We start from the raw sequence: 1,123,242 nt of genomic DNA on the forward strand, positions 1-1,123,242 counted from the left end.
TCCATCTCCGCACTCACCGCTCCATCTCCACACTCACCGCTCCGTCTCCACACTCACCGCTCCATCTCCTCACTCACCGCTCCATCTCCTCACTCACCACTCCATCTCCTCACTCACCGCTCCATCTCCACACTCACCGCTCCATCTCTTCACTCACCGCTCCATCTCCACACTCACCGCTCCATCTCCACACTCACCGCTCCATCTCCACACTCACCGCTCCATCTCCACACTCACCGCTCCATCTCCTCACTCACCGCTCCATCTCCGCACTCACCGCTCCATCTCCACACTCACCGCTCCATCCCCACACTCACCGCTCCATCTCCGCACTCACCGCTCCATCCCCACACTCACCGCTCCATCCCCACACTCACCGCTCCATCTCCGCACTCACCGCTCCATCTCCACACTCACCGCTCCATCTCCACACTCACCGCTCCATCTCCTCACTCACCACTCCATCTCCACACTCACCACTCCATCTCCGCACTCACCGCTCCATCTCCTCACTCACCGCTCCATCTCCTCACTCACCGCTCCATCTCCACACTCACCGCTCCATCTCTTCAATAATAGCTCCATCTCCGTGGGTCCCGTGGTTCTCTGCGGTGTGTGCCACAATGCTTGGTTTATCATTTATAGGGCATTTCACATTACTGTACTAGGAATTGTAAATAAGGGGCCGTCCATAAATGACGTCAAGCACCTGGGGGGGTGTATCAGACATTTGTGGCGATGTGTGAATAGGGGGGGGGGGGGGGGTTGAGAAATGTGACGTCACATCAAAATGCGCAACTTTAAATAAATATAGACAACACGTTCTAATTAATGAAATAGACTTTTTAATAAATGTTTTCTCGTACAACATCAGAGTGCAGCGCCACATTAAATACGCACTACAATGACAATAGTTTAAAGCGATTTGAAGCATGTTTTATACTGGTAGGAACCTCCTGGTTACACCAGCCCACAGGGGATTATTGTGTCCGTCCGTCCGTTGTGCATCCAAAAATGGAGGGGTGGGGCTGGGTGGAGAGGGGAGGGTGGGGAGGGAGGGACTGGGTGGGGAGGGGAGGGTGGGGAGGGGCTGGGTGGGGAGGTTGGGGAGGGGCTTGGTGGGGAGGGGCTTGGTGGGGAGGGTGGGGCTGGGTGGGGGGTGGGAGGGGTGGGTGGGGAGGGGCTGGTCACCCCGTGGTGCCCTTATAAAACTCAACGTTTAACCTACTCACGCCGGCTTGTGCCCGCCCTCACAGTCGGGCATATTGTGCTGAATACACCACGTGGTGGTGCCGCCGTTGACCCTGGCCATTGACCGAGCAACCCAACGTTCCTACCAGCTCCCTCCGCAGGAATGTGTTTTTTTTTTAGGGGGGGGGGGTGGCAGAGCTTTGTGACGTCATATTTGAGGGGGGGTCTGACTTTTTGTAACGCAGTGTGACGAGGAGGGGGGGGCAAAAATCGTCCAAAATCGCGTGAAGTCATTTATGGACGGCCCCTTAACGTGAATAAAAAAATCTTGAAGATTATTAAACCGACATCCCAACACCTGGTTGATTTTCTCAAGTATTCGAAATAAAACGTTGCGACAAGTGTAATTGAAACAACCGTAATTTTCCTTAAGTCATGCCTCTCAACCCATACAGTTAACCGGTATTCTTGCACAAGGAAATGTAGTTTTCAGGTCCATATGGCATACAGCCGTTTCAATACAGGTCTAGTGACATCGCGAGATGTCACTGTGGTATTCCTGCCCTAGAGGGGCTCGGTGAGCGTTGATCGATAGCCCTGGATGGCACCACGCTCTGCGTGCAGTGCCGGCCCCTACAGGATACGGTGTGAGAGTGCCGGCCATGGAGATGGGGTTACTAAGGGCCGTGGCACTCCGGTTGACCCCATAGGACACGTGACCGGTTAAGTCTACACAGGGGGCCCCAAGTGGTGGCTAGGGGTGGTCACGTGTCAGGGTCGAGATCCTGCTCGAGGATTCTGGAAGGTAGGCGTGGCCAAGGGCGGGGCCGGCCACGCAGCAGAGGATATAAGCCGGGTCCCCCAGAGGGAGCGGCGCTGTTGTTCATCCTGAAGAATCTACGTTCCACGTCCTCCAAGAGTCTCCAACACGTGGACCTGGACCCAAGCTGTGGTCTGGTCCGTTGTAGCTAGTTACGTTGCAATTAGTGGAGTTAGCCCCCCCCCCCCAAAAGTTAGCCTGGTGGTCACCACCATAGGTTGTTATTCTGTTAAGGGGCATTTAGGGGTCATCCATAAATTACGTCACGCGATTTTGGACGATTTTTGACCCCCCCCCTCCTTCGTCACACAGCATCACAAAAAGTCAGACCCCCCTCAAATATGACGTCCCAAAGCTCTGCCCCCCCCCCTCTAAAATATAAATAAACTATTGTCATTGTAGTGCGTATTTAATGTGGCGCTGCACTCTGATGTTGAAGGGAGAAAACATTTATTAAAAAGTCTATTTAATTAAGTAGAACGTGTTGTCTATATTTAAAGTTGCGCATTTTGATGTGACGTCACATTTCTAACCCCCCTCCCCCCCATCGTCACACATCGTCCTAAATGTCTGACCCCCCCCCCTCCTAGGTGCGTGACGTCATTTATGGACGGCCCCCTACCCCGTGTTTTGGTGTTAATAAATGTGTTGCCTCCAAAGAATACGTCTGCGACTCAGTTGAACTCACTACACGGCCAAACTTTGTTTTGTCTTTGGTGTTTCTCCCTTGTGGTGGGATTTTTTCGGGTGAACCTTGCGATTTATAAGGGCACGGAGTGACCAATAAGGTCTGAATTGGTCTGTAATGAGGTAGGCACTTATAAAGAGCCGACAGGTATGGAAAGTGTTGTTGTGCGAACCTGACTAATAATACTTTTATTATATTCTGGGAACATAGATTCTATCACTACTTCAAGCGAATCGATTATTATTGATGTGGGGGTTGTAGTGCATTGTCTCGGCCAGGTTACAATGACTACACAGTAAACAGATCATATTTGAGAGTGCACATTTGTTTCCACGCTTTGGCGAAAATCCAGCTCCGGTCATTGAGTATCTGCTTAACCGCCTCGCAAACTGACAATGACTCTCATATGCAGAGTGGGTGAGGAAGTGCTGCCCTCTGCTGTGTCGACCGAGAGGGCAATTCAATATACGGTATCTCATCAGAGGGGATATCTGTGATATCTGTGATATCCCCACTAATGGGATATCCGTAATATCCCCTTCCATAGGCTGTTGTCTAACACGAGGTGATTGTACTGCTCTGTATGAGATCCGAAATTATGTTTTGCCCCAGGGGGAAATTTAATGTAAGGTATCTCATCAGGGAGCTCTGTGATATCAACTTCAGTGGGCTGTTGTCTAACACGAGGTGATTGTCCTGCTCTGTGAGAGATCCGAAAGGATATTTCGTCCCGTTTTCATGATGCCCAATTGGGGTAGTTTCGTGGAAAAGACTAAAAACGTGGCCCATAAAATGTAGCTAATTGTAGGAGGACATAGCAGCTTGTGCAGTTTGTGTAACAAGATACATTATTAATAAATATGCCTAATAGTACTGTACTTTATCAATAGAATACTTCACATACAGCCAGCTGTGCTAGTTTAAAACGTGTCATTGTAGCAGTGGTTTTGTGTGGTTCAGTCATTGTTTACACTATAAACAGATGCATTGTGTGTACATCGATTAACACAAGTTGTCATGCGTTGTATTGTCAATTTAAGTAGCTCAAAGTGATAACGCTCTGTATGGTCTCGTAACGGATATGCAAGTAGGCAGTGATGCACAAGGAGAAATTAAAAAAAACAACACAGTTGTCAATCATACTTTCCCCTAAAAGGCAAAGTATATAACAGGCGACTTTTTTGGTAATGGCCTTTCTTCATAGCAGAGATATTCCCTTAATTGTGGTAGAGATCTGCTGTGACGAAGGTCCGTTGTCCAAAACGTCTCCGATTAAGTTGTTTGTCATTTAGCGCGGCAGTAATGGACGAATTTACGAGAGTTATTATATTGTTCAGACAGCGTTTAGAAAGCGCAAAATATATGATCGACGGGACACTGGCACTTTGGCCAAATGCAATTTTCATCCTGAAGATGCATTACTCATCGCAAAAAAAATTGCCTTTCTCCCCTGTCCACCCGTTCCCCCATTAAGCAATGATGACGCAGCACAGACGAAAACTTGAAACGCTATTAGGCCCTTGTCTCCCGAGGTGGGATATTGAAATTAGTGGGAGGTGATTGTGGGCAACGAGAGTGGACGTTTGACGGGAGCACAATAATCACTCAATCTTCGTAGCTGACGGCTGTTATTTTAAGCAGGGTGCATAATGATAATTCAGCGTGGCCGTGGAGAACGTCGCCAAATAGACATTCAAACGCTTCATTCCCATCTATATGTTTGCCTCTCCGCATAAAAAATATATTTATAAAGTTTTTTGTTGTTCACATATCTCATGGATCATACGACTTTCTGGAACTTCATCTTATCAGCAGCATTGGTTCAATACAAACTTACTGGAGACTTTTAGTGTGTCATCAGCAGTCTGAGCCAATGTGTAGGAAATTGCACGGTTATAGAGATGCAAAGAAAGGGCCGTTATTTTATGAATTGGTTCTAACTTGCTCGAGCAAAACTATACATTACACAACGAGCGTTATTAAGTGGAGAAAATAAGATAAAAAAAATAAGCAGGCGTACAACTTGTCTTCTTCGAGGCTTCGTTTGTAATTCGCCACCAATAGGTGGCGTAAGCGTGCTTTGCTGGAGATGCCCTGCAGATCCGTGTTGCGAAGCAATAGCTGAGCAATAACATCAGTGATGTGCCGCTGCAATATTGCGACGTGTCTGCCCCGTGATAAGTTCAAGGTCACTTAACACACGCCGTAATTCTCTCTCTTTTTTTCCCTCCAAAATCGAAAGGCCCTAAACCTGCAAACTGGGTTTCCAATTAAGAGGAATTAATCCACTTGCAGAAGAGAACAAAAATTTCTGCTCATCAACATCCATCATCATTAACCACATCATCAACCACTGTCTCGTTCATCACCATCAGCCAATGTCTTACCCACTGTTGAGTGTCAGGTCATTGGAGGTTGTTTGACAAACAGTACAACCTTTCTACATCACTGCATGCTAAATTGATGTACAGTGAGGGAAAAAAGTATTTGATCCCCTGCTGATTTGTACGTTTGCCCACTGACAAAGAAATGATCCGTCTATAATTTTAATGGTAGGTTTGTTTGAACAGTGAAAGACAGAATAACAACAAAAAAATGCAGAAAACGCATGTCAAAAAGTGTTATAAATTGATGTGCATTTTAATGAGGGAAATAAGTATTTGACCCCTCTGCAAAACATGACTTAGTACTTGCTGGCAAAACCCTTGTTGGCAATCACAGAGGTCAGACGTTTCTTGTAGTTGGCCACCAGGTTTGCACACATCTCAGGAGGGATTTTGTCCCACTCCTCTTTGCAGATCTTCTCCAAGTCATTAAGGTTTCGAGGCTGACGTTTGGCAACTCGAACCTTCAGCTCCCTCCACAGATTTTCTATGGGATTAAGGTCTGGAGACTGGCTAGGCCACTCCAGGACCTTAATGTGCTTCTTCTTGAGCCACTCCTTTGTTGCCTTGGCCGTGTGTTTTGGGTCATTGTCATGCTGGAATACCCATCCACGACCCATTTTCAATGCCCTAGCTGAGGGAAGGAGGTTCTCACCCAAGATTTGACGTAGCATGGTCCTGTCCATCGTCCCTTTGATGCAGTGAAGTTGTTCTGTCCCTTTAGCAGAAAAACACCCCCAAAGCATAATGTTTCCACCTCCATGTTTGACGGTGGGGATGGTGTTCTTGGGGTCATAGGCAGCATTCCTCCTCCTCCAAACACGGCGAGTTGAGTTGATGCCAAAGAGCTCCATTTTGGTCTCATCTGACCACAACACTTTCACCCAGTTGTCCTCTGAATCAATCAGATGTTCATTGGCAAACTTCAGACGGGCATGTATATGTGCTTTCTTGAGCAGGGGGACCTTTCGGGTGCTGCAGGATATCAGTCCTTCACGGCGTAGTGTGGTACCAATTGTTTTCTTGGTGACTATGGTCCCAGCTGCCTTGAGATCATTGACAACATCCTCCCGTGTAGTTCTGGGCTGATTCCTCACCGTTCTCATGATCATTGCAACTCCACGAGGTGAGATCTTGCATGGAGCCCCAGGCCGAGGGAGATTGACAATTCTTTTGTGTTTCTTCCATTTGCGAATAATCGCACCAACTGTTGTCACCTTCTCACCAAGCTGCTTGGCAATGGTCTTGTAGCCCATTCCAGCCTTGTGTAGGTCTACAATGTTGTCCCTGACATCCTTGGATAGCTCTTTGGTCTTGGCTATGGTGGAGAGTTTGGAATCTGATTGATTGATTGCTTCTGTGGATAGGTGCCTTTTATACAGGTAACAAGCTGAGATTAGGAGCACTCCCTTTAAGAGTGTGCTCCTAATCTCAGCTCGTTACCTGTATAAAATACACCTGGGAGCTAGAAATCTGATTGAGAGGGGGTCAAATACTTATTTCCCTCATTAAAATGCAAATCAATTTATAACATTTTTGACATGCGTTTTTCTGGATTTTTTTGTTGTTATTCTGTCTCTCACTGTTCAAATTAACCTACCATTAAAATTATAGACTGATCATTGCTTTTGTCTGTGGGCAAACGTACAAAATCAGCAGGGGATCAAATACTTTTTCCCCTCACTGTATATAATAAAATAATGGGTTTGCAATTCATTATACGGTATATGTATCTTTATCATAAACCCGATTCACCATGAAGCTTATACAGAATATATACCACTGGGTAGTATAAACACAATATAGTACTGTGCTGTTTCTAGCACTGCACTAGTACTCGACATGACTATCACCTGTGCCTCCTATTATCCGCCGGAGCTCAGTAGTATCCGAGAAAACTCCTCATATCCGCAACCCCTGATATTCTTAATATTACATTGTCCGGGTAAAAACATTCTCAGAGCACAATGCTGACAATGGGATCAACGATGTTCGTTCCCCACATCACAGCGAATAAGAAGAGTTAAAACGGAAGCAGTGCTTAAGCCATGACCAGTGGTCCTGAGTCAGTCAAGTCGGGGAAACTCCACATTCCTATGGCGGAAACTTTTGTTTTTCTCTCCATAGAACGAACATTACTGACTTACCCGTTCAACGCGTGGCAGGAATGATCTCAGCGTGAACGCTTCTGACATCGAAGCAGTTAAAACGGAAGCAGTGCTTTAGCAATGACCAGTGGTCCTGAGTCAGTCAAGTAGGGGATGGGACGTGTCCCATTCCCTGCTGGGTGGGATGTGTAAAGCTCCGCGCATCTTTGCACGGGACGTGAAGGAGAAACAATCGCCAGCCGAGAGGCGCGCGCGCACTCAACTCTCATCCGGGAGTCGAACTCCCCTCTCCATCGTGATGTGCCCGGCGGCGTTTGTCAGCTCGGAGGGGTGTCATCCTCAAGTCTCTGTCACGCCGCAATAGCCCCCGCTCCCTGCACCCCCATCCACGTGCCGCGATCATTTCGTCGAGGATTTTTTTGTTCGGTTTTTTTTTAGCTTGACACGCGAACTTGATCTTGTTGAGAGTTCGCTATTCGCGCTGGGTAGGCTTTAGGCGTGCGGGCTATCGGCGAGGGGGATAACCCAACGCGCGGGGTTGGTGGAACACGAATGCTGTATTTAATAAGCTCGTCTTATGAACTCAAATCGTAGGGTAATTATTAGACGCACCCCCAACGTGTTTCGTTAATGCGGGGGGAGTTGGGATTTGGGGTGAGATTATATTTGTATAACCGCTGCGCTACGAACCCAGCGACCAGAGTTCGATTGCCACTCACGGCCAATACCCTGTGTGACGATTATCTGAACCGGTCCTGGGCCTCCCCTAGGTTGGCTCAGCCTCAAATGAGTACCCGGTGCAGTGTGTGAACATCGCCACTGGGGAGACAAAAGCGGCCGGGCGTGGTGCTGGCCACCCACCGCCTCGTGTGCCGTTCTGGCTTTCAGAGGTGTTCGCGAACAGCACTTGCCCCTACATGCTACTAAAGGCAATACGGGGGATCTTTGTCTTTGTATAACATTAGACAAAGACATAAGTGTGGGATGAATCTCACTTTCCGGGGCGTCTTATACTCGGGTAAAGACGGGACAATTTAAGAACACTCGTTTGTGGCGATCAGAAGAGGAATCTTTATTCCGGAGAAATCCGATGAGCTTATGAAGCTCGTTTTCACAGATGTCCAGTAAGGTGTGGTCAGACCGATGTCATGGGGCAGCTCGGGTTCAGCAAGTCGCGTGCTCGTTGCATTGCTGGGGCCGTCCATAAATGACGTCACGCACCTAGGAGGGGGGGATCAGACATTTGTGACGATGTATGACGGGGGGGGGGGGGGTGAGAAATGTGACGTCACATCATAATGTGCAACTTTAAATAAATATAGACAACACGTTCTACTTAATTAAATAGACTTGTTAATAAATGTTTTCTCCTACAACATCAGAGTGCAGCGCCACATTAAATACGCACTGCAATGACAATAGTTTAAAGGGATTTGAAGCATGTTTTATATATATATTTTTTGGGGGGGCAGAGCTTTGTGACGTCATATTTGAAGGGGGGGGGTCTGACTTTTTGTGACGCCGTGTGAAGAGGGGGGGGGGTCAAAAATCGTCCAAAATCGCGTGACGTCATTTATGGACGACCCCGAAGATCTGAATTGGTCTGTAATATGGTAGGCACTGATAACGGGTTGACAGGTATGTCGTTGACAGAGCTATCCTATGCGTGGATTTTCCCAACGCACCCCAGTTCCATCCCACACATACACACATAAATATGCAACAAACAATATATTAAACATCTCAAAGATCGTATTGAGACCAAGGATCACCATCTAAACACGGACGTTCCTTGAGGTCCGACAGAAGCAGTGCTGTCACTTCGAGTACTACAATAACGCAAATTAAATTAACCGTATTACTTTCTATAACACAGGCGTTAAGCTCGTTATTTGGCAGCCTAGGTGTATACGTAATGTGCGAGGCAAAGAGACACTGCATGTGTGTTTTTGTGTGTATTGGGTTATACCACCATTCCTTTACAATCATGAGATCCTCAATCGGATGTCTCGCAATGAATTGCTCATTTAATTCCACCGAGGAAGCGAGATGAACACGTGGATTAGAAAAGACACGCGGATTCATGAAGCGGCAACTCAAATTACCATTGCAATGGCACGGCTGGTTACGTACGGTGCGAAAGAAGTTCAACACACACGTAAATATTGTTACGACAAAGTAAATTGACCTTGGGCAGGCCACGTCACTGGAAGGGACGCTGATGATGATGATGGTCAAGAATAATAACCCGAGCGGGAAGACGAGACAGGGCAGGATCGCGTCCGAGCGAGGGTTTTTTTTTCATCCGCCGGGGAGACGGAGCGACGCGAAACCTCTGAATTCGTGTGCAAGGTGCTGGGCGCAGGAGTTTACTGCATCGCAGGATCGCCTTGGAGAGAGGCCTTCATCCAGCCGTCGACTGACCCGTGAATGCATCAATTGTTCTCGTCGAACTGGAGGATTTTAACCCACGGTGCTGGCAACACTCGCGATGATTATGGGCTGGGTGCGGACCGCATACCAACAACCAATAGCAGGCAATGGAGGGACGAGGGCGTGTGCTTTCTTTGTGATGACGTTCGCTGGAATCCCACCTCCTCCTCATCAACATCATCACCACCACCACCATCATCATCAACCCCCCTCCTGATGACTCCCGTGCTGCTCCTGGCGCTAACAAAGTTGCCGCTGCTGCTGCTGCCGCTGTGACCACCACCACCAACTTTACTTCCACTTGCACCTCCACTCTCAAACTTTTGACTCTATCCGTCCGTCAGGTCCGTCTTCCGCGGCCGAAAAAAGAAAACAAAAAGCGCACAAGTAAGAAGAGTGTTTGTGTCTGCATCTCATCCTCCATCCCGGCGTCTCATCATCTCCTTCCCGCCTCTCCTGTCGCCCCTCCATCCTCGTATGCCATCGTCTCGCCCACCAATCCTTACACCCCGCGTTCACTTTCGCGCACTTCGCTTTCTCTCGTTTGCCGTCGCTTGCGGTTGTTCAAGAAGTCTCACGGCGGCTTGGCGTTTATCTGCGGAGGAACAACTTTGTAGGGGTGGTGGGTGGCGTGGAAGTTGAGCACGGGTCGCTGTCGACCGCCAGTGGCAAGTTGTTGTCGTCGTCGTGCGCGCGACGACGTCGATCTGAGAATGTGAATATTTATTCCGGTAAAGTCACGGGGATAGAAAATGAAATAATGAAATAAAATTGTAAATAAAAATAATAATAAATTGAAAGTAATAAAAGCAAAAAAAAACCCCCGCGACGTTTCGATCGCGACGCAAGCGGTCTTCATCAGGCGGAGAGAAAAACAAAAATTGTTGAATATTTATTTGCACAGGAGGAATCGGGCGAGCTACAAAGCCTCTTTTTTAACGGGTGTCTAGCCGGGTCTAAGTGGTTGTTGCTGCCACCTAGCCCTCTGTGTCGTGGACGTTAGTGACACTAGGTCGTTTAGAAGACGTCTCCCCCCACCGAGAGGGAGATGGAGCGAACGATGTCACTGGGCTTGTGTACATCCAGCAGTGGATTTCACCGTGGCTAATGATGCCTTTTTGCCCTCCGAGTACAACAAAGTCTCACCTGGTTAAATAAAGCGGAGCTGTTGTTTGCACGTTACAGTGCGACCAAGAGGCGTATGGTGACCAGGATTAGGAGAACGCACGCAGAGTAAAGACATCTTAAAACTGTGTAAAGAAAAGTAAGTGGTCTTGGGGAGGGAGCACGTAACGGCTAGAAGGGGTTGTTGTTCTTCTCCGATAGTCAAGAATATTGACAGCTGTCAGCCAAGGAACCCAGAATCCACCGAGGAGATGGAGCGATACAATCAGTTGGGTGGTTTATTATATCGCAGGATCTGTTTCTCGAGATGGTGCGGCGGCTTGGGGGGGAGGCCTTCACCCAGCAGTGGATTGAGCACGGCTGACGATGACGAGGGCCGTTGTGATATTTTAACAATGTCTAATTGTGCGCTTGAATGTCAAATGCTGAATGCAATGCGGACCAGGTTTCGGGGGACGAGTCGGCTGGATTGCCTTTGCAATGTTACAGTGGCGGTTTCTAAAGTTACGTTCGAAGTTTGTGAATTTACCATATGATGGCCAACAACTTCCAACGGATGGTGCAAGAGTTAAATGCGCAGCCCTGCAATGACTTGCTCACGGCATTTCTGGCCACACTCGAGACGAGCTCCAGAGATTCGCGCTGTGTCTTGCAATCGGCTCTTTAACGTAAACTTTACATCGCAGGCGAAGGAGTTCGGTAAATGTCACACGGTGAAGTCTCGCCAACACATTACGGGGCGACTCAAAAGTTTAATCAAACCTGAGAGTTTTGGGCTCGGGGTGGTGGGGGCAGTGATTCTGAGGCTACAGAGCCAACGTTTTATTTATTTATTACACTTGGTTGCATTTGCAAAGTGCGTGGGCACTTGTGCAAAGTTAGTGTTTACGTCTTTTGTGTCTGTGTATTTGGATATTAAAACAACAAACAAGGTTTGGGTTCAAACTACTTTTGGAGTTGCCGACAGGGACTTTAACCCATCCGTTTGCTTACTCGTTTCCCAACTTCCGGAACGAGATAGTATTCGCTTGTTGTTACGCTTTCTCCAAAAAATCTCACTTTCCCCAGCCTGCCTTCAAGTGTTTTTAAAAGTTGTTCCAAGCGGTGCATCGGCAGTGATGTTGGAAGGCACTCCCGACGAATTGCTGCATACATGAAGGCTGCAATTGCCGCTTGCCTGCTCACAATGCATTGTAAAAAAAACAGTCACTGCTTGTCATTGCAAATTCCACATTTTTTTGCAAAATGTAAATTTTTGCTTATTTTGGAACCCCAATTGACAGTGAAGACGTAACTTTTCAGGCACGTATTATCATTAATCAGCATCAGCAGCAGCAATGCTCAGTCCACTGCTGGATGAAAGTCAGCCTCTCCAAGCCATCGCTGTCTCTCACGATCCTGCGATTTGATGACCCAGCACCTCGCGCCTACGGAAGAACTGACGACGTCTTCGCTCCATATCATCGATGGACGTTTTTCTCGCAAGACGCACCTCCGATTAGCACGGTTGGCTACGTACGGTGCGAAAGAAGTTCAACATACATACAAAACGCAAACAATTATTTGGCTGCCACTCCATTATTAATCTTTACCATTGGTTATGATGTGTCCTGCCCAGCTTATAATTCATACTGCTAAGAAAAGTGTCTATATGGCGGTGTGCATACGTCATTTAAGGTTAGAGCGGTAATTTTTTTGTCATTTCCAGCAAAGCTTAGGTATGGCGAGTGCAATCGAGACTTGTAAACAGGAAGTGTGTGAGTTTCAGTGAAAGACTTTCCAACAGAGACTGCTCTGTCCGACAAACCGAAACTCATGAATCAAATGGGACAAACCCTTAGCCGCTTTCATCACGTATGCCCAGACACACACAAACACGGGCATGCGCGCGTGCGCGCGCACACACACACGTGCTATTTCGGGGCGAGAAGACCACTGCTGTTACTTGGCATCAAGGCCGTAATTATAATATATTTTGGGGGGGACACATCCCCCCCCAATGTTCAAATATGCTCAAAATGTCCCTCCCAATATATTGTGATACAATTTTTTTTAAAATAATAATTTCTATGCTATGTAAATAAAAACAACAATTTGCTAAACCTTGGCCACAATATCTGGACTTGTCTTCATATAACAATGCATAGATTTCTGTTCATATGATTGTGGTTATGGTTGTACTTTATGAATCCCTAATCTCTGCCATTACATACAATGAAACAAGAAATGGTAAAAAAAAAGAAAAAACAGAGCAATGTAATACAATAACACTATTAGACATTATTGTAAAAAATAAATAAAAAGTCCATCCCATGTGTTAGTGAATTTGTAAGGCAGGAAATTAGTTTTCAAATTTAGATTTTTTTTCTGGGGGGACCCCCAGACCCCCTGGAAGATTTGGTCCCCCCCCCAATGTTGACTCCATGGCTACGGCCTTGCTTGGCATCAAAAATTTTCTGGGCCCCTTTGGAAATTGGCACGTTTCACAAATTGTCACAGAGCCGCAAAATATGGCAAAGGAAGTAAAAGTAATGGTTCTTAATATGTTGTCTTTTCTTGACGTTCTATTGCTGAGTCATTTGTTTCAGAATGTACTTTAGAAGTACAGCTGCTGCGTATTGAAATTACTATCATAAATAGCCTGCGGGGGGAAAAAGAGTTACGCTTGGAGTTATGGTGGAATGTTATCGGATGTTTGGTTTAGGGATACAGCGAGCCCATTCTCTAGGCAACTCAGAGGCTGCTCCTTAATTTGTCATACCCATTTCTTTGTAGCTCATCCCTCAGCTGAAATATATTGTTTTGAAATGAAAAAAAAAGTATTTTTGCTTAGCATGGCACATTCGTCCATTGCATGTTGACGATACAGGACATCTTTATAGGTGGTTGTAACAAAACATGTTGAATTGACATTCTGTGAAATAGCTGTGCTACAAATAAACAGATATAACCTGCTGTGTCCATATTCGACGTAAACTTTGCAGTTATTCTTAAATTATGGAGAGGAGCTGTGGGGCAGTGGTTAGCTATGATCCCTGTGAGTACTGTTTCTCATCACGGCTAACATCAGATCAGTCCCAAGTGATATCTCCCTTGGATACTCCATCTGAATGCGCTCACCAGTTGGTGATTCATGGTGATGCATGGTGACACATGGTCAGTCCCCACTGAGTTAGGGACTGAAATTTATTTGAATGATATGCAAATGAGAGCATTTTTCAGCGCTCGTGGATGTAGTGTGGAAGAGAAGGCCAAATAACATCTGGAGGGAATCTCTCTAGCTCCCCCTAGTGGAGGCCTTTCTGCCTCCAGTGGGGTGAGCAGATTGTTGCAGAGCTGTAACTTTACTTTTTAATGCATGTGGTATTATTCAGCAAGAGGCTCTGTAAGATAGCTCTGTTAAGTCTCTTTCAAAGTTGCCAAGAGTTTTCTGAATATTGTTCAACGCTGTGTGCGCATGCTAAAGTCGCTCGGATAGATGGGAGCAGTCCACCTAAATTGAATAATGATAACTAGATTGCCATGTGATGATACAAACTTGCCAAGCTTATCTCATGGGACCTCCTTTGCCAGTGTCAAAATATGAGAATAATGTTTTTGACATGACTTTACCGAAAGAACTAAGAGTAGTATATGCATTGTCTTTGAAACCGATTGGTCCACACCAGAGACAGCTTTCTTTTGAGCCTCGTCTCAAACAGTGTTAGGCCAGATGACGCCAAAAGGCGAACAGCACAAAGACAACGCCACTATCAGGACAATGAGAGATCGGGTGAGCAGCTACATCATGGGACCTCCTTTGCCAGTGTCACCATATAAGAATAGGTTTTCCTATTTTTTCTGGCAACAAAACAGGTGTTAATATGTTAAAACACCAAACTGAAACCTGTTTTGTTGCCAGAAAAAAAATGGGAAACCTCTTCTTATATTGCCATGCTTATGTTTAATCTGTAATCAATAATTATAATTACAAAAAAACATGGCTTTCAAAAGATCCAATTATGTAATAATTTCATGTATCACATTGTGTGTTGTTCGCGATGACATCAATAATTCATTAATATATGAAGCCACAAATTAATTGCATTTTTGACATTCTTTAACAAACACATTACATAACATGCTGATTTTCCAACAGCCAAATCGCGTGCAATGTGCCCAGTCTGGTCAGATTTTGGAAGCGAAGCAGGCTTGAGCCTGGATAGCGCTTGGATGGGTGACTACCATGAACGTAGGACAGTTGCAGTAGGCATCGTGGGCGGTACGGGCCAGTGCAGCACAATCCATCGTTCTGCACTTCCTCTACGCAAACCCGCACTGACTAGCGTGGTGAAATCTGGTCAAAGATCCTCATGGCTTGCGAGGCATTTGGAGATGATGATTATGAGTTGGACGGCTTCCATAGCACCACGCTGTGAAAAGTGCACCTTAAAATGCACTGTAAAAAATTATGGGGAGGCCCTCATCCAGCAGTGGACTTACAAAACGGAACGTCCATGTGCATGCATCACCGAGTGGTCACTAAAATCTGCATCACGACGCACGTGATTTTTCTCGAATAATCCTCTCCGGTATCGACAGGTTCCTGAATTGGTCCTCCATGAACACTTTCGAGAATCTATATTTCTCTACGTTGAAGCCCGAGCTGAGCTAGCAGCTGTCCCCCCTGGGTGCAGTTGCCTCGCCACACCTCCCCTGACCAGTACTCGGCACGTGAATGATGTTGATGGCGGCGGTGGAGACGAGCCAAGGTGCCAGCCCGTAATGTCCAAGAAAATAATAAAACAAGCTTGCACGCTCCGCCTGTCCACACACACACACACCACATTGACCTCTGCGTGCGTGTTGTCTCCCCTGTCAGGGAACAATCGTGGATTTTGGGGGAGGGTGGGGGGAAGTGCCTCTGTCGTGAGCCGGACTGAACGGACAGGGCCGAGGGGAGCGAGAAGCGTCGTCTCTCGCCAGGGAGACATCGGAGCTCGTTGTAAACGCCGCTGCAAGAAGTTGCCATGGCGACTGCCGACCAGATGGATGAGGAGACCGTCGGAGATGAGTTCGGTGACCTCATCCGCTCGCGCTGTGGTAAGGCAAACGTCACGTGCAGCAGCGGCTTCGACATCGGCAGCAGCAGTAGTATCAGCAGCATCAGGAGCAGCAGGAGTGGCAGATGTAACCATCACAAGGCGTAGAATGTGACACTCGTTATCCTTCCTTATCCACGTTGAGTTTGTAAAATGTTTACAGGCGCAAAACATACGGCGACAGGTTAATATATTGGTGAGTTTCTTTGGCCACCAATTTTTATGAGAATGGACACCACTTAAAAACCATTTAACACAACTCCGCTATGTCTCATCACACGATTGAGTCCCATCAGCTTTCAGGCCAACATCCAGCAGAATTAGTTTATATTATTGGTTCTTTAAAGCTTTCGTGACTGCAGGGATTCATATTCTTGGTTCTTTCGGTAATGTCAGGTGATGATGATTGCTTGTGTTGCAGTCGAAACGTCGTGATAATTTTATTGTTTTATATTTTTATTATTGTATTGTTTCCCTTCCACGTGGTGACTTTACCGAAAGAACCAAGAATATGAATACCTGCAGTCACTAAAGCTTTAATTAAAAAAATAGAATAAGTTTAATCGAGAAAACTCTGGAAAGGTTTCAACTTTGTGGGTGTCATCGGCAGAGTTCAGGCTTATTCCGCAATCTTTTTCAATTCCCACTGTTCACTGCCAAAAAAAAACTCATCGCCAGGAGACGATCAGTCGACGTAGAATTGTATCTTTTCTGTAAAGTTATATTTTAAAAGGAAAAGTGATGCTTTTTAGCCTGACGCCCGGGCAACCAAAGAAACCCGTCAAGCTGAGCAACGGGGTCGGCCTGTAGTAGTGCCTTTGTAGACTTAAGAGTGGAGGGGGCAGGCACGAGGCCCTGCTGAGTGCTCTGTGTTTTCTAACCCAGTGGCTGTGATTACATTCCACCCTCAAAGAAGCGAAACGTGCAGCGCTGCAGGTTGGCCCCTACGCCCATGAGGGCGCAGCCGTGGCCAAACAGAGCAGCCAGGCATGATACCGGCTGTGTGTGCGTGGTTCAGCGGATAGCGCACTGCGATACGAACCTGGCGACCCGGGTATTGTTCTCGCTCACGGTGAACAGTGGCGATTATCTGAATCTGTCCTGGGCCTCCCCTAGGTCGACTCGGCCTCAAATGAGTACCCGGTGTGGTGTGCAAACATCGCCACTGGGGAGACAAAGGCGGCCGGGCATGGTGATGACCACTCACCCCCTCGTGTGCCTTGCCAGCCTAAATTGTTAGAGGCTATATGGTGGGGGGGATCTTTGTCTTTGATATGGGGAGCGGCTGTTTGATGGTGAGTGCAACCCACTGTGAACATGCCCTTCAAAGTACAATTCCCCAGCACGGCCTGCCATCGGTGGCGATCATTTGACCTGGGCCTCGGCGTCCCGTACGTTGGCTCGGCTTTATAAATGCGTACCTGGTGTGATGTGTAACATCAGCACCTGGGGGGCTAACCGCACCTCGCCCCCCCCCCCCGCACCTTGCGCTCCTCGCTGGCTTTCGCAAGAGAAGGGTTTTTAATATCTCCTTTGGAGTTTGAAGAGTGATAGCGGTGCTAAGGGGTCGTGGAGGGAGTTACTTTCAGAGCATCTCACAAACGCTGCTTGTGATGTAAATCTATAGCGCATGGAGAAGAACACTGCTGTGCGAATGTCCATTGACACCATGTCGGTCTTTCCTGCTTGAAAGTCTTTGTTGCTGCCCATTGGACAGGATGGGCTTAGAGTTAGCACGTGCCTCCCTATGTGTCCCTGGCTAAACGGCTGGAATTTCAATTCCAGTCACCCATTGCCTTGCAGCATTGTAGAGCTATTTAAAAAAATACACTATGCCCTCACTAGAGATAGTGTGTGATGGTTCATTCATTTGTGAATGTAGGACAGCCTTTGTAAGGTACTGGCCCTTGTCAATTTCACGGCCAAATTCCAAAGTATACAAGGTGATGCATTGTCCGAGCAAATGAAAGTGCTTTATAAATGAATGTCAAGAAATGTACCAGTAAATAATAATGGAGTAATGCGTAATACGCAATAATCGCAGGGTTACTGGATCCACAAATAAATTGATAAATATAAGTAGGACATATAATAACAGCACAAGTTGACCCTATTTTAAAATGGGCCCGTCACTCGCTATTCCTTGAACAAAAAAAACTCTTTTCGTGGTGCAACAGGTGGAAAGAGACATTAATCAGATCAAAGTGTAAAACTGGCTGGAATTCTTGCCAGAATAAAGTCTCCCAAAATGTTTATAAACCATTTGGTAATAATAATACAAATTGAATAGAGGCACACGGATGACAAAATCCCAACGTAGATTCGGATACTTTTGCAGCAATGGGTAAATAATGCAATTATGTAAAAGCTCAGAGAGCCCCACTGCTGAAAGGCAGGGGTCCGCATGACTAATGCTGCTATATTAGTCCGCATGGGCGTGTCTCGCACGATGAGCCTTGTCGGAGCAGCAGAGCACACTTCCACGAGCCGTCTGCTTCACTCAAACCCTTCTATGCGCTCGTGTGTGCGTGTGCGCGTGTGTGTGTGTGTGTGCGTGTGCGCGTGTGTGTGTGCGTGTGTGCGCGTGTGGGGAGCGATAGTGTAGCGGTTAGCGCGCTGTGCTATGAACCTGGCGACCCGGGTTCGATTCCCGCTCACGGCCAACACCAGTGACGATTATCTGAACCGGTCCCGGGCCTCCCCTAGGTCGACTCAGCCTCAAATGAGTACCTGGTGCGGTGTGTAAACATCGCCACTAGGGAGACAAAGGCGGTCGGGCGTGGTGCTGGCCACCCACCCCCTCGTGTACCGTTCCGGCCTTCATAGGTGCTCGCTAACAGCACTTGCCCCTATAGTCTGTTAAGGCTATATGGGGGATCTTTTTTTTGTGCGCATGTGTGCACGTGCGTGCGTGCGTGTGTACGCTGGCATGGTGCACTGCGCCGCGGACCGGGCATCGACTGTTTCTGAGTGCCGGCCACGGCTAACGTCAGTGGCGTAATTAATAAATCCGTCGTGGATCTCCTCCACGGTGAACTCTGCCTTTAAACGAGTAGCAAGTGCAGCACTTTAGTACCTTGCACCAATCAGATGAGTTGGCCATACTTGTGGCTTGACAGATGATACAAATGAACCACAATACTACGCTGATCCCGTCAAGGAGCGTAAACCATCATCACATGAACTCTGGTCATCCTCGTAGCAGCAGCGGCTTTTGGCTGGCCATCGAACAAAGACTGTCACCGCATCGCGCTGCACTTTCAGATGTGCTTCTGCGACCGTCTGGAACACACTTCCTTACGTTATTCGTAAGCCACTGGGAGCTATGCACTTTTCAATCTACATTGAAAGCGAATTTCTTGAACTGCTTTGTGTTTAGTTTGTTGTTCTTCCCCTACACCTCCAATTAGCACGATTGGCTACATACGGTGCGAAAGAAATTCAACATACATGCAGGCATAATGATGCTCTTTTATCCCAGAAAGCCTCATTGAATCGCACTACTTTTTTTTCATCCGAAGGGCCCTGCACTGAGACATTTGACAAATATAAACATCTCCACTGGAGACACGAAGGCAATCGGGCGTTGTGCCGTGGCAAGACCAGTCCTCGTGTGCCGTGCTGGCCTTTTTAATAGGTGCTCACTGACAGCTCTTGCACACCCCCCGCCCACCCCCCAACGGCCTGCCTTAGGCTACGTGGGGCAGTCTTTATCTTAGTCTCTGCCGCACAATTGCGCATGTGCGCATGCGGTGGCAGTAATTTACGGGGAGTCGGCTGCCTTGTCGGAATGGGCTGGGGTTGGCACCTCCACATATAGAACGGAATGAGAGATTCAGCACTCCTGCTGAAGCCTCCAAGGGGTTGAGGGTGGGAGTGTGAGGGTTTAGGGGGAAACGCGGGGGGTGTCTCCTGGAATATCTCCTCCCGCCTGCCACCCCCACTGTCTCCCAGTAGGGATTCGTTACGGATCTGCTATGAGGCCGCTTCCCCGGCCTGTCTATATTACACGCATTAATTTTCTATACTCGACACTCAATTATCCGTTTGTACCTGCACATTTCCCCGTACCACTGCGGCGTACACATCAAGTGGCGTAAGCTTAATTATGTTTTGCGCTTTATATCAGAAATGCTACGTGTTTTTTTAGCAGTGTTTGACACGAAGGGTATACATTGTCATGTTGTGCTAATTAATCAGCCTGTGGTGTTCTTTTGGAGTGGAATTTGTTACCACCAGTGTCTGGACTGGCAGAGTGTTTGTATGTGTCCTGGTTTAGCAAACCAAGATTACATTTTACTTGTCCGTTATTCATACTGGCAGTTGCTTGCTCTCTTTAAATACCACACACACCACTACAGTTGTAAATAAACATTCAGTCAATGCCGCACGCTGGCAGAGAGCTTGCATGGTAACAGGATATCTAATATAATCTTCAAGATCAGATTTGGCATAGAATGGTTATGAACTGGCTAGTGAATATATCACGCTTCTAATTTAACATCACACATGACTTCACCGCACGTCAAACTCCAGTGATGTTACAATTCATGACCACGGATGTGTGTGGGCTGATTCATAATTTCACTGATGTGCATTTGACCAGTGTGTTGCTCGGGCAGGATGCCAGTGACAACAGTATTTTATGTGTGGCCACAATTTCTGACCCCATGAGCTGCATACCAATATATTCATACCACAAAACTCTGAAGCGGGTCACATGGGGAGGCCACGTGAGGTGGCGATGCGGCTGGTTCACTCATGCTGATTGACTGTGGAGTTTTGAAATTATAAATCTGTGGGAGTGCCCCAGGGGTAGTACTCTTGTCTGGTTATCATTGCCAGGGTAGAGTGCCCCAGGCCGCTTCTCGCTTCCGCGGATTTTTCCCTGTTTCAAATCAAGTTTTTAAAAAAATAAAAAAAATCAGCTGGTCTCTATTAAGCGGCACTTGAACTGTCTGGGAGCAGAGTGCAGCTGGCAAGCTGCGGTTTTATCCGTCCCTGCTCCACAGTATTTAACAGTCGGTGCACTCGCCGCCAGACCAGTTGACACGGGTTCAGCAGGCTGAATGGCGCGGTGTGCCCCCGTAATGTCACGTGTGCTGTGCAGTGGATGTGTTTCACGCGTCTCGCCGTGCCGTTCGCGCGAGCGGGGTGTTGGTGAAAGTCCAACAAAAGGTTCTTAAAAAATTACCCGTAAAAAAAAAACGGGATTGCGTGGAAAATCATTAGCGCTGACGTGTTCATTCTCATGCGGTAACTTAGCAGGTGCCCGGTGCTAACGAGCAATCACTGCCAATGGTGCTTCAAACTGTGCTCGTAAATAAATACATGCGCAGTGGTTTTTCCTTCGCGAATAGCATGCGCGAATGAATTTCAAATGTTCCTTATCATTTTTCTAAGCCGAGCGATGGAATGCATGCGAGAGGACATCCACCACGGAGGAGTTGGGAGTGATGAAAGCCGTTTTGTCATGCAGGTGCGAGGAGGTGGTGGTGGACTGTTAATTCACGGGATCGTGAGAGCTGCAGGCGGTTTTGAGGGGGGGGGAGGCTTTCATCCAGCAGTGGATTGACCACAGCTGGTGATGTACGTACTATGTTGAACTTCTTTCGCACCGTACGTAGCCAAACCGTGCTAATCGGAGGTGCGGGGATGGACAACAAACCAAACAGAAGAGCCAGTTCTCGAGAAATGATAATACTGTTGATGGTGATGATTGAGTAAGCACAGAAATGTATCTGCAGGCCTCTTCTGCACTGTCGGATGAAACGGAAGCATTTTGGGGGGTGGGAGGTCAGGGGAGGTGTACCATGAAAGTCTTTTTGGCAAAGGGTTTCTATTGATCTACACGCGAGGGGAATTAAGACAGAATCCCTCCTCAGCTCGGCAACGCTACTCTGCCGACAGTTTTGATTTCCCAGCCTGCACGCTGTGCTTCATGAGGATCAATGCTGCAATAAACCAATTATTAGACCGACATGGGCCTGTGCCAAGATGGCACACTTTGTTTTGGCGGTGCTCGGCACCATGTAGATGTAAAGCGATCGTAATCTGCGGGGCTGGAATCCAGCACGGGCTCAAAATATGTTTTCTCAGGCAAACACGTGGTGCCCTCTTTGCCAGACACACACACACAAATGACCGTTACCCCGTTGATAAAAAGAAATGATAACATGAGTGATCTATTCACCCATATCACACAAAAAAAAGATAATATTGTGTACCGTAGGACCTTTGTGCTTTAAAAGTAATCTATAGTTTTTTGTTTTTTAACAAGGACAATAAAGCACAAATATTAAATTCTCCGGATTCCAAGATGCAGTCCCCCCCCTAGTATAACTTTCTTAACTTTTCATCATGGAAAGTTGACCTTACTTTCTATAGCTTCTTACAATCCGGAGACTACGCTGTACATCATGCTGCATATGTCCATGTAGCATACATATAAAAATACAATATCTGTATGTTTGGTTCATTGGCCGAAGACAAAATACTGAGGTGCTGTTGTTGGTGCTCGTAACAATGCCACACAGTGGGTTACAGCATCTACAAATGTGGAAGTTACACCCAGGAAATATTTAAATAAACCTGCCTCTTGCCTTGGCTCTAAAAAAAAACCCACCACCAGCGCACTCTTGAAAAATTTGGTTGCAGGGTGACTGCCCTTATGTTTTTGTCTATTTTTTTTGCGAGCTATGAGCCATTAAAAATCTAAAAAAAAGTGAACAGAAGCATGTAGGCATTTGCTAACATTAGCGGAGAGCTCACACACACACACACACAAACATGCGGTGTGCTCTGGTGCTGTGGTTGGGACAGAGCCCCGGGCCTAGTTTGGTAAGGCCGAGGGATGGCCAGGGATGGCTCGGGTGTGGAATCTGATCTGCCAGAACGACAGCTGTCTGTGGGCCCCTCCCAGCCTTTCCTCACTCCTTCCTCTGAGTACGTGTGGCACGAATGCCGCTTGAATGGGGTCTGGCAGCACGTTGCATTTTTTGGGTTGTGCTCCCCGTGCGCCGTGAGACGTCGCACGATGTCTGACGTTTTCGCTCCGCGGGCTTGGGAGATTATTGCGTGAAAATTACTGCCTTTCAAAAAAAGCAACCTGCCAAAATTAGTACACACTTTTTGTACAATAAAAAATATTGTTTTCATAGGCTCTCTTGCATTTATACTATTTGGTTCTTTTGGTAAAGTCACGTAGATATAAAATAAATTAAATCACGACATTTCGATTGCAACACAAGCAATCATCAGGCGGGAAAACCACAGCAATAATTTTTTTTGGCTGAATTTGATTATGATTTTTGCTGCATTTGATTATTAGAATGGCTATGTATGTATGTGTTGAACTTATTTCGCGCCGTACGCAGCCAACCGTGCTAATTGGAGGTGCGGGGGAAGGATAACAAACTAAACAAAAAGATTGCTGCCCCCTCCTCCCAAGTTGAAAGCACAGTTGGAGGAGCGGCGGAGCAGTTGGGAGCACACTGTTCTGTGAACTCGGTGACCTGAGTTTGACTCCAGGCTATACCACCAGCGACGAGTGGTATCTGAACCAGTGCTGGCCCCTACCTTCACCAGCCCTCACTGACCAGTTTAGTGAAATAAGGTCAGACAGTCTCCCTGACTTGCACGGCATGGGGGTGGCATTCATCCAGCATTCGATTCGCAGAGGGCTGTACATTAATTAATCATAACACATGATTGCATATGATATGTATGGGAGAGTGTATTATACCTCTGTAATTCGTGTTCACCGTACCAAACACTTATATTATCCTTGTATTGCAGGGCAGTGTTATAGGTGAAGGTATTGGGTTTTTGTTTGTGCGTGTGTAGTGACTGACTTGGAGACGTAAGTACTTGGAGGCATTTCTTTAATTAACACCGAGCACACTTTGTACAATACACACCCTACACTGTTACACACTCCTCTGTCTCTCGCTTATACGCAACTCTGGTTGCTCGCCCACTAGCCATCTGGCACTGACGGCGCTGAACTAAGACAGCCAACTACCATCTAGCAGCGCAATGTCTCAAGTGACAACGACAGCGATGAAGGCGGTGAGACGACAGCGATGATGGTGACGATCTTCAGCAGCAACGTCGAGGATCCCACTCCAAACGACAGCCCTGAGGTCCCCTCCCGGGGCCTCTCTTATATTGGGGGGCGTGGCCTGGCTTCACCCCCGGTCACGCCCCCTTCTGGAACGCCCCTTCCGTAACCTTTCCCCTAGATCCCTATCTTGTCTATGCCGTGACCTGCTGTCAGTCAGGGCTGCTGCAAGCTGCAGATCTCCTTCCCTGCCAGCAGCCAGCGCTATGCTGCTACGTGACCGATTCTATGTCACTACACGTGGACGTCACTGCAAGTGCTGTCCCTAGGGTATGCCGAATTGGGGCGACCACCCCGGGCCCCGTGATTTGGCGGGCCCCATGCTTTGGGGGGCCCCATGCTTCGACTTCACCGTGTTGGGTGTAATACTTCCCGTTTAGTTTGAAGTTTTCAGGGGCGGGGAAGGGCGGCCCACACGGTGTGATTTGCCCCGGGCCCCACACCCCGCCCTGTGGGCGGCCCTGCTCACTGCTAATGCAATCCCACGCATCGTTTTGTTTGAATCACAAGTACGTCGTTTCGGTTCTTCATTTGCTGCATTTACGAATCTGAATTCCTTTAAAAAAATAGTTTTATCATCATCGACATCCCGATAATTGTTAGAGCTCTTGGCTCGCGATGAAGAGGAAGTTGTGAATTCAATTCTCGGTTGGGGTAGGGTTGACTCAGCCACTGACACCATCAGGGGGTTGACACAATGAGCACCTCTGTTGGAAAGCAGGTGGTTGTTCTCTGGAGAGTCAACACCTGCCATATGAATGTGGAATTTCCACCTCTGACTGAGAGCTCTGAATTTCAGTTGAACACTGCAGCATGCTGTTGAGAGCAGAAATACACAGAAATTTTGTTCCGACGCTTCTACATTGGTTACTTTTGTTTATTTTATATTAAACATTACGAGTGATAATCATCTTCACTGGCAAACAAGCTGTTATTAGTCTTTCAGGTTTGTGAGACGTGTAAACATATGAGCACGCTTTGCTTAATTTACCACACAGTTTATTTTCTCGATTAATACGGGGCAATGTTTGGTGTTCATTGATCCAATGTTAACCTGAAGCCTTTATCATCCCAGTTCCTTTTTTATTACCACAGTGCTGTTTCTATTAAAGTTTCCAATATAGAATATATGCGTTACATCAGTGGGCACTTACCTGGTTATAAATAGAGCACTTAATTCAAAATTAGGTATCGATTTCATTATAAGTATTGCTTTTAAACGTGGTATGTTGATATCTCTTATACTGTATGTGTACGCTCCCGTTTTTTTAGTCTCGTTTCATATTGACTTGACTTTGCAACGCAGAATGTAGGGGGCACACATAGTAGAGCCATAAAGTACCATTATATAGCCGAAGCTCACGAGGGAATGAGGGACACAGGCCAGTAAATAATAAAGAAAATTGATCACGGTAAAACCCAAGATCTTTCCTGCTGAGCTGGGTGATGCCTGTGTGTGCACTGCCATTTATCCTCCACTGTCATTCGCTTTATTAACCCGTGATCTCCTCTGATAACTACTGGAGTGGTTAACTCGAAGAGACGACGTCTTGATAATTTATTTCACTCGGATACGGTGACGCAAGCCCGTGTCTCAGTCCGTCATCGCGACTCTCCCTCGGCTCCTTGCATCAAAAGCCGCGATTGTAATCAACCGCCCGTGATAATTCTTCTGTTGATCGCGATGTTGTACCAAGGTTATTCAAAGCAAATGTCCTCTGGAAAAAAAATCAAAGCCAATTCACAAGACCTGAAATCTACACCGTGACCTACACTGTTCCTCTGTTTTCCATCTTGTTTACTGGCCTTCAAACTTAATCTCTGAATACACGTTTATGTTAAGTGCCAAGTTCTGCTTGATATGAAGTGACAGGTCCCATGAATTGATGATGCAAAGTTGTTCTGCTTTGCCTTTTACGATTCCACGCGTGCCATAGCGAGCGGTAAAGGTGCAGGCCGGTAATTGCTCGTCAATGCCACTGCTGGTGTAAGCGCTTCTGTTAGATGAAGAGGTCGGAGTACCCACGTCTCACCCCACCACACACAACCTGCCGATTGACTAATTCTCAGTGCGCCCTTTCAATTGTACTGGTGGCTACTACTACCGCTTGCATTGCATGCCTGTTGTACACTCAAATAAACGTATGTCCTCAAGGTAGCTCCATTTCTGCCGGTGTTTTATAATGCTCACCCATTTGACGAAAATTATTTTGCATACTTTAGGAAGCGATGAAAACCGTGCCAATGAACCGCTGTTTGGCTCCATTGAATAACCCGATGGCTTCTAAAGAATGCCCTTGTTCTGGCTTGAGTGCTAGTGGTCATCGGCCACCGATAAGACAGAAATGCAGGAGCCACCACCCTCTGTGCATCGAAGCAAAGTGGAGGGTGAACGTCTTCGCCCCTGCAGTAAAATCACCTCCATTATATTGACGGAGGAACACTCACCGCGCGGATACTGAATTAAAATGACATCGTTAAGATCATTGAACTGAGTGGATTTTTTGTTCCCCCCCCCCCACCGAGGTTAAACGATGTGCTCTTTCCTGCTTCTGCTCTGACGCCTCTGTGTTGGAGACGAGTCAACTTCTCCTGAATACTTTGCCGTTTAAAATGTTTTCGGCCCTCGTGCAATCCTCGCCACCGGCGTTTACGATGCAGGATTTTTTTTTTGGGTTGCGCGCTCGTAAATTTCCAGACGGATGCTTCTTTACAGAGTGTGTGCAGAGCCTGCAGGCGATGCCAGAATTTATGTCGAGGACCTACCGCGGCAAACGCACCCGTCGATCAGGTGCTCTGGCGGCTGCACTCCTGTCGCTTGGGTGCGCCGCAAAGGGATTTCCGTGGACGCTGCACAGACTATAAGGGACATTTTTGCGCCATGGTCAAGTGTGACCTCCCTTTTCCAATATGAACGTAGCACGGTGCACGGGAATTTTGTTTCCGGTTGTAATTTTTCCCTAATTTTATTTCGACTGCATTATTGGCGTCGTACCAGAGGGCAAAGTATCCGTTCGATTGTCGCAGCGTCAGCAACGGGCCGCAGAAGCGGGTATCGCCGAGGTACCTCTAATATCGCTTCGCGTGACCTCTCGTCAAAGGGTAGCACTATTTCAGACACTCTGGATATGGAGCGATTTTCATCGCATGGCGGTCAAAGCAGTACTTAAAGTCTCAGAGCTGGAATTTAGCCACAATTTAAGTGCAGAACCATAGTTGTTTTATGGGTTTATTTATATGCAGTGATTGGTGACAGGGCTCAGACAATCAACCCATTGCACTTAACAAACGAGTTTAATCACAGGCGACTGAAATCTGGATTGGAACCCAGGAATTAATCAGTGCCAGATCAGCACTCTTGACCTCTGACCCACCCGGCCAACCTCTGTCCCCAAGCACTTTTAAACGGCCTCAACAAAAAAAAAAGGATGCGGAAGCGCTCCACCGTTGAGTTATTTTCTTTGTTGATTTGGTGGTGTGACAGTTCTGCTGTCATGTACTTCGCTTCCGAGGCCAAAATGTCATCGTCCCAGCTTGCCGTCCACGCGGCCACTGCGTGACTCAGTGGCAGAGCTAGCGGCTCGCAATCGGAAGGTGGCCCAGTTAACATCCTCGTTTGCCGTTGACTCGGCCCAATCGACCCATCGATAAAACAAATATCGCTTTCTGGGGAATCCAACAGTGGCGGTTTTTTTGCATTGGAATGAGGAATTTCCAGCACTGGCTGCAAAGCATAAGATGAGCATACTTGCACCTCCAGTTAGCACGGTTGGCTAGATACGGTGCGAAAAGAAGTTCAGCATACACGCACGAGCAGGAAATCCCGTTGGGGCCTGCCATCCTGGGACACCGGATAAACAAGTGTGCCAGGTGCACTATCACAAGTGTGCTTGATGGCAAGGTACTGTTCTTGTAAAAGGATCCCATGGCACTCTTCATGAAGGATATAAGCCGTCACGTGCCAGGGTTCTGCACATATTAGCCACGGATGTTTGCCCCGGGGGGGGGGGTCCCCCAAGTCCTCCACTATTGTGACACGAGGGTGCTCTATTCAGGACAATAAAGGCAATTTACAGATGAGCTTCAGACAAAAAAAGGAAGCTGCAGAGTTGGGCTCGAAAATAAACACGAGCGAAGCAACAGTAAATGTACCGCAAAGTATATTTTTGAAAACGTCGTAAAATGTACGTGCGATGGGCGCATCTGGAAACACAGGAGAATAATTTATACCGAGGGCAATTATTGAAGGCTGATTGGGGATTAAAAGAATAAAATAAAGAGGCGGGGAAACAGAAGGTGATGAAAAGCATCACCCCAGTATGCCGCCAGAGGGAATATTTTTAAACTGGTGCACATAACCCACCGACGAAATAAGGAGAAATGTACCCGCTCACAACATTGAAGAAGTGCCAACAAGACGCACGAGAGAGAGAGAGAGACGTACGCTTGGATCTACACCGAGAGACGGAAAGCAGAACCGAGTTCATTGGGGAACAAATGCAATCTCGAGACACAGTATTGACGTTTCAAGGAAAGTAAATATACTTGTGCAGGACACCGCCAGCAGGGAGGATTACCGATCGACAAAACAGGTGGCAGCATCAGGGGCAGCGAAAAGACGACCCCACTGCCGCGGAGATGGAGTTCAATTAATGTGCAGGAGCGAGACGGATTGTGGCATCGCAGGGCCGTGTTAGGGGATGGTGACGGCGTGGGGAGACCGTAATCCAGCAGTTGATAGACAATGGCCCTTGATGATGCTGATATAAATAGAACACGTGTGGTATCCACAGTACTTCAGAGCAATGAGGCAACGTTTCGCAAGGTCTCAAATTGCAAAAAGTATATATGCACAGTATGTTGAAAATGCATTAGAATGAATAGTGTGGTCGTGAAGCTGTCTTGTATCATGAATAACTGGTCTTGTTTAAGGGTGGACTGGAGATGGAGGCGATTGAGGCAGATGGTGGATGTGCACAGTTGGGCGGGCAGCACAGCTGATAAAACAAAAGTTGAGAACGGAGGCTTCTCACCGAATAGCCACCAGCCGTAACCAAATTTAACCGTGCCCGAGTCTAACAAGAAAACAGGTAAAACTCGAAAATTAACGGTTTGCATGCCATTCTCTCAAAACGGATAACATTACACTTAATGTTCCAAAATGTTACGTGAAGCAAAATAGCATGCGGTTCTTTTAATCATGCGAGCTTATATTTTTTTGGCATGACGCGTACAGTCGGAGATGCTGTGCCCAGACCGGATGTCGCACTTGTTGGCAATAACCTGGGATGACGGCACCACTAGAGTTGTATTGACAGGGCGACACGTGTGCGGACCGACACAATGTGTGTCGCGTGTTGGGTTTTAGCCGGGTATTGCTGTATTCTGGTTTTCACCCAACGCACGGCAAAATGCACATCCCCGACACAACTGTTGAAACATCCCAATGCAAGAACTTTCTGGTAAAAAAAAAAGTCAGAATCGTGCAATAACCTTGTTTCGTACGTATCGTATCATCCACTTGTATCAGGCACACACACAAACTGGTAACCCTTGAATTATTCAACACCTCTGCCAGTAGGACCAAACGTGTACCGTATTATGTCCAAACACCGTTTTGATGTGGAGCATAATTCAGACATCCCTAGCAAGTGTTCAAAATAGCCGCATCCTGCTATTTGGGTCACATAATGAGTCTATTAATAAACCACGGCATTTTATGTGAATGCATAACGATGCGGTGGAGTTTGCCAGCACGCTGAGACCCACGGCGGGCGGGCGGGCGGGCGGGCGGGCGGGCGAGTGAGTGAGGTCCTTGGTGGGAGACCGCAGGGGATGGGCACTTGTAAGGAAATTCTTTCACGGCGAGGAGAAATAATAAGCCACAGGAAAACGACGGCAAGAAATACGAAAGGGGCATTCATAAGTTAAAATCTGAAATGTTGAGGCCAACACTCTACAACAAAGGCCGGGCATTGAACAGCTTCCAAAACTAAGTCCTCACATCTTTAAAAGGTTAACATGAATTGCTATTAGGTCCTAGCGAGAGACTTATGGCTCTTCTTTTGTTTAGTTGTTTAGCGAGTCCGGAGCAAGCCTTGCCCCACGGACTCGCTGAGCGTGCGCGAAAGCCAATTCATGAATTCCGCTCGTGAGCTCGCGTGACGTGACCCCCCCCCCCCCCTAATTAAATTTAGCCATTGCGTTCGGACAATGGTGTCCGTCTGAGAGGAAGCAGCCTCATTTTATTTGTAATTGCTCGAGCGTGGCGCTGAGCACCTGCCTGCAGTGTGCGTCTAATTAACGACGCAAGATGGTGCTGTGAAACGTCGCGGTTCAGAGACGCACCGCTACGAGGCCTTTGAAACGTCGCCAAACGAATCGCGCGGCAAGGTAGCCTTCCCCCCCGCCACCCCCGCTCGTGCGCAAAAACATAACGTTTATTTGCTTATTAAATGATGGCATTGAAAGGGCAAGTAATGCATTAATGTGCATTCTTGTTTTTGTTGTAGGAGCACTGTACCGTCGCACGCGCGACTTCGAGCGTACCGTAGTGGTCGCAAAAAAACAAAATTGAACGAAGATTGAAAAGTGCACAGAGGCTGGTGGAGGGATCCCCGCATGGAATGACATTGAGAGGCAGAAAGAGCGACACGCAGGATAATTTGCAGCGTTGTGAACTGTAAAGGAAATGTAAGTGGACGAGGGCAGGACATGTCATGGCTAGAAAGGATGATGATGACGATGTGATGATGATGGCGGCTGGTCAAGGATAACATAACGTGAGGACGGAACGCGTCGGAGAGGACGTCCACCATGGAGCAATGGAATCTGTGCAGGTGTCAGGTGGATTGTAGCACTGCAGGATGATTCTCGGGGAAGACGGTGGCTTGGAGATGCCTTTATAATCCAGCAGTGGATTGACAGACACTCATGGTGACTGACTGTCTCATGGAAACAGTTTGATTATTGCACCGATGTGCTGAAAACAAGTTCAGGCTCAATCTGAACCATTTTATTTACGCACGTGTTAGTTTTACACATGTACTTGTAGAGCACCGAATTTTTCGTTAATCTAAAATAACATTAAAATAGCTTTGCAGTGGTATAAAACGTGTGCACTTTCATTAGCCTTTACCGGCAAGTCACGAAATTTTTTCATTCGCTGCGAGTTTTAATCGACCTCCAACATTATTTTGTTGGAGCAACAAAAGGTGACGTACTCGCCCGGTCCTTGGGTAGAATCGCAGGCTGGCATTGTGTGACCTTCCAGAAACTCGGAGGAAAGGTCGCATACATTTTCTCCGGGATACTTTATTGACCTGGTGCCGAGGTCGCACACCCAACTCTCGGCTGGCTTAAACTGGCACAAAACAAGCACAAAACAAGCCTGCCATTATTTTGGCTGCCAAAGTGAGGAGAGAGAGAGAGAGAGAAAAGGAAAAATGCGGGAAAGGTCAAAGGGATGAAGTCAATGGAATAAAAGTACGACAACAATGAGATCCACAGACAGATCATTTGTGGCCGTCGACCTGCCAATGTCACTCTGGAGCCGTGGGTCCCTGTGCTGTTTGCCATCTGTTGCTGGGGGCTGCCAGCCTGCGGATCTGGAAGGCATTTCTCAATCGTATGCCAAGTGTATGAGACAGCGGGTCTGCGTGTATCACTGTGAAGAGACGGTGGGTATCCGATTAAGCAACCGAGTAATACGCCGATTCTCTCAGATTTCTCAACGAATCGAATCGCACCAAAATAGTTGGAAGGAAAGGAAGGGGTCTCCTGTTCCCACGTGCGCCGCTGGATGGGAGGAGATGGACGGGGCTGGGCGACGTCATCGGCAGTGTCGCGATAGAACCTGAATCACAATGTTCATTTATCCTGGATAAATCCGATGAGCTATGAAGCGCTTGGCTTGGAAGGGGTTTTCCCACCTTCGAGAGGGAGGATGTCGTGCCAACCATCTTTAAAAAGGCCCCCGAATGGTCGACGACAAAATAAGTTATCGATTAAAAATCCGTTATGGGAACCCGCCAAGAGTCCGCACCGGTTGAGGTGGCGTTCATCGGCGCGTCGCTTGGAGGTGGTGTAACCAACCGCTTAGCACGCACCCCCTCGCGTACATGAAAAGGGAATAGTTCTTAAAATTATCGAGCCGTCTGGTTGCCACGCACCCGACCCCCAACTTAGCCGGTTCCCACACCGAGGGAGCCGTGACACGTTAGCCGCTTGCGACCGTCCCCAGTCGAGTTTCCCGCCAGTCGGGGTGGCGGGTCCGCATCGGCTGAGGCGGCGTTTTTGGCACGACGCGTGGAGTAACCAAACCCCTCGGCGATCACCCCCTAACGCGCCGCGCACTGTAAAGCGCGCGCCTTTTCTTGAGTCACGCGGTTGGCCCCCGACCCCGGTAGCTATCGGTTTGCCGCTTTTAATTTACATTACTGTGCTGCAAACCGCTTCGTCGATGTACAACAGCAATGGGGTAAATATATTTTCCAGGCGGGCGAACCTTTTACCAAATTGCGCCGTTGTTACCCAGGCTGTCGTTCGGTTTAACTTATTGGTGCCAGGATTGCACAATGTTTGACTGGGTTTCTATCAGCGTCAAGTCATGGTCAAGCCACTGCTGGATGAAGGGCTCCGCCACAAGCCACCGCCTTCTCACGAGCCTGCGATGTTCACATTCCCCCAAGCACCTGCACGCAAAACTGATCTCGTCGCGAGATGTCTACAGACGCGCTCCATTCCCCGCGTTGCTGTTACAGCCGTTTGTTAGCTTATCTGTGCGAGTCTCGGGAGCTGTGCATCTGTACCCACTTTGTGCTTGCCGTAACAGCAACGTCACTTAATGCAGAGCGAAGCTTGTTTTTGACGAGTCTGCTCTAGAATAGTGCAGCAAAACCCGTTAATGATCTGTCATCCTCAAAAAATCCACGATTTTTTTTTCCATGAAATCTTTCATTGTCCAAATTTATTTTAGGCATTACGTATATATTATGTGAAAATAATTTGACCATATTCCGATTACTTATTTCACTTACATGCATGACCCCTGCTTCACCCCCTTTGAGTCATGACCCTTGGTAAAAAATTGTGGAATTTTTCATGAGCAGTGGCATAAACATTCGCGTGGGGTCATGACCTCTCTGCGCTTTTACTGATGAGCCCTCTTAATGCAGGCTCTACCGGCTGGGCTTAGTGTTGCACATTCTTGTAAATATAATTTTCTTCATGAGAACGAAACACAATGGCCTGTCCTTGATAAGCATCATCATTATCATCATCGCTGTATCTATAAAAAAAAACCTCTGAACGAGAGAAATGTTACAGTAGATTATTTTTTTTATTGTGAGAACTCGTATTTTGTAAACATAATATGGGGTGATGGTCTCAATTTATAAACCACTGTACTGCTGTTGGCCATGGAGAAAACTCAGCTCTCACGAACGTGGTAAGTAATAAATGCGTGCACGTACAGGGGATGTTGCAAGAACAACTTTCTGCTCGTAAACTTTTTACAACAAGTTTCACTGGATGTAAAAAGTGAAAAACAAAATAATACATTGGTAAAAACGAGTGAGATGAAATCACATCGTCACACTTTCACTTTTCGGGGTAAGAGAGAAAATTGCAGTCGCCACACATCTTAAGTTAATATCTCAGTGGGCTTTGCCTGGTAGGATGGTTTAGTGTTGTATTTGTATGGTTTAGTGTTGTATTTGTATGGTTTAGTGTTGTATTTGTATGGTTTAGTGTTGTATTTGTATGGTTTAGTGTTGTATTTGTATGGTTTAGTGTTGTATTTGTATGGTTTAGTGTTGTATTTGTATGGTTTAGTGTTGTATTTGTATGGTTTAGTGTTGTATTTGTATGGTTTAGTGTTGTATTTGTATGGTTTAGTGTTGTATTTGTATGGTTTAGTGTTGTATTTGTATGGTTTAGTGTTGTATTTGTATGGTTTAGTGTTGTATTTGTATGGTTTAGTGTTGTATTTGTATGGTTTAGTGTTGTATTTGTATGGTTTAGTGTTGTATTTGTATGGTTTAGTGTTGTATTTGTATGGTTTAGTGTTGTATTTGTATGGTTTAGTGTTGTATTTGTATGGTTTAGTGTTGTATTTGTATGTGTTTGGATGCTTTGTTGACCTTTCTCGTACTTTGTATGACTATCCTGCTTTTGCACTATTTGTTGTTGTAACGTTCTTCCCCCCCCCCCCCCCGAATGGACATCTTTAAAAAAGAGCTTTATAGCTTATTGAATTCCTACAGTATATTCAGATTTGATATCTACGATGATTCGGGAGATGTATATCGTAGATACTCGTTATCACTGCACTTAAAAAAACGCCAATTTACTCCACGTATAAGAAGAATAGGACCACAGAAAATACAAGTTGCTTCGCATCCTACAGCTGCCTTGAATATTGGAGTTGTGGGTAATCGGGGTCATTGATAAGAGGAGTGACACTGCAACAGTACATTCATGGGAGTACTTGGGGAAGTTGGTAAATATGAAAAATGCCCATTTTCAACTATGTAATAAAGAATTGTTACCTTGAAGGCTTGGGGCTTATACAGTATTCCAATTGGTACCATTAAAAAAATACACATTGCACTGACCTATTTTTGGATCCTATGATGGCTGTTAATTGAAATCGCCGGCATGCACTTTGGACAGGCGTTGCATTAAAGGGCTGGTTTATTACGCGCGGCCATTCTTAATTCAAAACCCTTAAGAGCAGTGAATAACATCCACGATATAACGCTAATCCAGCGGAGCAAATTAAATGACATTTTTATTTAAACATTTAAAACCGATATATTTTCGACGTAGAATGAACGCCTGGAGCCAAAGATGTAAGACTTGTAAAGGTCAACACGTGCACTCCTCTGTAATCGTTCGTACTTTTTTGTTAGCGCAGCGATGGAAAGTAAGTGCGAGAGAAAAAAAGAGAGACGGCCCTGTCGAGCCACTGAAATAGTGGGTCCTCCTCTCCTCTTCGTTTCATGAAATTGTTGCCAATTTAAATGTCTATGAGCACACCCTTTTTTTTTTTGTTCAACTGCTGCACGCAGAGAAGTGCAGTGCGTAGAGATTGCAAATTACTTAGGGTGCCGATATGCTGACGACGGTAGGTGAGCGTGGTGGCGGCAGCGATTAACTGCTGCTATTTATTTTATTGATGTATCTTGAACTTCTGTCGCACCGTACCGTAGCCAATCGTGCAAATCGGATGTGCGGTAAGGCCCACTGAGCTATATAGCTTTATTTCAGAAGCGACCTGGCCACAGATGATAGCTCAACGAAGTGGCTCATCGTGCGGAAATTTAAGGCAGCCCAATACTCTAAACTCGTCTTTTTAAATGTGGAGAGAAAATCGGAGGACCCGAAGAAAAATCCACGTGACCACGGGGGAGAACACGCATACTCCAAATATACAGGCGTTAGGGGCGGGATCAAACCCACGATTTCCTGCATACCAGGCGAGGGAGTTAACATTTCGTCACCGCAGCGTCTGCTCTGTGAACCCAGCGAGCCGGGTTTCGATCCCCGGCCACGGGAAACATCGGTGGCAAGGTGAGGTCTGAGCCTGTCCTCGGGTGACACCCACTTCAGCAAATCTTCGCCAGGCCATTGTGGTGAAGTATGGTCAAACAACCCGGCGTCAGACATGGTTGCCATACTTCTTTATCCAGAAATACATTGGCAAAGTTATGCTTAGATTATTATTGCGTGGGGAGCAGTGGTGTCGTGGTTAGACCTTGGAAAACCCAGGTGCTGGCTAGAATGTACACAGCACTGGGTATTGGTGTCTGACCATGGTCTGGGCCTCCTCGAAGTCTGTTCAGCTTAAAATTAGTACTTGGTAGAGGTGTAAATGTGCATCGGTTTATACGATTCTTCAGCTCATGATACGTAGGTCTAATCAGCTGAGGTGTAAGAGCTTGTATTTTTTTTTTAACTCGCACGCTGTATGTTTACATAATGTGCTCACCTAATTCATGCAGACACGAGAGGCCAGTGTGCGTTCACAACATTAGTTTAAAAAAATCAAACGATTGGTGAAATTAACCACGGTCCTGAATAGCGACAGTTCATCGCTTTGCGGGTTTTTGGGGCGGTGAATTGTTTCGCCGAGTGGTCGACATGAGTACTTGGGGAGACAAAGGCGGCCAGGCATGTTGTGGTCCTGCCCACGCATCTTCCCCATGCGCTGTACTAACGTGGAAATCGGCGCTCGCTAAGAGTGCTCGTCTGATTAGTTTGCATTTTTTTTTAAACAACTTCACAGATTGTGGTTACGTAGCCAAGAGAGAACCTTGAAGGCCTCAGGTTGTGGAGCAAAAAGGTCGGACATCGTGCCAAACAACGCGCTCGCCGACAAGCCGAAAACCACACCACGATCGCTAAACTGTGCGATCGCGTCAAAGACTTTCCTCTACTTTGAGAAAAAAAAAGTGACTCAAAAGTATAGGCATTTACTAAAACTAACACATCAGCAAAGGTACAGCTGCACGCTGGCCAAACAAATGTCTTGTCAGCAGGGGGCTTTGCTAATTTCCTGTCCGCAAGCATCGCAGCTTGGCTGCAGTAATTAAACGTGTGCGCGGTGCTCACCATTATTGGTTTCATTTTTTGCGGATTGGCTCTCTCAAATCCTCCATGTGTGCGGAACTCGCGATCAACAATGTAAGCAAGATAGCATTTGTGAAGCCTGTAACTTGCCCCACAGCGCGCTGTAAATAATGCCCCTCTCTGGTTCATGCTGTCCGGCACAGCACTATGTATTATCCCGTTCTCGCCATCGCGGGGAAACACGGGAATATCACGTTTCTTGTGGATGTGGCAGCCCTGTCTCTCTCTGTTTGTACAAGTTTACATGCTGGGTTTAATTTTTAATTGGTTTGGAAAAGCCGGAGGGGAAAGTTATTATAATGGGTTTTATATTTTTTTCTTAATGGCAGTACTATTAAATTTTGATTTAAAGCTTTCGTGACTGCAGGGATTCATATTCTTGGTTCTTTCGGTAAAGTCACGTAGAAGTGAAACAAATAATAAAAATATAAAACAAAATTCTCACGACGTTTCGACTGCAACACAAGCAATCATCATCAGGTGTGAAAAGCACAGCAAGAAAATTTGAAAAAAGTGGCGATTTTTTTACGTTAGCACCACGGAGAGCGATTTGACAGTTTGCTCAGATGGACGAGTCCATCTATGTTCGGAAAAGAGGAGGGGGAGACGAAAATAATGGATGCGGTCTGAATCGGTGGCTTTCAGACCGCATCCATTATTTTCGTCTCCCCCCTCTTTTTTCCGAACATAGATGGACTCGTCCATCTGAACAAATTGTCAAATCGTTATCCGTGGTGCTAACGTTAAAAATAACCGCCACTTTTTTCAAATTTTCTTGCTGTGGTTTTCACCCCCTGATGATTGCTTGTATTGCAGTCGAAACGTCGTGAGAATTTTATTGTTTAATATTTTTATTATTTTATTGTTTCCCTTCTACGTGACTTTACCGAAAGAACCAAGAATATGACAGTACTATTGTCATTTTCATCATCGTCATTGTAGTGTTTTGGCGGGAGGCAAATGGCGAGCGCTGAAATGTGCCCGCCGCTGAAAGGACATTTGACTTTTGGTGAACGGGCACGAAAAGATGATGATCACGAGTATGTATTTCAAAGTCTTAGTGTGTTTCTGCTGCACGGTTGTACTTTGGAATAAAGAGAGCTGTGGTGAATTGAAAGAGGTTGTGGGTTGTCTGGACAACTGTAATATTGTGGGTCAGATTTTTCACGCGAGCGGAGCAGACCCCCCCAAAAAATGTCGTACATTTGTGGTTTGACTAAGATGTAATTCTACTCCCCGTGTGGCACAGCTGCAAATATGCTTCTTTAAATGTGTGGGTTTATGGATCGTTGGTGTCAGGCCCAGTTATGAGATCATTGTCTTGGCCCTTGGCGTGTATATCCCTTCCCTTGGCGAAATGCTTGCGGTGTTTACGATGAGCGGTTTTGCGCCCTACGGCTCCCATGCGTCGTCTTTGTCGGATCGCGCCGCGCGTCGTTCGGCATGGTGGTCCGACCTCTCGCTCTGCATGCTCGGGGGCTTCTTCAGGAATTCAAAGTGGACCTATTCAGTTGCCGAAGAAGCTCCCCAGCGCGTGGAACGAAACGTCGGACACCGTGCTGAACATCACGCCGAAAACAATACGCGGGGACGACACGGAAAAAAAAGAGTACTTGCCAGCGGATTCCTTCTTGTGAGATTCCTCTCTCCACAATCAAATTCAATTCGCACCTCCGGAAATGGCTTCCCATCTTGCTGGTGGATGTCCTCTGTACATCTTTCAATTGCACGTCCCTTGCGAATTGGTCTTCTCCAGCTTTCTCGTACAGGCCCTTTGCCTGGTGCTCCAGAAATACTGTGGATTTTTCTTTATTGCAATTGCATCAATAGAAGGGGTTGATTGAAGCACATCGATTCATAAATTAATCGCGATTCTTAAGTTTAGGGTTCACGCATCGTGTTTTCAGAAGGGCAGAAAAAAGCCCCACGCTGACCTCTGTGTGACGAAGACAGCGATTACTATTCACCATCAATGTAGTCACTTATGAATTACACATTGCTGGGAGGCTCAACCTGGTCACATGATGAGCTGGCACCTCCCCCTCTCTCTGCCCCATCCACGTATACATAACCACGCCCATCCTTTATCTAGCCCCGCCCACACAGTGAGTGTTTGGTGTCGTGTAATAAAAAATGTTTTTTTAAGGTTAGGCCCACTGCGCTATATAATTCTTTTTTAGAAGTGACCTGGCCACAAATGATAGCTCAACGAAGTGGCTTAAAATAAGAGCAGCCAAATGCTCTAAACTCATGTTTCTAAATCATCTTCAATAAATGCGCTTGAGAAATACCAATCTCTATGACTATGAAGAGCACAGTGTATATGAATTACAATGCAGTGGCTATACACCACAGCATCGTAGCATGCAGTGTCCAATTATGAGAAGGTACTGCTCTCATCAATTATTACACGTTCAGACACACAAACAAACATCTTGTCAATACCCATCAATCTCCACCCACAGTGTCTGCGCCTCCTTCTACAGACTTGGTGCCTTTTGGACCCTGGAGATTGACGTCAGCAGGAGCTTGTCTGATGATACAGGGGCAACGGTGTGGAGTCGATTCTTACTCTCAACGATTTGGCGCATTGTATCGTATGCGTGAGAGTCATTGGTGAATAATAATCATGTATGAATCGCACCTCCGATTAGCACGGTTGGCTACGTATGGTGGAAAATAAGTTCTACATACATGCGTAACAATAGATTATTTTTCGAACCGTATATCTTGTATGGCATGGGGTCATACCTTGTTGTCTTTCCCCCCGCACCTCCGATTAGCATGGGTTGGCTACGTTTGGTGCAAAAGAAGTTCTACATACATATATACATGCTACCCCTTACAGCCACTAGGGGCGCTACTATTTGCGATTTGCGATTGTTACAAAATAATTAATTTTTTAATATCGAGTTATAACCTCAATTGCCGGAAAGGTGAATGATTCCATCACGAATAAAGAGCATCTTTCCAACTCCGAACGTTGTTTTGGAATTGACTAATTTGTGACTACCGGAATAAGTTCGCCCACATTAACAAAAAAGAACCCATCATTGAATTGTTTTTATAGATTGTCCGATACACAACTTGCTCTTAGATCATTTAATTTGCGGCGCACAACTACAAAACCTATAGATTTTACAGCCCGTGTTTATAATATCGAGTCAGTGATTTATGTTTTCCAATTCAGGAACGAATTCAAGTATTCTATGATAAGCCAATTGTATTACTTAATGCATTTGGAGGTGATCCATCTTTTAGCCGTAGTTATCGTGACCTATGTGGCCCCAACAATGGCCGTTTGATTGAACATTCTTGAGCTTTTATCACACCGTTCATCCAGGCTGAAGGGGACCATTATATTTGATGTGGGGTAAAGTTTGGGTCTTCCCAACTGTTCCAGATGCCTTGGCCCATGAAGAAGATTAGGCCAAACTAACCGCTAGAGCTCCCTCTATCGGAGGTCCTTTCTTCTATCAGGAGGCATGGGCGAGCAATTGAAGGAGCTGAATCTCTGCCGACAAAATGCCAAGGGGATGGGATTGTAGGACGGCTCGATCGTATCTATTTTTATCACTCGCATTACTGACTTGTTAACGCCTGTCATTTACGAAGTTTTTATTTAATCATTCGGCCGCCAAAAGCGTCGCTTGTAATTGTGTCTCTGGAGCGAGCGTTAATTGAGCACGCTGTCATCATCATCCGCAGCGGAAATGGACCTAGAGCCGAGAGACAATCGCGCCACTGACGAGGGAATCCCTGTCGCGATTGGGGCCCCCGTTTTAATTACCGCGCGCTCCCAATCAACGCTGCGAAGCGTTGATTCAAGTCGTCGTCGCCGCGCGCGCGTGCGCATTTCAAATTCGGTAACATGCGTTCGCGATCGATCACGCGGGGCCCGTCAGCGAGTCGCGAAGAAAGAAAATCATTCTCCCATTTAAAACATTAATGCGCGTAGCTGAGCGGGGTAGCGAGCACGCTCAGCACTGCGCATTTCACTTAATGTGAAGCGGGGAAAAAAAACACCAGGTAAAGGTGCAGCCCTGCAATTTCCTGGCGGAAATTTTAGATGATCAATTTGAAAGGCGCTTTATAAAACTGAGTTTATTATTATTGCTAAATGCCTCCACGAGTGTGGGGCTCTTGAAAGGAAGCTCTCAAAGAGTCCGGAGGGTTACGGCCGCCTCCTCTCCCACGCTGGCTAGACGTCTTGGAAGAGGTGGGAGTACTCACATTTTAAATACAGCTTCCGCTGACACGAGAAATATACTTTTGTAGGGTCCTCCTCTCAAGGGCACATGATTAGCTATCACTGTTGAGACTCAAACAGTGATAAAGGTGTCCTATATAAACTGAGCACATACCAACGCCGTGAGTGCGTGTGCCCACCCGACCCATTTACGGAGATGCTTGAGGTTTTTCGACGGGGGTAAGTGCGCCTAATAAAAAACATTGTGTCGCGGCCGCACGTCTCATTGCGATCTCAAGCGAAGGTGACGGATGCACTGACAAAAAGGTCTGTCGCCGGAAGAGACGATTTAGCTCCACCGCAAGCGATTAATATTTAATTGTAAGCGGCGCAATAACGTTGAGGAAAGCGCCCTGGGAACCTGTCGCTGTGCAAGTGGCACAAACGCAAATAAACGTCTGGCCCCGTGTGAGCGGGGTGCAATGCATTTTCAGGGGTGCGTGCACCGTTTAGAGGATGTTCTGTGGATTCTGCGGTGGGGTCAGGTGGTGTTTTATTCATCCAAACTGCTATCTTCTCGGTCCAAGGTGTACTGCGGCGGACTACCGTAGATGGAACCCTCCGTCCGTGTTTTCTGTCTGCACGCGAGCGTCTTGTAGGCTCGCTCTCATATAAGACACCGTCCGCCGCCGGCTGGACCGGAGAGTTCTCGAATTTCTCCCCACGAGCCTTAGGCAACAAAAAAAGTCCATGATGTTTCAAGGCGCAATCGACCACCTTTCCTGCGTTACGCATCTATACTTTAACCCCCCCCCCCCACCCCTTCTTCAGTCACCAATTGTGCCATTGAGTGCTTTTTTTAAAGATAAAAAGATGTATCAGCAAGCGGGGAAAAAGGGCATCCCTAAGTCGGCTCCGCTAGCCACGCTGTTGGCGGAACGGCTCCACGAGGAGAGAGCTCAAGAGGTCTCTCGCGAAGGGGGTGGGGGGGGGGGAGGTATTTTGGCCCACTTGCTGACTCCTGTCACCTCCAGGACCGCTGCGGGAAAAGAGCTTCGTGGCTGATCAGAGTCCTCCAGAATAAATAAAGATTCTGATAGTCTGGGTAGACGCCACCCTCGTGTGACGTGCCGATCGACTCGATGTGGTGGGTGGTGGTGGTGGTGGTAGCGCACGCACTTCGACTGCTGCTGCTTGGCTGGCAGTCGGGATGATTGGAGAAGCTCGCTCCGAAACGTCGTGATTTGTTGTGGCCGAAACGTCGTGATTTTTGTTGTTTTATTTTTTGCCTACGTGACTTTACCGAATAGAACCAGAGTATGGATCCTTGCAGTCACGAAAGCTTTAAATCTAGAATTAAACAAATGACTGGTAGACTTTTATAGAGGCGTCGCAATTACATAACGTCATAATTGTGTGATATATTTTCAGACTGTACAAGTATATTGATTGGAATCTTTGCTTGGAGTTTTTTGTTTTGTTTTTGGTCTGCCCCTTTTTTCAGTGTCATTAAAACGAGTTTATTCGTCTGCGTGTGGTTCTGAAAGTCTGCCTCCTCTTGCTTTGTCAGCTGTCCTCGGTTTTCCTGCTCTCATCAGTACAGTTTTTCCGCAAACACATTCCTGCGGAGGGGGCTGGTAGGAACGTTGGTTTGCTCGGTCAGTGGCCAGGGTCAACGGTGGCGTGGTGTTTTCCGCAAATATGCCCGACTGAGGGTGGGCACAAGCCGGCGTGAGTAGGTTAAATGTTGAGTTTTATAAGGGCACCACGGGGTGACCAGCCCCTCTCCACCCAGCCCCACCCCTCCCACTCCCCACCCAGCCCCACCCAGCCCCACCCAGCCCCACCCCTCCCATTTTTTATATCCCAATGTCCGGATACACGTGGACAGACATCCACAGACATACACAATCCCCTGCCTCCTGTGAATTAATCCCGGTTGGGCTTCCAGTCCACTACGTTTCCTACCAGTGTAACATCCCACGTTGCAGTGCTGCTGCAACTTGGAATGCAGTGCCACCGCAACGTGATTTCACAGAAGAAATTCTGTGTAAAAAAATCAAGTAAACCGCTCTGTAGTTGTAGAAAAAAAAGCAATCGATGATGGGCAGTCTAAAAGTTTAGAAAATAATATATTGAAAATCCCCACAAACTCCAAACGTGTTATTTTCTATTTTAATGCCGCTATAGTTGGCCTTTATGGAAGCCGTTAGTCACGCCAAGTCCATAAAGCTTGGTTGGTTTCAGCATGCGCCTAATGCGGGCTTCGCGTGTGAAGTTCCCTTCGTTTTCTCATTCCCGAAACCTGTTTTTGACGACCGCTCTCTCATTCAGCGTTTGCAGTTTCAACAATTTTCTCAGTAGCCTTAAGTGGGTGAGCGTAACTCGCTTTCTGCATTCAAATTCCGGTTGCGTGCGCGTCGAAAGAGGCGGTAGCAAGCGTCCTGTTGTTGATGTCATTGTGTTCGTATTGAATCACGAATGCAGGGCAACGGTCGGACTTGTTCGTATGTCAGCTTGCCCGCACTCGGCGCAGTTACGGTTTGATATCATCAAAGTGCACTTTGGCTAGGCTTACAGATAAGTAGTGGGCTTACAGGAAAATCCACCAGGGTTCCAGTACAGCGCCGACTGTGGGAACCGCGCTGTGAAAAGTGCGACGCATCGAACGAAATGCACAGAAGGTATACGCCGAAATATCCACGGTTGAATGCATGCTACTGTGGTGCAAACGGTCAGCACACAATCCCAGAGGTTACCGGTGGGTTGTCATGGCAGTCAAGTTTCTTAAATCCCCCACCCACATCTGTCATCCCAGGTCACTTGGGTACACCACAGGCGGATTGTGGTGGGGTGAAGTGTGGGCTACGCTCGCTTCTTCAAACACATCTGGCTCCAGGGGCTCTCGAGAGCTCCGTCTATCGGCATGTGAAAGTATCCGTGGGTCTGTACCTTTGCCCGTTACCGTAGATCTCGGCGAGCTTTCTCGGGCGGGTCGAAGCCAGCGCAGGTGCACATGCTCCCCGTTTATACATTCCAACGACCGTGTTTTCATTCGGGAGGCCTTGGGAGGTTATGCGTGTTTGCACGCTCTAGCCCGCTCAATTTGCTTGTGTCTCCAGCAGAGGTTGAACACCGCAACAATTCTTGGACGTTACTCCTTAAGCTCCTGTGTCAGAATGGACAATTTTTTTTGCATGAGTATTTGTTGCGTTGCACGGGTTCACGTCGTGCCCCTACGAAAGCCATCCGAGACACTACCATTGACCGCATTTTTTTTTAGGTAATCAAATCTGAAATTCAACTCCTTTATTTTACCAGGTAAGACCCACTAAGCTATATATCTCTTTTTTTCAGAAGCGACCTACCCACATATGATAGCCCAAGTAGCTTGTGGAAATTTATAGCAGCCAATTACTATAAACGCTTGTTTCTAAATGTGAAAGAAAAAAACGGAGGACCCATAAAAAAATTACACGTGACCACAGGGAGAGAGACATCCAAACTCCAAATTTAAAGGTGTCAGGGTCAAGATCGAACCCACGACCTCATGTATACCAGGCAAGGTAGTTAACATCTTGTCATCGCGGCACCCCTGAATTGAAATGTGATGCTGATTTGTGACAAATCATCGCATTGTGGGCGGTGTTCACCGTTACCACCCCCCTTGTCCACCGAGGGCTCTCCCACGCCTTGTTCGGCACGACGTCCGACGTTTCGCTCCTTATGCTGGGAGCTTCTTCAGCAACTGAATTAACAATGCTCTCAGCAGCACGTGGAGCGAAACGTCGGACATCGTTCCAAACGACGCGCGGTCAGACCAGAAAAGCGCAACAAAGAAAACGTCCGTCGAAAGCGGTTTTAATCAGCGGGGGATTTTCGCCGTTTGACCGATGTCAAGAAGGCCCCACAGTGATGCGCGTGCAGCAGCGGTGCTGCTTGGCCGCCTGAACTTCGCGACACCGGCACCGCCGGCGGAACTCCTCCGTTCAAAGTGAATTTCTCGGCGATCCTTCTTGTCGCACGGATCCATTAGGCACACACTTTGGCGAGACTCATTACTCGCCGGCAGAGTAACTCCCCCCACCCCGCCCCCCTTAGTCTCTTGACGCTTGACGTGAGCTGCTGGCGTCGACAAACAAAAAGAGTAACGCGGCTCTCTCGTGATTAGAGAGTAGAAGGGCGAAAGTGAAAGGAGTGAACCCGCCGACCCGAGTTCGATTCCCGCCCACGGCCACCAACGCCGGTGACCATTTTCTGAACCGGGCTTCGGCGTCCGAGGTAGACTCGGCGTGTGAACGTCGTGTGAACGTCGCGTGAACGTCGCCGCTGAGCAGACGAGAGGCGGTGCGGGCGTGGTGCTGGCCACGCGCGTACCACGGCGGCCTTCCTAGGCGCCCGCTAACACCACTTGCAGGCTGTTAAAGGCTCTCTGGAGGGGGGGGGGAACCTTAGTATTTGAGGATGAAAGTACCCTGTGAAATGGAGGGAAAAGAACCCACATCACCCACAGTGTGCGTTTGTCTGTGTCCACGTGGGCGTTTGTAAGCTGGAAGGCCAAACTGTACTGACATTAAAGGCTGTGGAATTTTGGACGATACCCAATGGAAAAATGAAATAATTGGGCGGTGGGAGGAATTGGACTTCAACAGAGGCACATGCTGTGCATGTACGTGTGTGTGTACATGTCTGTGTACGTGTGTGGGGAACGGTAGTGTGGCGGTTAGCGCATTGCGCTATGAACCTGGCCACCCAGGTTTGATTCCCGCTCACGGCCAACACCGGTGACGATTATCTGAACCGGTCCTGGGCCCTCAGCCTCAAATTAGTACGCGGTGCGATGTGTAATCATCGCCACTGGGGAGACAAAGGCGGCCGGGCGTGGTGTTGGCCACCCACCCCCTCGTGTGCCGTGCCGGCCTTCATAGGTGCTCGCTAACAGCACTCGCCCCAGCAGTCTGTTACAGGCTACACGGGGGATCTTTGTAGGTGGTTCGGGTTGCGCTGCGTGCTCCCCTGCGTGACGCTTTGACATTTCGTGCTCCATGTGCTGCCGCTCGGAGCTCGTTCGTAGAAGATGTTTTGCGGTGTTCGGTTCATTTTACTCAAGGCTTCTGGTGTGTGCAGTGAAACGTTGGGACGTCGCGTCATACGATGAGTGGTACGACTCTAAAACGTCAACAAGATTTGTTGCTTGCAGCCCGGAACAAGTTATGGAAATTCCACATTCCCATGGCGCAGCCGAGTCTCGCCACAGGACAATTATTGTTGACTTCCCCATAAAATGGTTCAAATTTTAGCGACCCCAGAGGGATGATGTGCCGAATTAACCCCCTAACCAGGATTTGAACTCGGAACCATCGGATTGCGGACCGCTCGCTCTACCGCTGAGCCACTTGGCCACAGGAAAACAGCGGAGAGCCACATTATTATTATTATTATTTTTTAAAGCCATGAAACCACCATTACTTACCGTGCCATTTCAGTCAGGGGCACGCCGAGGTAAACTCCGCCGTGCCGCCGCTGTGCGGGATGATCGACGTCATTCATTAGCGATGACAAATGAGTATCAAAAGGCGCATTATGCAAAAACTTACGGCAGATTATAATTTGCCTCCCATAGCGACATGGTCTGTTGTTGCGATGAATTAAATTTACGAGGTGCTCCTGAAACCATCCCCAAATTGGGTTTTTTTTCTCTACTTCTTCTACGAGCCCCAAACAAATTTCAGTGGTTGGAAAAAAAAATCGTAATTTGTTGCTGTTGACGTCGTGTAAACACCCCGTTTTAACTCGCTCGCGTTTAACAACACCCTTCCCCCCACCCCTCATTCCCTGAAGACCACGTCCCTGGATGCCATTGACTGTGTCTCTCGGAGTGCATTCGGTCTCATCGGTGCCACAAGCCAGGCAGGGCTGAGCTTGGATCGCTCTTCAAGGAGACAGACGCGCCATCTACGCTCGTGTTGTAGGCTGCTGCCATTCTCGAGGCGCGTCCACTCCTGGGCGTTCATTTTCACGCAACTTTGGTTGCTTGAGCGTTGCTGAAGATGCTCTTTTGTGTTCCGTATATGGGATTTGTGTGTACGTGTGCGTTGTATGTTGAACGTCTTTCGCACTGTACGTAGCCAACCACGCTCATTTTAATTCCTTTATTAATGAGCAGAGGTGCGACCCCCATGAGATTGTTGTTGCCCTTCCCCTCGTCATACCTGGGGGCAAGATACAACACCACATGCAAGGCGTGCGTGCGGCGGTGGAAGTACAGCGAGGGGAAAAAAGTATTTGATCCCCTGCTGATTTTGTACGTTTGCCCAATGACAAAGAAATGACAAGTCTATAGTTTTAATGGTAGGTTTATTTGAACAGTGAGAGACAGAATAACAACAAAAAAATCCAGAAAAACGCATGTCAAAAATGTTATAAATTGATTTGCATTTTAATGAGGGAAATAAGTATTTGACCCCCTCTCAATCAGAAAGATTTCTGGCTCCCAGGTGTCTTTTATACAGGTAACGAGCTGAGATTACGAGCACTCTTAAAGGAAGTGCTCCTAATCTCAGCTTGTTGCCTGTATAAAAGACACCTGTCCACAGAAGCAATCAATCAGATTCCAAACTCTCCACCATGGCCAAGACCAAAGAGCTCTCCAAGGATGTCAGGGACAAGATTGTAGACCTACACAAGGCTCGAATGAGCTACAAGACCATTGCCAAGTAGCATGGTGAGAAGGTGACAACAGTTGGTGCGATTATTCGCAAATGGTAGAAACACAAAAGAACTGTCAATCTCCCTCGGCCTGGGGCTCCATGCAAGATCTCACCTCGTGGAGTTGCAATGATCATGAGAACGGTGAGGAATCAGCCCAGAAGTACACGGGAGGATCTTGTCAATGATCTTAAGGCAGCTGGGACCATAGTCACCAAGAAAACAATTGGTAACACACTACGCCGTGAAGTACTGGAATCCTGCAGCGCCCGCAAGGTCCCCCTGCTCAAGATAGCACATATACATGCCCGTCTGAAGTTTGCCAATGAACATCTGAATGATTCAGAGGACAACTGGGTGAAAATGTTGTGGTCAGATGAGACCAAAATGGAGCTCTTTGGCATCAACTCAACTCGCCGTGTTTGGAGGAGGAGGAATACTGCCTATGACCCCAAGAACACCACCCCCACCGTCAAACATGGAGATGGAAACATGCTTTGGGGGTGTTTTTCTGCTAAGGGGACAGGACAACTTCACCGCATCAAAGGGACGATGGACGGGGCCATGTACCGTCAAATCTTGGGTGAGATCCTCCTTCCCTCAGCCAGGGCATTGAAAATGGGTCGTGGATGGGTATTCCAGCATGACAATAACCCAAAATACACGGCCAAGGCAACAAAGGAGTGGTTCAAGAAGAAGCACATTAAGGTCCTGGAGTGGCCTAGCCAGTCTCCAGACCTTAATCCCATAGAAAATCTGTGGAGGGAGCTGAAGGTTCGAGTTGCCAAACGTCAGCCTCGAAACCTTAATGACTTGGAGAAGATCTGCAAAGAGGAGTGGGACAAAATCCCTCCTGAGATGTGTGCAAACCTGGTGGCCAACTACAAGAAACGTCTGACCTCTGTGATTGCCAACAAGGGTTTTGCCACCAAGTACTAAGTCATGTTTTGCAGAGGGGTCAAATACTTATTTCCCTCATTAGAATGCAAATCAATTCATAACATTTTTGACATAAGTTTTTCTGGATTTTTTTGTTGTTATTCTGTCTCTCACTCTTCAAATAAACCTACCATTAAAATTATAGACTGACCATTGCTTTGTCAGTGGGCAAACATACAAAATCAGCAGGGGATCAAATACTTGTTTCCCTCACTGTAGTGTAGCAGTTAGCGCGCTGCGCTACTGAACCCAAGTTCGATTCCCGCTCTTGGTGAAAACCAGTGACGATTATCTAAACCGGTGCTAGGCCCCTCCCCAAGGTCGACTCGGCCTCAAATGAGTTCCCGGTGCCGAGTGTGTAAACATGGCCACCCACCCCCTCGTGTGCCGTCTCAGCCTTCACAGGTGCTCGCTTCAACAGCGCTTGGTGCCACAGCCTGTTAAAGCTTTACTGGGGGGTTCTTTGTTAAAGGACCTTGGAAATGGTGTGGAAACAAAATGCAGCAAGAGCATTAAAGCAAACTAATCTCGGAATTTCCACGATAAAAAGAAACACGTGACGATTTAACATAAACGATGAAAACAAACCTGGGTGCCACGGTAGCTTGGACACAATAACCAGGAATACATAACAATTACAAAAGCGCCACAGTACGACTCGCGAGACACACTGGGTTACGTAAATATTCTGTTGTGCAAGAGCAGTTTCATTCGGTCGAGCGAGTTTTCCCCGAGGAATCTCGTCGTTTGGCCACGGACCATCTGGTAAAAAATGGTTTGCAGTGACTGCAAATGGCACGGAACGGTCGCGCGCCAACACTGGTGGCACAACGACACTTGCCTTGCAAGTAAAAAGAAAGCTAAAGGCGCTGCCCCCTTGCAATGGCTCGCTCACGGACACTGCTGGCGGTCGAGGGCGTTTTGGCCTACGACCGCTTTGACGCCGCCCAGACCTCTCGGCGGCAGTACCCACACTTTCACCCACCGCATGCGAACCCGCCGATCGACTAACTGCGCTAAAAGTAGTGCTCGTAATCATGATGTGTTGGTCCACTGCTGGATGAAGGCCTCCACGGTCCTTGTGCGTCGTTCAAGTCGCTTGACCATACTGGTCAATGTTGGTTATTGCAAAGTGTGGCCTAGGTTTGCCAACTAAAGGCTATAGCCGTGGATGGGAATAGAACGTAGGTCGCCAGATTTGTAGTGCAGTGCATTCATCAGCACACCACTGCCTTGCCCATTCCTTCAGTACAAAACGCAAGATAAATTCAGCAGTTAATTCCTTCGAGTCTCTTGCTATTGAGAAGGTGCAAACTCAGTAATGTGGTTCGGTAGGGGGTGTGTGCTGGTGAATGTAAACACTTAATGAAGATAGCACCCAGACAGCAAGCTTGCAGGTGACACAACACGTCTAAATGACGAAGCAATAGCGTTAGTTGCACACTTTTACCACAACTCGTCTCGATACAAAAGACACGGTGAGGGCTGAACTGTGTTGCCAATGAGCAGACGCAGCACTCTTCCATTGCTATTCACTAAAATCTGTTTTATTTTATTTTTATCAGGCAAGGCTCACGGAGCTGTGAAGCTCTTTTTCAGAAGCAACCTGGCCACAAATGACAGCTCAACGAAGTGGCTCATCACGTGGACATTTATAGCAGCCAAATACTCTGAACAGATATTGATTCTCAATGTGGTGAGAAAAACCGAAGGACCTGGAGAAAAATCCAGGCGACCACGGGGAGAACATGCAAACTCTAAATATACAGACATCGTCAGGGTCGGGATTGAACCCACGACCTCCTGTATACCAGGCGAGATAGTTGAAATCGCAATTTCTTTAGAACACATTTTGTTTGCATTTTGACTGCTTGTGTTGTGGGTTATTGCAAACATGATGCCTTGAATAAAGGTGTCAGTTTTTGTGCCAGTTAAAAGGGTAAAACCTATTCCTATAACACACTCTGTGTTTAGTTTGTTGTCCTTCCCCAGCACCTCCCGGTAAGCACGGTTGGCCACGTGCTACAAGTGGCTTATCGCATGTTCCCATCAACTTCCAATCGTCGCTTCACCAGGCTGACCATCTCGTCTCATCCGCACCGTGTTCAGCCACCGCAGGTTTCCACACGTCTCTCTTTCTCCCGCTTACTCTCCTCTGCGCCGCTTTGCAGTTCCCTCCCCGTAGTCTCTCGCGTCCCCAAACTCTTATTGCCTCGCTCAATTCAAGAGACGTTCATCCAGTCCAACCATAGCGGCGCCGTTTGTTGCAGGCCGCGTGGGGTTCTGTGTTTGTCCTTTGGGGTCCTCTGTGCTCAACAACCGTGATTATATAAATATATAAATGGGGGGGGGGGGGGAGTCGATTCCTTATATGATCAAAATGGCAAATGAAATCTCCAAGTCGGTAATAGCCGTTATTTGATTGTAATGGGTTTCCCCCCCCCCAACCATTAGGGGGCGGGCTGGCTGGTGTGGGGGGGGGGGTAAGATTACCTTTAATCGTCTGCAGTGGGGGGCGGGGATTAAAACGAGAATCCAGTGGCAATAAGGTTGGCAGCTACGGTACATTAGCCTCGCAGAATGTTGACCTGCCTGGGCCCATGTGTCAACAGGGGGAACAATGGTGAGATCGGTGTGGGGGTGAACACGGATACATTTAGCAATGGGCGAAGGCTTGCATTGTGTGCGCGGGTATTCGTGTTATGCAAAGTCCAAAGTACGCGTTACACGGTGATTACGCACACGTTGGCATTTAGTTTGTGGGAAGTGGAACGGAGTACAACATTGATTTGGATAAACATGACAGGTATTGTACGCATGGCTGAGGCACGAGCGATTCGCGAACAGCGTTTGCACACACGTGTGTGTGTGTATGTGTGCACATACACACACACAGGTGTGTGTGTATGTGCACACTCCCAAACCCACATCTCCACCATCGCCGTAACGTGTAGCTGAAGATGGAAAGTGGCGGTGCAGTGGTTAGCGCACTGCGCTTCGAAACCAGTTTGCCGGGTTCGACTCGGGGCCACGGCTAACATCAGTGGCGATCGACAACTGAACCAGGCCTGTCACCTCTTTCCTTCACACTGCTCATTGTGGTGAAGTATGGTCAAGACAAAGATCCCCTGTATAACATTAACAGAGTTTTGGGGAAAGTGCTGTTCGTGAGCAACTTTATAAGGCCGACACTGCACACGAGGGGGTGGGTGGCCAGCACCACGCCTAGCCGCCTTTGTTTCCCTTGTGGTGACGTTTACACACCACGTCAGGTGCAATACTCGTTTGAGGCTGAGTCGACCTAGGGGAGTCCCAGGACCAGGTTGGATAATGGTCACTGGTGTTGGCAATTGGCGGGCATCGAGTCGCCAACAACTGCATCACAGACACACATGCAGGATTATTCACCGAGACGCTCTTGATTTCCTTACAGGACCGGTGCAATCATTGAGCCGACATCACGTCGATCATGTCTCACGGTCCAAAGTTCCGTCTTTATCTAAACATGCGGTCGACATTGGAATGTCTGCAAATAGAACCTGCAGGATGTTACACGTTGCGGTCTGTAGTCATGTCCGTTGGCGGAAGTGACTTTGTAATCATTGGCGAAGCGTTGCGTGGTTTTTGTGGCGTCTAGAATTTGGTCCCTTTATGTAACGGGCGATTGCATTGCGAGTTTCCCGTCTGCATTCCTTGATATTCAAGGGATGTCATAACTCCTGATTGGCGCCTTGACAGCAAATAATATCTTGTCTTGATGGTAACTTGTCATTCAACAATTATATTACATCTAAATCAAACCGATCATTGCATGCCATCTGTTTTTAATCTAAGTCTAAATTGCATAATTTACATTTAAAAGCAAACCCGGTTGCCCTGCCTTCTAGGAAAGAACCATGTGACAGTGTGGGCAATTCCGAGTGGTGCAAATAGAAAAATGTACCAACATACACCTCTTCTTCTATCGCAAATTAGGTCTCATTACCATATCTGATTAGGGCAACACATTTGCCTAATGCGGCTTTGGGAGCTCCCCCCCCCCATCATCATCGCTTTCCCTCCGCCTGCACCGGTGCCTCCCCAAACCCCCCCCCCCCCCGCGTGTCCGACCTTGGCGAATTGTCGTCTGGCACGTCACCGCAAACGGAACGGTCGCGCCGATAAGCCCGGAGGAGCTGGGGGGGGGGGGGGGGGCGGCGGTCTGGTTTCAGGAGCTCTCATGTGGGGGGGGGGGGGGGGCCCTGCGGTCGGACACACTCGCCGCCAAGCAGAGTCGGAGTGACACAGGTGTCACGGTTTTGACGGTGGGCGAGGGGTGGTAGATGGTGGTGGTGGGTGGGGTATTGACGGTGGCGCACAAGCCGCCCCACGAGTGACAGAGCCGCCGGAAAGTGGCACGTCGGACCGGCGGCACTTGCTGAGGGGTCACCGCCCCGTGGGTGGCCTTGGATGGAATTGCGAAAAGATCGGCGCGAAACCGCGCGGCGTTTACGGCCAAATGGTGGCGAGGCTTTCGGATGCGTGAACTTGTAGTCCCACAATTTGGTGACGTTACGCAGCGCGAGCCGTATGTGGTAATATCGATCGTCGTATGCTCAATATTGTACTCAAGTCATGAATAAACATGTTCATTAAACTACTTCAGCAATTTTTTTTTTATTTTACCAGGTTAAACCCACCGAGCTATATAGCTCTTTTGCATAAGCGACCTGGTCGCAAATCATAGCTCAACGAAGTGGCTTATCGCGTGGAAATTTATAGCAGCCAAATAATATAATAACACGTTTCTAAATGTGGAGGGAAAAACCGGAGGACCCGGAGAAAAAACAACGCGACCACGCGGAGAACATGCAAACTCCAAGTATACAGCAGGTGTCAGAGTCGGGATCGAGCCCACGATCTCCTGTATACCAGGCGAGGTAGTGAACATCTTGCCACCGCGGCACCCATAAAACATGGTCCCTTTTTTACTTTAACTGCCTATTGTTGACCCTCACCAAGCAGATGTCAAGAGTAATATTGTTTGTAAAGATTACAGGGTGCCGTCACCAAAACCACAGCTCGTTGGCCTTGCAGAATAAATATGAAAGTTAAGTTGCTCGGACACGTCGCTAGAAGGGAAGATTAACCGATGGTCAAAGAATACAAATGACAGAGTGGCTGCCAAGGACTGGAACGTGTCCGAGAGTACGTTCGCCAGGGAGATGGAGCAACAGAGATGGAGCGACGACATCGGCTCGTGACAGGTGGTCATTGCCTCGCAGTGGTCGTGAGAGATGACAGCTTGGGGAGGTGATTATCCAGCAGTGGATTGATCACGACTGATGAAGGTGCTATTCGAAATGTCTTTTTTTTGGCTGAGAGGCCAAGTCAAGCCAAAGCTAAAAGTGGGGAAGGAGGACTTACTGTACATGCCATTACGGGGGGGGGGGGGGGGGGGCAGTGGGATTCCATAATGGAGCATTGCTCTGGCATGTGTGATAGTGACTGATGGCTGATGTTATCTTTCAGTGCAGGTCAGCCTCAGCCAGCGGGTCAGTTAACAGGACACATTGGCATGTTATATTCAATTACACTCGGCGTACTCTTTGGTTCTATTGGGTAAAGTCATGTAGGTGAAAATAAAATAACAAAAAATCACGACGTTTCGGCCACAACACAAGCGCCCTTCATCAGGTGAAGGGACGAGACTGTCTGGAGGACAGCGCTGGAGTGAGAGAAGCCACGCTTGGATCACGACCTTTAAGCTGTGTGAGAAGAAAACAAAGCGCCTTGACAAAGGAATTAGCATATAATTTAGCATTGAAATGGCTAATTGAAATAGCTAAGTTAAAGTATACACATCCGCAGAGGCACCCCTTGACAAAGGAATTAGCATAGAATTGAAATAGCTGAGTGATTAGCTTGTAACTGGTCACAGAAATAGCTATGTTAAAGTCAGAGCATATACATTCACCGAGGCACCTAGCACTAATCAAACAGGAGAATTTAGCGAAACACAACCACGCTCAGACAGCGGACCTTTAAACTGTGTGCGAGCAAACAAGGTGTTCTGACAAAGAAATTCGCATAAAAATTAGCATTTGATTGGCCGATTTTAGGAAAGAGGTGGTGTACGTGCCGGTGGACTTGCCGTTTGGCGCGGGGGAGGGGGGGAGGGGGAGTTTACCTATTGATGGTGTGAAAAGGGAATTTATAAGAGCTGCGAAAGTTTGGGGTACCACTACTTGAAAAAATATACTGTACCATTGAAATTAGTTTAATGTTTAGTTCGATTTAGAACATCTTTCCAATGGTTGCTTAATTTGAAACCATCTTCTCGGTTGAAATTGTGTCTGTGTTTGTAGATCTGAATTGCTTCATGAACAAATCTCTGATAAAAGCCCGTGGGTTTGCAAAGAACCTTGGTATCGGAGAAAATTATATCGTGATCCCCCACAGCGTTGTAACAGTGATCAGCAACGGCAGAAGAATTCGTTTTGCCGTGTTTCAAATCTGATTTGTGCTCGCGAATTCGGTCAGAGACATGTCGCTTTGCCTCCCCGATATAGCAATCACCGCAGGTATAACTCAATTTGTAAACCCCGGGGTACTGTAAGTCAGGAATGACATCCTTCACGGATGGGATCAGATCACAAATTTTGTGTACTGTATTGAACCGGACCTGGATCTTGTGTTTGTTTAGAATTTTGGAAATCTTTTTAGTAACGCCTGCAATATATGGAAGTGTGATGGTTTTGACCGGAGTATCAAGTGGTTGTTTCTGTATGGAGGGAGAAACAGCTTGGCGGATGGTACGGTCAGAGTAACCATTCCTTTTGAGGGCCAGGTGTACATGTTTTAAATCACTGGTCAGGTGGTGTTGGTCCGAAATGCAATGAGCCCTATGGTATAAAGTTTTGATGAGAGAATTTTTTTTGGGCTGGGTGGTGGTGGGAATCAGGTTTCAAGTAGGAACCTGTGTGGGTGGGTTTCCTGTAGACAGAATGCCCCAATGAGCCATCAGGTCTCCTCTCAAACAGAACATCTAAGAATGGTAGCTTGCCATCTTTCTCCACTTCCATGGTGAATTTGATGGCTGTGTGCCTGCTCAGGTGCATGAATGAAGGGTGATGGGGGAGTGCTGGATTTAACTTTGCAATTTATTTTTAGTTTCAAGTCGTCACAGAAAATAAGTTGGGATTGTAACTAGTTAGAGAGGAGATGGAGCGTCAAAATCGGTTCGTGTTCCGGTGCTGGGTGGATTAATGCGTCGCACGGTCACGGCTTAGGAAGGCCCACATCCAGCAATAGATTGGCCGTGCTTGATGATGAGAATATAAGTTTATCACTGCTCTCATTTTGAAATCTGACTGAACAAAAACTACTTTTTCTTTGGTTGCGTTTCAAATGCAACATTGCACAAGGAATTCAAATTGGTATTCTCATGGGTTTTGGTTTAGCGTATATAATAACAATGATAATCCAAAATCAGTAATCCGTGAAGCAATGCATCTATTCAGCCGTTCACATTCACATTTTGCAGAAGGTATTTCCTTCTCTCTCCAGAATGTCGTGGCATTGTTAATTGAGCACACACCTCAAACCCTGCCCCCTTTTAAGCCTTCCGTTAGACATTGCCTTTTTTTATTTAGGAGCTTTTCACTCGCGTAAGTAGTGGCCTTTGCCTACATGTCCTTTTTAGCATCAAACCTTCGCTTAAGTGGTCGTGTTCGAAGCGTCTGTGGAATCGTTTGAGATTCTAGCAAAATCGCTTCTCCTTTTCACTTGTGGGGTGCCGTCATGGTGAGACGTGAACCAAGAGGTTGTGGGTCGATGCCTCTTTTTTGGAGTTTGCGTGTTCTCCCCGTGGTCACATGCGTTTAGAATATTTGGCTGCTATCAATTGTCACGTGATAAGCAACTTAATTGGGATATCATTCGTGGCGAGGTCGTTTCTGAAAAGACGGTTCACACAATCGGATTTGCAATTCAGAGGTCACCGGTTCCACGCCATTTCCTGGCAGTTGAAACAACAGTGCAAGTTTCTTGAATCTCGCCTCCCCCCTGGCCCACCCACAATTCTATCCACCCACCGGTATCAATGGGCACACCATGTTTAGTCGATTGGCAGGATGGGTATTGTGGCGAGGTAGAATCGTGGCTTACTCCCACCTCTTCCGAGACGACTGGCAGGTGTGGAAGTGTGTAGGCCAAGGAACTCTCAAGGAGTGGCGCTCTAGAAAATACCTCCAGTGGGAGGCCCTTCCACCAGCAGTGGCGCAGGCAGGATATTTGCAGGGCCCGCCACCTTTGCCCATCACGCAACTGCTGCGATTGCACGTTTATTGGTACATTTTTCAGCAGTGTAAAGCATTTCCCGTGGATTGGTGGCACTGTTTACCCACTGCCTTTGTATTGTGGCTCCATAGTCCGCATTGGGACAATGTGTCAGTTTCACGTTAAAGACATGAATAAACAATCACGCTTCAAACGCACTTGACAGTACAAAACCACATATTGGCTACATACATTTTTCATGAATCATTGTTGAGAAAATTGTGCTTTAGCTTGGCCCCTGGGGACCCGACTGCTTAATAAATGACAATCTCCACGTGAAAAGAATTATGGGGGGAAATGGAGAGCCCTTTCATAATTTAAGAACGGTATGAAGTGCTTTTGAGCAAGAAGGGATTTGAAAAAATGCATAATCCTTCAAGACAGCGCACCTGCGATGTTTGATTCTGTCCAGACGACCCATGCGAGGGTTCTGTTGAGATCTGATGCCTTTGCAGAGAGCTTCGTCTGGTGAAGGAAACGTGTGAATACCAGAACCACGTGCGTGGCAGGGAATGCTTTGTCTATATATTGATTAATTAAATCGATCTGAAATTCCCAGATCGCCCGTGCAAAGTAGACGTTGCTACCTTGTGATATAAACTTCAGTGTTTTGATGGAAAGGTCTTCATCTAAATATGTTTTTACTTTATGTGTATTCATCACAAAGTAATACAATTAATTATTATTTTTACCGCGAGTCTCGAGAGCTGAGAATCAGAACGTTTATTCATACTGGAGGAATCTGATGAGCTACAAAGCCTTTTTTCACAGATGTCCAGTAGGGGCGGGTCAGAACGTTAAACAAAGAGTACAAAAACACGATAGGAGTGATACAAAAAAGTGGCTGGGCTGTGTGGCCATGAGCAGACTTATCATTGTTTTCACAACTACTGTACTTCTTGTTCACGGACACATATGTACATTGAACTTCTTTCCCACTGTACGTATCCAGCCGTGAACCTCAGTCTCAGAGCTATCATTGTCAGCGGGTGTTGCCCTATTTGAGCCGAGCAGCTCTTTTAGAAATACGACCACAGCCCAATACCGTAGGCATTGGCGGTAGTTACGGGGCATTGCAGTTACGTGGAGTCACACAGAGATCTATAGGGTTATAGGAGACTCATAGGCCACAGCCCAAGACAATCGGGAGTGGTGGCAGTTACGGGACACTTCAGGGAAGAATTGTGCAAACTATCAGAGCAAACACTAAGATTAATCACACAAAACCGATGACAAAAACACTGAAAAAGGGGATAGAAAAACAAAGCGGTACTTACATGCAAATAAAAAAAACCTGTAAAATCATTCCCGTCAGACGTGTATGTAAAGAAACTGCATATAATCTTGATTTGAAGCTTTCGTGACTGCAGGAATCCACACTCTTTGGTTCTTTCGGTAAAGTCACGTAGGTATAAAATAAATCACTAACTATATACAGGCTCAGACATAACAGAGCTTGGTTATGGCATTCGCAGTTGTGGCAGAGGTATGGGCACGGCAGCATGGCCTCGGTACACTTGGCTGGAGAGAGTGTAAATCTGGAAAATTAAGATTAGTTACGAGAACGCTCATGTCGAGGACTCGTTCTGCCACAGTGACTGTTTTTGCCCCCTCTCACATTGGGTGCAATTGTCACACTGCCGGTCACACCGCTTCTCCTTTTGACGTTGATTCTTTCCTTCCACTCCTCCACCTTGGAATTCCCTCCCCCCCCCCTCTTATCGTCTCTTTTCCACGTTAGCACAACACCCTTGCGCAGTCTATAAACGTGTTCACTATTATCTGTTGCACCTTTCAGCGGTGCTGTTTATCACCTGGCTGGCTGCTTTGCATTTTGGGGCCTTGGGCCTGAGCTCAGCACTGCAATTGTTATTATTACCATCATTATATTTAATTTTTTCCCCCCTCCCAATTTTAAATATGAAGTTGTTTTTGAATGCACTTATTGGCGACCGAGCTGACCGAGCCGATGCTCTTCTTGAGAACCTTGCTACGAGGTGACGGCTAAAAAGAGGATTCGAACCCAGAATCGGAATGCTGCCCTGTGAGCCATCTGGCCACTGGCTTTCGTCTGAACTTGATTCCACGTGGAAATTTAAGATCTCGCGTTGTGCCATCACGTCGGGATGATCCTGCCTTGGGAAACGTTTTATGAACGTTGCTCTATCTAGTAGGGCAGCCATTGAGCATCGTTTCACAGTGCTTCATGAACCCAGCGATCAGAGTTCGATTCCTGCCCGTGGCTAAAATCAGGAGCGGGTGATATTTGAAGCAGTACTAGCCACTTGCCCGCTTTCATTAGCTTGGCAAAAGCATGATCACACAAGCCAGTGACCACCTTGGGATAGAGAGGCCTTCATCCTGCATAGACTTGATGAAGAGCTGTAATTGATGGCGGATGAATGGGATAGCTATCGCAAGCAAAAGTACAGCATTGCATTTAAAGGCACGGCTCTCAGAACGGGCTGATAAAGGGGAAAGCCTCATTTGCTTGCTTCGTAATCTTACAGGGACTTGCGCACTTGCTGTGTGACGGCCACATTCATCAACTGCAATTAAAGTGTGCACTTTTACAAACAACGTAATAGAGTTCGCGTTAATTACGGGGGCTACTCTGATAAAACATCAAATAAGTAGGGCGAGTCTCCACACGAGTCTGTTTCCAGAAAGCGTTTTAAGTGTCCCCGTGGATCATCAATCATTTGTGTTATTTATTTCACACCAGGCCAGAGCCCGTTGAGACCAGCAGTACTTTTCTTTTCAAACGATACGTGCCTGTCAAACAAGAAAAGACATGGCAATTATAAAAATAGAGCGAGCATAAATCGCAGCAAAGAGTCAAAAAGCACGAAACAAAGCATAACATCACATCTAAATGACGTAAATATAAAAGCAAATACCGACGATGAATGGCAAATTTCAAAGTGCAGTTTCAATTAACAAATCTCTCAGCCAAAGCATTCATTCAACCATTCGCATGCCTGGCATTACTGCATGCGCGTGCATATTTACCGATGAATTATGATCCAATATTTGTTGCAAGAGTGAGCCATACATAACCAAAACGCGAGTGATGTACGTGTCGCAACCCTCCGCCACCCGACACGGCCAATCAGTAAAAAAATTGTCACGTTGACAAAAGACAAATAGGTCACTACTTTACCCCACCGGTGTGTTGAAGAGTGGATCCACAACATTTACAATTTGAGTACGCCGTTCCTCTGAACACTACATCCCGCATCTTCGGGCGATTTGCTAGAATAGTGAAGCCATCCACCTGCTTCCGGTCTTAAATAGTGCAGGATGACGTCATCGTCGTTGAACCCCATCAGGATTCGAGATCAGAGGCAGAGGCGTGGGTGGGGCATTGCAATTATGTAATAGATAAGTAATAAGCCACTTAGCATGTGACTCACCTGTAAAGAATTGCAATGTGTTGTGCATTACTTAATAATACGCTTCCAGGCTGCGCTGAGTCAAGAGCTATCACAGCGATTAAAATTATTTGAATTCTTCTCAATTTCAATTGATTCTCTCACTAATCTTGGCCAGTAAAAATTAGTTCTGCATAACACTTCAACGTTATCAAAATCAATTGAATGTCCTTGTTGGCAAGCATGGTCTGCCACTGCTGACAGCTGTGTTTGGGAGAATTTAATTTTCCTTTGGTGTTCTTTTAGTCTTACGCTAATGTTACGTCCCGTCTGTCCAATATAACACTTACCGTATAAGCAATTAATCCGATATACACCTTCTGTTGATAACTTCGGTAATTCATCTTTAGTACAAGACACTAGTTTTTGAATTTTGTGTACCGTACCAAATCTCACTTTAATGTCAGTAACTCCCGAGATGTATGGTATTTTAATTGTTTTCATAATCTGATCACTTTCAGCAGCATTGTTGTTCGATCTTGATTTGGCATTCAATGCTCTGTTAATTTGAGCATTATTGTAGCCATTCAGTCTTAGTGCTTCTTTAACATGTTTAATCTCTTTCCCTAAACTTTCACCATCTGACACTGTCTTTGCCCGATGTATGAGTGTCTTGATGAGAGAGGATTTCCGTACTGCTGGGTGATGATGCACTGTGTGCGTTCCCTTTCGGAAGCAGGTGGATGGCTTGACTATTCTGGCAAATCGCCCGAAGATGCTGGATGTAAATTTCAGCGAAACGTCGTACTCAAACTGCAAATGTTGTGGATTCACTCTTCAACACACCGGTGTGCTAAAGTAGTGAACTATTTGTCTTTTGTCAACGTGACACATTTTTTACTGATTGGCCGTGTCGGGTGGTGGAGGGTTGCGACACATTTATAAATAACGCGATCTAACCCAAAAACCTTTATTATGAATGATACTGGTCGCGAAAGCCTACGTGTTAAAGCGAGTGCTATACTCCTTTTGAAAAAGGGACGGAATCTTCTCTCTCAAACAAGCATTACGCTGGGCCCATTTCCACTTGATGCCATGAGCCAGTCGTGGAAGCTACACATTTCTATGGCAGACACCAGTGAGAGAAAATTGCTGTTGACTACCCACAGAGGTGGCACTCGTGCCGTCAACTTTTTATTTCGAATGGCACTTTGACGAGCAAACCTGGTTGAGTTTGGTAATTAGTTCTGCGGCATCGGGAGTATGCTTCGCGCGTCGCCAGGTCACGCCGACCCCCGTAAGCTTGCAGCAATTCGGCTGTGTGACGGTGAACAAATGACGCTCTACCGCATTCACAAACGTCTCTCCGGCGTCTCCAAAACCCCCTTCTTCGCCAGAGCTCATTAGCTTGGCGGTGCCCGCCACTCACCAGCTCTTCGAACATTCTGAAGGAGCTGCGCTGGTTCATAGGCTCAGGGTCTGAGCACTACCTGAGCAATGCCACCCACCAATACGTACGTACCGCCACCAAAACCTCCACTCACCTGCTACGGACCTGCTGTGTGCGTGTGTGAGATCCACTCGGCTTAGGACAGCAGAACGGAAATGTTCAACGGAAGCCCCGTTGGCCTAGAGCAGTCTCTGCCTGACGGAGGTCCGCTCAGCCGTGGCAGTCGGAGTGTGTAAGACCGGACTGAAAACATTTATTTTCTGTTCGGTTTGGTTGAACTTAGTTTAACATTTTCTCCGTGCCATCCGCGATTCTGTCTCAGCTTTGTGCCGAACATTGCACACTACAAATCTTGGATTGATTGACAGGGGCGACATTTTAATTTTCCCATTTGTGGTCAACCGCATAGGCACGATGGTACTAAATCCAAACCCCCGTGGCCAGAATTTGAACTCGGAAACCTCAAGATTGCCAAGTCAAACTCTGCCCGCAGCCGGTGGGGGATATACTCCTCTCCTTTAAAATATTTCAAGCACGCGAAATAAATAAAAGTTGAAAGCGGCTTTTGATGTGAGCGGCCGGGGGGGGGGGGGCGGAGAGCACGTGCCGTGTCATCGCGGTTGCCAAACAAATATTCGCGGCGGCGTTCCCCCAAAAGCAAGGCCCCTCATAATCTGTCGCAGTCCCCCTGTGGGAAGCCGTTTTTCATCCGATCGGGCGGACTTCAGTGCAAGGTGTTGTTATTTTATTCATCGGTTGTCGACGTCCGCGTAAATGCTGACAATACGCACACGGGCACAATGCTCGAATCTCTGTGGTAATGCCAGAAGGCGGGAGGGTGGGTGGAGGGGATGGCCCCGGTTAAAAAAATAAACATAAGCAAATGAGGGTAAAGGTGTAGCCATGCAATCGCTTGCTCGAGCAACTGTTGACCATAAGGGTCTCCGCTCAACAGCGCTCTAGAGAGCCTCTCCAGAAGGTGTTGGTCTACTCTTCCGTGCTGGAGGGACCTTCTGGAAGAGGTCGGAGGTTCCAAACATTACCCCTCCCCATGCAATCTGCCAATCAGCTACCTGTGTGCTGTCACCTTAAGAATAAAACACATTCGGTGTTTCCTCCTATAGATGAGGAGCGGCTAAGAATAGAACCAGCATGCACGTTAGAGGCGAGAATGAGCACCATCTTTTCTATTTCGCTCTGTTACCTTTTTTTTCGCAAGCCCCGTTAATCCGTGACTAGGATAATCCGCACAATGATAATTGCGGTTTAGCTGTGGTTAATTCCTCCAGTGCAGTAGAAGTAAGGATGTTGGTGGATTACCATCACCTACGCTGACTTCATTTATTCATTTCTTTTTAAGTGCTCTAATCCTGATTGTGCTCTCAGAATCACGTCACAAGACGAAGCGATTTATGAGGATCTCTCCCAAAGCAGCGTAATCTTTCGTGTTAGAGAGTGGCCCACTGAAGCGGACATAGCAGAGCTGCCTCTGAGAACCCTTGAAGTGACAATCTGGTCCTCACAGTATGAGATCGTAATGTCTTTTGCGTGCGGTCAAACCGATATTTCTCATTCTCATTGCAGGAACTTAAGCCAAACTAAGTGCCAGGAGAAAATTTACCGTGATGGATTTTTTTCTGCAGTCCATTGGTCACTGGGCTAAGACCATCATCAACGCACTACCAATACCGACTCTTAAAAGCAGATTTACAAGGTACACGATCTTCTGCTTGGCTCACGGAGTGCACGGAGCTGTTTTTTTTTCTTTCCCGGACACACTTTGCTCCATTTCCACCGTCTGACTTTGATTGACAGCAGGGAAAACAGCGATTGAAGGAGTGGCGGAACGGTGTTTAACATGTGGCTTCGCGCAAGCTCAGTTCTTTAGCTTCCACTACGTTGAGTGATGCCGAATATAGTCTTCAGGACGAACGTTTCCAGCAATTCTCGGCACTCTTGACCGTCCGTTGCGCAAATGTTTTTCAATGTGTTGAGAAGTTCCCGACGACTCACTCGGAGGCTGATGTAAGTTAAGGGCTTCCGCCAAAGGTTTATTACAAATCTTAACAGCACACAGGGGTGAACAACTTCCCAGGGGTTAGGGGTCCCGGGCTAGGTCCCGACACAGCCGGCTGCCCTGTGCTGTCTCCTCTGCGCCGGCCGTGGGATCAACCAACACGGCCGACCGAGGAGCACAGCCACGTCCAGCCTGGCACTGTGCTGTCCCCTATCCCTGCCCTCCTGCCCCTGGCTCCCCGTTCCACCCTTCTCCGACCCTACTCTCTAACTACGACCCCGTTGACGTCACGGGGTTCCCCCCTCTATCCTTGAGGAGCCGTGACGTCATTCTGCTGCCCCGAGCGCATGACGTCACGTCATCGCACTGGACAGCACACGTGACGCCACTTCCCCAAGTTGAGCCGGGATACCGCGAGGACCGTAGGCCCCAGTCGTCACCCGGGCAACCAGAAAGCACAGACTGTAGATAGTTCTTGACTTATCGCAATAACAGCAAACAAACAGTTACACATTTGTAATTATTCACAGTTTACGAAGTAAATAACAAATGTGCAATCAAGACCGAAGAATTGAAATTAAACCAATTTTGGACGTTACATTTTAACGGCGATTCTCGTACGGTGTGGGACACGGTTCCAAAATTTAACCCAGGCTATTTTAAAACACCGAGCTGTGTTTGGACGTCACAGCCTCGACCTGGCCTTGTTAAAGCCTTGACCAGCGGAATTTCTCGGCCCATGTTTTCCACAGTCCGCAGTCCCAAGTGTGTGGCCAATACCGTTTAATTGAGTGATCGATGGTGTTTTATTTCATTCGTGGGTCAATCTATTAGACACGCCTGATACGAACTTTCGTAAAACTCCGGCCGATTCATTGTACTAATTGAAGTGGATCTCAATCGCTTGCTCACTGGAGGAAATCATTTGAGCGATCAATACCGGATGACCTCGGTGAGCGAAATCGTAAGGCTCTCTATAGTTTGGCGTTTTAAAAAAGGTGACAAAATCACCTGCAGATGCGTACACCAGAAGTAATAAGCGTTCCATACTTTTACTACGTTACGAGTTCAGTCGTTTGGACTTGTCACTCCACATTAGTATAACCGCAGACTTCTGCTTGTCTGCACGGCACAAGTCTGCCAATTACAGACAACTGAACCCTTAATAGGGGTAAAGTTTGACAATGTCGTTTAGAGAAATGACATAATGTATATTTCTCGACATTTTAGTCCAGCAGACTAACCGCTTCACTCTCCGTTTTCCGTTCTTCCCTTGAAGCTGACTTAAGAGGAGTCTGGCTGAGGCCAAACTCCTCTTACCCCTCCCTTCCCCATCATTAACACCGTCACGCCCTTTCCCGACTTCCCTACCCATTCATCACACTCGCTCGTCATTAGCCACTCATTACCACTTTCCTCGTCGTTTATTTCACGCGTCGTCACACTCCGTGTACTGCCATCCTTCCCGTCAACCCATCTCGCGTCATCGCACTTGCGCTGCACCAAAGAGCCAATCCTTCGTCCGGCGCCTTGTGGACCAAGGCAGCGGCTAAATAAAAAAAATCCCAAATTTTCCCGTCGACAGTCCAGAAGCGCAGGGGTTACACGCCACCTATTTTTATCGCCCTCGCTCGGGGTTTCGTTGACGCGTCTTCCTGGCAAGCGATCTTCCTCTGACGGGCTGGGCAGGGGGTCTCGGTCCACACAATTGGCAAGCGCCTCGAATCAATATCGGAGCTGGCTCACCAGTGGGCCTTTGTGGCTCTTGATTGGTAACGGTGGGTGTGTTTGAGAAGGTGTGAGGAGTTTGCCGGCGCTAAGCAGGGGCACATAGGTGGCATTGAAAAGAAGCGTCGGAGTGACTTATGAATTCGTTGCTTGATGTTTCAATGGGTATAGTGTTAATGCCCGTGACAGCGATATGCATTAAGTGTACAAGTCTGTCCTGCGGCGGGCAGCGTTCCGTATGTTGCGCCAGCGTAGCCTTGCTTGCGCATGTTCACCCGTCCGTCGGGCTTCATCTCAAGTGAACCTCAGCGGAAGAGCGAGCGGCTCGCAATCGGAAACATCGGCGAGTTTAAAAGCTTGGTTCGGGGGTAGGAGGTGGACTCAGCCCATCATCCCTCCGATATCGGTAAAATAGGTACCACGGTTGCGAGTGAAGTAAACGGTGGTTGCCATAAAAATGTGGAATTTCCACCGCTGGCTGACGAACACTGTCTCGTATGAGCAAGACACCACTGGGCGATTCCAGTGTTTACACTGTCTCTGAGATAATTCCTCATTTAGAAGCCACAGAATTTCAAATAGCATTTTAGCATGGGTACATTAGGTGAGCCCGCTAGAATTGCCATGTCGTCAAGGTCCCAAGGTCAAGATCACGGTTTTTAAATGCGTAGACACTCAAGAGCGCATGAAGTGGATCTAACACGTAGTCGCAGTAATAACAACAATGTGCATTTCTTTGTCAATCCGCTGCTGGATGAAGGCCCGACCCCACACACACATTCATCTCGACCATCGGGGTTGTTTGACCATACTTCACCCCGCGTTGCTCGGTGCATGATGGCGAAGGGGGAGAGGGGAGGGGGGAGGCCCTGGACCGGTCCCGGATATCGCTCCAAGCCGCCGATGTTAACCGTGGCCGGGAAATTCAGCACGGTGCGCTAACCGCTGCGCCACCACTCCCCCACTAATCAAGTGGCTGTTACCTGGAAACTGATGAGGCTGCGCACTCTTCGGGCAAAGTAACACCGCGTGTTTTTCGCATAGCCTCTGCGTGGCCCTTCAAACGCGCAACATGCATTCTTACCCGTGCGTAGCTCACAAAACTTTAACCCGGGCGTACAGTCTTCACGTACTTGGCATACGCTAGAAGAACGGTTTTTAATGATGAGTGGTGGCGCAGTGGTAAGCGCACCGCTCTTCCAACCTGGCAACCTGGGTTCGATTCCCAGCCACGGTCAACGTCCGTAGCGATGATCTGAACTGGTTTCTGGGAATTCCCCTAGGTTGGCTCAGCCTTAAATGAGTACCTGGTGCAGTGTGTGAAACATACTGGACATCTGTGAAAAGAGCTTTATAGTTCATCGGATTCTCATAAGCAATTGGGGGAGGCAAATGTGGCCAGATGTGGCGCTCGCCAAGTGCTCACAAACAGCCCAATGGCGTGTTAACGGCTACACGGGGGATCTTTGTGTATGTTTACATCATTTGAATGCTTTGCACGTATAGAGATTCTCTTTTCATGCAATGCTTTTCAGGGCGCAGAACAATGGCACTGTGAATTTACTGGCAATCGAGGTTGCGAGTGTGTGTGTGTGTGGGCGCGCGCACGCGATGCGAAAGCCATTTCTCTGGCTTTGAATTTGCCTCACACTTATTTCCCAAGCGTGTTTTTCGAAGGAGTTTTATCGAAATTGACGACGGTAATTACAACCCACTAGGTCAATTACCGTACTTATGTGCATCGCCAGATTTGACGAGCGCATCATCCGCAAATTTGTGCTCCGAGAATCGCCGTGAATGTTCACGGCCACATCGCTTCCCACGGATGAGGTCGGGCTGCTGACTCGGCTTGGAACACGATACGAGCGACGTTCGGCGATTTTGCCTTTTTTTTCTCTCTCTTCCCCCCGCTAAAACCAATGTCAGACGAGATATGCACTGCATGTATGTTGCACTTCTTTCACACCTTACGTAGCCATCCGTGCGAATTGGAGGTGTGTGGGGGGGGGGGAAGGACAACAAGCTCAACGCAAAAGGCAGTTCTCAAGAAATTAATTTTCAATCTAGATTTAAAAGTGCGTATGTTCTAGGGTATACATATATGCAACGCATATTTACAATGATGGTGATGATGATGATGTCGTGTGGAAACGATAACAATGTTCGCAAGGCTACGGTGCTATGTTTTGATATCCAGTCAAGAGCTTCGGGCGATGCGGAGGAGTGAATGTTCAGAGACGTTTCTGGGCAGCGTTTCCACCACATTCAAATTGCTGTGGAGCGTCTCCTTTGTTCTTTGACGTTAATGTTTAGCCTTTGGCCAACCACTTCCGGCGAATTCCACTACCTGTCGGAAACAATCGCCGAAGTATTGATCAATTAGCCTTGGTTAATCGTGCAATACCTCGGCGCCTCCCCCAAAAGACCCAAAACGGCCAGGCAGCCAGTAACGAGCAGCGCCGGATTGGAGGGTTGCCGATAGATGAAGAGTTCACGAAGTTTGGGGTGAATCGAGCGAAGGACTCGACAAAAAGAAAAGAGAGAGAGAGAGAGACGATGGCGTGGTAAGGGATGGCGCGGAGTGCGGCAGTGCGGGGGAAGGAAGCGACGAGAGAGGAGGAGCTTTCTGAGCTGCATTGCGGAGGAGACGAAACAGTCGGGGCCCCCCCCCAACACCCGGTGGAGGACTTCACAAGTGGATTGCAGCGGCCGTGGTAGGTAGCGATAGAAGACGTGAGCGATTGAAACAAAAAAAAACAATTCTGTATTGCAGCCAAAGCTGTTCCAGCATTACCGTCTGCGCGGGTTATGGATTACTTACTTGGGTTGAAGACAACAAGGCTGGCTTTTGACACAACAAGCAAATAAAGGATATCCCCAGCTTCCCGCCGGCGTGACTTATGACTCAAAGAATTAAATTACGGTGGTGCCATTTAACTCTCGATTATGCACGCGGGGCGGATTCACGGTGTTGGGGATGTCTCGCACGCTGCGAATGTTGTCGTCGATATTGTTGTTGTGAGCAGTGCCCGCAGGAAAAAATGTCGACGAGCAAGCTGCTTAACCTTTAGGGACGATACACGTTAAACAACACTTCTTAGTATGTTTAAAAAAAAAATGTTTTTATTGCAACAAAAACGCGGACCCGGTACAACGCGTCGTTGTTCAATAGGCGAGGGGTAAAAATCCACGGTGTGCACACATGTACGTTGCACTTCTTCCGCACCATACGTAGCCAACGGTGCGATTCGGAAGTGCGGGGAAGGACAACATTTGCTCTGCTCTCGAACCCATTGCGCGTGGGAAAGCGATGAATATGCTTCATATCCCAATTTAGATATGTTTAGCATCGTCTCAGTTTTTATCTGTACCGCTGCTGTCCATCCCCCACCCCCCCCCCCCTTTACTCCGGATAATTAATCGACAATTGGCTAACAGACTTTGAATTACACGTAACGTATAACCAATGCCGTTCACTCTGCGTGTATTTCGCACACAGCTTTTGTTGTAACTTTGTGAACCACCCCCCCCCCCCCACTGGACATCTGTGAAAAAGAGCTTCATAACTCATCGGATTTCTCCAGGATAAATAAGAGTGTGATTCTGAGAATATGTTTCAGTCATCGGGCCCCATTTGTTTTCCAGACGAATACGATCCAGCAAGCTAACTCTGGACCCGTTTCAGCCACCTGGGTCTCATGAGCAGAGTCAGGCCTGGTAAAAAACAAATGCCGCTCTTTTGCCAGATGTTATCGGTAAGGGCACTCCATCTACAAAAAATAATGGTCCCCTGGTTCAACGTGTAAAAAAAAAAAATACGTTGTTTAAAGGTTTCAGACCAAAAAAAAAAAGTTGAAAGTTTCCTCCTCGTCCGTTCCCCCCTTAGTGGAATGCTCGCACGGTAAGTCTTTCAGGTGGCTGGCATGTGTCAAATCCAAAACGTGTGGGAGCCAGCCTCGGGTTTTTGCCGGCACGGAGCGTCGCGCAGGAATTTTGACTGCACCATGCAGCTTTTGCATTCTCGTGGACGCTTCAGGAATCTTGAGCTTGGGGTGGGAGGACTGCGTACGCCTAGAAATTACCTTTCTAGAATGCAGGGGATGTAGCAGCCTGTGGTTTGTTTGGATATTCGAACACCCAAGATGTTGGCCTTCTCAATTGTTGTTGTTGTTGTTACTTTACACGCGTGACCTGCAATATTTTGACTGTGGAGGCAGCGAGGGTTGGTGGATGACACAAACGTTGCGAAACTCCCTTCGCCGCGGGTGTCAAGGTGCGATACCCTGGCTCGCCAGGAGAAGGCCGTATAGCAATCGCCATCTGTTTCCATCTGTACAGAGATATAGTGTTGCCCCTCCCCCCCCCCCCACCAACCTCACGCGCCACTGCAATCACGAATCAAAACACAAACAACTTACCACGCACGCATGCACACGCGCACGCGATTAACAAACACGCCGTCGCGCGAGCACAACAATCCACTTTAATAGATGCTTGTCGATGCGTCGTGACGCGACTCTCACCATGTGTTCCTGCGAGCAAGGACACGCACGCTGGTGCATTCCGAGCAGCGCTTGCTTCGACAACGCACGCGTAATTGCAGCCAGATGGCCAGAGCGCGTGCACACGCGCACACACGCACACACGCACACACACGCGCACACACACACACACGCGCACACACACACACGCGCACACACGCACATACGCGCACACACACGCGCGCGCCCCGCGTCTGTCATACAGCCTGCGGCCTGGCGACTGCGCAGCCTTCGCACGTGCGGGCGGCCGCAAAAAACCTGGCCGTGCACTTCGGTTTGAATTTGCGCTCGGCGTATCGAACCGCACACGTGTGGGGCTGGGTTGCGTCAAAATTGGCATTTCCCACCGAGCCTCTCATTCCCACTTCTGGCGCCTCGTGAAGCACGCCAGCTCGGTTTTTGTATTTTCCTTCCAGGTGGAATGGCTGTGTGTTGCGTGTGCAAAGACAAATTACAGAGGCCCTGTTTTCGAGCGGCGCCTACGAAAGGCCGGCACGGCACACGAGGGGTGAAGGGTGGCCTGCACCACGCCCGGCCGCCTTTGTCTCCCCCGTGATGAAGTTTTTACACATCAGACCGGGTACTCACTTTGTGGCCGAGTCAACCTTCGAGAGGCCCAGAACCGGTTCGGGTATTCGTCACTGCTGTTGGCCGTGAGCGGGAATCGAACTCGGGTCGCCGGGGTCGTAATGTGCACACAGACATACATGCAGTGCCCCCCCCCTCCCCCCCGCAAATGTCAAAAATAATACCGCTTTGCCATTTATTCACTGTGACTAGCTCACCCTCGGGATAAAAAAAGGGGAGTTATGTAGCTTTTAGGGCATATTCCAGCAGCGATAAGCGTTGAGAAATGTAAAACAGAAGTTTCCACACATTCATTTTATTTTGCTGTGTAGATCAGCCGCTTGGTTACTCTCAGTGCGGTTGTTTTCCGTAAGGGGAGCTGACAAAACATACAGTGGCTGTATCGCTCGACTACGGTGCCACGCAGCCCGGCAACACCGAGAACTGTAAGTCCTGAGAAACAAATAAGTTGAGACCGGAGGTGGCTGGGTAGCTCAGAGGTCACGGCGTTGAGCCGGCACCGCTTAGTACCTGGGTCAGAATCAAGGCGCCTCCTGCCTATGACTAAACCGGCTTCTAAAGTTTAGTGAGCACATTGTCCCAGCTCCGTCACCAATGACTGCACGGAAAATACATCAAATAAATGTTTTGGGGAGATGATTCCTGCACCTGACAATTAAATTGTTGATTTCACTGCTATGCAATGAACATCACTCCCATATGCAGAGCGGGTGTGGAAGTATTTCCCTCTAGTGTGTGGAGCAGAGGTCACTTGAAGGGGTCTCAGAGGTAGCTCTGTGATATCCGCTTCGGTTACTCTTAACGCAAAGGGTTACACTGCTCTGCAAAAGATACACGTGGATTTTGGTCTTGTGACATTATGCTTTTTCGGGATAAAATTTGGGAAAATTACACTGCAAAACTAAAAATTACAAAACAAATCCAATAGAATAACTTGACACCTGAATGTTTTCCCCTCCGAACACTCTCAAGCTTACACGTATGTATGTGTGTTGAACTTAATTTGCGCTGTACGTAGCCAACCGTGCTAATCAGAGATGGGGGGGGCGGGGGGGGGGGGAAGGACAACAAATTAAATTCAAAAAGCAGTTCTCAAGAAATTCGTTTTCAATCTGGATGATTTAAAAGTGTTTAGTTCCAGTGGTTTCCCAATATCGGAAGTAAGAACGTTCCATACGGCCAAAGAGTCGCATCTGAAAGTGCCGCACGATGCGGTGGCCTGTGTTCGATGGCTCGTAGTGCCCCGCCGGGTGACGTTGACAGGCGTGGCTTCACAAGTAGGGGACACGGCGGCGTGTGGTGTGATGGGGGGCGTGGCGCATGGGGGGGGGGGGGAGCTGTGAAATAGAGAAGGGGATGGGGAGTTCAGGAACGTCACATTTCATAATAAACTTAGGCATTCATTTTATTCTCCGTCCGTATCAGATTAGACAAACGGCATTAACGCTTGTGCGTACGTTAACAACCCGGGATGATGTGAAATCGAATTGGGTGCGGGGGGGGTGGCGGTGGTAAGCGTTGAGGTCGTCCGTAATTTTGTGGCGTTCTTCTACAACGTAACGCATCGAGGTGCGATAGAATCCAGACTTTTGTGCGTCTCACTCCGAACGAACACGCGATATTCGGCTTCATATTCGCAAAAACGAGTCCAGAGAATGTGTGATCCGTCGTTTTTTTTGCTTGAAGGAAGGTAGGGAGAGATGGCATGGCTGTGGTTGAGGGGGTTAAGGGAGGCACACTGCTGGGAAGCTGCCTGTCGATCCTCGCATCACAATGCTGAATAATTTATCCCGATTGCTCACGTCTGCCGTGACATTTCACAGTACATATGCCACGGTTTTGGGGAGAATTATAAGGTCGTAGCCTGAAGAGTAAAGGTTACAACCAACTTCTTCGCTGTGAATATATCTGCATTATCAGAAATGTTGCCAAGAACACTCACAACGTACACACGGCGTGATCAAGGCATGGATACGTGCCTGTACGGTATATACTCGGAGAAGCTAATTATTGTTATCTTTTTTCTTTCTTCCCGATGACAATTATGTGTCGTACTTGAGCCTTGATTGTTCATTTCGGAAGTTACACTCTGCGCAGTGACAAAATCCCATTTGCAGTTTTAATTTGCTGGCTTCACTGATTAAAGTACTAATGACAATGTGTGTTCCGCGGTTAAATTTGCAATCTCACTTTGGTGATTTTTCGCCGCGCTACGTGCCAGGCAATTTGTGTCGTCAGATTGCCCAGCACTTTCCCAAAAGCCCACTCTCAAATTGGCTTGTTAGGTAAATATATTTTTCAAGTTAAAGTTGCAGCCCTGAAATTTCTTATCGATGCCACCACTGGCTGAAGGGCCTCCACTGAAGAGCAGGCAAGAGAGAGACCCCTTGAGAGCCACACTCAGAGGGTATTTGGCCGACCGTTTGCAGACTGGCCAGGCGGGAGTAACCACACTTACCCCACCACACGTGACGAAGCTTCCGATTGGCTCACTGTGACGTACTCGTTTATACCGCTGGGTGGACAGAGGTTGCGCGGTGGTGGGGCAGGGTAAATTGAGGAACTCTGCACCGTTCTTTCAACAGCCGCACCGAGAGATCGAATAGAACCGGTGATCTCCGGGTGGAGGTCCGGCGTGCCGCTGACTGTCGCACCGCCTTTGCGGCAGTTATCATCACGGCAGCGTGTCGTCGATTCCTTAAATTTGCCTTCTCGGTCGGTGATTCGTCTCATAGGCTGGCTCAACGCGCTTGCAGATGAGGCCTTCCATTGACTGATGACATACCGGCCGCCTTAAATGCCTCGTCATGTTACTCTTGAGCGCACAAGCAGGGCAGAGATACCCAAACAACAGGAGCGTAAATCGTTCGATGCCTCGCTGTGACTTCTTCTGAGGTTTTAACGGAAAGGGGGATCACATTTGCCTGAAGAATTACAAGAACGAGACGGCCACTGTAAATGTTGAGTTGGGTAGCTTGAGTATCAGGCTTAATGTTTAATAATGGATCTTTTGAAGTTTGGTGGGCTGTGTTTAATGGGTTGAGAACTTAGTCCCCATGCCATGTTCCACTGGGCAGTCGGAATTGATTTTCGTTTGGCCAGCAACGCAGCCTGGCAGGCATTACCTCTGCCATGGAATGGAATGTGCTTAACAGCCTAAATAGTTAAGATATTGTTTTAAATTCTTTACCAAATGTGTTGCCTTTACTTTAGTTAGCTTTTTTTACTTTCTGCCCATACACAATCTTGCAAAGTCCTCGTTCAGAACGTGTGTGTGTGTGTGTCTACCGTACATGTGTGGGAACGGCAGTGCAGCGGTTAGCGCGCTTGTGCTGTCAACCCCAGTGACCCTGGTTCGATACCCGCTCATGGTCAACCACCAGTGACGATTGTCTGAACTGGTCCTGGGCCTCCCCCTAGGTTGACTCGGCTTCAATACTGCGTTATGCTTCACCCCCCGTGTTGCCCCCAGCCAAACTCCGTCTTTTTATTTTCAATAAAATACTTCCGTGTAAAAAAAAAGTGCTGAACCAAAGTTAAACGGACAAGATATTTGTTTTGTCAATCGCTTTTTTTATTTGAGAATGTGGTTTCATCACAGGTGGCTGCCTAGGCTGGATTCAAATCCAGGATGTCAGACGTGCCAGCTGAAAAGTTGTGACCTCTGAGCCATCCAGAAACCTCCTGGGGTCCAACTAAAAGAGAGCAGAGTGTAAGGCACGGAGAAAATGGAATTGGCCTGGCTTATAGTGGGAACGTACCGAACATGTTAATAATTCCTGTGAAGGTAGCCTGAATATAAAATGATGGAAGATAAATGGCATGCGTTCGAAATAACAATTGACAACCTTCATTTTAGTGATCGCTTTACAGGAACGTGACATGACGTTCAGACGGATGCATTTCATTGTTATTCAAGGAGCCATCGCACATCTATAATTTTCATGATGAATTTTGCTGTCTTTTTTCAAGCTTTGGGCAACGTTTTTGCTTGCGCACGTATTTGCACCCACACAAGTTCCACTTTGTTGTTGCTGCCTCGGTGCTTAGTTGGTGGCCTCCTCGGCCATTAAACCCTCGCCCCCCCCCGCACCCCCCCCCCCCCTTAAAATGGGTATGGCGCGCACCGTTTGTGAGAGCTCGCGAGAGGCGTGAGACAGTCGAGGTTGGTGCAGGGCAATTGCCGCGCATTTTTTTTTATTGGGTGCAACTGTCGTGAACAACAGACATTAGCACATCATATCGGCACAATCATTGCTTCACTGCAGCTCAGAGTTAGGCAATGTCCATGTGCTCGGCATTTGGAGGCCAGAATCGTTGATTTTCGCCGACAATGGACATGGTGATTGGGCAGTGAGTCAGCGGTGGTGCCAGCCGTTTGGAGGCCCTAATTGGCACCCCTCTCCTCTCCCCACCACACTTTCAATGTACACTCTCATCGTGAGAAGACGGCGACACGAGAGCGAGACATTTCTTTGAGGAGTGTAGACAAAAGATAGCGATGTATTGAGATGAGGGAAGAGAGAAACGGATGGGACGGAGATGTAGTGAAATGAGAGAGGCGTAAACAATTTTACAGAGAGGGATCACGATTAGAGAAGACAACTGGAAGAAAAGAGAGGAATTCCTCAGCTTGTTTATGTTCATGTTCGTGCTGTTAACTACCTCGCCTTGTATACAGGAGGTCGTGGGTTCGATCCCGACCCTAACGTCTGTATATTTCTACTTTGAATGGTTTCCGCGTGGTCGCGTGGGTTTTTCTCCGGGCCCTCCGGTTTTTCCACTCCACATTTAGAAACACGCGTTTTGATTATTTGGCTTGCTGTAAATTTCCACACGACAAGCCACTTTGTTGAGTGTTCATTTGTGGCCATGTCGCTTCCGAAAAAGACCTATAGAGCTCAGTGGGCCTTTCCTGGTAAAAAAAAAAATATATTTCATAGTCTATTTTTTATAGAATACGAGCTTGATCGTTGATTGACACACCACCTTTTTCTTTGTATGTATTTCACGAGCTGGCTCCTGCCCAGCACGCCACTCACTGCAGCGAAGCAAATGGACACCGGTGGCATCGGAGCAAGCGGTCCTCAGGGGGACCTCTGTGCCCAGGCACTCAACATTTGTTCCTGTGCACAGACACGCAGCACTGCACAGCCCGTATATTTCCCGTAGGCACCTTTGACCGTGTGTTCAGGGGGCACAGCTGTTTAGACTCCGGGCTCAAAAAGCACTTAATGGAGCTTCGAGGAGGTTAATTGACTCCTACAGCCAGAGTCGCAAACGTCTTTATGAAATATATATTTTTGGTTCTTTCGGTAAAGTCACGTTAAAAGGGAAACAATAAAATAATAAAAATATAAAGCAATTAAAAACAATATATATATTTATTATTTTATTGTTTCCCTTCTACGTGACTTTACCGAAAGAACCAAGAATATGAATCCCTGCAGTCACGAGACTCTTTATGAAAGTTACATTTAAAAATGTTATATTATTATTTGGGCATTTAACTTTGCATTAGAGTACAATTTTAAGTTTCCCTTTGCAACCTCTTTATTATTGCTACCCGCATTTGGAAGACCTCGATATATAAATCGATTTGATTTGTAGGCATTACTTTTGAGATTAGGTGATTATGGAACCAGCTAGGCATGGTCATGTGGTGTAGTGGTTAGCACGCTTTGCCGCAAACCCGGCAAAACCGAGTTTGATTCCTGCTCACAACCAACACCAGTGGCAGTTATGTGAATCCGACCTGTGTCTCCACTAAGTCGACTCAGCCACAAATGAGTACCTGGTGCAGTGGGTGCTGGCCACCCACCCACCCACTGTGTGCTGTGCTGGCCTTCCAAGGTGCTCACCAACAGCACTTGCTCCAAAAAGTCTGTGAAGACAGTACGGGGAATCTTTGTGTGTCTACCCCTTGACAAAGCGTTAAAAAAAAAGATATGAACACACAGCATATTGAGTGAGTGCAAATGTTTAAACTTGGGAGGACACTTGACACGGCTGACGATGATACTTAGTTTGAATCTCTGCGTATGGTAATTGAGCCTTGACTTCAATACCATAATTGCACGGGCGAGCCGGCTATTTATATAATAACCATTCATTCTTTGATTGCGCACTTGTGGCGCATTGAACTGTGGCCGAGGCTTAAGCAGCAGCAGCAGCAGCGATGAACAAGCGGAGAGGTGACTTAGGTCACAAGTATTGTCCGGCCCTCGTTACGTAATTAAAATGGCTGCAGAGTGTAGCCTTATTGATCGTGCGCGTGGTCTTGCCAAGAAGTATGGGAAGCACTACGGTCGCTGCTTTTTCGGCACAATCCGATAAACAAATTACGCGCCGTCAATACAAAACGCGTTAAGACGACCACAGGTATCAATAGATTTTAACCTATTGAGCTAATGTTCATTTTTACAACTGGCAAACTGGACTGACACGAATGAATTTGACCGAGCGAATTTAGGAGCTGGGTGGGAAGTGGGGTTGGGGGAGAGGAAGGACACCGGCCATTTGAGGGTAACATCGGCATGAGTGGTCGTCAGTTCGGTGACATTTCTGGTGTTTTAGACGTGCGCGGCGAGACGTGTGACACTCGCACGGGTGGGCTTGTGTGCCGAAGCTCAACCGCAGCATCTGCTCCCGGATTGCAACAGCTATTGTCACAAGAGGCAATTATAAATGTATACTTCAATGGTCGGGGTTCCGGGGAGCGGTTAGCCACCGAGGAGATGGAGCGGTTGTAATCGGTGTGCCGTGCAGGGCGCCGGGTGCGTTAGTACGTGAGAGACGGCGGCTTTTTCATCCAGCAGTGGATTGACCACAGCTGACGATTATGTACAGCCCGTTTGTCAATCGACTGTTGCACGAAGGCCCTCCCCCACGCTGTGACCATACTTCACCACGCTGGGCCGTGCGGGTTGGTGGAGGTGGTGGGAGTGCAGAACAATGGATTTAGCTGTACTGCCCTCTGCTGCCCACATTACCTACTGCCCCTGCCTTTTAAGCATGGGTTACCCATCCAAACAACAACCCGGCTCAACCCTGCTTAGTTTCCCAGGATCCGATGGGATTGAGCACTTGACAGGTGATTCCGTCATTGGCTAAGTAAAGTGTTTTTTAAATCTACTTATTGTATTGGTTTGTTACATTGATACTGATTGCGGAGTAGTGGCACTAGTGGTTAGTCCAACACACTCATGGCTCCGACGACCCGGGTTTAATTCCCAGCTGTGACAAACATCAGCGGCGAGTGATATGGGGACTGGCGGGAGGCCCGTCCATCGGCAGTGGAATCGGCAGTTGCGGGGCTGCCCCTCTCTCTTTATCGCGGACCTGTGCATCGTCGTATAAGCCATTCACCCCGAACATTGCTGAGCCCCTGATAAGGAACAGATGGAATACCTATACACTGGAGGCCAAGAGCTATGTTATAAATTACACGTTTGTAATGACTTGCCTGTTGCATAAACATTCTTCTTTTAAATGCCAAGAAAATGCGTCGCCTTTTCCCCTTATTCCATTACACCCTTGCACGAGAGCCAAATATCAACCCATTTTCTATTTTATTTTTAATTGCTCTGCCTTGCATTTTCACAATGGGCGATAAATAAATCGTGCCTGCTGTGCGTCCTTCGTGCCTAGGAGGACAGGCTCCCCCGTCGCTCGCTTTGAACTCTGGTGGTCTTGGCTGGACGCGTTTGCCGTGGACCTCGCCAATGTACGGTCTCTCTGACTGTGGATGGCCTAAAGCATTTCTAAGACGCATTTTTACAGGGTCGGTTGGGATGCGGCCCCGGGGAGGGGGGGCACGCCCCGTCGGTTTGCCGCTCGCGCGCTGCGATCGTTGGCGCGTGTTCAAAGCCATCGAGGTGCCCGGCTTGGGTGCATGAGTTGAGCGCCTTTCTTTAGGGCACAAAAGTGGCCCTCCTGGTTTAACAAAAAAAAAATGCCGATTAAAATCGCAAATCGGGATGTGCTGCCGTTGGGTAATGGTTAGCAGGCTGGACTTCCAAACTAGATGAAGATGGTTTGTTTCGCAGTTGAAACGATGGCCACGTTCATTAATTCCCCTCCCCCCTCCACCGCCCGCCTGTGTCCAGCGAACAGTATACATGGGTGGGGTAAAGTGCGAGTACTCCCATCCCTTCCAACACATCTGGTCAGCGTGGGAAAAGTAGACCAAAAGTACCTTTCTAGAGGGGCTCTCCAGAGCCGTCTTCTGCCAGGAGTGAGAAAGCGATCGCGAGACCGCACCTTTGTACTTGCCTCTTTTAATTAGGCCATGTATATTTATGTATACTTCTGAATTTCCGCTGCTTTGCCAAGACAGTTAACGATCTGGTATTTTGTTTCTTTGATCTTTGCCGATGAAATTTCGACTTGCTCGGGTGTCTCGCCGGGCCCTCTGGCTACCGCTGGCTGTTGCCGTGTACCCAGCACGGTAGTGATGTTGCCGTCTGTGATTTGTTTATTTCATCCTTTTATCACGATTTGCTGACAATGGGCTCATAAGATCCAAGATTCCCAAGCAGCACAAAGGGCCAAGCCCCAAGCAGCGTCGTAGTCAATGAAGAGTCGATACGTTTCATGGCTTGAGCAAGGTTGAGAGAACACGGGAACAAGAGACGACGATTGGATGATAATTCCAAAGTGGAGCAATGCGAGGAAAGAAGCAGTTGGGGGGAGGGGGGGTGACCTGCAGTGTGGTGGTCACACGCAGTGTCGGGTGACGCTGAATACGTCAGTGTCGTAGACCAAGCTGGTCGGCAAGGATTGACGAATCAACGAGTTTTAAGGAGGCCACCGACCAGCGGTGAGCGGGCGGCTGGAGTGAATCGGTACGCGAAGTTCACGGGAACGGTAACCAGAGCTTATGCTGCGACGTCCGCGAAGGAGGAACGGGGACCCAAGGCCCGTTGCGCCTAGCTGGGCCGTCCCCGCGGTCAGAGTCGGGCTGAGCAGATTTACCGCCTCTGCTCTCGCAATCTGTCTCCATGAGAGCGCAGCGGCCGCGCGCGAGCTTTTCATCTCGCGCGATCTTATCCGAACCTGTTGTTCCTCCGAGCAGATCTAGCGGGAGGGGGAGGCGGAGGTCGCCGCGTTCAGTGAACCCCAACAAGACGCGGACGCCCGCTTTTTGCAGCGCTCGCCGCCGCGGCTGCCGCCACCGCCGCTTCCGTCGGCGGTGCCGGCGACCGGCGTCGTTGGTGGCACGGCCCCCCGACGCATCGCGTCGCTGCCTTGAAATCTCCTCCGCGTCGTCGCCCCATCGCTCGGGCGCGTGCCCGCCCGCCCGCCCGCTCAACACAGATCCGTTTCCGTGTGCTGCGACAAGCACCCCCGTGTATTAATTTCAAAGTTGCCCGTTGGAAAGATAAGCTCTTGCCGCTTGTCGCCTTTCAATCGGGCCAAGGCATGCATGGCTAATGTTGTCTGTTGGTTAAAAAAAAAAAATTATTGCTTTCGCGGAGAATATTACAGTTTTGCCCGAAGGTTTCTTTAGTTTATTTTTTACGCAGCCTCACACGACATCTGTTTATTGTGGTTACACGAGCTTTGGGTTGTCCTGACATAAACAAAATCTTGGGCAAAACACAACCCGCATCAGTTCAAAGTAAAAATGTATTTATTGATGCACAACATTGATGTTCTGCAAATGCTTGCGAAATGAATGAAAGCTCAATATACCGTGCACAATTTAAGTTTAGATATCAATTATATTACGTGGGGGAAATCTTTTCATTCACTCGTCACAGCCTTTAATTTCTTAACATATTTTAATAAAAAAAACACGCTAAATACACCGCTTCAAAGTATCAACAAATAAAAAAACATCAACGCCCGCTAGCGAAAGGGGCCGAAAAGCAAAACAAATTTTTTTTGTCTTCTGAAGCAATCTTCCCGTACAGTGTAGAAACTTCCTGTGGAGGGTGGGGAGGTGGTGTGGTGGCTTTGGGGGGGGGGGGGGGCTCCTAGGTTAGAAGTCAATTTTTGTGTGCGTCGAAGTTGCGAGCGCGCGAGGCTGCGTTTACTCGGCGCCGAGAGTGGTGGCGGTCACCGCGGTCGCGGTGCCTCGCCCCTAACGCAGATTTCCGATTCTCCACTGCGCAGTCGAAGCGTGCCGAGGGGACGTGCCGAGCCATGTTTTTGAAAAGCGGGAAGCACTCGCAAACCGCCGCGCAAACTCCGGTCATCCTCGCAGCGGCGGATTTTGGTTGAGCCACCAACAAAGACGGTGGTCGCCGCATCATCGCACGGCGCTTTCAGATGCGCTTCCGCGGCCGTCTGGAACGCTCTTCCTTTCGATATTAGGAAAGCCACTGGAGCTATGGTCTTTTAAATCATCGAGTTTGAAAACTAATTTCTTGAAAACTGCTTTTACTGTGTAATCTGTTGTCCTTCCCCCGCACTTCAGATTAGCAATTGGCTACATACGGTGCGAAAGAAGTTCAACATACACACGTACGTACATCGGTTATGACCGAAGGGCTACGGATGGAGAGCGGGGCCAGTCCGATGTAAAACCCGGTCTTGTTACATCGCGGCTGGATTGTTACATCCCAGAACCGTGGGGAAGATGGTGGACGACTTGGGGACGGCTTTTGCCCGGCAGTGCATTATCTCACGGCCGCTGCCACCGCCGCCGCTGCTCACGACGACGACGATAACGGCGGCGAGCACTCGCTTAGGTGATCGCGAGCGCTTATCTCCCACGATACGAATCGCTGCCCTTCCGGCCCACGCTCGCGGCGAGGATGACCTTTTTTTTTAGTTTCGTCGTCGCACGAGCGTGCGCCAGCCGTTTGCGGCACATCGCCGCTCGCGCTTTGCTCTGGCTCGGTCCGAGCCACACCCGGCGGTGACGTCGCCGACGGCGTCCTTTCAGGCTCGGCAGCGTGCAGCGCCCGACGGGGGGGGGGGGGAACAATGGCTCGGGAAGATTTTTGTTGGCAGTGTGGAAGTGGGGAGCAGCGTGACCGCCGCCCACCCCACCCCGAGGTGACAATGGGGGAAAAAGCAGTGCACGGAGAACGGTGCATGCCAGGAATGGAGCTGGGAGGAGAACGAAGGCAAATTTGACGTTGGCTTTGAAGGCGGCAGAGTATGCCGCCAGGTGGGAGGCCTTCATCTAGCAGTGGGTAGATCATGGCTGTTGATGAATGATGACGAGTGTGAACCTGTGTGCCATGGTCATTGACTGGACATTCTTCTTCAGCCCAAACTGTCCCTGGCCATTCTCTCTGCCTGCCTGCCACTCCGTTTTTCTCCTCCACCTCAATCGTGATTTTGTTTTCGCCCACCGTCCCTTGACCCTGGCCCCCATGCTGCCTCCTGACCCTTGCCTGACCTTTGCGCCACGACTCCACTCCACTCCACCGTGTGTCGCTGTTCCCGGGGCCTTGTTTTTGCCACCGATTCGACCCTGGAACTCATCGGTGCTGACTCAGCTGCCACTGGGATTCAGTTGGTGAACGAACCCGGCTCCGCGGTGGACGATGCCCTGGGTCTCGTCGACGGCACCACTCTGTGCCAGTGCTGTTGCGCTCTCTTTTCTCTCCCCGTGTTTAAGCCCCGAAGCTGATTACCCCCCACCCCTCCCCAGCCACCCCCCTAATCCCTCCCCCCCATCCCCACCACGTCCCCCTGCACAAAACTTCCGAATATTTTTTTTTTCAATTCTGCGAAGCGCCTTGAGATGTGATTGCATATAAGATGCTGTGTAAATTGAAATTGTTACGGTTTTTGTATTTCTTCGATGATTTCTAAGAGTTGCGTTACGTTATTGGTTGCGATTATTATCATTGATATTCCGATATTCTTTCACACCGAGCAATTTTCGCAAAGTTCACTGGGCTATTGGCCCTCGGCAGGAAGAGAAAGGTCTTTTCCTGGCAGTGATCGCTGGGAGGGCAGCTCAGGATGGAAATTCCTCTGATTGTTGCATGGGCATAGCTTCATCCGGTACCCCTAGGCACATTACAATTCGCTATGTGCTGTTGTTGTTTTATTCCACTTCCACAAACAACGATTTGTTGTGTTCGGCGAAGGTCGCCTCATGTGCGTGAGTCCGTCCGTTTGTCACTTTCACGTGGCCTCCCCAAGTGTACCTAGCCTGGCACGAGCGCTGTGTGGTGAAGTCACCGCCACTCCGTTGTCATTGTGGGTCGTCGTTGTTGCGTGTGTCAACGGCGACCGTGCGAACCGGCCCTGGGCTTGCCCCCAGTTGGGTGCGTTACACTCTAGCACCGGGGAGACAAAGGTCAGTGGAGCGTGGTTCAGGCCACGCAACTCTCCTCGCGTGCCGTCCCCGGCCCTTATTTGGCCGCTCGCAAAAACAGCAGTTGCCCCAACGGTCTGCGAAGGCTACACGGGCGGCCTTTGCCTTTGTCTCTGTGCGTGCGCGAACGAGCGAGCGAGGCGGAGGCTGGTGGCTGCTGCCCGACGATGGCCCGCACGTGCGCACGCTCGCGGCGCCGTGGCCCTGATTGATCGCTGGCTGCGTGCGCTCGCACGCCACGCGCGCGTGTCCCGCGGAGCGTTGCGTGGATTGCTCACGAGTGGCTGCGGAGGGAAAAAACAAGGGCTTTTATCCAGCCTAATGATTTCACATTCGCGAGCCTCATTTGCAGCGTCGGTCCCCCCAACCTGCTCTCAGAGGAGCTGCCAATGATGCGTATTGCCAAGGGTAGCAGGTGCATTAGATACACGTGTTTTTTTCATCCACAGAGTTCTCTTGACCACCATGGTCATGAGTAATGACGATGGCCAGCATTGGGCAAAGCCCCATTGGTGTCTCTCTAATGAGTTGCTGTTGAAGAGGATATTGCAATGTGACCCCACTTGATGGGGAGCGCATATTGTCGACCTGTCCTCTCGATTCGAGCGGGTCGCACTGCCCACTCCTCGCGCGTGTAGCAACGCGGTAAATATTTTACCGTTGACACCGAGGGTTGAAATGTTGCGTTGCGAGAGCTCTCGGCTCGCACGCAGTAATGCGCATGAAAAATTAAACCTGGTGCCATTCACTCGCACGTGTTCCTGCATAGCTGAAATTTGTGCTGCGGTGCTATTTCTTTAAAGGGCCATTCTTCACCCTTTGACAGAGCCCAGCTTTACCGGCGGTGTGCATTCCTCCACCGTTTTTTCTCGGCGCAGCAAAATGAATTATGTCTTTCTAGCCCTAGACTTGATGAACGGTAATTATTATTATTATTCGTACTTTACAGCTGCTTGTCAGGCCATGGATGATGGCCTCTTCCCCCCCACGCCTTTTGGTCACGGGGCCACCCTGGTCAGTAACGAGTGGGACGAACGGCCGGGGTGTGGTTAGCCGTAGCCGGGAATCGAACTCGGCTCGGCGCGTTCAACCACCGTGCCACGATCCCCCCCCCCCCCCCCCCCCCCCGCTGAGGTTTCACACTTGAATCCCGCGCGTTACAATTCTATGCGTACTAGTCGCTCGCCTGGTTCGTGCCGGCGAAGCGAGCAGAAGGAGACCCCTCGCAGTGGGTTTGGTTTCCTGCGTTTTCAAGTGCATTGTGATTCATTTAAAACCACACCGGATTTCCTTCCCCTACGACTCGGAAAATCGCGACGTCGCTCGCGCGCTCGCTTAAATAGCCAGACAAATAAACGCGAATGAGAAAGAGTGTTTTTCGGGTTGAACCGCGTGTTGTTTTGCCATGATGTCTGACATCTCGCCCAACTTTCTGGGAGATTATTCAGGGGATGACGCATTGGAGAGCCACACAGGGAAACCATGGAAACATACACGGTTGTGGCGTGAACTAGAAAGTACCGTCACGCTGAGCGCAGGCGCACGCGCGCTGTTTGCCGGAACGACCCAACAAAAGCTTGTTGGGGTAGGCTCCGGGGACGCGAAATTTAAACTCCTGCGACCTTTTCGACGGATCGTCACGATTCAGCGTTCCTATCCAGTGAAGAGCGATCGATTCACACGTGCAGCTGGGACCCGTGTGTTCACGAACGCGACAGCAACGACGGTCACGTTAATGAATCGGCTGCAGCGGATGCGCCCCCGGCCCGCCGCATTCGCGGGTGGTCGTTAAAGCTGCGAGCGACGACGAGAGCCTGCCCGGGGGGGACGTTGCTCGTGGCGGTGGCGAGCTCATGGTTGTGGAGACGGAGAGATGCGTGTGCCGGCGCCGTGACGGCCCGACGCCTAACCTCCGCCGGTGCCCTCGGCCCTCCGCGGTGTTTAGGAGGATGAACGGCGGCCGCGGGTGAATGTTAATCGCGACGACGCGACGTTAAGGGCCGCTCTATTTCGACGTCATCCCGCGATTGTAAATAGCGCACCGGCCGCAGTAGAACGTAGATAAAGCCGACGCGTCGGTACATTTGTCATGACGGTATCTTGCTAAGCATCTCATTAATGCGGCATTAAGCGGTGCAACAATAGAGTCGTGCTGCGGAATAGGCTACGTAAATATGTATTAATAATAGATACGTATAATTACCTCGGAGGCCCCGTTTTAGATCTCTCAAGGTTGTCCCTGCATGCAAATGCCTCTGGGCAATGAATCGGCCGAGTAGAGAAAAAAACGAAATGCTTTATTTTCCTCCACAATAACAAGAGGGAGGCACAAACGCGTCGCTAAAACAACACGGCCTCAACCCAGGGAGGGCAGGCAGTGGCTGCCGGACCGCGCAATGTAACCCGGCAAACCTGGGTTCCATTCCCAGCCAGGGCTAACGTCCGTGGTGTGCGGTGATTAATCAGCCAGCACTGAGGTGTAGTATGGTCAAACATCCCCCCATAGCCATCAAGGTTTGTGAGCGGCAGGGGTGCGGGGGGGGTAGGCAGGCATTCATCCAGCAGTGGATTGGCGAACGGCTGTTAACTCCCTCTGCATACATTGACTACGCTCTGCGGCGTCATCTCACGGTTGAACGAGCAGCAGCGGTGGCAGAGCTCAAAACGCGCAGCGTCCGTGATCGGCGCGACGTCCGCAGACACCGGTCGCCCGACCCAACAGCGCCAGGGTGACCAGGGGTCACGCTTTATCGTCTCGCTTGGCTTGCTAAATTGTTGGTCGCGCGCGTCCGCGCTGCATTTCCAGCGCTTTGTCTGCCACTTTTACGTCAACGGCGGTCGGTCACGTGCCCCGTGTTAACGGGCGATTGTGAATTGTCTTCAAGCAGTTGTTCTAGGTGTGTGGAGGGGGGGGGGAAGACCTCGCATCCTGCAGGGCAAGTGCCAGGGCCTGTTACGAGCCTTGTGAGAAGGGGCTGCGTAATAAACGCGCACGTAATACTCTAAAGGCAAAACGATGCAAATGCACAGGGTGAGGGTAGGCTGCTGTTTTTTTTGCTTAGAGCGCTCAATCGATCCACTGCAGGATGGAGGCCTCCGACTGCCATGGAAATGATTGGGGGCTGTTTGACCAAACTTCACCACGATGGTCGACACGAGGTTTCGCGAAAGCAGTGTGGAATCGGGGGAACGTTTCATATTTCGCTCGCCACGGATGTTTTCAGCGGTGACCGGGAACCAAATTTGAAGGTCGCTGGATTCAGATTGCAGGTTGCCAACTGCTGCGCTTCCGCCGCTGCATCCCAGAGTTCTGTTTGCGAGCCGCCTGTTCATCCACACGCGGCAAGGACAAAGATCCCCCGTGCACCCGACCTGATGTCGGCTCCGGGGGCAAAGCGCTGCTCGCGAGCAACTTTGAAGGCCGGCACGGCGCACGAGAAGGTGGCGTGGCCAGCACCATGCCCCCCTCCTCCCCCCCCCCAGTGACGGTATTCGCACGCTGCACCAGGTACTCGTTTGTGGCCGGGAGTCAACCTCGGGGAGGTTCCGGGACCGGTACGGATACGCCGCCGCGACGTTGACCTTTGAGCGGGACTCCAACTCGGACCACCGGGTTCGAAGCGCGGCACCGCTCACCCGCGGCGTTGCCAGCCCCACACGCACGCAAGCGATAATCATCATCCGCACTCGGAGGGGTGAAACCGAGAGCAAGCATCTCCCGTCGCCCACTGTCAAAGCAAAAACATTTTTTGTTTAGGGTTCCCATAGTTTCTCGGATCCCGTGTACATGCGAGGATTATTTGAAGGTTTTGCAGCGCAGACTGGCTCTGCAACCCCCCCCACCTCCCCATCCTACCTTCTTAGCGTCAAACACAAGCACGCCCTTGTGCAGTTTAAGGAGAGTTGTTTAAGTGTGAGCCGAGGATGGATTGGACAAGTCTGTTTGTTTGATCTCCTGTCTCTGTCGCATTAAGAACGCAGCTGAAACGCGGCTGAAAGGCCAGACTTGTCTTGACATTTTTGGAATTCTTGACAAGCTTTCGTAAGGGCTTCGAACTCAATCCAACCGGCAATGGATACCCATTTTAATTTGTGCGCATTCATTAATCCCCCCCCCCTTCGCACGTGAAGGGCTCACAAGTGACGTCAGTCACATCTATCCCTCTTTAAAGAACAAAACTGGAGGATTTCTCCACAAAGCTGGCTGTCCGCCTGATGATGCTAGTTGTAATTACAGGCGAAACGTCGCACTCAGATTGTAAATGTTGTGGATTTGTTCTCCAACACACCGGTGTGCCGTACAAGTGACGTATTTGCACGTTCTGTTTACGTGGCAGGCCTTACTAATTGGCTGTGTCGGGTGGTGGCAGGTTTAACGACACTTTTATGATTGCTTCCTCTTTAAGGGTTTACCTCAGCCGCTCGTGTAATTAATTGCCCAAGCCAGCCATCGGAAGGCTTCGTGGCTCGTCGTGTTTACCGCAGAGAGACCCTGAAACTTAGCTCTTTCATTCGCTCTTTCTTGAAGGCCTACAAAGTGCAATGGGACTATCTTGCAAGACACACATTTTCCTCCACGCCCCATTAGAAGTAATAATAATTGTCACTCTATCGGTGGAAAGTAATGGTTGAAATAGAAATATATTAAGGGCATGCCTTTTTACGTGTTTTTGGGGAGGAAAAAAAACTTGCATGCTGTAATTCAGAATACAAATTTTATTTTTTCGTACATTTTGAACTCTGCAGCTTTGCCTGCTGGGCGTATAAATAATGTATTAAATCTACACGATACAAATATGCGCACGTAACTCCGGCTTAATGGAATTCGGCCAATGGTAATGTCAATTGCCGAAGAATGGCAATCTGGTGCGTTGGAGATTAAGTTGACTGGAGTTGGCTGTGTAGTGTTATCAGTACCCAACGCAGCCATCGAGTGGGATAAAAGATTATTATAATTTTTTATGAAGCAGTCTGCCGTGTCTGTTCTGGTCAGCCGTTCAGCCCAGTGTCTGCGCGCAGATTATCCCGACTGTGTGGGCTATCGAGATGTAGCGTGGCTGGTGCCACTTTGCCCGCCCTGTGGGTGGAATGCTCCTCTGTTTCCGGTGAGTCTCCTCTCAGAATCTCTTGGGGCTCCGAAGGCATCCGCATCACATCTCATCCTTTGTCACGGTACCCTTTGAAAGGCACAGCGCGGCGCGAGCCGAACTGAAGATAAATAGGTTTTCATATACTGCGTGGGCTTCCGAGAGATAAAAGTTCGACAAGGAGAAAGAAACCAGGAGTGTACAGCGTTGCCTTCTTCCTTCGGTGTCTAGCTCGCAATCCTTTTTTTGGCGACCGCCAAGGGTTGGAAATTTCGTTACGTTCATGCGTGCTGAGGAGGGTGACGCCACCAGAGAAAAGTTTGAACGTTGTTGGCACGCGGGGAGTTTCTCAGCTTCTAAGCAGTCGCGGGGTTTCAGACGGTATCCCCGTGTAAAGCGTAACGAACATTACACGACCAGGTTATTGGGACAATTTTGAGGTTGTACGTGATCTTTACAGTTGCCATCTTTATCAATGTTAAATCTAGATTGGAAACTCATTTCTTCAGAACTGCCTTTTGCGTTTAGTTTGCCCCCCCCCGCCGCACCTCCGCTGAGCACGATTGGCTACGTAGGGTGCGAAAGAAGTTCAACACACGTACATACAGCATCGGGATCATCATCCGCGGCCCATTCCATAACTGTAGGTCGTTATGTTTGCGATTATTTCACATTAAAGCTGTTGCCAATAATTAACGATCTTATATCGAACAAGCGGCTCGCACTGATGAACATCCGTGACCTCTGCAGCAGTTATTCGGCTCAGCCACCGCGATGTAAAATTATATTTGTTGTTCAACATCAACATCAGTCGTGGGAAAAAGAGTAAGACCGACGGGGCGTTCGGTTTCAAGTAATACTCCTCTCTTGATGTATGGATGTTGAACTTCTTTCGCACGGTGCGTAACCACCCGTGCTAATCGGAGTGTAACAATAACGAGCCCATGCAAAACTCTTCCATCCGTCTTGTCTGCAGATGTGTTAAAACAAAGCAAAATAGAACCCCTTTAAAAGCATTGCTTTTCTGTTTTAAACCGAGTTCATTATTATCACGTGGGAGGAACCTGCGCGTGCGTGTTTGTCATCGCGTTCGCGGGGTTTGTTGACGATATTAAACGGTGTCATCGTTTGCCAAGTCTTTTTGTTGTTGTTACCATCGCTGATTTGGACGGACGACGCCGACCTTCAAGGTTCATTGCTTGCACGCAAAACCAGTGCTTGCAATTCCCACCTGCACCCCAGCTTATCAGCACACTCACCAAACCCACCCACAAATCTGGGTTGTTTGCCGCAGCAGAAGCCACCGACAGTGACTTTTTAAGGGTACGTCTCTCTCCAAGCCCCTCTCTAGCCGCCGCATGCTGGGCTCGCCGTTCGAAGTTTCCGTTGGGGTGCATTGTTCCACACGTTGGGTGCATTGTCCCCGCGGAGGAAGGGGACCGCCAGTTGGCGTCCGCTGCGCCGCCGGTGGCTGCGCGCGAGGGTGAGACGCGGTGAGGGCGGGAGTGGAAAAAACACTGCGCCCATGTGTGCGTGCGCGTGCGTGTGTGTGCGTGCGTGTGTGCGCGTGCGCGCTGGTGTTGCGCGCGTGCGCGCAGGCTGTGTACTTTTAGGGGAGCCCTCGCGCGCGCACGAGCATGGGAGGCGGTGCGGTGCGTCCGCGTGCGTGACCGCGTGCGCGCCGGCTTTGTGTGCTTTGGCCCGGGCATGAGCGGCCCGCCGGTTTTGGTGCGTGGAGTCGCGGTGGGGGTAGTCGGTGTGGGTAGGGCCGTGGGTGGGTGCGTGCGTGCTGGGGGGGGGAGGGGGGGAGCAGAGTGGGGTGGGGAGGGGAGGGCAAACGAGGGGGAAAGATTTGGAGTGGAGGCTCCGGAGCGGAATGCCAAACATTTTGCGTTCCTAGCCCTGTTGACGACGTTCCGTTGTCGAGAGAGGCACGCGAGGTTTACCGCTTTGTCGGGGTGGCTGCAAGGGAAGCAACAGCGGGCTCTTTTTATCCCCCCCCCGTCGCTTTTCTCTCCGCTTCTTTCTCTCTTGTGTTGGGTTAAGTTTTTTTTAAAGCAGTTAAAAAAATTGTTCTCCGCCTGATCCCTTCCACCCCAGCATGAATCCCGTTCCGCTTACGATCTGATGCTTTTTTAAACAGTCAGCGGGTTAACCGTCGTCGCCATTCGCAAGGGGAATCGTTTAGTGCCGCCGTAAGCAGTGAGTACAGGGAGCTCGCTTTAACAACAACAACAACAGCAGCAAACATCTTTTTTTCCTAAGCCAATTTGAAGTCTTGGATAGGGGGTGGGGTGCGAGCAAAAGTCGCTCGAAAGGGAGCAAAGGCAAGCCCGGCTGCAAGCAATCCAGAAGGCGTGCTGCAGTCGAAGGATACACACAGGAGTGGAGGAACGAACATACGCTCCAAAGCGCCACTTTCACTGGAGCCGAGGCGTTGGAGTATCTCCCTGGATTATTGTCGTCGTCCGTCGAGGCTGCTCCCCCGGGCTGCGTTTTTCACGCCGCAAATTGTCCATCCTCCCCCCCCCCCGAAGACGCCGGCGCTTCAGTCGCCCCCCCCCCCCGGCCCCGCGCGCAATGTTTTGGTTCGACGAAGACGAGGACGAATGTGAGTTGACAAGCACGAAGTAGACACACCGCACGCAGCTCGTCGCCGTCCGAGCATCCCGCCCCGTGTCACTTGTTAGCGCGTGCGAGTCAACCGCGAAGGTGCGCGACGGAGGGAGCACCGATTGCCTGTTTCACCCAACAACCGTTTGTATTATCTAACACGTCGGCTCTCGCGGCCACTGGTATTCACGACAAAGGCTTTTGGGTTCGATCGCGTAAGTGTGCCGTTAACACCGCCACCAATTGTGGCGAATCGCCTGATGAAGCCGGTTGTAATCGCCAGCGAAACGTCGTGCTCGCTTGCAAATGTTGTGGGTTTACTCGCCATCGCACCAATGTGCTGAAGTAATAGCTAATTGGCACGTTTTGTTCACATGACGAACCTTACTAATTGGCTGTGTCGGGTGGTCGTGGGTTAACGACGCATTTAGATTTACGCCAACTAACCCAAAAACCTTTGATTGTGTTTTTTGTTATGTTTTTACCGCTGTAGTGCATACAAAGGTGCTACCCTGAAACTGTTGCGAATGCGACTGCTGACGAAAGGTCCATGACTCGAGGGAGTTCTTAGAGAGACCCTCTGCAGGATTTATACCTTACTAATCCATATTGGCCAGTTGTTCTTAGTGTGGAAAAGGTGGAAGTACCCACACAACACCTTACCGCAAGCAGTCGGGGAGGGGAGCAAGTATTTACGAATCGCACCGATGTCTAAACCGCCCCGCGCCGGGACATGTAGTTGTAGCGTCGTCCTCTGAATGTGATTGTGAGTTTGGTGCGCCAACCATCGCACCACGGTGACATAGCATGTACATCGCATTGTTTTTATGTCATTTCGTTTATTATTCCACCCGGAGGCTGCCACGTGCTGTGCCATGAGAGATTTGCTCTGCTTACACGCCGCTCGGCACTCATTATTTGCGGCTAAACCTGCACGAGTCGCATCTTAACTCTTCCATTGCCCAGCGGACTTCATACGTTGCAAGCCCTAAGTCCAAAACTCCAAGCGGCTGACAACAAGAAAAGCACGACTAAAAGTTTAAATTGATGACCCTCTGGAACCCGAGCAACGTTGTTGAGAACTTGGGAATGAAGACGCTGGGAGGGGAATTTCAAAGTGGATCAGAAAGATAAGTTTTTTGCGGAGCCGAAAGTTAAGTTTTGCGATCTTCCAGTGCAGTGAAGTGAGTGTGTGAATGGCCTTATAGGCGAGTGGGGTGAGTGTAAAAGTGAGTGGGTAATTCAGCGTGTGAGCAAGCGGGCGGGTGGGTGGGTGAGCATGTTGTTGTGACTTGCCAGTGTGGTGGTTGAACGCGTTGTGGATGATTGACGTTCATGACCGGACTGCTCAAAGTGGGTGGGAGGAATCGATGGGGCGTCGTTCAATGGGAACATTCACCACAGTAGTAGCTAGAGAAGGGCGATACAGAGGCGACTGGCCGTCTGGTGAGAGAGCGAACCGAGTGGGTTAGTGAGTGTTGGTTCAGGGTGACCTGAAAGTCAGTTCCAACGTCTCATTTTACAGTGGTGTGCTCATTAATTAAATAAAATCCCTGAAAGCCCGGGCACTTTGTGTTTGTTAATCATGTGCTGTTTATCTAAAGAGGTAAATATTTACCCACAGTTTGCCAGTGCCTGAAAATAAACACCGAATTTGCTAATTGAATCCATGGCAGATGTACCAGCCTGTATCATTTATGCAATGATTTGCGAGTCATTTTCGGCTAATGTAATATTAATGTCTCCTGTTTTCTCTTTCAGTGTCTCCCACGCTTACACATGCCCTTTCGGTTTATTGTTTTTTCCCCGCATCAGGGAATTTAGATTTCGGAGTCTCGGTCCGTGGTCTAAAATTATCCAAAAAAAGCGGAATATCGTGCGACCCTGGAATTAGAACGTTTCCAGGCGATAGTTTCTTGCGTTTGAGCTGTGTTCTATTTATAACGATGGTTAACATTTCTCGAGCGCAGCAACGTATGCTGGGTTTGTGTGCGTGCGGCCGGCAGGGTGGCACCAGTGATAATTAATCGCACTTTTGCCTCGTAGCACGGAGCACCTGGGTTCGATTCCTGAACTAGGCTACCTTTCCATGAGGAGTTGGCACGACCTCCGCTACTTCTGCATGGACTCGCTGAGGGTTCTTCAGTTGTTTTCCTCGCGTCGCTTAAAACGAAACCTGAAATGTTATTGGTGTTGGCCGAACATCTCAATGCCAAGGCGTCTCCTTCCAAAAAGGGCCTTCAAAGTCAGCGAGGCCTTCGTGGGTAAAAAAGTGACGACAATATGTATAGTCGTAATTCCCAGCGGTTGCTACTTGTGTCAATTCTATAACAGCGCGCGTACGAACCCGGGCAATGTGTGCGTCGTAAGAATGCCTTAATGAACAAATTGAAACTCAAGGACACGCCGCAGTAGTTTGAATGTGGTGCGAACAACTTCAAGCACTGGGAACTTGTAGAGAGCGACTTTCCCCCTGATACTCGTTTCCCAGAAACATTTCTGAACCTTCACTCCTCCGCATCGCCCGAAGCTCTTGCTATAGTTTCCGCACGACATCATCATCGCCATCATTTATAAATGTGTGTTCATATTTGTATACCTTAGAGCAGCGGTCCCCAACCTTTTTGGCACCAGGGACCGGTTTTGTGGCAGACAATTTTTTCACGGACGGGGGGGGGGTCATTATTGGGTCTTTCCCCCTTTTCAAAGAAGCTCTCCAGCTGCTTTTGTTTTTTACTCATTTTGGCTACTAGGGGTTAGAGCTTGTGGGCTTACCAACACTGTGACTGGGACAAGTGCGCAGTGCGGGAAAGAGGCGCGGACGGAAGTGGTAAATAATAAAATAATGGGTGGGCCACGTGCGGACTCACCGCTCTCACCTCCTGCTGTGCGGCCCGGTTCCGAACAGGCCATGGACCGTTAGCGGTCCGTGGCCCGGGGGTTGAGGAGCATATGCACTTTTAAATCTCAGTTGAAAACTCATTTCTTTTGAATTGATTTTCGTGTTTAATTTGTTGTCCTTCCCCCGCACCTCCGATTAGCACGGTTGGCTATGTACGGTGCGAAAGAAGCTCAACATGCAGTACATACATGAACGTGAAACAGAATGAGAAACGATTGTGTCTGTTGTGCGTCCGGCTCTAGCTCTCACCACGCTGTGTGTACGAGGAAAAGCTGCCCGATGCCTGTCACCGGCGTTAGATAATGTACCGACATATTGTGACTTGACTGTAACAAGTTAGAGGTGGGGGGCTGCACCTTCATCCCCCCCCCCCCCCCAATGCTACCGATCCGTAACGAGTGGCGTAACATCGTATTGCAACGTGTCGCTATACCGTCGCATGGCGTCGTCGCCATCGCTGTGAGTGTAACGGCACCGTGCGTGTCCTTGATGTACAAAGCCACCGACGGCGATGTCACCGATATGCAACGAGCGCGCAACAGGTGTGTGCCCCCCGCTCTCATTGACCTTGGTGCCACGGCGGTTACTCCAGAGTGGCGCTGCGCATTCCCGTGGCCGTCGAGGGCCTGCCTAGCCCCCGACTGTCCAAGCGTGCCCCTGACTGACGGGTAGACCCACGTGAAGTCAACGACGGGCGGGCTCAGTCGCGCCGCGTGCCGCGCGCTTGATGCTTCACGTATTTTTTGCTTTTCGTCGCCGGCAATTTGTTGTCCTCTATGCCAGAAGCGGCATCACCGTACGGGGAGGGGGAGGGGCGGTCGGCCTCTCGGATTTTCTTTTAGCAGTGCACTTCCATTCCGCGCCTCCTCTCCGGCCGCAGCCGCGGTCCCCGTATCTCGTTCCACCGCATCCTCCCATCTCACCCTCGGTCTCCCTCCACTCCTTCTTCTGCCCTGCAGCAGTGGCATCGCCATAGCCCTTCGAACATATATAGGTCCCTGTGTGTGTCTATAGGTGCCCGTCTGGGTCTCTGTGCGAGTCACTGGGTGTCTAATATCCGTAACTTTTCTCATGTTTGGTTCCCCGTGTGAGTCTATGGGTCTATTTGTGAGTCTTTGGGCGTGTGTGTGCGTCTGTGTGTCTCGGAGTGAGCCCGTGGGTCTTTAAATCTGCATAGCCCTTCGAATTGCATCTTCCTCTTCTCTTCTCAACACGTGCCCAGCACCATCTCTGTCGTCTCTCCTCTCTTAACCTTCGCGAGAATAGCTCCCCCCCCCCGCCCCCAGCTATGGCTCTAACTACCTTATTCGGCCTCCTGTTCCCATAGGGACATTCCCGACATTTCCCAGCATGAACCGTACAATTCAGGTCTTTCCCAGAACGATGTCTTCTCTCGTAGTCAGCGACCAGCACCCACCGCCCCCCCCCCCCCCGTCTCTGCAAGGAATTAACAGCGCCGGTCGTATCTCCTTACGGCAGAAGTGCGGCCGCGAAATTCACGTCGCTTTAGTCCTGACCCCCATCTCCACTTTGATGTTGAGGGGCGGTCGCATCCCGGATTTTTTGTTCCCCCCTCTCCCCCCCCCCCGAAGTGAGCGCGGCGGCGGTAGCGGCATCATCATCATCGTCGTCGTCGTGATCGCCGTCGCGGCTCCGAGGTGGCGGATCGACCTATGAATAATGAATGAAAGCAGGGACGTAAAATAGTTTTTTGTTGTTGTTCTGTTGTTTCTTGCATCCCTTTCGCTGGTCACATGGGCGAGCTGAGAGGGTGAAGGATGAAAACAAACATTTTCACCCCCCCCCCCCCCACCAAAACATTTTTTTCTCTCACTTTTTACCTTCTATTTATAAACGTGAGATTCCGTGCCAAAAAAATACAAATCTCATGAGCTTTTAAAAAAAAAATGCAATCAAGGTCTTATAATCACGATCATAACCGCTCCCAATTTTATCTCTCTCTCACCTTCCCACGATAAGTCTTACCTCAATTATCGGCACTCTTTTTCTTGGTTTTACTATTATAATTATTATCGAGGCTACGTTTTTTTTTGTTTCACGTGTCGTTAATCCGGTACGAAGATCGCGTCGCTAAAATAAAATAAAAAATAACGGCGGCACCACCCGGGTGAGAGAGAGGGAGAGAGGGAGGTGTTGCGCGTCGTTCCGCGGGGCCAAACGGCGTCTTCGCTCTCGCTCGGCACGGAATGCCTCCTTAACAAACCGGAATGTAAATAGCGTCCAACCTCCCCGCTCGCGAATTCCATACATGGGGGGGGGGAGTTGGGAGAAGAAGCGGCCCATAAGTGAACTGCATCTGGGTGTCTAACGAGTGTGGGTCGCAGGGGCGGTGGGAGGTTGGGTGGAGGTGCTTTGCAAACCGATCAGTCACTCGCGTTCATGCCCCCCCCCACCACCCTGGCCTCCTCAGGCTTTGAACATCTTGGCACTTTTGTTATTTCGTTTTGTGGCGCTGCTGCTCCCTCCAGAGGTTTTTGGAAAGTAACTGTTTATATATCTTATTTATTTATTTTCCTCAGTTGAGAAGCTGCCTCTGAAACACCACCCGAGGTGATCGAGTCTCGCGAAAAAGAAGTTGTCAAGGCACAGGTCTTCGTGAATGCCGAGTTATATCGTCACCATCGCGAGCGTCGCCGGTCTGTGTGTCTGTCGCGCTGCGGAACGACGCGTCTCGTTCGACCGCCGTCACATCCACCGCATGCGCAGTATCTGCGCGCGTGTTGGTGTGTGTCTGTTATTTTCGGTGCGTGTTCGCAAATCTGATCTTTTGACACGCGGTCACGTATCCTTAACCGCAAGCGCATTCACTTGCCGCTCGGGTAGAATAAAGCGTCCCCCCCCCTCAACGCTTAACGCAATTCGTGCTTTACTTTTGTCCAGTGACCCGCGTGTATGCGAACGATTCATACCAAGTTGCCTTCGCAGCAGTCGTCATGCTGTGAATATGCACGCATTTGTCATTTAAACCAGACCAGTTTAGGACAAGGTGCAGCCCTGCAATCACTTGCTCACGCCACTGCTGGCAGAAGTGGAACTCCCACTCGAGGGAGCTGACGAGAGCCCCGTTAGAGGTCACATGACCTCCCGGGAGTACCCACGCTTTTGGTAGTACAGTACTCACCACACTTTGTATATTTGTATGTATGTTGAACTTCTTTCGCACAGCACGTAGCCGCCCGTGCTTGTCGGAGGTGCGAGGGAAGGACCACAAACTAAACACAAAAACCAGTTCTTAAACAATTAGTTTAAATCTAAATTAAAAAGTGCAATGCTCCAATGGCTTCCCTAATATTGGAAGGAAGAACGTTCCAGACGACCGTCTTTGTTCGATGGCAAGCCAAAAGCCACTTCGAGGATGAACGGAGTTAGTGTGATGGTTCATGCTCCTTGACGGCTTTACTCCTCCACTACACACAACCTACTGATCGACTAACTGTGCTGGAGCCGTTTGTGCTTCTTGTTGGAAGAGGTGGAGGAAGATTTAAGACATTTGCCCTCTTTGTTTGAGACTGCCACGCTGGGAGCTTGAACCGGCCACCGCTGGATTGCAAGTCCTGTGTGCTGACAATCACATCACGGCAGCATCTTATGTAGAAAAAATATGGAAACAAATGTTGCTTTGGTTGAACGGCAAAGATTTGCTTGCTGCTTGTCAAGTCCACGGGCACTCACAAATAGATGATCCTAGCCGATTCTAAAATAAGCCGTGCATTTGAGTGTTTTCCCTTGGGGAATGGGAGGCAAACTATAGTTTCAGATTACAAAAGCAATGTGCAAAGCACACCTGTGGCTGTTGATCACAACTGTTGATCACAACTGTGCTCTCGAAATTTCACCAGAGCCCCTGCTGCCCGCCTCTCTCGGCTCATAGATCCGGCTTAATTCTTTATTCGTTTTCAAGTCTGCAGTTGTTTTTCTCTCTCTCTCTTGTCCATATTTGGGAATATTGTTTTTCACTCGCATTTGGCAAACGATAAAAAATAAATAAAGAATCGTTTGCCCCCTTTTTTTGTGCTGCCTTTATTGAGAGGTTGGCTGGACTATCATTCATTTGCCCTTTTAATTTATATGTAAATAATCTTTTTGTAGGTGGTATTGATTATTCAATTTCCCCGAGAAGATTGCTGAAATCATTCAGGCATACCGAGGGGATAGTTGCTTTTGCCCTTTGGAAAAAAAAATGGATAGGTTTTATTTATTCAACATCATATTGTGGTGATTTAAAGCTGTCGTGACTGCAGGGATTCATATTCTTGGTTCTTTCGGTAAAGTCACGTAGAAGGGAAACAATAACATAATGAAAATATATTATTTTATTGTTTCCCTTGTATGTGACTTTACCGAAAGAACCAAGAATATCATATTGTGGTGTTTACTTAGAATGCCCTGTGTAAGATGTGGAAATTTGTCCCATGAGGCGAGTGGATTAGTTCAAAAGGACAATTTAGGGGAATGGACGGCACAGATAAGAGTGTTTAGGGCCAATCCTTTGGTGATCCTTAAAACAAATCCATCTTTATTCAGTGAACACGAGTAGCCTTGTTGTGCTGTTGTGGCTGCTGAGTTGGAACATTTTTGTGGTCTGTGAAACTTTCTCACAGATTTTTAAGTTTCCTTGGGAATTTCCTCGGCCCACGCATCCACGTTAAATCTGTTTTACTCGCTGTGGCTTTGACTAAAACATATTAAGTGCCTACACAAATGTGCTTTTTTTCTGTGGGGAATTAAAGTTTAATAAAATACATGTTCCAATAAAGGTCTCTTTACAGACACAGTTGCGTTGGCTGCTTTCGAGGAGTTTTAGGTTTGTAACTTTTACCATTACATCACGTATTTTTTTCCAAATGTTGTACTGTCCTGACCTTACAATTTCTACCGTTATGGGGTAAATAAAGAAAACGATATCTTTTAGTAACGCAATTTTCTGAAACGACGCTACGGCAGTGTCCTCGGTTAACTCTTTTTATTCCGTTCCACGAAAACTACTGTTAACCGCAATAACTGTACATCGAAGACAGAGAGAGCTGTTTCCACTGCCAAAACAGAATAGAAACAAAGCCAGTTAAGGTCTAAACGCTCATAAATGGGCGTCACTGATTGGCTGAGGCATGCTGAGCCCACTTACGAACGCTCGGATTGGCCAAAATTGGCTCCCCGGCATGCACAACGTAAATGTGCCGTTAATCAAAATGTTCAAGTTAGTCGGAAACCATGGGGTCCTACGGGAGGCGAAACGTTCACCGAAAAACCGTGAACCGATGTCACTTAACTGAGGGACTACTGTATTCTGTTTCATACTCGAGCTCATTTCTGTATGATGGTTGGCGATTCTGTCCGATCTGTGGAGGCCGCTGCCCTCGGTGGAACACATGGGCGCCTTTGACAGCCAAATGGGAAAAAAGGGCCGATTCAAAGAGTTAAAGAGGCATGTTTCCGTGGTGTAATTTCCAAGTTGGTACAATGGACATGTAATTCAGAGGTAACCGGTTCGATCCCTTGGCGCCTACGATTGGCACGGTTGACTACGTACGGTGCGAAAGAAGTTCAGCGCACACATATGTACATATGCCCACCGAACGGCATGAATGGCACACCAGTTCGCCACGGCGGCGGTGCGGATTGTGTGGGCGTTCCCACCTCTTCCAAGGCAGCGTGGAAGAGTAGACCAAACGATCCCGTCTGGACGGAAAACTCTCCTTGAGAGCTCCCTTCCGATCGAGGGGGAGCCTTCCGCCAGCAGCGGCGTGAGCAGCAAATCACAGGGCTGCACCTTTACCTTCTGAAAATGGGTAAACAAAAGAGCGCGTGTGGGGCTTACGCCCCTGGGAGAGGCCCGAGCGAGCGTTTCCTCAGGAACGTGAAAGGAAGTAGCGGGGGGGGGGGGGTCCCAAGCAGTGGCCGGTCGGACAGCGACGGCTGCCAAGAGATTCCGAGGTGCCTGACCGGCCGGCATTTCGCACTGCTCCGTGTACCCTTCCCCCGCCCGACTTTCCCTCGCGACCCTTGCGAGGGAAGAGAAGTGGTTCTGTGAGATAATGAACGACGGTGGAATGCGTCCGACCGGGGCGGTCGTGGTGGTCGTGGTGGTGGTGTGGGGAGGGGGGGGAGGGAGCGATGAAATTCGCCGCACGTGCCAAGGCGGCTTACGTGGCTTGTTCCATCGCAGAAGGGATGGCGGTGGCGTGTGTTGATTTCTTTTCTCTCAATGTACAGGGTGCTTAAAAAAAAAGTGAACACTTCTGAGAATTTGCAACAACGCCACAAGAAATGTGCCCCCCCGGGGAATGATAACCACCTTGAGAAGATGATTTAACTTTTTTTAAAGCTATCAACACACATTTGTTATCATGTTACAGTGTATTATTTTTATCCGTTCTTTTCCCATTAAAAACCATAGTCCCATATGTAAGTGTTAACATTTTTTTGAAGCACTCTGTATATGTACGCGGGTGGTTGCAGAGCACAGGCCGCCCAGAGGCACAAGACACTAAGTGGCCAGCGACGGCACAGTTGAAGTCGTGGTTGCGGAAAGGTTGAAGGAATCTTTGAAAGAGAGACCCCCCGTGAATGGAATTCCGTCGTCGTTATCATCGTCGGTTGCGGCGAAAACACGCACCTGCGGATCTAATGTGTTTATTTTTTTCAAAATTTCTTAAAGTCACGAGCTTGCGTCCATTCGAATTGTGGAGGCAAGTGCGCGGGAACTTTTTCTGCGCCGTTATTTGCATTCAAGGCATCGGCGGCTCTTCCCGTCGTTCCAGCTGTGCCTTTCAACAAAAGATGTGTAAATCGAGCACTCAGACTGGGGGGTATCTCATTGTGACATTCCTAACATCCTATCTTTAAGGCATGACTGTTTAGTGAATCCTAAACTAGTGCCTCGTCTGTTCGAGCGGGTGCAATAATTCGGAGTGGTTCACAAGTCGCGCCACAAACCCTGCCGACCTAAGTTCGACTCCCGGCCGCGGGAGACGTCAATAGCGGGCGGCATGCGAACCTTTCTGGGCCCTGCCAACCCTTCTCGGCAACCTGCACTGACCAGCGTGGTGAAGTATGGCCAAACAAGCCTCTCAATCGACACCCTTGAGAACGAGTGCCATGCAACCAGCAGTGGATTTCCAATGGGTTGCAAATGGTTGAGTGTCAGTCCAATTTCAATTACAACATTGCATTAAATTGAATTACATGGATCTAAATGGAAACAACGGTATAAAATGGCCCGTTGAAATGTTGAACTACGTTTAACCACAAATCTCCACTCATAGGCACCTTCACTTTGACCTCCTTACCTCTTGACTGTGATAAGGTTTTCCGTGTTCTCAACAAAGCTGGAGAGAAGATAAAGTTTATCCTGCAATCTTTGTTGTTTGTGGTGTTAAACGCCGTGCCTCGCAGTGGCGTCTCTGCAGATCTGTGTCGGTGACCACAGATTGAAAAGCCTTTATCTCTCCCCATGCTGTCTATCCCATTCAAGATCTTAGAATCGTCTTATCCGTGTCCCCCACAGCCAAGCTTTTGGTGGCCATGCCACTTGATTTCAATCGGAAGCACATGAGAAAGTCCCACTTCTCAGTCATTGTTTAAAATGTATAAAAAAAATTCTAAGTTGGTTTTCTTAATTTTATGCTGTGTGTCCTATCCCGGGGTCATGTCATGAGGAGCAAAGTGTTAATTCGGAAACTCTAGCAGTAGTGGCACCAAGCCATTGTGTTGGAGAGCAGCTCACGGAAGTGGATATCGCCAGAAGTACTTTCATAATCCCTTCAAAGTGACCTTTGTGTATCCACGAACACATGAGTTAGTTGGCTGACTTTCACCACACACCTTGCTACACGATACGTTCTCGTCACATGCCAGGCAAACCGATATTTGTAAATAAAAAAAATGCCAAAAAGTAGAATTTATCGATATTGGGCATAAACTCGCACCATTTGAGAATCCAGTTTTTTCATCGGTGGTGGCTATGCGGATGCGAGCTCAGGATATTAGTGGCGCTGGCTCGGCACTCTAAGCTTTGAGCCACCAGGCTACTTTGCCTTCACCTGACCTTGGATACCTGCGTGCTAATGTAAGATCTCGCTCTCTCTCTCTGACTCCTGAACTTCTTCACCTCCAGTAGCCATCGTTCCTGTGAACAAGACTCGAGGGTTTTTGTGCAATGTACAAGGTGCAATTTACATTCATTTAAAAAAAAATAATTTGGCCTAGCCCCTCCGCTGAAGGTTTCAATGTTATGAATGTATCATATGCAGTAAAGCGGTCTCTTTTTAAAGTGCGTAAAAGAGTTCCCGTCTAGAGTTTGATGACAAAGGCCTGTTTTCAGGGACTTTGTTTCAGGCACAAGGGAGGGGGGAAAGCCCTTCTAAATTCTAAAATTAATGTCAGAAAATTTTGGTTTAAACAAATCAGTGTGTTGAACTTCTTTCGCACCGTACCTAGCCAACCAGTACCATTACACCTGTGATCTCGATCACACAGGCTTCCCTTTACTCTTTGGTTCTATTCGGTAAAGTCACGTAGGTAAAAAATAAAACAACAAAAATCACGACGTTTCGGCCACAACACAAGTGGTCTTCATCAGGTGAAGGGACCGGACTGTCGTGTGGGGTTAGGCGCCAGAGCAGAATGCAAGATAGACAAATTCAGATCGTATCGTCACTCATTCTTTTTTGCGCGTACTATTTGTGTTTAAAATTTGTTCAACATTACTCTTTGGGTCACTTGTTCAACATTGACTGTATCATGTCCCCCCCCCCCCACATTAAACAATGTCACGGCTATGGGTTGCAAGACACTGAACTCGCGTCAAATCTGGATACACGTGACGACACAGCCGAATATCAGGCGCATAGTCTAAATTACTTAATGAAATGGCGTGCGGGAATCTTTAAAATAATATCATTATTTCCTGAATGCATCCCAGAGGGAAGGGAAGCAATTATTCTCCGAACAAACACAAGTAATTTTGAGCCGAACACCTGTCCCAGAAGAATGCAGTTAAAAGGCCCGATCGCTTTAATCAACCCTTAGTAAGTTTGGTAATGAACTCATTTCTTGAGGCATGTAAAATGCACGCGCCTTGTTTGCTTTCCTTAAGGCCTGCCGCTCAATTATTCATGAAGCCTCTTTTTGGAAATGTGCAATTCCGTTGTGAAGCCCTCCCGGCCGTCGACTGCAGCGTTGGACGTTTCCGCAGAATTCACCACATGGAACGACCGACAATCGCCAGAAACGCACACACACGAACCCGATGTAGCCGCAACCTTTCCCTCCCTCATCCTCGCTCTCTCGCTCTCTTTTCAACCGTCCTCGTCGTTGACTCTTTGGACACATTGCATATTTATGGGCCTCGCAGCTTGTTTGGCGCGTGTGTGAGAAAGAGAGTGAGCAATGTGGTGGGACCGGAGGCTTGCCGGCTGTGGGGGGGGAAAAAAAAGAGTGATATTTAAGGAGGAAGTTTTTGAGTGAAAGCATTTCCCAAGTCTGCGGCGCTCAAGGTCATTGCCTTGGTGACCGGGTGGAGCTACTCAGCTGTCCGTCACTCGCCTGTGCTGGTCTCTATCTCACACCCTGGTCTCTATCTCACTACCCTGGTCTCTATCTCTCCCCTTGGTCTCTATCTCACTACCCTGGTCTCTATCTCACTACCCTGGTCTCTAGCTCACACCCAGGTCTCTATCTCACACCCAAGTCTCTATCTCACTACCCTGGTCTCTATCTCTCCCCTTGGTCTCTATCTCACTACCCTGGTCTCTATCTCACTACCCTGGTCTCTATCTCTCCCCTTGGTCTCTATCTCACTACCCTGGTCTCTAGCTCACTACCCTGGTCTCTAGCTCACACCCAGGTCTCTATCTCACACCCAGGTCTCTATCTCACTACCCTGGTCTCTATCTCACACCCTGGTCTCTATCTCACTACCCTGATCTCTATCTCTCCCCTTGGTCTCTATCTCACTACCCTGGTCTCTATCTCACACCCAGGTCTCTATCTCACACCCAGGTCTCTATCTCACACCCAGGTCTCTATCTCACACCCAGGTCTCTATCTCACACCCAGGTCTCTATCTCACCCCCTGGTCTCTATCTCACACCCAGGTCTCTATCTCACACCTTGGTCTCTATCTCACGCCCAGGTCTCTATCTCACACCCAGGTCTCTATCTCACACCCAGGTCTCTATCTCACTACCCGGGTTTCTATCTCACCCCCTGGTCTCTATCTCACACCCAGGTCTCTATCTCACACCCAGGTCTCTATCTCACCCCCTGGTCTCTATCTCACACCCTGGTCTCTATCTCACTACCCTGGTCTCTATCTCATACCCAGGTCTCTATCTCACTACCCTGGTGTCTATCTCACACCCAGGTCTCTATCTCACCCCCTGGTCTCTATCTCACACCCGGGTCTCTATCTCACTACCCTGGTCTCTATCTCACACCTTGGTCTCTATCTCACACCCAGGTCTCTATCTCACACCCAGGTCTCTATCTCACACCCAGGTCTCTACCTCACACCCTGGTCTCTATCTCACACCCAGGTCTCTATCTCACACCCAGGTCTCTATCTCACACCCAGGTCTCTATCTCACACCCAGGTCTCTATCTCACACCCTGGTCTCTATCTCACACCCTGGTCTCTATCTCACCCCCTGGTCTCTATCTCACACCCAGGTCTCTATCTCACGCCCAGGTCTCTATCTCACACCCAGGTCTCTATCTCACACCTTGGTCTCTATCTCACACCCAGGTCTCTATCTCACCCCCTGGTCTCTATCTCACACCCAGGTCTCTATCTCACACCCTGGTCTCTATCTCACCCCCTGGTCTCTATCCCACACCCAGGTCTCTATCTCACACCCAGGTCTCTATCTCACACCCAGGTCTCTATCTCACACCCAGGTCTCTATCTCACACCCAGGTCTCTATCTCACACCCAGGTCTCTATCTCACACCCAGGTCTCTATCTCACACCCAGGTCTCTATCTCACACCTTGGTCTCTATCTCACACCCAGGTCTCTATCTCACACCTTGGTCTCTATCTCACACCCAGGTCTCTATCTCACACCCTGGTCTCTATCTCACCCCCTGGTCTCTATCTCACACCCAGGTCTCTATCTCACACCCAGGTCTCTATCTCACACCCAGGTCTCTATCTCACACCTGCCGCCCGATTGTGTTTATTTAACGTTTTTATTGTCGTGTATTTTTTGTGCGCGTGTCTCTCTCTCTGTCCGCTCTGTCCACTCTCCTCTCTTAAGCTCTACATGCTTTCCGGTTACAAATTACGACCTCACTCTAATAGTGACACGGAGAGAAACAGAGCAAACAACGGCAAACGGAGCTTTTTGCAAGCCTCGCACACACAGTCATTAGCGTTTGGCAAAAATGCCTTGGGCTTAGTGAGCCAACCCTGGGCAATTCTAACATGAGACTAGACCGCTGTGTGTTTCAGTCAGTCATGTGTTCTGGACATTGCTCAGTGTGTGTGTATACATGCGTGTGTGGGGAGCGATAGTGTAGCGGTTAGCGCGCTGCGCTATGAACCTGGCTCACGGCCAACACCAGTGACGATTATCTGAACTGGTCCTGGGCCTCCCCTAGGTCGACTCAGCCTCAAATGAGTACCTGGTGCGGTGTATAAACATTGCCACTAGGGAGACAAAGGCGGTCGGGCGTGGTGCTGGCCTCATGTACCGTTCCGGCTTTCATAGGTGCTCGTTAACAGCACTTGCCCCTACATTCTGTTAAGGCTATATGGGGGATCTTTGTGTGGGGAGCGGTGGTGCGGTCGTTAGCGCCCCTGTGCCACAAAACCGGGGACTTAGGGCGACTCAGCCTATAAATAAGTACTCGGTGCGATGTGCAAACTTCGCCACCGGGGAGACAAAGGCGGTCGGGCGTGGCGCTGACCACACCCCCCCTCGTGCGCCGTTCAGAACTTTGTAGGTGCTCGCTAACAGCACCTGCCCCAACAGTCTGTTGAGGCTACAAACGAGGGGTCTTTGTGTATGTGTGTGTTTATATATTTGCCGATTAACCAAATAACCGGGAATGTGCTGAGCCTCATCGGATCAATGAAGATGTGTAAAATTAATTGATAGTGTAAATGATCCTAAAATGTGGAAGAAAAAAAATACCATTCAAGGTTGTCCTTACAATTCTGAAATTGAAAATGTTTAAATCCTAAAGTTATACTCTGTATTTGGAGTTTGCGTGTTCTCCCCATGATCGCGTGGATTTTTCTCCAGGTCCTCCGGTTTTTTCCTCCACATTTAGAATCAACATCATGCATTTAGATAGTTTGGCCGCTATAAATGTCCACGTGATAAGCCACTTCGTTGGGCTATCATTTGTGGCCTGGTCGCTTCTGAAAAAAAAAAGCTACATAGCTCAGTGGGGGTCTTATCTGGTAAAATAAAGTGTTTTAAATACAAACCCTCACAGCTAACATTTCAGGAACACTTTTCATTTTGGTTACATTTTTTGTTGTTGTTGTGTCTCTCTTGTGTGGTGGCAATTCACTCTGCAGCCAAAACAACGCTGATAACAAGAAAGGGAAAACAAAATAATAATTTTGTTTAAAGTTTGAAACCAGTACTCGTGAAAGTGACTCTTTGTAAAGAGTACCATAGCGATTGCATTTCCATCAAATTAAATCCCAAGAAATACACACTCGGCCAGTGGAGGTAATTAGAGAGAACTGCATACACCGACTCAGTGAACCCCCCCCCCCCGTACCCCCCCTGCCCTTCATGCCGTACCCCCCCTGCCTAGTTGTTTTTTTTATTCACACCGATTGTTTGCTTTGTGTGGGGGAGGTTGGCACGACGCTTTTTGATGGCCTAATTTATTGTGGGAAAGACGGCTTGCTGCCTTTCTTTCAATGTGGGCTTCGGTGGATGGGTGCGCGAGGCGGCTGCGGGCCTCATTCTTGTCCCCAGCTCTTGTTATCTGCCTCGCGCGCTCCGCTCCTCTGTGCTCGCTCGTCGTGTTTCGGTCCACTGCCAGTCCTTTGCCGTTTTAACGGAGAGTTTTAAAACAAATATATATCTAAAAACGGGAGAAATGCGACCCACAATTGAAACGCGAACGCGGGCCTGGAAACGAGAGAGTCACAGAGGCTTACACTCGCAAGTGCCGTCTTCTTCTTCCTAGAAAGTAATACACCTATTTCGCGTACGACCACTGCTGGATGAGGGCCTCCCGATGTCGTGTGGGGTGGGTCGTGTGGTGGGTTGGGTGGGCGGGGGGGGGGGTGATTTGACCGTACTTCCCCAATGTTGGTTGGTGAAGGTGGGAAGCGCAGACGTGGGATAATTCTTCTTTCGTGTGGTACGGGCGGGGGAGGATTGAGCGGCAATGTTTATAAGTTCCCGCTGCGTTTGGCGAGTGAGCCAGTGGACGGCTTCGGTAGTGGCCTCGTGGCCCGCGAATGATTGAACGAGGCAGTGGTGTTACCGTGTTGCTCCCAGGTTTGGGGACAAGACCTTGGTCACACTCTGGGCAATCTTTCCTACGTTGTCCAATGGTGTGATAGATAAGCCGCTGCCGCCGTGCGATGTATAGATGCGATTCGGTGCGGACGGAGAGGTTATTGCAGCATAGAAGTACGGTACAACCAATGTTTTGCACTGTTGTCCTCTGCTGAGAAACCTGACGTGCATGGTAGTCACCCATCCAATTCCCATCCAGGCTCAAAGCCTGCTTAGCTTCTGAGATCTTTAACGAGATCACGGACGCATTGCGGCTGATTTGGTCGTACGCTTTGGCAAATTACCGTGCTATTAATGGTGTCAAAAACGCTAGTCTGTGCTGTAACAGGGTGCATTCATATTGAAATCAGGGTTCCTAACTTAGCTTGTGTTTAATGCACACTGTATACTGCATGCACTATTCAGCCGGACTCACAACTACTTGCAGCTGCTAAATGTGCCTTTGAGACGATGTGTACAAAAAGCCTTTTATGTTGGGAGCTGCATTTTTTTTCTGTCGGCATTCACCAAACTGAGAGCGGATGTTTTGAGCGGGGATGGCTGGTGAGGGGGGCCCTCCCCGGTGAAGAGGTGGCAAGCGCCGTAGTCGGAATTCACCGAGCTAATAGCGGTTGCTGTCGGAGGAGGGTGGTGAGCAATGCTTCATTCTTCCTCGCCTTTCTCGGGCCCCATTTCCGAGCTGTGGGGTGCCCTCGAAGTACGGGTGCTACCGCTGAGCGTATCCTTTGAGTGGGGCAGTGTCCCGCGTTACTGCGCAAAGGGACATTTTAACCCTTCAGCGGCCAGTGGCTCCTCGCGCCGCCGCCCCAAGCTACTTGCGTGGGAATCCGGCTCCCGTTTTTCACTCGCCGTTGCCTGGTGCCGTGTCCCGGAAGTGCCCCATGCTGATGCAGCAGGTACACGGCGCAGCAAAGTGCCGCCCTGTGTGTGCGTTTTTCGAGCTGCCTGCGGTGGCGTAGTGCTTGGCAGCGCACTGTGGACTCGCAATCCAGAGGTCGCCGGTTCGATTCCATCTCCCGGCGCCGCAGTTGAAGCAATCGCGTACTTTTTTTTATTTAAAGTCCTTCCACCGCTCTCTGCCAAGGAGCGTGAGTGGGTACCGCTGCAGTTAGTCCACCGCTAGGTCGTGTGTGGTGCGGGTAAAGTGCGGGTGCTTCCACCTCCTTCCAAGACGTCTGGCCAGTTGCAGAAGAGGAGGCCAAAATACCCCTCCAGAGGGGCTCGTGCCGAGTGGAGGCCTTTCCACCAGCAGATTGAAAACTCATTTGTCGAGATTTGAAACATTTCTCTTGAACTGCTTTTGGTATTTAGTGTGTTGTCCTTCCCCCGCACCTCCCATGAGCACAGTTGGCTACGTGCGGTGCGAAAGAAGTTCAACGTACATACGTACTACATACTGTATATACAGGGGCGAGCAGGTAATTGCAGGGCTGCACATTTACCGTTCACCTTAGCTTTTTTTTCCTCCTTTCGATTGATGACGGTAAAGGGACTAGAAAGGCGAGCGCGTTCTAATCTATGGGCTTGTGTCCCCGGAGGCCGGAGTTTCTTCAGCACTAAGCCCGTCGTTGTCCGCATCGTCGGGCGCGATATTCCGGCACGTTTTAAATCCAGCATCTCATCCCCCCCCCCCCCCCCGCTGTTTATCGCCGCACCAACCCAGGATTACATAACGCGCCCGACGAAACCGTAACGCAGCTGGGGTTGCCGCTATCCGTGGTAGGAAAAAAACCAGAACGCGTCGAGAGGAGGCGAATAATAATACCTCGCAACACTCAGCGGAGGGGGGGAGAACGGCCGCTCAATGTAAATGCATCGTTTTGAGTGACAAATTATGTTCAGGGAAGACTCGTGGATTCAGCGGGATGTCTGCCTGAAAAGGATGATGAACCTGGCAAAACCAGGACAGGTGGCAACCCTAAATGTTGACCGCGTACGGAAGAGCACCGGCACGGTGGTTAAAGCCCAGCGGTGGGAACGGTACGTCGAGGTGTTTGTGGTGCATCGCGATGGATAGCCTTGAAGGCATCTTAAGGAAGATGGGAAGGAAGGTCAGTGGAATGATCTCCTTGAGCACACATTCATCTCCCTGCCGGATCCATTGAGAGCCAAGAGGTCCATTGTTGATGTTGTTAACAGAAGCGTGAGTCAATCTGCAACAAATTAAATAAATACGAGCAAATCACTTTCTCTGATCTTATCAGATCTTGGAAGCCAAGCAGCGACGAGCCTGGTTTGGTGACCGGCGGTGCAGAGCGGGTATCGTAGGCTCACTTTTGTCCTAAATTTACAAAGCGTCACCATTGGGCGAGAAAGTGGAAGAAGCCCCCAGCACGCGAAGTGAAACATCGGAACGACGCGGCCGAAACAACAATCCGAGAACCCGTCGCGACGGCTAAATTACCTCTCCCGCTTCCAGACGTTTTACCCTTGGCGTCCTCTCTGTCCCTCCCTGGGCTCCAGTGCTCGTGCTGAGTGCATTGTGCCCACGGCGTTCCCAGTCGCCAACCTTGCCACTGCATCAACCCAACCCCACCGCGCGCTTATCCGATTGCCGGGCGGCGTTCGTACGCGGCGCAGGTTTATTCAGGCTCGTTGCGAGCGCTCCGAATAGGAACCGTCCCCGACCCCAACACCAACCCCGCGCAACCCGTGTCATGGAGCGACGCGATCGTGTGTTTATCTATTCGCGCTCTTTGTTTTGGTGCCATGGCTTTGTATGTTTATTCATTTTTTATTCAGCCTTTTGTAGTCGTCGGGGTTTTCATTTGCTCGCTGTAGCTTCTTTCGCGCCGTGCGTAGCCAACCGCGTATATGGGATTTGGTCCTCGGAATTAATGTACAGCGTTGTGGGATGAATGACGCTACAGTATATAAAATGACAAAAAAAATTAAAGAATGATTTCAATATATATCTCTCTGCCGTGTCCGGATCATGTTTTAAGTTGGCACGAGCTCTCTTACCCATGCTGTGCGATTGTTATTTAAACGTTAATGTCTCTTGAACTACGGTCGTTTTGGTGATGGCGCGTGCGATCGCGCCATCACCAGAAGCAAACCGTTAATGAGACGTCGTGTCTTAGCTGCTCATCTTGGCAAAAAAGAATTAGGAGGAATCTTGTGAGCTTTCAAAGGAAATCGGTGTTCCTGCCTCTCCCCGTTGGTGTGAATGTGTGCAGAACGGTGTCTTCTTGGTTTGCTTGGGGAGCGGTGGCGTAGCGATGATTGTATGCATCGGTTCTGCCCCTCCCCCCCCCCCCTAGGTCGACTCAGCCTCAAATTAGTACCTATTGCGGTGTAAACGTCGCCACTAGAGAGACAGAGGCAGTCAGGCGTGGTGCTGGCCACCCACCCCCTCGTGTTTCGTGTCGGCCTTCATAGGTGCTCGCTAACAGCACTTGCCCCAGCAGTCTGTTACAGGCTACACGGGGGATCTGTGTCTTGTTTTGCACACCAAATCTTGCTTTTCGCTGATCACTCGCACACAGAAATGCATGCTCCTCACACACAGCATAACAAAATGCATGCGTCTCTGATATTGTATTAAACTAAATCCATTTAGGACACAATGAATGACTTGCATATGACACATTCCATTCAATGACTTACAGTTATAATCTGGAGGTTGCTGTAAAAGCTTTGCATTAATCATCACTGACAATGCTGGAAGATGCCGTTTTAGAAAATGGTGAGTGGCAACAATTATTTTTTTATTAAATGGGAGCAATTTTTATTCAAAGAAAGCTATTCCTCCTGCTTCTTGGGTAAAAACTCATCGTGAATGCCAAATAATTCATTTAATTTTATCGCATTGCTAAGTAAGAGTTCATAGGGTGCGTAATTACACAGAGTGTTCAGCAATAAATGCCTCGACCTAAGGTGTCATTGCATTGCATCTCCACATTTTTTTTCAGGGAAAACAGTCTGAACGTCAAATCGTGTTATTTTATCGCATTGTCCGAGTAGAGTTCATTAGGCCGGTAATAATGCAGAACTAAGTTGCATATCCAACCGTCACATATCAGCCTCGACCAATTTACCACCCGCGCCCAGTGCGGTACGTTGGTGTACCTCTGTCGCTTGCCATCGATGTTCGCATAATTCGGCCTTTTCACACTCGGCATTGTGGTTCCTAAACTCGTGTAGCAGCGATGCGTTTGCCCCGCGGTTTGAAGGGACATGCGTTTTGTCGTGCAAGTAATGCCGCCGCGTGATAATATCAGATGTAGCGTAAAGTAGTGATTTCTGCAAATCGGATGCAACAAAAAAAGTCGAACGTGAATCGCTGCTCAAAGGAGAATTTGAGGTTGTCAATTCCCAATTGATTTGCTGCAGCGCGGAGTCACTGGAGCATATTTCACATTCTTATGGCGGAGGCGAGTCTATCCGTAGAACAGCCACTGCTTGATTTTCAGACAGTGGTTTTCACTTTATTTGCTCCAGAGGGGGATGATGGGCTGCTGAGTCAACCACCTTTCAACCAGGAATTTAACATAACATGGATTTTTAAATATTTCTAGCGAAGTGATGAATTAAATCCTTTTTTCTCAACGAGAAATGCTATATTTTGATTTAAAGCTTTCGTGACTGCAGGGATTCATATTCTTGGTTCTTTCGGTAAAGTCACATAGAAGGGAAACAATAAAATAATAAAAATATAAAACAATTAAATTCTCACGATGTTTCGACTGCAACACAAGCAATCATCATTAGGTGTGGAAACACAACAAGAAAATTTGAAAAAAGTGGCGTTTTTTTAACGTTAGCACCACGGAGAGCGATTTGACAGTTTGTTCAGATGGACGAGTCCATCTTTGTTCGGAAAAGAGGAGGGGGGAGACGAAAAATTAATGGATGTGGTCTGAAAGCCACCGTAACCGTGATCAATCAATTAAGACCTGAAATGGTTTATCAAATCCTTCCAATGATTGCTAAGCCAGAATCCATCTTCTCGGTTGAAATTGTCTCTGTGTTTGTATATGTGGATAGCCTCATGAACGAATCTCTTATGGTAGCCAGATGGCTTGCAAAGAATCTCTGTCTTGGAGAAGTCAATGTCATGTGAACCTACTGAATTATAACAGTGATCTGCAACGGCCGAGGTGTTGATTGTAAATCCGTGATCTGGTTCCGTCTGTAAAAGATGTGATTCCGGACATACATTACCCTGGCGTCTACAAACTAAGTTGCCTCTGTGGTAGTAGTTACATTGGAGAAACCAAACGACATGTCTCAGACTGCATTCGTGAACACAAAGCAGACCTGAAACACGGTAGGACCAACACCTCGGCTGTGAATTCATAACGATTTTATTTATTTTCTGACCAAAACGTCCGCCGTCGTCGGTAACCAGGCAGAGGCTGTTAAACTATCCAACGCGTGAGAACCCTTCTTGGATACAAGAGGTCATAACTTCGTTCGTCTGCTGTCTGGCTCCCCAACTCGGCGCGACAGAAGGACTGGTTCAGCTTCTGGGCACGACACTCGACTAGAAGCGTGAGCCAACCCTCCAATTTCCCCCGCGCCACCTTTCTCTATCTCTAGCCCTCTGTCTCTCTCTCTCTCTCTCTCCCTCCGTCTCTCTACAAAAATACGGACGGTAAAATAGTCAAACGAGCCCATTTTTCGTGGCGTGACGGCAACGGGCGAAGCAGCCGTGCTGACGGCACGATGCGGGGGGAAACGTTTGAGGGGTGGCGACAGCTTGTTTCTGAGAAGAATGCCCCTGGAAATTAATATCTCCTTTTGTAAACGATATTGGGCACAGTAATTAACCGTTTTATTTACAATTCCCCGAATGCCTACCGCATTCATGCGATAGTTTGTAGGATTCGTGCGCGCGTTGGCACTCGGGCAGCATTCCGCAAAGTTAATCCGGCCGTGCGGCGGGTTGCACGCGGCGATAATTGACGGAGGGAGTTACGCGCCCGTTGATTAACGACAAAACACAATCATAATTTCACAATACAGAAGTGGCAGCTGTTGTGATACAACGCTGGAGTGGGATTTCTTTCAGGGTTAACGGACGCGCTCCTCTCACCGTTGGAGGCATTGACGTGGCGTGGCTGGCAAAAGCAGAGAAAGCTGTTGCGAGCGCGACGAGATTATTTTTGGAGGGTTTTTTTTTATTTGACGTTCGCGGATGAGGCGTTCGGGCGTGCAGCGTGGGAGAGCCCTAGGCCACGCGAGTGCTTACGAATTAGCGCACTCCTCGCCGCCTGATTTATCTCGCAAGTGGGCGCAAACCAATGCACGGGCGCTATTTTATCTCCCCTATTTGTTAACCGTCACCGGGAGCTCGTGCCCATTAGCAAACAATTACCAATTAGTAGCTTAATTAGATAGATAAGCAGGCTGTGGCCTTGATTGAGGTAAATTAAGGCAACGCGCAATATGTTATCGTGTGAGTTTGTTCATGCGGTGGCCTGATCTACTGAATCGTTTTTTTTTTATTTTACGTGGAGTGCTCTTGCCAATAACGTCTGGCAATCCAGCAGCGTCTGCTTCACAATTCTGACTCGGCTGACAAGACCCAAGAAGTTCAAAACAGACCCAGAGTTCGCTTACATTAAACAAATTCTGCTTTGAACGTATTGGTCCGGAAGGTCATATGTGAGATGGATGAAACGATACATTGCTTATATCCACAACAGTGCCACGTGCTGGGAGCCTCTTGCATGAAGAATTGCCCGGCACGTGGAGGGAAACGTCAGACATCGTGCCGAGTGACGCGCGGTGACGCCCGGTTACACTTCGCAGAGCCAGACTGGACAGCACGACCGTGAAAAACCTCCTCTGCGATGGAAGGGGCCCTGCTGTTGACAATATGGACACGCAGGATTTCGCGATACGTTTATGCTCGGCAAGCACGCGGACTGCAATTGTAACCGGTTCCCGAGGCCAATTGGAATGACTGAAATTCAGTTTCATCCTTTAGGTATAGCCCTGTGAGCCATGAGGCTCTTGATTAGGGTGCAACCGCAACAAACAAAAACATGAACAAAGAACATCTTAAAGTGACGACGCGCAACAGAAGCATCCAGGAAAAAAACAGTAAAATGTTCCGTAAAAAAGCACCGCATATCAACGCTGTGTGCAAAAAATCCCAATGGGATGCAAGTCTAACAATAACAACCATAATAACGCAGAAGCCACTGCGGGGAAGGTTAGTCCGGTATTTTTGTTGTATTTTCCTCCACGTTTTGTTTGTCCTTCCCTGTGAACAACCTGCACTATGGAAATATTCGCTCTGACAGCTTCAGCTGGGAGAAAAAAAAAGGCTGAGGACAGTTTTTTTGTAGACTAATTTGGTGACAGAAATAGGCCGTGTGTCAGTGCACATGCTCGTACGTGTGTGTGTGCGTGTGTGTATGTGCGTGTGTGTATGTGCGTGTGTGTATGTGCGTGTGTGTATGTGCGTGTGTGTATGTGGTGCTCGCGGGGAGCGGTGGTGTGGCGGTTAGCGCTACGCTGCGCTACGAACCCGGCGACCCGAGTTCGATTTCCGCTCACGCCCAACACCGGCGACGATTATCTTAACCGGTCCTGGCCTCCCCCCCCCCCCAGGTCGACTCGGCCTCAAATGAGTACCTGGTGCGGTGTGTAAACATCGCCACTGGCAGCCGGGCGTGGTGCTGGCCGCCCACCCCCTTGGTGTGCTGTGCCGGCCTTCAAAGGCACTCGCTCACAGCACTTGCCCCGAAAAGTATGTCAAGGCTATATAGGGGGTCCTGCCAGTGTGTGTAATGTGTGTAAGTATATGTTTGGGATTTTGTACACGGGCGTCCTGGCAGAATTTGGATCCAATTAGATGGCGGCAGATAGTAATGTCCTTTTAAGCGTACGTACTCGTGTGTGAGTCCGTCTGTGTCCACGTGCGTTTGTGTGTGCGCGTACGCAGCGTTCCCAAGCAATTCCGAGCAGCCTCAATAACCATCGCTTTCAGCATCGTCGTTGCGATTTGGTCGGGCACAATTTTCCCAGCGAAAGCATCCTGCCGTAATTACGTGGTGCCTTCACGGATAATCACAAGTGCGATAAAATTATAGCGTGAACTTAAATGTGATTATGCATCGTAATTATCCGAAGCGTAACATTCACTTTCTGCAGCTATTTATGCGACGTCGGGTCACGGTGATGTGTCGCTTGCATGTTTTATGACCCTATTTTCCCTTTGTGAGAAAATTGTTTGTGAGAGTGGGAAGGATATAATTTAATCGTTGGAAATGCCGTGCAAAGGCAGATAGACGTTGACGGGAATGGATACAGAAATACCTTTGCTGATGAGCCTCAGAAGGGGCGAAACCGGTTCAAAACATTTAACATTTAAACAAATGCATTTTGGTATAACATTAGTTCGGTGGCTTGGTAGGCAGTGAGGCTGAAAGACTGACTTGTTTTGTGCTTACGTGATGATGCACAGCAAGAGATACGCCGCCGTGGTGTGGTGGTTAACACACACTGGACTTGCAATCCAGAGGTCTCCGGTTCGTATCGATGTCCCGGTGTCGCAGGTGAAACAACAAGGTTGGAGGATTCCTTCAGTTCCCTGCGCTGCCTCTACCCACCCGCGGCGGTCGATTGGCAGGTGGCGTGTGGTTGGGTAAAGGTGTGGGCACGCTCACCTCTTCCAGGATGTCTCGCCGCCAGCGTGGAAGATTGGGAAAGAAATACCCCTATGGGAAGGGCTGTTCAAAGCGCACTTTCGTGGAGGCCATTTCTGGCAGCAGTTGTGGGAGGCAAGCAATTGCATGGCTGCACCTACACAGTTTATCTTTAAATTTCGATTTAAAGCTTTCGTGACTGCAAGGATTCATCTTCTTGGTTATTTCGGTAAAGTCACGTAGAATGAGAATAAAACAATAAAACTAAATAAGACAATAAAATTCTCACAACGTTTCGGCCACAACACAAGTAGTCATCTTCAGGTGAAGGAACAGAACTGTCGGGACGACATTTCACCTGCGACACCGGGACATCGATAAGCGCTGTCGTCCCGACAGTTCTGTTCCTTCACCTGAAGAAGGCTACTTGTGTTGTGGCCGAAACGTTGTGAGAATTTTATTGTCTTATTTTGTTTTATTGTTTTATTCTCATTCTACGTGACTTTACCGAAAGAACCAAGAAGAAGTTTATCTTTACTTAGAGAGCAACGTTCGTTGGTTTTGGGACCTATAATGCTCCACTGCAACCCGTGGTTGAGGTTTTACAAAGTAACCTTCAATATTTGAAGAGAGGAAAGCTCATTGTGCCCAAAGGTCGTGATTTGTTTTACTTAGAAAATGTGGCTTTTACGTCCATTCACAGAAGGCACAAGAGCCCAAACGGAGTGTTTCCTGATTCAATTCAGGAAGATTGCAGAGGAAAGAGGTGAAATACTTCACATCCCCAAGGGTTAAGCAGTAAAACAAACCTCCATGTCATTGCTAGAAAAGTGTGAAGAAGAGAGATTTTAATTGTAATATATATGAGCAAAAACAGCTACGTTTTTATTTCGATTTAAAGCTTTCGTGACTGCAATGATTCATCTTCTTTGGTTCTTTCGGTAAAGTCACGTAGAATGAGAATAAAATAATAAATTGATAAAATAAAATAACACAATAATATTCTCATGACGTTTTGGCCACAACACAAGCGGCCTTCATCAGGTGAAGGGACGAGACTGTCTGGTAGGACAGCGCTGTCCTACCAGACAGTCTCGTCCCTTCACCTGGTAGCGCTGTCCTACCAGACAGTCTCGTCCCTTCACCTGATGAAGGCCGCTTGTGTTGTGGCCGAAACGTCGTGAGAATATTATTGTGTTATTTTATTATATCAATTTATTATTTTATTCTCATTCTACGTGACTTTACCGAAAGAACCAAAGAAGAAAAACAGCTACGTTTTTCCCTGACATTCCATTGTCTTTGCCTTTGAGATGCACATTGTCTTGTATTTTTAATACCACGCGTGAACACGTTTAATCGTCATTTCAATGCCCTTTTGTTTATTCAAGCAGTTTAAAATAGAACACAACGGCTAGTTTTTAAACCGAGCTTACGGTAAACAAAGCCACGGTAGTTTGGCGACCCCAGCATTCAGGCTGACAGTGAAATTTGGGGCAATGCGAAAGCAATTAATTTTCTTGGCAGTCAGATTCACAAATGCCACACGGTGGACCCATGTGCTCGTACGCTGCCGATGGTAACGAGTGACTGTGAATGGACACACGTGTAGAGCGTCTCAAAACCCACGCGTTGGGAATGAAACAAGCCAAGATGAAAGTGATTTCCCACACAAATGAGCATTGAGAGGTGGTGTTCGTGTCCTGCTTTACAGCCCTGAGCCAGTGGTGGGAATTCCACATTCCTATGGCAGGTGTGAGTTTACCAATAGAACGTACTACTCTTGAATTCCTCGCAAAGTGGTAATAATTGTATTGACCCGGGGCGGATGATGGGACCGAGCCAACCCACAACCACGATTTTAACTCGCAACATTTCAATCGGGGGCCGGCCTCTCTGCCACTGAGCCACCTTTGGCCGGCTGCTTCTTGTGGAAATTAACCCTTTCCCGTTCTGAGATGTCTACAAGTTGCAGAGTGGGTTTGTGTCCCATTCACCGCTGAATCTCCCCTTCACCGCTGAATTTCGGAACGCGCAAGCGGCACAGCGTTAAATGTATTTACAGAGGCGTAGCGCCGCTATTTTTAAAGACATTGTGCTCACCCCAGAGAACCGTAGCAACACGACCGCACTCTACGATAGCTGGGCGCCAGACTGTGCCACACGCCCCTCCGCCGCATTGCCTTTTGGGAACCTCGATACCGATAAAGTTAATTTATTCTATTTTTTTCTTCCGGTTCCGTTCCGTTCAGAAGAAAAAACTGATGACGTGCGTCATCGGAATGAGAAAGACTTAAATAGCGGACGCATCTTTCCGCTACGTCACCGGGCCCTCCTCGCCGCGGAGATTCGCTGTCGCCTATTTTAGAGCAGGCCTGAGCCAATTGACACGTCGTTGTTTTTTGTTGGTTGCTGTGCATGCGTGCCGTGCGGCATCCGGACTTGTGTGCGCACACGCAGCTTGGCTTGTACGCCACCTCGTCGTCAAGCGATGTGGCCGAGTGTGCACCTGTTTGTACGCGGAAGAAGTTGCTCGCCGTATTTGTGGGTATTGGACGGTGACATTTGCAGGTGTGGGAGGTGTCGTGTGTAAGCACCGCAGGTTCCGTGTGCTCTTGTCCATGTTTATTTAATGATGCCGTAACTGCGTGACGAGTCGTTTATATTTAAAGTCTTTGGGTCTGATTGCGCTGTGGGTGTCTTGATGACCTCGCAGAGTGGCGTTGCGATCTTGTTCATGCAAATTTAATCGTGGCACTTTAAGTGCCACTGTGCAGGATAGAAATCCCTGTTGGCTCGAAGATGACACATTTCTTTTCCTGGCAACACTTGTCAGAGTACTAGGAACATGCACATATTTTTTCCACGTTCAGTTGTGCGCATTTAGTTTTGTTAAGAAAAAAACCTTTGGATATTCTTCTCTTCATCGTCCTTCAATTGCTTAAGTTTGAAGGGACTTTTCAGGTCTTGAAATTACAAACACGGCTGCAATAGGGGACACTTTTTTCGCGTGTAGGCATTGGCGAAAGGCATCAGACCCAGCTGGCTGCCTGCCTTGAACCAACGTGGCCCAAAGCCGTAACTGGCCCCGCAGGGCATCTGTCTGCTAGAACTCTTGGCCAGTCCGCATGGGTTGAATAACAATAACATAACAAAAAAACATCGGCAAAGAAATCGTGCCCAGATGGAGCTTTTCACACTTCACAGCGAATATTGATCCCTCCTGCCAATTTTGATCAGCGCAAATTTGAAGATGCACATCCATCGCGAACCCGAATTGAACGCCACGTTTTGTTCTAGATCTGGGTGTCTTAATGACCTCGCAGAGTGGCGTTGCGATCTTGTTCATGCAAATTTAATCGTGGGACTTTAAGTGCCACTGTGCAGGGTAGAAATCCCTGTTGGCTCGAAGATAACACATTTCTTTTCTTTGCAACTCCAGCGCTGTCCTCGAGATTGTCTGGTCCCTTCACCTGATGAAGGCTGCTTGTGTTGTGGCCGAAACGTCGTGATTTTTGTTGTTTTATTTTTTACCTACTTGACTTTACCGAATAGAACCAAAGAGTATGGCCACGTTTTGCGTCCGACGTTGGAAACTTTCGGGAGATTGGTGAAGGCCGGCGTAAATGTTTTACAGTCAGCCGACGAAAAATGAGGCTGTGCCACCGGGTGGTGTGGACGGTTTGCACGCCGGCTGGAGTTTCGATCCAGAGGTGGCCGCCGCTTCCATTCGATCTACCGGCGCGGGGGTTGAAACTCTGGTGCGAGTTTCTTTAAATTCATCACCTTGCCTGTGACCCACCCTGTAGTCTAAATGGATGCACTGCAAAATGGTCCATCGGTAGGCCGTGTTTGGCGGGGGTTAACTGTGGGTATTCCCACACCTCTTCCGAGACGTTTATGCCAGTGCGGAAGAGTAGGCCAAATACCCTGTGGTCGAGGCCCTTCTGCCAGAAGTGACATGGACAAGCGATTTCAGGGTTGCGCACAATTACCGTTTATCTTTGTTTATTCTATCTTGATTTGAAGCTTTTCTTTGGTTCTTTCGGTAAAGTCACATAGGTAGAAAAATAATCGATCACGATGTTTCGATTGCAACACAAGCAACCGTCATCAGGTGAGACCAACACAGCAGGAGAACTGCTGACGAAGGATGATTTATGAAATTTGAAGTTGTATGCTTTATTTTATTATCATTTATTTAAGGGGCTGCCATGGTGGCATGATGTTGTCTACCTCGCCTGGCATGCAGGAGGTCGTGGGTTCGATCCTGACCCCAATGCCTGTTATATATTTGGAGATTGCATTTTCTCTCCATGGTCACGTGGCTTTTTTCTCCGGTTCCTCTGGTTTTCCCCTCCACATTTAGAAACGTGCGTTTAGGTTATTTAGAAGATTTGGCTGCTATAAATTTCAACATGATAAGCCACTTTGTTGAGCTATCATTTTTGGCCAGGTCGCGTCCCAAAAAGAAGCTAATAGCTCAGTGGGATTTACTCGGTAAGATAAAAAAAAGAGTTTATTAAAAAAAACTGTGATTTGCTTATCTTTCCTATACTTTGCACTCCTATCATGTTTTTTGTTTTCTTGTAATTTTTGACTCCTGGACAATTTTTGACTCCTGAAAAAGAGTGTTAATGCTCATCGGATTCCTCCGGTATGAATAAAGATTCTGATATATTTTTTATTTGCTTAGTAATATGAATTATTGAGCGTGACCATTTTATTGTCGTTACTTGATGCTTTTAGTTTTTACATTTTGGAACTTTTTTTGCGTGTGTGTGTTGTCACCAACCCAGACACCAATGATGAATATCTGAACTTGTCCTGGGCCTCCGCTAGGTCAACTCAGCCTCGAATGGGTATTTGGTGCGATGAGTAAACATCCCCACCCACCCCCTCGTGCGCCGTGCCAGCCTTCATTGGTGCTCGCTAACATCGCTTGCCCCAACAGTCTGTGTAGGCTATCCGGGGTATCTTTGGCTTTGTGCCATTACAAAAACATCATACGTTGGCGATAGCCTTGGTGGCCGGAAAGGTTACTCGCACGCTCCTGGATTCCCTCTTTTGGTTACACTCTCGTGCGTACGACAGTTCATTCATCTCAATTAAAGTGGGGCTCGGGAGCAGGCATCTCTGCGAAAAAGGCGGTTGGGGCTTCTGAGGATCCTCATCGAAGTCCCGATTGCCCCCCCCCCCCTTCCCGCCGGCAGCGCCCGGGGCGATTGATCCCCGTACGGTTGCGTGTGAGCGGTTTCGCTCGTCTCACGCGAGGGGCCCCCGGGTGTGACCCGAGCGAAGGCGACCGCCCCGTTGGTTCTCCCCCCCCCCACCCCCCTCTAGAGGTTTTATCAATCTCCCAACCATCTCACTTGGCCGTTGTCATCGCCCCTGTTGGTGTGCAGCCCTGCAAGCAAGCAAGCAAGCCTTCATCGTTGCTCCAGGGAGAGTGCATCGATCGTTGTTGTTGTTTATCCTCGAGGCATGTCACGTTAGACTTAAACAACTTGTTATTATGCCCTTTCTTCAGCTTCTCTTTCCTGCCTTGGCTCGTCACAACTGGGTTCTTCTCTGGATCCATTCACCTGCACCAGACATGGAAACCCATTGTCCCCTGGTTCTGTTTTCCCAAGCTTCTTTTGTTGGAAATATAATTTAACATTGTTGTGCAATGGCACGAGTTTATAGACAACATTGTTGTTTTGTGTTGAATAGGGCCCTGTAATTTGGATGGAGTGCCGTTGCCAGGAACATCTGGTTACGAAGCAGTGCTGTATTTGTTTAACAATCCTGACTTTGCTGATGAGAGCCAGAAGGTTGACATAATTCTACAGTTAGGTAGCTTCAACAAATGTTTAAATAATATTCCTCTTGAAAGCCACTCCGCTGGTGGACTAAGATATATATCCGAAATATATGGAGACACGGAACGGAGTTAATCTTGAAAGCACAAGTCGTTATCGTACAGAAATAAAGTAGACGAGTTGTCAAATTAACACTGACCTTGCCTCTGCAAAGTAACATTTCCTTTTAAAGTGTTTATTTTATTCAACAACATTGTAACATTCGTGATAACGATCGTTACACGCGGTTTAATAATGTTTACATAATTTGGACACATCTTGGTTTCGTTTGAAATAAATAGTGCCCATCGCAGCGAAATTGCGCGGAGAGCAAATGCGTTTTACCTTCGCGAATTACACTAATTGTGCTGGGAAATCCATTGGCGCGATTGGATGTTTGCTGTCTCATCGCTCGCGCTGTGCTTCGCCGAGAGGGAGATGACGGGAAACTCATTTGCACCCTGGCTAGTTGGGCTCCCCGACATCCCCGGAGTTCGCATATTTGAAGATGCGGCGTAACAGCTGCTTTTGCAAGGAGTATCGCTCGACACGCAGCGTGCCATCGCGTTCCCTCCGATGTCACGGAGCGCCGTGATTACTTAAAGAAGCGTTAGTTTACGTCTGTCTGCCGTGCCGCGGCTGGCGTGCGCACCACGATGGTCCGTCCGAGTGCGCATCAGTGAAACGTCATTATTCATTGTGTTCGACGGTATGCACAGGTACGCTGTTCGATCCAGTCGCCCGGCGCGGCAGTTGAAACAACGGTGAAAGTTTCCTCCGGCTACGTCCGGTGCGAAAGAAGTTCAACATTAAACACAATTTTCTTTTGCAGCACTTTGTCAAATCACGGCTGAATAAGGATTTACTAAGGCCATGCCTATCATGGAGGTTGTTCGTCCGTACTTCACCGCACTGGTCCGTGTGTGGGTTTGTGAATGGCATGGGACCCACGGGCTGGCCATTGAAGATATCGCTCGCCACTGATGTTCACTGTGGCCAGAAATCGAACTCGAGAAAACGGGGTTCGTAGTGCGTGGGGAGGGGAGTGCGAGGGGGGGGGGGCAGGATTGGGGAGGGGCACTGGGAAGGGTGCAAGTTTGTGGGGGGGGGGGGTCATGTGGGAGGGCCCAGGGGACCGTCATTCAGTGACGGGTACTCCCACTAGTTCTGCTCTGCATATTCGTGTCGATGGCTTCCAAGTGGAATGTTTTTTTTTTAATTAGTAGATTCACCGGCTCATTCTATTGACTCATTTGTAGACGGCTTTGAGAGACACATCAAGGCTATGCCGCAGCACATCTTGCGTTCTCGGTTCGGTCGTGGCGTCCTTTGTTCGAGCTGCCTTGTATCTCGATTACACCCCTTGCAACATTACGCTTTATAATTGGAGTGTCAATTTTGCAGCAGGTTAACAATGAAAGGGGAGTCTTTGTGTTTTCACCCTGTATTTTAACAAACGCTCCCGAGACGACATAATCAAGGCTGCTGTCGGCAGGCTACACCGGCTGAAGTAAATGTTTATTTGCCTTTGCACGCGTGTTAAGGGGTAGGCCCTTGCTACGGATATCCTGCGCGTGCATCCATCGCACCAGCGACGGTACCTGCCAGCCGGCCCGGACGGAATCGGGGAAGCGGCGTGTTGGAGAGTAAACCCCCGCAACGTGCTAATTGGGTGGTGGCGGGTTTAACGACACATTTATATTTACGCGATTTAACCCAAAAGCCTCTTGTGGATGGGCCACAGTAATCTTGAGAACGGCTTTAACGGTGGAGGCATTTCTGCCGCGGCAGTTGCGTGATATTGCAGAGCTGCACATTTTGCCTCACGCGTGCATTCGCCGAACGAGACGGGCGATGTCTAATGCTATCGCCAATATATACGGGTAGCGTTGCTCACTGCTGCGTACGGAGAGCGAGACCCGCTTTCCAAGTTACACACGCACGCTCTATTGATGTATGAGCGGGCGCATTAATCGGTGAATGATTTTAATTAAAATGTGCAAGTGCGCTTCTTGATGAGAGGTAAATACACGTGTTAATGGGTTCCCAAAAATCCTAATAGCCTGTTACTTATGAGAGTGCCTCGATCATTAATCCAAAAGAATGTTAATGCTGCAGCAGCCTCATAAATCACTAAAGGTTTTTTGTTTTTGGGATTCCGCTCACGTTCCAAAGCCGGTTGGGAAGGTGGCCCCCCTCGCGTTTGCAGGGGGGGGGCACCTCTGTACCCAACCAGATTTATTCATGGCAATCACAAACACCTCGGTAGACTCCCCCACCACCGTCACCACGAGAGGCGTCCAGTTAGCATCACCCCCTCCGCCCGCCCCCAAAATGGGCATATTAGATCGTCCCCTGTGCTCTCCCAAAGCCACTTTGCCAGTTGCCTCTGGTAGTCACTGTGTCCTTCATGCTGCCTGCGTCAGATACAGGCTCCATCAATCAGTCATAGCAGCGTTCGTACGGGAATTAGATTTGTGCTCGCACGCGCGCGCGCGCCAGCGAGCGTGTGGGAGGAGTGGTGGTGCAGTGGATTGCGCGAACGCGACAAAGGAAAAATAATCACCGTCAACCTGGGTTCGATTCCCAGCCACGGCTAACTTACATCAGTGGCAAGTGTACGTGCATACGTGTGAACTTCTTCCGCACCGTACGTAGCCAACCGTGCCAGTCGGAGGTGTGGAGTGATATCTGAACCGGTTCTCGACCTCCCGATCTTGGTAGACTCATCCTTACTTGGGTACCTGGTGCGGTGTATAAACATCGTCGGCACTGGTGGGACAAATGCGGCCCGGTCGTTGTGTTGGCCGCACCCTGCCACGCCATGCGCCGTGCCAGCCTTGTTATTAATAAGCACATGCTGACAGCACTTGCGCCAACGTTCTGTGAGAGGCTATCCGAGAGGTATTTGTCTTCGTGTACCTTCGCCTGTTGTTGTCGCCGGGAGTTGATTAGCTTGCTCGCTGCACTGTGAGAAATTTATGGTCGTGGAAAACATAAGTGGCAGTTGGCATCTGGATTTGGCATGGACCAACCCCAAAGGTGGCATCGCCTGATGCGAGCACTCCGGCCTTCGTCGTCGGCAACCGATCCCACATTGTACCGGTCACGCTGCCCTCTTTGTGTTGCATGTCAGCCTTAATAGGTGCTCACGAACAACACCAAGCCCCAACAGTCAACAACAGCTTCCACCAATAAAGGGAAGCATCCAGCTGATATTGATCCACATAGCACTGATAGCCTAAAAAAAATATAGAATGTAAGCCGGTGTGTGTGTATGCGTGCGCATAGTTGCATGGCCAACACCAGTGATGATTATCTGAACTGGTCCTGAGCCTCCCCTTGCTCAACTCAGCCTCGAGTGAGTACTTGCTGCGATGTGCAAACATCGCCACTCAGGAGAAAAAAGGTCGACGGGCAAGGTGCCGGCCACTCACACCCTCGTGTGCTGTGCCAGCAGTCAAAGGTGCTCGCTAACGGCCCTTGCCCCAAACAGTCTGTAAAAGGCTATACGGAGGATCTTTGTTGCATATCATATGACGTCACTGTTGGTCACTGGAGCAATGCTGTTAATGGGGTGTGTTCTGCAGCACAGTGTATTGGTGTTAAATATTGCATTTATCATGGACATTATTAAAAAGCTGTAAAACTGTACTGCGTTTCTTCCCGCGACAACCAAAATTATGACCCTATTAAAGGGCTCCAAGCAAAAAGCCACAATGCAGGGGACCGTTTGTCACAATTTTATGAACAGTGGTTGAAAATGTTTGCTGTGAAGTAAGAAAAGCCAATCATTTTTTTCGTGGAGAAAATGAGAAAGAAAATGCCATCGCTAAGGGAGACGTGCGGAAAAAAAACGGGGTGTGTGTGTAAGTTTAAACAAATAATTCAAATGAAAGATGCTGTAAACCTGGGGCTTGTAACAATTAACGGTTACATATATGTGCGCACGGTTTGTGTTGAGGACTCGTGGAATAATTTTAGTTTCAATATAGGCCGTTGGTACAAACTAAGGACAAATAAAATACAAGCAAGCAGAACGATATAACAATCTTTGTTGAGACTTTTTTTTATTTAGATTGGGGGAATCCGATGAGCTACAAAGCTCTTTTTTCATAGATGTCCAGTCAGTATGTGAGCTTGATCAGTCGAGAGATATTAATCGGTCTACATTACTCCCCGCTGTGATGGGTCGGGAATTTAACAACATGAAATGGATCAGAAAATGTAAAAGTGCTGAACGAAATTGGAAGAGCTGCACTCTTGGAATGACACCACCGCAAGATTGGAGAACACACATGATTGAAAGATATCGTTCAAACTGTTGAGAAAAGCAAGTGGGCTTGAGCGAGGACGCGTCATCGCCATGATGGATGATGGTCAAGAGTGGTGACGCAGTGGTGACCGAAAAATGAGACGTGTCCGCGAGTGGGTCCACGGAGTGGGCCGGAGCGATTTTAATCCCTTCCCGTTGGAGGTGCTCGGTGGATCGTTAACATCGCAGGATCTTGAGAGGCGGTGCCAGCTTGGGGGAGGGGGGGGGAGGCCTCAAACCAGCGGTGGATTCGAACCGTGGCCGATGGCGATGACCGCGTCGGCGTGTGTAAACGTGTAAACGTGTAAACGTGTGCGCCGATGATGGTCGGCGTGGTGTGCACACGTCACGCGGGTACAGCTGTGGTGTCGTTGACCTTGCCAGGCGGGGGCGGGGGCGGCGGCGGGGGGGTGATCTGGAGACAATGCATCGGCGAGAAAGGATATTTTGGGCACAAATTGACTTTTGAGAAAAGCAATCGATTTCGTGGCGAAACGTTCGCAGGGAACGCGGCACTTATGTGCGTGTACGCGGCCGAGTGGTGTGCACCCATTTTTTCTGGGGTGGGGGGAGGGGGGTGAGAGCACGTTTCTGGAAAGTAATTGTGCATATATGTGTGTGTGTGTGTGCAAAAAATGTAGCTTTCTATCACTTTCGTTGAGTGAAAGGAAAGGAGATGGGATGGCAAGCTTCCAATTGATATGTGAGTTGTCGGTGGGATATATTTATCGTGGCGAGTGATGCTTCACAGCAAAGCAATAGCGGCACCTGCTATTTGATGTTGACAAGATAGGACGGACAGCTTCAAAGAGGTCTCTGTGGGAAGAAAACAAAGGGAGACAAGACCACTTTCTTCCCTTATTAGTCGCGCGAAGAAACGGAATCCAAGAAATGCATAGCGAAGGGAAAACACAAGTTATTGAATGTGTTTTGTCATCCATGCATTACTCAACTCGCATTTAGACTTCAAAGCGCTGTCAACTAAGCCAAGTGCGTGACGCAATTTTATCTGCGTGCATGCCGCTGCCCACCGGTCATTCAGTAAATCTTAACAACGATCAGTTCCCCCTTTGGGTCACGTAACGCGATGCAAAGGGGTTTCTTTGGGCCTTGCGTGGCACGTTTTTTGTTTTGGGATTGTTTAAAATTTATGGTGCTGCATTACATCGGTCAGTCAGCCGCCTGACCCGAGCTGTCTTATCTGTCACATCTGTGTTCCTTTTGTTGTGGTCTTCTTTACGCTTAACGGGCGGTGTAGAAATATGAGTTATTCCTCAAAGGTCAGCGGAAGGGGTCACATTCCGTGTGCATCGCGCTGGTCTGTCAAATATATTTTCTCTCGAGGCACAACTGACACGCGACGTATTGTTTCCCAGCAAACTTGCACAATGCTTGAAGCCGGTGTTACCGCAGCGTAGGACCGTCAATATTTTCCGCTTTGATTCGCCCGCTAAATTTCCACGTTAATTTTTAGTTTGCCGGTGCGGTTGGTTGGCCAAGCAGGTGGCCTGTAATCCAGCACTGCGGAGGCAGCCGCGAGGGTTCGTGGATCACCGAGCAAATGTTGAGAAACTCCCGTCCCGTGGACGTCAAGGTGGCATATATACCCTGGCTTGCTAGGAGAAGGCGGTAGAGCAAAATGTGGACTTATCTTCGTCCGGTCCATCTTTGTGGGATATCGTGTTGCCCCCTCGGACGTGTGGGTTTCCTACGGCTGCTCAGGTTTTCTCCCACGCATATAAACACTCATCATTAGTTGGCTTAAAACGTCTAATATATTTGTCGGAGGATCGTGCAGCAAATGTGAGATGCGGCTGCCATGTATGACACTCATAAAAACGCTGATACTGATTTTTTTTTGCATTAAGCTAAAATGCTCCACTTGCGGTAAGTTAATCTTTTTACGGCCTTTTTTCAGAATGTATATTTTTTAACTTTATTGCCGATTAATGCGCACTTGCACAATAACAATAATGAACACAACACGTGCTAACATCGGATTACGGTTGGGTCAGGTCAGAGCCTGGCCTTGCATTGAGCCCGCAATCCATCAGCGGGCCAATGAGGAGTCTGCGAGATTGTTTATCGTTTCCCTTATTCCGTGTCTTCAGCTTCTTCTCCCCGCAATTGATTTGTGGCGCTATTACAGTGGAGCGGGGGGGGGGGTAGGGCCCGGCTCTGTTGATAAGGAAACCGAGAGCAGTTTTTCTTCCACAGATACCCTTTTCACTATCGAGCCTGTATCTGTTGTTTTGCATTTGCGGTGCGATCTCTTTCGTCCGTCGCGGCGTAAATCTTCGTTTCCGCTTTTATTTATTTATTTGCAAGCGCCAAATCGCCCCTCCGTGTTTCATTCCGGGACGCGCGCGCGCGCCAAGACGCAGGAGCGCGCGTGGAATAAATGTGAGGTGCTGGGACGGACGTGACTCGAGCGTTTGGAGATGTTTAGAGTCGCGCCGCGTTTCGTGAGATTTAAGTCCGGAGCGTCAACTTCTTCGAGGGTTTGATAACGCGACAAATGAGAGTGAGCTCTTGCCGTTATGACCGCCGGTGCTAATTTGATCTCTATCTCGCTACCTAATAACACCCAAACCGAGCCCTTGTATAAGACCTCCGCGATCCAACCGAGAGAATTACATCCTGAGCGAGATTAAGGCTTAGAGGAGATCAGAAGACGGAAAAAAAAAGGGGAACGGATCACGCTGGAAGGTTTTTTTTAATCTTGTTCCGCTAGATTGTAGGGTTGGGTGACTTCAGTAATTGAAAACATAAGCTGTTTAAATCATCCCCGCTGCCAGCGGTGACGAGAAATTAAGTAGGAAACATGGGGGGGGGGGACTGGCATGAAGGCCGTGGGCCGCTTGGCAGGAGTTGGTCTCGCTCGCTTGGCCATTAACGGACTCTCGCCGTGAATGGCGACGACTCTGCCTGTTAACGGACGAATGCAAATTATCAGGATGAAGACGTGAAGGACGCAGTTTTAATGGCTCCGTGCATTTTTGAAGTATTACATTCAAAAGAATTGGTTGGTGGGCTGCACTTGGGCAAAGTGTGATCCTCAAGCGTGATTATAACGTTGGTTAAAATCCCTCTGTCAGTGCATTTGTTGGATGAGATGAAGACCTCTCCCGTGTCGGTCATGGGGTGTTTGACCATACTTCACCACACTGGTCAGTGCGGGTTGGGTTAAGGGTTCAGGGTAAGATTGGTTCAGATATTACTGGACTCGCCAATGGTGTTGGCCTTAAACTCGCGGGTTTACTGGGTTCATAGTGCAGTGCGCTGACCACTGTGCCACCAACCCACCGCACATTGTCTAATTTCTACCATATCTCAATTGTATTGGAAATCCTAGTATGGGAGTGTATATGCATATTGTGTGTGTGTGTGCAAGCCTTGCTAGCCAAGTGCTCAGTCATTAAAAATGGCACATTTTATAGCGTCGCAAAATGGAAAACCATAATAAGGCTGCTGAACAAATGATGAAAAGAAACATTAAATATTAGTCATGACTCCAGATGTCCATATCCCTTGTGGCTATTGACACGGTAAGTTTGGAAGTGAGTCTTTTGGCCGACGTCGGTGACTCGGCATCTCGAGCACGCAGTGGGCAACGCCTGACCCCTGAGTCACGCGTTCGGCACAGTGTCACGTTTCGACCATATCGAGTGTTTGTGCTTCATTTGAACTTCCGAAATTTTTTTTTTTTAAAGAGGACTCAATCGGGGGCGGGGGGGGGGTGGGACTTGCTGGGCTTACCAGGCGCGTGCGTTGCCTTCGCTTCAAACTGTGGGCAGCTGTCCAGAGAACACACGGACCATGAGAGCTTGCACCGCGCGGTGCTAGGCAGGCGTGTCATCTGTGTGGGCACGCTCCCAGACCTCCCACGCGAGGGCAAATAGCGTTCCGTTTAGCTACGAAGACAACTTCAAGAATGTGCCCAATTTGCATTCGCGTTGGATGCTTCGTCGCGTTGCAATGCACGGCTGGCTACACCGCGCGTGCCCTAACCTTGCCTCTCCTCCTCATTGTTCACCTCTTGACGCTCCGCATTATTTAGCGCGTGGCCACCGTCGATTTTATTCTCTGTTTATTGTAGTTCAACAAGAGGCCCCCCCCCCATACAGAGCATACAAACCACGACGGTTCCGAGGAGGCGGGAGCACAGAAAGTCATCGGGTAAAAAGTTTGTTTTCTGGTTGTACCACGTGGTTGTTCGGCACGACGTCTAACGTTTTGCTCCACATCCTGGGTAGGTTCTGTAGGAACTGAATTTCCTTTCCCGAGCGAAAAGTGGGACGTCATGCCAGGCAATACCTGGCACAAACAACCAGAAACACACACGAGATAGCTATACAGCACAACCAAGAAAACCCATGTAAGTATTGTTGCTAGTTTTCAATATTTCCCAAAATCTATAGAATTCTGGAAACAAGCATTGGGTAAGCTCTATGATAAATTATATGGCAATAGGTGTCAGGAATTTTGTAGTGCAGTGGCCTCGGACAAACGCAACGACCGCAACATTTGCCGGGGTATGACGATGAGTATCCTATCGGCTGTAATAACAAGCCAGCACAATTGATCTGTTCCCAACTGCGTACGGACGTGAGGGCGTTATATATATACGCATCCATACCGTTTTATTTATAACCCCCCCCCACCCCCAGAAAAAAAGACCCACTGTGGCAAGTGCTGTTGAGGTGTCCCTTGTTTCTCGGCCTGACACGCGAAGGGCAATGCTCACGGGACAAAGAACTCATTTCGGGCAGAGCTGACCTGTGGGAGACTCTACGATGGATACAGTGGTTGAAATTGAACCCGGGTCACTGGGATTGAAGAGTCTGCGCTGGATATTAAACAACTCCTCATCACGGGGAGCTTGATTGAGGGTGGGAGGGCGGGAGTGGTTGGCGGAGCGGTGGCATAGTGGTTAGCACCCCGACCTCTGAACTGGGTGACCTGAATTCACTGAATTTAATTACCAGGCCATAGCTAACATCATTGGCGAGTGATGTCCGACCCGATAACAAAAAACGAATTTCTTTAGAACTGCTTTTTGTGTTAAGTTTCTTGTCCTTCCTCCACACCTCCGAATAGCACGGTTGGCAACGTACGGTGCGAAAGAAGTTCTACATACGTACGTACATTTCAGATATCTCTGCCGCTTCTCTTTGCAATATAATTGGTCTATCAACAAAACCTTTTTTTAAATCAATTACTGGATGAAGGCCTCGCTATGCTGTGTCGGTCATGGTGCTAGTTTAACAAGACTTCACCACGCCGGTCAATGCAGCCAGCTGAAAGGGGGCCCTAACACTGGTTCCGATGATGTTAGCCCAGGACAAGGAATTTTATTCAGGTCCCGTGGTTCATTATACGGCGTGCTAACCGCTGCGTCAGCACTCCGCCCGAAATGTAAATATACCAATACCTTATTCCAATATATATTTATTCCTATATTATAATTTAGCAGTGAACCAAGTATCCACAAATAAAAATCCCATCGGTATATTCACAAATTTTAAATGAAGCCAGAACACCAGTACTTTCAATTCCACTTAAATGTCGGTTGTTTTGACTCGTTTAATATTTCACACCAAAAGAGCATTTTGATCGCACCTACATAATGCGTGTTGTGCACACAGGTTGTGTTTTTATATTTTTATAGCTGAATAATAAGGCTGGTATGCTGGCATCACCAAAACAGATGGCTCGCTTGATTTATTGTGACGAACATACGTGTTGCAATTTCATTAAACAGTTAAGGTGTGATTTGAGATTAATGCAGTAATTTGAGATACTATAACAACCGCTTTGTGAGGTGCAGTTATGGTTGTGTTGAAGTATATTGGCTTATCGAAGAGCGATTTGTGTTTGTTTGGGTCCCTAGTGGCTACCGCTGATTTGTCGCCATCCATAACACCGGTAAATATTTGGCATCTTCGCACTTCGGTGTCCCCGAGAGGTTGAACGTAGCCACGTTCAATTTTCCGGTTTATGTGGAGTGGTGGTGCGGTGGTTAAAGCACCGCGATATGAACCTCGTGACCCGAGTTCGACGCCCAGCCACGTCCAACAGCAGTGTCGTGGTGGCATCTCAGCTGGTCCTAACCCCCCACCACCCCATCCCCTTTCCTTCATCAACACGCGCTCACTAGTGTGGTGAAGTATGGTCAAGCAACCCCCTGGCTACGTACGGTGCGAAAGAAGTTAAGCGTCGGTTACGATTGAATGATTCTCGTGAATAATTTCCATTTTTTTCGGGTTTTGCCTCCACAAATTCTGATAAATTACTTTGTTTATGGGATGTACCACAGACAGGTCGAACATTAGAGTGTGGGGGCGGAGGGGGGGGGTGTCTTATGGTGCCCTAGTGCCAGTTTATAACATAGCCTTGCATCGGGGCTTGTGAATTTCCCACGCCGCATGCATTGCTCAACACACTGCGAATTCGGAAAGAGGAATCGGAGAGCACATTTTTTTCTTCGTCCGCGCAGCACAATACCCGAAGCTGCACGGAAAGGTGGGTGACCGCTGCATAAATAAGCTCCTGTCTGTGCAAAAAAAAAAATAACAACCAAAATCGCTTCATCCAAGACTTCGTGGACCATTGCTCTTTCAGCCCCCTCCCACCCACTTTACTTAAGTCAATGGCGCAGCATTTCCTGAGCCTCGTCTGTTTCAATTTAAGTGCAGAGCTTCGTGTTTTATGCGCCTTTCGCTGCCTCTCGGTGCAGGATGGGTGAACCTTGTTCGAAGCTAAGGCCTGGCTGGCCCTGACAATTCGGACCTATCTCGGTGGGACCTTGACTATCGTTGTTTGGTAGGGGGCGCGCGCTTGCGTGTTGGCGGTGGCGGAGGGTCGTGTGTGGTGGTAGGAGGTCAAGAAGGGAGGGGGAGGGAGTGCTCACGTGAGTGAATAAACGCGGAGCTCGATGAGTTTGAGTTCACAGTATCCACCCCGTTATTCACGAACTTTGGATAGCTGCGAATCGCATTTGGAACTCGACACGACTGCATCTAGAGAGAAAGACAGTGACGAGAGAGCGAATGTGATGAGATACTTTTCATGTATTTAATAGCTCTATGTATCTGTTTAAGGGTAATTCATTAAAAGGATATGTTTTCGTAGGGCAATATCATTATCCGCGAGATTTGCTGATCACGAGCGTCTCCAGAACGTATCCCTCATCGCAAATAATGAGGGAATAGCGCATTCGATTTGTTACACGGCATGATGATGACGACGACCTCGTTAGCCAGTTGCACGGCTCTCTTGCGCGGGAGAGATCCGCGGTGCGTGAACACAGCAGCAGTAACAAGACCGTGAAGCGTGAATGGGTATGCTAAGGCTGCAACATCCACAACACTTTAAATGCCATGCATTTTTGTCCAACGTCTTCTGGCTTGACTGTCAGAATTTTAGAAAGGGGTGGGGGGAGAAGTGGATGCTGAGCATTAATGAGTGAAACATGCGTTTAGATTATTTAGAATATTTGTCTCAAAGTCGCACCGCTGCTCCTCCTCGGGATCGAGAGGAGCCAGGTTGAGATTGGTTCAGGCACCCGGTAAAGGAAGTCCGCCCCAGGGTAGACTCCCCCTGGAACTCTGCCGGGCAGCAGCAAGGCCCACTGGGCAAAGACCCCGGGGCCAGCCCAAGACACGCTGCTGCTGCTGGCGGTGGGACGATGTCGCTGTGTATAGTGTAGTGTATAGTGTAGTGTATAGTGTAGTAGTGTATAGTCTAGTGTATAGTGTAGTGTATAGTGAAGTAGTTTATAGTGTAGTGTATAGTGTAGTGGTGGGACGATGTCGCTCGGCTCGCCTGGGAACGCCTGGGAATTCCCCAGGAAGAGCTAGAGTGTGTGTATAGTAGTGTATAGTGTAGTAGTGCATAGTGTAGTAGTGTATAGTGTAGTGTATAGTGTAGTAGTGTATAGTGTAGTAGTGTATAGTGTAGTAGTGTATAGTGTAGTAGTGTATAGTGTAGTGGTGGGATGATGTCGCTCGGCTGGCCTGGGAATTCCCCAGGAAGAGCTCGAGTCTGTGTATGGTCGTGTATAGTGTAGTGTATAGTGTAGTAGTGTATAGTGTAGTAGTGTATAATAGTGTAGTGTCGTGCTTGAGTCCATCGCCAGGGAAAGGGAGGTGTGGACCGCCACTGCCGCCGCCGCGACCCTCACCAGGACAAGCGGACTGAGAAACGAACGAACGACTCAACATTTGGCTGCAATAAATTTCCACATTGAGCCACTTCGTTGAGCCATGGCTTGCGGCCAGATCGCTTCTGCAAAAGATGCTCAGAGCTCTGAGGGCTATACCTGGTCAAATAAAAATTAGTTTAGTTTTATTTTACTTGAGTCATTTGCTTGCCTTTCCTATACTTAGCACGCCCGTCGTGTTTTGTCTTGTTTGTTGAAACTTTCTGACCCGCCCCTACTGGACATTTTGTGAAAAAGTGCTTTATAGCTCATCGGATTGCTCCAGTCGAAATGAAGATTCGTATTCTGATAGTGGGGGGGGGAGGGGCTGGACTCTCAGCTGGTCCTGACCCCCCCCCCCCCCTGCTGCCCCCCTTTCATGGGAAAGGGGCTCAAGTGTGGACCGAAAATCAGGACAGGGGGCAGAGGGCAACCGCATTCACATTCGTGAGAGTCTGTACTGTCGCGAGCGTTACGGAGACGCTGACCCCTGCTGTACATTTGGAGTCTGCGTGTCTCTCTCTCTCTCCTCGTGGTCGTGTGGATTTTTCTCCGGATCCTCCGTTTCCCCCCCAACCCCACATTTAGAATCAACGCCAAGCGTTCAGAGTATTTGGCTGCGATAGCTTTCCGCTTGATGAGCCACTCCGTCGTGAGCTGTCATTTTGTGGCCAGGTCGCGACGGAAGAAGAGCTGCACTGTATAGCTCAGTGAGGCCTGCCTGGTAAGATAAAAACAAACATTGCGTTGTAGTCGTTTAATCGAGAGGGCTGGCGTTCGGGGGTGCCTGAGTGCGAGCACGTCGAGGGAGTGACTTCACGATGCTCGCTCGGCCGACTTGTGTAACATCGCTCCGGCGCGACGTAACCCGACGTTTAACACAGCAGCGGGCGGCAGGGCGACAATGCTTCCGTGGCTCCGCCAAGTTTTAAGTGAGGCTTTGTGATGGTCGTGAACACGGGGACGGCAGGGGGGGAGGCTGCTTAGCGGTGGTGGCGGAACCTGTCAACGTTATTTTCTCGCTCGAACGCGGCGCTTACGCGACCACCCAAAACTCGCCGCGCCCCCGATTAGCACAGTTGGCGAGGTGCGACAGAAGGTGGGGGGGATAGGTGGGGGGGATATTTGGGGGGGGGGGGTATGTGGGGGGGGGATAGGTGGGGGGGGGGGTACGTGGTGGCGGGGTTTAGAAATCTGTCCCGTTGTTTCAACTCCCGGGGCCGGCAGATTCAATCAAAGCGACGCGCGCCCTCCGGTTTGCAAGTCCAGTGGGCGCTGCTGCTGATCATCTCACCGCTGTGGCAGCATGGAAAATGAATACCCAGCTCCGTTCTGTGGCGGTCTGTGCTGAAAAAGAAAAATTCCAGCGCAGCACTCGCCTTGCGAGAGAATATCTTCCGCAAGGCTCGCCCGGTAAAAGAAATTAAAATAAAACGTGCACGCCATTCACAGGAATCCACGACGTGGGCAACGCGATTACCAGATTTTGGCGCCCTCATTGCCAGCGCCGCTTAATGCCCTGCGGTTCAGCTCTCGCGCGAGGCCGCTATTAAATTCGCCGCGTTTGGTATTATTTTTTTTAGCGGAGCGGCGTAATTTACGGGCCGCAGTCCCCGGGACAAGCCGTCGTCCTCCTCCGTCACGTGCGCTTACCCTGCCTCGGGAAAAAAAATCGGAGGCACCGGTGCCTCTGGTCTCATCCGGCAAAGCTGAGCCCATTTTTGACCCTGCCACATTCCAACGTCAAGCGTGATTTTTGCTGGTGTTGGGAGATTGCCGTTGGTTTTGCGATTATTTATTTGTCGCCCGGTTCTGTTGTGCGTGGTTTCTCCCACCCCCGCCGCCGCCACGTCCACCCATCGCACGCTCCTCCGCTGAACGCACCACCACCGTTTATTTTTGCACGTTCCGAGTGTTTTTGTGCGGGCGTTGGGCAAAGATGACTGAATTTGCAGTGTGCACAATCGGTGCAAAAGTCAATTGAAAGGTTTTGCTGAAATTGCAGTAAATTCGCCAACAAGTTTTGGAATGATTTAAAAGCTATGTAATTTGTGCCTGCCCACTTGCACACTGGCTGTCTCGAGCCATCTCTCCGATAAAAATTAAACAAGGACTAATTTAGAAAATCACGACGTTCCTCTTTTTCTTCAGACTTCTCAGTCTCGTACTAAAAATCGTCTGTCCCCGTGGTTAAATTGTGATATTCTGAGCTCAGAAACTTAGTTGGTGTGTGTGTTCCATTCGAATGCGTGCAATAATTTTGATACGATTTTCTTTAAAAATATATATTACCATTCACCGCTCAATGGCGCCTTCGATTCGTACGGTTGGCTACGTACGGTGTGAAGGACGTTCAACATGCATACATATGTGATTTCAAATAAATACAGGTGCACTTTGTAGGTTTGTTTGGGGTAACCTCTTCGATGTGCTTCCGCATTGTACCGCACGCTGTTCGCCATGATGTTCGACTGTTCACTCTCCGCGCGGGGAGCTTCTGGAATTCACTTCATGAAGAAGCTCCCAGCACATGGAGTGAAACGTCGGGCATCATGGCCACGCAGCACTTGGTACAACCCGGAAAACGTCGGAGAGCAATTGTATCAGTTTTTTGCAGTTGATCGTAATGTCTACTCCGATGGTCCACGATCGTGTGCTAATCGTTTCTTTCCCCTTTCTGCCAACAGCACGTTGCTTGTAACAGCTCCTTTGTTTCGTCACAGTGCTAACAATGTTTTTTTTTACTGCCATTCTCTGATAACAGATGAGAGGGAAGACGTGCAGAAGAAGACGTTTACCAAGTGGGTGAATGCGCAGTTCGATAAGGTATGTAAATACTCTCCTACCGCCGCCGTCACGATGTTGTCTGCACCTTCTGGACTGGGCGTCCGCAGTTTGAAATATGTTCATGCTTGCTGGTCGTTTAATAATGTAATTAATCCACTCCTTCGTCAACCGAACACACGTCTTTTTTTTGTTTTATCAGTGCCGAACTGAGGTGGAACATCTAATTTGCAGTCTGGCTCCGATCGTGACCCAGGTTTACAATAACGTTACGTAGTCGACAGCCCGGAAAGTTGTTGTGACTGCAACTTCGTGTGTCTGTGTGTGTGTGTTTGTGTGGCATTGTTGGGGGAGGTGGTAGGTTAATGGTTCGTGCACCAGACATCCTGGGTTTGATTCCCTGGCACGGCTTAAACATCGGGGGCGAGTGATCTATGAACCTGTCCTGGGCTTGCCCCCTAGGTTAACTCAGCTTTAAATGAGTACATGTGTGTAAACTTCAGCGCTGGGGAAACAAAGGTGGCTGGGCATGGTGTCTAGGGCACACTGCCTCCTCATGCGCCGTGGCGGTCTTAATAGGTGCTCGCTAACGGCACTCGTCCCCAATCTGTATGGTCAGACGGCATCTTTGTCTTGGTAATATTTCTGTTGTCGCATCAGCATGTCGGAGGTCACAGCATTATCTACAAGGCAGTGAGTTCTAACCTTGATATTTTGAAACATGCATTTCGTCATGCTTTAATATTCCGCTGATTCGGCATCAGCCCCGGTTGTTGTATTGTGTTGTTGCACCGCGCACGGGATGCAGGACGGTTTTTGTTCATATTGAGGTGACTTTATACGACGTTGTGGTGGGCCTTGTCAAGTGCCTACTGGTGCCTACATGGCATCTGTTTCCATTATATGCAAGGCATGTGGCCTAATTTCACACGTTTATATTAAATCAGGCTTCATGCTGCTTAATTAAGCCAAATTATTTAATCTAAGCAAGCACCGAAGTTTAATCAAACACCGCAGAACCCAAATTACATTTTAGGATACAAGTCATTATTACTACATTAACCAGAATTTTGCGATACCAGATAATTAATTTACATTCATTTACAGCGGTGGTGACGTGTCTTTCTTAATGCAGTGTCGTAACTGTGGAAAAGCCACATAGACAACATCAAGCAACATGTACAGTGAGGGAAAATAAGTATTTGATCCCCTGCTGATTTTGTACGTTTGCCCACTGACAAAGAAATTATCAGTCTATAATTTTAATGGTAGGTTTATTTGAACAGTGAGAGACAAAATAACAACAACAAAAATCCAGAAAAATGCATGTCAAAAATGTTATAAATTGATTGGCATTTTAATGAGGGAAATAAGTATTTGACCCCCTCTCAATCAGAAAGATTTCTGGCTCCCAGGTGTCTTTTATACAGGTGACGAGCTGAGATTAGGAGCACACTCTTAAAGGGAGTGCTCCTAATCTCAGCTTGTTACCTGTATAAAAGACACCTGTCCACAGAAGCAATCAATCAATCAGATTCCAAACTCTCCACCATGGCCAAGACCAAAGAGCTCTCCAAGGATGTCAGGGACAAGATTGTACACCTACACAAGGCTGGAATGGGTTACAAGACCATTGCCAAGCAGCTTGGTGAGAAGGTGACAACAGTTGGTGCGATTATTCGCAAGTGGAAGAAACACAAAAGAACTGTCAATCTCCCTCGGCCTGGGGCTCCATGTAAGATCTCACCTCGTGGAGTTGCAATGATCATGAGAACGGTAAGGAATCAGCCCAGAACTACACGGGAGGATCTTGTCAATGATCTCAAGGCAGCTGGGACCATAGTCACCAAGAAAACAATTGGTAACACACTACGCCGTGAAGGACTGAAATCCTGCAGCGCCCGCAAGGTCCCCCTGCTCAAGAAAGCACATATACATGCCCGTCTGAAGTTTGCCAATCAACATCTAAATGATTCAGAGGACAACTGGGTGAAAGTGTTGTGGTCAGATGAGACCAAAATGGAGCTCTTTGGCATCAACTCAACTCGCCGTGTTTGGAGGAGGAGGATTGCTGCCTATGACCCCAAGAACACCATCCCCACCGTCAAACATGGAGGTGGAAACATTATGCTTTGGGGGTGTTTTTCTGCTAAAGGGACAGAACAACTTCACCGCATCAAAGGGACGATGGACGGGGCCATGTACCGTCAAATCTTGGGTGAGAACCTCTTTCCCTCAGCCAGGGCATTGAAAATGGGTCGTGGATGGATATTCTAGCATGACAATGACCCAAAACACACGGCCAAAGCAACAAAGAAGTGGTTCAAGAAGTAGCACATTAAGGTCCTGGAGTGGCCTAGCCAGTCTCCAGACCTTAATTCCATAGAAAAATCTGTGGAGGGAGCTGAAGGTTCGAGTTGCCAAACGTCAGCCTCGAAACCTTAATGACTTGGAAAAGATCTGCAAAGAGGAGTGGGACAAAATCCCTCCTGAGATGTGTGCAAACCTGGTGGCCAACTACAAGAAACGTCAGCCCTCTGTGATTGCCAACAAGGGATTTGCCACCAAGTACTAAGTCATGTTTTGCAGAGGGGTCAAATACTTATTTCCCTCATTTAAATGCAAATCAATTGATAACATTTTTGACATGCGTTTTTCTGGATTTTTTGTTGTTATTCTGTCTCTCACTGTTCAAATAAACCTAACATTAAAATTATAGACTGATCATTTCTTCGTCAGTGGGCAAACGTACAAAATCAGCAGGGGATCAAATACTTTTTTCCCTAACTGTACGTACGTTGAGCTCCTTTCGCGCCGTACGTAGCCAACCGTCATAATCGGAGGTGCGCGGTGTGTGGGGGAAGGACAACAAACTAAACACAACACAGGAATCACCGACGCCCATCACGCACTGTGAACGTAGTTGGGGAACACGTGTGCCACATACCCGGCACGCTCACGCAAATGTTCGACCATTGTCGCACGCACTCGGAAGTTTGTCGAAACATACTCCACAGCGCTCGCGGGAAACGCAATTGTTCCCACGCGTCGAGCCGCCCGCTCGTCACACGTCATGTACAGGCAACGCCAAACGCGACTTGGACTTTTCTCATCGTTTTTGGCCCTAATCAATCCACTGCTGGATGAAAGCTTCACCAAACTGCCATCGTCTCTCGCGATCCTTCTCTGACGCGTTCCATCCCATGGCCGCCTCTCCATCGTTGTCCTTGACGTTCTGCCGTACATCGCTGCCCACGCGTCCTGCCCAAGGCCACTGATATTTACTTCAACTACGTCGTAACCCACGCATGGCTCTCTCAATCCGTATTTCTCTTTCCATCTCTCGATTTGATTTCAAGCGTGCATCTCACCGCACTTTTTTACCCCACTATTAATTCACCCCCCCACCCCGTCCCCAACCATTTTCTGCAAGAATGACCATTAAAATGTTTTTAAATCATAGCATGTAGTAACGCATCAATGAACAGCCTTCTTATTTTGGCACACTGAAATGTTGCTTTTCGTTACCAAGGACACTCTTCCAAAACCATTCCAACCCGCTTGCCGTGATGTAATGGACAGCACGCACTGAACTTAGAATCCAAAAAGTCACCAGATCTATCCGGCCTCCTGGCGCGGCAGTTGAAACAATGTCCACCCGGTGGAACATTGTTCACGGGTAACGCCGCAGTTGGTCGACCGGCAGGTTGCGTGCCGCGGGGTGAAGTGTGGGTACTCGCAACTCTTACAAGATGTTTAGCCAGGATGGGAGAGTAGGCCAAGTAGCCTCGAGGGGGAGGCTCGTGTCGTGGAGGCTTGTTCGCCAGCGGTGGCGTCGCCAAACAACGGCTCACCTCTGTCAACATATAAACTACATCTCGAGACTTTTGGACAGGCATTTTATGCTGCTGGAAAACGCCGGCGTTGCGATACCTCTGCTGGGCGCTGTCCCGAACGAGCAGATTGTGTGCGTGACACGGCCACAGGAGGTGCTTCCCGGCAGAGGGGCCGCGGTACCTGTTGTGTGCTAGCTCAGGTGTTTTCATTGGCCCAGACCGAGCCGAGTTCACAACTCACCCCAGGTGAGTCTTGAACTGTTGCACGGCACGTCGCACGTCAGGGGACCACTCCGGTCAGCGCCCCCCCCAACCCCCTCCTGTCCCTCCGTTCAATCTATTCCCCATCCTTTTTTTAACTCTCCACCAATCCTATTCATTTCTCCCAGCCGACCCCCTAGTTTCCACTTAGTTTCCCCTTAACGACCAATCCGACGTGAATGTTCTTCACCTTCAACTCGGGGCCCCCTACGTCGGCTCTCCCTGTCATTGCCCCTCGCCGACGAGGATCCAGCGGCGCTATTCCAACTCATGAGCAGCCACTAGACCCGGCGAGTGGATGTTATTTATTTCCTAATAGGGTTTTGCCTCTTGGCATACCTTATAGTTGCATTCACGGATTCCCATTAAGGAATTGCAGAGGCTGTTGAATTTTTTTTTGTTAGAAAATGAAAGCCCGCACTGGCCTTACGCGGTCCCATTTGCATTCAGTAATTGGTAGTAGATTACATTTGCCGGAATTCATAAAATCACTTTTTTTCCCTCCCTCCCTCCGTATGCTTCTCCCAAGACGTTTTAATTGGTCCGTAAGTGGGCACGTATTTTTTTAACTGCCAGTTCACATTTCAAAGCAGATAGGCATTTGATATATACAAATTCATTCTGAAGTAATTTCTTAAAATTAGCCAAGGCCAGTGGATATTTACGATTACACCCTGGGTTCAATGTTGCAACTCAGTTGCCTTCCCAATTCAAGAGTTGTTTTAAATACATTTGACTGGCGTAACTCAAACGTGAAGTAATATTGAGGTACCGCAATATACCAATGGGCATTCAGTTGAGTGAGCAAGATCTACGTTAGAAATAGCGTTGTTCAATCAAAGTAAATTGAAACAGAGGTCACAAGGCTCGTAACATATAAAAGATGAGTAATGTATTAATTTGAATATTTTAAGTATAATAAATACATCCTATTTACACCCTTATGTTGATCTGCTACAAGATGAAGGCTTTCCACGTTGATCTTGGGGGTTGTTTCACCATACTTCACCATGCAGCTCAGTGCAGATTTGCAGGGTGGCACTGATGTCAGCTGCGGCCAGGATTCGAATTCGGGTCGCCGCTGCAACCCCAGTTTAATAAATAAGCAGCGATGCAGTGGTCGGCGCACTGCGCTTTGAATCCAGTGACCTGAATTCACTTCCCCCTCGCAGCTGACAGGAGTGGCGAGGAGCGATATCTAAACAGGTCCTGGGGAACCCAGCCCCCCTACCCCCCCCCCCGTCTCTTGACCAACCCGCACTGACCGGCGTGGTGAAGTATGGTCAACCGAACCCACACGACCTGCCCCGACACAGTGCCTCCTTCATACAGCAGTGTATAAGTTACCATTCGTAATACTTTAATGGCAGTTGATTTCTGCTCATTTCACAGTGCACACGGCACAGCGTGCCAATGCAACCCTCTTATTCAATTCAATAAATCAATATCCCTTGTTAAAACACAGCACTGCGCATTTAAGCCGCTGTGTAAGAACGATTTAGGTCACGTCTCATTTCTAGATATCCCTTTGTGGCCGGCTTGCTATTATTACATCAGCCGAATTGTGCTGAGCCTAAAGGTTATTTGGGGGTCTTAAAGCTGTTGGGCTGTCTCACAATGCTGCCTGAAAAAACGGAGTACGACTTTTCTTCGACCAGTGCTCGCGCACTATCGGTGATCGTGATGCCTTCCACCTTTCGGGTGACTTACGGGCAGTCGTGAAAAAATGCTCTCCGCTCCTGGGATATTGCCCCACTTACAGAAGCAACTGAGCTATTATGGTGCGTCTAATAAAAGGGCAGCGTTGTACTCGTTTATAAAACACTCCCGTGGTCTCGTGATTTCGGGGTTTTTAATTATTTAACGAGAATGCCTTCTTCATCCTTACAATCAATCTCGGCTGTACGAACAAATGCAGCTTGCATTGTTTTTTTTTATGAATCTGCACGTGTCAATTGTATGTGGGGGGAAAAGCAACGTCTCAAAAAAACAACTATCATGCTTTTTGTTCCTGCCCCTCCCATCAAGTTCAAGAACAGTACTGTGCTCTCGCAGTTGCAATTTCATACATGCCCACAAAGACAAAGATCCCCATATAGCTTTAAGCAGACTGTTGGGGCAAGCGCTTTTAGCGAGCACCTCCTGAAGGTCAGCACAGCACGCGAGGAGTGGGTGGCCAACGCCACGCCCGGCAGCCTTTGTCACCCGAGTGACTATGTTTACACACCACACCAGCTGTTCGTTTAGGGCTGAGTCCACCTAGGGGAAGTCCCTGGACCGGTTCAGATATTCGTCCCTGACTTTGGCTGTGAATGGGAATCGAACTCGGTTCATAGCCTAGCGCGCTAACCACTGCACAGACCCGGCAGATGGAGATGCAAGCACACACACACGCAACAGACGAGGCCATTCTACCATATATATTTTAATAATTGCGCTGAGTTCTAGTTGTGCTGAACGGTTGTTCACAGTTCATCAGGTGACCTTCCTGGTGGCAACGTAGGTCTGTATTTCTGCGAACAACACACACGTTGTGAATTTGGCACCGCAACAACAACAGTAGCAGCAGCCTGTTACAAAAGCCCGGCGCTCCGTGTGTCCGTTTGTCCATCAACTAACTAACAAGAGCCTTTCAGAAGGCCTGAATCAAAAAGTTGTAAAAAGTGGACCCCCCCCCCCAGATGTGGAGTAAAAAGTTGACCAAACAGGTTTCCAAAAATTATCGACCCCCCCCAATTATTTTGTAGACATGCTGCCACACCCTGCATACAATTAGTCAGTAGCATCATACAATAGAGTCAGTAGTATCCGCACACATGGTGGGGGGGGGGGGGGGAGGACGTCAGTGGGGGCAGGCGACGGGCGAGGCACGAAGCGCCGAGAAGCCCTCCAGAGGAGATGGAACAAGGCGAGAGCCGCCTTGTTCTAGGTCGCCTTATTCGCGCACTTTTAAAATCCGCACTCTCGTGGGGTTTTTTCAGCTTTGTCCAGATATTATTGCGAGCCTCACAACTTGCAAGCGTGCTTGTGTAGCGGACGAGTCTTGAGCGATGAGTCGCCGATACTCTGTGGTTTCTTTTCTTTGAAACGCAAAATATCTTCCAGCACGGAATATTCACGCTCTTACTAAACGCCTCTGCCAGTGCAATTAAAAAACGTGGCAGATACGATCGTGACGAGTGTTCATTTTCAATGAGCATTAAAGAAAATGTGTAGTCGTAATCAGCCGATGACAACCTATGGAATATTCGTTGAGTCTTAGTCTGTGGATTTAGTTAGGTCATTCTCCTCGTCTTGTCGACCAAGCCTGTTTAACGTTTAGTCGAGGTGTTGTTGTTGGTGTGAGGGGTTTACAGCTCCCCCGCCTGACCCCCAGCTACCCCCTCCCCGATATTATCAGGTCAGCCAATCGGTGAACTCCGTCAACTTTTACATCAAACGGCTGTTTCATGGAGCTCAGTGCCGTGCCCGACTGCCCAGACAGTCTGGGTGGCTGGAACGCTGACGATACCACAACGCCGGCCCCCAAAATCTTTGCCTTGACGCTTCTTTTAAGAGATTGGGTTTTTTCTTGGCCCAGTGGTGGCGGAGGTGCAATTATCAGAAATCCGTGGCTGCATTCAAGCCAATAAGTTTTATGTTTTAATTAAGGTCCTCGCGGATCCCGCTAAGTGAAGTGTTTTGGAGGAACAGCTTGCGGTGTTTAGTGCACTCATTTGAAATTCTTTCAAAGTTTTCGCCAGCTTGACAGGATTGACAACTTGGGGAAAAGTCTCCCGCTGATGAAACTAACAGAAACAATCCCCATATATACCCTTGTTCAACATCTGCAGAGGTTGCCTTAAAAAAAAACATAACTGCCTGGTTTCATGATGCCAAACTTTTTAAAGCCACCAATTCTTATGTAAGTGGCATTATGCTGGCATGGCTTTGGACCCACGGTGGCATCGGGACTATATTTTGTCGGTTCTCCCCTGCGCGACCTGTGTGCGCTGTGAGGTTAAACACGCCGTTGTGCTATAATTACGATCGTTCCTGTCGCACTGCAAACATTTTCGCTGGACGCTTATCCCGTGCCAAGCTGAAACATGCGACAGCCTGGATTTAGCGCCGACCCTGCCCACCACTGTGCCCTTTTATTAGATGGATATTTTAAATGAATGGGATTTTGTGTTGGTGCGATGGCTTTTTGGACCTTATAAGGCCGGCTTCTGTGCCACGAGCGGTGCCGTTCGCATCCGCTGTGGCAGAACCCGTTGTGGTTTGTTGTGCGAGCCTCCAAGTAATTACGCTACACCCTCACTTTTAAGTGACTGAGAATACAGTTGGCATTTGTATGTTCACATGAGTATGGGGAATAGTCGACTTCATTACTGTTGAGTGCATTGTGAATGTATCGCCCATTGCAATGTTATTACGGGGCTTGGCTAATGCGCCTTTGGTGCAGCAGCGCTGTACCAAAACGCCAATGTTAGGTGATGCCAGTTGTGAAGTGTACGTACCCATCTACCTATGTATAGGCTGTGGTAAATAGTAACAAATCGTACGGCTAACTTGCATTCCTGCTTCAGCTATGGGCCAATGGAGCAGACAAGAGGGCATCGGAAAGACATCCTCTCTTCGATGAAATTCCCTCCACATGCCGTCGCCATCTCTCTCGCGAATGTGAGACGTAACAATCCACCCAGCACCTGCTCACGAGCTGATTTCATCGCTCCGTCTCCTCTGCGGACGTCCTCCGGAACGCGTTCCATTCCTCGCCTGCCACTCCCGTCGTTATTCCCGAGCGTCGGCCATCGTCTCTTCCAGCGACGTGTCCTGTCCCAACACTCGCCCTTCTTCACGGTTCGGACGAGATCTTCGACCGGCGTGTTAACCCGCATCCCGTGTGCTCCTCTTACCTCTTCCCAATGTAACTCATTGGCTTTCATTGCGCTCCCTCTCCGCGGTGGATGTCCTCCGAGGCACTTCGTCTTCCTTGTACGTACGTGCGTGATTACGTTGAATTTCTTTTGCGCACCGTACGTAGCCAACCGTGCTCATCGGAGGTGCGGGGGAAGGACAACCAACTAATCACAAAACGCAGCTCTTGCTGTGCTACTCAGACGAGGATTGTCAGGGTTAAAAAACACACACACACACACACACTTGTTTCTTGTCCGTTCGTTATCGGTGCGGTAGTACATGTCTCCTCTCGTGTGAAATGTTAGTTGCCGCGTTGTAATCTCCTCCATTGTGATCCTGCGCATTCTAAGCAACGGTGCGGGTTTAGCAAAATCCCTCCCACGTTTTGAAAGGTCTCGCTGCCCATTTTAGACAGCCAGATCGGGGCACCGATACTTATGGCATGGTCATGACCACCACCCCCCCTCCTCACTGACAAAATCATTGTCAGTGAAAGGCAGTTCACGGACCTGCAACACATATTTAATTGGTTTATTGTTCGTCTCTGCACTGTCGCGCATGCGATTCGGTGGGACACCGATGTAGCGACAGGTCACCCGTAGCCAGTGCTGTTTGCGTTAATTTGCACCTCGCTAGCCATACATGCACTCTGCAGGAGAGCTCCAAGCTGTGAAGTGTCGCTGCAGGCTGCCAGGCTTATGAAATCCACGATGACCTTCAACACTTTTTAAGATTTCGTTTCTCCGTTTGGCACGCAGTGTGAAGTGGTGACAGAAAGAGTGAATATCGATTTCCTCGCCCGACAGTTCTGCTATCATCATCATCGTCGTCGCCGTCGTCAACAGTGATGACCAATCCACTGCTGGACAGAGGCCTCCCAAAGCCTTCGCCATCTCTCAGGATCCTGCGATGTATTAATCGACCCGGCACCCTCGCAGGAGTCGATCACATCGCTCCATCTCCATCTTAGATGCGTTCCATTCCTTGGTTTCCGCTGCATAATTCTTCTTGACCATCAGCCACCATCCCTTGCTTGCGATGTGTCTTGCGGCAGCCCATTGCTTTTCTTTTTTTCTTTAATTTAATTAAAAAAAAATATTACGGTCGGAGCCCGGCACAGAAACTTCACGGACAGAAGTCCCGAACGCCGTTTTCCTGAGTTTAGAGGATGGGGGGAGATGGGGCTCGCTGCTGCCCCACCGAGTGGGGACCGCGAGTTGGGTGCGTGAACTTTCATATGGGGAGAGGAAGGTGAGGGGGCGGTGCGGGTGGGGTGGGGTGGGGGGGACCCATTGGCTTTTATGAACGGTTTGAATTATGTCAACCTGCGTACGTTCTCTGACTCACGCGCTCCTCATTGTCTCTCGCGGTGTAATTCCCAGCGTGCGGTTTAGTTGACGTTAACGTTTTCCCCACGCTCTTTCTGTCACAAAGCAGTGCTCAAAATCAAATTCAACCAACATTAAGCGATCGTTAAATGTTATCAGAAAATTGGGTTCTTGCGCGACGATTTATAGCGGCGGCATTTGCACCCGACAGGCATCATGCAATTTACTCACAATTGTTGCAATCGCTCAACCCGTGTTGCTAACATTTCAAAAGTCTTCACAATAAATAGGGTCTGAACAAAAACCTAAGAATGCTCACTCGGATAGTTGAATGTGGAATCCATATTTCAGCAATTCTGCCTTTTCACCCACAGCACTTTCCCCACTGTGTTTCTCTTTTTTGTTTGAAAACCCAGAAGCTCGCTCTTTATGGGAGATTTGTCCCCTTAACCTTCGATATCACGTGACTTCCTTCAAGCGGTTCGGCAAACAGAATCTGCGGCGTTGCAAGTTGGGCTAGGGGGAATATGCAAGTAGAAAAGATAATTTGTTTAATGTCGATTAACTTAATTTTTTTCACCTGCCTCAGGAACAAAAACATTGAGATTTTTGGTCAGAACCCTCATTGAAATTAATTAATACATATTTTGTACCTTGTGGGGTTTTACTTCAGAAAAATTACTTTGTCGGTAGGAAAAAGTCGTTCCCAACAGCTAACATTTGTTTAAAATGGAGGGGGGGGGAATGCAGACACAAGTGATATAGAATTCTCTCATAATCGTCATTGATGGTATAATGATTTAAATGAATACATGTATTTTTTTATCAAGACAGTGCCCTCATTTCTTTAAACAAATTGCATTACTTTAATGTAATTCCATTACAGATTTTTATTGCATTATTACAGAATCAGAAGGCCTTCCGAGGGATAACACGCTAATGCAACGGAGCTGTCATTTCCACAATCGTGCTGCGTCATCCGGTGTATTTAAAACCTGCAAGGACATGCAGTGTCCTTGCTGTGCGAATCAGCCTCACAATGCAAGTAGTTCAGTTGGGAGACAAATAATTTCCGAGCATATTTAAGTAATGTGGGTTCCCTTATAGGCACCGGCACAGCTAACGGACGCTACATTACGGTTTTATTAGTTGTTATATGAGCTACTTTTGATAACATAAATGAATAAAAAAAACACGCATTCCTCCACAATGCGACGTTGTCGAAAGTGCTACGTTTCCGTGAAAAGTTCAGTGACAAATTAGGTTATATAACTGCCTGCAGCCAATTACCATCTTCACCGGTTGTTCATACAAGGGTCATCGACACGCCCCGCCTAACATACCAAAGGACACAGTAACTCGATTTAGGTACCCGAGATTAATGCATGCATTTGGGCAGGCGCAGAGACTCTGATCTTACATAGAGTTATGTAGCACCTTATTCCAATGCGCTTTACAACAATTATCAAATTGTACATAAGATGACAGTGGTTGGAGTAGGCCTGGTTGTAGCAGGGGGGATCGCAGCAGGGAGTAGTAGCAGGAGGGGTAGTAATAGGGCTAGTGATAGGATTAGGGGTAGTGATAGGAATACTAATAGGGTTACGGGTAGCAATAGGAGTTGGGGTAGTGATAGGGGTAGCGATAGGAGTTGGGGTAGTGATAGGGGAAGTGATAGGAGTTGGGGTAGTGATAGGAGAAGTGATAGGAGTTGGGGTAGTGATAGGAGAAGTGATAAGAGTTGGGGTAGTGATAGGGGTAGCGATAGGAGTTGGGGTAGTGATAGGGGAAGTGATAAGAGTTGGGGTAGTGATAGGAAAAGTGATAGGAGTTGGGGTAGTGATAGGAGTTGGGGTGGTGATCGGGGTAGCGGTAGAGGTTGGGGTAGGCCTGGTCGTAGCTGGGGGACAGGAAGCTGGGAGTAGCAGCAGTTGAATGGGCTGGACAGAAGAGATTGACGTTCATTGGTTTCTGGATTGGAGTGTGTCGGTGGCCACCTAGAAAAATGAGGTTTCACGTCACTGCCAAAACCCAGTGGTATGATGCACTTACTTTCCCTTTCTTTTCAAGCAAACGTTGGGGGATACGTCTTTTAATCCGGAGAACGCGTTGTCTTGCGGAAGATGTCTTTTAAATCTCGCTGTTCAAAATCTTGTTCTGGAGGACGGTTCTCTATTGAAAAAAATCCCACTGGGTGGACAGTCGATACCACGTGCTTTTCAAAAGTCATCTTCCGAAAGATATCTCTTCATATTTTAAAGCAGCGCTTAAATAAACATACCCCACCGATTAGAAAACGTTTTCTTATCGAAATGACCCCAACGTTTGGGAGCGTATACTCATTCCGAAAATATGGCACTTTCACAACTTGGCTCCGTGTGCACGGAGTGGAAACGTCTTTTATTTGCTTATTTATTCAACGATTCACTTATTCGTACGGTTAAAGCAATCGAAAGAGTTGGGTGGAAAGTGCAGCAACAGTGGGGGGGAAAAAAAAACCATGGAAATTGCCTGGGTAGGTAAGTTTAGGGTTTTTATTTTCAATGAGGTCACGGTTGTCAGAACTCAATTTAAGGCACATGGGAGACTTCGCGGCGCCACCCCCAGGCCCCGTTTCTCGCCGCCGTGATAACTGCTGCACCGCGGGCTCGCCAAGCGCACTGTGCAATCAGCATGGGTGAGCAGAAAGTTGCTGACGGCTTAAGTTCACCTTGCCCCCCTCCCACCCACCTCTTCCCCCCCCCCCCCCACTCGTCCACGCATTACATAAGTGGCTGAAAAAAAGTACTCAATAATGTCACTCGCAACAAAAAAAACACGCAAACTAACACTTTTTTCCCTCCGCCGTGCACAGTAGCATTTAAACGAGGCAGCGGGTGGGGATAATCATAATAAATTAATAAATTAATAATAATTTATCAAAGCGCTGTAAAAACAATCGTTCTCAGGGACATGTTAGCATCGGTAGAGGATCCAGAAGAGGAGAAGGGGTTGCTCGTGGCCCGCTCAATTGTGTGGGGGAAACAAAGCCCTCAACTGGTGTTCCGTCTCACCCCTTACTATTTGCTCGAGAATAGACATCGAGCGTTGATTTGGTGCCAGCGGTTAAATATTTTGAGCACGTTTTACGCACACCGGCATCCAAATCAATTGTGAATGCGACACGTGCGTTTATTGTTTGTTCGGGTCGCAGAGATGAGGAGTCACAAGGGATGACTGCGACCTTCTGCCAACTCAATTTTGAGCTCATTAACCCATTCTATAATAGACTTTTAAAATTCTCTACACCTCCTGCGTCGTTTTCAGAATGCCTTTGAGGGCAGTGGAGAGAGTCTGTGTGTTCAAGGTGCACATTTAAAAAGTATATATATATTCAGCTGCAGCGTTTGATAACGGTTTGTTCCTTCTATCAAAGCAATTGTAAATTACAAGGCTGCCATTTATAGAAAGTGTTAAATGTTTGCGTGTCACGGTGGTGAGAAGTTAACTACCTCGCCTGGTATACAGGAGGTCGTGGGTTTTATCCCGACCCTAATGCCTGTATATATGCAGTTTGCATGTTCACCCCATGGTCGCGTGGATTTTTCTCCGGTTTTCCGCTCCACATTTAGAAACACACGTTTATTTGGCTGCTGCAAATTTGCACATGATAAGCCACTTCGTCGAGCTTATCATTTGTGGCCAGGTGACTTCTGAACCTGGTAAAATAAAAATAGTTTAGTTTGACTTTTTATATGCACACTCATAAGGAGTGGTTAAAAGTTTTGACATTGATATTCTCAAAAGGTCAATGCTGAGTTAACATGTCAGTTCCTGTAAATGTGATGTATTTTTATAATAAAGTAGCACATCCCAGTCTTTCTCAATTCTACAATGGATGAAGTCATCCTCACACCATACATTTTGTCTTGTTATCCCATACTTAACCATGCAGGCCCAGTGCAGGTTGTTGAAAGAGTAGGATTGGTTCCGATATTGCCTGCCATTGATCATCTGGTATGTGTGCCACTAGCCAGAATAACCACTCAAGTCTCCAACACATTCAAGCTGCTCCGTCTTATCAAGGCGCAGTGCTCAAGAAGTTGTCACTTTACGATGCTTAAGTCTTTTATTTTTTGTTCTAATGGTAAAAAAATGACTGAAATATAGAATGCATTACATGTCAATTGGTGGCTCCTTGCAGCTTTGAAGCACACGTTATAAAGCACGCTCTACATTTAATTAATTGGTTGAACTAATTAGGTAGAATTGCAGTACTTGGAGAGCCATTGCCTTGGTGCCATCAAAAGCGAATGGCAATGCTGCTATTATGATCAGCCAATTGAACACAATTCATTTTTTAAATGATTGGGACATTCCGTGCGGCGTGTAATTCAGACCATAAATATGTTTCGATGCTCATAACAAGAGGAATGACGCTAACTCAAAGGCATCATATAAAAAAAGTGTCCACAGTGTGGCAGATGGCGGGTGCTCAGTGTACGTTATGGTCAGCAGATGCGCTGCGACCGGCGGGGGCAAAACGGAACCCCATCGGGGGCGCGTGCCACGCGTCACAACAATGCGTCACAGTGGTCTGGTTATAACAAAACAACAATGCAACAGCGGTTAACCTTCTACGGTGTGTCCCGCCGAGGGGCCATTTTGCTGCGTTCGGCGAGGCCGCACCGTTGAGAGGACTGGGCGAGGGTAATTGACGGTGCCGGCGGGGCTTCGTTCGGGCCGATGGTCCGACGAAGCGGGTTTTCGAAGGTTTGCGATTGTTTGGTGTCGACTCTGGCGTCACTCGGTCAAGTTCGTTCGCACGTTCAGTGGCAGTGAACGGTGTCGGCAAACCGGAGTCTCAATCGGCGCCACCAAAGTTTGGCATAAGCCGAACCGCGCTTCGGCTTGATACATTTTCAGTGCCGCCGTCCGACGTGATCTCAGGTTGTAGCCTGGTGTGGTTCGGCGCTAGCAGTATGGGTTTTTTTCCTACTGGATTTTTGCCGTGGCATGCCGAGCCGAGTTGGAACCAAACTGTGGACCTCTGACCTCACAAGACGTGAATCTGGCTCCTGGCTCGGCGCCAAGCAAGGCCATCGGCGGGGTTAATTATTATTTCCGTCCTATTTTGCGACACTTAGTTCACGTGAATGTCGGACGCCGACGTCACGCATTCATTCTTTGCGTGTGTGTATGTTGAACTTCTTTCGCACCGTACGTAGCCTGCCACACGAATCGGAGGTGCGGGGGAAGGACAACAAATGGAGCACAAACAGCAGTTTTAAATGAATGAGTTTTCAGTCTAGATTTTAAAGTGCACAGCCCCAGTGTCTTCCTAATATCCGAAGGATGAGCGTTCCAGATGGTCGCAGATGCAGCTCGTCTGAAAGCGCTCCACGATGCCAAAAGCTGCTGCGAGCATCACCGGAGTTCGCTCGATGATGGTTCGTGCACGAGACGCCAGCGGTACGGCACGCGTTGTACTCGTGAGCTGTGCCGGGCGGACTCGGCACAGTCCTGGCACTGTCCCGGCACGGTTCGGCTCCGCAGTGGAAAAGGGTTGTTGCTTGTATAATTATTCATAACTGCTTATTGGGTGGATCATCATGTTTTTGTTTGGTTGTACAGAGAGATCTGTGTGCAAAGGTCAGACTGGAAATGTATTGATGCCTTGGAAAAGATATGCTTGTTTTGCAGAGACTATTGTACCAAACAAGTAGCAATTCATGTTGCACAAGTCTAGGTGCCAACTTGGCACTCTTTTTTGATTCACGTCTTGAGTGTCGTTTTTCTGCGTTGGTGTGTTTGAGAACATTTTTTGTACATTTATGTGCCACCTGTTTCTACTTTAAACAACAGAGTTTAACTATTCGTGGCTCTCAAGGCTGGCCACTTCATTAAACGATGGAGTAGAAGGGAGACTTCTAAGGTGGTTGAATGTTTTCAATGAAATGATATCCACTTGGGTTATGCACAAGTCCATATTGTTCAGACAAATCCACATTACCCACCTCAAATCTTTTACATCGATATTTTTGAGAAAACGTATATATGTATTACTTCAATGGCATGTTCACGCGATAATATCCTTGCAGTTTAACATTCACCCTTTAAGTTAAGTGATCTTTGAGTGAGGCTAAACGGTAAAGGTGCAGCCCTGCAACTCCTTGCGTACACCGCTGCAGTGCCGAAGGCCCTCCTTCTCGAGGCAGCTTCAGAGAGCCCTCTCTTCGCGCGCGTATTTTTGGCCTATTCTTCCACGCTGGCCGGACATCCTGAAAGGGATGGGAGAGCGTCAACGCTTTACTCCACCGATGCACACTGCTGGGTGGACAGAGGTGACCCTCGCCGTGCGGGGAGATCGAACCGGCGACCTCCTGATTGCCGCTCCGGTGTGCTAGCCCCACGATTGTTTAAAGGGCGCTTTATAAATTAAAATTATTATTCACTGCACCCATGGGCATATTCTCACTCCCCTGTGCACATTTAAAATAGTCGTGTACGGTAGATTAATTCTTCAACAACTGTGCCATACTTTATCTGCTGCTGTATAGTGCCTTGTTGAACATAATGGGCAGGATATAACCGTGACCTACCTTCCTTTCATTGGTTTAATGTTGAATCACGTAAGGGGAACAAAAATAACCTGAATTAGCTTGAGGGGGAAGCACGAAATTGTGTTGAATGGTACCTGGGTTCCTTTTAATGTCTATTTTTTGAGAATCAACACGAGCCCAGTACAAAGCACCAATCACAGTACAAGGAGGGCCCAGAGACCTGGCGACAGGTACCCAGGGACCAGGGACCTGGCGACAGGTACCCAGGGATAAGAGACCTGGTGACAGGTACCCAGGGATAAGAGACCTGGCGACAGGTACCCAGGGATAAGAGACCTGGCGACAGGTACCCAGGGACCTGGCGACAGGTACCCAGGGACCTGGCGACAGGTACCCAGGGACCTGGTGACAGGTACCTGGGAACCAGAGACCTGGTGACAGGTACCCAAGGACCAGAGACCTGGCAACAGGTACCTGGGAACCAGAGACCTGGTGACAGGTAATCAGGGACCAGAGACCTGGTGACAGGTACCCAGGGCCCAGCGCACGGGTGAGCAACACGGGAAGCTTAATATAGACACACACACACATATATAGACACACACACACATATATAGACACACACACATATGTGTGTGTGTGTCTATATATGTGTGTATATATATGGGGAGGGAAGGATGAGGGAAAAGATAACGAACCTAATAGGGAAAAGCGGGGGGGGGGGGGTGGTGGCTGGGGAAAGGCGGCGGGGGGAGGGGGGGGATGCGGGGGGTTCCTTTTTTAAGAGGACCAAAAGTCGAGGGGGCTGGTCGACTCTCTGAGCTGTTATTTATTCCATAATTTCCGAGCTCATAAATAAACCAAATGAGGGGGGGGGGTTAATTTTATTTTGCAATAAAAATTTAAAAAGAGGCGACCGCTGTGTTTTTTCACATGCTCAGACATTTCGGTTAATGTCATCATATCCCCCGGCCTACCTCTTAGAGCCCATTTGTCTCAAACGCTTTCTCTTGTGAATCTAATCTTGTTGTCGCAGCTGCTTAAAGGGGAGACGGATTCTTTCGTGATTGCTCTGAGCCAGGGGTTCGGCGTTGGAAGAAAATTGACAGAGGCAGAGAGGACGGCAGGGCAAATCGCTCTGTGACTGAGTTTGCAAATCTTCCCGGCTTAGGATGGCCAGTGGAGGAAATGTAATGGGCATTCGCTGGAATTTATATTGCAGTTGGGCAGTAATTATGGGTACTGTATAGCGATTTACCAACACCCTCTGCCAGTGATTCAAATAATCGTCGCAGTTTTATGTTTTTAGCGATTTGATTAACAAAGAAATACACGTCGGTGATTGTTAGTGGCCTTAAGTGGAGTGGTTCTCAGCATTTTTGGTATGACAGCCCTCCAATCAAAACCAATGGTGCCCGACCCCTTCTCCGTAGAGCCCGCCTCGTGAGAGGCGCGGTTGCCTCGCCCCGCGCCTCGGCTGGTGAATGCCGCCGTGCACGCAGAGAGGGGGTCCTCTTCACACGAACGTGCTGCAGAGGAAGGGTTGAAGTGCCGGTGGCCCCCCTCCCGCTCGGGCCTGCGCCCTGGCACCTGACTCCCTCCTATCTCGGCGAGGAATGTCATGCAACAGTTAGCCAGACGCCAGCGTGTACAGTGTGCGCGGCATATTGTGACGGCGCTCGGCAGCGATAAAGGTGCTTTTAAAAAAAAAATGTATTCTTCGATTTAAATTGATGTTATTTTAAAGATGAGAGGAAAACAACAACGAACGTCCGCCGAAGTGGGGAGAGCGGTTCAGGAAAACTCGGCCGCGACATCCGGGCTTGGAACGAGCGTTCGGCGCACTCGCGAGGTTTTCTACTTGCAAAACTCGCGTCGATTTTTTCACGCTGCTCTTTTGCCCCATTAGTACGCATGCGGCATCATGGTATACTAAGCTATAAACGTTTTTAACTTTACCAGGTAATGCCCACTGAGCTATGTAGCTCTTTTTCAGAAGCGACCGGGCCACAAACAATAGCCGCCTCTACTTCTAGCTCAATGAAGTGGCGTATCGCGCGCCGATTTATCGCAGCCAAATACTCTGACACGCGTGATGTTGATTCTAAATGTGGGGGGAAAAACCCGAGGACCCGGAGAAAAATCCATGCAACCACGCGGAGAACATGCAAATTGAAAATGTACAGGCGTCGGGATCGAACCCACGACCTCCTGTATACCGGGCGAGGGAGTTAATATCTCACCACCGTGGCACCCCTATTCACCTGCTATGACAGATGGATCAGAATCTCGTGGCCATTGGCGAAGAAAATGTAAGACCAGCTGAACGAGTGCGCAAAGAAGCATGGGAAGGTGCTCACTTGGAATTACACCAAGAGACAGAGAGGTTAAAGACATTTATTTTGATTTCTAGGAAAAAACTGGGGCTTGCGCAGGGAATATCGCTGGTGACGGACAGTGGTCAAGACTAGTGATGGAGTGGGCAGCTAAAGTAGAGCACACAACGAAGAGAATGTCCACCACGGAGATGACGCAGTGGGGTTGACATGGGCAGTTGCCAGATGACCTGTTGCATCGCAAGACCACGATGGATGTTGGCGGATAGGAGAGGCCTCATCCAGCAGCGGATAGATCAAGGCTGATGATGATGATAATAATCACGACCATTTGTCTATGATCTGCTTCAATTGTAAATAATTCTTAATTTCTCGGTTCACTCCATCTATTTAGAGTGTAAAAATCGATTTGAATTTAATCAATGACTCATTACATGGCAACTCATTACCCATCTTTGTCTTTGCAGCTGATTACAATTTGGACTCTTTAACCCTCTCCAAGCTAAGGTTAAAAGCGTTTATGGTTTTGGCTCTGTCGGTCCATTCATCCATAATGTTGGGTACTATAACTCGCGTAAAGATTATTCAACGTTAACGGCACTTTAATGTAACGTTACGTTGCTGTTTGTGACTTGCTTGAGCCAAGACCAGCCCAGTTGGTGATAGCGATGTTCCTGAACTTAGAGACGCATCATACCAGAGCAAAAAGGATTATTTGCAAATTGGCAAACTTGTTTTGCCTCCCACAGCATCCAAACTTCTAATTATATACTTCTGAACGCTTGTCGGAAAGCATGACGCAGTCCATGCATATGCTTGCTTTTTCTTAACTTGCAAATATATTTCAACTTTTTACATCTCTCATACCTACGTCTTGCCTGCTGAGAATAGTTTTACAAGTATAAACCTTTCATCAGCAACTTGCAATTGATTACAAGTAGTTATTTTAATTCTGCTTGAAATACATATTTTGTGAGAATAGGTTTTCCCCTTTTTTCTGGCAACAAAACAGGTGTTAAGATATTGAAACACCAAACTGAAACCTTTTACAAGGAATCATGTCTACATTAACCACAATACTTGTGGTCAGAAAAAAATATATACTCTGATAATATGTGCATTGTCTTGGAAACTGATTGGTTCTTTGAAACTGATTGGAAAGAAAGCTATCTCTGGTGTGGACCAATCAGTTTCAAAGACAATGCATATACTGTATTATCAGAGTATGTTTTTTGTTTGCATTCTGACCACAAGTATTGTGGTTAATGCAGACATGATTCCTTGGAAAAGGTTTCAGTTTGGTCTTTTAACATCTTAACACAGCTGTTTTGTTGCCATGTAAAAGGGGAAAACCTATTCTCATGTTTTGGTGCTAGGAAAGGAGGTCACATGATATTTAGTGACTCAATATATTTCTTAAACAATATGATCATCATTGTGCGGCCATATATTCACCACTGGATGATATCCTACCTATTCTGTTGCCCTCTTATATTTAACCTGTACAGGGGTACTGATTGCGACAATAAAAGGCTACATCTTAAAAAAATGACAACGGTCAGTGAGCATTAAGCCCGTATTTTTAAAATTGTATATTCCATGTGAGAAATGTGGAACTTCTGTCATGGCCCAGTGGTTAGTGGACCTGGCCTTGCAATCCCAGAGGTCGCCGGCTCGATGTTCTGACTCAGCCGATGAGGTGGCATCCGTGTTCCCTCTGTCCACCAGCGGTAGAAAATGGGTACAATCACAGTAATTCTAAGATCGGCACATCACGCATACCCTCTGGAGAGGGCCTTTAGAGCTCCCTCTACTGGAGGCTCTTCCGCTAGCGGTGGAGTGAGCAAGTAATTGCAGAGCGGTGCCTTTGGCTTCTCTGAGATATTGTCTTCATGCAAACGTATATCTTTTCCGCGGACTGTATAGATCCACGGCTCAAGTGTGATTTCTGTTAGTGTAAAGCTCGGTTCCCAAGGACGGCTCACAATGGCATTGAGCTCGATGTTACTCGTGGCCCTGAGGCGTGCCTTCTTTATAATTCTGAGGTGAACTGCAGCCATCAGAGAAGAATGCATTATCCGTTCCATTAGCCCTCATGGCAAGCTTCATTTGTTCTGTCTCTCCGGGTATCAGCCTTAACAATTTGGCACATTTCTTAAAACATTTTCAGAATTAGCCATTTTTTTATTATTATTCCATTGCTGTTAACGCATGAATACGGTATTTTAAAGTGAATATATTGTAATGCCATACTAATGTTGTATTGGGTGGGTGGGGGAATAGTATGTTGGAGTGGTTAGTTATCGTATTGACCTGGTGACATGAGTTAGAGCTGTATTTTAGGCCATGGCTAACATCGGTGGCTAATGATATCTGAATCGGTCGTGGGTGCCCCCAATCATCAACTAACCCCTATTAGCCAAAGAGACCCAGATGGCGAAGTATGGTCAAGCCCCCCCCCCTGCCTCCCCCACGTGACTGGCATGGCATGTGGAGGCCTTAATTCGGCATTGAATTGAAAGAAGATTTCAGATAGAATCTAAATATAATCTTCTTTTCGATTATTATTATTTACATTTCATTCCCTGTTCAAAAAATTATAGAAATATAATGGCGCATTTATTCGATATGACGGTGGTAATATTATGTTTTCTGTCAAATACAATATAGTACGTACCTCCGATTAGTACGGTTGGCTACGTACGGTGCGAAAGAAATTCAACATACATACGTGTACTGTACATTGTATCAGTCTTTACTGCAGTTAAAGTGTTGTGTTTGGTTAGGAAATAACTAAAACATCATCCATTCTCATCACTGTTACACAGCCTCTCTTGTGTAAAGCCTACCTATCTATATTTTTAGCCCAGAGCGTATAATCCGGTTGTAAATGAAAGTTCAGCTTGAGGGTAAGTTACAGTGAATAATGCAGGAATAAAGTGCCGTGCGAGATAACACGCTTATCAAGGCCCAGCAGCTGAAACATTGACTGTGTCGTTCATTTTTCCTAAGTGCGTATCGATCCTGTGTTTTTTTTTTTAATCGTGCGCCAAATAATTTCTCTCGGCGTAAACCGGGGGGGTCGGGGTGGGAGGGGTGGGAGGTGGGAGGAATCTAAAGTCGCATCCTTTCTTAAGGAAATTTACGTACATCTACCCCGCCCATCAGAGAGAGCGCAAGCCCCAGGGAAGGGTGAATAGCAGCTCCAATTACCTGGCTAATCGCTCCAAAGATTTCTCTCCGAAAATCCTTACGCGGAAGGCACGAGGTCAGACGACACGTAAATAAAATAGCTCTTTGCACCGTGTGTGGCGTTCCTGCCCACGAGTGGCCTGAGAGGAGTTTCAACGAAGACCTCGCGAGCGCTCCTCTTCTGGTCCCGTCGAATGGATTGCGCCGATTGATTCGAGGTGGGATTTAAATCGTCGTGAAAGAGAGAGGCCGCAGCCTCGGCGCCTCCGAGGTTTCATTTGCGTATTTTCACAACCGGCACGAGTTCTCATTTTCGGCGGTTCTGCACGGCGTGGCCGTCAGCGTCAAGTGACATTTGGGTTTCCGGGCGATATTTAGGAATTTGCTTCGCTTGCCCATTGCATACTGGATGCTGTGTTCAACAGCAGAGGGTCTCTTGTGAGATCCGGGCACAAATATCTCTGCCGCATGTATAAACTTGATAGCATCGTTGCAGTGGAGTGCTCAACATGTTTTTGAGCATAAAAAAATATGCACGGGAATTGTTTTTATCAAGTCGTGTCATGTGTTTCGTAATATCAATTTTTGTTCCATCATTCCCCCCCCAAATTCAATCCAGATTGTGCTGTCAAAATCACGTCGTGAGACGAAGCACCCATCCAGATCTCTCTTCGTCTCAGGGAACGGCCCGCGGAAGTGGATATCACAGAGCTACCTCTGAGATACCTGAACACTCTGTTCCACCCAGGACTCTCACATTCAGTGTGCGCATGAGAGTAATATTTGTCGCATCCAAGCCATATTAATCGCAGAACCAAATTAAAAATTGTTTTGCGGTCTTTGGTGACCGACACCATCACCTCACTGTACTCGAGAACCCAGTTTAATCATGGATAGCTGCCTCATTTCAAACCCAGAATCTCAGCGGAGTCGGCTCAGTGCTCCGGCCTCTGAACCAGCCTTTTCGTTTTAAAGACCCCGTGATTTTATTTGCGTACATCATTTATCTCCAGACTATGACAATTCTGGCTGGGTTTTTTTTCTTCATTTTATTCAGAAACCTGCTCGTATTTGCATCACTCCCAAATCCTGACGGAATTGGGAGAACAGCGACATGTTTTTGAGACTCACGTCGGAGCCCCCCACAATATTGAGTTCCAATTGCAATATCGAAAAGTGTGCCATCCTCAGAAGGGATGTTCAGACTCTCCTACCCATCTGCTTCTTTATAGAATGAAATATCCCAAGGTAATCTTCATGAGCGAATCGGCCATCTGCTGCCTGTGTCATGACAAACTTTAGCGAGGGAAATTTGCCTGCAGTGTCCAAATTTCACACTAGAGGGTGGCGTGGGTTATAGGCTAAACCACAGCGTGTACATACATCTCCATTGCGTAAATGCAGTGTCTGTCATCATCACCAGCCTTGGTGAATTCGTTCCACTGCTGGAGGAAGGCCTCGCCAAGTTGCTGGCACCTCCAGATTGAAAACTCACTTCTTTAGAACTGCTTTTTGTGCTTAGTTTATTGTCCTTCCCCCGCACCTCCGATTAGCACGCTTGGCTACGTACGGTGCAAAAGAAGTTCAACGTATACACGTACATCTCATGCTCCTGCGATGTCACAGTCAATCCAGCACCTGCACCACCACCACTGATTTAATCTCTCCGTCCTTCTAGTGGATGTCCTCTCGGATGGTTTATATTCTTTGGCTTCCGCTCCCACGCGAGTCGAGACAGCACCGTGCCTCCTAGTGACACGTCTTGCTCAAGCTGTCTTTTCTCAACTGTTTTAATTACGTCGTTAACTCGTGCATCTCTTTTTTTAAAATCCACATGCTCTTGTGTCTACAATCTAATTCCGATTATAAAGGTTTCCTTGGCTCTTTTTGGTTCAAGTTTAACGTTTATTGTGTTTAACCAGGTCTTCTTTCCCGTCGCCATGTCTCCTGTCCAACCTACACGGTCCTCTGCTGTTGGCATTGCCAAATGTTGACGGAGTAGCAGCCTCGCGGTGCTGCAGGGCATCTCGGGAGTTGATCCACGTGGTTTGCTTCTCCTGACAAGCACATTGGTCGGTTGTTGTGTAGAAGCCCCACCTCCCCTCCCCATGGGAGAGTCGCATCTGCCGAGACCCACTCTCAGTCTCTTTCGCCTCCGGTTCAACGGGGTGATAACTTCAAGAGAGACCCGGGGCATTAGTCTGCCAGCAGGCGGTGATGATTGCTACCGTGTAATCCCAATTGAGCAACTTGTGCGCTTGTTTTTGCTCACGGACATGCCTCTGAACTATGCAATAGCAAGTAGTATCTACCGATTGAACACGTTAAATTTTAGGTACATTGGTTCATCGTCTAGTTCATCTATTATATTTCACAGTAAAAAAATATAATAGTAATGTCATTAATCTAGAGCACATGGCACATGCATAAAACATTGCGGGTGATAATGAACCACCGAACTTTGAACCCCACCACGGCTAATTTCAGTGGCGAGTGATACCAGAACCAATCTTGGGCTCCCCTTCCCTAACCCGCACTGACCAGCATGGAGAGGTACATGGTCAAACAACCCCCATAACTGACAAGGCAGTGGATTGACAAAGTGCTGAATGTATTTTATTTGGCTTTACTTGGCCTGCTTATTGCCACGTATTTATATTCTCTTTTCAATCGGATGGAACAGCCAAATAAATTGCCCGATTGGTACAGGTCAGAGGTGGGATTTTAGCCTTCAAACGCTATCAACTATTTTTGTCAATCGCTGTGCATAAGATATCTGTTAGGCTATTGGGGACAGAACGAAATTAATCATATTAAAGCGGGATTTATTAGGGCATGCTTAACCCGAAGTATACATGAATGGTGAAACAAACTGGCTCCACTGAAGAGTTACTCATCATCCCCAATGTTTGAATTGGTCCTTAGGCCAAACGTTTCTTGGTGCATGCAGATCATTGAGCTCAGCTGTCAATGACGGTAACGTGCTTTTTTCGCGTCGCTTACAACGGCCGGGAGCTTAAGGTACCGTGTAATTTTAGGTTTTACTGGGCAAATTTTACGGCGTGAAAGGTGACAAAAAGTATTGACAGTTCATTATTACATTTTTTAAACAATCTTGTCTCCATTGCACGGTAATTTCCAAGGTCTTCATTTCTCTCCGTCCACTCTTTAGCCGGCAGCGAGCTGCCAGGGCATGATGGTAGTAGCAGTAAGGGAGACAGATTGTAGCCCTGTCTGGCATGTGTACTTAGATTAAATGGCTTGGATAATAGGCCATTATTTAGTGTGTTTGCCAACGGGCTTCGACAAAGTGGTAGAGGACCCGTGCCTTGTAATGTCAAAGCGTCCAAACCGAAGTGCACCTCCACACTTTCCCGCTGTCCTCGGTTAATTGCAAACACACAGCACTTGGCTTCGTCGGGATCGCTGCAGGAAGGACAACGTGTGAGTGGCGATTATGGACCACTGCACCTTTTGTATCGGATTTAAACCCCCACCGGCAGTTATTCTTCTTCTTGCGGCACCGCGGCAACCTGCCTGTCTGTTGTGTCGTGGGAAGTTGGCGTCAAATTTGGTTTGCGGCGCGGAGTTTCGATTGTTTTGGCTTTACTCTTCACGACGCGAGTTCGCGATCGGAATGTCAGCTCGGGGTTTGGTTTTCTCCGAAAGGTCGGCCGCGTCTCGTTTGAGGAGCCGATGAACACAAATGTGAAATGTGTGCAGTTGTGCCACCACCCATGTCCGAATCACCCAAAGTGCACCCCCGATTCCATCAGACCTCGGAAGCTAAAGCAGACTTTGAACCTGGCATCGTGCTTGGATGCGTAACTATAAGCAACACACAGCGGCGTATTGGACACCGTGGGCTGGTCGGCTCGGCGAAGTGTGGTTAAAATATAACCTCGATGGTCCACGAGGCGTGAGCAGGCCCGCATCCAGGAGCGGATTGTCACAAGTAGGGCCGTGCACGTATGTGCACTGGCCCCCACCACCCATTGTAAGGTCCTCACTGAAAGCAACTGCCCCAACAGTGTGTGGGCGCAATTGGTATTTGCCGAATAATATTTATATTGGAGCGATGCTTAATTATTAACTTCCCCCCCCCCCCCCCCCATGTAGCCTTTAACGGATTGATGGTTGCAAGTGCTGCTTGCAAGCACCTATTTTAGACCAGCATGGCGCACGGAGGGGGTTGGTGTGGCCGGCACCACAGCGGACATCTACATACAGGGAGGGATAAAAGTATTTGATCCCCTGATGATTTTGTACGTTTGCCCACTGACAAAGAAATGATCAGTCTTTAATTTTAATGGTAGGTTTATTTGAACAGTGAGAGACAGAATAACAACAACAAAAATCCAGAAAAACGCATGTCAATTTTTTTATAAATTGATTTGCATTTTAATGAGGGAAATAAGTATTTGACCCCTCTGCAAAACATGACTTAGTACTTGGTGGCAAAACCCTTGTTGGCAATCACAGAGGGCTGACGTTTCTTGTAGTTGGCCACCAGGTTTGCACACATCTCAGGAGGGATTTTGTCCCACTCCTCTTTGCAGATCTTTTCCAAGTCATTAAGGTTTCGAGGCTGACGTTTGGCAACTTGAACCTTCAGCTCCCTCCACAGATTTTCTATGGGATTAAGGTCTGGAGACTGGCTAGGCCACACCAGGACCTTCATGTGCTTCTTCTTGAGTCACTCCTTTGTTGCCTTGGCCGTGTGTTTTGGGTCATTGTCATGCTGGAATACCCATCCACGACCCATTTTCAATGCCTTGGCGGTGTGTTTTGGGTCATTGTCATGCTGGAATACCCATCCACGACCCATTTTCAATGCCCTGGCTGAGGGAAGGAGGTTCTCACCCAAGATTTGATGGTACATGGCCCCGTCCATCGTCCCTTTGATGTGGTGAAGTTGTCCTGTCCCCTTAGCAGAAAAACACTCCCAAAGCATAATGTTTCCACCTCCATGTTTGATGTTGGGGATGGTTTTCTTGGGGTCATATGCAGCATTCCTCCTCCTCCAAACACGGCGAGTTGAGTTGATGCCAAAGAGCTCAATTTTGGTCTCATCTGACCACAACACTTTCACCCAGTTGTCCTCTGAATCATTCAGACGTTCATTGGCAAACTTCAGACGGGCATGTATATGTGGTTTCTTGAGCAGGGGGACCTTGCGGGCGCTGCAGGATTTCAGTCCTTCACGGTGTAGTGTGTTACCAATTGTTTTCTTGGTGACTATGATCATTGGCAAGATCCTCCCGTGTAGTTCTGGGCTGATTCCTCACCGTTCTCATGATCATTGCAACTCCACGAGGTGAGATCTTGCATGGAGCCCCAGGCCGAGGGAGATTGACAGTTCTTTTGTGTTTCTTCCATTTGCGAATAATCGCACCAACTGTTGTCACCTTCTCACCAAGCTGCTTGGCAATGGTCTTGTAGCCCATTCCAGTCTTGTGTAGGTCTACAATCTTGTCCCTGACATCCTTGGAGAGCTCTTTGGTCTTGATCATGGTGGAGAGTTTGGAATCTGATTGATTTATTGCTTCTGTGGACAGGTGCCTTTTATACAGGTAGCAAGCTGAGATTAGGAGCACTCCCTTTAAGAGTGTGCTCCTAATCTCAGCTCGTTACCTGTATAAAAGACACCTGTGAGCCAGAAATCTTTCTGATTGAGAGGGGGTCAAATACTTTTTTCCCTCATTAAATTGCAAATCAATTTATAACATTTTTGACATACGTTTATCTGGATTTTTTTGTAGTTATTCTGTCTCTCACTGTTCAAATAAACCTACCATTAAAATTATAGACTGATAATTTCTTTGTCAGTGGGCAAACGTACAAAATCAGCAGGGGATCAAATACTTTTTTCCCTCACTGTACCAAGACAAAAAGAACTTTCCTTTGTATAGCCTTTAACGGACCGTTTGGGCAAGTGATGTTCATGAGAACCTATGAAGGCCGGCACGGCACACGACGGAGTTTGTGGTCAAAGCCATGTATCCCTAGCTCTCTAGTGACGATGTTTATACATTGCAATGGATACTCATTTGAGGCTGACTTGACCTAGGGGAGGCCGAGGACTAGTTCACATAATTGTCACTGGATGTTGGCTGTGAGCGGGAATCGAACTCGGGGTATCCCGGTTCGCAGTGCATCGCACCCCACATACCTCCCCCACACACTCTTATGAAGTGCTTCATATCAACCTAATTGATCGGGACGTTTTTTTTGGCGAACATGACCTTCGCGCTCGTGAATGTTGATGCGGTGCTTTGAATGCCAAACATATAAAATGTCAAACGTCTCCGGGTGGATCGTCCGCTATTAAAGGGTACCCCTGCTTATATCAATTCACGTGAGACTTGCTTGAATGTCTTCAATCAGAGATTCTTAAGGGACCGTTGCCAGCCATTGCCTATGACCAAATCGCCCCGAATCCACGTAATATCATCACATCTTGAACGCTAGCCAGGATTTTTGCTGGTGGACCGTGCTTACGCGAGTGAGACCGCCGTGTGTAAAACGGGTTGTCGTCGGGCTTTAGCGCTAGGTTCTGGGCAGAAGAGAGTACAACAAACAACATTGTTGGACTGCACTTCTATGTTCCCATGTCAATGCACCCCAACAATCTGCACAGAGCAGGGAAGGGAAGTGCTGTTACGTAAACCTCCCTGTCACGTGAAGGCCGACATCCAGCAGTGGATTGAGAAACGGGCTATGCGTGTACGAATCATTGCCGCAGATCACTTAACACATTTCACAAAACCCGAAGTTTTTTTTTATTTAAAATGTCAGCGGTTATGTTGATCGCGTGTTTCGTGTGCACTGGGGTGTTTTTGTTCTCTGTAAAGTATGCGATTAATGTTTCCTTTGATGCATTGGGTATTGACTAAGTGGAGGATTTTTTTGCCGAGTTAAATAATATATAACAGTCCTTGTCAATCACTGCCGCATGAAGGCCTCCACGTGCCTTTTGGTTATAGGGGGGCGGGGGGAGGGGGTTATTCGACCATACTTCACCACGCTCGTCAATACGGGCGGCAGAGGAAGTGGGAATCAAACTCGGCTCGCCGCATTTAATTAGCACAATTACGTTTGAAATAAATGAGGTTCATGAGTGCAAGTCCGCTAACTAGCGCACCACGGTGCCACCCACACACCATACAGAGATTGACATTTGACACGAGCGGCAATTTCAGCTCCTTTCCGCTTGGATGTTGTTTTCCTCCGGGCTCTTCTCGTGCCCCTTACACGTGGCAGTGTGCAGAGATGCATCGACGATTGTCATTGTCCAGCCGTTCGTCGGCAAACAAAAGCCGCTAATTGCTGCGAAAATAATGAGCATCGGGAATGCAGCAGGGCTGCTCACCAGGAGGAATTGGGTGACTACAACGCTTGGACTGTGCACACGTGCCATGGGGGTTGACGCCACACTGGACCGTATATACTTTCAGTATTATCGTCATCATCATTGATGATGATTCATACCACACCTCCCGTTGAATTAAACATGGTAAAAAGTGCAGCCCTGCAATTTGCCTGCTCACACTTCTGCTTGCATGAAAGGCCTCCACTAGAGAGAGAGCCGTAGGTAGACAGGACCTCCAAAATGTAATTTGGCCTACTCTTCAATCTCCAACGCTGGGCAGATACCTTGGAAGAGGTGGGGCGTACCCACAATCCACCCCGCCATATGCGATCTACTATGTCATCTATTTGTGGTATACTCAGTTATACTGCCGGATGGACATGTGTGATTGTTTGAAGGGGTGGGAAATTAAGAAACTTATGCCGTTGCTTCAATTCCCATGCAGTACTTGGACTATAAAGCAGATTAAGATTGATCGGTTAAGCAATACTTGATTAACGGAAAACGCCTGCAGAGTGACGGGAAGGAAAGATGTGGGAACATTTAGAACAGCCTTGGTAGATTCTGTATCTAGTGCAATGGGGCCTGGCAGTTGTTTATATATATTTTGTTATAAGCAAGAGATATCATGCAGCCTGTTTTGAACATGCCAGAGTAACTTGCAGTTGCTCCCACCAGTGTGGCCTTGAAAAAGCATTCAGTTGCTGTCTTTCAAATCCTCGCAGCTGTTTGGCCTTCAGGGAGACAACGGCATTCTATGTTTTATTTACTGTTGGCACATGCCCAGCTCATGCACGGGAGCATGGACATTTGTGACAACACGGTGACTCGGGGCCAGCCGATTGTCAACACGAAACGCCACGTGTGCTCAAATAAGGTCGGGTGAGCCTCATCGTATTCCTTTTTTACACATAAACCGAGAGAGCGAGAGACATGCACGCAATTCAATTAAGGCCATATTTTGATGTAAATTAAATTTGGGATTGGAAGGTGTACAAGTTTAGCTTTTGCCGCACTTGCACGCTCAGCGTAATATTACGCACACTAATTAAAAGGCCTCTTTGAAAAGGGGTGGGGAGAAAAAGTGACCAGCATCATCCGCGTTGCATTTGTGGTATTGGCGGTATTGGATGTGGTGCAGGGCGCCGTGTCGGTGATACAAATATTCACCCGTCATTCCTGTTGCGTGCCTTTTCGGAGGTGAATTATTGTCGGCCCCTTTTGCCACGTGCCATCAGCGGTTGCGATAAAATTCCCGTGTCGAAGATTGCACGGGAAGAGGTGCGCGCGTAACGAACGGCGGCAGCGGCCGTGTTTACAATGCCTTATTTCCCCCGTACCGATGTTTTCCGCTGCGTAATGTCCCCTTCATATCCAGTAATCATTTTAACGTCTTGTCGGCTGCGCCGTTGGCGTGATAGCGCTGTAAAATGAAGGACGGTTCTGTATTTCATCCGCTCTGTGGCATGGTCTTGGAAAATTCTTTTTTTCCCAAAAAAACAGGCAAAACCGCCCCCAGCCCCCCCACTCACCACCCCCAATAATAATTTCGCATACTGAAATGCGCAAATCGTAAATAAAATAAGGATTTCATAATATACCGACCGATATAACTACACAATGCGTGAAATTCGGCGATAAAATTATACGATTTGATCTTATTAAATATATTTAATTTGGAGCCACTCCCAACTAGTCTTTGTCAACCACAGTTCTCCCTAAAAAAAAGAATGAAACACAAATTTAAACATCCTCAGGGATTTCAATATTCAGTTGCAAAATAATATTTACACCCGGAAAGATCCTCGCGTTAGAAGCACTCGTCCGGTTCGTGGGTCTCTTCTCGATGGCTTTTAAATTCCATTACGGACCTGGTCTACGTCACGTGGAAATTTTTTTTTTTTAAACTGAGGGCCTTGAGATTTATGGGAAAATCAACACTGGGTAATACAAACACTCGGTATACTGCAGGGGTGTGAGCTAGCATGTGCGTGCGTGTGCGTGAATAATTTGGGCACTCGCACTCTATCTGCGCGATTCGGGGGGTGATTTAGCGCGAGTATATTTGAAGCTTGGGCGAGTTTGTGCTAATGTACACACAAGAATTGCAGGGCATGAGCACAAAGGCGGCATTGCGATCGGCACATCTTAAAAGCGCGCGCAATATATGTGCCGTACATGCAGATCGGAATTCGACTATTTATTTGCACTGGAGGAGGAATCCAATGAGCTGCTATAAAGCTTTTTTCCACAGATGTCCAGTAGGGGCAGGTCAGAACGTTACAACAAACAATACAAAAACACGATACGAGTGCCAGGTATAGGAAAGGTAAACAAATCACTTTGAAAAAATTGTACAAATAAAATTAAACTATATTTTTTTATTTCGATTTGAAGCTTTCGTGACTGCAGGGATTCATATTCTTGGTTCTTTCGGTAAAGTCACGTAGAAGGGAAATAATAAAATAATGCAAATAAAACAATGAAATGTATTTGTATCATTTATTTGTATTCTTTTATTATTTCCCTTCTATGTGACTCTACCGAAATAAAACTGTGAAATGTATTTGTATTATTTTATTATTTCCCTTCTACATGACTTTACCGAAAGAACCAAGAATATATATATTTTTTTATCTTACGAGGTAAAGCCCACTGACCATGTTGACTTATTTGTCAGAAGCGACCTGGCCGCAAATTATAGCTCAACAAAGTGGAAATCTCTAGCAGAAAAATAATCTAAATGCTCTAAATGCGTCGTCATACATGACGACATATGTGGCAGTACGCGTGTTAAGTCCGCGAGTTAAGAGTATGCAACTTGACAGTGCTCACTGGACACAGGTTACAGATGCCCGCAGATGCACAGATGCATTTGCAAATATTCATAAGCCAAGGCGTCCAGTCAAACATTCCCAAGTCGCCGTGAGGGAAGGAAGCAAAAATAAATAAACGTGGAGCATCGCTGACTTGAGAAGAAGGAAAAAAAAACGCACGTGCACACGCGTGTACAAGCCAGCCGTGGTGCACACAACACACGCGCGCACGCACACACGCACACACGCACGCACGCATGCACGCACAACCATTATTTTTCTTTCCGTCCGGTCGCCCTTGTTTTGTCAGTCTACCTAATGATAATGAAGCGTGGTATTCGTGAACGGCAGACGCCCCGGTCCCATCGGACGAGCACACACTCAGCCAGCCAGCCAGTCGGCCGGTCACGCAGCCAGCCAGCCAGCCAGTGAGCTCGCTGGTGCTCTCCATGTGACACGTTCGCCGGCGTCGGAGGGGTAAAATGTGGAGCGGCGCTTCGGCGCAAAGCAAGGGATGGGAGTGCGTGGCAGCGGCGTTGAATATTACCTTGTTGCCGCTCTGAGTTATTGCCGCTTCGCCCGAACGCTCTGCGGGAATCCGTTGCTCTGCTTCCCGTGAGCGGCGCTGCCTCGTTTGCCCTGGGATCTGTCGATGCAAACCGAGCGGATTTTTTAATCGGCGGCTCGTCAAAGTAAGTCTTTTAACCTCTTTACGACTAAACAACGGCCGCTCGGTTTTGGCTGTGTGCGAGGCAGGACGGCCGTTCTTCGTACGTTGGCGCGATCTTTGTTATTTGTGGGTGTGTGTGTGCCTATTTAGAGACATCGGCTTCATTGTGTTAAAAATCTCCGTTTCCCAGTCTGATGTCCTTCCGAAATCAAACAGTTTAACACTCGTGTTTTTTTCACGCGCAGCTGCGGTCATAAGCGTGAGTAAAAGGAATTGCTTATATTGCTAATCAAACTTTTCATCCGTTCTGAATGTTAATTCCATTTAAGTAAAAACTATTTTGAAGATTGACTGTGATGGACAGCAGTGATCCTCGTCTGCATAAAAAAAAAATCGCCTCTTAAAAAAACGTACGTTATCAAATTTTCTTCCTTTGCATGTTTTACTACAAATATGCTCGGTCAATGCAAAATTAACTCCTTCTAATAGCTGTCTATTTTGGTGTTTGAACATCTTAACGCCCGTATTTTGCCAGGAAGGGTGAACCTTTTTAACCCTAATAGTTAAAAAAATATATATAATCTTATAATCTTCAACTTGATCGTATCCACTTTGGACAGTTTTTTTGCCCATTTATGCTCTTAGTTTTATATGTAACGAGGCTTGGTGCAGTGACAGAATTTAGCAATCAACTGATCGCCTTGCCAAGTTGAAATGCGTCTTTAATGCGTAATCTCCGACGGTTATGGATGCGCACATCCTCAGTGCTCGCCACGAGCAGTCGACATTCATTAAATCTCACACTAATGCTCACACACTGCACCGCTACCTGGGCTATAGCCGTGCAGCCGCTGTGTCTGGCTTCGTGTGCCATTGACGCGTCTGTTACAACTCATTTACCTCTGGCAGTGTTTTTGTTTATGTATTCATTCACGCTGCTTGCAATCAAACTACATTGTATGTACATTTGTTTGACAGTAGCCAGGAAAAAAAGGGATAAATGGTTATGTTGTTGTTATTTTTTTGTATCTATCGCTGCCGACTTGCGCGACTTACCCGATGCTGCGCGCTCAAAGCGATGCGGTGGTCGACGTTTAATCCCGTCTTGGCATTACGTGGGATTTTCGAGCCAGGGTTTACTTGAGGTGCACGTGGAATGTTAAAATGATAATCCACGTTATTCCTCACGGTGATGATGGGTCACTGCGAGGCGGTGGTCCTCAGGATATCGACGGGAATGCAGATTTTGTTGCCAGGCTCGAGTTGGCCCTGGCTGTCGAACTGAAAACAACGCGGCTCGTGGTGGTGGACTTACACGCGTACAGAGAGACGCCGTTTTAACCCTCATCGCCATCATCAGCCAGGATCAATCCGATGCTGCATGAAGGCTTCCCCAAAGCCTCCGCCGCCACCTCGCACCATCCTGCGATGTAATAATCAACCTAGCACCCGCGTACAGACCGAGTTCGTCGCTGTGGGCTCGTTCCGTGAACACCAGGGTCTGCCACTGCCTTCTTGGTCTTGACCGTCGATCGTCATCCCCTGTCACCACGACACGCGTAGTGTCCTGTGTCCAAGCACACAGGGTACTGTACTTTTGTTCACAGTTCGGGTGATGTCATTAGCCTGCGCATGTTCTCGAATCCACGTGTTTCCCCCCCTTTTCTGTCTTCCGTTGTGATCTCACGATCTTGTAATCACAGACGTTGAATGCAACTTTGTGAGCGAGAGAGAGAGAAAAAAGTCGCATGTCTTTGCTGAACAAGTTGCAAGAGGAATGAGGTTACTACGAAATAAAATGTAATCAATAACACGAAGTACGGCGTATTCTTGCACTCTAGTTTTCAATGTATTCTATTGTAACACGCGGAATTAAATGCATTGCAAATTGGCGCTCGACAGCTCGCACACCATGATTAAGGAATGTGTTTCGCGATGTTGCTTTGAGCTGTAGTGGTTTACACGCTACACTACAAACGAACTACACACCCGGCGACTCCGAGTTCGATTCCTGCTCACGGCCAACGCCGGTGACGATTATCTGAACCGGTCCTGAGCCTCCCCTAAGTCGCATCACCCTCAAATGAGTACGTATTGTTGGGAAACAAAGGTGGCCGGGCGTGGTTCTGGCCACCCACTCCCTCATGTGCCGTGTCAGCCTTCGGTAACAGCACTGGCGCATTGATGGGTGACCGCCGCGCGCAACAGACAGGTGTTATAGGCTTCGTGGTGGACAGTTGACGGCAGTGCGACAATACGCGGCGTTCTGCAGAGAGATGGAGATGAATAAAGAAGGAGGGTTTAAAGAGGAATATTCCGACGGAATCCACTTGGCTCGTGGGTGTTAACTGCATTGGATGAGCGCTCCTGGCTCCCTGTGGCCACTCGGCGGTTTGTCTAACTTAACAAGGGGGCGTGAATCGATAGGAGATGACCGGAGGTCAGGTTTGGGGGTGGCCCTCCGAGGCATTCAATCCTGGAGCAATTGCTCGTATCGAGGCGATGGTTATGGAAGATCGGCAAATTAGGGCGGCAGAGGAGCGGGAGTGCTGCGCCGACATCGAGGTGCGTGCAAGGTGTCGGTCGGTCGGCTCGTCGCCACGTCACGAGTCACCAGGGCCCCCGATGTCCATCCACTTTCGTGCTCGTGCAGTGACTCGGAAAGTAGTCGTGAGGCAGCATTAAAGAAGTGATATTTGTTGAAAACCCCACTCAATGATATTTTGTTGAACGCATCCATGCTCACTTTGTTTATGATCCTCAGCACCGTTTTAATGTACGTATACAACCTTTTGCCAACCCACCGCTGGATGAGGGCCTCCCCACCACGCCTTGCTCGTTGTGAGGATTACGGAACTATGCTTCACGACGCTGGTTAGTGCTGCTTTGTGTAGGCATGAAAAAAGGCAGTACAGTACAGCAGCGGCTTTTCCTACTGCCCATCAAGTTGCCCCGTGGCCTATAGCATCCTGTTATGCATTGTGTTCACCCACCTGAGCACGATACAGGCTCAAACCTGCTTAACTTCGGAGATAATACGATGGCGGGTGTGTTCCCAGTAACTTGGTCGTATGCACTGTTCAAAAACATTGCTCATTATACAGTTTCAGAAATTTATAGTCGTGCGTTTTGTCCAAGAGAAGCAAATTCAATTGAAATGTAAGCTCCAAATGTACAGGCATCTGGGTCTGCATCGAACCCACGACCTCCTGTATACCTGGCGAGGTAGTTAACATCTCGTCGCTTATATTCGCTGTGGCTCGAATTTAAAGGTAGGTACTCAGGTTCATGGTACTGTGTGTTAGTGACTGCCACCACCATATAGAAGTGTATATATATGCACATACTAACCTCATGCACCACAGTTAAGTGCACATAAATAACACATTTAATTGAACTTTTAACTAATGAAGAGAGGTAAGAATGAGTTTTTTTTAGATAAATTAAGACCGTCTTCCAGGATTATGAGGCTATTAATATTTTATCGGCGTGATAAAATTGCGATTGTTGTATTGTAAAATCACTTTATATGAAAAAGAACACCAATCTGTAACAACCACGAAAGTAGCGTACATGTATATCCTGTATGGAAGTGCATTCAGGGCATCTTATGTGCACATTTCCATTATATAATGTGTTATTTGTGCTGTATGGGTTTAAATTAATTCAAGTAATTAAATTCAGGGTAAAAGGTGTTGGTAAATCACCTATAATTGGATGTACAATTTAACGCACAAAATTCTTTAAAATTTATTGCAAAAGAAAACGTTTTTTGACTTTTAAGACGTGTAAATTATAGCTCAAAACATAAAAAGGGACCATGTGTTGAGGCCAGCTTGGGAAAAAGTGATTATATTTACAAACAAAATTAGGTTGCATTTAAAGATGATTAAAAAAACACACGCATGGTTTTTCATGTATTTGTTTACTGGAATGTATGTCTTGTAATTGACTTCCTTTGGCTTGGCATTCTCTTCGGATGAGTTTCGCATTCTCTAAAGCGGCTGTTTCGATTCTCCCGAATCGTGGCCACGGATGGGTTCACTTATTTTTCTGGTGCATGCCCCTTTTTGCATGCATGTGTCGATTCGTGCCCACTCAGCTCTTCCAGTGGTAGTGTCCCCTGGCAAGTGGAGAAGCTTTAAAACGAAAGTAATACATCAGTGAGAGCCACCTGTGATGTTGTGGAACTTTAAATGCGAGTTTCGTTGCTTGTGCGAGCGCGGAGTATAAGTGCTACCTGTGCCGTTTTCACCAAACATTTTTCACTCTTTTGAGGCAGCTGCCCTGAGAAATCTCCAAATCTCCCCGGGACATTAAAAGTCCTGGCCTTTTTCAGTTGCGTATTAACAGACCGTCAAGACAACGCACTAACATGAGGTTCTCCCTGCCGGTTTATTCTTCTTCCTCCCTCCCTCCTTGATATGTGCTGGGTTTTTGTATCTGAGATGTGGCATTTTGGGCAACAACTGCTCGACCTGAGCTAGAAGTGTTCTGATACCTGCATTGTCTTTGTGCTGTTCGCCTTTTGGCGTTCTCCGGTCTGACACTGGTGAGACAAGGCCATGAAGAAGGCTGTCTCTGGTGTAGGCCAATCAGTTTCAAAGCCGATGTATATATTATCAGACAATGTATGTTTGCATATTTTGCCACGAGTTTGTGTGATTTAATGCAAAAGGTATCCAAATGGTGTTTGAACATCTTAACACCTGTTTTTTTTCTTCCAGAAAACGGTAAAACCCATTTTAACTTTTCAGAATTTTGGATACTGGCAAAAAAAAAGGTCCCTTGGATAAGGCATAGGTTGTTGACAGATTTCACCATGAGCCTCAGCCAATCAATGACGGGGCCGGAGCCTCGAGAACCCGGAGTCAAATCATGGGTTCGCTTCCTCGGTAGACCTCACGTAGGGGGCCGTTCAGCAACGCCGGACCGTTTAGCGATGCTGATCTGGGCCTCGAGGGACTGCCCCCCCCCCCCCCCCACTGAGCTGTCTATCGCCGAGCTCCCTGCGAAACCGTGGCGGCGGAAGCCTTCAGCCACCGCCTCCATCGAGGTGGCCCTCGCGCGTCGCGGCAATTCAAAAACCGTGGGCGGTGAGCGCTACAGAGGCAGGAAAATACGATGGATGAATCCAATTAGGCACACCGGCGCGGAGGATCGCCTAAAATGCAGTTAATCAGTGTCTTAGTGCAAGATGTTAATTACCGGGGCTTTGTAAGCTTATAGGTGCTTTGCGGGTATATTGAAGCAAATGTCTGATCCAAACATAATCCATCTCATTATGCAGCACGCCTGGGCGTTATTACATGACAAGGCAGCGACTGACCTGCCATACGTGACGTGCCTCTGCAATGGCTTGCAGCGTTTCGATATGTGTACGTGTACGCGCCGCGGTCCCCGATTTAACCGTTCAACGGACGCCGGTCGATTCTGCATCATAAAATATAAATAAAACCTCACGAACGGATGGCGCCAACGTTTCATTGCGGCAGTGAGCCGCGGGTAGCATCCTGGTATCTTTTTGGACGACAACGTTGCCCTAAGGTTTAATTTACGAGGAACGTAAATTTCATTGCAGGACGAATTGAACGGAGACATCTCTTAAATTCACTCCACTGCATTTCCCCAAATATCTCGACCACACGTAAACACTTTGCGTCGTACTGTTAAACGTTACCGTTCATCCATAGGACACCGTAATCGTTATCATCGTCGTCGTCTTTGTTGCAGTCATTTGGCTTCGACTAACAGTGAATGCACTTAACTTATTTTTCTAGTAACAGATGGCATTGCCCTTGAGCACAACGCAAGTTCGGGAGCCACCTTATCCACAACTTGGCGTAGTGAGTGTTGCGTCTGATGTGCAGTTTGATGTCCAAAGAGTTAATCCGAGCCGCAGGTAGGGTATTTTTGGACAAAGCGATGCGGTGATCGCAGTGATGCTGAAATCTTCTCGAGTGTTCTATTGGCTGTAACAAGGTCTCTAGCCTACAAAAAGCACGTCTTAAAACATATCACTTGTCTGTTACCACTGGCAACCATTGCTATAGCTAGACAGTCCTGTGTTTGTGGATGCGGTGACACCGATGGCTGTGGTGGTTGAAGAGTTACTTGTGATCGTGATATTGAACCGTGCTTGAGTGGTTCTTGAGACAGTGATGAATGACAGTATAAAGGTATTGTGATAGAATTGATTGTGTTGAAGAATGCAGAAATGTTTTTTGGGAACTTGATGATAATGATTATGTTGGTGGTGGTGATGAGTTTGCTGCTGATATGAGCAATTACAGCACAAACTATTGCCATGGCTTTAAATTAATTAATGTGACATATTCCAGCAGACGTCAACGGGATTAAGTATTAACGTTTAACCTTGCTGGGTCTAATCGTCATAATAAAATTGATACATTACACTATGTAACACGATTTTTGTCCGTGGGTAGTAAGTGTTATTTTTAAATTGCTTATGCCTAAAAAGTATAGAAAGTAGCTATTTTCTCCACACACTTTGCTTTTGTGACCAGGACTTTATGTGAAGGAATGACACAAATGAACACCACGTTTTCTCATTGAAAATAGATAAATTAAAAAATGTCACTGTCCTGGTCATAAAAGCAAAGTTGGTGGGGAATAATAGCCATTTTCTGTACTTTTGAGGCATAAGCAATTAGGAAATAACACTTGGTACCCAGGAACAAAAAAATTATATATTTGTTACACAGTGTTATTAATGGAGTGGATTATTAATTTAGCTTTTGTGTCCTGGTCACAAAAGCATAGTTAGTGGGGAATAATAGCCATGTTCTGTACTTTTTTTTTCCTAGTGGGTTGATGAATTGGACAGCTTATTGGAGTTGTCGCAGGGAAACTCCACGCGTGCCTTGCGGAAGTCATTCCTCCACCTTCCATTCATGTATTTTCTTTCAGACCAAGTTATCCTATTGAACATAATCCCTTCGAAAGCCATCATATTAGTAAAGCAAAATTAATTATTGTAAATGCATATGCATGTTTTGTTTTGGCACATTTATTACGTAAAAAAATTGCTCTAAATGGAACGTTGATAAATGCAAAGCATGTTGATAAAATATTTTGGAGTATTTTCTCCAGGCAATGATTCTCAAAGGAACGAAAAGATGAACACGTGGATTAGAGAACTGTTGAAAAAAGTGAGTGGCCTTGGGCAGGACACGTTTCTTGAAGGGATGACGACCGAAGATGGTAAAGAATAATTAAGGAGTTGGCAGGCAAGGAATGGTATTGCATCCGAGAGAATAGCACTCACCCCAACAGTCTAATGAAGACTATACGGGAGATCTTCATGCTGTTTGTTCATGCGTGCTTGCTTCCTAGGAGATCCTTCATTGTTTCGCCCCTTTGAATAAAGCGATCGCGCACTCTTACAAAACTCAACGTCGAAGAGGCCGCAATGGATAGCGACCCTTCATGTTAACTCTTCGTCACCCCGTGGCATCCCCTCGGTCAAAAAAACCAAAACCCACCGGACGATTGTGCGCGGTGGCCCAGATCCCCGTGCTCCTCTTATTTTATTATCGGAGCACGCACCACGTGCTTTTGTAATACACGCACCACGTGCTTCTGTAATACACGCACCACGCCTGACTTGAGTTTTTGCCACCGCTCGAGTCTGTGCTGCGTCATTTTCACTCTCAGTCAGCACAGCGGCACAGGTCCACTCGGCGGCATTCCGTCTCGTGCGCTGTGGACTCGGCATGCTTTATTTCTAGCCGGGGTGAGCCAGGCGGGGAAGGGGGGGGGGGGATTGTGGATGCGTACCAGAAAGCCGAGCTCTACGGGCACTGGCGCGCACTTAACAAAAATTGCCGTTTTTTTTTGTGCGGCGTTTTGAGCCTCCCCCGGTGCGTCTGTGTGCGTGTGTTTTGTTGTTGTTGTTTGCAGGCTGGCAAGACGCCCATAGAGGACCTGTTCACCTCCCTGCGCGATGGCCGGAGGCTGCTCGAGTTGCTGGAAATCATTTTGGGCCAGAAGTTGGTGAGTGTCCGTGGTGAAATAATGCTTTCTTTCCTCAGCAACTCTTGCCGTTTTGTAGCGCCGTCGTGGTTAAATTGCCAATTGTGCGGATTCTATTATCTGGCGCACCGCTGCTCCGGGGGAAGCTCTCGTCATTGAAGCTTGCAAGAGAACTCTACTCATCATCCGGGCTGAAAGGCAGACGATTGCAGCTCGATACGAAACACCGACGCCCGTTGTGTGGCCATTCGGTACACTGTGAACATGTGAGAGAACGTCTCCTCGGGAATAACAAAGCACTCTTTAGTCTCAAAGCACAAACCCAATGGGCTAGTTCGACGCACCGATTCCCGTGTGATAATCACCCCTCCGTTTGGAACTTTGCGATCCGCATGCAATGCGAGCAGTCGACCAAGCCCTCGTTGATTTGTGACGATCGTTAAAACGGATAAATGTATTCTGAGAACATCTGTGGGGGGAGAAGGGAGTGGAGCCACATTGTGGTGTTGACCCTAACGACCTATGTTGAAATCCTGGCCATCCGGTGAAAAATCGCCGGGTACTCCAATGATATCTTAACCAGTCCTGGGGCTGCCTTCACCCGTCAGCACTCACCAGCGTTGGGGAAGTATTGTCAACAACTACTACCACTTGCCACTAAGTGGCAGAGATGTCACCACGGCGCTTGCGCCAGGCTATGTGTACTTTAAGGCCACGTGAAGTATCGAACGCTCGCTGGCAGGAGGTCACGGAAGAGACCCAGGTGCCATGGGTTTGACTGATTGAGATGACCAGCAGATGCACTAAACAACTCCCGTGACTGACATGGTGGTGTGGTGAGGTCATCATCAAGCAGGATCAATAAGAGGCCGTACAGTATTATTGTATATAAAATATATCAAAATCATCGCAATGCTGCCACAGTGGTTCACACACTGGACTTGCCATCCAGAGGTCGCCGATTAGATTCAACCTCCCGGCGCGGCAGTTTAAGCAACGGTGCAGGTTTCTTAAATCTTTACCTAACCCCCCCCGCGTCTGTAAACCCAGCAGTATAAATGGTCACATCACAGTAAAGTTGGCCAGCAGGTCGCGTGTGGTGGGGTAAAGTGTTGGTAACGTCTTCTTCCAGTGTGGAAGAGTAGGCCAAATACCCTCTAGAAGGGCTCTCTAGAGCGCCCTCTGGTGGAGGCAATTGCAGGGCTGCGCCTTCACCTTCATATTTTATCTGCCATATAGTATTAATAAAACTAAAAACTTTAACATAAAGAGACAGAAAACTTGCAAAAAAATGTTCGGGCCTAGATTTCAACAACACAGGTGTGAAATGTGAATTGCGAAAAATAATTACCATTGTAAACTCAATGTATTCGTCATTCGAGTTGATTTTGCTTGCAGAATCCCATTTCCTCATTATCGTAAAGTACTAACACAAGTGTTTTTGCCTTTAAATTGTGCAAAATGAATTAGTGCCTGACTAAATTACACGTTTCTTGATTATTGTTGAATTTGTTCGGCATGGATGATTCCAATGACCATCACTGGCAGGCTGACATCCGTTATGGCTTGCATTGTAACTAATTTGCAATTAAAATCTAATTGACAGATTGAAATGCAAATACCTTCGCCAACTTTGACCTGTTAGAACAAGCCAACATCATAACCAAAACCTTCGCGCCGATATCAAACTCCTTCATCGTTATTACATGCCAATGAATGACATCGTGAAGATAAGAAATCATTTACCAAATCATCGTCATCGGTCATGATCAATCCGCCGCTGCATTAAGGCCTCACTTAAGGGCCGTTGTCGTCTCTCACGGTTCTGCGACGTAACAAATTTCGCCAAGCGCCTGCGCGAGAGCCGATCTCATCGCTCCCGTCTCTGCGCCGGGCCGCCACTTGGCCGCGTTTGATTCGACGACAGCGGCGGGCTCGGTCGTTCATCTCCAATGTCGACCGTCAACCCTTTCAGCAACGTGTCCAGCCAAAGCCCCTTTTAACTTTTCGTTGACCTTTGTCTTTGACCTTTGTCGTTGACCTGCTTGCGTTCTCTAATCCGCGCGTTCCTCTTTCTGCCTCCTTAAGTGTAATTCCGAGCACATGCGTCTTGGTGAATGCTTCATTTTCTGATCTAGATTTTGCGTTAGTGATCCACGTCTCCGAACCGCATGTCGCAGCGGGTAGTGCGCACCGATTGACAAACATTATTTTTCATGCACACCACGTTGTCAGGTTAAGCTTTCCAACAGCAATCCATACAACCTATTCTCTCGTCAGCCTCTTAAGTTCGTCATTTTGATTCCGGTACGGTTCCACGGAGCTGTCCTAGGTACGAATATTTTACTGTGTTTTTCAGCTTACGTCCGTCTGACCGATGTCTCCGATTGTTTTACAAAACATGTATATCAATGTGAAACGACTGCGAAATAATCCTAGAATGCACATATTGCGTTCGTAGATACACATGGTGTTGCACGTAGGGACTCGCACGGCAACTGGCATATGTTTGGTTTGTGGGATAGATGGAGGCGGTTTCATCATTGTATGCATTATGCTGGCCTCGTTGTTGACAGGGCTCCTCTTGGTTCTATCAATCATTCAATTAACCTCTTCTCTTTGCACCTGACTCTTAAAAAGCAAGCATGGGCTGTCCCTATTGACGATAATTAGAGTTCAGGCTGTGTGGTGGAGTCTCGGTTAAGATTCTGCATCCCATGTTCGTGTGATTTCCTCGCTGAATAGCTCTCCTTAGAATTTTTCAGAAGAAAAGCAATCAATTTTACATTACAATTGGTGATCTTATCGTGAGCCCCATTGCTGCAGCGTCCCAGAAGCGTACAGCGGCAGATATTGTAGTAACATTCTAAGATACTCGCAAGGGCAAGCTTAAACACAGTCTCAGCGACGTAAATATGAAGACAAACATCCCCTGTGTAGCCTTTAGCAGACTGCTGGGGCAAGTGCTCCTTGTGAAACATCTATTAGCCGGGAGTTAAATCAGGTCGCCGGGTTCGTAGAGCATCACGCCTGCCACTACGCTACTGCTACACGTGACGATGACGATAATAGCAGCAGCTGCCACAAAGCGGTACGGTGGTGGTGGTGGCAGTTCGGGATTGTTCACAATTCCCCACTGGAAGATCTAACTGACGATCTCTGGATCGCAAGTCCAGTCGCGCCAACCGTTACGCCGCAGCAGCACCCCCCCACATCCACCACGACAGTTTAGTGCGCCTCTAAATGTACGGACAGGTGTCGGTGTACTTCAACTCTGTTTGGTTATGCGTGACTGCAGGCTCGCGGTGTGGGTATACCGGCGTGCACGCATTTGCCGCCTTTAATGTACGCGCGCGCACCCGCTCGCCTGTCCGTATGAGGCGTTTGCGGCACGCTCCAGAACGAGATTTGCGAGCCGTGACGGCGTTATGTGCCTCTCAGCCTCTCTGCGTGTAACGCAATCGCACCACAAAAGGCGCCGAGGCACCGTCGTTACCCTGCGGGCGCAGTTTTAGCGTCCTTCCGATTTTAATTTTCGACAACTGCAAGGCGGTGACGGATGACTGAATGCAACTATATGTTTATGCTGGGGCATGATCACACGAGGCTCCGCTCATGGCACATCTATAAAGCCATTTAATGTGGGGGTTCCTTTGGTGTCATGTTCATATCGGCGAGTGAAAGATCTGGTTTTGGAAGATTTTTTTTCAAAGCAGATTTTTTAAATGACATTTTCTAATTAAAAATTGAGATTTTGTTTTTTTTAAACATTACATTTTCTAATTACTTTTTTTTAACTGCTTATAATCATAATCAGCAAGTGGCATGTGCTGAGATGAATGGTTTCATCCACTGTTTTGATTACGAATGTAAACTCTCAGCAGGCTAGGATGCAACGTCTGAAACTCTTTTCAACTTGGCCGTGCCACTCTGCAAACCTTCAAGGCATTATCAATGGTGTCTTGCTGTGCTTTTAAAAACAAAATGTTGCCTTATACTCTTGACCATAGGCAGTCTCTGCAAAACTTAAGAGCACTTTATTCTTTAAAGCATATTAATGAGCTTAAAATTTTGCCTCCCTGGGACGTTACATTTACTTCGTAGAATCACATTTTTTTGCTGAAGGTGCGCAGCATTGGCAACGTGGTAACTCACCGGGAGCTGACCGTCATCGTGCTCGCGGGTTACTGTGCTGCCCTTTGGAATTGATTATGCATGCAATGAAATTCAAATTGATATGTGTAAGTCAGCAACGCAATGGCAATTAACCAAAGTCTGCAATAAAAATTAGTTACTGACCCCACGAGTTCTGTATGATGTAAATTAATTAACGGGTTCAAGTGTCATGAATCCTTTCTTATGAAAAGCGATCATAACTTGCTCTTTGTTCTGGGGGTCCTCCATCCCCTTCCTAATCTATGTTTTCTTTTTCTTTTTTTGCAGTCCAAGGAACGTGGGACATCGCGGGTACATGCCCTGAATAATGTCAACCGCGCTCTGCAGGTGCTGCAGAAAAACAACGTAAGTCCAGTATCATCATCATCATCACCATCGTTGTCGTGGCCATTACTCAGGCGTCATCCACCTTTTTGGAGAACTGTTCTCGATGTGTTAGAATTGTGATGTCTTCTGTGGCGATCCCTTGCAGTTGTGGACGATTGTCTTCTATCCATGGCTTATATGTGAGTCCGAAGATGGCCGATGGATTGTGATGTATGCAACGTGTCATTAGATAAATCATCAATCGGTTCCATTGCACAGCAGCGAAGCTCTGTTCTAGAGAACGGCTTGTGGAAGTGGATATCGCAGAACTATCTCGGAGACCTCTGTTCGACGGAGTACTGGGGCACCACTTTGCCAGCTACTCTGCCACTGGGAGTCGTGTTCATTGCATGGCAGTCAAGCCCAATATCTTTTTTAATTCTCAGTGCTGGAATTTAGGCACAATAAATGCAGAACAGAATTTTAAATGTTGGGTTTTTTTGTGCAGTCATTGGTCACCGGGCTGAGTCCATTAATGTCTTCTCACATGTAAAAACAAGGTGCGGATTATTATAAATTGCCCTAATCGATCCACACAACAGGAAAATATTCCCGATTGTCCTGAGTGTGAGGAGCTGTCATTGATGAAACGTTCCTTTTATATGGAGCTGCTTTTAACAACCGATCTCACAGCATGCATCCCATTCGTAGTCATCCAGAAAAAAAGAACATCAATATGCTATATGACAAGTCTAATTGTGCAAGAAAGCAATCAATGCATCAAGTTTCTACGGAACTGGAATCGAGTCGAATTAAATGCGAAACCAAATTTGCAATAATTTTATTTTTCAGTCTTTGGCTTTCAGAATGAGACCATTAACTCTGCTACACTCGTAAACCTGGTTTTAATCATGGCCAGTTACCCTCATTGGAAATCGGAATCTGAGATTCTGATTCTGAGCAGTGGCAACTCAGCACTTTGACCCCCGAACAACTAAGTCACCCTTATACACATCTGTGTTCTTGTAAGAGGCTGTTGGAATTTAAATATCCTGCTTGTTCATTTAGGTATAGTCCATTATTAAATATTTATAATTGGACCGCAGTTTTAGATCGATTGATAAAGCTACACGTGCACACACACACATACTTATACACCCCGGGTGATGTGAAGCTTTTATCATGAGCCCCATCCCCTCGAAACCTCGATGTGTCTGCCTGGGTCTTGGCAACAGACATTACTCCGAGGTGTGGGTCCCAGGTGTTCACCAACATAGCCGGTTGTGATTGCGACGAATGTTTCTGTTACGTGCTATTGAAGATCACTCGAGCCATTTGGTAACGAAAAGAAACCAATCCCAAGTACAGTGTATAAGGAATATGTTTCTAGAATTTCAATTGTGCGGTGGAAACTGCTGTCTATAAATCTTTAATAATGGATGATACATTAATGGACACCCAGCATTTTTTTTTTTTTTACAGAAAAACTAAATTTTTTAAGTGGTTTTTCCCATACAATCGCGTGCAGGGTAGTAGTAGTCATCTCTTTTTGAGTGCACACAGTCAGAGGTGGAAATTCCACGGTTCTATGGTGGGTCCCAGTTGAACCTTTAATATGGCCACACAATATAAACGAATGTGTAATTTTGAGTGCAGTTAAATTAGACCTACTCATTACCAGTATAGCGGACTTTTGACAGTGGTATAAAAATCCTGTTTGGAGCCAGTGTGATGATCGGCGTTCTTTTAGAGCTTAGTTATTTCAGTTGTTTGCTTTTTGTCCTCAAACAAATATTAACATTTAGCATGGGTCTACATGCTCTATGGTAAAAAAAACAGAACTAAACTACCTTAATCCAGCTTCAGTGATCTGGCACTATGTCATAATCCGGTGAAGAGGGAGAAATACAAACCCAGCAGTTCTCAATTAAATGCTTAATCCCTCTCACCTGCTGGTGGGCTTTGTCAAACTTGGTGAGAAAAAGGTTAGTTGTGCTCTCCTGTTGTGCATCCCGTAGGCATAGCTCGTTAGTGTGGCATGGCTCAACTGGCTCTTTACAACCAGCGCCGCCACCTCTTTGGCATACAGCATGCATTCCCAGTAGGTTTGCTCTCCTCCTGAGTCTTGTTCAGATCTGATTTTAAGTGCCCCGTCCTTACACTGCTGCTATGTTTTTGGAGGGAAGCGAAGCATATTAATGCTTTCACGTTTTACCTCGGGTGACCACCTGTCATGGGATTGTCCTCTCGTCAAAGTGGCTGCTGTGCTGGGAAATTTGTTAGTTTTCTCCGGAACGTTAAATGTCCTGGTATTTTTTGTCAGTTGCGTAGTAATACGCCGCTCAAGACTACGAATATACACGGGTTCTTCCCGCTTGTAATTTTGTGCGATCCTTTTTTTTTCCACGACGCGTCCCAGTTTATTGTACCTCATAGAGGTGGCAACCCGAGTTTTTACGGGGTCTGGCTGGCGGAAGTGAGGTGGAGGCTCGGGCCAGCAGTAAAGTGGTGGGCAGCAATTAATTAATTAAAATAAATAAGCCCCCGTGGAATGAATCCGTCTGTGGCCTGTTGCTTCAGCCGCCCCCACCACACGCTGTCCACCCTTGCGTGGTGGAGTAGCCCGATAGGAGTGTGATTGATTCACGCTCTGCTCCGCGTCTACAGACATTGATCTCTCAGTCGTCACGGGGAGCGGAGACGGAGGGACGGCAACGGCATGGAAAATGAATACGCTCTAAATTGTGCAAGAGCCGTAGTCGTGTGAAACGGAAAGAGATGGGGGGGAGGGGAATAACAGGTTGTAATTTATTTTTGTATTGTTTCAGCCTTCTAAAGCTCATTTTTTTATTTCTCAGGAATTAATGATTCATTTTTGCGACGTTATTTGTCGGCACAGGTGTCGTCTGGAAATGTTATCGACGTCAGATTGTCTGAAATGCTTTCGGAAACCTAACGGGCACACGGTCGCTGCTGGCTCCAGACGGAGTCCAGAGAGCCAGTTCACCCTCAAGGCAGTCCTCCTGACGCCTCGTTTCAGTTGCTCGCCGCAAGCGTTGATTCATGGCTTTCCCCGCCGGTGCTGTGTGACATCTACAGCAAGCAAAACAAGACGATGGTCGATCCGAACGCTCGCCGGCACGACTCGTGAAACGAGCGCAAACTTCAGCACGTGATGCGCAGGGCCTCCAGCCTCACGGGCAATTGTGGAATTTCAAACCCAATTATACATGCGTCCTCCGTTTTGAGAAATGTTGCGATGCCCACGCATGCATGTCATTTCGGCATGTTATGGAATTTCATTTCAAGTCAATACAACTTCTGGGGCAATGTTACGCAGAGGGGAGCATTCGAGCAGACTTACAACTTTAATCTATTATTGATAAATTAATTACACCTCCTAATAAGCACCTTTTCAGAAGTGCATCAATGTGCATTTATTGACTTAATCATTATTCGGTGGTCCCTCGCTGTGATTGAAATAATGACGTCACCTTCCCAATGAACACCTGCACCGATCGTTCGAAGTGGAACGCACGCCAGACACACCTTTGCAAACAGATTTATACGTTCCAGTTTTAAACAAAGCTGCCTTGCTTTTGGTTCTGGCCCATTCATTAGCACTTGGAATTTTCTGCAGAAATTAATTGTTTTTCTTACAAGGGCCTGACTAGCGAGTCCATTCCCACCCATGCCCCCACCCATGCACGTGCTTCCCTTGCAAACCCCCCCCCCCACGCCACCCCCAACCCGCTCGTTGCCCTCATCCCCCTTGTTTGCAAGTGTCGTACGTGATGGAATGGCCGCTGTTCCGAGGCCCATTGCGCTCATAATAATTTACGGCTTCTCGATGAGTGTGAACCCCCTCGTTATTCACCGCGCTATCGGCGCGCCTCCCGTGAGCCGCGAGCTCCGCGGCGTTTCCCTCTGCGCTCCGCCGACGGTAATGCTTTACTTCGCGCGAAACGGGAATTCCACGTGGGGTCCCTGTGCTTTTTTTGTAAAAGCTCGCGCATTTAGGCCCCCCCCCCCCCCGCTCCTCTCCGCGCCCTCTGTCCTCCCCCCCCCCCCTTTTTTTTGTTTGTACGTTTCCGCCGCGCGCCGTACGGCCGTCGGTATATTGCGTGCCACGTCTTTATTTTAGTGTGTGTGGTGTGTCCGCACGAACGCACGGAGCCGAAAACGGAAGTGCGGACGTAACGGAATTCGCGGCGCGCCGTTGCCGTCCTACTCGTTGCAGTGCAGTTTCTTCTTCTTCTTCTTCTTACGTTAACTTTAAAGGGGGGGGGGGTCCTGCAATTAGTCTAGAAAGCCTGTCTGAAGGCTATTTAGCCTCCTCATATACGCTGCTGGTCAGACATCTCGGAATAGGTGGGACTACCTACACTTTGCCCCACCGGACACGACCTGTCGTGCATCCCGCTGGGTGGACACCGGCGCGGAAGATTGAAGAAACTCGCACCATCGTTTCGGCTGCCGTGCCGGGAGATCGCATCGAGCCGGAAAGCTGCTGCCGCCACGGCACCATCCCCGGCACCGCCCGCACGTTCCCCGCGTCATCACCTTGCGCAGGTTGATGAGTCACGAAGGAACACGGGCGTGGTGGAGCCGGGGTTTATTTTACGCCGTGCTGCTCCACGCAGTGTCCGCTTTGGGCCTCCGTCGCCATCGATTTTCATGTTTATGGATCACAATCAAGCGCTGAGCATTCACCCCACCCCGCCGACCCTGCGCACCCACACCGCTCGACCCCTCCGCCTGTCCGTCGCGCTCTCTAGGTGGAGCTCGTGAACATTGGAGGCGCCGACATTGTGGACGGCAACCACAAGCTGACGCTCGGCCTCATCTGGAGCATCATCATCCACTGGCAGGTACCAACTTTGGCTGCATCCTCGGGCACCCACAAACATCTCACCGGAGGGGAACGAACGTACAGGCATGCATGCACCTATGCACGCACGCATAGGTGCATGCACCTACGCACGCACGCACCTACGCACGCACACTCCTACGCACACATGCACGCACCTATGCACGCACGCATACCTGTGTATGCTGTATTTCATGTTAAATTGTTATCCGTACTGCGTTCAACCGCCACGCTGTAGGCCAAAGCACTTATCAGTCATTCTCCGTACCGCTCGACTTTGGAATTCCCTTCCATCGTCTCTCGTCTCAAGCTCCTCGTACAACTTTGCCTCGTGCGTGCGACGTGTTATTAGCTCTCAGCCAGTACACCTTCGGCCCTGTGGTTTGTTGCCAGCTTGCTTGCTTGCTTGGTGTCTGGGCCTTTGGACCTTTGCTCAGCAACATAAAAGTTTTTATTTTTATATATTTACGTGTGTGGTGTAAATTGATTGCACCCCAAGAGGATGTCCGCTGCAGAGATGTTGCAAAGGTGAAATCGGCTCGCCTGCAGGCGCTGCGTGGACTGTTCCACCGTAGTATCGTGAGAGATGACACCATGAGCTTTGGTAACACGAGGGATGGTAACGGCTTGGGAGAGTGTGATCAATTATTTGGTTCAGTAGTTGCCTTGTGTATAGCCAAAAGAGGCAAGAGCCCAATTGGATTTGAATTATTTTGCAAAGGACATCTCCGTATCAGCCATGGCCATCCGCTGCTGGATGATGGTTAAGTAGGGCATCATTAATGTTGTCATTTATTTGCGTGTACGTTTGGGATTGTACTGTTGTGGATTTCTCGGATACGGAAATAGAAGTTTGGATGTTGTTAATACTGTACCTGTCATATTTTTATCTCAAGGCGTCCATCCATTCTAGGATTAATACACACATTTCCTGGGTGGTGATCATTTTCAATTCTTTCTTATCTTATTGTGAGTAAATTGCACAATTAACAGTGGCACACTAATGTGGTCAACAACGACAAAAATAACATTTTAAAAATAAATATATTTATTTGGTGCTTTTGTTTATTGAAGCCTTGTTTGTTTATAATCATCACCAGCCATGGTCAGTCCACTGCTGGATGAAGACCTTCCCCAGGCCTCAGCCACCTTTCACTATCACGTGATGTCATAGTCCGCCTCAGCATAGGAAACAAATATTAATTTCTATAAAATATTGTGAAATGCTAAATAAATGTTTACAATCTAACACGGTGACGCCACCTGCATACATTATGGGAATGCACCTAATATGTGCAGGGAATGTGACACTTTAATACATTTTAAATGTAACCATTTAATGGTGCTTATGAGTCTCACAGTTTAATTATTTTTAAATTGTCTATGTTACGAATGTGATGTGGTGGGTAAATTTGGTGGTTACGAGCAAACATCTATTTGAACACTATTTCGTGACAACCGCTCCTTATGCATGTTTAAACATTAAGTGGAATAAGACACTGACTCCAATTAGAACCCTCAAGTTCATTTACAATTCATTGCACCTATGGGAGGCTTCCCGAAGACGAGGGATTAACATAACAGGTGTCCCAGGACTTGACATTTTAAGGGGCTCATTGGGCCTGCTTTTGGGACCACAGTGCCTGCACGAGCAGCCTGACGTGCGGGGAATGATTTATCTCAAATATTTTATCTCCCCAGCGCCCAGTATTTACTCCTGTGCCTGCACCGATTAACATGTTTGACCACCCAGATACAATTTCGGATGATTTGTTCAGCTGCCACTAAGCTCAGGAATCTTCCTCCAACTTGCCAGTTGTTGTCTGACATTGCTTGTGAATTGATGCAGAGGCATCTAAAACGAATAGGAGAAGGCTGCTTTGGAGAAGACATGGAATAGGTTAATGCTCTGAAACATGATTTCTTATTGCGTTCTTAGCATCGCTAATATTGACCGGTAGCACAAATTGATTATACGTGATGCTGATGTCGTGATGACACAAGGCAGTCAGTGTTTCTAGATAAAGCTCTATAGCGGTACTTGTTATAATTTATGTGCTGTTTGTCCTGGGTGTTTCATATCTTTTTTATCTTCTGTTTGTCGATCGGTAGGTCGTGTTCGGTGAGTGAAGTGTGTCGTTCACAGCCGAAGTTAATAAGGTTGCTTTATTGCAGTCATTTGGTGACTGGGCCATCAACTCGCTACAACTTCTGAATGTTGATTTCGTCACAGAGTCGAACCCAGGATGTCAGCTGTGCTGGCTCAGTGATCTGACCCCTGAGCGATTTGGCCAACTGTGGTTTATTTTTTGTATCTTTATGTTTCAGACTTGTGTAGCTGTCTTTTGTTTGTCATGCCTTTTGTACAGGCTAATTGTGAGTGGCGATGTCACATTTGTCCAGAGGCTAATGAGCTAATGACCAAACATTGTTTCATATTTTTTATTATTTTATTGTTTCCCTTCTACGTGACTTTACCGAAAGAACCAAGAATATGAATCCCTGCGGTCACGAAAGCTTTAAATCAAAATTCAGATGTGTGAAGTTCAAAATATCCGCATGGCATTGGAGGCTAATTGTGAATGGCGATGTCACATTTGTCCAGAGGCTAATGAGCTAATGACCTAACATTATTTTTTGCACTGCTTTCTATGATGCAGACATTGTTTATGTTTGGTCCTTAAGGCTTTGTTACTTCTCTTGGGGTCAAGATCGTAGCCAATTTAATTGACAGCAGATTCAAAGTTATTGAATCCCTTGCAACATTGTATTTTGCTGTTAACCTTTCTTTAAACAACGGGTGACCATATGCAGGGTGTAGAATGAATATATGTATAGAACATTTACGGGAGAAAAAAAACATTCGGAAATTTTGCTGCATTTACATTTTTAAGTGTTCAGAAATTCCACAACATGTCATTTGTAGGATGGCTATTGGGACACTCTCACACAGCAGGTTCATTAATCCCATCTCGTTGTGCTCCACTTACCTTTCCCTCGTATGTACGTATGCTAAACTCATTTTGCGCCGTACGTAGCCGACCGTGCTAATTTGAGGTGTTCTTCTCGTGCCTCAGAGTACCAAGGATGAAGGGTTAAAGCTGTGTGGGGGGGTTAAGGTGCATGGGTTGTGCCGTGAACCATTCAATGAGAGAAATGTCACAGAAAAGAGGCCGTATTTGTCAATGTCGGTGTTAATCACAGACATGATAGTGTGTGGACCGTGATTATAAGGGTGTGTTGTTTCGGCAAAGGTCTTTGTAGGGCCGCGGGAATGGACTTTTTTAAAAATTCAGCCAAGGGGCCTTGCCCTGCAGGCCTTTGGCTTGCCGTCGGGAGCTCTTAGGAAATATACTGTCAACCTTGACGAACGCTGTTGCCTGCCGCCTATCAGTCTAGAATATTGGGAGAAGCCTTGTGAATGGCTTCAAATTCCACCTCTGGAATTATGTGGAGGTGCCTTCATGCTTTCGATTTGTGTGTGTAATAGGTAATTGATAACATATTATTGATAGAGTAGGAATGAGTGTTGTGTTAATTCTTGGACTTATTGGATTTTTACCCCCAATGTCAGATTTTACATTGTATTTTCATGGTTTTGGATTTAAATGTATTACATATTCATAACTTCCACGGTTTATGTAATCAAATTCATAATGTATTTATTTGTTTTTAACAATTTCATTTGAAAATTTAACGAAACGTGTTTATCAGTAAACACTAATTTGAACGCACACATTTTTCATTTTAATAATGTAAGCTAATGCGGTGAAAATGATGGCATCAGATTGGCAAAATATGTACATGGTACACTATCTCGCAAAGAGTTTGTGTGCAGGACTGAATTTATATACACAATATATCAACTGCTCAGGGTAGTTTACTCAATTCGCATGAATGGGTAATCATAAAAAAAACATATACACATGATTTGTTTTTACTGCTCAGTAATGAGGTTACTAGTGGGAAGGGATGCCGTGATAGATAAGTGAAACAAACATGATGACAATTACACGTCGCTTAAGTATATTTTTCCACGTGGTGTCAAAACGAAAAGTAATCATGTGCATGTGGTGCTTTTGTGATATAATTCACTTGACCTGCTGGGTTAAGATGTGACGTTGATGTTCATGGAGAGTGCCGGGTGTGCTTGATTGTGAGCTTGTTACAATCCCACCATCCTGGGCTTGAAATCTTGATCTCTGAACATCGGTGGCAATTGATGTCTGTGTTTGGCGTGGGTTGCCCCTTGTCGCAGCCCAGCGTGAAGCCGCCAATTTAGTCTTAATGGACTTTTTTTTCATTGACCCATTACACTTGAATTTCAATCTACACTCTCTCGTGTGGCATTTGAAGAGCAACCGCCAAAATATTTCAATTGCACGTTGGGTTTGGTTGTTTCCCGTTGCTGAATGCGTAGCGTCCGTACCTCCTGTGTAAGCGTACAATGGGCAGTGGTCAGTCGGCAATGTAATGAGTGGGATTGTGCTTCACCGCACTCAAATTTCGGGCGACTCTTGCGTTTTACATTTATAATAGAAATAGCCGGACCTGCCGCGTGTTCGAACCCAATTACAAGCGCGGGCACTTTGTCTTCTATTTGGGCCGAAGCCAGCTCATATCTCCTGCGTCGGATCTTCAATCGGTTCCTCGTTCGAGACTTCGCAGGAGTATAATTACTCTGGTAAAGGAGCTAAGACTTGCGGGATACTCTCCATATAAACTCATTCGGTGTGGCGCTCTGCGATGTGCTTTCCTCTTCTTTTTTGTGCTCACTGCTCGTGACCTTTTTTCTGTTCAAGCTCCAAATGAGAGCATTAGATGGATGCTGCAGCCCGGATCGGTGAATCCCAAAACAGAATGCCAGGGAGGTTGTCGCTGCATTACTATTGTGTAGGCTTTTGGGTTCCCTGCTGTCTAGCTCTCCGATGTATTTTATGGCTGCACTCAGTGTGTTTTTCACCATGGCGTCCGATACATTGGACACTCACGTTTCAACCCGAAAGCATTTCAGGGAATTATCACTCGTGCCTTTGTTGGTTGTGTGGTGCGCGATAGTCATACCCAAATCTCTTTTTCAAATCTTAGCTTTCAGTTTCTGAGGCCAGTCATACTTTTGACCCATTTGTCTCTCTGAGTGTTCGTCATTTTTAGTGTTCGGCAGGTGATGTTATTGTTATGTGATTTTGAAGCATTGCACATTTCTTTGTGAGCACACTGTACATCTTTGTTTTGTCACTGGCACGAACAGCTGTACATTTTTTTTGCACACGATTGTAATGCATGCGGAGTGCCATGTGCCCACGGAATCACTTTTGGATGAGCAATTTATTTCCTGCACATTTTTGTCATGCTGATTTGTTTTTTTTACGGTTTTTTTTTCTCTCTCTCTCTCTCACAATAACCCAAACAAACGTGCACAAAACCCCGCGGTTGAGTTTCGCAGACAGCGAACAATATGAATAATGTATGGCATTGAGTCCAACCTCGGAGAAATGTGTCATCAATTTAAAATTGGATAATAATAATATGGATGGGCACTTGAAAATGCTTTCCGTTACCGTTACCTGCTTTGTTCTCTGAAGTATCGTCACGCCTCGCCGTTTTGACGGAAGCTTTTCACAAGCACGAGTGAAGAGTGGTTGATGACTCGCACGCACACTGCTTGTCCACCAGCATTATTTTCCGTCGTCCTTTGTTGCATGATTATTGTGCATGATGGACACTCTCTGCAGGTTGACATGCTGATTTGTTGATTAAAATACGGTTGAGCATTTTTAAGACCGTGTCAGATTTTACAGGCCGACAATTTCAGTTTTTGACAAATGATATGCATCTGGTGTGAATAGCTGAATAGTTTAAGACGTTCTGGATATCTCCACAGTACTCTGTGGTGTAATGGTTTGCACACTGGGCTTGAAATCTAGAGTTCGCCAGTTCGATTCCATCGTCTGGCACGGCATTTGAAACGATCGTGCACGTTTTTCCCCCCTCTCTCTAAATCCTCCTCCCCGCCTCTGGCCACCCGGCAGTATAAATGGGTCCACCGCAGTGAAGTTGATCAGCAAATCACGTGTGATGGGGGTGTCGTGGTGGGGAGTGACTCGCACCACTTCCAAGACGTCTGGCCAGTGTGAAAGCGTAGAACAAATATCCTCCAGACCTCCCTCCGGTGGAGGCCCTTGCCGCCGTCAGTGGGCATGAGTGCAAGCAATTTCAGTGCAGCATCTTTATTTAAATATGTATGTGTGTTGAACTTCTTTAGCACCATGCGTATATAGCCAACCGTGCTAATCGGAGGTGGGAAGGGAAGGACAATAAACTAAACACCAAGAGCAGTTCTAAAGAAATTAGTTTAAAATCTAGATTTAAAAGTGCACAGCTCCAGTGGTTTCCTAATATCGGAAGGAAGAGCATTCCAGACGGCCGCAAAAGCGCGCGATGCGGTGACCGTCTTTGTTCTTTGGCTAGCCAAACGTCCGCTGCCAGGGATGACTTGAGTCCGCATGATGGTTTATGCTCCTTAACGAGATCAGCAAGATATTGTTGTTAATTTGTGGCAATCACATTGTGTGCAATGAGGTGCCACCTTATGGTGCATTTATTCGGCAACCGGTAGCCAATGCAGCTCGGCAAGCACTGGACAGACACGTTCTTGTCTTCTTAACACAGCAAGTTTCTGCAATGAGCAAGTTCTGGCATTGTTTTCAAGAAATATCGATTACCGATGCGTAAGGAGGTGGCGTCCACAGTCCGGGGCATGAGCCAAGCGGTTCCACGCGCGGATCACATCAGCGCGGTGCAATTTCGCTTGTGATACCGGCACGAAGATTGGGACGCGCTGGGAAATGTACAGCGATGAAGCGCAAAAGACAAAACACTTTTTTTTTCTCTTCACTACCACCACCACCACCATCACCAAAACCTCTTTGTACTGGATTGCTCATTTTAAGAGTAATTTAACAGATAACAGGTATTGTAAACCACTCCTGTACCCCGGCAAGTCACTTGAGCCAAATCAGCTGGGTGTCGGAGGAGTGGGATTTTCCTGGGCCCTTGCAGCCTTCTACGCATTTAATGTGAAGGAGACTAATGCTCTGGAATATTTCTCCTCAGCCCATTCTAGCAGCAGCAGCAGCAGCGTTGGGTATTATCTCAGGGGATGGTTTTGCAGAAAATAGGCACAGCGCAGGGCAGGTCCCCACACACTAAGTGGAAGTCGCCTCTCTCGCTTCATGCATGTCATGCAGTTCATCAGCCTTCATCCTTCTCTCTTGCCCCCCCCCCCCCCCCCCAACAGTAACCATCTCATAAGTGATCAGGGCTTTAGTTCATACCTCCTCGGGCTGTTTCTGCGAATGAATTAAATATTCCGCCGTTGCCGGGAAAGTAACTGCGACGATGCCTAAATTATGTCAAGTATTCAAGTTTGCCTTCCTTCACCGGGCAAACATTATTTTTTTGCCGCTGCTTTTCTCTCTCCTCAAAAAAGTTGCAAATCAGCTGTTTGTGAACTTTTCCATTTTTGCAACAGATTGCGAGCGGATTACTGTTGCGGTTAATGTAGGTTTGTGGTGATTAAAAAGCATCTGCCTAAATTTCGATTTGAAGCTTTCATGACTGCGGGGATTCATGTTCTTGGTTCTTTCGGTAAAGTTACCACGTAGAAGGGAAATAAAATAATAACATTTTTATTTTATGTTTTTAAAACAATGATATTTTTTTTATTTTATTGCTTTATTTGTATTATTTTATTATTTCCCTTCTACGTGACTTTACCGAAAGAACCAAGAAGAAGCATCTGCCTATTTGAAGAACTGGAAAGGCAACCAATATAAACGATATAATTTTATATTTTATGAAAGTGATTCGTGTAATGTAAAACTATCGACTTTAGTCGTTCGACATTTTAGATCTGCCAAGTTGAGTGTTAATTCATTTCTGTAACAAACATATGAGGCCCTGTCAAAAAGTTTGCAGGTAAAGATGTATTGCAGTTGAAGGCCTTTATAGAAACTGAATGGGTTTTTTGTTTGTTTAAAATGACATGATGAATATTATTACACGAAAAAATATTGTGCACACGTCGCAATATAACATGACTGCTGTAGTGTCAAAACACGGAGACACGCTGCCATGGGTGTAATAGTTAGGAACACTGCACGCCTCTTACAATCTCCCGGCGTGGCAGTTGCAACGATGGGGCAAGTTTCCTCAATGCTACGTCCACCCGGCAGTATTAATGGGTACATCACATTTGGCCGGTCACCACGTCTGGCACGGTTGGGTAAAGTTTGGTTAGGTCCAGCCAAGCGTGGAAGAATCGACCACATATCCTCTAAAGGGACGCTGTAGAACTCCGGCTAGTGAAGTCCCTTCCGCCAGCAGTCGCGTGATCAAGGCAAGGTGCCACCACCGCTGCCCATTCGCCTTTAGCCAAGTCACGTGACCCAAAAGGGCGACGCCGCGAGCAGGCGCTGCCAATGTGAGTCGGCGCCCTGCGAGTTATCGCGAGCAAAGTGTTGTGACAAAACGTAGGCCACGAACGCAATGTGTGAAGAAAATAAATCGCTTTGATGACACCGAGAACATTCAAGCCAATGCGACGAATTGAATGAGGCACGTGTCGCGTCAACACGTGACGCAGGCTGACACGCTGTGGCTCTCAAACTTTTTGGTTTGGCTGCCCCCTCAAACAAGACCATTGGTTCACACAACCCCCCCCCCCCCCCGTTCCTCCACCATAGCTGCGTGAATCGCTCAAACCGATCTCTGCCGTCCATGCCTCTCGTCAACGCGGTGTTCGTGCGGGCCACTGCAACGTGGCACCGGCGTTCCACTTGCACATTTAAGGTTTCTCCTGCACGGTAATCATGCAACAGCTGCCCCCCCCCCTCTCCCTCCGCCGGCCCCCCTGAACGTCATTTGACTCACGGATTGAGGACCGCTGCGTTCTGGCGATGAAGTGACTGAAACACATCTCAGTTGAAGACCTCTAGGGCTGCCAAGTAATGGCCGCTCGTGATGTATTGGTCTGGCTGGAGACTGATTTTGTAGGGAAACTGACAGCTCACTTATTATGGAAGCAACACATTAATTCTGCCAACCTTGACGACTACATCTCGCATATATGAGTATCCCTTGATTGTAATCGATGGAACAGTTTGTTTCTTACACTTAGAGGGAAGTCTAGTGGGCTGTGTAAATTTACGGATACATTTCAGAGAATTCAGCATTTTAATAGAAGTGCCTCTTTAATTTTTAAAATACACAGTGCTCAATATTGACTAATGGTGTTCTATCTTGACTTAAAGCTTTCGTGACTGCAGGAATTAATATTCTTTGGGTCTTTCGGTAAAGTCACGTAGATAGGTTCAAAGAAAATAACAAAAAAAACTACGACGTTTCGATCGCGAGACGACGCCGTTTTTTGTTATTTTCTTTGAACCTATCTACGTGACTTTACCGAAAGACCCAAAGAATAATCGTGCTCTTCCATGGACTGTTTTTTTGCCAGAGCATTTTTTTCCCCTTACGTGTCAAATCCACTGACAGATGAACGCTTCCCCATGCTCCGCCAAACCTCGTCGGCTCGGGTTGGTGAAGTGGTGACCCTGAGCGGTTCGAATATATATAACTCTATATATCACTCGTCACTGATGTCATCCATGGCCAGGAATCCCACTCAGGCTGTTGGGTTCATAGCGCGGCGCTCTGTGTACTCTGCCACTTTGCTCACCGATGCATTTTCTTTATCAGAATTTTCAGGAAAATGTTTCAGGGATTCAGAGCGTTCATGGATTTTTAGGCCAAACGTGTACTGTTTCATGCGATAGCTGCACAATGATTTTAAGCGAAATTTACCTGGCCTTATTTTGGTTATGCATTGTTAAATGTGACCCAAAAATGCTCGATTCAATTGAATACCTGATTGAACGTGTGCATTAACATCTCCATTAGTCAGATTGATTATCTCTGGATTTTCTTTTTAATTCTCTCGTGCTCGCCTTCCAAATACTATTTACCTTTTCACAATCTACTCCCGTGACACATTGAAGCACGTCGTTTGGCTTTTTTTGGTCATCAGCATCACCACATCGGCACATTGGTTGCGTAGTTTATATTTTAATCAAGAAAATATATAATGAGTACTTAAGAAGACAAACTCCGCTGGGAGCGGCGAGTTCTACCCGGCAAGCGTGTCCTCGTGTGGACCGCCGTGGTGAATTTCGAGAGCCAAGAACTCTAATTATGTTATTGCTCTTATTAATGGAACCAATATACAACACAAACAAAAAAAGCTGAACATGGAGCTTTGGCGGCGCTTGCCCTGCCAACCCGATGACATCATTTGTGGAAGCTGGCTCGATCGCTGTCTTAATTTTCAGGAGACAACATTTCTATTTCATGAGCGTATTTGCTCAGCTGGCCAACTCGTAAGTACAAGGTAAAGGGGCAGCCCTGCAATTGCTCACGTCGCCGCTGTGGAAGGGCCTTTCTTCGATAGGGAGCTCTCTAGACAGCCCCTCTCGAGGGTATTTGGCCTACTCTTCTACGCTGGCCAGATGTCTTGGGAAAGACAGGAGCCACCCACGCTTTACCCAACCACACGCGTCTTTCCGATGGACCAACTGCGCTATCCAACTCTGGATGAAGGAGTTGAGTGTGCAAAATATTTGCAACGAGAGGAAACAAATTCGGCCACGCATACTCACTTAAATTGGTTGAACCGAGCGGATTTCCGGTGCTTAGAGGCAACTTATGCTTCTCACCGTGTATTTGTAGCCCTCGTTTTCATTTTAAATATTTGGGTTTTGCCGTGCCCGCAAACCTCTTAGACTCATCATTCGTTATTACGGCCACGGAAGTAATCTTTTAAATTGAGCACAAGGCATTAGTTTTATTCAAGAGAAAATGTTACGCATAATATCCAGTCCGAGACCAAAAAAAAACGTGTGTTATGTATTTGAGATTGAATACATTATTATTTTTTTGCCTGCGGGAGCGGATTTTCAATTTTATTTTTAAAAGTAGCGACTGTGTACTGCGTAATTGACTGCTGTGTCGGAAGCATTTATTTTGTTTTACGCGACATGAATCTTAAAGAAAAGGCTGCGTTATATTCTAACATATTGCAACCTGGATTTAAAACAGTTACTCCTTACCTCGATTGCATTTGCTGTCCGTGCAAGGGTACCATGTCTATCTCGTTGTGAGAGTTTGTCAAAATTTTAACAGTTGCAGTCAAAACGCCCCATTAATCCTGACACTGAGCACTCTTTTAAACGTGGTATGTCGGCTGAGTTGTCACAATAGTCTCTCGGCTACTGTGCTGCAGAGAGGCCCGCAGACCTATAGGCCACTTGTGATGGGAGCGGTCGGTGTCGTGTGGCCACGAGACGGATGAAATAAGGTGCTGCTCCGTTATACAAATTAACAGAAACAAGTGCTCAGGCAAGCATTGGGTAATGCCACTCTCCATTGGCAATTCTGACCCAGCGATATAAATTCCAAAAAAAGGGGCCCTCATTTGATTGATTTTTGAGGAATGATGGGGTGATGATGCAGCCTCCCAGCTTTTAAACTTGCCACAGCAACAACAACAAGAACAGCAACATGATAGCTCCACTGTTATGGGAAGGGAAATATATCTCCGAGATGATGCTTTTCCAACTGTAGTATCTTCATCTCCGGACGGTTTGGCAGCCATCGCGAGACCAATCGTGAGACTCTGGGAGCTCCTGAGTGATTAAACCTAGTAAGGTGGCATGTGGACCTCCGGGACTAGAATGGTCTTTAGGCTGTCGAAATATCCAGTGATGAAAGATACTCCGGTTGGAGAAGAATCATCTTGGTGAGATTTTTTTTCCATCCATATATATTTTAGATTTTAATTTGAAATCCCAAACACCAAAATGAATGTTTTTTTTTACAACAACTTGCATTTATATCGGTATTTATGGTGTCCGACTCGGAGATGCCACATTTTGTTACGCGTTCTCGAGAAATGTTGGGCTCCAGGCACAGACAGTCGTGTGCAACACTCCAAGAAACTTTCCTCGCTCGCGGGCAAACTCGTTGCTGAGAATGTTATCAATAAGAACATATACGCACGTTTTGTTTATCCGGTAAATTCACTCTTGAGTGTTCTGCTTTAAAATTTGCGGGGGGGTATTTTTTGCACCACAACCATAAACACTTAACCATTTCAGCTGTTTAATTTTTTTCTAATTATATATTTACAATAACAAAAAAAAACCTGCAGCACATTAAACCCCTGAATCACAACCTCATTATAAACGTCATTATAAACGTCACATTTTATTATTTGCTGTGCCGACATCACTTAGTTGTTTGCAAGAATTGCCATAACACTCACGTGTGCCTCAGCAGTAGAGTGGCTTGCAATTGGAAGGTTGCAAGTTCAAGTCCATCATTCTTCCAGGCCCGATAAAATATTCTTTTTGTGGGCCGCTAACAGCGGTTGTTCTATGAATAGACTCACCCCCGCCATAGGAATGTAGAATTACCACCACTGGCTCAGGGCTGTAAATAGGAGATGAGTATTGCCTTCATGTTAATTGCAGTAGAAAATCACTTTGACTCGACTAAAGTGGCTACAACTGTGTTTAATTTTACGATAGTTTTGCACTTTGCAGATATTCAACACTGATTGCAACGTCACCGTATTTTCCCACGTGATCGGGCTGCAAGGTCACCTGAGTGCGCACCGCCATTATTTTCCACTCCCCGTAATCCCACGCTTAATTACCACAGCAGCCAGCTACTGGCGTGGTAAGCCACGGAAATCGAGCTACAGTAGTAGCGGACGGTTCTCTGGCCAAGAAAACAATGGCCCGTTGGTGACCGCTGGGATTCTGCCACACGCAGGGATAACAGTAAAAGGGGCCCAAGGCTGAACACGCTCCGTTCGTGATCACAGTATATCAGCTCGTGGGGTTCTGTTTTGTCCCCTGTTGTTGTACGGAGGCAGCCTTGCGTTGGACGCAGTTGCTCGATGTAATGCCGGCTTCGCGCTGTAACACCGTTTTTCCTGCACGTGTGCCCTTGCGCCTGTTGTCTCCCTCCGCCAGGTAAAGGATGTGATGAAGGATGTGATGGCCGACTTGCAGCAGACGAACAGCGAGAAGATCTTGCTGGGCTGGGTGCGCCAGTCGACGCGGGACTATCGCCCCGTCAACGTCGTCAACTTCACCACCAGCTGGTCGGACGGGCTGGCCTTCAATGCCCTCATACACAGCTACAGGTGGGTGCCAGTGGGTGGCAAGTCCCTCCCAGAGCACATCACGATGTGGGCTCACGCTCGCTCGACTGTAACTGTCACGTGTACCCATCCATACTGCTGGATGGATGGAGGTTTGTGGAGATTTGGTCAACTTTCCCTGGATTTCAACTGCCACGCGCCGGGAGATGAAATCGAATCGGCCTCATCTGGATTGCAATTCCACTGCGCTAATCATTACGCAGTGCCCCGATCTTAAATAAATGAAGATAAAAATGAGATGCTGAGCCAAACCGATTGTAAGGAAATGTCTGAAACACACGCAATATCACGGTCGGCGCTGGAAGGCTTGCACTTGTTGTTGTGGTGATTTACGTTGCCCTTCAAATCCATTTAGTTGCATTTCACGTGAAGACATCCTCCAGCCTCAGCAGGCATTTTTTCCTTTTCCGCTTTGCTGAAGCCAGCCCCTGGGAACGTGGAGTCGTGGGAGATTTTGGGGGTCCCCTTGCCTGGAACTCGGCACACGGGAGACAAAGCGGGCCACCAGCTCATCGCAAAGCGTTGTCTGTTGTCAAATATTTTTTTTGTTAGCTCCTGCGTCAACATCACTTAGTTGTTTGCAAGAATGCAAAGGGGTATTACAACTTTGCTGGATACTGAAATAATGATTTTAAACTTGTCAAATGCTATCATCAAACTCATCGGCCGAATTCAAAGACTGGTGGCTGAAATATCGACTATTGTTTTGCTTTGTCAGCATCTATTGATTTCCTTGTACTTCATTTGAGACAGTTTGTTTTACCATGATGTTGATTAATTGCTGCTTTTATTATTCTGTCAAAGTGAATGGTGGCCTCTTGTCAAAAGTTACGAGTTATAATTGCAGTGTCCTTTTCATTGTCATCGCTACTTTTTGGAACTTTTCTAAAAAAACATAGACCTGAGCTCATTGGCACATGTGCCCGCATATAAGTTAATCCGCAAAATGCTTTAGGAAAATGCGAGCAATGATTCCATGGTTTATGCATTGTGTGCGCGCAGTGGAGGAGATTTGTTCTTCTTTGTTCCCCTGAATTGGACGCTGCAGGCATACAAAACTCAGCAGCTTTGCGATGCCTCAGCCTTAGCCGATAACTGCGGAGACTTGGCCTGGATCCGAGTGCCGTTCCCGCGATCGGGGTTAGGGGTGACGGTCGTCAGGGGATGGCCATGGCGCAGTGCAACATAGGGCTGGCAGAAAATAGGACCAGCGGCCATGGGAGTTGTTTCCGTTTCACTGACTGCTTGAACACTTTCTAACCGTAGGTATCCTCTTGCACGAGAGAGACGTTAATGGGAAATGTGCATTGGCGAGCAGTGGAAACTGTTACATCCAGTCTGGGATTTTGGTCAACTGCCTTTTTGGTGACCCTGAAATGTCCCAAAGTTGTCTTCTCTAATAAAAACGCCGTCACATGCTATCAAGTCTTTGTTTTAGCGTGCAGTTTTGAGACTTCATCCTGATAAGTATTACGTAATTTCCCGCTATTTTCACCTGCTCGCTATAAGTTCCCTACACACCTGCCAATGTATTATCTATTAAGACTTCTAAAGTTTGTTTTAGCGCTAGCCATTGATGTTTGGGGTCTTTGTATGTATGTCGAACTTCTTTCGCACGGTACGGGGCCAACCGTGCTAATTCGGAGGTGCGGCATACCTCCGATTTGGGCCTGTGCTCAGAAATTGTTCAAATAAAAACGAAAATTGAATCATTTCAGGAGACCATGATAATGGGGGGGGGGGGGGGGGGGGGCGGGGGGAATAGTGCTGGCAGTGAAAATTACATTCAAATGCAGTTGGCGGTGATGAATGCAGAATATTAGATGGAGAGATGGGCATCTTGAGGAAAATGTTCACTTTGGGTTCAGGGAGTCGCGATGGAAGCAGTTTGTTTGTCTTTATGTTCGGGTTCTCTTTGGCAACCTGTTATTTGTGAAACAGCGGGTCACCTCAATAGCACCACAAGGAGCATGCTGTAAAGGAGATGCTGTGAATGCATGTCAGTGAGTTTTAAATGCATTTGATGATTTAAAGTGCCGAGTCAACATTTGCAAGAAGTAAGGCAAGAGAGCGTGTGCAAGAGAGAGAATGCTCAAAGTCAGAATTGAGAACATTTTAAAGGCTATACAATGAGCATTTTTTTTTCTGTTTGCACTGCTGAGAGACACGATTGCAATTTGCTCCAGGTAATGGATTTTTACTAAGGGGTTCAAAGTGCTCTGCTTCCCAGTTGATAAATGATTACCTTGTTGTGTAAGAAATAAAACTTTCCACGAAACGACAGTTTGCGATCTCCAACATAAAATAACATGCCCCTATTTTGGTGGCTTATGGTAGAGATATTTTACCTTGGTGCGTTGGATGCTCAGATGATATGAAATGTTGTTGAAGATGCCTAATGAAATCGATATTTCTTCAATGTTGACAAAGTGCCTGCGGTGGTCGCTGGATTTGGTATTTATTTGTAAAACATGGCCCACGTTTATTTATATTTTTGCAAATGAACCTTGAGAGCACCCAAGGCAGTGGTGAGGTTAACATATAATACACTGCAGTTGAACGTGTGAATAAATCATAATGCATTCTGTTGCAAAGATTTGCCTCTGTTAATACGGATATTTTTTTCTCCTCTTTCCCAGAATAATACATTATTCCAAGAATAAAACATTAAAATTGAGATTCATTTTTGACTTGCTGCAGAAATGTGTGCACATAGCAACACAGCTATGCTGCATGCAAAGCAGGTTGCAATCCAGCCTTTCCAAATATTATTATGAATAGTTATTGCAAGTGTTATATGAGTGCTACCATAAGAACTATGTGAGCAGTAATAATTGTTCATATGCCTTTTTCGGAGAGGAGTGGAGGCATAACGGTTAGTCCACTGCACGGCAAACACAAACTAAACTATTTTTTATTTGACCATCTAAGGCCCACTAAGCTATATCGCTCTTTGTCAGAAGTTACCTGGCCACAAACCAAAGCTCAACGAAGTGGCTCATCACCACGTGGACATTTCTAGCAGCAGCTGGATACTCTGGACTACGAATCTGACCCACTTGTGTTTCGTACGCAACCACGGCTAACGTCAGTGGTTCGTGATATCTTAAGCAGCCCCCCCCCCGCCCCCCACTTCAACAACACACGTTAGTTAACCAGCACTGTGAAGTATGCTCAAAGAACCTCCGTGATTTGACAAAGCCAGGGAGACCTTCATTGTGGGCCTCTGGCTTGTCAAAGGGTTACAAATTATTATTTGTACATTTTCAGCTGTCGTAAATCACACGTAAGTAAAACATAAGTGTCAGGCCAATCAAGGGGCGAGTATTAAATCAAACAGGTGCAATTTATCATATTGTCATTCCAATTTCTGTTTTGGAAGACCTGAAGCGGAACATTAACGCTTTGACGGACGTCCGTTAATTTAGAAGCGGACCTTTCTAAGTGCGTGTCCTCATTTCTCTTTCCGATCACAACCACCAACCGTCTGCAGAAGCTTATAGAACCAGGTCATCAGTGCATCCGTGACAGTGCACGAGCAGGACAAGGCACGGTGCTTTTTTGGCATCGACCAAGCGAGGGACTGGGAGATTGAGAAGCGACGAACGGGGAAGGGGGGGGGTGTCGTGAAAGCCGTGACAAGCACGCGAGCTTTTTTTTCCCGCGCCAAATACTGCTTTTGGCGGACGCTTGCGCTGTTATCTCGCGGAAGAAGAATAAGACCATGTGGCCAAAGTCCTGTGTGGCACGTGTGGCGGATGCCGGGCGGGGGGGGGGGCGGTGAGTCGTTCCTCCACGGAAAGGTTGCTCGTTTTCTTGGCTGGCAACACGAGAAGGGGATGCTTGGCATGCTTGGCGAGCATCACGTTCGAGGAGATAGATTGCGCTCGCGTTAATGGCCAAATGGCACACTCCACACTGAGCAAAATCTTGCCCGGGGAATCCACGGCTAGGGCGGATAACGTGGACTTAGTTTCAGAATTGGTATCGCTTGCTGACAGTTGCCGTTATTTCATTAAACCAAATTTTTTTTTCTATGTATGGATGTATATGTTTGTGTATGTACGTATAGGTAGTAGTGCATGGAATCAGGAAGCATTGTCATTTTCCTGATTTGAAATGTATAGATATGTTTTTGATTAATCGCTTTGTCTTTTGAAGGATCCTAATGTAATGTGTGATAACACTGTGTAACAAACATTTTTTGTCCCTGGGTAGTAAGTGTTTTATTTTATAATTGCTTATGCCTCAAAAGTACAGAAAATGGCTATTATTCCCCACAAACTTTGCTTTTGTGACCAGAACAGTGATATTTAGAAATGTGCCTATTTTCTATGAGAAAACGTGGTGTGCATTTGTGTCATTCCTTCACGTAAAGTTCTGGTCAGAAAAGCAAAGTTTGTCAGGAATAATAGCCATTTTCTATACTTCTGAGGCATACGCAATTACAAAATAAACACTTACTACCCAGGAACAAAAATCGTGTTACATAGTGTAAGGTTGCCATATGAACGCGTGCATTTGTATCCCAGGGTTACGGTACAGTGGTTTTATAATTGCGCTACGAACCCAGTGAAATGAATAAGATTAGCAGCTATAGTTTAGTTTCAACATAAACTTAGTTTAGTCTTGAACAGATTCCTGGCCATGGCCAACATCAGTGGTGGGTGTTGTCTGAACCAGTCCTGGTCCCTCCCTAGGTTGACTCTACCCTAAATGAGTACCTGGTGCAGCGTGTACACATCAGCAGTTATGGAGAGACAAAGGCGGCCGGGAGCGTTGTGTGTGGGCCACACCAGCCCACTGTGCACCATGCCACCCTTAATAGGCACCACTTGTAGTACTGAACCCCGGCAGACTGTGAAAGGACTTCGCGATAATGTTTTTGTCTTTTTTTGTGCTTTTCGGAAATACAGGCCTGACCTCTTTAACTGGAAGACCGTTGCCAACCAAATGACGGTCACAGAGAGGCTCGACAACGCCTTCAATGTCGCCCAGGACCATCTGAACATCGCCCGCCTTCTGGATCCGGAAGGTAAGAAGGGCATCTTTCAATTATTTGTTTTCATCGTCGTCGTCATCGTTGAGCACAGGCCCAAAGAGCCATCGAAGAAGAAGAGTTAACGAGTGACTTTGCACGGAAGCCTCTTCTGCGCGTCCTTCGGCTGATTAGTAATACGCAGCCATTCCATGGCACACCTGCAGCTCGCAGTCTGCAGTCATCACTGCACCACAATGGCACCCATTTTCCCGTGGTCCAAAAACGTTGGCTCTTTAGCATGCACAGACAGCGACACCGATGATTAGTGCAAGAGCTGCCGCTTCTATGGTAACCGGTGAATTTCTATTGCACAGGCTCGCGGTCTGTGTTATTGTTAATGTCCTCTCTCTCTCGAACCCTTCTCATGGAGAGAATAATAATAATAATTGGGGAAAGAAATATATAAGGCGTCTTCCGGTGCCTTGTTATCTCTTGTTTGAATATTTAAGGAGAGCAGTGCCCCATTAATGGGTAATTTTACTACAGTTTGCAGACTCACTAATAGTGCTAATCTGCGGTATTGAACATATGTATGGAAGTTGGAAAAACAATATATTGCTTAAGGCTATGCATGCTTCTCTAACACCTGCTGTTCACTGTGCGCTAGGTAGATGGCACCGTTTTTTGGGTCGGTCTGAATTTTACAATTGCAATATTTGCTGTAATATAACAAAAGGTCACGTTTAAGTATATAAAAAATGGTAATGCATTTAAAGTAACTATTATCATGTTCCTGTCATAATTATTGGCATCTGCAGTGTCATGTACAAAGTGTGGATACTCCCAACTCTTCTAGCGTGGAAGAGTAGGCAAAAATACACTATTGAGGGACTCTCTCGAGCTACCTCTATTGGAGGCTGTTCCACCAGCAGTGGCCTGAGAGAGAATTGGCAGGGCTGCACCTGTACCCTTTACCTCTTCATAGTTCGTGAGCTTGCCGTTCCCGTGACATATACCACGTGAAACACACACACACAGTAAGCTAGCAGTACCTTATATACTCAAATATAATCCACACATCAACACAACCTTTTGAAAATGGCACGACGTTTCCTTATGGGAAACCCTTTCCCAATATCATTAACGCCTACTCCGTTGAGTCATCTTTGGAAGAAAAAAATGTTGGAACCAAAAAAAAGAATTGGTCCTAAAATACACATTGTCATAATAGATCACCTACCTTGCAATGTCATTTCCTTCTTTTCCAATTTAGTTGTTCTTCACAGTGGCTTATTTTATGAGCACTTGCAAATTCATGTTGGTAATGCACAATGTTGCTTGACCCATCGCAGTAACCAGAAAAATACGGTGATCAGAAAAATTTGGCCATTGCACTGTACGCGTGGATTTGCATTGGAGTGTTCCGAGCACGGGGAGACCCAATGCTGGGCCCACCTCAAATATTCCCAGTGGTGCTGCCTCTGTCACGAAGACCCACACACACGCACACACATGCGCACGTACACACACACACACATGGTGTACACTGTTTATTTTGTACAATGGATTGATTCGGGAGGAATTGGAAAATTTATTTTTTATATTAAAAAGGTACAGTTATTAAATCAGAGACATCTTGTGAAGCCACTGACTTCTGATGTGAGATTCCTGGATCAATAATCTTTAGAGTCACATTTATTACTGGCCTATCTTGGGATGCATGACGTTATACTTTTTCAGTGTTAGTCCGCTGCAAAAAAGGAAAAAAAATGGTTCATGATTGTTATAAATGCAGCTTTCAAAGATCTAATGCGTGAGCAATTCATGCAGTTGACAAACATCAATTTTACATCGGGGGGTAGAGGGCAGGGGGGGAATTCAATTCGATCGTAACATATTTTTTTGTGCTTCCAATCTTTTTTTATTCCTTGTGTTATGCAATTCATGTTCATCATTAAAACATAAAAAACCCATAGGAAATAAAACTAATGGCTCTTTATAAACATTTCAGATCACGAACTGTTCCTTGAAAATAAAAAGAAAGCTGAGATTTCACAGCCTAAAGCTTTTTATTTGTTCATTTACCGGTTATCATCTAAACACCGAGGCTTACGGGCGAAGAACAGAGAATGTGAGCACATGAAGCGAGTTAAGTTAGATAAAAAAAACATTTAGAAAATGCCAGCCTCAGACCAGCTGGTCCAAGCTTATACATTTTCATGGATATTTAACCGTATAATTTCATGTAATAAACCGGTGTCCTGCAGAATTTTTTTTTAAAGATAAATTGCAGCAGCCACGGTACATTTTAATTAAGTTTGGCTGTGTGGCTTCCCTCCTCCCGTGCGCAGACGTCGAGACGGCCCACCCGGACAAGAAGTCAATTCTCATGTACGTGACGTCGCTCTTCCAAGTGCTCCCCAAGCAGGTGTCAATGGAGGCCATCCGAGAGGTTGAGACTCTCCCACGGGCAGTGGCGCCGGCCGGGGCGGAGGGAGAGCAGAGGTACACCCACCAGGTGAGCAGAGCTGGGGGGTACACACGCACACTCACGCTTGCGGCGTTGCCAGGCGACATGCCGTTCGTGAGCGCCCTATTAACAGTGCCATGTACAACAGTAACGACGACAACGACAACTAGTCGTCATGTTGTTACGATGTGACGTTGATGCCGGCGCGATACCTGTGCCAATTAGGTGCGTTTTGAGGCCACGTGAAATGGCCAAGATCTCGGCATGCACGCACACGCGCGCACAAGACAACAACAACCGCTGTTTGCCACTAATTGACGGTGACATCACCACAGGGCTTCTGCTAGGTTAGGTGTAATTTTGTGACGTGCTGAATGGTCGCTGGAAGGCCATGGGTCAACTGACTGAGATGACTGGCAGAGTGCGGATTTTGTACACACACACATACACACATTAACGCTGACACACACTCATAGCCTGAGAGACTTTTGGGATCGTATGTGAAGCATGAGAGAGTTGTGTGGCCAGTCACCTGTCCAGCCATCTCTGTCTTTCTATTGTCATACAAAGCTCAGGCTATGTTCAGACACTACCTAAGACTGATGTGCATGGTCAGCAATTGAACCTTGGGTCACTGAGATTGTATATACACACATATGACACACACACACAAGTCAGGTATCCCCCATCTAGCCATATAGTCTCTTGAGGAAAGTCATCTTTATGAGCACCTTTTGAGGCTAACGTGGTGCACGAGGGGCTGGTGCAGTAAACACCTTGCCCAGCCACCTTTGTCTCTCCAGTGCTGACATTTACTTGCCATACTGCGGACTAATTGACAACCGAGTCGACCTTGCGGAGGCCCAAGACAAGTTTGGATGCCACGTGTCACTCGTGTTAGCCTTGGCTGGGAATGGAACTTCTTGCCAGCTCTGCCACAAGACGAATATCCCCCTCATAGCGCTAACAGGCATTTTGGCGCAAGCGTATTTAGAGAGCGTCCATGAAGGCCGGCACGGCACACGAGGATATGAGTGGCCAGCACCGAGCACGGCCGCTTTCGTCTCCCCAGTGGCGATGATTACACATGGCGCCAGGCACTCATTTGAGGCCGAGTCGACCTAGGGGAGGCCCAGAACCGGTCGAGATAATCGTCATTCGTGTTGGCCTAGCAGATGTGCATGCTCAAAGACTCACACGAGCTAACTAGTTTGCGTGCCATGCACGTGTGCGTTCACGTGAAGGTTTTTCACAACCATTAATACGTACGCACATGACACATTCACCTGTGGACCTTGAAACGCGTGCGGTGTGTATGTTGGTAACGTTGCGTGGGCTCGCGTGGTGTTTGATCAGCATTGCCTCCTCCTTTCGATGTCACACAAAGGAGCGTGCATGCCCAGCCCACAGGCATTGGCGTACTCATTAGGTCCGCAGACCATCAGTAGATTGTGACTCGCACAGATATAACAAAAAACGCTTTCAGGCAAAAGACAGGCAATATGGAACTAAGTCTTGGAGAGTGTCCAGGTGATTTGCTTGACTACTAAGATTACAATAATTGGGAAGACGTCCACTGTGGCTACTGTTATTCAAAAAAGGCTTCGAGCGACTAATTTACTGGTTCCATTCCCATTTTAACTTTTCTCATTGTACTTTGGAGTTACTTGTTTATGCGATTGCTACCGTTGTCCCAGTAATGTGTCGAGATGGCCACAAGAATGGATTTTGTGTTAATCCCACGGTTGTGTGCCATCCGACTTTCAGTGGCTGAAGGTGAATGTGTAGAGGTCCCTCCCCTCCCTCCGTAATATAATTTAATCCTCGCTGTTCGTGAGCCAACGAACGCGAGAGAATTTGAGCTAACGAGAGCAGCTTGAATGCTGCATTTATTAAAAAAATAATTTGAAGTGCTTTAGCTACCCAATCGTGTGCTTTGCCTTGAGCACTTCCTTATCTCTTTCTAATTAATTTAGCTTCAACTTTTACTTTTTTTTTCCGGCTTTAATTCTAAATGCTTGCCTAATGTACCTCCAGCAGTGCCGACGCTCATTTTCTGGTGAACACTTGCTTTATTTATTTATTATGCTTTGCTTTAATGTCCTCTTGTTTTCTCCCTGCAATATTCCCATTCATTTCACCCTCCCCACGCATTTCTTCCGTGTGCCTTTTTTTTCCCGCGCTTTGCTTAATGCTGTTCCCCTGCGCCCTCCACCCCCCTTGCCATATTTCCCCCCACCCCCTCTCCCCACCCCCTATTTCCCCGCTCTCCTTTCCCCCATGTTTCCTGCTTCAATCTCCCTCTCCTCCCACCTCTCCAGATCACGGTTAGCCTCTCCCAGAGCAATGTCACGGCTTCCCCAAAACCTCGCTACAAAACCTTCCTCTACGCGCAGCAGGCCTACGTGCTGTCCCCCGAGAGACAGAGGCGGGGCGTCCCGTCGCAGGTGTGTCCCCTCACTCGCTCCGCTTAGACCGATAGGCGAGGGGCAGAGGTGCAGCCCTACAATCGCCCGCCCACGCCGTTGCTACTGGAAGGGCCTCCGACCAGTGTCTGGGGAGCCTCCACTCTGTGATATTTGGCCTACTCTTAAACATTGGCCAGACGTCTTGGAAGAGGGTGGGAGTACCTACAATTAACCCCACCACAAACACCTCCGATTCGCACGGTTGGCTACTTACGGCGCGAAAGAGGTTAAACGTACGTACATGCATGCATGTATGCATACGAACCTGCTGATCGATATGCACATTTAACTGGTGTTTACGCAGAGGTGGGTGGGGAGAGGTGTTCTGAACCTTGCCCATTCGACTGCCACGCCGGGAGATCAATTAGAATCGGCAAACTCTGGCTTGCAAGTGCAGAGTGCTACCCATTACACCACTGTTGTAGTATCCAAGACGACCGATACCCCAGCTTGCGCACAGGCACACGGAATTCTTGTTGACTTCGCACACCTCCGCTCGGCGGCTAACGCGCACCCTTCCCCTGCGCTCGTGGCTAATGAAACCACTGTCGTTCATGGCGAAACAATTGGGCCTCATCAAGGGTAAAGGAACGGTCCACACGAGCAGCCGGGTGACGCGGGGGTGGCTCAGCGGTAACACTCGTGCCCCGCAACGAGAAGGGTGTCTGATTGATTCCAGACTTGGTGGGGGGGGCCTTTCTCGGTGTAGTTTGTGCGTTCTCCCCCAGTTTTCCATGGGTCTCCTCCAGGTTTTTCCAATTATCTCCCATAGATAACCCCCCCCCCCCCACGTAACCATGTCAATGGTATTGGCCACACATCCCAATTATAAAATATTACCAGCGAATTAGTCAATTGAGATTTTGAATGCTTGGCAAAATCGTCCCCCTTCTGAGACAACCTTCTGACTCCGTGAGGCTTCCCTTGGGTAAACAAGTGTAATTATAGCATCAAATAATTACAAATTACAAGTATTACTCCCTCTATATATAAGCTTTACAGCCACATGTCGTCCGTGGAAGACAATGGGTTATCAGCTTTTTTTTTCTCTCGTGAATTTAAATCGTTTCAACATTCCCTGCAGCGTACTCAAAAGGCCGTCCGCGGAACGACAGAGCCTGCTGACGCAGTTGTGTCGCGTCTGTAATTGAACGTGGTCCTGTCCCGGCTGACAGTGTGATTGACAAGGACCAGTGCCCTGATTTGCGCGCACGCACTTGTTCCCGAACCTGCTGAAAGCCATCTGACGCCGTTTAAGCTTCACAGCGCACCCGTGACAACCTGCGCAGTTGTGTTACTCTGTACGAGTAATTTACTCGCGGCTTAATATTACAATGCAGTTCGTAACATACGTCCAAGTAATGCATTTGTATATTGTGACAATTGTCTTTTTTTAGTGTGGTATATTAATGTCTTGTGATATAACATTAATATCACGAATAACCGTAAGACTAACTGCCTTTGCATAGCTTGAAGGAGAGGCCTTGCTGAATAGAGTCCAGACCTTGTACACGCTGAGATGACCAAAATCCTTATTTGCGTTTCGTTATCCAGTTTGTTTAAGCTGCCCCCAATATTGAATGGTGATTCGTGAAGTGGGTCCAGTGCATGTGCTTAGCAAAAAAAAGTGTTGTATTTGAATGTCCCACATTTCTTATGTGTCTCACGCTTGCTTTCCCCAGCTCATCCATCGTGGTATTGTGCCTGTCACCTAACACAGCGATTGGCTTTTTGGGTCAGCTCCCACAACACTAATTGGCAACTTCAAAACGAGCCGCTAATGTACACATTTTTGTCCCATAGATTCATTTGCAATTATCCTCAAATCCACACGTGCACCGAGTGCATCCAGAGTGGACGATGTGTTGTGCATGCACATAAACGGAAATCAATTTGACAAGACGGCTTTGGCAGAACATTTCATCTCTAATCTTATTATTTAAAAAAAATATCGAGGCGGAACACTCGAGGATGAAATAACTTTGGGGGAGACTTCTTTGCAGCATTTTCCAGAGCAATCTACAGTCAAGTTACAAACTTTTTAATGGCTGTAATACACTGGCCTTTAAATAGCAGAGCTCCATTTAATGTCACATAGCATCACGTCACCACCATTACCACCAAATCACCACTGTCCCATATTTTCATACGACGATTACATTGGAGGCTGGATTCGGGCTTAATTTTTTTCGCGGAGCACAAATATATCCGAATGTAATTTTTGCTCCTAAAGTGTTTAAAATTTAAAACGACGAACGGTCACCTCCAATTAATTTTTTAACCCCACCCACCCCCCCCCCCCCCAAAAAAAAAGCACAAAAACAAAAGCAGGATAATTTGCCATGCACAAGGCGTACCCTCTCTAAAAATAAATTCGTTTGAAATGTCCTTCGGTTGCAGCTGTAGGGTGAACGCATTTCCCACTGCTCTCCGTTATAATTGTGCAGAGGGCAAAATGGGTAACCTGTGTTTGATGGTCTCCGAGTCGTATTACTCTACACATTCATACTGAGGCAAGTAGCATTGCAACCCTCCCCTCCCTTCATTTTTTTTCTATATATATAAGCGCTCATAGGCATTCAATATTTAAAAGAATCGGCCAAAAGCTATTTCACACATGCATTTGCTATGCACACTCGATGGCTTAACTATCCGCGCAAAATATTACATGTGAATAGCATTTATATTACTGCATCACGGACGGTGAGAGGATGGCGGTGGCTTTGGGAGGCATTCATCCAACAATGGATTGGTCATGGCAGCTAATGGATGCTATAGTATGTGGGGTGTCCATATAGGTGTCATCTGCTATTGAGAAATTCTAATAACATAGCAGTCTCAGAGAGGTAAAAACCCTAAATAAGGAATCCCCAGTATAACCTTGAACAGACTGTTGGTGCAAATGCTGTTAGCGAGCACCACATGAAAGGGCCGGCATGGCACGCGAGGGGGTGGGTGGCCAAACACAATATCAGGAGGTACTCATTTGAGGCTGAGTCGACCGAGGGGAGGCCCAGGACCTGTACAAAAGTTTGCCACTGTGATTGCGCAGAGCCTTCCCTAGGATACGGCGAATCGTGGCGACTGACCCGGGCCCCGTGCTTTGGGGGGGGGGGGGGGCACCCGCTTTGACGTCACAGTGTCAGAAGAAATATTTCCGGTTTAGTTTGAAGGCGTCGTGGGGCCAACACGGTGTGATTTTTCCTGGGCCCTCCACCGTCCCCCATGGACTGCCCTGGTTATTGATCGTGAGTGGGAATTGAACTCATGCCGCTGGGCTCGTAAGCACAGTTGCGCGAACCACTGCACTTCCCGCTGGCTACCCCGATGTCCACAGACACCTGGTTTTGTAAAAATGGTGATTGTCCGAGTCTCGACGCTCTCCACCTCCACCATGGTGGCACTGTTGACGCACCATGGCACACGGAGGTTGAGAGAGTGGCAGGTGTTCGCCACCATCTCCCGGCTGATTCTTGTTTAATGGTTTTTACACGCTGCTGGAGATGGTTCAAGCATATTCATTTTTATTTTTGTTTTTCCGCACGCTTCATCTTCCGCGTAACCCCCAACCATGCTGTTATAACCACCCTTTTACAAATGTATTATATTATTTAATAACACAATACACCTTTGACCGATCGCCATTACGTTTGGAGATTATGTTAACGCTTAAATATAAAACACGTGAGAATATTTGCTTGTCACATCGTCAGATTTTTTGGCAAATAATTGTAATGTGGGGGAAACTTTCACGTGTTTCTGGCCAGCTGACTCCAGTGGTAGAGCCAATGGCTCGCAATCAGAAAGTTGCGGGTTGACTCAGCCCATCATGCCTCCTCGGTTGATAAAAACAAGTACTACTATGTGGGGAATTTGACAGAGGTTGGCCTATGGATAGACCTGCCCCCGTCATGAGAACGTGGAATGTCCTACAACTGGCTCAGGGCTGCAAACAGGGTGATAAGCACCACTTGACCGGTCATTTGAGCAGGACATTGCTTTTTACTTTTTAACATTTTCTTTTATTTTCGTAGTTTTGTTGAGAACCTGCGCTTCACTTGCACTTTGCTCCAACATCCAGAAAACATTTCATGGAAAATATTATCAATTCAGAACTTGAAAAATGAACCCTCCGCATTATAGGTTCGTTAGTAATTTAAAAAAAGTGTACTTGATGAGAGCTAGTTATATCGCATGTCTGCTTTCAGACATAAACATATATTTGTTGAATTGCAAAAGAGCCACTCTAACTGCTTTGAATATTGAAGACAACATGTATGTGGAGGCATTTCCATTGTGTGGCATGCATTATTTTTTGTATTTCTTCCCAGGCTAATTTTAGCTTACGGGAGCCACTCCAATACCCGTCGAAGTCTGGGGTATTGCGAGTACAATAAGGCCTAGAGTATATGCTGAACATGGTGTAATGTTTTATCACACCGGACTTTGCAATCCAGTGGGCTCCGGTTTGAGCTTTAAGCAAGACAGTTGAAACAAATGGCAAGTTTATAAAATCCCCCCCCACCTCTCTCCATCATCCGGCAATATGAATGGCTAGTGGATTGGCAGGTCGCTTGTCAAAGCCAGAATATCTATTTATGCTGCAGGAGGAATCCGATGAACTATAACACTTTTTTTTTCACAGATGTCCAGAAGTGCCTGGGGTAAAAGTGTACAGTACCATTCCAGGTGCTTCCCACCTCTTCAAAAGAATGATTGGCTGAGGGTGGAAGAGTAGGGAAAACTACCGAATATCGGGGCTTTCTAGAGCTCCCTCTAGTTGAGCCTGTTACATCAGCAGTGGCTTGAGTAGAAAATTGCAGGGCTGCACCTTGAGCTTCCACACCTCTGTTTGGAGCTTTTTGTTCTAATGCTGTCCTGTAAAAGGAATGTGTGGTATATATACTGTGTGTATGTTAAAGCACTGCGGGATTATGAAGTATGAATGCACAATTGATTAAATTGTCGCGCAAGAGAAAAAAAAAGTTACTGCATTTGTGTGCATCACCATGAAGCTAAATTGCTCCAATAAAATGTGCAGCGTTGTGTTTAATATTTGAGCGTTATTCATTACAGCTGAGATAGTTAGGGCTGCTGTGTTGTGTGTGTTTGTGTTGGGGGAGAACATATACGCACGCTCATAGCGTTACATCATATTAGCATGTTGTCGATGAAATGCCACGCTCATTAAAGTTATGGATTTTAGTTTCCTTTTTACAGGCCACCACTATTGTACTTCAGCATAATGTACGAATTTTACAGGCGGGCACGACTTGCTTGTGAGAATCGTGATTTGCAGCGTTAATACGCTACTTCACGTCGCAAATGTTGTTGCCAGCGTTTCGTTTTGGTCGTGGTTGTGAGGTCATCTTCAGCAGAAATCGCCACGTGATGGGGTTACAACCCCACTGCTGTGTCGCAGGAGGCCTTAGGCTGGATCGCAGAACAAAACGCGGTTATACATAAACATGTTACATTCAAATCGATCGTTTAAATTATGATCCTCCGTAGTTAGCTCTGCTCTAAAAAAAAACCAGACAAAAACATAAGATCGCTTACGAGGCTTTACACGAATCGGAAATAGATTACAAAGATGCAGTCGCCCACTCGTGCTTAAAAGTCTGGACCAGAGCGCTACCATGTGCTCCAACCTGTGTATATATAATAAAAAGGTAATCGTTAATTACAGAGTAGACCATGAGCAATTAACAGAGCAAGAGACTTGCAGTATAGCTAGTAAGACAGGTAGACTTTGCTGCACTGTAACACCTTCACAATCTGAGCTGTACTCTGTAACACCATCACCCTGTAAACTGCGCTCTTAACCTGTAAGATCACCCAGTTTCTTGGCAAGGGTTTGTACTTTGTGCCTCCCAGCGCCTGTTACTGTTTTTCACTCACGGTCTCATTGGCTATGGGTCCCAGAGAATTACCAGGCTACTCAAGTGGGGTCGCGAATTCTGAAGGGTTGGGAACTCTGTAATTTTCGGGATAAAAATATAAACCCAATGCTTTTGTGCCGAGAGCAAACCAACATTAGGGCAGTGGAACACTGCTCTTGTATATCGTAGTTCCACTGCTTGGTACGAGCTGATTTAAACAAATATATTTTTAAACGGAGTATTTAAGTACTTTAATGAAGGTACATAATGAACGACATTAATGCATGACTTCATTTATTACCAAACCAAGATATGAAAGTTGTAATATAAAGTTGTGTTTTATATATATAGCGTACTACATAAGCTGTGAGTTCCAAGCTATTGTTCAGGGCCTTTATGCGAGGAAATATTTGAAAAGATGGTCAGGAGAATTGTGACCAAATCCCCCAAAATATATTTGTAAGTTTAAGAAAAATACCCATACATAAATTGGCCCGTAGTTGTTTTACGCTACGTAATGGATACATTTTACACAATCGTGCGATATTTACAACGTGCATTGCTGTAAGCGTGATTTTCTTTCATAAAGCACTCTTCACGCAATGGATTCCAGCTCAAAAATAAGTTAACTCAATCAAATCATTTTTTTGGTCTCGCATATATGCTTTTAGCGTGCCACTGTTTTTAATATGGGCGTGGAATTGTATCCTAGATGCACCACACGTATAGCTGCTTGCTTTTACATTACTTCTAGAAGCTGCCAAAACATTCAGCATTGGCTCGTCTCAAGGATGCGATGCAGAGCATAAAAGGTAGGTGTCAGCAGGTTCTGTAAATTAAAAAAACCCAAGACTACTCCCTTCATAGTCCTTGTTATTGGGCCTGTGAGTATCAGGGCCTCATAAGTGGTAAGCAACGGGCATGAGGATTTTCTAATGTGTTTATCGGTGTATTTTTATGATTATTCAGAAGAAAAGAAGCATTATGATGGTTTATTTTGTTATAACTCAGGGCAGGAATAGCATGTACTTTGCTTGTAGGCACTGTGTAATGGGTTGCAGGAGGCTAATACCGTGTAATCATTTGGTATTAAACTTACCAGCATCGCAGGGGGAAATCTCAGTCGACGTGCTGTTGCAGGCTCATTGTTTATTTATTAGACTGCGCATATGGGAAACTTTGAAAACAACGTTGGTAGTTTGTGGAAGTAAAAGTTTGAAGAACACGGTGGTACAATGTCTAACTATTAAAAAGGAGAATGTTGAAAGGGGTGCTACATTGCAACATGCGGGATTTTTTACAAGGATGTGCATTGGTTGGGGGGGCATGGTTCGATTTGGATTTTCTTACGAAACTAAACTATTGTTATTATATGCTTAGTTTTTTCGGTAAAGTCACGTTGAAGGGAAACAACAAAAATAATAAAATATATATAAAACAATAAAAAATTCTCACGACGTTTCGACCATAACTCAAACGGTCGTCTTCAGGTGTGTTGGTTTGCATAAATTTATTTTTAAACGGCGCATTTATTTATTTATAAAAACGTTAGCGTCACGCGCAACGATTTGGCAGTTTATTTAGGACTAGTCCATCTATATTCTGAAAAGAGGAGGGGGGAGACGAAATTTTTTATAATGTATGCTGTCTGAAAGCCACTGTAAGCGTGAACAATCAATTAAGACCTGAAATGGTTTATCAAATCTTTCCAATGATTGCTAAGATAGAATCCATCTTCTCGGTTGAAATTGTCTCTGTGCTTGTATATGTGGATAGCCTCATGAACGAATCTCTCATAGTAGCCAGATGGCTTACAAAGAACCTCTGTCTTGGAAAAGTCAATGGCATGTGAGCCTACTGAATTAGAACAATGATCTGCCACGGCCGAGGTGTTGGTCCTACCGTGTTTAAGGTCTGCTTTGTGTTCACGAATGCGGTCCGAGACATGGCGTTTGGTTTCTCCAATGTAACTACTACCACAGAGGCAACTTAGTTTGTAGACACCAGGGTATTGTATGTCCGGAATCACATCTTTTACAGACGGAACCAGATCACGGATTTTATGTAATGTGTTGAAACGGACCTGGATCTTGTGTTTATTCAAGATTTTGGAGATCTTTTTTGTGATCCCCGCAATGTAGGGTAAAGTGATGGTTTTGAAAGGCTCCTCAAGAGGGTTCTTCTTCATGGTTTGAGTGATAGCTTTGCGGATTGTATAGTCGGAGTAACCATTAGCCCTAAGAGCTTGGTGTACGTGCTTGAGTTCACTGCTTTATAAATAAATAAATGCGCCATTTACAAATAAATTTATGCAAACCAACACACCTGAAGACGACCATTTGAGTTATGGTCGAAACGTCGTGAGAATTTTTTCAAAATTTTTTTTATATATATTTTATTATTTTTGTTGTTTCCCTTCAACGTGACTTTACCGAAAAAACTAAGAATATGAATTACTGCAGTCACGAAAGCTTTAAATCAAAATTTTAACTATTGTTATTTTACCAGGTAAGGCCCACTGAGCTATGTAACTCATTTTTCAGAAGCGACCTGGCCACAAATGATAGCTCAATACAGTGGCTTATCACGTGAAAATTTACAGCAGCCAAACACTCTAAACGCACATTGTTGATTCTAAATGCGGGGGGGGGGGACCGAAGGACCCGGGGAAAAATTTACGCGACCACAGGGAGAACATGCAAACTCCAAAATTACAGGGGCCTGGCTCGAGATTGAACCCACGACCTCCTGCAAACCAGGCGAGGCAGTTAACATCTCCTAGCCACCGCGGCGCCCCTTCCATAGTAGATGCTGCCATCGTGGTGTGGTGGTCTACACACTCGACTTGCGATGCAGAGTTCACCGCTTCGATCTCCCAGCATGGTAGTCGCACCACAATGGCTGCCAGAAAAAATGACTCCCCCATCCCCCCCGCTTGTGTCCAATAAATACATCACAGTCAGTCGGTCGGCACCTTCTTGTGTGGTGGGGTAACGTGTCGGCAGTGCTCCCCACCTCTTGTGAGATTCTTGGCCAGCATTGAAGAACAGGTTAAATTCCCTTTCAAGGGGTGCTCTCAATCTCCCTCTAGTGGAGGCCCTTTAGCCAACAGTGGCATAAGTATTCATAATAAAAGGTTTTTGGGTTAGATCGCGTTATTTATAAATGTGTCGTAACCCTCCACCACCCGACACGGCCAATCAGCAAAAAAAGTGTCACGTTGACAAAAGACAAATAATTCGCTACTTTAGCCCACCGGTGTGTTGAAGAGTGAATCCACAACATTTACAGTTTGAGTACGACGTTTCGCTGGTAAATACATCCAGCATCATCGGGCAATTCGCCAGAATGGTAAAGCCCTCGCTTGCTCCCGGTTTTAAATAGAGCAGCAGGGTGACATCATCACTTAACTCATATCAGGTGCAGTGTTTAGAGGCGGAGGGGGGGAGTATTGTAATTATATAATCGATTAGTAATCAGTCATTGGTTATGATTAGTAATGTGTTGTAGATTAGTAATTAGTTGTAATGTGTGTTAGTGATTATATGCTATGTTAGTAACCCGTTAATTAGTATGTGTTTCCCCTATAAGGAATTGTAATGTGCATTCATATTCTTAGCTTCCTCGGCAAAGCCACGCCGAAGGGAAACAACAAAACAACAAACATAGATATTCGATTATTTTACTGCTTCCCCCCCCCCAACGTGACTCCACCGAAAGAGCCAAGAACATGAATCACTGCAGTCACGAAAGCTTTAAATCAAAATGTAATGTGTATTATTTAATAATACGCTTCCAGGCCGGACTAAGCAGCGCTGCGCCTTTACCAGTGGAGTGTGTTGTTTGCTGAGCATCTCCTTGTTGCGGCTTGTGCAGTTTGTAGATATGTTTAATGGTTTGTGGATGAGAAGAGAAATGAAAATGAATTGTGCCTTACCCATGGCCTCCGGTGGCAAAGGACTAATTGCTTATCCTTAATTCTTTCTCCACATTACTGCCTAATTGTTTTTTATTGCTGTACAAACCCCATTTTGGTGCTCAGAATGTATTTTCAATTATTTTCTTTTAGGGTTTTTTTTTTAAATATGATATTTATAATTGGCCCAAATGTGACTCATTTCCCATTATGAAAACATTTATTTCTGCCAAGCAAAACAAAATATTTCATTCTTTCTGCGCACACAGGTGACCCTGAGGTAAGTGCATGGGACTTGCTGCAAACTACCTCTGGGTTACAGAAGACAGGATAAAATCTCGCTGCAGTTTTTGGTATTGATATTGTTCCATTAACCGTTCCACTGAATTGGTTGCATGCAAGTCAAGCTTCCTGAACATTCCAGTTGAATGCACTCCCTTTAGTACCCATTAAGCCCGTCTTTGGCTCAAGCTGCCTCCATGCTGTCCGATCTTGAGCTTCTTCACTTCACTGCACGTTTCCCCTCCCTGCTTTCAAGTCTTCAAGCAGACTTTTTTTATTATTCTGCCTCTTTGTCTCTTTCCCAATATCCTTCCTTCTAGAAACATTCTTCAGAAATGTTTTACTTTAGGGAATGTGCCCCCCCCCTTCCCACAATCACAAATTTGCCTTTTTCTGTATTAAATTTTGATTTAAAGCTTTCGTGACTGCAGGGATTCATATGCTTGGTTCTTTCGGTAAAGTCACGTAGAAGGGAAACAATTAAATAAAAAAAATATATTGTTTCCCTTCTACGTGACTTTACCGAAAGAACCAATAATTTTTCTGTATTGTTTCAATACGTTTTCTCTCCATAAACCTGCTCTAGAAATTCCTCATAACTCTTTCTATCCATCCACTTTATTATTTACACTTTGGTACCACATCTAACACTTCCAGACCTTCCAATCTTTCAATTTATCTTCTAGCACTAAATGGCTTAAAAGTGGTCACATACATCATTATCATATTATCAGTGTCATAATTTTGATCAGCCCTGGTTTATCCGATGCTTGCTTGAAGGCCCTCGGGCATGCCCATGCCATCCGACACGGGTTTATGATGCCACAGTCAGTCTGACTTCGGCAAATGAGCTGATGCCATCACCTCCGATTAGCAACGGTTGGGTGGGTACGTATGTGGCGAAATAAGCTCAACATACCGTACGTACGTACATGCATCACGCGCATCTCTGTGATGGTCTTCCCCTTGGGAGTGTTCTCTCCTTTGGCTGCCAGTTCGTCACCAGCCTCATCCATCGGTCGTCATTCCTTCTGGAGGTGTGTCTTGGCCATCCTCGCTTACTTTGATTCACAGGCAATGTGACGTCCCTGATTGGTTTCTTAATCCGTGTCTTCCGCTTCGTCCCAGTGTGATTTCCGATACGCTTCTTTCTACGATCCGTTCAGTGTGTTTTTAATGTTTTCGTTTAATTGTCATCGCCGCTGTCCACATTTCTGATCGGCATGTCATAGAAGGCAATGTAGAACAGTTGCAAAACGTCCTCCTTAGGCACATTGGCACGTTGATCTTCATGGTCAAATTCAGTTTTACAAAAGCATGGCAAACTTGTTCCCTCATTATCTCTTTACCTTGCTCTCGGTCTGCCTTCAAGAATTGCTGAAGATTTACATAAAACAGGACAGACCAGAGACTATATTGCAATATTCAGATTATTATATTCTGCGTGGAGCGTGACGGTCTTACAGACTCGTAATGACCTCTAATAATTTATTCCCATTAGTTGTTCTCATTGGAGACTTATCTTTCATAAATTAGTTTTTTAAAGGTCACGTGAAATTACCACAATTTAGTATTTTTATGTACTCAAGTCCCCACGGTCATATTGATGCAGATGATTGTGATTCTGATGAACTGTCATGAGTTTAAATACAGTATATATTTTATCAGATTTTTTGGGGAAAATTTCAATCCATTCGCTGCTATTTAAGAATCGTTTTGTTAATCCGGCTATGATCCAGCTTACAACAAATAATGTGATTGAGGCACATTGGCAAATGGTCTTCTGTTTTTATTGTTTGAGAATTGATTAGGTGTCGCCTTTGGGATGTTTTGCCACTGAATCTGAGGCCGACACAATCAGAGGGCTTAATCTAAAATGTGAGGACATGTGCTTAAAATGTAAGAAACAGAATTGGGTTGAGAAATCATACAATATTAAAACAAAATATAATTAGGCCAAGTCTATGTTTTTGGGTAATTTCAGCTTATGATTGCGTACTGTAAAATAATGTGTTTGCCTCTGGCTCTTAATAATGAGCAGCGACTGATCTATGACTAGTTTCGAGCATTTGCATTCTTAAATATGAGGCACATTTTCGAGTACTGTGCATCGTTCGATTTTCATACTCTGTTGTATTTGAAACTCATTTTCTTTTAACGAGCAAATATATTGAGGTCGAAACTAATTACTGGACGAGACAGAGCGCCTGACCCCGCCCACTTTGCTCGATGTTGTTTTGAGGATTTACCATATATGGTGGCGAAATAAAAGTTTTAACGAAGTACATTTCAACGTTTTCATTTGATCCGCACATTCACGGTGAGCAGGCTGCACAGTTCGTACGGTGAAATTAGGCGTTCGTATTGCTAGGGTTGCCTTCCTTTCTGTCAGTTTCCCTTTGTCTGGCCCAGCCCTGCTCACATTTTTTTTGGTGTTTTCAGCTTGGCAGAAGCGGTACGTGATGCGTCGGATTCCTTACCTGGTCGTCATCACGGCCGAGTAAAAATAAAACAAACACACAGAGAGAGAGCAACAATTTTTGCTCGGCGCGTGCGACGTGGGACCACAAATGTGTCGCCTTGTTAAAGCGCAACGAGCCATGGCCAAACCTGAGTCCACGTGGACGGGATCCCTGACAATTATGAGTACCCCATTTGTAACCAGCGCAGTCCACGGGTGCTGTGGGATCTGACATTACGCAGTGCTAGGGAGGTGACAAAGTTACAGGCTTTAGTTCTGCACGGGTGAGGATCCTGATATGTCCTGCCTCTTGTGACCGGTGTGTGCAGCAGGCACGTAGCGGTGCATTAATTCAGCCGTTGTAAGTCGCTTCATGCACTCCCGATAACATGCATCGAATTCTGTGTGAGAATTGACGATAATTGCATATATATGTAAAGGATACACTGGTGTTGCATTGAGGCTAATCAAGACAGAAGAAACGGGAAGTGAATGATTCAATTAAGGTGGTAAAAAACGGGAAGGGAAACATAGTCGATCATTAAGTTGAATTGTAACCTCGTATCGCGACAGTTCATTGAATCGCTGGGGATGGGTGGGGGAGTAGTGGTAGGTTGCAAGGCCGTAGCCATGGAGTCAACATTGGAGGGGACCAAATCTTCCAGGGGGTCTAGGGGTCGTCTCCCCAGAAAAAAAACCTAAATTTTAAAACTAATTTCCTGCCATTTACTGCCTAAAATCCAGATATTGTGGCCAAGGTTGAACAAATTGTTGTTTTTATTTACATATTGTTTATAGCAATATATTGAGGGGACATTTTGAGCATATTTGAATATTGGGGGGGATGTGTGTCCCCCAATATATATTATAATTACGGCCTTGGTAGGTTGTGTGTACCCTTACACGCCTACCTTTGGAAGCTCATGCAGATTTCATGCTGGTGTTCGTTGTTAGTGTCTTGCCAACCTAGATTACACGTGTCCAAACGTTATGCTCTGCCCGATTCCCATGTTCCTAAAGGTCAATTATTTAATGGGGCACCATGGTTGTGAGATGTTAACTACCTCGCCCGGTATACAAGACGTCGTGGGTTCAATCTCGACAGATTATTTTATATTTGGAGTTTCCATGTCTCCCTGTGGACAAATGGATTTTTATCCGGGTCCTCCGGTTTTTCACTCCGCATTTAGAAAAATGCGTTTAGATTATTAAGCCCACTTCGTTTGCCCCATTATTTGTGGCCACGTCGCTTCTGAAAATAGCTATATAGCTCAGTGGGTCTTACCTGGTAAAATAAAAATAGTTTAGTTTAGTTTGGTAAGATAAAAATAATTGTTTAGTTCCAAAATATCCATTTAAAATGTTGTTTTACCCTGGAATTTGACATGATACGGATTCATTTTAGAATATTTAAGAACTCCGGCAGATAAAATGTTTCACCCTTGTTAGACAAGGATGGTGAAAATTAAAGGAACGAGGACAGGTCAAGCTTGCTGTATTTAATTGGAAAGCTTGGCCTTCATATGTTCAATGGTAATGTTGGCCTGATTACGATGTTTTCCAAAAGGCAGTCAAAGCGTATTGAGGTCAAGGTACTTAAGTGATAACATCATCCAGTTGGGGTCATTTAAAAAAAAAGTGTTCATAATGCCTCGGCATAAGTATAACAGTGGCATTGTTGATGGATAATGGATTTAGGATATGTGTGAATCTGCTCGTAATTTTTTATGATCTCATTCACATGATGTTTTAATCACACTTAATGTGCCGTGCTTAGTGGCACCATTTATTACTCCTGTGTGCAGCTCTTGCCAACTCTGAAATAGCCTTGGCTCTTACAAATTCAAAATTAACGTACAGGACCTATAATTGTAAGTCAGGTTATTACCGGAATGTTGGACAAATCACCAACTTAGATGGCGTGCAGTTCAGCTCCCCAGCGGTGTAATCCATAATATGGCATTTGCATTAATTTTAACGGATTAAAGTCAACCTCAGGGCAAGTGTAGTGATAAGCAATGTGGTTTTTGGTCGTGGTTAAGATGGCTTTTGTAGTGGCGGTTTACATAATAATCGAAACAATTTACAGCCCTATGTCAGTCGACTGCTGAATAAAGACCTCTCCGAGCCGGGCTGGAGATAACGGGCTTGTTTGATCTCGCTTCACCGCGTTTGTCGGTGAAGCGAGTTGGTGAAGGGGAGGGGGGGAGAGGCCGAGGGACCGGTTCAGACTTCACTCGCCGTCGCTCATGTTGTGAATTGTACTCGGGTCACTGGGTTCATCGCACAGTGCGCCAACCGCTGTACCCACCACTCTCTAGGGTGGCCGTTAACATAGTGGCTTTAAATGTTTATTAAGCACGTTTGCGTTTGAATGTAACACTCAGGCATTTGTAGCACCACAATTATCCCTTGTGCCCCCTTACTCCTTGAAAATGTACGTATGCGCAGGGTGGGGGGGAGTACAGAAAACTGAATGAAAAGTCCTTGAAATGAAAAATGCATCCAAGGTGATGGCCACCGGAGGAGATGGAGTGGTGAAATAATTTCACGTGCAGGCGCTGAGTGGATTGTTACATCTTGGGATCGTGCAATCGTGGCCGTGGCTTAGGCAGACCTTCATCCATCAGTGCATTGCTCATGGGTGATGCTGATGATAATTATGATAATGAAGATAATGATAATAATGATGACGATAATTATAATGATCATTATAATGATGATGAAAGTGATGATGATCATGATGATGATAATGGTGCTGCTGCTGCTGCTGATGACGATAAAGATGATGATAATGATGGTGATGATAATGATGATGATGATCTTCCTGGTATGCATTTTTATTTGGATGAACTCCAGAGGGAGGAGTACAGAATCACACCACACTAAAATTCACCCTGTACCCTTTAGGCCGGTGCTCACTGTTTGTATTGGCAGCAGTTGAAACTCAATAAATAAAGCAGGCACCTTTTATCACCAAAACTTTCTTTCAAAGGGTTCTTCGGATTAATAATACATCGTCCCGAGTGGTGCCCGTGCATGTTGAATAGTTTTGTCTTCTTCTCAGAGCAAAGGTTGATTGGCACCTTTGCACTTGAGCCGAAGTCACGTGGCTCAAATAGAATAATTATCTATTTCTCTTGTTGCTGTGGATGGATGTTTGGGGCAGTTCTCTTCGTTGGCGCACACCCCTCGTGCCGATTGCTGTCTTACATCTGGCCTGGGGCTCCACTGGCACAGTGCATTCTTTCGATGGGTGCCCAGAGCAATGATCCGTCGACATGGGCAGCGGAGATACCAAATGAGGCCCGGGCTATGCTTGGGCCCACGCCACGTGAAATTCCGCGTCTGTCTTCACATGTCCCCACCATACATTACTGTGCATTGCGCATATGCGGTAAATCCAACAATCCAGCAATTCTCAGTTTTGCCAATGGATGGAATGCCTCCCCGTGCCATGTCGTTGATGGATGGTGTTTTTTTGTTACACCACGAATTCACTACGTCGGTCAGTGTGGGTTGATGAAGGGGGCGAGGGTAGAAGCGGTTTTGGACTCACTTGCCACTGATGTTAGCCATGGTTCGGAATCGAACTTGGGTGCGCCGTGTTTATAGCACGGCGTGCTCACCACTGTGTCACCGCTCCGCGTGTGCAGTAGATTAGTCGTCAATGCACTGTATTAACCACAGCAGGTCTGTCCACCTTGAGCTTATGCGTGTGCCTTCACTTCAATTGAGGCAGCTCATGTCGCCAATGGTAGTGTACATTATTGATGAGATTTCCTTAATTGGAATTTTCTAAACCTAATTATTCTCTTGACAGCTCCACTTATTCGAAGGAGAAAGTGTTTTTGACATTGCGATGGATTGTTTTTTTTACTGGATTTCTACTGTTAATATGGTTTTTCCACATCCATATAGAGTTAACATTTAATCATGGATCCATTTGGGCTGGAGGAAAAATAACAAAGCGTGGATAAGGGCACAATTAATTTTCATAATCTTCAGCTTATTGCCGTCTATCGGACGCGTAAGGTCACCAACGAGTCTTTCAATCTAGGGCATATTTGGAAACAAAGTTCCTCCACTAAGATTAGGAACCAGAGTATCACGTTTGTTATGTCTGAATTTACAATTAATTATTCATGTGTTTTAAGTTAAGGGAAAAATGTGACATTCACTTTGCATGCAGTAGTTTTTTTTAGCTTACAGTCCAGTAGATAACTCTCAAAATGTCTCATTAATATATTATTTACCATATAATATTCAGAAGAACATTCCCTTCTCCCCCCCCCACCCTTGCTGCGGGCGGTGGCTATGCATGCCTGTAACCCAGCACTGTGGAGGCAAGCCGAGGGCTTTGTGGATCGCCACACAAATGTTGTGAAGCTCTTTTCCCCGTGGGCGTGGAGGAGGTGCCACACTCTGGCTCGCCAACATAAGGCAACATAGCAAGTGGACTCATTCTCCATCTGTTTAGAACTATAGAACATCATTTTTTTTATTTCACCAGGTAAGGCCCCCACTGAGCTATATATAGCTCTTTTTCAGAAGCGACCTGGCCACAAATGATATTTTTAATGAAGTGGCTTATCATGTGGACATTTATAGCAGCAAAATACTCTCCATCCGGGCGAGTTTGTTGCTGTTTTCACCTGCGTGGGTTTTCTCCGTGTTCTCCAGCCTCCTGCCACGTGTATAAACAACTCATTATTGGGCCAAAACCAGTTTAATGATACAAACCCAATGCAGGCCTCTTCAGTGTGGCTTTCCTGGATAAATAGAAAATTATTATAAGGAATAAATGACAGTTGTTATTTGTTGCAGAGGATTTGTACAACTGAGTGTGTGGTGATAATAATAATATGCCGAGTTTTTCATTGGTACTTTTTTATTTTATCAAGCTTGGTTTTTCACGTAGTTCGTGTGTCCTTTTTTTCATAAACCGCCACCCAATGTCGCTTGGGATATTCATCAAGGGTTTGGAATAACAAACCACTGCTGCTTACAGTGGACTTGGTTGTGTCGCTATGCTTAATGGTTGCATCTTGCTCCCAAGGAAATTGACCTGGGTGTTTTCAATCGGCGCTGAGGGGTTGATGTAATGGGACTCGCAGAAGCAGGCTCAGTATTGAATGCAAATTTCTTAACGTATTCTGACACTGTATCCCCGAGTTTGTGCTTTTTATGTCGATTCTGCGAAGAAACTTTAAGCCGGCAAACATGTATTTTTTAACCAAACCTCGCATAACGTGCTGGTGAATTCCAGAAATGTAAGGTTTTGCATGCTGATGCGGTGCAATGGTTAGCATGCTGGACATGCAAACTAGAGGTCGCTGGGTTTCCCCCAATGTTCCGTTTGGAATTGATAAAAGCTACCGTACTGCCTCTACTGGACTACTGTGACATCGTGTATAAATCAGCCCCAAGTACTGTACTGAAGAAGCTTGCTTTCATCTATCACTCGGCCTTAAGATTTACATTGAACTGGCCATATAGGACTCACCACTGTGATCTCTACATTGGGTCAAACTTAACATCTCTTAATGTTCGACGGCTTGTGCACCAGATCTTATTTATTCAGGATGTACTTACAAAAAAATCCGCAGACTACCTGCTGGATCTCCTCTCTGTTTCAAAGAACAAATTTGACCTAAGGTCTTCGCTCATTTACCAGCTTCACATTCCCTATTGCCATACACAAACTGGAGGAAGGGCCTTTGCTATTGATGCCCCCAGGGTATGGAATGCTATTGCCAATAAACTGCAACTTAAATCGCTACCAATGAGATCTTCTCTCAAAACTGCTCTAGAGGAGTTGTACACCCCTAGCTGCCACTGCTATTCATTGCCGTAAAATAAAATAAAATGTTTCGCTCCGGATGACGCTGCAAAGTATTATCTATATTTTGGTTTAGCGTGCTGATCTTAAAGGTGCATTGAAAAATGTGATACTCCGACTGATGCTTCTGTTGTTGTGGAGTAGCTCATGCAGCCAGCTATGGCTCTAGGTCTAGGATTTGGTTTTACATGTTATTTATGTAGTTTATTGTAAAAATTCGGTCACAGTCCCTATGATCACTGTTACGTTGCAATTATGGCTTTATTTTTTGGTGATTTCGAAAATGTTTTTTGGTTTGGACATGTTTGTTTTGTTGTAGTATTAGAGTTAGACTGATGGCCTTAATCTAAGTTTTCTTATGGTTGTTGGTGTTGTTTGACTTGCATCCCACTGGGATTTTTTTGCACACAGCGTTGATGTACGGTGCTTTTTTCAGGAATATTTTGCTGTTTTTTTTCATGGATTTTCTGTTTGCACAGTCACGTAGTCACTTTTTTGAACCAGTGGTTACACCGCAGCAATTCGATGGGAAGGATGCATGTGGTGTCTCTAGTGGGGCAGACCGTGGGTACTCCCACCTCTTCCAACATATCTGGGCCTTGTTGAAAAGTTGGCTAAGATACCATCCAGTGGAGGCCCTTCCACCAGCGCTAGCATGTACTTACATATGTATGTTGAACTTCTTTCGTAGCGTACGTAGCCAACCATGAGAATCGGAGGTGCGGGGGAAGGAAAACAAACTAAACAAAAAAGCAAGTTCTAAACACAAGTTCTAAATAAATGAGTTTTCAATCTCGATTTGAAAGTGCATAGCTCCTGTGTCTTCCTAATTTTCGGAAGGAAGAACATTCCAGATGGCCGCTGCAGCGTATCTGAAAGCGGGCGATGCGGTGACCCTCTTTGTTCAGCCAAAAGTCGCTGTGAGGATGACCGGAGTTCACGTGCTGGTTTATGCTCCTTGACGGGATCGGCAAGGCATTGTGGTTCATTAGTGGCAAGCACTTTGTGTGCAATGAGTGCGACCTTATAACGTATTTGTTCAGCAACCGGAAGCCAATGTCGCTCTGCCAAGCACTTGACGGGCATGGTCGGAATAGGAGCATGAGCAAGCAATTGCAGAGCCGTATCTTTACCCGTTATTCATCTAAATAAGGTTTACCCGACTTTGACAATTGTGTTTATGCTGGATGGATGCCAGTGTAACTGGTGTTATTATTAAGGATGCATTGATTTGTTTTTTCAATTTAATTTCGCACAGCAACAATTTAACAGTGCTATCACAATTTCGTTATTTAACTGGCCAATTTTCAGTGAGTGCCCGAATGACTGATGGCAATTATGTAAAATACATGTATAAAGCATAGAAAGATGAAATTTGGCGCAAATATATGAAGTCTATGTTTACTGCTAGAGGGGGAAAAACTTGACATTCTCTACTTATACATTCAATTATTTAAGACAAAAAAAATCTTACTTTTTTATTTTGAACTTACGCCTACGGGAGTTTGCATAACCAGGTTTTGAAAGGTGCCACATCTCAGAATCAGAATATGTATTCAATACTGGAGGAATCCGATGAACTATGAAGCTCTTTTTCACATTTCACTGGCTTTTTAAAAGAGCCACCACGAGAACATGAAAAGCAGGCAATGTTATCCGAACAGTAAATATTGTTACCGTCCATGATGAATTCACTGCTGGATGAACGCTTCCCCAGGCCATCGTCAGCTCTCACGAAAGGTTCATCACTTTGCAAGCACCAGATGCGCCGGCCTATTGCAAACATTATCGTGGCATTGCCTTCAAGCATAATTAAGCACGTGGCATAAGCCCTCTATGACTTTCAAAGGACATAGTGCTTAGCTGATAAGGTACGTATAACACATTTATTCTTATTATTATTATTACCATCTGGGAGCTTTCGGGTGTGAGCTGGAACCAGTGGGCCGCAATGGTTCAGGCTGAACGTCGCCACCACGACACCACCTCGGCTGCTCGGCAGCGTCCTTCACTCGGCTCACGAGCTGATGATTGATTGGGCTCTGGATGCTCTCCCCTGGCGTCCGGAAACTTTGGGCTCGTAGCTTCGCTCTGCTGATTTGCCTCTTCACTTCAATCCAAGCTCCGCCACGTTCGCCTTCCGGTAGATTATTTATTTGTTCCGCGCTAAAAACGCGGCACTTAAAATGCTCGCATCATTCGCCATGTCTACGTTAATTATCTCTCCAGCACGGGGATGCCCGGGTGTGTATTTCACGTTCTCTATCTCCGTTATCAGCATGCATCGGCAGACTTAAAAAAAAAACTGTTAGTGCATGTGCAATTATTTGTTATTCATGATTTCCCAGCACAGCAACGACCTTCAGCAAGAGGACAATGCTGTGGAAAAGTAGTACAGCGCTGTCCTCCAGACAGTCTCGTCCCCTTCACCTGATGAAGGCCGCTTGTGTTGTGGCCGAAACGTCGCGAGAATATTATTGTGTTATTTTATTTTATCAATTTATCATTTTATTCTCATTCTACGTGACTTTTTCCGAAAGAACCAAAGAAGATAGTACAGGTGGCGATGCGAAGTTATTGTTTCCGTGTCCAAAACTGAACTCCTCGCTATGAAGGTCCTCTTGCTCAGCCTGAAGTGTTTTCTCTCTGCGAGCAGGCTTGACCAAGGTTGTCTAAGACTATAATGGGTTCCCAGTGATGTAACTTTATACTAATCAATTAACGAGGTTGCGGTGCACTTCGCTCAACTGCACAATGTGTGCTGCGGTCCAAAAATCGCGTGCACATTATCGGCACGTACTCCTACGGTCCTTTGAGATTGCTGTGGCCTTGAAGGTGTCTTAATCTTTTAATTAAAGAACACGATGGTACATTTTAATTTTGATCTTTTAGCGGGAAAAGTAATTCGGATAATGAATTTGAATGTCGAGTTATTCTGATGTTGAGGGTGCGTCTGCCGTGGCTTTTGATGACAGGCTTGTATATTGCGAGTAGTTGTGACTTTTAACAATGATGAACAGTACTCTCTCCCTGGGCTGCCCTGTGACAACATGGCTTTGTTGTGGGGGATTTGGAAATATTGAAAAATTTCAGCATTGAAACTTGTGCGCAATTCAGCGTGCACAGGTTGGTGATGTCAAGAAGAACGTACGTTGTCTGGTGCCATTTTGGTAGATTCTTGGCATCGATATCCAAAGCCGTTGTGTTGTGGTAGCTGCACAGCTGTCAACCGATGGGGTTTAACCGTATTCTTGTACCGGGAAATTGAGTTTTCAGGTCCATACTGCGTACAGCCGTTTCAATACGCTCAAAAAATAATAATCATGAGTAACATGATTTTTGTCTTTTTTTTGTTTATCCCTTGTGATTGGAATTTGTAGGATGAACGTTGAGATTTATAAGGACACGGGGTGACCAATAAGCGATGTAGTTGGTGGAATTGCACAAAAATGCTGTTTTCTTATAATCATCATTATCATCGGGCACGGTCAGTCTACTGCTGGATGAAAGATGTTGACACCTCTCATGGTCCAGCAATGTAATAATACACCCCTATACCTTCACATAAACTGAGTTCGTTGCTCCATCTCCTCGGGCGATGTCCTCTCGGACGTGTTCCATTAACAAAGTTCCCACCTCCAATTAGCTCGGTGGGCTGTGTATGGTGTGAAAGAAGTTCAACACACGTACATGAAGTGAGAGTACATGTTAATTTACACTATTAAATCACAATTGCGCGATGTTTCACCCACATCACAATCACCATCATCCATTCGCAACGCACGGCAACAACGCATTCTCACGCCACGCCGAAATGTAAATTATCACAAGGCACCACGTTGGGTAGCATCACGTACTCGGAAAGCGACGGCATGCATTCTCCCACAGGGCTGAACTCGACCGCAACCGTCTACACCCCACGGCTTTTAATAATGCATCCGTGCTAAAATTTGTAGTGCGGCGTATTAAAGGGTTACGCAAAGTGATGGTTTCCCAGATCAACTTTGCCACCTGGGGGGGAGTGGGGGACGGGGGGGAGGGGGGGCGCCAGCGGTGGAGAATCGCTGCCGATGGTATCGGGGATGATTTGTCGCTACGAGATCCGTTTGTCCCGCTGGGTTTTGTCGCTACTTATCCTCCGTGCACATGGTCTGCACACCTGGTATTGTGCCCCATTAAGGGTGAGCGATTTGGCAAGGGGAGGAGGGGGGGTCGCGACTGTCGCTCACCGACTACAGCGACCCGCGCGGGGAAGGGAATGTCTTCAGCGCACTTTCTAGATATGCTCCGTAATTAACGGAATATTGTAACAAGCGCTTTTATACCAATGTTACTCTACAGAGTAGTGGGTCGCCGCTCCTCTTATCCGCATTGATACGAGCGGTATGTGGGGACTCTGGTTTAACCGCAAAAAAAAAAAACCTATCTGCACAGATGCATACGGACAAGAGAAGTGTTATCAAACAGGAGGAGTTAACGGTGCAAAGCATCTCATCTGTTAAATATCTGCAGGTAATTGTATTGTCATCGATTGATCCGGGCTGCAGACATTGGTAGGTCACAATACCGTTATGACACACAAAGGACTTAAGTCGTGTGGGCAGTTTTGAGCAGCTTTGGACAAGAATTATGATCCTGCCCATAGCCGAGCATGGAGTGCATCCGCTTGTTCAGCTCTTCTGCGCAATCGTCCGCGCTGCTGCGCTTGGACACGACACGACAACAGAACGATCCGCGCCAGGTGGGTCGCGGCGTTTGTGTGCGCGGTGGGACGGAGTCGCCACAAATAAATAAATTACCATTTTGACTTCCGTTTATTCGGAACCCCGGGGTCCTGCCATAAGGTTCATTTGTCCTTTTAATCTGGATTTACAGATGATATTAAATTAAGGCAATTTAGAGATTTTTAAAAAGTGCCGAAATGTTCAGGTTAAAAAAAACAACACCTACTTAAGAACATACACGTTACTCATGTGCTTATTATTATTATCACAGTGGTTGTTTTAAATCCTCTGTCACCCACAGACGCGTGAAAAATGTACAGCTCGAAATATGGAATCGGTAATCTTGCCAAAAATAAAATACTAACGCTGCAAGCTCAACAACAAGGAAGACTCCAATGACCTTTACCCAGCTTATATTTTGCCAATGGATGCAGCCGTGGTGTAATGGTTAGGGTGCCGTGGTGACATATTAACTACCTCACCTGGTATACAGGAGGTCATGGGTTTAATCCTGATCCTCACGCTTGCTGTATAGTTGGACTTTGCATGTCTCTCTCCCAGTGGTCATGTGGATTTTTCTCCGGGTCCTCAGGTTTTCCCCTCCACATTTAGAAACACGTGTTTAGAGTATTTGGCTCCTATAAATGTTCACATGATAAGCCACTTCATTGGGCTATCATTTGTGGCCAGGTTGCTTCTGAAAATGAGCCATATATAGCTCAGTGGACCTTACCTGGTAAAATAAAAATAGTTGAGTTTAGTTAGCGCGTTGCTTTCAATTCAATATCTTGGCGTGGCAGCTGAAACAACGGTGCAAGTTTCTTAACCCCCCCCTCCCACCTCTTGCTCACTCATCTACATGAATTGGCCACGCCGCAGTTAGTGAATAAGCTGCGGGTAACTCCCGCATCTTCTCAGATGCCTGGCCAGCATGGAGGAGCAGGAGGAGTAGGCCAGAGGAGGCAAAATTGAGCTTCCTCTAGCGGGCACCGCCCCCTCTCCACCAGCAGTGGCGTGAGGACGCGATCACGAGGGGCTGCGCCTTTACCCTTCGATGAAAATGGGTACATTGTAGACGGAATTTCGCGTTGAATATTTAAACACCGTTTGCAGGAATTGAAACGATGAATGAGCGGCTGAGCCTGCCCGGAACGTTAAAGGGAGATGATTGTGCCCCGTGTTGATCGCTCCGCTGTTGCTGGCATGTGGCGACCGGTGAATGGCAGATATATAAAAAAAAAAGTGAAAGGCACTTTGTTTATTTAAAATAAAATTAAAGGTTTATGTGCAAAGCTCTCAGTGGCATCAAGCAAACAAAGCACAACAGGTCAGAATCAGAATCTTTATTTCGACTGGAGGAATCTGATGAGCTGTGAAGCTCCTTTTCACAGATGCCCAGCAGGGGTGGGATATCAACAAGTTTCTCAACAAGTTATATCAACAAGCAATGACAAAAAAAACGATGTAAGAGCAAGATAGAGAAGCGTTAAGCAAGTGGCCAAAACATGTAACACGTAAATATAAATACGGCGGGGAAGTACAAATTGCACAAGTACAAACATTCCTGCTGATTTGTCAACACCAAATTCAGGCTTGGGGCAAGGCAGCGAAATTAGAACAGCAGTCCCAGACCGCAGCAAGGTCGCCACGGTGTTACAGGATCACTTCTCACGAGCTCAATGAACACTGCTCGTTCCATCTATGTCAAGTGCCCTCAGCGGAAACAAACAAACAAACAAAAGAACCCGCCATCTTTCACCTGTTGCCGGTTCCACGCCTTTAGACGCTGCGCGTGATGTAAATGCGACACCACGATGTTTTTTTCGTTAAAATCGTCAATTTCTGGCCCGAGGGTCGCCAACCTCGCCGCCTCACTTGGAGCACACTTTCGGATTGCCCGCCACCGTGCTGACTCTACGGTCGCAACCAGTGCCAACTCACTATCCTGGCATGGGAATGAAGGACTCCCCCTGAGCTATTTCAATCTGACGATTAACACCAGCTACCTGCTGGGTTTTTCTATCTATCTCTCTCTCCCGTGAGAACAAAACTCAATATATGAAAACCAAGTGCACTATTCGTAGACGGGGATATTAAGTCTGCTGTACCCGTTCAGTTGCAAGACTAATGTTGAATATGCTCTCTGGAATATAGACAGTGTGATCATACATGACAAGCTTTTCGTGGCATCAAGCGAACAGAATCGTATGAAAATGTAACTTCATCGTGAGCGAAGCTTTGTTTGGAAACCTTCCGAAAGGACGCCCAACGGGAAGATGGGGGCGATGAAACGAGCTCCGTTGTAGATTCAAGGTGGATTGTTGCATCGCAGGATCATCAGCGATGGCGATGGCTTTGAGCGGCCTGCATCCAGCAGTAGATTGATCATAAATTATAATGAAGCAGGTTAATATTAATGTAATAATTTCAGCGCTCTGTCAATCCACTGCTGGAGGAAAGCCTCCCCCTCCCAAAGTCAGTCATGGGGGTTGTGTGACCATACTTCACAAGGCATGCTAGTCAGCATTGCGTTGTGAAGAGGTGAGGCCCAGGACTGCCTCCGAATATAACTCGCCACTGACGTTAGCTGTGGCCTTGAATCGAACTCAGGTGGCTGGGTTCATAGCGCAGTGTGCTAACCGCTGTGCCGCTGGTCTACCGCACGAAGCAGATGACAATGAAATCTGAGTAGTATATTTCTGACCCGCCATAGAAAAGAAAACAATTGAGCACCCGATTAAGCTTATTTTGATATTCATCTGTTGCATTTCTCACTTTCAATTAAACAATTTGGTTTTCAATTATCGTATACGTCAAGGGAAATTAACGTCAATTGTTCGGTTTTAGAGTAATCCTGAGCGCCACCTTATTGTCTCAAAACCTTTCAATGCGATGGGCATTAAGACCACACCTCAGCCCTATCCCCATCTCAAAAGACGGCCAGCCAATTCCGTAATGTCACGCAGATAACGCGAGACTTAAAACAACACCAGAATAAAGTGCCCCGTACGAATCGTAGGAAGCTGCATTCAAATCGTCCTTGCTGCTCAACTGAAGTGCCCGCAGCCGGAGGCGGATGGACAACCTTCACACGCTTCATTCGCCGTGCGTTAAACAAGAATCGCTTGATGTTGCGCCGGTCTCACCTTTACCAGGAAAGTTGGGAGACTTGGTTGCTTTTTTAATGAGCACAACAGAGCAGATTGGCTTGTGCCTGACCTTTTCTGACATCCGCATGATATTCCGAGGTGGAAATGGGAAACGGCAGGGGCTGTTGGTACCATGGTGTTTTACATTTGCAGCCCTCTTGTCGGTCCGCTGCTGGATGAGTGTCGCCCTCACACCACGAAGGTCCGTGCCGCTCATGTGGCCGTACTTCACGCTAACAAAATAAATAAGCACATATCTGTCCCTCCAATCGAATGCATTTATTATCTGTTGCACATCCCGTGAGCCACCACAGCCTCCCGGGAGACATTTTATGCAGTGCGGGTTGGTGAATGAGGGCAACTAAGTGTTGGAGCAAAGTACGTTATAACATTTCGATTGAAAGCTTTCGTGACTGCAGGGATACATCTTCCTGGTTCTTTCGGTAAAGTCACCACGTAGAAGGGAAATAATAAAATAATAAAAATGAAACATAATAAAACAAAATTCTCATTTTAAATAAAATTCTCATTTTATTTTATTATGTTTTATTTTTATAATTGTATTATTTCCCTTTTACGTGACTTTACCAAAAGAACCAAGAAGAAACGTTATAACAATGGATTTTTCCGAACTCCCCTTTGTCTGCCACATAGGTCCGCAGCCTATAGCAGCCTGTTACGCATGGTGGTCACCTATCCAAGCACAATACAGACTCAACGCTGCTGCCTAGCTCCTGAGATGTAAACGAGACATTCTGGCCGAATTGATAGTAGGGAGCGCCCTCATGCAGCTGAGGAAATGAAGAGCTCTCGGATGAGTAATGTATGTCTCTCCCGACTTAAAGCTTTCGTGACTGCCACGAATCCATACTCTTCGGGTGCTTTTTGGTAAAGTCACTTAGATAGAAAACAAAAAAAAAATTCTATCTACGTGACTTTACGGAAAGACCCAAAGAGAATATCTCTCCCGCTTAGAATTAACGCTTATGCTCACGATACGCGCATCGAAACGTGTTTGTCAAGCGTCCTTGAATTTCTGTTTCTTTTGGCCTGCCTTAAAGCGATGCATGCGACCGCGCACACGCAGCCAGCAGAGGCGCTGCGTTCAACGGCGTTCAGCCGGAGGTCGCCGCGCAGACTCGATCTCCCGGCGCGGCAGTTTGAAACAATTGGGGGGGGGGGGGGTTTCTTAAGTCTACCCCCTAACCTCTGGCGGTGTAAATGGGAGCGCCACTCTTGAGTTGATCAACTTGGTCACGTGTGCTGGGGTAATTTGTGGGTACGAAACCACAGCTTCAAAGATTCGTGACCAGCATGGCAAAGACCGGAAACGCGGGAATACTTCGTCACAGTTCTGGCAAAATCGCCCGATGAAGCTGGTTGTAATCACCGGCGAAACGTCGCGCTGAAATTGTAATTGCTGTGGGTTTACTTTCCAACACACCAGTATGCTGACGTAGTCACTAATTCGCACGTTTTGTTTGCATGACAAAGTTTACTAATTGACTGTTTCGGGTTGTGGCCGGTTAACGACATCATTTATTCTAACGCGATCTAACCCAACCATCACGTTATTAATAACGGCAAAGTCGGCTAAAACATAATCTAAGGATGGCTCTCCAGAGCTTGGTCTAGCGGCAGCAGTGGCATTAGCTGGCAATCACAGTGCTGCATCTTTACCTTTCGTCCTTTCTGAGCCATAAAGGTTGCTGGTGTAATGGAACTGGCGCAGTTTGACTCGTGTCGTGGCTGGGTGTGTGTGGGGCGGGGTGCGGTTTGACAGTTTATTGAACTCCGGCAGCTGGGCTTCGACCCCGCGATGGTTTAAATGTTCGCAGTGTTTGTAAGGTGCTCACCTCTCTATTTGTGATTTTCTCTTTGTGAGCGGCGCTGAGACGACGCCACGGCGAGCAAACTCAATTTGCACGTTGTTTTTATCAATAACGGCTTGTTATTCGACATTGGTCAATAGACGCATCTGAGACCCATCTGACACACGGTCACACACATAGTACGCAGTGTATTGCGACACAGGTCTTGGTTGAGCCATCGCCGATTGAAAGCCTCCCCGCGCCGTGTCCGTGTGACCGGACTTCACGCTGGTCATTGCGAGTTGCTGAGGTACGAGGGAGGAGGAGGAGGAGGAGGCAGGACTGTCCTTCCCCTGCGCACCCCCTGTTAGCGTGGTTGGCAACGTACGGTGCCAAAGAAATTCAACATACATACAGGTATTCCTCGCCACCAATGTTAGCCGTGGCTGGGAAATCGAACTGGGGTCGCCAGGTTCATAAGCGAAGTGTGTTTTGCGAGCACTTATTGAAATTAGCGCAAATTAATAAGATGTCGGGTGGCCATCATCGCACGGCTTTTATTTTCCAAATGTTGAGAATTAAACTCTTAAGCTTTTATTTTTTACCAGGTAAAGCCCATTGAGCTATATTGCTCTTTTTCAGAAGCAACCCGACCACAAGTTAATGTTATCTACCTCTCCTGGTATACATGAGGTCGTGGGTTCGATTCTCACCCCGACGCATGTATATTTGTAGTCTGCGTGTTCTCCCCGTGGTCGCGTGGATTTTTCTACGGGTCCTCCGGTTTTTCCCTCTACATCTAGAATCAACGTCGCCACGCGTTTTAGAGTATTTGGCTGCTATACATTTCCACACGATGAGCCACTTAGTTGAGCGATAATTTGTGGCCAGGTCGCTTCTAAAAAAGAGCTACATAGCTCAGAGTAGGCATTACCTGGTCAAATGAAAAATTCATCTTCTTTGGTTCTTTCGGTAAAGTCACGTAGAATGAGAATAAAATAATAAATTGATAAAATAAAATAACACAATAAAATTCTCACGACGTTTTGGCCACAACACAAGCGGCCTTCATCAGGTGAAGGGACGAGACTGTCTTTAAATAAAAAATTGTTTGGTTTTTATATATGCTGCGCCACCAGCCATATTTTACGTTATACAGGTGACATTCACAATGTGTAGATTCTTTGTTCATAACCTTGATGAGTGATGTGTTTATAGATATTGTATGTTCGAAAATTTGTGCCAAGAAAGAAACCCACAAGGACAGTCAATATGTGTAACCATAGTCAAGTTTAAGCTGAATATGGCAACCTACAGCTCAATAATATTCCTTTGATGGATGGAGCAAGAGTGACATATGTCGCTGGACATAATATTAACAGTTTCTTTGATATGAACTGCCCAAGTACATTGCTTTTCTATTTACAGCACCAGTTATAACTAAATGCCTATATTGCCTATACTTTATACAATACAATTAATATATATTTTTTACAAAGTTAAACAACTCGCAGTTAATCGCTTAACCTCGCATATGTTTTTTTTGCATCGTTTACTGCACCGGAAATGGAACGTGAACGTTCCACATCAGCGGGGGTCCAACGTATTCCAAAACGATGCGATATTTGTCCGCGTCCACCTCGTCGCCAGCTCGGTGCCCTCCGGCACTACTTGCCTTCATGGAACAGGACGCAATTGCGGCCAGTGTGGATCGAACGCAATCTGAGGTTTTGATTACATTTTGCGCGTATATAAATGAAATTATAAATGAAATGTAAAAGGGGGCGAAATGCGTACCTGGCGTGGCCTGGTGGGCCCGATGATGGATGCCCCCGGAGCCTTTGGGCTGCACACCGAGTCCATTCCGGTGGGCTCTTTGGCAGTCGACCATTTGTTTTGCTTTGCTCGAAACGAATGGCTGCGCGGGGAACAAAATAAATCGTGCCTATGAGCAGACGCGCTTGCAATCGGATACCTGCACACTTGCAAACGAACAAGCGTTTGAATGCAGTCCTGCATTTCATCAAGCCACACGGTACTCCTTTGTTTCAGTTGTCCAAACTGAATCGAATTGCTTCGTCTTGAGGTTGATTTGTTTGAAACGCTTTCGAACTACGTTTGAGAGCGAGATGTTAACTACCTCGCCCGGTATACAGGAGGTCGTGGCTTCGATCCCGACCCTGAAGCCTGCTCTATATTTGGAGTTTGTATGTTCTCTTTGTGGTTGAGTGGATTTTTCTCCGCATCCTCCGGTTTTTTCCTCCACATTTAGAATCAACATCACGCGTTTAGAGTCGTTGGCTGCAGTACATTTCCACGTGATAAGCCGCTTCGTTTGGCTATGCCAGGCTGCTTCTGAAAAAGAGCTGTATAACTCACTGGGCCTTATCTGGTAAAATAAAATAGTTAAATATTAAGTGGTTATCGCTCTGTTCGTCCATTTTTCTGTTTATGCGCGGGGGTCAGTCACATCAAATCTTGTAAAGATTCGCCAATGTATTCTCAACTTTAGTCAAGCCATGTTGTGACGAGGTAAACAGTTGATGGAAACCGGTGAAATTGATGAAAGCGTTGTTACCACTGATAATTAAATATTTCCGGGGACAAAATCATGAAATTCCGGATTTCATGAGGATGCATGTTTTTTTTTTAAACTCCTTGCTTCATTTCACTTTTCATTTTGAGTGCCGTAAAGAACGAGCATCTATAGAGTAACTTCGGAAAGGAGTGCGCCCTAATATCGTAGCTGTCCGGTGAAATCTTTGACCTGGGAGTTAAGGTTCGTGGCTGCGTGGCAGACCTAGAGGTACTGTTCCACCACTCGGAGCTCATGTACGGGACGAGCTGTCTCACGCATGCACAGTTAAGCAGGCCCGCACTCATTCGGATGGGCGGACGGACGGACGGCTGAAGCAAAAGTAGCAAGAGGCAAAGGCTCAAAGGCTCCGGTCATAAATCTGCAGATATTGAGCTGGCGCGTTCTAGCAGCTCTACAGCTAACCTGGAGGGATAAAAGTGTATTCATACAATATTTAGCAACGTTGGTTTTGTCATGCGGCCAAGTGCATGAAGGGCACATCAATAGTGACTCGTAATTTATGAACGAGCCAAGAGGTCTTTAACTTTAGACAAAGTGAACTGGGCACTGTAGTTTACCAACACGAAGGTTTGTTGTGTGACGAGTAATCAAAATGTTAGCGTAGACAGATGTGTGAGGTTATTTTTTTTCCCAAACACGTTTGCATAATGACACGTTCTTCGCTTCGTCCAAAAGCCCGTGTTTAATTTTCAGTGTAACGCAGGTTGTTTAACAGGCATACTTTTATTCCCTCCACTCTGCATCATCGTCCACTCTTTGAATGCTGATTTTTTTTTGCCAGAACAATAATTGTAACGTTTCCCGTGTAATGCCCGGTGTTTGGGGATAGTTTTTCTTTTTTATTCGCATCTAGCCGTATAGAGGTTTGCGAGCGCATAAATCTGTGGGGATCACAGAATTCGGAAATACATTTAAATTACCGGACGCGGGCGATCTAAGATAAATCGGCTGAACACAGAGCAGATCCGGCCAGATTAATCGGCAGGAGAGTGAGTGGCACACAATCGAAAGGCTGTGATTGACTCGACCCACCGTGCCCCCTCCCCCCACCCCCCCCGAGTCGTTTCAATTACACGGGAACGACGTTTCGCGTCAACCTGCTGCCCGCCGAGACCCCGTTTCCGTTTGTGAGAGCCACTTCGTCTCCCCAGTCGGCAGTTCAGGAGGCCCCTGAGTGGGTTGCCGAACTCGACGTCCCATTGCGGGAGCTCCCGTCGTACGAACGAAAAAAGCCAATAAAATGGGCACTATCCATCACAGGTTTGTTTTGGGTCAGATCGCCACCAGATCGCGTAAATCCCGTAAATTATATTTAATATAGGTCGCGAAAGCCTACATGAGTTACAGCTGTTTAGGAAATCAACACTGGTCGGCCGGTGAGCAGTCCTGCCCCCACCCTCTGCCGTCATAGGAACGTGGAACTTCCACCACTGGCTCAAGGCCATAAACAGGAGTTGACCTTCACCTCGAATGTTCATTTGAGCAGCAGATCAAGTTTGACTTTGTTATACAAGAGCAGAGGGGTATTCATACTGGCACCACTGCTGCTGATAATTTTGGTGTTTGTTGGAGGAGAAAAATATACCTCGTGCATTTATGGCCCAATATAACATTAAACTCTGGCTGTGGTAATAAAATGATTGCTACATTAAGTATTCCATCCGTTAATATAAATAAATTTTTTGGCCTCTGAAAATTGCAATTTGTTTTCTTTGCAAAGAGGTTGTGTGATGTTGGGACAAGCACTTATTTAGGGATGTTAAGTTCAATTGTGTTTTAATGATGGTGAATATGCCTTCATGGGGTGTTGGCATCGAGAGAAGTGGAGTTCCTGGAGAATGCCCGTGCTTACGAGGGGATAACACTCAAAGCTATTCACAGAAGGAATCCTTCTTGTCAATTAAACAGCATTGTTTCTTTTAAATATGTTTAGTAAGTCCTCGGTTACCACGTGTTCACTCAAAACGTGTTTGCTATAACGCCGTTCATCTTTGAGGGTACAATTTTCGCACAACGCGGAACGCGCTCCGTTGTAGTGCGGAACGTGCACCGTTATAGTGCGGAACGTGCACCGTTATAGTGCGGAACGCGCTCCGTTATAGTGCGGAACGTGCACCGTTATAGTGCGGAACGCGCTCCGTTATAGTGCGGAACGTGCACCGTTATAGTGCGGAACGCGCTCCGTTATAGTGCGGAACGTGCACCGTTATAGTGCGGAACGCGCTCCGTTATAGTGCGGAACGTGCACCGTTATAGTGCGGAACGCGCTCCGTTATAGTGCGGAACGTGCACCGTTATAGTGCGGAACGCGCTCCGTTATAGTGCGGAACGTGCACCGTTATAGTGCGGAACGCGCTCCGTTATAGTGCGGAACGTGCACCGTTATAGTGCGGAACGTGCACCGTTATAGTGCGGAACGCGCTCCGTTGTAGTGCGGAACGCGCTCCGTTATAGTGCGGAACGTGCACCGTTATAGTGCGGAACGCGCTCCGTTATAGTGCGGAACGCGCTCCGTTGTAGTGCGGAACGTGCACCGTTATAGTGCGGAACGTGCACCGTTATAGTGCGGAACGCGCTCCGTTATAGTGCGGAACGCGCTCCGTTGTAGTGCGGAACGTGCACCGTTATAGTGCGGAACGCGCTCCGTTATAGTGCGGAACGTGCACCGTTATAGTGCGGAACGCGCTCCGTTATAGTGCGGAACGCGCTCCGTTGTAGTGCGGAACGTGCACCGTTATAGTGCGGAACGTGCACCGTTATAGTGCGGAACGTGCACCGTTATAGTGCGGAACGCGCTCCGTTGTAGTGCGGAACGCGCTCCGTTATAGTGCGCAACGCGCTCCGTTATAGTGCGGAACGCGCTCCGTTATAGTGCGGAACGCGCACCGTTATAGTGCGGAACGCGCTCCGTTATAGTGCGGAACGCTCTCCGTTATAGTGCGGAACGCGCTCCGTTATAAAGTGGTTTCTGAGCGGTCGACGACCAACTACTTTCTTGAGCTGCCCCGTCTGAGCTGAATGATGGAGTACGCAGCAGCGTACCCTCTCCTCAGTTACCTGACCCGCCATCTCACTGCATGCATTGTACCTCGCAAATCCCACCTTTTACATTTATTTTATTTTGGGTAAAGTTGTCTTCGCTTTCACGCGTTGTCTCTGAACGCGGCGCTTATCAGCAACGTGACGGCGTCGCCCAAACAACAAATTCCCGCTCCGTTCCACCACCCCAATGGATTGTCACCACTGCAGTAAACAAACATCCCGATGTAGGGGTGGGCCCTGAACAAAAAACGAGTCGTAAGACTAAGTGAGATGTTCCGAGATAGAGGGGAATTTTTTTCTTCCAGTTATTTTTAGAGTTATTGACTTACATTTTAACAACTGCAGAACAATCTCCCCCCCCTCCCCTCCCAAGCATCTTTACCGCCACAGGAAAAATGAAAATCCGCATTCATAACAGTTGCTGGGCAAGGCAGGCCACATCTGTGGCTTGCAGCTCGAGCGAATCTCTGCCAGCAATGCCCACATGCAGCGCAAATATTGATTCGTAATTGGATAAGCGTTGGTAAGAAGCGAGGATAAATTGGCATTGGGTTGAACCTTTGTTTAATATTTTTTATTGTATTACTCGCTCCGTCTTCCCGCGTCGGTGTGCTTTGTGCCAACTGTGAGTTGCAAATGCAATGCAGTTTTAGTTGAATGAAGCGTGAGAGACATCGCTTTTGGACTGTTTTAAAGGTTGTTCTCATCTCGGGGTGGGCCTATGCAATTCTTGTGGACTATTAGTTACGAGTATTTTTTTGTATCCTTCATTTGTCAAAGCATTTACGCGATGGCTTAACTAGTGTGTCGTAAACCCTCCTCCATCTGACGAAGCCAAATAATAAAAGTGCCACGTGAATCGAACGTGGTGAATGTATGACTGCTTCAACAGCACCAAAAGGTGCTGTTGTTGGGGAGCTAACTCACAATGTTTACCTGGGTGCGACGCTTCTCTGGAGATTACGTGCAGCAGCATCATCAGGTTGCTGACAGGAGCTCAGATTTCGGGGGAGGCTTTTGTGTTTGTTATTCTAAACACGGAAATTTTTAGGTGAGGTGACGCTCCGTCAGAGACATTGCATGTTTCTCAAAGTTGCATTTGTCATATTTGATATATCATCAAACGGCGGTGTTTATAAGTAACAAATTATTCTCGGCAATCAGTACGTGTATCTATCTGACATAACAGGCGCAGCAATGGCAACAAAGTGAAAATTGCTTTGGCGATTTTACAAAGAGAAAATTACTGCCTGTATGGGTGCTGCATTGTTTTAATGGGGATTTAAGAGCATTTTTATGCCATGAAGATGCCAAATAAATTTACACTTTTTTAAAAAATTGCTTCAGATGGTCGTAATAACACTGTGTAACAATTTTTTTTTGCTCCTGGGTAGTGTTATTTCCTAATTGCGTATGCCTCAAAAGTACAGAAAATTGGCTATTATTCCCCACAAACTTTGCTTTTGTGACCAGGACAGTGATATTTAGAAATGTACCTATTTTCTATGAGAAAACGGTCGAATTTGTGTCTTTTCGTTCACATAAAGTCAGAAAACAACAACATATGAATCAAAATTAACATGTATTTATACTAAAGTAATACAAAATTTACTACAAAAGATTTAGGAGCGAGTAGTTTTTCGAGCTTTACGATGATACTGTAAATCGCTGTAAAATACTGTAAAATTGGCTCTTATTCAGTGAGCTATCAAATTCTACAACAGTTACTCATCATGCAATGCCCATACATCTTATTTTAATTCATGGGATTGCATTTAAATGGAATACTTTGTCTAAAAAAAACTTATTGTGATATTAAGCCAGCGCAAAGCATGTTATTGAAATACGTTTAATTGAAAGCATGAATGCATTTTTTGTAAGTAATCCAAGATAACACTTGCAAACAAATCCTATTTGTGACTTGGTTACTGACTGCCATGGTGTAGCTTTTTACACACTGTACTCTGTACCCATGGATTTGAGTTAGATTCCCGATCTCAGCTAATATAATTGTTGGCTGGCATCTGACCCGGTTCTTACCAACACGTACTCTCACCAGGTATGGTTATCAACCCCAATGACTGATATGGCATGCAGATACCCTATTATTGTTAATGTGTGTATATATATACTGGAGGGGAAATTAATAGCAGCCTATATGTATAATGTATGAAGGCATGCGATAGAAAGTAGCCACGTAAACCCAGTAACAAATACATCAGCACTAAGCTGAGTATATATATGATTGAGAATCATTTACAGCAGTTATCCATCCACTGCTGGATAATGGCCTCTCCATGCTGTGGGGAGGCCAAGCCAGTATAATGGCCGGGAATCAAACGCGGGTTCAATGGGTTATTAGCACAGTGTGCTAATCATTTTACAACTGCTTTACCCGTGTAATGTATTATCTTTACCAGCACGCATCCCTCCCATTTATAAAGGAGGAAATGAAGCGTTACCATCCGTGAAAGTATATTGAAAATGGCAAAAATGTAACCAAAACGTAACCAAGAGTGTCGTAATATATTTGCAGTATATACTACTTTGGTCAATGTCTGAGAGTTTCTTTTTTATTGGACATTAGCAGAGATTAATCGAGCCTGTTGAAAGTAAATCTCGAAACTGTTGCAGGGTGTGTTGCAATGAGTTGTGGCTATGCCACCCTTGGGAATTGGTCACCGATGACAATTCCTCTCACTACTGCGTACCGTCGTGCAGAAACATGTGTCTTTTTGGGCGCATACATAAGCAGCGAGCAGAATCTGTGCTTGCCTTACAATCAAAGCTGAATGTGAAAATATTTTTTTCAAAGTATTCTTCCTGGCGTTTGTATTTCGTTGCAACATTTTTTTAAAGATACTTTTTTTTTGGTATCTTGAATGACCCTGTTCAATATGATGCACTTCCCCCCCCACCCGAGAAATGTTAAGCGGAAGTTGGGGGTGCTTCGTGACACAAGTGTAGGGTACATTTTCCTTTCAGGAGCGTCTTATCGTCTGGAGACTATCACTACGGTTTTATTCCAGAAGTCTTGTGTGCATATTGTCACACTATTTTGTCAAGTTTCCTTTCAAATGCAAATTTAAATTAAAACGGGGAAACATTAGGCCAGTCGTTGAATAACATCATTACGTAATATTACCCAAAGTCGACACAATTTCAAAATGAGCGATTATTTGTTTTACGTGGGAAGCTGCTAATGAAAAGTGGACAAAACTATTTGAGAGCATTTATGAGTTGATGTCGTTTTGGCATAGAAGCCACTGCTTTGCTGAATATTATTCGAAGTAATTGGGTTAAAAGCACATGTGGCATAGCTTGTGTTTGGCCAACTGTGTGTGTGATGTTTATGGATGGCTTTGATGTTAGATAGAAAACTCACTTAAGGGGGTGGCTCTGCTGCTTATTAAACTCCAATCTACCCCCCACCCCACCGCATATATAACTGAACAGAATCGTAACATTTGGATTGAATAATTTTAAATATGTTGTCTCCATTCCCCGTCGGTCAGCATATTAATATGCACTCAGTGTCACAGTTGGCGTCGGGTGTCATCATAAGGCTCACGAAAGGCAGACGCGATGAAATAGCCGTTTGGAGGCGGTGATTTCACCTGCTCGAGCCGTGCAGAGGCAATTTTCTTCACATGCAGCGAAGACAATATTTCCCCCTCTAGCCTGTGACAGACGGTTGGAGCACAAGGCTGGCATGGCACACAATGGGGGCGAATGGCCAGAAATTACGCCCCGGCTGCCTTTGTATCCCCAGCGCTGATTTTTAAAATACTCTTCTGGTTAATCATTTAGGGCCGAGAGTCGCCCTTGGGGAGGTCCAGAACCAGCGAAGATAATCACCACTGAAGTTGGCCATGGGCAGGCATCGATCTCGGGATGCCGGGATCATATCGCAGTGCGTCAACCATGGCGCACACACACACAGACACGTACATACACATACAAATATCCCCCGTATAGCCTTAACAGGCTGTAGGGGCAAGTTCTGTTAATGAACACCTATGCAGGCCAGAATGGCACGCACGATGGGGTGGGTGGCCAGTACCACGCCCGACCGCCTTTCTCTCCCCAGTGGCGATGTTTACACACCGCACCAGGTACTCATTTTAGGCTGAGTACACATACGTACACACACAGACAGACAAGTATACCCATGTAGTCATTGATTGACCAGAGACATCGTTTGCAGAGTTATGTCCACAATTTCAGCTTGTCAGCTCCTGATTGTCTCTCGCTCTTGTAGCTTACGTGGGTCTCATGAATGGAACACGTGCACACTTTTTTATTTCTCAGTGCACAATTTTATTGTTGTTAATCACACAAAAAACCTAACCATGTCAATTCAAAATGAATTTCTGATTGTAACGTAGTGTTGGTTCATAATCCTGTGTCAATCAATCAAAGCTACACAAGTATAATTTATCACGATTAACCGGGATTTATCCAGTGTTGGATGGAGGCCTTCCAAAGCTGTTGGCCACTTGTCATATATATGATGGATATTAAAATCTACCTCACGCTTACACGAGAGCTGATGTAATCACTCCATCTCCACTCATTTGTTATTCTCACCCACGGTCTATCACGCCTTCTCGTGACGGGTCCCACTCAATCTCACTGACTTTTCTTCTGGTCATAATGAAGTCTTTGACTCCAAGTGTGTTCTCGAATGTGTACATGCATCTGTCCCTGCTGCTTGGCAGAACTTTTGAGTTTGAGTTCTTCACAAGTACATAACACCAGCTTATATTCATATGGCTACCTGCTGCGATAATTGTTTCGCAAATAAGCTTGGGATTGTGTTGCTCTGTTTTGCCACGTGATTTTCACTGTGGAGGGCATTCCTGCCGTGATCTTTCCACTACTGGCTGCTGGATAATAATGAGCGAAACGAGTGTGAAAGCAAACCCCACACTTTCGCTTTTAAATTTTTTTGTTATTTTGACCGCAGAGGGAGGCGAATTTGGCGACATGGCACAGTGACGAGCACTTGAGTCGCCATCGAAAATTTGTGGATTCAAATTCCAGTCGCGAGTTGACTCAGCCCAACAATTGAAGCAATTGGCGGGACCCCGGGGTCCCATCACTGCCCCGGGGTGGGAAAAACCGCGTAGCGACACGAGTCTTGCCTTACCTACAACACAACTAGTGGTCAATCGATTGGCCTCGTCGAGAGCTACTCGGGGCACTAAGTTTCGTAAAAAGTTGAAAAATTACATAAACACGTTAAATTCACTGCGGGGGCGGGCTCGCCTTGGCAAAGAAGCTGAGGATCGACGGCTGACCGGAGGGCGTCGTCGCCGCGCGCGACTGCGGCGGACGCCCCCCGGGGCTTGCGTTTGGCCGGTGGGGTGGCGCCCATCGTGTTGATCGCCGCCTGCTGGCGCTTGTTGGCGCAAGTCTGGGCGGGCGGCGCGTTGCTGTCGGGATCACGAGTGGGCGGACTGAAAAATAATAATTATTGACCTGATTTTTGCGGGACCCCGGGGTCCCGCCAAATGATTCAATTCTCCACGCTTCATAAATTGAGTACCACCAGTTTAGGTTGTTGTGTGAAGAGATTAACTTCCTTGCACAAGGATGTAGAGTTTCTACCATTGCTTCCACTCAGGTGAAATTCCACACTATTATTTGGCCAAATGTAATTGGTTTGCCGATGACCAATGCTGCAGTGCTCACAACAATATCACAGGAATAAGTCTTACAGATGCACAGCTAATTTCAAAGGGGGTCTCCTAAGAAGATTTCAGTTCTATTCCTGCGTATGAAGGCGATACGTTCAGGAGCTAAATGCCGATGTTGAGGTCAGCTAGACACAGGAGGGCTCCTGGAGAGAGTTTGAGTCATTTGGCGACTCCTCCGTTTAAAGCAGAAGTGCAGACCACTGTGGTTTACGATATGGCCACAAATGCACCGTGGCTCATTTTTAATTTGTCATCCGTGAAGTAGATGTTCACATCGGCCTGTTAATGTTCTGTTGCGGTTTATGGCAGTGATTTATGAGTTCCACGTAAAAGTTACCAGGTTGGTACAGACATATACTGTACATGTACCAACATAGATATAGGATTCCACGTTGTTGAGATGTTAACTACTTCTCCTGGTTTGCAGGAGGTCGTGGGTTTGATCCCAACCCTGATGCCTGCTGTATATTTGGAGTATGCGTGTCTCTCTCCGCGTGCTCACGCATTTTTTTCTCCGGGTGCTCCGGTTATTCTCTCCACATGTAGAATCTTGCCTTTGAGAGTATTTGGCTGCTATACATTTCCACGTGATGAGCCACTTTGTTGAGCTTTCTTTTGTGGCGAGGTCAATTCTGAAAAACAGCGATATTGCTTCGTGGCCCTTACCTGGTAAAATAAACATAAATTTTGATTTAAAGCTTTCATGACTGCAGGGATTCATATTCTTGGTTCTTTCGGTAAAGTCACGTAGAAGGGAAACAACAGCATCCATTATTTTCGTCTCCCCCCTCTTTTCCGAAAATAGATGGACTCGTCCATCTGAATAACTGCCAAATCGCTCTCCGTGGTGCTAATGTAAAAAAAAACCCGCCACTTTTTTCAAATTTTCTTGCTGTGGTTTTCACACCTGATGATGATTGCTTGTGTTGCAGTCGAAACGTCGTGATAATTTTATTGTTTTATATTATTATTTTATTGTTTCCCTTCTACGTGACATTACCGAAAGAACCAAGAAAATAAACATAGTTTAATCCATAGTTTATATAATTAACATTGCAACACCACAGTAAATGATAAGTTTACATGCGAATACAAGATATTGAAATAAACCATTTAAACTAAACAAACTTAAAACATGATACAAATAATAATGATACATCACGGATCTTTGTCAATGCACTGCTGGGTAATGGCCTCCCCATGCAGTGTCGGTTCACGGGAGTTATTTGGCCATACTTCACCATGCTGGTCAGTGTGGGTTGCTGAAGTGGGTGACCCAGAACCAGTTCAGATATTGCTTGCCACCGATATTATCCGTTGCCTGGAATCAATTCCAGGATTGTCAGCTTTGTGGTGCAATTTTATCGACCAAGATACAAAGACAAAGATCCCCCATGTAGCCTTTACAGACTGTTGGGGCAAGTCCTGTTAGCGAGCACCTATTAAGACCGGCACGGCACAAGATTGAGTGGGTGACCAGCACCACGCTCGGCTGCCTTTGTCTCCCCATTGCCTATGTTTACACACTGAAACCAGGTACTCATTTTAGGCTGAGTCGACCTTGGGGAGGCCCAGGACCGGTTCAGATAATCATTACTGGTGTTGGACGTGACCAGGAATCTAACTCGGGACACCGGGTTCGTACCGCAATGCGCTCACCTCTGCACAACCATTCCCCAGATTTGTGGTGCAATTTTCTAACCACCGCACCTACGCACAAAACGTTCTGCGCCGTTTTATAAAGGGTGTAAAACAAAGTTTAAAACTAAGCGCAAGAGGTACTGCGGAAAAATAGACATGTTTAATATTGTAATCGGTTTGATATTTAAATTTGACGAGTTCCAATCATATGGTGCTTGGTAAGAGGAAGCTCTGTGGCCCAGACAGTAAACAGAGCGATTCTTGCATGTGATACGTTTCTAACTTTAGGAGCAAGTAAATAAGTTAAACCAGTGAGCTCAGTGCAGGTATATGGAGGCATACATGCCGAGTTGTTGTTTTTGTTGTCAGCCTGTAACTTTCCACTCCTGGGCAAAGGGTCTCCACGAATTTTGACTCTATATATCTTCCTTTATTTAGTTGCTCGTGTCCAATAGTGGCCTCGAAACGCTTTGCTTTTTATCTCTCTGCTGCCTTGTCTTCCGCTGTCCATCCTCTGCTTATTTTCCTTTCTTTTTGTCTCCACTCCGTAATTCATGTGATCTCATCCCTCGTAAGTCGTCCCAATGACGTGGCCTCAAGTTATCCATGAGATGTATTCTTTCAACACTTGCTGCTTACCAGGAACTGCATTCATCAGGAAAACAAAACATATACTTGGGCTTGTTTTCCATGCCACTAATTTGTATATGTAACTTCCCTTTTAAGGTACACGTTCACCGGAACTCTTGTCTTCAAATGCAAAATAAAATTGTCGGCTTAGAGTCACGATATACGTGATCTGTGTTGGTCAGTGTCTGGCTCGGAAGATAACTGGTGGATGGCATATTGGCACATAAGCGCCGTGTATCGTACACTAAATATTCTCGCGTAGCGTTCTGGTATTCCGCAGTCAGGAATTGCTCATTCACTTGGTGTGCAGTGGGCAAGGCTTGGTCTTTGACTTAGCACAATCCAATTCCCTCAATGAAAAGAATTTGCTTCAGCCCGGGAGTTTAACGATCAGGCTCTGCGCTCAGGGGTCTTTGGATAGCACAGAGAATGGGAAAAAAGGAATCAGAACGGTTGAGGTCTCTCTGGAAGTCCAAAAGAATAAGAGGCTTAAGCTCTAAAGGCTTTCTGCTCACTTGAACCCATGATCAAACCACCGTGACCTTATTTGTTTGGCCATTGTGAACCATTCATCCCTGAGTAGCACTTAAAATTAACAAGACAACACCGACACTAAGCATTGCAACAATGTAATGTTTTGCCTACTCAAGCACATATTAAAAACAAATTTGTTGTTCTTTGTAAAATTGTATTACCGTAATTGAATCTGTGAGGAATTTTCTACATCGCGTTGATGTGGGCTGCAGTTAATTAAGTGTCGCACACACCGACTGCTGCAGTGGCGAGTGGTCTCTTGTAAAATTCAGGATGTCCTGCCAAACACTGATTTTTAAAGAGACTTTTACACCTGGCTGTAAACGCTGCTTGCTGTTCAGCAGACTCCGAATCACGACTCGAAGCCAGGTTTGCAGCCCGCGTGATTTTGTGTAGGGGATTAAGTTGCTCGTCCAGTCCAAAGATCTCATCACCTCCATGGTACTCTCCCTTCAGTGAAACCACAACAAAGACACGAAGACTGCTGATGTAATTCAAATGTAAAACCCTGACAAAAAAAAAAACATCAGGACTATCTTCTTCTTGAACTTCATCATTCATGTTTTGCCATTCCAAAATTTGGAACACATTCTCAATTTGCCATTTTCATTTAAACTTCTTCGGTCATTTTTTTTTTTTTACCGAGCCATGCGGTTAAATGATGGCAAATGACGGTTACCTTGCCTGACATTGTCAAGGTTTTGATGGCAGTCCGAGAGAGGCCCTATACGTGGCGTGCTCCAAGGAGCCGATGCTCAGGGTGAGGCCGGGATTCGGCGGAGATGTTATTGAGCTGGCCTGCTCGAGATGCGCTTGAGACGTCGATGCTGCCGCAAATATTGTTGTGCGTCCTGGCACGATACCGATGGGCCATGAAGGGGAGATGATTGAATTCGGTTCCTGACAGAACATGAATTCAGTTTATGAAGAAGCTCCCCCCCCCCCACCATGCGGAGCGAAACGTTGGACATCGTGTCAATTAAACGCGCTGGCACAATCTGGCAACACGCCGGAGAGCTGTACGGCACAGCCGCGATCGCACCTATGCATTCTCACTTTTCGCTGTTTTGTTTTTTTCGAGTTGATTCCCCCCCTCCCTCCCTACCAACCCCCACCCCCTCCCTCTCTCACCGCCGTCGTCATTTCCCCACCTTAACCCTCTCGCCGCTTTGCTCGCCGCGCCGCCGCGAGGTGCAGATGGTGACGTCGGAGGAGGAGGAGAACACGAGCTCACGGCCCGAGACGCCCAGCACCATCACGGAGCTGGAGGGCGAGGTGGACCTCGAGAGTTACCAGGGCGCCCTAGAGGAAGTGCTCACCTGGCTGCTGTCCGCCGAGGACACCCTGCAGGGCCAGCCCGACATCTCGGCCGACGTCGAGGAGGTCAAGGAGCAGTTCCACGCGCACGAGGTGTGTGTGTGTGCGTGCGCGCGCGTGCGACTCGGTCTCAAATGAGCACCTGTTGTGGCGTGTACCTTGGCGATCTCGTCAAGGGGCGTTAACCATCACGCGAATTCCAGTCATCCTTGCAGCGGCTTTTGGCTGGCCATCGAACACAGACGGTTAACCGCGTCGCGCGCTTTCAAATGCGCTTCTGTGGTCGTCTGGAACGCTCTTTCTTCCGATATTAGGAAGCCACTGGAGCTATGCAATTTTAAATCATCCAGATTGAAAACTCATTTCTATTGAACAGTTTTTTTGTGTTTAGTTTATTTTCCTTCCTCCACACCTCTGATTACCACCGCGGGCTACATACGGTGCAAAATATGTTAAACACACATACATTCATACGTTCCGTGCCAGCCTGCATCGGTGCTCGTTAACAGCACTTACCCCAGCGGTCTATAGACGATCTTTATCTTTGTTTTTGTGCGTGCGTGTAGGGGTAGCGGCAGTGCAGCGGTTAGTGCGCAGCGCTACGGACCCAGCGACCCTATATTCGATCCGTGCTCACGGCCAACCCCAGTGAGGATTATCTTTAACCGGTCCTGGGCCTCCCCGAGGTCGACTCAGCCTCAAATGAGTACCCAGTGCGGTGTGTGAACATCGCCACTGGGGGAGACAAAGGCAGCCGAGCGTGGTGCTGGCCACCGAGCTCCTTGTGTGCCGTGCCGGCCGTTCGTAGGTTGCTCGTGAGCAGCACCACCTCAGGAGCGCGCGATCCGGAAGCACGCCAGAGAGTTGTACAGGGCAACCGTGAAAACCCCGCGCGGTAACGATTGTGAAGTTTGTGGCGGCCTTACACGAGCGCTCTTCTTCCCGACGCGCCATTCACTTTGTGTGCGAGTGCCGCCTGAAGCGTGAAGCCGCATTAACCGGCATTTGGAAGCAACTTAGACAGTGGCCCCGTTTTTGGCACCGCCATTGAGCCTTGTGATTGATGCCGAGTTCCTGGAATGGCAAAGCGGATTATCCACTGGCGGTTCGACTTGGACCGCCCCCCCCCCCCCCACTAACGTGGGATGCGGCAGCAGCGGCAGACTAAACGCGGCAATAATCTCTGCTAGCGGGCATTGCCCACAGCCTATGTCGCCCAATGTTAAATGTCACTGGGGTATATCCTGCTGCAAAAAAGGCAAATGAATAGATCCCCGCATAGCCTTAGCAGACTGTTTAGGCCGGCACGGCACACGAGGGTGGCCTGCACCACGCTCGGCCGTCTTTGTCTCCGTCGTCGCACTGTTTACACAGGTACCCATTCGAGGCTGAGTCAAGAGGGGCTCGTAAAAGCTGCCTCTAGTGGAGGCCCTTCCGCCGGCAATGGCGTGAGCAAGCAATTGCACGGCTGCACCTTTACCCATTGACTTTGATGCTGCAATTTAATTGTCGTCGGACTACTCCGTCAGGTTACTTTTTGTTCCGAATCGTCAGACCAGCACGGCGTACGCCTGTAACCCCCAAAGAGCGCGACCAACACCCGGGAGTGGTGTGGCGTGCATCCCACGGCAGTGTCGTCGACGATGCCGCGACCATAATTGTCGCGGCCAAGCGGTGGTTAAAACGAGGGAACGATTTGGCGACGCCCGTCCCCGCTCCGACACGCCTCGGCCGCCCATCCGCGTGCGCGCTGCGCGGGATGCGCCGAGCGTGTCGGCATAACATGTCGACCGTCCCCCGGTGTCACCGCCCCTCCACCCTCCCTCGCCCCCCCCCCCCCCAACTTAGTCGGCAATCACACCTATTCTATTCCTCCATTCCATCAAGACGGTGTCCCATGGCTCCTGCTCTCCGGTGTTCATCCGTTTTTGCTCAGCACCCTGCTGGCCTCCATTACCCAACAATTTAGAGTAATGGCATTGTCCTCTAAGGTTTTCGGCGTGGTTGGTGGTTTGGTGGTGGTGGTGGGGATGGTGGTGGGGGCTCATTCCAGATCGCTCTCCTGCGCAGTGGCAAAGCGGGAGACTTCGGTACCCTTTTCTCAGCGGCATGATTTCAACAAATCCCTTTTGGTTCCAGTGGGTTGTGCGAGGTTAAAGGGCTGGAGGTGGCCTCTTCGTGTTTTTCAAAGGCCCGGTTAGTCCGGCACCACGGCGTGAAAGCAGGCCCCCTTCGCGATGTGCCTAGTTGGCGTCGTTTGGCATCGGGCACCTAACGATGCCGACTGGTGATGATGCTTTGAAACCAAACGCTGTGGTTCCTGGCCCCCTCCTCGCCCCAATGCCACTGATTTGTGGTGTCAATTCATAGCCCGCCCGCCCGCCCCCACCTCGTTTTATTTCTCTAATTGTGAGAAATTGGTGAGGAGCCACATTATTAAGGCACCCCTGGTGAGAGTTGTTAAACAAAACATTAGCAATGTGATTAAATTTGGAAGATTGTAAATTAGAATGGACATTGTATGCAAATGGTTATAGTTTCGCTTGAGCTGCGTTCTCGGTATATGTAGCAGGTTTAAATTACCCCTTCAGTAAAAGTGTTATTTTTATTCACACGTATTTCTGCATAAATTGGGTACTTTGCACGCTATGCATTTTTTATGTCTAGAAGTTGTTCATGTGTTTTATATAAATATTTATTGCGCACTATGAAGTATTTTATTTTGTTATGTTTGTCTAGTGCTGAGTGCACGTTTCCCTCACGTTATGTTCTGCCCTGAAAAAAACATCACAAACGTGTGCATTTTCTATCAAATGTCTGTCCTGTAATATATCTACTTTCGTGTATTGTGTTATGAATGTATATTTAAAGTACATTTCGTAATACTCTATAAGTATCGGTGGTTGGATGCGTCAATGTTACATGTTTAATGAGTTAACATTGTATTATGTAATGCAGTGTAATTACTGCATGTAATGGTTTGAATTCATAATAATACCAGGGATTTCTCTTCATGTCCCCGAGAGGAGAGGGACATTTCGACATTGTGACCGAACGGTCTTATTGTTGAGGTTTAACATGGAGAGAGGCTTATACATGGCTGGAGAGGATGATTTTGAGTAATGTTTGTAAGTCATGCACATAGGTCATGTGTGTGATATGCGGGTTGAGCTGTGGCGGAGACGTAAGTCCCATTCCCGGTCACGGCTAACGTCAGTGGCAAGTGATTATCTTATCCGGTTCTTGGTCAGCCCTTCACGAGTCCTCGCTGACCAGCATGGCGAAGTATAACCCAACAACCCTTGTGACCCACACGACACACGGAGGCATTCATCCAGCAGTGATTTGACAAAGAGATTGCAATTATTGTTCTTATCTTGCACATATATTTATATTTGCAACGTTCTGCTGCCGTGGTGCAACGGTTAGCACACTGGACTTCCAATCCAGAGGTTGTGGCCGTTGAAACATTGCTACGAGTTTCTTAAATACCCCCAGCCTCTCTCTGCACCCAGCGGTATGAATGGGTACAGCACCACAGTTAGGCTATCGGCTGATCGCGCGCGGCGGTGGGGCAGAGTGCGAATGCGCTCCAGCCCATTGCAAAAAAGTCTCACCAGCGTGGAAGAGTAGGCCAAAATAACCTTCGAAGCAGCTCTCTAGAGGCCCGTCGAGTGACGTCACCTTCTGCCAACAGTGGCGTAAGCGAGGAATTTCAGGACTGCACCTATTTACCGATTACGTATGCGTACTCTCCCAGCCTCGGCCCTTGCGCTCGACGCTGGAAGGTCTGGCATTCTCAAGTGTCGCCCCAAGGATCTCGAATGCCTTGCCGGCGAAGATCCGGCACGTTACGAGCGGCAGTGTGTTTAGGAGGGCGTGCAGGACTCGCTCATTTCTCACGGCCTTTACTTCAACACTATTTCATTGTCTTTGCATTTGATTTTAGTGTACAATGTATTAAATACCCCCTTGAGTGGAGGTGATGTTGCATTTAAAATAATTACGGATGATGCGGTTTCTTTACGCGCGGTGCATCAATGTAACACGAATGGCTGTGGGCCCTCCGCTGCCCGCACATTAATCCTCGGCGCCTGCCCACCCTCCGCGCGTGCCCAGGGCTTCATGCTGGAGCTGACGTCGCACCAGAGCAGCGTGGGTAACGTGCTGCACGCGGGCAACCAGCTGCTGGCCGAGGGCAAGCTGGGCGAGGACGAGGAGAGCGAGGTGCGCGAGCAGATGAACCTGCTGAACTCGCGCTGGGAGAGCCTCCGCGTCGCCAGCATGGACCGCCAGTCGCGGTGAGCCCTCGCGCGTGTGCGTGTGTGCGCGTGTGCGTACAGCCCCTTATCGATCTGCTGCTGAACGAGGGCCTCCCAACTGCAATGCGGTTTGTGATGATGTTTTGACCGCGGTTCACAACGCTCGTCATCGCGGGTTTGTGGAGACGTGGTGTATAGCTGTGGGAGCATACAACAATCGCTGTTTATGTACATACATACGTTGAACTTCTTTCGTGCACCGTACGTCACCAACCGTGCTTATCGGAGGTGCGAGGGGGAAGGACAACAAACTAAACACACAATGATCTTCCTTATGCCGAGCACATCGCCCCACATCCTTTAACACGTGCTATGTGTTGTGGTCGCCCAGGCAAGTGTCACCCAGGCTTAAAAACCCGCTTAGCTTCTGGGATCGTTGCCGTGTGTGCGCGTCCACGCGAGGGCCCTCAGAGGCTGTGGCCTTCTTCGTTTGACGCTTTGTTATTTTACAGAGATCGCGTTACGTGGCAGAGCTTTGGTGAATATTTTTTGCAATTGGCGAATTAAGAAAATGAAAGGTTTCTTATGCAATTGAGGTAAAAACTATTTGTGTTCCCCTAAACGTCGTTTTGGATTAATGCCAGCTGCCTGTGGTGCTTGTTGAATAATTACAAAATGCTGGACGGAGAGAGGGAGATTAGGCTAAAGCACTATATGTTTACTCTTAATGAGGTTGGAAGTCATTCTAGCCAACAGCAACCATTGCTCAGAATAATCATGTTTATTGCATTGTGTACAAAGTATGAATTTACGCTGTATTTGTTTTAATGCAATCGCGAAGGAAACACAATTATTATCGAAAAAGGAACTGATGTAATTTAAATTACTACCAAATTATTGTTGTTTGTTTACCCAGGCAGGTTTCACCGAGTCTTAGACTCTTTTACTGGAGGGTCCTGCATGGGGATGTTTGGCCTGTTTCATTGATGATTTCTCATTTTTATTCGCAATACCAATAATACATTTTGACTTAAAGCTTTTGTGACTGCAGGAATTCATATTCTTTGGTTCTTTCGGTAAAGTCACATAGATAGAAATTAAAAAAAAATGTGAGGATCCAATCAAATCCATCACCTTGCCAAACATAGCAGGGGTAACCAAAAATATTTCCAAAATCATGAACAAACACAAAATCCAGGTCCGATGTAACACAGTACATAAAATTCGTGATCTGATCCCATCTGTGAAGGACAAGATTCCTGACATGCAATATCCCGGCGTCTAAAAACTAAGCTGTACCTGCGGCAGCAGTTACATTGGGGAAACTAAACGACATGTCTCGGACCGTGTCCGTGAGCACAAGGCAGATTTGAAGCACGGTATGACCAATACTTCTGCCGTGGCTGATCATTATTTTAATGCGGCTGGCTCATACGAATTAGATTTCTCCAAGACGATGGTACTTTGCAAGCCTATTGGCTATCAACAAAGATTCGTTCATGAAGCCATCCATATATACAGAGACAGACACAATTTCAACCGAGAGGATGATTATAAACTCAGCAATCATGGGAAAGATGTCATCAACCACTTTGGGTCATGACTTGATTTTTGTATTTTCTTGTCAACCTCTACCGTCAGCAGTGTGGGTGTGTGGAGCGAGGTGTAATGATTGCCTGGTGGCCCTTTGATTGGTGGAGACCCACTGCCAATGTCGTTGTTTTCTACCTACATTAACATCAGCTGCCCCGCCCATGCTGGTGACACATTTGGGCTACGCCCATCTCTTAAGCTTTATAAACAGTTTGCCTTTGGAGGCTAACCCCTCTTTTCCTGATGACGACCGCTTGTATTGCGATTGAAACGTCGTGGTTTTTGCGTTTATTTTTAGTTTTTATTTTATTTTTATTACTGAAAGAACCAGAATAAATCTACATTATAGACTGCCAATACACTCACCAGCTTAAAAACCAGGCTACAGTCAACCAGGCTAGTCTACCAGGCTACAGTCTACATTATAGACTGCCAGTACACTCACTTTTATTGTGATTTTTTCTATCTACGTGACTTTACCGAAAGAACCAACGAACAATAATAGTTTAAAAAAATTGAGGGTTGAACAGTAGCACAGTTGTTAGCGCACTCCACAATGAACCTGGCAACCTGAGTTCCAATTCCTAGCACAGCTCACAGCCGGTTCAACACTCCCACCTCCAGCCACCCCTTTCAACAACCCAGATAGACCAGCATGGTGAAGTATGGCCATACAGCCCACATAACTAACACCGTGTTGAGATGCCTTCATCCAGCAGTGGACTAAAAACATCCCGAAAATATGTTTTTATTCGCCCAACTCTTTATCATGCCTCGAATGGGAGAATGTGTTTTTCTTTTGGTCACTCGCAAAGCTAAGTCGACCTTTACCCGTGACATTATAGATGTTTTCGCATTGCGTGTACCCGGACAAAACAAAACACAAGAACCAAAGCGTGGTGTATCATGATCAGCATTTGGAAGACAAAGGTAGCCAGGCGTTGGGGATGGCTACCTGACCTCCTTGTGATACTGCTATCGCTTCAGGCGCTCCTCGCAAGCATCACTTCTCCATGACGGTCTCATCAGGCCGTACCCGATGGTCTTGTATCCGTGTTGTCTATATGATTTGAAATCTGTAAAAGGTTTACTCAGTCTTCAGGTACAGGGTTGGTTCATCACCGTGCCGTCCGCAATGCGATTCATTGTAAGTAAACCAACTAGATTCGTTTTCGGCAATTAAATCGCCCCGTAATGTTTTGCTTTCGACCCCCCTTGCCGACGTGTGAAGATTTCCAAGGCGAACAGGCGCCACATGACAAAGGAACGACACTTGACGACACAACAGCCAAGGGAATTCTATGTTCGAAATGCACGAGGAAATGAGATTGCTTCCCCCTCCTCGGGAAATGTTTGTGACGAGTGTCTTCAACAGGACCATTATCTTCTGCCAGCACGTGAATCAAACATGCTTCCTTTATGCGAGCGGAAAAATCTCTCTCTATATATTATGTGCAAAACAATAATAATTCTGCACGGCCCCTTGTCAATCTACTGCTGGGCCATGGGCTCCCCACCCATTAGCCCTCCCCACCCACCAGCCGTCATGGTTGTTTTGACCATATTTCACCATATTTCACCATGCTGGTGGTCGGCGCAGGTTTGTGAAGGCGATGGTGCGGTTAGGTCAGGACCGGTTCAGATGTCACTTGTCAATCAAACTAAACTGTGAACAATTTTTATTTCGCCAGGCAAGGGCCACTGAGCCATGTAGCTTTTTTTTCGAAAGCGACCTGGCTATCACAAATGATAGCTCAACGAAGTGGCGTATCACGTGAAATAGCAGCCAAATACTCTAAACGCATGATGTTGATTTTAAATGTGGAGGGAAAAACGAGAGGACCCGGAGAAAAATCCACGGCACCACGGGGAGAGAGACATGCAAACTCAAAATATTACAGGCGTCAGGGTCGGGATCAAACCTCCTGTGTACCAGGCGAGGTAGTTAACTCTAAACGCATGATGTTGATTTTAAATGTGGAGGGAAAAACGAGAGGACCCGGAGAAAAATCCACGGCACCACGGGGAGAGAGACATGCAAACTCAAAATATTACAGGCGTCAGGGTCGGGATCAAACCTCCTGTGTACCAGGCGAGGTAGTTAACATCTCACCACCGTGGCGGCCTTGTTAGCCCTGGCCAGTAATCGGAATTCAATTCTACAGGTTCAGAACACAGTGCACATATGACTGCATATTATGATAACGATGGTGACGATGGTGATGATGACGACGATGATGACGATGATGATGATAACGATGATGACGATGATGAGAACGATGATGACGACGATGATGACGATGTTGGTGATGATAACGATGATGATGATGACGATCAGTCTCTCACGTGTTTTTGAGTTGTTCCACGTGTTTTTCGTGCATGGTGTCCGACGTTCCACTGCTGACGTTGGGAGCTTCTTCATGAACTGAATAGACAGTACCTCTTGAAAACACGTCGGCGAGCTATCCAGCACAACCTTGGAAACCTGTGCAGTATGATGATGATGATGGTGATAAATGATTGGCTGTAAAGCATTCCATAATAGCCTGCGTTTTTCACATGCAGCGCTAGATTTGTCTTCAGTTTATGCAATTAAACACGTTGCGATCTAATTCAAATCAGAAGTAACCATGTAATTTGTGGACATATCCCGAAGCAAAAGGGGGCATTGTTTTGTGGCCATTGTGCATGGGGCAGATCTTATGAAGACAAGATGTCAGGCGTGATGAATTACAGAAGCTTTTTTGTTCACGGCGCAGCATCTGGTTAGCCCAAGGTCCCTGGCTTATGCCAACAATATGCCTTTGCTACTCATTGTTTTCAACGCTGAAGTTCACTCTTTAGGCTAGAGGTGTTCCAATATTTATTTACGTCAGCATTTATTTACTATTGTTGTGTTCATGCCTTTCCCCTTCCTCTTATGGAGGCTCGACTGAAATATTGCTTTTGTCATTTGCATCAAAAGCTGTAATTTTGTACACAAACTCAATTTATTAAGAGTAATAAATATACTGCTCCTACCAACTATTTTACCCAGGAACGATTCACTGAATCCCAAGGCGTTTTTTTTGGGGGGGGGGAGTTTTCTGCATTGGCACGGTTTAACCAATTCTGTCGACGAGTGCTTGGTATTTTTGGGAGGAATCCAAATGACTACGGGAGATCCTGACGCGTACGCGGGGGCAACGCTCAGCAGTGCCATCCCCTGGCCACCCCACAGCCCCAATGCCTACAACATCTAGCAAGCCCATCAGCTGCGCGTCACCCATCCAAGTAACAACCGAGGCTCAACCCTGCTCAGCCTGCGCGATCTGGCGAGATTTGGTGACTTTATATTGACTTGGTCGTAAATCCGTATATACTGTATATGTATCGATTGCAAGCCCCGTTTAAATTATATCAGTCACGTGTGGTCCAAGTCCTTTGCAGCAAAGTTCCCGCAATAATCTCAGTGCCCGCTGCCGTGACGCAGGGACGTAAATGATGATGGGTAGCCGTATGTCAGTGCGGTGACAGTAATGTCATTGCCAACGTGTGGGCTATGCAAAATTCACACTATGCTGTTAAGGAGTGGCTTTGTGCTCCACGGCTTGGAGGTTGTGTGCGTTTTCCTGAGTTGCGGGTTCAGTGAAATCATCTCGATCCACGCTCCCGAGAAGGGGATGTTCACGCAGCGCCCTAGGTCACCACCAGGCGCTTAATTCCACGGCGGTTATTTTTTGTTGACAAAGAATGTGTCCACGTGTCTTGTGTTCGCGGATGAATTTACAATGTGATAACCTCACGTTCATGTCCACAACCCCGTTGTTAATCCACTGCTGGACGGGATGCCTCCCCATGCCGAATTAGTGATGGGAATGATTTGGCCATAATTTAGAACGCTGGTCACTGTGGGTTGGTGAAAGTGAGCAGCATAGACATTGGGAGAATATTACAGTACAGCAATTGAATTTGACGAACTGCCCACCATGCAGCCCCGCGGCAGCCTATACCACCTGTGTGTGCATGGCGATGTGGTCACCCATCCACGCGTTATACCGGCTCACGCTTGCTTAGTTTCCTGCACCTTGACGAGATTGGGTGCATTCCGGTTGATTTGGTCATGGACTATATTACCTCTAATTAAAATGGTCACGTTATCACGATGGCAAACGGGACCTCTTACTTAGTCATTAGTCTGAACACGGTTTAAGAAAGTTGAAAACGAGATGTTAAAAGTGTGCGCAGGCTCACCCCGACTACTTTATTTAGCGATGGACGTGGGGGAACAGCTCACTTAGCGATCATGATCATGAAAATAGCCACGGCTTTAAATTGATGCGACTCTTTATTTGCGTCTCATTAAAACTGTTCATTTATACACCTACATGAAACTGCGATATTAAAAGGTTCGAGCCATTTCTTTTTCATTTTATACAGGGGCTAATATGTCCTCCCCCCCCCCATATATATTGTGTATATCGCCTTATATTTTAACACCGTGAGTTTGAGACCAACACAAGTGCAGTCACATCTTTTTGTAACTTAATGACTGGTGGGGCTGCGGTGGAAATTACAGCAAGTCACTGAGGGTTGGCATGTCTTGTGACTACATTTATTAACCTGCTGTTGTCTCTAAGTCGGTGACCTTGGCTGCAATTGCAACGCTTGAAATCTAGCAATGAAGCTAACAATGTCAAGATATATATCCACACACACACACAGGCTTGGCCAGAATATATAAAAAGCACCATAGCACCCTGAGATTGAGAATTAATCACGCATACGAATGTGCATTAAAATCCACCTTTCGGTTGCATCGAAGCAAACTGCAAAATCTAAAAACGTAAATTACTATGCATTGAAATATTTCAAACGTTACTTTATCTACACATAAGGTTGTGCTTCGCGAAGGGCATATGAATCATGCATATACGCATTACAAAATGTATCATTTGCTGTGAGAGGAGTAGAACTTCTAAATTAATTAGCTCCAGTCTCAGTGTGCTGCACAACTGGCATGCAAAACATGCAGCATCGACTTGAGTTACCAGCACAAGTTGCACATTCCTGGGCCATATTTGTCTCCGTGCTGGCTAAAAATTGTCCGTGGTGCATGTCTCTTGTAATTTAAAATAAAATATATAAGGGGGGGTGGGTCCCTTCTGTTCCATCATAAGGCAACCGTAGCGGTGGAAATTATTTCTTAAGGGTGGAAAATCTACAATTGCCACTTGTTTTAATTACACCGTGTCTGCTTACTACGCTGATTATACGTACTCGTGTTGTTACGTGCGCGTGCGTGCGTGTCGCGGTTGCCGCGTGCCAGGCTGCACGAGGTGTTAATGGCGCTGCAGCAGAGGCAGCTGACGGAGCTGGCGGACTGGCTGAGTCGCACGGAGGAGAGGATCCGCAAGCTCGACACCCACCCCATTGGGCCCGAGCTCGACTCCGTGAAGGCGCAGATCGAAGAGCACAAAGTGAGCGTCGCCGCCGCCGCCACCGCCACCAACCTCCTTCCTGTGACACTTTAACCCTTTCCCATTCCGAAGATGTACGTGTACGTCATCGGTTTCTCTTCCGAAAGAAAAACTAAAATAACCGCATCGGTACGCGGGGAGGGCGCGTGGCACAGTTCGGTGTCAACTGCCGTAGAGCGCGGCGGCCGTGTCATTACGGCGCTCTGCGTTGAGCGCAACGTCTTTAAAACTAGCGGCGCTACCATGCCCCTCGAAAATAAAATGAACTCTGAGCCGCTTGCGCGCTCCGAGATTCGACGGTTAACGGGGACGCCGGCCACCCTGCACCTTGCAGACGTCTCGGAACGGCAAAGGGTTAATCTCGCCGTCAGCGGAGCGAAGGAGCCTCTGGCTGTGATCACGACCTGCTCGGCCGTGTCGAGGGCATCCCGGCCTCCTGGCTGCTATTCACGGGTCCCCAGAGTAGCACCACCTTTTGGCATTCGACACGGCTGTCAGAGAAAAGAACGCGCGTGTTTTTTTTCTTTGTGCGCGCGTCGCTTCTCGAATTCGGAATTTCCCTCTCGTCGTCTCTTTTCTCCGAACTATTGTAACCGTTGTTCGTGTCGGGAAATGCCTTAGCTCTTAATTAATTAGACCTTCCGGAGTGTTGTTTGTTGCTGAACGATTGGCTTATTGAGCCCTGTGCTTAGCAAGTGTGATAAAAAAATGAGTGTGGTGAATTGTGAAATGCACTACAAAATGCCTGGTTGTTTAAGTTTAATCCGTGACCATGCAAATCACCAGCCTCAATTGGAGTGTCGACATTGTGATGCAACTCCTTTAGCTCAGCTCAGTAAAAGATTAGTACCTGTCATCGGCTCCACCACTACAACCTCATGTATGATGATGGGCTTAATAGGTGCTAGCTAACAGCACCTTTCTGAGCACATCAATTTCGGCAAATGTGTTTGTATCTGCAGAACTATTTTTTATTTGAGAGCATAGGCCCACAGCCTGTAATGCAAAGCAACCAGCAACTGAGAACAATAATGACATCTGAGCAGAAAAGAGGGTACACTTTTATGGAGTGGCGTGAGCCATGATTGCACCTTCCAATTCAAAGCTATGAATTATAAACCCTTGAGCTCAAGAGAAAGCCATGCTCACTTGCATTCAAAAAGAGTCTCATACCATGGTTGCCTGACTCGCTCGAAGATGAAGCACATGTTTCGGCTTCTAGTGCTTTCTTTCGTCAAAAAGGTTTTTACATTTTTGGGGGCAGTTGCACAAACCATGATACTTTTGGATTTGCAGGGGATGATTTAACGTGCAAATATTTGGCTGAGGTTTCTTTTTCCACGTGAGGTTGCACGTCTTGCAGTGGAAAACCTCACAATTATGGTTGGATGCTTGATCTATTGTTACTGCGCCAATAGCAAGTCAAGCGCATCAGTTTGTTAGTCGGTGGCTTTCCAGTTGTGTGTCTTGTGATTTAAATGTGCAAGACAATGCTGACCACCGAACCAATGTGTGCAACAAACTTTGTAACTTAGCCTTAGCTCTCTGTGTAGCTCTCTGGCTGTGTTTTTCCGGTTGTACCACGTGTTGTTGGGAACCACGTCGTGACATTTCGCTCCACTTACCGTGGGAGCTTCCGAGCTTGCGGGTAATCAGAAGTAAATGAGATACACTCGTCTATATATAAGATCGCGGCGGCACTGAACGGCTTGTAGGTGTTGCTTACGACAAAGCGAACTGACCGATGCGAACGTGCGTCCGCAGTCCTTGCAGTCGGACCTGGAGCAGGAGCAGGTGCGTGTGAACTCTCTCACGCACATGGTGGTGGTGGTGGACGAGAACTCGGGAGAGAACGCAACAGCTGCCCTCGAGGCCCAACTGCAGGTGCCCCAACATTCAGCGCCCGCCTCCCTCCTCTCTCCAACCAGCTCCCCCGTATCTCCACCACCAAGGGCCACTCTGTGGCTCGCAGCCCAGACTCTGTTGTTCGCAGTCTGGCTGGCCCTGTCCATGTCTGGCTAATTCGTCTGCCACTCTGTCCCATTTAGACACAAAGCCTCAGATTTCTGGCTTTTCGCAGCCCAGACTCCCCAAAGGCTCCTCTACTGGCCTCACAATAGCTAATGAATAATTCGGGTCATTGTGATTCTTGTGTCTGCTTAAATATTGTCCGACCGGGTGGCGTTAGACGTACGATGAGCGGCTTGCATTCGGAAGGTTGCGAGTTCAAATCCTAGTTGGGGGTTGACTCGGCCAATCATCATTCTGGGGTCAATGAAAAGGGATTCCACTTGGTGGGGAAGTCACCAGTGCTTGTCCTGTGGTTACAATCGCCCCCGGCATAGGAATGTGGAAATTTCACCACTGGCTCATGGATATAAACAGAAGATGAGCACTGCCTCAATGTTTATTTACGCAGGAAATCACTTTCATATTGGTGTGATGGTTCAATGACATTTTGTATTTATCAATTCCTTGAGTGAATTATTGATCAAACGGTTGACTGCTCACCACGTCGTATGAATTTGTCTCTAGCGTGTGCACGTGGGTGCGTTTGCGTGCGTGTGTGTGTCTGCATGTGGGGAGCAGTAGTGTACCGGTTGGCGCACTGCGCTATGAACTCGGCGGCCCGATTCCCGCTCACGGCCAACACCAAGAGACGATTATCTTAACTGGTCATGGGCCTCCCCTAGGTCGGCTCAGCCTTAAATGAGTACCTCGTGTGGTGTGTAAACATCATCACTGAGGAGACAAAGGCGGCCGGGCGTGGTGTTGGCCACCCACCCCCTCATGTGCCATGCCGGCCTTCATAGGTGCTCGCTTGCGGCACTTGCCCCAAAAATCTGTTCAGGCTATACGGGGGATCTTTGTCTTTTGTGTGCATGTGTGAGGAGCGGTAGTGTAGCCACCCGAGTTCGATTCCTGCTCACGGCCAACGCCGGTGACGATTATCTGAACCGGTCTTGGGCCTCCCCTAGGGCGACTCAGCCTTAAATGAGTACCCGGTGCGATGTGTAAACATCGCCACTGGCGAGACAAAGGCGGCCGGGCGCGGTCTTGGCCACCCACCCCCTCGTGTGCCGTGCCGGACTTCATAGGCGCTCGCTAACAGCACTTGCCCCGACAGTCCGTTAAAGCTGTATGGGGGTTCTTTGTCTTTGTGTGCGTGCGTGCGCGTTGCTCTCCTGTCCCCGGGGCAGTCCCTGGGGGAGCGCTGGGCGGCCGTGTGCCGCTGGACAGAAGATCGCTGGCGCCTCCTGCAGGAGAGTCTCGTGCGGTGGCAGCAGTTCACCGAGGAGCAGGTACGAAGGAGCAGCGTGGGGGGGAGGCGCGGCTGCTCCCTCCCCGTCGTCAGCCTGCTCACCTGCCCCCTGCGCGTTCCTTGTGGACTTTCGAGCCCTCACCGCGTGTTGGGCGAGCGATGCGTTGCAGCGTTGTCCGTGACGAGAGGAGCTACGGAAAGACAAAGGTGTTGGTAGGCCCGCGGAATTCACGCTAGCCTTGGAGGCAATGGTTTTTTTGTTTTTTTTTAACCGATTGTGACGTGCGCATGAGAAACTTGGGCGAGCGATGCAGCAGACGAGGAGGAAGACCGTAGATTTTGAACGATGGTGCAAGACAAGGCTAGTACCTATCCTGTGGACAGCACAAGAAGAACCGAAGAGATTGGTGACAAAGCGAGACTGTACACCATAGTTTGAAGGCGGGAACTGAAGTAGTTTGGACAGGTCGTTATAGGTGATGGGGAAAACATGCCAGTTGATGTTCCAACAAGGGGAATTAAAATAAACGCATGTAAGCGGAGACTATGATGATCTGATAATATATACAAAATTACGGAGTGGACCAGTGTACAAAAGTTATGGACATGTCCAAACATCAGCAAGGTCGTGCATACACGGTAACGAGTCGAACAGCGGAGAAAGAGAGAGGGACCATTACCAAAATACTCACCTTCACCAAAGTTAGAACACTCAGAAGGTACTCTCGGCTCATCGCTCGCCGAGTTAATGAAAATGCCACAGCGAGCTGAGAAAGTTAGCCAAAGTTATTTTAACTTTATTTTAACTTTGGCAAACCACTGATGTACGTCTTGAGTTGCTGGCAACTCAACCAGGTAACCCGCCGGCACCCGTAGCATCACTTTGAGTCCCGGCATAGATCAAGCGTCAGATTTAATTCACGTCACTGCCAAGTTAGCGGGGCGCATCAGTGCTTCCGAGCGTCTCTCAAGCAGCGTTGCAGACGTGACGGGATTTTTACGCATGGACCTATATGTGCATGATATACATTGCTAGGCATAAAAGCGTCATCCTTTCTGGTGAGTTCCTCAACCACAACGTCCCTCCACTGAATATAGTGCAGAGTGGTAGTTCCAAAATTTACAATTCAATTTTGAAATCTCCCCCCTTCCCCACCGCCCCCCACTCTGCTGATGTATGGCCTTGCAATATTTCTGAATGACACCACAGCTTTTCACACCGTCCTCTCCCACGTGTTTGGGAGTGGGGAAATTAGTCAGAGTCCAAGATCGTAACAATTTCACTGCTCTCCCTTGCACATGCTGTCTGTGAGCTTGCACGCATGTCACCGAATTAAAAAAACCGAATATATATAGTCCATGAAATGTGTTTTCGAGAACTTGAATGGAAGTTGGAGGTGAAAAGTTTGTATGTTAAATATTTTTTTTTACATTTTTCTCACCCATGCATTGACACCAGTGATGGCGCAGGATGGTATAGTTCAAAGAGGCTTGCTGGTACATTACTGCTTTTCATGTTGTTCTCTCCAGTGCACAAACGTCACATTACTTGACCTATTTATTGCTGATTCACCACCGCGTCGTTTGCACCTATGGGAGATGGTACGGTTAGTTTGACAGTCCCGAGCACTTTCACTGGCAAATTCGACGATCCCCAATGGCCAAAAAACATCGTCGTGTTTTTGTTCCAGTCGTGTTTCCTCTTTGCCATTAACAATGAAGCCCATTGCTGCCCGGGCCTCACGGTGACTTTAGCACAACCTTGGATAGACTCGAGCGCGCCTAAGGTGCATTATCTTCCGGGGGAAAACTTTTACAAGGGCAAATGACAAGACGATCTGTGGAAATGAGCGAGGACATTGCGTAATCCGGAGGCGCGCACTGTCGACTTTTCCTTACTCTTGACATTTTCCACCGTTTTTTTTGTTCCATTCCTCTTCTTCTTCTTCTCGTCAGACTAAATAAAAGACATACACTCCCAGGCACGGCAATAGTGGCCGTTATACAAATGGAGTGTGCTCCTTCTAACATCACACATCCAAAAGTCAGCTGCCTGCTCAACCAAACCTTTTGGTTAGAGTTGGTTGGCTTTAACTCTGCCTGGTGATGCGTCACCAAATATATAATGGAAGTTTATGTTTTTCCAACTTTTTAAAAATTTTCCGTTGCTTTTATTATTAAGTAGAGACTATAAAGGGTTCAGAGGCTTGCTTTGCAGGCTCTTGTAATACCTTGAACGTTGATTTAATCAAGGAAACATTGTCCGCGGGCCACTGCTGTGTGTTACTGCGACACACACTTAATGTCACAGTTATCTCAGAGCGACAACCAGGGGTGCTGTAACGTACACATTTCGTTTTCTTTCCTGACATTTCTCGTGTGATCAGCTGGCCAGTTTGTCTCTTGACTGTCTATGCCTTGTTTGCAAACTGTCCACTTGACATTTATTCAAGATCTTTGCTAAACATCCTGCCAAGTCGCACTTAACTTTAACATTTTTTTATCCTAAAAAAAATGATTCGCTGATTGATTGAAAATGTGGAAAAATTCCATCAGTTGTTGCTCAGTGTTATTTTAGGTCACGCATTTTTTTGCATAAAACACATGAGGGTTGTATGTTACGTTTTGGTCCGTACGTATTCACATGTGTGTCTGTCATGTGAGGAGTCAGTGGCGAGCGGTGGCGCGGGTGGTTAGCACAATCCGCCACGAAGCCCGCCGTTCTGAGTTTGGTCACCAGCGGTGGCGGCTGACGTTCGTGGCGATTCGCATTCGAACTATCCCTGGACCCTTTTCTCGGGCGACTCGGGCTTAAACGTGCAGTGTGTAAGCACCAACATTGGGGATACAAAGACAGACTGGGCCTGCCGCTGGCCACACCACTCCCTCGTGTGCCATGACGGCCGTGATAGATAGCGGCACTTGCCCCAATGGTCTATAAAGACTCTAAGGGGGACCTCCGTTTGTTTAGCAGTGCGTGTATATGTCTGTGTGCCTGAGCTGTCTTTCTGTCGGTGTTTTCCGCACGTTCAATTTCTTCTCTTCACGTGTTGTGCCCACGTTTTGTTCATTTTTGTCTCTAGGTGCTGTTCGATGCCTGGCTGACTGAGAAGGAGGATGCCCTCAGCAAAGTTCAGACTGGGAACTTCAAGGACCAGGCTGAGATGGTTGCGAATGTCCGAAAACTCGCCGTAAGAGTAAAACATTTGCAGCAATATTTGCAATTGCATAAATGCAATGACGCTGTTGTAGCTGTGACCTGTCGAGTAAACCGATCACGTGCATGTGCTTCTTCTGAGTATGAATGACAATGTCGATAAATGTTCTTCGCGTTGCAGTAAAGCCAGAACTTTTGATTCTCGGGTTTGGATGTTTTTGAGTTAAGCGAAAAGCCCAAATGTAACGAGGCACTATTTTACGTGAAGTAATTGGCAACTGTGCCAAAACCGTCAAGGTTGTTGTTATTGAAGAACCCGCTTTTAATTATGGGTGCCACGATGTTACATTGCAGCTATCTTCGTTAGTGTATGTACAAACTAATTTTATTTGTTTGTTTTTATCAGTTTTCTTTCCATCTTTAAATGTCATGTGAAACGGAAGAAGTAAAATGTTTTATTATTTTGATAATAGTAAAAATATTAACTTAAATAACAAAACAATTAAAATATTTTAATGCCAGTGTTTAAAATAAATAAAATAACCCTCTGTGTCCTGACTTTTAGGCCACCCTGTGTATATATTGGGTCACCCTGTGTATATTTCAGAATCTTTCTTTAGACTGGAGGAATCCGATGAGCTATGTAGCTCTTTTTCACAGATGTCCAGTTTATTTGATATCTATTTATTTCTCCACTCTCTTCTTCTAGGTCCTGATAACCCTGCGTGTGTATACGTGTGCATGTTGAACTTCTTTTCCACCGTACGTAGCCAACCGTGATAATCGTAGGTGCGGGGGAAGGACAACAAACTAAACACTCGTGTCCTGACTATTGGGCTACCGTGTAGTTCTCTCGACATCTTTGTTTTCCATCTGTCCTGTTCTAGATCTTGAAGGAGGACATGAGCATGAAGCGGCCGGCGCTGAGCAAGCTGAGCATACTAGGCCAGGCGCTGGTCACGGCCATGGGCAACGAGACAACCGCCAGGGACATTGAGAAGAAACTGGACGAGTTTGCGCAGCGCTGGGACAACCTGGTTCAGAAGCTGGAGGGACACTCCAAGCTGGTAAAGTCAACAAGGACAAAGATCCCTCCCCCCTTTATAGCCATGCAGACTACTAACTATAGGGACTCATCTATTTACGAACGAGTCTGTTTCCAGAGGTCTGTTCGTAAGTCGATTTGTTCATAAGTCCAACTTTACTCCTGTCGATTCCAAACATGCTGTACGGCATGTACACTAAACACGGGGAATGGCTTGTATAATCTCCTGTAGATGTAGATGCCACTGGTTCTTCATGTTCTGCAGATGTAGATGCGTGAAAAGCACAGATAACGTCGTAGTGAACCGCACAGCGACAACACAGCAACAAACAATGACGGTGGCTCTGGCAGAAATGCTGGGAATGCTGGGTAATGACACCGAACAACCACCGCCATCTATTGCGTGGTAGTTGCACTTACGACTCTCGGTCCGAACAGGCACTTGTACATACGGACAGGTTTGTTCGTATCTCTGAAAGCTCGTAAGTCGAACGTTCGTGAGTAGAGGAGTCCCTGTATGTATATATGTGTGTTAAACTTCCTTCGCACCATACGTACACAACCGTGCTAATTGTAGGTGCGGGGGAAGGAGAAAAAAACAGACACGAGAAGCAGTTCTAAAGAAATGAAAGGGCAAGCACTGCTCGCGAGCGCCTATTAAGACCGGGACGGTGTATAAGGGTCACACATTTATATATATATGTACTAGGCTTTCCCCATAACTTATGATTTGAAAACCGATTCTGTTGTCCGATTGGATCACTTTGAAATTATCATTCGCTTTTTATCATAGTTCTTCATTTTCATGGAATTTCGAGTGGAGTCATTGATATTGTTATTATTAGCGCTCTATTTCACTTAGACTTTATCTGTTCTCATGAGTGTAGTTTTATTTTTACGTACTGCGCTTGCAGATACTTCAATACGAAAGGTGCTGTATAAAATAGAGATTATTATTATATACATGGAGAAGCAGAATAGGGGCCTGCCCATATATTGCAATAGCTTTTTTTGTGAACAGTAAGCAGCACCCAAGTGTTTTGTTTCTTCTCCCCCCCCCCCCAACCGCTTGCACTGATCACGTGACCATGCCCACGCGCCCTCAGGTGTCGCACACAGTGAGCCAGACCCAGTCGTCGGTCACCCAGTTGACGGTACTGGAGACGGTGACGGTGATCAGCAGCAGCAGCAGCAGCAGTCGCGAGCAGGTGCTGGTGAAGCACGGGCGGGAGGAGCACGTGCTCGCCCCGCCCACCAAGAAGCCCTTCCTCGACCCCGAGCTGCACAAGAGGTGGGCGCTGGGTGCTGTGTTTTTTTTTTATTCCCACCACGTCCCAAAGACCCAAAATGTCAAGCTGCTCCTTCTTCTTTCGTACGGCTCATGCAGTAGACGCAGAGCAACAACCGCAACGTCACATTTAGGTGGTCGTGCCAGATAACCCTGTCGACAGGAGCAGCGGAGTGGTGTATCGCCGCGATGTGTGCCTCGCGTCTGTGGAGCGGTGCGTTGCGTCGTCATGCGCTTTCTACGGTCCGTTTTGAAAGACCGTAACACCAAGATGCCAGCAGCAAACGGCGCTCTTGAAGGCGTCGTGGATTAGCGTTGGATCCAAGGTGGGGAGGGCGTTGCGGCAATAGAGAGTCCCCCTTTTGAAGCTCTGTTAGGGCCCTATTTATCCGAATCAGAATATTTGTTTATATTGGAGAAATCCGATGAGCTATGAAGCTATTTTTTTCGCAGATGTCCAGTTGGAGTGGGTCAGAATTTTGCAACCCTGTCGGGCCCTGTTTAAACCCTGTAGGGCCCTGTTTAAAAAGCTTTCCAATTTGGGACTGCTCCCACCCTGATTACAGGCCCACCCCTATCATAGATGCTATATTAGCTGTGGTGTTCTGCTCTTAGTATAGTACCATTGAAATGCAATTGGCATAATGTCATGAAATGAATACATTTCCCATTGGAGGTCTCACAGTGAGCAGAGCATTACCTTGGCGTCAGAGAACCGCACCCAAAAGATGACATTACAGAACTTGAAGCCGCTTCTGCAGACCTTGCATCCACGTTGGATGTCGTGCCGTTTTTTACGTCTTGCAAATAATGTTTCCTTGGATGTGGAATTTGCTGGATTAAGAAATGGCAAAAAATATATAATTTAAACCGATGGTTACTTTTCAGTCATTTCTGACTTGGCTGAGACGATAAAGCTCATCAGTGCTTCAGAATCCATTGTAATCACGGTTGACCACATGAATTGGAGCCCAGTGCTTGCTCAGCACATATTAAATTGCATCGGCACCGTAAGCCACTAAGTCAGTTCTATGAATGCAGAAGATTGGTAATAATATGAGAATAGGTATTCCCCTTTTATCTAGCAACAAAACAGGTGTTAAGATGTTGAAACACAATGCATATGTTATCAGAGTACTTTTTTGTTTGCATTCTGACTACAAGTATTGTGGTTAATGCAGACATGATTCTTTGTAAAAGGTTTCAGTTTGGTGTTTTTTTTTATATCTTAACACCTGTTTTGTTATTCTTGGTTCTTTCGGTAAAGTCACGTAGAAGGGAAACAATAAAATAATAAAAATATAAAACAATAAAATTATCACGACGTTTCGACTGCCACACAAGCAGTCGAACCAAGAATATCAATTCCTGCAGTCACGAAAGCTTTAAATCAAAATTTAACCTGTTTTGTTGCCAGAAAAAAAGGGGAAAACCTATTCTCATATTTTGGTACTGGCAAAGGAGGTCCCATGATAATGGCAATAATATGATTTTCATATCGTACTCGACATTCAAATACATTCTCAAGTTGCATTTTCGAATGAGAACAAAAATTCCGGTGTAATTCCACGGACAAAGCATATATTGTACAATCAAATAATACAAATCCATTTGGCCTAAAGCTATGAATTATTCTGGAAAAGCGAATTGTGAAAAAATAAAAAAATCTGAATCTTGATCAAAATCACAACTGGAAGCGGCGTCTGCCCTCTGGTGTTGTGCGTGCGTACAGTAAATTCGGTCTGTGCCTGTATATTGGCGTTGTGCCTGTATGTTGGTGCTGTGCCTGTATATTGGCCACATCATCGCAATTGTGATCGCCGGTCGCACTGCCCTGAGCGATGAAGTACGGAGGCTGTGGTGGAAGCATCACAATAGCACGTTGCGTTTGCGTCACTCCTGTTACGCGTCGGTAAATTTTAGCGTCCGGGAACCGGTGTAACGTGGCGCTTAAGCGCATATCGACCTCGGCGCCCTTGATCTCATTTAAATTCGGGAACTAAGCGGGGATTACACCTGCCTGCCTGCCTTAGCGCAAACACGGGATGCCTGGAGGCCGTTGAGCGAGATCATTTGTCGTCGGAAGCCATGTGTGCAGCAAACAATACACTTCGCTTTATTGTAATCGACCATGGTTTATCCACTGCTGGATGAAGGCCTCCAAATGTATCATAATTTTTTCAGGATTGCTACAATCCATTTTACTCGTGTGCTTAAATCAATATTTGATTGGTCGCTACGGTGGCTATGAGATGTTTTTTTTCCTTCGCCTGGTATGCAGGAGGTCATGGGTTCGATCCCGACCCGAACACCTGTATTTGGAGTTTGCATGCTGTTCCCGTGCTCGCGTGGATTTTTCTCAGGGTCTTCTGGTTTTTCCCTCCCCATTTAGAATCAACGCGCGTGTTAAGAGTATTTGGCTGCTATAAATTTTCACGCGACGATAAGCCACTTTGCTGAGCTATTATTTGCGGCCAAGCCGCTTCTGAAAAAGAGCAATTTAGCTCAGTGGGCTTTACCTGGTATAAGTAAATACATCGTTTAAAATAAAACATAGCTTAGTGTCGTCCCTTCATCTACCACGGTAATCACCACTCGCACACGTTTCTCTCCTTTGGCGGCTATTCCATTGCTAGTCTCGTCCGTCATCCCTTCTGGCGATGTGCGCTGCCCAAACGAAGCCCGCTGACTTTTGCGAACGGCCGATGATTCCTTTGCTTGCGTGTCGGTGCAAATCGGATTGCGCACCTTGCCGTGCTTCGTTATACGCAGGTGTAGAAAGAATGTGTTGGCGAATATTCCCCGTGTTTGCTTTCTGGAGAATTAGATAAATGGCACGACAAAAATGGTCACGAAATTATCACTGAATGCGTGCGAATGCATCTGCCTGCTTAGCCTCTTGTTTTCCCACTGCAAAAAAAAATAACTGGAGTGTTTTCACGCGCGTTTGCTGCGTGGGCACACTCGCTGCGCTAATTGGTCTAATTACTCACCCAAGTGGGACTCGTTCTTGACCTATAATTGCGCTCCGTGCAAATAACCGCGGTGCCACCTTGTGTGTTTTCCGCGTCCCTTGATACGCGATCGCATGCGCTCGCTTGCGTCTTTGTGCATGCGTGTGCGCACTAGGGAGCAGCGGTGTGGTGGTTAGCACGCTGCGTTCGCTTTAGCAACACCGTCTTCTGTGGAATACGGTGCGCGTATCATCTGTTGGCCTCCCACAGGTCAGCTTAGCCTTAAAATAAGCATCTGGTGGGGCTGCAGATACAAACGCGGCCGTGTGCGCTGATGATGGTCCTGCCTCCCCTGCCGTTCCACGTGCCTTCCATAACAGGCGTTCAGTAAGAAGGCTTGCGTCGAGCGCCTAATGAGCAATCGCCTCCTTGTGTCTGTGCGCGCGTGCAAGCAGATTTGACACCGAGGTGCAGGAGCTCAACAGCTGGATCAGCAGAGCGGAGACCACACTCAACTCCCCCGAGTTCTCCACCTTCAAGAAGTCTGGCGACGTCTCGGACCTCCAGGAGAAAGTTAACGTAATTAGACGCTTGCGTTCTTGCAGTTTTCCATCTGAGGTGCAATTATCAAAATTAATGTCTATGCCCAGGGCACTTTGATTCCAACTTCATACACATTCATTTTTGCACTGTTCGTCTGACATTGTGCCCTTGTGTGTATGGTATCTTCCAAGAACAGGTGCTGAATATTCGCAAGAAAAGGAGCAAAATAAAAAGATGCAATTTGCGTACATATCGTGTTGTTCCTAAATAATTCTGAACGCAGAATTATTTGAGCACTTGTCTTTCTTATCGCAGACTTTGCGAATGCCTTTGACGGTACCTGGAACATAATTCCCTTGTTTTGCTGGAAAAAAAAATATATTACCTTGAAATTAACAAAAGGCATGCTCTTTGGTTCTTTCGGTAAAGTCACGTAGGTAGAAATAAAACAAAGTAAATCACGACGTTTCGAACGCAACACAAGCGCCAGTCTTCAGGTGAAAATCGCGATAGCCGCGATGTCTGCTGCGAGCATCCAAAACGTCGTGATTTATTTTGTTTTTATTTCTAGCTACGTGACTTTACCGAAATAACCAAAGAGTATGGATTCCTGCAGTCACGAAAGCTTCAAATCAAGACGAACAAAAGGCCTTTTAAAACAGACTTTCAAGCAGTAGTGATTTCTGTTAGCAGCAATAACTATTGTTTTTGTTTTATTTTTTACCTACGTGACTTTACCGAATAGAACCAAAGAGTATGGATCCTTGCAGTCACGAAAGCTTCAAATCTACAACTATTGTTTAATAAAGGCATTGAAATCTGTTTATGTCAAGAAATCTGGCTTTTTAAAATGCAACCTTTTGTACTGCTTTCTAATAAGTACCGTCCCTCTCCTTGAATTATGTCTTTGCTGACGTCTGGCCACTCCGTGTCAGGGAGTGGAGAGGGAGAAGGCAGAGAGACAGAAGAAGCTCCACGATATCCCGAACACCGCGCAGACGCTGGCCGATCAGATGTCACAAGGTGCGTTCGCCCCCCACCCTAATTGGGCCACTGCTGCCATCACCGTGCACACCCTGGAGACTTGGCTTGCTCCCCCCGCTCCTGGGTCAGACTCCTGCCATGTCACGCGTGTGACGATGCTCGCCGTGTTTATTTTAACAGCTCGTGTTGGCAAGCAGAGGCCGATGTTAGGCCGCCCACGGAATTGCCCTCGTTAGTTTATAACTTCGCATCGTCGCAACCTTTGTTGCGAAAGAACGCTTTTAATATTATTTCGCGGCATGTGATCGGCAAAAATATTAAATAATTACATTTTTACACGACGAAATTAACGCTATTTTTTTATTGTTTTAGCGGTGAAACCGTAGCATCCTGTGTGCACTCGTAGACATTTCTGCCAGGTGAAAACCACTTGGCTCTGACAATCCTGAAAATATAGACTTGCTGTGTTGAAGAGAAAAGTTTGGTTTTCTGTTAAAGTTTGGAACCCAGTAAATAAAAAAACCTAGAAGTTTCCAGTCTTGTGTGATGGGTTCTGATAAAATTTTAAAATTTCTATCATATCCGTGAGAAATCGGTTGACTTGTGTACGTTACGGGATTCCTCCACCTCGTGGGTTGGCTCCAGTGCTACGGTTTGTGAATAAGCCTCTGTGACAGCTGAATAATAAAAACATGGCCCCACTATCCTGCTCACTCTCGATTCATCCTGAGAGAAACAAAAAAACAAATCCCTCGTACAGCCTTCACAAACGGTTGGGGCAAGCGCTGTTAGCAAACAGTGCCTGTGAAGGCCGGCACGGCACACGAGGGGGCGGGTGGCCAGCCCCAAGCCCGGCCTCCTTTTGTCTTCCCAGTGGCGATAATTACACACCGCACCCAGGTGCTCATTTGAGTCAGCCTAGGGGAGGCCCAGGGCCGGTTCAGATAATCGTCATTGGTGTTGGCTGTGAGCAGGGATCGAACTTGGGTCGCCGGGCTCGTAGTGCAGCACGCTAACCGCTACTCTTCCGCCCCCCATAGAAACAAACACACACACACACTACCTTTTGTTGCACAATTCATTTTCCACTGTATTGTACATGAGCCGATATTCTTAACATTACAATGAGCATGTTGCGTTTTCCGTAATAAAAAAACACCCAAGATTTCAATCGCACAGTGGGATTGCTTTAACCCTTCATTTTGCAATAAATGCTGTGACATGTGACAATGCTTACATTAATAGATTATCATGCTCGTGACAGGTGTATTAAAAATTGGCAGTGTAAAAAAATCGGTAATTTTAACGCATATGCAAATGATAGGCTCATTTGAATGATTGCGTTTAGGCATTTCCTGACCCAGGATGTTTAACTTGTGATGGTTAAGTCAACATCTTTGCCCCAGCGCCAGCCAATTTAATCTATATGACAGGTGGCCACATGATTATAATCATTAAACCATATCTGGTGCTGTTTATTCGAAAGTAAAAGGTGCAGCTCCACAATTAATTGCTCATACCGCTGCAGGCAGAATAATTTCCCCGAGAGGGAGCCCTCGAGAGGGCCCTTCTCAGGGGATACTGTGGCCTACTGGTCCATATTGGCCGGGAATCTGAGATGAGTTGGGAGTACCCACACCCGACACCGCCACACGCGAGCTGCTGGATCAACGTGCAGGGGTGTAGCCATCCTATTCTTGCCCACGATAACAATTTGTTCAAGAGCTCGATGCCAATGTCAAGGTCTGCTAGCCACGGGAGGCCTCCAGGAGAGAGTCTGTGTCGTGGTTTACTAAGTAGTCCGTCGTTTGAGTTGCATGCCCCACAGTCGGAACTGTGGGCGGTGTACCCAGCAGCGTAAAAGGGTGTACCCATTTACACTGCTGGTGGGGGGAGGGGGGGGAGAGATTTAAGAAACTTTCCCGTTGTTTCAATTGCCGCTCCAGAAGAGGGAATGGAACCGGCGACCTCTGGATTATGTTTGTAGCAGCATCCGCTATTTCCAGATCGTGCCGACCCCCCCCCCCACCCACCCCCAAAATAGTTTTTACGTTTCCGAACGATCGGACACGCTCACGCTCAACTCCCATCTCCAGACGGTGTCCCCACGGAGGAGGTTCAGAGGGTGCTCAACGAGCTATCTACCCGCTGGGAAGCGCTCCTGCGGTTGCTAGGCGACCGCAAGGCCTGGCTAGTCTACCAAGGCCTGGTGCTGGATTTCGAGCGCGACGCGCGCACCGCCGAGCGGGGCCTCGCCGGGGCCGAGGCGCTGCTGCAGCAGGGCCCGGGCGACACCGGCGACGCGGCACACCTGCGGCACCGGATCGGCGAGCTGCAGGTGGCATGACGGGGGCGCCGCGGGCGTGGCCGGGTGGTAGCGCCTTCGTCCGCTCGCTGACAAACGCGTAGATTTAATGTTTACCACATTTAAACTATTAAACTATAAACTATTTTTTATTTTACCAGGTAAGGCCCCTACTGAGCTGCGTAGCTCTTTTTCAGAAGCGATCTGGCCACAATGATAGCCCAACGCAGTGGCAAATCACGTAGAAATGAATAGCAGCCAAATACTCTAAATCAGGGGTCGGCAACCTATGGCTCACGAGCCAGATGTGGCTATTTTGATGACTGCATCTGGCTCGCAAATAAATCTTAGCTGACATTTCTTTAGTTGTATTCAGTGTTAAAAAATATTATATGGCTCTCACGGAAATTTATTTTAAAATATGTGGCTTTCATGGCTCTCTCAGCCAAAAAGGTTCCCGACCCCTGCTCTAAATGAATGTTGATTCTAAATGTGGAGGGAAAAACCGGAGGACCTGGACAGATCCACACGACCACAGGGAGAACATGCAAACTCCCAATATACAAACCCACGACTTCCTGTATACCAGGCAAGGTAGTTAACATCTTGCCACCGTGGCCAAAAACCTTTCTGGTGCTACACAGCTGTCAGAGGCATTCTGCGTCAGTGATCTCTCGAGAGGAATCAATACGTTAAAGATAATGTACTTGTGGCTGAGAGGATCAGCAAGATAATATTTATTTTATGGATTGGATGCATATTCCCCTGACCTCTCCTTGTCAACGACGTTTAGCTGTGTGAATCGGCCCTACAGCCAGTGATTTCTAATGTGTCTTTCTCAGACTACTGGTGGACCACAACACCTTGGGCAGTGGTCTATGGAACCCCTTCATATACCTTGATTTTTTTTCTCCCCAAAGCAAATCAATTATTGATATTGTATTCAGGATTAATCAGTACAGCTGCCTACTGGCCGGTTGACCTGGTCATTGGCGTTGGTTATGAACGAGCAATTTAACTTAATAATATGCATATAGTTTTCATCCAAGGTGGCCTGCGAAAAACATTTTTGATGGCTGATAATTGGCCGCGTGTCCAGATCGGTTGGGGACCCGCACTCTTGTGGGCTGCGGCGAGGATGGGTTGCAGGCGTTGGCGTGCTGTCTCATCCACATGGTTCTCTCGCTGTGGCAGTCGGAGCTGGAGAAAGTGCGAGGCATGAAGGGCGAGGTGGAGAGGCTCGGCGTGCAGGCCAGCTCCCTGAAGCTCCGCGACGGGGCCCTCGCTTTCCTGGACGCGGAGTTCGTGCAGCTCAACAAGCGCTACGCGCAGGTCATGTCTGAGCTGGAGGCGAAGAAGGGACAGCTGCAGACAGGTGAGAGGGCAAAAAATAAGAACAGGCGTTAAGACGTTCATACACCAAATGGATACTTATCGCAAGGCATCACGTCTGCACTGGCCAGACATGCTTGTGGCAAAACGTGCAAAGCAAACATGCTCTGATAATCTACGCATTGTCTTTGAAACCGATTGGCCTACACGAGAGACAGCAGCCTTCTTTATCGCCTAGTCTCACCACCGTTTTCTTTGGTTCTTTCGGTAAGGTCACGTAGAATGAGAATAAAATAATAAAATAACACAATAACATTCTCACGACGTTTCGGCCACAACGCAAGCAGCCTCTGTCGTCCCAACAGGTCTGTACCTTTCACCTGAAGACGGCCGCTTGCGTTGTGGCCGAAACGTCGTGAGAATTTTATTGTGTTATTTTATTATTTTATTCTCATTCTACGTGACCTTACCGAAAGAACCAAAGAAGATGAATCCTTGCAGTCACGAAAGCTTTAAATCGAAACTCACCACCGTTGTTAGACCAGAGAACGCCAAAAGGTGAAGAGCACAAAGGCAATGCAAGTATCAAGGTAGTAATAGTTCAGGTTGAGCAGTCATATCCTGGCAAAAGAGTTCACGTAGATAGGTGAGATGGCATTTGGCGAGTCGGGTGAATCGGCAGGGTGTGTGGCTGGCGTGTCGTAGTGATGGAGAGGATTGCAGCGGTGTCAAACTCAAAAGGCCGTTGGGAAGATGCTCATCTCCTGTTTACAGCATTTATCATTCTTGCGTGTGGCTGTGTTTGAATATCAACACATCTAAATCTACACTTCGTTTTAGCCACGATATCCTGTGGCTTCAAGTAATCCTGAGTGACGACCTTCGGCTATTGCCCCATCGAAATAATTGAGCGGACCCTGTGCTCGACCATGTTTAGCTTTTTGTCCTTCCCCCACACCTCCGATTGTCAAGGTTGGCTACGTGCGCTGCGACAAACGTTCAGAATACACACAACATACGTACATGCCACGTACGTACATGTAACGTACGGACATTTGCCCGGTTGTGTTTAGCAGCTGCGTCGAAGTGCAGGTTTCTTTGGGGTGGGTGGGAACCCCCCAGGACGTTTCTCGCAGTTGGTTCGGAAATTAAAGGTTTTTTTACTCCAACACTTCGCCAGTTGTGGAAGGATCACATTCCGCTCGTGGGGATGAGTATGGATAGGATGATGTCACATCAGGGGGGTAGGCACATTGCTCATTAGCGCTTATGAAGAGTGGTGCCAAAAAGAGGTTATTTAATTTTGAAATTTCCACTTCCAGCCATGGCCTCATTGAAACTTGAATCAACATTGCTCTGCAATCGAGGGTAGCGTAATGCAGTCGTCAGTCACTAGATGAATGACATTAATTAGAGCTGGCAATCCCACAGGATGTTGATTCGCCACGCTCACGATGATGACATTTGCTCTGGCGCCTCTGCGCGTTGTTGGCGCAGCCCTGGACAGCCTCCCTCCACCGCAGTATGCTGAGACGCTCGCAGCGCTCAAGGCCTTCCTGCAGGATGCGGGCACTCGCCTCGGGCAGATCCCCGCGTCACTGGGCGACTTGGAAGTCATGGACAAACGCCTGAAAGAGCTAAAGGTGCGTCCGCTCAAACTTCTACAAAGTCGCCTCCCTCCACTTCCAACTGCCCTTTGGCCAGTCTCTGCTGCATTGTTCATTTTCATCTGTCCATTCACTCATATCACCTGGCCCATCGCCTTCTTGGTCTGCCTTGGGACGAGGTGCCCGTGACTTCACAATTTCTATCTTGTGGCCAAATTGTCCCGGCTTTGAAGAGAATGGGCACTGTGATGGCGAGATGTTAACTACCTGTATATTTGGAGTTTGCACGTTCTCCCCGTGGTCGTGTGGATTTTTCTCTGGGTCCTCCAATTTTCCCCTCCACATTTAGAATCAACACGCATTGAGATTATTTGGCAGATATTAATTTCCCCTCGATAAGCCACTTCGATGAGCTTCCATTTGTGACGGCCAGGTCGCTTCGGGGAAAATAACTATGAAGCTCAGTGTGGCCCTTATCTGATAAAAAAAAAGTTTCGTTTTGGAAGGAAATCTTGAATGGTGGCATTTGCTCGCTCGCAGGGGCTGTCAGCCGCCCAGCGCGAGAGACAGAGCTCCTTGGATTCAGCGAGGGTCATGGCCGAGGAGTTGAGCCGGCGGTCTCGCCCGGACGCTGCTCGCAAGCACCGCGCCGAGCTGGAGCCGATCGTGGAGCGGTGGAGCAAGCTGTCCACGCAGCTCCCGGAGAGGATGCAGCGAGCGGAGGACCTCTCTGCCAAACTTGGGAAGTTCAAGGTGAGAGACACACGGACGGGCTGTGACCAGGCCTACCCAAAACCCTCCTGTACCACTCGCGCCTCTTCTCCTAACGGTCACCATAACTACGCGACCACTTTTAATAACCCGACTCTTTATTTCGACCGCTATAATCTTACAGGAGGGTTATCTATATAAAATAAGATCTAGTACTATCTTGAACTGTGATGAATATTTCTGTGACTATATATGTGGCTCTTTGACGTGTTTTTCAGGTTGTACAGCCTGTTGTTGTTAGGGTACAACCCGACAATATAGTTATACAGCATGAGGAGAGAAACCTATGAAAGTGTGGAAATCTATATATGGGGCACCGCAGTGGCGAGATGTTATCTTCCTCGCCTAGGATGCAGGAAGTCGTGGGTTCAATCCAGACCCTAATACCTGTATATTTGGAGTTTGCATGTTCTCCCTGTGGTCGTGTTAATTTTTCTCTGGATTCTCCAGTTCCCTCCACATTTAGAATCAACATCACGCATTTAGAGTATTTGGCTGCTATACATTTCCACGTGATAAGCCGCTTCGTTGAGCTATGATTCGTGGCCAGGTCGCTTCTGAAATAGAGCCATATATGTGTATCCACGAGGTGGCTGAGCAGCTCCACGGTAAGTGCACGAAGCCCTCACTGCTGAGAATCCTGGGTTTTAACTGGGACAGTCTCCCAGGTTTAAACTAGGTTCTTGAGTGTGGCGAGTTGATGGTCTCGGCCTGGTTGCCAACGACTGCTCACGAAAGCATAACAAAACTCTTATGTGTGATTTTTCACTCAGTTTGGCTAAATGCAATCGCTGTGATTTAAATACAGGGGTTGCTCATAAGTCAGGACGCATAGGGTTATTACATTTACTTCAGCAAATCACAGAGAGTTATATTAACGCATTTGAACACCTCTTCTAATTGACTTCCATTACTATTATTGCATGCATGAATTCGCTTTTGAAATGAATTCAGGACATTTTTTAAGACTGCAGATGTAATCTTTGAACAGAGCAGCAATTGTATATTTTGTCTCAAATACATTTTGGGTTCTTGGTCGAGTCTTGTTTACAACGGTGTTGAGGTGACCCCACAGGAAGAAAAAATATTAAGAATGATAATAGATAAAATATTAACTTAAATAAAAAAAAACACTATTAAAATTTTTGATGCCAGTGTTAAAATAAATTAAATGGCCCTATGTTTTCATGGCTTTTGGGCCACGCTATATATTCATTTAATTGGCATGTGAACGGATGAATGCCTCCCCGAGTCACCGCCATCTCTCGCGATCTAGAGACGTAATCGCACACTCCTATTATTTGTATTCTCACACGATCTTCGTGCCTCCCTGTCGTTGTCGACGTCTAAGTTGAAGAAGCGTGCACCAGCTTCTCTTAGCCGCGTCTACCAGTCAAGTCTTGCCAGCGGGGCGGCGGGAGTGGCGGGGAGGAGGGCTGGGTCCTTGACTCACGGAGGGCCCCGGGGGGGTGTGGGGGGGGGTGCGTGTGTGCCGTGCTCAGGCGGAGTGCCAGGCCCTTCGCAAGTGGATGGATGAAGTGGACGTGTTTTTGCGAGAGGAGCGCCCGGCCCTCGGGGACACCGACACCCTGGAGAAGCAGCTGGACCAGTGCGGCGTATGCGTTCCATTCATCCGCGCGACAACAACAACAACAACAAAACCCACGCCCGCCGGACAATGGAACACGAGCGGTGGAAATGGAGCCAGTGCGGCGCTAGAAAAGCGAAACCCACGTCGTATTGTAAAACCCTTGCTGTGGGGTAGCGAAGCAATGTCCCGCTTTGTGCGTATATTCTTGAGCCCCGTGCCAATGTGCTTTCAAAGTGATTTGCTGCTCAAATGGGCATTGAGAGGCAGCGCTTTTCTCTGGTTACGGCCCCCTGAGCCAGTGAGGGAAATGTATAAATCTGGTGGATGGGTGCACGAGTCTCCTCCATAGGACAAGCGGCATTGAATTCTGTACAATGTGGTACTTGTTTTGTCGACCCAAGAGGAGTGATGGGGTCTGAGTCAACCCCCAACCAGGATTTGAACTCCGTAACCTTCGAGTGTTCTCACCTGCCCCGACTGGACGTCTATGAAAAAGAGCTGTATAGCTTATCAGATTCCTCCAGAATAAATAACAAAAAATTCTGATTATGAATTTCTAGCTGCTCGACCCGACTGCTGAGACACCTGGCCAGATGATGTGCTTTAAGTGATGCCGTTGTGTTCCTGATATTGAATACTTAATAAGGGATTAAATACTTAATCAGGAATTGACCAAACATCCCTGAGAAGGACCCCTCTTAAATATTCTCCAAACTGTATGAGGCGTTCCTAGAGAAATAGAGAATATTTATCACTGCTACTCAAACGGACAGCATTTGACCATCGGTGCTTTGCATGAGCGATGAACATGCAAAAGGAATAGCAGCTGCTCAGCTAATTAAATTTAAAAAAAATCCACAAACCTATTAGGATGGAGAGACAAAAGAGAGAAAGAGGTTGAGGAAGAGGTGAAGTAGGGGAAGTTGGGTTGACTTGTGGGGAGGGTTTTGATGATACATTTGAAGTAAATTACCCCTCGCTTCACCCCCGCCCGCCCCTCCGCAACACAAACCCATTCATAAACCGGGCTCCGTGAGGAACTAATTAATTACTCGAATGTGAAGAATTTCTCACTTCCATGGGGCTTTTGTGATGCTGTGATTGGTGGGGGTGGGCGGGGGTGGGGGGGGCTTGATGGGGGTGCTTTGTAAAGCAGATCGCTGAGGGCCTCTGAGCCGAGCGGGTGGCGTGAGGACATTCGGTATTTAGAGGGAGATGAAATGCCTCAACATCTCAAAAAGCACCTTACATGATGTATTATCTCAAACATTCAAAGAGCGCCCCGAGTGGCAGCTTTCCCTGTGTGGGCACAAGGCATCTCGGCACTATGGGCATTTTTCTGAAAGTGGTGGGGGTGGTGGGGGGGGGGGTGGGACAATGACTGCAAAGTGTCATCTCAATTAAGCTATTCGCCGTGTACACTTTCGACTAATTTTTTCGGACCGTGTAAATTATTGCTCCGTGTTCGAGAGAAGAGAGTTGCAGCTTCTGTACGAAATCGGTGGGGGGCGGAACGTCATTTTAGAGTGAAGCTCACCGGCGCCTCTCCGCGTCTGCTCGGCCAATCCACCTTGGCGTCTCCGCAGGCGCTCGTGAGCGACATCAACACGCTGCAGCCCAGCCTGCGCAGCATCCAGGACCTGGGCCAGAGCCTCAAGGGCCAGGCAGAGGCGCCGCTCGCCACGTCCATTCAGGCGGAGCTCTCGGCCATCTCCTCGCGCTGGGACACGGTCTGCAAGCAGGTCGGTCGGAGCGCCGAGCGGCAGGGGAGGTGAAGGGTCACGGTTTTAAAGAGGGGGGTGGGGAATGTCTATAAAAGTGCTCAGAAATCGGTCCCGCTAAATTGAACTCAATGGGTTACCGAGCTATACGAGCGATGTTTAAAATATGCAGGATGATCGATTCATATATATATGTACCTCACATTTGTAATGGCCCGCTTACTTTCATGTCAGCGGGTGATTTCTGTGGAGTATCAATAAATGGGTCACATTTCATCACCATCATAAGCCATGGTGATCAGTCCACTGCTGGCCTTCCCAAGCCGTCGCCATCTCTCACGATCCTGCAGTGTTAATAATCCACATCGCGCGCGATTGGACACAATCGGATTTCCTCCATATCCACCATCGCTCTATTCTGGATCTTCCATCGTTCCCCCTGGGCCCTTGGCTGTCTCTCACCCACGTGCCCCCCGCCCCACGCCCGTGCAGGCGAGGGCTCAGAAGCAGGTGCTGACGGAGGCTCTGGCTCGCACGCGGGAGCTGCGCAAGGACCTGGCGGAGATGCAGGAGTGGATCACGCAGGCCGAGGAGGAGTACCTGGAGAGGGACTTCGACTGCAAGACCCCCGATGACCTCAAGTCTGCGGTCGCCGAGCTCAAGGTTTGCTCAAAAGGGAAAATTGTATGGGGGGGCGGGGAAGGAACCCCCCCCCCCTTGCGACAACGGGGCAAGTACTCTCCTTAAAATGAATCGTGGGTAATCGAGCATCGTAATATAATTATAATTAAGGTCTATAAAATGAAATGTAAGCACAATTATAATTTATGTCTCCACATGTAAGTGAAAAAAAAAAATCACCCATCGGCCTATTAGCTTTCCAGACTGATATTATAAAGCAGCAATTATTTAATCAAGTAGATTCTCTGAGACCGGTTTTCGACCTTTAACAGAGTCGGGCTCGTCAGAGATAGAGAGTCAGCTTTGTTTAAAATTCGGTAAAAGATGCCGGGACTCCCTCTGCTCGCGCACACAAGCTAGGGGGATGCGGCTGATCGCGAAAATAACGCGTGCAGGAGAAGTTGTGTGTTCATTGTTTGTTCCGGTAGAGTGCCACTTGGATTCATGACAGTAAAGATGCGCCTCTGGCAGTGGAGGCCCTTGGGTGCACAGGCAGCAGTTGGGCATCGTCGCCCACAGCATGGCCCTTTTTTTTCAATCGCGAACAACCTCCTTTAAACGGATTTGATTCGTTCAATCAAATCAAGACCCTGAATTGTGATAATGCACCGGGAAAATGGTGGCGGTAAATATGTCAACCCTTCCCCCGACTCGTTTATGGAATCGGTCCAATATCCTCCATTGCAGGACCCTTCTGAAAGAGTCCTGAGACTCCGTGAGGTTTGCCCGTGGTGATGTCGAATGCAGGCGTTGTAACGGACCGCATTATTGCGAGTTTAACACGTAGGCTTTCGCGACAAATGTCATCCATAATAGAGGTTTTTTGGGTTAGATCGCGTAAATGTATAAATGTGTCGTTAAAGGCCACCACCAGCCGACACAGCCAACTAGTAAGGGTTGTCACGTAAACAGAACGTGGCCAATTCGTCACTAGTACAGCACACCGGTGTGTTGGAGAGCCAAGCCACAACATTTACAATCTGAGTACGACGTTTCACCAGTAACTACAACTAGCTTCATCAGGCGACAGCATCATTGTGGTTTTCGTCATATCATTGTCACCTCCTCAGACCGAAGGTGCACCAAGCCAGAGGGAGAGAGAAGGAAATAAATGAGTGGACATTTTACATCTTCTGCCTAATTACCATTGCAACTGCCTTGCGTTTCTTGTGCTTCCACGTGCGTTCGCACAGGTGCGTAGCCAAACGTCGACACGAATGTGCGTTGCAATGCAAACGCGTTTGTGAGACGCGTGTGTGTGGTGTGGGGAGCTCGCTAACAGCACTTGCCCGAACAGTCTGTTAAGGCTATTTTTGGGGGGTCTTTGGTGTTGGGGAGCGGCGGTGTAGCGGTTAGCGCTTCGCTGCGCTACGAACCCGACGGCCAGAGTTCGATACCCGCTCACGGCCAAAATCACCAGTGACGATTATCTGAACCGGTCCTGGGCCTCCCCTCGCTCGACTCAGCCATAAATGAGTAACTGGTGTGTTGTGTAAACATCCGTCATAGTTCCGGCCACACAGTCATGGTGCTGTTGTACCGGCCTTCCGAGGTGCATGCTAACAGAACTTGCTCTAACAGACTGTATGTCTGCGCGGGGGGGGGGGTATCTGTATTTATTTTCGCGCGTGTGCTTGCGTGCATTTTTCCCAGCGTGCCAATGAGGAGCTGTCACACAAGGAGGTGAAGGTGAAGATACTGAAGGATGCCGTGACTTCGTTCGTTGGCAAGAGCTCAGGACCCGGGCGTGACAAGATTATGGGCGAGCTGTCGGCTGTGTTGGCAAACTACCAGCGCCTTTGCAGCCGCCTTCAGGGCAAGCACACAATGCTGCAGGTGACCCATGGATGCACTTCCCCCCAGCTATAACAGGGTTTTGCATATTGCAACACTTAAACAATTATTATGGGCCTGCCCATAGCCGGTTAATGCAATGCAATTCAACATTGTGCTTAGTGTGATTTACGTAATGTAAATGCGCCTAATGCAATGTGCATAATGTAATGAATGTACGCAATATGCACTCTCATGCATAGAGGCGGATTCACGAGCTCTGCGCGCGTGCGGCCATTTGCAAAAGTACGTGTAAACGAATTTGCGTAATGTAGTGCGAGCGCTCGGAATGTGTGGCAATGTGGACATTAACAGTTTGCGCATATTCGTTATGGGAATTTAGCAATAAAGTTCGATGACATTTTTCTTGTGCTTTTGCACGATTAGTGAATAACGATGCGCCTTAAAAAATAAATCCGACGTTTGCTCTGCGCGTGCATTTCATCGTCCCATTTTCCAAGTGCTTCGACCGCACTCCTTGCGTGATTTAAAATAAATCCAGCAAAAGCTCCGTTCGGGCACTCACTTTCTCCTCTTCAAGTGATAGTCTACAGACGTTGCGAGAGAAATATTGCTCAGAAGACCCGGCACAACCGGTACCTAAGCAATGACACCACCGCAACGGGGTGGGCCGGGGGGGGGGGGGGGGGGGCGGGGGGTATCGAAAACATTTGCAACAAAACATCCGGGGCGCTCGGTAACAGCGCGTAAGGATCGTCTTCGGCGCGCGCCGCCGTCGGCGTGCAGAGCGTGATGCTCGCGGCGTCGGTCGTTGTGCTGGCCGCAGGAGGTGTGGGCGTGCTGGAGCGAGCTTCTCTCCTACCTGGAGGTGGAGAACAGGTGGCTGGATGATTTGGAGGGCGCAATCAAGCGTGCGGACCTTTCCCAGGGAGACCCGGATGCGCTCTCCGCCGCTCTGAGTGTGAGATATGCCTCCGAGTATTTTGACCGAGCCCATGTTTATGTATCGTTGACGGTATCGTTGAATAATGCTTTCCCCCGTTTGCACGCTCCAATATTTACTCCGCAATTTTGGACGAAAATGAAACGGGCCCCGGTTGTTGTTGTTGTTGTTTTTTTAGACGCACGCATTATTGCTCCGTTCGGCTCGGTGGTGCAGAGATCTCGCATATCTCAAAGGTTGCGAGTTCAAATCCTGTCATCAGCTCTGCTCAACTCGTCACTTCCCCAGTCTCTACTATAAAAAAAACGCCACTTTGATCAGTCGTGGTAGTTACGTGGTTAAACCGGCCTCTGCCATAGTAATGTAGAATATCCCCCCATTGGGCAGGGGCACAGTTAAGAGTTGTTATTTTGCTCCACTCGGCAGCATTTAATTGTCATGCCGCATTTTCAAGTGATGGCTTCCGGGCTTTGCTACCTTCACCGTGAGACCGTTTCCGCTCGGCAGTCCCTGGACGTGCTGCTGGCCCACCCGACGGACAACAGGACCCATGTGCGTGAGCTCTCGCAGACACTCATCGATGGCGGCATCCTGGACGACATCATCGGAGAGAAGCTGGCGGCCTTCAATCTCCGCTGGGAGGAGCTCACCCAGCAGGTACGGGGAAAGGAGGAGACATTTGATCATCATCATCATCATATTCATCAGCAGACATTCTCAATCCACTTCTGGATGAAGGATGCCCCAAGCCCGGCGGTGTCTCCCACGATCCAACAATGTAACGGGAGACGTCTATCGATGCAACTTTCTGTCCGCGCCCCTACTGGACATCCGTGAAAAAGAGCTTCATAAGCTCATCGGATTCATCCAGTCTAAAAATAGATTCTGATGCTGTCCAGGATAACGGGGAAATGCCCTTTGTGCAGAAATGCCTCGCTGAGTTTCAAGGCTGTTTCACGAGTGTCTTGCATGTGGATGCTTGGGAAATACCTGAAGTGATATGCAAATGGGCAAGGGGTACCTAAGGGGGAGTACCGAATCAAAGTATTTGCATATGAGGCAGATGATAAATATACACGCAAAATAAATAACCCATCGGTGACCCACCTCGTGCTGGGAGTCTCATAGCTCAGCTGGTTGGGAGTCTCATGCACGTGAAAAAAGAAAATCATGATAAATATGTACATTTGATTTTCGCATAATTTGTTCAGATGGTGCCGCTGCTTCACAGACGCAGCGTGTCGCAGTTTCACAGTAGGGGGCGATGTTGCCACTGTGTGTAATTCCAATGGAGTAAATTGCAGTGGAAATTTTTTTTCGAAAAATCACAAAATATTGAGCTTGGCGCCGGCACAAAGTGGGCCTACTTTCTTTGAATGGCGTCAACGGGCCCTTTAACATCCACTGTGAGGAAAGCCCTCATAATATAGGTTTTCTTGGGCTAGACTGGGTAAATAATTTAAATGTGTCGTTAAACCCGCCACCATACGACACAGACAACTAATAAGGTTTGTCACGTAAACAGAACTTGCAAATTCGTTACTAGTACAGCACTAGCCGGTGTGTTGGATAGCAAAATTCACAACATTTAAAATCTGAGTACGACGTTTCGCCAGTCATTACAACTCGCATCATCAGGCGGACAGACAGATTTAAATAGAAGGGTGGATGTTGATGACGTCACCTGGGAGCCCTTCACGTGCGAAGGGGTGGGAGGGATTAATGAACGCGTACAAATTACAATGGATGTCCATTGACGGTTGGGTTATTAATTTGGTAATCAACGTATATTGTGCACGCGCATTGTTCCTGTACCTCCTGTCGCTTGCGCGCACTAAAATAGCAGCCCCTGTCATTGTCTGCGTCCACATAAGAGGTCTGCGATTAAGCGGCAAGAGCGCTACCGCAGGGCCGTGCCGCCACCAGATTCCTGAACACTCTCCAGTAGCCACACCTTGCCAACACACCGGATTATAGTGGGGGGTGCACCACTCCATGCCATACGCCACCGTGCGGTGTGACCCACCGCCGGCCGTGCGGTGTGGTGCACCGCTGACCGCCCGCGATAGGTGGTCGCAACAAGGGGGACCGCGGTGACAATTCAGAGGTGCAGCCGCTCATCGGGGTTCCGCAGGCACACAAAGGCTGAGAGCCATGTGTGGCGTAGTCATGGGGATAAGCTGCCTGTATTAAGCACTGGCCGCATTGAGGCATTGTGTAGACACACATATATGTACCATATAAAATTTCCGTCCACTGTGACTCACGGAGTAGCAATGCTTTTCTTGGGAGATGCTCCATGTACACGTACAGCCCTTCCCTGATAATTCCGCTGCTGGTTCACGGGCCTCTGCGCACTGTGGAGGTCGTGTGGGGTCAAGTGATCGTATTCACCACTCTGGTCACTCGAGTGGGTTAGTGAAGGCGGGGTGCGTGAGTCAAGGAAGCATTGAAGTGCTGCACAACAATTAATTTTTGTCTGTCTGCCATCTGCTTCCCATCTCTTTTGCTGCTGCCCATCTCATTATCCAGGCTCAGCATTTGATCAGCTTCCAAGATTGGGCAGATTCTGGGTAAAACTAAACTAAATGATGTTTTTTTTTACCAAGTAAGGCCCACTGAGCTATATATATTTTTTTTATTTTCAAAGCGACCTGGCCACAAATGGTAGCTTAATGAAGTGGGTTATAAAGTGGAAATTTATAGCAGCCAAATACTCAAAACGCTTGATGTTGATTCTAAATGTGGAGGAAAAAACCGGACAACCCTGAGAAAAATCTACACTTCTACGGAGAAAGAGAGAGAGAGACATGCAAACTCCAAATACACAGGTGTCAGGGTCGGGATCGAACCCACACTTTCTTTGTCCCAGGCGAGGTAGTTAACATCTCACCTTGCCACTAATAATAACGAGGTTTTTATTTTATTTATCTCTTTATTTCCTATCAGATATTTGTATTTTCTCTCACCGCCAAATTAGTAAACTCGTTATCTCTCCACTGCTGAATGAAGGCCTCCCCACTGGAGCTGTTTTTCCTCACTCTCCTGCGAAGTAACACATTCAATCTGGCAGCAGTGCGTGACTGCTACTTGAACATACATCTTTTAGTTTAATACGTAGGCTTTCGTGACCAATATCATCCATAATACAGGTTTTTTTGGGTTAGATCGCGTAAAAATAAATGTGTCGTTAAACCCACCACCATCCGACACAGACATTTAGTAAGGTTTGTCACGTAAACAGAACATCGCAATTCGTTACTAGTTCAGCACGCCGGCGTGTTGGAGAGCACAAATCTGGCTGTCCGCCTGATGGTGCTAGTTGTAATTACTGGCGAAACATCGTACTCAGATTGTAAATGTTGTGGCTTGGCTCTCCAACACACCGGTGTGCTGTACTAGTGACGAATTGCCACGTTCTGTTTACATGACAAACCTTACTAGTTGGCTGTGTCGTGTGGTGGCGGGTTTAACGACACATTTATATATTTACACGATCTAACCCAAAATAAACCTGTATTGTGGATACATCTTTTACAAATTCTTCAGCACCGGGATTGCAACTGGAGAGCTACAGTTGAGGTGTGCTTGCGGTCAAGAAGCCAGAAGTCAAAATCCAGGGTTTGTTATGGCCAGCCTCGCCTGTTCTTTGTTGTGACCAGCCTAGCCTGCGTCAGTGTTCTTTAAATTGTCCATCGTGTCGGTCTGTGCACTGCGACGGCACTCGATGTGTTGGCAGCCACGTCTGCAAACAAGTAATCAGCCTCATTATGTACCATCTGTACCTCGCCTGTGTGGCGACTGTCCTCAATGTTTGACACCCCTCATCTTGCGGGTGGGGGGGAGGTGGATTTGGGGAGTTGAGGCTCCATCACATGCAACTGTGCAGTGTTTCATTTTTGCCAGCGACGTTTATGTCATTTCTTTTTACACGAACATTACTATTTCTTTTCATAATGATTCTTTTTGCAGAAGGGTCCTGCCAAGTTTTTTTTTTTAAGTAGGCGTGGGGAGGCGATGATTGCTTTCTGTAATCCCAATTGAGTAATTTGCGAGTAATTTTCCCAATTTGAAAAAACAAACAAACGTGATGATGTTGTTTGCATGTTTGTTGTTGCACTTCTTTTGCACCGTACTTTGCCAACCGTGCTAATATGCTCTTAAGAATGACGTCACGGGATCTTTAATGTCCCACTGTGAAGCAGACGGCACGTGTATTTTAGGGGTTATACACCCGCAGTATTAATCAGAGCGACTGCTGGATTCGAACCCTGAACCTCAGCAACAAGCAGGGAATGCGCTCCTGCTAGGCCATGTCACCGGCCCTTCATCTAGTCAACGTCATCCTGTAGGATTTTAGTCAAGTATTGGTCTGTGCATTTCAATTATCCATTCTGTTATTCTTGTTGACTTAAGCAGTAAAACAATGTAGTCCACTCAGTTATTAAATGTTGCTGTGAGGGGGGTGTATTCCATCCCCCCCCCCCTCCTCCCCAGTATTATCAGGTCAACCAATCACTGAACTCAGTAATCATATGAATATATTGTCACTAATAATTTTAGTTTTTTCCCCATTTCACTGCAGTCTTCAATGACAATATTGCATTTTCTTAGTCTGCGTCTTCATTCAGACTCGTCGATTTTGTCTCGTCATAGTCAGGTCGGGCTTCGGCCTTTGGTTGGGGCAAGCCGTTGTCATTGTCACCGGTGACGATTTTTCATCCAACTCACAGCCACCGTCGCCTCGTGTTTCAACAAAAGCCTTGGTCTGTACATTTTTTTCGTTACTGACTTCACGAGGAAAATTAACAGGGGTGGAAAATTGGCTTCGTGTCTGCGTTCTGAATTCCTTGTTGGACCCATTGTGCTTCAAAGCTACTGATAATCCCCATTTAATCGGAGCCAGGTCACTGGAGGGAAGGCAAGTGGGTTAACCTCAACTCCGAGAGCAAGGTTCCACTTGGTCGGAAAATAACAAAAGTTTGTGCAATCGGCAGTCGGAAAAAAATAAATTGCACGCTTTGGTGGTGGTCTGAAATCATTTGTTTGCAGCCTAATAGGTTTGTTATCTTTTTATTCATGAGAATATCAAGGCTTTGTGGTTTGTAGTTTGGGTTTAATTGTCTGGACAATTATATTTAGATGAGAATTACAGTCCCAACAGTCTGGATAGACAATTAACCTTTAAAAGTGCCAACATATCAACAGCAGTGTGTTTAAAATTACTTGCCCGTTTCTCTTTTGATACTTATATATAATATACATTTCCAAATTTCAGTAAGCTCTTTGAATTACAGATACACGAAAGCAAACAGTGATTATTTACCGAAGGAAAAAAGAAATCAACTTGACGAACATTACGCCGTTAACATCGAGTAAAGTTACGTTTGCAAGACCGCAAGCGTTACGGAGCCCTCATGCTTAATTTCTAAAAAAATGTTTCTCTTCAGAGCTTTTCTCAAATCCTCCCGGAGGGATTTGCCGCTGGATTACAGATACGGCACGTATCCTTGCTCATCACTTCCATCACAAGCGAAAGAGTGTTGCCGTCCCGTGGGTTGGCAACGTAGAGAGATGGCAAGCAGGTTTTACACCTCCCCTGCAGCTTTGCGGAGATAAGTTTAGCCAAAGCCTTCGGTCACGATTACACAACGTGCAAAGACATGTCGCGGTACAGTGCGGGCACAGAGGGCGGCAGGGAACCGTTACAGGGACGATCCAGCAGCGTTTATTTGTTGTTATTGTGTCGGCTTTCTGGAACGATGCCTCGAGCGTCAGCGGTGTGTGCCGAAAGTTTTTGAACTTGTGTGTGTGTGTCACGCTGACATGGACGCTGGGTTTGGTTTTACGAGATTTCCGCTGACATGCAGCTCCGATGTGCAGGTAAAAGACCGGCTCATGCAAGTGTGGTTCAAGTTGTCGGCTAGTTAGTGCCTAATAAGCCCGCAGGCTGTGCAGAGCGATTCTGTCTGCAGCATACTATTGTGTGTGTGCGTGGTTAGAGCTAGTGCGTTAATTACGTGCGGGAAACAGTGGCGCAGTATTCTATGATTTGGCCAACCTGAGTTTGATCCCCGTTCAAGGCCATGCGCGCAAATTATTGTGATGATTGTCAGTGGCAAGTGGATTCTGAACCTGTTGTGGGCCTCTGCTATATTCGGTCTAAAATGCGTACCTGGTGTGGCCTGTGAACATCAACACTGGGGACATAAAGGTGGATTGGCGTGGTAGCGACTACACCGTTCCTCTCGTGCTCCCTCTCTGTCTTAACAGCACTCAACCCCTACAATATATATGGCTATACAAAAAGGGCAGCAAGGCGTTCGACAAGCATCCTGAAAAGTAATGCCTATTCCTCGCGGTCACATCTCGCGCGCTTTCCTAGCGTTAGATTGAACGCTTCGATTTGGCAATCAATTAGAACAGCGGAATGGTCGAGCTTATATTACCGCGCATGTAATGCTCCCTTGTGCAATAAATCCTACTGATGCTGCATTGTATATTATTACATGCGCTTAATTAATATTTGCCTCGGGGGTGGAGGGTTCACCCGTGTGTGCGTGTGTATGACCCGGGTCTGAACCGGTCCTCGGCCTCCTCTAGGTCGACTCGGGCTCAAATGAGTACCTGGTGCGGTGTGTAAACATCGCCACTGGGGAGACAAAGGCGGTCGGGCGTGGTGCTGGCCAACCACCCCCTGTGTGCCGTGCCGCCCTTCATAGATGCTCGCTATTTTTGACATGCGTTTTTCTGGATTTTTTGTTGTTATTCTGTCTCTCACTGTTCAAATAAACCTACCATTAAAATTATAGGCTGATCATTTTTTTGTCAGTAGGAAAACGTACAAAATCAGCAGGGGAACAAATACTTTTTTCCCTCACTGTACGTGTAGCCTGATTCAATAGCCATGGCTGAGTGTATTGCCTAATGGGTGACGTGCTCCAAGTATGACTATATGACTAACATCTAAGTACGTAACATTGATCGTCGCCTTGCTGTGTAATATTGTCGGTATGAACTCCTAAGCTCCTTAAGGAATGAGAAGGGGAAAAACATCGATGGTAAAGAATGAGGGATGGCAAGAGCCTCCCTGCGTGTTAGCTATGCAATGGTTTACCTCCCTAAATTAATTATTGTTTTGTATCAGTTGTCACAATTCTTCGTCAAGATTTGATTCAGGTAATCATTATTTTACGTCTCTTTTTTTTTACTCTCTCGTTTGTTTCTTGTTTGTTATATCCCAGTTATATAGTTTGGTTCACTTAATTAACCTAAATGTAACGTTGGCATATAATTTGCACATCATTGCATTATTTATTTTACACGTGCGTTGTGAATGTAAGGAGCTCTACAATAAGCAAATAAATAAAGAAGGCTGTCTGGTGTAGGCCAATCAGTTTCAAAGACAATGCTTATATTATCAGACGAAGTTTTGTTTGCATGTTCACCACAAGTACTGAGTGTGGTTAATGCAGTAACTTAATTCCTTGCAAAAGGTTTTATTGCCAGAAAGGGTAACACCTATTATTCTTCATAATCTGTAGGATTGCATATGTATATATATAGGTTTTTCTCCACATAATTCCTCAGTTTAAGTTTGTTTGATGCAAGAGACCAGAATCGACTCAATTGCAAAAGTGACCTCAATAACCAACATGACAAAATAAAAAAATCACGAAGAACAAACCTCACCAATTAAGTGAATAGAAATCGGAACAACAACTGTTAAAATGACAGAACACAGAGTCTGAGAACTCTCCACCAATTTCAATGAATATTGTCTCATTTGAAAGCTGAGAATATGGTCAAAACTCTGCTTATGAACTCTATTGTTTACAATAGCTCAGCCACGGATGTGAGCCCCATTCAAAATCGGAGAGGCGAAATGCAACGTTGATGCTCAAGGGCCCTTTCACAATGTTGTATAAAGTAGTGAGTGAGTGGTGAAGGTCAAGTGAGTTGATGACTGGTGAGAGGCGAGGGTCAGGTGAGTTCATAACTGATGAGTTTTGAGTGTCGGGGGGAGTGGTGAATGCCCGATGACAGCAGTGGCATGTCAATGGTAATGGTCATTTATAGGCATTCCATTTTTTGGGCATTTCGAATCAATTCGAATGTCGTCGCTTAAAAACTCATCTAAATACAAGTGCCTGTTTTGCATAGGGGCAGTCTGACAGCTGCCACAGCGCTGAAAATACAAACCTATATATAACACAGGCTCGTGTTTTGAGCGCATAACGTGCGGCATTTTTAAAAAAGGAAATCAAAGGGGGCGCTTTTCTCATTTGTTTCTGCAACCACTTCCAGGATTTCGTCAACTTGATTCCAATCCACGTCGCCCGCGACCACCTGAGCCAAAATCGTAGCCCCTCGATTGATGGCAATCGGTGAACGGACGCGTCGTCGCGAGCCCTGCTTCGCGTCACCCCGCACCGCAGAGCCGCCCAGCGGCCTGTCGCTCAGTTCCAGCTGCAGCGCGGTGGAGCGGCGGCGGCGCGGTTTATCGCGCCGCGCTACGGACGCAGCGCTCCCGGTGCGTCGCGTGAACGTCGCCGCTGGGGAGTCGCCAAACCCCACCCCCTCGCGTGCCGCGCCGGCCTTCGTCGGTGCTCGCCAACAGCGCTTGCCCCCCCCCCCCCCCCGACACAGTCCGTCGAGGCCACGCGGGGGAAACTCTTCTGCCTGTCGTCTTTGCCCAGGCCGCCCAGCGCCGCGGCGCTCTGTCCCGGCTGCAGCACGACCGGCAGGAGACAGACCGCGCGCTCCGCACCGTCGCGGACGGCCTCTCTGAGCTCGACCGTCAGCTCGCCAAGCACCTGGCCGACAAGGTGGATGCGCTGCAAGTCCCGCAGGAGGCGCAGGTGAGCGCCACGCACCGCTGCAGTGACGATGCCGAGCGGCAGCGCGTTTTTTTGCCGCTGTTGTTGCGGACTTGTGCGTTTCGAGACCGTCGGCCAGCCTGATTAATACTGCGGGTACATTAACCGTGAGTACGGTAAAGGCGCGATGTTACACGGCTCGTCACGCCGCGCATCCGGATAAACCGCGGGACAATTCAAGTCCCCCGAACAAAAAGCATAAAATAAAAATCACGTTAACCGGGTGGCGATGAATGAGGATGCACGCAAGGCAATGTGGCAAATCGTGCGCGTGCTTTGGATAGAGGGTTCTCTAACACACTCGGGTTCCTTCCACACAAAAAAAACCACTCGCAAAGGATTGGCTGAACATGGCACGTAGGGCTTTCCTGAATACTCAACTCTCGCTGTACGTTTGAATTGACAGCAGTAATCACATCAGAGTAACAAACTTAATAAGAAGCACAACGTCAATCTAGATTTGAAGTTTTTTTTGCCCACTTCAGCAGTTGTTCCTTTGTGTGGTTGTCCCACCTGATGACGGGTGCTTGTGTTGCGCCCGAAACGTCGTGATTTAATTTGTTTTATTTTTACCTACGTGACTTTACCGAAAGAACCAACGAGAAATGAATAAGCACAACGTCCTTGTATTATATTCCTGCAGAGGGCAGCACAGCCGAAATATCTCACTTGCATATTTTAGCACTCTTCCTATTGATGAATACAAATTTTGTGCAATGTTTGTGATGATGTATCTTACAAGCTGGTTCCGCGGTGGGTCTATTGCTGAAGCAGTTATCATGGCTCCACTCCCGAGTGACGGAGAAAACTGGGTCAGGAGCCTGGGATGTGCTTTGTTCAGTGCTGAAGGAAGTGGCTCGATGGAGGAGATAGCCAGGACATTGCAACGGCTCTCTTGCTGTGCCGGGCCTATTTGTAGCACCAACAACAGAACGTGCGCACACCCAAAAAAAAGGGTGTCTAAACTTTATTGAATGGCAAACAAGGACTGGATTCTAATGTTTTGCCACTGCGTGTCCGAATCTATCACTGTGGGGCCAAAATTACGCGCAGGAGCCTAAGTCGGTGGGCTTCAGCTTCGGTGCGCTGAGCCAGGACCGATCATGCCAAGGTTAAGTTTCCAATTATTGTGGGGGCTCAGCCACTGAAAGAAATCAATGGGACGCCACAGCCCCCTTATCTGCCTTGCTGCTGCCCCGAGGCTCCTACTCAGTTGCAGCCCACGTGCCTCCGAATATATTGGCCCCCGGTACCTGACATTTAATACGCGCGCAAGGGAATGGCGGATCTGTGCCGGGCACGGCACAGCGCCGCTAATGCACTTTTACGTGGGGACCTTGAAGGCTCGGTTGTCTGGTGGACGTTGTCGGTCAGTCGAGGTCTTGCGTTGTGTTATTTTTTGCGCCGTGCAGAAAATTCAGACGGCTCTCAAGACGTACGAACTGAGCCTTCAGCAGCTCGGAGCAGAGGGTCGCTCTCCACGCCTCAAGGGCCAGCTGGAATCTACGCAGGTGAGGATAGGGCGGTGGGTTTTTTATTTTGTCCGCGTTTGAAATTTGATTCAAGCTGTGCTGCAGGCACCGTGTCACAAGGTGTCGAAACGTCAAGGGATGAAGCTGAACATTCAGAACTCTCGCAGAGCAAGTCCGTCGCCAGCCTGTGTTGGAGAATGGCCTGCAAAAAGCAGACATCACAGAACTACTTCTGAGGAGAATCCCTTCAAATGATGACCTCTTATCCACACACTATGAGATCTGTGGAAGCAGCTTTGACAGAATTACTGAAGTCCATTCACACGATGATCTCCCTTGTGCCCTGCTAACACAGAGATGTTTAAAGTGTTTGGAATGACTGTGCGGTCATTGGTGATGGGTCTGAGACAATCGTGCCATTGCTTGACAACTTGGTCGAATATACGCGTGGCTGAAAAACGGATTAGAACCCAGGTTTTCAGTGGCGTTGGCTCAGTGCTGTGACAACTCAGCCCACTTTTGCTGTTTATTAAAAGTTGCTTCAAGGCACAGTCTGGTCTCGAGTTACCTGGTTCATCAACATATTTTAAGCAATCACTGTTGCACCACCGTGACATATTCACACATTGACGGCACTTCCTGATGTGCGAAGTTGACACGTATAGCTACGTTCTTGAGGCGCAATGTACTTTCCATTTTGTTTCCCATTAACCAGTGTCTTGATTGCTTTCACCGTGCAAGGAGTCACAATATAACAATCATTTCACTTTTACATAACATTCTAGTAAAATACCACTATATTACACTCGGAAGCATACAAACCATTGAATGTAATTGTATCTCATCAGCCAGTGAGATTGGTAGCCCATTCAAACTCATTGTAGCATCACAGCGAGCAATATATTTTTTTGTTTCATTCTTTTATAGTTGTAAAAGTATTTCTTCTTCCATTATTACACTTTTAATTGTATTGCTGTTTGAAGAAACTGCAAAAAGTTGAACGCGTTTTGCATAATTCATAAACGGGGATGAAAATAATTATTTTAATATCTCCGTGTTTCATTTGTTTTAACCCTTCGTGCCTTGGAAGGCAAATATACATATTTTATACAAAACGAAAATGTAAGAAATCTTTCCCATTTATCACATTTGCGAATTGAGCAATGATAAGCACACAGAGGCATGAACGCCAGCTGCCCCGAGTTGAATTCCCGGCCATGGCTAATATCAGTGCTGAGTGATAGCTAAACAGATCCCGCGGCACAGTTGCATACAATTGGTGTCAGTGGAAAAAAATCCGTCTTAATGGACACTGATTAAAATAGGAGCTCAGGGAATATTGTTCTCACGTTGTTTTATGGAACAGGCCTCACAACCTCTACGAAGGCCTCTAGAGCTCCTTCTAGCGGAGGCCCTTCCACCAGCAGCGTCACGAGCAAGAAATTGCAGTGCTGCGCCTTTACTCGGCCTCCCTGCATCACCAATTGGCACCGAGGATTGCTATGTTGATGCAACAACACTGGGACGACTTTACTCAAAGGCAACGAAGACCACCTCTTTTAGAGAATGTTGCAAGGTTGACTTAACATGCATAAGTTCGTGTTTATAGTTCGCGGGTGTTCCATTGAACTCCGTTTTCCTTCGTGAATATAAAAGAGCATAGCACAACCTGGGTGTGAACCACAGGCAGTGCCTTTCCTTTAAGCCTTTAATCAGCAAGAGTGAGAATTTGAGAAACCCATGGAAGCTGTTGAATGTTGTAATGAGCAGCTTTGGCGACTGCATGCATTATAACATGCACTTTGAAGATTAAAGATTCACACACCGTCTCTGTGTTGTGAAGCCAAATATCATAAAGATATGGACACAGCGCCCCTCGGGAATGCTCTGAGCATCTTTTGACTTGAATAATGGGCAGTGTGTGTGCTTAGGCGTGCGATGATGATTTTGTTCTCAAACCACCCATCCTGTGGCGTGCGTAATCTGTATTTTGCCGTGACCCAGTGTCAAGGTCATGTATGAGTTAACGTGACGGTGATACAAATTGAACGACCGATGTCGCTTACGAAAGTGTAGGATGCCATTTGTCAGTGCCATGTATGTGTATTCTACATAGGGCAAATTGTAAGCAAATTTACAAATTGTTTTTAAAAAAATGTTTTATTACCAGATAAAGCACACTGAGCTATGTAGCTCTTATTAAGAAGCAACCTGGCCAGAAACCATAGCTCAGCGAGAGTGGCTTATCACGTGGAAATGTATAGCAGCCAACTACTCAAAGCGCATATTTATGAATGTGGAGGGAAAAATGGGAGGACCCATAGTAAAATCCACGCGACCACAGGAAGAACATACAAACTCCATAATATATAAGCGTCCGGGTTGGGATCGAACCCACAACCTCCTGCATCCTAGGCAAGATAGTTAACATCTCGCCACCGTGGCGCCTTAATGTATGTAATGTATGGAATGAAAGAGGTCTTCGCTAAAGTATTTCTTTCCGCCACCACCACGCATCCACCACACGACCACTTGCGCTCGCGCGAAAGGCACTGAGAAATAAGAAGAAACATGGACACGAATTTTTTATTAATATCGACTCCATTCACCTGAGAGTTGGTAAACTAAGTGCCACCTGGTGCGTGCTGTTTTCTGGCAGGGGTAACATTGTTGTGCCTGTTAAAAATTACACACACTTATGTTTTCAAACGGAATTGTACTTGGCGCATATAATAATAATGATGATGATGAACATGCCTTGCCACTCCATGACAATGACGGAATTTGTCTGACCATACTTCATCGTGCAAATAAGGTTGGTGAAGGGTAACCAAGGAGAGGTTTCAGGGAATTGAAGTTCAGGTCGTTGGGTTCATAGTGCAGCGCCTGTGGTTCGTCAGTAAAGGTTGTTAAAGGCTTTGGGTGGGGGGGGGGGCGATGGAGGGAATGGGGGTGGGGGGTGTGTAAGAATCCAGACTGGTCCTGATGTCATTCGCTTGCCTCTAATGTTCTCCATGGCATGGAAATGAAACTCCCAGGCCATGGTTTTGCAGATTCTTTTCACAGAGCGTAAACAACCATGGCTCCAACCGTTTCATAGGATAAAACAACATAATATCGCCATGCAAAATAGATTTTCCTTTTATACATGTGACAATTGAATTTGTTTGGCCCGATTAAGTGGTGCAACGGGCTTACAACAGAAATTTGGCTTGGTCATTACGTGGCATAGCCCAATTTTTTTTTTATTATTGGCTGCGAAAGCATGCGTTGTCAATAATAATAATAATAACTTTAGTACGGTCGCCTTTTTGTTTTAAACGATTTGTTGACTCGCGTGACTGGCTGCGTTTGCCATCACAGAAAAAGCTGGGGCAGGTGGAGACAAAATTCCGTCTCTTCCAAAAGCCGTTGGACTTTGACCGGCGCGTGACGGAGTGCCGGCGCATCTTGACGGACGTGAACTCGGAGGTGCCGCTCGTGAAAGTGTCGAGTGCCGAGCCGGAGGGAACCCAGGCCCAGCTGGAGCACTGCATGGTAAGTGGTGGTGCTGCACTACGATTGGCGATCGTGTGATGTATCACACTAAATATCTGATAATAATCATAAATAATGAATAATGACATTTATAACGGGCCAGATTTTGCAGACAAGTCAACAATTCAGAGGCGCGGAGCCAAGTTCACGGCTGCTCGAAATCCCTGACCAAAACGGATAGAGGCCTCAGATATTTCTTGAAAGTCAAGAGTGCATTTGATGTTGCAGATGTGCGAAGGGATAGAGGATTCCACACCGAGGGAGCGACAGCAGAGAACCGACGTGAGGCTGTAACAGTTTGAGACCTTTGTGTCCGAAGTGGATTTTGAGTGACACTGTGTAGGTGCAGGTACGAGTGCAGCCCCTCAATACGTGCTCACGCCTCTGTTGCCGGAAGGGCCTCCCTTGTTATAGAGTCCGAGAAGAGCACTTCCGGCAGGGTGTTTGGTCACGGTGGCTAGGAGATGTTAACTGGCTCGACTGGCATGCAGGAGGGTCGTGGGTTTGATCCTGACCCTGACGCCTGCTGTATATTTGGAGTTTGTATGTTCTCACTGTGGTCATGTGGATTTTTCTCCGGGTCCTCCGGTTTTTCCCCTCTGACATTTAGAATCGACGTGCATTGAGAGTATTTGGCTGCTATGAATTTCCACGTGATAAGCCACTCTGTTGTCATGTGGAAACGTGATAACGCCACTTTGTTGAGCTATCATTTGTGGCCAGGTCGCTTCTGAAAAAGAGCTATATAGCTCAGTGGACCTTACTTGGCAAAATAAAATAGTTTAATACTTTTCCATGCTGGCGGGACATTTATGAAGAGGTGGGAGTGTCCACACTTTGCCTCACCACACGTGACCTGCTGTCGATGTGCTAACTGCGGTGTTGTAGATATTTGTACCGCTGGATGAACAGAGGCGGAGGGCGGGGGGGAATTAAGAAACTTGTACCATTGTTTCGACTACCTCACCGGGAGATTGAATTGAACCGGTTACCTCTGGACTGCAAGTGCTGTGCGCTGATCGTCACACCGCGATTGAATCGAAGATCCACAATGATCCTCTGGTCCATTTTCATAAATACAGTCAGATTGTGATGATCGATTGTTCTTCGAAAATTGTTTGTTTCCTGGCAAACGAAATAACAAACTTGATCGTTGGCAATTAAATTAATGCTTTACCAAATGTTTTCCGAGTAATTGACGGAGCGATGATTATTTGGCCGTTTTCATAATTAATTTAATTATTATTAGTTCATCATGACGATAGTTTAAGTTTTGCTTTAAAGCTTTCGTGACTGCAGGGATTCATATTCTTGGTTCTTTTGGTAAAGTCACGTAGAAGGGAAACAATACAATAATAATAAAAAATATAAAACAATAAAATTCCCACGACGTTTCAACTGCAACACAAGCAATCGTCATCAGGTGTGAAAAACCACAGCAAGAAAATTTTCTTGCTGTGGTCGTGAGAATTTTATTGTTTTATATTTTTATTATTTATTGTTTCCCATCTACATGACTTTACCGAAAGAACCAATAATATGATAGTTTAAGTGTTTGCTTATTCAGGGTCAAAGGCAGCATGTGCATTGCAAGTGTTTTCGGTCGTAATGCCTAGAAGACGTTTTTTGGCAGGTTAACTTTGATTGATCTGCAGTTTAAATTTTTTAAACGTAATATTCACTTGCAATAGCAAGGTCGTACACACGCGGTGCGAAAGAAGTTCAACATACGCACGTACGTGCGTACGTACGGCATCACCGGCCCTCTCGGTAAACGGCTGCGGCCACGGCATCACTCTCGCGAGGATTTGGCGTCACGCTCCACTCGGGCTGAAGAGTACCGGGTGTGACACCGTCGTCCCCCCCACCCCTACCTTCGTTAATCGAGTAAAACAGTTTTCGCCAAAACTTTTAATGACTTGGGTACGCTTTTAATGGGGTAAAGTGTTTGCTGACCTGCCCCCACGCTGGCATTGTTGCAGTTAAGTTGTCGCAAATGTGCTCGGGGAGCATGGGAGGCGCTCGCGTGTGGAACGAGTGTCCGTATAGTGCAAGCGATGTTGAGCTGGAACAAAATAAACTGTACTCATTAACATGCTTAATGAATGTTGACAGTTGACAAATGTTTTAATCCGAATTATTGGTGTATGTTACACGTTGCTGTGTGGCTGTGTGCGTCAGGTATCCGTACTAAATAATTATCACTGGGTTTGTACTTTGTTTCCTTGCACAAGGTCTCCTTGTTTCAGTAAAAGAGTTTTGAAAATCATTATGAATGATGGAGAAAAATCCTAATATTTCCCATAAATAAATGTATTCCATATACAGTAAAACCTTGGATTGCGAGTAACTTGGTCTGCGAGTGTTTTGCAAGACGAGCAAAAAAATGTAAATAAATATTAATTTGATAAACGAGCGAGGTCTTTCAATACGAGTAGTACGTATAGACGCTTTGTCTGCCGAGCATCACGTGATCACAACTGATGTACGAGTGCTTTGATATACGAGTGCTTTGGATTACAAACACGTTTCCGGAACGCATTATGCTCGCAATCCAAGGTTTTACTGTACATGCATTCGCATACAATATTATGTTTATACAATTAATGCATTTGGGTAATACTGAATGAGGAAACATTCATTCATATAATCTCATATTTAAAATCCGAGCTAGACTCTGCTTCACTCAACTGGTCAGGCCAAGTTGGGGGTTCCACGACCCACTCTCAGGTCTCACTCGTCACTTGCGTTGTCTGAGGCAAAGGAATCAGACCTCGTGTGCCTGGGATTAATATTGCACCGTACAAACAACTCAATAAAGCCGCTGTACTCTTTAATAATTTCTCCTAAGTCTATTTACGAACTGAGTGTTTGTAACACAAAACCCGTTCGACTTGCCCTGAATAACCGTCTGGCTTATAAAACTAACCTATTTAAAATGTTACCAGGTAAGGTCCCACTGAGCTATGAAGCTCTTTCTCAGAAGCAACTTGGGCACAAATGATAGCTCAACGAAGTGGCTTATCATCACGTGGACATTTATAGCAGCCAGATACTCTGAACACACGTTGTTGATTCTACATGTGGAGGGAAAAACCTGAGGACCCGGAGAAAAATCCACGCAACCACGGAAAGAGAGGCATCCAAACTGCAAATATAGAGCAGGCGTCAGGATCAGGATTGAACCCACGTCCTCCTGTATACCAGGCGAGGTAGTTAACATCTCGTCACCGCGACGCGTATTGCTGACGGGCCGGGGTGGTGAGGGTTGGGGTGGACAAACGCTTTCACGGAACTCTTCCTCTTTATTTTACCGCGCAGCAATTGTACAAGACGCTGAGCGAGGTGAAGACCGAGGTGGAGGCTGTGATCAAGACCGGGCGGCAGATCGTGCAGAAGCAGCAGACGGAAGACCCCCAGGAGTTGGACGAGCGGCTCACCTCCCTCAAGCTGCTCTACAATGATCTGGGTGCCCAGGTAACCACCGCCGTCCTCCCGGGCTCACGGCCGCTGTGGTTGTTGCCGTTGCTGTTACGGTTGCTCTCCCACGCGCCCGCCACGCTTTAGATTGTTTAGATTATTTGGCCGCTATAAATTAGCCACTTTGTTAAGCTATCGTTTGTGGGCAGGTCACTTCTGAAAAAGAAGAAGCTAATCGCTCAGTGGGCTTTACCTGGTAAAATAAAAATAGTTTAGTTTTATTTGTATTTTTTGGGGGAATTGATTACCTTTCCCCTATACTTTGCACTCCTATAGTGCCTTTGTATTTTTGTAACGTTCTGACCTGCCCCTACTGGACATCTGTGAAAAAGAGCTTCATAGCTCATCAGATTCCTCCTTCAGTGTAAATAAACATTCTGATTCTATGGTCCAGAACCTCCGTGACAGAGTGTTTCAAAAACCCTAATTGCATAACGTCCTTGATGAGGCGTCATTTGTGAAGCCATTGCAGAGAAAGACAAATGCATGGCTGGAATTACACCAAACTGTATATTGCACACCTCATCTAAATACCCAATATAGAACTTTCCACCATCAAAGTCGTCAGCTTTGCTCAATCTGCTGCTGGACTAATGGCTCCCCATGCTTTTGCCATCTCATGATTCTGCGATGCAATAATACGGCGAGCAGCTCCACGTGTGCCGACTTCATTGCTCCATCTCCTCTGTGAGCGTGTTCTTGGACGCATTCCGTTCTTTGAGTGCCACCGCGAGTTCTTCCTCTGACACCGATGGAGAGCATGCTCGGGTACCCATAATGCTGTGTGTGCACCTCTACAAGTGTTCGTATCATCGCGAACAATATTCAACAAACCAGTGAATGTAAATATACTGCTGAATGACGGCCTTCCCCCACTTTGTCGGTCATATGGGGGTCTATTGACCATACCTCAGCCACACTGGTTAGTTCGGGGGGGCCGGGATCAATTCAGATATCACCCACCACCAATGTTAGCCATGACCAGGAATCAAACTTAGGCCACCGAGCTCAAAGCGCAATGCACGAAGCACTGCTGCACCACCGATTCGCTGACTACGCTCTAACTTGTGCTCTAGAGAAAGCCTTTGCTGTTAGAACTAATGTTCGAGCCACGTTACAAGCTTAGCTGTTTGTGCATATGTACAAGCGCAGGCACCAAAGATGTAACGGAGGCACTTATTCATTTTGTTCATCTCCCCGTGCTACACCTGTAAGTGCCAATGTGTCACATTTAAGCATGAACAATGTTTTGTTTACACATTACTGAGTCCACCGTGCATGAAAGTATAATTATACTGTAGTGGGGATTTCAAAATGTACGGGTTTGTTTATCCCAGGTTTTGACACAAGCTGGATATGCTCGTATTGTTCCGCCAAAGGCTTTGAAGCAGTTGGTAGTGTCACAATTATTTACAAGAGTCGTCTTTATTTTTCGCAACAAATAATAGTGTTTTTCTTTTAATATTTCGTCCCTATGGACCTAATTAAAATTAATCTTAACACTCTTTCCGACAAAACAACAACAAAAACCTATTCACCAAGGATACAAACACACACACACAAAATGTGCTGCTGTACGGGTTTCTCGGAAACAACGGCATTATTATAATGATGCTGTGGTTGACTAATTGCACGTCTGGAAATTCATCAGCACCCAAAGGTGAGAAGCGGAACGAATATTGGCAGCAAGGAAGTTAATTACAGGATTTTTTGGCTACTGGGGTCTGACTATCGATGGTGCTACCGATGGGACCCCAATTTTCAGAATTAGTGCTGTATCTCACACGGAACAGTGTGTTTGAACGTGCTCTCTCTCTTATTAAGTACTCAGGGAAAATGCATGCTCTGAGTAAACAGTAGATGGGGCACTTGGCGCATGAATGGGAACACACTTGCGAAAGCACCGCCAATCATCACGAGTGCTCGCATTGAATTGCGAATCGAACACATGAGACACGTTGCACTCGTTGCAGATACGCGTCCAAACATGTCAAAGATATCCTCGCTAAACCCTCCAACAAAGACGGTGGTCACCGCATTGCGCGGCGCTTTCAGATACGCTTCTGCGGCCGTCTGGAACGCTCTTCTTTTCGATATTAGGAAGCCACTGGGGCTACGCACTTTAAAATCTAGATTGAAAACTAATTTCTTTAGAACTGCTCTTTGTGTTTAGTTTGTTGTCCTTCCCCCGCAGCTCTGACTAGCACGGTTGGCTACGCATGTTGCGAAATAAGTTCAACATACATACATACGTTCCGTGCTGGCCTTCATAGGTGCTCGCTAACAGCACTTACTCCAACAGTCTGTAGACTATATGGGGCACCTTTCTTGCCAGTATCAAAGTATAATAATAGTTTTTACCCTTTCTTGCAATCAAACAGGAGGTTTTGATTTAAAGCTTTCGTGACTGCAGGGATTCATAGTCTTGGTTCTTTCGGTAATGTCACGTAGAAGGGAAACAATAAAATAATAAAAATATAAAACAATAAAATTCTCACGACGTTTCGACTGCAACACAAGCAATCATCATCAGGTGTGAAAACCACAACAAGAAAATTAGAAAAAAGTGGCGGTTAACGTTAGCACCACGGAGAGCGATTTGACAGTTTGTTCAGATGGACGAGTCTATGTTTGGAAAAGAGGAGGGGGGAGACGAAAAAATAATGGATGCGGTCTGAAAGCCACCTTAAGCATGATCAATCAATTAAGACCCGAAATGGTTTATCAAATCCTTCCAATGATGGCTAAGCCAGAATCCATCTTCTCGGTTGAAATTGTCTCTGTGTTTGTATATGTGGATAGCCTCATGAACGAATCTCTCATGGTAGCCAGATGGCTTGTAAAAATACCTCTATCTTGGAGAAGCCAATGTCATGTGAACCTACTGAATTATAACAGTGATCTGCCACGGCCGAGGTGTTGGTCCTACCGTGTTTCAGGTCTGCTTTGTGTTCACGAATGTGGTCCGAGACATGTCGTTTGGTTTCTCCAATGTAACTACTACCACAGAGGCAACTTAGTTTGTAGACACCAGGGTACTGTATGACCGGAATCACATCTTTTATAGACAGAACCAGATCACGGATTTTATGTAACGTGTTGAATCGGACCTGGATCTTGTGTTCATTCAAGATTTTGGAGATTTTTTTGTGATCCCCGCAATGTAGAGTAAAGTGATGGTTTTGAAAGGCTCCTCAAGAGGGTCCTTCTTCATGGTTGGAGTGATAGCTTTTTTATTGTTTCCCTTCTACGTGACTTTACCGAAAGAACCAAGAATATGAAAACAGGAGGTGTTAAGATGTTCAAACATCAAATATATACATATACTACCAGAGCATGTTTTTGTTTGCATGTTCACCACACGTATTTGTGGTTATTGCAGACATGATTCGTTGTTTGACCATCTTAACACCTGTTTTATTGCCAGAAAGGGTCAAACCTATTCTTATATACAGGGGATCTTCATCTTTGTTCAACATACTATACACATGAGCACCGGAGGCGTTGCTAGCGAGTATATTGATAAAGCAACCCACTGTTGCTTTCCCCACGCAAAGTAGTGCTCAGTTTATGGACCCTGGAGATTTGATGGTGGGCTGAATCAAACTCCCAACCAGGATTTGAACTTGCAAGCCTCCGACTGAGAGTCGCTCGTTCTGCCGATCGAGCGGCCTGGCAGACAGAGCACGACGTCGGGTATCCGACTCTCTGGCGACTGAGGTGTAGGCGCGGTGCATGACGAGGTCAGATGTGTGAGCTTCCTGTTTAAAATTGTCAGTTAGAAAAAAAACGATGCACAAAAAATTCTTCAAATATGTGGAGGAGAACAAATGCTGTAACTTCAGAAGTAAGTGTGGCAAAGCACGATTGAGATGCATGAAAAAATCAGATTTGTAAACATTTATATAAAACTAGCTACACTACCCGGCTTCGCCCGAGACTTGGAATCTTGTCTTGGATTAATACACGGCCTACGCAGAGGGTGGGGGGGGGGGGATGCGTGACGTCAGCAGGCACACTGCGTGACGCTGCCGCATGCGGGTGACATCACAGATGTGACGTCACCGCTGACTCGCCATGCAAAATATATCCATTATTGCGCCCCCCCCCCCCCCCCCAAAATACAAAAGTCTATTTTTATACTTTTGGCATTGTGTACAGTCTTGAAGCTACCCACATGCCAAATTTCAAGTTTGTTGCATGTCGGGAAGTATGCTAAACATTTCGAACAGACACACATTCACAAATTTCCCTTTCATATATATAGATATGACAGTTGCAACCGCGCCACGGCTTGTCATCCTTGGTTGGCACACAATGGCTTTGCCTCGATATGAAAACTCGAGTTGTGCATGAAGCAGTATCGCAGTGGCTCTCGCAATATTGCTGAACCTAAGCATGTGTTTGTTTAGCCGATGCAGTGGTCAACATACGGCTCGCCCCCTATCAATAGCCCATGACCCTAGATCTCCAGATGGTTCTGTCATGCAGCATAGTTTTCCAGCCTTGCAATGGTGCTTTTTAATGTTTTACAATACCAGTGCCTGCACGTTTAGAATAACAGAAACATGTGGTTTGCCACACACACCAAACATACGTGTTTCAGTGATGTCCTTGGGCAGACGGAATATTTTTAGTCCCACTTTGTCGGAGGTCTTGACAGGTTTTTCTACACAGAGATCGGTATCTATCATAGGAATATGTAATTGTCCAACACAATCAGAGATAACCACAATCCAACACTCATTTGAGTATTGTGACACTTTCACACTGTTATTTTTTTAAAAAAAGTCTTTGGGAGTTATAAAACAACAACCAGAACCTTTAATTTAAGGCAGTTTACGCCACATTGCCGATGCTGAAATCAGCGAGAGTGCACGACGGTCTCGTCACATCTCGGAAGCTAAGCTGGTTTGAGCATGGAGAGTGATCGGGTGGGCGACCCACCACCATGCTGCCGCGCTACGTTGTGAGCCGACAGAGGCAGTGCATAAAAATCCATTGTTGTACTGTACCATGATCCAACATCTGTGCTTGCCCGCCTCCACCAACGCACACTGACGAGCGTGGTGAAGTATGGTGCAGTATGGTGAAGTAATCATCTACAACCCGCCAAGTACGGGGAAGCCCTCGTCAAGCAGTGGATAGACAAGGGGGGCTGTGTGTGGACACGCGTACGCACGCACGTGTTAGTGCACACGCAACACAGGCACGTGGGCACATTTTTAAAAGTGTATTTTTTGACACCGAGCTTTGGGCTTAGCTGCCAAACTGCCGTGGAATTTAAGTGCCTGGTGGTGACGTCGGGCGCCGGGTGATAATAATTCGCCTCGCGGGGAGTGTGGATCGCGATTAAATCCACCGGACCCACGGCTCAAGGAAATCGCGCAAAACCTAGCAAGCCACGGGGCGCACGTCACCCACCTCGGATCGCACGGAGAGCCGCTCCTTCGCCCCCCCGCGGTTCCACCCGCAATTCCGATACGCACGGGCCTCATCCAGCAGTGGACCGACGAAATGTCTCGCGCAGGCGCCGCAATGCCGCGGGATCGTGTGCCTGTCGCCTCGCGCGTGACTCTCGGTGGCGTGGCGGCGCGTGCCAGGTGACCGACAGCAAGAGCGACCTGGAGAAGGCGCTCAAGCTGGCGCGCAAGCTGCGAAAGGAGATCGCCGCCCTCACCGATTGGCTGGCGGCCACCGACTCGGAGCTGACGCGCCGCTCCGCCGTGGACGGAATGCCCGAGAGCCTGGAGACGGAGCTCGCCTGGAGTCAGGTGAGGGGGCGTGGGATCGGGGGGCGGGGGGGGGGGGGTGGGCTCGCAGACTCAACCATTCCATGGTTTGTGATCACAATCCCATGCCAGAATGGATTGGTTTTTTTTTTGGGCCTTGCCCTCACCGTGCCCACTTTTTGTATTCTTTCTGGTTTGTTCTATCTCTTTTATTATAGTAACCCAAAGGGTTTTCTATGCTTCGTATGCTTAGTGTGTTGTCCGGCTGGGCAGCACTGTGGCTCAATGCTCATTTTGCAGTCCGTGGGGCTTGGGTTCAAATCATTGTCAAGGGTCAGCTCCATCTACAGTCTTTCTGGGTTCAGTAAAATCGGCACTTATTTGCAATGATAAAGAAAGATGAACACCACTAGAGGATCGCTGAAAATTATTCGCAAGCGTTGGGACACTTTATTTCGGTGCTGAAGTCGGAAGCATTAATATCACTCGCGAGACCCCATGTCACTCAATAATCCAATCCCTCCACTGCCTGCCAATCCTTTCCTGGCCACATTTCAACATCGCACCCATCATCTGCAGCGTTCTCAGTGGATTCGTCCCTATCTACTTCTCCCCTCTCATCCCCATCCTAGTCTGCTCTAGCAATGAAAGCTTTCCATCAAAGCCTTCGGTCAACCTCCGGTTATCACGGTTGGCTACGTACGGTGCGAAAGAAGTTCAACATACATGCAGACAACCTTCACTCAGTGGGCAGTCTCTCATTCTCCTCTGCTACCCCCTTAGTGTACATCTGTACCCCCACAGCGATCCCTGCTGTTGACTCCCTGTCCATTTCCAAGTCCAGGATTAAAGGCCTACCTTTTCTCCCCTTTCCTATGATCGAGTGCTTCCCTTTATGAAACAAATATGGCCCGCTGTTTTTGCAGGGCATCTTGAGATGTGGTCGCATTAGACACCCCGTATGAATCCAAATTGTAATTGTATTATGTAGCTGCTGCTCTGGCGCATGGTGAACATTACCAGCTGGCAGTGGGAATGCAGAGTGATGCATTGGAAAGGAAATGTAAACCCGACGTTGCTGAAAAGACATTGCCTTCCGCCTTCATAAATATTTAACACTTCATTTGCGAAGCTAGGAATCTGCTGGGAAAAAAAAACATTAAAGCAGCTTAGTTTTATAACTCTCACGTACGGTGCACATAACAATGTTAATTTAGTCAGAATGTATTATTGTAGTCGATGACAACATGTGGAATTATAGTCAAGTCTTAGCCTCTGGATTACATTCAGTCACTCTCTTAACCTTTTCCCGTTCCGAGACCTCTGCAAGTTGCAGGGTGGGTGTCCGGTTCACCGCTGAATCTCGGAACGCGCAACGCAGTTCAGCGCTAATTTGATAAAGAGCGGCATAGTGCCGCTGTTTTTAGAGACATTGTACTCACCGCAGAGAACCGTAGCGACACGACCACACGCTATGATAGCTGGCGCCAATCTGTTCGAAAGAAAATTGGAAGAAAAAAACCGATGACGTACACGTACGTCATCGGAATGGCAAAGGGTTAACCTGGTTGACTAAAGCAGTCCAACATTTAGTCCGTTGAGTTATTAAATGTTGGCTGCGAGGGCTGCGCAATTCCTCCCCCCTCCCCTTATTTTAAGATCAGCCGATAAGTGAACTCGGTAAAACTTTTCACATGCAGGCCAATTACAATCTTCGGTGCTCCTCGGTGCGCCGCGGTCTCTAATAACGCCACTAAAATTGCCTTAGCCCACGCCTTCGTTGTGAGTCGTGAATCGTGCGCCGCCGCATTCGGTGGCGCTTGGGTCCGTCGTGACGTTGTCTTATATCGTCGTCGCCACGCTCAGCGACGTCGACTCGCTTGCCGTCACCGTTGGCGGAAAAGGAACCACGCAGCCACTTTCGTCGATTCCCGTTTTCGCACCGTTATTCGTGAACAAAATTAATACCGGCATGTAATCAGAGGCGTCGCCCGGCTATAGTTGACTGACCTGCAAAAAACAATTAATGTAAAATAATTATCCTACACATTAGCGAGGTGCAGTTGCGAAGTAACAGATTGTTGTTGCGATATCTCTTGACAAAAAAACAAAACACCTTTACATTGTTATAGGGCAATATCAGCCGGGCATGTTTGAATCCTTAGGAAAAGTCCCTGGGGTGTAGTCGCAACACATGTTAATTAAACCTAAACTAGGTCAACAATGCAATTAGCATGTACGTTTCATTTGAGTTGCGTCGAAATCTCGTGTTATTGTGCACGCATGTACCAATGCTGCGAGCTATATTAGGCAACCACAGCGAGCGGGGTAATGTGAACTTTGAATTTAATGGTGTAATTAATCAAAAAATAGTTCATGAATGTCAGCGCAGTTGCAGCGGTTGTGTAGCCCCTTCTGCCTGATATGGTTTGTCTCCTTCGGCTACAGGCCTCATAAAGTTACGAAAAAAAATGTCCCACTCTCCCAAATCCTCGCTGCGGGGTTTCGTCATGGACGCATTATGTTAAATTTCGGTCTGTGATAGAAAGGAAGTGGGGGGGGGGGAATCTCTTTTTCCTTGGCTGGACTAATTTGATTTGAGTGAAGCAAAGTGTTTCGGGGAAAGTTTGTAATTACCTGAAAGCGGCACGTGAATTGAGGGCAGTGGGGGAGGGCTGGTAATGAGAACTAATTGAAGTTGTCGAGAAGAAATATGGCTGGAAATAAATTCACTTTACCCGTGCTCCGTAATGAGTCAGATTGATAGCTATATCTGCTTAGGTGTCTGTGCCGGGAAGGTAGCCACGAGCCCACGGTGTAACGATATACACAAACACGTGTGTGTGTTTGTGTGTGCATGTATGTACAACATCCCACATCAGAGAATGTGGAGGCTAATCGCGGCCTTCGTTCGGAGGTTTGGAGAGGCGTGCGGCAGTGTGTAAGGATGAGTGGTGGTCGTGGGTTGATGAGGAGATGGAAAATGCCTGAGTAGCTTGCGATCACAAATCACACTTTACTGAAAAAAAATAGTAACCGCACCACACCTATTGCCATCTTTAAGGGAAACAATAGTGATCTGATCTCCAACCCCCAAGAACGCCTGCAGGTTTGCTGACCATTTCCCTGAGGTCTTTGGGAGGATAAATCCCTCAGCCCAGATAATATTTGAGCAAATAGCCTATAAGTGGCTGGCTGATGTGCCACCTTTTGAGGAAGTACAGAGAGCGATCCAGTATGATGCCAGGAAAAGCACCGGGCAGAGATGATCTCCCAAGCGGACTGCTAAGGGAGGGTAGCGATTGTGTGGATGCTGCCCTTTATAACGTTATTACAACTGTCAGGATCACAGCACAGGTTCCACAGGGTTGGAAGGATGGTCGTGGTCCCCCCCTTCTAGAAGAGGGACCGCACTGATTGTAAAAAAAAACTATTGAGCCATCTCCCCCATCGGTAAAGGTCCTGGCAAGGATTATTCAACATTGCCTTAGCAAGCACGCTGAGGGGAGGCTTGCGGAGCCCAAATGTGGTTTCAGGCCGGGGCTGTCCTTCACAAACACCATATTCTGTGCCTGTCTGCTACGGCGGAGGGGAAGGGAATTTCAAATGGACCTACAGCCCTGCTTTATTGACCTGGTCAAGGTCTTTGATACCATCATCAACAGGTCAGGGCTCTGGGATGTTCTTCGTGGTTTCAGGGTCTCTGACTCTCTACTCACAATCATTAAGGACCTTCGTAATGGTGGGCAGGCCCGGGTAAAGCTGCATAGCCGTGAGTCAAGAGCCATTCCCTATTGACCTTGCGGTGCAACAGGCATGTACTCTGGCTCCTACATTCTGAAACATTTTTTTACCACATTCAAGAAGCTTTCAATGCCCGGGTGAGGTCAAGAGATTACTTCCTATTGTTCAACTGTGTTATGTGTGAGGATGATCTGAGAATTTCTACTCACTCTTAGAAGTAAATGTAGATTCTGCTGCTCTTGAAAGATATGGACACCATCCATCAGTGAGCTACCTCAGGCAGGCGAGGCTGTATTTGCTCGGTCATGATGCCCCATTGCCCAAACCACTGCATACCCAGGCAGCTTCTGTTTGGCTAGATATGGGGGGCTCAATGGGCACAGCATGGGCTACAGTAGAGATGGGCTGATTGCTGGTACCAGCGGTGTCAAGATAGGCCTCTGTGGAGAAGTCTAATGAAGGATGCTACTGGGCAGTTGGAGGTAGTTGCCCTCCAACAATAGCTGAGGGCAGAGGAGCGATGCTCACAACAACCAACAGAGCTCCGGGTGGCTCAAACGCAGGAAATTGGCATAGTAGGGAGCACAGGTGGTGCATCTGCCAATCATCTCAGTCAACCCATGGCACCCGGGTCTGTCCCGTGACCTCCTGTCAGCGATCTTTCAACACTTCACATGGCGCCAACGTGCAACCTAGCCTGGCACAAGGGCTGTGGCGACGTCACTCCCGCTTCGTGGTGAACGGCGGCTGTTGTTGAATGTACTCTGGCAGGCTTGTACAGTACCTCGGTTAGGCCTGTGGGTGGTGATGGGGACGGTCCCCCTGGGTGTTCATGTGCTCGGGGGGTAGGGGGGCACCCAGGATGGGGAGGTGGAATGTTGGGGGAGGGGTCCATCGTCTAACGAGGGGTCCTTCCACCGGTTATGTACAAAATATTTCGCGGATATTTTCAATCCAACTGTGTCTGTCGGTCGTAGGAGGTGCTTGACCATGCTTCAGCACCCTGGTTGCTTCGGGTTGTTAAAGGGAGGGCATTGCACTTATTTTGACAGCGCTCGGCACTGATGTTAGCCGCAGATCGAACTCAAGTTGCCGGGTCCAGGGCGCATTGTTGCCAACTTCTACGCCCAACGCTCGGCACTCGAATGACCACGTACGGGAGTTTAACCAGCACCCTGGGTTGTAAACTAAGCTTGGATGCCAATTTACGACTCACAATGCAACCCACCTCGCCAAATTCCTATCTAGAGACACCAAGCTGCCTCCATCTAAACGTCGCGTTAGGCTGACGCAGGCCCCTAATGACTTTGCCGTTGGTGGCTCGTTAACAAAACGACCGACGCTGTGAATTCGGCGTGAAGAGGACTTGCTTTCTCTTGGGTCATTGACCTTGCACGGTGCTGGGTATCTCTGCCTGAAGGGGTCATTAGAGTGGGGAGAGACAGAGGCAGATGACAGATGATGATTTTGATTGGAGCGTCGACCTCTTGATGCCTTGAGGTGCTTTGACATTCAGTTTGATGCGGGCGGTGGGGGGGGGGGGCTGGAACTCTCCCCCCCCCCCCCGAATTTCACATTCTAAAATAGTGTTTTTAACGCAAATTATTTTGCCGAGCCAGCGAATGTATTTTAACATTTACAGTTGTATATTCGTACTCCATTTCGACGTTAGTTACCTCAAGTTGTAATCCAGCGTTGTCGACTACGGTCGGTAGCATATCATCGCACGCTAGGTACATATACGATCAAGTGGATAACTATTGCTGTGCAAATTACATTGCCAATGTTTTGGGACAAAATTTATTATTTTCATTTGCTGCATTTGGCACGGCGTTGGTGGGTGGCTCTTGCCCATAACATCAACATTACCCCAGGAGCATTGACTGATGAGCAACACCCTGCTGATGAGACTCGCTGAAATATAAACCAGTTACAGTTTTACCCTAATTAAACAACACAGGGAGGATGAATTGATCCAGAAAGACCTGTGTTTTGTCGATCAAATGTTGTATGTTGGTCGTTTGCCTTTATTTATAACTAGAGCAAAGCTGTGGTGCAATGGTCCATGCACTGAGCCACATGAACCTGGCAACCTGAGTTCGATCCACGAGCAGTGATGAGAACCAGTCAAAAGCTCCCACCCCACTTGACCAACCCACACTGACCTGCATGGTAAAGCATGGTCAAACAATCCCCATGACACGATGTGGGGTGTCCTTCATCCAGCAGCGGATGGAGAAAAAGGCTTCAATAATAAGAACCCTCTGGAACCTTCCTAGATTTGAAGCTTTCGTGACTGCAAGGATCCATACTCTTTGGTTCTATTCGGTAAAGTCACGTAGGTAAAAATAAAATAACAAAAATCACGACGTTTCGGCCACAACACGTTTCGGCCACAACACAAGTGGCCGAAACGTCGTGATTTTTGTTATTTTATTTTTACCTACGTGACTTTACTGAATAGAACCAAAGAGTATACTCTGGAACCTTGTCTGAACGGTCATTCGCAGTGGTTTATTATTTAAGAATAATATATTTTATACCGTGTAAGAATGTACGTAATTTCAGAGCAAATGTAACTTCAAGGTAATTTATTTTACAAGTGTTCATTAATGGGAATTTTTTGTATCTATAAATGGAAATTATGTTCTTCTCTGCCTTACGGTCACACGAATAGACAATGTGAAGTTTTTTTTTGTTTACCAGAACAACTAATTGCATTAATTGATATGACCTCTTGGTGCATAGACAATGTAATGCTATTAAGATTAAATTTACGAATACAATAATCATAACTGATTATACTTTTCCTTGTTTATTAACACCGCATAATGAAGCATCTTGGTTACATAAATGAAAACAAATATGTCATGCTGCCCTGACTATTAAAGCGACGATGCTTCGCTTGTTACCGACTGCCGCCTCGTGATTAGATGAGGCATTTAGGAAGCTCCATTCCTACTTTAGTCTGTTCCCTCGTGTAAATTGCCCCTGTGTTGTCACTTTTCATGCTAATGTTTTATTGTCCACGTTTTAAATTGTGCTCTCTAAAACGTCGCGTTTCTCCTCCTGTGTAGAATCGTCTATCTTTTCATCGTTTCTCATTTCTCACCCCCTTTCTCGTCTTCATACCAAAGTCGGCATGCCTCTGCGTGTCCATATCTCATTGTATTTGCTCGCTTGCGTAATGATCTTTATGTACGGCATGCATTTATTTGTACTCGCTTTGCTTAAGTGCCTGTCTTTCTGCAACCTTTACCCATCCATCCTGCCGGCAGAAAAGTTTGAACATTCGTATAATATATATACTTAGCAAAATGTCAGTGTTATGTCCTCAGAGTAGAAAAACACATGCTAATGAGGATCCGCAATAAATTAAGGGCCATAAATTAAACCCATCTCTTTATGCACTTCTCCGTGGAATCTTCCATCGAGTAAACAGAGGCCAATCGTATATTTTCTGGGGTTTTTTTTCGAACCTCCACCACAAGCCATTTAAGCGTCATGAGTTTTGCATGTCTCCGTTTTATCTGAGGCTGAACTCATTACCAATCTGTCACAGTTCCACGGTGCACTTCCTCTCTCTCATGCTTTTTACGTACAATCTCCGAGCCACGAGCAGGATACGAATGGCCAACTGCATCACAATTGCCGAGGGGCATTGGCATTTCTGCGGCAGAACATCTCCAGACTTCGTGTATCATGTCCAGTGTGTGCCATCCAGCGCGAAATGATGTGGAAGACGAGTTGGCGGAGTGTTGCCAGGTGTTTGGGCACTCTAGCCTGCGCTGCTGAGAGCCTGGCTTCCATGATTAAACTTGGTTTTCAAGTGTTACAGGCGGATGATGGTTTCAGCCTGGTGAGCTATGACTGCTTAAAAAAAAAGTCATTCTGTTTGGTCACATCGTAGCTCTGAGATGTCAACATTTCTGTTTGATTGGCATGCGATGAGTAATTCTTTCTAAAGGCATAAAAAATCTGTGGCCATAGTCCAGATACAGAGGCCTGTTAAATCGATGTTTCTCTTAACACAGAGTTCCCAATGGAAAGTTCTTCATTTAATGAGCTACCACGTTGAGAGCACAATTGCATTATAACAGGCAGAGGACAGGGTTTGGAGGTGAGGCTGTTGTTAATGGTAGTCAGGTCACATAGCCATTTTGCTTTTAGGTTTAATTGAGACAGTACTCCAAATGAGCTGGCTTGTTTATGAGGCTTTTAAGCAACTTCTTCCAATGGCAGACTCAACTTCAGTTTATTGTTCTCCTGCTGCTGCATCAGCACATTGATCTTGCTACTTTGTTTTAACCGTTTCGGTCCCAAAAAATTAAGTGGTTTATTGGGATAAGGTTGTTAAAATGACCTTAACAATCCTCAAAAATGCTAAGACACCTATTAGCAACATCAGTAAGGATGAGCGCTTTTAGCTTTCTCAAGAATAAAGAGAGATGACATAGTCATCCTCTCAGCCGACAAGGGCAATGCCACTGTCATCATGGACAAACCACATACAACAACAAAATTCAGGACCTACTTAATGATGGTAGCTATACCAAAATCAATAGAGATCCAACCAACTACCTGGTTATGAAAACCAACAATATCATCACTAACTCGATATCTTTAATCGAACCAACCAAGCGGCTCTCTCTAAAACCCTCTGCTGCTAGACCACCCAGATTTTATGGCTTATCAAAAATCCATAAAGAAGGTACACCCCTTCGGCCTATCGTCTCCACCATTGACTCACCTACCTACAAACTGGCCCGATTTCTGTCCGAGACCGTACAATCATTCACTGGTAAGACCACCTCAGCTGTACTTAACTCAGCTCACTCAGTATCGGTAATTAAGGACATCTCACTATCTCCAGGTGATTTGCTTGTCAGTTTCATTGTAGTATCTTTGTTTAAAAAAAAGCTGTTCCTGACATCATTTCAGTCATTGAAGATTTGGTCCAACAAGGACTGAATGCTGATGTACCTGCCCTGGTTAGACACTGCCTCACCAACAATTACTTCACCTGGAATGGAACATTCTACAAACAAGTTGAAGGTACCCCAATTGGTTCTCCCTTATCTCCAGTTGTAGCCAATATTTTCATGGAAATTTTGAGACAGATGCCATCCAGGCAACCACCCTACGTCCTTCCTTTTGGAAGAGGTACGTAGATGACACAATTGTCATCGGGCCACATGGCCTACCAGCTCTGGACCAATTCTTCAACCACATCGATTCCATACACCCAGCCATTAAATTCACCATGGAGGTGGAAAAGGATGGCAAGTTACCATTCTTGGATGTTTTAATTGAAAAGAGATCAGATAGCTCAGTGGGACATTTTGTCTACAGGAAAGCCACCCACACGGATGCCTATCTAAAACCTGACTCCCACCACCATCCAGCCCAGAAGAATTCCCTCATCAGAACTCTACACCATGGAGCTCGATGTCTTTCTGACCATCACCACCTAGCCAGTGAACTGAAACACATACACCAAGCCCTCAAGATGAATGGATATTCAGACTACACAATCCGTAAAGCTATCACCCCAACCGTTGGGAAATAACCATCTGAAGAACCAATCAAAACCATTACCTTGCCATACATACAGTGAGGGAAAAAAGTTTTTGATCCCCTGCTGATTTTGTATGTTTGCCCACTGACAAAGAAATGATCAGTCTATAATTGTAATGGTAGGTTTATTTGAACAGTGAGAGACAGAATAACAACAACAAAATCCAGAAAAACGCATGTCAAAAATGTTATACATTGATTTGCATTTTAATGAGGGAAATAAGTATTTGACCCCCTCTCAAACAGAAAGATTTCTGGCTTCCAGGTGTCTTTTATACAGGTAACGAGCTGAGATTAGGAGCACACTCTTAAAGGGAGTGCTCCTAATCTCAGCTTGTTACCTGTATAAAAGACACCTGTCCACAGAAGAAATCAATCAATCAGATTCCAAACTCTCCACCATGGCCAAGACCAAAGAGCTCTCCAAGGATGTCAGGGACAAGATTGTAGACAAGGCTGGAATGGGCTACAAGACCATTGCCAAGCAGCTTGGTGAGAAGGTGACAACAGTTGGTGCGATTATTCGCAAATGGAAGAAACACAAAATAACTGTCAATCTCCCTCGTCCTGGGGCTCCATGCAAGATCTCACCTCGTGGAGTTGCAATGATCATGATAACGCTGAGGAATCAGCCCAGAACTACACGGGAGGATCTTGTCAATGATCTCAAGGCAGCTGGGATCACAGTCATCAAGAAAATAATTGGTAACACACTACGCCATGAAGGACTGAAATCCTGCAGCACCCGCAAGGTCCCCCTATTCAAGAAAGCACATATACATGCCGTCTGAAGTTTGCCAATGAACATTTGAATGATTCAGAGGACAACTGGGTGAAAGTGTTGTGGTCAGATGAGACCAAAATGGAGTTCTTTGGCATCAACTCAACTCGCCGTGTTTGGAGGAGGAGGAATGCTGCCTATGACTCCAAGAACACCATCCCCACCGTCAAACATGGAGGTGGAAACATTATGCTTTGGGGGTGTTTTTCTGCTAAGGGGACAGGACAACTTCACCGCATCAAAGGGACGATGGACGGGGCCATGTACCATCAAATCTTGGGTGAGAAACTCCTTCCCTCAGCCAGGGCATTGAAAATGGGTCGTGGATGGGTATTCCAGCATGACAATGACCCAAAACACACGGCCAAGGCAACAAAGGAGTGACTCAAGAAGAAGCACATTAAGGTCCTGGAGTGGCCTAGCCAGTCTCCATAACTTAATCCCGTAGAAAATCTGTGGAGGGAGCTGAAAGTTCGAGTTGCCAAACGTCAGCCTTGAAATCTTAATGACTTGGAGAAGATCTGCAAAGAGGAGTGGGACAAAATCCCTCCTGAGATGTGTGCAAACCTGGTGGCCAACTACAAGAAACGTGTGACCTCTGTGATTGCCAACAAGGGTTTTGCCACCAAGTACTAAGTCATGTTTTGCAGAGGGGTCAAATACTTATTTCCCTCATTAAAATGCAAATCAATTTATAACATTTTTAACATGCGTTTTTCTGGATTTTGTTGTTGTTATTCTGTCTCTCACTGTTCAAATAAACCTTCCATTAAAATTATAGACTGATCATTTATTTGTCAGTGGGCAAACGTACAAAATCAGCAGGGGATCAAATACTTTTTCCCTCACTGTAGCAGGGGTCACCAAAAAGATTTCCAAGATCATGGGCAAACACAAGATCCAGGTTCGATTCAACACAGTACATAAAATTCGTGATCTGATCCCATCTGTGAAGGATGTGATCCCTGACATGAAATACCCCGGCATCTACAAACTAAGCTGTGTCTGCAGAAGTAGTTACATTGGGGAAACTAAGCGACATGTCTCGGACCGTGTTCGTGAACATAAGGCAGATCTGAAACATGGTAGGACGAATACTGCAGCCATGGCTGATCATTGTTTTAATGCTGTGGGCACACACGATATAGATTTTTCCAAGACGAAGGTACTCCGCAAACCCACTGGCTATCAGCAAAGATTCGTTCATGAAGCCATCCAGATATATAAACACAGACACAATTAAAACCGAGAAGATGGGTACAAACTGAACAATCATTTGAAGGACGTTATTAACCAGGTGAAGTCATTATTTTTGACTCTCTCTGGTGTTACATTAACAGTTTAAATGCCTATTCTTAGTTTTTTCGGTAAAGTCACGTTGAAGAGAAACAACAAAATAACAAAATATATATAAAACAATAAAAAATTCTCACGACGTTTCGACCATAACTCAAACGGTCATCATCAGGTGTGTCGGTTTGCATAAATTTATTTTGAAAACGGCATATTTATTTATATATATAAAAATAACGTTTGCGTCACGCGCAACGATGGCAGTTTGCCAGGACTAGTCCATCTATTTTTTTTTTTGAAAAGAGGAGGGGGGAGACGAAATTTGTTTTTATGTATGCTGTCTGAAAGGCACTGTAAGCGTGAACAATCAATCAAGAACTGAAATGATTTATCAAATCTTTCCAATGATTGCTAAGATAGAATCCATCTTCTCGGTTGAAATTGTCTCTGTGTTTGTATATGTGGATAGCCTCATGAACGAATCTCTCATGGAAGCCAGATGGCTTACAAAGAACCTCCGTCTTGGAAAAGTCAATGGCATGTGAGCCTACTGAATTAGAACAATGATCTGCTACGGCCGAGGTGTTGGTCCTACCGTGTTTAAGGTCTGCTTTATGTTCACGAATGCGGTCCGAGATATGGCGTTTGGTTTCTCCAATGTAACTACTACCACAGAGGCAACTTAGTTTGTAGACACCAGGGTATTGTATGTCCGGAATCACATCTTTTACAGACGGAACCAGATCACGGATTTTATGTAATGTGTTGAAACGGACCTGGATCTTGTGTTTATTCAAAGTTTAAATGCCTTTACATTAACAGGTTAAATGTCTCACTAACACAGCCACCGTTGCTCGTTTTCATGGATGTGGCGGTGGCTCTAAGATCTTACATTGACATGCTAATCTCTCACAATACAAGGGCCACCCCTGCAACATCGTCGTCGAGGTAGCTCAGCTCTCCGATCTTACATTTGCATGCAAATTTCATCACTAGCCCCGCCCACTTCGCTTATGACCCTTGGGCTACACCCATCTCAAACTTTTATAACATCCTGCCTCAGCAGCTCTCTCGCTATTTTTTTCACCTGATGACGATTGCTTGCGTTGCGATCGAAATGTCGTCATATTTCATTATGTTTTCTATCTACGTGGCTTTACCCAAAGACCCAGAAAATATGACCTTAACACATCTTTAAAATACGTGGACATTTATTCATTGCTGCTGTGGGTGTGTGAGAGAGGGGAGGGGGTGGTAGTGCCAGGTGGAGGGGTGGGGGATTACCTGGTCGAATGGTAAAGTTGTCTCGTGTGTCGCTTTGATTACAGACATTGTCACCAACAGTGCTGACAAGTTAGGGGGTGCGATCTACTTTCACCCGTGGGGTCGATCACTGTCCTCAAATTCCAGTGGGAATTGGATACCCGCACGCAATTCCATATTTTTATCTTCCGAAAGTCTCTCGACTGTGACCGTCTTTGTTTTTGTCAAAATGAGATGGGTGGGGGCTGGAACTGATCATTTGTTTCTGTTTTGAGGAAGGGCAGTTTGTTTAACTTATCACTATCATCATTTTCGTCGTTGTCAGAAATGATGAAGCTCTGCCGTAGGATAAGCATCTCTCCAGGCCTGCTGACTATATCAGTCAGAATCAGAATTTGTTTTTATACTGGAGGAATCAGATGAGCTATAAAGCTCTTTTTCACAGATGTCCAATAGGGGCGGGTCAGAAGGTTACAACAACAAACAGCACAAAAACACGTTAGGAGTGCAAAATACAGGAAAAGGTAAGCAAATCACTCCAAAAATATAGAAATAAAACTAAACTATTTTATTTTACCAGATAAGGCCCACTGAGCTATGTGCTTCTTTTCAGAAGCGACCAGGCCACAAACGACAGCTTGACAAAAGTTGTTTTTCACGTGGACATTTATATCAGCGGAAAAACAATCTAAAAACATCTAAACGCACATTTGCCGGTCTTGACGCTTGCTTGCTTGCTGCTGCTCCTGCTGCCTCTCCCCATTGTTTGCTGTAGGCGACGCAAAAGGAGATCACCAAGCGGCAGGGCTCGCTGGCGGCCGCGGCGGACACGGGCGCAGCGCTGCAGTCTCTGCTCAAGGGGCCCGAGGGCTCGGCCATCGACGACAAGCTCAGCCTCCTCAACAGCAACTGGATCGCGGTGACGGCACGCGCCGAGGAGTGGCTCAACCTGCTGCAGGCGAGTTGGGGGAGGGCCTGTTTGTTCCGTTCCGTGGTGGTGGGCGGGGGGCGTGGGCAGTGTCGGAGGACGTGCACGATGATGAGTCCACGTAACAATTTCCTTTCATCTCTTTTTTTATGACAGCAACATGCGAGCCGACGGGATGCGTCTTCTGGCCTAACACAGTTTGAGACGAGGCTCGAAAGAAAGCTGTCTCTGGTGTGGACCAATCAGTTTCAAAGACAATGCATATACTGTCAGAGCATGTTTTTTTTCATTCTGACCACAAGTATTGTGCTTAATGCAAGACACGATTCCTTGTAAAGGGTTTCAGTTTGGTGTTTTAACGTCTTAACACACGTTTTGTTGCCATAAAAAAGGGGAAAACCTATTCTCATATTTTGGTACTGGCAAGTTTCTTCATTTCAAGGACGGATCACCGTGTGCGGGTGTCACCGTTGTCTCGACTGGCAGGCGATCGTGGTTCATTTTAAACCAATGTTTCGTGAAAGAACAAAACACAACGCAAGCGACACGTGCAATTTGTGCCGAGCATCTTTTAAATACCCTTGTCCTCGTAGCTCGAAGTTAATTTTGTTCCCGGTCTACTTGTGCATGACCAAAATAAACATGTTTGTATGCGCGACGGGCGTACGATCACGCGGCTGGAGATGATGGTGATGAATGTCTCCGTAGTTGTTTGTTAATGGGTTTGCAATTAATCATTGTCCTTACTAATTAATTATCTGATAGCGCGGCTTCTTAATTGTGATTCCTTGTTTTCATTGCAAAACACTTGGAATTGCTCACTCATGTCACCTACCTCCCGGTGATTTGCTCCCGCGCGTTTTATTATTTCTGCCCGGGCTCCTGCCTCCAAGCAGGAATACCAGGCCCAGATGAACAGCTTCGACCACAACATTGCGGATATAACCACGTGGATATACCACTCGCAAGTTATGATGGACGACGCGGAGAAGCTGTCGGCCCAACAAAGGGATGATGTGTTTAAGGTATGGAAAGCGCGGGCTCAACGAATTGCTTACAACAGATAAGTACTGAAAATAGCTTTAGATTTGCTTCTGCGCATAGTTTCATTTGTGACAATGGTCAGGCAAAGGGGCACAGGCGCTACGGTGGCAAGATGTTAACTACCTCGCCTGGTATACGGAGGTCGTGGGTTCGATCCCGACCCTGACACCTATTTGGAGTTTGTGTGTCTCTCTCCCTGTTGTCACTTGGATTGTCTCCGGGTCCCCCTGGTTTTTCCCCTCCACATTTAGAAACATTGTGCGTTTAGAGTATTTGGCTGCTATAAATTTCCACGTGATAAGCCACTTTGTTGAGCTATCATTTGTGGCCAGGTCTCTTCTTAAAAGAGCTGTGTAGCTCAGTGGGCATTACCTGGTAAAATAAAAAATATATATATAGTTTCAAATAGCTTGCAATGTATTAGACGTATTGTTCTTAATAAGCACATCTACAAATACCCTGCACAACATTGTCAAAGGGCTTTATGCTGTTTCCTATTACGTCCAGCTTCATTAAGGCATGAACAGTGTTCCGGCCAGAGTCGTAGGCTTCATTTCAAAGTTTACGTTTGCTTATTTATATCGAGAACACCCTTCCAGTTTACTTACAAGGTTTCCGCTCTACTTGAATCCAGCTTCATGAGGTCGCACCCTCGTAAAAACCCACCATTGTCGAAAAGCGCCTGTGCTTTTTAGAGGCATCATGACACGCATGCGCCCAACGTGTCCTGTAAGTCCTTGGAAAGGGTTTCAAGTGAAACATTCAGTGCATAACGCCTACAGACGTCACAATTGTCGCAAACAGTAGGGTAGGCATTCAGAATTATTTCTCGCTTCAAATTGCCCACTGTTGTCCTTTCCCCCAATACGCCCGCGCGCTCACCTTTGCGGCGATGTACAATGTCACGCGCGTTTTTCCTTCAGACTCAAGGATTTCTGTGACGAGGGTCTTGATCGCCGTGCAGTTTGTGCGTGCGTGCGTGCGTGCCAAAGCTCATATCAGTTCGTTGTTAATATCGGAGCGGGTCCTGGGCCTTCCCACAATCGACTCGGTCTTAAAAACGAGCGAGGGAGTGCCTGCTGCTACGGCGTATAAAAGTCAGCACTGGGGGGAGATAAAGGTGGCCGGGTTGGGTTCTGGGCAAACCACCGGATCCGCCCGTCCCGCTCGACTCGTGATTTTGCATCTGTGGTGTGTTTGTCATAGCTGATCATGCTGCCTGTTTTAGATATTTTCCAAAATAAGTTCTGTTCACACTGATGCTTAAGCAAATACATCTGCCGCAAACAGCGTGTTAAGCTGTCATGGAAAATAATTATTGGCCACATGTTAACTTGATAACTTTGCTCAAAATTAAGCGACAAGGTCAAAACCCCACGCTTGAGTTTGCGTCTCTGAAGCAATCACATTTAATGTGTGCGTGAGTGTGTGTAGTGTCCATATGCTGTGCACATTTGTGTGTGTGTGTTTTTTACATGTATGATGTGTGTGTTTTACATGTATGTGTCTTTGTCTTTGTGTTTTACATGTGCTGATTATATGCTTTGTATCTTTATATTGATATAATCTGTACACCTACAACCTGGCATAGGGTAAATTACTCTGTGCTACATAGAATGTGACTCAGGCTGAATTATTTGCAATATAATGATTATATGTAATAATACTTCACAGTCCTTAGTGCATTGCTGGATGAAAGCTGCTTCACAACATGCTGGTGATCGGGCTTGTTTGGCCATACCTACCATGTTGGTCAGTGCTGGTGAATGGGGGAACCCAGGACCCGTTTCAGATATTACTTGGCACTGGTTTTAGCCGTGGACTGGACTGAAACTCGGATCAATCAGGTCAAGGGTGCAGCACAGAAACCTCTGATCCACCACTCCACCTTGTAACACCAACAACACGGGTGGAAATCGGCATTGGCATCTGGCCTGCGCTGGCCCGCTTGGTTAACTTCACCTGAACACGCGCGGCATAATGTCAGCAGCAGCTCAGGGGCGGACAGAAGAAGCCCGGAGCGATAGGTGCTCGCTAGCAAGCACATGCCCCTAGCCGTCTGGAAGAAGACCAAAGGAGAGAAGCCTTTGTCCTTCGGTCTTTGCAGCGTCTGCAGTCGGAGCTGCCTGGTACGAGCCATAAGGTGGAGGTGGTGCACGACCAAGCGGGCGAGCTGATGGCAAACCGCGGCGATTACTGCCGCCGACTCGTGGAGCCCAAGGTGACCGAGCTCCATCAGAGGTTCAACTCCGTCGCTCAGCGCATCAAGACCAGGAAGGTAAGGAGTAGGAGAAAATATTAGAACACCCACACACATACATAAGAGAGTAACACTTAGAGCTCCACAAGGATAGATTCATTAACTCGTTGCTATCATTGCCACCTCATGTGTCACCTCGCAGTCCCCCGGCCTACAAAGGCCTGGTGTTCGCTAACCCATCTCTCACCTGACTAACCAACCACACCCAACTCTGCTTCCGAGATCCGATGAGTGCGGTTTGCATTCAGGGTGATTCAATTGTAGGCAGGATAGACGCAGACAGGAGATAAATCTCACAAACTAAAATTATTAAAGTGTTGCTTTCAAAAAGTACTTTTTTCGTGACGCCATTGAAAATCCAGTTTTTTTTGTTCTTCCATTTTTACAACGTGGTGCCATGTTTTTTTTAAGGCTGACGAAGTGGAAGTGACAGGGTCAGTGATGTGCACTGGAGCGAAGGGCGTGCACACCAAGGCGTGCACACCAGGGCCGGCCACTTGCTCTCGCTGCCCTCGTACTTTAACCTTTCACCAGAAAACATTTGCGCAGAAATGCGAGATGGCCGTTATGTTTAATCGTTTTCCGTTTATTTTCTCTCTCCCTTTTATTGCTATTTTGAGCGGCTCAATTAAAAATAATGACATCCCAGCCATGTCGCTCATTTGGCAATGTAATGTTATTATTTTGATCAAACAAATATATATCTATGTATAATGCCGTTTTTTTGTGTTTAGATACAAACTGTACAAAATTGCTCATACAATTATTTTTTCTTATTAATTATTATGTATACATGAAGCTGCAAAATACTCCATGACGTTAGTTGACTCAACATTTTCAAATAAAATATTATTTTGAAAGTTTTATGTATATCACTGCCTTTCAGGGGTGTGTGTGTATGTTGGGAATGGCTATGTTGTGTTTAGCACACTGCTTATGAACCCAGTCCCAAGTTCGATTCCCAGCCATGGCTAACATCAGTGGCAAGTGGTATCAGAGCAAGTCCTGCGCCTTCCCTGGGTTAACTCGGCCTTAAATGAATACCTGGTGCAGTGTATAAACATTATCAATTGGGAGACAAAGGTGGCTGGGTGTGGAACTGGCCACATCACCTCCTTGGTGTGCCTTGTGAGTCTTAATAGGTGCTCGCTAACAACAGTATGAGCTGTATGAGGGATGCACGTGCGTTTTTCTGGGTTGGCCTGTGTTGACACTTCCCTCTGTCAAGCTTTCGCCACACACTACTGTGGCATTTTCAGGAGTTAAATTTGGTTATCTCGCCCAGTATTCGTACCTTATATATCGTTTGCCTTACGGAATGCTGACTAGATGGTGGCGCTTTGTGTGTGTATGTGTGCATGCATTTGTATGCATTGTGGGGGGAGCGGGCGTGCAGTGGTTAGCGCGCTGCACCACGAACCCTGTGACCCGAGTTTGATTGCCGCTCACGGCCAACATCGGTAACGATTATCTGCACCGGTCCTGGGCCTCCCCTAGGTCGACTCAACCTTAAATGAGTATGTGGCGTGCTGTGTAAACATCGCCACTGGGGAGACAAAGGCGATCGGCAGTGGCGCTTGCCACCCACGCCCTCGTGTGCTGTTCCGGCCTTCGCAGGTGCTCGCTTAACAGCACCTTGGCCCAACAGCCTGTTAAGACTATACGGTGGAATCTTTGTGCTCATCGTTTATTTAATCTTCAATGTATCCTACGCAGCCCATATCGGTGAGCCCGGTCCCAGTGGTCGCCACACGCGAAGCTGAGACGGTTCCTGCGTCCCCTCCGGCCAGCGATGTAATTCAGCAGAAAGTGGAGCAACAGGTCCGCAATGCACCTCGATCACGTTCCGTTTTGTACACACATAGCTCGAAATGGTGATATAATTCAACAAATGTATCATCTACACCCCCAATTAGTTTCATTAACCAGCCCGTAGCACAGGAGTCTAATTTTTTTTATGAAGATATTTTTAGGAGAGGCACATTGGCAGTGCAATTGGAATGACCCCGCATTGCAGCCATGGAATTTGCCTTACATCTTCAGACTTATTCAAAATCCCCAGCTTGAGTCACATGATTTAGAACAATATAGATTTACGTTTTGTTTATTTACATTCCAGCCTATATTTGCTTAATACAGCCTGAGCAAAAATAAGCGCCAGATGGATTTATGCTCCACAGGAACGTAAGACTGCAGAAATGGGGTGGTATTCATTTACAGCAGCAGTTGATAGAGAATGGTTACATATTATGTGCATTATGAAGCCACTGGAGCTATGCACGTTTAAGTCTAGATGGAAAACTCTTTTCATTAGAACTGTTTTCTGTGTTCAGTTTGTTGTTGTCCTTCCCCCATACCTCCAATTATCACGGTTGGCTACGTACGGTGCGAAGGAAGTTCAACGTACACACATGCACACACTTTAAGGCATCGCGAAGCGTTCTTGCCACTCAGCTGGACTGTGTTGATATGTGCTTTGTGAACAACGTTCAGGTTTAGCTGCTGCTTCTGCATGCGCATCAAGTCCGTTTCGTGCCATTTCTCTCAGCTTTTAAGGCTGTGAACTTTTTGTACACATATGTATTTTCCCCAATTTTATCCCGGCTCTGCTATTGGGTGTCCAGGCATGAGACAGAGTACATTGGTGAAGCTGTGGCATGCCTTTTAGACGAGATTTTTAATGGAGATTTTTCCCTAAAATCCTTTTAAGTGGCCTTTTCTTTATCCTTCACACAGAAAGGGCTCGCACTTTCCCACATGCTCCGCAGTGAGATTGTCGCACGATAGCCAAACTGATACCTTATTTGTTTCAGTGCTGGAATTGAGTGCCAAATAGAGTTCAAAACCTAAATAGCGCGCGCAGTCACCGGTCTCTGTTCTCGACCGTCTGCTGCTACGCTTGAGCACGTGGTTTAATTATGGGTGCCTGCTCGAATTCGAACCGATGATCTCATTGGTGCCAGCTCATTGCTCTGACCTCTGAGCCACCTCCAGGAAATTCGCTTTGGTAACATTGCCTCTCCTGGGGGGGGGGGGGGGGAACTCGGGGGAAATTATTTAAAATAAAAAAAATATGCAAGTAAAAGTTATGCCTCCTGCTTTTGTGTAACTGTAGAAGCTATTATTATTGTAGAAGCTTTATCAGACAAAAAAACAACCGAACCACTTATGCCGCTATCCGAGACGGTCCTTGCGAACACAAGGACTATCGGCTATCATGTGTGACGACCACTCATTGCAGGGCATGTAGAGGTGTAGCCCGACTGTTGATAAGAAGGCCTCGTCCAAGGGATTTCGAAATAAATTTGTGTCTCTTCGCTTTCCTGTAGAGCCTTTGGCAGAAACATCGACCATTTTATTTTTCAACTTATAAAGCTTGGAATACCCACCGTGATGGTGGGGGTAGACTTCTCCTATTCTTCTGGCTTTCGTACGAATAATTTATGCGACCAATAACTGGGACAGAAATATTTTCTGTGAGACCAGGCTGCAATGAACATAAGCAGCAGGGTGTCTTCCTTTACCGTAGGGTTCTTTAAATTTCATACCGCTGCACGTTTTCCAATGGGCACCTCATTTAAGGCAGAGAGCAGACTGACCTGGCAGCGACCCTGCCTGGGCATTGCTCCCACTTGAGATGTCCGTCCCACTGGCCTGGGTTAAACCCGGGAATTGGCATTAAAACGGGGTCCTTCAGGCGTTGGGTCGCCCACAAATCTGTTTATTTCCCCCATTATTATTGTCTGGATACCAAGAGCATGCCAATGAATGAAAATAAAATCCCTCATGTATTAACGTTTCTCCCAAATTACTTTTATCGGTTTCTTCCTCTTTTTTTAATGCTGAGTTATTCTTTAAGGTTTTTATATATAGAGAGAGAAATGAGGAAGACACACTGTTATGCCATGGCTCGGTAAAAAAAAAATGTAAGTAGTGACAAGCCGGTGTCAGCTTTATAAATAAAGCAGAGCATAAAGCAATTTCCCGCCAAAGGCTTTGGCCCAGTCCTAGGCGGATGCAAAGTAAATGTGAAACTGCTAACGCTGATGAATACTGCGCGCATGTTGACTGTGGCTTTGATTATGTTTCGGGATGTGTATCTGCCAGTGTTTAATCCCCTTGATTTGATGGATGCATGCTGTTCCATCCCAGCAACCTTCCGCATGTAGCGTAGTTTAACGGTGATTTGCATGATCGTAATTTATGCCCGCACATCTCCCTCTCTGTCTCGCTGTCGTCTTCTCTAGTGCACGTAACTTCCACTGTGATCTATCTTGCTTCTCCAAACCTGTTGGCTTCTCTGAAAATTCTTCATTCCTCTCCATTGCCATTCTGGATTTTTGACTTCCCTCACGTTATATCGCTCATCTTCTGCATTCTTCTTTGCTGAACCCACTCGCCACACAAACTCACATGTATAAAACAAAGAGCACTTACCTTAACTGCCCCTAACTATTTTGCTTGCTTGTTTGCTCTTGGATGAACTCTAACCCTTGACCCCTACCCCGACCCCTCAACTGCACGCATCGCAAGTAGAGGCGACTCTTGGAGGCCAGAAAGCCGATTGGCTCAAGCCACGCCAAAGGCAGCTACCGATTGGCTAGCTTGTCGTCTGTTCGGTCAGAAGAGAACTCGCCCGCTCCCCACAGCACCAAATCCCCCTCCCATATCGTCTCGCTACAGGCAAGGACTTTAACTAAACACCAGCACCAACAGAAAACAAAAATAGACGAGATATTTAGGGGGCTTATCTCCATTAAAGGCGTTCTGTGTGCCTTTGAGGACATTGGTTTACCAGAGTGTTCGCGTGTTTGCGCCTTTGTTAAACATTGCCGTCGTTATTTTCACATCATGGAAATGGAAAGGAAAATTGTAAAGGGATGTTCTGAGTTTTCTTCAAACATTTCTGTTGGTTCTTGTAGACACTCAAACCTGCGTGTTTGTATTTGTTTAGTCACTTGGTTTATTTGCACTTATTTAATTTGCATATATTTTTTCCTGTATCACAAATCCCATTTCGCTTCATGGCTTTTGCAGTTTTTAAATATATGTATTGCATATCATTAAATATTGCATATCATTAAATATTGCATATCATTAAAAAACCCACAGTTTGTTGTATTTGCATTGAGCCCCTGAGACTTCACCAGTCACAGCAAATAGAGCGGCAGTCATTGCAAATGATCAAGATCGGATTCGAGCTTTAGGAGTGATTGTGGCTCACCACATCGCCCCGTATGCACGTGGAAATGTGCCATCGTGTACAAATCAGGCGCCCTGCATTCAAAGCTGCGCCGATTAAACACAAAAACATATATATGATTGCTTCCTTCCCCACATGGCGAGAACGACCGTGAGCCTTGGTGTGGAGACGGGTCGGCCAGACAATTGGCAATAGTCAGTAGAAATTGCTTAGCGTACACATGACTAGTCGAATAAATTCACAGGACAAAGTCAATAAAATTAATTAATAATCCACGGGCAGCATACAGCCGGTCCGAGATATGACATTCACCGGGTGGACATTTTTAACGCATTTAGTTTGAATGCAATCCAACACGCACGCTCCGCACGATAACTGCACGCCCACGCTAAACCATCATTTCGAGCCGATGTTATTCAAAGTGGTGTGCTAAAATTGTTGTCATCCATAGCGGTGTCTAAACCATTCTACACGATTGGTTTGCTTGTCCCATTGTTTTTGCGCCTGCATTCACCCCCCATCGTTCATTCGTGTTTGGGCCCCATTGGTGGGCTTTTTTTAAACTAAAAAAAAACAGTCCCCTGTGAGTCACCCCGTTGATAATTGTGCGTGCCTAAACCCACAAGGATGCACGTCACGTTGTAGCGTGTAGAATTTCGCCACAATTTTCAAGAAGAAAAAAAACTACCTTGACCGTACCTCCCACATTCGCTGTTAGGGTATTTGCAGAGGGCCTTTTAAATGCGGGGAGCGCAATTATACGGATTAGCTGGAATGAGGGGAATAATAACGATAACAATGACAGTAGTAGTAATATTAAAAGTAATAAAAATAAAATTAATTGCATCGCGACAATTTATAGGACATGCAATTTCCATAGACTTGAGAACAAAACGGCAAAAACGTTGATGTGTCCAGTAATTAAAGTGTTAAATGACTGTAATTTTCATAATAGGTTTTAATCATAGCCTTCGTCAGGGATCACTGAGTGTGTTGTGACAGCGGCATTAAATACATTGTACACACTATGCCCACACGGGCTGCACAAACATACATTTGTATGGAGCTATTCGTTTTTACAGTCATTTTAAAACACCATCGATTTTTGTTTACATACTCAAGCACCTGCGTACGATGTGCCACGCGTTCTTAGTTGCGTGCTTTCTTTTTTAATCTGGAGAAAACAATTACGAGTGCGTGCCACTCGTTTACGTAAAGTCGGCGATTCCGAGGTTTTTTTTGTGCTCACGGTATTCAAATTCACGTCGATTCCCGGGTTGCTGTTTTGTCAACGTGGCCGGTGCCTAGTGGTGACCCCGTTTTTGTGTTGATGAAATTCTCTGCGTTGCCAGTCCTAACGCAGGAGATCAATCACAACCGCAAAAAAGAAGAGGCATTGAACAGTCTCCACTTGAAAATAAATTAAACAGCTGCTGCCGTTCCACCAAGCGCACCCACATATTAAATGAGCAGAACACTGTTTCTGTGTCTCCACGCATAAATAAACATTCTTTAACCCATCGGGCACATTGCCTCTCCAGAACAATATTACCCAGCGGAATGTGTTCGGCGCACACGCGTTAGGCCTGTCGTCTTCTGCAATTACAACGCGTGAATAGGCAACTGTTTGAAAGCGGCCCTAACGATCAGACTGCTGTGGGGACCCGGCTGTGTTTTGGAAGCCCTAACGATCGACCTGTTTTTTTTTTTTTTGGACCCGCGTGGGTTTTTCGGCCGCGGCCACGTCGGCCTCGGCCGTTTTGCATTGGCGGCAACAGGGAGGGGAGCGCATGGCGTTTGGCGACGGCACGGACGGGCCCACGTCGCCGGAGGCCGCTGCTACCGCCGGCATCGTCTTTGCGGCGGCCTCTCGCGAACAGGGCCTGGAGCACGCCCTGAGGCAGCTCGACGCGGACATTCAGCGCGGGGAAGATTTGTACGAGGAAGATTTTGAAGAAGGAAAGGTGCGTGCTGGCCACGCGGAGGGCCCTCGGCTCTGTAATCGCTATAAAACATGAATGTAATTGTGCACGACCGTGTGTGACCCATATTGGTGCATCTGCCAGTCATCTCGGTCAGTCAAACCCATGGCACCTGCTGGGGCTGTTCCGTGACTTCCTGTCAGCGAGCCTTCGACACTTCACGTGGCCTCAAACTGCACCTGGCCTGGCACATTGTGCCGTGGTGATGTCACCGGCACTTAGTGGCGAATGGTGGGTGTTGTTGTTGCGACCCATGTGTAAGGGGAGCGGTGGCGTAGTGGATAGGGTGCTGCGGATTGAACCCGGTGACCCAAATTCGATTCCGGCTCATGGCCAACGCCAATGATGATTATCTGAACTGATCCTTGGCCTCCCCTAGGTCGACTCCACCTCAAATGAGTACTTGGGGTCGTGTGTAAACATCACCACCGGGGAGACAAAGGCAGTGTTGGCCACCCACCCCCTCGTGTGCCATGCCAGCCTTCAGAGGTGCTCGCTCACAGCACTTGCTCCACCAGTCTGTTCAAGCTATACGGGGGTCTTTTTCTTTGTGTTTGGCCCACGTGTTGTCTGCTATTCACCAAGGTGGGGGGGGGGGCAGGGGAATACAAACAGGCGAGGTGGGGGCCATGGACACAATACAACTTTAGACAAATATTAAACGCTGCTCTCGCTGTTGGCCACTTACGTCACGATGGGGCAAGTCTGAAGAAAACCCACCAGCAGTGTAACATATATCACTGACATTATGTTTACTTCACTATAAAAATCTAGAAGGGGTGGGGAGGGCCAATGCTATCACGTTTCCCCCACCAACCCTCATAAATGTTATGAATTGTCACAATTTAGTGGTGTCTCTTGATTCAAGATTCAATTATATTTTTTCTTGCTGATATGAACTTTGCCTGTTTTTATATTATATCGTTCGCACAGTTGTGTTTGCACCATTAGCCAGAATGTTATTGTTTGTGGTATAATCTGCGTGCAATTTTCATGAATCTTAAAATATAATCTCTTCTCGCATGCCCCAATCAATGCACGTATCATAAGTGTAAGGATAAATTTCAATCGACCATGAGTTGATGCGGAGTTACGTGCCCTACATTATTTCAGCCTCGATCAAATTGCGCAACAGGCCCAACTAAAATTTGACTTGATTATAATTGTTTAATATTTCTGAGAGAGAGACGAAAAAATTCAATATTGACATTTCAGCTAATTGCAAATGTTACAGGTCAGATATGAGAGGCGAGAGACTTGTAAAGGTGCGTGATATAACGGGTGAGGTTTAGTTAATACCTGTTCAAAAAGGTCAAGTTTCTCAGTGCTTAAATGAGCTTTGGCTGGCACTTATTACACCAGTGCACCCTCTCCTGACCAGTACACCTATTAAGCTAAAACAAGTGCTTGCTTACAACCTCCGAAGGGTATAAGGACCTATCACTATAAGGAGCTCTCGATGAGCCGCTCCAGAGAGTATTTTGCCTCCCTCTCCACACTGGCTGGACCTCTTTGATGAGGTGGTAGTATATATTCTTTACATCACCCAAATGCAGCCTCCCGATTGACTAACTGCTACTCTGAATGCAAAACGAATTGTGTATGTGTGTAGAGGACGGACGACCGCTGTAAACGTTGCTCACGACTGACACTCGGGTTGCCAGGTTGAGAGTGCAGTCTGTTTACCACCACGCTATAGCTCACATGAAACAAGTACCGTAGTTTATACGACAAATATTGATATAATGCGCGTATTTATGTATTGATGAATTAACATTTGCTTGTAATATCTAAATAATTTGTGCAATTTGGTTGAAATATTTTAGTTTATGTGATAAGTTAAAAACAGGCAAATAGTTTATTATCTATAGGTGACATGAAACCATAGATGAAACTGCTTGAGAGACTATAGATAGAAATGTTGCTTTCTTTTTACCATTGACACATTTAACGGGGTACACATTGGGGAGAGTAAAGTAATAAATAAAATGGAGCAATACGAAGCCATATCCAATGGCTGCACAAAAATATAATTAACAAGCGTCTCTGCAGAATGGGATTTCTTGATCAATACTGATAGAAGGCATTGTGTCAGTGACCTAATATTGGTAGAAAAAAGCCTATTTTTTCAGCTTTTTTTTAATATCCCCATGTCTCCATCAAAGCCGTTTACTCCGTACCTCCGCTCCTGTATGAGGCCATTTGGGACCCGCATGGCACAACACAAGCAAATCTGGCCTTCGCTATTTCAATTCGGTGGGGCAAGGGGGGCTCCTGAAGATTGTGGGAAAAAGAAACATCTGTATTTTGATCTGTTGCATCCGGAGAAATTGACGGCATATAGATATTTTCAATTTATATTTGTGTGCATTATAAATACATCAGAGGCTTCAACACTTGTCACGCGGGTAGAAATTTCTTGTAGATATAGAATAAAGAAAACGCGTTCTTATATTTTGAAATAGTTTATGACAACACCTTCAGTTATCAGAGTTTGGAAAGCTGCGATTGCATTTTTATTATATAGAATTTACAATAGTGAGCAAAAGGGAACTAATTTAGTTTATTTGTCATTTAAAATTGTTTTGTGCAAACATTGTGAAGCTTGCCAAGGTTGATAGCGGTCATTTAAGTTGAAACAAAGTTATCACGATTACAAAATTGAAGATTGCAAGGATGGAAGCACAGAGTAATGGACACATGGATGCAAAACAAATGCTATAAAATAAGTAAAATAATAATAATCATGGTAGAAATAAATGGCTTCCATTGTTATGGCAAAAAAAATCTATAAATTATATAACTCCCTTGTCTGTGATTTTATTAAAATGTCCAAGGCAGGGGAGGAACCAGCGTCTTTATTATCCACATTTATTTCATAAAGTCAACATGGCATTTGTATTTTATTAAGCCACTTAAAATAAGTAACTTCACTTAAAAAAAATAATGTGTTTATTATTCCCACTGCTAATGTTTTTTTTTACATTATAGGACACCACATGTTGCAATGGGAATTGGAATTCTCGCAGTTTACGCTGTTAGACTGTTAATTGCACAAATTGTAAAATTGCTTTGACAGTCTATAATTGAGGTGGCAAATGGCACTCGTTTAATCACTGCGGGGCCGGAGAGCGGAGTTACCCTTGGCGCACCGCGGTAAACACCGGGGTCGGCTCCGTAATTTCACACTTGCCAATCTTACGTCGGCGGGAATTTCACACTTGCTCACTTAAAGAAAAGGGAAAGTGTGGTAATTAGTCGGACGTGAAACCCCCCACCCCCCAACCGATTGCAAATCACGTGAAGGAGATTCTGCTAATTGCACATTATGGGCGGGCGACGAGAGGCACGGGGCAGGGCCGGGCTGATTTGAGACTCCCAGTTGCCATGTTAAGTGCGTTCCTTAGCTGATTGGACACCTTTGTCTTGTTTACCCATTAACGTGTTCCATTTCCATGCGGCACGCGCGCACATTGTGCGTGAAACTTTACTTGACGGTGTGTTTTTTTTTTAGATGTTGCCCGCTTTGCCAGGATGGTTTTCATGGCCGAGATGTAACATTCAATTTGGTTTGTGAGCTTACCTGCCATAGCCGCTAAAACACCGGAAATAAAAAAAATGTGGAGGACGTAGTATATAATCCATCCGTGCCTGAGGACAAGTTTAAAAGCGAAAAGACACTTTGTTCCTTGATGGGAGGTTGTTACGGTTGCGCTCTACGGCTCTCCGACGTGTCTCCGCACAGTACCGCGCGTCGTTCAGCGAAGCGACGTCCGCCGCTTCGCCCCGCGTGCTTTCGAAGCCGAGGGTCTTCCTTGAGTTCTTGAAGAAGTTCTTGAATGTTCCGGCATTTTGCTCTGCGTGCTGAGAGCTTCAGGAATGGAACATCGCTCCGAGCCACCGTGCGTCAGAACATCGTGCCGAACAAATGCACGGAATGATTCAAAAGCCCACCAGACAGATACGTCCTTTCCCCCCAGGATATTCATAAATCTCAGTTGGCAGGAGGTTTTTTGATCGCATAGGGGAGAGGAGAGCAGTTTAAGGCTTGATAAACTGCACGTACCTATAATTGTTATAACATCTACACTGCTTTGGGGATGTCACACTTCTGATTACTTAATTCCACAGGGAGAAAGATTATCCTTACAAACTTTTTTGATATGACAGTGGATATGAGTGGTAGAGGGCAAAACTTTCATGGGGGGGGGGGGGAAAGAAAAAAAAGCATTCGATTATTTGCGATCACTCTGACATTGCAATTGTAACGTGAGGAGACGTTCGCACAGGTTGAAAACAGTTTTTTTTACAGGAATCGTGTAGCAGGTGTAACACTTTTACAAGAGGTGTTTTTTTTTCGACCACAAACACCGTGCCAACGCACGGGCGATGTCATGAACCATGAGTCGTTTATTTGGCGTCACTCCCATATACAGCTGTCCCCTGAGTAAATGCCGTGCCAAGGTATTTCAGGGTAAACGCTGTTTACTCCGTAGCATTACCAGGTGACGCTTTGTTATTCCTTAAAATCTATGAGCCAGTCTCGACTCACTTTTTAAAGGATTCAATGGACTATGCTTCGAAATAAATATATTGCAGGTAGAACTAAAGTACTTAAAAACATTTCCTTCCAAACTCCCTGCAGTGTTTTTGTTCCTATAGAGTTTCTTCGTCCGATCTTTAGCCAATCTTGTTTCTACTTAGATTCAACTTTTTATTTCTATCAAGCCAGTTGACCTTCATGTGACAAACTAAAACCAGAACATTGTCTTGTTGTTGATTTTTACTTCAGTACGTATGATAATCTTCTCTCTGTATTCCAAGGTGAAACTAGCAACGTTGTGCATGTATAGCCAGGTTATTAAGCCATTCGATAGCCTCTGTGGAGGCTTGGTGGACATCTGTGACATTTGCCCATGATCATCCCCATCCATGATCTGTGAATACGGCAATCCTGGATCGTGAGACCCAGGGCCTGACTCTGGTGATCTTTGGCAGTCACATTGCCGGCTGTCCAATAATTTTCTATCATTGAAGAAGGTGACTGCATCTGGCCATGCGCCTGTTTTGCAGTGATTTTGGGCTGTATTACAATATGTGTATATCGGTGACGTGATAATTCCACGTCATTTCATCCAAAGTAAAGAAAACTTTTGTTGTTTCAATCTACTCAACCCCACAATTTGATTTTCAATTTTAACTGTTACCTTGCTGCAATGGCGATTTTGTTATTTTTATTCATTGAGCTGTCAACAAACGCCTCGAGACGCTTGCACGGGGGGGCGTTGATTGTGTTCACAGAGCTGTGTAAGTGTTGTTTGCATGCTGTGTTAGAGTGAAATTGTAAAACAAAAGTTGCTAAATGTGCCTCAAAAGCCACAGCAGCATTGGAATTTCTGCAATAAATTTGACCACAGTGCCTGATTTTTTCCACCGCCACCCCTCCCCCCCCATGTACATATTTAAATGCGCACGCATACAGCATAAGATGTTACGGAATTATATATATTTAAAACCTCGAATTAAAAACTAGGCAAAGATCCCCTTTTTAGCCTGAACACACTGTTGGGGCGAGTGCCATTCGCACCTATGACCGCCTTTGTCTGCCCAGTGGCGATGTTTACACACCACACCAGGTTATTCACTTGAGGCTGATTCGATATAGGGGAGGCCCAGGATGAGTGTAGATAATCGTCACTGGTGTTGGCCGTGAGTGGGAATCAAACTCGGGTCGCAGGGTTCGTAGCGCAGCGTGCTAACCATTATACCACCGCTCCCCCCCCCCCCCCCTGTCACCGCGGCGTCTGTGCCAGGCCAGGTACACTTAGAGGCCACGTGACGTGTCGAAGGTTCGCTGACAGGAGGTCACGGGAGAGACCCAGTTGCCATGAGTTGGCTGACTGAAATGACTGGTAGATGCACAACAGCTGTACCCCCTACTGTGCCATCTTGCTGCATTTAGCCGCCCGGCACTCCGCTCGTTGTGAGCGTCGCTCCTCTGCTCTCAGTTGTTGTTGGAGGGCAGCTGCCTCCAACTGCTCAGTAGCGTCTGTCATGAGCCTCCTCCGTAATTAAATACACACACACACGCAATCAAGGTCTCGATTGTTATAATGCTCAGACGATATATATTTGTCAAAGTTCCTAAGTGTTTTTTTTCTAATCTCAGTCTGGGCCAACACACCTATTTTTTTGTACAAACCTTGCCTTGCTTTAAGTGTGCTAGCATTTGTCACCAAAGCATTCTCAATCAGAATTAAAATAGCAAATGGTAATTTTGGCTGCCCCTGGGGAAGAAAAGCATAGTAAACGTATAAAAATCCGAAGATCATTGTCAATATTCTGCACACGACGTCAACTATATCCGATCACCCAAGAGTAGCTGTCAGGTTTAACGTCTTACATGTCAGCTCCTCTTGCCATTGTGCATATCGATAAGCATACCCAGAATACATTATGAAGGACTTCCATATATCGTTGCCATTATTGGGCGCTATTTTGCAACAACAACAAAAAAATCCAAGTTTGATTTCAACCAAAGGGTGAATATTCCGATGGCAGTGTTAGCATCATTTTATGTTTAATCATTGACCTTGTAGGTTCGTTTTTCCTGACATTCACGTGCACTGAAGTCGTCTTGAAAAGCACCTTCACGTTTCAGTATTGGGAAGCAAGGAAAACAAAGTACAGTGAGGGAAAAAAGTATTTGATCCCCTGATGTTCATAAATGATCAGTCTATAATTTTAATGGTAGGTTTATTTGAACAGTGAGAGAGAGAATAACAACAAAATCCAGAAAAACGCATGTCAAAAATGTTATAAATTGATTTGCATTTTAATGAGGGAAATAAGTATTTGACCCCTCTGCAAAACATGACTTAGTACTTGGTGGCAAAACCCTTGTTGGCAATCACAGAGGTCAGACGTTTCTTGTAGTTGGCCACCAGGTTTGCACATATCTCAGGAGGGATTTTGTCCCACTCCTCTTTGCAATCTTCTCCAAGTCATTAAGGTTTCGAGGCTGACGTTTGGCAACTCGAACCTTCAGCTCCCTCCACAGATTTTCTATGGGATTAAGGTCTGCAGACTAGCTAGGCCACTCCAGGACCTTAATGTGCTTCTTCTTGAGCCACTCCTTTGTTGCCTTGGCCGTGTGTTTTGGGTCATTGTCATGCTGGAATACCCATCCATGACCCATTTTCAATGCCCTGGCTGAGGGAAGGAGGTTCTCACCCAATATTTGATGGTACATGGCCCGTCCATCGTCCCTTTGATGTGGGAAGTTGTCCTGTTCTCTTAGCAGAAAAACACCCCCAAAGCATAATGTTTCCACCTCCATGTTTGACGGTGGGGATGGTGTTCTTGGAGTCATAGGCAGCATTCCTCCTCCTCCAAACACGGCGAGTTGAGTTGATGCCAAAGAGCTCCATTTTGGTCTCATCTGACCACAACACTTTCACCCAGTGTCCTCTGAATCATTCAAATGTTCATTGGCAAACTTCAGACGGGCATGTATATGTGCTTTCTTGAGCAGGGGGACCTTGCGGACGCTGCAGGATTTCAGTACTTCATGGCATAGTGTGTTACCAATTGTTTTCTTGGTGACTATGGTCCCAGCTGCCTTGAAATCATTGACAAGATCCTCCCGTGTAGTTCTGGGCTGATTTCTCACCGTCATCATGATCATTGCAACTCCACGATGTGAGATCTTGCATGGAGCCCCAGGACGAGGGAGATTGACAGTTCTTTTGTGTTTCTTCCATTTGCGAATAATCGCACCAACTGTTGTCACCTTCTCACCAAGCTGCTTGGCAATGGTCTTGGAGCCCATTCCAGCCTTGTGTAGGTCTACAATCTTGTCCCTGACATCCTTGGAGAGCTCTTTGGTCTTGGCCATGGTGGAGAGTTTGGAATCTGATTGATTGATTGCTTCTGTGGACAGGTGTCTTTTATACAGGTAACAAGCTGAGATTAGGAGCACTCCCTTTAAGAGTGTGCTCCTAATCTCAGCTCGTTACCTGTATAAAAGACACCTGGGAGCCAGAAATCTTTCTGATTGAGAGGGGGTCAAATACTTATTTCCCTCATTAAAATGCAAATCAATTTATAACATTTTGATATGCGTTTTTTCTGGATTTTTTTATTGTTATTCTGTCTCTCACTGTTCAAATAAACCTTCCATTAAAATTATAGACTGATCATTTCTTTGTCAGTGGGCAAACGTACAAAATCAGCAGGGGATCAAATACTTTTTTCCCTCACTGTATATATTAATGAGTGCTCTATCATGGCTGCCGGGGACAAATTATCAATGTATGAGCGTGTTCATTTGTTCACACCCGACTCCGTGCCCACCATTGAGTTGCCGCCTTCATGTCACAATCGCAGGAGGATGTTGTTGAGGGTTTGGTGGAAGAGGCTTTGAAGACGGGGGAGCAGCTACTGAAAGAAACGAAGGATGAAAGCGAGAGGGAGAGAATCGGTGCCAAACTCAAGGCGCTGAGGAACAAGTATGCGACGATAAAGGTACGGCCAAAGATGCAGGCCGCCCTTGCCTCCTGGTTGCCCTTGTAAAAAGGGGAAGTTGTTCCTCGTGCCACAACGGTGTGCAGTCGACCCTCTCCACTCGCGACGGGTTATGCACTTGAAAACGCTCGCGAGTGCAGAATTCCTGTATGCAGAAACCTTGTTCCAATGGGGGAAAACAATGGAGCTACGTTCCTGGTACAAATAATAACAATGACTGCAATAAATAAAATATAAAGAACTATGTGTTTTTAAAAATTACTTTTGATGCTGATTTGACGCTGATGAAGGTGGTGGTGATGGTGAGGAATTCAGGGGGATAACTTCTCGGGAGATTCTATGAGAGAGGAAAGTGCGGACACGCAAAGCGGGTGGCCGAGGTGGCGTGCAAAATCTTCGCAGACAGTTTCAAACGTAGTAAGATTCTGCGCGCACCTCCCCGGTGTTGGTGGTCCAGCAACTACGTACACTCGCGAATGCTCAAGTCTGGCGGGTCGCGATTGGGGAATTAGTGTACATTTAGTAACTAGCGAATAAGCGGAACTCACGAATCCAGAACTCGTGAATCGCTAGGGTTCATCGTATTCCATATCTCCTTGATCAATAAATACATCTCCTGGATAAGTGAAGTGTGCATAAATATGTACGCGAGACAGAAGAAATCACTGATTTTCTCTTAGGGGCCATTGGTGGTGAAGTGTAACCTTGGATAATGGACCTTAGAGCCTCCACAAAGCTGCTTACCAGATTGCATTCAAACACAGCCTCAGAGACGATAGGCTCTCCCGAAGCTGGACACGGCTAGAGGGCTTAAAGGCAACGGCACCAGCGCGGAGCCTGCGGTAGGCCGACGTGACCGGTGAAAGCCGTGCCCCTTGGGCGCGCCAGTCTTGAGGGCCGTATTCTCTCGACGTCTCCTGAGGCGCTCAGTTTCTTTGAAAGCTGAACGAGCGGATCAGCCCTCGCTTGCCTCGGGCTTGGCTCGTGGGAGTCCTGAGCATGGCCGGGAAACACGACCATGCGTGGAGCCACCTCAAAAGCCGTTGCTTAGCTCGAGCCAGAGCTGAGCCATAGCCGAGCCGTGCATGAAGAATACCGGCCTAGCATGTGCTTTTTATACTGGCAGCTTGTGCTCTCTTTGTTTGCGTGCTATTAATTACTTATATTCGTGGATATGTTTATTTTATGAAAGATTCACATTTAACAAAAACAAAACTACAAATAATAAAGAAAATATAGACAATGTTCAAAACTGAGAGGGCACGTTGTCACCACTGGCAGAGCACGTGCCAGACTGACGCGATCGTTAACCCCCCATGCCCTCGTCTGTCACTGCAGCGTGCCCGCCTAGTGGCTGCCTTGCGCTCTCTAAATGTTGGACCTTCAATGGAAAGGTAGAATTTATTTATTCATGAGAAACAATAATACATTAAAACAGTCGGTTGGATTGTTGCGTTGCGAGACGGTTAGGGCTGGCGATATTATTGCAAAGGCCTTCAACCAGCAGTGGCTTGCTCATCGATACCGATGATAATGATTCACATTTGCGTAAATTGCAGGCCTTTTACTGCAGAAACCTTGCTTAAAGTGGCGGACTCCATTGCCAATTGCGCGTCGTGCTCTCAAATGTTAAACACAATCGCGAGCGTATCATTCGGCGGTGCGTTGCAGCGCAAGCGCACGCTGCGCTGATGAAATAAATTGGACTGCGCCGATGCGAGAAGGTCGAATATAAATAATTAACGACTGAGAAATCAGAACTGTGCTGATATTCAGCAACGGGCAAAAATGGCCCCAGTGATTGATTGGTACAGAACTGCACTTCAGGCAGGAGCATAGCTCATGCTTTATAATCGAGAACCACTCGGTCACATTGAGTTTATCGGTTCTCTGCCGGTCGGTAAGAACACACCCCGCCGATGAAATGGAACATTCCACCTGATCTCTCTCCGCCTTGCCTCCCCCATGTTTCTTCTCTGCGCAGGAGGTCAAGATTGTACGTCGACAGAAGGTGATGGAGATATGGCCAAGTTGGTACCAGTACAGGCGGGAGACGGATGATATGATGCAGTGGTTGGATGACACGGAGCAGAGACTCACTGGAATGGAGGGGACGCCCAATGAGCTGGAAGTTCAGGTGCCGATCCCGTCCTCATTTTATCTCCACGTGGGAAATGTGTCAAGGCCTGAATTCTGCATGCATGCATGGCCACACGGCTCCACTTAATTTCATATTAATAGATGCAGGTGTTATTTAATCTTATTTCAGAGCCTTTTATTCCAAGTATTTTCCCTCCAGCTTAAATTACCCACTTTACCAGTGCGTGTATACAAATCATGTCTTGTTAATTACTGTCAATGATGCATTTATTCAATGGGTGATACAAAGAAGGATCCGTGGGGGCAGACCAGGTACATGTGCGCAGCTGTGCACCCAAGCATAGATGGATTATTCGAGGTAAAAGTTGATGGTGTTTACACTTTGCCAGAGAGGCACAGTCAACTTTAAAAGAAAGCTGTGTTTATTGAGCAAGCCAAATGAATATTATCTCTACCATCCTACGCAGTAGCTCGGTGTCATCCTGCAAGCAACGGGACGATGCGACTCCAACCCTCGCAGTTGTTGCCTTGCGCAAGATTAAATTGTATAGCATATCCACAACAAAAAATGTAATCTAAATACCATGCTGATGCAATGGCATAGCAAGAGATTTTCTACGAAAAATTTAGTATAAAAAATACATCTGTGCATCAGAATATGCTGCCGAGGTGTAATGGTTAGCACAATGGTTACCACAATGGTTACCGCAATGGTTAGTGCAATGGTTATCGCAATGGTTATCGCAATGGTTATCGCAATGGTTATCACAATGGTTATCACAATGGTTAGCACAATGGTTAGCACAATGGTTACCACAATGGTTAGCACAATGGTTAGCGCAATGTTTACCACAATGGTTATCACAATGATTACCACAATGATTAGCACGCGCGTTCCATAGGTGCCCGGTTGAACTCTTCCTCCCGGCCCCGGCAGTGGAAACGATGGGGGCGGGATTCACACAGCAGATGGTCGATGGGCAGGTTGCGTGGGGCATAGTAAAGCATCGGTACTCTCCCATCTCTTCCAAGATTTCTTGCCAGCATGGAAGAGTAGGTCAAATCCTCTCTGGAGGGGTCATCTAGAGCTGCCTCTAGAGCTCTTTCTCGTGGAGGCCCTTCCACCAGCGAGCGGCATCGCCAAATTATTGCAGGGCTGTACCTTTACCTCTTCATGTAGAAGTGAGATCAGCACAGTCCAGGATGAAGCAACCAGGCCTCGGGATCAAAAATAGCGAGTGCTGATGCTGCTCCAGTCAAAATATACTTTGTGTAATCATATTTGTGCATTAGCCTTTGTCGGGACGAGTGTTGCCACTTGTGGAGTGATCGTCATGGAGAAAGGGTTCCGATCCAGTGGTATGGGGCACACGCTCCAAACAGCTGTGGCATTGGCCGGCGGTGCCACGGTTGCTGCTTTTTTTATGGAGGTTCGTGGTTCGAGCCAAGTGGCTGGCCTGGTTAATACTGTGGCTGTATCCACCATAAAATACGTGCCGTCTGCCTCCCAGTGGACGTTTAAGATGCCACGACGTTCAAGAACGTGTTGGCTATATGTGCCGGTGTCGTGGTCCAAATTTGCCATTTTTGATCGACTGCTCACAAATTCATCTTCTTTTGTTCTTTCGGTAAAGTCACGTAGAATGAGAATAAAATAATAAATTGATAAAATAAAATAACACAATATTCTCACGACGTTTCAGCCACAACACAAGCGGCCTTCATCAGGTGAAGGGACGAGACTGTCTGGAGGACAGCGCTGGAGTGAAAAAGCCACGCTCAGATCGTGACCTTTAAGCTGTGTGAGAAGAAACAAAGCGCCTTGACAAAGGAATTAGCATTGAATTTAGCATTGAAATGGCTGAGTGATTAGCTTGTGACTGGTCACAGAAATGGCTATGTTAAAGTTAAAGCATACACATCCACAGAAGCACCCCTTGACAAAGGAATTAGCATAGAATTTAGCATTGAAATAGCTAAGTTAAAGCATACACATCCGCAGAGGCATCCCTTGACAAATGAATTAGCATAGAATTTAGCATTGAAATAGCTGAGTGATTAGCTTGTAACTGGTCACAGAAATAGCTATGTTAAAGTCAGAGCATACACATTCACAGTGACCAGTTAGAAGCTAATCACTCAGCTATTTCAATGCTAAATTCTATGCTAATTCCTTTGTCAAGGGATGCCTCTGCGGATGTGTATGCTTTAACTTAGCTATTTCAATGCTAAATTCTATGCTAATTCCTTTGTCAAGGGGTGCCTCTGAGGATGTGTATGCTTTAACTTTAACATAGCCATTTCTGTGACCAGTCACAAGCTAATCACTCAGCCATTTCAATGCTAAATTCAATGCTAATTCCTTTGCCAAGGCGCTTTGTTTCTTCTCACACAGCTTAAAGGTCGCGATCTGAGCATGGCTTTTTCACTCCAGCGCTGTCCTCCAGACAGTCTCGTCCCTTCACCTGATGAAGGCTGCTTGTGTTGTGGCCGAAACGTCGTGAGAATATTATTATTTTATTTTATAAATTTATTATTTTATTCTCATTCTGCGTGACTTTACCGAAAGAACCAAAGAAGATGAATCCCTGCAGTCACGAAAGCTTTAAATCGAAATGCTCACAAATTATTTGGTTAGAAAAGCCACATAGCAACATGGCCTCTTGCTTGCGCTGGCCAGTGCTGCTGGGTTCACCTTGTGCCTCGCAGGGTCAGAATCAGAATCTGTATTAAAACTGGAGGAATCCGAAGAACTATGAAGCTCTTCTTCACAGATGTCCAGTATGAGTTCCCCTTCCGCAGAGCGCATCAGGGTGTACCGCGTGGCAGTCGCCCGTATGAATAAATATCAAGTTAAGACGATGAGAATGTTGAAATGGTACGGGGCTCACATTCTGCAAGTAGTGCGTGGCAGACTGATGCCCAATCCTACTGGACATCTGTGAAAAAAAAAAGAGCTTCACAGCTCGTCGGATTCCACCAGTCAAAATAAATATTCTGACTGTGACGGCGATGCCGGGCCGGGGTGCTGGGTTCACCTCTGGCGAGGCTTCGCACCGCAACGGCGCGGAGCAACAGCCGCGGCGGCGGCGGCGGCGGCGGCAGCAGCGGGAGCGGTGGCAGTGGCGCGACGCGTATCGATCGCCGTGAACCCTCGTGCCCGCCGCAGGAGCTGGTGAAGCAGCTGGAGGAGCGCAGGGAGGGCTACGAGACGCTGCAAAGGCGGGCGCAGCAGCTGGCACGCGGTGGCGCCGCCAAAGCTCTGGAGCCCAACATGCTGCGCCTCACCAAGCGCTGGCGGGACCTGGAGAGCCACTTCCTGCAGTTCCGCAGGGCGCAGCACCAGACGGTAACGTCGCCGGCGGTCCTTCGAAGCTGCTTTGTGGAGGCAACTTCTCGGGATTTTATTCTGGTTTTTTTTTGTTAGTGAATGCTCCACGCCCTGTTTTAAACCCTTTCCCATGCCGGGACGTCTGCAAGTTGTTCTTAAAGACATTGTTAATCGCCACAGAGATCCGTAGCGACACGACCACCACGCTCTACGATAGCGGGGCACCAAAGAGTGCCACACGCCCTCCCGCATGACCTTGTGGGTGCCTCGGTACCGACACAGTTATTTTACTTGAGTTTTTATTCCGTTGCGATGACTTACGTGTCCATTATTGGAACGAAATTGGAAGAAAAACTGAATGGGAATGAGTATTTTTTTTTAAATGGCCTTGTTCCTTATTTTAAAGCAGGGCAAGGGCTGTTCTTTCACAGCCCTTCAACAATATGTACTGGCTTTCCCGTGATGAGTGTCTGCAGTAAAGTTAGCAAATGTTACTTGTAATTGAAACTGTGTTACGCATGTGTTTGTCACTTTTACGGATTTGTGTGAGATCCAATGTCCACTCGTGGATGAATGTTGATATAGTAAAACAATGCCCCATTTGTTAATTTTCTTGCAAGTTCGGAGTTGTTGATGGGCACCACAACACGAAGTGCGATATCCAACCATAAACCAATCTCTATGCCCTTATTCTCTGCTCTGCAGGAAAGCCATTTGGCATCGCTTAGGATGAGTGTGGTGACACATCTCAAGATTTTACTGTAATAATAGTGTTAAACTAATGTTTGACTATCTTATGGGTTTTTTTTTGGGTTAGATCGCGTAAATATATTATTAAAGTGTTGTTAAAGCCGCCACCACCCGACACCCCTGGGCTGCAGCCCCTAAAGCCCATGCCTTAATCCGGCCCTGCCTCCAGCTGATGCAACCCTTATTATTATTATTAGGCTTGATAATAGGTTTTTCCCCTTTTTTCTGGCAACAGAACAGGTGTTAAGATGTTATAACACCAAACTTAAACTTTTTACAAGGAATCATATCTGCATTAACCACAATGCCTCTGGTCAGAATGCAAACAAAAAACATACTCTGATAATATATTGGCATTGTCCTTGAAACTGATTGGTCCACACCAGAGACAGCTTTCTTTTGAGCCTCGTCTCAAACGGTGTCAGACCAGAGGACGCTAAAAAGTGTCTAACACCGTTTGAGATGAGGCTCAAAAGAAAGCTGTCTCTGGTGTGGACCAATCAGTTTCAAGGACAATGCCATATCTTATCAGAGTATGTGTTTTGTTTGCATTCCGGCCACATGCGTTGTGGTTAATGCAGACATGATTCCTTGTAAAAGGTTTCAGTTTGGTGTTTTAACATTTTAACACCTGTTTGTTGCCAGAAAAAAGGAGAAAACCTTATTATCATATTTTCATACTGGCAAAGGAGATCCCATGATATTATTAGGTTTCATTGCTTATAAATAATTTCATCCCATTTATTCCCTCCACTAATTCCTTTCTCAGTCTTTGCTTTGTCAAAATTCAAGGTGAATTATTTTTTGTTGACTTTACAGAGTTGGCTGTTACATCGTTGGACGTTTTTTCCCTCTCATTTGCTTCACTTGTGCATGACTGCTAAGTGCAGCAGGAGGATGGCACTGTGGGATTTACAGGCAGAGATTGTGAGCTTGAAAGCCACCATCTGAACATTACAGCAGTGCTGCATGCATCTGTTCTGATCTTCCACAGACTGCCACAAACCGCATGGATGGTTCTCTGCTGTCGTTAAATTTTGCACGATGCTGTCTGTTTGAGAGTGTTTCTAAGCCCATTAAAGCAGAGTTGACGCTGAGACGTTTGGCTATGAGGTAGAGTTGAACGCTGTGAAAGCAACGCTTCATTTTAATAATTTAACTGCGGCTTAACACATTAAGCGATGAGCTGTAGGGCTGTTTATGATGATTAAGACTGTCTGTGCTGTGTCCAAAAGAATAATTGCACAACATCAACAGCACAACGTCGCATTTTCAGGACACCTCAACCTTTCAGTGGCCACGTTACCAGAACTAAAGGAAAATTAATAATGGCCACACTTCAAGTAGGTATCCCACGCAGCATTATCGATTGCCCTGTGTGCTCACACGTTCCCATTGAGTTCATTACTCCGTACCGTGGCGTACTTGCACAAACTGTAAGCCACTAGACCTAGAACTCTACGAATCCATTCTGTGGAATAACATTTTACAGTGTGACCATTGTAGCAATTTTTGATGTTGAAAGTGACTGGAACGGCAGGACAGGGCTGGCGTTTGCCAGAACGTAAACTTGTAAATAAAATGGGTCTAAGTAAACGCTCGCGCCTTTTTACGCGCTGCGGACGGCGATAGGTTTCTGGCGAGCGCGTGAATAGTGAGTAAGCCTTAATTAAAATGTACCGTGTTGCACGATCCGCAGACGTAACCACGACGTGCATAATAAATGCAGCGTAACACATGCAACGGTGGCAGCGGCAGCGGCAGCAGCAAAACTGTCAGGACCTCAATTAACATTCAGAGTCGATCCAGAGGATCTAAAGGGGGACAGCCTGGGAGGCAAAAAAAAAACAACCGGGAACTTGTTTTATTTATAGTAAAATCATTAGAGCGTCCGCTGCTGTCAGTTGCGCAAACGTTTGACGCCTGATTTGCCTAAAAGGGTTTAATGGTGGCGATTCAATTAGCTTGATTGGCACGGAGGTCTGGCACGCGGAGTGGGAGGTGCGCCGCTCTTTAAACGCGTCCGGGCGTCGGTTGCCGCGCGATCATTCCGGCCAAATGCGCCGTGCGACTCTAAAATCGGTGGGCGGCTATGCGCTCGCGCAGCCATCATTTGCACCTCCGACGCGGCTATTTGCCCTCTCTTGGTGAATTATTCTTTTCGTTCAGCGTTTTGTAATTTTGCACCATGCTCGCCCGAAAATAAACGGTTCGTCAGGGGAAGTGTCATTACGGTTATTTAAACTGCGGCTTCAAAAACATATAAAAGCAATGTCGACATAAAAATAATGAACCTTTGATATATTGCCTTAGGATTGTTGGTTCTTAAAAATATGCTAATGCTAAGTGGGCACAAGCAAGCGTGTATTTAGTGTTTGAGATCGACTAGTATACTTATAGTTCACACTATTTACTTTTAATAAAGAGAACTGGTGATCACAGAGGACTCGGCTGCAATGTAAACATTTTACTCAAGAGGAGTATAATTCCCGTGATCATTGTACTTCATGTACTCATCTTGTACAATGGAAATGCCTTTTTAAACAGGACAAATTAACTGTAATTCATTTAATTGGTGATTGTATTATGTTGAACTTCTTTCGCACCATACGTAGCCAACCGTGCTAATTAGAGGTCATGAAATTCTTAATTAAATTCAACCAATAGTTTTCCATTGTGCAAAAAAACACTGCCTCCATCCACCCAGCAGTATAAATGGGTTCACCACAGTCAGCAGGTCTGCACAGCGTGGAAGAGTAGTCAAGTCAAGTTTATTTCTGTTTACATCCGTGGCGACTTTCTGGCACAATTCTGCCACTCACGGCTCCATAACGTTAATATTCAACGTATTTTTTTCTCAAGAATTATAAAAAATATATATAGGCCAAAAATACACTCGAAAGCTTTGTCTTGTGGAGACTCTTTTGCCAGCATTGGTGTGAGCAAGACGTTGCAGGGTTGCACCTTTACCATTTATACGTTTAAGTACGAGTGTAAAATGGCACGGATTTATCTTGTATCTCAAGCGAGGTCTCCAAATGTACTGCTTCACCTTATTCCAAAAACAAACAGAAATACACACCTGTGGTACTCTTTCACTCCCCGTCCTTACCTCAACTAAAAAAAAAACTGGAATCCATTCTAGATAGCAGCACACCATAGCTTGTGCATTTCTACTTCGGAGGCAAATGCTAAAACAAACCACTTTATTTCGAAATTCAGGGTTGAGCTATGGGGCAGTGGTCAGAGCACTGCACTATGAGCCCGTCAACCTGAATTTGGTTTCCGGCCATGGCTAAAATCAAAGGGGGAATGATATATAGACCAGTCTTGAGCATAACCCGTCATTCATCAACCCAGAGTGACCAGCATGTTGAACCAAGGTTGACAACCGCCATCAACCGATACGGCATAAGGGGAGGCCTTCGTCCAGTGGTGGAGTGACAAAACGTAACGAATTAATGTTATAATTGTTGTGCTACAAATAGCGTGGTAAACACGACTGGCTACGTACAATGCGAAATAAATTAAACACATGTACATACATGCATACGAAACGTCAAGAATTGCTATCAGGTCAATGATTAACAATTGAATTTGTTCGTTAAAGTGAGGACATGCCATGCTAAACGTTGCATGGAAATACAATTTTCTACTCTCGCCATTTAAGAACGTGAACTGATTTTTTTGCTTGATGAAAATGAACACAATCAGAGTGACTTGTGTTGGGTGTTCTCGCATAGCCTTACATTATACATTTTAATTGGTATACTTATAATGTTTAATTCAGGCAGAGCAGAAGAAGAATATTCCTCTTAATGTGCCAGTGGGCTAAGTATGGAACGTGCCGAAATTAATCTAAATGAGTGAGCACGTGACTTTTACAACATATTATCATTCATGCAGTTCTATATTGCAAGTTTATCAATTCACTTTATAAGTTATTCATCTTGCTTTTAAATTCAAATTACGACCTTTGAATAAAAATTTGTGCATTAAGTTAAATAATAATGATTTAGTTTAACACGTCGGCTTTCACGACCAATATTATCCATAAGAGTTTTTTGGATTAGATCGGGTTTACGTGGTCGAACCCAAAAAGAATAATAATGAACCACTGCGCCACTCCGCTACCCCATTAAGTTGGGTGCAGCTTGTCAAGCGAAGTCTTTGGGGTGGTGGCATGGCCCAGCGGTTGTGTGCTTGCCGCATGCTAATTATAACAATAAACAATTTACAACGCGCATAATTTTTTGATTTAAAGCTTTCGTGACTGCAGTAATTCATATTCTTAGTTTTTTCGGTAAAGTCACATTGAAGAGAAACAACAAAATAACAAAATATATATAAAACAATAAAAAATAAAAATTCTCACGACGTTTCGACCATAACTCAAACGGTCATCATCAGGTGTGTCGGTTTGCATAAATTTATTTTGAAAACGGCATATTTATTTATATATATAAAAATAACGTTTGCGTCACGCGCAACGATGGCAGTTTGCCAGGACTAGTCCATCTATTTTTTGAAAAGAGGAGGGGGGAGACGAAATTTGTTTTTATGTATGCTGTCTGAAAGGCACTGTAAGCGTGAACAATCAATCAAGAAGTGAAATGATTTATCAAATCTTTCCAATGATTGCTAAGATAGAATCCATCTTCTCGGTTGAAATTGTCTCTGTGTTTGTATATGTGGATAGCCTCATGAACGAATCTCTCATGGAAGCCAGATGGCTTACAAAGAACCTCCGTCTTGGAAAAGTCAATGGCATGTGAGCCTACTGAATTAGAACAATGATCTGCTACGGCCGAGGTGTTGGTCCTACCGTGTTTAAGGTCTGCTTTATGTTCACGAATGCGGTCCGAGATATGGCGTTTGGTTTCTCCAATGTAACTACTACCACAGAGGCAACTTAGTTTGTAGACAATACCCTGGTGTCTACAAACTAAGTTGCCTCTGTGGTAGTAGTTACATTGGAGAAACCAAACGCCATATCTCGGACCGCATTCGTGAACATAAAGCAGACCTTAAATACGGTAGGACCAACACCTCGGCCGTAGCAGATCATTGTTCTAATTCAGTAGGCTCACATGCCATTGACTTTTCCAAGACGGAGGTTCTTTGTAAGCCATCTGGCTTCCATGAGAGATTCGTTCATGAGGCTATCCACATATACAAACACAGAGACAATTTCAACCGAGAAGATGGATTCTATCTTAGCAATCATTGGAAAGATTTGATAAATCATTTCACTTCTTGATTGATTGTTCACGCTTACAGTGCCTTTCAGACAGCATACATAAAAACAAATTTCGTCTCCCCCCTCCTCTTTTCAAAAAATAGATGGACTAGTCCTGGCAAACTGCCATCGTTGCGCGTGACGCAAACGTTATTTTTATATATATAAATAAATATGCCGTTTTCAAAATAAATTTATGCAAACCGACACACCTGATGATGACCGTTTGAGTTATGGTCGAAACGTCGTGAGAATTTTTATTTTTTATTGTTTTATATATATTTTGTTATTTTGTTGTTTCTCTTCAACGTGACTTTACCGAAAAAACTAAGAATATAATATAACGCGCATAATTTTTCACGAAATTAACACATTTTTCACGAATTTGGAGGCCTGGACAGGTGAGGGTCTAAATTGGTGAGCCTTTGAGCCGCTGCTTGAGGAGTGGATGGTGCTTTGATGTGCCGTAAGAGAAAGTTCCATGTGGCTGATGGGGCTACTGTGAAAGGCGACTCAGCCAGGACACTCTTGGTTCTGGATATAATGAGCCAGGTTGTTAAATGAACTCCGTAGAATGTGGCGGATATCTGTGGTCAGTGGAGTGAGAAGTTTGAAGAGCTATGGCGGGAGATCTTGACAGAGAGCTCTGTGTTGTGGTACAGGATAACGGTGTTGTACTGCGCTCTTGGTTTCACGGGGAGACTTGTGCGGTCTGAGCCCCAAGGCCGTCTGGGTTACTACTCTGGGCACATTAACAGAATCAGAATCTTTATTTAAACTGCAGGAGCAATCCGATAAGCTTCGAAGCTCTTTTTTTCACGGATGTCCAGTACGGTACCGCCTGGTGCATAGTCGACATTCAAGATCCCGGGATCTTGAATGTCGGGATCTTGAATAGGGTCACGTGTGCTGGCGGCACAGTCTTAGGTTTTTGCCAAATTCTAAAAATTGCTCGCACATTTCACTGCCCCGGGAAACGAGCAGCGATCATCTCCACCGCCTGTGAACACTTAGCAGGCCCCTCCTTGAACACTCCTTGAGTGAGGCTGTCCTGGGAAAACAAATAAACTGATAATAATATATCAATGAGCTGAGAACATGTTAATGTATAGAGGACTGCAGAGCTTGGGCGATTGTAGGCGCCGGCTCATCGCTTGCCCGTGGTTTCTCCTCGTGCCTTCGAGTCGTTCTCTCTGTCCACGAGGGTGAAGCGCGAACACACTGTGCATGTTACAAGTTGCATTTTTTAAAATATCTATTTTTAGTGTCTGGGGAAAATTGTGGTTATAATTTTCCGCGAATCTTTTACGGTACCCAAGACTTTAAGGGTGGGAGGTCCCCTACACTCGCAAGCAGACAGGATCGAGTGTCTAATGTTGCTCGTAAAAAAATAAAATGCAGCACTTTAAAGTTTTGCCCGAAGGCAGCGGTTAAATAATTCACAGTCACATTCAGCGATCGGCACGGGTATTGCCGAAATCGGCAAGAGGATGTGTGTTTTTTTTGCAGTCGAACGTCGAAGTGGTTTTGTACTTTTTAAAATATTTAGGCTCATTAGTGTAATTTTTCTTGTAACATGTAAGCATTGGAACAACATTACTTCAACTTGTTATTCACATAATTTTCACAATTACTGCACGCGTATTTATTCACGATGTTCTCCATAATAATAGGGTTTTTCCCCTTTTTTCTGGCAACAAAACTGAAACCTTTTTACAAGGATTCATGTCTGCATTAACCACAATACCTGCAGTCAAACTGCAAACAAAAAACATACTATGATAATATATGCATTGTCCTTGAAACTGATTGGTCCACACCAAGGAACGGCTTTCTTTTGAGCCTCGACCCAATTGGTGCTTGACCAGATGACGCCAAAAGGGTCAAGGCTCAAAAGATAGCCGTCCCTTGGTGTGGACCAATCAGTTTCAAGGACAATGCATATATTATCATAGTATGTTTTTTGTTTGCATTTTGACTGCAGGTATTGTGGTTAATGCAGACATGAATCCTTGTAAAAAGGTTTCAGTTTTGTTGCCAGAAAAAAGGGGAAAAACCCTATTATTATATTTTGGAACTGGCAAAGGAGGTCTTATGATGATGGTCTCCATAATGTTGTATTCATTGCAAATATTTTTGTTTAATCTTAATGTGCTCCCACCTGGTTATTAAGTGAGGATTTTTTTTTCCTTTCTGCTAAGTGTGCCCCCTATTGGGCCCGATTAAATGTCCTCTCAATAACCCATTTAACTCTACCCCGGGATGCTCCCTGTGTGCAATGGTTGGCGCGCTGGACTTGACATATTAGAGGCCGTCGGCTCCCTCACCAATCTCACAACGCCGCAGTCGAAAAAACGGCCAGGTTGCTTAAATGCCCCCACCCCTGGTCCACCCCGTAGTGTAAATGCGCACACCACGGTTATTCGATCGGCATGTCAATCGAATAACGATCTCTTCCAAGGTCTCTGACCAGCGTGGAGGAGAAGGCCGAATACCCTCGGGCAGAGGAGGGGGGGAATCTCTAGAGAGCTCCCTTTAGTGGAGGCCATTCCCGCCCGAAGTGGCGTGAGAAAGAAATTGTACGGCTGCACCCAACTTTAAATTATATCCGAGCTTGAATTTTACGCATTAACGTATCAAAAGTCGGCTTCGTAACATGCCATTCATTTCAACGTTTAAATGTGGCTTCAGCCCGCATCGTTGCATTAACAAGTCCCCAACTCCCCTCCCGTCCCTCTCTCACCTTTCCTCCCGCAACGCAGCAAACGGTGTTCAGCGAGACAACGGTCACCGTGACGACGGTGGGGTTGCCAGGGCAGCAGCACCAGCAGCCGACGGGAACTGCCGAGTACCTGCTGGACATTAACGAGCTGTTGCTGTCGTTAGCGAGGGCCGAGCAGGCCCTGTACGGACCCGAGCTGCAGGGCGGCGAGTTCGAGGACTTCTCGCGACAGGAGGCCACGCTGAAGGTGAGGCGGTGGACCCCCGGTGGGACAATTTGTGTTGCGTCACGTCGTGGTGATGCGCCGCTCACAATCAAAACGCCACCGCAAGAGTTCTGCCATGATTTTTCTAAAGGTCGCTCCACTCGTGCCCCGAAATGCATTTCGCAAAGACCGCGATTGTTTTTGTCACACGGTTGTACCTGTGTGTATGTACAGTATGTATGTGTGTTGAACTTCTTTCACAGCATATGTAACCAACCATGCTAATCAGAGGTGGTGGGGGAAGGACAACAAACTAAATAAGCATTCAATGGCTTCCTAATATCGGAAGAAAGAGCATTCCAGACGTACGCGGAAGCATATCTAAAAGCGCACAATGCAGTGATCGTCTTTGTTCGATGGTTACAAAGTAAGGGCTTCATAACCATTGTGGTGCAGTGAGATGGGACAAACATTATATGAACATTGACACTCAAGATGGATGACAATTCAACAAGATGAGGTTAGAACTGGAAGTTAATATTTCAAGTGAAATATTATGCTGCGATGAGATGTGAGATATGGTTAAAAATATTTACATTTGTACTGTGCAAACAATGTGAAATACCTTTATACAGTAGATAGATGCAATATTGTCCCATGTTTGAGGGTTATTATTATTATTAAATAAGATTTTTTTATGATTATTATTTGTCAGTTTTTCTCAATTGTTTCCTGATTGGACTTTTGGCATCGTATCAATAGACGGAGTATTTATATGTTTCTCTCAGGGAGCAGCGTTCAACCCCTGCATGTTAGCAAATGGCTCAGAAGCAGATATCATAGAGCTGCCTCTGAGCTCCTTTCAGGTGACCTCTGGTCCATACAACGCTTTCCCAGCCACTCCGCGTATGAGAGCAATGTTCGTCGCATGGCAGTCCACCGATTTTTTTGTTGTTATGCTCAGAGCTGGATTGAGGCAAATTAAGTCCAGAATTGAACGTCGGTGCTATGGGTCTTTTATGTGATCATCTGTGACTTGGCTTAGACCATCAACTCGCTGCGCTTGAGAACTTGGTCTAATCACGGGCGGCTACCAGGAACTGAACCCCCCCCCCCCCCCCCCCCCAGGATCTGTGCGGCACTCGCTCGGCTCTCTGACCTCTTGAGCCACCCCGGGCTCCCCGGGCACGGACTGGCAAGGTGCCACACGCGCACCTTTGCCAGTCTGTGCCCCCCATGTGAGGTCACGCAAAATCCTCCCATCCACGATGGTGACGACCCACCAATCGGCTCCTCTCAAAACTTTTCTTCAGAATCTGTTTCTGCTTCAGCTGCACAATATCTCATTTTACCTGTTGGCGGCCTCAGCCCAGTTATGTTAGGCTCATTGGCGACCGTTCAAACGAATAAGTTTAATTAAACTTTGGTTTTTGAGAACTAAAAACGTCAGTTTGACCGTCACGTCACAATCTGGTAGCTCGGCGTATCGGAACTCGCAAGCCGTTATTGTTTAAAGGGTAAACGCGCCAATTGAAGAATGTTTCAGGAGAAGCCCCGTGTAAAAGTCACCCTCTGTATCCGTTCTCTGACACACGGGGTAGTTCGCGCTCCGTGAGAATTCCAAAAGGGGTCTCTTCATCTTGTGAGATGTTGCCGATAGCAACATCGTAACAAATTCGAGGGGGGGGGGCGGTGTGGAGGGGGAAAAGACGATAACATAACATGTTCCTTTAGAAGCGGGATACTCATGCGGGGCATATCACTCGGTGTTCGGTATAGCACGCATGATCGTTAGCAGATTTGGAGCATGATGTACTTGGTCTTGTATGCACAAGGACCGTGTGCCAGCCAACCCAGTGACATAATTGGGAACACTGTGTAATGTGTCACCATAAGGCCTGTATGTGTGCAGTGTTCTATGTGTGTCTGTCTTGACACTATGGTGCTGTCACCGGCTTGTTTGACCGCCATATGGGTTACCACCTGAATGAAGTCGCTGTGGGAAATCATGCTGGTTTTTCAAGGGAAAAACATAAAATACGGGGTAAATGCAAAACCTAAATTGGTACTTAGCAAGAGTCAACGCAGATTGAGACATCAGCACGTGCATTTTTTTTTTCACGGAAGTGATTTCGGTCGCGAAATAAATCTTTTTTCGCTGGACAGTTGGAAACAAAACTGCACAAACAGCTGACTTAACTGGTGACTGATTAGGTTTTTCATATCATCAACCATGGTCAGTCCACTGCTGGATGAAAAACTCCCCACGATTCTAGCCACCCTCTCTCGCAGCCCTTTCGTGTACGCATTGATCTTCCTAGCGCGTAGACACACAGTGATTTCAACGCTCCACCTTCTCTTGCGTATATATTTTTTTAGTCTTCGATAATAACAGCGTTTTGGGGATTTTGCAACTTTCATCCGAACTTCAGTGTCACGCACGTGACCATTTCCTGAAAGTAATTGCGACGCGCCTCTGTAAACGTCCGTGAGCGATTGCATTGCCGCTTGCGCCTCACTGTCGCGACGCACCAAAACGGACGGAGTCGAGAGAGACGCGCTCCGAAATTTATCGTGACTATGAATTTCATAAAGTGAGGTTTCTGCTCTTTGCCAAAAAAAAAACAACCGTTAAAAGTGTCACACGCATGTTTACGGGGCAAGCCAATAGCGGGATTAATCGCGGCGCGCTACATCACACAGTGCGTGGCACCGGCAGATGTCTCTCACTGCCTCTTATCAGCGGTTGGTCGTCTCCTCTCGGTTTTCGGCTGAGACTAAAGCCATCAAATTTGAATTTCTTAGCAGGCTTGTTTCCTCGGGGTTTCGTTTAATCATGCGGACGTTCTAAGGATTGGCTCCCTATAGCTTTGCAGCTGCCTCTGCTTTGCTTCCGCGGTGACGCACGCTTCGGACTTAACTATTGATCATCTGCTTTCCCAGAGCCCGTTGAACAAAAGGTAGGAAAATGTTTATATCCAATTTAACCGGAAGCATTTATTTTTCATTTTCGTCATTTAGTAATTGTAATGAACTGAGTCATTGTGTTAAACTTGGACATTCGTTCCTAATCAGATTTGCTCGAAGAAAGAAGAGGGAGCGGGGAGGAGGGAGGGGGTAAAAATGGCGACGCAGTAGTTGTAGGAGAGAGAAAAAAATCTACCCATGGCATCGTGAATTAATTTACTGCCGATCATTAAGGATCAAGTGACCAGGGCGTTTGGCGTTTAGGATAAGCTGGGGCGGTAAGTGCTCAGCGTCGTGAGCAGATTCGTCAAGGGGGTGGCCGTAATTCCGTTATGTCTCTGCGGGGTCGCAGGAAGGGGTGGCCGCTTGCCCGCCAGCCGTCACGACAACAGCCACCATTGATCTCGGGGATGCTTCTCTCTCGGCGGAGTGCCCTTTGACACCGCCGCTGTATAATAATGCGTGACCGGCTTCTTTGCTTGGCTAATTTAAATGACTTTCCCGCTCGCCGGCCTGCACTCTACTCCATCCCTCCCCCACCTCTGCACCTGTGGGTGAAGGTCTTTTCAAGCAAACCTCAAAAAAAGAAATATTCCTGACACGGTTTTGCAAATGAACATTCATTTCATTGTGTTTTACAGTGGCGCTTGACCCTAACCTTGTGTTGCCATCCGTCCCGTTGTTATTCCGATGACTGTTGCGCGTTGCCCTATTTGTAACGATGCGTTCATGAATTCCAGTTTTTGTCAAATGTATGATCGCTTTAGCTTTGCTTCCCGAGTCCAGTATTCATGCATTCATTGAAATGTAATGTATTTTTGCATTAGAATGGATTGTCAATTATGGGGTGTAGTATACGAATGGGGATTCAATTACGGTATTATAATTGTCGTATATATATTTTTTATTGATATTCATTTCTGTTCATGTTACAATAAACGGACATAAACACATTAACGTTGGTAAGTATTGCGCATCGCCCAAAATACATTGCGTAGCATAAATATTGCATTAACTAAATCCATCCTGTTTTAATGATGTATTTGCCAAATGTTGCTAGATTTGTCAATGCAATATTCTTCACGCCAAATATCACTACTTATTTTTCATTACACAAACAAAACCGCGAATTTTTTTTTTTAGGACCTGATTAAATTTCCTCTTTTCCAGTGTGAAGCTATAACCCTCCAAGTATGCGCGTTCTACATTGCTGTTAATTGTGCACACTCTGTCTAGTTTATGCTGTTTAAAAACTAAAATAAAAACATTTCACCGCTAGTTTTATAATACGTTCAAAAGCCCTGCCTTGGATTTACCGAACCTGGGCAGGAAACAACATCAGACAACCTCGCACCCCCTTTATAAATAATGCCCCTGGGCTGCTAATAAGACTTCATAAGCTGCTTATAGCAGAACCTCGTGGGTTAATGAGTGTGGTGGTTAGCTTCGGCCACAGCGTAAAGGGCCCCGCGTACGCTAAATCACCATCTCTACGACACCGCAAGAGTTGGGCGGAGGATTAATGGAAGCCCCCACCGCCCCCCTCCCCCCACCGTTTTTTAGTTTTATTCTTAACTCATTGTTTCTGAGCGCTGGAACACGCTTTCTCAAAATCGTGTGGTCAGCACCACAGGAATGTAATATAACTAGCCGCGGCAATCAGTACGTGTCTGCAGAAATGTATGCCCCATTTTTTTTTGCTTAGATACGGATTTAGATGCCAGCGTGATAAATATTTAATAACGCTGAACCAGAGAGCTGTATAAGCGAAACGAAAAAAGTAAGGAATGTTGACCATGGTTCATAACAGAGAAGGATTTACGGAAACCCTCGAGGAACTGTGTTGGAGTTAACTGACATTTACAGAGTTGTGGGAGGCAATTGTGGGCACATTTTGTCATGACACCTGCACCCCAATGATCCCACCCTGTGATCTCTCTGCTGTTGCGAACTATTAGTTGAATTATTTTACTCTGGTGGCTTGAGGTGAATTTGTACCGCAGGCATCGGGGGTGAATTATAAATAATGATCCCCTTGATTCTGTTGCCCAGCTATTGAGGCCGACAATGATTCATCTTTCTGCATGAATCATCAAAGCGACGCGTCGATTTTAACACTGTCCAGTGCTCTGGAGCAATGACGTAGTGATTGGTAGCACTGTGCTAGATTGAAAACGAATTTCTTTGTGTTCTTTGTGTTTGGTTTATTGTTCTTCCCCCGAACCTCCGATTTAGCACGTTTAGCTACGTACCGTCTGAAATAAGTTCAAAATGCGTACATGCAGAGTTCGATCCCCAGCCATAGCCAAAACATCAGTGGCCAAGCGATATCCAACCCCCCACCCTTGCTGTTAAATCATTCCCATGACCCACACAGTGTGAGAGGGTTTTAATCCAGCAGTGGATTGACAAATGAGCTGTAAATTAACGACGAGAATATTTGCCCCCAACACGACATCGTGGACACGAAACACAGGTGACTCTTTGTGACTGCGATTGAAGAATTGTGGCTTTCAAGCTGGCAAATCTCAACCCTCGTCCTCGTGACCCACCTCGACGCCAGTCACGCGGGATCTTCGCTCGCGCGCACGCTGTGCCCCAGTTGGTGCGCGAGATAGGGTTATGTGCACTGCAATTTTCTGCTAATTAGTAGACGTGGTGTGCTAATTGGCCAGGGGTTGATAGGACTTGCTGCAACTCCTAGCATCGTCGCTCACCGTTCCACAGATAAAATGTGAGCTTTGGACGGCAGGTGTTTAAACATAACTAGGACCCAATAAGACATTCACTGTTACAGTGAGGGAAAAAAAAAGTATTTGATCCCCTGCTGATTTTGTACGTTTGCCCACTGACAAAGAAATGATCAGTCTATAGTTTTAATGGTAGGTTTATTTGAACAGTGAGAGACAGAATAACAACAAAAAAATCCAGAAAAACGCATGTCAAAATTTTTATAAATTGATTTGCATTTTAATGAGGGAAATAAGTATTTGACCCCTCTGCAAAACATGACTTAGTACTTGGTGGCAAAACCCTTGTTGGCAATCACAGAGGTCAGACGTTTCTTGTAGTTGGCCACCAGGTTTGCACACATCTCAGGAGGGATTTTGTCCCACTCCTCTTTGCAGATCTTCTCCAAGTCATTAAGGTTTCGAGGCTGACGTTTGGCAACTCGAACCTTCAGCTCCCTCCACATATTTTCTATGGGATTAAGGTCTGGAGATTGGCTAGGCCACTCCAGGACCTTAATGTGCTTCTTCTTGAGCCACTCCTTTGTTGCCTTGGCCGTGTGTTTTGGGTCATTGTCATGCTGGAATATCCATCCACGACCCATTTTCAATGCCCTGGCTGAGGGAAGGAGGTTCTCACCCAAGATTTGACGGTAGATGGCCCGTCCATCATCCCTTTGATGCGGGAAGTTGTCCTGTCCCCTTAGCAGAAAAACACCCCCAAAGCATAATGTTTCCACCTCCATGTTTGACGGTGGGGATGGTGTTCTTGGGGTCATAGGCAGCATTCCTCCTCCTCCAAACACGGCGAGTTGAGTTGATGCCAAAGAGCTCCATTTTGGTCTCATCTGACCACAACACTTTCACCCAGTTGTCCGCTGAATCATTCAGATGTTCATTGGCAAACTTCAGACGGGCATGTATATGTGCTTTCTTGATTAGGGGGACTTTGCGGGCGCTGCAGGATTTCAGTCCTTCACGGCGTAGTGTGTTACCAATTGTTTTCTTGGTGCCTATGGTCCCAGCTGCCTTTGAGATCATTGACAAGATACTCCCGTGTAGTTCTGGGCTGATTCCTCACCGTTCTCATGATCATTGCAACTCCACGAGGTGAGATCTTGCATGGAGCCCAAGGCCGAGGGAGATTGACAGTTCTTTTGTGTTTCTTCCATTTGCGAATAATCGCACCAACTGTTGTCACCTTCTCACCAAGCTGCTTGGCAATGGTCTTGTAACCCATTCCAGCCTTGTGTAGGTCTACAATCTTGTCCCTGACATCCTTGGAGAGCTCTTTGGTCTTGGCCATGGTGGAGAGTTTGGAATCTGATTGATTGCTTCCGTGGACAGGTGCCTTTTATACAGGTAACAAGCTGAGATTAGGAGCACTCCCTTTAAGAGTGTGCTCCTAATCTCAGCTCGTTACCTGTATAAAAGACACCTGGGAGCCAGAAATCTTTCTGATTGAGAGGGGGTCAAATACTTATTTCCCTCATTAAAATGCAAATCAATTTATAACATTTTTGACATGCGTTTTTCTGGATTTTTTTGTTGTTATGCTGTCTCTCACTGTTCAAATAAACCTACCATTAAAATTATAGACTGTATGTATATATTTACTCGACCCTCCCAATCTCCAGTTCGTATTTCAATGGGCATGGGATGATTTGTAAACTCAAACCTGCAGTGTGGTAGGTTGCCAACTGTTCTGGTTTTCACAGTATCATACCTTTGCCGAAGCAGCTGTGTCCTGGGAAATATCTCTTTCTTCCCAGGGCATGAAAAAATATCCAGTTTTGTTTTGCTGTGAGTTGTGTAATAATACACCGCACTCAAGACAACGTATTTACACGTAGTTTCTCCTCCGGTATTGTGAGACATTCTTCTTCCCTTGCTGTGTCCCAGTTGTTTGTGCCTCAGTGGTGGCAACTCAAGTGGTGGGTTCCGTGCAAGGCCTATTTTATCGGTGTTAGAAAACCTGCACGCGCGCGTGACGTTGGCAGGGGGCTGGAGTGAAGCAGCGTGCGTTTTCGACATTTGAGAGATAGAGAGAGACGTTTGTCGTTGTTGCTGAAAGGTTGTGTTTGTTTGAGCACCCCCCCCCCCCAAGTTGTTTAAAACAAGACATTGTTACGGGACCATCCCCAGTGCACTCACCTCAGACGGCATCATGTGTAAGGATCCCAAGGAAGAAAAACAAATAGACAAGGACAGTTGATCCTTATGGCGGTACCTCGGGGTACCAAATCATACAAAGTGGCTGAGGCAATTCAATATTTTATTTCTGGGACACTATTTGTTCCAGGGGTGTGCTTCACTCCGCGACTGGGGTACCAATCAATCCGACATCGGTGCCACTCCACGATGTCGAAACGCAGCGAGGTCGATGATTGCGCCGAAACCCTGAACGCTCGCACGCACCGTGGTGGTGCACCATCGTGGACAGCTCGTCGAGATGAGTCGATTGCCGCATCGCCGACCATCCGCAGACTAAAAATGACTGCATCGCGGACATTATGCGAGAGCCGGGGTTCTATGGTACCCCGGGGTACCGTCATAAGTTTCAGTTGGTGATGAACCAAAATGGCCACCTTTTAAGTTGACTTTGATTCTTAAATCCACAATGGTCATTCCTAAGTTAAGAATGGTCGCTATAGCTCCGTATCAAACTGTTGTAACTGGTAGAACTCTTGCTCTGTGCCCTGCAACACCTTGCCGTATACTTGCACAAATACGCCACAGAACCCTGTGGTCAATGTTAGTAGACCCTGGTTGCAAGCACTGGAGTTAATGAAGCCTGTTTTGTGCCACGCTTATTGTATGTCCGTGTTTAAAATGCAAGCACCGATTTATATTTTGTAGGCTTGTGTGTGTGTTGGCTGGCTAGCCAGCCAACAACATGCATTCATACTGAGTGTTGTATTCAGTAAATTAGTAAAAAGCCGTTTGCCTGTCTCAGCTGCAGCTCACTATTGATTATTGCTTCCCTCTCCCATTCCCCTTGTTAGATATCACTTAAATTGCAAAGGAGTGAATTGAACTTTACCACAATTAGCCAACTGAGTCCGTTTGGGCTTTCAGGAGGGCATACGTCACATGCGGCCAATAAACGTAATTGAATGATGGATAGTTTTTTTACACCAATCACATATAATCTATGGGCAATGCCTGACTTGGGCACTGTGAAAAATCTGGGTTGACTCATTTGGCTGATCATGGTAGCGTTACGGTAATTCACGGGGATGTGTGATTCTTTTATTAATTAATTTGTAGACTATCTCGGGTTTTTTCTCCCACGGTGAAGCAGCCTGGCCTGTCCTGTTTCATTAAGGGATCATAATACAACCGCATTACACGCTGTTGTTTTGCATTTCATTCATTTCTTTTTTTTAATCCTACCTCGCAATGCTTATATCATCACACGGCGGTTTACCCGATAAAGGATCGTGCTACACACAAAAGGCCATGGGTCCATCTGTGTTAGCCTTCCGAGCCTGGGAATACCGTGTCATGTTACGTTACATCACGTTACGCTGTCATGCCATGTCTTGCCACGTCTTGTTACATGGCATTGTGTTGACATCACATAGAGTCCACCGTAACAGCTCTGTTGAATGTTTCCTCAATGCATGGCTGGGAAACGGAACACACGATGCTTTCAAGTGCGCATTTCAAACTTCAGTCATTCCTTGTGGTCCCCTTTCTATTCAATGTCAAATAGAGGAAGTACATTGTCGCGGGCAATGAAATATGTTAATTGTACATGGCCTCCTGATGTAAACTTACTAAGGATTTCATTTTTTAAAAAGCACAAACGAGGTTATTTTGGGTTTTGGTCAAACACGGTACATTGATGTTAAAGTGTGTTGCATTTACAGTTGCATTCTATTCTTGCGTATGATGGTAATATGTCTAGGAGCTAAAGGCCAATGTTTAGGTCTGCTGGCCACGACGAGAGGGCTTCAGGAGAGAGCTGCTGTATATTTGCTATGCCTCCTCTGTTGAAGGAATGCAGGGCTACGGTGGTTTACTGAGTCGTCCATAGTTTGATTGGGTTGCTGGACCACAATCGAACTGCTGTCACTTGACTTTAGTTTTCCATTAATGTTTGAGATGTGTGCATCGGCCTGTTGAAGACACCAGCGGTGTCTTCGAGGAGGAATGTCAAAGGCAGGAGGAGGTCTCGAATGAGGTGTCTTGCAGTTGTGAATTAACTGGAACAAAGCTTGAAATACAACTTCCTTTTAAAACGTCATTAATAGTAGATTGCATGTTCATTAGCTTGCGCGTAAAATTGTAGGTAATTAAGTACCGGAATTGGTTTAACACCTATCGGCAAAACCCTTCTCAAGCAATAAAATATCGAGACTCATGGACGTACTTATTACTATTTTTGTTGTTGTTGTTGTTATTTGCACGGGTTGTGTGCAAGAAAGGCCTGTCTCACCTTTTTCATAAGAAAAGTAGACAGTTCAGGCTCATTTCATTTCATTCCTCTACCCACAAGGGAGCAGAAGCTGCAGATGAAACACATCCCTTTAGGGAACGAGGGGGGGTGGGGGGGGTGTGTGCCTATTGATATTTTCTCACCATACAATGTCAGGATGGAAGACGCTCGGCTAGAACTGGTGGATCATGGACTCTGCAAGTTAAGAACCTTGTCACAGCGCCAACCAACCTTAATGAATGTGTCAGGGGTAGAATTGCCACTTCTTGTCAATGCATCGGTTCTTTCCTTACAATCCATCTTCACCAGTTGCTGCACGGTGTTCCCAGGCAGGAGGGGCACAGGTAACTTTGCACCTCAGTCCCGCCGGTAGAAATATATTGGGGGCAGCACATGACTTGAGTAGTTTTTCTCGGCTTATAAATACGGCGCGACACTGCAGAGCGTCCTACGACGGGGAAAGTGTGCGGCACGTTCATCCGTTTCTCAGAAAGATTCGTGTTAAAAAAAATAAAATTGAATGAAAAGTCCCAGCGTTGCAGTGTAAGAACATAAGAATTTCAAATCGAGATAAGGCAGCAATTCAACCTTATCTGCCTCGCCTCGTAATTAAATCCTGTCTCACCGCCGCACCATTTCTTTTCTCTCACTCAGTCTCAGCGGTGGTGAATTGTGGTTTTTTTTATGTATTGCAAATGATATTTATTCCGGGACGCACAGCCGAGATCCAACATCTGATTTACAGTGTGGCCGTAGGGATGGTGGAAATGAATTCGTGTTGCCCACATGCGGCTCTTTCGCACCGCAGAGACACCCAGGGTCTGGTTGACTTGGCTCGCGCCTGTTCCGTCTGCTGGCTAAGTGTCCTCATGCCCCGAGATCGTGCCCGTGCGGTATACCTATGCAACTAGGTGAAATTGTATCGACAAGGTGGTGCCCGGGCATAGCGGACGTGCTTTTATATTGCCCCCTCCCGCTCCATATTCCCCAGCACTATTACAGCCAATATTAGAATTCTCTTCACCTCCAAGGGAGAACAATTACTGTACTCCGATTGCTGTTATGCATGTGTGTGTTTGTGGTGCGCCTATGTGTGAATGCATATATTGCTTCATGCACGTGTGGAAGGTATGTTCTGTATATGTAATACATTTTTAAGCTATGTGTCGTGTTTTTCTGTGTGTGTGCAGTAAATGTGTTTGAGTTTGTATATATGTGTGCGTGTGTACGACGAGTGTCATCGATTCAGCCAGGCTCAATCCACTGCTGGGTGTAGGCCTCCCCGATTCTCCGTAGTCTATCGTGATACTGCGATTTAATAATCCACCTCGTGTCTGCACACCAGCTCGGTTAATCTCTCCCATCTCCTCGGTTGATGTCCTCAATAAATATATCTGTGTATCTGTGTTGCTTTGTTCGCTATGATGTGGTGAGTTTTTTTTTCTTTCAAACCGAGCATAGACGGTTCTCCCTCCGTAAAAATGTAGTTTTTTCTAAAAGGTTCTAAAGCAACATGCATACAGGTGAACTAACCAATGTGAAATCTGATCTGCTTTGGCTAAGACAGGAATTTGACTTCCAGCTATAGCAGGAAGTGTTAATTTTTTTGGAGAACGATTGTGCCCGCATGCTATGACGTACAGACATATGGATCATGGAGCAAAAACTGAAAAGTTGGCAAAAAAAATCATGGGGACATGCACGCAAGGAATTGTATAGAGGGATAAAAAGAGTAATGGATGGATTGTAGAGCGTGTGCGGGTTGACGACAAGATTCAAACAGCACAGTTGGTGGGCTTGGGCAGGACACATCACGGCTCGAAGGGATGATGGCTGTTGATCAAGAAAAATGATGGAGTGGCAGGCAACGAATGGAATGCATCCGAGTGCGTCCACCTGGGGGATGGAGCTGTGAAATCAGCTCATATACAGGTGCTGGGTGGATTATTACATCATAGGATCATGAGAGTGGGTGATGGCTTGGGGGAGGCCTTCATCCATCAGTGAATTGATCATGAGTGATAATAATACTGATGAAATATGTACTTACAAAGTTTTATCCTTTGTATTTATATTTAACCCAAGACGTTGAATGTTCGTGAGAGACTGTGCGCACGACCAGGTTGATGCTGGCAAACGAGTTCCACTTGAAAATCCGGTGTAACCACGGGCCACTGGAACCCGGATTAAAACCCAGGAAATCTCATTGCGCGGCGAGGGCCTCAATAAATAATAATTTTAACTTGTGACGGGCCTCTCAGTATTTGCTGGCTCTTGAAGAGAGAGTAGCTCGGAGCCGTGATGAGCACCCGCAGCCAGCGTACAATTCCCCCATGCGGATCTGTGGTCCTCTATATGTTAAAATGATATCGGGCAATTAATGAGTGTTTATCTTCTTTGGTTCTTTCGGTAAAGTCACGTAGAATGAGAATAAAATAATAAATTGATAAAATAAAATAACACAATAAAATTCTCACGACGTTTCGGCCACAACACAAGCGGCCTTCATCAGGTGAAGGGACGAGACTGTCTGGGGGACAGCGCTGGAGCGAACACAGCCAAGCTCAGACCGCGACCTTTAAGCGTCGTGAAACGTCATGATAATTTTATTGTGTTATTTTATTTTATCAATTTATTATTTTATTCTCATTCTACGTGACTTTACCGGAAGAACCAAAGAAGATGAATCCTTGCAGTCACGAAAGCTTTAAATCGAAATTTAATGAGTGTTTATTCATTGGGGGAAACCGGTGTACCCGGAGAAATCCTACGCGTGCGAGGGGGCAACACCCTATCCCACACAGACACAACAGTTGGTAGCCCACGTTTGCCCGAACCGCCGAAGGGAAGGAAGTTTCAGAGCAACGTGTGCGATCCACCAACCCTCGTCTCGTCGCTCTGACACCTCTGCCCCCCCACCACCCCCCCCCCCCCACCCGCTCGCTCGCCCTTCTGCAGAGGATCCGGACAGAGCTGGACGGCGTGGAGGACGCCATGCTGGGCGTGCGGGAGAGGCAGCCGGCCATGCTGAGGGCTGCGTCGGCGGCCGATGTGCCTCGCATCGGGGCGAGCCTGACCCGCCTCGACACGGAGCGCTCGCGCGTCAACCAGGCCTACGACACGCGCAAGCGGTACGTTGCGCGCGTGTGCGTGCGTGCAAGCGGCACGTGACGCGCAAGCGGTGCGCGAAGCGCCCGCTCGGGGGGGCACGTGCGCACCGGCGGGCGGGGTCAACAGGGTTCACGCACGTGCACATGTGTGCGCGTGTCCGCATTTTATGAATGTCTTGTGGCAATAATTGTCAGGTGGGACAATGTTTCACTTTGTCAATATGTATACCGATTATTTTCATACCACGACGCACGCGTTGAATGGCACGTGTACGAATCAATCGTGTGTTTTTTTGTATCAGTTTACGTCATCCCTGCAGCAACTAGGGGTGCTACCATTAAATGCATTTGTTAAAAGGAAAGGGATTATTAAATCGCATCGTGACCCTGAATTGGGATGATTTATTGAATCATTGCCGATCTGATCATCTTTGTTCTTTCAGTCATCGTCACTTTTACTGGTAGAGGAGGGGGATCATCATAATCAGAATCAGAGTCATTTATCTGATCTGGTGTTAATGTTCGAGGAGCATTTGACTCGCACTTAGAAGCTTGTGAAATAGTGGTCCATCAGGGGGTTCACTTGGTGTGATATCCACCAGTCTTATTGAAATCTGCTTCACAGCATTGGGAATGTGCAATGTCCACCGCTGGCTCAGGATTTCCAACGGTGCTACCCAGTACTGATTTCTGCCAATATTCTCTCAAGTCAACATTTTATTTATTTTCTCTCAAACTGCAAAGCTGCACAGCAACTTGTCTGTGACACTGTGCCGTGATAGCCGAGCGCTGGCAAAAACTGTGCGAACATAGAAAGTGTACCGATGGCTCTAACACGGAGGTGTTTTTGCCACGTCACCGGGACGTGAATCGGCGCCCGCAACTTTAGACGTTGTTGGTCAACGTAAACTTCTCATGTGCCGTCGTCAAAAACCGCCACCATCACTTCCCCCCCCCCCCCCCCCCGGCCTTACAAAAACGCTCAGGGCCGCACACAAAAGACGAAGAAAAAGATCCCCCGCACAGTCTTCAATAGACTGTTGGGGCAAATGCCGTTTGCGAGTAGCACCGATGAAGGCCGGCAAAGTACGTGAGGGCGCTGGGTGGCCAGCACACACACACACACGTGTGCCCACCCCCCTCCCCCCCCCCCCCCCAGCGGAGATGCACCATGGGCACGCGGGCACGCCGGCGTTTGTTTTAATTTGTGCCCTCCCCGTGTGCCTCCTCTCTCTCTATGCAGGCGCTTCGAAGACGCCACGGAACGCTGGCAGCAGCTGCACCGCGACATGGTGTCCACGGTGCAGTGGCTCAACGGAGCGGAGCAGATCGTCGGCGAGGTGCAGAGGACTGACGTGGAGCCAGCGTCCGCCGTGGCTCACCTGAAGGCAAGTCTCTCGCGCTCCCGTTTATTTAAAGGTTTAAAACTAAAAAAATCAGCGGTATTCGTTATTGGCAAGATATCCTTTGCGCGTGTGCGCGTGTATAAGCGTGTACGTGCGTGTGAGCGTGTTTGCTTTGAGCCGTGAACGTGTTCGTTGCTGTGAAGACCTCTGGAGCTGTGTGGCTGCAGGTGAGCAGATAGGCTGACTTTAGCCCCTTTTACAATTGGCCAAGCCAAATGTCAGTATTGCTTACACACTGTGTGCTCCAATCAGTTTGAGTGTTATCTTTGTGCCTGTGTACGTTTGGCGCCTTGTAAGGGAGCTTGCTGCGCACCAAACGAACGTGTGTCGCGTTGATAAATACGATGGGGGCGGCCGGAGAACATCAGAGTGAATCGCGCGTTTTAGCAGAGTTGCCAGGCTTGGCTGCAAAAAAAATTTCCGCCGCATTTCAAGGTGCTTTACACGGGCACAACTTTACATAGCGCCTGTTTACGACACTCATCCCGTAATGTTGTTACTGCAATACATCCAAGCGCGATCGATTTGAAGAATCTCGCCAGTGCTGGCGAACAAGTGAGAAATGATCGACGTCCATAACACGGAGAGGGGGCTTCCTCTTGTGTTGCGTTTTTTATTTCTTTCGCCTCGTTGATTGGTCTAGCATCGCTCAGGCGTTTCCATTGTGCGCGATTTAGTTGCCCTCAACTGTTGAGAGCGAGCGCGGTGGCTTGTGCGGTCGAAACAGTGGTGAAATCTGTCGGCGTGTTTCCTCGGCTGAAAATGGAGGGGCACTCTCTTGATTTCAGATGCCCCAGGGTTTGTTCACGGGAGAATTGATCACCATTGATGGGGGGGGGGGGGGGGGGGGCACGTGGGAGGTTGGGGTGAAGTGTTCGTAACAATACAATGTCAGTCTGTGCCGAGCCAAAGTCTGCACAGCGCCTTGAACTTGTGGTAACTTAAGATTGCGATGGGGGGGGGTGAGGTGGTTTCACCCTTCAAGGGACACTCACAGCACATTGGCAGTGATGAAAGAACTCGAAACATGAAAAGAAGAATAATCGGCAAAGATCGGTCTTTGTCTAGCGCACGTCCATAAGTGGTCTTAAAAAGACCAATTGGGAGCCTCAATGGAAGCAAATGACTCATAAGTAGAGGGACTGATGGAGCATGTACGAGCAAACGCACAGAGAGCAGACTATGGCTACATTTGTGCCGTACTTTGAGGAGCGGTTTACTGCATCGGATTGTTTGGTAACTCACTGTAACGGTCACCGTAATCTATCTGCTGCATTGTTGAAAGCTCCACGCGGAATACTTTTTTCAACAGCTACTGCTGCCCAACAAAAGCTGAAGCAAGGGGTGAGTAGGTTGTAAAAGTGGAAACCTAAAATTGCTTGCTCAAGCCACTGCTGGGGCGGGAAAGGGTCTCCAATAGAGGGAGCTAAAGGGAGGGTATTTGGCCTCGTCTTCCACGCTTACGCAATGTCGTGTAAGAGGTGGGGGCAGCCACACTATATCGCACCACACACGTCCTGCCGATTGACTAACTTCGGTGTATCCCATTTGTACTGCTCAGTGGACAGAGGGGGGTGAGAATTAAGATACTTTTACCACGGTTTACAATTGCTGCGCCCAGAGATTGAATCGAATCGGCGACAACTTGACGGCAGGTCCTGCGTGCGTGCTAACCATCAGACCGCAGCAGCAGCGTCGCTACGGTTCACAACGAGGTGGGAAGGTGACGAACCTCTCCATCTCATATATTCTCGGTTTGTGAGAGCTCGGGACGACTGGATCAATTTCTACTGAGTCCAATGCTGTTTCATCGTCTACAAAGTGTGGGCACAATGGTAATAGAAATTCACTGCTCTTATCCAGAATCTGATTCACAGTGCGTGTGTGTTTGTGTGTAGGTAGTTACGTGGTGTACGGTCGAAATATATTTATTGAACGCTGCTTGCTCACCAACCAAAAACTACATTCCCTGGGCACGTCACCCATCCTTATTTTCAAGCGTAGCATTTCTGGCCCACAGCTGATGCCAAAAGCAATGCCTGAGAAGTTGTCTGGCCGTGAGAAGCCATTTGCACGAGAGATATGAAGGCCATCTGCCCACGCTAATACTGAAGATGTAGAGCCTGCTGAGTGTCAACGCAAGTGAGTTACTGTGAGGTCCAGAGAGGGTGGTGGAGTGTGTGTGTGAGTTACTGTGAGATCTACACAGAGTGGTGAAGTGTGTGTGTGAGTTACTGTGAGATCCACACAGAGTGGTGGAGTGTGTGTGTGTGAGTTACTGTGAGGTCCAGAGAGGGTGGTGGAGTGTGTGTGTGTGTGAGTTACTGTGAGATCTACACAGAGTGGTGGAGTGTGTGTGTGTGAGTTACTGTGAGATCTACACAGAGTGGTGGAGTGTGTGTGTGTGTGAGTTACTGTGAGATCTACACAGAGTGGTGGAGTGTGTGTGTGTGAGTTACTGTGAGATCTACACAGAGTGGTGGAGTGTGTGTTACTGTGAGGTACACACAGAGTGGCGGAGTGTGTGTGTTACTGTGAGATCCACACAGGGTGATGGAGTGTGTGTGAGTTACTGTGAGATCTACACAAGAGTGGTGGAGTGTGTGTGTGTGAGTTACTGTGAGGTACACACAGAGTGGTGAAGTGTGTGTGTGTGAGTTACTGTGAGATCCACACAGAGTGGTGGAGTGTGTGTGTGAGTTACTGTGAGAGCCACACAGAGTGGTGGAGTGTGTGTGAGTTACTGTGAGATCCACACAGAGTGGTGGAGTGTGTGAGTTACTGTGAGATCTACACAGAGTGGTGGAGTGTGTGTGTGTGTTACTGTGAGATCCACACAGAGTGGTGGAGTGTGTGTGTGTGAGTTACTGTGAGATCTACACAGAGTGATGGAGTGTGTGTGTGTGTGAGTTACTGTGAGATCTACACAGGGTGGTGGAGTTTGTGTGTGTGTGTTACTGTGAGGTCCACACAGGGTAGTGGAGTGTGTGTGTGCGTTACTGTGAGATCTACACAGAGTGGTGGAGTGTGTGTGAGTTACTGTGAGGTACACACAGAGTGATCGAGTGTGTGTGTGTTACTGTGAGGTACACACAGAGTGGTGGAGTGTGTGTGTGTTACTGTGAGATCCACACAGAGTGGTGGAGTGTGTGTGTGTGTTACTGTGAGATCTACACAGGGTAGTGGAGTGTGTGTGTTACTGTGAGGTACACATAGAGTGATGGAGTGTGTGTGTGTGTGTTACTGTGAGATCTACACAGGGTAGTGGAGTGTGTGTGTTACTGTGAGGTACACACAGAGTGGTGGAGTGTGTGTGTTACTGTGAAATCCACAGAGTGGTGGAGTGTGTGTGTGTGAGTTACTGTGAGATCCACACAGGATAGTGGAGTGTGTGTGTGTGTTACTGTGAGGTACACACAGTGATGGAGTGTGTGTGTGTGTTACTGTGAGATCCACAGAGTGATGGAGTGTGTGTGTGTGAGTTACTGTGAGATCCACAAAGAGTGGTGGAGTGTGTGTGTGTGAGTTACTGTGAGGTACACACAGAGTGATGGAGTGTGTGTGTGTTACTGTGAGATCTACACAGAGTGGGGGAGTGTATGTGTGTGTGAGTTACTGTGAGATCTACACAGAGTGGTGGAGTGTGTGTCTGTGTGTGTCACTGTGAGATCCACACAGGGTCATGGAGTGTGTGTGTGTTACTGTGAGATCCACACAGAGTGGTGGAGTGTGTGAGTTACTGTGAGGTACACACAGAGTGATGGAGTGTGTGTGTGTGTGTGTTACTGTGAGATCTACACAGAGTGGGGGAGTGTATGTGTGTTACTGTGAGGTACACACAGAGTGGTGGAGTGTGTGTGTGTGTGAGTTACTATGAGGTACACACAGAGTGATGGAGTGTGTGTGTGTGGGTTACTGTGAGGTACACACAGAGTGATGGTGTGTGTGTGTGTGTTACTGAGATCTACACAGGGTGATGGAGTGTGTGTGTGTGTGTTACTGTGAGATCCACACAGGGTGATGGAGTGTGTGTGTTACTGTGAGGTACACACAGAGTGATGGAGTGTGTGTGTGTGTGTGTTACTGTGAGGTACACACAGAGTGGTGGAGTGTGTGTGTGTGTGTTACTGTGAGATCTACACAGTGATGGAGTGTGTGTGTGTAGAATCGAGGGTCGTAACTGTCCGTCGAAGTCATCACCGCGACCTGTTGTCATTCCAGTTTAGCGGGAAAGAAAAAATAGGTGAAGGTGTGTTACCTTTTTGTTCGAGGTGTTCAGAGAACACCCCGTGCTCTCAGTTCATTCGGACTTGTCAGCGAGTTGTGTTGCTCTTCATCGCTGTAGTGTTTTTACAAAATGTAATGCATACGACGTCCAATCCTCAGAAAATAACGGTCCAATGTAGAGGCGATTGTAAGAAGCAAAGATACAGCCCTACAACTGCTTTGTTTGCACCACTGCTGACAGAAGGCCTCCCCCTAGAGGGAGCTCTATTATGCCGTGGTGGAGAGATGCGAACTACCTCGCTAGGTATACAGGAGGTTATGAGTTTTATCCTGACCCCGACACCTGTATATTTGCAGTTTGCATTTTCTGCGTGTGGTTGTGTGGATTTTTCACCGGGTCTTCCGGTTTTCCCCCTCCATATTTATTATTGATAGAAATTTCCACGTGATAAACCACTTCGTTGAGCTATCATTTGTGGCCAGGTCGCTTTTGAAAACGCTCTAGAGCACAGTGGGCCTTTCCTGGTTAAATACAAAAAAATATTTTGTTTAGATTTTGAAACGACTATCCCGTGCTGGCGAGGCATCTGAGTAGAGTTGGGAGTGCCCACACTTTTTTCTGCCACATGCGACCTTCCTCTGAAATTGCCGTGGTTGTGCCGATTTATATTCCTGGGTGGCCTGAGGCAGTCGGGTTTTAAGGAACTTACCCCATTATATCAGCTTTCACGCCATGAGATCGAACTGGCAATCTCTCGACTTGCCAGTCCGGTATGCTAGCCGATACATCACGGCATCATCTATATAGGTTCTTCTGCTTTCTAGTTAAAGAAATGACTTTGCTCTTTAGTGGCTGTATAATTCGTGTCTACCCGAAGGAAACTACGGGTATAGTTCTCTCAGAGTCCTGAAAGAGAGAGACAGAAAAAAGGAACTAAAATAAAATGATTTTTTTTTTACTTACCAAAAAAGTTGGCCGTACGGCTTATCATTCCGGAACGGGTCACATCCACTTAACATGATTTAGAGGGGTTTGCGCTGAGATAAATAGGATGAAACGAAGCGGGGTTGTGTGATAAACTGTGGCGGATACGGCGGGCTGCATTTTTTTCTTCTTCCTCTTTTTCCTTCCACCACCACCACCACCACCGCAAAGCTCTCGCCTGAAGAGCCACGGCCGTGGTGCCGGATGGTGGGGGGGGAAGGCATTTGAGCGGAGCAATTTTTCAGTTTAATAACCGCACGACGGGTGTCTCGGAGAATCGGCGTGGAGATTTAGCTCCGCTGCCTGATGGGCCTCGCCGCACATGGTGGTGGTGGTGGTGGGATCCACATTACTCCCCCCCCCCCACCACCCGTTGCACAGAGCGGCCTGCACGGCCCTCCCGTCACGAGTGTCGTCGGGCCCACTTGGGGGCGGTGGCGAGGCCCCAGCGCTGGCGCCTTTCTGTCGCCCGTAGTCGAGGGTGTGCGGTGTGAGCTCGCGGCCGCCCCTGGGTAATACTGCGGGTGCATTAAACATGATAAAGACACACGACGCGCCGTCTCTTTCACAGTAGGATGTTTAAAGGTCACGTGACGCGAGTTGAAAAAGAGCAGGGGTCATGTGTGGGCAGTGTCATGACCCAACTTTGCCAAGTAAAAAAAACATTTGCTCGTAAATTAATTCGGAAAGCAGCAATCGTCACCCCCCCCACTGCGAAAATTAGTAGGGCCCGACTGGAAAAAGAGCCTTGGGACTTGAGGCTTTCCTGGCTGAACAAATGTTATGACGATAATAATACAAAATAAATAACGAGGCTGGTGCATTGCGTGTGACCTGCGGAGAAAAGCAAGCGCCAGATTAATCACTGGGTGTGTGTGTTTTTGTTGTTGCGGTTTGTGCTGTCGAGCCGGCGTTTCGCGCAAAGTCCAGCGTCTCCCTGTGCATGCCGGGAGCTTTTTGAGGAGCTTAATTGAGCAGCTGGTGTTTGATGTAGGCCAGCCCGAAGCCGAAGCGAATAAATAATAACGTGAGGTAACAACGCAACGACACATCAGAGAGCGAGGTTGACCCGCCCAGAATTGTGCAGTAATGGAAGTTATTGAGAAAGCTATGCCTGGCAGCTTGCAACTCGGATCGCTGCGTATTATTTTGCTTATCATGTTGTAGTTGATGTCACACATCCGTAGATTTGTAGTGTTGCACGAATATAAATTAACGATTGTAGACTGTGTTCCACAATGTGAGCGGTTGGTGCTCCCTATCCTCTGTCAATACCAATAAGTCTACAGACAGCCCTGGCCCTGTGGTATGAGTACAAAACATATTCCTGTTGATATCATTCAATTCCCACTATACTTTTGAGATTCTCAAAATAGTTGTGTGGTATGTGTATGTTCCTGTAACATGTTCGTATGCATTGTATTGGGAGGTGTTGTGGTTAGCGCACTACGATTGCCGCTCACTGCCAACATCGGTGACGAATATCCGAACTGGTCCTGGGCCTCCCTGAATGTCAAAATGGCCTCATAATGAGTACGTGGCGCAGTGTGTAAAACATCAGCACCGGGGAGACAGAAGGTGGCCGGGAGTAGCATTAGCCACTCAGCCCTTCGTGTGCTATGCCAGCCACCATACATAATACTGGCTAACAGTACTTACCCAAACATTTTGTTGGGGGGGGGGGGGGTTGGATCTTTTTCTTTGCCATATATTTCACGTAGTTGATTTTCATTAAATTTATTGAACGGGGGGGGACACTCGGGGTAAATACTTGAAAAGGAAAAAAGATGAATTGCAGGCTACAAAAATCTGTGCCAAACATTTGGTGGGCATCGTAAGCATTGGATATATTTATATTTGCGTTTTCATGGCTCAGCCTTTGTTGGGGATTCGTTTTTGCCTTTGCAATGCCAATACAATTTACACAGTGCTTAAATGTCCCACGGCCTCGGCTTGAAGTTTCTGTTGACAGAAGTCCACAGAGCAAATACTGGCTGAATTCACGCATTTTTTTCAAGTGTAATTTAAGATTTAGTTTTCTGGACATTTTTCCTATAAAATAGTTTGCAAATAGTTTCAATGTAAAAGTACCCTTAAAAACTATTTGTATGATTTTACCAGGTAAGGCCCACTGAGCTTTTCAGCTCTTTTTCAGAAGCGACCTGGCCACAAGTGATAGCTCAATGAAGTGGCTTATCACGTGGAAATGTGTTGCAATCAAATACTCTAAACGCATGTTTCTAAATGTGGAGGGAAAACCCAGAGGACCTGGAGAAAAATCCACGCGACCACGGGGGAGAACACGCGAACTCCAAATATCCAGGTGTCAGGGTCGGGAACAAACCCACAAACCTCCTGCATACCAGGCGAGGTAGTTAACATCTCGCTACTATGGCGCCCATGGCGTCGACATTTTCTGTAAATCCGCGGGTAAAATTAAATCCCTTTTTGTGTTTAATACCCGAACCAGCACAACGACCTGCGCAGATTGCCGAGTGGACGGCAACAACCCCGACCCTGAAGAAACCGAAGGTGAAAACACTGTGACTCGGGAGTAATGTCCCACAGTTGACCAAAGTTATTTTTTTCCCAGGTGACAGTTAATTAAATTATTCCAGGGCTTGAAAGCATTAATGTCCCATGCCAGAAGGGAATTCTCTCAGAAGTCTTCCTTTTTTTTTAAAAATAGCAACAAAACCTGTGGGTGCTACACCCTAATGCCCGCAAACCCCCCGTCGTGTTTTTGTTGATAATCTAGTGCGGGGAAAACGCATCTGATTGTTGGTCTCTGCGAGCCACGATATTTCATTTAGGAGTGGGTCGAGGGGTCTGCTCGCCGTGTAAATGGAATATTCGCTCCTTTAGCTCGAGGACCCTCGGTTGTCCCAATCCAATATATTTTACCTCCTCCTGCCTGCATTTCCCAATGCCATTTGTCACTCGCCCCACCTCTTCTCATTACGTTTTTTTCATATTTGTCAAACCATCCTTACTGTCCTTTGAATCCATTCTCTCTTGGATTGGAATGATTTTTTGCAATAAATTTATTCATTTTTAATGCATTATTTCTTTCAGGATCATTTTTTAATACATGCAAAACTGAGGTCTTATATAAGAGATGGTCCCAATGCCGCATTCCCACGGGGAATAGGCATTAACCCACTCGTACCGCCGTATTACCCAGCCATAGGAAGACGATAAGTGGATAACGGAGTGCATTCATGTGTTCTTTTCACACTTGGCCCTCCTGTAACCTAAGTCTGTGACATTAAGGCAGTTCACGCGAGTGCAAAAGCACCACATTTCTGTTGAGTGCGGCGAATTACATTTATCCTCAGTTCCTCTAACTATATACTGTAATGATAAGGGCACAAGGCTCTATGTACAGTTGATGGCACTGCCAATAATTTTGTTTTGAATAACCTGCCAGGTGGCTCAGCGGTGGGGTGGGGCGGGTTCTCAATCGGGAGGTTGCGAGTTCAAATACTGGCTTGGAGGTGGGGGGGGGCATTGACTCAGCCCATCATCTGTCTGGGGTTCGTATAAATGAGTACCAGTTCAGAGTGGTTGCCCCATGGAGAAACTCGCACCCCACCATGATAACGTGGAATTTCCACCACTGGCTCAGGGCATTGATCTGGAGATGAGCCCACCACCTCAACGCTCAATGAAGCAAGAAATTACTGGCTTTTTTTGGAGAGGTCAAATATTAAAATTACTAAAAGGCTTATATAATGGGCAGTACTCCTCCACAATAATATTGCTCTGTTGTGGGCTATGTGAAGTGTAAAACACAATGGTATACTTTTGCATCAATCGCAGAACATTCAGCAACGTCTGTGAAGTGCAAATATAATGAGTGGCATTTCTGAGCGCGAGGAGCTGGTACAGAGCGCAGAAGTGTGGGGGAAATTTGCCGCCTGCGTTCAGTCGCTTGGAATCTCGTACCAAGTGAAATCAGAATCAGAAATCTTTAATTAGACTGAAGAAATCAGACTGAATATATATTCATAACTCCACTTGCTCAGTTGATAGCCATCCTTGTAATTGTAATCAAGTAAAAATACTCGTCATAATGAAATAATAGCTACACATTAGGTTGCATTAGCTGACGTTCTATTAAAGACTGAAGATTCACAGCCACTTGCCATGAGAATTGCATGCGTACAGTATTGTGGGCGCACGATCTATGCGCGCATATTTTAATATCGGGGGGGGGGGGACCAGTGGTTGCATAATGGTTATAAATTGGCATTATTGTTTTTATAATTGACCATGATACAACTGTATGATGCAGTCCATTCAGCAAAATCTTGTCTCCTCATATGCACAGCCTTTCTCCAGTTAGTTTTCTTCCATGTACAATAACACCCAAGAGCGATTTGGCCAAATGTTCCCAAAACAGAACGAGTTTGAATAAGAAATCGTGAGTTTCATCCGTGTTTGCTAAAGTAAATAATGTGAACGTTGATGCCGGAGGTTTGTGCATTGTGCCCCAAGGTTGAACAGCTACCTGAGGTTGACTCCTTGCCGTGGCTATCACCAGCTGTGAATTATATCTAAACTAAAACTGCATTAACTGTCTCCTCAAGCCCTCTTGTCATTTATAGCAGTCCTCGGAATTGGCATTTATCTCCTGAACATATGACCATCATATACGCAAGAATGGAATAGTTCAACTGGTCTTGGGCCACCCCATTAATCAACACATACTTACTAGCATGGCGAGGTATGGTCAAGCGATTTCCATTACAGGCATGGTATGGGTAGGCCTTTGACCAGCATGGAATTGACTTACCTAAGGGCTGTCAATTATTTAAATTAGTATTATTAAGTATACAAATACGTTAGTATGATGTTACACTGTTTTCGTTATTTGCAACTGATGGGTTCATTCTCATTGGAGATGTGTTCAATCTATTCAGTGCTGTGGCTGAAGCAAGTTTCCAGGAGCTCAGAGTGGCAGTCTGTGAGCCCGGAGAATAATACCCCTTTTCTACTGCACAACCGAGCCACGCCGGGCCTGTGCCCCGAGCCAGCCCGTCACGAGACTCAGGGCCAGGTTGTTTTTCAACTGCAGGAACCTGAGCCGTGCTCATGACGTCACATGCACTGAATGAGTCGAGAAGTACATAGATGACGTGATGGCGCTGTGTTCTCACAATGTAAATACCGAGGTGTAATGCACACTGAACGGGTCGAGACGCATGTAGATGGCGCAGTGATGCCGTGTCCTCACATTGTCCTGACTGACGTGACACACAATAAAATCGTCATTGGCCTCGGCGCTGACGCTGCTTGGCCCCGAGCTAGATTTAGATGTCATGTGAGGCCAGCTCGTCACGGTTTGGTTTTGACTCGGCACGGCAATTGGCCGGTGGAAAACCACCTTAATGGATGTGTGTTGACCTTCTTTCGCGCCGTACATCGTCAACCGCGCTCATCAGTACCGAGAGGGCTCCTTGCACAAGGCCCTATTTAGATGTGCGAGTGGAATAAGGGGAACGAACAGGACATTTCTACAGATGACCCAGCCACATCTGAACTCCCACGTGCATCCGCTGTAGATTCATTTATTTCCCTAGAACCGTAGCGCAGATTTTGATTTGCGCTTGTCCTTTGCAGAAATACTGTCACTGCTGCAGGTTTGTTGTTGCAGTGCCTCTCCAGTTTCATTTTTTTAGCTTTTTTTTACTTTTGATACATTAGGTTTGCAATAAATGTGCAATATGACAAATACAGTTTCAAAGTCACATTTACGGACCATTATATAGTAATACATCAGCCAGAACTACAAGCCTAGTTTAAATGTAAATGTCACAAAGAGCTGAAAAGAAATACTTGAGCCACAGTTGGGTAACCTTTTGAAAATGATACGTTTTCATATTAGCTAAAAAGCCAGCACTTTGCTCTGCATGTTTGTTTGGTCGTTTGCCATTTTTAAATTCTGGAACCATTGACCATCTTATAAAGCATGCTATTTTTACTATTCAATTATTTTTATTTTGGGAAACTAACCATCGTGCAAACACGGAAAACATTAGCAACATGTTAGAGTTATACATTTTTTAAAATTTACTGTAAACGATATTATTACATGCCGGTGCATTCTCTCCTTTCTTAAAGGACATTTATTGAATGGTTGAACATTCGCTCAGCTAAACGCATAAGAAAAAAAATGTCTCCCTATTGTATCTCTGGTGTGCATTTAGAATGATATGAGACAAAGACTCCATTTGAAAATCTCACAGAGAAGTGCTGTAACTTGTGTCCAAGATTTTCTGCACAGGACATATTCGCAGCTTTTGTTGACCAGGCTGAGGCGGTCAACTTTGCGACAGTGTAAAGCAGCATACATTATTTTTTCGTCTCCCCCCTCCTCTTTTCAGAACATAGATGGACTCGTCCTTCTAAATAAACTGCCAAATCGCTGCGCGTGGTGCTAACGGTTTTTTTTATAAATAAATACAAACACCGTTTAAAAATAAATAAACAAATGCAAACCGCCACTTCTTTCAAATGTTTCTTGCCGTTGGTTTTTCACACCTGATGATGACCGTTTGTGTTATGGTCGAAACGTCGTGAGAATTTTTATTCTTTTATACATATATTTTATTATTTTATTGTTTCCCTTCAACGTGACTTTACCAAAAGAGCTAAGAATATAGTGTAAACCACCCCTGGTTTAATCTTGGGCTAAATAAAACTTGGATTCGAGCTCGGGTTCTCAGCAGTGCTGACCGAGTCATTAACAACTTGGTAGCCTGGCCATCTCTCTTGTTGTGGATCCAGGTGATGCCGTATTGGAAAAAAATCTTCCACAGTTAAAGACCGAACGTGATATCAATTTAAGAATGTTACGGTTTAATTACGCGAAAATATCGTCGGACCATCTTTCGTGACATACCCTTTGGTTTTATTCGGTAAAGTCACGTAGATAAAATGAAACAAAATAAAAGAAAATAATTAAATCACGACGTTTCGGAGGCAACACAAGCTTCCGTCTTCAGGTGGAAAAGTCACCACACAGATATTCTGCCTTGACTTTTCCACCTGAAGACGGAAGCTTGTGTTGCCTGCGAAACGTCGTGATTTAATTATTTTCTTTTATTCTGTTTTATTTTATCTACGTGACTTTACCGAATAAAACCAAAGAGTATGAATCCTTGCAGTCACGAAAGCTTCAAATATAGAATCATCTTTCATGACTAATTTAAAATGTGCGTGAACATCGCGGCGGAGAAATAAAACATTTCACCCCCCCCCCCCCCTCATTTTTACTTAGTGAGTAGCCGTTAAGAGCTCGTGAAAACCAGTGTGCAACTCAGGGCCAGGTTGTTTCTTCCATCGCTGAACCCGGGCCGCGCTGCTGACACGGCAAGCGATGAACGAGTCTCGTTGCGAGTCGATGACGAGGCGATGCCCGTGTCCTCACATCGTGCTGACTGGCGTCGCAGGCAATGAAACCATAATTCGCCTCTCCGATGGCACTGCTTGGCCCTGAGCTATATTCGGAGGCCGTGTGAGGCCAATGTGTTACTCGGTCAAAATTTGACGAAACGCCCAATGAATGTGCCAACCGATAAAGGTGAAGTTGTGTCAGAATTGCGCTTTCTTGAAGGCCTTTATTTTTGCTGTCGGATTTCGCATTAACTGCCTTGAGTAAATTTTTCATACCCTTATTAGGGAACAGCTATGCATGTTTTCATTCTCAAATGTATATTGCAAAAAAAAGAATTGGGGAAGCAGAACTGTGGGTCTCTGGGTATATTTGGCAAATTACATTTTGACGAATTCCTCAAGCATCAGACAAAGTGAGTAAAGAAAACACATCCTCGACCCTAATATTAGTATATCTCTCTTATGAAGCAAATGCCATAAGAAGCGTGGATATTCGTGTTAATGTAACAATAGTAATAACAAAAATTGCAACCCTTTGTCAATCCACTGTTGGATGAAGGCCTCCCCACAAGCCGTGTTAGTCATAGAGGTATTTTGGCCATACTTCACCACACTGGTCAGTGAGGGGGTTGGTAAAGGGATAGACAGTGGTGGCTCAAAACAAGTTTAGATATCACTTCACAAAAAACTTGGTCACAGATAGTAATTGATTTAATGCGAAACCCGGTTGATTGCCACTAAGCACTCTGCTACCGTTACCACCATTTGTGTTTGTAAAATTAAATTCCTAAGGCATCTATACCTCTCAAATTTTGGGACTGCTTGTCAGATACAAAAGCACAAAATGTAACCATTAATGCCATTAGGCAGACAGACCGAAGAAATGATTGCATTTTAAACAGTCCAAGGAAAATTAAAATTGTGATTTGTTTAAACGTATTAGACAATTTGGTGGAATAATGAGGATCTTACAATGGCAGCTTTAAATGCAAAATTAAGCTCCAGCTGTTTAATTGCTTTTGCCCAGATGCTAATGGGATCTGTGTGATGGCAAACGAGTTGGCCTTCACAGCTCGCAGCTGTGCATGCTGGGTCATTTTGTTTAAAATCACTTGCGTCTTCCAAAACTTCCCCTCACACCCTACATTGGATTTTAATAACATCCGTCGCACACGCAGCGCAAGCGAACGCATTAATGTCGAGATCTATATTGTGGACCTCGTGTTTTGACATGATATTAACTTTTGGTTTTGGTAAACTTGCGTTAATCATCGCAGAAGTTGTACACTAATGAGGAGTTGGTGTCGCATTGTGGTTGAGCTTGCCATGTTCGCTTATATTTTACAGCCACCCTTATATAATTTTGGCGCCAATGAATAAAAAATAAAGTTAGTTAATAATAATGCAAACTTTTTAACTTTTACATTTTGCAGTGTTTTATTTTCGGCTCTGACAAATTGGCGATAGGCTCGGCTCCAATCCCATCAAGTCCGGCAGGGTTCTTTGTGCGAGATAATCTTAAGATGAAATCATCATGCAGTACGAGATCATTGCAAAATGAAGAAACATCATCCGATAGATTTTTTTGGACCACAATTCCGGCGGCCTAGCAATATATGACCGCAACTTGTTGTGTCTGCAACATGCTCAACTGACCCAAGAAACTAGCTGCTGTTTATCACCATTTGTGTGCGATCATGACAGCCGTTTTATGCATGTAACACATGCTTTTTTCGAATGTGGAATTAATTACATTTCATCAGCATATATGTGACTATTATTATTCATACTCTTTGGGTCTTTATTATTCATATCTGCTTTTGGATGGTGGTGGATGTGCTAAAAAAAAATAATCATGAATCATCACCTCTGATTAGCACGGTTGGCTGCATACAGTGCGAAGAGTAGTTCACCATACATATAGCATGTATACAGTGTGCATTTCTACGATAAAAACTAGACATTTTTTGTAGTCTCTGTGCCATGGTAGTGGCACGTACACAGATGTGCGTGTTCGCATGCTGCAGGGGTCTGTGCTACTCCTCTGGTGCTGCCACAAACGGTAACATTGAACAATGTGGAGAATGTACCTTACCATGTCAAAACGTCTTCCAATCTGGAAATTTCTAGCCGGTTATATGCCCCCAACACAGTGGTCTCTCCCCAGAGCTAGACATGCTTGGGCAAATGCTTTTGCTGAAATTAAAGCATTGAAGATAAGCCACATTTAACTATTTGATGAAAAAACATCAGTGCTAGGTAACACCCCTCATTATGTTTTGTTTAAATGCACGCAACTCCTCCAGTCTCTGGCCTCGCGTTGCTGCGGTTGAGAGTTAAAATCCTGGCCAGGGATAGACTGATACCTTATTTCTCTGGTGGGTAGCCCTATCAAAATAAAGTGTCATTTCCTCTGCTGGCTCAGGCCTCTAACCTGGAAATACGTTCCGCCCTGAAATGTATTTGAGTGGAAGTCGGCTTTGACATTGATTTGACTTCTATAATTATAGATGATATATTGTGAACGCATGGTTCTGATATGGTGACGAGCACACTGGACTTGTAATTCGCAGGTGACTGGTTTGTTTATCCAGCACGGCAGTTGAAACAACGGTGCAGCAACCGTCTTACGCCCCACCTCCCATCCCTGCCTCTGTCCACCCAGCAGTATAAATGGATTCACCACAGTTAGTCAATCGGCAGGTCACCTGTGTTTGGGTAAAGTGTGAGTATACTCTTCCAAGACATCTGGCCAGCATGGCCAAAAATTAGCTCTAGAGGGAAGGGCTTCTGCCAGCAGTGACATGAGCGAGGAATTGCAGGTTTGCCCCATTGACTTTGTATTATTTGAACATGATAATTGGGGTTGGGGGGGGGGGCACTGTGGTGAGATGTTAACTACCTCGCCTGGTATGCATGAGGTCATGGGTTCGATCCAGACACTGACGCCTATGTATTTTGAGTTTGCATGTTCCCCCAGTGGTTGTGCGGATTTTTCTTCGTGTCCTCCGTTTTTTCCCTCCATATTTACCAACTTGCGTTTTGAGTATTTGGCTGATATAAATATGCACATGATAAGCCAATTCGTTGAGCTATCATTTGTGGCCAGGTCGCTTCTGAAAAAGAGCTATATAGCTTAGTGGGCCTTAACTGGTAAAGTAAAAAATCACACGGCAAATTCCTCAAATAAAACCCTTGGCAATGTCCTCAAGTTAGGACTTCTTAATAAGAGACTGTGAAAACGCTGGTACGTTTGTCATGCTGGTGATGAATCAGAATACCATGTCAAGTGATAATTTGGTTGCACTCTATTGCTAGGAAAGTAAGATTGGCACACTGGATGTCAGACAGTTCATGGTGCTCGTGAGTGTCCTTTGGAATCGTTAATATCAAGCAATGTTTTTTTCCCCCAAAGCAATTCAATTGGGATGTTGAAGAAACGTCCGTGTTTGGGTCAAGACTGACGTGGAGTCAGATGCGTCAATTTTTAATAACAACACACCGAGCTGGTATTGTCAGACGTGGGATACAATGGAATTTAACAAGAGAAAGTTGCGTCTAATCCTTGTGTGTTTAATTTCCCAAGTTGTAGGCCACTTGGGATGGCTCATAGAGAGACACAGAATCCCTTCTACGGCTACCAATGCCCTTGTCAAGAATTGACAAAAAAATTTAACCTCGGTACATTTTTGCACTTAGGTACCTTGGCAAGTTTTCTGATGCTGTGACTTGTGTATCGAATCTCCCCCAAAACGCAACACAACCTGGTGGCATCGCATAGATTATTTGGCGCATAACTGTCGGATTCACGCCAGTGTGAAGGATTAACATTATTAGCATATCCAGTTGTCATGTCTTTTTTGATCACTTCGTCTGAGACCCACGGTGCTCAGTAAAGCGTATCATTTTTTTATTAACACCATTTAATATTAAATCAAGTCACAAAGGCCTGCCAGACACGAATATTGAATTTGTACAATATATTTATCGACTGGCCAAAATTAAACTCATGGTGTAATAATGGTGGACTATTGGTGGGTCACAAATAATAATGATTGTTATTATGTACCAGTTGGGTAGCTTTATTATAAATACAGGTAGTCCCCGACTTACGATGGTCCGACTTACGATATTTCGATCTTACGATGGCGATAGCGATACGACAAAATTGTTAAATATTTTTTAATTTCGTGCGGCAGGCAAACGCAGCAGCGTACGAGGTACGATACTGTAACTTTATCATCGCCATCCTCCTCTTCCGACAACTAAGTTAATGTAGCCATCAACAACCTAACATCGTTCAAGTATGCAGACGACGGACAGGATCTTGGTGAGTACAGTAGAATGTGATACGTTACGATACATTCAATGCATGTATGATACATAGCTTTAGCGATTTCATTTTAGGGTTACCACGATACGATACATACGTTCAATGCATGTTAAAAGTTTTTATAGCAGATAGGATTGTTTCCTGAAAAAACTTTCTATGAAATTGCAGTTCATATAGGTAGGCTAAGAATTTACCTTGTGTTTTACTTTAAATTTTACTGTGCAATACAGTATTGTAATTAATAAATACATACCGTATATAGTTTATACAGTACGGTACTGTAAATTGCTCTGTTTTGCTAAATTATCACCATTCTTTAAGACTCCTGGGTAGGCTAGGCCATTTTCGACTTACGATATTTTCGACTTACGATGGGGTCGTCGTAACGCATCTCCATCGTAAGTCGGGGACTACATGTAGTTTAGTTACATCACAAAACAAGTCTTGCTGAGTAAGACTTTTTTTTCAGGAATGAGTTGCTGGCCACGTTTGGCCATTTTCTTATTGACGAATTTGGCATGCAGAGAAAGCACTGGATTACCTTAAAGAAACACTTTCGTACAAGGGAACAACATTTAAATGTACGGAGAAACCTTGCGATGCGTGCACTTTGATTTGTCTCGTGATTTCTTGTTGACGTCCACCAGCCCTGTCTCCGAGTCGCGAGACTACACGTGTGCGCCACCACATCCGGCCAATTAATTCCAGATTGCGGTCATCTGGTGGTTGATTCTATAAGCCGCAGATATTGGGTTTGCCCACTGTTAAACCCTACTGCATTGATAGCAAGGCCTCTTTTAAGTACCTCCATGGGGCAGTTTTGTTAAATTTCTCGGAGGGGTCCTTCACTATAACCTGATGTGTCTTCATTCCCTCGTTTCGACCGGCACTTTTAACAGTTCTGCTCGGCTTGTGGGGGTGCTACCGTGGGGTTAATTCTCCCAAGGGCTTGGCAGTTGAAACAGTGGCCAAATTTCTGAATTTCACCCCCCCCCGCCTCTGTCCACCCAGCAATATAAACGGGTAGACCACGGTTATGTAATCGGCAGATTGCACGTGGCGCGATAACGTGTGGATATTTCCACCTTTTCCGAGGCATCTGTAGAGCGTGCAAGAATAGGCCCAGGCACTCCAGAGGGGCTCTCCGGAGCTTCCTCGAGTGGGGCCCTTTCAGCCAGCAGTGGCGTGCACAAGTAATTGAAAAGCTGCTCCTTTGAAAATAGTATGACTTGGTTTATGAAGAGCCCCATCCATAGACCCTGGCTGGCAGATTTCAGCTAAATGAAGCACGCAAAGAAACGTGAGCTCGTTCGCTCGCTCGCTCACTCGCTTCATTCCAGCCTTACCACACACTCCCCTTGGCAGATTTAAAACCAGGTGAATGTGTACAGTTAACCAACTAATGGCCGTAAATTCCTTGAGAGTTAATGAAAATTCTGTGGAGTTAAATTAATTCTTCCATGGATTTGTGGGCGAAGGTGGTGGTGCATGCCGTCGCCGCTTTTTCCCCGCACGCCAAGGCTGGCGTGGAGGCGTGCGCACGGTAAAATGATGTAGTCTGGCCGTTGCGCTGGGTAATCTAGGCACATAATAACGCCGCAGTAAGTTATGGCACAAAGAGCGGTGCCGAGAGGTCCTCGTTGCAGCAGCCCTTGTAGGTGGTAAATAAATACAGCCTGCGGGACAATCAAGCGGCTGAGGGTATTTGAATAGTGTGACCGGTGGGGGCAGTGTTACGTACCCCGAGTGCTTGCAAATTGGACATGGAAATTATTGCATTTCTCTAAACCCCCTTTGCTCCGCTGTTGCATCGAGTTAAACGCGCCTGTGGGCGTGTCCCCATCTCATCGCCCCATGGTCATACGAGCCCGGGGCTCATGAATGATTAATTGTTATTCATTAGCCGCCTTGTAAATATTTATATGCGCTTGGCACATCTTAATGGCAAATGCGGCCGGCGACGCAAATGAAAAAGTCAGACGAGTTAGGAAATTCCTTTCGCATTGCCACACATTCGGTGGAGGGAAACTTTTCTCGCACCTTTTAGCCACGTTACGGAGGAAGCGATAAACGAAAATGAAAACTCGGCTTAAGGTCGGCGCAATCGCGGTGACATTAGCAGCATTTGTACGACATCAGACAAGAGAGATGGCTGGAGGTTAGTATGCAGAGCGTGCTAAGAAAATGGATTGGCTGAGAATGTACTGTTGCCTTTAATAGATTTTAAATGCCAGAAGGGGTTGGCTGCATTCTGTAGTTCCCTCCCACTAGCAAGGCATCTCCAGATGCGTGCGTTATAAATATTTATTGTGCTGTAAAATAAGGTAGCGGAGCGGGCTGGGCGTGGGACGGCGCTGTGGGAGGAGGAGGAGGCGCGGGGGGGGGGGCATTCGGCCAGTATCAAATGGGTGCTCTGTAATTAAATGTTGCTCTCAGGGAAGGGCCGCATTGCTTGCTCGGCACCCCGCTTCACCCCGGCTGAGTAAGCACCGGCAGCGGGCGATGGCATCATTTTACAAAGAGGCCACAGAGGGCGCTAGTCCCAAAGGAGTGTCTCACCCCCCCCCCTCCATGGACTCAATTTTCCTCCCAAAATCGAATGAGCCGTGCGTGCGTGCGCGAGGCCCCTTTTGCCCCCGGTTGCAGGTTTCGGCAATAAGTGGGGCGGAGTGCTCGGAGAGGGCTGGTGGGACCTCCTCGGCCTGCGTGGCTCTCCCCGGGAGTGCGATTCAAAATAAGTGGCGGACAGCGGAACAGCTGCCGCAATTTTTTTTGAATATTTTTTTGGAAGGCTTCGAACCGTCACCCGCAAGCCGTGCGTGACGTTGATGAATGACCTAGCCCAGGCCTTATAATTGCGGCGGGCGTTTTAATGCATTCGCGTTATGCCTTGTGATTCATTTTAAATAGCCACTGAGGCTGCAATTTTGAGAAATAAAAGTGGTGCGATGCGGGTAATTGTTGGTCGGGATTCGGTCCCCCCCCCCACCCCCGCAAAAAAATAAGTCTCGTTAACTTTTTTCTTCTCTCCAACATCACTTCGAAGAGTTGTGTAGATTTACTGCTATGTCAAGCCAATTTTGTTGCTTACCTGCCACGAATTTTCACGTTAACTTTGTGGTTTATTTTTGCCTAAATTCTGCAAGCTTTGACAGTGGCCTATTCATTATATGTAGCAATAAAGGCCCGGGCGTGGAATAAAAGCACACCGCAGCCATTCATTTCATATCCAAGGCAGACAAATGAAGTTGTTTAAAATATTTTTCGCACGCATGCTAATTGGCGAGGCTAAGGTACACACATGTAGCCTATCAATATGTGACTCTTCAGAGTTCACGTGCGGATGACACTGAATACCAGATTGGAATATGATTAATTTTCTCCCTCCTCCGCATGCTAATTTGGCATACACGCAGATCCAGGTGAATGCATAAAAAAAAGCCATCAGCCGATGCACTTGTAGCAGGCAGATAGCTCTCCTCTCTCACCCCCGTGGCGGCGAGATTACATTCATTGGAAGTCAGAGGATCAAGAGAAACAGAGATATATGTGCAGGTAAAGGACAAACATTGGAAATGTTATGGTTCCTGCCCGAAGGCATCTTCGCTGCATCCGCTCATTCAGCCGAGTTTTAATAAGCGGCGGAAGTTTTGAGCGATAGTGACCCACAGATAGCGCGGAGAGAGATGATGGCCGGGGTTACAGGCTTCACAACGCTGGCGCTAATAAAGGCGCCAAAGTTCGCGTTTGTGCAGCGGACGGCGCGCGTGCTCGTGTCTGCGAGGGCGTTCGGAACATGCGTGCATGTTGCACTGATTGTAATAAATGGAGTATTGCGTGACCTCTACCCTCTCGGTCTTTGTCTCGCACTCAATCGATGGATCACTTTGAATTTTAGGTCTCATTAACCACGGCTGACGGGCGACTGAGGCTCATTTGAAAGGCTGCAACAATAGCCGTTGCAAAACGCCCTTTTGTAAACAATTGTGGGAGCGTTTCTTACCAGATGCAAAGGAAACCCTATCATTTTGTCTTGATTGTGCCCGCAAATGCACCTATAAGGCCCTCCTCTGCCTGCAGAATCTATTTTAAGTTGCTATTGTTAGGTTAATCAATACGGTATGGCTCGGTATCGATTGTTATGATGGTTAAACTTCAAGTTTGCGGGAGCGAATTTACTGTGTCGAGACCGCAGAAGTGATGGGGGGTTGTTTCACGCGTTATTAGTATATTTATTTATTTTCACCCCCCAAAACCACACACACACACGAGAGAGAGAGAGAGAGAAATCAATTGAGAAACAATCATACTAATCACTCAAAGTGGCGATTTTTGATTGCGTTTTAAATGCCCGGCCTGCGAAATGCACACCGTGCTGGTGAGTCACGCTTCAACGAAGAAGGCGGTGGGATGGGGGGGATGGCGGGAGTTGAAATTGAGCCCGGGGAATTAACGCAGTCGCATGGCCGCAGGGGTTTCCTCGCCCGCCCTGAGCGTCGAGCGGTCCGGAGTGGCGCGCGTCAACTCCGGCAGACGCCTCCCCTCGTCTCACAGGCCCCACGGCGCCCATCCGAATTCTCCCCGTGGTGCCGGTGGCAACGGGCGCATTGTGGCGTGCGCGCCTTCTCCACGTGACGTGTGATTTATCCCGTGAAAGAAAGACAAACGTGCGTGCGCCTTGTCTTAGGCGGGGGGTGGGGGGGCAGTCGTCTTCATTCCCGCGTGCTCGCGCGTGTGCGCGTGTGTGTGTGTTGTGTGTGTGTGTTGTGCGCGTATGGGGAGCGGTGGTGTAGCGGTCAGCGCGCTGCGCTATGAACCCGGCGACCCGGGTTCGATTCCCGCTCACGGCCAACACCAGTGACGATTATCTGAACCGGTCCTGGGCCTCTCCTAGGTCGACTCAGCCTCAAATGAGTACCTGATGCAGTGTGTGAACATCACCATTGGGGAGACAAAGGCGGTCGGGCGTGGTGCTGGTCACCCACCTCCTCGTGTACCGTTGCGGCCTTCACAGGTGCTCGCTAACAGCACTTGTCCCTACAGTCTGTTACAGGCTATATGGGGAATCTAGATTTGAAGTTTTCGTGACTGCAGGGATCCATACTCTTTGGTTCTTTCCGTAAAGTCACGTAGGTATACAATACATTTTTATTTTATTTTATACCTACTATATGGGGAATCTTTGTCTTTGTTGGGCGCGTAAAGGTTAAACGCGCCTGCATATTGCACCATGTCGGCTGCCTTTTATCTCATTTGTTGCCCAACAGGAAAAAAGTAATTAAAATCCTGATGAATTCTCTTTCGGCCAATACGTTTTTTAAAATTGTCATTCACGGCGCACCCCTGCCTGCTTGCATCCCGTGCATTGTTGTGTGTATTTCTTGTGCGTTTGCTGCATTGTGTGCCAGTTTACGCAACTTCTGTGCGAGAACTCATTTGTTGTGCTCTCATCATTGGGTTAGCGATAATCCCACGAAGCAATTTATCTTTCCTGTCAACCCCCCAACCTTCCGACACCCTCGAGAATTCATTAACTTGTGTGAACATCTCCTAATGAGATACTAGATTTCTCCGCTGATATCGCACTGTCCCAGCCTTTTCTTTGCGCTCCATCTCGCGCTTTCCCTTCCGTTTCAATGTCTGCCACAGAGCAACAGAGCTGTGTCCTGAGTTAAATTGTGGGATTCAACCGTCGTTTGGAGGCCATCGAAATATATATGTGTTGTTTGGCTTTGAAATGTCACTTGAGTGTATTTGGCGAAGTTAATATGCACGGTACAATTTAAACGTTCTCACCTTAAATTTTACCTATGCCTCCCATGCAACAGAGACACGCTGTCTCTGGGCCATTATCTGCCTACGATTAAAACTCTGTTGTTATTCTTTCAAATGCGGAGTGTGCGTTATTTCATTTTAACAATGCCGACTGCCGAGAATTGCTCTGCCCTGTGCCCTAGCCTAATAAATTAAATATATGCTGGCTGAGCATGTGGTTCAAGTCAATGGGTGGCAATGATGATTGATCCTGCACTCTAAGTCGTATCGCACAAAGGACTGCTTTTGGCGAGCCTAATAAATGTGCCATAAATAGGCATTTGAAAAATAGCTGACAGAAGCATGGCAGCATATGTAAATAGCAACGTGTGTGTGCTATTATTTTGTATTTGTGCTACAGCATCACAGTTGGCTTTCAAGACAAAATTGTATGCATCCTTGACTAGGCCGGCTCTTGTTTAATTCCGTTCTATTTCAGGCTTGCCATCGTCTCTCCATTCATCTCCTTCTCACTCTGTTCCTCGGTTCCCCTTCACTCCCCTTCACTCCCTCCATGTCACATTCCTGTGCCAGAGAATGCTGAAATACGAAAGCGAATTATCCCAGGTTTGTGGGTTTACATTACGACTGCATTTTTTTTCAAGCAAGCCATCAAGAGCCCTCTTTGATTCACTTATAGTCCTAGTTATGACACGTTTCCCAGTTGTGTGTGCATGTACGTACGTTGAACTTCTTTCTCACCGTACGTAGCCAACGGTGCTAACCGGAGGTGCGGGGGAAGGACAACAACACTAAACACAATAAGTGGCGATGCTCCACGCTCTCCTTTTAGGCGCGATGATGTGGAGTCGCAGCGCAGAAGTTCCATTTCATTAGGAGCCAGACTAAGCTGCCAGGTCTTTTGTAGCTCTTTCCATCCTGGCCGCCTGGCCCCCGGGCCATGCCCGGGACTCGCGACAGCGTCAGACCGATGTTCTAAAGTCGCCTTTTCTCCACTTGCAATGTCACGGCCCGTTTCCCCTCTTCCCACGTGAAATCAACGCGCGGGTTGTTTCGAAGTCTGGTTTGCTTGTGTGATTTTTTATTGGTGGATTTCCGGAGAGAGATGTGGAAGGAAGACGCTGGTTCGCCTGTTTCATTTAATAAACTATCCGCACCTCCGATCAGCACGGTTGGTTACGTACGGTGCGAAAGAAGTTCAACATACTGTACATACAACCATCTTTGGATTCTAACAGCATGAAGACTTACTTAGGCCTTCTCTTTTGTTTGTTCATAATATGTAACTTTTAGGTATGTTACACACATGCTTGCGTGTAACATACGTTTGAGTACAAATGCATGGGTACGTGTGAACTGTGGCAAAATCGCCCAAATCTCGGAGGCTAAGCAGGGTTGTGCCCTGATAGTGCTTGAATGGGCAACCACCACCACAACCACGAGGGAGGTGCAGCAAAATCTGTTGTTATTGTACGTCTATGTCTCCATGTGTATTGCCCCTCACCTCCACCAACCCACGCTGGCCAGCATAGCGAAGTACGGTCAAGCTACTCTCACGTGAGCTCCTCCTCTCATCCAGCAGTGGATTAACAGTTGACATGTGGATATTCCTAAATATGTCAAGGGTTTGGGTTAGTGAGCTTCGCGACACCCATTGTTTTCTGAAACACGGGGTTACGAAGGCACAGCTTGCTTTTGTTCATGTATAATTTATGTACTCATGTTCTGAGCACGCCACACACGTGCAATGGGATCACGAGCAGAGACATGACATGTTGTTAACCTCTGAATTATTTGCCCCTAATTTGCAAATACATTTCTGTAGCCAATTTTAAATGGCTATTTCTTAAAAAAGGGGAGAAAGGGGGGGGGGGGGTGTGTTGAGTGGTGGGTGCAGTTGTTTACCCGTAACCCTGACCCAGCAATCTAAGTTCGATTCCACAGCTATCATCACTAGCGAATAATAGCTAAACTGGTCCTGTCAAATTCAGCCACCCCCCCCTAGCATGGTGAAGTATGGTCAAACACACCCACACTGCCGACAGCACAGGGAGGCCTTCAACCAGCAGCGGATCGACATCGGGCTGTAAATTATCAAAAATTATTTTGAATCTTTCATAAACGCTGTTATCGCTAAACGACCGTATCTGATTTTGCAGGTATTACAACTTGACGTTATCTGTCGATTGATGCCATATTTATAGTCGTGGGACTCGTAGTTGAGTGAAGGCACCTCTAAAAGATATAGGCGCAGCCGTGCAATTTTTTGTCCACAGCACTGCTGGTAGAAGGGCCTCCACTGAGTGCCCCCTGAAGGCTATTCCCACATTCTCTAGCATGCTGGCCAGACGATCTGGAAAACGTGGGAGTTCCAACACTTTACCGCGCCCCACACACGACCGACTGCCGGATCGACTATTTGTGGTGAACCCATTCATAATGCTGAGTGGGCAGAGGCGGGGAGGGGCATTTAAGAAACGTGCACCATCGTTTCAACAGCCGTGCCCAGAGATCGAACTGGCGACTTCCGGATTGCAAGTCCAGCGCGCTAACAGTTACACCATGGCGCCATTTGTATGTATGTACGCGTGTTGAACTTCTCTCGCACCGTCCGCAGCCAACCGTGCTAATCGGAAGTGCGGGAAGGGCTCCATTTGATATGAGGAGCCTGTGCTATATACATATATGCACGCACCGACAACCGATGGCAGTGCTATCTCCCTGCGGCAGAGAAGCTGTGATGTCTTGTATTAAAAGCATTTGTTATGAAGCTCGCTCCAGGTCAATTGGCATTAACTTGTTGCAGTTCTGTTTTGTGAGTTAGTCGGTAAACAAATTGGGTTACCATGTAGCTTTATCAAAAATCTTTATATAGATGTTTTTATTACTTGTAGAATAGTTTATTCCACACTAGTGTTGATTTTTTACAAAAATCAGTTTAGTGTGTCATTAATTATTTTTAGTAACACAATGTTTTAAAATGAATACGGAGAAAAATACGCACATTTTCTTCCGTTATTCGATATTATCATGGCACGTAAATTTATTTAACATTTTTTTCTTACTATTTGTGTGATCTAATTTATATATAGCAAGTTAAGTTACCGTTTGCTTGCATTAATATACTGCTTACTTATTTTGATATTGGCTTCAGTATTAAGTAGAAGCCATGTCAATAACGCAGCAATTGTTTAAACTGAAGAAGAAATAAGAATCCTGTATTTTTAGAATGCCAGTGTAATCTCTTTGTGGCTGTCCACTTTTGAAAATAAAGGTGGCAACCACATTAAATTTTGAGATAGCGCAGGAAGGACATTGAAATAAGTGTCATTGTGGTCTGGTGTTGTGGTCAACATGCTCTTCCAAAACGAGATAAAAAATAAACGAAATGTCGTTTGTTCATACGGCTAACTACGAGCATCACAATTTGCAATTGCAGGAAATAAATCATTCCTATATATAGCATGTAACGTCCGCTGTATTGCCGCACTGCAATAATGAACATCAGCTATAAAAATCGTTTTAAAAAAATTCGCAGCTATGTACACGGTGCAAAAAATGCAGCATCCTCGCGCTCCAGGGACCAGTGTGTGCATCCGTATCCACTGCAGATTTTGCATGCAGCCCAGCGCTGGCATTGACCTCTCTTCGTATTCAGCGCACAGCGTGTGCGCACGCATGCTCACGCACGCACGCACGCACGCGCACGCTCGCACACACGCGCACTCGCTCGCTCACTCGCTCCCTCGCTCGCTGTCCCTGCGCTGCGCGCTCCCGGACCGTGCGCGCACATCACTGGCGGGATCGTCGCATCGCACCGCTCTCCTTTTTCCTCACCGCCCGAACTGCTAAAATCTCGGCCGAGAACCCTTCCGATTACAACCGGCGGAGACGAAGGCGGGCAAATCCTTTGCGTCGCGCGTGCCCGTGTACGTTCTGCAAGCGTGCGGTGCACTTACGATCTAGACGCAAAGGAAAGCGCTCGAGCGGCTGGTTTGCGAGCGGCGCAAGAGGCAGAGAGGGCAGGCGGGACAGCGAGCAGGAAGTGAGGTCTCCTCTCTAAATCCTGGTCAACGTGCGCTGGCCGGATTCATCTGCAGATCACGCAGCCTGTAAGTTGCATTTTTTTTGCTTTGTTTTATTCTGGTGCGCCCGTCGCGTTCAGTTGTTAACATCTATTTATTCCTCCCTTGGGCAATGGCAGCTCTGAAAATGGACTCGGCAACTTGCAGCATATTGTAATGCAGATTTTAGTTTGGATGACTGCCGCATGATATACCGCCGGGGACCTTCGTCATCTCCCTGGCTTTCCATTTATTGCATTGCATTTAATTTGTATGTTAAAATTAAAGTCCCCCTTTTCCCCCTGATGTTTTGTCACTCCCTTCACATTGCTGCTGTAGCTTTACCATGCATGCTCACTCGATCTCCACCACCCCCCCCCACCCATACCTCTCCCCCGTCTCTTCTCTTTCTTTAATTCCCCAACACCGACCCCTGGCCTCGTTCCGCTCCCCGTCTCTGTGTGCCTTCCTATTTATGCATATTCTATGTCATCTCTCTCCCATCCCACGCCGCAGTTGCTGGGCTTTGTTAGGTCGTGTGGAGCAATTGGCTCGTGTTTTGCTCACGGCATGAAATTACGTCGGATTTCTCAGGGTTTTGTTCGTGGGTCGTTCAATGGCAAGGAAGGGCAGTCAATGCACTATATAACCTGCCGTGCCTTAGCTTTTTGGGCCATTCAACCTTGCAAATGTGAAAAGGCTATTACTCATCCAGGAATTTTGCTGTTTAAATACGTGACATCCTTCACAAATGCCTTTCTGTCACTCAGCTGTATTTGCATATATACAGCCTTTAAAAATTAAATGCATAATATTAAATATGGGGCACACGGCGCTACCCCTTAAATTGTAAGGCAGTCACAGTAGACGGCAGACACCGAAAGCGGCTGCCGTTATTTTAACTACGGAGGGAAGGGACCGCAATATCGCTAAGGGTGACCACATTGCCGGTGAGCCTTCCCCTGGGTTCACCACGGGGATTGTGTCGTGGCAGTTCTCAACTACAGCAACGGCGTCTCTGGCCGTGAATGCCCCCTCCATTCTCTGACATTCGTGCTTTGTCCAGCGAGGTCATTCCATTGTGGAGCATTTTAATTTTAACTTTCTCACAGACGAACCGCGGCCGTGCGTCGTTCCAGCAGTTTATTGTCAGGATCTTGCTTTAAAAAAAGCGTTCATTTTCGTTCCAGTCTGCATTTGCAGAGCTTCAGACGCATGCTTTTTGTTATCTTGTTTGTCTAAAAATGTACGATTATTATTTTAACTTGTCCTGATTGCCGTGTGGCACTCGCATTGTCAGGGAGTGCAGAGACTGCTGTTGTTCCAGACTTAGTGATTTATTTTTGCCTGTTTTGCAAACATTTTACACCGTGCTTCAATCGTTTCACTCAGAATCGCGTAGAGTTGCACCAAGTCCTCATTTAATTTCAACCGTATCCCACGTGCATGTAATTTCATATGTTTTCATTACGGCCCGTAATTTCAGTCGACAATCCGTCTTCGTGGGTTATGTTCCTTTCTTCGCAAAGTGACATTTTTAAATGTGAGATAGCCTCGCGTTAAAGCCTGCATTTGTGTGAAATCTAAGAGGTATTAATGAAGGGCTGATGAAATGATTACGCGTGAGCACAAGATTGAGAGTGTGGTCGGTGTAGACTGATTGAACACAAGCATTCTTCAAGCACCTTACACCTTCAAATCCACCCCATGGTTACCTTTCTTTGTTCACCCCAAAGGATTTTAATATCCACAGATAAGCCGAGCACATCTTCGTTAAATTAGGGCAGCCAACCCACACACGTAACCATGAAATAAGACAGAGTGACACCTAATTTTCTTTTTTTTTTTCTTCAGAATATGCTGTTATCTCTTCCCAGTAAGAAAAAAGCCATCCGCGCGCACGCTGATGACTGCAGCGTTGACGTGTACTGATTTTTGTGACAAGGACTAAAAAGGGAAATCTTGGAAAAAATCACCGTCTTTCACGTGTCGAATGTTTTGCCGTCGTCGTTTCATAACAGTCGCGTGTCATTTGTGAAGCGAGCGGTGGGGGGGGGGGGGAGTTGTGGCGTTTTGGGGGGGGGGGTAGTGATTGGCGGTCTGGGCTCTTCTATCCGCTACCCCCTGCCAAATACCACATGAAATGAGCCTCCTTGTTTGCGAACTCTCTCAAATTTGACTTTGGGCGATTACGAATCGAATTTTTTTGCGGCGGCTGATTGCTGGCACAATGCACAATCAAAGGGCGCATTGATGTGTAAGAAAATAAATGACACGTATTGAACTTGTTTCCTTCCAAATCTGTTAGCATTTTAATGGGTTTGTCCTTTTATGCATTGTCGCTCTTTTGCACCATTATTCGAGAGAAGGCGCGGACGACAAGCGATTACAAAGTGTGAATTAATTGAACGTCAGGCGTGTGCGGAATGCTGTGGGTCCTGCCGCCTGTTGTCCGATGGAGACGAGGATGTGCAGGTGGTTTTGATTTTTTTTGACGCCGTAGCTTCAAACACATGCTCCGTGCGTCTTCCTTTTGAGATTTTAAGCTTTGTATTCTCCGTATGTATGTGTGGGCGCCTGTTTTTTTATATGCATGTTTTATTTTTACAGATGCCTCTTTATGTACGTACGTTTGTATACATGTGATTGTTGAACAGAACACACACTTGCTCAATGCCTAGGCTCCTTTGATATTTTAAGCTCTGTGCTCCATACATGCGTACGTATGTGTGTATATACACATACGTACGCATGTATGTATATACACACATACGTACGTGCATACGTATGTGTGTATATACATACATGCGTATATACACACGGTCTTGCTATACACATGTCTTTTTTTACAATTGCCTCTCCAGGTAGTGGCTATACACTTGCCCTATAATCCAGCACTGTGGAGGTGAGGCTTGGTAGATTGCACAGACGTTTCGAAATCTCTCCCTTGCCATGGCCATTGAAGTAACATAACCCTGCCTCGCCAGGAGAAGGGGGTACATCAAATGTGCAGCCCCACCTGTTCTATCTGTATTGGATAACATTGTCCCGCTCGCACGCGCGAGTCTTCTCCCGTTGCTCTGGTTTCCTCCCACCTGTAAACGCTCATTAATTGCCCGATAACAACTGAATATGTAGAGGACTATGAAGCTGGGGGGGGTGATCTTGTGGCTGGATCGCCAAGTGGGCCGCCTATCCCGCATCTCTGAGTCTGCGTATTTTTAGGAGCGAGCGAATGCTGTGCGGCGCGTTGCCCGTCAAAATTATTATCGCGTGTTATGTCGTTTGTGTCTTTGCCTTGTATGTTGAGCAAAAGACACGCTCCGTACCCAGGCTCCTTTGCTATTTTAAGCTGCATATCCTCCGTGTGTGTGATGTGTTTTTTATGATGTCTTCTCTGTGGGGGAGCGGTAGTGTAGGGCTCAGCGCGCTGCGCTACGAACCTGGAAACCCGAGTTCGATTGCTGCTCACGGCCAACACCGGTGACGATTATCTGGACCGGTCCTCCCCCCAGGTTGACTCAGCCTCAAATGAGTACCTTGTGCGGTTTGTAAACATCGGCACTATGCAGACAAAGGGCGTGGTGCTGGCCGCCCACCCCCTCGTGCGCATCCCATCCTTCACAGGTGCTCCCTAACAGCACAATGCCCCAACAGTCTGACAGCCTGTTAAGGTTATACAGGGGAAAAAATTTATTTTCGTCTTTTCCACATAAATTCTTCAGTTAACTCTCTCCGAATGCGCACGTTCAAGTGTGCCTAAGTGGCTATGCGCTTGTTGAACAAAACGCAGCCTGCTAGGTGTGAACAAAGGGCCGTCATGTTCATGAACAACAGTTGCAGGGTTTCCCCCCCCCCCCGCATAAGAGAATTGATATTCAGGTGTCGAAAATTCCTAAGTGTAACTCTAGATCAACAACAACAGAGGAGCGTTCATGTTGGATTCTATCTGGACGCTGTTGCCTGCTTACAATGTAACATCGTAAACACGTTTAGTGCTCGCGCGACAAGCCTTTCAAATTCTCGGTTCTTTCGGTAAAGTCACGTGACTTTACCGAAAGAGCCAACAATATGAATCCCTGCAGTCACGAAAGCTTTAAATCAAAATTTAAGCCTTTCAAAGTTACACTGTCGCGAGGTTAAGGCTACGAGGCACGGAGGATAATTATCATATTATTCATTCATTTTGACTCCCAGTATTAATTCTGTTGCGAACATTTTGCTAAGATTTCGCTGAAAAGCTGAAACCTCATTTCTTTGTCAAAGCTTCGCAGCCAGTGTGATGATATACGATGTCTTTCCAGAATCCCTTGATATGTTATGCAGGCTGCGAAGTCCTTATCGTTGTTTTATGTACAATAATTTGGCGGAATATTTTTTTTTCTCCCCGCCGTGTTGATGCTACAGAATAATGCATGAGATGTCGCAGATTGTTTTGAGCATGCTGTGTTAATGTAAGACGGCCCGTGCACACTGCTTGCACAATGAGCAATTGAGTATTCCTCAGGTCCGAAAACGTTGAACCTTAAAATGCACCTCTCCTCCCCCTCGTCAAGTGATAGTGTTTGCACTTCAATCGGTTGTGCTTGTTGTATTCCCAAACACAGCCTCTCTACTTCTGTATGAAGAAGATTAAAATTTAACTTTGCCTGAGATTTTATTTTTAAAGCACCTTCACGACCACAGCTCGAAAGAGTTTGTTGTGTTTTTTTTAATGAAACTTCGTTGTATTCGGCGCCAATGTAAAATTTCGTTTGAAGTCGATGCCACTTATCTCAGAAAGATGTAACCTGCCAGACCGGGCTTGTTGTAAAAGTAGTGAGGGGGTACCTCGCACACACACACACACGCCGACACACACACACCGACACAACAACAACCGCCATTCGCCACTAAGTGGCGATGGCGTCACCACGACGCTTGTGCCAGGCCATGTGCACCTTGAGGCCACGTGAAGTGTCGAACTACCGCTGGCAGGAGGTCACGGGGCAGACCCAAGTGCCACGGGTCGACTGACTAAGATGACCGAGATGACTGGCTGACCGACACACACACCGACACACACACCGACACACACACACAGCCTGCACGTATTGTCAGTGTCCCCTGTGTGGAACGAGATGTTGGACGGTTCTGTGGGAATTTCATATTCCTGTGGCAGGGACCGGTCTTGTCCATAAGTCAGCAACTGTTGACTTTTCAGAATGTGGTGCTCAATTTGTTGATGGGGCTGAATCGACTTCCGAGGCCTGGATTGGAACTCGCAAAGCCTTCGGGAATGTGAGTCCAGCAGTTTGTCCGAATGGCATCTGGCCAGTTAGATTTGTATAACCACAGCTTTGCCTCATTCAACGTTTATTACTTTTGTAAAAAAGAAAATACGAAATGTGATGCCATGTTGGAATGCTATTATCATAATGATTTTCATGAAGCATTTATCAGTGCCCGATTATTCATCAGTTTGGGGGGTGGGGTAGGGGGGGGTTGGAGGCACAGTGGTATGAGACCTGAGTTTCATTCCCAGTCACTGCTCACAGCAATGGTTATAAAGGGGTTTCCTCATCAGTTACAGATTTCATTAGCAGTCGCATTCATATCTTCAGCAATCCTAAGCCTCCCTCTCTACCCACTCAACAACAACCCCCATGACTGATAGGGTTTGGGGAGGCCTTCAGCGAGCAGTGGATTGACAAATGGCCTGAAAATTATTAATTTGCCCTGCACTGGTAGTTTCATGCGAAAGTCACCGTGCATCTGCGGATACCTAGAAAAGTTTTCTTCAAACGACTGCCATTAAGCACTTTCTGCACGTTCGCTGAGTCCATTGTATCACGAGGAGTAAATACCGGGCGGGCTGATGGGTTATCGCACATGAAGGAGACTTAGACTCGAATTGGAAAGGCAGGTGTTCTGCCTACTCCTCCGATCACTGAAGATCCACAGTCAAAGACCAAAGATTGATGGTATCTGCTTTCAGTTAGCGACTCGTGGGAAGTGGTTTATGGGGCGAGGTGAAATTTTTGCTAGCCAAACTCCCACTCACTTGTGACCGCAAATCTGTAGACTGTCCCACCAACCACTAGATCAGCGATTCTCAACCTGTGCTTGGGAGACAGCCATGAGAAGTGGTTGGCCAAACTTTTGAAGGTGTTATTCTTTTTTTCACGAAACACCATATATTTGTTTTGATTTTACCACGTGGTGGTCTGCAAAAATGTTTTGAGGGTTAACAGTGGGTCCACAAATCCTGAAAGGTTGGCAACCACTGTTCTAGATCATTGCTGATGGTGTTTAATTCACAGCTGTTGTCAATCCACTGCTGAACGATGGCTTCCACACATTGTATCATCTGTGAGAGATTTTTTTTTATCATGCTTCGCAATGCTGATTCGTGCAGGCTGGTGAAGGAACCTCGGACTGGTCCTGAAACATCCTGCCATTGATGTTAGCCATGACCTGGTAATCAAACTCATGTTGCTGGTTCTGTAGTGTGGCCCGTGAATCACTGCGCCAACTCTCCCCTCCCCACCTTCCCGCTGCCGCAACCCAATTCGTTTTCGTTACAGTCAGAACGATACTAGACCTATACTGGAATGGTGCTAGAACTATATTAGAACTATACTTGAAGGACACTAGAACTATACTAGAAGGATACTATAATGATACTAGACCTATACTGGAATGGTGCTAGAACTATATTAGAACTATACTTGAAGGACACTAGAACTATACTAGAAGGATACTATAATGATACTAGACCTATACTAGAACAATACTAGAAGGATACTATAATGATACTAGAAGGATTCTATAATGATGCTAGAACTATACTAGAACTTTACAAGCACGGTTTGTTCCCCTTGCCACACTAGGATCCAGGCTGCGTAAACGCATGCCACCCTCCACGAACTGTGCGACATCCCGACAAAAGGCAATATTAGAATTGAAAAGATCCTCATTTATCGCACGAGATATGCCCGAAGAAAAATTTATCAATGCTGTCCGTGTGCTCATTTTTAATGCGGCTGTCCAAAGTGAGGGGTGGTGGGGGGGGGCGAGTGTGGGGAGGTGGGGAATCAAAAACCAAACGGCTGGCGGGGCAGGCGCTAATTTTCCTTGGCAGCGGTGGGACCAGGCGGATATGTGTGTTCGTGGGTGAGTTTGCTGCGGGTCCAAAGACAGTGAGCGAAACATTGATCATCTTCCTGAAAGAAAGAGAAAGGGGGAGAGGCGGAAGGAATGGCAGGGGCGGAAGGGCAAAAAAAAAGAAAGAAGAAAAAAAATCGATGCAGTTGTAATTAAGCCGAACCTCGGGGTGAATGTGGAGATGTGAGGTTAGGGATGATAAAAAACAGCCGGCTGCTTTGATATGACTGCCACCAAAAGAAAGATTCAGTTTTAATGTAACCTTACAGGGCGTTGGTGTGTTTGAAGCCGCCCACTTCAGGCTGCGTGATAATGAGGTAGAATTGCAAGATCGGGGTCTTAGTCAGCCATGCCATTGTGAAAATCAATAAGTCGATTGTGCCATTTTTCAGTCTATCTGTTAACAATTGTCCGTATTCCACATTAAAGCGATCACTTGGGGTGAATGTTGCGCGACTGTTGTTCAGCACTTTCTGGGGTCTTTAAAAACTTCCCCGTGTTGGCTGGCATGTCGTCGGCCCTTAAAATTATTTTTTTCGCGATTTTAAATCCGTCCAAAATGCAGTGGCACACTTGAATAGGATTGTAATGTTATACCGGAGCCATCCACTATTATTTTCTGCAATAATTCAATTTCGGAACAAACACTGCGAAGAATAAGATATTTCAACTTGGCATTGAATTTGATCACCTGTAATTGAAATGAGGCAAGGGTGCACCAGACCGGATCTTGGGAGAGATTAAAAATGTGTTTCTTCGCGTGTATGGCACATTACCGTAGAGCCAGCGTTTTGCTTCAAAAATCGGATGATTAGTCTGTAGAATGAAATACAGAAATATCTTCTTAATTCCTATGCAGCCATTAAAGATACATCTGTTACGTGAAGGAATTCTCTAACCCTTTCATAGCCGTATTAGCGTGGGCCACTTTCCCAAGATCCACTCTCTCAGGAAGGGCAACCAGAGCCGGCCTAAACCCAGCCCTTTTTCCAACACAAGCTTGAGTGTAGGGGGAGGGGGGAGTGGGGCAGTGGCTCGGTGTGGGGTCGCGAGAGGTCGACAAGGGGGGGAGTCGTGCTGCGTCGCGAGAACGACGGGGCCCGCAGAATCGATTATTTTAACGCATTGAAATTGGAAGAAAAAAATTCCGCGACGTGGATACGGCATGGTGTCTTCGCGCCTTTGCATCGTTAAAGATGTTGAGCCGAGCTCGCTCCGGCCCCCCCGTCGATAGCCGGTGCGTGCGCGCGTCCAGCGACGCGAGACGCAGAACTCGTAGACGCCGGCGACAGCGCGCGACCGTTTGTGACACTCGCGCGTCAGACCGACACGCGTCCGCCCTCCCCGATTAAACCACCCGCACGCACCCATTGCAGCATTTGCGTGCCGTGTGACTGTCATTTTCCTCGTAGGCGTTCACACCTTTGCAGATGCAGTAATGTTTTCTTAATGTTGTGTACAGTCACTTATTTGTGAAGTTACAGTGAAGCATTCCGCGGTAGTCAAAGCAGTCTGTGCTTTATCTGTGTCCAGTAATCTTTCGGTGAATGGTGTAACTAAAATGTCTATAAGATTTTGATTTAAAGCTTTCGTGACTGCAGGGATTCATATTCTTGGTTCTTTCGGTAAAGTCACCACGTAGAAGGGAAACAATAAAATTATATTGTTTTATATTTTTATTATTTTATTGTTTCCCTTCTACGTGACTTTACCGAAAGAACCAAGAATATGTCTATAAGATGTTCATGTGTCTGACCTTTCTTCACACATATCCTCCTTCGCTTCAGTCCCCAGTGAGTTGGATATGCAACGTTGTACCGTACAGAGCGTGAGCAGCGGGGAATGGATGGCCTAGAACAGCGAGTAAATTCGGACCACACACAGCAGCGCTGTGTTCACCTGCTGAGTTCACCTGCTGTTATGCCATCTGCTTAACCTCGGAGCTTCTTACAGACGACTTCAATTCAGAACGCCCCCCAAATTAATCCCGTACGCTAAGGAAGATGATTTGTGCCATGCCGTGCGTGCATGCATGTGTCGGTCGCGTGTAAAAAAAATGTCTCTGGAGTTTTCCTAATGAATTCATAGGGGACAACAGTTCAATAGAGTAGATGAATGAAACCATAATTTGAGGTAATGTACCACATTGCCTGAATAATGGGCTACCTTCAACGTGCAGTTGAGTGACTAACTTAAAAGCATTATACGGATAGAAAATGTTCTTAAAGTGCCCGTTGAAAAAATTTGCCTACAAATATGTTCACCTTTATCTTCGTAAACACAGCAGAGAGTATTTATTTGGTATGCTTGGACTCTTAAATATTTAACTGTGATGTGTTATTCGGTATTTTTTCTTGCATTTCTTCCCCTGCCATCCATTGGATAGCGCTTCAGATGCGCTGGCACACGGCGCATGGAAATCGTCCTGGAATATTGCTCACAGGAGGGGAATGCAAGTTGTGCCGTGCAGCAATTTGTTTTTGTATATACCCCCCTTTGATCACGACCGGCCCACTCCACTTTTTCCCACCTCACCTAATTTTTTTTGTGCTTTCACCGCCGTTTCTCAGTTCCCTCAGCGCCCAGGGTTAATGAGGTTATTAATGCTCATTACTTGAAATCTCCTAGGTTTACCAAGCAGGGATTTGAGCAATTGGTGCACGTGGGCATCACCGGCTACCACGGCTTGCGAAACTCTTGTCGCCCACAGGCCCGGATTTCTTGCACCTACATAGAAATAAACATGTACGGATGTTGAACTTCTTTTCGCACCGTACGTAGTCAACCGTGCAAATCGGAGGTGCGGGAGAAGGACAACAAACTACACACAAAAAGCAGTTGTAAAGAAATTCGTTTTCAATCTACGTGATTTTAGAGTGCCTAGCTCCAATGGCTTCCTAATATCGGAAGGAAGAACGTTCCAGACGGCCACAGAAGCGGATCTGAAAGCGCGCGATGTAGTCACTGTCTTTGTTCGATGACAAGCCAAAAACCGCTGCTGCGATGATGACCGGAGTTCACATGATGGTTTATGCGGTAATGGAAATAATATTTGGGCCTACCCGACAGGATGACTACCTATTTTTTTGTTTTTAACCACAGCTAAAGTGTACAAAAATGCAAAGTGTCTCCGTTAGCGAGCCTGACTGAGCCTGTGGGTGGAAAGTTCTCATTCCTATGCCAGGTGAGGCTTTACTGTCAACAGAAACAACACACGCCAGAAAGTGGTGCTTATTTCATTGACCCTGAATCGACAATGATGACGCTGATGGTAGAAAAATATATATTGAGGAAACAAACAAACAGTAAAAAAATTGCCAAATGCATTTTTTTCTGCGCGTTTTGTTTTGTTCTGTATGGCGCCTGTGTTTATAGTTAACATGTCAAGACGGGACCCAAACGACATTTTCACAGTTTTGACTGATCGGCAAAATGCATGGGTTTTATGGCATCAAAAAAACACATCTTTGGGGAAAGGTCAGCACAGGCCGGTGTTGGTGTCGTTGTGCGTGTGCCGGTGATGGCTTCGCTTATTCATTTCTCTTTCCTCTTGGTGCATGTGTACGCTTATATTTCCGTGTGCACCTCATCACGCCCGTGGTGCATCTGTTCCGTAGTAAGCAGCTATTATTAACCCCTTTTCTCCCATAGAAGCGATCACTCAGGCTCATATTCTGCTGCTCTGCACCGTTAATCCTTGCACTGCAAGTAACTTCGAGCTGTTTTTTGCTCACCTGCTGATAGGGCTATCTCACACCCTTTAACGGATATTCAAGTGTTAATTAAAAACTTGATTTATATTCTGACGGCGTTGTTCCAGAGCTCTGCATCGAAGGGACGTGTGGGAGGTATAATTCCAAATGCTCTTCAAGCCTCGTTTATTGTAGACCTTGCGTTATGTAACGGCTAATAAAACAAACGCTGTGCACGTTTAAAGTGTCAGGTGTTGCAAACTGAAGTCTTTGCTATAATAATGCATTGACTTTTGCAGTTATTCAACCATTTTTTTCACACGCTTACAGAATATACCAGACCCATTAATCCCGTTTGGCATGTGCTTATTTGCGTGTCGGATGACGTCTGATTAAATAATATGAGTTTTCCCCACCCTCTCCACCCCATATTTGCGCATAAAAAAGTCCCCGTATTTACCATAAAGTAATTGCATTACTGTGTATTGTTTAACAGTTAGCTCGTTAAAAAAAAAACATTATACAACGATATATATATTAAAAGGAACGTAGCATTAATTATCGGAATTATTCTAGCGTCGGATTAAACGTCTGACGAATAACATCTGACGGAAATCAACTTGTCCGTTCCGCATGCACCCTGATCATCTGCAATGTTGTTGTGCCGGAGGAGCTATTTACTTTATTGCATTCTTTGAAACTACGCTTCCTCCCCTCTGTCTTTTTGCTCTGGCCCAACTGCTCATTTGAAGATGAGGGGTGGATGGAGGAGATGGGGCGTGGGGGGGGGCTGTGGAACGGATGGAATGGATAGGCAGACACATGGCAGGCAGCATGAGACACACGGGCCACCGGTGCCTGATAGGGAAACGGTGGGGCGAGCCGAGAGAGCCGGGCGAGCACGTTAGCAAGCCGCTGGATGATGTGCACCTTTAACATCATCCAGATCGAATAAGCACTTTCTTGAGAACTGATTTTTGTATTTAGTTCATTGTCCCCCCCCCCCCCCGGTACCACAGTTGGCTATGTACGGTGGGAAAGAAGTTCAACATACATATGTACAATGAATAAAACAAGGGGGGAGGGGAACGTTTGTGGCTGGGGGGAGGGGGGTGAAGACCCACATCGTAGTGAGAGAGGGTAAAGTTAAAATTGAACAGTAGAGCGTAGCCAGGAAATGGAAAAAATGAAATATTACAATTGAGGGCTGTGCTGTCATCGCATGTTTAATGTGGCTGAAGCAGGAAAGGGCACCGATTAGCATAGGGGCTTCACTACTGAGAGTGATTTACTAAAGTTAGCATTGCAATGAGTTTCTCGTACGATGGTGCGATTGCAACGGTCGTCGTGAGCTTTATTAGCTCTTATGACGAATGCACACCAACACGCAACAACGCGGGAACGAGGCAGAGTAGATATGCGTAGTGGATATTGCGAGTATTAGTTAGGGCTGATTAAATTATATGTCCATATATAATGATAAGGCAGTGAAATTGTATGAACCAGAGCATTACTAAGTGTGCATATTAATCATATCAGAGCCATATAGAAAACCGTCATTGTAATGTGCGTCGCTAGATAATTACCAGGTTGTAATGCTTATTATCATATACATTATAGAGTGGTATGTGAATGAATTACAATTGTATATTACTTCATTAGACTAAAAGTACTCAATTTTGTATGCGCTGCGTTATTTATCTTCAAAATACTGCTCGCGTTCATTTGTACCTTTAAACATGCAACCAATGGAAATGTATAAATGAAATGTACACTGATGCCTGTCGTATAATTATAATTAAAATTCCTTGCATACCACGTTTCATTTCACCTACAGCACTTCCAAATATTTATATTGTAACAGCGCCTGCATATGTTACGTGTTTTTTTTTTCCCCCAGTGGCAAATATTCGCGAGCCTTACCTAAATATGTGAAAATTAGTGAATTCGCCAATTAGGCTTAACTTCGCAACAACAACAAAAATCCGCATAGCGTTAACCCATTCGGATTTTTATTCTGCACAGGCCATGGTAATTGGAACCACGAAAATTGCCGCCTCTCTATTCCCCACTCGCGTGAAACAGGACGTGATCGTTGGGACGGTTTTTCGATCCGTCGTCCTTGCGGAGAGCGAGAGAGAGACAGAGAGAGCGTGCCGTGGGATATTCCACGTGCGCGCCGTCACACGCACTGCACAGCGCGGGGCTTTAATGTCTTCATAATGTTTTGCTGCACCACGTTACCAGCGGTGCCTTTTTGAAGTCTCGGAGGTAAAATGCACATGTTGCTGCCGCAACCACCCAGGCAAGTGGAGCAAACGGTTATCCGGGGCGACCTTGTCGAATTGAAACCGGGATTTTGCTCCCTTGCTTTTTCCATTTAAATTTAACTACCTCTGCGTTAGGCACTAATGCAGCCTTCTGTTCGAAAACAACCCGAGGACTTGGATGGTTTTGGGAGATTGTGTCTGCCCTCCTGTTGCAGGATTACCTGTCCAAACCATATTTATAATGCTCCATGTTCTGCTTAAGCTTGCTCCCAAATTGGCCGTGTTACTGCGGAACATTTCTTTTCCAACCGCATTAGTTTGAGGAAGTTGAACTTCAAGGAAGCAATTAGCTTTGCAGAAAACGTATTCGATAGACGATTGGAATATGAATGCATGTTTACAACAGGCCCATCCTTAATTGTGTTGTGGTGAGTGGGTTTATGTTGAGCGATCACAACTACGATTTACAATAATTCCTCTGGGGCGTATGAAAAAAAAACTAGCAGACTTGCACAAACTTAAAGATTAGGAAGGCACGTTGGGTGAAATTGTCCTCGATATTCAGTGTCTCGTAGCTCTCAGATGCGTTTCTCGGTTACATCACTGTGTTGCCCGACATGATGTCTAACGTTTCGGTCCTGGCAAAGCTCCCACTACGTGGAGCGTAATGTCAGACATCGTGCCGAACAACACGGGGGCAATCGTGAAGCAGAGTCACGAAAACCCTCGGCAGCGGTGTTTAGCGTATGGCATCGTTTATTGATCTCTTGGGAGGTGGCAAAAAAGAGAAATGCTTGGGTGAGTCAGGGCGCAGGCCTTTATCAACAGCGCGCACGCGTGGGTTAGTGGCAGCACACAACGATCGTAGGAGCTATTCGTTTAAAACAAAAGCTGTACATTTTTACCAATGGCGAAACCCAAATGCTATGCGCTCCACGATTGTGTTGAAAGTTTATTTTTTCCCCCTTTGCACTGACCTACGTGTATTGCAAGTCGCTTTTGGTAAATTGGAATTTTTTTTGTATCAGATGAGGTTTTTTTTGTTCTCACGTTTATTCATATGGGCACATTGAGCGCTGACCGAACGTGCATAGCTATGAAACGCAAGCGGCCTTGGGGTCTGAGATTTGAAAGGCGCATGTCTCTTCAATAATGCATGCTATGCAACTCCGTAATGATATTGCACATTTTCTGAAGTGGATGTTGATATAGTTTTTTTTATATTTTTGGTTTGTTTTTGTTTTTGAAGAATGGCAATAAACAAAAGTATTACTTTTTTGCACTGCCAAAATATTGCACAAGGGGATGAGATATTAAACTAAAAAGATGGGCCACAGTGGTGGGTTGAAAACAAGAAAAAAATGATAGGAAGAGATCAGCTGAGATGGAATAAAAGTGATAGGCTGTGGTGTGCTCAGTACAGCATGAAAGAGAGAAGAAATATATCCTGATTAAAAAAGAGGTTATAGCATCCCAATTCTTAAATGGTGCTCTTATCTGCTGGTGGTCCTGAGTTGGTGGTAGAAATTGTACATTACTATGGCAAGGACATTTGTGTCTATAGAATATCCACAAAGTGGTTTTCACTGACCTTGGAGTGATAATGGACCGATTCACCTCTCGATTTTGATCTCAACTCGTAACCTTTTGATTGCGAGTTGGAGCTGTGAACCCTGCATTGCCAGGCTCACTGTGCTCGTGGTTACATCTAAATAATAATAATTTATTTGCAGCCCTTTGTTAGTCCACTGCTAGATGACGGTCTCTCAATGCAGTGCCAGTCATGGCAGATGTATGACCATACATCACTCTGCTGGTCAGTGTAGGTTGCTGAAAGATGCGTGTTTTTATTTGGTGTGGGGGAGGGTCGGAATGGAACTCTGTGTGCTAACCACTCACTGTGCCACTGCTACATACACACCTGTACATGCTTCTCATAAAATCACTTTAGAATGATTGTGTTGATGTTACAGCCAATGGCATTGACATTTGCAGTTTAATTTAGCTTTCTAGTCGTGGGGCTTTTTTTTCCCTCCGCCCTCTGTGTCGCGATGGTTTGCCACACGACGAGTCGCAGACCTAACTTACTGTGGTAGACATGCAAACGCGAAAAAAAGGGGTGGAAGTTGTGATTTATAGCACGGCCTACAAATGAGAAATAATTGGATGGCGGTGGGAGGGTTCACAGTCGCTTCTTTCTGCCTATGCTCATCGCGTCCGAGACGGAAGTCATCCGTCAGCCCGCGGACGGTTTTACCGCACCGAATTAATTCCTGGGCTCCTCCCAAATCGCCCCATTTATTTGCCTAATGTTTTACAGGGACCCTCAGTGGCTGCACCTTACCAGAGGCATTGCTCACATTAATAAAAAAACGCCGCCGCCTAAGAGCTCATTTGCCATCGTCGCTCCGACTGTGTGCATTGTTTAAAGATGAAATGAAGGCTGCGTGTACGGCGCTGTATGGAAATAATCGCACAATCCGGCTTTCCGAAGGGATTTTTTCGTTCAAAAAAGTTTGCTTTGATTTAATTAATACATTTTTTTGCTCATTAGAAATTGTGAGTATTATGCTTGGACAGACAAACAGCTTCTAAGCCACACTACCTCCACTGCTGTAAATCATCGTAATGGTTTTCTTTTTTCTTCCGGTCTTCCGAAACCCATTTCTCCCTGACCCGAGACAAATTTGATCCTGGGTCATCCCTGGGAAATGAAAACCACGCCGCTCACAATGGGAGCGTCAACCTCGCCACAATTGAGACGTGTCACAATAAATGTGCCCAAGTAATTGTACGGTTGTCTTATTAAGGGCCCCAGAGTTAATTGTTGTTTTGCCTTCTGTGGTGAATGATTAACGTTGCCATCATTGACATTCATCCCACCACCCCTCAGGAGTATAAATTGCCACCAGGTGCTTTGTGGGTAGCCGAATGTCCTGCGCTCTCCCACTTCTGTATTCTTTCTCTACGGCCATGCACAGATTTTTGGAGGTGCAACCCTACAAGCCAGACGCTGTCGGTTGCATAGTAGGGGCAGCCGAAGAAAAAAGGTGAAAGAGCTCCGTGGTTATTAATCACTTCCTTTTACCCATTCAGCTTTTCATTGAGAGTAATGCGCGAGTGCAAACCAAGCAAATAGATGCAACATTTTCAATGATTTCGAGCATTTCCCATTGGCTTTTGGAAAGACGAATGTTGATCTTATGTGTGTGTCACAATTCGACGCGCGTAGACTCGGCCTCAAATATATTCGTTTTAGCAATAATGTAGGCCCCGCTTAAAAACCACGCTCCACTTAAAAAAAAATATTGTGATACTTGATTAGTGACATACGTTTTTAAATGACAAGCAAGTGCTCTTTTTCCTGTATGATTAAAATGCTTGAAAGTATGCAATTACACATTGTTTTCAGGCATGCTGGGTTTAGTTAGTACTGTTTATCAATGCATACATAGTAAGAATAAGGCAGTTACCTACAAGTCTATTCAAACACAGCTACAAATCCGATTTGGTATACTGTAAAAATATTCCATTCATATTTGTTTCACATGTTTGTTTTAATATATACACACACATTGTTCAGTTTGTTTGACGTTGCAGGAGACGGGTATAAATCCTGAATGCAGCTTTGAATTAACAAGACTGTCCTTTGAGGCAATTCCCAAAGATACACCCTGGAGGCACCGAGAAAGGGATTTGGAAAGATGACTCTACAGTTTGTCATTTTTTTTCTTCCCGAGGCATTAAGAACCCAGACGAGAAGAGCGAGGACGCTTGAAGGAGCACATTAGTCTCAGCTTCTCTCTATCGCAGGACCTCAATGCACACAACACTTGCGTGAAATTAGAGGAGTGTGGGGATATCAAAGGCTTTTTCTGCGCCACGTGGAAGAGTGTGGTTGGCATGGACGAGCACGAGTCAATTTTCGCTAATGTCAAGTGTGGCTCAGGGCCGTCCCCTTTACTTGTGTGCTCCGAGGAGCACCGTCCCATCGACGTGACGCCGCGTGCGAAGAACGCTTTGTGAATAGCTGCTGATTGTTCGACGTAACTTAGCGCCGTGCAAAAAAAAAATCAGAGCACGAGAAGCTAGCAGCGGGGGGAATGTTTGGGAAGCGCCGCCTGATTTCTGCATTGGCGGGGGGAAGAACGGTGGTGCGCGTGGCACCGCTTGCTCCTGGCCCCCCCCCCCCAACCCTCCATTTCTCCAGCGCTCAGCTGGAATGCTGTGATAAAAAGCGGCCTCCGCGTCCTTTGGGGTAAGAACCGCACGGAGTTTTGTCCCCGTGTGTGCACGGTGGTGGCGGAGGTGGCAGTGACAGCGGTGGGAAAGGAGGCATTATGGGCTCGGTGATTGTCACGAGATTGACAGCCGCCGCCGACGCCGACGCCGCCGCCGCGGCGGCGACTCACCGAATTGCACGACCTTGACCGGGATTATAAGGCACCGCCCACGTTAAATCAAAACCGATGGTTAAAAAAAAAAACTTTTATATATAGAACGGCACAAGGAGGCAACGGCGAGGTGGGGCCCCCTCTGTGAGCACCGTGTTTATCGTAGCACGCTCGCGATGCTGAACAAGACGTGAAGATTGCCTTCGTAAAAACACCACCACAGTTCACGAGCACACGCACGCACAAATCAAAGCGCGCGCTAGAAGAAACGTTTGTACATGCACGGTGTTTAACGTCACACGGTGTGTGGGCAAGTGGGCGCTTCACCGTTGGAGGATTGCAATAGGAAGTGGCATGGTTTTTGTCATCACTCTATATAGATCAAGAGAGAAAGATCCCGTTGTAGGTTCCCAGAGCTTGGACAATCGTTTTGCGTCAGTTCAGGCCGCATTCCCCGCTTGTCTTTGCTGACCCGCGCCTCTGAATCATTCTCTCACTCTGGGTGTGAACAAAAACTATGCTCGTCACAAAAGTCGACTTTTTTACTTTAACAATCGATACCGACGTGGGCAGATTTGATTTCAGCAGTGGATAGAGAATGACAATTTCTGAATAATATCTCCATGGGCTTCGTTCACGGTGCTTTTTTGAGAACAGGATACGCAATGTCAGACCGACCTGCTCTGAGAGTTCTTATCCGAACCCCAAATGTGTGCGAGAGTAATCTACTCCCCTGTATCATAGAATTGGACGACCGATCTGCCCGTAGAACACTTTTGAGTGGCTGCCACCTGCCAATTAGAATGCCCCCCTACGTGCCATGTGAGTGGGGGAGGGGGAGTATGATGTACGGTGCTATACGGGAAAACCCTGGCTAGCCGGACTCAGAAGTAGAGTTGTGGTTCTACGAGTTGAATAGTCCGTCCAGCTAGCTGCAAAACGAATACAAATTTATTTTTGGTGGGCATCTGGACAAATTTATGTTTACTGGACATCTGTGAAAAACAGCTTCATAGCTCATCGGATTCCTCCAGTAATAACACATGTTCTGTGCTGTTGTATTTTTTGTAAATACATTGTACCGGTTCTCGCATAATGTCCGTGATGCAGTGATTTTAAGTCTGCTGTTAACGGTCGGCGATGCGGCAATCGACTCATCTCGACGAGCTGTCCACAATGCACCACTACGGTGCGTGCGAGCGTTCAGGGTTTCAGCGCAATCGCCCTCGCTGCGTTTCGACATCGCGGAGTGGCACCGATGTCGGATTGATTGGTACCCCAGTCGCGGAGTTAAGTACATCCCTGGAACAAATAGTGTCCCATAAATAACAAATTTAATTGCCTCGCCCATTTTGTATTATTTGGTACTCTGGGGTCCCGCCATAAGGATCACATTGTGATGGCGCTGTGCTTGCGACCTCTGCACTGGTCTCTGTGGTCGTGTTTGTGATTGTAGTCCTCCACCACCCCTCTCCCACCACGCCCTCCGCGTCTTCCCCACCAGGAACATAATACATCTAACAAGTACATTTATTACACTTGAACTACATATCGTATACATTGTACACTGCACCATTGTCGAGGGCATTTCTATTGTATGTTGAACTTCTTTCGCACATCGCCAACTGTGCTAATCAGAGGTGCGGGTGGGGGGGGACAATATATATGTATAACTTTTAAAAGTATATAGTGTGTACATATTCTTATATATACTTTTTTTTCATTAACATATAAAAACAAAATAACAGGCATCATCTGGATAAATGCGAAATCCAGCTAGGCGAGGTCCGCGTTTACTATATCTATAAAAAGTAAGCGGGGCCATGCAGAGATAATATTTCATACTTATATACGATGTCTTGTTACTCATAACTGGCGTGCGCCTTGATCACCTTTCGCTTTACTGGCGGCGCGATTGTTTGGCCATGCAAATTAATTATTGGAATAAACCCTCTGTCATTTGGCCTCACAGAGAAGTGATAATCATCTTGCTTGCTACGTCTTGGCCAGGACTTCAATAGTTTATGTTGTTCATTTCCATGTGCACGCATGCATGGAATGTATTTAGTGATGAATGCCTGTATGTATGAATACAGTTCTTTAATTAACAACTAGCCTTGGATAATTTATTCACGAACAAAAAAAAACTAGCTGCCTTTTGTGTAAATGATGCCTGAAATGTCACACTAATTTTTCTAGCCGCGTTAATGTTTACGTATTTTAATTATGACTTCCACTGTTTATAACATAATAATTATTTTTCTTATAAATCCACGTACAGTAATGCACATACACCACTTCATTATATCAGTGGTGAATTATTAAGCAGACCGTGCCAGGCGTAAAACCAAATAAGCAGGGCTGTGTGTAATGAGGACATTTCTATTGACTCATCCTAATAATGCATTTAATTCAGACACATGAATCTGCTTAGAAATTTCTCGTGCAAGTCAATATTTATACAGCCAACAAAACATGCCTACAGAACACAAAAAGGAAAAAAGCCTTTCAACCCAGCATCTATTAAATTAAAAGCATAAGCAATGAATGCATATTTGGTCATATTAGGTTTCATAACTGTAGCAATTATATAATTTAGTGGAAGTGCCAAAGGCTAAGAAAGACCAACTGATATTGTAAAAAATATTTAAAAGGGTGATTCAGTGCAACGTTATTAACAGTGTAACATTTGCAACGGCGACGAAAAATAATGCAGCAGATTGTATATAACGTTTCGATGTGGGTGGGGGGGGGAGCTGTCGCGGGGGGCCCATCGTGTGTGTCGGCAAATATGAGCCACCCTGCGTTACCCACACTCGTGCACCTTAATTGCTCGCCGCGGTAAACCTTTAACGCAAAGAGGCGTCGTGCTTCGGCGCATTGAGAGAGATCCGTTGTACGACGACCCCGAGGCCCGCACCTTGCCGCCCGCGTGTTGTGCGTGCGTGAAAGCTCTCCCGTTTCTCCCGGGAAAATAGCGCTGGGATTATTGCCGTGCGAAAGATGGGTTCTGGCATCTGCCGTAAAAAAAACATGTAAATGAATCTTTGTTTTTTTTCGGTGAAGTCACGTATAAATAAGAAATAATAAAATGGCATAATAGCGTACGACGTTTCGGTTGCAACACAAGCAGCCAGCATCAGGTACAGAAGAGCTAAATTTAAGAGAGAGGGGAAACACATAACCCCAGATGTATATACAGACACCCAAGTAGGGGGAACTAACACCGACACAATAGGGGACACAGAGAGAGAAGCATACCAAACAGACAGAGTTTAGCAGAATTTGGAAACCATATAAAGCAACACAGACGGTCGGTCAAAACACAATTAACGCATAGCCTGGTTGATTACGTTATTTCAAAGATTGCTAAATTGCAAGTTAAGTATGAAATTTAAGATACAGACGGCACACACACACATAGACATTCAAGTAGAGCGGACCAGCACAGGTACAAGCACACAGTGAAGTCGCCTTAAATAGGCAGAGAAGGCAAGGCTGAGAGACAATGGGACATATTAGTATGAGAAGGCAAGGCTGAGAGACAATGGACATTTTAGCATGACGTATGCATAGAGCAAAGTGGAGCACGGCAGCAAACATTCTAATCGCGCTACTGCTGGGTTTCAGGTGAACTTTAGTACGTTGCAATGTGAGTCCGTGTAAATGCTTATTCGTCTATTTGTTTTGTCCATTTTCATAATACAGTACATAGATTGTGCTTTTTTTGCAATGTCTGCCAGTTAAACAGCTGGTTCGTCTACTTGACAGGTACACATACAGCGAGGGAAAACAAGTGTTTGATCCCCTGCTGATTTTGTACGTTTGCCCACTGACAAAGAAATGATCAGTCTATAATTTTAATGGTTGGTTTATTTGAACAGTGAGAGACAGAATAACAACAACAAAATCCAGAAAAACGCATGTCAAAAATGTTATAAATTGATTTGCATTTTAATGAGGGAAATAAGTATTTGACCCCCTCTCAATCAGAAAGATGTCTGGCTCCCAGGTGTCTTTTATACAGGTAACGAGCTGAGATTAGGAGCACACTCTTAAAGGGAGTGCTCCTAATCTCAGCTTGTTACCTGTATGAGACACCTGTCCACAGAAGCAATCAATCAATCAGATACCAAACTCTCCACCATGGCCAAGACCAAAGAGCTCTCCAAGGATGTCAGGGACAAGATTGTAGACCTACACAAGACTGGAATGGGCTACAAGACCATTGCTAAGCAGCTTGGTGAGAAGGTGACAACAGTTGGTGCGATTATTCACAAGTGGAAGAAACACAAAAGAACTGTCAATCTCCCTCGGCCTGGGGCTCCATGCAAGATCTCACCTCGTGGAGTTGCAATGATCATGACAACGGTGAGGAATCAGCCCAGAACTACACGGGAGGATCTTGTCAATGATCTCAAGGTAGCTGGGACCATAGTCACCAAGAAAACAATTGGTAACACACTTCGCCGTGAAGGACTGAAATCCTGCAGCGCCCGCAAGGTCCCCCTGCTCAAGAAAGCACATATACATGCCCGTCTGAAGTTTGCCAATGAACATCTGAATAATTCAGAGGACAACTGGGTGAAAGTGTTGTGGTCAGATGAGACCAAAATGGAGCTCTTTGGCATCAACTCAACTCGCCGTGTTTGGAGGAGGAGGAATGCTGCCTATGACCACAAGAACACCATCCCCACCGTCAAACATGGAGGTGGAAACATTATGCTTTGGGGGTGTTTTCTGCTAAGAGGACAGGACAACTTCACCGCATCAAAGGGACGATGGACGGGGCCATGTACTGTCAAATCTTGGGTGAGAACCTCCTTCCCTCAGCCAGGGCATTGAAAATGGGTCGTGGATGGGTATTCCAGCATGACAATGACCCAAAACACACGGCCAAGACAACAAAGGAGTGGCTCAAAAAGAAGCACATTAAGGTCCTGGAGTGGCCTAGCCAGTCTCCAGACCTTAATCCCATAGAAAATCTGTGGAGGGAGCTGAAGGTTCTAGTTGCCAAACGTCAGCCTCGAAACCTTAATGACCTGGAGAAGATCTGCAAAGAGGAGTGGGACAAAATCCCTCCTGAGATGTGTGCAAACCTGGTGGCCAACTACAATAAACGTCTGACCTCTGTGATTGCCAACAAGGGTTTTGCCACCAAGTACTAAGTCATGTTTTGCAGAGGGGTCAAATACTTATTTCCCTCATTAAAATGCAAATCAATTTATAACATTTTTGACATGCCTTTTCCGGATTTTGTTGTTGTTAATCTGTCTCTCACTGTTCAAATAAACCTACCATGAAAATTATAAACTGATCATTTCTTTGTAAGTGGGCAAACGTACAAAATCAGCAGGGGATCAAATACTTTTTTCCCTCACTGTATTTTGATCATTTAAATCCATTATCATTCACTGCTTTCGACTATTATAGATTCATTTGTTTTCATTTCACTGCTGGATGTAGCTCTCCCAATGTGTCATCGCAATCCCCTCATATAACGAATTTATATTGGAGTCATCTGCTCATATTTAGCAGCAGATGGTTATATATTCCTTTATTTAGCGAAATGAAGTGTGCCTTAGTCGGAGGGATACGGGATAACACCAAAGAGCATACATATGCTTACCTCGGGCACTTATCAAATGTAGAGCGAGATCAAAATGACGAAATTTAATTGTGAGCCAGGGCAGGCTGGAGTGCTTTTGGAAGAAGAAAAAAACGAACGCAAGATAATGTAAAACAACACAACGATGTGCCTGAAGTGGAACATTTTTCAATCGGTGCACATTTTCCTGCTGCGAAATATTGCTTGGAAACATGGACACTCAGGGATGTCATGGGACAAATGCTGAACGTGCACATGGCAGTGCACGGAAGTGCACGCCTGCAAGGTTACTTTGAAGAGGCAGAAAAACGGTGGGGTTTTGTAAAGACACGTCGCTTGAAAGGCATGGCGATACTGGACAATGGGCGACACGGATTATGGAATGGCAGCCATACGTTAAAGCCTCTGACACTATGACCACCGTCAGAGGAAGTCAGTTGACTCGTTTATTATGTACATACGTAGGTAAGTTGAACTTTGTTCGCACCGTACATAGCCAACCACGCTAATCGGAGGTGCGAAATGGACGGTGACGACTTGGGAATGCCTTTATCGATCATGGACGATGATTATAATGGATTGAGGAGGGGGGGGGGGGGTGCAGTTGTGATGAGAACATTGAATTCTAGATTTGAAGCTTTTGTGACTGCAAGGTTCTATTCGGTAAAGTCACGTAGGTAAAAAATAAAACAAAAAATCACGACAATGAAGTGATGTCGTCTCGACAGTTCTGTTCCTTCACCTGAAGAAGGCCACTTGTGTTGTGGCCGAAACGTCGTGATTTTTTGTTTTATTTTTTACCTATTTGACTTTACCGAATAGAACCAAAGAGTAGAGAACATTGAAGTTTGAGTTCAGTGACCTGAATGGAGAAGCCATCCAACAGTGGATTGACAGAGGGCTGAAAATATACATGTTTTATTTAGTTAATGTAAATATGGAGACATTGCCAACAAATGTAACTTCATCAGATATTTCCTATCCACTGTGATGAGTACTTCTCCATGCTGTGCACATCCCTTAACACAACCAAATTTATATGAGAATAATAGATTCATTTTCCAAACAATGTTTTTTCCTTCTCCCTCCAAATGTGCAAGTATTAATGGCAATAAATATTGGCGTTCTCTTATAGGGCCTAAGTACTTTAGGGGCAAAAGTGTTTTGTTGAGGGTAATTTGATCACGTAGGTAGTAGAGATTAGGTAAGCTGAAGAGGCATTTAAGTGCACCTGAAAGCAGACACATGGTCGGTGTGAATAAATAGTCTGCAGCCAGGGTGCCTTTTTTATAGAAAAGGCCAAAGGTGCAGCCCAGTGATTGCTTTCTCTCGCCAATGCTGGGGGAAGGGCCTCCACGCGAGTGACCTCTCGAGAGGAGGCCCACCACAGGGTAAGCCGTCAAAGAGGCGGGAGTGTACCCACACTTTACCCCGCCGCACACGGACTGCCGTCATGGACCAACTGTGGCGCGTACCCGTTAATACCACCGAGTCGATGGAGGCAGGGAGATGGAAGAAACGTGCCCCGTTGTTTTGATCCTTCCTTGTTTATTTTTTATTATTCTTCCTCATAGTTCACTGGCCTTCCCTAATTCCCTCACTGACTCATTTTCTCCGTTTCCATTACCGTCTTCTCCGGGAAGAGGGATTGAGGAATTGGCAGGAGCCCAATGGTGATGGACAAAAAAAAAGCCGACCCAATGAAATACAGCCAGCGGTTGGCCTGACACAATCATTGTTCCCGCGCCTGCTTACTCTTTGCGCATTCTGTGCCCCCGCCCAGGGAAAGACGCGGCCGCTCACCGCGGTGCCGCTAATCTTTCGGAGTTTGTCCACAGCTGTATCGCAACCGGGCAGAGAGACCCGATTGGCTTGCGTGTCGTAGTAATTCTACGGTAAAGCTGCCGCAGCCCTGAGAATGGCAACGGCTTCCGCCGGATGGAGATAACGGGAGCTCCTCTGGAGAGGGTTACTTGGGCCTATTCTTGGCCAGACGTCTTGGAATAAATCAAGTAAAAATCATTCCTGCATTTTGGTATTCGCGCCATTATTTTAGCGCAAGGCTGCCGTGAGGGCGCTGCGTTTTACAGGCAGTCTGCAGCCGTTTTGCAGTCGGGGGCAATGTTGCTGTTATGTGTTTCCCAGTCGAGTCATATGTGGGTCGCTTTTGCACATTTGGATGGTGACGTCGGCACACTGTGGCCAACCCGTTTTTTTTTCTTCTGATAACATGAGATCATTAACGTGCCCTGTGAAGCAAACGTATTCATGCATAATGCATCCACAAGATTAACCAGGGTGGTCATGAGGCTCGAACTGCACTCCTCTGCAACGGGAGCAGGGAGTAACCAGCAGGGTGGGCTATGGAAAAAAGGGAGGTTCGTGACGATGATTGTTTTACGTGCCCCATTGTTTCAGCTGTCACGCCGGGAGATGGATTTGAACTCGTGAAATCTGAATTGCAAGTTCAGTGTGCTAACATATACAACATGGCAGGATCATGCATAGTAACACAGTTGGTGGAATCACAATGTGTTCACCGTCATTGTGAGGGGTCGCCATTTGCTTGTGTGGCAGGGCCTCGGATTATTGAGGAACATTGTCTTAGTGTCACACCATTGCTCTTTTTGTTCTGCCGAAATGGCTGTTTTACTCTTGCGAACATTCACATGAAGTGTTTTCCTTGAACAGATCACGTGAATAAGGAAACGTACACTTTCGAAGCATCGTTCAAAAATAATCCACCTGGTGATTTAGCCATTTTTGGGGGTTCGTTTTCTAGACATGGCCAATCGTTGGTAATCTCCTCTTGGCACATTATCACGAAGCAGAGATGGGATTTGAAGATTTTGAACAAATGAGTCATGAACCGGGGAATGTTAGCCACTAGGTTGCCAAACTGCTCATCTTCGCCTGTGTGTGTACCTTACGTTTGTGGGAAGCGGTATTGTAGCGGTTAGTGTGTTGCGCTATGAACCCGGCGACGTTAGTTCGACTCCTACTCACGGCCAACACCAGTGTCAATTATATGAACCAGTCACAGGCCTCCCCTAGGTCGATTCAGCCTCAAATGACTACCTGGTGCGGTGTGTAAGCATTGCCACTAGGGAGACAAAAGTGGCCAGGCGTGGTGCTGCCGGCCTTCAAAGGTGCTCGCTAACAGCACTTGGCCGAAAAGTCTGTTCAGGCTATACGGGATTCTTTGTCTCTTGTATGTTACAGTGAGGGAAAAAAGTATTTGATCCCCTGCTGATTTTGTACGTTTGCCCACTGACAAAGAAATGATCAGTCTATAATTTTAATGGTAGGTTTATTTAAACAGTGAGAGACAGAATAACAACAACAAAAATCCAGAAAAACGCATGTCAAAAATGTTCTAAATTGATTTGCTTTTTATTGAGGGAAATAAGTATTTAACCCCTCTCAATCAGAAAGATGTCTGGCTCTCAGGTGTCTTTTATACAGGTAACGAGCTGAGATTAGGAGCACACTCTTAAAGGGAGTGCTCCTAATCTTAGCTTGTTACCTGTATAAAAGACACCTGTCCACAGAAGCAATCAATCAATCAGATTCCAAACTCTCCACCATGGCCAAGACCAAAGAGCTCTCCAAGGATGTCAAGGACAAGATTGTAGACCTACACAAGGCTGGAATGGGCTCCAAGACCATTGCCAAGCAGCTTGGTGAGAAGGTGACAATAGTTGGTGCGATTATTCGCAAATGGAAGAAACACAAAATAACTGTCAATCTCCCTCGGCCTGGGGCACCATGCAAGATCTCACCTCATGGAGTTGCAATGATCATGACAACGGTGAGGAATCAGCCCAGAACTACACGGGAGGATCTTGTCAATGATCTCAAGGCAGCTGGGACCATAGTCACCAAGAAAGCAATTGGTTACACACTTCGCCGTAAAGGACTGAAATCCTGCAGCGCCCGCAAGGTCCCCCTGCTCAAGATAGCACATATACATGCCCGTCTGAAGTTTGCCAATGAACAACTGAATGATTCAGAGGACAACTGGGTGAAAGTGTTGTGGTCAGATGAGACCAAAATGGAGCTCTTTGGCATCAACTCAACTTGCCGTGTTTGGAGGAGGAGGAATGCTGCCTATGACCCCAAGAACACCATCCCCACCGTCAAACATGGAGGTGGAAACATGTTTTGGGGGTGTTTTTTCTGCCAAGGGGACAGGGCAACTTCACCGCATCAAAGGGACGGTGGACAGGGCCATGTACCGTCAAATCTTGAGTGAGAACCGCCTTCCCTCAGCCAGGGCATTGAAAATGGGTCGTGGATGGGTATTCCAGCATGACAATGTCCCAAAACACACGGCCAAGGCAACAAAGGAGTGGCTCAAGAAGAAGCACATTAAGGTCTTGGAGTGGCCTAGCCAGTATCCAGACCTTAATCTCATAGAAAATCTGTGGAGGGAGCTGAAGGTTCGAGTTGCCAAACATCAGCCTCGAAACCTTAATGACTTGGAGAAGATCTGCAAAGAGGAGTGGGACACAATCCCTCCTGAGATGTGTGCAAACCTGGTGGCCAACTACAATAACCGTCTGACCTCTGTGATTGCCAACAAGGGTTTTGCCACCAAGTACTAAGTCATGTTTTGCAGAGGGGTCAAATACTTATTTCCCTCATTAAAATGCAAATTAATGTATAACATTTTTGACATGTGTTTTTCTGGATTTTTGTTGTTGTTATTCTGTCTCTCACTGTTCAAATAAACCTACCATTAAAATTATAGACTGATCATTTCTTTGTCAGTGGGCAAACGTATAAAATCAGCAGGGGATCACATAATTTTTTCCCTCACTGTATGTTAGGAGTGGTTGGTACGGTTTATGCCTTGTGTTAATGTCTTCAGAATTCTGCATGTAAATGAAAGTGTTACTTTAATTAACATTTTGACATCAACGTATACATAATTAACATTCGCCATGATTGGCGTTTTTACTGTGATACATCAAAAGTAAATAACATCGTGCAATTTATTCGGCAGTTTATTTCATTGCCAGCAGTGATGGATTTAGGTGCAGTGAAAAGCAAGTAACTTTACATAATCAGATCAGACCTTGGCTAAAACGTCACTCGCCTTTCTCCTGCCCTCTTTATTTGAAGCTGAACAATTGTTAGATAAACAGCATTGTGCCAGCTTCCTGTTGATCTGTGTTCGTAGAAACACTATTTATCAGACGGCAGTTATTCCGGCGATGGGAAATTGGCAATGCAGGGCAAACGTATTGCAGGTGTGGGCCCCTTCTGTGATCAAATATTCTCATAGACCACATTCACGTGGCAGGGGTAGCTTGTGCTCTCGATAGTGGCCGTAGAATTAGTACGCCCAATGCACCGTCTCGATTGGGTCTGTCTTTGGTTTTGAGCTTTAGTTTACTATATATATTTTTTCCCCTTGTGTGAGAGTTAGAAATTAAATGTCCGTGCAGACTTTTGTTTGGCGTTCTATTTAAACATAGCCTTACGTAGAATCCGTGCATGTGGGTAAATCTGAAAAAAATGGGTCGTTAAAATACATTTTACATGAGGTCGTACTGGCATTTTTCATTATCTCATACTCAAAACTAAAATTTGCCTTGGGGAATATGTATATGAAGGTTTTGTTTCTACTTCAATGCAAATTAAGCTTGTTTTTTTTGTTATATATATTGTTTTGACAGGTTACTGTTTATGCCATGGTGGACATTTTTCTATATAAATATTTTTTTAATTATTGTTTACCCAGAGGAGCTTCACTGAGTCTCAAGCTTCTTTCTCAGAACTCGTCACAGCCCATGCCTCTCCACCCTCCACCGATGGGATGGAGCAAACCACGCACCACATCCTAGAAGTCTGTCCCATCCACAAACTTAGTGGAGGCCTACTCAACACAGCAGGACCGGAAGCAAACTTGGCTCAGGGACTTTGCATTCGCTAAATGAATAGAATAAAGGCGGGTCCTGTGAAGTGGTTTACAGTGGGAGGCGATGTTAAATGTAATCCCAATTGAGTTATTTGCTGCCAGCATTTGTTTTCCTGTATTGCTTTCTTTAAGCTGTGGGAACAATTGAAGACACTGGAGAAAACTCCGTGTTTATTTCTCTGATTGGATTGTTAAAATAACACTTCTTTTTCCCCTGTACATCTCAATGAATCGCATGACATTTTCACATGCGGACTGCGTGTATATTGTTGTGGAGCATTATGCGTAACATTATATAAAAGTAGAATTCCGTTCTTTGTTTCCGCACACAAATTAAGTTTATGTTTGTTCTATTGGCCTATTGCCTTTCCATACCAATAAATAACCCTCTTCAGGAGTTCAGTGTGTTGGAACACAAAGGTCAATTCCATTCTAGATTTGAAGTTTTCGTGACTGCAGGGATCCATACTCTTTGGTTGCTTGTGTTGAAATCGAAACGTCGTGATTTAATTTATTTTATTTTCTACCTACGTGACTTTACCGAAAGAACCAAAGAGTTTGTCAACTTCATTGTGAGTTTCACTTTTGTGTACCCAAAGATAACCCAAACATATGAGGGGATGCACTCTATGTAAATATTTTTACATCCTCACATCCCCTGCATGTTAATATTAGTATATGATTAATAATGATTCATATTTGAATGATACACGTGCTTTATACCCACATATACCAATGTTTTACCACAAACATTTTATTTTAGAAAATATGTTTGCACAAGGAAAGTGAAATATAATACACGACGCTTTGTCAATTCAATGCTGGTTGAAGGCTCTCCGACACCAGGTTGGTCATGTGGGTCGTTTAACCATACTTCATCACTGTGGTCATTACGGGCTTGGAGAGAGGGAGGCTCCCAAGGCTGGTTCAGATATCATTGACCACCGATGTTAACCGTGGACGGTATCAGACTCCGGTTACTGGGTTCATAGCGCATTGTGCTTCGCCACTGTGCTGCCATGCCATGTTTCCATTGCAGAGATTCTCAACGCGGATGCATTCCTAATTCTAAACGTGCCTTTCCGTCCTTTTTTGAAGTTGCAAGCAGTAGCCGTCACTGCACGACTTCCATCGCCTTGGGTTAGATTTGGAGGCGCGGGATTTTGCTGTCCACGCTGAATGGGCTGTGCTGCTTTATTCATGTCCGAAAAATAGAGACGTACTGAGCAGCAACACGTCATCCACCTAGTTGAGATTGGTCACTTCACTCACAGTTCTCGACAAATCCCCTCCCGCTGAGCGCAGTGCAACTCTCTTGAGACCGGCCATCATCACCTCACAAGAGATGAATCGGTAAAGCTTCTGGACGAACCGTGGTGTCAGCTTGCATTATTATATTTTACGAAGACAAGCTTGGGCAAAAGAGAGATAATTAATTTTCAAATTATATTAAAAACCTGCTTACGAATGAAAGGATTTGTTCAGATTATTTAGATTATGATTATTATTTTCAGGTATACGGGAGATGAATCGATGAAGAGGGTTTAGTCTGCTTCTATATAATTACCGTATGGCTGTTTGTGTTATTTGATTTCAATTTCCGGGCCATGACCTTCAAACTGAATGCTAGGATTGCCGTGCTATGATGATACATCGATAAATCCTGAGATATAAAATCCACAAATAACCGTACTGTCCATTTTACGAAATAGTGCCACATGGTGATTAGTTTTGCTCATTAAATGTTTATGAAATGTTTCATTTCCTGAGAAGTATTTACGTAATAACAAAAGTTAAATATTACAAATGATGATTACAGTAATAGATAAATAGCTATTAGCCATTAATTAGTGCATTGTAACACATTTTAGCTTAAATGAAGGCATGCTGGTTTATATTACGTAATAATGCTCTGACTATGCACTTTTAAGCATTACAGATTGTAAAGCTTCCATGATTAGATTTATGACACGCCATTTGTTGAGTGAATTGCAGTTGAATAACTATTTAGCAATTTTAATTCGTATGTGAAGTACTTCATAGGGAAAAGAAAACAATACCATCTAATTGTGAAAATCTATTGCAAAGTTAAGGGAACCTGATGTTGTAATAATCAACACGTCGTGAAATGGATTGTCGTACGTTCATCCTGAACACTTTTTATTGCAGGGAAAACATCACATTTATTCTTGACTCATGCATCGCTCCTGGTCCAATCCTTTTTGGTGATCATCAATCAGCCTTGGTCAATCCACTGCTGGATGAAGGCATTCCTACGCCGCCGCTTCCTCTCGCGATCCTGCGATGTTATAATCCACCCAGCGCCTACACATGAAACTTATTCTCCTTTGGTCGTGAGGCGTTGATATAATAAACACCCTCGTTGGAATTGTCTGATATCTCGCCCTGTCCCAGAAACTTCATCCGTCTCCGCTGCAAAGCCTCCCGGCTGCATCATCCACACTGCGCTTTAAAATCCCGACTGCGACGTTATCACACTCGGGGAGACGTCCCATCGACGTTTTATTTTTTATTTTACAATTCTTCACCTCGCCAGCTAGAAGGGGCGAAACGCCGATGCTTATTTAAGGCAACGGAAGGCGACCCGAGAAAGTATTCGAATCGCAGCTTAGTCGTGCTTTGCCGCAATTCTCTTCTCATCTAAATTGTTCCTGCAGCATCTATCAAATGCAAGTGCACCCGGTACCTTTGGCCATATTCTGCTTTTGCACAATAATCCCTTTGTGCAGAATACTGACGTTTTAGCGTAAGTGCATCATGACACTGTCCGTTCAGATGCACCCTTGCTTGGTCTACTTTACATTAATGGGCTTTTTTTTGTCATTGGTTTCTATTGTGTGTACGGTGGTGGTTGGGGGGTTATGCATTCTTGCGTCGAATACAATGACAAAAAGCAATTGTGATTGTATTTGCAGAGTACGCATTTAAGCCTATGAACTCATTGCCTGAGATTGTGCGTTTATGCGTCGCGCTGCTCGGAATGCTACTGCCGGATCTTCAATTTACGTACCCCTTTCAATCCCCCCCCTGTCCTCCCCCCAGTTTGATTCAAGGGTTCATGGTGCACACATTTAAAACTGACACGGCATTGTAAATAAAGATGGCTTGGGCATTAATAGGCACCACTGTGGCAGTTGTTAATTAGTGCCAATTCAATTTATTCCGTGTACAATTTCCACAGCAACTGCACATTTATTCACGTGCCATTTGCCCTGCACTAGAAATCTGTAATTGTTCATGTTAATGAAGTCGTCCATTGTCGATCAATGGCTAAAATTAAGTGAACTGAGACCGCATGCAAGGGTAACCTGTGAAATAAATAATAAAGAAATGAAACACAGAGGCAATTAGTATTCTTCCCGTCACCTCTTGTGGGGACGTGTACTACATAAATGGCCTTGCATTTAAAGTATATTGGAACACGGTGTTTTGTGTCCCAATGACATTCTCCAGCCATTAAGTGGACATTAAAGATAACAGGAGCACAGCATTATATATATGGGTAACCCTGCGATGTTCAATGTCTCTATTTGACAAGTTCATGTGAAAGTAACCTGAGAGGGAATGGATTTAAGTGGCAGTGGGGATGGATCACTGATGTCCAGGTGGTGGTACTGTCTGTACATTGCTCCGTGTTTTGTCTTGCCAAGGTATCAGGAGTGATTGAGCCACGAATGGGGGGGGGGGGTGGTCACTGCACACACGCCTGCCAGGTTGGGCACGAGAGCCGTTTCTGTTGTTGGAATTTAACGGTCGCGATCGCGTATCTTGGCCGCCTTCAACCTGATGCGCATAGCGCATCGTCTTCCTTGTGTATTTGCCCTGACACACACGAAAAAAAACACAAACACTTTTTTTACACATCGCTCTCAATTCACTTCCAACCACTTTGTTGAAAGCATATCCGGTGGTATTGTGGTGCCTGGCAGAGTGCGCAGTGGATTGCCGGCTCTTCTGATCTCCGAGTGAGCCTCTTGCCATGCGTGTTTACGTTGGTTGCTTATTTATTTTAACAAATAAACAAAAATCGTATGCGGTGATATTTATTCGGCGGCAGGTGTGTTTGCAGTGCAGAGGACGTGTGGCCACAACGGTTTATTTTATTTGTTATTGTACTCGCTTTGTCTGTGTCTCTCCTTCACTTAATCTCACTTCTGCCTGTAACTTACAATCTTGCGATTTTTTCCCCGTCTCCTCTGCAGAGAGTATAGAAAAGGGAAGCTGGCATATCTGTAAAGGCACTCTAACCCATTATCCCAGCTCTCTAATCTCCGTTTTAATGATAGCCCCTGATACCTCTATAGACGCCTAATGCCTGTATCCCTTACCACGATTACATTGGCTTGTTTTGCAGATCCAGAATTAGCCCAGAAATTGGAAATGTAAATGTGGGAAGTGCCATGAATAATGGATGCCTTGTCGAGGTTCACACCCAGCGCTGCTCTGCATCGTAATGTGTGCCGCAGAACAGATTCCGTCAAAGACGAAAAATAAATAAATAAATAAGGACATCGGGGCGTGGGTTCATAAATAAATAATACTACCTCTCCCTCCACCAAGAGAGGAGAAAAAAAACTGACAGTATATATTTTGTTTAACTAGTTGCAGCATTGTAACTAGTTGGTAAATGTGGATAGAAAGCCCCATCCCCTCGTGCCATCTGACATATGTTTTCTTTTAAATTGATTTTGCAAAACGACTTTCTCGCGCATCTCATGGGAGTTTCAGCGACTGACAAAGTTGTGTCGCTCGTTGTGAAAACGCACGCTTCCTAAGAGCAAACATAAGCATATTCAAATCGGAATATGCTAAATGAAAAATGTTGCCGTGAATGAATATACGCATGTTAATTTAAAATGTTACGGAAAATTAAATGAACATTAGGTCTACTCTAACCTGATATGCCCACAGGGCAACCTGCTTTCACCTGCTACATTGGATCTATAACAGGGCAAAATAAACAACAATTGGTGTATTTTTCTTAAAATCTAATTCCAGTTCATACTATAAGTCTTCAGTCAAATATTCCATTATTAATCATCACCAGCCATAGTCAATCCGCTGCTAGAAATGAGGCCTCCCAAAGCCAATGCCATCTCTTACGATCTCGCAATGTCATCGTCAACCCCGCATCTGCGCACGGGATGATTTTCATCGTTCCATCTCCTACCGTGGATGTCCTTTTGGATGCTCTCTTGATGGAATAGCAGCTAAGAGAGGAGGGCATGACCCAAACAAGAGAAATTATGACCTCAGGGCACACGTGTTATAGTGGGGTGGATTTCATCTGCACAGGACATTGAATGGTGGCATCAGCACAAAGGTCTAAATCTCGTTATGCATTCTATATTGATGAGGACGATATAAAATGAGCACAATTTGCAAAGACTTACCGTTGTCTTATTTGTCACGTTTTTTTATGCACGTATTTCTCTTAGTATGGATCTATTAAATTTGCAGACTTCTCGAAAAATAAAACCCTACCTTCGTTTTCTTTCCTTATAATCGTCCACAAAATATGAAAAAGGTTGCTTTCCTTCCTACTCAGCACCGATCAACAATTGCTACTTTTTTTCTCAGCCCAGTTGCAGGTGTGTGTTTATATATATGGTTTTAGCATTTTTTTTTAATCCTCCCCCTCCCCCTTTTCTTCCCCTTTTCTTCTAAACATCTGAAACCTACAACAAAGTACACTGATTGCACAGATAGCCTATTAACCTGATCGCTCGTGGCGCACGGTTGCCCGCCTGGGCCCTGCAAGATAAGTCTCTCGGTTCACGGGAGCTTGGCTTTTCAAGTTGTTGGCACCGCCCGCTGTGCAATTGAATCCAAGAGTCCTCTCTTGACCCGCGGTGTCACGAAAACATTAATCGTGGCCAACGCTGATCCATTGCGCATCGCCAAAGTTTAAAGGTCACCGTTGAACACAAGGTTGAGGTTCGGTAAAGGTGGCAGGTTTATTCTGGTATAAATACTATAAACGGTATCCTAATATATAGAAAAATATATAAAAATCCCCGACAATATAAGGTCACCTGTCTACTGGCGAAGCTGTAATACCTGGGCTCCTAAGCTCTTAAAGTCAGGGACGTCACCGTTTTCAATTTTCACTGTCACTGCAGTCTCTACCAACTTTCCATTTATAGTGTTTGTGTATTTTTCTTGTTCTCACCTCAAATGGCTTTTTTAAGGTAATCCGGTAAAAATAGAATAACGTGGTCCATAGGAAACTTACAGCAATGTGTGAGCTTTAACAACAGGCTGTAAACATATTTTGCTAACTGCAGGAATTTGGTGATAAAAAAAACCATTTGTGTATGTTTACTTGAATTAATTACGTCAAGGTGATCTTATTCCTACAACAAACAAAATAAGATTAATGCGCCTCTATATTGCCTCAGGGAATGTTATGTTACACATCAATTTGCATTTATATGCAAATTCACATACATATGCAGTGTGGATAAATTATACTTAACCATTACACAAAGAGTATATTACCCTCATTTGCACATGACCACAAACCCTTTATAGTATATCCTGTGTACTTAAGCCTGAATATGTTGCATCATATACAGTGTCTTGGACAAAATAAAATGTTAGCCATATCAGTTTGTCATACACATGCAAGAGGAGGCTGGGTGTTTTTACTATTTGTAAAAGCCAACAGTTTGTGGGGAAGATATAGTTTGTGTCGAAACGGCAGTGTGTGGTTTGGGTTTTGGATCAGAATAAAATAAATATATGACGGGTATTGCTTGGTGGTAGAGAATCCATTTAAACGTTCCTGTCCTTGACATTTGCTCAGTCAGGCTAGATGCGTGGTCATACTTTTAAGTGTAGTGCTACACGTGGAGGCAATCTCTGATGTTTTAAAATCGTATCTCAACTCCGCTTCTATTTTAACGTTGTATTAGTCAATTCGTCATTAAGGAAAACATTCTTATCCATATGTATATCAGAATGTGGAATACTGCCCACTTGTCTGTGACAAGAATTGGAATGGTAAAGCCTGCAGGAGTAACAAGCCCATCTATCCAAAGAATGCTTGGTCAGCTGTGGAAAAGCACGCCTGCATTCCAGTGCTGCGGAGGCGAGGGTTGGTGGCTCACACAATTGTTGTGAAACTCTCTTCCCATTGGGGTCGAAGGCCCATACCCTGGCTCGCCATGTGGACTCCACCTGTTCCATCTCTTTGGGTTTTATGTATGTTGAAGTAGGGACTTTTTTTGGTTGCCAGTATCGTGCAGACATCATACCTCGCGAAAGGTTTCCGTTTCGTGCTCGAACATCCTAACGCGTGTTTTATTGCCAGAAAGGGCAACACCTATTCTTATTTTTCCATTCAGTTGAACTTTAGCACTGTGTGTAGCCAACCGTGCTTAATCGGAGGTGCGGGGCAATGACAATAAGCTATATTTAAAAAGCAGTGCTCAAAAAAGTGAGTTTTCAATCTAGGTAATTTAAAAGTGCGCGTAACTCCAGGGTTAGAGTGTTGCCCCGGCCTCCTCGCACGTGTGGGTTTTCTTCGGGTGCTCTGCTTTCTTCCCACACAATACTCATTCATTTGCTGGGAATATAATTATATATAGAGGACCGCAGAACTTGAGCATTTTGTTGCCAGTGGCTTAACCACGTGACTGCTGTCCTGCTTGTCTGTGATTACTCGCACCTCTGAGCCGTTCTCTCTCTTTGAGAGTGAGCGAATTATGTGCAGCGCGTTGCAAGATCAACGTATTATTATATTTGGGAGCATTTGCATTTCGCTCAACACAATAAAAAAAAAAACACAAATTTGTAAACAACACGTTTGCATGTTTAAAATTCATTGTCTATCTTCTCTAGCAAAAATATGTCGCGTAGTGCATTTTATTGTAAGTCTGCTTGTACTGAAAGGTTATTAGTCATCAGAAATATACCTAAATGTTTAGCTGACATAATCACTATGTAAATTGATGCCGCTTAATTAACTTTATAAGCTTGCTTATACATTTTAAAAAAATATTTGTGGACAAATTAACTGGGCTTTCTTTTATCGTTGTCGGTTTGCAAATGGTGTTCCACGTGAAGTGCGAAAAGGCACAATTATGAGAATTCTAACCAGCAAAGGTTTCGTCCAGCCACGGCTGACATCAGTGGCGAGTGATCTTTCAACCATTTCCCCCCCCCCCCCCCGCTTCATCAATCTCTACTCACTTGCATGGTGCAGCATGGTCAAAAAACCCGCCCACCATGACTGACTCAGTGTTGGTGAGTCCTTCATCCAGCAGTGGATTGACGCAGGCCTGTAAATTTATAATTATATCCAGCAGGCGTTTTGACTAGTTGGTTATATTTTACAATTGTACCACATTCATACGTAAACAAAATATATCTTATGCAACATATGTCATCATCAGCCATGATCAATAAACTGCTCGATGAAGGCCTATCCAAGCTGAGTTAATCGCTCCATCTCCACAGTGGATGTCCTCCCAGTCGTATATCCTCCAATGGCTGTTATCCTCAGCATTGGTTGGCAATCTCATCATCATCATTATTATTATTGACCAGTTTCAGAAAATATTTATTTTGGTACTTTTATCGATACAATCTTAGTGTAGCTATGCATGTTTTGTGAATAACATACACATACATACATCGTACGCACGTATATACAAAGACAAACATTCCCATATAGCCTTTAATGGACTGTTGGGGCAAGTACTGTGAGTGAACACATATGAAGTCCAGTATACCAGATGTGGTAGGGATGACCCACACCACATCTGCCCGTTTTTGCCCAGGACTGGTTCGAGTATTCACCACGGTTATTGGTTGCGAGTGGGAATCGAACTTGGGTGGCCAGGTAGATTGTGCAGTGTGCTAACCGCTATACTACCGCTCTGCCTACGTATATATACAAGACAAAGATCCCCCGTATAGCCTTGACAGACTGTTGGGGCAAGTGCTGTTAGCAAGTACCTATGAGGGCCGGAACGGTGCACAAGGGGGTGGGTGGCCAACACCACGCCCGACCGCCTTTATCTCCCCAGTGTCGATGTTTACACACCGCACCAGGTACTCATTTGAGGCTGAGTCGACCTAGGGGAGGCCCAGAACGGGTTCAAATAATCGTCGTTGGTGTTGGCCGTGAGCGGGAATCGAACTCGGGTCGCTGGGTTTATAGCGCAACGCGTTAACCACTACACAAACCGCTCCCTACACACACACATACACACACATGCAGGTACACTAACATTCGAGTAGATTGAGATGTAAACGTGTGTAACACAGTCCACTGTGTAGTTTGTGTATCTTGGGGCAATTGCACTGAATTAAGAGCACGAGATGAAAATGTTCCACACACTAGTTTGTTTTCTTATCTACTATTGGCTTTAACCTTGGACATCCTGAACACAATTGACTCTGGACTGCAGATAGACCTCCGATTAGCACGGTTGGCTACATACGGTGCGAACAAAGTTCAACATACATACGTTATAGCTTCCTGACACCACATGCCAATTCATTCGCGGAATTTATACCAACAGCAGCCCTGGAAAATGGGATGTATGTGTGTTATTTTTGTTCCTACGCTGTTCAGTTTTGTCCTCTGTCTCCAACAACAGCGAAACAGATTCGCCATGAGGGACCATCGATGCTATTCCTTAGCTGCATTTATTGCACGTAGCACAAATAATCTACGCAGGGATAAATCCATTTTTATCTTCGTCTCATTGCTATTGGAAAGAGATTGTGTACTATTCAGGAAAATAAATATTCGAGCGGGTCTTTCCCCATTGTAATTGTATTCATGTTCAATGGATTACAGAAATTTTGTCGTGTCTACAATTGCAGAATGCCCAACGTGTAAATTGTTAAATTGTTATCTTTAAGGCCACACCATGTAGGGAACATTCTGTCTGTGATAGAGGAAACACATTTGTATTCCGAATGTTTATATCTTTTAGAATGTTTTTTTCCTTGGCAATTTGTGCAGTTGACGTTTCTCAGGATTTAAGCATTTTTGATATATTTAGTAACTTTATGGCATGGCGGTGACGATAGAGCTTATTGCTATGCCCAAGAAATGTCACGCGTGTTGGTCTTGTCAGTCTGAGGGCACTTGGCATTTCTTCATGAAACTGAAAACCCCAATTATGATTTCATTATTATAATGCACTCGTCTTGCTGAACCAGGTAACATCTGCTTCATCAGCAGCGTGGAGGGAGAGCTGAGACCACCTGAGTCTCGTGTCTAGCTGAGACCACCTGAGACCCGTGTCCAGCTGAGACCACCTTAGACCACCTGAGTCCCGTGTCCAGCTGAGACCACAGCCAGGTGGAGTCAGGGGCCACTCGTCGACAGCTTGAGACGTCGCCTGTCGCGGGCAACATCCACACGCTGGGTCGTGGTCTCACTGGGCCCAGATGTGGTGGTCAGCTGCAAAACCCAATAAAAACAAACGCTACGAAACGAGCATCATCCATGACGTATCCCATTCGGTAACTGCGGTTAGAGAGATCGCTGTTTGTACATTCGCCTGTGTCTGTGTTGTACATTCGCATGTATTTTTAAAGTTGAATCCACTCATAACGATATTCCAGGGAACGTGTCAGTGTTGTTACACGCAGAATATTTTATTGGGATTCCCTTCGATATAAGATTTAGTCTCGAAATACCCCAACAAATTGAGGCTCCAGCTATGCTTATTTTGTTCACCTTTTACATACGACTATCTGTGTCCAGGTGACAACTTTATATGCAACCATTGCGGGTGTGGTGAATAGAAAACAACAACAAATCTGCCCTGCTGTTTGTATTGAGTAAGTTGCATGGAATGTTAACTATAGTGTACTTCATGCGTTAAAAGTGTGTGTGTTTATCTTCGTTATACAGACACACCACAAATACGAGGATCCACAATCCAGTCACATGTTTTTGTATTTCCCTCCCCCCAGCAGTTTTTGACAGTGCCCTCATTAACTCGTGGGACAGATTTGGTTACCACTTTACAGTTGTGTTATGCATGGTCAGGAGTCAAACTTGGGATTGATGCAATTGCACTTCTGTGCCAACGCTGCGTCCTGCATACATGCTAACACAAATATCCCCTACCGTGTGTAACCTTTAACAGGCTGTTAGGGAGAGTGCTCTTAGCGAGCCCTATGGAGGCCGGTCGGAATAGGGAACCGGGGGAAGTTGTGACCAGAAAAAAATATAATCCCAGAAGCCTTTTATCTCCCCGCTGTTGATGTTTACACCCTGCACCAGGTACTCATTTATGCCTGAGTCAACTTAGGAGAGTCCCAGGGCCAGTTCAGAGATTCGCCACTGATGTTACGCGTGGCCAGGAATAGAACTCGGGTGGCCGCGTTTGTAGCGCGGTGCGCTCGCCACGACACTACCGCTTCCCACACGCGCACTCGCACGCACGCGCCCGGCGTGGGCATGTACATCCATATGAGACAATAGAGCACGCTATATATCAGCGTTTGGCCATTGTTTGTGCTGTGTCTGTCCACGTTTGTGTCAGATACATAACGCGGGTTTGACCTTTTCCTTGGACAGAGGGATCTGGGGTGGTGGGGGGGGTGGCCATGCCCCCTGGTGTTCTGAGGCATCTGGGAGTGCCACACAACTGGGTCTCGAGTGCCTGTCACCACAGTGTGCTGTTCTTGTCACGGTGGTTTTTGACTTTTTTTGTTGCGGCGGGGAGTACAGAGGTCACATTGTTAGAGGAAGGAGCCACGTGACAGCGGCATTAGAAGCCGCTGCCTGTTTCTGCGGCATCCCATGTATTTATTTTCTCCTGACAGATGCCAGTGCACGGTCCTGTAAGTCATGGGGACACAAATGTTAAGAATCACAAAGCCTTATGCGCTCGCTCATAAATACAAATGTCATCCCCGCGTCCTCGCTTGTCCACGCAGAGCACAGAATCCGTAAATGGTATTTTCTCGCAAATGTGCATTCGCGCGTGCGTGCGCTCTGTGAAATAGTTTGATTTTGACATTCCGAATGTTAAGCTTTGGGCTGGAGACATGAAAGTAAAAAAAAAACATCCATTCCCGCTTAATCATTTAAATTCTCAGGAGTCAGCTATGTTAGGTTTGCACAAGCTCTGCTTTAGAGTCTTGTCGGGTGCCACTCCTGATTGTGAAGATAGTCACGTCGGAGGCCCAGATACAAGGAGCAACGCGGGTACGTTGTCTGATTGCACGTGCCACAGGACCATCACCACCACGTTTTTTTTTCTCTCCAGTTCCCTAGGCCATAGATTTTCCCCAAAGCCTTCTGTCAAATAGCTGATAATAGCTGCATCGATTCCAATGGGCCTTTTAGCTGTCAAGAGTTGACCTGGGTGGATCTTAAGAACAGGCATCCAGTTCATGCCCACATGGTCTTCAAGCGCGTAGAGAATCTGTAGTCTACAGCCTCGTGGGCTGAAATTATAGCTGCCTCTATAAAAGAGCTTTCGCTAACATAGAGATAAACAAAAACAATAAAATTTATCCTCTTGTGAGGTGAGAAGGTGCTGTGTGTATTTTGACTTTCGTTTTATACACCCTGAGGGTTGACGTTGAATAATCCTGTGTGGAAAACATTTCTGCCAAATGAATTTATGAGAATTTAAATGGGCCATTGTCTGGAAAAGCATGGTTATTTTTTTCACGACTTTAATTTTAATGTCTTCAAATTGTGCATGTAAAAATGGATCATGGTTTTCGAGTATTATTTTTTGCATCATTTTGAAAAAATGTGAATTTGTGTTAATTAGGCATTTGAGCATCATAAAATATCGTACGTGAAACATTACGCAAAAGGTGAAAAATAAGTGGGTTCTGAGATAAGGACAGATATTTTAAGAATTCTATGATGAAAGATTTTTGTTCTCAATTGAAAGGAAATATTTATAATGAGGCCTTTCAATATTATAGAACCAAGCTGGCCATTATGAGTTCATTAAATGAAAATGAGGACTTATTATGATATATTTTAAAAATTATAAACTGAATGTATTTGCGACTTGCCAGCTAGTAGATGCTTTTTTTCCCCACAATAAATATCTTGATAATTAATAATGAGACAGAGAATGGCTGCGACTACAGTGAGGGAAAAAATATTTGATCCCCTGCTGATTTTGTACGTTTGCCCACTGACAAAGAAATGATAAGTCTATAATTTTAATGGTAGGTTTATTTGAACAGTGAGAGACAGAATAACAACAAAAAAATCCAGAAAAACGCATGTCAAAAATGTTATGAATTGATTTGCATTTTAATGAGGGAAATAAGTATTTGACCCCTCTGCAAAACATGACTTAGTACTTGGTGGCAAAACCCTTGTTGGCAATCACAGAGGTCAGACGTTTCTTGTAGTTGGCCACCAGGTTTGCACACATCTCAGGAGGGATCTTCTCCCACTCCTCTTTACAGATCTTCTCCAAGTCATTAAGGTTTCGAGGCTGACGTTTGGCAGCTCGAACCTTCAGCTCCCTCCACAGATTTTCTATGGGATTAAGGTCTGGAGACTGGCTAGGCCACTTCAGGACCTTAATGTGCTTCTTCTTGAGCCACTCCTTTGTTGCCTTGGCCGTGTGTTTTGGGTCATTGTTATGCTGGAATACCCATCCACGACCCATTTTCAATGCCCTGGCTGAGGGAAGGAGGTTCTCACCCAAGATTTGACGGTACATGGCCCCGTCCATCATCCCTTTGATGCGGTGAAGTTGTCCTGTCCCCTTGGCAGAAAAACACCCCCAAAACATAATGTTTCCACCTCCATGTTTGACGGTGGGGATGGTGTTCTTGGGGTCATAGGCAGCATTCCTCCTCCTCCAAACACGGCGAGTTGAGTTGATACCAAAGAGCTCCATTTTGGTCTCATCTGACCACAACACTTTCACCCAGTTGTCCTCTGAACCATTCAGATGTTCATTGGCAAACCTCAGACGGGCATGTATATGTGCTTTCTTGAGCAGGGGGACCTTGCGGGCGCTGCAGGATTTCAGTCCTTCACGGCATAGTGTGTTACCAATTGTTTTCTTGGTGACTATGGTCCCAGCTGCCTTGAGATCATTGACAAGATCCTCCCGTGTAGTTCTGGGCTGATTCCTCACCGTTCTCATGATCATTGCAACTCCACGAGGTGAGATCTTGCATGGAGCCCCAGGCCCAGGGAGATTGACAGTTCTTTTGTGTTTCTTCCATTTGCGAATAATGGAACCAACTGTTGTCACCTTCTCACCAAGCTGCTTGGCAATGGTCTTGTAACCCATTCCAGTCTTGTGTAGGTCTACAATATTGTCCCTGACATCCTTGGAGAGCTCTTTGGTCTTGGCCATGGTGGAGAGTTTGGAATCTGATTGATTGATTGCTTCTGTGGACAGGTGTCTTTTATACAGGTAACACGCTGAGATTAGGAGCACTCCCATTAAGAGTGTGCTCCTAATCTCAGCTCGTTACCTGTATAATAGACACCTGGGAGCCAGAAATATTTCTGATTGAGAGGGAGTCAAATACTTATTTCCCTCATTAAAATGCAAATCAATTTATAACATTTTTGACATGCGTTTTTCTGGATTTTTTTGTTGTAATTCTGTCTCTCACTGTTCAAATAAACCTACCATTAAAATTATAGACTGATCATTTCTTTGTCAGTGGGCAAACCTACAAAATCAGCAAGGGATCAAATACTTTTTTTTCCCTCACTGTACATCTGTTGCATTCTTATTCAGAGAATTATTTTAAACCTTCCAAGAGTAACTTTGATGTTTCAGCTGATGGGAAAAAGTCGCATACAGTACTTGGAACTATAGAAACTTTATTTTTGTATTGCTAATTTGTGTTTCATTAAAAAATATATTGACTGGCAAATGGTGAATAAAACCCAGTTAATACGATTGCTATTTAGCTGTGACTATAGCTAGAATTAAAGTGAATATGAATATTAACAAAGTAAAACTATTGATATTTCTAGTTCGTAAACTTTTACTCGAAAGTTAAAAACAATCTCTTCTAGTCGGTAACCAATGTGTGATAATGGTTAACGTTATACGTTAGCGATTCCTTGTTCAAGTCACTTGTACAAATGATTGATTTCATAATTAAATCACACAAAGCCAGGAAGGTTTACCATTGATAGATACTTCCAGTACGGCTGCATGTATTTACACAATCGCCAGAACAATAGGCAGGCATGATATACTTGCAAAATAACACATCAGATAAAGACAAAGCATTTGTTTCAGTGGAAATCATTTTTTTTCGTTTCATCCTCGTCATTTTCGCCAGACCAGCTTAAGTCATAATTTTCCGCAGCCATTTACACCATTATCTTTATCGAAATCGTTCCGCGCAAACCTGATGTGATGCCGCATGACACTCTATCCATCAAGCGCTGCTCAAAATGGAAATGTACGGGAGCGAGGCGCGTGCCTAATGAGTGTCAGCACCTCGGCCTGTGCCGTCTCGTGCCGACGTGCCATGTCGCCACGTCAAGAGCGGCACGGCTGCCCTGCCAGCACAGCAGCCAGCGCCTGGCCCTCTCCCGTGCCCCCCCCTCGCGTGCCCCCCCCACCTCCCGTGCCACCCCCCCTCCCGTGCCACCCCCCCTCCCGTGCCACCCCCCCCCTCCCGTGCCACCCCCCCTCCCGTGCCACCCCCCCTCCCGTGCCACCCCACTCACGTGTCACCCCCCCTCCCGTGCCACCCCCCCTCCCGTGCCACCCCCCCTCCCGTGCCACCCCACCTCTCGTGCCACCCCACCTCTCGTGCCACCCCACTCACGCCGGCATCACAATGGGTAGAGCTCACAAGCCAAGCACCCTTTGTCAAAAGGGGCGTTTCATCGAGGGTTGCCACCTGTCCTGGCTTTCCTAGGATCGTCCTCTTTGTTACGGTACCTGTCTTGGGATGTCCACAATTTTTCCCAGCTGCACCAGTACCCAACCCGCCGTGGCTGTTGCTCTCCCCATTCCCGCGATGTACTCATGTACGTTGAACTTCTTTCGCACCGTATGTAGCCAACCGTGCTAATCGGAGGTGTGGGGGAAGGACGACACACTTAACGCAAAAAGCAGTTCTCAAGAAATGAGTTTTTAATCCAGATTATTTAAAAGTGCATCCCTTCAGTGGCATCCTAATATTGGAAGGGAGAGTGTGCTAGATGGCCGCAGAAGCGTAATTGAAAGTGCACAATGCGGTGACCGTCTTTGTTCGATGGTTCTCTGACCGATCACTTATCTCGTCCTTGTTGTTGGTGCACTATGCCTCTTTATATTTTGTTAATATTGTTAATTTCGGTTCTTCAAGTCACTATGTTTTGGCTGCAACTCTGACGCGGTCTGTTCCGGTCGTATTGCCTGTTCCTCTATTGTTCTCGGTCTGTGCTTATACGGCGAGTATCTCCCTTGCAAACTAGCTGGATACCTCGATAAATGGGACGATTCATGTAATACATATTCATAGATCGATCGATCATGTGACGTTCAGAGTCCCAGTTTTTGGTATCCATCATCATCATCATCAGCCACAGTCAGCCCACTGCTGGGTGGAGGCCTTCCCAAGCTGCCCACCATCTCTCATGATCTTGTGATGCAACAATCCACCCATCACCTGCACATAAAATGGATTGCATCACTCCATTTCTTCGGCGTACGTCTTCTGGGACACCTCCCATTCCTGGCATGCCACTCCGTTCCATTCAGCACGGTTTGATTCACCCGATAGATTCCGTGTGCTTGTCATAGCGACGGTCAAAAGCAGAAGGCGTGATTCTTAGGACCCATTCCTCCTTCGCCATCCCAACCAATCAAGCCATTTAAAGGTCGTTCTTCCCTCTCGCATTGTTATTTAGATATTCTTTCTCGAATGAAATCACCCCTTTTTTTTCGTAGCTAAGAGGTGGCAACCCTTAGGCAGCGATCTTGTCAGATATCAGAAGCTCAGCGAGGGGTCGAGCCTGTTTGCTACTTGAACGGGAGACTCCCGAGGAATTCCAGGTGTGTTTGTAGAATTGTAATTCGACGTGACCAAGGGGTAGTAGTACACCAATGGATTCTTGAATCTATCTACTCGGAGCTTTGAGTTTTTCCCCCTCCCCCTGCCCCCCACCGCAATCATTGCGAGGTATTCCTCTTCTCACGACATGTCCCGGCTTTTATTTTTTGACGATCCCGGTCTCTCCCCCCCTGTGCATCACAAGTGGCTTTGAGGCTGCAGGGAGGACTTGTACAGATGGCACGAGAGAACACCTCGAGAGCATGGCACAGCACATGGTGGGAATTACCTATGAGTGTCCGCCCATAAAGGCGCTTTGTGTTTCCCGTCTGCTCCATGCGATGTATCACAATTCTTTTTTTATCTCTTTGTTCTTTGATTTTTTTTGTGCGACGTGGTTGCATGTCACGTCTAGGCGCAATTATAATCCGAGAGTTTAAAACACGAGTGTTAGTGCGTCTATTTGCCTTTTTTGTAATGAAATGAGACGCGGGGCTTATTTGCGGAGACAACATCCTAAAATCGCACCATCGCGACGTACCTTGCCTATGAACGCATCGCACTGTCGCAGTGTTCGCGCCAGACTGCCGCCGCTGCCGCTGCTGCCACTATTGCCGTGGCCTGAAAAGGTCAACGTACATTGTGCTCACGTGTGCGTGTGGCCACTTTTCACCTGCTGCTATTGGGCCACACAGCGCGAGTGGGGAATTTGGAATGACCCAGGACAGGACGCTTTCTCTTCCCCCCAAATTGGAAGCAGGTGCTGCCACTTTTCGCATATGCATCAGTCACCTTCTGATGCAGCTATAGCCTTCTGGGAATTTATTCCGCTGTGGGGGGGGGGGTCACTTATGCGGGATTCATCCTGAAGGGCTTGAGAAGTGATGAGCGGAAAGGCGGCGCGAGAGTCTGTTAGGGGCCAAGACTGCTGCTGCTGATTGGCCCATTGCTGTGTTAAGTAGAGGAGAGATGTGGTTTACTTACTGGTGCAGGACTCTTCAGTGTAGGCAACCCAGCAGTAGTTTCTACGTGCACAAGAATGTGTAATTGTGGGGAGTGATAGTGTAGTGGTTAGCGTGCTGTGCTACGGACCGGGCGACCTGGGTTCGATTCCCGCTTAAGGCCAACACCAGTGACGATTATCTGAACCGGTCCTGGGCCTCCTCTAGGTCGACTCAGTCTCAAATGAGTACCTGGTGCGATGTGTAAACATCACCACTAGGGAGACAAAGGAGGATGGGCGTGGTGCTGGCCACCCACCCCCTCGTGTGCCGTGCCAGCCTTCATCGGTGCTCGCGAACAACACTTGCCTCAACAGCCGGTGAAGTCTATATGGGGGGTCTTTGTCTTTGTTTAACAAGCCTGACTGCCGTTGAGACCCAGAAAGTTGAAACCAGTCCAGAGTTTGCTTGTCAAAATAAATTTAGCTGAATAACATTGAGTTGGAAGCCTTTAGGCTGATAGCCTAAAATGCACATTAGTTTCCTGAATTAAATTGTTATTTAATTTAATACTTTATTTATTTAGTGTTTCATTGTTTTCATTGTTACGTGATGAAATGGATTGTCAGTACATTTTTTTGGTTTATTTTCAGAACCATAATCCTCAATGATGGTGCTTAATGACTTGTAATAGAATATGCATTGAGCCATTGCATATTGCACTATTTACATATTAATCCTGAATGGCATCCTCTTCACATCACCTTCCATACCTCTTCCCACAATACAGGGTGTGGTGTCTAGTGTGTGGTCATTTAATCTTTAAAGAAAAAACTCAATACTTGAAATAAAAAAATACTAGGCTTATTATATATTACTTTCCTTTCAAGGCAGTGTTTTTGACGAATGCGTTTAATGTTTTGCTATTTGTGCTTGTGCACCTTTGCCAATGCAGTATCATCAAATTATTCATTTTAAACACGTTTATCACAAATCTGCTTTCATGTTTCATGAGTTGTACATTATGCACCGTATCCACCCGACGTTGAAGTCACTTGCGCTGCGTCTCAGAGAAAGGGTGTAGAACTGACACCGGGCGGGTTTATTTCGACCGGATTATGCGAGGCTTTTGAACTTGTCAGAAGTTGCCGAGTGTTTACGGCAGCTCTTGATCCTGTCATCGTGGGCCCCTTCTGCCTTCAAGGACGCCAGGATCTGTTCCACGGGTGGAGTGTGAATACATTTAATTGACCCACCGCCGTGTGGCTTAGGCGTTCCGCGCATGTGGCGCAGCGGTCATGTGTGATCTGTGTGGATTAGATGTCCCGTGCGTGCCTTTGCCGTCATCTGGAATGTTCTGCCTTGGTGGTCAATGTTCCTTGCTTGTGTGCCAAGGGTCACCTGTGATCTCGGGACTTACGCCCCTCCATACGTGCAGATTCAAAGGCAAAGCCGAGACTTTTCCAAGTATTGGTGAGGAGGAGGCGACATCATATCTGTTTGTGAATGCTTTACTTGTTAGATTGCCAATGCCTTACTCCTGTCGCCATTAAAAACAAACGTTAGCGAAAGTGCCGATTTGTTTTTTGTTACTTGTGCACCAAAGGCAAATTCAGAATTGCAATTTGTTTTGTGTCATCATGAAGACTGCTCTGGGACTTAAATGCATTGCGGGTTTACATTTCAGGCAGAGGGCCTCTTTCAGTGCAGTAGCACCATTTCCAGGGACATCAAGCTACAAATCTAATTTGCTTTAGCTTTCAATTAACTGTTTCACGTTTGCAAGCATTTCATTATAAGAATGTCAATAATTAAAACGTTTTTTTTTCATCTTGTGCACTATTAGCCAACACATCCTGTTACGGTTGTGGCTTTTTTTCTCCATCAGCCATTAAAGCTGTGACTGTTGTGTTTACCCAGGAAGGCTTCTCTGGGTCACGGAACTCTTTTTCAGGAGGATCCTGCTCAGTTTTCTTGCAGGGAGAGGTTGCTATTAAGTGTTTTTTTTCCCATTTGAATAATTTGCAGGTAATTTTTTCCAATTTTGGTCGATTTAGATCATGATCGATTTAGATCATGATGAAGGCCTCCCCAGACCATGGTCATCTCTCATAGTCCTGCAATGACCGTTCACTTTATTCTGCTAAATGTCGACTTTATAACGTGAGCTGAATTACATTGCTTATTTTACAGTGGCCCAATGTGGCAAGGTACAATCAGTGCTTTGCAAGAACGTGGGCAGAGAGGTTACTGCAGGGGTTACGTTCCAAGAATATTGCGTTGTTTCAACTTCGCTTTGGGGCTCCATTGGCAGGGATGTCTGGCGTGTTGATGTCTTCTGTTTCGTTGCTGCTTATGGAAGTTTTATCATTTATACATGTATCATTTACAATTACAAGGGTGCCGTGAGAATGCTCACCTGGAAATCTGGAGATAGGAATGAGAGACGAAGGCATTATCGACTGGCGGCATTCACAGCAGTATCTCTAAGGTGGTATGCGTACGCATGACTAACGAGTGTGAAATGGGACCGTTTTATTAAATAATTCATTTGTTAGACCATTCTGAAAATGTTTGAGATCGCTGCCCTTGTGTGGAAAGTTGCTTTTTGCAAAACACTTTTGGGGCAAAATAGTGTTTCCATAATTCATGAACAATTTCTCCGCAATATTCACAAGCCCCCCCCTCCCCCCACTTGGGAATATAAATGTTCAATATAAGCACAGAGTGTCGTCTTAAAATATGCAAGTCTGGGATAAATGTAAATGAAAAAAATTACCCTTATTCACTGCTCAATTTGGCAGAGGTGTATTGTCACCAAAGTGACCCGATTTTAGGTACGAACAAAGCAAAGCACACGTCCATTGGAGGTTGCAGGTGTGTTGCAAAACAAACGAACGGGTTAAAAAATACGCAGACAAAGCTATCGATTGAGAGTCTCGTGTCTGTCAAGGCTGTTTTGTGTTGTGTACCTTGCCTTGAATAGACCAATGCCAAAACTGAGGCGACAGCCCTGTGCACAATACAGCTTTTTGACAACATTCTTAGTGGGTAGAGACACTCATCCCTCTTGTCTGGACACTTGTAAACATGTTTGTCAACATTCATTTTATGTACGTAATTTTGAGGGGCATTGTCCCCAATAATAACAAATGCTTTAATTCCACCTTAAAAATAGTGAACATATAAAGTAATGTTTTGTCTATACGTACGATGCAGGTAACTTACCTGCATCGTACGTATAGACAAAATGTTTACTCAAATGAGCATTGAGGCATTCATGCCTATCTGTTTATGTATATATGTATGTTGAACTTCTTTTGCATAGCACATTCCTGTGATTGGGGGCGAATCTACCCATAGGACGTTTGCTGTTCACTTCCCAACAAAGTGGTACTGATATTAATGCCCCCAGATGAATTATGGGAGCATAGTGAACAGATATATAAAAAAGGAGAACATGTGGGTTTGGGGTGAAAAGTCTTGTCCAGGACACGAGGCATATTAATCAAAGAATTAATGTTAAACGACGAATGGATGAAATGTTCCATACTAAGTTTAGACTGCCTCTGTGTGTATTCGCCTCACAAATAATACCAATTTGGTTTTTTTCTACACCCAGAAAGACATTGTATTCACGTTCCAGATATTTGCAGTAATAATCAGAGATTGCAGTGTTGGTGACAGCATTGAGGCGAGATGATACATTATAAGTTACCTGCGTTTCATGGGGTGGGAGTGACAACTATTAGGCATCGTGAATTGTTGGTCAGAACGGTTTATTGAGGGTAATAGCCAAGCAGTTTTGAAAGCAAGACAGCTTTATTGTAAAAGGCAGCATAAAATCCTGACTTTAAAGCAACGTGGCTTTTATTCAATTCTAGCTGCAGTTTTTTTGTTGTTGAATACTTAAACATATAGCCCTGACTCAACAGTCTTGCGTTAGAAATAATTGCATAAACTCCGGAAATGTATAAATCCTTGGGTGGATGAATGCCCACCCAATGCCTTGTTTGGAGAAATTTGAGACTGACGCCATCCAGACTGCCACTCTGCGCCCAACCTTATGGAAGACGTACGTGGATGACACTTTTGTCATCTGGCCACATGGCCGGCCTGCTCTAGACCATTTCCTCGACCACATCAATTCCATACACCCAGCCATTAGATTTACCATGGAAGTCGAAAAAGATGGCAAGCTACCTTTTTTGGATGTCCTAATAAAAAAGAGACATGATGGTTCAATGAGCCACTCTGTCTACAGGAAAGCTACCCATACGGATGCTTACCTGAAACCGGATTCCCACCACCATCCATCCCAGAAGAATTACCTCATCAAGACTCTGCACCATAGAGCCCAATGCATATCCGACCAGGAACACATAGCCAGTGAACTCAAGCACGTACACCAAACTCTTAAGGCTAATGGTTACTCCGACTACACAATCCGCAAAGCTATCACTCCACCCATGAAGAAGGACCCTCTTGAGGAGCCATTCAAAACCATCACTTTACCCTACATTGCGGGGATCACAAAAAAGATCTCCAAAATCTTGAATAAACACAAGATCCAGGTCTGATTCAACACATTACATAAAATCCGTGATTTGGTTCCGTCTGTAAAAGATGTGATTCCGGACATACAGTACCCTGGCGTCTACAAACTAAGTTGCCTCTGTGGTAGTAGTTACATTGGAGAAACCAAACGACATGTCTCGGACCGCATCCGTGAACACAAAGTAGACTTAAAACACGGTAGGACCAACACCTCGGCCGTGGCAGATCACTGTTATAATTCAGTAGGCTCACATGACATTGATTTCTCCAAGACAGAGGTTCTCTGCAAGCCATCTGGCTACCATGAGAGATTCGTTCATATACAAACACAGAGACAATTTCAACCGAGAAGATGGATTCTGGCTTAGCAATCATTGGAAGGATTTGATAAACCATTTCGGGTCTTAATTGATTGTTCACGCTTACGGTGGCTTTCAGACCGCATCCATTATTTCGTCTCCCCCCCTCCTCTTTTCCGAACATAGATGGACTCGTCCATCTGAATAACTGCCAAATCGCTCTCCGTGGTGCTAACGTAAAAAAAAACTGCCACTTTTTTCAAAATTTCTTGCTGTGGTTTTCACACCTGATGATGATTGCTTGTGTTGCAGTCGAAACGTCGTGATAATTTTATTTTTTATATTTTTATTATTTTATTGTTTCCCTTCTACGTGACTTTACTGAAAGAACCAAACATATAAACGGATCTGGTAAAAAAAAAAAAGTGTTTTTTTATGAAAACATTTAATTCAAATTTATATTTTACCAGGTAATGCCTACTGAGCTATGTAGCTCTTTTTCAGACGCAACCTCGCCACACATGATAGCCCGACGAAGTGGCTCATCACGTGGAGATTAACTGCAGCCAAATATTCCAAAGTCTAAATGCCCGTTTCCAAATGTGCAGGGAAAAACCGGAGGACTCGGGAGAAAACTCCAAATGTACAGCAGGTGTCAGGGTCGAACCCACAACCCACCCCCTGCACGCCAGACGTGGGAGTCATCATCTCGCCACTGCGGCGTCATCGGGGTTGGGGCGTCCGGCACGACGTCCGTGGCCACGTTGGTCCACCCCACGTGCCGGCACCTTCTTGAGAATTTGAATTGAGTGGCTCAGTGTCTCCATCGAGTCGATAACGTTGCCAGCTGTCTCGTCAGAGAAGCTCGTGTGGCACAACCGCAGTTTTGCAGTGATTGCCTTGAGGGGTTTTGAAGTTTTTTTTTTAAATAAAAAACACGTTTCCATTGACAGATGGACATTTCCCAGGCGTAGCAAATAAAGTTTAGTCGACTTATTAAACAGACGACTTTTGTATTTCATTCCACGTTCAGATAATTGCATTGGTAGTTTTTATAGGATCTCAAGTTTCATGACAACATGTACTCAGTCTACGGCTCTTTATCCGTCCACTGCTGGATCAAGGCTTGCCCGTGCCCTGCAGGTCACGTGGGTTGTTTGACCATACTTCCCGATGCTGGTCAATGCGGCTTGGTGAAGGTTTCAGGGGTTGGGGGGGAGCTTTAGAGAACCCCTCTCGAGGGTATTTGGCCTACTCTTCCACCCTGGCCAGTTGTCTTACAATGCGCAATGGAAATATGATCAGTAGTATTTTGACTCACCCTTTCAGGCAACTCTGAGGTTAAATTGATATATTTGCATTGGGGAGCAATAGGCAGCTTTTATTGTCGAGGTCTCCCAACATTGTAGCCCACCAGGTTTGCTCTTCCAAATTGGTATGTTTGGGCAATGCTAACACAAGGCAATCTGCTCCCATGAAGACCGCCGTGGGACTTCTCAAGTCTACAATCTTCGGCCGGCTTACGCGGCCGGCTGTGCCCCCCCCCCCCCCCCCGCCCGAGCTGTGGAGGGCGAATATATTGAGATGATGTCCCCGCGGCTTAAGTCTCCGAGTGATATTCGTTCGCACACCCGCAAATGGCCGATACATAAACGGGAGTTATTTAAGCCTCGTAAATAAAGTGTCGTGCCCGCTTGAGCTTTACAAAAACGGGATAACTTTTTGTTCTCTATTTTCTCGGGCGATCTGCGAGGCTGTCCACGGCGTTGGCTTGGCGTGTGCTCCTTCGTGCCGCGGATGTGGCATCGAATTTTACATTTTGTTGGCGCCCCCGAGGCAGGCATTCCCGCCTTTCGGCTTAGCAGGCCATTAAACACAGATCGGAGTGATTATTATGGTCACTGAGCAGGCTGTTCATTAACGTGTCAATCGGATTAATGGTTATAATTCCAATTTCACGAGGCGTCATCTTTCAGTCCTTCTCCCGTCATGGTCGCGGACCCTGCACCGCTTGGCACGGCTGTTATCATTACTTCCACTCGTGTCGAGAACGAGGCCAAAGCATTTTCATTATTTGAAAGTATAAAAGAAATTAAGGTACAAAAAAAATATAAAATTACCAGTCACATCGATCACGTATAATCCTGTTTTTTTTTTAGATCTACCAAACACTCAACTTTTTTTTTTATCCCGTAGGTTTTTACAATTTTTTATTTTAACAGCAGTGACCGGTAATGAGATACTGATAAATGTTTATCTGCTTGGGGCGTTTCATAACCGCGATATCAGCTACAATAACTGCCAGTGGTGTCACGTCATCTTTGTCAAATTGAGAAAAATTTCACGTCTGTTGAACTCGAGGGTGATGGAAATTACCGCGGCGTTACTCAAGAGGGCAGCGAGGGATTCCTGTAAAGTACTTTATTTGAGCGCCATGCACATGAAGGATGACAAGGGCCCACAAATTATTGTGATAAATGTGATATTGCTGAAAGAGAATGTGGCATCTAACCTATATATTTCTTTAGATTGCCTGTTGCTATCATATTCTAGTGTATAATGCAGCAACCTTTTTTTTAAAGAGTAATAATCCCCGTGTGTTATGTAGATGAGTGAGCAATCTGTAATGAACATTACAGCAAGGTGCCCTAAGTAATCCTTTGCCTGCTACATTCTTTGGCGAGTTGACTTTATACATATATACGGAGCTACTTCTGCTGCACCATAACTATTTTACCATAAATATCTTTAAAGAGGAATGTGTATATATATATTTTTCAGCTTTACCAAAAAAAAATCCCCGCATTAAAAATGTAACGTGTTTTTTTTGTTTTGCCAGAAAGAAAATGACATCCGTCAAAACGGTAATTGACAATTTCTGGGGAAAGGTGGGAAGAGAGAGAGAGACAGACGTGTCTGTCTCTTTTCCCTGTGCGTTAGTCACACCGTGCTTTAGCCTCAACCCCTTGCCGCGCGCCGTGCCTGAGCGGAGCAGTTTGCACGATAATATCACGTTATTACTCTGCCCACAGATAAACCCGCCATCCCAGCCATAATATACGGTCGCCCATTTTGCGAGCGATGGTGCATTTAATCTGAAATGTTGCCGCCGTTACTGCCTCCCGGCTAGTAATTTCCATCTCGCCGCCACCCCCCCCCCGACTGTTTCCTCCGCTCCAACCTGCTTTCCCCCTCGCTCGCTCTCTCAACCCTCGCCCCCTTTCCCTCTCTCGCAAGCCAAAAGCGTTATCGTGCCGGTGTGCCGAGTAAAACCAGGCCACGGCCGACTTCACCGTCCGGCACGTGCCCGTGGCTCCCCGTGTTTGTCGATGAAGCCAATTGTCATTCAGGGGGTGCTTTCCGTGCGCTTTTTGTTTTCAAATATCACACCCAGCCCCAGCTTATCGCATTATACTGCCTTCGCCCCGTAGTCTCAAAGCCGGCATCCGTTGGGAATATTTCTCGCGCGCGCGATCCATGACCAAACACACCTGAACGTGAGTTGCGTGCGCAGCCTGGCTAAAAAAAAACAATAACAAAAAACCAAGAACATCTTTTTCACATTCAAAGCTCCTCTCGCCTTATCTGTTGTCGTTGGCGTGTGTCTGTTGTACGAGCTCGCACGCACGCACGTGCACCGTGTGTGTGGGGAGCGGTGGTGTAGCGGTTAGCGCGCTGCGCTACGAACCCGGCGACCCGGGTTCGATTCCCGCTCACGGCGAACACCGGTGACGATTATCCGAACCGGTCCCGGGCCTCCCCTAGGTCGACTCAGCCTCAAAATGAGTACCTGGAGGGATGTGTAAACATTGCCGCTAGGGAGACAAAGGCGGCCGGGCGTGGTGTTGGCCACCCACTACCCTCGTGTGCCGTGCCGGCCTTTATAGGTGCTCGCTAACAGCACTTGCCCCTACAGTCTGTTACAGGCTATACGGGGGATCTTTGTGTCTTTGTTGTATCATTCTTTCCTTTTTTTCGCCTAGACTTCACAGCTGTAAGCAAATTTCACTGACGGTGACAAGAATGCTGATTTCACTATGCAAAGCGATTTTTGTCCCTGGGTAGTGTTATTTTTTTTAATTGCTTATGCCTAAAAAGTATAGAAAATGTCTTATTCCCCACAAACTTTGCTTTTGTGACCAGGATTTTATATGAAGAAATTACACAAATGCACACCACCGTTTTCTCATTGAAAATAGGAACATTTCAAAATATCACTGCCCTGGTCACAAAGGCAACGTTTGTGGGGAATAATAGCCATTTTCAATTCTTTTTAGGCATAAGCAATTAGGAAATAACACTTACTACCCAGGGACAGTTTTTTTTGTTCCAGTTTTCAAAGCACTCGTTTTAAGAATTGTGGGAGTTGCTACAGGATATTTATTTGAGATTTGAGAGATTTTAAAGTGGCACCGAGATAATAATGGAAGGTCAAATTTGAATTATGTGAAAATGACCAGACGCACGGAAATCCTCATCATGGTTTTTATTTAAATATCGTGTATGCTTAATAAATTACACCACTGTGCAGTGCCTGCACGTTTTGCCCGTTGTGGGTTCACGTGTGTGTGTGTGTGTGCGCTCATGGTCTGCTTCGTGTACACAAATAATTTTCACTGCCCCCTTTATCCTCATCATCAGCCACAAATGTGGCTTTACGAATTTAATGTGGAGGTCATTACTGTACTGCGGCGATAATGATTGTTTTCATAATCCCGACAAAATGCCTTGATTTTAAGACAACGCCCATTGCATTAATTTCAATCCTTTGTTTTACCAAATACAATTAAGGCACCTACGTGCATATTCAATTCCAAAAGGGATTAGTTACACATTTTCCACTTGTATTTAGTTGCAAGACTGCTTGGTAGAAATCTACGTACTTGGAATACGAAATATGCTATGGCAGACATCACTAAGCAAAGTGAATCTTTGTTGTATTACAGTTTAAATACAATGGATGCATTTATCTCAGATTTGCAGTCAGAAAAAAATCCCTTGTCTTTGTTACAGCCAGGTTATATGAGGCATGGGCGTTCCATTGTTATTGTGCATAAAATAAAATATTATCAATGTACTGTGTGAATTAACATTCCGCCCAGCAGACCCGGTCTTAGTGCGGTTTTGTCTGGCGCTCTGAAGTGCCACGGCTTTGTCCATGTATGTATGTGTATACGTGTATGTATGTGTATACGTGTATGTATGTGTATACGTGTATGTATGTGTATACGTGTATACGTGTATGTATGTGTATACGTGTATGTATGTGTATACGTGTATGTATGTATGTGTATACGTGTATGTATGTATGTGTATACGTGTATGTATGTGTATACGTGTATGTATGTGTATACGTGTACGTATGTGTATACGTGTATGTATGTGTATACGTGTATGTATGTGTATACGTGTATGTATGTGTATACGTGTATGTATGTATGCGTGTGCGCGTGCAAATCAAATGGAACTTTTAAGTTACGTGCATTTAAAACTTTGCGACAAGACAGTGTCTTTACCCAGAGATGACATGTGTTTAAATATAAACTTGTGTCGGGTGAATAACGTACATTTTTTTTTAGTCGTTATGTTGGTCACGTCGACAAAAAACCTTTGGATGTCTCGGTCTACATATTTATACGTGTGTATATTTATTTATACGTGTACATATCTGCATATTTAATTGGCTCATTCTTTCCACAAACCCCCCGCCCTCCCTCCCCCATTAGCACGGTTGGCTGCGTACGGTGCAAAAGAAGTTCAACATGCATACATACAACTAAAGCATTAAAATGCCGATTTCACTTTTTGTTATTTCTTCATCGCCATCTTCATGTGCCTGACGTTGATGAAGAGCAACAGTTGTCATTTTGCATTGAGGTGTGTTGAGCCGGATAATTTTTGCCCCTGGAGATGCGGCGGTGGAGTGTCACTGTGATGAAGCCCTCCTCCTTCCTATCTGTGAACCACAGACACTGGAGCCGTAGTTTGTTCTGGGGCGTGACCGCAGTCGCACTCTGCCTGAGAGTGTTGTGTTTTTTTTGTTTGTTTTCCGTTTGGGCATCAAGTATCCCCGCTCCTGCCCTTGCCATGGTTTGTGCAGTGGCTGCGGTTGAGAGCTGTTGCCCGTCGAGCATCGCGGACGATCAGAAGTCCTTCTTTGTTATTAAATGTTGGTGACATGAGTGCGCAAATCCCACCCCTCCCCCATATAATGAGGTCAGCAAATCAATGAGCTTAGTAAATCTTTATTTTATTCTTAGCTCTTTCGGTAAAGTCACTTTGAAAGAGCTAAGAATATGAATTACTGCAGTCACGGAAGCCTTAAATCAACATTTTTTTTTTAGAGATGTACAGCCAATTACCATTTTTGGTCTCTGACAGTTTACTGCAGTCTCTTCATGGCGTTCATTTTCTCTCGTCATTGGTCTCTGGTGGGTAGCTGTAGTCATCGTCAATCTCCATTCTTTTTGTCCACTCATAGTCATCGCTTTTTTTTTTAAACCCCTCCGTTTACGAATTATTTCGTCGCGAATTTTGTCAACAAACATACCACTTGTAGTACTTATGTATCTTAGTTGAACGTCTTTCACACCTTACGTAGCTAACTATTGGTCATCGGAGGTGCGTGGCCTCTGGGAAAAAAAAATCTTCCTTTTGTTAGGGATCCCAACGTAAACATTTTAGAAAATCAACATAATTATTTTTTCTTTGTCATGTGGTTGAGGGTGTATTTGAAATTCAGGGATTTGGACTACAAGCGGATGAACCCAATGGCCTACTATTTTTAATTATGTTTACAGAGTCTTTTGTGTGTACATATTACAGCCGGCAGTGTTCTTTGTAATGGTCTATAACCAGACCGACCAATTGTGGGAATTTAACCATTGGCTGGATAAACGTCCCCTCGGAGAGATTTGCATTGCCCACTGCACTCTCCTGACACGTAAATAATATATGCTTTGAAAAAAGGTAAGAGGCAGATTCAGAGAGCCCCTTTTAGAGGGTATTTTGGCCAAATCTTCCACGTTGACCAAACGTCTTGAGAAAGGTGGGAGTACTCACAGTTCACCCCACCGCACGTGACCTGCAAATGGACTAACCCATGGTCATACCCATCTATGCTGCTGGGTGGACAGGAGGGTAAATCATATCGAATCGGCGACCTCTGGATTAGCAAGTCCCGGTGTGCTAACCCTTACACTAAGGTAGCATCCCCACATATATACTGTAATACATTGTGTATTATATAGATTTTTTTTTATCAGTTGAACGGCACTTGCCAAACCCTGAGGATGAGATTTTTTGGAATCTGCTTCGAAGAACGATCCACTTGGTTTTCATTCCATTGTACTTAAAAATATATATTTGTTTCAGACACCTATAAATGTATTCTCTGGGCCATAAATCTCTGCTAACAATGGTGTGTGTATACACGTGGGTGGAATCGTGGTGGTGGATATGCTCACCTGAATTATACTATCTATTTCTGCTAATGTCTTGCGAACTAAAGCTGTGGATTAATTAGAAGACGTGTAAATAATAACTGGCAAAATAATAGTATGAACACTACATTTGGGTCTGAACGCTTTTGTCTAGTTAACAGGAAAATGATATGTATGCTATATATATTTGAATGTGTTTCCTGCCTTTAATAATAAGTGTGGACCTATTAATTTAATTCATTAACAAATCCCCAGAATCACTTCCATTGGCATCAAATTATTCACTGAGCATGAAACAAGTGTGGAATGTGGGTGAGCTTCTTTTGTGAACACTGCTTGTTCCATTAAAATCAGGGCCCTCCTGATTAATCAGATGAAGGTGAAGTTGTTTTAATTGTGGAATTCACGACACAAATGAATGCAAAGCACATATCGTGTGTCCTCGGTAGTACGGACTGGGCATTCACTTCCTCTCCACAATCCCCTTCACCGCTTGCTTTCAATGTGCCCCCCCCGACTCTGCTGCAAGAATGATGAAGTGGATTTGTTGGCAGCTTGACTGAAAAAAGCTATGTTATTAATGTAATTAAAAGGCACGAGTGCACTTCTCTCGGAAAAGAGTGTTGCGTTGCAATGATTATCGCAATATTATTTTAGCATGAAGACTTCATTGAGTCTCGTGACAATTTTTCAGATGGGGTCCCATGAGTATCCTCGTTCGGTGGCGTTATTCCTGCGTGTCATCCCAATTGAGCGATTTGCAGGGTCACTTTCAGCGTTCGGATGTTTGGCCAACGCCATTTGCGTCGTATTAATGTTTGAGCTGCGTAAACCGGAAACCAGAGCACCTTAGAGAAACGTGCAGTTCGGGGGGACAGCGTACAAACTGCACATGGAAAGGTGGCCAAGTCGTCAATCGAACCAAGGCGCCCCTACTTGGTGTAAGGCACAGGTGTTACCGCTGCGCCACCCTGCCACCTGTTATGATGACAATGAGTGTTATTATTCAGAAACACTGAGTTAAAAAAAAAACTATTTCTGGACGGCCCTGCATTCGGATTATTGGCCAGTTCCATGAATCAGTGTTCGGCTTTAGGCGCAGGAGTGAATCAGAGGATCTGAAGAGACCCTACTCATGCGAGGGTTAACGCTCCCCTCTGCCATCCCCTGAGCACCTCAGCCTCACACCTACAACAGTTTGAAAGCCCCGAGCGGTCAACCATCTGAGTGATAAAACAGGATCAACCTGCTTAGCTTGCGAGGTCTGCCGAGTTCACATTCATTCATGGTGAATTGGTTGTACGGTTGGAAAAGCGGTTTGGAGCAGCTGGGGATCGTGAGGACAATGAATAAACAAAACGGAACAGATAAGTGTTCCTGACCTCATGACTCACGCGAGTGTTCGAAGGTGTGTGATTATCCATGCGTCGCAACACAATGAGTGGGACAGGAGGTGGATAACCAACGTAAAGCGCACAAAAATTGTTTTGTTTTCGTGTTTTTGAAATAAATTATCTGCCCGTCTCTCCACGTAGAAAACACCAGTTGGCGGCGCTTGCAAAAAGGAAATCAAGCAAAAGCCTAGGGCCCTGAACAACGAGAGGCCCCGGATTCATGAAAACAATAGGGGTGCATCAATTACAATCTCAACATCAAATTATAATGAACATACAAAGCTCATTAACATGAAATCCAATTAAACCTCTCATCTATAGCTCGCCTGCATCTCTCTTCTCTCATATCACTGCATCTCTACTCTCGTCTAATATTTATCTCATTACGCCACATCTTTACGTCTCGTCTATGGTATTCATCTCTTCCTTGATCTCACGAGGATTTTATGAATACAAAATTTGGCACTCCCAAAAATAGTTTAAAACCAGGCAAAATCTCGCGGACCCCAAGTAACTCAAGGTTGGGATGGGGAGGTGGGTTTGTGGGCCCAGATTCATGAAAAAATGATCGGGGGTGCATTCAATATATTAATAAATAAAACGCGCTTAGGCCACCCCCTGTGGGTTCGCATCAACACTGTGCAGCGTGCTTCATTAACAGCCGATGTCCGTGTCTCCTTTTTTTCTCTCTTCTTTCTGCAGAACCTGGAGGAGCAGATAGAGCAGCAGTGGCCAGCAGTGGTAGCCCTTGGCTCAGCGGGCGAGGAGATAAGAAGGCAGTGCTCCCCGGCGGACGCGTGTGTTCTTCGCGAGCGCCTCGCTGAGGTTCAGCGCCGCTGGCAGGAAATCTGCTCAGCGGTCCCTCGCTGCCTCGAACGGTACGAGAACGTCCCGGCGGTCGGAGCTTCCCGCAAGACGGGTCGCATCTCTGATTTATCGACTCCTCGATGAGCGACGCCGTCCCCTGTAGATATCGCGGCGGGTACCGCTTTATTTATTGCGCGCGCGCTTTCGTTCGTAATGGACACGTAAAACAACAACAAAAATAACGCACTGGCTCTCCTATATAGCACGCACACACACGTGGATTTCTATACGTGGCTGTGCGTTTATGTGAAATTACACTCAGTGCTTGCCACAAATGAACCACAATACCGTGTTGATCTCGTTAAGGAGCATAAACCCTTACGAAAACTCTGGTCATCCTTGCAGCAGCAGCTTTTGGTTCGCTATCCTGCGCTTTTGGATGCATTTCTGCAGCTGTCTGGAATGCTCTTCCTTCCGAAATCAGAAAATATTTAGATCTATGCACTTTTAAATTTAGATTTAAAACGAATTTCTTTAGAACTGCTTTTCATGTTTAGTTTGTTGTCCTTCCCCCGCACCTCCGAGTAGCACGGTTGGCTACGTACGGTGCGAAAGAAGCTCAACATGTATATGTAACCTACACAGGGCTGATGGGGCAAGAACTGTTGGCGACCGCCTGTGAAGGCCAGCATGGCTCACGAGGGGTGTGGTGTGGTCAGTAGCATTGCCCAGCTGCCTTATGCTTACCCACAGCACCAGGTTATAATTTTTAGGTCGAGTGAGGCCTACAGAATTCTGGATAATCACCACTTATTTTCGCCATGGCTGGGAATCAAACTCTGGTGCGCTGGCTACTCACCGAAGTTCTCTAACCACTGCGCTATAATGCAGCGCACATGCATCCGATAAAATTTCAATTTTAGGCACTTTCATCATAGCAATACATCCCTTACCTCTGATGGTGTACACAATAGTCTAGTAATTGGCACAAACAAGCATTTTAATTAGCTTTTTTCCATGAGTGCACATTTGTATACATTCGCTTTTCACATGACTGGTTTAATTAGTACACAAATCCTGTTCTGCATTGCCACTATACAGTGCCTTTGTTAAATGTTGTCCGCTTTCAGGGCCTCTCATAAGAGGACAGTAGTCTTAAAAAGGGAAAATAAAATAAGTGAATATGTTGCTCTAAAAAAATATTGTAGGCAAGATTGAGGATGAATGGACTTCATTAACACTCTGTGGAAAGGTTGCCCGCATTGTAGTTTTATTTTCATGTTTCTGTCACTTTAATTTCCTGATAGATTTTCATGAATATATTTATAGTTTCTCTACACTGCCAAGAATTATGACTGAATTAACATGCAAATATAGAAACTAGTGAATCTCTCATGTAGGTGGCTTTCATCAGGGCCGCATTAATGCTCTATTTGTTCTTGCGGTTTTTCCCCACCACGTGATTTTGCACTTTCCTTTCCCCTAACAAAGCGCATTTCTATTATGAGGCTACACTTTTATTCAAGGAGCGGTTGTGCACTCACCAGGGGCGTGAGTAGCGCTTCAGCTCAGGACAAAACCCCGGGCCGTTTCTGTGCCAGATGTTTTACTCAATTAGAGCTCCTAAATGACTCAATTCCTTAAGCCAAATGTTTTCGTGGCAAGTCACATTCATCATCCTTAAATTTAACGGTCGCGCTGCAAAAAAAGCAATGCTCTTTTTTTTTGTTTTAACAAAGCATTGTTTTAGCAGATGAAATAAAACCCCGTGCGTGCTCGCGCTCTCTCGTAGGCAATGCGAACGCACGGATTCACGCAAGCGCATCATTGTGATTATTATAATCATCTAAATTAATCTTTTGGTTAAATTTCGGCTGAAAGAAATCCCACCCAGCTTAGCAGTGAGTGTTTAATTCTAGCAGTCGTTTAGGATGGGACGGTCTGATAATTTACAGAACGTTTCAGAAGATTGCGTTTATGTTATGTCGCACACACGCACACACACATGAACGTACCAGTTTTCCCCATTGTACATTTGCTACGCCGAGCACAGCACTGTGGACCATTTTCACATCGGTGTGGCGTATGAGGGAGTTAGGAATATTGCGCTGATAAGCGCTGATAAGCTGCCACATTCTTGAGATGCCTATCAGGGAGGTGATCGTGCTCGCAGTGGCAAAGGAATTCACTGTCGGGGAATGACGTTGGGGAATAACGTGCTGAATAATCGTTGTCATCGAACGCAACTGATGCAGATATACGCCAAGGGCGAACCAAGAGTCGCCCTTTGCTTTTATTGACAACCAGTGGGCTCCGCTCTGCATTTGTTGAGGGCAAGCAGTATGTTAGCCCATAGTTCCGCGGCAGAGGAGTTCGTCAGAAGGTCATCAGCACAGGTCAGCCTATCGTATGCCTTACACGGAGGCCATTCGCGCCATTGGATTACACACATGAGCGCCCACTAACGAGCACCTTATCGTCGCGCGAAAAGTACACGCCCGACAAACGTGGCTCGTCAGACTTTGGGACCCTCCGTATGTGGCAGACCATCGTTTCCGGTGATGAATTGCGGTCCATTTGTCTCGAGTCAGGTGGGTGTGTTTGGCTTAGGCTGGCAGGGGGACGAGTTTGAATGCGGGCAGCAAATACGGGGAGAGCGCTTTGACGGCGGTGGGAGGCGCCACGGTCGTTTGGGCTCGACCCTGCCACGCAGATTTAGACCCGTCAACAATGCCGCGTGGCGCCGCGTGGCGCTGCCGCGTTTTTGCTCGGGAGCCCTCTGTGGCCCCGTTCTGCCAGCTTCCGCCAGCTTCCGCGAGCCTCCCCCTCCACGGCACGCGTGGCGCACGCTGCGGCGGAAGCGACCGCAAGGCTCGCACCGAACTCAAGGGGTCCAATTATTTTTCTCCCCCCCCCCCCATTGCAAGAAAATCTCGTGGCTGTGCACCCGGGGGCATCATGCGGCGAGGTCACGGAAAGTGTCGCCCCTCGGGGGCGGGGGGGGGGGCGGTGGTGGGGCCCTGGGGGGGGGGGCAGAGCACATGCGTGTCACAGCCTGCTGACGCGCGTATCGCCACAAGTGCCTGCTTGACTCCGCGAGCGCGGGGTCTCGCAGCTGGGGCACAACCACCGCAGGTGTCGCGGGTGTCCGGAGACGCCGACGACAAGTTAAGATACGGCTAAGAGATGCCCGCGAAATGTTGGACAAAAAATTGTGATATTTTTGAGCCCGCGTTTTTTTTTTGTTCTTCCTGCAACAAGGTGACCTGCCGATTTTGCTGACTACAGAACCGTTAAATACACGGCAGCAAAGTCTGTATGTCCACCACCTGGATAGAGTTCTGTCGGCTAAAGTAAGTTCATTTTAACTCCCATAGAGATCTACCAGCATTAAAACACAATGGGTCACTGTGCATCTGTAATAACAACCAATAACGAACGGGAAGCATTTAGTTAAGTAGGACATCCCCACGATCCAAAGTGTGGCTGTATCGCAGCTGCTGCTGCTGCTCTACAGCCATGGTCACCACGGGACCACGGTCACCACGGGACCACGGTCACCACGGGACCACGGTCACCACGGGACCACGGTCACCACGGGACCACGGTCACCACGGGACCACGGTCACCACGGGACCACGGTCACCACGGGACCACGGTCACCACGGGACCACGGTCACCACGGGACCACGGTCACCACGGGACCACGGTCACCACGGGACCACGGTCACCACGTGACCACGGTCACCACGTGACCACGGCCACCACGTGACCACGGTCACCACGTGACCACGGTCACCACGGGACCACGGTCACCACGGGACCACGGTCACCACGTGACCATGGGACCATGGTCACCACGGGACCATGGGACCATGGTCACCACGGGACCATGGGACCATGGTCACCACGGGACCATGGGACCATGGTCACCACGGGACCATGGGACCATGGTCACCACGGGACCACGGTCACCACGGGACCACGGTCACCACTGGACCACGGTCACCACGTGACCATGGGACCACGGTCACCACGGGACCACGGTCACCACGTGACCACGGTCACCACGGGACCACGGTCACCACGGGACCACGGTCACCACGGGACCACGGTCACCACGGGACCACGGTCACCACGGGACCACGGTCACCACGGGACCACGGTCACCACGTGACCACGGTCACCACGTGACCATGGCTGTGGATCGCTCGCAGGTTTATTCTGTCGCGATATTTGTGGTGCAGAGATTTGTGTTTATTTTAGGGTGAGTGAGTGGGGTGGGAAAAAAAGACCTTGTGCTGCTTTCCTCAGCCGTGTTAGCATCACGGCCGGGCATGTTAAATGCAAGCCCTACGTGCCAGGGTTAGGCTTGTGGAAATTAAGTAGGAAAACGCACAGTACCGACGGAGGAGAAGGAGGAGGCTTGTGTTCCCTAGCGATCAGTGTGCGTTGATCTTGTGTCAAGGTTTCAAAACATCTCAGCAACTACACGGCTTATTCAACAGCCTAATTTTGGAGAATATAAGTAACAACATACATAAGCAAGCTATGTGCCTCATATCTGCCCCTCCACGTAAAAAAATGAAGTAATCATTAGACATCCCATCAGTTGCAGAGCCTTCCGGGAGTGGATAACTTCAGCAATTTTGCCTCATCACAAGCAAATATTGGACCAAAAAGTCAGCAGAGTCAGCCCTGCATGAACCAATGATGGTGAACTGCCAGATGTTAGTGGCAAAGGACCCCCACTCCTTGTTATATAGGGGTCCTCATTCATATAATTAATAAAACATTTTTAAATATATCTTATGCAGAGGGACATATATGGCAAGTAGGTGTATAGTCTGCTTATATATAGTTTATCATCCACTACATTCGGTACGCTGCAAGAGCGAACACTGGAGTTAGAACACATTTGTCAATTTAGGTAAACAGTCCCATTGCATTTGAAGAGTTAGACATTCGCTTTCAAACTTTTGGGCCCCAATTGTAGATCTACAATGATGGAATGACCATTTTGTTCTTTCGCGAACGTTACCTGTGGCAAGATGCCCCCTTGTGAGATGTTCCTCTGCCTGAACACCTGCCTGTACGGTAACATACGGATAATGATGGTTGTCACATTTACATAGAGTATGGACAAATATATACGGTAATGTCACGTTTAAGTAAACAAAAAATGGTGACGTTTATTAGCGGTATTTGCGATTATTTTTCAATGGATGAAATTAAACAAAGCGCATAATATTATTATTAGTTTCCCCTTGCTTCACCATACTGGCCTATCGGTGTAAGAGGCAGGACAGTTCAGCTATCACTTACCATGATGTTAGCCGGGGCTTGGAATCGAACTCGGGTCACCAAGTTCATGGCGCAGTGCGTCGTGGGGCAGTGCGTAGACCAGTGCTGCCACTTCTCCCCCACACCTCCTGTGTGTGTGTGCGTGTTTACGTAGTAGTTTTAAAGGTTGAATTACTCGCGCAGTATATACAATCCCGGTGAGCGCACCGTCCACATTTTAGTTGTCCCGATAAAAAGGCGCGAGTAAATAAAGCATTTTGTCACCGAAAAATAAAGTATTTCATTACCCGGTGCAGGAATTGAGTCATTTAACATGTATGCAGAGCCCTGGTAAGGGCCGATTATCTAGAGCCGCAGCTCAAAGATTGCCCCGCAAATCTCTGCCGCAATCGTGGCTCCACGTGCCCTCGCGGCACGGGGGAGGAGGCTGCATGGAATGGAATGAGAAGGCACGCCGCAACGACGGTGCGACTCTGTCCGTCCGTACGGCTAAACTGACTCTGGCGTATCGCCATGGGTGTGTTGGTGGTGGGAAGGCAGCACACCTCGGCGGGGGGGGGGGGGGGAGGACCTTCCGCCTATCTAATGATTCATTTAAGCCATTTATATATAATTCTATATATTTTTTTCCTCGGACGGTTATTTATTTTGACATGGTCACGAACAACCAAAAAAAGAATCGGAAAAAATACCAGAAGAATGCGCCAAGAAGCGTGGAGAGACTGCATGCCTCGAATTAGATTGAGAGACAAGAGAGACAGAAGAACACGTTGATGGGAGAAACAAGTGCGGGTTAATGTCATCATTCCAACTGTTCATAAATGCAAGTGGGCCCGGGCAGAATGCATTGCTAAAACGAGGTGTGGTGGTCGATGGTCTGGAATAATGACGGGGTCAATGTGTCATGGAGGAAGCCGTGTGCAGGTACTGAGTGGATCGGTGCATTGCTGCATTGCAGGAGGTGACGGCAGCTTGCGAGGCATTCATCCGGCAGTGCGTTGACCGTGGTTGATGATGGTAAACACTGCAGGGTGGGGGGGGGACTACTACATTGGTAGTGATGGAGAAGGCAGGTCAAAGTTAATCTTTGTTCAAATAAGCACAGTGGCAGTGCTCATCTCCGTTCGTGGCCATGAGATAAGAGTAGAGAGTCCACCATCCGCTGGTGCAGAAGTGCAAGCCGATCATACCGAGGGGCAAAGAAGGGTCGTGACAGGAGAGTGAGATGGTGCTTTGTAGCCTGGTTGGCATCTGCAAAATGTGTAGGGGCTGATCGTAGTGGACAACATAGCTGACTGGCCTCCCTCTAAAAAAAAATAACTTTTTCACTCAGGAGTATCATAAGCAGCATATATATACGTCCTGAATAATATAATGGATTAATATATTATACATTTGTGAAGAATTGTCTATTTGCCTGTGCATTATTTGGCCGCGCTTCCAGTATTTCACGGGCCCTTTGTGAGCATCAGGCTGTGGTGACGGAGGTTAGACTACACTCATTCATGGTCGTTAGCTGTCAGTCTGAGAGATGTAACTTGAGATTAAGAGACGTAAGTGAGCCGTTTGAACGCCGTCCCTCCTCCCACTGCGAGAAATAATGGCGTTGTTACTCAGAATGGCTCTGCTTAATTTCCGTTGCGATGGAGCAAGTGCTGTTAGCGAGCACCTATTAAGGCTGGAACGGTGCATCAGGCGTTGGTGTGCTGGCCACCGCTGTCTCCCCAGTACGTGAATTCCACTAGGCCACCGGGGTAGAGTTTGCAATTGGGATCTACGGATGAAATTCGCCCTGCAAATTTAATTCGTTATGATTATATGATATACCGAAAAGTAACCACACACATGTCTACCGCCGATTAAAATATATGGTCTTTCCCGGTTACGTAAGAATATCCAGCACTTAACATGCGAGTGTTTTTGAGTCTGCTGTACACATTGTGACAAAATGTTTGTGCTCGAGGTTGTTTGTGAGCAGACAAAATGTGGGTTGGGTGATGTGCGCGAGGCTTTCTTTGATGAGTGGTGCGTTGGAATTCTGTGGCTGATCCTAGCAGCTGATTGTTAGAAAGAAGAAACAGCAATTGAGTCATCTTAGCTCACAAACTATTTCCACTGCTGTAATAAAAAATACCAAAATTGGCAGTCTGATCTAGCAACTGAGCATGATGTTGTTTCTTGAATGCACTGGTAAATGCATTTTGATTCAACACGATTTTTCCACGTGTATCGCGTACGTGCCTTTTGTGCGTCTGCTCCATTTTTACATTGAAATTATTTGGGCAAAAATAATAGTTATATACTTCTTATAATTGCTTTTGATTCAGCATATTTTTTTGGCAATTTGTGGGTTTTAAGAAGGGTTAATTGTGATGATCATAATCACTGGCGTTCTACGACACTTTCATATTGCGGCTTTCTCGAGACACTTAATCCCCAGGGCTTAATTTCACACTGAATATTTACCGGATCCGCTGGCAGACTGGAGTAGGTGCGTGACCAGCAGCCACACAGCTATAGCGAGATGCATACTGGATGTGGTGTGCCGGGTGGGAAGTATGTATCTTGGTCACCAACCCGGGGTCGCCGACCCAGACAAATTGCATAGCGATCCGGGTCACTGACCTGGATAAATTCAATCGGCAATGAAGCAATGGCTTAGGTCGCTTTGCTATGCAAAAGTGGAGACTTGAAGCGTTTCTGTGTCCACAATGCTTGTCCTGACATCATACTTCATCTTAAATTTGTGCTATGGATAAATATACCAGTGAGGTGTTTTTTTGCTCGTTGTTTTTAGGGGTTACGTGTGCGTGCGTTTCATAGGGTGTGATGGCGCTGTTAAAGCTCTATTACATAGACACCTAGCCGGCTAACAAAAAAAAAGAATCCTTTTATTTCTTCATTTATTGCATTTTTTGGGGGAGATGTTAGTCGCAGCCTCAGCTCATAAAAGTGTCAGGAACCGTTTGTGTAAGAGCGCCGTCACAATTCACAAGCGAGGGACAGCTTAATGACGCGTGTAATTCCACGGTGCATGAGTACAGTGGAGTGCGTGCCACAGACAACGTGCTGGTCTGGGTTTTAGTATACCATTGTATATTAAATGACCAAATCCTCTCTATCTGTCAGCGTGCAGATGTCGTCCTGTATTTACTGCCGCGTTACAAGCTCCTCTTGCTTGCAGATACTCTCTGCTTCCCACGCATTTTCAATTTCCTTTTTCACATATTTTTCACCCCCCCCCGCAACCGTATTTTCACCCCCACACCCAACAACATCCTTCCCCCCCCCCCAACACCTCCTCACCTGCTCCCACTCATGCTTCTGGAACTCAACACTGCTCACAAGCCTCCCCCCCAGCCATATCCACATTTTCCATTTCTTTCTCCCGATCCCTGCAGCCCTCTCGCAGGTCACTTAAAACTCACCTCCACCGTTGCTGATTCCATGCAGAATTCAGAAACAGAAATGCATGAGCTTCTTTTTTTTTACACAAAGACAAAGATCTCCCGTATAGCCTTTCAACAGACCTTCGGGGCAAGATTCTGTCAGCGAGCAGCACCCACGAAGGCCGGCACGGCACACGAGGGGGTGGGTGGTCAGCACCACGCCCGGCCGCCTTTGTCTCCCCAGTGGTGATATTTACTACACACCACACCAGGTACTCATCAGCCAGTGAGTCGACCGAGGGGAGGCCCAGGACCGATTCAGATAATCGTCACTGCTGTTGGCCATGAGCCGCAATTGAACTCAAGTTGCTGGGTTCGTAGTGCAGCGTAGCGCTAACAGTTGCAATACCGCTCCCCGCACACACACACACAAGTGCACGGCAGAGGTGCTCCCACACATGTCAGCTTATATATATTTTATATACCTCTGCCGACTTACGCGTAGCAATTAATTTATTTATTGCGCGCAGGATATCAAACCGAGCGAGAGCCGCACGTTGTCACTTTGAAATTAAATGTACGGAGGTAGCGTTTGCCAAAAGGCTCGCTTGCTTAGTCGGCCACAGTAAGTGCTTCATATTGCACGCCTCCCTACAACTGCGGCGACAGATGTCATTGTGCGACTTCAGTTGTTGTCCTGTGTAATGCGTTGATTGCGCTTGCGCGTGCCCGGTCCGCGTCCGCGTCCGGGGAAGCGCGCAGTAGATTACGTTTAATGCACGCGTTCAATTTAAAAATACCGTTAACGTCTATTCATCAGCGTAGCGCCTTGCCCCGTAGCACTCGCCTTTATGAATGCAATTTGTAGACGCTAACCGTTGGGTGGACATGTCGTTATGCGCGCACAGCTGTTCTCTCTTGCGTGTCAAGCTGCCCGCTGCTTATTGTACATCATGTGAACAATCCCCACTGACAGGCAGAGACACTGTTTGATGAGGTAAAGATTATCAGATGAATACATTTAACCCGGGTCACTTAATGGACGCCGTTTTGCTATGTCGTTCAAACGGAGGTCAGCTGTCACCGTGGTGCATTGCAGGAGATTAATAGCAATATCAACTTGGCCGTTTCTTAAGCAAAAGGCTGTGCACCATAAATCACACGTTCCTCATTACACTTCTTTGTCTCGTTGCGGGCCATTGATGAGTAAACTTGCATTGCGATGATGTTGCTGTTCATTTGTCACTCGGAATATAGGTTTTCTGCAGTGCGCTGCCGATCGTATATTCGTTGCCTATTATTTTTTTTATTCTTCCCTCCTCCGTACCTTGAATCACTCTCCAACATTGGATCCGCTCCAGCGCGTTCTGTGAAGTCCCAAAAGTCGACTGTACTGTTCACATCACATTGTGACACGGCGATATATACACATATTACCCTCCTTGATCATTGCATCCCAAACCTGCCACTCCCCTGCTGAGCAGCGTCTTTTGCGATTCCGTCATCATAACCTTGATTATACTTCTTTTTGCCCATTAACTAAGAGTAGCCTGCCCCAGCTTGGATTGAGCCGCCAGCAGATTAATCCGTGCGCAAAAGAAATTACATTTAGATGGTGGTAACAGATGAGGTTCAATCTTGTTTTTGGAAAATACGTTGGAATTGTGGAATTGTTTTTTTTTTGCCGCCGGTTTCCTCCATGGTGCAATGGTTAGCTGACCGGGCTTGCAACGCAAGAGGTCGCCAGCGTGATTTGATTTCCCGGCGTGGCAGTTGAAACAGCAGGTGAAGCAAGCTTCTTAAACTTAACCCCCCCCGCGTCTGTCCACCCAGCAGTGTAAGTGGGTGCACCACCAGTGTAGTCGATCGGCAAATCACAAGCGGTGGGATAAACTGTGCGTGCTCACACCTCTCTCAAGTTGGCCGGCCAGTACTGAAGAGTTAAACCAATTATACCACTTCGTAGCGTTTTCGGGATTTTATCTGAAGTGTACGCTCTTCTGCAAGCAGCGGCGTGAGCAAGTAATTGCAGGGCCTGCGCCTTTTACCTTATTTTTTTATTTGTTGGTGTTTGTTATCCGCAGCCATTGTGGCGTTGAACTACGAGGGCCGGTTTATTCTTTAAGCGACCCAACTGCCCGAGGCGTCTCAAGCCCGTCACGTTGCGAGTGAGCCGTTGCAGCATCCCGGCTGCCGTAATTAATTTTGACACAGTTCAAAACACCAGTCGCTGGGGCCTAAAATATTATAATGAAGTCAAATGTCACACGGTAATGTGAAGCAGCAAGGCGCAGGTACGAGAGCAAAGGGGGGCGGGGGGGGGGAATTAAGCCTTCAGAAATGTCATGAAATAAATACCGTGCACATTTACAGATCTCAATCCAGGAGTTAACTTGGGGGGGTTGGCGAGTAATAAATCTGGCATTAATAATACAAAAAACGTAAATTGATCCAAGTTGGCCCAGTGCTCATTGGCTTTTGGCTCTAGAGATGAGGGATCAGCCAAATGAAGCCCGGCTCAAAGTCACTGGCAAGCACTCCTGGAAATGATGTCAAACAGACACACACCGTCGACTTGTGCTTGTCTGCTGCTGGGACGAGAAGTCGCGGGTTCCCTTCACGGTGTCTGCCAGGGTGGGTGAATGCGTGCAAAACATGGCAGGCAAACTTGTGGAATTACCCACATCATATTGCGGAATCGCCCCTGCGTGACTGCTCACCGTGATTAAAGCCCGCCTTGTCTCTTGTGGGCGCATTCTGTCTGTCGACCGCTTCAAAGGCAGCGTTTACTTAACCTGCGATTTATGGACTTATTTTTGCGAGGAAGTGCTGAGAATGAGGTTCCTGCCGTGGTGTAATGCTTAGCTCGCTGGACTTGCAATCCAGGGGTCACTGATTCGATCTTCCTTGTGGCAGTTGAAACACAGAGCAGACTTCTCCAATCCACCCGTCTATGCCCACTCAGCAGTGTAAATGGTCAAAACCACAGTTGGTTGATTAGCAGGTCGCCTGTGGTGGGATACAATTTGGGTACTCCCTCCTCTTTCAAGATGTTTGGCCAGTGTGGAAGAGTAGGTCAATGTGCCCTTAAGAGGGTCTCTCCGGAGCCTCCTCTCATGGAGGTCGAGCACGGAATTGCAGAGCTTGCGCCTCGATCGTTACTGCGGGTCATGAGAAATGTCTGTTGTACAAACTGAAATGTTGTGGGCTGGAAAATGTTCTTCCCGTAACAAACAATCATTGCGGAACAATGGGTGCACAATTGTTCCATGTTTCTGGGTCAAAGTGAGTGAAAGCAAGGTAAGCAATTGGGTTGCTTTATATTTGTTGAGCTTCATTTCACCACTTGAACGCTGTTGTTGTTTTTGTTGTTGTACTCGTTCAATACTTCCAACTTAAGTCGCATATCGGTGAGGGCTTTGAAAAAGCAAAACTTTGAAGAAGAAGAAGAAGATGATGCACTTTTTGTGTAACTGATGGACACATTTAACACTGTCAGAAATCTTCTGTATTATGTATATGGAATATAAATATTGGTGGCTCTGCTCAACGCTTATCATAATCTTACTTTTGTTAACTTTTTTCACATTTGCAATGCTATTAAAAAAAAATCTAGATATGTGGTGTTTGTAACAAAACGTAAACAATCGCATTGGAGGTGCAATTATTCCAAACAATTTTATCAATATGTTTCGTGTTACACAATATATATTTCGTATGACAATAATCACAATGCTGATACAGGTAAGCAGTGTTTTTGGAAATGCACCCATACCTACTGGACATCTTTGAAAAAAGAGCTTCATAGCTCATCAGATTTCTCCAGGACAAATAAAGATTCTGATATATATTGCACGACACCGAAGCATCATTGACGAAATATAAATACTCACCAAAATAACTTAATTGTTTTGAAATTTAGCGAGGCGGCACACGTACGGCGGAATGCGTTGGGCGACGACACGTTGCGGACGTCGCAAGATGCCCGCGGGATGCGCCGAGAAAGTGTGGCGCTTGGCCGCTGTGTTTAGCTCCGAGCGAACGCTTGTGAATGGATGTGACAGTAGCAAGAGAAATGATAGCGCTGGTAAATGTCGCGCGGTAATAACATAATCTCACTCGCCGCGGCTGGGGAGGTTTGTTCCGGATCGCCGCTCGATCCTGCCAGCGCGGAAATATAAACGGGGTTTTCGTGCCGCGGGCCTTTTGTGCGGTCTCGTCCGCGGCGGCCATGCTTACAGATTACAGCTCCGCCCCAGATTTTACCCACGCTTTCACGTGGTCGGCAAAAATAAATAAGGACCCCCAAGACGTCGTGAGCATTTCTTTCGCCGTGAGAGAACGCAGCGTCGTTATCGCAGTTTGCCACCGAGCTGTTTTCGCGTTGCTCAAGTGAGATGGATACAAGAGGCTTTCCGTTGCATTGCCATCCCACCGCTGCGCAATTGCCGGTACAGCAGCCTTAATTTTACGCAAAGCACATGCGCTTAGTGTTGTGTGTGTAGCGCCGATCTTCAGAGAGCTTATTATTGGTCTGTTGTGAGATTAGCTTGAATAATTAGCAACATGTAGTGGCTTGTAGAAGGATTAAGTGTCTCGGTGAGAGAGCTCGCGGGGAGCAACACAAAGTTTTCATTGCTCTCCTACGATGGAGGCGACGCTCTTATAAGTGACGCTACCTGACGAGGACGTGGAGTTGAACAATCATGCTGCCTGTGCATACGATGCACGCGGTTTCACCTGCGGTTATGCGTGTGCGCATTTTAACGCGCGGGATCCTGCCATGGTGCCACGGTTTAGCAGCGCGCTTGGCTTGCGATCGAGAATTCGCCGGTTCAATTAGATCTACCGACGGTGGCGGCAGGTGAAATAACGGTGCAAGTTTGTTAAATGCTCCCGCCTCTGTCCCCATCGGCAGCGTAAATGTGTTCGGCATGGTTAGGCGATCGGCAGGTTTCACGGGCAGTGTGGTAAAAGTGCGGGTACTCCCACCTCTTCGAAGATGCCTTGGCCAGCATGGAAGAGTAGGGCCAACATACCCTCTTGAGGGGGCATCTCTAGAGCTGCATTTCGTGGAGACCATTCAGGCAGTAGTGGCGTGAACAATGGATTACAGGCCTGCACCTTTACCTTTGCTACAATGACAGACCGCCATCAAATCTGAAACGCCACTCTTGTCGACCTCCCACATTAATTCGTTCCTTCGCATGGCACGTAGAAAGGTGTGACTGAGAATTGTAGGGCTGCGCCCTTACCTTTTATTGTTAATATGTACACTGTATGCATGTGGAGGGTATTTTTCTGCCTGTGTCTTCCCCCCCCCCCCTTCATTCTTCGTGTTAATCTCTTAATGCATTCGTGGCACGCCTGTCTGCTGGGTGCAGGTTTGAGGAGGGGACATCTCTGCAAGCGTCTCTGCGTGAGAGGATTGAAAGCCTCTCCCGCTGGCTGGACGAAGCCCAGAGAATTGTGGGTATTCAGCCGGACCCAGACAACGAGATCCAAATCCAGGAAACCCTGGATAAGGTCAAGGTACCACACACACTCTCATTTCACGCTCTGCTAAAATATAAATTGTTGAGACCCCAACGCGCTGACCCATATATCATAGAATACACAGTGTTTCAATGTACAGATATGTAAATTTATTAATTTACAAATCTGTAAGAGGTCATTGGCTTTGTCGTGCGACAGTGACGTTGATAGATTTTTGTGCCGTTTGAATTTCTTATTGGAAGTGAAATTTCCAAGTGAAAAAAAATTGGACGTTAACCCCCCTGCGCCCCCTCCTTGCCCCCCCCATGCCCCCCCATGCCCCGCCCCCGCCTGTCTCCTTGCCACGTTACATGTCAGTGTTCTAAATGCGCGTGCTCTCGTCAACGCACACTTGGTTCTGGGGCTTTACTTATGAATGGTGCTCTTGGCACAGATGATGGTGAAAAATAATTAAAACGGTAAATGTTTCTTTCTAACAAAAAAAAGAAATCTACGTGAAAAAATTGCATTTTAAAAGCTTCATTCTCTTTGAATCTCCAATTCAAGGGACCTTTTGTAAATATTTATAAATGTACGGTGTCTAAAAGCATGTAGAGATTCATGCTAGGAATTACATTGGGAGACAGAAAGAGGAACACACATGACACTCAAAGTGCTTGCCACAAATGAACTACAATACCTTGCTGATCTCGTCAAGAAGCAGAAGCCATCGAACAAAGACGGTCACCGCACGCTTTCAGATGCGCTGCTTTTGGCCGTCTGGAACGCTCTTCCTTCCGATATTAGGAAACCACTGGAGCTATGCAAATTCAAATCTAGATTGAAAGCTTATTTCTTTTGAGCAGTTTTTAGCTTTTATTTTCTTATCCTGCCCCCGCACCTCCGATTGCCACAGTTGGCCACCTACGGTTGCGAAAGAAGTTCAACATACATACATTCATACACAGATGAAGACTCTACATATGATAATGACATCATCCGACCTGGCAAGAAAAATAAGTGGGCTTGGGCAGGACGTCTCGCTGTAAGGGGGGAAGGCGGTAATGGCCGATGGTCATGAATAGTAACAAAGTGGCAGCTAAAGAATGAAAGTGGTTCACGTGCAGGTGCTGGGCGGCTTGGTGGGGGGAGGTCCTAATTCTGCAGTGGATTGACCATGGCTAATGATGATGATGATGGTGGTGGTTAATAAGAAGCAACTCTTTACTCTAAACTTACCATTGACCCAAACAAAAACAAAACCGTAGCAATGAGTTAATTATGAGTTGATGTGTCTTTCTAATGACTTTGGAAGCCATGCACGGTCGGGTGCCAGCAAATCCTAAATTAAACAAGCGGATAAGTCAGTGCAGCACTTGTGCTAAGTTTACAGGCGCATTTTTATCCAGCGGTGATTGACTGCTTAAGAGGCCGTTAACAATTCATGTTGCCACAAGCAAAACAAAGACATGCAGGCCGCAGTGTCCCATAAATATTTGACGGGGTGACGGGGCCACTTTTACTGCCCCTGCCCATAAACCCTCTGACTAAAAGCTGCCGTCTAAGAGCAGGAGTGAGCCATGCTAGGCAAGCGCCACACACAGTACTCCCTACCCAGCATTATGCAGGTGATGAGGTTTCCCTATGATGATTAAATGCTCGTCAAAAGCGATGTTTGGGAGTGCCAGTGAGTAGGTGCGACTGAAGTTAAAGCCCAGGCTTAAGGCCTTCCGCTGCGTATGACTCTCACCTTGCAAAGTGTTTGAACTGGGATCATACTTTGAAGACATAAATACAATCCAGCGGATATTTTGTTAACGAAATTAGTGGCTATAATATTCGTCGATGGATTGTTGCCGGTAAATTTTTTTTTACTATCATCAATGATGACTGGCCGATGAACAACGGCTGACAACGGGAACTAAATTAATGAGTCTGAATGAAGGTGCGTGATGTAAAAACACATCCATAGGTTTTATGCGTTTATTAATTGGCTGGAACATGGCAGTACCTTTGCTGATGGTCCTTTTCTGGTATATAGCCAATACAGAGGGCTGTATCTTTTACACCAGTAGCGATGCCTCGCCGTACAAATTAATGCGTGACGAACGAGCAATTGTAAATCAGATTACGTGTGAACACTGGTGAACTCTCACCACAGCATAAGTATGAGTTTAACATTGAGACTTGTTGTGAATAAGTATTTGCCCTGCAAGCATTTGCTACCCTCCCCCGTTCTCAAGTCAACGAGTTGCCATGATTCAGGTCTGATAATTTGATTCAAAGAATCAATTAATTTTTGTAACATCGTGACCCCTGCAGCCACTAGAGGCACTACATTTGACCACATTGTAAAAACTGAATCAACTTTCACAATGTGGTGCATTGTAGCATCTAGCGGTGGCAGGGTTCACAAGAACGAATTGAACAGCAAGTTATTTTAACAATATTAATATTCAGCCCTCTGTCAAATCCACTGACGGATTAAAGGCTGGCCACGTTGCGTCGACCGTGTGGGTTGTTCGACCACACTTCTCCACGGTGGCTCAATGTGAATTGGTGAAGGGAGGGGGGGCGCGAGGCGAAGGACTGGTTCAGATATCCATCGCCACTTTTTGTCCGCTATCTCGGGGAATCGAACTCGGGTCGCCACATTCCACGGCGCAGTTCACTCACCCACTGTGCCACCACTCCTACCCATACAACAGCAGCATACATGAATCTAAAATCATCGATTCTAGCAGCACACGCGATTCCATACATGTATCTCGAGCGAAACAATCAGTTTTAATTGCTCAATCAATGCTTCATTACACCCCCAATGCATGTGTTTGCCCTCATGTCTTGTCTGCAAACACATTGCACATTGAGAAAGATGGTACGCGCTTTTGCTGATCGCGTAACACAAAGCCTCATTAAATTTCCATGCTGAACATATGTTAAATAGACGCCAATTAATATAACACCCATTTGCATTACTTTACTGAAATTATCAAGCAAATAAATGAATCCCCAGAATATTGGAGTAAAGTTCGATAATACTTGAGAATATGAGACACTAATTGTAAACAACGATGCAACAATGCAATACAATGCAATAACTAATAGATGTGTAACAGTGCACCTGGCGAGGTAATTGCCCAGCTTAGATATTCACTCGATGTCATTTAACATCAGTACATCATTGTTGCTGGATAATATCAGGTAGTAACCGAGTTCATGCTTACATATTTGATCGGTATCTTTTTTCCCCCCACTTAATTCCAACTTATTTTGGGGTCTTATCATGAGATAAATAATCGATTAGAAAATTATGCTTAGCAGTGCACACCATGTCTTTGAGACATCTTTCGCGGGACTTCTCCAGAAAAGCCTTTCATCGGCCTATTGTTCCATCACGCGTTCCGCTGCGAGATTATTGCGTGACAGTCGAGCCGATAGTTTTTTTTCATTCCCAAAGCTAAAATTTAGACAGTGTGAGAATCATTGATAAGATTTTACGGTTTATATTTGTCTTATATAAATTCTTCTTAAACGTATATCGTACATCCTTCAATATATGTCATTGTTGTTATAGCAATAGCTCAAGAAATATCCAAGACTGTGCTCTCCGGTTGCCTGGGTGCAAAGTGAGTGCTGTCCTTGCCCAATACAAGCTCAGCTAACTAAAAAAAACCAATAATTTAAAAATCCAATTTAATGATGTTTTTCTTTGTGTGCAGTCATTAGTGGCCGGTCTTCACCGTCAACCTGCTACGCATGATAACCTGGTTATTAAGTTTGGGTTCCTGAAACCTCAAACTTATATTCGAACCCAGGATGTCGGCCACACTGGGCTCATTGCTCTGATCCCCTGAGTGACCCCCCTGCTGCCTCACATTTTGAACTCTAATACTTAACCAGTATGGTGATAGTACGCTTAACTCCAACGTAATTCTCACCCATCGAATTTGTTCAATCTGATGGAGTCAACTTGTCGTGCATAGGTTTATCAGGGAAATTAATTTTCCCAGCATACATTGTACAGGTGTGATATGTTGCAATAAACACCTTTAAAATAATATAACTATCATAATAGGGCCCAACAACTCTTGTAACATTTGCGAACTTGAATACCGCTTCTTACATGATGCGGATTTCAGCTATGTCCACAATTGTGCAAAGGTTATTTTGTAAGCACAAGGAGAGGAGTGACATTGCATGACCTTTATTTATGGGGTCTGGCATCTGACACATTTTGTGGGTTCACACGACTGGGGTTTTGTATGCTCATTGGCATTTGGTTGTGTCGTATGGCGTTACCGGGACTGAGTTATTTTCTCTCCTGGGAAGCTGTCTGGCTTTCATCTAAAGGCCGTTCAGTGGAGCCAGCTGTTATTAAAACAACTGTCATTGCATTGCGATCAATGAACTCCTGTATTGATTTTGACCAACTGAGCTTGTTGCACATTTCCACATAATGCTGGGAAGTGAGAGAGATACTTCATAACTTATCGTATCGCCACTCAACAAGTAGCCTTCCTTGTGTTGTGGCCGAAACGTCGTGAGAATTTTATTGTTATTATTATTTTTATTATTTTATCTCCATTCTACGTGACTTTACCGAAAGAACCCAGAAGATGAATCCCTGTAGTCGCGAAAGCTTTAAATCGAAATTTTCGCTTCAGATTTTTACCCAAGTGTTGGAAAAAACAAGGTTAGCATATTTGGCCCCTCTCAAAGAGAACTATATATTGCTCTCCAACAATTTTAATGCCCTCCTGGAATAATGCTAAAATGACATCACTTGATATTTCTCAGTGGATGAAGAAGTGAGCGAGAAAGAGAATAAAAAGCAGCATTCGACGTGATCAAATCACAAAGCAGCCGCAGAAGGTATACATAGGACTAATGGTATCTCAGGCTATGATACTGTAATGGTGATTAATCTTCTATCCATCTGTCACTGTCACTCAATGGGCCAAAACGGTTGACTGTGTGGATTTAGGTAAAGTACCAGGACAGAAAATTTCACGTAAAGACTGCCGCCATCTGCAAAGCAGCGTGGAAAATGTATGCGACCTTTAGATTTTGACAACATTCTGACTCCCGCGTGATGATTTTAACCCCCCCACACCAACCCCCCTTTATTTTCACACTCGCAATATTTACACATTTGCATGATGCCGCAAAACGTCCACCGCGGTGGCAATATCGGCGGTGACCAATGCGCGCTCGAACCTCGCGCCTGCCGACCATGCGGGATGGAACACCCGGTTAGTCGCGCCCGGCAAGCGTCGCTTTTTTTGTCACAGGCGCTCGCGCGTTCCGCCACGTCACGACTCTCACGCCCCCCCCCCGCCGCTTCCCTCTCTCGCTAGCATGCCCCAGAGCTGGGGCTGGCATTAGCGTGGTCAAGCGACGACAGAGGGGACGGCGTGGAGAGTATGATTATAATCAGCGGCAAATACTGCCTTTACTCCTAGGCTTATTCGGTCTGGCGGTAGGGCAGCAGTAAAAGTAAAATATGTCACGGGCGGCTAAAACTAAAGTCTAGCCCGAAGCCGCTGTGGTCATTTGTAGTGACTGGCACGTGTAGTTTCCTCTTTGTATTCTTGGCCCGTGGCAGTTATTTTTTTTTGTTAAGCGCTCTGCTGCAATGCCCTGAGATAAAGGAGAGGGAGAGAAGCAGTTGCTTAACGTTTCTTTCTTCAGTGAGGCCAATGGCCAGTGGGTGTTGTGGGCCTCTAAAGTTTCAAGGTTTGGTATAATTTATATAGATATGTTACTATTTTGGTTTCTATAGTGTCAAAAATTTGAAATCACCGACAGGCTTATGCAACATTAAGTTAATATTATTAATAATCACAATCATGTGCAGTGTAATAACACTAAATGTGTTCTTAACACGGTTGGCTACATACGGTGCGAAATAAGTTCAACATACATAAGAATGAAGAGGGCTTTAACAAAATAATTAGGACATCAATGCGGATTGAGTTGAGTGACAGGATCGTATACTACTTGTGTGTTTGCATATACATATACGGACAGAAATATTGTAAAGGCAGTTCAGATTTTAGGAGCAACAGAGGAGAGAGAGAGAGAGAGTCACTTCCCATCATGGAGTTTTGTGTAAGTGTCCAGGGGTCAGGCAGCGTCTCCCCGGAGCCAAGGGATGCACGGCAGACTGTTGAAGAGCTCCGGGTCACGGCTGAGGTTTCTCTTTTTGTGTTGCATCGCCCATAGCAGTGGGGGTCATTGACGAGATAAGCGATTAATTCCAAAGTTTATAAACAATTGGGTCTTGCATCACCAGCCAAGGATTCCAACCTCGAAGCTGTTGGTAGAAGAATGATCGAAGTGCTATCTTGAGATAATGCCAAGCTCGTTCAACTTTTTTTCGTATAAATGTATTATTTTCTTTCGAAGTAATTGCATGCCATGTGTTCAGGTGACATTTCTACAAAGCTCCCTGTAATTTATAAGGTGCAGGTGAAATAATTTAAACATCACAACAGAATGAGGTTGCGGCTCGAAGATATATTATTACGTACAGTGAGGGAACAAAGTATTTGATCCCTGCTGATTTTGTACGTTTGCCCACTAACAAAGAAATTATCAGTCTATTATTTTAATAGTAGGTTTATTTGAACAGTGAGAGACAGAATAACAACAAAAAAATCCAGAAAAAGCATGTCCAAAATGTTATGAATTGATTTGCATTTTAATGAGGGAAATAAGCATTTGACCCCTATGCAAAACATGACTTAGTACTTGGTGGCAAAACCCTTGTTGGCAATCACATAGGTCAGACGTTTCTTGTAGTTGGCCACCAGGTTTGCACACATCTCAGGAGGGATTTTGTCCCACTCCTCTTTGCAGATCTTCTCCAAGTCATTAAGGCTTCGAGGCTGACGTTTGGCAACTCGAACCTTCAGCTCCCTCCACAGATTTTCTATGGGATTAAGGTCTGGAGACTGGCTAGGCCACTCCAGGACCTTAATGTGCTTCTTCTTGAGCCACTCCTTTGTTGCCTTGGCCGTGTGTTTTGGGTCATTGTCATGCTGGAATACCCATCCACGACCCATTTTCAATGCCCTGGCTGAGGGAAGGAGGTTCTCACCCAAGATTTGACGGTACATGGCCCCGTCCATCGTCCCTTTGATGCGGTGAAGTTGTCCTGTCCCCTTAACAGAAAAACACCCCCAAAGCATAATGTTTCCACCTCCATGTTTGACGGTGGGGATGGTGTTCTTGGGGTCATAGGCAGCATTCCTCCTCTTCCAAACACGGCGAGTTGAGTTGATGCAAAAGAGCTCCATTTTGGTCTCATCTGACCACAACACTTTCACCCAGTTGTCCTCTGAATCATTCAGATGTTCATTGGCAAACTTCAGACGGGCATGTATATGTGCTTTCTTGAGCAGGGGGACCTTGCGAGCACTGCAGGATTTCAGTCCTTCACGGCGTAGTGTGTTACCAATTGTTTTCTTGGTGACTATGGTCCCAGCTGCCTTGAGATCATTGACAAGATCCTCCCATGTAGTTCTGGGCTGATTCCTCACCGTACTCATGATCATTGCAACTCCACGAGGTGAGATCTTGCATGGAGCCCCAGGCCGAGGGAGATTGACAGTTCTTTTGTGTTTCTTCCACTTGCGAATAATCGCACCAACTGTTGTCACCTTCTCACCAAGCTGCTTGGCAATGGTTGTGTAGCCCATTCCAGCCTTGTGTAGGTCTACAATCTTGTCCCTGACATCCTTGGAGAGCTCTTTGGTTTTGACCATGGTGGAGAGTTTGGAATCTGATTGATTGATTGCTTCTGTGGACAGGTGTTTTTTATACAGGTAACAAGCTGAGATTAGGAGCACTCCCTTTTACAGTGTGCTCCTAATCTCAGCTCGTTACCTGTATAAAAGACACCTGGGAGCCAGAAATCTTTCTGATTGAGAGGGGGTCAAATACTTATTTCCCTCATTAAAATGCAACTCAATTTATAACATTTTTAACATGCGTTTTTCTGGATTTTTGTTATTGTTATTCTGTCTCTCACTGTTCAAATGAACCTACCATTAAAATTATAGACTGATCATTTCTTTGTCAGTGGGCAAACGTACAAAATCAGCATGGGATCAAATAATTTTTTCCCTCACTGTATGCTGGTCCACGGACTCTTTCGCTAGATTTATAACAGATATTTAAAAGTCAGAGTGTCCTGGTGCTTTTTTCAGTGTTGGCATGAGCGTATATCTATTGCCACCTCTGTGCTGTGTGGAAAGTCCACGTTACTATGGCAAGGACGTAAATACTGTGAACATCATAACAAAAACATTGGATTGACAATACTGTACATTGTTATTATTATTTGTGTGTATATGGTATACATGTTAAAAGGGGTGCTGGCTGATGGTCCAGAATTATAGCAGTGTCAGCCATGGAGTCGTAGGCATGTGAAAGGGCGTCCACTAAGGAAATGAAGAGATGAAATCGGCTTGCGCGCTTCGGGGCTATGTGGATTATTGCATCGCTTGATCGCGAAGGAGGGCGATGGCTTGGGTGAGGCCTTAATCCGGCAATGGATTGGTCATGGCTGATCATGATGATGATGGTAGGTGGAATTAAATCTGAACCATGATACTCATTCCAATTGTCCTCGTAGAGCTGATGTTGACGTAGAGCAACGACTAATTTTACTTTGTGGTGGTTAAGCCAGATAATTGCTTCAGGATTAGTGGAGTGATATATCGCTGTGCCTTCGTATGTTGTGCGTCAAGTTTCCGTATCTGTTTCTTGCCATGGCTTGTGCATCGGATGCGGCCCAGAAGCTTTGCGGAAGATCTAAGCCATTGATCTTCTGCATCATCGGGTCTTTATGCGAGGAGGAGTTTGGAGTTTGTTTGTGACTTCGTCTGGACTCATTCTAATAACATTTAAGTACACGTGTGATTCGTTTGTGTGTGCGCACGCTTGGGGGAGCGGTGGCGCAGCGGTTAGCATGCCGCGTTGTAAACCCAGTGACCCGTGTTCAATTCCCACTCACGGCGAACACTGGTGACGATTATCTAAACCTGGGCCTGCCCTAAGGCGACTCAGCATCATGAGTACCTGGTCTGCTGTCTAATCATCGCCACTCTGGAGACAAAGCCGGCCGATCGTGGTGCTGGCCACCCACCGCTTCGTGTGCCGCGTCGGCCTTTATAGGTGCTACTTGCTAACAGCACTTGCCCCAACAGTCTGTTAAGGCTGTAGGGGATCCTGTGTACTTGTGGATGAGTATGCAATATGGCACTACGTGACACCTTTCACATCTCTCGTGGTGCATTGCAAGTACCAGCAAGGGTGCAGCTTTCCAGTTCTCCTGTGCCATCAAGTTACCGATAACCGTGATGTGCAGGCTGGCATCAACGGCGGTGCATGTAGCTTGCAATTTATTGGCTTTATTGGGACATCGGCGATCCGGCATAATGCAAATGCTTCGTGGGAACACCATAGGGGGTGAGGTGAACTCTGTGGAAAGGGGTTTGAGGGCATGCATAACATGTGTTCATTAGGTATACGTTTAGTAGGCCTGCTTAGTCATTTATTTGATGATTTGTTTCCCCCCCTTCAAAGAAAATGTAATGCGCAAAAGTCCTGGGAGTCATTTTGTGAGTGGGCCTGCTGTTAGCATGAATAAATCACTTTACATCACATGATTTCACGCACCCACCAAGGGTCTCTGTTTGGGCAGAGAAAAAAAGTGTGTGTTTTTTTGCCGTTTCAACAATGAAATAAATTAACAAACAAAGCACATCTACTCCCGACACAAATTTATATTTGTTTTTGAGCCCATCAGCTAATAATAGCCCTTCCAGACCACTGTGCTTCATATCAGCAATGTATTTCGGCAGTTGGCTTTGCTCTTCACAAATTCTGCTGGGTAATATTGGTCCAGAAAAAGGCAATAGGTAAATGGACCGCAACATACCTTTAATTTGATGGACACGCAGAATGGAGTTCTGCTGATATACGCTTTATAATATAATCATAGAAAGCAAGTATCAGTTTCATCTGCGATGAGATAAATTAGCTAAACAAAAAAGTGATTAAAACATAATTTGTAAAGTGTAAGGACAAGAACGCTACTTTTAAAAAAACTAAATGTTCCCACAAATTCTAATCAGTCCATCCATATGACAACATCTCTCGTAACTTCGAAAGTATTTACTTTGCTGCATTTAATCTCCAGTTCTGTGATTGTGCGAACAGCACCCAAGCTGAGTACCAGTTTTCAGGAACACAGACGTGCCAAACAGCAGTGGCTGCCCCTGGTAATTTCAATAAATGTGGCCTCCCGACAGGAGATCATTTTAAAAGTGCTCCCTTTTTTCATTATCAAATGGTTGGCTTCGTGACACCGATTATGGAAAGGCAAACTTTGCAAAACATCGTAGGTAAAAAAAAGACTAAACGTTGTCTTCAAACGCAGCACATCCATGCCATCTTTGATCAACGGCGGCGGCGGTGGGGGGGGGGGGATCCAGAGAAAGTCCTTGAACCAACTTCTTGGGATAAAATGTTGCTGCTGAGGACGAGTACCTTTCATAACAAACAGGTTAGAAATGTTTTTAAACAGAAATTCTATCAGAGAGAAACCTTTCACCTTTTGCAAAAAACCCCTGCCAAAAACTGTCATCTTTGTTGTTGTACGCATTCTTCCAAGCAGCGCTCCACAGCAATGCGTGCTTCTGATTTTAAATATACGTGTGTTTTTGTGCAAACATTGAATAAAGGGATTTCTGAGAAAGGGCACAATTATCGCAATTGCTATGATAGAGGAGACAAATGCTGCAAATTAGTAGACTATTTTGCATTCACCGATGGCTCTTGTATAGCTTCCATAACACTGCAATCCGCACAAAAAGACAACATGAACGTGTTATTTTATGCATGAATAAAAAATATTCCACAAACCGGGAAATTAAATGCATTATTTACAAGGATGTCTTGTTTGTGTGCCTGCCCTGAGCGCCCATTTCTTGGCCAGTATTTATTGTGGGCCTTTATATGTAACAGGTTAGCTTTTATAAAAAAATATTGCTGGAGAGTGTACACTCATATATTAGTGTGGACCTTCTTTTAAATAATGACCACCCTTATCTAGTATGAAGCATTCCTTTGACATATTTAAGTCTACTTGACTTAAAGAAATGTATCCCACAAAGCCATGGAACAATTTTCAATGTTTTCCCCTTCGGAATAATGCTTTTATAGGTGTGCTTGAAACCAACGTGTAAATAAAAGAAATCTGACCACCAACAGCATTTCATGGGCAGCACACATTGCATAAGGTTAAGTTAGGGGCATCGCCTTCAGAGTGTTGGTCTGTGCTCTGGCTCTGTAAGTACACCTCGTTTGCTGGCTGGATGGCTGGTTGAGTGACGGCATGCATCTCACTCTTTGTGCCTCCTTGAAGGATCACTGCAGCATCTGAGCGTGGAATGGAAAGGACCTTCGGCAGATAAATGTGCGCCGTGCCTCTGCCTTTTTTTTGCCGGCCCGCTATGCGCCGTGCTCTGAGAGCCTATCTTTCTCTGTCCTTCCCTCCAGCCCACCTCCCCCAGGCTGACCTTTCCTTCAGCCATCCGTCCAGCAAATATACAAAGAGCTGCTCGGAATGCCAATCATTATAACAATGGCTTCACCGAGAGCCCTCTGTGGTTTCAACGATTGTCATTTGCTGTTTTCCCATCGAGACTCATTACGACGTCTCTTGCGTCGTCTCTTTTTTGCGTTGCGAAATAGGCAAATGGATGTACAGTGACCGGTGCTCAGAGAGAAACTTCAATTGATTTGTGCACGTGTGTGTATGTGTGTGTGCAGCTCTTAGTAGAGCGGTAGTATAGCGGTTAGCGCGCTGCGCTGCAAACTCAGCGGCAAGCGTTACATTCCCGCTCATGGCCAACACCAGTCACAATTATCTGAACCGGTCCTGGGCTTCCCCTAGGTCGACTCAGCCTCAAATAAGTACCTGGTGCGGTGTGTAAACATCAGCATTAGGGAGACAAAGGCGGCCGGGCGTGGTGCTGGCCACACACCCCCTCGTGTGCCGTGCCGGCCTTCCTAGGTGCTCGCTAACAGCACTTTCCCAAACAGTCTGTTTAGGCTGTACAGGGGATTTTTGTCTTTGTGCGTCTCTTGTCCTGTGCTGGACTATATAGGTGCTCACTAACTGCACTTGCCCCCAACAGTCTGTGAAGGCTATACGGAGGTGATCTTTGTATTTGATTAATTGTGGGGAGTGATACTGTTGTGCACTTCAAACCCGACAACTCATGTTTGATTCCTAGTCACGACTAAGGGGCCGTCCATAAATGACGTCACGCACCTGGGGGGGGGGGCAGACATTTGTGACGATGTGTGACTAGGGGGGGGGGGGTTGCAAAATGTGACGTCACATCAAAATGCGCAACTTTAAATAAATATAGACAACACGTTCTCTTGAATTAATTCGACTTTTTAATAAATGTTTTCTCCTGCAACATCAGAGTGCAGCGGCACAAAAATACGCACTACAATGACAATAGTTTAAAGCGATTTGAAGCATGTTTTAATTTGGGGGGGGGGGGCAGAGCTTTGTGACGTCATATTTGAGGAGGAGTCTGACTTTTTGTGATGCCGTGCGACAATGGGGGGGGGGGGGCGGGGTCAAAAATCGTCCAAAATCGCGTGACGTCATTTATGGACGGCCCCAAACATTTCTGGCGAATATCTGAACAAGTTATGGGCGTACCCCTAGGTTGACTCAGCCTTAAATGAGTACCAGGTACGGTGCGTACACTTCAGCACTGAGGAGCTGAAGGCAGCCAGGAGTGGCGTTGGCAATGCCACTCCCGTTGTACACTGTGCCTACCTTAATTGGTGCTCGCAAACAGCACTTGCAACCATGTCGTCTGTTCAGGCTACGCAGTGTCGAGGGTGGTGGTGGGGGGGGGAGGTCTTTGTATTTGTCATGAAAAGTCACGTGCAATTAAAAATGTTCCCGTACGAGTGTCGGTGAAACAACAGATGGTTTTTAGACGCTGCGCAGAATCGCTGTAGTTGTGTTTCACATGGAAGAGCGTGCGAGAAATATTAATGCAGACGTCCGTGGCGAGCGAGCACAACACGCCGTTCTATTCCGTCGAGGAAACAGAAATCAACCCTCGTTTTTTTATATATAACACAGCACATGCACCACGATGCACTGGTGGATATTGTATTATTATTATTGCCATGCCACCGGCATCGCAAAGACACCGGCACTTGAATCGAGGTCCACAATTTTCGGGAGGTGCAGAGACCCGGGCCAGTTCATACTGGCTTTGTCTCCCCGACTGAGCGATAGTTTCAAGATTATTTCGTTTAACCGGGTGAGAACTCAGGTGACCATAATACTCTCATTTGCAACCGTCACTTGGGGCATTAGCTTGCCGGTAGGGAGGGCTGATGATCGCTTGCGATGTGTGTATAATCCCAGTTGAGTAATTTGGCGCCCGCTTTTTCGAATTTTGACACATTTGGACCCTGACACTGGCACACAACGGCCTGCTCGTTGCGAATGACGTCGGGGGATATTTGACGTCCATCGTGCAGCGGACGGCGCTTGGCGTTACTGCGAGCGCCGTAATAACCAGGGTGGCCAATTGGAATCGAACCGTGAGCCTCATCAATAAGTGGCGGACGTGCGACCGCCAAAGATAACCTTTGGCACGATGGCTGACCGCCTCAAATCTGAAACTTCAACTCATTTCGCGCTCCTCATCCTTATTTTTGTTTCACCCGCATACATTTCGGACAAAGGAAAATACGGACTGAACCAACAAAAATTGCCTTACATTCAGCACTGGGAAAACAATATGGCTCGGTGTTTTTACAACCGTGCCGGTTGTTGGCTCTCCGTGGTATTATTAATTTCCCAAAAACTCCTCTCAGCCCAGCTGCCAAGTGCATCTAATGAGCGGTGCCTTTAAAAGTCGCAGTCGTTCATTTATTTATGCATTTATTGATCACCCGATGTATTTTTTTTACTTGCTGATGCATTTACACGCTGGCTTTACACCTACCCACCTCGCTTATTGAATGAAGCGGAGATTTGGCAGTGACTTTTGTGCACTTAGTTAGACTGACAAACGATTCTGCCTAAAGCATCTGTTTAAACGTAGCCCTCTTGCCAAGCCCATTTGTCATTTAAGTCAGGCTTTTTTTTCTGCACTCCGTTCTCCAAATCCTCCAGCACACACACACACACAAACGTACAGAATGTTTGTTTGCATATGTGCCGCTTGTCTTTGTTGACCTTCTCAGAGTCTGTTAAATTTAATATGGGAATGTTTGTGTGTGCGTGCACACAAAGTGTGTCTGAATTCATTAGTGGACCGGTATCAATTGCAGTAAATCTCGGGCGCGTTTATAAATACGGACATGTAGATGACCTGATTAAGAGATGGATGCTTTGGATGATGGCAAAAGAAGGCGTGTGTCACGGGGGGGGGGGGGGTTACGAGTGTGAGATAAATTAATTTATGTCTTTGGGGGTACTATCCTCACCTCCTATGGCTGGTGGCAATCGTTGCGAGAAAGAGCGTGTAGGCCAACGTGAGCCGTGTGTCGGGGGGGGGGGGGGTCTCGTATCTTTTGAATGTACTTTTTTTTAATGCCTGGCATGTCCCCCAGGCTGATTACAGCTCTGGCGTGTCTTAAGTTTTACGAAGGCGCATTCCATCAGTTAGACAATTACGACTATGAATGTGAGCTGATGATATAATTGTACGGAGCGCAACGCCTCGCACTGCCCAAGTGTTGTGCGCCTCAGCCAGCCGCGTGATTTCATTCTAATTTGAAAGTTAAGCGTGAAGGTCCGCGCAGGGGCGCCGTGTGCCATCGCTCGTTAATGACCGCTCTCTGATATTGTGCTCCCCCTGCACCGCCTCCACTGCTGCACTCTTACCCACAGGGAAAGCTGAACGAGTTGGCAGAGCGGCAAGCAGAGCTGGCCAGGCTGGACCACAGCACAAAGGACCAGCCTCAGGGGCCCCGGCTGTCTCATGACCAGAGGGAAGGCCTGAGAGCGGATCTACGGCACCTCAACACCCGCTTTGCCACGGTACTGAAGCTTTGCTTCCGTCGCGACCATCTGCGACGGTCAACGTGACCCGACTGAGTATCCGCATCCTCTTGGGGTTGATCACGCTCAAAGTCATGTTTACAGTACGACAACTGCGTAGGTATTCGGGGGTTGTGCTGTATAGCTCTCCGATATCCTGAAATCCATACATTCTTCCTGTCGTCTGAGCATTCGTGCATGGGAACAGGAGCCTCCCAGAAGTCGCAAGGGATTCGTCTCCTTTTCCGTGTCCATCCAATTAGCACGGTTGGCTACGTCCGGTGCGAAAGAAATTCAGCATACATACGCGACATTTCGTGCAGAGTGAAATGGATGGCTGAGCAACGGATAAATAGGGTCTGCTCATAGCTCCCCCATACCAAATCGGATGAGTGGAGTTTTACTATAATCAAAACATTTCATATAAGCATCATTTGGGCTTTGAGAGTCTCTAACTCGTTCTTACACAGCAGGCTGGTGTGATGAAGAGGCTGTCTAATAGACCTGCATTGTTCCTGTAATTCCCTTTTTCACAGAATCCACTCAAATGTACAAGAATCATTTGTGACCTGTTTGAGAAGAATCAGCTGAAATCCTTTCGACATCGATTTCAGAGCAGTTCTCACAGGAATCCACCTCAGGCTGCCAGCGCTGTGCTCTTCTTACACACGCATCATGAGACCGATGACCCTCTCAGCCACTAGTTCGTTTTTTTTACGTCTTCCTTCAAAAAGATCACCATGACAGAATACATTTGTCTTCTTTATGAGATGTTTCTTGGCAATGGCACGTTCAAAGTTTTCAAAGGCTCTCGTGCTCATACGACCATGGGGAGTCTGTTCATCTTCACTTGGCGCTCCTGTTTCCTCTTAATTCCACATTTCCACATACAGAACAAACCCACATTTTACGTCGATATCCGATGGTAAAAATTAGGCAGTTAAGAGCGATAATCTCTTGCAATCACATCCCGGACAGGCACTTGAAACCGTAATTTTTACTCGCTGTTTCCACCGCTGTGTTGCTCGCGCGGCTGAGCACGTCGCAAACGGTCATTCGCGACTTTTCTCGAAAAAGGCGAAATATCTGTCGTGATCAGAAGACAACACTGTGGAGAGATGTCACCTGCTTGCTGTCACAGCTCGTTTGCTTGGCTTACGAGGAAAAAAAATCCCCTTCCTCCTAGGTCAAATAACATCTCCGCTGTTATTGGTTTCGCGTTCAATTTTTGGCGTTGACATCGGAATGTCGAAGCGATGCGATCGAGAGTCGAAGGGAAAATCGCACGTTTTCACATGCTGCGCGATGTTTTTTGCGCGCGGTCGCGCCTGTGCTCGCAGCTGCGCGGGAATTGTTTGAGTCGGCAGCCACTTGCCACCGTTCCGGAATCCTTTGGGCCCGTGACGAATCTTCCCGGTTTTGATCATCCCAGCGGCAGAATGTAAATGACGGTACTTCGGTTCAAATGCTTTCGACGGAACACCCAGCGACAACCTGGTCAGCGCTGAAAATTATCGAATGATCCAGTGATTTTCAAAGTCAAGTTTTTTGGGGGGGGGTGACACCAAAAGAATCCCACCAAAATGATGTGTCGCCATTGTTGTGCGAAGGAAATACTTCGAAAGCAAAGTAAGTATATAAAGATGTGACGGAAAGAAGGTATGAGGGAGACGGAGAATACATCTTCCGCTCGGGGATTATTTTTTTCTCCTTCCAAATTGGTGACAGACGTGAACGCGGCGGATAATAAAGCAGGTGGGTTAGTGTGGAGAACCTGGAGGAACAATACGGTGCAGCGGAGGGTGGCTCCCGCAGGAATTCTGAGGTCTATGAAAAAGGGTCAGAGTTACGGGCCAGGTTTGTTGGCCTATCCATTCATGCTCGCACATCTAATTGAAGGTATGGCTAGTTAGTTATTTATTTAATTAGGTTATTCATTTAGTTATTAGGTTTCTACAGTTTTAATTAGAGAATGTAACAGTGTGCCATGAGACTTTGCCCTTTTGGCAGCTGTGGTGGGGTAGGATGGCCCAGAACACAAACATATGTTGAGTGTTTTTTTATCCTCTGCTGTGGATTGGTATAATCAGTCTAACCCCATTATTGCTTGTGTTGCTAACAGCTTCCTGGACCCAAATGCTTTTGGACTTTTTGATTTTAAAAAAATCCCATGCAGATGCCCAAATGGTGATTTGCAGCTCGGTACAAAGCCAGCTGGTGTTAACCTTGGTGAGTTCAGAGCACATAGTAAGGTCAAGCGTGTGTTTTTTGTTGTTAAATACCATCTGTGTTGGACACGGTTGCATGTGTGTTTGTGACATCGTCAACAATCTTGCAGCGTCAAATATAATGCGTGTAGCCTAACCGGGTTGCATTATTACATCTTTACATGTGGCGCCTTAAGGTTCGAATGTCCGACCTGTAATGCGCTTGCTTTACGAGCCTCTTCATTTCCAGCGCTTCCGTGCTAAGTTTGCTCTGGCTACACGATGACGAGGAAAAATTAATGCAACGTTTTTTTTTTTAAACATAGACCTGCTCTGGTTCAGACCGTGCGAAAACCAATTTATTTTCCGCGACGCGCCAGGTCCCCTGGAAACCAAGCCTGTCAGCCAGTCGGCATCGCCGGTGTACCATTGACAGAGAGCAGCGGAGTATCGCACCAGCATATTAGTAGATTAGTCCTGCTATAGCGGGAGAGAGCGAGTCGCATTCGCCTCGAAAATTGGTTCAGCCAGAATGTCGACCGACTAGAAGACAGGCTCTATAGACACAGTGCAGTAAAACTTTATTTGTACATTAATTTAAATTATAAATAATGTAAAGGTTAGCCGGCGGACCATTTTATGTTGTGGTAGCGTTGTGCGGTATAGTTCGGTTACGCTTAGAATTGTTTCTTCTTCCTGGCGAACGTTGTAAGCACTGTTTTTCCACAGCATAATTGGCTCTGCAAGAGAAAGTATTGTTGCACGAGCGTGTGTACTCTGGATAGTTGGGTCGATGAATACGTTGCTGCAGATCTGATAAAACAGACAGCAGATCAATGCATTTAGTCTGAACATTTACAATGGCGTGAGAGGCAAGGGAGAAATATCCTGGCCTAAAAATAAATATCCTTCATATTTGTAAAATTCACATGTTATGATTTTACGATTGTTATTTCGAGTCAAAGCTGGTATTATCTTTTTATTTAGCCAGTGTAAATTTTATTTTATTAAACGTGCCGCTGATAAGCAATGAGATGTTTTTAATTAACAAAACAAAAACGGGCAAAAATGTTTGCTGAGAAGAAGTTGATCACACTAACAGGATCAGAAGGAGCATTGTGTGGAAGCGGTTAGCGCATACGTTCATAGTGGATTATAATTGAAAATGATTTTTTCCCCATATGCCTTGCAAATTGGTATGTAAAGGGTTTTCAAGAAAATGGGTTTGCTGAGAAAGAAATAGTTTTCTGAGGCACAACAACAACATCTGTTGACAAGATTGGCTTTTTCATGCCACCGTTGGTAACCTAGTTTTACGCCTTAAACTGTGTTGTGCCATTAAAGTGGTAGAAGCAGGTTGTTGAGGCCTCTGTCGTTATGGCGACAGAAGTTATCAGTGGCAAAATTAAGCGGAGCTGGGCTATCCGATTATTTTATTCATCTACATTTTTTATGTTTTTTATTGAAGTAAGCGCACAAGTCGGTACAATGCACCAGTGGTCGATTACCCTAACTGATTATCATTTAATTCCGTGACTAAAATAGTTGGGGAAAGAAGACACCTCCAGTTCCCGTGTGTACGATATACGAGAGGTCATTGGCAGGCCTTGGTGACGTCATCAGCATCGTCCACCATATCACGCTGGGCGTGGCTTTTCTGGGGTTTCCCACCTTCAGGAGGCAGGGTGTGCCATCTTAAAAGGGGCTTGTGTAATCAAAATTAAAAAAAGGTAGTTACACATTTTCAGTCGTCGAATTGACTTAATCTCCCAATTATCTCACCTCTAAATGTGACCGCTGAGATATATGCGCCAGTGCAGTTCGGAAATACGCACTGATGTGAAATGCCCAATATTGCCATGATGTTCCTTTGTCGTGCAAATAATTAAAGCGGAATTTTTTTCACGAGTCGAGAACGTCATCTCCATACCCTCTCGGTCCTTTTCATTTGAGTTTGCGTGGCACGTGGCACGACATCCCCAGGCAAGGAAATGTGGTCATGGCGGAAATATGTGCTGGCACTGAAATAACTCTCAGCAGTCTTTCAATTCTTTGATGAATCAATAGCAATAAAGAAGTTTATGCACCAATTAAATAGAATTAATAATACCCTTGTGATAATTTGTTCGGAGAGAAAAAAAACGAAACCATAATGAACAATCGGCCATCTCAGCATGATTTAATTTATGTAAGCAAGCGTTTGTTGTTTTTTGTTATAAAGACTTGGTCAACAAGCATCACCCCGTAAATGAGGGAAAAAAGTATTTGATCCCCTGCTGATTTTGTACGTTTGCCCACTGACGAAGAAATGATCAGTCTTTAATTTTAATGGTAGGTTTATTTGAACAGTGACAGACAGAATAACAACAAAAAATCCATAAAAACGCATGTCAAAATTTTTATAAATTGATTTGCATTTTAATGAGGGAAATAAGTATTTGACCCCTCTGCAAAACATGACTTAGTACTTGGTGGCAAAACCCTTGTTGGCAATCACAGAGGTCAGACGTTTCTTGTAGTTGGCCACCTGGTTTGCACACATCTCAGGAGGGATTTTGTCCCACTCCTCTTTGCAAATCTTCTCCAAGTCATTATGGTTTCGAGGCTGGCGTTTGGCAACTTGAACCTTCAGCTCCCTCCACAGATTTTCTATGGGATTAAGGTCTGGAGACTAGCTAGGCCACACCAGGACCTTCATGTGCTTCTTCTTAAGCCACTCCTTTGTTGCCTTGGCCATGTGTTTTGGGTCATTGTCATGCTAGAATACCCATCCACGACCCATTTTCAATGCCCTGGCTGAGGGAAGGAGGTTCTCACCCAAGATTTGATGGTACATGGCCCCGTCCATCGTCCCTTTGATGCGGTGAAGTTGTCCTGTCCCCTTAGCAGAAAAACACCCCCAAAGCATAATGTTTCCACCTCCATGTTTTACAGTGGGGATGGTGTTCTTGGGGTCATAGGCAGAATTCCTCCTCCTCCAAACACGGCGAGTTGAGTTGATGCCAAAGAGCTCCATTTTGATCTCATCTGACCACAACACTTTCACCCAGTTGTCCTCTGAATCATTCAGATGTTCATTGGCAAACTTCAGACGGGCATGTATATATGTTTTCTTGAGCAGGGGGACCTTGCGGGCGCTGCAGGATTTCAATCCTTCACGGCGTAGTGTGTTACCAATTGTTTTCTTGGTGACTATGATCATTGGCAAGATCCTCCCGTGTAGTTCTGGGCTGATTCCTCACCGTTCTCATGATCATTGCAACTCCACGAGGGGAGATCTTGCATGGAGCCCCAGGCCGAGGGAGATTGACAGTTCTTTTGTGTTTTTTCCATTTGCGAATAATCGCACCAACTGTTGTCACCTTCTCACCAAGCTGCTTGGCAATGGTCTTGTAGCCCATTCCAGCCTTGTGTAGGTCTACAATCTTGTCCCTGACATCCTTGGAGAGCTCTTTGGTCTTGGCCATGGTGGAGAGTTTGGAATCTGGTCGATTGATTGCTTATCAATCGACAGGTGCCTTTTATACAGGTAACAAGCTGAGATTAGCACTCCCTTTAAGAGTGTGCTCCTTATTTCAGCTCATTACCTGTATAAAAGACACCTGGGAGCCAGAAATCTTTCTGATTGAGAGGGGGTCAAATACTTATTTCCCTCATTAAATTGCAAATCAATTTATAACATTTTTGACTTACGTTTTTCCGTATTTTTTGTAGTTATTCTGTCTCACTGTTCAAATGAACCTACCATTAAAATTATAGACTGATCATTTCTTTGTCAGTGGGCAAACGTACAAAATCAGCAGGGGATCAAATACTTTTTTCCCTCACTGTATCACACTGACTTGTGTTGTGGGGGTGGGGGGGAACACCCCATATTTTAATTAAATAAGTACGCAGGCTAATTATAAAATCATGCGATGGGTATGTTAACCCAAGGCTACTCGTCATTGATCCTGCCGGTCAGCCTTTGAAACATTGCGTGTGCCAACATGCTCACCCAGACACCCCCCCATTAATTTTGATGTTTATTTTTTATGTTAATATTTGCTAGTCCGTTCGCGTGAATGTTAATTGTACTACTGTCCAATTATAGCTGAACGATTATGCAATTTATAATCAGTTCCCCATGTGGGCATGTTTGTTCACTTGTGATATTTTTTTCTCTCTATATTACATCTTCAGAATAGCAAGTAATGTTTTGCCAGGAATTGGCGTTCGGGCGTCAGAGAGGGGGGGCGCATATGTGACTGCGTGTAAAGAGCGGTGGTGCAGTGATTAGCACTCTGCGTTACGAACCAGGCAGCCTGAGTACGATTTACACTCACGGCCAACACAAGTGACGACTGTCAGAGCCAGTCCTGGGTCTCCCCTAGGTCGACTCAGCATCAAATGAGTACATAGTGCAGTGGGTGTATAAACATTGGCGCTTGGGAGACGAAGGCGACCCACCCCCTCGTGCCATACCGGCCTTCATAGGTGCTCGCTAACAAGCGCCTTGCACCAACAGTCTGTCCAGGCCATACAAGGCCTGAACAGACACGTGTAAGTGTACTTATGTGCTAAAGTGCACCAAATATGTGTTGACGTCACTACCATTTGGTGATGAACAGCGGTTGTTGTTGTTGTTGTGTCAATGTTTTAGTGCATGTTTGTTTTGTAAGTGGATGCACCTTACTTGTGTAATACGTCTCATGCGGCTCTCCAGACATTATTAACTGTAAAGGTCATGAAGGGCTTTGTTAAAATCTATATTTAATCCTAAAAAAGTTAAATATATATAAAGAAAATCCTCTATCCGTGCACCTCTCGGTTAAATAAGGTACCATTTCATATTCCTGTTTCGTAAGTGAGAATTCGTTTTGTTTTAGGCTAGGGCTTGAACATTCATAAACATTTCGCCACGATTGAACTTCTCTTCCACTCTTTGCCTTGCCGTGTTTTCTCCTATCTCCTCTCCTGGTTTGCTTGAGCGGGATACTTGCACTTGCGCTTGTTCTGCTGGGCAGCTCTTAAAATCCTACTTTGTTATTCATTCATGTTCCCCGGAGCTAAATTGCGTCTTTTTTATCTTATTTTTGCCGTTTTGAGCAACAATTTGTTGTTTTATTAAGCACCGTGTATTTTTGCCCTCGTCCATTTTGCATTGTTTCTCTCTGGCAAACAACTGCATGCGATGTGCTTCCTTTTTGCCAATATTTCACCGCTTTTGTTTCCTCGTGCCCTATATTTCATCCACATTTCTGTCACAACAGATATTGCTTCAGCTGGAGCTCTGTTATAATTAAAGGCCTACTACGTTCAATCGCTCTGCCCAGTGTTACATTTTGTTTTTGCTGCACCCTCAAGTCCATTTTGTATGAAAGGGCCTCAAATTGCAACAAACTGAGCGGTCCTCGCTTGACCCCTTGCACATACTGTGTGTGGCTGAACGCAGGATAAGGGGGGTCCCCTCTGTTACTCATCTTGAGGGGAGACCTCAGGCAACACTGCAAGTGTGCAATAAGACGGCATGGCATTATTACATGACCACAAGTTGGCTAAATCGTTGGGTCTCGAGGGCCCCCACCACGATCGGATTTCCCTCCCTTTTGTTTTAGACACAACACCACGTCAATGGTTCATGTATTATTTACACGAGGAAAATAATTCTGTATTTGATTTTTGCGTGCGCGGTACTGTATAGCGGCGTGGTGGTTCGATGGTTCGTGCTCCGACCTATGAACCCTGCGACCCGAGTTAAATTTATGTCCGCTGCTAACTGTGATGGCACGGGACATCGTTTGCGAGTGGTCAAGTGATATCAGAACCGGTCCTACCCCTCTGTCCTCACCCCCCTTCTCCCCCCCACCTTTCACCAACCCACACTGACCAGCTTGGTGAAGTATAATGAAAACCAACATGGCACATGGAGGTCTTCATCCAGTGATGCAATGAGAATGGTTGACATTAATTTGATTTGTTTATTATTCATTTACACGTCTTGTGTCACTGTGTCCACCACGGTTCCTCTGACTAAAGGAAGAAAGTTGTTGAAGTACGCAGTTGCTTGTAATCGTCAATTAATGTTTCTCCTTTTTTGAGCTGTCAACGTCTGAATTGTTTATGCCGTGAGATTTCTATACTGCGGGTGTTAATGCCGTTCGTATGAACGCTTCAGGGGATTTGCTTCCAGTATCATGCTGCTTTACATGCAACAACAAAACACACACACACACACACGCAGAGACTTTAAATGTTTTAGCAGCTAACGTTAGTTCACGAAGCCAAGTGTGCACTTACGTGGCAAAATGCAGTGCTCCTGAATCCCCTACGGAAGGCATCAAAGGCCAAATCTGGCACTCCCCTTAAACATTTACACATTAAAAAAATGCACGGCGTGTTTTTTTAAAGTATGAATTTCACCCCACGTTTGTTGGTTAGTGTAGGCAGAGTGCAGTTAGATGTGAGCGCGGGGTGTGTCTGTGTATACACCTGCAGTTGTGGGGAACGCTTAGAGCACTGCGTTACGGAGCCGGAGATCCGAGTTCAATTCCCGCTCATAGCCAACACCGGTGATGATTATCTGAATTGATCCTGGGCCTCCCCAAGGTCAAGTCGGCCTCAAATGAGTACCTGGTGCAGTGTGTAAACAGCACCACTCAGGAGACAAAAGCGGCCGAACGTGGCGCTGGCCACCCATCCTCTCGTGTGCCTCGCCAGCCGTTCATTAGGTGCTTGCTAACAGTACTTGTCCCAACAGTCTTCTGAAGACTATAGAGGGAACCTTTGGCTTTGTATGTGTGTATATATGGGTTGGTGTCTGAGCATGAGTGTGCATACAAATTCGTTCCTGACATTAGCAATTTCTTCATGATTTAGCATAACTTTAGTACCCAGTCGGGTGCAAACTGCAAGGCTAGATAATACAACCCACTGTTCACCATGTTGCAACTTGGTTCCCTCCTGTCACTCCTTCTCTTTACTTCCATGTTAAACCAAAACACAGGGCATACTTGCATCTCTACCTAACTTCCTATGGCACCTCTTGCTCTCACGTGTTTGCACTCTCTTGTTCGATTTGCGTTTGTTTACGTCGCTTTTAGACAAAAACAAACCATAGATCTTACGTGCACCTGAACCTACCTCTGTCATTATGACACTTGCGCTCTCTTTGAGTTGATCGTGCGTCGTTTCCCACACCTACGATGGGCACGGTTGGCTTTGTACGGTGCGAAAGAAGTTCAGCATATTATGACCGTTACATCCATCATTTTTTAGTTGTGCAATATTCCTAAAGGACCCTACACTCATTCTTGGTTCTTTCGGTAAAGTCACGTAGAAGGGAAACAAAATAATAAAAAAATATAAAACAATAAAATTCTCACGACGTTTCGACTGCAACACAAGCAATCATCATCAGGTGTGAAAACCACAGCAATACAATTTTCTTACTATCATCATCAGGTGTGAAAACCACAGCAAGAAAATGTTCTCGCTGTGGTTTTCACACCTGATGATGATTGCTTGTGTTGCAGTTGAAACGTCGTGAGAATTTTATTGTTTTATATTTTTATTTTTTTATTGTTTCCCTTCTACGTGACTTTACCGAAAGAACCAAGAATATGAATCCCTGCAGTCACGAAAGCTTTAAATCAAGACCCTACACTCGTTACGTGCAATATTGACGTGTGTGTCTTCGTTTTGTTGTTGTATGTTTGTTAAACTTCTTTCGCACCGTTCGTAGCCAACGATGCTAATCGGAGTTACTGCTGTGCTCACGAAACCGTGGATCTCCATCATCATATAGCCGGACAACTGGCTAAACGGGGTCATCCGCGAAAAACAAATAAAACCAACTTAAACTTAATGTTGCTCACCAGCTGCACTTTCCTCAAACATCTAACCTGGCTATTGTCGCATCTTTGCTTTAATCCGATTGTGTACATGATCAGGCCGGTGGCTCAGCGCCAGAGTGAGCGGCTCACTTGTCCAAGGCTGCGAGTTCAAATCCTGTTTGGTTGGTTAAAATGAGTACCGCCTTCTGGGAGAACCCAACGATGTGGCTGTCCTATGGATAAACTCGCCTCCACCCATAGGATCGTGGAATTTCCATCCCTGGCTCAGGCCTAAAAATTTGACAATGCTGCCGCACCTCTGATGAGCGCGGTTGGCAACGTGCGGTGCTTTAGAAGTTCAACGTGCACACACATGCGTGGCCAGGAAATCACATTGACTTGGACTTTTTTTCCGTTCGCGCCAACTGTGTGAACGTTTGTCTCAATATTCACGCCGTGTGGTTCGCGTTTGGCCCACGCAACACAGTGTCCCTTTGCGTGCATACATTATCCCCCTCCGCCCCCCACAAATGCCTTGAATGCAGGCAACTGTCGCGTGGGCACTTGCGCGTGCGACGCTCAACGCACCAAAGCGCGCCTTTGTGCCTTCGCATGCTTGGACGCCGTTGCCATCCATGCCGTCCGTGCCGTCCGTGCATCCGCGGTGCTATGTAGGCGGCTTCGGGAGCAGCCAGCGCACCTCCCCGCGCTGGCTGCTCATGCGCACACTTGCGCCCCGTGCATAATTTCATGCCGGTGCTAACACCTGGTGCAGTGTCTAATGTGCTTTCAAGCTTGTCTGGATGCATCCATCCGTCCGTCCGTCCGTCCTTGATTTGAATGCTTACTTTCCATCTTCAGGACTTGCCAATGTGTGCGCGTGCATGCCTGCGTGCGAGTGTGCGTGGCCTAAACGTGCACATAGCCTTGCACAAGCTCCGTGGTGACATCGCTGCCGCTTAGTGGTGAATGCTGGTTGTTGTTGTTGTGTGTGGTGTGTGTGTTTGTACGTGCTCGCACTCTTGCACACACCTATTTTGGTATCAGAGTTATTCTCATGCGGAGATTATGAACGATACAGTTGAATCCAGTTTTAATGATGACTGATCTAAGATGCACTTGTCTTCGTGACGCCTCCAGTTATTTTGTGTGTTCTTCACTGCACCAGTGTGTGCGTGTGTACGTCGTGCATGCCGATGAGCGCCCTTGTGGGTTTTGGTCCCTGTTCTACGCGCGATCCTGACAGGGCAAAGTTCTTTTCCAGGCAATGCACCAGTGCTCATCGACCTATCCCAAAGCGAGCACATGCCGGGGTGTGTAAATGTCAGCACGCAGAAGACAAAGATGGCTCTGTGTCATTTATTTGTTTCCCGCACCGCCTCGTCGCGCGCAGCGCCGGCCCTCCCTAATGGCGCGCTCTTGACAGCGCCATTGCAGGATGTAACCGTGGCGCCGTTGCCCTCGGCGACGCCAGCATTTCTGCGTTGGTCACGGCGAACGGATCGGAAGCGGGCGAGCACGGGCGTCGCCGTTTGAACGCCCGCGTGCCGCCATCTGCCCCGCAGGTGTCGGGCACGCTTCCGGAGCGGGACAGGCACCTGTCGGATCTCCTGCGCACTCTGACGGAGCTGCAGCAGGAGGTGAGGCAGCTGGGTGCCTGGACTGCCTCCACCAAGGAGCAGCTGGTGACCTTCCAGCGGGCGGGCGTTCCCGCCGACTCGTCCCTGCAGGTACGTTCCGGCCGCCTCCTCCGCCCTGCACTGACGGGGGGGGGGGGGGGGGGGCGGGGGGGGGGTCACGAGGTCACCGGGAGAAGCGGTATGGTTTATGGACCTGGCCTAACTTCTAACCACGAGCAGGGTGTCGTCAGTGTTATGATAATTATTGTTGTGATTATTATTTTAAGAGGTCCTCTAAGATTGCCAGCGATGCTGCCGTGGTGAGATGCAAATAGATGGTCATGCCCAGCAGGTGGTTTCAGCAGTCACGTGGCATCACATTTCGAGTACCTGCAAACTGATAACACCTCACTTCCAATGCATGTTTATTTTACTTTATTTGTGACGGTCAAAACTTTGGGATGCCGCTGTGGTTTCATGGTTCGCGCAGTGGACTTGTGATCCAGAGATCACAGGGTTGGATTCAAAATACCTGGCGTGGCAGTGAGACAATGGGCGCAAGCTTCTTAAAATCCTCCCTCCTCTGTCCACCCAGCGTTATGTATGGGAACAGCGCAGTGGGTCGATTGGCAGGTCGCCTGTGGTGGGGTAAAGTGTGGCTACTCCCACCTCTTCCAAGGTGTCCGACCAGTGTGGAAGTAATGCCTCAAACACCCCCTTGAGGAGAGGAGCTCTCTCGAGGTCCCTCTAGTGGGGGCCCTTCCACCAGCTGTCACGTGAGCAAGAAATTGTACGGCTGCACTTTTACACTTTCACCTTCGGTATTGTATTGAGGGAGACTCTAGTATTACCACTGCTGTCAGATCATGCAGCGAGAGGCATCGTCTTCATCATGCTTATATTATTTATATTTTTGATGTTTTTTTGGCATTTTGAATAACGCTATGGCGTATTTATAACTCCTTGCAGTATGTATTGGTGAGGTACATGATTATGATGCTTACAGCAGCCTTGCACAGCATCCCGTATTACGCATCCATTTCGCGTTTTGCTTTCAAATACAGACTTGTCTTCATGCAGCATCGCTCCCTTCGATAGAGCAACAATATAAGTGCAATGGGTTTGAGAGCTATCAGCCAGCTGCTTTTCTCCACATCTCAGAGTGCCACCACTGGGCAGACGTGGCCAAATTGAGCAAAGGTCGTTCATGGAGGCACCTTTCATCTCCTAGCGGTTTGTGAGTACACGGCAAAAATCCATTACAATATACAAGTAGACAGTCGTCTTTAAATCTTCTCATGTAATATAAAACTAAAACCTAGGATTTGAATCTTATTCCTCGGAATGTTTTTTTTTGCGGTTGCGCTGGATATCTCTCTGATGTGTTTTTTGTATTGTGCCCGCGGATGCTCTTCGACTTTAATGGCCAACGTTTCGCACCCCCCCCCCCCCACACACACACACACACACCACCACGTGCTGGGAGCTTCGTTTCTTGGGAGATTCGGTTTCTCGAAAGAACTCACGGCACGTGGTTCAGAACGTCGGACATCGTGCCGATCAACGCGCGGTGACAACCCGAAAGCACGTCGGAGAGGGATACATCATGTACCTCACAAAGTCGGTTACAAAATAATGCAGGGCATCCCACGGCATTTCCAGAAAACCGTGTTCTCCGGCTACGTGAGCCGCGTCCTTTCTCAAAGGCATCGGGCGATTGTGGCATTCGTCCCAATTACCTCTGTTCGTGATATTTGCTCAACAACTTTGCATTGGATACTCCTCCCATTTCCATCCACTTGTTCAATTTGCTCACGTTGCTTCATTCGCTGTCCTCCGGCCGGCCGTATTGCATGACACTTTACTGAATAAAATGAACTGGAATGTTTTTTTGTTATGCGTATGGTACACAGTGGTAAATTGCACAACGATGCACTGTGTAACTCATAAATTACTGTTTGGGGGGGGTGGGTGTTGCGCAACATAATACCGAGTTCAACATTTCATTAAAGTGTAATCTTTCCACCTCTTTATATTCATACGAGTTTCATAACTTTGCCTGGTGTCAATAAAATAGCATTAGGTAGCATTGCTCACATTCGAACCCTATAAGCACTGCATATGAAACAATGACCCGCCTGTGACATGCGAAAGCGTGGGCGCTTTCTTTATTTATTTACATTCAGCATGTGGATTCTTTCATACGAGCAGAGTGAAATTTCCCTGTGTTAACTATTCAGGTTTTAGTTCCCAGTATTTTTTGGTCACAGTGGCGATTCAAACGCCCTCCTCCCCCTCCCCAATTATTACACTCTCGAATGCGCCCGTTCCTTTTCATGCAGATACCCAAAAGAGACTTTTTATATATATATTTTTCATAACGACTTGGCGCCGTTAATTTCAAACTCTGGGAGATTGAAGGCCCCCCCCCCCCTCCCCCCATTAACGACTTTTGTTCAATTTGGCCGCGTGTACCCAGTAGCGAACTCCGAGATGCATGGAGGGAGGCAGTTGTGCCCGGTAGCTCTCATCCCATTTAATCTCATTTCAATTGCAGCCACTTATCATGAAGAGGTTTACGAAGCAATTATCGTCATCGGCTGCCAAGCTCCTCCGGCCACGTCCTTGGTTTACACTTCTTTCACCCGAGGCACCGACAAAGTCACGTCCCCTAATGTCCCTTTCCTCTGTGCCTCGTTTTTACCGGTTGGAAAGTAACTCGCACTCAAGGGTACGCGGCGGAAGAGGGGGGGGGTGTCTTTATGAAGACGAACTTGTCACAATACGGGATGAGGGGGAGAACTGTGTGGAAATGCGTCGTCTTGAGTGGGTGCGCGTTTACACAAACAGAAGAAGGCTGGGCGTTTTGATGCGCCGGGGAACACTCTTACAGATTTTTCCAGGAAAGCCACCGTAGTGTACGGGTTAAAAGACGCTTGGCAAAGTAAAAGACGCAACTCAAACTCACGCGCAGTGTCGACACAGTGAAACAAGTCTGGTCGCACGCACACGGCAACTGGGATTGCAAGATGCACTCCCGAATGTTGCATTAAAATACAGGACGAGGTGGGGGTACGTCTTATCGTCCAGAGAATAAGGTAGCTGTCCTTGGAAAATCAGAACACGTGCCTCTTTCTTCACACACCTCCCCGGTCAGCATGCCGCTCGTTAGTGTGCCGCTGCTAGGTGCTTAATTAGGCTTGGTATTATTGTGCTGAGTTGTCATCATTAATCCACTTGCACCACAGTGGTTCTGTTCATCGCACACACCCCCACCCCTCTTCCCCCTCCGTAAGCTTGACCCCGCGCCTGGCTCCACCGTGGAGAAAAGGACGCGAGGGCCGCGTATCACGAACTACAGGGTGCTTGAAAACATTGTTAACACCTCTCAGAATTTGCAACAAATGGCACCGCGCTCAACTGAAGGAAAGGTCTTCTCTTTTTTTAGTTTGTTTTCCTGCGGAGTTTCTGCTGATTCTTCCGTGTGCAAATTCTCGCGGAATTTTGGTAATCCACGTGGAAGCAATGGAAGATATTAAATAAATATCAGTTAATCAATTTTGAATTATCTTGGGCTTAAAATGGCAAGTGGGAAGAAAATGTGACTCGTAATTTCCACATCTCGTATTAAAATGACGTTCACAATTCAACAAATTTTTCACACAGGAAATGCTTTGATGTAAACTAATCTACCCTTTCATCTTATATTCAGTAAATACAAAAGTTAGATTTTTTTCTTCTTCTTGATAGTGTTTTGCCCCTGGGATGTTTTTCTTATTTTCCCTTCCCTCATCTGCTTATTAAACATCAATATTTTAAATGTAAAATGAGAAAATTAATTTGCGCTCGATACCTCTCTTCCGCCACTTGCTAAAGGCTGCCCTGGATATTCGCGAAACAATAACGACGTCGTGGCCCGACGTGTCAAAAACCCTCACACCTACACGTGCCTCGCTCACGGCGTGCCACCGTCACACCTACACGTGCCTCACTCACGGCGTGCCACCGTCACACCTACACGTGCCTCATCTCACGGCCACAACCCTCACACCTACACGTGCCTTGCTCACGGCGTGCCACCGTCACACCTACACGTGCCTCGCTCACGGCGTGCCACCGTCACACCTACACGTGCCTCATCTCACGGCCACAACCCTCACACCTACACGTGCCTCGCTCACGGCCACAACCCTCACACCTACACGTGCCTCGCTCACGGCGCGCCACCGTCACACCTACACGCGCCTCGCTCAGATTACCGGGTTCTTTTGTAATCCCGTTAAGGACACGACGAGTGACGCGCAGACACACAGACACACACGCACTTATTGACACGCGCGCTGCACAAAATGCAAAGCTGCTCGAAGCGCTCGTCTCGCTTGTTGAACGCATCTTCGGTTGTAGCCACACGTGTGCCCGGACCTCGCAACAAAAAAAGTGCTGGCTTTGGTTTTACGACTTCGACTTGAGTTGCCGGGGCCAAAAATCGTTTCCTTTGCGCCGTGGATAGGCAATGTCGCACCGCTCGATGCCTCGTTGAACTCCCAAGTTTTTTATTTCATATAAACAAGGTTCTAAGGTAACGCCCTGCTGTACCCGACAGCACCTTTGTAAAGGAATGGAAAAAGCAACAGGTTTGCAATACGTAACGGCTCAACCAAAAAATTGGTTTGGGCAAACATCAGTACCATGGTAATTTCATTGTTGCAGGGGCAACATTCAAAGGAGGTTATTGCATTTTGTGTGTGCATGCTGATTTTCACGTATTTAACTTCAGCTCAATTGTTGGACATTACACTTCAGCCCTGAAGCAATCATTTTGCCTCCCCTTTGCATATGAGCTTGGCGCGTATTTCCCGCTTTATTATGCACGTGGTTCTCGGGGTGTTTATAGTATCCTTCAATTAAAGTACTACATGAATAGAAGGCTATAGATGCTATTTTACTGCGTGTCATAAAAGCATAACGTTGGGGATACCTATAAAAGACGAACATTGCTGTATCAATGTACGCTGCAGCAATCAGCTATGAAAGCGATGGAAGGCAATGTATTGAAAAAAAAAACCCTCCATATGGCGTGAAGGACAGTGGTTATTTACATCAGCTCTCGTTGTTAAAAGTGTAACTTTTTTTTATCAGTGATCGACCCCTAATTTACACGTTGATAACACCGTGTGTTAATGACTTTTGATTCTGCAATCAACGTGCTTGCTACCTCCCCCCCCAGGCCTAGGGGAAACTAAGCAACGTTTACGATATATTCACTTTGTTTATCTTTTGGAATTAACGCTGATCACCAGGGCCAAATTATTATACTACCCCATGCACCCAGTTTACCTTGAATCAAGGACGACGTTGAAGAATTGCAAAATATCTCTTGAGCCTTCTGTTGCCCAATTCCATTGTTTGAACCGCACAAAGTACCACTGTGGAAGAAGCTTCAACCTTGGACACACGCACAATAATGTCGCAAACGTCAGCTGCCGTTTTATTCCACTGATTCACTCAGGTGTTCCTTGTTTTAGTTTTAGGTTGGCAGCTGTGAGATTGAAATTACAATTAAGTGAAACACCTCTGTATAATAACATATTTTATTGAACACCTAATATATATATTTTTATTGTAAAAAAAAAATGTTTATCATAATGGAGGAGCAGCGCAGTGGTTAAAGCACACTGCGATGTGGACTCAGCAGCCAAAGTTCGATTCCCAACCACGGCTATCGGCAGTAGTGAGCCAAGTGTCCTCCCCCTCTCCCATCTAACAAACCTGCACCAACCAGCGCAGTGAAGTATGGTCAAACAAGGCTCTTGACCGACACGGTGTAGGGGAAGCCTTCGTGCACCGATTAGCACGGTTGGCCACGTGCGGCATGAAAGAAGTTCCAGCGTACGTACATACAGCGATGAATTGTAATTTATTGTTATTTTAAGTAATCTACCAAGCACTATTTGCTTCGTTATTGCGTTGCAGTGGACTGCAGCGACGAGATGTTTGAGCTGCAACTGTCTCCGCATACCGAAGGAGCTTAACGGCGAGTTTAAAAATTGATACAGCCATATCATATTTTTGACATGATAGATGTTTAAATAATTGCTCGCTCACAATCATTTACCATAAAAATGACCTTTGAGATTTTTTTTCTTTCTCCAAAAGACGGATATTGACACGACTGCGCTTGAAATTGTGAGTCCGCATTCATCTTGGTTGTTACAGTTGCTCCGCTGTCATTTCTAATAACATCATAACTCTATTTTTTTTTGTTTTCCCGGCTGTGCTGAAGCGGGATGCACAAGGCAGAGCAAGGAGAGGGCTCCCCTCTCGTAAAGCGTAGCAACAATGACGGCGTCGGCGCCACGCGAGACATTATTTAGCTTTGAATTTCGCAGAGCCGGGTAATATTTCCAGCAGTCTCAGAATTTCGACGATTCGATTCGAGAATCAAATTTAGTTTTTGTTTTTTTTAACATTGTGGCGAATAACAGCGCCTCAAGTGGCCGGAGGGATTGTGCAAACTCCCCAATATGCACATTGAAAAAAGACATGGATTGTTACCCACGGGGTTCTTCTACAGTTAGGAATCAATGTTAATCGATGAATCGACGCGCACTGCTATACGCCTAACGGGGCACTCGTGATTTCTGTGCCTTTCGTGCAAATCACACTGACGGTCCTCTGGGTACGCATTGCTGCAGGTGCACGACACTCCTGCTCGCGCGTTTTCTCTGATCCGCTTAAGGGTTTTCTGATTTCCCAAGTCAGCAGCAGCCAATGTGATTCACGTCACCGTTGTTGTTGAATGCATTATGTAAGTGAACCGTAATTTGCACATCCTGTTCTGGATGTGTGTCTCTTAGTCGAAAAAGTGGTATGATTCTTGCTGCTCAGTGTGCTTTTGAGCCAATATGGCATTGTGTTTTTTTGTAATAATTATATTTATATAGCGGCTTTTCACCAAGGATCTCAAAGCGCTGTACAGGACACAGCAGTAGCAGCAGACACTCCGTATTAAAATGTTTGCAACCATTTGCTAAATGAACTAAAAGTTTAATAAGCAGAAGCATATAAATAGGTTTTAAGTCGTGTACAGGGTTCGTCCAGGGTATAGTTAAACAGCTTGGGAACTCTTAGTCAACTAATGTAAATTTTTTGAACAGGTCAGAACTCAAGAGACCAAGATGAGTGTCACTTGCAAGAGTGACCTGGTAGGGTCACCAAAAATTACAAATGCAGAGCACACAATATAAAGTGCAGCAATGTAGACAATATAAATTAGATTAGAAACAACTGTGTCTTGTGAGAAATCAAACATATCGTGCAAACATAAATCAATATAAAATAATACAGGCCTGCAGTGCAAGCTGTCATGGGCAGAATTGTTATTTTGTACACTTTTAATTATATAATGACAATTAAGTTACGGAACATTAAACAGCCATAGGGAGACTGTCGTACGAATATGTAAACAGACAGGGATATACGTTAAATGTAATTGAAACGGAAGTTATCAGCAGTGGATTGACAAAAGCTGATTATGATGATGGTTAATCAGAAGTGTTGCGTTTATTTGTTCCCAAAAAAGTGAGGGATAAGGAGTGCATTTGCGTTGCAATATATAACCACAGGTGTGCTCTGTCTGGAAGGTGTCTTGCTCTTGATATGGTCCCTGAAGCACAGTTTATCGCTTCTATGCCTTGGCCTGAGTCTGCAGAAAGCTCTGAAATGATGGATGGTGAATCTTATTAATTGAGATAATAATGAACTGAAAATAATGCTTTCACTATTTCCTTCATTATAACAGTCTGTTTTATGTGCCAGAGTTAATAATGTGATTCATTTATTATTCTTTTTTTTATTCTTAGGCACTGATAGATGTGGGTAATTATTGCACAACTTTAGAATATCTTTTAACCTAGATTTTAAAAAATGCAAGCCTAGGAAGTATATCCATCGGGGGCTGGTTTGCAACGGGGACTTTGCGGAGACATTCTGAAATGTGTGGAGCAAACAATGGAATGTATTTGAACTATACCATTTTTTCTGAATATTGAAATGCATGTTTGATAAATATTGGTTTTAAGTCTACTTTCACAACAATAACGCGAAATGTTCATCAAATAATCACATCCAAAACAAGGGGGTTAAAAATTGCTGACAACTGGTTCAATAATTATTATTATTCCCTGGTCAAAACTGAAGGCACAGAAATGTTCTGACATTTCCACATTCATTTAGTGGCTTTTTGCACAAAGTCCCACAAGGAATCTCCATCAGTCTGACTGTCATTTAGTAGGGCAATTGTAATAAAAACTGTTTGTTGGCTCAACATTTGTACTCGCTAAAAACTTGCTTTTTTAACACTAAAAGGGATATTGTGCAAGCAAACGAATGTACCACTTACTATTACACACACACAATGCTGTATTCTGTGTAGCATATGTTGCAAAAGCTAGTATATTTAAAATGTGTTTCTTATTAACTAAACAGATAAACTACGTAAACATCCAAGCAGACTGGCAGCTGAATGTAACATTCTAAACTGAGAGTGAAGGAAAATTAGTTTTTTGTTATTATTATCCAGGAAGACACAATACGTGTGCATTGTAGTCACGGCCATAACAGATACCCCATTAAGAATTCATGTGCCCTGGACGGCACTTTGCTTGTGTGCTGAAAATGCCGGATGATTAGCAGTCCTGCAAATGGTCACATGCTGAGAACGAGTGGCCAGACCTTTACTGCAGTTTAACTTTCCAGAATTAATCGCATTTAAATACCCACCTAAATTGGTGGGCACCTTCCAAAGTTAAGAATATATTATCTGGAGATGTTAGACAACAATGCTGATTCTGCTGGAGCTGCTAATGGGGAGCAAAATAAAAAAAAATATCTTTAAATATGGCAATAAAAATAAATTGTTGTTTAAATATGAGTTTTTGTAAGTGTGCATTTGCATGCTCTTTTGGGTATTTTACATACATTGCACGTTGCTGTTACAAAGGTGCCACAAAGCCACTAGATGTGCCAGTAATATGATTTGTGTGTTCACTCCAGGAGGGCCCAATTGCTTGTAGCCATTTAATTATGGTGTGTACACTCGGGTCCTCTGGACTGCACCGAATTAGATACCAAGACCGCTGCTTGATCACTGCTATTTAAGATGCCTCTGAGCTATAATAGTAATCCGCGTGGATATGGGATGTGGAGAGAGAGAGATGAGTCTACTGAACATAATTTGCAAATTTAAATTGTTGTACACCAGTCGTAATGCGGTCAGAATAATTAAATGCGTCGAGCATAATTAAACATTCATCTGTTTTTTGTTCAGCCCCCCCTGGCCTGATAAATGAACAATGGGTGCGTGCAAAATTATGCATGAAAATATTTTATCTGTCCGAAACCTTCCTGTGCCCTCTCGTTCTTGCGGCTGAATCTTGACAAAAAAAAAATTATTTGAATATTACAGTTACAGTTTTTTTGCAAATGTAATATAATCAAAGAAAAAGTAATGTTGTTTCCTGTTACAGTGATTGTATATCATCGGATTTAATTCCAAATCAATCATCATAAAGACACCGTGCTGTCGTTAAATTGTTTCAACTCTTAAATATTGCTAAATTCTGTACGTATTTCATTTGAAACATTAGTTTAGAATATGTATTTATACATCACTACATCACACTAAATAGATTAGGTTCTTTAATGTTCATTCAATTATATTCTGCAGACATGTAGGACGCCCAGAAGTCTGATGGCTAATTTTCCTTGCAACAACACAGTTGCCAAGTAATTGCCCTCTGACCCATACGCCTTTAAATAACATTTTAACAATCTACATAGCGGCGTTTTGTTTGTTTTGTAACACATTCATTACTCTGCCTCAATTTGGTTACGGGTTTTCTCAGAAAATGAATATGCCAGGCACGACCGTGGCATCGCACATGCCATTAATTCAGTGCACTGGAGGAGAGGGCTTTGTGTGCATCACCTAAAATGCCCAAACATGCTGGGTTTGCGAGGTGGCCACTATATGGCAGCACAGCATTTTAATTCCTGAATCCATTTCTCCCTGATTTTTGTGTCAGTTTTCTCCAAGTGCTCTAGTGTCCTCCAAAATGCAAAATAATCCGATTAGCATGTTTAGCTATGTGCAGTGCCAATTAAGTTCAACATACATGAATGGAATTGGCAAAAAAAAGAACATAGGGACTCGGTGAGACATTTTTCCAGGTATATAAATGACATTGTCATGATGATGACAGCCTGCAGAACAAAGCGTGGTAACAGCAGGAAAACGCATCTGAGAGCTACACATCTCCACATCGTGTCATCCACAGGGTTGCGAAGAGAGTTACTGGGCTAAAGAAAATTAGCAGACACCTAATCTGTGGAGCTGCTCCTACAAAGCACTGCAGATGGTGTGCATGCACAATGTGGCTCAGAAGGCTTGGCCAGTTTTATTATGCATTAGGCTCTCGTCGGGACATCACCGGGCCTTGCCAAGGGAGTGGGGGCTCAGCGTGAGTTCTGCCAATTGAGATTCGCAAGGCCGATTGAGATTCACAGCAAGCACGGGCTTAATTGTGTACAATACAAATGCATTTGTATGTTCCCTTCGCTGTGCACATGCAACCTTGGATCCAAATGAGTCGTATTGAGTTGTATTGAACGCACGGGGCGCTCGCACTTCCTCGAGTTTACCGTCATCAATGGGCAACTCGAATATTGCTTAAGTCACGTACGTTCTAATTAAAAGGGAGGGCAATGATAAGCACACCAACTTAGTTACGTCGTTACAGCGAGAGAGTAAAACTTTCCTACAAGTTGCTGGATGAGATACGGTATCTCTTTTGAAGCAGGAGTGTAATTATATGTTTAGTTATTAATGCAGTAAACTGGCCAAAGTTTTATTTGTTAACTAAGGTTTCAAAATCACAATGAAAAAAACCATTACAGCCTTTTTTTGGGGGGTGCTTGGAACGCACATTATTAATTTATTTAAAGTGTACTTTCATGTTCTGACACACGGTTCCATATGCGGTAACATAGTTTACTGGTATTGTATGTGGCACTGATATGCATGTGCTTTTGGTGGGTAACTATTCACCCTCTGGCTGTGTTGAATCGTCATGGTTTGAGTCAACGATTCCGTTGAAAGAATGGTTTTTTGTTCGTATAATTCATGCCTTTTCATTTGCATCTGTCCTCTCTCGCTCTCCCTCGCTCTGCGTTGTTCCCCGTTGTGAGTCCTCAAGGCCACGAGATTCGTCCGCACGTATTTTGCATACAATTTGCGTACACGTTCAAACGCTTGATTTGTAGATGCGCGCGCTTCAGTGCGCGTGTTAAGGCTGTACTCGTCGATATAAATCGACGCATCCGTGAATATTCTAGATATGTGCTCAGATATTGCCAGGGTGAAATGTGTATTTTCGTACATGCCTCATATCGGTGCGTTGGTAGATAACAGTGGGACCATTTGAGTGAGAGGCCAACCTTGCAAGGTTAGTGAGCCTTTATGTGAAAGCACATGAAAGAGGGTGCTCACATATCCATGCGGAATTTGAATGTTATTTCTTCACACGTGTGTCTTTGGCTTTTCATCCGGGCACACCCTTATTTTCTATCGAAGAAAGCATTGGCCAAGCCAAACAAAAAAAACCCACAATTCTTCCAAAGAGAGAGAGACCTGAGTCTCAGTGAGATGTGGCTGGTAAACAAACAAACGAAACAAGACCCCCTCTCCATTCTGTGTTGGGTCACAGTGGTTGTTTCACCATACTTTACCATACCGGTCAGTGCAGGTTCGTGGAGGGTGGTAGATGTGGCCAGAACCGGTTCAGATGTCACTCGCCACTGATGTGTCGTGTGCTAGCCACTGTGGCATCATCATGTATTGTGCTAGCCACTGCGATCATAGCGTGGTGTAATAGCTACTGCGCCATCATTTAACCATCGTTGGGATCTTAACTTGTCATAAATAAAGGTCGTCTACTTATTTACACGCATACAAGTACATGTGTGTTTTTACTGCCATATTTGTCCACAGTTGGAACTTCTGAAATAATTAATGAAACATAACTTGGCCAGTTATCTTTGGCAGTGTCAGCATAAGCGCATTAGTATGGGTAATCTAGCATTATAACAAAAAAAGGTAGGATTTATATCCACACACGCTTATTTTATTTAGTCCAGTAAAGAGGCTATTTACGCTGAATTGGGTCTGGATGTTTAGGATTACTGCTGCTTTGTCCAATAAATTATTTTTCAAATCTATGTTATACATTTATTTCATCTAGATATGTGTTTAGTCCGCAACTAAATAAAATGAAAGCGGTGTGTGCAGCAATTCTGCATAAGGCAGATGGCAAACCCTGTCACCGATTCAAAAAATCCACATAATTCAGAGATGAAATTAAATTTGGAGAAGGGATGTTTTTTTCCTATTACTGTTGCAAGCATCCTCTGCGCAAGTGTGTGTCCATGACATGGATGACTGACTACTTCTGCAGCTGTTGATGATGAAGCGTTGTTTTTTTATTGGTTGAGCAAAGCCCGTTCACGTTGACATGCAGGCAGCAAATTGTTCAAAGAATAGGTTATCACTACCCTATCAATTATCGCCTTGATTAGTGCTTACGAATGCACGCCAAATTAGCCATGTGTAGACCAAGTTGTGTTGTGAATGTTTAGATGATGAATTTGACAGCCGGAACAATTGCGTAGTGATCACGGATCTTATAAATTATACTTTGGTGCATGTTAGATTTGTTTGCCTAATTAAAAAGTTAGGTAACTTTTTCTAAATAAGCCTAGTATCTGCACAATGCTCTCTCGGATCGCTTTTCTTCCAGAAGGCAGCTGCTGCTGCTGCTGACTTGTATGAAGGTAAAGAGACATAAATAGAAGAAAGGAGGCAGTTTTTTGGCAAAATGACGTGTGCCTGCTATGTTTATGAATATTTTAGTTATGAGCATCCAATCTCGTATGCATTGGTTTAGCCATTTGCCACTGTACAATAGTGTTTGTGCAGAGAAGAGTTCAAATTCGATGTGTTTAACCAAGAGAGAACTCAAGAGACCAGGACGAGTATCATTGCAAGAGAGACCTGGCTGACCCAAAAAGTAAAACAAATTAAACAAAGCACGGCAATAACGCATAGCGATCAGAACACAAACAAGGATTAAAATAAAACTTAAGAAGAGAGAGATGGCCTTGTATATTTCATGACATCCTCAACATGTGCATGTTTGTGTTATCATCTCTCTTCTGTAATGGTGCTTCTATTGTAATTTCACTAATTGTACTTTAGTCTAAGTGCCCTCTGTTAGGAAGCAATTAATAATGTGAGTGATCAAACTGAATGCCGGTTTAATTAATTTTGAACGGATGTAATTCAAAAGCTTTTGAGTCTCAGACGCTCCTTGTGGCTGCTTTAAGTGTGGTCGGTGCAGACGAGCAGAAATAATCGCGTGCGGTTTTTATTTATTTGTTTGTTTGCTAGGCCGCTGAAGAGACGGTGCGAGCCAAGAAGGCCGATGTAGAGGAGACAATCTCAAAAGCGGAGCGGCTGGAGAGGAAGGAGACTCTAAATCCAGCCGCAAAGGTATCAACTGCTACGACATCTCTGACGCATGGGACAAACGAGGTCGCCGTAACAATGTGCACGCCGTGCGACCGTGGGACGGTGGACAACGCACCGGCCTTGCAATCCGGGGGGTCGCCGCTTTGGTTTTGATCTCCCCGAACACGGCAGTTGAAACGACGGTGCAAGTTGCTTGAATCCCACCCAGAAGTATCAATGGGGTCACGCACCACAGCTTAGTCGATCGGCAGCTCACGTGCGGCGGAATGAAGCCTGGGTACTCCCACCTCTTCCAAGACGTGTGACCAGTGTAGACAAAGAGGTTAAAATACCCAAAAAGAGGAACTCTCTCTCGTGGAGGCGTTTCTGCCAGCAGTGACGGCAGCAAGAAATTGCGGTGCTGCGCCTTAACTTTTTACCAGTGTGTGCAGGCGCCATTGCGCAGTGATGCAGGAGTCTGCAGTGGGAATGCGATTAGAGTGTGTGCGTTGTGGAGTGTATATGTGTGTTTATTTAGTGATCATGTACAACACCAGTGACATATGGTGTATGAACTTGTACTGAGCTTCCCCGAGGTCAACTCAACTTTGAATGAGTAACCCATGATGCGTGCACTTGCGGAGGCAAGGGAAGCGAATTATACTGCTTGTGTAGAAATATCTGTCTCATATCTTATGCGTATACAGTATATGCATGTGCATAAAAGTGTTGGCAATATGATAGATTATTTTGCTCGTCCTCCTGATGTTAATATAAGTAATGCATTTTGGAGGTTACGGGTTCATATTGAACGTTATGTCTGACTTCTGGTAAGACTTCTTTATTGGTTTTCTGTGGTATGAAGGAGCATGAGTGTTTGTGTAAGTGCACGCACACAGGAACGATAAACATCGGTTGGTCAGTGCAACCAACCGTTCAGATGTAACTGCTTATACGTAGTTTGTTTGCCTATTTTCAAGCTGACAGCATGAAATTGGTATCATATATTACCTCTCTCCCAGCTTGTCAAAGCAGTGATGGTCCTTTTTCACTGAAAATCATTGTTAGAAAATTTTGTCCGTCAGCCCCGAAAGCGTGGGGCAATGAGAACCTCGCAACAAGATATCAGAGCTGAGGTGAATTGGCGAGAGTCGGTCACAGCAACGTGAGTGGACTGTAACCCATAAATGCTGTTGGACTCGTCTGTGGGCACTGACAGAGCTACCCAGATTTCTCAACAGTGGACGGGGCGGGCCAGTGGCAAGGAAGTGATGTTATTTTCAAGGCCACTCTTTAAGGTCCGCTTTTGCCAACTGCTTGACTCATTTAACACATGCACCATTGGAGGTGGCCACCATTTAGTTGGGGGGTTCAAATGGAAGGGAGGTCGGAGCTACGGGCTCCAAGGAGCAAGGTTGAGTCCCGTGCGCACGCTCGCGGTCAGGAAACAAAGCGGCGTCGCTTGCACGGCAGTGTCAGTCTCGCCGCCACCGCTGCGCTCACGTGGGATGCCTACAGAGCCGTTGTTGGTACGCGTTTGTTGGGATGTCAGAGACGCATTGTCATGCAAAAATCGACATAATGAGCGTGATGTTTTATTGCCTGTTCCCCCAAAGGAGCGGCTGGTACAGCTCAAATCCGACTGGGCAGTTTTGAATGACCTGCTCAAAGACCTCAAGCAGGCAACGCCTGAGGTGAAGAAAGTGCCCGGAGGTGAGGAGGGAATGAGAAATCTTCGCAACGTGCGCCCGCGTGTGTGTGTGTCTGTGTCTCCGTATTCGTTGCCGCTCGCCTCTGAGCGAGGGAGCAGTAGCTGAGCGACCCGCGTGCGACGCGCGGTGACGGCCGGCGACCCGAGCGTCAACGACGGCTCCGGCGAACGTCAGCGGCCAAGTTGTTTGATTCTCAGTCCTGTGTCTCTCACTGGGTCGACTCGGCCTCGAATGAGTAGCACGGGGGCACTGCTGGGGAGACGGAGGTGCCCACGAGTGGCTCCGGCCACGCCACCCCGTCAAGCGCCACTCCTGCCTTCATAGGCGCTCGCCATGAAGGCAGGCGTGATCACGAGAATGAGAATCTTTATTTAAACTGGATGAAGCCAATGAGCTATGAAGCTCTTTTTTTCACGGATGTCCATACCCCCGACTTGGACATTCAAGTAATGTTTTTTTTTTAATAAGAAGGGAGAACGTCTCTTTAAAATACTTGTGGTCTGCATGCCCCTGAATAATAAATTGTGTCCTTTTCTGTCATGTTTAATTATTTCCTATTATAGTTAAAGCAATGAAGAAACAACAATACACAGAATGCACTTGGACATGGCTGCAGTAAAAAAAAAGCAGACTTTGTTCTCCCAACCCCCTCCCCCCCCCCGAAGGTTTCCAACCCTCCTGCTTGTTAATAACTTTGTCCAATTGATGCTGCAGCAGAGCCCAGTTGATGGGAAACATGGCAAGAGCCAAATTGACTTTTCCCGACAAGCTCCTTCGGTGAATGCATTTGTTAAGTACCAAATTAATATGTAAATGAGCGACGATGTAGGCAAGTTGCAGTTCAGTGTACGTGGAATGTAAGAGTGTACCCAGAAAAAAAAAATGCCGCCTAAATGAAATTGGTTTGGAAAATATATTCACACGTTGCGATAAAATGTATTCTTGAAACCAATATATGTTTATTACATTTTGCCTTGGCTTTTTCAGCCCGGTGACAGGGGTTCAAACGCCCGTGTAATGCACGCACGCATTTAGCTAATTACTGCTGTTTCCATCCCCCTCGCCACACGCGCACAAACACACGCACGCACTCATGCACTCATGCACTCACGCACCGTGGCAGCCCACACAGCTGTACAGACCCTCACCGTGGTGACGGTTACCAAGGAGACGATCGCCATGAAGCCCGAGGCGGGCGCCACGGCGACGCCGCCGCTGGCGGCCGAGCTCACCGATTGGCTCACGCTGCAGGATCACATGATCCGCTCGCACGTTGTCACCGTCGGGGACCTGGACGAGATATCGGAAGCAATACGGAAGCTGCAAGTAAGCGTGGAGCAATCGGATGAGCTATGAAGCTCTTTTTCACGGATGTCCACTTGCGCACGAGCGTTCGCACGCTCGTGTTCGTGAAGCACGGACACGCGTTAACGTACGTGCGCACGCGAGTACGCGCACGTGCACTTGCGATCGCAGCTGCACGCAAAGGGATACGGAGACTGGCAGAGACATGCATTGTGTACGCGTGCGTAAATTCATACGTAAGTTCATTAAGGCTTTGGAACGTAAAAACAAGCAACATTTACATTGTGTCCGTAACCCGTCAATCATCTCGGGAGCCGAGAAATGAAAAGGAAGAAATGATAGTGAATGGAACTGAGCAGACCAGAATCGCATTGGCATAGTGTCATGGGTCAAACGCTGCAAGGTGTTTCGTAATACCACATGCAAAGACGCGTTAGGGTGGAGTGGCAGGTCAGTGGTTGGCACAATGCTCTATAAACTTGGTGACCTTGGTTCGATAGCTGACCACAGCTAACATGAGTTAGCAAGTGATACTTCAATCGGTCCTGATCCCCACTACCACCCACTTCCACCAACTCGCATTAACCAGCCTGGTGAAGCATGGTCAAAACAACCACCATGACCAACAATGGAATGATGAGACCTTTACTTTATCCAGCAGTGGAATGATAAAGGGCTATATATTATTTATTTATTTTAAAGTATGCTGCGCGCGTTGACATTTGAACACATTTTACAGAGATTTAAATAATTGTTTATCATTATTATAAAAAAAATGAACAATTGGTATTTTATTTTATTGAAGTTTATAATTTAACATGCAGTCACCAATTCACTACGTGTGTGTTTCATATACAAATGTTGGTGGCGAATGTGTGTTTTGATTTGCCCTTCAGAAGGTTTGCTTATCTAAGACAACAGACAGTTAATTAACCTGACTGATCAAGCCAAACCTGTTTCACTGATAACAAAACCACCCTTGAAATCACAAGTAAATTCCAAGCTTGTCACCAAAAGAGGGATGGCGTTCAATTTCCAGGAAACTCGAGTGTTCCCTGAATCATGCAGAAATAATGGTGGCACGCTGGTGATCATAATTCACGTGCGTATTATTAGTATTACCACAGTATTATTGTTTACAGTCATCAACCATTCTCCATCTGCTGTTGGATGAATGGTTTTTGATATTCAGCAATGGCACTCACAGCTTTAAACGGCTGCCTCCTGACCACAGAAAGTCATACACTTTATCACTCCATCCCCTGTTCGGTCAGACCCTTGTGTATTTGCAATGCCTTAGCTGTTGACAAATCGTGGTGCTTTATATCAATTAATCCTGCCCAGGTCCATTTGTGTTCCTTCGTCATGATTATAATAGCTAACATGTCTGTCCTCCCAGTCACAGCATGAACTGTCCCATTCCACTTTATCTGCTTTCCATCGTATGTGACATTCATTGTTCGTCACCATATTTTCGATCAGTATGCTATCATTGGCAATATCTATTGATTATAAAATAATTCATCCAGACCCGATGGTGATTGGTCCTTTACAAGGCTCATCTGCAGTGCCTTTTCAAGGGCACAAATAAAACATAGTCTGTGCACTTATATGACAAATTGTATTTCATAATGGTATAATACTGAATGATACGGAACACATCCCTGTAATCAAAATTATCACTGTCAGCGACATCATCCAAACCACATATAATATGGAATATATAGACATCATCGTCATCAGAGTAACAAAACAATGTTTGCTTCGGACATCAAGTAATAATGAGGGTCATGCAAAAACAGGGCACTCTCAGACAGCGAGAGACATTTTGATCATTGATTAATAAGAGCAGCTTGCTCGTGTTTTTGCCCCAGAACTGCTATAAAATGTGAACATCACAGGTCCTTTTAAGTCGGCGCAAATTACCGGACGGTGCGGGAATCCGACGAGTCACCCACGGTGCACTTCACATCGAATGCAGGGGGCCGAAGGCTGTGTCGGTTTTGCTCCATACAGAGTAACAAAATGCGGAGACGTTTCCTGTCCTGCCCCAACCAATCATGGTCACTACAAAGACCCCCCCCCCGTGTAGCCTGCAACAGACTGTTAGGGCAAGCGCTGTTAGCGAGCACCTATGAAGGCCGGCACGGCGCACGAGGGGGTGGGTGGCCAACATCACGCCCGGCCGCCTTTGTCTCCCCAGTGGCGATGTTTACACACCACAGCAGGTGCTCATTTGAGATTTAGTCGACCCAGGGGAGGCCCATGACCGGTTCAGAAAATGGTCATCGGGGTTGGCCGTGAGCGGGAATCGAACTCGGGCCGTCCGATTCGTAGCGTGGCACTAACCGCTACACTACCGCTGGCCACCCACCACACAAGATGCCACCGTTGTATAATGATTTGGCACACTGGACCTGCAATCCAGAGGTCGCTGGCCCAATCTCCCGAGCATGACAGTTGAAGCGATGTGCAACTTTCTGAACCCCCGCGGCAATCTGCGCAGCCAGCAGATCGAGTATAGTGCGTTAAATTTGCGGGTAGTCTAACTTCTCGCAAGATGCCTGGCCAATGTGGAAGAGGTCAAAATGCCCTCCAGATGCGCTCTCGAGAGAATCCCTCTAGTTTGGGTCCTTCGGCCAGCAGTGACGTGGTCAAGTAATTCCAGGGCTGCACTTTTACCTGTCTCTTATTGTCTGTAAACTAATTTTTCTCCCCTGCACCACCCCCCCCCCCCAAATTCCCCAAACCCCTTTTATCTACAACAGAGGGTGTTGGCAGACCTGGACCAGAGGCGACCTCAGTTGGAAGAGCTCATCACGATATCTCAAAACTTGAAGAACAAAACGGGTGACCCAGAGACTCGAGCTAACCTCACTGGAACCAGTGAGCGCGCACGAAACACTGATTATCACCGTGCGGCCGTAACCTATAGCCGTTGACGTTGCGTGCTCACGGCGATGGTAAAATGCCACGCTCGGAGCACGTGTTCTCACAACGATCCCTTTAAGTTACCGTACAGTACGCGTAAAAGGGCAGAATTGCAAATTGACGGTTTGCACGCAGCGAGGTCGCTTGCGAAAAACAAAAATGCCCGCGACTTATGGGCCATGCGTGCACCGGGGGCGGCGCAGTAGGGACGGCGTCGTGTCCAGGGCGCCCTCGCAGGCCTCGTCTGACGCCGATAACGAAGCTCAGCTTTGCGACGACCTGCCCGTGCTTTGAGGTCGGAGGCGTTTCGCGACAGAGCCGGTTTTACCGTCCGCAGTTCTGTTCGCCCTGATTCTGTCAAGATCTCATGAGTTTATGGCAGCGAGCGTGAAGCGTGTATTTAATTTTGAGGTCATAACGTGTGGAAATTTTTGGGGGGAGGAATTAAAACTATTTGGTTAAATTATAGAAGTTGTACCAATTTAAAATTTTAACATGAATGTCTTTCTCCATAAATACGAATGCCCTTCACCAGCTTTGAGGGAAAACGTGTTGGATGTATTTTAACGTCTAATTGTTTGCTTTCAATCGGTATCAAGTGTGTGTTCGCTGTGCTCCATGTATCTGGTGATTGCTACCTATGCATCCTTGTGTTGGGTATTGGCTGTTAGTGCTCGAAAGCAGCATTGTCAGATTAATGGCTTTTCCGCTAAATCTAGTCGCAGTAAATGAGGCTTAGACGAAAATGTTGGTTGGAAGGTTTAATTAGGATAGATTACTTACTTGCCTTGGGCTTTTACTCTAGTTTATATACCCTTGGTGTTAATATTCTTGGCTGACAGGCTTGAGACATGTGTTTTATTCAGACACAGGAGCAAAGATTTGGATCGAGTTATATTATTTTAAATAAAAATAAAAGAAAATTGTACTGAATTTTACTGTAGTGCGGATTTGGGTGGAATTTAACTTCACCTTAGTAAACCTGCTTCTGTTTGTTTGGAAGACAGATGGCCAGGCAGCAGGTATGCAGGCAGACAAGTAAATAGATTTTCTATATTATTTGAAAAGATTTAAAATGTAGATAAACACGGTATCTGGGAAATACGACTAGTACGTTTGTCAGGAATGGGTCATACCTTGAAATATTGGCTTGTGTTCTTTTTTTTCTCAGTTCCAGGTCAGTGTTGATGATAAATATCCTGAGATTTTATTTATTTATTTGTGCTCATAGTTTTCTGGCCTGTCATAATTGTTTCATTTCCTTTCCACAAGCAAAAATATGCAATAAGGCCTTCAAGAAAGTCTTAATTCTCAAGAAGGCTTTAAGTGGTTAATGACCAGACTAATATCATCATTTGTCAAAAACATCTTTTTAAATATAATTGATTTTAAAACACACCTGCACTAATTGATTAGGGTGCCGCAGTGGTGCAGTGATTAGTAGCACTCAAAATGCGAATCTTTATTTATCCTAGAGAAATTTGATGATCTATGAAGCTCTTTTTCACATATGTCCAGTAGGGGCAGGTCAGAAGGTTACAACAACAACTCTACGTTTATGTATATGCACGCTCTTCTGCCTTTCTACCATGGTGTAATGGTTACAACCTCCGATTAGCACGTTTGGCTATGTACGGTGCGAAAGAAGTTCAACTTACATGCATAAAACACACGTACATGGCACGCTAGACTTGCAATCCAGAGATTGCCACTCCAATTCAGCCTGCCGACTCGACAGTTGAATCAATTCGATCGTTTCTTAAACCCCCCACCCCTCTTCTTGCATCCTCTCCACGTCTCTCCACCGATTGGCATGCGTGGGTGCACCGCAGTGAGTCGACCGGGCCGGTCACGTGTGGTGGGATAGATGTCATTTTGGGCTACCTCCACCTCTTGGCGAGAAGTTTTCGCGATGATCGGAGAGAGTCGGCCAAAAGAAATATCCTCGAGAGGGACTCGGAGCTCTTTCTCTTCGGAGGCCATTCCACCAGCAGTGGTGTGAACCACGAATGGCAGGTAGTTTACCTTTTACCAGTGTGTGTGCAGGTAGCATTGCGCAACGATCCAGGAGTCTGCCGCGGCATAGGGGAAAGCAATTAGGGCGCTTGCTTTGCGGGTGCGAATGTGTCCGCGCATGTGTAGGTCGAGTATATATGTGTGTGTGTGTGTTTATTTCATGGTCACGGGTACAGCATCATCGGGGTATGGTGTTTGAACTTGTACGGAGCTTTCCCTAGGTCAGCTCGGCTCTAAATGAGTGACTCGGGATGCACGCAAGCATCGACACTGTTGAGGCAAAGAAAGATGATTATGCTGCTTGCGGGAAATCGTCATATCAAATCTCGTCCGCACCTTAATGATTTGTTATGCAACTTGGTTGCAAACAGCTGATTCGCTTACATGTGGACGTCTTTGCAACCACCTGTGAACGGTTGCGCACCCGAGTGCTTCAGGTAGAGACAAACTCTTACTTTCCAGCGACCTGGCCAGCAATTTGAGCGGCGTATCTTTCATCACGTGCGCATCCGTAAGCCCAGGATCGTTGTCCGGAGTCCCGAACGCGCTGTCACAATTCCCTTTTCGGACCTCTACTTGGCGCGGTTACGTTCGGCTTCAACCCACGCACTCCTCCTCCCCTGCAGTCGACCGCGCGATGACGCTGTACGAGGACCTGCAGCGACGCGTCGCCGGGCGGCAGGCCCAGCTGCAGGAGATGCTGCACGACTCGGCGCAGTGGCACGAGGGCCGCCAGGAGGCCGAGCGGCTCGTGGCCGCGGCCGAGGGACGCCTGGCGCGCCTGGCGCAGCCCCCTGCCAACTCGAGCGAGCACATCGCGAGGCAGATCGGCGAGCTCAAGGTGCGTCCCACCGCCACAGTGCCCTCTCTCGCTCTCTCGCTCGCTCTCTCTCTCTTACGCGACCGACGTACGACGGTTTATTTTATTTGACTTTACGTATGGGTACGTATGTTGCGGTCGTTGAGCGAGTAAAACCGTAAGCTATTTTTATTTTACCAGGTAAGGCCCCGCTGAGGTGTGTACAGCTCTTTTTTTCAGAAGCGAGCTGGACACAAATGATGGCTCGACGAAGTGGCTTATCACGTGGAAATCTGTAGCAGCGAAATTACTCTAAATGCGTGATGTTGATTCTAAATGTGGAGGGAAAAACCGCAGGACCTGGATAAAAATCCACGCAACCACCGTGAGAGCGACACGCAAACTCAAAATATAGAGCAGGCGTCAGGGCCGTCATTGAAACCACGACCTCCTGTATACCAAGCGAGGTAGTTATCATCTCGCCACCGTTAACATCTCGGAGAGACTTTGTACATCGCCTGCGCTAATTACCGAAACTCACCCTGGCTATCAAACAGACAGAGAGACTCATGAGAGACAGCGACGGGGTTGGAGGTTGGCCACGGACGGGGCTAAGGGCGCACGCTGGTCCTTCCATGTTGACACCTTCAGCTTGAGTTGAAATAATTAATGGAAATTGCGGAGCACAAGCCCAAAGGCCCAGTACGTCAAGTGTTCAGCAACAAATAGCACGCTTGACGATGAAACAGATACGAGTTTATACGTTTCTTGAATTGAACAAGGTTGTGAGAACTTGGAAAAAGATACAAAGGGAGGGAATTTCCTGAAGGCGAGCAGTGCGAGGGAAGAAGCAGGAAGAGATTCGGCAGGCAGGAGGAAAATGTTGATGACGCACGCTTTGTTTTGCTTTTGAAGTGTGGTGGTGGAAGTATTTTACCCCAGTTGTTACTTTAGACCAGCTCCATGTCAGGGAATATGTCGTGGTGTAATGGTTAGTATATTGGACTTGCAATCCAAAGGTTGCCGGTTCAAATGAACAGTTGTAAGAATTGACACGTTCCTAAAATCCCGCCTACCGCCTCTTTCCATCCAGTCGTATAAACGGGCACATCGCAGTTGGCCGATTGGCCGGTCACGTGCTGGTGGAGTAGAGCGCGGGTACTCCCACCTCTCTTTTCTTCAAGACGTCTGGCCGGCGTGGCTAAAGCAACGTCTGTGTACAGTATAGCTTGTAGCTTGCCAATTGCTCTGGTTTGATGGAGCATTCATTCGTTGGGAGGACGGGATAAAGAGGTTGGAGGAAAGGGGGGGGGGGTAGGATATTGCCTCCCCCCCGGATTTTATTTTTGAACAGCTCCATGCTACACCAAAATAGTGGATTGTAAATCCGCGTTACTGCAACACTAACATACAGCCATGCATTCAGCAATCCTTGTTCAATATTAATTCGCAGCTCCCTCGGCAATATTAGGGTTCAGGGATCAGTTGACGAAAACGCCTTAGGTATAATATGCCTGGGTTTGTGATTCGTACAGTGAATTAATACCTGGGCTTTCTCCCATTCCACTGTTCCCCAATGCTTTTTGTCGTCATTACAAATTAAGCAGACGTGACAATGTTTCGAGTTAAGAGAGACTTGGAACACGCTGATTTTTTTTATTTACGTTTCAAGCTTGGCAGGTGTAGACTCTAGTTTGAACGCACGATGTTAATTTGCTATTCAGCCGACGTGGTGGGTGGAGTGGTGGTTGGAGTGGTGGTTGGAGTGGTGGTTATCGCACTCGTGCCACGAACTTGGGTGACCCGGGTTCAACGCCCAGCTAGTGCCAACAACGTCAGTGGTGCGTGATATCTGGATCAGTTCTGACACCTCCACCCACCCCCCCCACTTCTTCACTAACCCATACAGGCCAGTGTGGGAGAGCCTCTTCATCCAGCAGCGGATTGACCGAGTGCTTTGACTTACGAATTATTTATTGTTTATCCAATTTGAGCGTTACACTTTTTGCCGTACTGTTTTGCAGACGTACCAAACTTGAAGTGTTTTTTGTTCACATATATAAAACAACAGAGATGCTTTTGTGCAATGCAGTAAATGGAATAGATGTGGAAGATACTTTTTTTTATTTTGTGGAAAATGTTTATATGTGCATGATGCCGTATTCACAGGAAGTGATGTCGAATCGAAGGTGTTACTTCGATACTTTTCCTACCAAAAGTGATCACATGGTGTAACATTTACTGAGATTATTAAATTTAAAAAAATGTTTACATTAAAATGTGCATACAAACTGCAATTCAGTGAAGAATATTTAACATTTCTAGAATAATTACATTTTCGGCATAAACAAGTTTATTTAATACATTTAGATAACAAAAAATATTAAACAATAATGAAATAGGGACTGATATGAAAAAAGATATGAAATCCAAAACGCATCATTGTGACATGTATAATTCTTATATATGCTTATGCAGTATTCTGTTTTAATGTTGCATTAATTTTGAACTTTTAACTAAAAAATGTAAACTATTTTATGAACCAGGGCAAGCCCACCGAGCGATGAGCTCGTTTTAAGAGGCGACCTGTCCACACACCATATCTCATCGAAGTGGTTTGTTAAATGTGGAAATTTACAGGAGCCAAACAACTTAAACGCATATTTCTAAACGTGGAGGGGAGCAAAAGCAGAGGACCCGGAGGAAAAAATCCTCGTGACTACCACGGGGAGAGAGAGAACATGCAAACTCCAAATATACAACACAGGCATTGTTGGGGTTGGGATCGAACCCACGCTGTCCATTGTGGCAAGTGAGGGAGATAACAGCTCCTCACTACCGCAGCGACTAAACTAGACTTTTGCTGCATCTGGTCCCTGATGGTCGGTCATTCTCTGTACAGTTATCGTTTTGTAAAAGTCTCCAAAATACATCTCAAATGTCCTCGCTATGTATCTATCGTTAGATAGGAACCCGCCACACCCACCATTGTGTGTGCCACGCTTGGGGGTTGAAATGGGAAGGACTTTTGGGAAATAAAAGTCGCCAAGACTTTTCTTTTTTCCTTTCAGCACAAAAGTTCCATAATTGGGTAATTGGGGAAATCAACCCGAATAAAATAGAGGAAAAATCTGGCATATAAAATGTCCGGGTTATGGGAGGGTTGCCAAGGTTATGCCCTTTCAGCAATCCAAGGTTCTTAAATTTAGAGCCAATTCTGCCTTTCATTGTGCAATATCCGGCAGGCAAAGAATGAAATTCAGTAAAAAAAACCCAATGTATATGCAGAGAATATACGTAATGTCGGTACAGTATGGGTTGAGGAGTGTGGGATGTTGTGTTTATATGTATATACATCAATAAGATCTCTATTTGTACGTATGAAAGTGTGTGTGTGTGTTCTTGGCCTCGATTATCTGAATCTGTCCTGGGCCTCCCGGAGGTCGACTCAGCCTCAAATGAGTACCTGGTGCAGTGTGTAAACATCGCCACTGGGGAGAAAAAAGGTGGCTGGGCGTGGTGCTGGCCACCCATCCCCTCGTGTGCCGTGCCGGCCTTCAAAGGTGCTCGCTAACAGCACTTGCCTCAACAGTCTGTTAAGGCTACACGGGGGGATCTGTGTCTTGGCCTCGCCTATGTCGACTCAGTCCTAAATAAGTACCTGGGTCTGTGTGTAAAAAATATCTCGGCGCTGGGGGACAGAGGCGGTCGGCAATTGTGTTTGCCGCACCCCGCCCTTCATGTTGTGACAGCCCGTATGGGTATGAGCTAACACTTGCCCCGACAGCCTGTGTCGGCTTCATGGGAGATCGTTGTCTTTGTGGATACAAATTGCGAGCAGCATTTTCTTCATCCCTAAATATGGGTAGTGGTGGTGGAGTGGTTACTGCATTCGTTTATGAGAGTAAAGTCCCAGTGTTCAATTCCAGGTTGTGCATCACCATGAGCAAATTGTGTCTGAATTTGTCCTGGGATTTTCTCTGAGTTGACTTGGCCCAGAATTAGTATCTGGTGCATTATGTCAACATCAGCATTCGGGAGCTGAAATGCACAATTTATATACAGCAGTTTATTTTCCTTGGTATTTTGATTTTCATTTTGAAATACATTGTATAAAGGCTTCCAGGCAAGCCACAAAATGATATTTTAATTAAATGTAGATGCCAGTATTTCCACCCATTTCCTCATTTTACACACGAACGGCGTGGAGAATAATCTAATCCATTTGGACAAACTTTATTATATTTCTTTTCTTTAACACGTTTGAGTAATAGTTGAAGAGCTGTAGGCTACTCATTTACCTGAATTAAACATTTTTCATGGTACCATTTCTCAATCCAGGTTTTTTTCTCTCTCTTGAAACATGTCCCGTTGAATATTTCTCACGGCCCTCAGTAAGTTATGAAACAGGGTATTTTTAATAACTTCAGACGCAAGTTACACTGATGTATTTAACTTGCAGGCCCAGGGTAGGGATTATTAAAACAGTTTTCATTAGCTCACAATTGCTCATAACGGTACAGGAATATTAATCTTGAATGCAAATCCCGTTGTTAACTGTCACACACGTGCCGCCCCCATTAATTATGAAGATGGTTTGCAAATGAGCACAACACTCACGAAATCGCAAAAAAAAGTTAAATGAGGAGGCCCTATGCCCACTTTTTTTCTCTGAATTTTAATTGTTTCTTGCTTAATTATGTAGCATGCAATACGGCCGGTAAACACAAAGAAACTCTAATCGCATAGTAATGCCTCAGAGGCTGTGGTATTACTCACTGACATTCCCAAATGCTCTCTGGGACTTCCCGCTCAACAGCAGAAGCTACAAATTTCACTGATGACTAGGCAGGCAAATAAAATGGGCGATGACTTCAAATTGTATGATTTATGCAGGAAGCACACAGCTGCTTGGCCGGGAATTGCCCTTACCTGTTTTTTCCCCGCACAGATGTTATCAACTCGGCGACGCCTGCGTATAATTTCGATACCGTTGAAAGATTCAAAGGCATCGGGGGTTCCTGTAAGCGTGACCTTGTACGAAGACTTCTGGGGGCGGGGGAGAGCACTTCACTGTCAATGTTCGACAAACTTAGAGCGCGTTGTCGAACGCTAAACACAACGAGTAGCGATAAGATATGGTGTTGGTTATTGTGCATTCCACCCTAGCTCCCGCCTTCTCTGCCTACGAGCAAATGCTGCAACTCCCATCGCTTAATTGTACAACACTGTGGCATAGTATCCATCCCCATCCAAATATATTGCACAGTTTGTATATCAGGAATTAACATAAGGGGGGCCAAGTGTTTAGAAGGGGGGATCAGCCCCTCACTTTTAATCCCCTGCCCCCCCACTCCCACCCACCTCACACTACAGGGCTGAACGATATTGCTGCCTGATGCCTCATTAGGAATTATTTTTCGTGAAATTATTTAATGTCCTTTTTATTTTTCTGGCCATGCATGACGTTACGTAACACTGCAGTCAAAACGCATTTACTGTACGTCCCAACAAATTTCCATCCTGCACTTGTCGCAGAAATGCCTAAGCCTTTACTTTGTGTTATCGTTATGTGCGGGAATCCCATGCAGACATGAGCAACATGTATTATTCCGGGTTTATTCAAGCCCATCACATAGCATGGGCACATGGCTTGTCAGTTAAACCGGAGAAAAACAGTCAACACAGTGACTCCTCATTGGTCTGGCCCGTCAGTGATTTATGGCCGAAATCTTCAAAATATCTGATGTTTCCACATTTTCACATCTGTGCATTTTGTCGAAGGGGTAAATTGTTGCTTCTCACGCACATCAGTATTGTCGTGCATTGGCAGCTATTCTCCATCTACTGTTAGATGTTGTTACCGATTTCTGGTGCCGCTTCACTTGGTTTGGTAGGCCTGCTGTTGGTTGTTTCAATGATCAATGTTTTACTTTCAATGCAATAAGACCACAATTTGTATTTCATGGGCAATTCATTGCAACAAATAATTCCCCTCGCTTCATTCTCTCGTAAATGAGCTTTAATTGTATAAATCAGTCCACAGTTGGATGAAGGCCTCCTCACACTGTAACAGGTCCTGACCATACCTTGCCAAGTTGACGAGTGCTGGCTGGTGATGTTGGGGGCCAACATGACTAATTCAGATACCTCTCACGACTTGAAGTTTGCCGTGATCGAGACTCGGACTCAGGTTGCTCTGTTTTATCACTGCAGTACGCTCACCCCGGCACCGCAGTTCCACGCGTGAAGGCTACACGCATCATAAATGTGCTTTAAATAAATAAATAAGATCCCATTTATTTTTATTTTTTCCCCATGAATGTTTCCCGCATTATTTGGTCGGGAGTATTTTTGGCCCTCACGGGCAATGAAGCCTTTCGTTTTTTGATTTACGAGTGATCATGAAGTCCTGTGTAGTAGAAACATTCATAAACATACTACATCGTTAAGCCGACACTTTCTTGTGTTCCAGTGTCGTTATATATGTACGTATGTTAAACGCCATTCGCATTGTACGTAGCCAACCGTGCTAAAAGTCAAGTGACATTTAGTTTTAGTTTTACATATTTCTATTTGAGAACTTGCAATGAAGTAGCATTCTTACAATACTCTTTTTTAAATAAATACTAATATCAGTTTTGCTACATATGAATCTAAAAACCCAGCAGTGTTAATTTAATATGTCTAAACATTGCTCATGAGACCCAGAAGGTCAACACTGGTTTAGTGTTGCTTATTTGTGTAACCTAATGCCACTGATTACCATAAGTCCTGGAAGATCAGTCGGAGTAAAACATGTATTAAGGCAACAAAATGAACTTACATCTAGCTCTGAAGCTGGCGAAAGGCGTGGATCCTTCTTGATTTAGTTCTCGTAGCATGAACCAGGGTGAGTCGCGAACTGCTTCCTGGAATTTTTAGCGTGAAATTGGCACTGTCTCGGCAATGGCTAACGGCTGTCACGCCATCATATAGCGGCTCTTAACTTCATGAATAAATGTATCACTTTCTAATATTGAACTGTCCTAGCACCCTAGAGTAATGCTCACATTGAATTATTTTATTTTTCTTTTCCACCCCAAGCCTCTTTCTGCACTTATATAAAATGATATTGTGTAATGTGAAAATATAATTTCTTACCCACGTTTTTTCTCTCTCTCGCCCCGTAGAGAAAAGTGTGCGACTGTTTTAGTCTTTTAACGCTGTGGGTTTAAGCATTATATATTTATATATGTACATTACTCAACTTCTTTATTACTTGGGTCATGGGAAGTTTAATCAAATAAAGCATCTGCTGAAAGGTTTAATTGAGAGTGTTTTAGGGTTAATGCGCTGGCGCCGATAATGAATACATTCTAATGATATTTTCATCTAAGCGGACCCGAGACTCGTGAAGCCACGTTCATAGTTCACGGTTTCACCTCGTAAGGATGTTGTCAACAGCAGTGCCCTCGGTGCAGAATGCACACATCTGTCACAATCGCGAGCTGTGGTCATTCCACTGCTGGATGAACGGCGTCCGGCAATCCGTTGTCATCGCTCACAATCCTGCGATGTAACAACCCGCCGAGCACCAGCCCTGCGCTACGCGCCGACTGCCGATTGCAGAGTTGGATTGCACAGCAGAGTTATTTTTTGCAATTTTGGGGGCCAGCCACGGGAGCACGCAAACGCGTGTCCACCCACCACTCACTTTGGCATTGTTTATTTTCTGTCTATGCACGGTGGCCGATGTTTGTAATGACACAGCTGCTTCTCTGCCACAGAGTTTGGCCAAGGAGCTCCGACAGTGGCAGATAAGCGTCGACGCGGCGAACGACCTCGCCCAAAAGCTGCTTCGCGACTACTCCGCCGATGACACCCACAAAGTCGAAGAGATGACGGGGAAACTCAACATGGCTTGGTCGGACATCATCCGACGGTAATTTTTACCTTCCACAAATCGTATTTTTGTTTGTTTGTTGTGTGTGTAAATGAACACACCTCCTCCAATGTATTATATAATAACAATAGATAATAATAATAATACACATAATGATAATTTCGAATTGATACACGTGTGCACAGGTTCCGGTCGCTCTGAGATCAAGAAAATAGTTCAGAGGTGCGGGAAATCACAGTCAAGCTTGGATGGGGTGGGGGGTGAGCTGACGCCAGGTGCCAATAATTACCCAAGCTCTTTTGGTCTATACTTCACATATATATTTAGTTTGCGGCTTATAACGAGATGTTCAGCAAGCTCCCCGTTAGCAGTGTTTACACACGTGGGAGGAAACCGAAGTGCCCGGAGCAAACCCACACACACGACAAGGGGTGGAGCCAGGGGGGGGGGTGACAGGGGTGACATTCTGAGTGTAAGTGTACGACACTCGGTCTGGCGGACTCAGTGCAACTGCATTGTCAGAGTGTGTCGCCAACCGATGGCGTCTAGTTCAACAGCCTGACTCTCTAAATCATTTCTTGAAATTAACATTTGTTGAATGTCACCCCGCCCTGAAATCCTGGCTCCGCCCCTGCACACGACAAGGGGGGGGTGGGCGGACAACGCCAAATGGCTTTGGCCATCCAAGAAATACTGAAAAACTTGTGCTGATTTATACAGCGCCGTTGCACAATTCTTTAGCCAAAAGTTAAGTTTTCAGCCGTGAAAGCCCGCGTGCCAATAAATCTGGCTGGATTGGAAACCCTCCTTCTGTCCCCACTGCAAGGCATTTACACGCACAGCCTTTTGCTCTGCGTCAATAAATCCCAAAACAACATGACACAACTCATAAATGCCAGGCCGTTTTGGGAGGCCATTAAATTCCGTGGCCTGTTATTGGTGCCGAGCCGTATTGATCCTGTGTTATAAACCTTGAGCTCTCGCTTATCAAATAAAACAAATAAAACTATATAATAATGTTGTTTAATATGTAAAATACACTTGTCAGGTTTGCACATGTTAATAATGTCATTGCATTTGGCTGGTCCACCCAACACTTCTGAAATATGTGAATAAGCAACGCCATGACAATGTAATTAATGGAGTAAATTACTTTTGTATTAATGCTTTGCACATTTAGTCCAGTTCATTCTCAGGTTACATGTGATGAGCAAATATGGACTACTGATTGTATGTTTGAAAAAATATAAATATGTACCTTATTTATAGACTTTATTTGATTTCACTGTATAATCATATTTTAACGTCATATTGTCTGTTATGCAGTTCAACATGAACACGACTGAACATACATTAAGTTACAATCTTATTGTAGCGTCAGTGTCAAAGTCAAAGTAGTGTGTGCGCAAAACGTTTTAGCGGGTTACTCATCTTCTGTTCACAGCCCTCTTCCAAGCCACGGGTATTCCACACTCTTGTGGTGTTGGTGATGAATCTTTCTAAAGGTCAACCTCGGGTGACCTCTTACAAAGTGGTGCTCAATTTATTGACTTGGATTTGAACTTGTAACCTTTTTATTTATGATCCGCACACTTTTAACTACGTTTAACTACTGCTCCACTTTGCCGTATGCATAGTGTGTATGCATTTATTAGGCCTGTAATGCTTTATTGATCCATCAACTGAAATCGATTCCAATGCTCGCGGCGACATGGATTGAGTCACGCTTAATCACAATCGATGATTTACTGATTTGTGCGCAGCACGATACGCACTATTGTTACCATTTGGCCGATACAGAGAGACACGTTGAGATAATCCAAAGTGAACAAAACAAACGAGGCAGAAAAGAAAATTGAGAAGCGATAACAAACAAGATTGGAGAATCCATAAAAAAGGTTTTTTTTGGATTAAAATGGATTGTAATTTATATGAATACATTAACCCCCCCCCTCCCCTTTACTCCTCGCACCTGATTGGCTCACAAGTGACGACATCATTCACCCCCTCTATTTTAGATGGAAACAGGAGGATTTATCCACAACTCTGGCTGTCGCCTGATGAGGCTGGTTGTAATTACCGGCGAGACGTCACGGTACTCGAATTGTAAATGTTGTGGTGGGTTTACTGTCCAACACACACGCGGTGTGCTGAACGAGTAACTTCTTGGCATGTTTTTGTTTATGTGACAAACCTCACTAATTGGTTGTGTCGAGTGGTGGCGGGTTTAATGACACATTTATATTTACACGATCTATCTCAGAAAAAAATCTTACGGATAATATTGGTCGCGAAGCCTATGTGTTAAAGATTGGAGAAATACATGACAAGACGAATTGATTCTTGAATCTGATTTGTGACAATTCAACCCATCGATGTGGAGCTGGGGGCATGGGTGATGGGATTCATGATATGCCCTAACAGTCATTATCAGTCAATACCATTTACAATGGGATGCTGCCCCAATGGTCTTATGGTGTTAGCACACTGGACTTGCAATCCAGACGTTGCAGGTTTGTTTCTGTTTAAATAATGGGAGAGTTTCTGAAATTCACCCCTCCCCCCACCTCTGCTTACCCAATAGTATAAATGGGTTCACCAAGGTCACGTTTAGTGGGGTAAAGTGTGGGTGCTTCCAACTCCTCCAAGACTTTTGGCCAGTGTGAAAGTGTAGGCCAAAATACTTTATAAGGGGGCTCTTTAGAACTCCCTCTGGTGGAGACATTTCTTCCAGCAGTGATGTGAATATAGAATGGCAGGGTTGAACCTTCATCCTTACCATGTACACAGTCTATTAGGTGCACAAAATAACCCCGAGCATTGAAGGTGGAGGAGATGAAATCAAACGTATTTGTTCAATTGAGCAAGGTTTTAAGAATTTCGGAAAAGAGACAATGAGTATGCAGGAATTCCAAAGAAAGGAAAAAAATCCGAGAGACATGTTTTGACAGTACGGATAGATGAAATGGACAGACTGGTAGACTGAATCCTGCACAGATAATGTGAGATAGCATTGCTGGGGACGGTGTGTGTGGCTTTGTGTGCATGATGATTATCTAAACTGATCCTCGGCCTACCCGAGGTCGACTCCGCCTCAAATGAGTACCTGGCGCAATGTGTAAACAATCAGCACTCGGGAGAGGTCCGGGCACGGTGCTGGCCACCCACCCCCTCATGCATCACGGTGCCGGCCTTCATATGGATTGCGACCCGCGAACAGCACTTGCCCCTACAGTCTTGTTAAGGCTACACGGGGGGGGGGGTGGGGTCTTTGTCTTTGTGTGCGCATCGTGGCTCAGCCTGAACGACCGCGAGGCCGCCCTGGAGCAGGCCGGCAAGCGCGTTCAGCAGTACCACCTGGACCTGGAGCGCTTCCTGGCGTGGCTCTCCGAGGCCGAGACCACGGCCAACGTGCTGGAGGACGCGAGCCAGAAGGAAGGCGTGCTGGAGGGCTCGCGGGACGCACGCAACGTCCAGCGGCAGTGGAAGGTAGGGGGCCTCCCGCGCCACACACTTCATAACTCATCGGATTCTCCCAGTCTAATTACAGATTCTGACTCTGACGCGTGTGCACGCACGCATGCAGCTCACGGAAACCGAATGCCGACACAGTTGTGGGGGCGCCACCGTGGCGGAGATGTTAACTGCCTCGCCTTGGTATGCAGGAGGTCGTGGGTGCGATCCCGACCCTGATGATGCCGGGATTTGTGGAGTTTGTGTGTTCTCCCCCGTGGTCGCGTGGATTTTTCTCCAGGTCCTCTGGCTTTTCCCTCCACATTTAGAATCAACGTTCGTTCAGAGTATTTGGTGGCTGATATAAATTACCACGCGATAAGCCACTTCGTTGAGCTATCATTTGTGGCCAGGTTGCTTCTGAAAAAGAGCTACATAGCTCAATTGGCTTTACTTGGTAAAATGAAAAAAAATATTTTATAGTTTAGTTTTGCAGTCGCCGTCGTGATTTATTTGTATTTTTTTTGCAAATCTAAATTTAGGCTGTATCTCAAGAGAGTAATGATAAGTCCTCGAGCAGTTCTGGTGTAGGTTCCAGAGGGGAGAGCCTGAATCTTCTGGAACAATCCAGAATAAAGAAATGGATGTTTAGCAGAGTGGAAAGCTTGACGAAGGAAGTTCTAGAAGGAAGGATATTGGAAAAGAAGCTGAGAGTCTTAAAATAAAAAGGCCTGCTCGACAAATTCTAAGGGAAGTGTGAAATTAAAAGGAATTCTCAAGATGGGCGAGGATGGACTGGTAGAGATCTAAAGAGGAAGAATCTCAAGACTCTGACTACTCAGATAAGCAGTTGGCCGTGCCCGTCACTTTCGGTGGTCTTGAGGAAGTGGTGAAAATTGCAGATTCCGAAGGTCAGGACTGGCAAACTAAGTCATCACCGTCTCTCATATTTTCATGCGTGGGTTTTTTTTCCAAGCACTGTGGTTTCCCTCCCACAAGCCAACACACTCGTTAATGAAATTGGACACACATGCCAATACAGGGCTCTTCTGAGAAAGAGTATTGAGGCTCAGTGAGGCTCTTCCCTGGATAGATAAAGGGCATTTTCCCATGATTAAATTTTTAGGGTATCACCGTTGAATTCCCACTAAGTGTTGCTCACCAGGTGGTGCTTGTCTTCACCGCTCTTGGGAAGATGACGCTGATGGAGCTGGGTTGAACTTTTGCAAGGATTTGAATTCACTTTCTCATGATTGAGAGCCCTGCTGCTCTGTACAATTATCTCGTGTGGTTTACTTGTCTTCCCAATTCATCACGTATACTTATTGTATATGTGCTATATAAAGCATACGTGACAAGACGAAAGAAATGCGTGACTTCACGTAATTTCCTGACTGCTACGTTATTGTTTACGTCAGTGTGGGCCACTTGTGGCCCCTAGTGGCCTTTAGTGCGGGCCCTGACGTGCTGTTAAACCCCAACGGTTTCAAATATGTGGAGGCCCTCACACTGATGATGTCTTATCGAGCGAAAGTGACCTCCTGAAAATTAGTCAAGAACACTGGGTCACTGTTTTTTTTTTCCCTCAGTGCAAAATTTAGTTAAATATATTTCTATTAAAAAATTTCCAAACGTTTTCCAATAGGGCATAGGTAATGTCCGAGTGTAAAAATACAATGCGTCTACATATATTGTAATGCTTGTAAATGCTGTTGCCGTTTGTTAGGTAACCGTTAACCGTCTACGTGCAATCAAGAGTTTTCTAACACTACCTGGCAAAACCAGACTGGATTTAAATGAACGCTGTGTTATACAGATATAGTCCCACCAGTGTCATTGTGTGACATTTTGCCAAAAGCTTTTACTAGTGCCAAGACATTTATTTTGCCAGATAATTTATTCGTGATGACTCCTATTTACAATTTCTTCAACATGCCCGACCACTGTTGCCAAACGTACTGCATCACACACAGGGTAATTCTGCCTAATTTCATGACGGTCTCACTTTCATATTTTTCAAATAATGACATTTTTTTACTATTGTGAACGAGAGGGCACTATACGTAGCTGAGCCCCCCCCCCCACCAATACCCCCGACGTCACCATCTCTTTCCACCCCGGTGCCCCCATTCCTTGGCCACACTCACCGGACCCTCTGCCCCTGGCGCACCCCAAACAATGACAAAGATCCCCCTTATAGCCTTAACAGGCTGTTGGGGCAAGTCTTGTTCGCGAGCAGCACCTATGAAGGCCGGCACGGCACGCGAAGGGTTGGGTGGCCAGCACCACGCCTGCCCGCCTTTGTCTCCCCAGTGGCGATGTTTTCGCACACCGCACCAGGTACTCATTTGAGGCTGAGTCGACCTAGGGAGGGCCCAGGACCGGCTCAGATCACCAGGTTCGTAGTGCAGCGCGCTAACTGCGACACCACCGCTGCCTCCTGGCGCACCCCTCCCCCATGCACAGGGCACCCGTAGGGCTCCTCCCGTCGCTCCCCCCTCTGTTCGGAACGCATCTACCACCTGTAATCATTTACATCCCCTTGTCAATCTACTGCTGGATGAATGCCATGTCGGTCATGAGGGTTGTTTGACCATACTTCACCACGCCGGTCAGTGCGAGTTGACGACAGGGACAAACTAGAACTGTTAGTCAGGCAGGTTCATAGCCCGATGCGCTCACCACTGCGCCCACCAAACCATCCGCCCGCATTTCTCTTTTCACGTGATTAAAACTTACAAATCCGTGGTGACGCACAACAGATGTGGTCAGCCTCCTCTGAAGCACGGTCTGGATAGATGCACATCACTAACAGGGCAAATGCGTCCCACGTTTTCTCTGCAGTGCATCCATCAGGCACAGCCGATGGATTGAACGCGAATTATGCGGCCGGGAAAGAAGCTGTCATTAAATTAACTGTGACGTTCACACGGGGCCTGCAGTGACACACTCGGGAGGGCTTCGCTATGCTTCTGCCGTTGCTCCGGCAGAAGGTTTGACCCCCTCCACAGGGAGATGTTGGTCTTGATCGAATGAGATCCGGAGCAGAGGCACCCTTTCACTTGCCGCCCTGTTGGATTGCTGCGGCAGATGATGAATGATTTCTGATGGAGATGCCTTGGCAATGGATGAACGTCGGATAGAAAAAATGTGGCGCGTAGACATTCACGAACGTTCTTCAGAGGGTTAGAAAAAAGAACATTGTCGCTTGGTTTTGAAAAAAAAATTACATTCTTACATTGCTATTTTATTGAGCAGCTGTTAAACTTAGCAGGCTTTCAGTGTGTTTAACACGTGTGATTGTCTATATGTAATTGTCAGTGTAAATCAAGGACGTTTTATGAATGCAACTTCATGCTGTATAAAATAAATTAAAACCACAAAAACAATTGTTATTTTCTCAAAATATTAATTTGCAGTGCTCCAAGGAATTAGTTTAAGCAAATATATGTATTAGTTATATAAATAGGGTCTCATAATAAGTTAACCTTAATCAAAAAATTAACAGTTTCCAATTTAGTCACGGTATTTGCATTATCTCTATTGCTGTACAGATGGAAATCTATAAAATTGTTGTAAAGGAGGCAAATTTGAATGAAAGTTTTAGAGGACAAGCATGCATTTTATTAAAATCCTTACAAATACAAAACATCTCTATTAAAATTGTAATACAATATCCTTGCAGCTTGAACAGAAACGAAAGCTTAAAATTCAAATGATAACATCTAATTTATTTTTATGAGGCAATTTGTAGACCTTTATGAATAAGGATTGTCGATGCATGGCCAACCTGCATAGTCTCACCATGTACCACCCTTAACGGACCCCCCAATCGACGCCAATTATGATCCATAGCCCGCTGCGATCTGCTGTCCCGCTTACGGGATCCATCCTTGAGTCTGTGCCAGTTTTGCAATAGACTTGAAACAGTGTTGTTCAAAAAGGGCTGACTCTGTGTGTTCAGCGCAGTACGCTTTTCATGGATCTGACTCAGTGCACAAGAACAAATGTTCAAACCAACGAGCTCTCTGACCAATCTTTAATGTTAATGTTGCCATCTTTGTAAAGCTGATCAGTAGTCCTACACACTTGACACCTCACTCCCAACCGTTTCGCAATCAATACCAAAGACCCCTGTCACGTGATTTACAAGGGTCGCCTTCTTGTGTGCTATGTCAGCCCAAGTACTGGACATCTGTGGAAAAGAGCTTGATAGCTCATCGGATTCCCCCAGGAGAAACAAATGTTCTGATTCTGAAGTTCCATGTCGGACGAGGGTGACCTCTGGTCCTTGGTGTTGACCTCGCTTAAAGCCCCCTCGTGTGCCGTACCGGCCTTCGTAGCGCTTGCTCGCTAACAGCTCTTGCTTCAAGAGCCCTGTGTAGGGGATCTTTGTCTTTTTATTTTTGCGTGGCGTAAAAAGCGCCCCTAGTTGGACGTGAGCCAAGGTGGGCACGACTGGCGGCTGCCGTCGTGATGGCTCCTGTGGGGTGTATGCTTGCCCTGCCTGCAACGTGCGTACTATTTTTAATATGCTGCTGTCCCTCGTGTTAGAGAGCGGGGGTTTATAGTTGGTGCCAGGGCAGGTGCACGATAAGCCTGCGAGTGTTTCGCAGACACGGCTGCGGCTACAATAACAGCGGGAGCCATCTGCGTCACTCCGTTTACCACGCGTCTCTCCCCCGCTGCGTCTCGCTCTCCAACGCATAAATCACTCGCGATGTGATGTGTTGTTATTATTGTCATCATCATCATCATTATCTCTTTTTGTTCTGTTTTTTTTTTTAAAGAAATGTGTGGTGTATCTGTTCGTGTTGCTGGCTTACTGGATATCATGATCTATAAAATGGATGCTGACGTGGTGCAGAGGTCACCGGCTTGATCTTGTGCCACAGTGGTTGAAACAATGAGACAAGTTTCTTAAATCTACCCCTGCCTCCGTCCGCCCAGCAGTATAAATTACTTTATCGCTCCACTACTGGTGAAAGGACCTCCGCTAGAGGGATCTCTGGAGAGCCAATCGAGAGAGGGTATTTTGGTCTACTCTTCCATGCTGGCAAGAAATCTCGTAAGAGGTAGGACGACCCACACGTGCGACCTATCGATCAACTGACTATGGTGTACCGATTTCTTAGGGCTTCACTTTTACTTTTTTATATATAAAGATAAAAAAATAGGCCGAATTTGCTACATTGATTACATTTCTAATACACCTATACTGTACTACAAAGCAAATAAATATAACATTTTTAAATGAGGGAAAATATTTTAACATAATTCATATGAAAGATATTGAGTGATGTGTGTTATAGCATTTTCTTTATTTTTGCAGTACTCTACCTCAATAGAATAAGGTCTCTGCAATGGTGGCCAGTTCGAGCAGCTGGTTTGATCTCGGCCTGGGGGGGTTGCGCTAAAGGGTTCAGCGTTTGATAGATTCTAAAATGTGTTTTTTTCTTCCAAGCTCTAAATCAGCGTGGTCCAGTTGGCCTGGTAATAGATGGCACGTTGCTTTCACGGTGCAGCTAGCGCTGTGGAGTGCCCAGCTGAGCCCGCAGAAAGAGGTCGGCCCTCGTAATGGCTTTGGAGCCAAACCAGCAAAGCCACTTAGAGCTGATGGCCGGTGTCAATCTCACAGCAGAATTAAAACTTTGATGCGGTGCATTAGCTAGCAGATGTCACTTTGCCCGCAATTATCCTGTTACAAATGAAAACAGAGCTGCCTTTACACATTTGCCTAAGCCGCTGCCTTTGATAATTGTGAACTTTGGCAAAACAGTACAAATCCGTGGCATGGAAAATTAATTTCCCTTTAAAGTTTTTTTGGGGAGATTTTCTTGGAGGTCTGCGGCTGAATTTCACGGACGTTGTTCCCGCCGTGGACTTTGATAACAAGGCAGCTCCGGAAGACACGCCAGTGGGGGCGGCCTGTGCCTTTTTGTGTGTTTTTTTGGGACGGCGTTTATAGTTCACGGAAGCATGTGGTTCACCGACGGCCAAGCGCCTGCCATGGCTGATGCGTTTAAGTTCGCCTCCCCCCACCCCATACCCCCCACCCCCGCTTGAAGTTTGAAGAGATGCGAACTGACTGGGTGTCCTGCGTCTTTAGAGGCAGCCAGAAGATCTCGGAAGGCAGCTCGCAGAGCCCCCGGCAACTCGCTGTGAGATGTATTGGCGGAACACGGGCCTGATACGGGGGGGGGGGGGGGGGGAAATGATGCGGTGGCGAGATGTTAACTCCCTCGCCCGGTATGCAGGAGGTCGCGGGTTAGATCCCGACCCTGACGGCTGTATATTTGGAGTGTGCGTGTTCTCTCCCTCCATATTCAGAAATATGCATTACGAGTATTTGGCTGCTATAAATATCCACATGTACCTTACCTGATAAAATAAAAATAGTTTGGTTTAATGCAAGCACACCTACGCATTCAGTTCACCCATACAAGCACACCGTGCAGGGTAAAGGTCCGCTGAGCTTCTGAGATCTGACGAGATTGGGCACTGTCCGGGTGATTGCTTGTAGGTAGAAGGAAAATGCTCAAGAACGTGTTGTTAATCAAGACTATAAAGGGCTTGTATTGCCGATGCGGGACAGGGCTACGTGTGATATAGAAAACGGGATTAAGTCGTAAATGAGAAATGTTAATCTAAACGCTTTATTGAAATTCAAAACAGTGTCTCCATGCTCATCAGTAGCGCAGTGTTCCTCTCCATTGGTGGCCCTGATACAATGGTGGAAATTCCCCGTTCCTATGGCTGGTGCGAGTCTGTAATTAACAGAATCACCTACTCGGTGATACAAAAACATACCTATAACACTATGCCTAGCTGTAGCTTGAATCAATAAATTACCACTAGAAAAAATAAACTTGCAGTCTTTTACCACTGCAGAAGTTTTCACGTTTGTGCTACACAAACTCTATTTTACTGGTTATACCACACGATCTGTAGTTCCTGAGGAAGGTCCCAGAATGTGGAGTGAAACATTGGGCCCCCATGCCACCCAACACACGCCACAACCCGGAATCTTAACTGTCACGTAACGAAGGTTCCGTGCGCGTTGTTGTCAGTGACGTTGCTCCATTGCTCGTGTCACCTAAGACATGCCACGGGAACCAACAGCAAAAATACCACGGCTAGAAACCTCAGCGGCACGTAGCACCAGCCGACGTGCAAGCGGTGCCGTTAAATAAATACGCTACAAACGACGTGAAAGCGCTGTGTCGCTCCTGAGCCTGCATTTTATTTGTACAAATTGGTGTTGACGTCGCCAAATTCTCCCTTGCCATAGGAAAGGCTAATGGGATATACCACAACATTGCTAGGTCTGCCATGTTCAATTTAATGTGCACGGCATGCACGCGCAATGCGTAGATTTGTAAATTAACAACGGTAAGGAAACTACGCAACGTAACAACAGATAAGAAGACATTTGAACAAATATTACATTTTAACGCTGTCAACCAGAGACACATATTTCCTGGAAAAGCGCAGAGAATCACTGCACATTATCTCAAACAAATACTCATATATATAAACCCTTAAAGCGTCTCGGAGACGCCGGTATTTAGATGCCATATAAATGCAAATTGTAATTGTAGCCTTAATTTTAATATGAAAACTGAGAATTAAATCTCTTTATTGCCCCGTTCAGTATAATTATGTTAGGGTGCTGGTCTATCAAAAGCACGCGGTTTTTCGCAAACCGTATCAGCTTGCGGCGTTAGCGCTGCGGCGACGCTGCTCCTGTCGTACATAAACATTCCGGGCAAGGAGCCTGGTCACCTGGGTCAAAGACGCTCGCGTGCACGCACGCGAGCTCGTGATGCACGCGCAAAGCCGTGCCTATCTGGCCACTCTGCGGGGTTCGAGTGAGGCGGGAATGAGTGGTGAGTGTTCGTCTCAAGCAGAGCAAGGGTCTTAGATTCTGACTTTCCCTCAGGGCTCGGGCAAATATCATATTTCATTGCAGCTCGCCAACTAATCATTTGCAGATTGCCGCTCTGCTGGAAATTTGCGGTAATAAGTTGCCAAGTGTTGTTGCGTCATGGTGTGAACAGATCGGCTTAATCAAGTACGTCATTTTTCATTTCAAATTGTTGTAATTGAGACGGACTCTCATTAACGGCCAATCAAAAGAAAAGTACATTCACGACGGTGTCCGTCTTCTACTTCAGGGAATTGGTCTTGCAGGATAAAATGCCACCGTTAAGGACGCGATGGAGGTTTTGTTTGATGGGGTTTTCGTTTTTTTTTTCACGGAGGACATCAAGGGCGTGTTTATTTTGGAGGAAACGGCCAGGGGTCACCGTAGCCTGGCCGCTGTCCGTTGAGAAGAAACGGGCGGTGAACATCTAGACGGGCGGTGAACATCTAGACGGGCGGTGAACATTGAACATAGAGATGGGCGATTGAACATCGAGCCGTGTTAATGGACACAAAAAAAAGAGGGGTGGCGAGATTCCATTTGCGCTCCGTCTCTGCATTACAGCCTGTAATTGAAATGTCAGGCTTTTAATTGTCATTAAAAATTCAAATTAAAAATATTAAAGGTTACCTATAATGAGAGGTAATGGGACGTATTTTGTTCTATTAACAGCCCTTGCCCCTGACCTAACCGACATTAGGTCTGACGCAGCATAATGTAAACTTATTTCTATTTGATGCGTGAAGATATTTAGATTTAAAACACATTTAATTGGACACATAAAAAGTAATTAAGGTTTATTATAATATAACGAAGGATTATTTAACGCTTGAGCGTGTATTTAGATGGACAGCATGACCTGTGGTTATTAAGAACACATTTTGCTCCATTTGTTTGTGATTCTCAAATGTGAGCTGGCTGAAATATATATATTCAGAATCAGGCCTCACGTTTAGTAAACGTTTGCTTCCGTTGAAACGTTAAAGAACGGTGACTAATTAAGGAAAGAAAATGCTACTTCAGCAAAAGTGGCACTGGCTTGCTTTCTGAGAGTTGTGGTGCAACATCGTATCCGTGGTTGGTAATTATTGCTCGCGTGGTCACAAAGGGAGGGGCTGAGGTTAAGGTGCTTGTCCCATTATGCCTCATTTGCATAATTAAACATTTCTGAATAATTTAAAGGACGTCACTCTGTGTGTTCGTGTATGTGCGTGTATGTAGATGTTACTAACATTTACCATTTCGGAATCCATCTGCCATTGTACACGGTCTATATACATGGATGTCCTTTTAATGGAAATTCGCAGCATATCCACCATTAAATACAATTGGTTAATTCACAAATGCCTGTAGTTTTCTTTTCAATTGACTGGAAATTGTATTGTTAGAAAAGAGCAATGCAATGCTGTGCATTTCAGAATATATTATTATTCCTGTGTATAATTTTCTGCATTTTTTTTACTCTGAAAAAATGCCCCTTGCCACGGAATGTATCAGCCTTTATTAGTCCATACATACACCATCTTCAGGATGTATCGTGCTTTCACCACCCATTAATTTTGCAGAACTACTTATATCCCAACCCGAATGGACTCTGGCAGAGAATCGAGTTAGAGAAAATAAACTCGAGAGTGTGTGTACGCTGCTGCTTATATGCCGGAAACTTTATTAAAGTGAAAGTAAGCATGTGAACAGAAAGTGGGAAGTATGAGAAAAGGTGTAGAGTGGTTGTTGTGACCCCGAGAATGTGCCGCAGTGTGAAAAGGAAGGCATTGTGTTTACACACCATGGATTCGAGGGCCACGGACATATTTAAAATGCATGCGCACAGTTATCGTGTGTGCCGTTTCTGCACGTGCATGTCTGGCACATTTCTGGCAATGGATGGGGCCGTGTCGCGTCGCCATCACGTTTTTTCTGGTGTGCTTTGGTACACGTGTGGCTTTGATGCCAAACAACAATGAAAGAATATTCGTGTGTACACATTGAGCCACATTTACACACTTTGTTGTGTGCAACACCAAAAGTAAGTAACACGCTCAACACATTCAGTCGTGTTGTTGTTAATTGTGCTTGTGCATCACTGTCAATGCAGCAGCAGCAGCATCCATCACCAAATAAGTTGTTTAGGTTACATATTGATCATATTCTCTTTTGGAACCCAGCTTCGTGGATACTGCAGCAGAATTTAAGATGTAACGCCATGTTTCTCATCGTCGTCAACATTTAATTGGTGTAAAATTAGCACCACCCTGGGTGAGCTTGCATCACTTGAAAGCAACGATTTGCATTTCCTGAATCTCCCCACTTAGATATTTTAATACGACTATATATGAATCATGTGCTCTATTGAAGAAAAAAACATGGTTAAGAATCGATTATATGATGCGTTCTACAACGTTAACTCCCTCGCCTGGTATGCAGGAATTTTTCCCCGGGTCCTCTGGTTTTTCACTCCCCATTTAGAATCAACATGTATTTAAAGTATTCGACTGGTATAAATTTCCACGCGATAAAGCCACTTCGTTGCGCTAAAATTTGTGGCCAGGTCTCTTCTGAAAAATACCTACATAGCTCAGTGGGACTTACCTGGGTAAAATAAATATAGTTTGGTTGAGTTTTTAGTTCAGTTTACGTGCTTTTGTTGTCAGAAGTATTTAACTAGCTAATCACAACGCTGCCTTCTCAGCTGCACATTGAGGGAACACTAACCCTTAGCTTTTCCGAGACATCTGCAAGTTGCAGGGTGGGGTGTTGCGTTCACCGCTAAATCTGGGAACGTGCAAGACGTCAGTGTACATTTTATTTAGGGAGAGGTGTAGCGATATTGTACTCACCCCAGAGATCCGTAGCGACACGACTGCACTCTACGATAGCTGGCGCCAAACTGTGCCACACGCCTTCCCGCATGGCCATTTACTTCTGATTCTGTTCCAGTGACGTACGTGTACGTACACATACGTACACTACGTCATCGTATGTATACGTTTCGTGAACAGAAGTATTCCTTTTCTCTAGTCCTATCCGTTTGTCTTCTCCGCACCCACAAGTTAATTTAAAACTCCTCGCATTATTGGCGTGAAAAGCTTGACTGCTGGGGCTTTAATGTTTGGGCCCCCCCCCCCTTGTCAAGTCAGATGACAGAAGATGTAAACAAGAGATCGATTTAATGAGATCGGATAAATGTAGACAAAAATCAACATGTCATGAGAGAAGAGAGACAGAGACAAGACATAGGTGACTGAGATTAATTAACTTTTTAATGCAAATCATATTGTTACGTTTATTAGGATTAGCATTTGAGCTCATTCGATGCACGATTTTTTCTCTCTCCATTATTCCCCTTGAGCTAGTTTGGGCCATGAGATTTTGCTTTGTTTCATTTATGCCAAGCGACGCTACCACTGCCTTAAATTGTATTGCGTCTTGGGAGAGAACATCCGTGTATGGGCGGAATTTGGCCGTTTGCCTAATTTGTGCCATTTAAATCACCACGCGAGCCCTGAGCGAATACTGTTTTCTGCCATCGCAGAGTACTGCCATTTCCACCACCAAGCGCAATCACGTCGTGTTAAGCAAACATTATCAGACCACCTGCAATTGAACAGAAGCAACATTTTCATTTTAAGTTAATTTTGCCCACGTGAAATGTATTTCCTTTTCTTGTTTTTAATACTGTACAGGCAGACCTTGGCTCTGTGCGCATGCATGAGTGTGGGCTTTATATGCCCATCGTGGGAAGCGTGTTTCTGCATGATACAGAGGAAGCCATTTGATATACCGTTCCGGATTTTTTTTTGGCGTAGGTATCTGTATTCATGACAGCTTGTGGTTATTCAACGTTGGCCCTTGCGGCTCCTCGTGTAGCTTTTGAATAAATAGTTATTATTTCCATTCTTTTGTTATCTGGTCACTTTTCTTTAACGTGGCATAATTCAGTCGGAATGGCGTAATTATACCACGTACTTCATACGTGCAGTAAAACTGCCATTTTTACTCAAGTGCATCCGCATCGATAAATCTACATGAGGTTGTCTGCAGCTCTCGGGGCCTCGGCAATACGAATGCATGTTTGCTCGAGTGTTCATGGGTTCGTCGGAGTGCCATTGTGAATCTTTGAGGAAACGGGTGTGGTCGTGTGTGTGTGTGCATGTGCGGTAGTGCAGTTCGTGTAGCAGTTAGCCCGCTGTGCTACGAACCCCGTCGACTCGGGTTCGATTCCCGCTCACGGTTAACACCAGTGGTGATTATCTTAACCTGGGCCTGGGCCTCCCTTAGGTAGAATTTAATGAGTATCTGGTGCGGTGTGTAAACATGGCCACTAGGGAGACAAAGGCGGCCGGGCATGGTGCTGGCCACCCACCCCCTCGTGTGCCGTGCCAACCTGCATAGGTGCTCGCTAATAGCACTTGCCCCAACCCTCTGTTAAGGCCATACTGGGGATTTCTGACTTTGTCTTGTAATTGCACATACATACTTGCTCTTGATTTATTTTTCACTACTTTTAATTCATTACTTTTTTTGAGATGGTTAAGCATTGTACTCCAGATTCGTTTTCTATCTGTGAAAGTATGCGTGGAAATACATATGAAGTTCAAATGTATACATATGGTTATACATACTGTGCAGGGGATAGGGAATCCTAAACGTGATTGGAGCAGTGGGTAGCGAACTTCCCTATTAACCTGGTGATCTGAGTTTGATTCCTGATCTTGGGTAACACCGGTGGTCTGTGTACCCCATCCGCCCACCACCACTCTCTTTGGCAACGAATTCACCAACCAGCTTTATTAACCCATATGATCTACACAACTTGGGCAGGCTTTAATCCAGCAGTGGATTGATAAATGGCTGTGACGTAAAAGTTATTGTTCCTTTTAATTCACTAAAAGTATGCAGGGTATTTGTTTATTGTACCATTGCACTTATTTCATGTTTTTATTACTGTTGTACCAACACTTTGAAAAATAACTCCCAAAATTTACATCAGTAAAACCTTTATTTTCTCATTACAAAAACTATACCAACAGTTCCAGTGTAAAATTCATGCCTATGTTTTTGGGTCCTTTTGAAAAACACCTAACTCCAACAATAAGACACGTGACTAATTCAGCATAATGCAATAAAAAATTAGGCGACGAGACCAAATAAAAATCATCTGACCGGAAGGATTCCGCTAGTTAAGGAAGTGTTCAACCAAAGTTATATATATATTTTTTAATGGCTGCATGATATAAATTGACAAGTTTTTTTTTCCGTGTGGCTGGGCACACAGGAATCTTTTACTTGGCGGCAGTGGGGATTGGTAGTGGCTTGCAGGGCTCGAAGAGTGTAACAGCTCATAGGTAGTAACTGGCCCCCCAGGAATGATTATACACTCGGCCACAGACTGAGTGCTCTTGCCTTTGTGTGCCATGAGTGCTGTCGGTGGGATGTGAAATGAAAATATATTCCTCGCTTTGTATGCTCCTTGCTCTGTCTTCGCTTGTCCTCTTGGTTCGCCCGTTTCCTGCGCTCGGAACACTCCGCTATTCAAACGAAACAGCTTGTTTTCCGTGAGCTTTTTTAAACGTTTTTTTTTTAGATTAAAAGAAGAAAAAAAATGAGAAATCTCACCTTCACCCAGCGTGCACAACAGAGTGTCTTCCCTCAAGGGCATGCATTTTTGAGGATTGTGACATTTACTTTGGAGTTTATTTTTGTCAAGGATAAAACATTACTGCTGCTCCTGAGCAAGTTATCAACAAGCCTGTCCCCTGTCAAACTTTTCCGTAAGCTGAATCGCCACTGCTGCCTAGTGATGTTTGTTTATTCTGTGGTGTGTGTCAAATTGGGTTGTATTGCTTTATGTGGTTAGGGGGCAGCTTTGGCATTTTTACAATATTAATCCAGTGGCTTGAGTTTGATTTCTGGCCACGGCCCGCATCAGTGGCAAGTGCTACGTGTATCAATCCTGCCCCCCCCTCCACCTCTTCATCAACTTGCACGAACCATTGTGGTGAAGTATGGCCAGCTGTGACTGGCACAGTGTGAGGAGGCTTTCATCGAGCAGCAGATTGTCAAGGTGCTATCGATTATTATTATTTTCAAACGTGCGCGCTTTTAAGGGTGCAGTGCAACTGGTCGTCAGGAGATGGTCGGTAGAACAGAGATTCTAGTGCAGCAATTAATTATTGAATCCATCGGTTGGTGCTTTGAGTATTTTCTCCGAAATGCATTAATTGTATTTGAATTCACTGAATTCCACCCACAAGAAACCAAAGGCTCAATAAAGGAATTTGTCAAATGTGCCAATGCAGGACCTTCTGGAAAAAAGCCTGGATACTCAATGAGACTTTCCAGGCTAGAATAAAGGACAATATTACAATTTCCTATCGCCAGCCAATAAGTAATTGTACAAGCGGAGACGCAGGCTTTGGTTTATTTCCATCCCAATGCATTCTCCTTCTTCCCCTCTTGGGAATTTGTAAACCTCACAATTCTACATGCCTCTCCGTCTCTCTCCAATGTCTCCCTTCCCTGTCCATCACCTCTTTCATCACTTAAATGTGTTTCTCTCCCAAAATCGTACAATTTATTGACCCACCGGCACACGTCATTGTTTATTTATTTAATTTCACCCCTCCGCCCTCCAGCTTGTAATATTTTTATTTCTTATTTGTTTCTCCGAAAACAAGACACGCAATGTCCTGTGTAGAAGCACAATAAAGCACCCACTGGAAGGGCGCCTTTGCAGTTACAAATATCTCAATTAAAATAAATGCATTCCAGAAGAAATTGTGAGGTCAGAATACGCAACATTGGAGCGCCGCGTCGACATACGGTATGGCCCATAGAGCCAAGCGAGCTGGTACAAATCCCTTGGTCTGAACATATTGTATGATAATGCTGGACTGTATACCTATATATTATGCATGTGCTGAATGTATGTTTGTACGCTATTTTTCAATAGCATTATCTTGAACACAAACCACGAAATCCCCATATATATTCATTGGCTATTGTAGTGTTCAGTATGCACCGACGGCATACGTATCATAATGCTCGCACTGTGCAATATTCTGCATGCCTATTGATCGCAACATTTTAATATTGACATTGTACAATCCAAAATGACTGGCGTCCATAAATATGTTTTGTTACACTCACAAGGCTCCACTTCCTATCGTACTATTGCACAATAATTCCATTTTAATGTAGTTATGATGTTTTGCTAATTTATAGTACGAAACACTCGGCTGCTATATATTGATTGTGAGCCATTGTTTTTGTTTTGCTCTCCATCGCACACGGTATGTGCATCCCTTTATGTCATTGCTCTATTGTACAAGCGAGGACCGTGGACATTCCTCCCCCCCCCCCCCCTATAGAGTAAACGGTGCATTCAGTGAGTCGGTTGTTTAACTTAATCAGTTCAATGAATGCGACCGGATGTCTTTGCTTTGCTGTCCATTTAAAAAGAAAATACGCCGATCGCAAACGGAAAACCCAGAATGGAAGCCCTCTTCCTCTCTCGTCACCCCAGACTCGTGATATTTGTAAACCTGACTTGCCGCTTGAGGCATGAGAGCAAATTTTTTTTTATTTCCGCGTGCCATGTCAGCTGCCATAAAATATTCAATACCAAATCTTTATTTTTGGACTTACAGCGTAAGAATAGTTTGGCTGCTGCCGAGGGGCTGTTTTAATGCACTTTGGTTTTTTTTTGGTTTCCGACCACACGCGATCGAGCGCTGCGCATGCGTTTGCTCCGATAGGAATGCCACGCCGATTAGCGGGGTTGCCGGCGTACTTGGTCGGAACTCAGCGGCGTCTGTTTACAAGCGCCAGATGTCCCACACAACTGGTAAGGGGGTGGGGGGGGGGAGCTTTGGCCATGTGGTGGCTCTGCACTGCCATGGGGACCGGTGGCAAGGGGTCCGGGAGACCACATGGGGGTCCGCGTCCTCGTAGTTGTTGCTCCACCTTCCACCTCGCCAGCATGCGTCTGTCTTCTCTCCCTCTCCGAGATTATTATCACATGGTGAGCTGCGGGATTTGTCGCTAACGCGTCGTGAATCTGTGGCCCCTTAAACTTCTGTCCCCGGGCGCGACCGCGATCCAACTTGCCGTGTCGACCGTCACCCCCCCTTTCTGCATTTGCACGTAAATTAGACCTGCAGGCATTCCGCGGTCTTGTTGGTAGGTGGATTCTGAAAGCTGCCCCAGTAGGTTGGAGTTGGAGAAACGCTGCCGTCAAGTGCCAATTTCAAGTTTGTCATCCGCAGGCAATAATGAGACCTTGTTACGCATACTTGGTAGCCGACTTGGCCACGAGATTGGCATGTAGTGGTTGACATCAGAATGCCGTAGGCCTAATTTTTTTCTACTTTCAGGAAGGCAGACGTGACGGCGTAGAGGCAGCTGCATCATTTAGTGCCCCACCTCCCCACCGCCAGTTAAACCACACCAATTGCATGAAAATGTGGGCATGCAACTTGAATTGAATTTCTGCTAAAACTTTTGGCTGACCCCGCCAATTCTACTTTTGTTTCTTTCAATTACGCGTGGTGTAGGTACTTTTGGAAGGAGGCGTGGGTAAAGAGGGTGGTGGAGGGGCAGCACTTAGTCCCCTGGGGTCTATAGATATCACTGACAAACATTATCATATTTCAGCATTACAACTATCGCAGAGTTCACGAGACCCCTGGGTAGGATGAGTCCCGCAGAATATCATTCTGTTATCTGCCCTCGTTGCCTGTAGCTATTCATATTTCTGTTGAATGCATTGCTGCCTACCAATAGCATTAATCAGCATCTGTGACCCTGCATACGAAATGAGATGATCGGTGACTTCTTTCCAAACCGTAGCTGGTTTTTCTTGGCCATATTTGTCATGTCCATCCGTCCGTCCCTCTGTTCATCCATCAGCCTGTCTCTTGAATGAATGTGTGCGTGCGATATTTATTGGTGTAGTCACCTTTGTTACGATGGATTCTTTTTTTAAATGCACGGCCGTTGTTATTAAGGAGCTCGTGCATTTGATGCCGCTTGTTCTAATAAGGTCGAAGTAAAATGGGACGGGTAAATATAGCGAAATTTAACGGGATGGCGAGCGTGAACAGTGGAATGTGATAGAAATAAAATATATTTCAACCAAGTCGCTCTCACTTGCAACGATGAACAACAACAGTAATAATAGCTGAGCAGTACCTGAATTTAACACACTCATGAAACAACCTAATGCAATTGTAGCTGCAGAGGAAGCAATGTTAAATTATTAATTTAAACCAAATACTGTAACTGCTTTCAACATTTTCATACAATATATAACAATCTCCTTTGCAGTGCTTATATAAAATGTTTCCTTCCTGTGTAAAAAAATAATACAACCTATTGGCATTGTAACCCCCACTGTGTTTATTAAAGTCGGCGGAGCCAGCGGTGCAGCGGTTCTTGTACTGCGCGATGAACCTCGTGACCCGGAGTTCGATTCCCATCCGTCGCTTACGTCCACGGCGAATAACAGTTTTCCCCCAATCCGCATTGACCAGCACGGTGAAGTATGGTCTAACAACTCCGCATGACCACCGTAGCCAGGGGGAAGGAGGCCCCAGAGCATGCTGGACAAGCGTCCTCACGCTTTGCGTCTTGCACGGTGCGCTGGCTGTTGCCAAGGGTTTGCCTCTCCCTTTGCTCGCTCAAACCTCCTGCTCCGCCACCGGGCCCCATAGGATGAGCGGCAGCCAATCGGCGGCGAGCTCGACCCAGCTCGGCGTATCCAAGAACGCAGCGGGCAGTACCTGTCAGCACCTTCAATGGCAATAATAATTAGTGTTTATGCCACCCGATGTCTTTCATCGTGAAACTATTGCAAGGCACTTTTTGGAGAGAAAGGAAATAAAAAACTGGTTGACAGCGAAAAACAAAATGATCGAAAGCACACGCGGCGTTGCTGATAATCGCTTGCGTAACACGATTTAGCCCATTTCATTCAAAGCCATCGCACTACAATAGAGCTTTATGGGAAACATCTCTGATAAATAGCCACATTTTGAGACCTGATTTAAAGGAAGCCATTTGAAGTGCCCTGATCTGAGAGTGGGAGGTGATTCCACTGCACTGGTGTAAATTTGGACAAAGGCTCTTTTCACCGCACAAACTAATCGCGGAGGAAGCGTTGACAAAGGGTTTGCTTGCCGCCTCATCTGCTCCACACGCGGATGGCGAGTTGTGAGGAATGAGAAGATTCGTTCAGTACGCAGGCACCAGCAGCATGGTTCGCCGTGCATGTCAACATCAGGGTTTGGAAATTGATTCGCCCTTCTGAGCGGGGAACGCTGTCATGGCGCGTGGTCTAATGGATCTTCGCGCACTGGACTTGCAACCCGGGACGTCGCCGCTTCGACCTCCCGACGCGACTGTGGAAACGACGGTGTGCACCGTTTCTCAAATCCCCGCCACCTCTGCCCACCCAGCAGTATAGATGGGTAACAGCGCAGCTGGCCCCGTTCGGCAGGTTTCGTGTGGTGCGGTAATGGGTGGATACTCCCACCTCTTCCAAGACATCAGGTGACCGTGGAAGAACATCCGATTAGAGGGGCTCTGTAGAGATTCTTCAGGTAGACGCCCTTTCACCAGCAGTGGCATATTCCGGCAATTGCAGGGCTGCACCTTTTCCTTCCTGCAACACCACGATTAGCGCAGTTGGCTACGTATGGTGCAAAAGAAGTTCAACATACATACAATCTACAACTGCGGTGGATGTCCCAAAGGCCATGTGTATGCCTCCAGGCCCACAGGTCAATCGGTTTGAAAACGTATCCATGGGCACAAGGCAAACATGCAAGCGCAGAATTACGACGATCAACTCATTAGCACCGCGAGGAGGCAGCGGTGCATCGTTGTTAATGTGACATGCAGCCCAGGAGGCAATTACAAGGCTCCACCTTTACCATGTGTTTTACCCCTCCGAGTGGAATTCCGGCATTTCGTGATGAACCACGCCACGGAGCCAGTTTTGTCTCGCCATTCGGGTTGACAGGCGATGCGTGTCGCCTTTCTGTCCGTGCAGCAGCGACAGCGGCAGCAGCAGCAGCAGCTTTATCCCACAGTTAGGAAATGTTGGACGGTGTACGAAGAATGGAAATGGCCTCATTTGTGGCTCGCCCGCTCCTAGCCGCCGCATCTTTACGGGGCAGTGGTGGAGGCAACTGTAAATGAGCGATAGCCTGCCTCCTGCCGCCGCCGCCATTCATCGCCATCACCATAAACATTACCGCCTTCCCATCGCTCGGAATAACAGTAATTAAATGTTGTGCCGTTTAGTTTGTATGCAAAACGGTAACTATTAAAAAGGCTAACGGCGTTATTAATGTCGCAGTGACGCTGCCCTTATTACCAGCCACAGCTTACTTACACATTTGGTGTGTTTGTATTCGCCAATTATCTATCTTGTACGAATGTCTTGTCTCTTTGTAGATCTGTCCTAAGATGTTGTCTGGTTTCAGTATCAAGGGTCATGCATGTTAATGGAGATCCATAGTAAACGGTGCAGATTATGTGACGCAAATTAAGTAATCTGTTTGAGCACGATAACTTTTGAGAGATAATTTTTTTTTCAATGGAGACCTGAACTTGATAAGCAAGTGCAGCATTACAGTACAGTGTAGTAAAATGCAGGACACTTGCATCACAATTAGAGGGATAAACGGCATACTTTGTGAGTAGAAGTACCCCAAAAAGCATGACATTTAAATGTGACAATGTGGCGGCAAGTCAAAAATGACCAATGGGTGTTAATAAAATAGATCTAAAAATATAATGAGGAAGTGTTTATTAAAATTAGGTCATAGGTAATGCTCAGAAGGTAATCTCACAGCATTTACATGGGTGTGACGTTCCGCTGTAGGTTTATGTGCAGCATCATCAGGTTGAGATCTGAGCTCCTGTTAACCACCTGATAATGCTGCTGCACATAATCACCAGGTAAACGCCGTTACCTGGTGATGCTGCAGTAATCTCCAGATAAACGACGTTACCTGGTGATGCTGCACACAATCTTCAGAGAAAAGTCACCACCTTTTTAAATGTTGTGAGGTTGCTCCGCAACAACAACAATACCAGTAGTACTGCTGAAGCAGTCATACATTCAGCGTGTTTGACTCGCGCGACACTTTCATGAATTGACTGGGTCGGGTGGAGGACGGTTTACAACACACATATTATTTATGCGATGACCTAACCCAACAGAAATAAATTATGAATTAAAAAATGCATTACTTCTGAAAGGTATATCATCATGGCCATAAGTTTCGGCAAATGTTTCTTCTGTAGTGGAGGGAGTTAAGAGAGAAAGGAGGGTTTTGACTTACGGTTGGCAACAATATTTTACAATGTGGTTCCTTAAGCAGACCATGACATTTGGAAAATTCCATTCATACATTTTTTAAATATTTTACTTCGAAGTTATATTGTAGTGTCCTTCCGTTAGGCTTTCTATTGTAAACAATGACACTTCCAGAAGCATTAGCTGCAACATACTTTTCGTTATGAGGTACTCTATTTTATTGATGAGGGTGGAAAATAATGTCTCTCCTCTGTGTTTTAAGTCACCGCTGATGGAGAATGCCTGAATATTCATTTGAAATTATATTCTTGCTTGCGTACATCTCTAGCAGTTTACATGCGAAACGACCGAGTGAAGAGTTCATCACGGCTCGTGGACTTTTTGGCAGTTGCTCACTCCAATGTGGCTTCAGACTTTTAAGTAGCTTGAGCAAGGTGTTTGCTTGATGACTCTGAAAAACATCCCCTGGTCCTATCCAGACATATAGGGGGGAAGCAATTGCTGCTCGAAAGCCACGTTGAGTACAAACCTCTCTATATATACCATAAATATACTACAGGGAAAATTATCATTCGTAAAGAGCAATTGTTCAGCATCCCGAACGACACATTTTCAAATTGAGTCACGTAACCGTGCTGTTTTATTCTGGTCAGTGCATCTGTCCGAGCGTATTTCCTGTTGCTGATAACCAATGAGCAATCAATTTGTTGGAAAAAAAAGTGTTAGCCTTGTGTAGCTGACATTGCGAGTGGTCTGGAAGAATTTTAAAGTTAGGATGCAATGTTTTACCCTTTTACACCATGACCTTTACGGGGCCATGTATTGAATGTAGCCCCGGGTATTAGAAAGGCTGACACTTATTTTCTACAACCTCAGAAGACCCTAATTATGAATTTTACCCAAGATCCAGACATTTGGTTGTGATTCTATGAAAAAATATATATGTTTATGGGCCACAGAGAAAAGTTTTTTGGAATGGAGCATTAAAAATATAAAAGTCAGATCAATATTTTTATTAAAGTCCTATCTTTATGGGCTGAGCATATATTACCATAAGTGCACGAGTATTAGGGGTTACTATGTGGAAAATGTGAGTCTTACCATGTAAATAGCTGTCAACTTTCATTACCATCTTTAGCTTGGCTCCCACCCTCATTTACCTCTTACGCAAATTTTGATTTTATTTGAAATTGTATTTGTGTCTGAGCCGGAGCATTTTAACAACGCAAGTACCAGCATCTTGTTTATTTTTTTAAGATCGCACATTTTTGGATTGTGCAAGTGAAGTTGTTTTCTTAGGCACTAATGAGCAATCAGTATGAAAATGGGTGATTCTGTTGTTAATCGGTTTCGGGGGATGTAAATATATTCCTGTTTTATTTCGTCCCAAACACACGGATTCCGGGCGCCCACTGTTGCCGTGTGTTCTCCACAAAGGGACGGACAGCCGGTCACTACCCAGGCAAGCAACAAGCTCACGTCTTTTTTTTTCTCCTGAAGCCCTGAAGCCCATTGTAGCACGTTACCAACTTGACCAAACTTATGGACCAATTCACCTGGAATGCACCCGATGCCATCAGACCTAGGAAGCCATGAAGAATTGGATGGGTCGACCACATTGAAAACTAATTTCTCAAATTGAAAACTCAGTTCTTTAGAAGTGTTTTTTTTTGTGTTTGGGTTTGTTGTCCTTCCACCGCACCTCCGATTAGCACACTTGGCTACGTACGGTGTGAAAGAAGTTCAACATACAGCACCCTGCCCAAAAGATGAGCTCGGTAAGCTTTGTCGGCAGTTGAGGGCAGTTCAGCAGAATCCATTGCGTGGTGAAGTATGGTCAAACAAAATCCATGACAGAAATATAATTCCGAGGTCCTTATTCAACAAGTGGATTGAGAAAATGGGGAGAAATTGTTCTCATTATAGTACGTGCAATATGTTAATCAGTAGACGTTTTCTTTCACGAATTATTTCTTTTTGAAACAACCCATTATCGTAGTATCCATCAATTAGTAGAAGATATTTTCATTTTCACGCATAATGGGAAATATCGTTCCGTGAAAATTAAGAGAGACATGCGCGTCTTTTGTTATGAAGAAGAGGAAAAGTGTTTTTATAGACTGTGTATATATCCATTTATGGCTTTCTTGAACCCTTACTTGTTAAGGCTAATGAAAAGCTAATTATACAAGTTGGGTGCATTTTATTTTGCGTGACATCTGCTGTCAACGTGTTTCAAATCGCTGAAGATCTGACAAGAAAAATGAGCTCTAATTAAAAATAAATCACTGCCTTGCATCCACTGTGTGAGTGCCAGGTTTTTTGTAGTTTTTTTTTTAACGTTCAACCTAGTGTATATTACTGGCGGGGGTAGGGGAGGTATACACCAAAAAGAGAACATTTATGAGGCAATTAGTCTTCAAAAAGAGCTGAAAAGTTTTGAATTATAGTCAACCAGAGGGAAAAGTCGCTTTGATGTATTGCTGCATTAGCCAGGCTGGTTTCACTCCTGTGGGTTGACATTGCTTTTATTCCCAAATCCATTTCCTTTTTGGAAAATTGCGAAAAATAAAATAACTCCGGGGTTTCCTCACCATAAAGCAAGTGTCATTGTGAAGGGTGTGTTCACGAGTCAGATTTCTCCTGGTCACACACTCGCCTATTTATTTACTTCCAAATGTGTGATCCAATAAGGACGTAGTTTGTTTTTGGGACGTCATTATGACGAGCATCATTACGTCATCATGAACTGTGACGTGGGTACCGACACTCATTACAAAACATCTGGCCAGCGTGGAAGAGTAGACCAAAATACCCTCAAGCGTAGTTCTCTAGAGCTCCCTCTCGCAAAGGCCCTTCCGCAAGCAGTGGCTTAAACAATAAATTGCAGGGTTGCACCTTTATCTTTTACCTTTTTAACCTCTGTTACTGGTGTGGATATTAACAAATGCTAATGCGAGCACGTATCGCGAGCACATTGCTTTGCGGCCATTTGGGAACAATTGCCACATTGATATTGGCAAAAAGAAAATATGTTTTTACAACAAATTGTTTTCACTTCATATCCTCGGTTTTCTAATCCCATTCGGTGCCTTATTAGCGACATAAATCTAAACCATTATGGTTCGGGCATTATCTGAGGTTGCTTGCACATTTGTTACCCTGACATCTTGTGCTCTTTAATTATTAAAAACTGGGCATAGCTCACTTTAACTCTAACTTTAAGCAGGAACCATTGGAAAACTGTGGCATTTTTTTGTCTCGGATTTTTGCCAAACTTCTTTGCTTGATATTTTTTGTGTTTATTTATTTATTTTCGGAGTCATCTCTGAGGAGTCGCATGACCCAATGAAATGAGCGCTGGCAAGCTTCCCAAGGCGGCAATAGATATGGTTAAATGGTCAAGGCAAACGTACACCTAGTTGGTTGATGGAGATCGTTACCCCCCTTTTGAGATGACTTCCAAGTGCCCTCGGAATGGCCAGAGGAGATATGTTGGTGCTTTATCTCTACCAACCACGACCACGAGTTTAGTGGATCCTTTGAGAATCCATTTTTTTATTTGGAACATCAAAAGGTCAGCCCTCCAGAAAGCGTTCGTATAACCGCTGACAGTGTTCCTCTTTTTAAGAGCCTCTGAGGTACTGTTTGACATTGCTCAAATTGGTTGCGAATATATAGGACTCTCGCATTCGGGAGACAAAGGTGGCTGGGTGCGGTGCTGACCACCCACCCCCTCGTGCGCTTCACTGTCCTGATTAAATGCTCGCTAACAGCACTTGTACCAACATATTTTACTTGAAAGCAGTGTATATGAACGTTGTTTTGTATATCGATGTATCTGTGTGCATGTACAGTATAGTGAAATAACGAGAGAGTTGGAACAATGGCTTCAAGATTAGGTCAATTGGTCGACTAAAAATTGTGACGGCTTGTTTTTTGTTGTCGATTGCTTGGGCAAGCCAAGCCCCAACATCGTGATTCAGATGATGTCGGCAATCTCCACCCCGTCACCTCCCATCCAGCGGCATGCTTTCTTCACGACATCCGATTCGTCGAGTGATCGAACCGATCATCGGTTGGGTTAAGCGATTACCTAAAAGATCGGATAACCCAACTCCGAATGCACTATATAATTTATGCAATCCTTTATCAATTCACTACCGGATAAAAGCATCCCCATGCCTATCAGGTATGGGCATTGTTTGACCCATACTGCACCACGGTGGACGGTGTTGGCTCGTGAAGAGGTAGCCCAGGAATGGGTAAAAAATGGCTCATCATTGATCTTTGACGTGGCCAGAAATCGTGCGATAAAATGCCCGTTTACCTGATCACAATTAAAAAAAACATAAAATGGCCTCAAACTGAACAGTTGTATCTTCATGGTTAAAATATATTTTAAGCGAATATTTTTTTTTATTAATTAGTTGCACAGCCTTAAAGACCTAATTACAATTTGACTCGCAAGACTTGCTAATAACAATCTTATGCATGTGTGCACTTGCCATGCTTCACAAATGCTTATTCAACGATATGACTAATTAAAAAGCCAATTCTTTTTTTGAAATTTCCTTGGCAAGTGTCTCAGCGAGGGATAACATTGATCTACGTAAAAGTAAGCTGGGCTTTTTAGCTTTCTAAAGGAATATGCGATCAGTAGGTTTTCTGAGCGATTGTAAAAAAAAAAGTGTTTTTGCAGTCATAAGCACTGTTAATCAGCAGGTTCTACAGTTGCAAGGAAGCTCCATTTTGATGAAGGGAATTAATGCTAAAGAAAAACGATGGAAATTTGCATGGCATTTGTGTCGGACTATCACTCATTCTATTACCAATGCTGGCAGTACCTGATTTGGGCGGCCTGGAAAATCCGGTATTGGCTGATTTTGCCAATCAAAGCGGAGCTTAATTCATCCCTTGATGTGGCAGCTGTTTAGAACTGCACCCAAAAGCGCAAAAAAAAAACCCGCCCTCGTAGTGTGCTAGCGAACGAACTTAACAAGGCCCGAGCCAGCGTTGCCACAGTCGACTTTTTTTTTTTACCGCTCACGACCAGTGACACCAACCTGGCATGCCATGCTGAGGCCATCTGTTCTGCTGATCAAAGCCAACCTGTCCCCCACCACTGAAAGTAACCCTTTCACCTGCAATTTCTTGGTCACGAGAGTGAAATTGAAGTTAGAAACAGGCAAGTGTTTGAAAAAGGTTTTTTTTTTTTACATTAAAAATAACTCTCTCTTTAAAGTTTGGTGATCAAATAGAATAAAATATCAAGTTTACAGTGACTGTGATTTTATTTCTAGGTATTGGTCAAAGATCTTTTTAAAGTGCGGATAGTAGTTCTAGAAACTTAAAATATCCATTAACCTATGGGGTTAATATGGAATCGTGGCATGTAGGGGATTCGAATTTGCAAGTAAATCGGTAAATTAAGCTTTTAATTTTGTCTTTTATTTGGGCATACCCAAGGGGAGATTGGGGATATGTTCTGATATGAATCATCATAACCCAAAAACTTATATTATGGATGAATCATGTCCACTATATACATTGATCAAATATCTTTTGCAACGTTATTTCTGGAGGTGTTGGGTTTGTTTTTTTTGCAATGTAGTGCAATTCGGGGATCAGTATTAAAACATTTATCCAGCACTAATTTAATAACGGCATTTATTTTGTACGTGTTACCTTTTTATGCACACAACGGAAAAAGAACATCTTTACACGTAACGTTTTATAATCTGTGCATGAGTAATACGTAAAATATTGCACCTTTTTATTTAATGGCTAACCTGATTCAAGACTCTCTTTAAAATTTAATTTTAATGAGTTCATTTATTCTCAGGTCAAAAGAAATGTTTTTTGTTATAAGCGCTATATCTTCCAAAATCAAACGAATTCACAGAAAAAGTTATAATTTAGTTATTTTGAGCATTAATGTGTTATCTCTGGCGGGTCTATTTTTACCATTAACAGGGATGTCATTACAGCGCAAATGCGACAGGGTGCTTCCCCTCTTGAGAAACAAGCTAGCGATAAATCTAGTTTAGAGGAGCTTGGAACAAAATGAAATAAATAAATAGATACCTGCAAAAAAAACCAAGATGAATTGGTGTATAAAAATGATAAATTGGCAAGCTGTAATTTGCACAGGAAGTGTGCCGCCCTTCTGTTTGGCTCATCTCATTATTAACGACTTCCTTGATGGATATGGCTACCTTGACTCCTCCCCATCTCTGCAACCCCCCCCCCCCCCAAAAAAAAAAAGACAGAGACCCTTCTCTGATTCTTCCTCTGCCCCTTCTCTGATTCTTCTCCTGCCCCTTTTTTATTCTTCCTCTGCTCCTTCTCTGATTCTTCATCTGCCCTTTCTCTGATTCTTCCTCTGCCCCTTCTCTGATTTTTCCTCTGCCCCTTCTCTGATTCTTCCTCTGCCCTTTCTCTGATTCTTCCTCTGCCCCTTCTCTGATTCTTCCTCTGCCCCTTCTCTGATTCTTCCTCTGCCCCTTCTCTGATTATTCCTCTGCCCGTACCGGTCGCTCCTTGCTCCTAACCCAAAACTTCACTCCCCCCCCCCCTTCTCGTTCACAATTCCCTCGCCTTTTGCGCCTCTCGCACACGCCCTCTCTTTCCTCCCATGCCATCCCCGCTGTCACCTGCTCTGCCGTTGCCCCCCTCTGGCATTAATGAGGTCCGCGCCGCTGAGAACAGCGGCAAAGCGCCTGCATGCACGCAGTGTCCGCACAACATCGGGCATCAGGGGGCTTGATGGCCCAAACGGCGCTGTCCCATTTCAGCCAGTTGTCTCATTAAGTGCTGTGCGTTTGACATTCATAATGTACGCACATTTTTGGTGGAACGTCGTGCCAGTTCGTTATTTATCATTTGTATTACTGTAGGAATAATAATAATTTAAAGTCAATAAGTTGCTGAATAAAGACATCCCCGTACCGTGTCAGTCATGGGGATTGTCTCATCAGTGTGGGCTCGTGTAGGCAGTGGTCCTGGCATGGTTCATATACCGCTCACCACCGATATTAACCATGGCCAGGAATTGAACTTAGGTGGCTACGTTTGTAAAGCTTTGCTCGAAGCACTGCGTCACAGCTCCAACCCATAAATTATATGACTAGAATTGTATTTGTATCAGAATGATTATTGTTTTCCTTCGGCACACATCTATCTTGGTTGATTCCATTCCTTGGCAAATATGCCCAAGTTTAGTACATCAGCCTACGACCACATCACCCAGAATGGTCCCGATCTCATCATACCTGAAAAGCTCAAATAGGGTTAAGCCTATTAATTTATATATTTTTTCAGATTGCGTAAATAAAATGTCTGTCGTTGAGCAGCACCGTGAACGGTAAGTCGGTGTTGTTGGCATTGTGGGCAGCAGAGGGCGGTGGGGCCAAGTCCATTGTTGTTCTATATCCCCCCCCTCCTCGACCCACTTTCTTCAACCCATACTGGCCAGTGTAGTGAAGTATGGTCAAATCGACCAACACGGAGTGAGAAGGCCCCCTCGCCCAATGGTTAGGTTGATCGAGAATTGGAATATTAATATAAAGTACATAGTAATTTTAATTTCTGCAGTAGTTCATTAGGGTCCATTGCTATGTCATGTATATCCATCGAAATGCAATTTATATGCATTTAAATCAAAATTTATATTAAAAACACACATTTCAAAATCACACTGAGAGGCAATTGTTGCTGTAAGGAATTATGTAATATTTTATATGATGTTGCAATTCTCTATGCATACAACTGTTTGACCTCTTTCATATTTTAAGGGTGCTTTCAGTTTTTCCATGAACTAAATGGATGATTGCGATTCATCATAACGAAGTGTTTTGGTCCGCATGTAATAACATAGACCCATTCATTTGTTTCGTCTACATTATGCTAAGCATATCTCCCCAAGTCTCAAATATTTGAATTTGAATTCTAGGAATTTTATCCAAAAGTAAAGAGCACTTGCCAGCCTCTTGACAAAGTGCTGATAGACACAGGGTACATTCTGTACAACCGATTATACCAGTTGACTATTACGTAATACTGTTGCATCGTTTTAAAGCGTCCCGTCACAGCGTCCGCATATATTTTTCATTACACACTTTGCTGGCCGTTGTTTTTTTTTATTATGGTGACCGCTTGGTCTTCGATTTTTAATATTGCTGGCACCAGAAGAATTTGTGCCATCGTGTCCGTGTGCCGTATTTAAAATAACGAAACCATCAATTTTACACATTACATTTTGCAGTCACTGTTATATTTTAGCTTCCCCTATCTCTAGTCATCCCTGTCCGTAAAATAATGGACTCGAGGATTATTAAAGCCCATAATTGCCTGGCCGGTTTTTGCCGATTGGTGACTACCGATCTCGTTAAAAGGGGCAAAATATATTTTGTGGATATAAACATATATTTTACTTCCAAACTTTCTCCCCCCCTCCCCTCTCTCTGATTTAATTTTAGAAAGTAAAACTTTTATATGTTTGTTTGTAGGGTCAGAGAGATGACTGGCTAATAGGAACAACATTGAGTCTGTAATGGAATAATGGCGATATTCTATTGCATTTGCTCGGTCGAGAAAGTGTGTTTACAATGCAAACTTTTGAAAACGATAGTTAAATTGTACATATTTGGTCCCAGCTAATGATCTCATGAACAGAAATCAACGCCTAATAATGATAAAAAAACTGATTTTAAATATTACACTTTTAAATTATGGGTGCAGGATCTGACTTGACCCTATTTTGAGACAAATAATGATATATTTTGTTGTCTTATTAAGGTCAGCTGTGCTAAATGTGTAACCTCGTAAAGTCACTTACTCTGGGGCACAAATCTGCCCTCGGGGCACCTCCTCAGCACTTTTATTAACCACCAGCCGATCCCAAGGCTATTCGGTATGCGATCATCACTAAATCATAAAATGTCTTTGTCTTGCTGATTCTCATATAAAAACCGTATGTCACCCTATGAAATAATAATGGAGAATAGACACGCATTGTTGAATGGTGTTGAATAGAAAATGGACTTTTGAGGGCTATGTTTTCATGGAAATAAATTTGGCATGAAAAGTGCTAGGTGACAAGTATTTTCAGCATGGTTGCAATGGGAAGGAATCGTGGCATTTTATGGAGTTTCGTGTAGATGGAAAGGCTACATCAAGCTTATAGAATCCACCCATTTGTAATGCATTTATTTCAGAATAACAAAGTGCATTGTGGTATACTTTTTTTTGCTTCACGATTTATTCATCCCTTGAACATGTTTCCTTAGGGCAGTTCTAGCCATGCATTATTTGTCACAGTAAAAATCTGTATAGTTGCAGTTTAATCATCATCACCGCCACCGTCACTTAATATTTACACCATGCCTGCTATGCATTAAACCTCGGGGCGCTCTGTGGCAGGGCGGTCCCCGGTTGCGTTACTCTGAGGCTCTGGGGTTGAACGTAGCACCGGTTGGCAGATGGGCAATAATTTGTTGCTATGCAATTTCACAATTTTAAATAATATGCGAGTCATTTCATCTCATTACTCCCAGGTGGCGTAGTATTTTTACAAAATATTGTCTGCAACTGTGAATCAGGCGGCGCACGTATCATTAGAGTTAAAACACCCGCGGTATTTACCGGGGCGGCTTCGGGGTTTAAACTGTGAATCTCTACAAGAAACGGCGAACACGCGACCGCTCGGTCATGTCCACCGCTCAATATCCACGCGCGGTGTCTGTGTGTGGGCAGGGTTAGCCCAGTGGCAGCACTTGAACACGTGAAACAGGCCACCACAGCAGAAGCCTAAAAAGCCCTAATTGAATGACTCCAAAAGCCGTCTATTTTACATTTCCCCAGTGTAACCTGTTCCGATTGTATCTGGTCCTTCTGGATGTGGTCTTCACTGAGAACACAAGGGGTGGTTATTAGTACATTCAATTGCCAAAGTTTGGTGGTACTCAGCAATGTACACGTCCACCACCGCAGACCGAGGGTTTGATGAACCACGACCGGCGCCTGTCTATCCGCGCACAGGGGGGTCACAAATTGGCCGCAGATACCGCGAACCTCCTTCCCCACTGCCTAACTCAGGACCACTTTTGCCTTGTTGTGAATTTTTACACCGCTCTACATGCCGTAGAAATATATCGTCATCGTCAAGTTAAGCAAGCAGTTGCCATCCGAGCTCCACCAACTCTGCATTTGTGCTCCGTGAGCTCGATGTGTGATTTGTGTTGTTCTGTAATTGCGGAAGGAATTCGATTATAATTCGAATATCAGAGCTCTCGCGTGGATGCACGTCCTCGCCTCTTGGCGCACCACGTGACTAACTCGTTTGCGTCTTCAAGGGATCTAAAGTACCGCCCATCTGTCCGAAGCTAATTGCGACCCAGCACTCTGCATACCGCTCTTGCGCAATCTCCTCGTGCTATTTTACCACTGCAGCTCAGCAATTGCTGTATGTACGCTCATCACTGTATGTACGCTCATCACTAAGTGGCGCGATTATACGCAGCAGCAGCAGCGTTTGGCTCAGGCGTCGAACAAAGACAGTCACGGCATCGTGCGCTTTCAGATGCGCTCTTGCGGCCGTCTGGAAGGCTCTTCCGATATTAGGAAGACACTGGAGCTATGCCTGTCACACTAGTACGACCTTTGAACTCTTTGCGTGATTTTATTTCTCAACCCTTGCTCAACTTGTCAGCAACCCAGACGGATCACTGAAAACTGGCACTCGGGAAATAATGGTGCATTACATTGGTGTTTCTATAGGACAGATGCAATGGGATGGGGGTGCTAAACTTTCTTGGAATTTAAGTCGCATTACCCTCCCTGAGCGGGACTCTCGCATCTGTAGAGAGCGGCATTATCTACAGTAACTATGTGAGCGGTTTTCTCGCTACTTGTTTTCCAATGTAATTATTCCGCAACAAAAGTGCACTTTGTTCTCCGGGGGTGGTAAATACCACGATAAACCGTTGCACACGGTTGTTTTACTTGATAGAACACGACACGGTTTTGACACTTGCAGCACTTAATAACAACAGCCTCCAGGCCTCGTGTATACGTTTGTGTTTTCGGTTGGAGTGGTTTTGACATCTCAATGCACTCTCTGTCTTGAGTTAAAAACGTGTCCGAGGCAATTTCCGTCACGAAAGTTTGTACTCTGTCGGCAAAAATATTGGTTACCCTTCATTTTAAGTGGCCGGTGTTTGCTAACTTGTTGCGTACATACACACATCTCTTCCGAGGTACCTATTATTGAGATAAATGGCATTGGCGCTTAGTGCACGCTATCGTTTCACTTTGTTAGGCTCTTCCTGCGATGTTTCTTACGTAGCGTTTCCCTGCTTCTTCCGTCATTTCCTTCACCGATGTGCACTCACCAGCGGCGGTGAAGTATGTAACAAAAAATAGCTCCTGTCAACGAAAGGCGTGGGGAGACCTCCATCCAGCAGTGGATTGACAAAGGGCTGAAAATCGTAACAGCTGTGTTTGTCTTGTGAGTATTTTTTTTGAAAATGTTTACAGATTGCTTTTAAAATGTCGTTGGGAAAAAATGAGAGGACATATAAAATCGCTGGTTTATGTGAGCACTATTGTCCCCTCATGCTGTTGTGATTATCCTTAATAACGTGCAGGCATGGGGGTCATTACAGGCCTGTAATTTGTGGCCTATTAACCATGGGATTTTTGGTTGCAATTTTTTCTGCAGTTTCTTTTTTACTAAATTTACATTCTGTGCACATTCTTTTTTTAGACATACCCAGCTGGAATTCATTGTAAATCAAGCAGAGAGACTCGTTAAATTACCGTGCTATAATATCTGTGAAATGTAATGGTGAATAGCACCAGTCATTAAAATGACCTTCCATCTTCCTATGATACGTACTGTCGCAAGGGTGGTGGCTTAAATTGCGACATTAATATGAATGTCTGAAGCATTAAACTTCTTTTAATTACGACTTAAAGTTATGAAAACCGTGCCTAGGCATTAAAAGTGTGTCTTTCAGACCTCATACTTTCACACATTCCCAAGATTACAATGAGATTAAAAAAGGTAAAATAAAAAAATAAATCTTCATCGTCAGCCTTGGTCAATCCGCTGCTTGATGAAGGCCTCCCCAACCCTTTGCAATTGTTCGCAATGCACGCAATGTTAAGAGTCCAGTCGGCACCGGCACGTGAGCCGGTATCGACACTCCATCTCTTGGACGGTTAACCATCTCAGACGTATTCCATTCCACGGCCAATGCTACTTACTAATGGTTGGCCATCATCCCTTTCTCGCAACATATCCTGCTCAGAGCCCACTTACGTAAAGAAACAATCTGGTAGATTGTATGCGGTCAATTGTATGTTTAACAATGTGCATTCCAGGACGTGTCACATACATGGTTGTCATTTTACGTTTTGGATTTTCTTAAACGCACATATTCTGCAAATAGTTTGGTGTTATTGTGCACAAGATAAACATAGCACAATTATAAAGGTTAAGCTGGCACTGCCATAGGATTCGTTACCAAGAACTGTAGATCCTAGCTTGGTTCTCTCTGGGGAATGAGTATGTATTCTTAAGGGCCTACTTGCACAAATGGCCCCTAAGGGCTCACATATGGTTGGGGGATTTCTTGCATATGGTGCGGCCCTGTGTTTTTTCCCTCCCCTCCTCTTTCCTCCTCCATCGATGCGACTATACCATTAACACCGGCACACAAGGCACACACACACGTTCATCTTTCATGAGCACTTGCAACAGATTTCACAACGATGCGGTTTACGCATATTTTTTTCTTTCTCGGCATTGTCGTCAGCGCAAAGTTGCGAGTCCTGGATTTCTGAGAGGTTCCTTAGGAGGCTGCTTTGGAGGTAATGAAGTTGACCAGCTGGGAAGAAAGCTCTTTCTTTCAACGGAGGTGGGTGGCATCTTCTCGTCTGCATCATAGCGTGCTGCTGGGTATCGTTCAATCTTTAGCGTGGCCGGCTCTCTGTGGAGTTTGACTTGATTTGCGTGGGGGTGGCACGAATAATAATCATCTGGATATTAGAAACGGTGATCGCCTGCATTTCCGACAAAAGGAAGAAGACCGCGCGTTCCGATCAGCTTCCGCGTGCCTTTGTTCGGGAAGTGGAAACTCCACAGAGTAGCGCGGCGACAGGCGGTGTGGGCACAGCGATAGGGAGAGTGACAATTATTTAGACGCGAACAAAGCAAAGGACTAAGGCATCGAGTGCGGTTGATGGGCCCCGACGTCTCTCGCGACTCAGGGGGTCACTCGAGGCACAAAGCTATGCCACTCCTACACACTGTAATGGAAGAAGTTACAAATTGATCTGTGATTGACCAATCGATGGCAAGGCCTAATTCGTCACAGGGGAGACGTCAGACGCGCTATCCCCTCCGGTGGTATCACTGTGGGTTTATCACCCGCGGCAGCTCCGGCACGCCCATCGTGCGTGGGTTCAGCGTGGAACACACTCCGAGCGACGCTCATCATTCACCGCGAATAGTGTCGCGCATGACCACAATTAGCACCCTTGATTTATGTACCTATTTTTATTATTATTATTATATAAGCCAGACAGGCTCAGCAGATGCAGTGCAGTGTTCTAATTGGGTTTGGCGGTACGACAAAAGACGCTGCCCATCTCCGTTTTTCGGGGGGGGGGCCGTTCGTCTGTCCGGCCATTTGGTGACGTCCGTCCACGCATTGAGCGTCCTCGCCGGGGACAATTACGAGACGCCTTTAGTTACTCGCTGCCGCGTACGCGAGCGGAGACGCTAATCCCCCCCCCCCCCCCCCGTCTAACGCTTCCAATGCTCCCTCTCAGACGTAATGGGGAAGTTGAAAACAAAGGTGTCAGTGCAAGGGGATCAGGAGCGAAAATAAAAATAAATCAGATGGAATGGAATTTGAGAAGTCCACGGGCTGGCTCTGCACAAATTGCTTTCCTGAGCAGATCAATGGAAATTGACAAAGGGGACGTCAAGGTAAATTGAAGATTTTTCAGACTGTTTTGCAACATAATTTGTCATTCCTCTTCAGTGTTATTGAGCTCAGTGGGGTTTTTTTTCTCTCTCTCTCTCTCTGTCTAAGGTGGTGGGTTGGAGGGGGTGGATGTGGTGGGGTGGAGAGCTTAAGCTGGAAAATGGTTCTAACAATCTCTTCTGAGAAATATGATACAATCAATTTAGTAAAGTAACTGCGAAGATGGTTTGCTGTCTTCATTGCCTGACTGACTTCACTTGGATCGTTCTCCAGTGAGGTTGCAAGTAAAACACTTTTATATATCTTCATATATATTTCTACACATACACAAGAAAACACACGTTGACGATTGAAGAACTCGTAATCCGAGAAGATCCCCGTGTGATGCAAAAACAAAATCGGTGACCAAAAGTCTTCACCTTTTAGGCACCACCGCTGCCTTCCCTGGACAGCATCTACATAGAACAGAGTTAGAAGCTAGCTAGCGCCCTTTGTGTACTGGATCATCGGGTCCCAGCATGCGAGGGCTTCCTCTCACACCTGACGAGGTCCAGGGCTCATGGGCGCACGGATGATGAGCATTGTCCTCAGTCTTCAGCAGCTGATGACCAAGTTTGAAAAGGTAAATTGCCCGACGCTGTTATTGTTTTTGTCGCAGTGAAATGATGTGCAGGTCGCGTATTCGAATCGTATGGGGAGAGATGCGGTTCATTCCTCAGCCTCTCAGGCCTCTAGTCTCACAGCTTTGAAGATGAAAGACCATTGCCCAAAACCGCACTTACATTACATAATTTTCCTCTTTAATGTAGTGTAATTGACGAATATACACGTTATATATTTTTTACACGTGCCCCATTGCTTCCCACACGAAATATAAAATATGTTTTATTTAAATGCAGCTCGTGATATTTCACTTATAAGCCCGTGTAGCGTGCCATTTTTTTCAAAGCAAGTGTCCTCGTTTAGCAATTACTCAAATTAATGGAAAAAACTTGCACTTGTTGTCCTCAATTAAGTAACAATTTCCTATTTCCAAAATGGCCAATGTTTTGGAAAAGGACATTAGTCAGATTTGTATTGATCCTATTGGGTTATTCCCTTGAACGTGCAATGCTGTTGGCGCGCAGAAACTCAGTGATGAAAAGTGCTGTCAGTCTTCTGCTCTATATCCCACTCGTGTACCGTGACTCGTATTAACCTTTTTCAACCTTGACCTTAATTAAATTTCCTAACCGCAGACACTACTAAAATTGCTTTCGGATAAGTTTTTCTTTTTACATTAGACAACAAGTGCAGAGCCATTTCTTAAAGTTGGTTATCTTTCTTGGAATATCAGCTCAATGGCCACTCCGTTTTGAAGACAAATCACAAATTGACTTTTTTTTTTCCGGGGGAGCCGGCAAATACAGGCGCACGCTTGCCTGTAATTAATGTTCTCCGTGTTTCCGAGGGAATTGCAAGTGAAACGGGTTAATACAAGTTTTCATCTCTCCTCGCCGGTGAAAATTAAGGCATTGGCTGTGCATTGTAAAAACTGTAAAGTGTAATGGTCCAGAACAAATGGGGCCGTGTTCCTACTGAGAATTTTTAAACGGCTGAGATGCGATGCACATTGCACTTGGACGTTGCTTGAAAGATGGATGAGGGATAATTTGCTCGCCTTTTTTCGTGTGTGTGCGCGTGTGCGCGTGGGTGAGGGGAGGGGATTTAGCCTTATTCGTTTTACATCTGAAATAAATTGTATTTGCTATTTTACCTGACATTTGAGGCGTTAGGTGGCTGTCATTTTCTCCTGGACAGCATTGATTTCTGTTATTAGGTGTAAATGTTTGTGCAGTGTTTGGTTATTTGTTCTTTTTTTTTACCCATGTTTGCGTCGTTATTTGATTGTGGCCAGCTCATATCAGCGGGATAAGTAGTCAATAGTAGGCATCAGGAAGAGTAGCATTGGGCACAGTGTTTAGAGCCCACTTGCACTATGGCCCTCGCGACCTGAGTTTGATTCCCTGCCGTGGCTAAAATTAATGGCGAGCAAAATCTGAAACCAGTCACCCCCGGCACTCTTTTTGCTTTCACGAAGCTGCACTGAACAGCTTGGTGAATTACGACAAAGCAACGCCCGTGACTCGTGTGACCCTGGGGAGGCCTTTCCTCACTCAGGAGTGGTTTGATGTGGACTTATGGATTATAATTGTGAATATAAGCAGGATTCGAGAGGCATAAACTTGCGTATAAAAATGCATTAACCACAATACTTGTGGTCAGAATGCAAACAAAACGCGCACTGATAATATATGTATTGTCCTTGAAACTGATTGGTCCACACCAGAGACATCTTTCTTTTGAGCCTCGTCTCAAACGGTGTTAGACCAGAGGACGCCAAAAGGCGTACAGCTCAAAGACAATGCACTGTCAGAGTAATGATTGCTCGGGGCGAGCAGCTACATCATGGGACCTCCTTTGCCAGTACCAAAATATGAGAATAGGTTTTTTCCCTTTTCCTTGTAAAAAGGTTTCAGTAAATTGTTGTGGCTACCCTTGTGCTAAGTTTTCCTTGGATGGAAACATTCATTTGAGTCTTTTCCTATCAATGTGTGCTATATCTTTCTTAGGCATGCAATGCTATTAAAAGGTTTACTACCCACAGCTGTTAAATGTGAGTAATCTAATAATTTCAGCAAAGTTGCCCGTGCTTGAAAGTTATTTATTTATATGGAACAAATTGTATTTATGCAAGCTGGTGGCGTTGAGTGACATTCACGTTTCCCCTCAAACCTCTATAAATGAAATACAAAGGCAGTCAAAGAACATCTTGCACATTAGAGTGGGGCACATCAATTGCCTGCTTTGAAATAAGTTTCCATTATTAATTATGTACGAAGTATTATAATAATAATCTGCGAATTTTGTCACATGCTGTTCCAAAAATGGGTTAATTGATAATATATGGATGTTGTTGCAACATTTTAAAAGCCACTACAGGAGATAAAAAAAAAGTCTAAACGTCTACGCTTTGAATGTACGTGTTTTTTTTTTTTCACCAACTGCTGTTTTGCAACTCCGTTGAGTCATTTGGTAGGACATCTGTAAAATATACAAATAACGTGAAGAAAAACAACCCCATTTTTTATATACATATATAAAAAAAATCGTGTTCTCTCATGTAAAGCAAATTGCCTTCTCTCCTCGCTCCACAAACACCAGACAAAGACAAAAGCCCTTCGGTGCTAATTGAGGAAGTAAGTTGCAGCTTTTGGCCAGTGCCAAAGCCTGGCATGGGAATAACGAGCGCTCGCTCTGCCAGCTAAGTGTGGCACTTTTACCTCGTACCTTCAACTCCTCAAGAGATTCCCACAGTTGTGGGTGGTGATAGCTGGAGGGAAGAAATGCTCAACACGTGGCCGGACAACAACATTGGCTCATGCAGCACTGTTTAAGGGTGACAATCTATCCGTGAATTCCAGATGCCTATTTCAGCTCAACCTTTGTCCTCCTCGATTGCCAGGATATCTGTTGTCAATTTCGAAGGAACTTGAGAGATGCAAAGACAAAGATCTCCTCTAGAGCCTTAACAGACCGTTGGGGCAAGTGCTGTTAGCGAGTAGCACCTATGAAAGTCGGCACCGCACACGAGGGAGTGGGTAGCCAGCACCACGCCCAATCGCCTTTGTCTCCCGAGTGGCGATCTTTACTGACCGCACCAGGTGCTCATTTAAGGCTGAGTTGACCTAGGCCAGGCCCAGGAACGGTTCAGATAATCGTCACTGGTGTTGGCCGTGAGCAGAAATCAAACTCGGGTCGCTGGGTTCGTAGCGCACCACAGCACGCTAACCGCTATGCGACTGCTCACCCAGAGAGATACACACATTCTCTCACAAACTTTGAAAGACAAAGATGGCCTTCCGAGGCATTTTCAGGCTTTACCGCGTTGTTATCGCCACGACGTCCGATGTTTCGCTCCCCACGCTAGGAGCTTCAGGAATGAAAATAAGCAGCTCACATTCTTCCTTTGGTTATATAACGTTGCCGGCTGCTGCTGGTAGCTGATGAGGGCTGGCCGATGGGCGCCGCGGCGGAGAGATGTTAACTACCTCGCCTGGTATGCAGGAGGTCGTGGGTGGATAACGACACTGATGCCTGTATGTTTGCATGTTCTCCCGCTGGTTGCGTGGCTTCTTCTCCATGTCCTCTGGTATTTCCCTGCACAGAATCAACATGCGTTTAGAGTTTTAGGGCGGTATAAATGTCCTCACAATAAGCCACTTAATTGAGCTATAATTTGTTGCCAGGTGGCTTTTGAAAGAGAGCTACATAGCTCAGTGGGCCTTAACCTGGTAAAACAAAAAGTTGAGTTTCGTTTTAGTTCGAGTTCAATTGCTTCGTCTGGGAGTAAAATAGAGTACCTGAGAAAGCCCATCACCATCCATAGCAGTGTGATAGCACTCTATGATAGTCTGCTAAACAGATGCGTTCAGGAACCCACTTGCTGTAATGCCTCGTATGTGTCTGTGTGGTGCCTATGTGTGTGTGTACATGTAGTGATGATGATTTTACACACAATACCAGCAACACATTTAAGGCTGGGTTGACCTAGGTGATGCCCAGGTCAGGTTCAGATGACACTTGTCGCCGCTATTATCTCTGGCCAAGAATTGAACATGGCGCTCTGGTATGGTATCGCATTATGCAAACGACTGCACCAACGCTCCACACAAACGACATTAAATAAAATTGTCCTCTTGAGATTAATTTCAGAACTGCTAGGGATTCTTTAAATGTCAGCAAAATATTTACTTAGTGCCATGTTGAAAAAAATCACGTCATAACTTATACTAACTGAAGCTGAAATGGCTATACCTTTTTATGGTAACATATTCAGACACGTATCTGAATTGTGTTTTCTATACATCTGTGGTCTCCATAATCGTTGTTTATTTGAGTGCCTTGTAATGGATGTGTTTGAAACAGATCTTGTTGAAGGTCTGTGCAAGTAATTGGGTATGGTTTTATTTATTTTTCCCGGAGCCATATGCCAGTTTGACTGGACTGTTGTCTACGGGACTGCATGAAACTCGGTTTCATGAAGCTTCACTTGGTGCTGTGCTGCCAATGAAATTATTTGCGATGGAATGCTGTGAGTGTTGATATAAAGGGTGGCCCAAAAGTCAGGACACACAGGGTCATATTTATTTTAACACATCAAATCGGGTTATTTCATTTACTTTAACAAATGTTCAAATTGACTTCCATGAATATTAATGCACGCACGAATTCTATTTTGACCCTGAATTTAGTACTTTTTTGTAAGATTACACGTGTAATCTTTGAACATTAATCGATTTATGTGTTGTCTCAATACTTTCAGGGTTATTGGTCGAGTTTTATAAATTACTGATTTGAAGTGACCCCCCCCCTAGGAAGAAAAAAAACGTGTATATTAACAACGATAAAAAATGAAATATTAACTTAAAGAATAATCACTCGTGTAATACCAGTGTTAAAATAAATGAAACAACCCTATTGCACCCTGGCTTTCGGGGCCATTCTGTATATGTCTTGCACGTTCACCTAAGTAGGTAGCAGTGCACGCGTGAGCTTTCCCAAGTTGATGAGGTCAAAGGTTACGCGGGCAGGGGAAGTTCCGAATTGGGACCTGCCTGTAAGTTCAGACACAAAGTGCAAAAGTAATGGGAATCTGTCCTGGGAGGACCCTAAACTTAAAAAAAAGATAAACTTTCACAGCATCCCCTGGGACTTTGAAAATCATAGAATTGGTCTTCCTTGTCGGGAGATGAAAAGCTCCGTTTTACAGACGGGAGACGTCGCTGGAAAGCGTCGCAGGGCAGCTACTGGCAGTCTGCGCCGCGTGAGGTCGTCGATTTCGGTGATATCGATCGCGCTCAAATTGCGCCTGGAAGGCGCGGACTCACAAAGTGCCCCTGTGTGTGCCTGTCTGTGTGTGCGCGCGCGTTGCACGACTTGGGAACCAGCTGGTCATGACACGTGTTCGTTTATTACGTTATAGAGCCAGCTGCCCAGGATTGGGCAAAACTTAGCCCACTTTGAACCCAGGTAACTAGAGAGCGCACAGGCTAAATGTCTCTTAGCTAGCATTAAAACTTACAATGACATTTAGGAATCGCAGCGAAGAGACAAACAAACTGTATACTATTTAAAGAAGAATTAAAATGACATGTTTGACTTGGTTCCTCATACTATCCGGGACACTGTTACCGTGAGCGCCAACTGAATGCCGAGGTGAAGATGTGTCTAAGAAATATTTAAGTTGTATGTTGTACGTGGGTGTGCCTGTGGAGCAGTGGTGTAGTGGTTAGCACACTACGTTACGAACCCAGCAAGCCGAGTTCGATTCCCGCGCATGGCCAACATCGGTGACGATTATCTGAACCGGTTCTGTGCCTCCCCTAGGTCGATTAAGTCTCAATTGAGTACCTGGTGCGGTGCGTAAACATCGCCACTCGGGAGACAAAGGCGGCTGGGCGTCGTGCTGGCCACCCACTCCCTCGTGTTTTAATAGGTGCTGGCTAACAGCACTTGCCCTAAACTTTTGTTGAAGCTAGAAGGGCCATCTTTGTCTTTCTATGTGCATCTTTGTTCAATTTATGTGTGAAACACATTCCTGCGGAGGGAGCTGGTAGGAACGTTGGGTTGCTCGGTCAATGGCCAGGGTCAATGGCGGCACCACGTGGTGTATTCCGCAAATATGCCCGACTGTGAGGGCGGGCACAAGCCGTCGTGAGTAGGTTAAACGTTGAGTTTTATAAGGGCACCACGGGGTGACCAGCCCCTCCCCACCCAGCCCCACCCCTCCCACCCCCCACCCAGCCCCACCCTCCTCACCCAGCCCCTCCCCACCCTCCCCTCCCCACCCAGCCCCTCCCTCCCCACCCAGCCCCTCCCTCCCCTCTCCACCCAGCCCCACCCCTCCCATTTATGGATGCACGATGGACGGACGGACACAATAATCCGCTGTGGGCTGGTGTAACCAGGAGGTTCCTACCAGTATAAACTGTCCATTGGTATCTTTAAATCAATAAAACACCTTAGGAGCATTGGAGCAGCATTCATTTACAGCTCTGAAAATGGGCCATTGCCTGACACGTTAGCTTATGACTGAACATGGGCCATTGCCTGACACACTAGCTTATGACTCTGAGAATGGGCCATCGCCTGACACACTAGCTTATGACTCTGAGAATGGGCCATCGCCTGACACAGTAGCTTATGACTGAATATACAGTCGAACCCCTCTTCACGACCACCCCTGCTAACAAATAATCGCTTAACGATGGGCCTCCATAGAGCCCAATGTGTAATGTAAAGTGTAGTGTATAGTGTAGTGTATTGTACTGTAGTGCCTCCATAGAACTCAATGTGTAATGTAAAGTGTCGTGTATAGTGTAGTGTATAGTACTGTAGTGTATAGTAGTGTAGTGTATAGTGTAGTGTATAGTAGTGTGGTGCCTCCATAGAGCCCAATGTGTAATGTAAAGTGTAGTGTATAGAGTAGTGTATAGTGTAGTGTATAGTGTAGGGTATAGTGTAGTGTATAGTAGTGTAGTATATAGTAGTGTAGTGTATAGTATAGTGTATTGTAGTGTGGTGCCTCTATGAAGCCCAATGTGTAATGTAAAGTGTAGTGTATAGTTGTGTAGTGTATAGTGTAGTGTATAGTGTAGTGTATAGTAGTGTAGTGTATAGTAGTGTATTGTAGTGTAGTGTATTGTAGTGTATTGTAGTGTAGTGTATTGTAGTGTAGTGTATAATGTAGTGTATAGTAGTGTAGTATCTAGTGTAGTGTATAGTGTAGTGTATTGTAGTGTATAGTAGTGTAGTGTATAGTGTAGTGTATTGTAGTGTAGTGTATAATGTAGTGTATAGTAGTGTAGTATCTAGTGTAGTGTATTGTAGTGTAGTGTATAGTGTAGTGTATAGTAGTGTAGTGTCTAGTGTAGTGTATTGTAGTGTGGTGCCCCCATAGAGCCCAATGTGTTTGCTTACCGACCATTTCTTTTTCAACGACGGGCTGTTGTAGGCACAGTAAATATGAATTAATGCACTGATTAACCATGTTTATTTTAATATTATGTATTTGTAACGTTGTTAGTATCTTTATGTATTAATATCCATCGTTTAAATATTATAAAGTACGTTTTTTGGGGTGGAAAAAGCGTAACTTTCGATGCTATTGGAATTAATTAAGCCTTTAACGTGTATTTCCTATACTCGCTTAACGACCAAATCACTTAACGACTGGTTTCGTGGAACCAATCACCCTCGTTAAGAAGGGTTCTACATTATTTACGCTGTTATAAGGCGGTGTTAATAATGGCGGTTATTATTTGTGCTTTAACACCACTGCCAATGCGCAGTCCATTATTTATTATTTTCAATCGATATCCATATGCAGAATGGGTCTCCTCTAGATCAGCTCAACCTTCAGTGATCAATGCGTAGCATCAAACAAATGCCAGCACTGGTGAAACAAAGCAGCTGGTCCAACTGTCCGTCGTTTTAATGCCACTACCTGGTGCGCTGTAGCAGCCATGAGGACAATTGTTTGAATCCAGCTGTGGGCGAAAGGCGTTCGGTTATCTCATTCGCTTACCCTTTGTTGACACAAGCGCAATTCCAATAAGACGTTTATCACAACTTAAGCATGGGATGAAATCGTGGCTCAATCACGGCTACACTTGAGAGAGCGTAAAAGCACGTGGATGAGATTTCTGGTAGATGCGGAACGTCGGACCCCGCAGTTGACACAAAGTGGTTCCAACCACGTGCCATCATTGGCCCAACGTTGCGTGTCTCCTGGCATGCATAACTGCCTGTCAAGTGTCCCACCAGGACATGCAGTGACAATCCCTGAAGTTCATGAATGTAAACACGTGGAAGGTAGAACGTCCTTCTCTTAAAGCGTTGGTTATGGACCTATTTGGAACCCTGTCTCCCTTACGAAGAATCTCTGTAGCCTGGTCAATCAAAGTCAATTGTAAGTGTAACCACCGAGCAATGGGGTGGCACTTATCTCAATTGGTTGTCATGTAAATTGCAGACAGAGAAAGCCGGGTGCTCGGCTTGCACCGCTGTGAGCTGAGTTCGATTCTGGGCTGCTACCCATAATTAAACTGGGTTCTCAACTATAGTGAGGTGTTGGTTTCAGCCCAGTGACCAATTAAGTCACAACAAATCAGGTTATTTATTGTACTTAATTTGTCTAGATTCCTGTTCTGAGAATTAACAAAAGACATTGGATTGACTGCCATGAGGCTATTTGCCATGCTGAGCCAGAAACAAACCATGCTATGTTGGCCTTACAAGACATCTGAATCTGCCTTGGGGCCAAGCAAGGCCAGGCATGGGGGCTAATGAGAGGCTTGGTTGCGTTTGATGTCAATTAGTACAACTCAAACACATCGCCGCCCCGTCATCCGCACGCGTTTTGACTCATTCATTGTGTGCGATGTCAGTCAGGAAACTGAAGATGCAGCATCGCTGCGTCGACTACATGTGACACGACTCATTTGTTGCGAGTGACATCTCCGGCAGGCCACGGGTTCCTCAGTGGAAACACATCCCTGGCGCCTCCTAAGCCACGCCACGCCGGCTTGGCACGGCCCAACTCACTTGTGCAGTGGAAAAAGAGGTTGGCATCTAAACGGACGAATCTCTGTCTTTGCGCCCGTGAACGTGTGCGCCACGCAGGAACTGCAGGCAGAGATCGACGCCCATCAGGAGGTCCAGCGAGGGCTGGACGATGGCGGCGCGCGAGTGGTGGCCTCCCTGCAGGGCACGGAGCCAGCCGCCCAGCTCCAGCGCCGGCTGGACAACATGAACCGCCGCTGGGCCGACCTCAAACGCAGGGCGCTCACCATCAGGTGACGGCGCCGCAAGCGGATTCCCGCAGTGACCGAACCCCAGCGGCACACACGGCGGTTCTGCCGAGCACCGATTCACTACATTCACACACGCTTACCGGTGGTCAGTTTCCTTCTTGTCACTCTGATATTGCTACTGCTATGGTCATCGTTCCCATGAACATCACTCATTGATTTCCACATTTACAATTGAGTATGACGTTTCGCTGGTGATTACAACCAGCATCGTCAGGCAATTGCCAGAATTGTTTGCCCTCTCACAGACCGGTGTGCTGAACAAGTAACAAGTTGGCACATTTTGTTGACATGATAAACTTCACTCATAGGTTTTGTCGGGTGGAGGTCGGTGTACGACACATTTACATTTACACGATCTCTAACCCAGAAAAAGGTTATCATGAACTCCTTACCTATTACACCTTCACTCGTGCTGTTTGGAGCTGTGCTCAGAAACTGAGATTGAAAAATAAAAAAATCAATTGAGGCTTTACACCTCAGCCGGCTGGGATTTAAACCAGTTAAATGTTGAGAAGTGTTTTTTCGTTGAATGTATAAATACATCCTTCATCACGTCCATCAGTCGTTTATTGCTTCTCCTTTGCATTGGTGACCGTATTGGCCAGGCCACTCATCTAAATTAATATTTTAAAAAAATCACAACTCACCCTGTTTTTTTTTTCTTTGGAGGAGACGCATTGTTATGTCAGGAGTGGATAGATGCATCTTAGCAAGCACGTGTCTTGGCTTTAATTAATGATTTGCTTGATTGATTGATACAAATTCAGCAAGTGTATTTGAGCACCCAATCAATCATCAAATTAATTTAGGCTCATTTATTACAGCTTACAATTTTTAAGGGAGAGGCAAAAAAAAAGCTATTTATTCCGTGTCACTCTGCAATGCGCGTGTGGTACTAATGGCAAAATATCTCGACACCTTATTTCAGATAGGAGCGATTATGTACTTTGAATAATCTTCCCAAACTCTTTTTTTTTAACACACACACAAACCAACAAGAGCGGCGGTGTCTCTTGGCCGCTGTGTGTCTCGTGAGCACCTCCATCCAATCCTAGCTCTGAGGCCGATTCCATGCGGCTTTTTTTTTCTATTACGACCAGTTAATTACCAAATAGCCTAATAAAAATATATAGGTTTTTTTTTTTATTTTGGTTTAGGAAATAAAACATTGCTACAAATCGATATGCCAATGTAATGAAATAATCAGCGACAGCCGTCTCTTTGCCCCCCTGCGGTAGACCTCAAGGGCCGAACGTAATCGGCTCCACTGCCCCCGTGTGAATGCCCCAACGGCTGCAACACGGAACACAATCAACCCCCATTGATTCTTCAAAGTGGTCTCGGCGAGGCCCGCTTATGGAATGCGCTCTCGTAGAGGGGGGGCCAACGGGGGTCTCGCCCTCGCCAGAGGTCAGAGAGGGGTCCCGGGGTCGGGCAGCGCTCATTCGGCAGAAAACGATTACGCGGGGGAGCCGCGATGGAGGCCGTATCCCCACGCAAGGCTACGGCGGCGTCACGCCGAGTTGTGCTTTCAAGCCCCCGCGGTGTATTTTAATACGTTTGTGGACATATTACCGTCGATCCATTCCAACGGGTTCATTCGAGCTGTCGTGCACTAATTCTGGCGGGGCGGGTGGGGGTGTGTGGGACGTTGTGATAATCTAAAGCATTTTTCTAACGTGCTGCGTGGTTCGCAAGAGTAGGCAAATGTTCTCCAACGAAAATGGCCAAAACGTTCAACTTCTGCTCAGCAGGGCTCGCCTGGACCGGGATACCGAGCAGTGGGGGCGACTCGGTCTCTCGCTGGAGGAACTCATCGCCTGGGTGGACCTCAAGGACTCGGAGCTCGCGAGCGAGATGCCCATCGGTGGAGAGGTGGCCATAGTGCAGCAGCAGCTGGACAACCACAGGGTAATGAGCACGGAGGAGGATCCACACCTCCGATTAGCGCGGCTGGCCACGCTAATCGGAGGAAACAGAAGTTCAACATTCATACGTATGTGCACACACAAGAGCTGTTCATGAACTCGATGCTGTCGTGGCGTGGCGGTGAGCACACTGCGCTTGCGACCCAGAGGGCGCCAGGACAATTCGATCTTCCAGCACGGCAGTCAAAACATTGGGGGCAAGTTTCTCAAAATCTGGCTGTGTCCATGCGGCAGTATATATGTGTGCACTGCCGTCAACCAGCAGCTCGCGTGTGGTGGGGTCAAGTGTAGGTCCTCCCAACTCTTCCAAGGCGTCCGGCCAGCACAAAATGTTCGCCCAAAATACCCTCCAGCGAGACTCTATAGAGCTCCCTTTTAGTGGAGGGCCTTCTGTTAGCAGTGGCGTGAGCAAGAAATCGCAGGACTGCACCTCCATATTTATATTAACTTGTGGAACCCAAATTCATCCATGCTGCCGCCGATCCGCACGCAACACGTGTTTGGCATCCATCTCCCACCAGCATTGGTGATCAATAGGGGTGGAAATCTCGGATAACTCATACCCCCACCCCCTCCCCAACGCCCAGCCTTGCCCCCTCTCCTCCTCGTTCCCCCGACGAATGGCAGCAACTGTAGTGGCTTCCTGCAGGGGTGATGTGAACCCATTACTTGCAACATATTCAAATTAAAAAATAATCTATTACGATTATACACATCAGTTCTTACACACACACACGATTTTCTGCACGCATCGTGAACGTGAAAATAGGTATAAATTAATGGGCCGATGCACGTTGTTCTTCCCCTTGTGAGCGGTATCCACACTCAGCCAAACTATACCCAGGCCAGGAACTTACCATAGGTTAAGGCCAGTGCAGCATTCGAGTACCAAGGGGCCTCGGTCCGCCAGATAGATTGTAGGGGCTCCCCAGAGGGGTTAAGCTAATTTAGGGTGGAAGTGCTTGTCAGAGGAACCCCTGTAGAATACACACCGTGTTTCTTATCATACAACAATTTTGACAGCACCCATGCGATCATTGCATCTACCCATTCCTGCCAAATAGCCCATGCGAAGTTGGCTCTGGAGAGAATCGCAGGCTAGTGTTTGAGTTCAATTGGACTTTGATTGCCAGCGTGGGGGTAACGCACGACCAGCAGTTTATTTCTGGCGTTTGATTTTAATCCTCCCCCATCATCTGATTGCGAAAATTGAGCCGAGGAGATTTTTTTTATTGCGGGAATTTTTTTTTACACTGATGTGAATATGACTCCTGAAGAAGTAATTTCCCTTAAATGTACGTTTGTTTTAAATTAAAACTTTCTGATTGAGTTTCTTCACTTAGTACTCTTTCCTCCAGTGGCATGTGCACTCAGGCTGAATTCAGCCGGTTTAACGCACAAGGAGGTATTGAATAAACTCGACAACAATGAGTTTCGCTCTTGTTACTGGGTGAAATATCCCAAATGACGCTGTGAGGAATTGGCAAAGCAAAGGGCAAGAACCATTTTGAAGTTATTATAGACTTCAGATGGCTTCTGTATGCAGCAGTCTCCGAATATGTCGACTGCCATTTCTTAAATAAATAATGCAGTTTACGTCTCAATGGCTCTAATTATCTGACACTAAAAGTGTTATTAATTTGGATCTGCGATATGAATGTGATTTAAATTATGGAGTTTACCCATTAAAATTATAGCTGTAAAATATACTCATCACGATTGTTATTTAGGTGATTCATTTAATAATGGTTTTGATTTAATCTGCATGTATTATTACAACAGTTTTGTGTCTTTTGTTTACTATGAAAATCAGTGCTGAAGTTTTAATTTTCAACGTAATTATCATTATTGAAACACAATTCATATATTTTCTCAATTCACACCGCATTCATTTTATAATCTCAGGTTGGCCAACTATGAAATCGTTCCTGAAGTCATCAGCACCTTCTAATGAGTGTTTATAGTTGGCAGAGACAGAGTGGATTTGCACGCACTGGGAGCTTCATGATAAACCAAAAAACGATGGAGCGCCCTGAATTAAAATTCACCTTCCTAGGACGTGGAGTGAAACGTCGGACATTGTGTCCAGAAAGGTGCTGTACAAATCTGGAACACATCGGAGAGAGTTAAATTATGTGAAAGAACATGAAGAAAAACATGTTTGCTATTGAGGCAAAGTTCCGCTCAATCGATCCTCAGCGGAGATGGTCTTCCCTGCAGGTCTTCCGCCGGGATCTGACCGGGAATGAGCCGACGATCTTCAACGCGCTGGAAGCTGCTCACATGTTCCTGGCGGAGCAGCCTATCGAGGCTCCCACCGAGCCTTTCCTCGAGCAGAGAGGTACTTGTTGTCGTCGTCATTCCAAGCCGTCATCATTTCAAGCCGTCGTTATTGAGCCGTGGTTATTGAGCCGCGGTTATTGAGCCGCACGCATGGATGAGCGCCCGCCCAATGTACCGCTTTAGGTGGCTGTGTCGTTTTTACGCACCTTGACCCAGCAGGGCTCCTCGCCACTGGGACATTTTCTTTTCCCCGTGGAACTGCCCCGTTCCATTCCAAAAATCCACTCTCGTAATTTCTGCAGGGAATTAATAAAAGCGGGTCCTGTCGCCTTCAAGGTGTACTCCAACAAAGCCCTCGCTTCGTCGTTCTCAGATATCGGGAAGGGGGGTGGGGGGTGGCATTGTTATGGCCACGTCATATACACCGAAAGTGCCGATTTAGAAAATTACCCGCCACCTTATTTTCATGCATTAATAACCGCTTCCACAATGAGCGTGTGTATGTTTTTGACGCACCTATCTCTCATTTGCCAAAGAGACAATGAGCTGCAAGGTGCTCTCTCCGTATTAAACAATGGGCAGTGATTGATTAACGCATTGATTGAAACATTCGGGGAAATTTCAAGGGCTCGGCTGGAAATATGAGCTAAGCCCACGCCGTTCCATACAAAATTGAGCCCTCTTGTGCGTTCATGTGAAGGAAAAAAAACGCTACTTTAATCCATTGCAATGCTCTCTTTTTGGAATACTTATTTTTTTTTCGACGAGACACATTTTACAACCCTTTCACTAAATTCTCAGGGTTTTGCGTATTTTGCTAACTTTGTATGCACTGTCTAAATTATGTTTTGTTAAAGGGGAGTGTATGCACACCTTTTTGTTCTCAATGCGCCGCTGCATCGTTCAAGTAAGGGTTCCTGGATTTAGTTCTTTCGGTTTGCGCGAGACTTTTTTTTCGAGTACGTCATTCTCACTTTACGCGCCCGCCATGGAGGCACTTAGCGAGATTTACGGGCTCCCCTCTACGCATCAACCCGACGGGAATCTCGCTTGACGCGGGGAAATTTAAATTGTGACCGATGGTTACGGGGAGAATTGAGATCATCGCAACCATCATGATGTCTGGTGTTGTTTTTTTAGCTCGTGTCATGGAAATGTCGGGCACGGAGAGACGAAACAATCTCAAATTCCTACGTTTACTAACTAAGAATGGAGGCATGGATGCATTAGCTCTGTCCGTCCGTCTATTTGTAACAGGGGGTAGGGTAACTCTCGGATCCGAAATTAACAAAACTTCTGTATGTAGTTGTATTGATATTAGATATTTACCCTCTTGAAAATTGCCTCCGTTGATCAAAGTATTGCCCAAAAGTTGGAGACACAAACCAGAACAAGCAACGGCCTTATGCAAATATGCAAATCCATTTTGTCCTTGACAGATGCCCGTCTGCTTCGTTACTGCTAATTATTAAACTTGGAAACACATGTTGGCAAGAATTAGAGAATGCATGCTTGTGCATGATTTTTCGTAAACGGTTTGCTGCTGCTGCTGCTGCTGCTTCTGCGGCTGCTGCCGCTGCAGTTTGTTCGCCTGCGTTTTACCAAGTCACGTAGGCTAAGCGGCGGCGTTGCCGTGTGGTGTGTGTGTGTGTGCGCGCGACGTATTTACCCGAGCGGTGAGTGTGCTCATCACTCGCGAGCCGCAAGCAGCCCCCGCCACCTGAGCGCAAACGTTCGCTCCGACCAGCGCCTTATTGGATTTTTGATCAGCTGGCCGCTTGCCAGCCACGAAGCCGGACGCTTGGGAAGAACGTCGGCACGCTAAGCCGGACTAGATGGCGGGCTTAATACTGCAGAGCCACGGGTGAAAAGAGAAAAAAAAAATGGAACGCTCAGTATTTTCATTTTGGAGACGTGCTTCGTTTGCTTATGACTGCTATTGCATGCGCAGGTGATGGAAGGCTGTACTAACCGTAACCCTAACCGTAACCCTAACCGTTAGCCTATTCCACTCCCCCCATCCCCGCACCCCCTCCGCCCTCCCCCCACGCGAGCCCTTATGCACGTTTGAGAAATGTTCTGTCCACCGTTGAAGTCATATCGAAAGCGCGCAGGATGAATCGGCCATTTAAGATTTGGGTTTTTTTTTTTTGCATGGGATGCACGGTACACGCTGTCCTTGATATGAGCGGTTAGGCTTAGTTGAGTGATTGATGATATTCCATGTGGCTTGAGTAGAGGGTGTAGTGGTTCGTACACCGCGCTACCCCCGCCCTGCCACTCCACTAACCCGCACTAATGAGCACGGTGAAGTATGGTCAAACAAACGCCAAGACTGGCACGTCATATGGGGAGGCCTTGGACAAAGGGCTGTAAATTATTAATTTTTTCATTTTTATATTTCCTGCAATACTTGCCACGTTATTGCTTCCCAGTTTATATGTGAATGGTAGAAAAGCTACCCTGGCTTTTTTTATTGCAGGGGAGTTTCCATACCTTAATGTAAACGTTATGATATCTACCCACACATCTACATAGGTATACACACAGTAAACACCCGTGTACCTTTCTTCATGGTGACAAATTGCGTACTGTCATGTCAGAATCATCTTTAATCCCCTTTCCATCTTCTTCGAGATACGATGAGTCCGAATTAGACCTTTCCCACCTGCTCCTCTCTTCCGCCATGCTGCACGGCTTCCTTCACTCCAATTAGCACGGTTGGCTACGTACGGAGCGAAAGAAGTGCAGCATACAGGCGTCGCCCTTTTTGTGAGGCATCGCGTCGCTGGTCTCCCTCTGTTCCTTCTTGCACGTGACGCCACGTTTGCCATCCCGTCTGGGACCATATCCAGAGCTTTGTCCAAACCACCGGCGTTGTCTCTCTCGAATCCTCCCGGATTGGCAGTATCGACGCCCACGCACGCTCGGCCATAATGTTGCCACTGGCACGTCTGTCCCCCCCACAAAATGAAGTTCCTAGCAGGCGCGTGGATTTCTTTCATTATTTAATTTGAAATGACATTTGTCTTTAATTAAAAATACCATGTTTGCGGCGCAGTCTGTTGCCAAACAAAAGGAAGCCGCTGTGATAGATCAGCGCAGCACATGCCCTCGGCTGCCGATTCACGGACCAGTAGCAGCTGCATGCGATGTGTATTTAACGCGAATGAATCTTGGCTGCGTGGAACGTCAAGCGTTGCATGAAGCTTGGCGTGGGCTTGCCCATTTGCCAAATATTTCATCCTGGCAGCCCAGGCACAGCAGCTTCTGTTTCCGGCAAGGTTTAACGCAGTGAGATTTGAATTCGTGGCAAGGCGTCCTGCGTGGGAAGTAAACAAATCTGCCCCGGTAAAAACAGGCGGCACCTGCATGGTGCACTTACGTCTTAGCTCTTTATGATTTAAAATATATATCGCTCCATGATTATACTGTGCGTGAGGTTTTTGCTTTTTTGTCTTGATGTCAAAATGCCGTTATTGTTTGTAAAGAGTTGGCCATTTAGGCCCCCGTTTGTTGGCAAAATTGGATGAACGGCTAAAATGACCAAATACAGCAAAATTCATCTTATTTGCAGTGATTTGGGGAACCATATATCATGGAAGCTGCTATCCACAATTTCACTCCACTTAGCTTTGGGAAGAAATTGCAGATAATCGCGGATAATAGGGTCTCCGATATTGGGAATATTTGCGGACCTTACAGCTTCTGCAGATAATACCAGTCGTGGAGGTAATAGGATCACATCTAAAAATAGTTCCGTTGATGTTTTTTTTCCCTTGAATGTTCACCAGTGCACAACACCCCTGGCACTGTGCGAGCCATGAAATGTATCGCCTTGCATGCAGTCACGCAGCCTTCAAGCTGCAAGGGCCGTACGCTGGGCGTCAATGGCGGTAACAATGATCGTCTTAAAAAATGTATATGTAATACTAACAATAACAATTCTCGCTGTCACTCCGGCCGGCCAGACATTACGCAGGAGGAGCCCGGTCGCGCGTTCGCGCGGTCCGTCCGCCGCCAGGCTCTGGAACTGCAGCAGAAGCAGGAGCGACTGTGGGCCCTCTCCGACGACTGGCAGCGGCGCCTCGAGCACGCGCTGGAGCGGCTGGCCGAGCTCCAGGACGGTGCCGACGGCACAGTGGTTCGCCTGCGCCAGGCCGAGATGCTGCGCGACTCCTGGCCGCCGGTCGACCAGCTGCTGGTCACGTCCGTTCCCGAGCAGGTCGCCGCGGTGCAGGTGAGAGGCGAGGGGGGCGGGGGGAGGAGGGAATGTTGGCGGAACGCCAACCGGTTGCCTGCAACGTTAGGTCCTGTGCGTTGCGAAGTGCGTGCCCTGGCCTTCAGATGATGATAAAACTATAAAAACTATAAACTAACCTATTTTTTTTTATTTTACCCAATGATAGCTCAATCACGTGGCTGATCACGTGCAAATTTATAGCAGCCAAATACTGTTAAATGCACATGGATTTTATGAAAGATCTGTTGTGGAGGGACAAACTGAAGGGCCCGTAGAAAAATCCACTGGACCACAGGGAGAGAGGGACACGCAAACTCCAAAATATACAGCAGGCATCAGAGTTGGGTATTGAACCCACGACCTCCTGTCTACCAGGCGATGTAGTTAACATCTCGCCACCGCGGTACCCTAGAGGATGTATAAGCTGGATCTGCACCTTGAGGGGTCGGCTGGGCAAGTTGGGTGCCTGCAGCTGAATTAGAAACGGAGTTTGTCCCTTCGCTCGAATTGTCGTCGCACGTTGTTGGTAAATTCAGTCACGAACGGTCTTAGGCCACCCGTGAGGAGCGCCATTGGTTAGAATTCGAACAATTCGTCGGCACATATTTTTTCGTTGGAAACGTGACAATCGTGTCGGGAGGTTGGGGGTTAATGGTAAGATTTTTTCCATAAAACTGCCACGTGGTCTATTCCACACACCTCCGATTAACACGGTTGGCTACTTACAGTGCGAAAGAAGTTCAACATACATACGTATAAATATGCATCACGTATCCCCTAGCTCGTCACATGCCTGGTAATGTTCTTACTTGCTGACCTACCCGTTGGCTTCATATTTACTTCACTTTTCTTACTCTGCCAAGTGCAGTAACCAACATCCATTCACGAGTTTTTTTTAATAGGATTCTCTGGGAGAGCCTAAGGCTCAGCGCGTTATGGACCGGCACTTTAATGAGACAGCCTTTACGAAATTTAACATCATCCACCACAGTCAAATACACTTCAGATTGGTACCAACATTCATGCAGACATTTAATTAGAAAAGTCATCATCCTATACAAGCCATGTGAAGTTTTTTTTTTTTGTAGAACGAATCCTTCTAGTTTGGCATGGCAGTAATTCAGCTTTGGTATGCATTAAGGAAAAAGACAGCGTGATAATTTTTAAATTACAGTCAAGTTCTATAAACGTGGCCACAACGCTGACGCAAAATGACAAAGTCTTGCGAGCCATGTCCTGCAATCTGTGACGCCTGGCGAAAGCTGGCAGACATGAATTGACAACTTCCATGACAATCTTCGCCCAGAATATTACCACGGGGCAGAACCTGGACTCCAACCTTCAAAGTATGTACTCAGAGGGAGTGCAAGCTGACCACCAGGCCACCCAGCCAAGCACAAGTTCATGAAAAGCTAAAGTTTTCTAAGCTCTCCGTCTTTCCCCACTGGAGCTATTGTGAGCCGGTGTCCCGTCCAATTCATCACCTTAAGTGTGGCTCGACTTCAGCGGACGGCACAAACAACCCTCTTCCTCTGCCTGTCGCGTTAAGCCGGTGCACCCTGTGCCTTGCATCTCTAAATGTAATTATCGTTCATATTTCACTTGCCAACAAAAAGGTGCTAATTGGAAAATGCTGCCTGAAAGTAAAGACAATTATGGATTGTGCCGCACCAGTCGGCACTCGTTAGCGGCGGGAGCCACACCGAGATCCCACCTCCCGCTCAACAAGCAAAAGACGTGTTGCTCATATAAAATGTAGTATCATCATCATCATCGTCACCGCCTTTGTAAAACTAAAAAAAACAGACAGCACATCATTTGACGGCTCTAGAGAATGCTGTGGAATTTGGTGAATAGTGGATGTTTATAATTTGTCCATTGGTTGTAAATGTGATGAGCTCTTAAGAGATGTGGTTGTTCATGCAGAGGGCGGTATTAAACACGATTGATTAATCATCGCAGGTGAGTGAAGGTGGTGATTGCAATGATGATCACAGTGGTGGCAGTAGGACAGCAATTATGCATATCGTAGGTGTCCAGACGCCCACCAACATTTTAGATACAGCAAAGATACCAACCGCGTCATTTTGGAAATCAATTGTTCCTATTGTTTCCGGCCACATCTTTCTCCATTGAACAAGATGACAAATGTGTACGATGACGATGCCAACTGCATTGTGCACATCACGGTAGCGCACAACACGGGAGGCTCTTAAGTGAATCAGTAATCCAGTGTTGGCGTAGATCTAAAATAAATAAATAAAAATTAGTGCAGTGGAACTGTGACAATGTGGAGGTGTGGTGAACTTCGCAAATCCTGCCTGTTTAGTTAACCACCAATAACCAAGGGGCAACCATTCGCTAGTCAGACCCCCCCCGCCCCCCATTCCACCTCCCATACTTGCAAACTGTGGCTGCACCCCGGGAGGCGGTGATTTTCGTCTGATCAAATGAGCACTTTGCCCATCCGCCTCCATTTTCCGGCAGGCGTTCCGGGCGGAGATCGCTCCACTGCAGGAGGAGGTGCGGCAGGTGAACGACTTATCACGCCGGTTTCCGCCGCTCGACATCCAGCTCTCGCCCGCCAACCTGCACCGCATCGAAGACGTCAACATCCGGTGGAAACGCCTGCAGGCGAGTGTTGTTCGCTCGCGTCAAACGCCCCTGGATTTGCATGCTTGTATGTGCGTGTTTTTTGAGAACCCTCTTTCGCACCGTACGGAGCTAACCGTGCTCATCGGCGGTGCCGGGGAAGGACAACAAGGTAAACACAAAAAGCAGTTCTAAAGAAATGAGTTTTCAATCTAAATTTAAAAGTGCATATCCCCGGTGGCTTTTTTAATATCGGAAGGAAGAGCGTTCCAGACGGCCGCAGAAGCGCATCTGAAAGCGCGCGACGCGGTTGCCGCCTTTGTTCAACGGGTAGCCAAAAGCCGCTGCTGCTTGCTGCGAGGTTGACCACAGCTCCTGTGACGGGTTATGCTCCTTGACGAGATCAGCGAGGTGTTGTCATTCATTCGTGGCGAGCACTTTTCGTGCAATGGGTGCGACGTAATAGTGGCCTTATAATTTGGAAACGTAATAATAATGATAACGACGATCATTTGCGAGGTGAAGGTAAAACGTCCAGCGCCGCCATCGCTTTCTCACGCCGCTGCTGCTGGTGGGATCAGCCTCCACTAGGGGGAGCTCAAGAGAGCGCCCTCTCGTGAGTAATTTGGCCTACTCTTCCACGTTGGCCAGACCTCTTGAAAGAGGTCGGAGAGACCGACACTTAACTCCACCACGTGCCGATCGGCTGAGGCACTGGAATTTAATGGGGATTATGACGATCATTCCTGCCAGGGGCGGAGCCAGGATTTCAGGCCGGGGTGTCATTCAACAAATTTTAATTTCAAGAATGATTTAGAGAGTCAGGCTGTTGAACTAGACGCCATCGGTTGGCGACACACTCTGACAATGCAGTTGCACGGAGTCCGCCAGACCGAGTGTCGTACACTTACACTCAGAATATCACCCCCCCTGTCACCCCCCTGGCTCCGCCCCTGATTCCTGCACACATCATCAACCAGCCATGTTTAGAAGCAGCGCCATTGGTGTTAGCATTGATAAATGAGTTCAAAGGATTGCTGATAGATAGATAAATGACCTTTATAACCAGCTTCGAGCCCATTGAGGCCAAAAGTCGTTTACAAAGGGCAAGTGGATTTTATGCAAATGGCAGATCTGTTGTATAACATTATAGATTGAGAGGAAGTACAGTTGGTGAGCACCTATTAAGGCTGGGATGGGTGCAGGAGTGAGTGGTATAGGCAGCACCATTGCTGCTGGCCTTTGTCTCCCCAGTGTTGATGTTTACACACCATACCAGGTACTCATTTAGGCTGAGTTGACCTAAGGGGGAGGTCCAAAATAGGTTCAGATATAACTTGCCGATGATGTTAGACGTGGTCCGAAATCAAACTCATTGCCAGGTCCAGAGCGGTTTATGTTAACCACACAAACACACACACTGAGTTTAATCTCTGCTCTCTGCAGATTATTCTTTTATTTTATCCAATTATTTTGTGAATACGCCCATGGTCAAAAATATATTTTGAATGACAACTAATGTCCTAATGCTAGGCTTCTTTTGAAACTCCTGAAACCCTATACTCATGTCATGGCCATATAATAGGATAATTGCACTATTAATGTATTGAAAAAATAAAGTAATCAGCATAACGTTTCTGCCAAGTGAGTCTCTCCCCATAGTTCCTACATTGCTCTTATTCTTATTCAGTCCCATTTATACAGTGAGGGAAAAAAGTATTTGATCCCTTGCTGATTTTGTACGTTTGTCCACTGACAAAAAAATTATCAGTCTATAATTTTAATGGTAGGTTTATTTGAACAGTGAGAGAGAGAATAACAATAAGGAAATCCAGAAAAAACGCATGTCAACAATGTAATAAATTGATTTGCATTTTCATGAGGGAAATAAGTATTTGACCCCTCTGCAAAACATGACTTAGTACTTGGTGGCAAAACTCTTGTTAGCAATCACAGAGGTCAGACGTTTCTTGTAGTTGGCCACCAGGTTTGCACACATCTCAGGAGGGATTTTGTCCCACTCCTCTTTGCAGATCTTCTCCAAGTCATTAAGGTTTCGAGGCTGACGTTTGGCAACTCGAACCTTCAGCTCCCTCCACAGATTTTCTATGGGATTAAGGTCTGGAGACTGGCTAGGCCACTCCAGGACCTTAATGTGCTTCTTCTTGAGCCACTCCTTTGTTGCCTTGGCCGTGTGTTTTGGGTCATTGTCATGCTGGAATACCCATCCACAACCCATTTTCAATGCCCTGGCTGAGGGAAGGAGGTTCTCACCCAAGATTTGATGGTACATGGCCCCGTCCATCGTTCCTTTGATGCGGTGAAGTTGTCCTGTCCCCTTAGCAGAAAAACACCCCCAAAGCATAATGTTTCCACCTCCATGTTTGACGGTGGGGATGGTGTTCTTGGGGTCATAGGCAGCAGTCCTCCTCCTCCAAACACGGCGAGTTGAGTTGATGCCAAAGAGCTCCATTTTGGTCTCATCTGACCACACCACTTTCACCCAGTTGTCCTCTGAATCATTTAGATGTTCAGTGGCAGACTTCAGACGGGCATGTATATGCGCTTTCTTGAGCACGGGAAACCTTGTGGGCGCTGCATGATTTCAGTCCTTCACGGCGTAGTGTGTCATCAATTGTTTTCTTGGTGACTATGGTCCCAGCTGCCTTGAGATCATTGACAAGATCCTCCCGTGTAGTTCTGGGCTGATTCCTCACCGTTCTCATGATCATTGCAACTCCACGAGGTGAGATCTTGCATGGAGCCCCAGGCCGAGGCAGATTGACAGTTCTTTTGTGTTTCTTCTATTTGCCAATAATCGCACCAACTGTTGTCACCTTCTCACCAAGCTGCTTGGCAATGGCCTTGTAGCCCATTCCAGCCTTGTGTAGGTCTACAATCTTGTCCCTGACATCCTTGGAGAGCTCTTTGGTCTTGGCCATGGTGGAGAGTTTGGAATCTGATTGATTGCTTCTGTGGACAGGTGTCTTTTATACAGGTAACAAGCTGAGATTAGGAGCACTCCATTTAAGAGTGTGCTCCTAATCTCAGCTTGTTACCTGTATAAAAGACACCTGGGAGCCAGAAATCTTTCTGATTGAGAGGGTCAAATACTTATTTCCCTCATTAAAATGCAAATCAATTTTGTCTCTCACTGTTCAAATAAACCTACCATTAAAATGATAGACTGATAATTTATTTGTCAGTGGGCAAACGTACAAAATCAGCAGGGGTTCAAATACTTTTTTTCCCTCACTGTCCACGCGTGCCTGTGCACGCGTGTCGGCAACTGAACAGAAGCCACGCGTGGGATACAATCATTATTTTTATGCTAAAACGCGGAAACCTTGCCCTGCTGTTATCCACGGCCAAAAAAACACACAGCAGCGAGCGTTTATTTTTTATCTCTTCTTATTCCGTGCTAACGAAATGCAATTGTGTTGTTTCAGCACGAGAAGCGGCGGTCGTAAAAAAAACCGCACTGACAGCGGGTGCAACCCGCCTGTGCGTCTTCGTTCTATTCCACGTTATTAGAGAGTGACCCCATGGCTTTTGTTAGTAGCAGGGCCCAGCCGTTGTGAGTTTGCTGCAGCCCTCACTCGCTAAAGGAGAGCTTCATTTGCGCGCCCGTGCGTGCGTGCGTGCGCTGCAATGATTGCTGTTGCCGTGTTTTTGTTTTCAGATCTCCATAGAGGAGAGACTCAAACTGCTTATCGAAGGAACGCAGACCGAGACCACGACGCAGAGGGTCCTGTCAGGTGAGGGTGCCGCTGCGGCTAGGAGATGTTAACTACCTCGCCTGGTATCCAGGACGTCGTGGGTTCGATCCCGATCCTGACGCCCGCTGTATATTTGGAGTTCACGTGTCTCTCTCTCTCTCCCGTGGTCACGTGGATTTTTCTCCGGGCCTCCGGGTTTTCCCTCCACATTTAGAAATGCGCTTTTACAGTATTTGGCTGCTCTCCATCTGCACATAAGCCACTTGGTTGAGCTATCATTTGTGGTCAGGTCGCTTCTGAAAAAGAGCTGGTAAAATAAAAAAAATAGTTTAGTTTAGAGAGGCTTCCCCCCCCCCCCCATAGCCATTCCCAGCTCATGTAATGAGAGGCTCACACCGCAGCACAATGCAGGTATCACGAGAATGCGTGTGTCTGCGAATCCGTCCTGCGTCTAAGCTGGCCGTTTATCGTTGGATCTGCACCAAGCTTGTTATGCGTGAACCGTAATGATAATGGTAGCGACTGGAATGATCTACTGTTGGTGAGCTCGGTCCCTGCTCAGTCTCGGGATGATCAAGTATAGCCATTGTAGAGAAATATACTGTGCGAATGGTGGAATGAGCATTTGTGTGGGTCCTCCTTCAATCCAATCTTTTTTTCCGAAATAGCTAATATATGCTTCGTAGGGTTCCGAGTAATGGTGGGGCTATAATGGCCCCAAATGCACTCCATTTGTAATTTGTCAATTATCCCTGACCTTTGTTCATTACCATGTGGTGTCATTTGTGATTCAATGCCTCTTTAATGTGTCATCTGCCCTATCTGTAGTGACCCTGCTCAGCTTGTGGAGACACGCCGTGCATGCTATCCGATGGCGTTTTTGTAAAATGAAGCATTCCTGCAATGCAGTTGTCCCTCTTTTAAGATACAACATTTGTAAATTAATCTGTAGATTTGATTTGTTTCTTCGGTTCTGTGGTGGTCATCTGTGTGCTCTCTTTGCTGGCTGGTTAAGCTGATTGGTGTTCCCCCGTAGGTCTTCGCTTAATGATGCCGCAGTGGATTCGATCCCAACCCTGAGTTTTCATGTTCTCCCCGTTGTCGGGGAGAACATGCGTTTAGAGTATTTGGCTGCTAAAATTTTTTACACGATGAGTGTCTTTGTTGAGCTGTCATTTGTGGCCAGGTCACTTCTGAAAAAGAGCTGTATAGCTGAAGTGAGCCTTACCTGGTAAAATAAAAATATTCTTAGCTCTTTCGGTCACGTTGAAGGGAAACAATAAAATCATAAAATATATATAAAACAATTAAAGTTCTCACGACGTTTCGATCATAACACAAACGGTCATCATCAGGTGTGAAAACCAACGGCAAGAAACATCCGATGATGACCGTTTGTGTTTTGGTCGAAACGTCGTGAGAATTTTTATTGTTTTATATATATATTTTATTATCTTATTGTTTCCCTTCAACGTGACTTTACCGAAAGAGCTAAGAATAAGAATTACTGCAGTCACGAATTCTTTAAATCAAAAATAAAAATAGTTTAGTTGAATGGTTTTTAGTTTCATTAAACAACAACCATCATTTTTAGTGCATAAAGATATACTGTACTTTATTTGGCGAAACATGCTAATTGGAAGTTCGGGGTAAGGACAACAAACTAACACAAAAATCAGTTCTAAAGAAATTAGTTTTCCATCTAGATTTAAAAGTACATTGCTCCAGTGACTTCCTAATGTCAGAAGGAAGAGCATTCCGGACGGCCGCAGAAGCGCGTCTGAAAGCGCTGCACAATGCCGTGACCATCTTTGTTCGAGCAGCCGCTGCTGCGAAGATAACCGGACTTCACGTGGCGGTTTATTCCCCTTGATAGAAAGGGGAGCATTATGGTAGGGCTGGGAAGGGAGGTGGCAAGCCGGCAATAATATGCTGGTGATGATGGGCAGTGATTGTGCGGTGGTGGTGGTGGTGGTGAGGGAGTGAAGGTGAGGTGGTGGGAGGCTGGTGGGATAGTAATGTATCCTCTGGAATGTGGGTGGCTAGGGGAGGATGATGAGCAATCTGCCTTCCTAAGCTGTGCAGTATTTTATGAAAATAGGGCCCCTCAGGTACCGCTGAATTGCACACAATTAACATCACAGGCTTGCACCTCAAGGTCCTACGGAGATTTCATGTCGCCTTTCCCGGAGCCTGTCATTTAATAGCCCGACATAAACCTGCTCACACCAAGAAGCCACAAAACAAACCTCGCCTGAATACAATAATTATCTATTTTGATTATTTTGCACCGCTTCATGATTGCCCAATATTGCGCGACGTGATGAGCAATTTTTGCCTGCAATTGGCGGCGAGGTTTTGCTGTTCGCCAAATATCTGCCAACAGGTCTCGGCCTAGTCAGCTGTATGAAGTCGCTATTTTGCCCATGCCTCCACCACCCACCCACCTGCCCCCACACCACTCCCTTCCCAGGTCTTACCCTGTGGGTGTACTTACAATTTTTTTTCTACCCTCTTTTCCGTTGATGTGTTGATATCCTGACGTTGATGTGTCACACTCGGGGGGGGGGGGGGGGGGGGCTTCCTTGTGATCGTATTGTCCATTACACGGTGCTTCCCTCCATGGCTTGTCTGGCTAAAGGGCCCGCTTGTGCCTCCTAGATTTAATCCCCGGTCGTTGACCCTCGTGGACCTGTGTGTTTTTGCAGAATCTGTCCAGACTCCCTGGGAGAAGGCCGTTTCCACCACCAAAGTGCCCTACTACATCAAGTAAGTGGCGTAGTCACTGTTTGCAGTCGTCTCTTGCAGTGGTGTAATGCTGGCCAGCTCAAACATTCCCACAATGTTGAACTCCCGACCCTTACCCCATTTATTGTTTGTTTGTTCATTTGTTAAGTGTGCTCCTCTCTAAGCCTCTTCGCATACAAAGATGCCAATGGGAAATGTTTGCATCCAAATAATTAGCATTCCCTCTTCAATAGGACATGGTGCAGATAGAGAATGGCCTATTCATGTGCAAAATGCCAAGGGGTCTTGTAACTTTCCATGACCACAGTGCAGACAGTGGCTGAGCTTAACATCTCTTTTCGAGGGATAGCCTTTTGATACCTTCCAATTGACAGGATGCTCAAGAGAGGCCTCAACATGCCGTCCGTAAGCGTGGAGGCTGGAGTGGCGCACAGTAGGCAAGAGGCAGAGACGCTGCGTGCGGAGCATTTCAAATGAACGGATAGAGAGTTGACGTCGCTGTGTACATGCTTTGGCCCATGTGCTCTCCGTACGTTCTATCGTGGGAGTGTTTAAGGTAATGGCGCGCCGGAGTAAGCGGATAATACGGAGGCACCGCACGCATTTTAAAAAATGCTGCTTCGAAAAAAGATTTGCTTTTGCATTCTGCGAAGATTGCTTCTCACTATAACTTGCCTTTAAGGCATTGTCATCTTTTATTAGGCGAGCGTGAGCAAAGCTTTCTATACTCGGTGAATAATGCCTGTATTGGCATAAGCTTTTTCTTAATGGCATGTGTAGATGGTGCAACAGCCTGTCGCACCACGGGACCCGTGTCTCATTCGCTTGGGTATTCGGGCCTTGCTGCAGGGGCTTTGCCCGATGGCCGTGCACCTTATCTCATGGTCGCGGTTCAATTTTAAGTTCACACGTGCCCAAAAATGAGCCGCCCAGTTTTTTTTTTTCCCAGAGGGCCAATGTCAGGTGTGGTCAATACGGTTAAATGAATGATTGGTAGTTTTCCATGCGATTCACATTAGCTGTATTGAACACACCTGACATGCACCCTCAGGGAAATCCAGGCTTGCCTGGATTGTTTTTTCATACCAGCACATGTGGACTAACCATTGAACACCACGTACGGTTAATGAGAGTCTTCAGATGCATTACCTTTTTTAATCTCGCTTACTTGGTATTTCAATGTAATTGTGAAAATTAAGTGACAGTTTTTTCCCCTTAGCCATGCTTCTCAGAGTGAAATCTTCAGATTAATTGCAGTGAAAGTAGTGCTCAGAGGAGTGATTGCCATGGAAACAGAGATCCTGAGTTCGAATGTGACTGCATATTCTAGGTCTGCTTTGTGAATGCATTATTGTGACTTAATTGGCTGTAACCAATAGGGTTTTTCCCCTTTTTTCTGGCAACAAAACTGAAACCTTTTTACAAGGATTCATGTCTGCATTAACCACAATACCTGCAGTCAAACTGCAAACAAAAAACATACTATGATAATATATGCATTGTCCTTGAAACTGATTGGTCCACACCAAGGAACGGCTTTCTTTTGAGCCTCGACCCAATTGGTGCTCGACCAGATGACGCCAAAAGGGTCGAGGCTCAAAAGAAAGCCGTCCCTTGGTGTGGACCAATCAGTTTCAAGGACAATGCATATATTATCATAGTATGTTTTTTGTTTGCATTTTGACTGCAGGTATTGTGGTTAATGCAGACATGAATCCTTGTAAAAAGGTTTCAGTTTTGTTGCCAGAAAAAAGGGGAAAAACCCTATTATTACATTTTGGTACTGGCAAAGGAGGTCAAATGATGGCTGTAACCAGGTTACAGATTAACCAGCGGGGGGGGGGGGGGAAGAGAGACAAAAAGGCTTTGCCTCCAAAACACGCACTTTATTATCAAGCGTTGCTATTCTTGTGCCTGATTGTTATCGTTTTATATATTTGCTCAACAAAAAATAATACTGCAGTTGGCACAAACTTGTGTGTACTTTCAGAATCATCTCAGCTCCACCGGGTAAAATGTTTTGTTTCCTGGGCACACAGTGTTTATGTCCCCATAATTGGGCGAGCTCATCCCAGCTTCTGTGCCATTATGGAACATGTAATAACATAATTACGAGCCAAGCTAAACAGGAATTCTCCGTAAAGCATTTCAAATTGTTCCTCCTCCGATTCGTCGGCGGGCGATGTGGGGGAAAAAGGGAATATGTCAGCGTGTGTAGTTACCCACACCTCCGATTAGCACAGTTGGCTACGTATGGTGGGAAAGAAGTCCATCATACATGGCAGAATACAGGCCAGTCACAGTTCGACGTACATAATACTGTAACCGTAAACGAAGTCACGTGGGGCCCTTTGGGATCTGAGAATATATCACGTGGGAGTGGAAACCAACTCGGCACCACAGGCTTACCTAACCATTAGGAATGTAATGATTTACCCCCCCCCCCACACACTCGTGACTGAATTATTTTCGTCTCGATTTCACATTCTTATTTGTATTGGTTGTCATTTTTTCGAGCCTACACAGTTTTGTTCACGCATTTAAGCCTGCGTGTAACATCAGCATATCGTTAATTTCATAAAAAATTATAATGAATTATTTCCTTTAAATTTTGATTTAAAGCTTTCGTGACTGCATTAAATCATATTCTTAGTTATTTCGGTAAAGTCACGTTGAAGGGAAACAACAAAATAATAAAATATATATAAAACAATAATAATATATTTTATTATTTTGTTGTTTCCCTTGAACGTGACTTTACCGAAAGAACTAAGAATATGAATTATTTCCTTTTAAAATCCACTGTTGGACGCATATATTCCCCGAGCCATTTTTGGTCCCGGGGGTTGTTTGACCATACTTCACCATGAAGGTCGGTGTTGACTGGTCAAGCAGTGGGGGGAACGTCGAGGGGCAATACCTATTCAGATGTCACTGATGCCAGCCGTAATCGAGAATTAAAATCGGTTCATTATTTTCACGAGCAATAGTGCACTAACACCAGGGTTTGAATATTATTTGCACGAATCGTAAATAATTTTCGATTTAAAGCTTTCGTGACTGCAATGATTCATCTTCTTTGGTTCTTTCGGTAAAGTCACGTAGAATGAGAATAAAATAATAAATTGATAAAATAAAATAACACAATAACACAATAATATTCTCACGACGTTTCGGCCACAACACAAGCGGCCTTCAGATGAAGGCCACAACACAAGCGGCCTTCAGATGAAGGCCGCTTGTGTTGTGGCCGAAACGTCGTGAGAATATTATTGTGTTATTTTATTTTATCAATTTATTATTTTATTCTCATTCTACGTGACTTTACCGAAAGAACCAAAGAAGACGTAAATAATTTGTGCACGTATGCACTTAATATGACTCGTGTGTTGTTGCCTGTAATTACATCTAGTTGAAGAATCGATTAATCACTGTTTGCCTATTCTCTGTGTGGGACGTTCACCTCCTGAAATAAACAAAGACACTTTGATTTTCATTAATACTGATTTCCGTTGCCGAACAGTAGCTGTCTGATCTCTTCGGCTTGTTGCCAAGTTACACCCTGCCACTTGCATCGTTTAATGTTGTGTACCTCTGCGAGAAGGGGTGAGCAAAGAGAATATGGCCTTGATTTTCTGGAATGAATTCAAACATTCAGCGCATTTACCCATCTTTCATTACAATAGCATCCGCCTCAATTTTTTTTTAAGATTCATAACAGGAATCCCTTCACAGCTTCTCCTCCAGTGGCGTTGATTTTTAAGATGGGCACCACAGTGGCGAGATGTTAACTACCTCGCCTCGTATACAGGAGGTCGTGGGTTTGACCCCGACCCTGGCGGCTGCTGTGTATTTGGAGTTTGCATGTCTTTCTCTCCCCGTGGTCGCGTGGATTTTTCTCCGGTTTTTCCCTCTGCATTTAGAATCCACATCTATTTATCTGCTATAAATGTCCAAATGATAAGCCACCTCGTTTAGCTATATACCTCAGTGGGCCTTACCTGGAAAAATAAAAAATAGTTTAGTTTAAGATAATTCATTCGTGAATTTAGGCACCCCCACGCCCCCCTTTGCCCCCCCCCTCCATTTTCTTCCCCTCCCCCCACCCCATCTTCCCCCTAGCGGGTTATCTGAGTTCAGGAAGTAGATACCAAGGAGGTTGAGATTTTTTAAACACGTGGCATAGGGCAAACATATAAAACGTTGGTAGTAACCATTGTACTTCACATTGTGTCTATACTGGTGTCAGTTCCCATACATGCCCTCTGTGTATACCTGAATCATTTGTTCAGTAAATTAATTTTGATTTAAAAAAACAATGAATAGCAACTGTCATATCGGATGCTGCCATTATGTAACGGTCGGTACACCGGGACTTGCAACCCGGAGATCGCCTGTTCGATTCGATCTCCCGGCGCAACGTTTGAAACGGTCGGCAAGTTTATTAAATCCTCTGCCCAACCCGGCAGGATCAATGAGCACACCACAGTAAGTCGATCAGTGTGGTGGGATAAAGTGTGGGAACCCCCGCCTATTCCAAGATTTCTTACCGGCACAGAAGAGTAGGCCAATGCCCATGCAGCGGAGCTCTCTGAGTCTTCCTCCAGTGGAGTGTCGAAAGCAAGGAGTTACAGGGGTGCACTTCAATGCCCCCTCGTAACTTTCATCATTGCGCAAATCCCAATTGCATTGCCAAATCGTCACTCGGAAAACCCGATGCTATCTCTTCATATTGTGGACTTCAGATGCGAGGTTTCGAGCGAGTGATCTTTGTAATTTCATGTTAATTGGAGGCGAGTGGAAGCGTATTTGGTGAGATTGCAGCTGCCTCGTTCACGGCATTAGCCAAAGCAGAGTTTAATGTCATGCGTAGTTGCTTTCCTAAGCATTCGGGCACAATTGAGCACTTACCACAAAATTAAATTTGCCGTACCAACGGGAAAATGCTGCGCATTGTTGTCAATGCCTCCGATTAGCACGGTTGGCTACGTCCGGTGCGAAAGAAGATCAACAGACATGCATAGATGCCTTTTGGCATCTCGAATCATTTGTATTAGAGTTGGGAGGCTACACACGGTGTAATGATCAGCATACGCTGGATTTCTTGCAATCCAGAAGTTGGCGGTTCGGTTCCATCTCCCGGCACGTCACTGAAATCCCCCCACCCCTGCCACTGTCCACATAAAAGTGTGCGTAAGACCTCTGGCCAGAATGGAAGAGTAGGCCAAAACACCCTCGAGAGGGGGCACTCCAAAGCTCCTCCTCGTGAAGGCCCTTCTTCCAGCAGTGACGTGAGAGAGCAGTTGGCAGGCAGCAACGTTCAAATGATATGGACACCGATATATATAAGAAACAGCATTGTTACATTTAAATTGTATTGCCTAGTGTGAAATGGATGGAATTAAATTAATTTTTTTTTATATAATAGTGTCAAATTGCATACATTTGCTTAGGTCAGGCCACGGTTATTATTTTACAAAGGATAAATATTGCTTCATATCTTAACATTACTGTATTTTGTCGCCTTTAACAGTGGTACTTATTACGATTAATTATCAAACTATGGCTTCATATGCCTGTCTTGCTATGACTCTGTTTGTAAGAACAAAAAAATTCTACTGAATAATGTATGCAGAGTGAGAGTTATTGTCCAATAAATGTATACCAATTTCATGCCTCCGTGCATGATTTTGGTTCATAGAGGGGTGTGTGGCGGCTGAATGACCCACATAAAGCTTTGTGGTCTCATAAAAACCTCAGGCTCATTGCCTCAAATATTCTTCCAAGGATCCTAGTGCTGTATTTTGGGCACAGTTTAAACGATGTTGCAGGGGGCATGGGGGGCCCTTACCGTATTCTCCAGATTAAAAGACGCACTCAAAATGTGTTCCCCGGTGTCAATAAATCATACATGCACCGCCTACCACGTTATAAGACGCCCTCAACCGTTGGTTTAAAATAATGAAGAAGAAAAAAGATTAACCTTATAATCGGGAGAGAATACGGTACCTCTCATTTTTAAATCTGTAACATAAACCCTTCTCCATACGTAATAGTTTTTCATTTGTTGAAATAAAGCAATATATAATTTCCGCCGCGAAGCTTAACGTGGATGAAATGCTTAAACCGTTCCATCTGAATAAACGAGAGGTTCCCTCCAGGAAGTAGTAAAATGATTAAATAATGGAAATGTATAATTACCATTTACAGCGCTATTGTTTTAGATACAAACCGCATTGTGTTATGCCCAAAATGTGTGGCTTTTCGGCTGTTTTCCAGAGCCACCGGTAAATAATTTTGCAGTTGCTTGCATTCAGATGTTTGTTTGTCTCACCATCATCAACAGCAGCCATGCTCTATCCACTACTGGATGAAGCCCCCCTCAGCTAGCCATCATCCCTTACGATCCTGCGATATGATCCTCCGTCTGTCGCACTTGCAGGTGATCCCACTGCTCCGTCTCCGTGGTGCACCGACTCTCAGAGCCGTTGCGTTCTTTGGCTGCTGTTCTATCTTTGTTGTTGAGCCATCTGCCATCATTCCTTCCAGCCATGATGTGTCCTTGCACTCACCCACTTACCTTTCTTAACAAGTTTGAATGATTTCATTAGCCTGCATATCTTTTGAAACCCACGTGCTCCAATATTTGTGTCTCATTTGAATTCCAAGCACGCATCTGGTCTTCACGCTTCTTTAGTTTATTCCATTTTTGGTTGTCTATTTATAGTTTTTTTTGTAAGTGTGCGTTGGCCTTCCGAAGCTGTTATTTTAGTGATCCATTCCCCCAGGGGGTCTTCTCTCAAACAACTCAAACAGCCCCCACTTACTTTAATCACAGTGTAGTGAGTGCCCTGCTTCATGAGGCCCCTCTGGGTGAAAAAAATTCCGCACCAAAAAAAAAACTCCCCACCACCTATGGCTCCACTCCGGCGGTAATTACCCAAACAGCTCACCCAAGGCTGTCTTCTGAAAGAGCAAATGCGAGAACCTGAAAAGGCGCAGACCCAAGTCTGCATGTCAAACATTGTGAACCCACGTGATGATATCGGGGCGCTGCCAGCCGCAGTCATCAGCTACGAACTGTAAGGCCGCTTAGGCTTCACAGTTGATAGGGCTGTGCTGCTCTACCAATGTGTCTTTTGGTCATCCCGCGCATTGTGCGACATTCCACTCCACATGCTGGGAGCTTCTTCACAGCTTCTTAAGGAATTCACTTGAGTCCCTGGGGTCCGTCGGGGATTCAATTGAGTTCAGGGAGAAGCTCCCAGTATATGGAGCGAAACGTTGGACGTCGTGCCAAACAACACTTGGTAGAATATGAAAATCCATCTTAGATCTGGTGTCTACTGTGTAATCTTAAAACGAAAGTTTCTAGCTCGGTGACAGTGACGATGAGTTGCAATGCGGATTTGTTAAATATGTAATGCTGTGTTTATAAATTATTGACATTCCCAGATGAGTGTGTGTTGACTTGGATGGTACTTGTGGGACACATGCGAGTGGCACCTGAATGGGGATGCTGAAAGCAACGTGCCACACTCGTGCCGTATCAAATTAAATCTTCATTTCATTTGAGCTGTGATCAAAAAGCCCAGAGGCAATTGAGTAAAAAACGAATGATATTTATATTGAGGTAATTCACAAATTTTCCCCCAAAGTGTCAAGTCACTTTTATTGTTTCAAAACATAACAGGAGATGGGGCTGAGCCAGGAAAAACATTTTTTTGCTGATGATTTACTGCTGTAGTAAACAACCATATAGACAAACGTCGCACACTGCATATTAACTCAAACGTAGAGTTTCAATTCTCAGATGTACTTGAATGTGTGTGTTTTTAAAAATGATTTTCCTTTGTTTACCAAGGAAAGCCTCACTTGAATCCCATGACTCTTTTTGAGCTTTTCGAAGGAGAGAGAGATGATTGATATTCAGATGCCAATTGAGTAATTTGCAGGAAGATTTGGCAAAGTTGGACCATGACACAGGAAGACAATGGCGAGCAATTCTTCCCCAGAGATTCTGAATGTTATCTTGCGAGCGCTTTATTTGCTGATCTACGCCAAACGGGAGGCTAAAACGTGCTTCTTTGCCTCTTCTCCTTGAGGATAACAGGGCGGATGGCAACAACATGTCAATGGCCTACTTTACAAATGACGTCATGGATCTTTAACATCCACTGTGAATCAGACGTTGTTTTTATTGATAATACACCCACAGTATTAATCAGGGCCACGCAGGATTCAAACCGCCCTCCGTCAATCATTTGTCATTTCTTTTGAGATGCTGAGTAATTTTAAACACTACTATTGCTGCGTCAAGCTTTGTGCTGCAATGAGGAGTGTCATCTTACCACACAAACAATAGCAACAGGAATGTCTGTGTGTTCCTTTCAAGTCAACTGTGCTGATAACATTGGCACACAATGCCCAGCCATTCTTCCCCAGAGTTTCTGAATGTTATCTTGCGAGCGCTTTATTTGCTGATCTACGCCAAACGGGAGGCTCAAAACGTGCTTCTTTGCCTCTTCTACTTAAGGATAACAGGGCGGATGCCAGCAGCATGTCAAGATCGGCTTTGGTAAACAGACAGCCTATTAAAAAGAAACTTGGGCATATATTTTCCCGAACACTGTGATTTCTATACCGCCGCTGAATCAGAATTAATATTCAAGTCAGAAATTGTACAAAGTATTCGCTGACTGCAAGGACTTTTCTCGGGATATATTTTTTTTTTACAAAAGAACCATATTCCAGAAATTCTTGCAAATTGTGTGACAGTTTAACTGCATTTTTTACCTTTATCTGACAGGTGAAATAATGAAGTTGTTAAACTTCCTTTGAGAGTCCTTCTTAAAGTAATCTCACACACTCACCCACAAGTGAACACACACACACAACCTGGAGATAGTGGGGAGGGTTCAAACAAAAGCAGATAGAGAGTAGCTGTGGGTACGTGTGTGTTTTCAAAAGCAGATAGAGAGTAGCTGTGGGTACGTGTGTGTTTTCATTGAGGAGCGGTAATGTAGTGGTTCGTGCTCTTCACTACAAACAAAGCTACCCGAGTTTGATTCCCGCTGAAGGCTTACATCAGTGGCGACTACCGGCACTTCTCCCGGTTCCCTGTGCAGTGTGTAAACATCAGCACTGGGGAAACAAAGGTAGTCCCATCACACCCTCCACATGCGACATCCCTGCCCCTGAAAGATTCTCGATAATAGAACTCGCCCCAACAGTCTCAAAGGGCTATACGGAGGTGTCTTATTCATTGTCATCCTCGCGTGGGGAGCAGTGGTTCAAGTGGTTTGCACATTGTGCTTTAAACCCAGCGACATGGGTTCATTTCGCAGTCACGGATAGCATTTGGGTGGCATCTGAATCTATCGTGGGTTTCCCCTAGGTTGGGTGCAGTGTTCAGTTGAGGGCTAAGGAGAGCCAGGCGTAGTGCTGGTATCATCACCTCCGTTTGCACCGTCAGCCTTTATATTTGCTCGCAAACAGCACTAAATTGGAGTCTTTGTTTCCTCCTGCTGCATATAAATAGTACCTAATAGGCACTGACAGCGCTCACCCTGATCATCTGTAAGGCCAAACCACTGATTCCTGGCGATCACGCGCATGTGCATTATTAACACGTTAAGTTCCTTTAAACGCGAGCTTGACAATTACCGGCCACGGATGGCGTAGGTGGCGTGTGGTGGTGCCCGAGCCCGCCTTGGACATACCCCCCCCCGCCTCGCCCCAGGTGTGGTGTGGGAACACCAGCACTGGGGAGACAAAGGTCACCCGGGGTTGGCGCTGTCCACGTCACCCCCCCCCTTCCTTATGGTGCCGTTCCGGCCTTAACAGCTGCTCGCAAACAGCACTAGCCCCCAAACGGTTCGTAAGGCTACACTGAAATATGTGTGAGGTGCGTTTACGAGTACGAGGCATCTTATCGCGTCTCGTTTTCTTTTTTGTTAAACAAAAAATGTAAGGTACAGAGCACGCTATAACTGTGGGGAAGCATTCGTGTAAAAAAATAAATACCGCAACAGTGACAAGGACTATACATTATATATGTGTGCATGCTTTATGTACACATTGCACCCCAGTGGCCTAATATGTTATTTTTCCCCCGCATAAGTACATTAATCTACGAAGGCATAGGCTGACGGGGCCAAACGTGATTCAAAATCGGGGTCAGAGGGTTTTTTGTATCCCTTAATAAGCTGCCTTGTCTCTGAAGGAGAATCGTATTCTCGCTACCCCCCCCCCCCGTCCTATTCCGCTCACGGATCCCCGACATTGATTTGCCTTTTGCATTTTAATGTCGCTGCGCCGTGTCGCCCGCTCCCTCCACCACCACCGCCGCCGCCGCCGCTGCTGCCCCCGTGTCTTGGGCTAACAGTTGGGGACGCGCAAAGCCGTGGGATGGTGGGTGCCGCTTAACCCCCAGGAAGAACCCCGTCGTCGAGGATTTAGAACGCGGGTCATTTAGCAGCGGTGCGAATCGGGGGGCCCCAACTGTTGTTTCTATTGCCCCAAAAAGCTTTGTCAGGGAGTGATCATTAGAAAAAAAAGGGAAAGCCCACAAACAGAAATGGTCAGTGTTTGGCGGTGCGGTGCTTTTCAGACAGCAGTTTGCCTTTTTCGTTTTTGCTTACCTTTAAGATGAATCGTTCAAACAAATCAATACACAGGTTACTTGGCTGTCATTGTTGTCTGTCGAGATCTGCAAGTTTTAAAACGGAGGCCTTTCCACCCTTCTAAATGGAAATACAGGAGTGCACTTTGTTAATCGCGAAAAATGGACGTGATGTGCATGTGTGAAGTCTGCCTTCGCAATGCTTGCAAGGAAGCTGGAAAATGTCGTCTTCATTTGGTTGTGCCTGTAGACTTTCCGCTTGGAAAGAAATATATTTTTCTATTGATAGATACTGCAACAATGCCCATTTTTTCTGCTTCATAACCTCCCTCTTCACACAGCAGAATCTATCGAGCTGAGCACATTGCCTTCAAAGGTTAAATGAAGTGGACTAAGGTGTGCAAGAGGGTCGTAGAGCTTTCTCTTTGACACGTTTTTAAACCCCCCCCCGCCCGCCCGCCCCACGTGAGCACATCGGCAGACGAGTCCAACAGAGAGGACAGGGCTTGCATGCTTGGCAAGAGCGCTCGCTCACGCAAACACCGTGCCGATGGTTTACACGATTAAACACCAGCCGCCCCCACACCCCCCCACCCCAGGCCTTGCTTTTCATTGCCGAAGCCCCTCCTTAACTCCTTCGGGTTAAAGAGCCGAGGTATTCAAATAGCTAACTCAGTTGCCCCGGTTTTGGATTCTGACAAACTCCGTGGACAGAAGTTTTGATCGGCGAATTTTCAGTGCTCCGCCGACACAGCGATCTGACTTTACAATGAGGGATCCCAGCTTGTGGTAAGACTTTTATCTGCTGCCTGTATCGTGTGTGTGTGTGTGCGGCTCCGCCGAGGGTTTTAAAAATATATATTTGCACTTGCGCGCAGGCAAAAGTGTTTTTGGCTTGTGTCGCCTGGTCCTGAGTTGAAGCCGTGTTGAAGTTATTAGACGAGAATATGAAATTAAGGTGACCAGATGACCGAGAAGTCGTCTGAAATGCTGAGCTGGCACCACTAAGATCATAAACTCCAGCTCTGAGGATTAAAAATATTGGTTTGACTGTCATGTGATGAACGTTATTGTCAGTGCCCCCTACAGTGTGGACAAGAATTAATGCGAAGGGACCTCAGGAGTAGTTCTGTGATATCCGCTTCCGTCGGCCATTCTCTAACATGAAAGGTTGTGCTGCTCTGTGAGAGATCTGAATGGATTCCCTCGTTTAATGACATCACATCGACAAGCAAATTGCGGTAAAATTAGCAAAAAAATGACAAAAGGAGAGAATGTTAAAATGAGCGCATGTCAAACATTCCCAAATTAGCAGCTTAGTGTTTATGTTTGACAAATTACATTGACGGGTTGGTGACATCGCAAGGTTAATTAAGTGTCATTCATCTCTATTTACATATATATCTTTGCAAAAAAAAGTTGATTGCGTTTGGTTAAAGTAAGTAAATTCCAGGCACTGCTAGCTAGATTGGAGCCTTGGCCTCTGACAGTGGGGCGTATTATGATAACCAGCTGAAAATGATGATAATTTTGACGAGCAATGGACAATGCTGGCGGCATTAAGATCTTCTCGCTCTTTCGTTCTACTGCATTGCTTGCATTACAAACGTCCCGACTTGCCTTTGAGATGTGAATGTCAAATGCATTCGACTGATATCGCAAAAAAAACAGAAAGGAAGTTCAGGTGGTCAGTGGATCGTTCTTTCAATTTTACATATGCGAGTTCGGGTAATGTCTCGATCACAGAAAAGTTCCAAGTTTAAAATGTAGATGCATATATATTTTTAAGAAAATAGCAACGTGTGTTTTTTTGTTTGTTTTACCCTCCGTAATTCCAACACTTTATCGATTATTACAAGTCGCTGACCCGTCCATACTGGGCATCTGTGAAAAAGAGCTTCATAGCTAATCGGATTCCTCCTACAGTCTCAACAAAGTGTGTAGGTTTGCACGGTTGTGCTGCAGAGCTGTCAAGGTGATGTCGAGTTGTTTCGCGTGTCGTCAAGCACGATGTCCGACGTTTTCGTCGCACGTGCCAGGGAGCTTCTTGAGAAACTGAATTCCAATTCAGGAATTTAATTGGATTTCAAGAGAGCTTCTCCTGATTCTAAAGAAGCCCCCAGCATGGTTAGCGAAGCGTCGGGACATCATGACCGAACAAACAACGACTGGATGCAATGGAATCACGTCGGAGAGAGTTGTTGAATTAAAAATAAACTTTTGCCTAGCAGTTATGAAATAACAAAATTAACGATGCTTTGCCCGTATAGCACTTCACTGAAATGTCATTTGTCATTCGTTAAAAGTAATTTCAACAGCAGAAACAATTTCATCCGTTTCAGTTGTGACTCAGGAGAGAACCTTTAAATCACGCTCGGCCTTTTATTTTGCACTTCCACAAGAGGATGTCTCATGTGAAATATCCTTCAACTATTCCCTATTCAGTTCTTGCTGAATGCAAAATCGACGGTACTTTTTGTTTGTGGATTTTTGTTTGACAGTTTTAATATCTGTATTATTGGAATACATTTTAACATTTCTTTCATACACACGTACATACACTCATGCCAACATAGTTAATATTCTCCACGTTCGGATGTGTGCACAGTGCTATCTACTGTAAGTGCATCAAGCTGCCATCTGTGAAGGAATCTTCATATCTATGTTTACATCTGTGTGTGCGGCTATGTGGTGCCTTATTTTTCATTTACAATGCTATGAACCCCCCACAATCTTTTAGTTTGATTACCAGCCTCGGCTAGCATCAGTAGCAAGTTGTATCATAACTTTTCCTGGGCCCCTTCTATGTTAAGCTAGGCTTACATTAGTGTCGGCATTGGGGATACAAAGACAGCCGGGAGTGATGCTGTCCGCACCACCACTTCACGTACCGTGCCGCAATAATCTGGACGGCTATCCGGGGAATTGTTGTCTTTCGTACTCGCGTGGTGATATGGGTAAAATATCAGGACATGCATTTCTATTGTATGTATGTAGAACTTCTTTCGCACCGTCCGTAGCCAACCGTGCTAACGGGAGGTGTGTAATCCCTGAGGGTGACCAAGCCAAACAATTAGAACCTGGTATGCTGCGGTCAATGTCAGTACTTGGGAGGCAATGCAAGTGCTTGTCTCACAGCCTTCTTATGCTCTAATAGGTGCTCGCTAACAACTCGGACCCTAGTATGGCTCAATGGGGATATGTCCGTGAGTTTGTTTCTGAACTTGTGTTTCGTGAACGAACCTGAGGTGGCACAGTCATGTTATGCCGCCGTCATAAAAAAAACACATTTGCACGAATAATAATACTCATGACGTCCTTTATTTACCCGGAAAAAAAAAATCTCGCCAAGCCTCTAGAGACTTTTGAGGAGGAGTCAGCGTTGTGATATTTGGCGATTTCTACGAATGAGTATTTCTTTAGAACTGCCTTTTTGTGATTAGTTTGTTGCCCTTCCCCCGCGCCTCCGATTAGCACGGTCGGCTACGTGCGGTGCGAAAGAAGTTCAGCGTACCTACATGGATTACATACGTAACCAGACATTGATATTGGGCACAGGGGAGTGACGCTCAGAGCTCCTCGCAGAGATGCACGGTGAACCTCCTCCCAGGCGCCTTGTCTGCTTCGACTGCCATTGTCAGTCCTGACCTCCAGCCTGCTCAAGCACACCTATTTTCCTTCACAGTCTACGTGACGCCGGAAACCCGAGTAGGTTCTCGGATCCATCCCTCGGTGTAATCCCAAGCATCTCGCTTCTCCTTGCTGCGTCTGTGCTTCGTCGTCATTGAATCCGGCACAGTGAATCGATGCTGGGTGGGAGAAACTAAAGCTTGACAGCAATAGCATGTAACTCGCCATTCGTAATGTCTCCGTGCGTATTACTCATTGAGAAATGGTGTTCCATGGGAGATGATATGCACTGACGGGTAATCATTTTTCAGAGCGTGTGGCCCAGCAGCACTTTGCTATTTAAAGTAATTCCGCAGGTGTCAGGAGCTGATAAACTTGCCTTATTACCTGCCCTAAAGATGACTTGCACATTGGGTGTTGAATAAAAAAACGATGGCCATATATATCACAAGTTTCTTATTGGACGGTGATGTGTTGACAGACTTAATTTCTCACCCTTCGATATTTCTGTGGGTGATGTTTTCTTTTTGTACGCACACACCCCGGTCTGTCAGCCCCCCCCCCCCCGCATTCCAGCAATGTGTTATGGCAGCCCCCCACCTCCCCCCCCCACGAAGCACACAGACACCAGCAGTGCGCTACAACGTGTGCCTCCGTCCCCATATGTTTGCGTCACAGTAACTCGCGTGCGTTATTGACTGTGAATTTAAGCCCAGCCTGTCGGCAATGCGCGCAGCAGTGCCGCAAAGCTATGTCGTGCCCGCAAAATGTGTCATTTGCACTTGATGTTGTGCCTGCAAAATGTGTCATTTGCACTTTTTTTTCCATCTTCCTGAACCCACTTTGAATGTGAACCATAAACTCCCGCGTGAACAAAAATAAAGTGCGCTTCAAATCAGTGCGACAGTGCCAAGTAAAACGCACGCCGTGATGTTTCACGCAAGAGCGAAATGCGTTTACGTAACGACAGTTGCATGCGCAGCGTGCGCGATCTCTTATCTTGCGAGGGTGCATTAGAAAACAAATCAGGACCTCGAGGATTTTTTTTTCGGCTAAAGAAGTGAGAGCATAATGCATTTGTATTAAACGTGATTAAACATGATAAACCACTGAAGAGTGAAAGCGGCACTCAAGATAACGGTTGCCTGGCTAAAATTAACAAGTAAAAACTAACAACAATAAACATCTGAATATCTAGGTGAATTGAGTTCATCGGTGATTTAGATACAGTATATAAATGAAAAAAAAAACTTTAATTAACATCCAGGAAATTAATCCAAAAGAACAACAACATAAAGTGTTACACATGAGCTCAGGAAATTAGCTTTCTTGGGCCAATGCCAGGCAATAATAGCTGAGACAAAGCGAGGGATTTAATAAATGGAAAAAACCCACGGTCTTCGAAACAGGGTTGGTGATCCAAGCGGCACACCAGGGTGATTTGAAGCCTAGGGGGTCTTTATTCTTGTGAGAAATGTGGCAGTTTTATCATTATTTTTTTTGACGAGGAGGATTTGGAAGGGGGTGCAGTGGGTTTAGAGGTTTGCCAGAGAATTGCTTCGGTCATACAGTTAATGGGACACTTTTTTTTTTACAACCATCTGCGCCGCCATCGCTAACTGTGTCGGTTTTTGTAGCTTACAGTTATGCACCATAAACCAAATCATTGCTCGCCAAGGCCACCCGTCGTCCATTAACGAAGAGGGTGCATGACACGGGCCATTTGTTTGTGCGTTTATTTATTTAATTGAGCTTTTGCTTTTTGGTTCTAGCGTAATTGCCGCGCTGCGGTCCGTTGTGCCTCCTTGCATCTGAAGCCGTGTTTTGAGATGCCGCAGACGAGTGCGAAATTCCCGCAGGGGCTCGTCGTCCTCGTCGTCGTCATCATCGTCGGCATTGACACGCTTTGCTCAGTGCGTCCCCAAACGTGTGAAGCTCTGCAGAGTAAATTTGTAGATGGGTGCCACAGTGAAAGCTCGATTTGTGTTGAGGCCCCCCTCCACATCCCACCCCATCTGGGCCCGTTGGTCTGATGATAGCTTTGTCCTCACAAAGGGACTGCTGCAGATTTACAACATGCAAACTGTTTCTAAATGGGTGTGAGCAATTCCAAAGTCCAGAATTTGCTGCCGGGGCCTCTCTTCTCTGAATTGTAAGGAGTTTTTGTGTCATTGCGTGTGTTATTTATATATTTATCAATCTTTGTTCTCCCCCCCCCCCATTTCCTTTTTTTTCTTTCAGCCACCAGACTCAGACAACTTTTTGGGACCATCCCAGAATGACCGAACTCTACCAATCACTATGTGAGTCACTGCACTTATGCGCCACACTCTATCTAATAAAAAACACGAGTATATACCTCTTAGACTATGATATGTTCTGTTTTCTATACTGCCCTGTTATATATTTTCTCAAGTGTATTTTAAGACGTGGCTGACGTATCTGGCCAATAGTTCCTATTTTGGAATGTGCTGTGGCGTAATGGTTAACACATTTGCCCTTTTAATCCAGAGGTCACCGGTTCAATTCACCGGTTCAATTCACCGGTTCAATTCCATCTTCTGGCGTGGCAGTTGAAACAATGGTGGAAGTTTTTTTTTAATCCCCGCCACCCCCCGCTTCTGTCCACCAAAGTTAGTCGATTGGCAGGTCGTGTGCGGGTAAGGTGCGGGAACTCCCACCTCTACGAACACGTGTCTGTGTCGGCATGGAAGAGTCGACCAATGACCCTCTAGAGTTCCCTCCAATGGAGGCCCCTGACTTGAGCAAGGAATTACAGAGCTGTCCCTTTACCTACTGTAGCTCCAGACTTGATGAATGTGTAAAATAGATCAATAATACTGGGATACGTTCCTATTTTGAAGTTTGCATGTTCTCCCCGAGGCCTCGTGGATTTTTCTCCGGTCCTCCCGTTTTTCCCTGCACAGTTAGAAACATGCCTTTCGAGTATTTGACTGCTATAAATTTCCACTTGATGATAAGCCACTTCATTTAACTATCATTGGTGGCCAGGTCGCTTTTGAAAAAAAGCAATATAGCTCAGTGGGTCTTACCTGGTAGCATAAATAATAGATAATCGCAAATGCAGTAAATCCAGATAACAAGGCGTTTTAGGTCAAAATGGTACTGGAAAAGATGTAGGGGAAAAAAGATGCAACTGCAAGCGCCGCAAATTCACGAGATCTATAACGCTGGACCGAAGCTACAACGGTGGTGGGGGATGTTGACACCTAAGCACTAACAGGGTTAAGTAAACCGCACTTACAAAGACCGTGCATCGGTGTGAATGTCTGTGGGCATACTTTGCTCTGCCCTGACTTGTAATACGGCCTGGGCTGTTTTATTTTGTATCTCAACTGCAGCTGACCTCAACAACGTGCGATTCTCGGCCTACCGCACCGCCATGAAGCTACGGCGACTCCAGAAGGCACTCTGCTGTGAGTATTTCCTCCACGCGTTCTTGCTTCTGCTTCCAAGAGAGCAGTGCATCACTGCGGGCCACAGCCCAGTCCCGTGCCCTTCTTTAAAGGAGGTGGGGGGGGGGGGATGGCACAAGGCACCGGTGAACGTTAAGCAAACTTTAAGCAACTGTTAAATGCGAAACGGGCAAGCAAGAATGCGACCTACGTTGTCCACCATGCATTCCGATGTAGCCATCTCCCCCATTGTATACAGGTAAAGGCTGCTGTGGTGCCCGTCGCCTACTTGACCCAGAGTTTAGAATGGGAGGCCGAACCTCTAGCGGACACAGCCACCCTCCCCCGCCGTCTCCCCTCCCTACCCACGCGCTACAGGGATGCTATGTTGGAGAAGAGTCCGTAGAAGGCAATATCGCAGAACTACTTCTGACCTTTCATCCACACGAGTGGCTGCTGTGCTTCACTGTACACTCTACTACAGGGTAAAGCCTATACATGTTTTCATCATGCAGAGAAAAATGTTTGTGGTAAGATTTTAAATGCATTTTATATTTATTTCGAGGGCTGGAATTTAGCTAAATACGAGTGCAAATTCAAATTTAATCCAATGGTAGTTTTCTTTTGTGTGTGTGCTCTCATTGGTAACTGGGCTGAGACCATCAATTCACCACACTCGAATAGCCACCGTTTAATCACGGGCGGCTGCCTGGAATAAAACACAGGATCTAAGTGGCACCAGCTCAGTGCTGTGAAGTCTTGAGCACCCAGATACCTCTTCCTCCATTTGCTCCTTAAAAAAACAAAGTTAAGTCACAGATTATATTTCCAACGATACAAGCAGCCTATGACGATTTTTTTTTTCTATTTCCCGAATGAACGTTCACAATGGCTTTGAAAGTACGAGTCAGACGCTGAAGCCATGGGATGAAAGGCCCATGATTAAAAGTACTCTTTGTCCATGGAGACAGGACAGGTGCCATTACTGAACATTTCGTTTTTTGGCAAAGGGCACAATCAAAATGAGTAGCTGGCATGACACATGGCTTCTCGTGTGTTCTTTTGCGTTGCCGTGCATTCATCACTGGGTACTCATCGGGCTAAGCTGACTGGAGGGAGTGGTCCTTGCTCAACACACAGTTCAATTTAAAATTTTTTTTTTTTTAAATTGGCCACCCAATGTTGGAATAGTGCCCAGAGCACCTGATTGAATAAGACATAGTTCTGGGTACGAGCCACAAGCAAAAACTTAAAATACCTTTTTATTTGAAAGGCCACCATTGCGTCAGGGTCCCACGACTTGTAGGTAATACCGTGCCACTGGGCATGTTTGGTTCCAAAGCCATTTTGTGCGGAGCGAGCCTCTCAAGAAACTAGCTTTCTGTATTTTCTTTTTATCTCTAAACGAAGCTCGCGTTGGAGGTGCGGTCGGCGCTTCAGTCGTCACGCTGACGTAAAGTGGCGGAAAATTACGTCCCGAGAAGTGATGGCCGGCAGGGCATTGGAATTAGGGTTCAACAGATGTTGCAGCGACACGATAACCGGCAACCTACGGTTCAGCTGGCGAGACCAGCCAAAACACAGCAGCGCATCTCGCCGATGAAATCGAGAACGGTGTCACGAGTGGCATGGCAATATCCTCAACCTCAGCTCAACAGGTAACCCCTTCTGAATAAATTTCATCACGGAGCCTGGGGCCTCTTAAAAGAGACGCCGTGACGACGAGACTGAACGACTGGCGCGTGACGCGAGAGTGACGTCGGCAGGCCAAGTGTGACCATTATCAAGAGTGGGGGGCGACAGGGCGTCGTGCTGTGAGCTCCGCCGTGCTTGACTCCCCCTATACACGCTTGGCTGGTTCATGTCCGCAGCCTTGGCTGTCTGATATCCTCTAATAAATGTGATAAGCACTTAACCTGCTTGCAATAAATAGATGTTCACACCCCGGGAATTCATTTACATTTTAAAACGGTAAAAAAAAGTGCGCTGGAAAAAAAAGTTATTATTTGCAAGGTCACCATTGGGAACAGAAAAGAAGAAGAAATATATATAATGTAAATTCTAAGTTGTTATTGGAATTGAAGGTTGTGATTTTAAATTAAAGTACCCTGCGTACGGATGTTTAGCAAAACAACACAGCAACAATCTTGAGAAATAAATTATAGCCTAGGGTATACTTTACACTATCTGTGTCCGCACATTTTTCAACAAATTCCTCGGTTTTTTTGGACCAAGGTGTGCAAATTAAAATTACAAATGCAAACAGCAGGTGTGTGGTTGCGTGTATATTGGGAGAAACTTCAATCAGCTGGGCATGCTGTGTGCAAAAAGCACTGGGACATTTTTGTCATGTATTTTACTTGGGGCGATTATTTTTTTTACAGAACACAAGAGAGCTCAATGGGGTGTGCATACCACCATTTGATCAATGAGAGGGCAAACAGAATGAGACAGTAAGCAAATGTAATGGCCATTCAGGATCATAAATGGCGTTATAGGATGTAAAATGCATGAAGTGGTGAGTCATTCTAGGCATTGAAATGTTGAAAAAAAAGTCCCTCGCATGACAACAGGTCCAGTTGCATGATCATTATATATTCAACTCTGACCTGCAGGCTTAGCTGATGATATAATGTAGCAGTGAAGTGGAAGCGAGAAGAGCTGACCATATTATAATGATGAAACTTACACTAGGCCTTGGCGTTTAATTAAATTAGATTTTTAGATTTTAATTTTTTTTTTTGCCAGCACCAAGAGCAAGGGACTTTTTTTGCTGGCAAGGCAGCTGGCTTAATGTTTCTCGGCGGGCGGGCGTTTTGACAAAGAGACATGATAAATATCCTTCACTGCGGGTGCCATGGCATCATTATCGTGACTTAATGGCCCAGGCCTCATATTTATACCAAAAAAAAAATGCATGGCGAATTACGCCGAGTTCCACGCCCTGCAATAAAACCCGGACGGACGCAGATTTAGTGCGGGGTAACAGCTTACGCATTTTTTTTGCCGGGGCAATAAAATAAAACCGGGGGTAGTGTGCGCGTTACCGAAAGCTGGCATCTGGAACATTTCTCCGCGACCGACATAACGCACAGATGAACGGCCGCAGATGGAGCCATTAGGTGTGCGCACGGTGATGTGTGCCATTATCCGGTCGATACTTCGCAGCATCGGCTGTTCGTGGTCACTGGAGTGTGTGCGTCTTTGGAATGAGATGACCTTAATTTGAGCGTGTACCAACCTTGAAAATGCACTGCAGCACGCGTAAGACAATCGCGCTGTTCTGTCGCTGAATCTCAATGAAATTCCGTTGCGTTGCCTTTTTTCGTTCCCCTTCTTTTGTGAATAAGCAAGTTGGAATGGCCATGAAAGACAAAACAAGCTTAGAAAACAAATATGACGAGGTTGCGACACCAGTGAGTGATATTACACCTTTTATCCTAGAGTACTTGCAAATATAAGTCGTCATCTGCTTTGTGTCTCCACGTACAAACAAAAATATGTTTTAGTCCCATCAAGCCTTCAAAACCAATATTATAAAGTAGAATTTGTTTAAAAAGCCTTACTACAGCTTGAATTTGTGTACTGTGGGATTACCAAATGTTATTGGCAAGAGTACTCCGTATAAAATATGGGACCCCGTTAAAAGGAAAATGCAATTCCACACACAGGTTCGTAATGTGTTGCCTTTGAGCACTGTGGGTAAAATATAAGCAAACCTCCGCTAATGAGTTTGTGTGCGCTGTCATACTGGCATTGATTATTGAAGCATCTGAAACTGTAAACTTTTTCTTTTTTTATAAATGTAACAACAAAAAGACCCCGCAGAGACACATGCTTCTTCAAAAGCAGACCTGCAGCAGAAGGGAGCAGACCCCTTTTTTTTTCTTGTGCGAGCACTTGATCGCCACTCGGCCGCGATTATAAAGGTTCGCCAGCTTCAGATGTGTCGGGGATTTTTTTGTTTGGTCGGCAGCAAGCGAAGACCTCTCTTGCCTACAAAGCGGATATTATTGTGTTATTTTATTTTATCAATTTATTATTTTATTCTCATTCTACGTGACTTTACCGAAAGAACCAAAGAAGACGGACACTTCCCGTTGTGTGTTCCTGGTTGCACGGCGGGGATCGTTCGCCATCACGCACAGCCGGCCGGCCAATTGGCCGACCAATTGGCGGGCCGGCTGGCCAGGCCTGCAGCCTGTTTCCATGACCCAAGGACAAAGGCAATTCGCCTTGGTCTTGATGCCCCCTGAAGAAAAAAATTAAAATTAAAAGAGAGATTCACACGGCCATGCGGAGAGAATCTGGGCAAAGATGTATTTTGCAGTTCATGCAATTTTTGTTCAAACGTGTGTACAACTCTTCTCGTGGCCATATGCAGGCCATAGGGTTAAAAGTTGCATTGGCCAGGATTCTCCTACTTTGAAGTACAGTGAGGGAAAAAAGTATTTGATCCCCTGCTGATTTTGTACATTTGCCCACTGACAAATAAATGATCAGTCTATAATTTTAATGGGAGGTTTATTTGAACAGTGAGAGACAGAATAACAACAAAAAAATCCAGAAAACTGCATGTTAAAAATGTTATAAATTGATTTGCATTTTAATGAGGGAAATAAGTATTTGACCCCCTCTCAATCAGAAAGATGTCTGGCTTCCAGGTGTCTTTTATACAGGTAACGAGCTGAGATTAGGAGCACACTCTTAAAGGGAGTGCTCCTAATCTCAGCTTGTTACCTGTATAAAAGACACCTGTCCACAGAAGCAATCAATCTATCAGATTCCAAACTCTCCACCATGGCCAAGACCAAAGAGCTCTCCAAGGATGTCAGGGACAAGATTGTAGACCTACACAAGGCTGGAATGGGCTACAAGACCATTGCCAAGAAGCTTGGTGAGAAGGTGACAACAGTTGGTGCGATTATTCGCAAATGGAAGAAACACAAAAGAACTGCCATCTCCCTCGGCCTGGGGCTCCATGCAAGATCTCACCTCGTGGAGTTGCAATGATCATGAGAACGGTGAGGAATCAGCCCAGAACTACACGGGAGGATCTTGTCAGTGATCTCTAGGCAGCTGGGACCATAGTCACCAAGAAAACAATTGGTAACACACTACGCCGTGAAGGACTGAAATTCTGCAGCACCCGCAAGGTCCCCCTGCTCAAGAAAGCACATATACATGCCCGTCTGAAGTTTGCCATTGAACATCTGAATGATTCAGAGGACAACTGGGTGAAACTGTTGTGGTCAGATGAGACTAAAATGGAGCTCTTTGGCATCAACTCAACTCGCCGTGTTTGGAGGAGGAGGAATGCTGCCTATGACCCCAAGAACACCATCCCCACCGTCAAACATGAAGGTGGAGACATGCTTTGGGGGTGTTTTTCTGCTAAGGGGACAGGACAATTTCACCGCATCAAAGGGACGATGGGCGGGGCCATGTACCGTCAAATCTTGGGTGAGAACCTCCTTCTCTCAGCCAGGGCATTGAAAATGGGTCGTGGGTGGGTATTCCAGCATGACAATGACCCAAAACACACGGTCAAGGCAACAAAGGAGTGGCTCAAGAAGAAGCACAATAAGGTCCCGGAGTGGCCTAGCAAGTCTCCAGACCTTAATCCCATAGAAAATCTGTGGAGGGAGCTGAAGGTTCGAGTTGCCAAACGTCAGCCTCGAAATCTTAATGACTTTAGAAGATCTGCAAAGAGGAGTGGGACAAAATCCCTCCTGAGATGTGTGCAAACCTGGTGGCCAACTACAAGAAACGTCGGACCTCTGTGATTGCCAACAAGGGTTTTGCCACCAAGTACTAAGTCATGTTTTGCAGAGGGGTCAAATACTTATTTCCCTCATTAAAATGCAAATCAATTCATAAAAATTTTGACATGCGTTTTTCTGGATTTTGTTGTTGTTATTATGTCTCTCACTGTTCAAATAAACCTTCCGTTAAAATTATAGACTGATCATTTCTTTGTCAGTGGGCAAACGTACAAAATCAGCAGGGGATCAAAATCTTTTTTCCCTCACTGTAGCTGTTATGTAAGCATTCTCAGGGACATGACAAATTCTGGCTTTTGTCAATTACTTAGTAATGCACCACTCAAGACAACGCAGTCACAAGCAGTTCTCCCTTCTTCTGGTATTGCGAGATATTCTTCTTCTGTTAATGTCCAAGTGTTTTGTGCCTATTAAGCCACCATGATGCAACTGAGTCTTATCTGAAAAACTTCGTGTTAAACGAGTCGTCAAACTGCCGCAGAAGTGCAGTATATGCATCCCAGCATCCAATTTTGTAAATGACCTGCAGCCATGCACTTTTTGCTCCTGGGAGGCAGTTTTTTTTTCACATCAACGATGCATTGCCTTCCCAGTCCTGCCGAGATCCGTGTGCTTCTTCGGCATGGGCCAAGCCCTTTCATCACGTCCAGTCGTGAAAGTGAAAATAAGATGAGCAATATGTTACTCATTTATTTAAATGTGTACGAGGAATCGCAGCTGCGGTACATCACATCGGGTACATATCTGTCCCACTGGTGATCTAGTGTCGCAAACAAGTACAGGCTGGAATGTTTTATTTCCTTTGGTTCAAAATTTTTTTTTTTACTTTTCGTCTCCCTATTTTCAGGGATTGTTTTTTTGAATGACAATTATAATTTTGCACGGAGGAGGGGAGAAAAAAAAACAACCTTGGCATATCTCATTGTGCTCTAATTAGGCAGCCCGCTTTGTAATACATTATTGTAAAACGTGTCGGTGCCGCATGGACACAAAAAAAAACCTCACAGATGGTGCTGTCATGGGAGCAGCAATGACTGCAAAGACAAAACTGTGGGAGGTTTTTTTTTCTTCCCATCATTATTACGCGACGCAATTAAAGTTCACATTTACTCCTTAAATTACTTCATAGATTTGGCCAGGTTATAGCATTTTATGTCGTGCAGTCGGTTGGCTGAATTGGTTTTTCGGAAAGCGATAAACAGTTGTTATTTAGAGCGGTGTATTTGGTCGTAGTTACTTTATGTAACCGTCAACAATTCCATTTGGCCTCCGGTACGTTTTAGGGGTTGTACCGGGTGTCATTCGGTACATTGTCTGACGTTTCACTCAACATGCTTGCCAGCTTTTAACAGGAACCGAATTGACTGCAAAGACAAAACTGTGTGAGGTTTTTTTTCCCATCATTATAACGCGACGCAATTAAAGTTCACATTTACTCCTTAAATTACTTCAGAGATTTGGCCACGTTATAACATTTTATGTCGTGCAGTCGGTTGGCTGAATTGGTTTTTCGGAAAGCGATAAACAGTTGTTATTTAGAGCGGTGTATTTGGTCGTAGTTACTTCATGTAACCGTCAACAATTCCATTTGGCCTCCGGTACGTTTTAGGGGTTGTACCGGGTGTCATTCGGTACATTGTCTGACGTTTCACTCAACATGCTTGCCAGCTTTTACAGGAACCGAATTGAGCGGCCCTCTCTCGATCGATTGCGTGGTGTTGCTGGCCGCTGCTGCTGTGTGATTTTGGTCGGACGAATGTTACTTCCGTGAAAACCTAAGCATACATCTTCGCATAGACCCCCATTAGGTCTGTAAGCTGTTTTAAAAACCTGGCCGACGTGTGAATAGCGAGTGTAATAATAATTATTTACATGAAATAAAAAAAGCAAATGATTACTCTCAGATTGGACAGACAAGCCATCCACAACGAATTCAGTCAAACACACAGCTCCCTTCACGTTTGTACTAAGTATCACATGTGGCCTGGTTTGTTTGTTACCCGTACAACAGCCCCATGTCAATCCAATGCTGTGTGGAGGGCTTCTGCTCATTGTGCCAATCACGGGGATTTGTTTGACTGCACTTCACCACGCTGCTAAGTGCTGTTTGGTGAAGGTAGGCGGCATAGATGGGAGAACACAGAAGTACAGTAGAAAAATACATTTGCTCGCACTACCCTCTGATGCCCACTACGGAGTTACGTAGCAGCCCGTGGCAACTGTGTGTGCATGGATGGTCACCCATCCAAACACTATGACAAGCTGCAGCTGCTTAGCTTCCGAGCTTTTACAAAATCAAGCACAAATGTATGCCATGTATGTTGAACGCCTTTCGCACCTGTGCGTAGACAACCGTGCTAGACGGAGGTGCGGGAAATCAATCTGGGTGATTTGTTGCTCGTTGACGTTAAAGACCATGTGACGTCATTCGAAAAAGAGGTCACCTGCGTCGGAGTCGCGGGTCCACATTCGGTAAACTACCCTGCAAATTACTCAATTGGGAGAGCCCACGACAATCATCGCCCCCTGCCGCAGAGCACCTACAACACTACGTCTGTGAAACGTGGCGCCTTCACAAAAATAATAATTACATTTTATACAGGGTCATTCACGCGAATTTCATCCCCCAACGCCGCCGTACACTCATTTTATACGAGGGCCAAATCCGATTTATAGCAAATGGCAAGAAAATTAAAACCCTTTAGAAAATAAAAAATTAATGAACACATCAAGAAATGGCACGAAAACAAAATGCACAAACAACAGTAACAAAATAGTTATCACGTCAGAGAAATTAGTTCATTAAGTCAACATCCCAGACCACAGTGCCAACTTCTCGCGCGAGCCAGGAAACCTTTACAGGAGGGGGGGTGGAGTGCAAAAAGTTACGGCTAATTTAGACCAATCGGTCAAATGTCCAAAACGCCTTGCTCTGTAGCAGTGGTTCTTAACCTGGGGTGCACGGTGCACCCCCTGGGGATGCGAGATGCCCTTTCTTCCTGGGGGTGCGAGACATGGGCAGTTTTTTTTTTTAAGGCAAATAATCGAAAACACAAATTAAGCACGGGCACGTAAGTACAACTACTTTGTTGCATCAAACCTATATTGATTAACAGCTCTATAGGAACGGCACAACTCCCGGATGTACTCACGAATTTGCTCTGCTCGCTTCCTCTCACCGCAGTGGACCTCGTGAGCCTGGATGCGCTCACCAACGTGTTCGAGCAGTCGGGCCTCAAGCAGAACGACCGCCTCATGGACGTGTCGGAGGCCGTCGGCTGCCTCACCACCATCTACCAGGGCCTGGAGCGCAAGCACAGCGACCTGGTGAACCTGCCCCTCTGCGTCGACATGTGTCTCAACTGGCTGCTCAACGTTTACGACACGTAGGTCCTCCGCGACACCGGGATTTCCACGCCTCGCGTAATTATTGGGACAGTCTCGCCTGCTGCTACGTTTAGCCCGACTCTGAAACTGCCATCCCAAGAGGCACGATTGCTTGGATGCTTCAAAACTTGTGGGTTGCACCTCCTGCATGTTTGTTCATGGTTGTCTGGTTGGTTTGTTAGGCAGTGGAAAAAGACAGAACAGTCTTATTTATCAGTCAAGTTTGTGTTGCATTATTTTCCACGTGTGTGTGCGTGAGACTGTGTCAATATGCGCGGGGAAGGGGCAGTGTAGCGGTTAGCACGCTGCGCTACGATCCCTGTGACTCGAGTTCGTTTCCCGCTCAGCCTCAAATGAGTACCGGGTGTGGTGTGTCAAAACATCGCCACTGAGGAGACAAAGGCGGTCTGGTGTGGTGTTGACCACCCACCCACTTGTGTATCGTGTCGTCCTTCATAGGTGCTCGCAAACAGCACTTGCCCCAACAGCCTGTCAAGGCTATACGGGAGGTCTTTGTGTCAATATGCGAGTGGGACGTGAGGGCTTAGGCTTGTGCATGTTGTCTGGACAACCTCATTGTTATGGGACAGCCTCGCCGTTTTTTTGTTCAGAGCAGCTCAAAGCCTAGCAAGGGAGAGGCATATAAATAAATCAGTCTTCACTTCCCTGCCATAATTTTCTGCATTGCTCGCTTGTCTAAAATTCAAGGCTTCTTTTTGGCCATTGTGATTGAGACCCGGATGCTTTGCACTTGGTGCAGGAATGACTTGCTCGGGTATCTTGAGCGTTTCCAACACTGGGTAATTCCCGAGAGAAGGAGAGATGTGTACGCAATCCCGCATTGGAAGATTCTACTTCTCGTTCTTGTCAATCGCCTTTAGATATCCTACCAAAATAATGAATTGTAATTTACCACCCCTTTTGTCAGTCCGCTGCTGGATGAAGTCCTCCAGCCAGCCGTGTCGGTCTTTGGGGGTTATTGTAAACTGACTTCACAACGCTTCTCGGTGCGGGTTGTGAACGGGGTTGGGGAACCCGCCACCATTTTATCCACACGGTGTTTACTCCTTCCCAGCGATTGCTCACAAGGGTGTCACGATGCATTGATTCATTGAATTAAATTATTACTCTCACGATAAATTAATCTCTCCCAGGCGTATAAAAATGGTACATTTAAGGACCGCGTAAATGATATACGCTCGTGACATACTCATGTTTTGCATGACAGTCGTAATAATACGTTTTCAGTTCAATTCTTGAATCAGGCACTTATTGGATTATTCATAGTCGGTAAATCCAGCATGAGGCAAACAAGGTATTTAAACATATCTAATGATGCATTACAGTAATGGGGGAAGTTGGTGATGCAATGATTAAGGCACTGCGTTCTGAACCTGGGTACCCGATAACAACTCCAGGCTACAACTGCCACCAGTGGTAAGCGATACTTAAACACGAACAGCTAGTCCCCGCTCCCCTACCCACGTCTCCAACCGGCATTAACCAGCGTGGTGAAGTACTGTCATGACTTACACGACGTTTGGAGACCTCCTCGGGTAGTGGATTGACTAAGCGCCGTCAACTATAACGACAATGATTGTGTTTATTGTTCACATGTAGATGTGTGCGTGTGTTAGTCTGTTTTCATCCTGTGGGTATGATGCTTGTCTATGCGTTGTCTAAAATTGGACCTTTTTTGGCGAGTATCAACGTATGAAAAAATAAGAATAGGTTTTACCCTTTCTGGCAATCAAACAGCAGGTGTTAAGATGTTCAAACACCAAAGAGAAATGATTACTTGCAAAAAAATGTTTCTATTTGGTGTTTGAACATCTTAACACCTGCTGTTTTATTGCGAGAAAGCATTATACTCCTGATTGTGTTCTATTCCTGATTACGTTCTACTCCTGATTGTGCTCTGCTCCTGAATGTGATCTACTCCTGATTGTGTTCTACTCCTGAATGTGATCTACTCCTGATTGTGTTCTACTCCTGATTATGTTGTACTCTTGAATGTGATGTACTCCTGATTGTGATCTACTCCTGATTATGTTGTACTACCGAATGTGATCTACTCCTGAATGTGATCTACTCCTGATTGTGTTCTACTCCTGAATGTGATCTACTCCTGATTGTGATCTACTCCTGATTATGTTGTACTCCTGATTGTGATCTACTCCTGATTGTGATCTACTCCGGATTGTGATCTGCTCCTGATTGTGATCTACTCCTGATTGTGTTCTACTCCTGATTATGTTGTACTCCTGAATGTGATCTACTCCTGAATTGTGATCTACTCATGATTGTGTTCTACTCCTGAATGTGATCTACTCCTGATTGTGTTCTACTCCTGAATGTGATCTACTCCTGATTGTGTTCTACTCCTGAATGTGATCTACTCCCGATCGTTCTACTCCTGATCATGATCTACTCCTGATTGTGTTCTACTCCTGTATTCGACTGCTGTGTTGTGCTCTCCAGGGGGCGTGGAGGCAAGATACGAGAGCTGTCCTTCAAGACAGGGCTCGTTTCTCTATCCAACGCTCACCTCGAGGACAAGTACAGATGTACGTTCACCACGGCCGTGGTCCCACTTTCAACGTTGCACTCGGAAAGAAATAAGAGAGAGTTGGAATGTCTCCTTGTCCTTACCCCCTTAATGCATGTGCACAATGCGATGCATTGTGTGTGTTTACATAAACACAAGGTACCATATTCTTTGGGTCTTTCGGTAAAGTCACGTAGATAGGTTAAAATAAAATAACAAAAAACTACGACGTTTCGATCGCAACACGAGCGTTCGTCATCAGGAAGAGGATGTACCATACAATGTATGCAGCAGTTTGGATTTACTGGACTTGCCATCGGGAGGCCGTGGGTTCAATTGTATCTCCCGGTGGGGTAGTTGCAGCAATGGTGACGGTTCTTTAATCCACTCAGCGGCATAAATGGGCACAACCACAATTAGTCGATTTTACAGATCACGCGTGGTGGGGTGAAGTGTCGGTACGTCCACCTCTTCTAAGACGTCTGGCCAACGTGGAAGATGAAGCCAAACGCCATCTAGATCGGGCTGTCCCCCTCCTGGAGACCATTGCCACCAGCGGTGGAGTGCGCAAGTAATTGGAGGGCTGCACCTTTGGCTTTTCACCTGAAATGCAGCCTGCATCTCATGGATGCCGTACATAAAAGTGCAGCGTGCATATCACCGGGACGGAAAGGGGAGGTATTTATATTTATTTTTCACGTAAGGTGCAATTGAAATCCCATTGCCGTTAGGAGATGGTCATAGGCAGAGGAGAACAGGATCGTCTGATTACATGCCATGTCTTTGAATGCACAAAGAAACAGATCCCCCGTACAGCCTTAACAGACTGTAGGGGCAAGTGCTGTTAACGAGCACCTATAAAGGCCGGCACAGCACATGAGGGGGTGGGTGGCCAACGCTACGCCCGGCCGCCTTTGTTTCCCGAGTGGCGATGTTTACACATCGCACCGGGTACTCATTTGAGGCTGAGTCAACCTAGGGGAGGCCCAGGACCGGTTCAGATAATCGTCACCGGTGTGGGCCGTGAGCGGTACTCGAACTCGGTTCACCAAGTTCGTAGCGCAGCGTCGCGCTAACCACTACACCACGGCTCCCCACATTTAAATGCGCACACACACACACCAGCATTCCGAGTTAACATAAATCATTAAATGCAGGAAGATGAACGCCAACGTACGACAATGCTTCCCATCTTTTTTTTCCCAACGTGCGCCTCGTATTTTGACGTTGCTGCAACCCTGGAGGATCAACCGTTGCACTGCCATCGGTATCACGCGATTGGCCATTAATTTGAATATTCTCTCTCAAGGTCACGCTGAGCGACGGGGACTTAGTTCTTTCCATTGCACTTTTAATAAAATCGTATTTATCTGGGTCTGGCTTGGCTTTCCCTTCCCGCCTGCACCGCTTCTTCCGCCTAATCTGACCTTGGGGAGTCTCGTCTTTGCCATTCTAGAGATGCGGCCACTCGGCTGGAAGTCCTTCCCTCTGAATTATTACGCTAAGTGGAGTCTCTTTTGATCTCTCGGAGAGCTCATCATGCGAAACACGGTCCTCGCTATTTAACGCGAAGCATTCACGGAGAGAGAGAAAAAAACCACAAAACCCTTCTTTTCGAATTGTCTAACGGAGGCATTCTCAGCAGCTGTCGGGGTCAATGGGACACTCCGCGACCCCTTCATTAAAAAAAATATATCGTCCGTTTCCTCGACCATCTAGATAATGTGTGTGTGCAACCGCATATATAATTACGCGCGCATTTGCATTAATTCCTATTAATGCTCGTAAGCAGCAGGAAATCTGGAGTCTGTAAATAAATGTGCCAAATGGTCTTAATGCTCTCTTGGTTCTGAACCGTGGTGTGTTCACCACGAAAAACGCTAATCGCGTTTCATCAACATTTATTGTAATGGGTCGTGCAATAAAATGTAGCAACTAAGTTGAATCGAGAGCCGATTATTAAATAAGAAAGCTGATTATGGTGTAAATTGAAAAGGCAACAACGAACATTAATAATTCACCTTAATGAATTTAATTAGTAGGCTAAGTACACATAGGCAGTGTGTTTGCCATGACAAGACTTAATGCATTTGGCCCACAATGCCCCTTGCTAACACATTTTCATTTGTTTATTAAGGCGATTTTTTGCAACTACTGCACTGGGAACATACCAATTAAAACTGGTAGTATTTCTGCATGAATACATTACGCATCACTGGATAGGGCTGCACTTCTGGGACAGCTGTGTGGTCCAGAGATTTGTTTTTCAAGTAACTTTTTTTTTCACCCACCACAGTTTTAAGTGCTGTGGAAGCCTCGTCGAATTAGCATATGCTTATTTGGAAAGGCGACATGCAACGTGTTGTTTTGGCAGATTTTAAAGATCTCCCCAGTACTGTTCGCGATAACAGGCTTTTCACCTCTATACCCAAATATGCCCGCAATTTACCGTACTCGGACTCACCCCCTCGTGTGCCATGCCGGCCGTCATAGGTGCTCGCAAACGGCACTTTCCCCAACAGTCTGTTAAGGCTATACGGGGGGAGGGGGGGGATCTTTATCTTTGTGTACAAACCCTTACACCTCGCTAACATTCCTCCTCCTCCGATGCCCACCCTGCGCAATCCCTCCCGCCGTGCGACCGCGGGGCCTGCAGTCCTGTTCAAGCAGGTGGCGAGCGTGTCGGGCCTCTGTGACCAGCGGCGCCTGGGCCTCATGCTGCACGACGCCGTGCAGATCCCGCGGCAGCTCGGCGAGGTCGCCTCGTTCGGGGGCAGCAACATTGAGCCCAGCGTGCGCAGCTGCTTCCAGTTCGTGAGTCCGCACGCTCCCACAACCGGCGGTTGACACTGAAGGTGGTTGAGACCAAAAGCCATGCCCAAGCGCTGAGTTCAAGTCCAGGTTAGGAAATCCGCCTGTGACTAAAAACCAGCTTCTCGAAATTTCAGGGTCTGACACCGTTTGAGACGAGGCTCAAAAGAAAGCTGTCTCTGGTGTGGACCAATCAGTTTCAAGGACAATGCATATATTATCAGAGTGTGTTTTATGTTTGCATTCTGACCACAAACATTGTGGTTTAATGCAGACATGATTCCTTGTTAAAGGTTTCAGTTTGGTGTTTTAACATCTTAACCGACTTAACACCTGTTTTGTTGCCAGAAAAAAGGGGAAAAACCTACTATCAACAAAAACACTCAGCAACAACACTGCCTTATTTTTAATCTGTGATGTTTCAGGCAATGGTCCTTCTTCATAACACATCTGCTGCGGAGTAACGCCGCCATTTCAAAACTTGAATAGTCGCTCAAATTAACGTATTCCGAAACTGAGGATTAAAATATATTTGTTATTGCCATGAGGATGAAAAATCTCGCAGCTCGAATAAAAACATGTTTGTCCCCTACTGAGGATAATATTCCTGTTACAGGGACCCCATAAGTAGTTATGTGATATCTTGTTTTCTCATACGACGTGGTGCACTGCGTGCTGTGAGAGTTCCATTTGAAAATGAATATGTTTAATAGACACGATGCCGAGAGTATAATTGGAATATCACTCGGTGCAGAAAGTACCGCAACGCAAAGTTAATGTTGTCTCTGAATGTGTGTTGCTTTCAATTGAAATGGATTCTCACGTGAAATGTAAACCTATTTTTTTGCCGCTTTGGTAACTGTGGAAGGAGAGATAGTGGTTATACACGTATAATCGTTGTTCATGTGCAGTTAAGTTTCTTCAGCTGATAAGAATGTCCTTGTTAATAATGCTTGAGGTGTGGTGTGGTGTTTTTCTGCCGGTCCTCCCAACACCACTGCCGACACATTCTCTTGCGGAACAACCTAACACATGGGACAAACCATCGGACATCATGCCAAACTTGCTATGTTATTAAACACCGTTCATTTACACTGCCTTACGCACCGTCTGCCCCAACAGCCTGCGAGAACAAAGTGTGGAACTGAACGAATCGGCCCAACTAAGCGTTGTGTAGATTCCCTCCGTTGTGCCATACCGCTTTCTGATGTTGCGTTATCGGGCTGCACTACGTGTTTCTGTGTTTCTGTCGTCTGCGAAGCTCCCCTCCGCGAAGCTCCCCACAACCTGGAATGAAACGTCGGACGTCTTGCGAAACAACCTGGCGTGGTGACGCATAGCAGCGGACATCGTACCGAACAGTAGCCGCGGCACAACTCACAAACCCGCCGGAGAGATATCTTCAAATAACTTTTCTGTCTCTGCTAATCCGCGCTCCGGTGGCAGGGATTGCCGTTTTCGAGACGGAAGATAATGCGCGTGCGGTGCGCGCATGTGCACGCTTAATATGCCATTCTCTCCGAGGATTTCGGCCGCTGCTTGTATGCGTGCCACTCTGTGCAGAACGTGAGGTTTTCATCGCGGGCTAAGCCCGAGCTTAGTCTGCGGTGCGGCAGGCGTCTAAATCTCTTGCCGCCCGCACCGAATTAAACCTGGCTGCAGGCTGTGCTCCGGCACATCTAAAGCGTCGTCGTTGTGCCGAGCGTCGTGACGAGCGTCGTGACGAGCGTCGTGACGAGCGTTGTGACGAGCGTCGTGACGAGCGTCGTGACGAGCGTCGTGACGAGCGTCGTGACGAGCGTCGTGACGAGCGTCGTGACGAGCGTTGTGACGAGCGTCGTGACGAGCGCGCGGCGCCGCCTGTGTCCCCCCGCCTGGGTCCCATGACAGGCTAACGGGCGGCCCGAGATCGAGGCGACCATGTTCCTGGAGTGGATGCGGATGGAGCCACAGTCCATGGTGTGGCTACCCGTACTGCATCGGGTGGCCGCCTCGGAGACCGCCAAGCACCAGGCCAAGTGCAACATCTGCAAGGAGTGTCCCATCGTTGGCTTCCGGTAAATCAGTGGGTGCCCACCACCACCCATCACCCACCACCCCCCCTGAACTTCTGGAAACGCCTTCTCTGGCAGCGCTGCCTATTCCCATCCCCTGCATGCTTCACGTCTATCCCTCTAAGCTTCCCTCATGTTAACCCCCCCCCCCCCCCACTCATGCCTTGAGGCCACCTCAATAAACTTTCTTTCTCTGCTTCTCATGCCTCGGTCCTCGTGGCGGTTTTTGCTCTTAGACATTTCTGGTGAGAGCTCGAGCAGAATGCGCGCGAGAAGCAAAGCAGATTATGTTTAGCGTTTAACGTGCGTGTAAAGTTTGTTTAACATTACCACGTGAAGAAAAGTGCGTTGGCTTGGGAAGGACACGTCGCTAGACCTGTGGTCGAGGCTAATGGGAAGATATTTATACATGTTGAACTTTTAATGCACAATCCGTAGCCAACCGCGCTAGTGTCGTTGAGGGATAAAATAAGAAACAGAAAGCTACAGTGAGGGGAAAAAAGTATTTGATCCCCTTCTGATTTTGTACGTTTGCCCACTGAGAAAGAAATGATCAGGGTGTCATTTTAATGGTAGGTTTATTTGAACAGTGAGAGACAGAATAACAACAAAATCCAGAAAAACTCATGTCAAAAATGTTATAAATTGATTTGCATTTTAATGAGGGAAATAAGTATTTGACCCCCTCTCAATCAGAAAGATTTCTGGCTCCCAGGTGTCTTTTATACAGGTAACGAGCTGAGATCAGGAGCACACTCTAAAAGGGAGTGCTCCTAATCTCAGCTTGTTACCTGTACAAAAGACACCTGTCCACAAGAAATCAATCAATCAGATTCCAAACTCTCCACTATGGCCAAGACCAAAGAGCTCTCCAAGGATGTCAGACCTACACAAGGCTGGAATGGGCTACAAGACCATTGCCAAGCAGCTTGGTGAGAAGGTGACAACAGTTGGTGCGATTATTCGCAAATGGAAGAAACACAAAAGAACGGTGAATCTCCCTCGGACTGGGGCTCCATGCAAGATCTCATCTCGTGGAGTTGCAATGATCATGAGAACGGTGAGGAATCAGCCCAGAACTACACGGGAGGATCTTGTCAATGATCTCAAGGGACCTGGGACCATAGTCACCAAGAAAACAATTGGTAGCACACTACGCCGTGAAGGACTGAAATCCTGCAGCGCCCGCAAGGTCCCCCTGCTCAAGAAAGCACATATACATGCCCGTCTGAAGTTTGCCAATGAACATCTAAATGATTCAGAGGACAATTGGGTAAAAGTGTTGTGGTCAGATGAGACCAAAATGGAGCTCTTTGGCATCAACTCAACTCGCCGTGTTTGGAGGAGGAGGAATGCTGCCTATGACCCCGAGAACACCATTCCCACCGTCAAACATGGAGGTGGAAACATTATGCTTTGGGGGTGTTTTTCTGCTAAGGGGACAGGACAACTTCACCGCATCAAAGGGACGATGGGCGGGGCCATGTACCATCAAATCTTGGGTGAGAACCTCCTTCCCTCAGCCAGGGCATTGAAAATGGGTCGTGGATGGGTATTCCCACATGACAATTACCCAAAACACACGGCCAAGGCAACAAAGGAGTGGCTCAAGAAGAAGCACATTAAGGTCCTGTAGTGGCCTAGCCAGTCTCTGGACCTTAATCCCATAGAAAATCTGTGGAGGGAGCTGAAGGTTCGAGTTGCCAAACACCAGCCTCGAAACCTTAATAACTTGGAGAAGATCTGCAAAGAGGAGTGGGACAAAATCCCTCCTGAGATGTGTGCAAACCTGGTGGCCAACTACAAGAAACGTCTGACCTCTGTGATTGCCAACAAGGGTTTTGCCACCAAGTACTAAGTCATATTTTGCAGAGGGGTCAAATACTTATTTCCCTCATTAAAATGCAAATCAATTTATACAAATTTTGAAATGCGTTTTTCTGGATTTTTTTGTTGTTATTCTGTCTCTCACTGTTCAAATAAACCTACCATTAAAATTATAGACTGATCATTTATTTGTCAGTGGGCAAACGGAAGGAAGGGCGTTCCAGACGGCTGCCGAAGCGCATCTAAAAGCGCGCGTTGCAATGGCCATCTTTGTTCGATGGCGAGCCAAAAGTCGCTGCTGCGAGGATGACCGGAGTTGCAGCTCAAGAGAGGGAGCGCACCTGATTGGAGATTGTGCTCGCGATGAATTTAGCCGTGAATGATAGGTCGATGATGGGATTGTTGTATCGCCAGACCGTGAGATATGTGGTGACGGCTTAGAGAGGCCTTCATCCAGCAGTGGATGGACGATGGCTGACAATGATGATGACAGTTACATATATAAAGTTTTTTTTACGAATAGCAGTTAATTCTTTCCGCAGGAGAAGCTAAAAATAGTGAAAGAGAGCAATGGAAAAGAGGACAAGATTGGTTAGGGCAATATTCGGAATCGGAGTCTTTATTTAGACTGGAGGAATCCGATGAGCTAGGAAGCTCTTTTTCACGGACGTCCAGTGTGGGCGGGATCAGCAAGCGCGTGGGCAGAGTCCCGATGCCGGCGAGGTGTGTCGGCAGCGGTACCGCGTATATGAGTCTTCTCGGTCGACGGTGTTCTGCCCGGTGCTGTGGCAGGCACCATCATGCAGAAACCTCCGAGGGCAGTGGAGGGAAGGAAAACATTGAAGGAGGGAAGGCTGGAAGGTTCGGGAGGTGTGAGGCAGGGGAGACTGGGATAGAGACAGGCATTTGGGGGGGGGGTGCAGATACGAATGAGAACAACTCGAACGGAGCACTGCGCATTCATTTCTTGAAGCGGATGTCAATCACCGCCTTTTCGTGCGATCACTTGAAGCACCACAGCAACCAGATTGCATTATAAAAAAAATTTCATTATGCGCTGATGCAGCAAAGTTTCCGAAACGATCAAAATTAAGTTTGTTATTTGTGCTGAAATTTGAATCTTTCAAGACAAAATTACCCACGGCATCTTACTGACAAGGGCCGCATGCCAATAAAAATGTCCCATTTATTATGATTTTGCCGATATTTTTTTAGGTATTTTCAGTTATAATACAATTTTATGGATATTATCGTACGTGACAGGATCTGAGTTAGTGTGTGTTTGTACAAGGCAGCATGGGCCGCGGGAGTGTAGCGGCGTGCGCGCTGCGCTACGAACCCGGCGACCCGAGGTCAATTCCCACTCACGGCCAACACCAGTGAGGATTACCTGAACCGGTCCTGCACATCGCCTAGGTCCACTCAAGCCTCAAATGAGCACATGGTGCGGTGTGTGAAAGCATCGCCACATGGGAGACAAAGGCGGCCGGGCGTGGTGCTGGCCACCCACCCCGTCGTGCGCCGTGCCGGCCTTCGTGGGTGCTCGCAAACAGCACTTGCCGCCCCAAACTTCTGTTGAGGCTATACGGGACACTTTTGTCTGTTGCGCGAGGCAGCATTTGGCCATTGCACAGTTCCCTAAACGTGGCGGCAGAAAACCAGATGTGATGGGTCAGTTTGTCCGGCTGTGGGCTCGTTAGGAAAAAAAAGAAACCACTGACCCATCTGCCTACCGCATGACGTTTTTTTTTATTGATGCTGCACTTAAATTACCATCCTCTTTGGAGTATAAAAATTAAACATTTAGAGAATGGGGTTTGCTTTTTGTCTCTTCAACGATTTAAATTTTATTGGAATCAAACTGTGTACACTCACCAAGGTCACACGGGGGGGGGGGGGGGCTCTTACTCTATTTAATATATTAAGCCTGAACACCCACTGTCAGTCAGAGGTGGCAGTGCGCATACGCTGGCGCACAAGCCGTGTATCACCGCGCGCGATGTGGATTTCTTTTTCCTGCACGGCAGGTACCGGAGCCTGAAGCATTTCAATTATGACGTGTGCCAAAGCTGCTTCTTCTCCGGCCGGACAGCCAAGGGCCACAAGCTCAGCTACCCGATGGTGGAATATTGCACGCCGGTCAGTTCGCACAGCCCGCTCGGCTCGATCGCTTGCGGATGCACATTCTCTCGATCGCGATGCACGTGTTCTTTTTCACCTTTGTTTTTTCACTCTTCGTTGGGATATACTAAAGTTCGGGGTGTAATTTTGTAATGTGGTTGGTAGAAAGATTGAGACACAAAGGTTCACTCAAATACAGCAGGAAGGCACAATTCTCATCATGCCTTGCATGTATGTATGTATGTTGAACTTCCGCACTGTACGTAGCCAACTGTGCTAATCGAAGATACGGGCGAACAACAACAAACTAAACACAAACAAATCAGTTGTAAAGAAATTACTTTTCAATCTAGATTTAAAAGTGCATAGCTCCTCTGGCTTCCTAATATCGGATGGAAGAGCGTTCCGGACGGCCGCAGAAGCGCATGTCATGTGGTCACTACATTGCGTGCACAATGTTCTCAGCCTTGTCCAGACCACCAGCTCAAAAGAGCTAATCCTCTTGCCATATTAGTATTTAGCCAGCTATGCGTTTCCAGCCTGCATGCATTCTCTGGTTGTGACAGCGTTTCTCACCGTTTGCAAAATGCGTTGAATGTGAAATTATCCAGTTGGTGTGAGTGTGGTCACCAAATCTTGTACAACTTTATTGACACCCGGGCACAAATGTTGGTTGCATCTTACTTTAGAGAGCATGGTCCAGAGAAAATACGGTGTTTCAAATGTGCAGAATCGGTGGCTGGTCGGTGACGCTCCTGATTACAAGAGTTCCTTTGTGAGTGCAGGTAGCAAGGAATTGTAGGGTGCTCAGCCCTGTGATTTCGGTTCGAACTCGCAGCTATGATCTGCTTTGTTATTGCCGCCAGTAATGATGGCTTGTGTGTGACGGGAGAGCAAAGCCGTGGGGCGTTTCACTCCCAGACTTGGTTCGATATTAAATCGGCTCCATTTAAATTACCCTCGATTATGCTTTGCACAAATAGGGGCCAATAAAATGAAGCTGCTACATATTGCGCGAAATTATCACGGAGCTTTGTATCCAAATAGCATTTGGATGTCATATGTTCTCTTGTTGCAGACAACTACTGTGTGCACACTCGCAAGGTGATTGAATGTTTCTTTGAAAGAGAGATTAAATTACGAGCATGTACTTTACACCTTACTTTAGATGTAATTGGTTTCCTAAAATGCACTTAAAATTGCTTTTATTTTTCCTCATAATCTTCCCTGCCTTTTAGATACGCCAGCTGAAGTTGACATTCAATCAGAACTCCCAACAATCGAGGGCTAGATAAAATAAATTAGCCTGCTGATATGAGAGGAAGTGTATTTCTTTTTATATCTCGTCTCAATTTACCGATATTAAGAATGTACTTCATGCTCTCTCTGAAATGTTCCTTGCTTTATGAGCATATCTAAAACATAAAAACAGGTATTTTGCAAGTGTATTGTTACGTAAAGCTTGCTTAATTCAGTAGTAGGCTATTTGCAATGGTATACAAAGCTGCATTTTTTGTGTGCTCGAAAAAGCCACAGACTTTCCACGCTTAAGTATGGCTATTCTATGCTTTGTGTAAACTTGATTAATTTATTTCCGAAAAACACGATTTAATCATGTGGAAATGAATGCAGACGCGGTGATAGATACGTGGTGAGTTGTGCTTCAGGGACGCTACAGAAGTCCTAGACCGTGGTTCTCTGGTTCCGTAGTGTCCAGAAGCACTTTCTCTCATGATTTCATCAGGCTTCAATAAGGATCCAGAATGTAGGGGTTTATTATTGTGAATATATATATTCAGAACATAAACATACCATGGCACCACTGGCCCCAGCAGTGAGGCTAATGATGTATCGTTGTGCTGCAATGCTGAGTGTTGACAGTGTGAATAGTTAAAGATAAAATGTGTGCATCTTATTTGGTGTCTCCGTTGCTTGAATAACGATATCTCACTAATGAGGGGTGTATTAACTCAAGTGCAGCGAAACGGGTGGTCTCAGCCTGGTCACCAATGACTGCGCAGATATTCATCATGTGAAATTCGGTATTGCATATAATTTGTCTAAATTTCCAGCTGTGAGAATTAAAAATATAAGTTTTATTGTCCTGCGACGAACATTATCCCGAGTAACAGAGCACGCGGGAAAGTGCTGCTCTCTCTCTCTCGTGTGCATGAGGGGTTTCTCAAAGAGATTTCACAAGTAGTTCTGTGATACCTCCTTCCACGGACAGGGAAGGGAGGGGGTGGGGGTGTTGCGGGGAGGGCGGTGGGGTGCAGCTGGTCTGCGAGAGTTTCCGAATCGATTCTTTGTCTCTTTGTGATATGACACCAAAAGTACAATCAGGATCAAACTTCAGGAATATTTAAAAAAATTACCATGGATGTAATGATTTCTCCCCCCCTTCACAATTCAAGCAGTCACGATTCTAGCAGAGGAGCGTGGGGAATGTGACGGAAATGATGGGGGCGGAGGGGAATCGCGTAAACCCGTCACGTGCAACGTCCGCAAATCGAACGTCGTTGGTCAATGAAAATCGGTGCATCGTGATTACGCCCTCTGCCCTCATCCGCATCTCTCGCGAGACATTCACATCGAAAAAAACCGAAACTCTCTCAAGGGCTTCGCGCAACAATCCTCCCCTCACTCTCGCTCGCTTATTTTTTATATCCCCCCCCCCCCCCCGCAGACCACCTCCGGCGAGGACATTCGGGACTTTGCTAAGGTGCTGAAAAACAAGTTCAAGTCCAAGAAGTATTTTGAGAAGCACCCACGGATAGGGTACCTGCCCGTGCAGACGGTGTTGGAGGGAGACGACCTTGAAACGTGAGCCCCGCATGCGCCTCTTGTCTCCTGCACTTCGTTAAACAGCTTTTCCCCCCCAATGTGACCTTATCTTTAGCCCTCTACCATCCACTTTGTATGGCTGTCAAACCCAACTATACTTGAAATTCACACTTTACCTAGAGGCAATTCAAAGTAATCAGTTCCTACTTGTGAAATCCCTCCTGGAAGTGATATTTTTTCCTTCTCGATTTTTTTTTGGTTTGTTTGTGTCTGCCGTGTGATACAGCAGACGGAGCATTGAAATGTATCGAGATGTTAATGTGATATAATTCGTTCGGTCGCAAATTGCTTAATTAATTTAAATTTCCAATTATCGCATTTTTAATGGACTTATCGTTGAGCATGTGGTATACAATTTGTCAGGTCATTCTCTAGGGATGTCATATTTAGTGGCTCATACATACAGTATTACCACACACATCATCATGCCACCATAATGTCACATTTTAGTCACGTTACATCGGGAATTTTTTTCCGTCAAACTAATGCCACAAATTAGTTCATTGAAAGGCTACGGAAAGAGCAACTCAAGAGTATGGAAAAGCTGAATTTTTGTTTGTACCGTTGGCTTCAACTTCTACGGCTCGGGCCCAAGGAACACCTTTGCGAATGAAGTATCCTACAACCGCATCACCTTGCGCGCCGCCCATCTTATCGGAGCTCGCAAGCTTAGCAGGTCCGGAGCCTGGTTAGCACCCGTTTGTGAGACCACACAACGGGGCTTGCCACGTGCTACGAGCGTGGGGCTAGGAGGGGGCCAGGAGATGGTAGTGCCGAGTGTCGCCCCCTCTCATGTGTAGGTTTTTTTTTTTTAATCTGGGTACACTGGTTTATTCCCACAATGGAATTTTCCCAATGGAATTGGCAATAGGTCCAAAATTCAAGGCCCCACTATGAAAAAAGAATCTTGAGACAACGAGGCTTTTTTTCTAGGTAAATAATCGGAGTTATTTTTTTATGTGTTGGATTACTACAGATTGTTATTGCCTAAGCTTAATTATCAGCACAACGCACAGGGGGGCGGGTACCTTTCCGCGTCTGAAGAATCTTCTGACCTGTAGGTGGAAGAGGGCACGGGGAAAAATATGGCTTGGTGGATGAATTGTGAGTGGAGGCATATGTCAGGTGAAGGTGAGCTGAAAGACACGAGCTCTATTTAATTGGTCTGTTTGCTTAAAGCCTGGGCTGTGGATTGGCCACGGTGAGCTGTGACAATAGGAGTTAGCACCTTGAGCTCCGGAGTGATGAGGTGCTGCTGGGTTACGTGAATACAGATATAGAGACATCCCTTCAAAAATATAAAACACCTTCTCGTGGGACTAATTTAAATAATGCGAATAGTGGTAATGCCATATGCTGTACACGAAATGTGCACCCATGCATTGAGGCGCATTACGCATAACGCAAAAAATACGCATCCATTTTGCCACACAACACCTGTCTGTTTTCCTGACCGCTTCCCGTCTCTCTCTAAGTTTTAATTTTTACCCCTCTTCTGTCCTCTCCTTTCACCCTGACGTTTTATTTTTCAGTCCAGTCACTGTCATCCGTTTGGTGCCCGTTGCGCTTGCGTGAGTACGCGGGTGTGGTGTTGGCGTGGTCGTGTCTCCTCCGCGCTCTGCAACGCCGCTAACTCTTTAACTCTTCCCCATAAACGCCGCCGAACGGTGCAAGGATTTTGCCGCGTCGTCATGTCACTACCGATGCCCTCTTTGCTTTACTGCTTCATTCCGTTTTCTGTTTCCCTAACACCTCGTACACCCCACATCTAAATTTTACCGTGTCTTTTTTGTTGTTGTTTGTTTTTAACCACTTTAACACGGGTGGGCCATTTCCAGCAGGTTTCGCGTTGGGGACATTATTATTACTTGTGTCGCATGCTTCCAACTACCGCCATCGCAGTCGTCACCAAGGCTCCATCGAGCCGGGCATCGATTATCCGGTCCGGGATTTATGTTGCGCTCACGCAATTTAACTTGTTTTAACGCACGGGTTCTGTTTTAGAAGAAGAGAAAACAAAGGGGGATCCTCAGCGTGAGCATGACACGGAACCGCCCGTGGCGTACCTGATTGGGCGGGGCCAGCGCGGTGTAAAACCTGGACTGGGTGACGACTCCTGTGCCAAACGTGGAGCCGTGCGGGCGACCGTGTAAACCTTTGCGCAGCTTTAGAGCTTGTAACGATGACGGAGCTTCAACTGCCCAAGGTTGTGGGCGGGGGGGGGGGGGTGGGGGGGGGGAGGGCCCCCCGTTCCGAGACGACGCCTCGCCTCTGTTTTTATCGCGCGCACGTTTGTGTGCTTCGCTCGAGGCCGATTTCAACGCGCGGGGATCTACTCCCCTCCCACCACCGCCGCCCCCCCCCTTCTCCGTACCTTGTCTCCTTCTCCCACCAGGCCGTCTCCATCTCCGCAGCTCTCGAACGAAGACACCCATGCCCGCATCGAGCACCTGGCCAGCAGGTGAGTGCCTGGTCCCCTGGTTTACACAGACGGCACGTCAGATTGATTAGATAAGCAGGGCACAGTGGTAGGGGGCACCGTGTAATGTGAGGGACACGACCAACATGCACGTGCATCTTTACCGCAGCCGTTCCATTAGTACCCCCATTCTCCCTGGTGTATTCCTGATATAAATAGCAATTACTTGAGTTATTGCTGCATTAATTCGCCTTTTTCCCTGGTGTGTTTCCGATATAAATAGCAATTACCCCGGTAACTGATGTAATACTCCTGCCACCGCACCTGTGAACGTAAAGCATATATGTCGTTTGCCTGTCCAAATACTTGCGTGAACCAAAAATGTTATGCGTCTATCGTAATTACGACTTGGCATTACGTTGATTACCTCCTTCGATGTAAATATCTGTGACCTTCAAAGTCTATGAGCATTACGACTGAACGAACCAAAATATCTACGTATAAAAACGGACATTCATAAAATAAATAACGATGTCTACCAAGGTATCATTCATGATTAGAGAATTATAATTAGACCGCAGTTGCAGCTTGATTGATAAAACTGCGTGAGAACACATTTGGGTCACGTAAGAATTTGATCTCACGAGTCTGGTGTCCCTCTTAACCTCCACGGGATGGGCGACTCGCGTTGCATCGAAATTTGAGAGAATCCCCGGCGGTCGCCAACATCGGGGACGTGTTTCCTCGAATTATTTCTGTTACGTGCTGCTGTTGAAGATCGTCGTGGGGAGCGATAGAATACTCATAGTATGTATGTTGAACTTATTTCGAACCGTACGTAGCCAACTGTGCTAATCGAGTAGCAGTGAGCGCACTACAATCCCGACAAACCCACGGACGATTCCCGCTCGTAACCAACACGAGTGGCGAGTATCTGAACCTGTCCTGGGCCTCCCCTAGGTTGACTTAGCCTCAAATAAATACCTGGTGTGATGTCTACACTTTGCCACCAGCGAGAGAAAGGTGGTCAGGTGTGGGGTTGGCCACCCACTCCCTCATGCGCCATGCCCGCCTTCATAGGTGCTCGCTAACAGCACTTGCCCCAACAGTTAAGGCGAAAAGGGGATCGCTGTCTTTGATGAAGATCACTCAAGTTTTTTTGGTTTTAAAAAATGTAAGTATATGGGGAATATGTTGCCAAATATTTCAGCCACACAGTTCAAAACGCAGCATGTAATTCTTAAATAATTGATTATTCTTTCACGGATGCCTTGTACACATATATGGTGTTTGAGTTTTGACGGATGTGTTTTTGAGGTTTCCGTAAAGCGCGTCACATGACACGATTTGATCTTGCACGTTCACACGCGTGCACACAAGGTGGCCGAGTTAAAATTGGCCAATCGATTTGAGTTCTGCAAAGTAGTCTTTTGCGTGTCCTCTATAAACCACATTCACGGGAAGTACACTCTATTGTGTTTTAAGCCATGAGGTCAACGATTTTATTTTTTTAACTCTCGTACAGGCAACAAAACCAGTGGGTTGCGAGCTTTATTTGAGAAATATATACATATGCGGTGGCACTTTGGCAATAAAACAGCATACAAAATAAAAGCCTTTTAAAATTGAAAGAGAGGCAGTTGTTTTTCTATAATTGATGAGCATTTGCAATAATCTGGGCCGTGCTTTGTGTTTAGGGCCACTTGTAAATACAGGGAATCATATAGTAGTAGGTCTGTTAAAAAGCACTTTATATTCTTTGAGTCTCTCGGTAAAGTCGCGTAGATAGGTTCAAAGAAAATAACAAGAAACGACGACGTTTCCATCGCAACACAAGCGGTCACGAAAGCTTTAAGTCAAGATAAAAAGCACTTTGTTGTTAAATATTGAACGGTTTAAAATTGAAATGGCCGCGCGTGCGTTCACGTGTATTCTCTTTTTAACAGGGCTCCAAATAACAGCACAAAATCAAAGGGAAACAAGTGATTAAACGAAGGAACGTAATTTTAAACGAATATGTAATCCTCATAATAAATATGAATCGTGAACAGTGTAATGAGGCCATATCTATATTCAATGAGATTAATTAGAAATAAAACGTGTGTTCTCATTTAATTATTTACCACCACTTTACCACCACTGATGCAACAAAACCCAAGAGAATTGTGCGCAAAGGCAATCGCAGTTCACATTGTCGATTTTTATCCCACTACTTACAATTATTACTATCTTATAAGTAAACTCTGCTGTGTGTGAATGCATGTAGTACACCGGGCGCCCGTGGTGGCGAGATGGTAATTGCCTCGTCTGCTTTACAGGAGGTTGTGGGTTCAATCCCGACACTGATGCCGAATATATTTGGAGTTTGCATGTTCTCTCTCTCCCTGTGGTCGCGTGGATTTTTCTCCGGGTTCTCCAGCTTTTCCCTCCACATTTCGCTTCAACATCACGCGTTTACAGTATTGGAGTGCTATACATGATAGTTAAATTAAGTGGCTTATCATGTGGAAGCATGATAAGCCACTTTGTTGTCACGTGGAAACATGATAAGCCACTTTGTTGAACTATCATTTGTGGCCAGGTCGCTTCTGAAAAAGAGCTATATAGTTCAGTAGGCCTTACCTGGTAACATAAAAATAGTTAGTATGTATGCAGTAACCCTCTCTGATATGTAAACAGTTCTAATGCTGCGGTGTAATATTTTTTTTTGTTCAGGTTGGCAGAGATGGAGTTCAAGAACGGATCTTTCCTGAATGACAGCTCGCCCAATGAGAGCTTGTACGTTACTCTCGTGCACAACACAAAGTGCGCTCACGAACCAGCCGTTGTAGCTCACGCCCGCAAACATCCCTATGGGTGGCAGAAATATGTTCAGGAGCTAAATGCCAATGTCGAGGTCTCGTCGCCACGACGAGAGGGCTTCAGGAGAGAGAGTCCGCGTCGTTTTGCTGTTCCTCCTTTATTTTACTACGCTGCCCACGGACTGAACGTTGCCCACGGACTGAACGTACACGCGCATGCACTTTGGCACTCACATCGTTATTTGTACTTGTTTGTTGTTGTGACTTTCTGAGCGGCCCCTGCTGGACATCTGTAAAAAAAAGAGCCTCATAGCTCATCGGATTTCTCCAGGATATATAAAGATTCTGGTTATGAACAGTGCCCACACACTCAACGTTGCCCATAGACAATTATTATTCTTGCACGATGTTCAGGAGCTAGATACCGATGTTGAGGTTTGCTCGCCATGAGAGGTCTTCAGGAAGGAGGAGTTGGTGTAGTTTTGCTATTGCCCCTCCTGCGTTTAAGGTTCACAGATGACAGCGGTTTACTCTACAGTCCACAGTATTGGGTTGCAGGGCCACAACCGCACATCTTGTCTTTAATGTCCCATTCATGAAGGAGATTTGTTAATTAGTTTGCTGTGAACGGATGCTACGTGAATTCAGTAATCAAACCAATGGTCAGTAGAAGATTAAATTAATAAAAAAATTGGACAGCCCCGGCTCTAAAACAGTTCAATCCATGTTTACGTTGAATAAATCGTAATTTTTACTTAAAACTTTCGTGGCTGCAGGAATTCATATTCTTGGTTCTTTCGGTAAAGTCATGTAGATATAAAAAATCAAAGTAAATAAAATAAAAATTACATAATACAATATAATTTTTATTTCATTAACTTTTATTTTTTCTACCTTCGTGACTTTACCGAAATAACCAAGAATAATAAATCGTAATATTTCTGATATTCTAGATTTCTCAATTGCTTTCTTATCGTGGACAGGGTCGGCAGAGGCCAGAGATGTTTTCACGTATAAGAATATATACACATGCACTCTCAGCCACACAGAATGCATACTTGATACGTATTGCTTATTTAAACCAGCTGAGGATCCCTTTGAATTGTGGCAACAGCTCATGACAAACTCGCAACTAAGTTCGCAACTCGAACGAGGATGCCATTAGGAGGCAAGAGCCGTGTGCGTCTCCCCTTAGCTCTTCGTCCCGCCTCAGTTTTGGTCACGTGCACTGTGTGTTGCTTTGTGGCGCGTGAGTAGTGGCACGTTGAATATATTTCTTTTGAGATTTCATCAAATTTACATTGGTTTTCTGGGAGAAGAAGAATACAACCAAACCCTTCGAGCAGGTGATAGCCGCCGAAAATATTTCATAAGTTATTCATGACATTGGAGCTATCTGCATAAACCCACATTTCAAGAAAGTAACCGGCATACCTGCTAAAAAGTGACAGACGGCTTAGCAAGACCGCTCATCTTAAAGTGGGCATCAATATTGAATGAGGTCTCTCTTGCCTTGGATTTCTTCCTGCACCCTGGACCCTGAACCCCTTGCGGCTTACCCTTTGAGCTGTTTTTCTTCCCCCCCTCTCTCTCTCTCTCTATGGAGCTATCCGCTAGAGTAGGTGGTGTTGCGTTTGAGAGTGGCATCCTCTCATTTGTACAATTTTTTTGGAGGAGGAAGAGGAGGAGGTCACCACTGCAGCACCGTTCCTTTGTGACTCTGCTCAGTTGAGGCTTGGCCTCAAACTGCCTGAGCAGGACTGATATAGTGGCTGGCATAACATTGTGGACAAGTGCTATTGTCACTGTGTGTAGATAGTTCATAGAAAATCTGGCCTGCTCGATTATGTATCTTCAAACAAACTGTTAAAAGTCGTATTTGTACGTGCTACGAAGAAGGACCTTTGTCCAAAATGTTTTATTATTGTGTTTTTTTTTGCCATTTTAAGGCCACTGTTATTGAATCACGTGTTCATGTTTTCGTAGACAACCCTAAGTCGTAGGTTCAAATTTGACTGAAATCAGTCCTAAGCAGGGACAGTTAAAGTTTTTACTCTTTGACAGTCCTGGCAAACATTGCATTCTCCATGTATCTCAGTATACATGTGGCTGTCAAATGATAAAAATACTATTTTGAATCTCATTTCCAATGTAGCAGTCAAACTTTTGTATTTTTTTTTTACTGTGAGGACGTATAGAGGAAATATGGCAGCATATATTTAAACAGTATATATGTCAGTCATTGTAATGGTTTCTCAAGTGCAAGCCATCGTAGCTTGTCATCGTTTGAAATACCATAAAGCATGACTTGGAAGATTTTTCAGAACTCGGAGATCTTTTTGGGCACCTTTATATGTTACATTTCATGAATTGCGCATTTGTGTGTGTAACTTGCAGGGGGGGGGGGGTGGAAATAATTTGGGTAAAAAAAAACACATTTACATCAAATGCTCACGGATTGATTTTGGCATTACAAAGTGTCTCGATGTTTTTGTGAGTTGGCCCAGCAGACTTAAAGATTGGCCAGGTTCACTTATTGTGGATACATTATGTATTCAAAATGTAGCTGAATTTATGAAGCACTTGAAATTCTTTTTTTCCCTTTATCCCCCTTATCCCTATTAAATTATCGCGAATGTCACTGGATAAGCAAACCACTTCCCCCACCCCTTCCCTAAACAATTGCATTTTGTTTTGATTTTGGTGGCAATGACAGCAGGCAGCTCCATGAAACCAATAAATATTTCGATTACACCTGTTCAGTTTTAGCACAGCATGCATCCATCTTACTCCGGGCTGTCTACTCCGAAACACCCTTTGTACGCGTCTCATACAAGTTTAGCCGCGAGTGCAAAGATCTCAAATCGTCGTTGATTTTGGGTCCTATCCACTCTCAATCCTTCTACCCAGCCGTACAAGGGATGTTGCGTACACGCACGTGAAAATGTCGCTCAGGCTCTTTGACAAAGTTTCTGCTCGCACGAACAGCACGTACGACCAACAATGCCTTTTTATATGTATCGTACTTGAGTTCGGTTCTCATTTTCATCACATCTTCCGCAATAACCAGACCAGTTCATGGGCACAGTCTGGCCTCGTACAGGACTAAGCATCCTCGTCAGGGTCAATGGACACTTGACGGAACCTCTTTTTCAACGTAATTTGGCGTGGTGAGAAAGGTCGCCTGTCGGGGAAATGCCACAGATCCCAGCCAAACGTGCGTGCGCGTGTTTGTAAAAAAAAAAGCAATAAGCTGCCGTCAGAGCGCTCAAAATTACAGATTTGTCACAAGCTCGTGAGTGTACCGAGTATTTCCCCGGAAACAGAATGCAGAGCGAATTAATTTAATCGTTATACCAGGCAGGGTTCAATGGTGTAATTAATTAAAAAAAATTGGTACTGATAAAGTGTTAATTGCTTTATAAATGTTAGTAATAACCAATGGCATTCATTTGAAAAAAGAAAGCTTTTGTCTACATTCTTCTGTTTTAATTTGATCTGGACACAATGTGTTTCCAGAATATTTTAAATGATTAATGGAAATGTAATCATTAACAAGTGTTAAAAAAGTCAGTGGTTTCCTGCTCAGATATGCCCTGAGGTGATGCTCATCTCCCATTAACAGCCATGAGCTGGGAATGGAAATTCCATATTCCTATGACAGGGGCCATTTGTAACCATAGGACAACTCCTGCTGACTTCCGCACAAGGTAGTACTTATTTAAATCAACCCCAGAGGGATTATGAGCTGAGTCAACCCCCTCAACGAGGAATTGAACTCGCAACCTTCCGATTGCGAGCCGCTTTGCCGGATATTCTTTATCACTGTGCCCAAAGTTATCTTGGAGAGAGTGGTCTCGGCACAATGAATTATTCTTCCCCCACAAAAAGGGCATCCAGCCGCATTAAAAGCCTGTTCTTTCTCATTGTACAAAGACTCCCTAACTGCTCAGACGTAAAAGCCCGTTTTGCTTAGCCTTAAGGGTCCCCTACAGAGACCCGTGGCTCCCACACCACTGTGGATTGGGCTAATAGGCTCCCTTCGCACAGCCTTTTTACCTTCACCGTTTGGGCGTTATTATCCTAGGCGCACAGTTTTGCCCGTGCCCAAGGGGCCGAGTATGCTCGTGGCACTGCGTTCAACGATTAGCGTCTTCTTTGTGTGTGTGTGTGTGCGTGCGTCTGTGTATGTGTGCGGTTATAGGGAGGACGAGCACTTGCTGATCCAGCACTATTGTCAGAGCCTGAGTGGAGAATCCCCAGGCAGCCAGCCGCAGAGCCCCGCACAGATCCTCATTTCTCTCGACAGCCAAGAGCGCAGCGAACTCGAGCGCATCCTGCGGGACTTGGAGGACGAAAACAGGCACGCGCACGCACGCACGCGCACGCACGCACGCGCACACACGCACGTGCACTCGCGCGCACGCACGCATGCACGCGCACACGTGCACGCATGCACGCACACACACATATGCTCGCGCACGTACCTGCAAACTCGCACTGTCGCGGACATGCACATGCATCGGCTCTCACGCATATGCAGAGACAAAGATTCCCTGTAAAGCCTTAACGGACTGTTGGGGCGAGTGCTTTATGGCGAGCACCTAATGAAGGCCGGCACGCACACGAGGGGGTGGGTGGCCAGCACCACACCTGGCTGCCTTTGTCTCCCTCGTGGCGATGCTCGTGCACTACACCAGGACTAATTTCAGGCTGTGTCACGCATAGATACATACACATGAACAGATGCATGCATACCCACACGTGTGCATGCACACGCACAATGTCAAACATTATTTTAAAGCCGTACAGACTATCGGAAAAGTGCTGTTGGCGAGCACGTATGAAGGTTGGCATGGTTGCATGAGAGGGCTTTTGTCTCCCCGGCGCTGAGATGTTGACACTCTCGCTTAAGGCTGGGTCGAACTCGAGGGGTTCAGAACCAGTTCAGACCTTCATCACTGATATTGGCCACAAGCAGGAATCAAACTCGGGTGGCAATAGGTGAACCTCTCTACGCGACCACTCCCCCTTCACACACGCACGCACTCAGGCACGCACGCCCGTGCATGCAAGAGATTGCAGAATCTTGTGCGCAAGTGCCGTGGTGGACTGAATGAAATGTGAGCATTAACAATAGAGAGACGTAATTACTTTTAAATCAATGAGGTTTTCATATTGGGTGCAGTTAAATGCATCGTTTCAGTTGCATAAATGCATTGAGTTTAGATAATGCAATGCAACTCGTTTTTATACAGTGCCAAAATAGAAAGGTATTTATAGCCGCTCTACAGTCTTGGTAGGGCAATACATTAAGAGGGTGACATAATGAATAAGCATATATATGGACAAACATGCAAATATGTATGAGCAGAGCAGGCGTTTGGCAATATCAGTGGGAACATATATGTTTTTTATTATTTCAAGACCGATATAGAATCTTATTTCAATTCATACTGAGGGGAAAGGGCATTCCTGACTATAGAAAGAGCAGAGAATAAGGCCTACATTTATTTTTGTGGGACTTGATGGAAGGCCGAGAGAAGACCATGTTGGCTGGGCTAGGTCGAGTGGGAAAAGGAGTATGGGGAAATTAGATTATAAGTGTGAGAAGGAGCAAGGCAATGAAAGATTTGGACACGACAGGAGAAATCTTGTAGTCGATGCACAGACAAATGGGAAATCATTACAGGGAATGGAGGACTGGCACAATGCATCCCTATTCTGCAGGACTAGAGAGGAAGCTTAGAAATCAATGTTGTGAATCAACTGAAGTTTGGATATCAGGGATTTTGGCAGTTCACAGTGGAAGGAGTTTTAGTAATGAAAGCAAAAAGTGATGGAGGCACGAATGAGGGCTTCAGCAGAAGAAAGGTTAAAATATTGCCGGATGCCAGTCGGTCAGTCAAGAAGTTTCTATACTATTTGAAGCAAACCCCACAGGGCTCTATGGGCTCGGCCACTGCCACTCAATAATTTTTTTAATTTCCCGCCACTTTTGTTTGGGACAAAATCATGGCCCTGACAACAACAAAAAAACACGGCTCTCTAAAGTTGACCCCAAGCCAGAGATGTCACTAGCAACACGCGTCTCACTTCCACGTTGACCCTTTGCCGTCGTGACCGGGTGGCTCGTCTTGAATGCACGTAGTTCCCTTAGCAAAGTGAGCCATCAAGAGTGAGCCACGCGGCCCGGTTGGTGCTGGCTCAGCCTGGTAAGGGTGCAAAGGGAGTTCGGGCCGAACCCGCTCGTCCAATTCGACTGCTTTAAATTTACCTTGTTTGGCGTTTTTTTTTTTAGCAAACGCAAATAAATAAGCAATGGAGCCATAAAATTTGGTCCAAGATGAAAGCAGTGAACATAGAAATAAGTGTGGTCATAGTGAGCACAAGAAACTAACGTAATACAAACAAAATTGTAAAACAAAATGTATGAGTTAAGCTTAAAAAGTAACATTGTGAAGTTTTGCAAAGGAAAAAAATGGTTCTACAAATTGTAATGAGGTCCGTGGGGTTAATTACCCTTTTTTTTAAATGACCAGCTTCTAAATTACCAGTTACTAATCACATTTACATTTGCTTTTGCCAATCAGTGATTAATACGACTGACATTGTGGATTATAAATGTATCATACGCATAGAATAATTAAATGGTTGTTTTATGTTTAATGATATCTTGGATATTGCGTTTGAAGAGGGCCTGACAATGGAACAATTAGCCATTATCTCATTGAGTAATGTACATGGGGAAGAACTTATGCAGATAGGGCAGCTATTTACACGTTTGTGCGTCCGCCTGCTAGGGACCTCGTAGCCTTGCAGTGGCTGCCGTATGCATGTGATTGCTGTGCGACGCACCAGTCCCCCGTCTAGGGCTTTGGGTTACGTGTTTCCACCGTACTCGGTGCTGAGATGAGGAATGTGAGCGAGGCATTGTACTGAGAAAACTGGTGTAGTGATAATATAAATGGCCTTTATTTAGACAACAAAGATTCGTTAAGACTCCAAGGCCCTTCGTTTTCTGGAGGATCCTACATTTGGAACTTTGGCCAATTCCATTAATGACTTTTTGCTATGTACAATGTCATCATTATTATCAGCTACAATCATTTCACTGCTGGCAAGCAGGAGACAACCAGATTAACTCGGAGTAAACCTAAGGACATGAGGGGATAAACACCCAAAGCTCTGCACAGATGGATAAATCCAATTTCTGTAATGCCACCTACTGGCCAAATCACAGCCCAACAAGTTAAGGAGTTTAGAAATCTTTGTGATCAAGCTCGCATCACGGTAAACCATCATCACCATGGTAGGGACCATTGCCACCGTGGTAGGGGCCATCGCCACCATGGTTGGGGCCATTGCCACCATGGTTGGGGCCATTACCACCATGGTTGGAGCCATCGCCACCATGGTTAGGGCCATTACCACCTTGGTAGGGGCCATCACCACCATGGTAGGGGCCATCACCACCATGGTAGGGCCCGTCACCACTGTGGTCGGCAATCGCCGCTCCACAGAGACGCGTGTTAATGCCTATGCCGTGCTTCCGCAGGAGCCTGCAGTCGGAGTACGATCGCCTGCGGCAGAAGCAGGAGCTGGGTGGCCTGGGCGCGCTGCTGCCGGCCCCTCCCACCATGCCACCTGAGAGCCCCCGTGACTCGGAGCTCATCGCAGAGGCCAAGCTGCTGCGGCAACACAAGGGTCGGCTGGAAGCTCGCATGCAGGTTCGATTAAAATCTGTTGGTCTCCTTCCCCGGCTGTGTTCACAATTGTGCTCTCGGTGTTGTGCGACAAGACAAAGACTCCATTTGCAGAGTCGTTGCTGCCCCATGTGAGCAATTTGTCGCTGGACATCTTCCAAAATTATTCTGCAAAGTGGGCATTGCATGATTCACACCGTTGGGGGCGCACTCTCTCACACTCTCTGCTGTGAGATTGTAGCATCACAGTAAAACCAAATTATTAGCCGAGTCAAGTGCACAATCAAATGCAATGTGACCATTTTAGTTTATTTGTGCAGTTATTGGTGACCAGGCTGAGACAATAAACCAGTGTTCTTGACATATTTTCAGAGGGTGGGGCCACTTTCGCTGATAAAACATCACAGTGCTTGAGGGCCGCCCACACATGTGAAACCATTGGGGCTTTGACAGCGCGACGATGATGGCGAGTGTTTTCACACTTGTGTATGTCGGGGGCTGCACATCAGGGCCACACTGAAGGCCACCAGGGGCCACCAGTCACCCGCGGGTCCTTGCAATGAAGAACACTGTGATAAACTCTACGCTTTAACAATGCAATCTGGATCGTGGGTAGCTGCCTGGGTTTGAACCCAGGAGATCAGCAGGCCCTTCTCAGTGCTTTGACCTCGGGCCTCTGAGCTACCCGGGGCAACTCTCCCAGCATTCCTCCTCATAGAAGCTCTCACTTTTAAATACTGGTGGCAAGTGTGGCCTCCAGTGACCAGGGCTGTTGGTTCTGGCTCACGGCCGGAGAAGCATAACGTTAATGTCGTCGTTTTAGTTGAGAACTGGTGGTGTTTTCGCAGCAGTCAGAAAGTGAAAGTGAAAAAAAATACGTGGCTTGGCTCATATCTGCTGTCAGCCTTAAGCCAGCAGTAGAAATGTCACTTGTCTACATTTCTTTGGCAGAGACTAGTGTTTATTTTACCAACCCAAAAGAGATGATGGGATAATAAGTCAACTCTTAAATCGGCACGTGAATTCACACAAAATAGGCACGCAGCTAATGCTCGGCGTGTTGAGTATACGAGGGGGTGGAACAGTGGCACGTTGGTCTACGCACTGCGTTATGAGCACAGCTAACATCAGTGGCGAGCGATACCTGAACCAGCCCTTGTCCTTCACCAACACGGAACAAAGAGCATGGGCAAAGTATAGTCAGACAACCCCCAGGGCTGAAAGGCACGGAGAGGCTTTCATCCAGCAGTGGATTGACAAGAGTATAGCACATGAATTACCCTAAATAATTTTTATGATTTGTGGTCACCTATGATTAGATGTAACTTGATTCACGTAGTTCAAATAAATTTTAACATTGTAGGAGGTTGTAGAGGGACAAGGATAAATGAGTGTGATGCAGTATACGCTCCTACCTATTAAGAGGCTACAGGTACTTTCGCTGCCTGATGGTGTCAAAGCCAAACGTGCTGTTGGTCTACACCATTCCCAGATGGCATCAACGCTCAGAGCTGCCGTTGAGAATAACCAGAAAATATGTAGGCACTTCTATTGTTAATTTAAGGTGAGCAAGCCTGCACATTACAATAGCGGAATAATAAATGTGGGTTTATAATATTGCATCAATATAGAAATTTGTCTTCAGAGGCTGTCTGGGCATGGCATTAATATGTCACGAAGAATGGTTAGGGAATAATAAAATATGTACAAATAATATACAAATCCACAACTAAATGTAATTACAGCGGCAGGAAGGCAGAATCTCAGCTGGTCTAATTAAATCAGGAAATCGTCTATGGAGAAGAGATGGATCTCCAAATTGGACATAAACAGTGGGATACAAATGGACCGACGACATTGGGAAGTTGCTTTTAGTCGGTTGGAGCAGCAGAGGAGTAGGGTAGAGGAACGCTGCCAAGCCGAGGTTCAAGAGAACGAAGTCCATCACTCTGTCACTTATGTCCGAGCGTCACATGTCAGCCCTGACAAATTAACCGCCCACACCTAGTTGCAAGTATTTATCCACGGTGGTGTAAGCCCCTGTTCTTCATTGCAAGGGCCCGTGGGTCACTGGTGGCCCTTCGTGGCCTTTAGTGCGGCCCCTGACGTGCGGCCTCCTGACAATCCACAATGAGTGAGAGCGCCCCTTGCAGGCGGAGTGGGGGCCCTCACGCAGATGATGTCTGATCGGCGAAAGTACCCCCTACCCCGCTCTCTGAAAACGTGTGAAGAACGCTGGTGTGAGCTGCCATTCTCTATAGACGTTCACAAACCCGCCCCTTTCACGCGCAGTCATGTGTTCTGAATCTCGCGTGCATCCGCTTACTTGTAAAGTGCGGCAAAGCATTTCCCCGCAGCACCTTGCTCTTGGCTTTTGTAGATGTTCACGAATGGAGACCTTTTCACATATCTGCATACACCTTGGTTCCCAAGCAAATTGGACACGTGACGTTGCACTGCATTTACTGGAGCAGAAGCAAAGCAGGGATGCAGATAAATCATGGAATATTCGAGAAACAGAACCAACAGGCGGCAGTCAAGTTCTACCCCCTGAAAGAATGCCACGTCTACTGCAGACCAATGTGCTAACTATTACCGTATCACTAGGAATCCAAAATTAAACCAGGACAGCGGTACAAGTTGTTCTTGGCTCCGGCGTTTCACTCGTCCGGAGGCAATAGCAGGATCGTGGCAGACTTTTTACCAGCTGATGTCATTCAGGAGACAGTGTTTTGCTTGCGGAGAAGATGACACCGTGCCATGTAGAAATGGGACATCCCTGAAAGTCATGTCCAGTGTTCTACACGACCACATGAAATATTCCCTCGGGACGTTCGCAACGTCAGCAGGGTGTAAGATAAATGCCTTGCAAGTTGCCAGAGAGCCGCTGTGGTTTTTACTGGCTTCAGCAGTTGATTGATATCCTTTATTTAATCCAGGTGAGTGCTATTAAAACAACATGTCTCGTTTACAAGGGTGACTATTAGAAAGCACGGTGGCTGTGTCCGCTTAGCAATCTCAGTTTCAATCTACCTAATTGTCTATTTTACATTTATTACTTTGTTTTGAATTGTTCTGTAAGAGGTGGTAGAAATAGGTAAAGGTGCAGCCCTGTAATTGCTTGCACACACCACTGCTGGCAGAAGGGGCCTTCATTCCAGAGGGAGTTCTCCAGATACCCTCCCGAGGGAATATCGGTCTAGTCCTCCCTGCTGGCCAGATATACCTTAATGAGGTAGGGGTAGTACCCACACTTTAACTCACCACACGTCACCTGCTAATCAACTAAATTAGCATCTCCATGTACACTGCTGGATGGACAGAGGTGGGAGGGGCGGTGGGGGAGGGCCGTTTCATAGATTTTCTCATAGTTTCAACGGCTATACCGGGAGACAAATCCACCGGCCTCTGGATTGCGAGTCCGGCGCACTCCGCTAACTGTTGCAGCATTCCCAGTTGTTCCCTAGGTGATCTAAAACTGGTGATGCCGTTTAGAAATAATCTCACAATGAGTGTCTTCTATTGGAGAGCCTACTCTTGTTTCTCCCCTTTCCCCACCCAATCTCTTTTAAGTTGTGGTCTCTCTGATGGGGGGCTTTTCCCGGAAAACCATTAACACTCAACCGCTGCCTCTGCTTGTGCCGTCGGATGCAGGTGTTGGAAGATCACAACCGTCAGCTCGAGTCCCAGCTGATTCGCTTGCGGCAGCTGCTGGACCAGGTGAGATGCCTCCTTTTTAAAATCTCAACCCCAGCCTCAGCCAGAAGATTTATTGTGCCTCGCTTTGAGGGCCATCAGTCACGCGCTGAGCATGCCAAAATTCACACCCCCTGGGGGCGTGGATCGACTCCAAACTATTGTAGATTAACATTGAACTATCCCCCAATAAATGCAAAGCAATTTTTTTTTGGTCGATTTCAATGAATGAGCGGCAATGAAAAGCCAAACACACACTTTTATGCGAAAGGGGGAAAGGGGGGGGGGATAAAATAAATAAATGCATGGTACCAAATCATCCATTACAATTGTCCCGAATCACTTTGGGATCAATAGGAATGCTTCGCGATTGATTTACAATTCATTCTCAGCGGAAATCAGGGAATTCATGTGGGTTCTTTGTCGTTCGCTGAGATGTGTTGGCCACACGTGATGACTGTAGGACTGTACAACCCGGGCATGGTCATTTGAGTGTTGAGTCCACTTGGCAAGACTTTGCTTTGGACGGAGAGTCTTTAAATATGCATATTATAAATTTAACTTTTTACATATATACAAATGCCATTTTCTTGCCATTTTCTTGAGGTCTGACGTTCAAATCAAGACTGACGTTAAACGTTTTGAGAAGAGCGGAGTGAATACATACGATAAAGCTGTTATATATTTTTGTACTTGCTTTTACAAGGCAAGCGGCCCAGTCCTCGACATTTAATTAAAAACGAAATTGTACAATGTTTGATTATTCTCCAAGAACTGTCCAACTCCTGGAGCAGAATTCCAAGTGTCACAGGCCCTCGTTAATGTCTCCATACTGTCGCTGATATTTGTAACATATGTGCATTCAGTGATTCATTCATTAAAATCTACTCTGCTGGTCTTGAATCATGCATCAAATCACAATGCATAAAAAATTGACGGTTTACGATTAATGTGCTACCTTTAGGCCAACGAAACGAACGAGATTTTACAAAAACTACAGGAAAAAACATATATAAGAGACTGTACAAACGAGATGGTGCCAATGAGACAACATTTTTAGTTATTTAACAGAATCTTAACCCCACCCCCCCACCCCAAATTGTGCCAAATTGTCGAATCGCCCAGAGGTGAGGGATGGGGATAGTCTAAATCAATCGATTGCATAGCAGCACACTGCACGCTACATAAGGGCTTCTTGCGAAACATTTTTACACGATGTCTATAAAATGTAAGAAATTTAGTTAAAAATATGCCAAATGGTGTGTCTCATGCCGTCACTCGACAATCCACAAACCATTATGCCCGTTTGCGAGTCATGAATACTGCAGCGTTAAGCGCACGTCAATGTTTAATGGCAAATTAAACTTTAAACCCCCTCCATCTATATTGTAATATATCAAACTTAGATAGTTTTAGAAATTTAAGAACTTGCTTTTAGTTTGCCTTGGCAACGGAGTTGCACCGCTGTCAGCACTTACCATGTCCACGCTTACTAATCAAGGACCCGGACGATCGGCCTTGGCCTTACAGGAGAGTTCACATCTTGCAACTCATTCGACTCCATTGTTTGCAAATGTGCCGCATTATTTGCAGGGGGAACATTTTATTCACGGAATCCATCTGAATACACTTCAATGCAGTGGTATTCATGCGCTTGGAGAGAGGGTTTTGGGAATGGTGTTTTTTTGTTATTATCCTCACGGAACTAAACGCACGTCACTCGGTCAGGGTTTAGCACACATGCCCCGGTACCAATGCAAAACTTTGCATAGCTCTAAATAATTTGCGCCTCGGCATGTGTATGTCAATTTATTAATGTATTACCCCTCACACTATTTATTTGCTCGTTTATTTATTTATGTGATTATTTAATTTATTAGTCCATTTGTTCGGTCGCTCACTTATTTATGCGTTCAAGTATGTATGCCGGTGCGTTCAATATATTTATGCGGTTACTTATTCATGCGCGACATAAAAAATGATGATGCGTAAACAGCGGCGCTCTGCATCGCCCGCCGTCTGAGAGGCCTGCACCACGAGGGTGCCCACGAGGGGGCGGGCAGCGTGAAGGCGTCGACGGCTAATTTAGACCCATTGCCAAAACAGAACTTTTGTCGCAACGCTCCGTCCGTCGGTAACTTTGTCGTTTTCTTTTTGTGTCCCCTCTAACCACCGCGCGCGTCCATAATGAAAGCCTGCGCTCACCGTTGGCACAAATGCCGGCTGGTTTTTTTTTATTCTTCCCAGTAATGCTCGAGTAACACCCACAAACCGTATTGTCGAAACACAACCACAACAATGCTCCTCCGGCCCTGTTGTCCCATAGATGTGGGTCAATCGCATTGACGGCTGGTAAGAAACCAATTTCCATTGCAGGTGGACCACTAATGCCCCACCATCACTTAGGGACAAAAATCAATTTGTTCTTGCCGCTACCTACAAATTACGTCCACGTTAAACGGTTCACTGATACACAAAAGCACCTTCGTTATGACATAGGCGCGCTTGAAGCACTAATAGGTGCTCGCTACTTGCGGAACAGCATGGTAACGCTCATTGCTGCCATATGCGAGCGGCCATGCGCATGACACGGTCGAATGGCTCGGAATTACACAGACACCCAGCTGTGCTTGAGCGATTGATGATACGCAGCCAGTTCTAGTCATAAACGCTGGCAGCATCTCATAAAACTCACCATTACCCCGGCAGCCCACATGTGACTCATTTAAAAAAAAAAAATACCCTTGCCACAAATAAGAAGCGTGTCCTGTATCCTTCCGCCGACGCCCTCCGTTATTTCGCTCGGCACGCAGCGCCTGCTCAAGTGCTGCCCACGTGCCGCGGTCCTCCGGCCACCCCGGCGCTTACCGCACGCACGGCGATCGTCCCAGAGGGAGCTTCCCATCAGTGCGGGCCCCGCCTCTCCCTGGGGCGAGTTGTGAAGCCGTCACGGGGGAAAAAAGTGGAGAGTGGTTCATCTGGCGGGGGGGATGTGGGGAGGGGGGGGGGTTAATTGAATCCTCGCGTTGAGGTGATCGTGTCCCGTGAAGGGTTAAAAAAAATCGGCCGTGACATTGCATTGTTGCTCTCTTTACTGGAAAAGCAACTGGAACAACAAGATGGATCACCGTGACACCTGTCCACTTGGAAGTTATTTTTATTCCGCGGATGATGGAGTGTTGGCCTGTTCCCATGACGCCGCACTGATTGAGTTCCCTGCGGCTACCGGGGCCTTAGGCAGCAACACTAGGCACGACCTTGCTCGCGCGCTCGCCCCAAGACGAGGAAATGGCAACGAAAAAATAGTTTCCTCCCCCCGCCTCCCCCGCCCGGCCCCCCCCCCCAAAAAAAAAGAATGACCTGCTGGGCGGCGGTGCCAATTCCTGCAGACCGCTCGAAGCACCACTGCAACTTCATTACAAGGCGATCCCACCCGCTCGCGAAAGACGCAATTATATGCCGTATCCAAAATTGGCTTAACGAAATAGTTAGCGTGCGTTATGGTAACGTCGTCCTTCCCGTGCACAACTCCCGCGTGGCAAATGCTCATTGAATATGCTTTGCCCTGCTCCGATGTAAGCTGTCACAACGGTGACGTCGGTGTTAATTGCAGCGCCGCAAACTGAAATGTGAGTTAATTTGCATGTTTTCCTGGAACGGTCATCCATGCGCACGCGTGTCTTGAACGCGCGTGTGGCGTTAATGAACGCCCGGCGACACGGCAATAAACCAAAGTGGCACGCAGTCCAGTGGTCCGCAGGAGGGTGCCACAAACGTTCGTTGGCATATTGGGAAGATTCTTCTCCGCAGTGGAAAAAATATCGGCCTCTCGGACCAACAACATGCGATCTCCATCTCAAGCCTCTGATCTCTGCGTCTCGCCCCTCGCTGTCCTTACCCCACCCCCCGTATATGGCAACCCCTCTTGCTCCCATCAGCCCCAGCAGGAAGGCAGGGTTAATGGAACGCCGGCACTGCCGTCGCCACCGCCGCCACCACCGCCCCCACCACAGGAGGAATCCCACCCTCTGAGTAATGGAGGATCTGGAGGTCTGCGCCCTCCGGAGCCCACAGGTAACGCCCCGTACTGCACTTTGTCAGGATTGGTCATGGGGATACGCCGTTACTGACCCCTGGTTTCAGTTCTGTTCCGTTAACTTCATTGCGCTGTTGCTTTACCAGGTTAGAGCCTCTCGCATGATGCGTCATGCAGTGGTCGTGGTGATGCACCAACAAGGAACCGCGGTTTCACTTCCATTTCATTCGTTTCATTTAGTAAATTATATTATCAATCCAGAGACCCTCAAATATTGCGTGTTTTGGTCTGATTAAATATACGGCAAGTGACGAGTTTGTATCCACACAACCTGAAATCAGGATTTAATAAAGACCTGCAGATGTAGGCAGACAAGTCAGTTTAAATAATACTCTACATTTTAAAATTAAATCCCCCGTATCGCTTGGTAGAGGCCTGAGCAAGTCCCATTACTGAGTCACGTTAAACATTTTGCCAATTTTTTGCAGACTACACTATTTTTTTTCCCCACAGGCCTTTAGGTATTTGGTAATCAGCGCTTAGAATCGCATATCCTACTCGTGTCACTAAAAGTCCCGTGTAGGGCTCCATTAACGAGGGTTGGCTCAAAGACCCCAACAAGCGGCGCTCACCTCCCGTGCACGGCCATGAGCCTCTGGTGAGAATTCCACGCTCATGTGACAGGGGTGAGTCTCTCCAAAGGACAATCGCTGTTGACGTCCCCACAGAGTGCTCCTTGTCTTATTATTGGCCCCGGAGGAATGATTATCTGCGTCAACTCCGACCAGGATTTAAACCCGCAGCAGTCCGATGGTGATCCTCCCACCGCTCTACTGCTGAGTCACTTTGCGATTATTTACACTTATTCGAATGATTTAGTTGCAAATTACAATGCATTGGGTGTTCACACTTAAGTAGCTATAAATTTCCCTGAGAATATCACCGTTGCTTCCATTGACGGATATGCACAGTGATGGATTAAATTGTGAATCGTTTCGGTTGTAAAACTGACAACATTAGAATTTGTGGACGGTGTTGTGAGATAATTTTTGCGTTCCACAAAGCAGCCGTGAGGATTCCCTCCGCAGAACCGTGAAGCACTTGTTTGACAATGTCTGTGCGTCATATTGAGAGCTCTTGAGCACTGTGCTTGTAAGTAAATGAGCTTGACATTGAGACCATATAACTTCACCTTTTATGAAGGGATATATCAAGGTCTCTGGCGGCTCAAGAACAGCATCTACTGTATATAAAAGCATACACTGTATAAGCAGAACCCATTCTCTCCCGACATAAAAAATATATGTTTTAGTCCGTCAGACTATTGGTTTACCAGACCTACATTATCAAGCCGCATTTGTTTAAGCGAGCATAGTCTGGACTAGTTTCAACCTTCTGAATCTCAAAATTGGTGTTTCTGCTATATATGAAGTGCATTGCTTATTGTATGTACAGTGATACCAAAGGCACTTAAACCGGATTGTTTTCTTTTTCACCTTCTGCTCTTCGTTCTCACAGCCACAAATAATGTACCACTCGCATAGACGTTTGGAACGTCTTAACTGGCTTGACGTTTTGCCAGGTTACAGTGAATCAACCGTGCATCACTTGCCAAACAAACCTACACGTATATAGTGGAAACAACATTATCTACCAATGACTCAACACCAGCAAAAGACATTGTTCTTGTCACATGTGCTTGACATTGGGATGCGTGATTGCTTGGCCACGGATTGTGCCTGCTTTTATAAAAGGGCATGTGTCATTTCCAATTAAATAAATGGCCCACGGGACATGTCATCATGTTAGAAAATTGCATCAAGCGTGAAAAATTAAGGTGACCGGGTTCTCCAGGTTGTTGATTCACGGTGTCAGAAATCGAGCACGATGAGGGTTCCTTGGTAGCATGTACGTACCTTGAACTTCTTTCGCACCATACGTAGCCAACCGTGCTAATCGGAGGTGTTGGGTTAGAAGTCTTGGGTTCAGCGAAGAGAAATAAAATCACAGTTGTATTCCATTCCGTTCAGAGAGAGAGAGAGATATCCTGGTTTAATTATTATCGGATCTTGATTTCCATTGACTGCACCGGAGTAAGTTTTTTTAAAAAAATGGGTTCGATTAATTGACGTGAGCAGTTGACATAACTGTGTTCAACTGGAGCTTGAAAGCCAGCAGTTAAGTGAGTGGTGAAGAAAAACAGCTTCTGGGTGCTTTATTTTCTGGACCAACAATACCGAAATTGTGTCCTTTGGCAAACATGTCTATGCGCGGCACGTACACACGTTTCAGTGAGAGTTATATTCATATGATTTATTATGATCATACTGTACACCTAACCATATAAACCCCAGTTATATATTTTCAACATCTAATGGTTGTGGACACATTGGGCGTCCGTGTCAGTTCACGAGTACACCATTGTAAAAGTGGATGTCGTATCCTGGATTTATATAATTGTCTACAATTACTAAGCTGATGATTCACAAGTTATTTTTTTCCAGATAACATGGGCAATCTCTGGGTCATTTAAAAACAAAACTAATTATATCAACTAAATACATTTCTCGAATACGGTAACACATTTGTTAATTTTCCTACATCCCCCTGACTTTCTTTGTCAGAAATTTAAAATAGAAAAACCCCACGTCTTTATTTCCCCATCTGCGTATCGAGGCAATTCGTTTTTGCTGTTTTATTTTTAATGATATACACGCCAGCACAATCTGTGCTTTGCAGGCCGTTACTCTGCAGTAATCCATAGCGTTGGATAGACACCTGTTTATGGATCGCACGAGACGTGATTGTGGGTGACTTACAACCACGAGGCCTCCTACATTCGTCAGACGTCAATTCCAAATGGTTCTCTTCGCTCGCTCTCTCTCTCTGCGCCACGTGTTCATCGCCCGTCCGTCGCACCCTCGGCCAAAATCAATACGAGCAGAGTGGGCGGTGCACGCGTGAACGTTTCTTAATTTTCTGAAGCAAGTTTTTTTTTTTATTGCTGAAAGAGAAGAGCAGAAAACTGACAAATGTGGTCACATGGGCAGAGCCATGGTGTGCCGTTGAAAAGTGGCATGTTATATTCTTTGTAATTAAAGAGCTTTACTGTTACGAGATCATCCTACGTGTGATCATCTTTGGCTGTGTGCAAGTTAATAAGGCGCTGAACAAGGCAACATACTACATAATGGTAAAAAAACAAGGCATTAACGTTTAAAGAAAAACATTTTGGGGTTTTTATAGTTATTGTTCCTCACTTTTTTGACACATCTGACAGACATGTGGCTGTACAGTATGAGTAGGCATTCTGCAGCCAACAAATGCCTCATTGCTGAGCATTTGTCCTTCAATTCGAATGCGAATAATAATATTTATTTTAACGAGAAGCCTCGTTGAATCTCAAGACCATTGTTGTTCGGGAGTCCTGCTTTTCTCAATATGTTGATGTTGTTTTATTCTTTTTACTACGCTTTTTTCTACCAAAAAAATCGGTCACAGGTTAGAGAACAAATTAACATCAACACGCCACTCGCTCAGAGGTGCATTCATTTTAATCTTGGCACTCGTGGTCAGAACTGAGCTGGCGACGAGCAAGTAATTGCAAGTCTACACTTTTATCTTTTACCATTGCCAGACTGTTGTACTCCAACATTGAAAGCAACGTCTATAAATGTGTGAATACGCACTTTATTTAAAGTCACATCTTGATTTTTGTAATCTATAACACCTTTAACCTTGCTGCTACACTCTTGTTTACTTGAAGTGTAAATGTTTTCTGTGCCTGTTTCACTGTTTGCTTGGGGCCCTCTCTACCTTTCCCCTTGCTGCTATCTTCTCTTCTCCAACCTGTACCGCCTCTTGCTTCCCTGCGCTCCCTGTGGCTCCTCCTCCAGAGGTTCGCCCAAGGAGCCAGCTCAGAGAGGTCAGTCTGATTCGGGTGGTTGAATTGTCCCTACGGTGATCACTGACATGGTCTGGTAGAGGTACAAACGAACTCCGTTTCTGTGCCGGGCACCCAGAAACGTATCGTGCCCCCCCCCCCATTCATCACGTAACTCATCCACAGCCGATACCTTAAAGTTAAACGTGTCTAAGCCGGCGCTCAGGATAAAAATTCATCCAGTTTAATTCGACGATATCTGCGACCAATGTTCGGTTACATGAGCCCAATGTCAGCCCAAGACGTAAAAAAATCCAATCCTATTCTGTTCGTGTGAGCCCACACAAATGTAACAATTAAATCATAATTTTAACTATTTTCTTGATTTGAAGCTTTCGTGACTGCAGGAATCCATAATCTTTAGTTCTTTCGGTAAAGTCACGTGGGTATAAAATCAAGTAAATCACGGCGTTTCGGGTGCAACACCAGCGTGCACAAGCGTCCATCATGGGCTTTCCCACCTGATGATGGACGCTTGTGTCGCGCCCGAAACGTCGTGATTTATTTTATTTTATACCTACGTGACTTTTACTGAAATAACCTAAGAGTACTATTATCTTGTTGCCTGGCACAGGGACGGAGTTATGTTGTACCTCAACCGGATCGTGTCGGTGACCACCGATAAAAACCGGGTTTAACTAACTATCGTGATAAAATTCGGTTCTTACTGGGGCTGTTTAAAACTTGTAGGATGCCCCGCATGCACGCATACGTGCGTACCTCCGTAATTAACAATATACAGTGAGGGAAAAAAGTATTTGATCCCCTGCTGATTTTGTACGTTTGCCCACTGACAAAGAAATTATCAGTGTATAATTTTAATGGTAGGTTTGTTTGAACAGTGAGAGACAGAATAACAACAAAAACATCCAGAAAAACGCATGTCAAAAATGTTATAAATTTATTTGCATTTTAATGAGGGAAATAAGTATTTGACCCCCTCTCAATCAGAAAGATTTCTGGCTCCCAGGTGTCTTTGATACAGGTAACGAGCTGAGATTAGGAGCACACTCTTAAAGGGAGTGCTCCTAATCTCAGCTTGTTACCTGTATAAAAGACACCTGTCCACAGAAGCAATCAATCAATCAGATTCCAAACTCTCCACCATGGCCAAGACCAAAGAGCTCTCCAAGGATGTCAGGGACAAGATTGTAGACCTACACAAGGCTGGAATGGGCTACAAGACCATTGCCAAGCAGCTTGGTGAGAAGGTGACAACAGTTGGTGCGATTATTCGCAAATGGAAGAAACACAAAAGAACTGTCAATCTCCCTCGGCCTGGGGCACCATGCAAGATCTCACCTCGTGGAGTTGCAATGATCATGAGAACGGTGAGGAATCAGCCCAGAACTACACGGGAGGATCTTGTCAATGATCTTAAGGCAGCTGGGACCGTAGTCACCAAGAAAACAATTGGTAACACACTACGCCGTGAAGGACTGAAATTCCTGCAGCGCCCGCAAGGTCCCCCTGCTCAAGAAAGCACATATACATGCCCGTGTGAAGTTTGCCAATGAACATCTGAATGATTCAGAGGACAACTGGGTGAAAGTGTTGTGGTCAGATGAGACCAAAATGGAGCTCTTTGGCATCAACTCAACTCGCCGTGGTTGGTGGAGGAGGAATGCTGCCTATGACCCCAAGAACACCATCCCCACCGTCAAACATGGAGGTGTAAACATTATGCTTTGGGGGTGTTTTTCTGCTAAGGGGACAGGACAACTTCACCGCATCAAAGGGACGATGGACGGGGCCATGTACCGTCAAATCTTGGGTGAGAACCTCCTTCCCCCAGCCAGGGCATTGAAAATGGGTCGTGGATGGGTATTCCAGCATGACAATGACCCAAAACACATGGCCAAGGCAACAAAGGAGTGGCTCAAGAAGAAGCACATTAAGGTCCTGGAGTGGCCTAGCCAGTCTCCAGACTTTAATCCCATGGAAAATCTGTGGAGGGAGCTGAAGGTTCGAGTTGTCAAACGTCAGCCTCGAAACCTTAATGACTTGGAGAAGATCTGCAAAGAGGAGTGGGACAAAATCCCTCCTGAGATGTATGCAAACCTGGTGGCCAACTACAAGAAACGTCTGACCTCTGTGATTGCCAACAAGGGTTTTGCCACCAAGTACTAAGTCATGTTTTGCAGAGGGGGGTCAAATACTTATTTCCCTCATTAAAATGCAAATCAATTTATAACATTTTTGACATGCGTTTTTCTGGATGTTCTTGTTGTTATTCTGTCTCTCACTGTTCAAATAAACCTACCATTAAAATTATAGACTGATCATTTCTTTGTCAGTGGGCATACGTACAAAATCAGCAGGGGATCAAATACTTTTTCCCCCTCACTGTACCGTCCCGCAGTCGCACTTTGTCAGTCTCAGTCAGGAATAGTTCCACGAGTTATGGGGTAGCAGGGAGGGGGGTGAAGGGGGGCACAGGTTTTCTGTCTCGTGCCTTCAGCAGTCAGTTTGGCTGTGCCGTGCACCTCGTGGTGGTGGTGGTGATGGGGGAGTATGCATCGTGTCTATCTCGGTCAATTACGGAGGTTCTCGCTCTGTGTGTCTCCCCTCAATCAATCAAGAGGAGGCGGGCTGCATGCCCATTGCAGTCAATCATGTGTCTCCGCCGCAGTCAATAATGCGGATTCTACATGTGCCTAACTCAGGTGCAGAAGCTTGTTACTGATAATGCAAACCTCATCTCTATTTAGGCTGTGTCTTCTGCTCCATAATGAATGTGCATTCCGTCTTTGTCTCATTGTTCTTGCTCAGCACATCCAATAAGCTCATTCTCGAGCTATAATGCACATTCACAATTTTGAAACTGCAAATATGTGGATGTCAACTGGAATTGCATGGTTTTGTTATCTGGCTAGGGATGTAAAGAATTTTTTGCAGATTTCGACAAAAAAAAAGTTTCCCACGTCTAGGATACAATTTCTGTTCACATGCCTGAACCTATGCAACAATATTTTTTACCGCGTATAATGTTGCATGTTTAGTCGCGGTATTTGTAATCGTCTTTATCTTTGCACATTTTCACGTGTAAATACGGATGCCCACACAGCCAAATTACAGTTGTTCAATATGAAAGTGCAACCATTTGTTTTGTTCTGTTCCATCTCTGTAATAATCTGACTTGTTGTTTTTTCACTTCGAGTAATTGGCATTATAGCTCTGCAGCGACGATGGAATCAATAATCGAGTTTTTTTCAACGTAAATTTTGACGCCACCATTGTTGCCACGACGTCCGCTCGCTGCAGCGGTCGCACCGCCCGCCCCATCGCTGCCGTTGCCAGACCCCCCCCCCCTCCTCCATTTTGCCTGACCCCTCAGTCCTTACCTGACCCCCAGTCTCCTCCCGTTTCCGCAGGTGACGATGTAGGCACGGGTGTCCCGACGGACGAGGATGCCGCAGGGGGCCTCGTCAGCGTCTTGCCAGCCCAGCAGGACACTGCAGGCAGGGAGTAGGGGATGCCCATTCGTTGCCCGCCATCCCCACGGACATCCCAAGGAAGGCGTGCATTGCTCTTCTGCACACGCGATCTGACCATACAGCACCTGCTTTTGTGCATCCATCTCACCAATCCGACCTAACAATCCGCAGCTCCAATATTGTACTCTCCCCTTTGCTTTGCACATCACGAAGGCAATGATGGAAATAAGACAAAGAGTGAGGAAGTGTGCTTTTTTATATATATTTTCTTCTTTTATTTCCAATATGGAAAGTTGAAATGGCCTATTGGCTCACGCTCCAACTTTGTAAATCTCAACACCTGTGTTTAAGCCTGTTGTTGGTCAGTGAATGGGAGTTTTCCATGCTATGCAATTGTGTACACATGTAAGAAAATGTCACCTTTCACTAGCTGCTGACAGCCCAGTGCTGCCCTATTTGACTGCCCTTTGTGAGGCCACATTTTCTCCGGATTGTTAAAAATGAATGTTTGTAATAATAAGAGTTATATACTGAAAAGAAGACGAGAAAAACACACACACAAAAACAACAAAAAAAACTTTACAATAACAAAGGGTACTTTTATTAAAAAAAACGTAAATCGAATTGAAAAATGAGATATTGTAGGGTTTATACAGTGTAAAAATATAAAAACAAATGTTTTAGCATCAATGGGTTTATTCATCGGTGTATGTCTACTTTTAGAAGTTAATTCACCCAAGCCACCGTATTTCTGGAAACGACTTGCAACGTGCATCGCTGAAGATGATCAGAATGAGATTTTTTATTAAAATCAGAAAGTGCATCATAGTGCTTCATGGTAAAAAAATCATAGGTTCCACTCAATGTTGATGGGTTTTGGCAAATCGTGGGTGTGTTTTTAAGTGAAGCTTCTTACAATATCCCGTCACACGGAGCACAAGCTGGTGACTTGCTGGCACGATCAATACAGAGAGCTGATGCTCATTTTCCACCATGAAAAAAATTGGATATTAAGAGCAAAAAAATCCCCACCACACCCGACCTTTTAAATAAATGTTCCTAAAATTTATTATAAAACAGACAATTTTAATGTTTATTTACTAATTGTACATTAGAGTTTTTTGACAGGCATACACTCAAAAATTACCATGTGGTGTTTTCTGCGATGCTTCGGTGATTTTTTTTTTGTTCAGACAGAAAAAAAAATTATCCGCACTCTTATTTTCAACGTATTTTAAGTTGAAGTGCGCGCATGTATCCACCCATGAGTTTTCTGACGGCAAAATACTAAAAACCGATTAGGGCAGAAGGTTTTCACCTATACGAGCTTTAACGTTGAATCTCTTGTATTCCAGACATTACACAGAGTCCCCATGCCTGCTTGTCAAAGCGCGCACGCTTCCAGGACTCGGCATACAGGCCCGTTCATGTTCACCCTTTACTGCTACTTTTTATAGTTACACATCTGCCTTCACTGTGACGCAAGTTGAAAAGAACAACCGTGTCCTGCTCACTCTTGAAGAACGCCACCTGTCCACGTGAACTCATTACCCATTTTTATTTTATCTTACCAGGTAAGGCCCATTGAGCTATGCGGCTCTTCTTCAGAAGCGACCTGGCCACGAATGATTGCTCGACGAATGTGGCTTATCACGTGGACATTGATAGCAGCCAAATCGTCTAAACTGCACGTTCCATTCTAAACTGCAAATATACAACAGGCGTCAGGGTCGGTGTCGAACACCATGAACCTCCTGCACACCAGGCGAGGGAGTTAACATCTCGGGCAGGCACCCCTGAAACCGCCCCACTCAGCGCACACGCGACCCCCGTCAAAACCATCGCTCGACATTCTCTCACACGGCTGTCACGGCGCAATGTTTGGACAAAAAAGCGCGCGGCTTTTCTTTTCGCGCCTTTGAGATCGCTTCGCAAAAATCACGTTACGTAATCTAATTTTGTATGTTACGATCCTTTAAAGATAAAAAAACACGTAAAAACCGAAAAAAAAACGACGCGATCACGATGATGATGAGATGAGAGGGGGGAAAAAAAACCACATGTATGCCAAATAATGCGGAGCAGCGTGCAGCTGGTGTGTGTGTGTGCGCGCGCGCGTGTGTGTGTGTGTGCGCGCGTGTGTGTGCCATATTTTATATACGGGAGTCGCAACAAGATTTGTCTCCTATTGCAAAGGTGCCTTACTTCATATACTCTCCATTACAAAAGCACTGCACGCAAACAGGCAGCAACATACCTATATGGTGTGTTCGTATGTGGCGGCCGTGTGTGTGTGTGTTGAAAACTTTAATCGTTTTGACGGTATATTCTAACATTTGTTTTCAGTTTTGTTTTATTTTCTGATGTAACACACTACATTACTATAATAAAGACAAATATATTAAAATACCCCTCATGTGCATTGTGCATGTAAATGAAATGCCAACGTGTTTAGACACCCATATCCCCTCCCTTGTCTCAGGTGAGAGGTTCAATGCTCGATTGTTAAACCCTGAAGGTATGACTCTGGCTCTTTCGGTAAAGTCACGTAGAAAGAAAATAATAGAAATAATAGAATACGACGTTTCGATTGCAACACAAGCAACCGTCATCAGGTATGAATGAATGAGAAAACAAACCTCGTAAACTTAGAAATGTAATGCAATGCAACACAGAGAGTCGGCTAACACAACAGTTAACACTTTACCTGGTTGATTACGTCCTTCCAAAGATTGCTAAATAGACACATACACAGAGAGAGAGAGAGAAACCAAAGAGTAATTCCTGCAGTCACGAAAGCTTCAAATGAAGCCTGACGGTATGATGATCTGCATGCGTTTTAAACGATACCTGCACACCCGGCTATGCTGCTGGAGGTTCAGTCATTCAGCTGGTGCTGACACCGTTGTTTCCACGAGCTTTAATGTCCTCCATTTGGCTGTGCGGGGTTTTAAACATTCTCTTTGCCACTTATGCTAAGGGAGTGGTGAAAGAATTGGTGCTGGTAAATTGCTGTATTCGCAGATTACATTTTTTTAGATATTGTATATTTAAAATGTGTAACCAAACCATTGAGTGGAGCACTGGTAAATGTGTTAACCCATTGCACTATAAACTCAGTAACACAAGTTGTATTCGTGACCCCGGCAAACATCAGTGGCCAAATGATATCAGAACTAATCTCGCTATACCCCACCTTCCGACTGCACTGACCAGCAGGGTGAAGTATGGTTAAACAACAAAAAACACGTGACTGCCATGGCTTGGGGAGGTCATCATCTATTGGTCGGATTGAAAATGGCCCAATTTTTTTGTTTACTAATGTTACAATAAAACACTCAAAACATGGCCTTGAGCCACTACCTTGTAACCCTCAAGCGCCTGAGGATAGGCCAGGAAAGAAGACCGGACCACTTGCTCCACAAGTGGGCCATGAGCATCAGCCCAACTTTGTGACCGTGGCCACCACCCGAGTCAGACGATCGACCCACGTACCGAACTCCTTGCCCCTGAGAGGTTCATTCCCAAGCCGTTCGGGTGGATCGCTAACCTCGACATCAAACTACAAACTGCTTCCCCCAGCCATACGAAATAGACGACGACCTATAAAATGCCGTGAATGCACAAAAGCAAAGACTTCACAGAGCTCCACATGCAAGCAGGAGGTGCACATCCAAAATTTGGCACACAAACGCGCAATGATGATGATGTTTTACAGTGGTGAACTGCAGTGGAAGACGTTGAAGCCGCAACCCAAACCATACTGCATACCGCGTTTTTCAGATACAAATATCAGCTGCAAGTTCCGGGCTGGCCGCAGCACGAGCTTGATGTCTGGTTAATTAGATAAAATACTTTAAAATCACAGAGGAACACTGACATGAATATGCCCCAGTGAGAATCAATGCTTTGAGATTAAAATGTACACACGAGTGATGTCAATGACATCGCGTACAATTTAATAGCAGTGATGTCGGTTACATCATAAGAGGTGCCCTTGATCTTGTTCTCAAAGTACTTTATTTATTTATTTACAAAGCTGCGTCCATTTGCTACACAAAATCTGCCTATATATATAGGTATAGGCATCCGTTGTATCTGTAAACAACATCATCATCACGATCCATGGACAGATCGCCCCTAATAGGTCTCCACTGCACATTTCGTAATGTGTTTCCACTTTTACCAGTTTTGTGCCAATATGGCTCCAGGAGTGGCCACATCTCTCATGGCACCAATCTCTCATGGCCACATCTCTCATGGCACCAATCTCTCATGGCCACATCTCTCATGGCACCAATCTCTCATGGCCACATCTCTCATGGCCACATCTCTCATGGCACCAATCTCTCATGGCCACATCTCTCATGGCCACATCTCTCATGGCACCAATCTCTCATGGCACCAATCTCTCATGGCACCAATCTCTCATGGCCACATCTCTCATGGCCACATCTCTCATGGCACCAATCTCTCATGGCCACATCTCTCATGGCCACATCTCTCATGGCACCAATCTCTCATGGCCACATCTCTCATGGCCACATCTCTCATGGCCACATCTCTCATGGCCACATCTCTCATGGCACCAATCTCTCATGGCCACATCTCTCATGGCACCAATCTCTCATGGCCACATCTCTCATGGCCACATCTCTCATGGCCACATCTCTCATGGCCACATCTCTCATGGCACCAATCTCTCATGGCCACATCTCTCATGGCCACATCTCTCATGGCACCAATCTCTCATGGCCACATCTCTCACGGCCACATCTCTCATGGCACCAATCTCTGATGGTGTCGTCGTGAAGACATTCTCTCTGAGCTCTTCCTCTTTTTCCGGTTCCTTATATTTCTACCCACAACTACAACAACAACTACAACAACTACAACAACAACAACTACAACAACTACAACAACAACGACAACAACTACAACAACAACTACAACAACTACAACAACAACTACAACGACAACAACTACAACAACAACTACAACAACTACAACGACGACAACACGTTTAATGTCCCTGTTGTTGTCCATCCTACACGAGTGTCTACATCGTGCCAGTTTCCTTCTCATCACTGTCTGCATCATCATCATCATCACCAGGTCGTCTTCTTCTATGTGCAACATTTCTCGTACTTCTACGTTGGTCACGCTTTGGGTCCACCTCAGACGCAGTCTCCTTCCGGAGCAGCACAGTTCGAGTACGAACATCGTATCCCTGTCGGCCTCTTTCAATGTCCAAGTCTCGCAGGCATGCACAGCTGTCCTGAACAAGCGTGCTCTTAAGATGTTTAGTTTGGTCTTGCTGCTGATTTGCTTGCTTCTGCGGATGTTCTTGAACCCTGCCCATGACTCCTTTTGACTTCGAGATCCTCGCTCTTCCGTCTTCCGTGCGGTCCTTGTCCCACGTCAGTCGACTTCCCAAGTACACAAATCCCTTCACACGTCACAAACTTTCTGCTTTCTATCATCACTTCTTCCTCAATGTCCTCCCTTCCGAACACCGTCGTCTCTTTTTCTTTCCCACTTGAACCCTCAGTCCTGCATCCTTTCCTGACTTATTCAGCGTGTGACCACTTTCCTGGTGGTCACACGCTGATTAAGTCACGCAACTTTCTCCCGTCAGATCTCTGTCGTCCGCGAATCTCGGGTTGTGCATTATTTCTCCTTGAACAGATATTCCTGTGCCGTTGTCCTGATGTGGCATGCATCGTTCTTCCTGAGTATGTGACGGAGTTGCTTGGTGAGAGTGGATCCCCCAGCCTCTCAAACCCCTTGTTGTTGGGAACCATTCTCCTGTTTCCTGTCCAAACTTTTACTGCCGACTTTGACCTTTCACCTGTATCCTGCAATATCTGTGCCAGTATTTCTAGATTTGAAGCTTTCGCGACTGCAAGGATCCATACTCTTTGGTTCTATTCGGTAAAGTCACGTAGGTAAAAATAAAATAACAAAAATCTGTGCCAGTATTTTCCCTACTCCGTACGATCTCAATGTTGACCACGTTATATCTTGTCTCATCGAATCGAATGCTTTCTGGAAATCTATGCAACAGTTGTCACCCAGCTTTCTCTACTATAAGCCTTAACATAAAGATTTACTACACGATGTTCTTCTCTTTCCGAAACCCTGCTTGTTCATCCGCCAAAGAATCCTCAGTCTGCGCTTGTAATCGATGTAATAGTACTATCATGAGGACCTTCCCCACGTGGCTTATTAGTTGCGACGGTTCTGTGATTTTTACAATCGGTGAGATCTCCTGACTTGGGTATCGTGACAAGTATGTTTTTTTGTCCACTCCGGTATTTTCACTTCTCTCAATACTCAGCTTGCATAGCTCATGGATTTCTTTGATAAGTTCCTTTCCTCCAGACTTGATCATTTATCCGCTCATGCCGTCCCACTGCTGGACTCTTGTTTTTCTTCAGATGTTTGCTTGCCTTTTCTATTTCTTTGTACAAGACGTTATCGTTTTCATCATCCCCTGGTGGTGGGGACATCTTTTCTAGTTCATCCAGCAGCTCTTTGTTCCCTTGATCCGTGTCCCTTTACAAATCGCTGCAATACTCAGTCCATCGATTCTTTTATTTTGCACCTGTTTTGTCCATCAAGATCTTACCACCTGCGATGAGAACAACGAACACGTACTCAGTGCCGGATTATCCTGGTTGCAAAAGTGGCATATGCTCGCGTTTCAAGCTATCAATTCCAGTTCAGTGTTTCCGCACTTGCTCTATTACTATAGTACTGTACCGCCATCAACTTTTATAAACGACCGAGTGTTTGAGGTTAGCGATTTTTCGTATCATCCGGCTGTATTGCAAATGAAAAATGCAATTACTTTACTATGCAAGTAAAAAAATGTGTTTTAATATTTACGTTTTTTTTTATTTGGGGCCCCTTTATGACATCACGCTACAGGCCCCGCACTCGCTTCATCCGGCACTGCGCGCTCTCCATCGCTCCGTCCCTGATGTTCTCCCGGGTGTTTCCCATTGGCCATTCGTAGGCCAGTCCCACACGAGTTGAATGCAACATTGCAAATTGGAGATACTGCCAAGAATAATTCTGGATGCACAGCGGGTGCATTGCGGAGCCACAAATCCTCCACGGGATGCAAGTGGATATACCATCAAGTTATCCTGCGACACAGCATGCATCTCATATACAGCATGCATCTCATATACAGCATGCAGCTCCTACAGCATGCATCTCATACATAGCATGCAGCTCCTACAGCATGCATCTCATACATAGCATGCAGCTACTACAGCATGCATCTCATACATAGCATGCAGCTCCTACAGCATGCATCTCATATACAGCATGCATCTCATATACAGCATGCATCTCATATATAGCATGCAGCTCCTACAGCATGCATCTCATACATAGCATACAGCTCCTACAGCATGCATATCATACATAGCATGCAGCTCCTACAGCATGCATCTCATATATAGCATGCATCTCATACAGTACATAGCATGCATCTCATACATAGCATGCAGCTCCTACAGCATGCATCTCATACATAGCATGCAGCTCCTACAGCCTGCATCTCATACATAGCATGCAGCTCCTACAGCATGCATCTCATACATAGCATGCAGCTCCTACAGCATGCATCTCATACATAGCATGCAGCTCCTACAGCATGCATCTCATACATAGCATGCTGCTCCTACAGCATGCATCTCATACATAGCATGCAGCTCCTCCAGCCTGCATCTCATACATAGCATGCAGCTACTACAGCATGAATCTCATATATAGCATGCAGCTCTTACAGCATGCATCTCATATATAGCATGCAGCTCCTACAGCATGCATCTCATACATAACATGCTGCTCCTACAGCATGCATCTCATACATAGCATGCAGCTCCTACAGCCTGCATCTCATACATAGCATGCAGCTACTACAGCATGAATCTCATATATAGCATGCAGCTCTTACAGCATGCATCTCATATATAGCATGCAGCTCCTACAGCATACATCTCATACATAGCATGAATCTCACAGTATGCATCTCATATATAGCATGCAGCTCCTACAGCATGCATCTCATACATAGCATGCAGCTCCTACAGCATGCATCTCATACATAGCATGCATCTCATACATAGCATGCATCTCATATATAGCATGTATTTCATATAGTATGCATCCCATACATAGCATGTATTTCATATATAGCATGCATCTCATACAGCAGCAACCCTTGTAGTACCGGGATGTGCTGCGCTCCGCGGAGCTGCAGACACTATGAATGTTGAAGTGAAGGTTGTGTGCGCTTCGTTTGTTATAATTGCTACATTTAAAGAGCTGCTGTACGCATTTTTCTCGTGTTCTTTTAATGCCAAATAAAGTTTAGATGTGTGTCAGGATTTATAGCTTTTAATTTTTATGTAACGTGATTTAAAACATGCCAGGTTTTTTTTTTCTTATGAACGGGTATATATTAACGAATGTGCACATTGTACCTACAGTCACTGCATTTGAAAGGGCAGGGAATATCATAAACACACCCGGCTCTTTCACATGATTATGACATTACATTAGCCCCTATAATGATTGATTCATAGTTAGTTTATTTTGGGTTAGACAATCGTGTAGGTATAAAGTCTATACTATATAACCCTCCACCACCCAACAGAGCGAGCAAATTCAGTTCTCTCACGTGGGCAAAATTGCCAATTCATTTGGTTTACAAGCAAGAGCCGGAATGCTGAAAACCAAGCAACTATTTATCAGCTTTGTACCAACGACGTTTAGTGGGAGATTACAACCAGCATCATCAGGCGTGAACAAAAGCTCAGCGATCACAATAAAAAAAGGTACACTAAACCTACACAATGTAATAAAAAAAAATTGTGTGAATTATAATATTGGTCGTGCAAGCCTCCGTGTAAATGCGATAGGAATAGTCTGACATGTTGTGCGCGCAGCAGCATTTGGCTCAGTGCCGCTGGTCGCAGAGGTTGTGGGGTTTCCGATTCTGCCCCCCGTTATTACTTCAACAATTAGCACCATCCGCTTCACACTGGACCGTGAATCCAAAGCAACGGAATGCAAATGTTAGGCCAATCTCTCCCGTGCGCCATGGTGCAAATGTGGGACATTTGAAAGATTACTCGCAATTTGCTCAATCGGGATTGCACAGAGCAACCATTACCCCTTTGCTGGCAGGCTAATGTCCACTTGCATGCCAGTGTCGGAGACGTTATGAACTGATATACATTTTTTTTATGTTGCTTACTTTTTATTGCTTATTTGTATGTCGGAGAAGCGGCAGTTTTGTTTTTTTGTTGATGAAACCCGATTTAAGAGCTTCTTGGCTCAGAGGGTAATTCAAAATAAACGACTACTACACATATTCTTAGCTCTTTCGGTAAAGTCACGTTGAAGGGAAAGAGCTAAGAATATGAATTACTGCAGTCACGAAAGCTTTAAATCAAGACTACTACACAGTTAGCACACCGGGGACAGCTGCCCCTAGGGGTGCCCTTTGAGTTGTTGTCATGTGACGAGATGTGATGTACGGCACTGCATAGCTGAGGCATTCATCAAGGGCCCTATGAATGCGAAACGCGTGATCATTCTATTTTAAACCCCCAAACAATGGTGTGTGTGTGGTGTATTCCTTCTGGGGGCATTTGAATGTTGGTCAATGAATGCGAGAAGCGTGAACTGAACCAACTCACTTGAGCTGTTGTGAGAATTAAACAGATGGGCACGCATGTGCTGCACATGCAATACTGTCTCGGGGGGTTGGTCAACCAATATTTTTTTTGTGCTACGCTCGTGTAAATTTGCGAGAGGGCATCTACATTCTAATGTAAATTATGTTGTGTAATACTGAAGAAGAAGAAGAAGCGAGGACAAATTAGAGGTGAATCGAGTGTCACTCCAGAGAGAGAGAGTCCTTGATCTCCACGCCCATTCATGAGCAACCCTTGCGACCGAAGCACGTGGGATAGCGCCCCTCTCTCGTCAGCTCTCGGAAGCTGAAGCCAGGGTCGTTTGAATGGGTTGACCGGCGTGCGCGAAAGCCAAGTGCAAGCGGTAGAGACGACGTGCAGCAACATCCGTTGGACTGCGCTCACCAGCCCACACTCAGCAATATGGGGAAAGTATGTCGAGCTGTCCCTCGAGGCCAGCGGCTCTTAACCTGGGGTGCATCTCGCACCCGCTGGGGGTGCGAGACATGGCCAGATTTTTTTAGAAGGTAAATCCTCGCAAGACATTAAGTACGGGCACGTGAGTACAACTATTTCGTTTAATCGAACCCTAGGTATTTATGAACAGTATCAATGTTTTAACGATTAAGAACCAACCGGGTGCAAGGCTGCAGATTATTTTTTAAGAACCACTGCACTCGGCCTACGTACGCATAGTCCGTCCACCCAGGGTTAAACTGGAAAGTCAAATGTAATGAGTTGATAGTCATCAGCCAGGTAACTGAACCGCATGGAAAAAAACATTATTTGGCATATACCAGCTCTAAATTGACAGACGTTGGTTGTGGGTCATTTGGAGAAGGTTAACAAATGCACGATCTATACAATCTGGTACATTCGATGCACCGAATTGTGTCTGTACATTTCGGGTACAGTATATGGCGTTCCGTAGCAATGCGTATCATTTAAAAGAGAGACACGAACAACCCGTGACAATCCCCCTCGATTCAACGAGTCACCACACACACACAGGAAAACGCAAAACACGCAATGCACGCATTCCGCGCCACTGCAGATAGCAATGGCATTTTCCTTCTAAATCTGCTCCCAGTGTGGATCAAGAGGCCTTCTGAATTGATTTAGGAGGTAGGTGTATGACAGCATCTTCCGGTGCCGTTCTCAGATGCAAGGAGCCACCGCCGTGCCAGTTGTGAGGGTTAAACGTGAAAATGTCCTCGTCGTATTGTTACATAATAATATCGCAACGGGAAAATAATCTGCTTAAAGAAAACAACTCAGGAGATTAAAGAAAAGGTCCTTCCGATAGCCGTCTAAACCCAACGAGCGGCAGCAGATTGTTCAACCGTTCAAGACGTTTCATGCCAACCGATGGAGAGTATATCCATCGGATCATTGACAAAATCTATAATAGGACTTGGGACGCGAACTCCATTCAATGCACGTGGCAGTACCTCAATAGCTACAATTGTAATGATATGAACACCAGAATTACTGCGCGGGTGACCAAGGTTTATGCCAGAGCAATCCTAGATTAACCTGAAGACGGACGCTTGTGTTGCGACCGAAACGTCGTGTTTCTTTTATTGTGTTTTCTATCTACGTGACTTTACCGAAATAACCATCGAGTATGGATTCCTGCAGTCACGAAAGCTTCAAATCTAGGCACAATCCTAGATTGTCCACGAAAGCTTCAAATCTAGACACAATCCTAGATTGTCCACGAAAGCTTCAAATCTAGACACAATCCTAGATTATCCACGAAAGCGTCAAATCTAGACACAATCCTAGATTGTCCACGAAAGCTTCAAATCTAGACACAATCCTAGATTATCCACGAAAGCGTCAAATCTAGACACAATCCTAGATTGTCCACGAAAGCTTCAAATCTAGACACAATCCTAGATTGTCCACGAAAGCTTCAAATCTAGACACAATCCTAGATTATCCACGAAAGCTTCAAATCTAGACACAATCCTAGATTGTCCACGAAAGCTTCAAATCTAGACACAATCCTAGATTATCCACTTTATTAACAAGCAATGACTTCCATGCCTCCTCGGCAGCTTGTATCATCTGAATTTTAAAAGTGAGCGCCTATTCTTGATGTTTAAATTATTAGATATTTAAATAAAAATCCGACAAACAGCAAGATAACAGCCTGGAAATTGGCAGTGATTTAACAGTGACTATTCATTGAGAGTCACTAACATTTTACGGTAACAATACGCTGTATATTTTTAAGACCTCCCGAACGTAATTGACGAGCGCTTTGACTATTACGCCAGGAATATGTTCATAGCGTAGGCGAATAAAAAAACGCAATTGCAAAATGCTCCCTTGCAGGTAAAAAGGAACACCACTCTATGTGCGCATATACCAGACTCATTAATAAGTGACGCTTCGTTAATGCATTTTAAAGCCATGAATCACCGGACACACACACATAAGGCAATTGAAGGCTTGATCAAAATGTAAAATTGATCCAGAGAGTGCCCACAGACTGAGGTGCGTTTATTTATTTTTTACTTTCACGAGTGGTGAAACAGAGCAGGGCCTTATTATCCCTGCGAGGGTTGATTGCCAAATTCCATCGTAATTAGCGGACCCGGGCTTCTCTGCCTCGTTCTGGGGATGAGAGGGGGGATTGTGGCCGTCACTCCATGCACACAACGCGACCACGGACGGGACCAGAAATAATCATGTCGTTGCTGGCGAGACGCAAGGGGCCATCCATTGAGTCGGAACGCACAAATCTGTCAAAACTTGACCCCCCCCCCTCCCTGTACACACGCGGACCTTTTACACCCCCCCCCCCCCCACCTGAGTATGTAAAACGGCCGATATCTAATCCACGCAGAAACGATCAAGGATTAATAACATTAACGTGTTTAAGCAAACAGATAGTCCACCGCCGGACTATCTAACTCATTTGAAGGCCAATGTAGACAAATTATTATCGAGGCTTCACCCCCCCCCCCCGTTTCCTATGCGTACGTACAATATCAGTAGACCCCCCATACGCAAGCAAACGCATTTGGGTTAACCCCCCCCTCCCCCCTCCATGCGTACGGACTCAATGGATGGACCCCCAATGGTGCGAAATTGCCATATTGTGCACAGAGCGCTTTTTGTCAATTGCGACCTAAAGGCGTCGAAATCGGACAGATCCTAAATCCTCAAAGCCTCCGAACAAAATCCCCCCCCCCCGCCCCCCACCAAAAACAAAAAAATGTTGCCATGACCACAAAGACCATCGTGGTGGCGGCATGCGCCCCGCAGAGCAACAAAGGCGGCCGCGGTTTAAGGGAGCGGCGGAAGCTTTGGCACGACATGGGAAGCGAAAGAACCGATTTCAAAAACTTCAGAGGAGGTAAAAAACAAAACAGACCAGCCACTGGGCCACCACTCTTAAGTATCGTTCTTTTGGGAGCGAGTCTCGACATGCAGCCAAGATGGGGGGGGGGGGGGGGTAAAGGAGTAGCAGGTATGTACTTTGAGAGCTCGAGTTTTGGCAAGGTGCACAAATGTCACCTTTTTTATATTCTGCGCCATAATTCCGATGTGGTTTCGGGTTGTCGGTGTGTTTATTTTTTACATCGCTATGCAAACGTAGTTTATTATTATTATACGGTTTACCAAATGTCGATTTTACCGTGGCGGACGCCAGCAGGGGGCAATGAAGACCCGCATTAACTTGGACAAAATTGACTTCACTTTGCATAATGAGACGTAGGGAGTGGGAAGGAAAAACACTGATCTGTTTACAATATAATTTTTGGACCGAATTTACGAGTTGGGATTATATGTGTGGAAGAAGTGGGACATTCTTTTGGGAGTTCGGCTTCAGTTAATTCCTGGAATCGTGTCAAGTAAAAAAATAAAGAGAAAAATAAATAAGTAAAAAACCAAGGCTGATGATGATTTAGCGTTTGTTTCCTCAACTGTCTGTGTTGTCACTAAAACGCCGGAGCCTTGGATATAGTAACAAGGTCACTTTGGAGGAGGTTAACAGATGTACAAGCTGTACAATTTAGTACATTGGATACACCCTTGAGTGTGCCAGCACATTTCGGGTACAGTAAATGACACTTCTGAGCAACGCATACCATTTAAGAGAGAGAGAAACACCAGCCATGATAATTCCCCTCTATTTAATGAATGACCACAGGCATACGCAAAGTGAGAAATGCAAGTGTTTGCGTGCCACAGGAGACGGCATTTATATTTTCTTCTAACGCTGCAGGGCTTAACGCACAAAACAGAAAACGGTCTTAAAAGCCATTCCGAGTCGAGAGGCAGGGGGGAAAAATGCTCCTGTAATTTTATTGCGTTTGCGTAAATTCACGAAAATTAAATCAAGTTGACGCGGTGCAGTTGGGGGACCGTGGACTTCTTTAGCGTCGTCGTCAGCAGCAGCAGCAGCTTCGACGGCAGCCTCAGCAGCAGCGTTTTTGCAAAGAGTTGCGCTACCCGTGGGCAAGTAGAAAAACGTCTGCTGCCCGCGAGGCGCAGGAGAAGGGTTGCGGCGGATTTTTGCTAAAAGAGAAATAATGAAGTCCCCCCCCCCCCAATCCTTTCCCGTCGCTTCGACGGGGCCCTAGAGCAACATCTGCGCTGGGGAGACTCCAAGCTCCTGGGAGGCGGCGCCTGTCTGTGCGCCAAGCGAGCGAGAACCGCTATGGGGGGGTGGGAGGGGTGGTAGAGACGCCGATGCCACCAGTCCAGAAATTCGCAACAAAATGCATCGTTATTAGTGTTGCTGTTGTTCGAACCACGCACGGGACTATTTAATTGCTGTGTGTGCTCGCAATGTATACCAGAGGGATGAGTTTCACACTTCGGATTTGTGTTGACAATTTCGCGTATTTGTCCCTCCCCCCCCAGCGCCCTCGCTTCTTCGTATTTTCTTAACGTTTCTTTGTGCGAACAAAAGTGACGTCACACGCAAGAGCACGTGTGACTATTAGTAACGTCACAATGCCATGCCTTTCAGATGCATCACACTTAACACGATATTCGACAAAAAAAAGTTTGCCGGCTGGATTCGTGGCTGGCGCGCGACCAGTTAACGCTTTGATATCCTCCTTCACCCCCCACCGTGTAGCCCACGCAATGCGATAAAGGGAGGGAGAGAGAGATGGGGGGGGGAAGAGATAGAGAGGAGAGGGGTGGTTTTAAATAGTGAAAGGGCGCGCGAAACGGAGAGAAGCGAGCGAGCAAAACGTAAAGAGGAGAGCGAGGGAAAAGATACAGGCGGTGGGAGGGAAGGGAGGGGGAGGGATAAGGAGAGCGAGGGTGAGAGGTGAGAGGAGAGAAAGAGGGAGAGATAGTGCGGAAATAGGAGAGGAATATAGAGGGAGGGAGAGCTCGAACGGGGGAGAGAAGAATAGAGAAAGAGAGACGGGGAAAAATCAAGATGCATTGGGATGTACAACACAGACACGGCAAGAGAGCGGTTAATCAAAACGAGGCTCCATCAGATAAAAAGCTTGGCTGGGAAGGACGGATGGTCACGTACCAAATGGACGTTGCTCGTCTGAGACTAAAAAAAGAAATAAGGATCATCTGAAATAGCTAATATTTCGAGATCTCCGATTCATCGTAAAATCGGGAACACATCCATATAACGCTGCCTGATTATTTAATGGATTACTCTATCGATCATCGGTTCAATTACTCGACTCGTAACAAAAATAGCTTGAAAAGTAAAGTCTCGCTCCCTGGTTCCAGCATGTGCTGCTGTACGGGAGGTGATGGAGGTGTTGTGGGGTTGTGACTCCAGAGGCATCGTCAGCCCCACCCGGCAGGGGCGTGGCTTTTAGGGGGTTTCCCGCCTTTGGAAGGCAGGATATGAGAGCGATCTTCATTCCTAGAGACTCAAATTATCGACCCCCCCCCCCCTCAAAAAAAAAAGTAGCTGATTATAATGTATGTATTCATCGATTTGATCGAGTTATTGGCCAAGTTCAACACAGCCCAGACACGGAGAGCGTGTTCGTTGAATTCCTAGAGCTGAGTAAAGAACTGGCAAAGTGAAAAGTGAACCTTAATTTGAGAAACGAAATGGGTTGGCTGCTTGTAACAATTCGGCATTAATTTGTTCGTCCTTGGCAGAGCTTCGTGTCGGCATCAGTGCCTGGCCGCGTGCTGGGTATATACCGAACGAGTGGTGGATTGCATTTCATGGTGAGCCTCAAGCAATTGTCTATGTGGACCAAATCATCCTCGGTTGAGCCCAGTCCACGGATTTTAGAAGCTAGGCAAGCTGTGAGCCTGGTTCATCGTCCCTTTGAACAGCGCGTGTGAACAGCGCGTGTGAACAGCGCGTGTGAACAGCGCGTGTGAACACCGCGTGTGAACACCGCGTGTGAACAGCGCGTGTGAACACCGGGTGTGAACAGCGCGTGTGAACAGCGCGTGTGATCGGATATCGAGTGCGGCAATTCTCAAATTGATGTGTGGAACTTTTAGTTTGACCCCCCCTCCCCTCCACTTTGCGTGTGTGTAAGGTTTTGATTGTTGTTGGGTACTCACTCAGAGTTCTTCTCGGATTCCATGGGACCTTTTTTTCCAGTACCAAAATATGAAAAATAAGAATAGGATGCAAAACTCTCCCACAATCCCAATGCAATAACATCCTCTCCTAACGATCATCATCACAATTTGATTGCTGCTTCAATTATAGACATTGACGTTTAATAATCACAATACAGGCTTGTGATGATGATGCCTACACAATTTGTTTAGTCCTGCACGCGCCCGTTGTGGAAACAATGCAATCTAGACTGGATTGCATCAGGGTTTTGACTCCTGAAACGCTGTTTTATATTTGACCTCCAAAAAACATAACCCAGTTATTTATAGCTTCGTTCCATTCGTATACATTTTTATACATGCCGAAAATATTTTCAAAAGACTGTGAAACAACTACTACAGTACGGGTCTTACCCTCGGTGCCAAATAATATGAAGCGGACACCAACGTTGCATATTTGCTCTTGCAGAGGAGTGATGCCTGTGTGTCCCCGCATAAAAATCATTCATTTTTTTTGTAGTTCCCGGTTAACCTCCTTGTTTTGTATTTTTTTTTGCAAGTGCAAATACTTATCGAGCAGGATTTGTTTTAGCAGGCAAATTCTGGACCAGTTTCGACCCTTAGATGGGGGTCTCAGCAGCAGAGTCGGGCTCACGTGTATTGCACTGAAAAATTGAACTGAAGGGGCACAATTGGTTTCATAAAAGGTAAAGGCGCAGCACCGCAATTGTTCGCTGGCGCCACTGCGGGCAGAGGGGGCCTCGGCTTAGAGCAGTGGTTTTTAACCTTGACTTCAACCTGCATCCCTTTTGGTTCTCAGAAAGGGCATCTCGCAGCCCAGGTTAAGAATCCCCCACTGGCTTAGAGGGAGCTCTGGAGAGAGACACCCCTCCTAGACGGTGGTCTGGCCTACGCTACCACGCCACCACGCTGGCCAGAGGCGGTGTTGGAAGAGGTGTGAGCACTCACACTTTACCCCCACCACCACCACCACCAAACATCCCCCACGACCACACTGTGAATACCGCGCTGTACCGAATTAAGTAAATAGCCCCGGCGCTACCTGTAGTCACGAAAGCTTCAAGAGTATGGAGCCCCGTTGCTGTGGCCCGCGCGTTCGGGCAGCCTTAAACGTGAGCCAGGGGTGGGGCCGGGGAGCCTCGCTTGATTCTGTCTCCCGAGAGGAGGGTGAAGTATCTTCTTGGTTCTTTCGGTAAAGTCACGTAGAATGGAAATAAAATAATAAATATAAAACATAATAAAATAAAATTCTCACGACGTTTCGGCCACAACACAAGTAGCCTTCTTCAGGTGAAGGAATAGAACTGTCGGGGCGGCAGCGCTTCAATGAACGCTGCTAAGATTCGCAGCGTCTTTTAAGCTAGGTGGGAGAAGTAAAGCGCCTTGATAAAGGAGTTTACATATCAAACAGGAGAATGTATCATTGAAGTGTTGGATCAGCAGGGTGTTAAAGTCATGAATTAGCATGTAACTGGGAGATTAGCCTGATGTTAATGTGAGGGATTAGCATGTAACTGGTCACGGAAATAGCTATGTTAAAGTCAAAGTTTACATATCAACAGAGGCATTTAGTATATTAACGCTAAAGAACTGCAACTACCCAACTATCATACAATAAACCGATGTGAAAAAACTAAATATAAACTACATCAATATAATAAATGTACTCAATATATTCTTCAATAAGTTGAGCTATTAACATAAAGTAATTGGGTATACACTACACTATATAATGAATACCATATAATAAACTAATAAAAAAAAAACTAAAATATAAACTACATCAATGTTATCAATAAACTCTATACTTTCCAATCAGCTGAGCTACTAACAATAAGTCTATATATTGCCTTATGAATTATGTTAAACATTACAATGTTATACTATTTATTATTATAAAACATGCTATAAACCATATCATTTACCGTCGTGTGAAAGGTATTAAGAGGCAGTGCCAGCGAATGGACTGCGGTCTGAAAGTCACCATAAAATACAATCTCGCTTAAATGACGCTGTGAATCTTAGCAGCGTTCATTGAAGCGCTGCCGTCCCGACAGTTCTGTTCCTTCACCTGAAGAAGGCTACTTGTGTTGTGGCCGAAACGTCGTGATAATTAGATTTTATTGTGTTTTATTTTTATTATTTTATTTCCATTCGACGTGACTTTACCGAAAAAACCAAGAAGATGAATCCCTGCAGCCACGAAAGCTTTAAGTCGAAATTTGAGGGTGAAGTAGTCAAGGCCACGCTCTAACAGCAGCTACCAAACTTGCAGACCTCACAGGAACCCAACCCCCCTGGTTTTCCGACTTGAACAAAGGTCTCCGTTACAAGATTATGCAATGTCACTCTGTTCACATTCAAATGGGGTACAATGCGGGAGAATTGACCGCTGGAAAACAACAACACACCCTTTGAGAATGATTGAACCTTGAGATGGCCACCGACAATTTACAGCAAAAATTAAAAGCTCACAGCCAATTACCGGCTTCAAAATTCATGAAGGAGCGGAGCCGGGTTGAGGTTGGTTCGGGCAGCCGGTAAAGGAAGCCCGCCCCAGGGTAGACTCCCCCTGGAACTCTGCCGGGCAGCAGCAAGGCCCACTGGGCAAAGACCCCGGGGCCGGCCCAGGACACGCTGCTGCTGCTGCTGCTGCTGGCGGTGGGACGATGTCGCTGTGTATAGTGTAGTGTATAGTGTAGTGTATAGTGTAGTGTATAGTGTAGTAGTGTATAGTGTAGTGTATAGTGGTGTATAGTGTAGTAGTGTATAGTGTAGTGTATAATATAGTGTATAGTGTAGTGTATAGTGTAGTAGTGTATAGTGTAGTGTATATTGTATAGTGTAGTGGTGTGTAGTGCAGTGTTGGGACGATGTCGCTCGTCTGGCCTGGGAACGCCTGGAAATTCTCCAGGAAGAGCTAGAGTCTGTGTATAGTGTAGTGTATAGTGTAGTGTATAGTGTAGTGTATAGTGTAGTGTATAGTGTAGTGTATAGTGTAGTGTAGAGTAGTGCATAGTGTAGAGTAATGCAACGTGTAGAGTATTGTATAGTAGTTGTGGCGTATAGTAGTGTATACTAATGCATAGTAATGCATAGTATTGTAAAGCGTAGTAGTAGTGTCGCTAGGGAAAGGGAGGTGTGGACCGCCACGACTCAGCACGCTGCCGCCACGACCCTCACCAGGACAAGCGATTTGAGAAACGAACAAACGATGTTATAGCGGTTGGCGCTTCGAATTTCGGTCTCGCTTTTATTTATCGCACTTCATGCAATGAACGCGATGCTATGTATAGGCTCACTCACTCCCAACCGTACGTGGCAACTTCATTATGAGTACTCATGATGCAAATGAATGCCGTGGAAGCTTGTGATTGTGAGCAAAGTTGTAGTAATGCCAAAATAGGATATTTAACAAAATTGCATTTTTTTAAACATCTTTCAGAGTTATCTCCACTGCACACGAGTAATTTATTATACAATGACAGTCATAAAACTAATTAGGATTTTGTCAATCCGTTACTGGATGAAGCCGTTCCCACACCTAGTCGGTAATGGGAGTCGTTTGACCATACTTCACCATCCTAGTTAGTATGGGTTGGTGAAGGCAGAGCCCCAGGACCTGTTATTGTAATACCACGAGCTGCTGATGTTAGAAAGACAACTCGGGTTGTTGGGCTTTATAGAGCACTGTGATAACCACTGTGCCACTACTCAACCCAACCCCATTAAATAATCACGTCCTGTTGCACTGCAAGGCTCCACTGAGTCTTGAGACTTTTTCTCCAAGGGGGTCCTAGATTTTAAGACGTTTGGTGAATACACGTACAGTGAGGGAAAAAAGTATTTGATCCTCTGCTGATTTTGTACGTTTGCCCACTGACAAAGAAATGATCAGTCTATAATTTTAATGGTAGGTTTATTTGAACTTTGAGAGACAGAATAACAACAACAAAATCCAGAAAAACGCATGTCAAAAATGTTATAAATAGATTTGCATTTTAATGAGGGAAATAAGTATTTGATCCCATCTCAATCAGAAATATATCTGGCTCCCAGGTGTCTTTTATACAGGTAACGAGTTGAGATTAGGAGCACACTCTTAAAGGGAGTGCTCCTAATCTCAGCTTGTTACCTGTATAAAAGACACCTGTCCACAGAAGCAATCAATTAATCAGATTCCAAACTCTCCACCATGGCCAAGACCAAAGAGCTCTCCAAGGATGTCAGGGACAAGATTGTAGACCTACACAAGGCTGGAATGGGCTAGAAGACCATTGCCAAGCAGCTTGGTGAGAAGGTGACAACAGTTGGTGCGATTATTCGCAAATGGAAGAAACACAAAAGAACTGTCAATCTCCCTCGGCCTGGGGCTCCATGCAAGATCTCACCTCGTGGAGTTGCAATGATTATGAGAACGGTGAGGAATCAGCCCAGAACTACACGGGAGGATCTTGTCAATTATCTCAAGGCAGCTGGGACCATAGTCACCAATAAAACAATTGGTAACACACTACGCCGTGACGGACTGAAATCCTGCAGCGCCCGCAAGGTCCCCCTGCTCAAGAAAGCACATATACATGCCCGTCTGAAGTTTGCCAATGAACATCTGAATAATTCAGAGGACAACTGGGTGAAAGTGTTGTGGTCAGATGAGACCAAAATGGAGCTCTTTGGCACCAACTCAACTCGTCGTGTTTGGAGGAAGAGGACTGCTGCCTATGACCCCAAGAACACCATCCCCACCGTCAAACATGGAGGTGGAAACATGCTTTGGGGGTGTTTTTCTGCTAAGGGGACAGGACAACTTCATCGCATAAAAGGGACGATAGACAGGGCCATGTACCGTCAAATCTTGGGTGAGAACCTCCTTCCCTCAGCCAGGGCATTGAAAATGGGTTGTGGATGGGTATTCCAGCATGACAATGACCCAAAACACACGGCCAAGGCAACAAAGGAGTGGCTTAAGAAGAAGCACATTAAGGTCCTGGTGTGGCCTAGCCAGTCTCCAGACCTTAATCCCATAGAAAATCTGTGGAGGGAGGTGAAGGTTCGAGTTGCCAAACGTCAGCCTCGAAACCTTAATGACTTGGAGAAGATCTGCATAGAGGAGTGGGACAAAATCCCTCCTGAGATGTGTGCAAACCTGGTGGCCAACTACAATAAACGTCTGACCTCTGTGATTGCCAACAAGGGTTTTGCCACCAAGTACTAAGTCATGTTTTGCAGAGGGGTCAAACACTTATTTCCCTCATTAAAATGCAAATCAATTTATAACATTTTTGACATGCGTTTTTCTGGATTTTTGTTGTTATTCTGTCTCTCACTGTTCAAATAAACCTACCATTAAAATTATAGACTAATCATTTATTTGTCAGTGAGCAAACGTACAAAATCAACAGGGGATCAAATACTTTATTCCCCCACTGTATGGAGCGTTTGGCATGTCAGAGGGAGCCAACGTACCTGGAGAAAACCCACATACACGAGGTGGTTAAAGCGTATCAATGCCTCGCGTGTCAATGCCTTGCGTGTTAATGCCTCGCGTGTCAATGCCTCACGCGTCACTTTCAATGTGATTCCCAACATCCTTAAGTGTGAGTATTAATTATATATTTACGTCATTACGAATGTGCGTTACCGTACCCCACCACCGCCGTAGTAAAACACCATGATTATTTGGAGGTTTTCAACTTCTAAAGTTCGCCATTCACGTCTCGTGACCGGAAGCCTAAACTCTGAACGGCATGGCACCTCATCCATTCCGCTCCTTTAAATAGTCAGGGGTCTCGTTTGAAAGTTTTCTGAGGCTCATCTCCAATTGCTGGATTATAAATCATGGCCGAGGGTACATTTAAAGATGTTTGTGCACATGGCACCGCTTTGGCACAGTATTTCTGGAATGCCACCTTTTTGAGGGTTACTTTTTGCCAAGACTTATTTTAATGCTTAGGGAGCAGCAGAAATTGTCAAGTTAAGCCAACTTTGGTCAGTGTTAGATCTACGAATGGTACGTAATAAAATGAGAACCGTGGCCATAGATCTTCATCCAATTTTGCAGCTGTTGTAACTGTCGCTCTGTATCTTGTAACATTTGCTCCCGTGTACACTGTACTTACTTGAATACACCCGTAGGGCCCGAGTGGTCAGTGATACGACTTCCTTAAGCCAGCGCTACTATTTGCCGTGCGATAATAATGAAACGCACGATTTGGTGACGTTGCTGCGTTGGCAGTGGTGCATTGGGCACAGCTGACAAAAAATCGACACATTCGTCAATAATATAATTGATAACTGTGGCATTAAAATAAAAAAAATATCTGTATAATCGGCAACGTCTGCCCCAATAGCCCTTTCTACATAGTACATACACCAATCAAGAAGGGCCAATGCCTCCAACGGCACTGATATACACATACTTATACTGGTAGGAACGAAGTTGTAAACTGAGTGTACCAGCCTGCAATAGATTAATGTGTCCGTCCGTCCCCTTTCAATACTTTAACGAAGTGAAATCTCGTGCTGTTGGGTGTAAAATCAGCAATAAACAGCGCAGAGACTTGTCCTACCAGCCCACCCTGCAGGGACCTGTTTTATATATAAACACTTCAAGGCAGTGTTATTGAAACGTGTTAGTCTTGTTATTTGTTCGCACTGTACGTTTGGTGGGTGATCAAGTTTGTTTGTTGCACTTTGGATCGAGATTTTATTGTTTTCTCGCTCAGATGCGACATCAGGGCCGTTCCTACGATGTGCCTCGTGATAAAACTGCAAACATTTCCATTGCCCCTTTTTTTCTCAGAAGAAAAATTCCACCGTCTTGCCAATGTTGAGAACAAATTTTGAGAAATAGTTTTTTGTAAGAGATCAAATTCGTGGGCAGATCATTTATCTACGCAGTTTACGAAGCATGGGGAAATATAGTTTCGAAATGAAAACACAGTATTGAATTCTCAATAAGCTAATTTAACCCTATTTAAATCCCGCCCTTGTTGAAGAAAGTTTAATAATATTAGCGGGTAACTGTCATTAAATAGACTGCGGATTAATTTCAGCTGGGTCTGTGTTCCCCATAATTGCTTTCCCACCCGGCACACCACATCCATTCTACCTTTCACTGTGGTGAAGTCCTAACTGTGAGCCGAAAAGTATTCAGAGGGAAAATTAGCCCTCGATAGAATGCAATATACTAGAGCCTGTACGTGGTTTCAATATCCCTCGCTCAACGCTCTTGGCTGTACACACTACAGACTACATACTTCAAGTGTGACGGTGCTTACGCTCGAATCTCCTCCCGCACGTGTGCATTTGGCGTCTGTCCATTGTACAATTTCACACCGGTTGTGTCCTGCTCTTCTGTGTGGACGGCCAAGAGTAAGGGGTTACTTGTACCCTAGGTGCCCGTGTTTATTATTCGCCAAACACGATCGCCTGATGACCACTGTAAAGCGCACAACAACAACAACAAGGTCCTGGGAAATTGCGCTGCTTGGAACTGTGAAGGCTAACAGCTGTGAGTTGGCACACGACGCCTGTCCTCTCAGCACATACTTGCTCGATTGTATAGTTTGTTTGCTGTAAATTTAGTATGAATAAAAAAAAATACAGAATGAAAACGTCGTCTTTAAATTGATATGCAATAGCTACGGGGGTGTCCCTTGAATCCCAGCGTTGGTCCAGCATCTGGAACAATTGCAACGCTCTGGAGCTCTCCTTCCTGCCCACGTCCTCCTGCCTTGTGGGATTCTCGAGTTGTTCTCTCACCTGGTGTTTTGTTCCCTCTACGTCGCTGCGCGCCTTCGCCGATTTTCCAACCTGCGCTCACCCGGCACGGTGAAGTAATGGAACAAGCAATCGCCAATGACTGACACGGCCAATTGGAGGCCTTCATTTCGCACGCTGCATTTCACGAGCTGTAATATTACGTCGCGGATGGATGCACCGAGGCACACGATGCATTGCGTGCCACCGTTGCTGGTCTTCTCCAGATCGTGCGTCTTTGTTTTTTGAGGTAGCTGTGCTGGGAAAGTCTTCTCGGGACATTAAAGAGTTCTGGTTTTTGTTCGTTGCGTAATAACATACCACTGTGAGATCGTCTTCCCATGATGGTGTACCAGTTTTCTGTACCTCCAGGGAGTGGGCAAGCCAACTTCTTGCCCTAGTGTTATTGGGCGATGATGACAATTAGGTTTGATCCCCGACTGAGTGCACGCTGAGGCAGGACACCTTTTTGTTTTGAAGGCATTTAGAGGGCCGAAAAAGAATGCAAATGCAAACCGAAAATGAGGTGTGTGTGAGGTTTTTTTTGTTCTCGTGTAGTTGGCCTTCAGTGTTCAACGTGACTGCGAGAACAACGATGTGAGGTTACTTTTTGGAATGAAAATCGGGCGATCGCTCCACGCGGGTCGAGACCCTGTGAACAGTTCCTGGCGAAATCGAATGAACTCCGCCGTGGGGCTTCGTGTTCAGTCCAACTTTCTTCACTGGGAATTCGTTCTAAGGCAAGACTTTTAATTCCTAATGCTGGTGTTTATAGCCGCGGTAAAAAAAAAAAAACATTCAACCAAATAAATAAACACGCGTTAAATGAAATGACTACTCTCCCGGTTATGGAAGCATGTGAAGCATGTCTTCCTGTACACAGTAAACTATGATCTAAACAGCCGTAGAAAAGTGATAATTTTGTTTATTTGGTATTTGCGCCGATCTTATAGCACAAGGATGACCACGAAGATGCTTTTTTTCCCCACAGACAGTCTGCATTCGTTTCACAATAGGGGCCAATATTGCTATGTGTAATCTCAAGTGAGTAATATATTTAAAATTTGGCAAATTCGGACCGTGACATTGGTACACACTATTCCCGGCCGCCTGTGCCTCCCATGTGCTTTAATTTTAAGGCCGAATTGACCTCGAGGAGGCCCAGGAGCGGTTCAAATATTCGCCACCGATTTTGGTCGTGAGCGAAAAATCGAGCTCGAGTCGCCGGGTTCGTAAAACGGGGCGCGAATCGCTGAGTGCGGCACCGCTCCCCAATGAGTTTCTGCCCCCCCCCTCCCTTCCAGCCGCCCCCTGCCCCCCCCCTGCCCCCCACTTGCTTCCGTGGCCCCATTTATTTACCCACGGGCCACCCCCGCCGCTGTGCGTGATCAAGCCACATTATCCAAGTCCACAATAGAAGCACATTCCCGGATAATAAAAAAAAGAGAAGTAAAAACATCTGCTGTTTTTTTTTTATCTTTCCCACATTTTTTTGAAGCATATATTTTAAATGCACATCCAGGAATGTTCTACGGTACATGATTTGACTCGCGTTTTGAAGGGTCAACGAGTTCAAATTCCGGTCGAAGATCAACTGGACCGATCATTTCCTCCGGAGGCAATAAGGAAATCGACAGTAGCTGTCCCATGTAAGGGACTGGACCCTGCCATTTGAATGTGGAATCCCATTATGATCTTCACGGACTGCCTGCCTGCCTGCTAAGAGGCATCGTTGCCCCAAAGCCTATTTTCAGTGTGGAACTTCTTTAGAATTGAAAACTCAATTTAATTGATGTGTTCACTTACTACGTATGATTGCATTCGTGCCTAGTGTAGAAGGTGGTGTCTGCTTTGTTTCAATCGCACTCCACGGGAGGCAAATTGCTTTGTTTCGCTGATATTGAGCACTGCATAATGAGACAAAGTGAACGTAGACGTTAACGCGGACGTGGCGAGAAATGGATTACAGTGCAGAAACATGTATTGTACTGTACTTCTATGTTCCACCGTTAATGCGTCTCCACGTTAACAAACTGACAATGACTAACTCAGCATGATGAGGCTTTCATCCAGCAGTGGATTGACAAACGGAAAAGATATGACACCCACTATAAATCATCCACGATACAGATCGCGTAAATATAAATGTGTCGTTAAACCCACCACCACCCGACACAGCCAATTAGTAAGGTTTGTCAATTAAACAAAACGTGACAATTCGTTACTAGTACAGCACACCAGTGTGTCGGAGAGTAAACCCGCGACAACATTTACAATCGGAGTACGACGTTTCGCCAGTAATTACAACCATCATCATCAGGTGACAGCTAGGTTTGTGGACAAACCCCTCCTCTTTCGGTCTTAAATATAAAGTGAGTCACTGTTGTCTGTACACGCGAAGATATCTCAACACAAGCTGCCCCTCTCTTTATGCAATAGTAGCAGTGATAGAAGCGTTCTAAGAGAATGGTGCAACAAAGCGAGATCACACAAGAAGACGGCTGGCTGCCGAGCAGCGCGTTAGAGTACAGGACACAACGTTGTCCCGCGTCTCACCGCATAAGCCGCACACGAACGAATTCAAACCACATTGAGCGAATTTTGGGTCGGAATTGGTAAGCCGCATGCGCGCGAAATCGCACAAACCGAACCCGTACACGGGGGACGATGTTGTCCCATGTCCGACCGCACGCGAGTGGATTCAAACCGCATGGAGCGAATTTTGGGTCAGAATTGGTTCACCGCATGCATGTGAAATCACGCTAAGCGAACCCGTACAGAACTAATGAAACCTGTAAATAACAAAAAAAAAACAAATTGAGGGAGAAAAAAAGTTTTCCCTTTGCATTGTGTTTTTGAAGAAATCCGCGAATGGACAACATCGTGCTTACGATTTCAATGTATTTTGATCCATTCCATCGCTTCGCCCTAAACGAAAGGAGACGGGGAGAGTCGCTCCATAACGCGGGCGGTCGCCGTACAGTCCAGCTCCTTGTTCACAAATTCCCCTTGAATGCTTCACCGGGCTTCGCAATCCGCGTGTGTGCGTGCTTGCGTTTTATTTGTCCGTGGATAAACCTGCCAGGTTCTGTAGTGCTAAGAGAGGTGCGTGAGGTCAGGGATTTTGTATCCTCGGTCAGAGAGGGAATTGATTGTGTTAAATAGATACAATAATATTACTGTGAGTGAGGGTTTTGGTCATTTCTTTAATATCGGCAGCAACATCCCTTGTACTGTACATCTATGCTCCCCGCCTTCACTCGCCCATACTCTCCGGTGTGGCGAGATAATGGGAACGAAACCCTCGCCTCGTGACGGACACGGAGCGAAGGAAGTGGAGGAGGCCTTCATCCAACGTTGGATGAACGCAGTGCTGTACATTTACACGTTCTCAAATCAGGATTGGATGCAACAGATTACCATTCATGATGCTCATCCAGTGGTGGAAATGCCCACATTCCTATGGCAACAGCCAGTTTATCCACAGGACAACCTTTGTATCGTAAAGTAATATATTTTTTTAAACATGTTATCTGCCGTGGGATTTTTCTTAGGTCAAGAGGCTAAGAAGATTAAGATGTGTTATCCTTGTAAGTCTGTCGGTACCAACAACATATCTTGAGCAGATGAACCAATCTTGATAAAAAAAAAAAAATTCTAACCATAATATTTCGCCTGGAATCTTTTTTTATTGAAATGATGAGGGTTCACGGTGACTGATATTGAGATCTGTTGCAGTGAGAAGGAAGGACATAGCCTGGTGGGGGTCAACATTCCACCAAATGTTCTTCAAACTACAGTATTCTGGCAAAAGAAAATAAAAGTTTTATTGTGTTTTGCGAACGTTATTCTCCGCTTGCAGAAGTTTCTGAATTCATGTTATTTATTATATGTATTTTCCTTTTCCCGCAGTTTTTGGGGGACCCTCTTTTACTCCTCCACATGTTTCCCTCTCGGGTCCCAATACTATACGACCAGCGAATTACAAAGAAAATGTTTAAAACTCATTACAAAAGTCAGCTTCCTGGCCACAACAACGTCCACAACGCTCGTGCTATTGGAATCGACGAACAAAAGCTAGGATTCGCTCGTAATGATCATTACGTCAGCAAAAGGCACGTAAACCACCCAACTCCGAGACCAGCTGCACTTTTTTCACCTCGTTGTTTTTTTGTTGGCGTGGCCAAGTAGAGAATTTTTTGCCATGTTTTTTTGTCCATGGCCAACCATCGGTGACCGAGCCACGGCCATAAAACTCACCACAGATGTCCTACTGTACATTCTGTGATTTTTTTTATATATAGCTCATCGGAATTCTTCCGGTATTAATACAGATTCTGATTCACACGTGGCGAGTCCTCGGACAGCGTACAACAATAATTGTTTTCTTTACTTTAACTCGACCAAATGAAGTTCCGATTCAGTAATCTGACATGGACATTATCCCCGTAAGCAACCCAGCCACCTCAATTTTCTGAGCAACTTTTTTTCTTGGAAAAAACTGAAGTACAACAGACGTGCAATTGCTGCTGATGGCAGAACAATATTCTGTCTTACACACAAGGCGTTGCTGTTCAAGTATCATGTAGTCAAGTTTGTCAGTCTGGTAGCTTTAACTTTTCTCGCGCAAGACGATTTTTTTAAGGGAAAATAACATTTGTTTGCATTAACTTAGAAAATAGATGGAGTGATGCAATCCGCTTGGCAAAAGCTTGTGGAGGCCTTTGTCCAGGATTGGATGGCTCATTGTTGATGAAGATGATGAAGAGCCCAACCTACAAATATTTGCCTTTTGCAAAGGGAGACCTGTAATAAAATATGATGAATGCAGATTAAGTGGGGTAAGGTTCATATTCACTTTCGTAACAACTATTTGTGCAAAACAAAACAATGTAGATTTAAAACACGTTTATCTCACGTTCAATAGAATCCGTGGCTAGTGCTGACGTTAAGCGACTACATTTATCACTCAATTAGATTTCTTTTTCAGTCACTGGAATAACTGGATTCAGATGTTTTGATGGGGTTCCAATTCCACCTAGCGCTCACAACAAGTAACATAACCTTTTATCAAATATGCTGAAGACATTGGTCGAGTATTTTTGTTCCAATTCGACGTGAATAATACATTCTTGTTTAGTTTGAGGTATTATATGTGGCTTTGTAGGAAACATTTAAAACGCCTTTACATGAGTAGAGATAATGTGGCATACTGATTGAGTCCGTGGTCGAGGCATGGTTACATTTGCATGATTTTGAGTCCAATATCACGTGGAAGTTGTGTGAAGGGTGAAGGTTTTTGTTTTATTTGAAGTTATCCGAAAGTGTTTTTTTGGTGTATTAACATTATTTATTAACGCATCACAGCGTCACATATCCAACTTGTTGAGGGATGAGGTACTCTCAAGATGGATATGTCAAAAGGCCGGATGAGTGAACACGTATCTCAAATGACAGTCACATCCTCATGATCAAATAAATGACTTGACAAGTAAACACACTACTTTAAGTAAGCAAATGTACGCGAGGTCAAGAACGCGTCACTGTGTGTAAAAAGGTCTGTTTATAATCAGACTAATCATATAATTACATGATTATAATAATATAATTCTATATGATTATAATTATATATGAACAGCTACAGAGATTGATAGCTTACACTATCAGGCGTGGGCGGTTAATTGGTCCGGGGAAGATGTGTGACGGCCAGATTTTCGACGTTATGCCGTTTTCTTAATGCTGGTGACAGCAATATTATAATGATAGCAAGATCTGCCACAGTGGTCAAAATGTTAACTACTTCGCCTGGTGTACACGAAGTCGTGGGTTCGATCCGGACCCTGACGCCTGTGTATTTTGATTTTTAATGTTCTCCCGGTGGTAGTGTTCATTTGTTCTCCGTGCCCTCCAGTTTCTCTCCCCACATCTTTTCGAGTATGTTGGCTGCTGTACATTTCCACGTGATGTCACTTCGTTGAGCTATCACTTGTGATGGCCATGTCGCTTCTGAAAAAGAGATGTATTTGCTCAGTGAGCCTTACCTGGTAAAATCAAAATGGTTATAGTTAACTACCATCAACATAATCACGGGGAAAGCTGCAGGGATAGTCACTGAGCGTGAACACGATGCAATGGGCACCCTTCCACCACTTGTTCCTCACCCACCAGTTCCTCAATCCACAACACCTCACTTGTTTACGTCTTAATATGTGCCTATGTGTGTGTCTCTCTCTCTCTGTTTGTCTCTGTGTGAGTCTCTCTCTGCTTGTGTGTCTGTCTGTGTGTCTCCGTGTCTATGTTATTTTTTCTCTCTCTCAAATTTAGCAACATTTGAAAGAACGTAATCAACCAGGTGGGGTGTTGACTGTTGCGTTGGCCGACTCACTGTGTTGTATCGCATTATATTTCCAAGTTTACTAGGTTTGTTTTCTCATTAATCTGTACCTGATGACAGTTGCTTGTGTTGTAATCGAAACGTCGTCTTCTATTATTTAATTTAATTTCTTTTCTACGTGACTTTACCGAAAGAACCAAAGCGTGTGCCAATAATTTTTCTTGAATAACGGGAATCTCGTATTCAAATTTGTCACGGGACGTCTTGTTTGTTTATTCCCCCCCCCCCCCCACTTATAACATTTGCAGTGTCTTTGAGGTGGGTCGATGGGTTTGCCCGTGGCCTTAATTATTTTACGAGCTGCTGGCATTGCGTCTGGGTCACTATGTCCCATCGGCGATTAAAAACAATGGCCCGTGTAATTACTGCAGGCTGTTGTGCGGTTCAAGCGGTTTGCTTTTGACATAATTCTTTAATAACTATTTTGCATTACAGCATGTTAAGTAGTGTTAGCATACCCACCCACACAAGCGTGGTGAAGCGCCACGTTTACTATAGTGTAGGAAAGGTAAGGGCGCTGACTGCAAATTCTTGCTCGGACCACCAGCTGGCTGTCATGAGGTTATTTGGTCTTCGCTTCTTATGCTGGCAAGGTGTCTTGGAAAACGTGGTTCGTATCCGCACTTTACTCCACCACAAGCGACTGTCCGATCGATCTAATTATGGTGTCGTCATTTACTGCTGCCTTCACTGCGGCCCTGGGATATGGAATCGAACGGACGAGCTCTGGATCGCAAGTCCGCTTCGCTGACCAATTCCACCAACGGTAACATCCACGCTGCACCGTGCACCCCATGGAGTGTGTGCGGGTAGAGTGTTCATTGAACACTACAAAAGAAAACTGAACGCTCCGCAAGCAGCATCCTCTTGAGCGAATGCGAGAATAATGTGCGCCTCCTCGTGAATGAAAGAACACGGTGGCGAGTTTCTGCAGAAGCGTCGCGAGGTCAAACGTTGACCGTTTCACTGCGGCCGAAATAACGCATTGCTAATAATAATAACAACGGCGGCGACTTATTTTTCTCTGATGGCTTTGCCGTGTTACGGGGCAATTCACGTTTGGGAGCGCTGAAATTGTGAATGCCTCCCAAGCACCGGGCTAGTGGGTTTGTAGCTGTTGGAAATTGTTCATGCATTTTAAGAAGGTTAGGCAAAACTAAATTGATTGTCCGCAGTCTGCAGCCACGGCATGTTTTCGCACGTTTTCCAAGTCTGTAAAGGAAGTGGCTTTTCTTTTGGTAAATAAAATAAAAAAAACGACAGCAGTATTTAAGCTATTTAAATGGGCCAAGAAACAATATATAGATATGTGCTCAACGCAGTTTGTGGCAAGATGCAAAGTGAAAACAATGAAATGAGACATTAATTAAATATGCTAATGATTTTTCTCATTCCCATGGCAGCTTTGCATCCATTACGGCAGCCAGTAAAGGCTGTTTATGACTCTTCTTCCTAGCCCTCAGACGACGGTGTTTACTGTTAATGAAATTATTCAGACCTTCCCATAAGCAAAATGACTCTGCCCCGGAGCATCGTGCTGCATGTTTGTGCTCGCATATCCCATGTAGGGTTTGGTATCGGTAGGGTTGCCACCCGGGGGATAAAAAACAAAAAATAAACCGGGACAAATCTTGGGATAAAATGACACCAATACCAGAAGGGGTGAGATCTACACATACATGTGTTGTTTAGAACGGTATTATTACACGACTTGAAAAAAAAAACAGGAATTTAAATATCACTGGAAGACTTACGCATTTCCTTGGACAGTTTATCTTAAGAAAGCGGTCATTCCTGGGTATACCAGGACAGATGGCAACCATGGGTATCAGCTATTCATCAAATATTGCATTATGGCAGTTTGGCACGGAGGGTTTTTTTCTGCAATGATACTTTGCCGATGACATCAGGCATTTGTATCTACGTCTAGACTTCACGTGGGTACCATTCCAAACCCAGAACGATCGCCTTAAAATGTGAGCCATTAAGCCAATAGAAATACGTTAAATATATACACGTAACAATTTTTAACTGCAATTCGTGGGACTGCGTTGGCCGTGGTGTTGTTAGAGCAGACCAAAAACACATCACCACCATCGTGATAATCACCGCTCGCTGTACAACAGAACAAATGACAGCAGTGGTGAGAGATGGCTTTGGTTTACGCATAAACATTGTACCGCGTGTCCTTTATCAAAGCAGGTAAGATCGTGCCAAAAATCGTTACCCATATTTTATTTATAATGGAGACTCGGGCAACTATCAACTGTACAGTAGTTATGCAGCCACTTAATATTCTTGTATGATTTACTTGTGAAAAATAACCTCGTAAATCCTATACGCGCCGTTGTCATGAGCAGCAACACACATGCATTATGAGATAAGTAGTGCGCTATAATGTTTTTATTATAGTATAGTGGAACGAAACTGAATATTTGGTTTGAAACTGGACACTTGGATTGAAATTTAATATTTGAAATCATAATTCAACGCTGCAACTCAAAAGACAGCTGTTGTAATACCAGATTCCTCGGAACATATGTTTGGGATTGAAGGGCATGCTTGATTTGCAGTGCAGGTGAAAGTGGGCCAGCACAACCAAAAGATTTGATTGCCCCATGCCCCCCAGTACCCCCCCATCCCCGCACCCCCCTCTGGATAAAATATCACACTCCACTGGAAACACCCTGAGTGATCCCCTGCAAGTACAGTTTCACAGAGGCACAAAGCCTCTTAGTGTGGGTCCTTCCACACCATATATTTTTTTTGATTTTACCACGTTAGGCCCACTGAGCTATACAGCTCTTTTTCAGAAGCGACCTGGCCAACACAAAAGATAGTTCAACGAAGTGGCTTATCACGTGGAAACGTAAAGCAGCAGTAGCCAAATATTATCCGGACAAGACGCTCTTTATCCACCCGTTGTTTACATCGGTGGTCGCCTTTTTAATTATTCAGTAATGCTTTGCAAAAATATAAATTTGGCTCTGACAGTCCGAAGGTCCTAGAACGTGGTTATTCACTTCATCAATCACCAGGCCCTCAAAGGCGCGCTCCTTGGCGTCTGGGGAAGCCAGTGTGGGGCGACGTTTTCGATGCTTGATTCAATACATTCATAGCAAAGGATGTATTTGGCTCTATTTCAGCAAAGGGAAAAACAAATCGCACCCACAGTTCATCATTGCGTGTTATTTTATCGCATCTTGTAAGAGAACAGCAATCGTTATTTTTGCAAGCACACTTTGGGCTGCAGACTAGAACATGTAATTATTAATTATGAGTGGACATTCATTCTCCTCGTGTGCCCTTTGTGAAAAAAAGCAACCATCAAGGGTCTACGGGCTAATGTTGAAAGGCAGCGGCGTCGGCAGTGTGTCACTCGGAGAGATTAACTGGGGGTGCGTTTTTGCTGAGGGGTAGTAGACCCTTCTAAAGAATAAACAACATACTTCTATAATTTCCCTCCAGTGTGATGAGTGTAGACAATGTCAACTAACATTTGTCTTGCTTAAACCGGTCAACTTCTATCCATTTTTCTCCAAGGAGGTTTTTTTTTAAGAACCGGCAAACATGTTTAGTTATTTTTTTATGGAGGCGTCTGTGTGCACTTTTTAAAGTTATGTTAAGGGGAATACAACATCTGTTCAAGGTTTTATCTGTAGTTCCCAAAAAATAATAATATATAATTAATTGCGCTTTTGGTAAGTAATTGATTGTCTTAGTTTATCGTTTTCCATCACAATGTCGGTCTACACCACGAGCTCAGAACTCCTCAACAGATAATGAGAAAAAAAACCAACACGAAACAACACGATGAAGTGAGCTTTTGTTTTCATCCCCCCAATTGATTCCTGGCCAAGGCTGACATCGATGCCGAGTTAAATCTGAACAGGTCCTTGGCCTCTCCTAAATCAACTTTCATGTCCCTCGGTGCAGTGCGTAAACAGCAGTGCAGTGGGACAGCTCGTGTTTAATGATACGGGGAGGGCATTTGGCCAAATATAGAGGGACTCATCGACTCACGAACGAGTGAGGTTCTAGAGGTATGTTGACCAGTCGATTTGTTCGTAAGTCCAACTTCTGTCGATTCCAAACATGTTGTACGGCATGTACACTAAACACAGAGGATGGCTTTAAAAGTTGTATAATCTCCTGCAGATGTATATGCCACTAGTTCTTCATGTTCTGCAGATATTTGATGCCACCAGCATCTATTGCGCGGTGGTTGAGCTTACAACTCTCGGTCCGAACAGGCAACTGGACATATGGACAGTTTTGTTCGTATCTCTGAAAGTTCGTAAGTCGAATGTTCGTAAGTAGAGGTGTCCCTGGATACCGACTCGGGTCACGAGGCAGGTGATCGGGGGTAGGTGGTGGGTCAGCAGCCACGTGACTGCCAACAGACAAGACAGAGGCAGCACCGTGTTTGTACACGTGCCTTATCAACCATCCCGGTTCGCCTTCGTGTCGTTCTGTTTCAGACGATACTCATTGTTTACACAGTAATGTTCTTCTTCTTGCGTATGATGACAATACGTTCAGCAGCACAATGCCGAAGTCGAGGTCTGCTTGCCATCAAAGGGCTTGAGGAGAGAGTTTGTACAATATTGCAATTGTTCCTCCGTTGAAGAAACGTAGACCGCATTGTTTTACGATGTGGTTTACAATGTGCTCCATCGTTTGGGTTTAATGGCCACAGTCACACTGTGGCTTGTCTTCCGTTTAACATGCATTGAGGGGATGTAAACATTGGCTTGTTGATGTTCTGATGCGGTTGATGGCACACCAGTGTCTTTGAGGGTTGTCAAATCCAGGTGATGCGATGTTTGGGTCCCAAATTATGTCTTTGGGATGTCTGTGATGTTCCATGTTGTTCGTCAGAATTTTATTACGAGTTGGCTAGGTAAACGGTCTGGGTTTACGCAATGCAATTGACTACAAATAAAGGGTATGGGACTAGGCCCATGTCGAGGGCTGTCGTAATAAAATATGCTAAGGCTCATGAATAATGATACTGGGGTTGGGAGAGAGACCAGGCATCAGTGTATTCTGCGTGAGATGTGCACTGTGGTTTCCACTATATTAATCTCGAGCAGTAATTTTTGATGGTTTCCACCATATAGATATCGAAAAGTTGGCCCAATGGTTTCCACTATGATCTCCAAAAGTCGGCCCAGATGTCGTCCACCTGCAGTCGGCCTTCAGCCCCCGAGCCAGCGCCCCGATCGCGCGCCTCGCTCCCCCTTACATACCCGCTCGGCCACGCCACGGTAACTTCCAGCACTTTCCCACTGGTAGATTCTTCCAATAGACTCTACCGTCTTCTACTTCCCTTCTCGAACCTTCCCTCGTACAGTACCCTGCACCTGTTTCCACTCATATCCACTAACCCCAATATAATCCTTGCCATGTAAAGTACCCTACAAAATTATGGAAGATGGTGTTATAGAACTACATCTGATGTTTACTTCGATTAGGCCCCATTCCCGAACTAGGAACCACAAATGTATTCCCTGAAAAAAGGCGCTAATGCATGAAACCATTTTAACGATCAGCTGAAAAAAGTCAAATGAAGTGGAAGTCGGAAAGTAGCACGATTATTTTGTTTATATTGCCGTGTGTAACTGGACTAAGACCGTCGCCTCACGATTCTTTAACACCTTGCTTAATCACAGCTTTGCCCAGCTCCAAATCCTAGGGCCAGACTGCATAACTGCTCGTGACACCATAGCAATGTTGTAAGTTTAGTCGAAGATTTAATTCGTCGTAAGGCCGAGCAAACACGAGCTACGGCGTTAGTGCCTTCTCCGTGCTCTGAGATGGCATGAGCCTAACTGAGCCCCTGGCCACGTTTGACCCAGCACATTGCTTATAATTTGACATTGACAGGCACAGCTAACAAGCCAACCACTAAACCATTGTTCTTCACTAATTTTCAGAGGGGGGGCCGCGTTCGCCGATAAGACATCATCAGTGTGAGGGCCGCCACACCATTTGAAACCATGGTGGGTTTGACAGCAGCACGATGATGATGAGCGGTGTGTTCACTCACTGTCTTGTCGGGGACTTGCACGTCAGGGGCTGCACTAAAGGCCACCAGGGGCCGCCAGTGGCCCGCAGGGCCTTGCAACGAAGAACACCGCATTGAACTGTCTCAATGTCTTTATTACTCTTATGTGCAGATGCTTGTAAATGGCACGTAGGGCCAACAGTTGATCGTGCCGCGCTATGATTGCACTTCGCACGTTTGAATTTCGGAACGAAAATGCCATAGTGCACGTGAGTGCAAGCCACATGCAAACCACATGCACCGTGCAAGGGCACAGTTCCCTCAGAGAAATTGGTCCAAACACGGCCGTGTGTTCCATCTGAATTGTGTGACATGGATCAGTGAAATGCGCAGCCTCGTGGCTTGGACAAATGCAAACGCATGCAGGCTCGGTCTCAAACTGTTATGCTCTCTGTTGTTGTTCCTTTGCACGACTTTTTTGAGCTGTGTTGCCAGAAAGAATATTGGTTTCCTTCAAGTGGGCAGTTTGCAAAAGTATTTGATGAATACTGGACACACGGGTCATTCTACGACATCATGTCTGGACCCCTTGCCAATATCATCATGTGCTCCTTTAGGTTGGCATGTAGAAATGCTTCTTCAGTGGTGTGCTAAATTTATAATTCTCCCATCATACTTGATTAGGGGCTGTAGTGGGGATGCAATAACACGCATTTGGCATCTGGTAAGTTAAAGGTGCAGTCTCAACAATTAGTGTATCATGCTGCTGCTGCGGCTGCCAATCCCCCACTAAAGAGCCTTCCCATTATTTAACTCACAGATAATATAAACAAAGATCTATTATTATACCAATGAAAAGTTGAGATTATTATACGTTACATAAATTCGAATTCAAACATAGCTCGATATGTAAGTCCCAAGCCCTTTATAAATACTCAGCTGGCTGAAGGTCTCCACAGATATTGTGTGGCCATACTTCACCACGTTGGTCAGTGCATGCTATTGGTATTTGGCTCAATCTTCCATGCTGGCCAGGCGTCTTGGACGTCTTTTACTCCATCACACGCGAACGTCTGATCACGTAACTGCGGTGTTCCCATCTATGCAGCTGGGAGCATAGAGGCAGGGGGGATTTAAGACATTTACTTGTTAATTGCTTCCACTGCCACGCCAGGAGATCCAATTCGAATTGGTGATCTCTGGATTGCATATCCAGTGTGTTCACCATTATACCGCATAGCATCCCCATTTTTAAGGGTGTCAATACAGTAATTATTGAATGTGACAGCCACAGTGCGTAGGCTTGCTAGCGTCGTGATGTTAATACAATAAGGCTCATGGCAGGTTTATGATTTTTGTTTATCTTGTGTCTCTGTGCGTGTTTGTTACGGAACAGTGGAAAACTGCGCTACAAAGCCATAAACTCGAGTTCGTATCCTGGCCACGGCTTACCGCAGTGCTGAGTGAAAATAATCTGAAGTGGCCTTTGGCCTCCCCGAGATCGGTTCGTCTTTACAACCAGCACCTCGTGTGGTGTGTCAACATCAACACTGGGGAGATGGTCGGTGGCCAGATGTGATTCCGGCCACACGCATCACCCCCTCATGCATCATGCCCTCCTTAATAGGTGCTGGTTAATAGACCTTGGCTTAGCAGCCTATGTAGTCCATTTGGGGGAGGGGTGTTTGTGTATTTTGAAGGCATGGGTATGTACGTGTGTGTACCCATAATGATGTACAGAGGCAAAAATAAAGGACGTTTCCACACTGACAAATTGGACACTGCCTTTTTGGCCGGTCATATAGTTTGCCTTGGACACTTGTAAAAAAAAACAATTGTGCAAAGCAATTTTTTTGTTCCTTTAGAAAAGTGTTCGCTTTTTTATGTTTTGAGCGTACGCACGGGCCACTTCCGCCATAAAGTTGCTCGGAACAAAAATAAACTGAAAACAAATCCCAATCAAGCTTCCTTTTATACTTGCGTCAAGTGCTGCAGAGCGGAGGAACGGGTGTTCTGTGTGCGCAAAAAGACGCGCACGGTGCACGCGAATGTTGCCCTCTGCTTTGGGAGCTAGAGTTTTACACTCGGCTCATCCGATGGGGGAACGGTAATTAAAACATTTGAATGTAAAGGGTTAACGGCCAGACATACGTGCATTATATTTTGGCTGCCCATCGAACAGAGACAGTCCACTGCGTCGCGTGGTTTCAGATGCGCTGCTGCGGCCGTCTGGAACGCTCTTCCTTCCGATATTAGGAAGTCACTGGAGCCACGCACTTTAAAATCTTGATTGAATGCTATTTTTAATCCATATTTTTGTGTATTTAGCTCGTTGCTGTCCTTGCCCCGCACCTCCGATTAGCACGGTTGGCTGCGTAAGAAGATCAACATAAGTACAAATCTGAGACACGCATGAGAATGTAGGGGCGTTTTTTGGAGTTTTTTTTCTTGTGCAGTTCACCGTGACATGCACTTCGGCTTTCCCTGGTGATTCCCCTTGCACTCCCCCAAATGTACGCGCCCCCCCCCCCTCCCTTCAAGAATATCGACGCGGGGGAGTTCGGTGAAGTTTTCATTGTATTCATTTGCATTGTTGCTGTTATTAACAATTGAAGTGTTTGTAAATAATGGTTACTCTTCGTAGATGCTGGACTGAACAGTTTCAAAGTATAATCATCTAGAATATAATAATGCGTTTAGAACTGCCTGACGGGTTCAGAGCCTGTCTGGGTTGTCCACTAAAGAGCCTACCCATTGTGGTAGTAGCTACATTGGAGAAACCAAAAGACATATCTCGGACCGCATCCGCGAACATAAAGCAGACTTGAAACACGGTAAGACGAACTCCTCTGCCGTGGCAGATCACTGTTACAATTCAGTGGGCTCACATGACATTGACTTCTCCAAGACGGAGGTTCTTTGCAAACCAACCGGCTACCATGAGAGATTCGTTCATGAGGCCATTCACATATACAAGCACAGAGACAATTTCAACCGAGAAGATGGATTCAGGCTTAGTAACCACTGGAAAGATGTGTTAAATCATTTCTGTTCTTAATTAATTGTAATTTTACGATGACCTTCAGACCGCAGCTCTTTCGCCAGCATTGCCTCTTAATACCTCTCACACCACGGTTAATGGTATGGTTTACAACATGGAGTATACTAGGGCTTCGCAGCTGTCTCTCTCCCCCTCCTCTGTTCCGACCATGGACGAACTCGTCCGTCTGAACGGGGCCCGTAGCTATCCGTGGTACGGAAATTTGAGGGTAAGAATCCACCCATTTTTTCGCCATATAGCATTGTGATATATAACGACTTATGGTTGGTAGCTTAGCTGATTGGAGAATATAGAGTTTATTGATAACATGAAGGTAATTTATATTTTAGTTTTTATTGGTTCACTATATAGTACTGTGAATAGCTCAGATGTGTAGTCATTTCTGTGACCAGTCACTAGCAAATCACCCAGTTATTTCAATGCTAAATTCGCCTAGTTATTTCAATGCTAAATTCTCCTGTTTTGATTTGTACTAAGTGCCTCGGTGAATGTGTATGCTCTGACTTCAACGTAACTATTTCTGTAGCAGTTACAAGCGAATGCCTTAATTTAGCTATTTCAATGCTAAATTCTATGCTAATTCCTTTTAACAATGGGTGCCTCTGCGGATGTGTATGCTTTCACTTTTAACATAGCTATTTCTGTGACCATTCACAAGCTAATCATTCATTTCAATGCTAAATTTTATGCTAATTCCTTCGTCAAGGATCTTTGTTCCTCTCACACAGCTTAAAAGCCGTGATCTGAACGTGGCTCTCTCACTCCAGCGCTGTCCTACCAGACAGTCTCGCTCCCTTCACCTGATGAAGGCCGCTTGTGTTGTGGCCGAAACGTCGTGAGAATATTATTGTGTTATTTTATTTTATCAATTTATTATTTTATTCTCATTCTACGTGACTTTACCGAAAGAACCAAAGAAGAGCCTACCCATTATTTAATCCACTGATAATATAAACACAGATCTATAATAATAATGAGAATTTTAGGCTATTATACGTAACACACATTTTTATTTAAACATGGCTCGGTATGGAAGTCTAAGCACTTTATAAATACTCAGCTCGGTGAAGGTCTCCACAGTTTTCCGCCGTGGATATTGTTTGACCATACTTCACCACGTTGGTCAGTGCAGGCTCTTGAAGGGGAGTGCACGCCCAAATGAGGTTCAGATATCGCTGGCGAAACAGCTATGAGCCGTGGCAGAGAGTCAAACTCAGGTAGGGTCGGTTCAATAGTGTTGCGCGTTAACCATTGCACCATCGTTCTACCCACACGTAACGAAATATGTAAACCGAGGTAATTTATTGAAGGTGGGTTTGGATCAAACGATACAATAAAGAGGTGAATGAGAGCAAGATGGAGGGCTTTTGAAAAGCAGAACTTTCTAAGCTTTTCAGTCGGTGCGAATTGTTGGCTATTACATTTGGATCTGAAACATTGTTACGCGAAAAGCTGAAAACTTGGGAGATGCGCGCTTTGGAATTGACACTGGGAGACGGGAAGAGCGGCAGATGCATCAGGGAGCAAATGGAAATCGGGGACATCATATTGCCTGTAAGTAAAATAAGTTTGCGTAGACATGGCAGGTTGCTAAAGATGTGATTGGCCATTGGATAAACAATGATGATGGACGGGCAGGCAACAGAGATAATGCGCCTGAGAAGGATGATCCTTGCAGAGATTCTGGAATAAGATCGGCTCGTTGCACAGGAGCGAGATAGATTGTGATGAGACAAGACCAACACAAGGGATGGCGATGGCATAGGGCGGCCTTTCATCGAGCAGTGCATAGATACTGGCTGATGTTGATGGCGAACGTACTTTTACAGTAATTAAAAGACAATAAACTCATAATGTAATTTATTTTTCTTGAGCATATTTGTTTTGTCCAGTTCCCAAAAAAATAAATGTTGCATGACTTGCACGTGGAGTGAACGCTCAATCCCATGCTCCTGCTGAGTAGAAGCAACTGTACAGGGACACTCGGCTGAATGGAGCCCTTGGCTACAAGACAAGCAAACACGGCTCGTCTCTACAGCAACATACTTTGATTGTCCAGGGATCAGCCAAGCACAGGCTGCTGTTGCCTTGAAAAGAAACATATATTTATTATTATTTTTAATGAGACATACTGTACTTGTCCGTTATGTGTTTTTACTTTTAAACCCAATGCCGATGGTCTTAATTCGATTCAAATAAGCTTACGTTTTTTTATATATATACACTGGCACTTGTTAAACAGGATATTAAATGTGTACGCATGAATATTTATAATTAATATCATCCTAAAATATCAATATAATCCTCGTATTACATAATGCATGAATATAAGGCAGGGGCGGAGCCAGGATTTTTACTTTGGGGGGGCTGACTTCAATATTCTGAGATATCCAGTGTTTATGTTTTCCAATGGGCGCCACAAACGTATAAAACAAATTTGATTGGATTTGAACGCGGAGTTTATTAATAGGTCTGAGCCGCTGATGTGGCTAATAAGTTCGATAAGTTCGAAAGGCTGCCGCTCCAGCAGCCTGCAGGGCAGCACAAGGTGACAGCACAAGGTGGCAGCCTGCAGGGCAGCACAAGGTGGCAGCCTGCAGGGCAGCACAAGGTGGCAGCCTGCAGGGCAGCACAAGGTGACAGCCTGCAGGGCAGCAGCAGCCGGATATCCAGTTATCCAGATTACCGACTTTCCCAAAATTTCAGGGGGGGCTCAGTCCCCCCCCCCCAGCCCCCCTTGTGGCTCCGCCCCTGTTATAAGGTTTGAAAATAATTGTAAAGGTTGGATCCGCGTGGTTACAGCCCTGCAATTGCTTGCGCAAGCCACTGCTGGCAGAAGAAGGCCCGATGCTAGATGGTGCTCTAGAGACAGCCCCCTCCAACAGGATATTTCACGCACCCTTCCATGCTGACCAGACGTCTTGGAAGAGGTGGACATTCCCACACTCTACCCCGCCACGCACGACTTTCACCGCGGTGTGTGTGTGTGTACCCATGCTATAGCTGCTGGGTGGACAGAGGCGTGCGCCGTTGTTTCAATTCAGGAGGATGAGAACGGGTGACCTCTGGCTTTGCAAGTCCAGTGTGCTCACCATCACACCATGGCAGTCTCCTTAGGTATTTGTTAAATAGGATATTAAAATTTATGAAATTAAATTAATTAAATGTATTAATTAACTTCACACCCCAAAAATATCAAGGGTTTTATTTTATCATTATTACATAATGCATACATATGAGGCTTCAAAATAATTCCAATATTACGTCCACGTGACTCTTTTTAGTATCTACCATAAATATAACTGCTTGTGATGTGTATTTTTTTTACTTTCTACGTCGTTGATTGTTTTATTAGTTACATAATTATTTAATAATGTATGTCACTTTTGGCCTTTTCTACGTAGGTTGGGTCCATATATCATGGGACCTCCTTTGCCAGTACCAAAATATAGATAATAGTTTTTCCCCCTATTTTTATGGCAACAAAACAGGTGTAAAGGTGTTAAACACCAAACTGAAACCTTTTTACAAGGAATCATGTCTACATTTACCACAATGCTTGTGGTCAGAATGCAAACAAAAACATACTCTGATAATATATTGGCATTGTCTTTGAAACTGATTGATCCACACCAGAGATAGTTTTCTTTAGAGCCTCGTCTCAAACGGTGTTAGACCAGAAGAGGTCAAAAGTCGTACAGCTTGCCTTGTGACCACAAGCATTGTGGTTAATGCAGATATGATTCCTTGTAAAAAGGTTTCAGTTTGGTGTTTTAACACCTTAACACCTGTTTGGTTGGAAGAAAAAAAAGGGGGCAAATATAATTAATTATTTAAGGGGTGGGGGGAGGGGTAACCCAAAATATTAATATTCGCTTGACTTTTTCCCACACGAATGCAGAGACCCGACTGGGTGACAAGTAAAGCCATCTCTCTGCTTTAGTCTGTCGATTTAAATAACATATCGCAGCCGTGTTTGGATAGGGTTGCGTTTGTTATTGTGTCCTGGAGAGTGGCAAAAGTTACAATCTTTGGCATCGGGTGGCATAACCAAGGGATTATAGCGCAGGGCACGAGGTTACAGCCATATCTGTTTCTGATTAAGGTCTTCCAATTGTGGACTCGTCATTCTAAGACATGATGGCTGATGGTCAAAAGAATAATGATGGGAGTGGCAGCCGAGGAGTAGAACGCGTGGTGAGCGGATGTCAATCGAAAATGTATCGTGATGGAATCGGCTCGCGATGCTGGTGCCTGGTGGAGTCTTCCTTCGTGAGATCGGCGGAGGATGGGGGGGGGGGGGCCTTGGGAAAGCATTCATCCAGCAGTGAATTGACCATGGTTGATGACGATCCCTGTACAACTTTATTTTCCTAAGGCAATGGTTGCACTGAAATGGTATATTTTGAGAGGTCACTTAAAAAACGGCGTCTGCAAGAGAGTCAAGTGCTTCAGGTAGCAGTGCATAAATTAGGTTTTGTCCTGTCAATGTAGACTTTTGAATTGTGGGCTATCTTGAGTTACCCGACATTTATTGGCGTATAAATACTCATGGAATGTAACTTTTGATGAACGTTTCAAGACTCAGCAATGCTATTCCGGATACAGGTATCCTTCGATTTACGAACGTCCACTTTCTAAAATGGCGCGTTAATGCAATTGACAAAATTACGGCCAATTTTCGATTAACCAAATCGAATTTCCGCGGAAACAATTTCACCTGGCGCGGATCGTTCTGTTGACATGACGTCCAAGCGCAGCGAGGAGGAATGCGCAGAAGAAACAAAACTTTGATTCGCGCATCGTGTAGAGCTCGTTGAGAGGAATAGATCGCCGTGTCGTTGGCCTTCAACAGACATAAAATGACGTTGCAACGAAGTTTATGCGACAGCCGGGGGCTTATGGGACCCCGGGGTCCCGCCATAAGGTTCTGAGTAGAATGTTTAACGCTGGCGGCAGGTTCGTCAGTTCGGAAAACACTGCGACCGTATCAAAGGGGGCGAGAGCTCGAGCGCAATGCAGAATAAACCTAAGTACATCACATTGTTACTCCTTCTGTTTCAGTGTGGAACATGTCTTTACAAAGTTTATTCAACTTATGTCTCCTCGCCTCCGCCTCTGCGCATGTCAACAAAAATAACTCTCGATACGACTGCAGCTGTTCGCAGATCAACGCGGGTAATCAGATTATTCTTATATTACTGTTGCCGCTTGCAGGTGACTTCTCTTTTTTTCCGACAAAAAACTGAGATAATTGGATACATTTCTCACTTCTAGGAGACCAATTCTGGGCGACTTTGCTATGGGAATAAATTCAGATATCAGGATGTAACTGCTGCCCCTACAGGTTTGCTCTTATCCGCGGTAAAAAAATGCGACGAGGGAAAATGAATCCCAGGATAATTAGAATTTTCACCAATCGGTTGAGGCCATGGAGAAATAGGAGGTAAAATTTGGCCGTGCAGGGAGAATTCATCTACGGATAATGTGCATGTTCATGGATCGAGGCCTCGGATAAAAGTAGATACAATAAGGCTGTGGAAAAGAGAAATTCGACAATATAGAACATTTTGTATCTTTATGGCGGTACCCCGGGGTAACAAATAATAGAAAATGGCCGAGGCAATTGAATATTTTATTTCTGGGACACTATTTGTTCCAGGGATGTACTTCACTCCGCGACTGGGGTACCAATCAATCCGACATCGGTGCCACTCCGCGATGTCCAAACGCAGCGAGGTCGATGATTGCGCCGAAACCCTGAACGCTCGCACGCACCGTAGTGGTGCACCATCGTGGACAGCTCGTCGAGATGAGTCGATTGCCGCATCGCCGACCATCAGCAGACTAAAAATGACTGCATCACGGACATCATGCAAGAGCCGGGGTACTATGGTACCCCGGGATACCCCGGGGAACCGCCATAAGGTTAATTTGTTCTGTGTTTATACTCCCCTGCATCCCCCCCCCCCCATTTTCACCAAACCACAGTGGCCGGTGTGGGTGAAGTATGGTCATACAAGCCCCCAGGACCTGCATGGCCTGCGGAGACTTTCATCCAGCAGTGGATTGACAAAGGGGCTGCGTTTGTAGACGAAATAACGAACGTGATGTGTACATTCTCCACCTCCATCTGATTGTTGTCATTTGAAGACTGGTGAGAGAGCACAAGGAAGCATCACATTGGCTTATAGTTTGGAGAATTCTGGGTTCTGCTAGCGCAGGCGTGCACACGATAGGACACATTGCAATAACGTGAGAAAGGGACTGCGAAATGTGCGATAAATTGGAAGTGGTTGGTGTGCGTGTGTGCGATATCGATGCCAGTTCCGTTGGCACCCGTTATTGAAGATCACAGGAGGCAGTTGACACACGAGAAACTGTGGAATGGACTTGTGAAAAAAAAATCATTTTCAGGCTTTAATGTTTCGTTATAAGTGTTGCGCGCAGGAAAAAATGTTTTACATGTGAAGAAAAAAAACGTCCAAAATCTGTGTTGAGAGTGTTATATTCGATCACGTCAACACTTCAAGAATAAACATTCAGCTAGATTGTGCGCGCTTGCCACGGTCGCTTTTTGTTTGTTGTGGAAGCTTCGCTCGACACACTGGACACTCAAGATGTTCCATCTCAAGGGAATTTCCAGGAAAAACACATTCGAAGAAATAAAATATAAAAAATATGACTTAAAATATATGTTATCTCACACGGGACATACACTTCTTCTGACTTTTTTTGCATGCCCAGCAAACGACACTTGGCACATGGATATTCCACACATACAGGAGGCCATGCTGAGGGAATGATTATTACTATGTAACACGATTTTTGTTCCTGGGTAGTAAGTGTTATATTCTAATTGCTTATGCCTCAAAAGTATAGAAAATGTCTATCATTCCCCACAAGCTTTGCTTTTGTGACCTGGACTGTCCTGGACTGTCCTGGTCACAAAAGCAAAGTTTTGAGACATAAGCAATTAGAATAGAACACTTACTACCCAGGGACAAAGAATATATATTTTTGTTTCACTATTATGTAACACCGAGTTGACCTGAGAGAAACCAATATTGAATAACGCTTTGCGTTTGACTTGTCGCATGCAGGCATGGATATATGCGTTACATAATGTGTGTCTGCATTATATAATGCGTGTTTGTTGCAAGCACATTAAGAACACAAGCTTTTTATTCTTGTGATATTGACAAATGCTTTAGTTTCAAACTGTTTTGCCAATATGAGGGTTTTCCTACAGTGCTGATCTGATTGAATTTTCACGCTTTCTTTACAATTCATTGCGCTGTGGCATCGGCTTACAGATACACGTTGCTGATTCGGCACACCGGTGGCAGACCATTTCATAGCAGGCATCGAAACCAGCGCGAGTTCTTTTTAAATGCAGACCTGCTTCAATAAGGTCAACACCTTGAACCGGTCAGATGATTGTAATTCACGCAAGGCACACAACCCCAAAGCCAGCTTTCCCTAAAGCAAGGGTGCACCACCCACCCACCTACCCACCTTTAAGACGTTGAGACTCTTTACTTGCTGCTGCTTATTCTTGTTCTCGGTTTGTTATTCAATTTCGTAAGCAACGCAGCGCGTTTGGAAATGTGACGTCGGTTTGCTAGAACATCAAACCAAATGGCAGGCAGGGCGGTCGGTCAAAGTAATGGTTTGTGTTCGTACATCGAACACCTTTTGCACTGCGTACATTCCAAAAATATTGAAATGAATGCAACTGGGCAATGTATATTTTTTAGGGGTTTACAATGTCCTGCCACAAAGGCAGTGGTGATGCTAGCCCACTGGGGGGAGGGGGGGGGGGCTATGTAGTAACTTCTTGTGAGATAACAGAAGAGACATGTAGTGAGATAAGAAGATGCAAACCAGATGGAGATGAGATATCGATTGGCTTTTCATGTTAATTCGCTTCATATGTTTTTTTTAGGATTACATTATTTTTAGCTGCTATTTAATTCACCCGTAAAAATTTGGCTTCACGAATCCAGGACACCCTGTGTGAGCTTCTTGGGGGGTCCTAACCTTCTTGCTTAGTTGTCTTACTTCTAGCGCCGTCACTGAGCAGGGGCCGCTACTGAGAGCAATTTCGGTTGAGCGAGAAGGTGAACGAGCACATCACTGGGGGGGCACCGTCATGGCGATTCTCTCGGAGGTTCTGAAATGGGGGCCACGTTCATCCACGATGGAAGGGCAGAGCCAGGTGGCTTCTGACAGACCCAAGGGCCCTCCCCCTCTGCGCTCTCTTATGGGCTGATTTTTAGAATCTACGATGGCTGCGATCAAATACCGTCAGCCATCAAGCCGCTGCACGGATTGTATGCAGTGTTTTATTTGCAGCGCCATGGAACTGACAAGAAACATAAAAAAAAAACTGACCGGTAATTGTTGGAGGGGTTGGTCCTTCTCTGTGTGGTGCCACGAACACGTGTGTGATTTTTCCTCTTCACGCGAAGTGCCATTTCTCGAGGTGTTTGCTTGATTGCCTTTGTGGGCGTCACGGGACCGCTCGCGAGTGAGAACCATTTGGGGCATACGCTTTGCATCTTGTGTTACCCAAACACATCTCTTTGCATGCCCCGGTAGAGTTCGTCTCGTGCAGAATGATTCGTTGCGTCATCGGCGGATTGCGTCGATGCTTTCAGGGCGATTTGCGTTTTAAATAATCATTCATCTCGCAAAACTGTGCTTACCCTCAATTGCATATTCTCCACAATTTGTAAATGTTTTATGTTTGCGAATGCCTTGGGAGGGGGGGGGGGTATACGTTTAGAGTCTCTTGCCATTGAATGTCTGAGGAGTAATTTGCGCCTCCTTTCTCTGGAGAGCCTGGATGAAATCACGATGTGGAGAAGTAAAACATACTTTGCCTGCTATGTGTGGATAGTCTCTCTCGCGTGCTGCGAGTTTTATGGTCTCAGCCCACTGGCCAATGACAGAATACAGTTTGTACTCGTGCGTATGATGGCCTTGTTGTTGTCAGGAGCTAAGTGCCAGTGTCGAGGTCTGCTCGCCACGAGAGAGTTCGGGCTTCGCGAGAGAGTTCGCGTCGTGTTGCAGAATGCGGTGGCCACATCCCCGAGGGCACGGCTCCGGATGCCACCCCAGATCGTTCTCTCCAACTGTGTCCTCCGTTGGGGCTGGCAATCTCACGCCTCTCTAGCGACCTGACCGGCTACGAGACTTGCTCCTGCATATTCATGTGGGTGACTGCGAGTGGGCCAGGTTCACCGCGGAACTAAAATACCCGTGCAGGGCGCCGATTTGAATTGGTTCTGACATTTTCGTCGCGTAGAAATCTATTCGATTCAGTGATAGCCGCTACCGATTCCCGATCGAGTCAGCTTCCAATCCCATTCCGAAGTTTTCTGTTTGGAATTGACGCCGTAATTAGTGCCTGGAGGCGCGCATTTATTTAGATTTTGCGGGCAATTTAATCACAGCATAGGAACCCATGACCCCCTCCCCTGCGTTTAGAGTATTTGGCTGTTGCGAAAAATGTCCACGTGATAAGCCACTTCGTTGAGCTATCATTTGTGATATCCAGGTCGTTCCTGAAAGGGAGCTGTATAGCTCAGTGGGCCTTACCTGGTATCATAAACAAATATTGTTTACAGTTTATTATCAAATATAAAGAGACGTACTGCTCCGCAATACGTCTCTTTATGTACTGTATAGCGACTTGCTTGCCTTTACTATATCTTGCACTCAAAGCGTCTTTTTGTGTTGTTTGTTGATGTGGCTTTCTGAACCGCCTCAACTGCACACATGTGGAAAAGAGCTTCATAGCTCATCGGATTCCTCCATGATAAATGAAATGTTCTGGTTCTGCTTCCGATCTCGTGATGCCGATGGTACATTTTAGGGAAATGGCAAAAATAAGTAGATACAATGTTAAATTAAATCCTCAAGTGAAGATTGTTGTGGTGGGGCTTAGCTTGCAAGCCACGTGGCCTTGTTCAGTGGCTGCGAGGTCGATGAGTGTAAAAAATGCATGCTCAGAGCCTATCACTCAGTGATTGGCACCGTCCTTGGAAATTGTTAAAACTTTGCCCCCACTGCGTTCCTCGTCAAACGAAATTTATGAAATGTAAAGTTAAGCAACAGTGACTACCGCCTGTTTTTCGTCTTATTCTAATATCTAGAACGAAGCCGAAAGACGCAAGGTTTCCCTTGTCAAGTCAGCAGAGGCACGGCGTGAAATGTAAGAGGAGAACTCTCACCCAAGTGTGCCTCCTTCATTCCCGTACACATAAGCAGAATTAAACTAACCGAAAAATTAACTGAATTTTACGAGATCACCGTTTCCAAGACGATGGTGATAAAATAGTCTCCAAAGCAGAGGAATTGACAACGCCTCTCCAAAAGAAAACACGAGTGACCATTATGCCCTGCTTGGCAATGAGCATCGACGACTCGTGAGCCGAAAAAATGATCGCGGCATCAAATGCGATGCGATCAACACATGCGCACACCCGCAAAGGACAACACGATTTTTGTTGTTCGGTAAGCGACACAGAACATTTTCTGGTTTAATCGGTCCAACAACATTCACTGCAAGAGATATTCGCAATCTGGAAAAAGTCGAATGCTCAAAAGAACACAACGATAAAGTTCAAAAGGGACTTGGGTCGGCTCAAACACTAAGACATACGGGCAACTCGTCCGCCATCGCTGTCACTGCAAATTTTATTTAAATGGATGAAAAAAGAAAACGTAAGAAACTATTTGCCTTGTAAAATGGGACAAAATACTTAAGATGAAGGGCGATTGCTCAAACTATAGTTCTCGTGTGTGTTTTTGTAACGTAAATATGATAGTATTTCATTTTATACGTAGGCTTTCACGACCATTATTATGATTCAGAATTTATTTTTGGTTAAATCCTGAAGGTAGTATGCCATTTAAAAAAAAAAATAACCCTCCAATACTCGACGGAGCCAATCAAATCAAGTTGTCAACATTCCTCAGATTTACTAAAAAAAAACCACAACAATCAATTAGTATATTTGCCCACGCGATAACTTTATTTGATTGGCTCTGTTGGGCGGTGAAGGGTTGCACATTTACACACCGACACGATGTGACCCAAAATAGACGAATTACGAATCACGGCAGCGTTTGCTCACGACGGCAAACGTTTTGTGCACGTGCCAATAAATAGCAGAACGGCGTTATGCAGGCAGGGATTGGCGCGATCAAAATGTCTCTCTCTTTTATATTGCAGGAGGGAGGGGTGCACGCAGACACAAGAAAAATGCAATTGAATGCCGTTATTGTGGAAAGTGCTCTTTCGAGGGCTCTGCCAAACAGCGTGGCAGCCTGGCACGGCTGTAATTGCTCCCGCAATATTTGAGGGATCCTTTGAGGCTGGCCGAGCCAACATGTGGACGCAATTTACACCAAATCCATGCCGCTGAGTGGCACGTACAATTGTTGCCGCCTCTTAACGTTTCATCGTTTCATCATTCTGTCACGGGGCCCCCATTGACCTCGTGCAACTAACAGGTGCGCAGTGCTCGGCGATGGGAAAATGCAGCAACATGTGCTGCTGTTGCTGCCGCGTGTCGCAATGGGAATTGTGCCTTCTACTTTTATTTTTCTGCCCCCTTTTTTTTTGGGGGGGGGGGGGAGGGGAAATTTGATATTTAGCATGTTTAACTAGGCTCGCAACATTCCTGCAGCGTGCTGGTAATGATCCTCACATGATCCTCGCAAGATCCGAAATCACCCGGATTTCACGGAAGTTGCACAAAAAAATGTGTGTGGTGTTCGTGTTCCTCCCCATAGTCGACATCGGGCATGGCATGCAACTCCAAGATCTCACCATCCCCACGCGGCGATCTAAAAAGGCGTACTACTCAAAGGTTGGGAATATTTGTAATGGGGCAACGTTTCTCCCCAGTTTGGTCTTGCACCGTTCAGTATTTTTTTGGTCACGGGGCGGTCACTCGTCTTTGATTGACGAGTAATATTGAGCTGTTCAGAAAAAATAAATTCACGGCAGTTCAAGTTACACGTGGGTGAAGCTAATTGTGCTCATTCTCAATTGAACACATTTGTCATTTACAGTGCCCTTGGAAAGGAAAATAAATGTATAATAGGTGACGTTTCAGTTCATGGTCCTTCCTCATCATTTTGGTATGCAAGAAGGGGCATTGCCTGGAACGTTGAATCGACGATTGTGTTCAGTTTTGTTCTTTTTAATTTGTGGTTGTGCACCACTGGCAATGGAGTATCACAAACAAACTTAATAATGCTGTTTGTTTTTAACATAAGAAATAACAGGTCAGGAACATGCAGCACAAACAAGTAACCTTGTGAAACATTCCTCGAACCCCACATGTATTAACAAGCACTTAAGTTCTGAGCGTAACTGTCATTTTGGACACATACACGCATTCCGTGAGTTGTTGACCTCATTTAATAACTCAAACCCATAATATGAATGTGCATATGGATCTGGTCAACCATCTGACACTGTTAGCACCATTCGGGAAATGGTGAAATGGTCAGTAAGTTAAGATAAATTACAGCTTTCCTTAATAACTATTTCTCTTTACAACAATTTATTGAATCATAACCACAAAATGCCACCCACTGTAACATTCTGAAAACATACCACCCACTTTTCAAAGATGTTAATTTCTCAATAAATAAACAACGAACCGGTAAAGACACTTCATTATGGTCTCTCAGCATCGCATGCAGCAGGTCTACATATGTGTTATACAGTTATATGTTTTGTTACGGGTTTTCTTTATAGCAAATCAAATTCCCATCGTGACATTGGCGTCATCTCATGGAAATAAGAACGATCCATTTTAGAGTTATCACGGCTGGCGGTGCAATGCCCTCCTGTGTCGGAGAACGCATCCCGAAGTTGACACCGCAGAACTACTCTTGAGATCCCGTCAGCAGGCCTACTTATTCACACTGGGGACACGCAATGTTCAACGTCATCTCACGTTTTTTTTTGCCGCATGTCAATCACGACAAATGCTTTCATTCTCAAGCGATGGATATTTTTCAAGCGAAAATGCCACACGTGTTTTATGATTGGGGGTGGGGGGGGGAGAGATGGGGGGTGTACAATCGTTTCTTGACTGGGACTGACATCACCAAATCGCCTCCACTTGAGAACGCAGTTGAATCGCGGTCGCCTGCCCGAATTTGAACCCAGAGGGGTCTCGGTGGGACTGGTTCAGCGATCTGACCTCGGAGCCACGCGGGTTCGCCTCCTTTGGTATATTTTTTTCTAGCTCAAATTATGAAGCAGACGATGACCAATGATGGCTGAAAATGAGCAATTGTTAATTTTAAAGAACAGTTACTGCAAGATTTAGTTTGTCTCCTTCTCATTTAAAAGTTAATCTTGCGTGCAACGCATTCGACTTCAACGGAGAGCACAAGGACGGCAGAATGCGTCACTAAAAGACATGATTAATGCTCCTTAAACTGCGTGTTAGACTAATTACAGCGGAACCCAACTTAATATCACGACGGAATCTCAAATATGCAAGACAAGCGGCAGTCTTTACGTTAAGAAGTCATTCTGTCGACCTGGCTCCGTGCCACGTTTTTCCTCGGCATTTCGTAATAGCCGCTGATATAAAGCAGAGCGGCATTAACAAGGTCCCAACGATCCCCATTTTAAAATAACACCTCTGCTCAAACAGGGACCCCCATTACTGGTAATCCAACTCCACTCCATGCAGCGAGCTACCTTCATTTTTTTCCACCCCGCCTTATTGGTCCCCATCCAAATAATTAGCTTGTCCGATTCTGCTTAGCTTCTTGACTGCGCTGCAACCTCGGTGTCTGAGACTTCAGGGTGCCATGACCGCATGCCAGTTTGCCCCAGGTTGTCTCCCAGCTTAGCTTATCTGAACATGACCCATGTAAGGTTTTCACTGCCATGACAGAGACGAACACAAACATTTACCACGAGCAATTCTGCTTGGCTTTGTTGAGCGAGCCACGGGTGAGCCGTGATGCTGCTGCACAACCACCAATGCAAAATATTCACCAGGACCGATTCTGCTTTTCTTCTTGAAATTGAACTAGGTGAGGCTTACTGCTACCATGACCACCCACACAAATATTTACCAAGAACAATTCTGCTTAGCTTCTTTGAACAGCAGCGGTGGGGCATGATGGTGGCATGCCCACCCACACAAATATTACCCAGAGTCATTTCTGCTTGGCTTCTGCTTAGCTTCTTACACATGACCCAGGTGAAGCTTTATTGGTGCATGGTCACTCACACAAATGTTTAACTGGCCCAAAGACTGCTTAGCTTCTGCTTGGCTTTCACAACCCAGGTGAGGATTCTCTGTGCTATAATCACGCACATTAATAGCGCATAAGATGTCGACAGCTGAGTTTCCAGCACTCTGCGTGCTGTGGGTTACGGCTTGTGTCATGCAGATCATCAATCTGCGATTGTTAAACTCTCATTCAACCACAGGGCCTTTAACCAAGGGGGGGCACCTTCGAATCCCAATGTGGCGGCACAGATGTAAGATGTTTATTTTGGAGGTTTCCACTTCGTGTGAGGGGTAATGGTTATTCAAGAGAATCTCTCCTCTGCTCCTACTGCTGCCACACAGCCAGGGCCAACACTGTGAGCAACACGTGTGTTGTATCGCTTCATCAGACCTGGGTCTCTGGGATTTTCTGACTTTTTTTTTGGTTTACTGTGGAGATAATCATCAGGGAGGCATCGACGTTCTCTAGAACAGACCCTTTGATATGTTGTACGCTTTGGGTGGGTCGTGACAAGGTCAGAAAACCAAGGATTATTTTTATTTAAATTCTGTGGAAGCACAACATGGGGCAACCACGATTTTTTGGTCGATGGTCATCCTTTTATTGTTGTTGTTGTTGTTGTTATAGGTAGCTGCTGTCTTGGGAAAATCTACATGTCTTTCCAGGACATTAAAAGTCCGAGATTTTTGTCGGTTGTGTAATAATACCTCACTCAAGACAATTAATCTATATGGAGTTCTCCCCTCTTCTAGTATTGTGAGATATTCTTCTTCCCCATGATATATTCGAGGTTTTTTTTTTTGTTTTAGCTCCCAGAGGGTAAAACCCCGAGTGGTGGCTGGTCAAAAGGGTACCACCACACAAGGCGCATTGGTATTTACGTCCGAACGCCACTTAACGGGCCCGCAAAAGTCTCGCATGTTCTTCGTAACATAAGTGGAACGGGGAAGAACATATCCTTTCTGGGGCCCCTCTGTGGTTGGAAAAGCATATTTTAATTTCCCTGCATGCAGAAATCTGAGAACGGGGTTAGCCGACACATACCTGGAGCAGTCAAAATATTATACGATGGTCACAGGCACGCGAGTCTCTTGACGCCAACACCTCCTATACTGCCACGTGCTCTGGGTATTCATTGCGCCGAAATTGTGGCCACTTTCAAACGTGTCAAATATGTAAGCTTGCTCTTTGCAATCCGTTAAGGGCTTTGATCTTTCCCCCCCCCCCCCCATCCAACCTACTTGACACACGGGTGATAATTGTACGCCACTTAATAATGTCGTATCAAGTCGCCCATCGGTCACAACGAACCGATATTGCCAGCCACCTACTAGGGTTAAAGTATTCAACACGAGTGGAGGCATTTGCCGCCAGAAGGGACCATGATTATCGCATCATACATTCTCTACAGCGCCTTAACCAAGGCGCTGTACAGTGAATTAACTACGGTACAAGACGGTTGGCGAGATTAAATGAGATGAGTGGATTGACGATGGGTGACCATGGGTGGAGTCCTCCGAATATCCTAGATCGATTCGCATTCACTGAACTCGACAAAAGTGCTGAGGCAGTGCGAGCGACGTGCTACGATAACATCTCGCTCGACCCCTGGAAACGTCTCGGCCCTTGCGCCCGGCTTTGCCAGATGGCCCAGCTCCGTACAAAGGTCGCCTGGTTGAGGGGAGCCGCCGATGATCTGGCGTCGCTCAAAACTTACCGTCCTGAACCTAAACCCTTTGGTGCAAGGCTACGTGGTTTTTGATCTTTGGCGGGGGAGAGAGAAAGGTGGGGGGGGGGGGTTACTGGGTCCTGCTAAACAAATTCTGAACCAGTCAAGGCGTCTCTTTGCAGCAAGCCTGCACTGGTGGGACTTGAACACGACAAACCCAAGCCCATCGCCGTGGTGCAAGGCAGGCGGTGATGCAACATTGTTGAAGGTTTGATAACCGGGAGCTCAGCGGTGATTTAAGGACATTTTGCATTGTGTGAGCGATGAAGCTGCGCGCGCCGTGAATAATAATGAACAGTTATTTGTGAATCCACTGCTAGACGAAGGCCTCCCCACGCTGTAGCGGTCATGTTGTGGGTTTGTGAAGGGGTGGGGCCCATTATTTGGTTCAGATATCACTCGCCACCCTGATGTTAGATGTGGCCTGGGAATTAAACTACTCGTGCTTTGGGCTAGCCGCTTCCACCACTGCTCCAGCCCGACACTATTGTAGTCTATTTCCTTATTCGCACCTTTTGCTAACTCGTTTAGTCAAAGATGATCATACTCAGGATGGTCTCGAAACAATGACACCCTTTAATAATAGTGAACTGGAGCAACCACAGCACACGGATGACTGCAACTCACACCACGGCTCGACCCTCACTGTCCAAAACGGCTTGAAGTTAATGACTTAAGGCCCTTCTAGCCTTGACAAAATGTAGGTTGTCTACACTTTTATTAAGACCACTTGATTGAAATGAATCTGATCATTTTCCCTGAGAAAGTATATCTTCTGCTTCCTCGACACGTGAACCTGACAACTCCTGTCTCGAAAATATTTTTCCGCTTTGCAGTCAGACCACCACCGAAAGGCCGATATTAACAAATGGAAGAACTATGCTAATTTAATTTAAATTATTTTCATTGGCACGATGACAATGAAACGTGTGGAAATGTAATTTAAATCAATACACTTACACCGAGGCAGTTTCACTTCATGTTTACTGGCAATTGGATTAGGCTAAAATGTATGTTTTTAGCTAAATTAACGATGGGGTGCAATTGGATAAAATGGCATTCTTTTGCCCCCCTCTCGCAAGCGTGATATTTGCAAGATCAGTTTTTAAGAAGAATTAAAAAAAGATATGTTGAGGTTAGGCGACACCAAAACCATTACATTTGCCATTAGTTTCCGTTTGTTATATTTTCAGTTGCTTATTGGCTTCAAGGTCAAACCGCCACAATGTGGAACAAATGTGCGACCGCTTCAGGTGTGGCCAATGCGTTTAATTGAATGATTGATGGTTTTCCATACAATTAGCATTGGATTACAGATTGGTTGCAGAATAGCGGCAACCAAGAATGTTTGTGCCGAGGCCACTAGCTGGGGGTGTGTGGGGGTGGGCGAGTGGGTCAAGGACTTTTGAGTTTGGTCAAACTCTTCCCCAGCGTGTTGCGTTGTGTGTGTGTGTTCCCCGTGTGTGTGTGTACGTGTGTGTGTGTTCCCCGTGTGTGTGTGTGTGTACGTGTGTGTGTGTGTACGTGTGTGTGTGCCCCGTGTGTGTGTGTACGTGTGTGTGTGTACGTGTGTGTGTGTGCCCCGTGTGTGTGTGTACGTGTGTGTGTGTGCCCCGTGTGTGTGTGTGTACGTGTGTGTGTGTGTGTGTACGTGTGTGTGTGCCCCGTGTGTGTGTGTACGTGTGTGTGTGTGCCCCGTGTGTGTGTACGTGTGTGTGTACGTGTGTGTGTGCCCCGTGTGTGTGTACGTGTGTGTACGTGTGTGTGTGCCCCGTGTGTGTGTACGTGTGTGTGTGTACGTGTGCCCCGTGTGTGTGCCCCGTGTGTGTGTGTACGTGTGTGTGTGTACGTGTGTGTGTGTACGTGTGTGTGTGTACGTGTGTGTGTGTACGTGTGTGTGTACGTGTGTGTGTGTGTACGTGTGTGTGTGTACGTGTGTGTGTGTGCCCCGTGTGTGTGTGTACGTGTGTGTGTGTACGTGTGTGTGTGTACGTGTGTACGTGTGTGTGTGCCCCGTGTGTGTGTGGGGAGCGGTGGCGTCGCGGTTAGCGCTACGCTGCGCTACGAACCCTGGAGACCCGAGTTCGATTCCCGCTCACGGCCAACAGCGGTGACGATTATCGGAACCGGTCCTGGGCCTCCCCTAGGTCGACTCAGCCTCAAATAAGTACCTGGTGTGGTGTGTAGTAAACATCACCACTAGGGAGACAAAGGCGGCCGGGCGAGGTGCTGGCCACCCACCCGCTCGCGTGCAGTTCCGTCCTTCATAGGAGCTACTCGCTAACAGCACTTGCCCCAACAGTCTGTTAAGGCTATACGGGGGATCTTTGTATTTGTGTGTGCCGTGTGTATGTTTGCTGTTCTGTGTGTGCCGTGTGTGTCTGCTGATTTGATTTGTAAACTGAGACTTGGTACGAGCTCAACACAAATTTTTTTTTGTCCCGCCAAAAGGGGCCCCCTTCTCACGAAGTCACAAACCAGCGGGGCAGGTCACGGGACACCCACAAACAAAACACAGCGTGGTCAACGTCTGCCTCGCCATTGGCACGTGATTCCTTTTGCGTTAAAAACGTAACTATCGCCGCCGAATATATTTGCAGTCACAAAGGAAGCGAACACGACCAGTGATTTCACCCCCCTCCCCCCACCCCATACAAAGGGGACCGTGCCATTTTTGTCAATTTTTTTCTAATTGAACGTAATCGGATGAGGCTGGCAGAGATGGGGAGGGGGGGGAGAGTAAACTTGATTGCGAGCGTGTTCGCACAACCGCTGGTCCGAGTTATAATCAAATACACCGATCCTCGTTTAAATTCGCTAATTTAAACTCGATCAGAAAAAAGAAAACAACGTGACAACAATGCTTTTGACATCGGTCACACAGGTGTGCGGTTTTTACGCCCGTTACTTTAATTCCCGTAATTGCCCCCCAAAAAAACACTCGGTTAAATTTAGCGGCACGGTTAGTTGCTCTTGGCTGTGGCCTTGACCCATCATCGTATCGCTGAGTCGTTCAACGGCTGCCAAAGACAACATGGCCCATGCCATGCAGCAGATCCACAGGAATATTTTCACAGTTTTGACTCGAAACGAGCCGTAGCCTTTGACATCGCACCTCAACACGTAAGTTGCGATGTGCGCGCGTGACAGCTGTCAGTTTTCAGGCAGCCGCAGAGGATTAAACGTGTTTTAGATTTACTATATATACACACACGCAGTGTTTTTCTTTTATTTTAAACGAGCATGTTCTTTCCCCATCAGTGGGCGATTGCTACTCACAGTTGGGTTTACAGAGACCTTACCCAGGGCTGACATCTGTTTTCCGTGGGTCTGAGTGGACTGAGGGCTCGTGTGTGTTTTCCTGGGCCACCGGTGTTCTGCCGAAGTAATGTTATAAACCCCTAGTAACCCTTAAAAAAAAGACAAACCAACCAAGGAAAAATAAATATTATTTTCTTCTACATATTCCAACATTGAAAGATTTTTCTCCATGGGCTGTAACCGAAATGCCAGGCATCTCCATCAATGCAACATCTGCTTTAATGTAAAAAAAATCAGTTCATAACCACAGCACTGTTTAAAACTCCGTGTTTTCACTTAAAAATGAAAAGCCTGCCCATTATGTGACAGAGAAAATGGCCATGTGGGTGCCGTTTGTGTGCACACCCGCATCATTGGAAAATATCTTTAAAAAAAACAAAACATTTTCAAACAACATTAATTAAATACCAGAATTTCAAATGAATGAATATCAGCAAAATCCGACATCAACATAGACGCAAAAAAAATATAACTTAAAATCGGCCAACATTTATATGGGCTTGAAAGGTTTAATATCGCGAGAAGGGATGATAATGGCCGGTGGTCAAGACTCATGGAAAAGTGGGGGACACTGGAGAGCACATTCACCGTGCGTACACAGCGGCTCATTCAGGTGCTCGATGGATTACTGCATCGCAGGGTGGTGAGAGATGGCGACGGCTTGGGAAGGCCTTCATCCAGCAGTGAATCGATCATGGCTGCTGATGAAAATATGCTTTTTCTGTTTCATTTGTTGTCTTTCCCGCGCACCTCCGATTAGCACGATTGGCTACGTAGAGTGCGAAAGAAGTTCAACATACATGCATGTGTTGAACACCATGTGAATAGTGAAAAGGTGAGTATGCAGCTTGCGCTTGAGTGTTCACAGTGTAGTTTGTCGTAGGTTTTCGTAATTGGACTTCTGTGAAAAAAGAGCTTCATAGCACATCAGATTCCTTCAGTAAAAATACATATTCTGATTTTAATTCTGGCTGTGCTACACAGCTCTACGCTGTGTTTTCAGGTTGTACCACTTGTTGTTCTGTATGATTTCTGACGTTTCGATACGCATACCGGGAGCTTCTGCGCATGGAGTAAAACGTTGAACATCATGCCGAACAACACGCGGTACAACTCAAAAACGCATCAAGAGCTTCAAGGTGCAGTGCATGGGTGTACGGTGTCCGTGTGTGTGTTGCGGGATCCACGCATGTGTTTTTGGGCTCACACGTGCTGCGCGCACTGTGGACGCTCAGGAGACCACATGAAGTGGGGCACGGGATGGAAATACTACTCTGCGATGCTCCTGGGCTTAAGGGTCCAGAGGAATGGGATGCTGACATGAGTAGTGTGCTGCTCCTCTGTGGATTGACATTGATTATCGTGCTGAAGGCACACTCTGTGTAGAACCCAAGTAAGTTTTCTGCAATAGCGTCCTTGCCCAACAACTCCAACACAAGTAAACACAATCTCTCAACAGACGTTTCTGCTGCGGTGCAATGGTTCGCTTTTATCTGCCCATCGAACAAAGACGGTCACCGCATCGCGTGCTTTCAGATGCGCTTCTGCGGCCATTTGGAACGCTGTTCCGATACTAGGAAGCGACTGGAGCTATGCACTTTTAAACCCAGATTGAAAACGAATTTCTTTCGAACGACTTTTTGTATTTAATTTGTTGTCCTTCCCCCGCATCTCTGATTAGCACGGTTGGCTACGTATGGTGCGAAAGACGTTCAACACACATACATACGTACATTCTCTCTTGGCTGCAGTTGCATTATACATGTAGATTGCAGTCTGTAGGTGGGTCGCGTATCATGGGGCAATGTGGGTACTACCGCCTCTTCCATGATGTCTGGCCAGCGTGGATGAAGCGAGCCACAATAACTCACCGGGAGGGCCCACTAGAGCCATCTCGAGTTGAGGCCATTCCTTCAGCAGTGGGTTAAATAAACAATTTCCGGGCTGCACCAGAACACCAAAGGGATATCTTGTAGACACTGAACAGTCGTGGCGATATCACACATAATGAGGATTTTGTAGAGGATAAGCAAGCACTGCATGAGTCTGGAGCCATACCTTAACGAAGCTATTTTTTGCAGGCGAGTTTCACGTAGCCCAAAGTTCCAAGGGGGTTGTGTCCTCCTGGGGTGGACAGCAAGATACATATTATATTGTCTGTTTAATATACACTCCTCTCTTTTGATGTTTCATAGCACATTGTTCTTTTTTTCTCTCTGAAACAATATTATCTAAAATCGTACTCCATAATAAAGGTTTTTGGTGCGTTGTCCACTTGACAAACCTTACTGGCTGTGTTGGGTGGTGACACATTTATGCTTACGTGATCTAACCCAAAAACCTTTATTGTGAATAATATTGGTCGCTAAAGCCTACGTGTAAAAAAAAAACAATACTCCGATACTGTATTCTCAGTTTCATGCCATTTTTTCATGAAAGCTACCACGGTAAGCTTGCTATCATATAAATATTTGTGATCTAGAGATTAAAAAAGATGTTAAGAAAACTATGAGTAGCATTTGTCATCCCCGGCGGTACCAATAAGCCATTTGTTTGGACTCATGGCTTTAAAGACCAATAAGTGAAATATTAAGTTTACTCATGGCGGAAATAAGCAAGGCAATTGCCGGGCTGCGCCTTTGCCTTGGCCACGTCGAACCTATTTAGATGCATTTCCTCCCCACCCATCTCTCTGGAGCTCCCCGCGAGCTCCCCTTCTCAATGACCCCTGCCCCGAGTGCAACTGAGCGAGAGCCGCGTGCTCGCTCGCGCTCTCTTGTTCACTTGCGCGCACGTGCTGGAAGCCCCCACCACCCCCCCCCCGGTTCACGTGCGGGGAACATGAGCGGAAGTCTTTCCCGGCGTGAACACTCCCTCGCGAGCCGAGGCTATTATGTAACGGACTGCATCGGAGACTTGCAGTAAATCAGTCACAGATGAGTTGGGCCTGAAGGAAAAGCAGGGAGAAAGATGGGGAGGTCACGCCTGCACGGTTAAGCTCGAGTTATTGATAACCTAGCAGTCGATGCCATTTAACCTTTGCACATTTAACATTTCGAATCACCGTCATCATCATTACGCCACGGTGAATGCACTGTTGGATGATGATAGCCTGTCCATGACTCCACCATCTTCTGTGATGGAATAGCCCACCTGCACATGAGCTGGTTCCATCATCGCTCCAGCTCTTCGGTGGACGTACTCTCAGTGCGTCACCATTATTGACCATCGGCCGTCATCCCTCCCAGCGGCGTGCCCTGCGCAAGCAACACTTTCCTTGTCAAATGTGAACTGAAATGTTAAAAAAGACTTTCCATATATTTTAGTTTTTAGAAAAGTTTTTTTTTGTTTTCAGGACACACCAAAGGGTGCAACAGGATACTGTGTGGCTAAATTAGTTGTGTTTTATAAGCATTTATATAAGACTTTACGGGGCAATGTAATTACGTTTTTATTTGTGCACAGTCCGCATAGACATTAACGTTACATTAACAATGGGAAAAGTAAAGTCCGTATGGATTTATTTTCTTAACGCCCTTCACAGCCTGCTTAATGGCCCATCTCATTCAATTGTAATCAATTTCTTTCTCGCATATCCACTTTCCGTGATCTAATTACACCTTCAGAACACTTATCACTCTTATAGAAGCAACATTTCAGTCCAAGTTGCAATCCTCCTGCTGTTATATCTGGTGTTTGAAAACCAAGTTCCTACCTCGCTGTACTTGACATAATTAGTCGTGAAGCAGTTGGGTTTAGTGATGATCCAGCACTGGCTGATTCACTATAGTCCACCGAGCTATTTAGTTCTTTTTCAGAGGCGACCTGGACAGAAATGGTCGATTAACGAAGTGGCTTATCATCACGTGGACTTTTATAGTCGCTAAATGCGTTAAAAGCATGTTTTAAAATGTTGTAGGGAAAAACCGGAGGACCCTGAGAAATATCCACACGACTTACAAGGAGAACATGCAATCTGCAAATAAACGGGCGTAAGTGTCGGGATCAAACTAACGATCTCCTGTTTACCAGGGGAGGTAGTTAACATCTCCCAGCCACCGTGTCGCTCGCTCACCGGTGGCGAGTCGCCTTCTTGTCGCTCTTCCATGGCTACCGCCATGCGTCACTGTTACCACGAACTTCACTCACCGACTCCTCCACCCATGTTGAGGACATGGATCTACCAGACTGACTGGATCTACCAGACTGGATCTACCAGACTGGATCTACCAGACTGACTGGATCTACCAGACGGACTGGATCTACCAGACTGGATCTACCAGACTGGCTGGATCTACCAGACTGACTGGATCTACCAGACTGACTGGATCTACCAGACTGGATCTACCAGACTGACTGGATCTACCAGACTGGATCTATCAGACTGGATCTACCAGACTGGCTGGATCTACCAGACTGACTGGATCTACCAGACTGACTGGATCTACCAGACTGGATCTACCAGACTGACTGGATCTACCAGACTGGATCTATCAGACTGGATCTACCAGACTGGCTGGATCTACCAGACTGACTGGATCTACCAGACTGGACCTACCAGACTGACTGGATCTACCAGACAGACTGGATCTACCAGACTGGATCTACCAGACTGGCTGGATCTACCAGACTGACTGGATCTACCAGACTGGATCTACCAGACTGGATCTACCAGACTGACTGCATCTACCAGACTGACTGGATCTACCAAACTGGCTGGATCTACCAGACTGACTGCATCTACCAGACTGGACCTACCAGACTGACTGGATCTACCAGACTGGATCTACCAGACTGAATGGATCTATCAGACTGACTGGATCTACCAGACTGGCAGGATCTACCAGACTGACTGGATCTACCAGACGGACTGGATCTACCAGACTGAATCTATCAGACTGACTGGATCTACCAGACTGACTGGATCTACCAGACTGACCGCTTTGTCTCATCCAGAATCAGAATATGTATTGATAGTGGAGGAACACGATGAGCTATAAAGCTCTTTTTCACAGGTGATCAGTATGGTTGGGTCAAAATGTTACAACAACAAACAGTACAAAACCACGATAGGAGTGCAAAGTATAGGAAAGTTAAACAAATCGCAAAAAAAACCAAAATTTCAACTAAGCTTTTTTATTCTACCAGGTAAAGCCCACTGAGCTATTAGCTGCGTTTTCAGAAGCCACTTGGCTGCAAATAAGAGCCCAATGAAGTGGCTTATAATGTGGGAATGTGTAGCAGCCAAATAATCCACACTCTGTTCATCCACCAAAATTCAAGTGAAAACACTTCTCTCTCTCTCTCTGCTTCTTGCCTCGCATTGCTCGACTTTGGAAAACCCTCTCATGAGTCATTTTTTCCGAGTTATTGTGATGACCCTTGCTTAATTTAGGAACATATCTATATACACCTTCAGGAGTGTCATCGGTGCCTGGGGGTTTTTGGTTCTTTTGGAAGCTTGTGCTCAGCCACTGTTTGAAAAATAAAACGTTGCTTAGACGTGTCTGCCACAACTTCAAAACTAAAATGCCTGGGTGGCTTATGGATTGTATGCGGACACACTGTAATAAGCCAACCGCGTTCATCGGAGGTGCGGGGGAAGGACTGTGATGAAGATAAAGTGTGCTTAATGCTGTAAAACTTCACTTGAGAATTTCACTGAACTTACAGGCGCTTTTCAATCAAAGCGAGGTGAAAGCCACCGCATGTCTGTGTTGGTCATTGGGGTTGTTTCACCATACTTCACCGTGCTGGTCAGAGAGAGTTGTCGAATGGGGTGGTTCAAAACAAGTTTGTGATATTACACCCTGATTGTTAGCTGTGGCCGGTAATATAACTCAGGTTTCCGGATGAATAGCTCCATCACAAAACCACTGCGTCACAGGCTCTCCTACAATGTTGTAATGATCATCATCATTGTAGCTGTACCATCCTTATAGATTGTTTTTAATACGTCCCACTCTATTTTTATTTATTAAGATCTTACTTTGGGACAGCCTGGAGGACTGCATCACTTTTCATCGATTCAAATGTCGTTTCATTGTCAACAAAAGCCCGGCTTAGTGATACAGGATATTAATTGGCCTGCTTGAGAATCTGATGTATGTGGTAAAAGCTCGTGCAATAGTTTATAAGTCTAGCATTTTCGTGTGGATTGTTGACTCCTAAATTGCCCACGTTGATGATGATCTTTGTGAGCAATTAATCTGCAAGTGACGAAAGGGTTGGTAATTGTTCAAATTAATCATTAGTCCCTTTGTGGAATCAAAAGAGTTGAGGCATTCTTCCAACATCGAGGTCTGTCATTTCTGTGTAAACATTGAGTAGATTATATCTTACTCAGTTTTGATTTAACAGCTGGTGCTCACTTCCTTTATGATGGCCACGGCTCTTCCATCAGGTCCAGGAACTTTTAGATTTGTCATGCTGGCGAAGGCACCGCTAACGTCTACAAGCGGATATCTGGACATCCTCATGGTAGTAAGCATGAGTTTGTTTCTGGGTATAATATTTTCGCGGGAATTTTTTTTGCATCGAATTCCTCCATGGGATTTCTGATTCTGCTGGTCCCTGGGGCCTCTTATTTGTGATTTATCAATCGGCAACTGCTTTTTACTACATTCATACTGCCATTGCTTGTTATGATGTCTTCAATCGTCGTTGTGTCGTCTTATTATATTCCCAATGGTTTTATATTTGTATTCTACCATTTGTTTTGTATCGATATCCTTCTTAATATCTCTCCTTTTCTTCAAAGTGCTTTTTATATTTTCATATCACTTATTCCCTCCTTGCTCTTTTACCTTGTTCCTCACTTCCAGTGGTGTTAAAATGTATTTATTACTTTTTACAAGGGTTATATAAATGTTACCATTTGTATTCTTGAGGGATTTAAATCTTGATTTAAAGCTTTCGTGACTGCAGCAATCCATATTCCTAGCTCTTTCGGTAAAGTCACGTTGAAGGGAAGCAATAAAATAATAAAATATATATAAAACAATAAAAATTCTCACGACGTTTCGACCAGAACACAAACGGTCGTCATCAGGTGTGTCGGTTTGTATTAATTAATTTATTTTTAAACGGTGTATTTTTTATTTATATAAAACGTCAGCGTCACGCGCAGCGATTTGGCAGTTTATTTAGAAGGACTAGTCCATCTATGTTCTGAAAAGAGGAGGGGGGAGACGAAAAATTAATGTATGCTGTCTGAAAGCCACTGTAAGCGTGAACAATCAATTAAGACCTGAAATGGTTAATCAAATCTTTCCAATGATTGCTAAGCCACAATCCATCTTCTCGCTTGAAATTGTCTCTGTGCTTGTATATGTGGATAGCCTCATGAACGAATCTCTCATGGTAGCCAGATGGCTTACAAAGAACCTCTGTCTTGGAAAAGTCAATGTCATGTGAGCCTACTGAATTATAACAATGATCTGCCACGGCCGAGGTGTTGGTCCTACCGTGTTTAAGGTCTGCTTTGTGTTCACGAATGCGGTCCGAGACATGGCGTTTGGTTTCTCCAATGTAACTACTACCACAGAGGCAACTTAGTTTGTAGACACCAGTGTACTGTATGTCCGGAATCACATCTTTTACAGACGGAACCAGATCACGGATTTTATGTAATGTGTTGAAACGGACCTGGATCTTGTGTTTATTCAAGATTTTGGAGATCTTTTTTGTGATCCCCACAATGTAGGGTAAAGTGATGGTTTTGAAAGGCTCCTCAAGAAGGTCCTTCTTCATGGTTTGAGTGATAGCTTTGCGGATTGTATAGTCGGAGTAACCATTAGCCTTAAGAGCTTGGTGTACGTGCTTGAGTTCACTGCCTATGTGTTCCTGGTCGGATATGCATTGGGCTCTATGGTACAGAGTCTTGATGAGATAATTCTTCTGTGATGGATGGTGGTGGTAATCCGGTTTCAGATAAGCATCCGTATGGGTAGCTTTCCTGTAGACAGAGTGGCTCATTGAACCATCTGGTCTCTTTTTTATTAGGACATCCAAAAAAGGTAGCTTGCCATCTTTTTCGACTTCCATGGTAAATCTGATGGCTGGGTGTATGGAATTGATGTGGTCGAAGAATTGGTCTAGAGCAGGCCGGCCATGTGGCAAGATGACAAAAGTGTCATCCACGTACCTCTTCCATAAGGTTGGGCGCAGAGTGGCAGTCTGGATGGCATCAGTCTCAAATTTCTCCATGGAAATGTTAGCTATAACCGGAGATAGGGGGAGCCCATTGGGGTGTCCTCAGTTTGTTTGTAGAAAGTTCCATTCCAAGTGAAGTATGTATTGGTTAAACAATGTCTCACCAGGGGGGGTACCTCAGTGTTTAGTCCTTGATGAACCAAGTCTTCAATGATTGTGATGGTGTCAGGTACAGGAACCAGAGTCGTGGCATCTATTCAGAAAGGTGAGGGACTCGATCAGCTGAGCCTTCTTATCCCGGAGTTTGTTGAAGGATCTTAAAGTTATGTGGAAACCCTCCCCGTAGAGGCGGTTAAATTTTGATTTAAAGCTTTCGTGACTGCCGGCCATGTGGCCAGATGACACTTTGTCATCTGGCCACATGGCCGGCCTGCTCTAGACCAATTCTTCGACCACATCAATTCCATACACCCAGCCATCAAATTTACCATGGAAGTCGAAAAAGATGGCAAGCTACCTTTTTTGGATGTCCTAATAAAAAAGAGACCTGATGGTTCAATGAGCCACTCTGTCTTCAGGAAAGCTACCCATACGGATGCTTATCTGAAACTGGATTCCCACCACCATCCATCACAGAAGAATTCTCTCATCAAGACTCTGTACCATAGAGCCCAATGCATATCCGACCAGGAACACATAGGCAGTGAACTCAAGCACGTACACCAAGCTCTTAAGGCTAATCGTTACTCCGACTATACAATCTGCAAAGCTATCACTCAAACCATGAAGAAGGACCCTCTTGAGGAGCCTTTCAAAACCATCACTTTACCCTACATTGCGGGGATCACAAAAAAGATCTCCAAAATCTTGAATAAACACAAGATCCAGGTCCGTTTCAATACATTACATAAAATCCGTGATCTGGTTCCGTCTGTAAAAGATGTGATTCCGGACATACAGTACACTGGTGTCTACAAACTAAGTTGCCTCTGTGGTAGTAGTTACATTGGAGAAACCAAACGCCATGTCTCGGACCGCATTCGTGAACACAAAGCAGACCTTAAACACGGTAGGACCAACACCTCAGCCATGGCAGATCATTGTTATAATTCAGTAGGCTCACATGACATTGACTTTTCCAAGACAGAGGTTCTTTGTAAGCCATCTGGCTACCATGAGAGATTCGTTCATGAGGCTATCCACATATACAAGCACAGAGACAATTTCAAGCGAGAAGATGGATTCTGGCTTAGCAATCATTGGAAAGATTTGATTAACCATTTCAGGTCTTAATTGATTGTTCACGCTTACAGTGGCTTTCAGACAGCATACATTAATTTTTCGTCTCCCCCCTCCTCTTTTCAGAACATAGATGGACTAGTCCTTCTAAATAAACTGCCAAATCGCTGCGTGTGAAGCTGACGTTTTATATAAATAAAAAATACACCGTTTAAAAATAAATAAATTAATACAAACCGACACACCTGATGACGACCGTTTGTGTTATTGTCGAAACGTCGTGAGAATTTGTATTGTTTTATATATATTTTATTATTTTATTGTTTCCCTTCAACGTGACTTTACCGAAAGAGCTAGGAATAGGATTTAAATATGTTACTTAACATACAATTCTCCGACACTTTGAAATATATTTTTAAAAAAATTATATAAATTGTCTTGGTTGTGCTTGTAATGAACCTGCTCATATCTTTAGATAAGTTTTAACGTATATCTCACCAGTTTGTGACAACTGCTTGTGAATTTTCTAAGGCCAGAGACTTACCTGACTCTCTATGGTTTGTCGTTGAGAATCAAGTATTTCTTTGTTTGTTTATAATTATAATTTACCATGCTGGTCTGTGTGGGTTGGTGCAAGGGAACGGGTTCTGACTTCACTCACCACAGCAGGACAGCACACAGCACGATGATTCCGTCAACCTGAGTTCAATCTTCGGCTTAACTAACATCAGTGGCAAGTGCTCTCTGAACCAGCCGTGGGACCCCCAACCCTGCCTTCCCAAACCCCCACTGACCAACATATTGATGCATGGCCAAACAATCCTCCTGATGGAAAGGCGTGGGTAGGGCTTCATCCTCAAATGGGATGACAATGTGCTGCACATTACCAAGTTGTCTTTATTCGCATTCTAAGTACATCATAATGTAATAATTTCAACTTTATATTTTTACACTCATAAAATTGGCCACCTCATGGATTGAGGCGCCAAACACGTGTGATTTGTGTACTTTCGGTTTAAGGCTCTTAAATTGCATTGGAAAATGTATGCAATTTAAAAACACTGGCATACCATTGACCACAGGCTCTTTTCCATTCATTATAATGGCCATTTATAAGAGTATTTCAACGATTGTTAAAAAATGCAATATTGCTGCTACATTTTTCGAGATTGCTTTGATGTTGGTCCGCATTATGACATTTTAGCACAGTTTAACATTTGCTGGTGAACCCATTCAGCTTGAACTTTTTCTTTTCTCTCACAGCCCTGTGTCAATCCACTGCTGGATGAAGGCCCTTCTCATGCCGTGTCAGTCATGGAGGTTGTTTAATAAAAAAAAAACTTCACCACGCTGGTTGTTGTGGGTTCATGAAGAGTTTCCCTTGAATCCTTGTAAACTAACGCCAACGTTCATTCCTTGCCTCTGTTGAGAGAGATAGACTGCAGTACACATTATAGAGGCAGCGTTTTATAAATCACCATACGACTCATTAATTTTTATACGTGCCTAATTTATGGCATCGCTTCTGATTTACAATAACGGATATGGGATGCTTTGAAACGCATCCATATTTGAAGAACTGTAATGTCCATTATGTTTGTACGAACACATTTTAGAGCGTTAAAACATACATCGCTTCGATGAAAATGGAACGTGTCCATCGGCGATCGAGTTACGTATGCGGGCTTGTGGGAATGTTTCGGTTTATGCGCGTGTTTTCATTGCACATGACCTTGCGTTCTTTGTACGCTTTGTATCTGCCACGATAAATTAATGCACCGTAGGAGAATACGAAGAACCACTTTTGCCCATTGCTGGTGACGCGAATCGCGTGCAGTGTTGGCATGGCTGCTGTTGTGAAGTGGCGTAACAGTGGAGACCTTTATTAGGTGCTGTTGTGTTTTTTGCGGGGGGGGGGAAAAATATGTGCCAAAATTGGCTTGTCCTGAGTGCTTTAAGCAACTGTATATAGACGATTGTTGTTGGTGCTTTGTTGTGAATCCTAAAACAGCTGTAGGATGGTTTCCATTTGGGTCTGCTTCGCAGCTGGTGATAGCTTCTGAGGGTCCATTTTTCTCCATGTGCCTTTCGCTTTTAGACCCCCTGAAGGAAGAAGGGTGGGCGGAGGGGTTTTCTCGCTCTGTGTCCAGGCAGTGTGCGCTTTAGGCTCAAGTGGCACGGTACGTGGAGCGTGAAGAGGTCGCGAAAGTGTATTCATTTATTTATCAGATATTTTTTTTTTACAGTTTAGGTGGCATGATCCTGGTACTTAAATTCGCTGCTCACTAAGATGCCGGACAATTTCATGCATGGGCCCACAGCCGTCGGCCTGTGATTCGACCGTTGATAGGGGTGGATTCGATCCAGCAAGGAGAAATTACACTTTTACATTGCGGGTGGAGCGGCGGTGGCGCGGTTGTCTGAGCGTTGGGCTCTAAACCAAGCGATCTCTCTCTCTCTCTGAATTCAAGTCCCAGCCGTGGATAACATCGGTGGCGAGTGATAACTGAAACGGTCCTGCACCCCAGCACATCGCCAAACCGCACTGTCCAGTGTGATGAAGTATAGTCAAACAACACCCATGACTGATATGGCATAGGGAGGCCTTCACCTGGCAGTGGACTGACACAATTCTGCACATTGTTATATAGATTTTAATGGCACCCATTGTTTTCCTCTACCCCATCATCAGCTTCAGCTCTATATCCTTGACGTCAGATGCCAGACATCACGAGGAGGATTGGCAAGGCAGGATCTCTTGTGGAAGTGGATTTTGCTATTCAGCCAAACACATTACATCAATAACTGTGTACGTGTTGATTGTTATGTCCATCCTGTAATGAGTAATATTACACCTTGAAGCTGAACATTGGCACGTGGCTTCAACTGCAGTCGATGACACGGACTTCTCTGCACGAGGTGCGAGCAGCCATGTGGAAGTTGCAGTCGAGTCGCGCGGACGAATGTGACACCACGCTGACGGAGCTGCCAAGATGTGCGAGCTGAACCGACCAAGTTTCGAGTTTAATTTATTAGGTGTAGCCCTGTGAGCCATGCGGCTCTTAAGTCGGGTGCAACCGCAACTAACAAAATATGAACACAGAACATCCCCAAAGCGACGACGCGCAACAGAAACATCCTGGAATAAACCAGCAAATATTCCACACAAAATGTTTTATTAAAACGCTGTGTGCAAAAATCACAATGTGGAGCAAGCCAACAACAACAACCATAAGACAATTTAGATTAACCATATGTTTTCGAATCACCAAAATAAAGCTATTAAAACAATGTAACAACAGTAATCATAGGAACTGTGATTTTAAATTTAACAATAAACGATATACATGACACGTACGACAAAATAACTGCAGCCATTGCTGGCAGCACGACACTCCTAGTGTATGATGTGTGAGCGAGTCAGCGTCAGTTTGAGTGTAAGATGTGCGAGTCAGCGTATGATGAGTGAGTCAGTAGTAGCGTGAGTGTATGATGTGTGAGTGAGCGCACGATGTGTTAGTCATCGCATGATGAGTGAGTCAGTGTATGATGTGTGAGCGAGTCAGCGGCAGTGTGAGTGAGTGTATGATGTGCGAGTGAGCCAGCACACAATGAGTGAACCTGTGTATGATGAGTGAATGGGTCAGTGGTTGTGCGAGTGTATGATGTGTGAGTGAGTAACCGCATGGTGTGAGTGAGTCAGTGCATGTGTGAATGAGTAAGCGCATGGTGTGAGTGAGTCAGTGTATGATGTGTGAGTGAGTCAGTGTATGATGTGTGAGAAAGTCAGTGTATGATGTGTGAGTGAGTCAGTGTATGATGTGTGAGTGAGTCAGTGTATGATGTGTGAGTGAGTCAGTGTATGATGTGTGAGTGAGTCAGTGCATGATGTGTGAGAAAGTCAGTGTCGGCTCCCTTTGCTCGTGCCGTCGCCCCCCCCCACCCCGCCCGGCTCCGTCGGCCCCCCCCGGCTCCGTCGCCACCCCCCCAGCTCCGTCGCCCCCCCCAGCTCCGTCGCCCCCCCCCCGAGCTCCGTCGCCCCTCCCCCCCCCAGCTCCGTCGCCCCCCCCCCCAGCTCCGTCGGCCCCCCCCTGGCTCCGTCGGCTCCCCCGGTCGCGCCGCTCCACAAAATCTGTTTCGGAGAGTACGGGTGGCCGGAAAACTCACAGCTGAGTAGAAAGGGGGAAGCGACACGTTTTCGAGTTGACTTTGTTTGAAGCAGGTGAGATCTCAAGAGACTGGGGCAGCCTAATTTGGAAGAGTGACCGGGGATACTAATCTGCAAGTAGGGGGAGGAGGGCAATGATTGCTACGTATAATCGCAATTGAATAATTTAGCAAATATATTTCGAATGTGGACCTTGATGCCGGCACCAAATGGCCTACTCTTGAAAATAACATCGGGGTGTCTTTAACGTCCACCGTGGAGCAGATGGCGCGTAGTATCACAACGGCTATAATGCCCGCGGTAGTGATTAGGGCGGCCGCTGGATTTGAACCGTGCACATCCGGCCACAGGTGGCACTGCCATTAGGCAGCTCCAGAGCTGCGCGTAGAGCTGCTCTTCAGGACCGCTTTTAAGGACCGCAGTCTCGTATTCGCCACGCGCATTGCGGCTCTTGAAATATTGAGTTTTTTTTACCGAATTCCAAACAAGTGGCTCCTCTTTGTTATTTTGGTTTTCGATCACTGCACTAGACCATGTCGCCACCCGTGTCATTATCACTGTGCAAACGTATCACTTCATTACTCAGACTGCGGTAGCTATTGTCCGTTCACGTCATTGCAGATCCCTGGTGAAAAAGTTGTTTTGCCCACGTTCTTCTTACCAGAATTCCACTGCTGCTGCTGTCTTCTTAAACATCACTCAGAAATATTCCGGTTTCACTGCTGCTCGATCAACCATGGATGCTGCAATCGGCCTCGGGCAACTGGCAGAGTAACTCCGGTAATTGAATAACCCTTTATATGTCGCCTTGCTGCGAATTGAAATCTGCCTTTGAATTCCATAGATAGAGATGGATTTCAGAAGCAGCGGCGTAGCAAATACCCTGCCGAACTTAATACGTGATCTTTCACGTGGGCACGGAGTAGACGGGGAAGTGTCACAACGTTTCTGCACCGCAAACTGATGTCCGGCAAGACTGGCGGCGCAAGATCTTGTCTCGGGCAACATCACCTCCGCAGTTCATGACTTGGCAGGCGATTTGACCCCCTGTGGCGAGCCGACAAAACGCTTGGAATCTGCGCTTGAGGCGCTTTGAGACAAAAGCTGCCTCGTTTCGTATTTTGTCCGTTCAGTACCAGGGAGAAATGGTTCAGAGTCTGGCAGCTGAAACAGTCGCGCAAAATATCCAAGTTAACGGTGTTCCCATTTGAGGAATGTTTAATAATGGACATAATGTGTTCCTTGGGAAGGTGATTGCCGGATGTGCCTTTCCTTTTGCTAAATCTGCAATGAGTTAACTGTGGAGGCCGTGGTTAGAAATCAAACCGTGACCTGGCAACAGCAAAAATAAATTGTGATCTTTCAGAAATGTGTGCTACCTGCACGATTTTATATCGATCCGAGTCGTGAGAGTTACTGAAGAGTGACTTAAAGCGAGTGAAGTGAACCTACATGGGTTCGCGATAACGTTATCTTGGTGTAGAGTGGTATAACCCATTGTATGACACGGATGATAAGCACACTCCTCTTCTTTGGTTCTTTCGGTTAAAGTCACGTAGAATGAGAATAAAATAATAAATTGATAAAATAAAATAACACAATAATATTCTCACGACGTTTCGGCCACAACACAAGCGGCCTTCATCAGGTGAAGGGGGCGAGACTGTCTGGTAGGACTCCAGCGCTGTCCTACCAGACAGTCTCGCCCCCTTCACCTGATGAAGGCCGCTTGTGTTGTGGCCGAAACGTCGTGAGAATATTATTGTGTTATTTTATTTTATCAATTTATTATTTTATTCTCATTCTACGTGACTTTACCGAAAGAACCAAAGAAGATGAATCATTGCAGTCACGAAAGCTTTAAATCGAAAGATAAGCACACTATCGGTGGGTGGGGATGTGGCATTGAAGCATTGATCAGCCGTCGATTGCTCGCTCTCTTCGAAAACGTCTCACGCTCGGGTCAATCCCATCCCCCGCCTACTCACAAAGGCCATAAATCTCACCACTCAGATTGGGCAGACGTCCCTCACCAAACTGGTCAAGAATCCACGGACCTCTCGCAGTCGCCCCCCGGCCTATCTTAAATCCACCACCGACGACTCCACATCCGCCATTGCCAACGAGACTCGGCACGAGGTCACGTGTGGAGAGGGGTCGTCGCGGATCGATGCAACGGACCCCAGCTGTGAACCGACTGAGTGGTCGGCGCATGCTTTCAATCATACCTGGTGAATTGGAGAAGTAGGATGATGATGATTTTTTTAATTGTACTAGGCAAGGCCCACTGGCCCTTTTTGGCAAGTGACCTGGCCATAAATGATAGCTCAACGAAGTGGCTTATCACTACGTGGAAAGTTATAACAGCCAAGTACTCGGAAGGCATGATGCTGATTCTGAACGTGGAGGGAAAAAGCGGAGGACCAGGAGAAAATTCCACGGCACCATGGGAAGAACATGCAAACTTCAAATCTACAGGCGCCAGGGTCGGGGTTGAACCCACAATCTCTTGCTTACCAGACGAGGCAGATAACATATCGCCACCCTGGAAAGGCCATGTGCCTGATGGCACCGTGTTGTACGTTATTGGCCTTGTTATCTAATGCTGTGGGTAATCGTGACCGAGTGCGCGAATGACTAAAAGCCCATTGATGTTTTGCAACAGCTAGAGTGAATTAAAAGTTGGCACATATACAGTGGAGGCCATGCTATTATTAATAATTAATTTCGCAAAAAACATTTTCAATGCTTTGTCAATCTGCTGGATGAAGGCTTTTCCATGCTCTGTCTCTTGTGAGGGATGGTTGACCAAACTTGACCACGGCCAGCAGTTTTGGTGAAATGAAGGGGGGTGAGGAGTGGCTCAGATATTATTCTCCACTCATGTTGGCTGTGGCTTATTCGTAGAAAAATCTGATAAAATAAAAAAATTGGCCCTAAAAATACGGCTCAGATTGATGTCACTCATGGTGCAGGGTTAGCCTAGAGTTTGAGATGGCTTCCAGTCTCGTGTTAAACACGTGACAATCCCCGTCATTATTGAAACACATTGTTTAGCACTTATTTTTAGTGTGACGCTAAAACTGATAGAAGAATCGTAGAGCGCTGATGCTACTGTGCATCCAGGCATGCTAATGGGGGCATGCTAATGGGGCATCTCAAATACCTACAACAAAGTCAGTCCTTCAAAGCGTGTCGTTCATAATGCATTGCACCCCATAGGCCTGCTGCTAAGTGGAAAAATATCTGACATCATTAGTTGAAATGATTTATTTCAAAAGAAAATCGAGTTCAATAATTCGTGCTTTCAGCGTAGTCGCAGCCTCGCGCCGAGACTGGGCAAAAGCGAGCGCCAGCCTGCGCAACGCCGCGTTTCACTTGTGAGCACTTAATGCGTCAAAACATTGAGCTCCCAAGTTCAACAAAATGAGTCTACCAGAGGTCCGTTTAATAAAACCATATGGTAAACCAGTGGGCTTCCAAGCTGCGGACATGAATGTGTGATTTTAATCATTAACATTGTGCAAAACCAGTTTCCATAGATGTTTATTTTCCACATGAGACTCCATTGTTTTATCATGGTCCGAGTTGAGGTCAAGACCATTGGATATCAATCATCGGCATTGTGCATTCGCTTGCACTCTCCGCCTCCCTGGAGTGGTTGTTTTTAGTTTTTACCCAACAGATTGGGCGGAGAAAAAAACCCCTACCGCTTACTTACAATTGCTGTGTGTATGAATGGTGTGTGTGTGTGTGAGAGCAGTGGCAAAACAACCCCGTATCTCCTCGCGGTGCCGGACGGGCAACTCTGTCGTGGACAGTGCTGTGGGGAGAGGGCCAATTCCGATTGGCCCCTCCCCTCATGGCGTCTGTGACCACTACAGTGGCTAAACGGGGGCTCTGGACGGGTGCGAGGGGCTGGTAACCCCTCCACCTTCAAAAAATTACCACGAAACCACGACTTAAATATATAACTAATAAGCTTGTGCTGGAGGCCCCGGGGGGACAGGCGTCTATGACGTCTCCTGGCCAAACCCCAATTGGCAGAGCCAGGAGATTGAATCTCTACCCTCGGGGCTCCGCCAGAAACAACGAAAAGCCACTTCTTGTGGCCACGTGGAATGTTCGATGCTTACTGCGGAGGAGAGGCTGCCACTCCTCTGTCGGGAGCTGGACCGGCACCGCCTGGATCTCTGTGGCATTCAGGAGGTCCGGTGGACCGGTTCTGGCTCCTGCCACCATGAGGGGTGGACAGTCCTCTACTCGGGGCAGCAGACTGCCAAACAACAGGGTGTGGCTCTTCTTTTGAACAAAAGAATGAAGGGTGCGTGGGAGCGTGGCGGTGAGGTGTGGGAAGCTGTAAGCCCCAGGCTACTTTGGGCTCGCCTTCCCATCAACCGGAGCGAGGAGTGGTGGTCATGGTTACTTATGCCCCCACCGAAGACGAACATCCGTGGAGGGATGCAGGCAAAGTCGATGAGTCAGATGCCTTCTATGACCTCCTGTCACAGGTGCTGGCTAAAGTGGCCCCTCGGGATAGAGTCATCTTGTTGGGTGACTTCAATGCCCGAGTTGGTCATGATGCTGGCATCTGGTCTTGAGTGATTGGAGGGCATGGGCCAGATCAGCTCAATAACAACGGTAGGAGGCTGCTAGATTTTTGTGCAGCCCATGGGCTTGTAATTACCAACACGCTGTTCCGGCATCGGCGCATCCACACAACATCATGGATGCATGCTGGGTCCAAGCAAGAACATCTGCTGGACTACATAGTGACGGACCAGCGGATGCGAGCCCATGTCCTTGACACCAGGACCTACCATGGAGCTGATCTGCCCTCTGACCATCGACTAGTCATCTGTAAGATGTGCCTGCCATTCTTCCACTCCGGTGGTGGGTGTACACCCAGGACCCCATTCAACCTAAAGTGGCCTGATCTCAGTTACCTGATGAAAGTTGCAACCGAGAATTTCATCATCGCGTGCGGCTGGGGTTGGCATCGTCCCCCACTCGTCCTGATGTCGAGGGTAAATGGGCGAGGTTTAGGACTGTGACTCATGCAACCCTGGCTGACAGAGGTATTCAGGATGGTTGAGAAAAAGCGACAGGCCCACTGTCATCGGCTACAGAATCCCACGTCAGAGAATGAGGAGGCTTACCGCAGCCTTCGCTCGGAGGTTCGGAGAGCAGTGAGGCGCTGTAAGGATGGGTGGTGGTCGCGGGTTGCTGAGGAGATGGAGTCTGCCTCAGTGGCCCGCGATCACAGATCTCTATTTAACTCCATCAAAAAGTAACCTGCAGCGCCACACCTATTACCATCATTAGAGGAAAAAACAGTGATCCAATCTCCGACCCCCAGGAACAGGTTTGCAGATTTGCTGAGCATTTCTGTGAGGTCCTGGGGTAGCGGAATCCCTCAGCCAGGAAAACATCGTGGCACAAAGTGGGGATGACCCTGCTGAGGCTGCAGTGCCTCAAATATTGGAAGAAGTCACCCCCTGTGAGTGGCTGGCTGAGGTGCTATCTGTTGAGGAAGTACTGAGGGCGATCTGGAGTCTTAGACCAGGAAAGGCACCGGGTAGAGATGATCTCCCAAGCGAAATGCTGAGGGAGGGTGGCGTTTGTGCACAGACTGCCCTATATGACATCATAACAACAGTCTGGACCACTGGACAGGTTCCGCAGGATTGGAAGGATGCCCTGGTGGTCCCCCTCTTTAAGAAGGGGGACTGCATAGACTGTAACAACTACAGAGGCATCTCACTCCTCAGTGTGCCGGGAAAGGTCCTGGCAATGATTATTCAACATCGCCTTGCCAGGCACGCTGAGGAGAGGCTTGCGGAGCCCCAATGCGGTTTCAGGAAAGGGCGGTCCTGCACAGATGCCATATTTTCTGTCCGTCTGCTACAGCAGAGGTGTAGGGAATTCCAACAAGACCTACATCTCTGCTTTATTGACCTGGTCAAGGCTTATGATACCATCAGTAGGCCTGGGCTCTGGGTCGTTCTTCGTGCTTTTGGAGTCCCTGACCCTCTGCTCACAATCATTAAGGACCTTCATGATTGTGAGCGGGCCCGGGTAAAATTACGTGGCCGGGAGTCAGAGCCATTCCCTGTACACCTTGGGGTGCGACAGGGATGTCCTCTGGCTCCCACATTATTTAACATCTATTTTGACCACGTAGTTCGTGAAGCCTTCAATAGCTGTACCGGGGGGAATCTCCATTTGGTACAGATATAAAGGGAGGCTGATCGATGCTCGTGTGCAGTCAAGGGATGGCTCCCTATTGCTCAACCACGTTATGTAGCGTGCAGCAGCTCGTTCGGTAGTTAATTGCATCGCTCGACTTTTGCGGCATGTGCAAATGGAATCGTGGTAGATTATAGATTTGCTGTGATGAACAAGAATCGTGTTGTTAATTGATCAAAAATAATTGCTATGTTGCTTATTTTTTAAATCATTGTAAGTTATACTTCCTGACAAAATATGTATAAATTACTAAACCACACTAATTAAAGTTCTAAATGAATAGCTGTTACCCGTTACGTCTTTTCTTTTTAAATGTGTTCCAAAGTAATTGATGACAATTTGTTTGTTTATGAACTCATATTATTAATTCATTTAATTGCTTAGTTGTGTAACTGACAACGTGCATGTTACAAGCATTTTATAGGTTGCGTTAATTAGAAGATTCATGGCAGGCTTACACTCAGTGAACTACAAATGAATGATTTTAAGTGATTGTTATTTGTACTGGAAGTCCAGCGAAGTACAAACATAAATTACACATTTAATTTGCTGAATCCAGTTAGAGTTATGGCAAACTGATATAACGATAAGCGTAATATCATGAAAGCTCATTTCGCGTGGGAGCGTGAATAATAATAATATCGCGGCAGCCCTTGTAGATTTTGATTCTGACACAAATTTGTTCCTAGCAATGTGCAGGAGGGCATTCAATTTACGATTAGAAAACAAACGGGCATCTAAGACGCACAGTTTGTTGTAGGAGACACTCTGAGGGTCTGTGAATGTGTTTATTATTAAATACAACAGCACAAAACATTGTGAACCAATGTTTGCAATGGGAAACAGCCTATAAATCATATTTGATCACAACACATAAAGTCCTGCATTGCGTTAAATGCATAAAACACTGTGACTCGCTTATAAATTGGATCCGATTGGGAACAGATACGAGAAAAATGTATTTCCCATCTCTGCCGAGGTCTAAAGACCGGTTGTTGTTGTTTTTAAGCAATTTGGAAAAAAGTCAGCGCGTGTGTGTTCAGACCAGCACTGTACTATACCAACCTGGTTAGAATGGTGCCTTCTGTAGTGCTCAAAGGCAAAGGTGCAGGCCTGACATGTCTTGCTCATCATGCCACTACTGGGAGAAGTGCCTCTACTAGAGGGAGCTCTTCAGAGCCCCTTTCGAGGATATTTTTGCCGACTATTCCACGACGGCCAGACGTCTTCGAAGAGGTGGGAGTACCCACACTTTACCCCACAGCACACAACCTGCTGATCAACAAACTAGCGTTACTCAATTGTAACGCTATTGTGGCGAGATGTTAACTACCTCGCCTGGTATACAGGAGGTCGTGAGTTCGATCCAGTTCCTGATGCCTGTATATTTGGAGTTTCCAAAATCTCCCCGTGGTCACGTGGATTTTTCTCTGGTTTTTCCCTCCACGTTTAGAATCAACATGGATTTAGAGTATTTGGCTGCTATAAATTTCCACACGATAAGCCATTTCCTTTGAACTGTCATTCGTGGCCAGGTCGCTTCTGAAAAAGAGCTATATAGCTCAGTGGGCCTTACCTGGTAAAATCTAAAATAATTTATCGTTTTTAATTATACAGCTGAGTGGACAGAGATTATTAGTAACTTACCCACTTTTTAAACTTTCGCGAATCAACCTGGAATAGATGGAATCGAACCAGCGACCTCTGGATTTGCAAGCCAAGCGTGCGAACCATCACACCGTGGCAGCGTCCCACGCACTCGTAATCCGGTGACTCGTGACCTCGTAGAGGCTCCCGTCGGTGGATCGTGCAAAGTGTTCACATGTGTGGTCCATCCATCTTGCGAGCGGACAGACATGTCTTTTTTTGTTGGAGGTAGGATGGCAAGTAGATTGTTGACCTAAATGTGCGGTTTGAGTTGTGCCCTTCCTCGTGTTTGGGTCGTCTGTTGTTCAGCAGGAACTCTGGTTTCCTTCCACATGGACAGCTATTCAAAAGGAAATTTCCTAAACATCCCAAGTAGGGGAACCTCCTGAAAGGTCTTCCAACTCGGTGAGGTTTCCTTTTTAATAAATGTTTCTCTTAATTATATTCCAACTGTGGTATTGCCATCACGCGATGAATCACCATCGGACATGGTCAGTCCACTGCTGGTTAAAGGCCTCCCCAAACCGCCACAATCTCTTTGACAATGAAGCAATACAAAAATCCACGTAATACCTGCCCAGAAGCTGATTCTATCGTTCCATCTCTTCAGTGGCCAGCCCCTCGGACAGGTTCCATCACTGAGTTGCCACTATGTTACGATTGGTCATCAACCCTTCTACCCATTATCATCGTCAAGTACTCTTATGTGGAAAGGCGCTTTACAAATGTAATGTATTGTTATTATTACTCCATGCGTGCCTGTCGACACGAGCTCCCACCACCTCTTCCGATCTTTCGTCGCCGCCTTTGCGATTATCGCTGTAAATCTCATTGTGTCAAGTCTATCTGCTACGTCTTCCCATGTGGTCCAAGGCTTTCTTCTTTTCCGTATTCCATGCACCAGTTTCCATTTATATTTTGAGCTAATGATTGAATGCATTTACGATCATGCTACTTTTCTTCCGATGGCATTCATAATGCAACACCTCGTAACATATCTCGCAGGATCTTTGCAAACTAAGCTAAAATTAATAGGTACAGACTGCCAAATACAACATATAAATTGTGAAAAAAAAGTATTGGGCTTCTATTATATGAGAATAATGATAAAATGCTAAAGCTCTTCCATAGTACGTAAAAATGTTATCTCTTTTCAGAGTTATTGTTGAAAGAAATTAAAGATGATCACTTTTGGGAGTCTAATCTCGTCATATTTCAAAGAAAATGTATATTTTCAGGTTTCACCGAAAGATGTCTCAGGATGTTGTAATTTAAAGAGAAAATGCTGCCCTAGTTTATACCTTAAGGAGAAACGGGCGAGGTGAATTTGGATTAAGAATGTGCTGTACAGCGCGTACATTAATATGGCCAAACAATGAAGAGCGCATGGTATTATAAATCTCTTGCTCTATTGTCTGTGGTGTTTACTAATTTAACTGTTGCTTGGTAGTGTGTATATTAATGCCCAGCTAGCAGATATGAATATGGATTCCAACAAAGGACGCCCTACCAAGAGTTAAACTAGCACATACCTCTTTCAATAAAGAGGCGGATTGTGAAAACAATTGTTTTAACCATTATCAAGATATTGCGGTTGGAAAATTATATGCCTCATGAAAAACCAGATGGATGGATGTTCGGATGTAAGTGCGCACATGCACACACACACACAAATAACCAAAAACAAGTTATCCATTCTGGCGAAGCTATCAAAAGCTCTACATTTTCACCTGAATTAAAGTCTGCCAACTTTCCAAGGAAGTTGTTCTTGAGTAATGGCCAATGTTTTACCCCAAAACAGTTCAAAGAGTTCATACCCCAGTTAGGGGCTTGATTCGGCCTATAATGTCTTCAGGAGAGCTAAAATACATACTATTCTGGGGGACAGTTAAGAGTGGTTGTTTTATGGGCAACACTGGTCCCAGTCTGGAGGATATGGGATTCCTACTGGTGGCTCAATGGCAGCAATCGGAGATGAAAATTTCCCAACATTGACTTGAGCATGGAGACGTTAAATGCCAGAATTAAGTATTGTTATTTTAGTCAGATTTTTGGCAAAAAAACAACCATGGCAATCAATTCTGGCATTACCAACTATGGGACAAATTGCCAATTATGTGGTTTGGCTGTTTCATTGATATTTAAAGCTGGCACGAAGGTGCCTGGGTAGCTCAATGATCAAAGCGCTGTGCTAGCATCGTTGAGGTCCTGGGTTTGAATCCAGGGTCTGGTTAAACTGGGTTCTCAAGTGTAGCAAGTTGATAGTTTCAGTCTAGTCACCATTGACTGCACAAAAAAGCCATCATATTAACTTTAGATCTGTGCTTACAGTGAGGGAAAAAAAAGTATTTGATCCCCTGCTGATTTTGTACGTTTGCCCACTGACAAAGAAATTATCAGTCTAAAATTTTAATGGTAGGGTTTTTTGAACAGTGAGAGACAGCATAACAACAACAAAAAATCCAGAAAAACGCATGTCAAAAATGTTATAAATTGATTTGCATTTTAATTAGGGAAATAAGTATTTGACCCCTCTGCAAAACATGACTTAGTACTTGGTGGCAAAACCCTTGTTGGCAATCACAGAGGTGAGACGTTTCTTGTAGTTGGCCACCAGGTTTGCACACATCTCAGGAGGGATTTTGTCCCACTCCTCTTTGCAGATCTTCTCCAAGTCATTAAGGTTTCGAGGCTGACGTTTGGCAACTCGAACCTTCAGCTCCCTCCACAGATTTTCTATGGGATTAAGGTCTGGAGACTGGCTAGGCCACTCCAGGACCTTAATGTGCTTCTTCTTGAGCCACTCCTTTGTTGCCTTGGCCGTGTGTTTTGGATCATTGTCATGCTGGAATACCCATCCACGACCCATTTTCAATGCCCTGGCTGAGGGAAGGAGGTTCTCACCGCTCCTCTGCCGAGCCACCTGATTCAGGCACACACAACAAGACAAAGGTCCCCCGCATAGCCTTGTGCAGACTTTTCGGGGCAAGTGCTCTTAGCGAGCACCTTCGAGCACCTTATGAAGGCCGTCAAGGCACATGGAGGAGGTGGGTGACCAGCACCGGGGCCTGCCCAGCCACCTTTGCTTCCTTATTGTCGATGATTACACATCACACCAGGTACTCGTTTTAGGCTGAGTCAATCTAGGGGAGACCCTGGATCGGTTCGGATAATCGTCACCGGTGTCGGTGGCCGTGAGCGGGAATCGAACTCGGATTAACCGGGTTCGTAGCGCAACCGGTACTTAAGACCGTGCAATGGGACTGCTTATTTGAGAAATGCTTGAATGGGAGAAACCACTACAGGTGTCTAGTGGGCAGGGGGAGGGGGGTCTTGTTTAATGCTACACACATCAATATGCTTCCTCCGTCGTAATTCATCCACCAAGTAGTTGAGTCTACTGGGATTTGTATTTTTTTCTTCCTCCTCAACTAATTTCACAGGGACGCTTCCTCTTGTAGCGGTGATTAAATGTGGGTTCACGAATAGCCGTTGTAAATTCACTGTTGCGGAATAGTTTCTCCCGTGTCATTACTCAATATTCTCAACAGTTGAAATCCGGTCAGATAATTATGTCGCAATTATCAAGGGGGCTTGGATTCCTCAAGTTATTATATTTTTGCTAACTTGTGTTTAAAAAGCTTAACAGCCAAGCTGAAGAAAAAGTAACACTTTGTTTTATCACTTCGTGTTTGCTAATTTCTTTCTATTTTCCTCAGTGATTTGAGCAATTGAAAGCTCGTATATTGTACACACGTCAATGACTTGCCATTCCACTTGGGTGAGAGACCCCTGCCTTGGTCACGAGGGGGTTGTTTGACCATACTTCACCACGATGATGGACGGGCAGCAGACCAATTAGAATATCACTTGCCACTGATGATGCTCGCAATGACTGCCAATTCATCTCTGATGGGACAGACGTGTGTGTATGTATATAGCGCATTGTGATTTTAGTTTGAAAAAAAAAATGAAATTGCATTTAGTATGAACTTTTATTTTCTTCAAGAGCCTGCATAATATACTCGCCAACCCATGGCTTGTTGATTTTAAATTGCAGCTCACGAGCGGAATTACGACCTACGTAACATTTGGTTCAGATGCATATTTTTTTATACGGAACAATTTTTGTAGCGGTTAAATATTCCACGTGGTCATGTGCCGTTAATGCCCTCAGTTCGATGCTTTCTGTTTTTTTTGTTTCTTCCAGACGTAACATCGTACGCTAAATGACCGCTCACAACGACGATTCGTTACTTCGCTTGCAATGCGGTGCCACGCGGTTTACGAAGTGAGAAACGACAAACTCTTGTCAGCGCAGCGGCACGACGAATTACTGCACCGCCAAAGCCAGCCGAGCACGATGCCTGGCACACTGACGTTCCTTACCGAGACCCCCTCTCGTCAAAGCTGTAACTCGGCTCGTAATGTGAAATGCTTTCGAGTTCCACACAGCTGTTGCTTGTGTTTGTGTGCGCGCACGCGCGTGCGCGCGCGCGTGCCTGCTACTCGGCACAATTTGTGCGCACAAACTGTGACATAATCGCCACACAGAACTCCGTGTGCGGGCAAGGGTCGGATGGTCTGAAAGGTAGCAACGCTGGTACAGCGTCTAACGTTTCCAAACTGCGTGAACCCCACCCGATCTCTCGCCTATTAAGTGCTGTGGGACCGCAACGACGCTGCTTGATTAATTGCCAAATGTGGCGGCGCTTTGCGGCCTTGGCCCCACTCACTCGCAATGCGGCGTGCTGTGTGCCAATATCAAAGGTGCCGACGTCTCGCTCACGCCGCTCTTGGCGGCGGGAGGGCCTCCACTAGAGGGAGCTCTGGAGAGTCCCTCCAGAAGGTATGTTGGCCTACTCTTCCACGTTGATCATATGTCTTGGAATAAGTTGGAGTACTCGCACTTTACCCCACCACCTGCCATTCCCAGGCAGCCTCACATTTATACAGCTGGGTGGACTAAGCCGGGGGCATTTTAGAGACTCGCTCCTTTGTCTCAGTTGCCGCACCTGGAGATCAAATCGAACTGGTGACCTCTGAATTGCGACTCCAGTCTGATAACACCATCACACTGGAGTTGTGGTGTCTATTCAGGTGGCATTGAAGCAGTGTTTGTCTCGGAGAGGGTTTTGAGTTTGAATCCAAGGTGGGCATCGACTGAACCCACGCTCCTTTAGTGGTCGATAAAGTGAGTAAGAGTTTTTTGGGGAAGCCAGCAATGAACATCTTATAGAGATTGGCCTACACCAGCGGAATGTGGAAATCTAACCACTGGTTCAGGATCTCCAAATGAAAAGAAGTACTATTCAGTGCTTATTTAGCGTATGCTATTTTTTTTCTATGGCTAACGCATTGTCAGACGAATTACAACGAAAATTCTTACGTACTATTCCAGAGTAAATCATTCATGTTGATAGTCGAAAGCATACGTATATAATAATAACAAGCGCAGGCATGAACAAAGAGGTAAGAACGAATGCGCATGTTAAAGTGCTGCCCTCTGTGCTTCACTTTATTTCGCCATTTTTGTTTTACATGGCCACGGAACATAAAACAAAGTGGTCCCTTGGGACCATCCACCGACATCACCACGAGAAAGGGCTCTTTGTGTGCCCGAGAAATTGATAATTATTGATGGCCTCTAACTATTGTCGAGAGCAACTGCACTCTATTACGGTCGACCATCTGTGGGCGCGTTGCCTGTACTCTTGGCCTAAGGTTGTCTTTCGGCACACCCAGACTCAAATAAATAACCCGCAAGCTCTTCCCGTGCTGTCACGACAAATAGGTTTCTTGGACCCTGAAGGGGGGCTTGGGAGCCAAAAACAATCTTCACCTAAATCCTGCCCGAACTGTTTAATAGGCCACGAGTGTGAGACACAGAAAGGCCAATTGTATTATAAGTTTATATATTTATTTGCTCGAAATTGAATTAGGCCAACAATAACTTTTTCAGGGGTCTCGTCATTGCGGCCTGATTAATGGATACGTTGCCCCGAAAGCACGGGTGACGTTAACGCCACAGACACACAGCAGACGTTACCTTCATGCAGAGCTTGGTTTTATCGTCGTAACGCATACGTTAATACAGCTTCGAAACTTGTGATTTGTACGTACGTTGAACTTATTTCGCTCAGTACGCAGTCAACCGTGCTAATCGGAGGTACGTGGCAAGGACAACAAACTAAACACAAAGCACTTCTAAAAAAAAGAGTTTTCAATCTAAGATTTAAACAGAGTGTTGTGCTCATTGCACCGTTATACATTTTAAAATTGAAACGATTGTGAATGTCGCCCCCCTCGTTAACAAATATTTCAACTTTCAGTACTTTTTTTTACTTGCTGGGAGTCTTGGCAGAAAGGCAACTCGCGAGACAGACCTGTGCACTGTCAAAGAATGCCGGCTGTTACTTGGGTCTAGCGATCGTCCAGGCAGAAGAGGGTTTGCCAACGGAAAGGAGAGGGGCAAGCCTTGTCAAGTCTGTTTTATTACCTGGTTCAGCAGCAGGGGACTCCTCTCCATATAGACATCGCTCACTGCGTAGCGTTAAGTGTTTATGCATGCATGTGAGTGCCTTTTTTCGCGTGCAATCTTAACCCTAATTCTAACCCAATCCTTACCCCACCCTAACCCAACCCTCACCTTCTAACCATAATTCTAACCCAACCTCATCCCTAACCATGAACACCACTCTTGGCCGTTGTGAAAAAGGCAGCGTGAATGATTTATGTGAGAATGCAAAACTTGCACATTCTGGGGCTATTCAAATTAATCACCCAAATAAATTCGGCGAGAAACTGAATAACAAAAATAATTATTAATTGTTGTCATTTTGTCACAATCATATTTGCATTGCGAATACTGACATTCTACTTGAACGTGTGTATCTTCTGTTATTTTTCCACGATTGATTTGCCACTTCTGTTCGCTCACTTGTCCTGCCCTGAGATGGGATGAACGGACATTCGATTCGGAGTTTTAATTCACCGACGCACTCCAGCCGGCTGTCAGTCGGCTCCTCATTAGGCTTCTATCACGACCACCGTGCTTGGTGTGTCTGTGAACTCTGCTCGTTGATTCCCTCCGCCCATGCTGCATGTCCCTCCTCACCCACACTGTGTTACCACCGCACCGCAGCTCAGAGCAATTCTCCTTCTAGCTGATTTCCCTCTCTGCTCGAATTTGGGATTCCCTCTCATCGTCTCTTTCCTAAGTCCCTATAACCTTGCTCAATTCTAGAAATGCGTTTATCTGTTACAGCTGTTAAAGAGCTACTGTTTGCTGGCTTGCTTTGCGGTTTGGGCCTTTGGGACTGTGCTCTGTAGCTGTGAAATAAGGCATCATTGTTTTTCAAAGTGGGGTTCAACCTCACGTATTATATTCTCTGGTGGGGTGGGTCATATTGTGTTAGTACCACATTTAAGCACTGATTGCGATCGAGAGACTGGTTGCTATAAGAAGACTGTGGGATTTTGCACAATTTGAACTGACCAAATCGACATGAGCACTTCTCACCACTCGTCACAGTATATTAATGATTATTATAATTACCAATTAACATTAAAAGCACCATTCACAAATGTTATATACGAATACGGTTATTTACATGCGGAATACCTCACTCAGTAAGAAACCGAAAGTAGTTATTTATTTATATAGGGCGCTACTTATTTATTTATTTTACAAGCTAAGGCCCCCACTGAGCTATACAGCTCTTTTTCAGAAGCGACCTGGCCACAAATGATAGCTCAACGAAGTGGCTTATCACCACGTGGATATTTCTATTCATCGCAGCCAAATACTCAAAATGCATCGAGTGGTGTCCAGGAAGAAATGGAAGCACTCGGGAGACAACTCACGCATAGGTGTAACAAAGCTGTGCACAGATGGGTTCACGAATCCATAGATTTTTTTTTGCCATATCAGCCACCTTGCAGGCCATGCCTATAACACCTTATATTCCCAGGTAGTCTCACATATGAGTAGTATCCATGCTCAATTCTTAGCTTCCAAAATCAGATGACATTGGGTACATTCAGGGCGATTTGATATGTATGGCAAATTCCTCTGTAGGAATATTCCTCTGTGTCTGTACAACCTCACGTCCACGGAACCTCGGTGGTGTTGGAAACGTAGTGTTGCCGGGCACTCTCCCGTTTACCTGCATGCTAGCTTCCGAGATCTGACAAGATCGGGCACATTTCGGGCTAATTTGATCACAGACAATAAATATTGGACTTTGAAAGTCAGGCAGGAAGGAATATTTTGGAACAAAAGTAACAAAAGAGTCGTTTCAGTCCATGAATAATTAAACGTGTGAATAAGTGCTCGACAACATGAGCAATTGTTGCGTCGAGAACAACTGTGTCAGTCGTGAGAGCTGTTATTGAGTTGTGCAACCGTGCGTTGAGCGAAGCCAGGATTGCTCCTTGTTCTTGTTGTGGTGGAGTGGTTCTTGGAGTGAGTGTGTGGAGCAACGAGCGGAGCGCCGGGTGGCTAAAGCACAGCAGGTTGGCACAGTAGGGGGCACAGGTGGTGCACCAGCCAGTCATCTCAGTCATCTTAGTCAGTCGACCCGTGGCACCTGGGTCTGCCCCGTGACCTCCTGCCCGCGGGCGTTCGACACTTCACGTGGCCTCAAGGTGCACATGGCCTGGCACAAGCGTCGTGGTGACGTCACCGCCACTTAGTGGCGAATGGCAGTTGTTGTTGTGTGTGAGGGTGTGTGTGAGTGAGTGTGTGAGTGTGTGAATCCAGGTGGGGGGGGGGGGGGTGTCGGTAGAGGGGTGGGGGGGGGGGAGTCCTAACGTTTTCTTTGGCTCCGAGCTTGCAGGCTGATGTTTCCACGGACAAAGTGGAAAGATGCCTGAGCATGTGGCGAGGTGGCACTCGTGGGCAGTGAATCACGGCTCTGTGTCCCAGCTCTGTGCCTGCATCGAGGACACAGCCTCCTTGTGGAGGCAATGCGGAGGCATGAGGAACAATATTTTTCCAGGACGGATTAATCGTTAGGGCAGGTGACCCGGGTGACAACAACAACAACAACAAAAACATGCATTTTGCCTCCCAAGTGCAGGGTTCATGAGTGTCTGAACTTGTTCCAACATAAAGCCTCATTAATTCTTGCATGTGTAGTGGGTTCACGGAACACGGAAACGGTGGAGTACAGGCAGCACTGTTTATTCAACTTAACAGGAGTTACACTGGAAGGGGTAACGGCCCCTTCACCCGTACACACGCTGGGACACCCCCTAGGCTATCTAGCCTAATTCCTATGCTCCCAGTTCCTCCAGCTACAGGCGCTAGAGGAGGCTATCTGATCTGGCCCTGGTCAAGCACAGATCACGGCACCCCACCAAACAGACCGACCCTTAAAAGGGCTCCGGCTCTGAGGCTCTGGGGCTGCACCACTGGCTTACCCTGCCGGCCCTCCAAAGGGCAGCGGTCAGGGAAATCCCAGGGTTTATCTAGCCGGCCTTCCTTCTTCACTGGTTCTTCATTCTTGGCCCCGACACACTGCACCGAGCTCTCTGGCTCCCCGCCCTGTATACCCATACACCACTGAGGGCGGGGCTATAGCGGACGTGGTTGTAGCCACCAAGGTGTGGCTGTGTGTTACCTTCCCACACTGTGTGTTTCCTTCCCACAACACCCCTACACATGGATGGCCATCTAACAGGGCTGACCGGGTGTTGTGGGTGTGTGGCTGCAAGGAGGCCAGGAGTTGTGGATTTCCTCTGGGCTATCTCAAATGTCTCCCATTATTTGAGATGTTGTAAGCCAAGCAAGGTTGAGCCAATGAGCCTGGTGAGTACAATTGGGTTGGACACTTGTTGGATATACCAGGTGTTGTAGGCTTGAGCTGCCAGGTGGTGAGGAAGTGGAGGAGAACAAGGGATTCTTGAATTGATCTGGACAGAACTTTGAGTCTTCTGGGTTCTTTCGACAGCGCTCTCCGGAAGACAGCGCTGTCTTCCGGACAGTCCTGTTTCTTCACCTGAGGAAGGCTACTTGTGTTGTGGCCGAAACGTCGTGAGAATTTTATCCTGTTATTATTATTATTATTTTTATCTCCATTCTACGTGACTTTACCGAAAGAACCCAGAAGATGAATCCCTGCAGTCACGAAAGCTTTAAATCGAAATTAGAACTTTGAGTGTTTTTTTGTTTTGTCGTATGCATCATAAGTTTTCTCCAATTCCAGTTTATTTCAAAAAGCGAAACACTAATTTTAGATAATTAAACAAAAGCATTCCAATGCATGACCCTCCTGAGAAAAATAAGATAAAACAGTTTTTTGAGACTCCCAAAGGCTTCTCTGTGTAGACAATAACATACATTACTCGGGATTATTTTATTTTGAAGTCAACACAACAGGGTCCTTGGCAAGTGTGAATAATGGCATTGTGCAAAAATCTATTTGTGGATGACTACCCACAATTATTGCTGTTGCCTACTTGAGAGGGCACGAGGCCTCATTGCAAAACTCGAGCCAATGGGCCTCTTTGCTTTGCGCCAAATTAAAGTGAGGACAAATGTTCTGACACAGCGAGAACATTCAATGCAGAATGCGGCTGCAATGAGTGCCTCCTTTGTGTAATGATACTTTCACTTGCCCGAACTCAATCCGAAACACAGGAAGAAATGCATAAAAAAATAACCTGCCATAATACATTTGTTTCATTCTTGCGGCATTTATAGAAAATTAATGCCAGGGTGCCACCAAATACTTTAGGTCGGCTACAAGACCCGGTTCTGGCTCCTTCTACTCCGTACTTGTGGAGGAGGGAATATGCTGAGCCAATTAAATCAGCACACGTAATTGATTTAGAAAACCAACAATGGAATTAAAGTATTTGCCCTGCGATACTCTTTGGTTCTTTCGGTAAAGTCACGTAGGTATAAAATAAAATAAATGAACTCACGACGTTTCGGGCGCTAAACAAGCGTCCGTCATCACGCGGGACAGCCACAGCAGGAAACAATTGCCCACTTCAGCAATTCCGCCCACTTCAGCAATTGTTTTTTTGCTATGGTTGTCCCACCTGATGACGGACGCTTGTGTTGCGCCCGAAACGTCGTGAGTTAATTTATTTTATTTTATACCTACGTGACTTTTGCCGAAAGAACCAAAGAGTATGGATCCCTGCAGTCACGAAAACTTCAAATCGATATTGCCCTGCGATGTTCTGGCCTCAGAGTGCCACACTGGTACTGTGGTGTGGAGATGCGACGTCTGGTAAAAGATGCATCCTTCTAATTTCCACTCATGTCACTGCTGGAGAAAGAGCCTTTAACTCGAAGGAGCTATAGAGAACACCTGTAGAGGGTTTTTGGCCTCCTCTTCCATGGTGGCCAGGCTTCTTGAATTAGGTGGGGGTACCCACACATTTAGCCCACCACACGTGACCTGCTTGTTGTGGTGTACCTATTTATTCTGCTGCTGCTGCTGCTGCTTGGGTGGATAGAAGTGTGCATATTTAAGAGATTTGCACCATCGCATCAACTTGTGGGAGGATGACACTGTCTGGTGCGCCATGGCAGCACCACCGACTCTTCTGGTATTCGAAGTTATCCCGCATTCTTCGCAAAAATAATAGATTTTTTTTTGAAGACGACAAATTAACAAAAGTATGATGGAATTCAACCTCCTGTTAGCCAACAGCCGTCTTCATTTGAACGTTATTCCATGTTCATGATTCCCGTGCATGTTATTAATAATGTTCCATTATAGTTTTGGCCGTTATGTATACTCGTTTTCAAACTTGCATGGAAAGTGGATAGAGATGCAATCTTAACGCCTGCGCTGTACATATTTACCGTGGTGGTTATGGGCGGAATTTGGGGGTTGCCCCCCCCCCCTAAACTGGACACCTTAATTAATTTATTTTCAGGCGTTTACAATTAATGTAAAAATGTTGGGATTATATGCACCCGTGATCCCTAATGTGAGGGACAAAGCGAACTTCTGCCACCCGCCCACCCCCCCCCCCCCAATCTAGAAGTCAAACTCCGCCTGTGGTAGTGGTGCAGTGACACATTCATTGAATGCAATTTTTGTTTCAATGCCCACAAGTCTCCCGTCTCCTGTTGAGCAAGAAAAAACGTTAATAGGTTGAAGGTGAAAGAGAGCAGCTCTCGCTCTCTCTCCATTTTCATTAAAACGCTTTGTGTTGTGTTTTGTTGTTGTTGTTGGTGGTGGAATATCAAATATTTCCCTTCTACGTGACTTTACCGAAAGAATCAAGAATATACTTGCACGTGTTTGCTCCATGTTTGGTCATCAGTGGTGGCGGTAAAAAAAAATCACTTGGAGAGGAAAAAAACGGCACACAAGTGAATTTGTGAATTCTTGCCTTGCTTTATTTGTGCACAACTAGGCCACTGTTGACAATAAATAATAATAATATGATGATGATGAAAAAATAAGAAGAGGTTTTACCCTTTCTGGAATTAAAACAGGAGGCTTTAAGATGTTCAAACACCAAATGGAAACCTTTTTTCAACGCATCAAGTTAGTGCATTAACCACACACAGTACTTCTGGCAAAACATGCAAACAAACATGCTCTGATAATATACGCATTGTCTTTGAAACTGATTGGCCTACAGCCTACACCATAGGCAGCCTTCCTCATAGCCTTGTCTCACCAGTGTTCAACCACAGAATGTCAAAAGGCGAACAGTACTAAGATAATGCACATATCAGAGCACTTATAGCTCGGGTTGAGCAGTTATATCTACGGGACCTTTTGTGGCAGTATCCAAGATGATGACAAAATTAAGCTGTGGAATGAAAATGCATGCCAGCATACAATCCCGAAGAGTGTGAATGTTTACATCCGTTATTATTCCACATCGAAGTAAAATGTCAAAACCCTACAGTATTGCCTCCGTTGTTTGCACGAAGTGGAGTGGGTCATTTGCAAGTGTTTATCTCTTTGCGATTATATCGAGGCAGTTTCGCGCATTGGGAACGTATCACTCTTTTTCAAATGCCATAACATTGGGGTTGTCCAGACAACTTGGAAAAGGTGTACACTTCAGCCATGGGTCGTGACGCCAAGCTGTACTGCCAAGGTCAGCCTTGCTGGCTGCAGATTTCAAAATGTAATTTGTGTTTCTATAAATAATGCTTTTAACTGCGTGTATCCCAGTTGGTGGTCATTCTGGAAATGCGTTTGTACCTGCTAAGTTATATTGACGTAACCATGTATTTTGTAGCACACAACAAGCGTATCCATGTATGCGCGCGTGTGTGCACGCGTATGCATGTATGAGCACGTGTGTGCACGCGTATGCATGTATGAGCACGTGTGTGTACGCGTATGCATGTATGAGCACGTGTGTGTACGCGTATCCATGTATGAGTACGTGTGCACGCGTATGCATGTATGAGCACGTGTGTGCACGCGTATGCATGTATGAGCACGTGTGTGTACGCGTTTCCATGTATGTGTACGTGTGTGCACGCGTATGCATGTATGAGCACATGTGTGCACGCGTATCCATGTATGAGTACGTGTGTGCACGCGTATGCATGTATGAGCACGTGTGTGCACGTGTATCCATGTATGAGCACGTGTGTGTACGCGTATGCATGTATAAGCACTGTGTGTACGCGTTTCCATGTATGTGTACGTGTGTGCACGCGTATGCATGTATGAGCACGTGTGTGCACGCGTATCTATGTATGAGCACGTGTGTGCACGTGTGGGCATGCATGAATACGTGTGTGCACGCGTATGCTAGTAGGAGCACGTGTTTGCATGCGTATGCATGTATGAGCACGTGTGTGCATGCGTACGCGTATGAGTACGTGTGTGCACGCGTATGCATGTATCAGCACGTGTGTGCACGCGTATGCATGTATGAGCACGTGTGTGCACGCATATGCATGTATGAGCATGTGCGTGCATGCGTATGCATGTATGAGCACGTGTGTGCACGCGTATGCATGCATGAATACGTGTGTGCACGCGTATGCTAGTAGGAGCACGTGTTTGCATGCGTATGCATGTATGAGTACGTGTGTGCATGCGTATGTATGTATGTTTGAGTACGTGTGTGCATGCGTATGCATGTATGCATGTATGAGCACGTGTGTGCACGCGTATGCATGTATGAGCATGTGCGTGCACGCGTATGCGTGTATGTGTGTGCACGCATATGCATGTATCAGCACGTGTGTGCATGCGTATCCATGTATGAGCACGTGTGTGCACGCATATGCATGTACGATTACGTGATGTGCATGTGTATGGGGAGCGGTGGTGCATCGTTTAGCGCTGCGCTGCACTACGAACCCGGCCGCCCGAGTTCAATTTCCGCTCACTGCCAACACCGGTGACGATTATCTGAGCCGGTCCTGGGCCTCCCCTAGGTCGACTCAGCCTCACATGAGTACCTGGTGCCGTGTGTAAATATCGCCACTGGGGATACAAAGGCGGCCAGGGCTTGGTGTTTGCCACCCACCCCCTTGTGTGCCGTGCCGGCTTTCATAGGTGCTGCTCGATAGCTGCACTTGCCCCAACAGTCTGTTAAGGCTACAAGGGGGATCTTTGTCTTTGTGCATGCATATTTATGTATATGTGCGCGTGTTTGTGTACAACTGTGCTCGCTAACAGCACTTGCCCCTACAGTCTGTAAAGGCTATACGGGGAATCTTTATATTTGCCTTTTTGTGCACGGCTTATGAGTTGCACTAATAGGCGGCCACATATAATACTTTACATTCTCCCACATCCAATATATGGTCTGTAGAACATGAATTGAACGTTTCTTTGGCAACCTAATATGGCTTGGTGACTCAGTGTGGTAATGGCAATGAATAATGTTTAAATAACTAATTTCTTTGTTGGTTCTAAGGTTTTATGTATGCCGGCTGTATCACGCGTGTAGTGGTCACAATGACAATGGATTGACTCACTCCCATTCACAGTGCCAATGACTCCAATAAAATACAATTACAATTCCTTCCCCGGTGCATGTTAAACATACTTATGCGATACGTTTGCCCCCAAACAATAACGTTAAAAAAATTTACATTAAGGACAAGAAATACACAACAATTATGCATTATCACATCTATTCGAGTCCTATGTATATTTCTTTTTCAAGCACTGCACGATCTGCTTGTCATCACTCGCTTGCACGCATATAACACTCGCGTTTTTATATTTCAAGCACGAACCTTTTTTAAGCAGTGCAGCAAATGTTTATCTGGCACATGATTCAAGCCTTATTTTATATATATTGTAAACTGCAATTTTGACTCGTTTAAGACGCAGAACTTAACATTTGCATCTGTTAGAATGAGGCAGGCGCGACAGCAAATTACACAAATGTTGCCCATCTCGTCGCGTCTCCCCGTGCAAAGAGACAATGTTTAGTTAAAGTGGCGAGAACTCTTCCCCGTGCGCATGACAAACCCACGCGCCGCTCTTCGGCGACAGAGTGCCCGACTGGGGGGCAGCTTGCTCCTGCACGCATGGACAGCTCGCTGGACAGACGCAACCGATACGGTCAGTTCAGATTGATTCTGGAAGGTGAGACGCGCTTCAAATAAAGTGGATATCCCAACGAGCTTGACACATTCCTCGTTTTAACACGTAGGCCTTCGCGACCAATGTCATCCATAATAGAGGTTTTTGGAATTAGATCACGTAAATATATAAATGAAGGGTGGTCAACACATCTACGCCTCTATATAAGGAACGAAACAGTAAGCCTTCTCCACAAGCCTGGCTGTCGCCTGATGAAGCTAGTTGTAATTACTGGCGAAACGTCGTACTCAGTTTGTAAATGTTGTGGCTTGGCTCTCCAACACAGCGTTGTGCTGTACTAGTGACGAATTGGCCACGTTCTGTTTACGTGACAACCCTTACTAGTTGGCTGTGTCGGGTGGTGGCGAGTTTTTAACGACACATTTATACATTTACGCGATCTAACCCAAAAGCCTCTATTATGGACATCCCTAATTACATGGCACTGCCGCGCTAGGATATGGTGGCGTGGTGTTTATGCCACTGCCAGAGCCCCGCTCGGTGGCGTGTTGTTTCTGGAAGATGCACAGTCAACTGTGGCAACAATCAGACGGCTTTCGGGGCCGACGGAGGCGATGAGGCCGATCAATTTTGCTGCGGACAGCAGCCTGAGGAGGTGGGTGGGGGTGGTCCATGTTATGAAGAGCTGGGAAAACCACCTCAATCCAGCGAGATGCAGCTTTGTTATTCAAACACTCGCACGGCGTGGGAAGGCCCAAGCATCCAGCAGTGAATTGACGAGGTAGTTAACACTTCGCCACGGTGACGAAATGTTAACTGCCTCGCCCGGTATGCAGGAAAACATGGGTTCAATCCCTAACCCTGACGCCTGCTGTATATTGGGAGTTTGAATGTTTTCCCGGTGGTCACGTGGAATTTTCTCCGAGTCCTCCAGGGTTGCCCTCCACATTTAGAAACATGCGTTTTAGAGAATTTCGCTGCTGCTACACATTTCCAACATGATAAGCCAATTCGCTGAGCTATCATTTGTGGCCAGGTCGCTTTTGAAATAAAGCTGTAGAGTTTAGTGGGCCTTGCCTGGTCAAATAAAAAAATATTGTTTAGTTTATGTTTAGGTACAAAAGGGCTGTGCTTGTGTGCATGCCGGTTTGTTGCACGAAATTGACAGCCTTTGACAGACCCTTCGGGTTGCACCTCGTGTTGTTCGCAACGATTTCCGACGTTTCTATGCACGTGCTGGGAGCGTCATCAGGACATGGCGAATAACGTCGGACAGCATGCTGAGCAACGGGCGGCACAAACCTGAGCACGCGATGCAGAGCTGTACAGCACAACCGTGAAAACCTCCCCAGCGATACGAACGGTTTTTCTTTCAACGCTAATGGTAATATCATGAGGGCACGTTATTACTTTTCAAGCTGTTTTTTTATGCTCATGGTTTGATGAATTCATTAACAAGACAAAACATTCTGAGAGATGTGCCAGCACTAATCAGCGCATGTGGTGTTTATTACTAATTGTATTTATGTGTACATTCGAACATTATTATATTCCTTTCGAAAGCAACTCCAATTATTTAAATATTTTTGTTTCTTTTCCCCGAAATGTTTACAGACATTTCCTCTCCTCCCATCCGTATATTCGTTTTCATCTTTGCTTTCGTTCAAGCTGCCATCTGTTTCATATGATTACAAGTGAAATCGTAAAAACATTTACTTCCCCAGTTGGGGCCCTGAAGCCATGTCCAAGGTGGATGTGAGGGAGATCTGGTGCCAGCGATATGAGGCGTACGTGATAACCAAGTTGCAGAGTTCGCAATTCCTGAAAAAATATTTGCCTCGTGTTGCTCTCCATGGGTCAGTACGAGAGGCCTCTTCTGTAAGAGGGATGTCGGGAGCTGGGAATTTTTCTTTGGTACTTTGTAATCGACTTCACTGGATGTTTTTTTTGTTTGTTAACGAAGGGAAGGAGCAGTTATACCACTGCGTAGTGTTTTTTTTACGGTTGTGCTGCACTACCCTCCGATTGTGTTTTCGCATTGCACCACGTGTCGCTCTGCGGATTGGTGAATTGGTGTGCGATGATTCACCGTAATGTCTTTACGTGCGCGATTGTGTTTATCAGTTTTTTCCTTTTTTTTTTCCAACACAGCCACTGGTGTAGCTGTCCGCTTCGTTAATTTTCACTTTGGGGAAGGAAGCGTACATGCTGTGGTACGGGACCGTCAGGGGATTACACTTCCATAGGTTTATAGTCACGGTTAAAGGCACAGTACTATTATTAGAGTACTATTATAGGAGCTAACACAGTAGGGGCTCCATGGAGGCGAGATTGTTGCCCGCCCTTCCTGGTGTACAGGAGGTTATGGGTTTGATCCCGACCCTGCTGCTGTATATTTGAAGTTTGTGTGTTCTCCCCGTAGTCGCGTAGATGATTTTTTTCTCCGGGTCCTCCAGTTTTTCCCTCCGCATTTAGAATCAACGTCGCGCGTTTAGAGTATTTTGCTGCTATACATTTCCACGTGATAAGCAACTTCGTTGAGCTATCATTTGCGGCCAGGTCGCTTCTGAAACAGAGCTGTATAGCGCAGTGGGCCTTACCTGGTAAAAGTAAAAAAATAAACGGTGCATCCGCTACAACGGTCAATCACATGGAGATAACATGTAAAATAACGCTCTTTGAAAATCCACTGCTGGATGAAGCCTTTCCCGTGCGACGTCGTTGATGGGGGTTGTTTGACCATACTTCATCACACTGGTCACTGTGGATCGGTGAAGGGGAGTGCCCAGAATTGGTTCGGATATCGCTTGCCAATAATGTTAGCTGTGGTGGGGAATCAAACGTGTGTCTATTGCCATCACCTATATGCAGGTGAAGTGAATTAAATAACATAGACCAGTTTTTCTTTTCCCGAAGAGGAGTTTGGGTTAAAATTATTGATCGTTTTTTTTTGGCACGTGCATAAACCTGATTATTTGCGTAACAAATATATTTACGAGATAAAAAAACAGCTCTTTTAAAAATTTCATCGTTGAAATTTAGCTATGGAGCTATGGTGCGGAAGTTGGCACACGACACGGTGAACTTCAACAGCTGATCTTCTTTGGTTCTTTCGGTAAAGTCACGTAGAATGAGAATAAAATAATAAAATAACGTAATAAAATTCTCACGACGTTTCGGCCACAACGCAAGCGGCCGTCTTCAGGTGAAAGGAACAGACCTGTCGGGACGACAGAGCTTCGTTGAAGATGAATCCTTGCAGTCACGAAATCTTTAAATCGAAATTCAACAGCTGAGTTCGAGCCTTCGGTGGAAAGCGATATCTGGAGCGGTCCTGCCTCCATTCCCTTAACCAACTTGCATCGGCCAGTGTGGGGAATCATGGTCAAACAACCCCGGCAACGCACAGTGTTGGGAGGCCTTCATCCAGCAAAAGATTGACAACATGAATGTAGAGCGTTATCAATTTTAACTATTTGAAATTACCCGCTCCGTATATATCTTTCGATTTAAAGCTTTCGTGACTGCAATGATTCATCTTCTTTGGTTCTTTCGGTAAAGTCACCACGTAGAATGAGAATAAAATAATAAATTGATAAAAGACGAGACTGTCTGGTAGGACAGCGCTGTCCTACCAGACAGTCTCGTCCCTTCACTTGATGATGAAGGCCGCTTGTGTTGTGGCCGAAACGTCGTGAGAATATTATTGTGTTATTTTATTTGATCAATGTATTATTTTATTCTCATTCTACGTGACTTTACCGAAAGAACCAAAGAAGACGTATATATCTTGTGTGCGATTTCAGAGGAAAATTATGTTTGCTGCAGATGAAGTAGGACAACAAGGTTTTGCGGCTTTGGAGAGTGAATGGATGCAATCCATTTTCTTTACTCAGTACAGCTTCAGCACATGGAGAGATACAACAACGAGATTGCAACGCAGAAAGGAAAATTACACGAAAGAATAGCATGTGTCGGTGGCTTTTAACCATTTCAGTTTATGCGGAACAGACGTAATTATTTATGTTGATAGAAACATTTTGTTTTGTTTTTGCACATCAATAATAAAATAATTATGGCGTAGTGATGCGTTTTGTGGTGAGCACACTGCGTGAGGAACTCAACGACCTGAGTTATATTCCTGGCCACGGCGAGCGTCAGTGGCGAGTGATATCTGAATCAGCCCTGCAAGGACCCACCCCTTCACTGACGCATCAACTAAGTGTGGTGAAGTATGGTCAGAGAAACCCTCATGATCAACTCGACATGCGGAAGCCTTCATCCAGCAGTGGATTCACAAAATGGCTGTACAGAATTGTTGTTATTAAGATCTGTGATTAATTATCATCCCAAAATGTAAAAATTAAGCCATCTTTGCTTTTTCACATTAATTTAAATTTCTTACGTGGCGTTTTGTCTTTGTATTTAGTTTTTTATTCACACCACTAAGCATCCTTTCGCGCATTTCATTTCGAGTCGATCCTACCCAGGATCTGTCTTGCAAAATAGACACATTGCCTCAATGATGTATCACCTGGTTTAAATAAAGGATCTCTGTGGCCAGCTCTGTAACTGATACATATTTAATACAATCAATAGAGTAGTCAAAAGAGCCACAAGTGGTAAGGACACACCCAGATGGTGGGTAACTTGGATTGGATCATAAATAACCAAGAAGAGGATTGCAGATGATCCTGTTTAGTATCTGTCAACACTGCTGCGTGGTTTGCCACGGGTGTGCTGTCCGGGTCTCTGACGTGTTTTCAGGTTTGTGGCGCGTGCCGTTCGGCGCGACGTCCGACGTTTCGCTTCAGTCCCAGCACGTGAAGCGAATCGTCGGACACCGTGCCAAAGGGCACGCGACACAAGCCGAAGCCACAGCGTGGAGGGTGTTTGTAAAATGACGCAGTTGTGCACCGACTCGCGGAAGGAAGAGTGAGCAGGATGTGTGGTTGACGGCGGTGGGCAGAGACGCCAGCCTCGGCACCGATATATTATTATTCTACCACTAGTGGTTTTCCTCCAGAGACGCTCGATTCTGCCATAGGAATATGGCATTTCCAAATTGTGGCCAGGACCACAAATACAGATGCATATTAGTAATTCGTCTATCGATTTATGTCTGTCAGGAAACCCACAATGAGTCTCAAGGATTACTTTTTTGGAGATCCCTACACTGCGATGTTTAGTCTATCGTGTTTATTAATATCTATGGGACAAATTAGACCAGGCTTTACCCTTTCCAGCAATAAAACAAGAGGTTTTAAGATGTTCAAGCACCAAATAGACACACGTTACAAGGGATGAAGTCTGCACTAATCAGACATACCTGTGTGAAAATATGCAAACAAACATGCTCTGATAATATATGCATTGCCTTTGAAACTAATGGGCCTACACCAGGAGATGGCCTTCTGTATGGCCTTGTCTATCTGGTATTTGAACATCTTAACAGCTGTTTTATTGCCAGAAAGGGTGAAGCCTATTATTGTGGTGTTTGTTAATGTTTGGCACGTGGGAAGAAAGCCAAGTGCCCAGAGAAAATCCACTATTCATACGAAGAGAAACAACTCCAGTTCTGAACAGACGGATCAAATAATCCACTGCTCTACCCAGTATCTCTTTACCACCTGGCCGTGCAAGTTTTCAACACTTGATGTGCCCAGGTCGTATCCCGCTTAGCTTCCAATATGTCACAAAACGGGATACATTCAGGATCGTATGATCATGGGCACGATGTGTCAAGTTATGCTGATTGCTCGACTGTTGCTGGGGTACGACGATATACATGTGGAAACCAGGATCGTGGATGAATAAAATTACGAATTAACACATTAATTCATCTTTAACACGTAACCACTTTAAAATTTGCAATTTGAAGTCTGTGGCTTATGAATTGTCACCATCGGTAGAGTTGTTCCATGGCTGGTGATCATCGCATAGCCACGTCCATAATGTCCCCATGCAAACACGTGCGAAGGGTCTAAGTGCGATCTTGAAGGTCAAAGCAAATTACAGTAACTGAACAAAAACAAAACACCGATTATCCACTCGAGATTGCGCTGGGTAGGGACGTGTACAGGGTAGAGGAGGGCCCGTTGCCTAGACAGCTTCTGGAATAGTCTCCACGAGACTGGAAACCGAATGGACAACCCAAGGCCAGATGGCGATGGGATACCCTCAGAGCAGACACTCGAAATCTCCGGCACGTTGTACTGTGCTCGCGTTCTTTCTACAACATGAAAAAAAACATTTAACAAACAATACTGGAGGCCTGCTGTCTCCTGTGTAGCGGCTGTGGGATCTGGCAGAGGGTTGATGGCGTCGACGAGGTGGTAGTGGCGGCATCTACGGCATTGGCCGTGATGACATCTTGACTTCTGGAAAATAAAGTGCAGGGATGAAGCCATTTGAGGTAATGCACGCTGCGATGGAACGATAAGATCATCCCACGGTGCAGCAAGCAGTGAGATGGATTATTGCAGCGCAGGGCCACGAGAGAATGGCGACAGCACGTGGAGGCCTTCGTAAAGCAGTGGCGAAAGTAAGCTGATGGTGACGATGGTCGTGTAATACAATTATGGGTATTACGCCCAAATAAAAAGGGGGATAAATAGCCACTTCAGAACTAACAAGGTGCAATAGTTTTTTTCCTCACTCTTAAGAAAGCCAAAGCAATATATTACCCGTAAAAGGGTAAAAGGCGCTTCGCCGTGCTCCATTTGCATCGAGCTCCTTGGAAGCATCTCATGACGCCGCTCTAAAGGTTCCGCGGCACGTTCCCCACGTTTCAGGGCAAGCGTAATAACCGCGTGTGCCGCAAACAGGGCCTCCAGTCTTGGGCAGGGTCCCTTCTCATCCTTGGACAGACAAATTGCCACCTCATCCTGCACTTTGCTGCCACCCCCCTCCACCCTCTACCCAAAATTGTTCTAAAGTGGCCTCTACGATGTAATTTGGTAATGTTTTTCCTCAAAAGCCTGGCGATTTTGTCTCCTCTAAACACTGCAATTTGGCTTGGAGATGTTGGGGGGAGAGTGGGTCCTGGACTAGGGCTAGCAGAACAGATTTTGTATGTATTCATTTGGTTATTGCCAAAGTATATTCTGTCATCAAAAAACGTTTATAAACATTCAAACGGCGGTATTCCAAAATCAATACTTTTTTCCGCTGTGCACTTTAATCCTATCGTGCGATACCCAGGTTCATTTTCTGTTGTTGTTATTGTTTAACAGACACAAATCGGACAGGAGATAGTCGCGATCTACCTTACCAACTTGCGAACATTGACCGAATCCGATGGACAGCGGCGTCCGTACTCCAACATGTTGCGTGTCTCTCATGGCATCGCTGATGGTCTACAGGCAGGGCTGATCCACTGCTAGCTTCTTCATCGGTACCCCCCGTTGTGAACTCCCCACTCATCGTTCTCTCTCCTCGTCCCTGCTTCCTCGACTGCTTCTCGTTGCTGTTTTTACATCGCGTCAACCGCATCAGAACGCCAGCAGCCTGCCGCGCACAATCTCCTCCACGAACGGGCAATTAAATATTACAAGCCGCAATGGTGCCATTTGTTCCCATGCAATGCAAACTATGGACCATATTGTAAGCCGCTCGAGAACACGCTCTCTCAGCGGAGGAAGAGCAAAACTACAGGAACCCAACTCCAGAAGCCCTCTCGTGCCTGGCACACCTCGGCATTGGCATTTCGCTGCTGAACATATTGCCATCATACCCAAGAAAAGACTCAGAATGCAGGGGGTTATTTCTTTCCAATTCATCCGTCTAAACCGCTGGTTCTTCACCTTTCCCGCAGCCTTTCAACTCTTTGGTTTTCAGTCGTATTTTTACGTGAATAAATACACTTTTTGCTTGCTGAAACAAAGCAGTTGTACTCACGTGCCCGTGCTTAATTGGTGCGTCGATTATTTATCTGCTATAAAAAATCTGGCCACGTCTCGCTCCCCCAGGGGGTGTAGCGTGCGCCCCAGGTTTAAAGCACCACTGCTCTAAAACCATACGCGGTCATCTCTTTGTTTTTCCTGTTCTGGTTTTCTACGTGCGCTTTACAAATAAAATGCGAATAATATTTTTTAGTTTAAATCCACAGCGTTGTAAACTCTTCCCCGCCACCCACCCCCGCCGGCGTGAGGACGAATCCCCACGCGTGACGCAGGGTCACCGCAGTTCCACCCGTTTCAATGTTCAAATCCACAGCTGTTGGTTTTTGGTGCTGCTTTGCCCTCATTGATATAAATCGGCGAGCGCTGTCGGCTACGAATCGCTCGGCAGCCACTCCAGGACGCCCGTTTGCCGCTCGGTCGTCAACGGCGGAACTTTTGCAACGGTCCGCGCCTTCGCTTTCTCTGGGTGGCTGCAAACCGCGTGTCATTCATCATTACACTCCGGAATCAAAGCATTGCGTGCGCGAACACAACCTGATCTTGCCATGAAAAAAAAGTGTGTTGTGTTGGGCGGACGTGTTGATACGAATGTCCTGCGGTGCAGAAACAATCGCTCCTGGGCTGTGTCACTGGCTGCTGTTGCCGTTTCACGACGGCTTACTTGCCGCTAAAGGCAAAAAGACGAAGTCCCTTTGATGTGATGGAGATTTGAAGTCCGTTTCACTTGAACTCCAGATGAGATACGTGAGACATATGGGTACGGGCCTGTGCGAACTCGATGTGTGGTCTGTTTCATGTTAACTAGATGTTATATATAAATATATATTGTATGACCTACGTGAATTTCATGTGAAATCTGTTGCGCATTAACTAGATATGAGTCATTATGACAATGGGCCGTTGCCCAAAACGTCGCTGATTTTGTTATTTTAAGGCAGTGTTGTTGACGAGCGCGAGTCTTTTTGTTGGTGTTGTTGTTGTTTAGATGATGCGATCAGTGAGAGACGCACGACAGACCGACGTATGCGAAATCGATGTGACATCTCCTTCACGTCAAAGGTCAAGGTGTACCGGTGAGGCCGGCCAACAGTCGCTCGCATCGCTGCCGGCGGAAGGAAGCTCTACACGGCCCCTCTAGGCCCAGTGGTTCAGGGGCCTTTATTTGGCTACTGTTGTACCCCTTTATGGGAGGTATCCTGTCTGGCTAAGTCAGTGCAAGCGAATAAAACATAAATCCAACGGACGTTCTGCATGCGTGACGTAATTTGTTCACGCTTGATGGTGGATACTCTTGGAAACCACATTATTTGTGATCATTGAGTTTTAAAAGGTATTTTATATCGTTTTAGGTTACCATATTGATTTAAACGTAATCGTCATTTATTCATATTGGCAGATCCATATATGTGTATTCACCAATGACTGCCATGCATGATATAACATCACACATGTATAGCTCACGACACGTACCCTCTGGGACATTGGCACGTACCCGCAGTGGTCCGCGTACCCCCGGTTGAGAACCACTGCTCGAAAAAATATCTGGCCTGATTCCACGTTGGCCAGGCGCCTGAGAAGAGGTGGGAGCGCCCTCCCTTCACCCCACCACACGCGCGACCTGCAGGCGGACTGGCTGTGGTGCTCCCAATTGTACTGCTGGGTGGACAGAGGCCTGCGGTATTGAAGAAACATGCACCATTGTTTCAACGAGTGTCCCGTCGGATCGAACTGGTGACCTTTGGATTCTAAGTCCAATGTACTGTCCATTACAACACCGCACCATCCATATACATATATACTGTATATAAGGCCCACGTGAAATGGATGTGCGATCTCTCTGGCATTAAATATGTGAAATCTATGAGACTTCAGAGAGACGTGAAATCTATTCGACTACAAAGAGATGCGAAATCTATTTGAAATGTATTCATCAAAGTCCTCATTAGTGCCCTGCCTTGTGGCACTAGCAAATCTCGGTGACGTCTGCACCTATTCCACACGTGCACAGGTGCCCGAGGGTCACTGCACCGATGATGAAACGCAAACCCACTTCCCCGTCGGCGTCAGAGGCCTTGCCGCACAACCGCGTTGGCTTTCCACTGCGAGGGAAGGCGCGCGAGACAACATCGGCCGACAAGAAACGTGTGCAGGACGCGGTTGTGGAATTAAAAGCGAAGGCGCGTGATATTAATGAGCACCGGGTCAATTATTTAATGTTTCTCGTCCGTTCACAAATAATGGCAGGCTGTTTCAAAGCCGGCATATGTTGCACATTTATTGTGTAATGTCAAGCAGAGCTCTTGTAAATGGATTCAGGGTTGAGCAATACAAAAGGACCCTACATCTGATTTTCTGGAGCCGATGCTAACGTTTTATTAAACGATGAACGTGTCTGTTTTTGTAAATGTCTGCACATAAAAACAACGGTGTCTGTCTTTTAGCCTCGCCTCGTTTTATTTTTCGGCTCACAAAAACCACGTAGATTTTTTTTGTGCTCCTCCCGGCTCCACGTGCACAAGGCGTGGGCCAAATTCTTTCCCGAGCGAAGTTGACCTAACCACTTTTCTGTGAGCTTCGTTTGAAAAATTGAAAAGGACAGATTCCGAGGTTGCAGTGTTGTTCTTCTTATGTGTCCAGTGCTTGCGTGTGTGCGCGCGCGTGCGGGGGGAATATGTGCAGACACGTCGTTGGAATACTTACGTCTAAATTTAAACCGTGCACATGCACATTTTCAGTCCCTTGTGATGTGAAGCTAATCGGGGAACTTTATTTAGACCCAGGTAATGGGGAACACCTTGTGCGCAAAGTACGTAAATTATTTGGAATTTGGAATTATGGCACAGCTGCTCTCCGTTGATGAGAACCTAATACAATACGGTACACCAGCGTTAGCACAATCCATTGATTCACCCATGAATATATTCCTAAGCTCATCATAGGCGTATCAAACCACATGTGTAACAAGCATTGTCATGTATGGTGTATGTATAGATGTCACCGCGGTGTCACGGTTTGCACACCGAAACATTTAAATCCAGTTAGATTTCATAAACTAAACAATATTTTATTTTACTAGGCAAGGCCCACTGAGCTACGTAGCTCTTTTGCAGAAGCGATCTGGCCACAAATGATCGCCCTACGAAGTGGCTTACCATGTGGACAAGCAGCCAAATACTCTAAACGCATACTTCTAAATGTAGAGGGAAAAACCGGGAGGATGCGGAGAAAATCCACACGACCACGGGGCGAACGTGCAAACTCAAAATATAAAGGTTTTAGGGTCGGGGTCGAACCCACGACCTCCTGTATACCAGGCGAGGTAGTTAACATCTCCTAGACACCATGGCGCCCTTCTCCCGGCTCCGCCAGCAGTTGAAACAATTGGCAAACTCTACGTGGTCTCACCGCCTCTTAACCCAGCTGTATAAATGGGTCTGGCACAGTTGGTCTATAGGCAAGTTGCGTGTGGTGGGGTAAAGTGTTGGTACTCCTTTCAAGATGTTTGGCAACATCTGGGAAGAGTAGGCCGAATACCCTCAAGAGGGCTTTATCGAGCTGTGGGGGACCTTCTGCCAGCAGTGCCACAAGCAGGCAATTGCTGGCCTGCCCCTTTACCTATTGTTATGCTTTATGTGATGGGTTCATGTCACCCCTGCAGCCACTAGAGGCCGCTACCAATCATCACAATGTCAAGAATTGATTCCAGAATTGAATCGTGACCCTGAATCAAGACAACAACGCATCAAAATGAAAATTCCAGAGGGTGACTCATTCGTCCCCTGCTACATATATACTCACACATGTGTTTCAAAGAATAAGCCACTAAGGATTAACATTTTTAAACATATATACTCACATCAGGTGTGCTCAATATTGTTAAAGTGAAATGATCAATCATTCGGTTAACTGTTCTGACCGCACCGGATGGGCCTCTTTTAAATGCCCTGGCTTGCACATTTTCACACGCTGTTGACGTTTCGCTCTGCCGCGCTGTGCTTTGAGTTATTACACCACAGCACAAACAACAATCTGTGGAATTTCCACCGCCAGTGAACACAACATCGTGTGATATCTTGTTTTTGTGTTGCAACTGTCACTGCTAAAATAAAACAACTGTTTGAGTGTCGGTGTTAATGGAACCACAACTATTTAGAGGCAATGGGCACATTTATCACCCCCCCGCCGCACCGCGTTGTCTACCGACACCCAGAAGTGTATATGGGTAGACTACAGTTGTTTTAGAAATGTGCTTTTAGAGAATTTGGCTGCTATACATTTCCACGTGATAATAAGCCACTTTGTTGAGCTTTCAATTCTGTCCACGTTGCTTCTGAAAAAGAGCTAACTAGCTCAGTGGGCCGTACGTGGTGAATTAAAAATACTCTTTGGTTTTATTCGGTAAAGTCACGTAGGTAAAAAAATATAAAACAATTAAATCACGACGTTTCGGAGGCAACACAAGCTTCCGTCTTCAGGTGGAACAGTCACAGCAAGATCTCTGCATCAAGTGGGGAGGCTCTGAGAGCCTTGAGCTTAAATACAGGTTAAGGGGGGGGGGGGGGGGGGAGGAGCCAAGTAGGGGACATTGATGTTGTGCGGGGCTAAGTTAATCCGTCTTTTGTTATGTTGAGGGTGCGGGGGATGCAGTGGGTCACTGCACGGGGGCAATCGAAAAATGGAAACAAAAATGGAAAAGTTCGGAAAGAATATGCTGTGTGCTTATAAGGCAGCTAAAGTTTTGACTTGGTTTATGACATCTTTCTAGTGGTTGCTCAATTTGAAACCATCCTCTCGGTTGAAGATGTGTCTATGTTTGTATATTTGGATGGCTTCATGGACAAATCTTTGGTAATAACCGGGAGGTTTGCATAGTACTTTGGTATCGGAGAAAACAATCTCATGAGAACCCGCTGTGTTGAGACAATGATCAGCTACGGCCGACGAATTCGTTCTGCCGTGTTTCAAATCTGATTTGTGCTCGCGAATTCGGTCAGAAATATGTCGTTTTGTCTCCCGGATATAGCAGTCACCGCAGATACAACTCAATTTGGAAACACCGGGGTACTGTAAGTCAGGGATGACATCCTTTACGGATGGGATCAGATCACGGATTTTGTGTACTGTATTGAATCGAACCTGGATCTTGTGTTTGTTTAGAATTTTGAAATCTTTTTGGTAACGCCTGCTATGTATGGCAGTGTGATGATTTTGATCGGAGTGTCAAGTGGTTGTTTCTGTATGGTTGGAGAAACAGCTTGGCGGATGATACAGTCAGAGTAACCGTTCATCTTGTGGGCTAGATGTACATGTCTTAATTCACTGGTCAGGTGGTGTTGGTCAGAAATGCAATGAGCTCTATGGTATAATGTTTTGATGAGAGAATTATTTTCAGCCGGGTGGTGGTAGGAATCAGGCTTCAAGTAGGAAACTGTGTGGGTGGACTTTCTGTAAACAGAATGTCCCAAATAGCCATCAGTCCTCATCTCAAACAGAACATCCAAGAAGGGTAGCTTTCCATCTTTCTCCACTTCCATGGTGAATTTGATGGATGGGTGTCTGGAATTGATGTGGTCTAGGAAATGGTTCAAAGCTGGGAGGCCATGTGGCCAAATGACGAAAGTGTCATCCGCATATCTCTCGTCCACAGGGATGGACTAAGGGTGGATGTCTGGATGGCGTCTGATTCAAATTTCTCCATGAAAACATTGGCTATCACTGGTGACAAGGGGGAACCCATAGGGGTACCCTTATTTTATTTGTAGAAGGTGCCATTCTAAGTAAAGTAGGTGTTGGTGAGGCAGTGCCTAACCAGCGCAGGTACATCAGGGTCCAGTCCATGTTGGACCAAATCTTCAATTATTGTTATGGTATCAGGTACTGAAACCTTGGTGAACAGAGAGACCACATCAAAGCTGACGAGGAAATCGTCAGGAGATAGTACAATATCTTTGACCATAGAAACCAATTAGGTTGAGTTAAGTACTCCTGAGGTGGTCTTGCCAGTGAAGGGAAGCAGAGTAACTGACAGAAAACAGGCTAGCTTGTAGGTAGGGGAGTTGATCGTGGACACGATGGGTCGTAGTGGGGTACCTTCTTTATGGATCTTGGGAAGACCATATAATCTTGGAGGTCTTGCAGCGGAGGGTTTTAGGGAGGGACGTTTGGTTGGTTCGATTAGGGAAGTCGAACTAGTGATGATCTTGTTGGTTTTTATCGTTAGACTGTTAGTAAGGTGAGTTTTAATTTTTGAGTAACTCCCATCATTGAGTAGGTCCTGGATTTTGTTGTTGTATGAGTTTTTATCCATAATGACAGTGGCATTGCCTTTGTCGGCCGAGAGGATGACTATATCATCCCTCTTTTTTAAATTCGCGAGTTCAGAGCGTTCATTTTTGCTGATGTTGTTAATGAGTTTCTTAGCATTCTTAAGAATAGTGGCTATTTCAGCTCTCGCAACGTCTGCTTGGATGTGTCCTATGCCTTTGAGGGCTACATCGACCTGAGAGATGATTACCTCTACTGGTAAATGTTTAGGGGTGACAGCAAAATTTAGTCCTTTAGTTCGACTTCCCTAATCGAACCAACCCAACGTCCCTCCCTAAAACCCTCTGCTGCAAGACCTCCCAGATTCTATGGTCTTCCCAAGATCCATAAAGAAGGTACCCCACTACGACTCACCGTGTCCACAATCAACTCCCCTACCTACAAGCTAGCCCGTTTTCTGTCAGATACTCTGCTTCCCTTCACTGGCAAGACCACCTCAGCAGTACTTAACTCAACCCAATTGGTTTCTATGGTCAAAGACATTGTACTATCTCCTGACGATATCCTCGTCAGCTTTGATATGGTCTCTCTGTTCACCAAGGTCCCAGTACCTGATACCATAACAATAATTGAAGATTTGGTCTAACATTGACTGGACTCTGATGTACCTGCACTGGTTAGGCACTGCCTCACCAACACCTACTTTACTTGGATTGGCACCTTCTACAAACAAAATGAGGGTATCCCTATGGGTTCCCCCTTGTCACCAGTGATAGCCAATGTTTTCATGGAGAAATTTGAATCAGACGCCATCCAGACATCCACCCTTAGTCCTTCCCTGTGGAAGAGATATGTGGATGACGCTTTCGTCATTTCGCCACATGGCCTCCCAGCTTTGAACCATTTCCTAGACCACGTCAATTCCAGACACCCATCCATCAAATTCACCATGGAAGTGGAGAAAGATGGCAAGCTGCCCTTCTTGGATGTTCTGTTTGAGAGGAGGACTGATGCTCTTTGGGACATTCTGTTTACAGGACGTCCACCCACACAGATTCCTACTTGAAGCCTGATTCCCACCACCACCCGGCTCAAAATAATTATCTCATCAAAACATTATACCATAGAGCTCATTGCATTTCTGACCAACACCACCTGACCAGTGAATTAAAACATGCACATCTAGCCCTCAAGATGAACGGTTACTCTGACCGTATCATCCGCCAAGCTTTTTCTCCAACCATACAGAAACAACCACTTGACACTCCGGTCAAAATCATCACACTGCCATACATAGCAGGCGTTACCAAAAAGATTTCAAAATTCTAAACAAACACAAGATCCAGGTTCGATTCAATACAGTACACAAAATCCGTGATCTGATCCCATCCGTAAAGGATGTCATCCCTGACTTACAGTACCCCGGTGCTTACAAATTGAGTTGTATCTGCGGTGACTGCTATATCTGGGAGACAAAACGACATATTTCTGACCGAATTCGCGAGCACAAATCAGATTTGAAACACGGCAGAACGAATTCGTCGGCCATAGCTGATCATTGTCTCAACACAGCGGGTTCTCATGAGATTGTTTTCTCCGATACCAAAGTACTATGCAAACCTCCCGGTTATTACCAAAGATTTGTCCATGAAGCCATCCAGATATACAAACATAGACACAACTTCAACCGAGAGGATGGTTTTAAATTGAGCAACCACTAGAAAGATGTCATAAACCAAGTCAAAACTTTAGCTGCCTTGTAAGCACACAGCATGTTTTTTCCGAACTTTTCCATTTTTGTTTCCATTTTTCCATTGCTCCCGTGCAGTGACCCACCGCATCCCCCGCACCCTCAACATAACAAAAGACGGATCAACTTAGCCCCGCACCCCATCAATGTCCCCTACTTGGCTCCTCCCCCCCCCCCTTAACCTGTATTTAAGCTCGAGGCTCTCAGAGCCTCTCCACTTTATGCAGCGATCTGTGACTGTTCCACCTAAAGACGGAAGCTTGTATTGCCTCCGAAACGTCGTGATTTAATTGTTTTGTTTTATTCTATTTTACCTACGTGACTTTACCGAATAAAACCAAAGAGTATGAATCCTTGCAGTCACGAAAGCTTCAAATCTAGAATTCAAAATAGTTTGATCGGCAGGCCGTGTGTGGTGGGGCAAAGCGTGGGTGCTCCTATCACTCCGAAGATACCTGGCCAGTGTGTAAGAGTGGGCCACGTTCCTCCAGAAGGACTCCCGAGAAAGTGTTCTTGAGTCACAATGGAAGCCTCGCTGCGAGTAGTGGTGCTAGTTGGCATTAGTTATTTCGGTAAAGTCACGTAGGTAAAAATAAAAAAATAAAGTTAATCAAATCACGACGTTTCGGAGGCAACACAAGTTTCCGTCATCAGGTGTAACGAGCACAGCAAAATTACTGTATTTTTTTATTTTTACCTACGTGACTTTACCGAAAGAACCAAAGAGTATGAATCATTGCAGTCACGAAAACTTCAAATCTAGAACTAGTTGGCATTTTCAGGGCTATACCTCTGTCCTGTAACTTTTAATGACTGAGAGGGCATTAAGTACACGTCTTCCTAGGTACACAGACTGCTGATGGGTGGATAAGATAAGATGTATGAGTGAAAGTATAACAGGAGTTGTAATGTTTTGAGTTTGTTTTGTTTTATATTTGTTAATCCATCACTGCCATCAATGTTGGTGTGTGGTTAGCGTGTGGGTAACGCCCATCTCTTCAAAGATGTCTGCCACCATGGAAGAAGAGGGCAACATGTTCTCCAGAGGGGCTCTCTGAAGTTCCCCTTAATGGAGGCCCTTCCACCAGCAGTGACGTGGTCAAGCACCTTGACACAGGTATAACTTGGCCGTTAGGGGCCGTCCATAAATGACGTCACGCCATTTTGGACGATTTTTAACCCCCCCCCCCCTCGTCACACGGCGTCACAAAAAGTTAGACCCCCCTCAAATATGACGTCACAAAGCTCTACCTCCTCCCCGCCCCCCAAAATAAAACATGCTTCAAATCGCTTTAAACTATTGTCATTGTAGTGCGTATTTAATGTGTCGGACTCTGATGTTGTAGGAGAAAACATTTATTAAAAAGTATATTTAATTAAATAGAAAGTGTTGTCTATGTTTAGTTAAAGTTACGCATTTTGATGTGACGTCACATTTCTCATACCCCCCCCCCACTTCGTCACACATCGTCACAAATGTCTGACCCTCCCCCCGCCCCCCAGGTGCGTGACGTCATTTATGGATGGCCCCTTACTGTTTTACTCGAAAAATTGCTGCTGACGCAATAACAATCATGCAAACTAAAACACACCCTACTCATTGAATAATAATAATCATAACAAATTACATTAACAGGTCCTTGCAGGGTGGGCTGGTAGGAACATTGGAATATTTTTTACACCCAACAGCACGAGATTTCACTTCGTTAAAGTATTGAAAGGGGACGGACGGACGGACGCATTAATCTATTGCAGGCTGGTACACTCAGTTTAAAACTTCGTTCCTACCAGTAATAGTGCCTTTCTACAAGGTCATAAATGGCGTCGTAACACCTGGGCATCTGTGAAAAGAGCTTTATAGCTCATCAAATTCCTCCATAATCAATAAATGTTCTGATTCTGAAGGTACTCGGGATGCTGTACATCACAAAATAAAGTGTTGGCCAAGGGCAAGACAAACTGAGAAGCATAGAAGCTAAATTAGAGACCCGAAAACAGAATAAATCAAATAATGAAATGCCTCTGGAGGCTGGATACAAACTAAACTAAACTTTTTATTTTATCAGGTAAGTCCCACTGAGCTGTGTAACTCGTTTGCAGAAGCGAACTGGCCACAAATGATAGCTCAACGAAGTGACTTATCATTACGTGGACATATTTTTTGCAGACAAATACTCTGAACGCATTTTTTATTCTAAATGTGGAGGGGAAAAAACTGGAGGACACGGATAAAATTCCACTAGGGACCACGCGGAGAGAGAGAGAGACACGCGGACTCTAAAATATATAACAGGCATCGGGGTCGGGATGGAACGCGCGACCACTTCCTGTATACCAGGCGAGGTCGTTAACATCTGGCCGAATCGCGGACACGACCAAGCAAGGCGTTCCACATCCGTGGGGAGAGACGCAACAGACGGAGGGCACCGTCACCACCCAGATGGAGGGCACCGTCACCGCCCAGAGGGAGGCAGCTGCGTCCGGGGGGGGGGGGGGGGGAACGGTGAAATTTGTAAGATAACTTTAGGTTTGTCCACTTTCGAGAGCCACCTCGTGTGTTCGAAGGACAATGTTAAATGCCACTCTAGGCGTTTACTGGAAGCTAGTGAAGAGAGGGCAACACATTCGTCAATAACACTGCCCACATTTTTATTTTACTCCAGGCGACGATTTGGGCAATGGCTCTTGTTCGTAGCACACAAATCAAATGCTAATGGTGTCTGATTATATTGCTTATTTTGACCAGTGCAAAGACTGTTGGGGCAAGTGCTGTTAGCGAGCACCTATGAAGGCCGGCACGGCACACGAGCGGGTGGGTGGCCAACACCACACCCGGCAGCCTTTGTCTCCCCAGTGGCGATGTTTATACATCTCATCAGGTACTCATTTGAGGTTGCGTCGACCTAGCGGAGGCCCAGAACCGGTTTAGATAATCGTCACCGGTGTTGGCCATGAGCGGGAATTGAACTCGGGTCACCGGATTTGCAGCGCAGCGCGCTTACTGCGACACTTTCGCGCGCCCTTGCAAAGACAAATATCCCCCACATAGCCTTAACAGACTGTTGAGGTAAGTGCTGTTAGCGAGCACCAGTGCACACGTACATACACATGCATGGCTGATTGTGATAGATTTCGCTCCTCGGCAGTGGCGGAGCGGCATGTTGAAGGTTTCCCTTTCACGCGCCCCTGTGTTTAAGTATCCCTGGGGCTTGGTCATGCCACTGCATGCGAATGGACTACAGTTTCAGTGCAGCAGCCATGGAGTGACGTCCCACTGATCATAAGAAATTGCAAAAGAACCCTTGGAAAATCCTGACACCTTCATTGGCACCATGTTTTTGTGCGCTGAACTAATTAATGTATCGTCGGTAAAGTTAACAAACAAATATAATTCAAATACTTTTAGTCTGAACTTTATTCACGTGAGATGATCAAAACAACTATGTGAAAAATACCACAATCATGCAAAAAAAAGTAAAATATCCCAATTTTTGGAGGCTGTTCAACCGTATCTGACAATGTTTGTGAACCCACATTGGCCATCCAAAAAATAAATAACAAAAACTGACATGAGCACCAAAGTGATGCACGCATGGAATTACCCTGAGATACAAAAAGACGAACACACGGAGTAGAACACATTCTCAGGTCAAAGAGGCAATACAAATTGTTCATAATGTAAGTGGGCTTGGGCAGGACACGCTACTGGAAAAGATGGTTGTGCGATGGTTAAGAATAATGATGGCGTGTTAGCCATGGTGGCGAGATGTTAACGGCCTCGCCTGGTGTACGGGATGTCGTGGGTTTGATCTCGAGCCTGTCGCCTGCTGTTTATTTGGAGTTTGCGTGTCTCTCTCCCCGTGGTAGCGTGGGTTTTTTTCCAGGCCTCCGGTTTTTCCCTCCACATTTAGAAACATGCTTTCAGAGTATGTGGCTGCTATAAAGGTCCACGTGATGATAAGCCACTTCGTTGAGCTATCACTTGTGCCCAGATTTCTTCTGAGAAAGGGCTATAGCTCAGTGGGCGTTATCTGGTAAATTTAAATTAGTTTTTAGTTCAAGGAATGGAAGGCGTATAAGGGACTACGGCAACCGAGGAGATGGAACGATGAATTCGGCTCATGAAGAGGTGTATTGCAGCCTCGTGAGAGATGGTGCTGGCCTGGGAGTGCCTTTCATTTAGCAGTGGATTGACCATGGCTGATAACACTGTGTAACAAAATTTTTTTCCTGGGTAGTAAGTATTTTTTCCTAATTGCTTATGCCTCAAAAGTACAAAATGGCTGTTATTTTCCACAAACTTTGCTTTTGTGACCAGGACAGTGATATTTTGAAATTGAACTTTTTTTCCAGAACATTCCAGTTAGATTCAGTGCTGAGTAAACTTGGAGTAACTTTTAGAATATTCTAGAACTTTCCAGTAATATAAATAGTCGTATAGATGTAGTGGAGTATGAAGGTGTGTTGTGGAAATTGCGCGATTGCATGATCACACGGACAGTGTGGGTTATCTTGGGTCAGCCTGTGGGGAAGGCAAAAACAGTGTGGGTCGTGTTAGGACAGCCAGGTGCAAAGGCTGGGATAATGAGGTAACGGTTGGGCCAATGAAGCCAGAGGATCAGCAACGGCGGTGATTGGCTGTGGCTGTTGTTAAGGGCGAGGAGGCGTCCAGATGTCTGGAGAAAGGCAGGTGTTTGAGGACGCGAAGCGTGCGGAGGCACGCGGGCCAATTAATTAGCGATAATGATAATGGGGATAAATTGGGGGGAGACACACAGAGAGGGAGAGTTGGAGTTGGGAGCTGGACGAGAAAGACGTGGAGTTTGGAAACAGAGTAGAAACAGAGTAGAAACAGAGTTTGGAACCGGAGTTTGGAACCGGAGTTTGGAACCGAGTGTGAAGCAAGACGAAGTAGTTATCAGTGGAGTGAGCGTAGCGATAGCGAAGCTGAAGCAAGATGAAGTAGTTAGCAGTGGAGTGATCGTAGCGATAGCGGAGCTGAAGACGCTGTGTGCGGAGTGTGCGAAGTCGCTGTGTGCGAAGACGCTGTGTGCGGAGGAGCTGAGGAGAATAGCCAGCAGTGAAGAGAGCCTAGCGATAGCGGAGCTGAAGACGCTGTGTGCGGAGTTGCTGAACGGAGAGTCGCTGAGTGCGAAGCAAGTGAAGTGATAGTGGGGAGACAAAGGTGGTGAGCGAGACGAGCGGAGCACGGCGAGCGAGCCGTGGTGACCAGGATACTGTGGAGTGTGGAGGACATGTTGAATGTTGTAAATAAAGCGGTGTTCGAAGAAAGACAGAAGTTGTCCGCGTAAAGTCGACCACTACATAAATACAGTGGCCTTAAGCCCATTAGTACAGTTTAGTTTCAGCTACCTAAGTGGATACATATCTGATTTTTTTCTGAGATGGCATCAAGAGGCTGCAAGCATCCAGCAGACGCATTTTGCGATGTCTGTGGCCAATTTATCAAGACAAGAGCGAAAAAGTACTCTGTGGAAATATGTGTTAAGATGTGTGAGGCCTACTAGGCATATTTTGGCATGCCTGTCGGGGATCAAGACAAACCCTGGGCACTTCATTTCACCTCCGAGCAATACAAAAAAACTTGTAAGGTAAGATGGACAATTGTTGCGCGGAATTTTATGTTATAAAAAGTGTTATAAAAATTTAAATTGTAAAAGTTTTTAATTGTAAAATGTTTTAGAATTTTCAATGTTATTGAAAATATATATCATATTTGAAAAATGTTGTGAAAATCTCTTTCACATTAGTCATGTGTGAAATAAATGTATTTTTGTAGGATGGTACAGAGGGGAAAAGAGAGCCATGAAGTTTGCTTTCCCAAGAATTTGGCGGGAACCCACTGACCACTCAAGCAACTGCTACTTCTGCATGGTAGACCCTTACAAACGTCGAACTGGCAAGAATGCACATGCTATCGCATATAAGGACCTTTCTAAATACATCGCCCCGGTGCCACACTGCCATGAGCTCCCCGTACCCACACCTCCGGAGAGAGAGCAGCCATAATTAGAAGAGAGCAGCAAGTCAAAGAGCGAGGAAGATGTTGTAGATCCAGATGACACTTTCAGAGGTGGAGCTGAGGAGATAGACCAATACTACCCCAACCAAAAAGATATGAACGACTTGATCACGAAGTCCAATGCCGAACTTTTGACGTCTAGGCTCAAGCAGTGGAACTTGTTGGATGAAAATGTGCAAATTGCAGATCAGAGGAAGCATAACCAACCTTTTTGCAGCTTCTTCACCCGTCAAGATGGGCTCTGCTTCTGCCACAATGTGACCAGTCTGTTCGAGGAAACCGGAATCGCCTGTAACCAGAATGAGTGGCGCCTCTTCAATGACAGCTCATCCAGGAACCTCAAAGCCGTGCTGCTCCATAATGGTAACAAGTACGCGTCTCTTCCCCTGGCTCACTCAGTGCACCTCAAAGAATATTACAACAGCATCAAGACCTTGCTGGACGCCTTGAAGTATGATGAGTGTTGCTGGGAGGTCATCGGAGACTTCAAAATGGTGGCATTCCTGATGGGTCTCCAAGGCGGTTTCACCAAGTTTCCCTGCTATCTTTGCCTTTGGGTCAGCAGGGACACCAAGGCACACTACCACAGGTGGGACTGACCACAGTGTGGGACAGGCCACAGCAGACCGAGTTCTCTGTGGGGAGGAACAACGTCAAGTGGGAGCCAGTGATGGACACCCGGAAGGTCCTGATGCCACCACTGCACATCAAATTGGGCCTTATGAAACAATTTGTCAGAGCTGTAGATAAGGAGTCGGCAGCCTTCATGTACTTTCAAGACTTCTTCCCTCAGCTGTCCGAGGCAAAGGTCAAAGCCGGTGTCTTCATCGGACCACAGATAAAGAAGATCCTGGAGTGCAATGAATTCCCCAAAAAGCTCACTAATAAGGAGAAAGCGGCTTGGAACAGCTTTGTCGCAGTGGTTTGTGGCTTCCTGGACAATCACAAGGTCGAAAACTGTGTGGAGCTGGTTGAGACTCTGGTGAAGAACTATGGCACAATGGGCTGTAGGATGTCCCTCAAAGTCCATATCCTTGATGCTCATCTTGATAAATTCGAGGAGAAAATGGGAGCATACTCGGAGGAGCAAGGCGAGCGCTTCCGCTATCAAGGACAGTATAACGAGAACATGATGGGAGACTACATTTGGGGGCTGATTCGTGAAAGTGATTTACAGTATAATCGTAAATCTCGAAAAACTACTCACTTCTAAATCTTTTGTAGTCATTTTTGTATTACTTTAGTATAAATACATGTTCATTTTGATTCATATGTTTTTTTTCTGACTTTGTGAACGAAAAGACAAAAATGTGCCTGTTTCTTATTGAAAATAGGTACATTTCTAAATATCACGGTCCTGGTCACAAACGCAAAGTTTGTGGGGAATAATAGCCATTTTCTTTACTTTTTAGGCATAAGCAATTACTAAATAACACTTACTACCCAGGAAGAAAAATTGTGTTACATAGTGTAATGATTCAAACTGTAAGCAAATGTTAAATTAAATCAGTGTTACCAGTCAACAGCAAAGCGCAACACATTCGTCATAAACATTGACTTAAAAGGACACACGTGTCCTATAAATAATCAGAATCTGTATTTATCGTGGAGGAATCCAATGGGCTACGAAGCTATTTTTCACAGATGTCCAGTAGGGGCGGGTCTGCAAAAATACAACAATACAAAAAAATACAACAAAGAAGGACCATTGCCCAAAAGTATCCTATTATGTATTTTGATATTAAGACAGTGTTATTGATACATTTGAGTTGTATTTGTTATTGGTGCTTGCGCACCGCTGCCATTGCACTATCACCCAATAATTTGTTTAATATAAACTTGTGTGCATTACATCAAACTCCATAGCTGGAGTACAACCAATCTCCATTGTACACATTAACGCAGAGCGTTTTGTAATCACGATCCTCCAAAAGCGAGCGGAGTTTTATTCTCCGAATATAAATGTATTGTAGGGAGCTTCAATTAAGTTTTGAGTGAAAGCTGTTTAATCAAATTGATAACTTTCCTCGAGTAACTTTACCGTTTAAATTCACTGTTGACTCTTAAGTGCTGTGGCTTTGCCATAATTCTTCCACATTGACCAAGACAAACTGCGGTTATTCTGTACTTATGGTCTGCTTTCTCTTCAAACTACGATATCTTACGAACATTGTATTCGTTACTGTAATTCAGTTTTGACGGAATCACGAGCGTCGGTATTTCTTAACGATTTATTCTCACGGATGCCTAGTTATTTTTTTCGTGATTGCCATTAATGGCTTTGCTTATTTCTGCAGACATTTATTTAAAAGTGTTTTTTATTTCCACTTGCCCATGGGGAAAAGGCCCCTACGCCCCAATGTTGCTCTTGCAACCAGAAGACTCTTAGCACAACGTCCGTCAGTGCTTTTGAGCTTGGGAGCCAATACCTGTGGGTTTAAAAAAAAAAAGAGAGGATATGAAAAAAAAGAGCTTTCATTCAGGGGGTCCAAAATAATCAACGTTGGGTTTTCAAAAAGTCCACTGAGTAATGTGAACATTTTGCTATACCCTAATGCTTTCTACTACACAGTGTAGCATGAAATAACCTTCAACTGGTGCAGCTGTAGAATGAGTGCAATCACCGGGGGATGCTTTACAGGGTCACAGACACCCCTCCCCTTCTCGCGGAGTCTACGCTCGCATTCCCACAGTCTGCTCGCTCCGACTGTGTAAGTTGTCACGGCTCTGCTGGTCACCTCCCCGGTGTGCTCTCAGCGTTGTTACCGCGTGTTGTTTGCCGTGATGTCCGACGTTTCGCTCCCCGCGCGCTGGCAGCTTTTTCATGGAACTGGAATGTAGTCAGGATGGGAGGAAGAGATTTCAGTTCAACAACAACAACACTAAGAGGAGCGTTTTTTAAACATTCAATTTATGACTTAACGTTTAAAAAATATATATTGCACGAGGTGCTTGTCAGTCTCTCACCGCAACCCATAATTTGTTGATCGTGAAGAGCATTATAAACGTTTTAATTAGAGCGTACATACAAACTCGGCGTGCAAAACAAGCCGCCAGTTACACAACAATTGTCGACATTGAATGTCTACCCGCTTAGTTTGATTTGGCACGTTCGTGAGTTTGTTGTTTCGAAGAACACAAATGACACAACATTAAAGAACGAGTGACATAACGCAACTGGCAAGGCTGATCTAAGTGCGGAGTGTACTGGACGTGGCTACTGTCCTTTGGGCAATAAAAGTACTGAAGTGTCCCCTCTGGGGTCATTCTAAGAGTCCATATGTAAGGCCCTGCTAAGCCCATTATGACGAGCTGCGTTTCTCGGTAATCGCTGGAATGTTTGTGTTGGATTAGATATGCACTCTTTGTCACGGTTCCTTAAGGGGAGGGGAGGTGCGGTTAAAGAACTCTTAACGTCATCGCGAATTAATAGTTAGAATTCACAAGCGAGATTTTTTTGTTTCTTTAATTAAGTACCACTTACCCGTGAACACAAAAAAAAACCTCTTTGTAATTCACATTTACAACCAGCTGTGAAATCAGCTCTTGATTAAGTTAACATTTTCGAGGGGGGGGGGGGGCTGGGAAATATAATTGGTTAAATAATTGCAGATTTGCGCAAGAGAAAATTACAGGCAGGGAACAAAAACACAAGAGTTCAGGTATTGTGACCACGATGGTTTGTCGATTGCTGCTATCCCGCATTCCTAAGAAAGACACTATATGTACAGTTTTTCATCTTGGTAAGTACATGTTTTTGCAGCTCGTTTTAATTTATGTCGGCGGTTCTGAATGATCACCGCGCAGATGTACAAATGCTCGCCGTGTTCTCGTTTATTTATTTGTGTGCCTGCCGCTTTAGAGAGCAGATGGAGAGGAAGATTCAGCAGCTGAACAGCAGGACTAGGTTGTGAAGAGCAATAATTAAAATGCAAAAAAATGAACCAAAATGAACTGAGGCCAACTTAAATTACAACAAAATATTCCAATCCAACTTGGTAATTATCAAGTGCCAAGTATGTGTTCAAAATATTTTTTTCATTCCAGCTTCATTCCAGTTTTGCTGTTGTCGTGTTATGAAACCAAGTAACCATCTGAAGCTCGCTTAGAGCGGTAACATCACCACCAGAAGAGTCACAGGACGGCGACATCGCAAAACTGATTCTGTAATCTCTCAAATTGCACGCAGCAACGGAAAGGAATGCTCATCGCATGGTGGTCAAGCTGCTATTATATAGAGAGATGTTTTAGTCTCAGCCAATTTAAATGAAAATACAACTCTGTAAAGTGACGATTTGTTTGGCCAATCATTGGTGACCATGCTTAGATGATCATCTCGCCGACACTTGTGATGCTGGCATCATCAACAAGTGGCTGTTTGTTATCGTCATCGTCACGTTTGTTTTGCTCAGGAAATCCTCACCGAGTCTGAACGACTCTTTTTCAGAAGGGTCATGCCAGGTTTTTGCAATAGGGGGAGATGTTGCTACAAGTAATCCAAATTGATTAATGACCAGTCACGAAAACTTTAAATCAAAATTTAGACCAGGTATTTGTTCAGGTTTGGGATGTTTGCCCATTGCCACTTTGTCGTGTATCTTTTTGTTTTGCTTCATGAGGAAACCAGAGGACCCAGAAGAAATTCTAGATTTGAAGCTTTCTTCACTGCAAGGATCCATACTCTTTGGTTCTATTCGAATAGAAACAAAGAGTATGAACCCAAGAGACACTCATGAAGAACAGAACATTTAAAACATTTTTTTATTTTACTTGGTAAAGCCCACTGAGCTCTTAGCTTCTTTTTTTGCAAAAGCGACATGACCACAAATGATTGATCAACAAAGTGGTTTATCACGTGGAAATTTGTTGCAGCCAAATACTCTAAACGCGTGTTTATAAATGTGGAGGGGGGAAAACCGGAGGACCAGGAGAAAAATCTACGCGAAAAATCACGAGGAGATAAACATGCAAACTCCAAATATACAGCAGCAGACATCAGGGTTGGGATCGAACCCACGACCTCCAGCGTACCAGGCGAGGGAGTTAACATTTCGCCACCATGGTGCTCCTCATACAATCTCTACACAGAAAGGTAACTGAGTGGGTAATCGAACCCAGGGAATTCTTGCTACGAGTCAGAAGTGTTACCTCTCAGCCACTCTGCTCCCCAGGGTGGTGGGGCTGAACCCCAGATTGAATCCAGGCTCTCTCAGCAGTGCTGGCTCAATGCTATGACCATTGATCGACCCGTTGACTTTGAGTAGCCAGTCCTTAAATTAATGTCAATCCATTTGGCAAATGCAATGTATGCCAAATTGCAATAGTTCAGCCCAAATTAAATGCTGTTCTTAGTTTTGATTTCGACACTTCTTTCAAAACAATAATCGTGGAAACATCGCGCGGAATGAGGAGAATAAAAAAAACACATCTGAACCTTGGTTAACCAGCTATTTTATAGCGTACAAGTGTGAAATTACACGTGTGTTTTCTGGCTTGGATCAGGGCTGAAGTTTAGTTCATCTTGTTTCTCGTGTTTATGAGGAAACTTACCGAGTTCTCTTCCACACGCCCGCGTCCATTAAACTTTAAAAACAGCCCTTTCGCCGAAACATTCGGTACAGCGAATATAAACAAGAGCCATTACACATTATTGAGGGTAGGTCCACAGGGGCTGCAGTCTGGGACGGTGGGTTTCAATAACTCGCCCTTAGCTCAAATGTGGAGACAACGTGTTGTCCGAGAATGCTGCCGGCCGTTTCATGGCACGGCCTCGCTTTGTTCTAACGATGGGCCCACCTCACACACGTCTCCCTCGGCAGACCCATTCCCCACCGAGCCGGGGTAATAATTGCCATAAACATCGCCCGATCCTCTCGTGTACGGCAGCGGAGTTGGCACAAGGCATCAAACGAACATCAATAACGCCCGGCAGGTACAAGCGATCTCCCTCATGCGCCAATCACGAACTCCTGCCACAGCAGCCTTGCCTTTCAAGGCAAGCGGTTTGTTGTTTTATTCTCATGCTCGTTTTGTTTAGGTATGTGTTTTCCCACCCTTTCAAATTGCATTTTCATAATTGGTGCCAATCTTAATTCACCGTTCAAGGCTTCAGAGTAGTGGTTTTTTTGGGTTGACGTTTGCAAAAATAAAAAAATAAAAGCGCGTGAGGCCACTTGGTGGCTCAGAGGTCAGAGCGCTGAGATGACACAGCTGAGGTTCTGGGTTCGAATCCAAGCAGCGGTCTGTGATTAAAACCAGCTTCTCAAGTGTCATGAGTGGATGGTTTCAGCCTGATCACCAATGACTGTACACACACACAAAAAACACAATCACGTAAAATTTGGTTCCGCAGTTTCCTTTGGCTAAATTTCAGCTTTGAAAATTAAAGATCAGTTTGATTGCTATGCAACAAACATTAGTGTCCGTGGCATAGCGGGTGGGAGGGTGCTACCTTAAATTGTGTGAACCAGAGGTCAATTAAATGGATTTCAGGGGTAGATGTGTGCTCTACTCTTCCGTGGGACCGTACAATAACACGAATGGTTGCACTGCTATGGAAGAAACCCCAAATGGATACTTCATCTCAAGGCACGATTCCGACAGCACAATCAGGATGAAACTGGAGAAAAATGGAAACAAAAAAACAAGCACAACTCCAGACCCTTCCTATCAGTGAGCCACAGCCGCATTTTTGCCGATGCGCTCGTGCCTAAGCTTCCAGTGCTATCTCTGCTCAATCATCAATCAATCTCCTTTCTTTTGAGGCTGCTCCATAAGCCTCTCAGACTCGAGATGGCAAATTTATCTGTCAACACCTTGATCTGAAGGGAGTTTTTTTTTTTGCGGCATACAATAAAGGTTCACGGGCCACGAGTCCGGGAACCTTGACGCTTCCCACACATGGAATGCTTCAACTGTTGCGAGCGGGGAATGAGTTCCAGCCATTTCTTCCCTGGCCCAGAATCAAACTCAGCTCAACGGGAGCCCATTAACATGAGGCCGACAGGCACGAGGCAGTATCACAATTCCCGATGGTGGTAGTTCGCATTCCTTTCGTGACTAATTAGCTACGGGGCAAGACTAAATCGATGTGGCGCCCAGACAAGATGATGATGATGCATAGGGCGGCAAGACTTCAAACAGACCATCTTAAGGTGGTTAAAGATCCGTTGTAAATTTCAGTTTTTGGATGGGAACTTTATTTTTGCTTGAAATATCAACACGAACAGAATGTCTCCCGCTGCACATGACTTCTGCAAACATTTAATGGATGTTCCTTCACTAAGTGATCGCCATCATCTCAATGTCAGATAATAACAGCGCCTTGTCAGTTTGTTTTAATGTTTTACACTTTTTAAGCCCAGGACACAGTGATCTGATGCAGAGATTAGTCCTCTGAACCACCCACTCGTCAGTTTTAAAATATTTTTTGTCTGGTCGGCACCTATAGAGCTAGGATAGAATACTACTGTGTTGGTTATCGCAGTTGTACCGCTAGATAAACCTTAAATCTATTTTTCAGGTTGTTCTGTATGCTGTTCGGCACAATGTCTGATGATTCACACCACGTGCTGCGAACTTTTATATGAAATTAATTATGTCCGGGCTTTTGGCTCCCCATGCCGGGAGCTTCTTCCGTAACCGAATTCAATCGATGAAGAAGCTTCCACCACGTGGAACGAAACATCGGACATCGTGCTGAACAACAATGTCGTACAACCCCAAAACACATCAGGGTGATTGTTTAATTATTCTTCTCATCGGCGCCTACGGATGTAAGCGGGAGTTGGGGTTGTTTGGTTAATGCGGCACAGCTGCCCGACAACTCCATCTCGTCTGAACAATTGAACGCTTGTTTCGGAGAGACCTGAAATCTTGAAGGCGTCCCGCGATAGCGTTCTGTTATTTGCCCCGCGTGAACCGCGGTCTCGGAGAACTCTACACTCGCGACGCTTCGCGGGAGCCGCAGCCTCTCCAAAGTGGAGGCGCGGCGGTGTTGACGTTCGACTCGACGCGTTAATAATAATAACAACAATAAGGGTGCACGTTTCCACGCGCCGGCTGCTGTCGCAGCGTCGTGCCCGCCGGGCATCGAGCACCAACTCCCTCTCTCTCATCGTGCTGGCGCGAAGGAGAGAAAACAAGAATGCAACAACAACAAAAAAAACCGCACGAGCAGCCCTCTGTGCGCGCCATCACAAATCACGACGATGCGCTGAGGATTGTGAGTCGGGGTTAAAATTCAGTAGCCAGATCGTGCACCTCCCCCACCCCCCCCCCCCACACTAAGGGACACCGAGGGGTGTCCGTTTTGACTTTGCCGAAGCCAGCTAAGGCCCAAACGGAGGCCGGGGAAGTGCCGCTGGCTGGCGGCCCTGCAGAGATCAGCAACCAGCAGGGAAGAATTTAGGAGCGGAAATGCGCACGCGGCCCCATCGCCTCTCGTCGAGTGCTTCGGAGCAAGACTTGGCATTGGAGATCATCGAGTCCCAGGGGGCAGTTTAACGCTAAGCTTGGGGAGCCGAGAGGACCAGTGAGGAGGCCCTTAACGTGTGATCAAAAGATGGTGTGGAATTGTCTGGAGGGTGTGGCCGCTGGCTCGGAACCTCACCGAGAGCGGAGAACCAAACGCTAGAGCCCCTGCGAGTGGTCACTGGTCCCGCAGGTCTTCCATCTTCCGTCATCAGGAGGCTCGAAGAGCACGACTCAAAACCGGTTCACCTCCAGAAACAATGCAGTCGCGAGGTGGTGTGTCTCAAGGTTCTGTGAAGCGGAGGACGTAATCATGCGTGTGTCATGTCTGACCAACAACGGTCTAGGGGCCAGGGGACACTACGTGACACCCTCAACAGGTTGTGTGTACTGTTTTGTATGCAAACTGTTCTCCAGCAAGCTCGGTGGCTTTAGTCAAGGGGTTAGTCACTAGAAGCACTTTGAAAGAATAGGGGAACACGAAAAGAGTGCAGGACACAGATCATGTATGCTTGCCTTGCACCAGCGGACAAAGGGCAGTGCATTAGATGCAGATCGCATGCAGCAACTTGATGGGGAATTTAAATGCTGGAGGGACATTTTGAAAAGAGTTGTTGTAGCAGTGATCAAGTTCTTGGGTGAAAGAGGACTTGCGTTTAGGGGAGATGATGAACGGTTTGGGTCAACCCATCACGGTAATTTCCTTGGCATCCTAGAATTGCTATCACAATTTTACCCATTCTTAGCTGAACATATTAAAAAGTTTGGCGGAAAAGGAAGAGCTACAGTGTACTATTTGTCATCGACAATATGTGAAGAACTAATTGAGCTAATGAGTCAGAAAACTCGCCAAACAATAGCAGATGAGATTCGGGATGCCAAATATTTTTCAATAATTATTGACTCCACCCCAGACCTGTCACATGTGGACCAATTAACGTTCATATTCCAGTTTGTTGACAGCAGCGGGAATGTGGTGGAGCGATTCCTGGGCTTTGAGCCAATTGAAAGCCACACTGGTCAAAATGTAGCAGACTGTGACTTTGATGGTGGAGGGCCTTGGGTTGGACCTCTCAAACTGTAGAGGTCAGTCATATGACAATGCAAAAAACATGTCAGGAAAATACAATGGGCTACAGGCCCACCTGAAACAAAAAAACCCCTCTGGTAGAGTCTGTACCTTGCACAGCGCATTCACTTAACTTAGTTGGTGTTAGCACCTTAGACGGCAGTAGCCCAGAGGCTGACGAGTTGTTTAACATGTTGCAGTCACTGTACACATTTTGCTCTTCATCCACACACAGATGGGGGACAGTCTTTGGGAAGACAGATGTCAGAATGGCATCAAAATTGCTGTCCAGTACTCGGTGGAGTGCTCGGGCAGAGTCAACCAAGGCACTGTGGAGAAATTACACCCCTATTAGATAGGCCTTCGGTGGTGTGTGCAATGATGATAATGAGAAAAGAGATTTCGATTTGAAGCTTTCGTGACTGCAAGGATTCATCTTCTTTGGTTCTTTCGGTAAAGTCACGTAGAATGAGAATAAAATAATAAAATAACACAATAAAATTCTCACGACGTTTCGGCCACAACGCAAGCGGCCGTCTTCAGGTGAAAGGTACAGAACTGTCGGGACGACAGAGCTTCAATGAACGATGTTAAGATTCGTAGCGACTTTTAAGCTGGTTGGGAGAAGTGAGGCACCTTGACAAAGGGGTTTACATATCAATAGCTGAGAGATTAGCTTGTGACTGGTTACGGAAATGGCTATGTTAAAGTCAAAACCTACACATCCACAGAGGCAACTAGTAATTTAGCATACTCTTTGGTTCTATTGGGTAAAGTCGCGTAGGTAAAAAATAAAATAACAAGCTAATCCCTCAGCTATTTGCACAAGCTAATCCCTTAGCTATTTCAATGCTAAATTACTAGTTGCCTCTGTGGATGTGTAGGTTTTGACTTTAACATAGCCATTCCTGTGACCAGTCACAAGCTAATCCCTTAGCTATTTCAATGCTAAATTGCTAGTTGCCTCTGTGGATGTGGATGTTTTGACTTTAACATAGCCATTTCCGTGACTAGTCACAAGCTAATCCCTCAGCTATTGATATGTAAACCCCTTTGTCAAGGTGCCTCACTTCTCCCAACCAGCTTAAAAGTCGCTACGAATCTTAACATCGTTCATTGAAGCTCTGTCGTCCCGACAGTTCTGTACCTTTCACCTGAAGACGGCCGCTTGCGTTGTGGCCGAAACGTCGTGAGAATTTTATTGTGTTATTTTATTATTTTATTCTCATTCTACGTGACTTTACCGAAAGAACCAAAGAAGATAAAAGAGATACCGAATTGAGGCCGCTGGACTATGTACTAAATTGGACACCTTAGAGATGGTGTTGATGGCACATTTCTGGGACGTCGTACTTGACCGGTTCCACGCTACAAGCATGCACCTACAGAAAAGTGACATTGACATCTCTGTAGCAGCACAGCTTTTGTCTTCGTTGAGGGATTTTTTGGCGGGACAGCGAGACCAGTTTGAGGCTTTTGAAAGGGCAGCCTTAAGTGTGACAGGTGTCTCTCAGTCATATGAGCACGATCTTCAGTGAAAGAGGAAATGCAAAACACTTGCAGATGAAAGCTCAGAGCCAGGTGTGACACTTGAGGGGAGGGAGAAGTTCAAAATAGAAAATTTTATGTGGTCATTGATAAGCTAGTGGCATGCCTTGAACATTGCTTTGGACGCTTACAAGCGTTTGACCAGTCTCTTTGGAGTTATGTTTATGTCAGATCAGGTGTCTAACAGTGATGTCATAGTGGAAAAGGTAAATGCACTCTCCGCTGAATATCCATCAGACCTGGACATGAACTTTGCCAACGAACTAATCCAATTAATGTCTTTCATGTGTGACTCTAAGGGTGAGAAGTGCCCAACTAAATTGCTTGAGACGTTGCAGGCACTTAATCTGCAGTCAGTGTTCCCCAATGTTTTCGTGACACTTCGGATTTTTATAACTTTGCCAGTGACAAACTGCCAGGGTGAGCAGAAATTTTCCCTTTTAGGCAGAATAAAACATGAGCTGCGGAGTAGCATGTGCCAAACACGTCTCAGCTCATTGCCACTTATGTCAGACTTTGTCAGACAGCTAGATTTTGATGATCTAGTGGATGATTTTGCGAGGAGGAAGGCAAGAAAGACACCAATATAGGAAAGCAGAGGGGGGGGGGGGGGCTCCAAAATACATGTGCCCAGGGGCCCCACGAGATTATGATCTGGCCCTGCCTCTCAGCTGCAGTGCTTCATTAAGTATGCGTTTGGAAGATCAATCTGTTTCCTCATAGCTTCAATCGGTAGCTAATCAGAGTTTGTCGGTGACTAATTTATGAAGTGGGTTTGAGTACGACTTTAAGCCTCGTTTTCATAGTTGGCCACCGACACACTCCGCATCTCTTCCTTCATCCCCGCAAAAAAAGTGTTTTTCTATTCTTGAAGGATGAAAGTGGTTGCCTGGAGTGCGTGAGGTTCGATTATTTACTTGCATGATTGGACATTTCACGGCTGTGTTGTTTCGTTTTCTACGTTCGGTCGGACCGGTCTTCCATTCACTCGAAGATTCATAAATGATGATGTCTTTGGCGCGATCGACTTAGCTATACTGCACTGTGCACGTCACTGAGGAACTGCTGGGGGTCGTGGGGTGGGCTCACACGGCACTAAAAGTAAAATTATAAATACATTAATGAGTTGATGGGTGCCTGGCAGGGAGCGTGTTGGTGATCAATTATGAAAACGGGTCTAATGCAGACATTAAAACCCATAATTCATTGCTCATGGATATGGGCAGCCACGTGACTATGAGTTTGTTTAACAAATGCCTTATAGAGATTTAGCAAATGCCTCATTTACCATTTAGTGATGATTCTTTGGGTAGGTTTTGTTGAATAATTGTTGCAAATTATATATTTGATTGAAGAGAAGCGAATTGCTTATTCTACGTTATCCTCTCCCAGAAGACAAAGGATATTGGAACCCAGTTGAAGTCTAATTGCTGGTTATGAGACAATTTAGAATAGAATGAGGCAACGCTCAGTCTGTGTGACCTCGACGGTGATAAACAGTGCCCAGTGAGAGCCAGTGGCGTACCATCCCCAAACCACAGAGCCCAGCTGCTTTCAATAGCGCAACATCAAACCGTCCACTTAATCTTTGTCCAAATATTCTTTAAAATATATATATTCACATTACACCCAACGTAATCCTTAGGCATGTTTTAGTTAATTTTCCTTTTGTTTATTCGCGCCAAAATTTCACGTTATGTGATTCCATTGCACGTTTAAAGCACATTTAATGGCATTAAAATAACCCTTGTTTGCAGAATGATTGATAACCACATTGTCCTGGACCAAATTCTCGATGCGTGCTGCGCATTATCAGGGCACTGCTCGGCGTACACTGTGTTAATCTTATTTATGTGACACGTTCGGTTTGGTAAGTGTTTGTTTGTGTTCTCGGCCACCGCGATTTCCGCAGCACTTTGTGAACAGTCCGTAGAGTACTGCTATTTTCACGATTTGGAATTTGTGCTCTTTATTGGGAAGACATTTATTTGTTCTCTTGGGTGACATAACTTGTGCAGACTTTTCCCAGTGAGGGGTTTGACTCACGAGCGTTTTTTTTGTGCGTGTGGTTGCTGCTAGGAGTCGCATGCAACGCTTTGGTGAGTGGCGCTGGACGGGCCCCTTCCAAATCAAGCAACGAAATGCACACCTCATTTTGAGATCAACATTCTCGAAGACCGCCACTGTCGAGTTTGTCTTTTCTATTTCACATTACAATTTATTTTGTCAGTCATCGATATTACCCATTGTGATCTGTATTCATGCGGAAATGGAGTTCATTATCATGGTTATGGTACAATGCTCACATTCGGAGGCATGGCAAATGGTTATAAATTTAGATATTGCAGGCTATGTATTACGATATTTGCCCGTATTATTCATACAGTTGGTGCCGTTGTGCTATGAAATATCATAATGTAAATTCATACGTTTGCTGGATTTATGGAGCAGTGGTTAGAGGACTGCTCTTTAATGGAATGTGCAATCCGTGTTTAGTCCACAGCCACTTCTAACATCACTGCCGAGTGGTATCTAAACAGGCCCTGGGATCACCTCCACTTTGTGGCCAATTCTGGTGACCAACATGGGGTGTGGATCCTTCATTGAGCAGCAGATTGACAAATGAGCTGCAAATTATACTTTTGTGTTGTTTTTAGGTCAGTTTAATCATGTTTGTGGAGCACATTACGAGAAGTTTAAGTTGGATTTTTGTACATGATTCAGAGGCACGTTTATTTGCAGCTGGGTCACACAACTACCCCATTGTTTAATAAAAAAACAAATACTCAATCCATAGTTCATGTGCTATTCAACAAAATCATTATTACTTGGTGACATTGAAATGAAACATTACCAACAAAATCTTTTTGGCTTGGCCAACATTTTGTAATTGTTGTAAACAATCAGACATGTATTTAATCATCTGGGCATGAAAAGCTTTTTACATTTTGGAAGAGCAGTAAAGTGTATACAGCACCACAGAAATCAATGCACAAGCCATCGCAGTTGAGTAATTATAACAATTTTCAAAAATCTAAGTTATGTAATGGGACTAAAATAAATAGTTTATATTAAAGACGTCTGAGGGATGGCATTAAGCCCATTGCTGCCATGACTACATAGTCAGAGGCAATCCAGAGTATGGCTGGATTCAGATCTCTCTCTCTCTCTGGTTATCAATCTGGTGCAATTTAATTGCTTGAACTTAAATTCTGCCAGAATTTCTCCAAGTGTGTTGTAAATTAAATAAAGGGCATTTGGCTAAGATGTTAGTGGTTTGGCAGAGCAAACGTATAAGTAGCTCTATATGCATGCAAACGTGAATTTTCTGTGGGATTAGATATTTGTACTTTTATTCAATTAATCTCATAACCACTGTACGTGGTGGTCATTCTATGTCGAGTTTTAGTGTTACTGTTGGGGAGACTGTCCCCCGCCTCCCCATTCTCCTGTGACCCCCCGTTCTCCGACTCTCCCCCCCTCGCGGCATGATTTAAATGTCTATACTAACCACCTTACAAATACACCGCTGTGCCCTTCTCGTACCCGCCAACCACTGCGACCCGTCTCACGGACGTTCGAGTAGCAGGGGACAATCACTCCTCTGTCCCTCACTCCAAAAGACTCCGGGCAAAAGAGAGGCTTGCTTCTCATTTTTGTCCCTTTTTATGCCCCTACTTCAAAGCCCACGCGCCGCCGATCCGCTGGCCTCTCATCCAATCAGGAGCCTCGGATTTCCCGCTCTCTGCCAATCAGGTCAGCCCCCTCTCCGATGCCCACCCCCCATTGTTTAACCAAGTGCACCACCGACAACTCCTGGGCTACCACCCCACTCCCCACCTGCCTGCCGATCCGCGTGTGCCTTGGGTGTTTCCTCACTGCGGTTCTCAGTGAGTTCGCCGTGGCCGTGCAATTTTAAGTTGATCCACGGCGCCGCAGTGTCATTCGGCCTGGGGGGGTGGTCTGCCAATTCCCTGGCCCTGAGAAACCGTGGGACACCCAAACGAGGGGGGCCCTCGGGTAAAAACTCAGAGGTAGGTGACCCCCCCCCCCCTCCACGAGGCCCTACGTGAGTGCGTGTGTGTGTTCATGTGGGGGGTGGTGGAGGAAGCGCCGGGTGGCTTCTCCGCTGCAGCACCCTCGCCGCAGGCTCCCACGGAGCGGCTTCGCTGTTGTGGCACCGCATTACCCCTCATGCACTGCGGCTCTTCTCAGGGTAATCTGGTTCCCCTTGGAAGATCCACAATTCTGATTCCTTTGTAAGTGGAAGGAAAACTGAAGCAAATGGAGAAACCCCACAGTGCATTTGAGGCGGCAACACCAAGGGCTCCACACAAATTGATACAGAAATCCATAGCTGTACTGCCCACTGGTCACAACGCTGCTCGTGTCTTCTCTCTCTCTCTTCCTTTACGGAGGCCATCCTTGCTCACGAGCTTAGAATGTCATTCCTCCACTGTTGGCGGTCATCTTACATCTGTCGTTGATGTTTCCACGTCAATTCCATGTTTCTCCCACCTCCAATTTGCACGGTTGGCGACGTACGGTGTGAAATAAGTTGAACATACATTCCTCTCCATTGGAGTGCCTCTTCCTCCTCCACGATATCAGTCCATCTGGATGTTTTGGTCATCATCTACCTCTGTGAACTTAAACCAACGTTGCCATTGCTTTTGCTGGGTTGTCAATTGGTTGTAGGCGATCTGACACCGCCGTGTCAATATTTAAGCCCACCGTTGATGTTCTGGTCACGGTATCTTATTTTAACCACCACTGAAAAAAATGTTAGAAACGCTTTACACCTGTGTGATTTTTCTATTTCCAAGTTGTCCATTAATCGACGCGCTGACTGAGTAATGCTCCATTTACGCAGCACGTGGTTTGGTTGCTCGACATGAAGGGCTGGCAGCTAAAGGACAACAATCAGAGAGGCTTCATTTTTTAGCAAATGCTGCGTGCGCCGTTCCTAGTTCCATCGATAGAACAAGTCATCTGTTAATTTTGAAGATTGAATGGGCAGAACATTTTTGTTAAATGGTATATGTAATGTATTTATTGCTATCTTGTTTTTTTTTTTTAGAGGAGCAGTGGATGCTGTGCTTATAGTCGTCGGTAATATACTGAAGGGTAGCGACGGCGTGCTGATTGGCACTGAATGATGAACCCGATGACCTCAGTCAAATTCCTGGCCACAGCCACCATCAGCGGCGAGCGATATCTGAACGCCTCCTGGGCCCTTTGTTTCACCAACGCATACTGACCAGCGTGATGAAGCATGGCACAGGGAGGTAGGTCTTCATCCATCAGTGGATCGACAAAGGGCTATAAACAATGGTTTTCTACATTTTAGGGGACAGAGTGCGTTTTACAGGAACATGATTATGGGAAGACTCTTTGTAAACTCATCATTTATTTGCCATTTTTTTGGTAGAGATGTTTTGGACAAACCGCAAGGCCTTGAAACAATAATAATCGCGTGAAAGTTCCAGAGCACAGCGTGACTGAGACGACTTGGCAAATACACGGTTGCAAAAATTGACTTCTGATTTTCTGACTGCTGTTGTTGTTGAAAATCTGCACAATTGTAGATTGTGTGTGCTGATGTCGTCATGTTCAACGACAGCTTGGGATTTCATGCTTTAAGGAGCCGCGTTTCTCCTTGCCAAGCTGCCACTTTGAATACTTAACCGAGAACGTTACTCTTTGTGCGGAGTTATTGTTTTCACCCAGGTGCACGCTACCAACTTGTGATGAATTGTTGCAAAGAAAAACTACAAAACCTTTTTTTAGCTGTCGACAATAAGTTGGCCGATCGTGAAATACCTACAAGGCATTAATGAACATTTCTGTTTGTGCGTAAAAAAGCTTTTATTTCTTTTGCTTTCCTATTCACTCTTGCAAATTGTGATGAATTCATGTGAAAGGGGTCATTGTTCTGCCCCTTCCTCCACACGCTCTCAAGTAGCCGATTGTGCGGGGACTGAATATCTGCGAGACCTAATTGAAAACATGTCACGCGCATTGTTTTACAAGCTGAAACGAAGAAATTATGCAAGTTTGCTCCAAAAAAATGCACTCTTTGCAATCCTCAGTTCGCACACATTGGCGTTTGATGAGAGCTAAAAGCCAATGTGAAATTTGTTTCAGATGCTATTCGGATAAATTGGTACAACTTAAAACGGTTACATTTGGCTTCGGCACATTTCTTCTTAGGAATTTGGTCTCTTTCATCTGAAAAATGTTTGTTCCCGTTAAAAGCAGCGTCCGGAGGCAGAAAGTGAGCGTCTCGATGTCACTTGTCGTTGTGTAACGATACGGGCCGTCGTTGAGGGAGCTTACCTTTCAATCCAGCAGTGAACCTTTCATCTCGTGCTGTGTTGTTTCATGCCTCAAATACGTGTGTATTTAGTCAAGTGTTCGCAGGTGCTCACTTTCATAACTTTTACCTTGTGTTCATGTGCACTTGTGCGCATGCCGTAGAGATAACCATGCACTGAACGTAACAATGCTACAATAATTTATATCCCGTTTCCAATACTCTTGATTAGTCGTGGGTGTTTTTGTTACTTCACCTTAGTGCAGGTTAGTGAAAGGGAGTCACCCAGGACAAGTTCAGATATCACCCGCCGCTGATGTTAGCCGTTACCAGGAATGTAATTCTCAGGCCATTGGGTTCATGATGCAGGGCGCTAACCACTGCACCGCTGCGTCCCCACCTGCACCAAGACAACACCGACCAGAATGGTGGCCAAACACAAACCATCGTGACCGTCATGCCGATGGGTGGCCTTCATCCAGCAGCGGGTCGGAAAGGGGCACTTAATATACCGAGGAACGCATCACGAGTGCGACGATAACAGTGTCTATTTATTTACTATCGTGATATTTTGTGCCGTAAAGGTGGTGGAAGGTTTAGCCCTGCGATGACTTTGCTCATGCGTCTGCTGCAGAAAAAGGGGCTCGATTCGAGGGGGCTCTAAGAGGGCATATCGAAGTTTATTTGGCCGATTCTTTCACCCTGACCAGAGAGCACCCACACTTTACCCCACCGCACACGACTCACCGATGGACAAACTGCGGGTGCGCCCATTGATACAGCTGGGTGGACAGAGGCAGCGGGGGGATTTAAGAAAGTTGAATACGTCGTAGGCTTTTTAATACGTAGTAGGCTTTTTAATGTCGTCGGCTTTCGCGACCAATGTCATCCGTAATCGAGGTTTTTTGGGTTAGATCGCGTCAATATATAAATGTTGTGTCGTTAATGGAAACTTGCACCATCGTCTTCTTTGGTTCTTTCGGTAAAGTCACGTAGAATGATAATAAAATAATAAGTTGATAAAATAAAATAACACAATAAAATTCTCACGGCCTTCATCGGGTGAAGGGACGAGACTGTCTGGAGGACAGCGCAACAGACAGTCTCGTCCCTTCACCTGATGAAGGCCGCTTGTGCTGTGGCCGAAACGTCGTGAGAATTTTATTGTGTTATTTTATTTTATCAATTTATTATTTTATTCTCATTCTACGTGACTTTACCGAAAGAACCAAAGAAGATGAATCCTTGCAGTCACGAAAGCTTTAAATCGAAATTGCGCCATCGTTTTAACTGCTGCGCTGGGCGGCCCTCAGCATTGCTAGTCCAACATCCACACAGCACGTAGCGAAGTTATTTTAACACTAATGCCAGTGTAATTAAATGCCACTGCTGCTGAATTTGACCACAATCTCTGAAGAATTTGACTACTTGACAATGTGTTGGTCATTTTTCTCTCTCTCTCTCTCTGCTGCATAATCAGAAATAACAATATTTATATGAGACGCTCACCCCCCCCCCCCCCGGGCATTCGCCAGATGCCAATGGGCGGATTAGTACCAGCAATATTCCAGTGGGTTACGTGGCATTCTGCCGCGTATCCTCCCCATCGGTCACACCCTGCTGGGTTGTAATCATGCACAAGGTTATTTTTTTTTACGTCTGAAGGGCGTTACCCGTTATCGGCCGAGGGCAGCTGTTTCCGTGGGTGACAGGGCAGACAGAGCAGCGGTCGTGAACCGTTGCGGCTGGTGCCGGCTCACTCAACTGCAACTGGAGCCAGCCAGAGTGGCCCTGTGAATTTCATGCCATTTCACAGAGGGCGGGAAATTTGCAAATCGAAATTATCCGGTCGATTCCATTCGCGTGGAGGAAACCCAGCAGAGGAGATGACGTAGACAACAACCAGTTAAGGATGCAACGCGAGACGACAGGCCATCATGTCCTCATAGGGCATCACTCGTAGAGATATCAACACTCCACTCTTTGTGGAGTCGAGTTTATCGTTTGGCGTAAAATAAATCATTCTCTTCGATGGCCCTGGCTGCCATCTTGCGCTCTAATATAAGCACAGTATTGCTTTTTCAGTCGCGTGGAACTGTAGACCAACTGCCCTGGATCGGGACTCTCTCTCGAATTGTCATGAGTGGAGGCACTTACATCAGCAGTGGTTATGAGTAAGCAACACCAGGGTCGCACCTTTACATCTTCACTTGACTGTAACGGAGTAGAACTTGTCACGTGTAGATTATTTGGACTTACAACGAATCTGCTGCGTCCTTAAAACACGCATTGTAGACATTATACCGTGCTTGTAAGATACCTCTTTTGGGAGGATACAGAGGAAGGTTTCCCAAAATAGGATAGTCGGGTGAATGGGGACACAACCGTCGGTCTCACCTGCACAATTAATCAATGGGTACACCACCGTGGGTCTCACCTGCACACTGAATCAATGAGGACACCACCGTGGGTCCCACCTGCACACTGACTCAATGGGGGCACCACTGTGGGTCTCACCTGCACATTGGATCAATGGTGATATCACCGTGGATCTCACCTGCACACTGCGTCAATGGTGACATCACGGTGGGTCTCACCTGCACAGTGAATCAATGAGGACATCACCGTGGGTCTCACCTGCACATTGAATCAATGGAGACACCACCATGGGTCTCACCTGCACACTGAATCAATGGAGACACCACCGTGGGTCTCACCTGCACACTGAATCAATGGTGACACCACGGTGGGTCTCACCTGCACACTGAATCAATGGGGACACCACCGTGGGTCTCACCTGCACATTGAATCAATGGAGACATTACCGTGGGTCTCACATGCACACTGAATCAATGGTGACACCACGGTGGGTCTCACCTGCACACTGAATCAATGAGGACACCACCGTGGGTCTCACCTGCACACTGAATCAATGGGGACACCACTGTGGGTCTCACCTGCACACTGAATCAATGTAGACACCACTGTGGGTCTCACCTGCACACTGAATAAATGGAGACACCACTGTGGGTCTCACCTGCACACTGAATCAATGGTGACAGCACGGTGGGTCTCACCTACACACTGAATCAATGAGGACACCACCGTGGGTCTCACCTGCACATTGAATCAATGAGGACACCACGGTGGGTCTCACCTGCACACTGAATCAATGGTGACAGCACGGTGGGTCTCACCTGCACACTGAATCAATGGAGACACCACTGTGGGTCTCACCTACACACTGAATCAATGAGGACGCCAACGTGGGTCTCACCTGCTCACTGAATCAATTGGGACGCCACCATGGGTCTCACCTGCACACTGAATCAATGGGGATACCACGGTGGGTCTCACCTGCACACTGAATCAATGGAGACACCATCGTGGGTCTCACCTGCACACTGAATCAATTGGGACGCCACCATGGGTCTCACCTGCACACTGAATCAATGGGGATACCACGGTGGGTCTCACCTGCACACTGAATCAATGGAGACACCATCGTGGGTCTCACCTGCACACTGAATCAATGGGGACACCACTGTGGGTCTCACCTGCACACTGAATCAATGGGGACACCACTGTGGGTCTCACCTGCACACTGAATCAATGGTGACACCACGGTGGGTCTCACCTGCACACTGAATCAATGGGGACACCACTGTGGGTCTCACCTGCACAGTGAATCAATGGGGACACCACCGTGGGTATCACCTGCACACTGAATCAATGGAGACACCACCGTGGGTCTCACCTGCACACTGAATCAATGGAGACACCACCGTGGGTCTCACCTGCACACTGAATTAATGGAGACACCAACGTGGGTCTCACCTGCACACTGAATCAATGGGGACACCACTGTGGGTCTCACCTGCACACTGAATCAATGGGGACACCACCGTGGGTCTCACCTGCACACTGAATCAATGGGGACACCACCAGGGGTCTCACCTGCACACTGAATCAATGGGGCACCACCGTGGGTCTCACCTGCACACTGAATCAATGGGGACACCACTGTGGGTCTCACCTGCACACTGAATCAATGGTGATGCCACGGTGGGTCTCACCTGCACACTGAATCAATGGGGACACCATCGTGGGTCTCACCTGCACACTGAATAAATGGAGACACCACTGTGGGTCTCACCTGCACACTGAATCAATGAGGACGCCACCGTGGGTCTCACCTGCACACTGAATCAACAGAGACACCACGGTGGGTCTAACCTGCACACTGAATCAATGGTGATACCACGGTGGGTCTCACCTGCACACTGAATCAATGGTGATACCACCGTGGGTCTCACCTGCACACTGAATCAATGGGGACACCACCGTGGGTCTCACCTGCACACTGAATCAATGGAGACACCACTGTGGGTCTCACCTGCACACTGAATCAATGAGGACACCACCGTGGGTCTCACCTGCACACTGAATCAATGAGGACGCCACCGTGGGTCTCACCTGCACACTGCGTCAATCTGCTAGCGGTAAGCGTAGATGATATCAGTCAGCCCCATTCATGGCAAGCTGCTTGTGAAACGCGCTGTGTAGAAATTCGAGATGTTTGTTTGATCTTTATTGGGCTCCGATTAGCGCGGTTGGCTACATGCTGTGCGAAAGAAGTTCAACATATGTACATACGTAACAATAGATTGCTCTGCAAACGCAGTGTTTGTGTCTATGATTAAAGAGGAAATATGACGATACTTTCCTCTTTTTTAGTGATTACGAAGGTAATAAATAGGCCGAGGGCGATGCCAACGTGACATACGGATCCCGCTATCGGCACCACGATGCGCGGCACTGCTCTGCACGGTGCCGATAGTCAATTCGCTTCTCAACTGGGCTTGTAGACTAAGCCTCGCATGGCCTTCAACCATCTTTTGTTTTAATATTTTGACACTTTTTTCCTTCCCTTGTACAATATAGTTGCGCATTCAGGTCACATGCAGTGTTGTTCGTATTCTGCAAACACGACTGTGCATTCCGTGTTACCTCGATGGCATAACCCATTTCAGCACCGTAGTGTGGGTAAAATGGTTATTGAACGGTTTGGAATAAAACAATTTGTTTGCCCACTTAATTGCAAAAAATATATACTTTGCAATTGTCTTCTAATAGTACAACAATCCTCTTCAGTTCCATGAGCAATGTCAAAGAGATTGGGGTTCTGTGGTGACCTACAGGATCGTCTGAACCTTCCACATCCTGTTATATCCATCAGGATGACGACCGCTTGTGTTGCGATCGAAACATCGTGGATTTTTTGTTTTTATTTCCTATTTACGTGACTTTACTGAAAGAACCAAAGAATATGATTTCCTGCAGTCAAGATAGTTAAGTCAAAAGTAATTATATTCTTGGTTCTTTCGATAAAGTCACGTAGAAGGGAAACAATAAAATATATTTTTATGATTTTATTGTTTCCCTTCTACGTGACTTTATTGTTTCCCTTCTACGTGACTTTACCGAAAGAACCAAAAAATATGAATTCCTGCAGTCAAGAAAGTTTTAAATCAAAATTAATTATAAGAATAGGTTTTTTCCCTTTTTTCTGGCAACAAAACTGAAACCTTATGTTGCCAGAAAAAAGGGGAAAACAGGGGGAAAACCTGTTCTTGTATTTTGGTACTGGCAAAGGAAGTATCATGGATGATGATCAAAAGTAATTACTTATTTACCCAGGAAACTGTTTCAGGAGGGTCCAGTATGGAGGGTTTTTTCTTCAGATGTTTTCAGACCATTCGGTTGACTATTTTTACATTGATCATTATTTCATCATTGTGGCATGGGTGTATGTGTAGCGTACTAAATTCAGAGACACTAGTAGGAGGCGTTATCCCTCTTGAGTATTCTGGCTCTCACAGCCATAGGGGATAACTCCATACCAGGTCGGGACAGCCAACACGCTTCCAGACCCACAGCTTGAAGAGGCGAAGATCACAACGACGGCAGCACGACGAGTTCCACTCCCGACGGCAGCAGCCCCGACTGTGAGTCGGAACGCGCCTTTTATTCTCCGCAGCGTGGCCAGGCTCCGCCCTCGGCCACGCCCCCTTCTGGATCCCCCAGAATGCTACGGGCTTGGCCCACAGGTCCAACTGGTAGAGCGGGCTGCTACCCCCAATCCCATTGTCTACCAATCTCCCAGCAACACGCGCTACAGTGACTCATTCAATGTCACTCCATTATGCATCATTTGTGTACTGACAATTGACTAATGGACAAACTGCCATCCTATGTCCCTTGGCATTGCAGCCGAGTTTTAGTTTGGTGGTTCGGGTGCGTCATCCCCAAATCCCACCATCCAAGTTTGATTCTCAGCCAGGACTACTATCTGAACCGTTACTGAACCCTTCACGAGGTTAATTGAACTTTACATGAGTGCCTGGCGTGGTGTGTAAACATCAGTGCCCGGGAGACAAAGGTGGCCAGCCGTACTGTTTGCCACACCTCCGCCTCGTGCGCCATGCTGGCCTTCATAGCACTTGCCCCAAGACTCTGTTGTAGGCTACACAGGTGTTCTTTGCATGTGCGCATCCTGCAGTTGGGTGCAGAGAAACTAATGGAAATAAACGGACATCCTATAGTTATCTGCACTGAGGGTGTTTATTGTTTTAATCTCCGAGGAATGCGACAAATGTGTAATTATCGTTATGATTATCGTTCATGTGCAGAGGGACTGTCTGATGCATGAGCTGTAATCTGGCCCATTGATGTGTTTTCTCCATTTCCACAGGGATCATGCAGTGGCAACGCATGCTGGGAAAAAAAAGTTGGCATGAAAACTAAAACATCTCAGTGGCTATAGTCTGCCAAAATATAAATAACTTACAAAATATACAAAAAATAATAACAACAAATATCTCACGAACTAAGTCACCACAGTAAGGTTTATCTTCCTGATATACAACTTGTATTTGGTACATTTAGAATATTTTACACAAATAAATTGTTCCTTGGGTGAATATCTTGTAACGCATGCTGTGTAATGTTTGAATACAAAAAAATGCGACCTCACAACATGCCATGTACAATAATAATTTATTAATATAGACATTTTTCTATAATCAGGCAAAAGATGTATAGTCATGCAACATCTGTATGCAAGAGCAGAAAATATATTTCCTTTATTAGAGCGATAAGGTACGGCTTGAAGACCCATCCTTTTAAAATATATAATATCCTCTTGACCATTTATACTATCTTAGTCAATATAAAATTGTTCGATTAGAAGACAAAAAAAGGTTTCACTTAAAACAAAAGACAGCTTTTTTGTATGGAAATCTACTTAAGTATGCAGTACAAATGTAAGTGTCAGGCGTGCACACTCTTATGTGTGCATTGATATCAGTTACGCGATGCTCTTGCACACTCGACACTGTAATCGTGATCCGGCACGAATTTAAATGTAAAGGATATTGAAAGTCTCGCGGAACATATTGTACACTTATACACAATTGTAACACGCACTCATCATGGGAGAGAGAAAGCTAAAATTATCTTTGGGCACACAAACTCTTGCTTGGTGTAACGCACTACGTAGAGAGTTTTCATACGAACATTATACTAATCAATGTTGAACAATGTGTATACATTCCAAACCAACGTGGCATATTCCCAGGATCAGACCATACATACTGAAGCAAGATGCTAATTTTGCCCGCGAAAACCTCTGCCAATAGGCACAAACTTGATTAGAAGATTAAATTGATTTGCTTAACGTTTTTTTTATATATTTGCGTAGAAAAACACGTTAGGCATTTCGCAATTGTCCTATTATAAATCCAATATTAAATGTTCCTACTTTGAGAATGTTTTATTTATTCATTGTTACATACGAAATTGTGTGCACAAAAAAATGAAAAATATTTGATGAACAACACATGTTATTATTTATATTTGTTATAGCTCTTTATACTATCAACACTTCTCCTTCAAAACAACCATGAAACAAAGCAGGGAGAGCAACACGTGTTTTACAAAATTATAATCTGATACAAAATAAACTACATTAAGATTACATTCAAGCCGGCACATACTCTGTACAATGTAATAAGTAAAACAAAACAAAAACTGAATTTAAATGCTTCAAAGAGCAAGACGAGCGGCTTCCTACGATCAAGTTACTGATAAGTTTAAATGCAAAGCCAATCAGGAGTGGATCAAAGGCTGCGAGTCTTGTTTAAACACCCTACCCTTCCTGACGGAATAATTTTCAATCGATTAATCTTTGATTTCGCATATATTCAACAAACAAAAAAAACACTTTCTGAGGACAGGATACTTTTTGGTCTAAAACTTGACAATTTGTGTCGAGTCCGTTCATATTCTGTGCTCTACTCTATATGCTTTCCAGCCCACGGTAATGTAATTACAACCCCTGCCATCTCAAGAGTACGCGATAACAAACGTTCAGACTTATTTGCTGAGACTTGCTCAATTCAAGCTTTCAAAATTTGCTTACATGGCAATGCCGGTGTGATACACAATAGGAGTCCATTACATTCCCCGTGTCTAAAATTCGCCCGCGTCAATCCTGTAATTCCGTTACTTCGAAATGGCCCATGTGGATAACGTGGGTGTGTGAATGAACGAGTACCTGGTGCTGTGTGTAAACATCAGCACTGGGATAGTTAAGAGCTATGCGGGATGATCTCTGCCTTTGTATTGTGCTAAGAGTCAAATGAATGCAGTTATATTGTGTTCTGTGATCATTGAGCCGAGCTGTGTCTAGCTGAATGTAAGCAGAGCAGGTGATTGTTGCAATTATCAGCTATTGTACACTATTGTTTGCATCACGTTGCGGTGTTTGTTTTTACTTGCGTTAGATATGAGAAGGATGGCTATCGAACAAATCCTCTCAACGGTACACTTCCACAAGCTTCGTATTCAAAGTAGTCAAACCTGCAGCACCATCAGAACCTTTTACAACTTTGCGCTAATTTCTCTGTCAATCGTAAATATCTGGGGATAGCCAATGCATGGGTTTTTGTTTTATTATCATCAAGGCTCATCACAGATCACATTCAGCCTGTGATGATGCCATGCACAGCCAGAGGGGACAAGTCTCTCTTTTTATCCCCCATCTGTTTGAAGTAAGTGATTCCGTCCAACATGTTTTGGCTCAATCGAACATCTGGGACAGTAAAGAGCTGGTGGAGTGACCGTTTATGACTTCCTTTTGAAGAATGAATCCGTTTTATGAGTAGAGAGGTTCCTGTTGTAAACACCATGTAGGGAATGTCTCTCCCCCCCTCCCTCAAATGTGTTCCCTCTAAGGAACCAAGACTTGGGCATATCAATTCCACTCATCGATATATGTAACCCGTACTTGTTTTCTGTTGAAGCAAAAGGTGCCTTTAAGCCCGGGTTATAATTGTTCACCAAATAATTGTCATTGGTGGAACGAATATGCAGGAGAACCAATGTTTGTTATTTGTCAACACTAGCATTTTCTCAGAGAACCTAACCAGTTTATACATTTACAGCCCAGGCCTATTTTGTTAACAATCTGACAGAAAATGTAACAGTTACACCCTCAATAATTGGCCAGTTGTGTTACTTTAAAAAACATGATTTTGGCAAGCTAATTATGAATTCTGGATAGACAAACTAAGTTTTTGGCAAACATCGCAATGGACATGGCATGGTGTGATGGTTACAGTATAATGATGGAAACCAATTAGAGTAGTATCACCAGCACCATTGACATTGACACGTGGCTAAAGCGCTTTTACTTATTAATCTTAGTTGGTTATCATTTCTTACTTGTTCGTTTTTGCATTATTATCGTTACATCAGTCTTAGTGACACCGTAGTCTCATGGACGTATATATTCATATAGTTTAAAACGGCATTCCTTTTTACCAATATTAGAATGCGGATCGCCAGTCAAAAAGCAGTTGTGAATAGATCAGCCACCAACCCTTCAGGTGAACTGCAGTGAATGGCACTCTTCTATTTGTTGCACCGCAAAGCTCCCAATGCGCCTGAGACGAGACACGCGCCGCATCTCTGGCGCCTCCTCCCCCCAAAAGAGCCGAGGCACGAGCAACAGAGCCACACGTGCAACCAGAGAAGCCAATTTATCGAGCTTAAAGGGGGGGAGAGGGGGGGGGGGGCAAAAAACTAAACTGTGAAAGGAGAGCGCCGAAACAGCCAATTTCCTTCCAGCCCCCCCGGCTGCCGTCGCTTTGCCCTCGACCGTCTCGACTGCTCGCGTTCGGCAAAGTGGCGCGTCAACGCTCGCGCGGCACCCTCCTCCAGCGACGCGACGGTGGGGGGGCGGGGGGGGGGTCCCGACGTCAATCCGGCGACGGCGTTCCTCCAGCTCAGCACCCGGGCGGCACGACGGTGGGAAGAGAGGCGGCCCAGCGCAGGCGTTGGCCGCCCGCCCGCCCGCCCGCCCGCCCTTTTACCACCAGACGCCGGGGATGGGCACCCCGCACTCGTACCAGGCCACGTAATAGTTGCCGCTGCCCCCGTACTGGTAAACGCCGCCGCCGATCGAGCCAAAGTTCAGCGGTTCCTGACGGTATCGCCGGTAGAAACCTGTGGTGAGCGCAGAGAGCAGCGCAGATATCAGATGTGGCGCCGTACATATGGGTGTGTACGTGTGCTGAACTTCTTTCGCACCATACGTAGCCAACCACGCGAGTCGGAGGTGCGGGGGAAGGACGACAAAGGAAACACAAAAAGCAGTTTTAAATAAATTAGTTTTCAAACTAGATTAAAAAATGCATCGTTCTAGTGGCTTTCTAATTTCGGAAGAGCGTTCCAGACGGCCACAGATCTGAACACGCCCAGTGCTGTCACCGTCTTTGTTCGATGACTCGCTAAAAGCTGCTGCGAGGATGACCGGAGTTCACGTGATAGTTGATGCTCCTGGCTAAGGGGTCAGGGGTCAGAGCACTTATGTCTGCCATGCACCGCATTTACATACAACAGGGCACGTGAGATAGTGCAGCACAAGATGCCATTTCAAGGGATTTCAGAAGTAGTTCTGTAATATGTCATTCTGTGGGACAGATGAGGCACTCTTCACTGAATGGACACTTGGGACCCAGTTCATGTAACGTTTGTTCTGACACTTTTGTAAAATTTCCGGTATTAGCCAGCCGATTTTGCAGAAACAATTCGACCCACTGTGGGCCATTTCAAAATCGTAGAATGGATCGTGGTGGAATGGGTGAATGTTTTGTATGGAATCGGGAAAATTGACCGTTTTGCTGTTTTTCCATCGTTCTGCAATAATAGAGTTGTGGGATGAAGCTGAAAATAGCTACAGCCATTAGTCTCCTAGTATGAGACTGACGGTGTGATTGGAATAGACTCGGAGGAAAAAAAAACCCATTTATTCGATAAACAAACCCTGCGCTTATTTAATATGTTGTCGCGTGTCACCATCGAGGGAATTTTTCTGGTTAGATTTTTTTCGTGTGGAAAAATATACTTAAATGTCTATTGGGCAGCATGTGTCTCTGATTTATGCCATAAACCTGTGGTGGAAAATTCCTTGTTCACATAGCAGGGGCATCCTGTACATAGGACAACCACTGCTTCACTTCAAAGCTTAGACAAATTAAATGTACATCTCCTAGTCAAAAAAAAACCTTATGTGCAACCAGAAAACTCGGCTTAAGGAACATATCCTTTTAATAACATTTAGCCCAGAGATATGTGAGAAGAGTGTTTAATACATTGTGTAAGTTAATTTTCTGATTTGATTTCGGACAAAAATCACGTATTACATATGAAAAGACGTTATAAATTGCAGCCCCTGTGATTCCACTGCTGGATGAAGGGTCCCCCAGACTCTCCGCTGTCGGGGTTGTCTGACCGTACTTCACCACGTTGGTCAGTGCAGGTTGCTTCGGGAGCGAGGGGACCCAGGACCGGTTCGGATATTCACTCCACCACTGACGTTAGCCGTAGGCCTGATATTAAACCCGGGGTCGCCAGGTTCACAACAGAGTGCACTGCCAATTGTGGCCGCTCTCCAACCCAATCATTGTGTATATATAGTCGGAGCCAGATGTCAGCACACCCCTTTGAGAGCAAGGCCAACAGTGCTCATATCTCCAGTATACTCGTGTCACTACTTGCCCTTTGTCTTCACCCCACCAGCATAATGTAAGCCTGCGCTGCTTATATGAGTACTGTGCTTATAGAAGGCGTACTCATATCCAGATTCCATTGTGTGTGTGTGTGTGCGTGCGCGCGTTTATATAGCGGTAGTGCAGCGGTGAGTGCGGCACGCTATTAACCTGGCGACCCGAGTTCGATTCCCGCTCACGTGCCAACACCAGTGACGATGATTATCTGAACCCCCTAGGTCGACTAAGCCTTAAACGAGTACCTGGTGCGGTGTGTAAAAATCGCCACTGGGGAGACAAAAGGCGGCGGGGCGTGGTGCTGGCCACCCACCCCCTCGTGCGTCGTGTCGACTTTCATAGGTGCTCACTAACAGCACTTGCCCCAACAGTCTACTTAGCCTATACGGGGGGGATCTTTGTCTTTGTTATGTAGTAGTATGCTATTAATATGCAGAATGCGTCTCTGTTCGGAGCCAGTGACTCTTCGCATCCCTTGCTCCTCCACCTGCCCAGCTGACACCGGGGTTGGTCGATCCAGAGTCAAGGGGGGGCCGTGGTTTAAGTGCACCGGTCATGGCGGAGCAGTTGACCATACTTCACCACTTTGGTCAGTGTGGGTTGGTAAAGGGAACATGCCATCTCGTCTCACTGACTGCCTGACTGGTAATAGTTTCCCTCATCCAATATGGCTGCTCAGCACTTCAACGCCTTTCACGGATCGACGATGATGGCGATAATGGTGGAGACGAACAAATGCATTGATCTCTGTGTAGCAAGACCTTGTGTGATGGGCAGTTGGTTTTCATCCAGCCGAGGTCCTGTCCGCCCATCCAGGAATGAATCGACAAACTCGCAGTGGTCTTCCGCGTGCCCATATCCATCACCGACATTGTAAAAGAGACCTGCCCACATACACACGCACACACACACGCACGAACACGCACGGACATCTATCAGAAACCAGAAGACGTGTGATAATCTATGCGCACCGTGGCTGTGCGCAAAGAAGCCGCGGAGACGACCGATCGCTCGGAATTGCATCGAGAGAGGCGGTACGAGGAGCACTTGTGGATCGGAGAATGTACTGTCTGCAATTCGGAGGCATCCGTTTGACTGTGAAGAAAAAGTACGTCGGCTCGAACAGGGCACGTCGCCTGAAAGAGATGCTTTTACGCAGTACGTTCAGCTTCTTTCGCACCATACGTAGCCAGCCGTGCAAATCGGCGGTGCGGAATCGGAGACCTCACACCCACGTGACTTAGCCAGAGCCATGCCGTGGGGTACGGTGAATCGGGGCGACCGCCCGGGCCCCGTGCTTTGGGGGGCGCGGTGGTGTCGGGTGTAATACTCCCGCCAATAGCGGGTGGTCAAGACTGATGATGGAATGCCAGCCATGGGAGAGAAAGCAGGGACCGTGAGATGAAATCAGATCGTGTGCAGGTGCTTAGTGGGTTTGCTGCTTCGCGGGAAAATGAGAGACATGGCAAAAACGTGGGGAGGCCTTCATCCAACAGTGGATTGATCATGGCTGATGATATCGATGCGTTGGATGTGATGGATATCTGTAATCCAGTGGCTGCATGGCAGAGTTAGCGGATTACATGCACAAAGAGGAGGCCTGTGTGCGATACATCCACCGGCAGAAGCCAGAACAGCAAGGACATTGCTGGACTAAGGACTCGTTGGGTGGCACCAAAGTGTTACTTTGTCATACGTGTGGATTGTCCCCAGGCGCTTGTAGCCATCCTTGTGCTGATGCAGACATTTCACTGCCCTTTAACCTGCACTTGTTTGTGATACACATCACACGTTTGCTACAATCTCCAGCCCACCGTTGTTATTGCGAGCTAATTCATCCCACGTTCCACGCAGAAACTGGCCACTGTAAGAGCCTGACTGCTAGAATAATTGTTTCCTGAGCTGGTGCTGATGCTGGGATAAGCCTAATTCTGCTTGGCATCTCCAGTTTTACACGGCGTGAGGATACCAAGTAGTTTTGTTTGACGCCTATTGACTTCCCAAACAAATAATGATGTAGTTTATTTACTTGTCGAGACACAGAACAGAGTTCTCCTTCTGGTTTAATTTTTACCAATAATGCTCCACAACAACGCATTATGAGCTGCGTGTATGCGCCGTTGCATTTGGTGTTGAAGAGGACCCCATGGTGGAGATGGAGTGCTCTTGCTAATACTATCTGTATACCCAGCTGCACTTGTTGTTAATGGGCCAGACCCAGATCATCGAAACCGGTTCAAAGTTTGTTTTCTTGAACAAATGCAGCTGGATATGAACAAATATTTGACTGATGTGGAGCCAGGATTGTTTGGAAACAGTTGATGCGCTTTAAAAGCGGCAATGACACGGATCACAAGTAAACTCCTAATCAAAATGCTCATGGGCTGGGGTTAGTTGATCGCTACAGGATGTGAGAATTGTCTCGATATACTAGCGTCCGATAGCAGAAGAAACACTAAGGCACGCTAGAAATAAAACGGAGCTGTACCAAACACCGAGGACTATGTAATGCAATCCCCGTTTAAGAAAAAAATAACAATTTTAAAGTCTTGCAAATTGCAGTTATTTTGCAGCAGTTATTTGGACAGAGTATACAATTTCACTTGACGGTGGTAGAAAATAAACCCGCGATAAATCGAAAATAATTGCTGTGCATTTTCCATGTAGTTCTGAGCTGACAGTACATTAGTCTGTTCCACTTAAAGACTGAGGCAATGAAGATATGAGCGGGCATCTGCGCGGAGTGTCCTCCTCCATCCCGCGGGACTTCCAATCCAATCAAACGTCCAGCAATCCGGAGGCTTAATGTCAGGCCTCGATGACAGCGCGTTAGATCTGTTCATAGAGCCCCGTGTAATCGACCGGCCACGTGTGCACCACGATTGGCCGCATGCCGCGAGTGGCAAAACAGATCCACAACTAGAAAAATAAATAGCCTCGACGAATGCACAATAATGTTTCAAATGAAAAATTCCGGGCAGTGGATTACATTTTAACTTAAAACTTTCGTGACTGCAGGAATTCATATTCTTTGGTTCTTTCGGTAAAGTCACGTAGATAGAATTTTTTTTAAAATTTTAAAAAACAGTGGAATACAATGCATGTTTTAGCCAGCAATGCCAAGTTAGCTGGAGGACAGCATAACAATGCTTCGTCTCTATTCGCATTGTTATGCAAATCGTGATGTCGCTGTCATAGCTGGAGACGAGCAGAGGTTGCATCGCGCTGTATAAGAAACCGAGCCCCCCAGATGGATTGGGTCGCGGACTTCAGAGGGAAATGTACGTTGCACGGTTTCACGGCAGTCATACCAATAGTTGAAATTCTCAAAACTAAATATTGACAAATTAAGCGTGTAAAAACTCATGGAGAGTGATATTTTTTTCTAAAGAATAAGATGGATAAACAGTTTTAACACGAAAATTACATTTGCAGTAACTTTAATTCATTTATGTTTTTGCTTCTGGGAATAAAATAACCTCCACTAGCAATGGGTGACCCAAAGTCTTTAAAAGTCCACTTTACAGCGATGTTGCGGTACAGTAATAATTATTACTTCGCACAGAGGGGGTGTTTGCAGCAATTTAAATGTCAACCGTGGTGCAAGCCAGTCGCATGATCGTCTAGGCACCTACAGGCACATTAGACACGAGATGCCCTTTGCAGTTTCCAAATCTCTCCCTGGCCCTGCAGAAACCTATCTCACTGACCTAATCTCCCCTCTCTCGACCATAACCATCTCGATCCTACAGAGACCTCTGCTTTACCCTTTACCCCCTTAATCCATCTCCGCACAATCGGGGAGACGGTTACAGGGGGGCATTTCCAGCCCACCCCGTGCCTTTCCCCACCGCTTGGATCGGAGTCCCCTTCGGTGCGCTGTGCTGACTCAATCTCATTTTTCAAATTCAGATTTCACAGCAAGCAACCTCCAAATGCCGGTGACTAATAACTCAGTTTTTTGGCATTATTTCTGTCCAACATTTTATCCCATTTTCAGCTCGGCCAGGTGATTGATTGTGTTTCCATGTAATTAATAGCGTAGAATTATACATATAAATAGTTCTACTGTATGTATAAATGTTATTGTATTGCGGTATATTGAATGTGTTTCTTGCAATGTGTCGAGCTGCGTAGGGGTTTTCTGACTTAAATTTGCACGAGGATGGACGCGCAGCGTTTTCATCGTTTCACATTGCACCGCATTGCATTGCATTGTTTAAGTTCTCTATCTGTGTATGGAATTGCATGAACCATGTTGCATTGCATGCGTGACAGTAACAATAATAACGTCATGTACTCACGCCTTTGTCAGTACACTGTTGGGTGGAGGCCTCCCCTTGCCGTACTGGACATAGATCACCCTGCTGGTCAGCATGGGTTGGTGAATGGGATGCCCATGGTCGGTTCAGATATCACTCGCTGCCGATGTTAGACGTGACCGGGAATGAAACTGGGATCGCAGTGCAATACCAGGACACGTGACGTGTAAATCAATTTCAAGGGTTCCCTTCGAAGTGAACGTTACAGTTGCCGTGAGACCCAGGACTGTGTCACATATCACTCGCCACGGGTGACAGTCGTGGCTAGGATTTGAACTCACGTGGGCAGGTAGCCACAAGAAGCAAATAGCTCATTGGGCCTCACCTGGTAAGACAAAACATGGTTTAGTTTAATTCGCATGTATTTTTTTTGTTATTTGTTTAGCTCTCTCCTGTACTGTGCACTCCTATCGCGTTTGTGTTTGGTGTTGGAACGTTCTGGGCATCTTTGGGAAAAAAAAAACATCTTTATAGCTCATCGGATTCTTCCTCCAGTATAAATACATATTCTGATTCTGAGTACGCTGACCACCGTGCCACCACTCCCTCCCCTCCCCCCGAACTCGAATGTTACATGGCGGATTGCGTCTCGGAGGAAGGTGTCACAAGCTGCGTCGGCAACGAGAGTGTGCCCGGCGTGCGCCTTGCCTCCAAGTGAGTTGCTGATGTAGATCTTGTAGCGGAGAGAGTTGCATAGAACGACGCCCACGAACTTTCGGTACCACGTACGCTTGACGAACTGCTTCCCCCGGCACTCGGTGTGCGAGTCGTCGTAGCGGAAGGGAAACTGCGTCCAGATCGGCTCCGTGCCTGCGCGTGGATAACCCAGCGCCATTAGATCGACGCAAACGTCAATAGTGCACACGCACACACACGCGGACAAAGAGACAACGGTAGACTGACTCGCGCGGGCTGTTGGGGGCAAGTGCTGTTGCGAGCGGGCACACGCTCTCGCCCGCGGCTAAGCTCAAACCATCGTAGAAGTTGGAGGTAAAGGTGCAGCCCTGCATTTACTTGCTCATGCTACTGCTGGCGGATGAGGGTATATGGCCCGCTCTTCCGTGTTGGTCAATAGAATTGGAAGAGGTAACCCCCCACGCTTCACCGCACCATACATGGCCTGCCAATCGATTGTGGTGAACCCATTTACACCGGTGGGTATAAGAAACCTCCTCCGTGGTTGCAACTGCCGTGTATGGAGAGGGTACCGAACTGGAGACCTCCAGACCGCAAGTCCCGTTGCGCTGACCGTAACACCACGGTCAGCGGCATCCTTTAACCAGTCACGCAGGGAGTTGTTTTCTTTCGGCTGAGAAATCTTCCGTTTGGACTACTAAATTCCTCAGCGGAAGATACTTCTGATGGATCTTTAACAAACAAAAAAAAGTTGTTAATTGTTCACGAACGTCTGAAAACCGACACGGTCGTCGCTTTCTTGTGAGGTTGCTATTTATATTTACACTTGTTTAATTTGAGCAAAATCCTCAAGAGAATGGCAGCGAAATGATTCCTGTCCTCGCGCAGCACATTTCATCGCGCTAACCCCATACACTGTCGGACGGGGCGCTCAGAGGAGGCTCAGATGGAAGTCTGCGCTAAAATTATCCAACACTCGGCTGGAAAATAGCGGCATTAAAAAGAAGAGGCAGGGCTATGGTTTTGTAAAGGTGCCATGAAACCCCTTTCAAGAATCAAACGAACCAGTCGTGCAATGCGTGCTCCAGATCCCCCCCCCCCCACCACCAACCCCCCGTGAAAGGCATCGCTTGTTTATCACGGACATTTTTCAATTTAGCACTGGCTGAGACGCTACAGAGCGACTGCTTCCCCCCCTCCCGCACCCAAAGATGTTTTTCACACGAGAAGCGTCTGAGCTTTACCACCCGCCCCCCCCCCTCTCTCTTCGGTTTAACTTATCTGGTTTGTTTGGCAATTTCTGGAGAATTATGAGAGCAGGGAGGTCTGGTTTCCAGATAAGTATGGAGTAGACTTTTACGGCACAACACTGGGTCTCATTTAGTAAGAATTGTGAGCAGGCGGCACCCACCCTGACTTTTAATCCCCTCGTGATATTACATTTTTTCTGTGCGAGGGGAAGTGAGGGCGGGAGGGTCTGTAACGGAGTGAGTTATCTCGAACGGATGAAATGCCTTGAACAAATTTTTTTTTCTGTACTCACCAGATGACCGATCAAATATCACCGAGTTTTCTGCAACACAAATGTGAAAAAAATAACAAGTGCGTCAGTTCTCACGAAGGGAATCTGCAGACATAAGGGTTGCATTCAAACGAAAAATAATGAAACAAAAGAAGCGATGGAAACGCGCCACCCCCCCCTGCCCTACCACCACCCCACATAGCGGTGCTTATTCCACTCCGAGGCCGAACGAGTGAACACCTAACGGCTGTATAAAGGATTTATGGTTAGGTGGGCCCTGTTTAAATATCCCCATTGCTAAAATGTGACAGTAAATTCAATGGTCTTGCAAGAGAATGCCACAAAGTGAGTCCGTGGTCACATGTGCTTGGGTTTTAGGGTTATACAAGCTGAGCAGGACAGTCGAATAACAGGGCAGTCAAATAAGTGAGATTATGAATAGCCATGCCTTGCTCAGTTCCCCGAGCGTGTGCATTACAGGCATTCATGAGTTTGCAATTGCAAATGCCTTGTATCGTTGTTCAAAAGGTGTTAAAAGTTTTTTGAGGATAACCAAAAATTGTATTTATCTCATAAGCCTCACTGAGTGTCAAGACCTATTTTCAGAACGGCCCTGCATCTGTAGGTAAAATGATCAAAGGGGCAGCCCTGCAATTGCTTGCTCACCACCACTACTGGCAGAAGTGACTCCATTAAAGGAAGTTCTCGAGAGCCGCGATTGAGGGTGGTTTTTTTTGGCCCACCCTTCCCGGCTGGCCAAATGTGTTGGAAGAGGTGAGAGTACCCACACCTTACCCCACCCTCATGTGACCTGTCGATCGACGAGTCGTGACCAAGCTGATTACACTGCTGGGTGGATAGAGGTGGTGCGGGATGGGGGGTATAATAAACTTGCCCCATTGATCTAGAGACACCAATCTTTACGTACAAATACATTGTTACTATAAAGGAATACATAAAAAGAAACATTGTTTGAATAAATATCTATCATAAACTCTTTGACTCCCTGGATTGACTTGTCCTGAACAACGATGAAAATTGCAAATCACAGAATGATGTATGAATCCAATTTAAAATAAACATTTTTTAAATTCCAGTCGTTCTCAGTCCGCCAACGGGCGAGGGCTTTCCCTGGGCAACGTTGGTCTTGGAAGTTGTTTGGTCAGTGCGAGTTGATGAAGGGGTGGGAAGGTTTGGTTCGGGCATCACTCGCCACTGATGTTAACCATGGCTCGGAATCGAACTCCGTTCTCCAGGTTTTAAGTGCATAACAAGAACCACTGCAACTGCAACCACCTCGTTAACAATCTCAACAAGTTGAATTTAAGCCAAGCCATGAGATTCAGGCACGAGTGGCAATCCTTGTTCAGGGACCCCGAGAACAATTCAAGAAATACATTTTTTTATGAAGCCTCAATAGGAAAACCAACAACACATTTCTAAGCGGTATCTGACTTGCCAGACTCTGTAGTGAAAGAAACAGTGTCAGACGGAGGCCCGAGTGTGTCTTCATTCTTTGCCTGCACTTTAAACACATACCTGCAAGAATAAAACACACGAGTGTTAAAATTAAATACTTCATCATGAATATCGAATTATAATTGGATTGTTGGGGTTTAGGCCACGTAATGATCTGGCCAAATGTATTTCGTGAAACCCTCCTCCACCTGACACGGCCAAACAAATCAACGCACCAGTTGTTATTGTTTCAGCTTACCAGGAAGTTAAATCATTATTCTCACGACCAGAATTAGTGCTTACATATGCGACGTTTTGCTTGAAAATTCACCAAGCTTCATCAGAAAATCAGAACAGAACATTCTGATTTGGCCAAGTCCAAAAATCAATTTATGAACCATAACATCGGCTGTGAAAACCCAGGTGTTAAATCATTCATATTACTATTATTATTCTGCAGCTACTTGTTAAACCAATGCTGGATAAAGCCCTCCCCTTGATGTGTCAGTCACACGAGATGTTGTTTGACCATTCTTTACCACGCTGGTCAATGTGGGGTTGGTGAAGGAAAGAGAGAGAGTTTCCCTAGAACCGGTCCTGATATCACTCGCCACTGATGTTATCACTGGCTGGGAAGTGTACTGTACGTCGAACTTCTTTGGCACCGTACGTAGCCAACCACGATAATCAGAAGTGCGGGGGAAGGACAACAAAGGAAACACAAAAAGCAATTCTACGAAAATGAGTTTTCAGTCTAGAATTAAACGTGCGTAGCTCCGGGGGCTTCCTAATATCGGAAGGAAGAGCGTTCCAGACGGCCGCAGAAGCGCAAATTAACTCGGGTGGCAAGGTTCATCGTGCAGGGCACCAACCACTTCGGCTGCAACTCCATCGTGAGCTGGACATTAAGTAGAAATTATACAAGTTGTGTGTTTATCATCTCCTGTCTTGTTGCTACATCGTCTTGTCTCTCGCTGTGGGTTGCATACTGCGCATTTTGAGCGGCAAATGTAATCGTAGCTTTACATCTGGAGACAGGAGTCGGGGGGGGGGGGGGGGTGAGAGAGAGAGGGAAAGAGGAATGCTGATGGTTTAAGCACTGAGGTCATGGGAATTGTGGAATGGATTTCCTCGTAATTATTGGGTGCAGGTTTCTTCGTTTCTTTTCTTCGTTGCATCATTGCGATGTCGTTGAGGTTATTTAAGTACCTTGGCTGTGTCAGAGACATGTAACTACAATGGGTAATTATGCATAATTCAGCCTTCATGATTGAGACCCAAAGTCAAGACAACTGGATCCAAATGGTGCCCTGATAAAGTATCATAAGCAATTGTACTACATTGGAGTTGGAGTAAGAATATTGGATTTCAGATGTGTTTTGAAGAGGGCCTGAGTGAACTATAACACTGTCTGTAAGCGACGAGAAAACCTCTTGTGCCGTGCAGGCTGGAAAGAAGTAGGGAAACATGAACACTAATACAGCCATACTCTCAGCTGTATTGCTGTGGGTGGTTTAGACAAGGCTGAGAGCATAATGTGGTAGTCACATGATATGCACGCCAAGGCATGATGGGAGTCACGTCATCCTGCTGTTAGTTAGTGAGCACACCTTCGCGTTTGTTGTTTCCTCTGGGGCTCATTGATAACTTTGAACCAAAGAATTGTATTTTAACAACAACATTTTAGGTTAAAAAAAACCCCAACTCAATGTATTATAAACATCATCGGGCAATACGTGTATTTTACCACGCAGATTTCACCACGTAGCAATTATATTGAGTGCAATGTTTCTGTCATGTTCTGTTACAGCAGCACTGAGTTATAAACACACACACGTAAACTTATGAAATATAAGAATACATTTGACCCCTTCTGGCAATACAACAGGTGTGAAGATGTTCAAACACCAAAGATACTTTTTTTTTGCAAGGAATCAAGTCTGCATTAACCACACATGCTTGTGGTGAACATGCAAACAAACATACTCTGATAATATATGCAATGTCTTTGAAACTGGTGTAGGCCAAACATGTACTTGGAAAATGTTTCTATGTGGTGTTTGAACATCTTAACACCTGTTTTAATTCCAGAAAGGGTAAAAGCTATTCTTACGTTTCATACGTTGATACTGGCAAAAAGGTATCCCATGATACATATAAACTTGTTCCTGACTGAGCTCCCGTTTTTCTTCAGTGCACGACCCCTATTTACTTATTAATGTTTAGTATAAGCGCAATGCCATAAGCGATGACCTGCCCATGAAACTTGCAAAGGCTATTATTTATTCTCAAACCCCGAATTGCATTGAAAGTCTGCAAACAGACGGCATGCTCTTTTAAAAACAGGCGGCCAAAAAGGCGATGAGGGTTCAAAACTTCAAACCAAATGACCCTTGATCTCCGTGACACCTGTAGACCAGTCTCGTATCATGGTCAGGTTCAAAAGGGGGGGCCATATATAATATCGGGGGGGGGGGGGGCAGGACATAGTCTGGTGCGCCGTGGTGGCAAGGAGATAGGACATAATATCTCCCTCACCTACTTTGAAGGAGGGCATGGGTTCGATTCTGAGCCCTGATGATGCCTTTATATTTGGAGAGTTCGTGTGTTCTCTCTCTCCATGGCGGTCGAATGGATGCTTCTCAAGATTCCTCCTGGTTTTGCCCCTGACATCCTCCATATTTATAAGGGGGCCCCCCCCCCCTCAACCCTCAAGCCCGCTGCAGCCACAAGGCTTCTATAGTCGGTCGTCACGAGGGGCTTTGTTTGTGCAATGATTCTGCGCTCGTGGCACGGTCTATAAGCTTTGCTGCCCTATTTGCCATTTGTCTTCTTCCAGTGGCTGAAGAAGAGGCAACAGCTTTCTTGAGTTCGTCTCCACTCACATCGTTGTTTGGTTCAAGTCAACATCCCCGCCATGGCTATAGACATAGAGTGTGCGATCTTTTTGGACATTCGGCCGTGAATACAGAAGACTTCACAACAAAGTCATCTGGGAACGCACGCGGTCGTAAGAAGTGACCTGCGCCAAATGTGCCAACACTTCTCTCCAATAATATCGTTTTTTTGTTTGGGTGATAGTACGTCAATATGAATGTGTCGTTAAACCCGCCACCACCCGACAGCCCAAAAAAACCCTATATTGTGGATGATATTGGTGGCGAAAGCGTGTGTCTTAAACTGACTGCTCCCCAACAGGGTAACGTCGGGGGCTCTCCCGCAAACAAACTTGCGAATGCTTAATGGGGGCTTACACTGCACACGATGTCATTCAGCAGAAGAAGTTTAATGTCGTACCTTTATGATCTGTAAAATGCCAGCAATCAAGGTGTGTACTTTAGTCCCTGATACTCTCACCAATATCAGGGACTTGTTCCTCTCAATAGCTCAGGTAATAGCTCGACAGAGATGGATATTCAAATAGATCTCTGCACAGCTTTGAATTTTAATACCCTCATGAGCTTAGGGGCCATCCATTTAGTACGTACGCATGGAGGGGGGAGGGGGGGTTAACCCAAATGCGTTCGCTTGCGTATGGGGGGGGGGGGTCTACTGCCAATGTACGCATAGGAAACGGGGGGCGGGGTGAAGCCTCGATAATAATTTGTCTACATTGGCCTTCAAATGAGTAAGATCGTCGGGCGGTGGACTGTCTGTTTGCTTAAACACGTTAATATTATTAATCCTTCATCGTTTCTGCGTAGATTAAATATCGGCCATTCTATAGGATTGGGGGGGGGTGGGTTAAGTGAACGTACGCAGGTAGGGGGGGGGGTAAAAAGTACGCGTGCGTACAGGGAGGGGGGATGGGTCAAGTTTTGACAGATGTTTGCGTACGGACTAAGTGGGTTTACTCCGGGCACACTGGTTTTGTTCTGCATGCCACTCACTTTATATAAAAATGTATCAATGTCCCAGCTTGGACAGACACTCCCGGGCTTGAGAAAGGCTACCCCGTTGTCCCGAAGCATTTGCAACAAAAGTCGGGATTTTGTTTTACATTTTTCTGGCACGTGGCTATTGCAAGGTGCCGGGGCCAGGTGAGTAGTGGGCGGGGTTGGGGGGGGGGGAGTAGGCGGGGCCAGGTGAGTAGTGGGCGGGGTTGGTGAGGGGTGGGCGGGTCCATATGAGTAGTGGGCGGGGTTGGGAGAGTAGAGGTGGGGGGCAGCTGTGAGTGGCACTATAAGTTGCTGCTGAGCCTTACACAAATTTGATAGCCTTACCTAAGCAGGATCCTCCTGACAAACATCTTAACACGTAGGGTTTCCTGGATAATTAGAGGGCATTTATCTCCAGATTTTCATTGCCCTGCTTGACTTTGGAACTTCTATCATTTGTTTTCCCCAAGTTACCACTTTTGTTCAATGCAATCATGTACTAGTTATTTATTACTATCTATAATATTCTTATTTTCCTAGTTGCTGGCCAGTGTGTATTTTAGCCCCTCCGGGCCTGCGATGAAAAAAAAATGTCAATACATTATCTCAATAAATGTTTCTATTACGTATCAATTTCATTGTGCATTTATACATCATTGAGTAGTGCATTTAAAACACACGGCGTTGGGCCTGCGCTACTTTAGAGGTAAACGTAGAAACATGGAAGCACCGGATGCCCTTTAAAGCAAACATTATGCTTGCAATAATTGAGGAAATCGGGAAACAATAACTGAACGGTCGGCGAAATAAAATGTTGCGTCGTACTCGGTTTGTTTTTGCAGGGCTCCATAAAGCGACTGCCCTAGGGCGTCCTCAGTGCTTTTCGCGATTTGCCATTGGCCCCTTCAACTCAGTCGGCGTGGAGTGCGTGCCGCGTGAGCGAGCCGCGCGAAGAGGCGAACTCACTTGGTGTTGGGCTGCAGGTTTTCCACGGGGAAGATCGTGTCGTTGCTCACGTTCGCCAGGAGCCACTTGTTCATCTTAGCGCCTTCCGTCGTCGCGCTGCTCACCACGTATCCTGGGGAGAGGGTCACCAAGTCGGCGTGAGAGAGACGCAGTTTATAAGGGTGACACTTTAAAAAAAATAGCGGCCGCTGATTGCCAGGCCCCAAAAAAAAACCCAAAATGCCAAGCGGCCAGAAAAAATAAACACCAACCTCAGCGCTATTGAAGGTGGAATGGTTTCATCTTCTTTGGTTCTTTGGGTAAAGTCACGTAGAATGAGAATAAACTAATAAATTGATAAAATAACATAACAAAATTATATTCTCACGACGTGGCCGAAACGTCGTGAGAATATTATTGTGTGTGGCCGAAACGTCGTGAGAATATTATTATTATTTTATTCTCATACTACGTGACTTTACCGAAAGAACCAAAGAAGATGAATCCTTGCAGTCACGAAAGCTTTAAATCGGTGGTGGAAGGGTTGTTGGTTTTTTTCATTTGTTGACGCGGATAAGACACATTTAGCCGTGAGGTACTTCAAAGAGGGTTAACATTTTTTTGGGAATTGAGCAAGGCGATGATAACTTGAGAAAAGAGACGATGGCAAGGGATTCCATTGACAAGCAGCGCGAGGGAAAAAACGGAGCGAGATGCGTTGTCACCTGGAGTGTAGTGGCTGAGCACGGCGTGGATGAGACGAAACGGTCTGGTAGATCTCAATATGCGCGGAGGAACGAGCGAGTGAAATGTGGTTTGACAATGCTTCACCATGCTGGTGATAGTGTGGGTTAAAGGTAGTGAGCACAAAACGAGTTCAGACATCACTCACGATTGATGTCGGTGTACAGCTGGGAATTAAACACAGGTTGCCGTGTTTACATTGTGCTAACCACTACAGCGTGTTAACCACCACCATTCTTTCTCATTTGAGTGGCCATAACAAAGTAGTTTTAGTTCAAATTACGGATAGATATCCAACTCCGTCGAAAATAAAATTGAGAAAAATATTTGTATTATTGATAAAACAATAGGTAAAAAATATGAATGTTAGCAATTAGAAGAGTCAACGTTAATAATATTCTGCACTTATAATTTTAATTGTGTATTCGAACAGCATCCTGCACACTTCATCTATACACCCAGGGCATGGAGTCATCCCAGATAAGATGAGATCCCGACGAGATATTGAGAGATGTACACCGACACTTTAAACAAGTCTCTTATTATTTTGATGCCTATACTGCATGTCAATGTTAGCGATGTGATGGCTATCAACATATATTGGCCGTCGTGTAAATTATACCTTTGCAACGAATTGCTTTAATCAAGTGCTCGCAGACCACGCTCGTGAAATCAGTCTGGCCATCAACACGGAACTGGAGGGAACTACAAAGAGACGCGGTGCATCGACCACGACATATTTATTTTATTTTCAAATTTTAAAACCGCGCACAGCTTGCATGCCTTAGAGTCGCTAATGCGAGTGCACTTTTAAAATCAAATTAATGACCTCTGCGCTTGCTTCTTATTTATTTATTTTTCTCCCCACCCCTCTCGCTTCACCTCTACAAGCGCAATTCCGCTCTGACCTTTATTCTTTGAAACACTGCCGACTTCCTCGCATTTGCGCGGCTCGCATGCCGCGGTGGGGGTCATGCGGAATGCCCGCGCGCGGGCGCACTTTCGACTCCGATTCCGGTCTCCGCTCCCGATGTCTGTGCGTGCACCCTGGGTTGTCAATTTCCAGTTGTCGTGAGGCTCACAGAAAATGACAGATTTTTTTCCTTCAGTTTTTCCTTCCCTCTATGCCACGTGCAAATTCAGACTGAATGTTTTGCTGAGCTTTTTTTTTTTTACAAATGAAGCAGCTGCCAGCGTAAGCCTCGTGTGAAACCCATGCGTGTAATTTATTTACATTTTATATATTTATCTTGCGCGAATCCCCCGAAGGTTATGTCGGCGGAGTGCGTGGAGTCGCGCGGAACGTTTCTTTAAATTAAAAAGGCGGCGATCGGGCCGAGGCTGTGCGTCAAAATCAAGGCGGCCGCCGCGACTGTTTTTGACGAGGCACCTCGTGCGAGCGGAGAGGGCCTCCGGACAGACGCCACGTGAAAGGTGGCAGGGGCAGCGGCGGAGGCGAGCGGAGAAGTCCCGAATGATCCGAGACGTCGAGACAGAACGCAAGGCTGTAGCAGAGGTCATTGCGGGGAGAGAAACAGCTGGGGATTTAACCCAAATGCGTTTTCTCTTTGGCTGGAGGTTTCCTACTCTCTGCTGGGACGCAGCTGCTCCTGTAGCAGCGAGTGTTTATGAGGCCAAGCGTGGACAGTGTTACACTCTTACCAGAATGGGCCCCCGAACCCAAACGAAAAATAAAAAATTCTCCCCTCTCCCGCACGGCGCTCTCGCCAGAGCATGGGAAGGGGCCTTTGATTGATCTCGTGTGCATGTTTTTAACATTAAGCAACGGCTCCAAGTGCCTGATGAGCTTTGCACATGTGATTTTTCAGATATTATTCGGTCACTTACAGTAACGTAAGAGAGAGAGAGAGAGAGCGAGGAAACAAAATAAACAAGGGATGAAAATTTAAAATTTGTTAAATTTTAGTATAATTGCTGTCAGATGGGAGAATAAAACGACGAGGTAATATTTTGCTCGCTCTAGATTTCGTGTACAAATGTTTGCGCGTACGGTACATACATATACACACGTGCGGTTTATGTATAATTCACAAAATGGTACCTCATGCCCCTTGCGCATGTAATCTGAATTTAAATTGCTTCATTTAACGTTAATGAGGAGCACATGTCACGTTAGATTGTGAAAATAAAAATATTTTCACTCGCTATACGGACGTCACAGACGCGGGAAAGTATTCGGTCCCTTCCAATTACTCCCTGGGCCAGTGAAAGTTCACGGTCTCGCAAGTGGACGTCATCGGCGTGCCGCCGACACCGTTGCACACGTACATGTGCCCCTGCCTAATAAAGCAAAATCACCACCGGGGCAGTCGCAAATTAATTTCTACACACGTGTGTGTGTGTATGTGTTTTTGTGATTCCTTGAGGAGGCGATGAAGGGAGGCCAAACAAGTTGGTCGGAGATAGAAGAAAAATAAAAACCACCCGATTGCTTTGAAAGCCAGCTCAAACGGCTGCAGAGCTGACGGGCTTTTGAATGTTGATCATCGAGCTCAGGGTGGGGGGGGATGACAAGTGCACCCAGGGCGATGTCCGAAATCCGGTACTTTCTGCCAATGATTAAGTCCGTGGCAAACAGGAAAATGCGCGCGAGGGCTGGAAGCAAATAGAAAGGGAGTTTGTCGTCCAAGCAGTCGTAGTAATAATAACAACAACAACGACAACGACGACTACGACGATAGGGCCGCACGTTCAGCTCCTGTGCCGAGGGCATTCGTCTCCACAAAGGTGGCGGCAGCTGCCGTTGCCCTCCCGCCGTGGTCTGTGAGCGGACCTTTGGGTTGGCGGTGTTTCGGCAGCGGTAGCTCGCCTCAAAAGCGGATCGCCGCCCAGGTGTCATCTCGCTCTCGTTAATGATCCCCGCAAGTGCTCTAATTGGAGGTGATCATACAATGCCTCTGCTGGGTCTCATTTTGTCCTCGTTAAGTAGGCAATACATCAATTACAGCAAATTAGAGTGAAGCTCTTCCAGGTGTCATCTCTTTCTCATTAAAGGGCCTGCATCTGAATAATTTGAGCGCGGTCTGAATAATATGCCGATCTTCGCTGCGCAAAGCACGTGAATTTTTTTTCTCTCTTTATCGAGAGCTGGGAGCGAGTATTGAAACCGGTTGGAAAAAAAAACGTGTTTTAAATCAGAATATACCATAAATTATTTTTTAAAAAGGACACAGGCATCTTAGTATATCATCATCAACATCAGTTGTGATCAAACCATTGCTTCAATGCCTCTCAATTGCCATGCTCGTTATATTAAATTGTCAACGTGGTGACGTAAATGTATTCAATTTGATCCTCCAGGCATTTGAATGTTGCACATCGTTAACATAAAGTCAGCTACTTGCTGCCCTTGATTTTTCCCATTGCGTATGTAAATGTGTCACGTAAATAATAATAATTATAATGAAAGGCAACGTTCTCCCGTGCTCACTTGTGTGCAGGGCTATGCACGTCTCCACTGGTGACCCCATGAACCAGTGGAACCAATGTCTCATATTGCTAAGCATTTTATTGACCCCCCCCCCCAGACAGTTGATGGATTGAGTTGATACCCAACCAGCTTTGAATTTATAGCAACAACAATAAATTGTGTTCATTTCATCAGGAAGTGAGGTATCGTCATCATTTTGTACATAGCACCAAACGTGTCTGTCATTATGTCTGTTCCCAGCGTTCTGATTGGCAGGGAAGGGTGGTGGGGGGCTGCAGTGAGGGGGGTGGGTGGGGAGGACACACACGAGGGGGGAGCACCCAGAGGTGGGGGGGGGGGGGGCGTATATTTATATATTTATACAACCACAACAAACGACGGTGCGATTCAAAAGTCAACGTGATTCCTTGCTCACATGAGCATTGGGGTGATGCTCATCTTCGAGCCATCGGAGTAAAATCCACTGGACAACCACTGTTGACTTCCCCCACGAAGTGGTACTTAGTTTATCGACCCCAGAGGCATGATGGGCTTAGTCAACTCCCAAGCGGGTATTAAGGTCCGTGGACCTTCCACCCGCTCGCCGCTCGCTCCACGGCTGGAGCCACGCGGCCGGCGGGGATCTTACGCGGAGCGGCGGTGTCACGCGAGGCCTCACCGGTGATGTTGCCACTGTCGTTGTTTGGCTTGTCCCAGTCGAGGACGATGAAGGAGTGGCAGCCCTCGATGGCGACCACTGTCACGTTGAGCGAGTCGTTGAAGGAGTGACCCGTGCCCGACCAGCTCTCTCCCTCCCCACGCAGGCGCTCGATCGTCTCCGTGATGGAGCACGGCACGCTCGGCTCCTTGTTGATGAACTTGACGTGTGGCGCTGTTCAACGCGGACAAATTCGATATTAGGAAGCCACTGGGAGCTATGCATCGTCTAGGTTGAAAACTCATCTCTTTGGAACTGTGTTTTGTTTTGCATTTAGTTTGTTCTTGCCCCCCTCATCGCACCTCGGATTAGCACGGTTGCCTACGTACGATGCGAAAGAAGTTCAAGATACATACGAACATAAGGACAAAGATCCGCTGTATAGCCTCGACAAACACAAGTCAGTTAAAGCTAATCCAAGGGGCCAGAACAGAAATTGGTACCAGCAAGTCATGAGTACAAATCTTTAGTATTAACCATGTCCAGTATTTATATGGCTAATTAGGATGAATTGATATCCCACTCATTTAAAATGGTTACCGGACAATTCACAAATTCACGTAGTTATACCACTGCAGGTGGTACAGGTACAATATCTTGTCCGGGTTCAGGAGCTTCTCCGGCAGCCGAGGTTGCGTGAATCACTCATTGGTCCGCAATACTGAACTGTTACAAAAGATGCCCCCGAATAGCCTTTAACAGACTGTAGGGGCAAGTGATGTTAGCGAGCAGCATCTGTGAAGGCCGGAACGGCACACGGAGCAGTACGTGGCCAACACCACGCCCAGTCGCCTTTGTCTCCCTCGTGGCAATAATTACAAACTGCACCAGGTACTCAACTGGTGTTGGCCATGAGCGGGTGATGAACTTGGGTTGCCGGGTTTTTAGCGCAGCACGCTAACCGCTACGCTACCTCTCCACACACGCGCATACAAATCACACAAATCACACAGCATGCAGCTTCATTTGTGAATAGCTCGTGCTAAGCTTCCCCGATATCTGTCTTGAGTCTAAGATGCAGGAAACAAGGTGACGACACCAATGGGGCACCACCTTATAATTCATAGTAATTGTAATGCTAATGTGATAATTAACAGCCCCTTGTCAATCCACTGCAGGATGCAAGTCTTCCCATCATTTGCTGCTCATGGGGGATGATGTGGGCTGGTGAATGATATGGGGATGCGGGCCAGGTCTGGTTTCAGATATCCCTCGCCAACCGTGGCCGAGAATCGATCCCGGGTCGTGGGGTTGTTCGGAGCGCAGCGTGACAACCACTGCGCGTCCGCTTCACATCAATGACAATGGTGCATTCAACAGTCCACGGAAAGCGACCATTTACGATTGCACGAGTTGTTTGCATGCAGAAGGAAATCTCGAGGACCCGGGTTATTTGGTGATGCTGGGTTGGCACAGATCACCCAAAGGAACGCCAACACATTCGTCAATATGGCTGTGCAATTGGCAAATGTACATTTTTATTATTTTATTATCATAAGTGCCTTACAAAAACCCACCATGCACACGAGTGGGTCACGCTCAGAGCATCTTGTCGCCGGCTCAGAGTCATCCTAGGCTTGTACTCCCACGCGGTCACCCATTCAAGTACTAATCAGTCTCATCCTCGCTTAGCTTCGAACATCGGCGGAGATCAACTTTCTGCGGTATCTGGCACACGGCAGGAAGCCACCCGCGGAGTGTCTCGGCGGCATTGTCCACGCGACCAGAAGAAGCTGAGTTGCACCCCGACCCATCCAGAGGGGAGTCAGTGGACACATTCATTTGGGGGGCCCGTTCCCCACAGGGCTATCATATAGAATGGCCTGTCGCCTCGGTAACTCTCCATGCTTTCCCGTGTGCATGTGTGTGTGTAGAGGGTGTCACTTGGTGTCTGATTGGATGTCAGGAGGCGCGTGGAGTGAAATGGAGTGGTGTCTCACCGGTGAAGCGCTTCTTGCCGGCGATGTCAAACTCGGTGAAGGGAGTGGAGCTCAGCGTGCCGAGCTCCCAGGGTGATGAGGACGTCAGGTTGGCTGGACAAACGGCACAGAGACACTTTGCTGCGTGTTCGCATCATCTCGCTCTCCCGTCCGCGCTCTCTCGCCAATATGTTCACATCATCACGCTCTCCCGTCCTCTCTCTTTCGCCGTTGGCACTATAAGCTCCGATTTATTTAAAGGCACTTTCCACAAACTCAAGTGAATGTTAACGATGCCAGTTATTTATTCACCCATGAAATCAAAGGATTTTTATATTCACCCGATTGGACATCTCTGAAAAAGAGCTTTGTAGCTCATCGGATTCCTTCAGTATAATTAAAGATTTCGATTCTGGATTCGGAGCCCGTTACCAAACAAGAACAACTGACGAGAGGGAGGACTGGAATACATTTGGGAGGCCTTTGCCAGGCATCAGGAAGATATAACCTCATCACAACAACAACAACATTTGTTCACCCAGAAAAGCCGCTATGAGTATCAACATTCAGCACGAGCACTGCCATCTCCTAGCCTCATCGCAGCCTCACACCGACAGTCGCCTGTGCGAGTACCAACCAGGCTCCACCCCTGCTTAGCTTCTCAGGTCATATGAGGCTGTGTGCATTCGGGGTGATTTAGAGTTAATTGGTCGTCGCTTATACAATAAATATTTTAATTCACGGTCCTCAGCCAGTTGTGGGAATTCCACATTCCTATGACAGGAATCATTGCCTTCGTACGTTTTACCAACCTTTGAGATATCAGACATGTTGTTGACCCTTGGCTAGGATTCGAGTCAAGGCACCTTGACCAACCCGCATTGACCAGCGTGGCGAAGTATGGTCAAATAACTCCCGTGATGCAACGCAGCGTTTGGAAGGGCCACTCATCCAGCATTGGATGGCCAATGTTGCTGTGCCTGTACATCTACCCTGTCACTGTGCCATCTGACCAGTAATTTCACAGTGAAAACACAAAGCCACTTTAACAAATTTAGAAGCTTTCTTAATCGTGACCCGCAAAAGTGCCCCTCGCCACGTTTGCTCGTAGCGACATACAAGGCAATGCGTGCAGCGTGGAGAGCTGCAAATGAAACAAGCATCACTACGATCAACTGAGCACGCCCGTACAATGCGTTCTCACAGTGTAATGCGATTCTTTTAAAAAACGATGAACATTTACTAACTCATCGTGCCGTGCGGCCGAACCGCGCTCGTGAGTGGCGCTCAATATCCTGGGCACTACATTGCATTTAAATCGTTCCCGTCCGCCCTGGTCACTAGACTCGGTGGCCTAAACCCCTTATCATAAAAATGTGCCTGGCATTTTTTTTTTGCAACTCTTTCGCGGCTGAAAATGCAGCTTGGTTGTAAATTAGGAGGGCTGCAGTTTGACCTAATTTTTCATGATTTTATTTTTATTGCTGGAAGCACGCGGTGCGATGTTATCGGGCTCCACCGCGTTTGTTGCTGCGAAAAGTCCTCACACGGCACAGAAGCATTCCCCCCAAATTTGTGGCAGCGATGCCTCTCCGTTATCTCTAAGAGTTTTGCCGAAAAAACCCAGGGCAAAATAATAACAGGCCACGATACCAGATGGGGGGTTTCTTGAAAAGCTAGGCTAAGGCACGTTTGGAAGGGGAATTTAAGTCTCGCTTATACATGTCCGTTGAATCTACAGAACATCTGCGCGAGTAATTCCGTGAATATCCAGGAGAGTCTCCACTCTTGTGTCGTGGGGATTTTTTATTTGTTTGCATTGCGGGAGGAGAGTCCTGCTTGGGTTGTTTTGATTGATTTCCTGACTGATGGAGCGTCGACGCGAAATGTGGGAAACAAAGGTGGAGAGAGACACCCCCCCACCCACCCCTCCTTCTCACACGAGGTGGGCCAGGTGGCTCAGAGGTCAGAGCGCTAAGGCAGCACTGCTCAGATCCTGAGGTTTTAAAATCCAAGGCTTTTGCCACGCCAAATAAAGAAATCGACTTCGCAAGCGAGGCAGGTTGTACTCACACACACACACAACATACCCACTCTTAATAAGTGGTTTCCAGCTCTGTGAGAATTAAAAATATTGGTTTGGCTATCTCAGGGATGAAGAGCCATTCTTGTAGCAGTGTCTGGGAAATTGTGCTCCCAATTGATGAATGCTAAAACAAGAAATAAGGGCCACTCGAAGGGTGTTTCCACACCGCTGCTCTGGGAAATTTCGGAATCGATTCTTCGTGTGATGGCGTGATGGCGTTAGCTAACCAAAAATCAAATGAGGTGGGGAGAAGGGGAGATCGGAATCTAAAATCTTTATTTATCCTGGAGGAGTCTGATGAGTTATGAAGCTCTTTTTCACAGATGTCTATTCGGGGCAGGTCAGGAAAGTTACGTCAAAAAGTAAACAATACAAAAAAGAAGGATATGAAAGTAATGTGGAGAAAAGTTGAACCAAGTCACCACAAAATGAATAAATATATGAATACATGTGAAGCACTGAAGTACAAATTGCACTCGTACATACATTCCTGCAAATTTTACAAGATAGAATGCAAGTTTGGGCAAGGCAGCAAAACAACAACAACAAAGACAACATCAAGACAACACAGCCCCTTGATTACATTCCACTTTAAAATGTAACTCTCAATAGCATGGTAAGGTTAATAGCTGCAAACCACAGTGGCAAATGTGGCTGGATCTAGCACTAATTTTCTGTTGAAGGATATTTTTGAAGGGATATTTACTTACTAGATGGTGTGGATCCAAACATAAAAAGACGAAATTAATATCAACCCCCTCCCTCCCCCCACAGGGCAGGAGCGAACACTGACGCAAGATGCGTTATGAATCCTACTTTCTGTACTGCCTGCGAGACGCGTGGTGTTTCTGCGTGGTGTCTACGTGAGCCATCAACCCTCTCTTTCAAGTCGACGGTTTGTAGCCTTTGCAACCACCACGCCTCGACGTTTTTGATGTGCGTCAACAAAAAGAAAATAACACATCAAGGCCGCCTGGAAGGGATTTAATTGAGAGCGGTCAATGGAAGCCGAGCACCTGGTTGCATTGTGGTAGCGCAGCTTTGCAAATGGAATGACTCCTTGCGTGCTTGAGTCTGCCGCGTGCATGTTTAGGCGTTGCCGTATTCTCTGCATTATAAGACCCTCTTCCCACCTTCCCACCCCTGTGATGTTTAAGCAGAAGTTTCACGGTGTGTCTCATAATCCGGTGTGTGTGTGTGTGTTGGTATGTGTGTTGTGGGTAGCGGTTTACGTAGCGGTTACGCGTGCTGTGCTACGAACCTGGCGACCCGGGTTCGATTCCCGTTCACAGCCGACACCAATGACGATGATCTGAACTGGTCCCGGGCCTCCCTGAGATCGACTCAAATTGAGTACCTGGCGCGGTGTGCAAACATCGCTACGAGGGAGAAAAGGTGGCCGGGCGTGGTGCTGGCCACCCACCCCCTCGTGCGTCGTGTATATTAGCATGTGCGTGAGAGTGACCAGATTTTGGCACAATATAGAACACAGGTGGTGCATCTGCCAGTCATCTCAGTCAGTCAACACTTCACGTGGCCTCGAGGTGCACCTAGCCTGGCACAAGCGCCGTGGTGACGTCACTGCCACTGAGTGGCGAATGGCGACTGTTGTTGACAAGATTTATTTAACTACATGGAACACAAATTTGGAGCGCATCTTACTTTCTGGGGCGTATGGATACTTGGTGAACTAGCGAATTGTACGTCTGTGCGCGTGTTTACAGAGCCTTGATGAGTTTTGTAGATGCAGTGTAGCGCATCACGACGTAGACTTTTAACAAAGGAATGTCTCTCTATTTTCCAATCCGCACCACTGATGAAACAGTAAAAAAAAATCTACACAATTGAAAGCTACAAACATAAAACAATAAATCTTACTAGAATATTATTATATTCTTTTCCAGGTTCCTTGACCGTAGATGAAATATGCCAGGCCGCTTTTGGCAAGAAGTACTTTTAAGTGTTTCTGTTCAATATTCATCATGGGAAACAATTCACATTCTATCGTGTGCAGCAAATATACGTTTTGTGTGTGTGTTACTGATGGGCTCCAGCTGATATTTTCAAACGCCGAGTTTTCCATACAGACTTGGAATGTGTTCACGTGTTACAGTAGAAAACGATGTTTTGACATAAATCACTAGATGACACACACTCACACGCAGACAAAATGCCATATACAGTCTTTTTTCAGGGGGGAGGGGGATGGAACTTTAAAAGTAATAATTATAACTGGAATAAGAAATATAGGTCAGCTGAAAATGGAAATTTGTATATATATAAAACCCAGAATCACATGATGCTCTTTCGAGACAGATAAACAACCTTGTAGAGTTAGTAGACTGCATGAAACACTTTTACCATATGTTACCGAAGGTTCATATTTAGTATTTGTGCTGGGACAGTTGGGAATCAGCAATCAGTCGCATTCCCCCGTCCTAATGGCACCCATAAGCCCCGCAGACTCGTGTAAGACAGAATCACAAGAAAGCATAGAAGCTCTCTGTAGATGTGACCTCGGCCTGAGCTTGTCATGGCTCCCGTGATGGGTTTGGTTTTCCACTAACGTGTTGACATTTTGAAGAAACGTGTTGGTTTTTTTGTTGTTCTGGAAAAAAACAAATATTTGTGTTTTGGTAGAGACTCGCGCGGTCAAAAAAAATACATTTTTTTGTCGCTCCTTAAACACGCTCCTCCAAGCGGTGTAACGGTTCGTGCACTGGACCTGGAATCCAGATGTCGCTGGTTCGGTTCAGTCTCCAGGCGTGGCAGTTGAAGCAATGGAGCAAGTTTCTTAAATAACATCTCTCCTCCACGCTCCCCACTCCCCCTCTTTGCCTGCCCAGCAGAATAAACAGGTACAGCCGCAGGTAGTCCATCGGCAGGTCCTGTGTGGTGGGGTACGATGTGGCGACTCCCACCTCTTCCAAGACATTTGTCCAGCATGAAAGAGGAGGCCAAATGTATGTTGAACTTCTTCTGCACCGTACGTATCCAACCGTGTTAAATGCCCTCTATAGGGGGGGCTCTCGATCGCTTCTTCGAGTGGAGGTGCTTCCATCAGCAGTGGCACGAGGAAGCAATTGCAGGGCTGCCCTTTACATAAATTCGAAAGGGTGGTGCTCATCTCCATTGGTGGTTCTGAGAAAGAGCATGAATTCCACTTTTCTATGGAACAAGCCTGTAATAATTCACCTCCCAACACACACCTTTAGAATTCAATGAATTTCCACTATTCAGGGGGGATGGTCGCGATTACAATGTGAATGTAGCAGCCCCTAGTGGCAGCAAGAGTCACGGTGGGCTACGTAGGGTGCGAAAGAAGCCCAACATACATACATAATGTGAGTATAACAATAATTAAAAATAATCTATGTAATCCATTAATCTGCGTCGTGCCACACACCACTAATCTTGGCGTAACACTGTCGCCAAAGGTAAACGACGGCTGTGCCACACGGCCATAAAGCTGTGGGTCCCATTCATGGAACAAAGCGACTTCCGCTATCTTATCCCAAATAATTATAAGACTCGTGGTGAAGTGGTGCATCGGGCAACATTCCTTCTCAAAAGCCTGTGGAATCGCCCCTCATTCCCAATGTACGTCTTGTTTTTTGTTAGCTGCGGACATAACGTATTTTTTCCCCAAACTTTGCTTCTCAGATGACAAATGCAGTGTGCGGTGTATAATCGAAACTGTTAAAAGCCGGCGTGCGCGTTCCTAATGGCAGCCTTTTTTGGGATAATGCAGTGCGCTATTTTCGACAGTGCACGTCCCCGTGACAATTCGCGCGATCCACGGCGATCCGTTTTGCAGGTTTCTTTTTTTTTTATTCGCAAGACCCCAGCTGCTTTGTTGACGCGCAGTGACAGAGTGCGATGTAATTTCACTAAGAGGGTGAAAACGAAGAGGAATTATGAGACCCCCCCCCCCCTGCCCGCACCCCTGCTCCGAACGTGGCAGCCGCTTCTGCCACCATTTTTGCCCGTCTCAGTCATCCTTCGCTCGCCAGGACGTGGCTCGGAGATTACGCGTTACTTTCCGTAAGTAGCACCAGGTGTCCACGGTATAAGATAGAAAAAAAAGCGCGTCCACGTGTTCCCATCACGCAAGCACACGGCGAGAGAGCTCTAGATCACACCACGAGCGGAGCGTGTGATGAACGGTCGCAGTTGGCGAACCCGTGCAATTGAATTCGTTTAGACAATGACCATTCAAAGACAGAGAAGGCGGGTCACCTGCGTGACCAGCACGTGGTAGACTGATGGAATGGGTGAACGGGTCTCTCAGTCGACCACGTGCTTTGCAAGTGGTAACCTTGCATTCTCTCGTTTTTGGACAGGAATTTTCTAAAATATACATCCACATGTTTTTTTTCATATTACATTTTTAAGAAAAAAAATCTCACTAACCGCCAAAGGATCCATAATAAAGGTTTTTTGGGTAAGATCGCGTAAGTATAAATGTCACGTAACGCTCCACCGCCAAACACAGCCAGTAAGGTTTGTCACGCAAACAAAACGCCCAAGGATATTTTTCACCGACTTCCAATATGCGTGCATATTTGTGCACGAGTGTTTTTTTCTTCTTTCAGAGTGTGCATATCACGTGCAACTGTGGGAAATCTCCTTTGCGTCAAGCTTTAGGTTTCATGGGGCTCAAGTAAAGGGACTATCGCTCCTTCAACTTTTGTTTTAAGTTGGTGCTGGTCAATAATGGACATGTGGAGAGAAGATTCACACCGGTGGCCGCTACGCTGGCCGCTCATCAATTATCCAAGGCCAATGGCTTTTCTGAATACCTGGCATCGGAACACAACATTCTGTCAACAGTATGCTTAATTCATGAGCCGAAAATGTGTTTCATGGTGTGTGCCCACGACGCCTGGGTGATGCGGTAAGAGGTACAATCTTCTCCACGTATGTTTTATCGATGCTCTCCAACTGAGGTCGTGAAGCGTTAATGCGTCAGGGTCCCTCTCTCCGTGTGAATCTGTCTTCCACCGATCTGCGCTGACGAGCGTGGTGAAGGATGCTCAAACAACACCCACGACCGGATCAGGCATGGGAAGCCCATCATCCAGTAGCGGATTGACAAATGGTTGCCCAAAAAAATCGATCTTAAATTCCATTCCACTGGCCTCAAACCTGCTCAAGATGCCTTTGTTTAAGTTACCCTATATTTACTGTATAATCTGTATTACACAGAGTACTTACACGTGGGAATCTGCCCAAGGACATCGTCCAAGATATGGCATTTGTGAGTTCTGGCCATGGCGTGTAAGACTATACTGACAGCATTTGCAATGTGGCCTGGATTCCAAGAAAATGTGTGTATGTCTCAAGACCCCGTCATTTCAGCATCGCCAACAGCACGCACATAGCTGAGTCTTCCCAATGGACGCTTGTCCACTGCCAAGAAATTTCACGGAAAGCTGAGTCCAAATCCGAGTCGAATAATAACGTTGCGAAACATTCCATCCACTTCAAACCGTGGACTATACAGATGGCATTTTAAAACAAATATTACTAATATTGTTATCATTCAATTCCCCTTGGCCCAAGCGGATTGCGACCATCCGGACGCAGGTGTCAACGATGGCGATATCGGCGTCGTTTCACCATCACCGCTGCACGGCAGCCAATGGCGCTTTCGTTGCGCTCGTGAGTGTCGTGGGGAGGCAGCGTCACCGCCGCTTTGAGGGGGTGCGCGCCTTGTTTGCTTCGACTGCCTGCGGTAGAGGCAGGATGCGGCGGGAGGTGGGGCAAGGTGGGAGGGGGGGCAAACGTCTGGTTCGGTCGCGATGTGAAGCACGCATCGCGCGCTTTCTCACTCGACCACATCCGTCGGTCCCAGATGCTGCTGCAGAGGTAGCGGAGTAGCTGCCAGTCGCGACTTCCGCTTGCACCGCGTTTTGTTCGGCATCATGTCCAACGTTTCGCTCCACGCGCCGAGAGCTTCTTCAGGAAATTAATGCTTGCTGATATTGATCCGACTTTGAGCTATGAATTCTGAAGTAGCTCCCAGAAAGTGCAATGAAACATTACACTTCGTGCCGAGCAGTTATATTGCACAATTCGAGAATGCGCTGGAGAGCTATGAGACACGAATGTGAATTATTATGGACGACTGTGAATGCCTATGCCGTGGTAGGTTCTCGAAGAACTTTGGTTTTCTTTTCCTGCCAAAGCCTTCTTCACCTCTGATCAGTTGAGACTTCTGTTCAATGTGCGAGTTTGCTCCTTCACTCACCAATTCACTCATAGCTATTTGTTCCCTCGCTTCCTGGAGACTCGGTGATTGTTTCCTGGAAATTCATCATCATCATTCTCATCAACAAATATGTTTTTCATTTTTTTTTACAAAATTTGTTCTTTGTGAATTTTGTTTTCTGCTCAAGTTTATCAAGCCCAACTTTGCAGCCCTTCTTTGTTAAGTTCTTCAATAAATTCTTACACATATACATGCAAATAGTTAATTTTCATTGGCTGCTGCAGTGACCCATATCGTCGATAAATATGGGATGGATAATACTGTCTTACTTTTGTAAGGGATACCGAGAGGCAAAACCATATGAGGAAATAAATAACATCCACTCGCCGGGTCTAGCGGCTGCTCATGAGTTGGAATAGCGCCGCTGGATCCTCGTCAGCGAGGGGCAATGACAGGGAGAGCCGACGTAGGGAGCACGGAGTTGATGGTGGAGAATATTCACGTGGGATTGTTCGTCAAGGGGAAACTAAGTGGAAACTAGGGGGTCAGCTGGTGAGATCGTCGAGGTGAAATGAAATGGGATTGGTGGAAAGTCGTGGAAAGTTCCAGGAAGGATGCGGAAGAGAATGAACGGAGAGACAGAAAGGGGTTGGGGGGGGGGGCCTGAATGGAGCGATTCCCTGATGCGCGACGCGCCGTGCGGAAGACGTAATGAAGACGAAGTTCAAGAGGCACCCGGGTGGGAGCATCTTTACACTGCCATGGACAATCAATGGACCTTTATTACTGTGACTCACGCAGGCGCGTGGCCATTGCAGTGAGCTGTGCACAGATATCTGGACGGCTGGATGGATGATATTGCACCGCAGTGGCCCACGCATTGAAAAGTTGTTTGGTGATGCTGCATCGCCATTGGTGTGCAAGCAGAAATAACAAACACAAAAAAGCAACACCTTTGTCAAGAACACCGTGGCTTAAAAGGAAACATACATGATAGATGAGGTTTTTAAATAAAAATTCGTATCGAGCTCCGAGGTGTAAAGTGCAATCTCTACGACCTCTCATTATCCACTCTGTCTCTCTGGCCCCTCTATTTACGTGCTATGAAGAAGGCACATTGCTTGAAACGTCACCCGTTGTATATTTTTCATTCTAAGCCCACGGTGTTATTGGCAGGCTTGTTGAGATTGTTATCTATTTTGAAAGATCATTATGCAAGCTGTCAATATCTCCAGTGCACGTAAACTCTATTCTCACAGCGAACCGTACGCTTGAAGGTTGCACTTGTGGCCTGTCCCCCACCATCTAGCGGAAAAATGCCAATACTGAATCTCAGACCAATTTACAAATGAGACGGCAGGCCTCATGTCCCACTTACCAAACGTTCTTGCAGCAAAGTGTGCGGGACTGGGTGATGTCCCTCGGTGACCAGTGTCACCGCGACGCGCGATTGGCCACGCGGCTAAGCAGAAAGATGAATATACACATCGCGAGACACTTCGGACGGGCCTTACGTTGCAAGTCAGTGTTCTGGAGCGCACGCTCGCTCGCTCGCTCACTCATTCCTTGACGCGATAGGCGATGTTCAAAGGTCTTGAAGTAATTTATTACTCAGTCAGGAGTGCTCGCTGGAGAGAGCCGTTACTTGAACTGTTTATTATTTTGATCAGCAGTGTGGCTGGGGGAAGATTATACGGTTGGTCAGCGCTGATCACAATGGCCTCGCAGAGAAATTCCTCAATTACTGTGGAGCGAAAACTAACAATCTCCTCGCCGGCCCACACACTAATGTTGCCTCTGTCTAATTTCCTTACCCCCACTGAAGTCTCACCCTCACTTTATTTGTTTCATGTATATAAACACGTTTCTTTCCTGCCAAAAAGTAATGCAGGCCCATGTGTTAGTCTGCAGCCGAAACAGTAGAATTGCATGGCTTCAACGCAGAGGGCCTCAGTGCAAATCCCCTCAAGGCTGTGTTTCTTCAGGGTCCCCTCCTCCCGCTTTTCTTCAAGCGTCGCGAGTCACGCAGGGACCGTCTAATGGCCGTGTGGTCAATCCGCTCATTGCACCTCACGCATTTTGAGCCGCACTACATCAACCCCCGAAGCTGTCTCTCCCCTTTATTGCATCTCCTAGCGTGCCTAAACAGCAACTCCCCCCCCCCCCCGCTTAAACCACACCGCTGGTTATTAGGCCTGCATTAATAACTGCCATATGCAGCCCTTTGGCTTGGGGCTAATTTTACGCATTAGCATTTAAAACATTTACATAACATCGTGAGTAGAACCTCCACCAACGTCAACATGTTTATTTCGGTTTAAATCATCTTAAATATTCTCCGTCGAAAAGAAAACCCACGCCTCTACGGCTATGTATAATGATATTTCTGTAATGACCTTAAATGTCCTACATCTGCGACCAGTTCCCTTTCCCGAACTCACATTATTTACAATGTTGTGGCATTTCGTAGAGCGTGCTTTAGAAATTTACTGCATGTCTTATCTGTAATGCCATAATTGGCATGTGGTCACGGGACACTGTAATGTAAACAATGTGTTTTACGTCAGCTCCGTATTCCCAGAAAGACAGTTTACTATGAAAAATAAGCACGGAATACGGAAAAAAACACACAGTCCACGTGATTGAAGTGAGAACAGAACTAACAAAGCCTTGGCCACGTGCGCTGGGGCAATGAGAACGAAGTTCATCAGCGGAGTCTGCCAGACAGCTTTAGGAACACAAAAATCATCAGAGACTTGACCGCGAGCTAGGGAAGAAAAAAATATGAAGACGCTCAACAAATGAAAAGAGATTCACAGTCGAGCTCTCGCATTAGGTGCGGTCTTAGAAAGGTAGGTGGAATGCCTAGGACAGCAGCGGTATAAACCCTACCGTTATTAAATAATTTTACTTTAAAAATACGATTATTTCTTATTCATGGCATTCATCTCATTGAAGCTGGTTTGTATTAAAATTGAATTAAATTAGCAAATAATTTACATTGTTAATTTAAACTAAAGTCAGAGCGTCACATTGCTCATATGAGTAATGGGATGGTGTGCATCTCTATTGTACCGTACCTTAATAAACCACTTTTATATTCCTTACGCTATCAACTCATATCAGTTTTCAAAAACCCTAAAAATGTATTGTAATTCAAAACATCTAATGAACAAAAATAATGCACTGTTTTTTTGTAAATGATATATCGTATCAATTTAAAACTGGCTGGGTGACCCAAAGGAGAATGCTGGTCAATATTGTCTAATATATTTTATCTCTTTATTGCTCCAATATCTATGAGAGTTGGGTTAAATGCCAAAGGCTGGCGAATTAAACTAGACAATCGGTGATTTGAAGCTTTCGTGACTGCAGGAATCCATACGCTTTGGTTCTTTCGGTAAAGTCACGTAGGTATAAAATTAAGTAAATCACGACGTTTTGGACGCAACACAAGCGTCCGTCTTTTAGATTACACTCTCATACTCACATTGTCTTTTAGATTACACACTCATACTCACATTGTCTATAGGATTCCACTCTCATACTCACATTGTCTGTAGGATTACACTCTCATACTCACATTGTCTATAGATTACACTCTCATACTCACATTGTCTTTTAGATTACACTCTCATACTCACATTGTCTGTAGGATTACACTCTCATACTCACATTGTCTGTAGGATTACACTCTCATACTCACATTGTCTATAGATTACACTCTCATGCTCACATTGTCTATAGATTACACTCTCATACTCACGTTGTCTTTTAGATTACACTCTCATACTCACATTGTCTGTAGGATTACACTCTCATACTCACATTGTCTATAGATTACACTCTCATACTCACATTGGCTATAGATTACACTATTATACTCACATTGTCTGTAGGATTACACTGTCATACTCACATTGTCTATAGATTACACTCTCATACTCACATTGTCTATAGTATTACACTCTCATACTCACATTGTCTATAGATTACACTCTCATACTCACATTGGCTATAGGATTACACTCTCATACTCACATTGTCTGTAGGATTACACTCTCATACTCACATTGTCTATAGGATTACACTCATACTCACATTGTCTATAGGATTACACTCATACTCACATTGTCTATAGTATTACACTCTCATACTGACATTGTCTATAAGATTACACTCTCAAACTCACATTGTCTATAGGATTAAACTCTCATACACACATTGTATGTAGGATTACACTCTCATACTCACATTGTCTGTAGGATTACACTCTCATACTTACATTGTCTATAGGATTACACTCTCATACTTACATTGTGTGTAGGATTACACTCTCATACTCACATTGTCTGTAGGATTACACTCTCATACTCACATTGTCTATAGGATTACACTCCCATACTCACATTGTCTATAGGATTACACTCTCATACTCACATTGTCTATAGATTACACTCTCATACTCACATTGTGTGTAGATTACACTCTCATACTCACATTGTATTTTAGATTACACTCTCATACTGACATTGTGTGTAGGATTACACTCTCATACTCACATTGTCTATAGGATTACACTCTCATACTTACATTGTGTGTAGGATTACACTCATACTCACATTGTCTATAGATTACACTCTCATACTCACATTGTCTGTAGGATTACACTCTCATACTCACATTGTCTGTAGGATTACACTCTCATACTTACATTGTCTATAGGATTACACTCTAATACTCACATTGTCTGTAGATTACACTCTCATACTCACATTGTCTATAGATTACACTCTCATACTTACATTGTGTGTAGGATTACTCTCATACTCACATTGTCTATAGATTACACTCTCATACTCACATTGTCTGTAGGATTACACTCTCATACTCACATTGTCTGTAGGATTACACTCTCATACTCACATTGGCTATAGGATTACACTCTCATACTCACATTGTCTGTAGGATTACACTCTCATACTCACATTGTCTATAGGATTACACTCTAATACTCACATTGTCTGTAGGATTACACTCTCATACTCACATTGTCTGTAGGATTACACTCTCATACTCACATTTTCTGTAGGATTACACTCTCATACTCACATTGTCTGTACAATTACACTCTCATACTCACATTGTCTATAGGATTACACTCTCATACTCACATTGTCTGTAGGATTACACTCTCATACTCACATTGTCTGTAGGATTACACTCTCATACTCACATTGTCTGTAGGATTACACTCTCATACTCACATTGTCTATAGGATTACACTCTCATACTCACATTGTCTGTAGGATTCCACTCTCATACTCACATTGTCTATAGGATTACACTCTCATACTCACATTGTCTGTAGGATTACACTCTTATACTCACATTGTCTATAGGATTACACTCTCATACTCACATTGTCTATAGGATTACACTCTCATACTCACATTGTCTGTAGGATTACACTCTCATACTCACATTGTCTATAGGATTACACTCTCATACTCACATTGTCTGTAGGATTCCACTCTCATACTCACATTGTCTATAGGATTACACTCTCATACTCACATTGTCTGTAGGATTACACTCTAATACTCACATTTTCTGTAGGATTACACTCTCATACTCACATTGTCTATAGATTACACTCATACTCACATTGTCTGTAGGATTACACTCTCATACTCACATTGTCTATAGGATTACACTCTCATACTCACATTGTGTGTAGGATTACACTCTCATACTCACATTGTCTGTAGGATTACACTCTCATACTCACATTGTCTATAGGATTACACTCTCATACTCACATTGTCTGTAGGATTCCACTCTCATACTCACATTGTCTATAGGATTACACTCTCATACTCACATTGTCTGTAGGATTACACTCTAATACTCACATTTTCTGTAGGATTACACTCTCATACTCACATTGTCTATAGATTACACTCATACTCACATTGTCTGTAGGATTACACTCTCATACTCACATTGTCTATAGGATTACACTCTCATACTCACATTGTCTGTAGGATTAAACCCATTGGGTTGCAATCTCTCGTCGAAGAGGCTGCTCTTCTTCTCCTTCTTTTCTACAGTTACATGCTAATCTCTCACATTAACATCATGCTAATCCCTCACATTAACATAGCCACTTCCCTGCCCTCTAATTTCTCACATTAACATCATGCTAATCTCTCACAATAACATCATGCTAATCCCTCAAATTAACATATCCACTTCCGTGCCCTCTAATTTCTCACATTAACATCATGCTAATCTCTCACATTAACACAGCCACTTCCGTGCCCTCTAATTTCTCACATTAACATCACGCAAATCTCTCACATTAACATCATGCTAATTCCTCAAATTAACATATCCACTTCCGTGCCCTCTAATTTCTCACATTAACATCATGCTAATCTCTCACATTAACACAGCTACTTCCGTGCCCTCTAATTTCTCACATTAACATCACGCAAATCTCTCACATTAACATCATGCTAATTCCTCAAATTAACATATCCACTTCCGTGCCCTCTAATTTCTCACATTAACATCACGCAAATCTCTCACATTAACATAGCTACTTCCGTGCCCTCTAATTTATCACATTAACATCATGCTAATCTCTCACATTAACATAACCACTTCCATGCCCTCTAATTTCTCACATTAACATCATGTTAATATCTCACATTAACCTAGCCACATCCATGCCCTCGTTTAGGAGGCCGCTCTCCTATATTATAGTTACATGCTAATCCCTCACGTTAACATCACTAGCCCCGGCCACTTCTTTATAAACCTTGAGCTACACCCATTTCAAACCTTTTAAAACAGTCTGCATCAGCAGCAGACCATGATTTCCCACCTGATGATGGACGCTTGTGTGTGCGCCCGAAACGTCGTGATTTATTTTATTTTATACCTACGTGACTTTACCGAAAGAACCAAAGAGTATAGACAATCGGTGTTGTTTTCTGATCTGATAATACCGTCACGTCTGGTAAGTTTACAGTTCTCGGCCAAGTCATGGATATAATAAAATAAAAAAATGTATCTTCAGAAAATATCCTTTGCCCCCTCTTACTGGGCTGCACTGAGCCTCAGGAATTTAAGCAGCAACAGATGAAGGATGGAAATTGCTCGCGAGTCCATTTGGGGCAGGAGGACTATGATGGAGAGGGCCCATAAATCAGGTTTTGAAAAGTTTCTCTCGTCCCTCAATGCAGAGCCTTATCTGAAATTTGTGCTTAGAGCGCACGGAATTCCTCTGACCGCAACGAACAGAAAGAAAAATCGCAGCAAAGCATTGTGGTGATTACTATAATTATCCAGGAATAATAGAGGACGACCACCCAGGAGATGGAGCGATTAAATCAGCTGGGGTGCAGGTGCTTGGTGGATTGTTACTCTGCAGAATCGCGAGAGATGGTGGTTAAACAGGGGAGGGCCATTATCCAGCAGCTTGCAGCTGACGATTACATACAAAGGAAACAATCACCGCGTATAAACTACGACGTAGAGCAAACGCGATCAGTTTATCTTAAAAACCTATCCCGATAGTCTACGGCCAGTGTATCAAATAATATCGTCCACCAGGGAACATTTCCAGTAACCTTCAATGGCAGGAAGCCCGTATTGGGGAATCAGATTTCCATTCTGCATTTGACCATTTGGCAGAGCAAAGGGAAATTGTAAAAATTGGGCTTTCCACCTGCAGGGAGTATGGGGCTTGCCATTGGATATGCCCAGCTGGCAGCACTTCAACCTTTCATACAACATTCTTACTGTAATTACATGAACATATTACTCGAGCCGTGCCAGAGTTATAACAGAGCAGCCACGGCACATACACGCACGAAAATATAATGAGGACATATTAATAATTATATCAATTCCCACCCGTCAATTGCTCCTGTAGCTTTGTCAATCCACCGTTGGATGAAGGGCTCAACACCCATATCGTGCCAGTCCTGATGGGGTTTTTTTTTTACCGTTCCTCACCAGGTCCTGTTGGTGTGGTTTTGGTGAAGTTTGGTGGCAAGAGGGTGGCCCAGGAAACCGCTTAGATGTGGCTCTTAAGCCTCGGTCGGGCATCGGTTAACAGGAGGAGTGAGGCGAGTTCATAGCTCAGCGCGCAACCAACACGTTGCTGCTGCTCCCTACTCGCACGTGCAATAAATACATTCAGCACGCTGCCTACCCACTTACCCAATGAGCATTGGGCAAGGCTCAACGTCTCGAGCCAGTGACGCAAAATTCCACATTCCTCTAGCCGGGGACAAGTCCATCTACAGAACAACCGCTGTTGACTTCAGCTAAAACGTAGTACTGTACTCCTTTCATCAGCCCTGGATAAGTGATAACTCGAGTCGACCCAGGACCAGGTTGTGAACGCTCAGCCTTTAGACTTCCAGTGGGATGTTCTGCCACAGCGATATCCAAGGCGTCCCTGTTTGACCGGAACAGTCCCGGTGTCCTGAAGCTTTTGGCCAAATCTGCAATTTGTTCCGCTTATTTTTTTAAATTTCTGACTTCACGGTCGACTCATGATAATGGCAACTAGGCCCCCACTACCTGAGCAGTAGTGCGGGCTCGGTTGGGAGAGCAGTGGGTGGGGCGTGTAGAAGCGTTGGCGTAGTAGTTAGCGCTACGCTGTGCTACAAACTCGGCGAACCGAGTTCGATTCTCGCTCACGGTCAACACCGGTGACGATTATCTAAACCGGTCATGTGCCTCCCCTAGGTCGACTCGGCCTCAAATGAGTACCTGGTGCGGTGTGCAAACTTCGCTACAAAGGGGGACAAAGGCGGCCGGGCGTGGTGGTGGCCACCCGCCCCCTCGTGTGCTGTTCATAGATGCTGCTCGCTCACAGCACTTGCCCCAACAGTCTGTCACAGGCTACACGGGGGATCTTTGTTTTGCAGTAGTCAGAGCTAACGTCACGAATAGAGAAGGGGAGGCCACTCACGGTGTGGGCGGGACTAGTTGTTGAGTGGGCGTGGCTATGTAAAAGTAATCGGTGCTAGTGGGCGAGTGGGCGTGGCTACGTAAAAGTAGGTGGGGCTACGTAAATGTAGGCGGGGCTAGCAGCTCGCCGCGTGTCCCAGTGGAAGTTCCCAGACATTGGGCAGACTTGAGCAAAACCAACCCACGTGGCAAGTGCCAACCAAGGCGAACTACTTTAATTATCTGGATGCACACAGTACCATACATAATATATCTGATTTACGTGTGGACTGAGTTATAGGTGGATGTGTCGATAAGTCCGAGATGTGAACGTCGATATAAAATGACAGCTACACTGTCAATAAATACCACACTGGGTGTGGGCGGTTAATTGGTCAGGGCAGATACGTGGCATTGTACTGTCCTGTAATTATATTCACCATATGTGCATAACGTAGGTCAGTCGTTGGTGAATCAATCTCATTGCGATCACTTTCACACATGGTCACTTTTAAAAAGTACCTGGCACTGAAAATTGTAAAAAAAACAAAACCCACCATGAAGAGTACATTACGCTCCTTCATCGATCCACTGCCAGCAATGCTTTTAAAAAAAAGTGTCCCCTGTGAATCTCCGGGCCACTTTGGGCCAACCAGTGATGGGGTTTACCTTGGAAGGTCTGGCTCGGGTTGAGTCTGGCTTGTGTGCGGCTGATTGGCCTCGGGGTGGGCTTGGCAGTGGGCTGCTTCTTGGTGCGGGGCGCCAGGGTGCTGCGCACGGTGGTCACCGCTTGCGGTTTCACCGTCGTTGCCACGGTCTTCTTGGCGGTGGTGGTGGCGGCGGTGGTGGTTGTGGTGACGGCGGCGGCGGTGGTGGTGGTGGCAGTTGTGGTTGTGCTGGTGGCCGTGGTAGCGGTGGTCGCCGCCGCTTCCGTTGTGGTTGTGACGGGCTGCGTGGTCGTTGGGACAGTGGTGGTTGCAACACTTGTGCTTGCGGTGGCAGTGGATGCAGTGGTGGTGGGTATAGATGTGGAGGTGATGGTAGGCACGGCTGTGGTGGTGGCGGTGGTGGTCGTGGTGGTTGTGGTAGTGGCGGCGGTCGTGGCCACGGTGACTACGTGGGTGGGTGCTGCTGTGGAAGTTGTTGTAGGCTCGGTCGGACGTGTGGTGAGTTTGTCTGCGACCGTGGTTTGTTCATGCACCGTGCTTGTCTGTCCCTCTGTAACGGAGGTCCGTTTCGGGGTTCTAGTGGAAGGTTCATGCACTGCGGAGGTCAGCTCCGCCGCAACTGCGGTAGGCTCAGTTGCGGCCGTGGTGGTCTCATGCACTGCTGTGGACCGTCCCTTTGCGACGGTCGCTGCCCCGGTGATTACGGTGGCGAGCTCATGCACTGCGGTGGTCGGTTCAGCCGCGACGGACGACGATTCGCTCGCGGCCGCGGTGGCCTCATGCACTGCGGTGGTCGGTTGGGTTGAGGTGGTGCTCGTGGGTACCGTTGTGGTCGTCGTGGTGGGTTCGGCTGTAGTTGTGGTGGCTGCGGGTCTTCTCGGCCTGCTCGTGGGTTTGGGGGCGCGGGCTCTGGGGAGGATCCTGGCGGCCGTGGTCACAATCGGGCTGGACGTTGTGTCCACCAGCGGCTTGCCGCTCGGCCCGTAGCCGTACAGCAGAGAGCCATTGTGTCCGAGGATCGCCTGCCCATTCACATCTGCGCGGCAGGGGTTGTATGGGCACGGCGGCGTGGTCGGGCAAACGAGGGTCGTCAACAACAACAACAACAGCGACAACAACAACAACAACGCACGGCATGCATTATCGCTCCGGTGTGTTGGCCGGTGGCACTCTGTGATATCCATCAAAATCGCTCCACACGCTGTGTGGCATTCACTTTTTTATGATCGCGAACGTGTTATAGCTGCAGAAAGGTCTGAAGCTAAATATTGTCAATTATAAAGATCGACCAAGTCTCTGTAAATGGGGGTGGTAGTAAAAGCTTACTGAAGCTAGTTAATGCTAGCAACACAAGGCTGAATTTCATTTTTTATTGTAAAAACAGACGATACTTTATTTCTGCGTAAGGGTTTCACGGCCGTGCAGCGAGTCGCTCCGATTTGTGCCAACGACCCGCTGCACGACTTCTCCAAGCGCTATAAACCGCACGTATCATTACTATGACTATAACTACAGTATTATTATCATATTTTCTGGAACACAAAAATTGGTTCCTAACGAAGCTGCCCAGCGCGTGGAGTGAAACGTCGTTTTATCGTGCCGAACGACGCGTAGTAACCCGGAAAAAAAAACACATCGGAGGGCTATAGAGCACAATTGGTGGAAACTTACGCGTGATGTAATTACCACAATTGATGCCCCGGCTCCGTATGCATCTCAATGCGAGTTTGGCTTGGGTTTTAAATGGTCGTTGAGCTGCAGATGAGATTACCCATGCCGCCGCTGCTTTTTTTTATTCAAGGCGTTTATCACGGAATTAATTACCTACGAGAGTTTAATTACAACTTGTGTGCCAGGTCTGACACCTGATGACTTTAAACGCAACGATGGAGTAAATAGACTGTATGAACGACCATGGCCAAATATCCATTTACTCATCATCATAATCATTATGATATATTACTTGATATCATTCCTCACACAAGTATAAAATATAATCCCGAAGCGCCCACTCCTTTTCATGTGCTCTCAGCTCCAGCAACCGAGGCCCTCTGGAGAAGACAACTGTGTCTGAAATAATCTTCTCCTGGTTATCTCCGCTGCCCAACGCCCCCTGCCCCCTGTTCCAATCCAGGCTCAGCGCCTGCCTCTTTCCCCTCGGCTTACGATTTGACTGTCTCCCATCCATAAATTGATTCCAATCACAACTTACTTACGAAACGTGAACACCGCCCCGTTTCGTCACCTGTAATTCGCATGGTCCCCAATCTTGTGCTTTCTGCATTTGCATTTAGACGCGCTATAAATCCAGACCATCCTGCATTTGTAGGCCCTGGCGTTGCCCGCTCATGCCACTGTTGGTGGAAGAGCCTCCATTCGGGGTAGCCCTGTACAGCCCCTCTGCGTATGACTTGGCCTGCTCTTTCATGCTGGCCAGATGACTCAGAAGATGTATTGAGTACCCACTCATTACCCCACCACACGTGGTTTGTTGAGCAACTTAACTGTAGCATCATCGCATAGGAAGAGCCTCCCACATATGTAGTACATATCTCGCTTGTGAATTTGGACAAGAGACAGTGTAACCGTATTATTCCCCACCACAAGGGATACACCAATTGACGTGTTGCCACGTGACCATTTCATTCCTGGCAGCTCCAGATCAAAACTAAGCGAGTTGTTAAAATGCCACGGTGGACAGATCGTAAAATGGGTGGACAGATGGAAGAGGGGATGGATCAGTGTTCGAAAGGATAAACAAAATGCTGAATTGGCGGCAGGATGAATGATGGATAAATACCTGCCACAGAGCTTCCATCGTGTCCAATGCACAGCTTCACTGGTTTTCCGTGCTGATCATAAACCATGTTGCCATCTGGCGTGAACAGAACTTTGGTGTTTGGGTCGATCATCTGTTCGAAGTCAGAGTAACAGTCGGACGGCAGAGTTAATAGACACATCTCACTTTACCGCTGAGAAGAAAGGGGCTGGGTTGGGATATTACGATCGTTTTCAAGGTGTAATTCTGAAGGACGATTGTAAAGGCAGCTACGCCACCATTTCATAATATCACCTGAGCCACAGCGTCCTGAAAAACGGCCAATCTGTTATAGCAATACAAGGACAGAAACACTTACAGGTTTAATGCACCCATGGGAAAAAATACATGCCTCCATCCTGTGTCTTCATTTATAACATTTAATATATTTGGTCAATCAGCTTACTGGCTCTCCAGACCATTGTTATCCAGCAGCATTCGTTTAAGCGAGCAATTGAACATAAACTTATTGTTGATGTTATCGATTATGCAGAAACATAATTACAACAAAGAGCATAGGGCCTCAAATGTCAAAGTGACTTCCTGCTCAAATGAGCATCGAGTCTGTGGCTCATCTCCTGATGACAGCCCTTAACCAGTGGTGGATATTCCCCATTCCTATGGTGGGGGTGAGTCTGTCCATAGGACAGCCACTGTTGGCTTCCCACAATGAACTGCTCATATTTATCAACTCCAAAGGAGCGATGGGGCTGAGTCGACCCCCGATCAGGATTTGAACTCCCAATCTTCCGCTTACGAGCCGCTTGCTCTACCGCTGAGCCACCCGGCCGTACGAAGAACATACACGTATGTATGTTGAACTTCTTTCGCACCACACGTGGCCAACCATGCTAATCGGAGGTGCGACAGAACTGTTTGCCGCCAGTGTTTAAATGCGGTCACGCAGCAACTTTGCATGAACAAAGCCATTTCGATGGTGCTTCTCTGATCCATCCGACCTGCGCTTGTGAGTGACCAAGTGCCCTCTCGTGAATGCGTGGAGGCTCAACACGTACCCATTTCCCGATGAGATTGTTTTCGGCGAAGTGGGGCTTTTTGTCAGGGATGGTGCTCTGCGCTTTGGGAGGAGGCCTCTCCTTCTTGTCCGTCCGCGGACCCAGCTCCGACTTCCCGTTTTTTCCTGTAGACGGGACGACCCATGTCCTTCAGTTGACTCTCCCCTCGGGATGATGGCCCTGCAATTGCTCTCTCGGGCCGCCGTTATGGTGCAAGGGTCTCCAACCAGAGGGAGCTTTAGCGAGGCCCTCTAGGGAGTATCTGGACTACTCTTCCACAGTGGCCAGATGTCTTAGAAGAGGTGGGAAATACCCGCACTGTCAGCTGTCACTCATTGCTGGTGTGGGCCAAGGCCAGGAATTTGAACACAGACCCCCGGGTTTACAGAACAGCGTGATTACCACTGCGCGACCACCCCATCCCACTCCACCTTCACTCTATACGAACGGCTGGGGTCTAAATTGTTACTTGGGATCAGATATGACTGTTTGGCAGTGATATAAGTAACTGTGCGAGCTAATATTAGAAACACGGCGTTGTCAGGTTGATAATATTCGCCTTTAGTATCCAATTGGTACAGCTGACATGCTTGTCGTGACAAATACATATATTTTGTGGGCCTTTTCCAGATATGGCCTTGCAGACCACAGGTTCCCACCCATGACATACAGTATGTAAGGCTTTCGTTATATATAAGTAATATGTATATATGAATATATGAAGAGGATCACATGGATTAGAGAACATACGCAGGTTAATGACACCGTTCAAAGTGTTAATACAAGTATGCGGGCTTGGGGCAGGATACATCACTCGAAGGGACGACAGCCGATGGTCAAAGCACAGCGATGGAACGGCAGCTAAGGGATGGAATGGGTCCCAGCGGACGTCGACCGGGGAGAGGCTTGCAGGCGGCGGGCAGAATGCGACATAGCCGCGGGATGGCGAGAGACAGTGGAGGTGGCGGTGAGAGGGAGGGGGAGACCTTGACTCAAGCGGCAGAATGACCGGGCCAGATGGTGGTAATGGTCAAAACGGAAGTGTTATGAGTCCTGCTACGAAAGCTGTTTGTCCTCAAGTCTACGCCGACACTGCCGTTTCCCCTCTGCAGAAACACAGCAGGGTTCAGGAACCGTTCCTAGAAGTGCCGGCATGGCATACCATCCAATACCGGCACGTTCCGACCGCTGTATACGTACACCTACAATAAGCCCACGAGAGCAAGTGGTCTCTTCCACGTGGGTAAGCGTGGCAGAGCTCCAACAAGCCAGGGGCCTCCAACTGATTGGGTAGAGCAGCTAGAATACGATGCCGTCATTGTGTTGCTTATTAAGTGGAATGCATGCACAATGTCTATCTCTCTCGCCCATATATTATTGTGCTGATCTTTCCCCAACACACCGAGTACTGGTTTAAGGCTGAGTAGACTTAGGTGATGCCCATGGACTGGTTCAGATTTTTGCCGCTGATCTTGGCCGTGGCCGGCGAATCGAACTCTGGTAGCCGGGTTTGTAGCGCAGTGCGCCAACCACTACCCTACCACTCCCTATTCACACACACACAAAGATCCCCCGTGTAGCCTGTAACAGACTGTTGGGGCAAGTGCTGTTAGCGAGCACATATGAAGGCTGGAACGGCACACGAGGGAGTGGGTGGCCAGCACCGCGCCCGTTCGCCTTTGGCTCCCGAGTGGCGATGTTTAAATACCGCACCAAGTACTCATTTGAGGCTGAGTCGACCTAGGGGAGGCCCAGGACCGATTAAAATAATCGTCACTGGTGTTGACCGTGAGCGGGAATCAAACTCGGGTTGCCGGGTTCATAACGCAGCGTGTGAACCGCTACCCTACCGGTCCCTGCTCACACACACATACACCACACACACACACACGTGTCTATGTTGTTTGATGTTTGTGGTAGAAGGGCACGTGTCCACATCATCAATTTTGTTAAGCAACCGGGGGCCAGGAGGCGGTTTGCCGAATCAGCGACTTCTTGGTTGAAAGCATCTAGGCACGGCAGTGCCGTGTGACGAGCGTTGCTCTGGAAAAGCAAAACGCGAAAACGATTTCTTCTGTTTGTAGTTAGAGAGAGATCAGTGCACGCGGGCGGGATGGATGGCCAATTGAGGCCAACTTCTTAAAGCCAAAATTCGCCAAGCGTACCGTAGCATGCCGCTGGACTATTTACAAAGTGCTCAGAGCATTGTAAACTGATGCAGCGTTTTTATTACGTTCCTGCAAATTGCTCCTAACTATGCATCATGTCCTCGTCCCAGAAAGTCGTTAGATTGGTCGCTCGTCGCTTTGGTTAAACGTAATGGCGCAGCCCTGCAATGTCTTTCGCACGCCACTGCTAGCAGAACGCCCTCCGCTAGAAGGAGCTCGAGAGAGTCCCCCCAAGAGGATTTTTGGCCCACGCTTCCATGCTGGACAGATGTCTTGGAGGAGGTGCGAGCACACACACTTTACCCCACCACACACAACCTGCCAATCAACTAACCACGGCTGGATCCATTTAGACTGCTGGGCAGACAGAGGCGGGGAGACGTAGGAAACATGTCCATTGTTTCAACTGCTGCGCCGGGACATTGAATCAACCCAGTGATCTCTGGATTGTCCAGTGTGCGAACCATTACACCACAGTAGCATCCCAAAGTCACTGCGAAGTCCCCAACAAAATATCGAGGTTGGCAACATTAGGGATGGTGCATGGGAAGGAGGTGGAAGAGGTAAAGGAGGAGGTGGAGAAAGAATAGGTAGAGGAGGAGGTGGAGAAGGAAGAGGTAGAGGAGATGGAAGAGGTGAAGGAGGAGGTGGAGAAGGAAGAGGTAGAGGAGGTGGAGGAGGTGGAGAAGGAAGAGGTAGAGGAGGAGGAGGAAGAGGAGGAGGAGGAGGTGGAAGAGGTGAAGATAACCATTCTTTCCGGGCGACTTCCGACGGATGGAATTGCTCAGCGCCTTGGGTGCCTTAGCAGAGGCCGAGCGAGGCCCTATGACGGAGGACGGGTCAGCGTTCAGTGGCCCTGTAAGCGAAAGCAGAGGTTGTAAACCGGAGGCAAACGTGCTGACACCACACCGTATCCGTGGCTGCTCTTCCCATTGGCTAGTAACGATGCACGTGATGGCCTGTGGAGATGGCAATGATGGGTTGAGTCGATCCCCAAGCGGGTTTGAACTCATGCCGACCCAGGCTTGGTGGCTAGGGTTCTCATCTCTGGGGTAGAAAAATAAGAGCCGGGACATCTCACGGGCATGAGGATATCTCAGAATACCAGAAGACGGGAAGACCGAACATAAATACGTTGTCTTGAGCGACGCGCTATTAATACTCAGCTGACACAAAACTGGGACCGTTCATGCTCCAAGAAGACAGATTTCCCAGTACAGCTACTACCTCAAAAACAGGACAATCCTGGGAAATCCAGGATAGGTGCAAACCCAATCAGCTTGGTTAATTGTAAATAAAAATGGGGTAGAAGGGTGGTGGTGCAGTGGTTTTCCACGCTGCACTATGAAACTAGTGAAACCTGTATTTTATCCTGACCACGGCACTGACCAGCACGATGAAGTATGGCCAAACATTCCCCATGACCAGCAAGGCATGAGGAGGCCTTCGTCCTGCAGTGGATTGACAAAGTGTGTCAATTTATTATGATGGTAAAAACAATAGTGCACAGCCATCTGTCAATAATCCACTTCTTGATGAAGGCTTCCTCATGGTCGTGGGGTTTGTTCCATCGTCCTCCACCCTGCTCGCCACTCATTGTAAAGCCATGGTCCGGAATTGAACTCAAGTTACCGAATCCAAAAGGCAGGGTGCAACCCACTGCTACGTAATAAAAATATATATATATAATACTACACCACCACCTAGATATTGTGTCTTGTCAAATTATAATTGGATGAGATTATTTTTCGTTGGGGCCACGACGCGCGTGCTGATTTTTGCAGCTGTGGATAATTTTGACGATGAATATGTATCACGCTAATTAAATATAATACACAGCGATCAAAATAATGATCCCTTACAGTTTAGCCATTTTTCCTTACTCCTTAATGCCGAACAAAGACCTTGCAATCTAATCCGTGATTGCTGCAGGGCTTACTATTAGCTCCGTGTCACCCTGAAAAATGGCCCATTTTCATCTAATTTTAATGCCCACTTGTGCAATATAACATGAACACCCTGAACAGTAACCGTGCGTAAAACTGTATTTAGATTACAGCTCTCAACACACCCGTGGCACAAAACAGCATTGCAGTGACAACATGTGTAAAGTGTTGAACGTGGTTATTGCGGTTCACATTGGAAACCTTCATCATTCCTGTTAAGCGCTGGATTATTACGATAGCTCCGGAGACATGTTTAGATGTTCACTTCATTATTTGTCCATTTCTGCTTGGTAAAATAATTGTTGTTGTCGTTGTTGTTGTCGACAAGGAATTAAATTATTTACCCCCTGCCACACCTAATGTCCACTTTCAGGCTGGTGCTCATCACCTCGTGCCACACAGGGGCAGCTGCCACTGTAGGGTCCCCTTTGAATGATTATTATTATCACTTGTACCCTCAGTCCCGTCAGCCTATCTAGTTTTCTCCTTCCAGACCTAAGTCTTTGAAGCCTCAGACATTTTTCAACATCACAATGTTCTGTTCCAGGAGTTAATAATCGTTTGGGTCTCAATTTTCCCTCTAAATAGCTCTCTTGCCTTGAAGTCATTACCTCAGAAGCTGATTTTGATCATAAATGATTTTCTATTCTGTTTAACGATATAGGTGTGGAATGCTGTAGGTGCAGCCCTGCAATTGCTTGTTCATGCCAGTGCAGGAATTTTAACCGGAAATTTTAAGGAGCTATTAACTATTCTAAATCAATTAAACTCAGCTGATTTTTTTTTTACTGTATAGCTGCAATGCTTTTGTATTCATGGCGAATTTAATAACTGAATTGCCACGTTTAACGCTGCAATTATTATTATTTTTGCTCACCTGCAAGTCGAACAACCACCATCGGCCATGTAAACACGACATTTCGCTTGCAACTCACATCAAAGATCATCAGCATCATCAGGACAAGATGCGGGGGAAAATTAGAATGTAAAAAAAAACACATCCAAGGCCGTCGTAATATTGGCTGCGAAATCCTACCTGTCAAATGAATAATCGGTGAAAAACCTGAACCCAAAGTTCTGATGCTGCTGCTGCTGCTGCTTGTGGCCCGTGTGTCGCTTGCACACACACGGACACACACAGACACGCACACAGAGACACACACAGACACACACAGACACACACACAGACACACACACAGACACACACAGACACTTACTCGCGACGTGTTGGTGCTGCTGCTGCTGCTGTTGCTTTGATGGACCACACCAGTCTCCGTCGACTCGGCCTTCCGACACGCGCACCGCGTACTCGTACTCGGCACGCGGCCGCAGGTTTCCCAGCACGAGGTGAGGCCGGCTCACGGTGCGGTAGGCCCACATCGCAGTGGGCACCTGCTCCCGGTAGCGCACCGTGTAGTACCTGCAGGCGCAGCCAGAGAAGAGGGGGCAGCACAGACAGAAGATCCTCTTCGAACCGTCTGGCCTTTTGAAGGGAATGCTGCGGGCCGAGCTATTCTGATGGATGAAAGGCATCTCATCGCTCCCGCATGCTCCTTTAATTTTTTCTCTGTCTCGCAGATTCCTGCTCGGTGGATGTCTTGGTGGCTCTCGTCAACAGCCAATTAGTGAGGTTTGTCATGTAAAAAGAAACGTGCCAATTAGTTACTACTTCAGCACAACGGTGTTTTGGAGAATAAACCCACAATATTTACAATTCTCCGTGTTAAACCAGCTATTAAGGATATGTGTGTTATCATCATCATCATCACGATCCATGGGCAGTACGTTGGTGGCCACTGCAACATTTCGTCATTTGTTTCCTCTGTCTTGTGCCAATATGATCAAGTAGTTTCACGTCTTTCTGGAACCAATCTCTCTGTGTGTGTACAAAGACAAAGGCTCCCCGTATAGCCTTCTTAACTGGGGCAAGTGCTGTTAGCGAACACTAATGGGGCCCCGGTATGGCACACGAAGGGGTGGGTGGCCAGCACCACACCCGATCACCTTTATCTCCCCTTGTGTCGATGATTAAACAATGCACCAAGGCATTCATTTGAGGCCGAGTTGATCTCGGGGCAGGCCCAGAACTGGTTCAAATAATTGTCACACTGGTGTTGGCTGTGATCCAGAAAGTGAACTCCGGTCACTGGGTCTGCAAAACTAAAATCTGTTTTTTTTTGGTCTTAACCTTTTCTCAAATTGAATCCCAATTGTGCCATTGGCCGTCATATCATTAGATGAAAATCCCATTCAGATCTCTCGCAGGACTGCACATCCCTTCACAGCCATCCGTGTCCGTCGCTTGCTGGTGCTTCATGCCAAGTGACGGCAAACGACTGAGTGCGTCGAAACCAGAAGCACATTGATTGCTTTTGCCAGGTCGAAAATATTCCCGTCTCGTACCTGATTGGTTTGGACACGTCAGACAGATGTCTGACGACATGCCAGAACATGCCACTCTCAACCTCTGATCATGCCACTCTCAACCTCTGCGCTGCTGCCCGATCATGCGGCACAGGCCGTGGGGCAGAGACTGGCACCCGGGTTCCAAGGTTGGCCCACACGCAGTTCAAGGAAGTTCGTGGAGCCCCGGCTGAAGACACTTGGACGGCTGCGGCTGATGGGTCGACGTGGGGGAGGAGGGTGGCCGCGACCCCGCGCCGATCACGCGTTTCGGTGAGCGAGCGACCCAACAGTGGGTGCGTCGAAGCCTAAGATGACCGCGGTGATTTGTTTGCGGACCGTTTGTAAGTGATGGGTCTTCACGTGGCCACGGGCTGTAAGAGGTGGAGTCGTCGTCCCCGAATGCAGTTCCTTACCCCCTTGCCCTCATTCGATTATTGCCGTGAGCTGGCGGCCGCATTTAGACGCTCCGTGAATCCAATGGGGCCCATGTTGCTTGTGTTAGGGTGGCAGCCGCGGCGGGTGCCGCGTGCGTGCTTCGCTCACCGCTGCGTGCTGCCCTGCTCGTGCTCGGCGCTGTACAGAGGATCCCGCCACGTGATGAGCACCGACACGGGGCTCAGCATCTCCACCCGCACGTCCTTCAGCATCGACACTCGCTCATCTGAGCCGCGACAATAGACAAAGATCCCCCCCCCCCACCCCGTGTAGCCTTAACAGACTGTAGCGGCAAGTGCTGTTGGCGAGCACCTAATGAAGGCTGGTACGGCACACGAGGGGGTGGGTGGCCAGCACCACGCCCGACCGCCTTTGTCTCCCCAGCGGCGATGTTTACGCATCGCACCAGGTACTCATTTGAGGCTGAGTCGATATAAAGGAGGCCCAGGACCGGTTCAGATAATCATCACCGATGTTAGCCGTAGGCGGGAGTTGGACTCGGGCCTCCAGGGTCGCAGTGCAGCGTGCTAACCGCTGTGCCACGGCTCCTTGACGCAAACGCACACACACGCACACACACAGACACGCATGCACACGCACACACACGCACGCACATGTGCGTGTGTGCATGTGCGCGTGTAAATCCAGGTTGACGTCATCTGTCCGGAGTTCACAAAACGCATACTACTTTGTTGGGGAAATCAAGAGCGGTTGTCCTCTGGATAAACTTGCCACGAAAAATAGGAATGTAGAATTTCCACCGCTGGCTCAAAGCCGTAAATGGAGCATTAGTGTTACCCCATGCTCAATTGAGCAGGAAACCATATTGATTTTTTTTTCCTTTCAAATAACACAAAGCAACAATCACGTGTTTTTATCCAGGAAAGCCTTCTTGAGTCTCGTGACATTCTCAGGAGCACCCTGCTTTGGTGTTGATGGCCAATTCCTTTGCAAGAGTTTTTTTTTGTTCGTGGAAGAAAATCGAAGTGCCTGGAGGAAGCCATACTTGAATAAGAAGGTAACACTCAAATGCGAACATGTCGACCACAAACCTGCTTGCCGAACTTCCCAATCCCTTACACCCTATCAGATATCCCAATGAGTACCATCGCAGACAACGCACGTACGGTGAACCCCGGTCCAGGTGGAAACTCTCGGGTTTTATTTATTTTATCTTAAACACAATTTCTGAGCGCAAAGCCTCAAAGGCCCCCAGAACGTCAAGTGGCCGGCAAGCAAGCAGCAGCGCGGCCTGTGGCCGGTTTCACAAAACAATGTCGAGTGAAGATTTACATGAGTTTCCTTCCACAAATCAATGCGGCGCCTGCAATCAGCGGCGCCTTTTCGCCGACATGCTCGCCTGACCCCGCGACCTCACCTGTACTCAGGTGGTGCGGCCGTTGGGCGGCCGAGCCCGCGCGGCCCTGAGAGCGGATCGCCAGCACGTGAATCGTGCGAGGGCCTGCGCCTATTTACGGACACACGCGCACACAAATATGGTACACACACGCATGGATGCAAATGGAAGAGTGTTAGGAGCAGGTGCCGTCAGCGGGCGTCTATGAAGGCCGCCGCAGCGTACGAGGGGGAGGGTGTGTGGCCACGTCTCTTTTGTCACCCCCGTTGTTGATGGTTGCACGCCACATTAGGTTGTTTTTATTTTATTTTATTTTTCTACGAAGCGTCATGCATGCAAATTGCATCTCAGCAAAAATGCATCTCAACACTCCGAAGAATGTGTAACGTGCACAGTTTTTACATGGAGATGTATGTGTCCATGTTGAACTTCTTTCGCACTGTACGTAGCCAACCGTGCTAATTGGGCAAGGACGACAAATGAAACACAAAAATCAGTTCCATAGAAATAAATTTTCAATCGAGGTTTTATAAATATAGATTGAGATGCACGGAAACCATGACCAAGTGGGAAGGCATCCAGAACTGCCACTTACAATTGTCCAAGCTCTGTGTTCCTATAGTCTTTTGGTGTTTGGCCAACTCCATTAATGAGTGTTTATAAGCGTGGCAGGATACTGCAGAACCCACGAGCACAAGGGGCATAACACATAAAGGACATCGTAATTATTATAATTCTCATATACACTGGCAAATGATGAAACGTTCTACTTTCTATAGCAGGGCCCAGCCAATCCCATAGAACCACCACGGTTGACTCCACAAAATGTGGTATTCATTTCATCAGCCCTGAAGGGAGAATGAAAATGATGGGCTGTTTCAACAAACTGACCTGAATTTAAACTCACGCTGTTCCCAGAGACTGAAAGGCGAACACTCTAACCAAAGTGTCACCTCGGAAAACACAAACCCCAAGGGACCTGTGGTATACAATTGGAAATGCTCACAACACATATACGTTTTTTTCCCCCCAAGATAGAAATGAGTGCCGCCTTGGGATTACACAACGTTCGTCGTACGAGTAATTAACTCGCTATGCGACCCAATCCTGTGTGTTGCTCCTCAGTTGAGCGATTGGGGGAGCACCGGAAAATATTCCATCAGAAATTAAGCCCTGATTATTACTGTCATTAAAGTGCGGGTAGTCCTAATTTTTTCAAAATGTCTGGACAGTGTGAAAGAGTAGGCCAAATATCCTCTATAGAGCAGTGGTTCCCAACTGCGTCTTGACCTGTGGACTTCTTATTCTTAGCTCTTTCGGTAAAGTCACGTTGAAGGGAAACAATAAAATAATAAAATATATAAAACAATACAAATTCTCACGACGTTTCGACCATAACACAAACGGTCGTCATCAGGTGTGTCGGTTCGCATTAATTTATTTATTTTTTAACGGTGTATTTATAACAAAAACGTCAGCGCCACGCGCAGCGATTTGGCAGTTTATTTAGAAGGACTAGTCCATCTATGTTCTGAAAAGGGGTAGGGGGGAGACGAAAAATTAATGTATGCTGTCTGAAAGCCACTGTAAGCGTGAACAATCAATTAAGACCTTAAATGCCTTATCAAATCTTTCCAATGATTGCTAAGCCAGAATCCATCTTCTCGGTTGAAATTGTCTCTGTGCTTGTATATGTGGATAGCATCATGAACGAATCTCTCATGGTAGCTAGATGGCTTACAAAGAACCTCTGTCTTGGAAAAGTCAATGTCATGTGAGCCTACTGAATTATAACAATGATCTGCCATGGCCGAGGTGTTGGTCCTACCGTGTTTAAGGTCTGCTTTGTGTTCACGAATGCGGTCCGAGACATGGCGTTTGGTTTCTCCAATGTAACTACTACCACAGAGGCAACTTAGTTTGTAGACACCAGGGTACTGTATGTCCGGAATCACATCTTTTACAGACGGAACCAGATCACGGATTTTATGTAATGTGTTGAAACGGACCTGGATCTTGTGTTTATTCAAGATTTTGGATATCTTTTTTGTGATCCCTGCAATGTAGGGTAAAGTGATGGTTTTGAAAGGCTCCTCAAGAGGGTCCTTCTTCATGGTTTGAGTGATAGCTTTGCGGATTGTATAGTCGGAGTAACCATTAGCCTTAAGAGCTTGGTGTACGTGCTTGAGTTCACTGCCTATGTGTTCCTGGTCGGATATGCATTGGGCTCTATGATACAGAGTCTTGATGAGAGAATTCTTCTGTGATGGATGGTGGTGGGAATCCGGTTTCAGATAAGCATCCGTATGGGTAGCTTTCCTGTATACAGAGTGGCTCATTGAACCATCAGGTCTCTTTTTAATTAGGACATCCAAAAAAGGTAGCTTGCCATCTTTTTCGACTTCCCTGGTAAATCTGATGACTGGGTGTATGGAATTGATGTGGTCTAAGAATTGGTCTAGAGCAGGCCGGCCATGTGGCCAGATGACAAAAGTGTCATCCACGTACCTCTTCCATAAGGTTGGGCGCAGAGTGGCAGTCTGGATGGCGTCAGTCTCAAATTTCTCCATGAAAATGTTAGTTATAACTGGAGATAGGGGGGAGCCCATTGGGGTGCCCTCAGTTTGTTTGTAGAAAGTTCCATTCCAAGTGAAGTATGTATTGGTTAAACAGTGTCTCACCAGGGGGGGTACCTCAGTGTTTAGTCCTTGATGAACCAAGTCTTCAATGATTGCGATGGTGTCAGGTACAGGAACCTTGGTGAATAAGGAAACTACATCAAAACTGACAAGCAGGTCGTCTGGGGACAGGGAAATACCCTTGATTGTCGATACCAGGTGAGTAGAATTTTGTACCGCAGAGGTGGTTTTTCCAGTGAAAGGACGCAGGATTTCAGCCAAAAAACGAGCTAGTTTGTAGGTGGGGGAGTTGATAGTAGAGACGATGGGACGAAGGGGTGTATCTACTTTATGTATTTTTGGTAAGCCGTATAATCTTGGTGGCCTGGCAGCAGAAGGTTTCAACGAAAACTGTTTAAATTGATCAATTAATGCGGTTGAATCAGAAATTATTGTGTTGGTTTGTGTGACGAGGCTGTTGGTGGGATCTCTTTTTATTTTTGTATAACTACCATCATCGAGTATTTTTTTTTAATTTTGTTGTTGTATTCTATTTTATCCATGATGACAGTAGCATTGCCCTTGTCAGCTGAGAGGACTACAATATCATCCCTCTTTTTTAATTTATATAATTCAAAACGCTCATCTTTGCTGAGGTTGCTAGCTGGCATCTTAGCGTTTTTGAGGGTTGCAGCGATTTCAGATCTTGCTACGTCTGCAGCGATGTGACCCAGGCCCCCAGAGAGCAACGTGGACTTCTTGTGGACTTCTGTCAACCTTCAAACACTGCTCATGGGACCATCACGCAACTAAGATGACAGTGTTTTGTGAAGGAGAAACGAATCGTGTCCGCAGAAATTTCCACGGACCACTTCCCACAGATTTGCAAACTGCCAGCAGTCGGCAAAGTTTACGTTTCTCTAACAGTTCGTGTTACCTTCAGCAGTGGAGACCGCTGGGTTCGCTTTCGAGCTCCCTTCTTGCAGAGCCCCGCCAATCAGTGGCGTGATCAAGCAGTCTCAGAGGTGTGCACTGGTAACCTCTTCCTATCTTAGTGGAGTGGATAAAGTGAATTTTCTTTCTCCCACAATAATTGTTTCAATCGTGATACAAGCATGAAACTTGCTAGGGACATATTCTATGGGTCTTTCGGTAAAGCCACGTAGATAGAAAAATGATTAAAAAAATATCACGACGTTTCGATCGCAACACAAGCAATCGTCCTCAGGTGAAGACGATTGCTTGTGTTGCGATATGTATTCCTGCAGTCACGAAAGCTTTAAGTCAAGATTTGCTAGGAACATTCACAGTGGTGTATCTTTTCATAAAAAAAATTATGTAGGCCACCTAAAATCAAACATGGCTGCATTCCCCCCCCCCCCCCCCAAGATATCCACGATTTTTGGCGGATATCTTTGATTGTTTTAGATCGGAAAACTTTTTTTGGTGCCTTATTAAGTGAGCCGAGGAGATAACGGCATGCCGGATTCGGTGTTTGTATGGCACCGTTGGAACGAATATTCATGTTATCTGCTCCACCATTCTCTTTAGATTATTTTGCTGCTATAAATTTTCCAATCGAAAAAACACTTCGCTGAGCTATCATTTGTGGCCAGGTCGCTTCTGAAAAAATAAGCTAATAGCTTAGTGGGATTTACCTGGTAACACGAAAAATTGTTTTATTTGTATATACTTCCACCGATGTGTTTAACTTTCCTATACTTTGCACCCCTGTTGTGTTTTTGTATTTTGTGTTGTAACAACCTGACCCACCCCTACTGAACACCTGTGAAAAAAGAGCTTTATAGCTCATCGGATTCCTCCAGCAGTATAAATACTGATTGTGATTCAGGATGAGACGAAGCGGTCAGTCTGATAGATCCAGTCCGTCTGATAGATCCAGCCAGTCTGGTAGATCCAGTCTGTCTGGTAGATCCAGTCTGGTAGATCCAGTCTGTGTAGTAGATCCAGTCTGGTAGATCCAGTCAGTCTGGTAAATCCAGTCTGGTAGATCCAGTCAGTCTGGTAGATCCAGTCTGGTAGATCCAGTCAGTCTGGTAGATCAAGTCCGTCTGGTAGATCCAGTCTGGTAGATCCAGTCTGTCTGGTAGATCCAGTCTGGTAGATCCAGTCTGTCTGGTAGATCCAGTCTGGTAGATCCAGTCAGTCTGGTAGATCCAGTCTGGTAGATCCAGTCAGTCTGGTAGATCCAGTTTGGTAGATCCAGTCAGTCTGGTAGATCAAGTCCGTCTGGTAGATCGAGTCTGGTAGATCCAGTCTGTCTGGTAGATCCAGCCAGTCTGGTAGATCCAGTCTGGTAGATCCAGCCAGTCTGGTAGATCAAGTCCGTCTGGTAGATCCAGTCTGGTAGATCCAGTCAGTCTGGTAGATCCAGCCAGTCTGGTAGATCCAGTCTGGTAGATCCAGTCAGTCTGGTAGATCCAGTCTGGTAGATCCAGTCAGTCTGGTAGATCCAATCCATCTGGTAGATCCAGTCTGATAGATCCAGTCAGTCTGGTAGATCCAGCCAGTCTGGTAGATCCAGTCTGGTAGATCCAGTCAGTCTGGTAGATCCAGTCAGTTTGGTAGATCCAGTCTGGTAGATCCAGTCTGGTAGATCCAGTCAGTCTGGTAGATCAAGTCCGTCTGGTAGATCCAGTCTGGTAGATCCAGTCAGTCTGGTATATTCAGCCAGTCTGGTAGATCCAGTCTGGTAGATCCAGTCAGTCTGGTAGATCCAGTCAGTTTGGTAGATCCAGTCTGGTAGATCCAGTCTGGTAGATCCAGTCAGTCTGGTAGATCAAGTCCGTCTGGTAGATCCAGTCTGGTAGATCCAGTCAGTCTGGTAGATCCAGTCCTCAACATGGGTGGAGGACTCGGTGAGTGAAGTTCGTGGTAACAGTGACGCATGGCGGTAGCCATGGAAGAGCGACAGGAAGGCGACTCGCCACCGGTGAGTGGTCTTCTTCGTTGCAAGGCCCGTGGGCCACTGGCGTTCCCTAGTGGCATTTCAGTGCAGTCACTGACGTGCCCCCCCCCCCCGACAATACACAACGAGTAAAAACACCCCCCCCCCCTCCATCACCATCATCACCAGCAGCATCACAGCGCTGCTGTCAATCCCCCAATGGTTTTGGCAGGTGATGCCTCTCGTCGGCGACAGTGGCCCACCCCTCGGGAAATCGGCGAACACCAAAAAAACTCACCGCGCAACGAGACGGGCGGACTCGCTCAGCAACGCAAGCGAGAGAAGAGAGGGGGGGGTGGGGCCTGGCCCACTCACCGAGCTGTGATGACCCCTGGCGGTGTAGGAAGGAGGCCGCGGCGCGGCCGTGAGCTGCCGGGTTCCCCGCGGCGCCCTGCAGCACAGGCCCGTGGTGTTGGCGTCGTCGAGGCGGAGGGGCCACCTCCTCCACCTCGTCGACCGCGTCTCCCCCCGTGGAGCCCGGGTGGAAGTTGAAGGTGACTCCGTCTCCTCCCGAGTGGATCCGGAGCATCAGCGGCTCGCGTTTCTCTGCCAAGGCAAAGGGGGGGGGGGGGGGCGCAAACGAGACTGCGGTGAAACCCGGCATGGATTTCTCTCTCTCTGAGATTGTGTGTGTCTCTCTTTCTACCGCACGCTGGCAGCTAGGCTGGCTTGAGAGGAGGGGGATTGTTGGCGTAAGGCACTACCACGAGGGTACAGGGCGGTCCAAATGCCTTGTGACCCCAATTCAATTAATACTGGACATCTGTGAAAAAGAGCTTAGAGCTCATAGGATTGCTCCAGTGCGGTATAAATAAATAGTCTTCTCGTTATGAATTCTCTAAAACGTACTACATATTTTAAGGAAGGTGTATTTAAAACTGAAATTAACATGCAAAGGACAAAAATGTTAGAGGTTAATTAATTGGGGGGGGGGGCGTACATGGTACGGTCATCCATAACGAGCCTGTCGTACTGGACACCACATTCCGTTAACCATGTGCGCACAGGTGTATGAGCATCATTAAGAAACAACATACGGTGAGATGGATGGATGCATGCATGTGGCTGAGTGCCTATTTAAAATAATTATACGAACAGCTTTGTGGACTATTCCGGCTGAAAGTAAGCCCTGGTGTGTAACCCTGTAGCGTGACTTTGATTAAGGGGTGGGTGGGGGGGGTTCAACAGTCGGTGTTTAAACTTTAAACACATGTTAGATGCTTAATAGAATGAGTTGCGATACGATCTGCTTGTTGTCTGCCGTGCAGTCTGCACCAGCTTCTTTCCCACACAGAAGCTCGTGCTTATGGCCCATGCCTGCCTTAATAGGCGCTCACTAACAATCTGTTAAAAGGCTATGTGGAGTTCACCCCCCCCCCCATCCCTCTGAGTGTGTATTTGTGATAGTGAATATATGAGCGGTAGTGTAGCAGGTAGCGCGACACGAGCTCGAATCCAGATCACGGCCAACACTAGCGACGATCATATTAACCGGTCCTGGGTCTCCCCTCGGTCGACTCAGCCTCAAACGAGTACCTGGTGCGGTGCGTAAACATCAGCAGTAGAGAGACAAATGCGGCCGGGCGTGGTGCTGGCCGTAGCCGGGAGTCGAACTCGGGTTCGCTGCATCGCCTCCAGCGCAGTCAAATTATATGACACCTTCGGAAAATTGGCACAGAGTCCTCCAGAGAGACCGGAGTCAAGAGAGCTGTTGGTTCACGCAATGCTGCCATTTCAAAATGTGACTAACTAAGATGTCGAGTGCTTTGTGTATGCCCACGCCGCTGTTGAAAGACTTGGTGGTTAATGGCCCTGCCATGCGTCGTACTGGGAGGTTCTGGCGTCTTTGCATCGCTCTTAAACAGAAAAGAATGCCTCCTAAAGGTGTTTGTGTGGACGTTTGGACTCACCGTGCACCTTTGATCGTGATAGAACGCATGCATTTGCACTGCATTGCAAAGTCGTGTTTTCATCGGTGACTGCAGTACAATCGTAACTTATCACCCGGTAAAATGCTCCTTGAACTGACAGCCCTTTGTCTGTCCACTACTGGACGAAGGCCTCCCCATGGAGTTGTTTTGGCCTTGCTTCACCACAATGGTATCACTGGTTGCTAATGTTATCCGTGGGCAAGAATGTATGGGTCAGCAGTTCCCCTGCTCTGTTTGTCTCGCCTGATGACGATTGCTTGTGTTGCGATCGAAACGTCGTGATCTATTAATTTTCCATCTACGTGACTTTACCGAAAGAATCCAAGAGTATGGATTCCTGCAGTCGCGAAAGCTTCAAATCAAGAATGTATGGGTGCTCCGTGCCTACGCAGTCGCATCGTCTGCACCCTCGATGGCTACACCACGAAGCCCCCTGGCCAGCTCTTCACAACCGATGTGCCGTGCACCGCGAGAGCGTCCCAGGTGTTTACCGCCGTTACAATTTTGTAATTGTTAGGAGAACGTCACAATAAAGTAAGCTGCGGCACAGGCGGACTCGCCGTGCAGCCGTCAGCAGCCCCCGCCGCCGGCCCCCTCACATACCTCGCTTGATCGAGCCGGATAGAAAGAGTGTGAGAGGAGTGGGAAGAAGAAGAAGTAGGGTGGAGAGAGGCATCGGCCGAGGCGATAGCTTCTGCTGAGCTGTTGCTGCATCACAGGGCGCGTGTTCCACGGAAATAAGATTTGGAGTGAAAGTTATAAATATAATTTTTTATTTCCTCTCACGGTAATTCACGCTTTTGGACTCGACTCGGGTTATAAATGGTACGCACACTGTTTCACCCTCCTCCACCCTCGTCCGATTGGTGCAAGGCCATCGAATAAATCTGGAATCCGTCACCCTTGCTGTTGCTGTTCTTGTCAGCAGGTTAACTTTCAAACGCGACTCGCGTTTCCTTGCTGCTGCAATATTAATTAAAGCGTTAGGCAAACACGGTTGCCTAACGCTTACATGCCAATTTGCTTCCGTTTCAAATCGATGTTTTTTTTGTTCTTATACTCATTTAAAGACACGTGTCAATTCACTGGTGGATGACTCGTGGGTCGTGGGGGTTGTTTGACCATACTTCACCACGTCGGTCGATGCGGGTTTTTAAATGGAGAAGGGGGGGGGGGAGACAGTTAAGGGAGAGAACGAGGAGCGGTTCAGTTCCTACTCGCCACTGATGTTAGCCGCGGCCCGAAGTCAAACTCGGGTGGACGAGTTTGCAGCACAGTGCGCTAACCGCTGCACCACCGCTCCATCGTGTGCGTACATTAACTGAACTTGTGATTTTCCTTTTGTTAACGTGCTTCAGTAAACATTATCTGTGCGTAAACTCAACCAACTTGGCACAGGTGCAAATATGTATCACAAGTATACACTGCAAGATAGTGCTGTTAGCGAGCACCTATTAAGGTCGGAAATGCACTCGATGGGGGTGGGTGACCGACACCAATGCACGGCCGCATTTGTCTCCCGAGCGCTGATATTTACACACCCCACCAGATACTCGTTTAATGCTGAGTCGACCTAGGAGAGAATCCCAGGACCGGTTCGAATATTCGCTGCCGCTGTCATTGGTCGCATTGCGGGAATGGAACGTGGGTCACGTGGTTTGTAGCGCAGCGCGCTAACCACTGCGCCACCGCTCCCCAACGACAATCTCGACAACACACACTGGCGAGACGTGCTTTAAAACTTCACGTGCAAATAAGCACCCAAATCCCCTAGTCACGGGGTAATGCGGTGCACGAATCGTATCGGTGGAGTTCATATTTTTAAGTAAAATCGTTCTCCACTTGCGCGTAACCGCCCGCGCGTTGAGTGTCCGTGCCTCAAACTCCCCCCCCCCCACGGCCCGATGCAGTTGCGTCGCTTCATTTCTCCTCGTGTCGTGAATGAGCGTCCCACCCCGCTTTAATCGTCGGTGACTCGAGAGACACGAGGACCCGAAGGTCGTGACACGCGGCGTCGTACCAACCCCAGCGCCCTCTGTCTCAAATCTCTCCCGTGATGATCGGGCGCTGGCACCATCAACACGAACTTGGGCTCATTTGCGTCTCGAGCTGTGTGACAGTGCTGAAGGCTGTGGCGCTTTAGGTATCATCGTCATTATTATCAATCGATGCGTAAATATGCAGTCCTGCAATTGCTTTGCTCACGCCACTGCTGGCGGAACGGGTGCTCAAGTGTCCTCCCACATGTAAATGCGGCGCTCATTCATCTGTCTGTAACGTCTTCGTACGTAGAGGACCGCAGAGCTCGGGCGAGAGTTGACGCCAGCTCACCGCCGCGTGGCGCCTGCCTCCCCGCCTCTCTGAGCCGCCGACTCGCGCCTCTGAGTCGCTCTCTACTCGAGCGACGAGTTGAACATTATCATAATATACAAGCAGAGGGTGCTCTCGACAATCTGTCGGCCTACTCTTCCGAGACATCTGGCCAGACGTCTTGTGAGAGGCGGGAGTTACCCACGTTTTTAACCCCGCCGCACGCGACCTGCCACACAACTGTGGAGTGCTCAGTTAGACCGACCTGCTGGGTGGACAGAGTCAAGGGGTTTTTTGAATATTGCACCATTGTTTCAACTGCCGTGCCCGGGAGATCGGACAGGTGATCCCAGCATTGCAAGTCCAGTGTGCTAACCCTCACAACGAAGGCACTTCCCCGTTATCGTCATCATCATCATCATTGCAACTTCAAGGGGCGACTTTGTGTAAGCGGACGCGACTGGCAGCTATCATCGTTGCAGGGGGAAGGTTTTCCGTGCAATCGGTAACTGTCATCCGCGCTGTGAGACGTATACACAAATATACGTTTTGAAATCTTAATTATGTTCCAATTGTGCTTCCAGCGTTGAGTCACGAGCCGCAGCTACCGAGCGTGAAACTCGGTATCTGCGCAGCGGGTCTGGAAGAAGACACTATGTAACTACTTCTGAAGTCGTTCGGGTCTCTTGTATCCACACGACTCGAGGCACACCACTTTGTCCGCTCTGCAAAGAGCGTCGCTCGCATGTCAATCAAATGTTAAAGAATCTCAGAGATGGATCTTTTTTTTTTGCGCCAGATTAAGTGACGACCCCGCAATGTAAACGCGATGCGTGTTTTGTGTGCCAGTGGCGTCGCGAGCGTGGAGCAGGCACGGGGAGGTGCCGTGACCACCCCCTGGTGGCCAACCACCGTGAGATCTGTTTTCAAGAACATCAACAACGCTCATTTTTGCGAAGACGGAGCGCCCCTACAGCGTTAAATGTTCGAGACCGTGAGCACAACGACGTGATTAGGCAAGAAGAGCCGCGGTGTAGAATAGCCATGGGTTCGACCGTGCGAGACGAATCAAATATTGGGGCGACACCTGAGCGTACCGTACCACCTGAGTTGATGTCGTTAACCCCTCTGGCTACGCGGTTTAATCACGAGTGGCTGAACCCCGAACCAGTGGAGGTTGCCGTTCGTGTTGGCTCAGTAGTCGGGAGCTGCGAACACGCGGCACGGTTCATGCACGGAGCATGGAGTTGGCTGCGATGGAGCTCTTGGCAAACAACAGCGGTTCGCATTCCCAACATTCACTCCGCTCCGCGTGTTTGGAATACACGCCTGGTTTTTATGCTAGCACACTGGGAGGAAAAAAAATCCTCAAATATAACAATATGTTTTATTTGGAGACGGGAGGAAGTTTGCTTAAATGTGCTTTGAATCACGATACTCTACAACAATGCATTATGAGTTGATATACAAGATTGCTTTTTTGCATTGAATAGAACGGAATTGTTTTGGGTTCTTGCTCTGTCCAAATAAACATCTGAGAACCTAGCAGCATCTGTTTAAGAAGCCCGACTCTACTGATGAGACTCAGACAGTTTAACACGTAGGCGTTCGTGACCAATATCCACAATATAGGTTTTTTTGTGGAGACCCAGAGGGTCGAAACTGATCCAGAGTTTCCTTGCTTAAACAAATTATGCTGGATATCGATCTGGAAAGTCAAGAGATCAATTGACTAATAGAAAAACGACTTAGATAATCAGAACATGCTTCTCCGGTTATATCTGCAAACTTCAGGCCAAGTCAAGCTTCACGCCACCCTCCATGTGTGCTCACGAGTTGTTTTTTACAACTTGGAAGCACTCACAAAACCAATATCTTTAGTATTCGCTCGCTCTCGAAGGCAGAGAGAATGCCTTGGAGGGGCGAGGGGGAACCACCACGCCGTGAGTCGGCGTCAACAATTGCCCAAGCTCTGCAGTCCTCGATTAAGATATATTCGTCCAAATAATGAGTCTGTTATACACGCAGGGAGAAACCCACGCTTCTGAGGACGCAACGCTCTAGGGCCAGATGGAGATTTGTTCACAGTATGGCAAGCTCCCACCAACCCTCGCTGCTCTCCACAGTTCTGGGTCTCACGGACGTGCATAGCCACCACTCACCCAGCTAATATTCGCGTGTCCGGCATATGCTCTTCAAGTTAGGAACCTACTTCCACTTTCGATCAGATTTTCGTCGCATAAACATCCCAAGTTATGCGAGTTACCCGATTCACTGACGATTGTAGATTGTATATTTGTATTTCTCGTGAGAATTAAAGCAATCTATGAGTTGAGGTTGGCACTTCCCTGTGAGTGAAACTAACCAAGCCTCTCGGTGGGGGGGGGGGGGGGGGGTTGTCGTGAGTGGAGGGGGAGATGTTAATTTTAAAACCGTGGTTTCCAGCCCTTCTAGAACATCACTAGAATTGACAGCAGTCGCTCAAGTCACGCTTGTCTCCCTGCATTAGAAAATCTGCATATTTACTTCTGGAACGCATTCCAAGCCTTGTTGTCAAGCCCTATAGCCTCGTTGCTCACACCCCAGCGAGTCTGTAACCCGACGGCTGCCACCAACCAATCTTCACTTAGCAAGACTGTGCAACACTCTCTGTAGCAACCTCAATATGTCCTGAAAAAGGTCAGTCGACCAAAACGTCACGATCCTCCTTACTCAGCTGGCAGTATAAAACAACCCCAGCAGACGAGAGTGCGGAAAAAATGTAGTGTTGTACTGTATGCACCATGCTCTGTCTATGTTACATTAACCCGATATTTTATATATGCATGTTCACTAATGCAAACATCTTATACATTGTTATGCATTCAGTGATATGTGTCTACAATCCGAATACGCGTGGTTGTAGAACGTTATAAGAAAAATGAAATATAGGCGGCATACCATTCTGTGTCTGCAGAGCTAAATAAACGTATGTTTTAGTCACGTCGGCCTATTGACTTCACGGGACAACATTGTCCAACAGCATTTGTTGCTTAAGCAAGCAAACCCGACATTCGGAATATCAGCAGAATTAGGTTTATTGCAACGCTGCCGCGTGGGTTCACGCATCGGCTTTCTCTTTGCAAAAACGTACTCAGGGCACCATTTGTTGCCGACGAGACTTTGCATGCGTGCACAAATGTTGCTGGATGGTATTGTTGTTGTTTTTGTTGTTAAAGAAAGCCAATATACCCCGAGGTGTTTGGTGATCATCGTTGCAATTGCCACGTGCCGGAGTGTCCCGATGATGCGCTCCCTGAGACTCACCTCTGTGAACAGCAGACCCCGCTAGTACGGCCATCACCATCACAAGCAGGACATGGATCACCATAGCAGTGTGTCTGGCGGGGAGAAATCCTCGTTAGAATTGATTTTGTAAGAACAAAAAAAATGCTTTTATTCGTTTGCAACTTTTGTGGAGTTATGCGCGCGTGCTTATGAATACATTGTCATGTTGCTGCTGCTGTTGCTGCTGTTGCTGATGCTGATGTCTTCAAGCACGCCTTGGGCTGTCTGGACGCGTGGGGAGAAGTTTGTTGAACACGTGCGCTGCTGGACTTCTCGTCCCGGCTGGGCGTGTGAGAGCGAGTGGCGTGTGGTGTGTGTGTGTCCTATCTCTCAGCACGTCCAGCACATTTCCTCTCTCTCTCTCTCTCGCTCTACTAGTCGTGTGCGTTCTCGTGGTACCGAGCATCCATGTGCCACCAGCTTAGCCCCGTGACTGCGATAGTGCAACCCCAAGTGCCGAATTATAGGGGAGGGTGCTGAGGCTGTTTGCACACATGCATGCGCCTCCACCACTCTATAGGGGCGGGTTGGAGCGCGCACGCACGCCGCCCTGCGCGGTTGGACGAGTCTCGTCTTGGCACAAAAAGACCCTTGGAGTGAGGATTGGGAGGGGAGCGAGAGGAATGGAGGAAGTACAGGGGGCTCAGCGAGGTGGTGGTGATGGTGGTGGCTGTGGTTGTTGCTTGTGTTTGCTCTTGCCTCAACCATCCCCCTAGCCCCACTTCCGCCCCAAAGATTGATGGAATCTTTCATCTGCAGCGCGCGTCACTGCGGGGATAAGCTGTGCGTAAAAGTCGGCTGTTCCATCGCGCGCTCTTTACGCAGAAGCCGTGGGGGTTTTCGCCTCGCCCACTGCGCTTGGCCCAGCGGCCGTGCGCGTCTCGCGAGCAGCGCGTGACGAGGTCGGTGCTGTAACGATTTTGCTTTCGGCATCTCGTCAAAAATAAAGTGACAAACATCTCCGGGACGGGTTGATCACGGATTCACAGGTGGCACAGAGTGGGGGGGGGGGGGGGCACACGTGGTTGTCTGTGTCTGCCAGTCATCTCAAGTCGGTTAACGCACCTGGGTCAGGCTCGTGACCTCGTGTTCTGCCAACGCGCCTTCGACACTTCAAAGTGCAGCTATCCTGGATACCCAAGTCTAGCCTGGGCACAAGCGTGGTAATTGGTGGTGGTGATTGACGATTGGTGTTTGTGATGTTTATGCAACACCTGGGGTCTGTCTTTGTGACCAGCCCAACGCGCCTTCGACACTTCAAAGTACACCTAGCCTGGCACCAAGCCGAGCGTGGCACGAGCGAAGTCGTATAACGTCACCACATTTAGTTGGTGAATGGCTATTATTGTTGGTGTTCTTGTTTGTGTCGTGTAAATGGACATTCGATAGTGTACGCCTGTGCGGTGCGAACATTCAAAGGTTAGACATTGCAATAGCTGAGGCCCAAATCAGATATGCTGAATGTAACTGCGGCAGTGTGTCTGTGCGTGTCTGTGCGTGTCTGTGTATTGATGTCTGTGCGTGTCTGTGTATTGATGTCTGTGCGTGTGTGTGTATTGATGTCTGTGCGTGTCTGTGTATTGGTGTATGTGCGTTTGTGTGGTGCGGTGAGGTACAGTGTGGGTATTCTCCCTCCTTCGACACATCTGTGGCCAGGCTGGATGAATGGCCCAATTACCCTAGCGCGCACTGATGTTATGATAATAATAATCGTTTTAATTACAGAAAATAAAAAAAATCGTTACCATCTGTATTATTATTAGCTCTGCTCATACGTAAGAAGTAATACAACTCCATGTTTGCGGTGCCTATAATGGCCCAATTTGTAGCGCTGATTCGACTAGCGCTCACTTCTCCGGGAAGTCATCTTGTGCGCTAAGCGAGGTCTGCCTGCACCTGAGCAGAGCTCTCTCGAGTGGAGGCTCCATGCGCAAACAACGTCAGACTTTCATCTTTACCTGTACCATTGTTAGAATGCGTCAGAATCAGAATATTTACAAACACTGCATGAATCCGATGAGCTGTACAGCTCTTGCTCACATTTGTATAACAAACGTTGTGTTTATACTTTGCAATGCATGAACACGTTTATTTCATGCGTTACTTCACACGTGTCTGGCATGAAGACTCTGCATGTCATTGCACGCACATGTGCTCGTGAATGGAGGGGGGGGGGGGTGTCTGTGTGTGTGTGTGTGGGCTTCATTGGTGCTACTCGCTCACAGCACTTGCCCCAACAGTCTGTGAAGGCGGCACGGGCTAGCGGCAGTGCAGCGAGTTTCGCGCGGCGCTACGCACACGCCGACCCGCGTTCGATCCCCGCTCATGATCTACTAGTCGTGACTATTTTTTCGATTTAAAGCTTTCGTGACTGCAAGGATTCATCTTCTTTGGTTCTTTCGGTAAAGTCACGTATGAAGGCCACCTGTGTTGTGGCCGAAACGTCGTGAGAATTTTATTGTGTTATTTTATTTTATTATTTTATTATTTTATTCTCATTCTACGTGACTTTAACGAAAGAACCAAAGAAGTCGTGAATATATGAACCGCTCAAGATATTCATCTCGACTCAGGATTAATCCCCGGTGCGGTGTGCATACATCAGCTGGGGACACGAAGGTGATCGGGCCTGGTGTTGGCCACACACACTCGCGAACAGCCCCCAGACAGCCTGTCAATGGCTTTAAGGGGGGAATCTTGGTGCTTGTGTGCGAATATGAAATGGCCCCTTGTGGTTCTGACTCTTGAGTTAAACTGAGACCGACTGAACAGTGAGGGAGCGCCGTCTGGTGGTCGTATGAGAGCGTGGTTGTTAGATCTATCATGGGGAAAACATTTGTGTGCAACATTGCATGCATGGATTATTGCGTTCAGTTTCATGCTTCCAATGCGTGGACACACTAAGCTACCCACGGACACACTAAGATACCCACGGACACACTAAGACACCCACAGACACACTAAGACACCCACAGACACACTAAGACACGCACAGAGACAGACTGTAGGGGCTAGTATTGTTAGCACTTATGAAGGTCGGCACGGCACACGAGGGGATGGGTGGTCAGCACCACGCCCGGCCGCCTTTGTCTCCCTAGTGGCGATGTTTACGCACCGCACCAGGTTCTCGTTTGAGGCTCAGTCGACCGGTTCAAATATTCGCCACGTGAGCGGGAATCGAACTCGCGCGCAGTGCACTACCGCTCTCCAACACAGAGACACACCGCACTGTGTGCCTACTGGGTGTATATTGTGTGCGTACTATGTGTGTGCGGTGTGTGTACTGTGTGTACTGTGTGTTGTGTGTACTGCGTGTGTGCTGTGTGTGCTACTCGGCAGGCAGCATTGCGGGTTGGGTTTCTATGCGGCCCATGCTGAGCGGTTTCAATTTGCTACGCCCAATTTTTGTAACGCATCTACTACCCGTGCCTGGCTTTCATCTCGCCCGCGCTGTGTTCAACCACCCACGCTGCAGGGCAGAATGATTCTCTTCCTCTTGAGTTGGAATTCCCTCCCATCGTCTGCTTCCACAAGCCCTTTAACCTTGCTCGAACGTAAGAAGTGCTGCGTTGTTGCTGGCCGTTCGACGCTGTGTGCCTGTGGCTCAGAAACTATGTTAGAAATAAATAAATAAATACAACTGGTTGACTGTACAACAGAAAAAATATTATTGGACTTACTCATATGTGCACCATGGATGAAGGTTTTTGATCGTGAAGGTTGGCTCTTGAGAATGCCAGATGTTAAATGTTTCGAAGTGAAATTTGCCAGATGACATTACAGCAAGGAACGCATGCATCTATCAGTGCTGAGGTTTGAATGTGAATCCCCTTGTATGTGTGGATTATTTGTTTGCCAGCTCCTCCAGTTCACTTGCAGACATTCCAAACAGTCATTTATAGACTTGACCAAGCATCGTAGGTGCTGCAGCACCGTCTAGCAAAACATATATCATTGCTGTATTGTGCAATGAATTGGAAAGTTGTGTTCTTTGGCACAATCCAACCGAGGAAATTAAACTAAGTACCAATTACACTAATGCATCGTGAGAGCTGCACACTTTTCAATTGTAACTCCTGCAGGTGGGGCAAAATGCCCTAATTAGCCGCGGCCAGGCTAACAAATGGAATGAATGTAACTTAGATTGGAAGAGTAGCTTGGCATGGTCTCCGCTGACCATCACTGACCTGTGCCCCCGGGAAACCTCATTCCTTACGCGTGTACTCGTTAATTAGGCAACTCGACACATCTTAACAATTTAATTCCCACGATGTTATACACAGCAAGTGTGGAACTACGTCATTGACAAAGTTATACACAGCAAGTGTAGAACTACGTCATTGACAAACACCCCTTTTGTTTTGATGCTGCCCAGTCGAGTTGATCGGCAAGTGACGTGTGGTGGTGGTGGGGGAAAGCGTGGGTACTCCCACTTCTTACAAGATATCTGTCCAGTGTAGAAGAGTGACGCGAACGGTGAAATTGCAGGGCCGCGCCTTTAACTTTAATTGATGTTAATTTTAAGTACTGTGAACCACCACTAGAGGAATTAAAACTCAACCTCTTTAGACAATTATAATCCGGGGGTCTTTTCACAGCACCACCAAATTCCACCCTCTAACAGAGACGCGGCTTGCTCCGCATCAGCTTCGACGTCTCCAGCAAAGGAAGTGAAGTCTTTTGTGGCCAGGTCGCTTCTGAAAAAGAGCCATATAGCTCAGTGGGCCTTACCTGGTAAAGTAACACGTTTAGTTTAAAGGCCATGATAATACCTTCTTAATATTTCGTACGGCTGACGTAGATGCAAAGCAACGACTACAATTTGACATTCGGGTGGTCAAGCCCCAGATAACCACAGCGCCAGGAGCAGTAGCGGAGTGTATCATCATGGCTGTGATGTCTCCTTCGTATTTGTGGATCGGGGCATTGCGTCGTTATAAGCTGTTACGGTCTAGTCTGGATGACCACAGTCGCACACTGCTGCTGGAGAGTTTTTAATTTTCCATTTGTGCATCATCAGGTAACCGCATCTGTCACGGTTTGTGCAGTGGATACGGTTTAGGGTGGACCACGAGCTTCGTGGAAGATCAAACCCAGAGGGATCTTCTGCACTTGAATCTTTCACAAGGTGTTTGTGAATTCTCTTGAACTCCATTCAGCTTTGCAAACTTCATGCGGGTGAACTCGTAATAGCTGGCCGATAACAGCAGAGGGCACCCTCCCCTTGCACGCTCCAGCCAGCAGCCTTCTGAGCTGAGAGTCTCAGAGTGGAACGTGTCAATGCCAGACCAACATTGGAGGTGCTGCTCGTCCAGAGTGGGCCCTCTGCTTACGTGTAACGTATGTTGAACGTTTTTTCGCACCGTACGTAGCCAACCGTGCTAATCGGAGGTGCGGCCACTACCAGCAGTTATGTGTGGATGCGTCGCGTGATTTCAAACATTATAATGGACAAGCTACTCATTAGGGGCCGTCCATAAATTACGTCACGCACCTAGGGGGGGGAGTCAGAGGTTTGAGAAATGTGACGTCACATCAAAATGCGCAACTTTAAATACAGACAACACGTTCTACTTAATTAAATAGACTTTTTAATAAATGTTTACTCCTACAACATCAGAGTGCAGCGCCACATTAAATACGCGCTACAATGACAATAGTTTAAAGCGATTTGAAGCGGGTTTTTTTTTGGGCGGGGGGGGCAGAGCTTTGTGATGTCATATTTGAGGGGGGGTCTGACTTGTTGTGACGCCGTGTGACGTGGGGGGGGGTAAAAAATCGTCCAAAATCGCGTGACGTCATTTATGGACGGCCCCTACGTATATTACAGTTGTGTGAGATAACAGTCGTTACAATTGCTTATGTTCGTTTAACACGCAGGCTTTCGCGACCAATATTATTCATAATAAAGGTTTTTGGGTTAGATCGCGTTAGTTAGAAATTAGAAATTTACTAGAGGAAAGTACCTACATTAAAATTAAACGAGATCCAACTAATACTTTAGAAAGTAAGACTACTGCTATCATTGCAAATTCATTGATCCCTAAGAATGAGCAGTACCAAATTAAGCCAAGGGCCTCAAAACCACCTAGACTCTATGGGCTACCAAAGATTCATAAAATCGGCATCCCATTACGACCCATAGTCAGTACAATTGGCTCTGCCACGTATAAATTAGCAAAATATATAGCTAAACAAATACAGCCCTACATCGGTAGGACATCTTCATTCATAAGAAATTCAGAACATCTTGTGAATGTGATTAAAGATATTAAGCTTAACCCTAATGATATTCTGGTAAGTTTTGATGTGATTTCTCTATTCACTAAGGTTCCAGTGAACGAATCGCTTAAATTACTTGATTCACTAGTAAAGAATACAGGTTTACCAAAAGATATTCCGAAACTCGCTGACCATTGTTTAAATAACACTTACTTCTTATAGAGAGGGGATTTCTTTAAACAAAAGGAAGGAGCAGCAATGGGCTCTCCTTCATCTCCTGCTATAGCAAATCTGTACATGGAAAACTTTGCAATAAGAGGACTTGCCTCGGTCATCCAGTTCACCATGGAAATGGAGGTGAATAACACACTCCCGTTCCTAGATTTTTTGCTTGGACATGGCCTAAACGGTAAAATAACACACAGCGTTTACAGAAAGCAAACGCACACTGATGCCTATCTGAATGCAGATTCGTATCATCACCCAGCTCAGAAATCCTCTCTTATCAAGACGCTCATACATCGGGCTAAAACAGTGTCAGATGGTGAAAGTCTAGTGAGAGAGATTAAACACGTTAAAGAAGCACTACGACAGAATGGCTACAATAATGCTCAAATTAACAGAGCACTAAATGCCAAATCACAATCGCAAAGCAACACTGCTGAAAGCGATCAGATTGTTTAAAAATTAAAATTCCATATATCTCAGGAGTAACTGACAAATTAGCCCGTTTTTTGCAAAAGCAAAACATTACAGTAAGATTTGGTACAGTACACAAAATTCAAAAACTAGTATCTTGCACTTGTAGTGTTGTAAGGACGAGCAGACTTCTTATGGAGGCACACTCTGTTTATTGTATTATTTCCTTATACAATGCTTAACACACAGAGGGATATTCGGTCCCCTCACCCGATACCCTAGGGAGGTACAGCCTCCGGACCTGGCGGGACTCACACGTCTACCGCTAACCTCCTTGATACCTAAGGAGGTACAACCTCCAGACTTGGCTGGACTCACACGTCTACCGCTATCCTAGTCCTCCGGCTAGGACCTAGGGGAGGCTATCTGACCCACCGCTGGCCCGGTGGGTCCTGACCACTGGGTATGCCGAGCCTTAGCCCTTAGAAGGGCTGAAAGGCTGGTCCAGGGTCCTAGCTAGGCTTCAGCCCAGTCTTCTGTCTTCGTGCAGGGAGCGAACTCCACGAGGTCCGTTGGGTCACCCGTCTTATACCCCTTCGTGGCCAGGTAGAACCAATCATACATTCCCACGTGGAACCGTCTGATTGGTTCGCACCAAACCCTGGCCACGATCCGTTTCACCTCGACTGACCCCAACCGTTGTACCCAGGGGTAATGCTGCACCGCCCTGGTGGCAACGCAGGTTACGCAACAGCGCGTAGTTAACACCTCTACACACTAAAGACGAATTACCTAAATTATCAACAGAAGGTGTATATCGGATTAATTGTTTATGTGGCAGATGCTATATTGGACAGAAGGGACGTACCATCAACATAAGACTAAAAGAACACCAAAAAATATTAAATTATCTCAAACACAACTGTCGGCAGTGGCAAAACATGCTTGTCAACAAGGACACTCAATTGATTTTGATAACGTTGAAGTGTTGTGTAAAACTAATTGTTACTGGCAAAACTAATTAGAGAATCCATTGAAATTGAGAGAAATAGAAATAACTTTAATCGTTCTGACAGCTACAGGCTTAGTGCGGCCTGGAAGCGTATTATTAAATGATACATATTACAATTCCTTATAGGGGAAACACATACTAATTAACTGATTACTAACGTAGCATATAATCACAATAACACACATTACAACTAATTACTAATCTACAACTCATTACTAATCATAACCATTAACTGATTACCAATCGATTATATAATTACAATACCCCCCCCCTCCGCCTCAAATCACTGCACCTGAATGAGTTAAATGATGACGTCACCCTGCTGCTCTATTTAAGACCGGGAGCAAGCGAGGGCTTTACCATTCTGGCGAATTGCCCGATGATGCTGGATGTATTTACCAGCGAAACATCGTACTCAAACTGTAAATGTTGTGGATTCACTCTTCAACACACCGGTGGGCTAAAGTAGTCAACTATTTTGTCTTTTGTCAACGTGACACTTTTTTCCTGATTGGCCGTGTCGGGTGGTGGAGGGTTACGACACATAAATAACGCGATCTAACCCAAAAACCTTTATTATGAATTGCTTATGTTGTTACAATGCTCGTTAGCTAGGAGTCATTGTTTACCGAATATAATCCCTCTTGACTATTGAACACGAGCTTTCTTGCCCGTCCAAGGACGGGTGGAGATTGCAGTAAATCTGCAATATTCAATAGAAAAATTGTTCAGCTCATGATTATTAATGTAGAGTGACGTCACTCGCTAAGGGTTGTCGGGGAGGGGTGCGGCATGTGGGGTGACGTCACCCCCTCATGGTTATTGTGGAGGGGTGCGGCATGTGGAGTGACGTCACCCGCTCATGATTATTAATAAGCGGAGTGGTGCGGCATGTGGAGTGCGCGACCTTCTTGTGCGTTCGTGTAAATTTCCACGCGGGCATGAATATTAATGAAGGGGGGGGGGCTCTTTTGCAGTGACGTCACGCACGGATGTAGCACTGCTGCGAATATTTATTTTTTACCGTCAATCTAGATCAGCCTCCCACTCCCAGCCCCACTCACTCCCCCCCCCCCCCCCGGCATTTTGCCTTGCTCGTCTTCTTATCCCTCTAGCAGGGCTCCACTCCCCCCTCCCTATCTCTCCTCCCTGGCTCCTCCCCCTCTCTATCTCTCCTCCCTGGCTCCTCCCCCTCTCTATCTCTCCTCCCTGGCTCCTCCCCCCTCTCTATCTCTCCTCCCTGGCTCCTCCCCCTCTCTATCTCTCCTCCCTGGCTCCTCCCCCTCTCTATCTCTCCTCCCTGGCTCTTCCCCCTCTCTATCTCTCCTCCCTGGCTCCTCCCCCTCTCTATCGCTCCTCCCTGGCTCCTCCCCCCTCTCTGTCTCTCCTCCCTGGCTCCTCCCCCCTCTCTCTCCTCCCTGGCTCCTCCCCCTATCTATCTCTCCTCCCTGGCTCCTCCCCCCTCTCTATCTCTCCTCCCTGGCTCCTCCCCCTCTCTCTCCTCCCTGGCTCCTCCCCCCTCTCTATCTCTCCTCCCTGGCTCCTCCCCCTCTCTATCTCTCCTCCCTAGCTCCTCCCCCCTCTCGATCTCTCCTCCCTGGCTCCTCCCCCTCTCTATCTCTCCTCCCTGGCTCCTCCCCCCCTCTATCTTTCCTCCCTGGCTCCTCCCCCCTCTCTATCTCTCCTCCCTGGCTCCTCCCCCCTCTCTATCTCTCCTCCCTGGCTCCTCCCCCCTCTCTCTCCTCCCTGGCTCCTCCCCCTATCTATCTCTCCTCCCTGGCTCCTCCCCCCTCTCTATCTCTCCTCCCTGGCTCCTCCCCCTCTCTCTCCTCCCTGGCTCCTCCCCCCTCTCTATCTCTCCTCCCTGGCTCCTCCCCCTCTCTATCTCTCCTCCCTAGCTCCTCCCCCCTCTCGATCTCTCCTCCCTGGCTCCTCCCCCTCTCTATCTCTCCTCCCTGGCTCCTCCCCCCCTCTATCTTTCCTCCCTGGCTCCTCCCCCCTCTCTATCTCTCCTCCCTGGCTCCTCCCCCTATCTATCTCTCCTCCCTGGCTCCTCCCCCCTCTCTATCTCTCCTCCCTGGCTCCTCCCCCCTATATCTTTCCTCCCTGGCTCCTCCCCCCTCTCTATCTCTCCTCTCTGGCTCCTCCCCCCTCTCTTACCTATATAGCCTCTTGTTACAGCAGCCCTTTTGCCCACTTCAGCAATTGTCTCTTGCTGTGGTTGTCCCACCTGATGACGGACGCTTGTGTTGCGCCCGAAACGTCGTGATTTAATTTATTTTATACCTACGTGACTTTATCGAAAGAATCAAAGAGAATGTTTTTTACCGTCACTTTCTGTAAAGAAACGTCATATTTGAAGCCACTTTGCTTAATACATTATTTACTTCAGCTCGACCTGCGTTCGTGTAAAAATCCACCCACTCATGAATATTAATGAGGGGGGGTGGGCCTCATGTGGAGTGACGTCACGCGCGGGACGGACAGACATTTCTGGGTGATTGTAGTCGTTAATTACGTGGAAGAATGACGCCGGCACACCACGGTGACCAACTCTTGTGAGTGACGCCACCGGGCATAGAAGGTCGGCTGTGAAGCATACGGCACACTGTATATTGACGGATTTTTATGTTATTAGGATTATGAACTTTTTTTTCATTTTAATACGGTTCTGACTTCGATTTTGTGTACCCTATACCCCGAGATCCATGAACCCAGAGTCCCTTGAATTGATTGGGGCCCCGCGGGGCTTTGCTTGGCTTCCTGTAATAGCGAGCGCCACCCTCTGAAAATCACCCTTGATGCCATCACGATTCACCTCCCTCCCTTTCGTCAGGATGCAGGACGAGGAAAGCAGACTGACCTCACATCCATCGCTCTGGGCCTTCTGGCCATGCGTGTCAGCTTCAACGCGTGCTACAACACCCAGCTGCGCACGCCGGCTCCAGTGACATGAATAAATGATGGAAAATAAGACAAAGGGGAGAAACAAAGACGAAGTAGCGAAACAGACACGCAGAGAAGGGCATTTGTACAAGTACATTCCACTTAAAGACGACTACAGCGCGCGCATTCAGATGGCCTTCTGCGGCCGTCTGGAACGCTCTTCCGATATTAGGAAGCAACTGGAGATATGCACTTTGAAATCCTCCAGATTGAAAACTCATTTCGTTCGAACTGCTTTGTTTAATGTGCTGTCCTTCCATCGCACGTGCGATTATCACGGTTGGTTAGGTGCGGTACGAAAGAAGTTCAACATACATATACTGTATACAATCCACATGACCTGAGCAGCCATATCCAACGATATGTGAACCAGTCCTGCCCCCCCTCCTTTGTTAATCCTCACTGACCATCGTGGTGAAGTATGGTCGAAATAACTAACGCAAACTGACGTTCAGTCCGCTATGAATTTGACAGCGGGCTGCAAGTGACTTGTATTCTATGTTTGCCTTAAGGATTGTGTGGGTGCTAACAGATTAATGCAAGAACACATGATACCCTTTGGCAAAGTTATTCATAACCTCATTTTCTTTACATCATCCTGTAGGAAATCCAATAGGGAACACACTCATATCGTGATTCATTTACGGCTCGTGTCCTCAATCAGCTGCTGGAAAAGGCTTCACAGTGTTACGTTGTTAACGGGGTGGGGGTTGTTTGACCATACTTCACCACGCTGATCCGTGCAAGTGGATGAAGAGATCTTCTTTGGTTCTTTCGGTAAAGTCACGTAGAATGAGAATAAAATAATAAATTGATAAAATAAAATAACACAATAATATTCTCACGACGTTTCGGCCACAACACAAGCGGCCTTCATCAGGTGAAGGGACGAGACTGTCCTACCAGACAGTGGCCGAAACGTCGTGAGAATATTATTGTGTTATTTTATTTTATCAATTTATTATTTTATTCTCATTCTACGTGACTTTACCGAAATAACCAAAGAAGATGAATCATTGCAGTCACGAAAGCTTTAAATCGAAATTGGATGAAGAGAGTTACTCAGGATTAGTTTTTGCCACTATGAATGTCAGCCTGTGGCTGGGGGTACTCTAAGGTCCAAGGCTCATTGCCTGGGGTTGGTCGGGCTTTTGCCAGTGCAGCTCTCGGACGATGGAGCAACGCTTTGTGCCTTTGCTAACAAGACAATCATGGTCGTGAGAGCTGTTTCAGTCTGTCTTGTACATTCACCTCTCTCAACTGGCCTTTACCACCCGCTAGTTGTGACCGTTTACCCTGCAGGTTCTGTTTATTGCCTGGCTTTCCTTACAAGGCGCATTGGTATCTGCGGATGAAATGCGCCTTCCAAATGTAAATACATTTTATTATTGCACTTCAAATTAAACCTTTGAAACTCGAACGCAGGCCGTGCTGTTGATAGTGTGGATGCGCAGACCACTGCGCCACAGCTCCCACCCGAATTGTTCAGTCGTCCCGCGTAAATTAAAATTACTCATTCCAGGAGGACACTAATTAAAATGTTTGGAGGTTTTGTCTTTTTTAGAGGACGTCTTAGCAAAGGCACATTCTGCACCCTAATTGAAATACTCCACGACACTCCAGCAATGAATAATGAAACAGGAGCGTTCACATAATCGCAGTCACAGCCGGGGCGGATGAATGACAGACACGGAGATAAATGGCCGCGATAATTAATAGCAGCGTAATTGATGGTCCTCTGCAGGACAAAGATCAATTGCCCAAAACATCGCCTCACCATTTGTCTTCCATCATCACCGTAACGCACACCCAGCTGAGTGCAGGACCTGCAATCACTGAAAGCGTCGAGGATGCATTTCTAAAAGTTAATCAGGCAACGTGCAGGCACCCAAAATGGAAGTTTAACGATGATTTTTTTTTTGTAATGTTAGCGGCCAATTTACATACATTGGCTACTTAGCACAAAATACATGAATAATTTCCTAAAGCCTGTGATCCCTCGGCTCAGAGACCAATACACTCAACCCGACACACACATCCCATGGGCCCTCCGTTGCCACGATCCAATTATAAGCTGTCAGGCCCCCAATCCTCAACCCTTGATAACGCAATCAATATCTTGACCAATATTGGAAAGCAACAAAAAAAAAGGTTGCTTAAAATAGCAAACTTTTTTTCTTTCTCCCGCCCCTGACTTTATTAACGAGATTTATTATGGATATGGGAATTGGTGGTTATGTATGGAAATACTGGAGAAAATTGCCTAAGGAACGTTAAAATGGTTCTGGAGAGAGCCGCTTGCCTCTGCCAATATAATTATCGTCGTCGTCATCACTGCCTTGACTATTATATTAATCATCACCGTCATTACCACCGTCATGGCTCCCATCAGTCATGTGCACGCTCTAAAACTAAAGGTCAGCATATTGACTCTCCTCCTTTTGCATTCTCTACATAAGCCTCGCGTACGGTAACGTGATACCCGTGTGAGTGGACGCTTGGCGTGACGTTCGTACAGAACCGAAGCTCTCAGGCCGTGCGTCTCACCTCTTGGTCGCGGGCTGCCCTCAATGGAAGACGTCGATAATTCAGGACAATGGGGAGGAGGAGTGGTCAAGAAAAGCAAAGCCATGCGAGGGCCATATGGAGCTCGCGAACCTCTGCTGTTTAAAAAAAAACATCACATCATCATAATCAGCCATGGTCAATCCACTGCTGGATGAAGGCCACCCTAATTTTCTGCAACCTTTCATCGTTCTCTGATTAGTTCACGTGCCCATAACCAGATATTTTACTTGGGCGGCGTAACTTTAGCGGTTCCAATTTCTTCATGTGGTCAACAAGTGATGAATGTGATACGAGTTTGAAATGAGTGGGGATTATCAAATAGCCATAGGAACGCATCGGTACTATGACAGATTTGCTCCAGTTGAACACGTAGGCTTTCGCGACCAATATTATTCGTAATGTTTTTGGGTTAGATCGCGTAAACATAAATCTGTCGTTAAATCCGCCCACCATCCGACACATCCAATTAGTAAACTCTCCAACACACAAGCGGTGTGCTGAACCAGTAACGAGTTGGCACGTTGTGTGTGCGTGACAAACCTTACAACTTGGCTGTCTAGTGGTGGTGGTGGCGGGTGGAACGACACATACACGCGATCTCACCCAAAAACACCTCGATTGAAACTGACGCCATCCAGACTGCCACTCTACGCCCGACCTTATGGAAGAGGTACGTTGATGACACCTTTGTCATCTGGCCACATGGCCAACCTGCTCTAGACCAATTCCGCGACCACATCAATTCCATACACCCAGCCATCAGATTTACCATGGAGGTCGAAAAAGATGGCAAACTACCCTTTTTGGATGTCTTAATTAAAAGGAGACATGATGGTTCAATGAGCCACTCTGTCTACAGGAAAGCTACCCATACAGATGCTTACTTGAAACCGGATTCCCACCACCATCCATCCCAGAAGAACTCCCTCATCAAGACTCTATACTATAGAGCCCAATGCATTTCCGACCAGGAACACATTACCAGTGAACTCAAGCACGTACACCAGGCTCTCAGGGCTAATGGCTACTCCGACTAAACAATCCGCAAAGCCATCACTCCAGTCATGAAGAAGGATCCTCTTGTGGAGCCACTCAAAACCATCACCTTACCCTACATTGCAGGGGTCACTAAAAATATCTCCAAAATCCTGAATAAACACAAGATCCAGGTCCGATTCAACACAGTACATAAAATCCGAGATTTAGTTCCATCTGTAAAAGATGCTGTTCCAGACATACAGTACCCGGGCGTTTACAAACTAAAGTGCCTCTGTGGTAGTAGCTACATTGGAGAAACCAAAAGACATATCTCGGACCGCATCCGCGAACATAAAGCAGACTTGAAACACGGTAGGACGAACTCCTCTGCCGTGGCAGATCACTGTTATAATTCAGTGGGCTCACATGACATTGACTTCTCCAAGACGGAGGTTCTTTGCAAACCAACCGGCTACCATGAGAGATTCGTTCATGAGGCCATTCACATATACAAGCACAGAGACAATTTCAACCGAGAAGATGGATTCTGGCTTAGTAACCACTGGAAAGATGTTTTAAATCATTTTTGTTCTTAATTAATTGTATTTTTACGATGACCTTCAGACCGCAGCTCTTTCGCCAGCATTGCCTCTTAATACCTCTCACACCACGGTTAATGGTATGGTTTTACAACATGGAGTATACTAGGGCCTCGCAGCTGTCTCTCTCCCCCTCCTCTGTTCCGACCATGGACGAACTCGTCCGTCTGAACGGGGCCCGTAGCTATCCGTGGTGCTAAAGTTGAGGGTAAGAATCCACCCATTTTTTCGCCATATAGCATTGTGATATATAACGACTTATTGTTGGTAGCTTAGCTGATTGGAGAATATAGAGTTTATTGATAACATTAAGGTAATTTATATTTTAGTTTTTATTGGTTCACTATATAGTACTGTGAATAGCTCAGATGTGTAGGCCTTGACTTCAACATAGTCATTTCTGTGACCAGTCACTAGCTAATCACTCAGTTATTTCAATGCTAAATTCGCCTAGTTATTTAAATGCTAAATTCTCCTGTTTGATTTGTACTAAGTGACTCGGTTAATGTGTATGGTCTGACTTTAACGTAGCTATTTCTGTGAGCAGTTACAAGCTAATCACTCAGCTATTTCAATGCTAAATTCTATGCTAATTCCATTGTCAAGGGGTGCCTCTGCGGATGTGTATGCTTTAACTTAGCTATTTCAATGCTAAATTCTATGCTAATTCCATTGTCAAGGGGTGCCTCTGCGGATGTGTATGCTTTAACTTTTAACATAACTATTTCTGTGACCAGTCACAAGCTAATCATTGAGCCATTTCAATGCTAAATTATATGCTAATTCCTTTGTCAAGGCGCTGTGTTCCTCTCACACAGCTTAAAGGCCGTGATCTGAACGTGGCTCTTTCACTCCAGCGCTGTCCTACCAGACAGTCTCGTCCCTTCACCTGATGAAGGCCGCTTGTGTTGTGGCCAAAACGTCGTGAGAATATTATTGTGTTATTTTAATTTTATTTTATCAATTTATTATTTTATTCTCATTCTACGTGACTTTACCGAAAGAACCAAAGAAGATGAATCATTGCAGTCACGAAAGCTTGAAATCGAAATTTAACACCTCGAGTGTGGAGATTTTCTCCATTCGGCGGTGCCAATCTCTTATTGGCCCACGGGGCTGGATGGAATGAATCCACGTGGCACCTGCACACAGATGAATTCATTTCATCGCTCCATCTCCTTGGCGAGACGTCTCTCTGGTGACGCGTGCTGCTTGGTAATTGAAGGCGTCGACAAAGGACACGAACGTGAAATGCGACTTGCCCAAACCCTTCACGTTGCCCACGAAGAGAGCCATCAAGGCACAAGACAACAATCACAGCGGCAGCAGCAAGCGGCAGCTGCATGGCCTATTGAACTAAAGAGTTCATTCCACCTCCCCAACTCGTACAACTATTAGGGACCGTCCATAAATGACGTCACGCGATTTTTGACCCCCTCCCCCCTTCGTCACACGACGTCACAAAAAGTCAGACCCCCCCCCCCAAAAAAAAAAACCGCTTCAAATCGCTTTAAACTATTGTCATTGTAGTGCGTATTTAATGTGGCGCTGCACTCTGATGTTGTAGGAGAAAACATTTATTAAAAAGTCTATTCAATTAAGTAGAACGTGTCGTCTATATTTATTTAAAGTTGCGCATTTTGATGTGACGTCACATTTCTCACCCCCCCCCCCCCCTCCGTCGTCACACATCGTCACAAATGTCTGACCCCCCCCCCAGGTACGTGACGTCATTTATGGACGGCCCCATATTTGCGAACCTAATTAGAACGCGATTGTTTCAGCCGTTAAAACAACACACCACACCGGCGCCGCGTCAATCATCGCGGCCCTCGGGCTCAACAAATTCCAAGTTCTTTTAATTGGTGCTAAATTAATATTATTACATGCAGCGGAATACATTTTGCCACGGTTGTTAATTATTATATTTGTTGTTCCTATACAAGCCTCTCGAGGTTTACAAGGCCCTAGTTAAGGGTAAAAATGCTCAATTAATGAGTGGGACTGCTTCAAGGAGCCGCTGTTTCCACCCCGAAGCAATTGGAACTCTGCCCACCCGTGCGAAATGAATTGCCCCGTAATCATAGAGTCCGCGCGCCCGTCGAGAGCCGCGGCAGTCTTGAAGAGGGCGGCTATTATTATTATTTATCGATTTCATTACCTGCGTGTGGGAGACGTTCCGCGATGCAGTAACAGCAGCAGAGCAAGGCGAATGTCAAGTGGAGCGTTTTAAAGGATCCTGTGGATTATTGTTAATTTTTTTTTTACCCCGGGCCAATTTTGCTAATGTCTAACGCTGCGCCAAAATAATTACATCATTTGGCATTAGCACCATTCATTCGTACCTTTGTGATAGCCAGAAGTGGGGTGGGGGGTGGGGGGAAGGAGCGATGTTGCTAAGGTGTTGACCATTTACTGTACGCAACTTAAATGTATAATCATTTGCGGTTACTCTCTCAAACATTGCATCGTGATGCCCGGTCGCCACAACGAGGCTCAGCATTTTCGAGAATAACGTCGCATCTTTAATATCCGCTACGAAGCGGTAGGCACGGATGTGCGGTCTGGACGCCTGCCAGTCTTAACCCAGGGCCAAGCTCGGAACCGTTTGGTTCTCGAACCCGCGAACCTCGGCAAGCAAAGTGGCGAACGCGGAGACCGCACGGACACCTGGACCCAAGGCCGTAATTATAATAAATATTTGGGGGGGGGACACAGCCCCCCCAATATTTAGATATCCTCAAAATGCCCCCCCCCCCAATATATCGCTATAAAAAAGATTTCTGTTGATATGATTGTGGTTATGGTTGTACTTTTTTAATCCCTAATCTCTGCCATTATTTACAATGAAACAAGAAAAGGTAAAAAAATTAAAAACAGAGCAATGTAATACAATAACACTATTAGACATTACTGTAAAAAAAAATGTTAGTGACTTTTTATATTCTAGACAGGAAATTAGTTTTCAAATTTAGATTTTTTTCTGGGGGGGGGGGGGACCCCCTGCAAGATTTGGTCCCCCCCAATGTTGACTCCATGGCTACGTCCTTGCCTCAACCTAACAACCTTTGCTGCGACCTCAACCCGCGGCCTCACCGGAGCGGACCGGTGGGCGCGGTGGGGGCACGAGGAAATCGCAGCCGAACCTCGCCCAGCCATCAAACGGACGGCGAAGTTGTTGATGCTCAAAGGACGCAAAGAAGATCCCCGCGGCCAATGAGCTGCTACGAAGGGCAGAGCAACCGGAGGTAGACGAGAGAAGTCCATCAATACTGCCGTGGGAGGCAGTCGCTGTCAATTGTAAAAAAAAAACAATAAATTTTTTCAACTCGGGAGAAACCTCGCGGAGCCTTTAAGACCCCGTTTGGGAGAGTACGTCTCGTCGAAATTCTCTAACTGAATGTGTTTAAAGTAAAATGTGTGGACAGACATCTCTGCAGATCCTTGAGGTCAGGGACTGACTTCGTGTACTGCGTCCGAAAGATACCGCTCTCTCTCCGTCCTGTATATTGGCGTCTCTCATGCACACGATGGCTCCATCTGTGTGTGATCCACCAACCCCACTTCACACTGTTGACTGACGTATGCCGGATGCAAATTCACCCACACATCAGCAGCAGGGAGGGTGGCTAACCAGATCCTAAAATGCCTCGGGTCACCGTAAATTTCACAAGTGTAACGAAGCAACGCTTCCTCTACTAATATCGATGTCACGATACGCGCACTGAATCATGTAAGGATCGATGTTTTTTTTGTAATTCATAAATACTGCAATGGGTTTATATCAACCCTGCAGCCACTAGAGGCGCCATCATCTATGCTGGAATCGCATTTACATTTCATTGAATCGTGAAGGCAAATTGTTGCACCAATAACACACCGAAATGTCATATAAATACTCAGCATGACAATTCCCCAATATTAAAGTCCCCAATTATATAAAATGGGTTCCTGTACTGTGCTTACGAATCCAGATACCCGAGTTCGATTCCCAGCCATGGCTAACATCAGTGGCGAGCGATATCTGAACCGGTTCTTAGCCAACCCGCACGATTCGGTGAAGTATGGTCAAACACCACCCAATAACGGACACAAGCGTGGGGGAGGTCTTCATCCAGCAGTGGATTGACGATGGCTGTAAATCATGGGAAGTTTATTCAAACAAAATATAAAAAAGACAATAACACATCGGTATATTTCATTAATTCTTATCGTCATTTTTTTATTATTATTCAACTCAAGCAACACTTCCAGAGCATTACAGGGTTCCAGAGGACGGACGCAAAGGATGATTGGGCCGACTCTACACGAGCCCAGTCTATAACGTGACTACTACGATTGCACTGTCTGGAGCCAAAAATGGTTTAAGCGCAACCTGTTAACCTGCATCCACTTCTACCCAGGGAGATATATAATCAATAACCAACCCACAAGCCTGTGCAACAGATACCCATCCCATTAACTGATCGCACAGCAAACACACACATATTGCCCCGAATCAACATACAACATACACAGTGCTGTCATTGATCAAGCTACACAGTGCATGTCAACACAACCCAATGGTCGCTCGACTCTTATTATACTCCAAACTGCAATCGATAAAGCTTAGAACGAATCTATGTACAGACGCCGGACAATGACACAACTTTTACCAAAGCAAAGCAGAGATCCACAACTCGCCAATGTTCACGAGAAATGGTGCAGGCAGCTGCGATGTGCTGTCGGCCCCTTTTGCCAAAGGTGACTGCAGGGTTATGTAATGTACAAGGGCTACGTTGTTACGATAAGGCATCTGTGAAATTCCCCCTTGAGAGACCTACTCACAACCTGCACTGAACACAGTAGACCACGCAGTAACTTTGATAAATCTCTTTTCTGCTCTCATTATTTTTAATTCAAAATTCCCAGTCTTGCAAACTTTCCATAAAAAGATATATCTTAAACAGATTTGGCAATAATCCCATCTTGCGCAACACAGCTCTATATACACGGCCTTAAGCACACTACCCTATATATTATACGTTTATGCAAAACTGCAAGTATTTCCTTTTAATCCATACACAGTATAACTTAGCACTTGACTGGTGGCAACAATTGTACAATGCATGTCACGAGCACACTATACATAGGTTTGCACAGAATGCAGTCTGGTACTTAAATATATTCGAGCCACGCCGACACTTTATTGGTGGATGTTAAAAATAGACACTTCTCCCATTATAACTTTGCCTTTGAGCCATGATATAAGCTCTCTTCGTTGTTGGTTTTTTTAAACCAGTGTTACCAAAAGTCTAGAAATAAACGACAAAACAGATCGGGGGTAACAAACACCGCCTGGAAATTCGGCCACGGCACAATCCGAGCATGAACGATGAGGGCATTCCCAAAGCCCTGCACTTTTCAGCCGTAGGTTTAAGTAACGGGGTTAAACAGAAGGCACCCAACTGTGCCAGCTCCTCGCGACCACCTTATTAAGAGCCACACACTCTACAAGCCCGGAGCTCCCCAGGGGGGACCGGGTGAATAACGCAGTCTCGGATGTGACTGAAAGGCAAAGTTAAGAGTCTGATGTGCACACAATAGGCCAGCAAGATCCCATGGCTTCACGAGCTTTGAAAACTCATGTTCAGACGTGGCTCTCCATATGTGTCCACACGCGGTTGTTTCACCGCCACCTGCAAGCATGTGGAAGCAAATTACAAGCGGAAATCCTCCACCACGATATAACGAAATGAACGTACATGTGCCGTTGTAGCTGGATGTAGACAAAATACCGTTTTGAGATTCTCTGCCCAACATTTGATTTGCGCGATGGGTGAATTTTACTGTTGGTAATATCACTGTTGGTAAAAACGTCCCAACTGCGAAATGCACGTACTTCGTCGCACTTTTTTTTAAAATATACATTAGGTCGCAACTCACGGTTGCAACCAAGGGTCCTGACGATGCCTCCGTTCGCAGTATCAGCAGCGAATGGGGCAGAGACAAGTAACCATTTTGGTATCTATATCGCAGGAGCCACATTGGCACCGCATCATGCACCGTCACGATATGACCTCGATGCCATCCGCGGAAGAGTAATGCCATCGCGGTGGTCGATCTGCCCATCGCACTGCCGCATCGTGTCGTCTTATCCGGCGGCTCCCGTTTCAAACGTCCTCATTAAAAGCATTCGCAAAAAAAAACCACGCAGGCATCCGTCGTCCGTAAATGAACGATGTTAGGACATGCAGAATTGCTGCGTTGCAAAGGTGCGCGCGATGCAACTCTCTCCGCGTCAATCTCTCGGACACGTCGCGTTTTAATACAACCCGCCACTTATTTCTGAAGATCATTTTGGCAAATGAAACTTGAAGAGAGAGCGTCAGAAAAAGGCCAACGAAAATAGGAAACCGAAATAAAAATGGCACTGGCACTTTTTAGCAGCGTTCGGGGAATCTTTTTTTTTTTTTACGGCAAACCATTAAGGGAGGTCCTCCACACCCCCCCCCCCCCCCCGTCCGCCCGTCCTCGCACGAGAGCGGCTTTGACGATCGTTCGTCTTCCTCCTGCGGAAGTCTTGTCGGACGCAGAAGACGCGGCTTTGTCGTTGCATCCCGTGAAGCTTCAAATGCACATCTAGCCTCTCATCGAGCTTGCTGGGTCCCGTGATGTTTGTTACATCAGTTCTCACCGAAGAATGTGTTCCGTTGCCAGTATTTTTTTGCTCATCACCATTTTGGAGCGCACGCTTGTTCTTATTCTCAGACGAGGGAGGAGGAAAAAAAATACTAAAATTGATGGAGGGGTTGTGGAGAAGGGGGGGGGGGGGGACCGCTCTCATCCATGCCGCCCACAGTGTCTGACCTTCTAGTAAACCGCGAGGCGTTTAAAAATAACGCCCCGTGCTCCCGTACTTCACGCTGCCGTGCGCAAACGCTGCCGTGCGGGGTTATCGCTTGGGGAAGGGGGAGAGCAATATCCACGATTCCCCTCCATCCGGAGGCAGTGAGCGCTTTAAAAAAAAAAACTAAGAATAAAGAGTTCTTGTGAAAGTCAAAGCAGTCCTTCAAACTCCGTACAGCTGCGGCCATTTTTTTTGCGGTGTCATGTGAACACGTGCTCAAGTTAAACTACCGTATGGGTTTTTTTGTTGTTGTTAATTGTTTAGAAACTTTCAACAAATTGTTTCCACCTGCTCTTGTAACCGGTAAACGAATTGCTTTTTTTTTCATAAAAAAAAAATTCCGGGCAAAAGCGGTTAAACTCTGCCAAGCGCAAAACAACAGCAGCAAAATCAAGTGATAACGTAGAAAGAAGGCATGTAAGGTCAAAGGAGAGACACTTTCCTTTTTGCGGAACAATTACAGCATCTCTTACAAGGGGAACGGAATTGTATCGGGGTCTTTGTTCTCATCGCATGCTAACATCGCTTCTCCTTCAAAAATGCCAAAGTAAAGTTTACACCAACAAAACGTGGACATCCCATTACACACACGGAGCCTGTACTCTTCAAAGGGGACGTGGTAAAATAAGACATTACGAAACCATGAGGGACAACACTTAAAAATAAAAACGTGCGCTATTTTTAACACGTGACCACCGCCTTCAAACGTGTCAATGCTCTATTCTGAGACAAGTCCTTTTTAAGGGCCTGCGGTAAAGAAAGCAGAAAATTGAAATAACAAAAATGGGCATCCGCACACAAGTTTGAGTTTGTGCACAATGTGGAACGACGACAACCACCGTCGCTTACGAGGTAACACAAATAGGTGCCGTCGCAACAGAAAACCACGACACGAATTCGTTATACACACCGGTGCAGCACTGGAACAGTGTTGGGCTCCGCAGGCATCTTGGAGCATTTATGCACGTACTTCAAAGTTTGAAACAAATTGAATATGTGACAAAAGTTCAGCCACTGGGCATATCTCACGTAAAAGGTGAAGGTAAAGGCTCAGCCATGAAATTTCTTGCTCACACCACTGCTGGCGAAAGGGCCTCCAATTGAGGGGTGGCTCTAAACAGCCCCTCTGGAGGGCATTTGGGCCGGCCGACTCTTCAGTACTCACTCACCAGACATCCTGGAAGAGGTGGGAGATCCCACGCTTTACCCCACCACACTCGACTTGCTCAGTGGGTGGTCAAGGCCGTGTCCAAGGATGCCTCGCATAGCTTTATTTAACTCAATTATGCACGCTTGTTCGGCCAATCCTTTAATTCGCTTAATTAACACACCGAAGCAACCAAAAGGAATATGTCTCAAGAGATAATGTATGTCTTTAAAATAAGTTACATTTCTGATGTTTGCAGCCTGTCAATTGGCCAAAGAGCAATGCAGTGAGAAGTATGAATTGTATTTATCGTGATTACGTTATCAGGCTATTGAGATCATTTCTATCGCAAGGTAGACCTGGCATAACAGCGACTATCATCATCATCACCAGCCACGATCTACCCACCGCATGGATGGATACCTGCCCAAGATGTTCCAATCTCTCTGCCCTGCGTCCGCCTGTCACAGTCCATCTATTACCTGCAAGGGAGCTGATATCAATTGGCTCCATCCCGTCCATTGAGGCCCTCTCGGGCACGTTCGCCCCATTGGTCGCCATTCCATCATTGGTCTCAACCACCGGGACGTGGTCCCCTCCAGCGATCACGTAAACCTGTTATGATTGTGATATTCCAGACGTAATCGACTCTCGCGTTCGCACCACGCTGCTGTAATAGACTCCTGAGAGGGCTGCCTCTATGGGAAGCGGCGTGGTAATCACGAAGCTAACCAATTCCATCTCGCCCGAGCGATGGACAATAGATGGACCACAATAACACTCCAACTGGCAAAACAACCATCCGAGGGAAGAGGTGACACCTCTTGGCCCTGGGCTCCTCACACACGGAACAGGTGATAACAACATCGGCAAGATAACAACATTGAATTGCAACTCGCATACTCTCCCCCCTGCTCTATGTGAAACGTGTACGCTGCTGTTAGACACCGTGAACACAGACAATAGCCACTCACTGCAACTCGGATGACTGTCTTTCACGCTTTGTGGCGGTAAGGGCTCAGAACTTGATGCATCGAGACTTCCTGGCTAATGGACGACCCCAAGTGCTCCTGCGATGATTTTACCCCCCCAAATTGTGATCACAATATTTTAAGAGTGGCCAGGAATTTAACTGCAATGCGACCGTCAGTGCAGCCTCGAGCACTCAATGCACCCCCCCCCCCCCCCCCCCACTTCCTCCTCCACCGTGCCCCCGTACAATTATTTTGTAAATGCAGAATTTATCAGTCACTGGTAGTTGAACACAAAGTTGTCTGCGGTGCAGCTGTTGGTGAAGGTCAGGTTGTCACCAATTCTACAAGCACCGTGTGACTGCTGCAAATTAGCAGCTCGTGTCAAAATGAGACGTGTATATATGAAACAAAAAATTTTTGTAAAAAAATAATACCAACAGCAAATCTGCACGTCAAAATCTTTAAGTCACGTGGCTTTGACAAAAGCTTTAAACATTAACCAAGATTTAAGCATTATTTTATTATCGATTTGTCCAAGTAAACCATATTATGTACTAACCATTATAGCATTTTCAACAGTGCAATTTGCCAACAATGAACCGATGAAGGTGGTGGTATAGCAAAGTTAAACTTTTCCAAAAGGGATAAAGAAGGGGTCCCCCCCCCCCGCCCTAAGTGGCGAGTTGTATTTAGTTTTGCAATTAATTTGTCGCATTAGTTCTCAATGGGCCAAAAGGCATTCCATGCGTGCCTAGGTTCACTCGGGCTTGAGCCATAGCAGTGACCCTATATGTCCACCAGTGCTCACAAGGTGGATGCCAAACTGCTTCCTCAGAGACCACCACAGTCACCTGGCGGCCTTCCATGTCCCTCCAGCAATGCGCCGAGGTATGCGTCTTGCACATGTAGTGGGACACCGATATTATGAATGAATGAAAGATAGGTGCCAGCATGAAAAGCTGAAATGTTAATGGTGGCGTCGCCCCCCGCGGGATGGAAATCGAGAGCAACCTAAGCATTTTACATGACCATTCGTTGGGGCTAAAATTGGACATTTTATTTTTATAGGGCGCCAGCGCAGAACCAATTCCTCTCCGTAAGTGCGCGACGCCCAAGTGCATCACACGCTCGGTGAAGCGTCCACGGGGCCATGGGATAAATTTCCCTTTGTCCTGCATTTGAAAAAGAAAATAACCTGGAACCTGAAATGCATTGGGGCGACCCACCCCATTGTCAGGCAATATAAAAGTAAGTGCAGTTTCATGCCGGCAGCGAGAGGTGTGGTGTGAGAAGAGACGAGGGGGGGGGAGGGGGGGGGACGGCACCGCTTGCCAGTGTCCGCAAATTCAATCAGGACGCTCGACACGCGAGACGGGCAGTGCTGCTGGGGGGTTGGGGGGAGGCGTTTGCATGACTCCGCACGATGCAGCGAGTGCTAAGAGGGCGGCCGGCTTCCTCCGTAGCGTCGACGGCCGCTCGAGAGACGGGGTGCGGTCACTGAGGATGCTGCTTTTGACTCGGGCACAGCCATCGGACGGGGTGGGGGGGGGGGGGGGGGCGGGCGGGGGGAGGGGGACCCTCGCCGAGATGGCAGCGCAACGCCTCGGATGCCCAAAACCTCTCGGGGGAAGGGGCCCTGCCGGTGCCGAGCCGGCGCCGCGCGCTCAGCTCGCCGCATCGTCCCGTCGATGAGCGGGCGCACACCGCGTTAGGGCGTGTTGAGCGGGTCTCCCATCCCGGCGCCCGTTCCCCCGGCTCCCGCGCTGCCGTTACCGCCGCTGCTACCGCCGCCGATGCTGCCGCCGCCGCCGCCGCCGCCGCCGCCGCCGCCTCCTCCGCCGCCGCCGCCGCCGCCGCCGCCGCGGTCGTCGTCGTCCGGGTGCTGGGCGTCGTCGTCCGGAGGGGGGTGCACGGTGAGGGTGCACGCTCGGATGCCGCCCAGCGACTCGGGGAGGTCGAACACCTTCTGCCACTCGTCGCGCTCGGGGTCGTAGCGCTGCACCATCTCCACCATGCAGCGGCTGTTCCAAGAGTAGCCGCCCACCACGTAGATGCGGCCCTGGCGAGGGCATCGGCGTAAACGAACACCAGGATGTTACAAAAACGGCTCTTAAATAACACGTTTTAAAATACATTTACTTACCTCCTTGCAACGTTTGGCTAAATGATTTTTCCCTATTCATTACCTATTCATGAATTTAATAAGGTTATTTATCTCATGATAACGTACATCAAATTATCTGTAAATATTGCTTTAAAACATATGCTGGTCATATTACATTTGAATGTTACCTTCAGTGTAACAGGAAAAAATATACGTTGAAGACAATTACAAACGAAACGGTACAAACAAAACCAATATGAATACATTCTTGGAATACATCCTTTTTGCCAAATCGTTATAATTTATTAAATCGCGTGGTTAGGAAAATAATCATTTTATCGGCCTCATATTTACTTTGTCATTGCCGACTTTCGTGACACCCCTCGCTTCTTAGGGTGCAAAAATCAGGAAAACGGACGCGGTGCAGAGGGTCGCTCAACGTCCGTGATGGCGCCAAGCACCGACGGCTCTGAGAAGAGCGGTGGCGGCTCGGGCCTCAGACCTGCCAGGTGGCCCCCTCAGACCTGGCAAGTGGCCCCCCCTCAGACCTGACAGGTGGCCCCCCCTCAGACCTGACAGGTGGCCCCCCCTCAGACCTGCCAGGTGGCCCCCTCAGACCTGCCAGGTGGCCCCCTCAGACCTGACAGGTGGCCCCCCCTCAGACCTGCCAGGTGGCCCCCTCAGACCTGGCAAGTGGCCCCCCCTCAGACCTGACAGGTGGCCCCCTCAGACCTGACAGGTGGCCCCCTCAGACCTGCCAGGTGGCCCCCCCTCAGACCTGACAGGTGGCCCCCTCAGACCTGCCAGGTGGCCCCCTCAGACCTGGCAAGTGGCCCCCCCTCAGACCTGACAGGTGGCCCCCTCAGACCTGACAGGTGGCCCCCTCAGACCTGCCAGGTGGCCCCCCCTCAGACCTGACAGGTGGCCCCCTCAGACCTGACAGGTGGCCCCCTCAGACCTGCCAGGTGGCCCCCCTCAGACCTGACAGGTGGCCCCCCCTCAGGGCATCCATTTCTCTGGTTCCACTTTTGACATGCGGGCCACAGAGTCAACTTTATGACTACGCAAGCATTGCTGACGGCCGCCAAAGGGTAAATCGCCTCGTGGCCCAGTATTTATAACCGACTCGGCGGCAACCGACATTGAGGGTGCACAAATGTGAAAGTGTTTATTTGTGCCCAAGGTTATATAATATGATAACAGTGTTTTCCCCAGCTTTCTGCCAACAGAACAGATGTTAAAACACCAAACTGAAACCTTTTTACAAGGAATCATGTCTGCATTAACCACAATGCTTGTGGTCAGAATGCAAACAAAAAACAGTCTGATAATTATATACTCTGTTGCGAGAGCATAATTTGGGAACAACTCATGAACAGAAATCTGTAAATCAGTCCAGTAGAATTTACGACATGAACCTGTAAACAGACAGGAATGATATATGATTGGGCTGTTAAGTCAACATGGCCTACAGCAAGACTGATAGAAGATAAACAATAGAGAAAATATAACGAAGTATTTTTTTGTAAACAGACACCCAACAAAATATGCAGAAGATTAACTTGATATTTATAGGTGCGAAACCCTAGACTTCAACTTGTATTTGACAATTTTATTAAACTATTACTTGGCTTCCAGGCACCAATGGTAAATTTATTCTCGCAAGAAATGTCTCTCCAGTCCCACGAAAGACAATTTCGTGTTATAATTATTCATAATATTATTATTCATAATATTTCAACATCACTCACCTTCTCAGCTTTAAAAAGCAAGTGATACTTAAATTTGGACGAAAATAAGCTGAATGCAAATTTAACGAATTAAAATGAAAAATAGATTAAAAAATTCACCTCCTAGATAAAGAATTATAACTTTTATCTTGAACCACAAATATGCATAATTCATCATTTTATTCAAGCATGTGGTTCTTTGCGGCAACATATCGTCCAATGTTTCTGGAGTCGCTAATTGAGTGCGACGAGCGACGATTTTTAACGTTCAAATAAAAAAAAAATCATCTTCGGTGGGTGAGAAAAGCGGGATTTGAAAAACACACCGCACACCGATGCAGTTAGAAGTCAACATTAAACCTCGGTGGCCGGACGGCCATCGCGAATGAGAGCCCCGTCAGAGCGCTGAACCAGCTCCGTTGAGTGTGGTCTCAAGGACAAGTGCGGACTCTAATCTGTCCCCTCTGTGTGATTGTACTCGGCTCAGAAGGGGGTGGGCGGGCCGGCTGGGGGGGGGGGGCAACAGACAGGACCAAATTGTGCACTGGAAATGGACGCAGTAGAGCAGGGAAGGGGGCAATCTCCCGACTGAGCAAATAGAGGTGCGCTGGCAGGGCAATGGTGTTAGAAGTCAAGGTGCTGACGATGCTGTGGGCTGGACAAGTCTCGCCTGACGCGAAGATAATTGTCCTATCCAGAAAGATTTTATTATAAGGCAGCTGCCGGGGGAGTTTGGGATGTTTCTCCCGCTACTCTCGTAGGATCCATCTTCTTTGGTTCTTTCGGTAAAGTCACCACGTAGGAGAATAAAATAATAAAATAAGACAATAAAATTCTCACGACCTTTCGGCCACAACACAAGTGGCCTTCTTCAGGTGAAAGAACAGAACTGTCGGGACGACAGAGCTTGAATGAACGCTGTTAAGATTCGTAGCGTCTTTTAAGCTCGGTGAGAGGCGTGGAGAGCCTTGACAAAGGAGTTTACCTATCAAAGCAGGAGAATTTAGCATTGAAATAGCTGAGGGATTAGCTTGTGACAGAAATAGCTGTGCTAAAGTCAAAGTTTACACATCAACAGAGGCATTTAGTATATGGACGCTAAAGGCCTCCAACTACCAACTATCATAAAGTAAACCGATGTGAAAAAACTAAATCTATATTACATCAATATAATAAATGTACTTAATATATTCTTCAATAAGCTGAGCTATTAATCTCGTAGGATCGTCGATAAGTCGCTATAGTTTGTCTGTTCCATAGAGCCTGTCATTTATATTGAATTGCAATATTCATAAATGTGGTCTGGTATGACTTGGGCAACCTGCAAGTGGACAGGTAGGTTGTAAAGGCTTTTGTTTTCTTTGTTTTATTTAAGCTCATCGTCATCAGTAGTAGTAGTAGTGGTATAAGTAGTGTGTACATGCAAGTTCTTGTGTGTTAGCCTGGTCGAGTTGTTCACTCTCAACGCTTGCTTCCTGGGGCCGTTGTCACGTGGCAGAATCTCCCCCCCATCCCCTCCCCCCTTTATTTTACTTAAGTATTGTACAACAAAATAAACTAAGCATGCGGGCAATTAAAAAATGTTTTTAGGTTTTAATTCGAGGTTTAAGGTCACTTTGAAACAACAATGGCGGCAATCATCCTTGACTGCGAGGGATTGCCGAAAAAGGGGCTGGCATTTGATATGAATCTTCTTCACGGAGATAACGTGGGCATGAAGGAGATCGGAACATACATACTGACATGTCATCTGACCGATTTTGTCAGTATCTCTCCCTGCGGGAACATTTTTAACACAAAAACAAATCTTAAAGGTCATTTCACTCTTTTTTTCTGTGGGCGCTTGTGATATTGGCAGACAAAAAAACAACAAAACAAAGGACTGAACATTAACACGAATTCATTGACATTGCGATAAACTGGCAGTTTTGTGAGCATACACTGCTGCGTATTACACCGCACCAGGGAGATATTCTTCGATGGTTTAGTCCATGGGCCAGAGCAGACATTGATACCACTTAATGTAAAACATAAACAACTGTAGCCGTACCCGATTTATTTACATAAAAAAATACGATTTAATTACTTGATAATCCCACTCATTTCAAATGGTTATCAATAATACTTCATTGGTGTTGGCCATGGAAAGAAATTGGAACCATAAAAGTAATGCCAACTTGGTTGGTACCGACAAATGAAATGTCAGGACTAGGTCAGTGGACTAGTTAGTCAGTGCAGGTTATGCACAGTAAATACGTTTTATGAACTGTTCTATTCTTGTTCTATTCTTGCACGTGACATTATTTTCAGGAGCTAAATGGCAAAGTCGAGGTTTGCTCGCAACGAGAGTATTTCTGGAGGGAGTTCGTGTAGCTTCGCTACTCCTTTGTTGAAAGAGTGCAGACTACAGTGGTTTACTTACTATACGTTCCATACTTTGGGTTGCATGCCCAAAGTCGCACTGCGGCTTGCCTTACATTTTCCATGAATCAATGAGGAAGATGTGCGCATCAGTCCGTTGATGTTCTGGTGCGGTTGAGGGTTACATCTCTAGTGTCTTCGAGGAATTTCAATGTCTTGTGCTACCTTAAACACAACTACTACCGTCATCGAGGCTAAATCGACGTCGTTGATTCAAATCCATACATGGTCAGTTTTATGAACTGAGGAAGTAAAACATGAAAGTTGTATTAACTGTGTAAGTAAAACATGGAAGTCATAACACTTTAGATACAAGCAGAATTTTCAAGTGCTAAAATGACCCCGAGGCTAAAAGCACTGGTTTGTAATTAACGTGGCATGCATTTAAACAGAAAGATAAATTGTAATTTAAACGTATGTAAAACGTAGCGTTCGTGACCCTGCGGGGCGATGCTAACGTAACAAAAATGGAGAGCTCTGTAGATGCTTGCAACGACAAACCCCCCCCCAAAAAAAAACACGAAAGTTTTAGTCTCGCGAGTGGCACAGCAGTGCTCCCCAGCCAAAACATCCCGCACGCGTGTGTGCGTATCATGCGCGGACCCACAATTCGAATGAGCTCACCACTTCACGTATTTACGTGAAATATTCGCACACCGCAAACAACAAACAAATAAGACCGACGCTATTCTCAGACCTGCATCTTTACGAACACTCGAAGTCACAGCTTGTCCCACAGCTCGAACAAGCAATGGGGCTGACTATTGTCTGTTGTTGGTCCAGAGTGTTTGCAAGCATCACCCCCTTAACCAGAAATATTTCATTTAAGAGAAAACCGCAAAGCAGGGGAAGGTACAGCGTACGGGGGAACCGCCATGTGGGGGAACGGTTGCACTTTCCGGCAACAAAGCAAGAGCTGTGTTCAGGACGTTTAAACACCAACGACACAGCAACTGCAACGCGTCAAGTCTGCATTAACCACACAGTACTTGTGGCAAAAAACATGCAAACAAACATGCTCTGCATTGTCTTTTGAACTGATTGGCCTACACCGGAGTCAAAGACCATAGAAAGAAGGCCGTCTCTGGTGTAAGCCAATCAGTTTTAAAGGTTGCGCGTTATTTTGCGCACGGTTGCAATTTACTCTGCTCGGTTGGCGTTCGCCGCTGAGGTCGTGATGGGTTTTATTTTTCATTCCCGTTGCTCCATGCCCCCTGTAACCGCTCCCGTTCCACTGTAATGTGCACTGATGCCTACTTTATTGAGGGCGATATTGGCATGTAAAGTAAAGATTGACTGATTGATCGAGTTCACAACAGGGTGAACCGATGAAAAAGCTAGCGACGGGTCAGCAATAGCAGAGCACACCCTTCCCAGACAGACCGTCAAGTCAGCGAGCCGTGACAGAGAGACACAAACATGTCGGGGCACGGACGCCTCCTGCATCCGGCATTGGCACGTGAAAATAAACGATTGGTCGATCGAGCGCGAAGGATGCGTGTGAACGCGCGCACACGTTCGACTCCTCCTTCCGCACGCCGCACGTAGCAAAAACCGCGCCAAATAGGGAGCCGCGAACGTCGCACTCCCCTACGAGTTTCCCCGCCCCCCACCGAGTCACCTGGAAGACGGCCACTCCCACGTCGCTCTGGCCGCGCAGCATGGGGGCGGCCGACGTCCAGTTGTCGGCCGCCGGCGAGTAGAACTCGCAGGAGAGCACGTCGGCGTAGTCGCTGGCGCCGCGGAAGTGGTTGCCCCCGATGACGTAGAGGCGGTCGCGCACGGTGCACATGCAGTGCAGGCCGCGCACCGTCGACATGGGCGCGCGCTGCGTCCAGCGGTCCGACTCCGGGTCGTAGCACAGCAGCTCCTTCTGGAAGGTGTCGTGCGTGATGCCGCCTGCGGGACGCGGGGCGGCGCGTGCGGATGGTGGGGGGGGGGAAGGGAAGTCGAGTGGGCGGGTGGTGGGCGCGTGAACAATGGGAGGACGCAAACACACGGACGTCCGGTCCAGCCGCGCGGGACCCTATGGGCAACATAGTTATCCCCGAGGTACACGTCTTCCAAGTGACCAACGCAAATGCGCATAGTCGTAAAGATTCCCCGGCTATGATCTCAGGAGTAGGCAAGAGTGAGAGCGAGAGGGAAAGGAATAGGACAAAAGCAGAAATAGGAGAAACGAAATAAAGAAACAAAAGCGGATGGAAGAGATTGCATAATGGGGGAGGGTCACATCAAGAACGATTCAAAAGGGTCCCCACTGATGACCCTCTCATGTCTATTCTCCTTTTGCTTGGTGGGGATTTGACCGGCAGCATTTCTACACGTTCACGTCGAGGCTGGCGAGTGAGCCAGTGGGACCCGGCTGCAGAAGTAGCCTCGTAAATGTCCCAAACGCTGCTGGCGAATGATCAAAGTGGGCAGTGCGTACTCCATGGTCCACAGTTTCGCGATTGGTAACAGCACCTCGGCTAATGCGTCATTAAATGTAGTGAGGACATCGCAACGGCTCTGTTGGGCAAAGCACATCAGGAGAGTATTAAATTATTGAATGAGTTGCATTGACATTGGCGGGAGACGTTTTAGGGAGCGCTATTCATTCTGGTGGTGTGGAGCGATGTGCAGTGTTCAAGGAGCTGCGTTACGAGCCCGGAGACCCCAGTTTGATTCCTGTTCACGGCTCACATCGGTGGCGAGTGATGTCTGAACCAGTCCCTGGTCCCCCGCCGCTTTTAGAAACCCGCACCGACCAGAGTGGTGAAGCATGGTTAAATAACTCCCACAACTCACAACGCACGGGTGCTCCTTCACCCACAGGTTATATTTATTGAGGCTCGTGTGGCATGCAAGGTGGAGGTGTGGCCAGTACCACGCCAGGTCCACCTTCAATTGCCCGATTTAAGCCCCAAAAATCAAGTTCCCTTCCAAGGAGACCCCTGCCGGACACAGGTCCCCAAGTGAGCCCTCTTCCTCGGGGTCCCTCCTGCCCCTAAGCCCCCACAAGCGATTCACCATTCTCGGGGTCCACGCCTGGTAAAGCCCTCGAAGTGAACTCCCTTCATAGGGATCTCTCCCTTGCGGCTGGCCTCTCGGCTTCCTCCACCCACAAGGTACTCCCCCCACAAGCGTTGCCGGTGCTCAGCATCCGCCCACTCGACAGGTCTGTGGTGTGTTCAAGCTCTGGCTTTGGGCTTATCGCCAGTGGGCGGCAGAAAATATCCCCTCTGTCCGTCTCCCATCCCGCCCGGTGCGACCGGCGGTGGCTGGCCCCGGCACGCGTGGCGTCGCTTACCGGAGATGTACATGAGGTTGCCGTAGACGGTGCCGGCGTGGCCGTAGTGGGGCTCAGCCATGCGTGCCACGTACGTCCACTCGTTACTGCTCGGGTCATAGCACTCCACCGTCGCTGCATGCCAAAACGCGCACGCGGACGACCGTGATGCGCGCTCACACGGAGGGGGAAGTCGCAAACTCGGCGGCAGATGCGTCCTCGGGATGCGAGTTGCAACGAGTCGCTGCAGCGCGAGTCTGGACTGCGTTGCGTTGCAGCAACGCGAGACGCGGTCGCAGTTAGGCGTCCCGTAAATACATACTGCAATTGTAAATCGTTCACTGCTGCTGAACAAACAATTCTGAACTCTCGCACGTTCCTGACCCATGTTTTGGAGCTCGACATTTACAAAGATCCTTTGTTTAGTTGGGCTCCGTGCACCGTCGAGGCCAGTGCTGTTAGCGAGCACCCATGCAGGCCGGCACACGAGTGGCGGTGTGCTCCGCATCATGCGCGAGCGTGTTTGTTTCCCCGAGTGCGGACGTGTGCATTCCGCACCGGAAACTCGGAATCAGATTCTTCATTTATACTCGAGGAATCCGATGAGCTATAAAGCGCTTTTTCATCCAAGATCACACCACGGCCTCATGTGCAGTGTCGCCCTTTAAAGTGCTCCCCTAGAGCACTTGCCCCAACAGTCTATCGAAGGCTACACGGGGGGAGAATCTTTGTCTTTGCGTGCACGTGCCGGCACGCGGCTCCGTACCCAGTTCACCGGCGGCGTTGCGGCCGCCCACGGCGTACAAGCGCCCGTTGAGTGCGCTCAGGTGGAAGAAGGTGCGCTTCTCGTTGAGCGGAGCCACCTGCGCCCAGCGGTTGTAGCGCGGGTCGTACCGGAAGACCGTGTCCACCGCCGTCTTGCCCTGGCCACAAAAGCGCGCAGCGTAAAGACATTCACGGCAGCTGCCACCAATGACCGCAACCAGCAAAATATATCACGGTGCATTATTGCTACATATGCGCGAGATGAATTACGGCTCAAATGAAGGCATCTAAAAACTGTGTCATCGAGAGTGCTTTTGTCGATTGTTGCTACCAATCCCGACGTCCCATTCCGAAACAACGAAGCCATCAAAGTAAACTCGGAATATTTTGAAGGCGTTACAGGCTCAAGAGCAGACCAACTCGACCGCTGTACAAATACTGGCACAGCTGATCCGCTTGAGTCAATGAATGACTCACGCCGTGGAAGAAAAAAATTATCTTGGCATTCAAAGGAATCTCCAAAGGCTCGGAGATAATCAGAAGCCAAAGCAAATCACTGTAATGAGACACTAATGGACACGTTACACTGAACAAGATACACAAGACAACTTGTAAGCACAAGTTGTATTTTTTTTTTTGCAACTGGGCAGATATCCTACCCCAACACGCAAAGAAGACACCCGCATTGTAGGGGACAGCGTGAGCGAGCCTTCTCTTTGCCCACGGGGGGGGGGGGAAGAACAACAACAAAAAAAGGTTAAAAAATAGAAAATCAAAGACAAAATAGATTAAGGGAAAAAAAGTAGAAAGTAGACGTGCAACAGCAAAGGAGCTTCCTGATAAAAGGGCCCCCCCCCCCCCCCCTTTGTCCTTTGCAGCCGTCACACTGCAGGCAGGCGGGCGGGCAGGCAGGCAGGCACTCACCTTCGTGTCGTAGTTGCTCTGCCCGCCGACGACAAAGAGGAAGTTGCCCACCACGGCGATGCCGTGCTGATACCGCGGCGCCTCCATGGGCGCCAGGCAGCGCCAGAGCCGCGTGCGCTCGTCGTACAAGCGCAGCTCCTTGGACACGAGCAGCTGCTGGCGCAGCACCCCGCCCAGCGCCAGCAGGTGCGTGGCGTCCGAGCGGATGCGCGTACGCTCCGACTGCAGCACCGGCTGCATGGGCGGCAGCATCTGGTAGTTGCTGGCCTCCAGAAGCAAGTTGACGCAGGCGGCGTCCGAGCGCATGAACTCCACCTGCCCGCGGAGCAGTTGGGTTCGGGAAGGGGAGGAGGGGGGGGTCGAAAGGTCAGCACGGCCATAAAATGTATTCCCGCCGTGGCCACACCATCGACTGTTGAAGAGTCGACACCCGTCGTCCTCCCAAAGTCTGATCTTACAGAATCACATAATCTGGCTTCGGGCCTTCCCTTTGGCCACCAGGCCTCTGCATGCAACTCCCAAGCCTGTCTTGGAAACCTGCCCTCCTCCATCCCGCACATGTAATCCACCATGGCAACCTCCTCTTCCAGGTTACACGGACAATATTTTCATTGTTTGTTTCCTACCCTACCCTGCGATAAAATCCCTACCATTCTCGGTGTGTACCTATATTGAATACTCTGGTTCTCAGTGGCAAGATATCCGAGCTGTCCACGAACAAAGACGACCGCAGCAGAGAATTCGTTAATGATGAGGATGAATGGGATCGGCCAGAGTTGTCAGTGTAAATTCACCCAGGTGTCATCGGTGTGCTTTGTACTAGCTCTAACAGCTTTTACAAGAGAGCTTTGCACAACGATCAAGCATACCCCCCACAGGCTTGTATAGCCACATTTTGGGTGATATGGAATGAAAATTTATGAAACACGTTCCACTTTCCAGTATAATTAAGCTTGGTGTAAACATGTATTACAGTATTCCAAGTTGGGTAATTGGTCTCAACAGACATTATGACACCCGGGGGAGAAACGGGGGAAGGTTTTCTCTTAAAGAAAAACAACGCGGCTACTTCAGCAAAGACTGATCCGTCAAAACTTCAGCGCTGACTCTGCAACAAGAAAAATGCTGCGTGGCAAAAGCAAAAAAAAATGACATTTCCTCAGCTCAGCATGTACTTTTTTTTTAATCATTTCAAGGTGGCTTTTTTTAATTTTAATCTCTGCAATTTCACTGCAATAACCAGCACACTGGCAACGAGAAACGCATTAAATAATGAGGACGTGTCACAGATCGGGTGGCTCAGAGCCCTGGGGGTCGGCACCGCTTACATCTGGCGGTTGCCTCCGAGCCAGGCACCGCTGATTAAACCAAGTTGCCATTAGATTACATTTCTTCTCCTCTTCATCTTCACGGAATTAAGCTTATTCCAGTTCCGAGAAGGAGAAGTGTCGCGCCGATTGCTCGGCGGCACGTGCTCTTCGCAGGGCCACATAACAGATGTCCCCTCGTGGGCAGTGAAGAAGCCGGCGTCGCTCCACGGGGGGTAAGCTACGGGAGTCGCAATGCAGCGGCGTCTTCCGGGGGACGGCCGCTTTCTGCTCAATCGTCGTGCGCTGGGCATCGCGGGATTTTACGAAAAACGTACGCGTTCGTCTCGGCCACGACTTGGGACAGCGCGAGTGAGCATTTAAATACTGGCCGTCTGTGAAAAAGAGCTTCACGGCGTATCGGGTTCCTCCAGTCGAAATAACGCGGGTTCGTATTCTTGGTTCTTTCGGCAAAGTCACGTAGAAGCTTTAAATCAAAATTTAATACAGATTCTGATAAAAGGTTATAAAAGGGATATGAAAAGGGGCAATAAAAGCAGACGGATACATAAACGGACAGGATTTAGCGCGCACGTTACGCCTGACATTGCAAACGTGGTCAAGAGTCGGGCTCTCCGCCAACAAATCTGTGACGGTGCAAGAGGAACGGCAGGGGAGCGACGCGGCGTGGCACTGACCGTTTGGACTTCGTGCAGCAGCTCCTGCGGGGACATGAGCGGAAAGCGGATGCGGGACATGAGACGGGCGGCCTGTCGCATGCGGCTTCCGTGCGGCTCCCCATCCCCCTTGCAGCGCGACATCGTCTGCACGGAATCAAACCAGACGAGCAGGAGCACGCGGATAGCCGCACGCGGACACACACAAACGCACGAACGGATGAGCGGCCTGCAAGGGGACGAACGAGCAGAAGGGGAACACGCCCGTGGGGGGGCGGGGGAGGGGGGGCAAATGCATTCGTATGTATCGAGAATAATGTATGTATGTTGAACGTCAACCGTGCTAATCAGAGGTGCGAGGTGAAGGACAACAAATAAAACACGAAAAAGCAGTTCTAAAGAAATTCGTTTCCAATCTAGATGATTGAAAAGTGCGTAACTCCAGTGGCTTCCTGACATCGGAAGGAAGGTCGCTCCAGACGGACGCAGAAGCGCATCTGAAAGCGCGCGATAATTTTGCGGCATTACAAAATTGGCCCACTGTCATGTACCTCCACTCTCAGCATTCCGACAATTACAGGGAACATTGTCCCACAAAGCTAACAAACCAATTGCGACCGGTTTGGTGCCACTATTGCACTAATTTCCGCTGATGGACAGTCAGCCGAGTGAGCTCTCAAGTTTATATGATTTATATGGCAATGTGTGGATATGTACACGCTCAAATGGTGCGTCATTCCTCAAACGTAAGATATTGAAAGTACCAACTTTATGCACGTCAAGAGTTCAACACAAATTAAATGATACTTTTCTACAAAAAGAGTCTCTCTATAGGATGACAATTGATTTCCGACCAAGATCCTGCAAAGAATTCCTCACTTTATTGATCACAGATTTTACCGACCAATTTCTGTGCATGCAATACCCATATAATAGGTGCCGTCCTGTTTTACAGTGGACATTACAGATCCCCAGATGTCATTCGGAAAGAGTAGTTCACAACTGTGTGCCAGTGTCAGGATCCAAATTCACCAAATTCGGAAATGACACCGCAAATAACTCTATTGAGATTATGCACAGCAGCAATCATATATCTATCCCTAACTGGCGAAATAAATTCCCCCAGGTAATTCCTGCAAATGAGACTTATCGTGGTCTCTTAAATTCTCACCCGGAGGAAGGAAGAATTGAGTCCACCCCCAACCAAGATTTGATTGAGTCGAGTGCTCTCACACAGAGGATGTGAGCGAGTCAAACAAAACCAACATTAGGCACGCGAATACATTTACATAGCGTTAACGAAAGTAACAAATAACCAATTCAAAACATAAATAAACGAAAAATACAAATAACCCACGGATGATGAGTCTACATCAGTCTTCTGCCTGGGTAGGGTGTCGCTGCTCGATGCCCTGTGCCGGGCCAGGCTGCCCGTGGCACTGCCCACCCCGAACGCGCCGCTGCTGCTGCTGCCGCCGCTGCTGCCGCCGCTGCCGCCGCCGCTACCGCTGCCGCCACTGCCGCCTCCGGCACCGCCGGCAGCGCCAGCGCCGCTGCTTCCCGCTGGCACCACCGTCGCGTCGCCAGTGTCGGCCGCTTCGCTGTGCCGCAGCCAGCGGCAGGTGGCGCGGAAGAGCTGCAGCTCGGTGCAGCGCTTGAGCGAGTCGCTGGCGAGGGCGCGCTCCAGCCGCTCAGCCGGCAGCCGCAGGAAGCCGGCCGTCTGCGACAGCGCGCCGAAGTTGCGCAGGATGAAGCCGTCGACGAAACGGTCGACGGCCGCCAGGTGGTACGTGTTGGCGATGCGGCCCACCTCCACGCAGTTCTCCAGCGTCGTCTGGGCGAGCGCCGCGTGGAACGTGGATAAAGGGGAAAAGGGGGGGCGTGGGTAAAGGTGAGGCCCTGCAATCGTTTGCATTCATTTCTTGTTTTCCGACCGAGTTTTCATTGTTTTTTTTTATTTTGTTGCTATATATATCCAGGTGATAAGCCACTTCGCTGAGCTATCATTTGCGGCCAGGTGACTTAAAAAAACTAATAGCTCATTGGGCTTTATCTGGTAAGATAAACATAGTTTAGTTTTATTTGCATATTATTTTTTTTTCCTTTCCCATACTTTGCACACCTATTGTGCTTTTTGTATTGCTCGTTGTTGTAACGTTCGGACCCGTCCCTACTGGACATCTGTGAAAAAGAGCTTTATAGCTCATCAGATTCCTCCAGTGTAAATAAATATTCTGATTCTGATTCATTACGGGGGACACTTTGACCACAACTCTTTTACGGTAGTCCACAGACGTCCAGATCATCCTGGTGCAGCCCGCCAATAAATGCTTAAGCCACTGCTGGGCAGAAGGGCCTGTAGACAACAGCCTCTAAAGAGTATTTTGGTCTACACTTCCACGCTGGCTAGATGTCTAGGAAGAGGTGCAAGTATTCGCCCCGCCACATTCGACCTACGAATGAACGGTCGTCTATCCTTAACCCACTGACCCCAGATAACAGAGGGTTGGTAACATGCAATATCTGGCTGCCGGTCAGCTCGCGTGCAATTGCATGTGTGTCCCCAAAGGGAGCTGTACTGTAGTAGTTAGTGCCATGCACCACAATGCCGGCAATCCGAGTTCAATTCCCGCTCACGAGCAATAACAGTGGCGAATATATGAACTGGTCCAGGGCCTCTCCTAGATTGACTAAGCCTTAAAACAGTGCCTGGTACGGTTGTGTAAGGCAGCCAGGCGTGGTTCTATAGCCACACCACCCTCTCGTGAGAAGTGCCGGCCTTTATAGGGTTCTTTTTTGTACTTGTCCGTCAGACAACTCGGTCAGTAAACCCATAACACCTGGGTCTGTTCCATGACCTCCTGAAAGCAAGCCTTCTACACTTCACGTGGCCTCAAAGCACACTTTGCCTGGCACAAGCACCGTGGTGACGTCACCGCCACTTAGTAGCAAAGGACCGGGTTCGCGTGATGGTGGTTCACGCCCCTTGACGAGATCAGCGAGGTATTGAGGAGGTTGTTGTTGTTGTTGTCGTTTCCGTGTGCAGCTTTGCTCACCTCCGAGATGAGGAACTCCGTGCAGAAGTCGAGCACGGGCAGCACCTGCAAGAAACTTGCTGCCTCGAGCGTCTCGTGCAGGCTCTCCATGCTGAGCGACAGCTTGGCCGTGTACACAAAGTCGATGATCTGACGAAGCCCCATGCCGCTCACCCCGTGCAGCTTAATCTGAGTCAGGTCCTGCTCTTTCATGCCGCCTGCGTGGGGTGGGGGGGGGGCGACGCGATGGCCGACGGGGGTTGGGTCAGAGGGGGGCGAAGGAGCGTGACACGGTGGTGGTGGTGGAGGGCAAAAGGGAGGGCAAGGCAATACGGTTTACAGAGGTGGCAAGCGGGGTACGGTCAAAGATGAACGTGGGTAATGAAACAAGGGAGGATGGCAAGGCGAGAGGTGCCACAGGGGTGACAGTTTTGACGGTGGTTCAAAGGCAGAGGAGAGAGGAAGTGGTTAATTAATGATTCGGGGTGCATTGGGATGACGTTTCTTCTCCAGTATGAATGGAAAAGGCCTTTCACTCAAGAGTGCATACTGTATGCCCAAGTCATTTCTATGCTGCAAGTTGCTATTGCAGTTTAATACGAATTCATTTCAGTAATACGTTTTGATTAGTGGAAGGGTTGGTATGTTACTCAGAGGCTATTATTAAATAACTATCCACATGTCAATTAAAAAACTGGCCATAGATTTTCTTTCATCAGGCCCCAGTGTTAAGTGCGGTCTCCAACCCTCATTAACCATCACTCTGGCCCCTCTTTGCATTTGCTCGGGGAAGCATTCCCCAAAACTTTACCTGTTGGAAAAAAATTATTTTTTTTAAGGCAGCGTTATTTTTGTTAATTCTGTCCTATGTTGTTGCAAGACCGTTACATAAGAGTGTAACATGATATGAAACATTTGCACTCTATAACTTTTTCATAACCAAAACATGATTTGAGCATTACTTGATGAAGCAAACCAAGATCTTATTCGATATCGTTAGAATGGCAAACAACTTTTATTTTCAAAAGTGGACTGATGAGGCAAGAGCTGTAACCTGCGAGACTCCGTTGATTGTTTTTTTTGAAAACACAGCACCCTCAGCCTTAATGCCACAACACACTGGGTGGCCTTGATTCACTTACCGCCGTAAAAATTAATCACGCAAAAAATAATGTCATGAGGATCCACGACTGTGTTTGTTTGCAATCTAGCACTACGACAGTGGGATTCCGTGGACAACGATTGCAACGTATTGCATTTCGGTATCGTCAACCATACAAATAAACACTCCACCACGCAATCAGCTAAATACAAGTTCCTTAAAATGAGTCTCCAAACGCGCAAATCAGTATTTTTTTTACCAAACTTTTCGCCGAGGTTAGTTTCACACTTTACGCAACAACAACAAAAACAACACCATAAAAAATACAACGCAATTGTGTTTTTGAGTGTTTTGCTGCGCGGGTCGGAAGCTGAAAGGTTGCTTTACCGGTGAACATGGCTTTGAAGTAATCGCTGGATGAGGCCATCATGGCACGGTGCACGGGGAAACTTTCCTCCCCGTCTCCCGGCAGAAGCGACACGTCACACAGCAGACCGTCCTGCCTCAAACGCTCAAACCCCTATTGGAGAACAAAGGAAAGCAACAGACGGTAAACATGAACAATTTATGCTCCGAAGTGCACTTGACTGCCGTGTGAAAGCACACACGCCTCAAACAAAACACAGACGTCAACAGGGGGACAAGTCACAATGCTCGAAGCTCAGGTTTGCCTTCCTTTTATTTTTACACTTGGGGGGGGGGGGTTGGGGGGCCAACCATTCGCAAGCAATGCGTAAGGATTTGAACAAGTGTGCAAGTCGAATGTTCATTATTATCACGGTGCCTCTGGGCCCTTAATTAATGCTGAACATTAGCAAACGATCGGTGGACGAGAATTCACCCAAAGCACAAAGAAACATCGTCAAATGGGAACACACTGCCAGCTGTGATACTGTTGGACATTGCACCACCGATTAGCACGGTTGGCTACGTACGGCGCGGAAAAGTTCAACGTTTGTACGTACGTACGTACGCACATAGCGAGCAGTCACAAAGGCAGCTGCACCAAAATTGGAGGACCGCATGAATAGCTCATTTATGCACAGAGGTCGTCTATGAATAGTCAAGTGCAAAGCAATTGCCACAAATTTGCGCATCTGCATTGAGATCACTGAAACAAAGCTGCTCGTGCCATGAATTGCGCTGTTGGGTTTGCGGCACACTGCACGTAAATGCGCTGTGCTGCATTGCTTTTCACTGCGATGTTTCGGGTTAAACACTGCCAATTTAGTGCAATTTACATTGCGTTGAGGATAATTGCGCCAATTAACATGTGTATTAACCTCCAGTTGCAACGTTTAAGCAGAAAATGTGGCACTGCTTCGGTTAAGCTGTATTTAAAAGTCAATTGCTACCAACGACTCGTTTTCCAAGTGGCCAAAGCAATGTGGGAGCCAAGTGTTCTGCCCTCTATCACCAAGGTTCAACAGCGCAAGTTATCTTGACATTGTGATAATGCAACACAAAGAATCTTGCTGACCCTGCCACAGATTGTCTTCGCTCCAACGCATGCCTCTATTAACAATGCAGCAGCGTCGGACCGACGGCACAATTGCAGAGCGGGCACATTTTCGGTGGTTGCACCAAAGCTATGGAATGCACTCCCGTCCAGTGTAACCAAAACAAGAAATGTTTCAAGGAAAGTGGGCAACCTATCATTTTCAGCGAGTGTTAAGTTCGTCTCTAGAAATGCTCGCCAAATAATATCACAGCTTTTGGAGTGCACGGTGTATTCCTCCTGGTCACGGACATTTGGTCACATCCTTCACCATAAGTAGAGAATCACTTCAACTACGATGTAATTTAATGCATTCTTCATTAAAAAGAACAGGCAAATTTCAAATATACAGGCATCAGTCAGGATCAAACCCACGACCTCCTGCATAGCAGGCGAGTGAGATAACGTCTCGCCAACATGGCTCCCATAAGCAACATTCAACCGTGTATTTGAAACTGCTACCTAATAACTACTCTTCAATACTTGTCGATACCATTATGGATACCCTGTAAAATAAAATGTACAATGTGTAAATGGGAGTGTCAAGTCAAGTGTATTTTTTTTAACAAGGCGATACTTCTAAAGACCAGGATCGTTACATCTGTCGTCGCATACAGCCGGACTGCGACTTCCTGTGGACTTGCGATGTCGGGTCAAGTATCACCGACCTCCTCCTCCGCTGCACCCTAAGCCTCGTTTTTCAAGCTGCACTGCGTATTTCGTCCCTTTTAAACAAAGTAAACATCTGTTAAACCGGGAAGCCTGCAGGTTAGCCCCCCCCCCCCCCCCCCCCCGTGTTAGACCGCGTGACAAGCAGACTGAATGCAGGTTGCGACATACAACATCATCCTCCAGTGTGTGTGTACGCAAAGCCATCACTGATTACGTGATATACCGATTAACTTAGCTCCGTGCAGCGCCGCGTGGCAAGCAGTCGGCCGAACACAAGCACAGGTGTGGCTACCGCCAGTTAAGCAGCGTTTCAACGAATCTCTAGTGCGTGTCCCCAAATTGACGTGGAATTGTCACAAGGGTTTACAGGAACGGCAGCACGACTCCAACGTTGCGATTGATCTAAAGGGGAGTGGGGGGGGGGGTTTCTTCATTCCACAAAAAAAAGCTCTACAGTTCTAGCAGAACGATTAAAAATGCAAGGCAAAATTTACGTTGACGTATGTATAATTTAACAATTCAAGGGTATTGTAATTGCAAATTGTTGTAATTTGAACGTAATATATTTTTCTGATACACGCTTCATTTATCTAATGCCACTTTTAATTCGATGTAATCCACAACAATATGGCATTGCATGGCATGCTTTCTCCCTTTATTTTTTGGATAAATAGTGTAATCTATGACAGAGTGATTACTCTGTGTTTTGGATATTGTTAATTATACGCCTGATAATCCGACGGGAAGGAGTAAGGCATGAATGTTGCATGCTTGGACACGGTTAAGGCACATTTGTTGGCTGAACCATGTTACTGTGTTTTACTTTGTCAAACATGCTGACTTTTTTGTTAGTGTTGTTGCTGAAAAACGCGAGAATAAAATGTAAGTGTTACAATGTGGGGTGGGTCGTCAGTCAATTGAAGGTGTCAAGAGCAATCGGTGACACTGCTGAATTATTGATTTAAATCTAGAATTCAGCCACCCGTGACTAAAGCAAATTTCACCGAGTCACAAATGACTGGACACAAAACCAGCATCGAATTTAGTTTCTTTACGCAAGCAAGGTTTTGTTTTAATTACGGGGGGGGGGGGGGGGGCATTCATACTTTAGGGTGAGCGTAGTTATAATCAGGGTAATTTACCTAACTTCATTTTAAAATTAAATATCACGAGTAAAAAAAATATTAATTAACGGCCAAAGCGAAAAGGTGTAAAAGCGTTGTTTATTCTTGTCGGCATCAAGCTGCGTTTGCATCACAGCCCTGCGGTCCACCCGGAGGAGCATCGCGGACCCCTGACGGCGGTCCGGGGACCGCACTCCGAGAACCACCGCTCTCTCCGGCTTTACCTCGAGCACGGCCGTGCAGTGGACGGTGCTGGTGAAGAGCTTGGTGCCGCTGGGAGGGCACGACGGCACGGGGCCCCCGGGGGGCTTGCCGGCCTGGCCCCGGCTCACGACGCCAGGCTCGCTAGCCAGCGACATGGTGAGAAGTGACTCGCCCTCCCCAGAATCTATCAGCGACCTGAGGCACACGGGGGCGGGAGGGGGGAAGACACGAGAGCGTCGCAGTTACGAAATCTGTTCGACAACACCATGCGCTTAAAAACCATCATCATCAACGGTCGACACGATCTATCCACTGCCCGATGACCCCCTCCTCATGTCGTCGACATCACTAACCGCCCTGCAAATCCACAATCCGTGTCGCCCCTGCACATGACCTGATCTCATCGCTCCATCTCCGCGATGGTCAACATCTCTTCGAATGAAGCGTCTTTCCCAAGACCACAAACGTTTCTTGAAAGTCAATGTGACGTTTCGATTTTCTGATCTGTGGTCATCTCTCTCCATCTATTAAGAGTAATTGTGAGCCTGCAAATCTATTTGCGTACTTTTCGGCTCTGTTCCATTACCTGTCAGCGTCCCGTGTTTTCGATCCCTGTCATAGCAGTGTTACAGTCAACGATTTAAAACTTTCCTCTTCAGGCAAATTGGCCTGTTGCTTTTCATGATCAAATTAAATTATTCAGTAGCAATCCGACCTTCATTGCCTCACCCCTTCATTTCATCATTTTGATCCCCATCCAGCCTTCAAAAAAAAAATGTGTTTTCCAACTGTGTCCGTCCAACAATTATTTTTTTAAAATCGATGCTTTGAAAGCCACGAGGCAAAATCAATTTTTGCCATTATCAAAGGAATGACAATGAGGGGGTAACGGTGAGACGGTAGTTTCTAACACGGCACTGAGTATTGAGCAACAACCATGAGTTGAAAAATTATCATCATCATCATCGTTCACAACAAGAAAATAATTCAAAACTAAACAGCGCACCGCGTAGGGCTCAGTTCGATCGGGAACAGCGGTGCAACAACGCAACGGGTCGAACACAACGCACACAATTCAAAGAAATGATGTGACCAACGCTCCTTGCAACCCAAGCACAATCAACCGAATCACCAGCAAGACCAACGGAGAAAAACAGACCACCACCTTAACCGGTTCCTTCCCCCCATCCCACCCAAGTGGTACAAACCGATGATATTCATCACATGGGGCGGGTGAACGTTACGCAACGTGAATATTTTTTCTATTGTTATTTGCTGACTGCAATTTACTTAACCAGAAAATGAAAAAAAAACAAGGAACGAGAGCAAACTATAACCTGTTGCCATGCCACAAGAAGAACCGGGATTCAAATAAATTCTAAAAACTCGAGGAAATAAACAGGACAATTAGTCGATGATTATCGAGTTCGTAAGTAATGAACAACTTGTGTTTGCGTGTAAAGGCAAAGAAGTGTGAATTGGCAAACACCGCTTAGTAACCGCAGGTTAAACAACATAAAATGCTTATTACATTCTCAAAACTATATAGCAGAATGTTTAGTCTGCTGATGCTTATGACAATAGCCTTGAACAATTAAAATAGAATAAACAAATCAATGTCGTACATGGAAAATCCCGAGTAGCCAGTGACCCCCAGCCAGTTTGCAAGGGAGATCCCGTGGTACAATCAGCACAGAACAAGAACATCAACAGTGATCTGCAGGAGGGCCCGGGTAACATCAGAACGCGTCGGAGGTACAGGAAAAGTAACAATATCAACAATAATGCATTCAAAACTATAAATTTACATTATTAATACAAAGCGTCATTTGAATGCACCTTGCTGTATTGGTCATTATTTGCGTTGGCTGGCAATGCCTCTTTCAAATCGCTCCAATTGCACGCACATTTGCGGGCGTATATTTTTGTTGCCTTGCGATTCGAATCGCCACGATGACGCATGCATCTGCGGCGGTGGCGGCGGGGGCAGCAGCTGACGACGGCGGGATGTCCTTCACATCTCTCTGCTAAGCCAGCTCGCAATCACGAATGAACAAGAATAAAAAAAAAACCTGGCAAACAAAAAACGGTCTGATTCACAGCACGAGTGACTGCCTCACTGCCCACCACTCCACACTCCCTCCACCTCCGGCCACCATATCTCTCCCAATGACCGAAGTTACTAATCATTTAGATTATTTAGAGTATTTTAGCTGTGATACAATTCCACGTGATAAGCAATTTTGTTGAGCTATCATTTGTGGCCAGGTCGTTTCTGAAAAAGCTAATGGCACCGTGGGCTTTACCGGGTAAGAAAAAAAGTTTTGTTATATTTGTATACTTTTTCTAAGTGATTTGTTTACCTGTCCGAAACTGTGCACCACAAGCGTGTTTTTGGATTGTTGTTTTATCATTCTGACCTGCCCCGACCAGACATCCGTGAAAAAGAGCTTTGTAGCTCATGGGATTCCTCCAGTATAAGTAATATTCTGATACTTTAAATAAGAAATAACATCACATGGCAGGGGTTCAAGGAACAGCAGCACAATGAGGCATGCGTTCGTGGCTGGGGGGGGGGGGTCTTTGCGCACCGCCAGACATCCCATTCACACCGTCTCACGCTGGCATGCCGCAGAGAGGACGCCGTGAAAGCTCGGAACATGACGGTGCCGAGCTCACAGAGGGGCGAGGGACAAGATAGAGGGCTCTGTGCGATCCTGGCGGCGCCGGAGGTAGTAGCAGCGTCTTCAGGATCATGTAGTTCAAGGAACGGGTCGATGAGCACTGGGGGCCAGCCAAGCATCGGTCCCTGCAGGGACATGGGGGCCTTGCTAACAGGGGTGACGGGGCAGGCTTTGCTTCAATTATATCTTTGGAAATCGTTGCTGTGTTGTCAATTGCCGAACCGTACGCGATGCGTAAGTCAATTTGCGCACTTGAACTGCGGGGTAATTTAATTAACAAAGTTTGCCAATATGGAATCAGAAAATGTACGAATATCTTATAATTACATTCTGCATGCTTTCGTTTGATTGTAACTTTTTGTTTATTTATCTCAAGATATTTAAGTCACAGCTCAAAGGTTTAATCCGCATCTTGACAAAGTTTTGGACATTATCAGGTGGACGGCTACCAACATAAAACTGTTAACCAAAGCATTGGATTCAAGTCAACGTTCAGTGTGCTGCCGCATCCATGCATAAGGATTTTAGAATATAGTGTTTAATTAATAAATTAACTCCACCAACGCTTAGAGATATTGAACGCTTTTAAAGGCTGAATTTAACCGATTTTGTTACAAGGTTTGAAAACATGCGGACATGCCACCAACTATCATTCTTATAAGGTACACTGTAATGAATATCCCATGCAGTCTGCTGCTGTTCAATAACCTGCACAAACTCATCTCCTCCACAGCGGTCAGCTTAAAATGGGTGGTTTTTCCACGTGTTAAAGCAACTAAAACGCAACAACTTTCTTTTACTAGCTAAATCCCACTCAGCGTTCAACTTTTTTTTCAGAGGTGACATTAGCCACACATTGTAGCTTATCGAGGTGGTTTATATTACCACATGTGGGAATCGATAGTCGCGGCCAAATAATCTAAAAGCATGTTTGTAAATGTGGAGAGGACCAAAACCAGAGGGCCTGGAGAAAAATTCATGGAGAGTGAGAACACGCGAACTCCAGATATCCGACAGGCACCGTCAAGGGTCCGGGATCGAACCCACGACCCTCCTGCATCGCGGGTGAGTGAGATAGCATCTCACCACTGTGGCGCCCTATAAATACACAAATTCAAAGAGCAATGATTACTCACCCTTGCAAAAACATGATATATGGCTGCTATTAATATTTGCGACTCATTTATTTCAAACATATCCAACAACACACACTCCAAAAATAATTTATGGATTTTTTTTTTACGCAGAGCATCATCACTCAGCAGTCTGACAAACTTGGGCGGAACCGTACAAAGAATGGCTATTCACACTTTCATTCCTGAAAAATAATGTAATTATGCCCCAATCTACAAGACACTGAATATGGAAGGTGCAGTGGAAAAGCCCGACAGTAAACGCTTCAATTCATACACAAATGATTTAATTTCGCTCTGCAATCCCTAAAAAAATGCATCAATTTCCCTCTATCTACACTCTCTCTGCTATATATAAAAAAGATTTTGCCTTTCCTGGGTCTCTCTGCGATTGGAAGTCACTCATTTTCCACTGCTATTGTCAGCCACCAGAATGGAAAAATTCTATGAATACACGACCATTTTTGGTTTTCAGACGAGTGCACAAGTTACGGAAGTGAAGCCTCAGGACTTTCCATGGTGAGTCTTAAGTCTGGATCCAGAAGGGATTTATCACTTGTGTAGCGTCTGTATAGCAGGGTTACAAACAAATGTAGCATGTGTTGTCTTTGCTGTGTGCAGTGCATTACTTTTAACATGATTAAATTTAGCACATTTAGTATCTGTGCCATTCTCACAGCACGGAGGCGACCATGACGGTACTGTTACACTGACATGTACAGTCTGAACATAGGGGACTATCGTTGCCATGTGGTTTTACCCAATTGAGTAATTCGAGGGTAATTTGTCAAATTTGGACCGTAACGGAGACAGACATTGGCCTATTCTTTTTTAGAATAACAGCACGAGATTTGTTACGCCCATTTTGCCGCTGCCGCTCCAGCCACATCACCACCACTGCTGAAAGCTCATTGTGTTACCCCTTGCCTTGCCATGACGGTTCACAGCCTTTGTTGCACACCAAGGATTTTAACATCGTCCACTCTGATGTTTGTGTACCAATAAGAACATTATTCAACACGTTACTCCTTAGCAAAAGGCAATTATACTCAACCTTTTTCTTTTGACACTTAATAAAGCATGATAAACAACATATATTTTTTGCAATAATACAAATAGGTAGCAAAAACAATAATTTACTTTGGAATAAAATCCCATAGAATTCAGGTGTAACTGAGCGATAACATTACTGTAAGTCTGAAATGGGATTTTTACAGCTGCAAAGAAATAGGGGATTATGGAAATCGAATCTGCCTTGGATGCAATACGCTGAAAACAGAAGCCAATGCAGGCTTTGTGTTCAAATGCGGCAAAACTAAGTGGAAATACCACCCTTGGCTTATCTCCATCCTGTAATATTCTACTTTTCACCACTGGAACCCGGGGAGACCCTATTTACTGGCCGTCAAGGCAATGCAAAATCAAACACCCCACACTCTCATGCGAGCTCCACCAATCTGCGTTAACCACTTCCTACGACACCCCTCTCAACCGCTTTACCATACCCCAAGATGTGACTGCACCCACACCCAACCCCCCCCAATACTACCACTGTCAACAATGAATTACAACATATACTTTGTCGAGGGGCTCTCGAGAACTCCCTCCGGTGGAAGGCCGTTCTGCGAGCAGTGGTGTGAGCAAGCAGTTGCAAGGCCCGCACCTTTATCTTAACCTCAACAGATAATCATACGACCCGTGTAATATTTCAGGCGAAGACATGTATATCGCGTGGCAAGAAAAAGGGCCGTTGTCCGCTATATATTTGTTTTCTGTAACAAGGCGGCATTGATGGTGGTGGTCGGGGTTTTTCCAAAATCACATTTGCATGCTTGAATTCCATGCAAATTGCATATCAACATTTCCAATATGGAGGCAGAAATTGATAAATATTTTTTTCATATCATGAACCACTTATTTGCTTGCTTGTTTCGTGTTATCTTACAAAATGTACATTCATTGCTCGAGTCCAGAGGGTTAGAGTACAACGGCAAAGGTTTTGATCATTACTGAGAAACCAATAACAAACGAAACACTGTGTTTACAAATCAACCTCGTGGTAAGCAGGTGCTCAAATGCATACGAATAAAAACAAACAATTTCTTGTTGAATAAAGCAAAAATGCCAGACACATGGAGGAGAAATACACAGCCCAACCATGCCTAAACCAATGTCTGAAGAACCACAAGAAACACAGAAGTAAAACAACCCCAAAACTGCTTAATTGTGGCAATTAATTTGTATACAAGCGGTGCCGAGTGAGTTTTGAGTTATGGGGTAATGCTCCATTACTCTGTCGGGTGCCTGGATGGCTTCGCCATTTGCGAGTGTGGAATGGCCGAGGGCTAAGGATGATGGGCTGCTGGTTGTTTATTAATTTGATCACCATTCAGCTCTTCTCATTTTAATCATCTTCGCAGCAGCGGGTTTTGGCTGGCCATCGAACAAAGATGCTCGATGGCCGGTCATCGAGCATCTGCGCTTCTGCGGCCGTCTGGAACGCCCTTCCTTCCGATATTAGGAAGTCACTAGAGCTAGTCACTTTTAAATCATCTAGATTGAAAACTAATTTCTTTAGAACTGCTTTTTGTGTTTAGTTTGTTGGCCTTCCCCCATACCTCAATAAGCACCCTTGGCTTCGTACGGTGGCAAAATAAGTTTAACATACATACAATCGAGGCCTTCATTTCGGTTTTTGTGTGGTGGAAATCAGAGAGAGTGTGAATTTAACCCGCAAAGCTTGAGAAACTGCACGCCATGCTTGCTATTCACACGGAAACTGGTCTGCTGCCCTATTCATATTTTGTTTAAAGATCAATTTTTCTTAATTTATTATTTTAAGCAATTATTCCTCCAATATGAAAATACATTCAGGTCTTGAATGAGCATAATTAAATGCATATCTTTGCAACACAGACATGGGAACACGGGGAAAACAAAGACCACATGGAAAATGTGAGTTAAACATATTAATGGACAGCTGAAATTCATAAACCAACCATCCGTCAAAGAAATTAACCAGTGAACACTCTTTTTAATGAAGCCACCATTAGGCTAACGCTTTTAGTACACTTCTGCATTGAGAACTTTTGCCCACTTTTGCAAATGCACGATTATCACTGGAATGCCACTTTGGATGAATGATGGGGTTTAATTGAGTAAAGTGCCGTACTTCATTTGAACCACAGATAACACGGCGCAGCCACTCGGCACGCCACGGCTCCCGCTAGTCTTCGGGCCTTCAATCCGTTTGCGGCTCTTTGGCAGTCGGAGCCTTTTGGTTGGAGCCAAAGAATCCCAAGCATGGGCCTGCTGTGCACCGTGGCAACTTACACCGGTTGTGTTGGTATTCCTCTTTCTTTGTAATCTGAAATTATCATTTGCTTTCGCTCTGCAGTCACCTGCGTAGTCACTTTAAGATGTTTCGATTTAAAGCTTTCGTGACTGCAAGGATTCATCTTCTTTGGTTCTTTCGGTAAAGTCATGTAGAATGAGAATAAAATAATAAATTGATCAAATAAAATAACACAATATTCTCACGACGTTTCGGCCACAACACAAGCGGCCTTCATCAGGTGAAGGGACGAGACTGTCTGGAGGACAGCGCTGGAGTGAAAAAGCCACGCTCAGATCGCGACCTTTAAGCTGTGTGAGAAGAAACAAAGCGCCTTGACAAAGGAATTAGCATAGAACTTAGCATTGAAATGGCTGAGTGATTAGCTTGTGACTGGTCACAGAAATGGCTATGTTAAAGTTAAAGCATACACATCCGCAGAGGCACCCCTTGACAAAGGAATTAGCAAAGAATTTAGCATTGAAATAGCTGAGTGATTAGCTTGTAACTGGTCACAGAAATAGCTATGTTAAAGTCAGAGCATACACATTCACAGAGGCACCTAGTACAAATCAAACAGGAGAATTTAGCATTGAAATAACTAGGCGAATTTAGCATTGAAATAACTGAGTGATTAGCTTGTGACTGGTCACAGAAATGGCTATGTTGAAGTCAAGGCCTACACATCTGAGTTATTCACAGTAACTGGGTATACACTACAATATATAATGAATACTATATAGTGAACCAATAAAATAGCTTAGCTGATTGGAGAATATATAGAGCTTATTGATAACATTGAGGTAATTCATATTTTAGTTTTTTTATTGGTTCACTATATAGTATTCATTATATATTGTGGTGTATACCCAGTTACTGTGAATAACTCAGATGTGTAGGCCTTGACTTCAACATAGCAATTTCTGTGACCAGTCACAAGCTAATCACTCAGTTATTTCAATGCTAAATTCGCCTAGTTATTTCAATGCTAAATTCTCCTTTTTCATTTGTACTAGGTGCCTCTGTGAATGTGTATGCTCTGACTTTAACATAGCTATTTCTGTGACCAGTTACAAGCTAATCACTCAGCTATTTCAATGCTAAATTCTTTGATAATTCCTTTGTCAAGGGGTGCCTCTGCGGATGTGTATGCTTTAACTTAGCTATTTCAATGCTAAATTCTATGCTAATTCCTTTGTCAAGGGGTGCCTCTGCGGATGTGTATGCTTTAACTTTAACATAGCCATTTCTGTGACCTGTCACAAGCTAATCACTCAGCCATTTCAATGCTAAGTTCTATGCTAATTCCTTTGTCAAGGCGCTTTGTTTCTTCTCACACAGCTTAAAGGTCGCGATCTGAGCGTGGCTTTTTCACTCCAGCGCTGTCCTCCAGACAGTCTCGTCCCTTCACCTGATGAAGGCCGCTTGTGTTGTGGTCAAAACGTCGTGAGAATATTATTGTGTTATTTTATTTTATCAATTTATTATTTTATTCTCATTCTACGTGACTTTACCGAAAGAACCAAAGAAGATGTTTCTTGTTCATGTTTTTGTTTGTTGCGGTTGCACCCGATTCAAGAGCAGCATGGCTCACAGGGCTATACCTAATAAATGAACTGAAACTGAACTGAAACTGAACTGAAAACTGCGAAAAACCTGAAGTGCATAGTGGTTGTCACCCGTCCAAGCACTATACAGGCTCAAAAATCCTGCTTAGCTTCCGAGATCTGAAAGATTGCGAGAATTCCGGGCAATTTGGTCATCGGCCATCAGATGGTATTACAATTAATCACTTATGTTCCTTGCATAATGCCGAAATCAAAGTTCTGGATAATAAACAAAATCGTGAATAAACAAAGCGTAAACATTTACTGCAATGATTACCATCGATTATTATTACGGTGGGTGCAATACCCGTAATCATGCGATGAGCCGTCTGCTTCAGAGTCGAAAATCCCCTGACGTCATTCGCAAGAGTGGCTCGTTGCGTTGCCAGTGTCAGGGGGTTACCAATTTGCCAAATTCGAAAATTATACCACCATATTACTCAGTTGGGATTGTACACAGCAGCAACCATCGCCCTCCTACTGGCAGACTAATGCACCAGGTCACTCTGGCAAAATCAACTTGAAAACTTTCATTAAGTATTTGCATAAGACAGCGATATAAACTGCGAATATTGCATCGAGTAGTATCTAACTATTATAATGAATCTGTAGAATATAATGTATGGTCATTAATCAAGCAACCATGCAATGTTAAACTATTAGCTGTCTGCTGATGGGAGAATTGGAAGGTGTAACAAAGTAGCGGCACTGAAAAAAAAACATTTCACGGAAGCATAAAACATTTTCTTCACATTTGTAATCACGCAGGTGCCCACATTTATCTTCTTAATTTTCACATACGGCAAGTTCCAGAGCTGGATTCGTTTGAGGCATGACAGACAGACGGCCAAGTCACAGCTGCTGATAGTGCCCACCATGCAGCATTCCGCATCTTACGACGCGAGTGTGAATCCAGGAAGTAACAACGTACTTCACAAGTGCTGGCAAAGTGCCGCGTCCCTGCTTTCAATAAAGGCTTCTCAAGACACCCCCCAGCCACCCGCTCCCCACCCACCCCCGGCGATGTCACGCAATCCCTCTTGGCGAGTGAGCCTGAACCACTCAAAAAGGGTCATCTTGGCACACAACGCTGGTAACAAACCTGTGCATTGCCCCTGCAGAAATTAGGCCAACTTCACCTTCGTGGCTCTTTCAGGACACATCTTGTTGCTCTAGAGCAGTGGTTCTCAGCCAGGTGTCTGCAGAATTGCTGTAGACGCTGCGATTCTGAGCCGCTTGCGCGTTTGCGAGATTCAGAGGTGAACGGGACACCTGACCTGCAACTTACAGACATCCGGGGTCAGCAAAGGGTGAATAAGATAGACCTATCGTGCACACGCGGGAAGTTGAGTACCCACTTGGGTAGTCCCGCGTGGACTTTTTAAAATGGAGGCAGCTCCGACGAGGAGTTCATCGAGGTATGGATAGAAGTTGAATTATTTAAATCTCAAATATCCTACTTTGTACGATTAGAATTGTCATGACCACCCTTGGGGTTAAAGTCGGCCCCCAATAGGAAAGACCACAACCCTGGGACTGTGCATCTACAGACGGGCTGCCAGTCACACGGCTGGTTGAAGTGTCTTTCTGATGGAGGGGATTCCATTTTAAACGTGAGAACCCCCAAAACGTACAGATAAATTAAGCGTCTCTCTCCAAGCCTCCCACATTGCTGGCAGATCGTGTTTCCTTGTTTCATGGCATGTTTTGTTCCTCTCCCGTTATTTTTGTTTGTAAAAGATTGGTCTTGCTTTGCATTTTTTAACGGTTCCCTATTCCTGTAACAAGCGATGCGCATGCCAATACTAGCCATTTGTATCGCGACATACGTAAGTCATGATTGCGTCACTAATATCTGTACCGTGCAACAAACTGTACCCTCTCGCAGGATGACCATGAAACAGGGACGATCAGTTAATTGGGCCCTTCCTGCTGACATAAATAAAAGGCCACCCCCTATACCTAATGTTCATGCATACAAAAAATGCATTATCTGGGTTTTCCCCAAGTACTGGATACCAGAATGGTGTTCCGATATCTACATTTACAGCGTGTCGGCGACTACTGTATGAATAATATATATATCTAGAATGTTTCATCTTTATATTGGAGGAATCCAATGTGCTATGAAGCTCTCATCTAGCGATAAATGGAAGCCCTTTTCCTGCACTGGTCTCTGGAACATCTCGAATCTGTTAAGAGAACGGTGGAGGAACAGCGCAAAAGGAGTGCAGGAAATCCAGCGAGGTCCAGATGCGCAGAAGCCAGAGGTGAAGGCGATGGGGCGTACCCACACAGTGGGGTGGGGTGGGCTGCCCATTTCATCTGTGTGCGGACGGCACCTGTGGCGCCAGAAGATTTGCTATCGTTGAGGATGATGAAGATGGACACACGAGTGGCCACACTGTTGTGAAAAAACAAAACGCATCGAGTGTAAAGTGATTTAATGATCACGCCTTTGCTTTCTCTCTTCCCCCCTCTCTCTCTCTCTCTTACAACTTGCACTTAGCGCTCCGGTGATGAAAATGCATATGGACAACTGCTACGCACGGCCAAAAGCATTCCGACAAAGCATCTTTGTAGTGCACATTTCAACGATTTCTATTCGTGTCAGATGACCTAAAATTTACACTACCCCTTTCGATGGAAGCCTCGCTTCAACACGCGGAATAGAGATGAAGAAATTAGGTGGCTTTTTTTTTTGCGACGCGTATTCATTTTCGATCACTCCACCAGAGCGAAAAAATGAACATCTTAGACTTTTTTTATTCAATGTTCCTTGAAAATCTGCACCCGGCTCCTTCCGAATGTGCTCAAGTTGTTAATATTAAAACTCTGAAGTGGTTTCAGGCATGACGGTGTGTGTTTAAACTGAAATCCGGTACAGAAGACCCGTACAACCTCCCAAGTGCAGCTTGCCTAAAACTGGTTTAAATAACACTTCAGTTCATCACTCATAAATATTGATAACTCAAGACTCAAAATTAACTATCATTGTTGTTCTAGATTTGAAGCTTTCGTGACTGCAAGGATTCATACTCTTTGGTTTTTTCGGTAAAATCACGTAGGTAAAATAAAATAAATGAAAACATTGTGTCACAACATATTAAGGCACGTATATATTTGTACAACACAGAGTTACAGTAGCAGGTAGCAAGCTTCTGTATGAGGAATTCATTGTTTGGGGGTCCTTTCTAAGCAGGAACTCTTAAATAGCTATACCTAACCACGTGACCACCTCAACATGTTAATACAAAGACGCATACATATGCATGCGAAACTTCATAATTCAACTTGCACATTAGCACCTTTACGCACCACAAAACACACACTATCCATCGGTTGTACAAAGCGTTGCTGCCTTAGGTTGGGTAAAAATAAAGCGTGCTCAAATCTGCCGCGGTCACGAAAGCACCCGTTGGATGAAAGCGTTCAATATTTACGAGCCAGAAGGGCCAGCCAGTGCTGAGAATGGGGCAAGCCCCTCATTACAGAGATGGTCTTCTGCTGACCAGCAAAACACATCAGCAGGAGCTGGGATAGGGAAGCTCACAGCAGCGTTGCCTTTGTATATATAAAAAACACCACACTCAAAAGGAAAAACACAAAACAAAAGGGCACCTTGAAAAATTATAATTTAGAGGAAAAAAAACACGGCACAAAAAAAATCATTACAAACGAGGTCAACAACTAGGTTCATATTTATGGATAGCAATGATCTGCATGGAGGGCATTTTTTTTAATACCAAGTCAGTTTACCCTTGTGCGCATGAATGTACGCAAAGACAAAGATCCCCTGTATAGCCTTATAAGACTATTGTGGCAAGTGCCGTTAGCAAGCACCTATGAAAGCGCCACGCAAAACGAGGGGGCCGGTGGCAAGCACCCTCGTAGATACGCTTGCATATCGCACCAGCTTCTCATTTGAGGCCGAGTCGACCTAGGGGAGGCTCATTATGGCCAAATGGATTGAATCAATTCATTGTTGAAAAACCGACTCGAATCATACGTTGTGCAGGTCAGAAGACAACAATATTTCATACCTCCCCCACTGGGCCCAAAACTGAAAAAGCAGAAACGACTGCAGGTAGAGACTTCTCTTTTACGGAGGTTCAGCGGAGGTGATGGTCTACTTAAGAGGCGAAAAAGGACCGAGGTGGCTACAATGAAATATTATCTTATACATTCTCTACAGCGCCTTAACCAAGACGCTGTAGAGTGAACTAACTACGGTACAAGACGGTTGGCGAGATGAAGTGAGACAAGGGAGACGAGTGGATGGGGTATGCGTGTAAAGTGACGCGGTGGTGATGATGCGTGGAGTAAACGAAGATGGAAATTACATGGGTGGCTTAATGATGGGTGAGACCACGGGGAGTTGGGGACAGGGAAGGCGTTAGTACGAATGGGGAGGACAACGAGGGGCGAAGGAAGGGTGGGCAAGAAGAGCGGAAGGTAGTGAGAGGGGGGTGATTGTTTGACGTGCAAGGGCAGTTGATTCCAGTGAAGAGGGGCTAGGAGAGAGATTGAGCGAAGCCGAGACTGTGCGCATGGAGGACGAACAACAAGAGACAGCAAAGATTTAGAACGCAGAGCAGGCAGGAACATCAAGTGAGATGAGAGAAATGGGTTAATGTTTCAGTGTTGTTCAGCAGGCTTTATGTCAGAATCAAAGGGGTGCTGTCAATAGCCAGTCCGAGCTATTTGCAGTCACCCAATGACAAGTCCGAAAGGCAACCTACTAAAAAGTTTCCGCCACAGCATGTTATGCAAGTTAACCCTCACAGGGTAAGTACTGATCACGGAAAAAAGGATTTGAAAAGCCAGGGTCCAAGTGGATCTAGTTGAAAATTTGGAGGGATCCGAAAATGTGAAGCCGCCAATGGTTTAAAGGGCACACAGGAACATGCTCTAATGGATACCTAGAGCCAAGGGATATCGCGTGTGCATTATAACCATAGTTACAGCCGTTCACATCCACTGCACTGCTTCTCAAAAGTGTCAGTAAATAAAAACGCCAACACCTCACCGCAATAATCTATTCGGTGGCAAAATATTATTTCCACACCGTCATTAATTTATGTTCGCTTTTCAATTACCGTACTCATCGTGCCGATTTTAATTTTAGGCGTTGTGGTGGTAGGTGGGTGGAGAAGGGTGTGATTAGCACTGTTGGCGATGTATGATGCGAGAAAAGTTTAACATGCATCCATGAAAAGAACTGCAAACACTGTGGTGGACACGTCTGAGTGCTCGTCAACTTATCGATGGAAGGGATGGGGATGCGATGCTGAATAACCAAATTCTGAAGACAATCACAGTGGTGATGAGACACCCGAAATATACCCAAAGTTCCATTTGTGCTACGCATGGCATAAAAGCCACACGCATAGAAAATCCTGCCAGACCCCAACCCCATTCTGCACTTAGACAATGGCCTTAAATTTGGCCACAGACGCTGTGCGCGATCATTTGCAATGCACCATCCGGCAAAATAAATATAATAATCAGCTCTTGTAAAAGGAACAATTCCATTGAAAATATTGGAAAACAACCCCAACACAGCCTTACCGTGGGGAGCATTTCCCATGCCACGCAAAATAAATGCTCATCAAATATTTTACGCGCCGGCTTGGCAAGCGGAGGAGCACAACTCATGCCAAAATGAGAAAATACAGTTCAATTTCAAGTGCCAACCAGCCGCTCGCATTTGTATGTAAATCAGATAACACATTTTTAATTAATTTATTTACAACTTGTTGCTGAAAGTGATAGTGTTGGCCCTGAGCACTCCAGATAGGAACTCTTGCTCTATAGCTTGAGCCAAATATTGCATCGTTACCCCCCGGGTTAAACTGTCGCACCAACACATTCAGGTGCAATGGAATTAATTGACAATGCGCGAGATTTTAATTACTCTACATAAACACTGATGACCAAAAGTGAGCGTTCTTAGACATCACATTCAGTCTACATGATATTACCATCACAGTATCGTATTCTCAGAGCAAGGCGTAATAAGACCGCGATTAAAAGCCACATTATTTCCATTCCCAAAGACCCTCTCTGCAGCCCCAACTCAAACCCAAGCATGACAACAACATAAGGCAGGCACATTACTATGGTTGTCTCATTAGAGCGTGTGACCTGTGCTTTTACAACTCATTTTCCAAAATTCACGTGGAAAGTCTTGGCCCCCCTCTTCCCGCCTTGAGACCGAGAGGGTCAAGTCGTTAAGAAGCCTCAAAGCACAAAATTAAATTCATCCGAGCATTACATCAAGCAGTGCGCACCGCAACTCGTCAGCAAAACTATTGGTGGCAAAATTGCTGCGTCATCACGTGTTCGTTTTAATGAGCTCGGGTTTTTCGTGACGCGTTCAGCCCTGACATTGCTGATGAATTCGTGATCGGCTACGACTTAAGAATGCGCAAAATTGTTATTTCCTTCTGGTCTTGCGTTCAAACTTAAATTCCAATTCAATATGTAGTTACAATTTACTCCCCATTGTGACATGCTTGCACAGACAAAATGCTAAAATACAAAAGGTGGAAAATACAATGAGCGCAATGTTTGAATGAAAACAAGTATGCTTTACAGCACATACAACTATATAAACACTGAACTCTTCACAGCTGAGGTTATCCTGACCCCCTATTTGAAAATGTGTTCAACTTGCCCATCAGCCAAACAGGAAGCAAGCAAACTTCAATGCAGCGGCTGCATCCGGACTGATGTATAGAAATTTTTCATTATTTATTAATCTATAAACATCGCACATCCCAGACGTACACATGTGTGTGCGCGCGGGGCTTTCCATATTTTTTTGGGGAAAAATTTGAAAAGCAACTGTATTGAAGGTGCGGCTCTGGGTTCAGAATCTAGAGAGCTCTAAAATAAATATGGTTCATGCCTTGCTCAAGACTGTTGGGAGAATTGGCTAAGCACGATGCAAAAAAAATGCCGTCATTGCGTGCAATTTTCAATGAAGATGGGGGGGGGGGGTAGGGCAGTGAGAGGTGAGAGGTGGAGACAAAGGAAAGCAATACTAACATAAGAACTCCTTCACATTTGAGAGAGGCAGGGGCCACACTCAATCATGTACAAATTCAGGGTGGTATCAAAGCAACATTGCATTTGTATTACATCCCTTGCGCACCATGCACCTATAATCACCCACTAACGCTACGAATCATGACACTGTGTCCCTGGAAATTAGGCAGAACGAGCCTGTGGTTCTATTTTCATGACAACTTATTGACGACAAAAGAAGCATGTCTTTCACGTTTTTGTATCCAGTATGATTTTAATGTGCAATACAGAGCATCGGTTTGTAGCGGGTAAAATCTTCGCCTTCACAGAATCAAATTTACACGCATAAAACCGCCATGAGACACGCTGGCGTCTGGCTCGATGCAATTACCTCCGAGACCTGCGGAGCCAAATGCTGAAAAGGGCCCATTCACAGAGCGCTGCGACGACGCTGCAGGACGCAGCCACCCGAAAACATAACGGCAAAACAATCCGCAAAGGCTATGCTTAATTTTGAATTGTCATCCCGCGAGCTTAAAATGTTCCTCAAATTTAATTAAGGTGTTGCAGACGTGATGAATAGTGCCCAGTTGACTGCCTGGAAACATTTTGAGATGCAAAAGAACGTTGTTATTTTCCTCTCAATCACACCCCCCACCCCCCGCCCGCCCCTGCTCCCCATCACGTATCTCAGAATCTATGGAGCTTTGCACACATATAGGTTTATTAGGATATTATTATAACGACAGCCGGGACAACTTAACCCCCTGGCTCAGCGATCATGGAATTACATCTTTTTGTTTCTAAATGACAGTGAATTGCAGTGAACTGTTTTACGATATTGTGTATTGTTGATAATACGAGTAAGCAAGAAGATAATAGGAAACTACACGAATATCCCCCGAATTTCGTTGCAACCAAAAAACACTGAACACATTGGCCTCTAAGTGTTTCCTACCGTATACTTTACAGCAGTCTTGATCCATCACTACAGCTGTAATGTGTTTCTGTGATGTCTCGTTCGTACCTTCTTGAATTATATATTTAGTCGAGCAATACTTTTCTACCGACAGTGTTGTACCGGCTGTCTTACCATGCCGTCTTTTCGTGCACCGTCACGCCTTTTGCGCCGTCTTTTTTTGTATCGTCTACTCTTGCACTCTTGTCTTTTGGTACTTGGTATTTTTTTTTTTATTGCGTTCATCCCTGCAGGAATTTGTCCCCTTTGATCTCTTTCCCCCGTCACGTTTGCGAGGCTCCCAATGCCATGCTGTTGGTGCGTACACTAAAATAGCATTAGCATATTTTCATATGCATTACATTTGCAGAGATGGACAGGAGGGGGATGTTGGCAAAGGAATTTGATGGCTGTGTCATTTGGGTCAAAAATCGTTTTCCATTGATGCATTGTTCCAGTCCTAATTATATTATACATGTGTATTTGGAAATACATAGTCGAAAATGTTCCAAACTGCACACTGATATATCGATCACTATATACTGGAAAATTGAAACCCCGAAAAACAAAGTGATTCCTGTTGCATGAGAAGTAATCAAAAATGTTTGGGTTCGATATAGCTTCATATTTCAATGACCATTTTTATTTCGAAACCTTGCCATATGGACAGCTTTCATGCATGCTGCATGCACTGCATGTGAACGCAGTGATACAGTGAAGTGTAAATGCATTCAAATGCAAACAATTTCTAATGTGTAGGCTATTAGCCACTGGGGTGAGATGTCAAGGGTATGGGTGGACACACATAGGATTAATAAATCCATTCATAAACCTGGTGACCTGGTGAGATGGGAAGACCCAGCTCATGTCTGTTTACGTTTGCGTTGCTGCATCGGCCGTGCGTGTAATTTACACCTTCATTAACCTCTGCACCCTTGAGGTCCAACACTGCACGTCAACTCGTGACCCCACGCTGCAGTGGTTCTTAAGCTGGGGTGCACACACGCCCTGGGGGTGCGAGATATGCCCAGATTCTTTGAGAAGGTAAATTAAGCACGGGCACGTAAGTACAACTAGTCCTTCTAAATAAACTGCCAAATCGCTGCGCGTGGCGCTGACGTTTTTTATAAATAAATACACCGTTTTAAAATAATTAAATTAATGCGAACCGACACACCTGATGACGACCGTTTGTGTTATGGTCGAAACGTCGTGAGAATTTGTATTGTTTTATATATATTATTATGTTTCCCTTCAACGTGACTTTACCGAAAGAGCTAAGAATATGAATTACTGCAGTCACGAAAGCTTTAAATAAAAAAATACAACTACTTTGTTTCATCCAACCTATGTATGAATTAACATTGCACATTTATTAACCATTGAAAACCAAAGGGGTGCAAGGCTCCAGTGAAGGTTAAGAACCGCTGCCATAGTGGGAGGATCCTCCTTTCACTCGACGAGGCCGAATCCAAAAAATACCAAAGCCTGCCAATATTGGTTACATTTCTTAGCCGGGACTGGGATTTTAAAAATACTGCACCATCGAAATTTAGTTGAAAGTAATGGCTTAAGAAGGCGTTTTTGCTCGGCTTCAAAAAATTAGCAGAATTGCCCGTGACTTGATAGAGCAGTTTAGCGAGCCAGAGTAGGCACGTGACACGGTGGGACAAAGAAAAATCCTTCCGCGACATTCAAATAAGTATCTTGGTTCAGCACCGTTTAGTGACAAGTCAATTTATCATCGCACGTGCATGAGATCCGGGTGGGAAGGGATTAAGGTGGGCCAGCTGTGCGTTTCAAAAAACTTATGAATTCAAATGCATTAATTTCCGACTTGTAGTGTTCATGTTGAAGGTCAAAAATGGTGAAAAACTACACCCAATAATGCACTTGCAGGCACATCATTGATGTTTGTTTCAAATATAGTTTCATTAAATACCTCAAGGCTCACATTTTGTATTGATGTGCTGATATCAAACAAAACTAAAATGTTGAAAATAGGATATGTGCATTGCAAAATAAACCTCAATATGAACCGTTGACAAGAGATATATTTGATCTACTCATATTGCAATACCCCCACATAACTCGAAGAGCAATAGTACAATTAAATAACTATATTTGGTCTTCACCGTCTTCAATTAACGATACCTGGCATGAATAAATAAACAAAATATCTGGACTGTATGGTCCTGCCAATGATGAGTAATTACAAAGTCTGTGTGCCACACTGCTAGCCCGTACTTGCTTCGTTTTGCCAGCCAAATTAAGGGTGAGACCCAGCAACGGCGAGCTTTTCTCTACAGATAATTACCGAAATTATGAAATTAGCTCAGTGGAGGAAACTCATAAATGAGCTTCAACAAGGTCACGAGACTACACACGTGCATAAATTATACGTGGCATTAATAATAATGACATCCGGTTTAATAGACCTGCGTAAGGCCCTACTCTACACGATCAGGGGAAGCACATTAACTACCAAGTAATAGAAAATAACGTAAAAGAACTAGCCAGAAAGTGTCATGGTAAATAACCCCAATGCCATGCAAGCCCCTATCAGATCACATGCAGCTTGTTCAAGACACCTCCCCTAAATAACCCTTAAACAAATGTGGCATTTTAATTTTAACAGCAGTAAATCGACACAGCACCAGTATGAAGTACCAGGTTCATCTTTCACTGGAGACCACCACTACGGTATATCTTCGCCAACCCTTCCATCCAATGCTGTTGAGTAGAGTTGATAAGCAGAACCACCCAGACCATAAATTGCCAGGGCATCAAATAAAAAAAGGAGAGGAACAGAGCAGAGCTTGTCGAACAAGCCAACATTTTCTCAAGCCGATGAGAGAGTGACGATAAATAGAAACCCATGAAGATACGGTAAAGCGGGTTCTCGCTGGCAGCGAGGACATCCATTTGAAGGAAGTGAAAGCGGGGCGAGAGGCGATGGGCGCTCAGTGCATTTGTCACAGCGCAGACACCGAGCGAGCGAGCGAGGCGGAAAGTCGTGAGCTCTTGAGATTTCATCGCCTCCTCACCCGAACTCAGCGGTCCTTCTCTGCACCCTGCCCTCCATAAACCACCCTGCCTCAACTCTCCTCTTGCTCAAACACCTCCCTCCGTGCCCTGAAGGGAAAGCAGGAAGCACAACTCTCTCTCTCTCTCTCTCCTTGCCCTTGGCGTGAGTTACAGCACTGCTGCCGCCAAACATGAACATGAGCAATTTCATATCTTGGCAGCTGCAGTTGTACATTTGTGCGTTATCTTGAAAATCCATGGGATGTGTTATTCAAATTAAAATGCGTAGCTTGTTTTCGTTTAAAGGAGTTTAGCAATGGATAGACTGGTCTCCTTCACGGGAATTAGGATTTTTTTGCCACCTGCACAGAACAATAAATTCAAATGTGCCACTGCCCCAACAATGTTGTGAGTATAGGGCACACTTTGACTTAAGCATTGGGTAAACGTAAGAGTTCTATATTTTATTTTGATTGGTGACTTGACATAGCATGCAGGCCTGTTGTTGAAGCTATCCAGAGTGATGGAGAAGACAAACGAGTGGACGGCCGCAGGGTTCAGTCCCAGCTCCAAGCCTCTTCAAACGTCTACATCAACGATCTTCCAGTGACTGTCACGCAAATTCATCTATGCCGATGATGTTTGCCTTGGAACCCAAAGTGGCGAGTTCACCGAGGTAGAGAGAGCCATGGAGATGATGGCGGCGGTACAGTGAGGGAAAAAAAGTATTTGATCCCCTGCTGATTTTGTACGTTTGCCCACTGACAAAGAAATGATCAGTCTATAATTTTAAAGGGAGATTTATTTGAACAGTGAGAGTCAGAATAACAACAAAAAAATCCAGAAAAACGCATGTCAAAAATGTTATAATTTGATTTGCATTTTCATGAGGGAAATAAGTATTTGACCCCTCTGACTTAGTACTTAGTACTTGGTGGCAAAACCCTTGTTGGCAATCAGAGAGGTCAGACGTTTCTTGTAGTTGGCCACCAGGTTTGCACACATCTCAGGAGGGATTTTGTGCCACTCCTCTTTGCAGATCTTCTCCAAGTCATTAAGGTTTTGAGGCTGACGTTTGGCAACTCGAACCTTCAGCTCCCTCCACAGATTTTCTATGGGATTAAGGTCTGGAGACTGGCTAGGCCACTCCAGGACCTTAATGTGCTTCTTCTTGAGCCACTCCTTTGTTGCCTTGGCCATGTGTTTTGGGTCATTGTCATGCTGGAATACCGATCCACGACCCATTTTCAATGCCCTGGCTGAGGGAAGGAGGTGCTCACCCAAGATTTGACGGTACATGGCCCTGTCCATCGTCCCTTTGATGCGGTGAAGTTGTCCTGTCCCCTTAGCAGAAAAACACCCCCAAACCATAATGTTTCCACCTCCATGCTTGACGGTGGGGATGGTGTCCTTGGGGTCATAGGCAGCATTCCTCCTCCTCCAAACACAGCGAGTTGAGTTGATGCCAAAGAGCTCCATTTTGGTCTCATGTGACCACAACACTTTCACCCAGTTGTCCTCTGAATCATTCAGATGTTCATTGGAAAACTTTAGACGGGCATGTATATGTGCTTTCTTGAGCAGGGGGACCTTGCGGGCGCTGCAGGATTCAGTCCTTCACGGCGTAGTGTGTTACAATTGTTTTCTTGGTGACTATGGTCCCAGCTGCCTTGAGATTATTGACAAGATCCTCCCATGTAATTCTGGGCTGATTCCTCACCGTTCTCATGATCATTGCAACTCCACGAGGTGAGATCTTGCATGGAGCACCATGCCGAGGGAGATTGACAGTTCTTGTGTTTCTCCCATTTGCGAATAATCGCACCAACTGTTGTCACCTTCTCACCAAGCTGCTTGGCAATGGTCTTGTAGCCCATTCCAGCCTTGTGTAGGTCTACAATCTTGTCCCTGACATCCTTGGAGAGCTTTTTGGTCTTGGCCATGGTGGAGAGTTTGGAATCTGATTGATTGCTTCTGTGGACAGGTGTCTTTTATACAGGTAACAAGCTGAGATTAGGAGCACTCCCTTTAAGAGTGTGCTCCTAATTTCAGCTCGTTACCTGTATAAAAGACAACTGGGAGCCAGAAATATTTCTGATTGAGAAGGGGTCAAATACATATTTCCCTCATTAAAATGCAAATCAATTTATAACATTTTTGACATGCGTTTTTCTGGACTTTTTTGTTGTTATTCTGTCTCTCACTCAAATAAACCTACCATTAAAATTATAGACTGATCATTTCTTTGTCTGTGGGCAAACGTACAAAATCAGCAGGGGATCAAATACTTTTTACCCTCACTGTACCTCGGTAGATGGCGACAACAACCAAGCGCAACAAAAAATCTCCAGTGTTTTTCATTTGCACAATGCGAAAGCAAACCAGGAACTCAACATCTATCTCAAAGGTCAGCATATCAAGCATGACCCAAATCCGGTTTACCTAGCCGTGACCTTGGACAGATCGCTGACGAACACCTGAAGAAAACAGCAGAAGAAGTAAGCACTCGGAACAATCTACTCGGTAAACTGGCTGGTACAAGTTGGGGCGCCCAGATTACAGGCAACAGCGCTGGCTCTGTGTTATTCAATAGCGGAGTACTGTGCTCCATAATAAATAACGCCATCTACAGCAAAAACCTTTATTATAAATAATACTCGTCGCGAAAGCCTACGTGTTAAATTGCTGTGCTCCAGTCTGGTCCAGATCGTCCCACTCCAAGCTAGTTGACGTGCAACTCAATACATCTATGGTTACCATAACTGGAACGCTACGCCCAACTCCACTACTATGGCTGTCAGTACTCAGCAACATCCCACCGCCAGACCTCCGTCGACAGGAAGCAATAGCCATGCTGTTGGTAAAGGTTCATGCCAATGACAGGTTACCACTCCATGCAGATATCTTGTCACACCCAGCAGCATGCCAGTTTTCAAGACGTCCAGTCTGGTTGGATCCACCGCCAGAGGACATGAAAACTAATTCGGCATGGAGCGCCGAATGGGCGACAATTTATGTTGTGAACCACTTCCTTGCAGCCGAGCCGTCTCTGTACTCCTGGCTTCGACCTTTCACGCCGAAATTGGACAACGCTGAACCGATTCCGGACGGGACAAGGCCGCTGCACGGTCAACCTCGTCTGATGGGGTCAGGCTACTACTGACCCAACCTGCAGCTGTGTGGACCACAGACGATGTCACACATTCTGAACGACTGTCTACCGAGATGTTTTGACGGCGGACTACCGGCGCTTCAGCGTGCTGAAGATGATGCTGTTCGTTGGCTTGGTACACAGTGCAAAGGCTAATAATAATAATAACTACGCAGTAAACGAGTTGTATTAGTAAACAGCTGTTTGTTTCTACTCATGCATTAAATATTAACAAAATATGTTTATTCCATTTATTTACAGTCGAAATGTGTGGGTTTAACATGAGTGATAAACTGAACTCTATTCAAATGCTGCTTTGACAAATGTGTCCGCCTTGTTATGGGCACAAACATAAGTCAACTCGTGCAGACTAATTGGAAATTTGTGCAGCATCAAGATAATGTTGTGCAAAAAAACTGCATAGAAAATACTAAGATGCCAAATTATATGAACAGTTACGAAAGAACAGAAGATGACATGCTTCCTTTACGACTTATTTTACATGGTAATGTTAAATATTTCAGCCATGTGTTAGAATAACAGTATAAATCCAAGGCTGCCAAAAAAAATAGTTATTCACATAACAGGTACATGCAGTGTCTCACAATAATTAACAGTTACTAATTTGTTCCATCCATTTAATTCATTTGAATAAAGCGGTGACATGATTTTACTTGAAGAAATATATTTTAATGTGTTAAAATAAGCAATAGGAAGTTACTCCTGCATTTGTGAACTGTTAAAGTCATGCACCGAGTCAATGCACAACTCCACGCAAAACGTAGATGAATACTTAATCAATGCACCTTTAATAATACTCTTGGTTCTTTCGGTAAAGTAACATAGAAAATAAAAATAATTAAATAAAAGTCAAAATAAATTAAAAATTATAAAAGCAACAAACCCACAAAGGCAATTAAAATCAATAGAAAATAATACAAGAAAAAAGATATATTTAAATTTTTCAAATTATTATACATTTTAAAATTATTTTTTATTTACTTACATTTTTTTGTACATTACTTTACCGAAAGAACCAAGAATATTAATTCCTGCAGTCACGAAAGTTTTTAAGTCAAAATCCACCTTTTATAACTCATCGTTTTAAAGAGGGCACCGTCTTGATGTATGTTGTCTAATAATGCATGGCTTCTCTCTTCACTCGTTTCTGGCTCAGTCTCAAAATAAGAGACATTTGGCACCCACATTAAAAGTGGAGCCCATCAATGATGGACATGAGACCACAAAACTGCCATAACCAAATAAAGTTTTCAGCTGGGATGAAGGCTGATGGGAATGTTTTGCGCTTGCAACTTGCCATCACGCCAGGAATTCAGACCTACGGTGAGACCCTGCTGGCTTCAGTAACCCATCGCGCGTTGCACAAGCAAGCGGCCACGCGACCGGCGAATGTTTTCATGTAAATAACGAAGCCCTCTCGCAAAAACAATCAATATTTGCGGTGGGGCCAACACGGTCGCATTACAGGCACGGCTGTCTGGATGGACGACGAGACACCCGACTGGAAATCCACAAGGCGCTCCGCATAAATTATGCAAGCCGCTTTAGAATCCCAAATGAATAATTTACGGCACAAGCCTGGAACATGGTCAGAGGCACGCAAAACGATACCATTTAGCGCGTCTTTTTTGTCCCCTGCCGCATGCTCTATGAGAATGAAAGGCATTGAAAAGGGGTAAAAATTAATATTTGTTTCCAAGTGGGGAGAGGAAGGGTTGAGAAGGCAGCACAGCAGCTTGGGCATTGGAAAGACAAAAGGAAATGCTGTCCGAGGTGGAATCAACACATCTCCCATATTCAAAGCCATGTATTTAGTGTGGCATTCACTGATCAAAGGAACGTTGTTTTTTTTGTTACAGCCATTATGACTATAATTTTGAAAAATAATTATATATTTTTTTTACATCTCATTTACCTTTTCAATCGCATGGAGAAAGACGCGTTTAAAATTTTGCTCCGCAATTTACTTTTTCTAAATTAGTAAACAAGCGTGTACGTTCTCGCGCTTTTGCTTTGAAATATGGGGGGGGGGGGGGGGGGGGAGCGAGGGGGGGCTTTTTGAATTTCTCCAACGTGACGGCTGACGCGTGCAACATTTGGCACCCGAGACAGTGGCGGACTATTGGCAGACCCACGTGCGAAACCTCAAGGACTTGAAAACCACTTTCCCGAAGAGGCCAGGATGAGGGTGGTATTGTGGTATATGGCGCCGTGCGGTGCGGGAAAGTGGGGCCGGCAGCAAGCCTAAGCTGGCCATGATCACATTCGAAAGGAGCGTCAATCACTCGCCGGGCCAGGCTGTAGCCCGTCACACAAGCCCAGTCCATCCAGAATGCCAATGAGCCGGGCAATAGCCGGAACAAACAGCGGCGCTTGCAGTTTCACAATAAAACAAACGCCTTCTTGAATTGATCGCTGCTTAAACAATTAATGTAAGACAAGACAATGTTGACTGCTAAAATAAATCGGTCTTTTCACCGTTTGGTGCTTTAAAATGTATTTATTTGTACACTTTGGAGAATATTGATGTGAGGTGCTGCGGATTTCAGCTGATGAAGAAGTGTTCGTGGGAAATGTTTCCACACATCACTTGTTGCGAGTTAGCACGTACGCTGATCACTACGCACTTTTTGAAAACATCTAGAAGCTAAGTCAGACGTCTGTAAACAAGGGATTGGTAAGACTATCCCTGTTGGATTTGGAGCAGTGTCCATAAAAGTATCATACACCTAATTAGCATGCTTTTTCTGACGCTCCATTATGTGATTATAGCGTATTATCGGGAGCAATATCAGATGTGTATGCAAAAAAAAAACACGTCATATGAAATATCACATTGTCATAATGTTATTCCCAGACCAGGCAATGAATATATAATTTAAAGTCTTTTGAAGAATATTCTTTTCATCCACAGTAAATATAAAAATCCAGATGCGATATGCAAGTCTTGCGCTTGAGTCAATGATTCAGTGCAGACTTCTTTAGCATGCTGTAGAAAAAAAGTGAAATTACTGGAGCACTCACTCCCTAAAACGGGATCAAAAGGGATCAACCTAACAGAGTATTTGCCAAGTCCTCACTAAGTGGTAAATAATTCAAGGAGATATAGCTCCATGCCCAATTTTTTTTTTATCATAGACTATAAGAATCGATTCAGACTAATCAATACGTGTGGTTATATTTAACAGTCGCAACCCTATTATGTGAATACAAAACAAGATGACGCAAGGATAATTTTTCAAATCAAATCCCATTGTGATTCACACAGGATGGATGCACGTGGATGCTAAATCACAGCCCTGTTTGTCCACATCTATTGAACGGAAATTTTACCGTGCATTTAGGGTGGCCCGAAAGTCAGGACCCAGTTATTTAATTTATTTCACAGGTATTAATACTTTGGATTAATTATTATTGAGGTTAATATTTAATCTGTTATAATTTTCACATCTGATATTTCTTCTACCTGTGGGGGTCACCTCGAATCTGTTGGTTACTAAACTCAACCAAGAACCCTGAATGACTTGAGACAAAATATCATCGACGTTCAAAGATTATACTTGTCATCTTAAAATAAAAGTCCTACATTTATTTCCAAACAAAATAAATGCGTGCATTTACGTTAATGGAAGTCAGATTCAACATATGTTCAAGTAAATTGAAAATACCCAGTTAAAATAAATAAAATAACCAAATGTACAGACGCACACACAGTCCGGCACATTCATATTTACAAGGTATCCTCTTCAAAGCCCTTGAGGATATTGGCAAAAAAATGTACGTGCAGTTTAACTGAAGACATCACACATATGCGGAATGCAGCTGCAGAAAAATAGCCTCAAACATATTTCCTGCTCAAAGTGGCGTCCTGTCCTTTGTCCACGCAGGAACAAAGCCACAGAGGACCTTTTTTAGTGAAGGACTTTACAATTCCCTGTGATTTCAGTCTCTCCTGGCAGCCCTACGATAGTCTCTTTACACCGCAATCTAACAGCAGTTTACAACAGCCATTACATTTTGAGATATACAGACAACAACATCACGCAATCCGACTTCATTGCAGTGGTAGAGTACACGGTTCAGGGGGTCGTGAGTGCAACTCCCAGTCTGGGTTGAAGAATACCACTTTGTGCTTGGGCAACTCCCTCTCCTCCCCACCGCGGCCTAAGCAAATCTCCCCATCGCCAAACTCCAGATCATCTTAAATGCTGTAAACGGGGCCATGTCACGACGATGCTCAGATCCCTCCGCCGGCTCCCACTCCAATCCCGGATCAATTTTAAGGTTGCGCTCTCACCATCTTCAAAATCCATGCATAAACTCACCCCTGCCTACCTCTCACCTTACTCTGCTACCCTTCGTGGACTCTCAGCTCCAGTAACCGAGGCTTTCTGTTGAAGCTCCCATGTAACGTTCGATCAGTGGGAGGTTGCCGATTCTTCTCTGCTGGCCGCAGAGTCTGGAGCCCAATTTCCCCAGCTATCAGAACTGTCAACCTTCTGTCCATTTTTAAGTCCGGCCTCATGACCTTGTTTTACTCTACCTATAACTGCCTCTGTATTAAATGATTATATCCACCGTTTCTGTACAGAATCTTGAGTTGTGGCCCCACTAAATGCTTACACAGTGTTGTACTGCAGAATTTCTTCCACAATCTCAGGACTGCAAACAGCGATGAGTGTAACACAATGCTCATTTAAATAAGAGGTGAACACTAATAACAGGGGAAGAAATGCGTTGTATTTTGAAGAATATTATTTCCCTAACCATGACAATCGGAGCCAGCGCGTCTGTATTTAGCGGAACAGGCACATCAATTGATCTCAGAGAAAATGGGCACATGGGACTCAGTGAAATTTGTCTCCAATGTTTTACTGTGCATGTGCATTCTCATTAGCTCATGTGGTCACACATGCCGCCAGAAATAGCACGTACCCTCACGTACCCTCCTTAGTAAAATATCAACCTATAGTTATGCTTCCGAGATAATAAACCAACGAGCTATTTTACAAACGCTGCGGATACGTGCTTTAATAAATCTATCGAGCGGGGCTGCGCGTGTGCGCGCGTGCGTACGTATTTTTAAATTCGGCATCAAGCAGAATGGAATATTTATGTTTGGAGAGGCCAAAGCAACATTTGGACTGGGCACATGACCCGGGTCTAAAATGCTCCAAAGCACGCGCCACGCGTATCCGTTCGGACTCTGGAGCAGCTGCCAACACAACACCGGGGGAAGGGGAAAAAAACAACGAACCGACGATGTTAACGAGGAGCGACGTCTTTCCAATCTGTCTGGGATAGGTCCATCACGGGAGACCGACACAGGTCTTGAAAGGCGCACGAGACTTATAGTTTGCTTGCTCTGCTGCATAGCAATTGCACGATATATCACAGCAGCTCTCCGTGAAAGTTATAAATGTTCAAGGGGATAATAAATGGCATTTTCTGATACAGCCATTCATGAATTGCGATCTGAAACGCAGAAACAGGCCAACCCACAAACATCTCACCAATCTATTCGGCACACACGAGTGCCACAAAGAGCACGCGCAAATTGTACATTTCTATGCAAAGCACCACCGATGTTTCGTGAAAGTATCATATAATTAAATACATATCGTGAGGTATTTCACAAAAAAAGAAACCCAGACCATTCATAGTGACGACAGCGCATACAACCAGATGAAACGAGAAATGGGTTAAACGCAACAAAATAAGAAATAGGAGAGGCTGTAAAAAAACATTTTTCAGGTGGTGACACAACGGGAGCTGAACCCTAACAAGAGAGAGTTTTGGGGGGTGAAGAGTGTGATATTGCTGTTGGCAGCAGATGCGTCTCATTAGATGTGCCCAATGTTAAGGCAGCGCAACGTACAAAACAACAGATGCATGGGAGACTGGGAGCGTGGGGGCGATGAGGGGAGGGACACACGATGGCAGCCAGCCACAAAAACCAATGCCCTGACCGTAAGCAAGACGAACCCACGAGTAGTTATCTTACCATCGTCTTCCGTTATTTTTCTTGACTTATTATTCCCCCCGCCGTGCGTGTAACTAAGCAAAGCAGGCGCTTCGTGTATGTTTTAAACCCCCCCCCCCCCCGTAATGTATTTCGCAGAGGCAAGCGCTCGCCTGCGTTTGACGAGGGAACAAAGCGAGGTGGCAGTCATGTTGAGCGTACGCGAGCGGACGCAAGGGAGCGTGTTCGCGCAATGGGAACTCCTACGCACGCACACGTACTGGAGAAACACGCGCACACCCAGGCAGTTGGGTATAAGCTGAACTCATTCAAAAGCTACACGCACGCGCGTGCACACACACACACATTAAAGTGCTACTTTATGCACACAGCTGTGTTACACAAACATCCTTTACATGGGGATATAGACTGTTGGTGCAAGTGTTGTTAGCGAACGCCTATAAAGACCGGCATGGCATGCCAAGGGATGACGTTGCCAGCAGCAGACCCGGCCACCTTTGCCTCCCAAGTGTTGATGTTTAAGAACCACACCGATACTACTCAATAAAGGTTGAGTCAAACGAAGAGGCCCCAGGAACGCGTCTCCAGACAATGATCCCCGATCGTGACCACGAACGGGAATCGAACGCAGGTGGCCCCGGTTCGTAGCGCAGCACGCTCAGCGCTGCATTACCGCTTCCCACTATATTACAGAGACAAAGGTCCCCCCCTGTATAGCCAAACAGACTGTTGGGGGCAAGTGCTGCGAGCGAGCACTCGCCAACACACACACAAACGCACACACAAGTTCTCATGCAGTCCCTCACTACGAACACCGGCGCTGGTACCGTGCCAGCAGTACCTGCTAGAGACGTACATGTAGTCTTGTGCGCCGAACTCGCGAGTGCCGCCGATACAGCAGGTCAGGCACGGTACGATTTTCTTCATATTTACCCGCCGACGGAACCGGACACCGCCACCCGGCAGCCCCCTCCCCGTGCCGGCCACATCAAGAGTTGCACCGTCTGCCCTTCGGAAGCGGGTGGAGGGGGGGGGGGGCCCAATTTCGCGAGACGCTTCGCGACACGGCGACCGCGCCGGGAACGCCGCTGCCGGCGCTGGCTAATCCCTCTCGGCACTCCGCGCGTCGGGAGCGAGCGAGAGCCCTCGGCGCAGCGAGCGGCTTTAACCGACCGTCGGTTTTTTCATTCTGTTGCCACCGAGACTGCCGCAATCGCTCTCTACCCCTTCCCTGGTTCCCCTCCCGTAGAAGTAGCCCAACCCCCTCGTCTCTCCCCCCCCCCCCTCCACGAGACGCGGCCATGCCGCCTTCAACAGAACCAGAACGACGCGGGGTTTTTTTTTTCAGGGAGGTTCTTTTTTTTAAAAGGCACTGCCGGCGTCTTGCTAATGAGATTCCGCTTCACGGCTGTACTGCTCCACCGCCAAGCCGTCGGCACGGAGGGGTGAGGCTTATCTCCTCGGTGTAATAGCCATCAGTATTTCGTAATCTCTCACCGACACACAGGGGCGGAGACAACTGGAACAAGAGATGCGTTCCAGTCGACATCTTTCTCCAAAGCGTTAATAAATGCGCACCGTAATAAACGCAGACGTACGTCTGTAATTGCTTTACAACTGCGATAAGGCAATTGAAAATATTAGAAAAATAGAAGTGGCGACGCTTTGGTGGGTAAGGAAAGTAGAGCGGGAGATGGGGCAAATGTGAAGAGGTAGAGGAAATGGCTGATTATGTGTAAATAAGAAATAAATAAATAACTTCTCCCAGACTAAAATAAAATCGCAAATACCATCAAATAATCAAAAGCAACACTCGAAATATAGAGGTGCTTTTAAGGGCAAATTATAACTGGCAGTTTTCATTGTGCCCAAACGTGGCTGATACAAAAAATAATAAAACCAGGAAAAATGAATTCATTGCATTAATATTGCAAGTCACAGGGGCTGGTGAAAAATATGACTACAGAGAATGTGGATTAGTTGTGCCAGTGCCCAGAAGCATGTCCTGTGGGAATTACACTTGCACTCTCTCAACACGATACATCATATTTTACGGCCTTGTGGTATGACCCGCTATAACTCACTCACGTACACAAATAGCATCAGCAGCACCCGCCGCGGCACGGGGCGGAGGCACATGCAGATGCAGCGAAAGCAGTCGGTCACAGAGGTGGACAAGAGCATCGGTGTGAGCACTGGGGGACACGGGCAAGGACAGTGGGAAAAAAACGGAGCGTTGGGCGGCGGGGGGGGGGGGTTTGGAGAAGGAGAGGCTCAGGTGGCGTGGGTGGCAACAAGCAATGAGACGGGCTCGCCAACCCGGCCCACATCTAACAAGCGAGCTTGCCCGCAGGTTGCCTGTCTAGCACCTCATTACACCCGCACTCACATTCGCCTCCCGCTTCCCCACCCTAGCGGCGCACGACGCCTGCGTGCGTGCGTGCGAGCGAGCGAGCCGGTGACCCACTTGCGCGCTGGCTCGACGTCCCGAAACGTGACCGCCCGCACGGGCGCCCGAGCCGCCAACAACCCCGCGCGCGGACTGCCCGCCAGCGCGAGCGATGGCTCCTGCCACGTGGCCGCAAGTGCCGGGCCCGGCCACCTGCCCCAGCCCCAAGCACCCGCAAGCGCCGGCCGGAGCGAACTCCACCGCCATCGCTCCACAAGCGCGCGCGCGTGCGCGGCCGAAAATCCAGAACGGTCTGCCTGCACGCACTTCCACAGTGGTGGCTTCCATTGAAAACATCCAAGATTCGTATCGAACATGCATCACCGTCACCATCGCCAGCCATAACCAATGCACTGCTGGATGAAGGCCTCCCCAAGCCGACGCCACCTCTGACAGGGTCTAGCAATGTAGCAATCCGCCAAAGCGCCTGTAAATGAGACGATTTCATCGTTTCATCTGTGTGGCGGCCGTACCTCCGCACAGGTTCCCTCCTTCGGCTGCCACTCTGTCGCTATCATCGCCAGCGGGGCATCATCCCTTCCAGCGACGCATCGCACACCGGCCCCCGGCATTTTAAAGATCAACATCACATCATGAATCGATATATGTTCTCGAATCCACGTGTTGCTCTTTTTCCCCTTGCGCAATCCGAAACGTGCACCGATATGAATTGGGAAAAACTCAAGATTGTGACGCAATTTGGAAGAAATATTAAACAATATATTGCAATACATGCTTAAATACGCCGTTATTTTTAACACTTGCCATCCTCCCAGTCACTCCATATCACCGCCATCTGATGCATCGCCCACCCTAAAGCACAACTGAACTCAACACACACACACACACTTGCCTCCCTCATAGGTCCCGGTGCTTTTGGTCTTCCAGCTCCATCTGTTATTTATTTATTTGATCGCTAATAGAAAAGTTATTCTCAATTCATGTGTCCTCAAAGAGCACAGACAGGCGGAAACGCTCGTCCACGATTTATTGGCGCAGTTAGTTCTTAATGGCACGAGCAATTGTGTTTCTCATGCGGGGAAAATGAAAACAGGAAGCAACGGCACTGCAACCGACTACCGCAAGTTGCGCTGCTAAGGAGTCGCTGGAAAATGCGTCAAGTGAAAAAAAAGCAGGAAATGTCAGGTGCACATCTGGAAAATTCGTTAACGGTCTGACGATTTAAGAAATATATCTTATTTTAACATTAGTGTATTAATAATGTATCTGACCGATAAAAGTGCCCTAAGGAAAGAAGGTTGTTTTCATGGTAACCCATTTATTAATGAGCTTGTAAACGCTGAAATAAAATATCTTGTGCAGTTTCAAATATGAATAACGCCCACAGTGCATGCCTAAGTAATTACTAAACAGGAAATATTGCTTTGTAGGGCACGCTGTTTTAATGAACCAATATTCCTTCATCTATAAGCAAGTGTAGGGCTAAATAATAGCGGTTTCTACAGCACTCACAAACACAAAATGTAATAAGTTTTGTGTGATAATGGGCTTGCTAAAAATACACCCATGTAACTGGGTATATATGAAACACAGGTAAAGAGGTTGCTTTGAAGAAACAGTAGTTACACTTCATTATACAGGTTTAAAACGATCAATTTAAATTTAGCACACAAAGGTTATTTTGTTTATTAGAACTCGCTTTAACACGCTACGGTTTAATGAACCAAACTAAGGCACCATAATGGGACATATCGACAAGGTTATTGTGCAATGTTAAAGACAAGGTAGACCACATTAAAAACCATCAATACACCCTCGATTTGGGTTCCACTCTTTAAAAGGTGAACAAATGCAGCAGCAGGGAAAGTGTACAAACCCGAAAACCAAATAACATGACAACACACTGCGCCGCTGAAGTAAAATAAACTTCATAACCCCCATTCAACCGGCAGAGTTTGGTATGGCACAATAAAAACAGTCGCATGTGCCATTACAAAGCGGCGGTCTCTCAGGGACAGGGCCTCTGACAGGCAATTAGTCTTGACCGTATTGACCGCCATCGATCGGTCAAAAAAAAAACCCCGGGACAAAACCCCGGCAGAGTGTTAAGCAGGGAAGCGGGTACGCGTGGGGCAGCGGGGTTCTCGTTTGTTACCGCCTGAGGACATCATCACAGATGCCGTGCGGGAGGACGGGGCTAAAGAGGGAGGTCACGCACCACCCCCCACCCCCTTCACCGCCATGCCCCCCCCCCCGCCCCTCACCTCCACCACCGTGGCCACCCAGGCTCTCATGCAGCGGATTGCGGAGGATGCGGGGGGTATGTAGCCAATAGCACGCAAGTGGCTGTCGTCTGGGAAGACAAGTCTGAAGTGCTGGGTTTGAAGTAAAATTGAAAGTGATTTCCTGCTCAAATTTGCATTATGGTGGTGCTCATCTCCTTTTTACAGCCCTCGGGCATGAGCGGACGTTCCACAATCCTATGCCGGGGGTGAGTCTCTCCACAGGACGACCACTTCTGACTTACCCACAAAATGGCACTCGTTTTATTGACCCCAGAGGGATGATGGGCCGAGTCAAACCCCAATCAGGATTTGAGCCCGCAAACCTTCCGACTGCGACCTGCTTGCTCCACCGCTGAGCCACTGGGCCAGTTAAACAGTAAACCATTGCAGTGGTAAACAATGCCATATCAATGCACAAAACACACGTGGTTGACTGCGGGCACGCACTTGGAAGCCAAGTTCCTTATGTGGGCGCCCGATGTCCGCCGTCTGAATTGGCGCACGTGCGACCGGCTTGCTACTTGCGGCAGAATGAGCAATGCACATCCCCGGCCTCCAACTAGGGCAATGCCCCCCTTTCGTAACATTATACAGGGTGCCGCAGGGTGCAGCAGGGTGCAGCAGTAAGCAGCGGGGTGCAGCAGGGTGCAGCAGCCGTTGCTTTGGAAAATGGCACTCAGCCCTGGGAGGACAACTGCGAGTCTCCCGTGGCTCTTTAACCCATCCGTAATGTGCGAAGATTGCATTAAATTATAAGCAAGGTCAGGATGACTAGCGTTCAAGGCACAGAGGGACCTCGCAACCTCCAGCCAGGACTCCGCAGATTTACATTTACCCTTGACATTGAAGTGGTCGTTTACAAACGTCGGCGCGGTATCCCTTACACAAATTATCTACGTATCTGTTTGCATTCATCAGGCTTAAGTAAATGTTAAACTGATAAGAACAAATAATGCGGATTGGAGGACAGGACAGGCCTTGCATATATACATCGTAATATATTACAAATTGTACATATTTGCATCATTTTCTAATTTTCCACTGAAACAATGTTATTACAATTTTAACTAGAACGGATAGTTTAGAATTGATTAATATTAATCGAGGCACTTAGATATACATTAAGTACTTATATATGCGATGTGTAATTGATTATACATCACATCGGCATTAGCATGAGCCGCACAGCTGCTGCGGATGATCAGTTTTAAGCTACCACAGCCTCTAATTGTTATTGGAGACATTTACAATGATGGACAAATATAGCTCACTCATCAACATAATTTGTAATCAAAGCAGCCAATGTGAAATTATTATAATAAACAAATAGCCCTACGTTGTGCTGACACATATACCCAACAACATAGCGCACGTGATTCTGTACGTGTGTAATGTCCATGCACTATTTAAAAAAAAATATATATATATATTGGCGGCGATTACAGGGAGAGTGAAGTCTGCAATTTTCTCTCTGCGCGCGCAGCTTTGCGGTCGAATGACAACTCCCCGAGCAGCGTGATCACAGACGATTCTCCCTGACAATCGCAGACACGAACGCCGCCCCGATGGGCCCCAACCCCTTTTAAAAGAGCAAAACAAAACAAGAAAGGCGCCTCACGGTGGAGGCGCTCGCCGCAGTAGGGTTAACCAAACACTGGCGGCTAAAAGTGTCTTCTAGGTAAGGGGCATGCATCAACGGTTTTAAGGATGGAAACACATTGGGGGGGGGGGGGGGGGCAGTGGCGTAAAAACACGTAAACTCAATTTCCCGGCTCCTGCTTCCCCGGTGTGGCAAGCAAACACAGGGAATTCTTTTAAGTCACTCCTCATAAATTTCAATCAAAATCATGAGAGAAACAGAGCGGCGCAGGAATGGCCAGACGCAATATTACGGGGGCCCGCTAACGCGTAGCAATTTCATGCATTTGCATTCAAATTATTCAGGAGCCCTCCCAAGATCGCACCTTTCTTAGCGATGAAACCGCGATACCAGAAACCAGGAAAATGGATAAAAAAAATAAAAATCGGCAAGCGCTTCTGTTGCCAACGTGATCTTCCGCAGCGAACGTAGCCGCGTTCCGACGTTGAGCAACTACACTCGCACCGCTTGTCTTATTTTCTTTGCTGTCCTCGTGAAAGATATGATAGCGAGACAGTAAAGCAAGCACGACCTTTAGAATTTATATTGCTGACATAGTGGCATGATTTTACCCCCCCAAGTAAATTACCAAGTAGCGATGAGGCAGTGGCTCACGACACTGAGAAAAGTTCACGCCAGTGGCGCAGCAGCTTTCATTCCGGTGTTCTGTTGTGGGCTTCCCTCCAGGTCTACTCAGCCAGAAATTAATACACACCACTGCAAAACACTTGTGGAAATGGAAACTAAAATAGCTGGAGGTGAGGCGATGCCAACAAACAAGTGTTCCCTGGCAGCGTGTGGCCCAAAGATACTTTGAACTGCATGGGCCACAATGTTAAAATCTTCAGGACAATTGACATTCATTTATCGTCTGTATTTGCAGAGGGCAGAAGGGCAATGCCAGTGCTTGTACACTGCCAACAGGAAGCATGGCATGCTGGGCACTTTCCTTTACGTGCTACAGACAGCTTATTTATAAAGTGGAGCCACTAGGAAGCATGAACACTCCCTAAGGATTCAGTCTAGTGGGTGGAACTGAGTTAGTCTGGCTACAGCAAGGGTTTAGAATATTAGTGATGTCTTTATAATTTTGTTGGACACACAATTATTACTTTATTTTACCATTAAAGTACTGTATAGAAGTAGAGCCAATCAACCAAATAACCCTCAATGTGCCTGATCTCATCAGACCTCAAAAGCCAAGCAGCAGGGTGGAGCTCAGAGTGTTTGGATAGGTGACCACCATGTACACCGGGTTGTTATAGGCGACAGGGCCATGTTTGTGGACAACGTAGGGCTGTGGTCCAAGATACAATTCTGTACAGTATTGTAGTTCCTATGCTTCCCACGTCTATGCTCCACGCCCTCACCAACCCACACAGACCAGCAAGGTGAATTATGGTCCGATAACCCCCATGATCCAGTGTGGGAAGGCCTTCATCCTGCAATAAATTGATAAATGGCTGAACATGTACATATAAACTAACAGATAATCTCAAAATAGACAATTTATACTTTACCTGAAAGTGTGTTGATGTCAATCAATTGAGCTAAACCTCATTGTAAATTGTGAAGAGAATAAAGGCAGTCAATTTCTGTGCAGCCCTTTATTAACCCACTGCTGGATGAAAGCCTTAAAGACCATGCAGTTTTTGGAGGTTATTTTCACCAAATACTTCACCACCCTAGTCAATGCAGCTTGGTCAAGGGGGCAGATAAACATTAAGTTTGTGGATTCAAAGTGCAGCACAACATTGAATATTTGCGCACACAGTACAGACATTACTGACTTAGAGTGAAATCAATGGAATAGAAAATACAGCCATGCCTATTGCATGATTATAAACCCTCGATTTGTAAAAAGACCCTAAAGCAGTTGTGAGATCTTACGAAGGTTTTAGAACAATCGATCATTTATTACATTTATGCAATTCAAGTTTATATGGCACTGGACACGATGTGCTTTTGCCCACCTTTATTTCGAGGCGCCTACATATGAGCCATTATAAATAGGCGGTTACAAATTTAGCGAGAAAGCCTATCTGCTGGATACGTCAATGAGACGAACACTCTCAAAAGCTCCTCATCCCAAGGGCAGGCAAGCACTATGCCAACAGGCCCGAATGTACATAAAACAGACGAAAACCCATAAGTGCCGTAGATTTAAACAACACATTTAGGGAGGCGGAACATAACCGCATACAATTATTTTACACGTCTTTAATGCCATTAATATGCGAACGCACTGTATTATTATATTTTTCACAAAGTTCTCAGTTTCCGTGCGAAGGGAGGGAAACAAAACGCGAGCATCCATTTTACGCCAATTCCTAGAATTCCTCGCCCGATTTTAAACCACAGCATGTTAATACTCTGACAAGTATTAATGCTGTCAGCAAAGTACGGCCCACATTGTATCGTTTTACCTGAGCAGGTGGCCTCTACACCTGTGAGAGCCAGTGCTTGTGTTTTAAATGTTGCTTTATATATTTGTTTTTGTACCAACGGCGAATGCCATCTGGAACTAAACTATCAAAATAAAAAAAAACAACACTTGGACAATAGCCACGTAGCCATGTGCGACAAATTAAGGCAGACAGCTTCAACTGCTAGGCTCTCTTGAACTCATAAACCATAAAAAAAACTCAAACGACTGTAATTTCATGCAGCACATTATCATTGTGCCAGGCTTAAAACTTAAATTTTTTTAACACTTGCACTATGAACGTGCCCAGCACCCCACTGCTCCTTCTCTCTTCCCTGCAACGATGCGTCATCGATTATTCAATTTAAACCTTTCCGATTAGCCCACAAATGTAATCTTGTGGCGGGCTTGTAAAAGCCAGCACTACAATCTCTCCCTCGAATATATATCGAGTCACAAACTACCGGAAAACACTTTAGGTTCCAGACAAATATAGTGCACTGGAATATAACACTTGTAAACATTTGGTCGACCAGACACATGGTTAGCATGGACACTGGCCTCACCAAAGACAAAGATCTCCCGCGTGTAGCCTTAACAGGCTGTCAGGGCAAGTGCTATTAGCAAGCACCTATGAAGGCTAGCACAGCACACGAGGGGGTGGGGGTGGCCAGCACCACACCCGACTGCCTTTGTCTCCCAAGTGGCGATGTTTACACATTCGCACCAGGCACTCATTTGAGGCAGTCGACCGATGGGGAAGCCCAGGACCGGTTCAGATAATCGTAACTGGTGTCGGCCATGAGCGGAAGTCAAACTCGGGTCTCCAGGTTGATTGCGCAGCACGCTAAACCGCTACACTACCACTCCCCACACACACGACGATGCGCAGGAGCGCGAGAAACAAAGCCAGGCGTCAGCAAACGGCCACAGTTTTAATGACAACCGCAAGTGGTAATGGGGCCCACTGTATCCATTTTTTTCCTTCCCCTTTCTCCTGATTATACAGGCGGCTTGGCGCACACGTTTGCTGGTGCCAGCGGACGCGAGCGTAAATCGCGAACGCCGTGGCACAGCCTCGCAGGCTGCATCCACGACGCGACGACAACAGCCTACAGCGCTCGCATTGAGAAAGAAAGAAAAACCATTCAGTCTCCGAACACAGGTATAAAAGGGACCCTCGGATCTGAGTGGACAGGTGTGCTAAATCATACGCGTGAAGTCACAAGGCAAAAACCTGACATTCAAAAGAGGTTTTTTTTTTTTTAACACCAGGCAAGGCTGCAAGGGGCATTAGTCTCCTCTCTGCCAGACTTGGAAATAATTACTCACCGGACAATTCTTTGCCTCTGGGCACTCCCGTCTTCTACATCAAGCGAATCAACAAACGTGGCAAGCGCGAGGATTCATTCCGCCGGCACTACCATCACACTGCCTGCCACAACACTGCACAGCGAACCATTTGTAAACGTTACAAAGCCTGGAAAATCAGGCTCTCAACGGCACTTTTTCAGGCACGTTTTGGCACAGTAATGCAATATTTAGCGATACTAAAACAAAGGATAAACCTTTCAATCATTTGTTTAAACAAATTAAAATAGAGTTTTGGACGTCTGGCCAGCATGACAGTCGGACAAATACCCTCCATAACAGTGGCTCTCGCTAACAGAGGCTGTTCCATCACGAGCAGTGGCATGGCAAAGCAATTGCAGGGCTGAACCTCTACCTTTTAACACAATGCGTGCCCCATTTGTGTACAGGTAAGTTTGCGTACGTTTTCTTTTATAAGTAACGTAGTTTAAAAAAATGTAGCCTATCGTTTTAACTTTACCACCTTCCGATTGCCAGCCAGGTGGTGCCAAGCAAGCAAGATCATATCACCATCGTAAAAGAACGGTTATGAAATCGCAGCTTTACTTTTGCCGAAACTCTGCTCCCTCAATTGTTCACTTAATTATTATAGCTTACGATTTTTCGAGGAACCATGTAGCGACCGTTCAATAACCCAAATAAAACAATGATTACAATCTCCCTGGAGATCGCTGCATCTTAACTCGAGGCACCACCACACCGTTTACGATTGCCCCATGTCATCGCCGCATTTGCATGGCTTAAACGGAGCTGCACGCCCAGGCCACCATTCATCATTAGAGTAAGAAAAAAAATAGGGGGCGGGAGGAAGCCATTTAATTAGTCGCCCAGTTTCTTCAGGGCTAGTGGCCTTGGCAAAATTTATCGTGGAGCAAGAAATAGGAGCAGAGCCATTAAATTACCCACGTGGGTTTATCCAGCCTGGCTTCGTATGTGCCGCCACCTTGGCTGCTGGCTAAATGAGGCAGTAGAAATTATCTTTGCGTTCCTGTCCAGGCCACCAATATCACGCCCGCCCCGTAACTTATTTACATCGCGGCACAATGTGATTTACGAAATTGCTGGGCCGAAACAGCAAGGTGCCTTGTGTCTAATGAACAAAAGAAGCCTTTTCGCGCTTCCGATGCAATTCTCGATTATACCCGAACGTGGGGACAATATTGATGGCCTGAAAGTGCAGTGGTTGCAAGCTCTCGCCACTCATTCTGTGGTTAAGAGAATTTGTTTTAGCTTCACAAAGTTGTGCTGCTGCAACAACACACGTTCCATCAGGGATCCGGATGCTGAGACTGCTGCCAAATGTACTTCACTGTCAAAAGGAATAAAGATCGCACGACATTCTTCACAAGCACAGGCAATCGTGTGCCGGCAGTCACATTTTTCTCAATGAAATGTTGCTTGCAGTGTCAAAGTTCTCCACTAGAGGGAGGAACGGGGCTTCCTTAAAACTGGGCTGTTTGTCTTAATGCAGCGGTCTTAATTGCAAGGCCCGCGGGTCACTGGTGGCCCCTGGTGACCTTTCGTGCGGCCCTCGACAATACACAGGTGAAAACACTCCCCATCATAGTGCTGTCAACCCCAACGGTTCCAAATGTATTTGAAACCGTCGGTCATGTCTTATCAGTGAAAGTGCCCCCCCTCACCCCTCTTAAAATTAGTGACCACTGCCCTAATAGGTTAAAAGGAACGTCAATTAATAAATGCAATAAAACAATGAAGCAAACCTCACTTTGTATTTCCTTCCAATGGTTTAAAACGGCGGCAGCCAACGGCGCGTCTTCTAACACCGCGTGCTAAACTGATGATAGGGCATGACACAGATTAAGGCACTTCCTTCAAGATGTAGCTCTCATTTAAGCGAGTCACAACCCAAGCGGTGATTACGTGGGTTCGTCTGTGGGCGGTTCAATGGTCTGTAACCCTAATCCAGAGATTGGCATTCAGAAAAATAAGCTCTTCAGTAGCAAGGAATTGGCCAGCCCCCTGTTAATGTGTCTGCTTGCACTCCAGTCAACGCCAATTTGTATCCAGACAGCAAGTGCCGGAGAAATGTTCGCAATTTGTGTATTCGTTTAATATTTGTTTTATTTACGTTATCAAACAACAATTTAAATAAGCCTCTTTTATAACATCCTCTGTATTTTTCCCGCAGCTTAGACACAAAAGCAATTTGTTTTTGCTGCAAGGCAGACAATAGAATATGTATGCTCCATTGATCTTAAGCCACCCAGTGCTCCACCGAAATAAACTACAATAAGATGGAACGCAGCCTCTGCCTCACCTGCTATTGCCTCTTTCGCATGAATCACTTCGGTCTTTAGAAGACCATCTAAGGGCAGCACAGCTTATCTTTTAAAATGCGCTCTCATTGGTAGGATAGCACAATGTCCCCATTAAGGCTAATATTCAAACAATCGCTCTCGAGTGCACAGATCAAGATCGTAGAATTCTCCTAAGCACTTTTTACGACCTCCGAGCGGCTACATTCTACAGATTTCATTATGCCACGCCACATCGGACACACAGCAATCTCGCGTGTGAGTGACTTCCAAAAGCCACGGATCAGAACTGAGCGGTCTCTACGGGCCGCGGTGCAAGTGGCCCAACGTCAGGCAGCGTCTCGCGAGCGCAGACTCTCAAACGTGTACCACTCACTGCCTAACGTCAACGTATCGACCACGGCTTGAAAAGGTACAATTGTCAATGAAATTTTTAGTCAATCAAAATTTCTGATGTTAGCACGATTACGCCCAGGTCACAAATACCCTCAACAGGACCTACATAATGATGGTAGCTACACAAAAATTAAAAGAGTTCCCACCAACAGCCTCGTTACAAAAACGAACAGTATCATCACCGATTCAGCTTAATTAATTGAACAGAACAAACGGTTTTCCTTAAAACCTTCTGCTAGACCACCCAGATTATATGGCTTACCAAGAATCCATAAAGGTACACCCCTTTGTCCCATCGTCTCCACCATTGGCTCACCCACCTACAAACTAGCCGGATATCTGTCTGAGACCTTACAGCCATTCACTGGTAAGACCACCTCTTTTGCACTTAACTCAGCCCACCTGGTATCGCCAATTAAGGACATCTCACTGTCCGCAGGTGATTTGCTTGTTAGTTTCGATGTAGTTTCTTTGTTCACCAAAGTTCCTGTGTCCGACACCATTGCAATCATTGAAGATTTGGTCCAACAAGGATTGATTGCTGATGTACCGGCCCTGGTGAGCACTGCCTCACCAATACATACTTCACCTGGAATGGAACATTCTACAAACTGAAGGCACCCCAATGGGTTCTCCCTTATCTCCGGTTGTAGCCAATGTTTTCATGGAAAATTTTGAGACTGACGCCATCCAGGCATCCACTCTACGCCCGTCCTTGTGGAAGAGGTACGTGGATGACACGTTCGTCATCTGGCCACATGGCCGACCGGCTCTGAACCAATTCCTCAATCACATCAATTCCATTCACCCAGCCATCAAATTCACCATGGAGGTAGAAAAGAATAGCAAGCTATCTTTCTTGGATGTCCTAATCAAAAAGAGACCAGATGGCTCAATGAGCCATTCTGTCTACAGGAAAGCAACCCATACTGATGCCGACCTAAAACCTGACCTCCCACCACCATCCATCCCAGAAGAATTCCCTCATCAAAAATCTACACCATAGAGGTCTATGTATTCATTAAATCGAACCTGGATCACAAGATCCAGGTTAGATTTAACACAGTACATAAAATTCGTGATCTGATCCCATATGTGAAGGATGTGATCCCTGACATGCAATAACCCGGGGTCTACAAACTAAGCTGTATCTGCGGCAGCAGTTACATTGGGGAAACTAAGCGGACCGTGTTCGTGAGCATAAGGCAGATTTGAAACACGGTACAACCAATACTTCTGCCGTGGCTGATCATTATTTTCATGCAGCTGGCTCACACGAAATTGATTTCTCCAAGACGAAGGTACTTTGCAAACCCACTGGCTATCAACAAAGATTCGTTCATAAAGCCATCCATATATACAGACGGAGACAACTTCAACTGAGAAGATGGGCAAAAACTCAGCAATCACTGGAAGGACGTTATCAACCAGTTCAAGTCATAACTGTCTGTTATGTTTACATTTTAGACCTGGCATCCCTTTAATTGGTGGAAGCCCACCAACGGGACATTCACTGCCCAGTACTACCATCACCACTAGCAGTAGCCCTTTATTAGTGGAAGCCCACCACCAGTACCATCACTGCCCAGTACTACCATCACCACTAGCAGTAGCCCTTTATTAGTGGAAGCCCACCACCAGCACCATCACTGCCCACTACTACCATCACCTCTAGCAGCAACCCCCACCGTCAGCAGTGTGAGTGTGTGACGCGAGGTGCAATGATTACCTGGCAGCCCTTTAATTGGTGGAAACCCACCACCGGCGCCGTCGCTGCCCACCACTCACATTAACATAAGCTGCCCCGCCCATGCTGCCGACACTTGGGCTACGTCCATCTTAAACCTTTATAAACAGTTGGCCTTTAGAGGCTAACCCCCTTTTCCTGATGACGACCGCTTGTGTTGCGATCGAAACGTCGTGGTTTTTATTTTTATCATTTTTATTCACTTTATTATTATTATTTTTCTATCTACGTGGCTTTACCGAAAGAACCAAAGAATAGGGAGAACACGGTTAGGTATTTGCAAAGGCTTCCTTTCCATAAAATGTATAACATAAAATAAAAGCTATAAAAAAATCAGCTGTCAATCCACTGCTGGCTGAAGGCTGTAAACCTAGTGAGAGTGAAATCATATAACATGAAGTTACCAGCATGTACTTCATATATTTAACTCTCCTTTTGCCCCCTGTGTGTGAACACTTTTAATGGATTGTTATGCAAAGCATTATTATCAGCTATGATCAATCCACTGCAGGAGTTAGGCCTCCACAAGGTGTCACCATCTCTCACGGTTCTGCACTTCATCTGTATGCATGTATGTTGAACTTCTTTCACACCGTACGTAGCCAACCACAACTAAGCAGAGGTGTTCCATTCCTTGGCTGCCACTCCTTAACAGTTTACCATAAAGTTCACCCATATTTACTCATGGGCAACAATGTAAAATAGTAAATGCAATCAATGTTCTGTGGTTAACCTGTGATTTTCCAGAGGTGGCTTGGCTAAAGCCGTGTTTGAGAATGTGAAATTGGCCTGGTAGGAACCTAACATTCAGAGGCTGTCAAGCGCCAAACGAGCTCTTCCAGACCGAGTCCTCTCCATTGCTGTATTGAAAAAATCCACTCAGAAGGAGATTTTAGAATGAGGGCAAGGATCACTTATAGCAGCCATGCAAAAATGATTAATATCTCTGATATATATATTCCAGTCGTCCCGCACATGCTGCTTGGCATCATATTAAGTTTAGCTCCACTTACGAAAAAATAAGAACAGATTTGACCCTTTCTGGCAATAAAATAGGTGTTAAGATGTTCAAACGCCCAAACAAAAACCTCAAGTCTGCATTAACCGCACGTACTTGCGGTGAACATGCAAACAAACATGCTCCGATAATATATGGCATTGTCTTTGGCCTACACCAGAGATAGCCTCACCAGTGTCGGACCAGAGAACGCCAAAAGGCGAACAGCACAAAGGCAATGATGCCACTATCAGGGCATTTATAGCTCGGGGTGAGCAGCTGCATCCAACAAGCTCCACTTGTTGGATGCATCTTCAGTTCAAATCATGAAGCACCAAGCAGTTGGAGCAAAATGTCGGACATCGTGGAGAACAAACACACGGCACAACATGAACACACAACAGAGAGCGGTACAGGGTACGTAACAACTGAGTAAACGCATGCAATAATAAGTGTGAATTTTAATAATCACGAACATGCCTTGGTCAAAAAAGTGCAGCACACGCATGTTCTCGGGGATCTTTTCTGACTTGTCTCGTGGGGATTTTCACTTAATTAAGGAATACAAAATTAGGCATGGGACACCCAAAGTGCTTGGCAATCTGCAGTGATTGGAAGCACGGCCGATACACTGGTGAAATTTATAATAATGAAAAAAATAAGAATGTCAAGCAAATGGCTAAAATTAAGAAACCAATTCCTGCTTGCCGACTTTGGCAGGCAAAAATGGTTCAAAACATTTAAAATTACAAGACTAAGGGCGTTTGCAGGAGGACATTACTAACAAATGGATAAGCAAATTGAGCAGATCAAACGGCAAAATACGAGTTCAGAATAAGTACACACCGATGCGGATTTGTTATTACGTTAAATTATCATCATAGATTACAACCGACTTTAAAGTGCAATGTCTCGAGTGAGTAAGCCAAATCAGAAATGCCAAAACACAGGCAATTCACATGACGTGGCCACAATGCGAAATGCAGATTTACACTGAATAAGATAACTGCGGTATTAAATATAAGAATGCAAGCAACAGGCTGTCAAAAAACAGAGATGTATCAAACGGGAAAAAAAGTGGACAAGACCAAAGGGGTCATTCATTTAATTTGATGTCCCTTTCCCCGCACCCCAGATTAGCAGGGCTGGCTATGTACAATGCAAAAGAAGTTCAATGTACACACACACACATCCAAGAAAGCGATGGGATTGAAATGCTGAGGTAGAAGACGGAGATGAAGACTGGGGAATGGTGGAAGGGGACGTGTGGAAAGACACATTCATCTGGAGACGCTTTGTACATCGACCAACCCGGCGAGAGGCTGGTGCGGAGGATGGATGATGATGATGACGATGATGAGTATGAATTGTAATTAAACAAGCAGACCATTCGCTGTACGATTTGCAATTCTGTGCTCTGCTGGCAGTTTCTGCGATGCCACGGCAGAGCCTCGAGACTTGTTTGACGAGCAGAAGGCCCGATATAAAAAATAATGGCAATGGTGATCTGGCAGCATGCCGGCTCACTGCGAAAGCCAAGCTGGGTTCAACACATCCAGCACGATGACGAACAATATTTCCTTATGTGCACACCTATAAACATTGGCACAAATGCTTTTAAAGTTGGTGGGAATGTTGGCAGAGAGCTCTGAAGTTTCCCTGCAATTTTGTTCTCAGTGTAGCGCTAAGGAACACCATGAAGACCACATTAACCATTTCGCTTACAATTCTCTGGGCGCCGCAAACCAATGAAGTCGGGATATTGGTCACCATGCACGTGTTTTTTCATACACCAGATCTACAGCCGCTACACAAAAGCACACCGCACCTAGGGGGGAAAATGATTTTTTTTCAAACCACAACTACACAATTTTCTATTAATATGCAATTAAATACAATTAGGGTTTTGCAGCCAAATCAATTAAAATAAATGGCACAGCTGCTGTAAAGGGTTAAGGTTAACGCACCATGAGGAAACGTTAAAGTAGTAATGTGTATGGTGTTTCATTTTTTTTTCCCTTCCTTGTTGAAAATAAAGCTACCCCCCCCCCCCCCCGTCTTAATGAGACAAGAGTTGTTAGCAAGGTCAATGTATGAGGCACATGCGCACACAACAGGACGGTGGGCGAGCAGCAGCCAGAGCAGCTCACGTGTTTATCCTCGGGCAATGCACGAACACTGCGCGCCATCTGTTCTCTTTAGATTGGCCACGCAATGCTAGGCGTTGCTGCGCAAAATACCTTGCCACAAGAGCAATGCATCTGGGCAGTTGGCTGGGTCGCGACACTCTGTACTGGCGCGGACAAGGTGAATTTGAAAGAACCAACCGAGTCGTGCACTTTTTTATTTTGAAACCAGTGCAAAAAACAGTGTGAACACAGTCCTATCAAACTGGGAACATTTCTCAGGGACAGCACACTAATTTAAACACGGGTGGAAAAGTTCAAGAACTGCGGCCCACATGACACACCGCGTGACGAAGTAAAAAAAAATATACGGATGTGACAGCCCTCAAATGATTAATAATGAGAATTTAGTAAAGACATTATGACTAGCCACAGGGAGTATATGTTCGGTATAATTCCATCGGCTAGGCACACACAAAGAAACCTCAATTAGTATTGTAGATTGTAGGGGCAAGTGCTCTTGTGGCGAGTTTCTGAGTCCAGCGAACACACACACACACACGCACTCGTACAGACTGGTACATCATGGAACACAATGTGCCACAATGTTCAAAGCTCTATATAGGCAAGGCTTTCTGGAGGGGGAAGAGGAGAGGAAACAAAAGGAGCCATCCACTGCACATAAAAGTATGACAGGAGGCTCAGTGTTATAAATGTGCCCGACTTAGCCTTATGGTGACAGCAAACATTAATAAACAATGCTGTGCTGTAAAATGCGTGTTAGTGAAATATCGTCGCTTAACAACTTTACATGAAGGTTTATTCTTGGGTTTGAGTTATAGGTTTGGCCTGTAACTCGTTAAGTTCACTTTACGCCATCCCCCCATGACACCCGTTATTGCAATGATCTTTCTTTTACACCAAAGACACACCTACAACAACAACCGCCGTTCACAACTAGGTGGCGGTGACGTCACCACGGCGTGTCATACTAGGTGCACTTTGGGGCCACGTGAAGTGTGGAAGGCCCACTGGCAGGTCACGGAACAGTCCCAGGTGCCATGGGTTGACTGACTTGAGATGAATGGTAGATGCACCAACACACACAAAATGCAAGACAAATATCCCCCCCGTATAGCCTTAGTAGACTCTAGGGACAAGTGCTGTGAGAGAGCACGTCTAAAGGCCAGCACAGCACACGAGGGGGTGGGTGATCAGCACCACACCTAGCTTCCTTTGTCTCCCGAGTGGTGATGTTTAAACACCACACCAGGTATACATTTGAGGCTAGGGGAGATCCAGAACCAGTTCAGAAAATCGTCACAGGTGTTGGCCATGATCGGGAATCGAACTCGGATTGCCGGGTTCATCGCGAAGTGCGTGAACCACTTCACGGCCGTTCCCCGACACACAAAGGACAAGTACACACACACACGTTTCCAAATGCTTGAAACAAGCTGTGAACTTTGCATTTTTACCATTTATGGGTTATCTTTAAACACAGCTTCTAAAAGCAAAAAAAGAAAACTGTTGTTAATATTTAGGGATTCATCAATATCGGCAGTGTATGGCTAACGCGCGCCGGACATGTGATGGTGTTACAGTTTAATACAGAGCGATGAAAAACATCACCAGTGCACTTAGTTGGCGAAACATTGGCCCAAGGGAAGTGTGCATCATTCGTTATTTAATTATACACAGAGTACCCATTCACCAAAGACCAAATGTGCCCTAATTATAACTTAGAAAAAATACAGAGGGATAAGTTTTGGCCTAATTTAAAATTCCCTGCGACCGCTATGCTACGCTACCACTCTAAATGCCCCCCCCCCCCCCCCCCCCATAGCAGGGAAATGTCAACAATTCAAGTAACCTCTGGCTGAACAAAAGAAAGCCTTGACCAATGTCAGTGTAATACGTGCTGCGTCATAAAATAACATTCATTGCAAGCTAATGATTCCAGAAATAATGATCGAGGGATCACCGGCATAATGCCATTATTGAGGTATTTATTTCTCTGGAAGCCTTACGTGAAATCAGAGAACAGGCTAACTAATTTTGTTCCAAGAAGCGGTGGTGCATCTTTAATGATATCCTGTTATACCATCTTATCCGGGAGTATTCTGTGTTTGCATACGCTCAAGATCATTGGTTACACATTCAAGTGCGACATCTTGAACACTCTTCTTCATCTGAAACACGCATTATTATTGGTTCCTGGGAATTGCCAATCATCAGCCTCATTTTTTTGCTGCTTTCACACGTCCCATTTCTTGCTACGACATCTGCAATTGTTTGTTGTGTTCGACTACTGTCCCCATTTTTTCCCGAGAAAATTTTTCGAGAGCGCCGAGTTACATATTTTGTAAGGCATCTCCATCTCTCTATTTTTTTTAAATCTTTCCTCTTCCTCAACAAATGTTTTGTGGTTTCAGAAAAAAATGTCAGGTTTGTTCTGTTAAACTTCTTCCATCACTTGCGAGACGCTGTAACTGCGATAGTTATACAATCTGTTACGACGATAGTTATTGCAGTGAAATGGTGACATTCCATTCAATGATTTTGCTTCTAGGCATCTGAATCTGTTTGCTTGAGAGTTAAAAAAAAAAATCAACGCCTAACCTAGATATTTGATATTCACTATATTTTTTTTGCCTGTAATTAGCACAGCTCTCCCTTTGGCTATGTTGTAATTCAACTTGTGACACAAAAGACAAAGATCCCCCCGTGCAGCCTGAACAGACTTTTGAGGCAAGTGCTGTTAGCGAGCACCTATGAAGGCCGGCACGGTGCACGAGGGGGTGGGTGGCCAATACCACGCCCAGCCGCCTTTGTCTCCCTAGTGGCGATGTTTACACACTGCACCAGGTACTCATTTGAGCCTAAGTCGACCTAGGGTACTCCCAGGACCGTTTCAGATAATCGTCACTGGTGTTAGCCGTAACGCAGCACGCTAACCGCTAACACTACCGCTCCCATGGCCACTTGCTACATCAAATTGTGTCGAGTACAGAGACATCTCTTGACAATGTGGGGTTTGCCTGTTAGAATCACAGAGACATCTCTTGACAATGTGGGGTTTGCCTGTTAGAATCACAGAGACATCTCTTGACAATGTGGGGTTTGCCTGTTAGAATCACAGAGACATCTCTTGACAATGTGGGGTTTGCCTGTTAGAATCACAGAGACATCTCTTGACAATGTGGGGTTTGCCTGTTAGAATCACGTCAACCGCGTTTCTAATGTCCCCATATGGACTCTTCCGCAGTCATTTCCTCGTGCATATTTCTACGCAAAAAAAATTGCGATAAATGACCTGAAGATTTAAGGACATATTAGCCTCTCATCGCAAGCACATAAATTGTTCACGAAGTTCATTAGAAAGAGATAAATGTAAAATGTCAAGGCCAGAGAACCGTATAAGCAGAGGCCGGACTTATGAAGGCTCCATCTACCATAAAACACATCCATAAGACGAGATTCAGGAAAAGGCTAATTAATTTAAGATACCATCATGCCCATCCTTTGTAGACCACGAGAGAAATGTATGCAATTATCCAAGCTCTCCAAAAATCCAAGGTCTAAATAAAAAATAAAAAGAACAATTTTTCAAAAATAGAACATATAATTTAGTTGTTTTCATTTATTTTATAGATTTTTATTACCTACGTGACTTTACCGAAAAAACCAAAGAGTATGAATCCTTGCAGTCACGCAAGCTTCAAATCTAGAATAGAACAGATATACTGAGACTGCACCAAGTAGTAAATTGGCAGACACAATTTCAAGAGTTTTTTTCACAGTGCCATTCGAAGATGCGTTCCGAAAATTAGATTGGAGAAGCAAAGGCGCAAATATTAATGGGGGTAATGTTAACGACCACAGATTCGCGAAGGACATGTTCAAAAATAAAGAGGCAAACAAAGAGGAATTGCAAGTAGAACTTGAGAAAAACAGCTGAAAAGTGGGGCACAACAACAATATGACCAAAAGCAAAAGTAGCATCCGACAATTTGCCTCCACGACTGAAGAATATTCGTGCAATGAATACGAATTATTTAATCAGCACATACTATCGGCTGCGATATAAGGATCAGACACCTGGAAAAGTAAAACAGATACAAAGGTTGAAGAGTGCAGGGCGGAAAGAAGAGGTGCACGGTCGAAATTAAACTGAGAAACAGAATGAGGAACAAATGAATTAGATGATATATGCAATATTGACCGTTAAGAAAAGTAAGCAAAATATTTTCAAATTAACATATGCATTTAAATAAAAAAAATGCTTGCTTCTCAACACTAGTTTGCTGAAAAAACTAATCAAATGGAATACTTGCCCACGTGACAACCTCATTCAATTGCATTTGTCGTGAGGTGGGGGGGGGTTACAGTAAAAAAAAAAGACTATTACACCGACAAAATCGAAACCAAAAAATATATATTTTGAATAATATTGGTCGTGAAACCCCAGGGATAAAACGAAAAGTGGGCTTGTGGATGTTGCGACGTGCCCCACACACGCTGACGACCGAGTACCAACGAGGCCATCTACCGTGGAGATGAAGCGATGGAATCAGCTAGAGTGCAGGTGGCGGACGGATGGATGGTTGCGACGCAAGAAAGCATGAGGTGGTGACAGCTTCGGGAGGCGTTCATCCAGCAGTGGAGAGATCGTGGCTGATTATGACAGTGATGAATGCTCCTGGCAGCAGCTCTGCTTCAGAACAGAAAATGTCTGAAGGCCCACTGCACAAATGTTCTCACATAAACAGGGTGGCCCAGACATCAGGACACAGAGGATTATTTCATGTATTTTACCACTGGCGTTATTTAAGTAATTATTTATTATTTTATCTATTATCATTATATCTATTTCTTCTTCTACCAGTGAGGGTCCCCTCAATTCTGTCGTTTACAAAACACGACCCAAAATCCTGAATGGAGACTAAACATAATTTGACAAACATCCAAATAGAACATCTGTAAATCATAAAAAGGTCCTAATTTCATTGACTTCTCCAAAACAGAGGTTCTTTGCAAGCCATCTGGCTACCATGAGAGATTCGTTCATGAGGCTATCCACATATACAAACACAGAGAAAATTTCAACCGAGAAGATGGATTCTGGCTTAGCAATCATTGGAAGGATTTGATAAACCATTTTGAGTCTTAATTGATTGTTCACACTTACGGTGGCTTTCAGACAGCATACATAAATTTTTCGTCTCCCCCCTCCTCTTTTCCGAACATAGATGGACTCGTCCATCTAAACAAACTGTCAAATCGCTATCGGTGGTGCTAACGTTAAAAAATAAATAAATACAAATCGCCACTTCTTTCGAATGTTCTTGCTGTTGGTTTTCACACCTGATGATGACTGCTTGTGTTGCAGTCGAAACGTCGTGAGAATTTTATTGTTTTATATTTTTATTTCATTGTTTCCCTTCAACGTGACTTTACCGAAAGAACCAAGAATAAGATAATGCTTGCATTATTTGTTCATGGAAGTCAATTTGAATAGTTAAATAACGCTAAAGGTAAAATGAAAGCACGAGTGATTATTATTCAGAAACTTGCAGGAACAACCTGGGGAAGCGATGCCAGCACGTTGAAGATATCGACGCAGGCCCTTCTTCACTCCACTGCGGAGCACCGTGCCCCCGGTGTGGGGTGCAAGCCCTCACACGAACCTTGTCGACGCCGAAATAAACAACGCGCTTCGTATCATCGGCGGTTCCCTAAAGTCTACTCCACTCCCGTGGCTTCCTGTGCTGGCGAATATCGCTCCGGACAACGTGCGACGCGATGATGCGACGACACGGGAGTACAAGATCATGAAGAACTTCACTCTGCCGCTCCGTCAAGCTCTAAAGGAACCCCCGCGCCCAAGGCTAAAATCCAGGAAACCGTTCTGGATAGGCGCCCCCGCCGCTCTAGCAGCCGAGAATAAAGACACCGCCACTCGGTGGTTTGAATCGTGGGCAGCCATGGACGTGGCAAACAAAAACATAATTCACGATCCGACGGTGGAATTACCGGGATTCTCTCTTCCACGACGATTATTGACCACGCCAAAACGCGCTCGAACACAACACTGCAGATGCGCGTACACGTTCCATAAATGGAAGATCAAAGAATCGCCCGACTGCGACTGTGGAGAAGACCAAACAAACCATCAAGCAGATCGCCGATGAATGCTCCATCCATGCACATCCTGGCGGTAATGCTGAAATCCACAATGCGTCAAACACATCATTGGACTCGATGAGGAACCTTTGCATTCAATTAGAACGATCATTAAGAAAAAATAAAAACTGTTGCTTTTCACAATGCCATACGAAAGAAGAAGAATTTGATTTGTTGAAATTAATAACCCTCTGTGTCCTGACTATTGGGCCACCCTGTATATATCTTGCTCACTTCAGGGCATCAGAAGAGAAAAGTTAGTTAATGACAGTGGAAACAATTACTTTCTCAGCCAGTGCTCCTATACCACACTGCCAACATAGGTTTTTGAAGTTTGAGATGAAACTCCTAAGCCTTTTTTTTCTTCCTTCTCTGCAAAAAAACTCTCCCCGTTATTCCACGACCTGCCAAGGCTTTATCCATCTTCATTATTAAACTGGACTCTTCTATGCAACTTTCTAAAAAGTAGATTATTTTCAAGACTACAAACCAGGTATTAACCGTGTTAAGCACAGAGTAGACTGCAGTAGCCTCATTGGTCAATGCTAAATTGTGAGAAGGCAAGATCGGTCGTCCTTTTCTAACAGACATGGACAATTCAATTATTGATTGAAGGCCACTAATAGCGGTGAGACACAAAGTGACGCAAGTGTGCCTAGAGACAAGCGTGTGCCTAGCCTACACGACTTATGAGAATCATGTTGCCATGATTAGCCGCTGCTACATACACTGGATGCGGAAAGTTATTTACCGCACCACGAGTTTTACGACAGCACACCATCAGTGAGACCAGCGAGGCCGACAGCGCTCATCCTCGCCGCTGCCTGCAAGCACTGCGAACGTGACGAGGCTACGGCGGGCGAGAGGGGAACCAATTGAACAAACAATCAGTGAGGATGGATGCCGACGGCAGCTTGACACGTGAGGATTGACGGAGCAATGGGAACTCAAAACACAGATCTCTATCAACTCGCTCTCAATCGCAGTCCTAATCGTGTGCTCCTTACGGAACACCTACAACCCACCCCTCTTGTTTGTCTCTCTTGCTATCGTCTCCTATCCGTTCACCTCCTTTTGTATTCGCATGCCACACATTTTTGTTTCAAGAGAGACGGAGAGAGACATTTCTCGATTACAACCAACAGCAATGACAGTAATGATAACATAACGGTAACAATTCACGGTGGGCAAACGTGATGTCAGTTAACGCGGACTTGATGAATTGGGGATCAGCAGAGGTTTTGCAGTCGAGGCGCTACCTTTCGAAGTTTGTACGAGCCGTTGATTAACGGTGCACGCCGATAATAGCCGGCAGTTCGTGCACAGCTGGCAGGCTGTCTGGAAGCACTCTCACTTGGTATTCTGCCAGGTGTATTGGTCCCCTTGCTCGGGACGTGGAAGCAACCAAATACACAAGCATCCAATGAGCAACTTAAAATTTCCAATTCACCCTTTTAAATTAATTACCCAACGCCACCAACCCCGACGAAAGTGCGCAGGACGACCGCTTTTCGAGATCGGAGCGACCGCCGCGGCCGCCTGCTTTTACGGGCCCAGCCGATTCCACACGGGAGGCAAAATGTGTTAACAAGCACTCACTTAATAGCATACAGACCGAGGGCTGCATTTCCGCTATTTTTTTAGCGAGGCACCAGGCGCGGGATTAACACGGTAATCTTTGCCAGGAGACTTTGGTGCCCGCCCCCGCCGCCCGCCCGCCCGCCCCCTGCGACTATAACGAGCGCGTATGGATACCTCTCATAATTTTCCTGCCATAAGCACGGCTTTAAGTGACGAGCAGGCGCGCGGGGTGGCTACGCACGTCATAACCGAAACCCGATACGCGGCGAGAGACGCCTCGCCAACGTTAACATGCCTCCCCCCCCCCCAACCCCGCCAGCGCCCGCCTGGCTGTAACCTTGCCGGGCAGCAAATACCGGCAGGGCCACCAACCACTGGAAAGTGCCCGGCAACTGCGCTGCCCCATAACACCATCGGGGGAATGCAGCGCTCCCCTCCGCACCTTACGGAGTTGTTGTGGTTGTGTGTGTGTGTGTGTGCCTCCGACATTGCTCAGGATAACAATCATCGTCATCGAGATCGTGATCGTCTGCGACGATACACCGCGGCAGCGTCCTATTAACGTTTTGTGCAATTATTTTTGATTGCGCAGGTAATAATAGGGAAAGGAAAAAAAGTGATTATTTAAGTAACTCGTTTATTCTTGGTCCTTAAAAGTACTGCACAGCCCCCAATGTACAAATTACAACAACAACTTGCATTGTGCTCATAACATATAAAACGTCTCAAAGAGCTGCACCAATTTGTATTGTTCTATCCATCCCTCCACTGCCCTATTGTTTAAATCCAAGCATTGTAATATACATATTAACCTGATCTGAAATACACTGCATTTTCTAAAGATGAACCAGACTTTACACAGCTGTCAACTGTGATGCACAGGCTGGTTGAATCAATGCTGGCCTCGCTCAGTGGCGCATTGACACATATATTATTATATTCATTGACCAAAGGGTGCCTGGAAAGACATTTGTTGGAATTTGCTTGGATACTACCGAGCGCCGAGCAATTTACTAATGTAGAATGTCAGAAGCGGATTATTCTCACAACATAATTACTGAACACATATGATACCGTGTGTCAAACGAATAAGCCTGGCTCAGTTTGTTCAAAATTACAGTTTCGGATGTGGTCAATGTAGTGGCTACTAGTTTCTATTTAAATTGGCAAGAACTGAACCAGTTGTACCGGACCACATTTGAGCACGAGTGCTAAACCAACTTCGCCCTGGTCAGTCATTCCAGCAGCGAGTAGCAACTATGCCAAACCCCCATGCATCATTATCACCATCTCATATGTCCTGCTCCGCGTAAATTACAACGGCATACAATACATTGGTCAATTAAATAGCCATTTAGCGCCGAAGGGGAGGACGATTCTGAGAAAGTTCTAAAGAAGATTAAGGTAATAAAGTTATGTAAAACCGCATCTAAGTAAGGCACTTAACATCTACTTTTGGTAACTGGAAGAGTATGCATCGTCTCACGGCAGGAACGCTGCAAAATCCAATTTCACTTTTATCCATCATGTAAAAAAAGTGTCGTTTTCAGCATATTTAGTCAGTGCTAGGTTTTAAAAGTCAACAAATCTCAATGCATTCCCATAGCGACACTCCTTTACATATTCTCAGCCTATCTTAAGATGAATATCACTATTGTTTCACTGGGAAATTGAAAAAGTGCGAAAGAGCGTTATCATGTGATAAATGCTCTGTGGTTTATTTCCCCGCCCATCCCCCCCACCAATGTCATCTGCCAACGTCGCAAGCCACCCTTAGAAGCAGGGTGTACCTTGAGGGAGAATTATAAAACGTATAGAAAACACACTCGTGAGTTGCTGCCACAACAGCGTAATGGTGAGCGCACCGGACTTACAATCTAGCGGTCGCCGGTTCAAACTCCCGGCACGGCAGCCGAAACAACGGCGCACGTTTCTTAAATTCCCCCCGACCTCTGTCCACCCAGCAGTATATAACTGGGTCAACCAATCGGCAAGACCGCGTGTGGTGGGGTAAAGTGTGGGACACATCTGGCCAGCATGGTATTGTAGGCCAAAACACCCTATCGTGAGGCTCTCCAGAGCTCCTACTAGTGGAGGCCCTTTTGGCAGCAGTGGCATGAGCAAGAAATTGCAGGGCCTGAGCCTTTTAAAATAACAACATACAGAAGCATAATCCCTACACACAGAAGACCGCACACTACACTTACTCCCTCGTGCACACAGTAGGCATTAGGGTGACCACTATAAGGCTGGTCACCACCTGTCACAGATGATCTCCATTAGAGTCCTTTCATTTTTTGTACAGATTTATTTTAATCTTTACTAACCCAAGCCCACCATCACACTGTTGAAGAGCGTGGCAACTTCATGAAGGGCACCAATTTCAACCGCAATGGCATTAAGCCACTTCATTGGGCTATCATTTGTGGCCAGGTCGCTTCTGAAAAAGAGATGTACAGCTCGGTGGGCCTTACCTGGTAAAACAAAAAAAATAGTTCAGTGAAATACAATTGTTTAGTTTACATGCCTGCCAACAATCCCAAGTTGGCAGGTATAATCTTAATATTCATTGGGAAAAAAATGTACTAAATGAATAGAAAGTTAAAATGATGAAAACGGTCTAATTTTTAAACGAGTGAAAATGCTGTGCATCAAAGCTTCCTAATTTGTCAGCTTGGTTCTAGTTTTCATGTATAACCCTTGAGATTTTTATCTGTGCAGCTTCTTTTCATAAGCAGACTGAAGATGTCACATCTCATTTGCATCAGACGCAAGCTTGTTACGCATGAGGTAGACGGTACGTAAGTGAAATTCAGACGTGACCTGTTTTTCTATGTGCATTAAATACAAATGAGATTTTTTTTGTTGTTGTTATTTATCTTTCTGCCAGAGGTAATGCAGTGGTTGAGTTAACGTGCTTTTTTTGAGGCAATGCAGAAGAAATGTGCAGCTGAAGAAAAATACATAATTGAAAAGACCACCGTAGACAGGCATATCAAGACACACCTCATCAAGTTTAACAACGTAATTACATAATGAACCAAAGGAATATCAAATTAAGCTTCCGGGACATATCAATCCGAATAAAATATTTTTTTGGATTTTGTTGCCTTCAGTGATGACTAGAAAAACGTATCTTTCCATTATGGCAAAAAAATATCACCGACGTTGTGCAAGTGCGAGCAGGCAGCAGTGTGATCTCGGAAGCCTGCCGGAAGCATTCCACCCTACCACGGAGGCCAGCCACAAGCCCCAAAGTGGCATTTGCCAGCCGCCAACGTCTGATTTATCTCGCAAGTCGAATCAGCGGCAAGCTGCAATGAGGCTTAAGAGAATTGAAGCTTACGGTGAGCACGGAGACGAAATATAAATTATTGCTTTGTATCATAGTCGAGATGGTTCAAATAAATTGTCCCCTTTTATTTATAGCATTATCAATGTATTTGCCTACTTGTCGGTGGAGGTGGCGGGGGTGGAGGTTGCTGGGGGCAGGGGGTGGGTGTCTGCACCTCCTCCTCCTCCATATCTGCCGCCTTTTTACGGGCGGTTGCCGGAGTTGAATACGAATCGCCTTCCGTCCGCCGGGACCGCCAGGGAGGTCTCGCAATTGAGCCTTTTGCCGAAGGCATCGTCAAGGAAAGGGTTTTCGAAGGCAGCCCCCTCACTATTCTCTGCTTGAACGCGACTCATCCGGAGCCGCGCCCAAATTTATTTTCTTTCATGCTTCTGCACGCGCGAGCAAGCGTGCGATGGGGAAATGGGAATGAGCACCATCTGCGCATTTTTCCCCAATGAGGGAGAGCCTCCGAGTATGGCCCCAGCACCGCTAAGCAGAGACGAAGACAACATCGTCCAATTTGCCCCCAATGAAACGGTGGCTCCGAGGCACGTTTAATTAACGTCGGACAGAACGCATGTGACACGGCTGGCCCCAGGACTAACGCGGGTTTAACCGTTTCTCGTACGGCACCGTTTTTATTTCCTCTCCCGCCGCCTGTGCTTACATTTTCGCTGAGCAACAGAAGGGGAAATTAATACGATTGGACTTAAATGCCTGCTGCATGAGTCCATTATCAAGCGCTCGCAAGCGAATAAGCGTGTCTAACAATGGATGCAGGTTCAAAAGCAGTTTGCTGTGGCAAATAAAGAAATCAAAAAATAAAGACCGGTTGCAGCTGCCAATGTACGCCATTACAACTATATTTCCACATGCATTCAGAGAAGGGTAGACACCGAGGTTAACGAGCAAAACCACATCTCAGCGACGGCTCAATTTGATCTCTCTGAACATCTTTTTTTATATTCCCGCAGACCCCACACGTACCACGGGCTCCGAATCGCCAACCCACGGCGTTCCCTCCGTTCGGAGCACGCTTCCGAAGCGTTACCTCGCAACCCACGCGGGTTCAATCTACCGACCCCGGCGCGGGGTAAAATCCGCCGGGCTCGTCAATGCCACCGCGAGGCGCAACGGCGGCGGCGCCAGCTCACCCGAGTGGAAGAGACGCAGGCGCTGGCGCCCTTCTTGCTAGCTCGCCGCACGAGAGCCTGCGGGAAGCGAGGGCGGCCGTGTGGCCCGTGGCGCTGCTTCAAGGTTGGAGGTTAAGCTTCATGGCGAGCGGCTGGCCCCCCAGCTGCAGGTCGCGCTGCTGTGCATCGCCGTAATGAAGATGCCCGGGGCGTGAGAACGGGGAGACGGGCTACGCATCAAGTGATCCCTGTGCAAAGGTAGATGGGGGACAAAAAAACAAAGCAAGGGAACAGAGGCTCCTGCATGGGTCTTGGAAATGTCATCCAAAATTTTAACAATACCGATATTAGTGTTTGCCTAGTGATGCACATATATATTGTCCCTCCCAATTGAACGCTTGATAAAAGTGCATGCTATGAAGGAGAAAAAAAACATTCCAAATACACACAAATGAGCATGTATGTACATGTATTTATGTTTGAACATAAAATGAGTGATTTTAAATACATTTAATGAGCATGATTTTATATTCCAACATCATGGGATGGAAGCGGCGCAGTCGATCGTCCACTTCCCTATGAACCCGATGACCCGAGTTCAGTGTCTGGCTACATGTTGCATTACTGGCAATTACTACTTTAACGAGCCAAGAATGTCTGTTTGTGTAACGCGCGTGACGTCACTCCACATGCCGCACCCCCCCCCCCCCCCCCCCATAATTCATATTCATGAGCGGGTGGATTTTTACATTCGCGTAGAAGGTCGAGCGGAAATACTATTCTTTCGCAAATTCTCTTTAAGTTTGACGTTTCTTTATTGAAAGTGAATCTAATAAATAAGTCTACGCAACAACTAAGTCGATTTAGTGTCTTTATGTCTTCAGCACTTGAGCCAAAAGGTAGTGAGGGAAAAAAAGTATTTGATCCTCTGCTGATTTTGTATGTTTGCCCACTGACAAAGAAATGATCAGTCTATAATTTTAATGGTAGGTTTATTTGAAGTGAGACAGAATAACAACAAAAAAAATCCAGAAAAACGCATGTCAAAAATGTTATAAATTGATTTGCATTTTAATGAGGGAAATAAGTATTTGACTCCCTCTCAATCAGAAATATTTCTGGCTCCCAGGTGTCTATTATACAGGTAACGAGCTGAGATTAGGAGCACACTCTTAAAGGGAGTGCTCCTAATCTCAGCTTGTTACCTGTATAAAAGACACCTGTCCACAGAAGCAATCAATCAATCAGATTCCAAACTCTCCACCATGGCCAAGACCAAAGAGCTCTCCAAGGATGTCAGGGACAAGATTGTAGACCTACACAAGGCTGGAATGGGCTACAAGACCATTGCCAAGCAGCCTGGTGAGAAGGTGACGACAGTTGGTGCGATTATTCGCAAATGGAAGAAACACAAAAGAACTGTCAATCTCCCTCGGCCTGGGGCTCCATGCAAGATCTCACCTCGTGGAGTTGCAATGATCATGAGACCGTTGAGGAATCAGCCCAGAACTACACGGGAGGATCTTGTCAATGATCTCAAGGCAGCTGGGACCATAGTCACCAAGAAAACAATTGGTAACACACTACGCCGTGAAGGACTGAAATCCTGCAGCGCCCGCAAGGTCCCCCTGCTCAAGAAACACATATACATGCCCGTCTGAAGTTTGCCAATGAACATCTGAATGATTCAGAGGACAACTGGGTGAGAGTGTTGTGGTCAGATGTGACTAAAATGGAGCTCTTTGGCATCAACTCAACTCGCCGTGTTTGGAGGAGGAGCAATGCTGCCTATGACTCCAAGAACACCATCCCCACCATCAAACATGGAGGTGGAAACATTATGCTTTGGGGGTGTTTTTCTGCTAAGGGGACAGGACAACTTCACCGCATCAAAGGGACGATGGACGGGGCCATGTACCGTCAAATCTTGGGTGAGAACCTCCTTCCCTCAGCCAGGGCATTGAAAATGGGTCGTGGATGGGTATTCCAGCATGACAATGACCCAAAACACACGGTCAAGGCAACAAAGGAGTGGCTCAAGAAGAAGCACATTAAGGTCCTGGAGTGGCCTAGCCAGTCTCCAGACGTTAATCCCATAGAAAATCTGTGGAGGGAGCTGAAGGTTCGAGTTGCCAAACGTCATCCTCGAAACCTTAATGACTTGGAGAAGATCTGCAAAGAGGAGTGGGACAAAATCCCTCCTGAGATGTGTGCAAACCTGGTGGCCAACTACAAGACACGTCTGACCTCTGTGATTGCCAACAAGGGTTTTGCCACCAAGTACTAAGTCATGTTTTGCAGAGGGGTCAAATACTTATTTCCCTCATTAAAATGCAAATCAATTTATAACATTTTTTACATGCGTTTTTCTGGATTTTGTTGTTGTTATTCTGTCTCTCACTGTTCAAATAAACCTACCATTAAAATTATAGACTGATCATTTCTTTGTCAGTGGGCAAACGTACAAAATCAGCAGGGGATCAATTACTTTTTCCCTCACTGTAAGTCTAATTTATGCTTCTACATTATGGTAAAATAGACATTTCTCGGTGATTTTCCAGATATTGTATCGAATTCCAATTTATTTCAACCCCAGCGCCCGAAAGCAAAAGAAAATAAAGTATCAGAGCAGTAAATTTGAACAAATTGAAGGTCAGTTATATACAGTGCTACAGTGAACTGCAGTGAAGTGTTTTAGGACTTCGTTTTGTGCCGGATTCACTGCCATTAATAGTGCTACAGTGACATGCAGTGAAGTGTTTGATGACATACTTTCGTGCAAGATTCACGGCCATAAAATTTACACAAGATACAATTATACTCTGCTCAATTTTTTCGTAAATAATACAGCTTCTATTCCTAGGACGGGCAAAACGCTAGTCTACAATAGAACCCGGTATGGCCACAGCCAGGCCTTCACCAATCCCCACTGACCAGCGAGGTGAAGTATGGTCAAACAACCCGCACGACCAACTTGGACAGGATTTTACCCGGCATTGATTTTACTCTGGGCTGCAAATGTATCATTCACAGCATGTGAATGGGGTTGTTTGACCATACTTCACCATGCTGGTCAGGGCCGGTTGGTATGTGTGTTGTTTGACCACAAGTTTAATTGTTATTTCCCACTAAAAAACACATTCACCATCCCCCGATATAGATACTGAAAATGTACTTTTTGCGCGCTGCGCGATTTGCATTTATCAGCCCAAGTGTGAACTAATGGAACTTTCATTGCGACAACAACACAACAACAACGATACTCGCGTAAGATGCGCACCGCCAACGTCGGCGTGATTAAAACGCTTAAACTGCGTGGAATTAAAATAAAAAACCCTTCTTATAAAACACGGAATGCAAGAGACATTAACAGGGCAAATTAACACGTTCTGTCTACACTCCCCAGGGGCGCGGCCCCCGGAAGTGCAGCAGCATGGGAACGCAAACTCGACAACAAACAAAAAGGTCAACAACGACACGTGCTTGGGCTCCCCTTCGGTTATGCAAAACAGGCACCGAATCAAAGGGTGCATCCTCTGAAGGGGGGTGGCTCAGCCGATAGTTGTGCCGGCTTGGAACAGCACAACTCCCCCCCCCCACTTCTTCGCCAGAGGAAGCATTCCGTGGTGTGCAAAGGTCAAGGACCAATTAACCCCACACAAAATTAAAAAAACATAGGATACAATCTCGTGCCCGTGCAATCAATCTATAACAATTTACAGCACGCATTACGGCCTACGGAGTATTTAATTCGGACCGATGACTGCGCAACGAGATGTTGCGCGTAACGACGTCGTCGGGAACGCGGAGGGGAGGACTCAAGTGTGACGTCACGAGACATCACACACTATGACGAGGTATTCAAAGCGCAGCATTCCCTCGATATTCACGAACTTGCGAGCCGCAATTTTTCTGGCTCCCCGCGAACCGCATGCGGAACTATGCACGACTGCATGGAGAGGGTAAAGTGATGAAAGATAAAGTGATGCGAGAGACATTGATGAGATCAAGTGATATGTCATCATCGTGCATTTAATAGCTTATTTGTGTATTTTTCGAAGATTAATTCATTACAAAAAGTTTTCCTAGGCCAATATAATTATCTGCGAAATTTGCTATTCACGAGCATCTCCAGAACGTATTCCCTCGCCGCGAATAACGAGGGGATGCGTAAACGGCGAGGCGGATCCTCGTGGCGCTGCTTTCCTCTCCAAGTTGCTTGCAAACCTTTGATCAGTGTGGCCGGATTTCCGCAGGGTAAGGCCCTGATAGCTACACACACACATTGACACTAAAGTTGTTGTTCCTATTGGATCGTCTTCACAAGAGTGACTGTGCTCCCCCCCCCCCAACGGTTTCGGCAGATGGACAAAGCTAATACCTTAACAATTTCCATTTGAGTTGGAAACATTTAAAAAAACATGTATTCCACAGGGTACATTAAAGTAAAAACGGAGTTGGACAGCGATTTAATTGAACACAGTGTATAGCTGTACTACACTATGATTACTTAAAATTGAATCGATGGTTGAATTACTTATAGCAATTTGCAATCCGTCTGCGAAACTGCCTTGATAAATTTTGTAGTGATGACAAGAATCAGGATGATGATGATGATGACGACAGCAACCAAGTACTGTAATGGTGAAGTTTTAATCTTTGTATGACTCTCACACTCTGCACAACTACTTGACCGTTCTGATCAATATCTCATTTGAAAAGCTCTGACGGATGTTTTGAGCAATATCCTGGGCATGTTCTGACACTTATGAATTGCTTTTGATAAAAAAAAAACGAATTTGGAAAACATGTCAAAAATCAGCACATCCCAACGGTGTTATTTTTCATCTTCAAGTTAGTAAATAAAGACAATCTTGAGCATTGAGAAAAGTAAACGAGCTTCGGCATCACACTTAGTCGCTGGACAGGACGACGATCGGCGTTCGAGACTAAGGACGGTGGCCAGGTAAGCGAGGACTTGCGCCCAAGAGGACATCCCGCTGCGGAGATGGAGCGATGAAAGCAGCTCGGGCGCAGGTGCTAGGTCCATTGTTGCACCACAGGACCATAATAAGAGATGCCGACAGTTTGAAGGGGCCTTCATCTAGCTGTGGATTGATCATTACCGAGTATAGTGATGATGACGACGATGACATTTCATTCTCTGTCAGACAGACATTCATCTTTGCTGGACGGTGACGTTCGTGTTCACTCACAAACACCCTCAAACTTGGCCACAGCTTGGCTTCACTCACTCAACTATGCATTTGGAATACATTTATCAGATGTCTGACTGTGAACCTTCACAGAATGAATGCATGTGTGTATAACTTCTTTCCGCACCGTACGTAGCCAACAGAGCGAATCGGAGGAGCGGTGGGCAGCACAAACTAGACACAAAAAGCAGCTCTAAAGAAATCAGTTTTCAATCTAGATTTAAAAGCGCACAGCTCCGGTGGTTTCACTTAGTAGTAGACCACTGAAGGCTCCCCATGTACATAGGAATCAAAGAACAATAGTTATACACGAGACAAAAAAAAATACAGACACAAAAAATACCACACGAGCGCCTGGTTGTAGGACGGTGAATGAACGAGAGGCCGATTTGACCGAATCGATGCAATTCACGACAGGGTAAGGGGATGCGGGAATTATAATTATTTATACACGAGATGCCGACACCGTGGACGCACAACAAGTTTCAACCTTCACGAGTCCACTTGCAGAGTTATAGACGAGCCTAGCCCAGACTTTCAAGAGCACCGTGACCTCACATTTGTCAGCCCAAGCCGCGTGTGGATCGCGAGCAAACTACCGCACCGCCCAATCTTTGCCGTCTGTCTGTTTCTCATTCTCACGCTCACGCTCTCCCTCGCTCTTCTTCTTCTTCTTCTTGCCCCCCTTCACTGGACCAAAATTCCCCCTCCATATTAAAGTCACCTTCACTCACTAGTTTCCACCCCTCACTCAAGACTCACTTGTTCCCTAGCTCACCCCACCACCCCCGTTAATCTCCCCCTTATAATCACCACCGTTACTCTTCCCTCTTCATAGGCATATTATATGGCTCTCACTCACTCATTCCCCATTTACTCAATTCATTCATCATCATCATCTACTGTCATCAATTTCGCTTTCACCGAATTCACGCGTAACAGATTTGCCCATTGCTTCCTCTCATCTATTTCAACCACCTCATCTCCACCATTACATGCATATGTTGCAGCGTTGTTAATTCTTTTGTAAAGCGCCTGATTAAGGCGCTATATACATTCCGTTAAGATAAGAAGAATAAGATCACGTTCATTCGCTGGGCACCGTGCACCGCTGTCACGTTTGCACCAGGATTCACGTCAGTGCCACTCAAGCACCGACGTGACAGTTCGAGGAGTACAGCTCATCTCTGCAAATCAGAAATGCCACCAACTAATGATCGATGCAGCTGGGTGAGCTATGGCTGGGAACTTGACCCCATGTGAAGGTCGTGAATACAAAATCCCAATCATCGGTTGGGTCCCGCGGACCAACCCACTGACAGGAGTCGTCATCCTCAGGATAACCTTGCCCCTGCCACACTACAATTGGCTCTAGGGGGTACGAATGAGCACCATCCCACAATTGAAAGATATTGACCCTCACTTTGCTGTTGGTTTTAACCGAATGCAAACACTGTTATACAACAACATCATCAAGCTATTGGCATAAAAGGCTTTGGGTCAATGCATAAAGTTTTTCCCCCTAATTGGGAAATTTCTTTCACGAGGATCGACACGGTCCAAACTCGTCATAAAACTGTATCCATGCAATTACGTTCAGACTAAATCCTTTCGTCTCCCGCCTTACCAAAGTGCCGAGTGTCAGTTGTTGACAACGCTTCCAGCTGCGCAAAAAAAGCCTCGGTTCATACCCCGCAAGACGTCGCTGTACACGTACCAATGAGACCGACGGGAGGAAATGACGGCAATAATTTCACGTTACAATGCAAAAAAGCCGCACACTTGGAAATCGGAGGCCAATTTTTCGAATGCTCAAAAAAAAAACTTGCATTCAAAAGAACACGCGCACCACGAGACCTGCCGACAACAAACGTCAAACTCCGGCAAAATCAACAGTGTCACTGGCCGGCAATGCGAGCGTGTTTTGTGTTTGTCGATGCGCGTGCGTGCGTGCGTACACAGCACGCGTGTGCATACAGAGCGTGTGCGTGCGTCCACACGAGTCGAGGAAGGAGGGCACGGATCGATAGGAGTGTACGTCAGCGGCCGTGCTCGCGTGCACGCCGGCCCCGCCGAGGACCACGTGCTGTGCGTTTTTGCTCTAATTGCCTCGTACTCACGGCGCTCAGAGGAACTCCGGTGCGCCAGTATTTCCGCCCCGGGTTAAGAAGCAAATCCCGCTGAGCGTCCCGAGCAGCTGCGTTCATTCGTGGCGCTGAAAGAGAAAGGAAGAAGGGGGGGGGGGGGGGGGGGGAGCGGTGAAGGTTACACAGGCAGCGTGAGATAAGGAGATGGGTTTTCAAAGAGACGTTCCTGCGCGAACGGAGCTGCTCACTCACAAAACGGACTTCTACGGTCGTTAATACAAAAAAAAAATACTCAACCTCCCCCTTTTGTGTTGTTGCTGACCTCACTCCGACAAGGTTCGGAGTCTGCAAGTGCGGTCGATCTGTCCCACCGCTGGAGCCTTACAAACACAGCGCCCAACAACACGACGCGTGGCAAGAAATCACGGCGAAGTGTTTTTTTCCCCGGGCTGAAAGGCTGCGGGGCAGAAAGAGTGGGTTTATATATATATAAGCTCAGGTAGCCAGCATGTGCACTGGTGACTTCACACGGCTAAATATAAGAGGCGGTCGACGCGGGTGCCACTTTCTCGCTGCCCCGGATTCCCACGGCACACGGATGGCGCTAAACGGTCTGTAAGCTTGCACGCAGCGCAGGCAACCAGACGATGCTGCTAAACGGCTCGAAACAAATCCTTTGCTCGGTGGACACGGCTGCAAATGTATTCCGGCGGGTTGGTGTGTGTGCTCACGAACGGCCGCACTCGCGCTCGGGCACAAGTCAGGGTAGTAGATGTGCCACGGTGGCGAGATGTTAACTACCTCGCCTGGTATGCAGCAGGTCTGGTGTTCAAACTCGACCCTGACACCTCTGTATTTGGAGTTTGCATGTTTTCCCCATGGTTACTGGGATTTTTTTCTCCAGGTCCTTTGGTTTTTTTCCATCGAGATTTAAAACCATGCGTTTAAGAGTATTTGGCTGCTAGAAATTTCAACATAAGCCATTTCGTTCAGCTATCATTTGTGGCCAGGTCGCTTCTGAAAAGAAGCGAATAGCTCAGTGGGCCTTACCTGGTAAGATAAACAATTGTTCAGTTTTATTTGCATATTTTTAAGTGATTTGTTTACCTTTCCTGTACTTTGCACTACTGTCGTGTTTTGAATTGTTTGTTGTTGTAACGTTTTCTGATCCCGTGACCCTATCGGACATCTGTGAAAGAGCTTTATAGCTCATCAGATTCCTCCAGTATAATAAATATTCAGATTCTGTGCAGGGAGATGCACACAAGACGTGCAAATCGCTCTCAGAACATTGCCACCCATGTAAGTAAAAAAAATCCATGATTATGACGTCTAGCATCCCCCAAATGGGGGGGGGGGGGGGTTCTTATGCCTTTTCAAAATATAGCTTGGAAAAAATTGTGAGTTCTAAACTTGGCACGCATACCTCTAGTTTTGTATATTTCCAAACAAAACCACAATCTACGTCTTCATGTATGCTTTCATTGTTTCCCAATTCATAACAATCGTGCAATCAGCGTCTGGTAACGAGATAAAGAATTCGATTTTAAATCTGGCACGGCAGCGCAAGCTGTGCGTCAGAATGGGTCCCGCGGAAGTGAGGTTTCACGGCACTCTCCCTAAACAAAAAAAATAATTCAACTGGCCTCTTTCAACTCTCCGCAGCGCAACTCGCACGCTCGTCTCTACACCCCGGAACAGGGCCGTGATCACGGCCGGACATCGTTTCCCCGCGGCAGCCACCGCCATCGGGAACGTGGCCATCATCATCATCCTACTGGTGCTGCTGCACTATCATAGCTGCAATGGATTTCGGTCGCCGAACGAATACATTACAAGGTCGCAAGCATAACACACAAAGTGCATGCCACAAACGAACCACGATACCTTGCTGATATCGTCAAGGAGCATAAACCATCAAGCGAATTCCGGTCATTCTCGCAGCAGCAGCAGCTTTTGGCTAGCCATCGAACAAAGGTGGTCGACCCCATCGCGCGTTTTCAGATGCGCTTCTGCGGCCGTCTGGAACGCTCTTCCTTCTGATATTAGGAAGCCACTGGAAAAACTCGTTTATATAGAACGGCTTCATGTGTTTAGTTTGTTATCCTTCACCAGCACCTCAGCTTTAGCATGGTTGGCTAAGTTCAAAATATATACATAAAGCAGCAGCATTCAATCCACTCTGACTTCTAAGAAACGGAAAGGGCTCACCTCTTTCCCCTGCCTTTCGAGTGACTGAGCTTGGGTCCTCGCTTTAGAGGTACGGTCGATTATGTCCGTGAAACATTGTGCGTGCTACAAATTACATTCTTCATGTGTTTACCCTCTACATAGCAAGAGGGTGCACTATCCAAAAGGCTCCGCGAAGAGCGTGTTAGTCACATGACAGTGGCCATATCAAATGCGAAACGAGATTTCACGCAATGATTTCTGTACAGCCACTGGTCACCAGGTTGAGGACCATCAACTTGCTACACTTGAAAATGTGGCTTTTAATCATGGGGCAGCTGCCCAGGTATAAATTAAAGGATGCCAATAAATTGACGTTTTTGTAAAAAAAAAAATCTATTAATGTATACTGCATTATGAATGAGGCTGTACTAATTTTTTATATATATAAATTGGGAAGCATTAAAATTATAAAATCGTTCAAGTTGCTTGGTGCGGCAAAAAAGTTAATTAGTTGGTACGAGATGAATTGATATTGTCATAAAAGTGAGGAATAGGAATTACACAGATATATTTGAAATAAGCAAATACCAGCCATTTGCAAGGTTTCCCAGCCTTTAATTACATGTCATCGCATAAATAGCAATTAAAAAAACTGAGAAAAAGGTATTGACGCAAAGTTGCAGTATATTCTCGAAAAATCCTTTAAATTAAATAATCTTACATTTCAAATGTACCTTAGTGAGCACATTTAACGCTATATCTTAATAATTGATCTGTAAAGGTGTTAAACATTAACATCTAAATTAAACATTTTGTTTTCGTTTTAATGCCAATCCTTGCCAACACATGCCATTACAATTGGATGATGTTAGGGAATGTCTTACCAACTAAAACATCGATGATTTTTTTTATATATATAAAAAATTCAGGTTGGAAACAAAGTCGGGAATTGAATTCGAATGACTGCACTGGGAGAGACCTCCGGGTTAAAATAGGGGTAAGAAATATTTCATCGTTATTCATTACAAGACACTTACAAATGCATTCAATATGAACATTCCAATTTATTAGTAAATGGATAGCAGCTAGTACACGGATATTATACTGGTCTTCGAAGTAGATATACTTTTAATTGAGTGGAAAAGCAAGCGTTCGTTGCACAGACGACGCATTGGACTACCTGTATATGCCAAACAATTAATTAATTATCCCCAGGAGTTGCAATTCTAAGCATTTATGTTAACCTTCACTTGCGCTTTTTAATAGCAGCGCCTTCCTAGTAAGATGATTACATCGTCCTCCTTCACAGGTAGCGGTAGCGCCACGCATTTGCATAAAACCCATTACAGTCGACATCTGAATTTCAGCGGGGATCACTCCTCGATAAGAGGCAATAAACACAATGCGCGGGAGGCCAGATGGTGTGATTGCTGTGGACGCAATCTCCGCGTCTGTACACAGGCACAACATGAGTTGTGCACACTTGTGCACGATCAACAAAGCCGTGCAGAGACATCCATCAACATTACAGGGGAGAGCGCCGGGGACGCACGAGTCATCACCATTAGCGAGGCCCATCTTTACGGTCGACGTGTACGACGCTGCCGCCACCGCTGCCACCTCAAGGGCTCTCTCTAAGGGCCGGGCAGCATTGCTGGTGCAGCGCTCGGACTCGCCGTAGGGCGGGTTGTCGGTCAAAACGAGCATTGCTTTGGATGGCACGCGTTTAACCCTTTCGCCATTCCGATGACGTACGTGTACGTACTCGTACGTTGTCGGTTTTTTTTCTTCCGATGACGTGTGATGGACGCACGCCATCGGAAGAGAATCGGAAGAAAAACTTTTAAAAAATTACTCTATGGGTACCGAGGCTCCCACAAGGCCATGCAGGAGGGCGCGTGGCACAGTTTGGCTCCAGATATCGTAGAGTGGGATCGTTTCGCTACAGTTATCTGCGGGGCGTACAAGGTCTTTAATAACAGTGATATGCCTCTAAATAAAATTAACGCCGAGCCGCTTGCTTGTTTCGAGATTCAGTGGTGAACGGGACACTTGCAGGTGTTTTAGAATGGGAGAGGAGTTAACCTGTGGTCATCTTGTTGAAAGAATGCACTCCACCCCCCCCCCCCCCCCTCTGCCGGCCATGGGAACGAGGAATTGCCACCGTGAGTTTGGTCGGGGCCACCAGTTGAGATAGGGTGCCACACTTACGTGCATTTGAGCATGGGAGACCATTTGACCTTATGGATAAGTCCGTCTAAAAATGTTTCTGCAACGTAAATATTTTATAGCGAGAACCGAGGGTGACTTTGCGTGCAGTGAAAGCACGCCTGGTTCAGCGGGGTTTATTTGCGTTCAGTCCCAACTTCAATTAATTTCCCACTCATGTCCCGCCCCCCTTTGGCGAAGGTCTATTTGTGAAAAGCAACTCGTAGACGAGATGCGAAGAGTCACGTGACCATCAGACCCAGGCGGCTGGGATCTGACCCTGCTCATGAATAGGGATGACCCCACCCCCACCCCGCCTGATTGGACTTGACCTATCCAATTCAGAAGCACAGCACTGTGCTCGTCTGTAGCCCATGATGCATGGTGGTATTAAGGTGATTGATAACATGTCTCACGTGTCATAAAAAATGCTGAATGTATTTACAAACGAAAAACCTGAATAATGGCACGATTCTTGGCAACAAAGCAACATTGATCAGCACTGCCATCATGTTAGATTGCTCGAAAAAATTTTTGATTTTCTCGTGAAAAAAAACTATGTTTTCCAAGTGGGAACATAGCAAGGTCACTTTCCTGTCATTTCGCTCTAACACTGATTAATACTGGGCAGGAAATGAAATGGAAAAAAAAATGCTTTAAGAATACAATAGCTTCCATGGAATCGACAGACGCGGTGCAGGGCTGGGAGCAGCACTTCCACAGACCAGGTGCATTCTGGTGACAACCCTCCAAAAGCCCCGTCACTGGCGACGTGTGACCAGTGTTACCTTACGCCACTGATCTATCGAATGTAGGTTGTGGCGTCATTAAATTTGATAAGAATCAAGTATTAGACGACCGACAACAACACCACCACGCATATTCCGAGCGGTGGGCCCCTGAGACAGTAGGAGACATTACAGCAATGCGGCATCACGGAAATATGGCCTATTTTAAGCTCGACTTAAGCAGAGTCATAGCCCCCTAGCAAGCCAAATGCTTGCCTCACTGTATTCCCAATAGCCGAGGCATGGCAGGACCAAGCTGTTTTGCCGCGGAAGGTACGCCAGGCACGCTCGCAAAACACAGGCAACGGACAAAACAACCACGGCGCAGCGCATGGAGACGCGATGCCACGAGCCCCCAAGCCCAGGTGGAGCCCATCGAGCGGTGGGTGGGTAGGGGGGGGGGGCAAATATCACACGCTTGCGCCACCACCTCTTTCTGCAAGACGGGGAAGCGCTGGAATGCAAAAAAGACAAGCGGCCGGCGTTCGATAAGGCGGCGGAGGATGCATCTCAAGGCACCAGGGCAGCAGTGTGTGGCAGTATCCTGACGAGTGCCGTGGCCGTTCAATTCCCACCCTCACCGGGACAATTCCACCGCTATCAGAAGATGTCTTCGGTCCAGCTCAGAGAGTGGGACTCACAAGTCCACGATATGTACCTGCTCCGATATATACCAGCTTTGGGCCTACAAGACTCAAGTGGCGTATATTGTTGCCACTTCATGTTCAGGCATCTTTCAGAGACCTTGTTAAATTTTTCGGAGAGATTTCAATGTTTTTGTTAATGAAATAATCACCTCTCAAAAGCCAATGGAATAATATTTCATGGCATTTACTAAAAATATATATACTGTTTCTTCTTGAGAATATTGTTTAATATGGACATCAGTTACAATGGCATCGTCATTTTATGGAGTGTGCCTTTAACACGCAATATCTCTTAAGAGCATTGTTACGTGACCCAAATCTGCCAAACAGGCGCCTGTCGCCCATCATGTGATAGCAGTGCTTAGCTGTTATCACTGCACATTTCGGAATAATATCCCTTATATTGAATACCGAAATAAAGATGCAAGTGTACTCATAAAAGCAAAGATAATAAATAAGTCCTCAAAAGGAAACATAAACACAACCCACCCCATCCTCCCCCCCCACCTAATAACCCCTATGATACGGACAGCAATGTTATGGTTTATGACTGGTAAGCTGCTTTGGAGATTAAAGTTGGAAAATGTCAGACTGACACTTATGGACCGTGCACCAACATGCCCTGGCTGCCACTCCCCCTTGGTAACAACCACTGCTTCCACCAACACCAGCACCCCCTCCCATGCTGCCTACGCACTTCACCAGCCACCCCCTCCCTTAACAGCGACTCGGCCAACCACTCCTTCCACCCCCCCCCCCCGTTATATTTAGCTTCTCATTATTGAACGGGCCACTTCAGGTGACAACCCACTGATACACAGCCGCTAAAGGATTCTGCAGAAGATATCTCCGCGCGCGCGTGAACTACCTAACGTGCCCCTCTGCATTGCTCCCCCCACACACCACCACAACCGAGACGCGAGAATGACGCCAAAAATACCCAGCAAGTGCCGGAAGACGAGAAGTTGACATAATACGTGCCCTGCGATGGGGTCACCTGGAAATGAAGGACTGGGGTACAACACCAACACTGCGCTGGGAATGAATGCCATGCTCTCCCCGTAGTGGGCAATGCCAGAAAAGGCACTGGGGGGGCCATGCCAGTGTGTCTTTATTCTCAATGGACAACCCTCCCCACTATTCCAAAAGCTCATAGCAATTAGGATGCAATTGGTCAATGACACCGTGTACTTGTGTCGGTGTAGTGTGGCCGTACCACCTTCTTGGGTGCCGTGCCAGCCCTTATAGGTGCTCGCTAACACCACTTGCCAACAGTGTGTAATGGCTATACAGGGAAGCTGTCGTTGTGTGCGAGTGCGTAGATAGGGTGGTAGCGTAGTGGTTAACGTAGTGCACTACGAAGCCAGAAACCTGGGTTCAATCCTCAGCCATAGCTAACATCAGTGGCCAATGCTATACGAAACGGTCCTGGAACATCTCCAGGTCGATTCGACCTTCAAAGCATACCTGGTGCAGTGTTTAACCAGTACTCGGGAGACAAAGGTGGTCAGGTGTGGTGCTGGCACACTACACACTAGCACCAGGCAAGCCTTAATAGGTGCTCACTAACAATATTTTCCCCAACAGCTTAGTAGGCTACACGCAGGGAAGGGGGAGGGGAGGTCTTTATTTTCTATAAGTATGTTATGGTTTTGGTTCTTGAAGCAAGATTCTATTTTTGATACCTAGGGGTGATTTAACTTTTGACCAAGTAGATAAATTTAATTGATTAGCAATGTTAAATAATAATGATCGTAATGTGAACTCGATAACTGAAATTGCCTTACCACAATGTTAATGGAATAACTAATCAGCTGAAAGACTTGCAGTCTTCACTGGGGGGTTGGGAGATGGATAATACCACGGTGGAATGGTTAGCACACCGGATTTGCAAACCAGAGGTCGTTGGGCCTATTCAATCTCGCGGCACGACAGTTGAAGCAATGGCGCAAGTTTCTTAAATCCTTCACACCTCTGTCTGTCAAGTATAAATTGGACACCACACTTAGTTGATAAGCAAGTCACAATGGCAAAATGGTAACTGCCTTGGCTGGTATGCAGGTCGTGGATTCGAACCCAACCCTGAGAGGCCTGTATATTTGGAGTTTGCATGTTCTCCGGGTCCTCCAGTTTTTCCCCTCAACATTTAGAATCAACACCAACACACCTTTAGAGTATTTGGCTGCTATAAATGTGCACTTGATAAGCCACTTCGTTCGGCTATCATTGGTGTCCAGGTCCCTTCTGAAAAAGAGCTCTATAGCTCAGTGGGCCTTGCCTGATAAAATAAAATTGGTTTAGTTTTAGACTACTCTTACATATTCCAAGACGTCTGGCCAGTGTGTAGGAGTAGGCCAAATACCCGTGAGAGGCTCTCTTGAACTCCCTCGACTGGAGGCCCCTTTTCTAGCTGTGGCACGAGCACAAAATTGGGCATGAAAATGTATTTTTCACAATGAAAACAATGGCTCTCTCAACTCACACCAAGGCAATGGGTTTTAAAAGTTGAGAAAAATGACTGCTAAGTATGCTACATTTCTCAACAATCTTAGCACCTCCAGCATTGATCAAAATGAACTCATAAAATATAATCTTAAGCAATTCAGGGTTGAAATTCAATGTCGCTTAGATATCAAAGGGAATTACGTTGCGCGATTTATATGTTCAACACTATACACCACCCAGGCCCATATCCACATGAGTCAAATTTCTACATTGGATGTGCAGATATGAGGCAGGGAATATGCAGATAACGACTATTAATAAAACTTTACTGCCTCGGTTATGACCTCATCACCAAGAAGGCGGATTCATAAAACTGTTGCCATAGCAGTGGTGCACGCATGAATCGCTTCTGTGATTGTGCCTCATGACTAAAAATTTCAAGCAGGTCACTTGCAAAAGTGACTTATAGAGGCTCATTTTTGTTAACATTTAAACATTTTAAATAATAATTATATCCTTCACAATATTAATTCAGCCGTATTCATGTTTGAGGCAAGACTATGCAGTTATTCCATACCATATTTTTCCGATAATAGTTAATTTCAAGTGTAAAAAATCTCAACCTCGTATCGCTATGCAAGCTGGGCTAATATAAGTTGTGATGTTAAACATCGAGCTTGTTCTCAGCCTAGATATTCAGAAATGTATTTCTGAAATGCAGAGTGCTGCCAAACCCGCTTGGATGGAACATTAGAAATTCTAGCTTCATATGGCTTCACACGAGCCAGGATAAAGAGTTAGGTTGGCGCTTGCAAGCATGAGAGCTCACGAGTTCAATTCATGGCCAACGTGAACCGTAATCCCCTTGGGGTCAATAACATGAGTAGAAACAGCTGGGCACCACTTGGTGGGAACTGGTCGTGGTAATGACTGAAAGTGGTCATGATAAGGTGGTGGCAGACTTATCCCACCAATATGGAATTTCAACCAATGGCTCCAGTAGCACCAACAGAGACCACCATTTTCTAACGATTCAGCATGGGACATTTTTGTTTGAAGACTATAAAAAAATATATATCAAACTGCACAGCGTTACCAACAAAAAATGCAACTTGTGCAACATCTCAGAACTCCATGCTCATGTCTGCAAACAAAAGGATTAGCAGCAAGCAAATGGATACCTTCAACTGGTATTAAATTGGCATACTATGGGGTGTCTGCACAAACAGGGTTCACAGAGGGGGTATTGGTATTCCTTCACATACTCTCTCAATCTGTCTGAGACTTTGCTGCTGCTGCTGCTGTGACCGAATCATCCCAGAGGCAAAAAAACATCTCAAGGCTTAAACTGTAGCTTATCGATTGGCAGGCATTGCCAACGGTGGGGGAGAACATGAACTCGCATTGTATGTGCGTTTTCACGCTCCGGTACATACATACTTACGTCTCCCGAAAGTCAATGTTATTCGTGTATATTTTTTTAAAAGGGGAGCAAATCAAAAGGACTTGCATAATTTAATCTAGGCTCCCCTGCATTATATTACGATAATTTAAAATGTAGGATAACTCAACGGGGGCTTTGCTGCGGTAGTTCTACAATGTGCCAGTCTAACAGAACGATATGCGTATTGGGAATGGCGCTCAGAAACCCGGAGCAATTTTAATTTAGAAGCCAATTATAAAACCTCACGATGAGGAGTGTGGACTTGGGCAGACGCTATTTCACTTGAGATTGCTTTCCAAAACATGGAGCACAGCATGGATTTGCACGGTGTAAGTAGCAAATAATTAAAATGAATAGAAAAGATCATTGATGGGATTTTTATTAAATACATTCATTTGTGTTATTTTTTTCTGGCTTGTACAAAGAGGGCATGTGTTATAATAATAAACCTATTTAAGTATGAATCATTGTAAAAAAAAAGTATTAAAGCCAGACACAAACACAGCTTTGCAGACCAAATGATTGACAAGCTAGACGGTGTTTCAACTAAATTTTATTTTTATTTTAACGATCACAAAAATACAAATCCTTTAAAACTGCCGAGCTGCTGCCACATGACGTGCCATTATCGAGCTCTGTGGCGTTTTCTGGGAAGCTCAGAAACGTCTTTAAACTCAGCCGAGTCCCCAGGGGATTAGACACAGGAACACAATGCAAGCCACACAAGCCCCATCAGTGATTTCTCCATTCTCTCCACGGAACTTATTCTACTCCCGTGCAGATAATATAATGGATGTCAAAATCACCTCCGCTTTTTTGCACCTCATTTATAATGGCTCGAATGAGAATAATTATGTGGGGGGGGGGGGGGAGACTATCACTGTGACAAAATAATAGAAAGAAAATATTAATGTGCATGAAAAATCAGTCTAGAGAATGGGACTGATAGAATGGAAACTTTTTTTTATGCAGATTATATTAAATACTTGCATCAATGCTGTACTTCACATACATATAAGCAAGATCAAAGGGAACAGTGATGCATTGGTTATCACACTGTACTGTGCATCTCGCAAACACAGGTTTGCTTTCCGGGTCTTGGCGAACACCGTTGATCAGTGATATCTGAATCGATCTTGACCTCACACGTTCCCCCTTCACCAACCCACACCGATTTGTATGTTGAAGAATGGTCAAACAATCCCCCCCCCCACCCCAAGGCTGTAAATTATTACGTACGCATGTTTAACTTCCTTCGCACCGTCAGAAATGCGGGAGAATGACAACTGAACACAAAAATCCGTTTGAAAGAAATCAGTTATCAATCTAGAAATACATTTTCACTCGTGAGACCGTTTCCCAATTCTCTTTAACGCCTCTGCTCACCCATAGAGTACAAATGGGTACAGCATGCGTTTGTTTCGTTGGTTAATTCACAAATTCGCATTTACGGACACCACATTTGAGCTTGCAATGTCTGGCTTCAAAAAGCCCCCTTCGATACCCTGTGACAGAAGCACACTTGAAAGAGAAATGCACCAGGCATAGCCGAGAGGGTAAAGACGCAGCCATGCTTACCTCCTTCTTGGTGACCTATTTAGACTTTACTCCTTGGCATATCAAAACTGCCAGCGATGCAGTTCATTTGTCAGAGGGAGCAACTCTTCATGTACACGTGGTCCAAATGCAGAACCTTCAAATAAAAACATGACAACAGTATTATTCAACATATATGCATTATTAATCTTGCATGGGTGTTTTGTTTAGCTTACCATGCATGTACAAGAGGAAGCGGAAACTCGCATCAGCTTAGATTAGAACTCTACTCCCGTATACACGGGACAGACTGGTTATTGTTGTTGAGCTCTGGTACTCCAAATGAGACTCAGGCACATTAGTATTCTTCGTAAAGATTTTGACAACACAAATATTGTATATTTTAACCACACAGAGCACACAACAATACAAGTTAGTTGCCTAGTAAACACAAAATAACAAGTGCAATGTTACATTGGTCAATGAATAAACACATTAATTGCACGCAGACCCTAATTAAAATGTATAAGTACAAACTAATGGTTGTTTTACATTTTTTTAATTCACATGGAAATCATGTCCGCACCACAAAAGTAATCAAACTTTTATTAAAAGGCTAAAATCGTAAACTTAAATCTGTGAAATCAAATCATCTGTGTGTTAATTTGCAAAAAACAACAAATGCCTTTAGCATACTGAATTTGCATACAGCAATTACTTTGCAGCTAACTTCATTGTGAAATTTACAGGTTAAAAATGTTGATCGTGTGCAGTAATTCTACTTTATTAATTCCGGTCTTGGATTGAAGAACAGAATCCATGAGGCCCAGTCTTACGATGAGGCCGAACACCACGTGGCCAAGGTGGAGGAGGCCAGTGTCAAAGCCAGGCCAATCAACACCAGATTGGGGTACCACGGTGGCTAGGAGATGTTAACTACCTCGCCTGGTATACAGGAGGTCGTGGGTTCGATACCGACCCCTGACGCCTGTATATTTGGAGTTGCATGTTCTCCACGTGGTCGCGTAGATTTTTTTTCTCTGGGTCCTCCGGTTTTTACCTTCCGCATTTAGAATCAACAACAAGCGTTTAGAGTATTTGGCTCCTATAAATGTCCACGTGATAAGCCACTTCGTCGAGCTATCCAGTTGTGGCCAGGTTGCTCCTAAAAAAGAGCTGTGATGTCTCAGCAGGCCTTACCTGGTAAAAGAATTTCGTCTTAGACTACTCCCACATCTTCCAAGACATCTGGCCAATGTGGAGGAGTAGGCCAAATACCCTTGAGGGAGGCTCTCGTGAATTCCCTCGACTGGAGGCCCTTCTGCTATAGCTGTGGCACGAACGGGCAATTGGTCATGCAAATTACTTTTTCACAATAGTTTAGTTCATAGATCCTCAAGACTGAGGGCCAGTATGAAGGCAAGTGCCTCCAAGCCAATCCCTGGGACCGAGGCTACATTCATGAGGCATTAAGACCAAGAGCTGTGACCATCCCAGCTCTGGGCTGCAGCCTGGTCGAGGACTCGAGACTGACTGATTATAACCATACAAGTATCGTGGCAAAAATCATCAATTATCACTTTTTTGGAAGTGCTCATTTCACAAACAATATATTTCTAAGCAAACACCCAATAGTATAATATTTTATTCATTCAAGTTAAACACTGCAGAGTGAAAACTCAATACCTCTGTAATAAGTAATATTTTGGACAATGACTTATCTTCACATCAGAGAACGGCCATTCATGTGAAGGGCCACGGCCCACAACTCAGACTATTATATTTCTTTGCAATTTTAAGGGCCATTGCATTGAAAAACGTGACGATTTTTTGTTATTTATGCTTGTACATCACTGCCAATGCAGTAACATGATTTTATGTTATTTAATAACTGTAGCGACAAGCCACTTTTCTTCATTTGTAACTTAATTATCATTGGTTTTCTACTGTGTACGGTAGTGGGCCGATAAGCACAACGTACCAGCATGTGGTACATAACGTGTGAACATTACGTACCGTAAAAAGGATATATATACGCAGATTTTGTAAAACGCAGCTTTCCTTAGATACAGAGAAGCGAGACACCACAGACAAGTAGGGAAGGGCAGCCAGAATTGGCACCAACAATGTCCCAAGCTCTGTGGCCCTATACAGCGAGGGAAAAAAGTATTTGATCCCCTGCTGATTTTGTACGTTTGCCCACTGACAAAGAAATGATCAGTCTATAATTTTAATGGTAGGTTTATTTGAACAGTGAGTGACAGAATAACAACAAAATCCAGAAAAACGCATGTCTAAAATGTTACAAATTGATTTGCATTTTAATGAGGGAAATAAGTATTTGAACCCCTCTCAAACAGCAAGATTTCTGGCTCCCAGGTGTATTTTATACAGGTAACGAGTTGAGATTAGGAGCACTCTTAAAGGGAGTGCTCCTAATCTCAGCTTGTTACCTGTATAAATGACACCTGTCCACAGAAGCAATCAATCAGATTCCAAACTCTCCACCATGGCCATGACCAAAGAGCTCTCCATGGATGTCAGGGACAAGATTGTAGACCTACAGAAGGCTGGAATGGGCTACAAGACCATTGCCAAGCAGCTTGGTGAGAAGGTGACAACAGTTGGTGCGATTATTCGCAAAAGGAAGAAACACAAAAGAACTGTCAATCTCCCTCGGCCTGGGGCTCCATGCAAGATCTCATCTCGTGGAGTTCCAATGATCATGAGAACGGTCAGGAATCAGCCCAGAACTACACGGGAGGATCTTGTCAATGATCAAGGCAGCTGCGACCATAGTCACCAAGAAAACAATTGGTAACACACTACGCCGTAAAGGACTGAAATCCTGCAGCGCCCGCAAGGTCCCCCTGCTCAAGAAAGCACATATACATGCTCGTCTGAAGTGTGCCAATGAACATCTAAATGATTCAGAGGACAACTGGGTGAAAGTGTTGTGGTCAGATGAGACCAAAATGGAGCTCTTTGGCATCAACTCAACTCGCCGTGTTTGGAGGAGGAGGAATGCTGCCTATGACCCCAAGAACACCATCCCCACCGTAAAACATGGAAAAAAAACATTATGCTTTGGGTGTTTTTCTGCTAAGGGGACAGGACAACTTCACCGTATCAAAAGGGACGATGGACGGGGCCATGTACCGTCAAATCTTGGGTGAGAACCTCCTTCCCTCAGCCAGGGCATTGAAAATGGGTCGTGGATGGGTATTCCAGCATGACAATGACCCAAAACACACGGCCAAGGCAACAAAGGAGTGGCTCAAGAAGAAGCACATTAAGGTGTTGGAGTGGCCTAGCCAGTCTCCAGACCTTAATCCCATAGAAAATCTGTGCAGGGAGCTGAAGGTTCGAGTTGCCAAACGTCAGCCTCGAAACCTTAATGACTTGGCGAAGATCTGCAAAGAGGAGTGGGACAAAATCCCTCCTGAGATGTGTGCAAACCTGGTGGCCAACTACAAGAAACGTCTCACCTCTGTGATTGCCAACAAGGGTTTTGCCACCAAGTACTAAGTCATGTTTTGCAGAGGGGTCAAATACTTATTTCCCTCATTAAAATGCAAATCAATTTATAACATTTTTGACATGCGTTTTTCTGGATTTTGTTGTTGTTATTCTGTCTCTCACTATTCAAATAAACCTACCATTAAAATTATAGACTGATCATTTCTTTGTCAGTGGGCAAACGTACAAAATCAGCAGGGGATCAAATACTTTTTTTCCTCACTGTATTAGGATATTTGGCACATATGACAGAGTGACAATATAGAAAATATACATCTTACTGAACACCACACAATATTTCAGTTAAACTACCAGAAATGTTTAGTTTTAATATATGTAAAACACTTAAAGAAAATAATTTTGACTCGGGAAAACATCTAAGTTGCAACATCTAAATCCGTGTGTGACTAAAAGTATATATATATTTTTTAAATGTAATTGGGCATGGTTAAATTCTGAGACCCGAAAATTTATTTGGAAAAATCACCACCTTTGTTTAAAATAGAAATAATCCTGAAATTCCTTTTTAAACTGAGGTACAAATGCAGCCAACTTTAATTCATGAACACTTTTTTAAGTTTGAATATCTGTCCGATACAACAGCCTAATGAGATAATTTTTGACGAAGGATCATTTCAAATGCCTCATTATAAATATTCTGGCATGTTCTAAGAAACACACACAAAGCAACCAAAGAGAATAACGTAGTGCGAATTAAAAACATGATTTTCCATGGATTGTAAAATAATTCCAAGCTGTGTGTTGTTAACAGGTCCCTAGCCTCGAAGACTTACACATTTCCACTACAATCAGTTTAGATTTAGACTTAAAACTTTCGTGACTGCAGGAATTCATATTCTTGGTTCTTTTGGTGAAGTCACGTAGATAGAAAACAAAATAATTAATAAAAAGAATAAGATCACATTTAAATAATTAAATAAAAACGACATTTTTTTTAGCAAAAAAAACCCATGACGTTTCGATCCCAACACAAGTGGTCTCCATCTCTCCCGCTGACGAAGACCGCTTGTGCTGCGATTGAAACGTCATCTCTCCGCCTGACGAAGACTGCTTGTGTTGCGATTGAAACGTCATCTCTACGCCTGATGAAGACCGCTTGTGTTGCGATTGAAACGTCATCTCTCCGCCTGATGAAGACCACTTGTGTTGCGATTGAAACGTCATCTCTCGGCCTGACGAAGACCGCTTGTGTTGCGATTGAAACGTCATCTCTACGCCTGATGAAGACCGCTTGTGTTGCGATTGAAACGTCATCTCTCGGCCTGATGAAGACCGCTCGTGTTGCGATTGAAACGTCATCTCTACGCCTGACGAAGACCGCTTGTGTTGCGATTGAAACGTCATCTCTCGGCCTGACGAAGACCGCTTGTGTTGCGATTGAAACGTCATCTCTCCGCCTGACGAAGACTGCTTGTGTTGCGATTGAAACGTCATCTCTCCCGCTGACGAAGACCGCTTGTGCTGCGATTGAAACGTCATCTCTCTGCCTGACGAAGACTGCTTGTGTTGCGATTGAAACGTCATCTCTCCGCCTGACGAAGACTGCTTGTGTTACGATTGAAACGTCATCTCTCTGACTGATAAAGACCACTTGTGTTGCGATTGAAACGTCATCTCTCCGCCTGATCAAGACCGCTTGTGTTGCGATTGAAACGTCATCTCTCCGCCTGACGAAGACTGCTTGTGTTGCGATTGAAACGTCATCTCTCCGCCTGATGAAGACCGCTTGTGTTGCGATTGAAACGTCATCTCTCCGTCTGACGAAGACCGCTTGTGTTGCGATTGAAACGTCATCTCTCCGCCTGACGAAGACCGCTTGTGTTGCGATTGAAACGTCATCTCTCCGCCTGATGAAGACCGCTTGTGTGGCGATTGAAACGTCATCTCTCCCGCTGACGAAGACTGCTTGTGTTGCGATTGAAACGCCATCTCTCCGCCTGACGAAGACTGCTTGTGTTGCGATTGAAACGTCATCTCTCCGCCTGATGAAGACCGCTTGTGTTGCGATTGAAACGTCATCTCTCCGTCTGACGAAGACCGCTTGTGTTGCGATTGAAACGTCGTGGGGTTTTTTCTTTTATTATTTAAAATATTATTTTTATTTTATTTTAATATTTTGTTTTAAATCTTATCTTAATATTTTGTATTTGTTTTCTATTTACGTGACTCTACCAAAAGAACCAAGAACTTGAACCAGTTTAGATTTTAATTCTCAAGTCATTTGTTCTGGGCAAGGAGGCCAGGAATAAAGCCCCCCACCGTCAGTCCTTGTCCACACTTAAAACTGGGCCAGACATTATTGAACTAGATTTCATCGTTCAGCTGCTAATGTGATGATCGGTCACATAAGCATACGGGCCCTCTCATAAGTATTGTACAACGCTGCTATTGCTATACATAAAGAAGGTAAGAGTGAAAAATTTGCAGCCCCTGAAATGTCTCGCTCACACGACTGCTGAATCAAAGGCGTACACTAAAGGGAGCTCTAGAGAGCCCATGTCGGGGGTATTTGGCCTACTCTACCATGCCAGCTAAACGTCTTCGATGATGCGCAAGTACCCACATTTTACTCCACCACACGCGACTTGCCAATGGACTAACTGCTGTGTACCCATTTATACCACTCAGCAGACAGAGGAGGGGGGGGGGGGGGTGATAATATAAACTTGCACCGTTGTTTTAACTGTGGTGCCACGGAAAGTTGAATCAAACCGATGACCCCTGGATTACAAGTTCACTTTGCTAAGCATTACACCATGGCATAAGTCCACGTAACAAATCGAATCAATGGGCTAAATATGTACACTAATATTCTTCTCCGTCTGGCAGGACTGCCACAGATGGGCCCCCCCCCTGCCCCCCCACACATCCTGTGCGTGTGGGTCCGTGGCCGCTACGTGCGGAGCGATATCAGTCACTTGGCGGCCCATCGAGTGCAGCTGTCACGAGGCCTCATCGCCACGGAAGCCTCAGCCCCCAAGGGCTTATCGGGGCAGCCTCGCGTGAGGGCACACTTCCTCTTAAGTCTTAAATACTGCACGCACACTCTCGTCACTCGGCCACACGGCGCTCTGCAAGTCTTAGTTTGAACCGTGTTCAGTTTACAAAAATAAAAACAACCTTGTTACAACTGAGCTATACTTGGTCAGAAAACGTAAAAATTAACATTACAAAATATAAAGAAAATAGGAGGCAGGATGGGTCGTTCCGACCAACTGTGACCGTTTCGATTCTCGCACCCTGGATGATGTGTTTTATTTGTTTTTGTGTGGCCACTGCTTGTTGCAGGGAAGCACTGTGGTACGAGAACTTGTGTAAACATTTGTGCAAACGCGTATGTACGTGTACATCTATAAATGTAGGCAAACCTGACTCAAGTGTCACACAACCATCCCCTTACTTCCCTCTTTGGAGAAACAATGGTTGACTTGACCTGATGATCTTTTACTTTTAACGATTCCCGAAATAATTAACACGGCACCCGATTTCTGAGAATGTTATAACTTCGGTTGTTGTTGTGGTACAATAAAACGCCATGATAACAAAAAAAACACACGTGGTTTTAATTTCATGCATTTCAATTAATGTCAAACTTGAATCCGACAACAATCTGTAAACCATGTTCTCCGAAAGTATCGGTGAAAACGGCACACACCCACCGCACTTTCAATGGTTTACCGCCACCGGCCGTTCAACGCAAACAGCTGCGTTCACAAGTGGTTGAGTGCTCATTTGCCCAGGTTTAAAATTCTGAGGCAGGCTCCAAGCCCACGGACCAGGCTTTTAATAAACCCCCCCCCCCCCCCGATATATGCCCCCATTAATCATGCTGCATCACAGCCATCCCCGCTTAGTTGCACGATGCACTATATTTACATGCATGTGGCCATGGGGTGAACCCTGTTACAAACGTGCAGGGCGCCAACGAATGTGTGCACTTCCCGCGATTGCTTCATGGCCATTTCGCGATCAATGGAGTATCCTCGTTTGGTTATTTTAAACAGCCAAAATAAATTAATGGGTCACCTCTCGTCAAGCTTTTCTAAATTTAGTTGATATACAATACCGGTCTAATGGCGTGGTTATACCTTACATAATAATAATAATACAACCTTCACAGATAAACGACGTTGTTGAGCTATATACAAGATACAGTTACACGAGCGTGGATTAAATGGACTCCAAAGTTAATGGACCTTCACCAATCGCCAAGGTCAATATAATTACAAGCAACAAAGGCTTGTTTTTATAATTATACAAACCACGTTTGGCTTCATCATCAGCAGAGTACATTTAGCCAACATCTCGCCCAGTTGCCTAAGTCTCTCCAGCACCAGTGTTTGGCACACAGCACAGGTACTTATTTTAAGCGGGAGTTGACCTAATCGTTGCCCGGGTCAGATTTAGATTCCGAATTCAACTTTTGTGTGGATGACCAAGTCTCAAACCTGTGCCTCTGACATCCAGTCTGGGTCGCACTCCCCATTGTGTGCGTATACTGTGTACACGTACAACACACATTGCTCAAATGGGTGGGCAGTTTGACATGCTTTTGTTTTGTCCACACCAACAGTACAGTACATACACATCGGTCAAATACACCAAGACAAAGATGCCCTGTATAGCCACAGATGGCAAGTGCTGTTTACGAGCACCTCCGAATTGCACAGCGGAAGAAGTTCAACATACATACAAGAGGGCCATCGTGGCACACAGGGTGGTGGTGTGACCAGCACTACGCCCGGCTGCCTTCGTCATTCCCAGCGAGGACACATACACACACATAATTCAATTTCACTGGCATTTAAGAGTAATTACTGTGGTTATTGCTGGTATTATGTGTATAGGCATAAAGACTTGTGGGCGACTCTGCGGCAGAAGCCGAGAGGCTACCATCACAGCGGGCTGCTGACCCATCATAAAATCCACATTGCAAGGCCCTCCTTCTCGTGTCCTCAACTGCTAAGACTCCAGGGACTGAAACGTGGCCCAATTCTCAATGGTGCGCATCCACTATTACAATAATGAACGGACATGCAGAGTTCTATCGGAAATGTTTAAATAGTCATGCTGCATGCCACCTGAATAGGGTTTTTAAAACAGCAATCTGCCATGACAATTTTGGTGCTTAAATGAGAAATGTTAAATAAACGCGTATTATTCAAGTAAACCTAAACACAATTTCAGGAAAGTAAACGCTGTGGCGGTGAAGCAAGTTTCTGAAGAAAAAAATGTGAGGTTATGTGGATTATTGGGGTGTGTTTATGTAGCGCTATCTTTCAGGGTTACAGGGGAGAAAGTAAAAGAGACAGCATATATATTGCCCATACATAAATTGAAGAGATGGTGTCAGGGTTCCCTTATCCAGAAGGACAATTTTAAATGGCACTACCACATTTTTAAAAAGCAGTAAAGTCTTCAATGGCATTCAACAACAAAAAAGTAGATACTTTAACTACACTAAAATGTGCATTTTTTTTAAACGCAAGTTTTTTTATGCAGTTCTTTAAATAGTATTTGTTACCGGCTTTCATTTTTATGAGTGCCAAAAAAACAATCTGCCATTAAATTTTTACTATTTTCCAACAAAAAGAAAATGCCTCAGTGGCACTTTTTCTCATACAGGTCACAAAGCAAGCAAAGGCTGTGCTGAGCACACATTCTCGTCAATTTAGCACTCAGATCAAATTATAGCGGAGCCTATCCGTTCGACCAAGCAAGCAATTACCCTACCAATTATCGGTTTGATTATCCGACTCGTCGAATAACGTGAAAATGGTTGGGGGGGGAAAAAAAGGCACATCTGTTCTCCCACGTGGCGCTGGACGGGAGGTGACATCACAAGCCGTGTCATGCTGGGCGTGGCTTGTAAGGGGTTTCCCACCTCCAGGAGGCAGCATGTCAGGATGGCCACCATTTTTTTAAATGTTCGAATAACTGACCACAAAGGGTAGTCACTTAAAATTCAGTCGATCAATACATTTAATTGACGAGTTGTCCAAAGACCAAACACGCACACACCTCTACATCCCTTGTGGTTGCAATCACCATGCATAGTAACCAACGGTTTTGTGAATTGACACTTGGCATCAATTATTAACAGTGCTATCCAATCAGCAAACACCAGCCAACCAAGTGAGCTTGATCACATATAGCCTGACAGTTTCCAACTGAAGACAGCACTAGGTTGGGGCGAGCCAGCATTGCCTCTCATGATAAACAGATGCGAGAGCACAGGCATCTATGGCTCTTGCCACATACACCAAAATAATACAGAAATAGCTCAAAGCACGCTGGCAGTTTTTGTGTGTGTGTGCCTTCAAGCCACTCCATCTGGCTAGTATTAATGTGTGTTGTTATTGTTGGCCGCGATTCAAAATTCTGTTCGGCCAAGATGCCAACCAATCTGTTGCATCGCTCCCAAAGTGGTGAGAAAGATGACCAGAAAGATCAAATAACAGGAATACGCTAACTCTGTATACACACACACCCCCACGTGTACATCGCAGCTGGTAAAATAGGTTTGCAATTCTTTCCAAAAGCCAATTTTAACATGTTTTTGTTATAAGTCATGATTCCTGGATTCAGCAACAACGGAGGGCAGAGGAGCGACACTAACAACAACGAGCGGAGTGCCGGGTAGCTAAAGCACAGCAAGTTGGCACAGTAGGGGAGGACAGGTGGTGCATCAGCCAGTCATCTCAGTCAGGCAACTCATGGCACCTGGGTCTGCCCCGTGACCTCCTGCCAGCGGGCGTTCGACACTTCACGTGGCCTTAACGTGAACATAGCCTGGCACAAGCGCAGTGGTGACGTCTCAGCCACTTAGTGGCGAATGGCGGTTGTTGTTTGGCCTGCATTGTCGGCAACAGAGGGCATAAGAAGTAACATTTATTGTTGTACTGTACTATGCTCCAATGTGTATTCTACTCGCCTTCACTATCCCACACCGACCAGGGTGGGCAAGTATAGTCAAATAACCCCGATGACATGAACGGCATGGAGACACTCTCATCCAGCAGCCGAATTACAAAAGCGCTCCAGATATACATGTACTCAGAGAAAAGTGACATCTTCATCAGGAATAATCCTTATAAGATAACAGCACACAAATAAAATCTGATGTCTCTCCAACAGATCTACTTAATGTCAAGGCTAATCTTAAATACAAATCATGCATTGATGTGAGCTTCGTGGTTACAATTAAGAATATACTGTTTCGAATAAGTACTCGAACTGATTATATTCCAACACTTGGCGTACATTATCAAAAGCTCAGCCAGAAAAAAAGTGTGCACAGGTTGGAAACAAATCAACAGTTTGTAAAAAAAAAACACCATTTGACCACATTCTGATAAACGTATATATATAAAAAAAATATTGGCTTGAAATAAGAAGGGCCTCTGCACCAATACTGGGAAAACCATCTGTTCCAGATGTCGGCTGGGCTCGCAGCTACAAACTCATTTCACCATCGTTCGTCAAATTCTACCAACCGTGCCCACATTCACCGACTCAGAGCCCCGCGCTTACTCGAGCCAGCACTCTGGGTGCTGTTTCCAATTCTTGCAAGACAATTTTTACCTTTTTGCACAACGGTTAAAATTAAAGGGTGACGAACACTCCTGGGTACTTATTACCGACATCGCAAGTTGTGCAACCGGCCCATGTTGGCAACGCCATGTCCATGCGCTCGCTGTACAACACGTGGGTGTGGTTAGATTAACAAGGGCGGCAATCACCCACAGAATGTTGGCTTACGTCTTTTGTTTTCGTTCCATGTGTGATCGGATTTTTAAACGAAGCGGCGCGTAAAAAAATGTATGGGAGTGGGAAGCATCAAGTTAATAAGTCGCCAACCTTAATTAAGGAGGAACTATTTTCTTTACAGATCATCCAACCGTTAAAAGGCAAGCGGCATCCTTATATATAATCAGTGTCCTACAACTACGAACATTCCAATAACAGAACATCTTGATAAAGCTGACTTACGCGTGCGTGTTTCAGCAGAGCGCTGTCCCTAACACGTCACCACTAGGGTTACCGTGCTATCATTTGTCACAATACGATACGACACCAGATTTCAAAGTCAGGATCATCAAGATATACATTTCCAATAACTTTTTTAAAACATGTACTACATGGTTTGTACTGTTATGTACATCTAGTATGCATAAGATCAGTTAAAAATGTCTTCAAATATAGGTCTCTACTACATAAACCTGTCATAACTTGTCTAATTATAATGAATCAACTAAAATCAATTCGAGCACTCATAACACATACAAACACTGAATAGTTCGTGCAAGAATAAATTATTTTGTATTCATATATATTTCATGCCATCGGTTCATATAAACCCTGCAGTCTCTACATTTCATATGCACCCCACTGGCCAAACACTAAAAACACCTTTTCGATTTGTGACTCAAGCAACGAACCCAAATCATGAACATTCAATTACTCATGGCAGCGGTTGAAATGTTACATTCTTAGCGAATCGCAATACTCATGCATCGGCTTAATTAATCCTTAACTCAGCATTTTCACGGTCAAGTTATCAGCCGGCAATACGTACACAAAAAAATACCCCTAGAATTGCCTTTAACAAGCTTTTCTGGGTTAGATCGCGTAAATGTATAAACGTGTCATTACACAAATATATAAATGTGTCGTTACACATTTATATATTTAGACGATCTAATACCCCAAAAAAACTGTATTATGGATGATATTGGTCGCGTAATCCTAAAACTTTAACAAGCTGTCGGGGCAAGTGTTGTTAGTGAGCAGCTATTCAGGCTGGTATGCCGCACCAGAGGGTGACGGTGTGCTCAGCATCACACACCCACGGTATTTCCCGAGTACTTTACTGATATTCATATTCTTAGTTCTTTCGGTAAAGTCACGTTGAAGGGAAACAACAAAATAATAATAATATATAACAATACTTTACTGATGTTTACACACAGCACAAGTGACTCATACAAGGCCAGGTCGGCCAAAAACAGGTTCATGAGCAGTTCAGACAATCTCAGCTGATGTTGGCCGTGTGCTCAAAACGAACTCGCAGCTTGCCCGGTTCGTAGCGCTAATCGCTTCAACACAAAGACAAAGATAACCCCCGTATAGCCCTGGCAGACTGTTGGGGCAAATGCTGTTAGTAGCGAGCACCTATAAAGGCCGGCACGGCACACGAGGCGCTTGGGTGGCCAACACCACGCCCGGCCGCCTTTGTCTCTCCAGTGGCGATGTTTTACACACCGCCCCAGGTACTCATTTGAGGCCGAGTCGACATAGGGGAGGCCCAGGACCGGTTCAGATAATCGTCACCGGTGATGGCCGTGAGCTGAAATCGAACTCGGGTGGCCCGGTTCGTAGCGCAGCGTAGCGCTAACGGCTACACGACTCCCGCTCCCCACTCACTACGACACACACCAACACATGCTCACACCGTATGAAGGAGGGTAAAACAAATAATAAAGTTTGTGACGCTTGGCAAGAGGTTACTAGCTCAGCCTCTCATGGTCACAGGACATTTTGTTCAGAGGGCAGCGTGTGAATACTCTAACCAGTCCGACCAAGTCAAGCACGTGAGTGACGGATGAGTATTCATCGGTATGTCGCAACCTTGGATTTAATATTTGTGACACACCCTGCCCACACAAATAACCTGTTATTGTATTAAATGACGTATCCCTTTGAAGTTGTTCTTTAAAGAGGCTGGCCCCAGCATAGGAGTGTGGAATATCCTCCACTGCCTTGGGACTGCCAATGGAGATGCGCTCTGATCCACACTCGCTTTAACATGGGAGGTGGGGAGGTATCACCCCGTTGACACTTAATTTATGAGTGCGTGCTAAGCTAATATTAGAAATGGTTTTGAGTACGTGACGTATAGCACTTCCGCAACCAAACAACTTTAAAAATAAACCAGATAAAAATGTATGCTGCCTTGCTTATTTAAAAGTGTGAGAATTAAATGCTTCGCTTGAACAACACCGATGGCAAAAGGAAGCTCAGCTGTTAATAGAGTCCTCAAAACATAAGTAAACTTGTATTTCTCTCCCCGAGAAATGTTTTCAGTAAATTAAAAACAAGCAGAAAACAGCAAACTTAAATCTATGATCCGAAGGTGGCGGTGTAAAACTCGGCTGTTGGAACCGTAAGCTGCAAGTCTCCAAACACTGCCCTTAGAAAGTTTATTTTAATATATACGGGAGTGGGATGGGGCAAACTAAAGCCAACCAGTGCAAGTTAAATTGCTCTTCGATAAAGATCATAAAGTGGACCGGTTTCAGAAAGCCAATGAAGCGAATTGGAAAGACGTGAGAGAAAAACAGATGCTGTGTACGTTAATTTTCTCAAAGCATCAGCAACATATATGACACTTTAAACATACTGCCGCACTTGAATTCATAATGGACAAGCCCTTAGTGAATCAATTGAGAGAACTGTAACGATGATAGAGCTTAGTAGTCACCACATATCTACCTTTCTATAAACAAACCAAAGACGTAACTGTGAAGTTAATGTAGGTGGTGACAATTTCATTGCTGATGTGAAAAGTTGAATGAATGTCGGCTTAATGACGGTGATGATGAATATATGAAAAAGATTTAGAGAGGGCAACTACTGAAGATGAACTGGGATCGGAGTTATTAAATAAAGGGGCAAACAAGAGCAAGATTGAGAGATTTTGGAAAGCCGAATCTTCCTGTAGTATCTGGAGATACAGTACTGTTCGTTATGCACTGGCACAGTATACATTCCTATGTTATTTTAATTGTATTGTAAACGTTAGCTTCATGGATAGAGCACAGTGATGTGTCGCGAAAAGAAAATCGTCAATCATTGCATTCTGACGTATGGCCCTGAAACATGGCCATTGACAAAAGGGAACAAAAGCAGAAAAAGGGCACAAAGAATTGTGCAGCAGATGCGTGGAGTTTTGAGAAGCACGTGATGTTGACGCAAGATGCATGAGTCGAGGAATTAATGCAAACGCAAATCAGACACCACGACTGCTAACAATGTGGGCCCGACCGCGATACATCGCGCGAAGCGACGATGGATGATAGACAGAAACGCAAAGGTAAGGAGAAAACGTGCTCAAGACGATAACCACAGTGGAAATGGGAGTGATAAGATCAGTTCATGTGCAGGAGTGAGATGGATTGTGGAAGATCGGTGCAGTGAGACATGGCAATGACATACGGAGGAGGCCTTCGTCCAGCAGGGAAATACGATGGTTGATGAAGATTACAATTGATAAATAGTGATACTCACTATTCGCAATGTGTATTCATGTGTCTAATCCCTGGCTGCCGTTGTAAAGTATTACCAAGTACTGGCCGGCTACCAGCAACTGAGCTAAGCCATGTTTGTTCATGTCCAGGCCTAGCAATTGAGCAAAAGTAATTGATGACAGAAAATTGGCAGCCTGTCTTCTCATGAACATGAATCAGACATTACTGGAAACATAATGTACATCTTAATTTCAAATTGTTAAATACTTAATTTCTCGATAAAGGCAATACATTTGGTGAATCACAAGGGCTAGATATAAACAAACCATATAACCCATTAAACCTCCGTGGCCAAGTAGCGTTCGCTTTGTTAAAATTCGTACTTTTTTCGTCAAAAGGGGCATGAGTTGATTCTCACGTCTATGCAACATTCTAAAGGGAAGCAGACTAATCCATTGCACACGAGTAAAGACACGTTTCCACACATGCAAATGTACAACTCGATTCCACAAATGAGCAACGAATCTAAAAAGTTTCTGGACATTAAATTCCCTATGAGAGCATCATTCGCTTTCCTATTGGGTGCAATGTTCTATTTTGATATAGCCCTTTTGTGTAGAGGTAGTCTGGTGGCTGTGAAGGTGATTCAGTGACTTACCCCAGGACATGGACTAATGGGAGTCAAGAGCTTCAAGAATCCGTTCATAGACAAACTACGTACTCCACTTATCATGCACGACTCTGCAAATTGGTCTCAAAGTAATATTTTCCACTCAATCCTCGTAGGTCCCGTGATGATACAATCCATCTTACTCCTGCACATTTACTGATCTCATTGCTCCATCTCTGCGACAGCCTCTTTCTGAGGTGCATTCTCTTCTTCAGCTGCCATCCCATCATTACTCTTATCTGTCAGCTACCACCATTTACAGTGCTGCGTCCTGCCATATCCACTTTATTTAAAGATGATGTCTGATTTGTGTGTGTGTTCACTGAAGCAAGTGTTCATTATCTTAGGGCGATTCCAAGTATGCATCTCCGCATGCTTCAAACTAACATGGCATTCTTTCATTTTATCAAAGTAAAATATAAAATGCAAAATAACGTTTGCAATTTTTTTTTTGGGGCGTGGTGATACTGCATAGCCACATTGCTCCCAAAATTACATTTAAGTTTCAAATGAAAAGTCAATTTGGGTGATATTCTTCAGCCATGTTTCTACCAATCCACTGCTCCATGCTTTCCAACACTGCCGTGGTTGGTTGGGGTTGTTCGACTCTACTTCACGCCGGTCAGTGGACTGGCTCAGATGTCACTCGCCATTGACGACGTTAGCCTCGTGGTCCAGAGCGCAATGCGTAACCCACTGCGCCACCGCTCCAATGTGGCTCAGACTACCACATTGTTTATCCTATTGAAAGACTGATACATGCCGTGTTGAACGTGGAATTTCCACCATTACGCTTTGGATATCCAACAGAGTTGAGGACTGCTCATCTGAGCAGTAAAACATTCCGAATGACTTGACTTTAATGAGTCCTTAATTTGACTTCATAACTCCGAATGAGAGAATATCTTGAAATAAAAGTGGCATCACTATTAAGAAAAAAAGACTAACTGTACACAAATCGTACAAAACATATAAAACCCTTGCTCTGGAGCCAATCACAACCAACAGGACTCAAGAGGGCGGTAAAACGGTGGACCCGTGGTTCAGCTCGCCTGTCACTGCAATACAGCGTCGGAAAAAAAAGTAATAGGGGCTCTTAAACTGCAGCAGTTTTCAGTGAAACCCGCAATTAACCGTAACCGACACGAGCTTACTTCGCTCGTGTTAATCACCTCGCATAGCAGCCAACAGAACACAAAGCTTATCACAAAGGCGCGACCGGCAGGGCGATTGGCAACACCACCCATTGTCGGGGGTGCTCGGGCGGCCGGACCAGGACGCACATTGCCCGGCGGGGGAATCTATCCGAGGCCCGTCACAACCTGCGCCCCGTGCAAGGCCGCACGCCACAAAAGTTCCGCTTTACCTCGCAGCGAGTTCCGCTCAACGTGGCGCGATGGCGCATACGTTCCACCAACGTCCCGAGGCTTACGCGGGGTGGAAAGGAGACGGGAAGGTAGGACGGTAAGGACGAGGGGGGGGGGTACGCGGGAGAGCGCCGCTGTGGTAGCCGGCGAAGACGGCTTTAGGGGCTTCCTCTACCTCCTCCCTCTCCCCCCTCGTGGTGCACAGAGCGGGGGGGGGGGCACGTGACCGACACGGGCCCTCCCCATTGGCGCACGCGGTTTGTCATTGACGACTTCTTCATCAGCTTCGGGTGTTAATTGTTGGGTTAATTGGTTCGGGTTTTTTTTTTATAATTTTGCCAGTCCTTCATTCTGTCATTCATTAATTGTGTCAGTCGTTCGGCAATCTGTTCAGCCCTTCGGTCGTTCAGTTATTCCGTCATTCGGTGTCTCGTTTATTAGCCTCAAGTCATTTCAACATTCGTGGAACGTTCATGTGATGATTGAAAGTTGTTATGAATTGTGTTCCATTAATTTATGTATTTATTCAAAGTTACTCGTGCGTTTTTTCATTGATATGTGCAATCAATTTGTCAAGGCATTAATAAATACAGGTTTTTAGGTTAGATAGCGTAAATATAAATGTGTCGTTAAACCCGCCACCACCCGACACAGCCAATTAGTAAGGTTAGTTCAGCACACCGCTGTGTTGGAGAGTAAACCCACAACATTTACAATTCAATTTTGATTTGAAGCTTTCGTGACTGCAGGAATCCATACTCTTTGGTTCTTTCGATAAAGTCACGTAGGTAGAAAAATAATAGATGACGACGTTTCGATCGCAACACAAGCGACCTTGATCAGGTGGGACAATCACAGCAGGGAAACTGATGAAGGTCGCTTGTGTTGCGATCGAAACGTCGTGATCTATTATTGTCTACCTACGTGACTTTACCGAAAGAACCAAAGAGTATTTACAATTCAATTACGGCGTTTCGCCAGTAATTACAACCAGCATCTTCAGGCGATAGCCATATTTGGATATTGGTCACGAAAGCCAACGTGTTAATCAAGTAAATACTTGGTAGTTTGATAATTTATTGATTTCTTTGTTCACGTTTTAATTTAGCAATTCATTCAATGGTTCATTCACTGGTATCATGCATTTCGTGGCAGTTATATTGATGCAATCAGTCGCTGATGGACTTAGTAAATTATTTATTCACATAATTAGTAACATTTGTTATATATTGTGTGGCGCTTTTCGTTATTCAGCCTTTTTCAGTCGCTACTTCATTAAGTTATTTAATAACATACAGTTAGTAACAGATTAATTCATGCATTTACATGCTGTTGGTTTTAATACCGTAACTATTTAAGTTGTTCAGTCATTAATTAACCCAGTAGTTCAAATATTCCACCATTCATAAGAATCATGCACTTTGTGATAATTACGAGGGACGTTTAATTCATTCCCGTATTAAGTATCATAATTGTTGACGTTTATTAAAGGATGTTACATCATGCTTGCATTGATTCCATCTTTTCTTAATCCAGCCATTAATTCATTGGCATTGTGCAATCAATTATACTTCTTGTAAAAACTAAAATCCGTGAGGACATTTAATTTAATCATCCAAATAGTTTCTAATGTAAATTTATTTGAATGCGTTCATTCGTTATTGTAATCATATTTTTTGTAAGTACAGGATTCCATTAACATCGACGTTAATATCTTTTCTACGATCAAATGCCCATAGAATTAATCATCGTTACGACATCATCCATTTTGCAGCAACTAAAAAGGTGACCAAATGCCGTAATCAGCACCGTCATGTATCACACTCTTACACAGCCAATCAGTCATGATTATCATTGCACACTGCCACATACCCACACCATTAACCATTCAGTGACATTTACTTATAAGGCACTCATTCAGCAATCGCAGTCATCGTCTCCCTGATCGTCGCCAAGCCATGCATGCAAAGTTTGCTCGAACGCCTGCAGCTGCATACTCTTTGGAAGAGGACATTCGTCTAAATGACACCGTGAACACTCGCAAAATAACTCCTGGGAGGAAATGATGTGGAGCCTTTAACATTTTGCAACCAAGGTTGAAATCGTTTATGCATTACCTTGCTCCGTCCATCTGTAACAGGGGGCACAATAACTCTCTTCAAGATGGTCCAATATGTGTAGTGGAGTAGGACGGCGCGTAGTACAAACAGCGTGATTACATGATCACACAGAAAGCACGGGTTATCTTGGGTCAGCCTGTAGCGAAGGCGAATACAGTGCAGGTTATGTTGGGGCAATTAAGCTGGGAGAGCCGTGGACGGCTGTGAATGGTTGGTGCTGTTGCCGGGGGTAGAGTGGCGCCTAAAGGTCTGGAGGAGAAGCAGGTGTAGGTCACGCGGAGCGCCCTTGGGACGCGGACTAATTAATTGGGGAGTAATGAGAGCGGGTATAAGAGCGGGGGTACGAGTCAGCAGCGGAGAGTTGGAGTTTGGAGAGCTTGGGGGTTGTTGAAGTTGGAGAGCTCGGAGTAAACAGCGGGGAAAATTGAAGTCGGAGTCAACAGCGGAGAATTGAAGAGTGGAGAACTTGGAGACAGAGTGATAGCGGAGCTGAAGACGAGAATATCCAGCAGTGGAGAGAGCGTAGCGATAGCGGCGCTGAGGACGGGAATAGCTAGCAGTGGAGAGAGCGTAGCGATAGCGGAGCTGAAGACGAAGAACAGCCCGCAGTGGAGTGAGCATAATGACGGTGATAGCGGAGAACAGATGAAGCAGTTAGCAGTGGAGTGAGCATAGTGACGGTGATAGCGGAGATCGGAGGCGAAGAAGTTAGCGGCGGAGTAAGCGAAGTAATCGTGGGGAGTGGAGAGACAAAGGTGGTGAGCGAGTCGAGTGAAGCACGGCGAGCGAGCCGTGGCGACCAGGATACTGTGGAATGTGGATGACATGCTGAGAGTTGTAAATAAAGCAGTGTTCGAAGAAAAACAGAAGTTGTCCGAGTGAAATCGAACACTACATATGCACCGAACTATCGTATGAAGTTGTTTCGCTATTAGGGAGTTACCCCATTGAAAACCAGCCATACTGATTCAAAGGTTGCCCCAAATTTGTGGACATAAACCAGAGCAAAGAGGGCTGTGTTGAAATATCATAATCTTGATTTAGACTGGATGAATCCGATGAGCTGTGAAGCTCTTTTTCACAGACGTCCAGTATGGGCGGTCAGCAGCTTATATTTGCATACGTTTTTGCCCCTGACTGCTTCTGTAATGCGAATGAAATGCTTCCGATGACAAATGCGTTTGGAACGCATCACCCAATCGTTGCGCATGTAAGATTTGTTTCAGAAGTTGTTACCTCCGTTTGGCCATGTTTGCGTGTAAACTTGCAGTGTCATTTCTGAATGGTTCAAGTGATTTGCACAAAATACATTCGTGAAAGATTAAGCACATTTATAAGACATCGTTAATTGCGGGAATGACAAGTAAATAATAGAATTACCCAAAAACTGGATGAATGAAGAAATAATGAAACGATCTATCATGTGTTTCTAATTGTATGTATACATAAATGAATGAAAAAATGCATTGATTAAACACCTTCATTAGCTGCCACTACAATAACTGCACAGTGTTAATCAATTGAACTATCCAATGTATTGCTTAATGTTAGAAAGTATAACGGAATTAATAGACGGATTTTCAATTTGCCCAACTCTCAAACACAGATCCATGGTTGAAATTGAGAGCTAATTGCATTTAAGACGTAGTTATCATCCGTTCTTGCTACACTGTGTGCATACTTTTGAATGTGTGTGTACATGTGTGGGTGTTACTGCATGTCATGAATAATTAAAGTGCCATCCTTCAAAGACTTGTCTCTAACCTTTCATTACGCTCACAGAATGTACTCAGAATTGTTTTTCAACCACTAGTCACGTACTGTACAGCATTGGTCTGGTAGCGTAATGAATAGTGCTCTGCCCGCTATAAACTCAGCTAGCTCAGTTCAATTCCCTCACCAATCCACTCTGGCCAGCATTGTGAAGTATGCACTAATCCTCATGATCAGCAGTTAGTCGACCGTCAGGCCGCGAATGGTGGGGTAAAGCGTAGGTAATCCTCACCTCTCCTAAGACGGGCGCCGCAGTGGCGAGAAGTTAATTACCTCGCCTGGTATACCGGATGGTGGTGGGTTCAATCCCAACTCTGACCCTAATGCCTGTATATTTGGAGTTTGCATGTTCTCCTCATGGTCGTGTGGATTTTTCTCTGGCTACTCCGGTTTTTCCCTCCACATTTTGAAACATGTTTTTTTTTACAGTATTGGGCTGCTATACATTTCTACGTGATAAGCCACTTCTTTGAGCTATCATTTGTGGCCAGGTCACTTCTGAAAAAGAGCTATACAGCTCAGTGGGCCTTACCTGGTCAAATTTAAACAATGTTTTAGTTTAAGATATCCAGCCTGCGTGAAACAGTAAGAGAAATGTTCTCTAGATGGGCTCAATAGATATCGCTCAAGGCAAGGCCCTTCTGCCAATAGTGGTGGCATGAGCAAGCAATTGTAAAGCAGCACATTCACCTTAAATATATTTTGCATACATTCACGTGCCGAGGTATTAATTAATATTTTATTGGTTTATATTTTTATTATTTTATTGTTTCCCTTCTACGTGACTTTACCGAAAGAACCAAGAATATAATATTAATTCATTTACTTAGCTACATAATGCATGCCTTCATTGGTGTGTTAAACCGTTGTATTGTAATTCTAAATATGTTCAAGTTCATTGCTGTAATTTATTCACAGAATTGCAGTTGTGCATGTTAAAGTCCCCAAACTCTATTGACAAGACCTGATAACCATCTTCACAGGATTGCCATAACGGTGCGAAAGAAGTTCAACATGCATACATAACAAAGGGTGCCCCATCATGTATGCAAGTCAGTTATAGTATATTTTCTGCTAATCCAGTTTATGGGAGGTGCGCGCACACAAATAATAATTTGCTCCACCTCCTACTGTACGGGGGAAATCAATATTTGATGGGGGGGGGGGGCGGGTGGTGAGTTGCAAAAAAATCTAATAGCCTCTTTCTCTTTATGGTGAATATCTCTCAAAACAAGAGCAATGGCCAATATCGTTGGATCCGTGGTGCACTCCAGCTGATAGTGGTTAAGGTTATTGCCTTGTGTCTTCCACACACGCACCCAAAAAGGGAATAACGGGACAGCTTCGGCCTTAAAATTCAACAACAGAGCAGTCCAGTTTCGGGAGGAGAATGTTGAAGGGGCCGTCCATAAATGACGTCACGCACCTAGAGGGGGGGGGGGGGGTCAGACATTTGTGACGATGTGTGACGAGGGGGGGGGAATTTGAGAAATGTGACGTCACATAAAATGCGCAACTTTAAATAAATACAGACAACACGTTCTACTTAATTAAATATACTTTTTAATGTTTTCTCCTACAACATCAGAGTGCAACGCCATATTAAATACGCACTACAATGACAAAAGTTTAAAGCGATTTGAAGCGTTTTTTTATTTGGGGGGGGGGGCAGAGCTTTGTGACGTCATATTTGAGGGGGGGTCTGACTTTTTGTGACGCCGTGTGACGTAGGGGGAGGGGGGGTAAAAAATCGTCCAAAATCGCGTGACGTCATTTATGGACGGCCCCGAAGGGGCAAGCGAACTTGAACGCATGAAGCTTAAAGCCAACGCATAGACATATGGTGCGGTGCACTTCTTATTTTTCTTGCTGTGGGTCAAGATTAAATTAAATCCTCATGTGCATTTGTAAACTTGCCAAAAGTAACACGCGTCTGGGGGTAACATTGGGCACGAACCACCGCATTCACAGCACGCACACACACACACTCATTAGATGTAATGTCACAGGCCTGCTTGTGTAATCCACACACTCATGAAGGTAATTGAGAAACGACCAGGGCTGTCCACAGGTTAGTGGAGGCCCAGGGAAGAGAGCCACACCAGGCCCATTGTGACGTCCCCTTTTGTGCGAGGTACAAATGTCACACCTTGCCCATCCCATCTTTTGGCAGGCCCCGTAAATTACCGTTGTTGATAACAGAAAAATTACCTGCCAATCAACAGTGTGTAATGCACTAATTAATAATTAGTAGATTGGTATACATGCTAACACGGAAAACCGGGGAGATAGAATTTAGTTATTTGCAAATTGTGCAATTTCAAGACAATATTCTTAACTGTTATGGTTTAATTCTACCTTGATTCAAAAACACGTTTGCGCACTGAGTTTTATATATATACATAATTTTATATATATAGACACGTCTGCTCCGAGGTCGCCGCACTCGACGAGACGACTCAAATACCTGTCTTAATATTCAGCCCTCCTCGAGCCTGCACATATTTTTCTACACAGTGTATTACTTCTCGCCTAATCATATCTACAAACGCGTGCCTTCTGCAACGTCCTCTTCCAGAGGTCTGCATTGTTTTTAGCCCGTCTGGCCGCGAAATCACAGCAATAGCAAAATAACAAACTCCCTCTCTTTGCAACGACAAAGCATTAGTGCCACTCGTAATTATATGCATGCCAAGCCATCATTTATTGATGAAATACGACGGTACATGTCATAGACGAATGAATGCACATTAAAAGTAGTAAAAACCAAATCAAAGCATCAAACATTTACACTGTGTTTGGCAGCCATTTGACAAGGTTGGGGAAAAATCGTACATGCGCTGTTTGGCATTGGTCAATAGGGTGTGCTGATCACATTACACTTGCTAGGGGCAAGAATGTCACTGCTATTTCTTAAGGAGACACTGCCATACTAAAAACACCCCCGTATGCAAGTAGGCACGTCATCATTGTAACATTCCTGTAGTTGACAGTCATGAAATATGGATTGTGCCTGTCAGACTCATAGAGGGGTGCTCAGACCGTTGAAACCTCGGATGATCTCATGTTATGATATTTTTCAACTCATTGCCAACATCATCATCAATGTTACTTTAACAGTATCATATATTTGCATAAAAACCATCGTATAGTTAAATCAAAATGTTCTTAATCATCAAGTTACTCGGAAAATATGAAATTTTACAATAAAAACAGAAATATATCGTTGATTAAACCCATTAGCTCCCACAAATGTTAGCAAATATTTAAAATATTTTAAATGTGTTTTTTTAAGTAATTCATCAAATATTAGAAGCATATTATCTGGGAAATAGCACACAAAGGGTATGTTGGTGGAATGATGGCTCAGTGGTTAGCGCACCACTGCACTATGAACCCAGCGACCCGAGTTCGATTCCTGGCCACAGCTAATACGTGGTGGATGATACCTGAACAGGTTATGGGGTTGCCCCAATCTGCGCTGTCCAGGAAGGTGAAGTATGGTAAAACAACTGCCTTATCCGACATGGCATGAGGAGCCCTTTATTATTATTGGAGTTACAGTACATAAATGTGTGTGTAAACACGAGGAAGTCAAAAATATTAACTTAAGTTATACCATAACATACAAACGTGAGTATTAACATAAGCTTATCATTAGGTAATTGCAACTGTTTTTTAGGGGTTTGATTTTAAAACATCTTTTTGACTGCTCCTCACATATATATAGGCAAGCATAGACACATTTATAATGTACATGCAGGCTGTGTATGTACACATTTACCCAATGCTATATATTATACTGAGTCTGGATATAATAATTATCTTACGTTTAGTGGAGGATTTATATTAATGGCTAGACCCGAATAGGTAATGAAAACATTTGAAAGCCCTTAATTCTACTAAACCAACAGAAACATATATAAAAGCTATATATTTAAAAACCACGTTTATTTATGTGAACTCTTATACACCGTAAAACCCAAACGAACGTATAAATATTACAACCAAATAGGACAAATTGCATACAATGTGCATATTTTTTTGGTTACTTGAAAGGCCATTGGTGGTGTGTATGCAGGCACAGCGATATCGCATGCATGCATGCAATGCCTTTGATGCATCGGACAATTCTCGACCTTGCTTCTTCAGCCGAACGGTATTTGCACAGGCACACACAACGTGGTTCACGCGCAAACACATGCCCCTGCTAGCCCACTCTGATAAATTCACTGCTCAGATTACATGGACGGGAGCAAAGCGTAAGCAGTCGCACTGTTTCGCATTGTGAAACAGCGCGATTGCTCGTGGAAGCGCGCGTGGGGACCTGCGTGATGTATTAAGCGCGAGTGGCGATTCTAATGGGGAGGGGCGCTAACATGACTCCTCTCTAAAATGAACATCAGTACCCCCCCCCCCAACTTAAACCTTTCCACCCCCCCCCCCCCCCAATTCAGAAAGATATCCTCTTGGTGTATTCATAGTAGTAGTATTATTATTATTACGCTTGTTTAACCCAGAAAAGCCTCTCCGAGTCTCATGACTATAGTTCAAGAGGGTACTGCCACATTGTTCGCAGTAGGGAGAGCAATGATTGCTATGGATAGTCACTAATTGAGTAATTTGCAGGTTAAAATAAACAATTGGCCAATGTTTGACAACGACGCCGGTACACGATGGCCTCCTCTTGCGAATTACAAGTCCACTGTGAAGCAGACGATGGGTAGTATGGTTTATACACCTTCAGTAATAACCAGGGCAGCCCACTGTATTCGAACCTTGAAACCTCTGCAGCAGTAGCAAACGTGCTAACACGAAGGGTGGGAAGGCACTAAAGTAAAATTTAAAAAGGTCATCAAGGGGTCACAGTGTGGCTGAGGACTACCAAATGTCTCCATCACTTCCTTCCTCCTTCACAATCTTGCTGCAGGTGCACAGCTGACAACATCACCAATGTCTGCTGTTAAAGACGTCCCCCACTTAAGGAGTTTTACACTGAGTACATAGGTGCCTCCTCTACCCCCACCACTACCCCAGATTGCATTACAATACAATTTGCATGTACATAATATAAAAATGCGTCCGCGTCGCAAGCACTGTATTAGCTGGTAGCCCTGTTAGTGCCCCCTGTTTAGTATGTCCTAGAATCACTACCGCCGCATATGTCACGTCGCTACTCCAACATAATGCGATTGGTCCAAGGTTATATTTTGTTTCACCCGGTGTGAACGGAAAGAGGCCAGGACAAGTCTCATTTTAGCGGACGTGCATGCGAGTGTCTGAATCAACCGGCGTGCGTAATGAATTTGAGTGCTCGCACCATCATGGCGCGTTGGCAATGCGCGCGCGTTCCCACGTCGGTGTTCGTGTGGGATGTGAAATCGTTTTGTGTTCGTGAAATCCCGTCACATGGCCTCGAACTCGTCGATGCGCTGCTTCGTGTTGCCCTGGCGGATCTGCCGGAGCGTCTTGTACTTATCGCGGCCCGCCTTCACGTTCTCGCTGTGCAGGATGTCCATCTGATTCTTTTTCGTCTCGTCCCGTGCCTTGGCCAGCTCGTCATTGAGTGCCTGAGGTCAGCCACGTACGCACGCACGCACGCACGCGCACACACGCACAAACAGAATAACAAAAAAATAAAATCACACAGGTCAAGGGCGCCACACTTGCACGCGCGCTCGCACACACAGGCAAGCACTAAATAATTTATGAGATCTCTGTGCCAGGGCACATTGAAGTAAAAAAAAGTGGTTGCCCTTGTGGGGAAGGCCTGTCAATTTTGTGATAATTTATTCAGCTTCTATTCAACTTAATGTAGCCATCACTGATATTTACTCAACACGGTTTTCTGTTACCGGCATGACTGCTGAAGAGGAGCGTAAATATCACTCCAAGCATAAATATACACTCTGCCGTCCTTAAGGCAAGATGCCAATACATATTCAACACATTTACAGCACGTATATATGTATATACCAAGTGGAGCTGGTAATTGAAATACCATGCTTCAGTCACTGAAGCATGCCTGCCTCCATCTCTTCTGCTATCATTCCCCATCAAACCGGAAAGCTGTCATTAGCCCAACTTTGTCTGCTCATTTCCAGTCTCTCCAACAGGGCACCTCTGTTCAGCTTAAACTCACCATTTTTAACTTTTTTCTGGTAAGGCCCGTTGAGCTATACAGCTCTTTTTAGGAAGCGACCTGGACACAAATGATGGCTCAACGAAGTGGCTTATCACGTGGGACATTGATAGCAGCAGCCAAATACTCTAACCGCGCTTTGATTCTCAATGTGGAGGGGAAAACTGGAGGACCCGGAGAAAATCCACTTGACCACGAGGAGAGAGACAAGCAAACTCCAAATATACAAATGTCAGGGTGGGGATCAACCAACAACTTCCTGTACACCAGGCGAGGGAGTTAACAATTCGCCACCACGACGCCCAACATGCAAACACCACTTGCCCCCTTAACGGCTCGTCGAAGGCTACACAGGGGGAAGGAGGGAATCTTTGTCTTTGTACCGACCTGCAGCTGCAACTTGACGCGCTCGTTCTTCATCATCTCGGTGACGCGTCTCTCTTCGTTGCGGTCGTTGTTGAAGCCGTAGCCGTACGACGGCAGCTCGGCGCTGCCCTCGTCCCCGTCCTCCTGGTAGCCCCCGTAGAGGTCGGAGGGCGACGGTGGGTTGGGCAGGCCAGGCATTTGATTCTGGTGCTCCTGCTGGTGCTGCTGCACGTAGCCTCCGTTTCGGCCGTGGGCGTTTTCGTACATCATGTCCTGGTCTGAGAAGCCGAACTGTTTCTCGTGCGGAGCGGGCGAGTGGACGTTGGGCTGGCCCACGAGGATGAGGGTCTGGCTGGGAGCCGAGTTGTTGTGCGGCACCATTTTGGGGGCCCTCATCACTTCGTCAAGCTCCTTCTTGGTTTTCTGGAGGTTGTCCTGAGCAAGCTCGGCCTACGAATGGTCAAAGCGAAACGAAAGTTACAAAAACGCACGGCGTTATTTTACCAGCAGTTTCATCGGGAGGGTGTTATCGGTGTCGTGAGACAGTCATTAATTTGGATACCTCGCAGATCAGTGCAACCCTTTGTATGAGACAGATAATGGCAGAAGGAAGCGGATAGTACAGAGCTACTTCTGAGATCCCTTCAATTGGCCTCTGGTCCGTGCAATAGGGGACAGCACTTTCCCGCTCGCCCTGCCACAGGGGAATGTTCATAGCATGACAGTCAAACTGATGTTTTTAATTCTGAGAGCTGGAATGTATCGGAATGTAATGTGAACTATTTGTAAGTTAAGTACTCTAATCACAGAGCCACACATCCATAACTTTAAAAACAAGGATGATGTTGTTTTGCAGTCATCGGTGACTGGTATGAGACAATCCACAGACTTGAGGAGCCTGACAAATTGCAGGTTGACTGAAGTTGAATCTATTATTTCAACCAATGTGAGCTCAGTGTCTGTGACCTCTCACCCAGTCACCTCCACAAAGCAGAACTCATTCAAATCAAATACCTTGAACAAGTTTGTTCAACCAGAATAAAACAAGGATGAAATGTGCTTCGGATGGGAACATTATTTCATTTTAATGGTGCAACTTCCAAATGTGCTTATTCTAAGGCCTACTCAGCCATAACGTAACAATTGTGTTTAGCTAACAGACGGCGTTCAGGCACACACGAGAATTGCACAATTTGCTACAATTCAAAAGCACTACCAATCATTTATATAGCCCGCATTCCCAATATATCATTTAATAGACCCTCCCCCATCTGGCGAGTTTCCCATTCATTGGCATCTAGAGGTCACGCGTAATCAGGGGGTCCATTCACCAACAGTTAGCCGATTTAAATAGCCGATTTAAATTCGGTGGTCATCATCGTTGAATAGCTAAACACAATTTCTGCATTTATACATCATCCATCGCACAAGCTTAAGGGGGCTGGCTGTCTTATGCCCAAAGCCTTGTGGGCCAATAAACACGGAACTGAGTTTGGAATGCAATGCGGTGACTCGAGGGGTCAAATAACAGCAAATCAAACGATCATTTACAGACGCAATTGAATTCCTGTCGCTCCTGCAATAACAAACAAAAATAATGGTACACTCCAAATCCAATACGCTGCTTTGCCGCACATGCGCTGGTTTATACGATTCGGATTATACCACCGTTTTTCAACGTGGTGGGTGGACTTGGCTGTTGGCTCGGTGTGTGTTTGTGTGTGCCGTGTACCTGCTGTTGCCACTCCTTGGCCTCCATCTCCTTGTTCTGCTTGGCCTGTTCGAGCAATGAGATCTGCTGCGTGTACTGAGCCAATTCTATTGCCTGCAAACGAAAGGGAAAAGGTCCATCGGTCCATCAAGGCTGCAGAGGGGGCAAGAGGCTGTTTGAAAGCACGCAACACTCACGCACGCACTCATTACTTACTGTGAGGCCGTTCGATTTCAACCAGTGCCCACTCTCAAATCCGCACACCCGCTTCACAGATGAACACACACAGACAACGCTCAATCTTCCGCTGACGGATTATTATCAGAGTTGTAGATTAGCCGTGGTTGCTTAAAAAGGAATCTCTCTCCATGTGCCACATCATTTCTCAATGACGCCGGCGATCGCGGCCTTCCATTTAGCTCTGTTCATTAAATTTACTCAACAACTACTTCGCATTCGATACTCCCAGTTGCATTGAATTGTTCAAATTACTTGGGTCCTTAATTTACTTGCACCTCAACATTTCCCAGTCTAAACATTGTATTTAGTCTACAAACAGAATCGAAATATAAATATGGTGTTCCATATTGTGAGCTTTTATCTTGTTTTGTTATCTCTGTTTTAACTGCTTCTAGCAATTAAACAATTTAATTGGCTTATTTACCAAATAACTGATTTCCAATCTAAATTAATCTCTGATGGCAGCGAGGGATAACTTAAAAATAATAAATTAAACAACACGACCTGTAGACACACACACAACAACACACGTCCAAGCTTCTACAAAAAAACTATCACGTTAAAAAAGCGATGTCCTGCTCAAATGAGCGTTGAGACGTGCTCATACCACATTCCTATGACAAGGGTCAAGTATGTCCATACGACAACCATTGCTGAATTCTCAACAAAGCGGTACTCATTTTCTTGACCAAGGAGAGATGATGGGTTGAGTTAACCCCAACCAGGAATTGAACTCGGAACCTTCCAATTGCGAGCCGCTCGCCGAGATGTCCGTTATTTATTCATACCACTAAACGGATTAATCGAATCAAGAAATATGCATTTATTGGTTCAGGAATCCTTAAGTAATTGAAGTGCACAGAGGCGTGTCTACAGGATTGTGACCTCTTTATGGAGGGCACTTCGGAGGGCGAAGGCACGAGGTCAATACTCCAAGAGGTCATGGGCCCTTCAGCCCTCCACAATGACAAACCGCAGAGTGATGCGCTTTTCGCGATAATGTCTTGCCTATGCCATGGATCTTAGAACCTGAAACAACTAAGTAGCGGTTTGGGACCGAGGCACCCAAACACGATGCAAACGCTCATCACTAGCCAGGCTCCGTGAAAATTAACGGAGCTGCCCCGAGTAAAGATTTTGCAATCGGTCAAATCCACAGTCGCTCGAAATCAATCAAACAAATCTCTCAATGCAATCAGGCGACGAACCAGGCAGTCGACAAAAATCGATGAATAAGTTAATTAATTCCACGGAAGAGCGTCGTTTCTGCCGCGCCCGTGATGTTCTCTAACAAGCGTTCCGGTGGTGGGCTAAGCGGAGCAGTGTTGCTAAACAGCACCAGCACAGTCACTGCGTGGGTGTCGTGGGATCACAGATAACCCCAACATCTTTACAAGCGGCCAAGGGACACCAGCACAATTTGAAAAAAAAATGATATTTACGAGCCTTTTTTTTCTGCTTTCAACAATGCGACAGAAATCCTGACTATTTGTGCATGCCTTTGAAACGTAGCACAAAAAGAGCAGACTCGGTACCGAGTCAGTAGCCAGTAGTTGAGTCAAATCAATTAAATGATAGTTCAGTAGAATTTCTCTTATCTGTAATAGAGTGGGAGGCAAACTTCCCATACTCCTATCTGTAATGGAACGAACAACCACCGTCAACTCAGAATGTATATTGGATGTCACTTTTTTAGACCTTGGATGTTTGACTTTCTTGGCCCAATACAGAGATAAGATGTTACACTTTTATATTTGAATGATTAAAGTTGTATTAACTTTCATTGTGAAATATGTGAAATATGATTGATTAAAATATCAAAATCTCTTTTTAAAATTATATATTTTTTATCTACACATTTTACAGTTTGATCATTTAAGCAAAAGCGACATCGTGTGACGGTAACTTTGGCGGGAAAAGCGCACGCGTGAAATCATGGCAGTTATGTCACTTCCTGTGAAGTCACGTAACATTTCGTGATCAATCCAAAACTACGATTTTTGTTTTTCAAACAATGAAATTTTTCTGATTCATCCGAATATCGGGAACACATCCCTCCTGGGAACAATCCACGTCAGACACCCCCCCCCCCCCCCAAACTCCCAAAGTGCCTCTGGGCCCCTGCCTAGTCGACCTCTTGAACGCGTCTCACCAGCTGCTCCTGAGACATCCTCTGGTTGTGAGTCTCGTGCTCCAGCCTGGCCCTGGCCTCCTCGGCCGCCCTCTTCTGGTCCTCCAGCTTCTTCGCCTCCTGCAGGGCCTTGCGTCGCTCCTCCTCCAGGCGGGCGGCACGCTGCATCTGTTCGTCCAGCTCTACGTGGGCAAAGACGGGTGGCACGGTTCACGGAGGGCCCCCTGCACTGGCAAGTTTCGTGTGGCCAGGTCTTTTCTTCGTGGACCATGCACCTCGGATTAGCACGGTGGGCTACGTACGGTGCGAAAGAAGTTCCACGTGCAGGTGGCAGCAGTCTTAATTTGCGAGAGCGACGATGAGACGTTAGTGTGCCGGTAGGGGGCGATGTTTCCTGCTGCGTGTGCGCGGGTTGGTCCTCCCCATCGAGTGATTTGCGGTGCGACTTTCGGATGGAGCGACTTTGGAACCCTGGCGCCCGCCACACGATTGCCTACTCCTGCCAATGGCGCCGTGAAGCAGACGTTGTAGGCATTGCCACCTCGGGAGACAAAGGCGATCGCTAACAGCGCTTGCCCCAACAGTCTGCTAAGGACTACACGGGGATCTTTGTCTTTGCGCGTGCGGCATAAGTATGGAGCGCGTGTGCATGTGCTGGTAATCTCAGTCAGCCCCGTGACCTCCCACCAGCGGGCGTTCGACATTTCACGTGGCCTCAAAGTGCACGCAAGTTAATCACGTGTATAATTGGCGTTACCACCACTTAGTGGTGAATGGCGGTTGTTGTTGTGCACACAACAACAACAACAACCGCGCGTCGAGCGCTCCCCCCGTCAACGAGCGCTCCCCCGTCACCTTTCTGGGCGATGCGTGTCTGCTCCTCCACGTGCTGCAGGCGAATCATGAGTTCCCGCTTCTCCCTCTCCGACTGCTGCCGCTCCACCTCGGCATTCTCGCGCTTCTTCTTCTCGTTCTCCAGGAAAGCCCTGCAGCGCCAGGATGCGGGTCGACACATTTCCACCGCTCGTAAAATAATAATCATCATCATCATCATCCGTGCGAAGCCGTCAGGTGTGGCCAAAGCGGCCAAGTGGTCAGAGTGCGGAGCCTGTACCACCGATAATTCCTTGAGTCATCAACTCCCGCACTGATGAAGGGCGACCTTCTGATGACAAGAGGGGCTCAGCCGCAGCGACACCACATTCTATGTTGAACTTCTTTTGCGCCATGCTTCGCCAAACGTGCTAATCGGAGATGCGGGCGAATACTTATTGCTGACAGAGTATGGCATGGTTGGGTGGCTTAGGAGAGGTGACATACAGTGCGGAGCCAGTAGTCCTCACGTGACAACCACTTTTAATGGATGGTAATCGACACGCTTCAACTCAAGACAAATTGAACTCCACGCAGTGCTGGGCATGACAGAAACTTTTAATCAATTATTCATTTAATCAACTGGGTTTGAATCCAGGTTTCCACTGCCCCGTTATTAATTCAGGTTTTTAAGTGTAGTGAAATAATGGTCACCGTTAACAGCACGAAAACACACACGTTAAAATGTGTGTGCACAATTTAGCCGAACTTCTAACCCTGAGACGTAAGAATAACGGCTCGATTGTCATGTGACAATCGCTGATCTCTCTCTATGCACACTCTGCAAGCATTCATACCAAGTGAAAAAATAAATCACACCCGGTTTTTTTCCCTTCGCAGTCGTTAGTGCGACTCGTCTGAGGACCTTTGACTCTCCACACCTGAGAGCCCAGTTTAAATCTGGAGCTGCTGCAAGCTCCCCACACACCCAAGGATTCTCAGCCGTGCCGGCTCAGCGCTTTGACCCCGTCGCCACCCACCACAGTCACCCTCCATAATCTCACTTTTTAAATTATCAAACCGCATCGCCGTCGTACTACAGCGGTCAACGCTTGAGGCTAGAGAGATGAGCCTTGCGGGAAAGTGGTACGGCGGAGCAAGACTGGAGATATAGAGCAGTGAGAATATCGTCTTGAGTAAGGTTTCCATGCAGCTTTGAATGTCAATGTGTTGACGGCACGACCGTGCTACGAACCCGCATTTGATTGGCTTGGGCTGCTCCTCATCTCTGAGCCACATGGCAACCTCAGACTATGAACCTGTCTCCTCGTTTTCGAACAGCTCCTGGCTTCCTTAAAAGCAGTACCCATTTTAATCATCCTCGATGAATGATGGCCTGATCTGACCCTCGGCTGGCATTTGAACTCGCACTCACCGCCTTCTGATCGTGAGTCTGGAACTCTCGCACTAAACCAGCAGGCAAAGAGTTGTAATCGAATTAGAGTCTTTAAAAAAATATGCCTGGCCATCTGTCTCGTCTGAACACGTAGCAGTTTATAATTCAATTGCACTTTCATTTACCCGGCTGGGAGGCTATTAAAGCCCATTGCCCCTCAAAAAGGGAAGCCTCAGTATTGAACGCGGCTATTAATGTGCTGTTGTTTCGCGAGCGATTGTTTTCAAAGATGGAATATGGACTTAGAGGCAAATAACGGCCCCGTGTTACATTTGATGTTACACGACACAACCTTTGTGGGATGGGTTTTTGGCCGTTGTGCTGCTCTACAGCTGTCTACCGATGCCTTTCCAGGTCGGTACCACGCGTGCACGCTGCTCGCCACGAGAGATCCGACGCTTCGCTCCACGTGCTCCTTTGGAAAGCGAAATGAGCCGCTGACTTTATCCCTCGATTACATCGGATTGACGGCCGCTGTTGAGGCTGCCGATTGGCTCGACTCTCCGACGTTGTTATTTGGTTGTTGCTGTTGTCGTTGTTTGTGTAAAAACAACGACGTGCTGGAAGCTTCTTCGAGAAGCTCTCGGCACTGTGCTGCGAAACGTCGGACATCGTGCCGAACAACACGTGGCAACGTTCGGAAGGCACGACGGAGAGAGACGTTACGAGATGTAGGCTTATCGGTTTCAAGGACAATGCGTAGAAAATTATCAGAGCATGTTTGTCTGCATGTTTTTTTTGCCACAAGTATGTGTGGTTAAATGCAGACTCGATGCGTTGAAAAAAGGTTTCTATTCGGCGTTTGAACACCTTCTGTATTATTGCCAGAAAGGTTAAATCCTCTTCTTATATTCTTTCATTGTTGTGATTCTGGCAAAAAAAGGACCCATAGATGCACCTTTCCAAATCTGCCAAGTACGCTAGCTGACATGATGCCTTATCACCCCAATTAAAAGTTACACTTAACCTTCAGTGTAAAAAAAAACCAGATCGTTAATAATTAAAGTAACAACGTATTTAAATAGGCCAAGGTTAAAAAAACAGGCAGCAGGTTATGGCTAAAAGTAAAGTTGATGTATTGCTTGCTAGAGACATTAGTTCTGCAGACAGGGGGCACGCTGATCGCATGGACGTGGTCACAACCTCTCGGTGTCATTCCAAAGTTCACGTCCTGTTGTGCGTTCATGCTCCTAACGAGCGGTGGGCTTCGCCCGCTTTCCATCGGCTTCGATGTCACACTCTTACAACGGGGGCCTGAAAAACTGGAGTCTTAAAAGTGTGATGACGCCGGAATTTTTGGATTGGGCAACCCAGAAATCACCGAGTAAAAAAGTTATAACCCCTTGGTTCAAAAAACAAACAGCAAAGTTCAATATATTTGTCCCCAAACATTTAAAGGCCTTCAGTCCTCTACAATCTTATAGTTTAGTTCCTCCTCCAATAATCGTGTGCCCTACATTGTCTTAATTTGACAAAATTATTCCCAACTCTCAACTAAAAAATCAGGAGAATCTAGAAACGGTTTAAACCGGAAAAGCTCAAGACGGTGAAATTGTATTGCCAAGGTTTTTGTGATCTAGGTATAAAGTCAGATTTTTAATCGTCATCATGATGATCATCAAATACCGTGAGTCCACGATTACTCCTAATTATAGAAAAAGAGCCCTTGCTGTGCTATGAAAATTACTGAAGCAGCGCTTGACTAACAGACCGACTCGCTGACAAATGAAGTTTCTTATCATGAATTCTGAAGGGCAGCCGGTCCTATGGAGGGGGTGAACCTTCGCCAATGGAACCTTTCCCCTCTTTCGTCAACCCTGCTCCCCCCCCCTCCTCCCCCCTCCATCATCCACCACATTCTCTGGATTATGATGCACTCCTCCCCCCCCTCCTCCTGTGTTTCAAAGCAAAACTTGGGGATGCACTTCATAATCCGGTAGGCGCGCGGGTGCGCGGACACGCGCGTGTGTCCGTGCGCGCGAGCGACCAGATTTGCACAACTTTATTGACGCCGGCGGTATACCCGACCTCTTCACCGAGTGGCCTTACAAAATTCCGTGGAGGAAACACGGCGGACCGAGTTTCTATTGCGCGGGGCGCACGAACCTCTCCTGCAGCTTGACATGCTTCTCCTCCTTGGCCTGCGCCCTCATCTGCTGCACCTCGATGGAGTCGGGCTGCCGCCGCCGCATGTACAGCTCGTGGTTGCCCATGCACAGCGCCAGGATGCGCTTGTTGGTCTGCAGCCGCGGCGAGTAGAACACAAAGTCCTGCGCGGAGTGATGGGGGGGGAGGGGGGGGGCCACGGTCAGTACACCACGAGAATCACCGACGCTGTGCGCCAAGGCCGTAGCCGTGGAGTCAACATTGTGGGGGACCAAATCTTCCAGGGGGTCTGGGGGTCCCCCCCCCCCAGAAAAAAATATATCTAAATTTGAAAACTCATGTCCTGCCATTTCCTGCCTAAAATATTGAAAAATTCACTAACACATAGAATGTACTTTTTATATATATTTTTTTACAATAATGTCTAAAAGTGTATTGTTTGACATTTTTTTTCTGTTTTACCTTTTCTTGTTTCATTGTATGTAATGGCAGAGATTAGGGATTTATAAAGTACAACCATAACCACAATCATATAAACAGAAATCTATTTTATAGCAATATATTGAGGGGGATGTGTCCCCCCCAATATATATTATAATTACGGCCTTGCTGCGCGCACGGGCTGATGCAACCATCTTCAAAGTGCGTCCGTCCTTGGTTTGGGTCTCAATGTGCTCGCAACTGTTTCGTCAATTAGGGGTCAGTTGTGACGAGCCAATATTTAAAAACATTTATTTAAAAAACTATAAACTATTTTTATTTTTACCAGGCCGCTATGCATTTCTAAGTGATAGGCCCAGTTCATTGGGCAATCATTTGTGGCCCAGTCGCTTTGGAAAAAGAGCTATATAGCTCAGTGGGCCTTACCTGGTAAAATAAAAAATAGTTTTAGTAGATTTTACCCGAACCTTCATGGTCCGTTCTCACAGTATCTAACCATCCAGCTTTGTGTCTTCCCTTTGCTCAAACCCCTCCCCGAGTGTCACTCTAATGGCTGTCTCAATAATCTGCCCTCCTCCTTCCTACACTTGCCTCCGTTCCTCTCAATCTCCACTTGCTGATAATATCTACAATGCTACGTCGCCAAATGCTTCAGTAAAATTATATTTGCAAACCCGTGGCGACTTTTATCCGTTTAATTTGGTGCCATTTGCACGAGCTTTTAATGGGCTATTTTAAAATTTGAGCAATTGCCCAATTAAAATAAAAAAGTCTCCCTGCTCGAATGAGACGAAGGGCAGCACTCTCAAAGTGACATTGTAGGAATTACTAATTACTAATTACAACAATGGGCAAAAAAATAATAATGGTAATTGTGCCACATATTTATCCATAAAAGCCTCACTCAGTCTCAAACTTTTCAGTAGGGTCCTGAAACAAGGTGTTTGCTCAATGCCAGGATTGAGAGTTTGGTGCCATGTGGGAGGAAAACTGGGAAAGCAGAGAAAACCCACCAAAGCTCCACACGGATAGATTCAAGAATCCAGAACTCCCAAGTAACCGCTCATTCGCCTACAAACCAGACACTTGTGCTGCTTAGCTTCTGAGACCAGAAGCGAATAGGTAGATTTAGGGTGAATGGTTTTATATTGATTAGAATGAAAATGGTCTTGAAATGAAGAGAGCCTGCTGTGAGATTTTCTTCCTCAAATGAGCATCAAGGTGATGGTACTCATTGCCTGTCTACAGCCCTAAACACGGCGGTGGAAATTCCACATTCCCAAAGTGTGGATGGAGTCTCTCCACAGAACAACCGCTGTTCGACTTTCCCGAACAAGTGGTACAGGTACTCATTGTATCGACCCCAGAGGAATTATGGGCCGAGCCAACCCCCAACTAGGATTTGAACTCGCAACCTTACGATCGTAATTTGCTGCTCGCTCTATCGCCGAGTCACCTGGCTGGCTCTTCCCACTTCAGTAAATATATGACTTTACATATATAAATAAAACAATCCCCCAGTATAGCTTTAACAGACTGTTGGGGCAAGTGCTGTTAGCGAGCACTTATGAAGGCCGGCACGGCACACGAGGGGATGGGTGGTCAACACCACGCCCGGCCGTCTTTTGTGGCGATGTTTACACATCATACCAGGTACTCATTTTAGGCTGAATCAACCTAGGAGAGGCCCAGGACTGGTTCAGATAATCGATAACTGTCACCAATGTTGGCCATGAGCAGTAATCGAACTCAGGTCGCCGGGTTCATAGCGCAGTGCTCTAACCACTTTACCACCTCTCCCTGCAAATATATATACACACAGAATTGACTTAGTCATTAAATCTGTCAAGTCAACAAGCCGTGTAAGTGGCAGATCAGGAGGCTTGAGAGGGAAACTCACCGGAGCCTTCTTGTCGATGGGTCTGATGCAGAACTTCTTATCCGTGAAGGAGATGTTTCGGATCTCGCTCCACGGAAAGCCGATCTTGGGAGTCAGCCTGTGTGTAAGATCGGATAAAGCTGAGGCTTACCAGTAATAAGGAGCAATCACCCTCTGCAGTCGGAAGACCTTGCTCAAATAACAACGTGTCACTCTGCAACATACACCGCTTGCTGGAAATGTGAACGTTATTAGAAATGTGAACTTCATAGGGAGGCAACATATCAAAAGTTTTATATTTGCGCAGAAATAACAATAAGCTTCTTGAAACAACGCTATGAAAAAAAGTCACGTGGGTCCCAGCACACAACGTGCGTCTTGAGTTTGAAGAAAATTAGCTCCAAGGAATCCGCGCAGCTGGCACAGGATGGGCAGAGGTGGAGAGGATCTCAGTCGGGCCCCGGTGTCTCGAAACAAAGCCGGACGGGAACTAAAGAAGACGCACACAAATATATCTACTAATTTTTACCAGGTAAGGCCCACTGAGCTATGTAGTTCGTTTTCAGAAGCGACCTGGCCACAAATGAGAGGTCAACGAGGTGGCTTATCACGTGGGAATCTATAGCAGCCAAATACTCTGAGTGCGTGATGTTGATACCAAAAGTGGAGGGAAAAACTGGAGGACCCGGCGAAAAAATCCACGTGACCACAGGGAGAACACGCACACCCCAAATATACAGGCGTCAGGGTTAGGATCGATCCTACCAGGCGAGGTAGTTAACATCTGACTACTGTGGCACCCCGATATATAGTCCAGGGTTGTCCGTAAAAAGGTATCGTCCAATATTGAACAAACTACAATTCGACAGCGAGTTTGAACTGAGCAACTTCAAACTTCGGCAAACATTTCCCTTGTACACGCGAAACGTTTGTGTTAACCGCAAACAACGTCAGCGATCTTCAACAGCGTGCAGCAGAAGCACTGGAAGCAACTGCTGGGCGTTGGGGAAGCAGCCGCAGTCGCAGTTGCTGACGAACGCGAGGGACCCTCTTCCGGTCTCGAAGCGCGTCGCCAACGCGCCGGCGGACACGCCGGAGGGGTTAGAGCAGGGGTCGGCAACCTATGGCTCGCGAGCCAGATGTGGCTCTTTTGATGACTGCATCTGGCTCGCAAATAAATCTTAGCTGACATTTCTTTAGTTGTATTCAGTGTTTAAAAAAATATTATATGGCTCTCACGGAAATTTATTTTAAAATATGTGGCTTTCATGGCTCTCTCAGCCAAAAAGGTTCCCGACCCCTGGGTTAGAGGAATGAACCTCGCGCGATAAATCCTTCGCGCTGCCCAGTGGCACTGGCACGGCACGGTTGGTGGAGGGCCCTGGTACGGGGAATTAAATGCCCTCCCGCACCACCAAACCGGGGGCCACTCCCACCTCCTCCATCCCCGTCCCACTATTTGTATCCCTTCCACGTGGGGGCACCTCCAGACAGTGCACTCCGGTGCAGTTGCACCGCCTTCGCACCCGATAGCCGCACCGCTGACCAGGTGCGTGCGCACTGCACTTCCATCGTCCTAGCTCAAACTACTGTCTGGTTGCAAATTATTTAATAATTCGGTGTGCCAATAAACATAGAACATGTTAAATACAAAATATATGCCTATTCATGTTGCGCACACTATATCCCAACAGGTCACGCTGAATACCGAGCAGCCCATGGTGAATACTGCACGCGCGCACCGATGATTGTCATTTTCACGCGCCCCTAATTAGCGCTCTCTCTCCGCTCGTGAATTTTTACGACAATCAACCTGCACACACCGACAAGCGTGCCAGCTCAGCGCAAAGCCCGGACCGGATGCCTTGTGAATGGACGGAACGGAGCCGCGGGGGCAGTCGTGTGTGGAGAGATCACACCGAGGGTATTATCTCTGGGTGCACTCCAGAGGGTCGTTTCGACCAATGCTTCACTGCTCTGGTGTCGTGCGGGTTGTGGCGAAGGGGGCGGTGACGGGTCTGGTGAGCGGGGCGTGCCAGAACCCATTTCACATGGTCACTCTCGTCACTGTTTTAGCCATGGCTGGGGATCGAACTTGAGACAGCTGACAGCGCGGTGCACTAACCACTTGCTCTGTCATTGCCTCTCATATCGCTGGCAGCTGATTGCAGCTGTGAATACCACCGGGGCGTTCATTGCTCGCCGGACATTGTCTGGCACGGCGGTAGACTGGAGTGGGCACACGATTTGGTAGCCACAGTCGTAGCTACGGGTATCCTGGGTGTGGTGTGCCGGGTGTAGAAGTAGCTTTCTGCGTTCGGAGACCCGGACAGACCCAGCTGAAGAAGTGAAGCCAGGCCCCACGGATGTGGCATTCCCTTCCTCCTCAGTACACGAGGGAACCCGAGCCTGTTACGTTTTTTAAACCGCGTCGTAAATCCATAACACAGGGGTTTTTACTCGGTTTCAATCGCGTAAGTATAAATGTGTCGTTATCTTAAATCTCACCTGTTTTCACAACAGGCTTTTTTTCCGTAACCTTAAGTTTCATGTCAAGCACTTTGAAGGCCTTTGCACGAATTACGCTGCAGAAAACCGACTTTATAATTGTTATAACACGATCATTAATTAATCGGCCCGGCACGCGGGAGTTCCCCGTAACGGCTGCGGTGGATCGCCAACGGGCCGAACAAAACTGTCCACTTTAGCAAGCGGGAGGAACGCGGGGGTCTCACTTGTCGTTCTTCTCGTAGATGTTGAGGCCGAGCGCGTCCACGCCCAGCTGAAGGTCGGTCCCCTTCTTGTTCTTGATGTCAAAGTAGTTGACCCCGTACATCTCCAGGTCCTGAGCAATCTTCATGTACTCCATGATGGCGTCCTCCCTGCAAGACACCGTGAGGACGACCCAGTGTTTCGCTACGCCATCACGGGATGCACCGGAGGCGCGGCGCTTGCCACGCTCTCGCGTGCCGTGCCAGCCTCATATCGGGCGCTTGTACAGCGTGGCCCGAAAGTCAGGACACATAGGGTTATTGTGCAGGAGTTCTTATGTTTATTGTAACAAATCAAACAGGGTTTTTCATTTATTTTAACAAATGTTTAAACTGACTTTCCATTAACATTCACGCAAACATGAATTAACTTTCTGCAATGAAGTTAGGATTTTAAAAAAAACTAATTTAACTCGTTCGTCTAGAGTTATTTTCTTTCCATTTTCAAATGTGATTTTGAAACGAAAAATAAATTTAGATATTAATTATATTAGACATGTTTTTTTGCTTAAATTAACAATTTAAATGTTTTAGTGCCTGTGTTAACTTACATTACTTAAACGTATGTGTCCTGACCTTTGGTCTAAATATATACAAGGAATATTTGTTTGTGTGATTATATCCTCTGTCTCACTCCTCAAATACAAGCGCGAGTGAAAAACACAACAATAACACACAAACATCATCAGGTCGTCATCATCAACTATGATGGCGTTGCTATACGGCTTTACCCAATTGGGTCATTTGCGTGCTCCATTTTCGAACTTGATAAAGTCAGAAAGTGACGCTGGGAACACATGGCTTGATCTTGTTTTTTTTCTTTCAAATAACGTCACGGGATGGTCCCCAACGTGTCCGCTGTGAAGCAGACAGCGCGTGGTGTTTGCCGGTTAATGCACCCGCAGCATTAACCAGGGCCGCCGCTGAGCTTCAACCACAAACCTCTGCAACAGACCGGTCGTGTGATCGCCCACTTAGCGAGTAACTTGCACGGCGGAGGAAACCGGAATCAAGTGGAGTGAGACTCGAGCAGGCGAAGAGCCGGCGCTTACAATGCTATTGGCGCTGCCATCTCCGCGGCGCTATTTATGACCTGACCAGGTTAAGGCCCACTGAGCTAGGTGGCTCTTCCTCAGAAGTGACCTCGCCACAAATGATAGCTCGACAAAGCGGCTCATCGCAGTGGATATTTTATAGCAGCCAAACACTCTGAGCACCATCGTTAGGCCCAGCAGAGTGGGGCGTCTCAAACACAAAACGATTCCTGTGTGATCCATCAACCCCCCCCCCCACCACCACCATCAATTCCCAAGCACCGAATTGGAAGCATGCGCTACAATGCCAGGATGGTGGGGTAAGGCAGTGGGCGGCGGGGGGGGTGAAATAAGAAAATGTATTCCGTGCATTCTTCACGCTAGCCCTCTCGCTCTCTCCCCGGCTGATGAGATGTGGTAATGCCCTCATTTGAAAACCAAATAAAATACACTACAAGGGAGCGTCGACATCACCGGTGGCTTCCCGCATAATGGGGCATTTGCATGTCTGCTGGGAGAATCAGATAGGGCGTTTAATATAAAGTATCTTATTGCAAAGGGTGAGGTTTTAACAGCACAAACCCACGGCTCTCATCTCTGCGCAACGGTAATGGATTTAATTTAATCCCCGTGCAGTTATATTTGTACTTATCCATCCCCATTTTATTAAAGTGGCATTTTTTTAATGCGTATCGGTTAGAGCTTTGAAGTATTTGCCAATGATCTAACGTAATGCATTTGCTAAACGGCAAATAATGGCGATTGGATGGAAAAAAATACGTATTTGATTTGTTGAGCGGGTGATGCGGTTCTGGAAAACATGCCCACAACACAAGTGAAATGAAACCACGCTAAGATTAAAGCTTCAGCCGTTAATTGGGACGACGCTCGCAGCAAAAAAAAACTGTTCCTTTACTTTGTTATGCCTCGCATTGAAAATTAGAACACCTAGCCGCCAACTTTAGGTCATGGTCGTGAGGATCTGCGCATTTAGTTTCGGTTGATACAGAGAGGGCGATATCATAATTCACATTTCACAGCCCTATATCAATCTACTGCTGGACGAATGCCTTCCCCAGACTGTGTCAGTCAAAGGGGGGTTGTTTGATCATACTCCACCATGCCGGTCATTGAGAGTTCGTGAAATAGCGGGCCCTGAATTTGCTTGAGAAACGCACCGATGTTAGCCATGGCTGGCAATCTAACTCAGGTAGCTGTATTTCATAAGGCACAGTGCAATAACCACTTATGCCAAGGCTCCCCAACGGTTATCAAAACAGGGAGGAGCAATACAAAAGTGCAGGCAGCAGCAGCAGCATTTCTTGGCTCCAGTTCAACCCGTCTTTGGCATCAAGTGTTAACAATCCGAATAATAATAACCACCTTAATTATATTCACATGGATTATAGCAATGCATTTTGCGTTGGCACTTGTCTCGCAAATGCGCGGTTCACACGAACAAAAACAAGACAAAGTCCACCCACAAGTGTCGTCTTTAACAAACCGGTGGGGGGAAATAAATAAATACCGCTAAAACGAACACCTCTTACGGCCAAGGGTGGTTGTTGTTCACGCCAACGCACCCAGCCACCGTTGTCGCATCCCCAGTGCTTACGTGCTAATGCAGCGCCAGGCGAACATGTAAGGCCAATTCAACGTAGCGATGGTCTGGCTTTGCTGGTGAAGCAATGAACGTTGAAGACGGTCCAGGTTTTGCTCGTGTTGTTGCGGAAGCTATCTCCTCGGGGACAGCCGTGTGTGTGTGGCTGATGAGATGTGTTAAAAAATACTTTCAAAATATGGTACGTGCAGGAATCATATATGGGAAGGTGGCATTTATGTAAAAAAGATGTGAAGGATTCACGTTGTCCGATCGTTTTTTTTATTTTGTTAAGAGAATTGTCCAGAATTACTCTTAACATCACTCCTGACTGGTGACATCCGTGACTGGGAATTAAACTTGGAGTTGATGGATTCGGAGCGCATTTGGCCAACCGCTGCCCCCCCCCGCTCCCCACAAATATATACAGCACACACATATTTGACCAGACACACACACATGCAAACCAGACACACACACACACACGCAAACCAGACACACACACACACACATATATGACCAGACACACACACGCAAACCAGACACACACACACATATATGACCAGACACACATATATGACCAGACACACACACGCAAACCAGACACACACACACACGCAAACTTTAACACCTAGGGGATGAACGCACACCGGTGTCATAAATTATCTATTGAAGACCGCCTCCGCATAAAAACCAGACAAGTCATGTAATGGAACATCAACCCAAAACACAGATGGACACCGCAACGCGTTAACCATTTCACTCCAGTGCCCCCTTGACTAATGTTCTGTGCACGGTCCTAATGAAAAGTTCACTACCTTTAAAAATACCAAGGAGTGGTTGTGTTTCTATTTTATTCAGGGCCAAAGTGCTTGTGCTCAGCTTCCCGCCAAACCACACCGTCTCTCGTATATTCGTGTGTGACTGTACATCTGAGAGCGTGCGTGCATTCTGCACGTACGTGTGCACCTTCAGATGCGTTTCAGATGAGATGCACAACCTCCCTTTGTTACAAAAAAAACGATCATTGCGCGTCGTTGCGGACAATTCTCGTCACGAGATAAATGACACAAAGTGCCTTTTAACTTCGTATGGATACGTTACGATGGTTTATTTGCCAACGTGCTATTATCCTACGATGGGCGTTGCGTCGTAAGATGGAAGAAACCCATTCGGAATCTCGCAGAGCGATTGGCGGGGGAGTGGCTCAGTAGTAGCGCGTTTCGGTCACCCCGATGCACACCGCTGTGCGTGCAATAGCCATAAAGATCCTGCGACCACTCCGCATACCGTCTGCTTCACGGCGGACTCTAAAGAGCCACCGACGCCATGGCAGGAGTAGGCAATCGTGTGGCGGGCGTCAGGGTTCCAAAGTTGCTCCATCCGAAAGTCGCACCGCAAATCACTCGATGGGGGGGGACCAACGCGCTAACACGCAGCAGGAAACATCGCCCCCTACCGGCACACTAACGTCTCATCGTCGCTCTCGCAAATTGAGACTGCTGCCACCTGCACGTGGGACTTCTTTCGCACCGTACGTAGCCCACCGTGCTAATGGGAAGCGCTGTATCCTCATCTCTGTACCTTATTACCAACTTGAAAACCATACATCAGAGAACGGCCGTGAAAGGCATTTTTCACGGGACTTCGCCTAAAAAAGAAATTCCTTGGAGCGGCACCTTCATCCCTCACACAGTTGGGGTTGCAGCTCCTCCATACGGCCCCGTTAAGAGATTGCTTTTTTTTGTACAACATTGAAACCAAATTAGTTTTTTTTATATTTCAAGGTATTAAAGTGCAAAAGCAAATGCATTGATGGTTTTTATTGTGCAAGCCGTTGGTGTGACTGGCCCGGGAGCTTGCACTTGAGAGCCCAGTGTGAATTAGGAGCTGCTGAAAGCTCCCCACACACACCCGGGATTCGATTCTCAGCCGTGCCGGCTCAGCGCTCTGACCCCGTCGCCACCACCACAGTCACCCTCCATAATCTCACTTTTTAAATTATCAAACCGCATCGCCGTCGTACTACAGCGGTCAACGCTTGAAGCTAGAGAGATGAGCCTTGCGGGAAAGTGGTACGGCGGAGCAAGACTGGAGATATAGAGCAGTGAGAATATCGTCTTGAGTAAGGTTTCCATGCAGCTTTGAATGTCAACGTGTTGACGGCACGACCGTGCATTTGATTAGGTCGGGCTACTTCACTATTATTTGAGCAAATTCCCCATGGTGTATGAAAATAAAATAAAAAATATAATTTGAGCACTCACGCAATCCCACGCACGTCTGACTAAGCGGCGTCATTGGAAGGCGCGCATCCCGTTTCTGCGTTGACCACGTGACCTCACAACTGGTTTGGCGGTTGACCCGGGGTGAAGCGCGTGGCTCCCGCACATCGAAGGAGCCGAGCGAGGCGCCTCACCAACGCCGTTCCCCACGTCAGGGATTGGTACGGCAGCCGCCGCCGTGAACACGCAGGGCCGTCCCTCCGAGCCCAGGCCACGAACGAAGCCGGCGCATCTCCTGGGACGGACGATGACTACGATCTCCTTGCTCTGTCTCAGATGTCGTCTTGCTCGTTTAAATAAAAGGCTTAGAAGGACCACCTCCAACTCCCCCCCCCCCATCTTGTTGTCATGCATATTTATATTTCCAGCCACATTGCACGGTATTTTACGTTCATTCATCTGCTCATGTTTGACAGAACAAATATAATCAATTGGGATTAAACATAACAGCAATCATCGGCCCCTTACCGGCCCGCTTGCAGGCCAGGTGTGGCGTCACCTTGTGCCTTAGGGACAGCTGCCACTGGGGGTGCCCCTAGGCTAAACCACATAGCAATCATCGCCCCCGACTGGCAGACTAACGAACGAACGCTTGCAGGGCAAGGTGCCGCGTCACCTTGTGCCACACAGGGACATCTGCCACTGGGGGTGCCCAATCAAATGTGTTGAGATGAGATGTGATGCAAGTCGCCCATCGCGTGTCCGTGTAAAGCGCTTCGAGGCTCTCCATCAAGAACACGAATTATGAAAACATTAAATTTTGATTTAAAGCTTTCGGGACTGCAGGGATTCATAGTCTTGGTTCTTTCGGTAAAGTCACGTTGAAGGGAAACACCTGATGATGACTGTTTGTGTTACAGTCAAAACAGTCGTGAGAATTTTATTGTTATATATATTTTATTATTTTATTGTTTCCCTTCAACGTGGCTTTACCGAAAGAACCAAGAATTATGAAAACATTATTAACGGATACGCGCAATTCTGTGTCCGTACGTTTGGATCGTGCACGTCACCCCTCGTAGCGGCCGCTGCTGGTCACGCTCCACGGGACATTCCCGTTTCCAACGACAGCTCCTGTCCATGACGACTTGCTTTTCACGAATGCGGTTTGTGTTTGTTTTTCTCCAGCGTAATGCCCTCTTTTACCTCTCGTCTCTTCCGCGTCATCCCAAGCGTCCGTCCCCTCTATGCCGTTAAACAGAAGTCGCTTTCATGCAGAGCAAAGGGTGCGTTTGCAATAACCGGTAGGACAGAAGCACCCGGGTGTCCACTACACCACCAGGCACAGACAGCAATCCAACCCTGTGTACCAGGCGTTACGCGGAAGACCACGATTCACACACGTCCCCTCCTCCTCCCCGTGCAGCCGTAGAGACACTTGGGCAAATGCCGCCAATAACAGCTTCCGAGCTTAGAGCCCATTGTCACAATTCGCCGATGGATGGGTGGATGAATGTAATGTGGCTATGAGAGCCGCTCGACCATACTTCACCACGCTGGGTAGCGTGGATTGTTTGAGGGCAGGTGTCGAGGATCAGTCCAGATGTCACTCACCGCTGGATTTTAGCTTGTGGCCGGGAATCGAACTCAGGGTCACCGGGGTTCATGGTGCATCGAAGTGTCGTCAAACAACCGTCATGGTCTACATGGCATGGCCCTACACGGTATGGACGAGGCCTTCATCCAGCAGTAGACTGACAAAGAACTGTAATTACAATGTGGTAAATAAGCACCGAATTGACGTTTTGTTAACGTGACACATTTTTTACTGATTGGCCGTGTCGGGTGGTGGAGGGTTGCGACACATTTATAAATAACGCGATCTAACCCAAAAACCTTTATTATGAAGCATCGATTAAGACCAGCTCAGCAAATGGATATATTGTGCGGCCATCACCATGCCCGGCCACCTTCGTCTCCCCAGTGCTAGCGTTTATAAAGCGCGCCAAGTACTTATTGGAGAGGCCGAATCCGCATAGGGGAGGCCAAGGCGAGGCCTCAGATGTTCGCCACCGGTGTTGACGGTGAGCGGGAATTCAATTTGGAGCTGGGGCGCAAACCCCGAAGCCGCAGCTTTCCACCACGGTCCCCGACGTGCGCGCAGCGGAACGATTCTCTTACCGCAACATCCCATTGTGCTCCGAATGCCACGCTTGTATCCTCTCCTCCCACTGGGCATTTGATAGCTTGTGCTGCTCCAATACACTGCACATTTAAAGAGTAGGGGGAAGGAGAAAGAAAAAGGTTTAGTTTATTAAAACCTCCCTGCGCACACGCACGCACGCACGCACACTCGCGCACACACCCAAGCGAGCACATTGCATTGCACGCTTTTAGACATTGGAACCCGCGTGCCAGTGAGTGGGATCGACATTGCAGGATGTTAGCGCTAACAAGGTAACATTCCAAGACGGTGCCACGCTGCCGTTTTGGAGCAACGAAGAGGGGCCAATTCACGCTGCAACGATCGCAAGCGGCTTCTTGCGCTGCGCACAGCGCTTGTTCAACGTTCGGGACCCATCGTTTAATGCTGTCCATTAATTCTTGGAACGGCGTGCCGCCGTCCCGCGCTTCTACGGGCGTTCAATCCGGGCGTGACGATGCCGCTCGACTGTCCTGGCTGCTTACCATGGTCACCGCTTGGGGACATTGTGCGAGGTGACGCAAAAATGGGTGCCCCCCTGGCCTTTGAAAACGGAGGCGCGAACGGAAAATGTCGCGCAAAAAAATGAAATGGCACCGGTCGCTCAATAGTGGGATGTTTGTCACACGCAAAAAAGAGACCAAGTGCCCCCCCCCCCCGCCTCCCCCCACGTAGCCCCCACACAAGCTGTAGGGGCAGTGAGTGCTGTCAGCGAGCACCCCTACGAAGGTTGGCACAGCACATAGCAAGTGTGCTCATGCCCGGCCACCTTCATCTGCTCAGTTTGGGGGGCGGTTTCTTTTCCCCACACCAAACCAGGTACTCATTTTTTAGGGTCGAGTCAACCTGAAGCTCGCCCGGGACTGGTTGAGACGTTCACCGTAGAGGTTGGCCCGTTGGGCGGGCATGGAATTCGGATCGGCGCGTTTGTAGCGCCCGGTAAAGCGGTTAGCCAAAACACATGCACGCCCGCCGTAAATGATTATATACATTCTCCGTAAACGAAACGTACACAAGCGGGTCAGCGGTAATGCGACAGAGCATCTGACGTGAACGGGAAGAGACGCGACATAAATCGGTTCAATCCTCCTGAAAGAAAACCCTCCACGCAAATCTAACACCTGCGGCAATTTCGACAAGCGACGTGGGATTTCGGCAGGAATCTGGATGGCACGACAGGTCAAATGTGCTCACCCGTCTGCCGCCTATTTGTGTGACACTTTCCAGATGTCCGATTTGAAAGTAAAATTTGGCTTCTTGTGGCAAAGATATTTCCTGCTTGCTCAATCCCCGGCATGGAAAGTTAACGGGTAAAGGCGCATCCCCTGCAATTGGTGGCTCGCGCAACTGCCAGCGGAAGGTGCCTCCCACTTGCAGGCAGGGCTAGACGACCCGTCTAGAGGGTATTTTGGCCTACTCTTTCACGCTAGTCAGAAGCCACGGAAGAGGTGGGAGTACCCGCATTCTATCCCGCCACACGCGACCTGCCGATAGACTAACTGCGTGCATACCCATGTAAACTCGCATCGTTGTTTTAAACTGCCCCGCCGGGAGTTAGAATCTAACCGGCGGCCTCTGGATTGCAAGTCCAGTGATCTGACCACGAGACCGCCCTGGGGCAGCATCGGTGACGGAAGTCTCCGAGCAGCATTGCAATCCCCATTGCGCTCGATTGCTAAGCCCCTGTAGTGTCGAGACAGAAGATGATTTTAATTAGGTTTTTTTCGTAACACATATATACATTTTTCTATGCCAAACATAATTTCGCATTTTAATCATTGTAATGCATACGCGGTAGCTTTTCAGAGCATCGCCAAACCAAACGGACGTCTTAATTGAGGGCACAGTGTTCAATTAAATACAAGAACACAAACGTGCAAAGCAGCAATTGTCAATCTTTCCAAGGTTACATTACAGCATGACATCAATTCTGCATGAAGAACATGTCGTGTAAGCCAACCAAATTGCTGCACGCATGCTGAATGCGGGTGTCTACATGGCAGGTGTTGCGATTCAATTCCACAATGGGATGCACGCGCAAGTAACACAATTCTCACTCACAGCGAAGACACGAGTGCGTGCAATTATACACGCCAACTATGCCGTTGAAGTTGCGGGCACTCCTTTTAGTAGCCGCTAAAGCACTTCTGTGATACACTCGGCGGTTAAAACAAATTATTGGGTCGCTTTTGTGAAAGCCAAATTTAAAATAAAAGAAACGATCATTTAACAAACAAAATCTGAAATTGAATACTTCACCTACACGCACCACGTATAAGTGTTGCGTGTAGGTGAAGTAGTAAACGATATTTATTTTTTCACTTACAGAGCCCCACTTCATTCGTCTTGTAAATCGGTCAGTGCGGTGCCGTGTTAGAAGCGCGGGCTTGCTACTACTGCAAGCCTCGGCGTTCATCGCTGCGAGGTTTAAAGAGAACAGGGGAACGCGCCCAGAAACGGGCCCAGAGCGCCAGCACCCACGCTCCAAGCCAGAGTTCACATTTTATGCAACGGCCTTTTAAGAGCAGCGCCAACGGCTGAGCGTTGCACTCGATTTGCTCGTTTTACGACGGTAGCAAAAACAAATGGGCTACCCGCGTGGCGCGCCCGCGTTGAACCGACAGTCGCCCACGCCGTCTCACCCCACAAATTCACGGCGGCCACGTGGCCCGGTTTTGCCTGCGAGAGCGGCAAGTGGTCGTATGACGGAACCTTTAATTTGAAATCCCAGCCACCCCACCGACCCGCCCCCGCCCTGCCCACCCACTCTGGGTTGTAACCGCGAAGGCGACAGAGAGCGTAATTACTTCGCACATAAACCGGGTTATGTCTCGGAAATGCGTGCCTTCCTGTGGACGACAACGCCAGTCTAATTGAACGGCATAGTCCCTTGGCAATTATCACAAGGATACGCCATCAACGTAGTCTGTCGTGTCAGCACATTGAAATAGAAGCGCAGTCATGTAGATAGCCCGCGCATGACATTGTCTTTGTCATCCTACGACCCAGAGTGCGCTGCACAAGTTTGGCACGTGAATGTCAAAGGTGCAGCCCTAAAAATTACTGCTCGTGCCGCTGCTGGCAGAAGGGACACAGCGACATTACAGGGATATCTAGGGAGAGCCCCTATAGAGAGAATTTGGCCTACTCTTCCACATTGGCCAGACATCTTGGAAGATGTGAGAGTACCCACAATTTACCCCAAGCAAGCTGTAGACTGACCACCGTGTAAAATGTCAAATTGACAGCGTTCGTAACCTACCTTCAACGGGTCTCACTCATCACCCTTGTTGCTGTTGTTGTTACTCTACCATTAGCATCGTGTGCTTATATTTGACACCCTTTGTTCCAATGACCTTAACCTTACAAGGGCTTTCACAACCAATACTATGATTCATAGTTTATTTTGGGCTAGATGGTGTAGGTATGTCATTTTTTTAAATTTTACTATAACCCTCCACCGTCCGACAGAGCAAATAAAATCAAGTTATCACGTGGGAAAATATGCCGTGTTGTCCTTCCCCGCACCTCCGTTTAGCACGGTTGGCTAGGTAATAGGCAAATGTAGAACAAAGGCAAAAATCCCCGTGTCATCAACATAGGCTGTGCTGCTCTTTACACACCGTGCCAGATACTCGTGTAAGGCTGAAATCGACCTAGGGGAGGCCCAGAACCGGCTCAGGTATCCGTCACCGGTGTTGGCTGCGAGGGGGAATCGAACCCGGGTCGCTGGCTTTGTCGCACAGCATGCCGAACCGCTACACCACCGCTTCCCCCACTAGCGCACACACACACACGGACACACGTGCGAACACACACACACACAGACAACAAAACGCTCTCTCACCGTGAGGGCAGCAGCTTCTCATTGGCCAGGTACCCCGGCGGGTTCTTCTCCTTGCTGTAGTCGCCGTACTTGGCCTGCACGGCGTACGAGGCGAGCAGCACGCCGGTCTCGGGCGGGCAGTAGATCTCCTCCGAGAGGATGCCCTCCTTGATCTGCAGGTAGAAGAGGCGCTGCGTAGCCTCCTGGATCAGCTCCTCGGACACGTCCTCCGGGAAGTACTTGGCGCGAAAGCGGAACTGCACCGGGTTCTCTTTGCGGATGTCGTGCGAGGAGACCTTGGAGGGGAGGTTGGAGCGAGGGGGGGGGGGAGGGGAGAGAAATGAGCCGTGGGTACCCTCTCATCACCTTTCTTTTTCTACCGCACAACCGAGCCGTGCCCGGGACCCGTGCCGTGCCGGCCCGGCGCAGATCGGGATGTTGGCTGTAGATTGTTTTTTCCCACTGCAGAAGGCGCCGTCGCCACCGTCCCCGGCGTCGGATGTACTCGGACGTGCCGACTTGGTCATCCACGCCGGAATGGTGGCGATGGCGCGTTCTGCAGTGTCAAAAACAATCTAGAGCCGCCGACATTAAAAAGGCATTCCGATTCCACGCCTGGCCCCGCTTGGCCCCTCCGAGCCACATTCACACGCGTCCTGTGAGGCCAGAGTTTCGTGCTTTGGTTCGGTTCCCGGCTCGGCAAAATACTGCGAGGTTCCTGTCTTGACACGGCCCGTGGAGACGGGCGGGGTGGGGGGAACTAATCCGGTGGCCAGGAGTGGAAGTGCATGTGGCCAGTTCCAGGATTATTCAGACAATGTAAAGTTGTTTGGTAATTTTAAATCATTTGTATAATCGTAAAAAGTGGCTTATTTACTTGGGCATAGTTTTCTCAACCATTTAGGACTGTAAAGTAAAGTTTCACGGTGCAATAATCATCGTGAGATCTCTCAAACAGTAGGCCCTTGGAGCAGCCACCACCTGTCAGTACACCAAGTAGGCTTTGGATTCCTCCGTGTGGATTTTTACGACATATCAATGTGTAGGTATCAGTACACATGGGTTATTTCTGGGTGTTCTAGTTCTCTTCCACATGTAGAACACTCAAACTTTGGCTAAACATGCCAATGTGAAATCTTGACACTCATTATGGAATTCCTTGATATTATAAAGAACAATGCACATTATTGTTCATTATAAATTCTACTTGAAAAAGAGACTTTGTAGAATCATCGGCTCCTCCACTGGCTGAAAAGGAGGGAAACCATTTAAATTATTTATCCGTACGTTCTCTCCGCATATTAGTGTTGTTGGGAGTGGCCTGAACTCAATAAAAATATGGGCACAGTTGAGCCGAGTGCCTGTCTCTATACCGGAGATACGAGCGTTTAGGGTATTCGGCTCCTATAAATGTCCACGTGATAAGCCACTTCATTGAGCTATCATTTGTGATAGCCAGGTCGTTTCTGAAGCCATATAGCTGAGCGGACACTTACCTGGTAAAATAAAAATGGTTTTAGTTGCGTTTCGAAACGCTCATAAAATATCAGAGCGTCGGATGCGCTGGGACGTGCCGACGCTGGGACGGTGACGATGGCGCATTCCTTTTCACGACGTGCGTGAAGAAACAAAACACAAAAACTTGCGGCCTTTGGACCACATCCACCAATCCTTGCAGCATACCTCGGGGCAACATACCTCGTGGTACCACACCCTCCAACTGATGACGACCCCGTAAGAGGATTTTACAACCCACACCGACGCAACGACAAAAAAAATGTGCCGATGCCGAAGCGCAAAAAGGCAACATTTTATTTTCTCACTAAAACAACCGACTTGTAATGTTTCTTTTTTAAAACGTTGTTGAATAGCACACAGAACTGCCCTTTGCTTCAACCGCTGGCGGAGTAGGGTCTTCCCCACGCCACACAGGGTGGGGGTGGGGTTGTGGGTGATATTTAACCATACTTCACCACGCTGGTCAGTGGCGTGGGTTGGGAAAGGTGTGGCGCATAGACATGGATGTATAGAAGTGCAGAACATTTTGTAAATATTGTGGGTTTACTCTCCAACACACCAGTGTGCCGTACTAGTAACGAATTGGCATGTTTTGTTTACGTGACAACCCTTGCCAATTGGTCGTGTCGGGTGGTGGCGGGTTTAAAGACACATTTATATTTACACGATCTAACCCCAGAAAAAAACCTCTACTGTGGCCTCTACTGCCCACCGATTACCCTCCATGTCAAATGGATCCCTCGGGGTCGAGCCATTCACGTAGGATCAATGTGCTTGGCTACTCTATAGGCAAGTTCCTTTGTACAGCACAGAAACCCAGGAACCATATCCTGATGTAGGCCGCACTGCTGCTATTGTGTGGAGCAACCTCAGCAAAAACGTGTGCTGAGACAACAGAAGCCCGAGGCTGTTTTCAACAACTGTCATCGTCAGAAGATCATTAAGCATCTTTGCACAGGAATAAACTTGGGTTAGAAAACATTCGAAACATGCAGTTCTGCCACATATTTTAGTGGAATGCAGTTAGGTCACAAGCACCCAGATTTTAAATAAATACCTGAAGGCCAAGTGTTAGCTGCTCCTACGGCAGGACAGTGTGTACAGTACTGCAACCCCTAATTAGATGCTGTTACATCTGCCTTAGTTGATCCTCATATGATTTTTTTCTTCAAACGTTTGTGTATGGTAAAAGGTAAAGGTGCAACCCTAAAATGCCTTTCTAATGCCACTGCTGGCAGAAGGGCCCTCACTAGACAGAGCACCGATTCGACAGCACCTCTAGAAGGTGTTTTTGGGCTATTGTGCCACACTTGAACCCTACCACCCATGATTGTGGCCTACTGCTGGGTGCACAGATGCTGTGAGATGCAGGGGGTGGTTCACAACACAACAGGCTTAAATATTTCAACTGCCCTGGCAGGAGATAAAATCAAACCTCTGGATTGCAAGTCCGGTGCACTGACCCATTTGAGCACGACGATGTTGAAGATAGATATTTCTGATTTAAAGCTTTCGTGACTGCAGGGATTCATATTCTTGGTTCTTTTGGTAAAGTCACGTAGAAGGGAAACAATAGAATAATAAACAATAAAATAATAAAAATGAAATAATAAAAAATATATTTATTATTTTATTGTTTCCCTTCTACGTGGCTTTACCGAAAGAACCATGAATATAGATATTTCTGGTTTGGTAATAAATATATATTCCAGTAACTTGTAGAATTATCACAGCAGTAGCAGCATGCGTGGTTTAATAAGGGTTAATAGGCTCACACGTTTGTATTTTTTCTAAGTTAACTTGGTTTTGCCAAGGCTCAGAGCCGGCCTTTGATAGATTAACAGGTGACGTCAAAAAGACGCTTCACTTCCACAGCGGGGCTTTGCAGTATTTTTTTCACAACTGTCCATAATGATCTCTTTTTAAAAGAGAGCAGTTTTAGAAAATGAAACAGTGCTACTCGAGACGAGCCTCGGATTTTCCTGCTAAGCCGGCCAACTAACGCGATGCACTTTGGTGATCTCTGACAAATGGGAATGTGCATTCGTGTTAAAGATTACTTCTCTGGCTTCAACAGCAAGGGAAAAGTATTCGAATTATTTTTTTCTCGTTTTCTAAAATGTACTTAGTGAACGTCCATGGGGAAGATTTCCCATTTGTTACATATTTTTGGAAAAGGACTGAGTAGAGTAAGACCTGTGAGCTTACACGAGTCTGTTCGCTGAATTGTTTTCCCAATGGGGACATTTCATAAATAAAATAGCCCAAGACAATGTGAAGGGTAAGTGCAGATGGCAAGCACATATTTCATGGAAGAGCATGCAGTTTGCTGTGAGTATCGCACGAGGCAATACTGTTGTTTCAGAATGAGACAGCTGTCACCGCCATTTTAAAATAATCTCACACCCAAGACCTTTTCTTTTGACATTTAAGAGGTGAAAAAAAATAACCAAAACGAACGTGGGATTTATGTGAAATGGAGCTCACTGGGATGGAATAACAATATTTCCCCTCATGAAACTGACCAAAAATATTTGTAAAATTAATACAAAGTTAAACACATTTCCAGTCTAAATATTTTAGCATCATTGAGTGCTGGTTTGCTGTGTGTTCAGGAATTATCTGCACTCCTAGAAGTTTATCAGGTTAATATGTGCCTCAAAGTTTTAATCTATTTTATGTTTGTGAACTTTAAATACCAAAAGTGTATCAGACATGAGTACAAATTGTAATTGACAACACTGACTCTTTCCCCCTCACGCTGAACTTTTCATTTTATGTTATTGATAAAGTTATAGAATATTAAATGTTATCCTCAGAAACAATAATAATAAACTACTGCCTAGCGGTGTTATTATAAAAGGCCTCATCAATTTCAAAGGCGATGGGTGCTGCTGGATTGTCATAGTTAGCAAGCCGGACTTGCAATCCAGAGGTCGCCGGTTCGATATCTGGGCACAGCAATTGAAATAACGGCGCCAGTTTCTTAAATACCCCCACCTCCCTCCACCCAGCAGTAATAACTCGTCCACCACCTCGAGACAAACGAGAAGTCTCTTGTGCTATGTATGTTGAACTTCTTTCGTACCGTACGTAGCCAACCGTGCTAATTGGAGGTGCGGGGAGGGAAGGACAACAAACTAAACACAAAAAGCACTTCTAACGGAAGTGAGTTTTCAATCTAGATGATTTAAAAGTGCGTAGCTTCAGTGGCTTCCTAATATGTGAAGGAAGAGCGTTCCAGACGGCCGCAGACGTGCATCTGAAAGCGTGCGATGCGGTGACCGTCTTTCTCCGACGGCCAGCCAAAAGCCGCTGCTGCGAGGGTGACCGAAATTCGCGTGGTGGTTTATGCTCCTTGGTGAGATCGGCGAGGTGTTGCTGTGGTTAATTTGTGGCAAGCACTTTGTGTGCAGCGAGTGCGAGGGCCCCTTCCTGCCAGCAGTGACCTGAACAAGTAATTACAGGGGTGCCCCTTTATCTTCACCTTTTCACCAACATCAAAGCAAGATGCCCTGAAACTTTTGGCAGTTACCCTCGGGAGTTCACAGAGGGGGGGGCACATTAAGCGGAGAAGAGCAGCCGGCTAGATACCACGCAGCCCGTGATGCCAGATCACCCCCTCCTCCCCACCTGCAGGGCCAATCGGTATCACTCTCCTGCTGCACAGAGCTCGGATTGTGTCCAACAAGCCTTCAACGGACTGTGTCGCGGGAACACTCGATATTCTCCGGCGAAGTAGCTAACCCGTGCGGAGTGAGGGGTCCAGGTTCACTCCCCGACGGGCCCCAACTGCCCCCTGAGAAATGCGAATGCCCCCGGGGAGGTGCCCGTCGCTCGTCGCCTTCTCTGCCCCCCCGTGCGACGGCCTCCCGCTCCGAACAGCACGCGGCCGTTCTGCGCGCACCGTGCCCCACCTGGGTATGTTAAACAGGCGCAGCGGAGAGTTCAGCAACGGCACGGTGCTGTCAGGCTAATTGGCGCTCCCTAATAGCCAATCGGAGCATTCGTGTAGCCGTTGCTTACGGAATGCAGCGAGGGATTTTAAAAATAAGTATGCCTCCTAAATGAGTATCATCTCCTTAATGTGGTTCTTAATGGGCATCTTAAAAAAATGAGGAGTTTCGATTGCTTTGTTGTTGTTGCTATAATGGGAGAACAGCGCTCCACAACGAGAGAACTAAACAGATTCGTTAATGGAGTTTTTTTTTCCCAGGCGACTGCCTCTTCTTTTTATCATGCGTGTCTCTGCACTTCTTTACGAATTACGATGCCAATCAAGCATGTCATGAGAATAATTCCCGAGTGGGTTTCAAAGCCAGCAGAGCATCGGGCGACATCCAATATTTTCAATCTTCAGAAAATATTTAAAAATAACTTATCACTCTGTTCGGCTCGTCCACATTTTTTTTTGCCTCTATTTTTGGGGGAATTTTTTTTTCTCTCTTCTCCTCAACACTATTCCTTGTGCTCTATCAGCGTTGAGTCACCGACACGGAAAAAAAAATCCAATTTTGAAAAATATCCTACTCCCACGTATCCGTGATTGACTGCACAACAAATATTTGACAGAGCATCTTCGTCGCCTCCGTATCTTTAACACACACTTTCTAAAACACTCTGCGTGACAATCAAACCCTATGTAATGTTACATTACCGGCTGCTGTAATGGAGCCAAATTGTGCCCAACCACATTGAATAACAATGGGTCATTTGTTTGTGTGTGTGTGCAGTCATTGGTGGTGGCTGAGCTGAGAGTGATGGGATTTTATTTTCAGGGATCGCTGTGTTGTTGTCACTGGTTGGTGAACTGTGACCACGTGACAAGCTTAAATAAGTATATAACGGCAGTTCGGGGATGCCATCATTCATTATTGATACCACGCCTCCTGTACAGTACACAGAGGCGCCAGAACAAAGGCATGTTTGAGATAATTACTGGATGAGAAAATTAATGCAGACCAAAAAAAACTATCTAATTTTATCGTGAACAGTGGCATGGCTTTGAACCGCATTTGTTTCATGAGTGCAGTGTTGAACGCCACTGCAGCTGAAGAAATCGTACTCCGAGCCTCACAATGCCCATATTATTTACACGTTAATAGAGCTGTACATTTTGGAAACTCATTGTCTCACAAGTTCACCTGGGAGGGAATTGCACGGTCACTTGGACCCACTTGTATGCGCCGAAACGGCCATCATATTTCAGCTTCTTCCCAAGCAAAACATATTTGTGCAACCTCCGTAGCAAGAGCTGCTGGCCGGTAGTATCTTGAAAGCATTATGAGGGCATACCAGTTTAGCCGCTCAATACAAACTCACGTTTCACTAAAATAAACACACTCAGGTAGCGGCAGAGTGGCTCATAGGTCACAGCACAGAGCCAACAATGCTGGCGTCTGGGTTTCAATCCAGGTTTCATACGTCCGTGACTAAACCGGTCACACAAGGATAGCGCGTTGATGGTCTCAGCCCGGTCTCGCCAGTGTCCAACACATTCAATTTTAGTTTTTCCACTTTAATTCGGCTCGTTTCAGCTCCGACATGTAGAAATGCTGGTTTGATTGCCATGCGACAAAGATGGGTTTTTTTGCAGGGAATATAAGGAAGCAACACTGGTGATAAGGAAGAAGTTTTGTTTCATCACATTCTGGGGCCGTACTCTGGCACAATAAGAGTTCCAAATAGAATTGTTCAGCGCATGGCAGGAAGCTGACGGCACAGGCGGAATTTTAATGAGGACAACGCAGCCGTCATAGTTTACAAATATTTAAAAAAGCAAGGTTTTTTTCCTTCAAATAAATTACTCTTACGAAACCGGCTATTCCTCTTGCTGCGAAAGCCTTCACGGGCGAATGCCGATGTCGCCAACGTAGTGAGGGAATGAGAACTCAAAAGCGACGGTGCTGGCCACCACCTGGGCTGGGCCATTGCAGCCGTCATCTCTAGAAATTCTCACCCTCGTGTGAATCCAAAAGACCGGCCAAACGTCACGATTGACGTGTGCGCTCGCAAGCACCATTTTCACTTGGGAAATCTTTGCTGGACACAGCCGAGATGAGAATTGAGAAAAACAACTACATTACAAGCAGCAGCTGCGAGCACACGCGACACTGCTCAATGAAGTGTGGGTGAGTTTATTTGTCTGAGTGCCATGCAGGCTGCGGTCGTAGAGCTGGGACCATTACACGGTGATGTTGATTATGTAGATTAATCGACTAACGATTGTAATGGATTACTTTTTTGTTTAATTGTGGTCCATTACTTGGAAAACCATTAGAAAAATGGCAGCCGTCCCACACAATGCACCTTCCTGCCTCAACAAAAGTAGGGGAGCCCCGGCGAGAAACGCCGTGCGTCACGCAATTCACGACGACGCCGATGACGTCCCGTAGCCACACTCCATGTCAGGCTCCCGTGAAACGGCACGCGACGTGGGAACAGGGGTGGAACTCTTCCCCAACTATTTTGCGAGCGATGTGATCGATAAAATCGGCCGGCTACTCGATCACTTCAATATTTAAATCGGACAACGCGGCCCTCTGCTGGGTGGGCTTCGTGGAGATGTCACGGTTGCGAGTACCTTCTTGTCCATCTTGAGCCATCCGATGGAACCCTTGAGGTCCGTGTATTGGAGCCCGAAGAACCAGACCTCACGGAGTCCGATGGTGCGCACGACCTTGCAGAATACAAAGACAAAGATCCCCCGTTTAGCCTTGACAGACTGTCGGGGCAAGCGCTGTTAGCGAGTAGCACCTATGAAGGCCGGCACGGCACACGAGGGGGTGGGTGGCCAACACCGCGCCCGGCCGCCTTTGTCTCCCTAGTGACGATGTTCACACACCGCACCAGGTACTCATTTGAGGCTGAGTCGACCTAGGGGATGCCCAGGACCTGTTCCGATAATCGTCACTGGTATTGACCGTGAGCGGGAATCGAACCCGGGTCCGCAGGTTCGTAGCGCAGCGCGATAACCACTACACTACCGCTCCACACTGCGGAACACACACATGCACACACACACACGCACACACACACACACGCACACACACACACGCGTGCGCACACACACGCACACAGAGAGCAGACACCGTCAGCACCTCAACTCTGACATGAAACCCCAGCGCTCCCGCACAGTGGTGGCACGAGGGCCAACGCAAAATCAGGCAGCTCAAGGGGGCCCCCGGATAAATTACATTTTGAATCGGAATGCACCAAAACATGCGCTCTAACTCAAATCTGAACAGAAGAAAATGAACACGGAAAAGATAAATCGACCCTCTCAGTTCAATTTGATCTGCAGCCCTCATCTCACGAAATCTCGCTCACCTTGCACCAACATCCCCGGTCTCATTCCTATCCCCCTCTTCACTCGTCACTTTACACCTCCGTCGGTTGTCCACATTCGTCTCGCCACATCCTTACTTCTCATCTCCATCCTTGCCGTCATCTCACCGAGGGGTTTATAAATTGAAGGCAGGGCCCACGAGGAATAATATTAGCCAAGGGTGCCTCCCATTGGGCCAACACCACCACTGCTCCCAGAGGTCAGGGGGTTGCCACCCTTCCTGCTTTTCCCAGGATCGCCGTCTCTTCGGCGGTAATTGCTGTCCGGTGAAACCTGTCAGTGTTTACCGGGGCATTAAAAGTCCCAGATTGTCGGTTGTGCAACAACACAGCAGTGGAGTGATCACGGCCGACGGTGATGGATGATATGACACTCAATGCAAAGTGTTTACATGTTTGAACTCTCCCGGTTCTTCCGATGATATGTCCCTGGGTTTTTTTTGTAGCTCGTCGATTAAAAATCCTACTCACGGGATCGGGCTCGTAAATCCTGAGCAGGGTGTAAACCTACACAGAGCGCTGCACCTCGAGCATCCCTGGGGATGGGGGTGTGGTTGTCATTTCAGCTCCGAATTTTATGGGGCACGGTTTTTTTTTAATAGTTGTGTACGAATTTTTTTGTAAAGTAGTTTTCGAAAAAACAAATCTTAAGCGTTACAGACCTCAATATTTCAGAGACATGAAATTCACTCAGTTCTTTCCTTTTTTGGTGCATGGTGTTGAAAGTTGATACTAACGCAATTGAACGCCCGGCCGATAAATATAACTGCATTCTTGCTAAATGAACGTGAAAAGAAACTAGAAATAGGCCACATTAATATCGCTTGAGAGAAATTGAATAGAACTTAGGGTACACAATCAATTTGTTATTTCAATCTGCTCATTTTCGCAATAAAGGATTTTGGGTTAGATCACGCAAATATAAATGTGTCCTTAACCCTCCACCACTCGACACAGCCAATTAGTAACATTTCTCACGTAAACAAAAAGTGCCAATTAGTTACTACTGCAGAACACCGGTGTGTTGGAGAGTAAACCCACAACATTAACAAATTGAGTACGACGCTGGTAATTACAACCAGCATCATCAAGCGATTTTCCAGAATTGTAAAGAAGTCTTCCTGTGTCCGGTCTTAAAAAAAAAAAGGTGATGTCATCAAATTGTAAATGTTGTGCTGGGTTTACTCTCCAACACACCGGCGGTGTGCTGAAGCAGTAACGAATTGGCACGTTTTGTTTACGTGACACACCTTACTAATTGGCTGTGGTTGGGTGATAGTAGATTAACGACACAGCGTTTGTATTTACGCGATCTAACCCGAAAAACCCATTGTGATGAATAACATCGGTCGCGAAAGTGTTCAACTGCTCACTTTATCTACTCTGCTTTACGCAAAAACCTCCGTCAGCCCTTTAAACAGTGCACAACTTCGTGAACTTTTTAATCTCGGGGCACTGCCCTCATGCAGGATTTTCTGTAATCCGGCGGCGGCATCTCGTTCCGGGGAGAGAGAACGCGATGTCAATTTTTTGAAGCAAATGTTTACTTGCGGGCTTCTCAGCCCGTCAGAGGCTTGGCAACAATATGACTCACCAAGTGGTTGATTAAACGCAAAACTTTGCTCGTTTCTTTGCCAATGTCAAGAGCCACGGGACGGGAAAACTTTAAGCGATTTATAGACGAGCGGACGGATAAAGTAGATTTTCAAATATTCGTAAATTTACGCGCTTACTTATCCGACACGTTTATGCAAGCGGCAGCGTTGTTATGCATGGTGCTCGTGATTGATGAAATCGCTCACGAAATGATGCAAATTTATTCTCGTAGACAAAGATTCCCTGTATAGCCACAACACACTTTTGGGGCAAGTGTTGTTAGCGAGCACCTATTAAGGCCACAACGGAGCACGAGGGGGTTGGTTGCCAGCACCATGCTTAACCACCATTGTCTGCTGAGTGGCGATGTTTACTCACTGCACCAGGTGCTCATTTGAGGCCGAGTCGACCTCGGGGAGGCCCAGAACCGGTTCAGATAATCGTCAATTGCGTTGGCCATGAGCGGGAATCGAACTCGGTTTGCCGGGGTTCGTAGCACAGCACGTGAGTCACGACACCACCGCTCCCCAAGCACGTACACACATACACACAACCCTGAGCTCGTATCAAATAACATGGCTGTTAGAAGTGAGAATATTTATATATATACTGGAGGAATCCGATGGGTTATGAAGCTATTTTTCACAAATGTCTATAGTAGGGTGAAGTCAGCAAGTTACAAGTGAACCCTCCAATGGGCTTTACTCTTTTCAAAGATGCCAAACTTTAATCTTGCACTTTGGTCCTCTTATTCTCGGGCAACATCAAACTCAAGCGGAGCAAATGTAACCGCCTGGCTGCAGCGGTGACACACAGAGAGATAAACTGTGAACTGTACGTGTGTACGTTGAACTTCTTTCGCACCGTACGTAGCCATCCGTGCCAATCGGAGGTGCGGGGGGGGGGGGTGAAGGGCAACAAACTAGACACAACAAAGCAGTTCGAAAAAAACGAGTTTTCAAATCCAGATGATGACGATCATGATTTTAAAGTGCACAGCTCCAGTGGTTTCCTATCATCGGAAGGAAGAGAGTTCCAGACGGCCGCAGAAGCGCACTTGGAAGCGCCGCGCGACGCGGTGAGATGCGGTGACCGTGAGATGGCTACTGGGAGGCACATCGACTGGGAGGGTGAGGGGGCGGCAGTGGGTGGTGGGGGGTTAGGAGGTTGGCTATTCTTGACGCCAGCCACAGCAGGCGATGGCAGGGCTCAGCGGCTCCAAGGGGCTTTGTTTGAGAATAAGCACGCCCTAGGTGTGCCTCCAGCCAAACCGGTATAATCTTATAAGTTGTGACTTGTGAGCAAGTATTTGTGGGTGCGTGCGTCTTTTGTGTTCTTATTTATTTATTTATTTTCGAGCATCGCTATTTGTTTCATTATTCGGCGGACGCAATGACCGCTTCATGCGGTGCGACTTCTGAGTTTCCCAGCACCATTTTCCTGCTGCCGCCACCACCGCCGAGGGAGGACGAAAGTGGGAAGCAAAATTGGGGGCCCAATCCTCGGGGTCGTTTGAGGTCAGGGTGGGGACATAATCCAGAGTCGCAGAGTTAAGTGCAAAACGATTTGTCCCTCCTGTCGGGTTATCGCCCTCGGATTTAACAAAATTCAGACAGCGACGATGCAGAGACGCGCATCCTGGCCTGCAATTGCGTGTGAGACAATCGAGTCAACAACTCCCTCACGAGCTATTTCATTAGTTTAATTAGTGCGGAGGAGGGTGGACTTTGCACCAGAATAATGCGCTGTCCATTGCCTAATAAATGTTACGTGCAGGTGGCATCCCTATCATCTGTAAGCCACGTTCACAGTCGCCTCAATGCGTATCATCAAATAATAATTTACAGACATTTGTCAACCCGCTGCCGAATGAACGCCTCGCTGACCTCGTATCATTAATATCACTCGCCAAGCTGTGTCGGTCAGGGGAGTTGTTTGACCATACTTCACCACGCTGGTCAGTGCGGATTGTGAATTGGGGTGAGGAGGAGGGGATGCAGGTGAGTGGGTGGTAGGTCCTGGTGATGCACGGTGGTGGTCACCCATTCAAGCCCTATTCCAGGCTCCAAACCTGCTTAGCTTCTGAAATCATATGACATCGGTTGCATGCCAGGCGATTTGGTCAAAATATGTGAATGCAATACGTTTAATTAAAGATAATATTTTCCCGTCACTCGATATTTTTGCGGAAGAAGCCCAAATCTGCCAAGAACATCGACGTCTTTCTTGCCTCTCGTCAACAACGAACAACGTCCATTCTGAACGTCATTCATTAATTTTTAATAGAACCCCCCTCGTCTGGATGGGCGGAGGGACCCAGGCGGATTCTCATCGTTCCGTTCCGCGTGCTTGGCGCGGATGGGATGGGATGTGTGCGCTGTAAAGGGCGAGCAGCGGAATGCAAGGGAAGCGGTGGCAAGGGCAGGAGGAGGTAAATAGTGGGGCGGCTCCATCAGCAGCAGCACCAGCTGCAGGGTTAATGCGGGTGATGACCTTTAGGTGGGTGGAGAGGAGTTGGGGGAGTGGGGAGTTGCGGTGGGAGGGGGGGGTGCAGGTGCAATGCATTGTATGGCAAGGTGAGGGTAGTGGCGGCTTCGGGGTTAACGTGGACGCCACAAGAACAACAACCGCCATTTGAGACCGAATGGCGCCACGGTGGCGAGATGTTAACTACCTCGCCTGGTGTACGGGTGGTCGTGGGTTCGATTCCGACCCCGACACCTGTTGAGTGTATTGATTTGGAGTTTGCGTGTCTCTCTCTCTCTCTCCACGTGGTCGCGTGGATTTTTCTCCGGGTAATCCCGTTTTTCTCTCCACATTTAGAATCAACGTGCGTTTAGAGTATTTGGCTGCTAGATTTGAAGCTTTCGTGACTGCAAGGATTCACACTCTTTGGTTTTATTCGGTAAAGTCACGTAGATAAAATTATTGATTTATTTTATCTACGTGACTTTACCGAACAAAACCAAAGAGTATTTGGCTGCTATACATTTCCACGCGATAAACCACTTCGTTGAGCTATCATTTGTGATCACCAGGTTACTTCTGAAAAACAGCTATATAGCTCAGCGGGCCTTACCTGGTAAAATAAAAAAATGTTTAATAGAGTGGCCTTGGTGACGTCACCACGGCGCGTGTGCCAGGCTATGTGCACGTTGATGCTAAAGCACCGATGCACATGCAGGCACACGAGCGCGGCTGTCCTTTTACGGCGGCCCAGGTTTAGAAGGCATGGGGAGCGAGCGGGCCACTGCTATTATTCTTCATGAACTTGATGTTAAAAAAAGTCAAATGATTCATGAAACAATTTGTACCGCACACGCACGCACGCACGCAGACACAACGGACCAGACGCACAGAGCCCACGCTTAAGCCTTAGGAGACGATGCGGACAAGCATTCCTTGCCGTGCAGACTGCGACACCGCTCACCCCCCGCCCGCCCTTCCCAACTCCAGACCGCACGTCCACAAACAGACACCCGCGAGTTACCTGGTCGAAGAGCTGCCGGCCGTAAATGGTGTGCAGGATGGAGAATTCCATCTCCGCATCCAGGGTGGTCACCCGAACATTGATCTGCAAACACGGACACAGAGAGGACAGAACACAGAACCTCGTCAGCCCATGAATTCCAATAATCGTGGTCTTGTGTTTTGCCGCTGGACAAAATGTTTCGACACAATACTCTGTGTGCCCTAGCCGCATACGGATAATGTGTGGTTGTACACGCATTGGGTACATCACGTGTACGCGTTACGAGCAAGAAAGGGGGCCATCAAAATATTGAATAATTATTTATCCGGGAAGCCATGCCAAGTGTCAAGATTCTCTTTCAGGAGGATTCTGCATTGGGATGTTGCTATTCTTGTGACAGCAGGGAGGTGAAGAATACAGAGAACATCCACCGCACATTGAGGTAGTAACACCCAGCACTGCCATCTTCACTGCTCCAACACCTACAACACCTCATTGCTACCTATATCCAGGGCTTGACTGGGCTCGACCCTGCTTAGCTTTTGAGATCTGTCGGGGACTGGGCACCTCGAGGGTGATTTGGTCAGAGGCAATAAACAATTAGGCCAAACATTCTGCTTGTGAGACTTTGACTTTTATCATCCAGAAAAAAATCCTGCGAATGCACAATTCGTACATTAACACTGAATAATAGCCCCACGCATTCAAAATGACAAACGTGGTTTCGGCACAAAAGCCTTCAAGCCTATGACCTGAAGTCAACCTTTATTTTTAACCAACGACCCTCACGGAAACGGGTTATTGGGTATCGGTGACCAAACTATCAACACATTGTTGTGCATAACAATACAGTCGTCTTTCTAGTTGGTCTATCAATGTTTGGTGGCTCAAAAAAAACAACAACCGACTAGCAAAGGGAATGAAGTTTATGTTGGCATCGGTGCGTGGGTGGGTGGGGGGGAAACACACAAAAAAATTCAGCCATCAAAGTTTCAGCCGATGGGTTGTCGCAGACGCTTGCGGTCATGCCAAACGCTGTCAAACAGCACAACCCAATCTTAACATTGTTGCACGAAGGGCAAACACGCACGGTCCAACGTGTGTGCCCCATCACACTTACGAGCTTCTCCTTACCTTCGAGGGCCTTTTTCAAAACGTGCAAGAATACGATAAACACGGGCACACACGATGACATGTTTGTGTTTGTAAGAACATCCTCATTAGCGGATATCGAACAATTGTTCTATGCAAGAATAACACGGTGTTTATCGAATGATCGTTTACACACACGGGCATCTGTTTGTACCGAAGGCTAATGTGTGTTTTGTTTACCTATTAGGAGCAACTTGACGACACTCTACAGTATAAAGTGACATTGGATGAATGGAAGCCGCTCAATTATGCGCAGGAACAAGGGTCAGCTGTTGTACGACACAATGCGCATCGGCGGACGGATGTCGGAATCGCCCGTAACGAGCGCCGTCTAAAGTGTCTGGAGCGAGCTCGGGTGTTGCGGGGGTAAGATGTTTAGAGCCGTTAAATCGAGACTCGAAACAACACCGCACATTTTTTTTTTAATACAGCGACGCTCCACGTTTGTTGAAACAAATTCGCTTTGACGTCATATTCATAACACGAGATGTGTGGGCAACAAGGGTTGAAAGCATTCACGCATTAGATCTGTCCGCCTGTCTGCAACACGCGGCTACGCGATCACTCTCGCAGAGACGACTCGGTCGAAATGATATTCGAGGGCACATTTGTATCGCTATTAGAGCGTTACGCCGCAGAAAACGGGCCATCCGTTACTCGGAAGGCATTTTCTGGAACCCTATCGTCACCACCACCATCATCAGCCATGGTCAATCCACTGCTGGATGAAGGGACTCTCCCAAAACCGCCACCCTCTTCCACAATCCTACAACGTAGTAATCCACCGTAGGACCTGCACGCGAGCTGATTTTAATCACTCCATCTCCACGGCGGTTGTCCTCTCGAAGGCATGGCCTACCAATATACAGTACGCCGATCCCTAAAATCTTCAACATTTACCGCCGCCGAAGATAAATTCCCGCCGTGACATCCCCGTAGCCTCATTTGACCTCTCTGAGCTAGGGCGGCTGAATTAAGTGCAAATTTCACAACCTCGGGGAGAGCGCCGCGCTGCACGGCCCTCTCTCAATCTCTCCCCTCTCGCTCGTTGCGAGCGACTGGGCCGAGGCCATCAGGCGTTTTCCGCCCGAGACGTCCCTTTAAGATCCGCCGGAGAGAAATACATCGCTATAAATCTTCACCCCCCCCACCCTATCCCTCCGCCCACCGCTGTGACTGGGCAGGCTCAAGGAACCAATGCTCCTCCATGTAAGGGTACCGATTCAGCCCCCCCCCCCTCTGAGATCCCATGGGGCAGACAAGCGAAAAATTAGCACCGCTCCCTCTGCTCGGCAAAAAAGGGCCATCTTGTATGCGCAAGTGTGTGTTTGATGATCTGGGCTCGGTCACTGACCATCGTGCACAAGACCGTCTCGAAATTGAATGGGGGGGGGGGGGTACACTTGACTTGGGTCAGGTTCAGCTCCGGGGGTGACGGAGGACAACCAAGAGTGAAAATGGAAATTACTGACCCCTGCTAGTTGGGTGCACACAGGAGGGTTGGGTAATGGAGCATGTTGATTAAATGTTGTGAGAAGTCCCCATAATCTCTCAATATAGAGAGAGACGCTCGTGACTCTGGGGGCCGCTTTGGGTAAAAAGTGAAGATTTTTCATTTTGTCACTGCCTGTTATGGGCGCTTTGCTAAGGGCTTTAAAATATAAAAATAATAAATATAACAGCAAATAAATCACATTCCTTTTCAGGGACTGAGAACCAGGCACCGAGAAGTACTGGCTCAGTATTCAGACGTGAGTCATACACACATGCACACAAGTACATACACACAAGTGTATGTATGTGTGTATAGTGCGGTGTATAGTGCGGCCTTCATTGGTGCTTGCTAAAAGCACTTACCCCAACAGTCTGTTCAGGCTATACGGGGGATCGTAGTCTCTTTTCTATAGTGTGTACATGTCAATAAAATCACACGTACTGCCATTTTGTCACAACTGCTGGATGAGGGCCACCATGCACCTCTGCATCGATCCACCATACTTCACCACGCTCGTCAATGCGGGTTGGTGAAGGGGAGGGGGCACGAGGTGGCGGTGGGGCGGTGTGACAAGACTAGTTGAGATACCACTCATTGTTAGCCATAGCCGGTCAACAAACTCAAGTTTCAGGTCGACGGGGGTTCATTGCGGCATTATTAAGTGGTGGAAAATTCACGTTTAAGTGACCTTGCACTAAGCGTTCATGCGGCAACTAATTTGGATTTGGGAAGGACGGACCTCCGAAGGGCACCAAAACTGGTTAAGCAATGGACATCAATGAATACTTGCCACGTAGGCGTTTAAAACTGATGGCGCGGCAGTTCGGAAAAAAGAGATGTGGGGGGGGGGGAGCGAGGTTCTTAAATTCCTTCACAGCTCCGTCCACCTGGCTGAATAAACGAGTTCACAGTTACCGGATTGGCAATTCGCATGTCGCGGGGGCTTAGCGGACCTCTCTCCTCGCCATCACCTCCGTAGCAACGCAGCTCCCTCCTTCATCCGCCGCTCTCTCCTCCAGTCCCTCCTCCGACATGCACCCTTACCCAGTGCCGGATTATCCTAGTAGCACAAGCAGCTACATGTGTAGTAGCTACATGTGTAGTAGCTACATGTGTAGTAGCTACTACATATGTAGTAGTAGCTACATGTGTAGTAACTACTACATATGTAGCTACTACATATGTAGTAGCTACGGGCCCCGCACGTTCAAGGGCCCAGCGCTAAATGTTTTCAAGCTATCAATTCCGGTTCAGTGATTCTGCACTTGCTCTATTACTACAGTACTATACCGCCTTCAACTTTTAGGAACGACTGGGTGTTTAAGGTTAGCGATTTGTCGTATCATCTGGCTGTATAACAAATGAAAAAATACAATTATTTTACTATGCAAGTGTAGTGACTCAGAGACACTTAGAGTAGGAGGCACTCTGTTTATTAACACGGCCTAATAATTCACACTTAGTAACTACGGTTCCCAGTCAGGGCAGCTGGCAGACTGCTTGACTAGCGATGCTGAAATGGTGAAGACTCCGGCAGCAGCAACGACGGGGATCCCACACCACACGACAGCCCAGAGATCCCCTCCCGGGGCCCCTCTTATACTGTTGGCGTGGCCTGGCTCCGCCCCCGGCCACGCCCCCTTCTGGAACCTTCCAGCGGGTTCTTGATGTGCCCCTTCCGTAACCTTTCCCCTACATCCCTCTCTGGTCTATCACGTGACTTGCTGTCAGTCAGGGCTGCTGTAAGCTGCAAATCCCCTTCCTTGCCAGCAGCCAGCGCTATGCTGCTATGTGACCGATTCTATGTCACTACACAAGTAAACCATTTGTGTTTTAATATTTGTGTTTTTTATTTAGGGCCCCTTTATAACGTATGCTACAGGCCTCGCACTAGCTTATCTTCCCCACAGTCGCCTTCTCTCTTTTCACCCCCCTTCATCCTTCGCCACAAGATTCCCAGCCACCAATCACATCTCGGACCATGTCTCCTCATCTCCCGCCACCAATAATCACATATCCTCACACCGCGGGATACTGATGTTGTTGTGGGGACCGGTTTGAAGGAATCGTCAGAGGGGTAAAGTGTTTAATCTTGATTTGAGTAAAGTGTTGGGTAAAGTGTTTGTCTGAAATCAAAAGGGCACATTTCATGATTAGGACTAGAACCTGAAGTGATGTATGCATATGCTTTTGGAATGAGTTTTTGGATTTAAAAGTATTTGGGATTTTAAGGAAAATGCTGGATATTAAAACATATTTTATTTTAAGTTATATATTTAATGCATTGTTTGACTCGCAAAGGTGACATCAATTGATGCCACGTGACACAATTTTTGGCGGGAAAACAGTGGAAGTGGCCACCATTTAATTTACATAACTTCCCTTCAAAATTATCAGATATTGTTGCACGCCTGTCAACCCCTTATCAGTTCCTACCTCATTAGAGACCAAGTCAGACCTTATTGTTCACCCCACGCCCTTATACATCTCAACGTTCATCCTACAAAGTCCCATCACAAAGGAGAAACACAAAGACAAAAACTAATGTTTTTGCCCAAATTGATACAGCTCTACAATGTATGGACCTGCAAACTCAATTTCCCTGCATTAAATAATACGGAATAACCCATATGGGTTGACAGTAATGTTGTTGGGAGGGGGTTTTTTGACAGTCAAAAATGTTACGTTTGTTCCTGATATTCGGATGTTTTTGTTAATGCGATAATCTTCCGGAAGCACATCCCCCAACACGATTCCGTCACTCGTGCTTGAGATTGAATATTCCATAACTACGTGGGAGACGACAAATCCACATTCAGGGCATACGTCACACCGTGTGTGGGACGACGGGCAAACATGTGATCCTTAAAGTCACCAAATAGGAGTCTGCTCTTAATGTTTGACTATGTAAATTGGAAAGTCGCAAAAAAAACCTACTGAAATATGACTTAAAATATAATGTTTGGAGTAAAATATAAAACTAATTGGCGGCATGAATGAAAATCTGCGATAAACGTTTCCTTTGTTGTTAAAGACTTCTATTTGAGGCCGCTGAGAGCTGGGGAGTTTTTCAACGGTCTTCTTCATTCATATGGCGGTTGAAAAAAAGCAACATCATACAACTCTATGTTTAATGTTGTTATCCATTCCATGGCATCCTGTGGGATAGCTCAGTGGGGTAGTCCTCTCATGCCACCAGGGTACGCGTGCTGCATTGGGCAGTCAGCAGGGGTGGATTGCACCTCGACGCATTGACAGTCTGGGCGTCTCCCTGACTTTCCATCTATGGATAAAATACCCTCGCACCTTCTTCTTCCACGTGTGGCTGCTGCTGTTGTTGTTGTAGGGACACGTTTGGGAGCGGTCCCCGCTTTCACTGGGGCAGCAGAGAGAACCCAGGGGCTGTTCCTGCGTCGGGTGTTCAGTGAGGTTCGTCGCTTGAGACTCCACTATCGTCTCACATCTCGCACAACTGGGTGGCCGAGCGGGAAGGGGGGGGGGGTCTTTTTTGGGCCGACAGCCGAGTCGAGGCGCTTCTCAGCAGTGTAGCGATCCGTCATTCCTGCCCACGTTGCTCAATCGCGGACGTCGTGGGCTGGACGCAGCCGGGGCGCTGGACAAAGAAAAGAATGAGGGGGGGGCGAGTGCAGCCGCGTTGACGACTGTCAGTTTGCTGGCAGTGGCGCGATGCTGAGGCACGTGGGATGTCGACCACTGGCTCGGCACCACTAAGGAAGAGAGGAGCATCCACCTAATCCTCGTTGTAGCAAGGATATCATGCTGCCCTGTTGTCATCATCATGAGCAGCAGCAGCAGCAGCCATGACCTATTCACTGCTGGATTAAGGCCCCTTTTTGAAGTTTGTGTGTCCTCTTCACAGTCGCTCAACACAGCGTAAGCATTTTCCCCAAGGGACAAAGTTGCAAAACGTTCTATCAACGTGACTTTACCGAAAAACCCAAAGAATTTGGCTTCTGAGCTCGGCTTGGCTGCATGTACTTAAATTAAATGCGATGTGCAGCGGTAGTCCACTTATAGACACATATAGAGGGGGGGGGGGGCGATGAGTGGATTAGTCGACTTAAGATTGTAATCGACTACTTTTTATTTGTGGTAAATTCCTCGGCCCCCCTTTCAAAAATGGGGGCAGCCCCAACATCCTGCCCCTAGAAGGTCGGAGCCCCAACACCAAAATCCACGTGGCTGTTGATTCCCATCTTGTTACCAAGCTCTGTCCATCACACCTCCCATCCAGCGGCACACGTGTGCACCTGAGGTGAGACTCCGCCCCTGTCCCCCACAACCCATTTTCGTGTTGTCCAATAAGTCGAATACTCGAACCGGCAATTAATAGGGCCATCCATTGCTTGATGAAATCGGATATCCGGGCTCCAGGTGCATCGTCCGTCTCTGCTCATGGTGTACATTCTGCACATGTGGCAGGGCGTGCGTGCGATGCGTGTACCCGCGTGTGCGGCCCGATGTATTCTTCATTTCGGGTGCTGCCTCGTGTATGTGTGGGCGTAAGCATGTTTGTGCGGAGCGGTTAGCGCACTGCGCTACGAACCTGGCTACGAACCTCCCGCTGGTGCGGTGTGTAAACATCGCCAATAGGGAGACAACAATGTCCAGGCGTGTTGCTGGCCACCCCACCCCCTCGTGTGCGGCGCCGGCCTTCATAGGTTTCTCGCTGACAGCACTTGCCCCAGCAGTCTGTTAGCTATGTTTGTACTGCCATTCGTTTGAACGGGATTTGAATAAAGCTGCTGATCTGCGATTTCACCGGCGGTCTTTGCCATGCGGCGTGCGGTCGTGCCGTTTCGTGTCGGTGTTCAAATGAACGGCAAACGCCGCAGAACGTGGAACGCGTTCTCATCAATAGCCCGGGTGCGTCTTCATTCCAATTTATCAGCCGTGATCAATCAACTGCTGGATGAAGGCCTTCCATCCCCAAGCCACCTCTCACAATTACCGCGCTATTGCAAATCCACTGCTCCACCTCGAGCCCTCGACTGTCGCTCCATCGTGAATCTCGGCCAGTGGGCCATCATCCTTGCTAGCGACGTGCGTCCTGCGTCCTGCCCAAACGCTTTTCTTAAGCAGTCAGAGATGATGATTCTGAGCTCGAGAGCTACCTCCGACGTCTCGGAAGAAGTCCCCACACTGCGCGCGACCTGCGGATCAACCCACGTGTTGTGCACATTGATACTGGCTGGACAGAGCCCGTGGGTTTGTGCAACCCGCGCCATTGCTTCAACTAACTAATTGCAAGTCCAGCGTGCTGACCGCTAACGCCACCGTGGCAGCGTCCCTCGGCTCTATTCGTCTCTGATCGATCTTTGTCTGCGTTTTATTATTATTATTAAGATTACCATCGTTGCGCTCGTTTTACCCAGGAAAGCCTCACCGAGTCCCAAGACTCTTTTGCAGGAGGGTCCTGCCAAATTTTCACAGGGTGGGGGGGGGGGGCAATCTTGCTGCTGCTGCGTGATCCCAATATGAGGAGCGGTGGTGCAGCGGTTAACCTGGCAACCAGAGTTCGATTCCCGCTCACAGCCAACACGAGTGACAAATACATGCACCGGTCCTGGGCCTCCCCTAGGTCGATGACTCAGCCTTAAATGATTGCCTGGTGCGGTGTGTAAACATCACCACTGGGAAGACAAAGGCGGCCGGGCGTGGTGCTGGCCACCCACCCCCTCGTGTACCGTGCCGGCCTTAATAAGTGCTCCCTACTAACAACACTTGCCACAACAGTCTATTAAGACGATCCCAATTGAGTGATTCGCAAGATATTTTTGTCAGCATTGGGATATTACATTGCAAGCTTGACAATGGAACGCCAGTAATAGGTTTTTACCCTTTTAGCTGGCACAAAAACTGACACCTAAAAGGGTAAAAACCTATTACTATATCTTGTTACTGGCAAAGGAGGTCTCATAATGGAACGCCAGTTACCTTTTTATATTGTTCTGGGGTACTTTGGGTGCGGTTTTAATCGCCGTGGCGGTCTCTACGAGATGTCTCCATTTCTGACGGAATATACCGCGGCATGTCGACATTCCATTCTTTCCGGTTGCCTTGCGAGCTCAGAAGTAAGGGGGTCTTAACGCGGCCCTGCCTGCCACATTCCTGATGCGAGATATGCGAGGCCAGCGAGATGAATGCTTGACAGACTTTCGGGGGAAGTGCGAGTTTCGAGGGGGGGGGGGTAAATTCTGCACTCAGAAATCACAACAAGGCCCTCGCACTCGCTCTCCATTCCAACAACCACGCGCGCAGTTCTTCCCTAGCAATATCCGTGTGGCAGCCGGGGTTACCTGCCCCTCCCGGATTGTCCGGGAGACTCCACCAGAGTTTACACCATTGGAAACCTCATTTGCCAGTAACAAAAAATGATAATTGTTTTTTTACACTTTTTATCTGGCAACAAAACTGACACTTTTTTTACAAGGAGTCATGTTTACATTGACCACAATATCTGCGGTCGGAACGCAAACAAAAAACAACAACTCTGATAATGTATGTGGCACTGTCCCTGTAATTGATTGGTCCACACCCGAGACAGCTTTCTTTAGAGCCTCGTCTCACATGGTGTTGGACCAGATGACGCAAAAAGGCGCACAACTCAAAGACAATGCACCATCAGATGGTGCATTGTCTTTGAGTTGTGCGCCATCAGATGGTGCATTGTCTTTGAGTTATGCGCCTTTTGGCGTCATCTGGTCCAACACCATGTGAGACGAGGCTCTAAAGAAAGCTGTCTCGGGTGTGGACCAATCAATTTCAAGGACAGTGCCACATACATTATCAGAGTTGTTTTTTGTTTGCGTTCCGACCGCAGGTATTGTGGTCAATGTGAACATGACTCCTTGGAAAAAAAAGGTGTCAGTTTTGTTGTCAGATAAAAAGGGTAAAAACCCAATTATCATCCACCAGAGTTGTCAGTTTTTGTCAGTCTCCTTACCGGGTGACCATCGAAAGCAATTCCGGGGAGAATTTAATGATTGGAAATTTTAAGAAAATATTTTTTTTTTAAATAATCATCTTCCGGAATAGCTTCGGTGAGAGTTGGCAGTCCCTCCTGGCAAGCCGTATCTATCGGATCCTTGGAAGTTTACAGCTCCCCCCGCTTGCACTCACACAGTTTGCGCAGAGTGTGGGGAGGGGAGTCTCTATCTAGCAGCGGATTGCCAAAGCGCCGTGAATTCTTCACCGCACTGGTCACTGTCGCGTGCTCACGGTCGGGAATTGGAGACCTCCGATTAGCACGGTTGGCTACGTACGGTGCGAAAGAAGTTCAACGTGCACACGTAGACGTTGGAGCGTAGCAAGGTATATAACACAATTGATTGTGCTGCATTGACCTGCCACCCTTCACCCCCCTCCCCCCACAACAGCCGTTTTACGCATGGCTTTCATCAAGCACTATCCAGACTGAAACCGCCTTCGCTTCCGACCCCCGATGAGGTCGGGTACGTTGCTACAGTGCACATGCATGGAGAGAGCTATGCAGCACCGTGGATTGTTGCATTGAAGTGCCGCGCAAGCGATTGCGACGGCTTGGGAAGGCATTCGTCCGGCAGCGGAATAACCATAGCGGATGATGCTGTGATGACAAGCGTGGTGAGACCAAGTCGACACTATTTCGCTCTTTTATACATCGAAGCAGCCAACAACCTCCGATGGACGGTGTTTTTTTTCCTACTCCCCCCCCCTTCCTCTGATGAAGCCAAAGGCAAAACTGAACTGGCACCCAAACCAGATGAGCAGGTTAACAAAGATGGGCAGGGCAGCGTGCGTGTAAGATTTCTCGAACACAATCACGCACCGTGTGTCACCGAGATCACCAGATGCGCTCGCACGCTTTTGCGATTCGCCCATAGTACTGAGATGCACTTGTTACGATTATTATTATTGTTTCGCGATGCATTGGCAGCGGTGCGCAATCACAATTAATAACAACAAACTCACATTCGGCAATAACACTGTGGCCTTAAAAGGAAACATTTATATTTACAATAGGCGAAGTTTGGGGTACATCATGTGCTCTGAAGAAGGGACAATAACCCTAAATGTCACCTATTATATATTATTTCCCTTTGAAGGTCACGGTGTTATTGACGAATGCTGGTTGAGGTTGTGTGAACGAGATCAACAGATGGTGCGAGACAGCCGTCGTCAGCGGGCGGATTGGTGGATTAAAAAAAACGATCGACGGCCGCTTTCCATCGCGTGAAGTCGCGAAAAAAAACGGCAGTTCGCTGCAGGTGATGGCAAGACCGACGACGTTTAAAGACGTTCCCCATTAAACCAGACAGTTTGCCAAAGGCTATAAAGGCACTCAAATATCGCGCCATCAATTCATTCGGCACTTGAAAATGCACCATTCATGATGAAGTTTAGTTATTCGCCCGTGCCCCGCACCTCCGATTAGCACGATTGGCTACGCAAGGTGTGAAAGACGTTCGGCGGCGTACATGCAATTTGTATGCGCAGCACTGCCAACTAACAGGAATGAGTTAAGATTATCACAGAACATATTTTTCCGATACAGTATTCAGCAGTGGCTGCAGGAGGTCCCGTAATATAATTCGCCTTGGTGTAGAGTTAAGCAAAAACACTCTGGGCTGTATATTAAATGTGGGCCTTGAGCTTCCATTACATTGCAGCTGATTTACACCCCACAACGCAACTGGATTTACCGTCTGACCATGGAGTGCTTTAACTCCACAGTGCAACACAATTGTAAATTATTTGTTTCGAACACCCCCTTTTCTCCACTGGCACAAGCGAGCTGTGCCGGCGCAGGTCCCACACGGGTGGGGGTGGTTCCCCACTGGCATTTGCTGCCAAGTCGATCCACAGAACCCAGAGAGTGAAACTTGCCATCTCAGCATAGGGTGCAACACTTCACTTCATCACTGTATTCGACAGGGTGGTCCAGATGTCTTGTGACCCACATCGAACTCTTTGAAGCTTAATATATATTATTTTAAAGTTAGGTTTATTTAAAACAGAAAACTATTAACTATTTTTTTTTTACAAGGTAGGGCCCACTTAGCTATACAGCTCTTTTTCAGAAGCGACTGGCTACAAATGATAGCTGAACGAAGTTGCTGATCACGTGGAAATCTACAGCAGCCAAATACTCTAAAATCGCGTGATGCTGATTTTAAAATGTTTGAGGGAAAAACCCGGAGGACCCCGAGAAAAATCCACGCGACCACGAGGAGAGAGACACGCAAACTCCAAATATACAGCAGCAGCAGGCGTCAGGGTCAGGATCGAACCCACGACCTCGTGTGTACCGTGCGAGGTAGTTAACGTTTCAGAAATGAATATACAAAAGCAAACAACGGTAGGGGTAAATTAATTGGAGGTCACAAGGCAGGCGGGGACCACGGTGTACCTTGCTTGTGTCATGTTGGTGGCCCAGGCCACGCTTGCTCATGAGACTCACCCAGCGCTCCTGAGTTCTCTCGCCCGATTCAACAACGTCGACGATTCGGTTGCTTTATATTATGCGACTGTTCCTTCGTTCGCGCCATTGTATTAAAGACGCTCCGTTGTTTTGTTTAATCTCTTATTTGCCGAGAAGCTATATGTAACTTCTTTAATATTGTTTTATAGTCTTTAATTTGTTGTTCTCCACCCCCACCCACCCACACATCATATTCGCACGGTACGAAAGAAGTTGAATGCCCATTCATACATAGGACTTTGTGTCATGTAATAAACCGTGGTTTGAGTTCTCATGGAGATCAACAAACAGTCTCATAACACAGCCTCCCCCTCCCCACCCCTTGAAGAGACAAACCTCCTTTCTCTGTGGATCAAACATTCAGTGGCTTATTCTCTGCATAACACGTGGGTTCACAACTAATGTGTCCCATCTAAATAATTAAAGGGATTTTGGAAGCCGCCTGCATTTGGCTGAGCAATTTTCAAAGTTAGCCACCTGCTCCATATTTTATGGAACTTTTTGCTTTATGCTCTCCCGTGTAAAATATTCATAAACTCTGTAACCAAGCCTAACAATAACGCCATAACTGTAAAATATAGTTGTACAGCAGCCATTTGCTCCTGTTGACAAGAGTGATTAAAACAAAGCTGTGTGAAAATAAAGAACGAACAATAATTTCGCACACGCTTTTATCTCCACCGTAGAATATGTTTTATTCAAATAAGTGCTCTTTTGCAATTGTAAGTTTGTGGAATATATAATTCAACTTGCCATGGCTAGCATCGAGTAATAACTACTATAATAGAATAAAAAGAGTCAACCACCACACAGTGATCGAATTAAGAAGCCAAACTCCATTGTTTATGAAAAAAAGCGTGTGTACACATTACAAAAGTCGCTATGAACATTCAAAGCAGTTTATGTATTTTGACAAACGCAAAACAAACTTTGCAAGGAAAGTTTGTTTTGTCTGAGACACAGATTGTACCGTTGCAATAAAACGTACACTTCTTAAATCATCAAACGTACGCTTCTTAAATCATCAAACGCACGTTTCTTAAATCATCAAACGCACTGCTTCTTAAATCATCAAACGTACGCGTCTTAAATCATCAAACGTACGCTTCTTTGCCAACTTGGTGATTCCGCATTTAAACTCCAAAACACGGCTATATTATTAAACCATTTGTATCTCTATAATTGTACGTGAATATTGTAGTTGAAACAATGCTACAAGTTTCTTAAAATCCCCCCCACCCCTCACCTCTGTCCTTTTAGCAGGATATGAAGGGGCACACACGTCAAATCGGCTGGTCATGTGTGGTTGGGTAAACACTGGGTACTCCCATTTATTTACTGTTTTTATTTTACCAGGTAAGGCCCACTGAGCTATGTGGCTCTTTTTCAGAAGCGACCTGGCCACAAATTATAGCTCAACTTAGGAGCTTATCATGGGGAAATATATTGCAGCCAAATACTCAAAACGCGTAGCGATGTTTTTAAATGTGGAGGGAAAACCCGGAGGGCCCAGGGAAAAATCCACGAGACCACGGGGAGCACGTGCAGGGTCGGGATCCACTCCCACGATCTCCTGTATACAAGGCGAGGTAGTTAACATCTCGCCACCGTGGCGCCCAGCATGGAAGAGTAGAGCGGTGTTCTTCATTGCAAGGCCGTGGGCCACTGGCAGCCCCTGGTGGCCTTTAGTGCAGCCCCTGGCGCGCGGCCTCCCGACAATCCACAACGAGTGAAAGCGCTCCTTGCAGGCGCTGGTGATGTTTGATCGATTTAAAGTGCCCCCTCTGAAGAACACTGCTCTAGAGCTCCCTTTAGTGGAAGCCCTTCTGTGAGCGGTGGCATGTTCAAACTATTTCAGGACTGCATCTTGACCTTCTTACTATATCCATGTAAGTTGGAGATGTGGAGGCTCAGCACCTGACTGTCAATACGAAGTGCTGTAGACTCGAGCTACGAGGGTGGCCAGGAGGTGGAAGCACAGCAATGGATTGTTCAACCAGCCCATGCAGAGAATTGAGGGGTACACCCCCTCAAGCCAAATACTTATCAAATGGAATTTTCCAAACTTCCCAGTGCAGGATTCTTGAAACTCAGTCAGGCTCTCCGGGGCTACATAAAACACTTTAGATGCAGGGTTGGTGGATCACAGAGGTGTAATCATACGTGTAAGACTCCCAGGATGTTGGACTCGCTGCAGGGCACAATATATCAGCACAGATGACAAATTACCAGACCTGTCTGTACAGATTTCTGAGTGTGAATTTTCACAGGGCACTCCCATTTCTCCCCCACATGCAAAACAGATCGCAAAAGAATTGACCGATGCAGCTCCTTCATGTTACAGACCGTACAGAATTGACTTGGCTTTCCTGAATAATAATACAATTAATTATACCGTGCAGGTGTTATGTTTCGTGGTGATGCGTTTTCGGGTTGTACAACCCAGAGCGAACCGTCGGACATCTTGCCGACCAACGCGTGTTGCAAGCGCTTAAAAGCATCCGAGCGCAAATTAAATTGTGGCGTTTACTCTCCGATTCAGCACGGTTGGCTGTGTACGGTGCGAGAGAAGTTCAACGTACACACACGCACGCACGTTCCTGCCGCAGAAAACCTGGGATTCCCACCACTGTCCCGGATACCAACGAACCTGAGTTGGGCACCGCCCCCAATTCTCGATCGAGCGGCGGGGACACTTAAGACTTGTGTTTACTGTCATTGTTCCTTTACATTGTGTTTGAATAACTCCTACCGACCCTTAACCACTGAATTACGTCAACACCACCACCACGCCCAAGCTGCTGGTTGAGAACGGCGCAGAGGGCGCGGCTCGGGAACGACCGCACGGAGCCAGGGAGAGTGGAAATCGTCAGCGCCGCCGCTGGGAGCGAGGGCCTCGCTCAACGCTAAAAGTTGGACGTCGGTTCCAACCTGGAGCCCGTCGCTGGCTCCTCCGAGTTATTCTGCGGTCCAAATTGATGTACGGATGAGGATTTGTATTTATTCACGATAAAGGGTTTTTTTTGGGTTAGATCGCGTAAATATAAACGCTGTGTCGTTAACCCACCACCACCCGACCACAGCCAATTAGTAAGGTTTGTCACGTGAATAAAACGTGTCAATTCGCTATAACTTTAGCACATCGGTGTGATGGCGAGTAAACGCACAACATTTACAATTGAGCACGACGTTTCGCTGGTGATTACAACCAGCTTCATCGGGCGATTTGCCATAACTTATCATATTATTGGTAGCGAAAGCCTACGTGTTAAATTTGTATTTATATCTTCATTTGAAGCTTTCGTGACTGCAGGAACCCATACTCTTTGGTTCTTTCGGTAAAGTCACGTGGGTAGAAAAAAATAGATGACGACGTTTCGTGCAATCGTCATCAAGCGGATAACGATTGCTTTCGTTGCAATCGAAACGTCGTGATCTATTATTATTTCTACCTACGTGACTTTACCGAAAGAACCAAAGCGTTTGTATTTATATGTTATAGCCCTTTGTCAATCCACTGCTGGATGACAGTCTCTCCATCCTGTACACGGGGGTTAACTGACCATACTTCACCATGCTGGTCATTGCGGGTTGGTGAAGGTGAGGAGGGAGCAAGGAGCGGTGCCGGATTATCCTCGTAGCAAAAGTAGCTACTACATGTAGTAGCTACTACACGTGTAGTTGCTACACGTGTAGTAGCTACACATGTAGTAGCTACATATGTAGTATGTAGAAGCTACATATGTAGCTACTATGTAGTAGCTACGGGCCCCGCACTCTCAAGGGCCCCGCGCTAAATGCTTTCAAGCGATCAATTCCGGTTCAGTGGTTCTGCACTTGCTCTATCACTATAGTACTATACCACCTTCAACTTTTATGAACGACTGGTTGTTTAATGTTAGCGATCTGTCGTATTATCTGGCTGTATAGCAAATGAAAAAATACAATTACTTTATTATGCAAGTGAAAAATGCGTGTTTTAATATGTGTTTTATTTAGTGCCCCTTAATAACATATACTACAGGCCCGCACTAGCTTAATCCGCCACTGGCAAGGACCGATTCAGACAGGTGTAATTCGTTAACGGCGGTAGCCACGGCAAGGAATCAAACTCATGCGCCGAATGTATGTTGCGCAGGGCATGCCCACAGGCCTTGTCATCATGAATTCAAAATTTCCACCATTGCATCAGGACTTTCGGCCAAGATGATAACTCCATTTTTGTTTGAGCAAGGAGACCACGTTAATATTTGACTCACAACGGCAAGTTAACCACAACGGTACGGGCACTACAATTTTAGGCCAATGTACGTGCTGTTAATATTACAGACGGGTGCGGTTGAAAAAGCTGACATCGGCGCTACGGAACAAGACGGGAAGAAAAAAACAAGAACAGTTTAGCCCCCAAAAACGTCAAGGAGGTGGAGCTGGAGTTTATTTTAATCCTCGGCCTGGAGCAGTTATTCAAGGGGCTCTTTCTCAACACTGCTCCCACGAGTGGCCAGGCCCTCCAGGGCTGTTTACCACACCTGGCGCAGGAATGCGATCGCCTCTCTTGCGTGGAAAACCTTGCCATTTAGAACACGGCCAACCAAACACTCGCACACTCACTCACTCGAGTGGCTACACTCCTTTAGCATTACCGTCGGACTCCGATTAAAAAAAAATACTCACGTAAATTCGTCGTTCTAAATATGTTACATTAATTATACTAAAAAAAAGGTGCAGCCCTGCAATGACTTGCTCATAGCACTGCTGGTGGAAGAGTTCTCGAGAACTGCTTCGTCAAGGATAGTTTTCGCCTCCTCTGCAACGCTGGATAGACGTCTTCGATGGGGTGGACGTGCCCACACTTCCCCCCACCAAACGCAACTTGCCAATCGACGTACCTCGGTGTGCCCACGTGTACCTCGGTGTGCCCACGTGTACCTCGGTGTGCCCACGTGTACCTCGGTGTGCCCACGTGTACCTCGGTGTGCCCACGTGTACCTCGTTGTGCCCACGTGTACCTCGGTGTGCCCACGTGTACCTCGGTGTGCCCACGTGTACCTCGGTGTGCCCACGTGTACCTCGGTGTGCCCACGAGGTCGGCGGGATTCAAGAAACGGGCTCATTGTATCCACTGACGTGCCATACATTTCATTTTGTATGTCGCGTGACTATTATTCATTGATGTCCTTTATTAAACGACGCGAGTGCCCTTTGAAATCCTTCTTTCTCAAATCCGAATGAGTGTCGCATGGTCGCTGAGAACAAGGTCGCTTAAACGTTAATTTTAAACCACTTAAATAATGCCGCTTTGAACCCGGCGACCTGAAACTTGATTTTGATAATTATCGACCGTGGCTAACAATGAGTGGTATCTCAACTGGTCCTGTCACACACCCCTGTCACACACCCCTCACCAACCCACAGTGACCGGCATGGTGATTTATGGTAAAAAGATGTTTACCTTACCTGACACTGTGCCTTCATCCAGCGGGGATTTCTCGAAGCACTCTACGTCATCTTTATTCTAATTTTCTCATACAGTTATTGCAATGTGAGCATTATTATAGCATTATTTTCGTATTATTATTGTTGTGCAGTTTTTGTTTGCATTTACCGTATTTTATTTGCCAGGGGTATTACTGGATGGGCGTTTTGGCTACTAAAATTAGCTGCCACAAAACAAATGTCGGACCGATGTAAAACCTGCCACAATTAAGAACAGGTAAAACAAATGGTTACGTGAGACATCTTTTTTTTATGAAAGACGTTGGTTCTGGTTCCTATTTTCACACTGCATTTAAATATCAAATACCCTATAATATGTCACGATCCATAAAGAGAAGTCACACGTTTGTACTTCTGCAAAGTTAAGTTTCAAACGATGAACGTAATTGAGAGGGGATCTGAGAAGATTTTACCAGACGGTATTTGGCGATGTTGGTTAGCACCACACTGGACTTGCTATCCAGAGGTCGTTGGCATGGGAGTTGAAATAAGTGTGCGAGCATCTTAAATACCACCTTGCCTCTGCCCACCTAGCACTATAAACGGGTCCACCACAGGTAGTCGATTGGCAGGTCACCTGTGGTGGGGTAAAATGTGGGTTCACCCACCTCTTCAAAGCCATCTGGCCAGCATGGGAGAGCAGGCCCCATAACCAGGAGAGGGTCTCTCTAGAGCCCCGCTAGCACTCCCTCTAGTGGAGGCATTAACGCCAGCCGTGGCGTGAGCGAGACATTTCAGGGCTGCAAATTCACCTGTATTTTAGCTCATACATTGTTTTTGTGATCAAAATTTTTTTTTGTGCTCCCATTCTTGAGCTAATACATTTGTTGATATGCACCCCAAATGTCACGTGCTTTTAAAGAGTGGCTAGTTTAGGATATTTACAACACGGTGGTTGTGATTCACGAGTGTCAAGTGAATATTAATAAAATCTCTGATAATACACTGCTGGATGATGGTATCTCCATGCTGTTGGTCACGGGGTTGTTTAACGACACTTTCACCGTGCCAGCCCAAGAACAGTTCCGACATAACTATCCACAGTATGATGTCAGGCATGGCCAGGAATAGAACTCAGGCCGCCAGGTTCATAACACGGCGCGCAAACGGCTGCGTTATCTCGTGCTGCGTCCAGAGTTTTATACTTTAATTCAGTGCCTTCACCCCTGAGCGTACACAATTATCATTAGAGTTGTGCACCAAGTGAAATGAATGCACAAATATTTAATGAACACATAAATTAACACGAACAGATGAAAGCATTGTGTCTATCCAGACGCAGCGGTAGTCTATATATGTATTAATTACTATAATTACCATGATTATTATTATTGTTTTCCAGCTGAGCAGTGCTGTGGTTGTATTCTCAACTCACTCATAAAGGTACAGTTTTAAACTACAGTAACAGAAGGACTGGACCCTGTCATAGGAACGTGACATTGCCACCCATGGCTCAACACCCAGCTAAGCTAATTTGTGTACGGAGTTTAAATGAAGTTTCCATGGCTTTAAAACTATTATTGGATTCATATTCTTATTATTGGATTCGTTCGTTGTTCATCGCAAAGGACACAAAGGGGCACGATTTGGAGATGCCTGGCATGAGAGGACCTCTTTATCCCCTACAAGTCTTTAACAAGTGCCTGGCCACGGAAACCTTCTAACCCCACGCTTACTTTGAACTTGCACAAGGACTGCTCAAAGTGCACTGTCAGCATTTTTAGCGAGTGGAAACTAAGTTCCCCCTTGACATCATTCACATCACGGAGCAAGTTCATATTACATTTGTCGCTTTTACCCAAAAAGCATATTTAAAAGAACAAAATAAATACTCCTGTACATTTCCAAGGTGAGTAATAGATGTTAAATGATTAGCGCAGCGATTGGCTATCAAAATAACCAGACCTAAAACATCCCCTCAATATTTTCAAGAGTCTCAATGGACGTGAATAAGAGACGGTGGGTCCTTAATAAGTAAAGTCACGAAGCAGTCCTCGAAGAGCCGCTCATCCAGGCTGACGACCACTGGATGAGCTGAATTAAATGGTTTGACTCTGGCTCAGCTTCACCGAGGCACGGCCAAACGATCCTCATCGCTGACGCGGTGTGGGGAGAGGTCCTCATCCAACAGTGGATTGACAAAGGGCTGTAAATTATTATTGCTATCGCTTATGATAATTAAGCTGGAGTCTCATGGATGGATTTTCAAGAGCTGCCCACTTCATGTGTCACTGTTGAAATCTCACGTTTGTTCAGTCAACACGTGGGTGTCGTTGACCGCGAAAAGATTTCATTCGAATAGAAATGACCGATAAACAAGTGGAGGCACGTGGGCAGAATAGTGTAGCCAAGTGAGTCGATTATTGAGCACCTGCTTGACAGCTGTAAATTTCACTATTCAATTAAAAGTGTTTGAAAATCACTGCGAAAGCACACACGGCCATCTGGAGACCCGTACCACCAATTATGGGACGCATCGCTGCGGGGCGAGACATTCCATGCCATTTTTTGACAACTGCTGAATCCGGTGGATTTCCACTGCGTTTACAACAACAACAAAAGCCCCCCCCCCCCCCCCCCCGTGTTCTTTTGTTCCTCCTCGGCGCATAGTTTCAGCGAAATACGTTTTTTTCTAGTACGCTGGAAACGTATCTCTCATCGTAAACGTAAAAGGGCCCTTCGGGCGAGCGAATGAAACTTCACTACGCTCAAAGTAAAATAATCCAAAGTGGCGTTCTTGATCTCACGGTATTTTCTTTTAAAGGTAAATTGCCAGACGCGATGCAACGCGGATCGACTTTACACTTTTTTTAACCAAAAAGGGATTGACGCGCGATACGGCCTCGGGGTTGGGTTGTTCTTGGCACTCGTTAAAAGCCCGACAACCGGTTATGTTGCAACTTTATTAAGGAGAGACACGTACGAAACATAGGTTTTGGCAAAATAGCAGCAGCAGCGACATCAACCTTGCCCCAAGGGGAGCGTGTTTGTGAGCGTTCGGAAGGCGACCCGAAAAGCCTGCAAGTTCAGTGGAAATTGGTGTCCGTAGCTGGCACGGACGGACCTTACATTACCAAGTCAACACCGGCGCTGAACAGATGCAGGCGGCCGTGCAGGTTTTGTGGCCGTTCATGGCCTTGGAACACAGCGCCAGCATAACTGCCGCTTGCTAAAACAGCTTTCCCCATTGTAGAGCAAAAGCAACAACAATATTTAACTTTATTTTTGTGTGTGGGTGTGTAAGGGAGCGGCAGAGCAGTGGTTAGCGCAACAAACCATGAATTGGCAGCACGGATGACAATAGTGGCAATTAGCTGCACTGGCCGTTGGTCAACTGAGGCTTACAGAGTGCCTTTGTGCACTGTGTGCGTGTTAACATAAACATTGGGGGACACAACCCTCTTGGCCTTAATAGATGCTCGCTAACAGCATTTGCCCCAATTGTTCTGCATGGTTATCAGGGAGATCTGCGTGTTTTATGTGTGTGCCCGTAGAACAAATGATACGGGAGTGTACATGACTGTGCACCGTGCAAATATGAGATGCTTCGTCAAACACATCATTAAGGGAACCTGTTTTTTTTTGTTGCAGAACGTACCCAACATTGTACGCGCGCTGTTATAATAAAGCAGCAAAGCTCAATGTGATCGTTGGTGCATAAGTGGAATACTTATTTTAAAAAGAAGTGCGCACTTTCAAAACATTGGTGGTACGAATATGAATGTGTGGAAAAGGTAAAATGTTATTGTCGAACAATTTTAGTGGGTTTTTTTTTGTTGCAAAAATGCGGCCACTTTAAAAAGCTCTCAACGCACGGGCGCCTATTGCGATGAACATCGAAAAGGCTCGCAGCTCTAGACCGCGTGCCTTGTGGCGAGAAAACGCTGTGTGGAAAAACAAGTCTTCTGAATATTTGTTCACACGCGCGCTTACTTCTTTACACAAGTTTTGAACGCTTTTTTTGAGAATAGAATTTTAAAAGTGTGGTTTGGACTCGCACGTCGTTTTCTCGTCAAAGTAAATTGCACAGCGATGTTCTCAGCTTCCATACCAGGAGTACAGAGGGGGGGTGGAGGGGGGGTGCCTACATTGTCTAACCAGTTTAGTGACTTTCTGACCAGCCATTGTACAAATATTGAAACCAACATTCACTGTTGGATGAGCGCCTCCCCATTGCTAAGTAAGCATTTTTTAACGCGTTTCTAATAATCCGGACTCCATGTAGAGAATCAGAATCTTTATTTATCCTGGAGAAATCCGATGAGCTATGAAGCTCTTTTTCAACATACATTCAGCAGCGGCGGGTCAAAAAGTTATAATACAAAAAGCGATAGGAATGCAAAGTATAAATCAAAGCACGAAAAATAAATAATATGAAGTATATAAATGAATATACAATGTCGCAAGCACATGTAATATATATTCAACATGATACAATTGAGAGAGAAAAAAATCCCACCAGCTGAATCTATATAATTAACAAACACACACCCACTTGTAGAGGGTTGAGATGTTTATGAACAAACACACTGCGAGAAACAATATAACTCACAGTAAATACACGTAACATTGAGCTGGGGAGAGACAGACGTCTCCAACTTACCGGCTTAGGCATTTTTGATTCTGGTCACGGCCGCTTTTCCCGATGCTTTCTTGCCAACTGGCCCGGCCAGACAAAGCCGCGATCCCGCACGCGTGCCGACGCGAACCTCGACGAAGAACGTAGCCTGCACGAGGATGCGCTCCACTGCACCTCCAAGCACTCTGACGGCACCTGTGGGACGGAGCGCCGTGGTTAAAGGGACACGCGACCACACCCCCCCCCCTCCACCATCTCCTGCACACACCCCCCCCCATCCCACGCATCTCAACCCCACCTCCTTCCCACCTGTCCTCACTGTTCCATCGTGCGGGCGGGCGGGCGGGCCCCCCCTCCCTCCACAGCAGGCGACGTTGAGCCACGACCCCCACGGGTGTCCACGCCCAGCTGCGCACCAACACCTGGCGGCTTGGAGCGTCACCGAGGTGATTGCATCACCGGGGCTGCGCGTGAAGACGCCCGCCCTGTAGACCGACTCAGTTCGCCTGTCCACCACCCCCCCCCCCATGTCCCCTAGGAGACGAGGGTTGTTTTCGCTGCTTGATTTTAATGGGAGCGAGCACATGCGTAGCCATGGGTGTTTCTCCGTGTTGGCCGTTTGGGGTGGGAGGGGTGGGTGGGATGACAGAGGTCTTTGGGCTGCAGTTGTATTTGTTTGTATGAATCCGCAGAGGTGTGACGGTGGCCAGGAGGCCACGTGTTCCATGTTCTTACGACTCTCGTCCGCGCACAGGCGGCCCGAGACCACAGAGGTCATCGCCACGTCCAAGTGACCACAGCGACTGCGCAACGCCGTCTCCAGATTTGTGTCGTTGTTCTCTTTACAAAGGGGGGGGGGAGGGAGGCGTCCATAAATGACGTCACGCGATTTTGGACGATTTTTGACCCCCCCCTCCCCTCTCGTCACACGGCGTCACAAAAAGTCAGACCCCCCCCCCTCCTCTCAAATATGACGTCACAAAGCTCTGGGCCCACCCCGAAATTAAAAGATGCTTCAAATCGCTTTAAACTATTGTCATTGTAGCGCGTATTTAATGTGGCACTGCACTCTGATGTTGTAGAAGAAAACATTTATTAACAGTATGTTAAATTAAGTAGAACGTGTTGTCTATGTGTAAAGTTGCGCATTTTGATGTGACGTCACATTTCTCAACCCCCCCCCCCCTCGTCACACATCGTCACAAATGTCTGACCCCTCCCCCCCAGGCTGCGTGACGTCATGGCCCCTAATTACAAAAAAAGGAATGTGATATTAATTTTCACGTCATGATATACTGTACGGTAAATATGTCCTCCGTGTGCTTTGTGTGTGTTAAACTGAAGAGTCCACTGCCCACTCACCCGCTGCCGGTCAGCTCGGCTCTGTTCCCTGAGCAAATACAGCATTCGGTTTCACGTGCATCCCACGTGGCGCTAAGCTGGCTGGCTGGCTCGCTCGCAGAGTGAGTCACTCGGAATGAAAATCACACGCGGGGGATACTCGGAGGTCAAAGCCATTCGCTTAACTCGCGTACGGACTGATCGAGTATGGAGGGCGCCACCAGGCGTGTTTATTTGGACGCGTGATATTAATACGTCTGCCGTCACGGTGCGATTGGTTAGCACACTTGTCCTCGGCGAACCGAAAGGGCATTGCTTCGATTCCATCTACCGGCGCGACAACTGAAACGTCGAAACAGCGGGGTAAAGTTTCCCTTCTGGTCCACCCAGCAGCGTACAGGAGCGCAAACACCACACAGTCAATTGGCGTTTCATGTGGAGTGGGGTAAAGTGTGGGTATTCCCACCTCTTCGCATCACATCAGGGGCCAAATACCCTCTAAATACCCTTCGCCACCGTGTCGCCCGCGAGGCAGGAATCCAGCCAGCAAAACTTTATTTCTCGCAGTATGAAGGGAAAAGCGCAGCCCTGTAATTGCTGCTCATTGCCGCTGTGGGAGGAAAGGACCCTCCAAAATAATTACATTCATAATAAGTTCTAATAATGTAGGTTTCATATGACAATGTACTTGTTTAGCCAGCAAAGCCACGCTTGCATCGTATGTCCCTTTTTTCAGAAGGGTCTTCCTTGCTTTGAGTTTTACCTTCGTATTTTGTCATCCAGTGAACGAGTTCTTTGTGAGGGGACACCGGAGCACCCGGAGGATAGGAAAAACCCCACGCACAGCAGGGGACAATGCGCCAGCCCCGTACAGATGGATAACAGATGGCGACGAGTCCACTTGTTGCACCTCCCTCTCGTGGCGAGCCGGTGTGCGGACCCATTTGTACTACCGGGTGGACAGAGAACGTTGAGGGGGGGGGGGGGGGGGGGGTGGTCAGGAATTGAAAATCTCGCACCGTTGTTTCAACCGCTACACCCGGAATTTGGGCTGAACCAAAGTCCTCTGGATTGCCAATCGAGCATGCTAACCATTACACTACGGCATTCCGATATTATAATAATTTGCTGGTCTTTGTAAATCGACTATTGGACGAAGGTCTGGTACGCACCACGTAGGTCGTGGGTGTTGTTTGTATATACTTCATCACGCTGGTTAATGTGTGAGCGTGAAGGCGGGGTTGTGCGGGGTGCAGGAATGATTCGGATAACTCTCATCACTTATAGCAGCCGTGACCGCCAATGAAACCCAAGTCGTGGGAGTTTGTGGCACAGTGCGACAACCGCTGCGCCACCACTCCACCCCACAGGCGTACGAATCGACATTAATAGTTTCTCACAATTCAATGGATGTACCGAGAGCCCAAGAGTCCACTTTTAAACGATGAGTCCATGCATTGTGACACGCCACCCCCCCTCCCACCCTCCAATGAATCTACTGCACTGGGGGTGCCCGCCACCGAGGTGTGCTGCGTCAGGAGAGGCGTTCTCTTCGATACCAGAAAGCTGCGTCCACCCAGACGTTATAGCTCACGGCATTCCCGTCCTCTCCATCGGAGTGTGAATTTGCTAAACGCGTCGTAACATCGGCAAAACGTGACAGAGCCCGTGTGTGTGTGTGTGCGCCATCGGGCTGGATTGCGACCAGGCCGCTGACATTCCTAGAAATCCCCTTGCGCCTGGCTGACATCCTACAACGCCCACGGTGTTTTTTTTTCTTCCATCACCCCGATAAACTTTTGTGTTCGCTTTGAGACATTAAAGGGCCTTCGATGTGCTGCTCTGATTGGAACATGCCAGAGGCGAAACTTTTCCATGCAGAGGGATGTATGACGGCGTATTCCTTCATGCACAAGCATAAAGGGGCTTATTCATGAGCTTCGAACTGACTGGGGCTCACCAGACATGTCTGACATTCTAACAAGAAAGAGGACAGGAGCGCATCATTCGCATAACAAAAGTGGAAACCTTTGCTAGCGTAGAGAGAGCGTTGACAGGGATGTGAGTTTGTAGGACTCAACAGCACTACAGATTAGAGTTTCCCGGCTCTCATCAAGGCTTTTAAAAGGCAAGTTAACAATTTCGATTTGAAGCTTTCGTGACTGCAAGGATTCATCTTCTTTGGTTATTTCGGTAAAGTCACGTAGAATGGGAATAAAATAATAAAATAACACAATAAAATTCTCACGACGTTTCGGCCACAACGCAAGCGGCCGTCTTCAGGTGAAAGGTACAGAACTGTCGGGACGACAGAGCTTCAATGAACGATGTTAAGATTCGTAGCGACTTTTAAGCTGGTTGGGAGAAGTGAGGCACCTTGATAAAGGGGTTTACATATCAAATAGCTGAGGGATTAGCTTGTGACTGAAATAGATGTTAAAGTAAAGGCCTACACATCCACAGAGCTCTGTGGATGTGTAGGCCTTTACTTTAACATCTATTCCTGTGACCAGTCACAAGCTAATCCCTTAGCTATTTCAATGCTAAATTACTAGTTGCCTCTGTGGATGTGTAGGTTTTGACTTTAACATAGCCATTGCCGTGACCAGTCACAAGCTAATCCCTCAGCTATTTGATATGTAAACCCCTTTGTCAAGGTGCCTCACTTCTCCCAACCAGCTTAAAAGTCGCTACGAATCTTAACATCGTTCATTGAAGCTCTGTCGTCCCGACAGTTCTGTACCTTTCACCTGAAGACGGCCGCTTGCGTTGTGGCCGAAACGTCGTGATAATTTTATTGTGTTATTTTATTATTTTATTTTCATTCTACGTGACTTTACCGAAAGAACCAAAGAAGACAAGTTAACAAGTTAAAGTTAATTCAACTGTACGTTTCTACACCGAGCCATAGAGACGGACCAAATCTATGAAGCGTGACTGCTGCCTGTAACCCAATCGCGCAAGGCATGGGCTTCCGCCCACGCTGTAGAATAAACACTCGTTATTAATTGGCTGAAAACATCTTAAAGTATAAACCACATGCAGGACAACGTCTGAAAAAAATATTCCTACGACTCAGCGTGGATTTCTTAGACACATTAAATATATATATCAGGTCAGAGCACTTAACAACAAAAGCAGGTAAATTGAGCAGAGATGGGAGCGGGGTACGAGAGAGTGCTGGATGCCTTTTATTAGAGCTTGCAGCCAGCAGAGGAACAGGAACACAGCGGTCACTTCCCCCCCCCCCCAAAAAAAAAAAAATCCTAATGGACATTCAGGGGCCCATAGGGCCCATTGTTGATTCTTTGCGCAGCCCGGTCTCCGATGCTGTCGCCAACAGCCTGGCCAGGCAGAGCCCAATTCCTGCACGCGTGCCGACTCGACCTTGACGAACAGGGTGGCGAAATGCCAGGTCCCTCGCCCGATATACAGGATGGGCGTGGGTTCGATCCCGACCCTGACGCCGGTATATTTGGAGTGTTCGTGTCTCCCTCCCCGTGATCGCGTGAACTTTTCCCTGGGTCCTCCGGTTTTTCCCACCACATTTAGAATCAACGTCACGTGTTTAGAGTATTTGGCTGCTATACATTTCCACGTGATAAGCCACTTCGTTGAGCTGTCATTTGTGGCCAGGTCGTTTCTGAAAAAGAGCTGTACAGCTCAGTGGGTCTCAGCTGGTAAAACATTTTTTTGTTTAAATAGTTTTAGTTACATTTTTAAAAATGCAGTGGTGGTCTTTCATTTAACTCAGCGATTTGCACTGGCCAAATATCTAACCGCAAGGTAAAGGTGCAGGCCCGAAATTGCTTGCTCGCGTCACTACTGGCAGATGGGCCTCCACGTGGCTGGCGGAAGTGCCTCGAAAGAAGGATATTTCGAGAGTATTTGGCCACAGGTGTGTTGGGAAGAGGTGGGAATACCCACACTTTACCCGACTCCACATGAAACGCCAATTGACTATCTGTGGTGTGTGCGCTCCTCTATGCTGCTGGGTGGACCAGAAGTGAAACGTTGCGCCTTTTCCCCGTGGTTGCGTGGATTTTTCTCCGGGTCCTCCGGTTTTTGTTCCTACACATTTAGAAGCACGCGTTTAGAGTGAGCAGCATTTGGCTGCTATACATTTCCACACGATAAGCCGCTTTCGTTGAGCTATCATTTGTGGCCAGATCTCTTCGGAAAACGAGCTACGGAGCTCAGCGGGCCTTACCTGGTGAAATAAAAACAATATGAATAGTTTCGTTATTATAACAATGTGGGTGTGAGGCACGCCCCCCTTCCCTTCCGCTGCACTGCGGTGTTTATAAAGGAACGCGGTCCACACCGTCCCACACGACCCCCGTCAAAACATACCCATCGATTAGAATCAATTTTTTTTTAAGAAAGAGAAAAGTTAATTATAGTCACGTGCTAGCAGCTCTGATAGACATCCTCCTCCCTTTCACCTCCCTCCCGAAACAAAATTGACCGATCATCTTCTCATCTCTGCTCCTTGACCGACCCTAAGGAACGAGATATACTCAAAGTCTCATATATAGACACACACACAAAGCAAGACAAAGATCCTCCGTGCAGCCTTAACAGACCGTGGGCAGGAAGTGCTCCTTCGCGAGCACCTACGAAGGCACGGCTCGCGAGGGCGTGGGATGGCCATCACCTTCCCGGATTGTGTGAGGGACGTCTCTGTCCTTGGCAAATTCAACACTTGGAGGTTTCAGTTTATTTTTCAGTTTATTTATTTTGGTGTAGCCCTGTGAGCCATTCGGCTCTTGAATCGGGTGCAACCATAACAAACAAACAAAACAAAAACACCAATAAGAAAAACATCTTAAAGTGACTACGAGGTTATATATTATTGGTTCTTTCGGTAAAGTCACGTAGAAGGGAAACAATAAAATAATAAAAATATAAAACAATAAAATTATCACGACGTTTCGACTGCAACACAAGCAATCATCATCAGGTGTGAAAACCACAACAAGAAAATTTTTAAAAAGTGGCGGTTATTTTTAACGTTGCTTGTGTTGTGTTGCAGTCGAAACGTCGTGAGAATTGTATTGCTTTATATTTTATTTTATTGTTTTCCTTCTACGTGACTTTACTGAAAGAACCAAGAATATGAATCCCTGCAGTCACGAAAGCTTTAAATCAAAATTTGACTAGGAGGTTGTTGATCACAATCCACATTCAACTTCGACGTAGCCCGAGGGAGAAAAACACGAATTGCATGCAAAGCAAATTCATTCTACGAGACAATCAAACGGCAAAAAAGTTATCTGGAAGTATTAAAATCACGTGGGAGAAGAGGAGAGATCTGGAAAAGGGAACGAATGCCAAGCGATCTGTACACTTCAAGGAATATACAAAACTGTCAAAGCATGAGGTAAAGAATGAGGAAAGGAATCATAACACAATGTAACAAAAGGAATGACGGTGTGATGGCAAGCAATATGAGCTTGAACGCTGCAAAAAAAGGAAGTTGGAGGCTCGGTAAATCACGAAAGTATGAGTACGGAGCGAGTGAGACGGACTGAGCTGCAGCTAGACACTTTTAATCTTCATGCAGCAGTGGATAGGGCATTACGGGGCATCACAGTGGCCGCTCAGAGCAGAGGGCTGGGGCAGGATACGTAGCTAGAAGGCTTGATGGTGGGGAAGATCGGCTGCTGCAGCGGGTTATTGTGTGTATGTAGAACTTCTTTCGCGCCGTAACGTAGTCAAGCTTGCGATTCAGAGGTGCGGGGGAAAGACGACAAACGAAACACAAAAAGCAGTTCTCAAGAAATGAATTTTCAAGCTAGATTTCAAAATGCATAGTTTCCTAACATCGTACGGAAGAGCATTCAAGACGGCCGCAGAAGTGCATCTGAGAGCGTGCGATGCACTGAGCGTCTTTGTTCCGATGGCCAGCCAGAATGTGAATACATCATGGGATCTCCTTGTCCAGTAACATATTGCAATGCTCCAGTAACATATTGCAATACTCCAGTAACATATTGCAATGCAGTATTATCAGAGTATGTTTTTTTTGTTTGCATTCTGGCCACAAGCATTGTGGTTAATGCAGACATGATTCCTTGTAAAAGGTTTCAGTTTGGTGTTTTAACATCTTAACACCTGTTTTGTAGCCAGAAAAAAGGGGAAAAACCTATTATCAGAATGTAAATAGTATGCCAATTCGGGCTCAACTCACTCCGCAACAGGGAATCTGACCAAAACCTGCCCAACGAATTCGTCGATTTCGCTTTTAAGGCAATGTCCGGGCAGTGCCAGAATTCTGCAGAAGCGTGCAAACAAAGCCCTCGATGTCTTCCCAGGTGACGTGAATGATGGAATGTGAACGCGACCGCGTAGCCAGTTGTAGACAGAGGCAACGAGTGTTGTGTCCCAAGTGAATATTGCCACCGCTGCACGATTTGACGTAATGCCTGCAAATTACTGAACTCGCTTGCGCAAACGGAAATCATGCAAATTTCAGTTTTTTTTAAGATATGTGACGAAGCCGGTCAGACGAGCCTGGGAGGTGAGCGCGACGCCGATCCAAAAACACCGACCCTGCCCAGAGTGAAAATGTACTGTGCCATGCAGGGTGATCCATTTATAGATACCCCCATGATTTTAAATCCCCCCCCACCGCCCCTCCCCCCTTACCTTTATTATCACCAGCTGATTGAACGGCGATGGATCCCAAGTTGTTTTTCTCTGCCATTTATTTTTGTCACGTTATGATAGTGGGGCGTCTATAAATGGATCACCCTGTACTCTGCCGTAGTTGCTGTACTAGGATCATCAAGCTGACGTCAGCGGCAGGACAGGGGTGCGGGGGTGAGCGGGGGGGGCGGGGGTGGGCGGGGGGGGGCGGGGGTGAGCGGGGGGGGGGCGGGGGTGAGCGGGGGGGGGCGGGGGTGAGCGGGGGGGGAGCGGGGGTGAGCGGGGGGGGGCGGGGGTGAGCGGGGGGGGGCGGGGGTGAGCGGGGGGGGCGGGGGTGAGCGGGGGGGGGTGCGGGGGTGAGCGGGGGGGGGTGCGGGGGTGAGCGGGGGGGGGGCGGGGGTGAGCGGAGGGGGGTGAGCGGGGGGGGGGGCGGGGGTGAGCGGGGGGGGGTGAGCGGGGGGGGGCGGGGGTGAGCGGGGGGGGGGGCGCAGTCTGACTGAGCCCAGCATCCCTCACTCCGGGGTCGATAAAATGAGTACCACTTTTGGTGGGGGAAGTCGACCAGTGGTTGTCGCAATGGAGAGATTCGTCACTGGCAAAGGAATGTACAATTTCTACCACAGCTTACAGAGGCTGTAAGCTGCAGATTTAGAAGCGTATCAATGCATATTGATTGAGCGAGGACATCGCTTTGTACGCAGACTCTGCCATAGACTCTCAGAGTCAAGGTCTAATATCATTTTCTACCAGGGCAGTGAAGTCCGTAGGGTGTCACATGTCTCCTGTGCAAGGGCAAAGCCTCGTTTAGCCAGAGGCGCGATAAACATTCTTTGGACGGAGGGTCTCTAAAGTTGCCCTTTCACGTCACTGAGGTGAAATTCAAAGAGATCAACCCCTGCTCATAAATAACCACTACATATTTAGTGTCACTGGTATTCCCCCAATTGTACAGAAAATGAGCTGTTATCATTAATGTTTGTGTGCCTGTAGTATCACGTAACTTTACAAGATGTTTTTAAACTCAATTTGTTATACGAATCACCAGCGGTCTGCAGGATTAGCCAGTTCAGAAAATAATCAAAACCCACAGTCAAACACCCCCGCAAAATAACCACTTGTAATTGCTATAATATTCTTTATACCACGGTCACGGGACAATATCTGTGGTGATTTCCGAAATAAGTGTCGGTGTACGCCTTGAAGACATATCTCGTTTCTAAAACACCTGGTTACCAATGTTAGGTCTCAACGCCCATTGCCGTTGTTAACATTTAAACAAAGACACACACGCATTTATACATCTGCGAAGTCACATGCCAATTAATATAAGGCTGTAACATTCTTAATCATAGGGACCAATGGTGCAGTAGTTAGTAGACCGAGCTATGAACCGTTGCCAGCCGAGTTCAATTCCCAGCTACGGCGAACTGGAGTGGAGAGTGACAACTAAAATAGCCCTTGGTTCCCCTCGAATCCACACCGAGCAACGCGGTGAAGCACGGACAAGCAACGCCCGTGACGGACACAGCGAACATGAAGATGCCCTCATCTCGCAGTGGATTGGCAGAGGGCTGAAAATATCGAAATTTTATTATTTGTATTCTGAATCGTATCACAAACACTCAGAGGACACGTCTAAAACTTTACAAAAGTTTTCGTGCGGAAAATGCACACCTCGCCCAAAAGATGTACGAGTGTCGTTCCCGATGGCGCGGGGAGGTCAAGATTTTAACCTTTGATTCCACGAATCTTTTGACCCATGCTTAGGCTGAGCAGAACCACAAAATGTGACGGCCTCCCCCCATGGCTCAGCACAGAGTTGATCGATGTACGAGAAGTCAACTGGGACAGCTTCTGCGCTTCGGGGTCATCTGATGTGAGCCGTGACCTTGTGAATTCTGTCTTGGGAGGCGCAGCCAAATCTGCCGTCTCAGGCAGGGGCCTGGAACGAGATAACGGCAGAGCAGATGAAACGGGGCATTGAGGTGGTTCGAACTGGGCACAAGACAATTTAAAAAAAAACATTCTTGAAAATAATCTCAAGAGATTTATACTTGACCCTCCGTGACTTTGCTTCAATGCGTCAACCATCGCCCGAAGGGAAGAAGTTCCTTTGGCTCTTTTGCAGTGGCACCATGAACCAATTGCTCGCCTCTGAAGCAAAAGTAGCATATTGAATGGGAGAGAAATCGATAGCGTTTCGCCGAAATACCCGGTGCCATTCGGAAGGTCCTTGGCGCCGGCGGCAGTGGGGTTAAACGTGAAATGTCAGCGATGAATGTTCTATCCCTCGACCACTACATAGCCGAAACATCGCGCAATTTTTTTTTTTACACCAGAACAACAAAAAATTCCACCTCCAACTGCCCTTCGCGCGTGTCTCTGCTTCCCCCGTTTGCGTGCGATTGCTTCTAAAATTGGAAACGCTTTTCGTGCACTGGCAGGAGTGGGCCCGCTATTGAGACGTCACTCGGCTTGCAGAGGATACGGAGGCTGGAAGCATGTCACACGGCCACGGCCTTGTTTAAAAAAAATTATGCCCGTGGTGACATAAAGAGGTGATTATTGAAGCAAATGTTACCGCAGGCCAACACTTATAAACGAGGTCGCACGTAAGCAAGGATGCGTTACTTTTGTGACTCAAGCAGTGCCGCCACATCGGATATTATAGTGTCCATAAAAAGGGGCCTTCCTCTTTTAAACTGCTATAACTAGAAGTTGGAACTAGGCTGTTAAAACTATACAAACGCACATGCTGCAGTATGAAGATTGTATCGTATGTCATCCGCCTATAGCTCTCACTCCTCACTGTGGCAACCAAGGTAGAATACCGTGCTCCAGAGGATGTCTACGGCAGATGTGTGGCATGGAGCGATGCCATCTACTCGTGTGCAGGTGCTAGGCGGATTGCTACTTCGCAATGAGAGTTGGAGAAGGCCTATATGGGAGACTTCATCCAACAGTAGATCGATCATGGCTCAACATGATGATGAGCACTCATGATTGGTCGGTGGATTTGTTTTAATTTGGCAGTGCGAAAGCCACGAGGGAGCTAACATCAAAACTGGCCTTGCTCTTTTTTTTTTTAGAAAACATTAAGTACCACCGTTTTGACCTCTCTCACGGAGCCCTCTCGTCTTGCCGACCATCATCATTGCAACCCTGCCAAAGCCAGTGATCAAACACAGGCATCTCCGCATTAACTCGGCTGCTGCCTCAAGGCGTGGATGAGAGCTAGCAACGTGCCCTCGGTTTTGATCGGTCACGACAGATATAAGGGCAATGTCACCAATGCGTGAATCCCTGTCTTGTGCTGTGTGGCTCGAGAAGTGCGGTATAAGCAAATAAAGAAAACGCGCCAAGTGAACGAAAACGAAACAGTTGTTTTTATGTTACCAGGTAAGGTCCACTGAGCTATATTGCTATTTTTGAGAAGCGACCGAGCCACTTACGGTAGCTCAACGAAGTGGCTCATCACGTGGAAATGTTTAGCAGCCAAATTCTCTAAACGCGTGATGTTCATTCTAAATGTGGAGGGGTAAACCGGAGGACCCGGAGACAAATCCACACGACCACGGAGAGAAAGAAACACGCAAACTCCAAATATACAGCAGCGGGCATCAGGGTCGGGATCGAACCCACGACCTCCTGTATACCAGGCGATGTAGTTAACATCTTGCCATGAACCAAATAGGGGTTCATCAAACATCAGCTCAAATTCATGTATGAATACACATCGGGACTAAAGTAACGTTAAAAAGTAAACTTCTCTCTGTAAATGCTATCTTTTCTGAATCTCTCTTTTCGAATCGCATGATATCTTGTTTTTTTGTGTATATATTTCTCACCTCACTGCATCTATCTCTCTCTCGTCATCTGACGAAGATTTTTTTCATTGCATCACCACTCGGCAAAGAGCCTGGTACCAGCGTCATCAAATGCAATATGAAATAAATACTGGCTAAGCTGCGTGTACGTGCGTGTATACCGTTGTCATGTAATGTAATGGTAACTACGGCATAGATTGTAATTAATCGCAACAATAAATGGAATGTTAAAACGATCACAATAAAGGGATGTTTCAAGCACTAGGAGTGTAATACATGTCTCAGTAAATCTGGAATATATCTGGAGATCTCTGGCAAGGTGCCTTATGTTGTCATAATTCACTCAGTGTTGAGCTCATTTACGTAGAAGGACTCCTATCCCAAACACAGACACGGAAGGAAGCGTTCAACATCTCTTCAAAATCACTTGCAAATATTATAGAGTACAGTCGAGAAAAATATCAACTTCTTTCAGTGTGCCTTGCCCAGTCCCGATTTCCCAACCATCTCCTTTCCTGAGTCGTCACCTCCACGTCCACTCCACGTTCCTTCATCTCCTGGTGCACTGCTTGGAACCCACCTCTCCCCACGCCTGCCTCTCACTTCGAGGCCCTGGTGCTTCCACGTTCATCGCCTTCCTTCTAATGCGGTGTTCCTTTCTACTAATGACATGGCCAAGCCATTTGAATCGACTTTCAGCATTATATGAATTGGGTACCGCTGTTTGTGTGTCTATAAATTGTGCTGGTTTATAAATTCCCAAGTTACACCTCAGCTGGTAGGACCTAAAACTTTACCAGCTGGGGCTTCTGGTAAGACTGTAAATGTCACTCTCAAGCAAGGAGACCAACAAGTCTCTTGCCATGGGAATGTGGAATATCCACCACTGGTGCATGCCCTGTACATTTAAAGATCCGATAGTGATACTTTATTATTTCTCCTTCCTCTACCCCCCTAAAGGGAAATCTTTATCATGCTTCCAATAATTATATTTATAAACACGACTCCTGGCCCGTAGACATATACCAGGTAGGCAATGGGCGTACGGTATGTACAGTATACACAAATGCACATCGCCTTGGAATGTTAAATAGTTGTGCGTGTTATGTGCGTCACAAGGCATATTGAGCACATTCCACTTCGTAACGAGGGGGTGTGTCTCTACCAGGAACGGTGGCGTAGCGGTTAGCGGGAGACAAAGGCGGCCGGGCGTGGTGCTGGCCACCCACGCCGCCGTGTGCCGTGCCGGCCTTCATAGGTGCCACTCGCTAACAGCGCTTGTTCAGGGGTGGCGGGAGGGGGGGGTCTTTGAGTGATGTGGGTGTTTTCAGTTTTTTCAGTTTATTTATTTTGGTATAGCCCTGTGAGCCATTCGGCTGTTGAATCGGGTGCAACCACAACAAACAAACAAACAAAAACACGAACAAGAAAACATCTTAAAGTGACTATGTGACTGTGCAAACAGAAAATCCATGAAAAAACAGCAAAATATTCCTGAAAAAAGCACCGTACACCAACGCTGTGTGCAAAAAAATCCCAGTGGAATGCAAGCCAAACAACAACCACAAGAAAACTTAGGTTAAGGCCATCCGTCTAACTCTGTACTACAGAAAAAACATATCCAAACGAAAAAACGTTTTCGAAATCAACAAAAAATAAAGCCATAATTGCAACGTAACAGTGATCATAGTGACTGTGACCGAATTTTTACAATAAACTACATAAATAACATGTAACACCAAATCCTAGAGCCACAGCTGGCTGCATGAGTTACTCCACAACAACAGAAGCATCAGTCGGAGTATCAAATTTTTCAATGCACCTTTAAGATCAACACGCTAAATCAAAATACAGATAATACTTTGCAGCGTCGTCCGGAGCGAAACATTTTATTTTATTTTACGCCAATGAATAGCGGTGGCAGCTAGGGGTGTACAACTCCTCTAGAGCAGTTTTGAGAGAAGATCTCATTGGTAGCGATTCAAGTTGCAGTTTATTGGCAATAGCATTCCAGACCCTGGGGGCATCAATAGCAAAGGCACTTCCTCCAGTTTTTGTACGGCAATAGGGAATGTGAAGCTGGTAAATGAGCGAAGACCTTAGGTCAAATTTGTTCTTTGAAACAGAGAGGAGATCCAGCAGGTAGTCTGCGGATTTTTTTGTAAGTACATCGTGAATAAATAAGATCTGGTGCACAAGCTGTCTAACATTAAGAGATGTTAAGTTTGACCCAATGTAGAGATCACAGTGGTGAGTCCTATATGGGCAGTTCAATGTAAATCTTAAGGCCGAGTGATAGATGGAATCAAGCTTCTTCAGTAGAGTACTTGGGGCTGATTTATACACGATTTCACAGTAGTCAAGTAGAGGCAGTATGGTAGCTTTTATAAATTCCAAACGGAACATTGGGGGGAAGCAGTGCTTGTGTCGATACAGAAAAACAATTTTTATTTTTGTCTTTTTACCAATATAATCAATCTGATCTTCAAAATTCAGTTTCGAATCCAGGATGACCCCAAGATACTTATATATCTTGACTTGCTCTATTTGATAATTATTTAAGGAATGTAATTGGGGAAAAATAACTTCCTGCTATGGTCCTGGTGAGAAGCATAGCACCTTGGTTTTGGAGGTATTCAGGACTAGTTTAAGAGCAACTAGCTGATGTTGTAGTTTGTTGAAATCACCCTGTAGCTTAGCAATCACGTCATCCGGAGAGCGGCCAGCAGTAATCAGTATCGTGTCATCTGCAAAAAAGATTTACCCTGTAATAATCCAGGTCAGTGCCCAAGTCATTGACATAAAGAGAGAACAAAAGGGGGCCGAGGATGAAACCCTGTGGAACCCCTTTTGTTATCCTAACACTGTTTGACTTTCAACCATCTGTGAATATAGTTTGGGTGCGAGAAAAGAGGTAATTTTGTAACCATTTTACTGCGTTTTCGGAAAAACCGAGGCAACTTAGTTTACTAAGCAGGGTGTTGTGGTCTACTGTATCAAAAGCTTTGGACAGGTCTAGAAAAAGACAGGCACAGTACTGTTTATTATCAAGGCTACTGTAAATGTGATTCAGAGAGTCTAATGCAGCAGATGTGGTGCTGTATTTTTTTCGGAACCCGGATTGTTTTAGATGTAGTAGATTGTTGGTGGACAGGAAACTGATAATTTGGTAGGTCAATAATTTTTCAAAAATTTTCATCAACGGGGAAAAAATTGAGATAGGTCGGTAGTTATTTGGTTTATCTTTAGGGCCCCCTTTGTGAAGTGGACGGACATAGGAATGTTTCCATTCTAGAGGAACTGATGCTTCTTTGATGGACAGGTTGAAAATATGGGCTATAGGTTTGTATATTAGGTGACCAACAGTTAGTAGAGCAAAGACGGGAATCTTATCTGCTCCGGTAGAGGAGGACCCTTTGAGGTAGGACAGTTGTTTCAGAACATTACTTTCGTGGATTGGCTGGAAACTAAATTCGTTTAATGTTTGGACAGGGGTGTAGGAATTTGCACGAGCAGGGGTGACTCCCAATACATTATCAAAAAGATTACCAGCTTCAGAAAAATGAAGGTTAAAATTGTCAACTATTTTTTTGGGATCTGAAAAATATTTCCCATTTCGGTTAAGCTCAACGGGCAGATTGTCTGTTTTGGATGCCTTTTCGATACATTTGATTGTTTTCTAGAAAATCCTTGGCATTTCCATGTGATTCCAGGAGAGTGGAGGAAAAGTAGGCATTTTTTGCATGCCGTATTTTTTTGACGCATCTATTCCTTAAAATCCTGTATTCTAGCCAGTCATTGACCAAATTATTTTTCTGAGCACATGCCCAAGCCTTGTCTCTAGTTTTCATGAGCTTTGTAATCAAAGGATCAAACCATGGTGGGCGGTTGCCTTTAGTTTTAAATCTAACCAACGGAGCATGTCTGTTAAGAATTTGGAGAAACGTGTACATGATGGTCTCCCAAGCCATAGTCAGGTTGGGGATATCACAAACCTTGTCAATATCCGAGTGAAGCACATCATTAGTAAATGACTGAGTGCTGAAGTGTCGCATAGAGTGCTTCTCAACCAATTTAGGGGGGGGGGCTTTGGATCTGGCTGATGATCTCACCCCAAAAATGAAGGCGTGTTCACTAAGATCGCCGTGGCGCAGAGGTTCGCGCTGAGATCTGCGCTGAGCCGATCTCGATCTCGATCCACCTGCTCACGGCCAACGTCAAGGGGGGGGGGGGCGAACATATCGACCGGTCCCCGCTCCCCCCCCCCCCTGGGTTCCCCCTGGGTTAACTCAGCCGTAAATGAGCACACAAGGTGCACGCGACGCGTTGAAACATCGCCAGCGCTGGAGCTGGTGGGGGGTGACGTGAGTCAAGCGCACCACCCCCTCCTCGTCTGGTCGTCACTGACCTTCACCGGTGCCACTCGCTAACACCGCCCCCCCCCTCCCCCCGACAGTTGCATGGCGATAGTGGGGGGGGGGAGGAGGGGGCGCGTCTTTGTGTGCACTGAGTAATGGGGACACACGTGTTTGTGTGTGTTACAGACTGCGTGTCTGTGTGTGTGATGTGGGGAGCGGTCTCCCGTTGCCTTCAGGGGTGGCTTCGGTGCGCCATCGACGGCCGCGTTGCACCACCCCCGCCCGCCCCCGCGTCGTGCGCGACGTCGGCGGCTCTGTGCCTCGCGGGACAATGAATCATCGCCCGGGAGGGCCCCGGCGTCACACCAAAGGTAGCGCCAATCCCACGGCTTTCGGGACCCGCCAATGGCTGGCAGCCGTTTAAAAATAGCCCAGCTATATAAATACATCGCGCGCCTGGCGAAATAGGTGTGGTGGACGAGGCGTGCAGGCAGGCAGGCGGGCGGGCGTGCGACGACTCAAAAGCTCTCTCGAGATACGTGGAAGCAAGGGGCGCGCCGTGGTTTTGAACAACTAAACTTTTAAACGCGTCCAACGAACGTCGCTTGCAGGTGTATATTCCGTGTGTCTGTGTGTGTGTATATCCAAGCGCGTGTGTTTGGGCTGCCATCATCAATACCGTGATTTTAAAGGGGCCTCGGGCTTCTGATGTACTGATGTGTGTCGACTTTTGGCGGCGCAGATGTGTGAGTGTCGTCTCCCTGGGCTCGCTCGATCCGTTGAGTTGTCATCGTTAATTTTAACTCTGCGGCAGCTCGGGAATAATGAGACCTGCCTCTCTCTCTCTCTGCTGTGTGAGCAATGTTTGGATCTGTGCCGCCTATGACCGCAGCGCTGCGGTGGCCTTTTGGCAAGCTCCTAATTGCACGTGTTCTTCCAATGGGTTTTTTTGTTTGTTTACCTAATGAAGTCATCAGTATGCATGTATGTTGAACTTCTTTCGCACCATGCGTAGCCAACCGCGGTAATCGGAGGTGCGGGGTTGGGGGGGGGTACAAACTAGACACACAAACGCGGTTCCTAAAGAATTTCGTTTTCAATCGAGATCATTTGAAAGTGCATAGCTCCTAGTGGCTTCCTAATATCGGAAGGCAGAGCGTTCCAGACGGCCGCAAAAAGCGCGTCTGAAAGTACGGTAATCGGATTCGGTTAGGGTGCTGTGCATTTACCCGAGTTCGATACCTGGCCACGGCTATCATCAGTGGCGAGAGAGATTCTGCCCCCCCCCCCATGTCATGTATACCAAGATGCACTCAAGAGCGTGGTGAAGTTTGGTCAAACCGCTCCCCACCCCCATCACCGAGACGGCTCGAGGAGACCTTCATCCAGAAATGGATTCACAAATAAGGGCCGTAAATTATTCTTCACGTTCCCATTCCCGCTTCTCATTTGGGTTTTTTTTCCGAGCTGCGGAAAATTGCATTGCTGATAATAAATAAAATAAAAACTGTCGGCCGCTTCTATTTCCTACGTAAATAATCATCCCATTTCACGCACACGCTACCCATAACACCCCATAATAGTCATTGTTAAATTGAGGATGTGAATTTACGACACTCTTGACTGGGAAACTCAAAGCCAGCAGCAAGGCAGAGCCGTAATTGCCTCTGGGAACAGAGGTATGGACTCGAGATCAGCGACAGCACGGGGGATAGAGCCTCGTTTGTTGTCCCTTGTCAGTTGCTCACTTTGCTCGGCAATGATCAGCTGTCTGCACTTGTACCCGTCTCGGGGAGCGGAGGCGCTCTCGCCCGCACTCGCGCAGAAGGGCGCTGTGGGTGTGCGACGCGAGATTTGATTGAACAGAGGTCCTGTTCTTGATGTGGAGGAGGAGAACCGTCATCCCGTGGGAGCTGCTTAATGTGCGCGCCAGGTGGGTTGACCTCGTAGCCTGGGTCAAAAATCCCACGGAATGGCTCAATAAAAACGCCTCGAATGGGCACATCTGCCTGCTTTGGTCATTAAGGTCTCGCATTGCCTTACTCCATCAGCCCGGGCCATTGTGCGGTGGTGTAAATTGTTGATTTAACTATCGGCAATAAATACGATATAGCGGCGAAAAAAGCGTGCCACGAGGACGATGGCACGCGCATTTCAACACGCCCACACACCTGTGCTTTAGAATTCCAAGACATAAAACCTATAAATAAAGTTGTTTTTTGTTACCTGCAGTAATGAGCTGAAACCCCTTACAAGCTGTTGCTAGTTCCGACGGAGGACTGTGGTTCGCGGACGTGCACGAGAGCGAGAGAAAACATTCATTTGTCACCGACGCTGGTTGAACATACTTTGCATTCAGTGGCTTTTTACGGCATGTCCCATGGAAATTAATTCATCATAATAAAGAATGATTACCGCCAATAGTGGAAATGTCACGGATGTGTTATAACTCATTGTAGCTATTAGCATACGTTGGTAACTGCAGGCCCGTGTCCTATTGGCGTTCTTGGGTGGCGCACGTTTTGCCAATTACTGCACGTCGTGTGCAGTTAAGTCACTCGGTACGTGTCGTATTAATAATCAAGTGTATAATACGCGCACACCGCTAGACTTTAAGACTCGTACCTTTACACCCAGGGACAAGCACTTACGCAAGAATTTCCCAATGTTTGCGTCATTAAACAGTGAAGCAGCGACTCTCATAATAGTAAGAATTGCGTTTGCTTGTCGTCAGTAGCATAGCGTGGTTGTCATCGGGCAAAAAGGGAATGAATTGGTGGACCCTCTGTCTAAATTCTCCCCCTCCTCATCAAAGCCAGGTGCCTTGGAGCCCTGCGGCCCATGGGGTTAGGGTTGCCACCTCTGCAGTACAAGAGACTGGAACACACGGGAAGAAGAAGACGACGGGATAACTTGGGGAGTCAATCCGGGACAGGTGGCAACCCCTAACCCGCGGGAGCCTCGTGCAGTCGCACCGCCTGTACACTCGACATCTAAGTCCGGGGGCTCTCGATGCATCGATTTGTTGATATTCTTGTCGTGCACCACGCGGGAGGATCGTGTGAGACTCTCGGTCATGCAAAGAAGACTCGGCGCCCACTCTTAAAAATCCAATTACGCATACAAATCATGAGGTTGGCTCGAGGTTAAGCTGCAGTTTTAGTCGAAGAAATTGTGAAAATAAAGTGAAGCCTACACAACTCGCCCCTCCAAATGTGTTTCGCTGTCGCTGATGAGTATTCCCATGCTACACATGTTCCATCGGTGTTGCGACGCCTTAATGCCAAAAAGGTAAGATAATTATTGAGGTCATTTAGCGCCGCGTACGCAGCCATTTCAGGACGGTTTTTTTTAACATCGCATTTGAACCACTATCCCGCTGTAAATCTGTGCAACACACGTTCACAAGAGACACAAATTCCACTCAACCCTACATACAGCCTCCTATCCCTGCCTGACAACCCAACCCTAACCTGTAATTTCAGCTGATTTAACATTTTCCTTCACCAATTCTTCTTTTCACACGAGGTTTGAACAAAAGGCAACCGCAAGGCCACAATTGTGTGTTGAATGTTGTGAGCCATTCGACGGCATCCGTGGTGGTAACGGAGTGGAGTAGTCCGCTTGTTCCACCACAGTACGCGTGGTTGTATTAGGGTTCTTGTTGTTGGGACGTGGTTGTTGTTGCTGGGACGTGGTTGCTGTTGTTGGGACGTTGTTATTATTGGGACGTGGTTGTTATTGTTGGGACGTGGTTGTTGTTGCTGGGACGTGGTTGTTGTTGCTGGGACGTGGTTGTTGTTGCTGGGACGTGGTTGCTGTTGTTGGGACGTTGTTATTGTTGGGACGTGGTTGTTATTGTTGTTGGGACGTGGTTGTTGTTGCTGGGACGTGGTTGCTGTTGTTGGGACGTGGTTGTTATTGTTGGGGCACGGTTGTTGCTGGGACGTGGTTGTTGTTGTTGTTGGGACGTGGTTGACAGCGGTCCCCACTGTCGTCGGGTCTTCAGTGAGATTCTTCATCACCAATAACTGTGTTTACACAAAGCTACTGCTGCCCCCCCCGCCCACACAGCACATGACATCACGCGTTCTGCCCTCATGAAAATACCCAGGCTGCTTAGAGCAAGCTGCGGTCGCAGTCGATGCAGAAAGCTGCGAGATCTTGCGACGACCATGCCACGAACCTTCAGCGATGCTTCCACTCTTTCGCACTTGCGGCATCTGTCTACAAATGCAGGTTATGCCTTGTAGCCAATTCTCGTGCCTGCACCCAGAGCCGCCATGGTGTCGCACCTCCGATTAGCGCGCTTTGCTAAACGTACGGTGCGAAAGAAGTTCAACATGCGTACGTGCGTGGCCGCAATCAAGCTGGACCTGCAGTCGAGAAATGTTAGGTTTGATTCTCAGTCTAGCTTGTTGATACAACTGTCAAAATTAAACGCTCATTCCGATCATAATGAAGCTCTTTTAGAACAAATGCATAACTCGGTAATAGTCTGTATTGGGCGATGGGACCTTCATCAGAACAAAAAGTCATGGCCATATTTTTTCCTAGAAGGCACGAGTTGCCGAGGAATATGTAAATGCGTAATATGTACGCGGTGACATAGCGTGATCCATTTATAGACGTCCCACTGATGTCCAACGACCGCCTCTAGGCTTCCTTGTCAACGGATGATTGGACATTGTGATTAACTATCGACAAAGCCGCGTGAGCTGAGCGTCAAACGATGTAATCGGTTGTATTGGGATTTGTGGTAGACGCTTGAAATATTTGTCGTGAAAAGTTACATTCTCTGCAAGATCTGCACATTATTATTTTCGTGGGGTATCTACGAATGGATCGCCCCGTACACATTCGGGCACGGTGTAAGCCAATTGGGGCTACAGCGCCACCCACAGGCGGAGGTGGCTGAAACTGCAGTAAAGAGCAGAAACAACCCCGCGTGATTTATTTAATGAACTTAATCAAGGTGAATTGATTGCCATCTGTTGAGTAGGGCTGAAACAAACAATCGGTTAAATCGAACAGTCGATTTATATTTATTGTAAGAAAGTGTGTGTGTGTGTTTTATGACGGTAGAAACTGAATATCCGCACACACCTTGGTAGCAAGGGTGAGTTGTTGTTACCAGAAGTGTCCTATCGCCTTCCTCCCAACGGGACAATGTCAGCACGCTCTCACGCTTGTCTTAGTCGAGCCGGGCGGGAACTCGAGCGGGCCAGATGAGTCTCACCTGCGCGCGAGCCTCCAGTCTCACCCGCGCGCGTCTCGAGTCTCACCTGCGCGCGAGTCTTGAGTCTCACCTGCGCGCGAGTCTCGAGGCTCACCTGCACGCGAGTCTCGAGTCTCACCTGCACGCGAGTCTCGAGTCTCACCTGCACGCGAGTCTCGAGTCTCACCTGCACGCGAGTCTCACCTGCGCGCGAGTCTCGAGTCTCACCTGCGTGCGAGTCTCACCTGCGCGCGAGTCTCAAGTCTCACCTGCGCGCGAGGCTCACCTGCGCGCGAGTCTCACCTGCGCGCGAGTCTCGAGTCTCACCTGCGTGCGAGTCTCACCTGCACGCGAGTCTCGAGTCTCACCTGCGCGCGAGTCTCCAGTCTCACCTGCGCGCGAGTTTCACCTGCACGCGAGTCTCAAGTCTCACCTGCGCGCGAGTCTCACCTGCACGCGAGTCTCACCTGCGCGCGAGTCTCAAGTCTCACCTGCGCGCGAGTTTTGAGTCTCACCTGCGCGCGAGTCTCACCTGCGCGCGAGTCGTCGCCTGGCTCACCGCCACGGCACGTGCGAAACGAACCGAGCACCCTGCAGCAGCGACGATTCAAGTGAACGTGCCAAACGTTGGTTCTAACATTGGGTTGATATTGGCCCAACGTTCAAGCAACGTTCAAGCTACGTTAAACCTCCCCACCCCCACCCCCCGACGTAAGCCGAACGAAAATAACGTCGCGTCCTGGGGGTCGAAACCGGCCTCCAAACCTTCGGGAGACTCACCACGTCACACGGTGACCTCACCACGTCACACGGTGACCTCACCACGTCACACGGTGACCTCACCACGTCACACGGTGATGGTGACCTTACCACGTTACACGGTGATGGTGACCTTACCACGTCACACGGTGATGGTGACCTTACCACGTCACACGGTGATGGTGACCTCACCACGTCGCACGGTGATGGTGACCTCACCACGTCACACGGTGACCTCACCACGTCACACGGTGATGGTGACCTCACCACGTCACACGGTGATGGTGACCTTACCACGTCGCACGGTGATGGTGACCTCACCACGTCACACGGTGACCTCACCACGTCACACGGTGATGGTGACCTCACCACGTCACACGGCGATGGTGACCTTACCACGTCGCACGGTGATGGTGACCTCACCACGTCACAAGGTGATGGCGACCTCACCGATCCCAGCCCACCTGCACCCCGGGTCACGGTGGTCAGCTTTGTGTGTGGAAACAACTATGTTATATATTAACAGATCCCTGCAGGGTGGGCTGGTAGAAGTTCGCAAATGAGATGTGACTTCCAAATGTTGGGTGCAATAAGACATATCAAGTCTCTGCACTGTCTATTGCTGATTTCACACCCAACAGCACGAGATTTCACTTCGTTAAAGTATTGAAAGGGGACGGACGGACGGACACATAATCTATTGCAGGCTGGTACACTCAGTTTACAACTTCGTTCCTACCAGTATAATATATTATATATTATAATATACGAGTTCACGAAGCCTGTCTTCGGCACGAAAACTTTTTAATAAATGTAATAAGCAACCTTGTACGATTTTTTACAATTTTATCTACAATCAGACACTAACCACTACTCCAAAAAGGTGCAATTTTTCTACGAAAAAAAACACATTTTTGTCGACTTGATTCAACTTGTTATATTTAAAGACGTACCCATCGGAAACCGCTAAATTTAAAGATTCCGTTATTTTTTTTTATTAAAAAGAACAAAAAGTTAGCAACTTAATAATCTGTGAGGGGAAGCTCCTATCTTTTTACCGTTTTCGAATTATTCAGATTTGAATATCATAAAATGTGCATTTTGTCTTAAAAAGATGGAACAATGGTTCTCACTTTATTTGCTGTTTAACGCTCTATCAAACTAAAAAAAAACACGCAATCTTATATTTTGAACGATTTCTGAATGACAGTTGATTTGGTGAAGCGGCTATATTGGGAGTTGATGGCTGCAGATCGATTGATGTTGAGAAGTTCGTGAAAGTGGCAGAGTGGCTCCCCGGTTCAAAGGCAGCCAAGAGGGAGGCACTCAGTCACTGGTGTCTCTGAGCCATTCGTGAGCGTTCCACATTCTCGTCTATTAATAGGAGCCAAGTCTATGTATAGGATGACCGTCGTTGACTCCCCACGATGGTATGCGTTTTATCGACCCTGGAGGAATGATTGGCTGACACAAGCCCCCCTCCCCATCCCCAGCCGAAATTCCAACTCGATTTGCTAATTTGGAAGGCGGTGGAGTGGTGGGCACAGTGGTTAGCGCATCGCGCCATGAACACGCGTCTCGCCGATGTTTGATTCCCAGCCACGGTCAAATATGAGTGGTGGCACAGAGCAGTTGTGGAATAATCCCTGCACTAGCCCACACTGACGAGCGTCTTCTTCTGTCGTACGGCTGCTGACGTACACGCCAGAGCAGCCACTACAGTGATTCACATTCGGGTGGTCAAGCCCCAGATAACCACAGCGTCAGGAGCAGTAGCGAAGTGCATCATCATCGCTGTGATGTCTCCTTCGTATTTGTTGATCGGGACATTGCGTACGGTCTAGTCTGGATGACCACAGTCGCACACTGCTGCTGGAGAGTTTTTTTTTATTTCCATCTGTGCATCATCAGGTATCCGCATCTGCTGTCATGGTTTATGCAGTGGATGCGGTTTAGGGTGGACCATGAGCTTCGTAGCAGAGCAAACCCAGGAATCTCCTGCGTTGGGTTGCATGAATAATGTTCACACAACCCCCGTGACCGACAGAGTGTGTGGGTGGTGGGCCACGTGGACGCCTCCTCCTGTAGTCCGCGGGGCTGCGATGCAAACGCAGCTTGATCTCGACAACAGTGGCAACGATTATATTATTATACCCCCCTTTGTTTCGGACATTACTTAATATTTAATTTATGATATTTAATAAGATAAACTATTAATCTGGGTAAACTGAGGTTTTCCCATTTTTTCTGGCAACAAAACAGGTGCTAAGATGTAAAAACACCAAACTGAAACCTTTTTCAAGGAATCATGTCTGCATTAACCACAATATTTGTGGTCAGAATGCAAATGAAAAAGCACTGATATTATATTGGCATTGTCTTTTAAACGGATTGGTTCACACAAGAGACAGCTTTCTTTCGAGCCTAGTCTCAAACGGTGTAGACTAGCCTGATTAAACTACCCGAACTGTAAGATCTACATGCCACCCCTAACAAAATAAGTATCGCCGTGTTTAAAATATATAAGTGTTTGGTAATATGAATAATTTTGCATGAGTGGTATTTAGAGAGAGAAGTTTAATGCAGCTTTGTCACCAGGGATGTCCGGGGAAATATTTTGCATCGGCCGAGCGGCCGACATCCCAAACTCAAAAGTTTGAGAAACACCGCTCGACCAGATGCCCTTTCAGCAGCAGCAGCAGCAGTCGAAGGAGCAAACGTGCAGAGCCGCTCCGTTACCGGTTCGTAGGTCGCAGCGAGACCCACGCCACGCTCGGGATGCGCACATCCACTCGACACGCCGTCGCTCCCTGTACCGTTTTGAACACGCGTAGACATTTATTTTGTTGTTGTTGTTCTTTGTTGTTTTTGCGCAGAGGTGGGACGGCGGATGCGGCCGGTAACATGGCAGGCGGATAATTTAACAATGACCTCAGCTCCTCAAAGGAGCTCCGGCGTTTTCATGAAAGCTCAATGAATTTCCAGCATCTGCATGAAGATGAAACAAACCGGCATGTCGTGTCAACCCCGCGGGGCACGCCTCAGGCAGATGGCAAACGATGAGCGTGGTTGTGACCAACAGGAGGACCCTCCCCACGCACAACGCGGTTCTCGCGGCCACAACTCGCCGCGTCGTCTCGACGCCTCGCGCGTTGCCCGACAGATGTTGACGCGGTGAATATGGACGGTGTTATTTAACATTTAGCCTGTGGTTGTATGTGTGTGTGTGGGGTTGTATGTGTGTGTGTGGTTGCATGTGTGTGTGTGTGGTTGTATGTGTATGTGTGGTTGTATGTGTGTGTATGGTTGTATGTATGTGTGTGGTTGTGTGTGTGTGGTTGTATGTGTGTGTGTGGTTGTATGTGTGTGTATGGTTATATGTATGTGTGTATGTATATGTGTGTGGTTGTATGTGTGTGTGTGGATAGGGGGGGAGCGGCGGTGTAGCGTTTAGACGACCCGAGATCGATTCCCGCTCATGACCAACACTGGTGACGATTATCTGTACCGGTCCAGGGCCTCTCCTAGGTCGACTCAGCCTCAAATGAGTAGCTGGTTTGGTGTGCAAACATCGCCACTGGGGAGACAAAGGCGGCCGGGTGTGGTGCTGGCCACCCACCCCCTCGTGTGCCGTGCCGGCCTTCATAGGTTCTCGCTAACAGCACTTGCCCCAGTAGTCTGTCCAAGCTATATGGGGGATCTTTGTTTGATTGTGTGCACGCCAGCAGAATCAGCTCTAGGGATCACGTGGCACATTTAATGTCGCACTCAGCGACCTCTGGGGTCCTGGATATGAAACCTTTTACGATCTAGGGGTCCGTGCGACCGACTTCCTCGACGAGTCGACGGCTACGATGCACGGGGCAATGTGTGGACATTTGCGCTGTACGCATGCTGAACTTCTTTCCCACCGTACGTGGCCCACCGCGCTGATCTGCGGTGCGTGTTTTCCCGGAGAACGGGGCATAATGTGCCGGCCTTAAGCGGTTTGACGCTGCCAACATTCTCATCTCCGCGTCGACAAACTGGTCGCCGTGAAAGGTCTGCATCCGTTGGAACGTGCGAACGAATCGACCGTGAGAAAGAGTTATTTACCACGTGTTTTGTGTGCGTGTGTGTGTGCATGTTACATTATCACGTAATAAGCAAAACAAAAAATTACGATGCCAAAACGGTTTTAAGTTTCTATGCAAATATATAATTGCATCTGTGCCACATTAACCGCAATGGTTAGGGAGCCAGTGAAATGACGGCATTCTTAGAAAAAAATGTTTTTTGTTCTTTTGAAAAGTATGCCACAACCATTTAGAAAAAAACCGCAACAAATTATAACTCCAGGGAACTGAAACTAAATCCTGCTGGAGGGAAATTTGTTTCTGCAAGGGGCATATAGGGACGCCATGCAGGCGAGATGCTACCTGCCTTGCCTGATATGCAGGAAGTTGTGGGTTCGCTCCCAACCCTGACACCAGCTGCTGTATATTTGGAGTTTGCGTCTCTCTCTCTCATCATCATCACGGTGGCTAGGAGATGTTGACGACCTCACCTGGTATACAGGAGGTCGTTGGTTCCGATCGCTACCCTAACACCAGCTGCTGTATATTTGGAGTTTGCAGCGTCTCTCTCTCTCTCATCATCATCATCACGGTGGCTAGGAGATGTTGACTACCTCACCTGGTATACAGGAGGTCGTTGGTTCCGATCGCTACCCTGACACCAGCTGCTGTATATTTGGAGTTTGTGTGTGTCTCTCTCTCTCTCTCATCATCATCACGGTGTCTAGGAGATGATGACGACCTCACCTGGTATACAGGAGGTCGTTGGTTCCGATCGCTACCCTGACACCAGCTGCTGTATATTTGGAGTTTGTGTGTCTCTCTCTCTCCCTATGGTCGCGTGGAATTTTCTCCGGGTCCTCCCGTTTTTTTCCCTGCACATTCAGAATCAACGTCACGTGTTCAGAGTATTTGGCTGCTATAAATTTCCACACGATGATAAGCCACTTCGTTGAGTTATCATTTGTGGCCAGGTCGTATAGTTCAGTGGGCCCTACCTGGTAAAATATTAAAGTTATTTATTTTATTTTATATAAGGTGGCGTGATGTGGTCACCGTTCAACATCCCAGCGCTAACCAGACATGTGAAATTATACTCCGGACATCATGCAGAACGACACCACGGTACAACCCGCACAAAGAACAGAGATAAGAAAAAAACACCCCATAAAAAAATCTATAGTTATGTTTTCGAATTTCTTGCCTCTGCAATTTGCTTCTTTTGCACTGTGAGCTCAACGAGTGAGGCCTCTCTGACAGAAAAATAACCATCACGTCGTGAGATGACGCCTCCTATCTCACCTTGCTGCTGATGTGCCACTGAAGGTCCCAGATTAATTACGGCAGATGGCATTCACCTGGGCGAGAGAGCGACGGTGAACAACCGCGTTGTGTCTCTCAATCGGCGAGAGAGAGAGAGAAACGTGGACAACAACGAATGTCTCCCGCAATGTGGCTGTGCGGCTGTGAGAGACGCTCAGCCATCATCGCTGAGAAACTGGGTTCGATTCCAGGTTTCAGCCGCCCGTGATTAAGCGGGGTTCACAAGGTGTTAGCGTGCTGATGGTCTCAGCCAGGTCACCAACGACTGTATAAAAAATATATAAGTATCAAACATTAATGGTGGTACTTTGAATATCGGGTTGACTTGTCACGTGACAATCCTTATATGAAGGGCAGTGAGAAAGTGCAGCGAGAGACCAGCCGGTGACGTGAAGAGATCTGAGAGGTGGCTCTTTGATGTCCACTTCCACGGGCCGTTCCCTTACCGTGCCAGCGAGCACCGCTCAATGAGAGATCGCGATGAATTCCGCGTCTCGCGGCGCGATGCCGACAGCACAATCGGGAGACGATCGTGAAAACGTGACACGGGGAATGACTGCCTCGAGCGGGTTAAACCAGGTGAGAGTGAGTTCATACTGCCGGGTCATCGAGTTTCCTTGATTTGAAAGGTTTTTATATATTTTATTCTCCCCACCCCCTTTTATCTCGAATGCAAAGCACACACATGCCTCTCTGTGAATAAAATACACAATCGATCGAGTCTATATAAAAGATTCAGGTATCTCTCTTGCAAAATGAGATGTTCTATCCAAAGAGAGCCGCAACTTGCTTTTTGAATCAAGAAATCAATCTATTGATTGTGCTTGGAAGACCCCCACATGCCTTTTGGAAGAACAATTTGTATATCAAAGGGCACCCACCTGGTTAGCACTGGGATGTTTCGAGATGTGACCACATGCCATCTCGTATGCACTTTGAAAATGCAAACTTGCCTCCCGCAGTAATATTTCGCGGTACCTTGGAGTTCTAAAATGTTTCCATCAAATGGTTGTAGCATACGGTTCAACAGAACCAAAACTATGTTTTTCCCCTTGAAAGGGCAATTGATTCCTAATCATTGCAGTTCATGTGGCACAGACGTAATTCTAGATTTGGATAGAAACTTAATTCCGTTTTTGCAGAGTATTTGTTTTGCTTTCACAAACTTAATAGTATCCTAATGGGACCGCGTTGGCGTAGCGGTTAGGACGCTTTTACGAACCCCTGGTACCTGAATTCAATTCCTGGCCACGGCTAACATCAGTGGCAGGTGATATCTGAATTGGTCTCGGCCTTCTCACCTCCCATCATCAACCCACACCGACAAGCGTGGTGAAGTAGGGTCAAACAACCCCCGTGACCGATCCGGCGTGGGGAGCCCATCATCCAGCAGTGGATTGACACAAAGGATGACATTTTAACGTGTAATATTAAAGCACAACTGCTAGATCGGTCAGTTGTGTAGGTTTTCGATGAGAAACATAGCAACATAGCCGTTCACATAATGTTTCAATTCAAAAACATATGGCAATTAAGTATTTCAGAGCATACTCTTTGGTGCTTTCGGTAAAGTCACGTAGATATATAATAAAATAAATCCCGTTTCTAGCGCAACACACGCGTTTTAAAATAGTTTGCCTCAGCAGCAGACCACGCTTTCCCACCTGATGACGGACGCTTGTGTTGTGCACGAAACGTCGTGATTTATTTTATTTTATACCTACGTGACTTTTCCGAAAGAACCAAAGAGTATGGATTCCTGCAGTCACGAAAGCTTCAAATCAAAGTATGAGAGCATGTAGAGTATACAGGCATTCCCCGATTTACGAAAGGGATGCGTTCATAAAAAAAAACACACACACGTGGAAAACAAAATGTCCTATTCATGTGACACTGAACGTTAGGAATGTGCTTCGGACTTACATTCCAACTATACTCCTATAACATATATATGCCTGTACACCTATATCCCTTTTAACGTTTAAAACAAAAAATAGTTGACCTTCTTCAGGGAAGCCACCAAACGATCGGCTGCATGTTGGGTTGATTGGCAAGGCGATGTGGAGGTGTTGTTCCCTGTGACACCACCAGGGACACCGTGACGCTGGCGTGGAGGGATGACGCCGCAGCTTCACGTCGGGAAATTTCGTTCACGCGGAAATTCTATTTCGTTAAACCGAAAAGTATATTCTTAGCTCTTTCGGTAAAGTCACGTTGAAGGGAAACAATAAAATAATAAAATATATATAAAACAATAAAAATGTTCACGACGTTTCGACCATAACACAAACGGTGATGATGATGACCGTTTGTGTTATGGTCGAAACGTCGTGAGAATTTTTATTGTTTTATATATATATTTTATTGTTTCCCTTCAACGTGACTTTACCGAAAGAGCTAAGAATATAAATTACTGCAGTCACGAAAGCTTTAAATCAAAACCGAAAAGTGTCCACAATTTGGCAACTGCGTGAAGGCGAAATTTCGTCAACCGAACGTTCGTCAAATCGAGGGACACCAGTTTTGATTTCAAGGCATGGTCTGAATAATTTGCCTGCAATCATGCCCAGGTTGGTTAGAAGTGGCAGATATTCACCTACACTTTGCTACAACAGGCGATCCGTCACTCGACTGAGTGCACGTGCGCTCACTCCACTCATCGGTGAATAATTTCAACGCTGAATAAATAGCACGGCCGGATTCGCATTTCACCTTCTTATCCGAGGAAGTTCCGTTCATGCGTAGATAAATTGCTTTCGAAATTGATAGGACAAATACAAATGGATAAGGTGCAGCCCTTGAATTACTTGCTCACCCCACTGTTAGGGCCTCTCGACGAGCACAGGGAGCTCTAGGGAGCCCTTCCAGAGGAGATTTTGCCTACTCTTCCATGCTGGTCATGCATTTTCGAAGAGTTGAGAGTATCCTACTCACAAACAGAATAAACCTGTCATCTTCATCATCCACCATCTATCCACCGCTTCACGAAGGTCCACTGTGTCGTTGCGATTCCTTTGCGATATTATGCACCACGATGTTCACAAAGTAATTGACTCTTGAATTGAATCGCGAACTCTGGGGCTTATTCGGTGGCTTTAACGTGACCGTCCTAATAGGATTGTTCGCCAGAGTGCAGTTCAGCTGGCCCCACAGAAACTCTGAATTTGTTTTATGCTAATCACTGCACCCATATAAAAGTAGTTGACAGGAGCCCAGGGTTGTTGTCTGTAACTTGGGAGAGTATACAACTTATTCGAGCATAAACACAATTAATCAAATCATTTGTGTCCTCTTGAATGAATCGTTGTTTCTACCAGTTGCATATTCATAATATAAGTTTATAATTTTTAGCTCCTTTGTGAATTAACTGCTGGATGAGCGATGTTTGATCATTACATCACCTGGCCGGCAAGTGCCGGCCGGGTGGAGGGGGAATTCGATGGCAGGGCCCTGACAGCACCGATACAGGTTTCACTCCACACCTGATGCTAGCCGTGGGCCAGGAATCGAACTCGGGTCGCCAGGTTCACAGCTTCTAATAATCCGGTGGGCTTTACCTGCTAAAATAAAAGTTTCGTTTCGAGGTATTGTGATTGATAAGAAGTTTTTTTTTGGGGTTAGATCGCTTAAAAATAAATGTGTCGTTAAACACGCCACCACCCGGCACCGCCAATTAGTAAGGTTTGTCGCGTAAACAAAACGTGCCAATTCGTTACGACTACAGCACCACCCGGTGTGTTGGGGAGTAAACGCACAAGATTTACAATCTGGTGGTGTAGACGGCTTGTGCCTCAGGGAGTTGTGCCACCGCTCCATCTGCCCAGCTCCTGTTTTCGTTTTGAATCGTTTCACCTCTTTAATCTGAACGTGATGTGCGTGCTGTCGTGATGCCTGTGACAGCACCTTGGAGATTTCCACGGTGTTTTTATTTAAAGAAGCTGTATACATTTCAGTTACGATTATTAATCTCATCTCGCTCAATCTCTGCGGCCAACGGGGTTGTCCCCTTCACAATTAGTGGACGGCCTTGATCGCGTGCAAGCGAGATGTTTACTCCCTCACCTGGTATGCAGGAGGTCGTGTGTTCGATCCCGACCTTGATGCCTGCTCTATATTTGGAGTTTGTATGTTTTCCCCCGTGGATTTTTCTCCGGGACCTCCCGGTATTTCCCTCCGCATTTAGAATAAACGCCACGCGTTTAGAGTATTTGGCTGCTCGAAATTTCCACGTGATAAGCCACTCTTCGTTGTGCTATTATTCATGATAGCCAGCTCGCCGCTTCTGAAAAAGAGCTACATAGCTCAGCGGGCATTACCCAGTAAAATAAACAATAGTTTAAAGTTCTTATAGGCACGCGTCCTTTGTGCGTTGTCAGCAGCGTGCATTTGGAATCAATGACGAGCTAGCGAGTGGGGGTCGACAAAGAGGGGTGATGCATGTAAAACCAGTACAGTCATCACTCGCCACTTGGTGCAGTGCCCCATTAAGCTCGTGCGGGGCCTGGAGCATTACTAACACGAGCTTTCCTGCCCGTCCAAGGACGGGTGGAGATTGCAGTAAATCTGAAATATTCATTAGAAAAATTGTTCAGCTCATGATTATTAATGAGGGGGGGGGGGGTGTTGCCCCATGTGGAGTGACGTCACCCGCTAATGGTTATTGGGAGGGGTGCGGCATGTGGAGTTACGTCACCCCCTCATGGTTATTGTGGAGGGGTGCGGCATGTGGAGTGATGTCACCCGCTCATGATTATTAATGAGGGGAGGGGTGCGGAATGTGGAGCGCGCGACCTTCTTGCGCGTAAGTGTAAATTTCCACGCGGACATGAATATTAATGAGGGGGGGGTGGGTCTCATGTGGAGTGACGTCACGCGCAGGACGGACAGACATCTGGGTGTGTAGGTAATAACCCAAGAATGTGTCCCCCGCGCGTGACGTCACTCCACATGTCGCACCCCTCATTAATAATCATGAGCGGGTGACGTCAATCCACATGGAGCGCCCCCTCAATTCATAATAATGAGCGGGTCATCATTGTCGATTGAATGTTTGAGATGAACTGCACTATCTACCCGTGCTTGGGCGGGCTATAGGCGAGTTTGTTATAAAGGGGCCCGAAATAAAAAATAAAACACAAATATGAAAACACAAATTTTTCACTTGCATAGTAAAGTAATTGGGTTGTTTCATTTGCCATACAGCCAGATAATATGACAAATCGCTAACCTTAAACACCCAGTCGTTCATCAAAGTTGAAGGCGGTATAGTACTATAGTGATAGAGCAAGTGCAGAATCACCTAACCGGAATTGATAGATTATTCTTGGTTCTTTCGGTAAAGTCACGTGGAAGGGAAACAATAAAATAATAAAAATATAAAACAATACAATTCTTACGACGTTTCGACTGCAACACAAGCAATCATCATCAGGTGTGAAAACCACGACGAGAAAATTTGAATCCCTGCAGTCACGAAAGCTTTAAATCGGAATTGATAGATTTAAATAATTTAGCGCGGGGCCCTTTAAAGTGCGGGGCCCGTAGCTACTACATAGTAGCTACATATGCATCTACTACAAATGCATCTATATATGTATCTACTACATATGCAGCTACTACATATGCATCTATATATGTATCTACTACATATGCAGCTACTACATATGCATCTATATATGTATCTACTACATATGTAGCTACTACATAGTAGCTACATATGCAGCTACTACATATGCATCTATATATGTATCTACTACATATGTATCTACTACATAGTAGTTACATATGCAGCTACTACATATGTATCTACTACATATGTAGCTACTATGTAGCTACTACATAGTAGCTACATATGCAGCTACTACATATGCAGCTACTACATATGCAGCTACTACATATGCAGCTACTACATATGCAGTAGATACTTGTGCTACTAGGATAATCCGGCACTGCCTTGGTGGGGTTGCCACGTTCATCTTGACAGCGACAATGTGAAAATAACCCCGGCGTCACCGCTCCACCCCAAGACGTAAAGCACAATTTACCTCTCTGTGTAA

At 46.2% G+C, this 1,123,242-nt stretch overlaps 4 protein-coding genes across 19 annotated transcripts; 1 reads left to right on the top strand and 3 right to left on the bottom strand.

Moving 5' to 3' along the window:
• Positions 1-9,842: 9,842 nt before the first annotated feature.
• LOC116953045 (dystrophin) lies at positions 9,843-671,950 on the top strand. Of its 8 annotated transcripts, XM_032972888.2 has the most exons (82): positions 9,843-10,011; positions 15,611-15,831; positions 136,570-136,631; positions 177,771-177,863; positions 182,286-182,363; positions 187,103-187,195; positions 200,289-200,461; positions 205,396-205,514; positions 207,812-207,978; positions 210,252-210,377; positions 253,811-254,023; positions 258,050-258,231; positions 265,094-265,244; positions 267,009-267,128; positions 268,445-268,546; positions 271,590-271,697; positions 272,551-272,730; positions 273,815-273,999; positions 277,406-277,529; positions 278,429-278,516; positions 280,574-280,815; positions 281,977-282,157; positions 283,612-283,757; positions 284,262-284,474; positions 285,995-286,108; positions 287,670-287,825; positions 288,297-288,467; positions 290,139-290,321; positions 291,106-291,240; positions 291,730-291,879; positions 299,922-300,083; positions 301,514-301,612; positions 304,937-305,110; positions 308,432-308,587; positions 314,194-314,364; positions 327,756-327,938; positions 328,805-328,933; positions 331,060-331,230; positions 332,929-333,033; positions 335,749-335,895; positions 338,194-338,379; positions 346,786-346,923; positions 348,908-349,060; positions 352,193-352,372; positions 361,106-361,312; positions 374,369-374,541; positions 375,764-375,908; positions 464,090-464,265; positions 478,272-478,419; positions 493,322-493,471; positions 505,058-505,222; positions 518,616-518,717; positions 520,292-520,388; positions 521,511-521,713; positions 524,461-524,578; positions 527,266-527,480; positions 535,208-535,362; positions 538,623-538,812; positions 582,755-582,927; positions 584,700-584,856; positions 587,094-587,214; positions 591,128-591,396; positions 593,887-594,033; positions 597,674-597,749; positions 600,419-600,479; positions 616,954-617,015; positions 618,075-618,149; positions 627,096-627,297; positions 629,780-629,865; positions 632,503-632,660; positions 634,548-634,714; positions 638,566-638,677; positions 641,346-641,482; positions 643,036-643,074; positions 643,899-643,964; positions 646,638-646,700; positions 650,928-651,086; positions 654,282-654,453; positions 658,084-658,149; positions 662,064-662,199; positions 666,058-666,086; positions 669,479-671,950. In XM_032972888.2, exons 2-82 carry the CDS (start codon positions 15,759-15,761, stop codon positions 669,488-669,490), a joined length of 11,271 nt encoding a protein of 3,756 aa, XP_032828779.1. In that variant the 5' UTR covers positions 9,843-10,011; positions 15,611-15,758; the 3' UTR covers positions 669,491-671,950. The 8 variants fall into 8 exon arrangements, with proteins under 8 accessions (XP_032828779.1, XP_032828776.1, XP_032828777.1 ...); XM_032972885.2 differs by lacking the exon at positions 666,058-666,086; XM_032972886.2 differs by lacking the exons at positions 643,036-643,074; positions 666,058-666,086 and having other exon boundaries at positions 9,844-10,011.
• A 139,807-nt stretch (positions 671,951-811,757) lies between these two features.
• On the bottom strand, positions 811,758-880,357 carry LOC116953050 (fibronectin type III domain-containing protein 1-like). 2 transcript variants are annotated; one of them, XM_076074679.1, is made up of 19 exons: positions 879,817-880,354; positions 879,639-879,712; positions 872,407-872,637; positions 866,527-866,616; positions 865,257-865,374; positions 863,525-863,727; positions 861,110-861,217; positions 858,194-858,318; positions 857,160-857,271; positions 855,184-855,395; positions 854,361-854,640; positions 836,440-836,532; positions 834,461-834,673; positions 829,629-829,740; positions 824,786-824,865; positions 823,348-823,377; positions 821,817-821,978; positions 817,608-817,730; positions 811,758-815,284 (listed from the first exon to the last, which is right to left on the bottom strand). In XM_076074679.1, the coding sequence occupies exons 1-19, from the start codon at positions 879,822-879,824 to the stop codon at positions 815,148-815,150; spliced, it is 2,511 nt and encodes an 836-aa protein (XP_075930794.1). In that variant the 5' UTR covers positions 879,825-880,354; the 3' UTR covers positions 811,758-815,147. The 2 variants fall into 2 exon arrangements, with proteins under 2 accessions (XP_075930794.1, XP_032828793.2); XM_032972902.2 differs by having other exon boundaries at positions 854,361-855,395; positions 879,817-880,357.
• Positions 880,358-898,815: 18,458 nt separating this feature from the next.
• LOC116952913 (kelch-like protein 9) lies at positions 898,816-1,018,896 on the bottom strand. 8 transcript variants are annotated; one of them, XM_032972618.2, is made up of 14 exons: positions 1,018,678-1,018,896; positions 1,001,895-1,002,009; positions 990,646-990,740; positions 983,331-983,557; positions 924,488-924,662; positions 921,357-921,489; positions 919,889-920,085; positions 918,190-918,666; positions 916,854-916,979; positions 914,849-915,163; positions 913,926-914,082; positions 913,181-913,294; positions 911,510-911,787; positions 898,816-905,692 (listed from the first exon to the last, which is right to left on the bottom strand). In XM_032972618.2, exons 5-14 carry the CDS (start codon positions 924,620-924,622, stop codon positions 905,342-905,344), a joined length of 2,283 nt encoding a protein of 760 aa, XP_032828509.1. In that variant the 5' UTR covers positions 924,623-924,662; positions 983,331-983,557; positions 990,646-990,740; positions 1,001,895-1,002,009; positions 1,018,678-1,018,896; the 3' UTR covers positions 898,816-905,341. The 8 variants fall into 8 exon arrangements, with proteins under 8 accessions (XP_032828509.1, XP_032828510.1, XP_075930796.1 ...); XM_032972619.2 differs by lacking the exon at positions 1,001,895-1,002,009; XM_076074681.1 differs by lacking the exons at positions 1,001,895-1,002,009; positions 1,018,678-1,018,896 and adding an exon at positions 990,935-993,507.
• A 6,355-nt stretch (positions 1,018,897-1,025,251) lies between these two features.
• LOC116953048 (radixin-like) lies at positions 1,025,252-1,089,848 on the bottom strand. Its single transcript, XM_032972895.1, has 13 exons — positions 1,089,679-1,089,848; positions 1,067,467-1,067,550; positions 1,061,617-1,061,712; positions 1,053,537-1,053,811; positions 1,049,668-1,049,751; positions 1,042,592-1,042,738; positions 1,039,878-1,039,974; positions 1,037,537-1,037,700; positions 1,034,017-1,034,147; positions 1,033,183-1,033,343; positions 1,030,812-1,030,904; positions 1,029,101-1,029,529; positions 1,025,252-1,028,141 (listed from the first exon to the last, which is right to left on the bottom strand). The coding sequence occupies exons 1-13, from the start codon at positions 1,089,688-1,089,690 to the stop codon at positions 1,027,977-1,027,979; spliced, it is 1,938 nt and encodes a 645-aa protein (XP_032828786.1). The 5' UTR covers positions 1,089,691-1,089,848; the 3' UTR covers positions 1,025,252-1,027,976.
• Between the last annotated feature and the right edge of the window lie 33,394 nt (positions 1,089,849-1,123,242).

The sequence above is a fragment of the Petromyzon marinus genome, chromosome 49 (assembly GCF_048934315.1).
Source record: "Petromyzon marinus isolate PM22_M1 ecotype Great Lakes invasive population chromosome 49, UKy_Petmar_22M1.pri1.0, whole genome shotgun sequence".
Lineage (NCBI taxonomy): Eukaryota > Metazoa > Chordata > Hyperoartia > Petromyzontiformes > Petromyzontidae > Petromyzon > Petromyzon marinus.

Coding starts and splice junctions, on each gene's coding strand:
- LOC116953045 (XM_032972885.2), top strand. CDS start 15,759: ATGGCGACTGCCGACCAGATGGATGAGGAGACCGTCGGAGATGAGTTC. Junction 271,698..272,550: donor CGAATGTCCGAAAACTCGCC/GTAAGAGTAAAA, acceptor GTCCTGTTCTAG/ATCTTGAAGGAGGACATGAG. Junction 584,857..587,093: donor AGCAGCTGGACAACCACAGG/GTAATGAGCACG, acceptor TCTTCCCTGCAG/GTCTTCCGCCGGGATCTGAC.
- LOC116953050 (XM_032972902.2), bottom strand. Junction 865,375..866,526: donor GCCGCACCACCTGAGTACAG/GTGAGGTCGCGG, acceptor GTCGCGGCTCAG/ATGAGCGAGTGTCGATGCTG. Junction 815,285..817,607: donor CCAACTGCCCATCACACAAG/GTCTTGCTACAC, acceptor CGCTCACCACAG/GTTTCTACCGGCGATACCGT.
- LOC116952913 (XM_032972614.2), bottom strand. CDS start 954,324: ATGAAGAAAATCGTACCGTGCCTGACCTGCTGTATCGGCGGCACTCGC. Junction 913,295..913,925: donor CAACGCCGCCGGTGAACTGG/GTACGGAGCCGC, acceptor TTTGGCATGCAG/CGACGGTGGAGTGCTATGAC. Junction 905,693..911,509: donor TGGGAGTGGCCGTCTTCCAG/GTGACTCGGTGG, acceptor TGCCCTCGCCAG/GGCCGCATCTACGTGGTGGG.
- LOC116953048 (XM_032972895.1), bottom strand. Junction 1,039,975..1,042,591: donor ATCTACGAGAAGAACGACAA/GTGAGACCCCCG, acceptor TCTTACACACAG/GCTGACTCCCAAGATCGGCT. Junction 1,033,344..1,034,016: donor GACACGCATCGCCCAGAAAG/GTGACGGGGGAG, acceptor TTGCCCACGTAG/AGCTGGACGAACAGATGCAG.